The sequence below is a fragment of the Equus asinus genome, chromosome 23 (genome assembly GCF_041296235.1).
Source record: "Equus asinus isolate D_3611 breed Donkey chromosome 23, EquAss-T2T_v2, whole genome shotgun sequence".
Lineage (NCBI taxonomy): Eukaryota > Metazoa > Chordata > Mammalia > Perissodactyla > Equidae > Equus > Equus asinus.
Genome location: NC_091812.1, coordinates 14,901,312 through 15,942,732, shown reverse-complemented (window position 1 = coordinate 15,942,732; position 1,041,421 = coordinate 14,901,312). Strand labels below are relative to the sequence as shown.

General features: G+C 42.7%; 7 protein-coding genes, 1 long non-coding RNA gene and 1 pseudogene across 53 annotated transcripts; 2 read left to right on the top strand and 7 right to left on the bottom strand.

The window, feature by feature from the left end:
• The first annotated feature begins 41,488 nt into the window (after positions 1 to 41,488).
• CTSL (cathepsin L) lies at positions 41,489 to 46,342 on the top strand. The gene is made up of 8 exons (XM_044756973.2): positions 41,489 to 41,730; positions 42,605 to 42,741; positions 43,040 to 43,162; positions 43,264 to 43,410; positions 43,596 to 43,820; positions 44,560 to 44,722; positions 45,372 to 45,486; positions 45,961 to 46,342. Exons 2-8 carry the CDS (start codon positions 42,616 to 42,618, stop codon positions 46,082 to 46,084), a joined length of 1,023 nt encoding a protein of 340 aa, XP_044612908.1. The 5' UTR covers positions 41,489 to 41,730; positions 42,605 to 42,615; the 3' UTR covers positions 46,085 to 46,342.
• A 6,941-nt stretch (positions 46,343 to 53,283) lies between these two features.
• Positions 53,284 to 108,146, bottom strand: FBP2 (fructose-bisphosphatase 2). Its single transcript, XM_044756824.2, has 7 exons — positions 107,545 to 108,146; positions 103,282 to 103,444; positions 100,869 to 100,961; positions 87,230 to 87,370; positions 83,048 to 83,185; positions 56,931 to 57,050; positions 53,284 to 53,692 (listed from the first exon to the last, which is right to left on the bottom strand). The coding sequence occupies exons 1-7, from the start codon at positions 107,712 to 107,714 to the stop codon at positions 53,498 to 53,500; spliced, it is 1,020 nt and encodes a 339-aa protein (XP_044612759.1). The 5' UTR covers positions 107,715 to 108,146; the 3' UTR covers positions 53,284 to 53,497.
• Positions 108,147 to 122,995: 14,849 nt separating this feature from the next.
• On the bottom strand, positions 122,996 to 148,684 carry FBP1 (fructose-bisphosphatase 1). Its single transcript, XM_014856934.3, has 7 exons — positions 148,293 to 148,684; positions 136,862 to 137,024; positions 134,894 to 134,986; positions 129,309 to 129,449; positions 126,193 to 126,330; positions 125,003 to 125,122; positions 122,996 to 123,445 (listed from the first exon to the last, which is right to left on the bottom strand). Exons 1-7 carry the CDS (start codon positions 148,460 to 148,462, stop codon positions 123,254 to 123,256), a joined length of 1,017 nt encoding a protein of 338 aa, XP_014712420.1. The 5' UTR covers positions 148,463 to 148,684; the 3' UTR covers positions 122,996 to 123,253.
• Positions 148,685 to 185,750: 37,066 nt separating this feature from the next.
• LOC106841119 (transcriptional adapter 3 pseudogene) lies at positions 185,751 to 189,366 on the bottom strand (annotated as a pseudogene).
• Positions 189,367 to 259,068: 69,702 nt separating this feature from the next.
• AOPEP (aminopeptidase O (putative)) lies at positions 259,069 to 633,413 on the top strand. Of its 35 annotated transcripts, none has more exons than XR_011497284.1 (17): positions 259,069 to 259,182; positions 297,516 to 298,450; positions 310,515 to 310,681; positions 329,773 to 329,926; positions 336,899 to 337,144; positions 445,281 to 445,470; positions 449,533 to 449,639; positions 469,072 to 469,174; positions 469,816 to 469,923; positions 479,877 to 479,920; positions 496,131 to 496,191; positions 519,344 to 519,406; positions 519,637 to 519,711; positions 572,194 to 572,310; positions 591,267 to 591,353; positions 592,894 to 593,005; positions 593,137 to 593,282. XR_011497284.1 is itself a non-coding variant. In XM_070495573.1 (17 exons), exons 2-16 carry the CDS (start codon positions 297,654 to 297,656, stop codon positions 593,275 to 593,277), a joined length of 2,460 nt encoding a protein of 819 aa, XP_070351674.1. In that variant the 5' UTR covers positions 259,069 to 259,182; positions 297,516 to 297,653; the 3' UTR covers positions 593,278 to 593,281; positions 604,138 to 604,554. The 35 variants fall into 35 exon arrangements, 30 of the variants coding, with proteins under 30 accessions (XP_070351674.1, XP_044612884.1, XP_044612883.1 ...); XR_011497285.1 differs by lacking the exon at positions 592,894 to 593,005 and adding an exon at positions 583,699 to 583,845; XM_070495573.1 differs by lacking the exon at positions 592,894 to 593,005 and adding an exon at positions 604,138 to 604,554 and having other exon boundaries at positions 593,137 to 593,281.
• LOC139041677 (uncharacterized) lies at positions 430,440 to 435,315 on the bottom strand. Its single transcript, XR_011497290.1, has 3 exons — positions 435,240 to 435,315; positions 433,696 to 433,741; positions 430,440 to 432,809 (listed from the first exon to the last, which is right to left on the bottom strand). It is a non-coding gene; the product is annotated as an uncharacterized lncRNA (long non-coding RNA).
• FANCC (FA complementation group C) lies at positions 602,539 to 855,766 on the bottom strand. 7 transcript variants are annotated; one of them, XR_011497288.1, is made up of 17 exons: positions 855,509 to 855,766; positions 797,614 to 797,697; positions 766,118 to 766,359; positions 763,913 to 763,997; positions 758,623 to 758,717; positions 687,266 to 687,379; positions 686,291 to 686,355; positions 665,674 to 665,838; positions 643,205 to 643,358; positions 634,669 to 634,721; positions 633,250 to 633,349; positions 627,363 to 627,438; positions 624,966 to 625,047; positions 622,434 to 622,608; positions 615,285 to 615,491; positions 609,578 to 610,534; positions 602,539 to 603,478 (listed from the first exon to the last, which is right to left on the bottom strand). XR_011497288.1 is itself a non-coding variant. In XM_070495592.1 (17 exons), exons 4-17 carry the CDS (start codon positions 766,280 to 766,282, stop codon positions 610,391 to 610,393), a joined length of 1,680 nt encoding a protein of 559 aa, XP_070351693.1. In that variant the 5' UTR covers positions 766,283 to 766,359; positions 797,614 to 797,697; positions 846,816 to 846,858; positions 855,509 to 855,647; the 3' UTR covers positions 608,616 to 610,390. The 7 variants fall into 7 exon arrangements, 6 of the variants coding, with proteins under 6 accessions (XP_070351693.1, XP_044612898.1, XP_070351692.1 ...); XM_070495592.1 differs by lacking the exon at positions 602,539 to 603,478 and adding an exon at positions 846,816 to 846,858 and having other exon boundaries at positions 608,616 to 610,534; positions 855,509 to 855,647; XM_044756963.2 differs by lacking the exon at positions 602,539 to 603,478 and having other exon boundaries at positions 608,616 to 610,534.
• On the bottom strand, positions 668,986 to 670,681 carry LOC106841110 (COP9 signalosome complex subunit 4-like). Of its 2 annotated transcripts, XM_014856933.3 has the most exons (2): positions 669,573 to 670,681; positions 669,302 to 669,499 (listed from the first exon to the last, which is right to left on the bottom strand). In XM_014856933.3, the coding sequence occupies exons 1-2, from the start codon at positions 670,572 to 670,574 to the stop codon at positions 669,431 to 669,433; spliced, it is 1,071 nt and encodes a 356-aa protein (XP_014712419.2). In that variant the 5' UTR covers positions 670,575 to 670,681; the 3' UTR covers positions 669,302 to 669,430. The 2 variants fall into 2 exon arrangements, with proteins under 2 accessions (XP_070351694.1, XP_014712419.2); XM_070495593.1 differs by having other exon boundaries at positions 668,986 to 670,656.
• Positions 855,767 to 968,085: 112,319 nt separating the features above from the next.
• Positions 968,086 to 1,034,946, bottom strand: PTCH1 (patched 1). Of its 5 annotated transcripts, none has more exons than XM_044756574.2 (24): positions 1,034,814 to 1,034,946; positions 1,024,630 to 1,024,822; positions 1,005,586 to 1,005,775; positions 1,003,187 to 1,003,256; positions 1,002,990 to 1,003,081; positions 1,001,415 to 1,001,613; positions 1,001,003 to 1,001,124; positions 1,000,035 to 1,000,182; positions 998,912 to 999,043; positions 998,352 to 998,507; positions 997,581 to 997,679; positions 996,943 to 997,068; positions 991,388 to 991,506; positions 990,435 to 990,837; positions 989,705 to 990,014; positions 984,937 to 985,079; positions 982,640 to 982,823; positions 980,943 to 981,223; positions 978,952 to 979,089; positions 975,571 to 975,713; positions 972,109 to 972,208; positions 971,378 to 971,632; positions 969,182 to 969,737; positions 968,086 to 968,657 (listed from the first exon to the last, which is right to left on the bottom strand). In XM_044756574.2, exons 1-23 carry the CDS (start codon positions 1,034,814 to 1,034,816, stop codon positions 969,183 to 969,185), a joined length of 4,161 nt encoding a protein of 1,386 aa, XP_044612509.1. In that variant the 5' UTR covers positions 1,034,817 to 1,034,946; the 3' UTR covers positions 968,086 to 968,657; position 969,182. The 5 variants fall into 5 exon arrangements, with proteins under 5 accessions (XP_044612509.1, XP_014712413.2, XP_044612510.1 ...); XM_014856927.3 differs by lacking the exon at positions 1,034,814 to 1,034,946 and adding an exon at positions 1,026,456 to 1,027,079; XM_044756575.2 differs by lacking the exon at positions 1,034,814 to 1,034,946 and adding an exon at positions 1,025,506 to 1,025,810.
• Between the last annotated feature and the right edge of the window lie 6,475 nt (positions 1,034,947 to 1,041,421).

The window sequence follows — 1,041,421 nt, the reverse complement described above, 5'->3', positions numbered from 1 at the left end:
GTGGCCCAGGGTTCGGATCCTGGGCAGAGACATGGCACCGCTCGTCAGGCCACGTTGAGGTGGCGTCCCACATCCCACAACTAGAAGGACCTGCAACTAAGATATACAACTATGTATGGGGGGGTGGGGTTTGGGAAATAAAGCAGAAAAAGAAAAAAAAAATGATTGGCAACAGTTGTTAGCCCAGGTGCCAATCCTTAAAATCCAAGGAGAGAAGCATTTATTGCTGAGCAAAAGTGGCATTTATGTTGCTGTCTGTCTGGTTTTCTTTTTTCCCAGAAAAATATTATTAACTGTTGACACATCATATAATACTTTTTTAGTACATTTTTTGCTATATATAACAGGTTTTATCATATCACTTTTTGAGCAAGAGTGGAAAGAAAATTCAATCTTTCCACCACCATGAGAGATCAAAATCATTAGTTAATTAAAGTTATTGATAGTTTAGAAAACTGTCAGCTTCAAACTCTTTGGTAGAAATTTTTAAGATTGTGTTCAATTCTGGGTAACCTCTTTCAAGTTTTTATACTTATATGTATATAAGCTGACATGTCGAGCTTTCTCATCTAGTGACTTATTTTAAGCGCATGTTGAATTGTCAACACTCATTAACCAGTTTGTCATGGTCAATGTCCTTCACCATCTGTTTGATGTCCTGAGTTTCTGTGCAGGCCTCTCTCAGAGGGAAGGCTGCCGCCTTACTGGTGTGATGGTCTCTTCTCTTTGGCCTCCCTGCCATCCGGCCCAGGTTGCCTGGTTCTCCAGCCACCAAACACAGCTGCACCTGGGAGCTCACCGTCCAGCCGGGTCCCTGCCCACTTTGGTTTTGGGAACCACTGGAGTACGTTATCAGTCAAAACAGGCCATCAATAGTGGAGTCCCCCACCAGAGACCCTTTCATGTAGACAAGACTCAGCCCTGGGACAAAAGTACAAAACCGGTTATTTTGTAGACTGTTCTAATTTGTGGGTTTTTCGGATTGCTTTCCCCGGGGGCACTTCACTTACCCCTGCATAAACTGGACAAAGGTGAGCTCAAGGCTCAATGAGATTCTCACTCATCATTTTGGCAAGAATGATGTCCTGAATATAAAAAATAAAAGTGAATTTTACTTCTCTCTGCCCCCAAAATCAGGAGCCTTAAGCTGTTTTCCGGTAACGAGTAGCTTTTCGTTTTGCTGACTTTTGAGCCCTGAGAAGTCCTCGTGTGTGCCAGAGGTTCCCACACTTAGGGGATTTCATGGAGATTCCATAAAGAACATGGGGAACTGACACTTTGTTTTGCAATGTGAAACCACTTAGAACCAGCAAAAACTACAACGCTGTCACAGGCGTCACAGAAGTATTTTTAAAACATTGTGATACCAACAAAAAGAAAGAAAGAAAAAAGATTTTTAAAAGAGAAAATTAGGAAAGTGATAGTCTTAGAATAATGAACTTTCTTTTCACTTAAAACAATTTAATCTTAGAAAAAAATCATGCAGGGGTCCTTATTTGTCTCCATCTCACTGGAGCAGAGACCGCTTCATTGTGGGCAGCGTGTTTTAAAGTTCCTGGTTGGGTTTTGTTTGTCGGAAGCCTTGCTCTTCGTTATGTAAAGAAGCTCAGGGAAAGCCCCACGGGCCCTTCCCATGAAACAGCTGATGGCACGCTCACTGCATCCTTGAAAACTGGAACAGTCACCGGCTGTTCCAGGCCGGGCACGCTTGGAAAGCACAGTAATTCTGGCTGCTCTTGAAACAAGGCCGCGGGCTCTCGGCCTCAGGAGGAAGCCTGGAAGGCAGGCGGTTGGGCCAGAGCGTGGGCCCGCCGTGAAATACGAGGGTCAGTCGGTCTCTTCTCAAAGAGTCTCAGGGCTGGAGACTCGGAAAAGCCGTTTTTAGTTCACTTGCCACCTGAACTTCCCACACCCTGTTCTGTCTTCCAGGTCACCTAGAAATACTGATTCCTTGTCCATCGTAGACACTTAAGTGTTTCTTAAAACAGCTATTATGCTGCCTGCTGTTGTTTTCAAAAGTTACACTCTCGTTTCTCTTCGACAATATGGATTCCCTTATGTCAACCTTGCGCTGAGCCAGTATCATGGAGATGGATGGTGGTGGTGGTTGCGCAACAATGTGAATGTACTAAATCAAAAACAGTTCAAATGGTGAATTTTGGTATGTTGTATTACCACAATGAAAAAAAAAATGAGGCTTGCTTCCCAATGATCAGGTGAGTAAAGGACGCTCTCTTACCCCTCCTGGCAAGAGAACCGGAAAGAAGTTGGGAATGACGGCCAGGGGTACTCTCAGGAGGGCAGTGGTGACTGGGAGACTGGTGGAAGTAGCCAGGCGTGTCCGGCTACCTGATCCCATAGCTTAAGGGTGACACACGGGCCTGGACTTGCTGCCTGCCTGGGTTGTCTTCGCTTGCGAGCTCTGAGCAAGCAGAGGGAGAGCGCCATGCGTATCCTACGCACAGCATCTGACCTGTTCAGCCCGTGCAAGCAGTTGCACACTCCTGGACTGCCCAGAAGTGCCTGGAGGAAGGGGCTCTGGGGCCCACATTTCAACCGGCATTCAGCTCAAGCCGTATGCTCGCAGGGCTGTGGCTTTCCACCTGTGCAGGTGATCGCTGGCACCAAGCCCTGACCATTCTAAGAATACTCTTTGGCAGAGGGTGGGCTGGGTTTGTGCCCAGACTGTCTAGATCCCTCTGAGTTCACTGAACCCCCACTGTGCAAATTATGGGGCGTCAAGCAAGAAATGTTCTCCTTTGCAACAGGCATGTATAGAACTCAGGGTGCAGGAGAGCAGGGCCTGGAAACAACTTCCCCAGCCAGGAAGCACAAACCCAAAAGCTGAGCGTGTATCGCCGGCACAGCAAAATTGTTTCAACCCATTGGAGAGACTCTGGCATCTTCTTTCCAATGTTTGTCAACCTTCATCCTTGTTCGTGTCAGAGTAGGACTGGAGGTTAAGGAATGCCCACTGGAATCAGAGGACTAACTTAAGGAGAAACTCAACTTGAATTCTCCTGATTTCATCAACCCTCTCCCATTTCCTTCCATTTTCTGGGAGCTAATCGGTCCCTTTCAGATTCATCCATGGCTATGTTGACACAAAATAACCATTAACCACTCTATACACAAGAGATAGAGGTGAGTTTTCCTTGAGCCAGGGTGAGGATTATAATCCGGGAAGGTAGCTTCCACAAAGGAAGAAAGCGCTCCAGAGAAGTGCGGTCTCCAGTCCGGTCTCAGATCTTTTCAGAACAAAGAACATACGTTAAACACGCCCAGGATACATACTCATCGAAACTTCAAAGAGGTTTTCAGCTGCAAATTGGCAGGTCAACATGACCCTGGTGTCAGGGAAAGGACTAATACTGGTGTTACTGGTAGGGCGGTAGGGCGCAGGAGGGGGAGTCTGCATTCTTACCTGAAGACAGTGCATTCTTTACTTTAATGGTTAGAGCAGATGTACAATGTGTGTTTGATGGGCCATAAGTCAGGCTTCTTTAGTTCAAGTCAAATCAGTTTTGAACCCGAATAGTTACCCCTTATACCTCAATATGTGAAAATCTCTTGTCAACTATAACCCTGCCTTTGGGCCTAGTTACTCTCCCACACTGCCCAGAACTATCTTATTTCTTTATTCTTCTTAAAATAAATCTGACTTGGAGCCCACCCACGCAAAATCTAGTCTCTTTTGTCCTTAAAGTAGCTACCGTTCCTCCCCATGGTTGTGCAAGTGTCCTGGGGTCTTATAGGCAGTCTGTGTCTGCTGCCCTTGGTCATCCCAAGATGTGTGTGACCTGCCTCCCGCCATGCCAATTGTGCATAAGAATCTTCCAGAGCCCACCGTCTCTAGGCCTTGGGTGCAAGCAGGCTACTGCCCTGAGACGCTTGCAGAAACCCCCTGCCCCTCTCCAGGTCTTGGGGAAGACTCCTCTCTTCCTCCAACTCCACTAGGCAATGGACACTTCATTCCTTGATCACATTGACCTTATATGGAGGTTTTCAGATTGGGCCCTCCAACTTAGAAAACCTTTTTTTCTCTCTTCAAAGCTTGGCTTTCAGGACCATTGTGGACTCGGGAATTCTATTTGGGATGTCAAATGTGGAACGTTGACTTTTTCTCTCTTTGCATTCCTGTTGTTAAAATCCTGATCATCTGTGATCAGGATGTCCCTGGCTCTAGAGGCGAAATGCCCCAATAAAAGCAACACACACAAAGAAAGAACATTACCATTTTCAAAAAAATCACTCCTTGCGTCACAGACACCACAGGCCTGCCGGTGGCGGCCCCTCTGTTTCTCAATAATGTGTGCCCTCACCCCACCCACGCCATCCCCAGACCTGTTCTAGAAGATATACCTCAGAAGTAGGGACATATTCTGCTAGGGGAAGAGCGTGGACGAGGTTCCTGCAGGGAGGAGAGAGGATTTCCCTGTAAGGCAGCGGTGAGTCACAGAGAACAGGAAGTGCTTTGGAGAAATGTTTCAATGGAGACAGTGGTGGAGGGTTAGGGAGGGTGCCTAGGGTAATGACCTTATGTAGGGCCACTGGGAAGGGAGTGGTCACTTGGTTGCTCTTCCCGTGGACTGTGGAAAAGGTCATATTTAGCATAAACATTAACTGTTGTCCTCCTGCAATTCTCTTTAATGGCCTTTAATGACCGCCAAGCTTCCATCCTGGGGCCGGCACAGCCCTGAAAAGCTGCTGGCTGGCTTGTCTGGAATTATTTGACTTGCTTCTTATTTTCCTGAGAATACGCAAGAGCAGAGGGGGAAGAACACCAGCTTCCCACATGGATCACTGGTCAGCAAGATTCTCCAAGGCAAGGCCTGGACTTGGCATTGTACTTTGCTGAAGATTTTGCCCACAGTTGACCTATTTCAGTCTATCATGCATATTCAGGGGCCCAACAACCAAGGAAAAGCCGGGGAGAAAGCAAGGATGACAGAAGCTGGTTTGGCTGAGAAACTCCAAGGGCGCAGTAGCTCTTTGACTCTACATGGGACCATGAGAACAGGGCATACCTGGGGGAACGTGTTGAAATGGCTCCAGGTGAGTGTTTGTGGCCTTGCGTCCCTAATCTTCTGTCCATCTCTGCTATGTCCTAAGACCTCAGGTGCCAAGCCCTCACCAGACCTCAAGGGCTTATCCTGTGTCCTACCCGGTGGAGGGGAAAACTAGCCTCAAATAAGAAATTTCTTTGCCAAAATATCAAAGTCTCTAAAATATATGGCCAGCATCGTTTCTGCTACAGAAAACTAAAGTCATTTCTACAGACATCTCCTTTTCAGTGACATAAAATGACCTCTTTCTGACACACCTTAACAGCCAGTCTTACATCACCTCTTCTGCTCTTTGATTTGGTCCTTTCTCTTAAGTTTAGTAGGTTATGTGAGCACTGCCCTTTCTATCTGCATTCCTCCTTTCCGCCGCCCGCTTGCCTAGGCCCCTCTGTCCATCCAGCACATTTTCCCCAAGACAATCTGGCCACACTGAGCAGATGTCTCCACCTCTGCCTTTCTCTGTCTTCTGAATGCCTTTCCTGTGTGTCTGGAAACTATAAACTTCTTTTGAATGCTAAATCTTAAGCTGCTTCTCAAAATAAGACCCAGTGTTCCAAATAGTCCCTGTGAAGCTGGGCACCTGAGGTTTATGGTCAATATTCAATAAGATTCAACCTGAGGGTTTTGTGAGCTTGTTTTACAGAAGGAAGAGCATGCCCTAGGGGAGGTTGTGATCACTGGATGACCAGCCCCAGCTGCTGTAGACGCCCAGAAGTCAGATTGCCCAAGGGCTTATCTGGAGTGAAAGAAACACAGGTTACCCTTTGTTTCTCTGAAGCTCCTCCTGCCCAGCCCCTTAGCTCTGTAAACCCCCGGCCTTCTTATCTTGTGAAGGTGGATTTGAGAGAGCTCACCCTGCCACCGTCTCATTTTGGCCAATTCGAATAAACCTTTCTCCATGGCCAGACACTGATGGCTCGGAGATGGGCCCATTGCACGTCAGGCATGGGAACTGGAGATGAAGAGGCTGGCTGTCACCTGTAGTCGGGATTCCAGGGAAGGCAAGCTGCTCCCCATCTCCCAGAAGCACTTTGCCGTGGACGACATTGTCTGTGGAACATCAAGGCCTCAAGGGATCCTTTAAAGACTCTCAGGAAAAGGAATTACTAAGTCTGACTTTCTGAAGCTGTTTTAATAGGGAAGAATTCAATGTCATCTGCGGATTATTGATGAGCTTCTAGAAAGGTTTTTGAACATTTCTTTTAGCCACTCAGGGCAGAACTGCTGAATCAGTAGGGAGCATAAATGAGAGCTGTCAGAGGGAGGATAGTGACAGAGGGAAGGCTCTGCCGTGGCCCTGCCTGTGCTGTCAGTGTGATGAGAAGGCCATGCGAACACAGGAGGCAGCAGCGGGCAGCAGGACCCAGCCAACCCCATGTCACAGGAGAGAGGACATGACCTTCCTCCCCTGAGTCAGAGCTGTTATTAATCAAGTTAAAAGTACAAGATGCTTTCCTGCCCCTTGCTCCACCCAATTGCCCGCAAACAGAAGCCCTGAATGGAATTAGCTTGTCCTGAAACTAGGAGCCAATTCAGTCAAATGTTTTCTCCAATTTCAATGTTTGCTGAAAATGCTGGTGTATTTCCCAACTGATGAGAAGTCATTACAATCCACTCAAGGCATTAGTACTGCCCCCTGCATAACAGAGTGCAGGTCCTGTGTAAATGGGGCCATATCTGAAGGTAACTAAAGGGACAGGATGGAAGGTGATGGTGAGCTGAGTGTCTCAGTGACAGCTTTTGGCACATTTGGGCTTGTTGTGTGGGTTTCGGTTCCTCTATCTAAAGAGGGGAAGCCTGTTCATCACTGACAAAAGCAGGAGCACTTACTAATCCTCAGCCTCCTGATGCAGCTGTCCAGGCACCAGAATGGCTCTAGTAGAAGATGACGTTATCAGCAGTACAGTCAACACGAGCTCGATGCTACAGTGTGTCATTGCCAGTAGTTTCTGTCTCAAAGATCCCTCTAAGTGTGGGAGATCTTATCCAAAGCAGGCAAAAACAAAGGTTATAAGACATGAAGAACACCAACACCAGCGCCTCCGGGGGAGCAGGTTGAAAATAACAATAAGGACATCCCGTGGGCTGGAGCCCATCCAGATTTTGTTAGGGCAGCCCAAGCAGACGAAGACAGACTAATACAGGACCCACCCCCACCACCCCTCTTTGCTTCTAGACCCATACCTAGACTTGAGTCCCAGCAGGGCCCTAAAGGTAAGGTACAAAGTGTGACCCACGGGGAAGTGTCTACACTCCAAAAGTACTTGAGTTTTCTAAGTTATACGGACAGAGATTCAGAGAACATGTGTAGGAGTGGATATCAAGGGTGTGAGATGATGGTGGAAGGAACATAAAGTTGGATCAGGATGAATTGACGGACATGGGCTCCCTAAGGAGAGATTCTGCATTTAATGTTGTAGCGCTGGGAGTTAGAAAGGCCTTGGACAGTGTGTTTGGTTGGTTGACTGAAAATCAACCAAAAGGTGGCCCACAGTGAGCGAGCTGGAAATGGGAGACCCGTCTTGGTTTAATGTAGAGGAAGGAACTCAAAGGCTTAAGGAGACTGAAAGATTAGAGTGGATTTCTTATTTAAGATCTACTCACCCACACGGGGAGGGTTCAAAAAACATGCCTTTCACCATGACTGTGAAAAATAAATCTGTGAGGGGAGTCCTGGCATCCTTGAGAAGCTCTGTGATCACTCTCCTCTGCAAGGCAGACCTCACAGTGGGAACCGCGGTCACTGACTTGGGAATCCTAAATGTAACTGGATGCTGGGTGGCAGGGGCCAAGTGTCAGCACTCAACCACCAAAGGCAAGGTCACTGTAATGGAGGGCAGAGTGAAAGCAGCCAGAACAGTCTGGCTCATGCAGGCCCATGGCGTTGATCACAGTATTCCTATAAGTGAGACGGACAGGAACCCTACACAATTCTTACTAGGCAGAAAAGCTCCAGGTCAAGTGAACAGAAGTCTAAACTGAATCATAAAAACAGTCACACTCCTCAATCAATCCCCAAGCTTTGGCCAGTTTACAGACCCAGAACCCCTTGAATGAAGGGGAATCGCCTTGAAAAAGGACCCCAGTACAATAGCAAAATTTTATACTGTTAATCTTTGTCCCGGCCTCCCCTAAAGAGATCTAGGGCCTTTTATCAGGGTAACTGTCCATTGGAAATAATTAGGCCTTTCAGGGACTACTGGGCACTCACTCTGAACAGACACTAATTCCGGGAGACCCAGAATGGCAATGTGGTTCACCAGTCAGAAGAGGAGCTTATGGAGTCAGGGATCAATGGAGCTTTAGCTCATGTCCACCTCACAGTGAGCCCAGTGAGTCCCTGAAGCCATTCTATGGTTATTTCCCTAGTTCTTGAATGCATAACTGTATAGATATACTTAGCTACATATCTAGCAGAATCCCCACATTGGTTCCCTGACCTGTGGTGTGAGGGCTATTATGGAGGGAAAGCCAACTGCAAACCACTACACCTGCCTCTACCCAGGAAAATGGTAAAACAAAAGCAGTGCTGCGTCCCTGGGGAGATTGCAGAGCTGAGTGCCACCGTCAAGGACTGGAAGAGGCAGTCATCCCCACCGCATCCCCATTCAGCTCTCCTGTCTGGCCTGTGCAGAAGACAGACGATCCTGGAGAACGACGGTAGATTATCATGAGCTTAACCAGGGGATGACTTCAACTGTAGTGCTGGACCAGATGGGATTTCATTGCTTGAGCAAATTAACACATCTCCCAGTACCTGGTACGTAGCTATTGATCTGGCCAAATGCATTTTTCTTTATCCTTGTCAATAAAACCCACCAGAAGCAGTTTGCTTTCAGCCGACAAGGCCAGCAACACTCCTTCACTGCCTGCCTCAGGGGATATCAACTCTCCAGCCATATGTCATAAATTAGTCTGCAAGGATCTTGATCGCCTTTCCCTTCCACAAGACGCCACAGTGGTCCAATACATCGATGACATTATGGTGACTGGATCTAGTGAGTGAGGAGTAACAACTATTCCAGACTTATTGGTGAGACGTTTGCATTTCAGAGGGTAGGAAATAAATCTGGCAAAATTCAGGGAACTTCTACCTTGGTGGAATTTCTAGGGGTCCGATGGTGTGGAGGGTCAAGATATCCCTTCTAGGGTGAAGCAGAAGTTGTTGCAGCTGCCCCTCATAAAACCAAAAAAGAGGAATCACACGTCCTGGGCATCTTTGGCTTTGGGAGAAGGCTCCGCAACAGGCGCTGGCTGCTGTGCAAGCTGCTCTGCCACTTGGCTCAGATGATCCAGTCGATCCAACGGTGCTTAAAAGTGTCAGGGGCAGGGCTGGCCCAGTGGCGCAGCGGCTAAGTGTGTACATTCTGCTTCGGTGGCCCAGGGTTCACCGGTTCGGATCCTGGGTGCAGACATGGCACCGCTTGGCAAGCCATGCTGTAGTAGGCATCCCACATATAAAGTAGAGGAAGATGGGCATGGATGTTAGCTCAGAGCCAGTCTTCCTCAGCAAAAAGAAGGGGATTGGCGGCAGATGTTAGCTCAGGGCTAATTTTCCTCAAAAAGAACAAAAGTGTCAGTGGCAGATAGAGATGCTATTTGAAACCTTTGGCAGGCCCCTACCGGTGAATTGGCCTGTAGCAAAAGAGCTCAGCCCTGCAGAGCAAAGCCCTAATCTCCTTGTGGGGAACAGGTCTTGGCCTGCTACTGGGCCTTCGTAGGGGCTGAATGCTTGACCATGGGCCATCAAGTTATCATACCACCTGAGCTGCCCATCATGAACTAGGTGTTATCTGAGCCACCACGCCACAAAGTCGGACATGCACAGCAACAGTCTCTCATCAAATGGAAGTGGTATGTGCACGATCCGGCCCAACAGGCCCTGAAGGCATGAGTATGTTACACCAGAAAGTGGCCCAAATGCCCATGGCCCCCCCTCCTGCCTTCTCTTTCCCAGCCTGCACCTATGGCCTCATTGGGAGTTTCCTACAATCCACTGACAGAGAGAGAGAAGACGGGGGGCCGCTTTACAGGTGGTTCTGCACGAGACGCAGGCACCTCCCGGAACTGACAGCTGCAGCACTGTAGCCTCTTTCTGGAACATCCCTGAAGGATCGTGGTGAAGGGAAATCCTCCCAGTGGGCAAAACTTCAAGCAGTGCACCTGGCTGTTCACTTTGCTTTGCAGAGGAAATGGCCAATGTGCAATTATACTCTGATTCATGAGCTATCAACAGTGGCTTGGCAGGATGGGACTTTGAAGGACCATGAGAGGAAAACTAGAGACAGGGAAATTTGCGGCAGAGGGATGTGAGGAATGGGAGTGGCGCCACTCACTGTCACCCCCGGGGACCCACTAGCAGGAGACTTGCTTCCTGCTCCCCCGACGTCATGCTCTGCTGGCCTAGAGGTCTGAGTTCTTCAGGGAGGCGTTCTTCCACAGGACACAACAAGGATTCCACTGAACTAGAAGTTAAAACTGCCGAGTGGCCACCTTGGGCTCCTCATGCCTCTGAATCAACAGGCAAAGACGGGATCTGCTGTGCTGACTGGGCCGATGGGGAGAAAGTGGACTATATTGCACAAGGGAAGTAGGGAAGAGCATGTCTGGAAGACAGACGATGCCTTAGGGCATCACTTAGTGTGGCCCAGCCCTGTGATTAGGGTCAGTGGAAAACTGCAATAACCTCTCCAGGCAGGACCAGTAACGGCTCAGACGCTTTAGGAATGAAGATTCGGATCACCCCACCAGGTAAAGAGCCACAACCAGCTGAGGTGCTTGCTGAAGGCAAAGGAAAGACAGAGTGGGTAGCAGAAGAAGAGGCCGTAAACTCGAGCTACGCATCACCACGGGACCAGTTACAGAAATGAGGATTGTTGTCGTCATGGTGTTTCCTCCGTTTTGCTGTGAATACATGTGTGCACAGGTGCATGTGCGGGTGCATAAGTCATCTTTGGGTTTTCCCTCTCTTATTCCCTTATCATGTAACATAAAAGGTACCGAACTGATATCACGGTAGTTAAGTGTTGTTTATTTTCCATCATAGCATTTAAATTCTGGGCTATCAAGGAGAGTAAATCTCACTCGAGTATGTCACCTCCTCTTCTGGGGAAGGGGTTAGCGCATTTTGGTTGTATCAGGTAGCTGCATCATGTTAGGCAGAATGATGACCTTTTATTGTCTTTATTTGAAGATTGAGCCTAGTTTGAGGAGATGTGTATGGGTGCCCAGTTGACAAGGGGTGGATGTGTAATGGTTAATTTTATGTCACCTTGGCTGGGCCACGGAGCACGCAGACCTTTGGTCACACATTCTGCGTGGGTCCGTGAGGTTGCTTTGGGATGAGATGAACATCTGAATCGGTACACTGAGTAAAACGGATGGCCCTCCCTAACGTGGGTGGACCTCATCCAATCCGTTGAAGGCCTGAATAAAACAAGGAGTTTGACTGTCTTTCCCCCTGCCTGAATTCCTCCTGCCTGACTGCCTTCTAGCTGGGATGTTGGTCTTTTACTGCCTTTGGACTAGAACTGAAACATTGGCTCCTCTTGGGTCTGGAGCCTGCCAGCTTTTGGACTGAATGATGCCATTGGTTCTGCAGTCTCCAGCTGACCACCTGCAGATCTTGGCACTTCTCAGCCTCCATAATCACATGAGCCAACGCCTTATAGCAAATCTCATTCTCTGTAGATACATCCTGTTGGTTCTGTGTCTCTGGAGAACCTTGACCAATAAAGCCTTCCTGAAATCTATCTGTGGACCCAAGAGGTATGTGGACACCAGATTAAGAAGCCCTGCCCTACAGGCTTTCAGTGTTCAGGATCTATACCCAAGGCACAGAATATACAGGAAAATCTAGTTTCAAATCTTCAAGGACCGATACTATTTGGCCCTTACCTCATTCAGCTGCACAGCACTCACAAACTTTCCATTTTTACCCTCCTGCCTCATATTCCAGGAAGCACGCCTGCCCCAGTGCACACATTTTGGGTCAAGGCTGCATGACCTCACAGGCCCCACGCCGGGCTGTGGTAGACACATGCTTGTGATGTTACAAACCCGCTTTAGGAACCGCTGCACCCCGTGCTGCTGCCACTGCAGCCCATCTCGTTGATTCAGCTGATTGCCCCAGGCCCTCTCTGTCACTGCAGTCTTTGTCTCAAGTGCTGGGAAAAGGGACGGGGTCTTGTGCAACAGGCATACGGTGACCACGCAGTCTTCTCGTGGCTCTGATTGCTGCCCGCAGTCGTGGCGTTATTGCTTGACAATAACTGGGGTTTTAATAATAAATAACCAACTATACATTTGTGTTCAGAAAAAAATCATGTGTTGGGACATGAGGGAAGAATGACATCAGTTAATATTTTCTTGAGACTGTTTAAGAATTGTTCTGCATTGAACCTGTATACAAACGAAATAGAGGTAAGGCAGAATAGGGGAAAAAGTTTGCTTTCTATTTTGCTTATACTGATTTGTATGGGGCCACTCCTGGAAAACAGTGAAATACCACATGATAATATTTTTATGAATTGATTACCCATTACAGATCATTACAGATGGTACTAAACTATTTTGGATATTAAAGACAAAAGGAGGGCTGGCCTGGTGGTGCAGTGGTTAAGTTCACATGCTCCAGTTCGGAAGCCCGGGGTTTGCGGGTTCAGATCCCGGGTGTGGACATACACACTGCACATCAAGCCATGCTGTGGTGGCGTGGCTTGCAACTAGGATATACAACTATATGCTGGGGTGTTGGGGAGAAAAAAAAAGAAAATCCAGAGGAGAGTGTTGTTTGTCCTCTCAGCCTCATAGAGATTTGTGTCCACGTGGGGCAATCAGGATTTAGCCATGAGCTGTACACAATGCTGTCTTAGTGTGCTCCGGCTGCCATGACAGAGCACCATACGCTGGGCAGCTTATATACAACAGAAATTTATTTCTCACAGTTCTGGAGGTGGGAATTCCAAAATCAAGGTACCAGCAAATTTGGAGTCTGATAAGGGCCCATTTCACTGTTCACAGATGGCCTTCTTTTTGCTGTGTCCTCACATGGCTGAAGAGGCAAGGGAGCTGTCTGGGGTCTCTTTTCCAAGAGCACTAATCGCATTCATGAGGGCTTCCCCCTCGTGACCCAGTCACCTCCTAGAGACTCCACCTCCTGATACCATTCTCTTGCAGTTAGGATTCAACACATGAAACTGGGGGGTGGAGACACAGACACTCAGTCTAGAGCAAACACCCAGTGTCTCTGCTCTTTCTTCATCCCAGCACAGCGCCAGTCACCATCTTCATATTAGTATGTGTTTCTCGAGAACTTGCCCAGTGCCAATGCTCATGTTTCTTACGCACTAGCATATCTTCAGAACAAGTTTCTTCTCCTTCCTGTTTTACAGAATAAGAAAACTAGAGCTGAGAGGGCTTAAGTGACATGCCCAGGGTCATACCCTGGGAAGGAGGCCATCTGTGCCCAGGATCTGCAAGCTCATCTCCACTTGGCCTCTCTCACCGCCCTGTGAAGACACCATGGGCGTACGTTGATCTTGTGATGAGCTCTCAGAGGCCCTCACTTCTATCAGCACTGCCTACTATACATGTTAGCCAGTGAGTCAAAGGCTCCCAGGAAGAACTTTGGTCACTTAAAGCCAGTACAGTACAGGAAATAATTTCTTGAAGATACTAAATGGTACCCTCACCCCCCAGGACCCTGAGAGTGTACTAAAGCTCCCCAAACACTGACAGCCAAGGGAAACTTGTAGCTGGAAATACCATTTTATTGTTCCTGTGGCAGATGCCATTTCCCAGAGGTAATCATGTCAACATCTCCAATTCTGTGTAGTCTTTTTACAAAATGACCTTGGCACTCCTTCCATTGAACCACACGGTCAGTGTGTGGTTCCCCTCTTCTTGAACCTGGTGGAATCTGCTGACCGCCCATAATAGGGTATGGGGGAAGTCAGCTGATGTGACTTCTGAGGCTGAGGCAAAAAATTGCCACACGCTTCTACCTCGTTGTGTGGGGACATGCATTCTTGGAAACCAGCTGCTAGATGGATTCTTATTCAGAAATATTCATTCCCTCCACCTCCCCTGCGCAGGCGGGTCATACTTCTCTGTTCAGTCAGTGTTGGGTTTGGCCATGACTTGCTTTGTCCTGTGGAATAATGTGCCAGTTCTGAACCTAGGCCTTAAGAGGCCATGTGTGTTTCCACTCACCCTCTTGTATCTCTGTCACTGACATACGAGAAGCACGACTTGGCTAGCCCAGGGAGGATGAGAGACGCATGGAGTAGGGTCCACTGAACCCAGCCTAGATCAGAAAGCCTCTGGCCGAACCACAGACCTGTGAGAAGCAGTGAATGTGGCTGTTTTCAGGCAGTTTGGTGTGTTGGGTTCAATAGTCATAGTCAACCAGTAACGGGGATTTGGGTCGTTCAAGTCCTGCTGAGATGACCAGCCCAGGAAAAAGGCACAGCCCTATAGGTGGAAGTTCTCTCGACTCCCACCGTGGGCTTTGTTTAGAGTGGGGGGAAACAAGGAAGATGTCATTTAGCATCTTACCACATCAAGTTCTAACCGTCTATCTAGATAGCGAAAAGACTCAAGTTTTATTATAGAGTGTGAGCTCATATGTGCTGATATAACGCACTGAATCTGCGAGTTGATGACGTTGTATGAGCAGCCAAAAATGAATAAAGCGTGGATGAAACCATGACAACGAGATCTGAAAACTAGACTTTATTGGAAGAGCAGTCCACTGGCCTTGGTGCATTTTCCATTAGAAAATTGTGTTAAATGTTGGCATGGAGCCCTGAACACTTTCTTGTTGCTTTAAATAAAGCCAGGTGGCTTTCTAGTAATGCAGCTGGGTGTATGTTTTAAAAAAAACCCTAAGGCGTTTTCACGCAACCTCAGCGCATCCTGTCTCTAAATGCAAAGAGCCTAAAGCTGCAGAGGCGCTGAGAGAGCCTGCCTGCGGCAGACAGCACCCCCTACACTCACACGGAGAACCTCGCTGATGCAGCCACACAGGTCAGGACAAAGATCACGCGAAGAGAGAAAAAAGAAGACCCTCTGCGACGTTCCTCTGTCAGATGGCGCTGTTGCACATGCAGTGTTCACTGGCATAGAGCAGAAATGAGCCATTTTCGGCACGGCTGTCTACGGAGGAGCCCTCAAGGGAACACAACAACCGCAGCCATTTCATTTGACACTCAGTTAGCTCCTGACATCGGTGCATTATGCGTATGAAGGAGGGGCGCTCAAAAGCTTCTTATCCTGACCAAGGAGGCTACTGGACAGCAAATTAGCACAGGAAAAGATTTTCAACACCGTTAGTCATTAGAGAAATGCAAATTAAAGCCACAATGATACCTCACTCCACACCGATTAGACTGGCTAAAATAAAAAGTAGTGACAACACCAAATGCTGGTGAAGATGTGGAGAACTGGATCACTCATCCATTGCTAGTGGGAATGTAAAATGGTACGGCTGTCCTGGAATATAGTGTAGCAGTGTCTTTTTTTTTCCAGTTTTATTGAGATATAATTGACATATAACATTGTATTAGTTTAACGTGTTCATCATAATGATTTGATATATGCATATATTGCAAAATTATTACCACATAAATGTAGTTAACATTCATCACCTCATGTAGTCACAGTTTTTTCCCTGGTGTTGGGAACTTTTTTTTCAGTATTTTCAGGATTTATTTTTTTAAATTTTATTTATTTATTTTTAATTGCAGTAACACTGGATTATAACATTATATAGCTTTTGGATGTATATCATAGAAACGCAGTGGGAAATTTTATTTTATTTTATTTTTTTTTTTTGAGGAAGGTTAGCCCTGAGCTAACTGCTGCCAATCCTCCTCTTTTCGCTGAGGAAGCCTGGCCCTGAACTAATATCTGTGCCCATCTTCCTCTACTTTATATGTGGGACGCCTACCACAGCTTGGCGTGCCAAGCGGTGCCATGTCCACACCGGGATCCAAACCGGCGAACCCCCAGTCACCGAAGCAGAACATGTGTGTTAAACCACCGCGCCACCGGGCCAGCCCCTGTGTTGGGAGCTTTTAAGATTTATTCTCTTAGCAACTTTCAAATATAAAATACAGAATTGTTAACCACACTCACTATGCTGTACATTACATCCCAGAAACTATTTATCTTATAACTAAAAGTTTGTACCTCTGACCACTTCATTCACTTCCCCTACCTCCCAAGCAATTTCTTATAAAATAAATATCCAATTACCATATGACCCGGCAATTGCACTCTTGAGCATTTATCCCAGTAAAAACCTATATTCATGCATAATCATGTGTGCAAATGTTCATTGCAGCTTTATTCAAATAGCCCAAAACTGAAAACAACCCAAATGTTTTCGACAAGTGAATGGTTAAACAAATTATGGTCCATCCACGCCAAGGCATACTACTCAGCAATGAAAAGGAACGAGTTATTCATACACATAACAATTTGGATGAATCTCAAGGGAATTTTGATGAGTGAAAAAAGCAAATCCCAAAAGGATACATAGTGTATGATTCCATTTCTACACCATTCTTGAAATGACAAAACTATGGAAATGCAGGACAGATGAGTGGTTGCCAGAGGTTAGGAGGGCCCTGGGGGTGGGGGGTGGGGGGTGGAGAGGTGGGAGGGAGGTGCTGTAGCTATAAAAAGGAAGCATGAGGGGTCCTTGTGGAGAGGAAATTGTTCTAAATCTTGACTGTGGTCGTGAGTAGATGAACCCACACATGTGATAAAACTGTGTAGAACTAAGCACACACACACACACACACACACACACACAAATAAACTGATGTGGAAATGGTAGATCCGAGTGAGGTCAGTGGTTTGTCAGTTTCCTGCTTGTGATGTATCGGACTATGGTTACGCAAGATGTTACCATTAGGGGAAACTGGGTAAAAGATACATGGGCTTTCTCTGTATTATTTCTTACAACTGCCTGTGCATCTATATCTCAAAATGAGAAGTTCAGTTTAAAAAAAGCTTATCTGTGTGTTGGGAAGCTAAGGGAGCTGCTGTGGTGAACAGGGATTATTCCTTAGCCACAAGCCCCCTTCCTCTGGTCTTGGTCAGAGCAATCTCGCTTCTTCCCCATTGTATGCAGTCTTGGCGGGGCTGTGGTCGACGTGCCCTGCCGTCCTCCACACAAACAAGGAGATGTTGGTGGATGTTGTCTCCAGGATTTTGAATCTCTAGCAGAGTGAAAGGGTGGAAGAAATGGTTTGGACTTCATTCATTCCCACAGCTGAGCCCTGACGAGATGGCCGAGTAGTTTCTGCTGCACAGATGCCAGAGATGCCCTGGATTCTGGTAGTTTCAATCCTGATATTCGTTATGCCAGCCTTGCCCTCAACCCTGTGAACATCCCAATTCCTAAACAAGAATTTCTTTTTAGAAGACTAATTCTTTTGCTTTGGATTATCTGTCATTTGCTAGTCAAAGAGATCTTACAACCACTCCAGCTGTTAATTACTCAGGTTTCGCATCTAGTCAGTTTTCTTACTCTTTCTATAGGCTAAATTACAGTACCCCAACTCCAACCCCAGGCCACTGGGAAGGGCAGCAAGTGTCCACACTCACGCGGGGAGCAGTTACGGTGAAAAGCAAATGCAGTGACGTATCTTAATAATTCAACACTGCCTAACACATCATAAGTTGTGACAAATGCTACCAAGGGGATGATGATGATGACGATGATTTCCTGAATTGTGGAATATCTGAATCAAAAGTTCCAAGTACCTCGTTCTTGTTGCTAATAAGGTGAACCCAAGTAGAGAGATTATTTTAATAAGTAGATGATATTCTTGTAATTTTCTGGTCATTTGAATGCAGACAATAACAATGCTAACATGTCATAAGCATGTTTTCTTCTAAATAATTCAGACATTTCTTGCACTTGTTTGACTGTTAATTTGTGAATGAAACTCTTTCTTCATGTATAGTATAGAAGAAAACTTCATCTGCCCTGGTTAAATTACCACAGATTATTAACTGGAAAAGAACCAGAAGAAATGTAGACATAAATGTGAATATTTCAGTTTCATTGTCTCATTTTTTTCCCAATGTAGCTACGTTTCTTTCTTTTCTTTTTTTTTTTTTTTTTGGTGAGGAATATTGGTCCTGAGCTAACTTCTCTTTCCAATCTTCCTCTTTTTAATTTTTTTCTCCCCAAAGCCCCATTACTCAGTTGTATATTCTACTTGTAGGTCATTCTAGTTCGTCTGTGTGGGATGCTGCCACAGCATGGCTTGATGAGCTGTGTATAGGTCTGCGCACAGGATCCAGACCCGTGATTTCCAGGTAGCCAAAGCAGAGCGTGCAAACTTAACCACTGGACCGTGGGGCCGGCCCCCTCCTTTTCTCATTTTTAGAATGACCAGAATGAGAGCAACTTTATGCATGGATGTACTTTGCCGGCCAAACAATGTTAAATCTAGGGCAATTGGAGGTCCTCACGACCCTGCAGCACGCACTTGCTTATGAATCAAGCACCTACTGACCGGGTCACTGGGACGACGGATTCAACAGTGTACGTGACATGAACGCGACTTTGAGGAGCTCAGCCTAGCAAGAATTGCCCCAAACTACAAAGCACTGAAAAGGCACTCCGACAGTTTCAGGGAGGGGGTCGGGGAAGCAGGGAGAGGAAATCCTCTTACTGGGATTGGACAGGGGGCTCGACGAAGAGCAGCGTTCTCCAGGCGTTTAACGAGGCGGCACGGGGAGGAAGGGCGCGGCAGGCGGGAGGAACAGGCTGGGCAAAGGCACGAGGAAGGCGGCGCTCCGCAGAGCGCCCTCCCGCCGTCAGCGCGGCAGGCCCGAGGGCAGCGCTCACGGACCCGGGAGAGGCCTGCGAGGACCAGCCCTGCGGGCGCGGGGAGAGGCAGGAGCGGACAACGGCGGCGGGGCACGGCGCAACGGGATAAAAGAAAACCGAGCCCCGCGATGACACTGTGAAACACCAGTAGCTCCACAGCCGTGGACACTTCGTCAGAAAACAGCTGCTATGACCTTACGCGGTCGAAATAAAACATCTCGTGCCTACATCTCATAGAGGTTGGAGGAGAGCTGTCTGCTATGGTCACGTTGCAAGTGGTCATAGGGGACATTTCTTCTACTTCCCGTTAAATTGCCTGGAAAGGACTTTTTTTTTTCTTCCATTAGCGGATCTTCCCAGTGCTACTCAGAAGATGTAAAATATTTGGAAACTATAATGGATATTGCATAAAAAATAAAGTGGGAACTTTTGAATTCTTCTTCTTAAGAATCCCAAACCTTGAGCAATGTTTCCAGTCTGTGGTCAGCTGTCCTGGGAGCTGCCTGACAACCCAGGCGGCCAGCGAGAGGCAGACACCTGGGGAGACACACTGTGATGAATGGCCCAAAGAAAATGTCTACACTGGAAATTGTGTTCCTTTTAGAGTTGAAATCAAAGTTCGCCCAAATTTAGATCACTCAAATTTAGTTACCCTCTTTAGGTTTTGTTAGTGTTTGATTTTCTTGTACCAAGGTGTTTAAATGTACTTATATAATCAACCACAACTCACGACTAAGAACGGAATGTGTCACAAGACACAAGTATTTTGGCTATTTTAAAGCAGGTGTGTAAACACTGGCAAACAATGTGCCACAGAAAACTATCTTTTCTTAACATAAATGTCTTGGACAAAATTGAGAATAGATTAATTGGAGGTGAAGTCTTTGAGCTTTCTTAGTTGGTCAAATAATGATTTAATTTAAATTGCTAAGGTGTTTAGTTCAAGGTACTTGATCTCTTCTCCGATGCTCCTAATTCAAAAGGAATTTCTTGTCCCAGTCCTGTACCCTTCATTCCGAAAGATCTCAGACTCTGGGAACCAGCCCTTGCCCACGCTTTTTCTTTCTTTTTTTTTTTTTATATATATTAACCCAGTAGGGTTATTTTTTTTTTTTAAAGATTTTTTTTTTTTTCCTTTTTCTCCCCAAAGCCCCCCGGTACATAGTTGTGTAGCCCCCCCGGTACATAGTTGTTTATTCTTCGTTGTGGGTTCCTCTAGTTGTGGCATGTGGGACGCTGCCTCAGCGTGGTCTGACGAGTAGTGCCATGTCCGCGCCCAGGATTCGAACCGACGAAACACTGGGCCGCCTGCAGCGGAGCGCGCGAACTTAACCACTCGGCCACGGGGCCAGCCCCTTGCCCACGCTTTTTCAATGCGCCAACAGTAGCCGGACAAAGCTGTGCAGCTGGTGCTTCCCTCTCATTTGATGTTGTTTTAGAATAGAGACTAAATGACAGAAGTGATAACGGGCACATCAGATCCCAGGAGAGTGACCAGAAGATAGCATTTGCTCAGCCACATTGGTCCAGCAAGTCCATAAAAGAGATGTGGGCAACGCAGGACCGGGAAGGCGAAGCGTTTCCAATGCGATTCGTAGGCTGGTGACCACGCTGCTGCTTCCGCCAGAAGGAGCTGGAACAGGCGCGTTCACCCCACTCCAGAGGGAAAGACCTGAATGCCGACTAAGCACCTGGGGAAATTTTTATTGTTTTAGGAGTAAAACGTGAAATCAGTAACACATTGTTCTCCTGAAGCATTAAAGATGAAAGAATGCTATTTAAATCCTGTGTCCGCTGAGCATTTTAGAGTGATTCACAGAAGAGGCAGGCCCCATCGGTGAGCAGGCTCCTGGGCGGCTCGCCCTGGGCGCAGAGGCCTCGCGGCGCCGCAGCCGCTGTCCGGGCCGCGGGAGGACCCGGCGGGGGGCCCCCGGCTGCAGGCCCGGGCGGCGCCTTCCCTTCCCGCCGCATCTCAGACTGCGCGCTGCGGTCGCCTGTCTCCACCAGCGTCCGCAGGCACGGATATCTAGGAGACTTACTTTGGGCACAGCTCTAGGGTCAACAGAAACATCCTTGGCTACTTTCTACAGGTTTTTTTTTTTTTCTTCAGAGAAAAGGAAAAATATCTGCTCAATATCCTGATACAGATTTCTATTTTTTAACATGTAACTTTCTTTTTGCCTTGATCTTTGACATTTTTGTGGTAACAGTTTCTAGGAGGTAGGTATAATTTGCATAGAGTAGAATTAACAGGTCTTAAGTGTATAGCCCATTAAGTTTAACATATGTATACACCCATGGAACTATCCTCCCGATCAAGAGAGAGAAATTCCCATCATTCTAGAAAGTTCCTCATGTGCCTCTCCAGTCAATACTTTCCCTCAGGGTAACCACCATTCTGATACCTATCACCAAAGATTAGTTTTGCCTGTTCTTGAATTTCGTGTAATAGAATTATATAATATGTTCTTTCTCATATGTGGCTTCTTTTGCTTGACATAGTGTTTTCGAGGTTCATCCACGATGTGGCATGTAGAGAGTTTTTCTCTTCTAATTGTTGACCATGAATACACTACGGTGTGTCTATCCATTCTCCAGTGGACGCACACCTGACTCATCTGTTTCCAGTTGGAAGCTGGTTTGAGCAAAGCTGCTCTGAACCTTTTCACTTGAGTATACACCTCTAACTGGAATTGCCGAGTCAGTGGGTAGGTGGATGGTTAACGTTATAAGAAACTGGTGAACACCTCTCCAGAGTGGCTTTGCCATTTTACGCTCCCACTAGTAATGTGTGAGAGTTCCCGTTGTCCCGCATCCTCACCAACACTTAGTATTGCACACCTTTTTATTTGTACCCATTCCTGTGGACATCAAATATCATCTCATTGTCATCTCACACACTTTTTAAGAAAATTTGAGCCATCTTAGAACCCCTCAAATGACCTCCTAAATTCTTCTAAGGCAAGAAAAGTTATCTGTAATTTAAAACATGATGTTATCTCTGTCACTACAGGTCAAACATATGAGACAAGGGATTGTATTTAGGTTCTGTGGCTATCGTCCTAGGACATGTATGACTAATTTATCTGTGTGGGAGCATAATTTAATAATGTTAACTAACCACATCTTGGCTTTTAACACATATGCCTAATTACCACTATACTTTATGGTTCATCTCACCAATTTGGTAATGTGGCTCATAGGAAATAAGTGGGTATTGCCTGTACATCAAATTCTCGAATAAATACTTTCTGAATTAAGCAAGACCTTTGGAAGGAATTTGTTTTGTTTTGTTTTGTTTTTGAGGAAGGTTAGCCCTGAGCTAACTGCTGCCAATCCTCCTCTTTTTGCTGAGGAAGATTGGCCCTGAGCTAACATGCAGGCCCATCTTCCTCTACTTTATATGTGGGACACCTACCACAGCATGGTGTGCCAAGCAGTGCCATGTCCGCACCTGGCATCTGAACCGGCGAACCCGGGGCTGCCGATGCGGAATGTGCAAATTTAACCACTGCGCCACTGGGCTGGCCCCAAATATTTTCCAGTTAATAGCCTTTAATAAAAGAGATTTTAGGTGGGCACTGGAATTGCACCAAGACTGTCTTTTCGTCATTGTCACCATTCTAATTTCGATTACTCCTTGCTGCTTTATGTCCTTTTCAGTTCCATCTTGCACTAGATAGAGGCAGAATAATAAGACAAAGTGAACAAGAAACTCCTTGTGCCTGTCTGAGAAGCACTCTCAAGCTTTCTCAGAGATTTAAACAGGATCACCCCAGTTCATAAGCAGGATGTGTGCCGTTAGTGTCTGGCCAATCGGCTGATGAGAAAACAAGAGGTATTTTCCCCCAGGAACCAGGCGCTTGGTGGTGAGGCACTGAGGCTGGTGCAGGACAGCCCACTCACCTGGGGGTGCACCTGAAGTGGTGCCACACGGATGGCACCCAACAGAACCGAACCCCCGTGAGCTGCAAGATCTCCCGGGAAGCCAGGCGCACATCTGCCCAGGGTGGTGAGTCAGGGCTTGCCCTCGCTCAGCTGCCCAGGGCGGGGCAGGGAGACGGAGGCCTCTTCCCAGCACCGCGGCACAATGGTGCAGCCTGGGAAAGGGGAGAAAGAGGGTGGCATCCAGGCGGCCTCGGGGCTGAAGTGACCTTGTCTGTCCGAGTAGGTTTCCCATCACCCTTTGTTCCCCCAGCCCCGCAGACCTGCCGGTCGGTCCCTGTTCACTAAGGATTTGGACGTGGCACTGCTGAGAACACCCGGCCCTGTGGAGGTATTCTGAGTGTTTATGGTGGGTAATGAGGCAGAACGTGATGAGGGCAACGGTCCCTCCTCTGCCCCTTGGTACATCCTAGTGCACAGGACAGACAGAAGGCTTGGCTGCAGGTCAGAGTGAAACCAGCAGAGAGTTATCCATTGATGATTAAGTAGCTAGGAACTAAAGTTTTTTTTCCTTTTTGCAATTACTGATTATAGCTTTAGCTGTTTAACCCACCCATTGTTGACGATGCTGCTTAGGCCATAGCTATCTGACTCCCACTAGGCTCCTATAGATAACATCTCCTGGAGCCTGGGTCTCCATGGTAATGGGTGTGGGAGCTGTTTTCAGGAATTAGAATCCCCTATGCACTTCAGGCTGGTTGAGACCACCAACTCATCAACTGGACCCACAGAGGTGTCCGATAGGCAACCTTTTGACATCAACAGACTAAAAACTCCACCCTCAGATCATGCTAACGCTGCCATTTTGTGAACATGGGTCCTATGAAGAGGCATGGAGTCTGACTATGCTTGCACAGATCATCAATTACCTCATCTCTCCTCACCTCCAATCACCTACCTCCACATTTCGGACCACTTGCCCGTATCCCATAAATATCCCTGAGTCCCTATTTTCAGGGAAGCAGGTTTGAGACTCATGCCCTCGCTTCCTCACATGGCTGCCTTGTGATTAAACCCTCTCTCTGCTGCCATCCCATTGTCTCAGTGTTTGGTTTTCTGGGCAGTGGGCAAAAGTGAACCTGGTGTGGTAACAATTTGGCAAGCCAGCCAAGAGCTAAGTCCAGACGGACATTTTTGCCTGGGATTCATCAGCCCCTTGCCAGTGTGGACGAGTCCAGCAGCTGCCAGGAGCATTTTTCCCGGGACTGTTCAGGATTCTCTCCTGGCTTGGCCCTGCTGACTCCTTGGTGCATGTTTTCACTTTCAGTAGACAGACGGTTTCTTGGTTTGGAAGATGTCTTTTTGGTGAGTAACCTCAGTACAAGTGACCGCATTCTTCTTTCTTCCTCCTTTGGTCTGACTTCTGAAAGGAAGCCTTGGTTTGGTAGAGGTCACCCTCCGCAATTTCCCACAAAGGAAGCCTTGGTCTGGCCTTCATTGTGAGGGTCTTGGTTTCAGAGACACTTGATATTAAGGAAGAAATAGGTGATCCGCTCACAGAAGTGCTCTTGGCTTGGCTTGATTTGGTTTGGTTTTCAGATCCGGTTCTAGCTGCAGCGTAAGTATACTTTGACCGGCTGTGTCTAAATTCTGAAACAATGGGTAATGCTAATTCGATTCCCACCTGAAGTCCCCTAGGCTGCATTCTTCAAAACTGGGCAACTTTCAGTTACGAGTGCACAGGAAAGAAAAAGGTGGTGTTTTACTGTAGCACCACATGGCCACAATCGGAGAGCTCTTGCAATGATTAGTCTTAAAAACTGAATCAAATTTGAGTGTCAGCTTCCTCTCGTGGTCTTACAGATGCTAATGAGAGCTCCACACCCCACCCCCATCCCAGGGAGCTCTCCTCTGCCCCGGTTCTGAGAGTCAGTGTTCCACCCTCAGGAGCTCTCCTCTGGTTTTTGGGCCTGGAGTGATTCCAGCTTGGCCCCTAGGTCAGTCATTTGACTGACATCTGGAACCCTGTTTTGTCTCCTGTCAAGAACTTGTTGAGTATTTTAGGTGCCTACTGAGTCAGTTATGGGGACAGGACACCTGTAATTTATTCTGTAAACTGTCCTGCCCTGGAACTGTTGTTTGTGTGACCCTTATCTTGACAACCCTTGGGAAGAGGCCAGGAGGGCGAGGCCTGATCACCTCTTTCCCTTCTTTGTCTGTCATTCATCACCTCCTCTGTTGTCACCAAGTTGAGGTTAAGTTCGTGCTGGACCTGAGCAGAACCTAGACCTTCTGTAAAATCCAAACTCAAAAACTTTCTGCCAGGGACTTAACTCTCAACCCTGGTGTTTGGAGCCCTGGTCCCCAGCCAGCTCCAGGCCTTTGCCTCCTGCCCCCCTGGCTTGCCTTATGTTGGCTTAGGGACTAAGTGCCTGGGCTGAATGGGACTTGACTAAATCTTATAACTATATTGACACCTGCAGCTGGCTCTGCACCCTTCTCTGGCCCTCTGTCAGTCAGACACCAGCTTTACCACCATGGGGAACACCCCAAGCATCCCTGGAGACTTACTTCTTGGGTGCACTTTTGATTTTTGATGAGTTTTGCCCCCAGAAACTCCATCTTGGAGAAAACTTGAGTGGTTTCTCTATGCCTTTATGATGTAGTTGGATCAATCGGTAATGTCATTTGAGTTACAACCCAATTTTGGAGAAATCGAGAGCAACTGTCCTTAGAAAATCCTTGTAAGGCTGGAAATTCAGCTCTAGAGGCAGTTCAAGTTCCACTCATTTCCCTTATCTCAAAGAGCTTGCAAATCCTCTGGGGACTATCTAGCCCATCACTAATTCCTAGGACTGAAGGGGAACAAAAAAAGCAAAAAGGAAAAGACAGGCATAAGAATGCCCTCTCCAAAAATCTAGCATCTTGAGTGTCTTCTCTACAAATATTAGTAAATAGGCTTAAAACAAAATTTGGATTCATAACTAGTGTTTACTGTACCTGATTCGCAGCAGTAATTTTAAAACAATAAGTGTGGAAACTATGTATGTGTCTATATGTATGTTATATATGTGTGATATTTTACCTCTGGATGGTATTATTTCTAAAGAGCTCTATTCAATTGGCTAAAAGTATGTGCTTACATAAACTATAAACATAATAGAAACTAACCCAAATGTCTTTCGAATTAACATGATATAAATTAATCTTTGATAACTTAAAATTTATATAAGATTATTGGTTTGATTAAAATAGACATGTCCTCAGAGTCATCAGCATTGGATATGATGCAGACATACAGCCTGGGTTTACTAGTCAAATAAGCCCATGTTATACCTGTGACAAATTTGTCAGCAAAATAATAGCTCAGAATGATAACTGATTTGGTCTAATGTCTCATGAAGTTGTGTAGGCAATCTAAATATCTATTGGGAATAAGTAAACTAAATAGATGTGAAAAAGATAAAAGTGGTGAGCTTTTTAACAATAATTACATGTTATGGCATGTGTATTTAAAATAACTTCAGGGGCCGGCCCCATGGCTGAGTGGTTCAGTTCTCGCACTCTGCTTCAGTGGCCCAGGGTTTCGCCAGTTTGAATCCTGGTCAAGGACATGGCACTGCTCATCAAGCCATCCTGAGGTGGCGTCCCACATGCCACAACTAGAAAGACCCACAACTAAAAATATACAACTGTGTACCAGGGGGATTTGGGGAGAAAAAGGAAAAATAAAATCTTTAATAACAATAATAATAATAATAAGATAACTTCACAATCTTTCTGGTAACTTGAAACTTTGAAGTTTTGCAGAGTGAAATTAAATGATAAAAAAACTCGCTGAGTATCTGGGTCATTTTCCAATTAAGGTGAAATACTGAAATATTATCGTTAGACATGTCTAGATTTATCTACTTTTGGCTTCCCATTACAAAGAAACTAAAAGATGTTTGGGTCTATTAGTAAACATGTCTTGTATTTTATCAAAAGATCAGACTATGAAGTAACATGTTTGTAGAAATTACACAAGGTATTTATAAATTTGCCAAAACACAGAATGCTAATATAAAAGATAATACATAATTACTTAATTTTTAGTTTCCACTAAGATCTGTAAGGGCTAAAAATGCTAATTAATATATGTAATTAAAGCTACTAAAAATTAATAAGGCAAACATCTTTGTATTTAAGGAAAGTAAAATGTGTGTTTTCAGTAAGGAAGGTGTAAAGCATGGGAGTATTTTTGTTTGTTGGGTTAAGAAAGGTAAATTTGTCCTGAAATACTAGAAGAAGAAAAGGAAGCATGGGACAAATTCTGAATATAAAAAGAAAGTTATAGAAAGTTTGTGAAAGAGAAATTCTGAAAGGAGTTTTATGCCTGGTCAGTTGGCTAAGATTAAAGTAAATCCAATTAAGTAAATGAGTTTTAATGTCAAAAATGAGCTGGTGCAAAAATTAAAATTTGGGTTTCTCTCTCAAAAGGATAATTTTCTTGAACTTTTGGTCTGCTCTTGATAAAGAGGTTATAAAAGGTTTTTCTTTTTTTTTTTGACTAAGTCTACATAAAAGACAGAAAATCTATGTTTTGTTAAAATAATTTCTTATGTTCAAAAGGACTGAGGTCTCTCTATTAAGTTTTTTAGCCAAATAGCTTTCTATGTTTGCCTTCAAGATCCCTGTTGTCACCATGGTTAAACGGATGTTAAGTGTTGTTTCATGGCGTCCTATGATATTGTGTTGGTCAATGCTATTGATATAGGTGTTTTGAAATTGTATAACATAAGTGAAATTCGGATGTCCTGGTTATCAGTCATAATTCTGGTTATTATTTTACAGTGTTATATGTCACAGAATTAACCACACTTCTTTGTCAATTTCCACTTTGGGGTCTTTAATTGTTTACAGACAGTTATTGTTTTACTCTGATGTTTTTGCAAAATATGTTTTGTCTTCAGAGAAATTCATGGAAAGGACTCTGCCACTTATTCTAGAATACAGGTTTCTGATAAAGTTTCAGATTATAAAATTGAACTGGGTAAGAAGTTATCAAACTCTAACAGAGAAACTGATGACCTCATGAAACTGCTAACAGGAGATTAAGATCAAGAATCAATTACATGGGATTAAATGAACTGATGAGGATCATTATAATTTATATGACTTTTTGTTTGAGGGATTGCTGACTTTTTTGATGTGTTTTTTTTCAGATTTAAGGAAATATTTTTCCCTTTCCTTTCAGGCTAACTATGACATATCAATTTGGTAAATTAGACCTTTGTAAGCAGAATTGAAACATTTATTTTTCTCCCTACCTGATCCCTCCAGGATTTGAAAACTCTTAACAAGTGAGCATTTTTTTCACGGCAATATAGTTATTTGCATAAGTTCAATAAGAATCTGTTCTCCTGGGCCAGCCCTGGGGCCGAGGTTAAGTTCGCATGCTCCGCTTCGGCGGTCCAGGGTTTTGTTGGTTTGGATCCTGGGTGTGGACATGGCACCACTCATCAGGCCATGTTGAGGTGGTGTCCCACATGCCACAACTAGAAGGATCCACAGCTAAAACATACAACTATGTACTGGGGGGATTTGGGGAGAAAAAGCAATTGAAAAAAAAGGTTGGCAATAGTTGTTAGCTCAGGTGCCAATCTTTAAAAAAAAAAAAAAGAAAAAAGAATCTGTTCTCCTTATAACAGGACACAATTAGAAACATTGGTTATATTACCAAGGCTTTGACTCGAATGTTATATTTTAAAGAAACCTACAGACTCAGATATGACCAGACAGCTTTTGAGGAATAAAGGTTGACTTTCTGGAATAAAGCTACTTGGAAATATTGGCCTGGTACCTTGTTTACAGGGATTCTAGTAATCTCATCTGGTAAATAAAGAAGGTCACTTATCTGGTAGACACCTGGAACCTTGAAATATTTGGGGGGACCCCAAGAAGAGAGACAGCCACCCAAATCTGTAGGTATTGCAGAAAAAATCTGATGATAAGTCCTTGGCTTGGCTTTCCTGGCCTCGAGAGGCCTTTAAAGTTCAATCTAAGATTCCTCATAAAAAGTTCCAGCAAAGCAGATTTGAAAGACCCTATATAATCAATTACTATTCTTGCTGTACTTATGTAAATAATGGAGCCAAGTTTATTGAAACTAAACTTATTTTGTAAACAAGTTAGTTTTAATTTGGCTATCCTTTGTAAAAAATGAGGGTGATTTTAGATAGAAAAATTATGTTTTAATAGAAACTACAGTGCATATTCATGGATATTAGATTCCAGTTCTGATAATTGTCTTTGAGGTTTTGTTTCATATCCGTTAACCCGACTGGATTGTGAATTATTCTAGTCTCTTGAAATTTCTGTCTGCAAGTCTCCAAAGTAACATTTTAAATTTTTTCCCATCATTTTCATTTGGAATCATTGAGAACTGAACCTGCCCTTTTTCCAGAAGCCTTGCAAACTGAAGCTGGAGGACTTGATAAAAACTTAAGAGAGATTCATGTCTGTTGCTGTGTAAGATAGCTGAATACCCAATGACATCATCAGAGACATTTCAAACTTCAAAGGATGCTTTGACCCTTATGTCTAGAAATTTTCTTGACTGGCTGTCTCCTGGGCGCAGAAACTGGTTTATAATTTGCTCCCACCATTAACCTTGCTTTCCTTTTGTCTCTCTAGAAATGCTTCTTATTAAATACCTGCTTACTTGCTTACACAATACAGGCCTAACTTTGGGAACCCACCTGCATCACCATCTTACTAAGAGACTGGTTCAATGAGATGGAACAACATATGCCCCTCATCAACAGGATGTCTTTCAAGATCGAGGAATGAAAACTAAAGGGGGGGGAATTGATACTAGCTCAACACAAGGTTGACATAAGGGAAGCCATATTTTAGAAAAGAAACCATATTGTAACTTTGAATGATCTCTGAGAAACTAACCCAGCTGGATATGCACCCTCCAGGAGATCCACCTGCTCTGTAGATTTTATGACCCCTGCCTGTGCAGGTACCTCTCAGCTGCGATAAGACAACAGCTTCATACCTTTGAGTTCCTTAGGAATGTGATGACCCCTGGACAGAGAGTTTATGCTGATATCCTCATCAATGACAACTGATAGATCAGGGTACAGGGTGTTGCTCTGGTCTCAGATGCATATCCAGTAAAACAAAAGACTTATCAAGAACTAAGACCAGATGTCTGCCCCCACCTGGAGATCAGATGGAGGCCCCAGCGGGATTAGGTCTATTTTTCAGAGACTGTTAAAATTTGGGTTGTCTATACTTCTTATCCTTCTGGTTCCAATACTTGATTATAAAATGTGCCTTGAGATCTTCCAAAACTGTTGAGCATGGTACGAAATTCTAATAATGCAAAATGTCAACCTGAAGCCAGGAACAAAAATATTTCCAAATGAGTGCTAAACAGTTCATTCCTCTAACCCAGATCTACACCCCAATTCAGCAGTAAGTAGCTAGATCGGTCGTCGCCCCAAATCCCTCAAGAATGAGGAACGACCAAAGAACAGGGAGGATTGCAACTGGCAAACAGTTAGCCATTGATGATTAAGTAGCTAAGAACTAAAGAGTTTTTTCCTTTTTGCAATTACTGATTATAGCTTTTAGCTGTTTAACCCATCTATTGTTAACTGTGCTGTTTAAACAATATGCTATCTGACTCCCACTAGGTTCCTACAGATAACATCTCCCTGGAGGCTGGGTCACCATGGTAATGGGTATGTGAGCTGCTTTTCAGAAATTAGAATCCCCTGTGCACTTCAGGCCAATTGAGACTTCCAACTCACCAACTGAGCCTGTGCAGATGTTCAATAAGTGACCTTTTGACGTCAAGAGGCTAAAAAATCCACCCTCAGATCATGCTAATGTGCCATTTTGTAAACATGCATCCTATGAAGAGGCATGGAGTTTGCCTATGCTTGCACAGATCATCAATTACCTCACCTCTCCTCACCTCTAATCATCTATCTCTACATTTCAGACCACCTTACTTCTCTATCCCATAAATATCCCTGAATCCCTATTTTCGGGGAAGCAGATTTGAAACTCATGCTCTCGCTTCCTCACATGGCTGCCTTGTGATTAAAGCCTCTCTCTGCTGCAATCTTGTCGTCTTGGTGTTTGGCTTTCCAGGTGGCAGGCAAAAACAAACCTGGTGCAGCAACAAGAGAAAATCCAGGCTTTGGCCACACAGGGTCTCTGGTCCCAGGACTGGGTGCACAGGCTCAGGGACAAGGAGCAGGGCCAGGGCTGTAACTCTGTAGATGGGAAACCACCTGCTGAGATGGATGCCAAGGAGCAGGGGTGGAAGCAGGTGCTGAGTCCTCTCCTTTCCCCTCCCAAGACCCCTCAGTCCCACCTGGGCAGTAGGAGCAACAGGCCAGTGTGTGCTCCTCCACAGCAATCTGGGAGGTGGAAGGGAGGAAGCACCTCAAGGGTGGCAGAGAGAGAAAACAGTGGCATCAGTCACTCCAAGGAAGCTATTTGGCAGAAAAAGACATTCGAGAAGTTTTAACAAAAATAAAATCAACTTCCATATTATTCACTGACTTTTTGAAAGCGTACTTCTATAAATTTACAACGAAAAGATCAATTACTCCATAGAAAATGGACAAAAGATACAATAAATAGTCTATTTTAGAAGAAATACAGATAGCCTATATGAAATTATAGCAAAATGCACTAATAACCAACAATACAAATCTCAAAAGTATTGTTCTAAGTGAAAGAAGCCAGACACAAAAGAATACATACTGTATGAGTCCATTTATATGAAATTCTAATAAAGGCAAAGCTATGGTGACAGAAAGCAGATCAGTGATGGCCAGGAGCCGGGCTTGAGGGAGGGGATGGACCACAAAGGGGCAGGAGAGAACTTTGTGGGGGGATGGAAATTTCTATATCATGACTGTGGTGGTAGTGGTTACACAACTGGATGCATTTGTCAAAGCTCACTGACCTGTATACTTAAAATTGATGAATTTTGGAGGCCCGCCCAGTAGCATAGTGGTTAATACCACGTGCTCAGCTTCGGCAGCCAGGGGTTCATGGGCTTAGATCCCAGGTGCAGACCTACACACCTCTCATCAAGCCATGCTGTGGTAGTCTCCCACACACAAAATAGAGGAAGCTTGGCGCAGATGTTAGCTCAGGGACAGTCTTCCTCACACACAAAAAAAATTGATGAATTTTATTGTATGTAAATGATACCTCAACAAAGCTGACAATAATAAAGAGAAGATTTTTAAAGCCTCATTGTAGGTTTAAGCAAACTAATAATTCTAGATCTTTCTACTCTGAAAGATCTAGAAGTGGTTAACTACATCTAGTCCAACGCCTTCCTTTTATGTTTTATATTTTGTAAATGAGGAAACAGAGGCCCAGAGAGAGATGACGCGACTTACTCAAAATCACACAGTTTGCTGGAGGTGGCACAGCCGCATCCCAGCCCCCAGCCCACGTGTCTTTTTCGCCTCCTTTGTATGCTGCCGTCCTTCTCAGCACAGGGAAACCGTGACGACATCGTGCCTCATGTCGCGCAAACAACTCACAAGCACCATAAAATATTTTGCAGATATATAGTGCTTTGATTTTGACACATCCTCATGTAGTAGATAAGGAAAATATTATTATTTCCATTTTTCTATTGGAATGGTGGAAGCACAGAGAATTCAAATTACTTGCCTAAGGGCACATAAGTAACATGCTTTGTGGGTTTTTTTCCTCTCTTTTTTGAAGTTAGAAAAGTCTCTTTTAAATTTTTAAATTGTAATTTCACCCTGGTGAGATGAGTGATTTGGGAACTAAATCCAAAGGCAAGCTCCCCACTCCGTCGTCCGCCGGGGCGGGGGGGGGGGGGGGGACGACGACACACAGCGGGAAGCAGGGTGGCTGTGCAGAGCCAAGCTCCCAGCCCCGCAGAACCTGGGCCTTTGACCCAAGCCGGCTGGTTAGTTCCACACACGCCCTGCACGCCCAGCTGGAGACAGGGTGACACCAGGAGAGGCGACGAGAGCTGCAGAGCCACTGAGGAGCCAGCCACTAACCAGGGGTGAGGAGAGCCTTGCGATGCAAACAAGCCCCCCACACCTTCAGCCGGGGCACCTCCAGAAGCCCCTCCCACAGCCACTACCTGGAGTGGAGCGGCGGTCTTCTGCCCAATCCAGAAGGTGCGACCTTTGAAAGGAGGCAGCCAGCAGACGCCTCGTGACTGCAAGATCAGCCGCCTGGCTCCCAAGCACCTCCCTGGGTCTGGGCCCAGGAAGGGTGCTGGCCCTTCCCCACTGACCCCAACCCTCCCTCGCCCCGCACTCCCGCCCCTGGCAGCCAGCCCCATTCTCACAAATTTTAGTTATATTTACATATTCAAATATATTATAGTTATATATTAAAAAGAGAAGAAAACTTGCCTGAAGAGAAACTGCTGAAGGACTCAAGTAGCTCAGGACATTTCCTGTCCGTCCGTCCCCTCTCTCCTCACAGAAATGCTTCTATAGAATCTTCCAGCGCCATCCCCAGGACCCCGTGGCGTCCAGGCTCACCTCCGGACGTCCACTGCGGCCACGGCTTTCCGCTGTGCGCACCGACAGGGAAAGATGTCCATGCGTGGTGCTGCAGCTAAAATAGAAGAGTTTGTAGTATTGGATGCCATTTACGATCCTAATACTTTGGCGGTGGACAGGGGATGGATTCTGTGCCCATTCTGCTAAAATGAACATTGTGCCCCTGAGAAAGAAGTCTAAGGTGGTGACAGTGTTTTGGTTAAAATGTCAAAGGCTGCACCCTTCCGCCATCAGCTGTCCTCTCTGGCCGGGACGGTCAGCGTTGTTTCTCTGTCCACACAGGGGGACCTGCAAAGGTTGACAGTGAGGTCCCCACAGGGACTCAGCGTGCGGGCAGCCTGAGGGTCAACGGTGCAGTGAGACGACTCCCTGAAGACTGAGACCAGACACCGGGTCTCATCCAGGCGAGCCGCGCAGGCCGGGGGCAGACGACGGGCCCTGCGGTTAGGGCAGAAACAGCTGAATCGCGGAGGCGCGGGTGATCCGCGATGCGGGCACCAGGTAGCCTTGGTCGGAATGTCTTCTACTTAACGTCGTTCAGAACTTCTCTTTTTCCTGACGAAATCTGGAGAGGAGGAGGCTGCCGTGCTCTCTGAGGCTCCCCCGCCCGGGGGCTGGGATGGCTACATGGAAAGCTCACCACTTGGGGACCCAGAAATGAGAGACTGCCAGGATGGTTAGGTCAATGCGGAAGAAAGGAAGCGCACGTCTGTGTACCATCCAACGGGAATATTTGATGCCTGCCTGTGGCTCCATCGGATGTGAGCTCTGGCAGGGCAGGGGATGCGTCAGTGTTTGTTCACTGCGAGACAGCACAGGGACCACGCAAAAGGGACCAGTAAGGACTCGCAGACTGAATGAACGGCAAAACATCACTTCCTGAATCCAGCCTTTGTCCTGTCATTCTCCCAAGCCCCCTGCCCTTCCCACTCCAACACCTCATACAGCATCCGCGGGAGGAACAGAGTGGAGACCACCTACAAAGGAAGAAATGGGGCGACACGCAGTCCCGCAGATCTAGCTAAAGGGCTGGGGTGAGGGTGAGGCCCAGTCGCTCATGTCACGCTGGACTCGGGCTGGCACTCCAGGCCAGTGCTGTGTGAACCGGGTCTAAACTCTTCAAGACCCTTTGTCTCACACGTTCCTTTCTTCCTCAGATGGAATTGGAAGCATATTTCACAATTCTATCACCTTCTCAGAGGTTTCAAATACATTCATAGGTCCGAGTGAACCCTGGAAGGGGAGCTTCCTAGGACAATAAGGTGGAAAAAGGAAGACAGCTGGCGGAGGACCATCCTGAATGGGAAGGATGCCAGCTCCCAGGGTTTTATGGTAATTGAGGGCTCTTTCCCTGAATCAAGTTAAAAACTTCTCTAATGCCTTACAGTAGGATTCTAGATGTGTAAGAATGGTCGAAGCTATAAGCACGGTCAGTGTACAATACCGCAATGGCAGCAGTACTCACTGCATTGTTAGTGTGTCTTTGGATTGAATGTCTTGTCTCAAGGATGTGGCCATTTTCAAGGGAGAAATTCTGGAGATGGCTGGCTCTGTCAACACTAGTGTTACGTCACTTAATTGTTAACACCACCTTATGAGGTCATTGGTATTATACACATTTATAGCAAGTGGGACTAAGGCTTAGAGAGGGTGTTATTTGCCCAAAGTTCATGCCTACCAAAGATGAGATTGGCATCATGTACTTTTCAAAGCCAGTGCAGTCGGCTGATAAAACCATGAAGTCAAGTGGTACAAAAATTGTTTTTCTATTGGTCTCTCATTTTTCCACTGACTACTTTAAAGTAGACATGGCAGTAACATAGGAAGGTTTTTAAATGGAAGCCTTGGGATATTCTGCAATTTTGGTTATCAAAGTTTATTATTTCCAGCAAAAACATGATTTTTTTTTAATCAATGCTCTTCCACCTTAATCAAAATAATAAACAGGAAGAAGAGAAAGCATGAGTGATTTTCATTGCTTCTCCAATCCAAAAGGAAAACCCAAAAGATAAAAAACAAATGAAAGTTTAGAGAAGTCCCAATTTTCTCCCCTTTCATCAATTGGGCAAAATGATCAAACTGTCACTTCTGAGGTGGTAACTCCCCATTGTGCTTACGGAAAGGTTTTGTTGCCTTTTGGGTGTAAAGCCCAGATCTGCAGAGTGCTCAACAGGGATAAACGCAACAATATTCGACCAAACCTTTGTATGATGATGGGCGTCTTGGAAATCACTGGATGAGACGCTTGGTTAAGATGACTCTTAACCTCATTGCTCATTTTTACCATTTCTCCACAAACCATTTCTCTTTCTCCTCAATTTCCCTGTAGGGCTCTCTTGGGAGAGGGGCAGACAATTGCTGGTCAACCCCATCAGACTACCGTGATGTCATGAGACATCATAGAATGTCCAATGATTTCAATCAATCCCTCCCTCTCTTTTCTTTAAATTGAGATATAATTCATATATCAGAAAACTCATCATATTAAAACATATGATTCAGTGGCTTTTAGTATATTCACAGAAAGTAGAATGATGGCTGCCTGTGGATGGGGGAAGGAAGGAACGGAGAGTTATTATTTAATGGTACAAAGTTTTAGTTTTGCAAGATGAAAAGAATCCTGGAGATGGATGACGGTGATGGGTGCACAAAATGTGAGTGTACTTAATTCCACTGAACTGTACACTTAAAATGGCAAATTTTATGTTATGTGTATTTTACCACAATTTTAAAAAAGAAAATTATTAAGGGAGTAAAAATCCAATCGATAGAGTGGAGAAAAATATTTGCAGATCATATATCTTATAAATGTATAATATCCAGAACTATAAAGAACTTTTACTATTCATCAATAAAAGGACAAATAACCCAACTTAAAAATAGACAAATGATTTGAATAGACATTTCTCCAAAGGATGTATACACATAGCCAATAAGCACTTGCAAATATATTCAACATCATCATATGCTGCTGGTAGGAAAACAGTCAGCTATTTCCTCAAAAAGTTATACATACCAATTCCTATGTATATATCCAAGAGAAATGAAACTATACATTCATGTAAAAACTTGTATACAAATGGTCATAGCAGCATCCTTAATAATAGCCAAAAAAAAAAGTGAAAGCAACAAATATCCATTAATTGATGAATTTAAAAAATGGCATATTCATACATTGAAATATAACTCAGCCATAAAGAGGAATGAAGAACTAATACAGGCTATGATATAAGTAAACCTTGAAGGCATTATGCTAAGTGAAAGAAGCCAGGCACAAAAGGTCACATATTTTATGATTCCATTTATATGAAATGTCCAGAATAGATAAATCCATAGAGACAGAAAGTAGATTATGGGAGTAGGGGTAGGAGGGACTAATAAGTATGAAGTTTCTTTTTGGGGTGATGGAAATGTTCTGGAATTAGACAGTGGTAATGGTTGCATAACATAGTGAATATGCTAAAAACCACTGAAATATTTCACTTAAAAATGGTGGATTTTATGTTATATTAAAATAATATATATTATATATAATTATATATATAATTATCATAAAATTATAATAAAAATAATGCTATATATATAAAAAGAAATAGGGCATGAGTAAAAATCAGTCCCTCTATCATTATAGTAGGTGGCGAGGACAGAGAAGACCTCTGTGCTGTTAAGAGCATCAGCTTGCATATATACGTGCCAGGGGGTTTGTTCCACAGGAAGGGTATCTCCATCTGCGAGTGCCCGGTACTCCTGCACGCTGAAGCACTATTCGGAAGGATTCCAGCGATGATGACGATGATAGTAATGGGTAAGTAACGCTTAGGTGCCGGGACTGTTCCGAGCATGTTATACACGCTCCTCCATCTACTCTTCACAGCAACCCCATGAGAGTGGTTCTCAAGCTTGAGTGTGCATCAGAGTCAACTGGGGGCTGTGACAACTCAGATTACTGACCTCCGTCCCCCAACTTTCTGTTCACTGGGCCTGGGGTGTGGCTCCAGAATTTGCTTTTCTAACAAGTTCTGAAGCAATGCTGATGCTACTAGCGGGGGAACCTCACTTTGAGAACCCCTGCCCTGGAAGATGGGTGCTATTATGTGCCCCATTTACAGATGAGGATGGTCACAGCAGTGGTGTATGGAAAATCAAGGGTGGTGCCAGGTTCCTCTCTAAAGTGAGGAAGCAACTTAAATGTGCTTCAGGCCAGCAGGGCTTAGAAAAGGAAGCTGAGCTTTGGGGACTTTGCCCTCGTCCCTCACCCCCAGCCACCCTCACTTACTTGGCAAACTGGACTCTCGGTGCCGGAGGGCACCGGGAGAAGTGAAATGTGTGCACGGACTCCATCGTGAGAGAAAGCACCAAAGCGCCCAGGGCCAGGCTCTGGACTTCGGTGCCGTTGCCAGATTCCTGGTGTCGTGCTGAAAGGAGGAAAAGACAAGTGAGCCACACGGAAGGCATGCTGCGAGCTGAGCTGGGCCTCCACATCTCCCCGCCCCAGCGGCTTCCAGGAGGGTATTTTGCCCTGTGCCTGTGGGTGTTTCCTTGCTGGATCATTTCTCGGAGACGAAAGCTCTGCACCTGACCTGTGAGCCATTCACCGTCAGCTTTGTAAGCCTGCCTTGGAGGACAATGCTCCAGTGACTCATGGTTTGAGAAGCTCAGGGATTAAAAAAGTGAGGTTCATTCCTTCACCAATTCTAAAGACACACACACAAAACATTCTTTAAAAACTTGAGACCACGAAAAGGAAACAGAACCGTATAATCAAGCATCCCCGATTCCCTCTATGAGTCCCTCAAAACCCCAAACCAAGGAAGTCTTCTCAATATAAACTCTGGATTTTTTGCTGAGTTACTGACTCCACTCTGGTGGTTTATGTTCGTTTTTTCTTGTGTCCCCCCAAACCCCAAAGGTCGCTGCCTCCTTATCTCGGTTTCATTGTCCTCAAAGCAGACCTGTAGCTGTGGTCTCAAGCACACCTGAACTTTATCCTCAAATCTACGGATCCACTGAGGAACCAGCTTCAACTTTTGAGAGCTAACCACCCTCTGAATAAGGAATTTGGTCTTTGTTCGTTATCACTGCTAACACGCCCCGATGAAAAAAACACTTAAGAGTACAGTATAGAACACATAGTTCTGATCCAAGGAAGAAATAACTACTTCTTTTAAATGCATTTTATTATTAACAGCATCCCGTGCCCAGATGGTGTTCTCCCACTCTGGGAGGAGATGTCAAGCGCATGGCAGAACGCACAGGTCAGATTTGTAGAGGAGATTCTCTGGCCTCCAAAGGAGAGCTAATGGATTACATACTTTGGGGTGGGGATGAGCACTGTGGGGAGAAGCGCCACAGGTCGGCTGCTTGTTACCTACTGCACCAAGATGCTTGCCATAATTGCATTGGCACAGATCTATCATGTTCTGTGCCCATTTGCTGTAAAATCAAGATTACTGTGGTAATCTAAGGTTTCAAAATGGAAAAGCTGAGCCTGAGAAAACTGTGAAAGGGATATGAAGATTGTCTCTAAAAAACTGCTAAATTACACCAAGCAAAGCACAATAAGTACAAGGTCAGAGCTTAATTAAGGATTGGTCACTTGACTAAAATGTGACCATTTTAATAATTAACACTCATCTAAGTTATTTGGCAAAGAAATGGAGATAGTGGAGAAGGAATATGAACAAAATGGTTAGCCATACCATCTTTTTGTAATACATTATTTAACAGTTTTTGAATAAATAGATGTTAGAATTTCTTGCTTAAATGGCTTCTGCCAAATTTCTCTGGCATTTAGATATTCCTTGGTCTAATTTTAGGTTTGGGCACATTCGGAATAAAAAGAGTCCATGCTTTCTCCAATGCATTTGTGTCACATTCCAAGAAACAAAGAGGATGCCATTCTTTGGCGCGGCACCTGCCACAGAGCCTCCTCTCAGGCTGTCGCCTAGGGTGCAGGCTTTAATGCAGTAGCTTTCCACCCTGTGCAATCTCATGGAGCTGTGCTCCCAGGGCAACTATAAAAGTCATATATTGGAATGCGTACTTAGATTTCTTGATTGATCGTGCTGAACTCAGTGATATATTAAAATTTTTTTTAACCTGCATTTATAATACAACATACTTTTATAATCACCTAAGAGCTTCAGCCTCTAGTTACAGTTGAGAGAAAAGAACTTCTATTTCCTCAAAGACCTTAAAATGAAATGTTTAATGAATTGATTTTTAAAAATTGTATGGGGTTGCCAGCACTATTCAATACGGAAAGGATGGTCTTTTCAACAAATGATGCTAGAAAAATTGGATACCCATATGCAAAAGAATGAAGTTGGACTCTTACCTTACACCAAATTCAAGAATTAACACAAAATGTATGAGAGACCCAACATAAGAGCTAAAATTATAAAACTTTAGACAAAAACACAAGGGAAGAGCCTCATGATCGGATTTAATTTTTTGGGATATGACACCAAAAGAACAGGTAACCAAAGTAAAAATAGATATATTAGACTTCATCAAAAGTAAAAAGTTTTGTGCATGAAAAGACACTACCAACTTAATGGAAAAGCACCTCACAGAACTGGAGAAGATATCTGCAAACCATATACGATGGGGACCCTGCGCAATGCTGGTAGAAATGTGAAGTGGGAGACAGAAAAAAATTAAACATAGAAATACCATATCCAGGAACTCCACTTCTGGGTACAAACCCAAAAGAACTGAAAACAGGAACTGAAACATTTATACAACAATGTTGACAGAGTATTATTCAAAATAGTCCAACGTGGAAATAACTCATATGACCATCCAGGGATGACTGGAGAAGCAAAACATGGTACATTCATAAAATGGAGTATTAGTCACCTTTAAAAAAAAAAACGGAATTCTAACACACGCTACAACATAGGGTGAACTTTGAAGATATTACGATAAGTAAAATAGCCAGGCACAAAAGGACAAATATCACATGACTTCTCTTATTTGAGGTAGCTAAAGTAGTCAAATTCAGAGAGAAAGAAGATAGAAGAGTGGATGCCAGGGCCTGGCGGGGAGCAAAGCAGAGTTACTATTTAATGGGTACAGAGCTTCAGTTTGGGAAGATGAAAAAGTTCTGAAGATGGACCGTGCTGATGAATGCACAACAACGTGAATATACTTATGTCCACTGAATTGTACACTTAAAAATGGTTAAAATAGATATTTACGGCAATATATACATATTACCCCAGTAAAAAAATTCTATCTAGTTGTGCTTCTAGAAAGTTTATCAATTTAATCTTAAGTAGAAATTAGTTTACAAGTCCACATAAACTGTGACTCTATTTTTATCAAAAGACTTCAAAATATGCATAGAAAAAAGGCAGTGTAGAAAGGGACATGAGGTGACGATTTTTTTCTGAAAGGTTATTTTCTACAATGAATATATTTTTTAAATAAAAAATGACAAACGTACATTTCTGGTTTGTGTTCCTCAAATTCTTAATTATATACATTAATATTTAGTATAAAATATATTTTTTCCTCTATTTAAAACATTTTCACAAACTGTCATTTAAATCCTGACATTAAATGTAAATTTAAGTAAAAATCATTGGAAAGTCATTAAAGCAAATTTCTTAAATCTCAAGAAAAGCACGTTGGATACCGAGGAAGACACAATCACCCATAACAGAGGGCGGGGAAGTAAAGGCAGTTTCTACTTGCCATCTTTCCTCCTTTTATTAAACAAGTTTTTCTATAAATAACTCGTTTTGTTGGTTTTGAGAAATGCTCGAGAGGCAGGAAGAATCCCCGCCTGGGGAAGACAGGAAACGGGCATTACAAACGCCACGCCTTCTCTGGACACCCCCCCACCCCCGGCCGGCTCCCTCCCCTCCCAGGATTTGGGCGCTGACCACCGCGTCCAGCCCCCGGGGTATGGCCGGTCCACCCCAGGGTCCTCCAGCACCCAGCCGCTCCGCCCAGAAACTGGGAGATAACGCGTCTGCCCGCGGCTCTGCATTCTTGCCCTCGCCCCACCCCGTCAGTGGACTAATCAGCAATCAGTAAGCTCGATCGTACTGTTCCCGGCCCTCCACAGCTTTCAACCCAAAGCTCCGGGACTGGAGGGCACGCAGGGTTACTGGAAAGCCCGGACTGAGCCGCATCACGCGCCGCGAGCCCACGCGCGGAGGCCCCGCCCCCAGGCCGGCGCGGCCAATCGCGGCGCGGGCAGGAGGTGGGGGCGGGGCTGGCCCGGCCGAATCCCAGGGCTTTAAATCGGCGGCCCGGGGGGCTACAGCCACGCTTCGGGGATCCCCCGGACCTGTGCCTGCTGACTGCGCCTGCGCAGCTGCGCCCGCCACAGGTGAGCGCCGCATGCCGGGTTCCGGCGCCGCGGGCCACCCCGGGAACCAGCGCGGTCTCCAGCTTTGGGGGTCGAGGGTTCGGGGGTCCCAGGAGACGCAGTACCCCGGCCCGGCCGGACTGGACACGGCAGCCTAAGCCGCACGCCGCGCTGCGGGCCGCGCTCGCTGCGCCGCCGCCCGCAGCCCCCGGAGCGGGGCGGTGCTCTGAGCCCCGGGAGAGCCTGCTCCTGTCCGAGCGCGGGCACCGGGGCTCTGGGCTCCGTGTGCCGGGACACCGCGTCCCCGGTGTGGGGAGGGAGTGCGGGTGTCGACGCGCAGGCCACCTGTGGGCACGGCGGGGGTCTGGAGGCGCTCCTGCCCACCTTGCCCTGGGAAGGCCTTTCGGAAAGGTTTCTAGTCGAGGAGCAGGGTTCGAAGGCACGTATCACCCCCGCCGTACGGTGGTCAAGAAGAAGGTGTGAGGCTCCTGTCCCTGCTTGGGATAAGATGTCCTCATTAGTGACGTTTTCCTGGGCCTTCTGTAAATACCTGGACCAACCATTTCCTAGATTCCTAGGTGTAGCCTTAAGGTTATGGCCCACAAGCTACCTTACACCCTTCTCAAAACCTAAATTATAGCACATCACTGCACCAATTTCTAGAACACTTCTCTAGCTGCTTTTAATTCCAGTGGCTGAATCAAATACCTCCACTTGGCCTGTTTTTCTCTACCCACATCCTTAGCCTTCCTCCACATTCTTGTGTAAATACCTGGGGTGATAAATTCAATGTTTTTACTCCACCGTAGTGGCTGTAAGTTCTCAGGAGAAAGTAGGACAGCTTTTTTTTTAAGGGATTGGCCTCATCAAATCCTCATTTCTTTTCCCTTCCTAGGTTTTTGAAACATGAATCCTTCACTCTTTCTGGCTGCCCTTTGCTTGGGAATAGCCTCAGCTGCTCCAAAACTTGATCCCAGTTTAGATGCACAATGGTACCAGTGGAAGGCAACGCACAGAAGACTATATGGCGTGGTTGGTAACATCTGAAACTGTCCAGCGGGATCTCACAGAGAACGGTCCATGCTGCTGGGAGTTTATAGCCGAGAGTAACTTCTTGAGGCCGGCTCTTACCAAGACAGTAACTTCATGGCACCCGTTACCGAGCACAATATAGGCATATGTCCCTGTTGTGTGGGTGCTGGAGAACAGCTACCAGAAGTAAAAAGCCATCGCTGGCCATGGTTTCTCTTCTCTGTCTGCAAATCCGCTTGGTGAAGTTGAGTTGGTGTTAAATAGGAATAAAGACAATAGGTTATATGTTTGCCTCTAGAATAAAGAAGCATGGAGGAGAGCAGTGTGGGAGAAGAATATGAGAATGATTGAACTGCACAATCAGGAATACAGCCAAGGGAAGCATGGCTTCACCATGGCCATGAATGCCTTTGGTGACATGGTGAGTGTTCCCTGGGTTGCGGAACTTTTTGTGCTTCCTGTCCTCAGTGCTTTAGCAAAATCATCTCTTCCTTTCCAAATTCTATTTCATTTGCCTTGAAGACCAATGAAGAATTCAGGCAGGTGATGAATGGCCTTCACAACCAGACGCACAAGAAGGGGAGAGTGTTTCGAGAACCTCTCTCTGCCGAGCTCCCCACATCTGTGGATTGGAGAAAGAAAGGCTATGTAACTCCTGTGAAGAATCAGGTAGGATGGGATTCAGCAGATCTCTCTCCAAGAGTAAAACCAAAAAGGAAATGGCGTTCTTGCTGTGGTAGACTATGGAACAAGATGCAGTTCACTGTTTTTTAAAAGAGTTTGAGATATATGGGCTGTTGTCAAGATCTTGCTGTTTGTTTAGTACACTGAGAGCTTTTTAATGTTGTTTTCAGGGTCTGTGTGGTTCTTGTTGGGCTTTTAGTGCGACTGGTGCCCTTGAAGGACAGATGTTCCGGAAAACTGGCAAACTTGTTTCACTGAGTGAGCAGAACCTGGTGGACTGCTCTTGGGCTCAAGGCAATGAGGGCTGCAATGGTGGCCTGATGGATTATGCCTTCCAGTACGTCAAGGACAACGGAGGCCTGGACTCGGAGAAATCTTACCCATATCTTGCGGAGGTAAACAGAGCTCCTTATTTTGTTATCATTCCAGCTCTGCTTTTGAAAGTTGGACACTTTCAGGGAAAACAGATTCCATATTTGGAGTTCACATTGTAGATTGTAGAATCTACATTTGCAAACTGTCAGAGCTGTCATTAAAATATATTAGCCTTGCACAGTTCTCTAGGTAGATGGCTACTATCTAGCTGTTCCTATTTCTCTGTTATATGGAGATATACATACCATTCTATATATAGTTCAGATTTCTCCAGAGAGAACAATTTCTTATGGACAGGTAGACTGAGAGTGTCGCATTGAGGGGCCAGCCCCGTGACCAAATGGTTAAGTTCATGAGCTCTGCTTCGGCTGCCCAGGGCTTCGCTGGTTCGGATCCTGGGCGCGGATATGGCACCACTTATCAGGCCATGCTGAGGCAGCGTCCCACATAGCACAACCAGAAGGACCCACAACTAAAATATACAGCTATGTACTGGGGGGATCTGGAGAAAAGAAGAAAAAAAATCATTGGCAGCAGATGTTAGCTCAGGTGCCAATCTTTAAAAAAAGAGAGAGAGAGGGTCTCATTGAATAGACACCAGCTAATTTTTCAATTTCAAAACAACCAATAGCATTGCACCTCCTGGGATCCTTTATAACAAGATTGACTTGGAAGTCATTAAGCTGCAAACTGTCTTGAACGCATGTTCCGCAAGAGGTGCAGGTAGGAATGAAGTCTCTTCCCCTTTACCTTTCAAAGGATGGATCCTGTAAATACAAGCCTGAATATTCTGCTGCCAACGACACTGGCTTCCTGGACATCCAGCAGCAGGAGAAGTTCCTTATGGAGGCAGTGGCAACGGTGGGGCCCATCTCTGCCGGGATCGATGCCAGCCTGGAATCCTTCCAGTTCTATAAAGAAGGTAAGCCTTTGTCTATGTAGAAATTCAGGAAGGAAAATTGGAAAACCACCATGACATACCACAAGATTGACTCTCTGGTATGTAGAATTCAATGTAGAATTTTTGGATTTAACATAGTTATTACTCTGTACATGTAATATTTGTACTGGATGTTTCCATCTGACATTACTTGGACCATAACCCTGTGATTTTAAGCACTTCATGAATATATTTAAATGGCTACATAATTTAATTGGTATAGCTTAATTTACTTTACTTTTTTTCCATTTGTTAGACCTTTAAAATTTTCCAGAGAGTTTTACTACTATAATTAAACCTGAAGGAACTCCTTGGCTCAAGTAATTTTGTGTCCTTTTCCTTAGACTGACATCCTAAAAGTAGAACAACAGGGTTTCAAGGAATGGTCTTTAATGCCTCTTGACAAGTTGTTTACAAAAGAGATTGTGCCAATTTGTATTTCTGCTAGTATTAAATGAGGGCCTAAATCCCTAGCCTAGATTTTAAAAGATCTTGTTTTTAAATCTTACCTGGATTTATGTCATTTAACAGAATTTTGAGATGCCTCCTTATCAACTGTGGTTGATAGGCTGGGTTAATGTCACCTGTCACTCAGAGGTCCTCACCCCGGCATTGAATTTCACTTTCCTAGGCATTTATTATGATCCGGACTGCAGCAGTAAAGACCTGGATCACGGCGTTTTGGTGGTTGGCTATGGCTTTGAAGGAAAAGATTCAAGGAATAAATATTGGCTTGTCAAGAACAGGTATAAAACTTCAAATATTATATTTGTATTTTAAATTGAAAAGAGAATCCTTGTTTGAGATCAGTATTTGGATACACATCCTCGAACCCTTAAGCACACTTCTGAAACCCCAAAAGTCTTTATCCAACTTAGGGTGAACACAGACATAGTAATGTTTGATTATGACATTAAGAGACTATCTCAAGCTTGCTGGGGTCTTGACATAGTTTTGGTACCATTACGTTTCTAAACTTGAACATCTGGACCCAGTCTTTCCTTTTTCTGGCTCTAATTGTGCAGTTCTTTGAAAGGGTTAAGGATAGAAGTTATGTGCAGGTTTAGAACTCAACCATGAACAAGAACAGCTGGCTTTTTCTGATTCTTTGTGAATCTGTCTCGGCCTCTGGTATACTGTTTAAGTATCAGGTATTATTGTTAATAAAGGTAAACGTGCTTGATTCTTTGTGTAAAATATAAAACTCTCTCTTCTTTCAGCTGGGGTGAAGATTGGGGCATGAATGGCTACATAAAGATGGCCAAAGACCAGAAAAACCACTGTGGAATTGCCACCATGGCCAGCTATCCTTCACTCGGGGGTGATAAAGAAGGACTCGCTTGAGAACAGAATATCCAGAGGAGGGATTTTATCTTCAAACTGACCAGACCTTATTGTGTGGAACGAAACACTTGAATCACTGAAGATCCAAACTGTGATTGGAATTTTGTTACATTTTATGCTGGTAAAATGTTACCACTTCTTTAATTACTGCTGTAAACAGCTTTGTGTGATTGACTTGCCTAATAACTTTTGAATTTTCATGTTTTAAAGATGTATATAGTTATCTTTAAAAATAAAACTGAATTTCAAAGTAGAGGCGATGCTTCTTTCTGTTTTTAATACATTAGCTTTTTTTAGAGTCAAATATGTAATTGGCCCTCACAAACATAACTGAGTGTGCCAGTGGTCCCTTAGGAGTATGACTGGGTGGCCTTCTGGCTCTTCAGGTTGTAAATACTCAGATCTTATGTCAGCTGCCCACTGGCTGTGTCTGACCCAACCCTTGAATGGAGCAAAATGTGACAATCTATAGGGACAACGGTAAATTATTTTAATAAAGAAAAAAATTCACATTTTAGAAAAGTGAACACACGTGCATATGATTTCAAACTAGAAAAGGACCTTAAGAGATTATAATCATTTGAGCCAAGATGGTTACAACCCAGCCAAGTTACAGGACGAATGTCACAGAGCCAGTTTCTGGTGCATCTCCCTTAGCTGCTAGTGAAGACTGCATGGCTGCTGTGCAGCTGGGGAAGAACCAGACACAGTGGATTGCTAGGAATGTTTGTCTTTGGGTCCTCGAGCGATGAAGGATAAGCTCCTGGATTTCAGGCCTGACTTCAAAAATAGTACTGTGGCCTCAGAGATGGGCGAGAGCATCAAAAGTGATAGTCTGAGGCCAAAATTACACCTACCTGCCTAATCCCTGATTTATTAAAAAAAAAAAAACAACTCCCTACATTCTGCAGATTAAAGAAGTACATAGTTTCATTTGCTCTCTGTGTGTTTAAAATTCTCATGCTCTCACTCAAGGAAGTATGAAGAATGGGTGGCAGTATTTAGTCAACAGACCCATAATTCTTTATGTGGAGGTGAGGTGGAGGACAACAGGGCTGTCAGCCCACAAGGCCCCCAGAGGCCTCTGGTCAAGTCCACCTGTATTGGACCACCTGTCATGCTGGACCTTCAATGTGGCCTTCCCTCGTAGGTGCTTAAATTTCCAACTTTTCGACCTAAAATGACAAATGTTGTGTTTGGAGTGAGATTCTGTGGGTTTTGTGATAGTGTGGTCAAGTGTAGTCACGGGAAGATTTGGGAGGCTCCCCAGCGAAGTCTCTTCTGCCGGTTGGGACCTATATTGAAACAACTGGGATTGATGCAGCCCCCACTGTGCCCCAGTCATCATCCTGTGGAGCAGACATTCCCCACCTCAGGAACTAGCTGGTGCTGTGGGGGAGCGAGGTAGTTGAGAACACAGGAGGAAGAGAAACCTGACCTGAACCCCGAGGAGCCAGTCAATGAGACAGGATAAAAGGGTGAGTGTCTGGGCAGACTTCAGGGTCAGGACCCTGAGAAAGGAGACACTGCATTTATAGAAAGTGGGGTGGTAAGTTCAGGTGTGAGAGGTGAGGCTGGGTCCACACGCGGGTTTTCAGGACACAGGAACCTGCACACACACGGGAATGCAGTCAAAGACTGCCCTGGTTATCTATTCCCGTAAAACAAACTACCTAGAAACATAGCAGCTGGAGAAAAACATCTTTTCTATTTCCCGACTGGGCTTAGCTGCGTGGTTTTCTTTTGGAAGTCTCTCGTGTGCTGGAATTATCTGTAGGTTTGACTGGGCTGGCATCCAAGGGGACTCACTCCCTTGGCTGTCTTAGATGCTGGTGTGGGCTGGGCATTCAGCCTGGGCTGCTGACCAGAGCACCTCCATGGGCTTCTCCATGACTTGGGCTCCCACAGCACAAAGGCTGGCTCTGAAAGGAATGGCCCCAGAGGAAGCGTGCAAGAACACCCAACGAGGAACTGTAAGCCTTCGTACGACCCGGCCTTAGTCCTCGATGAAACCTCTGCTGCTGCACTGTATTCGCAGCATGTCACCAGGGACAGCCCAGGTTCCAGGGGAGGGGGCTGAGAGCCCACCTCGTGACAGGGAGAGGCAAGGTCACTTAACCGAAGAGCATATGGGATGCAAGATATGGTTGTGGCCATTGCTGGAAAATGCAATCTGCCATATTCAGTCTCTGAAAATCCACCAGAAAGCACTCCTTTGTGACTGTCATCTTGCTTCATCGTGCCAGGCTAGCTCAGACTGCTGACACAGAACACGGGGAGTTCAGCCCAAGACTCTCAGAAAATGCCCGAGGGCTGATACGAATGGAAACGTGAAAAGACCTCTCAGATGTCTAAACAAATAAACAGATAGTAGAAGTTTCTGTAAATTTCAAAGACATTTATACTAATGTAAACTTGTGAAAAGTCCCAAAGTGCATCTGTCATAAAAGCATTTTTAAAATAAGCCAAACAACATGAACTAAATAAAGCTGAAAACAATTTCAACCTTACAGAAGTCTTGTCTGAAACTTAAACTTACTATCAGAAGCTGGAAGAGGCAGCAGAGGGGCCCCTCTAGAGCCCTTGGAAGGATAACTTGCAGACACTCTGGTTTGGAATTCTAGCCTCCAGACTGTGAGGGAATGAATTTCTGTGACTTCAAGCCAATGAGTTTGTGGTCATATGTTACGCCAGCCCCAGGGTACTACTGCACCTGCGCTACACAGCTGGCCTCATGCCCTCCTCAGCCCCGGAGGGCACCACCGGACTCATCTGTTCAAGACCAGGCGGGACAAGTCAAACTTGCTGGACGTCCAGATGGGACAAGTAAGAAATCCGTCAACTTAAATTGGTTCTCGGTCTTTCACCACGTACTTCAAGACTGAGTTTTAATCTGACAAATTTTCACTGAGTTACTTAGGGTTCCAGTGAGTTCAACAAAATACTATAGTCCACAAGGAAATCAGCCAATGAAGATAGAAGTTTAAGAAACCCAAATGGCTTAGCAGGTGGATTTACTGGTGGATTTAGCAGAAAAAAGACACGAGAAGATTTGAGTATCTTTTCCCTTCCTCACGAGTCCTCTCTCATCTAAGTCGAGCGCTGGCTAGGGTTCCATAGCAGAGACCGTCCGTGTCTTATAGAAAGGCACTCTCACACATTAAAACGCACCTAAAATGCTCATTGCCTCCTTCAGCAATAACATCAAGAGACCTTGAAAAATCAAAGTTTATTATTTATAGGACCTGGAAATTACACAGCACGCCTGAGGCCACACAGCAAGGTCACAGGTAGAGAGAGAAAGTGCAAGGGCCTGGAGTTCTGCTTTTATCGGGGTTGAAGGTGGGGGGCCCAGGTTTCACAGGCTCATTCTTTATCGGTAAATTTCAAACATAAGAACAGGAATTTAAAGCACAGGAAGAGAAAAAACAAGTGGCCCAAATGGTCAGTTATTGAAATCAACCAGGATCTCTAAAACAAAGGTGCCTCAGTGCAGGGAGGCGGCTGGCTCTTTATCCAGTCCTGTGGCTGCCAATGTGTTTATTCGAGATGGCCGTAGAAGCGGATGCCGTTTTTGAAGAGGAGGCCTCAGCAATCAAAGCTTAAGTCAGGCACTCGCATTGCAAAAGGAAAAAAAGTCAGCAACTCTCAGGGTTTACACCAGAGCCGAGGCGCCCAATTCTTCCGGTCAAACACTAGAGGTTGCTCTGAAGTTACTCTGCAGAAGTCATTAACATTTACAGTCAGTTGACTTTAAGTAAAGAAGATTTCTCTTGATAATGTGAGTGGGCATGTAGGGGAGAAAAAATCCTCCTCTACTCTCTTAGGATCTCTGGCCTGGCCTGAGAATTAAACTATTGATAAAAGACAGATTAACAGGAAAACAGCATACTGGTTTTATTGATTTTGTTATACGTACATGAAGGCCTTCACAAGAGAAGGAAGACCAAAAGAAGTGACCAGAGCTGAAAGCTTTTATACCTTTTCAACAAAGAAACAATAAATTTGTGAAGAAATGACAGACAACAATGAAACCAGAGTGTAAAGAACATGTTAATTATCATCAGGTTAGAAGGAAGCAAAAGGCCTTAGGGTGTCAGCTAACATAGTTCGTTCTTTCTGCATTGGTCAATTTTAAAGTTAAAAATGGCTTTGGATAAAACTGTGGAAGGTATTTACTTCCGTTTCATAAAAGTCTGGAGCGGGTTTGTAAGTCCCAACTTATGCAGATTGCTGCATAGCTTTCCACAGATCAACCAGCCCCACTGCTGGACAGTTAAATCGCTCTCACCTTTTCGCTATTACAAACAACACTTAATTTTAGGAAGGCTAATAAAGGCTTCTGTGTACACCAACATGTAGGACTATTGGGTCAGTCTTGTTGTTTTTTGTCACTCTGATCTGTGAGCAGTGACATGCCATTTCACTTTCATCTCCCTGATCATCAGGGGGGCTAACCATCTTTTCACATGTTTATGACTATTTGAATTTTCTCTTCTGCAAATTGCAGCTTTATATTCTTGGTTTATTTCTCCATGGATAGTTTATCTTTTTCCTCTTAATATGTATGATTCTTGATATGCGTTTTTTTGTTATATGTTACAAATATTTTCTCCTCATCTATCATCTTTTAACTTTTTGGTGCGTTTTTATTTTGATATAATCACTCCTATCTTTCCTTTAAATTTTTGCTTTGTGTCTTTTGGTCCCGTTTAAGGTCATAAATATATTTGCCTTTATCTTTTTGTAATGTTTTTTTAAAGATTGGTACCTGAGCTAACATCTGTTGCCAATCTTCTTTTTTTCTTCTTCTTCTTCTCCCCAAAGCCCCCCAGTACATAGTTGTATATTCTAGTTGCAGGTCCTTCTAGTTCTGCTAGGTGGGACGCCGCCTCAGCATGGCCTGATGAGCAGCGCTAGGCGTGCGCCCAGGATCCGAACCGGCAAAACCCTGGGCCGCTGAGGCGGAGTGAGCAAACTTAACCAGTTGGCCATGGGGCCAGCCCCTTTTTGTAACTTTTATAGTTATACTTTTTTATGTTTAATTCTGGATCCATCTGCAATATGCTTTGGGGACCTAGTTTTATTTTCTTTCCCCAAGTGACTAGCTAGTTATTCAGGCGCCAGTCATTCTTTCCCCATAGATTTGAAGCAGTATGCTTTCTTCTCATTTTTAAAAGCATCTATTCAAATGATCATGTGGCTTTTCTCCTTCTGACGTGATAAGGGGTCTGCCTTCCAGTTGCTGAAACCCATCTGCCCGAAGGACAACAGAAACCCAGTGGATGATCTCCCGTCTTCTCCAAGCGGGTCCAGACCTGCACAGTGTACTTCTGGGGAATGCTCGAAAATGGAAAGAACAATTGGATTCTCCCTAAGACACACACAAGCATCTAAACTGGGAAGGCGATCAGGAGGGAATGAGAAACCGAGTGGAGAGGGGTTCTCAGATCGCTGAATCCAGAGAGCCCAACCAATGGTCTTTCCGGACCCTGCTTAGGGAAGCATTAGTCACCAAGGCACCATTGCACTGACGCCCCCCAACCTCTGATATGTAGCCTCTGAGAAAGGAATGAGAGTCCCATGCTATCCCCTAGTTCCCAGTTCTTGGATTTGATATGAGGGAACCAGGGTCTCAGCTTGAATAAGAACACATAAGAATGGTGAATGGATCTTTCCCTGGGCGTCCACCACATTCATCAAAGCAACATGTACCATGACTGAAGGTGCTATCGCTCAGCTTTGTTGCCAACAAATCCTTCTCCTGGCTGTGTAGTCTTTAGACTATGTGCTGTAAACTCACCAAATCAAGGTATTTATAAGAGATTTTGAAGTAAACGTTTCAGTTTGACTCTTTGAGATGTAAGTTTCAGAAGAAGTGTCTAATAAAGTATTAACAGCCCATTGGCTAGAATCAGAATTTATCCTAGAAAAAGAAAATCTTTGTTCCTTTTTGGGAGAACGAAAATTTTTCAATTATGCATTATAATTGTGCGGCTTCTGTCACTGCTGCCAAGCCATGGTGGACTGAGGAACAATGTGATTACCGAATTACACCCAGGTTGACATCTGCCTAAAGCTCCACTGGGAAAGGAGAGCCTTGCTTCCTCCCAAGGCTTCTCCAGCTCCGCCTCCACACTGCTGCCTTTTTGCTTGATCTAATGCCTCACTTTAATGGACTTTTTTTTTTTTTTTTTTTGAGGAAGATTAGCCGTGAACTAACTGCCGCCAATCCTCCTCTTTTTGCTGAGGAAGGCTGGCCCTGAGCTCACATCCGTGCCCATATTCCTCTACATTTTTATATGTGGGACGCCTACCACAGCATGGCTTGCCAAGCAGTGCCATGTCCGCACCTGGGATCCAAACCGGCGAACCCTGGGCCACTGAAGCAGAACGTGCCCACTTAACTGCTGCACCCCTGGGCCAGCCCCTAATGGACTTTCTAATGCTGAACCATTCTTGAATTTCTGGGTTAAGCCTGACTCTGTCCTGATGTATCTTTGTTTTAAATACTTCGGTATTGATTTGTCAATATTGCATTAAGGATTTTTGGCCTCCAGGCTCATATTCATATGTAGCAATTCTTGTTAAAACAGTGAGATTTCTGATGCATATGCCACTCCCTTCCCCATCTTGACATAATTTGGACAAATGAAGAGTTATTTAACTAGTGCCTTCTGGTTAGGGCCTAGGATAGATTAAACATTTCCCCCAAAAATGAAAATGCAAAGTTAAGGAGTTGAGAAAAGTAGATATTAATTTTTAAATATTAATTCCATTTAGTATATAGCTTTGTCAATAGGGGACCACATTTTTCCATTGAAAGTTATGGTCATCCAAGTTATTGCTCCTAAAAAAGACTCAATCCAAAATTTTAGAGTTTAATAACCATGAGATTTCTACCTCAAAACATCCAAAATGAGACAAAAACTCTTCTAAGAAATCGTCAGCCATTTAAATGTATATAAATATATATTCAAATAAATATATAGGTTAAATGTATGTATCTATTTCATGAGAAAGGAAATTTATCACTACAGGATAAGACACTAGGTTCAAATTTTAAGCCAATCAAGTCAAATTCTTAACTGATCTCTGTACTTTTTGCCCACATGGAGATAGCTGCCAATGACTTGGGTTGGCAGACAGAATTACAACCCTATTTGCCGACGTTCATGACAGAAGACAAATCAAAGCTGTTCTTTTCACACACAGGTTTTATTTTTAGCCCTTACGCTGACACAGCATCGCCTCTGGGTCCTAGCCCTGCCCTGAGCAGTTTGCTGCTCTTCTGTTTGTGACTCGGTGGCTTTGCCTTTTGTCGCTCAGCCCACTGCTTCCGCTCATCACTCATTTAGGGTCCTTAATACAAGGCACAAGACAGAGAGAAGAGGGTTTGCGGGATCAAACTCACTACCTGCCTGCCTGGTTTTTCTGTACACAGGTGAGATACTCCTGCACGTCATCCGGGGACCCCAGAATAAGAGGCACTCGTTGGTGGATGGCCTCGGGCTTCACATCCAGCACGGGCTGGGTGCCTGTGGTGGCCAGGCCTCCCGCCTGCTCGATGATGTAGGCCACAGGATTGCACTCGTACAGGAGCCGGAGCTGTGGGAAAACGGAGCAGGTGGTCAAGTTTTGCCAAGTTGCCAAAAATCCCGAGCCATGCCCCTAAAGCTTGACAAGGAATTCCAACTGCTGAACTTCTGTCTGTCTCGCTAGCCTGAGCAGTCTCGTGCAGCTCAGCAGAGTGGGCTGCTTGAGATCTGGACCCTCCAGAAGGCCGGATGCGTCAGCTGATGCTCATCACATATGCGTTTGGGGGCACTGCTGGTGGGCAACCACCTGTCTTGTGTGACCCTGGTGCTTATGAGAGACCTGCCTCCTCATTTGGGAGGATGAAATCTATGTACTCAGCTCTTGTTGGTTCAGCAGTGGGGTGACCTGATTCTGCAGGCCTGGTCAGGAGCCTCCATCTGTGAGGCCTTATGGCTAGAAAGGAGTCAAGCCTATGGGAGCGAGGGTCACCTCGAGAGTGGTGGTCTCTTGAGGTGGTCTCTTACGTGGGCTAGGTGGTCTTTCAGGATAACCAGTGTCTAGGATTGTGGGGAGGAACTCCACATCTCAAGTGTTGACTTGGCTAAATAGTTTGCTGGTGGTTAAGTGGCCTTTTCTTTTGGCCCCTTAGACTAAGTTATCTCCAGTTGCTTGCACTCCCACAGCATCCTGCGCTTCCCCTTTCACGACAGTCAGGACACTGAGGTTTGCTTAACATCTTCCTTCCTCCTTAGACGCTGTCCCTTGAGAGCAGGGAGGCTGTCCCTTGAGGGCAGGGAGGGTGTTGTCTGCATTGGTCATTGTGACTTCTCCATTCCCAGTCCTGCCTGACACAAAGAAAGTGTCCCAACAAGGCTACCGCATACCATGCATGAGGGCTGCCAGTAGAGGACAGAAATGGGAGGTAAGATCAGCCTGCAGCCTGCTCAGCAAGCTGTGCACATGGACCCAGGGCTGAGCCTGCTCTGAGGAAGGAATGCCTTTTCTAAAAGGCCCTATGAGAACCAGCATGTGTCCGCCCTGTCTCCAGAGAGTACATGGTGAGTGGAATTGATTTGGGCTGGAGTGATGTGCTTTTTGGGTATATTTCTGTGATTATGTTGTGGCTCCCCAGTGCAACCCCCACCAGACACACACTCACACATCACATTAGATTCAGGGGGACGGTCTAGCTGCATGCTCTGATCAATATCATACCATCTTCTTCCTTCCCCCTAGGTGCAAAAGCAGGAATTTTTTTTAAAAAGGTCCCTTTTCTGTAAGCAGTTTACAGCGTGGTTGACCCAGCTCTGTGCAGCCTTTCTTTCTCATTCTTTTCTTCAAATCCATTTCGAAGGTATGTTTAAACCACTTTGAGAGACAGTCATATCTTCTGCTGATTTTTAAATCAGATTCAAAGATTTAAAAGATTTTTAAATCAAGGAGAGGAATAAACTATCTCTGGTCTAGGTGGAGGGCCAGGCATGCAGGAAGTAGGGGCATTTACTGCCACTTGGTAAAACAGTGTATGAGGCCTTCACCCCGGACCTCCAGCTCTTAGAGTGATGGGCAGCCTGGCAGGGCGCAGAGAAGCCCCACTGCATGTGGGCACACTTGGGTCAGCTCGTTTTGTCCCTGATTGTCCACAGGAGGGACACTGGAGGCCATGCTGTCCTGAACAGGCTGGCCAGGGGAACTCTGACCTGCATCTTGTAGAGCTTGGCTCTTTTCTTTCCTTTCCCTTGCCTTGGGGGCTGGAGGGCAGGGCATTTGGGGTGTCAGACTATAAAGTCTCAGATTGTAACCAATTAGCCTGTGTTTGTATCATAACGATTCAGGGAGGAAAAAAAAAAGCACAGTATCCTCACATAGAGCTTGCCTTGGAGCCAAAGTGTGCGCTGACTTTACGATGCCATTGTGGTGGTAAACTCACCTTAAAACACAAAGCCAAGGGCTCTGGGGTGCCTTGGCCTGCGGGCCATTTGATCTATTTTCTTCTGCAATTAAGATCTAAACGGCTATAGAGACAAGCACACACAGGAGGAGAGGCGTACACACCTGCCCACACCCACACCCGGATGTGGTCAGAGACCATGAGAGCTAAAGCACGGAGATCAGGAACCAATGGTGTTTTCAATATGGGTGGTGGTTATAGTGTTGGGAATATAGATCTATATATGGAATTATACATGCTTATGGACATGTATATGAAATTATATGTGGATATTTTGTGAGTCATTCTAAATCACTTTAATAATTAGTAATAACTAGTCTTACTGTTCTCCCTGTTGGAACTGAGTACATGGCAAGCGTGGTTCTATTTAAGAATTTCCGTATCTTCTACTTGATCTCATTTAATACTCCTTAGCACTTTTCTTTCCTCCAGCACCTCTCCTGCAGACGTTTCGGTGACTGTCAGTTCAAGAGGTTAACACACAGGAGCTTAACACCCCCACGAAGAGACAGGCCTGATACCAGTCCGCATATCTTCTCCCTGGTCTCACGTGCTGTTAGATTTCTTAGCGTGCCTTTGAATCTGGCGTCCCAGCCCTTCACCTCGCCCACCCCGACAGACTTGTATCCCTGTGGCTAGTAGCGGGAGTGTCAGGGATGCAGCAGGTCTGTGCTTTGATTTGCCTACTTACCCGGGATTTCTGAGACTGGCTAAAAATCAGACAGGCTTCCGTGAGAGGGCCTGTTCAAGACAGATGCACTGGGATCACACGGGTCCCACCTGACAGCACAAGTGCTTCTGGTTTCGTGTCACAAAGTTGCAGTGAGATCTTCCAGGAGCCACCTTTCCAGAAACACTGACTGAGTTCTGAGCAGAAGCTCTCATTCTGGAACTTGGAACTCTCAAGGGGATTCTTGGGTGGATTTCAGAGCACATGGGAACCTCTGAAAACGTGTGTGATGTGTATGGTTATGCACATTTTCTCCTGCGAAGTGGGTCCATAAGTTTCATTAGATTCTCAAAGGGGTCTATGATCCAGAATCAGTTGGTGTTGAAGCTAAAAGCCAGACACAACGTGTGGGAAGTGGGAGATGGACACAGGTGGCTCACGGGGGATCCTGGCTTCTGGGAGTGAAGTCCAGGGAAAATCGCCGATGACAACTCATTCTTCTTCTCCAAACCTTCTACCACACTCTCTAATTTCACCAGTGGGAAATATACCTCATTTCCCTTCCCCCTGCACACTCACAGACAGACGTGCCAAGGCCAGGGCGGTAGCCAAAAAGCAGGCATGAAGAGAAAGGGAACCCAGACTGACTCACTGACCGGATACAGCCGTGGACAAAGGAGAATTACCTTGCCCTTAGGACTTTTCTGGTTCGCTGGGTACAGGAAGATGCCTCCATAGACCAGCGTGCGGTGCACATCGGCCACCATGGAGCCCACGTACCTGGCCGCATAGGGAGCACTGCCATCCTAGAAGGCAGAGACGGGAGAGATGAGAAGCAGGCAGTTAAGCAACCAGCCGGCACCAGCTCCAGGTCACACATCCGGTCTGTGCGGCCTCTGCATTCCGGGTCCTTGATCCTCCACCCACAGCTTAGGAAGTGAACAATTATGTAATTGAGTATTTCATCCATTAAGGACCCCAAACCTTGGACAGCGATTGAACTCATTAAATGTAGGACCATCTAAAGTAAGAGTCAATATCCTGTAGCAATCTTAAGAGAGCAGCTAACAAGAAAACAACAACAGAAGAAGGAAATACATGCAAACAACTATTGCTTGGCAGCTCCTTGAAGCTCCTGGGCTCACCTTGCTTCTTGAGCTCTTTTTAGCTTTCTGAGAACCAGACCACCTTAAATAATGACAACTTTTGCATTTCCTGCAAGGAGTGTTTATCCACTGACAACATTTTAAACCACTTTAGAATCATTCAAAGAAATAGAACAACTGAGTTGGAAACCTCAATTTCATTAGTGATGTAATTAAAAAAAATTTGTTCAGAGAGAAATAAGTCAAAGTAAGGCATGATTTTCTTCAAAGTAAGGCATATCAGGTAAGGCACGGCTATCTGATTAAACCGTTCCTTTGGGCAGGTTTGTTTTGTCCCCATTCAGTGACCCATCTGAGATTTCTTTGTCTAACCTAAGAATTCTCTGACAGTGGAAAGGAAGACAGAAATTCCTCAGGGCAGGCATCCAGTCTTTTGCGTGGCACCAGTCACAATAAAATGCATTTATTTCATAAGCATTTATGTTCCAGGCCCCTCCATTGGTTTGTGATGTCCTTAGGGAAAGACTGCCTTACGGAGCTTAGCATTCTCTGGCCCAGCCTGGTGTGAGGCATAAGGGACGTGCTGGGAAAATCCTTACTGCACTGCATTTACATGAGATTTCTGGAAAGCACTTCTCAGGTTGTTACCTTTAAAATGACAAGGGAGATTGTGCATGCCTCCTATATTTTATTCACATAAGGATATTGTATATAAAACACCTGCAGGGGCCGGCCCGGTGGCGCAGCAGTTAAGTGCGCACGTTCCGTTTGGGCGGCCCGAGGTTCGCCAGTTCGGATCCCGGGTGCAGACATGGCACCACTTGGCACGCCATGCTGTGGTAGGCATCCCACATATATAATAGAGGAAGATGGGCAAGGATGTTAGCTCAGGGCCAGTCTTCCTCAGCAAAAAGAGGAGGATTGGCAGGAGTTAGCTCAGGGCTAATCGTCCTCAAAAAAGAAAAACAAAAAAAACCACCTGCAGATGCCAGTTAAGAAACTTCTCAATAGGTAAGAAAATGGAGGTCCGAATCAGACCAATGGCCATAGGAATGAAGAAAATGGGCATACCTGAGAGATGTTTAGGAAGCAGAGTTGGTAACACCTAGAGAACAATTGGACATGGGTGTGAGAAAGAGGTAGTCCTCTCGGCTCACTCCCAGAGCCTTGCTGGGGAAGATGGTAGAGGCAGTACACGTCAGGGAGGAGCAGGCTTGCGGGGAGCGCGTTTAGCAGGGGGTAGGGGATAGGAATGTCAGAGTGGACACGTGGAGTTCTAGGTGTCTCAGGAGCAAATGAATTTGAAGCCTATGAGAAATCTAGAGAACAGGAGTGACCAGAAGGGACGGGATGAGGTCACCCTGCAGGGATGAAGCCGGGTACCTGTGAGTTACTGCAGATATCCAATAAGAACACGATTGCCTTCCAACCTTGATCCCAACACAGACACAGGTGAACCTTGTCAATGTGCTGTTTTCTTGTTTAACTTGAGGAGTGACTTGGGTCATAAGCATTTGTGAGCTTGTCTTGCAGAAGAAAGAGAATGCCTTCCATGAGGTTGTGACCAACAGATGGCCAGCGCCCAGCAGCCATTGACACCCAGAAGTCAGATTGCCCAGGGGCTTATCACGAGGGACCTTTGTTCCTCTGAAGCTCCTCCTGCCCAGCCCCTTAGCTCTTATAAAACTCCCTGCTTTCTTCTCTTAAGGTGGATTTGAGCAAACTCATGCTCCCATCTTCTTGTTTTGGCCAATTTGAATAAAGCTTTCTCTATCTCCAAGCACTGATGTCTCAGTGTTTGGCTTATGGGGCATCGGGCACAGGAACGTGAGATTAAGAAGTTCAGTATCAGGGACACCAAGTGTGAGCCAAAGGCTTGCTTGGAAGAGTCCTGTAGTGTACCAAATTCATAGGGGTGGGAGGCAGTGAAAAAGGCTAAGAAGATGGTTAGGAAGGTGAGTGGAAAACCAGGCACAAGGCCAAGGAAGACAGAGTTTCATGAAGGAAATGGTAGAGTGCTAAATGCCACCGAGAGGTCATGTAACACAAGGTGGAAACATGACCACTGGATTTGGCAACATTTCCAAAGATATAGGTGACCTTTGCCAGGACAGTTTCAGAGGATTATAAAGGGCAGACATTGAGCAAAGAGAGTCAAAGAGGGAATGAAAAGAGAATGAAAACTTTAAAAAAAATGGAAACATCCCTCCCACTTCTTGGTATATATCCACACCAATTGGAAATAGGATCTCAAAGAGATAGCTGTACACCCATATCCATTGCAGCACTATTCACAGGAGCCAAGACATGGAAGCAACCTAAGTGCCCATCAACAGATGATTGGATAAAGAAGATGTGGTACATATATACAATGGAATACTACTCAGCTGCAAAACAGAACAAAATCATTCCATTTACAATAACATGGATGGACCTTGAGGGAATTATGTTAAGTGAAATAAGCCAGTTAGAGAAGGATAATCTCTGTATGACTCCACTCATATGAGGAATTTAAAAATGTGGACAAAGAGAACAGATTAGCGGCTACCAGGGGAAAGGTGGGGGGGGGGGGTGGGCACAAAGGGTGAAGTGGTGCACCTACGACACGAATGACAAACATTAATGTACAACTGAAATTTCACAGGATTGTAACCTATCATTAACTCAATTAAAAAAAGTACATTTTGTGACAAAATACAGTGTGCACTAAAAAACATACATGATTGAAATAAAACAAGGGTTTTGCAAAAATAATTCTTCCAGTTAGCAATTTTTACTCTATTCTATTTATCCCATTCTGTTCAGTTCTGCTCTATTTCATCTACAAATATCTGCTGACCACAACTCCCTACGCTGCCTTCATCACCCACTAATGGATTCCACAACATCCAGGCTCTGGATCCCAGTGGCCTAGACTTAATCCCGGCTCTATTAGTTATTAATAGGGCCACCTTAGCCATGTGACTTGACTGTTTTGGGCCTCAGTTTCCTCATTTGTAAAATGAAGATTATGGTATTAATCTTATCTTGTAGTTGTGTTAGAGAATTGAATGAGTTAGTACATGAAAGCACTTGGAACAGTGCCTGACACAATATACACCAACTTTCACTATCATGACCAATAGAAGCATGCCATTAGGAACAAAAGAAGCTGCTATTGTTAGGGAACAGAGATGGCAAAAGAGGGCCACTCTTTCCACAATGGCAGGGAGAAGAGAGCGCCTGCACCACTTCCCATCTCCTGGGGGTGCGGTGTGTGGGAGCATGGCAGCCAGAACGCAAAGATCCTGCAGGGAAGTAACAGCGTCAGGAAGAATCAGGAGTGGGAGGGGCACCCTGCTGCTCACACTGGAGTGGGGCTTCCAGAAGGCAAAGCGGTGGGTGAAAGGTTAGCTGTGGGAAGACATGCCAGAGCGAGAGAAGACGGCACCGAGGGAGTCAGTACTGCATCAATGCTTGAAATTTGGTTCAGACGCCTTTGAGGCAAGTAAAGCAGGCTCAGGGAAGCTGCCTTTCCTTCGCCCTTATAAACACGTGCAAGCTATGAAAACTGGGCATCGACAGAGATCAGCACATGTTGGCACTGGAAGGGCTGTTGGGCAATCTTGGCTGTCCTCTACTTTCAAAGTCCCAGAAATTCTAGGGCCATGCTAAGGCCCTTAAGCATTCGTGGGAGAGCTGAGACAGGACCTCCAGGCTCCTAAACTGAATTTGCCTTTCCATAACGTCACGCTGCCTCCAGCCTAGTAAGTGGAAGAGCTCCACTCGAGAAACAAAGGATTCTTCTCCTTCCTCTTGATACCGACCCTGGTATCAGTTTCCCCACATTAAACCCAGCATATATGGGGTTAAAACCAAAACACTCATTCCCTGCTTACTCTCTGGCTTCCTGTCTCCAGAATCCGCTATCCTCCATGGAGACAGACACAGCCAAGGACAAGCACCTGGACCATCTCCTCCCCACAAAGATATACGGGCTGGTGGGAAAGCTGCTGACCTGCAAGGTCATGAGCTCCCTCCTCTTTGCAAGTGTCTCAAGGCCAAAGACAGGCTGGTGGGAAAGCTCCAACCAGCAAGGCCATATGCTCCCCCTCCCCTACCTAAAGCCCCAAATAAAAACCCTTCCTTTTAGCTTTTCAGGGAGTTTGGGATTTCAGCGTTAGCTGCCCTCTCTCCTTGCTCAGCACTGTGCAAAAATAAAGTTCCTACTTTCTTCCATCACCCCCGGTGTCAGAGATTGGCTTGCTGCGCAACGGGTGGGCGAACTCACTTCAGATTCGGTAACACTCTGGCAGTAAAATGCTTTTGTCCCAGAGTTTACATCTGAGGATGGTTACCCACCCTAACTACCCAAGCCCATAAGGAAGCCCCCCTCTTACGAGCCCCAACAGCCTTCTCCTTAGAACTCTCCTCTGACCGGTTCCCACGCGGCCTAAAGACGGACATGCATGCTGCGCATCAGCTCCATGTTTACGGATGGGATTTTCTCTCCTCAGCTCTTGTGAGAACAAGGGCATTGGCTTTGTGCTTCATTCATTCACTCATTCAACAAATATTCACAGAGGTCCCCCCAGACACCAGGTAGTGTTCTAGATGCTGGAAACAAGGTGCTTGCACTTACGGAGTTTACATTCGAGTAGGAGGGAAAAATTTTACCAACAAATAATCAAATGACAGCACTATAGGTGGAGAAGAGAGTCTGGAGGAGACGAAAGCAGGGTAAACATCAATTAATACTCAGGGGACGCTGGCTACTCAACCAATACTCAACTGGTAATCCTTGATTGATTTGAGGGTCAATTCTGAAGTTCACGCAGGACATCAGCATGTTGTGCACCAAAACATGCTTGACGATCTTGCCATATGACAAGCTGGTGACTTTTTCCCTGAGGTCCAGTGTCATACTGATGCCTGCCATGGCCACACAATGGCCTCCACGGGGCTAGGGGAGTGGCTCTTGGAAGCGGAATTTGTGTCTTATCAGTGTTGGATGCTAAGGGGCCAAGCGTTGCCTTCTGCATCCCCACAGCTGCAAGGCTGGGAGGGAGCCTCACTGAGCAGGCCCCATCCAACCCATGTCAGGCAGCCCCTGGAGTCCGAAAAGGAAGGACTAGCAACAACTTTCTGGGCACAGCTTTCCACAGCCCCCACTCCCACCCCCACCATCATGTGGATGAATTATAAGATGCAACAAAAAGTCTAGAGAAAGTGTGAAAAACATACCCAAAACCACACTTTAAAAGAGTATTCCTCAAATAAAGAACTCCTCAAATTCTCTCATGAAACTTCTGACAAATAAAAATGACAAGTAATAGGATATATTGGAATATATGAGGAAGCCATTTGGTGTAAACCTAATTCAGCCTGACCTTGTCTTTCCAAAAGGGCCTGACCAAGGCCATTGAGCATGCATCGTATATCGGCTTTGGAGATTCCCTATGGCAAGAACAAAGGTCCTTGAGATAAAGGTGCAACTTCCCTCCCCCTCCCAACATTGGTGTCTCCTTAAGGATTAAGCATCTTTCCTTAGGCTAGAAACTGCTGCGCTCACCTGTGACCACCCAGCTCGAGACAATAGACTTGCCTCCTGCCACGCCCACCAAGATAGCCGACCCACTACCTGCTGTGTCCATCAAGCGTTGTGCAGACAGGGCAATCTTGTGACTGTTGTGGGAAGGACATTTCAATCATATGTGAAACACCCTCTTTGAGGGTATATAACTGCCCTGTGTACCCCGACTTCTTTGGAGTGCTCTGTTCCTTTGTGGAAAGACTCTCCTGGGTTATAATCCTAAGATTTAAGCTCAGAATAAACTCACCCAAATTTTCATTTATAGATTGGTTATGGATTATTTTCGTCGACAGTTCTTGGCGTAGTCAGCAGGATTTCAGAGAAACCCATCGGAGGCCACCTGGAATCTACACTGAACCGGCATTCGGTACCAATAAGGGCCCATTGAGCCCCCCGGATCACTGCATTCTTCGGGTGACCTTGATGAGTTCTCCTGAAACCTGGACCTCCTTATTTTAAGTTGACGGTCCAAGAGTTTATATGAGCTGGGTAAGGTCTTAAGACTAGAGGTTTTGAGGGGTACCGGTACATTTCCTAGGTGGAGAAAAACCTAGAGAGAATTCCTAAGCCGTGGGAGCTTAGAGGAGCTTGGAGTGAGCTGGGTTGGCTGTCCTTTTAATTTGGCTTTAAATTGGAAAGAATTGTGTTTATAGGGTCTGAACAAACTGCTTGATAGAGAAATGAGAGACTGAACGTGTTCAGCTCCGAAGAAAAGGGACACTTGCTCCTCCCGGCCTTTACCAAAAGGCGCCCTTAGGTGACTAAGGACCTAAGCGGGAGTGTCAGAGGATCAATCCTCGCGACGGGGAGCAGTCCCATAGGGAACTCCACTCTCATTCATGTAATTAATTACAGGCTCGTCCTGGGACGCGCACATAAGGGCTGGTCACCCACGCTTCCGAGACCCACAGTGGTTTTAGACCGCCGGAGGAAAAACCGAGGCACATAAGAGAGTGTTTACGACCTTTCTATAGGGAGTAACACTCACAAGCAGCACACTCTGACCCACTACACTGTCCTTAGAAGTTGTTCAGACTTTATTTTAAAAAAAAAAAAACAGACAAGCAAAAAGAAAATGGGAAAACCGTGCTTTTAAAGCCGGCCAGCTCCCGGATGGACAACCTCCCAATGGAACTCCAGCTGGTTTCCTGTATGGAAACAATGCTTGCAAGTATCTAACAAAATGGGAAGGACTAAGTAAGAATGACTTAAGAGGCCAAAGTGGGGAACGTTCGATATCTCAAAGCTACTGTATTTGCGCGCTCAAGTAGAAAGAGCCGGCTCTAAAACTAAAGCAAAAGACTGGGAAGCTTATTATGATTGGCATTTAGAGGCTTCAAAACGTAATAATGATAAAGTGAATTTTTTACAGGAGACTAACTGTAAATTGGCAGAGACTGTATCTGAATTAAAAAAAGGATAAGAAGTCAGAAACCGTCCCAGCCCACTTATCCCTTCCATCTCCTCTGCAGCTGCCTTTGGAATCTCAGAGCTCATCTCCTTCTTCTTTTCTAAAGAGCTCTATTCCATTGACTTAAAGTAAGCGCTTACAAAAGGTTTTTCTGAATAGAACTAACCCAAATGTCTTCCTCTCTCTTAGAGTTACAATGGCCATTTTCGTCTCCTTTTGAGCTTTGCAGCCAGGAAACAAAGAAATCTTTAAAGAGTCAAAGGATCCACCCCTGGGAGCCCCAACTTTGGGTTTCTGGGCCTGATCACCCCAGCAACCCTAAGTGGGGTGCCCTCTCTTGACAGTTGACTCATTGAGTATTTTATTCACCTGCTGAGTCAGTTATAAGGGTAGGAGACCTGTGATTTATTCTGTGAACTGTCCTGCTGGGGTTGTGTGCCCAGCATAGAAACTGTTGTGTGACTCTTATCTTGATAACCCTCTGGAAGAGGCCATGAGGGCGAGGTCTGATCTCTTCTTTTCTTTGTCTGTTTTGCTCATCATCTCTTCTGCTGTCACCAAGTCGAGGTTAGGTTCAGGCTGGACCTGACCAGAACCTGGACCTTCTGTAAAATCAAAAACTTGGGTTTCTCTGTGCCTTTGTGATGCTGTTGGACAGGTAGATCAACCTGGAATGTAATTTGAGTTACAACCCAGTTTCTGGGAAATCAAGAGCAACTGTCCTTAGAAAATCCTTGCAAGACTGGAAATACTGCTCTAGAGGCAGTTCAGATTCCACCCAGTGCCTTTATCTCAAAAAGGATTATCATCTCCCCTCTCCAGGAACTACTACCTAGCCCATCACTAATTCCTAAGATTGAAGAAAAAAAAAGGTGGGGGGGGGGGGAGGAAAAAACAGCTTCCAAATTCTTTTTGGTAGCAATCTTGAGTTCTGCTAAGTTAAGTGATAAAAATCTGAGTATCTGGGTAATTTTTGGATTGGATAGAACAAACGCTGCTAAACATCTAAGTTTATCTGCTTTTGGTTTTTATTGCAGAGATGCTAAAAGTCTTTGGGTCTTTGACTGTAAAGTGATGTGTTCCTAGAAACTATGAAGTGTTTAGAATGCTGATATAAAAGACAATTCATAATTGCTTACGTTTTTAGTGTTTACTAGGGTCTGTTAATGGTTAAAAGTTCTAATTAACATATATAATTAAAGCTATTGGAAATTAATAAGGAAAACAGCTCTGCATTCAAGGAAAGTTAAAATGTAAGTTTTCAGTAAAGAAGGTATGAAGAATGGAAATATTTTTGTTTGGTTGGTTAAGAAAGATAAATTTGTCCTAATGTACTAGAAGGGAAGAAAGAAAGCATGGGACAAATTCTGAAGGCAAAAAGAAAGTTATAGAAGGTTTGTGAAAGAAATTCTGAAAAGAGTTTTGTACCTGGTCAAGTTGGTTAAGATTGAAATGAATCTAATTAAGTAAATGGGTTTTAATATGAAAAAAAGTAAACTGGTACAAAAATTAGAATTTGGCTCTCTCTCTTGAAAGGATAATTTTCTTAAACTCTTAGTCTGCTCTTGATAACGAGATTATAAAGGGTTTTTCCTTCTAAGTTTACAAAAGATCTATGTTTTGTTGTATCGATTTTCCTAGGTGCAAAAAAACAGAGGTCTCTCTATTAAGGCTTTTTTTTGCTGTTGATACCTAAGCTTTGTTTCACAGTGAGCATTGTTTAAATAAGTGTTTTTAAAACCTTTTGATATTTTTGACAAGCTTCTCTCTCAAAAAAAAAAAAAATTATTCAAGTCCTAAATAAAGGTTTTCCTTGGACCTGAATGAAGGAAGAGAATTTCTCTGAGGATTTTCAGAGGGCCCCTGAGACTTCATAGAGAAAATTTGCTCTCTCTTCCTATAAGGTGGAAGATTCTAAACTAATTAGGCTTATTTGGTCTGTTAAATTACATTGGAAGCATTGTCAGATAAGTGATGATAATCTTTCTTAGTTGGTATTACGTGGGTAAATGTTATTGATATAAGTGTTTTGAAAACTATATAACATTCCTAAAATTCTGATCTGTCCTGGTTATCAGTCATAATTCTAATTATTAGTTTAAGGTGTTGTATATCACAGGAATAATAAGTTTCTCTGTCAATTGCCATTTTTAAGTCTTTTGTTGTTTACAGTCAGTTGTTTTACTCTGATGCTCTTTGCTTTTGCAAATATGTCTCGTCTTCAGAGGGATTCATGGAAAGGACTCTGACACTCTGGAACACAGTTTTCTGATAAACTTTCAGATCATAGGACTGAATTCTGGGTAAGAAATTACGGAAATCTAATGGAGAAACTGATGACCTCATAAAACTGCTAACGGAAGATTAAGATCAAGAACCGGTTATGCAGGACTGAATGAACGGAGGATGATTATAATTTTTTTTTACGACTTTTGTTTGAAATATTGTTTTTGATGTGTTGTTTTGTTTTCTCAGATTTAAGGAAATCTTTTCTCTTATGCTAACTATGACTTACAGCAATTAGTGAAATTATACCTTTATGAGCAAAACTGAAACATTTATCTTTTTCTCCCTACCTGATCCCTCCAGAATTTGGAAACTCTTTGTGAGTGAGTATGGTTATTTCGTGGCAATATAGTTATTTGCATAAGTTCAATAAGAATCTGTTCTCCTTATAACAGGACATTTGTTATCTTACCAAAACTTTGACTGGAATGTCATGTTTGAGAGAAAGATACAGACTCAGATATGACAATACTGCCTTTGAGGAATAAGGTTGACTTTCTGGAAATAAAGCCGCTTGGAAATATGGGCCTGGTACCTTGCTTTACAGAGAGAGATTCCAGCAATCTTACCTGGTAAGTAAGGAGGCTTGCTTATCTGGCAGGTGCAATGAACCTCGAAATATTCTGGGGAATCTCGAGAAAGGAGAGAAATTCACCCAAATCTAAGGTATTGCAGGCAAGACCTGATGGCACAAATCCTTGGCTTGGCTTTTCTGGCCTCGAGAAGTCTTTAAAGTTCAATCTGAGATTCCTCATAAAAAATTCCAGCAAAAGCAGGTTTAAGAGCCTATATGATCAATTGCTATTCTTGCTGCACTTACGTAAATAATTGGGCCAAGTTTCTTGAAACTAAACTTATTTTGGCAAACCAAAATTAGTCTTAACTTGACTATCTTTGGTAAAAATGAGGGTGATTTTAGAGAGAAGAATTGTTTCAGTGAAAAATTATAATACGCATTTGTGGATATTAGATCCTAGTTCTGTTAATTGTCTTTGAGGCTTTTTCTACCTGTGAACTGAACTGCATCCTGAATTCTTCTACTGAAATATCTGGTTACAAACCTCCAAACTACTGTTTTCAATTTTTCCCTCATTTTCATCTGGAATCATTGAGAATTGAACACGCTCTTTTTCCTGAAGCCTTGCAAACTGAAGCTGAACGACTTGATAGAAACTTAAGAGAGATTCCTGTCTGTTGCTGTGTAAGCTGTAAGCCACTCAGAAAGATACCTGAATGCCCAATGACATCATCAGAGACGTTTCAAGCTGCAAAAAGATGCTTTGACTCTGACATCTAGAAGTCTTCTTGACTGCCTGCTCCCTGGACGCAGGAACTAATTTATAATTTGCTCCAATCATTAACCTTGTTACCTTGCTTCCAACATCACAAGGGAGAGAAGACCACGACTGCACTCTATTCTTTAATTTGGTTTACAAATGAGTCTTACTTAAATGGTAAGTGAAGATGTTACACTGTCTAGCCTCAAGAATGCCTGCTACTTTCTGTTAACTCTGCTAACCCAGTAAAAGATTTCCTTCTACAGGCTCAAGAAATTGCCACAGAACAAGAGAAACAGATATGGCAGTCAAAAGGGGGAATTTTTGACACCCCCTCGCAGATGTGGTTCGGGCCCAATAAGAAACCCACTCCATGGGTCACAAGGCCACTTTCCCCTTCCTAAGGGACCCTTTGAGGTATGGCAATTGGACTTTGTCCAAATGCCACCATCTCAAGGATATAAATACATCTTGGTAATGATTTGCATGTTTTCACATTGGATTGAGGCCTTTCCTTGCAGAAGAGCAACGGCTTTAACAGTAGGTAAATTACTATTAGAGAGAATAATTCCTGTTAGGAGAATTCCTACTCAGTTACATAGTGACTGGGGAACTCAAACCTGTTTGTAATGTTTGGCCAATATTGCAGCATTTCCACTGCACTAACCATCCTCGATCCTCAGGACTGGTAAAACTAATGGCACAACTAGAACTTAATTGGCAAGCTTTCAGAAGCATTTACTCTCTCACAGCCAAAAGCTCTTGTGCTAGTGCTCCTTAATCTTAGATCTATACTTTTTGTAAACATCGGCTGTCTCCTTTTGAAATAATAATAAAACAGCCTATGCAATTAGATGAAGAAATATATGAACCAGCTTTGCTTAAGGGATATATTCCATTGCTGTCACGGTCTTATTGAGGTACTTAAAGTAAAATGAAAGATTGGTAGCGGATTCTTTCACAGAGCTCCCAGAACTTAAGGATCTTGGACTGTAACCTGAAGAATTTATTTATTGAAAGAGACATCAAATAAGACTGTTCGCAGCCCTGTTGAAAAGGACCAAACCAGGAGGAGAAGAAGACGACATTTGTTGTAGACAGCTGTCCCAAGACTCTGGACCGGGCCTGTATTCCCAAGCTTCTATCTCCTCATTTAAATATTTGTTATGCTTAAGCTGTATACCTATTTTATAATTTGTTTGAAATGCTATCGTACTTAAAGTGATTAATTTGGAACAGACTGGTCTTGAAGGCCAGGAATTTATCGAGTGACTCCTAATGGAACTCAGTGGTTATGTGGAACAAATCTTTGGCCTTGGCTACTGCCTGGATGGCTAAAACACTTCACCCTGAGTTTTCTTTAAAAGCAGGGAAGGAGTCGGGCTGAGTTAAAACCTGTTGCCAACCTCCCTCTCTTTAAGGCTTGTTCAGTGTTCCACTGGTATGGCTATATTTGCAGCTATATTTGCTCCTTCTTTGGAGCTAAAAGATGGCATTATTACATATGGAATCTCTGACTAAATTTACTCAAGAAGCCCTTAATGATAGTCAAGCAGGAATGGCCTTATTAAATACTGAAATGTCTTTAATGAGAAGGGCTGCCCTTCAAAACAGAATGGCTTTAGATATTCTTACTGCATCCCAAGGTGGTACATATGCAATCATTCAGACTGGATGCTGTGCTTTTATACATGATGAATCTTCCAATGTGTCATCTCTGCTAAAGCACATGAAGAAGCAAGTGGATGCCTTACGCGATCCGACACCCAGTCTTGAATTGTTTGGTTAGCTCCCTTCCGGCATCAGTTCCCTTTTCCGATCCAGATTGGAATTCCTATTTCTACTACTTCTTGGAATTCTTGTACTAGTCATAATAGTCAAACTAATTGTTGTTTTTTTTACTCAGTGTTGTAAGAGTAGCATACAAACTAGGGTAATGATTGTTCGACAGCTTGAGATGGTTTATCTGTCTTATAACCCTGGACAAATGTCCTTTTCTGATAGGGACTATGACTAAGAATTCATTTCAGACTAATCCTTTTAAAAATGCTGAGTTATTATTGTTACTGTACTTGTTCTATAATCATATACAATGTAAATGTGAAGTGTCATAGAAAAGCACATATACAATGTTTGCACAACAATCTAAAATTAATTGGAAATTACATGACATATGAAGTGCTTCCTCTGTTAATATATATATAACTCTATGATTGTCCACTATTTCCCCCAACGTGGATGACTAGGCAAATAAATGAAATAAAAGCCTAGCACCGAGGGACAGGATGGACCCAGGTCAGGCAGCAACCACCCTGGCGCCAAGGGACAATATTTTGGTCATCAATGCTTTCTATCGAAAGATTAGAGATCAAAAGGGGGAAGTGACAAATAAAAATGGCAAGTAATAGGATATATTGTAATATATGAGGAAGCCATTTGGTGTAAACCTAATTCAGCCTGACCTTGTCTTTCCAAAAGGGCCTGACCGAGGCCATTGAGCATGCATCGTATATCGGCTTTGGAGATTCCCTATGGCAAGAACAAAGGCCCTTGAGATAAAGGTGCAACTTCCTACCCCCTCCCAACATTGGTGTCTCCTTAAGGATTAAGCATCTTTCCTTAGGCTAGAAACTGATTGCTGCGCTCACCTGTGACCACCCAGCTCGAGACAATAGACTTGCCTCCTGCCACGCCCACCAAGATAGCCGACCCACTACCTGCTGTGTCCATCAAGCGCTGTGCAGACAGGGCAATCCTGTGACTACTGTGGGAGGGACATTTCAATCATATGTGAAACACCCTCTTTGAGGGTATATAACTGCCCTATGTACCCCCACTTCTTTGGAGTGCTCTGTTCCTTTGTGGAAAGACCCTCCCGGGTTATAATCCTAAGATTTAAGCTCAGAATAAACTCACCCAAATTTTCATTTATAGATTGGTTATGGATTATTTTCGTCGACACTTCCTTGTTTTCATATTTTTCCCTTCAATCAACCCTTTGCAAGGTGGACTAATAATGCAAAATTTCTACTTTTATTTCATTTCACATTCTAACAAAATGCCTTTGGTCCACCAGCACCACAGTTGGGCACGGGGAGGTGTATGGGTCACATGTGTTAGGAAGTGGGTACACACGGAATGTCTGGGACGGGGCTGCTTACATCGCAAGAGCCCTCCTCAGACCCAGCGCCTCTCCTGCTTGCCGTGCTTCTGTGAGCTGCTGACATTGTCCTGACAGCAACCGGGGAGCGGCTGAGTGAACAGAGGGCTGCTGCTTTGTCTTTTTGTGTCTTTAGTCTGACAGTCTGAGCGTGCCGTGAAACGGGAGACTCACAACACTACCCCGCAAAATACGTACACAATAAACTGATCAAATAATGCAACGCGACTCCACAGTAATTTACAGTCACACTTCTTAACATTGAAATAGACTATTAGGGGCCAGGAAGGATGAAATTCATGGCAAGAGGTAGAGAAGGGAAGGAGGAGGTGAGTGCCTGATTTTAGAAACGTTTTCCCTTTCACAGAATTGAAAAGAAAACCTGGAGCTCCAGGGCAGTGGTCTCAGCCAGCCGAAACCAGCTTAGGCACACACACGTACATGTTAAACATTAGCTCTACTTATAAACTACACCCATGAATTTAGGTACACTATAAAATTCACCCAAAACATGCATTTAAAAGAATGCAATGAGAAATAAATACCCACAGAAACTCTAACACTGTCTTTCCTAGAGGATCACGCAACTGCTGGTGGGGAGGAGGAGCAGTGGCCCAGAGGGAGAAGCAAGCACAGAAGGTCCTTTGCAGCAGGTTCTGTCTCTCCCGTTGCTTCCTGGAGGCAGGGGTGGTTCCAGGCACTGGCGGATGCGGAGGGCTGTCTCCTGGCCAGAGGGAACTGAATCCAATCCAAGCTGAGCCAATGCTAATATTGGCCAGCACTCCTTTTTATGACAATCACTACACCAGTTTTCTAAAGGTCACAGAGGCATCTCATACGTGACAACCGGAAACAGTCCTTTGTTGTACAAAGACGACACCACTGACCCACCTATGCGCCAGCAAACACTTCCGCAGTGTGCGCAGGTCTGCACAGCATGTTTGTTGGGGAAGGAAATGGCCTGTCTGTACCTGCCAAGGTGGGCCAGCCCCAACACTGCAGCTTCATCAGCAGAGGTAGCTGAGAAGTTAAAAGAAGTTTCTTTGAACTTTTTCTTTTTCTTTTTTTTTTTAAAGATTGGCACCTGACCTAACAACTGTTGCCAATCTTCTTCTTTTTTTTCTTCTCCCCAAAGCCCCCCAGTACATAGCTGTATATTCCAGTTGTGGGTCCTTCTAGTTGTGGCATGTGGGACGCTGCCTCAGCGTGGCCTGACAAGCAGTGCCATGTCTGCGCCCAGGATCGGAACCAGCGAAACCCTGGGCCACCGAAGCGGAGTGCGAGAACTTAACCACTCGACCAGGGGGTGGCCCCTGAACTTTTTCTTTAAGTGAGAAACATGGGGGCAAAGTTGGCCAACTTCCATTTCTAGATCTTCTGGTATTAGAAATTTAAAATTTAAAATAGAAAGTACAGAATGGAGCAAAGAAATAAAAACAATGCTCAGAATTTTTTCATTGACATTGTTTTTCCTTGGCAGATTTTTGATTTTCTGCAGAAGAAATTTGGAGGACCTTAGGGAAACAAATTTATGTTTTCAGTTATTCGTGGGCGGAGGGCAGTGGGCCTCTGCAGTCCACAGTGAGGTACAGGTTGCGAAGGGAAGGGGTGTCTAGATTTCAGAGCAATTTTTCTCTGGGACCCAGTCCTTGGCCATCATACCCCTGACCACCTTTATTCAGAATGGACGAGAAGCTCTCTGTTGATCATGCTAAATATGGTCCCAGAACAGCCAATTTCTTTTCTTTTTTTTTTAAAGATTTTATTTTTCCTTTTTCTCCCCAAAGCACCCCAGTATATAGTTGTATATTTTAGTCATAGGTCCTTCTAGTTGTGGCATGTGGGACGTCGCCTCAGCATGGCCTGATGAGCAGTGCCATGTCCGCGCCCAGGATCCGAACTGGCGAAACCCTGGGCCGATGAAGCCGAGTGCTCGAACTTAACCACTTGGCCACGGGGCTGGCCCCAGAACAGCCAATTTCTGAATCTCCTACTCACTCTGACAAGGATGGCCATATCGTTCAGACCCCCAGGCTCCAAGGTGCAGGGAGCCGGAGATCAGCCCACACTCTGCACCCAGCCCTGCCTTGCCCAATCCCTCTTTGGTCTCCTGCCCTGTGGTTTAGGCTGGACTACACCTGAGCCTTCAGGTGTTCCCTCTGCCCCTTGAGCTTAAGTCATGAGTCAAAGGAGGCCAAGGGACTTTTCCCCAGGGCCCTTCTATCCTTGGTGGCATTCCCAGGGTGGAGGAGAGCTCGTCAAAGCAGAAGGACCATGTAGATCCCATCAAACCAGAAGAATGTGAGAGAAGGAAGAATGATGGAGAAAGCCACTGGAGTATGTGGCTGCAAATCGACGCCACTCTATGACACCACTCTGAAGGTGACACCTAAGGGAGCCGAGGTAGGAATATGGACCCCAATAAGGGTCTTTAGTACACCAGAGGGGGACAGACATTTTAAGAACTGTATGTGGAGAGATTAGACAGGAGAAAGATATCATGCAGACTCCAAGCTACAAAAATCATACATTACACATTGGAATTTCAGAGCTGATGATGTGTGAACTGAAGAGCATACTCAACAGAGGAAATGAACAAAGAGCTGACAGGAAGTCAGATGACTGGTGTTATAAAAAAATCAAAACATCCCCTTGTCTGTGGTGTTGAATAAGGTTTCTTTGATCACGAGGCTCTTTGGCGTCATTTCCACAGTCAGATAAGTTTACATTAGGAAAATAAGCAGGTTTAGGAAAGAAACACCGAACCTGGAGAAGTGGTACTGACTGACTCTTGTAGGCAACCCGATCAAAGTGAGATAGTAAGAAAGCAGAAATCTAGGTTTTTTCAAAAGCTTTGAAGAAAAATTCTCGATTTTTCCCAATAGGGCAAATGTTCAAGAAGGAAGAATGACTTGTCTTCATCAAGAAAATGTTGAATCATCCAATCAGACAGGAAGTTTACGTTCTGCTGCTCTGAACTTAGCAACTAGCCTACGACTTAGGAAAATGAACTGTAACCTATTACACACGTGCACTGTTAGCTCTCAAACACACTTAATCTAATGCACTTCTAATCCACCCTGTCACCCCAGGTATGGCAAAGCACCGGCGTTTGGACAGACTGAATGAACTCAGCGGTTAATGGCAGTGCCCTCGATGTGGATAGTTGGTCAGAAACAATTGTCTGGTGTTCCCTTTGACTGAGGCCAACAGAACCAGCCTGGTCTGGTCACGTTGTACAACATTTCCATTTGGGAGCCTCAAACTGGCAGCCTGTAGGCTCAATTTGGCCCACAGAAATGGTGTTAGTGGTGGTGTTCTTGCTGCTGTTGCTGTCATAGAATGTGGACTCATTTATGGGACACCCTCCAGATGCCACAATCCTCACAACTCCCTATTGTCTTAAGCTTTGCCCACTTCATACTTTTATCTTATCTGCTTAGTCCCTGAAGGCAGCTGAATTTGTGACCCTAGTTCTATACCCAATCTACAAACTGCTTTATCCCACCCTTGTTTCAATAATGTACTCATTATGCTCATTGGCTTAGGACGTGACCATCACAGGCCTAATAGTTACACATGGTTACCACAAATCAAAGACGCCTTTCTATTTCCTTATCACCCACAGTCTCAGTATCCTCTTAGATTACCCATATTTGAGTTTGAATGGATGCAAAAGCTGAGAAGCATGAGCTACAGGCCTTTCATAACTTCTTTAAATTTAAAGAAGGAAAATCAATCCCGGGTTTTTAGTGTCTTTCTATCCCCAGCACCTAGCACAGTACCTAATGCTTCATAAAACTTAGTAAAAGCTTGTGGACTAGATGGAGTATGTGTGTGTGTAATAGAAATCTCTTTATTCTAAGTATGCATATTCCTTAATATACGAGATTTGGGCAAATAGATGGATTTTAACCTGAAAGTTAATATGCACACTTCACAGAAGGGTTTACAGACATTAAAATTAGGACTCTTCTGAAAATCTTTTTCATAGATATTACTGGTTGTGTATCTCAGCCCAGTCCTAAGTGATAAACTTAAAGATGTTTATCTCTGATTTCAAACTATACACAAAGCTATAGTAATCAAAACAGTGTGGCACTGGCACAAAAACAGACACACAGATCAATGGAACAGAACAGAGAGCCCCAAAACAAACCCATGCGTATATGGTCAGTTAATTTACAACAATGTGGAAAAGACAGTCTCTTCAGTAAATGGTGTTGGGAAAACCGGTCAGCCACGTGCAAAATAATGATACTGGACCCCTATCTTACACCATAGACAAAAATCAACTCAAAATGGATTAAAGACTTCAATGTAAGGCCTGAAACCATAAAACTCCTAGAAGAAAACTGGCAGTAAGCTCTTCGACATCAGTCTGAGCAATATTTTTTCAGATACGTCTCCTCAGACAAGGACAACAAAAGCAAAAATAAACAAACGGGACTATATCAAACTAAAAAGCTTCTGCACAGTGAAGAAAACCATCAACACAACAAACAGGTAACCCACAGAACGGGAGAAGATATTTGCAAATGATATATTTTATAAGGGGTTGATATCTAAAAATATTTAAAGAATTCATACTACTCAATATCAAAAGAAACAATCTAATTAAAAAATCGACAGAGGACCTGAATAGAGATTTTCCTAAAGAAGACATACAGATGGCCAACAGGCACATGAAAAGATGCTCAGCATCACTAATCATCAGGGAAATGCAAATCAAAACCACAATGAGATATCACTTCACACCTGTCAGAATGGCTATCATCAAAAAGGCAAGAAATAACAAGCATTGGTAAGGATGTGGAGAAAGGGGAACTCTTGTGCACTGCTGATGGGAATATAAATCGGTACAACCATTATGGAAAATCTTTTGCGGTTCCTCAAAAAATTAAAAAGAAAAGTACCATATGATCCAGCAATTCCACTTCTGTGTATTTATCTGAAGAAAAAAATACTAATTCAAAAAGATATATGCATCCCAATGTTCAGGGCAGCATACAATGACAATGGTCAAGAGATGGAAGCAAGCTAAGTGTCCATCAGCAGGTGAATGGATAAAGATGTGAGAGAGAGAGAGAGAGAGAGATCAACTTCTAGTTATAAAATGAATAAGTCATAGGAATGTAATGAACGGCATAGGGAATATAGGCAATAATATGGTAATAATGTTGTATGCAACAGATGGTAGCTGGACAGCATGCTGATCATTTCATAATGTATAAAAATTTCAAATCACTATGTTATACACCTGAAACTAATATAATATTGTATGTCAATTATACTTCAAGTAAAAAAAGATGTTTAAATATCAGGTGAAGTGGTAGACTTTTATAAGTGACTGCCTACACAAAGACCCGTGAGCTAAAATAAGAAGGCCATGTTTCAATTACAGGCCTCCCCCACCTGGCCACACTGCTTAGACCAGGAATGAACACCTGATTCCAACCTGGACAGATACTCTATCAGGAGTTGCAATTGAAATAGCGACCTCCGCTACCCGTCACGACATGGGGCAAACTCGGGAGTGAGGAGCCATTTTATCACAGCCAGCATTGGCAAGGAACGAGGGCACACAGGGACAAGCAGTGTCAGAAAGAGAGAAGTGCTGACATCTTTCAGGTCCAGCTCATGGCCCTTGGTAAGTCCTGCCCTTCAGCTCTGGGAGACATCTGGACAACTATTTTGCTTAATTGAAATTGGTTTCTATTACTTGGAACTGAACGACAAGCAAACAAATGTCAACAAGCAGACAGAGCTAACACAGACAGAGTATATGATCGTCCATCTACAACTTCAAGGGGTAGTTTCTCCACAGAAGTCTCAGATGAACACATAATATTTAGAGAAAAATCAGAGTTAATGCTACTAAGATGTCTATGAATCTACGAAAGTCCTTAAAAATGTTTTAAATACCTTTTAAATTATACAAGTATAGTTTTCATACAATAAAGTTGACTCTTTTTAATTGTACAATTTGGTAAGTTTTGACAATATATACAGCCATGTAACTACCACCACAATAGATACAGAACATTTCTCCACAAGAAACGGACCATTTCTATTCTACCAAAGTCCATCTGAGGCCCTTTGAAGTGGGTCCGCTCCCCGCACGCCCAGCCCTTTGCAACCCCTGATCTGCTTTCTGTCCCTAGTTTTCCTTTCCAGGATGTCATATAAATAAAACCGTATGGTATGCAGCCTTTCACGCCTGGCTTCTTTCATTTAGCATGATGCTTTGAGACTCATCCATGTTGCATATGTCAACAGTTTGTCTCTTTTTTATTGCTGAGCATTACTCCATTTGACGAACGTACTGCAAATTATTTATCCATTCATTAGTTGGTGAAAATATCGGCTGTTTCAGTAATAAATGATGGTCTGTTACTAATTTTAATTTACCCTGTTGCTCACTATAAAACTCTTTTTTTTTTTTTTGAGGAAGGTTATCCCTGAGCTAACTACCGCCAATCCTCCTCTTTTTGCTGAGGAAGACTGGCCCTGTGCTAACATCCATGCCCATCTTCCTCTACTTTATACGTGGGACGCCTACCACAGCATGGTGTTTGCCAAGCAGTGCCATGTCCGCACCCAGAGTCCGAACCGGTGAACCGCGGGCCACTGAAGTGGAATGTGCGAGCTTAACCGCTGTGCCACCGGGCCGGCCCAGTTTTTTTTTTTTTTTTAAAGATTGGCACCTGAGCTAACAACTGTTGCCAATCTTCTTTTTTTTTTATTGCTTTTTCTCCCAAAATTCCCCAAGTACATAGTTGTATATTTTAGTTGTAGGTCCTTCTAGTTGTGTCATGTGGGACACCACCTCAACATGGCCTGATGAGCAGTGCCAGATCCCAGCCCAGGATCTGAACCAGTGAAACCCTGGGCCGCAGAAGTGGAGCACGTGAACTTAACCACTTGGCCCCAGGGCCAGCCCCTTATAAAACTCTTTAGGATGGGGGTGGCCTGGAGGCACAGTGGTTAAATGCGCACGTTCTGCCCAGGGTTCCCTGGTTTGGATCTCGGGTGTGGACATGGCACCACTTGGCACACCATGCTGTGGTATGCATCCCACATATAAAGTAGAGGAAGATGGGCACGGATGTTAACTCAGGGCCAGTCTTCCTCAGCAAAAAGAGGAGGATTGGCAGCAGTTAGCTCAGGGCTAATCTTCCTCAAAAAAAAAAAAAGAATACGGCAGGAGAGACAGTAAATCACTTCCGGGATTAGCTTATGAAAGGCACTGAATGGTGCCATGAATTGGTCATTCATGGTCTTGTTCCCTGTCTCTTTCTGTCTCTCTCTCTCTCTCTCTAGGATCACTCTCTCTGGGGGAAGCCAGCTGCCATTCCCTGAGGAGAGGCCCACATGGTGAGGAACCAAGGCTCCACACCACAGCCAGTAAGAAATAAGTCACCTGCGAACAGCCACGTGACTGAGGTAGGCAGCAAGGCCTCCAGTCCCAGTCAAGCCTTTGCAGGACTGCAGTGCCAGCCGCTGTCTGGAACGCCATCTCACTAGAGCGCCCGAGCCAGCTGCACCCAGCCACACTGCTTCTGGTCCTCATGCACGGAAACTGTGAGACAAGACTATTTCTTGTTTAAACTTTCTAATTTGGGGGTAATTTGTTAACACAACAATAGATAACTAACACACTTGTGTAATTTTTCTGCTAGCAATATTGTCTAAATATAAGCAAAAATTTGTATTAGTAATATGCTTTTAAGAAGACACCATCACTAACAATTCCTAACACTATAAATTCTTTGAAGTTGAGAACTGGCTGTAGCCTGCGTCTGGGGCCACTCCGGTACTGAAGAATGCAAGCCAATCATTGTTCTCTCCCAGCGTTCCCTTTCTTTCTCTCTTCCCATCCGAACCTGACTGATCCCACAAGGAATTTCTCTGGTCCAATCTCTTCTGAGACAATTCCCTTATTCTTTCTACTTACACGAACCAGTTTTCCTCATGATCCAGCTTTTCCACGTATCGACTCATTAACAGTCAAAACACAGACCTGGACAGCGAGCCAGCATCTGCTGCTCACTAGGGCTAAGACCTTGAACAAACTGTTGAACTGCTCTGTCACTTGATTTTGTTATTGTGAAAACAGGAATAATAATATTGGATTTTTGCGAAAACTAAATGAGCCAATGTGTATAAACTAGTTAACTTAGGACCTGATACAAAATAACGACAGGGACCAATTAATGGTGAATATTTTTATCACGTCAACTTTTAAGTATATTAAATACCTTTGGTGGGAGGGTGTCTGCCCTGTCACGTCGCTGTTTTGTGAGAACTTCTACTCCTGTCCCAGTGGACTCTCTGGATGCCACCTTTGTCGGGTGGGACTCTACGCCCCGCTTCCAGCTGGCTGGACTAAGGGACATCTCCTGCCTCAGGATGGACCTGACCTATTGGATTGACTCTCTCTTCTGGGAATGCTTGGTTTGGTGGTCAGTATTGGCTGGTTCCTCAAACTGAGAGATGTCATTTGGGGAGCCCTAAGCCAGTCATGTTTGGCTCTGTGCCTAACAGGGAAAGCCAGCCTGCAGAAAGAAAGGGCAGAAGGAAGAGACAGATGGAGAGAGAGAGGGGCAATAAAGAGAGAGTAGTTTTGAGTTCCTGCCCTTGGCTTCCTGCAATACCCCAATATCTTTCCAATAAAGTCCCTTTGTGCTTAAGCCAGTTGGAACTGGCTCTTGTTACCAGTATAACAGAATAAGACTCCAAAAAGTCAAGCAGAAAATAACTTTTTTCATTCCCTCATCTCCCAATCAGGAGAATCCTTCTTTGATCCTTGGATGAAACCTCAGGCACGCCCCTCTGATCTGAGTAAAAGAAAAAACCTCCAGTCTCTTTTAGACTCAAAGACAATGTCAGTTCAAAAATTAAAATGTCCCCATAACCCAAGCTAATCATGAGAAAAACATCCCCAAGCCCAGATTGGGGGAGATTCTGCAAGACACCTAGCCAGTATGTCTCAAGACTGTTAAGGTCATGAAAAGTAAGGAAAGAATGAGAAACTGCTGCAGACCAGAGGAGACCGGGCAGACCTGACAACAAAACGCCATGGAGAACTGGATTCAATCCTGCAGCTGGAAGAGGACGCATTGGAAGAGCTGGCGAAATCCCAACAGAATCTGGAGGTTAGTTATTAGTCATGTACCAATCTCAGTCTCTTAGTGTTTTTTGATTTTGGGGGGTTTTTTGGTGAGGAAGATTGGCCCTGAGCTAACACCTGTGCCAATCTTCCTCTATTTTGTATGTGGAACACCACCAGAGCACGGCTTGATGAGTGGTATGCAGGTCCACACCCGGGATCCGAACCCACGAACCGTGGGCCACTGAAGCAAAGTGTGTAATCTTTAACCACCATGCCACCAGGCCAGCTCCAAGTTTCTTAGTTTTGACAAATATATCAAAGTAATCTAACAATGGGAGAAGCTGGATGAAGGGTATATGAGAATTCTCTGTCCTATCTTTGCAACTTTCCCCTAAACTAAGATTATTTCACAATTACAAAGTTAATTTTTAAAAACTTAAAATATCTAGTCCAAGTTAATCACCAAACCTCCCAATTTCGTTTACAGTTAAAACTTCTCCCCATCACCAACTCAGAGTTGCTTCAGGCTACAAAGTGGGGTGGGTAAGGGAGTCATTATGAACTTTCCTACTTCTCGGCCCCCCAATATCCCTTCTCCCCTGCTCCCCCTGAGGCAGCTGCAGGTCCCTCAGGGCTGGAGCTGGGCAGGGGGGAGACGGGAAAGGCCTCCTTCACTGACGTGGTCTTGCTTGGGGCCCTCTGGGCCTGGCAGATTCCCAGAATTGAGGCTCTCACAGGTTCCTGGAAATTTCCCTCACTGAGAACTGCTGACTATAGACACCTGGAAATGGGCAACACCATTCAGCTGGACCACCACCCTGCCCCCCCCCTAAAATACACACACACACACACACACACACACGCTGTTCCAGGGCAGACGGCATACCTCCAGTCTCTTGGTGTCAATGTCCCCTCTCTTGCTCAGAAATGCTTTGGGATAGGGCCTCTTTTAAAAGTGATCTATTATTTTGTTCTCAACCTTCAGTGCATCAGTTGCGCTGCTGCACCCTTTTCCACTTGCAATCAAACAAGGCTTGATTGGGACTCTCTTTTAAAGAGAGAACATGCATTTTCTCTACTTTTTGTGCCTCTAACTACAACCAAGTCCACACAGCATGCAGCAAAGGCTTCACCCCGGGCATTTAATCCCTCCCCATGGAAGGAAAGGAAATGAACTGGCTGTTAAAGCCTAGGTCCTATTCAGCGCCCAGAACTGCCCTAGGAGAAGCCATTGAGTGTATTCAGTGGCTTCACTCTCCTTGCTCTCCCCAAGCACATCGTCCTTCTGAGAGGCCTTCCTTCGTAGAGGAATGATGGCTAAAACATGGTGAGCCAAGCACATCATCCTTCGGAGAGGCCTTCCTTCGTAGAGGAATGATGGCTAAAACATGGTGAGCGTTGTGCTAAGTGCTAAGTGTTTTTCACAGATTTTTTTTCGCTTAATGCTTACAAGAACTCTTTGAATTTGAAGCTGTCATCCTCCCCACTTCACAGTTAAGGAGATGGAAGTGCAGAGAATGAAGCTATTTGCCGAGTCTTACAGAGCAGGCAGCCAGGGTTCGAACCGGGACAGAGTGGTCTGAGAGTCATGCTCTGAGCCGTTACACCCTCATTTTTCTTTTCCAAAGTTTTTTCCACAGTTATTTTCTTGCAAACAAAGCGACCTCTCACTTTTGTAGCGAGAATAACCGCTGACAAGGGAACACATTCTTCTTCTGTCAAACATCTTCTCACTTTTGAGCACAGCTCACACTCCGGAAGGATTAGCCTAGTCGCCTTCTCTTTACCGTCATGCATTTCTCCTCTCCGCCCACACGGGGGCACCTGGGCCTTGTACCCCTGCATCCTGGACACTCAGTTACTGCCCACTCTTACTTGAGCAGAATGGATCTACACAAGGTAACAGTCCTTAGGTTGACAACTAGAAGGTCAGGGCCAGATAGCCAACCTTTTTCCCTTTCTTCTAGGCCTGTGCTGTCCAATACGGTAGCCACTAGCCTCCTGCGGCTATGTATATTTAAATTAATTAAAATTAAGAAAAATTACAATTTTTGTTCCTCAGACAGATGAGCCACATTTCAAGCCTTCAACAGCCACATGTGACCAGTGGCTACCATACTGGACAGCACAGATACAGAACATTTCTCTCCTGTCAGAAAGTTCTTCTGGACAGTGCTATTGTCGACTATGACTTGAGAGAGCTTGAGCATCAAAATCAGGAATCGAATTGGGCAGCCTGCCTCTAGAGCCCACATGAGGCAGCAAAGCCCGGTCCCAGAATCCTGTTGACAGAGTGCCACCTGGTCCCATGGAACCCCAAGCTCTCTTTCCTTGGAGTTCATGAGGAGCTTCAAGGGCAGCCAGGCTGGCACGCCACCCCACTACCTGTCCACCATATGAGAAAGGGGCTCTCTTATGACCTCCCCCAGAATTGGTGAGAGAGGATCCCATTTGTAAACAAGTTTTTGCTCCACTTCCAGTTTAAGCCAGACTTTACACACTTGATCTGGAACTTCTTTGACTGTGCTCCCATACCTGTCTTAAAGGCTCTCTTTGTATGGTGGACACACTTAATGGATTGTTTGGGCTGTGTTAGTTGCCACATGAAGTCCAGAACTCGGTGATCACGTTGAGAGTCAAAAAGCTTCCTAAAACGTGGGATAAACAGGAGGCCCTCATATTAGAGCATATAAAAGATTAGCTATAAGTGATATTGATTGCTTATGAAGAAAGGTAGAGTCTGCCTTAGTCATACTGACTAGAGCTATAAACAGTGGCACCAACCTCTTTCAGCCAGGCCCCCAAAGCCACCACCAAAACAGGAACCCACTGAGACAACATTCTCCCAGCTACTTCCTTAGGCTCTCTTCACTCACCTCAGGAAATTTCTTTTTCTGCACATATTCCGTGGTGGCTGCATCGAAATACTTGGCATAGCCCTCATTGAGGCTGTAAATCTTTCCTTTCTTTTTAATCTTGACATCTTTTTCCACCAGGACAAATTCACCAAGAGCCTATGGAGATGAAGAGAAACACCAGGAAGAAGAGAGATGCCAGGAAACAGAAGCCAACAGCACACTCCACAATGATCAGAGAGCATCAGAACACGTGACCTGTGGAAGAACTTAGGAGGCTGCCAAGTCCTTCCACGGCCTGTCCAGTGGTGTTTTTACGAGTTGTATAAAGAACCGTGACAACACTGAGCCTGCACAGGAAGCTCAAGCAGTAATATAACAAGAGATAAAATAATTCAAAGGTAAAGGGGAAAGTTTCCTTTGTAACTTTCACTGTCAGCTAGGCTACTCATTTACAAGGAAACTGGCTGTATTTATCCCCCTACTGAATGTTTCATTCTGAATGTTTCAGGAAGATCTGGGCCATCAACAAGGAGTGGAAATTTGGGGATGGGATTTGTCATTAAGGTGGGAGACACAGGTTGACACTAGTTTGTGGTCCAGTTATTTTGTTTATGTTAATGACTCAATCTTGGAAATCATTAAAAGTTGCCGGTACCCCAACAACTCTTAGAAGGGAAAAGAAGAAATCTCTTCATTCAGAAACTATATTCACTTGGCATAAGGAATAGTTGACACAAATTAAAGAAATCCTCAGAATTGCTAATAAAGTTGTGACCACTGCCCCTATAGCCGCCATGGTCACTCTCTACAGGACTTCTCTCAGGCACCCCGTATCTGAGTGTTGGTGATATCGGTCCCCAGGGACGTGCAGTTATCCCGTTAAGTTCGATGAACTTTGAAAACTGAGAAAGTGAAAATCTCCCAAGATGGCAGCTCACAGCTGGCAGAAAGACTAGAAGCTTCCTAATGAACATAGACGACACTCCCAGAATACAGAGACAAGGCCACGCTGATCATGTCTGAAATAACACAGTGACAAGGACACTCAGCCACCATAAAAATAGCTAAATGTTCCTTTCTTCTGCTGAACGGAAGTGATGACTACTTCTCTACCAATAACTCTCTACCCTCACTTCAATCTTCCCACCGCCTAGATAAAAATTACTGAAATGTATAATCATTAACTGTACCCACTTCTAGACAACACTCAGCCCAGAACTGGCCCTCTCTTTCTCGAATCCTCCTTAGAATCATCAAGCAAAAGCCCCCGAGGTATACTAGGCCCATCCCAACCCCCTCTCAGCATAGCCTCACAGCCCATCTAGAGCGCATGCTCGCTGGCTCGGTAAACCCGACATCTTCTTATAGGTGTGCTCTCGATGGCCTCTGGTCGTGAGCTTTAATAACTTCCTATGGACATTCGTTGCTTTGGAGCAGCCCGGCATGGGCTTCCACTTCCTAAAAACGCCCCAGCTTCCTTTGGAAAGTGAACTCTCCTCACTGGATGCAGCCTAGGGTGACTCTATCTGAGCCTCCTCTGACCCAAGCTCAGCTGGACTTGTCCTGGCAAATTAGATACTCCTCCTGGCATCTGAAACCTGAGCAAGAGACATGGAATCGGGTGCATCCAGACCAGACTGGCCATGCTGCAAGACCATTCCTGCGACTCCTGTTTCCTGGTCCTCTAGACCCATCCTGGCCTGGGGCCTCAGCTTTCCCATCAATGCAGCAACATCCTTTGCTTAGCTGAGCCAGGGTTCTTTTCTCTCTTGCTTATCACAACTGTTATCTAAACAACAGCTTTCACTTGTTTATTCACCCTGGGCCTGGGGGTGGGGATGCTCAGGCCTCTGGAGAGTTGTTCTCTATTGTGGAACAGAGATGGTCAAGGAGTCTTAGCGTAACCTGGAAAATATACTGCTTTGTCCTGGCTGTGTGATCACTAACAACCGCTGATTATTAATATGGCCTCCCACATGTTCTGAGAAGAGACCTGATTATCAGGCACCAGATTCTTGTTACTCAGAAACAGTAACTCTCGCTTGCAAATGAATGCCTTGACATTGTGGTTTCTCTAACAGTTGAGAGGTTGCTTCACATGAGGTGGTCCCTCTGTGCCTGAACAAAACGTGTACTCTGATAAAATCAAATTACCAGCCCTGCAAAGTCACACAGCATACAGTTCCTTAAGGCCCTGCCTGAGAAACCTGCTGGCCACCCTCCATGGTATTTCCATCTGTGACAGCTGCCATAAGCTCCTTCAACTTGAAGTCAACCTCCCAAACAGGCCCCAAGCTTCTACACCAGCTTTTGCTCAAATGTCCTTTTTAGTAGAGTGCTGTGATCCAAAGGGTTTCCAGGCTAATAAGGAGAGATCAGATGTGTGGACAAGTTCTTGGGCTTGCCTTTGTGCAGACTGGGCCCTCTTGTTGTGACTGAGGTGGAGAGCATGAGCTGTGTCTGTAGAACCCTTCAGGTGCACCCTGAGCCAAAGCCCCTCCCTACACCCTTTAGAACTACGTCAGAATGTTCTTGGAGATGTTCTGCTTGCAGGCAAGAGCAGTTTACTCAAACTTCAGCCCAGCATTAGGGTTAAGCACAAGACGGTCTGAGCGTGACTCCTGGCTCCACCGGCTGCTGGCGTGACCTTAGGCAAGTTACTTACCCTCTCCGTGCTTCACTTTCCTCATCTGAAAATGGGAATAATAGAGGGACCACCTCGTACAGCCGCTGTGAGGTGTAAATGCACTAATTGATGTAAATTGCTTAGAGCAGGTCCCTCCCCACCAGTTAATAAGTGCTGTATAACTGTTAGCTATTATTCGAGAACAATTTAAGAAAGGGTGTTTTATTGTCTGAATGCAATATTTATGAGCCATAGTGTTTCTGGAGTTTTGCCTGCTTCTGTGAAAATAAGGAGAAATCAGGGCAACAGCAGACTCACAGGACAATGGGTTTTGATCTGACGGATTTATATGTGGAAAGTTTATATTTGAACAGCTACTGGGTGTTCATACTACAAAGTTTACTTTAACCCCATCTGTGCCGAGCGCTTGAACATCCCTCCCTCACACACGGGCAGCAGCGTGGGAACCACGACGGCTGGAACGTCCGTCTGTCTGAGCCGTCTGCTCCCCCACTGCCTAGGACGTGCTTGGGGACACAGCAGATGCTCAATAAACATCTGTAAATTCATTAAACTGAGACGCTGAACAATTACCTTCAACTCACTGAACACTGGGAACTTTGAAATGGCCAAAATTATTCGAGTTTTCTCGGACCTGATTATATTTAGCAAAGTAGTGCACAAATGATAGACAAAGCATCCAGCATTCAAAAGAGGAATTCTGTAAGTTACAACTATTTTCCAAAATTTCACCAGAACGTTTTTGATGGCCACTTGCCAGGCAGGCTCAGCCTTACTTTTTGAACTCCCGTGTCTTCACCCGTTCTTTCTTTCTTCAGCCTGCACTGTGCCACCACGGTTCTCATCTACCCAGAGCTGGTGCTTCTTCCCTTCCACTGCTAAACATTTTCTCATTGTGGAAAGAGTGGAGAATCACACAGAACTTAATAAAACAGTTTTCTACCAGTCGCTCCTCCCACTGGGAAGAACACAGATACCAGAAGTCATCCAAACCTGAGCTGTCCAACAGGGTAGCCACCAGTCACAGGTGGCTGATATTTAAGTTGACTAAAATGAAATAACATTTTAAAACCCAGTTTCCAGTCGCACCAACCACATTGCAAGTGTTCGGTAGTCACATGAGGCTGGTGGCTGCCGTATCGGACAGCACAGATCACAGCACAGATGACGTATCCATCATCTCAGAAAGTTCTGCTGGATGGTGCTGCTCCAAAGAATCCTCGTTTCTGTCTGGATACTGGAAGCACTGGGATGCTTAAATCATTGTTTTCCCACAAATCAAAGAGTTTCAATGCATTTTTGGATAATATACTCCTCAAGGACAGGGACTGAGTTGACACACAGACCCTGTAGAACCTCTCAAATGCCCTCACACGGACAATGATCCTTACTGTTTTTTGATGACGGTGTTGGCTCCCCAAAATAGACTCTCTGGCAATCTGGCCCCAAAAGCAAGTATTAGGGTTGACCAGGAAATTATCCCAGGGGACTGGAATTAAAACCGAGAGGCCCATGGTGTCCCAAGTGCCGATGCTGCCATATTGGGTACCTACTGGGTCGAGCATGAAGAGGTCCACTCCTTGTCCGGTGGAAAGAGCCACCAGGGTCGCACTACCATAGAGCGCATAGCCCGCAGCCACAATGTTGCGGCCAGGCTGCAGGGCGTCCTTTTCGGAAGGCTCGTCCTCTGAGGTCTGCAGAAGAGAGAAGAGAAACATGGCATATTATTGTCAGTGGAAAGAACACTTTGTCAGAGGCCTGGACTTCAGATCTTCTGGAACCACTAAAGAAAGTGCAGTTCTCAGAATTTCCAGCTGCAACGACTACATCTAGAGGAGACAATCTGCCATGTTAATGCATGGCTCTAGCTGAGCCATCACAAAGGCCATTCTTGGACTTCTTCCTGTTTCTTGACACAATTGTCTGCATCCTGCCAAGAAAAGCACTCCAAGATGCTAAAACCACAGGCCCCCTTAATAATCAAAAGCCATGCTTCTTAACCATTATAACGACAACTAAGATCACTGAGCTCTGCTTTTGTGCAGCATGCTCTGAGGTAGCTATCTGCATCATCTCCAGGCATCGGGTGAGGACTTGGGAGCCTGAGCGAGTGGAAACTCATCCAACACCACGAAGCTTCGGAGCCGGAGTCAAACTCAGCAGCTCGGCCCAGTTCTACACTCTTCCAACTGCTGCCCCTTGAAGACCTTGTCCCTGCCCCTGCTCCAGGACCCCTGGCTACAATTCCGAACGTTTTCTTGAGGAAGCCTTTTTCTTTGGCATAGCAGCACTAACAGTGCTGATGTGAGTGGGAATTCAGAGAGACAGGACAAGGTGGGGAGGCTGAGGAAGAAACAGCAAACCTTCTTTCTTTTTTTTTTTTTTTTGAGGAAGATTAGCTCTGAGCTAACTACTGCTAATCCTCCTCTTTTTGCTGAGGAAGACTGGCCCTGAGCTAACATCCATGCCCACCTTCCTCTACTTTATAGGTGGGAAGCCTGACACAGCATGGCTTTTTGCCAAGCGGAGCCATGTCCACACCCGGGATCCGAACCAGCGAACCCCGGGCCGCCGAGAAGCGGAACGTGCAAACTTAACCGCAGCGCCACCGGGCCGGCCCCAACAGCAAACCTTCTTGATGGAGGGACAGAGCTGCAGCTGAAACTTGATTTCATAACCCACTTCTCCCAATATCACTTGAAGGTCCCTTCCCTCCCTACCTCCTTGAGCTCTTAAAGGCAAGAGAATCAAATCTTAGGAATTTGGAAAACTGGTTAGCAAACTTTTGGCCTTCACTGTGAGGAGCTGAGTTGGGGTGGGGGAGGGAGAGGAGGGCACGCTCAGTTCTTTCTCCATCTTCATCTGGGATTCTGACTACACAGTGAACCCTTGAGGGAGGGGAGAATTCTGGCAAACACTCGGGCTCTGGTTCCGTGGTTTTAACATCATCATGGATGGCCAATGTGAGAGGAGCTTTGAAGGAAAGGTGAATGGGTGGACAGACTTCACTCAACTATTTTCAAATCAAAAGATCCAGATAGATTCAGCTTCACAGACTATGGTAGATGGGTATGACATATGTTGAGGCTCCAAACTCACTTCACACACCATCACACCTGCCGATTGTGGTGCTCCGTGTGCAAGGGTTACATTAGAAATTCTTGGCCTCACTGCTTCTGTCATTTGCTTCTCTACTGTCTGTTTTCTGGCAGAGCTACCTCAGATATTTAACTACACTCTCTAGACAGCAGTGAGTCTTTAGCCAAAACACAGGTCTGGAGATTTCCTGCTAAGCAGAAATTCCAAAGAATCTTAAAGTGACAGAGGTGAAAGAAATACCTTTCAAATTATGAAGACACATTTAGTGATTATGTAAACAGAAAACAGAACAACAGTATGAACCCAAATATTATATGCACATTGGAAATAGGCTGATGAACTCTCCTGAAGAATCGCTTCTTAAGGGTAAAATAATAATTTGTATTCATATGGGACTTTATATCTTTCAAAGTACTTTCACATGATGCTTCTGTGAAACAATGGAAAGGCTCTCTAAGCCTTATTTGAAAGAGAAGAGATGGAGGTCAGAAAAGTGCTCACACAGCATCTTGAAACCAGTGAGTGAGAAAGCTGGGACTGGACCCCTATCTCTTGACGCTAAGCCAGAGTCCTTCTCAACTGTCACGGAATATGGGGCCAGTTCGCCCTTTGCTAGTAACATCCTAACAATTTTATTGTAAAACCAAACCTTATCCTTCTTTAAAAATGGCATGTTCTCTTTAATAATTCTTCCTTACTTTCACCATCTTTCATTCTAACACTTTTTTTGCAACAAATTCCCCTTTATCCGACTTGCTCGTGTTTTTTTTATTTTAAAGATTATATTTTTCCTTTTTCTCCCAAAGCCCTCTGGTACATAGCTGTATATACTTTTTTTAGTTGTGGGTCCTTCCAGTTGTGGCATGTGGGGTGCCGCCTCAGCGTGGCCTGATGAGCGATACCATGTCCTCGCCCAGGATCCGAACTGGCGAAATCCTGGGCCGCCAGAGCGGAGCACAAGAACTTAACCACTCGGCCATGGGGCTGGCCCGCACGTGTTTAATAAATTAGTTTTATTTCCAGATTCCCAGGGCAACTGCAGATTCCGAGAAGCAGGCCGTAGGGCAGTGATTCTCAAAGTGGACCAGCAGTGTCAGAATCAACTGAGATCTCGTTAGAAATGCATGTTCTCAGGCTCCACCCAGACACAGAGAATCAGAGACTCAGGGCTGGGCCCGAAATCTGTGTTTTCACAAGCCTTCCACGTGCTTCTGACCCCTGCTAACGCTTGGGAACCACTGTTCTAAAGCATGATCTCTTAAGAACCTTCAGAAAAGTGGACGGCAAAGTCGCTGTTAAGTTTTTATCAAAATCTTTGGCCTTCCCCATTGAAGCTTCTGAAACACCTTCGCTAGCCATCAGAAAGATCATATTTTCCATGTAAGAAACTGGAGTTCTGTTCTGCCGATTTCTCCTAGCCCAGAGACTTTCCTTTCTCCGAGCCACGATCCTGCGGCCTCTGCATCGTGCCCTCTCCTTGGTCCTCGGGTCCCTGCACTGTGGCTTGAAGAGAACCACTCCTCCCCAACTGGCTTCACTGGCTTTTAATTACACACACAACTCCCTGGCCTTAAAAAATAACTAAAAATACTTTCTAGATCCCAAGACTTCCCTCCATCTATTGCCCTATCTCTGTCTTCATCTAGATCTTGGAATCTAGAATACCTGTCTACACTGGCTGTCTTCCTTCTCTTGTCCCCACTGCAGGCTGCCAGATGACCCCATCTACTAAATCAGGCACACGTTTTCCAATCCTCCTCTTACCCAACCTCTCAGGAGCACCAGATCCCTTGGCTGCTGCCTCCTTTTTGAGATGTGTCTCTACTGAGCTTCTATCCACTTCCTTATTTTCTGGCCTGAGATATTGTGATTTATAAGAAATAAATATTTGGTCATTCAGATGGCCAAAACATATCTCTCATATATATTCGGTCTTTGTCCACAGTTTCTGGGTCACAGCTCCCAAAACCCTTGGAATTTCCTTATGAAATGAATGATGGAGGTGTCTTTTGTTATGTGAATGAGGTAACCTTTGGAAAACACCTAAGGATGGGGGGTGGTTGCCAAGGAGCCACCCATGTGATTAGAGGGTTGAACTTTCAGTCCCGCCCCCCAACATCCAGGGAGGGGCCAGGGGCTGGAGGTTCACACTCAGTCATCCACGGCCAGTGATGTAATCAATCATACCTAAGTAATGAAGCCTCCATAAAAATCCAAAAGCTCAGGACCTGGAGAGCTTCCAGGCTGGTGAACACGTGGAGATGCAGGGAGAATGGCACACCTGGAGAGAGCATGGAAGCTCTGCGTCCTTTCCCACATCCTGTGCCCTGCGCATCTCTTCCAGCTGGCTGTTCCGGAGTTACATCCTTTTATAATAAACTAGTGATCTAGTAATTGCTTCTCTGAGTTCTGTGAGCCACTCTAGCAAGTTAATGAAATGCAAGGGGGGGCTGTGGGGGCCCCCGATCTAGAAGCACAGGTGATAGCTTGGGCTTGTAACTGGGATCTGAAGTGGTGGGAGAAGGGCAGCCTTGTAGGACTGAACTCTTAACCTGTGGAATCTGATGCTGTTTCTGGGTAGTAGTGTCAGAACTGAGTTGAATTCTTGGACACCCTGCTATATCCAAGAACTTTTTGGTGCCGTGTGGGAAATGCCCCCCTCCCCACATTGAACTCGGGCCCAGGAGACCTCCCCTGGCCTTCTTCCTCTCTCTACACGTGCCTTCTCGTTTGCTCTTGCCGGCTCCTCTTCTTCCCGCCCCTGAAAGGCTGGTGCTCCTCCTCAGCCCTTGGGCATCTAAGCATTTGGAAAATGGACTTGCTGAATTGCTGCGCTGTCCGAAGTGGGGCGCTTAGCTGCTGGGAGACACACAAATTGAATGGGGTCTGGAATAGATTCCTGACCCAAACTGGCCCAATCACAATCTCTGCTCCAGAAATCTGGATTTGGGGCTAGAACATTCTGGTTGATGTCAACTTGGGAGCTGTGGGTGACCATCCTTCTTCTGCAATTGGCCGGAGAATCAGAGAAAACTTGGTCTACAGAGAGAAGAAGGGATGAAGCAGCTGCGTGGCGAGAAAGCAAGATGAGAGACTGTGAGGGAAAAAGCTCTCTCCCGGCCCGACCCTTCTCTGGCCCAGGCCCTCTCTGAGGCTGGCCATATTCCTGCCTTGGGGTTTCCTGATCCATCCCTACCATTTATATCAGAGTCCTAACTAATAAAGCTCTCTCCTCTTCTCATTCTATACACTCCTCAGCAACCTCATCCACAACCAGTGTTCCAGGCCCCACACAGGTGCCAATGCCTCCCAGAGCTCCATCTTCACTCTCCTGAGAGCCTGGCCTTGCAGCCACCTACCCATCAGACATCCCTGCTCAGGTATCCCACAGACGCCCCAAGCTCAGCACATCTAAGATGGGATGCATCTGCCCCATCTCACCCTCCCGCTAAAATCTCCACTCTTCTCCCATTGCTCCTGTCTCAGCAAATGGCGCCATCATCTGTCCACTAGAAGCCTGGGAGTTACCCGTCCCTCCCTTTCCCAGACCATACTCCTCACCCTCCCCTACGACCTCCACTCAATCACTAAGTCAGTCGGTCCCAGCAGCCACTCTTCACAGATCCATGTCCTCCTCTCCGTCCTCACCACCACTTGGTCCTGGAGACCATCGCCTCCTGCCTGGTCCCCCTGCTCCACCCTTGCTCTGCTTGCATCCATGTCACTTCTCTCCTTAAAGCCTGTATTGACTTCCCGCTGCCTTGACGGTCAATATTCTTAACTCATTTTACCAGGTCTTCCATTATGTGGCCCCTGCTGGCTGACTGGTCACATCCAACATCATTCTCCATGCCCACCCACCCAGGCCCTACATTGCAGCAACACTGAGCTTCTTTTTCTTCTTGAACATTCCACCCGGCACCTGGGCTCCAGCACTCTGCCTATGCCCTTCTTTCTAGCCAGAATGGCCCTCTCCTTTCTCCTCATGCCCCTTGCCTGAGGAACTCAGCCTTCAAGTCTTAGTTGAAACATCAGCTTCCGCATGGAGGCCTTCCATGACCTCAAGATTTAGTCTTCCAGGTACTCGATGCCATGGCACCCAGTGCTTCCCCTCTGAAGCTTCCAACGCAACTTTACTAGTGTGTTTAATGTTTGACCTACTAAATAGACTGTAAGCTCCATGGTGACAAGGACTGACTGTCTTGTGCATGTCTATTTTCTTACCACCTAGTGCAATCTGGCCCATGCTTGTTGCATTCAATTAACACATGTACGTTTATACACATACATATGTATACAGGCATATATACTTTTTCACGAGCATGTTGGATAGTCTATTGCAACCCCTAAATTTAATCAATCTCTACTGTTTAAAGTTTAGGTTTTTCCTAAAATTATGTTTAACTTTTTATTTTAAAATAAATTATACGGGCCAGCCCGGTGACACAGACATTAAGTTTGCATGTTCCACTTTGGTGGCCCAGGGTTCACCAGTTTGGATCCCAGGTGTGGACCTATGCACTGCTTGTCAAGCCATGCTGTGGCAGGTGTCCACATATAAAGTAGAGGAAGACGGGCACAGATGTTAGCTTAGGGCCAGTCTTCCTCAGCAAAAAAAGAGGAGGATTGGTGGCAGATGTTAGCTCAGGGCTAATCTTCCTCAAAAAAATAAATAAATAAATAAAAATGATTATAGATTCATAGGAAGTTGCACAGATAGTACAGAGAGATCTTGTGTACCTTTCACTCGATTTCCCCCAATAGTTACATTTTATGTATTTTCCTAGAGTACAATATCAAAACCAGGAAACTGACCTTTGTATCAAGTGTGTGTCTAGCTCTGTGCCATTTTATCAAATGTTAGATTCATATCCCCACCACCACGTCAAGACACAGAACCATTCCATCACCACAGACATCTCCCTCGTGCTATCCCTCCCCACTACCCCTGACCCTGGCCAACACTGATTTCTTCTCCATCTCTAGTGTAAACATGTCATTTCCAGAAGGTTGCATAAATGGGATCAGACAGTTTGGGATCTTGGCTTTTTCGCTCAGCATAATGCCCTTGAGATCCAGCGCAGTTGTTATGCGTATCAATAGTTCCTTCCATTTTATTGCTCAGGAGTTCTCCAAGTGTGGACGTGTCAGCATTTGTTTAACATTTCACCTCCCGTAGGACAGTTTGGTTATTTCCAGTTGTGAGCTATGACAAATAAAGCTGCTACAAACAACCATGTACCTCCTCTTTTTGCTGAGGAAGATTGGCCCTGAGCTAACATCCGTGCCCATCTTCCTCTATTTTATATGTGGGACGCCTGCCACAGCGTGGCTTGATAAGCAGCGAGTAGGTCCACACCCAAGATCTGAACTGGACGACTTCAGGACACCAACGTGGAACATGTGAACTTAACCACTGCGCCACCAGGCTGGCCCCTCTTTTTTTTTTTTAATTCATTGTGCTTTTGGTGTCATGTTAAGAACTCTGCGCCAAGTCCTAGTTCCTGGAAATTTCCTCTTGTGCTTTATTGTAAAAGTTTTATGCTTAAACCTATAATCTGTTTTGAGATGATTTTTGTATAAGGTATGAAGCTTAGGCTGAGGCTCTTCTTCTTTTTTTTTGCCTGTGGATATACAACTGCTACAGCACCATTTGTTAAAAAGACTCCTTCCTCCATTGAATTGCTTTCGAAATGTTGTCAAAAATCTGTTAGCCAGAAACTGTGAGATCCCTTCCGGGTTCTCTACTCTGTTCCATTGATCACGTGTCTATCCCTCTGTTCACATCAATCTTGTTGACTGTGGTGATATGATAAGTCTTGAAATTGGGACTGATTCCTCTCACTTTATGCTTTTTCAAAATTGTTTTAATTAGTCTAGCTCCTTTGCCTTAAATTTTAGAATAATCTTGTCCATAACCACAAAAAAATCTTGCCAAGATTTTGAGAGAAAGTGTGCATATCGATTGGGGAGAATTGACCCCTTTTACTATGCTGAGTCTTCCAATCCATGAACATGGTATATCTCTCCATGCAAGACACACTGTGGCTTCCTTGGTTACTTTCATCAGCATATTGTACTTTTCAGCATAAAAATACTGTATATGTTTTGTTAGGTTCACACTATTCCATTTTTTGAGCTATTATAAATCGTATTATACCTTAAAGTTTAGTTACCATGTGTTTATTACTAATATATAGAAATTCAACTGATTTTTGTGCATTGATTTTGTATCTTGTGACCTTGCTGAACTCACTTATCAGTTCTAGGAAGTTGGTTTTTTGTTTTGCTTTTTATAGATTCCTTGGGATTTTCTACATAGACCACCATGTTATCTGCAAAGAGGGACAGTTTTATTACTTCCTTTTCAATCTCTATGTCTCTTATTTCTTTTTCTTGTCTTACTGCCCTGGCTAGATCTTCCATCACTATGTTGAATAACAGTAGTGAGACTGTACATCTTTGTCTTGTTCTTGATATTAGAGGAAAAACATTCAGTCTTTCACCATTAAATGTGATGTTAGCTGTTGGGTTTTTGTAGATATTCTTTATCAAGTTGAGGGAAGTTTCCCCTCTATTTCTTGTTTTCTGAGAGTTGTTTTTTTTATTTCGGATGAATGTTGAATTTTGTCAAATGGTTTGTCTTCATCAGTTAATATGATTATATGATTTTTCTTCTTTAGCCTGTTGATGTGGTAGATTAGATTGATTGATTGTTGAAGATTGATCCAGCTTTCCACCATTGGAATGCCCTACTTTCTCATGGTGTATAATTTTTTTTTATGTATTGCTGAATTCTATTTGCTAATATTTTGTTGAAGATTTTGCATCACTCCATGAGAACTATGGGTCTGTAGTTTTCTTTTTCTGAACTGCCTTCATCTGGTTTTGGAATCAGGCTAATACCAGCTTCATAAAATGAATTGGGAAGTGTTTCTTCCCCTTCTCTTTTCTGGAAGAGATTAAGTAATCTTTAGACATTTGGTATAATTCTCCAGTGAAACCATCTGGGCCTGGAGATTTGTTCTTTGAATTCTATTTTCTTAGTAGTTATAGAGCTATTCAAATGATCTATTTTATATTGGGTGAATAATAGTAGCACACTTTTTGAGGAATTGGTCCATTTCATGTAGTTGTCAAGTTTATGTGTGTAGAGTTATTTATAGTATTTCTTTATTATCTTTTTGATGTCTCTTAATATTTTTAAATATCAAAACAATTCTGAGATTTCAAAAAGAGTGAAAAAAAGACATCTTTTTTATTTTAGCTTCCATTTTTATAACTAACTTTTTATATGTTTATTGATCATCTTTATTTCTTATTTTGTAAGTTGCCTGTTTTATGTCTTTGCTTATTTTTGTATCAGAGTTTTCATCTTCTTGTTGATTTTAATAGCTCTTTACATATAAAAGATATTAATGCCTTATATGTGTTACAGATATTTTCCTTGATTGTCATCTGCCTTTAACTTTATTTACAATGTCTTTTTCTTTGCAGTGCAGTTTTTTGGTAATTAAAATTATTCATTACAACCCTTTTTATTTTCTTCTCTTGTCTTCATGTTTAGACAGAATTTCTCCTACATCAAGACAAGATCAGAGAAAGATTCTTTTCTGTTTCTGGTTTCATCCTCCACCTCTCCACCAAACTCATTAATTCATCTGTAATCTCTTTCAGTGCATGGAAAAAAGAAAGGTTCAATTTTTGCTTTTTCCCCATTATGGTCCTAGTACTCCAAAAATCCACTTCATATTAGTAATATCCATTACTCCAGGCTCAATGTATTTGGTGGCAGATGGTTTGGGAAAGTAGACTATTTTTCTTTTTATTGAGGTATAACTTACATATAGCAAAGCACATAAATCTTAATTTTACAGCTCGATGAATTTTTACCTACATATAGTATATACTCACATAACCACCAAGATCAATCTATGGAACATTTCCAGCAACCTAGCAAACTCCCTCCTGCCCTCTCTCAGTCACCATCAACTCCCCCAAAGGTAACCTCTATTCTGGACTTTATCACCTGGACAGCAAAAAGATAATTAGTAGGGGCCAGCCTGCTGGCGCAGCGGTTAAGTGCACACGTTCCACTATGGTGCCCCAGGGTTCACCGGTTCAGATCCCGGGTGCAGACCTACACAACACTTGGCAAGCCATGTTGTGGCAGGCGTCCCACATATAAAGTAGAGGAAGATGGGCACGGATGTTAGCTCAGGGCCAGTCTTCCTCAGCAAAAAGAGGGGGATTGGTAGCAGATGTTCGCTCAGGGTTAATCTTCCTTAAAAAACAAAAAATAATTAGCTTTGCCTATTTTGGAACTTCATATAAATGAAATTACAAAGCATGTGTTTTTTTGTATCTGCCTTATGTTTCTCAACATTACATCTTTGTGATTTTATCTATCTTGTTGCACGTAGTAGTAGTTTGGTTTTTTTCATTGCTACGTAGTTTTCTGTTGTACAAGTATACCACAATTTATTTACCCACTCTAATGTTGATATACATTTGGATTTTTTTTCCAGTTTGGGGCTATGACGAATCATTTGCCAGACACAAGCACTCATGTATCCCGGGTGCATACCAGGAGTGGACTTGCTGGGCTTTGGTGTATAAATATATGCTAGGCATTAGCAGGTGCTATCAAAAGTTTTCTGAAGTGTTTGCATCATCTTCTGCTACCACCAACCATGTGTAAGAATTCTAGTTTCTTCATCAACACTTGGTGTGGTTAGTCTTCTTAATTGTAGCCATTCTGGTGGGGTGAATAATGTCTCATTATACTTTTAATGTCCATTTCTCTGATGACTAAGGATGTTGAGCATCTCTCATATGCTTACTAATCAGTTGGGGAGAAAATTTCTTTTTTGAAGAGTTATTCAATGCCTTTGCTCATTCCTTTGTTTAGACTGACGGTATTCTTTATTGATTTGTAGGAGTTCTTTATTTATTTTATATATGAGTCCTGTGTTGGAGATACATACTGAAAATCTTTTCCTTCAGTCTGTGGTTGCATTTTCACTCTTAATGTTGTCTTTGATGAACAGAAGTTCTTAATTTTAGTGAAGTCCAATTTATTAGCCTTTCCTTTCATGGTTAGTGCTTTTTGTGTCCTTAAGAAATCTTTACCTTCCAGAAAGACGTGAAGATATTCTCCTGTGGTTTTTTCCTAGGAGTTTTATAGCCTTACTTGTTACAATTAAGTCTCTAACCTTTCTTAATTAATCTCCGGTATGGCGTGTAGGGTCAAGCGCATTCTTTCTCATATAGAGATTCCCTGGGGCCAGCATCATTTAGTGAAGGATCATCTTTTACTGAAGTAGCATGAACTTCAGTGTTGCCCCTTCATAACCAGGTGGCCACACATACATATGTACATGTGTGGGTTGATTTGTAGTTGCTCGTTTGTGTTCCATTGGTCTATGTATCTACTCTTTTTTTTATGAGGAAGATTTGCCCTGAGCTAACATCCATTGCCAATCTTCCTCTTTTTGCTTAAGAACGATGGTCCCTGAGATAACATCCGCACCAATCTTCCTCTAGTATATATGTGGGTTGCCACCACAGCATGGCTGATGAGTGGAGTAGGTCTGCATGTGGGATCCGAACCTGCAAACCCAGGCTGCCGAAGAGGAGCGTGCGGAACTTGGACCACTCAGCCACGGGGCCGGCCCCTATCTGTGTGTTCTTATGTCAATGAAAGAGTTGACTTTGGGCAAGCTTTGCTTAGCTGTAATAATGGGGGAGGGGGTCTCCTGACCCTGTAGGGGTGTTACAACCCATACCCTTAAATTATTCAGACCCCAACTCGCTCCTTCCGTCAGACAGAGCCAGCATCAGTCCTTCTCCTTAGCATCTGGTTTTCGCTTTCCTGTGATTCTGGTCCCTGCCCCTCACCTGTGTTTACTGCTTGTTCATTTCAATGAGCTCAGCTGTGCATTTAAAGGTATGGATGCCATATTTTACCCAGCAGTTCCGGATATTTTGAAGCAGGAGAGTTTTCACGTTGTCTAATCTATGACTTTGCTGGAAATGAAAAGTCTCTACTTCAAGAAAAAGGAAAATCTACCAACAGAGGGCTGAAAGCAGTGTGGGTTGCCCCAAATGGTGTTCAGCATTGCTCCTTAGAGATAAAGGGAGCAAGATACCTTTGACAGTCCTCTGACTCTCCTGAAACTTCTATATTGATGCTTATCAGAGAATCACAGAAGTCCTGGTCAGAAACGGGCATCACCCCTGGTTTTGACAAGGTTCTCAGCTGCTGTGCCAGCCCCCTAAGGTCTCCGAAGTGAGCTGCTCTCTCACTACACTTGGTTTAAGCATCGCGAAGCAGTCTCTTCACATCGTCTTCACAATTTCCATTCTAAGAGGTTTATTAGTTCCTCAAATTTTCCCCCCTTCTTTAGAAATATTATGAAAGGGAATCTACGGTTATTTGAACTAGCCTTCAAAGTCTCTGTTTTCTTCAAAATTTAAGACAAAATCTCCATGTTCAAAGTCACGTAAATTCAAGTGTGAATATCCCATATTATATATAATAATATTTTTCTTTCTTGTTTTAAAGACTCAATTTTTCTAGAGCAGAATTGAGAGGAAGATAGTGAGATGTCCCATAGACCCCTGTCCCCACACAGGCACAGCCTCCCCGTTATTGCTCTTGTTTTAAACCAGTTGGTCTTGAGAAGCTGCTAAGAGCCGTGATGGTGGCATCAGAGCATCAGAGCATCAGAGCGTCCGTTTAATCCCCATCCCGCCACGTGCCCCCTGCTGATTTCAATGGAGCTGCAGACCTTCTCTGTGCTTCAGTTTGCTGGCAGTAAAAGCAGTGATAGTGTGCGTGCATTTGCATCTCGGCGGAGGTGAGGGCTGGCGCAGGAACAGCGTGCCTGCAGGCGGGTGGGGCAGTGCCTGACAGAGCATTAGCCGTGATGAAAAAACCAATACCTAAAACTCAAAGATACAGCTGGGTGTCTTTTTCCAGAATCTCATAAACATCAGGCCAGCTATCCCTTTATTTTGACCTCTAAGCTGTACCTCAAAGGAGAAACAAACTCGTTTACTCACCGACCTCATCTTTGCTTCACCCTGAACAGCATCTCAGTCTTTAACTCTCTCAGATACCAGAGAAAGTGTCTCGTGTCATTCTCTCCTGCTCCCTCAGCAAAAATCTCCTCTCTCTCTTCACAAGAAGAAAAGAGAAGCACGGACTGGGAAAGCAACATCCTTGGAGGTTTCCTCTCACCCCTGCTGGCTTGGCTTCCACTTTGTTCTCTGAGACAGGAGGAAGGGAGCGCTCGCCCGCTCCTTGCTGTCTTATCAGGAGGAGCGCTTAGGCTAATTCAGACTTCTGCTGGCGTTAGTTTCCCACTAAGCTTTTGCCCCCGAAAATCAAATTCTGGCCCCCTTTTTTGGACAACCATCAGCCAAGCAGAAATATCTACTGCAATACCAATATCTACAGACAACACAGTAGGTGATGTGGGGCATACCCAATCCTCTGCTGAGTTTATAATCCAGGAGCACTAAGAGAGACACACATGGAAAATTAACTACACACGTTATGAAATTAGTGCCAAATTGGTAGGATAGAAAATAAGTGATGTCTGCATTTGTTTGATTGTGAGTAATTTAGCAGAAAGAGTGTGCTGTGGAGACAGACAGCAGGGCCTCTAAAGCCAGCCAGAGGGCAGGTCACCCAACTGAACAGTCCTTGAGACCTTCAAGTGCCCCTGGCCTCCTTCTGCCTGAAAGCCCACGGGCACAGGCCAGCCACCCTGACTGGAGCAGGCCTGGTCCCAAGTTGAGGTAACGTGTGGACTACGTGGCTTGGCATGAAGTCTCTGGTAACACTGGATGGATACCACGGGGAACCTCGTACCATGCTGACATTTGTGTCGCTTCCAGGTTTTCAACACAAGGCACCCTCTATCCTCTTGCTTTACGAATGCTGTGAAGAAGGCAGGGGAAATCACCAGTGCAGCTCTTCCAACGAGAAGGCTGCAGCAGAGCGCAGACTTGCAGCTCCCAGCCCAGGGGCCTTCTAGAAGCCGTTCCAGGCAGGAGGCCTTAAAGATCAGACTGTCTACTCACCTTTCTGTAGATGGCAAATATGGTTCCAATGGAGGCCAGGCAGTCAATGTTGGAAGATCCATCCAGTGGGTCAAAACAGACCACGTATTTCCCCTAAATGCAGAGGGGAGAGCCATCTGATCAGGTTGCCTTTGCACCAACACACTCTATGTAAGCGGCCGCATGTGGCAGATAGATAACACAGCGTGAAAAAGCAATCAGAGCAAAGGGATTTCCTTATCAAAAAGCACAGTCACTTATGGAGGGCAGAGCATTTTGCACATATGAACTGTGCAGCTCAGGGCCCACCTGCCCGGAAACGGATGAACTGACACCCACATGGGGCGCTCAGGGTCCCACCCCCCTCCAGAGAGCTCTCCTGGCACCTGCGCTAGCTCCACCCTCCCCTCCTACCTGGGCCCACTGGGGACCTCAAGCTGCTGAGGTATGAGAGGACACCAGGTCTGGGAATAGGTAGGGAAAAAAGATAAAGTTGAGCTAGCTCTATCCATATCCAGTGTCAGTTATTGATTTATTGATAATTCTTTCTGAGCCTCTCCCTAGACAGGCTTTTTTCATTTTGGAGCACTTTGACCGAAAGACTTCAGAAAATCTCAGAAAAATGTCCCCAGCCCTCTGGGTCTGTCTTGTTAAGACAGCTAGTATGCACAAATACATCAGGAGAATAAAAATACCCTTCTGGGTTTTGCTGCGTCCAGCCCACCTGGCTGCTGTGAAGACCAGAAGGCAGAGCGGGCGGGTCTCTCTCGCCCACCCCCACCGGCATCACGGGCTGCCCCAGCCACCATTCCATGAAAAGAAATGCCCAGATACGTTTTACAAGCCTCCTATGTGCAAGGTCCCGTGAGGACGTCAGTGATGGGGACCAGAGTCTCCTGGGTAATTAAACGCTGGTAATGAGCCATCAGGTAAAATGGGAGTCATTTCTCCCACCACTAAAACGACTTTCCCCGGCTCTCCAATGAGGCTGCCCTAGCTTAAGTTGAGCTTTAGTTCTTCTTTTTTTTTTGGTCCCTTGCTCAACCTGGGGGAGGGGCACACAAAAAAATGGAATAATCCATAAATTGGAAATTCCCCATTCTTCCTGTGGATAATCCAATTCGGCCCATCCATTCCCGCGTGCATTCATTCAATGGCTATTTGGTGAGCATCTAGCCTATGCTGGAACACGTTCAAGGAGCTAGTGTGGGAGCACGTGTGGAGTAGTCAGGAACCAGCATGAAGGCCTGTGTAGCTCAGGCCAGCTGGGAAAGAAAATGGCAGATTAGATTGTAGAGATCATCGAGGGTCGTATCAGTGGAAATGGAAAGTTGAAAATAATAGGTGTGACTTAGCTTCAGTTACGTGAAGCAAGTAAAATGCTTTGCACAGTCCCTGGCATACAGTAGGTGTTTAACAAATTTGGCTTGACCTTTTCTGTCCTTTCAGCTAATCATAAAGAAATGGCACCTTGCCCCCAACACTCAACGTGTAAAACAAGGGCCAATAGTGCCAGCATTTATTTTGTGTTACTGCATCGCAGCTGAACGTGGGTTGCATCTTCTGGCCGCCAGCAAACCTCTCTCTTTAATAAACTGTGTGTGGGGCCAGCCTGGTGGCCGAGTGGTTTGCATGCTCCGCTTCGGCAGCCCAGGGTTTCCCCAGTTCAGATCCTGGGAGCGGACCTGGCATTGCTCACCAGGCCATGCTGAGGTGGCGTCCCACATGCCACAACCAGAGGCACTCACAACTAGAACATACAACTATGTCCTGCAGGGCTTGAGGGGAAAGAAGAAGGAAAAAAAGAAGAAGATTGGCAACAGTTGTAGCTCAGGTGCCAACCTTTAAAAAAATAAACTGTCCGTGAAACCACAGTGAATACAGACCCTCCCAGTCATGCCCTACAGTAACCAAGCTGCTGCCGCATCACGGCTGAGCATGCGACCTTCGTGATTTCTTCCCATATTAGTCCAACAGTTCGTCAGGCATGAAGACATCTCTGCAACCACAGCCCCCTTCGGGAAGAGTGTGTTGGGAGGGGCGTGGAAGTGGGGATGAGAAGAGGAAGAGGCTGAAAGTGTGGCTCTCCCCAGAACTCTACTTTTTACCAGACTTGATGATTTTCCAGCCCGGAAGGCCAGCCCTGCTTACCAGTACAGTAAGTGAAACTCATGAACCCCACCCACTGAGGCATTTTGGTAAATTGCTCTGATTTATTTCCTGAATGAATCACTGCCTTGTTAGGGAGTCTTTTTTCACTAGACAGCATAAGACTTTCAACTAATGAAGTATGCAATCCGTTCTTCCCGGCAAACAAAAGTTAAGCAATACAGGAAAATCTCAGAAACTAAAGAAAAGCTGTGCAACCCAAGATTCTTCCCGACTCAGCAGCACCATCTGCTGGGGAGGGGACTGCAGCCCGCCCCGCACGCACCCTCTTCTCCTTGGCCGTGATGATCGCCTCCTTGTTCTCCTCCGAGACCAGGACGCAGGTGCTGTAGGAGGACTGCAGCATGTTGATCACCAGGGAATTGGACAACACGTCCAGCTTCTTCACCTCGTCCCCCGTCACGTTCACGGTCCCCGCGATTCCATACCTAAGAAGACAACGAGGTCACGAAGGTCAGCCCTGACGCTGGGGCACCACAGTGGACCCTACCTTCCTTTCCTGGCTCTGGAGGCTCCGGATTATAAAGATAGACCAAGTGGGTCATGTCTCACGGCGGCGATTCTTAACACTCCTGCCTCACACGCACCTCGGGGGTACTGTCATGGTCCCTTGTTCTCCAGATCGCAAGGAGAATTCAGTCTTACTCGCACACAGACCTGCACTCAGCCTGGGAGGTGACGAGGAACCGAGACTTCATAGTCAGACACATCACCACAACTGTACAGCACTCCAGAAAGTACAGGACCACCTTCCAGCACTGGAATTTCAACTGTTTGTTGATTATCCTCAAATGCTGGCCTGCTGGGCCCCATTAAAAATTGCCTGCTGTCGTTTGGCGTTACTTGAATAAGAAGGAAATTTGAGGACGGACTCAACGGATTTAGCTCTCCGCTACCCTTCCAAGCCACACAAGAAAGAGCACCACTACAAAACTCTACCCAGCTTTGTGTATTACAGTGTCAACAGGCAAAGGTCTCTGCTTCCCCTTTGTCGGGGATCCTTCTCAAATGCGAGTCAGATGACTTTCACCTCACCCAGAGCTCCCGCGTTCCCCACAGTGGGCCTTGGCCACTGACATTACCCCTTGTCCCTCTCACCCTCACTCGGCCAATCTCAGCCTCTGGAACCCACCGGGCACACACCTGCCTCACCACTGACCCCCGGTTTTGCTGCCCACCCCCACAATCTTCCCTCTAAGAGCCACGTGGCTATCACCCCACTCAAGCTTTTTGCATTCCAACAGCCACAAAGGTCCTGTGGCCACCGGCACCCAGCAAGCTGCTCCTCTATTTTCATCTTCACTCACAGCATTTCACCCACAGGATGCTCTCTGCGCACCATCAGCTTTTTCCTACCCACCCGCCTAATTGCTCCGAAAGCTTCTCTGGTCCTCCTTCCTGTTCCTGCCACACCCCTGGCACACCTCTGCCATCCCTTCCACAGCGCTCACAATTTGCTCATGGGAATGCCTTTCCTGCTGGATTATCTGCTGGCCAAGGGCAAGAACTGTGACTTACTATTTGTCTCCACAGTGCCTGAGGGCAGAGTAGAGCTCAGTGTGTGTTTAGTGGCCTGTGAAGAAAGGACGGCAAGAGAGCAGTTTCCCTTCCTCTCCTTTTTTCAGCTCCATTCATTGGCTGAAGGAATTCACAGGTGGTTCTAAGGCAGCCAGGGGTTGAGAACCACTGAGCTACCCTAAGCAGGGCCAACTCACTTCCCACCCTCTTCCCTGATTGACAGCCCCCCCGACGCCCCCCACAAGGCGATGTCGGATGTGCTGTGCTGAGCCAGCCGCCTTAGAAAACAACACTGGTAGCCTGGCCTCAAAGCTTGTACCTTCTGGTTCAAAATAAAAGCAAACAACAACAATAAAACTGGGTTATTTTGCGTCGAAGTCTAAAGGGACCACAAACCCTATCCTCCTGTTTAAACTGGAATCTTGATGCAGCTGCGGCTGGAGAGTGACGAGCTAGGGCGCCGGAGGCCTGCGGTGGGCAGAGCTGAGACACAGGCTCAACGTCCTGTGCTTCGCAAAGCCCCCAACATCTCCAACCCCACCTCTACTCCATCCCCAACCAGTGTCCAGGTGCTGGCGTCCTGCTGGGTCTACCCCCATCAACACCCCTCCTTCCAGAAATAATGGAAGGCCATTCACAGTGAGATCTCATTGCCTGACACCTGCTCCAAGTCACGCGGTGGGCGAAAGGGCGCTTCACAACCCAGCAGAGGACAGTGTCTCCCACCACCGTAACTAACACTGAAGCCTTGCCGACAGTTCCGAGGGGCGACGGCCCACCATCTTGACGCCGGAAAGCCATGGAGAGGCTTCCGGCAAGGCATTCCCTTCTTTCTACAGCAAGGAGCGGAGAAAGAAGAAGGAAACACACGAGAATTTCTGATCATTTTTGCATTTATCGAGCCTGGACCTAGAGATTTCTTCCCAAAAAGAGGAAGCAAAGGAATGCGGGGCTTGAGCCCCTCTCAGTGGGAAAGTGACAGGAATATGTGAGAGTCCCGTTCTGCTCTCAGGAGCAGAATTGCTCCAGGACCGACTGCAACCTTTTAGCAACTTGAGAAGCAACCCCAGGTCCTCTTAAAATAACCTCAGCATCTTGTTAGAAAGAAGGAATTGCCAGCCAATAGGCTTCTCCTGCTGCCGCTTTGGGCGTCTGTTGCCGAGGAGCCGGGGGAAGGATGCCGGCTGACGGATGCCGGCTGACTCGGCAGAATCCCGGGCCTCTGCCGGGCGGGGACCCCGCCTCAGTCTGCGAGAACGCGCCGGCGCCTCCGTCTCGTTTCCACGGGCCGCGCCTGCCATCTAGTGGTCATGCGGCTGCATCGACATTTCCCGGCAAAAAAGCCGGCAAATTGCCCCAGGTCTGGGCTTGGAACCCCGGCAATCAGGAGTATTTACTGAGCATTTATTACGGGTCTGGCACTGTGGAAATGATTATCACGTGGACTTACTAAGCCTTACAACAACCCTAGGAGTTAGGGGCTATTAGTGTCCTCTCCATTTCATAAGTGGGGAAGATGAAGTCCTAGCAAAAATAGATCATTGCCCATGATCACATGGTAGAAAAAGCCAAGTCAGATGAGTCCCTTAATTATCCAATCTCTGAGTCCACTTCGTCTGGACGCTCAACGGCCACAAAGTCAGGCAGCGTTCTGCAGCTGATTGGTACAACCCTACCGCAAGCGCTGCTGCCTAGCGGGACGTCCCGCACAGAGGAGCCGCCCATTAGGGTGGGTGGACGATACTGTGATGTCAGCAAGCAACAGGGACTCCCAGGAACCCGCTCCAAGCACCGCGGGGCCCACACACAGTGGGAGGCAAAGCCACTACGCAGTGTCCCTCAGCAGGACCCATCACCTGGCAGGAGCAGGACAGAAGCAAATGGCTGCACCTCACATTCATGAAGGTCCTTAAAAAGCAGAGCTTGGCCATTGTTGCCAAATGAGGTGATAAGACGGTTATAGCAACACACGGAAGGGGAAAGCCGTCAGAATGCATCTTTAACTAGGATCCCGTTACTGCATCACAAAACCTTGTATCAATAAGTTCCATACTTATCTTGTGACAATGACATCTTGTGATATAATGCTATCACATTTTTTTGTGTTAAAACACTAACCTGCTAAGAAAAAATCTTAAATTTTGGACTTTGTTATTTGTGCATTTGGGTGCCATAATAATAATAATTAATAATAGGTGCTTTCAACCTCTAAGAAGACCTCCCAGTGAAATTACTACAATGAAATGGAAGCCGAAAGAAAGACTGCTTTTTTTTTTTTTTATCATAAACTTAAGCTGCGCACTTGGCCATTCCGACCAGCAGCCGTAGCATGAATCTGTCATTCTGTGCGTGGATGAAGCACCAAGGAGAACAAAGTGGAACGGTGCTCTGCGTCCCCTCCCCCCGGCCCAGCCCCTCCCAGCTCCGTGCGCACCAAGTGGAGAGGAAGACAAAGAAAGACACAGAAGAGAAACTTTGAAAAGCGGCCGGCAGAAGACTCCTTCTGTTGGAGAGAGAGGAGAGGTTGGGCCGGCCCTGGGAAGTCATCTGTTTTGTAAATGACCCCGCTCCTAACGTATTGGCACAGGTTCCGCCTATAAGATGCTCATATCCGCAATGGGCATAAAGAGACGCTTCAAGTCTCCTTGCGGTTTCTTTGTGCCAGGGAGAATGCAAATACAAATCATGATAATTCAGTGTGTGTTTTAAGGTCACAAGCCACTGGGCTTGTTATTAAAACACACGGCAACTGGAAAAATTATATATATATATATATTTTCTCCATAGCGTGTCTCCGAGTATTTTGTTTCTTTCTCGAAATGTCAAAGTACCCTTTATCAAAGCACACGTGACAGTAACAAACACAACTTCCCTCCAGGGCACAGAGGCAAACAGCTTTCCCTGCGGTTTCTCGCCCGGGCACCGGCACCTGCGGCGCTGCGCACACCCGCCCCGGGGGCGGCTGCGGGTCGGGGAGGCCCGCGCGCCCGGCCCTGCGCCCCCGACTCACAGGTGGGCCAGGCCGGCCTTGCGCACGGCCGAGGAGATGGCTTTGATGGCGGTCAGCATGGAGTTGAGCAGCTGCGTGAGCTCCCCGGTCCCTTTGGCCTGACGCCCCTTCTCCATAACGTAGCGGGTCAGCGTGAGCATGTCCGTTTCGAAGGGGCTTCTGTCCGTCATTGCGGCGGGGAATTTTTCAAATCCTTCTTTCCTCCCTGCAGAAAGCCTTGTTTATCTCTGAGGGCTGTGGCTCCTCCGTATCAGAGCTGCTTAGAAGTCTGTGCTGGCCGTGCCAGGACCTTTAAGGAAAAGTGCCCCAGCCCACGTGGTTGAGATAACTGGGCGAGCCCTCAAGGAAATCTCCCCGGCGCGGGCTGGTTCTCAAGGCTGCCAAGGCCATAAGCAAGCTGTAAATAGAAACGGGCAGCCCAGAAACACAGACCTTCTTTCTCTTGATGAACCTTTCTCTTTAAAGATCCTAAGAAGCAGTCATTTACTAACAGGTGGGAGATGAGAAATCTAGCTACTGAAAGATGATCCATAAAACTCTCTTCTTTAAGGACTCAGGATCCTTGGCATGTGTCTGCTGCAGAACCCGACCTCCCTGTAGTCATATAACTGGCAGATTGGCGGACGTCTTATCTGGGGTAAGGGTTACATAAAATAGTGGCAATCCTGGGACTTCTGAGCCAGAGTTCTTTCACATAAGTTTGAAAAGGATGCTTTTATTCCCAAAAAGCATGCATGACTGAATGGATCTCCAAATCTGGAAGAAAAAGGCTGTATTGCTAGCACAGAGCCTAGCACCAGAGTTATTTTATCAGTTTCTCTAGATCTGCACTTTCATATAGGAAACATTACAGAAGAGTATAAAGAAAAAGTGCAAGTTCTCGCCACCTGCCCATCCCCCAGCCCACTCCCTAGAAATAACCACTAGAGCTGGAGGGGGGGGGCTGTTTTGGTAACAGGTGCCATCAGGCTGGGGCTGGGGGTGGGGTGGTGGTGGTCTGCATAAGGTGGTCCAAGCACTTTCTCTAGTGGCCAACAGATCCGGCTCTGAGTCCCACGCTAGTCATCTGCCAGTTGTACCACCTAGGAAAGTTCCTGGAGCCTCAGTTTCCCCTTGTAAATGGAGATGACAATGAAACATCTACCTCACAGAGTGGTTGTGAGGATGAAAGGTGATAGGCGTGCCTGGCACATCCCATTTCTCTTGCATATATAACTGTTATGTATACATATATAATTCCGTTTTACAAAATAGCAGAATGTGCACATTGCTCTGTAATTTGATTTTTTTCCTTTGACTTATTTCGATTAGAATGTGTCTAGCTGCTAGTAATAGAAAACTCAGAGTGATTTAAATCTTGGAGTTCATTTATCTCACATTTTCTCATGAATTCTCTAGGAGGCGGCTGCTGGCATGCATTGAGCCCTTCACAGGTTCCGCTGGGAACCACTCTGTCTCTTCTTGGTAATCCTTGGTCAGCTGGCTTTTGCCTCCAAGCTTGTCATTTTAGCTCTGAACATCTCGTCCATGCTGAAGACCCAAAGAGGGGAGAAAGGCAGCTCAACCACATCAGTTCCTTTTTATTAGGAAAGAAAAATTTCCCCAGAAACACCCCACTCCCTGCTTCCGGCAGACTTGCACCAATGGCGCACTGGCCAGCTTTGTATCACATGGTCATCTCTTGCTGCAAGAGTTGGGCACTGGTGTTGGATCAACCATCTCAAGTGTCTGCCATAGCCAAACGCATTGGAAACACATCTGTGTGGGCCCTGAGAGACGGCCTGCATCCCAGGGTGGACAATCAGGTGGACCACGCTGCGACAGGCTTCCTTCTCTGTGCGTGGGCTCGTGCGAAGGCTTCCGGGAGATACAGCTCTGGGAGAGGAGCAGCTCTGCTGGAACGTTTTAATTTTGACATCACCAGGATGTAAACCAGAAAACTGTCTTTTTCTTTTCCAAGAGCTTCTGGGAATTGCGACGCCTGTGGAATGGAACTTTCTTTGATCCTGCCCCGTCTAAGTTTTTGTCTTTTGCATGACAGATCAACCATGATTCGTCGGACGTGATTATAGAAAGAGCAGTGGCTGGAGATGAGGAGTTCCGGGCCAGTAAATGACTGCCAGACCAAGGAGGGCCTGGTTGACCGGTGTCCAGGTTCCCTTTAAAGTCTAACGTTGTCATCTGATTAAGGTTTTCCCACCTGATGGTACAAAACAGTGCCGCTCAAAGTGGACCTCACATCTTTCTTAGAGAAATGAATACGTACATTCACACAAAAACCCATTCACAAATATTGACAGAAGCTCTGTTTGTAATTGTCAGAAACTGCAAATACCCAAATGCTCTTCAATGGTGAATGGATAAACAAACTGTGGTAGATCCATAAAGTGGAACACTATTCAACAGTAAAAAGGAACAAACTATTGTTACACGTAGCACGGAGATGAAACTCAAAGGCATTGTGCTGGGCAGAAGCAGCCAGTCTCATAGTCTTACAGAGACAGAGAACAATGGCCCCAGTTGCCAGGGGTAAGGGGTGGGGAGGGGGCCGGAAAAGGGAGTATTTTGCCTGATGGAACTGTTCTATATGCTGATTACGGTGATGAAGACTTGAATCTATATGTGTTAAAATTCATAGAACGGTATATTTTTTAAGTCATTTTACTGTAAAACAAAATACAAAGAGAATCATGGACAGTCTGCAAACTGTGCTGGTCCACGACAAGGGAAGTAGAAAAACTGAAAGTATTTAGAAATTTCTATAGCAATTTTTCTGTTGCGTTTGCTCTGATTATATTTATTAAAATGTAATTTATGTTTAACAAAAAAAATAATTTAAATGGAAATGAAATTACCATCTAACACAAATCAGTTGGGGCCTATATTTTGTAATTATTTGTTTTTTAGTTCATTTTCCCAGTAATTTTTTTTTTTTTTTACCATTTTAACCATTTTTAAGGTACAGTTCAGCGGCTTTAAGTACATTCACATTGTCCTACAACCATCACCATCATCCATCTCCAGACCTTTTTCATCTTCCCAAAGCGAAATTTTGTGCCCATTAAGCACTAATTCTCTGTTCCCACATAGTCCCCAGCCCCTGGAAGCCACTGCGCCACTTTCCATCTCTACGAATTTGACTGTTCTAGGTACTTCATATGAGTGGAATCATACAATACTTGTCCTTCTATGACTGGCTTGTTGCACTTAGCATAATGTCTTTGAGGTTTATCCACGTTGCAACATGTGTCCAAATTTCCTTCATTTTTAAGGCTGAATAATATTCCGTTGTACTGATACACCACGTTTTGTTTATCCATTCATCCTTTAACGGACACCTGGGTTACTCCTACCTTTTATTTTTAGGTATGCTTTTTGGTGAGGAAGATTGACCCTGAGCTAACATCTGTTGCCAATCTTCCTCTTTTTTCTTTTTCCTTTTTTCTCTTTTCTCCCCAAGACCCCAGTACGTAGTTGTATATACAAGTTGTAAGTCATTCTAGTTCTTCTGTGTGGGATGCCACCTCAGCATGGCTCGATAAGCAGCGTGTAGGTCCACGCCCAGGATCTGAACCTGGGGCCACTGAAGCGGAGTGCTCAAACTTAACCTCTCGGCCACAGGGCCGGACCCTGCTTCTATCTTTTGGCTATTGGAATAATGCTGCCATGAACGTGGTTGGACAAAGATCTGTTCAAGTTCCTGCTTTCCATTTTTTAGGGTATATACCCAGAAGTAGAATTGCTGGGTCATGTGGGAACTCTAATTTCTTGAGGAACCTCTAGACCTTTTCCACAGTGGCTGCACCATTTCACTTTCCCGCCAGCAGTGCGCAGGTGTTCTAACGTCTCCACATCCCTGCCAACAGTTGTTATTTTCTGTTTTGTTGATAATAGCCATCCTAATGGGGGAAATGGTGTCTCATTGTGGCTTTGATTGGCGTTTCCCTAATAATTAGTGACCTTGAGCATCTTTACATGTGTTCATTGGCCTTTCCAGTAATTCTTTTTATTAGGTTTTATAAAAGTTCACAACAGATTGGAAGTGAAACAAACAAACAAACCAGTGCTTCAAAACAGCTCCCAGGAGAAGCACTGGTGCCCAGCATGCTGTGGAGGTTAAGAATGAGCAAAAGGCTGGATACTTTGGGGATTAGGAGGGGGACGTATTGGCTAGTGTCATTTATAATCCATCAACTACTCGCCCATAAGGGGATCCGGGGCGCGTCTGCTGTTTCTGCCGCCAGCCTGCCCCGGCTGACCACTGGGTGCAGCCATCACACCCCTTTGCAGCTACATTTAAACGTTAGAAGTTCAAGTTACCCAATGGTCTAAAATTGCAGCTGATGACCTTTCAGCAAATGCCAGAGTTCTTCCAGGGCACACAACATGGTGTAAACTAATAGAGCCGCTGTGGTGAAAGCCCCGAGGAGGGGAGAGGAGCACCCAGCTCACACGTATTTCAGTGCCAGGGATAAACGGTGCCCACAGAGCTATCCACGCCCTGCCATGCTGCGTGGGAGATGCTCACAGACCTGAGTCTAAGGAGATCAGGACACGCAGACCCTCCCAGCAGTTGAGGCAATCCTGCTCACGTGTCAGGGCCCTCCCCCTGAAGGCAAGGATCTGCAATGTGACTCTAGAGGATCAGCTGAGCGACCATTCTTTGTTAGCAAACCTGCTCAGATTCTTTCCATACACTCTCTCATGTAATGCCAACACATGCTTTTGTAAAGTTTTCATTATGAGAAATAATGCTATCAGGTAAAAATGCAAAAAAATATGCACTTATAGAAAAATGTTAAAAAAAATGTCTGCACATTTGTCCACATGGGACTACCATACTGCCTACATACCGAGCACAGAACCCTGAATGCCATTGTAAACTGCTTCATGTAGGCACCCGTGTCCTCGCAGAGCACATCCACTTTGTCTTGTGCACCAATGAAACCAGCTTGATGCTTACGCAGCAACTTGGTGGGATAACAGAAAACAAGGATGGAAACTAAAGAATACAATTCCCACTTTCCTATAACATAATTGTACCAAGTCCAGTTTTCAATACGAAAAAAATCTATAGGAAAGTGCTTTGTACATTCTTCTAATGCAAAACAAAGTTAAAGTGGGACTGGCGTGTGGTAGAGCTGTGTTTTAATTCTGTACTACCCATTGTGCCTTTTACTTATATTCTCATCATCCTATGCTGTTTTCTTTTAATTTTTTTAAAGACTGTTTTTTAAAGTAGTTTAAGTTTACAAGAAAATTGAGAAGAGGAATAGAGATTTCTCATTTCCCCATGCACCCACACATGCGTAGCCTCTCCTGTTATTAACATCACTCACCAGAATGGTATATTTTTTTAAATCAAGGATGAACCTACATTAAGACATAGTCATCATCCCAAGTCCACAGTTGCAATTAGGACTCACTCTTGGTGTTGTACATGCTATGGGCTGGGACAAATGTATAATGGCATATATCCATCGTTATAGTATCACACAGGATATTTTCACTGCCCTAAAAATCCTCTGTGCTCTGCCTACTCATCTCTCCCCTCCCCGCCTTACCCTTGGCAACCACTGATCTCTTTATTGTCTCCATATTTTGCCTTTTCCAGAATGTCATATGGTTGGAATCATACAGCATGTAGCCTTTTCAGATGGGCTTCTTTCACTGAGTAATATGCATTTAAGGTTTCTCTGTGTACTTTCATGGCTCAATGTCTCATTTCTTTTAGCACTGAATAATACCCCATTGTCTAGATACTCCACAGTTTATTTGCCCAGTCCCCTAATGAAGGACGTCTTAGTTGCTTCCAAGTTTTGGCGATCATGAATAAAGCTGCTATAAACATCCTTCTGCAGGTTTTTGTGTGGACGTGAGTTTTCAGTTCCTGAAATACCAAATAGTGTGATTGCTGGATCATATGGAAAGTATGTTTAGTTTTGTAAGAAACCTGGAACTGTCTTCCACAGTGAGTGTACCACTTTGCATTCCTACCAGCAATGAAGGAGAGAGTTCCTATTGCTCCACATCCTTGCTAGCATTTGGTGGTGATAGTGTTTTGGATTTTCATCATTCTAATAAGCGCATAGCGGTATCTCATTGTTTTGATTTCATTTCCTTGATGACATATGATTTGGAGCATCTTGTCATATGCTTATTTGCCGTCTGTATATCCTCTTCAGTGAGGTGTCTGTTGAGGTCTTTGGCCCGTTTATTCATCGGGCTGTTTTCTACTGTAGAGCTTTAAGAGTTCTTTGCATATTTGGGGTAACAGTCCTTTATCAGGTGTGTCTTCTGCAAAGATTTTCTACCAGTCTGTGGCTTGTCTTTGTGTTCTCTTGATCTTGTCTTTCCCAGACCAGAAGTTTTTAATTTTAATCAAGTCAGCATATCAATTCTTTTTCATGGATTGTGTCTTTGGTCTTGTATCTAAAAAGGCATCACCATACAAGGTCATCTAAGTTTTCTCCCATGTTATCTTCTAGAAGTCTTGCATTTTACATTTAGGCCTGTGATCCATTTTGAATTAATTTTTGGGAAGGGTGTAAGGTCTAAATTCATTTTTTTGCAAGTAGATGTCCAGTTGTCCCAACTCCATTTTTCAAGAGACCAGCTTTGCTCCACTGCATTGCCTGTGCTCCTGTGTCAAAGATCAGTGACTACATTCACGTGGTTCTATTTCTGGGCTCTCAATTCTGTTCCATTGATCTATTTGTCTATTCTTTTGCCGATACCACACTGTCTTAATTACTGTAGCTTTATAGTGAGTCTTGAAGTTGGGTAGCATCAGTCCTCCAACTTTGTTCTCCTCCTTCAATGTTGTGTTGGCTACTCAGGGTCTATTGCTTCTCCATACAAATTTTAGAATCAGTTTGTCAATATCCATAGAGAGCTTGCTGAGATTTTGAGTGGGATTGCATTGAATCAGTAGATAAAGTTGGGAAGAACTGACATCTTGACAATATTGAGTCTTTCTATTCATGAACATGCAATAACTCTCTACTGAGTTAGTTCTTCTTTAATTTTATTCATTGGAGTTTTGTAGTTTCCTCACATAGATCTTATACATATTTTGTTAGATTTATACCTAAGTATTTCATTTTTGGGGGTGCTAATGTAGTTGGTATTGTGTTTTTAATTTCAAATTCCACTTATTCATTGTTGGCATATAGGAAAGCAATTGACTTTTGTATACTAACCTTGAATCCTGCAATCTTGCTGTAATCTCTTATTAGTTTCAGGAGGGTTTTTTGTTATTTCTTTTGGATTGTCTACATAGATGATCATGTCATCTGTGAACAAAGACAGTTTTATATTTTCCTTCCCAATCTGTATACCTCTTACTTCCCTTCCCCACCTTATTGCATTAGCAAGAACTTCCAGTATGACCTTGAAAAGGAGTGGTGAGAAGGGACATCCTTGCCTTCTACCTGATCTTAGTAGGAAAGCTTTGAATTTCTCACCATTATGTATGATGTTATCTGTAGGTTCTTTGTAGATAGTCTTTATCACATTAAGAAGGTTCCCCTCTATTTCTAGTTTACTGAGAGCTTGTATCATGAATGGATTTTGTCAAATGCTTTTTGTGAATTTATTGATATGATTGTTGATTTTTCTTTTGAAGTCTGTTGATGTAATGGGTTACATTAATTGATTTTCAAAAATTGAACCAGCCTTGCATACCTGGATAGTCCCACTTGTTTGTGGTATATAATGTCATATACTTTTGGGGATTTGATTTGCTAAAACTTTGTTGAAGATTTTTACATCTATGTTCATGAGATATTGATCTGTAGTTTTCTTTTCTTGTAATGTCTTTTTCTAGGTTTGGTATTAGGATAATACCAGCCTCACTGACTGAGTTAGGAAGCATTTCCTCAGGTTCTATCTTCTGAAGAATATTTTAAAGACTTGAGGGGCTGGCCCAATGGCCAACTGGTTCTGCACACTCTGTTTCAGTGGCCTGGGGTTCACGGGTTCGAATCATGGTTGCAAACTTATTCCACTCATCAGCCATGCTGTGGAGACATCCCACATACAAAGTAGAGGAAGACTGGCACAGATGTAGCTCAGGGTGAATCTTCCTCCAGCAAAAAGAGGAAGATTGGCACCAGATGTTAGCTCAGGGCGAATCTTCTTCACCAAAAAAACACAAAAAGATGATATTATTTTTTCCTTAAATGTTTGGTGGAATTCATCAGAACCTATCTTAGCTTTATACTTTCTGCTTTGGAAGGTTATTAATTTCTTTAATAGATATAGTCCTAGTCATATTATCTGTTTCTTCTTGTATGAGTTTTGACAGGTTGTGTCTTTCAAGGAATTGATCCATTTCATCTAGGTTATCAAATTTGTGGGCATAGAGTTGTTCATAGTATTCCTTCATTATCCTTATAATGTCCGTGGGATCTGTAGTGATGTCCCTACTTTTATTTCTGATACTGGCAAATTGTATTCTCACTTTTCTTGTCTTAGTTAGCCTGGCAAGAGGCTTATCAATTTTATTATCTTTTTGAAGAACCACCTTTTGTTTCATTGATTTTCTCTATTGATTTCCTGTTTTCAATTTCATTGATTTCTGCTCTGATTCTTATTATTTCTTTTCTTCTGCTTACTTTGGGTTTAATTTGCTCTTCTTTTCCTAGTTTCCTACAGTGGAAACTTAGGTGATTGATTTTCGATCTTTCTTTGTTTGTAATATATGCATTCAATGCTATAAATTTCCCTTTCAGCACTACTTCACTGCATCCCACAAATTTTGATCAGTTGTGTTATTTTCAATTAGCTCAAAATATTTGTAAATTTCTCTTGAGATTTCTTCTTTCATCTGTATGTTATTTAGAAGTGTGCTGTTGAATCTCCATGTAATTTGGCATTTTCCAGTTATCTTCCTATTATTGATTTCAAGTTTATTTCCATTGTGGTCTAACAGCAGACATTTTGTGATTTCTACTCTTATAAATTTGTTAAGGTGTGTTTTATGGCCCAGAATGTGGTCTATCTTGGTGAATGTTCCATGTGAGCTTGAGAAAAATGTATATTTTTCTGTTATTGATGAAGCAGTCTATAGATGTCAATTATATCTTATTGATTAATGGTGGTGTTAAGTTCAACTGTGTCCTTACTAACTTTCTGCCTGTTGATCTGTCCATTTCTGAGAGAGGAGTGTTGACGTCTCCAACCACGATAGTGAATTCATCTATTTCTCCTTGCAGTTCTGTCAGTTTTGCCTCATGTAGTTTAACTCTCTGTTGTTAGGCACATACATGTTAAGGATTACTGTCTTCTTGGGGAATTGAACACTTTCATATAATGTAATGCCCTTATTTATCCCTAATAACTTTCCTTACTTTGAAGTCAGCTCTGTCTGAAATTAATATAGCTACCCCCGCTTTCTTTGGATTAATGAGAGCATGGTATATTTTTCTCCATTCATTTATTTTTAATCTATATGTGCCTTTATATTTAGAGTGGGTTTCTTGTGGACAACATATATTGGGTCATGTTTTTTAATTCACTCTAATAACCTGTCTTTTAATGATAGATTTAGACCACTGACATTCAAAGTGATTATTGATATAGTTGGATTAATATTTATTATATTTGTAACTGTTTTTTATGAGTTGCCCTTGTTCTTTGTTCCTGTTTTTGTCTTCCACCTTTTTTCTGCATTTTACGGTTTTAGTTGAGTATTTGATATGATTTCATTTTCTCTCTTGTCTTAGTATATCACTTACATTTATTTTTTTAGTGGTTGCCCTACAGTTTGCAAGATAAATTTACAACTAATCCAAGTCCACTTTCAGATAACACTATACCATTTATGGGTAGTGCGAGTACCTTAGAATAATAAAATAATTCTAATTCTTTCCTCCTATCCCTTGTGTCATTGCTGTCTTTTATTTCACTTATACACAAGCAAACATAAGCATATATACATAAGATATATACATAAGCAGACACAATCAAATACATTATTGCTATCACTATTTTGAACAAACTATTATCTGTTAGATCCATTAAGAATAAGAAAAGTAAAAGTTTTCATTTTCCCTTCACTAATGGCTTCTTCAGTGTTCTTCCTTTCTTTCTGCAGATCTAAGTTTCTGACCTATATTATTTTCCTTCTCTCCAAAGAACTTCTTTCAACATTTTTTGCAAGGCAGATCTACTGGCGACAAATTCCCTCAATCTTTGTCTGAGAAAGTCTTTATTTCTTCTTCGCTCTTAAGGGATAACTTCACAGATTACAGAATTCTAGGTTGGTAAGTTTTTTCCCTCAACATTTTAAATATTTCGCTGTCTTCTTGTTTGCATGGTTTCTGAGAAGAAGTGAGAGGTAATCTTATCTTGGTTCCTCTATAGGTAAGGGGCTTATTTCTTCTGGCTTCTTTCAGGATTTTTCTTATCTTTGGTTTCCTACAGTTTGAAGGTGTTTTCGTAGGTGTAGTTTTTAGGTGTAGCTTTTTTGGTATTTATCCTGCTTAGTCTTCTCTGAACTGCCTGGATTTGTGGTTTGGTGTCTGACATTAATTTGGGGGAAATTCTCAGTCATTATTGTTTCAAATATTTCTTCTGTTCCTTTCTGTCTTCTCCTTCTGGTATTCCCCTTACATCTATGTCCCTCCTTCTATAGTTATCCCACAGTCCTGGGATATTCTCCCTTGGTTCCTTTTTTTTTCAGTCTTTGTTTTCTTTGCTTTTCAATTTTCAAGGATGCTATTGATCTATCCCCTCACTCAGAGATTCTTTCTTCAGCCATCCAGTCTACTAATAAGCTCATCAAAAGCATTCTTTATTTCTGTTACAGTGTCTTTTAGTCTCCAGTATTTCGTTTTAGGATTTCCATCTCTCTGCATACATTGCACATTTGTTCTTGCATGCCATCTGCTTTATCCATTAGAGCCCTTAGCATATTAATCATGGTTGTTTTAAATTCCTGGTTTGGTAATTCCAACATCTCTGCCATGTCTGGTTCTGATGCTTGTTCTGACTCTTCATTTTGTTTTTTGCCTTTTGGTATGCCTTGTAATTTTTTCTCAATAGCTGGACATGATGTACTGGGTAAAAGGAACTGCTGTAAATAGACTTTGGGTCATGTGGTGGTGAGGTGTTGGGGAGGGCAAGTGTCCTGTAGTCCCATGATCAGATCTCAGCAGTTAGTGAGCCCGTGCCTCTGGGCTGTGAGCTTCACCAGTGCTTCTCAGGTTTTTTCTTCCCCTATAGATGGCTAGAGCTGGCTGGAGTTGGGTATTTCCCCTCCCTGAGTTGGTTAGACTCTGATAAGACTCCTGCAGGTTAGGCCCTGGTTAACTAGCTTCCCCTGAGGGCAGGCCTTGTTAAGAAGAGCTGAGTGCTCTGGTGTGTTTTTAAATGATTCCTTTTCCTTGGATATTTACTGTGAGAATCTCTTCGAGCTCTTGGAGGTAAATCTCACAATATTACGGAGGATCACCTATGGCTGGGTCCTCTGTAGTTTTTAACTCTCAGACTTGTCCACACTGAGCCTCCAGCAAATTGTCAATTACAGTTTGGGTTCTCCCACCCCTGCTGGTTTTCATGGTAGTTTCCCCTGTGAGTCTCTGCTCTGGTAAGCCATGCCTCTCTGTAGTCACTCAGTGGTGTCTCCAATCTTGTCTGTGTCCTCCCCTCAGTTATGGATCCAAGAAAAACTTTCAGTCCATTCAGCTTTTTACTTGTTGCTACGATGGAATGGTGACTTCCAAGCTCCTTACATGTGGAACCAGCCCAATACATGCTTTTTCATGTAACGTCAACATCCCTGTGTGTAGCCTGGCAAACATATTTGGGGTATCTGCTCAACTCATGATCCCCATTTTGGAGAAAATTGCATCCTTCCCATAAGAAGAAGACTCAAGGCATGCTTGCTCTATGTGACCCTGGTCTCTGGCTGCAGCTGATTGGACCAGAAGTCGACACTTGACACAAGGTGAGCCAATCAGATTTTCTGTCCTGGGAACTTAGCTTGAGACGCTAGTGAATTGGGTGCTAATGCTGGACCTATGAGGGATGCATCCTTCAGTGAACTGTCTTGTACAAATGGGTACCAGGTTTTGTGAGATCCCCTTGACTCTCTCCAACAAATTCCCTTTCTGATTTAGCTAGAATGAATGGATTTCTGTTACTTATAGTGAAAATGACCTTGGCTACAACAATAGGTGTAACAATTAACAATATACAAATGAAGAAACTGAGGTTCAGAGAGGTTAAAAAAACTTCCCCAAATTCAGTCTTAGGATGGCCTAGGATATACTGCAGTAACAAATAAGCCCCAAATCCCAGTAGCTTTGTACAACAAAGGTTTATTTCTCCTTCACATCACAATCTGATGTGGACAGTGTGATGGCCCAGGCACCCAGGTCCTGCCATGTTGTGATACTGTCACTGAAGTGAAAGGCTTCAAAGGTTGCATGGAAGGTAAGAGAGAGGATGAAGGATTAAGCATTGGATTTTCAACCTAGAAGTAGTAGACATCATTTCCACCTGCATCCCATTGGCCAAAGTCCAGTCACATGGCTCTTATCTACATGCAAAGGAGGCTGGGAAATGTAGTTTTCTTGTGAGTCCAGGAAGAGAAAATGGTGTGGTGAGCTTTTAGTTGGTCTCCACCAGACCAACACAGCTGGTAAGTGGCAGAAGCAGGACTTGACTTCAGGTCAACCTGACTCCAGCATAAAGTGTCTCAAAGTTAGTTGCTGTTGCTGCACTGCCTTCTCTGCAGCTCACCAAGACCCTCAACAGAGAAAGGTGTGCCCTCCGTGCCCCACCACCATTTCTGCTCTGCTCCACCCCAGCTTGTGGGTGTCACGTGCACCTGCACCTTAGGAGCAGCACCTCAGAACCTCAGAGAAACCAAAAGTAGCATCTCAATAAAAAGGCAGGCCATTTTGAGTTTAATCCTTCGAGTCCTCAGAATTGTGTAGTCAATGGCCTGTGCACATCCAGGCACCCGTTTGGTGGGAACAGTCCTGTGAAGGAACAGATGTTCTCTAGGCTCTGTTGCATGAGGGACCTTGAATTACATGATCAGAAAACACACGCAAAACCACTGCTGCTTCAGGAAGGCATTGTATTAGTTTCCCAGGGCTGCTGCAACAAATTTTCTCAAACTGAGTAGCTTAAAGCAGCAGACCTTCATTTTTCCCCTGTTCTGAAGGCCAGAAGTCGAGAATCGAGGTGCCAGCAGGGCCATACCACTTCAGGGCCCTCTAGGGAAGAATCCTTGCTTGGCTCTTTCAGCTGGTGGCAGTCAGCATTCCTCGGTTTCCTTAGCTTGTGGCCACATCACTCCAATCTAACCTCCATCTTCACATCACCTTCTCTGTGTCTCTATAAGGACACTTGTCATTGGATTTAGGACCCGCCTGAGTAATTCAGTAGGATCTCATCTCAAAACGCTTAATTTAATTATATCTGTAGGGATCCTTTTTCCAAATAAGGCCACATTTACCGCTTCCAGGGATTTGCACATGCATGTGTCTTTTGGAGGGCCATCATTCAACCCTCCATAGACATGTCAAAGTTATTCCCAATTCTGAAGTTGGGGACCAGGCCACAGTCACTGAGGATTTTGGGAACCAGCGATGCTCAGGCGGAGCTTCTACCCCCATCCTGGTCACAGAGTGTTCCATCAAATGCCCAGTGGCACAGCTGTGGTGGCAAAGCCAGGGCAGATGGATGCCCTGGAGTCAAGCTGGAAAGATGCTTTCTTAGCTTTTGGCAAAGGACACAAAACAGCAAATACACCATTGTGGAGAAACTCTTCTACAGATTTGCTGTAAAATATTTAGAATTTAGGCTTATTGCCAAGTATGGTTTTAATTTGGAAGGTGCAGGGTATGGTATGGAGCCTCTAAGAGCAAAAGTCAGACCTGGAGGTGGGAATGGGGAGGCATGGGCCTCTTTACAAGTCCTGCTAACGCTGTGACTGAGGAATCTTATAGAAAATCCCTGGCAGCCAAATATGTGAGCGGTCAGAGGACGATGTTTTCCTTTGCGTGTTTTGATTAAGGGTAGGAGGGATCTCCCATTTTAGCGACAGTGTGACATTGTGGGGCCTGACAACCAGAGGACCTGGGTCTTGCCAAGTCTCTACACAACACTCAGTGAATGCCATCCCCTCACCCTCATCGGTGAAGGGCATCCAGGGATCTCCAAGGTCAAATCCAGCTTTGGGATTCCAAGAGCCATCAGAGGAAGATCATTGCGTGCTGTTTCTCTGGGTTTGTGTCTTCTTTTCTCAAAGAAAAAGACAGAGAAAGACTGGATGCATCCACCGTACAGTGCAAACAAGTACCAGTTGAAAACCCTCAGTTAAATAAACTGATGGCTCAATCAAAAGGCACCACACAGAACCTACAGACAAAAGCAGAGGAAAGAGATCTTTCTGTGATTTTGCTTGGTTTCATCATGGCACCAGAGTGGAGGAGTAGCATTTCCCATCCAGCTGTCTTAATAATAGGAAATGACTCCTGGCCTGCCACATCTCCGTCAGTGCTTTGAGAACCAGAAGCTACAAGAACTGAGTTACAAGATGGTTAAAACTCAAAAGGTGTTTTATGAGTGAGGGGGCTTTCCTGTGAGGGCCAGTCACAGCTGGAGTGGCAGAAATACTGGCTCCGGGTCCAGTCAGTGGACAAATGCAGAGCCAATGCTCAAGATAAAACTGAGTTATCTGTTGGAAAGACGTAGAATTAACGATGAGCGTTTGGAGGGAGAAAAGCCGGATTTACACAAGCACACCTGTCTGAGTTCACAAGAGCTCAAGATGTTAAGATGTTCCTTACTATCTGATATAACTTGCCGTGATCTTGGAATTCCAGTCCGGAAAGAACCAGGGTCAGCTATGGAAGGAACTGTTTATATAGAGAGCCTGGTGAGAAATATGCTTGCTGCAACCAAGTGTGTCTGCTTAAATCTTGTTCTGATGGAGAGTCCTTTCCTTATGGTAATTGGGCCTCAGGACTTGCTGGGCTCTGTTAGTTTAGTAAAGTGTTATGTTTTTATAGAAAAGACACCACTGAGTGATAATGGAAGCCTTCGTCTGTGACTCAGACGGTTACACCCAAGTTTGGGAGGCCGAGAGGTCATAGATGAGTACCACCACTAACTGATCACCCCTCCAGCTCCGGGGGGCACGCACAGCCTTGCTCGGGTTAGTGCTGCACAGCCAGACCTGAGCGGACAACACGTACAAGTGATACGTTAGCTCCGAGGTTAGTGGCCAGACCGCCTGGGTTCATATCTGAGCTCTGTCGCTCATTGGCTGGAGACCTTGGGCAGATAACCTGACTGTCTTCCATTAGTCATCTGTGAAATGGGTTATTCACAATACCTAATTCATAAGGTTGCTGAGAAGATTACACATTATCTTATATGAATTAACTGTTACTATTATTATTACTATTTGACACAAAGCAATGAAGACTTTTTTTTTAGAAAAAGGAAGAATATGTTTATTTCTCCTCTATTCACTCAAAATATATCTTGACCGTCAGTGGCATCGTCAAGACAGCATCTGGGTAGCAGCGCCAGGCATCACACAGCATTTGATGGTGAAAATATCCATGCTTTTTATTTCTGCTGTCTAGGAATGTATGATGCATAATCAGAATGGGTAGCATCATGTGAGACAAAAGGTCCAAACAAAAGGCAATTCTTTTTTGGTGTGGGGAAGGCCAGCTCTTCACTTGGCAGCATGCTTCTTATATAGCTCCAGGAACTCGGTCACATCTTCAGGGGACCCCAAGATGATCGGCGCCCTCTGGTGGATGTCAGTGGGAACAATGTCCAGTACAGCTTCCTTCCCTGTGGTAGCCAATCCTCCGGCCCTCTCCATGACATAGGCCATTGGGTTACATTCATATAGTAGTCTCAACTGCAAAACAAGAGTCAAGAGCAGGGTCCTTACACCAGAGGATAGTACACAGGAAAGGGATTTGTTCCATACCAAGATAGTGCAGAGTCAGGGGGAGTTTCCGAGGGAGTAACTGATCCTTTCTCTTTCCTTCCAGGAGGTTGTAATAGTTCCCCCCAGGGTTGCATCTAATTAGCCATTCCGTTCAATTAAGCCATCCATCAAGCCAGAGCCAGCCACAGATCGCCTGACGCGAATGTGAGGCAGGCCACCTGGACTCAAGACTGAATGACATTTTGGCAGAACCAATGGTTCCCTTCTCTTTATAGCACGGAAACTGGACCTAATGAGTGATTCTGTGTGTTTTGGATGGAGCTTTGCCTATTCTAAAAGCATAAAAAGTCCATGGTAGTGTCTGGCTGCAGACATCTGGAATGCAGACTGGCTCCTCCAAACAGTATCATATTGTTTGCAACTCTGTACACATTCCTTTTACAATTCTCCCAAGGCTTGAGGGTTGGGATTTAGTATATTATACATCTTGGCATCTACTTTTAAATATTAACTTTTTTATTGTATGCATTTTCACGCAGGCTGCCTACTGAGCAGACAGCTTTTTGCAGGTGTTTCCTGACTATTTCCATACAGGTGTCATGGCCAGAATCGAAAAACTGAAAAAAAGGAGGAAGCTCAATATTGTGTTAAGGAACAATTTTTTGAGGCATTGGAGAAAAGTGCTGTGAAGCAGGCTAGCCACATAGGTTGCGACACCTGAGGTGGCTCTCACGGGAGTGGTCTTTAAATAAACAAGAATGCCTTCAGCGACCTGGATGCCACTTGCAAAACAGAAACCTGAACAGATCTGAAATAGATCGATTTCCAACTGTCTTAAGCAGATCATTGTTCCTATTCCTTCTCACACATGAAAAAAAAAGACAACGTGTCTATTGGGAAAAATCAGGGGACAACACTTGGGAAGGAAACACGGGGTCCCTCTGTGTGGGTGCAAATTGGGGCGTCCCTTAGCCAGAATAAGCAAGCGCAGCCCCCACTGTGGCTTTTGGGGACGCTGTGGGGGATAGACTGGCATCAGTCAGTGACAGCTTACCTGACAGCTCCAGGTTTCCCCAGAGCTTCCTTCCTTCCCTAGAAAGGTACTATTTTCCGAGCAGCAAATGTTGGCTCACTAGTTATTTCAATTTTATGCCTTTTGAAAGCAATCAAAGAAAACCTCTGTTTGGAATACATATTTGATTTGCTGTCTTGGTAATGAGGCTGGACTGTTTCATTTTGCTTTAGGAATGGAATTCATTTTACCCAAGCCAAACCGTGTACCCACTGGAAGCTCTAAGCACTTCCACCCATTCTGACACAACATGGTTACCTGTCTTTAGTGATGGAAGGGCTCTCGAGAGACCATTTTTAGCTGATACTACCTGGCTTTAACCAGGACAAGCTTTAATCCAGGAAAGAATGTGCCACAGACATCCTTAGCATCCTCCTGCTGAGTATGTCATGCGCCCCAGGCTCCCAGTGAAACACACTGCTTCTCAGTCGCCTGTCAGAGGCTTTCCTTACCTTTCCGTTGGGGCTCTTCTTGTTTGCTGGGTACATAAAGATCCCTCCATAGACCAGGGTGCGGTGGACATCAGCCACCATGGAGCCCACGTACCTCGCACCATAGGGGGCTGAGTTATCCTGCAAGGTTAAGGACAGCAGTAGTTAGAGTTGCTAAAAAGAAAGAAAGTGAGTTAGTTCTCTCTGTGATCTCTACCCTTATTTGATTCAACAGTCATTCACTGAGCACCTACAAGGTGTGTGTTTGGGGCTGTGCTAGGAAATGTGATGAAAATCTTGTTCCTAAGGAGCAGAAAATGGAATAATGGAGACAGCCTTTATACATCTTACAAGAGGTCAGAGTACCTGCAAAAGCCCTGAGGAGCGTGTGGTTGATTCTGGCTATGGGTGGGGGCAGGCATCACAAAAATTGTGCCATTTAGCAGGACATTGAAGGTTGAGAAGACTTTGTCAGTCTAGGGAGGTCTCACCAAGGGTGGGAGAGGGAACAGGCCCGCTCAAAGGCTTGGCATCACAGAGAAGCACGCACCGTCCCCGGGCCTGGGGAACAGCTCCGTGCAGTGAGGGTACCTGTTTTGGTAGAGTAATCTAGGGCAAGGTGGAAGGAGAGAGAATAAGGCTGGAGAGAGCCTGGGGTCAGCTCTGAGGGCCCTAAATGTCATCCTAACAACGCTGGGGCTTCCTCCTCGCAACACAGCAGCCTCCCAAGGCCTTTAACCAAGAGTATGACAAAATGGGATAGTCCCACATAGACCTAGCTCTACAAACAACCATTCCTTCTCTTGGTATTCAGTGCTGGGCAACTTTCTTAGAGAGATACCAAGATGGATGCTCAATCTCGAGCCGACTGTAGAAATCTGTCGAAGCCATCAGGCTGGTACCTGGGCATGAGGACCACATTTTCTACCATCTGGGGTCAGGGACCCCAGAAGTGAAACACGCTTTATTGCTGTGAACTCATTCATTTGGCTGACTTTATTATCCTGATTTTTTTCTCCTGAGAGAAGGTGGCAAAGGCTGATGTTAACATCTCAGGGCAGGGGGCCAGGTGGGAACCTACTCAGGGGTCAGGGCACGGGGGAGGCCCAGGCACCTCCATCTGTGCTGCCTTTCACCTCCAGGGTAAATCGTGAACCAACAGGTTTCTGGGTGGCCCAGGGGCGCTCCCCACCCCAGGAGCCCTCACTTACTGGGGGGAACTTCTTCCTCTGGACGTACTCAGTGACGGCAGGGTCGAAGTCCTTGGCATAGCCCTCATTGAGGCTGTAGATGCTGCCTTTCTTTTTGATCTTCACATCCCTGTCCACCAAAATGAACTCTCCGATGGCCTGTGGAACAGGAGGGAAAGGAGGGGTGACAGCAGCCTCCGCGGGGCCTGGGTGAAGGGGGCGGGCTGGGCTGGGGTGTCAGGCCTGCGGTCACCCCCAAGCTTCAACACAGGGGGCCTCTCCTGGCCCTGGGACAGCCGTGCCTCCCGCCACCTCTGCAAGAACTGTGAACGCGGCGAGAGAAGACGAGCGCGGTGAGGACGAGCAGACAGGACAGGAGGGAGGATGAGAGGGTGCCGCAGACGTGGTCAGGGATAGAGGACACTTTTGACTTGGTTTTCAAATGGTTTCAGTAAAACAAGAAAGAAACCATACCGAAATAAGGAGGGCGGACATATGTAAAACAGAAGCAAAACCTGAGGGCGAATAAGAATGTGTGTCCTAGGCAATAGAAGATGTGTGCGCCTTTGCAAAAAAAGAAAACGTTGGCGCAGACAGGAGGTGGGCTGCCAGGAGGGAGGGGCGGCTGAGTTACGCCAACGTGATCAGGCTGCTCCCAGCTTCCCAGCTCTACCTTTATGACATTTCCCCTTTTGTGTGTTGCCATAGAAAAGAGCTGAAGCCTGAGTTGTGATTCACAGCGGGCGTAACTTCAGATGCCTTTGCTCACGATCTGCAGTGTTCTAACTCTCCTCCCACAGCGCCAGTGCTAAGCGGATGCCTTTAGGACTTGGGTTCTTCGAAGGAGATTCAGATTTGGGGGAAAGCGTCAATAACTCCTATTGCCCTGGAGAAAGATTGTTTGGGGCTCCTATGTGTTGCTGATAAGAGGGTGACAGAGGCTCTGCTCATCTGGGGAGGGGGGAAGCTTGATTGAGGCAACAGCTAAGAAGAAGGGAGGCCCGTCAACACATCTCCCCAGCCATCTGTTCCCGTAGCAAAGACTGGTTCCTGCAGACAGGAAGTGGGCGGTGGAGGCAGGGAGGGAGGCCAGAGAGGAGGAAAGAAGGAGGGAGGAGAGAAGGGAGAGAAAAGAGGCTAGGATTAACAGTGGTCATTGAAAGGGATCTTTTTTCTTTTTTTGTCTTTCCAAAAATTTTGACCACAAATATGTAGAGATATCTTTTATAATCAGTAAAGCAAAATAAATAAATAGATAGATAAATGCCTTTACATAAAAAGTCTGGAAAACGCGTCCCAGGGCATTCCAGTGTGACGGAGAGGAGGTTCTTGTACGTGGAGACAAGACTGAGAAGCTTTTTGAAAGTTAAAGCTTGTTAGAAACAGAAATATAGCTGTGCGGTCTTTTTAGCAGCAACCATCACCTGTCCTTGTAGGAGCCAAGATGAAAAGAGGGCTAAGCTGGCAGAGGCTCGCCCCAGGCCTGGGGACGAGAGGGTTAATGTGATCTGGGGAGGACAGCGGTTGGGGGGTCAGGGGGGCCAAGGCTGCATTGTTCTTCCAAACTCTGAGGGCCGTTAGGTCTGAGGAGGGCCAAAGACCATCAAACACACAGAAACTTACTCCTGGAGACACCAGTCTGCAGTCTGCAGACAAGAAGAGATTTAACTTTTTGTACACACTCATCAGCTCAAAGGCAACAGAGATGTCACCAGAAGAAAGTTGGGGGAAGTGGTAAGCATGTGGCAAGACGAGAAATCTGCAAACATCTGTGGCTTCAGGAACTGGCCCCTGGGCTCGGAGCAGACTTTGCTCTGGTTCTGCCCCTGTTTTCCCCGAGGTCACTCCTCTGGAGGCCTCAGCTGGTGCTGCCCCCGCCTTGTGTATTTATTAAGCGCCTGTACTAGCAAGGAGGCAAAGTCCAGCCGTGAAAGAGGTGAAAGAGCGGGGACAAAGGCAGTTCTGATTTACATGACCCGCCCGCTGTGCACGCCTCCTGGATTCCAGCCGCTGCACGTGCCTGTTGCTCCCTGGGTCAGCAAAAAGCACGGAGAAACCAACTGTTTCTTTACTTTCATACGAGGACATTTCTAAAGCTAAAAGCTATTTATAAACCCAGGTCTTCTCCCCTTGAGACTGGGGACCAAACACATGATGACACGCAGACCCACCAAAGATGGTGCTGTGGAGCCCTGCTCAATGGTGGGCTGAGTGGCACCGAGTATCTACAGAGATTTCTTTCCCCATTGATCTGCTCTGCTGAAACTGTCATCTAACTGAATAAATAAATAACACCAATCAATAGACACGTGGAGGAAATTATCCACAAATCAAAACCATTCGTGACAGTTCTTCACGGCCCCGTGGGCTCCCCTCCACAAGTAGCTTTTCTCTATAAGGTGGACCAAGGAATTATCTTCATTTCCTTCTTTATTTTCACTTCCTTGAGTTCAGCAAAGCCTTACCAAACCGCACAGGTTAACCGAAGGTTTGCACGCATGTGCACAATATCAAATAAATTTGGAGCTATTTTTGAAGAAACAGTGCAGTTCACTGCCTCAGCTGGGAGCCCCGTTCACCTCAGGAAAATAAGCTAGTAATAGATACGGTGGGTGGCAAATCTGCGGGCCCCATCTGGTCCATGAATGTGTTTTGGTTGGCTAGCACAGTGTTTTACAAAGCCAGAAACATTACATTTTTTCAAAAAGCCAGCGTTTCTTGAAACATTGGAAGCCTTAGCAAAACTGGGCCCCTATTCCTGAACAGCAACAACCGCTGGGCCCCCTCCCGTCTCCACAGTCCCCACCACTGCCTGGGCAGTCCTCCCCCAGCACACTTCACTCATTTCTACAGCCTGCCTGGCCTTGGCGGGCATTTGAGTTTGTTGAGTAATAAACCCTCCAAGAATTAATCTTGGAACAAAGACCTCTTCTTGTGCTCTGGACAGATATTATTTCTCACCTCAGTAACCCTCTCACTGTCCCTCCACCTCCCTCATCTTCTTCTCCACCCCATCATCTCTTCACTCTAGAGCCTCATCTCCCACCTCTGCATACCACGCCCCCCACTCCCACCCCACACACTCCAGACCCTCACAGCCACCAGCTGAGCACCCAGCCTCCCACCGGGTCTCTCACCGGGTCCAGCATGAAGCAGTTGACACCATTTACCATGGCCAGGACCAACATGGTGGCACTGCCATAGAGAGCATAGCCGGCAGCCACCAGGTTCCGGCCTGGCTGCAGAGCATCCTTCTCAGATGGCTCATCAGTCGAATTCTAGGACAAGAAAGAAAACAAAGCATGTTTTTGTTTTGTTTTGTTTTGTTTTGCGGCTCTTTTTTCCAGTTCAACCATTAGCAAGATGCATTATCAAGGTGCTCTCCTAATGAAATGGGGCATCTTCCCAGAGGCCTTCCTCCACACACCAGCAATATCCTGATTACATTACCACAGCAGCCTGCCCGCCAGACCCCAGATTTCCTGCTCCTGGATCCTTCTTTCCAATCAGAGTCCTCCTCCAATTTTACTAATTTGATATTCCCTCATTTTGCCATTATCACTTTCAAAAAAGAACATGCCTTCTTGCCGGTTCCCACTAATTTAATCTTATTACGGGCATCAATGTCTTTCACCTGCCTACTCCATCTTTATTTAAACAAATTAAGTCTGGGCTGGAGGGCTGTGAGTCTGCCGAGGAAATCAATTTCATGAGCTCTTGCCAGTTGCAGCACACACCCCAGTGAGCAGTGTGGTCCACATCACTCACACATCAAAGAAATTCTCAGAAATACAGGAACTTAGAACATCTCTCCAGAGTCATTACAGGGTAGGGCAGATGCTTTCCATTTTTTTGACCATGACACACAGTAAAGATACAGTTTTACAACACAAACCAGTACCAACACACACACACATGCACACACAACTACAAAAATTTAGCAAAACAGTATTTGGAACATGACATGCTCTCTAATCTTTCTTTTTTTTTTCATTAAAAACACAGCTCACTGGATCACGTGACCCACAGTTTGCCTAATACCAAGGAAGGGAACACCTTAAGCGGATGGCTCCTAGTGTATGATCGCTAATTGATAATTATCTTCTTTATTAACACTTGATTGGTTTTTTCGGTCCTCAAAACAGCCCCAAAAAGATCTTTCAGCTCAAATACTCTCTATTTGAATTTCAATAGAAACAAAAATGGGCCATTTCATTCATTCATTCCCCCAGCAGAGATTCCAGCAGCTAAGAGTAGGCAAGGGCATCTATATCATGCTGCTGGGGATGGAGGTCATCCCAACAGAGCATTCCTGGTAATTTCGCCATGTAACTTTTGAAAGTGTGGTCCAAAGACCACCTGCGTCAGAATCACTTGGGATGCTTATTAGAAATGCGTATTCCGGGGCTGCAGCCTCGACTTACTAAGTCAGACTTTCTAAGTTGGGTCCAGGGAATCTGTACTTACCATGCACCATAGGAGACTCTTGCTCTAAAGTTTAAGAACTACTCATATAAAAGGAAGAGTCAGAAAAACCATTTCTCTCCTTTTTCCCCTTGTCCTCACTCCTTGTGTTTAAGAAATGGTTTTCATCCAGGTGATTGGTTGGTTAGTTGGGTTGGGTCAAGTTATTTGATTTAGTTTGCTTTGTGCTCACAGGATACTGCAGTACAGCTAAACACAGACTACACACAGTATCAAAAAGTTTAGTTGTTTTTCCCAAACTCCAAATTTGGCCAGTGCACAACCTTGAAAAAGGAACCAGCTTCCTTCAAAGCCAGTGACACGGTAGATGGACTCAGCCCTCTGACTATCCTCTATCACAACCACTTAGCCTTGCCAGTGCAGACAAAGGTGATGTGTAAACCAAAGAGCTGACTGGCAGCCCCTGGCAGCTTGGAGTAATCAGTTCTCCACCAAGGAAAGTCTCCCACAGATTCACCTCGCCCAGGACCATCCATGCCTTCCGGTGGCAAAGGTGCAAGACTAAACAGCCTTTCCCTGAAATAAGGTCACCAAACAATCTTACTCTTCGACTTCCTTGCATGGAATAAGAAATGGTAACATAGTCTACGATCCACACACTCAAAGAGAAAATAATGCCATGGAATCATGGATTTAGAGGAATTCTTTTCTGGCCTGATCCCCTGTTCAGTGCGTGAATTCTCTCCTCCAACCGCCCAGCAAGGAATGTCTTTGCCCTGAGGGAATGCATTATATTCTCATCCAGATGCTCACAGAACGATGGGCACACAGCTCTTGGCAAAATTACAAAGCCTCTGGACCCTACCCTTCTCTACCTGTCCAGGCCACCACCGGGGTGGTTTGTTTTAATTCACACCACCCCATAAGGAGCATAGGAGGAGACATCATGGATTCCAGAGACGAAGTGGTGGAGGAGAAGGTCAGGCAGAAGTGGGGTAGGGCTGTCATGTCCCCAGGGCTTCCCTCAGAGCGGCAGCAAACCCTCCTTAGATCTCACAGAGCGGTCGGAGAAGCCCCATATCAGCCAGTATTGTTCACCTACTATGGCACCAGACAACCTAGCAGATGACCAATACATAAGACGAGCCCCCTGCCCTCAAGGAAGTTTGTAATCTGCAGTGAACAGCTGTTGGTTTTGCTTGGCCAGCGTCCATCACCCTTCCGCCGATAACTGCACCTTAGTCTTGAAGTACTGCCTCCCTCTCCTCAGCTCCAGGAACGGGCATTTGACCCTGGCCTGGCCAACCAGATCATTGCGTGCTTCAGGCCATTGTGATTGGTTGAGGGGTGGGCACGAGACTTAAGCCAATCAATCAGAGCCAACGAGAACCAATGAGACGACGTTCTTGTTGGAATTGCTGGAAGGGAGGCTTGCATTTTCTGCTTGGGTTGCTGAGAGGATTGGATGTGAGCCTGGACCTGCTGGGAGCCATGTCACCACCACAGAGGGAGGAAGTGAGGGAGATGGGGAGGAAGTGAGTCCTGACTACATCGTCTGAATCTCTGAATGCAGCGGCACCTGAGGCAGACTACCCACTGCGCTTTCCAGTCGTGTGAGCCACTACTTTTCCTCTCCCTCCCTCCCTCCCTCCCCTTCATCCTTTCTTAAGCCAATTTGAGTTGTGACACTGTCCACTGAATCTTACTACACAAAACAAGTAACATTAATAGCTGCCACTTATCGAGCACTTTTTATGCGACAGGCACTATTTTTGGTGTGTTATACTTAATTTTCAATATCTCCACTTTATGGATAAGGGAACAAGAGGCATAGAGAGGTCACCTGGCCCCAGGTCCCATAGAGCCAGTAAGTGCCAAGGTCCGGAAGTGTCAGTGTTCCGCGTGGCTACTCTCAGTGAGCCTCCCTGTGCTCAGTCAAGGGAAGGAACGCGGCCTCTGAAGCTGCCGGAGCACTTCTGAAGCTGCTCTGTTGTGGGGACTGATATTTCTAAAGTACCCTGCGACATCAGAACGTGTCCCGGAGAGGGTGACCATGCTAGCGAGGTCTACAAATCATCTCATATGAAGATGTTTAGCTTAAAGAAGACCGAAAAAAGGAGGAGAAAAGAAGCCAGGAAAGCCATTTCCAAACATGTAAAAAAATCTTATTTTCTGATGCTCTAAAAGGCCAAACAAGTAATAGGAGACAGAGTCTCACTCAACATTTGGCAAACATTCTAACCATGACGGCCAATCAACAGCTCAGGAGAATCCTTCCCCTTCCGGATGTCCCCAGCCGGAGGCTTGGTGACCCCTCGGGGGGGCTGCAGCAGGAACTGCATGGAACACTGACCACGTGCGCTACGAGGCTGCTTTGGAGCCTGTCTCCAGGTGTCCCATGGGCAAGGCCTCATCACTGTCGCCAGGTCCCCGCTACTGATGCCGGGCCACCGAGCGGGTGTAACAGGGCGCTGAATTCCAGCCCAGAACCGTCTCTGCAGGACGCAGGAAAGGTCTCCTCGGAAGCATCAGACGCATGGATGTTTACGCCCCACAGGCCCTCAAATGGTTCCACATAATCAATAAGACTTCTGAAAACTGAAATAACTTAAAGGTGTCAGACCCATCATCTTTTTCAGTCTTTTAAGAGAGTCACTTCAGGTTTATTGAGAAGAGTGCGCAGACCCACTGTTAATTGTTCTAGCATTCTTAATTCAAGCTGCTGTTGCGAGCTGGTTTGTTTTCTTTTCAGTCGATAGCGAGTGTCTCGGTCTTCCAGAGTTTTTTCCCTTCGAAGCTCCCTATTTGGGGTGTGCAGGGAGAGGCTGGGCTGGCCAGCGCGGGCCCTGTGCTACGTCGGCCGCATCACTAACCAGCGGTCTCCCTCCGCAGGAGGAATTGTGCTGCAAAGCTCTCCACCTCTGCTACAGATGCGCTACTCTGCAGGGAACGTCACGTCCCTCCACGGGATGTTTCACGGTGTGACTTGGAAATAAATGAATTATTGCCTTTGCCTTCCTGGTATGAGCATTAGAACCTTCTCCGACTCTGATTTTGATACGGATCTGCCTCTCAACCAAGATAAAAGCAAAACGCATCCCAGGGATGACAGAGAACTGTCCCACGGGGGTCCTACCTTCCACATGTTCGGAAGGAGATCAGGTGCAATACTAGACAAGTCACTTGGAAAAATAAAGTGCAAATTGCGATCTCGCTTCTTAAGGTCTGGCCTCTGTATCTGGAGTAGGAGACTGGGGAGGGACCTCGGAGGTCCGCTGAACTAACCGCCTCGTCCGTTAAGATGAAGAAACGGGCCCAGCCTCGATGGCATCTGTGAGTTTTTACTTCTAAATAAACAGGAAAGGCTGAAGCCAAGATGACAGTTTAGATGTCATCCTGTTTTATGCCGAGCCCACAGGGATTCCTTCTTCTTTCCACCTGTCTGTATAGCTGAGAGCTCTCCCACCACCACCCGCACCCACACATACACCTCAGGAGAGAGAGACTTTGCAGGGAGAGTTCCCTGGCCAGGTTGCACTGGTGGAGGACCCAGGGCAGGGCTGGGGTCCCCATGCTGCACCAGTGTGCAGCAAACCCTCCACAATGCACACACTGTCAACAGTTGAGGCTTTATCATCACACGGTCTCTGTCACAGCTCCTTAACCCTGCCAGTGCAGCGTGAAATCAGCCAAAGGCAACATCTAAAGAAAGGAGTTGACCATAGGCCATTAAAACTTTATTTATGGACAGTGAAAATTAAATTCATATAAATGCCATGGGTCATGGAATATTCTTCTTTAGATTTTTTTCAGCCATATGAAAATACAAAAGGGTTATTTTTTGCTCACAGACCATGCAAATCAGGCAACAGGCTGGATCTGGCCCTGGGGGTCACAGTGCCCAGACCTGTGGTTTAGCAGACTTAAAGGACGGATTCGACATAAATAATCTCTGCTGTCGTCATGCTCCCACCTTTGTCAGTCCCCACAGTATCGTCACTGTAGCCGCCCTGTACTGTCTCTTTGACTTTAACTTCATTTTCTGTCATACAGGAGAGCAATATTTTACAGAGTGAAATATCTGTCTCTTTCCTCTCACGTTTTACTCCATTTTATTCTAACAGCTTAATGGATCTTCATTGTGCAGTTAATGCTGAAAAAGTCAGACCTTGAAGTATAAACCTATTTCAAGCCTCACGGAGTTTCATGAAACACATTCTGGCTGCTCCTCCAACAGGGAAACAGGACTGGGTGCTCAGTCTTAACTTTTCTTTTGATCCCAAACCAGGGGCGTTACCTTTCTGTAGATGCCAAAAATGGTTCCAATGGATGCAAGGCAGTCGATATTGGACGATCCATCAAGGGGATCAAAACAGACCACATATTTACCCTGAGCAAAGAAAAAGAATACAACTTTACTTTAAAAATAAACTCTATAACAAAATAGAGAGTATACACTAAGGGGTAAAAAAGGGAATCTGGGGAAAACTGCAAGAAATGTGAGTCATTTATATTCTGTCATGGACAGTATGAGGTGGCATGTAGAATGAAAACAACTATATATATATGGTATAGATGGATATCTTTTGGTGTGAGAAAACACAAAGAATTAGGCAGAGAAAACACATCTTAGAAAAGGAGGTGTAGATGAAAGTGATGGCATACAGATAAATAAGTTATAATTTCCTACGTCATTGACATAAATGAATCATAATGTTGGTTTGAGTTTCCTGACAGCCAAAGGAAAAAGAGAAACAAAGATAGTCACATATTTCTCATTATTTATAAGGAAAAAAACATAACACTTCCTTGGGTGAAGCAAAGACAACCTTCAGATTTGTTAGACACTTCTCGTGCGAAATCTCTAGATGACAGCTGGGGTTGCAGTGCACAGAGTTTTCAACGACAGCCCTACTGTAATTCCCAAAGGAAAGAGCCCTCAGTGGTAGTGGAACCACCAAAGCCTTGGCGCAGGATTCTCAGCGGTGTGCTGGGGCTGGCAGGTCGCCTCTCAGCTGATGGTGCGGTCTCCTCCCACTCTGCTTCAGCCATGTCATACAGTAGCTTACAATCAACTATGGGGCAGTACTGACACAGTTGAAATTAGCAAGTGCTACAAACCAGAGATTTGGTTTACCAGCACACCACTGGGGATTCTCCATCTCCCAATTAGCCACTTTAAGATGTGGTTTTTACATTTCTGCATCAAATTAAGACAATTCTCTGATTCCCTGACCGCTTGCTCTGAACAAATCACCCTGGCTGATGCAGGAGAAACTGTCACCTAGAAAACGGGAACATGCCTGTCATGAAGGTACACTGTAGTCAGAGAAGTTCGGGCTGACTGATAGAGAATATTAAACTGCAAATTCAATCCACATGCCTACAACTGCCAAGTACCGTCAGAAGCCCAGCAGAGAACAACATGAACTTGGAAGCTGACAGGTAGTAGCGCCTTAGGAATGATGTAAAACAAGTTAACAGGCTGTGGCTCCCGACCCTCTTAAAAAGGTCAAGACTGGGTAGCAGGCAGCCTCTTTAAATTCATCTTCCGACTACTTTTTTCTCCTTCCACTGCTCCACGTCCCGGGTCGTCTCAGACAGGGAGGAACTGTAAGCCCGTACAGCTGCACTTCTCCTCTCAGCGCCGTTTTCATTTTTACAAGATCGTCGTTGCTCCACAAAGCAGGCTACACTCTCTCATTCACTTTTTACACAATGATTTATTGTTGAGCCCCTACAATGCACCAGGTATTGTGCTTGATGCCGGGATACAGAGAAGAATATAGCTGGTTCTCTGTCCTCAAGGAGCGATCAGATTAATAGGATTCCAGTGGATCTCAGCGCACGCATCAGTGAGAGGAATTGTGAGCAGTTGAGGTTGGCGGGAGAGTTGGGTGTGAAGGCTGGGGATTTGGTGGAAGGAGATAAAGTGAAAGAAGGAGTTAACAGAAGCCAGACTTTGAAGAGCCTTGAACATGACAGTAAAACGTTAGGAGTGGAGATGAGTGTGAGTATCTCTGAGTCTCTCCCACGTACGAGAACCTGGGAGAGACGATCACGGTGTGACCTGCGTGGTGGTGTGGACTGGGGAGGACAGTGGGAGATACGGTTGTGAGGTGGAATCAGTGAAATGATGACATGGCTCAGGAATGATCTAGGGTGATTCCTAGGAATCCAGCTTGGCTAACAAGTAGAGTCATTTATGAAGCTAGGAAGAAAAATGGTCACATTAACACCCTCAACAGTGGAAGTGCAAACCCACCCTTTTCTCAGGTTCCACTATTATGGCATGTTTGTCTTCTTCCGACACAAGAACACAGGTGGCAAAGGAGGACTTTAACACATTAACAACCAGGTCATTGGAGAGGACATCCAGCTTCTTCACCTGATCACCCGTCACATTGGTAGAGCCAGCAATTCCATAGCTAGAAGGAAGAAAAGCCACAAAAATATAAGCCACGGCCACCAGAATATGTCGATCCACCTATAAACCCACTGAAAGCAAGCATTTAGCAGAAGTTAGAAGAAAGTAAAGAAGACACCTGGTTGGGGAGAAATAGAGCAAGGAGGGTGGGCATCCCTCTGGATTGACTCCCGGGGGGAAGGAAATAGTGTCATTCGTCTGTCCAGGACCTGTCATGGTGCACGGCACACCTTTGAGGTTAAAGCCGTGTTTCTCAACCTTTTTTTTTCTTAGGGCCCCTAAGGAGGCTTTTCAGGCTTCTTTTCCCTAATCACATTCACTCATGGAATTTTAATTTTTTTTTAATTGGCCCTGAGCTAACATCTGTTGCCAATCCTTTTTTTCTTCTTCTCCCCAAATCCCCCCAGTACATAGTTGTATATTTTAGTTGTGGGTCCTTCTGGATGTGGCATGTGGGACACTGCCTCAGCGTGGCCTGATGAGCAGTGCCGTGTCTGCACCCAGGATCTGAACCGGCGAAACCCTGGACTGCAGAAGCGAAGCACGGAAACTCAACCACTCGGCCACAGGGCCGGCCCCAGAATTTTAATTTTAATAGTACAGATATAGTATATCTGTTTATGCACTGTATGTGTACCTGTGTTTTATACACAAAAAGGTTGATTTTTTTCCACCTCCCCCAAGAACCAAATCTTACCTCCAAATTTATGGGCTAATGCATAATGAATCAGTTGAGAAACTCAGCAAGCAAAGAAAACTTCTAGGCAAGAGGGAGCCTGAGATGTGAGCTAAGCCAAGGGATTCTATGGTTTTACAGCTGAAAAGATCCTAAAAGAGAAGAAATTTTGACTGGTCCCACCAGCTCATTTTATAGAGGAGGCAGCTCACTCCAGGGCGCCAGCGAGCTTGTCTACACCAGAGCGCAAGGCCAGAGGCCAGCAGTTCACTTTGACCCCCAGGCCGGGCCCCTCTGGGGGGCAACCCACTGCCCCTGGCACGGGTCCTAAGGGCTGCGGGGAGTGGGAAGTCTGGAGTTTCTACTTTGTTTTCAAGGTACCTGCAGGTCAGTAATGGGGGAATTCCCAGAGTGCGGATGGCTTGTCCAGGATGCTGCCTCACTTGTTAGAATGAGAAAGAGGCAGCTTGTCACAGCCTGGGGTTGAACGGGAACAGTGGGAGGAGGGGAAACGGTGTAGAGGAAGGAGGCCCAGAACAAGATACGGAGGCTGGAGGTGGGAAGGGAAAGTCAGAGCGCGGAAGAAACCGCCAAACAGCTGCAGGCGGGCACGAAGGGGCACCAGTGCCCCCGGCCCACGTTGCCGGGGCACTTGCCCTGCACTGTTGTCATGGCATCCGCTGCTTCAACTCCTGAAAATACATTTTCTCTAAACATAACTTGCATGTCTCTGGCTGGACAAAACTGAGCCCACACCAGAAACTGTCCAAACCCAGATGCCTCGTCTGGCCTGACTCTCTCCAGGAGGCAGCTCCAGCTGTCTCATCAAGCTCACTTTCCAGCATCCCCACTTTTGGCATCACTTCCTTGCCCACCTGGAAAACAGCGCCTCATCGCTCCGGCCCTCCCCCCACTTGTCTTTTCACCACCTCACTCGCAAAGATCAGGGGAGCCATCAGACTTGCGCTACAGCCCACATCTCTGGGCTTTTGCTTCTCTTTCCACATACTCTCTTCCTCACTTCAGAGAAAGAAGGCAGCCAAATTCTGGGCGGATCAAGGCTTGGCAGGGCTCACCAATCTCTCTCACTGCCCCCCGCACCTGTGTCTCTCCTTCCCAGCCAGACGTTTCCACCACTGAAGTCACTACTAATTCAGGCAGATGAACAGCGCTGACGGAAAAGAGCAGAGCTTCCTGACAGAGCCCCGGCTCAGGGCCCCGCTCTGCAAGCCCTGCCCGGCAAGCCCTGCCCCGTCTGAGCCTGCCTTTCTGCCACTGCTCCCAGAGGGCAACGACCTCGGGGCACTTGGAGGATTACATGCAATAAGGTACAAAAAGGGCTAAGTACAGCCCTTGGCGCCTAAGAGGTGAGAAAAAAATGTTTATTCCCTTGTTTGCTCACTAAAGGGAGTGCTCATTGGGGATCTGCTCATGCTGTGGGAGGAAGGGTGGGCCTCGGAGATCCCCCAGGCCTCGTCCACCATCACGCTGGCGTGGTTGTTTATCCTTTACTTCTGTGAGGATGACGACAGAGGGTATGTGTTTCCCCAGTGTGTCTTGGCTTCCAGCACATAGTAGGGCCTCAGTGAATGCTTGCTGGATGAGTGAATGGCATTGCCTGAGGAGAACAGAGACCTGAGCCTAAAGGAATGAGCACAGGAGCAATCAACTTTTAAGGTTGCTCCACACCTTGGAGGGCTGGGGGAAGCCACCAGCCTGGTCCCCAGAGGGGAAGGCCTATGGGACAGCTCCAGGGAGGCCTTGCAGGCTGGGGCAGTTGGACGAGGCACAGAGGCAGCCATGGGAAAGGTCTGTTTCACCCTGTGGCCCACGTTCCACCTGCTCAGGTCTCTTGCTCAGCGAGACAGGTGAGCTGTCAGGCTGAGGTCTCTTCTACTCAAAAGCACCCTGGAGGCCTATGTGAGGGTTCGTTATTCGACAAATATTTATTGGGTGCCCACTGTGCCCCAGGCCCTGTTCTGAGTGCTGGGGTCACAGTGCTGAACTGGACAGATGAGCTCGCTGCCTCATGGAGCTAACATTCTAGAGAGGGAGACAAATGAGAAACAAACAAGTGCTGTGAATGCACGAGATACTGTCTGAGAGTGACAAGTGCTCGAATAAAATGAAACAAGATGCCGGGCAAGGGGTTTAGGAGGTCAAGAAAGGTCCCACTGCAAAGGGCTGGTCAGGCTGGAGGCTATCTTCACTGTTTTTCCTAAGAAAGGAAGGGTATGAAAAAGCCCTAAGGGAGCCCAAACAAGCCAGCCAGTAACAGCTCCAACCAGAGCTCCGGGCCAGCCATTCATCCAGACACCACAGAGAGTTTGATTTTCACGTTTCCAAATGGGAGGGGCTATTGTGTGCACATTTTTATAGGTAACCTTTTAAAACTCAAGGTCTTTTTCCTGTGATGCCCAGATCAGGGGAGCTCCAGAATGTGGGAAGAGGAGACCAGAGGAGAGGGCCCTGCAGGGCCAGCTCTGGTTTGTGGTGCTCCTGCTGGCCCAGGGCAGACTGGTTTCCCTGTGACTCTGTCGCAAACACAGGTTCCCTCATTTGTTCAGCGGGACTGAATGGAAGCGGGAGAGCTTCTGATGCACTGGACTGCATTTTCTGAGCTTGCAGACCCAGCCGCTGGCCAAACAGAACTGCGATGCAACTCCTGCAGCCCCAGACCGTGCTGTGGGCTGTGAGAGGTCACCGTGCCAGGGTGGCTGACTTGTCTAGCCAAGACCACCAGCCAGGTTCCTCACTGCCGCTCCAGGGCTCTAAGGCGGCTCCTGTCCTTGAGTCACAGAGAGTGGCACCACCTGTCCATGATGGGAGTCAGGTGGAGCCCCATAACACACAGCAGGATGAACACTGGGGACACTCACCATGCCCAGCACCAACGACTGTCTTCACCGTGGAACCATCGCAGACAGCCGGCCGCTTCTCTGGCTGTGTCTGCAGAGTTGGGGGGTTACTTCCCTCTTCCTCCTCTTCACCCCCCCTGGGGTCCCTCCTCTATACTAACCAGAAGGACTTTTTGTCAACTATGCTCCAGTTGCTTGAGAAGCATAAAAAACTTATGGAGAGAGATTATTCTATACCCCTCAAACTCAAAATTCAGGCATTTTATTACTTTTTTAGGCCATCTTGTGGGAGAGTTTCCCCTGGTAAGTCCTGGTGTTAAGAATTTCTTTGAGGAAGCACAGGACAGCGACTCTATGGTAGAAACGGTTCAGGACGATGAGTTCCCAGGCTGCCGAGTCGATAGTAAGGATACCCGAGCGCCTGTCATTTCCCTGCGTGCTCTTCGCGTTGCATCTTAGCACGCGAAGTCCCCGTGCCTGTTCTCACGCTGCCCCGCACTGCCCTGCTCCGGGGCGGCGAGGCCTCGGGGTGAGTGCTCGCTCTGGCTTTTCCCGGCCGCCTCAGGAGGGGCCCTCAGAAGGCGGCAGGACGGCCTGAGGGAACAGGTTTCCACAGGTCAATGAAAAGCTGGAAGCGGGCAAGGTTTCTGCGGCTTCCACAGAGCAGAAAAAGCCCTCAGAAATATCCTAGAGGATCTAATTAGCTGAAGGACACATGGAGTTTATTTTCTCCACAAGTTTTCAGAAACTCCCTTAGAAGCAGTAAATTTCTGTGTTCTGATCAGTCATCGTTGCTCAAGGCCCCAAAGGACAGATGAACGAGAGTCTTTACTATATATTCCGAGGGCCACGAGGAGAGAGAGTATAACCTACCTACAGAATCAGGCCTTTTGCTTGGCCCTGTGAACTAGGGCTTGGAAAATGGATCAACTGAGTTCTAGCAGACTCCAGGAGAGCCCAGCGGGGGCTGGAAACCCGGCCTGGTCTGGAAGGAACTTCTGTGCCAGCTGCTGTGAACAGGCGGGAACGGCACCACCACCCTTGGCAGGCCTTGAGCAAGGCCGTTCCTGCACCACTTGGATCTCTCTTAGATCAGTTCCCAACCTGCTGCTTCCTGGGGCCAGAATCACGTAGCAAACAGGGCTGCAGGGATGTGGGGGAACCAGCGTACAACCCTGTCAAAAAAAGCCTTGCCGAGGCTGACTGTGCCTGACAACCAACAGAGAAAGAGAAATAAGCCTAAAGGTCAAGAAATGGGCTGAGCTGAGCAAGCAGTAAACCTCCCAGCTTAGCTCCCTCCCCACCTCACCCAGAAAAGGATTCAGTAGCAGCCCGGCGCTGATCACACAGGACAGGGACATTAGTTTTGAATAAGTCAGTGACCTGATCTGCCGAGGATGCTTCTCCTAAAAGCAAGGTATCACAGAGGGAAAAGCAAGATCCTGGGCTTTTCTCCATGGGCTGGGACTCTAGGCCACCAGGCTTCAAACCCCAGCTCTGCCACCTGCTAGGCAGCCCTGGGCAAGACACTTAGCATCTCTGACCTTTGGTTCTTCATCTGTAAAATAGGAATTCAGTATGTCTGCACTGTAGTGTGTAGACAGGGGGGGTAAATGAGTTGATATAGGTAAAAAGGGCTGAGAACAGAGCCTGGCACACAGGCAAAGGAGCAAGAAGTGGTCTCATTTCAGTCCCGTCCCTAACATCTCTCACAGTAACGCAACCATGCTGAGAGGCAAGGTGAGTCCTGGCAAGAATACAGCATCTGAGACTCAGGTCCAAATTCTGCCACTCGCTCTTACTGATTATGTACTAAGTGGTCTCAGCTCCCTGGTGGACTGTTTCTGTTTCGGGCTCTGTAAGGATGAGGGCTAATCCTTGTGACGCACCTGGTTCCCAGCAGCCACAGGCAGCTGTCACTGTCCTTACTGAGCCCACAGGCATCCACTGAGTAAATGAGGGCTGAGGAGGGGGCGGGGGAACCATGACCCCCAAACCAGTTTTGCAGGCAATTCCTGGGAAGACAGCCAGATGGCCAGTGCTGAACTATGTCACAGGTAACTGGCAGCAAAGGAAAGTGCTCAAAGTTCACATTCGACCCAAGTTTCACTGGGGATGGTATTCTACTTGAGAGGCTTATGACATTTCACTTCAATTTCACTCCAATTAGTTGGCTCTGCAGCCCCAGTAGTTCAAGGGGGGAGGCATCCTGCCAGGGTTTAAGCCCTGTAGCTGTTCTTTTTAAACCCCAGAGACACAAAAGTTCTCTTTCCAGAGGTGGGGGAGCAAAAATCAAATTGAGAAGCTGCTGTCTGTAATATCTCTTCTTTTACTTTTACTGTAAACCTCACTGAAATTTTGGAAAAGCCAAAAGTCATTTTAATTCATGTGATGGGGAACTCTTCAGAAGCATAGTTTCACTCAGCCAGCATTTTAAAATCCTCAGAAATCTGGATGAAATACTAGCATGGTTTTTCAAATTTGCCTATGGTTTCTAGAATGGAATGAGCCATTTCACAGCCATAAAGTCTGTGATTTATGATGATCAGGGGAGAGCTCCCTTTAACAACATCTCTGAAGCACAGCCCTAGACACAGGGACTGGGGCCAGGGCCACACTTAGGGAGGAACTCTCGATGACTTCCTTGATTTGCTCCCTGACTTTAGACCTCTTCCTCCTGATGTCAATACAACAGTGTGAATGAGGCAGCACCCTCGACAGCATGTAAGAAAATCAAGTGGGAAAACTCATTTTCAGAAATACTTGACCAAAGAAAAAGAAAGGCAGGTTACCATTTAATCCTTATCACTAAAGTCAAAGTAACACTGACTTGTTTTTGATTGATTCCAAGGTAAATGACCAACCGTTCACCCAGCCAGGAACATCCAAGGGTCAGATCAGAAAGATGTGGAAGGAGAGGCGTCAACCGGGGCAGCTTCCAAAGGCCACAAACCCCGACCTTCACTGGAGTCCATGGAGCCCAAATGGACAAACAGGATGGACTGTGGCTGGCTTTGTCTCTCTCATGGAAATGAAGTTACAACTCACTCTTGGAAACATGGAGAAGACAATTCAAGAAATATAAAATACATCTGACAAAGTTTCCAAAAGTTTAACGTCATAAACTCTGCAAGTTTGAAGATAAACTTAAGCATGTATTAACTGACTTGTAATTCTAAAATTAAAACTGAAGTTATTATTTTCTTCCATCAAATAACCGAGAGGACCCTGTATATAAAAGGAACTTTTCTGGATACCACGTGAGCATGATGGGGGGAGGTTTCCTGGACCTAATCTGACGGTGCAACATCGTTTTAATATATAACGTTCTAGCCTGGAATATACACCTGTGGGCAACTTGTAAGGATTAAAAAGTAAAATATAAAGATATAAGTCTAGAAAAAAAATAATCTTCAGCCTAGGAAAACAATGATGATATTGGTACCCATTTAATGAACTCAGTTCATCCTCACACAACTCTTTGAGGTTGAATAAAACAGTTATTTCCATCTTACAAGTGAGGAAACTGAGGCTCAGAGATATTACATGAATTGCCCAAATCCTCACAGAAGTTGAATGGCAAAGCCAGGAACTTGACCCTAGCTCCATCTCTCTCCAAAATGTGCCCTTGGGCCCGCCCCATTGCCGAGTGGTTAAGTTCACGTGCTTTGCTTTGGTGGCCCAGAGTTTCACCAATTTGGGTCCTAGGCATGGACCTATACAACTCATCAAACCATGCTGAGGTGGCATCCCACACAGCACAACCAGAAGGACCTACAACTAAAATATACAACTATGTATTGGGGGGTCCTTGGGGAAAAGAAGAAGAAAAAAAAAAAAGATTGGCAACAGATGGTAGCTCAGGTGCCAATCTTTAAAAAAAAAAAGTGCTCTTAAGCCCTGCATGATACTGTTCTGCTAAGTCTGGTCCTGATTTTCTTCTCCTCTTCCTCTCTGCCTCAGGGCCAATGTACCAAAATCCCATGGCCAAACCTGTAGTCATGCTTCATGCCTGCCTTTCAGACTGTGGCATCCAACTGCAGGCTGGACAACATCTCCAGCTGCTAGCCCTTTACCATCTCAAGTTCAACGTTTCCAAAATGCTGGAATCACCTTCTCACCCTTCCCCAATCTCGAAAACCCAGCTCTACCTTTGGAATTCTGTTTTTGTTTTGCTTTGCTTTGTTTGTTAATGGCTGGGCTGCTCTGAATTGGGTGGACCTCCCTTGCTGCCCACCCCCCCCAGTCCACACTCAGCCTTCTTCTGGGTCCTCCTCTCTGCCCTAGCTCTAGCTCTGGCAGCTGCTTTCCTCACCCCTTCCCTTTCAACTGGTTTTCTCCACTTCTCAGCTTTCCATCTTCCAACTCTATACTTCCATTCATATCTTCCCCAGATTCATCTCTAACCATGCCACTGCCCCACTCAAAAATCTGTACCCTCTCTTCTTTGCATACCCCCTAGAATATGAAGTATTCACCCTTGCCATTTGATGCTCCCCAACGCACTCACAACGTAACATCCACTAACGCTCCGCCATGTGTGTTCCATCAAATTAAATAAGCAAACTTTCCAGAAACATTTTCCCACCTCGAACTTTTCCTCACACGACCGCCCAGCTCCAAGTGCTCTCCAGCTGAAAGGCCTTGTGACGATCTCTGACCGCCCATTGCAAATATCCATCGCGACGCTCCACAATCCTTTGCATCTGCATCATATTTTTGGCACCTCTAGGAAAGCATCTTTCAGCATCTCTACTGTGTTTTATAACTAGTTCTACACTTGTCTTATTTTTCCTACGGCATAAGCTCTGTGTCGTTCTCATCTCACTGTCTTTTCTAGACCTTGGTATACTGTGGGTGTTCAATAGCATTTTGTTGAATCGAATGGAACCAGTGCATCCTTCAGACACTGGTTTGGAAACATGTACGAAAGGAAGTCAACTCCACTTGCCGAAAGCAGAAGCCTAAGCCCCCAGAGGAGCACTTTCTCCCAAAGGAATGAAGACTGAGAAGCAGGGAGCACTTGAATTTGAACCATGAAGCTATCAGATCCACCTGCAGGCTGCTAACTGTTCTCAGGAGAGAACAGAAGGCTGACCGCCCCTTGTCTAGACCATCACCCCTTCTCTCCCGGGAGTGGGTGGAGGAGAGGCAACAGCGCACAGACGTGGCTTCAAGAACAGGTTTGCTACAAGGCGATAGCTTCTTGGGATACAATTCTTAACGCACATCAAAAATGTAATTAATAGATGAGACAGACTTGGGTGAGCTTTAACTGATTTCTAAAAGATAAAGGAAGAGATGTGCGGTATGGTGAAAAGAGCCCCAACCAGGGCCAAGGTCAGGTCACCTCATTGTCCTCATCTGTGCAAAGAGGGGCTGGACTAGGTGACTTCTGAGTCTTTCAGCTTGAAATTTTATGATTCTGTGAACATCTTATTAGGAGCAATGAAGGTGGCTACAATAGAAACTGTTGATTAGAGAGGGAGAGAGGGGGAGAGCACGCCCCAGACTCTGTGCTTAAACTCCTGATGTGTCCCTGATGAGAAGTCATGGCCAAGCTCCATAAACTGCTTCCTGTGAGGATCCTGCAAACCTGCAATCCTCTTGTCCCTCTGGGTACATGCCCTTCTAGGGCAAGCCTTCGGCATTTACCAGTTATTTGCAGGCAAGCTGGCCTTTTCATCCAGGAAATCAAAGCTGATAATGAATGTAATTTAGAGGCCTGACGAGATCTTGTCTTATTGCTGCCTGCCAGACTGACGACATGCTGTCCTGAGACAGCCAAACTCTTATTTTCCCACAGGAGCACTTAAGTGTCCAGGTTCCGGTCTGCCCCTGTCAACTGCCCACATTACCAGACATCAACACTTGTTTACAGCTACTGTTTGAAATAGTCAAAGACCTGTGAAATGCCCCAAAATAGGGGAAGAGTTAAATAGCTCACAATACATCCTTGCAGTGGAAGACTACACAACAGTTAAAAAGAGAGGTGGGTTTATACGTCCTGACATTGAAGGATGTTCATTATATATTGTTGAATGATGAAAGCAAACTGCAGACGACTATGTTAAGTGTGATTCCATTTTGTTTGCTATTTATAAATAGGCCTACATAAATATGTGTCCCTGGATAATTTATATGAGTGTAAATAAGTATCTGGGAAAATAACCAGTAAGTTACTAATAGTGGATACCCCAGGGAATGGATATGAGTGGGTTTCACTTTTCCCTTTGTGTTCTTTCAAGTGGTTTGAATTTTTGTCAATGAGTACAGCTTATTAACTGGTTTATAATAATAACAACAATATGTTTTTAAACCTGGAATTTACAACTATCTAGTCTAAAAATGTACATATTTTACATAGCCCAAATTAGCACCCTTTGTCCAGGTCCCACTATCAAAATCCCACTATCTAAGGTCCCACTATCTGAGGTTACTTAAAAGGTGGGAAAGATACAGCTCAAAGCAGATCTTGTGTTTCCGAGTCTCTTTGGGGTTGTGAAAGGTACTGACACATTTTTAAAAGAATACGAGAAATGACAAGCACACTTTTTCAAAAAGCTCCCCGGTCCTCAAAAGCAGATAAGGCTGTAAGAACAGCTATACTGGGTGTAGATTAAATCTGAAGTAAGATTTAACCAAGTGGTTTCCTATAGCAAAGGCTCCTTAGAAATGTATGACTAAGAGGGGCCACAGGTGAAATGGTGATGGAGTCACCACTTTCCTGACATACCTGTCCCAATCTCTCTCCAACAGGGCGTCCCCACTTGACATCAGGAAATAAATGGGACCACACGCTCCTTTCTTAAGAGCCAGCTCCACCAACCCAAACTGTGGGACCGAAGCCAAACGGCTTCCCAGAGATGGACTCCAGGCTGCAGGGCTTACACTATTCAGATCAGCTATGAGGATCATGGACAATTTTTATAGCCTTTCTAAGTGTGGGAAATGTCAGGAAGGAGGGTGGGCAATCTGGAAACCCAGGTACCCTTCAGTTACAGTGAGGACCAATGTAAATATAAAACACTTGTGCACGCCAGAATAACCAAAGAATATTGCGTTATTTACAAAAAGCCTCACCAGAAGGTGCCCTTTGAATTCGCACGCCCCCTGACTCCTTTGCTGCACACAGTGTGATCTGCAGACCAGCAGCATGAGCACCACTTACCACCGAACTTCTTAGAAATCAGAACTTGAGGCCCCACCTCACAACCACTGCAGCCCTTCGCCCACCAGCACTGCTGCTCCTGAGAACTCTGGGCCTGCAGGCTCCCTCCCAGCCTGTCTGGGGTCCCTCACCCCTAAAAGAACTGTAGAATCAAGGAGATATTCGATAAGAAACCTGACTTGGGGCCCCAGTGCCAAAGGGAGTGAAGGAGGGAAGCAGGCAGGCCGGGTGCCCACTCCGGACAACGAGTTTCGCCAGGAGGAATGGGAGAGAGGTGCCAAGGCAGGCTGCTCAGCCCAGGTGAGAGGGCTGCAGGATGAACGCAGGTGCAGACTGGGAGACAGGCGCCAGTGGGCACCCCCAAGCTCCAGAGAGAGGGAACGAGGGCTTGAGTGTGGCTGGGCAAGCTTCTGAAAAGAGTGGCTACCAGAGACAGAGAAAGAGACCCCCAGCTGTCAGACAGACAGGCTGACAGCAGGAGGACCAGAGTCAGGCATCCAGGCAGATCCCCAGGCGGACAGACAGACAGACAGGATGCAGCGGGCAGCCTGAGGCCTGACTCACAGGTGCGCGATGCCCGCCTTGCGCACGGCCGTGGAGATGGCTTTGACCGCGGTGCAGAGCGAGTTGAGCAGCTGGGTCATCTCGCCCGTGCCGCGGGCCTTCCTGCCCTCCTCCATGACGAAACGGGTCAGGGTGACGATATTCGTGTCGAAGGCCGCCTGGTCCGTCATGCTGGGGCCGGGCTGCTGCGCGGGGCGGCAGGTGCAAGCGGCGGGACGCGGCGGGACGCGGCGGGAGGACGGAGCGACGGCCGACTGTCCGCGCCGCTGGAGCCTACGTGGCCCAGGCCAGATCCCCGCCGCTGTGTCCCTGGGGAGCCTATAGGCACCGGGTCACCGCCCCCCGCCCCCGGGAACACCTCCGCCCCGGCCCCCGCCCCCTCTGCGGCCGCCCCGCCCCTCCGATCCCCGGTGACGTCGGGGACCAGGGCCGCCGCCCCCTCCGCTTCCTCCGCGGTGGCCCGCGCCCCGCGCCGCTGAGGACGGCCGCCGGCGCCGTGGAGCGTCGCTCTGGGCCACCTGCGTTATCTCCTGCAGTCTCCACGCCACCCTGCGCGGAGGCGCAGTCAGGATTTCCCCCAAGACGTGAACGGCAGGTCGGAAGGTTAAGAGACGCGCTAGATGTGGCGCAGCCGGTCAGCGAGGACGCGGGCGCCCCAGCCCAGCGCGGCCTGGTCTCCACACCCGGGCCTAACCGCTGGCGTCCCGGCCCCCGGGGGCGCCACCTGCCCGCTCCCTGGCCTCTGTCCACCCCCGCTTGGCCTGTCACTGGCTCTTCTGACCAACCTCAGGAGACGCGGATTCCCCTGTCCCTCACCTGTCTGATGGCCCATGTCTGGATCCTTAATCCAGGCCTCTTCCTGTCAAGATTCCTATAATTCGAGAGCTACTGGGGACCTTAGTTTCCGATACCTGCATTGTGCCGAGGAAACAGTCGCAGACACGGGGAAGTGTCTCTTGGGTACCTCGCTGAGGCTGGAAGTCTCCTAGCCCACGTCCTGACGTCCTGACGTCCTGACCGCTTTGTAGCCCCCATGCTGCAGTCCTCGGGCAGGTCCTGTGCAGATCCGGGAACACGTTCATGCAGCACCTCCCATGTGCCCCGCGCACCGGGATAGAGCCTGAACAAACCAGAGAACACTCCTGCCTTCTCGACCTTAGATTTTAACAAAGACAACAAAAAGTAAACAGATTAGTATGTTAGATGAGCCCTAAGTGCTATAGAGAAACATGAAATAGGAAACAGAGATGGGGAATGTTGGAGGGGAGGGGTTGCATAGAGTAGTGAGGAAGAACTTCACTGAGAAAGTGACATTTGAGCAAAGAGTGGAAGGATGTGAGGGAGGCGCTGGTGGAGATGGGGGAAGAGTGTTCTCCACAGAGAGAACAGCAAGTACAAAGGCCCTGAGTTGCGGGAGAGTGTGCTGTGTTTGAGGAATGGCCCGGAGACCAGTGGAGGTGGCGTAGAGCTAGCCAGGGGACAAGGGAGAAGACAAGGTCCCAGAGGGGAGGGGAAGATGGAGGCGTGAGGCCTGGAGGGCCAAGTAAAGTTTGACTTTAACTCAGAGGAAACCACTGGAGAGTTTCCAGTAGAGGACAGGCATGATTCGCCCTTTGTTTTCATACTCTGGTTGCTGCATTAAGATTATAAGATTAGACTTAAGAGAGAAGACAGATGCCCGTGAGATTACTGAGAGATGGTGATCCAGGAAGGGAGCAATAGGCATGGTGAGAACTGGCTGGATTCTGGATTGAAGGTAGGACTGACAGGTTTGTTGACAGATAAGATGTGAGAAAGAGCCATTTGGGATGATTCTAAGGGTCGGTGCCTGAGCAACTGGAAGGATGGAGTGGCCCTTGACTAGGAAGACCAGGAGGGGAGTACATTGGGGGCGGAGTTGAAGATTAGGAATTCATTATGGGATACAGTAGGTTTGAAATGGCTATTAGACATCCAAGGGAGTGTCAAGTAGACGGTCGGAGTTATCAGTCTGGCGTTTGGAGAAGTCTACGCTGGAGATATAAATTGGAAAACCTTGCTGATGAATGGTGTTTGGAGCCACGAGAATGGAAGGGATCGCCAAGGAAGGGGTCGGCTGTGAAAGCCAAGAGGTGTGGCATCCAGGAAGCCAAGTGAAGAATGTGAGCCAAGCAGCAGGGTTGACCCACGTGCCAAATCCTGCAGACGGGTCCAGCAGGATGAGATCTGAAAACTGACCCCTGGATTCAATCGTGGGGACCTGGTATGCTGATGCTTTTGCCCAGGGTTGTCAGATGGGGGAGTGCTGGGTGAGGGAAGGGGTCGTACCACCAGGAAAGATGGTTACTGTCTCCTCTTAGCCTAAGGGGGCTTCAATACCACAGCAGAGAGAGTGAACCCTTTGAGGGTCCACTTAATCCTTTGCTCCTCGGGCAAATTTTTAGGAGAAACACTGCAGGGTATTAAAAGGAAAAAAAATCTTGGAAGAGAAATATTTCCTTAAATATAAAATCTGAAATGTGATGACTAATATTTTTGGCCTACCAACTAGTTTCAGCAGCTCTGTTCCAGAGTTTGCCCCTTCATGTGTCAGCTGTTTTTGTCCACGGGATCTCAGGTTGGCTAGGAAAAAGTCATTTAGTCCAACCCAGCCCTCGTGAAGTTTAATCCCTTGGAAACTGTCCCTGGAAAGACCTGGGGAGCTCTGGCTGTGGGTTAGGCAGGCCTCCTGGATTCCCAGCTCCAGCCCTCACAGCCTGGTCCCCAGTCCCTCTAATCCCAGTGTACTCGTCTGAGTGCGGGATGGCTGCTCGAGCTGGCAGGAGTGTCACAGGATGATGTTGGCAGAGTGCTCAGCTCTGAGCTGGACACAGAGGACACACTGAATACAGGGAAGAGACCTCTGTCTAGCTCAGTTATTGATCCCTGTCACCCACAATGATGGGAAGGCCACCACCTACAAGGCAAACCATCCCCCTTAGGAATAGGCCACTTCACATGGTGGTCAAGTGCACAGACTCTGGAGCCAGACAGCCTGGGTCCAAGTCCCAGCCTTGCCCCTTACTGGCAGTGAAAGCCTGTGCAAGTTACTGACCTCTCTGAGCAACATTTGTTCATCTGTAAGTTGGGACTAATGATTCTACGAGCGACGCAGGTAAAGTGTTCATGAGCTGCGCCTGACCTGCAGTAAGCACATGCTGTGTAAGTGTTTCCTTCATTATATGGATAGTGTCAGCTGTTGTTTTCATCTGAACAAAAGAAAGAAAGCTCCCTTGCCGTCAAAAGGGGGCTGAAGAGATACGGGAGTGGATAGCCTCAGCCTGTATTGACCTGTTGTGCATTTGCGTCCCCTCCATCATGTTGGTTGACTCTGACTAGCTCTTTCCTGGGTCAAGATGCATAACCCATCACCCAGGTGTTAGCCAGAGACCAAGGATGGTACCGGACCAGACGAAGGCACCCACCTCGTGTACAGTTCTCCACACGTGGAATTTCTCCCTCCTGCCCTCTCCCACCCCCATTGCAGAGCTGCTCCTCGCCGGCCACAGTGATTTCTCCTCCTCTGTCATCACAAAACACACTCCCATTCACACAATATTACCAGTGCTGTAACAGCTATAAGTTCTGTGCAGACAGTGACCACCCATTTCCTCACCAGGCTCCAGCCCCCGGAGGTCAGCTCTGGTCTGTGTCAGAGGCAGGAAGTTGAGAACAACTCTCTGGATGATCACTCACCGCCCCCGCCACCCACCCTGAACTCAGGGCACTTCTGCTTACTTTTCCCCCAGGAGGGCAGTTGGAAACTGTGACAGGGAAAGAAAGACCGTGTGGTTGCTCACGAGAGAGGGATTGTAGCAGTGTGGCCCCTCCGTAGGTCAGTGCACCAGCTCCTGTGGTCCCCGTGGCCTCAGGCGGGTAATGGAGATAGGAGCAGTAACCTCTGGAGCAACAGCAACTATACAGCCAAGCCATGGAGCCAACATCTGTGGAGCATGTGTTAGATGCCCAGCACTCCTGGAGGGCTGCAGGCACAACCTTTCACCAGCCCAACCCCCTGGGCGGTGGCTTCCACTCATACTCCTCTCTCTACAGATGAGGGAACTGAGGTTTTTCAAGGCCAAGGCCTGTGGGCAGCCAGGAAATGGCAGAGCCAAGACTCAAACCCTGGTCTATCTGATTCCAAAATCCACGTTCCCACCGGCCTGCTGGCTCCCCGCTCTGGGCAGCCGCCACCATGGCGAGGCTGAGCCTGCTTACAGCAGCTTCAAAAATCAGCTCTCCCAGTTGTCTACCCCTTAGCTCCAGAGCTCCTCCTCAGCGTGTGCTGGCCCATTCGCTCACTCAACAAATTGTTCTCGAGCACCCGCTGTGCGCCAAAATAGCTCTGTCCTTATGAGGCTTACATTTTTGGGGGGAGATAGTCAGGAAACAGAATTATGTAATAAAGATACAAAACCATTTCAGGCAGCAAAGAGTGCTGTGAAGAACATAAAACAGGGCAATGAGGCAGAAAGCAATTGGGGGAAGACTTCTTAGGAAATGCCCATCGATTCAAGACTGAACAACAAAAGCAATGGGGCAAATGAAGAGCTTATAGAAGAAGCAAAGAGAGAGCAGCGGGCGGAAAGGCCTGAGCTAGGAATGGGCTGGTGTTTTCAAGGAACAGCAAGCGGAAGGCAGTGCGGCTAGAAGGGTGGGTGAGGGGGTGAGCCACAGGAGAAGAGCTTGGAAAGGGAAGCAAGGACTAGGCTATGAAAGACCTTGCTGGTCGTAGCAAGACACTTGGGTTCGATTCACGGTGTGGTGAGAAGCCACTGGAGGGTGTGCAGCTGGAGAGTGGTGACTTATCTGAGTGTGTGGGAATGGACGTAGGAGGAGACGCAGCAGAACGAGTCTGATCCAGCCTCTACTCATTGCCTGTCAAATAAGTGAAGACCGCTGTCATCTTCCTCATCAATCTCTACTTCTCCACGAAGTACTTTCGGTTCCTCCAGCTGTTCCTCAGATGACAAGGTTTTAAAGTTCCTCCCATCCTGCTTCCGACTCATTGGCTTCTTGAAGCCCCTTCCCACGCCAGCTCTAATCTGTGACTCCCCTTCTTCATCTGCTCTACCTCACCCAGCAGTGCTCCATTCTCCCATCTCTAGAATTAGCCCTCTTTTCTTACCCCTGCTGAGAATGTCAGGAACAGGCTGGTTAGTGCCGTGTCAGGATGGGTCAGAGGGAGAAGCTGAGCCCTGGCGGTTGCAGGAAAGGGCTCAGCTAGCCCTGTGGGGAGCCCTGAGGCTGGGATGACCCTTCAGAGTTGTCCTGAGTTGGGGCAAGGGGGCCAGGACTTATATCCCCAAATCACCCTGTCATTGGCTATAGGCTGCTCTGGGAAGGGGTGTGCCATGGAGAGGTGGCTCTCTTCTGCCAAGGCCACAGTCCCAGGGGCTGGAGAACAAGTTCTCTGTCTTCAGTTAGGAAATGGGTAACATATCACAGCATCCACGATAATGAGCAAAGAAGACTAGAAGTGGGGCGACAGGCAGGGCCCTGTCTCGGCATCTCTCGGCTTTCCTCTCCTCTGTGTGTCATCGCTCTTGATTCTCTCTCCTCGAAGCAGCACGTGTGACCGCAGGCATCCCCAGACCTATGTTCTACCGGCTCAGCTTTCCTCCGGTTCCAGCAAAATTCCGGTGTTGAACTTGTACTGGCCCAGAGGGGTGACCATTCCTCAGTGGTGGTTGTTTTAGGGATAACACTGGATCTGCTCTAGTTTATAAAAGATGTAAATAATTATGTGTTAGCACTTTACCTGTTACACAGATTCAGTAAAACCGTGAATAAAAGCCAGTGCCTAGAAATTCGTAGATGTTCAATCTATGGCTGCTGTTGTTAGGATTTAGATAGGTATCGAGGGTTGGTAGCGAGGATGGAACATTCTGGAACCAGGAGGAACACGAAATAGCATGAGAAAGCTAAAGGTGAGCTTGAGGGGCAGTGAGTAAACCAGGCTGACAACATGGAGAGAAGAATGGTCAGCAAGCCTGGAGAGTAGATTGGCTGAGACTGAGGAGGGTTGGAACGTGAGAGTAAGGAGTTTGGATGTTGTCCTGTAGGCCACTGCTACTCCAGGTGGGGTCTGGTCTGCAGGGTTTGTTACCTGTCCACGATAAATACAGAAATTGATAGTAAAAGTAATAGCAACTTGACAGAACAAGTCTAAGTCTATTGAATCTAATAATAAAAAATTGGAACTATATTTTATGTCTTTTTAAATTTTTTCTAGAAATGTGTTTTTATTGTATTCTATAAAAGCCATGATCCATGATGGATTGGAAATGTTTTTTTAAAACTAATCCTTCACCACAGATAGTTTGAGAGCACCGCTGAAGATGGCAGAGGGACATCAAAGTTTTACGACAAATGACATGTTACAAGATTCGACTTCTCCTAGAGGTAACACGTAGGGTAGATTGAAGTGGAGAGAAATGGAGGTAGAAATGCCGAGTAGGGGCTCCCGTGACTGTCTGAGTGCGTCGGTAGAGGCCGCTGGGAGCAGGGATCTTGAGAAGGCAGGAATCAGGGCAGGGGCTCCTTTCTCCCAGGGTCTTGACCACATAAGAGCTTTGAAGTGTAAGGAGAATTAGAATGAACTGGGTGTGTAGGTGCTGATCTATTCAGAGCACCCCCCCCCCAACACCATACAGAATACATCTGGGACTCTGAGTGCCATATTTGGGCAAGACAACATTGCCATCTGTGATCACACAGACCCGTAATCTTGGCATAATCTTGTCCCTGCTGCATTTCTGGGCCCCCACGTCCAATCAGGCCATGTTCATTCTGTTTCAGAAACAGCTCTCCTGTCTCCCCCTTCTTGCCAGTATCCTTCTCCTCATCTTCCATCTGTGCCCTTAATGCTTTAACTCTCCTGAAGGCATTCAGATTTTGCCACTCCCTCACTCGGAAAGCTCTCACGGCTCCCTATTGTCTGGGGGGAAAAATCCAACTCTTGAGAAGGACATTTAGGACCACCACTACGTGTCACCAAACCCCACATTTCAGCCGGAACTCCCGCTTCTCCCTCTCCCATGCTCCAGCTGCCCTGCTCACAGTTTCAAAGCAGCCTCCTGCACTTTTGTGTGCCTGTCCTCCTACAGCTCACTCTGCGGCAATGAATTTGTGCATACTGAGTCAGACAAACTCTTCAAGACCACTGCCAGGAACCAAAGGATGCACAGGGAAATCTTGACCGTCTCGCTCTCGGGCTGGGTGGCCCACGTGCATGGGATGCCTTCATTTTGAGAGTCAGTCTTAGCAAACAAGAGGAAAGTCAGAGAGCGGGCATAATGAATCTACCATAGGCCGGGTGTCTTGCATGTGTCCTCATTGCCTATCATCCAGTTTAATCCCCATGACAACCTGCTGAGGTTTTTAGCCCCGTCTATAGCAGAGGAAACCAAAGCTTAGACAGGTTACTCTTGTGCCTAAGGCCGTCTAGCAGTAAATCGCAGAGTGGGGATCTGAGCTTAGGCACTAAACATACTGGTTCTTTATCATCAGATGAGACCGAGAAAGAGAACACTCAGATTCCAGGACCGCCTCTGCTAGAAACCAGCTCACTTAATCTCTTTGGGCTGAGCGTCCTCATTTGTAAAATAAGGAGGTAAAACTAAATGTTTTTGCAAAACTCCATCCTTCTCTTACATTCTTTGAGTCTGAGTGATGATAGCTGATGTTTGTTGAGTGCTTATTACAGGCCTAGCATCATGCTAAGTGTGCGTTTAATCAGATTATCTCATTTGATCCCACATGCCCTTATGAATAAATGCAGTTGCGATTCCCCTTTGACAAATGAGGAAGCTACAGTATGGAGAAGTGAAGCAGCTGTCCCAAGGTCACACAGCTAACATGCAGGGGAACAAGGTTCTAACTCAGAGAAGCTGACCGGGAGGCCATGCTCGCAGCCTGTCTGGCTTTCCAGGGTTCAGGCCTTGTATGAGGCCCAGCTTTCTCTCGCCTCAGGGATGGGCACCTGAGCTCACTTGTCCTGGGTGATTCCCGGCCGTGGCCAGGGCTCCGAGCTCCGGCTCCCTGAGGCTGGGTCAGCTCCCCTCCTGTGGGCCCTCACTGCCCCTGGACCTCCTCCAGCATCCACTTAATACACTGCTCTGTGCCTTCCTGATTGCTCTTCTGCCCTCCACCCTGGGCTGTAAGCTTCCCCGGGTAACGGAACAATGCGGGGCACTGTGACAGGAAGACGCTTCCACATGGAGCAGCACTCGCTGAGGAGACAGCAAGCTGAGTGCTGCTTCTCCTCGGCTGGTCCTAACGGGCTGAAGAGACCCAGGATGCTAGGCCCAGACCGCAGCTCCCAGCAGACTCTTTTGTGACCAATGAACAACGAGGCTTTTTCTAAACCATCCTATCCAGGACGCGTGTTGCCATACTTTAATTAACATAGCCACCATGAAACCTATTTTTTTCCTGATTCTTAAAGCAAAAACCCTGAGTTTTCTCCTTCCAGAAAACATTTTAGTGAATTTCTTCACTGGTATGTTCCCTTGCCTGGCAAGTAAATAAAGTCAGCATTATTATTATTGTTTTATATTTATATATGGCTCTGATGGCCTTTGTTTTATTCTTTGACAGTACATACCAGAGTCAATAAATATTTGTCGAGTGTCATAAACACAAATAAGTGTTGCGTCAGGTGAGGGGTGATGTGTCCATGGATGCCTCGGGCCTCAGGAGTGAGGCAGAATCACCTCTACCCATGATAACCCGGGAACGTTCACAGAGGAAGTGAGGGGAAGAACTCAGGGCTGGTAGCCATCCTTTACTTTTTTCCTAATTCACTGCCCTCTTTCTTCCAGCCTTCCTTTTCCAATGTAGATTCCACAAGGCATCGTTTCAATGATATTCTTGACAATACTCCCCACTCCTCCCCTCCTGTTGTTTCCTCACCTCCACCTGGATAAACCCACTGTCTGCTCTCTCCACTGGGCGCTGCTGGAGAAAGTCACACCAACTAGATACATGGGGCTCGCCATAAATTCATAAAGCCCTGCTCTGCCATTAACTCTGTCAGACATCTATTTCTCCAGTCAACTCACTCATCTATTCTCCAATCTCCAGTCCCTCACCTCCAACTTCACTGATTCAATAAGAGCTTCAGGTGGGAGCTCTTCAGCGTCTCCTGTCTAAGCTGGAAATCGAACTGCATCTGGCCTCGTCTGCTCTGCCTGCCTTCCTTGGAGCCCACCCGCTTGCCTTCTCCGCAAACCTGCCGCACCATTTACCTGTCTCCTGGCATACTCAACTACCTCCTCTCAACTGACTCTGTCTCATTACCAGTTAAATATGTTCAAATCCCTCACATCGTGAAAGGAAAACAAAGAAAATCCTCCCTTGACCCCCTTTCTCCTCTCCAGCTACCATTTCACAGTCGAATCTCTTGAGAAAATGGAAAAAGGGTCAATGAGTATAAAAACTCCCTCCACTTCCTCCCCTATAGCTGGTTAGCTCTGACTTTCCTTTGCCCATTGAAAGAACTCTTGGCAGGGTCACTGATGACTTCTGTGTTGCTAAACTCAGCAGACATTTCTCAGTTCTCCTCTTGACTTCTCAGGAACATTAGACATTGTTGACTGCTCCCTTTTTCTTGCAACACTCTCTTGCTTTCTCCATCACACACCCTCCGGCTTTGCCTTTTACCACTCCGGAATTCTTCACAGACCCTGGTCATCTCCCAAGGCCAGCCCATGGCTTTAATTACCATTTGATTTCTAGTCACTGCTAAGCACAAATCTCTATCTCAGATCTCCCCCTTGGAGCTCCAGACCCCTATATCCAATTGTTTCATTATTTAAAAGACTATTTTTCTAAAGCAGTTTTAGGTTCACAACAAAATTGAGAAGAAGGTATAGAGATTGCCATACCTGCTGCCTCACACACGCATAGCCTACCCCTTTATCAACATCATTCCCCAGAATGGTACATTTATTACCAAAGTTGAACCTACATTGACTTATCATCGTTCAAAGGCCATAGTTTTCATTGAGTCACTGTTGGTGGTGTACACTCTATGGGTTTGGACAAATGTATAATGATGTCTAGTCATCCTTATAGAATCATACAGAATATTCTCCCTGCCTTAAAAATCCTCCACGTTCTGCCTATTCATCATTCTCCCCTACCCCACCCTTGGCAACCACTGATGTTTCACTGTCCCCATAGTTTTGCCTTTTCCGGAATGTCATATAGTTGGAATCCTACATGATGTAGCATTTTTAGGTTGGCTTCTTTCGCTTAATAACATGCACCTAAGCCTCTCCCATGTCTTTCCATGGCTGGATAGCTCTTTTGTCCTTAGTGCTGAATAGTATTCTGTTGTCTGGAAGCACCAGTTTATTTAAGCATTCACCTACTGAAGGGCATCTCGGTTGCTTCCAAGTTTTGGCAATTATGAACAAAGCTGCTATGAACATCCTGCTGCAGGTTTTTGTGTGGAGAGAAGTTTTCGACTCCTTTGAGGGAATACCAAGAAGTGTGACTGCTGGATCATATGGTAAACGTATGTTTAGTTTGGCAAGAAATCACCAAACTTACTTGCAAGTTGGCTGTACCATTTTGCATTCCTACCAGCAATGTATGAGTTCCTGCTGCTCCACATCTCATCAGCATTTGGTGTTGTCAGTTCCAATTATTACATGACTTCTCCACCTACATGTCTCAAAAGGCATGTCAAACTCAAGACTGTACTCATGGTCTTCCCACACCCTCCACACCAGACCAAATCTTTAGCTAATATTTCACCTCTCGGGTGATGACATGACCAACCAGACAGAAACCTAGGATTCTTCTTTCATACCCACCTCCCTCATTCTCTTTATTCAACCCACCCCCAACTTCCTTGTTCGTTTTGTCCTCTTAATGTCTTATGGATCGGTCCAGTTCTCTTCAGCTCCTCTGGTGCCGTGTCAGCCCGAGCTATCACCTTTCACCCAGACTGTGGCCAAAGCCTCCCAACTGGTCTTCTCATATCCACCCTATTCTCTTTGTTGCAGCCAAAGCAATATTTCCAAAACCTTGAAATGATAATGAAACCCCCATGTTTAAAATATTCCTGTGGCTTTGTTTGTTTGTTTTAAATAAAGACAAAAATGTTAACTCTGATCTGCAGAGCCTGGTCATCTGCCCTACCCATCTCTCCATTTTCATCTCTCATATTCCACCACCAGCCCCTCCTTCCCACTTTCTAGCCCAGTTAAGTGGTGCTCCCTCCCACCACAGGACCTTTACATGTGGGGTTTCTTGTGAGTGGTACACTCTTCTCTACCTGCTCTTTGCCTAGTTCAGTCCTACTCATCCTTTTATCTCAGCCAATATCATGTCATCAACAAAGCATTCCTGGACCTTGGTCACGGCCAGGTTTTCCCACTATAAAAACAAGTGTTCTCCCTTCAGAGCCCTTATATCAGTGTGTAACACATACGCACTGATGCAACTATGTGATTGATACCTCTCTCCTCCCATCAGATTGTCTACTCTCTGAGAGCAGGAGTATGTCTATGACACTCACTGTTTTATCCCCAAGTATTATAACAGGAGACCCAGGAGACTGTAAGCTCTCAGTAAATATTTGTCAAATGATGATTGGATATGGGGGAAAAGGAGAAAGGGAAATGAAGCTGCTGGTTATGAGTTCTCTGAAGGAGTGGATTCTGACCAATCTGCTAATGCAGCTTTGTAACCTGGGAAATGGCTGACTCCATGCCTTGCACCTAGCGGGGGCTTAATAAATATTGGTAGGACTGAATTGAATTGATGTGCCATACCAGCTTCACCCTGAAATATATCTTGAGCTATCGTTTACTGAGCACAAAACTATGTGCTCTTTATTATGCTGAGTGTTTTTCATGTATTATCCCATTTAATCCTGAAGACACCATGGGATGGGCATTATTTTTCAATTTTTATAAATGGAGGAGCTGTATCAGTCAAGGTCTCTGTGGGAAACAGATGGCACATTCAACATAGGAAGGATTCAGGAGAATTGCATAAAGGGACTGTTGACAAGGCTGTGGGCAGGGGGAAAGTAAGACACGAGAGAGGACGCGCTATCTCAGAGTGAGTAGGGACTGGGAAGACTTCATTATTACCCTTAGGCCTGAAGGGTACCAGAACCCACACACAGAGGACAGGGTGGGGTGGGCTGCCAGTCAGGAGCTGACACCTTGGGTTGAGGGATGTCGCCTGCCAACGGTGACCCTGAAAGAACATGAATAAAATGCCCCAACCTCATTTTGAGGTGCTACATTGGCCAGACCCAACTGGTATCCAGAGAGCAAAGGAACCTTTGATGCCGCCCTAGACAGGTCAGCCTCCCAAGACCTACAGCAGGTGGGGAAGGATGGAGAATGGAGCTGGAGGTGCAAACTAATGAAACCCAGCACAGTCCCAAGAACACAGCCCTCAGAGCCAGAGCTCTCCTCTCCAAGGTCCAGGCCACCACTTCCATAACCCTCAGGGAGTACAGACTGGCTGTGCAGTACCACCTTCTTGGAACAGAGATCAGAGAAGTTAGGGTTCTCCTCCCAGCCAACTACTGAGATGTAGATGTTCTGAAACTGAGTCATTGGCTGGGGCAGCATGGGCAGTGGTCCAGCGGATACAGGAAGTACAGAGAGGGCATATCAGGGCGGTCACCAACCCGGCAACCTCCTACTATCTATGCCTTGGAGGATTCAGAGTGAGGGAGGGGGGAGACTCCCTGACCTTATTAGTCCACAGTCTTGAGGTAATGTGAAAGCCAGCCACTTTGATGACTTACGTTATGGACCCAATCTTATACTTTAAAACAGACTGTCTGAAAACAGGCTAGCTCACCTTATGTCCATTTCACCCTAAATTAAATCTGGTGGCTGTGGCTCTGATGACACATCCTGTGTCCTTAGAATTCCTCAGTGGATCAAGCTGTAAAATGAGGAACAGAGAACACGGGGACACGCTAATACTTACATAATTTTAACGACAATCTGCAAAGGAAGAAGAGCAAGCTGCTATTGTTTATTAGGAGCGTTCTTTCTAACATCTTCCTCTTTCTACCCTCAACTGGAGCTTTTTAGACTAGCAGACATCTGCCAGCTGAATTAGAAATGCAAAAGTCACTAACTCAAGGGCACCAATTCTAGCAAACTTGGCTCAGTGATAACGGTCACTCCTCCAACTTTCTTCATTAAATCCAATTCCTTGCTGGCCAGGCTTTTTTTTTGTTATGGTGCCACTGGCTGCTTGAAATTTTTATTTCTTTGTCTAGTTTGCATAATTTTGTCATGAGTAAGTTTTTGTCCTATATATGGCCCCTACTCCCACTGTAACCAATTATTGGATGCATTTTTATATGGGAATTGAAAAAATATATATTCTCAGACAACATGAGAATGTCAGATTTGGTCATTGCTTTTATACCATTCAATATACAATACAAATTCGTGTAAGTTTAGACCAAATGTTGACATCCAGAACCAAATGTTAAGACAACAGGGATAAAGCGGACTGTAGTGGGTTGAATGGTGGCCCCCTCCAACAGATATGCCCACCCAGGACCTTTGAATGTGGACTTATTTGGAAAAAGGGTCTCTATAGATGTAATTAGGTGAAGGATCTTGAGATGAGATCATCCAGGATTACCGTGGTGGGCCCTAAATCCAGTGACAAGCTCCCTTATGAGAGAAAGACAGAGAGAGATTTGAGACACACAAAGGAGAGGGTGAGATGAAGAAGGAGCCAGAGGCTGGAGTGGTGAAGCCAGAAGCCAAGGAAGCCCAGGAGCCCCCAGGAGCTGGAAGAGTCCAGGCAGAATTCCCCTCAAGAGCTGTCGAAGGAAACACGGCCCTGCCAACATCTTGATTTCAGATTTGGCCTCCCGAAACGTGAGAGCACACGTTCCTGTTGTTTGAATTCCCCCAGTTTGTGGTACTTTGTTATGACAGCCACAGGAAAGTAATTCAGAGACTGTTCAAATCCCCTGATTGAATTCGTTTATTTTACAGATGAGAAAAAGAATAGCTTTAGCAAGTCTGGAACGTTTTCCCACAGGCGGTCACGTTCCATCTTCACAGCAGCTCCGTGAGGCACAGGCACTGCTCAAGGGGAGGGGACTGAGACCAAAGTTGTTCAGTGATTTGCCCGAGAATAAGGAGCTGAGCGCAGTAGCAGCAGGGAGATTCTTCTTGCAAAGCTCATACTTTTCCCACTGAATCTCTCTGCCTGTGCCTCAGAGAGGTCCAGCAACACGTCCACATCACATAGCTGATGAGAAACAATCTAGAAGACATGTCTTTTTTTTCTTCCCGTTTTGGCTCCAGGAACCAAAGCCCAGGTACAGCAGGCTGCATCTCAAGACTGGTTCAATGGGATGAGCTCAAAGTTCATAACCTAGGTCCTGGGGCTAAAGAAAAACTGATGTCTCCAAACACAGGGGTAGAGAGCTGCAGGTTACTTGACTGAGTGGCACAGGCTGTTCATTTGTCTATGAAATACGCTTTAAGATTCTCCAAACGCTCAGAATGTCAAGACAATCAGCACCTCTCCCAGGTCAGCTCTGTCTCGTACTTTCTGTGCTGCAAGGGGCACCACATCAAAGCCCCAATGGTTCTCATGGGAATGAGTGAATAATCCAGTTGAGCAAGTAATCAAAGAACAATAACAATTGTTCTTGGGATAAAGCCCCCCAGTTTGCAATTACTTAGCAGTTTAAATTCACTTCATTTGGAAAATTGTGCCTCTGAGCAGGCTGAGGCTCTCATTCAGAGGCCAATTAGATTAAATTAGGAGTGATACATTAGCTGGGGAGACTCAATCCATTTTGAGTTATTTGCAGCTTTCATTATAATCCCAAGCCATCCTTCAGAACAGTTTCTTGCCTCAGTGGGCACTGGACGTGATTGGACACCTGGGAGATGCTCCCGGGGGTGTGTGGCCAGCCAAGCGAGCCAAGGCCGCTTTGTCACAGATTCCGCTCTGGAGCCATTCTCCCAGGCGCCATGGGAGTCACAGGAAGTGAGGAATCCTAACAAGATCCTCCTTTTGTGGAAACAACTTTATTGAGATATAATTAACAGACAATAAACTGCACATATTTAAATATGCAATTTGATAAGTTTTGACATGTGTATATACCTGTGGAACTACCTTCACAATCAAAATAATCAACATAACCATTGCTCCCCCAAATTTCCTCCTGCCTCTTTATGATCTCTCCTCCCCCATCCCACACAAACTCAGGCAACCGCTGGTCTGGTTTCTGTCAACTATAGATTAGCTTGTATTTTCTAGGATTTCATATAAATGAAACCATACAATATGTACTCTCGTTTTCTTCTTTCACACAGCATAATTATTTTGAGATTTATCTACATTGTTGCTAGTATCAATAATTAATCCCTTTTTATATTCAATAGCATTCCGCTGTTTGCATACACCGCAATCTGTCTATCTACTCAGCTCTTGAGAAATGTGGGCTGTTCCCAACCGGGCTGTTATAAATAAAATGCTGCAAAATGTATGTGCATGTGCTCTCATTTCTCTTGGGAAAATACCTAGGATCATATGGTAAAGGTGTAGTTAACTTTTTCAGAAACTGCCAAACTGTTTCCCAAAGACATCGTACTATTTTACCGTCTCATCAGCAGTGTACGGAAGTTCCAGTCGATCCAAGTCCCCACCAGCACTTGGTGTGGCTGGTCATTTTCATTTTAGCCGTTCTAATAGGTGTGTATTGGTATCTTGTAATTTCAACTCGCATTTTCAAAATAACAATGATGTTGAATCACTTTTCATATGCTTATTTGCCAACTTTATATCTTCCTAAGGACAGTGTCTGTTCAAATCTTTTTGCTCATTTCTAAAATTGGGTTGGTTGTTTTCTTACTGAGTTGTGAAAGTTCTTTATCTATTATGTATACAAGTCTTCTATCAAAAATATAATTTGCAAATATTTTCTCCCAGACTGTGGTTTGTCTTTTCATTCTCTTGAGTGTCTTTTTAATTTTTATTATTGAGGTCACATTGGCTTATAACGCTATATAAATTTCAGGTATACATCGTTACAGTTCAACTTCTGTATAGACTGCATCGTGTTCACCAGCAAAAGTCTGGTTGCCATCTGTCACCATACATATGTGCTCCTTACCCCTCTTGTCCTCCCTGGACTCCCCCTTCCTCTCTGGTGACCACCAATCTAATCTCTGTATCTATGTGTTTGCTTGTTGTTGTTGTTACTTTATCTTCCACGTATGAGTGAAATCATACGGTATTTAGCTTTCTTTGTCTGACGTATTTCACTTAGCATAACTCAAGTTTCATCCATATTGTCGCAAATGGCAAGATTTCATTTTTTATGGCTGACTAGTATTCCATTGTATATATATACCACATCTTCTTTATCTCTTCATCTGTTGATGGGCACCTGGTTGTTTCCAACTCTTGGCTATTGTGAGTAATGCTGCAATGAACTTAGTGGTGCATATATCTTTTCAAATTAGTGTTTTCATGTTCTTTGGATAAATACCAGAAGTGGAATCACTGGGTTATATGATAATTCTATTTTTAACTTTTTGAGAAATCTCAGAACTGTTTTCCATAGTGGGCGCACCAGTTTGCATTCCCATCACCAGTGTACAAGGGTTCCCTTTTCTCCACATCCTCTCCCATAATTGTTATTTCTTGTCTTTGTAATAATAGCCAAGCTGACAAGCATGAGGTAATACCTCATTGTAGTTTTGATTTGCATTTCCATAATAATTAGTGATTTTGAACATCTTTTCATGTGCCTGTTGGCCGTCTGTGTATCTTCTTTGGAAAAATGTTTGTCCAGATCTTCTCCATATTTTTTAATCAGGTTACTTGTTTTTTTGTTGTTGAGCTGTATGAGTTCTTTATATATTTTGGATATTAACCCCTTATCGGATATATGATTTGCAAGTATTTTCTCCCAGTTGGTAGGATGTCTTTTCATTTTGCTGATGGTTTCTTTTGCCACGCAGAAGCCTTTTAGTTTGATGTAGTCCCATTTGTTTTTTTTTTTCTTTTGTTTCCCTTGCATGAGGCAACATATTCAAAAAGATGCTGCTAAGACTGATGTCAAAGAGCATACTACCTATGTTTTCTTCTAGGAGTTTTATGGTTTCAAGTCTTACATTCAAGTCTTTAATCCATTTTGAGTTAATGTTTGTGTATGATGTTAAGATACTGGTCTACTTTCATTCTTTTGGACTTGGCTGTCCAGTTTTCCCAACACTGTTTATTGAAGAGAATTTTCTTTCTCTATTGTATGTTCTTGGCTCGTTTGTCAAAAATTAGCTGTCCATAAGTGTGTAGGTTTATTTCTAGGCTTTCAATTCTGTTCCATTGATCTGTGTGTCTGTTTTTTTGCCAATACTATGCTTTTTTGATTACTACAGCTTTGTAGTATATTAACAGTATCTTTCGAAGAGCTGAAGTTCTTAATTTTGATGAAGTCCTATTAACCAACTTTTTCTTTTATGGATTGTGTTTTGGTGTCATGGCTAAAAAATCTTTGGCTAGCCCAAGCTCATAAAATTTTCTCCTATATTTTTATCTAGATGTTTTACAGTTTTAGGTTCACGATTGGGTTTATGATATATTTTGAGTTAATTTCTATATACGGTGATGCTATGGACCCAAGTTCAAATTTTGGCATATGAATGTCCAGTTGTTCAGGACCATACTTTCACCACTGAATTGCCTTTGCATCCTTGTTAAAAATCAGTTGTCCATGTACGTGTACATCTCATTTCTGGACTTAGGAATAGATCTTCCTATTGATCTATTTGTCTGTCTTACACCAATACCATATGTTTTGATTATCGTAGTTTTAAAATAAGTTTTAAAATAAGTCTTGAAATCAGGTAGTATTAGTCTTCCGACTTTCTTCTTTTTAAAAGCTGTTTTGACTATTCTAGGTTCTGGCATTTCTGTATGAATTTTAGAGTCAGCTTGTGAATTCTTATAAAATCCTGCAAGAATTTTGTTTGCCATTTTGACCCATGAATAGAGTATAACTCTCAATTTTTTTAGATACGCATTAATTTCTCTCAGCAATGCTTTGTGTTTTTCAAGTGCGCCTGTCTTGTTCATCTTTTGCCATATTTATTCCTCGGTATTTCATTTTGATGCTATAGTAAACAGCATATTTTCTAAAATTTCAACCTCTGATGGTTCATTGTCAGTATCTAGAGAAACTGAGATTATATATTGATCTCATATCCTGCCATCCATTTATTTTGTCCAGTTTTTTTCAGGTGTTTCAGGTGGGAGGGTAAACCCAGTCCCTGATTCTCCCTATCAGCTTGAAAATCCCAAGACTCTGAAAATTCCTAATTAGAATTTGGATTCCTTTTTCCCCCTGCATGACTGTCTTTCTGTTCCTGGCACCTGACTGCCCTTCTATAAAAGTATTATTATTATCATTATTAAGCTTTCAAATGTATCCTAATTTCTCATTTGCTGTAATTACCCCTCAGAGCCAAAGCAGATGGCAGGCAGCTGAGAAGGAATTTTCCGACCAGGAAAGAAGCTTGATTTCCTATTGTTTTAATTCTCCTTTTACTGAAAAATCCTATAGGGTGTTTTTTCTCAAATTCTGGTGTACATCAGAATCATCAGAGGAACGTATTTTTAAAATATAGACTCCCAACACATCGTCTCTCCAACCCAATGAGTCAGAATCTAGTAAATCTGTGATGTTTTTAAGCCAGTCCACAGGAGATGCTGATGTACGCCCCCATTTACAAGCCCCAGTTGTAGAGGTGTCTTGTGGACCACTGAGTTCAAGCACCTGGAAAATTATTACATTGTAGCACTTCCCTCCTTGGTGTTCTTACTCTTCCCTTCTTTCTCCGCCAGGGCCCTCAGGTTTCTCAGCTCTCTCCCTAGCAAAGCAGACTACCGTACGTTATTCTCCAGTGGTGCTCTCAGCACGTCATGTTTGCATGCTTTCTCACACTTCCTTCCAAGAGAAACCACACAGTCAACAGCCCCTGCTGCCCCGGAGCCCTGTGACCCTGCCTCCCCCCAACCACAGTTTATTGGTTCTGGGTGCCTATAACCAAAAGTCAGCCTTGAGCTGACTCAAGTAAACTGAGCAGTTGCTGTAGTACGGTCTCCTGCAAAGCCGTGCATAAACCGGGCCAGTGCAGTTCCCGTTCTCTGTGAGACGTCCAGAAGAGGTGAATCCACTCTGTGAGACGTCCAGAAGAGGTGAATCCACGAGGCAGAAAGCAGCTTGGTGGTTGCCAGAGGGGGTGGGAGAGGGGGTGGGGAGAGATTGCTTAATGGAGGTGGGGTTTCTTTTGGGGTGATGAAATGTTTTGGAACTAGATAGAGGCGGTGGTCACACAGCACTGTGACTGTGCTAAATACCACTAAACTGTTTACTTGAAAATGGTGAATTCTATGTTATGTGAATTTCCACTAAAGAACGAAAGGCAGAGCCGTGGGTGCTGGAGTGGACGTGAGGCCCTGAGAGGACGGTGTTCTGTGGGAGATACTGGGGGACACACCCTCCACGTCAGGAAGGGGCTGGCGAGGGGACACCAGCTTCACATAGTCACCTCTGCAGGCAGGGCAGAGGGTAGGAGAGGAAGTCACAGAAGCTGGCTCTCTGAGAGCAGTGGGGATGACAGGGACCTGAAGTAAACAGGTGCCTGTGCCTAACTGCCAGAGATAGGGGAGGGGGTTTTCACAATTACTCTAAGAACTAGCAAGGTCAGAGGAGTAACGGGGGGCTTGACCCTCAGGGAGCTGTGCAGAAGGGGATACTTAATATATATAATAATATATATAATGAAACGCAAAGACCACTGGTCCCTTAGAAACTTGAAATAACCCTCAGGTACTCAGACCTCATGGTACTCAGGCACTCAGCTGGGCACCCTGGGTTGTATTTTGTCATACGCCGATGCGCTGCCCTGCTGAGCCCATTGGGTTCAGGCACAACTGTGTGAGAAGGAGGTCTCTCCTGAAGACGAGTCCATATCTGGGGTGGAATATGGGGTGCAGAGGCAATCCTCAGACAGGAAGCAGCAGGTCAAATGGCAGGCCCCAGGCAGACTGGAGAGGAGAGTGCTCTCTCTGTGTCTGCCTTTCCTTGGCCCGGACTTTGGGGAGTTAGCCCAGCTGACAGCATTCCTGGATGACAGGGGAAAATGGTCCCAGCCATGTGGTGGCAGGCTAGCAGCTAGGCCCAGAGCCTTCCCCATGAAGCGGTAGGTCCTAAATTTGGGTGTGTATTAGAATCCCATGGAAACTTTAAAATATTACTCATGCCTAGGGGTCCCACCCCCACAGAAGTCTATTTCAGAAGGTGTAAGAGGTCAAGAGCAGGAGGAGTCATATTTTCAAGCATCAGTCCAGGTGGTTTAAGGCACACTTCCAGATGAGAGTGACTGATGCAGGGAATCCCACAGTGCGCTGAAGGTGAGTAACCCGAGACGAGGACAAACAGGCCCGGGGCGTGAGGAGGCACTGCCTGAGAGCCACAGTAAAGGGTTTGGAGTTTATCCTGTTTGCAAGGAGAAGGCACTGCAATATTATAAATGGAGAATGGCAGGATCTGACTTAGCCTTCAAAAATTATATTCTCAGAACTATTAAAATACCATAATAGTGAAAGGGTATTCTTATCCACTTGTGAACGAAAGTCAATCGTGAGATTTAGGGTCGCCCAGGGTAACTTTCCTCCATACCTCCACCGTCTTCTGAGTCTTATCTTCAAGCAAATATGAGTTAGTTATTCCAACATTTTCTCATGGAGTTATAAAACCACAAGGTTGGGAAAGGCCTCCAGACAGCGTCTAGTCCAACCTGCAGACTTCCAGGCACATCCATACCTAAGTCATCTCAGACACAGATAATCTAAATTACACGTCAGTGCTGACCCCAGGACCAGCTCTCCATCTCCATCTGACGAGACGCTCACCACCACTCTGATGAGAGGTTTGAAAATAACTCTTGGTGTTCTAAAGAAACTAAACAAGAACAAGAAAAACAAGAAAGTAAAAGCCCTGGGTTCCTTTGGATGCTCAGAATCCAGTCTCCCTGAGTCTCGTCTGACTGCTCCAATCTACCATCTGACTTTCTCCATAAAATGCGTCAGTTCAATTCCGGTCCAGTCCACAAATGTTGACGGAGGACCTCGTAACTGCACGAGGGGAGTTACTGATAGCCAAGACAGGGTCCTAAAATGGAAAATCAGGCCTTTTACAAGTCACGTGAAAGGAGATATTTAGAAGCATGGAAACGTGCTGGCTGTATGTTGCTAAGTGAAAATAGTAATGCACTATCTGATGCTATTTTTGTAAAACAAAAGAACAGACAGACAGAGAGAGAAGGATTGGAATAATCTTCAAATTACAGATCTAAATGAGAAAAATAAGACGTACGGCGTTCTTCAATTTGTGTTTAAAAACACTGTGTGTAAGTGATTCAAGAATCTTATCACGGGATTTCTAGCTTAAATCATTTGCTATTTTAAGAAAAGGCAACATAATAAGAATGAGAGAAAGCAAAAAATAAGAGAAAAAAGGAAGCCTGTTTGTGGTATGGCAGGAGGGGAAAGAAACACTGGAAAAAAATCTGCCAAGATCCGCATCACGCAGGGCTTCTCTCCCATTTTCAAGTATCCTCCCAGTAGCTTTGCTGTCTCAGTCCCGTATTGACAAACGCCGGTAATGGGAACATATTAGGTCAATGGTACTCTGAGGAATCCATCCGGCTTTTAAGTGTGGTTCCATTATGGGATTACGCGGCGCCTCCGAGTCCAACACCAGAGCACGGAGGGTGGGGGATGCGACCTTGGAGCTCAGGCAAAATGACGAAGGAGACGGGCTGGCTCTATGGCAGCAGATAACATTTTCTTCTTCCAAAGAACCACAAAGCCTTTTAAAAAGCAAATGGAATAAAGACGTGGGTGAGAAGGCCTCCTCCCTGGGATAAACAGATGGGGAGGAAGAAAGTAGAAAGCAGGTGAATTGCCAAATGAAAGGCAGGAAAGTGAAAACCATCAAAATTTCAGTTAGTTATATACTACTCTTCAAGAATGAGAGATAAAGAAGCCAGAAAAATACTAATTTAGCAAAGGTTGAACAAACAATTCTTTTCGCAAGCATCTTTAAACGCTGGCAATTAGGCAGATGGCAGCAAGAATAAAGACTAAATTTCACTGGGGATGCAAGCCCACATAATAAGGGAGAGTGTTTAGCAGACAACAAGCAGTCTGCAGTGTTGACAGTTTTGAGTGAGCCAGCAGCTCAGCAAGCATTTAGAACGTATTATCTGAGTTGTGAAAAATTACCCTCAGAAATCAAGGAAATTAATCAAGAAGTTAAACATTTATTAAAAACAAGCTTAGAGATTACAGGAGAAAGGTCGAGTCTGAAGAGTCAACAAAAGCTGGATCAGCTTGTTTCTGCGCTGCAAAGTGGCTTGTGTTTGATCTGGAGCACAAGGTTCAGCTGTAAGCGGAGCTTCTGGAGACCCCCCCCCCCCCCCCCAGGCTGCGGGGCACACGGGAAAATAGGTACTGGTGTCAGTGGGCTTTGCAAACAGCCAAGGCTGCAGCCGTTGGACACCCTGGACCCCTGACCCCTCCGGACTTCGCCCCCAGGGAAGGGAAGCCAGTATTTGTTTGCCGCCAGGTAACTGCTTGACCTGGGTATTGGGCAACATTCAAAGTGAAACCCAGCCCGAGGCTTTCAGCACCCAGTTGCCAAGGCCTAGACTCCAGTGCCAAAGCTAATAAAGGGCTTTGCTGTGGGTGGCAGTTTTGCCTCCATATCTATCGCGTCCTAAACGTCGAGCAAACAGGAAAGATTATTTGAACAGACAAGGGGACTCTGCACTGAAAACGAGGGCTGCCACCGAGAGGTGCACAGAGCTCGTTTGTGGGGTGGAAGTGAAGAAGAGGGTTTTCCTAATGGTACTGAGTTTGCACCATACACCCCTGTGTGTGTGTGGGGGGGGGTGGTTTTCACCCAGGAGTGAGAGCCAGCAAGCGTCAGGTCCTTATGAACCTTTGCCAAAACATGGATGGCAAAGAATTCTCAGATAGTCAAGAGGGAGAGACAAAAAGGAACAATTCCTGCCTCCACCTTGGTCTAATTTACCTTTTCATAGGCACCCATCACTGGCTGTTTTCCCTAGAACTCCAGGAACTAAGACATACATGAAAGTTTTACGTGACCACATTTTCCCCAGGAAAGTAAACAAGATGAAAAGAAAAGAAACACCCATCCCTGTAGCATCCTGTAGTTACATTAGAGTCTGCAGCAGATGTCCTGAACTTCTTAAAGCTGCATGAAACCCCAAATGTCCTATTCTCTCAGGCGGATGCTATTTTGGGAGGTGGAGGTAGAATAGTGATGAGCTTTGGAGTCGAAAAGTCTAGGTTCGAATGCCAGCTTGGTCAATTACTAGTTGTGCGACTGTGAGCAAGATTCTTCATCTCACTGAATCTCAGTTTCATCATTTGTCAAAAGGAAATAATAACATCTATGTTATGGGAATATTTGGTGCAAAAATGCACATAAGATAAAATGTACTTAGCACAGTCATCGGAGCATAGAAAGATCTTAATAAACAGCAACTATGACGATGATGATTAAATTAAGCTAGAATTTGTGGTAAATTTTTTCTCTAAATGATTAATTTCAAACCTTTGTATAGGTTTTTATACCTTTGTATACCACCTTCTGGGCCAAATGTGTCGTATTAATATTGTGACTAAGACAGTACTCTGTTAGAAATGCTGCATACAAATGTTAAGAAGAAAAATTAAAATTTTCCCAACCCCAGTAACTCCTGTTGAGTCAGGAACCTTTCAGGAACCACTCCCATTTCAAATTGAATGAAACCTCTGGCATTTTTCCTGATGCCTCGAGCTCTGAGGTATGACCATGTTTCCTGATGCCTGGAGCTCTGAGGTATGACCATGTTTCCTGATGCCTGGAGCTCTGAGGTATGACCATGTTTCATGATGCCTGGAGCTCTGAGGTATGACCATGTTTCCTGATGCCTGGAGCTCTGAGGTATGACCATGTTTCATGATGCCTGGAGCTCTGAGGTATGACCATGTTTCCTGATGCCTGGAGCTCTGAGGTATGACCATGTTTCTTGATGCCTGGAGCTCTGAGGTATGACCATGTTCCCTGATGTCTGGAGCTCTAAGCTATGACCATGTTTCCTGATGCCTGGAGCTCTGAGGTATGACCATGTTCCCTGATGCCTGGAGCTCTGAGCGATGACAAGGTTTCCAGATGCTGGAGCTCTGAGCTATGACCATGTTTCCTGATGCCTGGAGCTCTGAGGTATGACAAGGTTGCCTGATGCCTGGAGCTCTGAGGTATGACCATGTTCCCTGATGCCTGGAGCTCTGAGGTATGACCATGTTCCCTGATGCTGGAGCTCTGAGGTATGACCATGTTTCCTGATGCCCGGAGCTGTGAGGTATGACAAGGTTGCCTGATGCCTGGAGCTCTGAGGTATGACCATGTTTCCTGATGTCTGGAGCTCTGAGGTATGACCATGTTTCCTGATGCCTGGAGCTCTGAGGTATGACCATGTTTCCTGATGCCTGGAGCTGTGAGGTATGACAAGGTTGCCTGATGCCTGGAGCTCTGAGGTATGACCATGTTTCCTGATGCCTGGAGCAGTGAGGTATGACAAGGTTGCCTGATGCCTGGAGCTCTGAGGTATGACCATGTTTCCTGATGCTGGAGCTCTGAGGTATCACCATGTTTCCTGATGCCTGGAGCTCTGAGGTATGACCATGTTTCCTGATGCCTGGAGCTCTGAGGTATGACCATGTTTCTTGATGCCTGGAGCTCTGAGATATGACCAAGTTTCCTGATGCCTGGAGCTCTGAGGTATGACCATGTTCCCTGATGCCTGGAGCTCTGAGGTATGACAAGGTTTCCAGATGCTGGAGCTCTGAGGTATGACCATGTTTCCTGATGTCTGGAGCTCTGAGGTATGACCATGTTCCCTGATGCCTGGAGCTCTGAGGTATGACCATGTTTCCTGATGCCTGGAGCTCTGAGGTATGACCATGTTTCCTGATGCTGCAGCTCTGAGGTATGACCATGTTTCCTGATGCCTGGAGCTCTGAGGTATGACCATGTTTCCTGATGCTGGAGCTCTGAGGTATGACCATGTTCCCTGATGCTGGAGCTCTGAGGTATGACCATGTTTCCTGATGCCTGGAGCTCTGAGGTATGACCATGTTTCCTGATGCCTGGAGCTCTGAGGTATGACCATGTTTCCTGATGCTGAGGCTCTGAGGTATGACCATGTTTCCTGATGCCTGGAGCTCTGAGGTATGACCATGTTTCCTGATGCTGGAGCTCTGAGGTATGACCATGTTCCCTGATGCCTGGAGCTCTGAGGTATGACCATGTTTCCTGATGCCTGGAGCTCTGAGGTATGACCATGTTTCTTGATGCCTGGAGTTCTGAGCTATGACCATGTTTCCTGATGCCTGGAGCTCTGAGGTATGACAAGGTTGCCTGATGCCTGGAGCTCTGAGGTATGACCATGATTCTTGATGCCTGGAGCTCTGAGCTATGACCATGTTTCCTGATGCCTGGAGCTCTGAGGTATGACCATGTTCCCTGATGCCTGGAGCTCTGAGGTATGACCATGTTCCCTGATGCCTGGAGCTCTGAGGTATGACAAGGTTTCCAGATGCTGGAGCTCTGAGGTATGACCATGTTTCCTGATGCCTTGAGCTCTGAGGTATGACCATGTTCCCTGATGCCTGGAGCTCTGAGGTATGACCATGTTTCCTGATGCCTGGAGCTCGGAGGTATGACCATGTTTCTTGATGCCTGGAGCTCTGAGCTATGACCATGTTTCCTGATGCCTGGAGCTCTGAGGTATGACCATGTTCCCTGATGCCTGGAGCTCTGAGCTATGACAAGGTTTCCAGATGCTGGAGCTCTGAGCTATGACCATGTTTCCTGATGCCTGGAGCTCTGAGGTATGACAAGGTTGCCTGATGCCTGGAGTTCTGAGGTATGACCATGTTCCCTGATGCTGGAGCTCTGAGGTATGACCATGTTCCCTGATGCTGGAGCTCTGAGGTATGACCATGTTTCCTGATGCCTGGAGCTCTGAGGTATGACCATGTTTCCTGATGCCTGGAGCTCTGAGGTATGACCATGTTTCATGATGCCTGGAGCTCTGAGCTATGACCATGTTTCCTGATGCCTGGAGCTCTGAGGTATGACCATGTTTCTTGATGCCTGGAGCTCTGAGCTATGACCATGTTTCCTGATGCCTGGAGCTCTGAGGTATGACCATGTTCCCTGATGCCTGGAGCTCTGAGCGATGACAAGGTTTCCAGATGCTGGAGCTCTGAGCTATGACCATGTTTCCTGATGCCTGGAGCTCTGAGGTATGACAAGGTTGCCTGATGCCTGGAGCTCTGAGGTATGACCATGTTCCCTGATGCCTGGAGCTCTGAGGTATGACCATGTTCCCTGATGCTGGAGCTCTGAGGTATGACCATGTTTCCTGATGCCCGGAGCTGTGAGGTATGACAAGGTTGCCTGATGCCTGGAGCTCTGAGGTATGACCATGTTTCCTGATGTCTGGAGCTCTGAGGTATGACCATGTTTCCTGATGCCTGGAGCTCTGAGGTATGACCATGTTTCCTGATGCCTGGAGCTGTGAGGTATGACAAGGTTGCCTGATGCCTGGAGCTCTGAGGTATGACCATGTTTCCTGATGCCTGGAGCAGTGAGGTATGACAAGGTTGCCTGATGCCTGGAGCTCTGAGGTATGACCATGTTTCCTGATGCTGGAGCTCTGAGGTATCACCATGTTTCCTGATGCCTGGAGCTCTGAGGTATGACCATGTTTCCTGATGCCTGGAGCTCTGAGGTATGACCATGTTTCTTGATGCCTGGAGCTCTGAGATATGACCAAGTTTCCTGATGCCTGGAGCTCTGAGGTATGACCATGTTTCCTGATGCCTGGAGCTCTGAGGTATGACCATGTTCCCTGATGCCTGGAGCTCTGAGCTATGACAAGGTTTCCAGATGCTGGAGCTCTGAGGTATGACCATGTTTCCTGATGTCTGGAGCTCTGAGGTATGACCATGTTCCCTGATGCCTGGAGCTCTGAGGTATGACCATGTTTCCTGATGCCTGGAGCTCTGAGGTATGACCATGTTTCCTGATGCTGCAGCTCTGAGGTATGACCATGTTTCCTGATGCCTGGAGCTCTGAGGTATGACCATGTTTCCTGATGCTGGAGCTCTGAGGTATGACCATGTTCCCTGATGCTGGAGCTCTGAGGTATGACCATGTTTCCTGATGCCTGGAGCTCTGAGGTATGACCATGTTTCCTGATGCCTGGAGCTCTGAGGTATGACCATGTTTCCTGATGCTGAGGCTCTGAGGTATGACCATGTTTCCTGATGCCTGGAGCTCTGAGGTATGACCATGTTTCCTGATGCTGGAGCTCTGAGGTATGACCATGTTCCCTGATGCCTGGAGCTCTGAGGTATGACCATGTTTCCTGATGCCTGGAGCTCTGAGCTATGACAAGGTTTCCAGATGCTGGAGCTCTGAGGTATGACCATGTTTCCTGATGTCTGGAGCTCTGAGGTATGACCATGTTCCCTGATGCCTGGAGCTCTGAGGTATGACCATGTTTCCTGATGCCTGGAGCTCTGAGGTATGACCATGTTTCCTGATGCTGCAGCTCTGAGGTATGACCATGTTTCCTGATGCCTGGAGCTCTGAGGTATGACCATGTTTCCTGATGCTGGAGCTCTGAGGTATGACCATGTTCCCTGATGCTGGAGCTCTGAGGTATGACCATGTTTCCTGATGCCTGGAGCTCTGAGGTATGACCATGTTTCCTGATGCCTGGAGCTCTGAGGTATGACCATGTTTCCTGATGCTGAGGCTCTGAGGTATGACCATGTTTCCTGATGCCTGGAGCTCTGAGGTATGACCATGTTTCCTGATGCTGGAGCTCTGAGGTATGACCATGTTCCCTGATGCCTGGAGCTCTGAGGTATGACCATGTTTCCTGATGCCTGGAGCTCTGAGGTATGACCATGTTTCTTGATGCCTGGAGTTCTGAGCTATGACCATGTTTCCTGATGCCTGGAGCTCTGAGGTATGACAAGGTTGCCTGATGCCTGGAGCTCTGAGGTATGACCATGATTCTTGATGCCTGGAGCTCTGAGCTATGACCATGTTTCCTGATGCCTGGAGCTCTGAGGTATGACCATGTTCCCTGATGCCTGGAGCTCTGAGGTATGACCATGTTCCCTGATGCCTGGAGCTCTGAGGTATGACAAGGTTTCCAGATGCTGGAGCTCTGAGGTATGACCATGTTTCCTGATGCCTTGAGCTCTGAGGTATGACCATGTTCCCTGATGCCTGGAGCTCTGAGGTATGACCATGTTTCCTGATGCCTGGAGCTCGGAGGTATGACCATGTTTCTTGATGCCTGGAGCTCTGAGCTATGACCATGTTTCCTGATGCCTGGAGCTCTGAGGTATGACCATGTTCCCTGATGCCTGGAGCTCTGAGCTATGACAAGGTTTCCAGATGCTGGAGCTCTGAGCTATGACCATGTTTCCTGATGCCTGGAGCTCTGAGGTATGACAAGGTTGCCTGATGCCTGGAGTTCTGAGGTATGACCATGTTCCCTGATGCTGGAGCTCTGAGGTATGACCATGTTCCCTGATGCTGGAGCTCTGAGGTATGACCATGTTTCCTGATGCCTGGAGCTCTGAGGTATGACCATGTTTCCTGATGCCTGGAGCTCTGAGGTATGACCATGTTTCATGATGCCTGGAGCTCTGAGCTATGACCATGTTTCCTGATGCCTGGAGCTCTGAGGTATGACCATGTTTCTTGATGCCTGGAGCTCTGAGCTATGACCATGTTTCCTGATGCCTGGAGCTCTGAGGTATGACCATGTTCCCTGATGCCTGGAGCTCTGAGCGATGACAAGGTTTCCAGATGCTGGAGCTCTGAGCTATGACCATGTTTCCTGATGCCTGGAGCTCTGAGGTATGACAAGGTTGCCTGATGCCTGGAGCTCTGAGGTATGACCATGTTCCCTGATGCCTGGAGCTCTGAGGTATGACCATGTTCCCTGATGCTGGAGCTCTGAGGTATGACCATGTTTCCTGATGCCCGGAGCTGTGAGGTATGACAAGGTTGCCTGATGCCTGGAGCTCTGAGGTATGACCATGTTTCCTGATGTCTGGAGCTCTGAGGTATGACCATGTTTCCTGATGCCTGGAGCTCTGAGGTATGACCATGTTTCCTGATGCCTGGAGCTGTGAGGTATGACAAGGTTGCCTGATGCCTGGAGCTCTGAGGTATGACCATGTTTCCTGATGCCTGGAGCAGTGAGGTATGACAAGGTTGCCTGATGCCTGGAGCTCTGAGGTATGACCATGTTTCCTGATGCTGGAGCTCTGAGGTATCACCATGTTTCCTGATGCCTGGAGCTCTGAGGTATGACCATGTTTCCTGATGCCTGGAGCTCTGAGGTATGACCATGTTTCTTGATGCCTGGAGCTCTGAGATATGACCAAGTTTCCTGATGCCTGGAGCTCTGAGGTATGACCATGTTTCCTGATGCCTGGAGCTCTGAGGTATGACCATGTTCCCTGATGCCTGGAGCTCTGAGCTATGACAAGGTTTCCAGATGCTGGAGCTCTGAGGTATGACCATGTTTCCTGATGTCTGGAGCTCTGAGGTATGACCATGTTCCCTGATGCCTGGAGCTCTGAGGTATGACCATGTTTCCTGATGCCTGGAGCTCTGAGGTATGACCATGTTTCCTGATGCTGCAGCTCTGAGGTATGACCATGTTTCCTGATGCCTGGAGCTCTGAGGTATGACCATGTTTCCTGATGCTGGAGCTCTGAGGTATGACCATGTTCCCTGATGCTGGAGCTCTGAGGTATGACCATGTTTCCTGATGCCTGGAGCTCTGAGGTATGACCATGTTTCCTGATGCCTGGAGCTCTGAGGTATGACCATGTTTCCTGATGCTGAGGCTCTGAGGTATGACCATGTTTCCTGATGCCTGGAGCTCTGAGGTATGACCATGTTTCCTGATGCTGGAGCTCTGAGGTATGACCATGTTCCCTGATGCCTGGAGCTCTGAGGTATGACCATGTTTCCTGATGCCTGGAGCTCTGAGGTATGACCATGTTTCTTGATGCCTGGAGTTCTGAGCTATGACCATGTTTCCTGATGCCTGGAGCTCTGAGGTATGACAAGGTTGCCTGATGCCTGGAGCTCTGAGGTATGACCATGATTCTTGATGCCTGGAGCTCTGAGCTATGACCATGTTTCCTGATGCCTGGAGCTCTGAGGTATGACCATGTTCCCTGATGCCTGGAGCTCTGAGGTATGACCATGTTCCCTGATGCCTGGAGCTCTGAGGTATGACCATGTTCCCTGATGCTGGAGCTCTGAGGTATGACCATGTTTCCTGATGCCTTGAGCTCTGAGGTATGACCATGTTCCCTGATGCCTGGAGCTCTGAGGTATGACCATGTTTCCTGATGCCTGGAGCTCGGAGGTATGACCATGTTTCTTGATGCCTGGAGCTCTGAGCTATGACCATGTTTCCTGATGCCTGGAGCTCTGAGGTATGACCATGTTCCCTGATGCCTGGAGCTCTGAGCTATGACAAGGTTTCCAGATGCTGGAGCTCTGAGCTATGACCATGTTTCCTGATGCCTGGAGCTCTGAGGTATGACAAGGTTGCCTGATGCCTGGAGTTCTGAGGTATGACCATGTTCCCTGATGCTGGAGCTCTGAGGTATGACCATGTTCCCTGATGCTGGAGCTCTGAGGTATGACCATGTTTCCTGATGCCTGGAGCTCTGAGCTATGACAAGGTTTCCAGATGCTGGAGCTCTGAGGTATGACCATGTTTCCTGATGCCTGGAGCTCTGAGGTATGACCATGTTCCCTGATGCCTGGAGCTCTGAGGTATGACCATGTTTCCTGATGCCTGGAGCTCTGAGGTATGACCATGTTTCCTGATGCCTGGAGCTCTGAGGTATGACCATGTTTCCTGATGCTGGAGCTCTGAGGTATGACCATGTTTCCAGATGCTGGAGCTCTGAGGTATGACCATGTTTCCTGATGCTGGAGCTCTGAGGTATGACCATGTTTACTGATGCCTGGAGCTCTGAGGTATGACCATGTTTCCTGATGCCTGGAGCTCTGAGGTATGGCCATGTTTCCTGATGCCTGGAGCTCTGAGGTATGACCATGTTTCCTGATGCTGGAGCTCTGAGGTATGACCATGTTTCCTGATACCAGGTACTTTGAGGTATGACAAGGTTTCTTGATGCCTGGAGTTCTGAGGTATGATAAGGTTTCCTGATGCTGGAGCTTTGAGGTATGACAAGGTTTCCTGATGCCTGGAGCTCTGAGCTATGACCATGTTTCCTGATGCCTGGAGCTCTGACGTATGACAAGGTTTCCTGATGCTGGAGCTCTCAGGTATGACTATATTTCTATTCCAACATCTGCTGTCCCAGGAAGTGTAGGTGATGACACAACATAAAGTCCAAAATAAGAGTAGGTTGTGAGAAACATTTGTGTTTCAAATACTGCACATGGGTCTCAAGAGGGAGAAGGAAGGCGGGCCTCTTTGCAGAGATCTTCGTGAACATCGTTTATTGTAAATTTATGCCTCACCCTGAGGGCAGTGAAAGGCATCAGGCGGGTTCAGCAGCGCAAAGTAGAAGTGCCCTGGGCACTTCATCCGAAAGGGATTTACACTGTGAGTTACATGGGTACAACATCATCAGAAAGGGGCGGAAGCAAGAAGCTGCCGGAACTGTCGCCTCCGGGAGAACCTTTGAGGGGAGTCAGGGATCAGAAAGCCGACGGGTCTCAGCAGCTCCCTCAGAGCCACATCCCTTGTCCTAGATGGGCACTGGCAAAAACAAGTCTCCTTCCGTGCCTCGTGCCCCCCAGGCAGCTGTGCTGAAGACAATCCCCTCCCCACTGAGTTGACCAGGAGAAGGATGTCTTGCGTTAACTTCCACCTTCAGGCATCTTGGGAGCACATCTAATTGGAGAAACCCAAATAATATCCAGAATGCAATTGTAGGAGAGCCTGGAAAGGAGCTTTCTTAACTTCTGAGGGAGGTGCAGAAAGGCACGCTAGAAGGAGCTGGAAATGGATGTTGAGTACCAACCCATCCTAGCAACACACCGGTGCGAGGCAGGCCTGGGCTTGGAAGCTAAAGAACCAAATGTGACAGTGGACTCTGCCCTCGTTAGTAGCTGCATGACTGCAGTAAAGCTCTTGGTTCCCTCACGTGTAAAACAAGGAGGGTGGACCACAGCCTTTCTAGAGACCTTGTCAGTTCTTGAAACAAAAAACAACTTCTGTAAAAAGCATGAAGAGAGACCATCTCCTGGTACCATCCTCCTGCCCCTTGCCTCCCAGATGTAGCATCCTTTGGTCTTGGTGGTCATCATCCTTTCTCAGAAGCTTATAGTGGCAGCTGGATCTCAACTGTGCCCTCACCCCACCGCACCTTGGAGAGTTAGAATACATCACAATTGGCTGCAGTTACAAGTAGGAAGAGGGCAGGAAAACACGTGGGCAGAGCTGAAGTTCTCTGATCCCACATCTGAATTTCCAAAAGAATCCCTAGACAGTCTCTGCTGTTGGCCAATATTCCCGGAGCCGCTCTGTGAACATAACTGAGCGGGACACCCCGGCCCATGGCTGCGGGCGCGGCACTGGGCTTGTATGCAGCCTGAGGAAATCCTGCTCCTTAAGAAATTCTCAGAGCAGCGCTTCTCAGACTTCAGTGTGCACACGGATGCCGGGGACCTGGTTAAAATGCAGATACTGCGTCCGCGGGGCTGGGGTGGGATCTGAGATGCCGCGTGTCTGACCAGCTCAGGGCTGCTGCCACTGCTCTGCGGACCACCCTTTGAGTAGCAAGGTTTAGATCTCCATGTGCCCCACTCCCACCCCAGCCTCCCCGCAAGGAGACAATTAAATGCAAATGTCTGCAGTAGAATGCCATGAACTGAAGATTCCGACCCTGAAGATAAAGGGTTGAGGGATTTGGGTTTTTTCCCCCAGTAAATATTAAGTGACAAGCTTTACATAAGCACTCAGAGGCACATATTCCTAGGGGTCTGGTTTGTGGGGTTTTGTCCCTCCTGTACCATCTCTCTTTCCTTGTTGACTCTTTCCTCTGGGTTTGGGGCTCAGTTTCCTCATCTATAAATTGGGGTAGAAATATCTACCTAGAGCACTAGTTAGAGGGATAAGTGGGATAGTGCATGCCAAGAGCACTTGGTTTATTACTAGATGCTTTGAACTGTTGTCTCTGCCCCCTAATTATCGCCGTCATCGCTCAGTCCTGCGTCACCTCGGCCCTTCGTCAGGTGGAGAGAAAGATGTCACTCACCGTTGCTTCCCTTGTTTCCAAAGCAGGAAAACCTGCCGCTGCCTCCTGAGGGATCGGGGACAGCAGACGGGGTGAGACAGAGAGGGTTAAAGCTTGCCAAGTTTTATACTAAAGTGGTACCCTGCAATGTATAGAACTGCGTGGCATAGTAAGCTATGGTAACAAGCACAGAGAAAAACGTAAGTGACAAAATAGAAGAAATTGAGCAAATATTTAAAATGGTAGACACTAATTAAGAAGGAGATGTTCATGGCAGTTTTGTACATAATGACAAAAAAACTGGAAACAATCTAAACGCGCAGCGTTCTCCATACAGGTATGTCAAGCATGGCACACCTATACACAGGATATTGTGTAGACTCTAATGCTTTGTTTAGGTTTTTTTTTTTTTTTGGCCAGCGAAGATTTGCCCTCAGCTAACATCTGTTGCCAATCTTCCTCCTTTTTCTTCCATTTTTCCTTCGCAAAGCCCCAGTACACAGTTGTATATTCTGGTTGTAAGTCCTTCTAGTTCTTCCATGTGAGCCACCTCCACAGCATGGCCACTGACAGACAGGCGGTGTGGTTCCACAACCGAGAACTGAACCCCGGCTCCTGAAGCGGAGTGTGCCAAACTTTAATGGCTAAGCCATCAGGGCTGGCTCTGTTTAGATTTTTAATGGCATGAAAAATGCTTATGATGTGATGTTTAGAGTACAAGGAAAATCAGGCTACAAATTGTTAAATACCAAATTAAAACATATGGAGGAAAAAAGGAAGGAAGGACACATGCCACAGTGAAAATGGTGGCCGCATCTGAGGGACTGTTTGTTTTCCTTTTCTTCACTTCTCTGTACTTCCCAGGTCCTCAGCAAGGACCATATATCTGCTCAGGCTGGAGCCAGGCTGCTGCTGTGCTGGAGGTCCACCCTTTGCCGCCTACCAACCGGGCTGGTCATTGCACACAGCTCGCTGTGCCTCTATTCCCCCATAGGTGAAACGGGGCTGGTACTAACATCTAACCCATGGAGTTCTGTTAGGATGAAGTGACGGAACATTTACTGGGCACTTAGGCCTTGCACAAAATCAGTGCTTTGCAAGTATTAGCTGTTGTTATTTTCATTCTCATATCATCAAAAGAAAATCAAGCAAAAACTGAGAAAAAGATCAAAGATTAGAGGAAAGCATTTATAAATGTTAGGATGAGATTTTTTTTAAATAAACTTTTCATTTTGAACTGATTTCGGATTTAGGGAAAGTTGCAGAGTTCAGAGGGACCCCATATATCCCTCACCGAGTTTCCCCTGTGGCTAACGCATTACCCTACCGTAGGACGTGCACAAAGCTATGAGGCTGATGCTGATGCAGCGCTATTAACTAAACCCTAGATTTCATTTGAAACTCACCTATTCTTCCATTTATGTACTTTTTCTGTTCCAGGAGGGTGATATTTTTGAATGTTGACTAATGTGGCTGGGTTTTCTTTTTTACTTTTTAGTTGGGAAACATACGTAGAAGTTTATAAAACAAAATGTACTGTTTAAAAGAAATCAGAAACAGAGCACCTCCAGTACCTTAGAATCTCGCCTTGTGTCCTTTTTCCATCACAACACCCTTCCAACTTTGCCCCCAAGCGATAATTATCACAATGACTTTTACAGCAATCATATTCTTGCTTTTCTTTATAGTGTTACCATCCAGCTATGAATATCCCAATAAAGCAATTTTACTTGTTTTTGAACTCTATTTACATGGAATCACATGGCTTTTCTTTTCTTTCTTTCTTTTTTTTCTTTTTGAGGAAGATTAGCCCTGAGCTAACAACTGCTGCCAATCCTCCTCTTTTTTTTTTTTTGCTGAGGAAGACTGGCCTTGAGCTAACATCTGTGCCCATCTTCCTTCACTTTATACCGGGGACGCCTACCACAGCATGGCTTGCCGAGCAGTGCCATATCTGCACCCAGGATCTGAACCGGTGAACCCCAGGCCACCACAGCAGAACATGCACACTTAACCACCGCATCACCAGGCCAGCCCCTACACTGCTTTTTTCAACATTACTTTGTTATGTTTTGTGTGCGCCCATGGCTCATTCATTTTCATTGCTATGTGGTATTCAACAGATATGTTTTTTGTTATTGCCTCCTGATCCCTATTATTCCCTGATCAAATAGACGTTCTGCCTCCATGCCCCAGGGATGGCATTGTAACAACAGAAAATCAGATTAAAGTGCTTTTTTAAAATTATTATTTCAAAAGCCTAGATCCTCAAGGATTTAAAGCTTAAACAATAGATTTATTACAGGATTTCTCTGCCTCCACCCACTGACATTTTGGCGCAGGTAATTCTTGTTGTAGGAGCCGTCCAGTGCATTGTAAGCTGTCTAGCAGCATCCCTGGCCTCTATCTCCTACATGCCAGTAGCACCCACTCCACTCCTAGCTGTATAACCAAAAGTGTCTTCAGACATTGCCAAACATCCCCTGGAGGTAAAATTGCCCCAACTGAGAACCACCAATTTAGAAGAATAAGTAAAGGGTCGATGGAAACTGTTCCAACCAGATGGAAATTCCCTCGATGAGAAATTCAGAGAGTCAGAAAGGAACATGCAGAGCGAGGTGCTGGAATGAGATGCCTGTAGGACAAGCTCCATAGATGGCCCCCAAACCCTGGCCAAACCCTGAGGTTCAGAGTCAAATAACCAAAGTTCCATGTTGGTTGGGCATTCCAAACAGAAGAAACCCACGCTCCCCATGCCCAGGGAAAGCTACAGGTGCGTGTTCTCCTGTGTCCATCAGGAAGAACAAGGTTGTATTTAGGCAGACAGACCCGAGACAGCCTGAACAGAGTTTCCTGCAGCCCAGCGAAAGCTGGGAGCTACTGAATGTTTTGTACCCAAGGACTGTGACAACACAGTACAGACAGCTAGAGATCTGAGGAGGCCAGCAGCTTGGCCCAGGAAGAAGATAGCAGTGCTCTGCGTGCATCAACGTCTGAACATTAGACGAAAACAAGAATCATGATGGCACCATGGACCAGACACTGCCCTCCCCCATTAATGACTTGATTCTGTATAAGCCCTCGAAGAAATGAGGCACAAGTCCAGAAAATGCAGGGCAGATCTGAATTGACTGGTAATTATGATTCACTGCTTGACAGAACAGGGACTTAAGAGGAAATTGTTGTTTAAAAAAAACTAAATCCAGGACAATTAGACACGAAAAAGAAATAAAAGGCATTCAGATTGGTAAGAAAGAAGTGAAACCACCTGTATTCACAGATGACATGATTTTGTATATAGAAAATCCTAAGGAACCCACACACACCAAAAGAAATCTACTAGAACCAATAAACAAGTACAACAAGTTTGCAGGATACAAGATCAATATACAAAAATCAATTGTATTTCTAAATACTAGTAGTGAACAATCCAAAAACTAAATTAAAAAAATAATTCAATTTACAACATCCCCAAAATAAGATATTTAAGAATAAATTTAACAAAAGAAGTGCAAGACTTGTATACTGAAAACTATAAAATATTGTTGGAAGAAACTAAAGATCTAAATAAATAGAAAGACATCCAATGTCCATGGATTAGAAGACTTTTTTTTTTCTTTTTAAAAAACCACAGCAGTCACCTTATTCTTAAGATTGCACTTTACAAAACAACAAGGGAGAAGTCCTTGAAGGAGGCAGGGGGTAGGGGTAGGGGAGAGGGGGAGGAGGAGGGCCCAGAAATGAAGGCCTCCATCATCTTGAGGACCAAGCAGAGGCTGGGCCCCACACCAGCCCAGCAAGGCCTGCTGTGTCCTGGCTGTACAGGGCCAGGGAAAAGACCTCAGGGAAGGAGCACAGCCACTAGAGGCTGTTGCCATTTGACTGGCAGCCACAGGCCGAGGCTTCTGAAAGCCCAAAGAAGGAAGTGGGCCTCCCTTCCCTCCCTCCCCTAGGCCAGGGGGAAGGAGCCTGAGGCAGGGATGAGGGCTACCCGTCCAGCAGCTTTATGATGCTCTCACACTCCTTTAGAGTCTTCCAGGCCTGGTCCTTCTCTTTCTTGGTGGGGGTCCGCTTGTTCTGCTGGGCAGCAATGATCTTGTGGAAGGTGACCATGACCTCGTTGTGTGCCGTGCGTACCCGCTGCCTCAGATCCTGCCAGCTCACCTCCTCCTTTGCCAGCCTCAGCAGGTCGTGCTTCTTGGTGTGGTTGTGGGCACTGAGTGCCTTCAGCTCGGCCTGCTGTCTGCACAGCTCCGTGAGGACCTCATCCTCTGAGCCTTCTGCAGGGCGTTCCTCAGACTCCAGCAGGCCCTGGGCAATCAGCTCCTCCTTGATGCGGCTGGCTCTCCAGGCACTTGGTGTGTGGCACACTGAAGGGCTTGGTCTGACTGTGGGGGAGGGGCTCACGCCATCAGCCCACAGTTCTTTCCCGGACATGTCAGGAATAGGAGAGTCCTCCATGGGGGAAATAATATTTTCCTCCACCAGGGCCTGCAGGAGGCTCTGCGTCAGGGCACCAAAGGGGTACCCATCTTCCGGCTGCTGGGCTTCAGACTTCTTTAGCAGGGTATCTACATCTTTAGTGTCCAGTTCTGTCAGTGGCCCCATGAAGCCTTTCTTCTTGTCAGCCCAGCCCGTCCTTCTGCTCCTCCAGCAGGTCCTCCTGTGCCCAGCGTTGAGAGCAGTGCTTGTAATGTTCAGCCTCATCTTCTGGGGTTTCAGTAGCTCCTCTAGCGTGCGCACCTCCTCCCTGATGATATCTGCACAACAGGGCTCCACCAAAGCCCAGAACCCGTTAGGGGCATCATTCTTGGGCATCCATGGCACATCAACTGGGTCATCAGTGAATTCATATTCCTGGATCTTGGACTGAAGATTTTTGGATTTGGGCCATCCAGTGCCAGGGCCCGGCCCATGTCCTGCCTTCCCTTCCAGTTTCTGCTTCTTGGGCTTCCCATGTTTAGGGGGAGCTCCAAGCTCATGGTCTTAACCCAGCTTCAGGAATCGTTGGTCACCTTTCTTATCCTGCCAATCACTGAGGATCTGGGTTTCAGCCTCAGGCACATGCAGGTGCCAGCTGGCAGAGGTAAGCAAGGTCTCAAGCTCCAGCTGTAGAGCATGCAGCTTTTCGATGCCGATGCCATCATCCTCAGAGCGGGCCAGCACTGTGTGTAGTGGGAACAGACCTTCAGGTGGTCCACAGACTTGAAGTCATGGAACTGCAAGGGGCAGTCCTTTAACTCACTCACGGCCCAGAATATGGGACCCTGCAGAGCTCCCCAGGATGTTCTGAGGATTAAGAGATGATGCCCATCAAGAGCCCAGTTCAGTGCCTGGCACAGAAGAAGTGGGACTGCTTAATGCCTGGCCCCACCCGTGGGTCTCCCCAGTGTCCCGCCTTCAAGGTCCTCGTCCTCTAGGGACTCCCAATGTGGCTCCCACCCCCTCTACCTCCTCACTGCAGCCTACTACGTCCCCCTGGGCTGTGGGAGGGGGCAGGGAGTTCCAATTGGTCAGAGCAACCACCTCTAAACTCTGGAAGACTTAATATTGTTAAGATGGTAATTCTCCTCAAATTGTTCTACAGATTCAAAACAACTCCTATCAAAATGTCAACTGCCCTTTCCGCAAGAATTGAAAAGCTGATCCTAAAATTTATATAGGAATGCAAAAGACCCAGAATAGTCAAAACAAGCCTGAAAAAGGCCAAAGTAGAAGAACTTACTATGAAGTTCTACAGTAATCAAGACAGTGTGGTACTGGCAGAATGATAGAATGTAGATCAATAGAATAGAATTGAGAGTCTAGATATGAACCATTACATTTATGGCCAACTGATTTTTGACAAGTGACAGTTCAATTCAATGAGGAAAGAATAGTCTTTTCAACAAATGATGCTGGGACACTAGATATCCACAAGCAAAAGAATGAAGCTAGATCCCTACCTCACACCACATATGAAGACTCATTCAAAATGGACCAAAGAGCTAAAACTAGGAAACTCTTAGAAAACATAGGTGTAAATCTTCATGATTTTAAATTAGGGATTGGTTTCTTAGCTGTTACACCAAAACACAAGCAATTTTTTTTAAAAAAGATAAATTGACTTCATCAAAATTTACAAACATTTTTGCTAGAAACAATGCTATTTAAAAAGAGAAAAGACAATGCACAAAATGGGAGAAAATATTTGCAAATCATGTATCTAGTAAGGGACTTATATCAACAGTATAGAAAAAACTCTTGCAAGTCAACAGTAAAAAGGAAAATGGCCCCAATCAAAAATAGGCAAAGGATTTGAAAGACATTTCACCAAAGAAGATACACAAATGGCCAATAGCATAAGAAAAGATACTCAGTGTCATTAGTTACCAGGGAAAGGACCAATCAAAACTACAATGAGACACCACTTCACATGTATTAGAATAATTTTAATAAAAAAAAGACTGATGATAATAAGTGTTGGCAAGGATTTGGAGAAATTGGAACCCTCATACACTGTGGGTAGGTATGTAAAATGGTGTGGCCACTTTGGAAAACAGTATGACAATTACTCAAAAAGTTAAACAGTTACCATATGACCCAGTAATTCCACTCCTAGGTATATACCCAAAAGAAGTGAAAACACATGCCCACTCAAAAACTTGTACACAAATGTCCATTGCAGCATTATTCTAAGTAGCCAAAGAGTGCACACAATCCAAATATCCATGAATTAATAAATGGATAAACAAATGTGACATGTCTATACAATGAAATACTATGCAGCAATAAAAAGAAATGAAGTACTGACTCTTGCAACAATATGGAGAAAGCTTGAAAACATTATGTTAAGTGAAAGAAGCCAGTCACAAAAGGCCACATATTGTATGATTCTATTTAAATGAAATGTCCAGAAGAGGCAAATCCATGGAGATAAAAAGTAGATTAACAGTTGCCAGGTGCTGAGGGTAGAAGGATGGAGTGACTGCTAACGGGTATGGGATTTCTCTCCGGGGTGGTGAAAACGTTCAGGAATTAGATCGTGGCAATGGTTGTACAACTTTGTGAAAACACTACAAACCTCTGAGTTGTATACTTTCGAAAGCTGAATTTTATTGTATGCAAATCATATTTCAATTATTCTTCGAAAAACATCTCTCAAATTAAGCACTGATAGTAAATAAATCATAAAAGCAGAAAATAAATTAATTAAATATGCTGTATTTCTTGCAGACCTGAGTTTGTAGCCTGAATACTATACTGGTTACAACTATTCTGGTGCATCCCTATTTCAGCCTTTACACTTGCCCTCTCAATGGTCTTTTATTTATTTATTTATTTATTTTTAAAGATTGGCACCTGGGCTAACAACTGTTGCCAATCTTTTTTTTCTTTTCTTTTCTGCTTTATCTTCCCATACCCCGCCACACATAGTTGTATATTTTTAGTTGCAGGTCCTTCTAGTTGTGGCATGTGGGACACCACCTCAACGTGGCCTGACGAGCAGTGCCATGTCCATGCCCAGGATCCAAACCCTGGGCCGCCGCAGCGGAGAGGATGAACTTACCCACTCGGCCACGGAGCCGGCCCCCCTCTCAATGGTCTTAGCAGCACTGCTCATGCTCAGAGTTCATATGTTGACCACTCTCTCCCCACCCAAACCCATCTGTGGGGCTCCCTACACTGTGCCAGAAACACCTCTGGGGAAGACTGTGCCTTGTCGTCCCACAGTTCTGAACTTTATGGAAGGTGGTATTTTATATAGACTCTCTATTTTTAACTCTCTGATGAAAGCAACCCTGTGCTTGCTCATCTCTCTGCTGATGATCCCTAACTCTATATTTCCATCCCTGCCCTTGGGGTCTTGAACTGTCCACAAGAGCATCCACAGTTAGCTATTCTACCATCACTTTATCTATACGTATATACGCTTCATACCCAATGAACCAAGTCATGGACATAGCCCCTCTTTACCTCGCTATGTCTGTCACTAATAACAGCCTCTGTTTTCATAACTTTTGATAGTTTAGCAAGTATTCTCACATGATCTCATTTCATTTGTGAGGTTGCTCTTATTGCTATTTCCATTTTACACAGGAGGAAACTGAGACTCAAAGGGGTGAAGGATGTGGCAGATCCAGGACTGGAACCCGGGTCTAAAGGATCCAAATCTGACCACAATTATTCTCATTACCCTTGACCTGAAACCTCTGAGAAAACATCAACTCCTCCCATTCCTCTATTCCTACACAGCCAGTTAGTCACCACGGTGCAAACTCTGTGAGCCTGAGGACTGAGCTGATAGAAGTTTGCCACTAATAAGGGTCTTCTGTTAATTCTCCCTTTGCAACATTTCACCAGTTGGTCTTTCCCATCCCCAAAGCCATCACCAGATGGTTCTCAGACTTCAGCATCACCAGCACCACCTGGAGGGCCTGTTAAAACACAGATTGCCAGGCTTCAGCCCCAGTGTTTCTGATTCCATGGGTCTTGGGTGCAGCCTGAGAATCTGCATTTCTAACCCCATGGCTGGCCTGCATTCCCAGCTCCAGGCCACCCTGCATGCCACTGTTCTGGTAAATGCCACTCTTGTCTTTCTCCCCAACTACACTGTGAGTCTGAGGACCGAGGCTCATTCTTCGCTGTATTCTTTCTGCCTCATCCATTGCCCCACACAGACCTAGCATGGACAGCTCCTCACAGTCTGACCTGAATCCTCATCCTGAGTTCAAACCCCTGCCTGCCAGTAACTAATCCTTTGACGTAGGGCCATCACTCAGTCTTTCCAAGTGCAGTTTCCACCTCTGCAAAATGAGATGGGAAGAATGTCTATTTTGTGGGGTCATTGAGAGGATTAAATGAGAATAATTTTGAACGGCTTAGCACAACTAAATGGACGGTAGGTGCTCAATAAATACTTGCTGTTGTAATTTCCCACTCTGCTCCTTGACTGCGGCACGCACATTCCCCTCTAGACCTGTACTTCCAAATTCCCCTAGCATGGAGCATCTGCTCCCTGCAGCCCCCTCTCTCCAGCCAAGCCCTTTCCATCCTTTCAAAATTTGCCTCAAGTGTACATCTCCATTGATCTGTCCAGTTATTAGCTGTCTTTATCACTCATTTGTCCAGAATCTCATATTGCCTTATAACACCCTTTTCACTACTGTACTGGTTAATTGTCATATATTTTCAACTAAATTGTAAGCTCCTTGAGTGTAGGAAGCTCATGCAGTGTTTGCATATTAATATCCATAGCCCCACCCCAAATCTCAAGGAATATTTGCTGAATGAGAAGTTGTGTCCTTAACTGACTCAACAGAGAATTAAGGTATTCGGTTGTAAGCCACGGAAAGAAGTAACAAGCCATATGAGAATACCGATTTGTAAATGTCTTGGTGTTGGAGTTTAATTTGGCTGTGTTAGCACCGGATCTGTTTTCAGCAGGACTTGGAATATTTTTTCTTAAGCATGAGTTTCTTGGCTGAAAGGCAGAGGGGTTGCCACTCTGTAGTGAAACCTGTAACTATGCTGTACAAAAAAAAAAAGTGAATTCCATGTGGGGACATGTTGAGAGCCAGCTATGGGAACTTTAAATTTCTTACCTCCCAGATTTAAAGGAACAACTCTGCCCCAGCGAGACAGCAGACAGTGAACTTTTGCTCTTGTTCTACATGATAGTTGCAAAAAAAAAAAAAAAAAAGCAGAAACAAGGTGGAATAAATTATTTCTAGCATTTTCTGAATTCCTGGGACAATGTTGAAATAGACGCTTTCCTGAGGAAGCCATTATAAGCTATCGTGTTTGGCCATTGCAGAGGAGGTGTTTTCCATCCAGTTATTTAATTTTTGCTTCTTATTATTCCTGCAGAAACATTTTTGGATCCTGTCCTTTCTCTCCACTCTCAAGAATATGGTCAAAATAGCTGTACATCACTGTTGGACCAGCTTCCAGGTCTGTCACCACACCCAGCTGTCTCCACTGTTCTTTTGTGGCTGGCTGATCACGCTCTTCATCATTTCACAGATGAAGAGGAACTCTCTGGTCAACAGCTGAGCACCTAGGGATTTCTGTTTTTTCCTTTAACAATCATTTATTTGAATATCTGCAGTTGCGAAGGTTTTAAATTCATTATCCTATTTAATCCTCAAAATATCCCTTAAGGAGGTCATATAATTGTCCTCATTTGACAGAGGACGGAAATGAGACCTAGAAGCCGCCAAGGGGCTAAATGGCACAACCCAGAAGAGACAGGCATTTGGCCATCTAGGGGGTGTACCACTGGGATCCAGGAGACAGGAAAGAGTTGGGCAGATCAATTCCACCTCTTCCAAGGAGTTACAACCCTTGCAGAGAAGTCTCCCTTAGCGAACGGGCACGCCTGCTGCACGTGCCGTTGTTTCTCTTCGTGGCGCACTGTGACGCCATGGCCAGTGCAGTAGCGTAGTAGGTCACATTGATTCACACCTTTTCTTGCCTCACTGCCCACTTTTTCCTCACCCTCACTGCCCTAGGCTTGCGTCTCCCAATAAAATAGCAGCATTTTAATCCTTGCCTCAGGCTCTGCTTTCGTGAGGACCTGGTTAAGACAATTATTTTATATTCCCAATTATGAAATTGGATTACTGTTTTAAAAACAGTTCAGTGAGGCATGAAGAGAGTAATGAGCATAGTAACATAAACTATAACTCAAAAAAACACCCAAACATAGGCAGTAAGCAGCAATCTCTTGTGAATAGAGAACATGAGCCTGTGTGGATCAAAGTGATTATTTCACGTAAGAAACAAAAAAAGAAAAGTCAGGTTGAACGTGTACTGTCTTCTATGAAACTTTGTCAAACTTCTGCTTTATTGTCACACAAAACACTGAGCTTTTCTAGGACAATGCAAGATAATCCTTTGCAGTATACAATTTTGTCACTAAGACCAAAGAAGAGACCAAAACCATAGAGAGATCATTCGAACTCCCATTCCTTTGGGTAAAAACAAGTAGTTTACTTTGCTGCCAAGAATCTTATAAAACCAGTCCCAAGTTTAAAAATGTCATGCCAGGAGAAAAAGCAGAGAAATTTATTCACAAAATTCCTGTATAAAACATCTCTGTGAACATCACATAAAATTCAAAGGCATAAAATGTGGAAAAGCCATTACTATCATATGTGTACGAGCAAATATTTTACTCTATAGCTGGATAAAAATGCCCATGTCCAAAGTAGGAATCAACCTTTGGCCTGTGTACAAGTCAAGTTAGTCTGAACTGCATGGAGCAACAAATAAATCCTGAAAGCGTGCCGTTATAAAATCTGATGCAGCTGGGTGACCCCCTTCCGTATTGTAACTTGGCCATGGAGAACACGGATCTTCCAAGATCATTGTGTGTGGGAAGAGATGGAGGAGGCACACAGGCTCTTAAATACTTTGGCCTGGAAATGACACACTGGGAAATGCAGTGAGGAAACCATGTGGGGACGGTATACCCCTGTCCCTGCCGTAGTACTTGTACGAGGGAGAAGAATTAATGACTGTCAATGCCGATTACCAAGAAGAACCCATGCTATGGGAAAATGACATGTGTGTCCTTTATGAAATAAAGTGGGAGATGTGATGTGACCTGGAAGATTTGCTGTGGAATCGATGCTGATGGGGTGTGAGCTCTGCGTCCACATGAGGAGGTGTTGCCAGGTAAAGAAAAGAGGCTACACTTGAATGTCAGTCCACACTCAGGATTATCCCTAGAGAATAGCCAAGGGTCAATAGCGTGCTCCTGCTCTCGAGCCAGTATTTAAGAAAATGGAGAAAAATTGCACCCATAATCCAAATGCATGTATGTTTTTTCAGTACATACACTTGAATGGCAATTTTCATTACAGCAAGAAATGAGCAGCAAATACAAAACACTGCTTTTCCAAAATGAATTATGACAGCTGTCAAAGTAAAGAATGCTCACATGAGGTTTTGAAGCGAAGAACAATTATTTCAGTAAAGATCGTTTCTGTGATTTCAGGAACTTTTTTCAGGTGACATCTGGCAGCAAAATTTTCAGTACCTTAAAAGACCTGAATCAATCACTTCAGGCCTAAACTATAAACATTCTTAGCACTGAGAATAGGCTATCCAGACTTCATAAGACGACCAGGCCGTATTGCAAACAGCTCAGTCCCTGAGAGCTGGACTCTTCCCGACTCTGGGTGATTTCCTTCGCTCATTGGTGAAATAGATCGACGGTTGTATTGTTGGGCATATTTAAAAGCTCAAGCCCAAATGTTGCAATAGAACGTAAAGAAAGAAAAGTAAAGAAAATTAAAGAAAAGTAAAGAAAAGAAAAGTAAAGAAATTCCTTACAGGGATATACGCAGCCTAAGAATGGATTAGGCACCCATTCACTCACCACCATTTTCCAAGCTGGAGCACTTCACTTTTCAGCTTTTGAGCAGGACAAGCCCATCAACCTTACAACCGCGGGGTGCTCAGAGGGCCCTCAGGAGAAATCTCCCCATAGTTTCTGAATGTATTTGACAAAGTCACCCAGCACTTGCCGTTTGCAATGACCTGTGCCTTTGAGGTTGGGTGTTCTAGTCCCTTAGGAATGAGGAATAAGAAAAAACAAATGGAGAACTTCATCCATGCATCAATCCATTTACTTTCTAGCCAGCTATCTATTTTCGGTGAAATATTACAAAAACCTTATCCCTGTCGCTAATATGAAACATATTCTTTAAAATGTTAACATGTTTTTGATTTAAAATTGTGGTGGATCTTCTAAGTTTTCCTGAAATTGCCTGAGTGTGCACCACACACCATTAAATGACCCATAAATGAAGAAGATGTTCCAGGAACGCCCTTTGCTGCCCTTTGAACAGTCTTCGAGGGGTCGGTAGAGTGGGGGGCTTACCTCCTGGCTTCTGTTAGCGGCTGGGCCTCAGGGAAGGCTGGGCCAGGGGCAGTGGGGAGCCTGGAACCTGTTTAGTCCTTGAGCCCTTCCTTGTCCCTTTACCTGTTTCTGTTCCCTTTATCCTCTTGTCTGCCGGTCTGAGCAGGAAACAGGTCTGGATCCAAACACTTGGGGTCCAGATGGTGAATTTCCATCCAAATGTGAAGCAGAGTCATTAATTACAGGGCTGGAGGACAACAACAGCTATCAGCCAACAGAAAAGGTCTCAAGTCAGTGACTGTGAGCCCCAGGGAGGCAGGAAGGGTCTGCTGATGCTCAGGCTGTCTAATAGCACTGAGTTTCTCAGTTTCTGTTTAGTTTTTTTGGCCTGCAACTCTCCGTAGGAAATATATTTTCTAACACAACCCAACATATCCTCATACATATATATACATATATAACAAAACAAAAGTTTCCAAAATCAACACTCCCCCCGACTTTGAAATGTGCTAAGATGTATTCTCTTCCTTTATTTTCCATTCTGCCCTATTCTTATTCATTTTTCAAAATGTTGCTCAAATGGAGAACAGATGATTGGTTTCCAGGGGTTATGAACAGGATGCGCGGGGAGAAGAGAAGGTGAGCAAGAAGGGGTCACATCAGCTTTGGTGGTGAAGGAGCAGTTCTGTCTTGATTAAGGTGGTGGTGGTTATACAATCTACACATGTGATGGAATTATACACACACACATAAAAGTGTGCATGTAAAATCTGATGGAATCCCACTGACGTCAACAGCCTGAGGTAGTTCAACGTGCCAATGTCAGTTTCCTGGTTTTGATCATGTCCTATAGCTATGTAAGATGCTGCCATTGGGGGAAGCTGGGCGATGGTACCTGGGGCCTCTCTGAACAATTTCTGCAACTTCTTGTGCATTTAGATTTCAAAAAACTTTTGGTTTTTTTTTGGAGGAAGATTAGCCCTGAGCTAACTACTGCCAAACTTCTTTTTGCTGAGGCAGACTGGCTCTGTGCTAACATCCATGCCCATCTTCCTCTACTTTATACGTGCGACGCCTACCACAGCATGGCTTTTGCCAAGCGGTGCCACGTCGGCACCCGGGATCCGAACCCACGAACCCGGCCGCAGAGAAGCGGAATGTGCGTACTTAACTGCTGCGCCACCGGGCTGCCCCTCAAAACAAAAGTTTTTTAAAACGTTGCACAAGACTCATTAAACTGATAGCAGGAGGTCACAACGCATAGTTTAAAAATCTTACCCTGTTTCACCAAGGGTGGGCATTGGATCAGCAAGCAACCGTGGCTGCACGCATTGCTTCGTCTGAAGAGGCGCATCAGCCTGCGCAGACCTATGTGAGAGCTGGCCGGAACTCGACTGCTTTAACTATCCGCTTTAACTGCCCCAGCGGAGCTGGGTGTCAGGGGTTGCGTAGAGCAGACAGACTCTCGTTCCCTTGTGTATGTGGGTCGTCCTCTAAATGTCCCTACGCCATTCCACCCCTCATTAAAAAGAAAGACAATTGCTCCTCATTCCACCACTCGGACGTTGAGCAGGGTTTCTCAAGCGTGGTCCCCAGCTCCCTGCTCGCTAGGGGCACTTGCTAAGACTGCGGATTCCTGGTACTCGCTGAGGCTTTCTCAGACCTTTCAGACGGGGGTTCAGAAACATGCATTTTAAACAAGATCCCCAGAGATTTTTATGCACACAAAACTATTGAGAGGCTTGGAGAAGTTTGCTAAAATCAAGCGCATGAATACGTGGGATGTCAATTGCAACAGATAATGGGAATGAATTTGAATTTAAAGGTTTGTCTGTTAGGAAAATAGGATTCCTAAGGGTGGCTTTCTTTCCAACTTAGATGTTCCTTGAGCAATACAGTTTTCAAGGTTGACATAAGCCACATTTCCTGCGTTTGATGACAAAAAAATTACTTCAGTGACTCAGTTTCTCCAAGCGTGAGGTGAAAAATTCCAGTAATCTCCCTAACTCATAGCACTTCCGTAGATAATGACCGTTTGTTCTCAGATGGAAGTAATTCCATTAGCATAAGTGGATGCATGTTTTATAAACACAGGCACATGTGTTTCATATTCTGCTCTTAATTTATTTACACATTCTGTAAACACATGTATACACAGAGCCACATGAACATATTTAGAGGAGCACATGGAACATTTTGCACATGTAAATATCCCAGTCGATGCCTCAGGGGCTTTTGTGTCAGGTGGAAAATCAGTGACTGCTCAGAGGCTCTCCGTCACTACCCTTCCTCAAGTAAAAATGTACCCTGCAGCCAGTCAGCCTCTGGAATTTTCTTAACCTTCTTTCTCCCCTCAGAATGTCCTGGCCTCTTGAGCTTCTAACTTACTGGAAAAATAATGCATCCAAAACTGGTACTGATTTCTAATGAGTCGGCATCATGGCCTTCCCAGGTAACACACCTCTAAAGCCCCAATCCCCGATCCTAAGGGAGAGAAGTTGAGTCAGGTTGATGAGGCGGCTAGTTTGTGTCAAGCAGATCTCACAGCTCCCTTCTGTTAACCCCAAGGGTCCAGAACGTACCTGGAGTCAGATTAAAATGAGCCTCGTGCCGGAAAGTCGGGCTTGCACAGAACTGGGGAGAGCGGGAAAGGTGGCAATAGGAGCTCTCAGATGTAAAACAGCGTCTTTTCTGAGCCTCCTGCATGGGACGCACATGGACCCACACATAATCTCCTGCGTCAGAAACCATGTCACCTACAACCCGTCTCTGGAGCTACGTTGGATTTTTCACTAGATACTAAATACGACTAAATTTGAGCTGTGCTCCCAAAGGTCTCTTGACTTAAATGGTGTGTTTTGATCCAGAGACTGTGCGAAACTTTTTTTCCCCTCTCTTCAAATGTGTTAAGCTTTATTTTTTTCTGATAGTGAAAACAAAAATAATAGCGGTCTCCTGCTGAGGACTTACTCTGCACCAGGCTCATGCTAAGCCTTTACATTTATCCTTGCAAAAGGCCTGTGGGTTGGTATTCCTGTCCTCATTTTATAGATGAGAAAACGGATGCTCAGAAAGAGCCAACGGCTTGCTCGAGATTAAGCAGCTAATTAGTAGCTGAGCTGAGATCTGAACGCAACACCCTGATGCTAGGTTGGATAGCGTCCCTCCAAAAGCCATGTGCTTCCCAGAGCCTCAGAACGTGACCTTATTTGGAAATAGGATCATCGCAAATGTAATGAGTTAAGATGAAGTCGTAGTGGGAGTAGGGTGAGCCCCTGCTCCAATGCGACTGGGGTCCATAAGTGAGGAAGAGACACAGACGCACAGGGAGAATGCCGTGCGACGGCAGAAGAGGCAAAGCGTGGAGTGACGAGGATTGCCAACAAGATCCGAAGCCGAGGCAAAGACAGGACCCAATTCTCCGCAGAGCCTTCAGAGAGAGCATGGCCCTATTGACAACCTGCCTTTGGACTTCCGGCCTCCAGAACTATGAGGCAGATAATTTCTGTTGTTTTAAACCAACCATAGTGTGGTCCTTTGTTACGGCCCCCACAGGAAATGAATGCAGCCTATGATACACCCTACAAGCTGTTCACTGTAGAACTTTTGGAAAACAAGAGAATTTACAAAGTGCTCATGATGCCACATTCCAGAGCCAATCACTGTGGATAGTGTATTTTCAAGTTTTCCTCACTTCCTCCCCATGGCCATTCCATCCACTTCTACTGTTTAAAAAATAGCAGCAACACTCTTTTGAATTTATTCTCTTTTGTTTGATCAGCTGCACTCTTTATGGGATGTGGTTTTAAAACAGTGAGAACAGCTGTAAGCCCAGAATCCTCTGGATTTTATCATCGTCATCATCATTGTCATCAGTATCATTTCAGCTCTTTGGAATAGGTGCAGTGGAGATGAGAAGTGGACTCACCTTTGATTTGGAACCTTGGCACTAAAAGTGGAATGGCTAGCTGTGGGTGAGATCCCCAGAAGATGGCAGTGTGGATCATGAAACCACACCGTCCACACATGGCCACTTCACCACCAGCCCGTGAATCTTTCTAGTACAACAGCAGGCGCTGGGCTCCGGGCCTTTGTGAAGGATCCTGGAAACAGCAGTCAGACCACTAACCAGCCGGAGAGGCCACTTGGAGTGAATCTTTTCCAACTTTGCAAGGTCCTTTCTTCTTGTTAAGGAGAGAAACATTGAACTGCAACTCTAAGCCCTTCATTTGAAGAAAATTACAGTTTGGACACTGGAGATTTTTGTCGCCAATGTTTTGACGTATCAACTATAATCTGTATGTTCTGTCCCCATGATTTGAGGATTTGAAGCAGATCTCAGTTCCAGTATATATAGATTGTGTATAAAGGAAGGGAGAGCCGAGAGAGACTGAAATAGAAAGAGCTTGGGAGGAACAAGGAAACAGAACACCGGAACACTACTTCTTCAATGCATACCAGCTGTGTAATCCTGGGATACTCACTTAACCTCTCTGGGCTTAAGTATCCTCATTTGTTTTGTTTTGTTTTTTTCTTCATGGGCATGATGTCTGCTATGCTGATTCTGCACTGTCATAGCACAGCTCAAATGAGAAACTATAAAATATTATGTTAATAATTAATTTTTTTGTAAGTATGGTCCAGCAGTGATTCTCAAACGTTATCTTGCATCAGAGTCACCTAGCGTGCTTATTAAACCGTGGATTGCTGGGCCCCGCTCCACAGTTTCCAATTCAGTAAGTCTGGGCTGGGCCAGAGAGTCTGCAGCCCAACAGATGCCCGGGAGGTGCTGACGCTGCTTGTGCGGAAGACCCTCGAGAGCCACTGGCTAGGGTGAGGGTAAGAGAACTTAGCATTTCTAAAGTCTTCTACATTTCTTGGAATTTCCTAGGCTACTTTTTAACACAAAATTAAGGAAATTCTTTTCAAAAAATTAAGAAATGCTGTCCTAGTCTTTATCCTCTGTGTGTGTGTGTGCTCATTGCCTAGACGTAGCCAAATGTGTACCTATCTTATGGATCATGTCATTTCCAGTGGGTGTATAGTTTGCACAAGTGAGTGCTTTCTGCCTAATGGTGACTGCTAGAGCCCACTCACCATGGCTGCTGCCAGGAGTTGGTGGCTGCTTAATGCACCAAGGGATTGAGATGGCCTGCAGGGTTGCAGGGAAGCGTCGCGAGGCCCAGGACCTGTCTTTGGAATGCTACACGAAGCGGTTGGAAATGTGCGGGTCTCTGTTGTCAGCATAGGAAGGACCCAGTCTTCTAGCATATTTTTCTCTTGTGAATTAGGTTTATTTCTTGGTAACTGTCTACCTTCCTCTCTACCCCCCAAATGCAGAGAGCAGGGAGTTTTGTTCCCTTTCACATGTCGCAGGAGCAGTGGCTGGCAAATAACAGGCGCACAGACTTTTCACTGAATGGATAAAGGCTGGCAGCGCCTGGCCGTTCCCAACCACTTAGGATTTCACGAAGCACATTTGAGCCTACTTCCTGCCTTCCAGAATGACTGTGAGAACTGCTGCATTGTCCCAGCAAAACAGACACTAACCATCAGGAACTGTAAAACCCAGGTGTGGGGAGGGGGTCCCAAATACTTGCTCATGTCACGTTATACATACGTATAACCAATCAAAAGTCACATAATTCAATCAGGAGTGGTTTGCGCTCCATAATTCAATCAATTCAGTGCACATCAAATTATGGAGCCAAAGAAGCTAGCCTTGGAAGGGGCTAAGAGATCCTCTAACTATGGGTAGTTTACAGATAAGGAATTGGAAGCCCCCCTCCGGCAGCTGGCTGAGGAGCAGATGACGAGATGAGAGGGCCCAGGTCTCCTCTCCCAGGCCGGAGTTCCTGCCAAAGGTTTCTCTAGGACACCCCAAGGAGTAAACCCTATGATGGCGCCCTCCTAGTAACAGCATGTGGACAGAATGCTAGTGAGGATGGGGTGGGGGGGCGGGGACTGGGAGCGGCTCCGATCTCGCACAGAGAATTTCACTTTGCTGACCTCCAAGGAACACAGTCTGCATTCTACACAATCGAACGCTTCAGTTCACACTTGGAGCATGGGGTGGGTGTACTGTATTTAGATTTTACTGTTGCTCTGACAGCTTCTACACTTTGCAGATTCTGAAGTCGAGACCGTGTAGTTATTCTCAGCAGTTTGATATTCTGATTTTCCTGATTCTATAACTTGTGATGTGGGTTTTGGAATGAAACCAATCATGGGTTTAGCAAGGTTAGTTCAAGATGTTGATGAAGTTTCTGCATCAAGAGACTTTAATAGACTAGAAAGATGTAAGAGAAAAACTCAGGGGAACCAGAAGCTCAGAGAAGGTACAACCTGAAGAAAACAGATACGGATACCCAAATAAATGCTCCCCAAGGCCAACCAGTTAAAAGGCAGAGTTAGTACAATTAGTGTCTATTGACCGCTGACGGTGTTGCAGGTGGGGGGCCAAGCGCTTCGTGCTCAGGAATATTTAATTCCCTACCAACCTGTAATGAACATCCTAGGCTGAACCACATAAAATTGTTATTTTTATAAGTCAGAAATGGTTCAGTAGCAGCAATATCATTTGGCTCAAACTGGAAATTATCATTCCCATTTTATACATAAAGAATCTGAGCCTCAGAGTGAATAAATAACCTGCCATCAGTCATTTGACTAGAAAATGATGGAGTAGGAGGTTTTGAACTCAAATCTTGTGGACTCCAGAGCCCATTCTCTTTCCACTACATTATGGGCTAGAAAGAAGGTCAAGCTTAGGAAAAGCCATAAGCAATCACGCTGCTTGGGTTGTACTAGTCAACATTTCTCTTCATAACTCAGAGTTCTTTAGTCTTCCTTATAGTCATAAATAATGCACTTGAGGAGAATTGCAAGTACTATCTTGAAGGAGCCCTAAGTACTGAAAGAACCACAAATGCCTCTTTTCAGCTTATCAAATTTTAATAACATTATTTTGTTGTAATCCTGCATCTATCCTTTTAAAGAGAACGTTCCAAGAACTCATTATGTGATTAAGAAATAATAAGATTCTTCATAGAGTGATGACCAAAAGCCAGTCCCTCCTTGTGGAAACACTCAGAATCCCCTAAAATTTTTCAAATTCTAAGCACACACCAGTGCTTCTTCAAACAAGAGTAGATAAAGCATAAAGTCAGTGTTAGTGGGGAACTAAACAAAACACGGTCAGAATTAATCCAGTACACATTACTGACGCTCCTGATCACATCATAGGGTGATGGTAGGCTTAAAGATGGGCGATTTCTCAAGAGACTGTGGTGGGAATAACTTTTATATGCAACCAAGTTGAATCTTTGGGGTTTCCTCTTTTTTTGTGTTCTGGTATCATTGCTGGAAGTTTTCCCTTATCATGGATTCTTTAATCCTAAATACACACTTGCCTGGCACCTTGTAGAAGGTTAATAAATATGGAACAAACGAGTGATATTGAAAGACCAACACATTTGTATCATTTTATCAGACAGTTGGGTAACCACTCTGCTAAACACTAGGATAAAAATAAAGCGGTAGTTAGACATTCTTCTGGCTACTGGCACTGTACGTCTTACAGTGAAACTCTGTGATCTGACACTGATTGGTAGATGGCGTATGAACAGACCAGTAATAGCTTTGGAGTCCATGAGACTTTGACTCTACGGCGTTAAGAGGGGTAAAAAAGTGAGTACCTCAGTTTACATTTTCCTCATCTACACACAGTGGAGGGGAAATACTGATGTTTCCACAGTACAGACAACCACTCTCCAATAACTAGCTTTTACCAATTGTGACAACTTGTGAAAAGACAAGATGTAGGCACACAAGAGGCTGTGCCAGAGGTTTAAATTTATAAAGAACGGGGTAAACTGATTATATATGAGATTTCTTATGCTCAACTTCATTTAATTAAAGACCTTGATCAGAATCAAATACGTGTGACGCTTCGTGGTATCTATGATGTCTGATGTCAACTTGGTTAAGATGGAAGCTTGTTTCCTAGAAGCTCCTCCCCACGTGGTTCTGTGTTCACGTTGTCCAAAACGGGAATTTACACGAGGAAGTGAAGCACTACCCATAACTTGCGGAAGGTCATCACAGTCAGACATAGTGACGGACGTTCCTAAAGGTCCTGGAGGGTTCCAGCTCTTCTGCCTCCTGTGCTCCATACCTTGCTCTTCTTCCTTACCTCTGGCCCATCACCAGATGCCAGACTGCGGAGCCCCAGAGACGACAGCTTCTCCCCCAGCTGCTTCTTGGTGATGCCACCTCGGGACCTGGAAGTGCTTGGCTTCTGGGATTGACTGGACGCTGACTCCTCTGATCCCCAATTGTCCGTTCCAGCTTTCACTTCCCCAGTACCTCCTGCCGTTGTGAAAAGTCTACTGCCTGTAACAGAACCACCGTGCATAATTCATAGTGTTCTGCCTTCCAGATAGCACCCTGACGGAAACAGTAACAATTTAATTTGTAATAGCTTTATTGTTTTGAAATTTAATACATACATATAATTTTAAAAATCGATGGGGCCCACCCAGTGGCACAGCAGTTAAGTGTGCACGTTCTGCTTCAGCGGTCCAGGGTTCGCCGGTTTGGATCCTGGGTGTGGACACGGCACCGCTTGGCAAAAGCTATGCTGTGGCAGGCATCCCACATATAAAGTAGAGGAAGATGGGCACGGATGTTAGCTCAGGGCCAGTCTTCCTCAGCAAAAAGAGGAGGATTGGCAGCAGATGTTAGCTCAAGGCTAATCTTCCTCAGAAAAATAAAAAAATAAAACAATATAGAAAAGTACAAGGAAGAAAGCAAAGAAATGACCCCAAATCCCACTTACTCAGACTCACTAACCAGAAATAGATTTAGCGCTAGTTTTCTGCAAATTTACCTTTGGGACTCAGAGCACGTTAAAGCTGTGCAGAGAAAGGAGAATAGAACAGTTATAATGGATCTGGGTAAACAATTAAATTTCATGCCACTGCCACCCTGGGTTCTGCTTGTGGATTATTTTTTGGATTAAAAATAGATGTGTCTATTTCCCATTTCACAAACCTGATTCATAAGCATATATGTTAAGGAAAATTTCAAGTGGCATTGCTCCCTCATTTTAGTTAGGGTCCATATGAAATATTTTGCTCCGATTACAACCACAGCTACAAACACTTCCCCTCCTCAACCATAAGAAGCAGAGTTGAGAGTAATTTGCGGCACACTCCATTTCTAACTTGAGCATCATTGCATTTTTTCCCAGAAGAGCAATCTCTTGAGAAAAGAGTCAGGATACTTTGGGTAAGATGTCATAGCAACAGCTTAAACTGAGAAAGGATTGTGGAAATATATCTTCCCAAACTTTCCAAACCCAGCCTTATGCTCCATTCATGCTTTTAACCATGGAAGAACCCAAATATGGCATGCAAGATTGACTTTTTTTTTCTTTAAAAGCACCCCCGAAGTTCCCCTCCTGAAAACATGTTGCAAGAGAAAAGTTTTAGCCTTTTGCCCTTTGTCATAGATGGATCCCAAGACCTTCTGATGCTGCAAACCCTCCAGCGTGTGCTACAGGATGGAACAGCAGAGCAGAGTTGGGCTGTGGTTACTGAACAAGTGGCCAGCCTCACTCACTAGCTTCCGGGCTCCCTCCTGCAGACCAGCCTCTCAGAACAGAGGATTTGAGGCTGTGCTGCCGCAAAAGTATCAAGTTGCTGCATCACGTGAACTTCTCAAATAGCTGAAACCTCAAATATTGAATCTGCAAAACACAGGGGTAATGCAATAATGTATTTGACTTCCAGTCCAGAGATCCAAAGCTCAGCTCTTGCTCTGACACTCATGAGGTCTTGGGTAAATTACCCAACCTCTCTGTTTTGTACAGGGAGAAGATAAAAATGACATAATGGGGGCCAGCCCGGTGGCACAGCGGTTAAGTGCGCACATTCCACTTCAGCGGCCTGGGGTTCCCTGGTTCAGATCCCGGGTGTGGACATGGCACCACTTGGCATGCCATGCTGTGGTAGGCGTCCCACGTATAAAGTAGAGGAAGATGGGCATGGATGTTAGCTCAGGGCCAGTCTTCCTCAGCAAAAAGAGGAGGATTGGCAGCAGATGTTAGCTCAGGGCTAATCTTCCACAAAAAAAAGTAAATAAATAAGAGACAATGTCTATGGAAACGTTTTGTGAATTATAAAGTGCCATATGAATGTACTATATCACGGCAATCCAAGTGACTGGTCTGGTAAGTGACCTTGTTCACTCCAAAGCATTTCCCAAATTTTCCACAAATACTTGGGGCCCCATGTTCCCGGGGTCAGCCCAGGCTCTATTCTCCTGCTTTCTCTGAATCCCATTTCTGTAACATCTCAGGTTCTCTGCTTGCTGTCCCTGCTCCATAACATATCAACCCAGATGCGGAATTCGGGTCCTTTACTCAATTTTCCCCCAAAACTTCACAGAAGGCCTATGCCTGTAGCAGACTTTGCTAAAGTTTTTGAAGAGACAGAGTGGGTTTACATGGCAGAAACTCCAAATCCTGTAAAACTGAGTCTGAGACTCACGTGCTGGGGAAAGCCCTTTGACCATCCCACCATTCTGCATGAAGATCCCCTCGGCGCTCTCTTTGAACTATTTCCTCCTCAAAACTGACACTGCGTCCAAGCCTGCACTCTCCCTTCTCTTGCCACATGCCCTGTCTAACAACAGGCCTCCCTTTGCATATTTAAAAGTGCTACCTGCGCTCTACCAAGCAAGGTCCCTCACCGGGCGTCTCCCTTTCCTCTTCCGCCCCCCATCTTTGCAGGGTAAAGGGAGTGACACAGAAGTTTTATTTCTGCTGCAGTCTAATTGTGTGATCACCACCTCTCCTGCCTGGACAACAGAAGCAGCTATAGCCCATTTGTGCGTGGCAACAATTTTTTGAATTGTTGCTTCTTTCATTCAACAAGCAAGTACTGACTTCTCTCAGTGAGCCAGGCCCTATTCTAGATGTCGGGATGCGACCACCACAGAGAAAAATCTTGCCATTGTGGAACTCGTATTCTAGGGAAGGGGGAAATAGACAGTATACAAAAGTATAATTAGAATAAATAGATGTCAGAATATGACACCTGGAGAAAGATAAAGCCGAGGAGGACAACAGGGAGAAATGAGAGAGGGAAGGTCGTTTGCAATTTTAAGTTTAGTCAGGGCAGGTCTCTTTGAGAAGGGGCTATTTTAGCAAAGACCTGCAACATGCCTAGGCATGGGTTATGTGACTCTATGGGGATAGATGTTGCAGGCAGAGGAAATAGCCTGTGCAAGGGCCCTGAGGCAGGTTGCTATCTTCTCAGTAACTTTTCCTATAACGTTTAGCTTTGCTCAATGTCCAGAGTTCCTTTAGGGACCCAGAAGTTCCTCAGATTTATCCTTCTCTTCCTTTTGCACATCCTGTTGATTCTACCTTCTAAATGTATCTTGAGTCTATCCCTTCCTCTGTCTGAGCTCTCATTGCCCTTGCTTGTGCCTTCTTGATTTCTCCTCTGGACTACAAACACAGCTTCCTAAGTGGAGAGTCCAGCCCCCTCCAGCTCCCATCGGAGTGATTTATTATTCAAATCTGAACACATCCCTCTGCTGCATTAAATAGTCCACTTCCCCCTCTCCAGCCTCCACAACCTTCAGAATAAAATGCACCCTCCTCAGCACGGCTGCAGTAAAGGTCATCAGCACCCCACTCACAACCCCTAGCATGCGCTATTCCAGAATATGCCCACAGCCTCCCATCACGGGCGCCTGCTCCTCTTCACTTGAGGGATTTCTCTTAGTTGTGGGCAACAGGCCATAAGTGCCAGGAAATTAATGCTCCTAGGGAGCAACCTTCAGCCAGTGATGGATGGGAATTGAAGGATAAATTCTCCATCTTCTTGGCCCTGGGGCAGGGATGGGGGTGAGAGGGAGAGAATAATTGAGGTGTTTTCCATACTACCTCCCAGATTTTCCCAGTGGAATTGACTCTAATTGCCCACAGTAGCAATCTGCTTCATAACTCACGTTACTTTGGCTTCCTTTCATTCCCCGTCTGACTTTCCCACTCTCCTAGCAGTGCTTTCTAGAATTGTCCCCCAAATAAACTACTTGTACTCAAATCTTTGTCTTCTGGTTATTTTTGTAGGTTGAATTTTGTCCCCCCAAAAGATATGTTGAATTCCTAACCCCTAGTACTTGTGTCTGTGACCTTCTTTGGAAGAAGCTCTTTATGCCTGTAATGAGGTTAAGGTGAGGTCCCATTGGATCCGGGTGGGCCCTAATCCGGTATGACTTGTGTTGTTATACCAAGCGGAGAGAAAAACACACAGGGAGGAGAATGCCATGTGATGACAGAGGTAGAGGCTGGAGCGATGCGTCTACAAGTCAAGGAGTTCCAAGGTCCGCCAGCAACACCACAAGCTAAGAGAAAAGCACGGAACAGACTCTCCCTAGAGACTTCAGAGAGAGCACGGCCCTGCCAATACCTTGGTTTTGGACTTTTGGCCTCTAAAACTGCGAGACAATAAATTTTGTTGTTTTAACGAGCCCAGTTCGTGGTACTTCATCAAGGCGGCACTAGGAAACTGATGCATTTATCTATTGCTATGCACAACCACTGCCTCAAACTTAGGGACAAAAATAGCAACCATTTGCTTTTGTCTCACAACTCTCCGGGTTAGGAATTTGGGCAGGGCTCAAGCAGGGCAGGCCTTCTGTCCCACGTGGTACTGAGGTTACTCTTTGGTATTCAACTGACAACTGGGCAAGTCCGCAGCGTCCGAGACAGCTTTGTTCACGTATCTGGCATTTTGGCAGAGGTTTCAGGGGTGATTGAACTTAGCCAGGACCACTCTCCAGAGGGCTCACACGTTGTCTCTCTAACATGGCAGTTTTAGGGTCATCAGAGCTCTTATGTGGCAGCTCAGAGTTCCCAGAGAGAGGGTGTTCCAAGAGACCCAGGCAGACGCTGCAAATCTTCCTGTGACTCAGTCTCAGAAGTCCCAGAATGTCTCTTCTATCACATTCTATTGGTCAAACAGGTCACTAAGTTCAGCCCACATTCAAGGGGTCAGGAATAGATTCCACCTCTCAGTGGGAGGAGTAGCGGAGTTGTGGCCATCTCTATTCTTCCTCACCTGGTCTCAGGGTCCGCTTCTGGGAAAACCCAACTCAGAGAACAGGCTGCAGGAGCCTTCAGGATCTGGCCCCTGCCTATCTCTAGGGGCATCTCCTGCCCTCGCATTCAGCTGTGGTGCCTGCTGTACCAGGATCCGCACCGTTCTCTAACACCCCGTGTTCTATCTTGCTTCTATGCCTTTATTTACTTTATTTTTTATATAGTGAAGAAAAAAATTCCACAAGAGCTGCTGTGCAATAGCTGTTCCTGCTCTTCTCTGCTTCAAACGCCCTTGCCCTGAATCTTGCTCCCCTGGCAGGGAACTCACACTCCAAGACCTACAATGGGCTTCACCTTCTCTATTCCAGCAAGGTCACATGCCTCTCCTCTTGCCCCTGTCTCAGTTGCCGGGTAAACATCTATTTACTTGTTAGTAAGTTTCTCAGGAGAGGGGACTCTTCTTTCCTCCATCTCTGCATCCTCCTGTCTGTTGATGGATGATGAATGATCTGTGGCCCTGAGAACCCCAGGGCAGAAATCCAATCAGCTAAGCAGATCGCTAAAGTTCTACATCAGTGTTCCACTGCCACTTCACGAGTGATTTTCTTAATGTCAACCAGCTCAATGTAGGAGCTGATCATCCAGTTGTCACGGGGAGGGGGGCACAGGTGAGAAGATGGTGAAATGCAACTATTTGATTTAAACCGATGGGACAGGATATATGATTGATTGTCTCTATAATCTCATTTAACTCGCCTTGTTCCCTTATAGGCTTGGTTGATGTCTTAATAAAGCTGATTTCTTTCTTGTCCCTCATCCCATTCTTGCAGTATAAAAGAAGTCATAATTGCTCCCAGCAGGGGAGGCTTTGTGGGCAAACCCTGTCAGAGTTTTACTGGATACACACTGGAATAAAGCATAATGGCAGCTCAGGGGTCAGCAAAATTCTTCTGTGAAGGGCCAGATAGTAAATATTTTAGACTTTGTGAGCCAAGAGGCAAAACTGAGGATATTTTGTGTAGATATTTATATAACCATTTTAAATATCACCACTTAAACTTCAGAAAAACAAACTTGGGCTGGCAAGCAGTGGGTCAGATTCAGACAATGGGCTGTGGTTTGCCAACCTAGAGTGTAGTGGGTTACAGGTGATATTTGAGGTAAGGAGAGTGGGCTCAAGCACTCACTTGGTCGCTTGTTTCCATGTGAACTTAAGCAGTCTCTCTATGGCAGAAGGCCCTGCTGGAGGGTCTATGAGAATGGAGGCTCCACTTCTGAGGCTGTGGGGCCAAGGTAGGATCTTGGATAACCTCCTGTGTTCCAGGGCCAAATGGAGCTCCAGATGCTTGATCCCAGTGGAGGAACAGAGGAAGGGAACATGGGTAGATGATTGGACCTCCAGGGAACAGACTGTGAGCTCAAGCCCTACCCCAATATCGCATTTATGGTTGTGTGATGCCGGGCCCGTGGATAAAGTGACGGGACCTGTGTGGTAGACCTCAAGCCAATGCAGGAACAGTGGCTCAACAGAGGACCCAGCCTAACATGCCATTCTGCACCAGTGCCCAAACAAAGGTGCCTCTTGTCATCAGGGCTCCAGTTCCTCTGTGAGTTAGGAATAAACTGGCACTCAAGCTCCCTTATACAGGGATACAATAAGCACAAGAGTTCTCAACCAGGGTCTGTAGTATGCTCTTGGGGGCATCTGAAAATTTGCAAAGGTGTTTCTGGTTGGCCCATTGACCTTTAGGGAAGGACATTTGCCAGAGAGGGTACACGGTCTGCAATTCATAGAACAGACCCACACAATGAAGATATGCCCTGACCAAATGCCATCAATGCCCCCATTAAGAAACACTGCTACTGAGGCACTCTGGTGTCCCTGGGCTAGCGGAATGGGGAGAACTCCAATGAACCTTGCCTTCCTCATCTAATCTCAAAGGCACTTGCAAGAATCGAGAGATGATGCATATGAAAGTCTTTTGCAGACTGGCAAATGTTATAAATATGTCAATCATTGTTATTCTTACAAATATGTCCTCAGGTGGCTCCTGAATGTGATGCCCTTTTTAGAAAATAAATGAGATATACCTTACATGCAGTAAAGCGTCCAAACGTTAAGGTACAGCTCAATGACTTTTCACATATGTGTACATGCCTCTCTAACTACCACCCAGATCAGTATATAAGATGCTCCGGTCATCCCAGAAAGTCCCCTCATGCCCCTGTCCAGTCAGCACCACCCCCAGAGGCAGCCCCCGTTCTGAACTCTCCATAGATTCGTTTTGCCTGTTGGTGACCTTCATACAGATGGAATCATACAGTACATGCTCTTTTGTGTCTTTTGAGACTCAGCGGTGTTCCTGCTTGTATAAGTACTTCCTCAATTTCTATTGCTGTGTCATGTCATACATCTTCTTTTAGGTCAAAAGGAATTTTTAAATCTCACACTTAGATCAGAAACAACATGGAACCATTCCCTCCCTAGCATGAGTTCTGGTCCCGGTCTCTTCACCAGCCCCACTCCCATGCTTGGGGAATTATACAGTCAGCTAGCTTTCAGCCGCATGGGGTTAGGAGCAGACTGTCATCCCTGACAAGGACAAGGTCTTCGAGGGGAAAGGGTTCTGTTAGCTTAACATTTATTAATCTACTTATCTGTTCTTCAAATCAAAATCCCGTTGTTTCGTATTTAACTGTTTTATTTACATGGAAATAAGAAAGACAGACTATCTCTCTCAGCTTGGGAGCATGGTACTTTAAGACAAAAAAGCACACACTCTGCAAACAGGACGTGGGCAGTGGGATGGAAAACTCCACTGAGTGCTTTCCTGGCTTCTTGCCATTCTGTGAATACTTAATGATATATATATATATATTTAAAGCCAACTGTTCTCAGATTTGGGCCAATTTTTCTTTTGCTAATACGGTCTTTTCTTGTCTTCAATCCAAAACAGATAGAGAATCAAGAAAGATATAGTCTACTCACGTTTTTATTTCATCGATAGTTTGTTCAATTTTCACTAATGGAAATCATTTATATATCTTTACATATTAATGTTGGTGCTAAAGAACACAAGGCAAATGCGACATTCAGAGCCCAAATTGAGTAAGAATTCCTGTGGAGGTGCAGGCGAGGTGGGGTTTCTTCACATTGGTCAGTTTGGTCAGGTACTGCCTACTGCTGGAGGTGACGTGCCCCACAAGGAAATGAATGAGCCTATGGGGAACTGTGTCTGTCCTCAACCTATGGGTTTAGGTTAGGCAAGCATCTGACACATTTTCTGTAATTGTCAATGGTGCCATGTGAATTTGGATCTGGACCCCTTACAAGCTGAAAAGAGACTCAGGAAGAAGTGACCTTCCACTTCCCTTCTCGCTTCTCATCACCGACATCACTGCACCTTAATCAGTGTTCCCATTTGTGTTTAGATTTCCTAGTGCTCTGTCGCAGAGCTCACCCCAGTTTGCTTTTTCTTAGATTAACCCCGGATGTGATTAGGGAGAGTATTATTGCCACACTGGAGTGTTTAAGAAGCTAACGAACTCTGCGAGTAACCCAGCCAGTGAGTGGAGGAAGACCTGACACTCTTCCTCTTCTGCCTCCTCTACATATGGAATGTGGCCCTGAGAAAAGCACCGGGATAAGCCCTTCAGAATATCTTATAAAGATTAATTCAAAGGCAGAGTCTCTATTTTAAAATAATTACATACAAAGTCCTTGTTAGTAGAATCCGAATCAAGTTGCTCCCTTTGTCCCAGCAAACTGACTAAAAACTCTCAGGTCTCACAGCTCACTGCCTGTCTTCTCCTGCCTTCCCCCGTCAGAACAGACGCTCCACGAGGCCAGCGACTGTGTTTAGTTCACCATTAAATGCCTGGGGCCGAGACCAGTGCCTGACACATGGTAGATGGTCTATAAATACTTGTTGAATAAATAGGAGGAGGAAGAAACGAAGGAATGAGGGAACGAGGGAAAGAATAAGGCTCAAAGAGGTGAGGTAGGCTTGCCCGAAGCTCCACAGCCACGGTAACCTGGATATTCAAGAGGGATTGATCATAAATACCACCCCTTTGTTAAATCTTTTCACTTTCTCTTCTTTTCCTTTGGCAGTACTCATTGTCTGTGTGGGGGCGGGGGCGGGGTGTTGCAGTGAGAGAGGAGAGAAGTTGCCATTTTTCTAGACTAACACTTTTAACTAGTCATCGGGGTTCCTGCCTGGCCCCCCACCGAGGAAGAGAGCAATAAAGCTGCTTTGGGAACGGATGCTGGTGCCTGGCTAGGCCCACCAACCGGCAAGCCACTTGCTGACTTAGAGCATATGATTCCAATCCACAGATCTCAACATGTCAGAGACCTCAGCAAGGTTGTGACTGTTCTGATTCCTCAGGTATTACAGAGCTGGGGTGTTAGTTGCCCTGAAGGCCTTCTGTCTAATCTGTTCTTTTAACCATATCACCTGATTCTTAGATATCACAAGACACGACCACAGAAAATGTAGAGTTGGTGGTTGATGCTCTTCGTCTTCATGCTGAGAGTGTGCTAGAAAAAAATGTATCTGCTCGTGAATGTGCGAATCATTGGTTTAAAGTCTAACTGACTTGGAAGAAAATTCTTGAATTGCCTCTTGGTGTTGTAGGAATTCGGTACTTAGTGCGAATATCAGACTCCTACTCAGATATGCCAAATGGAAACTTGGCTGCTTTTAAAGCATCTATTTACTCAGAAGAATAAAGCCCACACTTAGGGGGAAACGTGCCTTATTCTATCTGATGTTCCAAATGCTCCTTTCCTTAAAGCTTCCTCCAGAGGTATGCCAATGCGGACAGCGCAGCTTTAGAGCGAAGGGGGACCCAGTCCAGTGCAATATTACAAATTTATGTTTCACACAGTTATAGGGCTCACAGCAAGAGGGAGGAGCCAATACAGAGAGAAAGTGCTTACGCTTTCTGGAAAGAATTAGATGACAAGATCGTGATGGTAGCAGATAGCACACCTTAATGCCTTTTTAAAAATGTATGTGTGTACCTTTCTTTCTCCTTCTAATCTGTGTTCTCAAGATAGAGAGCAAACCCATGGCTTAACAACGTTTTCTACCAGCAGAAAAATTATAGTAACCAAGCGTACCTGAAAGCTCATAATTTTCCTGGCCAGCCATCTTTAGGTTTATTCCTTCCATTACATTAAAAATTGGAGGCCAATTAAAGCAACTGTAGCTAGAGCAGGCCAAACTGGATTTTTCTTATAGCGTTCCCTTCATCTCCCAGAATGATGTCATTAAACGTTCAGGCTATGAAATGCTAAGGATAGCCTGTTTCCACTGTACTGTGGGTCATGCTGGAATGCCAGAGAAGTACACCCCAGAATGTCATAAAGCTTTAAAGAGTTACAATAAAACCAAGCAGAATGTGGACATTTACTTCTCTTTCTAAACAAACTCCATGAAGCCAGAGGGAACATAGGTGGGAAGCAATGCAGGAAATGATGAAGTAAACAGCATCACATGGGCACTCTGCAGACTTTTTGGTCTGGGGGCCTCTTGAAGGACCAGTCGTCACTCACAGGCTTTACACAGAATGGTGAACTGGCACTGCCAGATTGCACACCTTCTTGGCAGACATGTTTGACCACAGGCAGGAGCTTTGAGTTATAGGGTTACATTACATTATATTATATTATATTATATTATATTATATTATATTACATTATAGCAAGCTCCAGTGGGCTTTCATAACAGAGATGTATTAGCCAAAATAGTTGACCTTGTTTGTTTTCATGAGCCCTCTGATATCAAAGAGTTAAGGGGTTATAGTTCACTAACCAAGTTTGTTTCATGCAAATGGTTTTCTTAAAATGGAGTATCCTCATTTCATTTTCAAGTGAACATTATTTAGCCATACTCCTCTGGTTTTATTGTTTTCATGTGTCTAGGTAATATTTGTGTCCTTAACCTTTCCCAGACATAACCATTTGTGGTGCTGTTGATCAAAAACCATGACTATCGCCAACTATCCCACACACATTACTAATACCTACTATGTGCAGGGCATGGTTCTAGGTGCTAGAGACAGATACTGACCGGAAAGCTGTAGGACCTGGCCTCAAGAAGGTAAGCTAAACACACATTAACATGATTAACAGCATAAGACAGCCTATGAAAAGGGCAAGGAAAATACAGTCGTTTCAATAATAATTGGAAGAATGTGGGGGAAACAGAGATAAGTATAGCTGGGAAGAGCAGGGAAGATATAAAATTTAAGAGCAGTGACCCTTAAAATTTAAGGGAGGGATAAGCAGAGAAAAGGGACAAGTGGGAACTGCTGTAAGGCTAATTTGACGAGAATTAAAAAGGTTGGCTGCGTTCCACCTGTGGACTATCTCAAATGCTAAAGTAAGAAATTTAAGCTCTTTTTTATAGACAATGTGGAAATATAGATGGTTCTTAACAAGGCACTTATATCATTTGGGACTATTTTATCATAAGCAACAGAGGAGCCAACTTGACCTGGCTTAAACGATAAAGTGAGTTTCTTGGCTTATATAATGGAAATGTCCACAGGGAATACTGGCCTCAGATGAGGCTTGACCTAGCAGCCTCAACAAGGAAACCAGGAGGCTGGTTCCTTTCTGTCTCAGCTTCATCCTCAGATACTGTATTTTCCCCTCTTCCCACCCCATCCTCCTCACAGGCCGCTCCAGGCTCTCCACTTGTGGTAGCAAAATGACTGCGGCAACTCCAGACCTCAGATCTCCTCCCATACCTTCCAGGACGAAGAGCGAGCATCTTTTCCAGTAGCACCTGCGGAAGACAGGAAGCTTTTCTTTCTCAGCGGTCTCAAATATCTCCTCGTGTCTCGATGGATCTGGTTAGGTTACTGGCTTATCCAGGAACCAGTGGAGGAGGTGAGTCGGTGATTTAAGTGAACCCGTGTCCATGTGTCCACGCCTGGAATAGGAGGTGGGGTCGATCTCTCCCAAATCACGGGGCTCAGAACGCGGAAAGAGAGATTTCCTAAGGGAATATCAAATGTTATTAGGAATGCGGAATTGTCACTGGGTGGCAAAAAAGTGACAAATGTCCACCTAAAGCAAATAACATGATAGAGGAAAGGTTAGGCGAGACTGGTTTATCAAGCTATGAAGTTGAAGGTGTGAACTCACTGGTTACCTCCCCCACCCCCACCTAGCTCTGTGAGCACACACCTTGCTTTTTTTATTTTAGAAAGTCTTAGAAAGGTGTAATCTTCTTCCACATAGACCCAAGGGTGATTTCTCAAATAGAAAGAATTCTCAAATTTTTATTTGAAAATAAAGGAATTATCTTTCTATAGATGCCAGCATTTTTCAGAAATCAGATCCTTAGGTTCCAAGTTTATGCTGCACACTGGGGGCATTCAGAATTCATGAGAAAAGTGTGGTCAACCTTGAAGACTGCCTTTTTGTGTGTGTGTTCCTTTTTTTAAACTGTTGGGCTCAACCCTTTGGCCCTCACAAAAGCAAACTTTGACATTGACTTCAATGGAGAGAAGGAAGCCACAATTTTGAATAGAAGGGCATTTTTTTGTCTGGCTCCAGTCACTGCTGGGGGAACCCATTGTGAACTACAAAGCTATCTTTGCACAAATTAGGAGCACACCCACCAGGCCTTGCCAGCTGTTTCACTTTCTTCAGTAAAGTCACAACTGTCGTTGGCACCACAGTTCAATGGCACAGCAACAATTGTGAGGGCTTAGTGTCTGTGTTGCTGAAAGTTTCTGGGATCGGGGAGAGAGACAGACGTCCCCCATCTGGCTTCCTCCTTCAGAGGCTCAACTCTGTCCCCCAACTCTTACTTCTCTGCCCCGGGGCCAGTGCCTTTGCAGATGAGTATAGTCCTGGGACAGTGTGAAACTAGACAATGATGAGAGGAGATCCTTGGATGAGAAGGCTTGGCTGAAGGAAAGAAGGCGAATTCAAAAGAAGATTTGACAGTAATTGGAGACATGTCCCTTATAAAGGACACCTGAGCTTGACATGATTCTCTAACCACAAGAAGGACTCCTTTATGCTTGGAAGGCTTTTAATTCCCATGAGCAGGCTGGGCCATAACAGCTCTTGATTGGGAAGGAAACGCAAGCTCAAGTCAGAAAGAAAAGCAGAGAGCAAAGCAGAAGTTTTCCACTCCCAGCTCGTGTTTATTTATACTTGATGCACAGCTAGACCAAGGGGTTTACTCTTAGCCCCTGTGGCAGTGAGCTTACCCAGAATGAGGAACAATGATTTGATGCTGAGACCAAAGGCTTCAGGTTTAAAAAATAGTCATCTCCTCCATGCAGAGGACACACCCTTCTTAAACACAACAGCCTATAAATGACCCACTGAAGATAATATTGCATGTCTGAAAAACTTTAATACAAATGGGAAGTGAAGAGAAAAGGAAAATGGTAAACTGCTTAGTGCAGAAGGTAGAGAGAGGCGGAGAATGGGAACAAGCGGAGGCCAGGAGGACCAGGATGGGTGTAAGAGGTGATAGGACGTTTTTCTCCACACATAACTATTTAGGGCAGCCTAAAGTTAATGAGTGCTATTTCCGCTGCTGATGGCATCAAGGACGCAATCTTGGACTTCTTTTCTTTCTTCTCTCTCTTCCCCTCATTCCCTCTTCTAAAATATCTGTTTGCTTAGTAGTTTGAATTTTGCCAAGTAGTTTCTAAGGCCCTTGAAGCACAAATAAGTGTAAACAACGCTAACTCAATTTTCTGAAAGCTCACCAAACAAATAAATGAGAATATTGCTCACTTTTGCTTAAAAAGAAGAGTATGACCACATCTTTGTGCCACAATAGCACCATCTTTTTACTGATTTCTTTAAATTGATTTTTTAATCAAAGTAATCTGTGTACATGACAGCCGGCCAAGCAGAGCAGGTCCTGGTGAAATCAGTAGTCTGCACCTCAGCCTCCCGACTCAGATCTCGTCATTAAAAAATAAAAGACTTCTGTGTTTAGTTCTTCTGATGATTTCCATCTCATCTCTATATTTGATGCTTATTTCTCAATTTCTTAAATCTAGCCTGTATACTAAGTCTGGTAAGAAGGATGATGTTTCAGTTCGCTTTTATCTATCCCATCCCTTCCTCCCACTTCTTCTAAAGCTTGAGAGTTAGATGATAATTACTAGATCTTCTATGGACGATCTTTTTCCCTGTAAATAATACACTATACTTTAACACCATTATAAAGTAATAAGTAATATGCTTGACTCTCTAGTTTTTCTCCCAGCAACTCCCCGGTTTATAAGATGAGGCTGTTGCCTAACTGGGGCTTGTCCCCTCCTTGTCTCCCCCTTTCCTGCCCCCCACCTTCTGTCGGCTACATTCTTACCATTACATCACTAAGACGCTGCCTAAACCCCAACCACGTTTCCCGCGCTTTGTCTACTGAGACCAGCTCTGAAAGTGGAAACCCAAGACGCAGAGGCTGTGTAACTCTGTTGCTCTCAGTCATTGCCAAAGAGATGTGTTTCTCTCCAGATTCAACCGCATTATCAAGCAGCAGCTCACAGAGGCACCTATTTGATTGCCCTGCCTGAGAGGCTGAAGACATAACCTCTGTGAACCTTGCTGCTTCAATCATTGTATTTGCATAAATTAATGCCATTTTATCTGTGAAATAAATTGTTTCTTAACAGCCTTTTTTGATGCAGAGAACAAAGGGCTGAACTGCAAATGCACAGAACTGTATGGCAGTCGAATGCTCCATTGTAATTGTTAATGTTTAAAAAATGTATTAATCAACATTTCATGGTGCACTTGAATACTTTTCTAAATATATAGAATTCAAACTCACCACTTTCCAGTAATGGAGATCTAAATGTGACTAGGGTTAACAGGAATAAATTTCCTTTTTGAAACATAAGCTGGAAAAATTTCCATTGCAACGAGACATTTCTTGATAATTGATAGAAAGCAATCGTCACGTATGGCTTAAAGCTTAAAGTCGAGCTGCAGTATAGCAGTAGTAAACTTTTTCTAAGGCGCTGCTAAGATGATCAACCGCCCCAGTTTGCCTGGAACTTTCCCAGTTTTAGCACCAGAAGTCCCACATCCCAGGAGACCCCTCAGTCCTGGACAAATCCGAGATAGCCGATCACCCGCCATACGGTGACAACGATGAGAGTAATGTTACTCGTGCACATTATGGGCACTTAGTTCTATTAAGTGATTTAGATAGTTTTTAAATTTAATCTTCACAATAAGCATACAAAGTAGGTATTGTTATCCCCTTTTAAGAGATGGGAAAACTATAGCTTGAAAAAGCTAAATGACTTCCCCAAACTCTCATAACCAATAGGTGGCTGAGCTCAGATTCAAACCCAGGTTATCTGATTCCATACTTGCTCCTGTATCAAGACAAATTTCATCACGTTTGGGATTACATTTGTCAGGTAAAATACAGGGCACCCAATCAAATTTAAGTTTCAGATAAGCAACAAATATTTTTTTGGTGTATGTCTCAATAGTGTGCGGCATACGGATACTGAAAAATTATTCATTGCTTATCTGAAATCCAATTTAATTGGGCAGCTTATATTTTTATTTGCTAAATCCGACAACCCTAATCTGGAGCAATCACCTTTTCCAATAAAAATAAGTTTTTATTGATGTTTTATGTGAACCAACGTATTTATGGGCTGGTGAGATCTAGGGAAACTCAGGTTTCAAATTAAAAGAAGTCAAATAAATTAGAGCAAAAGTGCACCCATGTGTTGCTTTATTTGAGAAACCTGATGATGTAGATAGCCTCTTTCTGAAATAGCTTCATAATTATGATATATCTAAGTATGAGAATGACATGTAAGCAGGGGACGTTTCCTGCTTCCTTCCTTCATTCATTCACTGTGTATCGAGTGCCTACCCTGTTCCAGACACTACTCAGATATTGGATAACAGCCAAAACAAAACAAAGTCCCAGACCTCATAGAGTTTACATTTTCTAGGGGAGAAATGGGCAGTAAATAGATAACGTAGGAAATAATATGGTTTCTGGCAGTGGTAAAAGCTATGAAAGAGAATACAGCAGGATAAGGGGACAAAACAAAGGGAGGTGTTACTCAAGATAGGTATGTCAAGTGAAGGAATCTGGTGAGGAGCAAAATCCCGAGTGAAGTAAGAGAGCAACACTACATGCATCATGGGAGGAAAGTGCTAGGCAGAGGGAATGGCAAGTGCAAAGGCCCAGAGATGAGAATGTGTTGGGCATGTCGGCGGCACAGTACCGAGGCTAGAGGCTGCTGTGTAAATTGTAGAGTAGGAGGCAATGAGGATAGAGAGAAAGAGGCAGAGGTTGGTTACTTAGGGCCAATTGGCTGTGATCAGACCTTGGATTTTATTCTAAGTGTGAAGGATTGCGAGCAGAAGGATAAATCATTAGATTTATGCTTCAAAGGCTCACTCTAGGTGCCATGGAAACAGACACTGTTACAGAAGAAGAGAAGACAGAGCTGGTGGCCTGAATTAAGATGGAAGCAGTAAAGAAGGGGAGCGCTGCACTTGGGATATCTTCAGACAGTGGGGTCCAGGCAAATGTGACATATAAGGCCACCACAGGTGACTCAAGTGGATCTCCGAGATTAGAGCGCACCACTGCTTTAAGTTGTGATCAGCCATTTGGACCATTGGTTCAGTGCTTCTCAACGTGGCTGCGCTTTGCAGCTGCCCAGGGGGCTTAAATACTGATGTTTTGGTGCCAACCTCAGAGATTCTAGGAGTGCAAGCCTGGACATCAGGATTTTTTTAATTCCCTTGGATGATTTTTATATGCAGCCAAGTTGAACATTTCTGATCTAGAGAATAGTGGGAACCCTGAAGTATGAGGTAGATGACATTTCAGGCAGGAAAGGAACAAGGGTAGATAAAATGGAGGCCCAAGAACTCATCAGCAATGTTTTGCTTTTAAAGCAAGTTCAATTAAAAACACTCAAAGATGGCCATAAACATGTATGGTTCCAAATGCCTCAGATTCTAGAGTGGTAGGACAATTGTCCTTCATGACTGCAGACTCTGGGGCTGCCAAAGTCTCCCACTGTTTGTGCTTCCTTCTCCCATCTGCACTCAGAAGCAGAACTGGTCATCAGTAACTATGTCCCCATACTGTTATCTGGCCCCCCAACCCTGCCAAGGCCATGGTGGTGACCTATCTTGCAAGTGTCATCTCCTTCACCAATTTTCGCCTAGGCCAACTTGATTTTCAGGGAACATCAAAGTCTTGGAGATTGCAGGATAAATTCGGAGGTGGCCAGACAATGGTTCTCCTTTGTTTCCTTCCAGGGAAGGCACATGGCAACCGTTTTCCTGTGCTCTCACGAGCAGCCCTGAAATTCCCTTGCCACTGATGGGAAAACTCAAACAAAAATCAAAGTAATAATCAATGTCACTTAGTGAATTAGTGACGGAGACAGGAACAGAATCCAGACTTTCTAACTTGGGGATCCCCTGCTTTTAAGTCTAAACGGCTCTTTTTATTTTCATTCAGCTGTGCTGAGTTAACGAGACTTTGACGAGATCCAGCCCTGTACTTTGTAGAGTTAACATATTTGATATTTACCTTGGCTATTTGTTGTCTGTTTAATAAGCTTTGTTTGTCTTCCCAGATGCACATTATTTGGCAGTGTATAATCACATACAATTATTTACACCATTTACCACGTGCTTTCAAGTCTTGCCGAGAAGGACTTGGTGTAAACTAGCTGTCTGCAGCAGCCACACTAAGTTAAGCCTTTAAAAGGATCTAATCGGGCCTATCTAAATAAACAAAATGATATGGAAAATAACTCTGTATAAACTTACTACACTGCTGGCCAGCTGGTAAACATGCAGACCTTCTCGCCTGTGAGCAGATAGGACCAAATCTTACTCGGGACAGTACAGTCCGTGTAATGATTACAGGGAGCTATTCAAGTTTTCATTTAGAGCCCCATCCAAACCCTAGACACACACACACACACACACACATGCACGCACGCACGCACGCACGCACATACACACACAAATCCATTCAGTGGCAATAAATTTCAATCATGTGGTGAGCAAAGCTTCACTCTGGCTTTCACTTTCGGAGAAACTTGTCAGTGAACCAAATTTCGTATGTGCTCATTAGAAGGCCAATGGGCAGGTCGTGATAACTGGGGGACCACAGATGGTTTGATCATCTTTTAAACTAATAAAGGAGATCAGCAAAAATTCACCAACTAACTGCGTAGGCGGATGAAAGAAACTAGAGCATAAGGGAAGGAACGTCTTTCTGGAAGTGTTCTGCACAATTGATCCCTCACTGTAACACATCCCGGGGCTGACCTCCTCCTGCTGCGGGCTGCAGGGGTCTGTGGCACAGGCTTTGTGTGTGAAAACAATGCAGCATAACACTGCAGCTTTAGCACTGGCTGAGAATTAATATTAATGATCACCTGGGTAAAAAGGGAGTTTTACTTTCATTTCTTCAATAAATGTGAATTGAACAGCCACGGTGTTTCGGGCACTGTGCCAGGTGTGCAGGCCGGGGCAGGAGATTTGCAAAGATATGGAAGGCCTAGTCTTTGCTCTTGAAGAAGGAATAATTAGGAGATTTTGTCTTCCTCACGCCTTTGCTCGTGCTGCTTCCTCCAGTGAAAAGCCCGCCTTTGCCGCATCAGGATAGGTGCACCCCCTTTAGGCGCTTTTCAATTGATAGTTCTAGCCGGTGCCCTTGCTCCCTGCTGATTCCTGCTGCTCTGAGTCACAGGGACTGACGCTTAAACCACCCTGTTGGGCAATGCCATGGAAGCAGACAGCAGGTCTCGTTCATCTCTGCATCTCTTGCTTAGCAGGATAAGTATTCAATCAGTATCTGTTGGATCAATGAATGAATAGACAATAGCAATATTTCTTTGGAAAATGGAGAGCTATTTTAATACTTGATTGGAGTGTTCGAATTTACCTCCTCTGAAGCGGTACCGGAATAGTATTTAAACTTGTCCACGTTGTTTAATTAATACCAGAAAGGTTTGTGTTGGCTAAAATCCTGGGACAGCATTTCTGTTTCATCTAGCAAATTTTATTTAAAATGGCTTCTTTGGAATTATCGTTGATTTTAGAGTGTGTGTGATGAGGGTTTTGTGGTTACGTTTAAAAGGGAGAGTCCTTGTACGTCAGAAATACATACTGAAATATTTAGAGATGAAATTAGATGCTGTCTGGAATTTGCTTCACATTAATTTAGGAGGGATAAAGAGAAGGAATTTACATGAAATAAGACCAGCCGTGAGTTGAGCATTGTTGGGGTGATGGATACATGGAGGTTCGTTAAACTATTCCTGCTAATTTTGCATATGTTTTAAATTTTCCATAACAATAATTTTAAAATTCTATGTACATTTACTGAAGAGGAGAACCTGGTGTAAGGAACACCACTGGACAATAAGTATAAAACCACAGACCTGAGTTTCTCCTGCTCAGGGTGCCCACAACACTGCACGTTCGGGACGAAGTAAAAGCAAGAGAAATGCACACTCGCTCCATTTCTGACTGCTTAGCCCTTGGAAATGGTTTGTTCTCTTCTGGGGGCCAAGAATCATTTTCGAAGATTGCAACCAGACCAGTTCCTTTTAGAAGTGTATTTGCTATAGCTGTTTATGGCAGACTTAGAGGACTGGGGTGGACGAAGAAAAAATGTACCACAACATCAGGATCCCAGCCCAGAAATACCCTGAGCTCCATCCTGGGCCACGTCTATCCGAAATGAGTAAATGAAAAATTTCCCGCTTCCCACCCCAACTGTGTTGCAGTCTAGCAATTCTCATGGATGGTGTATTTCTTGGATAGGGCTGTCCGATAAAACTCACTATGCCAAGGGCCAGCCCCTGTGGCTTAGAAGTTAAGCTCAGCACACTCCGTGTCAGCGGCCCGGGTTCAGCTCCTGGGCATGGACCTAGACTACTCTATTAGTTAGCACAGCCATGCTGTGCTGGTAGCCCCCATACTGAAAAATAGAGGAAGATTTGCACAATGGTTAGCTCAGGGTGAATCTTTCTCAGCAAAAAAAAAAAAAAAAGAAAAGAAAAAAAATATGCTGCCAAGTTAAATTTGAATTTCAAATAAACAACAAATAATACTTTGGTATAAGTATGTCTCAAATACTTCATGGGACATAGTTATTTTTGTTTGCCAAATCTGGCGACCTTATTCTTGGGTCTATGTGGTGTTTCTGATGCCAACAGTTAGATTAGTTGATTAATTAATTAAAGGGCTGTTTTCCCTATTGAGTTGGTTTAATTATTTTTTATTTTAAGCAAACTAATGTAAACATTGTTAAAATAAAATCAAGTAGTACTAAAAGGCTGATTGAAAAAACAGCTTGTGGGGCAGCCTGGTGGCGTAGCAGTTAAGTTCGTGAGTTCTGCTTCGGCGGCCTGGGGTTCACTGGTTTGGATCCCAGGCGTAGATCTACGCACCGCTCCTCAAGCCATGCTTTGGTGGGAGTCCCAAGTATAAATGGGCACAGATGTTAGCTCAGGGCCAATCTTCTTCAGCAAAAAGATGCTTGGCAACAGATGTTAGCTTAGGGCCAAACTTCCTCAAAAACAAACAAAAAACAGCTGGCTTCTGCCACACCCTTTCCCGAACCCTAGATCCACTTACTCCTTAGGGCCAAGAGTAAGGAGAGGCCACCAGCCCTGTCGCTACCTTGATATCAGAAAAAAAATAGCCTTTATACTGTTATTTCTTGAGTTATCCATTTTTGGCATCATATATTGAGTTTCTTTTGCTACATGGAATTTTAGGTTTTTTTCGCTATCCTCATTCTCCCTTTCTAGCTTTATTACTATCTCGAGGGAAATTAATACAGTCATGCATCATTTAATGACGGGGATATGTCCTGAGAAATGTGTCGTTAGGTGATGAGGTGATTTCACAGCTGTGTGAACATCATAGAATACATTTACACAAACCTAGGTGGTCCAGCCTACTGCACACCTAGGCTGCATGGTACTGATCTTACAGGACCACTGTCGTGTATGCAGGTCATAGTTAACTGAAACATCATGATGTGGCGTGCGGCCGTAATCAAGTGTTCACATCATAATGACCATCACTATGAACTGAATTGTGATCCCCACCCCCAGCGAATTCATGTGTTGAAGTCTAAACTCCCAATGTGATAATATTTTGAGATGGGGTCTTTGGGAAGTAAATAAGCTTAGGTGAAGTCATGAAGGTGGGGCCCCCATGCTGGAATTCGTACTCCAATGAGAAGAGGGAGAGAGACCAGAGCTCACTCTCTTTCTGTCTCTCTCAGCCACATGAGGACACAGCTAGAAAGCAGCTGTCAGCAAGTTACGAAGAGAATTCTCACCAGGAACAGAAGCTGTTGGCACCTCTGCCTTGGACTTCCCAGGCTCCAGAACTGTAAGAAATAAATGTGTGTTGCTTAGGCCCCCCATCTGTGGTATTTCGTTAGAGCGGCCCCGGTAGACTAACGCAAGCGCGTGCATGCTCACTGCAGAGCCAAGCACCACATTACAGTTACATTGCCTTTCTTTTATTTGTTTTTTTAGAATTAAGAATTTTCTTGTTTTTTTTATTTGCATAACCTTAATTATTTACATATGTCCTGTTACAGTGCAAATCAAAGCACGGCTCCACAGACCAACCATATCAACATCATGTAGGAACTTAGAAATTCTGGAACAATTGGATACCCCTATGCAAAAAAAAAAAAAGGAAATTTCAAATTTCAATCCATACCTCATACTCTTTACAAAAATTAACTTCAAATGTATCATAGACCTAAGTGTAAACCCTAAAACCACAGTTTCCAGAAGAAGGCGTGGGAGGAAATCTTTGTGACCATAGGTTAGACAGATTTCTTAGATCCAACCTGAAAAATATGATTCATAAAATTAAAAAATTGACAAGTTGGACTTTACCAAAATTAAGAACTTATGCTGTTTGAAAAATACTTTAAGATAGTGAAAAGATAAACCATGCACTAGAGAAATATTTTCATAGTGTATATGTGATAAAGACATACACGGAATATAAAAAGAATTCTCAAACTCAGTAATAAGAAAACAATTCAACAGAAAATGGGCAAAAGATTTCAACAGACACTTCACCAAAGAAGATATATGGATGGCAAATAAGCACATTAAAAGATAGTCAATATCATTAGTCATTAGGAACATACAAATCAAAATCACAACATGATACTGCTACAAATTTACTAAAATGGGTAAAATGAAAAAGACTGACCACACCAAATGTTGGCAAGGATGTGGAAGAACTGGAACTCTTTTTTTATTTTTTTTTGGGTGAGGAAGATTGGTCCTGAGCTAACATCTGTGCCAATCTTCCTCTGTATTGTGTGTGGGGTGCCACCACCAGGAAGCGTGACTTCATGAGCAGTGTGTAGGTCCAGGCCCAGGAACCGAACCCGAGAACCCCGGGCCGCCAAAGCAGAGCACATGAACTCAACCACTATGCCACTGGGCCAGCCCCATGGAACTCTTATACACTGTTGGAGGCATTTAAAATCGTACAACCACTTTGGAAAACAGTTTGGCAGTTCCTCAAAAAGTTAAACATAGGATCCAGGCATTCCATTCTTAGGTATTTACTCAATAAAAATGAAAGCATATGTCCACACAAAGACTTGTCCATGAATGTTTGTAACAGCCTTATTTGTAATAAGCAAAAACTGGAAATGACCCAAATGTCCATCAATAGGTGAATGAATAAACAGATTGTGGTATAGCCACACAATGGAATGCTACTTAGCCATAAAAAGGAATGAACTACTGATACACACTACATTCTGGGTGGATCTCAAAATAAAAAGAAAGAGTACAATGTAGGCTTCCATTTATATGAAATTCTCGAAAATGCTCGCTAATCTATAGTGACAGAAAAAGATCAGTGATTGCCTAGGGAGGAGGAGGAGTGTGAGAGAAGGATTGCAAAGAGACAAGAAAAAGCTTTCTGGGGTCAAGGTAGGATGTCACAGGTATATACAATGTCAAAAAATATAGAATTTTACACTTTAAATAAGTACAGCTTATTATATGTCAACTATGCCTCGATAAAGCTGTTAAAAATAAATAGTGACTGATGAACACTATTTAATATAAAGTGACTGATGAGCACTATTTAATATAAATAGTGACTTATGAGTGACTGATGCGCCTGGGGGAGGGAGGGAGGTGCTTCTCTCACGCAGCTTCACAGCAGGGGGAGATCATTTATGTAACTATTAGAAGCATGATGATATCGTCAAAAAAATTAAATACCAAAAAAGTTCATGGAAAGGGCAACACAAATTGAGAAATGTTGCTGACTGACGTTGTCTACAGCAATGCAAAAATTGCTAGTTTTTCATCATGCTGGAAAAATAGAGGTGCTAGCTGACTGCGTGTTCAGTAGGTGGCAGCAGTCTTGGTGTCTACCTAGCCCCGGTTCCACTCCTCCTTTCGTATTGATGTGTTGGTGCATGTTGTCACCTGCACAGCTTTCCGTTCTTCTTCAGTTTTGAAGTTTGAACCATGATCAGTTGTAGTTTCTTCCTTGGGAATGTCCATCAGTTGAATGTCATGTCAACAGAGAATTCTTCCTTGCGATCTCTCAATACCTCTCCTCTCCAACGTCTCCGTGGAGTTGTCTCTGTCTCTCTTCTTTCCTGCCTTTACCTCTTGCCTCAAATGATTTGGGCTATCTAGGAGAGGTTGGGTAGAATGGTTCAGAATCACGAAACGCGTGACTTTGTGCGCTCGTCCCACCCCACCTTTCATGCAATGCTTTTGTCGTCACTCCAGAATATCTAATGTAACCCTAGGGTGGCTGCACTATAAAGGCATTCCAGAAAAAGTCTCCCAGTGTGCTTGCACATGATCCAGATGCTCATGGGACGCTGAACATTCCAGAGACTCTCTTACCATTGCTATTCGAGGGTATTTGGAGGCGACAGTTTTCCTCTGCTTCTGGTATCTCAAAAACCTGCCCCACATCCAGAGAATTTCAGTGAGTTGAACTCCTTGGCTTGCATGTCAGCTCCTCAGAACCCTAGAACCTCAGCACACTAGGAATGGTGACAATGTGCTGGGACATTACAAAGTTCCATGTGCTCATACACAGACAGAATTACATAAATGCTGTTTTAATTAAAGCCATGGGGTTCGTTTTAACAAAGCTCAAAAATCAATGGAAATCCAGGACTGGAATAGTCAGTGTCTTCCATCAACCATGAAATAAACTCTGCTCCTTTCTAGAAGCTGGCATGGCTCAAGCCAAGCCATCTGGTGTTCCCTCTTAGGACCGCTAAAGCCACACTAACTGTGTCTAGAAAAGTAAAGTAGATTTGCAAACTTTATGAAAGATTCAGGTAAGATTCTTTGTCATGTCATTAAACTTATACTTTTAAAAAAGGCGTGAAATGTACGTCATTTTTAAAAGTTAGAATTCATGCTCAAAATATAATTTGAGGCATAAAGTCCATCCATGACAAGTTTGCCAATACTATGGCCTTTTAAAATGAAAATATGAAATAAAAGATGGTGAAATTATTTATGAATGTAGCCAGAGATTTAGCAAGCTTTACTTTATATGTTGACAAATCGTCCAAACACTGAGCAGCGTTTGTGGTCAGCTGAGATAGAGCTAGAATTAGTAGGGTAATGTCATCCAAGAGTGTATATTGTTAATTCTTAATAGCATGACATAACATTCCCTGATGGATACGTTTAATATCCCGGAATCAGAGCGAAGAGTAATATATTAGGAAATAAGTGCTATTGCTCTATCATATCCCCGTATAGGGCCAACTACATTCAAAACTGTCGTCTTTCTCCATCATTTATACCTGCTTCCCTCTTTGAGGTTGTCACCTTCTGCCCGAAGTAAGGAACCAAATAGGTGTCATAAATGGCTCCTTTGTACCCACTGGAACAGGGCCATGTACCCATTAAATACCCATTAAATTGATCTTATAAGGGAATTTTTTGGAAACTCTCCAGCTGCTATTAGGAGAGGCGGAAGACTGTGTTGGTTAAGAGTTGTCTGAGTTTGGGTTCCCCCAAAACAAAATCTGAGGCGAGGATTTAGGTGCAACTAATTTATAGAGGTTGATCCCGGGAAACACTGAGGGAGAGTTAGGGAAAGGAGATAGGGAAGGGAAGAAAGCCAATAAAGTGTAAATTAGTGATCAAGTTACTTCTGTGCACCTGAGCCTCATTCCCACTCCAGGTCCTCTGAGAGGCCTCAGAATCATTTAAGTAAGGGGTGAGGAAGCTGGGCTCCCCATTTCCCAACTCCTGTCCTCACTGGCTGAGCGTCACTTCTATGAGGTTAAATTCCTATGCACACGTCAAACAAATGCCGGTGGCCAGAGAAGGCCCTAATGCAGAGATACGCAAGAAGCCTGTGGGCATACAGGGAGATTATCTGCAGGTGGCCTCCTGGGTGGGCATGTAGGGGGGCTGTCTGCAGGTGACTTCCCAGGTAAGCATGGGGGGTTTATCTGCAGGTGACCTCCGGAGCGGGCCAAGGGGGTATGGGCAGGCACTAACCACATCTGCTACAAGAACTCTGGTCAGGCAGACCTCGATTCAAATCCTCACTCTGAAACATACTAGCTGTTGGGTCTTGGCAAATTAATCTTTCTAAGCCTCAATTTCTTTATCTGAGAGAATAATAATAATAGTACACACCTAGTGGCAGTTCCAGATCTGGGGGAGTTAGGGATGAGTGCTTAAGGACTTGTCTAGAAGCTACATTTCCATAGTAAGCACACTGTTGTCTTAGAAGAATGCGTGTTTATTTGGAGGTGGCTGATGGAGGTTATAGGGTTGCTAAACTTCCCCCCAGCTAGTTCCATGAGGCTGCCATTGTACCTACCTTATAGAACTGCTGTAAAGATAAAATGCCTATAAGGTAAGTGTGATTGCATCATTCCTCTGCTTAAAACTCTTTAGTGGTTTCCCATTTCTCTCAGGAAAAAGACTAACATCTTTTAACACAAGGTACAAGACCCTGTAAACCCTGGCCTCTGCCTATCACTCAAACCTTCTTTCCTACTTTGTTTCTCCTCTCTTCTGCAAGCTCCTTGGATGCACTATCAATCTGCCACAGGATCTTTGCATATGCTATTCCTCCTGAAATGCTCCTCAGCCCTCACTTCCACAGGCTAACTTGACCTTCCACCACTGGGATCTCTCATCCTTAGGGTAAGGCTCCCTCACCTCTCTCTCCTTGGGCCAGCTCTGCCTCCACCCCACTGCTACTCTCACTGTCTCGTCACCCATTATCTTCCCTGGAGTTGATATCCACGTGCCTTAAACTTCAGCTTCCCAACACGAAAGCCATTCCTAGGCTAGAGAGGTAAAATGCAGAACACAAAGACTTCTTGGGATGGGGAAAGACAAGTACTCCTCATTCACTCCTACAGCACTAACAACAAACCACAAATTAATATCTTGCCGTAACTATCTCATCAGAAGCCGGTTCCATAGCTTATCCATATCCATTCATCATTGATGTGGGAAAAATTTGTTTAATGCTTGAAGTTCCTCTTATTTATGTATGATCTTTGCAAAATAGTACTACACTTCCCCTCAATGAAGAACTTCGCAGTCACCGCCTGCTTTGACCATAGGCCTTTTTGAGTACATTTCAATCAACAAAACTCTTTACTGATGTCTGCTCTTCTTTTAATTCATCCAGAAGAAAATATTGAACTATCAGTTTCTCTGAAGGAAAAGCAGAAACAGTGATGGGAAACAGGAGACATTATGACAGAATTCAATATTGTTTTCTTTCTGTGTTCAAAAGAACCTCCCAAGTTTCTGCAATGTGACTTCACCTCCTGCCTCCTGCTCTCCAAAACTCAGCTGGAAAGAAGGAGTTACATGATTTTTTTTAATACATAAACACTGGTGATCAGAACATTGAACAATGTTTGTGTGGTCCCATGCGCAACTTTATCATAGGACTCCTTCCACTGAAAAGGCTAAAGGGAGAGAGAAAGATCTGTGTTATGATTCTCCTCAACCGATTCTATCTTTTCAGTTCTTGAGAATAAAAAGAAACATTTTCCCTCAAATTAGGTTTTAATAACTTAAAAGAGACTGAAATTCATGAGAAAGAACATAAAAATAGCCCAGACTGCATAATCTCGATGGATCTCTATGATGTAATTAATCACATTAGTTTTCTGGCAGCAGTAGTGAAATACGCTCAGTGCAAGAAACCCTGCTGAACTGTTTTGCTGTAGACGTTCTTACTTACACCAAATGCTGCAGGTGTACACACCCAAGGGGTATGCAGCCATTTACCTTGGGATCCCATCTGGTGATCTGCGGATTTTAATTAAGTGTTTCCAGGGATGCAGAAGGGGGTAAGCGGGAGCAATACTGTCAAGCTGCCAAGATTTATCTTTGTCCTCTCTGTAAGCCAACGTTCTCACGTTGCCACGATAGGCCAGCAATTACCCAGAGCCATGTGCCTAGAAATTTTGCATGATTAGCATAGGGATTTGCTTTACCTGCTGGGTGGGGTGTTTTCACACTCCTGGCAATAAAACATTGAACTTGGGAATCACCCTCCCCCACCTGCTTCCAGAGGAAGGGTATTCTGCAGCCATGTTCATATCACCCAACTTGACCCCTGGCTGGAGGTGACTGGATTAGGGGTGGATGCTTGACCTAAAGTGATCTTAATCACATTCCTTCTCTTAGTGATTTGCAATTGGAATTACGAGATCTGCTCTCTCTTAAAAGGAGGAGATGTAAACTTGAGTATTCTGAGATGACCACCTTTGCCTATTGCCTGGCTAGAGATTCAGAGAAAGCAGATCCAGGAACAGAGAAAAGAATGAAGCAGAAATGCTTGGGAACAAGAGAGGGGAGAAGAAGAGAGACTTCTGCAGGCTTCCCATGGTTCCTCTGACCCGGCTGCATTCCTGTCCTTGTGTCCTGTGAGTCACTACTGTATTTTCATAATAAATTCCCTTGCATGATACTTGAAACCAGAGTCCCAACTAATACAAGCATCCAGCCAGTGGTAACCTTTTGTTAGGAGACAAGAGATTAGTGCTTAGTGTTTATCAATCCTTTTATGGAAGTGTTTGTATCCTAAGTGGGTTTTAAAATCAGAATCCTTAAAACATCGTTATTACTGGCAGTGATGGAATTAGAAAAATCTGGTGACTTTTGAAAGGCCTTCAATCAAGTTGAATCCCGTAGATTCTTAGGAATAAATCTCTCTAGTTTGAGACAAATAGCAAATTTTCACAACTGCTTATGAGATCAATATTTTTTGGTGGCAAATGGATCCCAAATCTGCCTGTTTCCGACACGATCATTGGTGATCGGTGCAACTTGCTTCCATCTGCATAAACATGACTGATAGGAGGAGTGTTTCTACAGAGTGATTGCCTGGGCTTCTGGGACCCAGTCCCTCATGAGGGGACCCCAACAGAGAGAGCTTTGCTAGCATTTTCCTAAAGCTACACTGTTGGGTGTGTGTTGGGTCAAGTATTACAGATTGCTATGTTGGCTCAGGGTCCGGATGTAGATAAAATATGCTTCCCTGAGCCCCATCCATAAAGAATGTTTATCTTTCCCTGTGTCTGCTTTCCTGCCTCCCCACAACATGGGCACAAAAGTCGTGAGAGTCTTGTCTTCCATCGACCTGTTTCTTTCAATAAATAAATAAATATATACTGAGCACTTTCTTGACCAGTCAGAGCTAGGTATTGAGACCGGCTGCCCATGCGAGCCTGAGGCTGGCAGACCACTGACTTAGTCTCTACCATCCCGTCAAACAGAATGGCCATCCTAGGGCTGCCCCAGGCCACCTCCCGTTGACCTCCTTCACTCTACCTGGTCTTCAGCTCTTCTGGTTTTTTAACACCTACCTCCCATCCCCAATTTTATCCTCATTTCATGGTTTCTCTTTTCTTGCCATCTTGGCTCTGCTATTTGAACTCACCTAGGACGCAAGTCCAGAACTATGACCTCTGATGTAATAAACCATTTATCTTCACAGTAGCCAGTAGTTCTTTGCTGTCGGGGATATATTTTCTCATCTTTGTATCCTCAGAGCCCAGAAATGTACCTAATACATGGAAGCACTCAGGAAATGTTGCTGAAAGAAGAAAAATGAATGCGGCTATATGACACCAATTAGCAGGAATGTATTAAGGCTCCATCTCGCATGCCTCCCTTCCCACTGAACGTGCTCCAGCATTAGAGAAGAAAAGATAGACCAAAGATGAGGGTGGAGGGACCTCTTTTCCAGAAACCAGAGGCTCTGTGCTTACTTTCATTGGAATCCTTTGAAACCTGTTGTCTCCTTCTCTAGTAAAAATGAATATTTCATCATGAATATCACTCTCTTTCTTTCTAGAAATCACCATATTCCATCCTCTTTGGCAACTGTACCTTGATTCTTCCCTATGCCTTTTAAAATAAATTTTAGTAAAAAGAGCATCATTGTCAGTCTCAGTGCCCTTGGAAATGACCCTGTCCCTTCAAACCACACACTTTCCTCCTTCTTTACTTACAGCATTAGCCACCAGTGCTGTCTATAGTGATAGGCTCTGTGGCCCGAACTGCTGTATGGCTGTGTACAAAATATACAGTAATCTCTTCAACCCATATTGACCAAGTCACCGAGAAGACTTGTGGCTCATGGCTGTCAGGCCAATCATTATATTCAACTTTCATTTACTACCCATCCTATTCTAGTGTGATTTTTGTCCTGGAAACTTGCAGATATTTCAAATCCTGTATTTATCTTTTGACACATTTATCCCACCTGTCTCTCATTAACCCACAATGAGTTTTAGAGAGAATTTTTTTGCCACAGATCCTGCCTTAGGAAACGATGGCATGCAAACCCAAGCTTGGCTCTAACACACTCAGCTCCCTTTGGTGTGAGATGTAGGTGGACTATTGTGACATTAAATGGGTGAGAGACATGGCTGACAGACTTTAGGCTAATTTCCTTACTCTCAAGGAAATTCTATTAAGAGCTTATAGGCTTATGTAACTATATTTGGTATCTAAGTGAAGTTAGAAAAGTAGAAATTTGCAGGGTCATGTCAGCACCACAGCAGAGTAAGTTGTTCCCTTTGTCTCTCTCCTCTATGTTGCAAACAATAGGACATCCATTGACCAACAAAGGATCCTCTGCACAGCACACCAGAATGCCTGAGAGTTCCATGCATCTAAACATTTGAAGGTGGGTGGACTGGACCTCCAGGAGGCAGTGAAGCCAGGGGAGCAGTCCCCTCTCCCTACCCTAGCAGTGGCAACTCTGACACTGGTCCTTCCAGCGGTGAAGACTGCATCCAAAACACAGCTACTTCTGGCAGTGGCAGTGGTACCTGTGACCTGAGGTTTCAAAAAGTGCACTGGCACTGAAGACCAGAGGCTGCAGGAGCAGCAACAGCACTTGTGGCTCAACCCCTGCCCCTCCCGTAGCAGTGGCAGGTGGCACTTATCACCTGAGGCTTCAGGAGCCACAGCCGAACCCATGACCCAGCCCCTAGTGGCTGCACCCCCAACACCAGTTCTACCAGTAGTGGGGGCTGCATACAAGACCCCAGGCCCCTGGCCATAGCAGCAGCAGCACCTGTGAACCCCACACCCCCAGCAGTAGTGCTGCCAGTACCTCCAGATAACCCAGGAGCAGCAGTACAGGTGTGTATGTGGCATCAGCACATGAGCCCGTGGAGAGTCCATGGAGAGCCACTGGAGGAACAAGAGACCCAGGCTACCCTGGAAGCAGCAGAGGTGCTCACAGCCTGGTGACCCCAGGGCAGCACCCGAGACTGCAGCAACATAAGCAGCAAGGCACCAGAAACCTGGAGGCACAAGCAGCCTCTGGCAGAGGCGGTGGAGGGTAGAAAAGTACAGGCTCTCAAATACAACTAGAAGCAGCTCAGAACCACAGTAACCAAAGCCTTACTGAAATAAGAAAGGTGGCTGCTACCACAAATGCACTGGCAGAGGAACAACTCATCAAGCGCCATGAGGAACCAGAGTAACAGAGTAACACAGAAAGAAAATGACAACTCTCCAGAAATCAACATGAAGTCACAGAAGATTACAATCTAACTGACAGAGAATTGAAAATATCTGTCATGAAGAAACTCAATGAGTTTGAAGAAAACTCAGAAAGACAGTTCAATGAGCTCAGGAATAAAATTAATGAACAGAAGGAGTACTTCATTAAAGAGACTGAAACTCTAAGAAAAAACAAACAGAAATTCTGGAGATGAAGAACATAATTAATGAGATGAGAAGTAAGTAGAAAGCATTGGAAATACAGCGACCATATGAAAGAGAGAATTAATAAGCTCAAAGATAGAAATCTAGAAATGATTCAGGTGGAAGAGGAGAGAGAACTAAGATTTTTTAAAAATGAAGAAATTCTATGAGAAATAACTGACTCAATTAGGAAAAGCAGCATAAGGAAAATAGGTATCCCAGAAGGAGAAGAGAGGGAGAAAGGAGCAGAGAGCTTATTCAAAGAAATAATAGCTGAGAACTTTCCAAACCTGGGGAAAGAACTGGATACACAAGTACATGAAGCTAATAGCACTCCTAATTATGTCAATGCAAAAAGACCTTCTCCAAGGGGCACTATATTAAAACTGTCAAAAGTCAATGACAGGAGCCAACCCAGTGGCATAGTGGTTGAGTTCACATGCTCTGCTTCAGTGGCCTGGGGTTCTCAGTTTCTGATCCCAGGTGTGGACCTACACCACTTGTCAAGCCATGCTGTGGCAGTATCCCACATACAAAATAGAGGAAGATTGGCACAGATGTTAGCTCAGCAACAGTCTTCCTCAAGGAAAAAGAGGAGGATTGGCAACAGATGTTAGCTCAGGGCCAAGGTTCCTCACTAAAAAAAAAAAAAAAAAAAAAAAAGGTCAATGACAAGACAGAATATTAAGAGTGACCAGATAGAAGAAAATAACTTGCAAAGGAACCTCCATCAGGCTTCCAGTTTTCTCAGCAAAAATGCTGCAGGCTAGGAGAGAGTGGAATGATATATTCCAAACATTGAAAGACAAAATCTATCAGCCAAGAATACTCTATCCAGCAAAGTTATCCTACAGATATGAAGGAGAAATAAAGGCTTTCCCAGAAAAACAAAAGCTGAGGGAGTTCATGACTACTAGACCTGCCTTACAAGAGACATTGAAAGGAGCCCTCTCACCTGAAACAAAAAAGCAAAAGTATACACAGCTTTGAGCAAGGTGATAAATAGACAGACAGAATCATAAAATTGCAACTCCATGTCAGAATAGGTTAGTAAATAATTTATAACATAAAGGTGAAAGAGAAAGAAAGCATCAAAAATAACTATAACCACTTTAATTTGATCAAAAACTCACAATACAAAAAAAGGATAATTTGTGACAACAAAAACATAGAAGAGGAAGAGGGAAAGGATGAAACCTGCATAGGCTAATGGACATAAGATGCTTTCAGCAGATAAAGGACTATCTCATCTATGAGATCTTTTATACAAACCTTATGGTAACTACAAAACAAAACATCAGAGCAGAGTCACAAAACATAAAAAAAGAGGAAACTGAGAAACACATCACAGAAAACCACCAACCTGAAATGGCATACAGAAATAAAAGGAAAAAGAAACAATGGAAATATAGAACAAACAGAAAACAAAAGAAAAAATAGCAGAATTAAGCCCTCATATATCAATAATAACTCTAAATGTAAATGGATTGAATTCAGCAATCAAGAGACACAGAGTGAGGGGCCAGCCTCATGGACAAATGGCTAAGTTCACGCACTTCGCTTTGGCGGCCCACGGTACACTGGTTTGGATCCTGGGTGTGGACCTACACACCACTCATCAAGCTGCGCTGAGGCAGCATCCCACATAGAAGAACTAGAAGGACTTACAACTAGGATATACAACTATGTGCTGGGGCTTTGGGGAGGAAAAAAAGAAGATTGACAACAGATGTTAGCTCAGGGCCAACAGATGTTAGCTTAGGGCCAATTTTCCAAAAAACAAAGAACATCTTTTTAAAAAAGAGATTGAGACACAGAGTGGCTAGAAGGATTCAAAAAAGAAAACCCAACAATATGCTGCCTCCAAGAGACCTATCTCAACTCTAAAGACAATCTTTTGCTCAGAGTGAAGGGATGGAAGATGCTACTCCAAGCAAATGGCAACTAAAAGAAAGTGAGTATAGCCATACTTATATTAGACAAAACAGACTTCAAGCCAAAAAAGCTAACAAGAGACAAAGATGGACACTATATAATGATAAAAGGGACATTCCACTAAGAAGACATAACATTTATTAATATATTTGCACCTAACATAGGAGCACCAAAGTATATGAAGCAATTATTAACAGAACTAAAGGGAGAAATTGACAGCAATAATAGTAGGGGACTTTAACAATCCCACTTACGTCAATGAATAGATCAACCAGACAGAAAGTCAACAAGGAAACAGTGGCCTTACATGAAATACTAGAGCAGATGGACTTAAAATATATATAGAACATTCACTCCCAAAGCAGCAGAATAGATATTCTTCTCAAGTGTACATGGAACATTCTCAAAGATAGCCCATATGTTGGGAAACAAGGTAAGCCTCAATAAATTTAAGAAGTTTGAAATCATATTGAGAATCTTGCTGACCACAATTGTAGGAAACTAGAAATCAACTACAAGAAGAAAGCTGGAAAAGTCACAAATACGTGGAGATTAAACAACATGCTACTGAATAACTGTTGGATCAGTGAAGAAATCAAAGGAGAAATCAAACGATACCTGGAAACACATGAAAATGAAAACCTAACATACCAAAATGTATGAGATGTGGCAAAAGTAGTATTAAGAGGGAAGTATATAGCAATACAGGCCTACCTCAAGAAAAATCTCAACTAAACAATCTAACACTATCCCTAAAAGGATTAGAAAAAGAACAACAAACAAAGCCCAAAGTCAGTAGAAGGAAAGAAATAATAAAATCAGAGTGGAAATAATTGAAATAGGGACTAAACAGACAATAGAAAGAATCAATGAAGTTAAGAGCTGGTTCAGTGAAACAAACAAAATCAAAAAACTCTTAGATAGACTCACCAAAAAAAGAGAGAGAGAGAGAAGGCTCAAATAAATACAATCAGAAATGAAAGAGGAAAAATTACAACGCATACCACAGAAGATTATATGAGAATACTATGAAAAGCTATATGCCAACAAATTGGATAACCTAGAAGAAATGGATAAATTGTTAGAATTATACAACTTAACCCAAACTGAATCAAGAAGAAATAGAGAATCTAAATATACCAATAACAAGTAAAGAGATTGAAACAGTAATCAAAAATCTCCCAAAGTACCAAAGTCCAGGACCAGATGGCTTCCCTGAGGAATTCTACCAAACATCAAAAGAAGATTTAATACCTATCCTTCTCAAAGTCTTCCAAAAAATTGAAGGGGGCTGGATGCTTCCTAACTTCTTTTAAGAGACCAACATTATCCTGATACCAAAACCAGACAAGAACAACACAAAAAAGGAAAATTACAGGCCAATATCACTGATTAAATTAGATGCAAAAATCCTCCACAAAATATTAGCAAACCAAATACAACAATACATTAAAAGGATCATACACCACAATCAAGTGGGATTTATTTCAGGGATGCAGGGATGGTTCAACATCCATGAATCAATCAATGTGATACACCAAATTAACAAAATGAAGAATAAAAACCACACGATCATCTCAATAGATGCAGACAAAGCATTTGACAAGATTCAACACCCATTTATGACAAAAACTCTGAATAAAACAAGTATAGAATGAAAGTACCTCAACATAATAAAGGCCATATATGACAAATCCACAGCCAACGTCATACTCAAAGGTGAAAAACTAAAAGCTATTCCTCTAAGAACAAGAACAAGACAAGGATGTGCACTCCCACCACTCTTATTCAACATAGTGTTGGAAGTCCTAGCCAGAGCAATTAGGCAAGAAAAAAAAAGGGATCTATACTGGAGAGGAAGACGTAAAACTGTAACTATTTGTGGATCACATGATGCTATATATAGAAAACCTTAAAGAATCCACCAAAAAACTATAAGAAATAATTGACAAATACGGTAAAGTTGCAGGATAAAAAATCAACATACAAAAATCATTTGCATTTCTATACACTAACAACCAACTAGCAGAAAGAGAAATCAAGAATGCAAGCCCATTTACAATTGCAACAAGCATAAAATACATAAAAAGAAATTTAAACAAGGAGGTGAAAGACCTATACACTGAAAACTATAAGAAATTATTGAAAGAAATTGAAGAAGACATAAACAAATGGAGAGATATTCTGTACTCATGGATTGGAAGAATTACCATAGTCAGAAGGTCCATATTACCTAAAGCAATCTACAGGTCCAATGCAATTCCAGTAAGAATCCCACTGACATTTTTTTCACAGAAATAGAACAAAGAATCCTAAAATTTATGTGGAACAACAAAAGACACTGAAGACCAAAGCAATCCTGAGAGAAAAGAACAAAGCTGGAGGCATCACACTCCCCGATTTCAAAATATACTACAAAGCTACCCTCATCAAAACAGAATGGTACTGGCAGAAAAACAGACACACAGATCAACTGAACAGAATTGAGAACCCAGAAATAAACCTACACATCTATAGACAGCTATTTTTGACAAAGGAGCCAAGAGCATACAATGGAGAAAGGAAAATTTCTCCAATAAATGGTGTTGGGAAAACTGGACAGCCACATGCAAAAGAATGAAAGTGGACCATTATCTTGCACCATACACAAAAATTAACTCAGAATGGACTGAAGACTTGAGTGTAAGATCTGAAACCATAAAACTCCTAGAAGAAAATGTAGGCAGTATGGCAGTATGCTCTTTGACATCAATTTTAGCAGTATCTTTTTGAATATCATGTCTCTTCAGGGAAAGGAAGCAAAAGAAAAAAATAAACAAGTGGGACTACATCAAACTAAAAAGCTTCTGCACGGCAAAGGAAACTGTCAACAAAACGAAAAGACAGCCCACCAACTGGGAGAAGACACTTGCAAATCATATATCTGATAAGGGGTTAATATCCAAAATATATAAAGAACTCATACAACTCAACAACAACAGCACAACCTGATCAAAAAAAATGGGCAGAAAAAAGAAGATTTACAGATGGCCAATAGGCACATGAAAAGGTGTTCAACATCACTAATCATTGCAAAGTGCAAATCAAAACTACACTAATATATCACCTTACACCTGTTAAAATGACTATGATCAATAAGACAAAAAATAACAAATGGAGAGGTTGTGCAGAAAAGGGAACCCTCATACACTGCTAGTGGGAATGCAAACTTGTGCAGCCACTATGGAAAACAGTATAGAGATTTCTCAAAAAACTAAAAATAGAAATACCGTGTGACCCAGCTATCCCACTACTAGGTATCTACCCAAAGAACTTGAAATCAACAATTCAAAGTGACTTATGCACCCCTACATTCATTGCAGCACTATTAACAACAGCCAAGACATGGAAACAATCCAAGTGGCCATAGACTGATGACTGGATAAAGAAGATGTGGTATATATATGCAATGGAATACTACTCAGCCATGAAAAGAACAAAATCGTCCCATTTGCAACAACATGGATGGACCTGGAGGGTATTATGCTAAGCAAAATAAGCCAGACTGAGAAAGACACAAACACCATATGATTTCACTCATATGTAGAAGATAAACAAACACACGGACAAAGAGAACAGCTCAGTGGTTACCAGGGGAAAGGGGCTAGGGAATGGGAAGAGAGGGTGAAAGGGAGCACATATATGGTGACGGACAAGTAACAATGTACAAATCAAATTTCACAATGATGTAAACCATTATGAACTCAATTAAATGGATAAATAAATAAATAAATATTTTAAAAGTAGGCAGAAGATCTGAACAGACATTTTCCCAAAGAAGATATTGGGATGGCCAACAGAGGGTGAAACGATATTCTACATCACTAATTATAAGGGAAATGCAAATCAAATCTATGAGATATCACCTCACACCCATCAGAATGGCTATTATTAAAAAGACAAGAAATTACAAGTGTTGGAAAGGATATGGAGAAAAAGGAACCCTCAGACACTACTGGTGGAAATGTAAATTGGCAGCCACTATGGAAAATAGTATGGATAGCTCTCAAATAATTAAAAATAGAAATACCATATGATCCAGCTATTCCACTTCTATCCAGAGAACATGAAAATGCTAATTTGAAAAGACATATGCACTCTGACATTGCAGCATTATTCACAATAGCCAAGACTTGGAAACAACCTAAATGCCCATAGATGGATGAACGGATAAAGAAGATGTGAGATACATATTTATATATATATATATATATATATACACACAATGGAATATACACAGCCATAAAAAAGATGAAATCATGCCATTTGTGACAATGTGGATGGACCCTGAAGGTATTATGCTAAGCAAAATAAGTCAGACAGAGAATGACAATTACCACACGACTTCACTCATATGTAGAAGATAAACAAACACATAGCTACAGAGAACAGGTTTGTGGTTAGCAGAGGGGAAGGGGGCACCGACTGGGAGGGTAAAAGCACTAAACAGGCACATGTGCACAGTGCTGGATGGCAGCTAGACTTTTGGTAGCGAACATGATGCAGTCCATACAGAAGTTGAAATATAACGATGTACAGCTAAAATTTATATAATGTTATAAACCAATGTGACCTCAATAAAATAAATTTTTAAAAAAGTAGAAATTTGAAATTAAAAAAACCCATAAAATCATTTAGTAACATTCTCCCATTATACAAATGAGAAAAATACAAGCTCTGAGAAGTTGAGTGAGTCGCGGGGGCCCATGAAGACAGTGACAGAATCAGGAATAATTATGGATTTTCCTTTAGTGGACTAATGATATCCAGAAATTCTGGGGCCTCTTGTAACAAGGCAAGGCACAACTTTATCCTCTAGTGAACACAAAGACCCCTTTTCTTTCTGTCAACCCTTTACGATTCAGCCTAAAACAGTGGGAATGGCACCAAAATTACATTGGTATTAGAGATATGCAAAAATGGCATCATAAAGATAGTTTAAATGTAGTGTACAATAGAAGAAATCATGGGAAAGTATCGATTCAGCACATTCAAAGGACAAAGATGGTAGCGGCAACAGACGCGAGAACAGTAGTAAGAGCGGAAGCATCAACAGTGAGCCCTACCTAAGCATGAAAAACAAGGCTTGGTGTGGAAAAGAGCGAAGAGGTAAATCGCCAACCAAAAAAAAAATTGCTGGAATTCTTTCTTTTTCTCTTTTAATTGCAAACAACAAAAATGAACTGCAAAAAAAAAACCTTGCCAACGGGCTAAAACCACAAGCACTATTGTTCACTAAGAACTCCAGAGGGAGCGCTCAGGCACCGGGGCAGCAGTGCCACAATATCATCAGGGATCGGGCTCTTCACACTCCTCCCTCTCCTTCCTCGGCACGTGGACTTTTCATTCTTGTGATTACCCCCCACGGTGAAGATGGCTGCTGGGCGCTCCAAGCATCTTTTCCCTCATGCCGGCTTCACAAGCAGTAAAGAAAGGAACCGGACTACGGCACTGAGCTCTCCTTTTACGACTGTTTTCTTATTAGGAGGCAAAAATCTGTCTCAGGAGCACTTAGCAGCCTCCCGCTTCCATCTCGTTGGCCAAACTGTGCCACACGGCCGCCCTTAGCTGTAAGGAAAGCCAGGACCAGGAGTCCGGGGCAGAGAGGAGTGGATTCCACAACTGGCGTAGACTTACAAGAGTTCATCCATTGGGACTGGAGAAGGGGACTACCTTCTCTGAGGTCAATGGATTTTCTTCCACAAAATCGGGGTTCTGTTAGTAGAGAAGAAAGGAGGGATGCTAGGTAGGGTACAGTGAGGGAGGCTATAAACACGAAGTACTTGCTTTATTAAAAAAACAAATTTAGGAGTTACTGTCTTCAGACGGTATCTCTTCCAGGCCTTTGTTTTCTAGTCTCAGTGGTGTGGGGTTACTGAAGGGAGCTTCCACTTCCTCCCAGAGGGTTTTTCTTTCTGCTATTCAGGTCTGCATGAAATCTGAAAATGCCTTTGCTGTGTATTTTTCTTTTGGTTCCTAGGCATTATATCAGTCAGGTTTGGTAGAAGAAACAGACTGAAAATAAAGTGACATAGAAAAGAGAGCAGCTTATTTCTCTTGGTACAAGTGCAGAAGTCGACAGTGGAGAGCTGATGTGGTGGGGGTCCACAGAGTCCTCAGGGATCCCGACTCTATCTCGTTGCCTTCCCGTAAGGCTCTGAAGGTTGAATTATAACCCAAGATGGCTAGTACAGGAGTAACCAACACATCTGCATTCCAGTCAACAAAAAGGAGGATGGGAAGAAGACAAACTTATGTCCCATGTCTTTCACAAGGAGGGTTCCACATTATACTTACTCTTACTGCCCTTAGCCAGCACTTAGTCACATGGCCACATCTAGCTGCAAGGGAGGCTGGAAAATCTTGTCTTTATTTTGAGTGGCCATGGGTCAGCTAGGATAGGATATTCTATTATCTAAAATGTGAGAGTTCTACTACTGTGAAGAAAAGAGCTGCACCTTGAGGGGCAGCCTGCAGCCTGTCTTCCCCTCCTCCATTGTGCTCAGTTCACCTGAGCCAAGTCAGAAATTCTTCTGAAATTGAATCCAGTGCATTAAATCTCAGTGGGGATATGCACAGATTTCATGGAGCTGATAGTATCAGAGGGAAAAATAGTCATTAACGAAAAGCATATCTGAAGCTGGGCTATACGTACTCCAGTTATGTGGGCCTTAGGAAAACTTATCTGCCTGTGGCACGAATAAACACTCATGAGTTTTAGAACTGAAAGACTAAGAATTTTCAGGAGCTATTGAATGAAAACAAGATGTTAACTATGTCACTTTGATTCTCTGAAATGTTGATTTTTTGTAGATGAACGTGTACACTCACATCACAATTATACTTACATGAATAATTTTCATCAAAAAAGTTATTTTCTAGAAAAATACTTTTTAAATGGATTATAGTAACATTAGAAATAAAACTTCCTGAACACTCTTGGGATTGAATCAAAATACTGTTCTTTTGAGAGAAACTTCTTGATAGACTTTTGAGATTTATCTTTAAGAGGTAATATGCAAATTAAGATAAGCCAAAAACGGGGCTGGGGCAGACTTTACCTTAGTTTGCTGGCCTGGATATTTCACATTTACGAGTTCATGTATTCTTTTCTATGTAAAGATAAATTCTGTGTTTAAAAATGTCTGAAGACTGAAGCTATGAAAGCAGAACTAGAGATAGAGAGTAAAAAAAGAGTTTTGATTCTTTAAATATTCATTTTTGACCTATTTTTCCGTGAAAAGTGAAAGTTTGTTGACATTTGCCAAATCATGTTTGAAAATGGAACATTTATGACATTGCTGTGTTTGTGTATCAAGAATACAAAATAAGTTAAGGTTTACCTTTTGAAATGTATTTTGGGGTATGAGAAACTGACATAAAAATATCAGGATTTTTAGAGGCTGGCCCCGTGGCCGAGTGGTTAAGTTCGCACGCTCTGCTGCAGGTGGCCCAGTGTTTCGTTGGTTCAAATCCTGGGCGCGGACATGGCACTGCTCATCAAACCACACTGAGGCAGCGTCCTACACGCCACAACTAGAAGGACCCACAATGAAGAATATATAACTATGTACCAGGGGGTTTTGGGGAGAAAAAGGAAAAAAAATAAAATCTTAAAAAAAAAATCAGGATTTTTAAATATTTCAGATTTAAACCAAAGCATCTTCTCTGTAGGAAAGATGGCACTTATGTAATTATAGTTTTAACTGTTGTGCAAAAAACTTTCACAGAACACACACCATTTTTGACATAAACCAGAATCAAATCCTAGAAATCAGTTTATTTTTAAAAATTACATTTGTTCATAATAATTTACTTTGTAAAATGTGACTTTTCCTACATAACCATGAGAAAAAAGATAGATAGAAAGAAAGACAATGGAAGGGGATCTTTTATGAGTACAAACAAAACAATATAAAATGTCAGCTGAAGCGTGGTCATGATTTGTACTGTACGGATGACGCAGAAAAACAAGATGGCTCATATCAAGTGGTTTCCTGTCTTGGCTCTCCTTGTTTGTTTTAACTGCCATATACAGAGTTTTAAGTACGCATTTTCCCAGTTTTCTGAGTCTTTTTTTATCCTGAATCATCAAAATGAGAAAACTCTTGCATGTAAATGAACTTTTTATAACTTGTTAATATCAGAAATTACCACGCTCTTGACTTCAATCCAAGTTTCAAAATTCTATTTGAAATCTTTAAAATACTATATTAAACTTTTTAATATATAAAAAAATATTTTCTGGAGCAAATTTTGTTATGCCAATATAATGACCTGATCAATTTTATATTACAATTAAACTGTTTCTTGTTTTTCTATTTTACTAAAATTATTTTCATTGGAATCAAACCTAGATCTTTCATACATAAACTTTACACTAAAGTTATAATTCAGTATTATTTTTTTCTCTTCATGAAAAGTTATAGCCATTAGAGCTTCCGACATTATGAGCTTTCTTTTTTGGTTAATTAACGAAGACCAATTTTTTTTCTGCACAAATTTTGTAGAACTAAATTAGGTCAGAAAATTTGGTTTTTCCATCAACTTTTAATAAATGACAAATTTTACCGTGTCTGTTTTTCTCAGTTCTTCCAGTTTTCAGTGTTACCAATCAGCAGCTATTTTTCAGTCAGTTTTTATTGCGTACAAAACTGTTTCCAGTTTTAACCACTGTTAATTTCATTTTTTATTGACTACCTCTATCAAGTCCAGTTTTTCCTGTCAACCTGGTCACAGTATCTTTGGCATTAAAATAGGGAAAAAAGGGGCCAGCCCTGTGGCATCGTGCTTAAGTCCAACGCACTCCGCTTTGGCCGCAGGGTTTGTGGGTTCAGATCCCTTGAGCACACCAACACCAGTCATCAAGCTGTGCTGTAGCAGCAACCAACATACAAAATAGAGAAAGACTGGTACAGATATTAGCTCAGGGCTAATCTTCCTCAAGCAAAAAAAAAAAAAAAAAAAAGAGGATGATTGGCAACAGATGTTAGCTCAGAGTGAATCTTCCTCACTAAAAAATAAATAAATAAAAGGAAGGAAAACCCCACAAAAGTTTCTAGGCAACTATTCTGAGATGTTTGGTGGCTTTATAAAACAGAATTTTACAAATAGAACAGATCTTTAGAATCACCTCCTGCAATCCTCTCATTTTACAAGTGAGAAAAGTGAGGAGCAGAGACGCCAGGAGACTTGCCCAAAGAGAGATAAGGAAGGCTTGAGCAAAGGCAGTGATGAGCTAAGATGGAGGCGATGGGCAGATGTAATAAATGTGCAGGAGGTTAAGGTCAGGACGTGTTTGGCTGGACTTGTGGAATGAAGGAGAGGGAGAAGTCTGGAGGATCCTGGGTTTCAGGCTTGGGCATCTGGTAGATGTTGCTGTTAACCGAGTTGGAGAATACTTGAGTAGGCTGGGTTTGGAGGTGGAGTTAGACAGTGAGTTCAGTTTTAAACGTCAAGTTTGAGATGCCAGCTGGACACCTAAGTGGAGTTTGAGTACTTCAATAAGAACATTTTAAAAGATTGGAGAGGACAGAGAGGCTTGGGAGTTAGCTTACAGCTGGTGGTCACATGAGAGTAGACAAACTCATCACCCTGGGAAAATAGTCACCAAAGAGGCAAAGTTGTCACATGCAGATGTGTTTTGTTTGGTCCCAAATAAAAGTGGAACAAAATTTGAATTAGTAACCAACATTTAAAATTTGGGAGATTTCATGTAAGTTTCTGTATATTGCTTTCTCTTTAAAAATGAGGGGATTTGAAATCAGTGGGCTGGCATTCCTGGTTGGCAAAAATCAGCTATAGCTGGGTAGGGACCATGAACTCCAGTTCTCCATCGTCTCTGTGCCCAGGCTTCACTCCTTTGTGTTCGCTGCCTGAGCACTGTAGGCTTTTAGGTTTGCAGCCTCCGATGTAGCAGAAGATCGAGGGGGACTGAGGGGAGGCGGCCAGAGAGGTAAGAAGAGAGCCAAGGGGCTTGGTAACAAAGAAGCAAAGGGATCAGGGTTGAAAGGAGGAGGAGTAAATCTTGTGAAATATAAGAAATTGTTTTAGCTGTTGTAAAAATTAATAAAAGGAAACTTCATTTAAAATGGAGTTGGGAGGCCAGAAGCAGGCACTCCCATGCAGTACCGCTAGAGGAAAATTGCAGCAAAGAGAGTCAATTATAGACCCCAACAGAAAGAAGTCAACAGGAAAGAATCATCAACTACAGGAAGAAATGCACACTGCATCTCAAACAGAAATTGACTACCCCAGCAACTCAGCCAATGAGAAACCATCACTACCCTGAACTCTTGTTTTTCTCCAGTGGACTTTCATTCAAAACAACCCCCCTGCATTTCTTCTTTTTCTATATAAAATAACATTCCTCTCCTTTGATTGTTGGATTTGCCTATAGTCTGCCATAGTATGCATATCCCGAATTGCAATTATTTGGCTATTCCAGAATAACCTCATTTCACAGGTAAAATCATGGGCTAATTAATTAATTAATTATTGTGTTTATAATAGTTTACATCATTGTGAAATTTCTGTTGTATGTTATTTCCTGTCTGTCACCATATAAGTGCTCCCCTTCACCCCTGTGCCAACCCCCAACCCCCCTTCCCCTGGTAACCACTGAGCTGTTCTCTTTGTCCTTGTGTTTATCTTCTACATATGAGTGAAATCATATGATGTTTGCCTTTCTCAGTCTGGCTTATTTTGCTTAGCATAATGCCCTCCAGGTCCTTCCATGTTGTTGCAAATGAGATGATTTTGTCTTTTTTATGGCTGAGTAGTATACCATTGTGTGTGTGTGTGTGTGTGTGTGTGTGTGTGTGTGTGTGTGTATATACCACATCTTCTTTATCCAATCATTGGCCAATGGGCACTTGGGTTGCTTCCATGTCTTGGCTATTGTGAATAGTGCTGCAATGAACATGGGGTACATATGTCACTTTGGATTGTTGATTGCAAGTTGTTTAGGTAGATGCCCAGTAGTGGGATAGCTGGGTCATATGGTATTTCTGTTTTTCATTTTTTGAGGAATCTCCATACTGTTTTCCATAGTGGCTGCACCAGTTTGCATTCCCACCAGCAGTGTATGAGGGTTCTTTTTCTCCACACCCTCTCCAACATTTGTTATTTTTAGTCTTAGTGATTATAGCCATTGTAACAGGCATAAGGTGGTACCTTAGTGTACTTTTGATTCGCGTTTTCCTGATGATTAGTGATGTTGAACATCTTTTCATGTGTCTATTGGCCATCTGTGTATCTTCTTTGGAAAAATGTCTGTTCATATCCTCTGCCCATCTTCTGATTGGGCTGTTTGTCTTTTTGTTGTTCGGTTGTGTGAGTTCCTTATATATTGTGGAGATTGACCCCTTGTCGGATATATGATTTGCCAAAATTTTCTCCCAATTAGTGGGCTGTATTTTGTTTTGATCCTAGTTTCTTTTGCCTTGCAGAAGCTCTTTAGTCTGATGGAGTCCCACTTGTTTATTTTTTTCTTTTGTTTCCCTTGTCTGAGAAGACATGGTATTCAAAAAGATCCTTTTAAGTTCTATGTCAAAGAGTGTACTATCTATATTATCTTCGAGGAGTTTTATGGTTTCAGTACTTCAAGTCTTAGATCCATTTTGAGTTTATTTTTGTGTATGGCATGAGATAATTGTCTACTTTCATTCTTTTGCAAGTGGTTGTCCAGATTTCCCAGCACCATTTATTGAAGAGACTATCTTTTCTCCATTGTATGTTCTTGGCTCCTTTGTCGAAGATTAGCTGTCTATAGATGTGTGGTTTTATTTCTGGGCTTTCAGTTCTTTTCCATTGATCTGTGTGCCTGTTTTTATACCAGTACCCTGCTGTTTTGATCACTATAGCTTTTTAGTAAATTTTGAAGTAGTGGATTGTGATGCCTCCAGCTTTGTTCTCTTTTCTCAGGATTGCTTTAGCAATTTGTGGGCTTTGGTTGCCCCATATAAATTTTAGGATTCTTTGTTCTATTTCCATGAAGAATGTCATTGGGATTCTGATTAGGATTTAGGTAGTATGGACACTCTAACTATGTTTATTCTTCCAATCCATGTGCATGGAACCTCTTTCCATCTCTTTATGTCATCATCTATTTCTTTCAACAATGTCTTATAGTTTTCATTGTATAAACCCTTCACTTCCTTGGATAAATTTATTCCCAGATACTTTATTGTTTTTGTTGTGATTATAAATGGAATTGTATCCTTGAGTTCTCTTTCAGTAACGTTGTTATTAGAGTATAGAAATGCAACTGATTTTTGTAAGTTGATTTTGTACCTTGCAGCTTTACTGTAGTTGTTAATTATTTCTAGTAGTTTTCCGATGAATTCTTTAGGGTTTTCTACATATAAGATCATGTCATCTGCAAACAGCGAGAGTTTCACTTCTTCCCTCCCTATTTGGATTCCTTTTATTCCTTTCTCTTGCCCAATTGCTCTGGCCAAAACCTCCAGTATTATGTCGAATAAGAGTGGTGATAGTGGGCGTCCTTGTCTTGTTCCTGTTCTCAGAGGGATGGCATTTAGTTTTTCCCCATTGAGTGTGATGTTGGCTGTGGGTTTGTTATATATGTCTTTTATTATGTTGAGGTAATTCCCTTCTATCCCCATTTTGTTAAGAGTTTTTATCATAAATGGCTGTTGGATCTTGTCAAATGCTTTCTCTGCATCTATTGAGAGGATCATGTGGTTTTTATTCCTCATTTTGTTAATGTGGTGTATCACATTGACTGATTTGCAGGTATTGAACCATCCCTGTGTCCCTGGTATAAATCCCACTTGACCACGATGTATGATCTTTCTGATGTATTGCTGTATTGGGGTTGTCAATATTTTGTTGAGGACTTTTGCATCTATGTTCAACAGCAATATTGGCATGTAGTTTTCCTATTTTGTGCTGTCTTTGTCAGGCTTTGGTATCAGAGTGATGTTGGCCTCATAGAATGTGTTAAGAAGCATTCCATCTTCCCTAATTTTTTGAAATAGCTTGAGAAGAATAGGTATTAAATCCTCCCTGAAAGTTTGGTAGAATTCTCCAGGGAAGCTGTCTGGTCCTGGGCTCTTATTCTTTGGGATGCTTTTGATTACTATTTCAACCTCTTTACTTGTGATTGGCCTATTCAGATTATCTATTCCTTCTTGATTCAGCTTTGGGAGGTTGTGAGAATTTATCCATTTCTTCGTGATTGTCCATTTGTTGGCATATAGCTTTTTGTAGTATTCTCTTATAATCCTTTGTATTTCTGTGGTATCCATTGTTATTTCTCCTCTTTCATTTCTAATTTTATTTATCTGAGCTTTCTCTCTTTTTCTTTGTAAGTCTGGCTAGGGGTTTGTCAATTTTGTTTATCTTCTCAAAGAACCAGCTCTTTGTTTCATTGATCCTTTCTACTGCCTTTTTTGTTTCAATAGCATTTATTTCTGCTCTGATTTTTATAATTTCTCTCCTTCTGCTGACTTTAGCCTTTGTTCTTTTTTTCTAATTCAGTTAGGTGTAGTTTGCGATTGAGCTGATTTGGGATTTTTCTTGTTTGCTAAGGTGAGCCTGTATTGTGATAAATTTCCCTCTTAGGACTGCTTTTCCTGCCTCCCATATAAGTTGGTATGGTATGTTTTCATTTTCATTTGTCTCCAGATATCTTTTGATTTCTCCTTTAATTTCTTCAATGATCCATTTGTTGTTCAATAACATGTTGTTTAGTCTCCACATCTTTGTCCCTTTCTCAGCTTTTTTCTTGTGATTAATTCCAACTTCACAGCATTGTGATCGATGCTTGCTGTTATTTCAATCCTCTTAAATTTATTGAGGCCTGCCTTGTTTCCCAACACATGGTCTATCCTTGAGAATGTTCCATGCATACTTGAGAAGAATGTGTATTCTGCTGTTTTGGGATGGAGCTTTCTATGTATGTCTATTGAGTCCAACTGGCCTAGCTTTTGATTTAATTCCACTGTTTCTTTGTTGATTTTCTGTCTGGATGATCTATCCACTGATGTGAGTGGGGTGTTGAGGTCCCCAACTATTATTGTGTTATTGTTAATGTCTTCTTTTAGATTTGTTAATAGTTGTTATATGTACTTTATTGCTCCTATGTTGGGTGCATAGATATTAATAAGTGTTATGTCTTCTTGGTGGAGTGTCTCTTTAATTATTATATACTGCCCCTCTTTGTCTCTCTTTCCCTGTCTTATCTTGAAGTCTACTTTGTCTGATATAAGTATTGCAACACCTGCTTCCTTTTGTTTGCCATTAGCTTGGAGTATCATCTTCTATCCCTTCACTCTCAGCCTCTGTTTGTTGCTGGAGCTGAGATGTGTTTCCTGGAGGCAGCATATTGTTGGGTCTTGTTCTTTAATCCATCTCGCCACTCTGTGTCTTTTTATTGGAGAATTCAATCCATTTACATTTAGGGTGATTATAGATATATGAGGGCTGCCATTTTACCACTCTCCAGTTCTTCTGCGTTTCCTTTGTTTCTCATCCCACGTGTTTCTGTCTACCAAATGAGTTAGGTAGTCTTTTATGTTGTGTTTCTTTGTCTTCTCCTTATTCATTATTTGTGTCTCTGTTCTGCTTTTTTGTTTAGTGGTTACCATGAGGTTTGTATTCAAAATCTCATAGACAAGATAGTCCGTTTTCTGATAGCCTCTTATTTCCTTAGACTAAACCAATTCAGTCCCTTCCTCTTCCCCTCCTAAGTTGTTTCTCTCACATCTTATTCCATCTTGTGTTGTGAGTTTGTGGTTAAAATGACAAGATTATCTTTGTTTTTAGTGTTTTCCTTCCCTTTATCTTTAATGTTATACTTGAGTATTTGCTAACCTGTTCTGATGTATAACTACAATTTTCTGATTTTGTCTACCTATTTATTTCCTTACTCCATGCTTTGTAAACCTTTTCTCCCCTTTTTTTCAGGTATGAGGGCCTTCTTGAGGATTTCTTGTGTGTGTGTGTGGGGGGGGGGGTGCATCTCATGGCTACAAACTCCCTTAGCTTTTGTTTATCTGGGTAAGTTTTTATTTCTACATCATATCTGAAGGATATTTTTGCTGGATAGAGTATTCTTGGTTGACAGTGTTTGTCCTTCAAAGATTTGAATATGTCATTCCAGTGTCTCCTAGCCTGTAAGGTATCTGCAGATAAATCTGCTGAAAGCCTGATAGGGGTTCCTGTGTAGGTTATTTTCTTCTGCCTTGCTGCCCTTAGTATTTTTTCTTTGTCATTCACTTTTGCCAGTTTCACTACCATATGCCTTGAAGTAGGTCTTTTTTACATTGACATATTTAGGATATCTGATAGTCTCTTCCACATGGGTTTCCATCTCCTTCCCTGGGTTTGGGAAGTTCTCTGCTATTATTTCTTTGAACAAGCTTTCTGCTCCATTCTCCTTCTCTTCTCCCTCTGGAATACCTGTAATTCTTATGTTGCTTTTCCTAATTGAGTTGGATATTTCTCAGAGACTTTCTTCATTTCTTTTTAGTCTTAGTTCTCCCTCCTCCTCTGTCTGGAGCATTTCAATATCTCTGTCCTCGATTATGCTGATTCACTCCTCTATGATGTCTGCTCGAGCATTCAGGGAATCCATGTTTTGTTTTATCTCATTGATTGTGTCTTTCGTCTCCAATGTTTCTGATTGGTTCTTCTTTATAGTTTCAATCTCTTTTGTGAGGTCGCTCCTGAATTCGTTCAATTGTTTCTCTACATTCTCTTTTATCTCATGGAGCTTTTTGTTGATAGCTATTTTGAATTCTCTGTCATTTAGATTACACATTTCTGTGTCTTCAGGACTGATTTCTGTGTACTTGCCATTTTCTCTCTGGTCTGGAGATTTAATATAATTTTTGATATTGCTAGAGGGCGTGGCTCTGTTTTTGCACATCGTGGGCTTATTTGGTTACAGTTATCACCTATCGCCACTGAGTAGGGTTCAAGAGCCGCATATTCTGAGCCCTCTGCAATCCCCTGTGATCCCAGGCACTGGAGCTAGTGCTGGGCAGCTGAGGGGAGGGGCACTTTCTTCTGCATGCCCTTGGGGTTTTCTCGCTCTGCCCTGGCTATCTGCTTTCCTGGGGTGTTGGCTTGATGAGGTCACCTCCATGTGAGCTTTCACCTTGGTAGGGGCTTTCCCATAGGCTGTGAGGGGATCTTTGATGTTTCCAAGAATGAACATCCCCTCCTCTCTTCCTTCCCTCTCGGAGGCCACACACAGTCCTGGAGCCCAGTCTTTAGAGGAGAGAAGTTTTCTCTTACCCTGTTCCACCTCCTCCAATGGGGCACCAGCCTCTCTGCCCTCATCACGTGGCTGTGTGGATCTCTCAGACGTCTTTTGCGTTGTGTGGATGTCCTCTGTTGGAGTATGAATGTCTTTTTTGTTGTATGGTGGAGGGAGAGATCAGAGGGAGAGCTCACTCTGCCATGATGCTGATGTCCCTCCTCAGGGCAGTTTTATTTTTATGGTTGACATATATGGTGTCTGAAAGTGAGATTCAAAGGAGGCGACGCCTGAGAGACAACGGCCCCTGGAATGGAGTGAGGTACCTTCTCTGAGCCCCTTGTGCTCATCGCTTCCATGAGTTGCCACCTACTTTTGGTTTGGTGAGTGTCCTCTCAGATTTCAAGCTCTGCTCCCTTTGTGTTCTGAATTCTTGGACTTTATTCAGGATCAGGAATCACTTTGTTCTTTCCAGGGAGGGACTTTGTCCTCCAGGTTCAAGGCTCTGTCCTTAGATTCAAGAAATCATTCTTGGAAAGTATTCAGTTGTTTTCTGAAGGTAGCACAGTTCCTTTTGGAGCTTGCTGAAATCTAGGACTCTTATTTGGTTTTCAGATTCCTTTTGGAATCAGGACTGGGAATCCAGCTACTTTTCTTTCTTTTCTTTCTTCTTTTTTAGATTTCTTCAGGGATCAGGGCTAGGACTCTAGCAAATTTCTTGGATTTTCAGAGGAAATTTCAGAAATTGGATCCCAGTCATCTAAATGTTCTGAGGGACACTTTCCTTTAGGGAGTCTGGCTGGGTTTATGTTTGAGGTCCCTACATGTGCATTTTTCACTAAATTGTCCAAACTAATCAAGGGTAGTCTGGAATTACAATGGCTATTACAGGGAATTTTCAATCTCCCCACACTTGCTTTTCTTAAAACCAAATTGGTAGACCATGGCTCTAAAATTAAGGAAAATGAATGATATGTTTACTTTAATTGGTACCTGAAGGATCCAAAAAAGCACAAAACTCTAAGATCACCTCACTACGAGATGTCACATCTAAACCAGCCAGAGCAACTAAAACACTGAGGGAAGACAAAATGGCTTCTGAGGCCTCTCTTTCCCTTCTCGCATTTTCTTTGTCTTACTCTTGGGACCCCTCTGGTGTCATCTTCATCCTTCCCTTCTGCATCCCCTCTAGTGCTGAAATTTTGGCCATCTGAGCAAGTAACTTTAACTTAGTCCATCTGCAAGAAACACAGTTTGGACCCAATTATTCCTTTGAACTTTGTACCTGAGATATGGCTAAAAATTTTAAAACAAAAGCTATGAGGGCTCTGCATCTGCCTATATGTTATGTGTGTCTATGTATGTATGTGATATTTTTCTGCCTCTGGATGGTATTGCTAAGGTTGATTTGTAAAACAGCTTTACTTAATTGGCTTGAAATTATGCAGTTATGAATTAACTATTCCTAAACCTCAAAAATATAATGGAAACTAACCCAATTGTTTTCAAGTTTATGTGATGTAGGATCAATTTTTAGTAAATAAAAGCTAGCTTTAGGTTGTTGGTTTAATTGAAATAGGTATGTCTTCAGAATTATCAATGCTGAATATAATGCAGACATACAATTTTCATTCTACCTGAGTTTATATAAGCTCATGTTATCTCTCTGACAAAATTTGTCAACAAGAAAGTAACTTAAGATAATGGTTGGTTATTTAATGTTAAATTCAAGTATGATTATTAAAAGCAAGTAATTTAAATAAATATAAATAATATAAAAGTTTATACTAAGTTAAACTGAATAATTGATGGTCATTGCATATCTAAATCATTTCTAAATAATGTGAGCATTAATTACTGCACATAGGTTTATCTACTTTCAGCTTCCTATTGCAGAGAAACAAAGATATTTGAGTCCACTAGTGGACATGTTTTGTGCCACATTGAGAAATGTTCTATGAAAAAAGACACATTTCTAGAAACTTATAAAAGGTATTTATAAGTTCTCCAAGCCACAAAATACTAATTATAGTTCACAACTGCTTACTTCTTAGTTTTTCACTGTGAATTAAGGATTCTAGGGATTAAGAATCCTAATCAATATATGTAATAATATGGGAAACATCTCAGTATGCATGGAAAGTAGGATGTGTGTTTTGATAAAAGAAGGTATGAAGAATGAAAATGCATTTTGTTGAGGGAAAAGAAAATAATTTTGTCCTACAGAGAGGCTGGTTATTTTGGAATGGGAAAGAGGAAAACACAGGACAAAATCTAAATGTAAAAAGAAAGTGTATAAGCTTTGTTGAAAGGAATCTTGGAAAAAGAATTTTAATGTCTGGTCAAGCTGGCTAAGATTAAGAAGAAATTATTAAAAAGAATTTTAATACCAAAATAAACTGATGCAAAATTAAAATTTGGCTTTCTTTTCTGTTAGAAGGACAAGGTTTTCTCAGTCAGCTTTTGATAACAGATTGTGAAATCTTCTTTGCCTTTAAGTAATATGCCTAGAAAATTTATATACCTTTATTTACCATTATATGGACCTTCATCAGATCTTTAACCATTGCTATTCTTAAGTCTTTTGTCATTTACAGACAGTTATTATTTTACACTAGTGCTTTTGCAAATATATTTTATCTTCAGAGAAATTCATGGAAAAGATCTTGAGAATACTCTAGAATGCAGGTGTTTGACAACGTCAAGATTAGCACATTGAACTGGATTTAAATGATCCCTTTTCTCCTCTCCTTTGTGAAAATATATCTTTACAACAAGGATTAACATATTTATCTTTTTCTCTCTACCTGATCCCTCCAAAATTTGGAAACTCAAGTATTTTTTTCATGGCAATCTATGTATTTGCATATACTCAATGTTCTTCTTGTAACAGGACACAATTGGAAATGCTGGCTACATTACCAAGGCTTTGACTAGAATGTCTTATTTAAGAAAGATGTACATAGGCTAGAAATGACCAGACAGCTTTAAGGAACCGCTTGGAAAAATTGACCTAGTACTTGATTACAAGGTTTCAGCAAAGCAATCTTAAATAAAGCTTATATGTTCAATCACTGTTTTTGCTACATTTATATAACTAATCAGGCCAAGTTTAATATAAACAAATTTGTGTTACTATGATTATCTTTAATAAAAATGGTGGTAATTGTGGGAGAGAAATTATGTTTTCACCTTGGTAGATATTAAATTCTAGTCCTATTAATTGTCTTTAAGGTTTTGTTACATACCTGTAAGCTAGACTGGATCCTAAATTCTTCTAGTTTCCTTCAATGTCTGGCTGTGATACTGCAAACTAACATTTCTCATTTTTGCTGCCCTTGAAATCTCCTTGGAAGGCACTATGCTAGGTCCTCCTCATCACCCCGCTGGCAGCCACACTTCCGGGACTCGAGCCTTGTGTACAGATCTCACAGCTAAAGAAGGCTTCACCTGCTATCTAGCCCTGTACAAACGCTGGGGGACTCCAAATCAAATTGGCTAGGAAGGGAGACAGCTGACGTCTGAGGCAGACAGCTTGCCCAAGATGCCTGGACCAGGCCTGTATACTTTTCTTTCACTGCTATCTCTCACTTTGTTTCCTCCTTCTCTTTTATGGAAGGACAATGCCCTTCTCTGCATTTCCCAATCCCTTGAAAAAAAAGTGAAACCTCTGATCACTGGATTTGCCATCAGAAACCTTGATCTGTTCAGGACAATAATGACCCCTTAGTTCACCCTATAAGTAATTTCAGTGGGATCCCAGATGCCATTGTATGTTTAAATTGTTATGCAGGCCCATTTTATAAAGTCAGGGTGCTAAGCCCACCTAATTTTGTTCCTTGCTTTAATTTAACCCAACCTCGGGAGGGAAAGCAAGATCTTACGGACATTTGTATGATAAATTTTGTAACACGGCTAATGTAAACCGTATCATTTGTACACTTAATATATTTAGGCAATAAATACATATTTAGGCAACCTCTCAATATGTAACAACATAATGTCTGAGCCTTGGTGAAATGGTGCTAATACCTCTATGCCAGTGAATGGGTCCACAGATACTGTTACTTATGTGGGAGGCTTGTGTATACCTCCTGCTTACATTTTCATATGCAGAGGCTCTGACAATAGCCATTATGCTTAGGTATCTCATTGCCTTGACAGCTGGAGAGTACGAGGACAGGGTGCCCTTGCCATATTCACCACCCTATTCTCCCTGCATAACCAATTAGAAGCCTCTCATTGGTCAGTTCCACTAAATTTCTATAATCGCCTCAAATGAGAACTTCTGGGAGGTGTGTATGATTTTGGGTTTGCCTCCACAGGGAGAGCTGTCTTTTCGTGGATTGGAGTAAGTGCCAATGAACAAGTGATGAGGAATCTCTCCCTAACACTAGAAGAGTTGGCCGATCCACAGCCAAAGCAGTTGCCACCCAAAAACAGCCACTTAACTCATTGGCCAGGGTAGTTTCAGATAACTGTATAGCTCTTGATTAACTACTTGCTGAACGGGGAGGTGTCTGTGCAGTAACAAATACCTCCTGCTGCACATGGATAAAGACCTCTGGGGAAGCAGGGACCCAATACATTGAATTAGAGAGCAAGCACACTTGCTGCAATAAAATCCACCCAATAATCCACTGTCTTGATTTGTTCAGCTGGTTACCCTCAGGTCTGGGCTTCTGGTTTAGAACTGTCATACAAACTGGGCTTCTTGTACTGTTCTTAATCCTGCTTTGTGTACTTGTTGTTCAACTCTGTATCTATTGCCTGTCAAACCTTTGTAAACATGCTGTACCTAATAAGGTGATGTTAGCTCAACAATTTGAAATGATTTCCAATGCTTATGATCTCTGACAAATATAAACTTTGAATAAGAGGTGCCTGAGAGTTTTCCCTTCTGGCCATTTTTGTTACTCAAATGTGGCCTAAATGGTTTCCCACCACTATGCACCTTCCCTCCAATGTGGGACTTGACGACTAGGAAAGGTCCTTCCTGCACTGAGGGACAAAACCACTATGTGCAGAGAACCCAACTCTTGATCTTTTTTGGAAAAAGATTTTGATCAAAAGGGGAAATATGAAGATTAATAAAGGGAAACCTCATTTAAAATGGACTCGAGAGGCTTGAAGGGGAAGCTCCTATGCAGTACCACTTGAGGTCAATTGTAGGAAAGATGGTCAGTTACAGACCCCAACAGAAAGAAGTGCTCAACAGGAAGATCGTTAATTACAGACCCCAAAACAAAGAAGTCAACAGGAAAGAATCATCAATTACAGGAAGAAATGTACATTGCGTCTCAAACAGAAATCGACTACAGCAGCAACTCAGCCAATGAGAAACCATCACCACCCGGAACTCTTGTTTTTCTCCAATGGTCTTTCATTCAAAACAACCGGTCCCAATTTCCTCCTTATTCTCTATAAAATAACATTTCTCTCCTTTGATTGTTGGATTTGCCTATGGGCTGCCACAGTATGTATATCCTAAGTTAAAATTCTTTGGCTAATCCTAAATAAACTCGTTTCACTGATAAAATAACTGCCTGTTTTATTTATTTATTTATTTTTTTCCTTTTTCTCCCCAAAGCCCCCCGGTACATAGTTGTGTATTCTTCGTTGTGGGTTCCTCTAGTTGTGGCATGTGGGACGCTGCCTCAGCGTGGTCTGACGAGCAGTGCCATGTCCGCGCCCAGGATTCGAACCGACGAAACACTGGGCCGCCTGCAGCGGAGCGCGCGAGCTTAACCACTCGGCCACGGGGCCAGCCCCCTGCCTGTTTTACTTTTAAAGTTGATACTGTATTATTACGCTGTTTGTTCAGGCCCAAAATATAGGAGTCATTTTTGACTCCTTTCTTTTGCTTATCACTCTTATCTAATCCATCTCCAAGTCCGTCATATCTACCTCCAAATTATTTCTTAAATTTGTTCACTTCTCTCCGTCATTTCTTACTTGGTCATCACAAAAGCCATTGTTCTTTCTGTATCCTTTCTTGCCTCCCAATATTTCATTGTATGCACAGTAGCCAGTGTGATCTTATAAAACCAGATCTTGTCACTCATGCGTTTAAAACCCTTCACTGACTTCCCATTACACTGAAAATCCAAGCCTCTTACAATGACTTAGAAAGGCTCCGCAAGAGGAGGACTCTCCTTGCCTTGTTGATCCCATTTTCTATTCTTCCCCTAGTCCACTTTCTCACTTCCTCAAGGGCACCACCGCATTCTGTCCCCTCCCCATAGCTTTCCAACATGTTGATTCTTCTCTTGGTTGCTCTTCCTCCAGATCTTTACAGAACTGGCTTTTTCTCTTCTCGGTTCAATGATCCTCTTCAGGGGGTGTTTTTTTGATATTTCACACTAAAGGGGCACCCCTCCCCCCTTCAGTTTCTGAGCAACTTATTCTTTTCCTTCCACACACTTGTTATCTGTACGAATGCATATATATTTGTTGAGTTAGTCAATGTTTGCTTTACCAACTAGAAGGTAATCTCCATGCGGGTAGGCACAGTGTCTCTTTTGTTTATCGCTGTACCCTAGATTCTGTAACAGGGTTTTCCTGGCGCACAGTAGGACTTGAATAAATTGTGGTGGAACAAATGAGTATGTAAACAACAGTAACAGCAGAGGCAGAGTAAAGCAAGGAATAGAAAACGCACTTTTGTATTTCAATTACATTTTTTTTAATTAAGTGTCCACAAGATTTTGCAATTAGGAGTATTTTGTTTGGTAACAGGGCAGCCCCACAACACCCCAAACAAATGAGGCTCTTGGCGCGGTCCCAGGCCCGCCGCAGCCCCGCGCCTGCGCAGACCTCCCCGCAGCGGCCCAGCCCAGCTCCTCCCAAGGGGGCGGGCCAGGCAGACGGCGGCCGGGCGCGCGTGGATGACGTCACTCGGCGCGTGCCCGGGTAGCCCGTGGTAACCCCAAGTCTGCGGAAGTGGAGACCGGTGGGCAGGCGGCTGAGACAGGTAACCTGTGCGCTCCCTGTTGGGTCTCTGCCTTTCTCTCCTTCTTCGCCAGGACGGCTGCGGGGACAGCAGCGTCCCGATCTGAAGGCGACCGAGAACGCGCCCCTACCCTCGTCTTTCTTCGGTCGGCCGGGTACACATTCCCCTCAGTCCATCCATCCTGAGGCTAAACCGGTCCTTCCTGGGGACTTGGCTGAGTGGCCACTTCTGCCCGCCTGCGCTCTCGGGGTGGCGTTCGGCGCCGACTCTCCTCTCCCCCGGGGCAGACTCTTCCTCAGCCTACAGTTGCCGCCTCCTTCCTCTCTTGCTTCCCGGCCCACGTGGCCTTCCCCTCTCCGCTCCTAGCCCCACGGGGCTCATCTCTAGGCTTGTTTACGGAGGGAACAGTTTCCGATTCTGTTCGTTTTCTCTCGCAGTGAAACCCATCCACCTCCCATCTCCCCGAGGATCCTTACTGGGAGCACCAAGTTTTGAGTTTTGATGTCTCTAAAGAACATTTCGTTCTCTGTCGGTCTGGAGTTTTGCTCATTAACGCATGTATTTTTTGGCAAAGGGAGTGGTGCAGTAATGTGAAAATCTGTTGTGATAATAGATGATCTAACGGGGTCTAATCAACTGTTGAGATGGGTGGAACAGTTACAGCGTTTCATTAAAATGGTCCTCCTTCTTGGATTTCTTTTTGGTTTTCAAGCAGTGATGACAATTATCCTTGCCCAGTTAGCCATCGAAATAAATAAGCAGCAGAACCCCACTAGCAATGTTAGGACCCCCCGAAAAATAATAGGATTCATATTGTTGGTAAAGGAATACAGATTGTTAACAAATCCAACCAGAATAGATATGGGAGGAAAAGCAGGATTCTGAAATCTTTTATCTGATTGATGGTTTGGTTTTGTATTTTCTTGTACTTTTACTATGTTCCTTTTCTTTTGAGGAAGATTAGCCCTGAGCTAACATCTGCTGCCACTACTCTTTTTGCTGAGGAAGACTGTCCCTGAGCTAACATCCGTGCCTGTTCTCCTCTGCTTTGTATGTGGGATGCCTGGCACAGCATGGCTTGATAAGCAGTGCATAAGTTGGTGGCTGGGATCAGAACCGGTGAACCCTGGGCTGCCGAAGTGGAGCTCATGCACTTAACCACTACACCACCAGGCCAGCCCATTACATTTCATTTGTGAATAGTACATATCCCACTTCATATAATTCTGAGAAGCTTGTGAATGACTTGTTCATTGCTAAGATTGGGTTCTTCTTATATTTGAGGGACAAAGTGTAATAAGGTTAGGGAGTAACAGTAGTTGCCCTTTGTTGACCTTCTACTGTATCACAAGGACTGTGTTCAACATGTTGCATGTGGTTTCTCCTTAGCTTACGCAACAACCTTCTGAGTTAGGAATTATTATTATTATTATTTTAAATTAAAATTTTTTATTGAGGTGTAATTGATATATAACATTATGTTAGTTTCAAGTGTACAACATAATGCTTTGGTATCTATATATTGTGAAGTGAGCACCACAATAAGTCTAGTTAACATCAGTCACAATATATAGCTACAAAATTTTTTTTCTTGTGATGGGAACTTTTAAGTTCTACTCTGTTAACAACTTTCCAATATACAATACAGTATTATTAACTATAGTCACCATGGTGTACGTTAGATCCCCATGTTTTATTTATTTTATAACTGGAAGTTTTCCCCTTTTGACACCTTTCGCTTGCTTCACCCACCTCAGACCCCCCACCCCTCTGGCAACCACCAATTCCTTCTCTGTTTGTATGACATCATTTTTTTTTTTTAGATCCTACATATGAGTGAGATCTTGCAGTATTTCTCTGTCTGACCTATTTCGTTAGCATAATGCCCTTAAGGTCCATCCATATTGTCACAAATGGCAAGATTTCATTCTTTTTTATGGCTGAATAATATTCCATTGTGTATGCATACCACGTTTTCTTTGTCTATTCATCCGTCAGTAGGCACTTCTCAGTTTACAGAGAGGGAAACTAAGGTTCAATTATGTGAAATTAACTTGCCAAAAATTCTTAGTAACTAAATGGTGGAGCCGGGCTTTAAGTTCAGGTCTGTGTATGACTTCAAAGTCTGTACTTTTTTTTTCTTTTTTTGAGGAAGATTAGCCTTGAGCTAACATCTACCACCAATCCTCCTCGTTTTGCTGGACAAGATTGGCCCTGAGCTAACATCCGTGCTCATCTTCCTCTGCTTTATATGTGGGATGCCTGCCACGGCGTAGCTTCGTAAGTGGTGTGTAGGTCTGCACCTGGGATCTGAACCTGCGAACCCCAGGCCACCAAAGTGGAGTGTGAATTTAACTGCTCTGCCACTGGGCTGTCCCCTGTACTTTTTTTTTTTTAAACAACTCTACTATTAATGATCAAATTCTAGGCTTTTTACAATAGTCACATAATTCCGAGTGAACATGATTGTTCACTCATCTATCCAAATGATTTGACACTTTCTAATATCTTTAATATTAAGTTCTCACATACCCAGAGTTAAAACACGTAGAAAGCTTAATTTATGCTCTACCTACACACATACCTTCCTTATTTTTGAGAATGAGATAAATGGCAGATAGGATTGCTCAGGATGACTCTTCTGTTTGGGGCCCTCAGGGAAGGAGTAGTTTTGGATAGTTGGAAGTTTTACCCCTGGGGCCAGCCCTGTGGCCGAGTGGTTGAGTTCTCGCTCCGTCTTGGCTGCCCATGGTTTCACAGGTTTGGCTCCTGGGCGTGGACATGACACCGCTCATCGAGCCACGCTGAGGTGACGTCCCAAATAGCAGAGCCAGAAGGACCTATAACTAGAAGATGGGGGGCTTTGGGGAGAAGGAGAAATAAAAAAAAAAAAAGAAGATTGGTAATAGAAATAGAAATAGAAAGGGAAAATCATATTGACTGTTTTGCATGGAAAATTCTTGAATGCACTTAACAATTCCTTGCCTTTTTTTTTTTTTTAGATACCTGCAGCTTCTTAATTTTACCAATTTTTTTTCTCTGTCTCACCTATTTCATTAGCATAATGCCCTCAAGGTCCATCCATGTTGTTGCAAATGGCAAGATTTCGTTTTTTTATGGGTTTGTAATATGCCATTATATATATATATATATATATATATATGTATATATTCTGCAATTTCTTTATCCATTCATCCATTGATGGACACTTAGGTTGTTTCCAAGTCTTGGCTATTGTAAATAGTGCTGCAATGAACATGGGGGGCGGTGCATATAACTTTTTCTTTTTCCTGAGGAAGACTGGCCCTGAGCTAACATCCGTGCCCATCTTCCTCTACTTTATATGTGGGATTCCTGCCACAGCATGGCTTGCCAAGCGGTGCCATGTCTCCACCCGGGATCTGAACCGGCGAACCCTGGGCTGCTGAAGCAGAGCGTGGTGAACCTAACTGCTGCGCCACCAGGCTGGCCCGTGCGTATAACTTTTTGAGTTAGCGTTTTCATTTTCTTCAGATAAATACCCAGAAGTGGAATAGTTGGATCGTATGGTGGTTGTATTTTTAGTTTTTGAGGAACCTCCATACTGTTTTCCACAGTGGCTGTACCAGTTTACATTCCCACCAGCAGTGTATGAGGGTTCTCTTTTTGCCACATCCTCTCCAACCCTTGTTATTTCTAGTCTTTTTGTTAATAACCATTCTAACAGGTGTGAAGTGGTGTCTCATTGTGGTTTTGATTTGCACTTCCCTGATGATTAATGATGTAGAGCATCTTCTCATATATTTGTTGGCCATCTTTGTGTCTTCCTTGGGAAAATGTCAATTCAGATCCTCTCATTTTTTTAATCAGATTGTTTGTTTTTTTGATATTGAGTTGTATGAGTTCTTTATATATTTTGGATATTAGCCACTCGTCAGATACATGATTCACAAATACTTTGTCGCATTCGGTAGGTTGCCTTTTCATTTTGTTGGTGGTTTCCTTGCAGAAGCTTTTTAGTTTGATGTAGTCTCACTTGTTTATTTTTTGCTTTTGTTGCTTTTGATTGGTGTCAGATTAAAAAAATCATCGCCAAGATGTATGTCAAGGAGCTTACTGCCTAAGTTTTCTCCTAGGAGTTTTATGGTTTCAGGTCTTACGTTCAAGTCATTAATCTGTTTTAAGTTAATTTTTGTGTATGGTGTGAGGTCGTGGTCCAGTTTCACACTTTTGCATGTGGCTGTCCAGATTTCCCAACACCATTCATTGAAGAGACTGTCCTTTACCCATCGTGTAGTCTTGGCTCCTTTGTCATAAATTCGTTGACTGTATGTACATGGGTTTATTTCTGGGCTCTGTTAATTAATCTGTGTGTCTGTTTTCATGTGAATTATGCCTCTTCATACTTCCTCATTCGTGTGGTGTTAACACTTAGCGATTTGCTTTGAATGTGAGCTCCTAGAAGACAGGGATGAAGATGTCAACTGAAATAACATTGTTACTGAACTGTGAGCAAAATACTGGGTAACGATGTTCAGCTGAAGCTTGAGCGTACGTTATAATGTTATTTTTCTTCTCACCTAATATTTAGTCTAAAAATAGTAAGGAAATTAATAATAATGATAACATCGCCTAGTATTTGCATGGTATTTACGGATGTCAGACGTTGTTCCAAGCACTTTACCTATGAAGTAGGTACTGTCATTGTTCTGTTTTACAGATGAAGAAACTGAGGCACAGAGAAATTAAATGAATTGTTAAAATTATGATGCTGGTTGGTGGTGAAATTGGGGTTTGAACCTAGGCTCTGTGGCTCCAGAGATGGTTTATTCTAAGTTTTGAGTTGACCCTTGGGTCAATATCGACCTTGCCGTGTAAATTGTTTTACCTGCCACATTCTTCCTGTACCCTCTCTTTTTATATGATCTTTAAAACAGAATGTTAACCTCTGAGTTTAGCAGGCAATGGAAGAGCAACTGAACCCAAACTGTCAGAAGGGTAACAGGTGCCTCTCATTTGATTGCTCTGATAGCATTTTAATGGAATTCAGACTGCGTTTTCACAGCTTAGTTCCTATTATCTTTCTGTGAGAGCCTTGTCTTTGAAAAGCAGATCCTGAAACTTTTTATGATCTCATATCGCATGTATATTGTGTTGGTGTTTGACTTTAGATATTGTATGATTTCCACACTACTGTTGTGTGGGTTGAAAGAGCTTTTTCTTTCTAATGTTATTAACTGTCACAATGGTTTATGGCTCACTCATTTTGTTGCTAACTCCTTTCTCTGTGTGCTTGATTCTTGAAGAAATTATTTTGAAATAGCATTTTTATATACATAATCAATTTCATTATAATTTTTTCTTGGCTTTTTCTTTTGCTTACATTTTATTTCTTTGACACTTGCAATTTAGGTTTAGTTTTTGAAACTGATGGGAATCAGAATATGCTTGATGTATTTTGGCCGCAAAGGAGACATACCAGCCTGTTTCTTTTGGCACCAATAATATCTTGTGTATGTAGCAAGTATGGTGCATATTTGGAGGTATGAGCTGTCTGAGTAATGTCTTGTAGAAATAGAACTATAGAATGAAAAGAGTTCAGAGTTCTTACATATATCGCTTTTACCCTTCATTCAGCAGCTGGGCATCTGAAACCTGGGATGATTAAATAATTTGCCTATATTCATACAGTATTAAAATCCTTTTTTTTAAAAGATTGGCACCTGAGCTAACATCTGTTCCCAATCTTTTTTTTTTCTTCTTCTTCTTCTCCCCAAAGCCCCCCAGCACGTAGTTGTATATTCTAGTTGTAGGTCCTTCTGGTTGTGCTATGTGGGACGTCACCTCAGCATGAGCAGTGCTGTGTCTGCGCCCGGGATCCGAACCGGCGAAACCCTGGGCCACCAAAGCAGAGTGCGCGAACTCAACCACTTAGCCACTGGGCTGGCCCCTAAAATCCATTTTTAAAAAAAGAATACCAATGTTCTGTGTTCTTTTGAATCATACCTCATTGTATTTGTGTAGCATCCTTACTTGTAAAAGGAAATGCCCAAGTTTTTTCTTATATGTGCTGAGTTATCATTCTTCTTATAGTAATATGTTCTGTGTGAGAGAGAATGGCCTGAATTAGACAGGTTGCAGAGAGAATGAACTGATGTGATGGATCCAAGAGATACTTAAATTAAATTGATAGGACTTTGCAATTGTTTATGTGTAGGTGAGAGTAAGAAATCTGGGATGATCCCCAGGGTTCTAGGTTGGGTAACTGTGTAGATGGTGGTGTCGTTCACTAGGAAAACTTAGTTAGTCAGAGCTGGATGTATGATTTGTTTTTTTTTTTTTTTTTATTAATGTTATGATGGATTACAAGCTTGTGAAATTTCAGTTGTACATTTTTGTTAGTCATGTTGTGGGTACACCACTTCCCCCTCCGTACCCTCCCCCCACCCCCCCTTTTCCCTGGTAACCACCGATCAGATCTCCTTCTCAATATACTAATTTCCACCTATGAGTGGAGTCATATAGAGTTCGTCGTTCTCTGACTGACTTATTTCGCTTAACATAATGCCCTCGAGGTCCATCCACATTGTTGTGAATGGGCCAATTTCGTCTTTTTTTATGGCTGAGTAGTATTCCATTGTGTATATATACCACATCTTCTTTATCCAATCATCAGTTTGTGGGCATGTAGGCTGGTTCCACGTCTTGGCTATTGTAAATAATGCTGCGATGAACATAGCGGTGCAACGGACTCTTGAGATATCTGATATCAGGTTCTTAGGATAGATACCCAGTAATGGGATGGCTGGGTCATAGGGTATTTCTATTTTTAACTTTTTGAGAAATCTCCATACTGTTTTCCATAGTGGCTGTACCAGTTTGCATTCCCACCAACAGTGTATGAGGGTTCCTCTTTCTCCACAACCTCTCCAACATTTGTCGTTCTTGGTTTTGGATGTTTTTGCCAATCTAACGGGGGTAAGGTGATATCTTAGTGTAGTTTTGATTTGCATTTCCCTGATGATTAGCGATGATGAACATCTTTTCATGTGTCTATTGGCCATATTCATATCTTCTTTTGAGAAATGTCTGTTCATGTCCTCTGCCCATTTTTTGATTGGGTTGTTTGTTTTTTTGTTGTTAAGCAGTGTGAGTTCTTTGTATATTATGGAGATTAACCCTTTGTCGGATAAGTGGCTTGTAAATATTTTTTCCCAATTAGTGAGCTGTTTTTTTGTTTCAATTCTGTTTTCCCTTGCCTTGAAGAAGCTCTTTAGTCTGATGAAGTCCCATTTGTTTATTCTTGATATTGTTTCCCTCAACTGAGGAGTTACAGTGTCCGAAAAGATTCTTTTGAAACTGATGTCAAAGAGTGTACTGCCTATATTCTCTTCCAAAAGACTTATTGTCTCAGGCCTAATCTTTAGGTCTTTGATCCATTTTGAGTTTATTTTGGTGTGTGGTGAAAAAGAATGGTCGATTTTCAATCTTTTGCATGTGGCTGTCCAGTTTTCCCAGCACCATTTGTTGAAGAGACTTTCTTTTCTCCATTGTAGGCCCTCTGCTCCTTTGTCGAAGATTAGCTGTCCATAGATGTGTGGTTTTATCTCTGGGCTTTCAATTCTGTTCCATTGATCTGTGGACCTGTTTTTGTACCAGTACCATGCTGTTTTGATCACTGTAGCTTTGTAGTATGTTTTGAAATCGGGGATTGTGATTCCGCCGGCTTTGTTTTTCTTGCTCAGGATTGCTTTAGCAATTCGTGGTCTTTTGTTCCCCCATATGAATTTTAGGATTGTTTGTTCAATTTCTGTGAAGAATGTTCTTGGGATTCTGATTGGGATAGCATTGAATCTGTATATTGCTTTAGGTAGTATGGACATTTTAACTATGTTTATTCTTCCAATCCATGTGCAAGGAATGTTTTTCCATCTCTTTATGTCATCGCCTATTTCTTTCAAGAAAGTCTTGTAGTTTTCATTGTATAGATCCTTCACTTCCTTGGTTAAGTTTATCCCAAGGTATTTTATTCTTTTCGTTGCGATTGTGAATGGGATAGAGTTCTTGAGTTCTTTTTCTGTTAGTTTATTGTTAGTGTATAGAAATGCTACTGATTTATGCACGTTAATTTTATACCCTGCTACTTTGCTGTAGTTTTTGATTATTTCTAATAGTTTTTCTGTGGATTCTTTGGGGTTTTCTATGTATAAGATCATGTCGTCTGCAAACAACGCGAGTTTTACTTCTTCGTTACCTATTTGGATTCCTTTTATTTTTTTTTCCTGCCGAATTGCTCTGGCCAGCACCTCCAGTACTATGTTGAATAGGAGTGGTGAAAGTGGGCACCCTTGTCTTGTTCCTGTCCTCAGAGGGATGGCTTTCAGCTTTTGTCCATTGAGTATGATGTTGGCTGTGGGTCTATCATATATGGCCTTTATTATGTTGAGGTACTTTCCTTCTATACCCATTTTACTGAGGGTTTTTATCATAAATGGGTGTTGGATGTTGTCGAATGCTTTCTCTGCGTCTATTGAGATGATCATGTGGTTTTTGTTTTTCATTTTGTTGATGTAGTGTATCACGTTGATTGACTTGCGGATGTTGAACCATCCCTGTGTCCCTGGTATAAATCCCACTTGATCATGGTGTATAATCTTTTTGATGTATTGCTGTAATCGGTTTGCCAAAATTTTGTTGAGGATTTTTGCATCTATGTTCATCAGTGATATCGGCCTGTAGTTCTCCTTCTTTGTGTTGTCCTTGTCAGGTTTGGGGATCAGAGTGATGTTGGCTTCATAGAATGTGTTAGGGAGTTCTCCATCTTTCTCAATTTTCTGGAACAGTTTGAGGAGAATAGGTATTAAGTCTTCTTTGAATGTTTGGTAGAATTCTCCAGAGAAGCCGTCTGGTCCTGGACTCTTGTTTTTGGGGAGGTTTTTGATTACCGTTTCTATTTCCTTACTTGTGATTGGTCTATTCAGATTCTCCATTTCTTCCTGATTCAGTTTGGGGAGATTGTAGGAGTCTAGGAATTTGTCCATTTCTTCCAAGTTGTTCAATTTGTTGGCATATAGTTTTTCATAGTATTCTCTTATGATCTCTTGTATTTCATTGGTATCTGTTGTGATTTCTCCTCTGTCATTCCTGATTTTATTAATTTGCGCTTTCTCTCTTCTTTTCTTGGTGAGTCTGGCTAGGGGTTTGTCAATTTTGTTAATTCTTTCGAAGAACCAACTCTTTGTTTCATTGATCCTTTCTATTGTCTTTTTTGTTTCAATATCATTTATTTCTGCTCTTATTTTTATTATTTCCCTCCTTCTACTGACTCTGGGCTTTGTTTGTTCTTCTTTTTCTAGTTCCGTTAGGTGTCGTTTGAGGTTGCTTACGTGAGCTTTTTCTTGTTTAGTGAGGTGAGCCTGTATTGCGATGAATTTCCCTCTTAGGACTGCTTTTGCTGCATCCCAAATGATTTGGTATGTCGTGTTCTCATTTTCATTAGTCTCCAGATAAAATTTGATTTCTTCTTTAATTTCTTCAATGATCCATTGTTTGTTGAGAAGCGTGTTGTTTAGTCTCCACATTTTTGCACCTTTCTCTGCTTTTTTCTTGTAGTTGATTTCTAGTTTAATAGCGTTATGATCAGAAAAGATGCTTGATATTATTTCAACTCTCTTGTATTTATTGATGTTTGCTTTGGTTCCCAAAATATGGTCAATCCTTGAGAATGTTCCATGTGCACTTGAGAAGAATGTGTAACCTGCTGTTTTTGGATGAAGTGTTCTATATATATCTATTAAGTCCATCTGGTCTAATTTTTCATTTAATTCTATTATTTCCTTGTTGATTTTCTGTCTGGATGTTCTGTCCATTGGTGTTAATGGTGTGTTGAGGTCCCCTACTATTATTGTATTGTTGTTGATGTCTTCTTTTAGTTCTATTAAGAGTTGCTTTACAAATTTTGGTGCTCCTGTGTTGGGTGCGTATATATTTATAAGTGTTATGTCTTCTTGGTGGAGAGTCCCTTTTATCATTATATACTGTCCCTCTTTATCTTTCTTTATCTGTTTTGCTTTGAAATCTACCTTGTCTGATATTAGTATAGCGACACCTGCTTTCTTTTGTTCATTATTAGCTTGGAGTATTGTTCTCCATCCCTTGACTCTGAGTCTGTGTTTGTCTTTGGGGCTGAGGTGTGTTTCCTGGAGGCAGCATATTGTTGGATCTTGTTCTTTGATCCATCCTGCCACTCTGTGTCTTTTGATTGGGGAGTTCAATCCATTTACATTTAGAGTGATTATTGAGACGTGGGGGCCTACCACTCCCATTTTGTGTCTTGTTTTCCGGTTTTCTTCAGTTTCCTTTGTTTCTCGTCCCATGGTTTAATCTGTTCTGATGTAGAGCTGCTACTCTCTGTTGTTGTCCTTCTACTTATCTCCTCTGCTCTTGGTTTTGTAGCCCCTTTTCTTTTTTGGATTTTTCAGGAATGAGGGTTTTCCTGAGGATTTCCTGAAGAGGAGGTTTTGTGGCAATGAACTCCCTTAATTTTTGTTTATCTGGGAAAGTTTTTATTTCTCCATCGTATTTGAAGGATATTTTCGCTGGGTAGAGAATTCTCGGCTGTAGATTTTTGTCCTTCAGATTTTTGAATATATCATTCCACTCTCTTCTAGCCTGTAAAGTTTCTGCTGAGAAATCTGCTGATAGCCTGATGGGGGTTCCTTTGTAGGTTAGTTTCTTTTGCCTGGCTGTCCTTAATATTTTCTCCTTGTCGTTGACTTTTGCTAGCTTCACTACTATATGCCGTGGAGTTGGTCTTCTTGCATTGATAAAGTTTGGAGATCTATTGGCTTCTGTCACCTGAAGATCCATCTCCCTCACCAGATTTGGGAAGTTCTCAGCCATTATTTCTTTGAATAGGTTTTCTGCCCCTTTCTCCTTCTCTTCTCCCTCTGGTATACCTATAATCCTTACGTTGCATCTCCTAATTGTGTCTGATAATTCTCGGAGAGTTTCTTCATTTCTTTTAAGTCTTGCTCTCCTCCTCTGCCTGCAACAATTCTATATTGCCATCTTCCAAATTGCTAATTCTTTCCTCCATATTATCGGCCCTACTGTTCAGAGCATCTAGATTTTTCTTAATCTCCTCTATTGTGTTCTTCATTTCCAATATTTCTGTTTGGTTCTTCTTTATCGTATCAAACTCTTTTGTGACATAGCTCCTGAACTCGTTGAGTTGTCGGTCAGAATTCTCTCTTAACTCATTGAGAATCTTAATGATGGCTGTTTTGAAGTCATCGTCATTTAGGTTATATATCTCATTTTCTTTGGGATTGTTTTCTGTGTATTTGTTGCTTTCTTTCTGTTCTGGAGATTTAATGTATTTTTTCATATTGCTTGATGTTGTTGATTTGTGCCTCCGCATGGAGATAGAGTTTAGTTGCTCCTTTCACTTGTTTCAGCTGCTGCGGTGGGAGGAGCAGCTGTTTATATTTCACCAACCAGGAACCCTGTCCGTAGTTGCTAACTGGGCCTGGGCCCCTCTTCGTAGCCACAGTGGCCCTTTGGATTCCCTCCTCTGCCGTGGGGGCCGTCACAGGGGGGCTTCAGGCTGCAGGTGCCTACTGTTGCAGCCCACCTAGATGTGCTCTCTCCTTGGGGTCTGCAACGGTGTTATGGGCTTTTCCAGCGGCCAGGGGTGGGATCACTTATATTTGTCGCTCCGTTGCTGTCGGCACCCACCAAATCTCACTTGTCCTGTATGGGTCGCAGGAGAGCTATTGGCATCTTCTACAGTCTGTGGTTAGTACACCTAGCTATGCTGCTTTTGCCCTGGGGTCTTCCAGCCTTGTGGCTGGCGGCTGGGTGCCTTCTACTGGTGCTGTGCAGAGGCTTTCCCTAAGGCTGCTGTGAGCCTGTAGGGTTTCCCCCTAGGCTACTAAGCTGGGTCTCTGGAACTCTCTCCAGCCCCAGTCCTCTCTGAGATCTCCGGCAATCCCTAGCCTCACGGGGTGGGCAACGGCAGCTGGGGGTCGCCCCGCCCTCTGGGATTCTCTCCGGGCCTCTCCCGGAGCCGTGAATGCTCAGCGTGGCCCCTCTGCTAACGGCAGACAGAGAGTTTTGTCTGCTGCCTGGCGGAGCTCCGGCGCTTCCCCTCCGGGTCGCAGAACCGGCCTTTGAAAGTTCCCCCCGCCCCGGTCCTCTCCGAGATCTCTGGCAATCCCTAGCCCCACGGGGCGGGCAACGGCAGCTGGGGGTCGCTCCGCCCTCTGGGATTCTCTCCGGGCCTCTCCCGGAGCCGTGAATGTTCAGCGTGGCCCCTCTGCTAACGGCAGACAGAGAGTTTTGTCTGCTGCCCGGGCGGAGCTCCGGCGCTTCCCCTCCGGGTCGCAGAACCAGCCTTTGAAAGTTCCCCCCGCCCCGGTCCTCTCTGAGATCTCCGGCAATCCCTAGCCTCACGGGGCGGGCAACGGCAGCTGGGGGTCGCCCCGCCCTCAGGGCTTCTCTCCCGGCCTCTGCCGGAGCCGTGAATGCTGGGCGTGGCCCCTCTGCTAATGGCAGACAGAGAGTTTTGTCTGCTGCCTGGCGGAGCTCCAGCGCTTCCCCTCCGGGTCGCAGAACCGGCCTTTGAAAATTCCCCTGGCCCCGGTCCTCTCCGAGATCTCCGGCAATCCCTAGCCCCACGGGGCGGGCAACGGCAGCTGGGAGATCTCCGTGCCCTCCGTGTCTCTCTCTGGGACCCTCCGGGCGCCCCGAGCACCAGGCTGGGTCTCCCCGCGGGCTCAGGTGTGCAACTCCAAAGTTTCCCTCTGCGTTTAGGAGTAATTGCAGGGGGTTTAGGTAGGGTTCTGGTCACCTGTTTCCACCGTCGCTCCTCTGTTGTGTTCTCGCTCCTGCCCTAGATGTGTGTGGATCCTCTGGGGGCGTCCGTTGGAAGAAAGCCGCTTGCGGGTACTAGGCTGCCCGGCGGGGTCGGAGAGTTTTCACCTATTTCCACATCCTCCCGGAGGAAAGTCCATCCGCCTTCCGATGTATAGTCGCGTGGGTGTCTCAGACGTCCTGAGATGCTGTCTGGATATCCTTTGTCAAGCGATAAGTGTCCAAATAATTGTAGACTCGAAGGGCGAGAGACAAAGAGGACTACTCACGGCGCCATCTTGGCTCTTCTCCCCTGGATGTATGATTTGAAGTGACTAGAGCATGGATTGCATAAGCAAGTGAGAAAGATTGAAGCTAAAGCTCAGGACACACCCACATCTAAGAAGTGGGGTAAGGAAGGGCCAAAGAGGTAGGAAGATACAGAGGAGAGAATGGTATTGCAGATAGCGAAAGAGGAGAGGATTTTCAGGAGGGCGTGGTAATCTGTGTTAATACTCCCAAATTGAGCACTGAAAGACCTTGCTGAAGTCAATCACTAGGAAGTCGTTTGCCTCCCTTGGAGTTTTATTGGCATGGTAGGGATGTGTGCAGGGAGTCAGTGGGCTGAAAGGGAGGTGGAGTAATGGGGATAGGAGTGAAGTCTGTTCTAAGGAACTGGGCTGTGAGGAGAGAGAGAACTGAGTTGGAGTTGTGGAAGGAAGGAAGAGTTTATGTTCATTTGTGATTTTGTGTTTTTCTCTAAGAAGAGATTGGAATGTTTCCTTATTTCTGAGGTGAAAAGGGCTGAGCAAGAGGAAGCAGTTGAGGTGTAGAGTATGCAGGGGACTGCGTGACTGAGGAAGCAGGGTCCCAGAGGGGGCCAGTGAGAAACGGTATCCAGAGCACAGGCCGTGATAGGGTGCGCTGGGACCAGAGGCCACTTCTCTCCTGGGACGGGTGGGGAGAAGGCTGGGGATGGATGTAAATCAGTTCATAGGATGGGGAAGGAATGTGTGGAAGTTCTTGTCTGATGGGAGCAAAGTGTCTTAAGTGAAGCAAGTAAATTTGCTGATATTGAGGGTTGATTTGGTGGAGGGAGGATTGAGGGGAATGGTAGAAGTTTAGCATGGTCAAAACTACAGAAAATAAGCTGGGAAAAGCCAGGAGCTGAGGGGATGACTAGAGAGATGTGAAGCGTTGCCCGCCTGGTAATGCCGAGGGTCCCGCTGAGGTTGGAATCTGTGAATATGTAGTGTCAACCATTTTGGTGCTTGTGTGATATTCATATTGGTTTGTTTTGCTTTTGTTGAGCTCAGTACACCAAGTTTAGAGAGAGAAAATTTGAATGATTCACTTGGTTGAAGATTTGGTTTTTTAGAACAGGTGTATCAGAAGGATGAAAGGGCAAGAGAATTGAGGTTAAAATGTTCTAAGACTGATTAAAGAAATGGACCACATTATTGAAGAGGGCCAGAGAGGAGAGACTCCCAACTTCAGAAACATTGTTAATTCTCTCTTGTAGGGACTGTCCTGTGCGTTGTAGCAGAGCACCCCTGGCTTCTGCCTACTAGATGCCAACAGCAGGTCCCTCCAGTTGTGACAATCAGAAATTCCTCCAGACATTGCCAAATGTCCTCTGAGCAGCAGAATCACCCCTTATTGGAACTGCTGCCTAGAGTCAGAAGGAGCTGATGGATTGGCGATAGTGGACAAGACGAGGACCTGGAGTCTCAAAGACATAAGTCAAAGGATTGGCAAGTAAGCAAGGGAAAGAGTAGGGAGAACAGGGGGCCATGTTCTGAAATTGGACCGTGGAAATTAGCTGTTTCAGAGGTGTGGCTGTTCCAAGGAATGAAAATGGCAGGAACGAACCATTGGTTTGCTGAGTGGAGTGAAGGCGAAGGTTGTTGGCACTGAGTAGGTGATTTTGGGAGAGAGAGAAAGTAGCTAGCCTGTGGTTATGGAGCAAGTTGGAAAAGCAGTCATGAGGTGAAAGCAGAACCAAGACTTTCTAGATGTTTCCTTACTCTCCCCATTAATCATTTCTCAACTCTTTTCCTAACATTACCGCTTCCCTGAACTTGTACCTGCCTCCTGTAGTGTTTTAAAAAGTCATGGAATTTATCTAGCTTATTTTCTGTAGTATTTTTTAGGTGAGTAGTTCTTTTTCGTTTCTTTCTCAGTATTTTCTTGATCTGATTTTGTGATCCTTTACCTCAAAGTATACTACTTTTCAAGAGACTCTGGTTCTGTGCTGTGTGACCTAAGTTCAGAGCGTGTCTCTTGCATTCGGGCATCTCGTGAAGTCTGCTGTCTTTGGCAGGAGAAATGGCCACACAGCCTTAACTCTTACAGCCTCTTAGAAGTATTCTTTCCCCCTGCCTTTGCTCCCTGGACCCCTAGTTTGTTTTCTTTTGCTCTTTATTGTTTCATATTTGTTTTTAACATATAATTATATGTATGTACAGTGTTAGTTGAGAAGTACTTGCTGTGGACTCAGTATGCAGGCCACATACTGCTGGTAGATCATGCCTGTAAACGCTCTTTCCTGTGTACATTATGCCTTTAGATGCTCATACTTCCAGGGGAACTTGTTTTTTTTACCTTGTCTTAATGAACTTACCCTACATTGTTCATCAAGAAAAAATGGGTACTAACTCCCACCCCTTTTACAAAGCATTAAAAAAAAAATCTCCACAGGTACAAGCTGACCGAGGTTTTATTATTATATCACGTGTTGTTATTGCAAAATGGGAAGTAGGTGGCATTAAAAGCCATGACATTGTCACTTGATTTTCATACAAATTATTTTTTGTGGAAGCTGATCTATTTGATACCGTGTAAAAAGCAGCTTCTGGTATTAGTGATTAACGATGATATTTTGTTTATTTATTTATTTATGTATTTGAGGAAGATTAGCCCTGAGCTAACTACTGCCAATCCTCCTCTTTTTCCTGAGGAAGACTGGCCCTGAGCTAACATCCATGCCCATCTTCCTCTGCTTTATACGTGGGACGCCTACTACAGCATGGCTTTTTGCCAAGTGGTGCCGTGTCGGCACCCGGGATCCAAACCGGCGAACCCCAGGCCACCTAGAAGCGGAACGTGCGAACTTAACTGCTGCCCCACCAGGCCGGCCCCTAACAATGATATTTTATGACCTTGTTTCCATACTTAAGTATGAGGATTTCTAAGAAGATTAATTTATTACCTCAATGAAGAATGAGAACCAATTTTTCACATGGACCTGATTTGTTTTGGTGTTTAGGATCTAGCACCTCAAAGAATGGACATTCATGCTAAGCGTAGAAAGCATGCTAAAAGACAACACTTTGTCAGAGAAGTTGTGCTTTAAAAAGCAGCGTCAGCGCTGCATCCCCTCAGTTGCTCTCTCTTGGCAGATGACACTCAGGGAGTGCTGTGTTCAGTCTGCAGCCACGCTCAGTACTTGGACAGATCTAAGCTTCCTCAGTGGTCACCCTGGAGCGGATGCATGCCTAGGGACTTCGACTATTGTTTCTAACAAATCTTTTCGATTTGGAACATGGCTTAACGTCTTTTCTAATAGAGTGTTTTAGGTTCTGCTAATACCATGGTTACAGTCTGTGTTGTGTTTAGTCGTTTACTTACAATGTTTTAAGAAAGTCGTATTTTTTTTACAGTACATGGTAAATTATTAATGTTATACAGTATTTGCAACATTTAACTAGCCAACACTTTAAAAACTTCCTTCTCCACTGGTGTAGTTCTGTATTTGTTCTTTGGCTTACACTTTTTTGTTAAGCGTGTATTGAAGCCTCAAAGAAAAACAAACTATTTAATCTTACCTTTAAAACTTCCTAATTAATTTTAACATGATCTCCAAGTTAAGTGATAGTTATATGTTTGAATTTAAAAGACAGTTGAGCTCCTGAAGATCTTCTCAAGATATTTAAGCTATATCAAATGCACTTTCTTATCTTGTTCCCAAATGCCTTCCAATTTCTAGAAATTTGTTGAAATCTTTTCTTGGGAAGGATGAACTGAATACTTGTTCATTTCACCACTTAGAACCTGATGCTGGGAGAATATTTTAACCCTTGATGAGATGGATTTGAAAGCCATTTAGAGAGAATGGGACATGTATTTGTAGTGTGCAAATTCTGAACCTATCTCTGAATGGAGAAATCTGTGTTATATGTTTATTCCCACAAAGGACCAGAATGTAAATATTGAGATCTGAATGCTTCTGATATTTCTAGAGAATCCCTGAGTTTATAGTTGACCTAATTGTGCCTCTAGATGCAGTACTCTTTGCTGAGTTGTCTGTACAGCTGTAGCCCTGTGACAATCACCAAATAAATCACTAAATGGAGGGAGCCTGTCTTGATTTCCGGCTAAAGGAAGTGTACATCCTTAAGACAGGAACAGAGGGACCTCTTGCCCTTCCTACAGCTTTCCTGCTGTAGGAAGTATAGTTTCCTATGGAGGACAGACTGTTGATGTAGGGGAGGAAGTGGGGGCTGTAGGATCAGGCAGAGGCCAGGAGTCGGGGGAGGGATAGAAAGGGTGTTTATCCCTGGAGCTGCCAAGAAAGGACAAGCTTATCACCCACCTATAAGTTTTGAATGATGGGAACTTTCTGAAGATACTCAGCGGCAAGAGCCCTACACAAGAAGCCCTACAGCAAGCAGAGCATTTGCCAGTTGGAGCCATTTTTTAGCATCATTGAACTCCATAGTGAATACTAAATGGTGCTGGTTGGGAGGAGACCAGAGTTAGATCAAGCCAATGGTTCTCAAAATCTGGCCTCTGGACCAGCAGTATTAGTATCACCTGGAACTTGTTAGAAATGCAAATTCCTGGAGCCCAGTAGTTTGTGTTTTAACAAGATCTTCAGATGATTCTTAGTGCACATCAAGTTTGAAAACCACTGGCGTAGGAAATTCAAGTGGTTGAGAGCCATTTTGCCTAATTGTGGTGGCAAAGTCACAGTGTTGGGAAGGAATGAGTGAAAACTTCATTGCATGCTGGGACATCCTTTAATCCTTATGTAGGGATGGCCTTCCTCTTACAGATTATGCTGTGTTTCAAGTTGAAGGGCAGAAGAGATACTGGTGTCTTCACTGTAGATATGAGTAACAGGTAACACTTCTCTTATAGGTAGAGAATACCCCCATTCATGGCTGCAATTCACTCTGGAATCTAAATTCTACCAGACTGTAGTGGGAAAGAGTTTTTCACCTTGCCTCCTTTTACATTTTAAATACTTATTTTCTTGATTCTTTCTTTCTTTTTTTTTTGTATTTTATATATCCAATGACCTGTGAGAATCCTGTGTCCATGGCTTTATGATAGCAAAAGTTCGTTCCAGTAGGTAAGCGGCTCAGAAGCATTGGGGTATGTAAGAATTACCTGGACCTCTTCTTTATTTATTTACGTATTTTGGTGAGGAAGATTTGCCCTGAGCTGACATTGGTTGCCAATCTTCCTCTTTTTTTTTTTTAGCTTGAGAAAGACTATCCCTGAGCTAACGCCTGTGCCGGTCTTCCTGTATTTTGTACGTGGGTCATTGCCCCAGCATGGCTGACGAGTGGTGTAGGTCCATGCCCGAGATCTGAACCCATGAACCAGGATCAGAGCTGCCAAAGTGGAGTGCATTGAGCTCAGCCACTGTGCCACGGGGCTGGACCTGGACATCTCATTTAAAATGTGGATTATTGGCCCCTATCCCTGGAGATTCTGATTTCATAGATCTGACATAGTGTCCAAGAATCTGGATTTTCAACAAGTACCACGCCCACCAGCCTGCCCTTTCCCAGTTGATTCTGGTGTGTGTGGTCCTCACACCAAACTTTGAGAAACACTGTGCTAGACACTAACACATTGCTAGTAGCTGCCTGAATGTTTAGTACTCCCTGGGAAGTTGTACAGAGATGCTTGGGATAAAATTCTTTGAGAAATCATGAGTAGTCTCCCTAGGTTAAAAATGCCCCTGAAGACCACTTTGACAGTGTAATATAATAACACAAAAACCAAGGGCCGGCTCCGTGGCTGAGTGGTTAAGTTGGCGCGCTCCACTGCGGTGGCCCAGGGTTCGGATCCTGGGCACTGACATGGCACCGCTCATCAGGCCACGTTGAGGCAGCGTCCCACATCCCACAACTAGAAGGACCTGCAACTAAGATATACAACTTTGTACATGGGGGGTTTGGGGAGATAAAGCAGAAAAAAAAAAAAATATTGGCAACAGTTGTTAGCCCAGGTGCCAATCTTTAAAGAAAAAAAAAAACCAATCAGACTTAAACATTTTGTAGTTATAGTATAATTATAGTTAGTATAGTTTTAGTTAGTAAAATATAGTATAATTATGTAGTATAATTAATATTTTTGGAATAATCTTTAGAAAGCTTATCTTTACAGTTATGGAGCTGCATATTAAAGCTTCACACAGTCAAAGAATAATTAACTTGAGAAAATACGGGGAAAGTATATCTTTTCACAGTCCCCAACCCATGTGCTAGAAGCCTAAAAGGCATCAAGAATGTTAAGAAAATACTCTGTCCACGAGCCTACAGGCTCGTACCCTAAGTCCACTGTCAGGGGCAGGAGCCGATTTATCTGAAATGATTTATGATTTTTTCCTGCATAGAACTATAAAAAAATTGTTATATCTAGCTTTCAGAAAAATGATTAATGAGGGCAGGAAGCATTTCTCTCTCTTTTTTTCTGTTTTCTTTAGAGAGCGCCTCCACTTACTGTCTCTCCCTGTGCCTTGCTTCTCCAGCATTCAGTTAGGGCTCCTTGACATGGGTCAGAACAAAGACAGTGGCATGTTCTTGTTTCACCTCCTTAGAATGGATAACTACCAACAGAGGTAGCTGTTCCCTCTTTTCAGTGGGATAAGGAAGTGAAAAAGAGAGCGGTTAAATGTTCCAGTGTCTGCACTGTGATCTTTTTTTGAAGGGAGGGTTGTGTAATGCTATGCCCCTTCAGGAGTAGGGGTAAGCTCCTCTTAGGAAGCTGTTTCAAACCACCCACGGTACTAATATGTATTGATTTCCCTAAAAGTAGTAATACACTTAGAAAGGGAGAATGGGAATAGTGGAAAAGAAACTAAATCTCCATCTGTCAAAAGAAACTCAATAATGCCAAAAATGCATAACTCAAAAAATAACAGCATAAGGCTATTTTTTAGTAATATGGAGGTTGTGACAGGGCTGGTGGCCCCTCCTTTAATTGGCCCTAAGGAGTGAGTGGATCTAGGGTTCAGAGGAGGGCATGGCAGAAGTCAGTTGTTTTTTATTATCAACTTTTTAGTACTACTTAATTTTATTTTTAACAGTGTGTATGTTCTTTTGCTTAAAATGAGAAATAATTAGGGGCCAGCCCCGTGGCTGAGTGGTTAAAGTTCCATGTGCTCTGCTTAGGTGGCCTGGGTTTGAGTGTTTGGATCTTGGGTATGGACCTATCCCACTCATCAGCCATGCTGTGGAGGTGTCCCACATACAAAGTAGAGGAAGATTGGCACGGATGTTAGCTCAGGACGAATCTTCTTAGCAAAAACAAAAATCAAAATAATTAAATTTGAAAATATGGATGTTCTGTACAGAGTTTGGTGTTTTTGAGTAAAGTTTGACTTTTTTAGTTCAATTTTCTAGTGAAGGGCAGAGCTGAAGGAGGCTTTTCAGGATAATTAAGCCAATTAAATATGGAAACAGCCCTTTAATTAATCAACCAATCTAACTGTTGGTATTGTAAGCACCACATAGACCCAAGAGTAAGGTCGCCAGATTTAGCAAACAAAAATAACTATGTCCCATGCAATATTTGAGACATACTTATACCAAAGTATTATTTGTTGTTTATCTGAAATTCAAATTCAACTTGGCATTGTGTATTTTATCTAACAGCTGTATCCAAGAAATAGTTAATTTGTGAAAATTATTAGAATGGAACTGTCTCATTCACCTTGGGGGTATGGGATCTAATGCACTTTGCTGTGCTTTTGTTTTTAATTGGTTTTTTAATTTTAATTTTTTTTTTTTAAAGATTGGGACCTGAGCTAACATCTGTTGCCAATCTCCTTTTCTTTATTTTTCTTCTTCTTCTCCCCAAAGCCCCCCAGTACATAGTTGTATATTCTAGTTGTAGGTCCTTCTGGTTGTGCTACGTGGGACGCTGCCTCAGCATGGCCTGATGAGTGCTGCTAGGTCTGCGCCCAGGATCTGAACTGGCGAAACCCTGGGCTCCCGAAGCGAGCGCATGAACTTAACTATTTGGCCAGAGGGCGGCCCCTCTGCTGTGCTTTTAACGAGCAGTTTTTGACCTAGGATTGGACTTTGCTTCATCAATAGAGTGAAGTCCTAAGAGTCTAGGATCTGGAGCCAGACCATATGAATCTAAATTTCACCCTTCCATCTAGTAACTGCAAGCTTAGGGAAGTATCTTAACCTCTCTGGGCCTCAATTTACTCATCTGTAAAATGGAAATGATAGACCTACCTTATAGGATAGTGAGGAGAAAATGCAATAATGACTTAATGTGCCTAGCCTGTCTCATACCAAGCACCCAATAGATGTTAGATGCAGTTGCTAATTGTTGCTGATGCTAGTGTATAAAGGTCAAGTGCTTTCTCAAAGATTTCTGAATAGCCCAGAGGAGTTCTGAATTGACTGAATCCCCAAAGGGGAAAGACTCTGGTCTAGTTGGTTTCTATAAGGTGTTCTAGATGCGTGTTGCTTGCTTACGGCCGACATGTTGAAGACTCTGGTCTAGTTGGTTTCTATAAGGTGTTCTAGATGCATGTTGCTTGCTTACGGCCGACATGTTCAAGGGAAGTTTTGCATGAATGGGATTCTCCTGGCCTGCCATTGTATGGATCTGTTCCCCATCTTGTTCCCTGATGGGGTGGGAGGTCTCTGGCATTTCTTCAAAGGAGCATTACCAAATGTGCAGATTATATTCCGTAGGAACATCAGGGCACTGTGAAAGATTACACCACCTTATGCTGTAGGAGAAAAGAAGTACTTTGTCTCAAGGGAGATAAAGAAAAGGACAAGAAAAAATTTTAAATTAATGGGCTGACCAAGTGGCCTATATCTAAATCTCCATGAGTGTCATGAAACGGTATTCAGTTTTCTATGATTGAGGTATCCATGCCACAAGTGTCCACTAAGCATTTGTTCACCTGGTTAGCTTTGTCCAGGAGCGAGTGTTTCATTACTAAGATCGCTTCTCAAATCTGGGTCCGGTTCTTCATGCTGTTTTCCTGTCATCAGGTTGTAGGAGCTCATCCTCGTTTTCCCTCTTCTTAGAATTGCCTCCACCTCCTCCTCTCCTGGGATTTTGTTTTTCCCAAGACTGGCTACGGACTGGCCACACTTTCCTTAGCTTTCACCTTTGTTTATTGCCCCTACGGTTGTCTTCACACTCTTTTGAGGTTAGGGATTTTATTGCTAATCCTTATGGAAAAAATAGAAAAGGCCTAACAAAAGTATCATTGTTTAAAGATTTGTAGCTTTTACAATCATGGGTACCAATTCAGAGCTAAGACAGTAACTGCTAAAATTGGAACCGGAAGACAAGATGGGCTTCCTTCTTCCTTCTGCTGAGCGTGAAGCTCAGCAAACCTCTTCTTGCTCTATGTACTGCTCTTCTGTCTCTTCTAACTCCCTGGAAGATCCTTCTTTCCAGCACCAGTGGAGATTGTGAAATCAAGAAAGAGCCCTAAGAATCCTCCCCGGTCTCAAGTGTGCAGTTTGTGTTTCCAAGGACCTCCAGATAGGATGATTCTCTGTTTGAAAATATAACTGGGATTTTGTTTTAATTAGGTATGATAAAATGACAGACATGGAGACAAACTACCCTTGAAAGAAAAGTTTATAGTTTTACAGTTCCCAAGACACCGGGGCATGCCATGCAGAGTCACACGTGGAAAGCACCAGGGTTGGTCAGGAGGCAGAAGGAGCAAGGAGAAAGCATTGGCACGAGCTTTGGTTGTGGTTTCTGGAGAAAAGTCAAGGCAGGGCAGGACAGGGTAGGGAGTCTTAGGATTGGCTAGTTTGAATAATTTCGGAGGGCTCTGGGCTATGGAGGTGTCCCTGGTTGTCTGGTATTTTGCCTTGGGTGATTTAGGATGGGAGAATATTGGCTTGGCATGTGAGAGTTAGATAAAGGAGGTAGTTGAGGGTATGGACTCTGGATTGGTTGCTTTGCGTGTTAGCTAGTTCTGGAAGGGGTTGTCTCTCCAGGATCAGCAAGGCCCCAAGATGCCGAAGTTTCGTAAAATACAGAAAATAATAACATGATTAATACATACCCTTTCCAGTAGAACTGTGTTTATCACAGAGGTGGTTCTTTAGGGGGCATTTTCTTAATGATACCAAGAATGATAAAGTGGCTCCCTGTACCCCAGGAGTTTCCAGTCTAGCTTAGTAGATAAAGCCCGCAGACATGAAACAGTGACTGGTTGTGGACGGCACAAGATGATGTGCCAGAAGGATCCTCACAGGGGTGGCAGGTGTGTTGCCTTGGGCTGGGGGTGGGGGGGGGCGGGGGGGGGCGGGGGGGTGGTTCCCAGCCTAAAGAAAGATGCTTAATCTTTAAGAAATGCCAGCGTTGGGAGGGGGAGGGAAGTTAGTTACAGGAGGTTACCAGACTAGCACAATAAAATGCAGATTTTAAGTCCTTGCCTTTGGTATTGATTAAGAACTTTTAGAGAGAAGGTCACCTCCTTTCTTCTTCCTGGTACAGAGAGGGAGGCAGCTTTTACAGATAGAGATTTACCTTACAAATGTAAATGTGTCCTAAGGAAGGGCAAGTTCCATTCCTCAGAGCCTCCTTCCCTGTCCCAGTTTATCAAAAGCAATCAGCCTCAAATAATCCTGATGCCAAAGAGACATATCTTGGGGTGGCCAATTCCAGGTCCCCACAAAACCATAGATTTGAGGCTTTTTTTTTTTTTTTTAAAGCAGGGACATGACATTAAGTTAGTGCTTCAGGAACCTTAGTCACGGTAGTATGGTTTTGGAGAGGGGGAGGCTTGGGACAGAGTGTATAAGTTAGGATAGATTTAGTTAGCAGGAGTAACAAACAACTCTAAAATCTTTGTGGTTTAAAAAAATAAAGATATATTTCTTGCTCATGCTGCATGTCTATCACAGCTCAACTGCGGTCTCTGCTTATCACAATTGTTCAGATACCCGGGCTGATAGAATAGCCAACATCTCATATTTTGTTTGCCTTAAGAGAGGGAAAAGAGCATTCTGGAGGATGATGCACCAGCAATTAAATACTAGGCCTGGAAGTGACACTCACACTTCCATTGATAACTCATTGGCTAGACTAGTCACATGGCAGTCACTAACTTAGAAGGGTTCCAGAAATTGCCGTCCTTCTATATTTGAGGGGAAGGGCTGCGGAGGAAGAACTGGAAGTATTCATAAATAGCACTGCTAATGACTGCTCACCACACAGAGAGACTCATTAGAAGGTGGTTGTATAATAATTCAAGTAGGAGGTCTTAGCTTCTAGAGCAGGTTGTTGCAGTCAGTATGGAGAAGAGTTGGATAAAAGAAAGAATTTGAAGGAATAAAATTTAAAAGTTGATAATTGATTGGATAGAATTACAAAGGAGAGAGGAGTCAACATGAGGCATGGTAGGAGGCCATTCGGATGCCCTGCAGGCCTCTAGAGCTGTGCTCCGTGGAGAGAAGTCCACCGACCAGTGCCAGCCCACACACTGTGGTTGGTCTGTGAGGAGATGAGTACAGAAAGAGAGCAATCATTTAGAAACGTTCATAAGTAATTCTTTTCTTTTTTCCTTTGCTATGGTTCTGATTATGTTTGTGTTAAATCTAATAATAAAAAATAATAATTAAAAAATTTTTTAAATGGACTTGTATTTTGTATGTCTGTCTTTTCTTTTTTTGTGATTTGTTTTTATTATATTTTACAAAAGTATTGACCTGTAACAGTGGAAAAAACTAGCCCTTCACCACAGATAGTTTGAGAAATACTGCTTTGGAGATAGGTGACAAGGAGTTAAAGATCAGAGCTGGTGATAGGAGTTGAGTCCTTTCCTTGGAGTGATTAGTTGAGTACCTGAGATGTGAGCAAAAGAAAGACTCCAGAATGAGAAGAGGGCCAAGGACTGAGCCTTGGGGGACACCTGGTGTTCTGGGGCGGAGATATAAGAGGAAATGTAGACAGTACAGTGTCCCGGGAATCATCGGACAGGGTGGGAGGTTAGTAGTGTGTCAGATGCCACAGAGAGTCAGGGAAAATAAGGACTGAGGTCAAGCTAGATTTGGTAAGAAGGAAGTCTTGCATTGTGAATGTTTAAAAGTAAACTTTTAGTGAAGTGGTGTGGTCACATGCCAGATTTCAACAGTTATGAGAAATGTGTGATGATAAAATAGAGGGTATAAACTACTGGTTGGAAAAGTGTGATAGCAAAACAAAGGCAAGAGCTAGAATGGTAGCAATTGGGCCAGGCCAGGGAAAGCATATTTTGTTCTTGTTTTTTTTCCGGTAGGAAAACCTGAGCAACTCTAAAAGCTCCTGTCAGCTGAGAGGTGGGAAAGTAGATGTGGGAAGGAAGAAGGAGGTGGCAGTGTTCCCTGGCCAAAAGGAGGAGTGGAGAACATAGGCCATGGGACTGAACTTGGGGAGTGGAAATGGGCGTGGATTGAAGAGGAATGGTGCGGTAACCCAGATAACTACTGATCCGTGGCAAACTGAGGATGGTCGGAGGCGGAAACTGGGTCTCTGCAAATCTCAGCAGACTCAGGGGAAAATACAAGGTGGGCATTACTGAGGTAGAGCACTGATGGCGGTGGATGTGGTCAAAGTTAAGTGAGCATGGACTCAGAACCCCTAGTGAGAGCATCAATGAAATGACTCCAAATTGTGACCATGGGTGCAACCTGGGAAATTCAACTTCTTCCTCTAGTCAGTGCTCAGTAAATATGAGTACTGAATAGTAAAGTAATGAGGGGAGGAATGGAGTGGGGTTACTTAATCCCCAATCATGATTAAAAGAATAAAAATATAGCACAAAATAGATTTAGGATAAAATTATTTAATTAAACACATCTAATACTGTGAGAAACAATCATTATTCATCAAAAGTATGAAAAGAATGAAAGTATGAAGTTTTAGGTGCTCTAAACATTTGTAAGTTTGAGAAATGCTCAAAACTCCTGTCAAAGTAGTCTGTTAGTGATCTCTCATTTTCGTTGTGCTCTTTCTTTAAGTATTAGAATGGGACAGGAGCTGGGCAGTGTCTGTTATTTGTGCCCACCCCTCCCTGCAGCTCTGCACCCAGCCTCAGGGGTCTGCTCACCTTTGCTGTTGTCCGTGATGGGCCTCTGTTTGGTTTTCCAAATGATGTTGACAGAGGGTGGCAGGTCATGGTTACTCTGTAGGATTGCCATGCAGTAGAGGCCATGGATATAGTGGTTAAAAACACTCTGGAGTCCAACTGCTTGAGTTCACATCTTGGTAATCTCGGGCACTTAGCCTCTCTGCGAGTCATTTCTTCATCTGTAAAAAGGGATAGAAGAAATAAAAAGGATTATAAGAGATTAGGAGAGTGTCAGATACAGAGTGAGCACTCAGTAAATATCAGTTATTTATTCTAAGCAGATTATCTCTGATAGATGTTTTCACTGCTTTTTGCTAGTTTTAAGTTTTTCATAAGTGCACTTTTTTTTTTTAACTGACAAATCAAGTTATTTGCCCCTGAATAATGGAGAGTTGTCTGGATATGCGAACTTGAGCAAGTTGACAAAGGCCAAGGGAAGAGGGAATGATAAAGTGATTGCATGGGGACAAAGTCAAACTTACAGGAGCGGTGTATTGCAACAGGCTATGCTACGATTGATTAGTTCTTTGTTGTGTCCTATTGACACGTCTTTAACAGTTTTGACACAGAAAGGTTATTTTCTAGTTTTAAAATTTAAATATTTCATATAAAACCTTTAATTGTTGATAGTGCCAGGAGACTAATCAGTGTTGATTAAAACAATCTCCAAAGGAAGAATCAGGTGTTGCAGTTCAGTAGGTAAATAACCTTTCCAGTGCCTTCACTGCTCAGCCTCATGGGCAAGTGTGACTTCTTGAAAAAGGAGTAGAAAAGTGAAACCTCTTTTTCTCCATAACTGTAATGAATTCTCCCTGGAATCCTTTCCGATCACTCTGCTATAATTTAGTTTAAGTCGCACTCTTTAGAAAACTGAAACAAGCTCTACTTTGCAAGCAAGTAGCAATCAAAGGGATAAATTCTCTTCTTTTTGAAAATAGAGTGAAATCACTTCCAGTCTGATCTTTGCAGCCCAATGCCTGCTGATAATGTGAGCATAAACACATTAGGCACCCAAGAGGAATGGCATCTGGATGCTAAGATGTGATCAGGATAGCCAGAATAAACACAAGCTGCTATCAGGGAAGCTGAATTCCATCATATCACATCATGTTGAAACGTAATTCAGTGTAGTCAGATACTGATGTGAGTAAAATCAGTTTTCGTTTTCAGTGTTCACTTTTTAAACCTCTCTCTCCCTCCCCCCTGGGCTGGTTATAATATATAAATCAAGCCACAGCTGACAGTGATTTGCTTTCTTTATCCAGGAAAAGGTCTTTGACTCTGATTCTGACTTGGCTTCACTGCATTGATCGTCATCACAAGCACTTTTTATAATTCCCACAACAACGTAAACTCCAGTTGTTTTTTTGGGTTTTTTTTACATATACATATTGCAATAGGGTCTTTCATTACATGATCACAAATTATATGCAGTTACTCTTATATGCTTCATGAAAGCAGTAAATTTAAAGAAAAGAGAGACTATTTAAAACTTGAGACCAGAGAGCACAGTTTATCTTATTTACAGTTTGGCCTAAAGATTGGTATTTAAGTTAATATCATACCACATGTGGTAATCCTGCAAAGTGCTACATATTTTTATTTATAGTTAAGGGAATGACGCAAAACCCCCTTTTCATTATGTTATCTCGCATTATTTACTCAGTGATAAATGACATGGCCTCGTGGGTATGAGTTTTGCCATGAAAGACCCTATTGTAGCATATATTTATATGGGGGGAGGGGCTGGGTTGTTAGACTTATGGTTGCCGAGGGAATTTAAATTCTGAATATCCTGGTACTTGTTCAGTTAAAACATATAGCTTAATGTTGTTTTAACACTGTATTTTTATTCGAAGTAAGAGAAAAATAACAAGGAGTGAACAAAGGGGAAAACTTAAAGTTAAAATGCTGGAAACCAGATAAAATGACTGAAGGCCTGTTGGCATATCCTAAACTCAGAGATTAAAAGTGTGCCAGAGACCGTGGTGATCCTGTGATAGGCTTGTTTCTGCCATTTACAAGGACTTCAACTTGAAAAGTTTATTAACTGTTTAAGGGTACCAGCAAGCGATTTCTATCAAATTGGGGAGATATGAAAATGAGCTCAAGGAAAAGTTCTGACGGACTGGGGAGCGTAATAGCGACTCAAACCTTTGAGTAGAAAACCTGTTCCCTGCCGTGCCAATTTGTCCAATATTCATGTGAATTTCTACTGAAGAAGGAAAGAACTAGATATTTTGGAGGGAGGGTTAATTTTTTAGCATATATTTGTTTTGAAATAGAAAGAATAAAAAAACAGTAGATGAACAAATAAGAGGAAATACCAACTTTGAATAAAGTAGAAATTAGTTCAGGCTTTACTCATTCAGAATTTGGGGTAATTTAACCAGAAATGGGCAGCTGTTTTACTAAGTAGAAAAATAAGGACTTCCTAACAAATTAATAAAATAAGTAAGATTTTAGGACTAATATATTTGAGGCAAATGTGCTCCCCCACCAGTTCATTCAACACTTAAAAGATATTATCCCACTGTTTTCTGGGCCTCTGTTCTGATGAGAAGTCAAGTGTCATTCTGGGGAGAACCCATCTGTCATTTGCGTCATTGTCCCCCTGCATGTAATGCCATTTGTTCTGGCTGCTTTCAAGATTTTTTCTTAATTTTCAGTTTTTAGCACTTTGACTATGATGTGCATAGGTGTGATCTCCTTTGCATTTATCCTGCTTGGATTTGTTCAGATTCTTGAATCTTTAGATTTATATCTTTCACCAAGTTTGGACAATTTAAACTATTTTAAAAATAAATGAGTTCTTTTAGAATACTTTTAGCTTTGCCAAAAAATTTGCAAAGATAGAGTTCCCACATATTCATCACCCAGCTTTCCCTAATGTTAACAGCTTACATAATTGTGGTACATTTGTTAAACTATAAAAGTAATGTTAGTACAATGCTATTAACTACAGTTTTTCCACTGCTGTCCATTTTTTTTTTTTTTCTGTTTTAGGATCCAGTCTAGGATACATTACATTTTATCATCATACACTTTTCATGGCCTTGACACTTTTGAAGAGTACTGGTCAGGTATTTTTTTAGAGTGTTCCTCGACGTGGGTTTCCGTGGGTTTCTCTGATGTTTTCTCATGCTTATGCTGAGGTTATGGGTTTAGGGAAGAATATTCCAGAGGTAAGGTGCTTTCCCATTGAATCATATCAGGGGATAATGATATTGATATGACTTATCACTGGTGATGTTGATCTTAATAATGTGGTTAAGTTTGTGTCTGTCAGCTTTCCCTACTGTAAACGTAATATATTTTCTTTCCTATTCTCTATTCTTTGGAAACAAGTCACTAAGTGCAGCTCATACTCAAGAGGAGGGAAAGTAAGCTTTATCTCTTGGAAGAGGTAGTATCTACATCTGTTGTTTAGAATTCTTCTATAAGGAAGATTTATCCCCCCACTCCCATTTATTTGTTATTCAATCATTTGTTTATATCAGAATAGAGTCATAGATATTTATTTCATTCTTTGGGTTCTAATCCAATACTATCATTGTTTATTTTTGTGCTCAGATTGTTTCAGCTTTGGCCATTGGAAGCTCTTTCAGGTTGATTCCTGTGTTCTTTAGAGATCGCCCTATTCTTTTTTTTTTTTTCCTTAACTTTCTTACTTTGGGGGCCTATCTGAAACTCCAGGCTCATCTTGTATTTTCCCTGCCCTAGCCCTAGAATCTGCCGTTTCTCCCAGGAGGCCTGATTCCTTTTCTTGGAAAATGGTATTTGGAAACCATAATCTGGGTGCTGGTTGTTCTCACTGTTCATTATTTTTTAAAGTATTTTTTGCATAGCATTCTCTTTCACTTGTCCTTCTTGTACTTCAGTTCTATATGTTTAACCTTTTGATTTTGATCCAAAGGTACCTGGGACTTTGTTCATTTTTTTCAACATTTTTTTCTCTCTGTTCCTCAGATTGTATAATTTCTATATAAATATTTTCAAATTCAGTTACTCCTTCTTCTATAATCTCTCATATCTATTAAACCCATTCAGTGCATTTTTAATTCGACATATAGTATTCTTTAGTTTTAGAATTTCTTTCTTTTTTTTTTTTAGTAATTTCTACTCCTCTGCTGAGTTTTCCTTTTAGTTAATTTATTTCAGCATTTATGTTCTTAATTATAATAGCTGCTTTAAAGTCCTTGTCTGCTAATTCTAATCTTTGGGTCCACTCAAGTCAGTTTCCATTGATTGCTTTTTCTTTGAGTATGGGTCATATTTTCTTGTTTTTATGTCTAATAATTTTGGATTTTATTTTGGACATTGTGGTTGATACTTTATAGAAACTCTGGATTCTTTATGTTCTTCTGAAGAGTATTAATGTTTTGTAGTAGCAGGCAATTAACTTGGCTCAAATCAGACTTCCAACGTTGCCTTCCCAGCAGTGGGCAGCAGCAGAAATCTCAGTTTAGTTCAGTTTATTTTGCCGTGAATGGACTGTGTAGTCTGCCCCATACATGAACGGTTCAGGGGTAAGTTAGAGAATAGGGCAGTTTATATGCAGAATATGGGGTTGTTGACTTCCCTGACGTTTTCCTGATTTTGATCCAAAGGTACCTGGGACTTTGTTCATTTTTTTCAACATTTTTTTCTCTCTGTTCCTCAGATTGTATAATTTCTATATAAATATTTTCAAATTCAGTTACTCCTTCTTCTATAATCCCATTTCAAGTATTTAGCAGTGCTGGATAAAATATAACAACATACACACACCCCCATATATACACATATATACTTACATACAAAAATTCAAAACCAAGAAAGGGCTATCCTAGTTGACCAAAATGGAGAGGGCAAGTAAAGTCAGTATGATGAACCAGGTGCCTAACCTGAGAGGCCATCACAGAGAAATAAGTTTAGGCCTTACTAGCTGGGGTTGAGGAGGGGTTGGGTCCTGATCTCAACCAAGGAAGGGGTACCCAGTCATAGATCCAGTACATTTGGAGAACTGAAACTGAGTTATCTGCATAAAGCCAGAAACCATGAGGGGGTGATCCTTATGTTAAATGGAGAAGGAAAATTCCATGCACTGTCTTGATAGAGAGGCAAGGAAATTTACTGTTTATTCAGGGCTATACATGGAAAGAATTCCTGAGTCCTCAAACTGAAGGGGCACACTGAATCTTCAGCAAGCCAAATAAAAATAAATCCACATTTAGACAGATTGAGTGAAACAGTAGAACATCAAAGATAACGAAAAAAATATAAAAACTACCAGGAAGAAAAAACAGACGCATGTTGAGAAATGCGGATTAATAACAAACTTCTTATCAGCAAAAAGAGATGTCAGAATATAGTAGAGTAATATATTCAAAGTACTAAGTGAAAATAACCGTTGGCCTAAAAGTCTACACTTGGTTAAGCGATCATTCAATAGTGAGGATAAAGACATTTTCAAACATACAAATATTGAAAGAGTTTACTACTTATGAAATCCTCCTAAAAGAATTACTAAAGATATACTTAAGTAAAAAGGAAATTGTGGCAGATTGTATTTTCCAAAATTGGCCACAACAATATCTGCCATCTCACATGCTCTTCTCCAGTGTGAGCTAGCCACTCCCCCATCAAGAGATGGAGTTGAATTCCCTGTTTTTGAATCCGGACTAGCCATATGCCTCTCTTTTGAAACCAGGAGAATGTGGTGGAAGTGATACCACGTTGACTTTCGAGGCTGCATCAGAAAAAATCATTCAGCTTTCAACTGGTTCCTTGGAACACTTGCTCTGGGGGCTGTCAGCTGCCATATAAGATGTCCAACTATTCCAAGACCTCCATGTTAGACAGGCTTTGTGTAGTCACCCTAGACATCAGAACCCCTAGACAAGGCCATCCTCCAGCTGAGTACCACTGAGTGCCATAGTCAAATTCATAAGGTGCAGAACAATGGCCCAGCTGAATGTTACCCAAATTCTTGACCTACAGAATATGGTAAAATGGTTGCTGTTTGAAGCCACAAAGTTTTGGGTTAATTTGTCAAGTAGCAATAGTAACTGGAACAAAATTGAACCCTGAAGGAAGGAGTGGATTGTATGAATCAGTCATGAGTAAGGAAACTGGTGAACAAATACAAATAAGTATTGCCTGTTTTTTTGTAAGTTGGATGAGGGTTGTTAAAAACAATGTGATACTAAGATATCACCAACAATGATATGAAAGCTGATATACGGTGAGGAAGAGGAGAGATTGATGATAAAACTTTCTAGGGTCACTGTAGGGTTCAGAAGACTACTAGAGATTGACTTTAAGTAACCGTGTTAAAGAAAATAAATGGAATGTATAACTTAAACATTAGAGGGAAAAAAGAGAATTTAGATAAAATTCAACAAAAAGTAGAAAAGTAAAAGCTAAGAAGCAAAATTGTGGTAGATAGAAAACAAAATAAATTGGTTGAGATCACTGCTGTTACAAGCATAATCATGATAAATGTAAATAAATTAATTTCAGTTGTTAAAAATGATAATTATATTTTTATAAATGCAGCCAAATGTTGCTTAAAAAAGACACTCAAAACAACCCAGGGCAGCTGAAGAGAATAGAAAAGATATATTAGGAAAAAACAAACCAAAAGAAAGCAGGTATGACAATATTAATAGCAGGTGAAATGGAATTTCTAGGTATTTTACCCAGGAAACACTTGCACATGTGTACCAGGAGACAGGTACAAGGATGTTCATTGCAGCATTGTTTGTAATAATGAATATTTTAAAAGAAGTTAAATATTATCAGTAAGGAAATATATACATAAATTGTGGAATATTCGTATAAGAACACTAACCAGTCGTTACAAGATGTAAGCTAGATCTATGTGCATTTACATGGCTATATTTTGAAACTACTGAGTGAAAGAAATGTTACAGAATAATATGTCAGTGTGACATTTCTAAACAAAAAATGATACCTTTTTTCTTCTAAGATTCCTTCTAATTCTGAAATTATTTAATTGAAATTCAAGCAGTAAGCTGTCTTCCTATGACTATAATAGGCACTGGAGTGTCTGAGGAGCTGTGTCCAGAAACAGTATACTTCAGCAACTGAACTGGCTGTCATTAAGGGCAATCACTGTACCCTAAAGAAAGAACACACTTGGAATAGCAGAATAGTCTTCTTCTGAACGAGTAATCTATAGAATTAAATATTTTGTAACTCCTCATAGTGTGCTCAATATAATAGAGTAAGCGTATGTGCATGTTTCTCCTTCTCCCCTGAGTTGCTTACAAGAGAAGAGTTGTAGCCTAAAGAGGTACAGGTGTGTCCTGAGAAGAAAAAATGAGCTGTCTTGGAGGAAGATGTTTGTTAAGTAATACCTTTCTGCTGGAACCTATTCAAGCCAGAATCCCTGTTCTGTGAATAATTAGATGTTGAAATCACAAATGCCCTCAGATGTCAATTCCACAGATACTACTTGAGAACCTACTATGTACAGGGTGTGCTAGGGAACATGGTCATGAACACAAAGATGAGTCAGGAGCCCCAGGTTGTCTATAGCCCATTGGAAGGTGGAGGTAACTGTGAAATGAAGCAGGGTAAGTTGAGGGCCATGAGAGTGTTGGCACATGGCCTGTAGCTTGAAAGGAGAGTGAGATTATTTTCTATGGCTCTGCAGAGGCTGTTTCACGTATTGCAAATGTGTGCATTTCTTTCCTGGTGACTGAAAGTGGCAGGCCAGTCTCTTTGCTGTGCCGTAGTTCTGTGTAATATTTGATCCCCCCCTCCCCCCAACCTTCCTTAAGAAAAATTTTGCTGTACATTAATCCTTTTGAAGCCGTTAATGGTGTTGCTGAGACAATCATTTAAGCAGTTAAAATACACAGTACATTGTGTACTTATTTTAGAGGCAGCAGTGGTTAGCCACTGGAAACTAACCATTGGGTTTGATAAAGGGGGGAATTTTATATGTTATGGCTTATGACAGAGAACGGAAAAATGCTTCAGTGAGATGGGTTGGCATTTTAAATTGGAACACAATAATAGAAAAAATTGCTGAAATCAACAGACTGCTTAGAAATATGGTTACTATTTGCTGAGAGAGGCCTTTCAAGGTAGCCGCATACACGCGTTTGCAACCACAGTCAGTTGAGTTCTTCCCTGGACACAGGACTGTGACCATGATTGACGTCAGTGAGAGTTATGTACTTGCAGAGGAAGGAGATTTTAGGTCTTCCATGAATCCAAGGCAAGTGGGAAATAGGTGTACTAAGCAACAAGTTATAATAGACTTACACGTTACACATAACTGAGGTTGGAAACCAGGCAAAGGTGGCGGCGATCTTCTGAATCTTCTGGGACTGCCTTAAAAATTCTCCTGTTTTCCCCACAGCCATTACAATACGAATTGATTCTAGTTCACACAACCTGAAGAAGATAAAGAGGGAAAATTGGGGATATGGAAGAGAGGCTTAGGAGGTAACATTTGATTTATGACTTGGACAATATGAAGGAAGTGGCCTTGAGAGCTGGAGGATGAGAATTTCAAGGAAAAGCATTGAGAATGGGTGATCTTGGGCAAATTGCTTTACCTCTCTGGGCCTCATTGTCTTCGTTTGTAAAACCAGAGTTGGATTAAGTGAGCCCTAAGGAATTTTTCAACTCTAAAATTCATTAAAATAAGACTAGTTAAAATGGGCAACAAGGCCAAATGTATTTTTTGTTTGCTTTTATTTTTAATTTTTTTCCAGTTTTATTGAGATATAATTGACATACATTTATTTAAAGTGTACAAAATAATGATTTGAGATATATATATATATATATAGTGATGTTTGTTTTTAAAGATGGCAGCCCTAGGGGTGTTTGAAACATTGGCAGTAGGATGGAGACATTGAGAGGGAGAAAATATTGGCAAGAGAAAAATGTCAAAATGAAACAAGATTCCAAATTAGTGGGAGGGGATGGTATTGGGGGGAATGCTTCTTTCCCCTTTCTGATGTTTCCTTTCTTGTGGAGGGGGTGTAATTACTGTAACATTCCTGGTCACCTTACTACTTCTTCCCTGAGGGAGGTGGAGTGACTTATTCTGGTAAGTGTGGGAAGAAGGAACTGGGTATGTTCAGCTCGGCTCCCCCTTTGGCTCTTGGGCAGCAGTCCTGACCACAGAGCGCTGTTCTTCGCCAGGCCCTGAGTCTTACCTAGGGAGGGCACCTCCTCTTCTGGGAGCTTCCACCTGATCCAGCATTACCTGTGACCCTATGGGCAAATCTGTCGAATTTGGGGATTCAGGTTTCAGCTACCTTAGGCTCCCACACTGTGGCTCCCACACTAAGCCGTATTCTGCAGTTTAGTCTTCATCAGTAATAATGTTGATAGTTTGGTCTCTGTCTGCCATATCCTCATCTTATTTCTCTGTGTGCCGAATTTGGATAGGAAAGAAGAGTGCGATTTATTTCCCTCTCTCAGACACCAGAAGCTGCGATGCAGGGGAAAGCATTAGCTTTGGTGAGAAGGGGTATCGTTTCCTCTGAATCAGGAGAAGGCAGTAGGTGTGAAGAACTAGAGATCCTTGAGGTATGATGGAGTTTCAGAGATTCCAAATCATCTCAGGAAAGTAGGAGCCCAAATAATTAGCTGAGAATGAGTCAGCAGGCAGGAAATTGGAAAGTTACAAGAAGGAAAGATTTAGAATTGCCCCTATAGGGAGTATGCTCAAGAATCCACTGACGAGGACCAAAGGATTGCAAGTTAGGGTGACAAGTAGGGCGATGGTAACAGACCTAGATGGGTGGGGCTCTAAGGCAGGCTCTTCTCTGCCACTAGGGACAAAAGTGGTAAAAACTGCTCTACAGAATATACTTTATTCTTAAATTATATTAACTTTGACAAGCAAATGAAGGAATCTATTAGGGTTAGACAATGAATGGTTATTTCCGTATCGTTACAAATGCTAAATTGTTCTTCTTCAGATATGATAGTTTAGACAGCCACTAAGTTAACCCTTGTCTCAGTGATTCACATTTTCCTCTTGTCTGTGTGTGTGTATTCAGGGGTTTTTTGTTGAACAAGTTTGTGTGTGTGTGTGTGTGTGGTGTTTTTTTTGTTCGTTTGTTTGTTTTTTGGTGAGAAAGATTGTGCCTGAGGTAACGTCTGTGCCAGTCTTCCTCTCTTTTTTTTGTACATGGGACACCATCACAGCATGGCTTGATGAGCGGTGTATAGGTCCATGCCCAGGATCCGAACCCGTGAACTCCTACTGACGCAGTGGAGCCTGTGAACTTAACCACTATGCCACCAGCCTCTAAACAAATTTTTTAAAAGGACCCAGTCAACAAAATGCTGCATGTTAGCAGCCCAGATACCAGCAGGATGAAGTTTTAACATCTGTTGTTTCTCATTACATAGATACGGCCAGTGGCTTTAGTGAAGGTTGTTATTCATTACATGACAAGTTCAGTAGCTATCATGCAGAAAAGAAAATACCCTGGCTTATTCCCTTTGCCCATTGACTTTTCTAGAACCAAGAGGAGTATCAGCTTCTCCATATGGTAATCTCAAAGCTATTCTTTGCATCCCTGATTTCTCTCAATTCCTATTACTCTTAAAGTCATAGTATGTATTACCACATGCAGGTTGGTGGGGGAGGGAGAGAAGGGAGCAGGAAAGGATTTCGGGAGGCGATTGCACTTGAACTGGGTGTAGAGGGAAAATAGAATTTGACACGTAGATATGGGAGGTAGGAGCCAGGAGCACTCCAGGGACACTGGTTATGGGAGGTGCGAGCCAGGGGCACTCCAGGTATGGCACACAGCTTAGTCCAAAAAACAAGAAAGCATGGTGTCAGGTCATCTTCAGGGAGAGTGTATTGAGCAGGCTCTTTAGCTGGAGGACAAAGATGCAAAGGGAGTATGGTCTCCATGACCAGGAAAATAGCATGAAACCAGATTGTACAAGGCTGCAGGAATGAAAATTCAGTAGGTTTGTTTGCTGGAATGAAATTCTGGAAGAGAGGGAAAAGAGTCTAATAGAGAGGCAGATAAAGTAGGAAGGGAAGTGAGGAGGAGTTAGAATAAAAAGGGAGGGCTCAATTTTACTTGAAAAGTCAAGCAAGTAACGTTTTGTAGTTGGTAAAAGAATACCTCCTGATATTTAGAAATACAAAAATTATTTTAAATATATCTTTGTCAGAGTTTTTATTTCTTTTCCTCTGCCATTTCTTTTTCATTTTTAGTAAAAGAATAATAGTAATTAAAAAAAAGAGTATACCCTGAAAGAAGTGAGGTACACAACAGGGACTGAAATAATTTCAGGTAATTTTTCTTTTAGCTCGATTGCTATTATAAAAAAGAATACATTTTGATTCAGAACTTTTATGAGGAACTGGGGCATTTTATTACAACATCTGTTTCTACATTTTATTTTCTCTGCTTCCTTTTACAGGTATTTGCATACTTTTTTTTTTTTTCAAATGAGAAGACCTTTTTGTTTGCCACAAGAAGGCTATTATCCAGAATGTTAATGGGTTTTCAGCTATTAAGATGTAATGATATACCTTGAGTATTTAACTATAAATTTGAAAAATCTCCATGAACAATCTCAAAGGAATACTTAGAATGCACTCCTGGTAAATTGGCTCATTTTCCTGTAATTTACTGGAAGTGCTGATAGGAGAGCAGTCCTAATGTGAAAAGTACATTAATCCCTGGAGTTACATTGTATGTATTAAATTATTACTCTCAAAGAATAAAACGTATGAGGCCATTTAGCCTTCATTCACATTTGTTACTTAGAATCACAGTAGAGAAACAATCACTTATCTTTTGATGCACAAAATTAGAAATGATACATTTAGTATCTTTTAAAACAAGAGGCATAGTGATGCTCAGTTACACGCTTTTGCATAATGATTATTCTTTTCCAAAACAAGGACTGTTCCAGTTAGGAACAGGATTCTTCTGTCTTTGTGGAGGCCCCTTTCATTCCACTGGTAATTGAAATATTTTTAGAAACTCCTAATGCAGCTTTCTTTGATGTCAGTCAAAAAGATTAGTCTGCCTTCTAGCTGCGAGCTTCCACCACAGTGGGGATTATTTAAGAAGGTAGTCAACTTGCAGGAGCAGCAGTGGCAGGAACATTTAGGGTCTTATTTGGAATTTTGTCTAATTGTGTTTTTCTTCTTTGCCAGGGGACTGAAAGTTGTCGAACCGTAATTTGTGACACCAGGTGTTTTTTGGTAAGCAGCCATTTGTGATTTCGAAAGATTAAGGCAGATGGGAAGTCCCTTCTGAGATTTTAACACAGCTCTTGAACAGCAACCTACACCATGGACGTAAAGCTGGACCCTTCCCGAGATGACCTGCCTCTCCTGGCTAACACCAGCCACATACTTGTGAAGCACTATGTACTGGATTTAGATGTGGATTTCAAAAGTCAGATCATTGAGGGCACCATAGTGCTGTTCTTTGAGCCTGGAAACAGATTCAAGAAACAGAGTAGTTCCATCGAGGAAACCTGCCAATCAGAGTCAAATGAAGCCTGCAAATTTAGGATGCCTGAACCCTGCCACATTCCTGTGACACATACAAGTACCTTCTCATCTAAAATGGGATATGATGGTTTTTCAGTCTGTGGTAAAGGTGTAAAAGATACTTCTGGTAAAGATGGTAACCATGACAACTGGGAACAGGCTTCTGGGATTTCTAGTTCAAAGTACTGCTGTGACACAGGGAATCATGGGAGTGAGGATTTTTTGCTAGTGTTGGACTGCTGTGATTTGTCCGTGTTAAAGGTTGAGGAGGTGGATGTTGCCGCTGTGCCAGGTATTGAAAAATTTACAAGGTCTCCCACGCTCACGGTTGTTTCTGAGGAGCTCAGGAATCAGATTATACGGGAACTTGTGACTCTGCCTGCAGATCGTTGGAGGGAGCAGTTAGACTATTATGCTCGCTGCAGCCAGGCTCCTGGCTGTGGGGAACTCCTGTTTGACACTGACACTTGGAGCTTACAGATCAGGAAGACAGGGGCTCAGGCAGCTACTGACTTTCCTCACGCCATAAGGATACGGTACAGAACCAAACCCCAGGGGCGATCAGTTACATGGACTTCAGACCAGAGCGGCAGGTAGGTTGTCTGGCACTCCCCAGCCCTCCGCCCGTTAATCACACACTGGGAGATGAGCCTTTGCAGGGATGCTCTCAGACGGGACCAACTCTGCAAAGATGCTCCCCTTCATTCTGTGGTATTACCCATCTAGCCTCAAATCCTTAGACCCATAGTGAAGCAGGGAAATTTCCAGACATACTGAACTCTTAATAGGATTATTTCCCTTAAGTCAGGATGAAAAGATTACTTTCCTAAGCCCTGCATTTCTGAGTTAGGAGATTGAAAGGCAAGCCTCCTGATTAAATCCCGAGCCCAACTCTCTGCTGAGATCTCTGCTGGCCCCTTCCAGTGCTGTAGATGGCAGTGCTCTGTGTCCCTGCGCCAATGCTTCTCAGAGCTCCCGCAGACTCTCCCTGAGGGGGTGCCCTGCTGCCAAGTTGAGTGGGTGTGAAGCCTGGCACAGTGCTTCCAAAGAAAGCCGGCTCTGCTCTTGTACCTCCTTGCTGTACCTGTCTCTTGGCAGCTGTGCCTCCCTGGACTTCGTCAGCTGTCGTATAACGTGAACCCCTAAAGCACTGGGAAGATCTGTTTCTGAGGAGTGTGACAGTCAGTCCTGTCGAGTCCACACTTGATTCTTTGGCTGTGATTCTTCGTATTTGACACCAGCGAGACTCCTAGTTTTTAGTGTGGGGAGAAGGAATTGATGAGGCATCGATTTCCAGGCAGCCATTCATTCTTTTCTTCTTGCCCTTCCTCCAACAGTTGTTGAGGGTTTTTAGAATTTGTGAATTTTTAAATCAAACGTTATTGATTCCTCATTATTTTACCTATTTCTTTGTGCTAATGTGCTGCAAATCAATACAGTAATGATTGCAGAGCTTGGCTGGAGGAACGCTGATCTCTGCGAGCTTGTTGGGAGCGCCGCCTCTTATAGCATTGGACTTCCTTAATGGAGGCGGTAGTCTCCCCCGACCCATCCCCCAAATGCATTTTCAGTTTTTTTTTAAGCATCACTTTGACTTTGAGCTCTAATTATCCCATTCTTGCCTCTAATCTTACCTCCTGCTTTGGTCTCCAGCCCCACTTGGAATGAGTTCACTTTGTCTTATTTCTTCTAGAATCAGAGGCAGCCTTTGGGCGGCAATTGCAGGATTGGTACAAACATACGTCAGTACAAAAGCATAGTGATTTGTTTATTTATTGGATATTCTTGGGGACCATGAAGGAAAGACACAGGTGTTCTTATTGAATCTTTAAAATTCTTTGAAATTTTTAAAGATGGGGTCTTCAATAAGATTTAGCGATATACTGTCGCTGAATATTTAATTAGAAGTTGTAGTTTTTATATTCTCAGATATTCCACTTTTGAATTAGAATAATGGGGAAGAAGAAACTATTGACAGTGTTTGGAAGAAGTGCTCATTAATGGCCTCAAACATGGCTTTCTTCTCAGGGCTCACTACAAAGAAAGATTAGACTTGTGAATTACATTTCATGTAAAGTTTTGAGTAGGAACGAGTTATAGACAAGTGCTGATTTCGTAAAGAAACTAAAGAGGTTCTTGGGCGTATCTGGCTCCTGGGAAGGTTGGCTTAGTGAATTTACTCTTGATGTCTCCTTTTCTGATAATTCAATAAAATGCTCATTTACAGCGGAGTTTAAACTGTATCCTTGCACGTTTATGGTTATATGTTAGTAAATAAGCGGCGTTTATGCAGTCTTGCAAGGATAATAAATGTGGTTTAAAAAAGAAATCCTCAAAAGATCTTTTCTTTCCCTTTTGTTCTTTTTCTGGGGGGAATTTTATTACAGTCAAGATAATCTTCCATGATTAGCCACCAAATTTCTGTAAACTCTCCCACATGCTTAAGAGTAAATTTGGGTAGATTCTGCTAACTGTTGGGATACTTTAAGGATTTTAAAATGCCCAAGGATCCCAGATTGCCAGACAGAAATATTTCCTTAGTGATATGAGTGAATAATAATCGTCAGGTTACAATGCTTTTTTAGTATAATTGTGTGAAAAATACAATTGCGTTGAGCTTATTTCCTCCAAGGCAGAATCTACATTTACTAAAACTAAAATAGTTGTTATTTTTTACCCTTGAATGGCAAAATACTGTCAGTATACCTACTGTAAATTTTTAGTCCCAGATGAGAAACTTTTTATTGTTATTTTATGAGTAGGAAAATTGAATAAAGTTATTGGAAGCTCTTAGAAAAATCCATGTCTCAATTGTGGAAGACAGCTACTTTTCATCTTTACCTTGACCCTTACTGTATGTAAAGATTTCAAATACACTTAAAAAATGAATTATATTTGCTTTCAATAAATTTCTATTTTTGAGCATATTTTAGAAACTTAAGAGAATCTCTAAATTGGTATCTTTTGTTTCGAGTTCCATCAGTGACTTCTCCCTTTCTGACCCTCACTCTGCTCCTTGTCGAGAATAAAACTTAAGTTATTTTGTTTGATAATATGTAGGTAAATAATCATTTAGGAGGTCAGGGGCTCCCTGGAATGGAATGCAAAGTGTGACAAAGCAATCCAACTGTATTAAAAATGTATGAAAGAACCTCACTAAAGGAGTAGGGGAAAAGGCGTGGCCTAAATAACGTTGGAAATGAGCGGAGTCTCTAAGATTAAAGGCAAGAAGGACTGACCTAAATACTATGCTGTAGTTAATAAGCTTGTTTCCCATGGGGGTGCAGGTGAACACTTCTGGTACCACTGTCCATGCATACTAGAACTGAGTAATTAAGTGAATGGATGGCAGATTGTGGGAGCCAGGTTTCTCACTGTTGACCTGGGAGGTTACACATAAGCGAGAGGAAGAGGCTGGAGTGATCCCTGCGGTAATGGAGTAGAGTTGGAGATATCACTGTGAACTCGTGTTTAGCTCAATATAGATATAGATAGTTGCATGTAGAAATAATTATAGATATGAATGTTTCCAGGGCTTAGCAAACACAGGTATATTTCCTTACTTCTCAGCTGAGAGGGTTTAGAAGCAGTGAGCACAACCCAGGGCCTGGATCTTGGTTTCTAATACCATTCTCCAATAAAGCAACCAGGGTTTCTTGGAGAAATGGCTAGGACTGGGGCAGGAAGTGTACAAAATGAGCCTGGAGCATCATGTAGTGTCCAAGAACAAGGAAATGCTCAAACAGCAGCACCAACAACCCACAATTGTGGGTGTCATGTCAAAGGTCCAAGGAGCCATCTGAAAAACTAATGGTCAAAGCTGAGTGACAAAATGAAGAAAATAGTTTTGCATGATAACCCAAAGTATAAAATAAATATCCATGAGTCCATACTGATATAAGTAAATGATTGAATAAATAAACAGATGGAGGAGAATGGACCAATCCGTGGTGTAAAAGAAGTCCAGGGTATATAGATACTCTGTCATCAAGGAAGTGGAGCATAACTCCTCGCTCCTTAAGTATGGACTACACATAGTGACTTCCTTCCAAAGAGGGAAAAATGAGTGACTTTACATTGGAGAAGCCTGACAGACAGTTGTCAGGAGAAACCTGTTGTCAGTTGTCCAGTTGTCAGGAGAAACCTGACAAACCTCAGCAAGGAAATCAAAGTTAACATCAAAAGGGATGAGTCATGTTGGTAGTATGTACCTTTGATATGATGTGATGAAAATGGCATCTTGGTGATCTTCCTCCCCAAACCCATAACCCCAGTCTAACCAAGAGACAAACAGATAAATCCCAATTGAGGGACATTGAACAAGATAACTGACGAGTGTTCCTCAAAACTCTCACGGTTAGCATAAACAAAGAAAGTCTTAACCTGTCGTGGTCAGGAGAAGCCTAAGAAGACATGATGATTAAAAGTAATGTAGTATCTGAGAACAGAAGAAGGACATTAGGAAAAATCTAAGGAAATCTGAATAAAATCTAGACTTTGCGTAATAATGTATCACTATTGGTTTACCAATTGTGACAAATATACTAATGTAGATGTACGTAATAGGGAAAACTGGGTGTGGGGTCTATGGGAACTCTGTATTATCTTTGCACTCTTAAAAAGAAACCTGAAATAAAGTTTATTAAGAAAATAAACTTCAAATTTGGGAATAAATCACCATCTTTCTACCCTGAAATCCCTGTTTCATAGGGGATGTCCTCCTGTTTTTACCAAACGGCAGTGTTCTCTGGAGAAGAACTAAAAATATGTTTGAAGCTATACAAGAGTATTTCTTTCAATAATTGTCAATAATTTTTGCTTTCCCATTATTATTCTAGTTCTGAAATAAAATGTCTGGAAATACAAAAATTACATTTTCCTACCTTGGTATAGCCGTTGTGGGGTCGTGGCAACCCTTGAACCTAAGTGCTCTTTCTTGCCTCCATCATTCAGATGCTGGATTTTAGGTGACAGTGAAAAATGACTGATGAAACAGACAGATACATAACAATCTGATACAACATGCTTCTTGGAAAACTTGTTTACTTTTGTGTAGTGTGTGTGCCCTTTAAAAAATATTTTGATAAAAACAGAGACAAGGTCAAAAATGTGTAAGAGTGTTCTTGCTAAGCTAGAAAGGAGGGAGACAATATATTTTTGATTCTAATCCTCAACATACTTAAGAAAAAACCCTTTTAAACATGGAAATCTTTATTCAAAGTTTATGTACTTTCTACATTTTCTTGCATTTTTTCCATTCCAGTGAATAAAATGTTATTTAAAACCAAAGCGTTCTCTCTGGTAATCCGTTCCCCTTTCCCTTTGGATCATTAAAATAGTTGTGGAACCAGCCAAGTGGGCCAGAAGATCTGGACTTAAGCTGATGATATCACTGAGCATGAGTTGAATGGAGGGGAAATTTGGTTAAATATAGGAAATTTATTTTAAAAACTATAATTATTTGAATCATTGTTAAAGATAAGGAAACTGGGAAAATATGTTATAATTTAAAGTCATATTAAAATTTTAAATTTCCTAAATCTCTATGATGTTTCTTTGTTTTAGACAAGCCCAGGATGAAGTTGGCAAAATACTAAGGAGAACGATTTTTTACTGTTATGTTTATTCCTCAACTATTGGACCAAAGATGATGTAGACTTCGGGGTCCTTTTAGCTTGACATCCAAACCAGAACCAGATGTTATGTTTTTCCCCCACTGTAAAATAGTTTCATTGTTTTATATCTCACTTAAAGGGAAATTTTAAGATTAAAGGAATGAGTAGAAGATCCTTCAGAAGAGATTTTAGGTCTAAGGGGAACATTTCTACAATTAATACCCTTTTTGTCTTTACTTGCTTCAAGAAACCAATACAAAATTCCTGAGAACTGAAGTGGAAATAATACATTAATTCTATAATATCACTGTATAACTGCAAAGGAAGAACTGATAATCATAAACTTGAAAATGTTTGGTAGGGTTCTTTTTCAGCCTGTTTTCCCTTTGCTGCTCATTCTAGATCTACCAGAAATGCTAGTCGAGTCATGGGAGAAAAGACAGTGATGGACTGTCTTAATTTAAACAAGTAATCAAAATGACAAACCAAAGAAAATAAATGAGTAACCAGACATCAACAGGAAATAACAAATCACAACGACCGATAGCCAAGAGCACAGTCTGTTGAAAAGAACCTAGAAAGTAAGAGCCGAGAGACCTGAGGGCTCGTCAGAGCAGTGCGGCCAACCAGCTGTGTGACTTCAGAGAAGTCATTTTACATCTCTGGAGCTTAATTTTCTTTTGTGTGAAACAGGAAGATTCCATATGGGGATCTCCAAATGTTTTCCACGTATAAAATCCTATATTCAAAAGGAACTTCCAGATGAGAAATTCCGTATTTGCCTTTATAAGCAGCTTGCCTATTTTGTACCCAGAACACATCTGGTGAAAACTGGTGAATTTCTGGCTCAAACTCACTTTCCTTCAGTCCAGTCCGTTTTGACTGTACACAAAATTTGTCCGAGTCAAAGCAGCATTCTCCGTGGATCTGCATATGTTCTGTATGCTTCATGAATCTTGGTTTGGGTAATTGTTCCATGAAATAGAAAATAAGGAAGGAGTGTGTGTGTGTGTGTAGGGGGGAGAGAGTGAGTCGTAATTGACACTTGCTGTTTAGTAATCTGGCTCTTGGTTTTTGTGGCGCAAGAAAGCAAGAGGGTTGCTCACCTGCGGTGGGGGCTGTAACTTGGGTTTAATGAGAACCTGGAGTTGTAAAAAAGATCAGGTGTAGGAAGGAGAACAGATGGAGAGGAATTGAAGGAGGCCTGAAGACTTTGTAACCCTGGGAATCTTATGAAAGAATGTGACCCACTAAACCGTCACATCTGTGGTTCCCTGGCCTCCAGTGACCAGATCAGGGCCTCATTGTGGAAAAACACCCTATCAAGCCACACTCATAACAACCGTGGGCTCATCACCTCCTACCCTCTGCTCCTGAAGCAGCCTTCACCGCAGTCACTGAACAGTGACAACCAAATCTCTGAAAATGGGTGATTTTTTGGAAAGTAGTAGAACTTGAAACATTTTTTAAACTAAAAATAACCTCCTTTTCACCCCGACTACAAAAAGACAAGTGCATTTAGTAGTCAACTGAAGAGAAAGAAAATATATGGTTTGGATCAATCCCACAAGTTTTCCTTTATAGATGGCTCCTCCTTAAGAACACAGCAAGCACGTTGGTATTTGTTGACCTCTTACCTTGAAAGGCATAGGTTTAGTCCATTTGGGCTGCTGTAACAAAATACCACAGACAGAATGGCTTATAATCAGCAGAAATTTATTTCTCACAGTTCTAGAGCCTGGAAGTTCAAGATCAGGGTGCCAACATGGTTGGATTCTGGTGAACGTCCTCTTCTGGTTTGCAGACTGCCCGCTTCTGGCTGTGTGCTCACATCATGGGAGGGGCTGGGGAACTCTCTCCGTCCTCTTTTGTAAGGGCGTTAATCTCATTCATGAGAGCCCTGCCCTCATGACCTAAGCACCTCCCAAAGGCCCCACCTCATACCATCACATTGGACATTAGGTTTTCAACTTAAGAATTTTGGGGGGACACATTTTGGACCATAGCAGCATGGTTAATGTGTCTCATCCTGCTTTGATCACTCCACGAACACGCAAATATGTAAAGAAGCTGAAGTATTTGTTATTCTGATGGGTTCTTCCTTAATTTAGAAGTCCTTTAATGGTCTCAAGCCTTGGGCCTGCCTCTCACTCCCTGTCTTACTCTGTTTTCTTTCTGATTTTCAGAGTCCTCCTCCTGTTCCCACAACTCTGTGCGCTTAACTGAGCTCCCCAAGGAGTCTCCCATGTGGGTGTATATCCCAGGGTGTGTGGAATTAGCCCTGGTATGAGAGCTGTTCTTTGTTTGCTGGAAGGAATTATTCAGAGTAGAAATAATGAAGTTATAAGTGTCAGAGAATTTCAGGCTGGTGCCTGCACATCTGTCCCATGAGCATCTAGCAACATGGCCAAGGTGCAAGGCTATGCTCGTCAAGTAAACACAGCTGCATTTATTTCACTGAGTACACCTCCAGATAGCTGCAGAGCATGTTTGTAAATACACATAGATGTTTCTCCCCTCCTGGGGCACGGTGGGCAGGAAATCAGCCCTCCACATAGTTCTCATTTGAATGTGTGCATGATGGGAGCCATCTTTACTCTTGAGTCACCATGTAGAGGGGGTATGATTTTCATGACTCTGTGAAGACCCCACCTTCACCTATTCTCCACTTGCTGTCAGATGCCCAAAGTTCTACCACTAGAGCTTTATCCATAGGTAAAAGCTTTCACCCCTTTTAAAATATAGTTATGTAACTCTAAATTGTTTTAGATATTTGCTCTATGATGTGCATATGGATATCAGCTTGTAAAAGCTCAAAAGGCCATTGGTTATAAAGTCATTGGCACTTGGTTTGGGGGTGTTGGGATGGGAGGAGTGAAGCTGCAACTGAGAAAGAGGAAAAGGCCAAGAAAGGAATAGGCTGGGAGCACAAAGAAAATCTGTAATTTTCCAGAAATTTTGCCTAGGATCTTCCTCTTCCGTGATTGTTTTCCTATTTATGAAAACATTCCAGTAAGAAAGCAACTGAATCTTATATCAGACATGGGTATATTTATGGGTGTGGCTTTTAAATAGATGACTTGATCTATACTTTCAGAGGTATAGTGCTGAGACAAGTGGAAAGCTAGAAAGAAAACACATAGACTTTAGCAGAAACGATGCCCCAGCCACGTGAAGAGGAAGGTAGGAAAAGAGAATTGTGAGGACAGTGGGGAGGTCAGAGGTGAGAGCTTTCTGGGGACCTGGTCAGGTAACTAATTCCCATGGTGGGAGGGTTCAGGTGTCCAGGCATAGTATGGCAGGAAGAGCCTTCAAGAGGATGGCAGAGGGATCAGGACAAAACCCTAGAATAAAATATCTAGAACTAGGCCATTGAGAGGGGAAATAATAGAGAATTGGGGAGGAAAGGATGGTGATAACATGCTTTTTAAAAATCCACTCATTGGGAGGATTCCCCGCAACTCCCCAATCTGTGTGTGGCACCCAGACTCAGATCTGCCTGCAACATCAATACTTACTACTTCATAAAATCATGAGTCTTAAATTTTCTGAGATCAGTCTGATTTCGGACACTCAGTCCCGTTGTTGGACACTATACTGTCTGGGGTTAGAAAATCATAATCTCTTGTGTCCGTACAAGTGTCCTCTGCCATTTGGTGTGTAAAGCCCTTTATCCACAAATTAAACAGGTAGGAACTCTCCTTCTACTTTGTCCCTTCTTATGAACTTGCCTGTCATCCTGAGTTTCCTTTCTTGTTTAATAGCTTCATAATTCAAGTCTTAGCACTTGAGCCAGAAACCTGTGAAAATTCTGTTAGTTAACTATTGTTGTATAACAAATTACCCAAAAACTGAACAGCTTAAAAGAAAAATATTGTTTCACACAGTGTCTGAGGGTCAGGAATCCAGGATCAGCTTAACTGGGTGGTTCTGGTTCAGGATGTCCCACAAGGTTGCAGTCAGCTGTCTGCTGGGGCCACAGGCATCTCAAGGCTTGACTGGAGCTAGAAGGTCATCTTCCAAACCCACTTGCATGGTCCTCACTCACTGTGGACCAGCGGTTTCCATTTTACCATGTGGGCCCCTCCATAGGCTGCCCAAGTGTCCTCATGATATGGCAGCTGCATTCTCCCCAGAGCACGTGATGAGAGAGAAAGAGAAAAGTCTCTAAAATGAAAGCCACGGACTTTTAAATAATCTAATCTCAGAAGTGACATCACTTCTGCCATATCCTAGTCACACAGACCAACCCTGGTACAATTTGGGAGGGGACTGCACAAGGGTGTGAACACCAGGGGCAGAGGTCATTGGGGGCCAATTTGGAAGCTGGCTGCCTCAGAGAGGCCTTCCTTTCCTTCTCCCTGTCCTTCAGCAAGTCACTAAGTCTTTCAGATTCTTCCTCTGCAGAATTTCTCAGATGTGACTTCATCTTAAATCTGATTGTTTCTTCACGGAAGAGGTGTGAAGGCTGATGGAGGAAGCAGTGGGGACCATATACCTAAGGGCGCAGGCAGAATGCATTATAATATGCTAGCATGGCCTCCAACCAAACCTTGTAGGGAGAAGGAGAGCAAACCTCTTGGCAAGTCCATCTTTTGGAGAGGATTTATTTCCTGGGCAGGGAAGGGAAGACTAACACCAGAGTCACTCTAGGGAAATGAGGTGTTGAGCACAAAAGAAAAGCACAGATACTTTCAGACTTGGCCTAAGCACCCTAGGACTTAAGACCATAATATGCATAATATGGGGTCAGGTCCCCTTTGTGTGAGATAGAGAAAGTCTTAGGAGATCTCTAGGTGAGGGCCGCTGCTTCCCTGTAAGCATCACATAGGCTTACCTCCACAAGTCTACTTAGATTGGAAGTGGCTTTCTAGAGCTCTTGAACTGAGAAAAATTGTGCCGTCCATTCTGCTTCGGGGAGAAAGCAAGCCTTGATTCTCAATGTCTGCCATTGTCAAAGGAAGCATATACCTGCCATTGGCCGGGGGGAATATACTCTGTTTCTACTGACGATACTCACTTTTCCTTCTTGGGATGCTTCTCTAGATGGGCTTTTTGGGAAAAAACAAAAGACTTAATAGGTAAAATTTTCAGAACTAGGCGCACCTTGGCACCACCTACTGGGAGGAGGCAGCTCTAACAGGCTTCCTCCTTAGATTCTTAAACAGCCTGAGGCTGGGCAGTTAACTAAGGTTAAGTCAATTGACCAAGGACACAAGGGGACCAAGATGGGAGCTCAGCACTCATTGAAATTGATGAGAGATTTTGGGCCTTCCCTGAAAATTTCCCTTTGTTCTTGGATCTATAAACTTGGGGTACAGAATATGGACTAGAACAGACAACAGAAGTCACCTATCTGCCCCCATCCTGTTTTACATGTGACTCAGAGAGGTCAAGGGGCTTCACCACAGTCATTTAATAAGTTGGTAACCCAGCCAGGACTAAAGTCTTCTGAATTTTGACCTCTTTCCCTGCCCCATGTTGAACCTGTGAGTTATCATGGCATGTATACTTCTAGGATAGGTAGATTGCAACTGCCTGTTTGCTCTAAGGTCCATTTTCTGCACTTACTATAATCCCTGAATGATAAGGAACCTCATTTCCCAGACTCCCTTGTCTTCTGCTTCCTGCTAGGTTTGGCTGATAGGGGGCACTGGTGGAAAGTTTGAGAGTAGGAGTTGGCGAGAAACAAGGTATTTCTTCTCCCCTCTCTGCTTTTTGGCCTCTCCAGCAATGACTGAGTCTCGTCTGGTCCCAGCATCCAGTGGACAGTCCCCACTGTGACTCTGGCCTCTGCCGGATGCCGCCTGCCACTGTAATTCTGTAACACCCAATGATACCAGCTCCTCCAACCCAAGGAGTCGCAGCTACTTACCGCTGTGGCTAATCTCTGGGTTGCCTCACCGTCCCCTGTCCAGCTTCTCAGCTCTTCTGTCACTTGTATAACCAGTTCCCTGTATTAAATTACCTCTGTTGGTTGAGATCTAGACCGGTTTCTCTTTTCCTTACTGGATCCTGGCTGAAGAAGTAGGTCCATCGTTCTGTGTGTTCTTGCACATTGTAGGAACACAGTGAACATTAAGTTATAATGATATTAACAAAAAAGGAAAACTGGTTTATCCGAGAGAGGTAGTGCTATGCGCTATTCGTTTACTCCATAAATAAAGCTGATTAAAGCGACATCATGTTTGTCGTAACTCCTGAAAAGCAAAAAGTAGAAACATTTTCCTAAGGGTCAGTCTTGTGCTCTTTACTCTGTGGGTCGGAAGAATGGATTCCTTTGATTCTGCAGGTCCTTTCCATCTCTGTCAACTGTGACTTAATCATCGAAGGGAACATTCTTGGTGTAGGTGGGTTTGTAATTTTTAATTGTAGCAGAACGAGCCCTAACGTCATGCCATTGGCTTCCTACACTCACTTTGGTAACGACTCTACACTTGGCCTTCCCATTATAAGCCTGGTGCTTGTGACCTCCAGTCCTGTTTATATGCCAACCCCTGTTTTGGCCTCCACACAAGGATTCCCACAAGGGTTCCATTTGAGATGGCGGTTTCCAAGATCGGGGGTATCTGCCTGCCAGCACTGGATTTGAGACCACCAGCTTGTTTTTCCAAGTATTAATATCTCAATAATCTCCAAACATATTTTCTTTTCCAGAATATTTTCCAAAAGGTTGGTGAGAATGTCTCTCAAACTTTTTCCTTTGAAGGCATAAGGGCCTTAGGGGAGGAGCAAGGGTAATATAAATTTTAAGTTGGCAGACGAATATTTAAAACTTTATCCAAAAAATATTTTTCCCCTTAAAAAAAAGCAACTCTTTACATATTTAAGTAACTCATTCGGGAGAAATTGCCACTCAACTATTCACATAGCTAGCCCTTGGCAGTTTCAGTTCAAAATGCTTTGAAACCAGTCGAGTACAAAGCCTCGAAATGTTTTTCTCTTTGAAAGCTCAACTTAGCTTTCACTGCCATGGTGGTGAGAAAAGTGACAACTCATTTTAAAGATTCTCCCCATTTGTTTCTTTGTCTTTATTCTGCAGGCCATGTGTTTATACTATGGGATCTCCCATAAACAACAGGGCCCTTTTTCCATGCCAGGAGCCACCCGTTGCCATGTCAACATGGCAGGCTACAGTTCGAGCAGCTGCATCTTTTGTTGTTTTAATGAGTGGGGAAAATTCTGCCAAGCCAACACAGCTTCGTGAAGGTACTGTACATTGTTATGTGCTTTTTATGTATTGTACATAGGCTAGACCCAGGAACCCAATACGCAGTGTTTTTCTCAACTTTAAAAAGCTCCTTTATTAGTTGGGTTGGAATGAACATGCTATAAAACATCCTGCCAGAGAACACAGCAGGGGGTGGGGAGGGACACTGGGGAGCCTGGGCGTGGGATGTGGGGCTCTTCACACCAGAGTTATTGATTCCTAGGTTATTTCAGCAGTTGCTTTCACCTAGTGGTTTGTGGCCATAAGTGGGTGGTCTTGGTTGAACTTCCTGGGCAGGCAAGTGTCATGGAAACACTGTTACAGTTGAGTTGTCTGTGGTTCGGTCATGGTGCTGACAAGGTTCATCACTATAGTGAGCACTAGTGCTCCTGGTGACCAGTCCACAGTTACCAGGAGTTGTCTTGGTAAAGCATCTGTTCTACACACTGTTTGCCCATGAAGTTCTGAACCAAAAGTGGGTAAGAAAGAAGTCAAGTGCTAATGTATTTGTCTGTGAATTACTTGCTTATTGCAGTAATTAACTCTTTCAGTTGAGAACCTGAGCATGTTGATGCCAGGTAAAATTTTTGTAATTGTAATATTCTTTATTTAAAATATGACGTCTCCTTCCACATATTTATTCTAGAAACTTTGAAATTTACAGAAATGTAAAAGTAATACAATTAAATAATTTTAGAGAAAATGGTTGCTATCATTTTGTTGCATTTCCCTCCAGTATGTAAAGTCTATATGTATAGTATATATTATCATTTTAAAATTGTCATCATAGCATAAAGTTTTATAGTACCCTTTTTTCACTTATAATGTAACTTGAATAGTTTTCAGGTCATTAAGTATTTTTCAAAAATAATGATTTTAATGTCTGCATAATATTTTGTTATATGAATATGGCAGATTTTATTTCATATTTCCATATTATTAGACATTTTTATTGTTTCCAGGGTTTTTTTCCTATTATAAATAAAGTTGCACTAAATTCCTGAGGAGGTATTTTGTATAAAATTAGAATTATTGAGTCAAAAGTTTTGAACATGTTTAAGGCTGTTGGTACCTATTTCAAGTTGTTTTCTAGAAAGGTTGCACCAGTTTACACACCCGTCCGTAGTTATGAGGGTCTCTGTTTCCCTGGAGCTCATCCCTCTGCCAGGCAATAGAAGGTCCTTCTTTAATTTGGATTACTTTGATGACCAATGAGGTCACATGTCCTTATATGTTTCTTAGCCATTTTCATTTCCTATCTGTTCATTTCCTTTGCCCATTTTTATACTGAGGCCTTAGAGAGGTTTTCAAAAATTTGTTTTGTCTTTTAATTTGATTGGCTCTTTCAAAAGTAAAGATATTGGAGCTTCCAGGTTGGTGAACACGTGGAGACGCAGGGAGAATGGTGTGCCTGGAAAGGGCATGGGAGCTCTGTACCCCTTCCCACGTACCTTGCCCTGTGCATCTCTTCCCGCTGGCTGTTCCTAAGTTGCCTGTCCACTCTTCATCAAACCTAGCAGAAAAGTACAGAGGTCTAATTGTTTCTTCAGGTCTTCATTTCCTTATGGAGGCTCCTATGTCACATAGGACTTACATTAGATAAATCTCTAAGCTGTTCTATTTAAAAGAATAAAATAAACTCTATTAATCTCATCGTATTTGTGAAAAGTATTTTTCCCAGTTTTTAGTGTGCCCTTAAATTTTTATATAATGTTTCTGATCTACAGGAGATTTTAATTTTTATGAGTCAAATCTATAGGTTTTTCTTGGAGTCTCTCTTTCTTTGCTTTGAGACTCGCCTGTTTTCTTCTAATATTTTTATGTAATTTAAAATTTTTAGTTTAATTGTGTAATTTAACTCTTTAATCTATTTGTAGTTTATTCTGGTCAGGGTTGTGAAATGAGGACTAAACGTTATTATGTTTTTTCAAATAGGAAATCAGTTACTCCAGGATCATTTAGTAAATCTTTTCTGATTTGTGATATCTCCTTTATCATACACTAGATGTATACATGTACTAGAGTCTTCAGTGAGTGTTTACTTGATTCTCAAAGTCAAAACAAAACAAACATAATACATTTTAAAATTTTATTTTTAAAAATAGATCACATTGACATGGTTTAGTTACAGATGAGCAAAGAACAAAAAATTTTCAATAAAGTCTCCTTTTTACTCCTAATTCCTAGCTACCTAGTAACCCTCCCTGAAGGCAACCAAGATAACCAATTTCCTTTGTATAGTATATTTTTTCCTCTTCTGTTGTACAGATCATAGCATGCTATACACATTTTTGTATTGTGCTTCTCCTTTAGAATAAATTTATCTTATAGATAACTTCATATCTGAACACAGAGCTTCCTCATTATTTTTATGACTACGGAGTATTCCATAAATGAGTGTTTCACAATTTAGTTGACTAATAGTTCTTGACTTCACTCTTTATCAGATAAGGAATTTAATGGACATTTACTTCTGTCATCTTCCTTCACCCACATTCCCCAGTTTTAATTAATCTAATTTGGATGTTTGGGACTCATATTATCCCTATATTTTATTTTTACATTATATCTTCTCTTCTAGGAATTACAATTATTGTTTTATATTTTCATCCAGTTTCAAATCATATTTGCAGTAAGCATTTAGACTTTCTTTATTCTTGAACTCTTTAAGTTGAAGCCTCCCTCAGTCAGCTGGAAAGTGGCTTCATATATATTTTTTTCTAGAAGGGTAGATAGATATGTAGTTTATTTTCTGAGCCCTCCCATATTTAGGTTGGCTTTTTGTTGTATTTACTTATGAACAGTTCTTGGCTAGTTACAAAATTCTTAGGACTTCTTTTTCCTCTTAAATGACTATCTGGTAAATGTTTTCATTAGCATCTGTTAGTATTTCTGAGGATAAATCTGATCTCAATTTCTTTTTTTATTCTTTGAAAGTAGTCTGATTTTCCTGCCTAGAGAGAGTTTTGTAGAATTTTTTTTTTTAATTTATGTAATTCAGAACTTTCTAGAATGAAGCTAGTTGTGGGTACCTTATTTTTAATCAACTTTATGAAAGTATAATTTACATATAAGAAAATGCATACAGTTTGTCTTGTTCAGTGAGGTTTGACAAATGCATACACCTATGTAATTAATCAGCACCCCTATGAAGATGTGTAGGACATTTCCATTTCCCTAGAAATTCCCTTGTGCCTTTGCCATCCCTCCTTAACTTTTTCCTCCCTGACCCCATTCCAGTCAGCCCCTGATCTGATTTCCATATCTATAGATTAGTTTTACCTCTCCTAAATATTCATATAAATGGAGTCAGTCCCTCTATACTCGTTTTGTGTCTGGCTTCTTTTGCTCAGTGTGTTTGTGAGATGCATCCATATTGTTGTAGGTGTAAGCGGTTTATTCTTTTTTAAAAAAATCATGAATAGTAGTCCATTATACGAATAAACTACAGTTTGTTTATCCTCTCACCTGTTGATGGATATTTGAATTGTTTTTGGCCATTATGGGAAATATACTGTGAACATTCAAATATAAGTCTTTTGGTGGACATGGGTTTTCCAAAGTATTTGAAGTCATTTTATATTCATTTGATATTGCACCAGCAATGTATGAGAGTCGAGTTGTGAGCATCCTCGTAAACACTTAGTGTTGTCCTTTTAATTGTAGTCCTCCAAATGGGTGTGAAATACTATCTTGTCGTGGTTTTAATTTGCATTTCTCTGATGACTAATGATGGTGAACAACTTTTCATGCAGTTATTGTACATTCTTATATCTTCCTTTGAAAAACATCTCTTCAAATTATTTGCCTGTTTATTTAATGTGGGCTTTTTGGTTGTTCTATTATTAGATTGTAAGTACATTATACACTCTAGATACAAGCCTTTGTCAGATATATGTATTGCAAATGTATTCTCCCAGTCTGTATGGCTTGCCTTTTCATTTTTTATTTACACTCTGTACTACCGATATTTCATAGAGACATTTTGTTCTTTAGTAATTCCCTTACAGACTTAAATTATTGTAACAGTTTCCTTGCAATCCTTTATTATCTTTTTTATCTGTTATTTTGTTGTCTTTTTATCTCACTCTGTTACACTGTTTCAGCCTCTCTTCTCATGGCTTTTTACTATTTTTTGAGAGAAGTTATATCTTCTTGTATCATAATGGGAATGCCAATTTCCTAAACTGGTTTTGGTTTCTGTAGTAAGTTGATTTCCAGGGCTTGTTCTTCCTCTGAGTCCTTGGGATGATGTTTTATTTTACCTTTATTCTGCAGTATTTTTTCCCATGGTGCTTATGGCTTTCCTCTCGGGTATGTACCCACAGACAGGATAAAGTTTATGGGTTTCCCTTCACCTTCTCGGTTCAACAGATGAGAGGATACTGATGCACACAGCTCCTTTATCCAAGCTGTAGTGTCTTGTTGGCAGTTGTCTAGTGAAGTTCTGCTGAACTCACGTAGGATCTTTTTCTACCCTCTCTGCTTGGTTCCCTGACATGCTGAATTGATTAAGTACATGAAACACTGCAGCCTCAAGCAGGCACTGATAACCTGGACTCCTCTAGCTTCCATTTCTGCCTATGATGGCTTACTTGTGATAACCACACCTCCCAAGATGCAGTGTGGCTCTCCCTACCCCCACCTCACAAAGCCTACCTACTTTCATTTCATGGTTTAGCCCTGCAATTCAGATGTAAAGGCTTGTGTTTGGCAGTGTTTCTCAAACTTGAGTATTATTTTTCTTTTTAGAGGGAAAAAAACCAAAACTCCCGATTCACCGGGGTTGACTTAAATTATTTGTATTAGAATGATATTTTAAAAACTATAAACATAAGATTAGATATAAACTCTTTGTGCTTATAAATCTTAGACGTCTGTAAAGCCAAAGTAAAGGTGTAAATTAAATACAGACCAAACTATTAAATCAATAAAATTCAAACAAACGACTTGAATTTAATGTTAAGATTAATGTTTTGCTGAAATGAAATTGCCCCTCACGATCTGAATGTTGTGCTGACAGCTCCATAAGGTTCTTTTAGGACTGTCGTGCCTGTGCTACCCTGAGCCACACGATGATCTTGTTCTCTGCCACTTTTCTTTTATATGCTGTGAAGCTTTTGCTTACATAGAGTGCTGTGATGTCATTGAGCTTTTCCTCACCGAAAGCATCATCCTTATGTTCGGTCCCCATTCTCTCTCAAGGAGTGCTGCAGGTCCCTGTGCGGTCATGCCAGTTAATGCAGGTGTGAACTCTGAAACGGTTTGGCAGACTCAGTTATATCTGGATGATCCAGCCCACTGGCCCGATCCAGCCCACTGCCTATTTTTGTAAATAAAGTTTTATTGGAACATGACCATTGTCTCTGGCTGCTTTGGTGCCACAGTGGCAGAGTTGAACAGTTGCAACAAAGACTGTATGGCCCACAAAGCCTAAAGTATTTACTAACTAGCCCTTTACCGAAAAAAGTGTTCTGACCCCTTCAATATCTGTCTCTCATTGCCTGACTGTCTAGCTATTTGAAGATTATTATCAAAAATTAAAACAAGAAATGACTTGAAAATTTTCATGAAAAATTTTCATACCTCCAGGAATATATCTGTGGACCTTTGTTTTCAGAATGACCAGTTCAGGGCAGAGTTTAATAAAGTCAATGCTAATTGGGATTTGCTTACGTCCATACCACTTATACCTTATATGATATCACAGAGCAGACTTGACCAATTCAAACTGAGAGAGGATTGAGCTAGACAAGGAGAAAGAACTCTATGCCTAATACTGCGGTTCCTCCTGCAGCCCAGAGCTGGGGTTTATCAGAGGACAACCAGGAAAGAGCGCTAACAAAGCTCTTTGCCAGACGCAGAATCACTGTTCTGAGGACGAATAATGTCTCCAAATGTCTCTGCACTCATCAGAGGAAAAGGAGATGTGGATACAAGATGCTGCTGCTTCCTGTCCGAGTCCTGTTTTCTAGGTTGCTAGATTGGTCTCCTAGGACCTGTGCTCTGTGGTACACATCCCCTTTAAAATGATGAGCTATGCTTGCAAACACGAGCAGCAGAAGCCGGCCCGCAGTCACAGTTTCTGTCACAGTGACACATCGACCTGATGAGCACCTTTGCCAGGCACCAGCTGATTTCCCGAAAGAGGCACAGCACCTGGGAGCAGCATAATGTAATGAGGCAGATGACAGCGACAGGAGTGACAGCAGCCCTGGGGCAGGCAGCGAAAATCAGAAGACGGGCCTCCGAGTCCTTGCTACCCGAGGGAAATCATGTCTCCTAGCTATTTTTAAAAAGAAAGGCTAATGGTTTAGACTGTAGAATGATGGCCATCGAAAGAATTTTGTAGGCTGATAAGTCACTGTCCTTTTTTCAAGGAGGCTAAGTCAAGGTCATAGATCGAGATTGACTTGTTTGGCTCCTTTATTATTTAGCTTCCTCAGCACAGTGTTACTTGGGCAGACAGAAATGTTGGCCTGCGTGTTGTTGTCGGCCTGCATTCCCTGCCAAAGTGTAGCTAAGCTATTAAGCACAGAGACGCGATGCCCAGTACAGTGCTTTGTATGTAATAGGTGCTCAGTACTTATTTGTGGAATAAATGTGTTCCATGTCATGAGACAGAAGTAATGTCTTCATGGAAGAAGTATTTAAAACCACTACTGGTAGTGACAGTGGTGACAAAAGTGATTTCAGGGTTGTTTCTTCAGTTATACTTCTGATTAGAGTTTATGCTTTTTCTCCAGGCTCAATAGATTTTAAAGGAAAAAAATTGATGTCATACATTCTTATTTTCCCCTGTTTGGTAATTTTTTTTGCTTAGTTTTGTTTTATTTGTGCAGAGTCTAATTTAGTCTATTCCTGCTTCCTAGAAAAATAAAATATTTCACTTGCATTTTTCATGGGAAGCCTCAAGTAAATCAACAAGACTGACTCATTTAAGCTCCTTCTAAAGGTAGGAGAAAAAAACCTATGAACAAGTGAAAGGTGTTAAAAACTATATGTGCCCTCGCATAGGATCTGGTTTCATCTTTCTCTGCAGAAGTAAGAGACTGTAGACGTTACTTCATCCTGGGCAAAATGCTACTCTCTGGCCTGCCCAATGGACTAGCTCTGATATTCCCTCTCTTGACTTTGTGTGGGAAATTCCAGGGAAAAGCCAAGATTTCAGGGTCCAGACCCTCCTGTGTGCAATTGAAAGCCAACTTTTTTTTCCCTCTTGATGGCTTAAAATGAGCGATACTATTTAGACTGCTCCCACAGTATGCAACCAGGAATTACGTCTAAGGAAATGGTAAATTAAAAGACATTTAGGAATGGTTGTGATTAAGTGTTTTCACCACAAAGAGAGAATGAAAATAGCCCCTTGTTTCTAGAGCTGAGGAAACTTTATTCTGGGCTAGTCCGCATACCTGTGTTTCAAGGGGTAGGAGTACAGAGTGAGTGCATTCGTATTTTCTCTCTAGAAAGCTCCTGGTGACTGAGGACTGTGTTCTGCTCTGTTACAGCCCTCATGAGGTCTCACATAATGCCTTGCGCTTTCTAACTCTTTGTCAGTTCCTTCTTTTGTTTTCGGTTTGCTTTTGACTCGTTCTTGCTTGCCCTCCTAGTGCTGTGCTCGCCCGACTTGGCGTATGGGAAGTCATCACGATTTCCTTTGGATAATGTTGATTCCAGCAGGCCTGTGTATACCAATTCTTGTTGCTCTGGGCTTTTGTCTTAGACGTGACAGTCATGACTTTTCTCAAGTGAGTGAAGTTCTGAAGTGTACCTGTGACCATCTGGAGCAGTGTGATTTGGTGTCCAGTTTGCTGATCCATTCTGTACTTGAGTTTATGGGGAGCTAGGTTATCTGTGTCGTAGGTCAGAACGGCAGTTGAGACGTGGAATAACAAGCCTGGTGCAATGTATGCCTTTAGGTATTTATTAGCCACAAGGGACAGACCTCAAAACCGATGGAGGCGCTTGTGTCCTCAGTTCAGTAGGTGGCGCTCTTTTACCTGGTTCACAGGAATGATCTGGAAGGTCATTCTCTCCTGGGTCTCCTGTGCGTTAGGCAGTACCATGTTGCGGGGAGGGAAACCTGAAGCCTTGCCGGGTGGCATCAGTGCTTGAGAAGTTGTGGCATGACCTGGCGCATGCCCTGGTAGGCAGTGCCAGTGCATACCGGCCCAGGGCATTCTTACTGTCTCCTTTGTTCTGGTGCCAGTTCCCGCCCTTGAGCAACAGTGGAGAAGAACTAATGAAAGACAGTCACGCCATGGGTATTCAAGAGGGTGGCACTAGCTCATAAAACCAGAATGTGTAGACTCGGCATCTAAAAAGTAGTGAAAGAAAAAGAGCTGGGGTTTGCTGAAAGACCTGCAGAAGGGAGCCAAGAGAGGAAGAGCGGCCAAAACTGGGAGCTTTCCCTACTTTTTATGTATCTATTGTATTTATTATAATAAATATATGAAATATATTTTTAATGTCTACATTATATATAGTGTCTGCATACACTTATAAATACATGTATTCCTTTATATACATCTTCCTATACATATTATCAAGCATGTTTACTTTGTGATACAAAGATGTTTCAAAATAATGAAATAGCTTGACCTATGTAATAGTTTGGGTGGGAAGTTCTGAAATTAAGAATAGTGGCGAGAGGGGCCAGCCCCATGGCTGAGTGGTTAGGTTTGTGTGCTCCGCTTCGGCAGCCCAGGGTTCGGATCCTGGGGGCGGACATGGCACCGCTCATTAGGCCATGTTGAGGTGGTATCCCAAATACCACAACTAGAAGGACCTACAGCTAAAATATACAACTATGTACTGGGGGGATTTGGGGAGAAAAAGTTAGGAAAAAAAAATAATAGTGGCTAGAGAAAGAAACAGTCTTGAGGTAGGAAAGAAGCAGGGGCTACATAAGATTTGAGTAAAGAAATATGATAAAAGCATGTATCAATTGGATGTTTTCCAGTGTTTCATGCTGTTTGTCTAATCTACAGTGGAAAAGTTTAAAAGATAAAGTGGATGCTTTTATTTATTTATTTATTTATTTATTTATTTATTTATTTTTGAGGAAGATTAGTCCTGAGCTAACATCTGCCACCAATCTTCCTCTTTTTGCTGAGGAAGACTGGCCCTGAACTAGCATCCCTGCCTGTCTTCCTCTATTTTATGTGGGACGCCTTCCACAGCGTGGCTTGACAAGCAGCGTGTAGGTCCACACCTGGGATCTGAACTGGCAAACCCCAGGCCACCAAAGTGGAATGTCCGAACTTAACCACTGTGCCACCGGGCCACCTCCAAGTGGATGCTTTTAATAGGAAGAATTTAAGTGCCTGTGTTAATTTTCAGTGAAAACAATAACTCTTTAAATACAAGAAATTCTAGGAGATGCTTAACTCAAAGATAGTTAATGCACAGATAAATCATCTGCTTTTGCCTCTGTAGAAGCAGAGTAGGTGTGTGTGGTGTGGCTGTGCCTATGGTGTGTGTTGAGTGAATTTATCCAGGACTCCCCTGAGAATAGGACAATACCTTTCCAGAAATTTTGTATTAAATTTACTATTAGTGGGCATGATCGATATGTAAAAAATGACTTCAGTATCTTGACTTTTTTTCTCTTTAAACTTTTTTTTAAATAAAAGTGTTTTTCTCAAATAATTAGCAAAGTTTTTCATAGGTTTAGCATAAAAAGTTCCCTCTGTGGGCTGGCCTGGTAGCATAGTGGTTAAGTTCGCACACTCTGCTTCGGTGGCCCAGGGTTCGCGGGTTTGGATCCTGGGTGCAGACCTACACACCGCTAGTCAAGCCACACTGTGACAGCATCCCACATACAAAGGAGAGGAAGATTGGCACAGATGTTAGCTCAGCACCAATCTTCCTCAAGCAAAAAGAAGAAGATTGGCAATAGATGTTAGCTCAGGGCCAATCTTCCTCACCAAAAAGAAAAAAAAGTTCTCTCTCCCCACATGAACTGACTACTCCATCACGTTCTTTCTTTTTCCCTCTTCACTGATAATTGCTCTTCCTCCATTAGAATATAGAATCTTCATAAGTGTTTGTAGGACAGTTTGTTAGAGTAGTAAGTGAAAAAAATAAAGTAATTGTTTTAACATTCTCCAGCTATAAGTATTTTCAAAATAAATTTTAATTAATTAATTAATTATTTTTTGGTGAGGAAGATTGTCCCTAAGCTAACATCTGTGCCAATCTTCCTCTGTTTTTGTATGTGGGATGCTGCCACAGCACGGCTTGATGAGTGGTATGTAGGTCCACACCCAGGATCCAAACCCGCAAACCCTGGGCTGCCAAAGTGCAGCATGCAAACTTAACCACTATGCCACTGGGAAAGGCCTTAAACTAAATTTTAAACTGCCTCTTATGATTTGAAAAATGACCCATTTTAAATCCTTATCATACCTACAAAAACAGTCATCTTAAAGGGAAATTTCAATCCCGGTTCAGAGATGAAAATTCTACTTTGTAGCAGCTGCGAGCATGATTATAAGAACAATATCTGATATGACGTATCTATATTACTCATGTGACAATGAAAGTATAAGGATTTCCCCCCCAAATAAGTTCCAACTTGAGAAGGTGGCACCGGGCCTTTGGGGAACTTTCTGAGGAAGTCCAGCCTTCCTGGATCTGCCCTGAAGGGAGACAGGCTGGGTGGCTGCTCAAGCCTGCACAGTGAGGGAGTGCCGCTTCCTCTGGGCCCTCCCTCCCTCCCTCTCCCTGTTAGTCTTGCTAATGGATCCCGGCCTGGCTGCCGTGAAATCATCCACTGGTGCCATGGGCTTCTGGCCTCTGCAGAGGAAAAACTCTGGGTTAATTCAAGTACAGCGTGTTCTCTTTGTTTTGCAGCTGGGGTAGGGAAGGAGTCTAGGGCAATTGGATTGAATCAAAAAGGAAAATGCAAGCATTCAATGTCTATTTCATCGAGGATGGCTCATTTAAAGTAAACACCATTTAAATAGACTCCAAATGGTCCATTCTATATGAAGTCATACAGGATGCCCCCTTTGGGCTGTCATTCTACTTTAAATGGATCGCTTTGTGTGCATTGCGTTTTAATGCCATTCAACCTTAAACCCCATATGTGGGCCTCATCAGGCCACAGGCTTCGGTGCACATGTGGCAGCCATACCTTCAACATTCTTCGTCTCTGCCTCCAGAAGGTCAGCCCAAGCCACAGAGAGAGACAGCTATAAAGAACAGTCAGCAGTTAGCATTTCTTCAGCACTTACTATGTGCCAATTACTATCCTAGTGATGTCTCTCTCTGTTATATAACTTATTCCTTACATAATCCTGTAAAGTAGATACTGTGATTATTCTCTTATTATAGACAAAGAAATTAATGCATAGAGAGATTAAGTAATGTGCCAGAACTGGTAAGTGTGGAGCCGGGGGTTGAACTCCTGAAGTCAGATTCCAGAGCTGGAACTCAATCAATGGATATATTCAGAAGAAATAAACTCTCATCAATTCTCTTTGCAAGGTGGACTTATCCCAAACAATAGATAATCTAGAAAGCATTTCTCTTCATTTTTGGAATGCATGCTCTGTTTTCTGGGGAGTGTTTCCACCTTGTTATTTGCATTTTTTGCAGTCTGGTTTGAAGACGAGGTCAAGTATTCCTCATGTGAGTAGCTAGCTCCCTGTGGCAGTGCGCAGTCTTTATGCACGATTGGGCTCAGTGGAATAATCCATGAGCAGACAGCCTAAAAGAGACCTTTCTACCTAACGAGGATACTCGACCTGCCCTCGTGGTCATGGACGAATGGAGGCACCCAGTCGTCGCAGCCCCGGCTCCGGCACTCACAGGGGCAGGCAGGAGGCCCAGGGCCGGCCACCTTTGAGAAGCTTCCGCAAAAAAGAGTCCCACCAGGGTGTTTGGGAAGTGGGTTCCTGGCCGCTTCTTGTTTGGCCCAGCCTATTGATCTGCCCGTATCTGGCTGTCACTTGGTAGCCTAGAAAACTTTTTGGCTTCAAAAGCTTGAAGTATGTAACACTTTATTCCAAATGAGCCCTACTAAGTAGAGGAACTTGAGGAATCTAAAAAAAGTACAAATCTTGAGGGCTGTATAGCAGAAAGTCATCTTGAGCGTGTAAAATAGTGGTTTGGGTGATATTTTCAATACATTTCCTAAAGAAATGTTTCTTTCCATTATTTAACTTCAGAGAAGACTGTGAGGGAGCAAAGACAGTTCTAAAATATTTTTGCTGACTTGACTCAGGTTCTGTTGTCACAAACACTTTTGCTGTCTCACTCCAAAACTTCAAGCTATTTAAGGTTTCTGACTTTTTAAAAAAAATTACTAATCTCATTGCTCTCTGCTGCCACCTCACTTTATGGCTTCTGCTGCCCTCCCTACGTCACCTTGAGGGTACAGACATTCTAATAGAGGTGCTGGGTGGCGATGTGGTTGGGCACACTGTGTGACTTCTCCGGGGCTGCCTGTGCAGGCATCTGACAGATACCTCTGATTCCGTTAGCAGTGTTCGCTCTTGAAAGCAATTTCAGTTCCTGCTGTTTCCACAAGTCTCATCTTGCCCGTGTGCTAGATGGATGGTACAAGAAACAGAGGGGCAGCAAAAAATCAGTCATAAATTCAATGCAGAACAAAGGGAGAAAGTCTGTTGTGCATAGTGTTTCATTCTTGTTTCTCCCCAACTTTATTGAGATATAATTGACACATAACATTGTTTAAGGTATATGACATGATTTTTTTTTTTGAGGTAGATTAGCCCTGAGCTAACTACTGCCAATCCTCCTCCTCTTTTTTGCTGAGGAAGACTGGCCCTCAGCTAACATCCGTGCCCATCTTCCTCTACCTTATATGTGGGACGCCTACCACAGCATGGCTTTTGCCAAGCGGTGCCATGTCTGCACCTGGGATCTGAACCGGCGAACCTCGGGCCGCCAAGAAGCCCGTTGTCTTAAATGGCAGGATTTCCTTCTTTTTTATGGCTGCATTTATTCCACTGTACGTGTGTGTGTGTGTAAATATGCCGCATTTTTTTTATCCATTCTTCCATTGGTGGACTCTTAGGGTGTTTCCATGACTTGACTATTATAAATAATGCTGCAATGAACGTAGGAATGTCAATATCTCTTTGAGATAGTGATTTCATTTCCTTTAGGTATATACCGAGAAGTGGAGCTGTTTAATAATGTGGTAGTAGTATTGTTAATTTTTTGAGGAACCTCCACACTGCTTTCCATAGTGGCTACATCAATTTACATTCCCACCAACAGTGCATCAGGATTCCCTTTTCTCCCCATCCTCACCAGCACTTGTTATTTCTTATCTTTTTGATGATAGCCATTCTAGCAGGAGTGTGGTGATATGTCATTTTGATTTGCATTTCCCTGATGATTACTGATGTTGCACACCTTTTCATATACTTGTTGGCCATTTGAATATCTGGGTTGGAAAAATGTCTTTTCAGGTCCTTCACCTATTTTTTAATTGAATTATTTGGTTTTTGCTATTGAGTTGTATGAGTTCCTTATATAAGTTGGATATTAACTCCTTATCAGATATGTGGTTTGCAAATATTTTCTCCCATTTTGTAGGATGCCTTTTCCTTGATAGTTTCTTCTGCTGTGCAGAAGCTTTTTAGTTTGATGTAGTCCTACGTGTTTGTTTTTGCTTTTGTTGCTTTTGGTTTTGGTGTCATATCCAAAAAATCACTGCCAGTGTTTCATTCTTAAAAAGATTTCTTTTTTTTTTGGAGGAAGATTAGCCCTGAGCTAACTGCTGCCAGTCCTCCTCTTTTTGCTGAGGAAGACTGGCCCTGAGCTAACATCCATCCATGCCCATCTTCCTCTGCTTTATATGTGGGATGCCTACCAGAGCATGGCTTTAGCCAAGTGGTGCCATGTACGCACCCAGGATCCAAACCGGCGAACCCCGGGCCGCTGAGAAGCGGAACATGCGCACTTAACCACTGCACCACCGGGCCGGCCCCTTAAAAAGATTTCTTAATAGGTTAGTGCCTACTCTTTATCTCTAAATTGCTTCTTCCTTCTGAGTTACATTTTATTTTATTGGAATCTCAGAACCAAAAATGTTGTTCTTTTTCTGTTCAGATTACCTTTTAACTAATTGGCTGATTAGCTTTTTAATTTTTTTATCTTAAAAAATGCACATATTTAAAGAGTCAAAATAGTTCTTTTGGGTTTATTATACCCTGCGTCCAAAATAGCAGTCCTCAGTACCTCCACTCTATTTTTCCTGCTTTAGAGGTAACCATTTTGACTTCTTTTAGTTGGTTATTTGATGCTGACATCTGTGTCGTTCAATAAGATGCTTGATTGTTCGGAGTTGGTCTTCCCGCTGTGGCAGATGAGGATTTAGCTCTCTTCCCCTTCCATCACACACATGCTCCCTTCCCCAAATCCCATCTTCACAGTATAATTAATGCCATAACTTCGATTAGATCAATATTCTTCATTTATATTATTATATCTATGTTGGTTATTAAGAGCTGAGTCTTGTAGTAAAACTGATTACATTATTATTTCTGTAGAACATGTTAGTTTTTCATGGAGGTAATAACTGTCTTATTGTTTGTTTTTCTCATTTGCTTGGTTTTCTATGTATTTACCAACCCCAGACTCTCTGAAAGTTGTTTAAATCTTTCAAGATGCTGAGATACATCAGGTTTTCTCTTAATTTCATCTTCCTGAGGCTGTCTTTCCTGGTGCTCTATAATCTGCTCCAGTGGGCACAAGTTACTCTCTCTACTGGGTGCATAGCTGGCTCCTGGGATGGCCCTTCTCCATCATTCTATAGGTTCTCTTTGCTTTTCTTTTGTATTGGCTCCTCTGTCTTCCACTTTCTTGGTTTACTACCTCTTTTTTTTTTTTTTTTTTTGAGGAAGATTAGCCCTGAGCTGATAGCCACTGCCAATCCTCTTCTTTTTGCAGAGGAAGATTGACCCTGAGCTAACATCTGTGCCCATTTTCCTCCACTTCATATGTGGGATGCCTGCCACAGCATGGCTCCATAAGCCGAGTGTGGGTCTGCACCTGCATCTGAACTGGTGAACCCCAGCTGCAGAAGCAGAGCGCATGAACTCAGCCGCTGCACCACCGGCCGGCCTCATCTTGGTTCACTACCTCTTTTTGAAGCATACTTTACATACTCTATTAGCTTCCAGAGAATAGGAAAGTGGGAGGTGGGAGATGTGTGGGAGGTGAATTTTTTTGAAAATCTACGTGTCTGAAAATGTCCTTATTATGTGTGGTTTTTTTCCCCCTCTCTTTCTGGAAGCTTGTAGGATATTGTCTTTGTCCCCAGGGCTCTAAATTTCAAAATGATGTATCTTGACACAAGTCAGTTTGTATCCAGCGTCCTGGGTATTGTGTGCCCTTTCGATCTGGAAACTTAAATTTGGGGAAATTTTCTCGAGTCTTTTAACTGATGATTTTCTCCCTTCTATTTTCTCTGCTGTCTTCTTCTGGAGCTTCTGTTACTTGGATGTTGGACCTTCTGAACTGATTGCTGTTTTCCCCTTATCTTTTTGTCTTGTCTTTTTTTTTCTTCACCTCTACTTTTAGGGAGATTTCCTTAGCTTTATAGTCCGTCTCACCCTCTTTTACTGAGTTGTTCTTTTCTTCTCTCATGTTTTTAGTTCCTTTTACTTTGGAGAGCTCCTTTTTAACATTATGCTGTTCTTGTTTCAGCATTGCAGTCAGTTCTCTTAACTCTTAGTATGTATACATTGGTCTTTTGGGCAATTTTCTTCTCGCATGTCACTGTCCCCCAAGTTGTTGGTGTCTGTGTGTTTTGGTCCCTCAGTTTTATGCCACGGGCTTTTGAAGGATGCCTGGAGGTTCTTGGTTTGTCTGCAGGCATTTAGGAATAGGTGACTGAAGTGCTGATTGGAAGCTCTGAGTGCGTGCACAGGGCTTGTCGCCTGGGAGCTTCATCATAGGGTGCTTGTAGGAAACCTCCAATGTCAGTATCCTTCGTTGCCTTCTCTTGAGCATCAGCTGTTTTCATTCTCCTGCCTAGAGGGTAAAAGCCTGGTTGCCAGCATTCTGGGAACCAAATAAGGGAAGATGGCTGGTGGTCTCAGCATCTGCTGTGCATATATTCATGCAATGCCATTCGTTTGCCTGCAGCTGTGCCATTGTCCTTCCCTACCCCTAGTCTAGGGGCCCTCTCCTTTATTCTCTGTAGAAGATAAACCTCCAGTTTTTGCTGGGGTGTGGGGGGGATGGGCGAACAGCTCAGGTGTGCCAAGTAGGGGAGGCCATCCAGGGATCTAAGCCCTCCTGAGATAGTCCTGGAGCCACTCCTGCTTAGTTTAGTACTTCCTCCACCCCCAGCCGTTTGTGGCTTTTAGGGGATAAGATGAGGTGGAATCTTGTCTTTCCCCACTGCTAACTTAGGATTCAGGTCTGCTGCGTCATTCGTCACTCTTCCATCTGCATTCTAGCTTCCAGTATTTTGCAACTATTGTATTCTATTTTATTCCCCCTCTTCTTGTTGGTTTATGGCTTAAAAAATCCTTTTACCGTCTTTTGACTGGGTTTTGGGAGGAAGGAAAGGTAGCCTCATGTGTTTAATGTTCCATTTTTACCAGAAAGCCTCACCATTGCTGTTTACTTACTGAACCCCCAAGGCTCTGAAGTTTTTAAAAGGAACATTCAATGGTCCATGCTAAACACTTCCCAATGTACCTCAGAGAAAGAATGTCCAGACTGCAGCCCTTTGATTAAGAGAACTTGGTTATTTGAGATTTTTCTTTTAAACCAAGACTGTTCAAAAGATCTAGTTCCTCAGCTATGACTTCTTTCCTCTTCCTCCATCTCCACTCTGTCTACAACTTGCATCTGCTCTCCTTGTGTTGTCCAGTCCACACGGAAGTTCTTCATGGAATAACCAGGAAGAGACATCCGGTTGCAGAGAGTGAGTTAGTTTGGGCAGGCAGAACAATGAGGGAGGTGGGTGCAGGACAGCCTGTCATGTCAGATCCATGTCATGCTTTTATCAAGACTGCTGGGACTGCCTCTACCCTTTTCTTACTGACTTCGGATCAGAGCAGTGATTTTCTTTAAAGCTGTGGTTTTCCTTCAAGCCCATTAGAAGCTGCACACTTCACCACATTGGCTCTAGCATCACTGGATTTGCTTTTCTCTTTAAAGAGGAGCATGCCTTCAGCTTCTTAGTCAGCTGTGGAGAGAGTAATCTCAAGAGCGGCCATTCTGATTCCAGAAGCAAGCTGAAACTTACAACAAGTTTGAGAGAAAGGCTGCCTCGGTGTTGGGTTTCTAGCAGTTCTGAGCATGCCTTTCAGTATTTCTCCTTCAAGTATCTCCTCTAGTGACTTCCAAACTTGATAGCATAGCATATTTATTCAAACTTGGTATCATATTTATTTTTTCTTTCAGTTTAAGTCTTTGTTTCCTATTAAAGATTGTTTTTCATCAGAGGAATTCTGTAATGTCTTTCTTTGGATCTAAGTTGGTAGAGTTTGAGAGAGTAATAAATAATGACTCCCCTACCTTCCTGAATTCAGAATTAGTTGAGAGACAAAGAAGCCAAGCACAGGGAGATCAAAATACAACCTTTGGGGGCCGGCCCTGTGGCTGAGTGGTTAAGTTCGCACGCTCCGCTTTGGCCGTCCAGGGTTTCGCAGGTTCGGATCCTGGGCGCGGACATGGCACCGCTCATCAGGCCACACTGAGGTGGCGTCCCACATGCCACAACTAGAAGGACCCACAATGAAGAATATACAACTATGTACTGGGGGGACTTGGGGAGAAAAAGCAGAAAAAAAAAAAAAGATTGGCAACAGTTGTTAGCTCAGGTGCCAATCTTTAAAAATGAAAAAAGAACCTTTATTATTGATTTTTACTGGTAAAGCTCTTTGAAAAATGTCATGTTAGGTCTGCTGACCAATATTGGCATGTTAATATTTTGACCCTGAATTTGACATCTTATCCACTCACGAACCAAACTTAACAACTACAGGCCGCTCTGTGAGTGTCTAACCCTGTAAAACTTAAAACAGGCAAGAGAAGAATACCTCCTGCAAAGGGGTTAGTAAAGGACTGAAAGAGAGGCTGGAGGTATCCGTCTCATGGAAGTCCCCCACCATAGGAACATGCGGAGTAGAGAACTAGGTTTCAAAATATGAGGTGATATCAATTCCTCTTAAGACAGACCATCAATTTATAGCAGATGCCCCCCAAAAAATACTATATTAATGCAGGTTATATGACACATTCAGATTTCAGAAACATTAGAATCATTTTCCTGCTTTAGAAGTAAGGAAGTATAGTGTTCTAAGTTATGAATCATTTGTTCCTTTGGTAAAGTCTTTCTCTACGGCGTGGACTAAGTGAAGGCACACCCTTGGCGCGGGGTGGGGGGTGGGGGGGCCCACTATACTTCCAGCCGTGTTACAAACTAGCTCGGAGTCCTTGGCTCCGCCGAACCTCTCTGAACCTCTAGTCCTGTTTTTCATCTGCTCAATGAGGAATGGGGGACCAGCCCAATACATTAACTGGTAAAAAGGATGAGAGATAAGACTTGAACTTCCACAGCTAATTAGTTTCAGAGTTGGAACTAAAACACAGGTATTTCCCTTCCCTACTCTCATTGTTTTCTTCTATATCCATTTTAGTTTGACTTAAATTGAATTTACACAAAATAGTTTAGCAGCACAGAAGTGACATTTATTTGTTCATTTACTCATGCATTCAACAGAGCATCTTTTTTTATGCCAAATACTGTGCAGGACAATAAGGACGAATAAGACATGTTCTTGCATACAACTATTAGTGACCACCTCAACCACCACCCTTTATTTATAACCTCATTTGAAGGGCTTCAAACTGATCTCTGATCTTCAAGGAGATCCAAACCTCTTTGGCTATATTGAAACCATCATTCCTCTTACACTTCCCCCTGAGACCTGGAATAATGCCCCTTCAGTTGACTTGACCCACCTCCAATAATTAGCTCTTACCATCTTATCACATAAGCTCTTCAAGTGCCTAAAGAGAAGACCTACAGAGTGAGATTCAGAATCATTCACTGGCCTCATTATGGGTTTTCTCTGTCTGTTTGTAGGGTGCTCGAGCTGGCATTACTACATAACCATGCCAATGCCAGCCTCCACCTTCACCATTGCAGTGGGATCCTGGGAAAGAATGAAGCCAGAGACCTGTTTATCAAATGATCTGGCAACAGAGAGATCCCTCTCATCTTCTGAGGCTGATTTCAGGTTTGTATTTGGTAACTTGCTGAAAAACAAACACTCGCAGGAGCAGTATGATGCACTTATTCCAAGTACTGGGAACGTGAGTCATCTCTGCTGGGAAACTAAACCAAAATATAATTAATCAAAGCAGGAAAAGCCCTACTGGGAGGAAAAGATTGTTGAGAGGCAAAAATGTGGGCATATTGTTTATGCAGAAAGAAAGAGAAAAGAAAAGAAATATATATGAAATCCTCTGTGAAGTCAGGTGAAATATTTTTATTTGTTTGGTTAAGTCAACAGAATCCTCAGATTCAACACTTTCCGTCCTTCTACACCTTTTAACTTTGGTTTTCAGTGTTTATTTGGTCAAAAACACAACTTAATAAGAAGAAGTTGCTTGTCTGGTGGATTGCTTTGTAGGCCGCTGTGCTGATTTGGCTCCAGTGGCTGCTGTTAGCACTGTGTTGGTAGGGGTGGGCCTCCCTTATTGGGCTGGTCAGCCTCCTTAGGAGCACAGGGCACAAGGAAGCGGTCACAAGGCCATTGGGTGTAGAGAATCCTGCTAGGTCAGGGCTCTGTTAACTTCAGTAGTAATTTCTTCTTGTTCAGAGTGGATCAGAGAAAATCAGTTTAAAGTTCTTAAAAATTAGTACGTGCCATTGGATATTTACTTGCAGTCTCACCAGAGGCTACTTCTAGCTTTGAGAGCCAAAACAGAGAAAGGGGACGCTCATAAGAAGCACAGAAGTGTGCTAATCATGCATTATTGCATCATGCCTCATTCCTAGGACTTCTGCACCCAAGCTCAGTTTAATCATTTCTCCTATTTACAGAAAGTCACTAAGTCAGTACCTTCTGATGGAGAAAGCCCAGAGTAACGGTTACGGATGGTTAGTTCATCCTTGAAAACCAAGTAAGATATGCTCTTAGTGCAAATTACTTTTGTGTTGGTTTTATTTTGCCCCATTGCTTTCACTCTTACTGCAATACCTGTGGTGGTTGGTATTGTTGGGAGATAAAGCCATTGAACCTTTTCTTGTGACAGGCTTGTCTTATTGCCCACATTTTGCTTTTTGAAGGAAGGGAGGTAATTTTCACTTCCTGTTCAGTAACTTACCTATTTTGAACTGTTTTCCCTGAGCTGTATAAAGTATCCTGTAAGATAGATAGGTGTGATTGTCACCATTTCATAGATGAAGATACTGAGGCTTCAGACAGCAACTTGTTCATATTCATATTCCTACTGAGTGAGTTCCTGGTTTCACATCCAGGCTCAGCCCCCTAGAGAGGTCATTCAGAATTTTACCTGGGGACTTTAAAAAACTGTGTAACATCGACGCCTCCCCTGGAGTCTGATCTCCCTTCCCACCTGAAGAGTTAGCTCCATGACTGAGCCACTGTTACTGATTGGAGTATGTTGTGTGAAACAGAAAACAGAAGTCAAGAGCATTGCCTTTGAGCCTGAAGGTGCCATCCCTGCTGGGCTTGCAAAAGCCATTTGGGCAATGCCATACTTTCCTTCTCTGCAGAGTCAAGATTTTGCTCTGGGCTCTCAAAGTCTTCATGGTGAAGAAGTACTCTGCTCTTCACTGCACTCTCTGGGCTGAGTGACTGCTGGAGGAGGTGTGCAGTTGGAAAATGTGCCTTAGGAAGGCTAGGGGAAGGCAAAGAAAGAAATGTGGTATTTTAGCTTTCTAGTCATATTCCCAGAGATACGAGGTAAAAGGGTGGGCAGCAACCATTTCCTCTCTGTTTTCTTTGCTGCCCAGAAGCAGCTGAAGTGGCTTTTCACTTTTCCTGCATTCACAGTTGTGAGGGGAGGAGGACACGGCCACATCAAGTGGGGATTCTGGGAAGAGATGCTCTCTGAAATTTCTGAGGGGAAATCTCTAGGGGAAGAGGTCACTATGACTCCACTCTTGTCCTCCTGAGTTCAGAACCAATTGAGAAACAGACAGGAGGAGAGCAAAAATAAAGGTTGTATTATTGATGGAAGCTGGACTGAGGGAGTGCTCAGGGGCACCGTCTCGAAGGACTAATACTCCATTTCCAAATTAGACACACTTACCCACCAGTTACCCACCCAGCTGGACCGCTGCCAGCCTCCATAACACAGATACACACAGCCTGCCTCACGGCCAGAAAGTATCCCCTCTGTGGGCAAGCAGATTGGGAAACAGAAAGCCCAGAGTGGCCAAGACCATCAGATGAGCTTGGGAGAGAGATGAAGGGTGCCATTCCACACATCGAGAGGCCCCAGGAATGGAGTCCCTCCCACGCGCCCTTCCATGTCTGACCTGCTATGACTAAGTTTTCCCTTCATTTATCACTGTGCTTGTCCATCAGAAATGAACTGCTGATCAAATAATAGCTTACATTTGCTTAATCCTTCCCTGGTTGCATGGTTCATGTATGCTGTCTTTAGTCATCAGAGGGTGGCTTTGTGTTTTTATCTATTACATCTCTGGCTCATGCTAAATTTGCCAACAAAGGTGCTCTGAAGTGCCAACTGCCATGGTGTTTTTGGTTATGCTCACATCTGGTCGCCTTGCCTTCTGCAACCCCCTTTCTACCTCAGATCTTCCTAAGACCACCAGTTCAAGTCACAGAAATGTAACTTTTACAGGGGCCTTACATACCATAGGCTTTCACTTGCCTCAAGTGTTTATCTGGGTCCCAAAGTGTTGGTCACGGAACTGTCCATCACTGTTTGTGTGAAATATAGGAAGAACCTTTCCTCTTCCCACTCCAGTTCCACACATACACTAGTGTGCTTTGAGTGAGCATTTGAGAGAATCCGTTAGGTATGAGGCACTTAGGTAAGCTGTTGAAAGTTTATTAGTTTTATTTGGCTGCAGCATAACCTTCAGCCACAGGGGAATCTTTGTATTATGTTTAACTTTTCGGGGCCTTTGTTAAAGCATTGTCTTCACTTTGGGGCCACACAATTTAAGCATGATGCAGAAACTTGGATAAAATTCAGAAGAACTCAGCAAAAATAATTAAAAGCATGGAAAATAGGCACCAGGAAGAAGAAAAGGCATTGAGGTTGTTCTTCCTAAAGAAGGGATGACTTGATGGAGGAAGAGGTCTTCTCTAGAGCTGTAAAGCCTATGAAGAGTTGCCTTGTGAACCTTGGAGCTTGAGGCCCTTGCTCTATGTCTTTGAAAGGCTACAAAAGAAAAAATTTTATATATACATTTATATATGTATGTGTACGTAAATATATATACATATATATGACATATATATAGAGAGAGGAAATATATATATTTATATTTGTAAAATACATACATATTTGTGAAATGTATATATAAAATGCCAATTTCCAGTACACCCTTCACTATGAGAGAAACCTTTCCTGGCTTGGTGTTTCTCCAGCCCTTACTCCCCCAGGATGTTTCAGCTTTCTGTCTCTTGTTGCACATACCTCATTTTGCTTTGTAATATACTGAACGCCCTAAGAAAACACCTCTGGCTTTTGGACCTTACTGCATCATCATGTATATTGACATCATTGCCAATGACACATTGGGGGCTGGTGGTAGGATTTTGAACACTTAAGATTTTTAGCAAGCATCTACTTTGCTTGCTAAAGCATGTTAATAAATTGTGTAAACTGTGTCACTGTACTTATCAGAATTTTTAATTTTTTCTCCCAACAAAACTGTAAACTCCTCAAAGGTAGGATCAGAGATTGATTTATATGTGTGTACATTGTAGCACCCTGCTGGGTGCCTTGAATAGAGCAAGAATGCAGGAAATATTCACTAAATTGTCAGGTTGAACCGAGGAAGGGGTCATGAAAAAAAGGATATGCATTCCCAAGGGAGACTTTCTCTAGCAATTTCTTTTGAACCTATGGCAGGAAAACTTTTGTGTTAGGTGGTTTCAGTACAGTGCCTTCTTGAAACAAGAGGATGGCTGAAGGAGAACCTCTTGAGGCAATTTCTAATCTTGTGATTCTGAGTAAAACATGGTCACTCTTACTCCTTAGAAAACCTCTTGTAAAATCATTTCAGCCCCGCAGTTGTCTAAGAGGGAACCAGTGGTCTAGTTCCCATGATGTACCAGCCTGAAATAAATGTCACCATTCTTCCCCTCTTGGCAGTATTTATGGGTAATATCGACAAGGAGCAGCAGGAAACTGGAGAACCACAGAGCGGCTGAGCTCAGCCTCGAGAAAAATCCAGGATCCAAATTTACTCAGGAAGCATAGTGAGGTATATGAGGAAGGAGGGTCAGGAGGGAGGAGCTTATGATGACTCACGATGTGATAAAGTGGTTCTTATTCTTTAGGAATGTTGTGTGGATTAATTGGGATAATGCATATAAAGTGTTCAGAACAGTGCTTGGCACAGAGTAAATATTCAGTAGCACTTGTGGTAGGAGTTACTATTTATTATTCTTATGTTCATTGGTATTACAGATTATTAATAATGGAAAATCAAGTATTATTAATCTTTACTATTAAAATCTGTACTCTGATTACAAGTCTGGGCACAAGGAATAGCTATTTATAAATGCTTGATTTGTTGAGGATATTGAGAGTGCATTGGAGCAAGCACAAATACAGAGATGAACAACTGAAGGCGAGTGTGAAAGGAGGATACAGCACTTTTGAGTTAATTCTGGTTCTATGGAAGACTCTTCATGTCTTTATAAAAGTACAGTATTCCCTTACTGCTTCAGGAACATGGGTGTTGTATGAAGAGGGGCTCATGTGGCGAGTTGTCATAGAATGATAGTGCCAGAAGAAACCTTAGAAACCATTTTAAGTTTTCTGTTTGTTTTTAATTAAAGTATAATGAACATTCAACAAAATGCACAGATATTAAGTGTTTGGCTTGATGAATTTTTGATGATTGCGTACACCCTAAACCAGACAGAGAATATTCTGTCGCCTCCCAGATTTCCATCACACCTGTCTCCAGTCAATTCCTCCCCTCCCACAGCAGCCGCTTTCCTGAGACCGTGTTAGAGATGATGAAAAAGAGGCCCTGGATGCCGAGTCGCTTGCCTCGGGTCACATTTACCCAGCCTGAAAAGAGCCACTGAAGCCCAGGTTTCCTGATCCTCATGTCAGAACCCACTTGTGGCTTCCCTAATGCTATTTCCATCTTTATTGGGAGCCTTAGTGGTCCCACTTACCCATAGCTTGATTGCCTTAAAGTCCTGCATTTTCTCCCAGGCTTTGATTATGAAAAATGATGCTAAGTCACACAGCTGGAATAACCTTCATTACTCTGGCTAGTGCCATTCATGTCCAGAGAGAATTTAACTCACCTTTTCTCTTGAACAAATTGACTTTTTCTTGGTATAGCATTGGCTACCTCAAACTATTCTCTAACCTTTGGGGTTCTTGCCTGCAAGAAATAGTCTTGCCTCATGGTGTGTTTCTACATACGCTAATTGAATACCTCTTTGCAAAACTGTGCTTTGATAGATAGAATGTAAACTTATGCCCTTTGTCCTGAAGATGCCTCTTCACCTCCAATTTCTCCATTACTTAACATGCTCTGAAAGCTTTTCAGAGAGTGCAAGCTTAAATTACTATAGCGCATTATAAACCTATGTAAATACATTAGGAAAAGATATTGTGGTGTTTTATTCAATAAATGGCTTTTTTCACTTCGTGAGACCTTTGATTGAATTGATAGGCCAGTAGAGTCTCTGTCGTTAGGTGGACACTGCAGCCTTTTCCATTAAATGTTTACCAGTAGGCAACTTTACTCACTTTCTCCATAAGGCAAGGTTATCAATCCAGGGACTCTGGCTAGGGTTCAACGTCAATAATTATTTTCTTCCTGTCACTTTATCCTGGCAGAGGTTTTTATGAGCCTCCATCGATTTTTCTTACCCTCAACTGTGGTGAAACGCCATCAGTGCTGGCAGCTGTGTCCTGTGCACCATGCTGTGGCGGGTGAGACGTTTCTTCACAGTTGTGTGGCTCTTCTTGGGCAGTGCTGGCCTTGATCAGGTGAAAGTCACTTCACAAACGTGGAGAGGTGTTGCGGTCTGCTCATATTGGGATGTGCCAGCATTTTAAGGTTTTTCAGTATTCACTGTGAATCTAATAAGTACCTATAGTTAGAATTATAATTGTAAATTAAAGTTAGGGGACTTTCCATTGTGTTTGAATAAAGGACATGTTAATAGGTGAAAAAACAGAGTTCCCTTTGATGTCGATTTCTTTGGGTAGGTAGGTTCTCTTGAGGCCTGTGAGTCAGGCTCTAGGAATTCGTTTTTAGCTCCACCTTTGACGGAATAACTGGCAGTGGTCAGATAGTACGGGCTGGGCTCTGATCTGTTTCCGTAAAAGGTTGATTCAATTAAATTTGTATTGAAAGTGCATTGGGGAAAATATTGTATCAAAAGTGCCTCTGTGTTCCTTACCAGCCTAACTTTTGATGGCCTTTGTAAAGAACACCTAGATTACTTTTCAGTAAAATGGGTTGTGTTCTTTTGACAAGTTGGAACCTCTACTGTCATTTGCTTCATTGTTCTACCTGTGTCCACATCTTTTATTTTAGGAAATTCTGGAATGGAATCTTTAATTTGGTTGTACTGTCCCTTCCTTTATCAGTTATGAATCATCTCTCATTTGGAGAAAATTTTTCCTGTGGTGATATTTGAAAAACACATTTTAGAGGGCAGAAATTGCTTTTTATTTTGGTGGGGGGGTTGTTTTGTTGTTTTGAGTCTGGGGGTTTCCCCCCTATTTATTCTGAAACAAGATTTTACTACTTTATTTAGCTTAGACTGAAACTACTCAATCAATTGAGCACATCAGTAAGTATTTCGACCTGTAATTTTTCACTGCTGCACAGAAACAGACAAGCCAAGAACTCAAATGAACTGTCTTTGCTAGTGAGCCTGTCTGAACCGCTGTCTCTTCGAAGTTGTCCCTGTCTGTGAGACTTCCGCACCTTCACGGCAAGAAGAATAAACCTGATTTACCATAAACTGCATCTGTTTATTTCATGTTGTTCCCAGGTATGTTGGCGTTTGTGGTCACATGGAATACCCCTGCCGCTTCCAGAATGCTTCTGCCACCACCCAGGAGATCATTCCTCATCGGGTTTTTGCCCCAGTGTGCCTCAAGGGTGCCTGCCAAGAGACCCTTCTGCGGCTGATCCCTCCTTGCCTCTCAGCAGCACACTCTGTCCTGGGAACACACCCGTTCTCCAGGCTGGATGTACTCATTGTCCCTGCCAACTTTCCAAGTCTGGGGATGGCCAGGTATGTTGTTCCGTTGTGGCACTTGGAGAACATGCTCTGGAAATTCTTTGACTCTTGCTTTGCCTGAGCTCTGTCAGAGCTGTCATTCCATTAGGATGGAAGGGCCATCATTACTCCTGCTTGGACATCTCATTGCTGCCTTGAGGGGCAGTTTGTGTGTAGAGTCCACTATGCATGAGTCTTTGAGTGTCTTGGACTCAATTCAAAGGCCACGAAATAAAGTCATGCTGAGATTTTGAACACATTGTGCCCCCAGAGTGATAAATGTTGGACCATGGCTGATCAGTGGCTGGTTAGCTTAGGTGGTAAGAGCATAATGCTAAGACGCCCAAGGTCATAGCTCTGGACAGAGTAACACAACTTGGTTCCAGGGCCACAGGCTGCTTGCCTAATCCTGACCAGCTGTCTCATCCATTCTTACCATTGGTCACAAGGGCAACGACTTGAGAGTCCCTGTGTCAGACTGTGGATGGATCAGTGTAAATCACACCACTGCTAGAAAAATAGCTCAAAGCACATGGCTAACTGGGGGAATTTGGAGGGAGTCACTTGTCTTATTACTGTTTTTTGGTACAGTAAATATATTGTTCTTATTGTTGTCTCAGTTTAGTTTCTACCTGTAGAAAATCAAGACCTACAAGCTGAACCTTTCCTTATATGTTATTTACCCCTAAAATCCATTCATTAATGCCATTGTTCATTCAGTAATAGGTGGCTGTGTTTCATGCAGCGTTTTACTTGCTTAGGTACTCAGGATTTTATTTGGTTGTATTTCTATTCGAAAATCTTATTCATTTAACAATGAATATCCTTCACTAAGGATGGGAAAAATAAGCTCATCATAACACGTGACTGTAAGTTTTTCCCTATTAGTCAAGGAAATTCATGTTGCCAATTAATTTCCATGCTTTTGAACAGCTGTCATTTGTGGTGTTTTCCCTGAAAACTGCATACATTCTTAGTAAAACCCTTGAGTAGAAAAGAACTGACCAGAACATTTGCTTTTGATCTTTACTATATACATATACTTTTTAAAAGCTGGCTGGCTAGTCGTAATCCTTGAGGAGGTCTGAGAAAGTCATTTAGACTGATTTTTATCCTATATTTATGAAGATAATGGGAATGTGGAAACTAGGATAATTATATATATTTGGTTTTTGCATCATATAATTGTCTTGGATGTCTATATATAGAATTTGTCTTAACAAGGGGTCTTCTTTGGTCCCTTTGAAGAGTCTGCTGGACTTAATTTAAGCAGAATTATTGGTGAAGAAAGGGTTGTTCATTAAATGTTTCTCATTTGTACACAATTTTGAGGGGCCGTATTGTTTGGGAGTTTTTAGCACCTTATGAGAGTTGCAGTTGTTCAGGGCATGTTTGGTAAGAGTTCCAAGTTCTGACCTGAGGGAAGCGAAGGCAGAGTATTTTTCATACAGAGGACCTTATTTTCTATAGCTCCTTCCTGACATCAGTCTGCCAAACCAGAATTTGTTGACCTGCAGGCAATTCTGTAAAGCTTCTCTTTTCAAGGTTGCATGCCCAAGCAGGCAGGCTGTCTGTTTGCTGCTTTGTGAGATATTTAAAGTGATTTAAACATGTTTAACTCTGTATTTTTAAAGCAATATGCCTAAGGACCCTAAGGCCAAGTAGTACTGGGCACAAATGTCAAAAAATGTGATGGTGATAATAACTTAGCAGCAACAAGACTGCTTTTATGTTTAAAAACAGGAGAACCGTACATTTAAAAACTTGTGGTTTGTTGTCAAATATCATTTTTTTTTCCGTTTTTTTCTTTCTTTTTAGACTGTGGAAAATGTCTGCCCTGGCCTAGATGTTTTCCTGGGTTGAGTTACCGTTCCCTGTATTTGAGCTGTGGAGCGGGGACTGTGGTATCTTCCCCTGCCAGGTGGGGGCTGGGAGGAAGCACTCTATTTTTCCTGACTCTGAGCTAAATTGATTCCACTTGCTTGGCTCGACTCTCTCAACATCCCAACACCTTGAGCCACATGCGACTGAGTGAGGTTTATGACTCAGCTGGCTCCCGGTGTCCTGCTGCCTTATTTATGGGGAGGGCTTTGCTTGGGGCTCTGTAAAGCAAGGCTGGAACAAAAATGACAGTCTTTGTAGATCAACTGTGCACCCTAAACAGGAATAGAGGAACCCCAAGTCTAGTAGGAGCCATCCAGAAAGACCTCCACACTGAAACTTGCCATCGTCCTATTGGTTATAATTCATGAGAGATCAAAGGGCTTCTTGGTAAATTAAATGGTTCTTTCTCCAGTCCATATTTTACAAACATGTATGCAAGATTACAAATTCCATACCTCTGGATTTCTTTAGTGATTAGGTCTTAATCATAATGAATACCATTTTAGTATTCTTTTTTGGTAGATGACATTAAACATTCCCACGCAAACTAAAATGGGTACATTATTAATAACCATTTTAAAGACTTTTTAAATTTTTGGATGATATCCGTAATGATTTCACTGTATTTTAAATATTACATATCATAGTTTGCATGAGTTATCGTAAAACTCTCCTCTCTGAGTCTGTTTTTGAGCCCGATTCTGAGTTTTCAGTAAAGCGGGAAAAAACACATTTGTACAACTTGAATGTGTGATAATGACAAATCAGTTTATTAGATGGTAAATAATATACAAACAACATTTTAGAATTTGAAATGCTTTTCAAGCATAGCAGTAATTAGAACCTTTGTCAATATTGCACCTCATGATTTTTGTCACCTGTTAATATAATAGGAGCTATTACTTATTCCCTGCCCCACCCCCCATCCTTTTCTGAATCCTTGTTCCAGGGGAGAGATGCTTTCATTCCATTCGCTATTGACAGTTCCATTCCTATACTTTTCTCATTTACTAAGTATGGGCTTTCTGTTTCTGTTGCGTTTTATTTTTGCCTCTGTAGAGGCTGAATCTGCCACATAAGGAGCTGTTGAGTATACATTTCTTGGATTGTGTAATATGATGGCTATAGGAAGATTCGAATGCATTTTAAATGATCTCCAATGTATGGAAAAGCTCTTTTCATGTTGGTGTAACTGGTGTTCTGCCATTTTCATTGTGTCCTCGTATTTTCTCAGGTGTCTCAGCTAGGGATTGACTAGTAAACTTAATTTCCTAGGTATTGAGAAATACATGAAAGGAGCTCGTCACCATGCTTAGACTCTTTGTTATAATAAGAATAATGTTAATGGTAATAATATCCTGGAACCAGATTTATGACAGTTGCTTAAAAATTAACGCCTCAGTCTTATCTGTGTATGTGTTTATAATAACTCTCCTGCTTCACCATTTGTCTTTCAGCAGTTCACAATTACATGTCACGGGGCATAATTAGGTTGGCAGAACTACCTTGCTGATAGCCATTCTTTTTTTTCCTCCTCTATTTGAATTTCAAGAATCTCCTGCCAATCATTTCAGAGTGGTTTTATGTTTAGAGCACCAAATAAAACAGCCATGGCTTCTCTCGCTCTGCTTCCCTGCTTTACCATTCACATGTAGCTTCACCCCTGGTCCCACAGGGAAAGTTGGAAAAAAAATGGCGGGAGTGTGGTTGATGATGGGTGACAAATTCTGCTTTGACCTTTTTTCCACTGGTTCTGTACAAGGTTGTCTTGTTCATCTGTTCATTGTTTGTTTATTTATTCATTCTTGCAATAAATTTCTATTAAGCATGTACTGTGTGCCAGGTAGGATTTAAGATACTGAGTCTACAAGGGTGAACAAGATTGATGAGGTCTCTGTCCTCGTGGAACTTACATTCTAGTCAGGGGAGAAAATGGTATACATAAAAACAAATAATTAAGATGTGTACTATGAAGAAAATAAAACCAAGTTAAGACAGAGTGACTAGGGATAGGTACCATCATTAGGGTTAGGAGGAAAAGTCTTCTTTAAAGAGTGACGTTTGTGATGATACTGCAGAACGAGAAGAAGCCAGCATCCTGAGCATGTAAGTTCAAATCCAAAGGCCCCAAGGTGGGAACCACTGGAGTGGGCTGGAGGAGCAGAAAGCAGGCCAGTGTGGCTGGAGGGCAATGAGCTTTTAGAATGGCTTTCCTTAAACTCATTTTGGATACCAGGAGCTGGCATGGTCCCTCAGGGCTTGGGTCACCTGAGCCACTCACACACCAGTATGGGAAGAGTGAGGGAGAGCTGCTAAGGAATGGCAGAGGTTGAGTAGAGATTGATGGTTCCAGTTAGTCAGGTGTATGCGGAGACAGTCCCAAGAAAGATCAAATCTTTTCTCGGTTTTCTGGAGACCAATGGTGCCATACCATCTGGTGACTGGCTGGTTAGAACCTAACTTGGTTTAGCATCTGCTGTCCTTGGGCAGAATTCTCCATTGTGGGAACATCAGAGCACCTCGCACCCAGACTGGCAACTTCCCCTTTTTGTCCCTTTCTTTCCCCTGGTGACTGCTGATTGATTCCTTGCAAGCTTTTTTGATACAATAGGTCACAAGGAAGGAGGCTATGTTTACATGTTTACTCATCCTAATTTTTAAGTTTTTCAAAGACTGAACAAAAATAGGATTGATAAATAAAGGGCATAGAGAAATAATCACCAATTACTTAAATATCTTCAATGCCCTTCACAGTAGAGAAAAACTATCAAGCTCTTTGTTACACGCAGCTTACTCTTAAAAGATTTGATTGTGCAATGAAAGGATTCTGAATGCTTCTACTAGTTCCTGACTATTGCTTGCACAATTTTCTTAAGTACCTCGATTTGCGAAGAAATAGTGTGCACATCCATGCCCAAGAATGAAGTAACCAGCTCCCCCTCCACCCCCTCTTCCTGGGGTTAGACAGGGTGTTGTCCTGTTTATTCTTATCTCCCAACCAATGGGTAATAGAATCAGCAAAACATAACATGCTGGTACAAAGGGCCTGTTGTTTTCAGCCTTCTAATTGTTCTCCTTTCTGCCGGGGAAGGAAGCAGTCATACATTTCTGTCATTATCTTAAGTAGCAAGGTTTCACAGCTTGGGGAATTTTTTTTTCCTTGCTCTTTGTTATTCTACTTGAATTTTTGATCCCCCAAACCAAAAGCACCATACTTTTAGACAATCCTTTAAATTTCAGAAGATGTGACCCCCCACTGTTTGAAGGCAGGATGGAACCATAGTGATCCTATCCTTTGGGAATCTGATTTGAGCTGCAAATTAGTGCAGCTTTCAGTTCACTAAGGCTGCCAGCAACTCTGCTAGCTCTGATGTGCTGAGGATTTTGGGGTCTGCGTGTGGGTTTTGTTTCTTTGTTATTGTTGTTGTTTGTTTCCCAGACTTTAAAACGTTCTCAAATTTCTTTCTGCATGGATTGTTTTAAAAAATATTCTGAAGTGGCATTTCTTTCCCCTGTTTTCTAGTATAAGTCTCCTCTGTTTTTTCGAACAGGTGGATGTGAATGATAGAAAGCAGCTTATAACATCCTTTTCTTTTCCTTTAAAAATGTAATCCTTTGTTTACTGGCATGCCTGCCATTGCTGTAGTGATGAACATACTGTGTGTCATGAGTAGGAGGTCCATGCAAGGTGCCCCCTCAGACGCATCTCCTTTGTTGCTTTCTTTGTGTTAATTTCTCCATGTTGTTTTCTATTTCTGGTTTTCTTGAGAAAATTATTTGACTTTGTTTCCCTCCCATCGTATAAGGAAGGGCTTTCCCCTTCTGGTGTGTTCTGGTTCTTTCATTTTTCTTTCTTGAAATAGAAACTGGTTTTCATAAGGTGATGCTCTTCTTGGACTCTGAAAGCCCTTGGCTGTGATTATTTGGTTAGTCTTGACAATATCAGTTTGTACTGAGTGAGGCAGGTAGGGAGAAGATGTATGTGTGGTCAATTTCTCACAGCACAGGTGCAGGAAGACATATGATGTCCCCAAGACACTGAGAGCCAGGAAGTCAGAAGGAGAAGTAAGAGGGCTTTATTCGGGGATGGCTGTCAGAGCCTGGGGTTCAGATTTAGGCAAGAGTTTTCTGTAACCCTCTCTGAGGTGTATATATTTGCTTCAGGGACTCCCCATGGAAATCATAGTGTCACAGAGTCTACTTGAAGATCAGCATTCACTCTGGGCTCATTCTGAGGCAGGCCATAGAATCTGGGTACCAGGCAAATTCCTGTTTCACATGAGTATGTTGGGGCCAGGCGCTCGCTCTCTCTCTCTCTCCTTTTGGAACAACAGGCAGAGTGAACTCAGCTTTTGGCTTAGCCGGAATCTTCTCGCCATCAAACAGCTGTGCTGCTTGTCAGATCCAGGAGTAGCATTTTATCATCATTACGCCGCGATTTCTCACCCTCTGAAAGATTATGCTTAAGTGTTTTGTTTTCTTTGAACTGTCCTCCATACAGATAGACTGACAGTCCTGCCTTCAGAGAACACTGCTGGGGCCATCCTTCACCAGAGGTTGTCAGGCCTTTGAAAGGCCTTCCTGAAGCAATCATTCCTCTCCCTACATTTGTAATCTTCTCTCTCTACTGATGTCATCATAGGCCCCTAATCTCTTCCAGCCCTTGAGCCTGAGATGGCCAGTCGGCACTACCTTTTCATTTTTCCATTGCAAAGAAAAGGCTTTTATTTTTTCCCTCTCCCACTTATTTCTGTACAGAAGCATCATTACTGAATAGACCATACACTCCCTGGGTGAAGAAGAACAATGGAATTCAATGTGCAGAGTTACCTGAGTTGGAATATTCCCAAGCTTGTGGCTTCTCACTCCTCAGACCACTACACAGAGTGAGCCAGTGCTGTGACTTCTGGTCTGCGTTATATATCTGTGTGGGCATGGAGCTGTGTTTGTATGTCTTTTAATGCTAGACTCCTTTTGGGGAGAACGCCAGCTCTGGAAACAGTCCTCAAGCAAGGTACAATGTACGAATAGCTCTGCTCATGGGGAACATTGCCTCTGTTGTATCACAGCCACTTTGCAGCTGGAACCCACTGACGTCTGAGCCGCAAAGGCGTATTTGCGTAAAGTGGGTAAGAATTGCCTTGTCGCTTTACTCCACTCCTAAAATGTAATTGGAAGAGTATCCCAGCTACCTTTTCTTATAAAGCAGTGCTCACTTTAAAAGGCCAGAGATGTGAGGAAACACTACTTTAAGAAATGGATTACTTTTAAAAAATGATTGGTTTGTGGGATTTGCAGGTACAGTGCAAAAGTCCACCCTGATTTAACCCAAGTGGAGCTTGGAGTAGAACATGTCATATATCTTGGTTAACTAACTGTGCTATTTATAGAGGTGACTCCTCAGAAAGTCTAGACATTGTTCCAGGAAGACAGAATGCCAGATCTGCCCTTCACCTTCCCAGTTAGCTTGCCGAAAATAACTACCTCCCCTTTTCACCATAAAATGGAAATCTTGGAACTCCGTTTTAGGAGGGTATGAATGATACTTGGGCTCCTGACCAAGACTTGGGATGGGCAAGGAGGGATGTGGTCTTGTGAGCCTGGTGACCGCCCTCCACCCCCCGACCAGGCCTTTGTTCGTTAGAGGCCAGGTTGCTGTGTCGTGGGGACTGTGGTTGGCAGATCCTAGTTTCTGAGTTGGTCTCCTCTAAGAGGAGGCCCTGAGAACCTACTGTGAGACTGAGTCAGCTGCAGTTTCTGGCTTTTAGCATACGTGTGTGATTTCTGAACCTCCTGTTGAAAGCAGGCAGTTGGAAAAGGATGGATGGGCAAAGCCAACAGCTCATTCAGTCATTCATGTCAACAGACAGGTGTGATGAGTGCTGATGATTCTGCAGCTACAAGGAAATAGGAGACCTTTGGCTAAAATCAGGGTTTTCTACAGTGGGTTCCAAGGAAGACTAGTTTTGTGGAATGTTAATAATGTGGGAAAAGGAACTGGGGCTTAATTAGTTCAGGAAATCAATGGATTAAACAAAGTTAAAATGGAGTCTTTACTGGAGGGCTTCTAAGAAAGCCTTAGTATCCTTGTTATCCTGATTTAATACCCTGGCATATATGTGCCTTTTGAAGACAGGCCAGAATATGCAGTCTCCCCCAAACACTGTGCCTGGGGATGCTCCTTTACAGGGTGCGTTTCATGGGACTCTTGTGGTCTCAACAAAACACACTTTGGGAAACGATTCTATTCAGAAATACCTTGGAGTCCATTGCACAGCTGGCTGTGGAATCCAACTTTTATTCTGTCAGTGGTGGTTGAGGACCTTCCACGTGTCAGGCACTGGGCGAGGGCCTTGCTTTATTGCAGTGAGGAAGATGGGCTCACAGTTTAGTGCAGCAGGCTCCACACTTTTCTGATTACACAGCTGTTTTGTTTAATTTTTTTATTGAAGTACAATCTCTTTGAACAATTACCCCCTCCCTATATTTATATTTATTTATAAGTTGTATATATGTAGTACAGTGTTAATATATTAGGTACACTATAAAATACACACAATAATAGAAATTTAAAAGGATAAGAAAAACACCAGTTATAAAAGGAAGTTCTGTCATTTCCCCTACCCTCTAACGGATTGGCTAGGGCCCTGGGATCCCTGCAGCCACCTGGGCCCCACCGCAGAGACTCTGATTCGGTAGGCTTGGGGTGGGGTCTTGTCACCTGCAGTGTTAACACTTCCGCCCAGGTGATTCTGCTGCAGGTGTTAGGGAGCACTGTGTGTTTGCTGGGGACAGTGCGGGGTGTCTCTGGACAGGTGTCTCTTGGGAAGCTTTCATACACTCCCCTGCTGTCCTTTCGTCTTCTCTCAGATGAGAATGTCAGACTGAGGAAAGAGGATGGTGGTTGAGCACCCAGATGATGTCCCTGCTTGTCTGTTACTAGTAAGGAAGGCATGTTCCTGAGGAGCTGGGTCCAGGGACAGGCCAGGATCCCCTGCCTAGTTTTCTTTTCTGGAAAAGTAAGGGGCCAGTTTAGCATTGCTTGCAGTGTCTTAGAGCCCTAACATTCTTTGATTTAATTAGGTTTGAGTATTTTCGACAGGGATGGGAGTGATTCAGTTTCCTTCAGCAATTTACATACACATATATTTTCTTTTTGATGTAAGAGCTAGTTATGTAAGCCTGGGATTTTTTCTTGTACTCCTTAGGCACCTGGGCTGCAGTAGGCGGTTTAACTTTTAGGCCCGCAAGCAGAAGGTTCAGAAGGGGCCTCTCTTACCCCTAGTTAATTGCAAAATAAACAGATCTCAAGGGCAAGGGCCCCTTCCTTTCATAATAACCGCCTCTGCTCTGCGTACCATCAATGCAAAACAGCCTTTCCAAATACCGCCTCGGGAGCATGCTCCATGGATGAAGGCCTGCTTCCTTCAGCCTGGCAAGTTACCACTCAGAGCCCCTCCTCTCAGCCCTTCGGAGTTAGCAGCTCACTTGCCCTCCCCCGCTTTTTTTAGCCTTCAGATATCTCCATTTGCAAACTAATAAATTGCACGTACATATGTTTGAACAGTTGTCAGGCTTGTCTGCTGCTCAGACTGTGCTTTGGTTTAAAACAAACAACAACAGAGAGCCCAGAGTGGGGGGATGGATGAAGACATTTCAGTTGTACCTGCAGGTGGTGTTGTTTTGACCTTGACAGTCAGTTTTAAATGACCTGTCGAGCACCTCTGTGTGCTTCTGGGCACACCCACCTGGAAGATATTATATTCCCTAAGCTTTATGTGCCCTAGCAGGCAGGCCAGGATTTTGTTTTCATCGATAGAGGGTTAATGCATGCATAGCAGGACTTTACTGAGAGGGGCCCGGCTATAAACGCTGTTTTCATTTAATTCTGATTTTTCTTCTCCCTTGGCTTAACCCTCCCCGCCCCCAGGCCCTGCTCCAACCTCCTCCAGACTCCCTCCACCCCCAATCAGCCTTCCCTTCTCTCTCACCCCCTCTGTTTGGCTTCAAACCATTTCTTCCTGGCTTTGATATTTCCTTGCAGAGCTGCAAGCAATCAGGAGATTATAGGCCCCAGAGCTCAGTAGGGCATACTGCCTGGTAGGGGACTCAGGCCCCAGTCCCCAGACCACCTCAGGAAATCAGACCCAGAAAGCCTGCGAGCCTCCAGGACCTTCCACCCCCGCCCCTGTGCTTGTTCCAATAACCAGCTCCCCTGGGCAAGGGTGGGGAATGAGAGGGACCTTTTTGGAAATGATTCTGACCTTTCATATGTGGTCTAGGGTCGCCTCTTTTGCGTGTGTTTGAATTTTATCTTTTCAAACTTTGAGTGTCTCGTCTGCCTTCCAAGGCCGAACAAGTTGGTGCTCAGAAGTTGGGGTAAGGAGAGTAAATGGACAAACGAAAGGAGCCCACTGGATTCAGCCTCATACCTACCAATGCTTGATAGTTTCAAGCTATTTGAGGATATAAATGATGGCTCTTTATCCAAGAAACCCCTCTTCCTTGGCTTCCATGTCTAAAGCCCCGAGTTGTTGAAGGAGATCTATACTATATTTCTAAAGGTAGAGATGAGAGAGAAGGTGCTTGTTCTCAAGACCAAATGTACATCTTATCATTCTGCAACACTTCCTCCAAAGTCTGAAAGAAATAGGCCCAGATGTAGATATTTACCTCTCTGGTGTTGCCACCACCAGCAAGTGTTCCACCATTCACTCAGCTCATAGAGGTGGCTCAAGGAGATGGACTCTGCGTGGTCCTCTAGATACCTTGTCGAGATTTAACTCAGGATCTGAGAGGAAGACCAATGCTTGTCAACCTGGCCTCCTCAGACCCTAAGAAGCTTCCCAGGCCATGGCAGTGCATTACACTGTCTCCCTCCAGGGGACACAAACCACTTAGTCTTCATCCCCTTGGCCCTAGGGGCACCTCTGTATTGGAATCTTATTACTTAACGTTTGGTACAAGTCCTTACCTGGGATTTCCCAGTTGGAATGAAGAGTAGAGGAGGCTAAGAAGTGTGTGGTATGAGAGTCACTGATCTGTGTTTCCAATCACCATAGAGAAACCTGGTCTCAGAGAATGTAAGAGAAGCAGAAATATGGATGAGAAATGGCATTCACGTGTGTGCCTCTGCTCTTCTTGTGCGTCTGTGAGCCTTCAAACAAGGACTGTATTTGGTCCAAACTGGTTGAGTTGGGTTTCAGTCATGTACAACCCAGGGCCCTGACTAACTTACAAGAACTACTTCCTTTTTTGCTTCTATAAACAAAAGCATCGTTAGACCTTAGGATCAGAAAAAGGAGTCAGTAGCTTTGAACAGCTCTGGATCCTTTCCCTTCCAGCCTTCAGATTCTTTCATGACGATACCATCTGACTAACTCTTTACAGCTTGTGGCGTGTCCTCATGTATATATTCTCTCATTTGATCCTGACAAATAAGCTCTCGGCCTTTCCCTGGTCCAGCAGGCACAGGCTCCCCATAGCTTCCTTCAAGACCAGCCCTGTTGTGACTCTCCCCAGCCTTCTCTGAGATCTGGAATCCCTGCTGCTCAGAGATGTCTGTCTGCCCAGCCCCTCCCATGATGTTCCATCCACCAGGCAGTGCCTGTTCTGCTTTCTGCTCAGTGAGTAGTTTATCTTGTGGGGTGATGAGTCCCAGCAGGTGTTGACAGCTGGGATCAGGGCCTAGGCTTCTGTGACTCTTGGCCTCTGAGGTGTAGGGCAAGTGGATCCTAATGATGGGTTGTTTGCTTGAGCTGAGCGGTAGAAACCTGTAGACCCATGCCTGGGTTGTGAGCTAAGCAAAGGCAAGCCCCAGGCAACCAAGTGCACTTAGCGTCCTCTCATTTCATTTCTTTCTCCCGGGTCAGCCTTTTGAACTGCCGTTTTGTTACTGCAGGCTTCATCAGAGCCTGCGGTTGTCCTTCTGCCCCCCAGGGCGCTGTGTGAGATGGTGAAAAGACAGCACCGACTTTGGAGTCAGAAAGGCCAATGTCAGTGTAGCTGTGCCAATGTAGCTGTGCCGTGAAACCTAGCCCAGTTACTCATTTGTAAAATCCTGCGGCTGCTCACGTCCAGGCTCTTGTGCACGTTAGGTAAGACCATGTGTAAGATGCTTGGTCTATAGTAGGGCCTCAGGAAATATTGGCTCCTTGCTTCAGTAGGCTTGGAGAAATTTGGTAGTTTTGTGGGTCAAAAAACACCTAAGATTTGTTGCTTATTAATGTGAATCTCAAACTTTAAGGTCCCTACCACCCCAAAATGTCCCCTATTCTCTGAAACAATAGCTCCAGGGAGAAAATAAAAATAGGTGTGACTAGTTACCATGGTGGTATGAAAACAGGAATGGTTTGTTATGAAGAGTTATTGGGTCTAGATTAGTCAAATTGTACAAATGGAATTTGTCGACTCACTGAAGGGGCATTTTAGAGTAGCCTCTACAGTCTTGGTAGGCCTTCCTTCAAGGATGTAGCTTGAACTGTAGGAGTTGAAACACACGCGTTAACTTTCCTTCCGCCAAAAAGAAAGTTGAAGAAGGCAGCAGAAGAAAACCACTAGATATTTTTGGTTCAAGTTGAATGTATTTCTTAGTTCTTTTTCCACATCTAACGACAAATGAAAAGAAATGCTGATCTTCTGAGGATTTGGGACCCCACCTGGACTCAAGTGGACTCTTTGAGCCCCCCTGGGGCTCTGGACCCACCAGTTGGACAAAGCGTTGCGTCCTTGACCTCTTGCTCCCTGTCTGCTCCTGAAGCAGCTGTCTCTGGTCTGTTCTTGGGGGTATCAGAGGCTTTATCTGACCTATGCTTGAAAGGACCCCGTGATGGAAACTTCTGAAAGAAGCCTGTGTTGCCATACCTGTGGCTTCTGAATGGAGCCAGAGAGGCTCTGAGTTAGAAAGGCCAGGATGGACAGGCGAGCTGCCACAGGGGCTGGGTGACCGCCTGCACGGCTCTCTTTGAATACTGGCCTCTCTCAAATTGCCTTCCCAAGGCCCCTGTCCCAGAAGCACATGCAGAATTTTGTAAATAGTACCCATCTGTCTTGGTTGAGATAATCCTGTGGGCCAGACTAGGAATGGCTCAAGACACTTTTACAAAAGAAGCAACCATAAAAGCCCTTTGAATAGTAAGTTTCTTTAGTGAAATTTTCTCTTTTTTTTCCTCTACCTCTGTTCCTGCCCACTCACTCCTCTCATTCCTTAGGTACTTTTGTTAGCTTTTTTATGACCTCCTGTGTCTTTTCATGCAGATTCAATAATAACTATATAGATTATTATCCCTCCTCTCTTATGCAAAAGGAGGCAGAGCACACACCTGTTTACACTGTGCTTTTAATCACTTAACATTATATCCTGGATTTCTTTCTTTTATTAGGCCTTAGAGAGTTTCCTCATTCTTTTTTTTAGCTGCATGGTATTCTATTCTATGGATGTTCTCAGTTTATTTTTCCAAAATATGCATCTTTGAGTGTTTCCCAGTATTTTCCTGTTGTAAACAGTGCTGCATTGAGCACGTGGTGTATTTTAAAGAATCAGTAAATGCACGACGTGTGTGAGCAGTAGGGATGTGCTTGCATCTTATTTGTCCCCCACTAGTGCTGTAAGTATAGGTGGAACCATATGCAATTTCTGGGTTTGGAAATTTCAAAAACAGTTGAATATCTGCACTTTTGTGTGGGTCACCAAGACTTGGAGGAACTTTCATGCAGTAAAGCAGGGAGGGAAATAAGAATATAAGTCTCTCACCTCAAACTTAATGTGTCATTGTGAAGCTCTTGCTCCTTTAGGCCCGAGTCCTCATTTCATAAACTGAGTGGAAGCCATGATGCTCCCCTTTCAGCAGTTTTGTAATGATGTTGTTCTTCAGATTTAATTACTTTTAACCACTGTAAAGTTGTGTTCATCCTTTTCTTAGTAACTTTGGAAATTTAAAGAGAATCTCTTTTTAAAAAACGAATCTACGTGTTTGACATTCTTAAACAGCATTAAGAAACACCATTTTATTTTTCTGGTTAAGAGAAATAGGTATTATTAATGCAGTTTGGGCTGTTGGTGTTATTTATTTGGGTTGTGCCCTGGTGTTGGGTGAGTGGTACTCGCTGGTGTAGGGACCTGCAGCTGGGCTTCCAGGAGCACAGGGTTTGTTCCAGAGACTTGGCGGTGGGCAGGCAAGAGGCTGCGCTGAGCCCAGGCCAAAAGGCCAGTGACTAGTCTTATAAAATAACGCTGCTGTGTAGGTTTCACTTCAGAAAATTTGAAGGAGGAAATGGGAGAATATTCTTTAACCACAGTGGGAAGAAAATGAAGGGAAAGGCTAATGCTGTCTCTGTTTTAAATAGGAGGATGTTGAGAAGACAGAGATTTTTAATGGTTTTAATCTTCAGACTTGGGCAGAAGACCAAGCATGATCTGAATACAGAAAAAGTGGCCTGAGATGCCAGAAAAGGAAGTGGAAAGTAGTGGGTTATGGAAACAACTGAATGTGTCCGAATTTCCAGGCTCCTCAAGGAATGGGTTGAGTTGGGGCAGAGTTGCTGAAACATTTTTTAAAGCTCAGTTGAATGTCTGTATGTCACCCCCCGCATAATTCTAGAAGCGTATTACCCAAAACTCAATTTTAATTAGTAGGCAGAGCCTAGGCTGCTGTCCCATTATGGTTTCGTGTTGGCCAGAATAATCTAATTTTTTTCGGTGACATCAATGGGAAGCAAGAAATGGATGTGATTTATCTCAGCCTTCATAAGGCATGGCACTAAAGAACAAGTTCAGAAAATGTTCTTTACCAGCATGGCAAATTATTTTTTTAAGATTCTAAAAGGCAACTATTTTAGTGAATAGAAAATTAATATAAGCTGTAGGCCCCCACACTGTGTGTGTGCAAACACACACACACACACACACAGAAGCATTCAGCCTATTGACTTCCCTGGCAGGTATTTCCTATAGATGCACACACAGAATTCAGCGATGCCCATGCTGCTTTGGTGGCACCGTCACCACTTAGGGGGAACAGACAAAGAACGGTCACAGAGAGTGCAGTGAGGGGAGCTGCTGGTTGTTTGTCACCTCCCCAACCTGGCAGGACCCTGGGACCCCTCTAAGGATGTGGCGACACTGAAGCAGCAATCGGAGGGTCATTTTTTTGTGCTTTCAAATGGATGCCTGATCTGATGGGAAGTAGACTTGTGCTTGTCTGGTTTCTAAGGCCAAGGGAAATGACTCTTCATAAAAAGAAAATTATACGGAAGTCCTTGTTTATAGCTAACCCTTGTTCGTCTTGCTATGATAACACACCTTCCCTCACAGCCTAACTCCAGCAGCAGAATCTCTGGTCACCCCATGCTGAATAGTGGGGTGCTTTATTACTTACTTGCTTTGTTAATAACCTTCCAGCTTTTGCTTTTCTAGGCTAGATAATCCTAACAGTGTTGAGTTCCTTTTTATAGTTTCTACTTTCTTTTTCTTTAATCATCTCAGTTGGTTTCTTCTGGATCACTTTCTAGTTCTCTTCATTGCTCAGAAGATGAAAAGTCCAAAACCAGGCACGGGAAGTTGCAAGGTGTCTCTGTGGTGAATGTGGGATCCATTTATGGAGCTCTTAACTTGGGGCCCAGGATTGTGCTGAGCACATTTCACACTTTGCCCCACTTAAGCCTTACAATCTCTGCAGGTAGAGGCTATTTTACTGGCATTTTGTAGGTGAGGAAACTGAAAAAAGAGTAGTTCTGTGTCTGGCCCATCTCTCAGGTGACACAGCTGAAACTCCCTGGGTCTCTGACTGTGGAGCCTGCAGTCTGAACCACTTCTCTCTGGTGCCATGATTTCATTGATCAGTCCCAGAATCTTATGTTTAACTCTAACAACTATGCTGGGCAGCTGGCTCACTTTTCCACTTAAAGATCATTATAGCTCCCTTTTACTACTTTATTAACACATGGTTGGTCATTCCTTACTCTAGACTGGTCTGCACGTGTTCCTGGAAATTCATTTTATTTAACCACGTTTCCAAGTTCTTTAATTCTCACTGGATTCTAATTCAGTCCTTCAAGAGGCTATTAACCCCTCTTAGTTTGATTCCCTGGAGGATCTAATGAAGTTTCTTAACCGGCGGGTTCCCCAGGGAATCTTGGGTGTCCAGTGCCCTCCCCGATGTCATCCCCTACACTTACCCTGGCCCTCTTGGGTTTCCATGGCGACTGAATGGAAGGAGGTAGAGAGTGAGCAACAGTGTTGGCTGTCAGTGGCAGTTGATCTTTAGGTACTATTTATTCAAATTTGGAGGATTCACCAGAATTCCACAGTAACTTCAGAACTAGGGAAATCTAACTTGGATTTTGTTTCAAGGCCAGGGTTATCATGTACTCATTGCTGTCACTGAGAATCTGGGACACTGCCAAGATGTCGGTTTGTGGAAGCCATGCCTTTGGAATGAAAAAACACCATCTATGAAGAATATTCACAAGATGCTGAATTGTATCACAGCCAGCATGCTGCACTGTCCCAGGCAAGTAGATGACATTCAGGTACTATTTATAAAGTGAGGGAAAGGATGCACGTAGGAAGAGCAGTGATGATGAAAGTAATTTTGCTTTTTGCCAAAGATATCTAATATAATTTCCCCGGTGTATGGACACCAGTTTAGGCATTACAATTATCCTCGAAATTAAAATTAAAGTAAAAAATATTCTCTCATAATACATTTTTTAGGAATAACCAAAAAAGATCCATGTTCCAGAATCTCTTCAAGCCCCTAAAAAGAGGAGTTCAAGAGTCTTCGGTCTTTAGCTTTCCTTTCCTTCTCATCTTTTGTGGTTTCTTGCCCAAAGATGTTAACATCAGCCAAGGATGGTCTCCTGCAAATCTCTTGCGATTATAACCATCATTACAAGTATAGCTTGACATCTGCTCTATTTAAGAACTCAGAGGTACTTGGAAACACTGCTGGGAATAGTCCTTCACTTCCAGGTGGAACCAGAAAATAACTAATTTCTACCTGTACAATTATACTCTTCCAACCATTTGTCAACTTCAGCTCCAAATAGGATCTTGAGTACAGAATATTTTTTTCTGGTTGCTGCGTAGCTCAGTTAATCTGTAAACCACGGGAGTGTGTTATTGAGAGCATTTGCAGAAGGGCGGAACCAGGAGCTCTTCGCCTGAGCAAGAAAATGTTTCATTATTTACAGAGCAAGGGAGTGAAACCCCTGAGACTTGAATTCCGTCTCCTCAGGGGAATTATGGATGCATTCCTTTACCGTAATGGAGGAAAAGAATTAAATAGAGAAAACAACCATTCTTTTACATTTCTTTTTCCTCTTTCAATTTTGCTCTCTAGTTTTTGTAATATCCTTCTCAAGTCTTGAAAATACAACTGCTTCCCATTTGGTAAGCTTACCCCCACCCCCCTTTTCCATTTCGCAACAGCGTTTTCCTGTGTTTTCAATGGCACCAAAATTAACATGGCTGTTTTTATTTAACAGGAACAACTTCAAGTTTTATATTACACACCCAGCCAAAGAATCTTTGATTTTTGCCCTGGCGTTCCCAAGATGTTAGCATGGCTTTGAAAACAGGGCTATTTAACTGCTGTTGCAAACACAGTAGGAAGAACAGGGCAGATTGGGGAGGGCAGAGTGAGAGAACAGAGGAGATGAGGGACATTGGCCTCCCCCAAGTTACTATTTTTAAAGTGTGCTTGCCTACTGAATAGCTCAATTTACAAATCCTACTGGATATCGTTTTGACCTTCCCTGGTTTTCTTTCCTGTTGAAAGCGTGATGGATGCGTTGGTGGGAGACAAACCATTTGTTCTGTAGATTTTTCCGTGCATGCTGCCTTCTGAACACCAGACCCTCCTGCCCCCTCAACATGGGATACTTTCATTGTCTAAGGCATCGTGCAGGTGGTATCCAAACCCAGAATTTCTTAGGAGGTGGGATCTCAGATCCCAATTAGAAACACTCCAGGAAACACACATCTTTATTTGTGAAACAAATAGTCTTATGTGAGCCCTGGCAAAGACATTCACTTTTTTAAATCAGTGCAGTAGACCTCACTGTGCAGGGGAGCGCCTCCTCGTGCAGACTGTAACTTTGAAGCCCCGTTTTAAGGTTTTGAGTTGGAACATGCAATGTTCTTTTTCTTCTTGGCTTGGGTTCTAGAGAATGTTGTTTCCTCATTTAGTAATTGGAGAGTTAATGGGGTTCTTTGTGATGCTACTGTAGAAGAGAGACTGTTTTCCTCGATTCTGGGACTGTAATTAAAGTGGCGCCCATCGGCGCGGTTAGAGTTAAGGTCACTTTAGCTTTTCCAATATGAACTCATATTTCAGGGGTTTATAACTAGCTATAAAAATTTGCTTCTAGCTACAGACCTGGCATATTCAGTATCAGCTTAGGAATGACCTTTCCTTTTCAAAAAGTATTTTAAAAAGGATAATTAAAAATTCAATTTAGCTGTTTATAACTGTTAAGTTACAAGGATGCAAGGAAAGAAAAATAGCTTCTTTTTTTTTTTAGCAAAAACTTGTGACCCTCTTTTTTTTATTATGTAGACAAGGTTATTAGATAGTTTTTATATCTTGAAAGGAAAATACAGCAAAATCTCGCGAAAAATATTTTGAAAAGATATTGTTTCAGTTTTCCTCATGGCACCAGGCAGGGTCCTAGTAAACCCCACCCTTGTTCTCCTGGGACATGAGCCTCCCGTAGGACTACTGGCAAAGCGGTTTTGTCAGTGGGCTTCAGGTTCATCGTTGTAAAACTCCTGGCCAAGGAGTACCCAGCAGCCTCTGCCCGGCAGATGGAAATATGGCTAGCCCTTCCGGTTATGAGGCCATGGCCGCTCACCTCTGCCACTCAGCCCACACCTTCTGGGGCCTGCATGTTGGGACTTCTGGTCTACGTGGGGAGAGAAGGGGAGGAGGGAGTTTGCCTCTATAGGAGTCTCTTCAGTTCAGTGGCATTTGTTGTAGCAAGTGGCTTTAGGTGGGACCATTTTTGTACATGCTGAGAGATGGGTGTGACACAGTTTGCATGATTCAAAAGTTCTCCAAATAGAACCTGCTTTAAGCCTTCATACTAGGCAGGTTTACCGCTAGCTATTCTTTCTCTAGCAGCCAGGGTCTTGATTGATGACATGTGATGATAATGATGGTGGTTGTGATGGGGGAAGGAGAAAAGGTAGTGTGGTCATGGTGATGGTGCTGATGGTGTTAGTAGTAGAGGTGGTGATGGCCGCGGTGGTAGTCATGGCAGTACCAACAGTGGAAGTGGGGGAGGTAATAGTGGTGGTGGATAGTGATGGTGACGATGGCAAAAGTAGGAGCTACAGACTTCTGCCTGCCCAAGCTGTTTGCAAAAGCCGCTCTTCATTTCTGCAGAAGCAGTGGCTTAGGGAATCTGCTTATGTCCCTCTTCTACAAATAGTATGCCTGGTGGAGCACACCACTGGCTTTTGGTAGATCTTGCCTTCCATTGAACAGTGAGTTTGGTTTGTGAGAGAGGTGGGTGCCATGACCCTTTTTCAGAGGCTGGTCTCCATTTTAGAGCCAGAGAACAACCTATCTTCTTTTCTGTGGCTTCCAGTCAGGATCTAGGAACAGGGTGACCTACAGCTCTGGAACCCCAGATCCATTAAGTAGAGAGATAGTGGGACATAGCTAGTACTTCTACCAAAATTGAACTGCTACTGTGTCCTGGGAACCATGCCATGTGCTTTACATACATGATGTCTATAAATCCTTTCAACAACTCTGTAAAGTAGGTTTTTATTGTCTTGGTTTTACATATTAGGAAAGTGAGGCTTGGCTCATAGGTAACAGAACTAGGATTTGAAAACTGTGGTCTGTGTAACCTCAAACCTTTTACTCCTTCCTCCACTGTAGCCACCAGATAGCTATTTCAGCCCTCCTAGAATATTCTAGAATGTTTCTTGTCTTTACTTAGGTAAAGGTATGGAAAGAAATTCGTAAGAGAATATTCTGTATTTGGTTTTCTTCTCTAACTCAGTATGAGGGCAGAGAATGTCTTTTCTCCCTACATATTTCCTTATATTCATAATGTACTTAGATGACCCTTTAAAAATTCATATGGGAACTGTTCGGAGGCTCTTCCTGCATGTTTTCAAGGCTGGAACTGTGGAGTGATCTTTTCCTGACCTGGCTGGTCTTTGGCCAAATAGGACATTGAGCAAGCCAGAAACCAGGCCCCAACAGAAAAAAGCAAACAGAGATAAATATTTATCCTCATCCCAGTGGGATCCCTAGATTTTCAGGATCAAAGGCCTACTTTGTGTGTGTCTGTTCATAGGCCTTGCATAAGTGTACAGAAGCAGGCGACCTGTAATATAGTAAAGGCTCTGTAGTACCCAGGCTCTTTAACCCTCAAACAAATTCCCTGGTGAAGTTAAAAAAAAAATCAAAAACAAAAAACCAGAATCCCATTTATAAAAATAAAAATATAAATTGCATTCCCTCGACATAGAATGAGAAAAAGAAGGAGAAACAGAGTAGGAACAAAAAGAAGAGAAAGAAGATGAGAAGAAATCGAAAAGAAAAGATCAGAGACAGAAAGCAAGAAAAGGAGGGTTGGAGAGCAGTGGTTCTGGAATTAGTGCCAGAGAATATTGTTATAGGAAGCATGGAGGCAGATGCTATGGTCGATGCTTGTTCTTCCTGTTCTCTGGATTGTCTCCTCACTTTTTTTTTTTGAGGAAGATTAGCCCTGAGCTAACATCTGCTGCCAGTCCTCCTCTTTTTGCTGAGGAAGACTGGCCCTGAGCTAACATCTGTGCCCATTGTCCTCTGTTTTATGTGGGACGCCTGCCACAGCATAGATTGACAAGCAGAGTGTAGGTCTGCACCCAGGATTTGAACCGGCAAACCCCGGGCCACCTAAGAGGAACGTGCAAACTTAACCACTGTGCCACCGGGCTGGCCCCTCTCCTCATTTTCTTGATAGTGTCTTTGAAGCACGAAAGTTTTTATATTTGATGAAGTCCAATTTATCTATTTTTTATTTGGTTGCTTGGGTTTGTTGTCATATCTAAGAATCCATTGCCTGATCCAAGATTATGAAGACTTATACCTATGTTTTCTTTTCAGAGTTTTATAATTTGAGCTCTTACATTTAGGTCTTTAATCTATTTTGAGGTAATTTTTGTGTATAGTATGAGAACTTCATCCTTTTGCATGTGAATGTCCACTGGTTTCAGATTTTTATTCCTTAATTAGACAAATATGTATTACGTATACATTGTGTGCCAGGCATTGTGCTGCATGCCAGGGATAGAACTGTCAGTAAAATCGTCAGCAGTGTCAGAGTGTTTCGGAACCTGGGGACAAAAAAGCAGTTCAAGAAATTTGGGAGATAAGGTAGACTTTTGGATGATTTAGACTCTTGGACAGATTTTTTTCAAAGTGTGATACAAGGAAACCTGCATTAGAATTACCTGGATTGCTGGTTAAGAAAGAAAAGACTGATATTATTTATCTCTGTGTATATGATTCTTATATAACTGAAGTATGAGAATCACTGCTTTATATATTGAAAGCTAGGTAGGCCTAGTTATTATATTTCCTCTTAGGTCATTATCAAATATCTGAATATCATTGATTTTTATTTTTCAACGAGAAAAAAAATCAGACATTTTCTGTGGCCTTATTTTCAAATACAAAGAAGTGAGGCCATTGTCTAACCACATACCAGACTGCAGTTGTGGAAGTCATTCTTCCAAAAGAATATTTTAGATGGGAAACATGATATGTCTTTGGAAAGAGAAGTAAGAAACTGTTCCCCCAGTTCTACATTGGATGCACTTCACAAAACAGGCCATGCCCATGATGCCAGGACACTGGGCAGAGTTTCTTTGAGCGGCTGGCTGCAGCTGTTCTTTCTACCGAAATTTTTCTCTCTTCCATAAAAACACCCACAAAACATCTGTGTGAGTACCCCCTAGCCATGCTGGCCACTTGGCGGATGCCGACTGGCTCTAGGGAGAATCTGTTACCCTCTTGCGTCTAGATTTCCTTTGCTATTCACTCTTTTAATGGAGAGGGAACAAAATGCCTTGACTCTAGCTCTCTCTGGGCATTCAGGGCACTTGGTTTGGATACCATCTGACTTCATGAACCCAGGTGGCACAGGGGAACTCTGTAAAGAGGAAACACACTTACATGTTAACATACATGTGTCTGTGCTTTACCTGCACAATTCAAGGGTGTGTGAAAGAGCAGTGTTAGAAAGGTGACTGCATGAACTATATCAGATGTTTGACTTTTAAAATGAGAAATGAGGTACTTTTAACATGTGAACTGACTGGACATAAGACTGCTTTTGTACATTCTCTAAGGAACTGAAGGGGAAAAGGTGATACTCATTTAAAATGTTGTGTTGAGTCTAAGAAGAAAACATCAGTGAATTCCTTTTTTAACCTGAAAGTGGAGAACACTCCTGATTTCAAAATCCAGAACCAATAAAACAAAATATTGATAAATTAGACCATATGAAAAAAAATATTTTGCCTGTAAAAAAAGAAACAAAGCAAATGACTCATTGGGAAAAAAATATCTGCAATTTATGCCACAAATAAATAATGAACTTCTGAAAACAATAAAAAAAACCCCAACAATCATAGAAAAATGAGCTAGAAATGTAAGCAAACAATTCAGAGAAAAGAAATGCAAATATCTCTTAAACCTATGAAAAGATGCTCGACTTTGCTCATCATAGGAGAAATGCAAAATGAAACTATGCGAAGATTATCATTCCTTACCTATCAGACTAGCAATGGTTCAAGAGTTTGACGATATACTTTGTTGGTGGAGCTGTAGGGAAACAGGCAATCTACATTACTGGTAGAAATGCAAAACAGTTTAACCTTCATGGAGGGGAATTTACAATATTTAGCAAAATTAGATAGGCCTTTGATTCAATAGTCCAACTTCAAGTCTTTCTTCCATAGAAATTATCCTAAAGATACACTGGCAAAAATAAGAAAATACTCATGTATGTGGTTAGTTATTAGCACATCAAAAGACTGGAAACAAACCAAATTCCAAATGCTCATCAATTTCGGCTGATTTAAAGAAACTGGTGCGTCTACACAGTGGAACACTATGTAGCTGTAAAAGGGAATGTGGACTGTCTCTAAAACCACGTGGTTATCTTTAGGACATATTGTTAAGTGAAAAGAGCAAGGTGGAGAACGTGTCTATAGTATGTTAAATATCAATCCCATTGGTATTTAACAAAAACAGTGGAAATATAAATGATAAAGTTTTAAAAAGTGGTTACCTATAGTAGAAGGAAGGAACAGAGTGGCAGGGATAGAAAGAGGAGCTAGACTTCTCCTGACTACACCTTGTTTTGTAGATTTGACTTTAGAACCAAGTAAATATTATACATAATTATAAAATTAGTTATTCTTTCAGCAATCCCTAAAAATTAAAAGCAAAATGCCATCTTTATGCTGCCCGCAAGGGACATACTTTAGATGTAAGGACACACAGACTGAAAGTGAAGGGGTGGAAAAAGATATTGCATGCAAATAGAAACAAAAAGAAAGCTGGAGTAGCTATACTTATATCAGACAAAATAGACTCTAAAACAAAGACTGTAACAAGAGACAAAGAAGGATATTACATAATGATAAAGGGGTCAATCTAACAAAAGGATATAACATTTGTAAATAGGAGCACCTACATATATAAAGCAAATATTAACAGACCTAAAGGGAGAAATAGACAGCAGTATAATTATAGTAAAAGACTTTAATATCTCACTTACGTTGATGGATAGATTAGCCATACAGAAGATTAATAAGGAAACATTGGCCTTAAATGGCATGTTAGACCAGTTGGACTCAACAGATATTTACAGAACATTCCATCCAAAAGCAGCAAAATACACATTCTTCTCAAGTGCACATGGAACATTTTCCAAGCTAGGTCATATGTTAGGCCACAAAAAAAGTCTTAGGGGCCGGCCCTGTGGCCAAGTGGTTAAGTTTGCACACTCTGCTTCAGTGGCCCAGGGTTTTGCCAGTTTGGATCCCGGGCTTGGACATGGCACCGCTTGTCAGGCCATGCTGAGGCAGCATCTCACATAGCACAACCAGAGGCACTCACAGCTAGAATATACAACTGTGTATCAGGGGGCTTCAGGGAGAAGAATAAAAAAAAAAAGGAAGGTTGGCAACACTTGTTAGCTCAGGTACCAATCTTAAAAAAAAAAAATTAATAAATTTCAGAGAACTGAAATCATATCAAGTGTCTTTTCCAACCACAATACTATGAAACTACAGATTAATAATGTGAAGGAAACTGGAAAATTTACAGATATGTGAAGATTAAACTGCTACTGAATAACAAGTGGGTCAATGAGAAATTAAAAATACCTTAGACAAATGAAAATGGAAATGTAACATACCAAAATTTATAGGATGCAGCAAAAGCAGTTTTAAAAGGGAAGTTTGTAGCAATAAATGCCTTCCTCAAGAAACAAGAAAGTCTTAAATAAACATCCTCACTTTACATCTCAAGGAACTAGAAAAAGAAGAACAAATGAAGCCCAAAGTTGGTAGAAGGAAGAAAATAACAAAGATTAGAGCAGAAATAAATGAAATAGAGACTAAAAGATAGTAGAAAATAGCTATGAAACGAAGAGCTGGTTCTTTGAAAACATAAACAAAATTGACGAAACTTTAGTTAGACTCACCAAGAAAAAAGGAGGACTCAAATAAAATCAAAAGTAAAAGAGGAGATGTTACAACTGATACCACAGAAATATGAAGGATCATAAGAGACTGCTATGAACAATTATACACCAAAAAATTGGAAAACCTAGAAGAAATTGGTAAATTCCTAGGAACATACAAGCTACCAAGACTGGATTATGATGAAATAGAAAATCTGAATGGACCAATTACTAGTAACAAGATTGAATCAATAATCAATAACATCCCAACAAACAAAAGTCCAGGACCAGATGGCTTCGTTCATGAATCCTACCAAACATTCAAAGAAAAATGAATACCCATTCTACTCAAACTCTTCCAAAAAATAGAAGGGGAAGCTCTTGCCCATTTTGAGGCCAGCATTACTCTGATACCAAAACCAGGCAAGGATGCCACAAGAAAAGAAAATTATGGGCCAATATGCCTGATGAATATAGATGCAAAAGTCCTCAACAAAATATTAGCAAACTGAATTCAGCAATACATTAAAGAGATCATATGCCATGATCAAGTGGGTTTTATTCCAGGGGTGCGAGGATGTTCACCATCTGTAAATCAGTCAATGTGATACACCACATTAACAAAATGAGGGATAAAAGTCATATGATCATCTCAATAGATGCAGAAAAAGCATTTGAGAAAATTTCAGCATCCATTTATGATAAAACTCTCAATAAAGTGGATATAGAGGGAACATACCTCAACATAATAAAGACCATATATGATAAGCCCACAGCTAACATCATACTCAATGGTGAAAAGCTGAAAGCTTTTCCTCTAAGATCAGGAACAAGACAGGGATGTCCCCTCTCACTATGTTTATTCAACATAGTATTGGAAGTCCTAGCCAGAGCAATTAGGCAAAAAAAGAAAGAAAGAAAGAAAAAGAAAGAAAGAAAGAAAGAAAGACAAGCCATCCAGGTTGGAAAAGAAGAAGTGAAACTGTCATTATTTGCAGATGACATGATATTATTTATAGAAAACTCTAAAAACTCCATCAAAAAGTTGTTAGAACTAATAAACGAATTCAGCAAATTGCCTGATACAAAATCAAAACACAAAAATCTGTTGCATTTCTTTACACTAATGATGAGCTATCAGAAAGAGAAATTAAGAAAACAATCCCTTTTACAATTGTATCAAAAAGAATAAAACACCTAGGAATAAATTTAACCAAGGAGATGAACGATCTCTATATTGAAAACTGTAAGACATTAATAAAAGAAATTAAAGAAGACACAAATAAATGGAAACATAGTCCATGCTCATCGATGGGAAGAATTAATATTGTTAAAATATCCATGCTGCCCAAAGCAATATGCAGATTCAGTGCAATCCCTATCAAAATTCCAGTGGCATTTTTCACAGAAATGGAACAAAAAATCTTAAAATTTGTATGGAACCACAAAAGACCCCAAATAGTCAAAGAAGTCTTGAGAAAGAAGAACAAAGCTGGAGGCATCACACTCTCAAACTATATTACAAAGCTAGGGTAATTAAAACAGCATGGTATTGTCATAAAAAGAGACACATAGATCAATGGAACAGAATAGAATTCCTTTACAACAAATGAGCCAAGAATATACAATGGGGAAAGGACAGTCTCTTCAATAAATGGTGTTGAGAAATTGGACAGCCACATGCAAAAGAATGAAACTAGACCATTACCTTACACCATACACAAAAATTAACTCATGGATTAAAAACTTGAACATAAGACCTGAAACCATAAAACTCCTAGAAGAAAACAGGCTGTAAGCTCCTTGACATAGGTCTTGGCAATTATTTATTTTATTTTATTTTTTAAAGATTGGCACCTGAGCTAACAACTGTTAGCAATCTTTTTTTTTTTTTATGCTTTTTTACTCCACAGATCCCCCCAGTATATAGTTGTATATTTTAGCTGTGGGTTGGCAATGATTTTTTTAATCTAGCACCCAAAGCAAAAGCAACAAAAGCAAAAATAAACAAGTAAGACTACATCAAACTAAAAAGCTTCTGCACAGCAAAGGAAACCATCAACAAAATGAAAAAGCAACCTACGGAATGGGAGAAAATAATTGCAAGTTGTATATCTGATAAGGGGCTAATATCCAAATATACAAAGAACTTGTACAACTCAATAGCAAAAAAAAAACCCCCAAACAATCCAATACAAAATGGGCAGAAGATCCGAATAGACATTTTTTCCAAAGAAGACAGATAGATGGCCAACAGGTACATAAAAAGATGCTCCACATCATTACTCTTCAGGGAAATGCAAATCAAAACGACAATGAAATATCACCTCACACGTGTTAGAATGGCTATTATCAAAAAGACAAGAAATAACAACTGTTGGTAAGGATGTGGAGAAAAGGGAACCCTTATGCACTGTTGGTGAGAATTTAAATTGGTGCAGGCACTGTGGAAAACAGTATGGAAGTTCCTCAAAAAATTAAAAATAAAACCACAGATGATCTAGCAATTCCACTTCTGGGTATTTATTCAAAGAAAACAAAAACAGTAATTCAAAAAGATATGCACCCCCATGTTAACTGCAGCATTATTTACTGTAGCCATGATATGGAAACAATGTAAGTGTCAATTGATGAATGAATGGATAAAGAAATTGTGGTGTATACATATACAATAGAATATTACTCAGCCATAAATAAGGAAATCCCACCATTTGTGACAACATAGATGGACCTCAAGGGCATTATGCTAAGTGAAATAAGTCAGACAGAGAAAGACAAATACCTTATGATCTATCTTATATGTAGAATCTAAAAAAATAAATAAATAGAATAATGGACTCATAGATACAGAGCACAGATTGGTGGTTGCCAGAGGCGAGGGTAGGGGAGTGGGAGAAATGAGTGAATTGCTTGGAGTTTTTTTGGTTTAAATAAATGAATAAAATTTTTTTAAAAATTAAAAAATATATTTTTAAACAAATGAACTTATCTATGTTTCAAGTTAGTGGCATAACTACACAGAGTAACTATTCCAAGTGGCTTTAAGGTAATTTGATTGAATACTCTTAGTGGGATTACTCTGGTCTATCTATCATAAGTGGTAGTGATGATACTGCTATTTTGAGGCTGTTGTCTATTGTAGGATAAAGCAAATAAGTAATTATGTTGGTGTCTTTGAGAACTGATAGATTTAAGGCGTGGGAGAAAGAAGATCCAGATGTAAAATTGATGAGGTTAAATAAAAACTGTAGTCATGAATTTGAATTGAAAGTGTTTGTGTGAACTCATCATGTAGTTCATCTTGAGAAAAAATATTTCCTAGGTGTGGCAACTGAAAGGCTGATGAATAGCGTTCAGCCCAGTAGCAACGAGCACCCCCAGTACACTGTTTGTGGTTTCTAAATACTATTTCTCATTAAAAGGAAATAGGTCTCCTTGTAGAAATGATTGTTTCCAAATTTGGGGCAGGAAATGTATAACTTGTGCCTGGAGTTTTTGTCATACCAAAAAGCAAAGAAGCTATCAAAGACATAGCCAAAGGACTCAGGACCAAATTGAAGTGGTTCCCACTGGGACACTTTGAGCATCTTTAGGATAATAACTGCAATGGTTTAAAACACGGCAAATGTGTTTAAATCCATGAGTTTGTAGTAATAAAGACAAACTCATATAATTGGTTATCTTTTAAGGATGCCAGAGAATTGACTCATTTTGAAAACAGACAGATGAAGAGAAAGAATCAAGCAATCTTTCCTGCATACACTGCATCTCAGCAGAATCAAATTATTGAGAAAGGGAGTTTCTCTTTATAGAAGAATTTCAGATAATAAATTAAGTAGTGATAGAATATGAATATTACCATTTGCAACCCCTAGTTAATTAATGGATCTAAGCTGTGATTGTGCCTCTGAATGGGGGTACACAATCCAGTTCCATTGAAATATTCTTGCCCAACTAAAATCAACCTGAATCTGATCAAAGCCTCTAAATCTGATCACCAATTTACAGGAAATACAGAGAACAGAGATACAAATTAAATGACACTACAGGAATACAGTGAACAAAATCCAGGAAATCTTAAACTCTATAAGACAAACAACCTGGCTTCTTCAACAAATAAATTGCAAGGAAGGAGAGAGAGAGAGATACAGGGAGAACCTAAAAGGAACTTAGCGAAATACAAACCAATTCCACTATATGGATTATTTGGATCCCAATTTGAACAAACCAACTATAAACAAATATTTATGAGACAAGGAAATTTCAACACTGACTGGACAGTTGATGATATTAAGGATTTATTATAATATTTAAGGTATAATAATGGTATGGTGGTTTTGTTTTAAAAAGTCCTTTTAGAGTTACATACTGAAATATTTATTTGGGAATACAAAATCTACATCATAAAACAGTTATAATATGATATAGTGAACAGTATGAGAGAACATATATTGAATTATTTTTGTCTGTTTAGTTGATTCTTTCCTCACTAGTCTGTAAGTCTCTGGGCAGTGGCCCTTTATTTTCATTCTCTACCCGCAGTGCCTACCACCGTGCCTTGCCAGTAACTGTTAAATAAATATTGAATCACATTTAAGGATGAAAGGCTACAGTATTGGCATGTATTGTAAATATAATAGGAACTACAGGCAGTGAGAGATTTTTGTCATATACAGTTATCAGGGAATGCTTCATGGATGCAGAAGGATAGAAAACATTTTAAGGATGGTGGGAAGAGCATGCTGGGATGACAGGAAGAATGGCATGAGTAGGGGTGATAGGGCGGCAGCGATTAGTGGTGTCATGGAGGGAATGGAGGTGGGTGTTGAAGGAGGTCTGGCTGAACCAAAAAGTTGTTGGATTTAAGTACTTTGGTGTCAGAATGGGAAATTTATACTTGACCTGCTGGACAGTGAGGAGTCACTGTAGGTTCTTGAGAAAGGAAGAGGCATGATAAAGATAGGGAGTCGAGAGGCAGACTCATATATACATGGTCAATTCATTTTCGACAGGGATGTCAGATTAGTTTATGGGGGGAAAGGACAGTCTTTTCAACAAATGGTTCTGGAATAATTAGATAGCCATATTAAAAATGAATATTGACCCTTACTTCATGCAATACGTAAATATTTACTCACAGTAGATCATAAACCTAAAGTAAAAGGTAGCATAAAAATTCTATAAGAAAACATAAGAGAAAATCTTCATGACCTTAGGATAGGAAAAGATTTCTTAGGAAGCAAAATACATGAACCATTGATAACTTGGACTTCATCAAAATAGAAAATTTCTGCTGTTTGGAAGATATAGTTAGAAAATTGAAAAGGCAAGCCAACAGATTGGAAGAAAACATTTGACAAAGACTTTTATCCATAATAAATAAATAACTCTTACAACACAATAAGAAGAAGACAACTGACAAAGGATTTTTTTAACAGATACATTAGAAAAGTAGATATATAGATTGCCAACAAACTCTTGAAAAGGTGATCAACATCTTTTGTTGTCAGGAAATGCAAATTGACCTTCAATGATACCTCAGTTGACCTCTACACATTAGAATGAATAAAATTAAACAGACTGACTGACAGTAGCAAGTATTGGCAAGGATGTGGAGCAACTGAAACAGTCATACATTGCTGGTGGGAATGCAAAATGATACAATGGCTTTGGAAAACAGTTTGGTGGTTTATAAATTAAACATACACTTACCAAATGACTCAACAATTTCACTCCTAGGTAGTTTCCCAAGAGAAATTAAAACTAAATTCAAATTGTGTATATGTCCACACAAAGACTTATACACCAGTGTTCGTTGCCACTTAAACTGGAAACAACCAGATGTCCACCAGATGTCCACTAGGTGAATGGGTAAACACATTGTGGCGCATCCATACTATTCATATAATGGAACCCTGCTCCTACTCAACAATAAGAAAGAGATGATACACCCAGCAACATAGTTGAGTCTCAAAAGTATTATGCTAAACGAAGCCAAACATGAAAGAGTACATATGGTATAATTCCATTCTTATGAAACTCTAGAAAAGATAAATCTTTAGTGACAGACAGCAGATCAGATTAACTGGGATGGGGCACAAGTGAACTTTTTGGCACGATGGAAAATATTCTATATCTTGACTGTTGTGGTGGTTATTTGGGTGTACAGATTTGTTAAAACTCATCAAGATGTACACTTTAAAGTAGTGCATTTTATTGTAGGAAATGAATGAACAGAATAGATTGGATGGACAATAGTCCAGCTAGAGAAGTGTCACCACAGGACATACAGGAGTCATTTTTTTCTTCCAACAATGTCTGCTTTAACTCTTTACTAAGGGTTGATGTAGTCAGGGTTTTGCTTTGGCTCAGCTGTCCCCTGCTTGTGGTCACCCTTGGTCTGTGCCTTCCTAACCTCGACCAGTATTTTTCTTCAGTTTTCTTGTGTTTTATCACTAGAAATAACCAGGGTACAGGAGAATCTGGTGATTGATGGAACAGGGCACAGAAAATTTTCCACCATCATATAAGCCTCTCTTTTCCTCCATTGAAGAAAGTCTAACCTGCTCTCATGGTGAATACTCAGTTTCCTGCATTTCCCAGTGACTTAAGTTAGATGTGCAAGGCCTCTCTAAGAAAGGCATTGAGACTCCTGTTTATGTTAAAATTTTGCTCTATTTCTTTCTCTTTAAACCAAACAAGATCAAAGACTTGAACAGAGTTTATAGGAGTTTATAGTTATAGTTTTTGTTTTTGCTTCAGTTGAAATAATATCTATGTAAAATTCCAGAGTAGATGAGTGGAGGGAGGAGAGGGCCAAGGCAATTCTTTCTTTATGGCTTTCAGTAGTGTCTCATCCAGGTTATGCGTTCAAAGCCTCCTTTGATAAATTGATTGATATTTCGGTGGGTTTTTCTGGATTCTTCTACCATTCTTAGTTTTTGTCTTTGTTCTATCTCTTTTCCCATCCCAAATCAGTCCATCCCAGAGCTGGGAATTTCGAGATAAGAGATACAGTGGTGCAGGGCGGTCACGGAGCTGGCTGTGTTTATCTACAGGAGAAAGAGCTATGATGAGATTGCATGCATTTGGTTGACTTTTTTCTCCTTCTAGTTTGTGTGTGTGTGTGCATGCACACATGTACCTGCACCTTTTCCAAGGAAAATTTAATTGCCACATAAATTAAGACATGCACAGAATGCCTATAAAAATTCATGTACAGGTTTTTGTGTAAACACAAATTTTCATTTCTCTAGTGTAGATATCTAGGAGAGAGATTGCTGGGTTATATGGTAAGTGTATGTGTAAGTTTATAAGAAAATTCCCGACTATTTTGCAAAGGGGCTTTATGGTATTACATTTTGATCAGCAGTGAACAAGGCTTCCCCTTGCGCTACATCCTGGCCAACACTTGGTATCGTCAGTTTTAAAAATTTTAGTCATTCTATTGGGCACGTCTTGTTATCTCATTGTGATGGCTTCTCTTTGCATTTTCCTGTAGTTAATATTGTTGAACATTTTTTCACATGCTTATTTTTTTTGGTGTAATATCTGTTCAGATATTTTGCCTATTACCAATCAGGTGGTTTGTTGAATTTTGAGAGTTCATTATTTATTTTGGATACAGCTTCTTTCTCAGATACATGATTTGCAGATATTTTCTCCTGGTCTATAGCTTATCTTTTCATTCACTTAATAGTATCATTCACGGAAAGAATTATTTTAATTTTGATGGAGTCCAATTTATCAGTCTTTTCTCTTTTTTTTCTTTTGGCTGAGGAAGATTTGCCCTAAGCTAACATCTGTTGCCAATCTCCCTCTTGTTGCTTTAGGAGGATTCACCTGAGCTAACATGTGTGTCAGTCTTCCTCTATTTTGTATGTGGGTTGCTGCCACAGCATGACTGCTGATGAGTGGTGTAGGTCTGCACCTGGGAACTGAACCTGGGCTGCTGAAGCAGGGCACCCTGAACTTAACCACTAGGCCATGGGTCTGGCCCCTCAATCTTTTCTTTTATAGATTGTGTTTTTGGTGTCATGTCTAGGAATTATTTGCCTAACTCTAGGTCATGGAGATTTTCTATGTTTTTAATAAAAATTATAGTTTTATGTTTTATATTTAGATCTATGATCAATTTGAGGAAATTTTTTGTTAAGGTGTAAAGTTTGTGTGAAGGTTCGGTTTTTGTCTTTATATGTCTAATGATGTTTTAACATTGTTTGTTGAAACAGTACCCTTTCTCCATTGAATTGCCTTTGCACCTTTGTCAAAAGTCAGTGGTCATATTTGTCTGGGTCTCTTTCTGGATGTTATAATCTCTTCCTTTGATCTATGTATCTCTCCCTTCTCTAATAGCATACCTGTCTTGATTACCAAAACTTTATAATAATTCTTAAAATTGAGTGATATGATTCCTCCAACTTTATTCTTTTTAAAAATTGTTTTGACTAGTCTAATTCTTTTCCTTTTCAATATAAATTTTAGAATTAACCATCTATATCTATAAAAAATATACTGACATTTGGATCAGATTTGCATTAAGTCTAGAGATAAATTTGGAAAGAGTTGACATCTTTACTGTGAATCCTTATGTTGAGTCTTCCAATCCATGAACATGGTATGTCTCTCCATTTATTTAAATCTTCTTTGAATTCTTTCATCAACGTTTTGTAGTTTATAGCATACAGATCCTATACATGTTTTATTAGATTGAGACCTAAGCATTTCACTTTTTTGGAGTTACTATAACTAGTATTCTTTTTAAATTTTAGATTCCAGTTTTCATAGCTAGTACAGTCACGCATTGCTTAATGATGGGGATATGTTCTGAGAAAGGCATCACTAGGCAATTTCATTGTTGTGTGATTGTACTTACTCATACCTAGATGGTATAGCCTACTACAACTTAGGCTATATGGTACTAATTTCATAGGACCACCATCATATCTGTAGTCTGTTGTTGACTGAAACGTTGTTTTATGGTGCGTGACTGTGTATAGACATATGATTCATTTTTGGTAGTTGACCTTCTATGTTGTGATCTTATTTCTCATTTATTAATTATAAGAGTCAGAAAATAGGGACAGGTGTTTTTTTTTTAAGTTTACCTGACTTTTCTTTCTTTTGCTTGCCTTACTGTACTCTTAGGACTTCCATTCTGATATTGAATAGGAGTGGTTTGAGAAGAGGTGGCTGCCTTGTTCCTCATCTTAAGGAAAAAGCATTTAATTTTTCACCATTAAGTATGATGTTAGCTGTAGATTTTTGTAAGTGTCTTTTTCAGGTTGAGGACAATGTCTAATATTCCTAGTTTGCTTAGAAATGGTAACATGAATGGATGTTGAACTTTGTCAGATGCTGTTTCCCTCTATTAATTGACATGATTATGTGCATTTTCTTCTTTAGATTGTCAATATGGTGATTGCATTGATTGATTTTCAAATATTGAATCAGCTTTGCATCTTCAGGATACACCACACTTGGTTGTGGTGTATTATTCTTTTCATATGTTGCTAGATTCAATTTGCTAATATTTTCTTGAGGATTTTTTTTTTTTGAGGAAGATTGGCCCTCAGCTAACATCTGCTGCCAATCCTCCTCTTTTTTGCTGAGGAAGGTTGGCCCTGAGCTAACATCTGTACCCATCTTTCTCTACTTTATATGTGGGATGCCACCACAGCATGGCTTGACAAGTGATGCATAGATCCACGCCTGGGATCTGAACCAGTGAACCCCGGGCCACCGCAACAAAGTGTGTTGACTTAACTGCTATGCCATGAGGCCAGCCCCCAAGTAATTGTTTTCTTATATCTGAATTGTCAAATTTTTGTGTGTTGAGTTGATTATAGTATTCCCTTATTATCCTTTCAATGTCTGCAGAATGTGTAGTGATAATTTTATCCCTTTTTTTTCTTTTTTTAAAGATTGGCACCTGAGCTAACATAGTTAGTATATTCTTGGTTATAGGTCCCTTGGGTTGTGCTATGTGGGACACCGCCTCAACATGGCTTGATGAGCAGCCATGTCTGTGCCTAGGATCTGAACTAGTGAAACCCTGGGCCACTGAAGTGGAGCACACAAACTTAAATGCTCTGCCACAGGGCTAGCCCCAATTTTGTTCTTGATATTGGTAATTTGCTTCTTTTCTCTTTGTTTGTTTTGTCCATCTGGCTAGATATTTATCACTTATAGTGATCTTTTCCAAGAACCAACGTTTGGTTTGTTTGATTTTTGTCTGTTTTTTCTGTTTACAGTTCAACAGATTTCTGCTCTTATTTTTATTATTTCTTGCCTCTGCTTGCTTTGAATTCATTTTGCTCTTCTTTTTCTAGTTTCTTAAGGTAGAAACTTAGCTTAGTGATTTGAGACCTTCCTTTTTTCCCTCATATAAGTATTTAATGACATAAATTTCCCTTAAACACTGCTTTAGCTATATGCCACACACCCTGATATATTATGTTTTCATTTTTGTTCACTTCAATATTTTCTAATTTCCTTTGAGACTTTCTTTTTGGCCCATGGGTTGTTTAGAAGTGTGTTTGTTTTCCAGTTGTTTGGAGATTCTCTTACTATCTTTTTATTATTGATTTCTAGTTAATTCTGCTTTTGTTAGAAACCACACTTTTTGTGATTTCAGTGTTTTTTTAAATTTAAAAATTTTTATGACCCAGAATATATTGTATCTTGGTGTTTATATGTACTTTAATGTTTATGTGTTTTATATGTACTTTAAAAGAGTTTCTATTCTGCTGTTGTTGGATGGAGTTGTCTATCCAAGAGCCCCTTTACCCTTCCCTCGAATGTTGTAGTTGTCCTGCGTCTTCCATCTACAAAGATTGAAAATCTCATCAGTCTTTTATTTACTTTGAATTGTCAAATATAGTTCAAAGAATTCAGTAAGAGATTAGTATATTATATTTACACAGATATTTACCATTTCTCTTGCTCTTCCTTCATTCCTAATGTTCCAGGTTTCCTTCTGGTTTCATTTTCTTTGTGTTTGAAGAACTTCCTTTAGCAATTCTTTTAGAGCAGATCTGCTGATAAGAAATTATCTTAATTTACCTTTATTTGAGAATGTCATTATACACCTTCATTCTTGAAGGATTTTTCATGAGAATTCTGGGTAGATAATTTTTTTCTGGGGGCTGGCCTGGTGGCTCAGCGGTTAAGTGCGCACGCTCTGCTTCGGTGGCCCGGGGTTCTCTGGTTCAGATCCTGGGTGCAGAGATGGCACCACTTGGCAAAAGCCATGCTGTGGTAGGCATCCCACATATAAAGTAGAGGAAGATGGGCATGGATGTTAGCTCAGGGCCAGTCTTTCCTGAGCAAAAAGTTAGCTCAGGGCTAATCTTCCTCAAAAAAAAAAAAAAAAAAAGAAAAAACAGAAAAAAAGATAGTTCTTTTCTTTCATCACTTTAAAAATGCTGTGTTACTACCTTCTGGCCTCCATAGTTTCTCATGAGAAATCCACAGTCATTTAAATCATTGTTCCCTTATAAGTGATTTCTCTGGCTCCTTTCAAGAATTTTTTCTTTGCCTTTAGTTTTCAGCAATTTGACTATGATTTGTTTTGGAATTGATTTCTTTCAGCTTATTTTGTTTAAGCTTGGCTCATCTTTTTGAATCTGTATGTTTATGTCTTTGGTCAAATTTGTGGTGTCAGCCATTATATTTTTGAATATTTTTTCACAATGCAGTCTTTGTCTTCTCTCTCTGGACTTTAATGACACAAATAATAGCCCTTTTACTGTTGTTCCACAGGTCCCTGAGGCTTTGAGCATTTAAAAAAAATGTTTTCTCTCTGTTGTTCAGCTTGGATTCTATTACTATATCTTCAAGTTTACTGATTTTTTTCCTCTGTCACTTCTAATCTGCCACTGAACCTGTTCAGTGAGGTGCTTTAAAAAAATTTTGGTTATTATATTTTTCAGTTTTAAAATTTTCATTTGGTTCTGCTTTATATCTTCTGTTTATTTGCTAGACTTTCTTTTTATTTATTTCAAGAGTGTTCACTCTTACTTCTTTGAGCATCTTTATAGTAACTACTTTAAAGTCTTTGTCAGATAATTTCAACATCTCTGTTATCTCCACATTTCATCTGTCAACTGTCTTTCCCATGTGATTGAGATTTTCTTGATTCTTCATATGCCAAGTGATTTTGGATCATATCCTGGATATTTTGAATATGATGAGATTGGGGGTCTTGTGTAAATCTGTAGTGTTGATTTTTTTCTTTAAAGCAGGTATGTAGTTGCTTTTAGAGTAGAAGTTCTGAGCAGCCTTCTGTAGGTTATGGTTTCAGCGTCTGCTCTGTTTTAAAAGTCTTTGCAGTGCTGCTTGGGTCTGTCACTCATGCTTACCACCCAATGGCCAACCTGGGATCTGGGAGGTGGTCTTTCCCTTATCGCAGTCTTCAAAGCCTTTGGTATGCTGTTTACGATCAGATCCCCACATGCATGGCTTGGGGGTAAGCTCAGAAGTTTATGAACAAGTTTATGGGGTCCTGAGCCCTTCCTCTTTGCAGTCTCCCTGGTACTTTCTGGTTCCCTGGGCCTCCTTCTTTTGCTCTTCTGGCCAGAAAACTGGGGCTTTAGTTACCCCTTCTGTCACACACTACCCACGACTATGCCCTTGTCCAGGGCCAAGCTGCAAGAGTATTGCTATAGAAGAAACCAAAGCTGTTTGACCCAGCCTCTTGGGACCACAGCTTCTCCAAACATCAAGGACGTTCCCCTCCCTCGGTTTTAGGTGCTTCCCACCCTGCTGTCTCCACTGCCTGGCACCACAGCCACTTAGGGGCTGGGGTTTGAGCAGAGAAAAGACAAGAAGAGGAAGTGGGGGATTTCTTTCACTCTCTCTCCCTGAGCTTTAGGTGGTCTTCATCCCTTTGAATTAGAGAATTTCTCCTGGAGTTTTCTGTGTCCTTGCCTTGGTGCCTGTCATTGGGGGCACTACCACCCATTCAATGACTTAGACACAAACCTCCAAGTCAGCCTGAACTCTTGCTGACGTCCCATTCACTACATCAGTCAGTCACCAAGCGCTGTCCGTTTTTCCTACAAAGTATCTCTGAAGTTGGCGCTCCCGACTCCCTTATGTGGGTACTTCCTGATTCGAGCCCCTGTCATCTCAGTTGGGCTTTGGAGGAACCCTCCTCCTATGCACCCCTGCCTCTGGCCCTGCTCCCCTCAGACCCATTCTTTCTACCACTGTCAGAATCATCCTCCTAAAATGCAAATCTGATTATCCAGCCTGCCTGAACAGCGACTAGAATTGGCTGCTTATGGCCTTAGCAGAATACACAAGGCCCTTCCCTGCCTGCCTCTGCCCATGTCTGAACACTGCACTCAACAGAAACATGGATCTCTTCTATCCAGATTCCTCCATGATCTGAGTTCTTTTTGTGCCTCTGTACCTTTTCATGTCTTATTCCCCTTGCCTGGCTTGCCCTTCCTGTTTCCCCATCCCACTCCCCTGCTGCTTGGCAGCTTCTATTCATCCTTAAAAACCCACTTCAGGAGTTTTCTTCCTCAGTGGTCTATCTTTGATCCCCCAGAGTGAGTTGCTTCCACCTTCCTCTTTTCCCATTGTACATTCCATGTCTTTTTATTATTGTACCTTTCATATTCTTTTGTGATGGTCTGTGTCCATGTCTCCTTCTCTTAGCTTCAGTTCTCAAGGGGCTTACAGTCTGCTGTGTCTTATTTGAACTTATGTCCCCGGTGCCTGGCACGGTGTCTGGCATCTAGGAGAGTTTCAACCAGTGAATGAACGGCTAGTTTGTTATCATCACGTTTCTTGCTCCTTCAGCCTGCTGGGTAAGTTTAGTACCATAGAATGCCCATGAGCCTTTGAAAACAAGGTTTTTTGAGAAATTATGGATAAAACTCATTCAGTTTAACCAGGACTCTCTTTTTGTCTTATCGAGAATTACCATAATGATTATGGCTTTTGAACACTCTATTACTCTTCAGAAAGGAAAAGATTGTATTGTTTCATAGTTTTTTTCCCCACACAATCCAAACTATAGTATTTACACTTGGCTTTTTGTTCCCCTCCAATATACCTTTCCGTCTTTTTATATATATCTCCGTATTATTTTTTCAATTATTGCTTTCTCATTGTTGGTAAGATCTGTGCCATGGAAAATAATGCCAGGATAAATCTAGGTACAGTTATTGCTTCATCTGACAATATCTGGGCTGTTTTCTCCATGAAGTTGCTCAGTAGTACCTGGCATATTGTTTAAATCCACAAACACATACGGAACAGCTACATTGTGCCAGAAACCCTTAGCACTGAGGATGCAAGATAAATGCAAAATCTGTCCCTGGAAGAACTCATGGTCTCAGGGAACAGATATGCCTGCTCTGAGGGCTGTCTGTGAGGCCAGAGCAGGCCAGGTGGGGGCTGGCTATGGGAGTGGAGTTCAGGTGGAATGATGTGAACCTGTTAGGCCAGAGCGTAAGTTACCTGAGCCAGTGAGTGAGTGCCTTGTGGAAATAAAAAAAATGTCCATTTCAGGAAAAAGTGAAGAAGCCCAAGAATTTAATCATACATTCAATCTATCAATTAACAAATATTTATTGAACACTTACTCTGTGCCAAGTACTATTCCAGGTGCTCAGAACGGACAGAATCTATTCCAGTACGGAGCTTAGGTTCTGTTGGGGGAGACAAATGATAAACAAACAAGTGAATGTGTACTATGCAGTCAGGTGATGAGAGTGCTGTGCAGAATAAAGCAGGGTAAGGGAACCGAGAATAAGGAAACTTGCTGTTTGATATGGTGAGTTCAAGTGCGACTTTCTGATAATGTGATATTTGAGCACAGACCTGAATGGAGCTGGGCGAGGGCTGGGTGAGGCAGAGCCCCTGCAGTAGGAATGTACTTAGCAAGTTGGAAAAGCTGCAAGAAGGCCAGGCTGCTGGTGTTGAATGATCAAGGGAAAGAGTGGTATAAAGTGTGGTTGAGTAGTTGCTGAAGATCCAATTGTATAGGACCTTCTAGTTCTTTTATTCTGAGTGATATGGGGGAGCCACTTGAAGGTTTTTTGTGAGTAACATGATTTGATTTATACCTTGAAAAAAAAATCATTCTGGATGGGTGCCTGATAGTTTCGGTTGGGGATGGGGTACTTAAGAGCAGAACAGGCATACAAATGAGAAAGCAAATAGAGAAATCCACGTGAGAGATAGTGGTAGCTTGGACTATGGTGGTAGCAGTGAATGAGGTAAGAGGTGTTCAAATTTGAGATATTTTCAAGATAGAGCTGACTGGATTTTTGGAGCAGATTATACGTAAGATGTGAGAGAAGGAGGAATCAGAGACAACTTCAAGATTTGGGGCCTGAACAAAATGTTGGTATCGTTTTATTGAGATAGAAACAGTAGGGAAAGAATAAAGTTGTAGGAGAAAATCAAGGCTGGTTTTAAATTTGTTGAGTTTGAAGTGTCTGCATGGAAACATAGCTGGAATTCAAAGGGAAGCCCATGGCAGTGATATAAATTTGAGGAGTCTTTAGGATACAGATGGTAATTAAAGTCATAGGACTGGAGGAGCATGTTATGGAAGGAGGTAGAAAGAGAAGAAGAGACGTATGAGGACTGAGATGTGGTCTGATCTCAGAAGTGGTCTGATCGCTGAGAAGTGGAATATATGAGGACTGAGAATGGACTATGAAATTTGGTCCAGTGGAGGTCACTGGTGACCTTGAAAAGGGCAATGGTGATAGAATGGTGGGAAAGAAATGTTAATTGGAGTGAGATAAGGAGAGTCGGAGGGCAAGAAAGTTGAGATATCAGGTGTAGGAACCTCTTTCAACGAGTCCTACTGTAAAGGAGAGCAGAGGAATAGGGAAGTTGCTGGAGGAGGATGTTTTAAAGACAGACGATATCAGACAAATTTGTATGCTGATGAGAATGATCAGAGTAAAGAGGAAGAAATTGATGAGAAAGGAGAGAATGAGAGAACAGGCGTTGACGGCAGCAACCATATGCATTGTCGTGGCAGGAGGGTTGGGGATCTTGAGTAAGATTAGAGTGGATCTTTGATGGGTGCACAAAAGGTTCATCCACTGTCAAAGACGGGAAGGCACACATGGAGGTGGGTGCAGCTAGGGTGGTGGATTTCACAGTGGAAGAGTTAGGGAGTTCCGTGTTGGTTACTTCTGTTTCCCATGCAAGAACTCCAGTGGCTGAGTGGAGCCGGACTGGGTGGAGAAAGTCTGGAGGCAAGAGGACAGTCAGAGGCTGTTGCCATGGACCAAGTGACATCTCTCTTTGTTTCTTTATGGTGTTGATTTTTTGTTAACGCCTATCTTTTTGAAATTGAATAGATTCTTATAGAAGACTGAAGAAAATGAAATTCATTCAAGAAGTAATGAAGCAGAACTATGTTATTAGCTGCCAGACAAGTAGCTGATTTTCTTAATAGGTTGAATCATTAATGGGCTGGGAGATTGGGGCCTTCGTGTGCGGTAAAAGAGGAAACCGATATGAGTGGGAGAAAATTTGAGTTATGCTGGAACCGAAACAATCTCATTAGTTGCTCTTAATACCCTTAGACATTCTGTAGGGACAATTGATATCCTTTAACAGGTGAAGAATGAGAGCCCAGGGCATGTCAGTAACTGCTCGTGGCACCCAGCAAATTAATGATAGACCGAGAATTAAATGGTGTCCTTGAATTTCTAGTTTTATACTTGGTCCCTGGACTGAAGCAAAGTGATAAATCTTGAATATAAACCACCTGCAGGATTTGGGGCTATATCGCTGGGTCTTTAATGTTCACGTAATTTCTACAATTTAAAGTGGGAATTATTTGGCTACTGGCTCCAGGGGAAACGTAATACTACAATTAGTCATTCACTTCCCATTTTAAGGCCCTCTGTAGAAGAGAGCATCTAATTAGCATACATTTGGTTAATGAGGGTTAATGAGTAAAACATGGAGCCTGACTCCGTGATGACTGTAACTGCTGCGCTTCCTCCCTCTGTGAAGGCGTCACCAAGTTAATAACAATGGGACACACACACACACATTCTTATAATAAACATAAACATTGAGTGTAAGATGCATCCTGACTTCAGCAATGTTAAAACAGGGGTAGGGGAGATAGAAAGGGGAAAAAACATGTCTTAGAACTGGAAATTAGGTAGCTCAGATTTTCATTTGACATTATGTTGTGGAAATGTTTATGCTTTAAAGACAAACCTATATTTTGTTTGAGGTTAGTTGTGGTTTTTTTCGTTTTTGTTTTTTTGAGGAAGGTTACATCTGCCTGAGCTAACGTCTGCTGCCAATCCTCCTTTTTTTTGCTGAGGAAGACTGGCCCTGAGCTAGCATCTGTACCAATGTTCCTCTATTTTTTTTTTTTTTTGAGGAAGATTAGCCCTGAGCTAACATTTGCTGCCAATCCTCCTCTTTTTGCTGAGGAAAACTGGCCCTGAGCTCACATCCGTGCCCATCTTCCTCTACTTCATATATGGAACGCCTACCACAGCATGGCTTGCCAAGTGGTCCCATGTCCGCACCCGGGATCCAAACCTGTGAACCCTGGGCTGCCGAAGTGGAACATGAGCACTTAACTGCTGCACCTTGAGGTTAGTTTTAAGAGTGTTTTACTGATAAACCTCACTCCATAGATTGGTTTTAGGATTAAATGAGATAATGCATATAAGACATTTATGACAGTCTCCAGCAAATAGTAAAGGCTCAATAAATATTCATTGTAAATAATATTATATTTCTCTGAGTATGCTTTCCAGGGAGCACTAAATTTTTTTGAAGTAATTACAGTGATAAAATGTTACCTTTTAGTCAATAACGTCTTTTTTGCTAGCAATAAGAAGAAATGGACCTTTTAATTGTTATTAATATGCAGAAAAGCCTAATGAACTTACTGAATGCCTAACTGAGCATGGCACTGTGCTCGGTGCTAATCAGAGAGAACTTTTCTCCCCCCCAAATCTGGTCCCTGCCTGTTAGCTGTTTTGATCTATGACAGACACTGTGGAGATGATGGCTAACATTTTTTAAGCCCTAATGTGTGCCAGAGTCTATTTTAAGCACTGTACATTTCATCCTCCCATCAACCCTCTGAGTTAGGAACTCTTACTATTCCTTTTTCAGAAAGGGGAAAACTGAAGCCCACAGCCCCAGTTAGGAAATGGCACAGTGGAATTTGAGCCCACTGCCTGACTCCAGAGTGGATTCCCTTAACCGCTATGATCTACAGCCCGTTTCTAATATGATGTAAACCAAAGCAGACCCTCTTGGTTGCCTGCCTAAAACCCAGTCCCACTTTCTTCCTTGCTGGAAGAGCCTTGATTTTGTTTGGTTGTTTACCTCTATGTGTCTCAGAGAAGGTAAGTCCTGTCCCATTTCCCCTTGCCAAAATTTGGTTAGACAAGGACATTTGACAACATTCTGGCTGAGGGGATGTGAGGGGTAACTTTCTGCAGGCTTCTGAGAAAGAGCTCTCCACTGAGGGAAGTAGACACATAGGGAAGGACACCTCCCTTCTTCCCCTGATCACATCTGAATGTGATGCCTGGCTATGTGGCAGCCATCTTGGCATTAGTCTAAAGAGGCAGCCAATACCCAGAATAAGGCACAGCGAAGAAAATGGCAGAGAAGCAGAGCAGGACCTGACATTTTATACCTGGGGGCGCTCAGCCCCAGCACTTCTTGTTATGTGAGAGAATAAGACCCCCTCATTCTTTAGGCCAGTCTGAATTGGGCTTTTTCTTACTGGTATCTAAAGATATCATAATTTAGAGCATCCCCACAGGTGTGCCTTGGCATTTTGGTGTTCTGAAAATGTGTTACAGATGTGCTGAGATATGAATGCTCTCAGCTTTCAGGTGGCCAAGTGGGACCAGGCGCAGCCAGGGTGCCAGGCCTGTTACCTCTAGCTATGAGCAGCCTTGTTGTTTAATCCAGAGAGTTTACAAATGTTTTCTATGCATATCATGACATTAAAAAGGTTGGGAAGATGAAAAGATGTTCCACATCATATGCCATTGGGGAAATGCAAATTAAAACAATGAGGTACTAGTACGAAGCAACCAACATGCCTTTCAGTAGGTGAATGGATAAATAAACTGAGGTACATCCAGACAATGGAATGTCATTCAGCATTAAAAATAAATGAACTCTCAAACCATGAAAAGACAGGGAGGAGTCTTAAATACGTATTACTAAGTGAAAGAAGCCAATCTGAAAATACTATGTACTATATGATTCCACCTGTATGACATTTGGAAAACCAAAACTGTGGAGACAGTAGAAAGATGAGTGGTTGCCAGGGATTGGGGGGTCGGGAAGGATCAGTAGGCAGAGCACGGAGCAGGGGGTGGATATGTGTCATTATACGTTTGTCCAAACCCATAAAATGTATAAAACCAAAAGTGAACTCTGATGTAAACTATGGACTTTGGGCAATAGCGATGTGTTGATGTAGGTTCATTGATTGTAACAAGTGTACCGCTCTGGTGGGGGATGTTGAGAGGCTAGCATGTGTGGGGGCAGGGATCTCTAAACCTTCTGCTCAATGTTGCTAAACTAAATGAACGTAAAACTACTCTAAAAGATAAAGTATATTAAAAAAAAGTAGACATGCTAAATATATTGATGAAACAAAAAGATTGGCAAACACCGTCCTAACATCAAAAACACATAATAGAAGTAATGTGTTACTGTGTGTCAATAATGAAAATATTTTAAAAGGTAAATGTATGTTTCTAAGAAAGCATCTTTTGGCCCATTCTCTTTCGGTCTGATGACCCTCAAGACCCCGTTCAAGTATAATTTCCTCTGAGAAACCTTCCTAAAACTTCACAGGTCATTAATTGCTCCCTCCTTAGTGTTCTATAGAAGATTTTTGATATTTCTGCTATAGCACTTACGTCACTGTAATTTAAAGATTGGTTTTTCAAGTCTGTCTCTGCCAGTGGACTATAAGCTCTTGAGTCAAAAAAATTCCTTGTTGAGAATGACTGTCAGGAAGCTCAGAACCAAGCTCAATAGTGATACCTGATTAACCTAGATGTGGTGGTCATAGAAAGGTACTGAGGTCTTAGAGTATTGATTCTCTGTCTTGGCTGATTTTTAGCAACACTCATGCCTGGTTCCCATCCCCAGAGGTGATGATGTATCTGGTGTGCAGTCCATCCTGGACAGTGATTCCAAAGTGCAGTCAAGTTGAGAACCTCTGTCCTGGAGGGAGAGAATAACATAGACGGAAGGAAAGATGATGAAGACTCTTTGGAGAACTGTGGTGACGGTAGACGTCAAAGGCTCTAGCATTAGTAGATCCACTGGACCAGAGAATCCAGCAGGGAGCTTGTCACAGTAGCCTTGATGAGAGATAATGATCCCAGCAGTTGGGTGGGATCAGCATGCATAATAACTGAGGGGCTACCATGGGAAATACCTTATGGCAGCTCTATTTTATGGCAATGATTCTCATCCTGCCTACACATTAGAATCACTGGGGAAACTTTTTAAAAACATAGGTGCTTGAACCCCCTCCCAGAGATTCTGATTAAATTGATCTGGGGTGGAGTCTAGGCAGTGGTACTTTGTTCTTTAAAGGTTCCCAGATGATTCTAATGAGTTGCCAATGTTGAGAACTCCTGGCTTAGAATAGCAGTAGAATTTGACTCTACTTCAGTGTTAGAAATCGAGGAGAGATTATCTCAAGCTTCCTGACTTGAGCTATTAAGGAGTTTGCATAGACCAGGGGTAGTGGGATGGCTGGCTGGAACTTGGGCATAGGGTAAGGATAGAGGGGAGAAGATAAACACTTCTTCATGAGGTTTAGTTTGAGTTGACAGTTGAGTCTGAAACCCATGACAGTTTTTGGCTGAGTGTTACACAGACCTAAGTCAAGCTGGAAAGCTGAGAGCAATTTCTCAGTGTGGCCTATTGTATCCCTCACCCCCACCCCATTCTATCAGGTGGTCTGCAGGTGCTTTGGCAGTTTCGAAGGATAAATTGATGAAGTCATTTTATTCACAAACAATTTTCTAATTAGAAATAACATTATTGTTTTCACAGGAATCCTGTTCTTAATAATCTTTATCCTCTTAAAATTGTATATGTGCTAGAAAGACTCAATCACTTTATCTTGGCTAATACTTGGTTAGCTAAGTGAAGTTCATCTCAGCTGACATATTTTTACATCATCTGCCACTATTGTTCACATAAATTTTCATTTTTTTACAGTTATTATACGCCAATTAAAAATTTGGCTCAATGGTGAAGGGCAAAAGTAGAATGGAATGAGTCAGGTAAATATTAGCACTCATGTCAACGTTAGAGGTATAAATAGCAAACACGAAACCATTGCAAAAATAAGAGTATATATTAGTAGCTGATGGGACAAATGACTCCTTGAGTAGGATGATTTAACATAAGTGGCCCAAAAAGGAAGAAAGAAGGATGATGAATAGATGAAAATTAGATTTTATTGAATCGACAGTCTGATCAACTCCACTTCACTGTGTCGTTTTCTCAAATAGTGACATGAAGTCATTGAGGCTTTTCTGTCACTTTTAAACACAAAAGAGTAAATCTATTAAGTTTTTCCGTAACATATCCAAAATTGTGCTTTTCAAAATGAGATTGATGAGTTCCACGGTGAAATTAGAGAAGAAGTCGAAATGACTAAGACAATGTTCAGTGCTATACTCTACATGGAGAAAACCAGCCACAGGTCACACCCTTACGATCATCTCCAAAGTTAATGACAAGTATAATTCTCAAGAAAGCCAGGATAGGGTATTTGGCAAAATTCTTTCATCAGATGGGTATTGCGTAATATCCGTGGTACAAGTATGGGAAAGCACTTACTGTACATGTGCATGCTAGCAGATCTTTAACTTCACATTTGGGCAAAACCAGAGATGTGCGGATTATGAATCAGCTCTTGGCGTATGTGCAGTGCTTTCTGAAAGAGAATTGCTTGATGAGTTTTTGTTCAATGAAAAGCCTTGTCATAAGAGAAGAATGTTTGGTTTGGTTTGGTTAATGATTATATTGTGAGCCATGGACAATGAAAAAGGTAAGTTGGGATCAGTAGTGACAGGTAAGGAAGGAAAAAGGATATTGCTACACAAATGAAAAAAGTTGCACTAGAATGTGAATAACATTATTTTATTCTCAGAGAACAGTTGGTTGTCTGCACTGTGCCGCTTGATCCTGATTATAGTTGAAAAAAATAGTGAAAAGTATGACAATTTCTCATAAAATGAGGAAAATGGGCAACAAGTAGCATACTGGAGGCAAAGGTGCCTCACAAAAGATTTTGGAATGTGGTATGGTTAGTGTCTGTAAAGGCCATTTCTATTATTTAGGTAGCTTTCTCAAGGGATATGCTATTTTGGGGCTGAACATTAAGATATTTAATATTAAGTACAAGAAATCCTCTTATCTTGTCAGTCTGTGAGGACAGAGACCTAGTTTTACTTTCCTCCTGTATCCCTAATGCTTAGCATTGTCCATAGTAGCTCAATAAATATTTGCTTAATGAATGGATTTTCACTCATTAGTCAGAGAAAGAAGTAATAGGATATTATAGGTTATGTTTTAAAACCACATCCAAATGCTACAACATGCTTGCCAACTGCAGCCAAAAAGTAGATTAAGCATCTATTTGTTGCTCTTCCCTGATGGAATATTCAGCCCCATTTTCGAGCTCTTGAATCTAATGTGCTCATCAATTTATGTTTACTGAGCCCTGAAAGAAGTCCGTGGTGAGAAATCATCTCATAATTTCTAGGACTGTGCTGAATCTGAACATCCAAGTGTATCTGACAGAGCCACCAAACACTTGTAGCCCTTTCTGACAATCTCTACAGGTAAGGATTCTAATTTAGTAGAAATAAAGAGTAAGAAAGTAAACTATCGAGAAGATAGACATTATATGTAAATTGACAAATAGCTAAATACTATAAACCATATCATCCCTCTCACTGATATGAACTTATTATTTAAAATAATAATTTTTAATGTCATATATTAGTTTATCCTTTAAAAATTGTGAGGAATCTTATTTTTAATTTGCCTAGAACTGGTGGTTGGCATGTGGGTCAAATGCCCATTAGGTTTGATAAATAACGACCTAGAGATAGGCAAGATATATTTGCAGATTATCCTTATAAAAACTACAGGTGTCCTTTCCTTGGATTCAGGGGCGAGACTCAAAGAATATATGATGAAGGAGAGGCCGCTCCTGTCACCAGATATGCATGAGTCACCACTGAGGAAGCATTAGAATAAGAACCTGGCAAAGGGACATATACACTGGGTTCATTCCTCAGGGTTACTCACATCCTGAGTTCCTTCTCCCCAAGGCCAAGAAGCAAGCTCTCACCGGGGAGGCCAACACCTCTGGGCTGTTTTATCCACCTCAGCTCTAGGGTGGGGGCACAGCAGCAGAAAGGTTAACGCCCCTGAGCACCATGGCTCTTACATGCATGCCTGATCTGTGCATTTGGCTCAGGCCATGCGCTCACCAACCAGTGCCTGCGCTCAGCAAAGATACAGCGTCAACACAGGCCGTATTGGCTCACCTCTCTTCAGGGTGGCTGGTAATGGCTCAGGTGTAAAAGCTGCACAGTCTTAATGAAAACAGACAAATTATTTGGCCAAATAACTATCTACCATCAAGGAGATTAAGGGAAGGCAAAGGATGAAGGAAGGAGCAGGAAGATGAGGTGCCGTATTTGTTTGAATGTCATACTGAAGAGAATTGGTAAAAAGCAATCAGCTTGAAATAGCTCACTGTGTAATAGATTGACAGTGCTTAAAAATTAATTCACCCCTAAGAAATAAAACATAATTTTTCATTATTTAAGCTAGAAGACACACCGCTAATATCTGAAATAAATATGGAGAGGCACAGACACAAAGTGCTGGAGGAGGCTCTAACAGACCTGAGTTTGAGTCCCAGCGTGGCCACTTGATAGCTGCTTGTCCTTGGGAAAGTGACCTAACCATTGTTGGCCTCAGTTTCCCACCTATAAAATGGGGCAGTTGAGCTACACGATCTCCAAAGTTCTTTCCTACTCTCAAAATATTATGATAAGTCAAGTACTTTTTAATATTTCTAACTGCTTCCCGAACTTGCCCTGGGCTCTCTGAGAAGCGTCTTTTCTCAGGAGATTTTCTCACATTGAAATAGCCTCACCTTCCTGCCTTGCCCTCTGGCAAGACTCAGCAACCTTGAGTCACCTCACACAGATCCCTCAACCACATTTTCTCTTTCCCTTTCATCATCTGGAATTCTCTTTATGCTCTCTTACAGGACTTCTTTTCTTCCCCCCCCCCCCCCAAGATTGGCACCTGCGCCAACAACTGTTGCCAATCTTTTTTTTTTTATTTGTTGCTTTTTCTCCCCAAAGCCCCCCAGTACATAGTTGTATATTTTAGTTGTGGGTCCTTCTAGTTGTGGCATGTGGGACGCCGCCTCAGCATGGCCTGATGAGCGGTACCATGTCCACGCCCAGGATCCCAACCGGCGAAACCCTGGGCCGCCGCAGTGGAGCACGTGAACTTAACCACTTGGCCACGGGGCTGGCCCCTCCAGCAGTTCTTATGGTAGTCATTTCTTCAACAGATTTTAACTGCTGTGAATTCACCTCATGTATGTTCGTCTTCAACTGCAGAGCCATATTGACAAATGGCTTTGAAAAAGCTTTGAAAATTTCCGATTTCCTTTGGCAGGATTAATTTCCAGCGACTTAATATCCTTTTCCCATCTGGAAGCTCTGAATGAAATAATAGCAAGATGGCTGCTCTGGCAAAGGGCAGTTAGCCCTGTCCTCTCCGTGGGAGTACTGAGAGTATGTTAAAATGTATTTCTTCACAGTGCATCTCACCTCATAAATATCATTTGACTTCTTATGACGTTAAAATGAGTCATTGAAAATTTATATTTCTAGGCATTTTGTCTTATAAAATTATAGATTGTCTTAAAGCAGAGTGTGTTATCAGTCTGCCAAATCCAAACTTTTAATATATGAGGCAGAACTACGAGCCACAGGTAGGCTGAAAGATGAACTTGAAAGTACAAGGCCTTTAACTTCATGGAATATGATTCTTTAGCTATTCTAAAGCAGCTGTTTATCTATTATCAATTATTTACTGTATTGTGAAAGTGAAAAAAAAGATCTCTGGATCCAAAAACATTTCGAAGTAATATTAGGACACTGTTTACTTTGGTTTTCACGTAAGTCCTGAGCTTTGAAGCATTTTTACACCTGGTAGTCAGTTTCTTTTGTTTTGCCTTGTAACTTTTTCTTTCCTTGTTGCTAACTCTTGCCTTACGGAATGTATAGAAGAGACGGTGCTCAGAATGGAGGTGCCATGTTTATCTGTGGCTCAACAGTGTATGTGGGAGTACAGACGGGGGTCATGGGGAAAGAGTAAACCCTTCTCAGATGTAAGCCACTGTGTTCCAGCTAAATAACTTATGGACTCTGTATCAGTTTTCTATGTCTGATGTAACAAATTACCACAGACTTGGGGGCTTGAAACTGTGGAAATGTTTTCTCTCACAGTACTGGAGGCCAGAAGTCTGAAATCAGTATGACTAGGCTGAAATCAAGGCATTGGCAGAGCCGCATTCCCTCACAGGGCTAGAGGGAAGAATCTGTTCCTTGCCTCTTCCAACTTCTAATGGCCTCCAGTATACCGTGACTTGTGTCTGCATCACTCCAGTCTTCAAGGCCAGCATCTTCAAATCCCTTTCTACTCTGTTTTCGTATTCCTGTTTCCTCTGTGTGTCAAATCTCCCTCTGGGGGCTGGCCCTGTGGCGCAGCGGTTAAGTGTGCACGTTCCACTTTGGCGGCCTGGGGTTCACTGGTTTGGATCCCGGGTGTGGACATAGCACCGCATGGCAGGCCATGTTGTGGTAGGCATTCCCACATATAAAGTAGAGGAAGATGGGCACGGATGTTAACTCAGGGCCAGTCTTCCTCAGCAAAAAGAGAAGGACTGGCAGATGTTAGCTCAGGGCTAATCTTTCTCGGAAAAAAAAAAAAGAGAGAGAGAGAAAAAATCTCCCTCTGCCCCTCTCTTTTCAGGATACTTGTGGTTGCATTCAAGGCTCACTTGGATAATCCAGGATAATTTCCCTATATCAAGATTCTCAATCACCTCTGCAAAGACCTTCCCCCCACCTTTTTTTTGCTGTATACAGTAACATTCACAGGTTTCAGGAATTGGGTGGAGGCTATCTTTTGGCGGGCCACTTTTTAGCCTATCATGAACTCCATTCGTTCTAAATCAATCAGCTAAACATCAAGGGTCACTATCTCCTATATCTTCTCTCTCCTGATGTGGTCTAGTGAGTATTAGGAGCATACATCAATTAATTCAACAAATATTTATTTAAGACCTACTATGTGCCTGCCACTAAATTCTGTGGCTACAATGATGGACAAATAGATATGGTCTCTGTCTTCACAGGGCTTATGGTCTGGTTGGGGAGGTGGACATTAAATAAATACTCTCAAAAACATAATGCCACAAATGGATCAATGCTATGCAGAAGAAGTGGCTCCCCGCAAGGTCTTCCATCTGAGGAAGTACTGTTTAAGTCAAGATCTGAAGGACAGTAACAAGTGAGCCAGGCCAGGAGTAGAAAGAAGAGCTTTTCATGCAGAGGGATAGCCTATGGTTGGAAGGAACTTGGAACTTTGGTGGAACTGAAAGAAGTGTTAGTAGGACCTAGGGAGCTGTGGGAAGATTGGGGTGAAATGAGATTGGAGGTATCATCAGGGATCAGACTAGGCAGGGCCTTATAGAAATCGAGCTTCATCCTAAGTATATTGGGAAGACTATGGGTTTAAGCAGTGACGGGTGAGAATAGGGGTGGGCATGGCATGATCTGGTTTTTACCTTTTTACAGAATTCCTCTGGCTTTTGGTTAGAGAGTGTATTGACAGGGACAGGAAGTGGTGGCAGTGGGATAGTGAGATCAGAAGTGTGGCCATAGTTCAGGCAAGAGGTGAAGGTGGCTTGGACAAGGGTGGAGATAGTGATGGTGGAGAAAATTGGAGAGATGCAAGGTATGTTCTGGTGAAATGACAGGACTTGAGAGTTTTTTGTGGGGGCGCTTTGTGGAAGAGGGAGGTGTCAAGGATGACTCCCAAATTCCTGGCATAAGCAGCTGGATGAGTAGGGGTACCTTTGATGAAGTTGGAAGGACAAGAGGAGGAGCAGATTTGGAGAAAAAATCCTGAGTTCAAAGTTTGTATATGTTAACATTTGAGTAGTCACTTGGCACAGTGCCTAACGCAGAGCACACCATAAATAGTAGCTTCTATTTCAGTCAGTCATTTCAAAATCATAACTGGCCTTTGAGTCAGTAGATTTAGGTTCTATGTCTGGCTAGGCCACTTTAGATAAGTAAACCCCTCTGGGCATCAGTGTCCTCATTGATAAAGCGGAGGCAGCAATCTAGATGTGTTTTGCGGTCCCTTTCAGCTTTAATATGCCTGCAGTGCTATGAAGTTCTTTGGTCTTGACCACCTGGAATGCTGCTCTGGCCAGCTGGATCTGCTTCAGAGGGGCTGATGAACTAGGCCTCCGCATATGGGTGGCAGTTTCTGGTACAAGCTGACGCAGAGGGAGCTCTGGCCAAGGCAAACTGTGGCTAGCAAGGAGGCCTCATGACGAAGGGGAAGGATGTGGTTGGAGGAGAGCAGCAGCTGCCGCTGTCACAAACAAGCATGAAATTTGCCGAACTGCAGAGGAGACTGCAACTGAGGATGGCTGTTTACTAATTGGCGAATTAATGTGATTTGGGGCATATGGAGAAATGGTGATGGGCAGAAAAGACGGAGAGAAAATCATATTTCCTTCTTTCCTTTGCTCTCATCTGTTACTGGCGTAGAGTCATTGTTGGAGCCAGAGTGGATATTAGGGATAGATCATCTCCAGTCCAACCTCATTTACAGATAAAGATACCACAGTCAGCCAGTGCCCTGGCGGGGGAGCCGCACTGGCACTCAGGTCTCCTCACCCCTGGCCCGTGCTTTCCTGCTCCAGTAGGCTGCCAGGCAGGATTCCCGGGAGCCATTTTAGGCCCAATTTTGGAAAAAGGGTCAAGTTTGATTTCATTTGCCTTATACCAGACCCCAGAGAGATTATTCACTCCTCCTAACCTCTAGATATAAAACACTTTGTGTAATTTGTTATCCGTTGGGCCCTCTCTTCAGTCAGCACGTCATTACTCAGTAGTAAACCTGGCTGGGCCTTGGTTCCACAGGGAGCCTTCTCTCTTACTGACTTCATCTGGGCTCCTCAGTGGCCAGAACAGTGCCGGCTCTTCTGAAACACGTTCTGTGATTGGAGGTTGTGCCCAGGTCTTTCATTAGATTAGAACAGTGTCTTCTTTTCCTCAAAGGTGTCAGGTGGTTGATTTTTAAAAACTGAACAATGGCTTTGTTTATGAGGAGCAACTGAAAGGGAACTCATTAGGAAAGTTGCTGCTTTATCCTACGGTTGTGGTTAGTTTGTGAGTAATCGAATTCCCTGGCCTTTTCTTTGGAAGCAATGACTGGTGAGTCTGTGGCTTTATTGTTATTTCGCATCGTAGGAGGCAGAGCACGCTACCTCTACCTGACAATTTAATTTACAACACCTCCTCAGAGGATGTAAGCAAGACTTCAGATGTGCCTGTTGCATAGGAGGAAGCACATTCTTCAAGAAGTCACCATTGGGCTGAGATCTGAGCAGGATCCCTGAAGAGAAGCGGGGACCTTGGGCCTAGGATGTGCCACAGAGTAGGCTCGGGGGAGTCGTACATAATATCATGCGTGTGTTGTAGCAAGGCAGGAAGAATCTGGAGCTGAGATTCATCTCCTAAATGCAGGGGGAATGATGGGGTAACGGCCCTTTACGAGGACTCTCTTCAAGGCTGAGAGGCCACATTCTGAGAAAAGGGAGGGCTCTGTTTCCACAGACCACACATCTGGCTGACCTCCTTCCAGTCTCCTTGAACACGCTGTGCTCATTACTGAAATAGTGGTTTTCCTGATACTAGTCCCCACCCTGGGGACACCCCGTCGGTTTCCACTGCCTCTCCAGGTTCTGCCCTTCCTGCAAGGCTTACCTCAAGGCCAGCTCCCCCTAGCACCTTCCCTGAGAACCCGAGTCCTCCTTGGCCCTTTGGTTTCCGAATGTCTTCCACAGTCGCTGTCTCACTGCACAGTTTCACTCTTTGTTCTTTGCTGCTGGATATTGTTTCCTCTGGGTGAGTGTGTTGGGAGAGAGGGATGGGCAGTGTGTGTGTGTTCTTTTTCACTGCCTAAATCATTAACTTCTTAAGGATAAGAACCCAGTCTTGAATTTCTCTATATTCTCTCATAGTATCAGGCTTAATGCTGAGGACAAAATATTTGCTCACAAATACTTGCCTACTTAATGGAAAGAGTTTGCATTGTGTTTACCAAATAATAGATTAAAAAGGCACACTTAAGTCTACTTGTGCCTATTTTTCAAGTTATTTTCAAAATCATATGGCTAAGATTTGATTTGGCTGCATATGACAGAAAACTCAAAAAAATAATGACAAGTAATATAGAAGTTTATTTCTTTCTCCATGTAAAAAAAGCGTAGGAGTAAAGAGTCCAGAGTGGAGGAGGACTCGGCTGGGCAGGAACCCAGTCTTTACTCTTGCTGCTCTACCATCCTAACATGATTTTTATTCTCAAGGTCAACTCATAGGCCACAAGGGCTGTTGAAGCTCCAGCCATTACCTGCACATTCTGGGCAGCAGGAAGGAGAGGGGGAGGAAGAAAAAGGGGCATAGGGCTCACACCAGCTGTCTTTCAAGGAGGTTTTGCAGAAGCTGATGCAGAATGCTTTTGTCTGCATCTTGTTTGTTCATGCCTAGTGACACCTAGCTGCAAGGGAGGCTGGAAAATGTAGTCTTTATTCCAGGTGGCCATGTTTTCAGTGGAAACTTGGGAGTACTAAGAAAGAAGAGGAAAAATGGAGATTCTGACACATGGGATAAACTGGATAAAGTGAGGTACATTGAAATAACTGAGTGTTTTTAGCTTTGTCTCATCAAACCTTTCATGAATTCTTCAGTGAGCCACTCTGCATTTTCTGTGTACCTGGCACTGTGCTAGTGTTAGAGCAAAGAACGAGACAGATGTGGTCTCTACTCTCAGAGAGCTTGCAGTTCAACAATAAACAGGAGAACAAATAAGGGAACAAGATAATATGAGATAATAATAAGTACCAAAAAGAAAAGAAAATACACAGCCTTAGTTGGTTTCAAAAACTCTCCTTCTATTGGATATGCTTAGAGTTGTTTATTACGTGAATGAAACATTCAGTCTTCTTCAAAGCTATTTTGGTTTCTCTTTTGGATTGTGCCTATAAATCTCTATGAGCTTTTTAGGGGAAAAATGTGTTAAAAATGGCTTTACTGGACCATTCATAAGAGGATTTATTTAGACTGGAAAGTTTTAAGCTGACATTTCTAAAAAGTTTATATCTGGGTATGTTTATATTAATTAAGGCTTTATTTATATAATATAAATGCACATTTTCGGGAGTCATTTATTTAAACATGTAAAAAGACCATTAAGAAAAGTGTTGTCAGTAATAGAAGAAAAGTCTAATGGTACGTGTTTAATAAAGCTGCATAATTTATAAAATACTTAGAAAAATGTTAATTTTTATATGTTTTTCCCCGAGGGAGGAATTTTTATTTCCCTGCATTTCACACACAATGGTGTGATTCAATTATTTAACTTTTATAATAGGTTGTCATTAGATATGTCTTTGCAGAGAAGAATATTTTTTATGTGAGTAAAACAAAACAAAGAGCCATCAGCACACTTACGTAGCCTCGATTTGATGTGCTTTGTAGAGGTCCAAGCGGATCTCTGGAATCTGGAAGTAAAATTGCTTAACGTTACAGGGATATTTGATAAAGTTTTCATTTGATGGCTTTTTCATTAACCCATACTTGAGTAACTTTCTAGTTTCTAAAATTAATTTTCAGCTATTTCGATCCATAGCTTATCATCTCTTAATCATGGTGAAGACCACAATGTGGAGCAGAAGGAGAAAATCCACATTGTTTAGAGTATTTTTAAAGAAGTAGTCCTGGAGAATAGTTCTGGACTTTACATGTAGAAACGTTAACCAACAGCAATAAACTGTGCGCTGACGACATGTTTAAAACAAACCAGGACTTAGGAGAAAACAGGAAATTTGACCAAACAACTCTTCCTAGTAACAGGTTTTGTGTGTCTTTGTTAGGATCATCACAGCTTGTTTTAATTCTTTTTTAACTTCCTTTCCAAAATTCGACGTTATGTTTCTTTGCAGTTTTATATACAGCTTCATTTAATAGGCACTTTTCACTTCAAAGGAACTGAATTCCTATAACAGAGGAATTGCAAATGAAAGGAATCTATAATGAAATTGTTATGCTGCATATTAGTCCATAGGCAAATTAGTGTTAGAAACCGCTAGTTAATAAGTCTTTTGTAGGATATTGCTCAAACAGTCTTCAAGCCCAACTCTTAACTGGTAACTTTATCTGGCATTTCATAGAATAGGACTACATTTTACTTACCATTCTTAGCCTTATTCTTATATCTTATTCTTATATCTTAATTTTAAACTGGACCCTTTGTTATCATCGTAATGCAAGAAACCATTCCCGTTTAATCTGGGACAGCTGCATATGTTTAGAGACTATATGCATAAGTTCTCACAGAAATTTGACCCAAAACGGACAGATGTTTGAACTCCTATGTAAAAATCTATTCTAAACATTCTAGGCTACTGCTAGACAGGAATGCCAAACATTTCCAACCACAAATTATACTTGATAATAACCACCTTGATAGCAGAAAGCTGCAGACCCCCAGTGCCATTACATGATCTGGAGGAAGATAACAGGTCTTTGGCATTTTAGCTTAGATTTGCTGTATTTACAGACGGTTAAGGCCAGTGCAAATTGCATCACTGTGAAAGTTGGAAACACTTAATTCATATAGAAAAATTCTCTGAGCACAAGAATGTATACTCCTTTCTCCGTGTAGCTGGACCGCAGCAGAGAATTGCTGACTGCAAGGCAGGAGCAAGCTTAACGCCAGGCAGGCTGAGCGCACAGACAGCCGTTTGGCTGAAGAGAGGAAACGGACACGCGTTCCCTTTTTAAGTTTCTGAAATCAGTGTGTTCTTGAAGAACCATTTAAATAAGCTCACCAGCATGTTTTATTTTATGAAATGTGGGGCAGGCCGCTTACGAAATGGGACCCCTGAAATGTGATACATCCATCTTAACCAGCTCAGGGTTTTATTCAATTCTTCAAGCCTTAATCCTATTAACTCTCCTGCACAAAGGAAACGCAGGGCTCCTCTCTGATGATGCTGCCCAGGCCTCATGGCCTTTGTAAACCAAGTCTTAAATTTTACAAATAAAGCTTATTGGTTGAGTAAAAATATAACAAGCATCAGTGAAGCCACTTTTCAAAAAGAATATTTTAGATTATTTACTTTAAGGAAAGCACTTAGAAGAGATTGATGACTTCAATGAGTTTATGGAATTTGAGGATTTCTTTTAAAAAAGCAATTTACTTGAATATGCAGATTTTTGGTGTGAAGCACATAAATAGATGGCCTTTTTAAAACTAAGTCTTTGGTTTTACAAATAAACCTCATTGGTTGATTAAAACTACAAGCAACATTAATGTAATTGCTGTTCAAAAAGGACTTTTTTAGGTTATTAGGGGATTTCAAAGGGTTTGATGATTGACAATCAGTTTATAAAATCGAGGATTTTTTTAAAAAGCGATTTTACTTAAGTCAAATTTTTTGGTGTGAAATCCATCAAACTTATTTCTGGCTCTATGTCCTTTGGACATGGACTTAACCCAGCAAAATACCAAGATCTGATTATGCTGCTGTTGGGAGTTAATCTCATTGCAGTGAACATGAGCTTAATAACACAGTCCATATTACATTATATACTTTCAGTGTGCAGCCTGCCATTTTGATTAAATTTAGTTCCTGCCATTCAGATTTGAAACAGCAAAGTCCTCCTATCAAGTTTATGAAGCCTTCCTCTAAAATCTGGAACTATTTTACATCTCCATTACTTACACAGTTTGATCCAATGTAAAATTTTTTCTCTTAATGTAAAATCAGAGAGGATATTTGCATCCATCCCCTTTCCGTTCAAAAATACTTGCTATTTACAGGTGGCAGGCTGTCCTGAACACTGCCTGCCCTGTGCTGCCGTGGCCTGGCATGTCTAGTCGTTTTGTTTTACATAACAGTCTCACTGGGGCGTTTGCTTTCAGAGGTCACTTCAGTGTCAGCCTCAGCGGTCCACACATACGTCTGCCTGTGCCATGTGATTGGCGAAAAAATATTTCATCCAAGGCATCCTCCCTATTGTCTTTTCTTAGCCTAAATTCTTCGAATATATGTTAAAGCAGTCATACAATTCACCTCATCTTCTGAAGAAGAGGTTTATTTTTCTGTTCAATTTCCTATTCTGTCTGACTTTTCCTGTCTGGGAGGCACCTGGCCTTTTAGCCAGGACAGCTGGATGCTCGCCTTCCGCATACCTCAGTCAGAAGATGGGAATGACACTAGGTCAGCCCTCCTTATCATCCTCACCAGAGTCTTCCCACCTCTGATAGGATCTGTTCTGACTCAGAACCTCAAGGAACATTCTCTTGGTGAATTAACCTGGCTTGTTATGTACTAGTGCATTGACTTCCCTATAGCTGGGTAATTTAAGCCAGTTGCCTTTCATTTCAACCATGGCAAAGTATCAAATAAAGCTATAACATCAGACCAGCCAGGCAAATGAGAGGCTGGACACTAACATGTTTATAATATAATCCTTCCTGTTTGCTCAACCATTGCTTCCCTGGCTGTTTTCTATTCTGACGGTCAGAACACTCTGGAGATCTGCCTTTAGACAATGGACACAAACTTAAGGATTTGTTGATTTATTAAGGAAAATTGCAAAGCTCAAATAAATCTAGTGCTGGGTAAAACAATTGACCAAAATCAGTAATTCCCAAGATCCGTTAGCATTAATTACGATAACAACCAGGCCGGGCAGGCTTTGTGTCACTCATTCCCCAGGACAGCAGTTTAGAGGGCTCAGGTAGGCTTCCTCTTCTTTCAAAACCTAGATATCTCAAAGACACCACAATTCACCAGTATGGGGAGGGCAGTTTGCTTGGAGTAAGAATGCTTGTGAGTCCTTTGAGCCCCAGGACTCTGCTTTCTGACCTTGGAGAAAATCCATTGCAAAACATTGATTTTTCAGTCATTACTCTTAAACATCCCATGTCTCTTAGGCTTTTGAGCCATTTGAGGAATGTTTGTGAAATGCCTCAAGAAGGATAGATAAAGGTAAAACCAGAGACCCTGGTTCCTAACTGGGAATCTGAGGAGGAGCCCTAGGGAGTTACCAAGAGCCCAGAACAAAGCCTCAGGGGGAGCCGTGGTTCTATTCTAAGCTCCCCTGTGTTCAGTGTGTAGTGCATGCAGACCCACGCGTATGTGCGTGCACACACACACACACACTCTTTCAAAGATATTCAAGGTACCTCCACCAAAGAGTATAACCATATCTACTTATTGATATTTGGGGAAAAGGTGGTTTCAGAAGAGAATGTGAGGGGCCAGCCCAGGGGCACAGCAGTTAAGTTCACACGTTCCACTTCGGCGGCCCGGGGTTCACCGGTTCAGATTCTGGGCGTGGACATGGCACCGCTTGGCAAGCCATGCAGTGGTAGGTGTCCCACAAATAAAATAGAGGAAGATGGGCATGAATATTAGCTCAGGGCCAGTCTTCCTCAGCAAAAAGAGGAGGATTGGCGGCGGATGTTAGCTGAGGGCTAGACTTCGTAAAAAAAAAAAGCAAAAAAAGAGAATGTGATTAACATTGCCAAATAACGTTTAGGAAAGGAAGTATGTATTCCACCAGAATTCTTTGTTCGTGGGCATTGCAACTGCTATATATGGAGTAACAAGGAACAGTGGCAGACACACATAATACATGCAGCTTCTCTCCTTATGCACATGCTCCATTCTCCCATCAGTCTTCACTTACAAAACACAAGTTCAAGGATAACATTAAGAATTTTAAGACAGTTACAGCTGGACATTAAATCAAGCACGGGGTCAGGAGGCCCTCTGTGACTACACATCACATGCCTGTGAAGTTGGCCCTGAGTACTTCTGTACCTTAGCTGACTTCCAGTGTAGGCTAAGATCCTAAACAGTGTCGGGCTGCGTGCTTTACCTGTCCATCTGGTTTTGCCTGCTGGGAAGGTCTCGAGAGCAGAAACGAGCCAGAGGTTGATGCTCTGTGCTGACCTAGGTTGCCTTTCCAATGGGATATCTCAAGAGGGGCCTTCTCCCCTTTAGCTCAGCTCCCTCTCCTCTAACCTTCCCCCAGTTCCCACCACCCCCTGCCGTAAAGGTTTGCTGGGATTCATTTTATTATTACTGCTCACAAATATCATCAGACAAACTCACAGGTCAACAGTTTTCAGTCAGAATTATTTTTATTTTTTATATTTTTTCAGTATGAAATATTTCAGAAACATAAAAAAATTTAGAGAATTATGTGGTAAGTATCTGGGTACCCATCATCTAAATAAGACCTAAAACATTACAAATACAATAGAAATTCCCTGTGTTACCTTTCCCAATTTCATTCCTCTCTCTGTCCCTCCTTCCAGCAACCACTATTATTTTTCATTCTCCTGCATATATATCTTACTTTATTTCCTATGTATGTACTCTTAAAACATATATTCAGTATTGCTTGTCGTGTTTTAAAACTCAGTGTGAACGGTATTGTTCGGTACACATCTGGCAGCTTGTTTTTTACTCTCAATCTTATGTTTTTGAAACTTGTCCATGTTGCTGTGGCAGTAGCCTTTGTGTCCAGTTTAATTTTATGTTTCCGGAGTTCCAAGTTTTTGATCTTTTAGAGAGTTGTTGATTGTTAGTGAATGCCCTATTTCTAGCTCTGGTGGATTGTATTTAGTGATTAAGCTTTGAGGCTTTATTCAACCAAAAATTTATTGGAAGACTTGAGTCATCTATGCTTATCTGTTTCATTTTGTTTCCGTTTAGCCCATTGTCTGGGCAAAATATGTGTTGGAAAAGTTAACTAGTGTCTCTTGGCAATGGTTTGCTGTGGGATGGCACAGCCATGTAGAATGAGGTAGGTAATGTTTTTTTGGTTACACCATTTACCTTCAAATTAGATTGAATCAGTAAAAGGGAGCATGCAGAGATGAAAATCAAAACCAGATAAGGCTCATTCCACAAGCAGAATGAATGATTACTCATCTCTAGAATGTCAGTTGGGGACACCCTATCTGCCGTGACTCTCTCTCCACAAATGATTCCTTTATGTAATCATTGCCCAATGCCATTATCTGCATGGCTTTTTAGAGTCTGCAATATTAAGTGTCACTTTTTTATATGAATGACATTATCCAATTGATTTCCCTCCTAATAGGAAAGATGGGGCACAGTAAAGGCACTTGGGCTAGAGAAGGGATTGAGGCCATGAATTTTTTAAAAGGGAGAGGGAATGGTCAAAACATGATTTTTATTTTAAAGGAGAAGAGTACAGGGAATTAATAATTAATGATCAATAGTCAATTGATAATCCATTTCTAGGATACCAGTCACATGCCCAGCACATGCTAAGTGCTTTAGATGCATTCAGATCCCATTCAGTCCTCACGACAACCCTGCACAACACGTTTGTTTATATCCTGTTAAAGATGAGAAAAGTTCAAAGACATTGCGACAGTTGCCTCAAGGTCCCAGAACTGGCAGTGGGAAGGCTGGGACTGGACCCTGACGTGGCCGCAGAGGCAGGCCTCTTTCCACACTCCAGTAACCGAGCTTGCTGATGCCACAGTTTAGCCAGCAGCCCAGCCTTACCTTAGGCGGGAATCACCACTGGTGCCTGGCACAGGGTGATGACTGGATGTATGCTGTGACTTTTGTGGATAGGAAATATATAAATTGGATGTGGGTCGGCTCAGTGGGAAAAGAAGTAGAACGTTAGTGGTTATGTGGTTTCTAAGGAAGAACCAGAAAAACTAAAAAGTCACTACGATTTGGGTTTTTACAGACCCGCCTTTGGCCTCAAAGGATCACTGCCCTACTTGAGGTCTGTCTGTGGCTGGCTGGCCTTCTGAAGGGTGATTGGGCCATCACCCACCTCTTTGCTTGGATTGGGTTAGGCCAGACTCCACTGCTCCAGCAGTTAAGTAGTGTTCTTTTTCAGTGCACATGGTCAGCCGTTCCTCTTTCTCTCCATCAGCCCCGACTCTTCTGAAACATGGGCATAATTCCCAATTCCATTCTCTAAAAGGTCTGTACCCTGGAGTGCATTCTGATGCCCCACCCAGACACCATATTTTTGAGCCTATGTCAGCAACCTTTCCACTCACTCTCATTATAGTCCTTTCATGTGACCTTGATTCATCTTGCTATCTTTAGCTTTACTCTCTTAACCATAGGCATAGGTAATGCCACAACTGAAGTGATCACTTTATGTACAGGCCTTGGCTACTTTTCATCCTTTCTCTTTTAAACGTGTCCTTTATTTCTCATCTACCCTGGAATCGCTCTGGGTTGACGGCATAATTTTCAGACTTCCTGACATCTGAATGCTGCACACACACACCCTCCTTAATGCTGGCTGATTTTAATCTTCTCAACCACAATAAATCTGACACATACCTCAAGCCAATGGCATGCTTGCCATGATATTTTGATCCCTTTCTTTTACCACAGAGATTGCTTGATTTAAGAAAGTAGCTCTGGCATGTACTGTTTTTACTAACATTGGAGTGTCAAGTTGGCATTCCAGCACACTTAAATTTCTGCAACCCCTATCAACCTGATTATTTTAGACTTAAAAGTATTTTGCCTATCTGATATTTGCTGGTACTGAAGACCAGTGAGGTTTTTTTCCTGTCTTGTGTCTCGTAGAGTAATAAGAAGTATGAGAGGGTGGAGATTTTTCCTACTAGTTTTTTATAGTCCGACAAGATATCTATAGGAAGTAAATGGTTCTGGTGACAATAAAAGTAGTATCTAGAATTTCTGTATCATTTTTCTTTTCTTCTATTCATCTTCTTTGGATGACGTTTCTCTGGATATTTGAATAAGTGACCCTCCAAGTGGGCGTGTGTTTAAAAGGAATTGATGGCAGGGTAGACAATCACGCTTCCTGGTAAAGATCCAAATGAAGCTACTAATCATTCTTTAGTGTTGTTTTTGTTTTGTTTGTTTGGTTTTTAAAGGTCACCTATCCAACCACCTCATTTTATAGAGGAGTATACTGAACATAAGAAAGGTTGACCTACTCATGGTTACTCAGATAATTCGTAGCAGAAATGGACTCAAACCCAGGGTTCATGAGTTCATATAGTCAGAACTTCTAGGAGGAGTTTTTTTTTTTTCTTTTAAGGAAAATTAGCCCTGAGCTAACTGCTGCCAATCCTCCCCTTTTCGCTGAGGAAGCCTGGCCCTGAGCTAACATCTGTGCCCATCTTCCTCTACTTTATATGTGGGACGCCTGCCACAGCATGGCTTGCCAGGCGGTGCCATGTCCACACCCGGGATCCGAACAGTGAACCCCAGGCCGCCAAAGCGGAACGTGCACACTTAACTGCTGTGCCACCGGGCTGGCCCCTCTAGGGGGAATTTTGAAACCTCATTTCTACATAACACTGGGTCACTAACTGATGAAGCAATAGAAATTCCTCTTGGAGGTAAAAGTTCCGTATTCCATTATACCCATGTGTCTCCTATATTCTTGAGTGAAAGAGCTTAAACATCTAAAACTCATTTAACTTCTAATCCTGGTATCCCCAAATGAGGGTGTAACTTATTTCCATGAGATGTGTCCACCATCCTACTTAATCAGTATCTATTTGTTAAGTTTGTGTGGAATGTTTTTCAAGACTTAGATATAATATTCCCTGTCTTTTAGTAGCTACCTACTCAATTGGAAAGGAAATACATGAAAGATTATCTGGCAGTAATAAGGCACTGATTGTGTGGTACCAATCATTGGTGCCATGGAAATTTAAGGGAAATAGAAATCACTGGAAGTTGGAGCAGTCAGGGGAGGCTTCCAGAGAGCTTTCTCACTTGCAAGATGGTTAAAGTCTCTATAGGGAGGTTAAGTACCAAGACATGAGGATTTAGCAAAGAGGAAGCCAGAGGCCAGAGAGAGGCAATAAGAAGAGGAAATATATCCAGGTCCAGTAAGTTATAACACAAGTAGATAGATCGAGGAGGATAGCGGAGGTATAGATGGTCCAAAGAAAAACCAACAAAGAAAGGGTGGGAAAAGGAAACGGGAAAAAAATGGGGAGGAAACAAGATGAAAATGAATCACCTAATTAATGGGTGGGAATGCTCGCTGATGGTTTCCAGGGGCACTATTCCTAGTCCAATTATCTGTCAAAAATGCTTTGGCTTGGTGGCCAAAGGAAACTTAGGAGAAAACTCCCTGCTAAAATACTTGAATGCTTTCCCCAAACCTCTACTTTTATTTTTGTTATTTGAGAGAATATGAAAAAGGCTTTATACCTTTTGACGAAGTATATAATTTTAAAGTTCTGATTCTAGAATTCTTTGGAATTAACATATGTGTAGTGTGCTCTTTATCTTGTCACTTAAGGAAACACCTGACGTCTTTGGAACCGAAGTATAACTTAATAAATTATAATTGCCTGGGTGATTGGGAGATAGCTCTGAGAACGAGCTTGGGACTTTGGCCAAGTTGGAAGAAGGAACAAAGAACAGGGGAGATTACTGCTCTCCATTTCACTTTTCTGTCCTTTCCATATCTGGTTTGTTGGTCACAAGAATTCATCATCTTGGAGAATCTGAGCATTTATTTGTGAACCATAAAGAAAAAAACTAAGTTTCTTTATTCTATTTGTTATACTTTCATATTTAACACATTGGCTTAATAAAGGGGGAGAAAATCCTTGGTATAATTTCTTTTCAAACAACTTCTTTGAAACAGTAATCTCTTATTCTCTATTTCATTAGCATACTACAAAAAGTTTTAGGTAGTAAATAATTCCCAACATAATTCAGTCTAGTTACAGCCACTGTGCTCAGTGATGTGAGAAGATTATACATCCTACTCTCAGTGGAGGATGAGTAAGCTATTAGTAGTTGATTGAGTACATTCCTTCTTGCATGCAGCCTTGATGTGGAATACAGCTCCTCTTCAAAGAAAAGAGGAATGACCTGGAGCATGTAAAGAACCTGAGAGAAGAGGCCGGCCCGGTGGCGCAGCGGTTAAGTGCACATGTTCCTCTTTGGCGGCCCGGGGTTCTCCGGTTCGGATCCTGGGTGCAGACATGGCACTGCTTGTCTAAGCCATGCTGTGGCAGGCATCCCACATATAAAGTAGAGGAAGATGGGCACAGATGTTAGCTCAGCGCCAGTCGTCCTCAGCGAAAAGAGGAGGATTGGCAGCAGATGTTAGCTCCGGGCTAATCTTCCTAAAAAAAAAAAAGAACCTGAGAGAAAAATGTTTTATTTTGTGATCATGGAGACTATCAGTTCCCTTTAAAACTGAATAGAAAAACATGAAAAATTGTGATCAGAAATTTTCTTGTTATAGGTCATTAAGTATGATTTTTAAGTGTATTATGGAGTTCTCCATTACCATCCAGACAGCACCTTGAGCATTCTCAAAGATGTTGCTTAGCCACCTACTCCATTTTTTTAATCCCAGAAAAGTATTGATGATTTAATGTTCTTCTACGAGAATATCTTACTTTTGGTATATTTTATTATGTTTTTTAAATTGGTTATAAACAGGAACCAAAAGGACATTTCTTTTTTTGAAAATATAACCGCAGGAAAATGGAGTTATTTTTATAATGATAATACTTTATACTACAGATTTGTGGTCTTTGATCTCAGAACCTTTGAGCACTTTTCAAGTGTTGACTCATCAATCTATGACACACTTAGAAGACTGGCCAGTAATTCTGCTGCTGTTTGATTTCAAAGAACTCATTGTATCCTAAGACATGTAGACTCTCTTCTTTCTTTTTTTCCTTTTTGGTCTTCCTTTCTTTCTTTCTTTTTTTCTATTTGTTAAAGGCCACAAGAAACATGGCTTGGTCCCAACCCACTAGGAACTCAGTGTGATGAAGAAAGGAGCCGTGGAAAAGCTCTTCAAATTCTCAATAACACATGCTACAACTTAAAAACCAGAGACGGAAATCTCTACATACTTTTGAAGGGTCCAGAAAGGCATTCAGAAGATTTTAAGCCCTAAATTATTCCAAGATACAGAAGGTAGACTTGCTTTGCTGAATTGACATTTTAATCAGTATTTTTCTTATTTATTTTTTAACAGGGCAACTGTTATTTATATTATCCCTGCCAAACATAAATCTATTCCTTTCACCTGTGTAGGCAAAGAGGCTCAAGGATGAATTCTTGGCCAAAGAATTCATCTGTAAATATTTCCCGGGTCAAGGATAGGAAAATAGGCTGCCAGTAATTAGAAGATTTCTGGAGTATCCATTAAGATTGTTTTCATTAATAGTCTGAAGATTTAACCTGTATTGTCTTACTGATTTGGGAGGTAAAGTTCAATGGCCTTTCTAGCTATCCTTTGAGTCGTTAAGGTAGAGAGCTCTGTTGGGGGATATTTTTTCAACTCAAGGGCCATATTTTTCCACCCACATGCTTTTTAATTACTCCACTACCAGTTCAAGAATGGTATGAAAATACCATTTATGAGAATGGATCATTATGTATAGGAATAATACAATTATAGGAATAAGATAGTTACTTCTTAGTATCAGAAAAATATGCTTCTCTCATCTCCCTATCTGGCATAAGTATACTCTTATGATATAATTTGGATTTATAGCAGAAAACATTAGTTGAAAATGTTAGACATGAGTTGAAGCTGAGATAGAGATCAGAGAAATATCTGACATAGTTAACACCACTTGGAGGCGGTGAGAGAGGAGACTTCACAGAATGATGCGTATTATCGGGCCGCCATCGCAGGCAGAGGTTCTGAAAGCTGGGACCTAGGGCTGACTTCTGCTCACTTTGTTCCTCAGGACTACATCCTAAGAGGGAGTCACTGCCTGGAGTGCCTCCACTTTGGAATTGCTCATCTGCTTTGGAAAACAAAGGGCTCTCTGGATCCTCCCTCTGTGGCTCTGTCTTCATCAGCACCAAGCAAGCCACAAGCCTAGACAAAAGCCTTTCTCCTCTTGTTCTGGAGAGAGATGGGGAGAGGAAGAAACCATGAAAGACATTTTAATAGTGCTGTTTACTTCCTCCTTTGTCTTGGATTGCCACCAGATATTAGCAAATATTAGGTAAAATTGTTAATGAAGAGCAATTAAGGAGGCTTCAGTGAGGCTTTGAAATCCAAATCTAAGATCTAGCTAGCTGTTCTACCAGCTAAAGAATGAATTTATAAGAAATTGGCTGTGGTACCCCAACTCAACTGCTAGGAAAGCTGAAGATGAGATTCTGCTAGCCAGTAAGGCCTTTCTGACTGAACACATGTTTAAGTGAGTTAATGCATGTATAGAGCTTACATCAGGAACTGGCACAAAGTAGATGCTGTATTAATATTTGCTACTCTTACTATTATTATTTTGTACTAAAAAGTGTAAAAATATCTTATATTAGTTATTGGCTAACATTCAAATGGTTGAAGGGGGAAAGACATGGAGGAATACATGTAGAGTTTTTATGAGCCAGGCCTGGTCATGGCTAACATCACTCCTACTCACATTCCTTCGGCTTAGAACTCAGTCACATGGTCACACCTAATTGCAAGGGGACCTGGAAAATATAGCCTACCATTGGGAGTCCAGGAGCAAGAGGAGAATGTGGATTGTGCCGAGTAGAAGTCTCTGTCAACCCTAAATCCCACTGATAATCCCCTAGCTGCTGCTCTCTTCCGAGAGACCAAGTGGATGAAAGGCGTGTGCAGTAATCATGTTTTGCTAACTGAACACTGGAATATGTGACCTGAAAATTTTTTCCTGATTTGTGAAAGCTTTCTGTGTGAAAAGTCTTATAAAAATCATAAAAATTAACTTAATTTGGTTATCTATTTAAAGAGTTATCCTTATTGAAAAGGATATCATTGGATAAAATCAGGGCAGTTCTAGAACATCTGAAACACGTTCTCTGTTCGGTAACAGACAACTGACCCATCATTATAAAATCCGCATTCACCCTGTCAGCTCAGGGGCCACACAGTGTCAGCACAACCTGAGGTTAGTACAGTTGGAACCAAAAAGGGCTGATGAAAATTAGAGCCACAAAGCACTGTGGGAAATTGAGAGGTCTGGATGGAACACAAGGGTCAGAGCGGTAGAAACTTGTCTGATGAAAAAGCTAACCCAAAGGAAAAGCAGAAGTAATGTGCATCTGACAGGTGGTGGGCAATGGAATTTCCTTGGCACTGTTTAAAATACGCAAATAAAATAGAGCCAAGGGCCAGATGTGCTTTGCTGAATGTGTAAACACTCCTGAGAAGATGTCTGTAAACTGAATTTGTAAAAATCCAATTTTAATGCTTTAGAAAATACACCTATGTAATCGAGCCCTCCAGAAAGGGCTAAAAGTCCGTTTTATTCACGTGGTCTATAAGCCTAAGCATTTACTAATTTTCTTGAAGTTGATTATCCTATCAGTTTACGTTACATATTTAAGAAAGCAAACTTTTGATAATTTTTAAAAATCCAGAAGAAGCCAGCCCTGCTGGCCTAGTGGTTGAAGTTTGGCACACTCTGCTTTGGCAGCCCACGTTCGGTTCCCGGGTGTGGAACCACACCACTCTGTCAGAAGCCGTGCTGTGGCTATACATATACATATCCTATACATAGGATAGAAGAACATACAGCTATACACAACTGTGTCCTGGGGCTCTGTGGGGGTCGGGGGGTGGAGGAAGACTGGCAGCAGATGTTAGTGTAGGGTGAATCTTCCCCTGGAAAAAAAAAGCCATTTCTAAAAATCCAGAAGAGAAATGGACAAACTTTTTTTCTTTTGAAATTTTCTACAATAAATGTATTACTTTTAGAATTAAGAAAAGGAAGAAGATGATGATATAATGCAAGATTTTCTTGGAAAAGCGTTAGACTGATTTTCTACAGTGGGATTATTTTTTGTTCCTTAGGATTTTTGAACTGTTGTGGGACAGTGGAGTCAGTTTTATACAGGGTTTATACAACTTTTTTAATTAAGTTCACAAGTCTAAAGTCCCAACTGTTGCAGTTGTCTTTAAAATCCCTTAAAACACCCACAAAAAATACCGTATGTGGATTTGTTTATATGATCTATCATGTAATATGAATGTATAATACAGATTAATGTACTGTCTGATGAAATATGCATGCAAGTGTTGTCTCAGGTACTGTTTAAATTGTTAGTCTCTGTTTTTTTATCCTGAGTGGGTGTGGTTTGATTCGTGTAAGCTAAGTCCACACGAGCTGGAATTCCATGGTATGGAGGAGCAATGCCTGGACTTGAGTTGGAAGTCCTGGCATTTTATGACTTTAGGCGTCATTTGATCTTTCCAAACCTTACCTCTGTTGCCTGTAAGATGAAGCTTATACTACTTACTTCATAAATTGTATTAAAGATCAAATACAATATAAATTCTAACATGCTGAACATTTGCAGAGATCCCCAGTAGACTGAGAGTGTCAGGAGGGCAGGTACCATGTCAGTCCTATTGCTATTGAATTTGCACTTCATGAGTTTCTGCCGGAAGTTACACTCAGTGACTAAATCAGTGAGGTAGTTTAGACCTGTTTCCTGCGCAGGGGCAAACACACTTGGAGGGACCTGTGCACAGAGCAGTGGTAACGGATCTGAAGTAATGAGAGCCTAGCAAACTAGGCTCTTTTCTTGAACTTCAGCCTGTACAGAGAGAAGCTAGGGCTGTGCATGTCTAAGTGAAATAAGCCCGTAGAGAGAGCCAGTGTAAACACTGCAAGTTTCCCTCATTAGGCCGTGAGCAGTGGGCTTCATTGGGAATGGATTTGTCACACTGAAAGTTTCCTAATTATAAGGTCATTGTTTGCTCTGACTGACTATTGAAAATATGTCTGTTCACCAAACTTTCACTTTTTTTCCAATATTACATCTTAGAAAGAGGATTATTTCAATTATACTAGCACATTCATAATTTAATGACAAGGAAAGGAGTAAAAATGAAAATAAGCAAGAAAATCTATTTATAACAGCTGAGGTGACAGTGTCAACCAATTAGAATTTTATTACCTTCTCCATAAAATGAGACTTTAAACATTTTTGGCCATAGTGCTCATATAACATTAATCCATCATAGAATAGAGACCATGCACGTGTGTGTATGTATGTGTTTACTTTTTATTTCAGAATAATTATAGAGTCACAGGAAGTTGAAAAGAATGTTTAGGGAGGTCCATGTACCCTTCACCCAGCCTCCCCCAGTGTTAACATCTTACATAACTAGTACGGTATCAAAACCAGGAAACTGACGTTGGTACAATCCACAGAGTTTATTCAGATTTTACCAGTTATACATGCATTCATTTCTCTGTGCATACGTGTGTGTGTACAGCTCTAGGGAATTTTATTCTGTAAGTAGCTTCCATCACCACATGTAGGCACCACCACGATTAAGATAAACTATGCCATCGTGACAAGGCTCCCTCACTCCCCCTTTAAAGCTGCACCTGCTCCTCCCCTGATCCTAACCTCTGACAAATAGGTTGTCTTTTTCTATAATTATGTTATTTCACAAATGTTATATAAATTGGATTATACAATATGTATCATTTTGAAATTAGCTTTCTTCATTCAGCATAATTTCCTTGAGGTTCATCCAATTTGTTGTGTGTATCAATAGTTTGTTCCTTTTTATGGCTGAGTAGAATTCCATGGTATGAATGTACTGTAGTTTGTTTAACTTTTCACCACTGAAAGACATTTGGGTAGTTTCCACTATTTGGCTATTACAGATAAAGCTGCTGTGAACATTCGTGTATAAATTTCTGTATGAAAATAAGTTTTCATTTCTCCAGATAAATGTACAAGGCAGTACAATTGTTGGGTCATATGGTAAGTACATTTTTAGTTTCAAAGGGAACTGCCAAATTATTTCCCAGGAGGCTATACCATTTTATATTCCTACCAGCAATATTTGAGGGATCAAGTTTTTCTACATCCTCACCAGCATTTAGTATTAGCAGTATTTTTTATTTTAGCCAGTCTGATAGGTATATAGTGATATAGCATTGTAGTTTTAATTTGCACCTCTCTAATGGCTAGTGATGTTGAGTATCTTTCCCTGTGCTTATTTGCCATCTGTATATCTATTCTCTTCAATGAAATGTCAGTGCATGTCTTTTGCCTGTTTTCTGATTGGATTGTTTGAATTTTAATGTTGAGTGTTGACAGTTTTGAGTCTCACTGATTTATGATCTTTAATATTTCCTTCCTTCTTCCTGCTGTGGGTTTATTTTGCTCCTCTTTTCCTAGTTTCTTGAGGTAGGGACTTAGCTTATTGATTTGAGATCTTTCCTCCTTTCTGATATAAGCAGTCAGTGTATATATTTGCCTCTCAGCCGTTGCTTTAGCTGCATCCCACAAACTTTGATATTTTCATTTGCGTTCAGTTCTTTTTGTTTTTTTAATTTCCTTTGAGACTTCCTCTTTGACCCATGGACTATTTAGAAGGGTGTTGTATAATTTCCAGGTGTTTGGAGATTTTTCTCTTATTGAGTTCTAGTTTTATTCCATTATGGTCAGAGGATATACTCTGTATGATTTTGATTCTTTTAAATTTCTTAATAGTCATTTTGTGACCCAGGGTCCATTGTGGAATGTTCCGTGGTGTTTGAAAAGAGTATGTATTCTGCCCTTGTTGAGTAAAATGTTCTATAAGTGTCAGATTAGATCCTGTTGGTTGATGGTGTTCAATTCTTCTAGATTTTTGCTGCTTTTTTATCTAGTAGTTCTATCAATTGCTGAAAATAGAGTGTTGAAGTAACCAACTACAATTGTGGATTTACTTATTCATCCTTTCAACTTTTATCAAATTTTGCTTCATGTACTTTTAAATTTTTTTCTTCCTTTTTTTTGGTGAGGAAGATTGGCCCTGAGCTAACATCTGTGCACAATCTTCCTCTATTTTTTTGTATGTGGGATGCCACCACAGCATGGCTTGATGAGCAGTGTGTAGGTCTGTGCCCGGATCCAAACTCACAAACTCCGGGCCGCCAAAGCAGAGCATGCAAACTTAACTACTATGCTGCTGGACTGGTTCCTTTGTACTTTTAATTTTAAGCTCTGTAGTTTGGTGCATACACATTTAAGATGGCTGTTTCTTCTTGGTACATTAATACTCTTGTCCCTTGTATTTTTCTTTGCTCTGAAGTCTACTTTATCTGATATTATTATAGTCACTCCTGCTTTTTTTTTTTTCCCCCTTCTTCTTCTTCTCCCCACAGCCCCCAGTACATAGTTGTATATTCCAGTTCTAGGTCCTTCTGGCTCTGCTATGTGAGACACCGCCTCAGTGTGGCCTGATGAGCAGTACTGGGTCTGTGCCCAGGATCCAAACTGGCGAAACCCTGTGGTGCCGAAGCAGAGTGCATGAACTCAACCACTCGGCCATGGGGCTGGCCCCTCTCCTGCTTTTTAAATTCATGTTTGCATGATATATCTTTTATCTATCATTTTATTTTAAACATAGGTAGGTTTAAAATACCTACCTATGTTGTTATGTGTTAAGGAAGTTTTTGTAGACACTTTCTCCTGTAGTTGAGTTGGGTTTTGTCTTTTAATTGTTGTGTTTAGACCATCTGCATCTAATGTGATTATCAACATGTCAGGGCTTGAGACTGCCATTTTATTATTTGTTTTATGTTTGTTCCTCTGTCATTCCTCTGTTTCTTTTTTCTTGCCTTTCATTTTGATTATTTATAATGTTTTTGAGTATACCATTTTTTATAGTTTTTTAGTGGTTTCTCTATGTGATACTATTTACATATGTAATTTATCACAGCCTACTGTTGTTGATGTTTTACTCCTTCAACTGAAGTGGAGAAACCTTACATTTAGGTCCTTTTACCTTCCCCACTTGTAAAATATATTTTGTCTTAAATATTTCCTCTCCATACGTTGAGTACCACATCAGGTGGTGGTATAGCTTTTGCTCCAACCATTCAGTATGACTAAAGAGGTGCCAGCCCCTTGGCTGAGTGGTCAAGTTTGTGTGCTGCACTTCGGCAGCCTAGGGTTGACCAATTTGGATCCTTGGCACAGACCTGCACGCTGCTCATCAAGCCGTGCTGTAGCAGCATCCCACATAGAGGAGCTAGAATGGCTTGCAACTAGGATATACAACTATGTACTGGGGCTTTGAGGAGAAAAAGGAGGAAAAAAAAGAGGAAGATTGACAACAGATGTTAGCTCAGGGCCAATCTTCCTCACCAAAAAAAAGATTAAAGAAACCCATGAAGTGAAGGACAGTATATGTTTGCTTCTATTTTTACCCATTCTATTCTTCTTTCCGTTCTGAATGTCCCAACCTTCTTCTGTTATCATGTTCTTTTTGTTGCAAGAGTTTTTGTTAGTCATCCTCTGAGAGTAGGTGTGCCAGCAACAAATTCTCTTAATTTTCTTTTACCTGAGAATGTCGTTATTTCCCTTTTATTCCTGAAAGATAGTTTCACTGTATGTGGGATTCAGGGTTGGCGTTTCTTTCGGCACTTGAACTGTTGTGCTGCTTCCTTTCCGCTTGCGTGGTTTCACATGAGCAAACCACTGCCGTTTGAGTTATGTTCCTTATAGATAGTGTCATTTCTCTCTGTTGTCAAGATTTTTTTCTTTCTCTTTGGTTTTTAGAAGTTTACTTATGATTTGTCTTGGTGTGGATTTCTTTGGGTTTATCTTTTTGGGGATTTGCTCAACTTGTTGAAACTGTAGGTTTATGTCTTTTGCCAGATTTGGGGAGTTTTCAGTCATTTTTCTTTGAACACTTTTTAGTACCACTTTTCCTCCTCTCCTTCTGAGACTTTGACGATATGAATCTTAGATATTTTCTTATTTTCCTGCGGAACCCTGAAACTGTTTATTTTTTAATCTATTTTCTTACTGTTGTTCAAACTGAGTAAATTTTATGGATCTGCCTTCAAGTTCACTGATTCTATCCTGTTATCTCCATTCCACTGTCACATCCATCCAGTGAGATTTTAATGTCAGTTACTGTATTTATCAGCTCTATAATTTCCATTTGGTTCTATGTTTTATAACTTCTTTTTATTTATTCAGATTTTCTACTTTTTCTTTTGCTCCAAGAGAATTTTTAATTGATCGTTGAAGCATTTTTTGATGGCAGCTGCTTTACAATCCTTGCAAGATAATTCCAGCTTCTGATTCTTCCGGGAGTTGGCTCTACTGAGGATAAAGTAATGATCCTAACTTCAAAACTTTTGGAAGCCAGTGGTGAACTGAATCAGACTAAAACTGCAACAACCTGGCCACAGTTTGGCTACAGGCTCTACAGACAGAGCTCATTTTATTGCACTTTGCTTTACTGTGCTTGTCAGATGTTGCTTTTTTAAAATAAGACCCTCTACCAGCAAAAAGATTTTGTGTCACTGAAGGCTGAGATGATGGTTAGCACTTTTTAGCAATAAAGTTTTTTTTTTTTTTTTGAGGAAGATTAGCCCTGAGCTAATATTTGCTGCCAGTCCTCCTCTTTTTGCTGAGGAAGGCTGGCTCTGAGCTAACATCTGTGCCCATCTTCCTCTACTTTATATGTGGGATGCCTGCCACAGCATGGCTTCACAAGCGTTGCATAGGTCCACACCCAGGAGCCGAACTGGGGAACCCCAGGATGCTGAAGCGGAACATGTGAACTTAACTGCTGCACCACTGGGCCGGCCCCAATGAAGTATTTTTTTAATTAAAGTATGTACATTGCTTTTTAGACACAATGCTATTGCACACTTAATAGACTATAGTATAGTGTAAACATAACTTTTGTATGCAATGGGAAACCAAAAAATTCAAGTGACTTGCTTTATTGCAATATTTGCTTTATTATAGTGGTCTGGAACTGAACCCGCAATGTCTCTGAGATATGCCTGTATTGACTTGGCCTGATAAAGGAAGAGGCATACCTTTGCCTGGGATAAATACTATCTACTTTAGTTTTTACTTTTCTTTTACCTTCATTTGAGTATACAGTGAAAAACAAAATTAAAAGAAAGGAAAGAAGGAAAGAAGACAGGCAGCCATGTGGAGAAAAAGGAACATGTGACCCAAAATCAAGAAAAAAGTCAGTTACTGGAAGCAGACCACCAAAAACTCAATGTTGGAATTAGCAAACAAGGACTTTAAAATAACTATTATAAATATGCTGAAAGACCTAGTATGAAATGTAAATAATGTATAAGAATTGATGGGGAATATCAGTAAAGAAAAAAAGGAAAGCTATAAGAAAGAACTAATTCCAAAAATAGAAAATATCGTAAATGACAGATTTATATAATGGGATAAATAACAGAGTAGACACACAGAAGAAAGGATCAGTGAACTTGAAGACAAGTCAATAGAATTTATCTGAAATAAAATGAAGCATATAGAGAAAAAAAGAATGAAAACACTGAACAGAATATCTTAGAACTGTAGACGTTATCAAATTGTCTGACACATACGTAGTTGGAATCCCACAAGGAAAAGAGAGAGAGAATGCAAAAACAAAATATTCACAGAGATAATAGCCAAGGATTTTTCAAAATTTATCAAAGAAATTGACCCACAGATCTAAGATGCTCAGCAAACCACAAGGAGGATAACAAACTACAAACAGAACTACACCTAAGTATGTTGTGTCAGAAAGCTAAATATCAAAGATAAATAGAATATCTAAAATGCAGCCAGATTAAAAAGACACATTGCGTTCAGGGGAACATCATTAGAAATGATGGCAGATGGGGTTGGCCCCATGGCCAAGTGGTTAAGTTCGCACACTCTGCTTCAGTGGTCCAGGGTTTCACCAGTTCGGATCCTGGGCATGGACATGGCACCACTCATCAGGCCATGCTGAAGTGGCATCCCACATCCCACAACTAGCAGGACCCACAACTAAAAACAATATGCAACTATGCACTGGGGGGATTTGGGGAGAAAAACCAGGAAAAAAAGATTGGCAACAGTTGTTAGCTCAGGTGCCAATCTTAGGAAAAAAAAAAAAGAAAGAAATGATGGCAGACCTTTTCTCAGAAACAGTGGAAGCCAAACACAGGGTAGTATTGCCGTAAGGATGACAAATAAGTCAGTGGAGCAGAATATAGAATCTAGAAATTAACCCATACACTTATGGCCAATTGGTTTTTCACAAAGATTGCAAGTGAAATCTGTAGGGGAAGTGGGGCTGAAAAAATTAGATATCATTATGGAAACATGAACTTCAATCCCTACCTTACTCCATACACAAAAATTACTTGAGATAGATTGTAGATCTAGATATGAAAACTAGAACCATAACTCTTCTAGAAGAAAATATAAAATATTTTCCTGACCTTGGAGTACACACAGATTTCTTAGGACATAAAAATCATTAACCATAAATGATAAAATTAATAAATTAAAAATTCTGATTATGAATGTTTGAAAATAACTAGGTTGCTGCAGACTAAACAAAATATTCACATTACAAAGGTCTTATATTCAGAATATATAAAGAAGACAAATAACCCAGTTTGAAATATAGTAAAAGACTTGAGTAATCACCTCACCAAAAAAGGGCAAGATTTATAAATGGTCAATAAGCACATGAAAAGGTATACAAAATCACCAGTCAACAGGAAAATGCAGAGTCAAACCACTCTGAGATACCGTTTATACCCACAAGAATGGCTGATGGGTGGGTAAGAATGACTAAAATAAAATGTTATTTTGTTTTACCAAATGTTAGCAAGTATGTGGAGCGTCTAGAACTCTCATCCATACTGGTGGAAGTGTAAAATGGTACAGCCACTTTGAAAAGCTTTTTGGTAGTTTCCTATAAAGTTAAAAATACACTATCATATGACCCAGCAATCCCACTCCAGAGAATTTATCCAAAAAAGATGAAAATATATCCACAAAAAGACTTGTACAAAAATATTTATAGCAGCCTAATTCTTAATAGCCCCAAACTGGAAGCAACCTAGTGGGAGAATGCCTAAACAAATTGTGCTATATTAGTACAGTGAAAAACTGCTCAGCAATAAAAAGGAATCAACTACTTAATGACACAACATGGATATCAAAAACATTATGTTGAGCAAAAGAAGCCAGATACAAAAGAATATATACTGTATGTTTCCTTTTACATGAAATTCAAGAACAGGCAAAATTAATCCATGCGCTGGAACTCAGAACAGTTGTCTTTGGGGTAAGGGTGGAGGTTGACTGGAAGAATGTTCTGTATCTTGATTTCGGTGGTAATCTCTCGTGTGTATTTGATTGCCAAAACCCATCAAACTGTGTACTTAAGATCTGTTCATTCTATTGTATGCAAAACTTAATGCAATAAAAAACCCCCAAAACTTCAGACACAATCTCTGGTGTCAATGAGACCTGAGTTCTAGGCCTCAACTTCACCATTTACTAGCAGTGGCCCCTTGGGCAAGTTACTTAACCTCTCTGAACCCAAGTTTCCTCATCTGAAAAATAAGGATCAAAGCAATATCTATCCCATAGGGAAGGCCGAGGATTAAAGTGGTTTAATACATATAAATCACTTAGTATAGTACCTCACATTAATAAGTACTCATTAAGTGTTAGTCATTATTATTATTATTGTCCTTTTGTTTTTTAACTGAAGAAACAGAATAGTTAACTAATTTGCCCAAGGACACTGGTAGTATATTACAGAGGTCAGAAGTGAGTCCAGTTTCGCTGCAAGGCAGTTCTGAAGACGATTCTACTGCTGCTCCTAATGAATCTCTTTAAGTCCTACATCAAATTGTTTTGGAAAAGACATGGAGAATTAGTTGTGATTGATTGGTTGGTTAATTAAGCTGACAGAGACATGAAAGGCCATTAATCAATCTTGTACTATTGAACTCTATTGTAGGAAGATTAGTTTGGCAATATTGTATAGGATAGGTTGGGTCATATAGAAACTGGTTAGTTATGAAGTAATTAGAGTGATCCTAAGAAGGGGGTGGTGCAAACCTTGGTAGGGTGGTAACAATGGGAATAGCAAAGAAAGAACGGATTCCAGATGGTGGATAGGTGGATTCTTGATGACTTGACAACTGATTGACTGTGGGAGTTGAGGATAAGGAGTGGGACCAAAAATGTCTCTGAAGAGAATGGCTGAGCCTTAAATACAAGTAGGGATGTCACGGGAACAGATTGGTTGCGGGGTAGGGGGCAGGGGAGTCAAGGTATGAGCTTAAGTGAATTTAATGTGATCAACCAGCACAACACCCAGAAGAGCAGTGTCTGACAGATAGTTAGCAGACTGTGTACAGCTGTTCAGGAGAGGTGGGCCCAGAGGGAGCAGATCTGAGAGATACGTGTTGGTGACAGCTGGCGTTCTCTGAGTGAGTGGAGCAAGAAGGTGGAGTGAGAGCTGAGGATGGCCACATTCGGAGGGTGGAGGAGAAAGAAACCATCGAGCAGGGTGGTTGCTGACTTCTGTGTAGAACGATGGTGCTATTGTCACTTGGCCAACTGGACATGTTTAATGCAATTTTCTTAATGTGATTGCCTCTCTCTCTCCTTTGTAGAATATCACAAAAACTGTTGCATTTCTTAAACTTTGAAAGGGCGTTAGTGTGCCCTTATAGAAAACTGAGGCCTAGGGATGTGAAATTATGTAGCTAAGGTCACAAGACCATGATGTGATAGTATGTCAACCAAGGCATTTGTTTCTCTTGTTGATACAGCAGGCGTTTATTAAACACTCTTCTGGGTGCATTGTAGGATAGAAAGGAATGTAAGATTCTCAAGGAGTTTATAGTTTTACCAGGAAGGCAAGACACATATAAAACAGCTGGATAACAATGTAAGACCCTTTAGATCACATGCCAAAATGAGCCTAGTCAATGAAGATCACAAGAGTAGAGAGACGAGAGTCAGTGAACTCAGATGGCCTTGTTTCATGGATGAGTCAAGACTTAAGGTTTAGAAAAGGAGTATAAAATGAGCAGATGAGAGGACATTTAAGAAAAGAGAAGAATATAAACCAGGTTTTTAACAACTTGCAAATCCTGTTTTAACTTTTTTATTGACTCATTTTACCATGGCTCCCTGTGAAATGAATGGCTTAGTAATCCATCAGTCTGGTACCGGTGTGAGGAGACACTGTCCAGAGCCAGTTAACCTCAGAAAAATAAACCCACTGAATATAGGCAGTGCTCCCTCATTCATTCATTCAGCAGCCATTTACTGAACAACAACTGTGTGCCAAGCACAGGACCAGGTATTAGAGATACAAAATGAATAACGTTGATATCTTGCTCTTAAGAAACCAGTAATGCAGAAGCAACTTTACACTACTCTTAGCGAGAAAAATGTAAAATGTGTAATTGTCTGCTTTAGAAATTTAACAATGTTCATGGAACATTTGTTGATAATCATATCTGAGGACTTAGTAAAAATGTTGATCAGTTCCTCAGAAGTAGAAATAAGACTATCTCTAACCCCAATGCAATAAAATAATAAAATTAGGGAAGAATGAAAGAGGAACAATAACCCTCTCCCCTCCAAAAAACCTTCTCTCTCACCTTTGCATCACAGAAGAAATTAAACCTAGACTACAGAATATCTAGAAAAATACATATGTGAAAACACCATATAGCTCAATCCAAGGGGTGCCACTAAAATTGTTCTTGATGCAAATTTCATAGCCCAAATTAGTTTCTAAGAGTTCAGAGAACAACAGTAAAATCAATCTAAAGAACACAGAGGAAATAAACATCAAAGCAGACATGAATTAATTAGAAAGCATGAAAAAGAAAACCAGAATTGATAAATGCCTCCAAAAGTTGATTTTTTGCCAAAACCAATAAAACAGAGATGATGTTGGCTAGCTTAATTAAGAGGGGAAAGGGAGGAACTCACAAATACAGAAGATTAGAAATGAAAAATGGCAAACAACAACAGATGCAGAGGAAATTGGAAGAATCGTAAATAGTACTTTGTCAACTTTTCAACAAATAATTTTGACAAACTGCGTGAAATAAATTATTTTCTGAGAACATATGAATCACCAAAAATTGATACTAGAAGAACGATTATTAGACAACCTAAATAAATATATCCATGAAAGAAAGAGAGAAAGTTATCAAAGAGTTTTCCCTGGAAAAACACTAGACGCAGGTGGATTTTTCATAGCTGAATTGGCTCAAAATGTCAATAAACAGGTAAGCCCTAATCATAAAAATATTTCTGTAGAAAGTGAGCCTTTCGAATTATATTTAAGAAGACAACAAAATACTGATAACCTGACAGGTTAAAATAATAACATACTACAAACTACTCTTATTTGTGAATGGCAACGGAAAAATCATACGTAGACTATTAACAAAAATGATTCTAACTATTAACAAAAATAATTCACTAATATATAAAGCATGATAAACCAAAACCAGGCAAGTTTTAGACCAAAAGTATAAGAATGGTTCCATCTTAAGAAATGTATTGACGTAACTTACTAAATTTATGGGTGAAAGATGTCAAAGCTCAGTAGTTGCAAAAAAAGGCAGTTAGCAAAATTCAACAATATTCCTAATAAATACTTTTAGTGAAAATAGGACAAGATGGATATTTCTTTAACGTTATTTAAACTACGTGTATGTGTGTGCATATTTGTAATTGAAAGCTAGCATTATGCTTAATAGTGAAAATCAAGAGCATTCTGTTTAAAGTGAAGATTAAAACAAGACAAGGTACCCACCGTCAACATCATCATGTAACATAATTTGGATTCTAGAGCAATGTCTGATAAACTATACCACCTGTGGGCCAACTGCCTGTTTTTGTAAATAAAGTTTTATTAGAACACAGTATTGCCCATTCATTACCATTTTGTCTATGACTGCTTTCACACTACAATTGCAGAACTGAGTAGTTGTGACAGAGGCTGTATATGATAAAGCCCACAATATTTACTGTCTGGCCCTTTATAGCAAAAGTTTGCCCATCTATGTTCTAGACAATACAAATAAAGAAGACAAACAAATATGAGATATAATTATTGCAAGGGGGAAGCAGAATTGTTATTATTTGCAGAAGATACATAGGAAACCCAAGATGGATGGTTATAAAATAAATTTCTTTAAAAAAAATCACTAATTTTCTACTTTACAAACAATAAAAAGTTATAGTGGAAGAAGAGCTCTCATTTAGAGAAGCAGACACACAAAATATTTCTTGAAATAAACTTAAGAAATATGTGTAGAAACATATGAAAAACCTAAACTTTCTTGAGGATCATAAGAGAAGAAAAATGATAGACATATAAAAATATTTCTAATTGTTACTTATTTTACATTAAGCTCCTACCAAAAAAACCCCCAAGTAATCTGTAAATTCAATTCAATACCAATTAAAGTATCAGTAGGATATGGGTTGAGTTGGTGGCGGAGGGACTTAAAAATGATACTAAATAATATAACTACAGATGGATGCATATAAAAGTATGTGTATATACACCAGTTAGTAAACACACATTTATTTCATTGTTCTGTCAGCTCAGAGGACCTAGAAGCAAAGAAATCCCGACAGCAAAGATTACACCCAGCATCCAGATCTTGATTTCCAATAATATTTTCCAATAAAAGAAACCAAGATTCCCTGGGGGGAATGGCTGATTCTAGGACTGGAGGAGGGAATATACAAGATAAGCCTATAGAATCCTGTAATGCTAGAAAGCAAAGTACTGAAAACAGTAAAAACCCCTGACAGAGATGTGGATGTGTCAAAGGGACGCAGGAGCCAACTGAAAGAGTTCCCACTGGCGAAACCTGGAATGATTTGAGCAATCAACAAACGATGCAGTATTAGATTATAACCCAAGTATAAAATAAAACCTATGAGTTTGTACTGAAATATATAAGTAATTGAATAAATAAATAAATGGGGGAGAATAGACAAATCTCCTGTGCAGAATTCCAAATACTGTATTTAGAAACTCCCCCATTAAGGAGGCTGTCATAATGCCCTACTCCTTAAGTGTGGGCTGTGCATGGTGACTTCCTTCCAAAGGGTATGGGATGGAAAGGGGGAAAAGAGTCACTTTACAGTGGAGAAGCCTGACAACACTACTCCCACCTTAGCCCCACGGTCAAGGTCAATCAACAATGTTAATAGCATGTTCTTTGAGCTTGTCCTTTGATATGATATGATGAGAATGGTACTTGATGTCTGTGCTCTTCCTCCTAAAAACCTTTTACCTCTGTCTAACTATGAGAAAAACATCACACAAACCCAAACTGAAGGACATTCTGTAAAATACCTGACCAGTGTTTTACCTCCTCAAAATTGTCAAGTTCATCGAAAACAAGGGAAGTCTGAGAACCTGTCACAACAAAGAGGAGACTAAAGAGACATGACGAGTAAATGTAATGTGGTCCTGAATGGAAACCTGGGATAGAAAAAGGACATTTAGTCAAAACTAAGAAAATCTGAATAAACTATGGACTTTAATAATAATGTATTAATATTGGATCATTGTATTATCAGTATGATATATTTTGATGTAAGTATCATACTAATTAATAATGTAAGGTGTTAACAGTAGGGGAGACTGCATGTGGGGTATTATCTTCACAGCTTTTCAATAAATCTAAAACTATTCTAAAGTAAAAAGTTTATTTAAATAAAAAAGAATAAAAATTGAATGTAAAATATAATAAAGTATATAGATTGGCCTCAATAAATTTCCCAGATCATGAACATATAAATGTATATTTTAGAAAAGTAAGAAGAAGATACTAAAGGTCATCTGAAAAAATAAACATATGAGCATGAATGGGGAAAAAAATTTTAAGATTAATAAAGGGTCCTAGTTCTATCGAACATTAAAACATGTCACAAAGATACCTTAATCAGAACAGTTTGTTACTGGAAGGGAACTAAGCACTGGAAATGGGACAGAATAGAACTCAGAAATTGATTCAAATACATTTAGAATTTTTCATATGATAAAGGTGGCCTTTCAAATCAGTGAGGAAAAGATGGATTGATGGAAAAACGTTATTGAAATAACTGATAAGCAACTTGGAAATTTAGCTGCATACCATATTTCTTTCACAAAAATCCAGATCAAACATTAAATGTAAAAAAAAAAAAATCAAACCACAGTAGTAAACAAACATGAATAAGTTTATTTATGCTCTTAAAATGTGAGAAACTTTTTAGAGTCAGACAATATATCCAGAAGCCATATAGAGAAGTAGTGGTAAACATGTTTACATCAAAATTTTAAACTTATTTATTGAAGTAAATGTCATAAGACCAAAAGAAATAAAACAAATGGGGGAGGGAGAATATTTGCAAAACATGACAAATAAGGGGCTGACTTTCTTATTTTATAAGGTGTCCTAACAAATATATTTTTAAATTTCTCTCCCCAAAATGAAAATATAATACCCTCCTCCAAAATAGTGGGCAAATGAACCTGGCTTATTTTTTGTGTGGGAAGAGAAATTGGTGTAACTTCTTTGAAGGCAATTTGTCAATATTTACCAAAATTTCAAAAGCATTCTCAGCACTTCCACTGCTAGGAATTTCACCAAAGTATTGGGGGGTAAATGGGCAAGAATGTTCGCTTCAGCATTGTTGGTGAAAACAAAACTCTAGAAACCACCTAAGTGTCTATTAGTAGGGGCCAGGATAAATGTATTCTGCCACCCCATTGTGGAATTCTCTGCAGCCTGTAGAGGGAATAAGGTAGAACTTCATGTGGGAGAAGCTCCAGATACAGGATCAATGTCCAAAACAAGATGCAGTGTCCATCATGCATTTGTGCTATATACCTGAAAATATTTTCTGGAAAGATTCATAAAGAGCTTTTACCAGTAGTTATCTTGGAGGCGAAAGATTCAAGTGGAGGACTGATGAGAAGAGAATTTTACTTTTCCTGTGCTAATTTTTTACACTGAGACTTTTGTTACCTTATTAATTATTAAAATTACAAAAACCAAAAATAGGAACAAATACAGATAACCTTTTCAATAAGCTTTACAAAATTTTAAACCTTACATTGCTTCAGTCTCAAATTACTGTCTCTGACTAGAATTAACACACTGATTTAAAATAAATTTAACCAAAAGCAGACTTTAGTATGTGTTGCCTTTTTTTCCAGCAAATATATACAGCATACCTTGGAAATATTGCAAGTTCAGTTCTAGACCACTGCAATAAAGTGAATATTGCGATAGAGCAAGTCACACACATTTTTTGGTTTCCCAGTGCATATAGAAGTTATGTTTACACTATACTGTAGTCTATTAAGTGTGCAATAGCATTATGTCTAAAAAAGACAATATATATACCTTAATTTAAAAAGAATTTATTGCTAAAAATGCTAACCATCATCTGAGCCTTCAGCAAGTTGTAATATGTTTGCTGATGGAGAGGCTTCCCTCCATGTTGATGGCTGCTGACTGATCAGTGGTTGCTGAAGGTGGGATGGCCATGGAAATTTCTTAAAATGAAGGTTGCCACATCGACTGACTCTCCTTTCACGAACCATTTCTCTGCAGCATGCGATACTGTTTGATAACACTTTACCCACAGTGGCACTTCTTTCAAAATTGGAGTCAATCTTCTCAAATTTTGCTGCTGTTTTATCAACTAAGTTTATGTCATATTCTAAATCCTTTGTTGTCATTTCAACGTTCTTCACCAAGAGTAGATTCAAGGGCAAAACAATATTATCCTCAGGTCCTGATGCTATCTTGTTGAGAGCTGGTGGTCCTTCACCCCTCGTGGAGGTGATGCCGAGCTGCTTTTTCTCATCATTTCTGAGCCTTTCAGGTCTTCCTGTGCGTCCCTCTCTTGGGAGAATCTCTTACATTATCGTCATCTTCTTCCCCATTTCTCACTGTTCCTTTCATATTGCATTAGGAAAGTGTTTTATGATACTTGGGTAGGAGATATAGTGGGAGACAAACCATCATCTCTAGAATAGTACTCAATACTGATAATTGAAACATTTTTCTTTGTATATCTGTATCTTAGTCAATTGTCAGGTTTTCCCCCTACGCAAGGAGAGTGAGGAGTATAGATAATCCAAATGTCATCTATATTTGGCCTCAGAGTGTGTTTTCTCCATAGCTCTGAGTTCTGGATATATCTGAGATTCCAGGAACTGACTTTAAACAACATCAGGAAGCTTCGCAGTGAGGATTGGTCTGACTCACAAGTTAAGTGGGTGGCTTTTCAGGTGCCCCGTTCTTTAGACCTTGCTCAAGTCTCTCCTACAGAAACTGCATGCTTGGATTAGCCCACTTTCTCTCAGATCTTGGCAAAACTGACCCTTCCAGTATTCCCTCCTGTCAAGAAGTGGTTACCACTTGGGTTTCTATTTCTAATTCCTGCAAAGTTGAGTAAATAGTGTGAAACATCACTGCAGTGAGTGGTTAAGTGGGAGATATTATAAAAACAAGTAGAATTTGGTACCTACTGTCAATAAACAGGAAATAAAAATTTCATAATCTTCCCTGACTCATGTGGCGTTGACTTGTATTTATGGCACCTTCTACTTTTTAATGGGGAATGACAAAAAATAAAGTAGTAAGATTTTCTCAAATTAAAAAAGAATTGATTGCCTGCTCCTCTATGCCCCCACACCCCCTCAATACATTCTTTCATTATTTCAATAACCTACTATAGTATAATACAGAATAGTGAATGTTTCATTTCTTTATTTTTATTTTTTAATTGAGTTATAACTAACATAATACTATATTATTTTCAGGTGTATACTATAATGATTCGATATATGTATATATTGTGAAATGATCATCACAGTAAGTCTGGTTAATACCCATTACCACACATAGTTAGAAATTTTTTTTCTTATAATGAAAACTTTTGAGATTTACTCTCATAGCAACTTTCAAATACACAATACAGTATTATTTCTTAACTATAGACACCATAATTACACTACATCCCTAGGACTTACTTATTTTATAACTGGAAGTTTGCACCTTTGACCACCTTCGCCCATTTTGCCCACTCCCACCCCCTCCCTTTGACAACCACCAATATGTTCTCTTTATCTCTGAGTTTATTTGGTTTTTTTGGATTCCACATATAAGTGAAATCATACAATATTTGTCTTTTTCTGTCTGACTTACTTCACTTAGCATAATGCTCTCAGGGTCCGTCTATGTTGTTGCCAATGGCAGAATTTCCTTCTTTTTACGGCTGAATAATATTCCATTGTGTATATATGTACCATAATTTCTTTATCCATTCATCCGTCCATATCAATGGACACTTAGGTTGTTTCCATGTCTTGGCTATTATAAATAATGTTGCAGTGAACATGGGAGTACATATAAATTTTTGCATTAGTGTTTTTGTTTTCTTTGAATAAATACCCAGAAGTAGACTTGCTGGATCATTTGGTATTTGTATTTTTAATTGTTTGAGGACCCTCCATACTGCGAACATAACCACTCGGCCATGGGGCCAGCCTCCCAGTTTCATTCTTTTGCATGTGGCCATTCAGTTTTCTCAACATTATTTATTGAAGAGACTATCCTTTCTCTGTTGTATATTCTTGGGTCCTTTGTCATAAATTAATTGACTATACATGCATGAGTTTATTTCCGGGCTCTCTATTCTGTTCCGTTGGTCTGTGGATCTGTTTTTGTACCAGTACCATAGTATTTTGATTCCTGTAGCTTTGTAACATAGTTTGGAATCAGGAAGCGTCATGCCTCCAGCTTTGTTCTTCTTTCTTGAGATTGCTTTGGCTACTCAGAATCATTTGCGGTTCCATACAAATTTTAGGATTAGTTGTTTTATTTTTGTGAAAAATGCCATAGGAATTTTCATAGGGATTGCATTGAATCTGCAGACTGTTTTGGGTAGTATGGATATTTTAACAGTATTCTTCCAGTCCAAGAGCACAGAATATCTTTCCATTTATTTGTGTCTTCTTCAATTTCTTTCATCAATGTCTTAGAGTTTTCACTGTAGAGATCTTTCACCTCCTTTGTTAAATTTATTCCTACGTATTTTATTCTTTTTGATGTACTTGTAATTGTTTTCTTAATTTCTCTTTCTGATAGTTCGTTATTAGTATATAGAAACACAACTGATTTATATATATTGATTTTGTGTCCTGCAACTTTACTGAATTCATTTTTTAGTTATAACAGTTTTTAATGCAGTATTTAATGGAGTATTCAATGGAGTATTTAGAGTTTTCTATATATCATATGTCATCTGCAAATAATGACGGGTTTACTTCTTCCTTTCCAATTTGGATGCCTTTTATTTCTTTCTCTTGCCTAATTGATTTGCCTATGACTTCCAATACTATGTTAAAAAACAGTGGCAAGAGTGGGCATGCTTATCCTGTTCCTGGTGCTGGAGGACAAGCTCTCAGCTTCTCCCCGTAGAGTATGATGTTGGCTGTCTCACATGGCCTTTCTTATGTTGAGAAGACAGTGAATATTTCAAATGGGAGGCCACACCCTGTGCTTATTCATACTTAGACCCCTTCCACTTGGCCCAGTGTTCCATGTATGGCGAGTGTTAACCTTATGGTTGTTAAATGTGAGCTTTAACCCTGAATCCTTAGGACTTACCCCCTGCTTCTCAGTGTTCCTCACACCTTTTGCTGTCCACAAGAGGAAAAACAAAACAAAACCATACAAAAACTAGCCTCTTTGACCACTTTCACTTAAAATGCTTCTAAAACTTTAACATGCATATGAATCAACGGTGGTTCTTGTTAAAATGCAGATTCTGATTCAGCAATTCTGAGCTAGGGCCAAGACTCTTCATTTCTAATAAGCTCCCCGGAGAGGCTGGTAGTCCTGGTCTTTGAGTATCAAGAACTTAGAGTTGACTTGTGTGTGCTGTTAATTAGCTGAGTGTTTAAGCAGTTAAGAAAGACATGTTTTAGTTTCCCAGTGAATATGTCATTTAATATTTCTTACACACATATATATAGAAAGGGGTGAAAAGGGGTTAATAGGGTTCAGTGTGAATAATGTTTGATGTTTAGAAGGTGAAAAAGGAGAATAACGAAGCTGGCTGGATCTTGCTTGTGTGCTCTGCTTCAACTCAGCAAGCACATCCAGAGTGGGGGGTGAGCAGGGTCAGCTGCTAAAGCGCAGGTTACTGTGGGGGTGAAACACAGCAGCTGTTTGATGTCTCCCCCAATAGCACACCCCCATTTGGGGACCGGAGCGTGGGAATGTATTGTATCCAAAAGAAATTACAAGGAGTGGCATCTTAGACAGGCAGGTAGGAGTTTACAGGATATCAGTGATCTAATTTGTATGACTTATCTTCTACAGAGTTGTGTTTATCTACTTCTTTTACCACAATTTAGGAACATTTTCTGGCTCTCAGTGTCCTGTTTTCTTAGATGGAAATATACGGTGTGTGTGTGTGTGTGTGTGTGTGTGCGTGTGCGTGCGTGCACACACATGCGCACGCGCCATTTAAAGCAGAAAATTGGAAGATCATTTTTATCTTCTGTGATAACTTTTTGCATTTCAGGTTCCTTGAAGTAGCTCTGCCTGTTTGCGTCTGTTTTAAAGATGGTAACAGAGCAACAGGCCCCATGACGGGGACAGTGGTAGCCAATGGGCCTGTGGTCACGCACAGCAGGTGGTGTCCTCACCCTCTCTTTATGGTAATTGCATTGGTTGCAGATACATGGAAATCCAAACTAGATACACTTTTTAAAGTGCTCCCAAAACACTCGTAATTGCCATTTGATGCCATTTGGCTTGCACACCATAACTACTCAATTTAGACTTCTTTTCATCCCAAATGGTGCTGTTTATAGCATCTTCAGTTGAGCTACCCACAAGCCCAACTAAATTAATCTCTCCAAAAGTAAGGAAGTGAAATCAAGTGAGTTGAGGGAAGGCTGGCCAAGATAGTCATGTATCAACAGTGTGCACAGCAGTGGAAATTCTTACCGCTTCCCTGCAGCGTGATGGTGATGTTCATTTTACAGAGAGGAAACAGAGGTCCAGAGAGGTAGAGAACTTGGCCCGAAGTCACACAGTTATGCACTTGAGCCAGGATTTGAACTCAAGTGTGTCTGGCCTGTGCCAGGCCCACTAAGTCTCTGACTTTGCACTGCCAGTGCTTTAGGGCACTGGGCATCGTTTGAAGCTGTTTTTAAATAAATGACAGGGAAACACTGTTCCGAGGCTCTCTATCTCACGCTGTAGATAGAGCCTGTGCCTTGGCGTCACCAACCGTCTTGTTTCTTTCAGGCTTTTTAAAAAGTCTACCATAATGTGCAATGTGACAGCCTCAGTTAAAATGTCCTTTTTATTATGATCAACAATAAAAATCAGGAAAATCCTCTCATTATATATCATGGCTTTAAGAATTTCATTTGGTGGCCGGCCTGGTGACGCAGCGGTTAAGCGCGCAGGTTCGGCTTTGGCAGCCTGGGGTTCGCCGGTTCAGATCCCAGGTGCGGACATGCTGTGGCAGGTGTCCCACATATATAGTAGAGGAAGCTGGGCATGGATGTTAGCTTAGGGCCAGTCTTCCTCAGAAAAAAAGAGGATTGGCAGATGTTAGGTCAGGGCTAATCTTCCTCGGGGGGAAAAAAAGGAATTTCATTTTGCTGTGATTGGTCATTGCACTAAGTGAGTTCTAAAGTCTTCTCTAGGACTTCAATTTTATTTTTCAAGTTTCTGTTCTTATGCTGCACTATTAGCATTCTAGCTGAGGAGAGTTCATTGTTCCAGTTTTAGTCATTATAATACAGTCCTGTTTAATATTGCATGATCCGTGGGTGCCATAAACTTGGTACAAATTGGAGTGCTGATATAACATGAAATGAAGCGCCTTGTCTGAATGTTGCTTTTGTTTTGCATTTAACAAATTAGTATGTTGACATTTGTCACTGATGGATTTCATTATTTGCTGAAAGGGTTTTAGGGGGTTTGACAGCATGAATGGTTTGTCCTACAGACTTTTGAGAATTGATAAAAGCCTCTTTGTTCTTTGTACAAAAGCACAACAGATATCTTATTGATGGACACACAAAAAGGGATGGCTTATGTAGCTGCAACATAGAATAAACCAAGAAAATAATTTTTGAGTTGCTACTTAGGCTTTTATGTGATTTCTTCCTTTTACTCCTGATTAAAGAATGCATTTTATTCATCTCAATAACAAGCTCAAGAGCAGTCGCTGATCTTTTAGTAAATTTAGAATCCTGGTTTCTTTATACTCCACTTACATATTGTTTATGAAAGGCGGTTTAAAATGTTATAAAAGCAGTTATTGTGTAGGGCTTGAATTGAATAACTCCCCCAGATTCCCAGATAACAGAGAGATAAGACGGAAGAGTCAGCCTGTGGCTCGAGACACTACAAGTGGCATATAGGCAAGAAAATTTTGTTTAAAATTCTAGTTTAATCAAAATAGTAAAAATATGTGTTCTTCTGTCATTTCTTTTCTGTAGTTATATTTAGAGGGCCAGCCTTACCATTCAAATGTACCTCCCCTGTACATGTCATGGAGCCCTGATCAGAAAGCTGCTCACCTCACACTTTCGCCCTAACCCTGTTAAAAGCCATCGTAAACTATACTCTGGGAAGCATGCGCGCGCACACATACGCACACACACACACACACAACTTCCAGTAAAAGCCATGCTAGAAAGCCACAAATACTGAAATCTATCAATGATCAGATTAATAATACCCATCACTGACAACTGCCAACACTCAGACTAAAGCAGTCAGACACCGTGCAGAACCATCCATCAGCCCTGTCATTTTGGCGGGGAGTGGCGAGTGGGGCCTCTCGGGGGAGGGGCTGCAGAGGCTGAGAGTAAGCAGAACATAAAGCAGGGGGGTGCAGAGCCAAACATGACCCGAAGTTTCTGCTGTGGAAACACAGGAACCAAGAGAGGGAGAGAAGTGCATGACGTAGTGCAGAAGTAAAGCTTTTGCTTACCGAATGTCACCCGCTGCTAGGCTGTGATCTCCATGAGGACCTCAGTCCCTGTCTCTTTTGTTTGTGAATATATCCCAAGCACCAGGCACAGGGCCTGGCACTTAGCAGGCGTCCCATATTTGCTGAATGAATGAATGTTTCAGCGTCACTATCTGCCTTCCCTGTCCTGTTTGTCCAACCCAATCTGGGACCAAGAATTTCTGTTCCCTGAATGAAATCACTTTGTGAACCACGGAACCAAAGCTGGTCCCGCTGCACATGTGTTCAGAGTAGTAGCAGAGAGAAGAGCCGGATTGGAGTTCCAGCTCTGCCATGCATGAGCTTGCTGTTCCACGTTAGTCTTTTCCTCTTTCTGAATCTCCATTTTCTCACCTAAGGGAAAAAATCCACAACTTTCACAAAGAAAAATTATAAGGGTATTACTGTTCACTTTATTAATTGAAGAATTTCTCTTTTGGAAGGTCACTGATGGAAGAGTTAACTTACTAAGGAAAATACAAACACATTTTTGTGAGTGACATAATGGTATTTTAAAATCAGGCTTAATTGGTTTCCCAGAGACGCAAGGAAGAGCTGAATCTTGCAGCCACATGTGGAACTTGTGGACAGCCCTGCTTTGTGACTTCTGCATGCTGTTCCTCAAGTTGTCCCTTAGCTGTTGCCTCAGGGCGCTTTCTGCAGAGTAGGAAGCTGAAGAACTGAGAGATCTAGTGGTTGCCCCCCCACCCCCACCCCATGCAGAGTGGCTTCCCAGAGTTCCAGTGTGCAGGGTCCATCACAAAGTGTGCCCAACCCCTCACATCAGGTTGTTTTCTGTGGGCAAAGGTCTAAGAGGGAAGAGCCTTCCTGGTTGTGTGCCCCTCACATACACAGACACAAACACACAGCCTCCAGAGCTTCTTCCCAAGCAAGATCGTGGGCCTCGGGTGTGAACGGGACAGGACAATTCTCCCTTCAGCCATCCATGAACCTCCATTGAAACAACCCCTTGCAAACTGGAATGTGAGGTACTTTCTCATCTGAGCTGCTGACGAAGGTGCAGGTAGTTGGCTTTGTGGTGGCAGCAAGGTATAGAGAGTGGGCTGCCCTGGAAATCCAGGGCCTGAGGCTCAGTCCCCAACCTGCTCTGAGCCTCAGTTTCCTTCCTTGTTATTTGAAAGTAGAGATTACACCAAATAACCATCAAATGCCTTTCCAGCTCTAAGACTCTCTGAACTCCAGGTTTCTTCCTTTCCAACTTATGGAAATTATTTTCCCCACTTTTCGTGAGAGGGGAAGTATAAGACCCCAGGCTGTCTCTGACAACTGCCAAAGTGGCTGTTTTTTAATGGAAAGTCAGCTTCCTTCTTGGGTTGCTTAACATAGCAGAAGCTTCTCGAGAACAGAGAAGCCTAATGTTTCCCTCTAGCTTTTTGACGTCATTTGCCTGTGGGTGGGTTCCCGTCGGCCGCCGCCTCTCCAACCACACCAAATTTTATTGCACAGATTTAAAAAACATACCTCAGTGTGGCAGGCCACCTAAAGAAGCAATTTAGCTCAGGAGCCCTGCTGTTAAGCTGCGGCCAAGAGAGCTAGTTTCGGTCCAGCCTCGGACTGTGCCAGGATCTCGTCTGGAGGAGTAAATTAGCCATCCTCCCCGCTCCCGGCCCCCTGCCAGTAAAAGCGGAATGCTCACTTTACACTATCTCATGGGGGATTTGAAGAATAAGTCTAAACATGGACTTGAAAGCACTTAGCAGTCTAAGAGAGAGTGTAAGAGGGAGGGACTAACATTTGTGGCATGTTTACTGTGTGCCGAGTACTGGGGTGGCACTTGACTTTCATTCTTTATTTAACTCAGCTGTATAATCACACACAAAACTGTCAAGCAGTTGGTTTTTAGGCCATTAAGAACTTAAAACTTATCAAGAAGATGGTAGACAAGCAGAGGGAGAAAAGGGGAAACCAGACCTACCATAAACCCTGAGCAAGCTAAATGTCTTTGGCGTACTTAATGCCATCTACACAAGGGTGAAAAATCTGATTATGTCCATTTGCAACGCACCAGTATGAGGTATTGGAAATAAATCTGTGAGCACAAACATTTTGCCCTTTTGGTACCTTCAAATGTCAGAGAGTTTAGCTGAGTGATTACAGATCTAGCCACTGATAAATAACAGAGATGTTAATCTCATTCCAATATTTTCCTTTGTAAGTTAAAAATAATTTTGCCAACCCTCCTAGTACGTGTTTAGGTGATTAATCTTAAAGTGTGTAATAGGTGATAAATTCAGGAGAACCGAACTTGGTCGCCAAAATAAGCAACGTTGCCCATGACATTATGGAATAAAAACACAGCGGGCTTGGTCTTGCCTGCTTTGAAGCTTCCATTGCCTGGTAACGTGAGCAGGGCTCACAGTGAGGCACATGTGTGGAAATCACCCCACACAAAAACTGTGACTCAGGTCTGTTCTCAGAAGAACTGAGGTAATGGCTATTAATATTTTATTTCATACATTATAGTGTTTGCAAAAGTAAACACTGTAGTTAAGGTTGCCTGCATTGATGCTCCAGCATAACCCAGTTTTTCTTTATGCCAAGCTTGCTTTCCACAGCCATATTCAACCAAGAGATTTTCAGAGACTTAAAAAAAATGAATGAGAGAACAAGAGAGAAATTTTGAAAACAATTGGGTCAACCAGTATGGTTACACAACTGTGAAAAATATAACACTTTCTATACTTAGAAAATAGTACGAAATGTTTTCTTTTTCTTGTTTGTTCTTATTTCCCTCCCACGTGAAACCAGTGAACACCAACAACAAACTGCTGTGGTTGAAGCTTTCCTGAAAGGTGGCCCTCTGTCAGCAGAAGGAAAGGCCGCGTCTCAGCAGAGGAGACGTCTTTGTAACGTGCTGCTCTTACGTGGTGTAACACCCAGCTCAGAAGCATTTTGTGAACCTGGCATATACGGGTTTCTGCCCTCAGTTGCCACTCTGTCTTTCAGTGAGTCACCAGTTTCGGGCACGGGGTCTCCGTTGGTTCTGCTGTGACTGGGATTTCATAGAAAAGTTTTGAATAAAATATCTTGCAGACTTAAATCTGATGTGAATTAGCTGTGGCACCAAGGACACTGGCTCTCTGGGTCTTTGTTTTCTCCTATGTAGAATATGAGGGACAGACCTCCGAGATCCCTTCTGGATCAAGTGTTGTCCAAGGATTCTAGAAGCAGTCTCACACTTTCCTCAGCTTCAGTGTTGGCTCACCTCTCCACTCTAGGCCACCTCCCAGCTGTTGTGGCTGCAGAAGAATTGCTGTGAGCCAGATTCTGCACAGGCCTTGGAATCTGTGTGTTCCTGCCCCAGATTTGCTCTTCTCCCCACAACCATGGACTAATTTTCTTCTCCTCAGAGTGCTCCCTACACTCTCACCTTTCTTCCTCACCTCAGTCCTCCATCAAAATGAACCTGCTCTCTTTCCCAGCGCCCTTCCTGGCAGCTGGCTAAACAAATATGGCGTGCAGGTTCACCTTGCAGGGAGCAGCTATGAAACAGTGGGCTGTCTCCCCCTGGGCCCTGAGACCATGTAATGCCTTCCACCACTGGGGGTTGACTTCGTTGCCAAAGGGTCAGGCATCAGCAGCAGGCTGGTCAGCTAAAACCACCCAGTTAGGATCCCAGCTTCTCTGCAGTGTTGTCTCAGCCTTGTTCCCTCTGGCTTGCAGGTACAAAGATGGGTCTTAGATGGCCTTGCAGCGTGCAGCATATCAGCTACAGATCCACTTGGCCTCCCTCAAGGCTTGGGGGTGATTGCTGTTCCTGTCTCCCTATTCTGGCCACTCTTGCTTCTGCTGTTGACATGAAGATGTGCTTCTAACCTAAGGCACATGGCTTCACAGTGAGCAGGCATAGCACAGAGGGGAGCTGATCTGGGCACTGACCTAGGGTCCAGCTCCTTCTGAGGACAGCACGGTCTCACTTGCCCAGGACCTGTCATCTACACTTGTGCACAGTGGGATGCAGCAGCATTTCTAATTTTCTGTTGCTTGAGAAGTATGGGAATTTCCTTAGATCTTGTGGCAGCTCCTGACATTTGTGCAGAGAAGAGTCTTGGGTGGGGAAGGGACAGTCTTTTAGGATGAGCTCTATGAAACTGCCCATTTTTAGAGGTTTAAAATGATCAAATATCTGCAGTTTTATATGGTTCCTCCTAAAAGTTGCAAAGCTGGAGGAGAGTCAGGGCCTTGTCCTGATGTTGTGTTTGCCTCGTAAGCATGCTGGGTTTTGCTTAGAGTATTATGGTACAGAACATCAATATTCTACACCAAAGAATATTATTATAGATACTGTTACTACTACTAGTACTAACACTCTTATTATGACTGTTACTACTTGAGATCGCTTTAGAAACAATTGACAGAGAGAAAGGAAACACTAAACCATCCCTGGAAAGTCACTACTGCCCTGGCCCTGGCCCCTGGTCTTCCTCCTTGGGAACTAGTTATTTAAAGTGAGCTCTCACCGACTCCCATTCTTGTCTTGTTTGGCCAACCTGGTTAGTTTCAGAGATAAGGGATGTTGGGTGATCAGTGGCTCAGACGATGTAGCTGCCACAGTTTCATTTTCAAAATGCATGGTAATAAAAAAAGCCATTTGCTAACAAAAAGGGTGGGATTCATCGCCAAGTGGCATTCACATCCATGCTGTCACGCCTCACCCAGACTTCTCAGAGTAGCTGCTGGCTTGATGTCGTAGCTGAATGATGTCATTTCAATCATAACGTAGTTTTCCAGCTGGCCAGTGTGGAAAAGGGGCGTATTATTGTGGTATATTTTCCACTGTGTCTGAAAGAGAACGAAGCAGACGTGGATCTGTGACAGTATCAGTTCTGTTTATACAGGTGTGTCTGAAGGGTACAAGCTACCTTTCACTTGCAGAGGAAATGTGACTCTATGGCAAAAGCAAATTAAAAAAACAAAAAACTTTTCCTCAAGAGATTTAAAAAATATATAATTAATTTTTGGAACTGGCCTAGAGTACATTCAACTTGGAGAACTAGGGGGCATTACCCATTTCTGGCCTCATTTCTGTCCCTACTGACAGCACTCTGGCTTAACCCTTGTCCTGATTTCTCCAAAGGGAAAATGGAGACCTCCAAGATATTTATGTGTTTGTTTGTTTTTAACTTTTTGTTAACGTGCAATACATGTAGAAAAGTACACACACATCTTAAGTGTACAGCTCGTCAGACGTTCACAAACTAAACACACCTCTGTAGCTAGCATCTGATCAAGAAACAGGATATGACCAACACCCCGGAAGACCCCTGTGTCCGCTTCCAGTCACCTCCCACCCGACACGCACAAGGACCAATGTCCTGACTTCTAACAGAGTAGGTTTTCACTACCTTTGTCAGACTTGTGCTCTGGAGAACTATAAAATTGTGTTTTTAAGTTTGTTGTTTTAAGCCCCTAAATTTGTGGCAGTTTGTTACAGCACCAGCAGAAAACTGATACAGTGGTGCAGTCGGTAAGTGAGAGAGCCACAAGTCAAAACCCAGGCTCTGTCCCCATATCCTGAGTTCTTAACAACCACCATAATATATAGTTCTGCCTTTAGCTTTAATAGGTTTTCAGTCTTCTGTGGAGGGTAAGAAAGCAAAATAAAAGTCCAAATGCCAGTCAGCATCAATTTAAGTTAGGAAATAGGTAGAATGTGTCTTTGACATACCCTTACTTGTCCATTCTATAGGCTCCGTGTTCAGAATGTCTCTTGTCTAGAAAAATATAATGTGATATGTTACTAACAGTTCAGCATAAATTATTTCAGTGTATTATCCCTTCCTAAAGTATTTGGAGTATATGGAGATGAAGGCACAAGATGCCTCATATTTTCCAGGGTGGTCCTAGAAAGTATGGGACAGATGGTCATTCTCAGAGGCATTCATTCAACTTAACAACATTTCCCTTTAAAAGGTAATAAACCTCACCAGAAACCAAAATAAACGAATAAAAGGTTTGCTTTCCAAAGGCTCTTGGTATTAACTAACTTTTTCATTTAAATAAATGAAAACTTTTCATACAATAAAGAGAAACCTTTTCATACAATAAAGTATTTGTAGTTTAAAAGGCGACCCAAGGAATGACTCTCCAATGTTCATGAGGAGGACTACGCTAGAGTGCTGTAGCAGACCCTGTGGGTTGATGAACCCAACACCCATATGCAAACCCCTGCTTCCTGCCCTCCTCCACCACAGAATCAGAAAAAGCCAAAGACCCTCTCTCCCATGCTGCCTTATAGCTGGGGGTCACCAATGAGTGGAAATCTACTATGGGCTTTCTGGGAAAAGTTTTGCTTTCTTGATGAAAGGGATAGATGTTGCTGGCACAGCACCCTCTCCCTTTTGTTTCTATGTTGAACATGAAAGTGATGCCTGGAGCTGTGGTAGGTAACTTGTGACCATGAGGTGGCAAGCATGAGCACAAGAGTGAACGTGGCAAGGAGGGCAGAGTGGAAAGATGGAAAGACCTAGAGTTCTGACTGCATTGCTGAGTCACTGAACTGACCCCAACAGTCACCCTCCTCCAGGGGTCTTGTTACAGGAAAGAAAAAACCTCTCCTTCTGTTAAGCCAGCATTAGTTGTCTTTTCTGTTAGTTGCAGCTGCACATATTTCAGATGCATCCAGTTGCCTTTCAAATCGCAAGAAGGTAACCACCCAGGAATGGGGACCTGGAAGAGTTATTTAGACGGAGACGAATTCCTGTGATCCTCCCTACACTTTCACCATGGTGACGACATCCACAGAATGATGGATCAAGGGAGCCATCCCAGACAAGGGGATTTAACTATATCCAATAAACCTGGTACTTTCTATTTGGAGAGAAGAAATGTACGGCTCGTAATTTTAAATGAAAAGGTTAGTTAATCCCAGGAGACTTTGGAGAGCAAAACCTTTTATTCATTTATTTTGGTTTCTGGTGAGGTTTATTACCCTTTAAAGGAAAATGCTGTTAAGTTGAATACCTCTGGGAATGACCATCTGTCCCATACTTTGTAGGACCACCCTGGAAAATATAAGGCATCTTGTGCCCTTATCTCCGTAAGCGTGCCCTGTTGGTCTATTCATGGAGTCACAATTTGCCGTCAGGAAACATGGCTGTTGTCCTTAAAAGCCCAGTTATTTATGAGCCCCCAATAGCCAGGTGACCCCTTAGCCTTAATCACATTTGTTGATGCGGATGAGTACTTTCAGAAATTCAGAGAGAGATTTACCTTGTCAGCAGCCACTAGGAACATCTCTGACTGGATGAAGATAACTGGAGCAGGCTAACCCTTTGTACAAAGGCGGTAATAGATACTGTGGCGGCTGAATGATGCTTTACAGCCGATGAAGAACAATCAGAGAATTCATTCATTTAATTCATGAATTTTCCTTTTATTTACACTTTAGACAAACATGCCAGTTGTCTGCTTAGCTAACAAGCTCTGCCTTCGTTATAAGCCATTAGTGACTAGTAATAATTGAAACTGGGTTGGATTTCAAAAATACAATAAACCTAATTCATTCTACCCTTAGTGATATAGAATTTGTAGTAACTGACTTAGACTAGGCCGAAGTTTGTGTCTTTGCCCTCTCCGTCAAGCAAGACGTTGCTAAACCATTGTATAGCCATAAACAAGGTAATGGGAGAATTTTTTATAAGAAAAACTAAACAAGAGATTAAATCCACATGCCTATAAGGAGTCAGGCAGCAAATATAAATGAGTGCATGGGCAGAGCATCCTCTAAGAAACACTTAGTCTTGTCTGCCGACGTTTGATGGTGACATGGATAGAAGAAATATTTCACTTTTTTCCTTTTTTTTTTAAGATTTTTTTTATTTTTTTCCTTTTTCTCTCCAAAGCCCCCCGGTACATAGTTGTATATTCTTCGTTGTGGGTCCTTCTAGTTGTGGCATGTGGGACGCTGCCTCAGCGTGGTTTGATGAGCAGTGCCATGTCCGCGCCCAGGATTCGAACCAACGAAACACTGGGCCGCCTGCAGCAGAGCGCGTGAACTTAACCACTCGGCCACGGGGCCAGCCCCTCACTTTTTTCTTAGTCTTGCCATAAGAAAAGAAAAAGCACACACATGATTATAAATGATAAGTAGGCTCAGCTGGTGGTGGGGAGGTAGCAGGGAGTGGTGGGGAGCTGGGGAGCCACGTCCCCTCTGAAAGGACCAGCTGCTATTGAGCCACAGTTGCTACATGGGAATGTGGGCCTAGTGTGGTCAGATCTTTCAAATTTTCGATATAGTTAGAAAATCTGGATTTCTAGGTGAAGCCTCCTCACTTATACACTTTGGCAATGGATTTTTTTTTTTTTAAGTTAATGCTATGCAGCTGCCACAGGGTAAATCAGTGTCTCTTGGAGTGTGGTCCCTGGACCAGCTACATGAGCATCACCCAGGAACTTCATAGAAAAGGAGATTTTCGGGCCCTGCCCAGGCCTGTGAATCAGATTGTTTGGAGACGGGGGCTCAGCGATCTGTTTTAACAAGCCCTCTGAATAGGGTTGCCGGGTTTAGCAAATACTGCTTGGGAGATATACTGAAAAGTTATTCATTGTTTATTGGAAATTCAGATTTAGTTGGTGTCTTGTATTTATCTAGTAACCCTACTTCTAGGTGATTCTGAACATGCTGATGGTGATCAAGCAAAACATGTATAGGAGCCAGGCTGCCTGTGTTTGAGTCAGCTTTGACATGTACCAACAGTGGGATCTGGGACGAGTGATGTAACTTCTCTGGCTTAGTTAACTTATGTGTAAAATGGAAATAAAATAATATCTCCCTCACAGGGTTGTTGTTAGAAGCGAATGAGTTGGTGAACATAAAGGACTTAGAACTGTGCCTGGGAGAGAATAAGCAGTCTCTGAGAGTTTACCGTCATCATTATTTTATGTTTCCTCTCCTTTTTCGCCACCACCACCACCATCATCCCCGCTGTCAGGAAATGCTTGGATCCAGCTTCCTTCAGTTCTCTTTCCCTTGATCTACCTTTGATGTAGGTACAGAACTGATTCTGATACCCTGCTCTCTAAGGGGGCTCTGCTGCTGGTTCCTATCAAAGTAAGCGCCTGCTTTGGAAGCTAGTTGATAGTGTGGCTGTCTGGCAGGGCAAGCCCGTGCTTTCTTCCACCCCAGCATCTGCTTCCAGGCCTCCTCCTAACATCTGCAGGGCCCTGTCACTGGACAGACTGGCCCTTCTCTTTGTGTGTGCCTTCCCCAGCTCTCAGCACAGCACTGAGACATATTTCTGCCAACGGCTTGGGTTTTCAGATCCCTGTAGTACCTGACTGGGACGTGGGTACTAGCTCTCAGTTGTGGAAACAGCTGATGCCCCCCTCACCAGTTGAACTGATGAGTGCTCTTTGGGATATCCCCACAATTTCTCTAGAGGAGGAGTATGGGAGGACTTGATCTGTGGATCTGAAGGGTGCTCACACTGTATTTCGAAGGAGACTGTAACCGCACCATTCTTACTGAGGGTGTTGCAAGCTGCCCGAATGCGTCCCTTCATGAAGCAGCTTTCCAAGCTTCCGTGTGGCCACAAAGGACAGACTTATACATGCAGCGAAAACCCACTGGATGAGCTATTATGGTTCTCAGTTGTGCCATTTTATTGCTGTTCTGGGAATGAAGCAAAATGCATTATTTCATTAAATAAAGATTTTCCCTGTACCACAGTGGAGGCTAATTTTATTAGGTCTTTTTATGGGAACAAACATCATCACCCTGGTTGGGGAGGCTGGGGGTGGGGTTGGGGATGAGGGAGTGGATAGAATCACATTTTGTCATCCACATGCGCCACTGGACGCTGCCGATATGTTTTAATTGGTAGTAACTCACCAGAAGAATTCTCCAGATCCTGTAGAAAATGCACAGCTCTCAGTTCATAAGTAATTTAGAGATGGTTCAAAAGACATGTTCACCTACAATAAATATTGTTCATATAGTTTGGGTATGGGTGTGTCCCTGGTGTTCAAAACACTGGAGTGTTCAGTAGCTTAAAAAAAGTTATTTCTTTGTTCTCATGTATGAGAAGCCACACTCCTTAGATTGAACATGTACCCTAAGATTCAGAAGGAGAGGAATCTGAATCTAGTTGGAAAATTCAACCAAATACTGGTTTTGCCTCTGATACTTTAACTTTGAAATCTGAGACATCCACTTGCAGCTTCGTTAGCTTTTTAGATGAGCATAGCCACTAGACACCGACCTCTGCCACCTGCCTCAGGTAGGGGAGGCTGAGCTGGGTGCAGCCAGCTCCTAATCCTTGAGGCTAACCTGCCTCCGCTGAGCACACAGGGCTGAGGTCTAGGCAGCGTTCTCTACGGCTGGATTGCCGGGCGGCACTGAAGTGAGTGTCCATCGAATGCTAAGCACTCTGCAGAGGTGGTCTCTGTACTTTCTAGAACCAGAGGTGGTCTCTATGTTTTGTCATTGCTGTGCTATTATTTTTCCCATTAGCAATAGGCCAGGGCCAACACTAAACAAAATTATGAAGCTGGCAAAAATGGTTTGGTGTCCCCACTGCCCCCCTTGTCACTCCTTGTGCCTCACTAAGAGCCCCTTCTCTCCCTCAGCTGTCATCGGTGCCCTGCTTTTGAGCCTTTCCCCGTTTTCCATGAGCACCCATACGGAGCCCTGGTAGGATCCAGGCCTCTGTCATTCCACCTCAACGTGCAGTGAAACCGTAAGCTTCTCCTCAGATAACTGCTTAAACCAGTAGCTCCTGACCATGGGTTTGTTGGCTTTGGCGTAGTGTTTTTTTAAATTGTTGTCTACTTCCCCTGATTGTTGTCTGCTTCCCTCCTGTAGTGACCTGCTTCCCTGTAGTGTTACCACATCGTTAATCTCAGTACTGCTTCCTTCACCTCATTTCCCACTTCCCATCTGGTTGTCTGCTTCCTTCCTTTTGTCAGCTGCTTCCCTCATTTTATCTGTTCCCACCTCTCATTATCGTCTTCCTCCATCTCCTTGTCTGCTTCCCTCTATTGTTATCTACTTCCTGCCTTTTGATATCAGCTTCCCTCATCTTATCTACTTCCCTCATCTCATTATCTACTTCCCTCATCTTTTTTATCTGCTTCCTCCATCTCATAACCCACTTCCCTCTTTTGTTATCTACTTGCCTTGAAGATCTTGGAGTTTTTGACCTGCTTTAAATCATCTCTTCTTGAAAAATAAATTAGAGGATTTTTAGGGCAGTGAATCTACTCTGCTTGATACTATAATGGTGGATACATGTCATTATATGTTTGTCCAAACCCACAGCATGTAAAACACCAAGAGTGAACCCCTAGTGTAAATGATGGACTGTGGGTGATAATGATGCGTCAGTGTAGGTCCATCAATCGTAATAATAAATGCCCCACTCTGGTGGGGGATATTGATAGTGGGGGAGGCTGTGCTTGTGTTGGGGCAGGAGGCATATGGGAAATCTCTGTACCTTCTGCTCAGTTTAAGCTGTGAACCTAAAACCGCTCAAAAAAATAAAGTTTATTTAGGAAAAATAAAAGTCAGGCTATAGCAAAAATGGGTGGGAGGTAGAAGCTGGGGAAAGGCACTAGGCAGTATGGCATGCTGCCCTTCCTAGGCTCCTGGAGTCAAACACTAGGGCCTGACCTAAGCACCTTTGCACCTGCTTGTCTAAGCATCTCCTTGCAGTGGCCCGTGAAGAACTTCCGGCATAGGACAGAGTTAGGAAGAACCAGGTGTTGCGTTCAGGAATTTAGGCTCTTTGGGGGTATCAGCAGTCGAGTAGTGATGTCCCCTCTCACTTCCATTCTTTCCCTCTTTTTCACAAGGCAGAGGCTGAAGCTTTGCTGATCACAACAAGGTCTGGTAATCTTAGGCCGGTTCTAGCTGTTATACAGATTTAGGGAATAGAGGTCCCAGGACATGGCTCCTGGCTTCCCTTGGGTGGACTCTGAAGATGGAGCTCCAGGGAGAGCAATGATCATTGCAACACTGGGCTTGAGCTGTCACAGAGGGATGGGAGCCCAGAAATCACAGGTCTGAGCCCAGTGACCCAGAATGGGTCAGAATAAGGCTTCAGGGTCAAGACTGTGAGTAAAACTACTGGCTGCATTACTTACCAGCTGTGTTACTTTGAGCTAGTCACTTTACCTCTCTATGCCTCACTTTCATCATCTGTAAAATGGGGATAATAAAATCTATCTCCTGAGGTTGTGGGTTAGATTAAATGAGATGATGTATGTAAAATACAGTTCCTGGTACATAGCAAGCACTCAAGCAATGTGAGTTTTTAGAAGGAGGATATATTTTTGGTAGAAGTCTCTGGAATGTGGCCCTGGGGCTTCCCTCAGTCACTGTCTGCTATAGTCACGTTGGTAGTTTGAGCCAAAATTTATTTAGATAAGTGAGTAGGTGTTTTACTGCCTATTTGTTATTTAGAAGTTTAAAAGGAAAAGTTATACTGATGTTAGCCTTTTGTCTCAAACCTAGATCCCCGTGTTGATCAGGTGTAGTAAATTTTTCTTCAAGTTTTTAGAAGTGGTTTCTACCTCAGCTACCCTCAAGTCCCATTGATACCGAACCTCTTAACCTCAAGTTCATGTGCCTGATGTGCAGAAGGTAATCACTGAGACATGCTTGGAGATGGAGAAAAGTTTATTCAAATTGCCCAAGATGAGAAGGTGGGAGGATAGGTTTTCTTAAACCCGTCTTAACGAGAGAAGAAAGCAGGAGGGTTTATAGAGCTAAGGGGCTGGGCAGGAGGAGTTTTGGAGAAACTTTCACTCCAGATAAGCCCTTGGGAAGTCTGACTTCTGGGTGTCAGTGGCAGCTGGGCACTGGTTATCTGGTGATTGTAACCTCCTTGGAGGCATTCTTTTTCCTCTGCAAAACAAGCTCATAAATCCTTGTGACTCTTGAGTCACCCCTCAGGTTAAACAAGAAAACAGCAAATTGACTAGATTAACTTCTTTTCATCTATGTCTGTGTTGGAAGGGAAGTTGAAAGGTAATCCTGTTCTTATTGAATATTTACAGTAACCCTTAGGTACCCAGTTTCCCCAAACCCCCAAAAGAACATTCCATCATCTCCTAAGCCTCCAGTTTAAAGACTGCACTATGTGGCCATGGCGGGATGCCCAGTGGAGCAAATGGAAGGTGACTAGTCCTTAGTGAGCAGTCTCAGAGCCGGAGGGGAGCAGGGGCCCTCTAGGTCATGTGGGCCACCCCTTTGCCTTTGAGACAACAGACTCATCCCCGACATTGGACTGTAACCAGGAGAGAGAGACAAAGGGGTTTCATAGCAGAGCTGAAGAGGCAGGAGCTGATTCTTCCTTTAAGATTGTCCCAGGCCACTATGACTCTCCTTTACAGTTGTCCAAACTTTAGCAAGTAATTAAGTCATGCAAACGAAAGTTGCTTTCACATGATTATGAAAGCTTTAGAACTGTCCAGTTTGACTTTGGAGGGAAAGGAGCTTCAGTTTCCCTCTTTCTTGGTTCTTCCTTCCTCTCTGTCATGGACGTTGGGCTCCACATGTTGTTGAGGTTGTGAAAACTTCGAACCCGTAAGTTCAAGCTTGATGAATAGTCTGTTTCCTGGACACACCTCTCAAGGATCTGCATGAAAAGCTGTTCCGCCTGAAGGGAATTGGGATCTGCTCCAATAAAATGGGAGGGGTGGCTTGCGGCTCTTCTTGTCCTTAACCAAAGCAATTTCCTGTCTTCTTGGTCCCACCTGCAGTCTCCTCTGAGGCGGCAGCATGGTGCCAGAGCAGATAAGTGCTGTACCTCTCTCTGAGCAGCAAGATGGGCCACGCTGGTCACGTCTCCTGGACAGAGCAGAAATAAATCACACACAGCCCCTGCTTAAGATCTGATGAAATTCTCCATTTCCGCTCCAAATTGAATTCCTCCTGAAGGATTGGAGTGGCTCTAGAGAGTAATGACGGCACTCCTTCCTTCTCTGCTAGGAGCGTGTTTTAAATTAACGGACATAGCCTGCTAATCTGGGTGAGGAGGTAGCTTTTAGGAACTGTCTTGAGAAACTGTTTTCAGACCAGAAGTGATATTTTTAATCTCGGCGTGGCAAGGTGGCAGACATACAGTACCACGTGGCCTTTATCAAGAGGCAGCCCCGTGGGTGGTCTCCTGGGAAAGGATGAGAACACGTGTCCTGCTGTGGCTCTGCCCACCCCCTGCTCCTGCCCCACTGTCCTCCTCAACCACTTGTAGTGAAAGAGAATTTATGGGGGAGGATACGAGTAAGAGGCCTTGTGTTTTCTGAGAGTTGAAAGTATTGCTATCCCGCCCATCTCTTATTGGGAAAAATGATAAAACTCTGTGGTTGAAAAAAAAAAAAGAACCATTTTTAGGATGAAGATGTCGTTGAAGTGATTGTCTTCCATCCTCTGTAATGCCGACGAGTCAACAATTTGGCGTTTGTAGAGGCAGTTGACATGGGCCCTTTCAGGGCAAAAGAAGATGAAAGAAAACCCGGCTTCAAATGGGCCTTGTCAGAGTGAAGACTGATGACCTGCTGGCTGATTAGGACCATGAATACGATTCTGAGAAGAGGGAAGGTGTGAGGAGCCCAGGGGTGAAACTTATAAATCAAGGTTAAGAGAGGAGTAGAAAATTCCAGACATTCATTCTGTTTTGAAGGTAGCATGAAGTAGGTTATCTGTTGGTAAAGGAATATTTAATATTACTCCTTTAAGTGAGCTTCAGAGCATTATAATGTCTTCACTCCCTGTTGGAAAAAAGCAGTTTAAAAATTCTACTAAACCTGAGAAATTCTGACATTTAGGGTTAAAAGGAGAGGAGGAAATTCTCCTTGAAAGAAAATTCTATTGGTCCTTTTATGTCAGACTTTTGTTAAAAACCCTTGAGAAAGGTTATCAAAACTTCACTCCATGTTTTTAGTTTAGTTTAGAAAGAAGCCTTTTCCTTCAGAGGGAAATACAAGCCCGGGGGGCCCCCAGGCATCCCCAGCCTTGGAGGGCACACTCCACTGCAGGAGGGGATGGGGTCTGCTTCTCACTTGGAAAATCGTTTTTCAAGGACAAGAGCATGTTTTCCACTGATAATAGGGTCTTTTATATGAAGTGAAACGCCCTTCCTTCCTATCCACGAGGATGTTTAAGCTTTGGTCTTTCTCAGAGGACAATAAGAAATACATTTATCCCTGCCAGGAATAAAGGATTGAGGATGGGAAGTGGGAATTTAGGTGGGATTCCAGCAATGCCGGGGTCTGTCCTGAGCCCAGTCAGATGGCACCAAGGCCAGGCTGGAGGTCCGCAGTGCTGGCAGGTGGGAAGGAGGTCTGGTGGAGACGGCGAAGAACGTTGGAGGGAAAAATTAAAGGGCAGGAAAACGAAAGGCCACCCCCCACACAGCTGCTTTTGTGCCTTCCTTCAGGCCCTCGCAGACTTCGATATGTGCAGAAATCTCCCGGGCTTCCACACTAGGACAACACAGCAGCGAGCAGTCACCGTGGACAGGGCAGGCTTTTTCTCCAAGAAGAGTTTTGCTGCGATTTCACAGTCATCAGCTTGTGTAACCTTCCTGGGCTGAGTGGACGGGTCTCTGTTACTACGTGGGCACTGTCTGTGCCTCTGGCCAGCAGACTCGTCTGATGTAGGCTTGTCTGTAAGCCTGTTTACAAGGCCTGAAGTTACTTCTGTTTTGTTTTAGCCAAAAGGGTGAAGTGCTGCCAGCAGTATGTCTGGAATGTTATTTACTTGGTACATTTCTGTGGCTTTTCTTTGTAGCACTGCACATGCCAGAGCAAGGGGTCATTTACTTGAAAATGCCAGGTTGCACGGCTTGTCATCTCAGTGGGTGACTTTCCCAGTAAGAGGAAGGTTAGCTCGTGTGTCTCTGAGTTCCCTCCCTCCTCCCTTCCTTCTGTCTTGTTTCCTTCCTTCCTTCCCTCCTTCCTCTCTTTCCTCCTTCCTTCCTTCCTCTCCTCCTTTCCCCCTACCCTCCTTCCTTCCGTTCTATTTTTTTTCCTGAGGCAAAGCTCTGAACGACTCTTTGTGCCTGCTGCATTGCACCCTGTGTCCTGAATGCCCCAATCCTGATTCCTGGGCTTCTAGGGGATTCTGCCCAGAGCCCGGCAGACGCTTTTTCGTTGGGTGCCTCCCCGTGATTATTTCACCTGAAAGCTGTCTGTTTCAGCGCTCATGGCTCTCCGAGCTGAATGGGTGACTGTGCAGGGACCTACAGGTGGGCTTTCTCTCCTGGTGGCCGTGGGGGCGGAGGACAAGCCTGCAAGCAGAGCTGGCCTAATGGCATCGAATGGCTTTGCAGGAAGGAGCCAGTGCGTAGTTTTTTAGTTTGGAAGGTTTCACAACTGTTTTTGTTCAATTGATGGAGGAGAGAGTTTTTTAAGAGCAGATTCGTCATGAATGAGACTGTAAACAAGTCCTGGATAAACGATACGTGGAAGCACAGGAGGTATTCTATTTGCCTCTTCGTTCTTCAGCCTCCTTCCTCCTGTTTCGTCTGTGCAGTTCTGCTCATGGTATTTTGGGTTTTAAAACAAGGTATGGAAAATGAGATTAGATAAATCTCCCTGGCTGGTGCCGGCCCTGGGGCTGTTTGCACACCTGGATGGGTTAACTCCCATCTCTCTCCTCCTCTCTCGTCCTGATTTTGTTATGTTGTGTAAATGTATATGTATCTACAAATAGGAGACGATACCATTGAACATTTTTGCCTTATGAAGACTCGGAGTTGATCTGAGGCTTTTGGAAACCTCACCCATGCATGGCACCTGTTAGTTGGTTAACTCCATAACCAGCCCCAGTCTGAAATGGAAAATTTTTGGTTCCATTCTTCTCGGCTTTTCCTGCCCTTCTGCATGACTTCTCAATTTGTTTGTAAGCTGCTGGGATTTTTGGCTGAAGGGTCTTCTTTGATCATTCTCTTGACAGCATGGACTTCACGTTCTCACACCTGCTCTTCTTTTACAGTCCAGATTTCAGAGTAAATGCTTCCATTGCCTTGTAATTTCTTCAGTGTAAAACTTTGGTGCAGGTTACTTATTACAGGTAATAGCCGTTTGATGACGGAGACAACTGCTTGGCAGAAATGGCAACCTGAACCGCTGCCAGAAACGTAAACTGCCACTTTATTTCTAAAAGCATCTAAGCTGCAAGTCTGTCGGTCATGATCTAGCATGCACATGATAATAACAGGCTCGCCAGGCTGAGAAAGCTGCCCCATGGGGAGCCACGAGGACAAGCTCTAACAAGGCACTGTGTGTTTTCTCCCCCGTTGTCCACAGCCCACACATCATCTTCCTCTCTCAGAGCACCCTGACAGGCATGAGCCATCTCTGTGGGACCCGTCTCTGCCATGAAATTGCGCACGCCTGGTTTGGCCTAGCCATTGGGGCCCGCGACTGGACGGAGGAGTGGCTGAGTGAAGGGTTCGCCACTCACTTGGAAGATGTGTTCTGGGCCAGAGCACAGCAGGTAGGGTTAAAGTGGCTCTAAGCATTTCACTCCCTAGAGTCAAATTCTGTTCAGAGTCCTTCATTCACTCAACCATGTCTCTGTGTGCTAATTGTGCACTAGGCACTGGTCTGTTTGTGGGAGAGAGCTGTATAAAGAAGAGAGGGAGTCCCTGCTCCCTGTGGGGTTCACAGTCTAGCAATAGGAGAGAGACTAGACAGAAAAACAAATGTATCCTTAACAGGTCAGGTGGTGACATGTGCTGTGAAGAAAACGAAGCTGGATAGAGAGGGCTGGGGAAGTGCTGCTGTAGAAGGCGCTGATAGAAGGTCTCTCTGATAAGGGAACATTTGAGCACAGACTCAAAGAAAAGGTCGTGCTGTGGCATACTCGAGCACTCCTTTGTAGTTATGGTTGTGGTGACATTGTGGGGTTTTTTTTAATAATGAGATTAAAAGTTAAATTGGGAGTCACAATCTCAGATGTCTGCTGGCAAGTAATGAAAAATGAAGCAGTTGGTGTTATAGATTAGGGAAGGGTGAGGACTGTGGCAAACTGGCAGCTGTTCCTCAGCTCTGACCACTTGTTGTCACTGTTGAAGGGAGGGCCCATAGTGTGGACTTCTAGTTTTTTAAAGGAAGTTATAAATCTAGATTTTTGTGTGAAATTTACTAATTTAAAAAATATTATGCAAACCTAATATACCCAGAGGCCAGACTTTGTCAACATGTTCCCAGTTTACAACTTCTACTTTAAAGAATTGGCTGCCAGTTCTAATGTAGATCTGGCAGCTAAACTGCTTTCTGCTTATTTTCCGGTTCCTAACATTTGGTCACTTCTCTTCTCTACCGTTTCTACCCCTCACAGACCGGACTATTTAATATTTTCTGAAATTCCCATGCTTGTGCATACCTGTATGATTTTGTTCAAGTTCCTTCTGCCTGTTGAAATCATATTTATTTTTCACTAGCCAGCTCAAGGTCACCTTCTCTGGATGGCCCAGGCTGAACATTCCACTCACAATTCAATACTCTCTTCTAGAAACTTTCAGCTCCCAGAGCATTTGGTACTCATACCTCTTTTCTCCTCGCTTTTTTCTTCCTCTTCTAGCTTCACAACCACACCATGACCTCTTTCAGAGTCGAGCTCTGTTTTACTCCTCCTCCCATCCCCTTCACACCTTGGCAGTAGAGCTAGCAGTGTGCACATCTGTGTCCCCTGCCACACAGAGTTCCGAGAAGAGATGCCACATGGCAGATTCAGGAAAAGCAGCTGGGTTTGGAGTCAGAGCAGGCTTCGAATCCCAGCCCTGCTGTTCACCAGCTTTGTGAGTACAGGCAGCTTATGTAGCTTCCCTGAGCCTCAGTCTTCTCATTTGTAAAATGGGTGTAAGAGTGCTTAACCTTGCAGAGCGAATGAACTTAGCACAGTACCTGACATGTAGCAGGCTTTTAGCAAGTGTTAAAAAGGTGTAATATGTGCCTCTGTCACCATCCCTTCCCTGGGGTGCTTCCATCCCCAGACAGCGAGATTTGTGCTATTCTTAGTAATCGTGACTGTATTTCAGGCATCTGATGACACTCTCCCTGTCCTTTATCTCCCGCATCCAAAGAGCACTCCTCCGTTACCCTTCCCCCTGCCAGTACAGCCAGGGGGTCGCTCCTGAGACTCTTCACGTGAGGCCTGCCTCTCACTGACCTGAATACGTCCATCTCCACTTAGAGAGGCGTGAGGCTAGCCCAGCTGCATCTCACGGCTGCACGTCTTCCATGTGTCCCTTCTCTGCTAGATCTGTAGGAACAAAAGGATGAGTACGACACAGCCCTGCTCTGAAAGAGGTCATGGTCTAATTGTGAGGATGAGAAAATCACACAGTAGAAGGAAGAAGAAAAGGAATTAGAAAAGAGAGGTCAACACCAAATCTTTTGCAAGTTCACAGGCAGGAAAGGCCAGGTCTGAGCAGATCCAAAGTCTTCTCGGAAGAGGTGACTTCTGATGGGGGCTCAAAGGGAAGGTAGGAGCTGAGGTTTCTCTGTCTCTCCTTTTCTCCTAACCTGGTGTTGGAGACAGCTCAGTTCGCATCCTTCAAGGTGCATGCACTAACTCTTCAGTATGTGAACACATGAATGCCCCTGGGGCAAAGTGGCCATTCTAGAACCAGCACAAATTTTGGAAACATTTCCAGAGCACATCCATGGCTCTGACCCTTCTTTGAAGGGTGAGTGAGACTGAGCTGCTGCGGGTCCCCGACAAGTGCCTGCAGCAGACCTTCCAAGCAAGAGAGGAGAGCTCTTCAGGGCAAGGAAGGGCAGGCGGCCTCCCTTGGTCAGCAGTGGGCTCTGCCAGTGAAGAGGGCATGAGGGGGCATTGACCACTTTGCTGCCTGGGAGACTGCGCTCTTCAGCACCGAGCAGTAGCAAGCACTGCAAAGTGCGGAGTGGGAAATCATTGAACAAGGAGATAGAAACCGGCGTTCTGCTCGGAGTGGCATCTGTAGGGAGAAGTGAATTGAGTTAGTCGCAAGATTGAATTGTGTGACTTGTCACGAACCTGGATAAAGTGTAAACTCCTTCGCAGGTGTCTTGGTCAGCTCAGGCTGCCATAACAAAGTACCACAGCCTGGGCAGCTTAAACAACAGACATTTGTTTTCTCACAGTTCTAGAGGCTGGAAGTCCAAGATTGAGGTGCTGACAGGCTTGGTTTCTGGAGAGACCTCTTCCACAGCTTGATATCAGCCACCTTCTCACTGTGTCCTCATGTGACCTTTCCTCTGTGCACACGTGGAAGGAGGGATCTCTGGTGTCTCTTCCTCTTCTTATAAGGACACCAGTCCTATTGGATTAGGGCCCCTCCCTTCTGACCTCATGTAACCTTAATTACCTCCTAAAGAGCCCATCTCCAACACAGTCACATTTGGGGGTAGGGTTTCAACAATTCAGTCCATAACAGCAGGCCACACAAAACCTGTTGATCATCAGAGCTCTGCTGGCTTCTCAGCACCTCTGTCCCTCCCTGGATGGTAGCCTGCTCCTTGCCTAAGCACATCCCTCGTCATTCTCTAATCACATCGTGCTCTTTCCAGGCCCCACGAGCCTTGTACATGCTTTTCCTCCTCCTGAAATTCCTGCTCCCCTGGCTGACTCCTGCTTTCCCTGGGTACCAGCTCAAGCCCCACACCTCCGTAGGAAAACCTTCTCACCACCTTGGTTGGCAAGGGGGCATATAGCTTCTTCCTTAACCTCTTCCATCACTGCACCCTGATGGTTAGTGTTCTTATGTGGATCCCCCACCCCTGGCCTCCTCAGGGTAGAGTCTGTGTCCATAAGTCCCCAGGGCCTAACAGACACTTAGTAAATATCTCTTGAATGACCTATTAGGGACCTTTAATTTCCAGAAATGCCTATAGATACTATTTCCCTCCCCAGTGGATGTTCTGCTGCCCTCCCTGATGGAGATTATAGTTGTGGGGCCTAGTGAGCACATCGAGTGACAGCAGCTGATTCTGACCAGTAGGGCAGAGTGTGGTGGCCTTCCCCTCCCCCAGAGTGAGTCCAGTACACTGTTTCTGGTTATATGCAAACAGGATCATCTGGGTTGCATTAGCAGGCTCTACTGTAAACAGCCCTTAACAAGACTGAGGGCTGGGGAAAATAGGCAGTAAATGGAGGGGATGTGTCCTGACCTGTGTCCCATGTTGTCCCCTGTCCCCATCCCCTCCCCACCCACCCTCATGCAGAAAGACAAAGCAGAAAAAGGGCTGGGTGGAATCAGGGTGGAAATGGCCCTCTAGTGAGCTTGCTCTCTCCAGGCCAGGGGGGCGGGGTGGGGAGGTTCTGGGACCAAGGGGGTGCCCGTCAAACAGGCAGCACGAAGTTGAGTGGCTGATTCTTCATTTGAGGACCTAAGAGGCCCCTTTGGTCCTCGACACTTTTCTGATGGGGCTCATGGCACAGTAGCGAGGCCGTCTGAGCCATCCCCTCAGAAACAAAGCCAGCCACTCCATTGGGTGGCTCTGACTCTGCGCGAGGACAACAGTGACTGTGTTTTGTGCACGTGTGTTTGTGTGTCTGTGGCCCAAGCAGCTGGCCCCCCGCGAGGCCCAGGAGCAGCAGGAGCTGAGGGCTTGCCTGCGCTGGCGGCGCCTCCAGGATGAAGTGCGGAACTCCCCCGAGGAGATGCAGGTGTTGAGGTAAAGCACATCTGGTCCTTCCCATCCGGGCCCCGCACCCTCCCGCTCCCGCTCTCCTTCCGGGCACGTCCTCTGGTGCCATCTATTCAGTCTGCCAAGGTCCCTTTTAGATTCAGTGCGCTGGGTTACTTCTCCTCCCAGGGATGTGATGGTTGTGTTGTAAGTCTTTCAGGGTGTGGGTTTGGATTTGCCTTTTGACATTTTCCTGGTGTCTCCATCCTGGAAAAAACTAGCACAAGGCCATTTCCGGGAGCAAATTCTTCTTTTGAAGTTCTAATAGTCACTTTATGTGGTGGCTGCAAACTTGGAGAGGGCTGGGGTTTGGTAGCCTCGCAGACAGTAACCCTTCAAAGCCAAAAGAAAAAAACCTTTAGGAAAATACTGATTCCTAAGTGTTTAGCAGTAACAGATGTTTGTGTCAATGGGGCCTTTTGTTCCGGATCCGTCCCAGCAGGAGGCCACTCCCCTGCGCTGTGGGAGGAGGCCACTCCCAGCTCCTGAGCTTTGTTTTCAGACTGTGTCTTACAGCACTTGTAGGATTGCTTCTTGCCATTTTTCCATTTCTGTCCCTCTCTGCTTTGCTCGTTTTCTTCACTCCTCTAAACAGTTATTTATCTGAAACCTCAAGCCTAGGCCCCAAGAGCTCTGAGGTTGCTATGACAATAGAAGCTTTCATCCTGTACCCTCTTGACTAGAGCCAAGTGTTTGGAATCGGCAGTCAGACAGGTGAGAAGGGGGCCATCCAGGAATCGCTGCCACTTTAGATGGCAGCCCTCAAGGTCGTCCCCCTCCTGGGTAGAAGCCTGCCTGGACCAGTTCTATTGTTGTTGTTTACTTTTAAATAAACACCCCCACTCCACAGCGACTGCCTATTGAGGGAAATGCTCCCCTCAGCCTGACCCCAGGGAGGCTGGCTGGTGCTTTTGTGCAGCGCTGCAGCATGGGGTGTGGCCACTCTTCCCACGGAAAAGTCCCCCGCTTAGTCCCTGCTTGCACACTAACCACACTGACTCATCCATTGTTTAGAAGCTCCAGAGCCAGGAACCCTGCATTCCCCACCCAGTACCACCGTTCGCACATCTCATCACTCACCCAGTGGGACAGCTCCACTGACGACCAACATGGACGGGGTCCCTGCTCTCATGGGGCTTCCACTTAGCGAGGACCCTGTTGCATGTACAACTAGTTACAGGTGGTGAGAAGTGGCTCAAAGAGAATGCAGCGCTTTGTAGTAAGGAGATTGGGGAATGCCTATCTGAGGAGCACAAAGTTTCTGAGGCAGGAGAGGGCTTGGTGTGAAAGGAGGGCAGTGTGGCTTGAAGGGTGGGGAAAGGCAGGCAGGAGCCAGGTCAGCGAGCCTTCCTGCAGGTGCAGTGGAAGCTGCTGCGGGCTGTCAGCTGAGAAGGATCACAGTCTGTCTAGTGTTTTCACAGTCCTGCTCTGGCTGCTGTATGGGATGGGAGGCATCATGTGGAAAGCAAAGAGAAGGGTTAGAACACTGCAGTGGTCCATGCAAGAGCTCCTGTCGATGGCAGTGACAGGGGCGAGAAGCAGACCTGTTTGAGATAGGTTTTGGCAGTGGGACTGGCAGGACTTTGGTCGACTGAGGGTGGAGAAGAGGGAACCGAGAGTGTCCAGTACGACTTCTAGACTTTGACTTGAGCAGCTGGGTAGATGGTGATGCTATTTGGTGACAGAACACAGACTTTGAGAGGAGCAGGCTTTGGAGGGAAAAATAAAGATTCCAGTTTTGCATGTGTTAAGTTTCAGATGCCAAACAGATATTGAATACTGAAAACTCAGTGGAGTCTACAAGTCAGGAGCTCATTGGAGAGACTGGAACATTTGGCCTATAAATACTTAAAATTCTGAGCATGTAGAAATCACCAGGGAGGAAGAAAAGCGAGAGAAGAGGATGAGAGGAGCTGGCAGAGGAGCTGTGGAAATCAGTGTAGAGAAAACTTACACACCGGGGGTCATGGAAGCCAGGAAAAAAAGTGAGTCAAGATGGTGGGAATGGGGCATTAGATGCTGCTGAGGGGTGTGAAACGGGGAAGGAGAGGAGTGACCTTTGGGTTGGACTACGTGAAAGATGTGGTGACCTTGACGCACATGCATTTATTCATGAGTGGTGGAGGAGGAAGCCAGACTGAAGTGGCTAGAAGAGTGAATGGGAGGGAATCAGGAAGTGGAGACAGTGAGTGTGGCCTTTGTGAGAGAACTTGTGCTGGGAGGGAAGCAGTCGAGAGCCAGGGAGGTTTGCTGTAAGGTGGCTGATGCAGGAGCATGTGTACATGTGAGCCCCGTAACTGAGCCAGTCCTGTCGCCTCTCAAGACTCGGTTTCTCCATTCTCCAGCTGCCTTTGACACATGCAGCTCTGCGTGACCAAAGCTGTGTGGTGGGGCAGAGGCCTGGGAAGGCAGTGCACACGTGAGGAGAGCCTTACCTCTGGACTCTGCGGAGCTGTGATCAACCCAGCTTCTGACCGCCAAGAGCTTTTCCTTTGTGTGTGGTGCTGGGAGAAAGAATCCACTATTTTTAGACCCTTATGCTAGAAGCCTTGTTATGGCATTTGTTTTTCTTTTTCTTCTGTTCAGAAGTTGTGTTTACCTAAATTTAGGCTAGCCATGAAATAACTCCATTTGAGAGATTTGTTGCGCATCAGTGTGGAAACGATTGTTATCAGACACAGTCACAATGAGGAGGAAATGTTTCTGAGCCTGCCGCGAATTGTATAGTCCAGGTTTAGTTTACTCCCATCTCTTCGAATTCTCCCTTACATGGTCACAGAGAACTTAAAAGTTACTGAAACTGAAAGGAAGAACCAGAGTTGTAAAAATTTGTTCTCAGATTTTGTTTTGTTTTAATATGCAAATAAGACCCTGGGAAAGAAGTCTCTTAAAACAATACAGTGATTGAAGATGCTATCTTTTTTTTTCTTTCAAGATACCCCATGGTCTTGAAATGATGAACCCAGACAATTTAGAAGTTGGTTTGTGTCTTGATACGTTGTCCCTGTTGCCAGTGGCAACGGAAACTTCTCTTAGCATCCTTACAGCAGCTCTCACCATGGTTGAGCGCCCCCCATACTAAAAGCACTTGCTTCTCTTGCTTCTGTGTGTCACACTCTGCTGGACTCCCTTCTGTGTCACTGGCCAGGCCTCCCCCACCTCTCTTGCTGGCTATTTAACATCTTCACTTAGGTGACTCAAGGCCCAGAAAGACTGAATAACATGTCCAACATCATACAGTTGATAAACAGCAGAGTGAAGATTGAAACCCAGGGATTAAATTATCCTCTTTTCCCTACACCATCTCCCTGCTTCCAATATAGCATTTATTTGCATTAAAATAAAAATATTCCCTGTATCTTCAACTGTGGAAGGACATGAAGGTCGGGCTAAAACAAGTATCCTTGGACCAAGCATCTTTGTCTTTTTACACATGAGAGCATGGGTCTAATTTTCAGTAGATATCAGGAAAAAAGAAAACTCAACATTGTGTTGATTATAGATACTGGAGTATTAACAAAGTGAGAAGAGAAAAACTAAAATTTTGTCTGGCTCTGAGTTGCTGCTAATTTCAGTAATTTATAAAAACCGTTTCCCATTTGTGCCTTCTGTACATCCACTGTTGAATCATGGCTCTCATCAAATGTGTCTTAGAGCGACTTGGTTGCAAGTTTCGTGTGGTTACATCAGTTTCTTGTGTTTTCTCAGCCTTCTCAGCCTTCACTGGCTTGGGGAGCCTGTAGTGTGGGCTGCAGGCTCTTGCGGCATGGCAATTTGCTCATAGTTTCAAAATGCTAGGGTTCACATTACTGACTCCTGGCCTTTTCGCATTTGTTAATTATTAAAGAGGCCTTTCCCATAGACAAGACCCCAGTGGCTCTCTCCAGACTCTCCCTCACCTCTCCAGTAGCCCTGGGTGGAACTGTGTGCCAGGCAGAGCCTGATCTTTTTGCTGTCCTGCGTTGCCCTGCCTGACCACCACCGCTCCACTCTCCCCTGTTCCCACACTGACCCACTCCTCGTCTCCTGCCTAAAAACTCCGCTCTTGACCAGTGCAGCAGTCGTGACTCTTGCCAAGGAAGATGTGGGGGGCTCTGAAAGGCTCCCGTGCCCCTTCTCTCTGGGGCCCGGCTAGATTCGGCATTTCTGTCTCAGTGCTTCCAGTTGGCACACTCCGACAGGCCGGCAGATCGAAGGACTACAGTGGCGGGGTCGCAAGGAAGCTCTGTGGATTTTTATTGCTTATGATTTATTATCATTTCCCCCTCTTTCTGGAAGCGTTGTTAAAGTCAAGCTCGTGCTAAGATATATTAAAATGTATCAGGTAGAGAAGTGCTGACAAGCCCAGAGTCTGCTGTGGCTCTTTCTCCTAGCTGCTGCCTCCACAGTCAGTACCATTCTAGGGAAACGCAGACGCCTTTTCCTACCTTCCTCATGAACGCCTCACCCCCTGGTGACAGAGACATCCTTTAATAGTAGGGATAAAACCCAAGTATGCAACTCTATCCATAGCCAAAATGAAATGTGCATGCCACAGACTGAGTGGCTTAAACTACAGAAATTTATTTTCTTACAGTTCTGGAGGCTGGATGTCCAAGATTAAGTTGTCAGCAGGTTTGGTTTCTCCTGAGGCCTCTCTCTTTGGCTCGTGGACACCTTCTTGCTGCGTCCTCACATGGTCTTTTCTCTGTGTGCGTGCACTCCCGGTGTCTCTCTGTGTGTCTAATCTCCTCCTCTTATAAAGACGCTAGCCAGATTAGATTAGGGCTCACCCTAATGGCCTCATTTTAACTTGACTACCTCTTTAAAGGCCCTATCTCCAAATGCAGTCACATTCTGTGATACTAGGCGTTAGGGCTTCAACATAAGGATTTTGGAGAGATATAATTCAGCCCGTAATACCTGCTGTCTGCCTGTTTTTTCTTACCTCCCTGCCTTTTTTTCATGTTGTCTCTATTTAGAATATCTTTCCTTGCTGCATGACTCCAAATTCTTATGGCTCAGCACAGATATCTCTGCCTTCTAAAAGTTTCAGTCCCTATCCTGGCAAGATAAGCTGGTGACCCTCCTCTCTACTCCATAAATGCTCTGGTTGTATCTCCATCTCTGACCTTACTATATTATTTGATAATTATATTTAGGATGAGGGATATTAAATTGCCAATTTTCAACCATTTTTGACCTTCAAAGACAGCAGTTTCAGGGCCCGGCCCTGTGGCCTAGTGGTTAAGTCCAGCGCACTCTGCTTCAGCGGCCTGGGTTTGGTTCCCTGGCGGGGACCTACACCAATCATCGGCAGCATACCCACATACAAAATAAAGGAAGATTGGCACAGATGTTAGCTGAGTGTGAATCTTCCTCAAGCAAAAAGAGGAAGATTGGTAATAGACGTTAGCTCAGGGCAAATCTTCCTCAGCAAAAAGAAAGAAAACCCAAGCAATTTCATATAGTCCAACCTAATCTCTTTTCTGACCCATCAGCCTTTTGAACCTAGGGACTGTCTTGTTTACCTCTGTTTATCACAGTGCTTGGCTCTAAGTGGGTGCTCAATGAATGTTGAAGAAGTGTCATAGACAACATGATCTCTGTCCCTAAGGTTCTTTCTATATTATTTGGAGAGTTGAAATATTGGTCACAAGACAGTAAATAGACAAATCCTAGGCTGCATCCTGAGAGTTCTAAAAACTGAGAGTATAATATCGGTAGTCTTGGGAAGATGTGAGGCTTGAGCTGGGACGATGAGAAAGTATAGCATTGAGACTGGTAAAGAGGTGGAGGGAAGGGAGCTCAATGAGCAAAGCCTGGCAGACATAAACAAGGAATTGATTGTGGCGACGGGCCTTAAGTGAGAATGGGTTCACTGGAGAGGAGAGCCGCATAAGAACCCGTGAGACTGAAGGTGGACCAGGTGAGCATGGGCTAAGTAATGGAGTTCCTTAGATGCCAAATTCAAGAGTTTGCATGTGCTGTCCGGGCAATCGGGAGCTATTTTAAGTTCCAAAAATGACATAATGAAAATGGAGTTTAGGAAAGATTCCCAAGCATTTGGGATAACACATGATAAGAGAGACAGTCTAGCGGCTAGATGAAGTCCGGTGGTGTCAGGAACCCAGGCCTGAGTTTAGAAGACTTGGGATCCTCTTCTTAGTTGGCCTGACGCTCTGAGTGACGAGTTGCTCATTTGGGCCTATTCAAAACCGATTGCAGTGTTCACACAGCTTCAAAGAAGGCTTCTAATACTATGATGTGACGCTATCCCTGAGTGCATGTAAGGATGGAGCCATTAAAGGAACTGGCTGAATATGTGGGCTTTGCGAAGTTTGTTAGAACTTTGAGTAGAGTGAAAGGCCACAGCCCAGTTCCTTCTTGGCCACGGCCTGACTAACCCTCCCTTATTTCAGAGAAACACTGTCTGACGATGTAGGCCTGAGTTCTGCTCCAGAGCTTGTCAGTCTTCCGCTCTCAACCCAGGAGAGTAGGATGGGGTATTTAAGTGTAAACCTGGAAGCCTAACTGCCCGGGTGAGTCCAGTCCTGACTCTACTACATGCTGTGTGGCCTTGGAGAGTTACTCAATCACACTGAGCTTTATAGTCTCCTCACTGTAAACTAGGGATAATAACACAATAGTTTCTACCTTATAGGTGGATGTGAGGAATAAATGTGATATGTGCAGATCACTTAGAACACGTGTTAGATTGAATCATGGGAAATTGCCATTTTGGTGGATCTAAAATGGCTGAATACTGTCAATTTCCTATGGTTCAACCTATAGTAAATACTCAACACACGTTAGATACTATCATCTAGATGCTCTGGCACCTGGTAAATTTACCCAACAAGTGACAGAGAGAACAAAGGTTCCCCCACAGCCATCTCCACTCTCCCGCCAGGTTTATTCTGGTTTCCTGGTCCTACCCCGTTCCCACCTCTCCCCAAGGCTCTGAGCCGGGTCTGTCTCTTCTTCACTGCTGCCACCCTCCCCTGGGGACCACAAAGAGCACCCTGCTCCTGTCTCTTTACTAACCAGAGCCTAGAAATACCTACCTTTCCTCCCAACAAATTTACAATTGGCTGGAATGTTCAAAAAGTTAATTTTACTAAGAAGTTAAGAGGATGTTAGAAAAAAAATTGCAAGAATGCCTGGTTAGAAATGAAAAAGATGAGATTAAAAGCAAAAACAAACCAAAAAAAAATCTGAACGTTAAACAAAGATGCTCAAACTAGCTGGAGGTCAGAATTAAATTGGCAGTGCTTCTAAGACAAATGGAATCCTCCCACCATTCTGGAACCTCCTTCTGGTCTAATCTCTATATAAGGGCCACCCTGGTGTCCCCTCTGGCTCTGCTCCGTACAGCTCCCCTGGCCTCTGTGCAGAATCTGACCATGGTCCTGAGAAGAAAAAACTTCTTGCCTTTATGGCCTTCAGGAGTTCTTAGCTGAGCTCCAAGCACAGTCACTGGCCTGTGTGGTTCCTAAAGTCTCTACATCTGTGTCTCGGAATCCCTGCCCTCCAGCCTCCATCCCTCAGGCCCACGATGCCCTCCACCACGTTCTTCCTGTCCAGTTTTCTTTATCTGAACCACACACGCTAGCCAGCTCACTGTGTAGACTGTTTCTACCCTTTCGTGACAGGAGAGTGCTATACCTGTGCCAGCATTTTCTGAAAAACTTCAGGGCTCTCAGCCAGCCAGAAGCAGACTCTGCTCTTTTCCTGTTTCAAAGGCCAGCTCCACCCCCTTGAGCTGCCCACTCAGTTCCTGTTTCCTGTTAGAGGGACACCCTAGCTCTCACTTCTTCTACCCAGCGAAGACGACAGACGTGTCCTGAATAGTTACTCAAATACTCCTCCCTCTTCATTTTTCTAGACCATTCCCTAGTTACTCATCACTCAGGTATTTCAAAGGGAGGGATAGAATTCTCCTTGCTAGGCCCCTAATTACATACTTACTGTACGTGGTATTTCATTTTTGCGATAACATTTAGTATTTTTTTAATATAGAAAAACACGAAGAAGAAATAAAGCAGTTCATAATCACTGCTTAGGTACCCATATTTTTTTAATAAAACTACATAACAGGAAAACAGTTTATAAAGGTATGAAATTCCATCCCCACCACTGTAGTGCTCATCCTAAGATAATCGCTGCTAGCCTTTTCTTGTGAATCGTTCAGAAAATAAATTTAATAAGTATATATGCACACTTCTTCTGTATTGCTGCCCTATGTGGCACTGATTCATTATAACACTATTTGCCTATGAAATATTTTCCTAAAACATAATTCGAATACATAAATCAATCTGTAAGAGTTCACTCTTATTTTGCCCATCCTCTGAGAATGTCTCATGTACTAAGCCAGTCCCAGCACTATGTACATTACATTCTTAGCTAATGTGTGCTTTCTCATGTAATCCAAAATTGACTTCATTCTATAAGGTATTTGCTTATTCACTGTAGCCACCCACTCCCTGGATTTAGTTCATGTTTTGGCCAATAGTTTTGACCCAGAATGGCTGACAAAAACTGTACAAGTATTTGATTGGACCTGCTGCAAAGACACGAAAGAAGAATATCCCAGGGGCTGGCCCCGTGGCCAAGTGCTTAAGTTCACACGTTCCACTGTGGCAGCCCAGGGTTTCGCCGGTTCAGATCCTGGGCGTGGCCACGGTGAGGTGGCGTCCCACATACCACGATTAGAATGACCTGCAACTAAGATATACAACTATGTACCAGGCGGATTTGGGGAGATAAAGCAGGGAAAAAAAAAAAAAGATTGGCAACAGTTGTTAGCTTAGGTGCCAATCTTTAAAAAAAAAAGAGATTGACAACAGTTGTTAGCTCAGGTGCCAATCTTTAAAAAAAAAGGAATATCCCAGTATGTGTTAAAATCCAGCTTTATAGAAGCTCCTCTTCCTTTCAAGCCACTGGTTGAGGAGAGAAGGAATAGAAAAGAGGGATTATACTTCTGCTCAACCTTGTACTGGAGGTTTTAGCCAAGGCAATTAGGCAAGAAAATGAAATAAAAGACATCTGGGTTAGAAAGGAAGAAGTGAAACTCTCTCTTTTTGCAGACATGATCTTATATATAAAAAATCCTAAGGCATCCTCCCCCAAAAACTGTTCGAACTAATAAAAAAAGTTTAGTAAGGTTGCAGGATATAAGATCAATATACAGAAGTCAGTTGTGTTTCTATACAGTAGCTATAAATAATCTAAAAATGAGATTAAGAAAAATTCATACTTAGGAATAAATTTAATGAAAGATGGGCAACACATATACTGAAAACTGTAAAATGTTGTTGAAAGAAATTAAAAGAAGGGGCTAGCCTGATGGCGTAGTGATCAAGTTTACATGCTCCCTTCAGTGGCCCAGGGTTCACGGGCCTGGATGCCTGGCATAGACCTGTGCACTGCTCCTCAGCCATGCTGTGGCAGCATCCCACATACAAAAAGGAGGAAGATGGGTACAAATGTTAGCTCAAGGACAGTCTTCCTCAAGCAAAAAGAGGAGGATTGGCAACAGATATTATGTTCCTCACCAGGAAAAAATAATAATAAAATAAAAAATAAAATGTTAAAAAAAAAGAACGAAGAAGTAAATAAATGGAAAAACATGTTCATGAATTGGAAGTCTTAAGATTGTTAAGATGGCAGTACTCCCTAAACTGATGTACAGATCCAATGTAATCCCTGTCAAAATTTCAGCTGCCTTTTTTTGCCGAAATGGCCAAGCTGATCCTCACATGCAAACAGAAATTCAAGGGACCCAGAACAGCCAAAACAATCTTGAAGAAGAAGAACAAAGGTCGAGGACTCACACTTCTCAATTTCAATACTTACTACAAAGCTATAGTAATCAAGGCAATGTGGTACTGGCATAAAGACAGACATATAGATCAATGGAATAAAATTGAGAGTCTAGAAACAAACCCTTCCATTTATGGTCAGGTGACGCCTAAAGCACAATCAGCCAAAGGGGAAAAAAATCAATAAATTGGACTTCATCAAAATTAAAAACCATCAAGAAAGTGAAAAGACAACCCAGAGAATGGGAGAAAATATTTGCAAATCATATATCTGAGGGACTTGCAGTCAGGATACGTAAAAAACTCTTACAACTCAGCAATATAAAGACAACCCAATTAAAAAATGGACAAAAGATCTAAATATGCATTTCTCCAAAGAAGGTATACTAATGGCTAATAAGCACATAAAAAGATGCTTGACATTCTTAGCCATCAAGGAAATGCAAATCAAAACCTCAGTGAGACCACTTCATACCTACAAGGATAGCCACAATGAAAAAGAAGATATGAACAAGGGTTAATGAGAATTTGGAGAAGTTAGACCCTCATACACTGTTGGTGAGAATGTAAAATGGCACAGCTCCCATGGAAAGCAGTCTGGCAGATCCTCAGAAGGTTAAGCATAGCATTGCCTTATGATCCGAGAGAAATGAAAATCTAAGTCTGCAGAAGAACGTGTACACAAATGTTCACAGAAACATTATTGTTAATAGCCGAAAAGTGGAAACAACTCTGATGTCTATCAACAGATGAATGTATAAATAAAATGTTATATCCATACAGTGCAGTATTAATCAGCCATAAAAAGGAATGAAGTACTGATATGTGCTGCAAAAATGGACAGATCTTGAAAACATTCTGCTAAGAGAAAAAAGCCAGTGACAAAAGGCCACATATTGTGTGATTCCATTTATGTGAAATATTTAGAATAGGCAAATCCACAGAGACAGAAAATAGATTAATGGTTGTCAGGATCTGGGGGCAGAGGAAAATAGAAAGTGACTGCCTGGGGTATGGGGTTTCTTTTTGGGGTGATAAAAATGTTAGGGGATTAGGTACTTGGTTGCACAGCTTTGTGAATATACTAAAAACCAATGAATTGTACATTTTTAAAATGGAGAATTTTATGATATGTGAATTATGTCTTAATTTTTAAAAAAAGATAGAAATTGATGGAAATCATTGGATATTCTGTAACATCTGATAACATCACTGTAGCGTTAATGGGGTTTACCAGCAATTGTCTGAAGGAGAGATGGAAGAAGAAATTATGGCAGGAGGCAGCTGGTGTCCTCAGGACATTCGATGAGACCCAAGGAACCATTTCCAGTGCTAGATGCCAGGAAGACATCTGCATAGTGTCTGTGGTATAACACCCCACGTAGAGATGATTCACTTCTAAGCAAGCATCCCGAGTGTGTGTGTTCATTCTCTCCACCCCATGCCGTATCTTCCATTTTATTCTTGGTAATATAATCCTGACTGTCGTTCTGGTAGTGACACGTGTAGATATTTTTTTTTAACTGCTGCAGAATATTCCAGGATATGAATGTTACATAACTAACCATTTGTTAACCATTGGACATTTTGGCAATTTCTAGTTTTTTGCTTTCACAATCACTGCTGTGTTGAATGGTCTTACACTTACTGTTAGTGCACTGCATATTAAATGTAAGAGTTACATAGTACTTAGTTGCCTACAAGACAGAGGAGAGCTGTTCTCCCAGCTACTCATCCTGTTGAGCATCCTGGTGTGTGTTGGGCCTTAAACCCAGGCAAGCCCTCCACTGCTGCTGTCCCTAGTGCCTTGTGTCCTCCACCGAGGAGGGAAGAGTCTTTCTCCAGCTCCCACAGGCCATCTGCTCCTCTTTGAGTCATCAGATGAGATGAGCCTTCCCATTATCTCGGCACACAGCACCACATATGCTGCTGGTGTTCAAAACGTGCTTCCAGCCTCCCCTTGTAAAATGAAGCGTGTTTGTCTCATTGCCTCTTTCCGGGATGAAGTCATGGGGTATTTTTTGATGCAGTACAAAAAGGATTTTCCATTTTTACTCTTTCTACTTTTGCTTCCTGTAATTTTCAGTTTCTCTGTATTCCTCTGTTCTGAATGTGTGTAGCAGACTGACAGCCTGAGTTGTGTTTTGAACGTGTGTAGCAGACTGGCAGCCTGAGTTTCGTTATGGTCACTGTAGCCCTGGATAGTGAGAGAGGCAGGCCCCGTCTAACCTGGCTTATGAGGGTACAGTTCAGGTATATTGCACCTGCACCTACCTCTCTTTCCTCCGCGCCCTCCTGCACGATACAACCCTGTAAGAAGTATAATGGAAGCCTTATATTGCTTGGATCCTATACTCGTAAGCTAAATCTATCCCTGAATATATGTGGGTTGAATAAAATTCAGTTAAGTTTCCTCTAATTCATTTAGGCTTTTTTTTTTCTGTTTTATCTCCCCAATCCCCCCCCCCCCCATACATAGTTGTATATCTTAGTTGCAGGTCCTTCTAGTTGTGGCATGTGGGACGCCACCTCAACGTGGCCTGACGAGCAGTGCCATGTCCGCGCCCAGGATCTGAATCCTGGGCCGCCGCAGTGGAACATGTGAACTTAACCACTCGGCCAGGGAGCCGGCCCCGTTTAGGCTTTTTTTAAAAAATCCAAGTCACCCTTGATGCTGATTTAGCAAGGCCAAGGCTGCGTAGCAAACCTGTTGACTCCACTCCAGTGGATGTATGTTGTACTTCTAAATGCTACAGCTTAAATATGTTCTGGCCTATTTTATCTCCCTAATTATAGAATATTAGGGTCAGAAAGGACCTTAAAAGTGATTTTGCCCAACCTTCCATACCCCTGACAGCCACCCAGTTTCTACCTATTTCCAGCGTCCAGATCTCACTGCTCCGGCTTGTTCTCACCCAAACAATCCACCTGTCTGAAGACCATTGTCCTTCCTTTCCTGGACAATAGGTCACAGGTTTTGGTGAATTTGTCATCCATAACTGCAAGGCTGGGAGAACATTTGCCTTGGGCTTGGCCCTTTGTTGCCTCCCGATTGCCAGTAGCCTTCTTCAAATGTAACATCTGACCTGGACACAGCACTCTGCTGGAGGTCACACCTGTGAAGAAGGCAGTGGACTGTTACTGCTTCCCTTGATCTGGATAGTCTGGAAAAGAAAGGACAAGGATTACTGGAGTTGGACGCATGCACATGCGTGCCATACTTCGTTTTTGGACCCAGCGTCATACACGTTCTCAAGGCAATCTTACCATCTCAATGCCCGTGGATTTTTTCTCCTTGGTAACATTCATTGAGGGCTTCTGATGTGCCAAACACTGTTCTAAGCACTCTACATGTTATCTTGTTTAATGCTCAAAATTGTCTTATGAGATAGGGACTAGTATCATCTTCATTCCTGTTTGTTAGATGAGGAAACAAATGCATAGAGATGTTAAGCAGTTGGACATGTTTCCACAGCTAGTAAGGGCAGAGCTGGGATGAAAGCAGAGGTAAGTCTGGCTCCAGAGCTCAGGTCTTAACCACTGCTTTCCACACTGTCTGACCCCCTCCTCAGCAGTACTTCCTGCTCCATTCTCATTACTCCTGTTGATCGCACCTACCAATTTGTTTATTGTCTAGGAAGCCACATTAATCTCTTGCTGCATATTGAGTTAGCAGACGATTTAACATACTAAATCTTTTTCATCGGTAAACGCTTAATTTTAAAAACCTCTTTGCCCTTATTAACTTTTTCTTATTAATTTTGGATCCTCATTCCACCTGTGGTTGCCGTTCTTGACTGTGGATGCTGTCTGTCAATCAATCAGCTAGACTCCCAACTTCAACTCATATGCAAATCTGTCAGCCAGTAAGTTGTTAGTCCTTGGGCACAGCCCTAAGAACTCCCTCCTGGTTTTAGCAAGTAATTAATCAACAGCCTTAGGGTTTTGCTTTTTAACTTTCTCTAATGCCATGAAACAGCCACCACACACTCCCCACCGTATGCTCACCCACCATATCCATTCTGTGAGCTGACTAGTAGAGGTTAGGATGCCTGAAGCCCAGAGTGAATTTTTGGAAGTGGCCCTTGAGATACTATGCTAACTCCTATAGTTCATCATTTTCTCTTCTTCTTCTTCTTTTTTTTTTTTGTGAGGAAGATTGGCCCCGAATCTTCCTGGTCTTCCTTATGCTCCAAACATCCCCTCAAAAGCCGTTTTTGTTGTCCTGGGCATTCTCCATTAGCATTGGCTCATCCTGAATTTTTGCCTTCCTGGCAACGGTTTTACAGCTTCCTTGCTCTTATATGTAGCTTTGGTGTTCTTCTTTCTCCAGCATCTCCCCTCGTCATCTTTTGGATGTGTCTTCTGAAAATCCACCTGATCAGCAACCTCCTGCACACTCATGTTGATGTCGTTGCTCTCCATTTTCTTCTTTGTCTCCTTTGAAAATGTGTCCAAATGATTTCTTGCCGTGTTGAATGTGGCGATGGACTGCTCAGACCATTGTGTTAGTCTGTTCCTTATTTTTTTCTCTGTTTGTGAATTTGTTTCTTAGAGAGGAATTTCTGATTTATGGCCCTTCAAAACCTGAGGACTATTTTGATTTTGTATTGATGTTCATGACTTTCTGCTTTTCTGAGTTTCATCTTTCATTTTGCTACCCTGCTTATCAAAATCCGTGGAGTTTGTTCGTGTTTTCCACAGTTCTGCCAGCTACAAAGTCCTTCTTTATCATCCCCTTCAGCCGCTGACCTCTCCTATAGGCACCAACCACTGCCTCCTTTCCCCATCAGGGACCAGAATGTACCTTCTTTACTTTCCTCTGACTCCTTCGAGGGATGCCTCCTTCTGTCTTAAGTCATTTTAGCAATTGCCTTTTTCAACACCAGAGTCATATCCTGCTATGTGTGCTACAGGATAATGGTCCCTGATGGGGAAGAACCTTCATGCCGGATAGCTGTTAAATTCATCGGGAAAAGCATGCAGATAATCAAACTTGCCAAACTCCAGTAGCTTCGATACAGTACGATTTCCTTAGTTAAAAGTGTACACAATGTTTTATCCACTTCTCTTTGGTAACACTGACCAAAGGCAAGTCAGTGGCTCAGATCAGTACTGTGAGGCCAATGCCTACACAAAGGTCGTATTTAACTTCCTCCTTTATTAGGGGCTGAGTGAGGGCCCTGCTCCTGGACTGAGAGCTCGTGGAGCAGCTGTGACTGATACTCAGACAGGGATGTTGAAATGCTGATTAATCCCTTTCTGTCTCTTTTCTGGGATGCTTAGTCCCTGGCTCAAGCACCACAGTAGTGAGTTTATAGATGGAGATATCTCATGGCTCTCACTTTGACTGCCAAGGAATATGAGATGGAGAACTCTGGCGGATGGCCCGTCTGGGCCGTGGCAGGGCAGTGGGTGTTCAGACCCAAGCTGACACGCCTGAGCACCTTTCAGAGGCATTTTCCCAGATCCCGTCCCTGGTGATAGTTCTGCAGAATCAGCCCTTTGTTCAGGAGGTTTGATTCCAAATCAAATCACGGTGTATCAAATGTCACTGCCGGCTGAAAGCTCTTTACGTGTCCCTGTTGCCTCTGAGTGCAGTGGAGAAGGAAGGAGGTGGGCAGGGAAAGGCCATGCTAATCGCAGTTGTTACATGTGGTGCCAGGTACAACAGAAACCAAGGGCGTTTAAGCCCAAACGACCTTGGTAACTTGATCGCTCACATTCCATGTATTCCAGCCAAGGAAATAAACACTGGCGTATAATGTCTAAGAGATGCTTAACACTTTTCTTTCACAAAGTGCTTTCACCTTATCTGAGCCTCATCACACTCTTCACAGGTGAGGAGACTGAGCTTCAGGGAGGGTAAGCGACGTGTCTAAGGCACGATGAGAATGGGGGCCTGGATCCTGGGAACGTCCCGGAATGCAGCTAGGACTTTGGTGTTCTGTGGACCCAGGTTTCAGCTTAAACCCTGCCACTAACTAGCTTTGTGGTCTTCTTCAGGCCTCACTTTCCTTTGCTTTTCAATGGGCATAGTCACAGTACCTGCCCCATCAGGTTCTCATGAGGATAGAAGGACATGATACTTAAAAAGAGCTTGGCAGAGTACCTGGCACAGGAGGATAACAGGAAATGGTAGCTGTTAGAATTAGTTCAATTCTTCATCCATTAGGAATCATTCTGCTACAATTAATAGAATAGTAAAGCAATGTTGACTTAAACAAATAGGGTTTTTCTTTTTTCATACAGTAAGAAGTGTGAAGACAGGCAGTCTTGGGCTGGCCAGCAGCTGAATGATACCATCAAAGACTATTTACCTTCTTTCATTCCATTCTGGTTTCCATAGCATGTTGACTTGCTGCCTCTTGGTTGCAAGGTGGCTGCTGCAGCTCCATCCGTCATGTTTGGGGGGAAGAGGTGCAGTACCAGTCGTATTTCCCCCTTTTGTAAAGAAAGCAAAAGCTTTCTCAGAGCCCCTCTCCCAACAGCAGACATTTGCTTTTGTCTCATTGGCCAGGACTGTCTTCTATCTGTAGTTGCAAGCACACTTGGAAAGTGAGCATTTAAGTGGGCAGGGAAGAAGGTGGATGATAATGGGAGTAGACTGAGCCAACTGTATTGGCCACAGTTCTTCCTGCCTCTCACAATGTCATTTAAAAAAATATTTCCTTGCCCTCAGGTGTAGAGGGCTTTGTGAGTCCTAGGCATATGTTCATGGCACACCAATAGCAACGCCTCTTTTCTGGACTTTGATTCTCACAGAATGTGTACTGGTTCATGTGCATCTTTTTTTAAAAAACTTTTTAATTGAAATATACGTACACTAAAGTACACATATTTCTAGATGGCTCAGCAGATTTTTACTGTTTATCCTCATGAAAGCACCACTGAGATTAATGTAGAGAACATCTGGAGCATCCAGAAACCTTCCTCTTTTTCTCTGCTTGTCCAACACTCCCTCCCAAAGGTCACCATTATTCTGATCTCTGTCCCCATAGATCTGTTTTGCCTGTTCTTTAGACTTCGTGTAAGTGGCATCGTACATTTGTATGTACTCTTTCTGGCTGTGAATTCTTTCAGTCACCTGTGAGAGTCGTCTGTCATTGCACATGGTGCTAGTTCGTTTGTTTCCTGCCTTCTTCCTGTGCTTTGTCTCTCTGCATAGACCTGGGATAGGCGGCAGTGTGAGAACCAGAGTAGCACAGAAATGGAAGTCACCCTTGTTCCACGTGGGGAGTATCTTTTCCTTCTAACAACCACCCCCTTTGAGTTCTTGCAGTTTGTCTGGGCACTGCTCTCTCCAGCACCAAGTCTACTGTAAAAGGAATCTCGTGGGGACTTGTACGTTTGCCTTGGATGCTGTCAGCATAAAAGAATTTTCTCGAACATTTCTTCATTTGGAGAGGGTGGAAGAAGCGAGTAAGAGAGGGATGCTTTCTGGAAGGACATTTTTAGGCAAAGGAAAAAACCACCAACTAAAGGCATCCTTAGTCACTTGAGCCTGGAAGCCAGCCTTTGGAGAAGAGATTTACTTGGATCTCCTGTGTTCCTCCCCTTCTAGTAGTCCTACTTCAGAGCTGAAGGGCGTAAGAAACTCACAGCAACTTTGTCTCTTTTGGGGCTGGGAAAACTGGTTTGAATTCAGGCTGACTCTGAGAAGCCGTCTTCCTCCCAAAGCTGTGGGTGGTGAGCTTTCCCTATCAAGGCCAGAGTGGCTTTCTTTATAAAACCACTCAACCCCAGGACACACTTGAGAGCAGGAATAAAGCTGATGCTTTTCAGTGGAGTCTCAAATGAAGATGAAAAGGATGAGTTATTCTTGCAAGTATGGTCATGTACGTAAGTCAGGGATCAAGCAGAAGAATGGAAACTATGCAGTTAGCTCTAGGAGCCGGTCGCCATCTCTCCTTGAGGTAGCTGCTGATTCCCTGCCTTGTGTCTGCTGGGTTAATGTACTGGAATATTCAGGAGAGACTTACTCAGGGCTTCTTTGCTTGGCAGCTAGGGCACACTGCAGTGGGACTGATTCAGCAAGCTGGGTCATCCCCAAGCTGTTCCATTCAGGTCCAGCATCCTTGCACGTTTGTTTCTGTGGGCATGTGGGATTGAGCAGATGAACCACTAAGATCGTTGCCTCTAACATCAGATGACCGACCTTGGACTTAGCAATATTTATTGCTAACAACTTTAGAATATTTTATTAAGTTTATTGAGTAATTTTGTATCCCCAGCCCTTGCTAGGGGCTTTCTGCATATTATGTCAGTTATTCCCCACAGGACCTAGTGAGATAGGTGGCATTATTCCCATTTTGCAAGTGAGTAAATTGAGGATTAGAGAATTTAAGAAACCTACTAGTAAGCAACAGGTAGTAAGAGGTAGATTTGAGACTCAACTTGAGGTCTCGGGTTCCAGACCACACTACCTTTAAAACTAACCCCCCACCTTTCTGATGTGCCAAGCCTCCTGTCAGTCCTTGCCCTCCCCCACCCCAGCACACACGCTTCAAAGCTTGTCTAATAAGGGACTGGTTTTAGAACAACTGAAAGCTGCAAATACCTTGTTACATATTTTGATTTTAGCTAGTTGAAGCTTCACTGTAACATAATTACATTTTATTACAGGAATTTTTAAAAATATTTAAAACCATAGAGCGTATGGAAAACACCCTGATAAACAAGAAGGAGACATTGGTTTCAGTCCTAATGTCGCCACAAATGAAACAAGCTGTGGGACCTTGGCTGCAGACTTAATTTCTGTGTGCCTAGGTTTCCCTCATTTGTGAAATGAGGAGGTTGATGTATGTGATTACTAATGTCCCTACCTGTTCTAAAAACATGGGCTTCTATCACTTCTTTTTGTGTGTGTGTGTGATTCTGAAATGGCTTCAGAGTGCAAATGTTGCCTAAAAGAACCTTTAATAACTAAATGCAAATCAAGAGAAGTGGATAACAGTGGGGCTTTCAGATTTTTTTTTTAAAAAGATATAAATTCTTTACTCTTCCAAGTAAAGCTACATTTTCCATTGCATTTCCCAGTCCATCATTCCTACCAAAAGAAAAGTATATAGGTTCTTAAATAATTCATATTGGAGCTTAGACTCCTCAAGGGTCTGGCAAGCTTTAATCTTGGATAAGATGACGTAAAATATGGCCAATAGCCAACCTCAGGTTGCCAACCTAGATATAAATCCCTCCTTGTTCAGTGTATGAATTTGTAACGTAAACTGTTTTAAATTTTACCTGGTACTATTGAGTAGAATTAAGATGCTGTAGAGCAACTCTGAAAATAAGAAATAAGAAGAATAGGGGCTGGCCCAGTGATGCAGCGGTTAAGTGTGCACGTTCCGCTTTGGCGGCCCGGGGTTCACCAGTTCAGATCCCGGGTGCGGACATGGCATGGCTTGTCAAGCCATGCTGTGGTAGGCGTCCCACATATAAAGGGGAGGAAGATGGGCACAGATGTTAGCTCAGCGCCAGTCTTCCTCAGCAAAAAGAGGAGGATTGGCAGCAGTTAGCTAAGGGCTAACCTTCCTCAAAAAAGAAGAAGATGTTATGATATAATTAGCTAAGAATGTGCTATAATTAAAGAAAATTTCACTGCATCGTTTTAGACCCAATAAAGAGGAAACTGGCCGCGTGAGTGACTCAGGATCGTCTGTCATCAAACACGGTCTCAATCCGGAGAAGGCCTTCATGCAGGTTCATTATTTAAAGGTGAGCACATCTGAGTGACAGAAGCCATTGGTGGTGGTGCAGCACTTTTTAGGGTGTCCATGTAGACAGTGAAGATTAGTAACGTGCTTGGGACAAAATAAAAGAAATCAACATTTTAATGACATTTAACTAGGCAGATATCTGATTGTCCAATAATTAAAGCACTTCATACCCCAGAAATGAGGCATGAATCAAAGGGAGCTGAACTATTCCCTTCTCTGCAACTCCCTTCTCCCTGCTTCATGTTGGCTTTGAAGAACAGAATCTTAAAATTGCTGTTGGGTTCCAACTAGAAGACAGGAGTAATGAGGAAGTATTTTAAGTGGTAAAGGCCTTTCCTGATAGCTGTGGGAGAGAGGAGCTGGGCCGCTCTTCTCTTTTGGTCCATGAGAGATGTCCAGGCTTTATGTAAACCAAAGACAAATCAGATGATGATGCCATTAACAGATGAGTTGAAAGCAAAGAGTAGATCCTTAATTTCCAGGCCCAACCTTGTGAGAATATAAAGGGCAGCCTGGGACAGGTCAGATGGAACATCGTCGATGTCTATAAGTGCTGGGGGACAAGTTAGGATTGACTGTGTAAGCGTTTTTCTGATGAACCCATGATAGCCATTTTGTTTTCTTCTTCCTTTCTTCTAGGGCTATTTCCTTCTCCGGTTCCTTGCCAAAAGACTTGGAGATGACACCTATTTTTCATTTTTAAGAAAATTTGTGCACACATTCCATGGGCAGTTGATTCTTTCCCAGGTAATTTACGGGTCCTGAGTTTGTGCTATCCAGTTGCGGGGGTTGTGGCACTTGGGGACTAGGTTATGTGAGTATTAAGAAGTCGGGAAAAGCATCACGACACAATGCAGTAGGAAAAGGAGGAAGTGAATGAAGTGGACACAGGAGTGTTGTTTCGGGGGGGGCAATCTCCCTGTAGTTCTGGGACAGACTGTACCCCAACGCTGTCTGGCGCACAGTGATGTGGATAGCTGTACCTTCAGAGACTTTAAAAACGGAAACAAAACCATCCTGCTGTTCTCTCTACCTGGAACAATCTTCGCAAAGTTGGCTCCTTCTTACCGTTTTGTCTCAGCTGAGATTTCACAATCTCAGAGTCACCCCAGCTAAACAGCTATGCATCCACCCTGTTATTTTATACCCTTCGCCCTTTTCTCTGCCTTCATTATCATTGCCATTACTTATAATTATATTTTCTTTTATGAGTCCATTTGTTTTTCTGTCTCCTCCATTCTATGTGTAAGCTCAACGAGGCCAGACCATACTCTTTATTTCACCAGTACGGAAGACATGATTGGTACAGCATATGTATTTGGTAAACAAATAGATTAATAATAAGATAACACTGAAATATTTAGACAGCCTGGCCACAAAACTGTCAGAGCAAGACTCTGTCAGCTTACACAGGTATGGGGCTGAGCTGCACGGACCAAGAAGGTTAAGAATGAGGAAGAGGCTCTGAAAACAGTGCTTGTAACTGAGAGAGAATAGAGGATGCAGCCTCTGCACAGATTGGACTGATGAGTAATTTTGATATTTGGCAGTTGTGCTCATAGACGATTTTGAAGTCACATTGTCCACAATGTTAGGTGTAAAGGACGTGCGTGTATAATCTGAACACATATGGAGGGAATAGCGTGAATGTCACCAGACTAGATGGCGAGTCCTCATCTCTGCATTCCTTTTATTGTTGTGGTTGGGGGGAGAAAGAGTTTTCCTAAACGTGTATTTCGAAAGGCAACTTGAAAACTGGCTCAGAAGTCTTATTGTTTGGTTGACTGATTAGCCCCAAATTCCTCCTGCTTAAAACCACTTCTCACCAAGATCCTGCAGTGTTAACTGAGCGCATTGCATTTACCATGACTTCTGAGGTTCTGATTTCAGCTTCCCATGAACACTTAGTGCTGCCTCCACCAAATGGTTCGATTTTTCTTTTGTTTGTCTCTTTTAAATAATAGCTTTATTGTTTTTCATAACAGCTTTATTGAGCTATAATTCACATACTGTAAAACTCACCCTTTTAAAGTGTACGAATCAGTGGTTTTTAGTGTATTCACACGGTTGTACAACCATCACCACTCTAATTTCAGAACATTTTCATCACCCCAAAAGAAACCCACATCCATTAGCAGTCGCTGCCCCAATTCTACCTCCCCCCAGCCCTAGGCAACCACTAACCTACTTTCTGTCTCTATGGATGTGCCCGTTCTGGACATTCCATATAAATGGAGTCATATATTATGTGAGCTTTCATGTCTGGCTTCTTTCATTTAGCATAATGTTTTCAAGGTTCATGTTGTAGCATCTATCAGTACTTCATCGCTCTTTTCTTATTTCAATTTTTATTTTTTAAATTGTGGTAAAATATACTTAACAAAATAACCATTTTTAAGTATATAATTCGGTGCATTAAGTACATTTAAATTGTTGTGCAACCATCACCTCCATGCATTGCCAGAACGTTTTGAAATTCCCAAACTGAAACTTGTATCTGCTAAACAGTACCTCCACATTCTTCCCTCTCCCCAGCTTTGGCAGCCACCATTCTACTTTCTGTCTCTGTGAGTTTGACTGCTCTAGGGACCTCATGTAAGTGGACTCATGCAATATTTGTCCTTTTGTATTTAACTTACTTCACTTAGCGTAATATCTTCAAGGTTCATTCATGTCGTGGCATGTGTCAGAATTTCTTTCCTTTTTAAGACTTAATACTCCACTGTGTGTGTATGCCGCATTTTGTTTATCTGTTCATCCATTGGTGGACACTTGGGTTCTTTACACCTTTTGGCTCTTGTGAATAATGCTGGTATGAACATTAGTGTACAAATATCATTCAAGTTCCTGCTTTCAATTCTTTTGAGTATATACCCAGAAGTGGAATTGCTAGATTATATGGTAATTCAATATTTTGAAGAACTGCCATACTATTTTCTACTGTGTCTGTACCATTTTACATTCTCGCCAGCAATACACAAGGGTTCCAATTTCTTCACATCCTCACCAACACTTACAATTTTCTGTTTTTTTGATAGTAGCCATCCTAGTGGGTATGAAGTGGTATCTCATTGTGGTTTTAATTTGCATCTCTCTGATAGGTAATGATGTTGAACTTTCTTTCCTGTGCTTATCGACCATTTGTCTATCTTCTTTGGAAAAATATCTATTTAGATTCTTTGCCAATTTTGGGGGGAGGGAATTGTTTTTTATTATTGAGTTGTAAGAGTACTTTGTATATTGTAGATTTAAGTACCTTATCAGATATATGATTTGCAGATATTGTCTTCATTGCCTAATTGAAGGTTATGAAGATTTACTCCTATGTTTTCTTCTAAGAGTTTGATAGTTTTAGCTCTTACATTTAGGTTTCTTATCCATTTTGAGTTAATTTTTGTATATGATGTGAGGTAGATGGTCCAACTTCATTCTTCTGCATCTTAACATCCAGTTGCTCATAAGCATTTGTTGAAAAGCCTATTATTTCCCTCCACTGAATTATCTTGGAAAACCTTGTTGAAAATCAAGTGACCAAAAATGTAAGAGTTTATTTCTGGACTTTCAATTCTGTTCCATTGCTCTCTATTTCTGTCCTTACACCGGTACCGCAGTGAGTTTAGAAATTATTGCTTTTTTGACTGAAACATACTCATTATAAAAAAATTCAATCAATACAGAAAAGTACAGAAAAGAATAATGTAAAATATCACTCAAAACCCCATACTCATAAATACCTATAATTAATACTAGGTGAACATCATTCCAGAAATTGCACTCTCTATTTCTCTGTCTTTCTATATGTTATAAATGATACGTGTGTATGTATCTGTGTGTACATGTGTATGTAGTGTGTATATGTGTGTCTGTGTGTCTGTGTGTATATACATGTATAGATACAAGATACGTTCAGAAATAATTTTATAAAAATAGCATGTGTGCTTTTTAATGAAATGTTTTAAATTATATTTTACTTGAATTTAGCAAATGAAAAAGAAACTAAAATGAATCTAAAGGACTTTGCCAAACTTCAGATAAATGTAGGAGAGATCGTTTCCTAAAGGATTCTTCTACGTTTAAGAAACACAATTATAAAAAATCTTTGAGGTCGAAATTGTTATTTTTTTCTCTTTAGTCAAATATTTAATTTTTAGAAAGCATGAGTTTATTCACTTCTGTAAAAGGTGAGGAAATCAGCAGTTATGTACTTCCTCTACTTTTCCCCAAATTCTAACTTTATCGTAGTTAATATTTTTACATAGTTAAGGTTTATATCATGTATGGTATTGCTGTAAACATAATTTTCACAGTTGTGTAATCTTAGATCTGTATTTAAATTCATCACCAGTCATTTCACCATGCTTCTATATTCATGAATATTTTGATTCAACTTTTTGTTGGCTGAATTCCGTTACCAAATTGATGTTCAAGTTGCAGACTCACTGGTTCTGTGCTTTTTGAGTTCTTAGTGCTTGAGAATGTTTGCCTGTTGTCTTTATATTTGAATTACAAACTGGCTGCGTATAATATTCTTGGGTCACGTTTTCATTTTCTCAGAACTTTGTGGATATTGCTCAGCTCCCTTCTGTCATTAAATACTGCTATTGAAACTTTTGAAGTCAGCCTACTTTTTCCTCTTTATACCACTCAGATGACAGAAGAATTCTTTCTTTATCTTTGACATTTAGTAATTTAATCAGAAAATGGCTTGGTGTCCATGAGTCTCCATCAGTTTTTTTCCTGGAAAACAGTGTACATTTTTAGTCTTAGCTTGTATTCTTCCTTTTTTCAGTGAAATGGTCTTAATTGTATCTTTGAACACATTCTTTTTTTTTCCCCCTTGCAGGGTTCTGAATTTCACGGTTACCAGTTATCCTTCTATTGTGTCGTCTTTGCCCTCCATATTTGTTATTTTCCAGTTGCTTTGGTCTTTTCGGTCTTCATGGCATATGTTTATCTGAAGCTACGTTATGATTTTTATTATTATTAATTTTTTTTCTTTAGTGTCTGTTCTTCTCCTTGCTATTTCTATTTTATTAACGCTCCTATCATGGTATTATTTTGTTCTTAATTTATTTCATTTGCTTTGAAATCTCTCTTTTCATCTCATTTTGTTGTTTTGTCATCTTGTCTTTGAGCTTTCATTCTACTGAGTTTATGTTCTTATTATGATCTTTTGTTAATTTATGGTGTAATGCATTCATGGAGAATTTTCTTCTGTTCCTTGGATTATGTTTTCTTCAAGACTGGATCCTTTGTCTTTTCTGTTATGCTTCTTATTTCTGTCTCTCTCTTTATGTGAGTTTTGTTGTATTCATTTGCATGGTTGCCATACTTTTCTCCTTGCTCATTCTCAGCCTGAGTAGCGCTGTCCTGCCCTTTTATTTATTCTCATATGTATTGGAACATCATCCCTGATTTCTTTCCCAACACTTCTTAGACGTGTTTTTCTTCCCCTCTGAGCTGCAGTTTGAAGCTTGGATATTATGCATGGAGGGGGCAGAGGGGAGGAGTTGCACCGGAGCTGTGTACAGCCTTTGTTGTATGAATTTGGCTCCACTAACTCTTGAAATTTTGTTAAATGTCCCCAGCCCAAATCTCGTCCCCTAATTTGGGTGCAGCTTTTTCCCACTGCAGGTGCTCTCTCAGCTAGTGCTGTCCCTCCAGCTCAGCTTGGAGCTCCAGAAGCTGTACAGTTGCTCAGAGTGTCATCCTCAAGTTGTTCATTTCCCAAGTTTTACTCATCTCTCTCTAACAAACAGTTCTAGTTTCTCCACAGTCAAAAAAAGAGGAAAGATAAAGATTGTCTTGTTTCTTTCCAAGTGTGTGGGTGTTTGTGGGGTTTGGGCGTTCACCATGAAGTCCCGCTATGCTAAGCGTGAGAGTGGGGGTGGCGCAGAGGGAGGTTTGGGGGCTGTGTTGGAATCTTATGCTCTTTCCTGAGTTGTCTCTTTTTGAAGTTTGTGCCATGAGGCTGCATACTTCTTTCCTTGTTTGGATGCTGATGGTAAAGTTTTTGCTGTTTTTTTGTTTTTCATTTTTAAGGAAGGCTATCGTCCAGTTTCTTTACTGAGAAATTCCTCAATTTCTTCTTCTTCCTGTTTACTTCTTAATCCCTTCCCTTCTGAACACCCCATCTGTCTAGCATGTTGGTATTATCATCTTTCCAGCCCTCTGTAAAACTGCTCTCTTGAGCTTAGCAGTGACTTCTTCCTGACCATTTCATTTCTTCTTACCTGCCATCTCTGTCCTTGCTTCAACATTTTCATTATTCGTTTTGCCTCTCCTACCTCCCTCTCCTCATGACCATGGTAATTATTCATAAAACGTCTGACAGAAATTGCTAATCCTGTGTAATTATTAGGCCAATGTCCGTTTACTGGATAAACTGGATAAATCTACATGCACCTGCTTTGTATTGGATACTTTCACCAAGACTAAAAAATAATTACCAAATTAGCCATGTGCCCAGTCAATGTAGTTTTTTTAAATGGTAATGTTTAGTTTAGTGTTGGTAGGTGTTAATCAAAATAAGCTGTCTGGGACTGACCTAATCAGCATATAGATTATTATGAGAGTAGGAAATGAAGACAAAATCTCAAACAACGTGATTTTTTTCAATTAAAAAATTTTTTTTGCAGTGAAGATTTGCCCTAAGTTAACATCTGTTGCCAGTCTTCCTCTTTTTTTTCCTTCCTTCCCCCACAAAGCTCCAATACATCGTCATGTATGGTTGTAAGCTATTCTGGTTCTTCTATGTGAGTTGCCACCACAGCACGGCTACTGACAGACAAGTGGTGTGGTTCTGCACCCAGGAACCGGACTCGGGCTGCCAAAGCAAAGCACACCGAACTTTAACCACTAGGCCCTCAGGGCTGGCTCAAGAGTGCATTTTTTGGCTGGAATGTGGGCTTGCAACAGTTCCCAAGGATCCAGATAAAAGTTCATCCCAGCGCACTGTCAAAACAGCAGAGTTTTTGTTTGTTTGTTTGTTTTTGTGCCTTTGCTTTAATCTTTTTTCAGGCATACTGTAGAGGTGACAAATTGGGACCTCCTAGCATTAGTTGCTAACTGACTTTGTCAGTGATTCTAGATCAATGTCAATATTCTAGATGCTGTCAATTTATCCTAGAGTCCATCTTAAAGGAAAGTCCTCCTTTGTCCAGTTAAGATTTGTAAGTTGCTTTTTTAAAGATGCCAACATACTAAAGGGAAGAGTGAAGACAGATGAAAGAATTGAAAGAGAGGTGGTGAGGGAAGGAATAGTTGTGACATAAAAACATCATTCTGCCGTGGAGAGTGGAGAAAAGCTTCTATGATGAGTCCATTCCATGGTTATATGCCAATTTACGAAAAGAACCAGGAAAACTAGCATTTTGTGGTGAAAGATTAGGTCTGTGAAAGGAGTAAGAAGGGTCAAGTGGGCTGATTCCACTGATAGGTGGTATGACGACTGCCTCGATGAGACCAAGCATCTTCTCGAACTGCCTGGAGCCTAGGGCAGAAGGAGCATGTCTGCGCTGTAGACGAACATTCCCATAGCCTGTGGGAATACAGGCTCCATGTCTTAGGGGTGCTTGTGGTGTTCAGTTCTGCTTATCCAATGTGATTTCCTAGACCTGTTATCCCCAGCATTGCTTGGCAACATCCAGCCAACTGCTATGTGGTCTGCAGGTATTGGCTCTGATGCAGAAAGAGGCAGGTGGCCACCTGTTAGGAGGTAGGACAGCTGTCTTTCTTAAAAAATGAAGCAGGGACTGGCCCGGTGGTGTAGTGGTTAAGTTCGCACACTCTGCTTCAGTGGCCCAGGGTTCGTGAGTTTGGATCCCAGGCGCAGACCTACATACTGCTCATCAGCCATGCCGTGGCAGTGTCCCATATACAAAATAGAGGAAGATTGGTACATTTGTTAGCTCAGGGCTAATCTTCCTCACCAAAAGAAAAAAAAAAAAAGCAGTGTTTCTTGGGTACCTCATGCACTTTTCCTGTATTCACACAAAACTCTGGAACATTATGCTCTGCAATCCTATAAAGAAAGATCCGATTGTAATTGGAAAATGCAAAAGGGAAGAATTAAGGTTAACTCTGAATTTCCTCCTTCTCGTGCAATTAAATTCTCCCCCTTGCCATTGAGTTAATGTAATTTTTCCCCCATATAATTGAGCATAAATTATTGGACAAATATAGGATAAGTTGATATGGACTATAAGAAGATAATGAAGTGAAATTAGTAAGAAATTATCATTATAATACTTAGATTTTTAAGATGCAAGAATACTGTCAGTAAGCCAATGAAATATTTGCAATCTATTAATATATTAGACTGTGATAAATTAATTTCTAATTCAACATTTTTTTACAAAATAATAAACATAATGATTTTAAGAACCTCAAGCAAAACTAATTCTTTGCATTCTAAATGTTACTCTTGTTTCCTTTGTTTTTTCTCCATATACCCACTGTAGGTACTAGGAAGGACTTCAGATGTGAAGCATTATTCTATTTGGGAGTGTCCCTTTCCATTTTGACTGCATGATCCATGTTTTTAATAGTAGTTTTGTTATTCTTTGTACCATTTATTTTAGGTGAAGCAGCAATTGACAAGTAATGTCTTATAAGGAGATCAGAGATTGCAAGGAATGTCTTTCCTCAGTGCTCTTAATAGGGAGACTTTGCCTCTGGAAGAAATGGACCTAACCCCCCCAAACACATCGGAAGGGACAGCTGGCTTCGCCAGCGTCCTGATGGCTATGCTTAGTGCCGTGACAGAAAAAGAACATCTTGTCCTCAAATTGTTTGCAGGTTTCCCTTCCTCTGCAAGGCCGTCTGTTTGTACTCTGAAGGTCTGTGCTGCTGCTTCCGTCTCACACCGTGAGCTAGATGGATCCCGTCAGAGCCTCGCACTGGCCCTGGGTCTGCAGACTTGGTTGTGGGGGTCGAGGGTTCCAACCTGGAGAGACAGTCATTGGACAGTGTCATATTTGCTCACCTAGGTTTGCACACGTGTCCCTCTTTAAAGGATCCATTTTGAAAGATTCTTTTCAATTTATTAAAAGAAAAGCTTCAAGGGTAGGTCTTACTTATTGATCAATATCAAGTCCCTAGAGAGGTAAATATTATTTTTCTTTGTTTCATGTTCTATATTTATCCAAAATGTATCTTATCAAACCTTCAGAAAACAGAGGGTTAACACTAAGCTTACCCATTTACCAAATAAAAATATACAACACCCAGTTAAATTCAAATTTCAGATAAATAACAAATAATTTTTTAGTGTATGCCCCCAGTTTAACTGGGCATCCTATATTTTATTTGACAATCTTTGAGACCAAATCAAGATTCCAGCATTAGATGAGCTGAAAAGATTGGTCGTAATAGTCAGGTTGCAAATAACTATGTGTGATTTTGAACATTCACATGTAAATTCTTTAGGCCTGTGGTATTGCAGTTGTGTTTTGAAAGAGTCCTGGGGGCTGGCCCTGTGGCTGAGTGGTTAAGTTCATGCGCTCTACTTCAGCAGCTCAGCGTTTCGGCGATTTGGATCCTGGGCACAGACATGACATCTGGTCAGGCCATGCTCAGGCGGTGTCCCACATAGCATAACCGGAAGGACCCACAACTAAAATATACAACTATATACTGGACGGCTTTGGGGAAGAAGGGGGAAAAAAAAAGATTGTCAACAGTTATTAGCTCAGGTGCCAATCCTTAAAAAAATAAAATAAAAATTAAAAAGTCCTTATCTTTTAGAGATAGAGTATTTACAGGAACATTAGTGGATGAATTTACATAATGTTTGGGATTCTCTTCTAAATAATGCAAGAGGCAGGTGAGTGGATGGGGCAGACTGGCTGTGGGTTAATAGGTATGTGAACGTTAATTATGCTCTTTTGGCTACTTTCAGATGTGTTTGAAATTTTCGATAGTAAAGGGAAAAATGGGTGCGTATGTAAGTCATGCCTTCAGGTGAAAAAAATCTATTATTGACGGGCTGGCCTCGTGATGTGGTGGTTAAGTTCAGCGCACTCCGCTTCAGTGGCCCCAGGTTCACAGTTTCGGATCCCAGGCGCAGCGCTACACCGCTCATCAGCCATCCTGAGGCGGCGACCCACATACAAAATAGAGGAAGATTGACACAGATGTTAGCTCAGGGTTAGTCTTCCTCAGGCGAAAAAAAAAAAAAGAGGATGATTGGCAACAGATGTTAGCTCTGGGGCCTGTGAACCATTTTTGTAATTGTGACATTTTTGTTCCTCATCTTGATTTTTGTCTTTATCTCTCGATAAAGCAATGCAAGAAAGTTGCAAATTAGTTACTAGCCTCTTGGGGAGTTGAGCTTGTTCAGTATGTAGCAGGATCTTTAGGGAAAGCTCATGAAGAGGAGAACATGGTTAAAGTGCTTTATGCTATGGCCAGCCTTTTGAAAATTGTTAAACATGAAATGAATGAAATATCGAACCAAAATATACCAAACATTGCATTTTCCAATTTGTTTGTGGTTTTTACAAAACAGATCTCTTTAACTGATTGGATGAAAGCCCTGGTAAATTAGTAAATTGAGTAGAGTCTAAAAAGTCAGCACAGGCCTAGTTTTCCTAGCAGGTGAGCTGTCAGCAGCTGGGAACGCTTGGTCTCTGGCATGATTTGGGGCAGAGCTATTTACTGGTGGACATCTTTAATCGTTTGCTTTTTTCTTATTCCAGGATTTCCTTCAAATGCTGTTGGAGAACATCCCAGAAGAAAAGAGGTGAGGACTGATTAAGGAGTTAAGAGCCCAGCTTTACTACTAATGTTAAAAATGACCCTGCCATTGTTTGTGTGTTACACCTAGAAAGTTTAATCTTCCTCTCTTAATAGAGGCAGGGACCTAGCCCAGCCAGTGGGAGCCCTGGGACGATCAACGGGGCCTAGGGATGGCCCATGTGGATATGGGGAGCCGGTGCACACAGCGGGGAGCCCCAGAGTCAGGAGCACCAAGAGTGGTAGAGGAACAAGCCAAGGACGTTCCGCAGCTTTAGCTGCTGTGGAAAAGAATGGAGGAGAGGAAAGTTCTAAAAGTTATGGTGGGTAGCCACTATGGAAAACAGTATGGAGATTCCTGAAAAAATTAAGAATAGAATTACCATATGACCCAGCTATTCCACTGCTGGATATTTATCCAAAAAACGTGAGAACTTGAATGCATAAAGATATATGTGCCCCTGTGTTCATTGTGGCATTATTCACCATAACCAAGACTTGGAAACAACCTAAGTGCCCATCAAGGGACTAATGGATAAAGATGTGGTCTATATACACAATGGAATACTACTCAGCCATAAGAAATGATGAAATCTTGCCATTTGTGACAACATGGATGGACCTTGAGGTATTATGCTAAGTGAAATAAGTCAGAGTGAGAAAGTCAAATACCATATGATCTCACTCATAAGTAGAAGAGAAAAACAACAACAACAATAAACAAACACATAGATACAGAGATTAGATTGGTGGTTACCAGAGGGGAACGGGTGAGGGATGAGGGCAAAAGGGGTGACTGGGCACGTGTGTATAAAGAGCCTGGGATTTGAAGTCAGGCTCTCCTAGATTCTCACCCCAGCTCTACCCCTTCCAACCATGATACTCTGAGCAAGTCACTTCAGCCCTCCAAATTTCAGCTTCCCGTTCCCTCTGGCAGGGTTTTAGGGAGGATTAAACAGCATAATATATGTGAAAATAGGTGCTCAATTAATGATGGATATAGTTGTAAGAATAATCATCTTCTGTGTATCAGGCACTATATATGGGATCTACACACAGTCAGTCATTTAATCCTCCTTACAGCACTCTTCTCCTCCTCCTCCTCCTCAGAATTATTGTAAGCCAACACTTATTGGGAGGTTACTGTATACAGGCACTCAGTTAATCCTCCAAACAACACTATTTGGTACCATTTGGTGCATTATGTTTCTATCTCTCTGTTTTTTTATAATTATTGATATGATAATTATTACTATCAGTTCTAAAAAGCAAAGCTTTGATTTATTTTTTATTGAGTTTGTAATAGTTTACATCATTGTGAGATTTCAGTTGTACATTATTTCTTGACTGTCACCACTTAAGTGCTCCCCTGCACCCCCTGTGCCCACTCCCCACCCCCTTCCCCTGTTCACCACTGAACTGTTTTCTTTGTCCAAGTGTTTGTTTATGTTCCACATATGAGTGAAATCATACAGTGTTTGCTTTCTCAATCTGGCTTATTTTGCTTAGCATAATACCCTCCAGGTCCTTCCATGTTATTGCAAGTGGGATGATTTTCTCTTTTTTTATGGCTGAGTAGTATTCCATTCTATATATATACACCACATCTTCTTTATCCAATCATCAGCCGATGGGCACTTGGGTTTCTTCCATGTCTTGGCTATTGTGAATAGTGCTGCAATGAACATGGGGGTACATATGTTACTTTGGATTGTGATTTCAAGTTGCTTGGGTAGATACCCAGTAGTGGGGTAGCTGGGTCATATGGTATTTCTGTTTTTAGTTTTTTGAGGAAACTCCATACTGTTTTCCATAGTGGCTGCACCAGTTTGCATTCCCACCAGCAGTGTCTGAGGGTTCCCTTTTCTCCACACCCTCTCCAACATTCGTTATTTTTAGTCTTAGTGATTATAGCCATTTTAACAAGTGTAGGGTAGTATCTTAGTATAGTTTTGATTTGCATTTCCATGATTACTGATTTGAACATCTTTTGATGTGCTTATTGGCCATCTGTGTATCTTCTTTGGAAAAATGTCTGTTCATATCCTCTGCCTATTTTTTGACCGGGTTGTTTGTTTTTTTGTTGTTCAGTTGTATGAGTTCCTTATCTATTATGGAGATAAACCCCTTATCAGATATATGATTTGCAAATACTTCCTCCCAATTGGTGGGTTGTCTTTTTGTTTTGATCCTAGTTTCCTTTGCCTTGCAGAAGCTCTTTAGTCTGATGAAGTCCCACTTGTTTATTTTTCCTTTTGTTTCCCTTGTCTGAGAAGACACGGTATTCAAAAAGATCCTTTTAAGTTCTATGTCAAGAGTGTACTACCTATATTATCTTCCATGAGGTTTTTGGTTTCAGGACTTATCTTTAAGTCTGTGATCCATTTTGAGTTTATTTGTGGCTATGGCATGAGATAATGGTCTCCTTTCATTCTTTTGCATGTGGCTGTCCAGTTTTCCCAACACCATTTGTTAAAGAGACTATCTTTTCTGCATTGTATGTTCTTGGCACCTTTGTCAAAGATTATCCATCCGTAGATGTGCGGTTTTATTTCTGGGCTTTCAGTTCTGTTCCACTGATCTGCATGCCTGTTTTTTGTACCAGTACCATGCTGTTTTGATTACTGTAGCTTTGTAGTACATTCTGAAGTCAGGGATTGTGATGCCTCCAGCTTTGTTCTTTTTTCTCAGGATTGCTTTAGCAATTCGGGGTCTTTGGTTGCCTCATATGAATTTTAGAATTCTTTGTTCTATTTCTGTGAAGAATGTCCTTGGGATCCTGATTGGGATTGCAGTGAATCTGTAGATTGCTTTGGGTAGTATGGGCATTTGAAGTATATTTATTCTTCCAGTCCATGTGCATGGAACCTCTTTCTGTCTCTTTATGTCATCATCTATTTCTTTCAATAATGTCTTACAGTTTTCATTGTATATGTCCTTCACCTCCTTGGTTAAATTTATTCCTAGATACTTTATTCTTTTGCTTGTGATTATAAATGGAGTTGTATCCTTGAGGTCTCTTTTGGTAAGGTCGTTATTAGACTATAGAAATGCAACTGATATTTTGTAAGTTGATTTTGTACCCTTGCAGCTTTACTGTAGTTGTTAATTATTTCTAATAGTTTTCCGATGCATTCTTTAGGGTTTTCTATATATAAGATCATGTCGTCTTCAAACAGCGAGAGTTTCATTTCTTCCCTCCCTATTTGGATTCCTTTTATTCCTTTCTGTTGCCTAATTGCTCTGGCCAAAACCTCCAGTACTGTGTTGAATAAGAGTGGTGATAGTGGGCATCCTTGTCTTGTTCCTGTTCTCAGAGGGGTGGCATTCAGTTTTTGGCCATTGAGTATGATGTTGGCTGTGGGTTTGTTATATATGGCCTTTATTATGTTGAGGTAATTTCCTTCTATCTCCATTTTGTTAAGAGTTTTTATCATAAATGGCTATTGGATCTTGTCAAATGCTTTCTATGCATCTGTTGAGATGATCATGTGGTTTTTATTCCTCATTTTGTTAATGTGGTGTATCACATTGACTCATTTGCAGGTGTTGAACCATCCCTGTGTCCCTGGTATAAATCCCACTTGATCATGATGTATGCTTTTTTTGATGTATTGCTGAGTTGGGTTGCCAATATTTTGTTGAGGATTTTTGCATCTATGTTCATCAGTGATATTGGTCTGTAGTTTCCGTTTCTTGTGCTGTCCTTGTCATACTTTGGTATCAGGGTGATGTTGGCCTCATAGAATATGTTAGGAAGTTCCCATCTTCCCTAATTTTTTGGAATAGCTTGAGCAGGACAGGTATTAAATCCTCTCTGAAAGTTTGGCAGAATTCCCCAGGGAAGCCGTCTGGTCCTGGGTTTTTATTTTGGGGGATGGTTTTGATTACTGTTTCAATCTCTTTACTGTGATTGGCCTATTCAGATTATCCATTTCTTCTTGATTCAGCTTTGGGAGATTGTAAGAGCCTAAGAATTTATCCATTTCCTCTTGATTGTCCATTCTGTTGGCATGTAGCTTTTCATAGTATTCCCTTGTAATCTGTTGTATTTCTGTGGTATCCATTCTTCTTTCTCCTCTTTCATTTCTAATTTTATTTATCTGAGCTTTCTCTGTTTTGTTTTTTTTTTCATAAGTCTGGCTAGGGGTTTGTCAATTTTGTTTATCTTCTCAAAGAACCAGCTCTTTGTTTCACTGATCCTTTCTACTGCCTTTTTTGTTTCAATAGTATTTATTTCTGTGCTGATTTTTATTATTTCTCTCCTTCTGCTGGCTGGCTTTGGGCTTTGTTTGTTCTTTTTTTTTCTAATTCAGTCAGGTGTAGGTTGAGATTGAGCTGATTTGGAATTTTTCTTGTTTGTTAATGTAAGCCTTTATTGCAATGAATTTCCCTCTTAGTACCACTTTAGCTACATCCCAAATGAGTTGGCATGGCATGTTTTCATTTTCGTTTGTCTCCAGATATTTTTTTTATTTCTCCTTTAATTTTTTCAGTGATCTATTGATTGTTCAATACCATGTTGTTTAGTCTTCAAATCTTTGTCCCTTTCTCAGCTTTTTTCTTGTAATTAATTTCTAGCTTCATAGCATTTTGATTGGAAAAGATGCTTGTTATTATTTCAGTCTTCCTAAATTTATTGAGGCCTGCCTTGTTTCCCAACACATGGTCTATCCTTGAGAATGTTCCATGCACACTTGAGAAGAATGTGTATTCTGCTGTTTTTGGATGGAGTGTTCTATATATGTCTATCAAGTCCAACTGGCCTAGCTTTTCATTTAATTCTACAGTTTCTTTGTTGACTTTCTGTCTGGATGATCTATCCATTGATGTCAGTGGTGTTGAGGTCCCCTACTATTATTGTGTTATTATTAATGTCTTCTTTTAGGTTTGTTAAAAGTTGTTTTATGTATTCTGGTGCTCCTCTGTTGGGTGCATAGATATTTGTAAGTGTTATGTCTTTTTGGTGGAATGTCCCTTTGATCATTATATACTGCCCCTCTTTCTCTCTCTTTATCTGTCTTATCTTGAAGTCTACTTTGTCTGATATAAGTATTGCAACACCTGCTTTCTTTTGTTTGCCGTTAGCTTGGAGTATCGTCTTCCATCCCTTCACTCTGAGCCTGTGTTTGTTGCTGGAGCTGAGGTGTGTTTCCTGGAGGCAGCATATTGTTGGGTCTTGTTCTTTAATCCGTCTCGCTACTCTGTGTATCTTTGTTGGAGAATTCAATCCATTTACGTTTAGGGTGATTATTGATATATGAGGGCTTAATGCTGCCATTTTATCACTCATTTTCAGGTTCTACTGCGTTTCCTTTGTTTCTTGCCCCATGTGTTTCAGTCTACCAATTGAGTTAGGTAGTTTTTTCTTTTGTGTGTGTTTGTTTTCTCCTTATTTATTATCTGTGTCTGTTTTGCTTTTTTGCTTAGTGATTACCATGAGTTTTATATTCAAAATCTTGTAGAGATAAGATAGTCCATTTTCTGAATGCTACTTATTTCCTTAGACTAAATCAATTCAGTCCCTTTTCTCTTCCCCTCCTAAGTTGTTTTTCTCACATCTTATTCCATCTTGTGTTGTGAGTTTGTGGTTAAAATGACAAGATTATCTTTTTTTGGTGTTTTCCTTCTTTTTATGTTTAATGCTGTTTTTGAGTATTTGCTAACCTGTTCTGATGTATAACTACAATTTTCTGATTTTGTCTACCTATTTATCTCCTTACTCCATGCTTCTTAACCCCTTTCTCCTTTTTTTTTTTTTCCAGTTATGAGGGCCTTCTTGAGGATTTCTTGTATTGAGGGGGAGGGGGTGGTTCTTGTGGCTATGAACTCCATTAGCTTTTGTTTATCTGGGAAAGTTTTTATTTCTCCATCATATCTGAGAGACATTTTCACTGGATAGAGTATTCTTGGCTGAAAGTTTTTGTCCGTTGAAGATTTGAATATGTCACTACAGTCTCTCCTAGCCTGTAAGATTTCTTCAGAGACATCCTCTGAATGTCTGATAGGGCTTCCTTTGTAGGTTATTTTCATCTGCCTTGCTGCCCTTAGTAGTTTTTCTTTGTCATTCACTTTTCCCAGTTTCACTACCATATGCCTTGCAGTAGGTCTTTTTACATTGACCTATTTAGGAGATCTGGTACCTTCTTCCACATGGATTTCCATCTCCTTCCCTAGGTTTGGAAAGTTCTCTGCTACTATTTCTTTGAACAAGCTTTCTGTCGCATTCTCTGTCTCTTCTCCCTCTGGAATGCCTATAATTCTTATGTTGCATTTCCTAATTGAGTCGGATATTTCTCAGAGACTTTCTTCATTTCTTTTTAGTCTTATTTCTCTCTCCTCCTCTGTCTGGAGCATTTCAATATGTCTGTCCTCAATTATGCGGATTCGCTCCTCTATGATGTCCCCTTGAGCGTTTAGGGAATCCATAGTTTGTTTTGTCTCATTGATTGTGTCTTTCCTCTCCAATATTTCTGATTGGTTCTTCTTTATAGTTTCCATTTCTTTTGTGAAGTAGCTCCTGAACTTGTTGAATTGTTTCTCTACATTCTCTTTTAACTCATTGAGTTTTTTGATGATAGCTATTTTGAATTCTCTGTCATTTAGTTTACATATTTCTGTGTCCTTAGGACTGATTTCTGGGTACTTGTCATTTTCTCTCTGATCTAGAGATTTAATATAATTTTTGACGTTGCTAGAGGGCATGGCTCTGTTTTTGTGCATTGTGGTGTTATTTGGTCGCACTTACCACCTATCACCACTGGGTGGGTGTCAAGAGCCACATATTCTGAGCCCTCTGTGTTCTGCTTAGATCCCAGGCACTGGAGGCTGTGCTGGGTGGGTGGGTGGGGGCTGTTGCACTTTCTTCTGTGTGCTTTCGGGGTTTTCTTGCTCTGCCCTGGCTATCTGCTCTTCTGGGATGTTGGCTTTATGAGGTCATCCCTGCGTTAGCTTTCACCTCAGTAGGGGCTTTCCCCAAGGCTGTGAGGGCCCTCAGGGATCTTTGATGTTTCCATGAACAAACATCCCCTCCCCTGTTTCTTCCATCTTGGAGGCCACCGGCAGTCTCGGATCCCAGTCTTTTGGGGAAGGAGCAAAATTTTCTCTTACCCCATTCCTCCTCCTCCAAGGGGGCCTCCAGCCTCTCCGCCCTCCGATGTATGGCTGCGTGGGTCTCTCAGGCGTCTTTTGTGTTGTGTTTGGAGGTCCTCTGTTCGAGTATGAATGTCTTTTTCATTGTATGGTGGAGGGGAGAGATTACTGGGGAAGCTCACTCTGCAATGATCCTGATGTCACTCCTCTATCTCTGTTTTACCAGTAAGAGGACTGAGGGACTGAGTAAGTAGCAGGGTCTCACAGCTGTATGTGGCAGGGCTGGAATTTGCACCCAGGCCTCCTGGCTCTAGAGACTCTGCTCTTATCCACTCTGTTCCAGACAAGGAAACTGAGACTCCAAAAGGTAAAGTTACTTTCCAAGATCCTTGTTAGCAGGGCGATAGTGTCTGTCCAGCTCTGACCCATGCTCTTTGCCTAGAGCTCACTGCCCTGGAAAGGAAGGAGATTCTCTTCCTTGGAAGTGTCTGGTTTTAGTCTGGTTGACCACCTACAGGGATTCATAGAGGACGTTTAAGACCTACCTCAGAATTTAGATGAGGTTCCTTCCTACCCTCTCCTGCTAATTTCCTATCTTAATTTAGTTACTCAAAGTGAATACCCTGAAACATAATTTCTGATAGCAAAATTGATATTCATATGTTAAAGGAGAGCATCTTGAGAAATTAAACATTCTTTTGAAGAAGAGCCAACATTACTCTCCTTTCTGACCCACAGTTTTAGCTATGTTTTTATGCTCATAACAGATTTCCTGATGTGGAAGTGAATTCTTTCACACAGACAGAGGCTTAGATCCGTGCACAGCCACACACCTCCATGTTGGTGAGCCTGTCTTATTCACAGCCTAAACTGGGTGTCTGAAGGGTAGGTTGTCAGGGCCTATACTACCAGGAGATGACATGCTAGTTCAGAGTAGCATCCAGAGGCCATGAGGACATGCAAATTGGTTTCTAAGCATTAGATTTTTGCCTGGCCTTTTTTGTTTAATATCCCCATTTTCAACTTTCCGCCTCCAATTCTTGATTCAACAGTTAGAAGTGTTATAGTTTGTTAGTTTTTTTTTAAGTCAAATGGGAACATACACACATAAAGCAAGTCAGTGCATTGTACAGAATTAATATATCCATATCGTTTAATAAATTCCTTTGTTTCTGCTTCTCCATGTTCATGCCTTTTGATGCTGAAGGAAGTCTTATCCGGGAGATTGCGTGGGGCTTTAGTAATTGGCCAAGACAATTAGCTTTTCAGGAGGCTGCTCGAAAGAAGTACAGCTTGTTTTGGAATGTCTGAAATGTTTCAGATTTAGCATCCTTTCTTTTTAAGCAAACATATGGGTTTTCTTTATGCAAAAATCACATCAGATATGGCTATTGTTCCTAAGTTTACCTGCAAGATATATTTTTTCCCCGTTTTTGTACCTGCCCTGGGATAACTTTTCAGATCCGCTGATAGACAGGAGCAGTTTCCTTAGGAATGAAGGCAGAAAAAAAAGAAAATTAATAGAAATGGTGTATTACCTCCTGTTAGCAAAGTCTGTTTCTGAGTGATGATTATGCGCTCTCACAGAAGAACTTCTTAGGGCTCAAATATGGCAATTTTCATGAAAGTAACAAAGTGCATTTTTAGTTTGGGAGGTCTTCTTTCCTTTCATCCTCTTCCTAATAAGGTTATGAAGTTCATTTGCATGGCCCCGAGCCCTCTGGCTCTGGGGGACCTGGATTTTATCATTGTGAATATTTATTGAGGCAACACACTGTGGGCCCACAAAGAGACTTTTGTTGTGATTGTGGAAGTTAATAGCAGTGTCTCTATTTATTGGTGGCCACTAACCACCAGCCTTCACCCTTTGAGAGGATGCCTTTCCCGGTTAGGATCATGTTTTGGCTAGCAGGCTTAAGCTTTTTAAAATTCTCCTTAAAAGTTAGGCAATTTCATTCCTATGATGAATCTATTTCAGCAAGTATACTAGAGTACTTCTTGAAACTCAGGCATCTTGTTTCCTGCTAATCTCAGAATCTAATTCAGCTATTAAAACAGACTGTTTACCCTTTTGCCTGTGCAGCACATTGTACCAATTTTATCTAGGTCTCCAAAGGCCCACACCTACCCCTCCGGGCCTCTAATCTTTGGCCCTGTTGCAAACTGATCCTCAGGCACATCTGTTAGGCACGGGAGCCGTTCCGAAAAGGGCAAGGTTGTCAGATGAGACCAGCCAGTTAGTGTTCAGGGGCCAGCACTTTCTGTATCATACTGTCTTTGCGTTGTTCTCTGGCTTCAATTAATTGAGCATTCTCTCTTGAGCACCTACCAGGCTTTAGGCTGGACGCTAGGGAACGGAAAGGAATGAATTCCATGTCTAGCCCTCAGGGAGCTCCGAGTCTAAGACATCCATGAAACAGATCATTATGACTCAGTGTAGGAAGTGCTCTGGGAGCTGCAGAGTCCCAGGTGCACAGAGAAGGGTCTCGTCAGTCCTGGCCTCGAGCCTTCAGGCAAAGAAACGCCACTGAAGGTTTTAAGTGGAGGAGTGCCGTCGGCAGATTGGAAAGATACTCTGGGACTCTGGGGGGCAGTGTGGAAGGTAGATGGGGATGGGCAGAACTACGTCAGCAGACCAAGTAGGAACCAATACAGCAGTTCACTCGAGAGATCTGGAGCTGGAAGGAACCGTGGCAGGGATGGTGGTGGTGGCAGTGGGGTTTGAGAGTAATGAACAGATTTGAGGAGTCACCGTGACGACTTGGTTGATTGGTTGTGAAAGTTGAATAGAGGAGTCTAGTGTGAGCCTGACCTTTCCTTCTCGGCCACTCAGTTATACTCTGCAGTGCTGGAAATACGGCAGCTGTTTTGTCTTGGGCATCGGTATTGAGCCGAGGGAGTGGAAGGGAGAGTATTTGAAGGTGGAAGGCGGGAGAGGAGGAGATATATTTTTGATGGCTTTCATATAAGGTTTCTATTTAAATGCTGATGTTTTATGAGACCAAGGGAAGAAAAATCTGAAAGTGCTTAGGAGGAAATCCAGACAAGCCCTGGGAGCCAGCCTGCCTGGTGAAAGAGTGTCCTGTCCACGTGATATTCTACCTGGATCAACAGCTATCGAGTCTTTCTTTGCTCATCAGCTATGATGTTTGTGTGTGCACGTTCGTGTGTTTGTTTTAATTCAGTACTGTTTCTCCCTCATGGAGCTAGGGAGTACTCGTTTTGTAAATGTTACGTCATCAATCTTGAATATCTGCTTCAGCACAAATGACTTGTTTGGATCCAGAAAATAAGTAACCATGTGCAAAGCTTTGAGATGCATACTAGTTGTATCCATATCTAGAGAGGGGACTTCAAAACATAAATTCCTAAAATTTAAAAATTCATACAGAATGTAAGTTACATTCCAGAACAAGGGCATTTTCCATTGCAGACCCTGAGCACTGAGATTCCCAAAGCTTGCATGCATCTAGTGCCTGCACTTCTGAAGTTCTGTGTCTATCATTTAGTTCATGTGAAAGTTGTCGGGGCTGTGTGCTTCCCTGTAGAGACGTGGATAAGATGTGATCTTTAGAATCTCAAGAGGCTGAAGACGGGAGCTAAGAGTGGTAAAGACATTTCTGCAGATCAGCAACAAGTTGATAGGCACAAGTAGCAGATATGGCTAATAATCAACTCCCCATCCTTGTCATTCTACTCTTGGAAATCAACAGAGGGAGCAAATACGGCATATGCAATACTGTTTTCACGCAAGCCCGGGTCTATTTCTAAATACATTAACATCACAAAGAGAGGAGCAATCAGGAACTTTCTTGGCTTTAAACACAGTTTGTTCCAGCATCATGCCAGGGTGTCCAGTATATTTTCTCCCCTGCTGTGTTGACTATGTGTGAGCACATTTATAGCTCACGGGGACTAGAGACAGACCCTGAAACTCAGAGTGGCCTTAGAGGATGTGGGAGTACAGCAAGGGAACTCTCCAGCCTGAGGATGAAACGACCCACCGTGCCAGATCCTTGGCAGGCTTCAGAAACGAGGCGGAAGTCCTGCTCACTAGTACAGATATGGAGCGCATGCAGTCGTGGGCCTGTGTACTTTCAGCTATCTGTATGAAATCAATTTCCATAGTGATCAGACATGCAGAAGAGTAATTTCCTGTGAGTCCTGGGTCCCAGTGAAGTGGAAATGCTTCTGCTTGTCTATTGTGATTATTTAAGCCACATGATCTCAGAGGGGAAACATTCTCCACTGGCTTAGACTCTGACTGTCTTGATTTGAAAAAAGTCAATTTTCAGCTTTACCACTGCTATGTATCCAAGTCCAGACCTAAAGGTTCACCTGCACTGTCATCTCAATAATTATGATCAAAACTACAAAAACTGTGTACATGTTATTCTTTCCTAAAACATAGAGTCCATTTCTTCCGTGAAAATTAAATGTTTTTGCATGGTTTCTCATAATTTCTTTGGGAGGTAAGACTACTTATACTACCTTCAAAGATTTTTTTTTGAAGCTTGGCTGAGCTAACATCTGTTGCCAATCTTCCTTTTTTTAAATTTCTTCTTCTTCTCCCCAAAGCCCCCCAGCATATAGTTGTATATTCCAGTTGTACATCCTTCTAGTTGTGGCATGTGGGACACCGCCTCAGCATGGCCTGATGAGCGGTGCCATGTCCGCGCCCAGGATCCGAACTGGCGAAACCCTGGGACGCCAAAGTGGAGCGCGCAAGCTCAACCACTCGGCCACGGGGCCGGCCCCAAAATGTTTTTTTTTTTTTAACAACAGAAGTTAATGCCTTCATCTTCCTCTCCTAGTTTAACATCTTATTGCACATTAGCAGTCCACAAACAAGCATCGGTGCAGCTTGATGCCGGCACTCACCCTGGAAGTCTTTTCTTTAGCCCCTTGTCTGGGCTGACTTTGGCCAGTCTTCTTATGCTGCAGTTCTCCGTCAGCTAAAAACCCATGCCACAATTGGCACCCACTTCACAAGGATATTCTGAGGAATGAAGTGATAACGGTTGTAAGATGCTTTGAACCTTTCCTAAGGAAAGTGTTCTGCAAACATGTTCTCTTCATTCACGGGGGAGTGTCTTTTGCTCCTGGATGCAGGTGAATGACAGCTGTCCTGCTCTCACACTTTTGCCCCTCCCAAGGGTCTCCCCATCTTTTCAGAACTGTAATCAAAGGGCAGAAAGACAGGGCAACCACAGCAGGGGCCAGGCCACCTTCAGCAGGAGAGATGTGAGCAGAAGTCAGCGCTGTTTGGAGTGGGCATGGGCACTCCCCTTCTGCTGCCTTGTCTGCTCCATAAATCACGAGCTGATGTATCATGAAGCCTGAGTTCAGCACAGAAAGAAAAGCGGGGTCTTTGCAGCCAGGCAATATAGGTGTGAATCCCAGCTCTTCAAGTACCACCTGTGTGGCCTTGGATAAGTCCTGTAACCTCTTGGAACATTTGTTTGCTCATCTCTAAGATGGGGGTGATCATATTGATCTTGCACAGATATTATAAAATTTAAATGAGATTTTTGTCTATAGTGTCTGGTACATAGTAAATGTTCAATAAGCAATAGCTACCACTTTTATGCCTTTAGTTGGCAGTGTATAGAGGAGTTTTTATTTGTTTTGTTTTTAGTATCCCTGTATACTGGTATCTCTGTGTGCAAATACTAAGTATGGCAAAGCAAAATTTGCCTTAATACTTGGTGAAATAACCCTCCAAGTTGGCCTGGCCACTTGTCCAGGTGGTAGACTGTGGCGCTGTATACAGATTGTACTCGGGCCTGTACATTCTATGGAAAGTCACCCTGCAGAGAGCAGTGGGACCCATTGTCTGCATACCATCTCTCCCCGCTCCAATGGCCCTCGTCCAACGCTACCTTCCACATCCATCCCCATCATTCCACATCAGTTTAGGCTTCTTCTCCTTGCCTCTCATTTGAGCACGTTCAAGCCTCCCCTTTGGTCTCCCTGCCTCCAGCCTCTCCTCCTTCCGTTACTCTTCCTCGACTCCAGTCTGTTCGTGCCATGTTGCAGCCCTGCTTCAGAGCCTCCCTGATGAAGCCCAGGCTCAATGGCAGGACTTCAGGGTCCTCCCAGGACTCCCTGTTTCCTTTTCACCTCATTCTGTGGGCCAGGCCCGCTGACCATGTCTTTGAGCTTTCCTGCCTCTGCTCTCTTTGCCCTGCGTGCACTTTCTTTCCCTTTCTCCTGGTCCTGCCTGTCGTTCGGGACAGCACAGCCTTCCTCCATGACAGTTCAAGCCTGTGTTTGCCCCATAGGGAAGGGTTTGCCTCTTCTCAGCCTTCTCGGGTAAAGACTTGCACCCTACTCAGTAATGTTCTGGGACTCAAGTGCCCAGCCCCTCCCCATACCACCCCTGAAGAAGTGTCTTTAAGCTAACATTCCCCAGAGGAAGTTTATGTCCATGTCCTCTTACTCACTCCTCCAGGGGGATGCACGACAGCTGTTCACCATCTTTTGTAAAATCACTCGAAAATGGCTCTGAAGTTACTCTGCAGACTTCTCTTCTTCAAGATATTTAATCCCAGTTCCCTGACCTCCCTTGTGGATCCAGAGTACTTACCCCTTTGATCATCACTGCTGCTCTTTTCTAAACCCTTTCTAAATTCTCCGTCTTCCCCTTAAGTTGTGGAAGGTTTAAGAATGCCCATTTTTCCCGAGTGCCACAGCCCGGAAAAGCTCGGTTCAGAGTCAGCCTTTTGCTGCGGCTTCCCTGAGTCTCTCTCAAAGGATGGCTGACAAGAGCTTTTAGCCCCAGGGCTCCGGACACAGGAGTGTCCCTCTCTGGCTGGAAAGGAAGCAAATGAATGGGCCACTTAGAGAGGAGCACCAATGGAGGAAGGCCAGGGAAGAGGCCAGCCCTTGCTTCTACATCAGGGCAGACAACTTAGAGGCCAGCGGAGCTTCCAGGTCTGCTCAGGCCCCGGGCAGACACTCAACTCCGCCAAGTGAAGCCTCACCCTGGGGCCAGACATGCATTCCAAGAACAGGCCTTCCATGGAGCATCTCGTCTTCAACAGAAAGTATCAAATGTATCTTACCCTCCTGCCTCACACATTTCAATGAAGATAAAACAACTCCAGGTCTCCTTGGGCACTTCTCTAGGTGGCCCTTCTAGCCCCACTTTTCCTCCTGCTAGCAGATCAGTTATGCCAGTTAAGGGTATTTCCAGTGCCTCTTCCTCCAGCCAACCAAGTAAATCAAGCCCAGGAAAGAAGGACGATCTGGGTTTAAGGTGCCCTGAGAGATGCCTACTCTCTTCAGGTCACCCCCGCGCCTGCCCCACTGCATGCACACCCACACATGCGAGCACACTCACACAGGGGCATAGGAGTGCACACGTGCATGCCCCCACATGCACATGCACGCAGCACACTCACAGCTTCGGAGGACTGGGCCGTTTGCACTGAGATTGACACTGTTAAATGACAACAAAGAAGTAATGGGAAAGGCCCAGAGATGGTGGCACCTGGCCTTTCATATGAGGCACGTCCAGTAATTCCACTGAGTCTGGGAACCTGGACTATCAGCCTTAGGAGGTAGCCATCCTCCCTGTATCCCCTTCTGCCCTCTCCCCTGCCCCTGCCCGCTCGTCCCGCAGATGGGCATCAGCTTGATGGTGAATGCAAACCATGTTCTCTGCAGAAGCTCTCTTCCCTCTGTGTAGTTGTTCTGTTTTGAAACAGCAGCCGCTCCTTCGGCAGCCTTTTGCTTTTGCCTGGCGGCCAGGGAAGACAAGGTGTACCGGTGAGTTGCTTCTTGCTGGGGAAGAAAAGGAAGGGAAAATACGATCAGTCCCCTTCGTCCAAACCCACCGGCCGGCCGCTCCTCCCTCCCTCCCTTTCTCTCTGCTGCCCAGCCTGCAGCACAGCCCGCAGGGGAGGGGGCACTTGGCCCTCAGCGCCGTGGCAAATGCAGATGGCTCTGTATCTTCCCACAGCTGCTTTACAGTCCAAAAGGGAGGGAGGCTGGAGGGAGGAAAGGAGTATTAGGGAGATATAAGTAGTATATAATACAGAAAATTTCAAAAGGTGCAGAGCTTAACAACTTGGGAATATCTTAGTGGGAAAGGTGATGATTAATTTAAAACACAATAATTTTTATTGAGTCAACAGTGAAATGTGTTTTCATTCATTCACATAAAAATATCTATGAGGATCCTCTTTTATACCAAGAACTATTTTAAGTGCTGGGTTTCGGGAAGTGAATCAAGCAGACGTGGACTTTGATCTCAGAGAGCTTCAATCCAGTGAGGAGAGTTAAAAGTCAAGTATGAAGTACATCGCAGCCGTAAACTGGGGAGGCTGCTGTGGCACAGGGCACAGGGAGCATGGTGGATGTCACACACACAGCCTGGGAGAGGCGGTGGGCGTGAGCAGGAGCGATCTGGAAACGAGAGAGGAATTGCTTTAAACTTCAGGAAGGCGTAGCCTGAAGCCTGGTGACCCTTAATGTACTGGATCCTTAGTATGTTTAGGGAGTGTTCACATCGGCAGGGCATGAAACCAGAAGGATTTCAGCTGACTTTGCATCCGACCTCAGAAGCAGTCATAGTATTTCAAGTAAAGCAGAATGTGGGCCTCCTTGAAGGCAGACGCGGTGGAAGCCACACGTGCTGCCTGCATCTGAGCCTCTGTGTGCTCTGAGAATGATCTGTATTGTTTTTGCTTGTTGTAGTCCATGGTCACTATGAAGTTTGGATTTCCTTTTTTTATACTAAGTGCTATAATGCTCAGATTTCCCTTCGCTCCACTGCTCTCCACAAAGCAGTCATGCCTAATGTGTTCTATGAACTTCTCCTATCTTCCCTAAATTGGTGCTCCTGACCAAAAAGTTCCTCTCCAAGCATCAAAAGCACCGATTATGGTGTACCTCTGATTTTTAGATTTCATCCTGTTGGCTGAAGAGAAGCTGTCCTGAGTGACCGAGTCCCCTTCCACGCTGTAACCTGGGACAGCCTTCCTCTTTCTCCAAAGATGCGGTCCTCCTCTGGGAATCCGTGTGGGGATGTGCCCGAATAGCTAGAGGAGCGTTGTGTGTAATAAGTGCGCTGTAACTTTCTAATCTCAGACTTTTTGTTGTTGTTTTAATTTTGAAAGGCTTGAATTGTCTGTCGAAAACATCTTCCGAGACTGGCTCGAGAGTTCTGGAATACCACAGGTACGCTCAGGGTAACTGCTTCAGGGGAGTCTGCGGAGAATAGTAGAGGTTGCCGCTTAGTGACAATGATTTCTATGTCTGTAATCATCTTACTGAGTTGGAGTATCCCTAAGTGAAGAAAGTGATGGCCTTCCACCCCTCTCAGCCTGCCATCGTGAGTGTGCCTCTGGCCTCTACCTCAAGTGACGTAGTGCTATAGGTGGACATGCTGGTTGACCCTGAACTGTATGTTACATGAGGTCATACAAAGTGTGATATATATTTTGGGTGGTGTCACCAGGCAACAATTCAGTGCCCCAGTGGGTTGAGCAGCTGGGCTCCAGCTCTGCTTTTTGGCTACAGCCAGCTGAGTGAGTGGCTTGCCTGTAGCTTTCCTCTGACCTGTGGGACCCATAGTTTCTCCATCATTTCCTTGGTGCAGCTGCCCCTCGACTTCCTTATCTGGTTCTGCATCCTTGCCTCAGGCTGGTCTTCTCATCTGAATAAGCCAGTTAGATTCATTTTTCTGTCTTAGGGAGCAGGACTCACTCCTATGGAAGGTTTTACTCTCTCCCTGCCTTTCAGCTCATGGGCAACGCTGAGGGAGAGATGGTTCCCAGCCAGCTCTCGCTCCGTGGGAATCACCTGGCCTGGAGCCTCCTCTCCTCTTCACTCTCACCAAGTCTTGTGCGTCCCAGAGCCTTACGGGCAGCCCTGGCCCCCTCACCAGTCTGAATGCTGACCCTAGCTAGAGCCTGGTCTCTGGGAAGCCTGAGGGTGGCATCCCGAGGGGCCTGGTCAAAGGACCCTGCAGGCCTGAGACTTTCCCTGTCTGGGCTGGGCCCTGGAGCAGCTGCAGACACGTTGTAGTGGGCCTTGGTGTCCGGGAGTGGACCCCCAGGTGGTGGTGAGAAACTGCCAGGCGAGCGGCCCGTCAGCCTGCTCGCTTCTGGTTTAATGGCTGGTTATATGAGCTTCCCCTTGGGAGTGTCTGAATGTCAATGAATGTCTGTGAACCATGAAATTAAGGAACAGGAGGGGCTGTTCTCCATTACCTTTTCATCCCTCTACTCACATCTTTGTTCTGTTCTACCACACAGGGGAAAATGTCGGCCACCAGCCCCTGTGAGCTCATTCCTAGAAAGGACACATTGCCTTTGGTTCAGGAATGTGTATCACCTATTAAAAGTTATTTGTTTGGCCCAATCTTTCTGGGGACAAAAAAATAATAAAATCTTGAGGCCTAAAAAAGCAAAACAAACAGGGTAGGGTAAGGCAGCACCTGGTCCTGGGAGGCAGTGCTTTCAACTCATATGTATTATAATGAGGGCCTGTGATTTCCAAGACAGTGGCTGCCAAACCAGGCCTCTCGCTGAGTACAAAATCCTCAGGAAAACAAAGTTAAGGTTTGTCTGATCCTAAATAGCTAAGCTTTACCCTTCTTGTTTTAGATGGGGTTGAGGGGCATCTGCTGGAGCTGTCTGCCTTGTGCTCCTAGGCCAGGCTGTTGCAAGGCTCCCAGACATTCTTAGCATGGCCTGGAAGCTGGGAAGAGTTGGGAGCTCAGAGAGCAGAATCCCAAATTTCCTGCTCCAAACAACAAGGTCGCTGTGTTCAGCAGTGAGCCCCGAGGGAAGAGAAAAGAAAGAGTCCTTAATTGAGTGCCCAGAAGCAGGCACACCCCGCTTGAGTCGTAGTTCTGGGGCTGACCCTCTCACTCCCAGGAGGCTCAGTCGTTTCCCCTAAGAGGAGGAGGCTTTGCCACCAGCAGAAGGCTTTTCCTTTTCATTAAAAGGGGAGGGCTACGTGCAAGGGAGAGATTTGCCTCTGAGCGGTACATTTTTTCCAAAGGTCTAGTTGCATTAGTGACAGCTTATGGTGTAGACAAGAATCTCTGCTCTAAACTGACGAAACCTGCTGTCAAAACACAGCCAGGTGCAAGGAGGCCAACCCAGCTATAAATTGTCTTTAAGATCCAACTGGTATTTCCTTGGGTGCTTAACTGTTCAGTAAAAACAACAGTGTCAGACAGAAAAGACCCTGATTTAGTGCACATCTTTCCATTGGTGAGCGATCAGACAGCATCTTTTCATCTTTCTTGCCCATTTCTGCCGTTATTTATATGGGTGATGATGGTTTACCTGCTCACAGCCTTGCGTGCTCCTTGAGAGTTCCTTCTCTTTTCCACTGCAGTGAAAGGCTGTGCCAGGCCCGGGACCCTCTGGCTGCAGGAGCCTTGTGGTGAATGGGACACCTTGTTCTCTGTCCCCGTCATTAGGATATAGAGTTACGAGCATGTTTGGCCTGGAGTGATGACCGGAGCACTGAGTCGCTCCGCTGTCCCTTGTTCTCGTTGAAAGTTTGTGTCTGCCAGCAGCCGAAGTGGTCCTGACGCAGGAGTCACGTTCTGCTGGTGACGGTTCCTCTCCACACGTCACAGTGGCTTTTTGTCTTCTCTCAGCAAGACTTGCCTGTGGTGGGCCTGCATTTTCCTTTTTGGCCATGTTGAATGGAAATCATTTTTAAAAAGTGTGGAAATAGCTTCAGCAGAGAATAAAAGTAAGCATGAGCCCCAAAGAAGTAAAAGAAATTGGATCCAAACCTCTTTAAAGAACACTCAACCTTATAAGCTTTGACTTTGCAAGCAGATTTAAAATTAATTATACCATTGGTATTATAGATTACTTCCTTTTATGACTTTTTTTGACTACAGAAGTATTACGTATTTATTTTGGACTATAAAAAAGTTTGTAATAAGAAAATTAAAATGACCTAGAGATAATTTTTTTCTTTTTTTTCTTTTGGTGAGGAAGATAGGCCCTGAGCTAACATCTGTTGCCAGTCCTCCTCTTTTTGCTTGAGCAAGATTGTCACTGAGTTAACATCTGTGCCAGTCTTCCTCTATCTTGTATGTGGGACGCTGCCACAGCATGGCCTGACAAGTGGTGTGTAGGTCAGCACCAAGGATCTGAACTAGCGAACCCCAAACCCCAGGCCGCCAAAAGAAAACATGCGAACTCAACCAGTACTCCACCAGGCTGGCCCCCAGAGATAATTTTTTGATATAAATCCTTTCAGTCATTTTTCTGGATATATGAATATATAGTTTACCTCTTTCTTTGTCTCCCTTTTTAAAAATAAAAATAATATGTTCTCTGTTGCAACAATAGCAAAATATAAAACATCAAAGCCCTTGCTGCCTTCAGTGTACTCCCCAGAGATAATCCTTGACTGATAACAGCTGGATATGTGTCCCTCTGCACATTTTCTCTGCTATACAGCATATAGGTGCATACCCTTTTTCAGCAAAATTTTAATCTAATTATCCAAACAAAGTTTCCATTTAAAAATAGATCTTGGGGCTGGCCTGGTGGTGTAGGGTTAAGTTCACACGTTCCGCTTTGGTGGCCTGGGGTTCACTGGTTCGGATCCCGGGTGCAGACATGGCACCACTTGGCAAGCCATGCTGTGGCAGGCATCCCACATATAAAGTGGAAGAAGATGGGCACGGATGTTAGCTCAGGGCCAATCTTCCTCAACAAAAAGAGGAGGATTGGCAGCAGATGTTAGCTCAGGGCTAATCTTCCTCAAAAAAAAAAAAATATATATATATATGTATATATCTTAAGCAGTTTCCCATATTCCTTGATATAATTCAAGAGCAATAATTTTTAACAGCTGCATAGCTTTCTAATGATGAGTATCGTCTTCCTCGGTATCCTGGGGGGATTGGTTCCAGCACCACAAGGATGCCAAAATCCACAGATGCTCAAGTCCCTTATATAAAGTGGTGTAGTGTTTGCATATAACCTATGCACATCTTTCCATACACTTTAAAACATCCCTAGATTACTTGTAATACCTAATGCAATGTAAATGCTATGTAAATAGTTGTTATGCTGTATGGTTTAGGGAATAATGACAAGGAAAAAAACGTTTGTACATATTCAGTAAAGACACGGCCCTCGTAGGCCTTTTGATCGTGGTTTGTTGAATCTGGAACCTGTGGATGCAAGGGCTGACTGTACCATAATTTAATTTATTCAGACCCCACCACCTACTGTTGGGATAGTATACATTATTTCTAAGAAAGTTGCCGATTTTGATAATTTGACAGTTCTATAAATAGATTTTGATTTCTTTTCATGTCTGGCCAAAGGTCTCCCCACCACCAGCCCATGTGTACATATATTCCAATCTTCTTTTAAGACATTTATATGCAAATACATTAGAAATAACTTCTCCTTACCCAGCCTTTCTTCTCTACTTTCTTACTTTAGTTGCTACAGAACTCTCTGACTCCTCCCTTTGATTTCTTGCCCACACTGCCAAGTCCTGATATCCTTATATACATATATATTAAATTTCTAATTTTCTTTCCTAGTGCCTCCTCCATTTTTAGGGCAGTAGCTAATTGGTCTTTTAGCTGCCAAGCTGTCTAGCTTTCCATCCATCATCCACATCTATACTAAGTGAATCTTCCCAAAACATGTCTCAGATCTGTTCTCACCAGAAACTTTTCTTACCGTTAAGAGTGCGTTTAGAACAAACTCTTTGGCCTGCTATTTGAGGCTATCAGCAGAACTGCCTCAAGCTCCCATTTTAAACTTTAATTCCTACCACTCCTAGGCATATGCCCAACCATAATGACCAGTCTCCAAATATTTGTGAGCTTTACCACCAGCCCTCCTTTGTGCATGCCCTTTTCTTTCCTTGGAATGTCTTCCTTTCTCTGTCTTTGGTAGGTATCGTAACCCCCCTTATAGTGTTGTTCTCTATAGATGTGTCTCATACATTTCCTCCCCCTCCCATGGAAACAAGGGTTGCGTCTGACTCATCCTTGCCCCACCTGCTACGACGCACATAGCAGATGCTCAGGGGCTCATTGTCCAGTCCGGTCATTACCGGCCACACGTGGTTGTTCAGCACTTGAAAAATATCTAGTGCACCTGAGAGCTGATTTTTTAATTTAATATAATCAAAGTTTAAGTTTTAAACCTAATGATTCAGTTATTGTTTGGAACAACTTGGGTATGTGAATGAATCCACTTTTTCAGTGGTAAATTTTATGAAATCTAAATACAGACCAAGCATTTCTGATTAAAATTTAGCCTCCACATTGGGGTGGGCTGTAAAACATATCAGATTTAGAAGACTTAATGCAAAAAAAAAGGTAAAATATCTCATTAATGGTTTTTTAAATGTTGATTACACATTGAAATGATAATATTTTGGAGACATCGTAATCCAATGTATAGGTACCCAATAGAATATATTATTAAAATTAATGTTAGCTGTTACATCTCACTTTTTAAAAAATGTGGCAACTAGAAAATTTTAAATGACAAATATGGCTTACATATACGTCTGTTGAGCAGTGCTGCTCTAAAGCTATCAGTTGAATTAAAATCTGAGTGCATAATGCCTTAAAATCCTTCACTGAATAGATGTAATTGAAATCATCTGTATTTTCGTCAAATGCATGCATAAAGCTAGAGCTGGGCATCCGTGGAGGGCTTCAGTGGACTGTGACAGCACTGGTGATTGTAATCCCTCGATGGACTGCTTGTCCACCGTGGGCATTCAGAAGGGCATGAACTAATTACCAGTCTCACTTCAGCTCTTAATTTCGACTCCCAGGTGACATATTTCCTGAGGTACTAATGAGTGGCACACTGACACCCATGAACCCTTCAGCCCTTCTGTGACTTCATCTCCTCCTTGGGGAAAGTGCTCAGCAGATGTTAAATAGCGAAATCATGAGCAGCAGTGACAGCAATGAGGGTAGAGAAGAGGAGTAATGGCCGATCACAGAAAGCGTCCCAGAAATAGGCAGGAATCCACTCAAGCTTCCAGGCTCGCTTCTGAATCCCAGAGTTTAGAACAGCAGGTTATTGTGTCATCTTGGAAAAATGCCACTTCTTTCCATGCAAACACCTGCAGGTTGCCAAAGTCCACACAAACAAGTGATGGAAAACTTAAGTCTTGTAGGGAAAATGCTGCAGTCACACAATTGAGGAAAGTTGATAAGATACGATGCAAGAGACTTTCTATCATTGGAGCCATGATGGCTTTTAGCACACTGAAAGCCAGGTGCTTTCTTAGGGGAATAACTTGTAGGCTTCTTTTAGCACAGATTATGTAATGTTGTCAACACTGAAGGCGCATTAGGATACTCAATCTCAGTGCTGTCTGTAAGAATTCTACATTTAGTGGCAATTCAAGAAAACTGAGACTGGTTATTTTGCAAATTCCAGAGAAATTATATTTTTCAAATTATATGTGCTGTGAGATCCTTGGTTCTTTTATATCAGTAATAGCAGTTGCCATAATGTGGTATGCTTTTTGGGCTTCTAATAATTTTACTGTCATTTTTGTCTAGTGGTTTGACTCATATTTTCTAAGTGACTAAACATATCAGGGACCCTTAGAGATAAATTGACTAGGTTCTCTGGCCTCACTTGGGGCAGAGCCTGCAACGTCAATGAGTTCCCACGGTCACTTACTGTTCATCGAAGAGCCTGGCCCTTCCCACAGACTCCTCAAAGTGGTGCACTGCTGGCAGCCACAAGAGACAGGGAGGCATTTTATTAAAATCGTTTCATTTTTAGCCTAATTGCCTTTAGTTTTGGCATCTGTGGCTTCATCTCATATTAGTTAGCTTGGGCGGCCAGAACAGAATACCACGGACTGGGTGGCTTCACCAACAGACTGTTATTACATCACAGTTCTCAAGGCTGGAAGTCCAGGATTAAGGTATGGGTAGGTCTGGTTTCTCCTGAGGCCTCTCTCCTTGGCTTGCAGATGACCACCTTCTCGTTGTGTCCTCACATGGTCTTTCCTCTCTGTATGAGGAGATCTCTGTCTTAATCTCTTATAAGAATAATGTTCTTATAAGGACACTAGTGAGATTGGATCAGGGCCCATGTATGTGATCTCATTTTACCTTGATCACCTCTTTGAAGGCCCTGTCTCCAATACAGTCACACTCTGAGCTTCTGAGGGTTACAACGTCAACATGTGAGTTTGGCGGGAACACATTCAGCCCAGAGCAATCTTTATTCCCAATACATCTCTGGTTAGTTCCACATTTCTTGTGGATCCCTTCAAAATGGCCAATAAAAATCACCCAAGTCAACCTCATATATTTTCTTCCCCTTATGAGTGAATATGCTTTCAGTATAATTTTTTGGTCCCAAATGACAGTGGTTTCTATTCCACAAAAATGAAAAGTCTCTGATAGGGTGAGAGAGAAAGAAATGTGGGAAGGAAGGGTTCATCTTCCCAGAGGGTAGTAGGTAAGTGAAGCTCTGTGCTGGGCATTGTGTGTGATTTGGGGCATCTGATTTGACACTGTCCAAATGTATTGACCTCTTCACAGCATAAGGCACCATGATGGAACAGGAGACATTTTCCTTTGGTGGACCAAATGAAAGCTCTGTGTCCTTCCTTCTTTTCTCTCCCTTTCAAAACCTAATTTCCAGAAAGAATTTGAATCTCATTCACAGTAGTCTTAAGACTAGACTCCAACTGAATAATAAAGATTAAAAGCGTTTCCTCTCCCTTGAAGATTTCCTTTGTGACTGTGTCAGAGCTTAAGCTTCTACAGAACTGTCAAGCATCCCAGACCAGATGGATGAGATTTGCAAGAGGAAGCTTCTTCGAGGATCTGAAATCATACCTCCTAGTCCATGCCTTCCCTCCCTGCCCCTTTTCTTCTTTCCATGAATATAGCCTGTACATCTGTCCTTTATGAGGGACTGTGAATGACTCAAAGATGAGAGAAACAGCGGCTTTGCCCTTGAGAGGCTTTATAATTCAGTAGGAAAAACCGATACACAAAAAACTCACCTAAGGCAGAAACCAGTGAATGGTGAAACACGAATGAACTTTCAGAGTTCAGAAGAAAGAGATTTCCCATTTGTGGAAGCAGAGAGGGTTGAGGTATGATTTGAAGTCAGTTTTGAAGGACAGGTAGAGGAAAAGGCGTTGCAGGCAGGGAGAGAGACAACAGCTTCTGGGGGAGAAAACTGAGTCTGCGTGTTTGAGCAGCATCAGGCAGAGTCAGATCTCAGTGACGGGGGCTAATGAATTAGTTTGTCATCAGCATGATTAAGGTTCAGTGGGTAGTGCCCCAGGACCAGCAGAATGGAGGCAGCTTCCCCAGTGGGCGGGGTGGGGCAAGAACCCTCCCAGTCAGCTCTCTCTCCCTCTCAGCTGCCTCCCCAGCCCCAGCTCCAGCCCCAGCCCCACGCTAACCTAGGCCGTTCTGCCCTGAGTAACGGAGGGGAGAGTGAATGTTTTTGGAGTGCTAGAATGCATCAGGCGGATGCGTTTTGACCATGATTTGGAGGAGTGATCTTTGGCTCTCCATTTCTCATTAGGAACGAGTTTAATGTTGCCTGCTTTGCAGAGAGAGGATCTGCAAAAGGGATTGCTTAGTAAGGCAGAACACAACCAGACTGCACGGGGACTTGAATGGGATGATGGAGAGCTCCCTCAAGATTCAGGAGCCACAGGCTGTGGAAAGAGGCCAGTACATGAGTGGCAATTAGATACCTGGGCAGGTGGGCCAGCAGCCTTGCTAGAAAGAAAACTCCCTGGATGAAAGGCCAAGCCTTTCCCCTCTGCCCAGGTCCTAGGGAGTCTTATGGAGTGAGAGGAACAGCTAGACTTTTGTGCCTTGGTTTTTGACTTTGAGCTTTCCTGACCAGAAGCTATTCGTTTACATGGATACTTTTAAAAAGAATCATTAAATATCTGGATGGCCAATGGGGTCTCCCCAGAGCACACGCAATGGGCTGAGGAACATCTACAGGTGCCCTCAAAGAAATAAGTAGGAAGCCACATGAAACAAGCACAAATTCATGTAATGCAGATGATATGCCCGAATCCTGCGAAGTGATGTCCCGGGAGAATGCTGAGGAAACTGACCGGGACGGAGGCTTGCATCCTTCAGGAGCTCAGATTGGACATGAATTTTTAAAGTGAGCTCAGAGGAAGGCATATGAGAATGACTTTCTCAGGTGGATAAAGAGCGCTTGAGAACTTTTTTCTTTGAAAAGTATAGAAATTCTTAACTGGCCTAGATGAACACAGACACGTCCAGAGTGTGACACTGTGGAGAGAAATCCAATATTTGCTTGGTGGACTAAGGATAAACCTGCTGTTCTGCCTTTTGAACCAGAAGGAAAAGGAAGCACTAGCTTTGAAAAGTCTATTTGGCTCAGTCCGCTTGATGGAGACAGTTGGCAGTGGCCTGTGCATACATGGGTTTTAATAAAGAGATAAAGCTGGGTACTTTCTGGAAGCATAGCTTTGTAAGCTTGGGTTGGAAGCCTTTAGGTACACCTAGTCCAGTTATGCCAAGACCTGGTTATCAGAATCATTCAGGAAGTTGTTTAAAACTACAGATCCCCGACTCAGGCCGCACCCACTGAATGAGGGTCTCCATAAGCAGGGCTAGGACCTACTGATAGAATCCATAATTATGTCATATTTTGGAATATATTCTATCAAAAGAAGTTCTCTTCTTTGCTGAGTACAATCTGAACTCTTTGAGTCCTTCAATTTTATATTCTTCCTGAGCCTCCAAATATTTGGCTTTGTGGTTTAGTTTATTTGTTCAACCAATATGCCAAGCGTTGTGCCGGGCAGTGGGCATACAGAGCTGAAAGGGCACAGCCCCTGCCCATGAGTCCACCATCTGTGGGGGCATCTGTAAACCAACCATTGTTCAAGCATGCACAAGGGGCCTCTGCCCTGAGTCCAGACTTGGGAGGATCTGTAGAGTTGACTTCTGTATTTGCTCCACACATCCAGGATACTAAGTCCATTAGAAGACAGCATACTCAGAGGCTGGAGACTCGGCTGTGCCCTACTCGGTCACAAGTCAGCCAGCTCATTGTGCAAGGGAGCCAGTGTGATTGTCCTCAAGGTGCAAAGTCTGGTGAGCCGTGTTTGAACATACGGGCATTACTTATTTTATAGGTCCATACGTACTGAACCCACAGATTGACTTAAGTAAGGACGTGTCAGCTCTCATAAAGAGTGTACCATTTAATAGGATTTCATTGTAATGGTGCTTTATCTATTTCACAGAGAGGTCTTTAGAAAGAAGGAGCAATGTAAACTCAAAGAGCTAGGACAAAGATATCAGCTTCAGATTGTAAACCTTTATGTCAATAGAAGAACATCTGATTCAACTTTTTAAGAACTGCCCCATTCTCTCTTTTATTAGGCTGAAGACATATTCTGGTAGGTTCTTAATTGAAGGCAGATTCTTCTATATTTGCATTATGCTCTTCCCACACACATACGCAGGCCCCCTTGGCTCTTTGACATTGCACAGCATCGTTGCACACACTGATGTTCAGATCAGCATCCCAGGCCTCTGGGCAGCTCCTCTGACGGTGGCCGTCCACAATGCTCATGACTTGTGCCAGTGTCATTGCCAGAGCACCTGCTGATGAGGAAAGCTCTCAGGAACACTTGGCTACTTTTAGAATATAAGACTTTTTCCTTCTCTCTTGTGGAGAGCCATTATGTTGTACAAAATAGATGTATATTTAATATCTGCTTTGTATATATTTCTTGAGTGGGGCCTCTATGGCTTTGTGGTTAAATATTAGTCTTTTCCGGTATTGCATGACTTTTGGTCTGCTTTAGAATCCTAGGCTAGGGGTGAGTCTTGAAGGAGCGCTCCTCTGTTTACAGTGGGGGAGCTGTGCCCCAGGAGTTAGCTGTGCCCTTAGTTAGTGGCAGACCCAGGGCTTGGATCTAGGCCCCTCCATCCTCAGTCCATCCGACTTAGGCATTCTGTGGTTTTAGCAGGGTTGTTTTTAATCAAAGTCAGCTTGTTACCATTGTTGCCTTAGTTTTTACAAAGCCTATGCTTAGCTGATAAGTGAATGCAGGAGAGGTCCCTGAGCAGTGGTCATTTTTAATTTAATTAATGACTGCTCCTTTTCCTGGAACTGTTCTTTCCTATTCTTTAGTGAGCAAGAATGTGCACAGTGAGTGTGGTGGTGTGGACCTCACGTTCCTGGGCCTTTCATAAATATGAGTCAGGGGTATATATATCCCTCCTCCATTTAGTTGTTTCTAAGGGGTAGCCCTGTGTAGCTTACTGAATATTTTGCCTGGGAAGTACTGGGCTTGATTGCATCGAAGAGTTGGTATCTTTTTTGGTGTGAATGAATGTGAGTGTGTGTAGAGATTAGTTTAGTTCTTTGCCTTTGGAAAGATACAGCTATGAGATGGAAACTAAATTAGATGATAAATACCAGGTCACCAAAACAGCAAATGAGAAAAAGCCATTGGTCGAACAAAAACGTGTCTTTATATACCTTCTACAGCATTTAAGGGATATCCCCTGTATCGTCTTACTTGCTTTCAAAAGCAAACTCCAATGAGGATCCCTGGCTTTGCCCTCATTTTGTCCCCTATGCTGACCCAGAGCGGGAGAGTGACAGGGGCACAGCCTGGTGGTGGCCAGCCAGCAAGTGTATCACAGGTCTCTGACAGTCAGTGATTGTCAAACTGCCCAGATCCAAACATGTGCTTAACCAGGACAGCGTTCACATCACACACGTCTCTCTGTGTGGCAGTTGTCCATGATTTATTGATGCTCAGTAATGAATGTGTTCAGCTCCTTCAGCAGAAGACCCTGTCCTTCCAGGTCAGTCCTCTAGCTTGGGCCTTCACAAGCTCAGGGTTTTCTGCTTCTGATCCTGTCTCGTTATAAGCGCCACCATTGCACTCTAAGTGGGGTCCAGACAATTTGATGCATAAAATGCAAGGCTGCATTATTTTGAGGTTAATGAGCAAGAGTGGAGGATGGTGGAGGAGGAGAGTCAGTGTGTTATATCCAAATTGCTGTATTCACAGAGCGCGCTGCAGTGAAGTTTTGTTTTGCAAGCTTAATCCTATAGTGGATGAAGGAGGCGATTGAGACATTAGGTGCAACTTTGGAGGCAGCCTTACATCATTAAGCTGTGTGGCCGTGGGCGAGCCACTTGCCTTCTCTGAGTCCTCACTGCTTCTTTGGGGAATGAGGGGAGATGGCCTGGGTGAAGGCCAGAGCCACTTTGCACCTCGTGTCACTACATGCTGTGCCTGGTACCTCGCTGAGGCCTGAGCTCATCTCTGAGAAGAGGAAAGTTACTTTTCCTCTAAGTCTCTGCCTTTCCTCCCTGAGAGTCTGCTGAACCGCCTTCAGACTGAAAACTTCCCCTTAGTTTGGAGTGGTATTGCGAGAGTTTTCATAAGTTTCACTTCATCCTGAGTGGTGTTTTACAAACATATACTCCCAAGAAACTCTGTGCATTTCTTTTCTCTCCCACTTGAAAATTGCCATTTGAAAGATTATTGAGAGAAATCTTAAGTAATAATCAATCTACAAGAGCATTTATGCTGGTTGATCATTGAAGAATAGGCATTTGCTTCTAATTCAAATCAGTTATTCACAGATATTAACCAGTTTTACCAGCAGGAGATGAAAAAAATTTTGCTGGAGTTGTCACTGTCTCGATATTCCTGCAGATCAATAAAAACTGCAGGTGAGTTTTACCTTGGACAGTGGCAGCTGTTATTTCTAGCATATATTTTGAGACATAAAAATAAGTACTTGTTTATGTCTGTTGCCTAAATGACTTTGGGGAAAAACGTCGAGTGAGTTCCAGGTTGCCTTTTGAAGGAGGGGAAAACATGGCCAAATGCTCCAGAAGGAGCACCTTATTTTTTATGCTGCTTTTATATTTAAATCATTAGAGTATTTGCTCCTTTAAAAATAAAAACAAACAGATCCAGTAATGAAATGTTTATGAGAAATTGCCACAGTGATGGCTGCTTAGGTTGTAGCAGAACGTTGCACTGTTCCTTATATTGAGAAAGTAGAATGTATTTGGGATTGAGGTATAACAAGAAATGATCAAACCCAGATGCTTTCCTAAAATTATATTTTCAGTGCATTTATATGTCTGTTACAAAGTGTGCTACATGCTAAAAATATTTTCCTTTGTAGGCCAAGAGAAATTTCAAACCACATCGAGGGCTATATAGATCAGATGGTTTTTCTTAAGAGTGTTAAGGGCATACTGGTTGTTATGAGCCCCGACTTTACAATATGACATTATTTATGCCAGAAAGCTTCACAACTCAATTCTTAATTTCAGCAACTTTATTGGCATGAAAATGCATGGAAGGGAGGCCAGAGTCAATACATCAGAAGTGGGGACTGAGGCCCTAGGGCAACAAGTGATGTTGAGATTGGACTGGAGAGAAGGCCTGCTCCCCTGTGGCCTGTTCCATGGGGAGAAGTCGCCTCCCTGTCCAGCGGCTCCTCTGGCCTTTTCTCCAGGTACTCCATCTTCTTTCTCTTGGTGTTCTCTTCCTTCCTCCTCAGTTGTGCGTGCCGTCTCTTTTCATGTCCCATGCGGCCAAGCGAGGATGCATCCTCTTTAAGACTCTTCTTAGTTGCAGTTATTACAGAGTTGGCTACTCCTGAGTTCTCACTGGCTCTCTCTTCCTCAAATTGTACTTCTTCATCACTGTCCTTGGTTTTGTAATTGAGGGATGTCTGCCTGGGTTTTGCATAAATGCTTCTATTGAATGAAGCTGTAAATGGGTAAATCCAAGAATATATATGTTGTGTAACTCTCTTAGAATTATATTTTTCATTTAATCCTTCTCTTTTCCCACCCCCAAGTATACGGGGGTATTACTATTTTCCATATTAGAACATCCAGAATGAAAGAAAAGGCTATCATTTTTCTGAGTAAGGTCAATGCTAAGTGCTTTATACTTAATAGCTATTTATTTCTTCTGGTCACAGCTCTATAAGATAGACATTATTGTTATACCCATTTTATAGATGAGGAAACTGAAAAGCAAGTCTGTCTAATTGAAAAGTCCAAGTTCTTAAGATTACATTGGCTTTAAATGCATGTAGCTACTATTAGGATTTTAGCAGGGGTTTTTTGCATCTAACACCTGGTCCTGCTGGTACCTTCAAAGAACAATGTAGAAATATCAAGTTTCATTTTGTGATCTTTTTGTAACAACGGAGGGCTTATTGTTTTGAGTGAGATGGGACTAGACACGGAATGATCTCCTTTACAAGAAAGCATGTAAGAGAGAGAACTTGCTTCCTTGTGTCCACCAGTCCTTCAGAAAGGGACAGCTCCTTGTTTGCAGCGGCTGAGACGTGTTGTGTCTCTGCAGGCTCCATCCAATGGCATCGATTCTGTGTGGTGGTCACGTGAGGCTTTTATTATGATGTCACAACTGAGTTATTTTGAGACCTTTGAAAGTTTAGTTAAGTTCAAAATACCGGACAGGCTTTTGTTGCTGAGGGGAAAGAGGAAGAGAATTAAAATTTATTGGTCTACTTTGTGCCTCTTGCTTTGTGTGCTGTGTCATTTCATCTTCACCACAGCTCTCACAGATCTGTGAGGCAGATAGCATTATCTCCATTTCATGTGCTCCGAGACTTTGGGTGACATACCCAAGGTCACATAGCTTCTAGGCAAGGAGAGAAGGTGCCTGAGTCTAGTTTCTCAATGTGTATTTCCCGTTACACGTGACTTTGTACAGAGATAGTTAAGCCATATTCATAGGACAGCTCTTAAAAACAGCAGCAGCACATTTGGTTGTACATTGGCATGATTGCCATTGCCCTTGAACCTCAGAGAGCAGGGCAGTGACATAAGAAATGCTCAAATAGAAGGCAAAGCTAAAACAGACCATAGTATTTGCACTATAAATTGAAATTCATAATTATTAAGTAATCAAATGACCAGAAGAGTGTTAGGGCTCAGAGAGTATAACATACCTAATATTAATATGAATGTAAAGTCACTGGGTGAATTCTTAAATTCTGCATGTTAGGAGGTGTTTATGATGGTCTAATAAAGCTCTAACGTTCTTTGTGGTTCTTTTCCATCTCTTATGCTACTGAGCACAAAAGCTATGTTGTGTGCAGAATGACTGGCTTTATCTCTAATAGAAAGAAGTTATGTTTGGTATCTAAAGAACAATGAAGTTTGCTGCTTGGCTGACCAATGCTGGATCAAGTTCACATTCCCCGGCTCCTGCTCTCCCACCTCCACACACAGGGGTGGAAGCAGAGCGAAGGGAAGGAGGACAGATCCTTTTTCCACAGAGAGAGAGAGAGATGTGAGCTAGGGCTTTCCTAATATGGACACAGCCGGGCCTGTGTAGCATTAACATTGATTTAATCCACGGCTGGAGGAAACATCCTACAAAGAGTAAAGAGATTAGCAGCCAATTAATTCTGGCCCTTCCCATTGTTTTCCTGGAACTCTTCTTGTATGGATCTAAATGTTTGGTGAGCAAACATTCTGGAAAATAGCTATTTCTCATATATTATTTTATTTGGGATGGCAACTCCCCGCCCCCCCCACCCCGATTATGATGAACTTTCCTTACTGTGTGTGTGTGTGTGTGTGTGTGTGTGTGTGTGTGTGTGTGATCTTACTTCTTAACAGAGGTAGGATGATTCAGGCCCGTTCCTCTTGTTTGCAAATTGTGACTTCATTGGGTTCCTTTGTGAGGCCAGATGATAGGCAGCCTAGTCTGAGTGCCAAGATTTTTAAAAATAGACATGATGGAAAAAGAAAAACAGACATGCCAGGGGCCACAGACTCCCAATGCCTAGCCTCCTTTAAAGGCACCGTGGAGCAGGGACATTCCATGTCACCCACTCCATCTTAGGGAATAACCAAAGGGACCTAGACATGAGCGTTTGCTTTTCAAACTAGTGAAATGTTAACATATATGTTTTGTGTTTTTAATTAGTAACTAATATTTTTTAAAGGCATTTTGCCACAGTGATTTTCCTATAGCATCAATGTAGTGTCTGTCTTTTCTAAATAAAGAAGCCCATTTGGTTAGAGCATTGTGCCCAAGACTCAAGGAAGTCAACCCATTGCTTCCTGTGGGAACAGTAGCTTTTGCACGTGGCAGAGGGTCTTTTCTGTTGGTACACACTGTCCCCTAATCCATGTCAGCCATCTTCCAGAAGCAAAATGACTGTTTCCAGGGAATGGGTGGCAGCCATTGACATAATTAGAACATTGTCAACAGGGGATGAATGGGGAATACCACCTCATGTATATAGCCTTCCAGCTCAGCACTACAATCTGGTGACCTGAAGACAAGGATCTATGGTCTGTTCACTCAGGATTCAGAATTGCATTAACCGTGAACCTGGAAAAAACTCTAAAAAAGTCAAATATCCATCCATTCTTGCCTCCCTTCTGGGTTAGTGTTGAGATCTTTCACTTCTTTTTAGTTCTTTTGTGTGTATGCTTAATTGCTCTTGCCCAGAAGTTAATCCCTAAGTGTAAGCTATAGGAAATGCTACCTTGGGTCAGCCCAACAGCCCATCTGCCCAGCACTGTGTCTGCCATCTGCCCAAAGGGACTTATCGTAATAGAACATAATGGGTGGTTGTCCTCTGTGGCATTGACCTTAAAATTTAGATGTCTCCCAAACATCTGGGATTTCTTCATAGTAACCAGTTAGAGATGGGTCATCATTAAAATGATCTAAACCAGTCTGCACATTGGAATCGCTAGGGGGTCGGGAGGGGACCTTAAAAATGACTGACTCCTGGGTCCCAAGCTCAGCACTGTGAATGTAAGTGGCCTGAGTGCCACCTGGGCATTAGGATTGGTGCACCTCCTAGGTGATTTTAATAGCAGGCAGGGTGGGAAGCACTGATCTAAAGCCACCCTGTAGTTTTATATTTCACCTGTGAAACTCTGAGGTTCCGGTGTGCATGCATGTGAAGCTCCTGTGGAGAAGTGCAGTCGTACCGGTGCTGAGGGCATATACTAGTATCTCTTTCCTCAAATGGCTCTGTCCATAGACTTTTACGGTGTGGGATTATATTTTACAGGTTGTGTTTTGCTCTGAGGTTGATCTGATCCACATTATAAGCAAATATTTGAAGTGAGGCTGTGTGCTGGATGTTCCCTAAGCTCTAGTGCTGGAGTAGGAAGAGCACTGCATTTCCAGCTGGGGCTCGAAGCTCCACAGTACGGAGCACCGAAGGTACTGAAATTCCCTGAGATCAGTGTCTTCGTCCTGAAGATGAGACTGTGAGGAGCAAGACGCACTTTGTAAACTGCTGAGTCCTGTACAAACTGGCCACTCTGGTTTTTCCTCCCAGTGCTGAGGTTCCCTGGCACACGCAGCCCTTCAGGACTCGTTTGTCTTCAGGTCACTTCCCTCCAGCTTCTAGTGATGTTGTGTTGCTTCTTAGTTCCAATAGTCTAGAATTTTATAAATAACAGCTGCCTCCTACTGTAAGCACACCACAGGTGTCATTTGATCTTCAAAACTCTGTGAGAAAGAGCTTAGAGAGAGCTTACAGCTAATGTGGCAGAGCCTGGATTCAAACCCAGCCAGGCTGTCGCACGCTGCTTACACCATGCCGCTTTCCTGCCTAGTCCACCATGTCCTGAGGAGCCCCCCGGGATGATGTCTGTTCATCGTTGTGTTCACCAAGTCTGGGGCTCTGTTTTGTAGGAGGCACTCAACATGTTTGTTAAGTGAATAACCTAGCCATATGTCCAATTCACATTCTTCTTCCTGCAATCGAAGCCCATTTCCTCTGGTTTTGATATCAAAAGAGATAAAATACTTGGTTGGTTAACATTTTTATATCAGTCCTGTGTGATGTTCGTATAGTGTTATATTTATTTTTGGTTTCATCTTTTAACAGTTCTTCTCCTTGATTTTTATAATTAGGTATAAGCATACATGCTTACCTTCTACTCTGCACTTCTAAGTATTGTTATCGGGCAGAAATACTCAAACCATAAAACTTTTCCAGACCCCCTCCTCCCCCCAAAAAAGAAAAAGAAAATTACAGAAAAAAGAAATAAACCCATAATATTTTATTTATTCATATTCCTCCTGTCCAAAACAGAGTTAAGGCAGCTTCCAAAGCAAAATATGGCATGATAAAAATAAATTAAGAAAAATGAAGCAACGTGAAAATAATGGTAGGAAAAGAAGATGAGGCCAGGAATTAAATTAGCATACAATATGCATCCCCTGAAGTTCCTCTACTTGGCTTAGAGGAGGGTCACAGAGCTTTCTAGAAGAGGGAAAAGGGATCAATTTGCAGTGTTCATGAGATGAAACAAGCCAGTTGCCTAAGTCCGACTCTTCTTGATGTTGATACCCAGGAGAAGTTTTCCTGCGGGTCCTCACAGAAAATTACTATTTAATGTAATAAACAACGCTCTAAAACCGTCCTTACAGTAAACATTGTGATGGATTTTATGGGGCTGTTTCTTATAATGCACCTCAATAAAGGTTGATGGCTTCTTAGCAGAACATAATGCACTAACAGGAATTTCACAGAGCACCAGTAAGACGCAGCCCAGTGCCAGCTGTACGGTGGTCTGCCGTAATCCAAGAGGATCTTAGAGGATCTAGGATAGGAATTTGGGCATCAGAAAAACCTGTGAACCTTCTGATGACTGGTGTGTGATTTGATCTTCACAACTCTGAAAAGGGGGGGGGGGGGCGGCGCTTTTTCTAGGGAGCCAATAGCCAATAGCTGATAGCTAAAGCTTCATCAGATTCTCTGAGGGGGTCAAGACGGAAGAACTGAGCATGTTCCCTCAGGCAAGCTCTAAAAGCTTTTGAGCAAAAGTGAGTTCAGGGCTATGGTTACTAAGAGGAAGAGGTTTGGTTAGCTAGTTCACTGCAGAGCAAATGCGGGATGGATTTCCTTTTTTGACAATTATGCTGTATAAAGACTTCCACTATGAGGTCCATTTGGCAGGGCCAAGATCCTCTTCAGAAGGAAATTAGGCATTCATTCTAACACAGAGACAAAATGGGCAATAATACAAATTACAATTTTTCTAAAATCAAATAAAGGAATGTTATATTTTAAAACAATGGAGCAAAATTTAAAGGCATAATCTTTTGATAACTTTGCCTCTAATCTTTACTTGTTATTTGCAACTTAAACTAACCTTGATTTTATTTTCAGTCCTGTGTAGACTCGCACTTTTTAATTGACCCCGAATATATGTTGGCTATAGAGCCTTTCTGAAACCAGCAAAAGCTCCGGACCTCTCCAGCTTGTTTGGTGTTAAAAGGTCTTTTGACTTCTTATACCAGATAGTTTTCCCTCTGCTGTGCCCAGAAGAATGTAATTTACCATCTGAGGCTGTTGGGCTAATTAAACGGCTCCCCTTGTTTGCCCTTTCCGCCTTCTGGGTGACTGGAAGGCGCACTGTTTCTCATTCCTCTGGGTTGTGCCTCATTGCAGGGAGACACACACACCTATGTTAACAGTATGAAGTTGGTATGACTGTCACTGTCCAGGGAAAGGAGTCCTTTCCTCTCAACTAAAAAGAAGAAGAAAGTAGACAAAGGTTTTCCCTCCAAAAGTAATCTTCAGCCACTAGGTTAAGTAATGCTTTTATTTTAAAACAATGGCATTTTCCTCAGCCTCTGAAATTGTCTTCAGCTATTATAAACTGCTTGGACAAGAGAGTTTCTTACAACAACTTCCTTTTCAAACTTGCATCTCTACTAGACGAAGCGTTTTTAAAGATATAATTCACACAGAAAATATGTTTTTAAAAGATAGCTTTGAAGTGCTTTCACCACATTCTCAAAGATGAGTATTAGACTATCTACCTCCAACCACAGAAGCCCAGTTTTAACAAGGAGTCTCCCTCCATCGTCCCTTCCCGTCCCTTCACGGGGTCAGCCCCTGAAGAAAGGGGATTTAGGGACACAAAAGCAGAAATGTGTTGAGGCTATCTTGAACACAGTCAAAAAGAATATTTTCCCAGTGTCGTGCAATATGTCAACATTTCATTCTAGATTCAATTCAGCTCCTAGCACCATTTTGGAATATAATTTTAGTGATTAATATATGAAGGAATTAGGAACCTTTGTTTCTCATTTCTATTTTTATTTTTTTTTTAAAGGTCATTTTAGAAGTACTCTGGCAATGTAACTGATGTCCCATGGTCTCTCTTTTAAAAAAATGCACAATTCTTTGCTCTTTACAAATTAAGGTATTTTAGTAGAGAAACAAACAGAAGTTAATTAGAAAGATCTTCATCTTAAGACTCCCCTCCTTCAAATTTCATCTGCCATTCATCCGGTCATTGGTTCCTTTTCCTTCCATTCACTTACTTTACAGATTGACTGAGCATCTACTGTGTACCAGGCAGTGTTTTTAGTGACTGGGCAAAAATCAAGAACAAAATAGGTGGCATATTTTTCTTCCTGGGCCTTAAAGTCCAGTTGGTGAAATAGACAATCAATAAATTAATAAAAAATAGCTATAACAGAACTGTACAACACAAAGAATGAACTCTAATATAAAATATGGACTTTAGTTAATAATAATGTATCAAATATTGGTTCATCAATTGTAACAAATGCCCCAACTAATGCAAGATGTTAATAATAAAGGAAATTGTGTGTTATGTTGGGCAACTCTGTGTTTTCTGCACAAATTTTTCCAATTGCTCTAAAAAATAAAGTATAATTAAAAGTAGAAATTTTAAAATAGCTACAAAATATAAGCACTTTAAAGAAAATAAATAGGATGCTATTAGAAAGAATAGTGGGGTGACACAATTTGGATGTGGGAGTGAGAAAAGACCTTTCTGGAGAAGTGTTATTTAAGCCCAAAACTAGAGAATAAGCAGGAGCCAGCCAGGCAAAGAAGAGAAGGAAATGCATTTTCAATAAAGTGAAGTGATATTATTTGAACTACCTTCTTAAATATCATTCTGGTTCTCTGTCGAGGATTGATTCTGGGAGTGGGGGTGGGAGGGCAAGAGCACAAAGTAGGAGACAGAGTCAAGAGGCACTTAGAATGGACCACAGCTTTTGCTACCCAAAGTCCTAGAGGAGGAGAGTGACAGTAGGATGTCTCTTCTGCTCAGCTTCTGCCAAAACTGTTAGGTTCTCCATGAACTGGGTGCTGGGAAGAAAGGAGAACGTCAGTGGCAGCAAGATGAGGTTCCCAGGTCTCAGTTCCTAAGATCTTTACACTGACTCTATGGCATTTAGAGAGTGAGGACCGATGGCATGTGCGTGTGCATGTGCGTGTGTGTGTGTGTGTGTGTGTGTATTTGAGACTTCAACCGGATGAGAATTATAAGGGGGGGAAAAACCTTCAAGTAGTAACTACCCAGCTGTAACAACAGATTTTCATAGAAGTCTGTATGTATAAGATTTAATTTGCAATAGTTACCTTTATTCCTGCTACTGGATTGTTGGAATTTATTTTTATTTTTTTGTTCTAAGACTACACGTTTTAAAATTGTTGATGAATCAACAAAGAGGACACTTAAGAAAAGTCCATTTAGGAAGCACTGTTTTAGTACATTGAACTGTTCCTATCAGAGTTCTTAGGGATAGTGAATTCCCAAGGTAAAAAACTAGAGTGGGTAAGGGAAATGTCAGCCAGTGATAGATTTCTATTGATTCTGAAACTATTAGTAGCATGGAAGCTGAGATAGTTCAAAGTTTTATTTCCATTTAAAATTAAGCAGCTCTGCATAATCCACTGCATCATTTGTAATTTTTACCTGCCTATGTGTACGTGCACCCAACATTTGCAGGGCCATTAACTATTTTTATGCATTTCTTTTACAGCAGAAAAACTGTATATGATGGTTGTACATTATTCGACAACACTGAAAAATATTTAGCAAATGAGTATGCATTTCATAGCACTTAGCTAGCAATGATACAAAATGGTAAATATGTCTAACTCTCTAGAGTTAGTTTTTGTTTTGTATTCCTGGAAACACAAACACTAAGTCAAGAATCCCCCATTTGAGCAGACTTGTTTATTTTAGGAAATAGAAGCGCATCATCAATGTAATTTTAAGTAGACTAGTTATGAATATGGGATGAAGGGATAAAATAAAGTTTTCCACTCTGATGTCTCCATTAAGAAGCTCTTCTTTGTGTAAAATACTCCACGGCAGAGTTGCTTCTATTTAAAGTAGTGAGTTTGATCTTGGCTTTGATCTAACGCTTTTGATCTTGAAAGAAGGATGGAGGAGCAATAAAGAGACAGCAAGACAGATTTTCTTTAAAGAAATGTGATAAAGTTAAAGGGATGGTCAAGATCAGCAAACAGGAGTGCGACCCGACTCTTCTCCCCAAGCGCTCACCCCTGGTCTGCTTCAACCAACTTCTCATGCGGATGGGAAAAACGCCTTTTGGGGATCAGAAAAACTTGGGGGTATCGCACACTTTTGTAAGCTAGGTGGAAACTTTCTCCCTAATTATGAGGACAGATTGTCCCCTTATGGAATTCTACTCAGTCGCGTTGGGGGTCCACGGGCCAGGCGAATGCAGCGCCGGCTGCGCTGAGCCAGAGTCCGTTGGCTCCGGCGACGCGCGGGCGGAGCACGGGGCTCGCCTTTTACTCCCGGAGAAGCTCCCGGCTTCTCCCTCAAGAGGTCACCTGCCACCGCCGCGGAGTCCGGAGAGGGTCGTTGAAAAATGTCTATTTAATGGCATCTACTCCATTCCCGGAGAAAAGTCCATTAGGAAAGTTCCTTGCCCTAACGCGACGGCCATCTGGACACCTAGGTTTCTGACCCGAGGAGTGAGTTCAGGCTGGCTGCGGGGGTCGGGGCGCTTCTCGAGTTAAGCCTTTGCGCCTGCGGCCGGGCAGCACTTCTGCTCCCGCGGGGGCCACGAAACCCTTTCGCGGATACCCAGGGGTCCGCAGGCGGGAGCTGGAAAGGTAAGGTGTGCGCGCCCGGATCGGCCCGGCGTGGGAGGGCGCGGGAGCGCGGACGCGGGCCGGACCCAGGACGAGCACGAGAGATGTTCGCGAAGAGAACAATAAAATAGCGGGCGCGCCGGCTGGGCGGGGGCGACCTGCGGGGAGCGCGGCGCGGCGGCTATACCTTTAAGGCAGGCCCCGCCCCCGCCGGCGCCGCCCGCCGCCCGCCGCCCGCCGCCGGAGGGGTTGCGGCCCCGAGCGCCCGCGGCTCCCGGAGGGCCGGCCGGGCCGCGGCGCCCGCTGCGCGCTCACCTGCCGCCGGCGAGGTACGGGGCGGCGCGCCGGGGCGGGGGCGGGGAGGGGCTGGCGGCCCCGGGTAAACTTGACTCTGTCCCTTCCCCGCAGCCGCTGCAGAGGGAGCGCGGGGCCGCGGCGGCGTGCGGGCTGGCGCGGCGAGTGAGCGCCGAGGTGAGTGCGGGCGGGCGGGCCGTCCTCGGCGCCCTGGCCGCGGCGCACGGCCCTGCCCCGGGGCGCGCCCGAGGGGGCGGCGGGCGAGGCCACGGGCGAGGCTCGCGCTCCCCGCGCGGCCCAGGCCCCTGCGGGCCCCGGAGGGTGCGGGAGCGCGCGGGGCGAGGCTGTCGGGCGGCCCTCGGGGCCCGTCGTCCTGTTTAAAGTGCTCCGTGGTCTTTCCACTGCAGGTCGCGAAATGGATTCGAGTGAACCGGAGACCCCGAAAACGAAAACGAAGGGAGACCGAAGAAGCGTTTGAGAAGGTAGGGCTCCCCGCGAGAGCGCGCCGGGTGGAGTTCTCGCTCAGTCTCCCCGTCTGCCCCCCGGACTGGGTCACACAATAGAGCAGCATTTTTTAAAAAGTTTTATATAAATGTACAGTAAGCCGTAAATTTACGTTAAGAGTTCTATGGAAACGTTGGTTGGTATTCCTACTGATTGTCAACATCCTCTGTTCTCGTGAAGTGAGAACGACCTGGGATGGAGATTTGTTTCCTGCTCCTTAGAGAGAGCAGCAGGACGTAAGTGGGCTCCATTCTTATATTAGACCAGTCGTATTTACTATGGCGGTGTTAGGGTCTCTGAAAACAGGGTGGGGGTGTTCTGAATAAATCGTCCACAGTGTCAAACGTCTCTGGTTGTGATAGATACAGCGGCACGCTCACTCATTCAGATTTTAGAGTCATCTCAAAAATGGAGGGAGAAGATGGAAGAAGTGGATGACTTTTGAAACACTAGGAGGAATTTTGTTTACTGTAAAGCAAATGAGAAATTGTTTTCCTGAATTTAGAATTCCAACAGGTTACTTTGCAGAAGTTTGGACTACCTATTTCTCCTGAAGTCGTATTAAGTTAAAAGTTGATTTGTCATTGTAATAAATATTATGAAATAAGGTAAGTAGTCTGTTTTCTAAGTGACTTTTATTGAAAACTCTTAAAAGTGAATAATATTTCTACAAATGTTACAGCAGGTATGATTTTTGTTGCTTTTGGTTAATTATTTTCCCGTTTTTTGATTCTTGATAGCACCAAGGGATTAAAATAGCGGCCTGTTGTTTTTCTGTTGCTAGAATGTATGATGAATCACTCCTGATTCTGAAGCCAAATTCTTGCTGATAGCATTGCTGCCAACTTCTGTGATGTGTTGCCTTAGTATGGGCATTGCAGTGTCCGAGAGCGTGCACAAAGCACATCATTATGAAGGTGACACCAACATTTCAGAGTGCGTTTGAGGGCACCAAGGGTAGCTTCTAAGAGAATTGTAAAAAGAACTGGCCTAGGAGTACAGGCATTTGCAGCTAGACCTTCAGTGTGTGAAAAGTGGCACTACAGCCCTTCCCTTTTTAAAGTTATAGTTGTTACTTCAGTTCAACGGTAATAGGAAAAGGTGTCACAGTGAACAGACTTTAGTTTTCTGACCATACTTCACCGTGTTATGGTAGGTTGTATTTGTTTACCTTTCATGCTTTAGGTCTTTTTTAAATGTGAGGTCATGAATGAGATCATAAAATGTCCAAAGAAGGAAGAATAATTACGGCTCGCTTAGTGTTTAAAAAAAAATATTTTGTAGCTATTTTTTTTTTTAAAACCAAAGATAAGATTATCCAAACGCACAGCATATCATCTATAGAAGGGGAAGCCCTTATCTTTGCAGAGTGTTAGGTACCATCACTGTCCAAATGTGGACTAAAAGTAACCGTATCTGTGACACTTAGGATCTGACCACTGCCTTCTGAGAATGAGAAGGGAGGGGACTGAGGATTTTACCTCCCCCACAGTGGGAGCTCTTCGCAGAGCCTCTCCCTGATGGAGGCCGTGGTGTTGGAGCTTACAGGGAGGATGCATGGCTGACTTTTCTTAGAAAATGTGGGCAGCAGTTTTAAAGAGGATATGAAAATGAAGTAGGTTGGGACCAACGTGCCAAACTTCCTTTCAAGGAATGAAGCTTAAAGCTGACTAGCTTTGAGGTTGGAGGAGGGGACGGCAAGAAGATGGGACGTTTCTGAGTTGTATCAGAGAATATTAACTATCAGCGTCTCCAGTCTTTCCTCCCGGCTCTGCACAGCAGCCGAGCCCTTTGCCCACTGCTTTGCCTCTGTCATGCCTAGGAGAGGGTTTGGAGCTCGCTGAGGCAAAGCATGCGATATTTTGAAGCGCGAGGTGAAAGGGAGTGCAATCAGCCACCAAGGAAGAGCATGAGAGCAAATTCCGAAAGACCCAGAGCCAGTTCTCCTGCGCTGGTAGCCAAGGTGCAGCCCCCGATTGCCCCCAAGTGTCTATTCTGAAATACAGATCGACTTCTGTGTGGTAATGAGTATTCAAACTGAGGTCATGTGTTAACCTTTTGCTGAGATTTGAACCTGTTACTAGTAGGAATGTAGGTGGTTAACTTTCTGTTGAGTTTAATAGCCTTTTTAAAATGTCTGCCATGCTGCAAGTAGAAGCATCTTAGTCTTTTTCTTCTCTCATGCAATGGCTGTATTTTTCTAGAACATTAAAATAACACTATGGTATTTCCTGCTTTTTAGTTCATTTTATATTACTGTAGAAAAAGAAAACGAGTTTCTATCTGCATCTTCAGGACTGGTGCAGGATTCAGCCTGGATGAGTGAACTGTTCTGTATTGAACTATGCTAGGGCCGATGTAGTCTACATGGAAGTCGAAATCTAATGATGTACACCTGAAATTTATATAATGTTATGAACTAGTGTTACCTCACTAAAAAATTAAAATTGAAAAAATTAAAAGCCCCCAAATTATGCTAGGGTCTTAAAATTTTTCTTCCAATTTTTACTGACTTGTGGAAAGCAGAGTCTTTTGATCTGCCTGAGGAAGAAAAACAAAGAGCAGTGATACAAGCCCAGTGTGGAAACGGGCATTGGGCGAGAAGTTACACAGAAAGAATGTAATCTTACAGGAGCTGTTTGTTTTCCCCCTTAAAGAAAATCTCAGAGGTGCTAAGTAGTAGGCACAGCCTGATGTAACTTGAAATACTAGTTGAGTTTTTTGGTGAACTCAGAAGGAGAAGCAAAACAAACTTACCCCGTGCTCAGCTGTGGGTTAAAATAACGAATAAGGAAATAAAGTGCACTGGGTGAGTGAGAGGCACCACCGGAGAAGTGATGGAAGATGTTCCCCCGGCCTTTCTTGGCCGGCTCTTCTGCGTTGTGTCATTCCCACCCACCCACTGGATAGCTCTGCTGTCTACTGTTTTCCTTTCTTATCTTCCTGAAGATACATCATTCTCTCTTGTGCATCATCTTCTATCTTCTCTGACATTTATTTCCATTTTGTTTTATCTTCATACTTTAGCCCTCTTTCCACTGATATAACTGAATTCCATTATACAGTTTTTGTTTTCTTCATTTTAAATTACAAAACTCACTTCTCTTTTGCTTCTGGTCCTTAGATGGGTTTTCTTTGCATTATGGTATTTTTTCCTTTTTCATTATTTTGAGTTCCTTTTATTTGGTTTGAATAATTTGTGCAACAGAAAGGCCAGGAGAACATAAACAACTACACAAAGAACAGTTAGGAAGAATGGATCAGTCTGCTCTGCAAGGGGCAGCTTAAACAATGGTGATTGCAGCATTGAATTGTATAATGTGTATTTTTAAAAATAGCGTTAATAGATTTTACTAAACAGCTGTTGGTTTTGGAGGAAGAACACACATTTTTTTTCTGCTTTTATCATTAACTGAATCAAAGAAAAATACAAATTATCTGTCGCGTTCAAGGATTGAGGAGTAATACGACGTTTTTATGAATATATACACGTAGAATAATATGAAGTTTTTAATAATTTTATCAGTATTTTAAGGACTAGGATATACTGTAAAATAATATTTTGTGAAATCGTTTATTTGAGGAAAACATATGAATCGCCTATGATTCCTTTAGAGGAAGAAAATTCCAATTTCCAGATTTAAAAGAAGTACCCTTCCCACTTCATGTGTAACTGATAATATTCACAGAAAAAATTTTAGAATACTCATTTCTGGCCATCAGTAAGTATGTATGGTGATGTCAGAAATGTTCATTGGCATACTTTCAAAGCATTGAAAATGCAGCAAGACTAAGATTGGCTACTGTTACCAACGAGCAGTCCTTTATGTGTGTTCGCTTCCAGGTGAGAGGTCTTGGTAAGGCTGAAATTGTCTGGCCTCTGTTACCGTTAGTCATAAGGAACACTAGCAAATGATTTCCAACAAAAGCACCCTTTAGGGTTACCTTAATTATTCTTCACTGCCAGAACCTGAAAACAATACTCTTGAGCATAAAATTGTTTAAAATTTGGTAAAATTTTCCTTGAAATATCAAGTGAAGCATAAAAATCTAGAGAGAGAGTTGTGAAAATGTGGACTTTATAGTATTTATTGGCCATTATAGTGGGAGCCAAATGATAAATTATATTTTCTGAGTCTTTGAGAAAAATGCTGGAGTTATTTTCTTTGTGATAATGTCCTTCCTAAATTCTGGAGCATTTTCCCTCTACTTTTATTTCGTTTGTTCTTTCCACACACTTGATTCTGAACTGCAGTCACTGGTAATGTTGGTATGAATAATAATTCACAGATTTTTTAAGTTGTATGTAAAACCCAACTGAGTTTATGCATTTTGCTACATTTATTGCTCCCTTTAAAGTTTTATACACTCTAAGAGAATTCTTTTACAATTCTAATGTTGGAATATTCAACATGATAAAGGTAGGTATACATTTTAAACTAAGAAAATGCTGCTGTTTGTCTTTTGTGACAAAGGTCTGTTTTATATTTGGAAAACAGTATTTAAGACTAATAAAAATTATCTGACTCTTTCTGGGACCAGTAACTGCAGACAGCAACTATGTTAGGCATGACCATGGAGCCATCAGGATACAAAGCTTGGTAAGATGTCACAAGATGAGTTTAAGGAGTACTGAGCCAAGAGTCCCTTCAGTTTGTAGGAAGTACGTATGTCGCATTTAGCAAAATGGTAGGAACGAGCAGCCAGTGTTACGCAGCGGAGGCAGCATTCGTGTTGAATGGCTTCCCAGGCGCTGGTGCTCTTGCCCAGTGAGAATTGATAACTCGTTTACGTTTATATAAGTGTAATCTCTTACAATAGCTTCGTTGACACTTGATCTCCATAGGAAAGCTTCATGGATTCTAATGAGTCGCAGCTCTTGAGGCACCAGCCCCCCTCCCTAGCTGTGAGTGGCTTTGTGTCCTGTGTTGTACTGGTTATGCCTTTGGATGACAACTTACTTGAAGGATGGGGGGAGGCAGAGTAATTTATTAAAAGTAATTACAAAGAAACCAAACAAAAGGAGTAATTACAGTGCTCTTAATATACAATTTGTTATTTTATTGCTGAAGTATTTAGAACTCGGTCTTACTTGTGCGTCTCCCTTTTTTCGTTGTAAATCTCTAACAAATACATAATTTATTGAATTCTCTGTGCCCAGGTCTCAAGTTAGATCTGGTTTCTCAAGATCTTGGCCTTTTATTGCTTTTCCTCTCTTTTTTTTAAGCTGAACCATGGAAGAATTGCTGATAAAATGTATTTTTGGTAGCCTCAGGAAGGAAGTCTGATCTGTATAATTTTATACCATTAAATTTTCATCTCTTCTGTAGATTTATTTTTTTAAGAATCTGCAGTTTAAGAAAAAAATCTTCTGAGAATTCTGAGTGTACTAGAATTCCTTCCCCTTTTCGACTAGCATAACAGGGAAAATTATAGTCATCCACTCACCATCATGCACTCATTCACATTATTTTAAAAAGAATCTTTGAATGGAACTATTAATATAATAATAGCTGATACTTGTCATGTGTTCTAAGTGCCTTACCTGTCTCATGGCATGTCAGTGTACCATTAAAGTGGTGTCACAAACCGGCAGTATGATGTGAGGATGTTGTAGGCTGCATCAGACGCTTTGTGAAAGTAGATGAGGGATAAACAAATCAAATAATTGCTTGGGAAAAGAATGCTTTGGGCAAAATTGAGAAGTTCTATTTAACACAGGCTGTTGACAGTCCTAGACCACCAGCGTAAAGCACACATGTCTAAATTGGGAAAATCTCAACCAGCGTGTATTTTGAAAACACTTGGAAGTGTGCAGATAATTATGCTATTGTTGATTTTAGGAGATTTGATGCCAGCAGCCGTCGACTCTTCTGTGCCATGAAAGAGGAAAGCCATTTTAATATAAAACATGAAGACTTTGGCTGGAAAGGGGAGGTGGGCAGATAAAAATTTCGTGGCTTTCTAGTTGCTTTTATAGGAAGCATTAGTTACAGTCCTGTGACACATGCTTTACTTGACAGTCACTCTTGTCCTAGGCATTTTAACGAGCTGCTGTTTTGTGCCTGGTATGATATGGCACCAATAAGATGCATTATTTTAGTAGCACCTACTGGTGTCGATATAGTTTAGGGCCTGTCATTGTTTCCGTTAATCTTCGGCCGACAGTAGCCTGTATCTTTAAGTCTAACCAACAGGTGTTTCATTCATATTTCTGGGTCTCTGCACATAGCAAAAATGACACTCAAGCCTTGTATTTCCAATACTTAGAAAAGGACTGGATCACGTGCAGCCTCCATAAATATTTGTTGAATGAAGTAGATGAATGAATCCCCAAAATGGCAGTTATCTGATAAAGTCATACCTAGCTATTGCATTTTTAAAACATTTGGATGTCCAGGTTTTTATTTAATTATTTTATTCTTTAATGAGAGAGGTTTTCATTAAAGGACATTTGGTAGAACTTTTCTAGCGTTTGTCATGGGGCATCTTTTTCATCCCTTCTATAAAGAGAGTGCAGAATCAGGAAGGTTTGACACTGCTCCCAACTCTGCCACCTAATTATGTGCTCCTTGAGTTTGTCACTTGACTTTTGCTTTCATCTGAAAATCCTTTTGTTTAATAGGCCAGTTAAGCCAGGGGCTGGCCCCGTGGCCGAGTGGTTAAGTTCGCGCACTCCGCTGCAGGCGGCCCAGTGTTTCGTTGGTTCGAATCCTGGGCGCGGACATGACACTGCTCATCAAACCACGCTGAGGCGGCATCCCACATACCACAACTAGAAGGACCCACAACGAAGAATATACAACTATGTACCGGGGGGGGCTTTGGGGAGAAAAAGGAAAAAATAAAATCTTTAAAAAAAAAAAAAAATAGGCCAGTTAAGCCAATTTACATTCAATATAAAATGAATATGTTTGGCTTTGATTCTTGCGTAGAGTTTTATGATTTTTTTGGTCCATTTTTTGGTATTTAACAAGGCTTGTATTTTTGTTCTAATGGGTACTTTGATATAATACATTTTTGCCTCTCTTGTCTACTTTTTTGCTCTTAGGTATTGATTCCCTGCTATGAGCAGTGATGAAATTAGATATTAACTTTTTCTTGCCCCTCCCCTCTTTTCTTCTCTTATGTGACTTGAAATACTGTCTTTTTACTTCCAGATAATACCTTTAACGTAGTCAGTAAGTCGGCTGTATTTTTCATGTATTCTTTCCATTCTGTCCCCACCTTTGATAGCTGTACTGTATTTATGATGTCAGAATATATAGACATTACATACTACCCTGTATCCTTGATAAAATCACTTAGTTTTAGTTCTGCAAGTAAATCCTATATTTAATGCTCATCATCCGCTCTTATATTGATTTCGGTCATTTTGGTTTTTGAAGCCAGTTCTGCAGTAGATTTCTCAGGAAGAGCTTGGGGCAGCCATGTTTCCTGAGTTCTTGCATGTTTAAAGTTTGTGCTCTTTATACGTGAAAGTCACGTCAACTAGACATAAAATCCTTGGGTCATGTTTTCTTAAGTATTTTAAATATGTTACTCCATTGTCTTGTGTCAGACATTTCAGAGTGACCTGTCTTTTCACCTGGATGCTCAGATTTTTTTCTTTAAATTCTCAAAATTTTATTCTAACGTTCCTTTGTGAGTCAGTTTTCCCAGTTGTTGCTTGGCTTTTTAGCTTTATTTTCCTCATTTGTAAAATGAGAATAATGATAACTTTTCTTGCCTGCTCAGTGAGTGGATTTGGAGACCAAACAAGATAGTGTATATAAAGTGCCTTAAATTTATTTTACTTTCTTGTGACCTTTTAAAGTCCCTTGTTGTAAGAAACTTGAAAATTTAGAGTGCTTCATTTTATGGGCAGTCGGACTTGAGTTGACTCTATATTTGTGAGAAATCTGAAGTGGATACTCTGAAGCCTTTTGTCTACATCCTGACAAATAGTCTCCCCCTGGTTCCATGTGCTCAGCAGTTTTCTGCGCCCGCACATGGAGGACAACTGGTCTAAAAGCAGCAGTGCTTTCTGAAAGTATCTCATTTAGAAAACTCTAGCTCCGCTCTGTTCTCCTCGCAGTCTTGCCCGTCATATGTTAGTTTCCCACACAGATCTCTCGGTTTACGTGATCTTAGTTTATATGTGCATAGAACGATACAGAGACAAAAATTAAAGGACTGTTTTTCAGATAATGAGGAGAGCTGAAGACCCAAGTCAGTGTAATCAGCCAACATGTTTTCTTGGATTTGTTGTACATAAGGCCCTGTGCAAGAAGCTGCTGGAAAATACCAAAGAAACAGGAGATGTCATTTCTGGCCATTGGAGATAAAACATTCAACATATCAAAGATCATTTACAAAGCAGCATGTGATAAATAAATCCAAACCAGGGTAGCGCACACTAGGGACATGAGTATAGTATGCGTTTTACCTGAGGCTACTCTGGACTAGAGTTTCCATGCCTGGGCCTTGTTTTGATAAAGCAACCCTATACACATGCGGGCTGGAAGTTATGGTGGGAAATTGGGTAATTGAATTAACTGAATCCATTTTAATGCTTTTACCTGATTTGTAAGCACAGATAGGAGTTTGATTGACATACATATAAATAGTGTTAGTGTCTTTATTTGAATATGCGATTTTTAAAAATAAATTCGTCTAATGTTTTGCAAGTAAGGCTGGAACCCATCATAGAAATTCTGCTGACACTTATGAATCAGGGTGATTTGGAAACTTGAGTCTAGAAATGTAATACTGCCTATAATTCTGTTCATAACACATTCCTTATTAAATTCTATGTTTATTTAAACAGTTTATTTACTAACTTCATTGCATATCCACAAGATAAAAAACCCTGAGTAAGGAGTAGAGAGTACAGAGGTGAATGGAAAACAGTCCTCAAAGAATTTACAGTTGAGATGTAAAAAACTGTGAAGAGTAGAAAACAGCGTTGACTCAAACCTGTATCGGAGATTCGATAGGTATGTACACAGAGCACTGTGAATCTTGGGTAAGGAGAGGAAGTTGTATCGTTCTGGGCTGTTTGCCTTGTCCATACTGAGAGCAGGGTACAAATATTTGTTCCAGTTCGTTCAATTTTTGTTATTTTGTAGAATTGAGGATACTATAATTTCTTAGAATTCCGATTGTCTTCATGAGAACCTATGGAAACTGTGAAATTAGTGTTTCTCTTTGGCTCACTAATGTAAAATCAAGGTGCTGAAGCAAGTGTTGGCCACCTGTGAGCTGGGGGACAAAGTTTTTAATCTATTTCACTCTGTTATTTTTCCTTTTATTTGCATTGTTAAGTTTTGGGGGGTTTTTCCTTCCCTGTAAAATGTTTGGTCGTGGGGCAAAATGGGAAATGAGAATGTTTCAGAATTAGGAGGGTGACTTCAAGTTCCAGAACTTTGCAGAATTCCCATCTCATGATTTTTAGACGTTGTTTTGTCATTCAAAAAGCATCCCACACGTTTTCAGCACCACAGATAAAGCATGACCTCTTTTTCTTAAAATTATTTTTAAAAAATAGTTATATACTCCTTCTATGCTTCTGATGATGAGAATAATGGACTCATCAAGTGGGCCACAAAAATGGTGTTACGTGTATGTCCAAGTCACTTCACAATTTATGTATCTTTCTATAAATCAAGAAATGTTGGTTTTTCAGAGTATTAAGTTCTAAATTGTACATCTTTGAAGATTCAGCTTTTCTATATATGAAAGCAGGAAAGCAAATTGATTTGCAATAATTAATACTAGAGAAATCATATAAAATGGGAAAAATGGTCTCAGAATATATTTTTTTACTTTTCTAGCATTTTCATAGAAAAGGCAACAGTAGTCATTTTTTTGTGGCCTCATTTATAACTGAAAGCTGTAAAGCTCATGCTTTTAGTTTTCTGTGTCCAAGAAAAGAAATTCATGATATCCATGAAGGGAATGAGATGTTAAAGGGGAACAGCAGAAACAATCTAGAAGAGAAACAGAACATACCTCTGGATTGTGTTCGTATACAATTTGGTGTCTGATTTTTTTCTCCTGTCTCCTCTCACACAAATTTTAGTTGTCAGTGTTGAAGATACACCTGTAACATTTATTCCTGACAATGGCGGTAAAGGATGCTGAGTGCTCCTGTAGACTACAGAAGATGGCGGTTCTGATTCTCTCTCTGAACACCTTGATTGAGTTATATGTCGTGTATATTTTGTATGCCATAAAATTCACCCATATGCAGACCGTTGAGTTTGAAGAAACTTATACAGTTGTGCAGCAATCACCACAATCTAGTTTTAGAACATTTCCATCACCAAAATGTTCTCTCTTGTCCATTTGTGGTCAGTCCCTGTCCCTACCCCTAGCCCCAGGCAATTGCTAATCTGTTTTCTGTCTTGATAGTTTTGCCTTTTCTAGAAATTTTGTATCAGTGGAATCATACACACTTTAGTCTTCTAGACCTGGCGTCTTTCATTTATCATAGTGTTTTGAGGTTTAGCAGTGTTGCATGTATCAATAATTTGTTCTTTTTTATTATAAAGTAGTATTCCATTCGTTGTCTGGATATACTACATTTCGTTTATGTGTTTCTTTTTTTTTTTTTTTTTTAAAGATTGGCACCTGAGCTAACAACTGTGGCCAATATTTTTTTTTTTTTCTGCTTTATCTCCCCAAATTCCCCCGGTACATAGTTGTATATCTTAGTTGCAGGTCCTTCTAGTTGTGGCATATGGGACGCCACCTCAACGTGGGCTGACGAGCGGTGCCATGTCCGTGCCCAGGATCCGAACCAGCGAAACCCTGGGCCGCTGCAGCGGAGCGTGCAAACTTAACCACTTGGCCACGGGGCCGGCCCCAGTCTGTTTCTTGGTTGACAGGACATTTGGATTTTTTTGCTGTTAGGAACAGTGGTTTCCCTGTCTTTGTGGAGACATTTCTCTTGGGTCGACACCTAGGACCCATGTGACTTGGCCATATGGCTGGTGCATAGTCAACTTTTTAAGAAACTGCTAAACTGTTTTCCAAAGTGGCCGCACCATTTTACATTCCCACAACAGTTTAAGGTGCCCAGTTTCTTTACCTCCTCATCAGCACCTGACATTGTCAGATTTCTGTATTTTAGATGTCCTCATGGGTGGTGAACCATGCTTCTGCACTTCATGCTTTTATTTCTTGTGAGGACCTGAAAGTGTTTACATACCCTCATATGCTTTTGTCCCCCCTTTTACAGAGCAGAAGGCAGTAGCACTGATGTCTGACCCGGGATCCTCAGATGAGTCATCGAGCCTCGAGCCCTCGTATGGCAGTTGGAGTCCCAGCGACCTGCTTTTGTTCTGACTCTTGGCTCCCTGTGACTCAGGGTCCTGTTTGTCCTCGTAGCCTTGTTAAGAGTGGTGGGTTTGATATTTGTAGAATGATCATTCTTATCCTCTCTAGAATTTTACCTGATGAAATCTGGTTGTTTTCTGCAGAGCTGTGGCTGTGTCTTGGGGAGCTGACCCTCTGCTCCTTAATTGCCATGCGTAGGCCATGGCTGGCTCAGGCCTGGCTCCCGAGCCCTGTGTCACCATGTGTCATCCTGTCAAAGGGGGTAGATACTTGCCTCTCCAGAGCCTTGAGGGGTAGTTAAGTGAGGTGACTTGTCTAAAACAGCTGGCACTTAGTAAATATTTAATACACTGTAGAGTACTTCTCCAATAGGATTGTGAAAGGCTGATTACCTGCTGGCATGTCATAGTTGCTGGCATGTGGATAGTAACACTATGCATTTGATTTGTTCTCATGACAGTGAGACAGGAAGACATTCTTAAGTTTATTCACAGACTTAAAGCAATCAGCCTTGGTCTCTTGCAGTAGCCATTCCTTGGTCTGCAGCAGATTCCGCAGTAGCGCTTTCACAGCTGTGCATGTCTTGTCTCTGTGTCTTGACTTTCTTCAAGAAGACCGGTCATGTTTCTCAGAGCCACTGTGTGGTTTTATTTGCATCTCTCTTCAGTTTGTCCACTATAGTAGAATAAAATTGTCATTGTTTCTGTTCCAAATTGGAAGCTCCCAAAGTGTTCTTCAGGCTGTCGGTAAGATTTGCGTTCTAGAGAGCTCCGTTTTAGATCAATCTACAATCATTTTTTATACTAAATAAGTCCTTGCTTTTGTTTCTTTCACCCACACTGTTTTGAAGTTTCTTTCTTTTTTTTTTAAGATTGTCCCTGAGCTGCATCTGTTGCCAATCTTCCTTTTTTTTCCCCTTTTCTCCAAAGGCCCCCAGTACGTGGTTGTATATTCTAGCTGTAGGTCCTTCTAGCTCTGCTATGTGGGACGTCTCCTCAGCATGGCCTGATGAGCGGTGCTAGGTCCGTGCCCAGGATCCGAACTGCCAAACCTCTGGGCTGCTGAAGTGGAGCATGCGAACTCAACCACTTGGCCATGGGGCCGGCCCCCAGATTTGAAATTTCTTTGAAGACTGGTGGAACTTATAGAGATACTTAGCTAACAAAAGGCACTTACTCTCGGGCACATCTCTTCCATTGTCACTGTGTGATGTGTTTCTGCTCTAACAGAAGGTTTCAGCTACCTCTGGTACCTCTCACTAGACAGCATTACAGCGTTCAGTTTATTTCATGGCAAGAGTCAATTCTAGTACAGGTGGTTGTCTGTGAAATGGTTATTTTCTCTGAAATGATTCTTGGCCATGTTGAGTTTCTAAATGTTAAAGAGAACACAGTTTTTGGATCTGTGGAAATCTCATCTTGGTACCATGCTGCTGCACAGAACATCGGAAGAGCTAAAATGTTGAGGTAACTTCAGAAAATAAAATCACCACCAGCAAGGAGCTGTTTAAAATAACTAGAAAAATTATAAATCAAGCAACTGGAGGAGTGTGCTAGTGAATATATGTTGTGAAAGCTACGTGAGGTTCTAAACACTCGTGTGTCCTGGGCTGCAGAAGAGGAAATGGAGGAGGGAGAATGTCACCTGGGAAGTTGAACAATTCTTGTCATTTTAGGGCTTGATTTGGGAGGCTTTAGGACCAGAGTTGTTAGATGCGGGGAAGGCCTTCCAGCCTCTCTAACTCTAGCCCTTAGTTTACATGTGAGAATATGGAGGCCCTGGGAGGCTTTAGGGCATAGGCCAGAGCCCAGATCTGTTCCCCACTCCACCCCCCTTTTTTTCTCTCTTTTCAACTCTGCCTGGGGAGCTCCCCACAGTAGGCTGTGAGGCAGAGCGGCTTTGAGTTCTGTGTGAGGAGAAATGAGTCAGCCTGGTCTTTGTTGGGTTGTAGGGCATGTTGGAAAGAAGGTCTGAGAGACTCAGGAGGCCCCTACAAGGCCATCCCTTGTGGCCTAGCACCACCTCCAGAGTGAGGGCCTTTTCCAGGTTTCCAGAGAACCGTCCCCTCCTGGCTTGGTTGGGTGTGGACTGAGCCAGATTTTCAGGGCTCAGTCATTCCAAAGAGCAGGCAGAGACTTCAGGGTGAGGCAGCTGGGTGTCTGCAAGGGTTGACATGAAATTTTGGTTTTCATATTAGTGAGTTTTACAAGGCACAGATCATTTGAGGTTTTGTGATACTTGTCACAAACCAAGCAACTATGACATGAAAATGTTGCTGTTGTTTTGTAATCAAACATAATTATGACCAGATAACTAGGCATTTTATTTTGGAATACAGTAAAGGTACTCTCACAAATGCCTTTCCTTCAGTCTGTGCAGATATTTTCTTTTGGGTAAGGAAGATTAGCCCTGAGCTAATACACCTGTTGGCACTCTTCCTCTTTTTTTGCTTGAGGAAGATTAGCCCTGAGCTAACATCTGTGCCAGTCTTCCTCTGTTTTGTAGGTGGGATGCTGCCACAGCATGGCTTGATGAGTGGTATAGGTCTGTGGTATAGGATCCGAACCCGCAAACCTGGCCTACTGAAGTAGAGCATGCTGAACTTAACCACTGGGGCACAGGGTCTGCCCCTGTGCAGATGTTTTTTAGTGTATGTGTTATTACTTTTTCTAAAATGCAGGGTTGCTTTCCATGTTTATACATAATTCGTACGTTGATGTATTGCAAATTTAGGGTTAAGTGAAGTTTTTCTACAGTTTCTCTGACTTGGCTGTTTGCTTACAGGCTGAATCAAACCACCTCCACCCCCAGAACAGTGTTGATAAAACTAATGCTGAACTTGGATTAGGAAAGGTTTGCTTCCCCAGAACTTTCTGTACTGTTGGCAGGGCAGAGTGAGTGGGAATGTTATAGTTTAAGAAAAAAGCTGCTTATGTTTTCTCTGCATCGCAGCTGACAAATACAGAAGGATAGTGTCCAAAATGAGCAGGTGAAAACCAAAGGTAAGTACTGAGCTGCTTCAGACTTGTAGAAGGTGCCCTTCCTTCCCTCCCAGCAAAATGAAAGGTGTTGGAGAGAAGGCACTGGATATTACTCGTGCATTGCTAATCCTGGCATACTTTGAGTCTTTATTCGAGATTGTCACTGACTTGGTCAACAATAGCATTACCCAATATAGAGCATCAGATTATAATAAGACAAATCTAAACGATGCTGAACTATCTTCCAGGAAAGGATTACTGATATATCACTGTGCATGTATAGCTTGCGTGCATGTGCATGCAAACACACACACACACACTCACACTCTATGTCGTTGGCCTTTGACCTCCAAGCAGGAGAGGTTTCGGCCAAGGCCTGCTGTGTGACCGCTGTCTCCTGTCTTGGAGGGAAGCTGCAGGCACTGTTTCCAGAGCTAGACTATTTGCCTCTGCCTCTGCCTCACACTCCCAGAGACCTGCCCTGTGCATGGTGCAAAGTTGTTGTCATCATGAGCCATCCTAGGGAGAGGCCCAGTGGAAAAAGTGGAGGTGGAGCAAACTGGGGTCCAGAATGGAAGGCGAAAGAGATGTTTTTTTGTTTAATTTTGCTTAACTTCACTTTCTCTTTTTTGAGAGCTACTGTGATCCTGATGGAGTTCCAGATAATAGAAGAGAGGAAATCTAATTTGTTGCTACAGGACGCCTCACTCCTGTGTTCAAATTCTTAAACAGGAAGGGGAGAGAAGGGTAGAATAAGCACGAGTGATTGGTGTAGATTTTGAACATGTATTTGTAATTTCTCAGTTTTTAATTTTTTGTATCAGCCCTATTTTGTGATATGCACGTTACAGAGAAGAGAGGGGGACGTAGTATAAATATATGTGATCATCGGTATTCTCATTGCTGGTCTTTCAGATTATCTTCCAATAATCTGGAGGGTGAGCCACATCATTTACATGAGGATTAAGAATAATGTAATATCTCTATGCTATTCTTGGTGGCGCTTTTCCTGTGAAAAACTATTACTAGCATATTTGGAAATGCTTATTTTTTTTTTAAAGACAGTTATAGTAAATCTTAATATCAGAAATAATTCAAAATCAAAATAAAGTAGCTATTTTAACAGTAGCTCAGTAGAAGGAGTTCGTTTGTCAAGAGCATTTATTTCCCAAGCAATTTTCCAATTCTAGTTTTTTTTAGCAAGAGAAATGTTAATCTGTTGTGGATGGACCCTTTTTCTTCTCTTTTTCCGAGAATGCATGCGGTCTCCATTAACTTCTCCCTCTACAGAAGTTTGCAGATGGCCGCAGCTGATGCCTGTAGGTCATCTGTGCTCTTAGAATTAAATTGAAATCGTAAAGTACATTTCTTCCCCTCTGTAAGTCTTTCACAACATTGAATTCATATTCCGATAGGTGGATTGAAATCCTGTCTTCACCCTGATTAGCTTTTTCACCTTGGACAAACGAGCCTGTGTAAGCCTCAGTTTTCTGCGTCTATAAAATAGTAACTGAAAGCATTGAGCAAAGAGCTGCCACTGGGTCATTGCTCACCAACATTAGTTACTCATGTTACTGATCATGGGCTTTTCCAGTACCATTATCAGAGTTTAAAGTCATGTGTCGCCTGTGGGTGTATTATGAGAACAGAAGGAGTTTTGAGAACCAATAGGATAGACTAAGAAACGCAGCCACAGGAAGGATGGCCATCAAGACGCATGTTTGGGACATCAGCCTGGCATGTATGGGCCAGCGGAAGTGTCCCCAGCATTGAGACCAGGGAGGCAGCCCACTTACTTCTCTGGCAGGTTCCAGCCACACCTACAGGTGCACCTGTCTCCCAAGCTGACCCAGGAATCTGCTCTGTGCGGCCACTCTGCCCCAGGCAAATACTGCCTTGGGTTCTGTTGGAAGTTTCCACTAGGCTCCTCCAAAGAGAGTTTTAGTTGAAGTCATCAAAGCTGTTTTATTGATTTGGGTTCAGGCCTTAGTTAAAGTGATCTCAATTCGCAAAAGGTCTGGCCATCCAGAAGTACAGTGCTTGCTGGTGTTCTGAGCACTAGAATTCCAGGAAGCTTTCAAAAACAAGTGTTGAGATATTGTCTCCACCCCCAGTAACTATGGAGGTCTGATTTTACAGTTACTATTATTATGTAGCACTGGCTCAGAATAGGTAGTAAGTTTCCTGAGGTGCTGACTTAACTAATGGAAATCCACTTAGACGCTGAAGAAGTGGGCCCAGTGTTTGTCTCAACTATGAGTAATGTGTTGTGTATGATTTAAAAAGGCTGCTCAGAACGTCCTTATGTAAATCAAGGGTCGATCTTTTTTAGAAACAAGGTTTTATAGATAACCGTAACATTATTTGATAATCAGACATCATTTTCAAGTAGTTAAAGGGTCGTCGGACAAAAACCGGTGGACTGACTTTGGCTTCCTAATTGCTAAGGATTGAAACTTCACATGCCCTCTAAATTATGAGTGTGCTTGCATTTTTTATGGGAAAGAAATTATTTCTTTAGGTAGGATAATTTTCATGTCAAATGTTATATTAGCCAGCTAGCTCTATCAGATTATGCAGGTTGCCACTTGTACTCACCTGATCCCTACTTTTTCCCTGTGAAGTTTATTTTAAGTAAGGATTAAGGAATGAGAGAGAAAGTGGGATGGGAATGAGGGGAATGAATCATGAGAAAACACTCCTGGTCATTTTCGTTCGACCTTGGCATTCTTGGAATATTCTTAACCTCTGTTGACAGAGAGCAGCAGTTGAGTGCAGGATCATGCACAGTAAGGGGCAGTGTGGGCCCTGAGGAGGCCTCTGCAATGTTCTCCCCCTCTTCTCCCAGCCGATGCTCTACCTCTCCATGAGTGGTGAGAGTGACTGGAAGGATTTGACAGGTCAAGGGGGCGCCCCTCAGCCGATAGCCACAGCTGTTTGCAGATGTGTGTTCCTGTGACTCGTGTATGCAGACTCACTGTCCCAGGCGGTGTGTGTTCCGGGCCAGGCATATGCGGCCTGCCACACCAGTGGGGCCTGTTGACCAGTTTGTCTGCCAGTGTGTCTCTGAGCGGAGGGAGAATGTTGGTAGGGAGAACAGTTTTATTGCTTTCTTCTCCAAATAGAGGAAATACTCAAGGGTGGTGGGAGAGAAGGGGATAAATATAGCATTTCCGTTTTCCTGCCCATTCTACTCTTTTCCACAGTGTATTTCACTTCATAAGATGGGTTTTTGTCCTATCAACTTCAGCTAAAAATAATTCCATACTGTTTCTTTCAGATTGGCCCGCTTATCATTTATGTACTTACTATTATTATTATTTTCTTATTCAGAAACTTTTGTACAGGGACGTATAAGATGCTCCTAAGATCCTTGTCTTCTGGACACGGTACCTGTGCTGTCGCTTCTGCCTGGGACATCCTTTGAGTAGCTGGCAGGGGCAGTCTTGGTGTCCTGGCTATAGATGGTCAGAAAACTCTAGAGGTTCTGACTAATTTGTGCTTGCTCTTATTTTTTCCATGACCTGCTTCTGAGCAGGGCCGTTCTGTAGGCTTGTCACCCTGCCCCTTCCAGCCTTCCGTCAATGAGTACTGTCAGCCCACAGCACTCAGACATGGCTCCAGGGTCTGTTCGTCGTCCACAGCAACAGTGCCAGATGCCGTCCAGTCCCTTGTCCTGCCAAGAAGGGGTCTGTCATGAGTCTGTAAAGCAGAGCCAGCACACTGGCAAAAATTGCCTCATTAGGAGATGGAAAGGGAAGGCAAGATGGGTTGCCTTAGGATATTGTACACGGTATGCCTGTTTACCAGATTGAGGTTTTTCATTATGTAGAATGGCAAAATGATTAAGTTGATACTGATTTTAACAAATAAAACCTAACTTTGAGGTTTGGCAGGTAAGTGGCTTGTATTAGATTTTGTTACATGAACTAAACATAAGAATTTCCCTAGTTCCCCATTTCCTAATTGTTCAGAGTGTCCATTATCGTGCTTAGTCTAGTGCCTGGTCCGGGTTTGCCCACTACAAAGGTCCTATGTTTGTAGGGCAGTGGACTCCCTGCGTTCCCAGGCCCCCCACTGCCCCCGCCGGCAACACGCAGTAATAAGTAAGCTACTTATGGTTACTGGCTAATAGGGTCGTGACCCGGTATGAACTCTGTAATGAGGAAAGAGCAGATTTATTTGCTCCGCCTGTGTGCCTTCCTCCCCCTCTGCTCCTTTATTATCTTTAAGAGGAAATTGAATAGCAAAATTCTGCATTCTTATAATGTTAATGGCCTGATGTCATCTTTTCCACTCTGGAGTCAAGAAAGTAACAGGGACAACCAAAACACAGATTTAATGCTTGGTAGCTGCCCCGGGCTTCAGCAGTAGGCTTGGTGCGTGTGTATATATGGATTTTTAACAGCTTGTGTAAGGTGTAATGTACGTACCATAAAATTCAGTGTCCTCTTCACTGGTTTTCAGTAAATTTGCCAAGTTGTGCAGTCATTGCCAGAATCCAAATTTAGAACATTTCCATCATCCCAGAAAGATCCCTGGTGCCCATTAGCAGTCACTCCTCATTTCCCTCCTCTCCCCAGCCCTAGGCAACCAGTAATCTATTTTCTTTTTCTATAGGTTTGCCTGTTCTGGAAATTTCATATCAATGGAATCATACAATATGTGATCTTACCGCATTCGCCTTGTTTCACTCAGCATAATGTTTCTGACATTCATCCATGTTGTAGCACGTGTCAGCAGTTTGTTCCTTTTTATTCCTGAATAGTATTCCATTGTATGGATATACCACATTTTGTCTGTCTTCTTACCAGTTGATGGACGTTTGGGTTGTTTCCAGTTTGGGGTTGTCATGAATAATGTTGCTATAAAGACTCACGCAGGTCTTTGTGTGGATATGTGTTTTCAGTTCTCTTGGGCAGATACCTAGGAGTCAAATAGGAAATTTATATTTAACTTTTTAAGAAACTTCCAACTTGTTTTCCAAAATGGCTGCCCCATACTGCATTCCCACCAGTGATGTATGAGGGTTTCAGTTTCTCCACATCCTTCCCACAGGCTGTATAGAAGGAATAACCTTAACCTTTGACTCTTCTTTGATTTTTTTTTTTCTGCTTTATCTCCCCACATCCCCCCGGTACATAGTTGTATGTCTTAGTTGCAGGGCCTTCTAGTTGTGGCATGTGGGATGTGGCCTGACGAGCGGTGCCATGTCCGTGCCCAGGATGCGAACTGGCGAAACACTGGGCCGCCGGAGCGGAGCGTGCAAACTTAACCACTCAGCCATGGGGCCGGCCCCTCTTCTTTGATATTTTTATGCACAAAAGAAAGCTGGGAACTATTTTAAGTTTTTTGCAATTTTTCAAGAATTGTTAACATATTTAAAAAGTTGTAGTCATTGTACTCTATCCTGTCTAATCTCTAGGTTCTGCCACCAGTCATGCTTGCAATAGTTTGACAAATTCCATTTAATTATGTTTCTTTTTTGTAGACTTGATAATAAATTATGGAGGATGTATGTGTGTATATGTATGTACGTGATGTTTATTATCTAAAGATTAAATTAGTTTACCTTGAGAAGCGGTTTTTTGGTACTTTTTTTTAGTTTCTTTATTATTCAAACCAAAGGTTCTAAGTTTATATTTCTGATTATACACATTGTTTTAATATAGAGCAGGCGTGCGTGTATCTATAGAACTATGTTTTATGGTGCTTTAAATAATTAAATGGTAAAGTTTCTAGTTTATAGAATTGAATAGCTTTTCAGGGTTCTTTATTAAAAATGCAACTAGGAATATTTGTATGAATCTGGGCTATTTCCAAAGGCCTCACAGAAGTTGTACAGGAAGAATTTATCACATCATTTGATATGGCGGGGATTACTGTGCCTTTAAAGACCAAATGATAAAAGTTGCTCATTATTTGTGTTTATTCTAGAATTTGCAAGTCTGTTTTATTTTGGCAGTGAGCTTATCAAATAAACTTATATTTCTAAATAAGTCATACACTCAGTCACAACTGAGCACTCTGGTAAAATAGATCTTTTATCATGGGTGAGGTTCATGACCACTCTTTGGATGTGAGCAGAAGCATGAGTCTGAGAACACTTGTTGCAGGCGCATTTGTCTTGTGAATCTGTGCTTGTCCAAGGTAAAGATAATATTCTTCAGGCAGGTACCCCACCTACCAAGAGGAAAGGATAAGAGGCACCCCAGTGCCAAGTGACAGAAGTCCCCGGGAGGGAAGTAGCAGCAGAAGTGATCTTATGATCTGATAGCTGAAGAGATAATCTCAACTGTATACAGTTTGCATGAATTAGTCTGGCCTCCATAGGCACTTTGTCATGTAGGGGCAGTATGGCATAAAAGAGAGGTTCTCAGAGGCAGAATCGCCTCCATGGGAGTGATACGGGTGTCACAGTGATTGGAGGTGGTCCTGGCCTTTAGTGGGCTGAGTCCAGGAACATTATGCCTGCAATGCACAGCACTTTCTAGCAAGGCAAGGAATTACGCCACCTCCCGCACAGCCTTCACATGCCCGCTGGAGAGTTATACAGGTGAAAAACCTGTGTCTAATATTTGAGCTTAGAACATAACTCTTCTATATGCATGATTTTAATATTTACTGAATTTCCTAGAAATATGACTGCAAGGTAAATCTGGGAAGATTGTGTTTTGTTGAATTTTTCCTACAGTTGTTTGCCATTTCAGAAAATCTTATCATCAGTGGGAATGCTTTTGTGTCCAACTGCACAGTACACCTGCTTCCATTTGTGTTAACAGCTGTGTGTCTATTGGGATTCTCCAGGCCTCTCATTGCTTCATTATGTCTTATAGGGTGTTCAGGCTTGTAAATACTGAAATCTATATTAATGCATTCTGACTCACTTTCCTTCTAATTCTCCTTTATGTTACAGACGGGGCACTCTGTTAAGGTCCCCCCTCCCATTATATGTATTATGTGTATTAGAGTATCTAAGAATTTCATTTCAAGGTAGTTTTAAAAGTGAAGCATTGTTTCTGATACCACAAGTTCCCTTAGCTCCAGGTTATGACAGGCTTTTGGTCCATGTTACTGAAATGTTAAATTCATGTGTATGTGAAAGGAAGTGGCAGAGGTGACGGGAGGCAGCTCTCAGAGGATGCAGGTGGAGCAGCGCTTCCAGGTAATCATGGGGGGTGGGGTACTCCATGTCGTTGAGCTGTGCTCAGTTTCTGTAAATTGATTCTCTAATGGGCTCTGTACTGTTGCCTAGGATTCAGCCTTCTGCACTTGGCGCCTTCGTCACTGCAGAATCCTCCCTGTCACCACACACCCTCTCACTGGCCACGCTGGGGTGTGAAGAGGCTAGCCCCAGAATTCTGAGAAGAGACATGGTTGAGAGGTATAGGGCAGAGATGAGAGTGAAGAGTCAAGCTCTTGGACCTCATGATTACAATACCGAGTCCTTCAGTGGTGTTGCGTAGATGCAGACATTAAGTCATTTTACTGGTCTCAGCTTTCCCGGCGTTTGCCCTTTTGTCTGCGTGTGTTCTTGCTGAGGAACCGTGCCCCTGATACGCACTGGAGCAGCCCCTTTCGAAGTTGCTGTTTTCTCGGCAGGGCAGTTCTTCGGAGCCCTTCTCCCATGTGCTGCATTTCCCCCACCCCCGCTCTCTCAGTGCCCGCCTGGGCTCTAGGGTACCTGCCATCCGTTCATCACTCCATCCAGTGGTCCCACGCCGATCACTCCTTCACCCCTGGCATTTTACTGGCTCCTGACAATTTCCACACCAATTAAAGTTTGTAGATTTACCAATAATGATTGTTCTCCTTCTTCCATTTGTTACTGATATTTTGGACATTTGAGTGTTTATAAGTACCTTTGCCAGCAACTGATCAGGGACACAGGAGGGAAAAAGTTGATTCAGCCATGTCATGGAAGCTGCTGAGAAAGGTTTACTCAGGGGCAGGAGATTGAAATTCATTTGAATTTGGTTTCATCTGTAATAACCAAGTCCACTATTAATATAAAAACTTGAGTTTCCACTCTGTCTTGGATTTGCCTTTGAGAGTTGCTGGTAGGCCCGACAGAGCTGATCTGGTAGGCTGCCTGGGGGCCTTGCTCAGATTGTGGGAATCTCGATCGGGCACAGAGTGGACTGCGCAGCCGTGTTGTGTTCCCAGTTTCTGCACAGAGTAGTTTCTTTTGTTTTCTGGGGTAGCTCCTTTCTTGTGTGTTTATTTCAGGTCAGCATATTTAACCCCCCTTTTAGTTTCAGAAAACGAACTTGAGTGGCCAGCCCTGTGGTGAGTGGTTAGGTTCGCGGGCTCCACTTCGGTGGCCCAGGTTCAGATCGTGGGTGCACAACTACACCACTCATCAGCCATGCTGTGGCTTCGACCCACATGCAAATTAGAGGAAGATGGACACAGATGTTAGCTCAGGGATAATCTTCCTCACCAAAAAAAAAACCAAAAAGAAAAAACGCAACTCGAGCCAAGAAAATTAATGTTTTTTTCTCGTTATAAAAGTGATACTATTAGAGAAAATACAGGAAGATATAAAGAAGAAAATTGAAAGCTACAAGTAATCTGGTCATCTAGAGAACAACTTGTACTCATTTTTGGTGTTTGTTCTTTAAGTCTTTTAGTGAAAGTAATTATTGAAATAGAATGAGAGTTTTATATTTGTAACTTCTGTTTTGTGACTTCAAAGGTGGTTCATTCAGGCTACTTTTAATTTTTTTTTAATTAATTGGATTCATTGATTTTGAAATTCCCCCTCTTTGGAAAGATCTGTACCTTTCGTAAAAAATAACTTGATTGACAGTGAATACTGGAATTCAGCGTCTGACCATGGCTAGAGCCCTGGCTTTCCTGGGGACTTGTATACCTTATGAAAACAATCTCCTGGGTACTGCAGTAAACTTTTGTCAGTGCCAACTGCAGTCTGATCTCGTGATCTCATGAATGGATCAGGTGACGAGGGCTTGTGGATTACTTCTTTTACCTTTGACTTTGTGTAACTGTTCATGTAAAAAGTAGCAGCAACTGTGCTGTGTTTCCTCTTCCTCTCTCGCCGTGAATCAAACTGACGTCATTTCAAGATCTGAGGGTACACTACCAGCTCACCGCATGACTTGTGTATTGAGCTTGTAGTCATAATGTAGATATTATAGAAGATGAGCCTCTGTTCAGCTGTTATTGGTGGGGGTATTTCTGTTCTCCTTGAAGAGTTATGCTGAAATTGATACTCCCAACTCATTTCTAAGGAATATGCAGTTACACAGCCGTCTCCTGTTTTCTGGCTTTTATTAAAATGCAAATAGTCTTAACTTCAAAGTAGCATAATCAAATCTTGAAAGGGGTTATAACTCTCATGCTTTGCCTCTTCTTTGGTGTTTTTGTTTTTATCGTCCTGCCTGGCTGGGTTTCCTGGCCGTCTTGCTCTCTGTGTTGGTGAAAGCCCCTCCAGGCAAGGCTGGTCCCAGGCTAGTGGGAAGTCTGGTGTTTGTAGTGTCAGGTTCACCCCTGGGGTGTGCAGGTACACACACCCCACGGGCCCGGTTGTGTTACCACAGAAAGTGCATATCAAATACAAATTTGTGTGGGTGAAGGACATTAATTATTTTTGGCAATTAAAAGATTTCTCTGCATTTACCTGTATTTACTTAAATGAAATGGAGTCAGTGCATCTCTCTACTTTTGCTCTTCAGGCGTCTGCTCTTTTTAGTTTAAAAAGAACATCATGAAACTTAAGTAGGCTCCATTCTCTCACAGACATCCAATAGAAGAACATATTCTGGTTGGGTGTGCTACACATGTTCCCATAATGCCAGAACATGATGTCACGTAGGTCTTCATTTTAATGTGAGAAGGGAATAAGTCCCTCAGAGCAATTTTTATAGAAACTGATGCCTGATTAAAAACCCACCATCCTGGGACTGCCCAGTGGCACAGCAGTTAAGTGCACACATTCTGCTTCAGCAGCCTGGGGTTCGCCAGTTCGGATCCCAGGTGCAGACATGGCACTGCTTGGCAAGCCATGCTGTGGTAGGTGTCCCACATATAAAGTAGAGGAAGATGGGCACGGATGTTAGCTCAGGGTCAGTCTTCCTCACCAAAAAGAAGAGGAAGATTGGTAGCAGATGTTAGCTCAGGGCTAATCTTCCGCAAAAAAAAAAAAATTGCCATCCATCAAAGGCCAGAGCACAGCTCTGTGCCAGTGCCCTGACAGTGGCCAGTTGGTGGAGCATGAGGTCAGAGCTGCACGCTCGTTGAAGATGAAAGGGACTGTTGGATTTCACTCCCATGAGGAACCGAACAGTTGTTAAAGCTTACCTGTGCACCTTAAAGCCTCTTCCAGCCCAACTCCTGGAGGGTGGGAGAATATTATTGGAGATTCTCAGATGGGAAGGAGATCCATTGGTGGATCATGTCGTTTTAGGTTCACTCCTGGAAGTCTATCTCAATTCAGACAAGTGAACATCATCTGCTCCCCCATCTTTCATCTTGTCCCGGCTATCTGGAGGATTATTCTATTTGTGGACCGTATGCCACAGCTGAGGGGCTTTGATGTTCCACAGCCCCAACCCCTTCTTTTGATTACACGTGTTTCTGCTAAAGATGTCTTTTTCCAATGTTTACAGGGAACATGAATAAGTTGCTCAGACCCCTGTAGCTTTTTGTACTTTGTGGTTTCTCTCATTCTGTTGTATTAACCATAACATGGAAAGGGGCCTGATCAGAAGGCACATGTCTTAGGATGTCAAACTAACACCGGGTGACCCAGAAGCCCTCCACCGTGACTCGGAGTAGTCCTGGAAACACTCTTGGTCGTGTGTTCAAGAATACTCCACTAGTTCTGACTAGCCAAGGCCAACTGCTCAGGGCGTGCCTCCCTTTTCAGGTCACACCTCCTGGAGCTGTAGGTACACCTCCTGGCCCTCCTGGGGTACTGGGACCAGGTGAGCGTTCTGCAGGTGCAGGGGAGCCGTTCTGGGCCTGATGGTGAGTCTGGCCCTGCGCACCTCATCAGAAAGCCTGTCCCTTCAGGACCAGAGTGGGCTTCTGCCTCCAGGGAAACAGGGCGGGTCCTGCAGCACCGTTTTTAAAACATGCCTTGCAGGTACGTTTTCAGTTAAGTTCTACCATTCAAAGGTGTTTCTGTGACAAAAGCAACAGGGTGACATTGAGAGATGTTTTCCTCTGTCCTTTGGAGGACCAGCGAAAGACAGCGATGTGTCTTGAGTGTCCAGTGGGACTAGTCAGCAGAGCTGGTGTGCTCTCAGCAGACTCTCTGCTCTGTAGGTCGCTCTGAGGCCCAAGACTTCATTTGGGCACATTTCAGTAGTACCAGAGGCTAGTTATTTATAACTAGTAAATAAATGTGTTATTTAGGGATAAATACACGTTCACTGAAACAAATTGGTAAATACATGACTGAATCAAGTCAGGGCAGAGTGATTTGTAGTTGTTTCCACTTCTTTGCCTTTACTCTGTGATGAAGTAGCCTTATTGCTGATTTTATAGGAGGTACCATCCTGAGAGCTTCTCAGAGGTCTTTACTGACTAGGGATGTGTGTGCATGTGTGTGTGTAAGGGGCATAAGGATTTTCCTAATATTGTGCCAAGTGCTAGAACACTAGCGTTCATTTTAGAATGGCTGTTTTTAGGATGCCCATGTTATTCTCAGGAGATTTCAACTTGAAACAGTGCAGTAGGAAGCACATAAGCACATCTGTGTGGTTTGGGGGAAGGTGCTGGCAACTTCAGCCAACACAGATAGCTAAGAATAGCCCCTCTGCCATGTGCTCTTAATCTCTGAGGCAGTTCCTTACCACTGGGTCATGGAGCCCAGAGGTTGGCGTAATTGAGGTGCCAGCTTAGAGTGTCCTCATTTCACCCTTTCTTCCTTCTTTTGATACTTTTGTTCTTCTTTCTGGTGCTAGTCTTTCCCCCTGCTGTCAGTTCAGGTGCCTGGTGCCCTGCGAGTGCCCAGCACGTCTCTCCATTCTCGTGTCATACCCTGCGACATCCCACATGGCGGCTCCTTCCCTCCTGCAGAATCTCCTCGTCCGTTGTCCCTCTCCTTCCACCCTGTCCTGTTCTCTGGCTCGCCTTTCTTCTGTAGGTGCTCTGATAAACCAGTGGAATGGATGGGCTCGTGTGGGTGGTCCTCTCTCCAACAGTCAGTGATTCTTCATGTTGAGAGATTTACTGAAGGTACTATTCCATAGCTCAAAATTTCCCTCTTCTTGAAAATGAAATATTAGGTTAATTATTTATTTAAATTTAACCTACTTAATATGCCTTTCACCAAAAAGATCACATAGGAAATTTTTGACGTTTAGAAACAGGAGCTTTACGTTGAGTCTTTGCCAAGATTCAGCAAATCACAATACTGTTTTTTGTATTTATTTTGTGACACTTCAGAAATAGGAATGGAGTATGAAATGCATAATGATTTTACATACAGAAATAGTAAATATAATATGGTATAGCCAGAAGTTAAATGCCCAACATTTATGTGTGAGCAATTAAATTTGGTATACTGTAAACAGAAATGTATAATACCAAATTACGTTATTTGCTTAGCCAAATGGGGATTTTAAAATTTTCTTGGTTGTTCTCTGTCCCTGTTTTTACTGTCAGCTGTGTTAGAGCAGTGAAGCCATTGAACATGAGAGAATTGCTTTCTAAATGATGTGTCGAGGACATGTCCCCACTTTGTCTTCTACTTCAAGAAGTAGTTTGTCTTCAAACTTCTAGAATTTTAGTTCTGAGTCCTGACATTCATGTTGCTTTATTCTCAGGGTACCTATTTGAAAGAAAGGAAATTTTCAGTTACATTTGAAGCTTAATCGTATTCTTATTTCTTGCTCAAAGCCAAGATGTAAGCAGCGATTATTTCAACTTTATTTTTATTATACTTTTGGTTAATAGCTTGGACAGGTGTCCTGATAAAGGAGATCCTTGACAAGGGAAAATAGATCCAGATAACCACTAAAATATACGTTTTTCCCCCATTTTCTCCTTCCTTGCAATGTAGGTCAATTTGATAAAATAGTGTCAAGATACCAAAGGACAAAACTGGTAAATGCAAATTGAGTTCTCTGACACAGATCAGAGAGATGAGAGAATTTGAGACGATGCTCCTTATAGTTTGAGAATTATAAGTAGGGCAGAAATGGCATGAGAAGCGACGCTGAAACAGTTTGAAAGTAAAGATAAGCTAGTCTTGAAAGTCTATTTGGGTATTAATAATTTTCCCCTTAAACCACACACTATGGCCTGTGAGGCCTCCTCTGGCTCATCAGTTTTTATGTGGGCTAATGGCACTTGTTTGGAAGATGTGAATATCCTCTTGTTTTTAATGGAGAAACGTTGGGACAGTCATGCCTTCAATTCGGATCAACTGACAGCCTTTGATTTGACAGGAGCCGCACTGAGATAAAGCGGATACTGTTTTGGTGATGTAATATGGACCTCCAGAAAGAGGAGCTCGACACGCGGGCCCTCCTGTGATTCTCTCTGGATTGCACTGATTGATAGGATTCGGGTTTTGTTATGAACCTGGGAGAGAAGTGGGAAGAGATTCTATACACATAGCATTTCATTTAATAATTTAGAAGAAGAGCATTTTTAATGATAATCACGTACCGATTTTCTCCTGAAACTGGACATTAACTGCTGGCATGTTTGAAGAACCTGCCCCTGTTATGCATCCTGTGGGAGCAGTCAGTAACCAGAGCTACCTGTTTGACTCAAGTTGAGGACCAGCTGGAACATCTTGAAGATCTCAGCGGTAGTAAATCTCTTCCTTTGTATTGGTGACTTGCTGTTTTTAAATGAATCCCTTTGATACCAAATTCAGATATTATTTTTTAAAGAAATTGCTGTGTAGCATAGCTCACCTGTCAGTAAAAGCAGGTACTGTCCTCCCTCCCCACCCCCTTATCATTCATTCTCCCAGACTCGCCTCCTACCACGTGCTTTCAGCTGCTTCACCCAGAAAATGGGCATAAGAGTAGTGATTGCAGACTCCAGGAAGAGGCTCCTGTGACGTTGTTTACACTGAGTTTTCTTGAATACAAAGGATTATACATGTATTTGCGTTTTAAATCTCCCCAGATTTTTACTATCTAGTGATTGAGATGTCTTTAAGAATTCCTGCTATGTTTAAGGATTCCTTTATGAAGATGTACGTGTGATCCTGTGTGAACACGGTTTCTCTAAGCCTATGCTTGAAGGCAGTTGGAATCTTCCACTGACCTTGCTTGCTTTTTCAAGATTTTACCACTTATTTCTCAGAAGGACACCTTTAAAAAGAATTTAGTTATTTGAAAGTATGAAAATAAAATCTTTTGATGTTATTTTTTCAAGTTGTAATTCATGAAGGTGGAATTTATCTGGTAAGTCCTAGTTGCTTTTAATCTTCACCTATGGAAAAATAAATCGTGGGCCAGCCCCAGTGGCCTAGTGGTTAGGTTTGGCACGCTGTGCTTTGGCAGCCTGGGTTCAGTTCCTGGTTGTGGACCTACACCACTTGTCAGTCAGAGGCCATGCTGTGGAGGCGGCTCACATACAAAAAAAAGGAGGAAGATTGGCAGCGGATGTTAGCTCAGGGCGAATCTTCCTCAGCAAAAACAAACAAACAAAAAAGAAAAAAGTCCTAAATTTTAAATAAATTGTGAAGAGTGGCAACCCTTAAAATGACAGGAATCATACTGGAGGATGGGAGAAAGTCTTTTATCCCTTCTAAGGGTGTTTAATCTTTTTGTAAAAAGCTTTCCTTTCTCCCTAATTATCTTAAATAAATATTGGCCGTAAAATAAAATGTGTATTTGCTTGCTCTTCAAAAACAAAAGTGTGGTATTACATTCCTTTCAGCAGATGTCAGAATGGTGGGGAGTTGTTTTTTTAAACATGGGGAGAACTCCGTAGTTTGTTCCAGACGTCACCAGGTGTGGCATAACTGAGAGAGAGAGGAAAGCTGTCGCCATGAGCTTCACGTCTGATCTCGAGATACAACCCGGGGGGCTGTGGATTTGAGAGCCCTGTGATCTTGTTCTTCCAGCCTGGCCACAAGTTTGCCTTAGCATTCAGCCCCCAGTGTCATCTCCTGCAGCTTTAACTGTCATGGGATCAGATCCTCACTGGGATTTGGTCCATTCTAAGTGTGCCACTTGCAGGAAGTGGTAACATCTATTAAACTGCTCGTTTGAAGCAGATAATGCTGCTGTTTCGTTTGAACATCATGGCCTAAGAGTGGGCATGAAAACTGTAGAGAATCCAGAGGCTTTAGAAGTTTTTTGTTAAGGACCTCAGCATTGTTGGTAATTTGGTTATAAGTAACTATTTTATGAAGTTTTGGGAATAATATATTTTTTGGTCTACCTTTTAGCCTTTATTGTGACTTTAAAAAAAAGAAGGGGATTTTCCTTTATCAGCCTCTAACCATTTTATCATAAAAATTCTTTCTGAAGTCACTTGGTTTATTTTAACCAAAAAGCTGATTAGAGTTTATTGATAGAAAATGATACGCTGTACAAATAACCATGAAAAATATTTCTGTCCTTGGCACCCAGAAGTCATTGTCTAAAATATTGCCACATTCACTTATAAAGGATGTGCAGGGTTCTATTGTTTGAGATTATAGTATAAAAAGCAGTGTCTTGGGCACCAAAAGTTGATGAATTCAAGTGTTTTCTAAGAAGTTTAAGTTGCATTTTTCCCCTCGGATATTCACATGTGTCTTCCATCCCCAGTTGTGTGGAATAAATAGAGCATAGCCTTCGTTCCGGACAGTTTCTTCTAGGAGATTGCTGAAGGACAAGAGTATTTTAGGAGTAGTAATGGTCAGTTTGCTAAACTACAAAGGAAAGCCTGCAAGCACCGTTCATTCCTCTTCAGCTGCTCTCTGCAAGCCTTCAGACCCTTGTGGAGAAGGGACGGACTTAGTCCTGAGAACTCTGGCAACGTTAGAAGTGATTTATCTAAACGTTGTGGCCCATTACCTGGCAGAACAAGCTAATAAATTCCTAAGGGTTTACATGGCTTCACTTTCTGATTTACGGGGATCCTGACCAGTTTTTTGCCTGAGTTGCCCCCATTTACAAAATGTGCCCGGGAGTGTGAGAACATGGTGGGGAATGTTGGCACCTCAGACACATACGAAATACATGGAGCTCTCTAGATGGGAAGTTGCTCAGTGTGGGAAATGCTTTTAAGTGTGAGAAATCTATTCATCCATCCATCTGTCCATCCATGCTCCACGCAAAGCAAGTTCTCTCCCATTTCGGCCTGTATCTTCCACGTCTATAGCTACACGTACTGTCCTGACACCGGAGAAGGGACATAAGTTTCCTGAAGAATGAAGTACATTCAAGCAGGGTGAAAAAAACTGATTTCGCTCCAGTTATACCAAAAGTGATGGTATGACTAAACCACACTCTCAGGGGCTGGCCCCATGGCCAAGTGGTTAAGTTTGCAAGCTCCGCTTCAGCGGCCTGGGGTTTCTTCAGTTCGGATCCTGGGCACAGACATAGCACCGCTCATCAAGCCACGCTGAGGTGGCATCCCACATAGCACGACCAGAAGGACCTACAACTAGAATACACAACTATATACTGGGGGGCACTGGGGAGAAGGAAAAAAAAAAACAAACTCTTTGGAAAACTAGATACCATCAACCTTGAATCACAGGGTAGATAGGAATGAGCCCAGCCCAGAGTGTAGTTGGGGAAACAGTGTTTCCAGCAACTGCAATTTAGCATGCATCAGGCTGTGAATTCTGCAGTTTGGTTTCTAGGCATCTTGCACAAATTTTAAATCTGAATGCAAACACATACATCCCCCTACTCCCCCCCAAAAGCAGCACCGAGTAGAGTTATAGAAAGCCTAATGACATAACAGCTGTTTGCCCCAACTCTCAGTAACTGCAGCAAACAGATCTACCCTACTACCTGGCTAATTATAGAGTCCAGTGGTGAAACCTAGGAAATGAAGACAAAGCAGTTGTAAATAACTCCTTTTGTTGCAAAATGATTAGTATTTCTGTAATGCAAGCAAATCATGGATACTCTACCTCCAAGGTCCCCTGCAAGAGAAGGGATCTCCTCATAGGAATGGTTTTATTGTTAAGGGAGATTTGTTCTCCTGTACTTTTAATTAGTCCTTCATTAAGAGTCTTAGAAGTTGTAAGATGTTGTTATTGCCAGCAACAAGCTCAGTCCATGAAAGGGTACTGGATGGTTTCCTGAATATTGGCTTTATTGGTCTCCCTAGTCATCTTTTCTTGGAGAAGTTCTCAGGACTCACTGCAGTGTCCAGATGACTTCTGGGTGGGCAAGTGCTCATCAGTGCTTCCCTTGTTACCGGGGGGAGGTGATAGAAGCAGTCCCAGAGTCAGTGTGGTTTAATATTGCTATTGGAAGTTTGGACTTGAAGATAGCTGGTGAGTTTATAGCTGAGGCAGGTTTAATAAGGTTGCCAGTAAATTTGGCAATCTAAGTGATCTTGTTAGACTGGGTAGTGTTTAGATTAACGTGGCGAAGTGACCAGCTCTAGGTTTGAAAGAAGGGTCATTGTGGACCTACTGGATGGACAGAAGTCAAATGGAACACCTGTGGGTATGTGTTCAATGCCTTTAAATATTTAACAGTATAATGGCAGGGAGGGTTAGGAGGGGATCAGCCAGGCCACTTTATATGCTTTTGGAGTCTGCATTTTTGAGTAACATGGGTCAGTTGAGACAGTTGAGACAGGTCCAAATAAAAGTAATATTGCGGGGATAAAAAATAAGTTCTTTAAAATTGATTTGTTCCATCTATTAACAGCAACGTTTGGGGCTCTGGGGACAAGCTGGTACCAGGGTTCTAACTTCTGTGCCTCCAGACAAGTCTTTGAGTGCCCCTCGGCTTAAAACTGCTGTAACAAGGGAGCAGACATCGTGCATCTTTACATTTATCCCTGTGTTCAAAGGAGGTGATCATAAGTTACTCTTTATTTTCACAGCACAAAAATTAAGTGACTTAAATTACATTGGCAGGTTTAAGAATGATATTTTTACAAATAATAAGTCAGTAATTATACTGTGCTACTAGTAGAAACAGTTAATAAATTCATGTATTTTTACATGGCTATCTTCAATGCAAGTTATTTGTGGCTTCACTGAAAACTGGATTACAATTTTAAGTAAGTTTTATCCTACCAGCAAAACATAACATTTTAGTTGAGTAATATTTCTCTCAAAAGCTTTAGGGCAAGCTGTACAAACAGAAATAAGTTATGAGTTTGCTAATTTGTTTATCCCTGCTACGGGCATCATGTTTGTTTATTTCATCAGTGATTCATTCATTTTTCATGTTATTAACTTTAAGAAATCTTTAAAATAGCCACTGGCATTATTTACTGTCAAGAATAGTGATTTGTGATGGCAGACTAAATATGATTGCTGACATTATTTTTTATTCTTCAGAGTTTGTAAAAAACAGTTTTCAGGATGTTAAATTTTTATAGTTATTGCTTGATTGATATATTTCCTTTTCCCACAGAACTAAAACATGTTAAAGATGCTATTTTAACTTAATTTAATTCTGGGGCTATAAGAAGAATAGCATTAAGGGCATGTAGGAGGAGCTAGAAGAGGAAGGCACAGGCTTTGTTATTCCTGCCTCGTACAGAGCAGCAAGAGGTCACGGGTGGTTTCTGCTCAGTCCAGAGGACCAGAGAGGAGCACGGGTCGGGCGACTTTGCCAGACGGCCCTGCTTCCCCAAGCCCCTTCCTGCACAGGCCTGCGCCTACATTGATGGGAAGAACTGCCCATACAAAATCAAACAGCCCTTACTTTCCTGTATTTCGTAAAATTTAGTGCCCGGCCTCTTTATTCTGTGTTTTCTGTTTTTTGTTTCCCCCCTTTAAGAGTTATATTGCTACCAGGAATGTTTTTCCGAGAACTGGGGACTAAGGAGGGCTGTATATCATTGTGTGCGATTCTGCTAGTAAAACAGAAGATCAAACACCAAGCCAAGTTGAGCTTCCAGCCTTAAACCATTGTAAGCCATGTGATAAGCACCTTTTTCTAAAGGAAAAATGTCAAGGCCCAGGCCCAGGTGTGCTTCATCTTGGGCTGCTTCCCACTGCCTGAGGCTCCCCCTTTCCCACTTCTTCCCCAGAACCTGTCTCCATCCCTGAGAACGAAGGGGAGAGCAGGGAGCTCTGTGGTCTTTGCACTCCTCTCCTCCGTTTATTTCTGACAAGGTGCTCCGAGTGATGTCTCCTGGTGAGAGAGCACGCTTCCCTGTCCCTGCCAGGTGCATGTTCATGGAGGAGAACTACCCCCACCTCCGCCTACCGCTCTTGCGTGGTGCAGGGTCTCAATTTTGAATGATCCCAGCTCCTTTCATGCCACCTAACCTCCACAGATAGCAATGCCAAATGAGAGACAAAGATATAAAAACACTGATCTAAGTGAGGAATGATCGGAAAAAATTGCTTTTCTAATGTAAGATATGGTAAAGAATTGCATTTCATTCCTCAGTGAAGAGTTTACCTGGAAAGATATAGCTGGTTAATTGTTTCCCTTTGGAGAATATAACAGTGTGAACTGTGGAAAACATCTTAAGTGGGCAGTTCCCTGACAAAGTCTCTACACCATGAAAGAAAGGAAGTATTGGTGATGATCTCGGGGACATGTGGGTTGCTCCAACCTCTTACCCATTCCTTTTACTCCCTAGACATTTTGTCAGCTTCTCAAACCAAAAGGCCTTGTGCCATTCAGGAACTTAGCCAAGTTTTACATGTGTGAATGGAACATATGGGGGCAAGGGAAGACCTCGTTAGCAGCAGTAACGTGCCTTTGAACAGTGTAGGAAATGGCCTCAAGAAAAGACTAATTTGTGCTAGAAAAATAGAAAATAATGGAAACTATTCTGGACTAAGATTGTCTTTTAAATCAATTATGTAGTAATGCAGAATCTGATAGAGCCAGATTATAATTGCAGTGCTGGGTATTCGGAGTGCTTGGAGCGGGGTGTGTGTGTGTGAGGGGAGGGGGAGTGACACTTCAGAAAAATACAATAAGCTGGGCTGCAGTCTCACCATATGTGTTGAATTGAACACAACTCTTCTGCATTTAATGAAGACTTTAGCCTTTAGGGGTAAATAAAACATCACTAAACAAGGATGGCTGAATATTTTTTGCTGGCTGTAATAATTAAAGCCATGAAAAAGGTGGTAGGGTTGTGTTACTTATTAACTTGAATCGCTCTTAGATTTGATCAAGACGTGGTTGCCGGTGGCGTTCTGTTTCATGTTTGTCCTTTGTTTCATTGACATGCTCCGCCCTGGCCTCTGTGACACTGAAAAAGCAGCCGCGCAGGCAGGAACCAGACCCAAAAGGGCTTTTAGACCCCTCTTCAGCTTGCTTCTAGTCCTACTCCACCGACCCCAACAAACTTTCCAGCCACTAGAATTGAGCCTGAAATCCCCTATAAAGCTGGGTAGTGGGAGGAGGTGAGGGGAGGGACCTGGAAGAAATCCCATCCCCTCCCCCCCAAGGAAACTGATCAAAGTTCAGGTGTAGCTGAGTGCTTTCAAAGGATGTTTTTGTTTTCCTCACATGTTGAACCAAACATTGAGAAGCAATGAGATTGATTTTAAGAGGAACTTGGAACCCAGATGTATTAGTTTCCTATTGCTGCTGTAACAGATTACCACAAATCCAGTGACTGAAAACAACACCCATTTATCATCTCACAGTATCCGGAGGTCAGACGTCCAAAAGCAGCCTCGCTGGGCTGGAATCAAGGTGCTGGTGGGCCTTTGTTCCTCTAGAAGCTCTAGGGGAGAGTCCGCTTCCCTGCTTCTCTCAGCTTCCAGAGGTCCCTGCATTCCTTGGCTTATGACGCCTTCCTCCATCTTCAAAGCCAGTAAGGTCAGGCTGCTCTCTCTCAGGTTCTTGCTTTTGTGCTTGCCTTCTTCACTTATAAGGACCTTGTGATTGCACTGGGCCCACCTGGATAACCCAAAAGCATCTCCCCATCTCTAGGTCAGCTGATGAACGATCTTAATTCCCCTTTGCCATGTAACCTAACACATTCACAGGTTCCAGGGGTTAGGACATGGCCATTATCCCACCTCCCACACCAGAGAATGCTGATAGTGTAAAGGGGTAGTGATTTGGGGAGTTCGTAGGGTTGGATAGTAGACAGATAGGGGGTGTGCTATTAAAAGTGGGTTTTCATAGCTTCTTACAGTTTCTTATAACTAGTCAGGAAAAATACATATATTATGTACATGTACAGACATATATATGCTATAACAGTAGAAACATTCATATTTTTAGCTTAAATGGGGTTTCTGTTTTGCTATAATATCTCTTGTCAACTACTAAATATAAGGAGAAATTTTAAGTGTGACATACAAGTAATTTATACTTTTAGTTTGGGGGAACTTGGCATTTCTGTATTCAAAATTGACTTAAGAATAATTGAATTAATCATGTTTTGTCATAAATTTTTTGTGCTCTAATTTGTTTTTATTAACACCTAACTTCATTGGAAAACCTCCAGTAAAAATGATACTCTATTTTTACCCTATAAACATCCTTTCTGGTGCTCACATCTGTAAACTTTTTACATAGTTTTAACTGCTGTGTACATACCCTTTTGTGTTAAGTGGCTTGAGTTTCCTGTCTCCTTTCCCCAGTCATCTCTTTTGAGATTGTGGGTAGTGTTTGCCCCTGTCGCAAGGCCATGGCTAAGTCAGCTGAGATCACAGATATGTGAAGTTCTCTGGGGGAAAAACTCTACCTTCATTTGGATAAAGGAGAGCTACAGCGGTTAAACTGTCAATAGCTTCTTAGTAGAAAATGTCCCTGAAATAGATATGACATTTATGTGTAATGGCATTCTTTGCCTGTGAAATTAATGGTGTAAGGCTTTAAAAAAAAGTATTATCTTTCAATTTCTCTTTTAAAATTGATCCTGTTTTAACAAATTTTCATCATTTAGTTGCTAAAAATCAGTGCTGCTAATGAGCACAAGATTCAAACTTTGATCTTGCTGCAAGACAGGTTACATGATCCTAAAATGGCTGTGCTCCAGGTGGGGAGATTCAGAGAAAAGACATTCCAGGTTTACAGGGAGCTCAGAAATTGAAGTATATGCACGGTAGCACTCTAATAATTCTGTTATGTGACTGAATAGAACTGTCTACATGGAATGAATGAGAGAAGAAAACCTAGAGAGCAAAAACTGTTTCTGGAAGTGTTCTTGAAAAAGGTAGCCCTTGAAAAGTGATTTGGAGAGGGGGAGAGGGAGGTGGGAGGGAGAAATGAAGATGAAGAGAGAGAGCTCCAGCCGGAGATAGCGCCTTCCAGGCAGAGGGGCAGGTATTAGCAATTCATAGCAGTTTGACTGCAGCAAAAGTTTGGTGAATGGTTGAGGAGAGGATTGGAGGTGGAAATAAGCACATTAAACAACACACCGTTGGGGCATACAGGGCATCGTTCCCGTCGGAGGACAGAGAGAAGTTGAGGATCAGAGTTGTGCATTAGGGAAACTCACCTGGCCTGATGGTTGTGGGCAAAGTGCGTTTACAGTCCGGGTCCTTGCAACGACGCAGGCCTGATGAGGCCCCCACCCCCTTGTCTGCACGGTTGGTCTTTTAGGAGCGTGGGGGAGGAGGATGGGCCGATGCAAATTCACACCCTGGAGCGAAGCGGCTCTTGGGACTGAAAGGGCCCTAACATCCTTGAAACCCCTGTGAGTTGGGGTCGAGTTTTTATGGGTGAGAGCGCGGAAGTCGCAGAGCTGGTCCCAAGGTCACTAGGGGAGTAGCCAGGCGGGATTAGACCCGGGCTCTAGGTGACTCGCCAGCTGAAGGCGCCCCTAGTGCCTGCTGTTCGTGTAAGGAGGAGAGGACGCGAGTTTTTAAAGAGGGGGCGTTTCATGGCCTGCCCCAGCAAGACCTGGGCGGCGTGGCGTGGCGAGGAGAGCCTGGACCGCCCCTCCGCCGGCGCCCCAGTGTCCCCGCCCACCGCCAGCGACCCCTCCGCTGGGTGGGCCGAGTCTGGGACCGACCGCGAGACTGCCTTGGACACTGGCCTGGCGGCGGGCTTGAGCCGGGCCTCTCGGCTGGTGTCGGGTCAGGGTCCGGGGCGAGGAGGATGGACGGCGGCCCCGGGGGCCCCAAGCCGACACGACTGGCTCAGTTAAAACCTTGTGTTAACTGTGTTCCCGGCTTTGGAGGCGGGCTTTGGGACACACATGAGGTTCCCTAAATCCCTCTCGCCCCCCCGTCTTCTCTTCACGACCGACTGCGTCTTCTGGTGGCCGCCGCTGTGTGGCCCTCCGGCGGAGGCTGTCTCGGTGACGTCCCGGGACGGCGCTCCCCCGGGCCGCGCCTCGGGACCAGGGCGGTGCGCCACAGCCGGAGCTCCCTGCACAGCCAGTACTTTAATTTTGTTTGTTCCCATTTATAATGTATTGTCCTCCTGCTTCTGACTTGGGTGATTCTCTGCTTTCAGAGAATGTGCTCTGGGGACAGATGTCAGTATAGTTCTCGTCGTTCAACTTTGAGGTTTGTCAAGAGTCGGGGGCAAGATGTGTAGATTTAGGCCAGCATCGTCCACCTGGCCGTTTGGAACTGATAGTGGCCTTTGGGGACTTGGTGTGAAAAGCCTTGGACAGGGGTCCCCGCCCCTGCTTTGAAGAGAGGTGGGAGCTCGTGTGATGCGCAGGTGGCTTCAGCGCTGCTGGCCAGCAGCGACCGTGCTCTGCTGAAAAGAAGGGGACACCGTTCCCAGGTACGCTGTCTTTCAGAAAATAGTAATCATTTCACGGTAGGGCTACTGATCTGACTTCCAGAAGAGGACACGGTAATTATAAAAATAGCTTGAACAAATAGTCTTGCACTCAGTGAGAAATCTGTGATGTTGGCGAGAACTGTGTATTAAGTGGAGATTCTCTCAGGACAGCTTATGTTTTTATCCTGTCTTGCTCTCTGCCTTTAGAGCAGAATTGCAGATTTGACCAACAGCTTAACCGGCAGTGCTTTTTGCTTTTAAAAGTAAATGCTAAAATAAGTTTGTGTCGGCAGTGAGGTTGAGAGCAGTGTGCATGCTGGGCTGTGAAATGTGCACTTTCACAAGAACATTTTGTATAGTTTGTAAAACTTCTTTAGTTTTGTTTTTCATTGTGAAATATTTATCTGAAGGTAGATATCATGGAGTTTTCAAACTGAAAAATTCTCTTTTTAAAGAATTATGTTGAATGATTTTAGTATTCTTATACATTTGAAAACATGCGTAAACCTTATTAATGTTCTTAACGTTTAAAGGGAGGTGTCCTGTCTTGTACACAAAGAGAATGACTTAGCTGAGAAAGATTTTAAAGCCAGTTAAAAATTTAGATCTTGACTCAGTGGGGAATTTTGGAAGGGTAAATTTGGGGGAAATGTGTTCTCCGTTGCTCATGACGTTTATTTCGGCTGCAGAACAAGTGTTCGGGAGTCCTTTCTATATTTTTATTTCCCAGGCACCTGGTGTTCTGAGTTTAAGCGTTTAAGACTGTCATCTGACTTTCAAGGCATTGAAGTTTTAAAGTAAAGCAGGCACGTTAGCATTTGAAAGCGTTTGCAAGTGGTTTTAATTGTTCTCTTCACTTGTTTTAACTTGAAATTAGTTGACTTTCTAGTTGAGATTGGCTTTTAAAATGGTTACTATAATGAAACTCTAAATTGTGTTCCTGTATTTCTCATATTAATATTTAGAGAGGCAAATTCAGCTTCTAAACAAAAACAGCATCTTGTAACAAAATAAGGTACTAAATTAGTTTTCCATAATGTGAACAGTTAAGATTTCCTTCATTTAGAAATGGAGAAATTTTAGAGCATATCCTAGTAAATGTGTGGAGCAGGACTGAAAACTGCCTGACCTGAAATTTTGAAAAAATCACATCATTTTTGCAAAAATATATTGAAAAGGGAAGAGATGAGTCACATAACCTATTTTGCACATTGTTCTCGTAGTGGTTTGATTATTTTTCTACTCCATTCAATAGTCCATTGCCTTTTTTTTTATCTTTCACATAAACTTCTAAATTGTTCAGTAATTCTAAAATGGATGCAGATTGCTTTAAAGATTAAACCAGTACTGGAAAATATAGTAAAAAGGCTTTTTTGTTTTTGGTGTTTTGTTTTATTTTTCTAAGCACATATTTTATGGTTATAATTTTACTCATCCTGAAAATTCCACTGTATGTTTATAACTAGAGTGAAGGGTTTAATACTCAGAGCTGTGAATAGACTATTACAGTTTTCTAGGGAAAATAGGCCTGATCACTTCTCTTCCCTGGTTTGGAGCCATGTTCTTTTTCTGGTTTTGTTGTGAAGTACATCTTCAAGAAATGGCTGCTATTCACTTACTCCTGATAAATAAATTTCTGTGTAATCTTGGAAATAGTTGTTCTAGTCGATAGTAGTTGCAGTTTTTGATTTTGTTGTTGGAATTTGTTCTGGTGACCTGTATCTACTGGGATTACTTTAAGATTGGAAACAAGACTGGCCTCTTGTGTGCTGTTGGGATGTTCTGGTTGTTTCCGGTGAAGATGCCAGTCATTCGGCATTCCAGCGGTCCTTGCACCCAGGAAACTGAATTCTGGCATTTGGTGTTTTCCTCTTTGGACAGACAAGTAGCTGCTCAGCTGATTATTAGTGTGAACAATTAGCAACCTCCACCAGTACTAATGGAGAATTATGCAGATTGTTCACTGAGAAAGATGCCCTGGGTAGCTTGCCTTTTATTCCCATAATCTATAAACTGTAGGAAAACAGCCCTCCTATATCTCTGTATATCTTGCACCTTTGCCCCAGGTGATCCCGGGACATTTGTTCTGCAGGAGGGACCAAACTTACAAGTTCAACATTCATGTTTTTGAAACAGTGGTTTTTCTTTCTTTCTTTTTTTGTCAGTTGTAGCTGGCATGGTCTGGTGTTTTTCCACAGAAATGTTAATATCCTTGTGAAATGGCATGTACAGTAGAGGTTAAACTTTTTTCTTTTTGGTCCGCTGTGCAACGAGAGAAAGTCTTCGCATTCTATAAATTAGAGGAAAAATTGCTACAGCTATGATTGCCTTTGTTCTGAAAGCTATTTGAATTGCAAGCTATGTTGGGACTGGTTCGTGCATTGTTTAACTGTGAGACGAAAACTTCTAATTAGAGTAATGCCTGGGTGGGAGCTGACTGGCGGGCGGCGTGGGGCGGGTGGGGCTGGGCTGGGCAGGGCAGGGCAGGGCGCGCGGTGGGAACCCGCTGCCGGCGGGGCGGGCCGGGCGCGGCGCCTCTCCGGGATTGGCCCGGGAGGAGGGGCGGCGCGGCGGCCGCGGGGGATATCAGCCAGCGCCCGGGCGGCCGCCGCGGACTCCAGGCTTCGGCCGCGCCCCACGGGAGCCCCAGTAAGTAAGCCGCTTTCCTCCTCCGGGCCGGGCTGCGGGGCGGCCGGCGCCGTCAGCTGGTGTTCGTTAGGAGAACCAGGACGGCTGCTTCTCCGTCTACCAAATCCCTTCTCATTTTCCTCTTTTGGACCTCAGTCTTTCCACCGAATGAGCTTTAGCAGCAAAGAAAGCCAAGTTTGGTTCACCATCGTTCGTTCTGCTTCATAATCCTGCCCTTCCTTGCTCACAGCCCAATCTGTGGAGTGTGCATTCCCACTACCCTGCCGCTATCACTTGATGCGCATGGGATTTCTAGTTGCCTTCAAAGATACGGTAGGGTGCTTCCGACGGGCTGTTCTTTGTCTTGACGCTTTAGTGCTTGGAAACATTTTAAACTTTCAGAGTGCATTCTAGGGCGTGGGCATCCGTATTGTAACTTTTTATGCTATTTTTACCGAGCCTTCAAGGAAAAAAGACCAGGTAAACAAATACTTTCTGATGTGCTCGAGAAAGCTCATTTAATAAGGACCACCCCAGGGGGAAATGAGTAGCGAAAATGACTGCTTCATGCTGGAGCCGCCTTCAACCTTACTCTCTAGAGAACTCTTCTCCTCTTTCGTCTTCTGTCAAAGGGTGTGTGCTGATCTACAGGGGTTCTGGTCTTTGGTCTTAATTCCTAGCAAACGTTCTTAGACGGAAACTAGACTAAATGCCAGACGGCTAACCACAGACAATAGAAGAAGCCACGTTTTAAACTTTGACTCTAAAGAGAACTTTGTTTGGGTTGCCCTGAAGGAGCAGCCTGTTCATTTTTGATTTCTGTCTCAAAGGTAACTATTACTTTTAAAGTTCTGAGATGAGGCCCTACATTTTAAAATCGGGGGGGGGGGGGGGGGGAGTGGTTCTAAACCTGTGAGCTCGCATTTAATCATTTTAAAATCTGTGTATATCCACCTTTCACTTGGGGGGGATCTGTGATCACTGGTTTTTCAAGTTAATTTGATTTAAACAAGTCCATTCCACTTTGAAATAGAATGTGTAGATTTTAACTGGTATGTTGTAATTTTGACATTAAAAGCAAAGTAGCAGAAATTCTGTTAAAATGCGGAGAGTAAACATTGTTTTAAAGTTTTTCTTTTTAGTTTTAATTATGTAAGAAAAATTTCTAAAACCTTACATAAAACCATGTTTCATTGCTACCTCTTTTTTTTTTAAGATAAATTCCAAATTAACTCATAATTGGGATGCAGAGGGAAGGGAAAGTTTGGTTTTCCATAGCCTATTCTCTGTTAAAATTGACTGAACAGACAGAAAATTTAGAAATATCTTAACATTTCCTGTAATTTCCAAAAGTTGTTCTGTGCTGTAAAAGTGTATTATTCCGATAAAGTAATACTGAATTTTTCTTACATGCTAAAACTCAGCTACAGTTTTTATGAAATTTCTTTAGGAGTCCATTAGGAATAACTTGCACATACTTGAGATTTTAGATTGCTACTAGAAAACACATCTTAGATTTAATCATGTTCGTACCAACGCCAATGGAAAGATGTTGGTAGGTCTCAGACGGACTAGGATTTTAGATCCATGGTTAGCAATGTTAGGATTTTAGATCCATGGATTTTAGTCCCATGGTTAATAAGTATCTGTTTTGCGTCTTTGAAGACACACTTCTGTTGATTGACCTTCAAGTGCTTGAATTCACATAAGAAAATATTTCCGTGGCAGCAATCAAGGCCAAATTTCAGGTTTCCTGCTTCTGTATCTCTGTCAGGCTGCTCTGGGCCGTGAGTCCAAGATGGCTCTCACAGTGGACTTGACATTTTAATGTCTCAACTCTCACATCAGTAAAGTGGACAGTTTGCCCTAAAAGAACATTTTTATAGTACTTCTATTTCAATCTACCTGTTTAGTTCCTATTTGATGGGAAGCACAGTAACTTATGAATTATTCAGCCATTTGTACATACCATTCAACTTTGGGGTAAACAAACCTGGCGTCTTTGCTATCCCTGTGGTTTTATTGTTGTTTCCCGTTTGCCTGTCTGTTTCACCTTCTCAGTGATGTGCACCCACGAAACAGCCATTTCTTCTTCATACGAAATACTGGCCTAGTGAGAGCTTTCATTCCCTTCAGACGAGCTGGGATTGAGGTGGAAGGCAGCGAAAAGGAGAGGTTAAAAATGAAGGAAACATTTCTTGAAAGTATGTGAAGCTTGTTCTCTGCCTTTCCTTTTTCCTGAAGTTCTTAAGTCCGTATTTTTTTCAATAATGTGAATTTCTGTAAGTGTAGAGGTGACTCTTAAGTTAATTCTTTTCTCTGTTCCTCATAAAACTGTTCAGAGTTAATCCGGGATATAAAATGTCTGGACTAGAATCCAAAAGGGTGCAGAATTGGAGCGGAATCTGACGCCTGTGCTTTATATACCTTAAATCATTTTGTGAGAAAACAGAGACGTTGGACAGTAAATTGTACAGTCCTCTCAACACATTTTTATTGAATAAAAACCACTTTGTTTTTTTATTTTTCCAGCATTGATTCATGTAGCTCAACTCCTCAGTCTCTTCCACCTCGCACCCTCACAGTTTCTCTTCAGTTGTGGTTGGCTAGACGTATATTTAAGGATCCGTTTCTTTGTCAACTTTATGACAGAAACCACAACAAATTGTAGACGTATGGCTAAAATTTATGCTTAGTTTGGATTTGCTCGAAAATATAGAAAGAATATTGGAAAATAAAATCTAACCAAAAAGATTTTTATGTTGTTTTCACCATGTGCCTTTGAAGAAGAAAAGACAGGAACTAGGAGTAATGCAATGTTAGTATTTTAGATCAGAATAAACACCCCAGAGTGAAACTTGTTTGTAAATTACATTCCCTGCATATGTATGTCCATGCCGGAGTCGGCTGTCTAAGCTGAGGGCCAGGGCGGTTGACTTAGTTTCTCCCTGCTTCTGTTTCTTGTCTTTTTCTCACTTTGCAACTCTTCTTAGTATCATCATGTCTAAAATGCTTTTGTGGATTACTTTTCTTTTAAACTGTTAGTTTTGTTACTTCGAAAAAGCTTAATCTTTGGTAAGAAGTTTTAACAAGGAGGCTGGGGGGCAGAGGGACAGACCTCTTCGAGATACTGTTGAGCTGGTGCCCTGGGAGCAGAATAGCTTGTTAACAGCTCTTTCTCATACCATCTGACTTATTTATTAGCTTTTTAAAAACATTGCAGAGCCATCATTTCATTGATTACCGTCAATTTCAACTGAAGAGGCATTTCACTCATTTTACCATTAGTTTTTAAAATAAGAATCATGTACCACATCTATTATTATATAGGATGTTTATAAAACTTTTTAAGTTGATAAATCTGTGTGTACTTTTTGACATTGTTCTAGTTTAGGAGTCAGAATACCTTCTGGACTGAATTTTCATGCATAGCTGTATAAATTTTCTTTTAACAGATTTACTTAAACCTCTGGATTGTTGGTCGACAGCTATTCTTGCAGTCATTTTTACTGTGTTACTCCATCTTAACTGTGTTGGGCATTAAGTCCTTTATTTACATTTGGTAAACGTGAGTATCAGGCATGGGGCAGCTGGCACATGAAATGAGCAAGATCGGGTTCTCGTCCTTAAGGACTTGCCTTAAAAATGTACAGTCTTCTTTCTTTCTTTTTGTGCTGAGGAAGATTCACCCTGAGCTAACATCTGTTGCCAGTCTTCCTCTGTTTTTCAGTATTTGGGCCGCCAGCACAGCGTGGCTGCTAATAGAGCAGTGTAGGTCTGTGCCTGGGAACCAAACCTGGTCCGCCAAAGCAGAGCGCACCAAACTACACCACCGGGTCACCAGAGCTGGCCCCAGGATTGTAGGGCTATATAAAATAAATTCAACTGAATGTTAAATGAATCTAATATTGATACAGTTATTTACTAAAACTATGAAATTTGTAATAAATAATCCCACACTGTTTATCTGATTTTGATATATTGAGGGTAATATAGGAAATTAGAGAAAGATAGGAAGAAATTCTGGGTTTAGATTAAATTACAATTACTGTTTTTTCCCCTGGAAAAATCTGAAAATATTTGATAGTTCGCTTTTATTATAAATGACAACATAAAAATCTGAGCATGTGACTGATGCAATGCTTCATATATATATTTGCAAAGCATTTGGCAAATTTAAAATTCTTCTAGTATTTGAGCATTGCTCGCACACAACTAATGTCTTCTATTTAATGGTATTAGCATTCATCTTTACGTGGAAGTATTGAAATCAGAACTTTTGAGATCTATGTTATTTTAAAATATTATTCTTATAACCAAGAATAGAGGGGTGCTGATAGATTTATTGGGGTACACTTCTGCTAGGGCCTCTGCTGTGACAAACTGGGCCTGCTTTACAGAAGCTGCTGGTCTCCAGCTTGCCAGCTCAGCACTTCGTTAGCATGTGCTTGAATCATTTATGCATTTCAGTGCTTAGATTAGATTGCAGTATTGAATTTCTTCATAGAGCAGATCTTCTCTCCATTAAGTAAATTATTGAGAAATGTTTTTAACATGATTTAAGAAAAATAGTTCAGCTTGAGCTGGAGGCAGAAGAAAAGGGAGAAAAGAAAAAGACCAGGCAGCTCACGTAGGTTACTCAGAGAAAAGGTTGACACAGAGTTTTTTAATTTCTCTTTTATATATCTTTAGAAAGTTATTTACACAAATTCAACCATATTCAACATTGTATTCTTAATTCTCTCCCCATCCTTAATAATGTTTCTTGCCATCTTACCATATTACAGAAACAGTTCCATCCCATTCTTTTTAATAGTTGCATAGTATTCCACTGCGTGGTTATATGTCATAGCCTCAGTTTTGAGACACAGAACCAGCTGACGGTATTCCCAATCAGGGTGTACTCATATGCTGGACTTCAGGGGGTCATAAATTAGTTAGTATGCAACTCAATTTTTGAGTTAGAAAATATTAGTATTTATAACATAGGAACTCAGGTTCATGAAATGTGTACTCTTACTCAAGATAAAGATCTCAGTTATAAATGTTGTTACCTTAGGTAAGAGCATTAATTTTGAGGAAGTGAAAAGAAGCAGATTAGTATTTTTTTTAAAAAGCCTGTGAATACAAGAAAAATTAGAAGTATTCTCTGACACTGTTAGGTGCTGCAGAGTCTTTGGCAAGCCTTAAACAAGCCCCGCGTGGAGCGTGCGTTACCGTCATGGCAGAATGAGTGGACTGAACTGCTTAGGGACTTGTGGTTTCTTCCTCATGGATGACGGTTTGCTTGAGAAGCATAAAATTCAGATCACAAATGGTCTTCTTTTGGCCCCTTTGGCCATTGGTCTGGCAGGTTCCTGGGTTGGGGAGGCAGATCATCTCTTGTAAAACACTTGGAAATTTCCAATTTGATGTTTACAAAGATTTGTTTTCCAAAATGTGTAATAACATAAACCATTAGTGTACAGGTGGTTCTAAGAGTTGACAAGAGGATTGTATTTTATGTGGTTTAAATAATATATTTTGTGTCAGATTACATATAGTTTGGGTAATACTTTTACAAAAGTATAGGGAAATGTTAGTACGTGAAAATTTGACTCTTATAGAAACATGAGAATAATTTATGCCGATAAGTTGTTTCAGATTCTGTTTGTTAACAGTGGTGTCTGTTATAGTCACTGCGGTGTTACTTTGGAAGCACCGTGACCAAACCCTGGCTCAAAAGTGCAATATTTTTAAACCATAGCTGTTAGAATAGTTTCACCAAAATACAGAAAATAGCTTTTTTTCTCTATGAGAAATGAATTATATGAATATTTGCTTGTGCTTGAATTTTCTTCCTCAAATTTGCCTACAGACATATTCTCTAAAGATGTTTGATAATCAAAAATAACTGATTATGCTGGACCAGTATATGCTTATTAATTGATTCTGAAGAAAATTATTTTCACTTTTAATTATTTTATTTGGTGACTTTCATTTGTTGGCAAATCAAATTTGTGTCCCCAAAGTAATATGTACTTATAGACTTCTATTCTTAAATGTGGCAATTCTTTAAAATGTATTAGTTTTTGCTTCAACATTTGAAGAATGATTTTTCTTTTGTAAGTTTTTCACTTTGTTTTTGGTAGCAATGCAAACCAATTTTGTTTTTCCTTCTGTACAAGTTACTAGTGTAGACTAAAAATATTTCAATTATGTCGTCATATCCTAGTTGACAACAGCTCCTGGCCAGACACTTGCCTATGTACGTATTATTAAATAGTTCATTTTTGTCACTTAGTAATGTGTGTCATTAAGAAAGTGACGGGTGAAAGAAGACCGTACACTCACACTGATGTGCCCGTGGTGGTCCTGGCCAGCTTGTGGGGAGGGAGGTCAGCTGTGCCCTAGTTTTGATACTCTTAGGATTTTCTGTTTCTTTGTGGGGTTGTGTGAGGAAGAAGAACTCTTGTTTTGAGGAACTTTGTCACTTATGTCTTAATTTTAGGCCATTTTCAAAAATCATCATATGAAAATTTGCACAACTTAGAGATTTTTACTCATTTTGTTTTATTTTGGTTCAGAGCAGTGTCCGAAAGATGACTTGGTTTAAAGTTCTGTCACGCGTCCTGTGGTCGGAGTTCCTCGTTGCCCTTAATGAGAAAGCCGTATGGATGGGAACTGTTTGCTCTTACACCTGTGGATTGTGGGGCACTTGGGGGTATATAGTGTGGTGGCTGTGTTTTCTGGGAAGAGTAGAAAGGAATTTGTAGACCTTAGGGAAGTCTTGTAACAAAGACATTTTGTATCTGTGGGATTACCTTTTTAATCCAGGGGCAAGGGAAAACTGCTGTCTCTCTTGTGCCCCTGTGCCGGAAAGCCTGTGACTTTCAAAGGTCAGCTGCTTCAGTTCTGGTTTGGACCCTGCTTGTGTTGAATTTGAGCCAGCAAGTCTCCAGCATACAGGAGAATTTGAGATTTTTCTCCCTCCCCCATTTCTTCTGTTTTTGTTCCGTGTAAACAGTTCTTGCCGTAGTAACATAGACAAATATAGCAGAGAATGCTTTTCTGGAAGAAGAATGCTCCTTAAGCATTTTTTAACCATTTTTGGGAAGAATCGATCTTTCTGTGTATTCCAGACAGACTGAAAGAGAGGGAGGCCTTGCTGTAAGTTGAAGTGGTGTCCTGTGTCTTGCCCTGTTGATCCGCTGTTAGTCTCCAGCCAGGATGAAAGGAAGTGGCATCAGGGGGGAAGCAGGCTTCGCTTCGTTTGGGCACAGATCCCAGAGTGATAATGGGGTCATAATGGAACTCACGCCACTGTCAGTCCCGGGCTCGGCCTGTCTGCCAGCCTCAGAGAGACTCCCGTCGTGTGTGGCTGCAATGCGCCAGCTGGGTCTCGAGGGGAGGTGCCCTCCTTTGCTTTTGGAGGAGTGCAGCCATGGGACTTGGATGTCCGCATGGCCGGTTCCTTGTGTCGGGTGCTTGTGTCAGGTCCTGCCTGTGGAAGGCAAGTGGTGAGACGCGCGGGGGATGTTTTCTGATCTAGGAGGCCAGCGGGCCTTTTCTGCCTCCTGCTAATGGAGGCAGTGGTGGAGGGCCTCAGTTGCGTGGGTGGTCTGCTGGGAGTGAGTGATGCCCCCCATGACAGCAGTAAGAGGCTTCTGGAAGAGTCAGGGTTTGTTTTCTTTGTGCTGCTTGTTGATTAGGAGGGTGGGTTTGGAAAATTCATATTTTCTTTCAAAGACCCTCTGTAGAAACTCTTTAAAACCATTTAAAGTTGTGCAGCTTGCCTCTGAAGTTGACTGGGAAAAATATCAGGTAGACTTTTTTCTCTTTGTACATTTCTGGGTAATTAGCAACTATGGAATTCTCCCTGTTTAGAGCAAGAAGACAGACTTCTTAATCCTTAACACATAGCATCTGTATTGACTGACCTCCGTCACCGTTTTCTTCTTTGTGTTCAGGTATGTTTTACAGCTCTGTCAAGTTCTGTTCCAAGTGCTCACATGGCTTTGGCACCCATAGTCTTGTTTTGTCTAAGTTTCTGAGGCAGGTGTGTTTTAGAAAATACCAAGCTGGTTTCCATACAGAAAACATAACCCCGTCATGAATTCCTTGTTTGTGCAAAGGAAAGGACTTTCTCTTCCTGTCACTGTTGAACTGGGTGTGGGCACTGTTAGATCCTCAGCAGCCAAGGCAGGCTCTCTTTGTGTTAAAGGAGCTGCTTTCTCAGGAGCGAATGCTCTGAAACGTGTGCTGTCTCCCTCAGTGCCGCTGTGTTAGAACACGGTTGGCCTGGAAGTCCTGGGAAGTTGAATTTGGTCTCGACCTGGGGGAGCAGCATGCCGCACAACATTTCCCATTGCCGCCACGCCAGCTGCCAGGGCGGTCGCGCTCAGCGCTCCCTGAGCACGTTTGCTCCTGTGTGATATCTGTCGGTTGCTTTGCAAACATTTTCGTTGTAGGGTGGCTTTACAGGGAATACATGTTTATTTTACAAGGAGAATGTACTGTATTAAAGCCAGCTACTTCCCACATTTTTGCTTTAATATCCTCTTTTCAAGGTCTGTGATCTCATGTAAAAACTATGTAATGCTTGCTTATTTGTGAATGAAAGATACTGTCTGCGTACTAAAGTAGCATTTGATTTTCTCTACTTTTATTATTGTTTAGAAACTCCTTTTTCCTCCCGTGAATTAGAAGAGTCCCCGTTGAAAGCCAGATGGCTGCAGTTGTATACTCAGTGAGAGCCATTTACACAAGTCCCTTCTGAAGAGTGGGACCAGCAGGACTCGGCACCCTGGAGGAATGTTCTCACGTCTCTGTGTGGGTCCCGCGTGTGTTGTGCCCGCCCCTGAGCAGGCTGGCTCTTGCAGCAGGCTGTCCGGCGCCGACGGGAGGAGGAGGGGCACCTGCGGGGTGTGCGCGCCCGCTCCTTACCTCTCTCCAGTTAGACGGAATTAAACTTACTAGGGAACCGCAAAGGCCCCCCCTTCTGTCCCAGCTGTCCATCTTAAGTGAGGGCTTCACTTGAAATATGTTTCCATTGTGTAAAATTAGGAGAGGACAGAAACTTCCCGTGATCCTTTTGGTTCTGTTTCTCTGTGGTACTGCATGAACTTTCTGCTTAGAAGAAAACAGATCTAAAAGTATGAATCCAGATGGTTTGATAGGTTCACATATTAGTACTTCTTCGATTTTAAACTGGGATTGTGTTTATTGGTTAAACCCCTTACCCCAAAGGGCTTTAAGTTGAGGACCAAGCTGGTCACCTTACTCAGGGGTTTCTTTCCTCTGTGAGCGTCTCTAGTTTAAACCAAATCACAGACTCGAGTTCTAACAATAGGCCTTTTTGTAAGCGCAGGCACGTAATAGGGAGATGCTTCTCTGTCTCCTCTTTCCTTCCCTGTGACTCTGCAAGTTGGCAGAGTTGGTTCCTGCTGTATATAGTTAGGAACAAGGTCCCCACCCCCGGCCCGCGGCTGTTCTGGGCTGTGTCAGGCGCCTGGTTGCCTGAGTCCCTTCTCTGTCAGGCTGGGCCCTTCCCCAGGAGGCCATCTTCCTGCCTCCCACGTGGCCTCAGCATCGCGCTGTTGCTGCCCTGGGATTGACTGCCAGAGGAAGTGCTCCTGACTGGTTTTGAGAGTGCCTGCGGGGGTGCAGGGCTGGATGGGCCACTGGCCTAGTCTGGGGCCCTCCCCTCTGCAGCCCCTGTAGAGGCAGTGGGCTGCTGCCCGACCGGTGCCCAGGCCTGGCCATCATGGGGTGGGCGCCACACGGAGTGCACTTTGGACAGGGAAGTAGGGAGAGAGGGCAGGCTCCATGAAGAGGGTTCAGGTGCAGGAGGGCAGTTGGGGAGTGGTCTTAGGAGAACTCAGAGCCAGGGCTGAAGGCTTAGCCTCCACCAGAGAAGGGTCCTCTTGAAACGTTGTGAGGAAGATCTGGAGAAGGAGGCTGCAGGGCACGATGAGGGGCAAGGAGGGCTGAAGGAACGTGCCGTCAGGCCTGGGTGCTGGGCGACTGGGCGCAGCCTGAGAAGACGGAGCCAGGACAGGAGGGGCCACAAGAAAGACTGAACAGTCTCGGCTCTGCTGCCTGGTCAGGGGCTCCAGAGGCTGGGTAGGAATCCTCTGTCTGCCTGTCACACCCCACAGGTCCCCACCAGCGAAGTGCATGTGGTGTGAATGGGTGAGGAGGCTCCCCAGAGTCTGGCGGTCCTGGATTTGGCCTCATTTATAAAACAGCAGATTTAATATCACAGACATAGCCTCATGCATGTGAAACTATAGAAAGTGGAAGACCAGTGTTTTGTTCTCAGTTGGAACCTCGTAGGGCCATGCTGTCTGTAACTGTTTTCGCTGAAGGCGCCTGTTTCTCCTGTCAGCCTGGGGAGGATCAACAGAATGACCCTTAGGTGGATCAAGGATCAAGTGATGTGCATCCATGTCTGTCTATAGGGAAGTGGGGGTTTTGTTAGAACTTGCAAGGGCAAGCTGAGAAAATATGAGAAATGTGAGCGCGTTTTAGAAAAGTGCATGTGTGTGTGTGTCTGTGAGGGGGGTGGGGCAGAGTGCATACTTGAGGGCAGAAGGTAAAGAGGAGGTGGAGAGAGAAGCCAGTAATTTTTAAATTTCTTCTAGAGTAACAGAAGGTGGGGATTAAAGTCCAAGTGTTCTTATGAACATTCTGTTGCTCTAGTATTGATTTCTAGACCTGTAAATTTGGCTTCGTTGACAAACATTATCTGGGCAAAAGCGGGGATAGAGAAAAGCTAAATGCAGAGAAGAGTGGAATTTGCAGTAGTAGTTTTAAAACCTTGATTTTATAACAAATATTTTTCATTCCTACGAGATGTATCTTAAAGTGATTTTTTTGCCCTCCATTAACAGTTTATTTGAGAGCTGCTCTGTGCTGGGGGCTGTTTTAGAACTGCAGTATAATAGTGAATAAGACAGATAGTTTAAGTTCTTGGATTTTCCAAATATTGTTTGTTCACAAATTAGCTTGCATTATTTTTGTACCGTATAAGAACCATACCCCTCTCTTTTTTCCCGTTACTGGTAGCACCATTTTTTACTTACCCTGTGTGAAAACTCAGCTTATGGGTGACCATGTGTGTATGTTCATACATACTTACATGTATGATCACGTGTACGACCACTTTTTATTTTTTAATGGAATAATAAACATGATTTTTATAAGGGATGGATTGTGAGACATGGTTCTTGTTTCACTACATGCTCTTTATTTCTTGGTGTACATTTGCAAGATTTTTATGGTAAAGCAGGAAATCTGAAAGCTGCTTCTTATTTCTGTTAAACTTCCACGTGTTTGCCTAAGATCAGATGGCTTCTTGAATCTTTGTCTAAGCTAAATGACTTTTTTTGACCTATGCATGCCATAAAGAAAGGAATCTAATAAGCCATAATAATATTCATTATTAAGTACAGTTTTTATCATTTCACAATGTATGTGTATATTAAATCGTCACATCGTACACCTTAAAAAAAAGATAAATACAGTTTTGATCTGCTCTAAATATAGAGCTGACAGGAAAAGTCTTAGAAAATAGGGTTTAATCAGGTCCCAGTTGTAAACCCTGTGGTTTTACCAAAGTCAGGTCCACAGTGTCCCGTGTTTGAAGCAGCTGCTGCAAGTGCCCAGGTTTCCCTGGATCTGTCTAGACATTTGGGTTTAATTTCTTGTAAGCTGAATGGCATGTTCACAAGGTGTTTGGTTTTGCCCTTAGCTTTTTCCAGACCAGCTGGTCTGGCTTCTGGAGTGTCTCTTGGAGCAGAAGACCCTGAAGCCCCGAACTCTGCAAAGCCTCGAGAGGACGTACCACCTCCCTGAGCAGGATGCAGAGGTAACCGGGAACGCCCTCACTGTTGGTGAAGAGTGATGGTCCTGTTGGATCTCAAACTGCTGAAACGGCCTTTTCCATTAGCAGCACCCCATGCCGGGCGCTTATGAGTGACGAGCAGCTGCTTTGAGCAAAGTGTCAACTGCTTCCCTGGTTGTGCTCACTCCAGCAGGGGCCTCTGATCCTGGTTATTCCTGGGGTATTTCGAGGCCCTAAGTTTTCCCCTCTTGCTTCTTAAGTCATAAAGACAGTCAAGAGTCTCCTAGAGGAGTGAGCAGGCAGAGTGGAGTGTTTTTGAGTTACAGACTCAGGCGAGTCATCTTGTGCACAATCGTGGCGCCGTCCTGTTGCACGTTACGGAAACTTGGCTCAGATGTGCTAGAGCTTCTTGGTTGCCTTCAGTTAGGGCGGGAAAGGAGCCATGTGTAAAGGAAATGAAAACTAAATCTAACAGCCGTGGTTTGAAAAGCAAACTTGGATGCTTGTGGGAAAGCAATATGATGTGGTCTTTAATATCTTTTAGCTTATTGTGAAGAATGCAGTGTGAATCCTAAGATGAGTTCCAGGAGTTATAATATATATATATGTATATATATAAAATAATAAGTATTTAACGTATTTAGTCATCCTATGCAAAAAACAAGCACACAGTCAAAGAGAGAGAAGCTCTTTTATATGAAACTCCTAAAAGCAAATAAATTTGGTTTGTGTTCTATTAAAGATAACTGAACATTTAACAACCGTACAAAAGAGAGAAGCTCTTTTATATGAAACTTCTAAAATGCAAATAAATTTGGTTTGTGTTCTATTAAAGATAACTGAACATTTAACAACTGTACAGTCCAGTATGGTGGCTGTTAGGCCATGTGGCTGCTGAGCACTTGATATATGGCTGTCTTGAATTGAGATGTGCTGTGAGTGAAATGCACAGTGGATGTTGAAGACGTAGTATAAAAAATGAAGAAAGCAAAATATCTCAATTTATTCTTATTCATTACAGTGTCAAAATGATATTTTGGATGTGTTGCGTTAAATAAAATGTTATTAAAACTAATTTCATTACCACTAAACTGGAGTAAATTGAGAAAAGCCAACTCACTATTAGATTAAAAGGGAAGAGGGGATATTGTTAGACATTCTGAAGCCCCTTACATTCAGGAGTTAATTAAAAAACCTGAGAGAAGACACATGTAGCTTTCTACCCCCCTGAACATAGATCAGACGTGCCACTGTTGCTGTTTATTTCGGCTCTTATATTTTTGTTTATAAAAGTTTCCAAATGCCAGCCTGTTATTTTTAATTAGTGTTTAAAAGAGGTTTCTATTTGTAGGCATGAGGTTATGTTTTAATCAGCCCTGAATACCGCTGAAGTGCCAGGCCCCTGTGATGGGCAGTGGGCAGATGAAGGCAGGAAGATCAAAGCGGGCACTGGGCACCTGTCACTCGTGCCCAGAAGCCGTGAGGTGGTAGGCCCTGTTTCCCCCCTTCCTGCTGGCATAAAACACAGATGTTCTTAACTTACTCTTCAACTGGTTTGTTATATATATCCTCTTAAACCTTTGAGAGGTATAACAGGCTTTATTTATCTGGTTGCTTGTCTTACATCTCACAGACTACACCATGATGCCCAAAGCAAGGGCAGTCTCTGCAGCTTGGATGTCTGATGACACGAGACTGGGGCCTGAGGATGGCTTAGCTCAGGTTATATCACTAGTGTGGTCAGTGTTCATACAGTCCACAAGTACTTAACTTTGCCAGGCACTGGGGGTACAACGATGGACACCACAGGCCAGGGTCATCCTTAGGAAGCTTATGTTCTTCTAGAAAGACGGCTGATAAGAAAACGAACAACACAATTTCAGATAAGAGCTACGAAGGAGATACAGAGGGTGAAGTTGGGCTAGGTGTCCCTAGATAGAGTATTCAGGGAAGGCCGCTCAGAGAAAGGGACATTTGAGCCAGAATCTAAGGATGAGAAGGAGCTGGGCATACAAAGCCAGGGAGCGAGGGCTGGTTTGCACACTGAGGGGGCAGCATGTGTGCAAAAGTACGAGCTCGCCATGTGCTAGTATAGGGTCAGCAAACTTTTTCTGCAAAGAAACCCATACGGTTTCTGTTGCAACTATTCAGCTTTGCTATTGTAGTGAGAAAGTTGCCATAGACCGTACTTAGAGAATACACGTACCTGTATTCCAGTAAAACTGTTCATGGACCCTGAAACTTGAATTACATAGAATTATCACACCTCAAGATAATTCTTGTTGTTGTTGTTCCTATTTAAAATTATTTAAAAACATACACACCACTCCTAGCCGCGGGCTGATTTGGCCTGCCCCGTCTGGAGTTTGTTGACCCCTGCTCTGGCCTGCGGAGTTGAGGTCAGAGATGGGCAGGGGCTAGATCAAGGAGGGCCTTGAGGCTGAGGTGCACGTTTGGGATTTTATTTTAACAATGTGCGGTTGCCTTCCCTCCTTCCCAGGCCCTCTGAGGTCCTGGCATGTAGTTAGTTACACTGACAGCTTATCACACTGTGAAGTTCCCTTGAAATGTCATTCAGAACCAGAAAAGCAACAGGATTTTGGCCAACCAGGGTGTTTTCTAGAAACTTTATTAGTTAAGTGTGATTTATTGTGACACTGATTAGCAGGAATTTAGCTGAATAACCATCTGCCTTTATTTTAAGTGACAGAACATTTCATGGGAGAAAGAATTGTTATTTGGTGTAAAAAGTCTTGAGGATTCTGACTATTCTGGGTGCTTCTCCTTGACTAAACAAATAAGGAGTGTCCCTCTCAATCGTTATCCGGGCTTTTAAATATGTAATAAATAGCAATCATTTGAAAGCTGTCTGAAGATACTGGCATGTGGCAGATTGTATATGGAGCGTCCCTGTGGGAAATGGCTCTGGAGAGGTTTTCCTGGTGGGTTCTGGCCCTGCTGCTCCTTGTTCAGGATGCTGCCAGGCCCTGGGATCACAGGGTTGAATTAGACGTCTGTGCAGAAAGACTGTAGCCCCAGGACAATGGGGATCTCTCCAGCACAGAGCAGGGAGTGCTCATGACAAGGAGGGGTGGGGTGGTATTCCCCCATATTTCCAAGACACATAGAAAGGCTCCCTCACTCTCGCTTGGACTGGTTGTTTCCTGACAGCATGTGTGTGAAGGCACTTTGACGAGGTGAGCCTACTGCTCTGTTTCTGCTGCAGTAGTGCTTCCAGAGCTCTTTAAGTGGCGTCTTCGGCTCTTTGGGCCCCGAATGGCCAGTGTGCATCAAAACTCTAGTTGGCAGAGCAGTGTATTCTTGATATGTCACCCAAAGCTCTCAGCAGTGTGAGGAGTCCATCCTGCGATGAGTCAGGGGCCTCCGCTCAGTGGCTGCTTCAGCTTTCTTGCTGTTGTTCCCATTGTCCCTTCCCTCCCTTCTCAGTGTGTGGGTTGGCTGGCGCAATCCCACTGGGAAGTTTACTGTTAATTATTCTCTTTAGTAGCTCAGTATTTTTAGTAGTTGTGTTGCTCCTGTGTTTCGGTTGTGTTCACAGAACGTCTGGTGTGTTGGTCGGGGTTTCTGAGCAAAGCATGGCACCTAGTCTGCTGTTGCCTGCTGGCTGGCTGCACGTCAGGGTGGCACCGTTCCCCTGTCCTCCGTGCCTGCTGGCTGGCTGCACGTCAGGGTGGCACCGTTCCCCTGTCCTCCGTGCCTGCACCACTGGTGCTGTGAATGCACAGGTCTGTTCTCAGGGAAGGGATGCCAAGTGTTCAGGATCTGAAAGGCAAAGTGCACGAGGACAAATCTAAGAAGAAGCTGGGAGAGTAAAGCGCGTCATCGCAGCCATTTCATGCCTTGCCTGCCCACTCTCATTGCACCTATCTGAAAAGTGGGCACTGATGGGGGACATTTGTATTCCTCAGCCTGGAAAATAAAGCTAACTACGAGAGTCAACCTTCTTCTATATCCTGAATCAAAGAAACTACTAACCATGTGCCAGCACGGAAAATAAGCTGAAGAAAAACTAAGTTCATGGAAATATGTTGTCTACGGTTTTTGAGCATATTAGCTCAAATAAAGAACCAAGAGAGTATAAAAATATATTGGATAACTCATTCTTGCAACAAAAGATACTTTCTAAGATCTTTTTTTGCTCTTTTTAAAATAATGAATTTCCTCCCCTCCCTAGTGGGTCTCTTAAGCTATAAAAATAGTTGCCCCATGGTAGTGAGGCAAGGATCCACGAACTTGGCTCTGTGACCTCCTTCCCCAAGAACCCCACAACTGACCTTGAAGCAGCGTTATTTCTACAGACTACAGTTGAGCACTTCAAAGTTGGGGTTGCACCTCAGGTGAATTTTGGGAACACGCAGAAACAGCAGCTCCCTGTCTCGTCTGACTTGGATGGGAGTGATGGGCAGCAGTCAGAAAGGTTCCCTCGGTGGCATGCTCTGCTCTGAAAGAGTAAGTGGGTTGAGCCAGATCAGTTCGTGCCCTCACTGTACTTAGGCAGGACTGTTGGTTTAAAGGAAGAGGCTTCCTGGGTTAGACTGGAGTGGGAGGGTGTGGGCGTCGTGTCTCTGTCATCCCCTTGGCACCACCTCTGCCTTCTCCCTTCAGGAGTACTGCCCTCATGGCTGGCCCCACGTGAAGAGAAGGATGAGACCTGCTCATGTGTTTGTGAGCAGCTCTCCATGTCTTGATCTCATCTAAACGCCCAGGCTCAGCCTGGTCTCAGCCAAGCCATTGACTTAGCAACAAGCTGGAGTTGGGTTCCAGGCCTCAAATAGCTGGTGACCACAGACAAGTCACCCATCCTTCCGGGGCCCCATTTTCCTTGTCTGCACAGCAGTGCCTGGACTAGACTGCTGGCTTTTGGCTATTTTGACCACAAACTGGTAAAAAGAGCTTTATGAAACTGTCTTTACTCTTACATTTTCTATGATTTCCTATTTCATTTTCTTTAAAAATGTGCTTGCAGTAAATTGATTTTATGACCCACTGGTGGGTCCCAGTCCTCAGTTTGAAAAATGCTGGACTGGACAATGTCAAGGTCCTCACCAGCTCTCCTGCTTCCTCCCTGCGGATTCTCACCGAGGTTCCTGTGCCTCCCATCTCCTCAGGGATAAAGTGGAACCATAAACCCCTTCTTTACGGGTTAACAACATGACGCGAGAGAACATCTGTCAGCATCAGTGGCTTTAACATAATTTCATGTAAGATTCAGCATCTCTCATTTGGTGGGAAATGGTCAAGTTTTGTTATTTAGCTGAAACAAGCTTTATATTATCTCTTTTAATCTGTCAGGACTGGCACAGAGAAAAGAAATGTAAGCTACCCAGTTACTGGGAGTCCCTAAGCATCCGGTCACAGAATTCTTGATCCTGGGGCTTGGTGAGTTTTTCCAGGGGGTGGGGAGGAACATTTGCTCTAAATTAAAGTCTCTCAGCCCTAGCACTGCTGACGTTTTGGACAGGATGATTCTCTGGTGTGGAGGCTGTCCTGTGTGTTGTAGGATGGTGAGCGTCCTTGGCCTATACCCACAAGATGCTGGCAGCAACCCCCACCCCACCCCCAGTTTTGGTAATCAAAAATGTCTCCAGACATTGGCAAGTGTCTCCTGAGGGCAAGATCACGCTGGTTAAGAGCCATTGCTCTAAAGCAGCAACTGATTCACAGAAGGCCGTTTTTTTCATGTCATCTAATAAAGTCCCTGGGAGTTGGTTACAACACAGAATGGAGCAGCTAGAACAATGGTTGACAGCATTTAGGGGCCACCCGGAGCCATCTGTTTTACTCTCCCAAGGCTCCAAGGAATGTAACCTTGAGAAAGGTGGAAACAAAATCTTTCACAGGAAAGAAAAAGAAGGAATTGCAAGTTCAAATTGTAGTTGTGAGTAAAATCTAAGGAAACAGATTAGTGAGGACGGACAAACCTGTTTTACCACTAGTGCACAGAGAAAACCACGCCAGCATCTGTCTCCATTCTACTCCGAAAGGACACTTTCAAGGTTGATTGCAGAAGGAAAAACATCCAACCTTGCAGGCCTTTTCCCACATCATTGCGTTTCCTCTGGCTCTGCTGAAGAGCCCTTGAAAAACCATGTAAAACAGCCACCTCCCATGGTGGGTTTTACGTTCGCAGGGAGGGTATGGATATTAATACATTGTTAGTAAGAGAACTTATTGTTTGCTTGAAAAGAAAACACCGCAGCATTTATTTGAAATCCAGAGGTGGAAGGTGTGATTCCAGGAACACAATGGGCTGACAGTTCTGATGCTCATTTCTGAATTCCATTTGGGCCAAACGCGTCGTTCCAGTGAATGGAGAGCATTTCATGATGAACAAACCTCTAGAGAGGCCTATGGGAAGGGCAGAGAACAAGGATTTAGCCAGGTGTCATTTCTCTAAATTCTAAAATTGATCAGCGGCTGTGGTTCTGCCCGTCGCCTCCAATGCTCCTTCTGTTCAGGGGACAGTCTTCGGCAGAGCATTCGGGAGTCTGTGCCCTGCCACGCAGAACTCCTTGTCCCCCTTTTCTCCCCTGGTGGCTCTTCCATAGTATTCTGGTTACTATTAAAGAAATGCAACCTTTCTATTTTGCTGTCCTCATAGGACAGTTTAGAGGAGAGGTTAGATGCCACCTCTTTGGGCTCTGTTGCCACTTCAGGATGCTCCGCAGTTGCTCTTCATTAAAATGCAGTGCACTGCACTGGGTGCTCCTTCCTCTTTGGTACGCCTCAGTGCAGAATCTCAGTAACATAAAGGCAAGAACTGTGGCCTTGTTGACGTCAGGTCCCATAATCACGAAGTGTGAGGACAGCCTTGCGTGGCTGGCACCAAGGTCCCTGCACTGACCACAGGACTGTGCGAGGACGCTGAGACCCAAGCAGAGGAACAGTGCCAGAGCTCCGGCCTCATCTCAGTGATGCTCCAGGCCCTGCAGGCGCCTCTTCATCGCCTCCATCCCTCCTGGAGGCTGCCCTGGGTGCATACGTATGGGGCCCCAGCCATCCACCTGCATTGTCAGGAGGCACCATCGTGGAACAGAGTTCCAGGGGCAGATTTTCAGGTTGAACATAAAAAATAGACCATTGTGGAGAGTCAGAATGATGTGTGGCCAAAGCAAAGTGGTTTTCCAGGGTAAGATATGAGGGGCCAGATCGCACGGGAGCTTCTAGAAAAGCAAGTTGACACCTGCCATACCCAGCGTTGGGCTATTTGTCAAAATTTCTTCACAGGGATAAGGGGTCTGGCTCATTGGCCCTGTGTTGTGGTCAAGCTCAGGCTGCAAATTGGGTCAAATGCTGATGAATCTGAACTTTAGGGTGTTACAGTATATAAATAGTGACTTTGTATCCATTTTTTAGAAAGCCAAGACAGTGATTGTGAGGTGCGTACCTGTCCCTTTGACACAGCATTGGAATTCCTTTCCTAGAATTTTGACAGCTGGGTGGGATATGGATTCAAAAAACAGGGCTGAGGTAATTTTCTTGAGTTGCTTTAAACATACCTGTTTTTTTAAACCACCTGTCTTTTATGATGTGGGAAAGAACAGAGCTCTTATATAATTCTTTAGTTATATTTGTGCATTTCTTTCTTTGTTGTATTTGGTTTATCAAACATATAATTAATGTTTTAGAACATTCTTTCAAAGTCAGGAGGATATCACTAGGCATTTCTTTCTTGGAGTTTTCTTTCTTTGTTAGTCAATTCAGTGCCCCTAGAACTTTTCTGTGGAAACCATGCAACAAATCAAGTCTCCCCTGCTGGACTGTGATAAACGGATTTTTCAAAAACTGATCTATAAATAATGAAGGTAAAGGAATAAATGAGCCACTGATGGCATAATATGCCTAATTTTCTTAAAGGACTTTTTAAATAAATAACTATAATCAATTCATAATATTTAACATTTATCTGTAAATAAGAAAGAAAAGAACGTTTAATCAGCATGCTCTCAGCTGCAGTTCCAGCCGGACTTTATCAGGAAAGCCCCTGGCCGCTCACTGTGCTTTGTTTGCTGCTTCCAGTCCTGTTAGCAGCAGGCTCTAGTGTATAGACGTTTCAGGGGCGTTATCGACTCTTGCTGTCTGTGTCCCCCCAGGCGGTACACATTTTCTCAGATGCAGACACGTGCACATTTTCTGGGCTTATAAATAGCATTGCCCTGATGCTCCTCTTTCGGTATGGACCAAAGCCTAGCTGCATCTTATGTTCGTTTGGTCCTTACAGGTCTCAAGAGTGAAATAGATGTGTGTGGTTTTATTGGTGCTTCTGGGTTCTTTATACTTCCCTCGGTGGTTTACGTATGAAAATATGTGTGTGTTAGATTTCCGTGCTAAAATCCACACTGAGACAGCAGGCAGTTGTCTGTGAACACTGCCATTTTGTCTCACTTTCACATGTAAAGTGTGCGTTACGTGCCCTAACGTGGAGGGCTTGTTTTGCCTAAAAGCTCACATTGCTTTTCTTCCCTCCATTGTCTTTCCTGGACCCCCTTCTTTGCCCTCTAGTTCCACGGCACACCACGATTGGAGAGTCGTGGCCTCCCAGCTGTGGACCCACCTGTTGCAGATAGAACAGGAGCCCTGCAGGGGGCAGTGCTCTGTGGATCCCACATGATTTCCTGCAGCTCATGCCTCATGCCTCTGAATGTTTGTGTTGATACATGATAGCAAAGAGAAGACAATTCTATTGGATTTCAAATTATTTAAAACTGAAAGGCCCCTCATTTATGTGCAAATGATGGTATTGTGTGTGTATGTCAGAGTATGAAATTTATTTAAAGATCAACTGAACTTTATGGGGCGGCACTAAAATGATTTCTCGAGCTACTCAGTCTGTGTGCTGCTTCCATGTGCCCGCCGCCTGTGGGTAGCAGCAGGTACCCAGGCTGAGCACAGGGAGTCTGCAGGCAGTGGAGGAGCAGCCAGCCAGAAAGCAGCAGCCCAGAGCCGGCCCCGCTGTCAGGACACCAGGTAGTTTTCTCAGGATCGCACTGCGTAGAATAGTACCTTTTGCTGAAAGAACCTTCCCCAACTTGATGTTTGGGTTGTTTTTAATAACAGCTTTTTGAGAAACAGTTCTTAATATACCATACAATTCACCCATTTAAAGTGTACAATTCAGTGGTTTTTATTCACAACTTTTATCCTCAGTACCCAATACTTATTTTTTTGGGCATGACTTTTCCTGGCTCTCTAGGTATTCTGGAATAGCAGCTCCTAGTATCTGACATGACAGGGTGGTTCGAGTGACCATGGTGGTAGGGAAACCCCTTCAGGAGACAGCAAGCCTTTCCTGCAGACTTGGTGAGGCCCTCCGGAGTTGAGCCTGCCCCAAGGAAAGCAGGAGAAGGCACGGGCAGAGGGATCCCATGGTCTGAGCTTATCAGCGGAGGTAACCCATGGTCACAGTCTCTGCCAAAAGTGAAAGTCCTTTTTTCAGCAAAAGCCATGTGTCACAAGTTAAGGAAATGAAGAAAGAAGGTGGAGTGTTTTATTTCCTAATCATAGAATTACGTATTGGAATGCATTGCCTTTTGGCACACATCTTTGCTAGGAAAGGACGGCAGACCGTGCTACATTTCAGGTGGAGCCAGCCTGGGCTCCCCAGTTCTACTTTTTGGAGCCAGCTGCCTTTGGTAGCGTTAGTGTCATTAAATAAAATAGTATATCCATAGGAAAGGGGGAAGGCTGGAATCTGCCCGAGAGCACATCCGTGAGTGAGGCCACCTCCTGGGTGATGCCTGGCGTTTGTCCTCACGTTGGATCCTCACTGCCGCTCTCCGTGTGAGTCAAGCGCATGATCCCAGCAGGGGTTCTAGGCCATCCCTGTTTCGCACATTGCCGCAGCTCTTGCTGTAACCAGTCATAACCAGTTAACATAAGACGAGAGCTTGAGGGACTGACTCGAGCAAGGCTAATGAGAGCCCTCGAAAGAGAGCTAGGAGCCTCCAACACCTCATTTGCTGTCTTCGCCCCAGGCCGAGGGATTTACTCGCCTGGCTTTGTGGTGGCAAATAGGGTAAATTTAATTCCCCTTAGTTTAAAAAAATAAAGTTAAGATTGCAGCCCTTTCAGTGTAAGGAGCAGCAAAGGTGAGAGAGAAAAGGAGAAGTGCTGGAATCGAAATACAAAAGTTGGAAGTCTCTGTGTGACAGCCAGGCAGCTGGCTGTTAGCCTGTCTTTTCTCGTGAGAACGAGCAGATCCGACATGCTGGACCACTGTAGATACCTGTAACCGAAATCCTTGTTGGCAGTGCTGTCTGTCGCGGAGCTGCTCTGCGAAGGCCTTCCTGCTCCTGGCCTGCTGGGCAGCATCCCTCACCAGCAGGAAACCCACTTTAGAGAAAGTTAAATCTAATCGAAGAACACAAATTGAAAAAGCAGATTTGTTTATTGCGGTGTTAGGCTTATTAACTCACAGAAGCCGTGAGCCTTGCTCTTTCTATTTAAAGATGTAAAATGGAACTCTAAATGAGGTTTAATGGGCTTCCCAGATCACGTTCCCTGGACAGATTTTTTTCCCTTCGACAGTAAATTTTGAAATCAAAAGGACTGAAGAGAAAGGGGAGTGCTTCCTGTCATAAATAGGATGGGTGGCATTCTTCAAAGCATTTTATAGCTTCCAACTGTGTATTATAATTTCAAAGTAGCTGAAAAACATTGAGTTTTTAAAAGTGGTACATTCATTCAGAAACGTTTATCAAGCGCTTACTATGTGTCAGGCATTGAGATAGGGACCCGAGATGGCCCAAAGGCACTAGGCCCCTCTTGTTACCAAGCTTGCGTTTTAGTGTAAATGAGATACGTAAACAAGCCGACAGGGAAGTGTGATGGTTTCGGGGAGCATGATGAGCAGGAGAGGATGTAAGATACTTGTCTGAGAGAGTGACCCGTGGGGGCCAGGGCTGGTGAACTCTGGGAGAAGAGAGGTCAGGAATGTGGACATACCAGATCATCTGAGCAAATGAGGGTGTGCCAGATGGGGCAGGGCCCAAACTGTGCCATCTCTGTCACAGCCGATGTCTTTGTCCCCTCTGTCTGTTGGCCCCTCATGGCCTTCTTGTTAAAAAGCTAAAGGCTATTAACACACTCTGGGACTGTTTGGGACACACGGGAGACTGACTTTCTGGTGTCATCAGAGGATTGAAAGACTAATCTCTCTCTCTCTCCCTATCTCTCTCTCTCTCTCTCTCTCTCTCTCTCTCTCCCTCTCTCTCTCCCTCTCTCTCTCTCTCTCTCCCCCCCCCGTCTCTCTCCCTCTCTCTCCGTCTCTCTCTCTCTTTCTCTCCCTCTCTCTCTCTCCCCCTCTCTCTCTCTCTCTCTCTCTCCGTCTCTCTCCCTCTCTCTCCGTCTCTCTCTTTCTCTCCCTCTCTCTCTCTCTCTCTCTATCTCTAGTGTGTGTATGAGGAAGATTGTCCCTGAGCTGATGTCTGTAGCAGTCTTCCTGTGCTTTACGTATGGGACGCCAGCACAGCATGGCTTGATGAGGTGCATGCAGTTCCACGCCTGGAATGCTAACCCAGGGTCACAGAGGCAGAGCACGTGAGTTTAACCACTGTGCCACCAGGCCGGCCCCAGTGGAGCTGTAGTATGTTAACAGAAGAGGACAGACACGCTGTAGTCATTTTTAAATGTGAAAGTATGTGGGTCACACAAAGCTAGTAAATCCAATAGTGGCAAGTGGAGAAAAGGAAAAACACAAAATAATATGTCTATATTGATTGCTGCTCTTGTAAAGATCATAAGTGAATGGCTAGAATTTCTTGTTCATTGGGTTCTTAATTTGTCTAGAGTTACCTGTTTCTAATTTTCAAACATTTACAAATAAAGCAAGGGGCCGGCCTGTGGCGTAGTGGTTAAGTTTGGTACACTCCACTTCAGCAGCCCGGGTCTGTGGGTTCAGATCCCAGGTGTGGACCTACACCACTCGTCAGCAGCCATGCTGTGGCGGTGACCCACGTACAAAATAGAGGAAGATTGGTACAGATGTTAGCTCAGGGCAATCTTCCCAGCAAAAAGAGGAAGGTCGGCAACAGATGTTAGCTCAGGGTGAATCTTCCTCACCAAATAATAGCAATAAAGCAAGAGAAGCAGCTACCTATAGGAGCCGTAAGTGTTTTTCAAGCGTGGTGGTGAATATGCAGCAAACGGAACCCTGGCTCCAGGATTGCAGTGACGGAAACAACATGGTTGACTTCCTGTCTCTTGACGTAACTGTCTGATGTGCTTTGTGATGGCATGGAGGCTACCAGAACCAAGCCAGGGCGTATCAGCTAAGTTATTAGAACTCATTGTCCTAGGCCTGCAGTGTTCCCCCCTCAGCCTCTGGTTCCATGCATTCTTCGGGCACAGGGCCTCTTCACTAATGCACTGGTTTTCAGACTCCACCTCCAAGGAGCCCAGGGCCCCACACAGGAGTTTACTGTTTAATTTTAAGGTGTTTCCTACCTGATGTGAACATTTAAACTGCTTGAAGAACCCATTTGTATTCTTCTCTTTAATCTGTCTTTATATACTGAGGTTCCAGGTTATATTTTTATTCAAACTTGGAAGATTTATGCTTAAGAAAAGCTTCAAAACCACTTTGGAAAATTAGTCTATTAGATAATAAGCAGGCTATTGGGAAGCATTTCTATGTAAGAATTTTTATTTCTTTGAAATGGCTTCATGGAAAGTAAAGTTGTTAAAACTTGAAGATAAAACTTGAGATAAAAGCTATGAGTGAGCATTGAGAATTATCCCGTCTTAGTAAACTGGGAGCTGGAGTGTGGTGAGGCATGGTCCCGTCCTCTGTGGCTCACAGAGGGGGGTGTCTCGTCAGTGTGGAGAGCCGGCGCCAGCTGGTTTGGGGGCTCACTCTTCCTGAAGGCTGCGCTTCCTCGGGCTCCGATCACCCACACGCATGGCCCTTGTGCTGGACCCGTAGGCCAGAGACATGCTCTGTTTCAGGAGGAGCGCCAGAGCACGTTTGCTGGTGCAGAAGGAACGTAATCTGTAGAGAAAGGAGCAGGACTGGCAGGCGCCGCATTCAAGAACACCCTAGACTTCCTGGCAGGACCAGGCTGAAGCTGGCCCTGGCCTGCTCACAAGGGCCAACCACGTGCTCCCCCCCGGCTCTGTGTTCTGTGGCGTCATGCTGGTAGGTTTTAGGGGCTCACGCGGCTGCCTGTGCCTCCCTCCAGGAGCCTGGGGCCTGGGCTTCTGCTCTGGAGCAGGGTCAGCAGATACAGCCAGGCTGTCCAGCCCACAGTCTGTGTAAATGAAGTTTCATCTGAAGACAGCCTCACCCACTCTTTGACCTATTGCCTAGGGCTGCATTTGTGATATAATGGCAGATGAGCCAAAAAGCCAAAAATGCTCACTTTCTGGCCCTTGACAGAAAAAATTTGCCAACCCTGTTTTAGAGTTTAGTGGGAAACTGGTTCTGGATGCATTAAATTCTCAGGTTGAGAAGAGATTGGGGTGGGGAGTGGGGTTGTCTGCTAAAGGCAGCTTTTCTGTTCTGTTTCCAGTAGAGAACAGTTAAATGAGAGGGAGCCTCAGTGTGTTCTAGTAAAGTGCCAGTTACCTCTCAGAGAGGCCCGTGGGATCATGGGACTTGTCCCCGGAATCTGAGCCATGCAAGGCAGGTATCGTCTCTTGAGCACTGCTGGGAATCAGAGGAGCAGGCTTCCTTCACCCTGTCCTAGATTTCTGAGCCAGAAGTAGTTCAGTTCAGCCCAGCCAGGCCTTTTGGGTAGTGATAATTTTCTTGAAAAGGCAGAAATGCCATGCGACTGGGGCTGATGCCAGGGTAAGCCTGAACCCTCTGTCTTCACACATGGTCTGGAAAATCCCCAGATGCCTGGCCCCTGGGTGTACTTCCCACGGGCATGAGAAGTGCCAACTGCCCGGGCCTCGAGGCCCCTCCCCGCGGGGTCCCTGCTTGTTGAGTATCTCAGACTCAGCCCCGCCTCCCACTGGCAGGCTCTGAGTCCAGGCGCAGGACAGGGCCTCGCTCTTCCTCCTGAGCTGTGGTGTCCCATCCAGCCCTCCCTCCTTTTTGCCCCATGGGCCCAGGCCCAGTCCTGTGAGGGCTCTCCCGCCACACGCCAGTCTGCCTCACACACTGTCCCGGCCACCCTCTCGGTGAGCCGCAGCATCTGACGAGCGCTCTGCTGCATCCTCTCACCAGTTAACAAACGCTTCCTGGGAGTGAATGCTCCCAAGTTTTTATAAATTCAGTAAATAATAGAACTTTTGGAGTAGAAAAGAAAGCCAGAAGCAAGCTCCTCCTGCTAAGATGACAAGCACTTCCTGTATGGCAGCTGCTGTCCTAACACTGGCCACAGACAAGCCCGATCAGTTCCCACCGCAGCCCAGAGGGCCGGCGCCCTTCTGACCCCACTCGGGGAGCCAGGCCGGTCTGGTTAGAGCAGCTGGCCTAGCTGGCAGGGCTGGCGAGTGACGGAGCCAGGCCTGCAGCCTGGGTGTTCTCACTGTGAGTCAGGACACAGGGGTCATGAAATCAACTTAGTAGATGGCCAGTCAGCATAAAGAAAATATCAGAGTGTATTGCATACAGTGAGGGGAAGCATAAAAATTGAAACGTGTGTGTGTTCACGTATACATGTTACATGCATGTACATGATCGCACACACACATCTGTATGTAAGTCTGTGCTTGTACTTGACGTCAGTCTGTCCCACATGCTTTCCCCCGTGCAGAGCACATAATTGGCTGCCATGAAGGTGTTTGGAAGGAATGAGCCGCCAGCCTCATAGCCAGAGCCCTGTGTGTGTGTTTCCTGCAAAATACCTTTTGGACACCCAGACCACATGTCTGCTCAGGTCTTGCAGTGGCTCAGGCCTGTTAGCACAGACATGCCACATCCTCCTGGTGGGAGTCCCTGCTGTGGGGGTGGGGTCCACCATCCTGGCACAGATATGGATTATTGGAGGGTTTTAATTCTCTATCATTACGTGTGGATCTGACATGAATAGGCCTCTACATACCTGCCTTTTATTCTTCCCTCTCCAAAGCTAAGAGCCAGCCTCGCTGTTGGGTATTCCCAGGAGGGCATCAGTGTTTGCACTCATCACCCTGTGTTCGTGGAGGCTTCAGGAACCTGGAAACTTCTAGAGTCCATTTTCAAGGCTGTAAATTAGCACCGCTGTGTCAAAACTCACCTGTGCACTGAGGGCAGCACCCACATCATTTTTCTGTTCAGTGTCCCTTGAGCAGAAGACTTTGAAAAGCAGATTTTCAAACTAATTTTTATTACACCGAAGTATTCGTGGGTGCACAGCTGTATGTGCACATCTGTATATCACAACCTCATTGTGACTTCTTGCGGAGGATCAGGGACTAAATTCCCTTTCTTCTTTTTCATCCATTCTCATTCGTGTGCCAGGCAGTTGATAAATAGTCCATGTGTGTTGTGGGACCCTCAGCACAGCTGTTTGTGGTGGGTGCCTTCTTGTGCTGGCACTGGCAGGCAGGTGGTGGGGCTGGACCAGCCAGGCTCTGGGTCTGCCCGCCTCCCCCTGCCTAGATCCAGCTGCTCTCTGCACTGAAGACTCTGTGAGAAAAAGATGGTCCCGTCCTTGAGGACAAGGCCCTGAGTGCCCTGCGTGGCACCCTGTCACAAAATGGCTGGAACAAGGACTCTGCTCTTCTCACTTCTGCAGCGCCCTTTCTGATTTTCTTCAGCTTTCTTGTCCTTGTCCTGCTGTCTGTCCCTCCCTGCCTCCTTCCCCTTTCTCGTCCGTGCCCCTTACTTCTGTGTCTGGCCTGCCCACGCACATGGTGCTTAGGGCAGAGACAGCTTTGGGCTGGAGGTGCTCAGGTGATCTCTAGCATGAGTTTGGATTGACTTTATGAATTTGAGGCATAATGAATTTGGGGCATAACTGAAGTATAATAAAATGCTAATGTTTAAACTGTTGTTTGATCAGTTTGGGCATATGTGTGCACTCAGAAAACGTTGAAACTGGATGTACAGAAGCAAGAAACTGAAGATGCTGTGGTGGGCCTGCCAGCTACCAGGTGCTGTTGTGCTTGTGTGCAGCACTGATCTTTAATCTCACTGAGCAAAGTAAAAGACAGGATGACCACTCCCCTAGTAAACACTTCATTAGAAAATAGAGACGAGCAAATCTACGGTTACAGATTTCTTCTTAGAGACCTGCTTGTGAATTCCGTGGCTCAGGCTCCCCAGCACCGAGAACTTCTGAACTTGGTATCAGTGTGTGACGGCTTCTGTCAAGGATGATGTAGGTTTCTCAGTGATCTGGAGAAAGGACATACTTCACTAGTGCCCACTGTGGAAATACCACTAGGAGAAATTGAGACAGCTGTCACTTTGCTGCCAGGTTTTTGGGAAGACCCTCGTTCCATGTGGTGACAAGTGGCCATACAAATTGTGGGTCCTTGAGAGTTTAGGGGTTAAAAAATAAGGATTTTCTTTGTTTCTCAAAGAAATATGAAGAGAAGTAAAAACGCTGCTCATAAGCAAGATCTATCTGTTGGGCCCTCAGCCTCACACTGCATCCCTGTGCTGTCTTTGAGACATCCTGTCATTGAAAGACTGAAATGGATTTAGCTCCTTTGTAATGAAAAGGCTTGTTGTTCTTTCTGCTCTTCGTGGAGCAGGGAGGGGGAGCTGGTCTGCGCGTCCTGGACTGCCGTGTTAGCCTCCAGGGGTCAGAAGACTAGATCGTTTATTAATCGTGACAATAAACTACTTTTAACAGTAAGAGAAGTGGAAATGCTGACTTCACGTTGGTTGTGAGAGGGCTCCTTTCACACAGCCCGTCTCCTGGACCTTCAGCCAGCTGTGGTGGGACCGCCCCTGCCTCCCGCCTGCCTGGGAAATAAGCCCCAATTTATGCTTTGTCATTTCTGCATGTGTGAGTAAGATGAAGGGGAGCGCAGGAAGAAAAAATGAGAGGCCAAACCTTCCGTTCTCAAAATCAGGACTAAAAAATAGAATGTCCCCAAGTCTTAGAATGACAATAGTCATCAAAGGCGTGGTGTGATCAGGTCACACAAATCTAGGTCGTTAGAACACTTTGGAGCTGACGGGTTCTCCGTGGATGATCCTACTCAAAGGTGGTGCGAGTACCCCTATTTTCAGTTGTGAGAAGTGAGGCTCTTTCCGGAGGTCTCAGAGCAGGTGGAAGAGCAGCGGTCCCGGGTCTTCTGACTGTCCCATGTGGTGTCCATCCCACCTGGCCACACTGAGCCAACGTGGGGGAACTGGCGCCCATGTTCACAAAGCTCACCAACAAGGGACGCTGCTGGTGTGTGGATGAGGCTGGCTGTGTCTGAAGTTTTTAGATACCGAGGCATCCAAGGGGGCTGCCAGGTCCTCTTTGGTGCTCGCAAGGGAGCGGATCCCATTGTTCCACTGGCTTCCTCCGCATGGTGTAGTAGGATGAGCTGGATCTCTGAGCTCTGTTCATTTGTTCTTTCTGCTCAGAGTATTTTAGGGGCTGCCCTTCCCTTTTATGGTCTGTAAATTTCTGTTGACTGTGTAGGAAAGAACATTTTGTTGAAGATGGAGAGATTTCCGAGATCCACCCAGTCCAATCTGCTTCCCTTTTGTTGTGATGGTCTGAGGCTCTTAGCTCATTTCCATATACTTCTGAAATTCCCTCTTGGATATAAAGTTTGTTGGCATCCTGTCCTTAGAAGTTCAAAGGGCCTGGCGGCCTGCAAGCAAAGGGCAATGCCACGAGAATCCTCAAGTTAACACCCTATCCTGGAGTGCATGTGGCCTAGGGGAAGGAAGGAGTCTTTCCCCAAAACTGGTTTCTTTCCTTCATTCCTGATTGTTTGTGTGTAAATCTATTTATAGTAAATTAAAGGAGACATCCGGCCAGCAGTGTATAATGATATAGTTTACAGGGGCCCCAGCCAAAATGTTGAAATTGCTTACATTTTACTCTTGCCACAAAAGGATTACTATAAAGGCTCTCCCTCTTTCAAAGGCAATAAAAACAAAGAGCGATGGAAGGAGGCTGTTTTTAAATGCACATAATCACTTCCAGGTATGGTTAATGTTGAACTAATAATAGAAGATAAAATGGTAGACTGCTGGCTCGGTGTAACTGAGCAGGCTGTGATGCAGTAGAAGAGGGCCTGAGACTGGATTCTGAAAACCAAATTCAGGTAGAATCTCCCCGTCAAGAGTGTGCCTGAAGTGCTGAGAGAGGCCATGGGCTCTGCCTCCGTCAGCAGAGGCAGCTGGCGCTGGGGTAGACTTCCGTATTGCCTGGTGTGGGGTGGAGGGAGTTCCTGGCAAAGTGGCCAAGTCCTGCTGGTAAACCTTTAGTAAAGTGTGTCTTTACTCAAGGGCGTCCGCATCCAACTTGTCTGTTTTCAGTACGTTGTGCAAACCTGCAGCGCCCACGCACAGACGGGCAGCAGCTGCTTGTGTCCAGGCGGTGCCCTCTCCTTCCTTTCCCCTCGGGCTGAAACCCCACAGTCCGCAAAACGCAACTCTGCCTCCTCGGGAATGTGGAGAGCAGTGTCTTCCTCTTGTTGCTCTGTTTATTGTTGCAGTCAACAACATTGGACCAGATCGGGTACTGCAGGAAATTAAGTGGTTGTGGTTTTAAAGGAAACCTTCATTGACAGCAGCCAATGGGCTGGAGCACCGCTGTGTGACTGATGTGCTCTTAATTTCCCATTTACGTTTTCAATTTATATTATCTTGCACAGTTGTGTTTAAAAACATCAAAATACCTAACTGAAAAATGCACTTTCCTAAAGTTGACTAACAGCCCTGCTAATAAGGAACATGGTGCCTTTCTATGTAAAGAAATTAAACTAAAATGAAATTTGAAACTGAAAGTGTCAACAACATTAATATACTTCAGAGAGCCACTTTGCTCACATGCAGTCTGTCATGAAACCTGTGAGGCTCAGGAAGCCTGGCAGTCAGTCTGTTGCTTACTGGATTGTCTCTCATTTCTTAGGTCCGCCATCGGTGGTGTGAACTCGTTGTTAAGCACAGATACACAAAAGCATACAAAGATGTGGAAAGATTCCTTCAGGAAGATCAGGTACGTTTCATCGGCAGCAGGCCAGGACTCTTTAAATGCCGTCCCCTGCCTGGTGCACTTAACACAGGGCCCCAAGTTGTCAACATCTTTCAAAACAGATGCATAGCCATTTCCCGGAGATTTGTAAGCAGTGGGGAGGAGCTTCCCGCTGCACACACCTGTGCCCTGGTGCTTCCGTCTCTCTGGGATCCCCTCGACTCATCCCCCTTCAGGGCTCCCTTGGCTCTCCCTGGCTGTGGACCACTCTGTCACCAAGTGAAGCACGCCGCAGGTGCCCCTGCATTGCTGAGTCTCGGGTTAGGATTGTGGCCTAGAGATGCCATGCTGTGGATCTGTGTTTCCAATGGCCCTAATTTAAGGCATGAGTGGAGATGAGACTCAGAGAGCCCTGACTGGCTGGAATAGTCTCCATTTGCACCTGCCACGCCAGGCCAGACCCCTGTTTCCTTTCTGCCAGAACTTTCTTCACTGTTCACCAGGGGAAAGTGGTCACCTTCCAAGGAGCCTGCAGAATGCGTGTGTGTGCCTGAATGTGTTTGGGGACATCCTCCTTGCCACCTCTGCACCCACCCACATGTGTCCCCGGCATGGTGGTGCATGTGCCATGGGTTCTGTCTGCTGCTGGAAGTCAGCCTGCAACTCGTTCCTGTTGGCGTGACCAGTGCATGCCTCTGAGCAAGCTTTCTGCCGAGCACCATGGGCTGAGAGAATGGGGCTGTGTTTCAGCTGGGGGTGGAGCTGGGGGTGGCACAAACAAAAGGACTCTTGATAGGGCCTGAGTAGGGGGAGCAGCCAGCAAGGAAGGGCTCCGTCTTCCCACAAAGAAAATTATATGACTTTGTACCAGAAGAAATGTCACATTTGCACAGTGGAGCAAGAGGTGTTTGGAAACACGGAGGGGCTTATGAGAGGGACAAAAATGTAAGTGCAACTTCGAGTCTGTTCTGAAAACCAAAATTGACTACAGTGTATTTGGAGCCGTGATCTCCGCCAGCTGCGAGTTACCACATCTCACCTTTCTCAGGAATGGGTTTTTGAACTCCTCACTACCCAGTTTTTATTTTGTGCTATCTTTGAGCTCCTCCTTTTAATTTCTTCCAGCAGAATGTGATCCGGCATAACTGAGCTGGAACAAGAAAGAAGGCAGAACCAAAGGGGTCTTTTGGTCTTCCAGAACATAACTGGCTGTTTTAAAACTCTAGGGGAAATGCAGATGTGAGTGTGTGCAGCGTTGTTCCCGTAACAGAAGGGACCGCGCTCGCTGCAGTGCTGGGCACCGTTGAGGGGTGCAGTCGGGCTGGGCTGCGGCAATGGCACTCTTCTTGGGCGGCGTGATGGCTCTCCCCTGTGCAGTGTGGTGATCTTCGCTTCCCGGCTGTGCCCGGGGAGGAAGTGCTGTGTCAGTGTGACTCACACAGCACCGTGGTTCCTCCAGCTTGCCGGTTCCCTGGTGCTCATTATGGGACCCTCCCTGTCCCTGTCCAGAGCAGTCCCACACAGTCCACAGCAGAGGTGTGCTCACTCATCACTCTGTCATCAGTTAAATCTCTAGGGTTCTGCTGATGGGAGTGATAGCTGAGAATTCCTTGAGGTTTCAGTGAGAACAAGAAAGAGGAGCTTGAGCTGCAGGTTCTAGAAGGACAGCTCCTCAGGCATGTATCTTTTCTAGGGAGTTTGCCATTTCTAGACCAGCAAGTTCATGTGCAGCGAGCAGAGACTGCGTGTGCATGCATGCACGCACCCTGTCTTTTCCTCACACCCTCTGGCCTCTGTGCCCCCGCAGGCCATGGGCATATACCTGTACGGGGAGCTGATGGTGGGTGAGGACGCCAGGCAGCAGCAGCTCGCCCGCAGGTGCTTCGAGCTGACCAAGGAGCAGATGGACAGATCCTCAGCAGAGGTGGTGGCCGAGATGTTATTTTAAAGAGGTGATTCTCTCCTTTTCCTTTCTCCATTGTTCCCTTCTAACCAGAGATTCCTCTCAGGAGTCAAATAGTTAATAACCAAATAGTGAGCCCCTTGCTTAGCCCGAGTGACTGGGTGGCCTCAGAGAACAGAGAGCAGGTGGCCTCGTCCACCCGAGAGGGGTCGCCGGGAAGCAGAGGCTGTCCACCTCAGGCACAACAGCTCTCGCCGGTACCGTTTTCATCTCTTGAAGTTGTCTTGTTTGTGGGAACACAAACCGCGGCGGAGCCCCTTGAGCAGGTTTGGAAAGCAGGTCAGGCAGCCCGGCAGAAGCCCTGATCCCAGTCTTCAGGGCAAAGGCTGACCCTGAGTGCGCTGCCGGCTCACCCCGAGTCCTGAGCGGCACGCAGACGTTCTCTCCTCCCAGGCTCTCTGAGAGCTTGAAGTTCCTCAGGGTGTCCCTGCTTGGCCGAGGAGGCCAGCAGGGGGTCCTCCCTTCAGACTGCACCGCCCGCTCCTTGGTCATGCCCTGTGGCTTCGGGCACGACCTTCTACCTGGTTGTGTGGGAGCGGAATTTCTCCCCAGTTGACGTTGGAGTGGGAGTCCTGCATCATCTAAATTACTTCCTTTGTTAACTGTGCTTGGAATTGACCTGTTAGATTTATATCCTAGCAGTTAGTTTTTAACTTTGGGTTTCTGCATTTTATAAGTAATTTAGCAATGGTACATAAAGTTTTATAAGTAGAACTGTGAGATTATAAGTGTATTTTTTCCCTAACAATCAGTATCATTTATGTGTCTTCTCAGTTTTTCTTCAAGGTTTTATGTGATACAATAGGATATTTCTAATTTTGTATCTTTTTTAACTTAGCATTTTTCATGTTATATAGCTTTTCTGTAGATGTAGTTTTTAATGGCTATTTAATATTTTATGTTGCTATTCTTAACCCATTGTTAGACATTTACTTGCTTGTAATGTTTTGCTCTTATAAACCATTTCTGTCCAATATGTTTAAGTATCTTATTTATTTGAAAGAACTCTAATACTGAGGAGAGCAACAAAGTTTTTCTAACGTATGATCCTGTGCTTCCAGACGAGTCAGGGAGCCGTGTTTGCAGGAACAGGGCACAGTGGAGGTGGTTGTGGTGGGTGTCCCTCTTGTAGTGAAACAGCCGTGGGGACGCTCCCAGACCCCCACGGGCAGCCTCCGGCCCTGTTCAGGATGAGCGGGGCCATTTAGGAACAGAGCAGCTGCACAGTGGTCTTGCCGCCACCTTCCTGCGGTCATCCGTGTTAAGTCGAGTTTCTCTTTAGATGCTCAGTGTTACAGAGGGTTCGTGTTTCTGGAGGTGTGTGCGGCTGCACCAGGGCAGACTGTCCTTTGATGGGTCCCTGTCCTCCACGGGACGGAGAATGTCAGCAGCCTTCCGCTCGCGGTTCTTCCTTGTGATGTTTTTGCCCCAATCAGGCAAACGAGTACCCGTCCAGAGTCTGCTGTTTTCTCACCTCCCGCTGAAACCTCCTAGATGGCCCCAGGGGCATGTGCATGCACCCCACCTTCCCCACGAAGAGCAGTGACAAGGGCTGCTCTGAGTCGCTCCTTCCAGCTGTCGGGAGTTCTTCCCCACTTGGGGAGCACAGGCATCCCAGAGCACTAAGAATCAGTGGCCCTGGCATTGGGGCGGTGGCTGACTGAGCGAGGACGGCCACAGCACGGCTGGCTGTGCGGCGTTCATTTCACATCCCAAAGCCGCACTGGCATTTGTGTGGTTGTCTCTGAGTCCTTCTGATTTAAATAAATGTACCTCTAGGACGCCAAGTAAATGAGCAACAAGCAGAAATAAAACCCATTTGGTAGTGTAGCAGGCCTGGAGGTGGTGTCTTCACCTCGTGTCCGAGGAACCGGTGCATGCGGTGCGGGCCGTGAGCCGGCAGGCATGGTGCTGCTCCGGAGTGCTCTGGCTGCTTGGGTTCCTGGCATGCTGATTTGTGACTTAAGATTAAAATCACATTGCCAGGGATTACCACGCAACCACGACCTTGGCTGCTCCTCCAGAAGCCATAGTTATCTCTCTGCAGTTCGGAGAACAGATGCGTCTCATAGCTCCTCTCTGGAAACGGAAGAAGCCAACAGCCATGGAAGATGCTCACCGGCCCTTTCATTTTGCCCAGCGACGACCTCTCTGACGAGGTGCAGAGCTTAGCTGATTGGTGAACAGTGACTGGTTTCCGCTTTGTTCACAGTGGCTAAGTTCTGCACCTGAAGAGAAGGTGAGATGGGGACAGTTAAGTTGGAGACACTGGGGCAGAGGCCGCGGCTGAGCGGGCAGCTCGGCTGCCGAGCACGATTCTGGAGGATGAGAGACCCGCTCGGCCCCAAGGACGCGCTTTCTCCTGTTGTGAGTGCAAAGAGCTTACGAAAAGTCTACGGAAATATAAATCCACTAATTAGGTATCTGTCTCAAAGGTCAAATGTATTTAAAACTGAAAAATTATTCTTACAAAAAACTAAAACCACGTGTATCACGAGAGTCCAGTAGAACCATGTCCTTGGTTGGTCGCATGTGAGGAGGCCTGGGGGCTTCCGCAGGAGGCCCCTGCTGTCGCCTCCCGAGCGTGGGGTGAACTCTCTCTTGTGTTTGCAGTCTAGGTGAGTGTCTCCTGCCGCGAGCCCGGCCGAGGCACTGCTTCTCTCCTCCGGCTGTCGATTGGACCCGCCCTCCGGTGCCTACTGAGCTGATATCAGTTCTCATTTTACACACTGGCTCAGTTCAGCAGGAACAGGAGTCGAGCCCTAGAGCGAAAAGCCTTCCTGTGTGTAAGTGCCAGAGGCTCCGGAGCCGGACTCTCCTCCCTGAAGGCAGGCCCGACGGCGGTGGCGCCGGCTGCGTGGGCCCGTGGCGCGCTGGTGGCACCCTGCAGCCTGCGGCCGGAGAGGAGGGCACCTGCTACCCAAGGGCCAGGTGCCTCTCTCCCGGGGCCCTCACGCGGTCGGAGAGCCTTGGGAGGGAGCACGGCTCTTCCTGGGCTCTGTCTGTGGATGAAGCCTCGGTCCCCGCCGCTGCCTTTCAGAGCTGTGTGTGAGCCAAGCGAGTGCACACAGCTCAACTTAAAATCTGCTCTTCAGGCCATGAGGCCGGGCCTCACCCGTCCTCCACACTTTGCGGGGTCCTCTCTCCGAAGCAGGGAGCACAGGTCCCAGAGGGACTCATTTGGCAGAATTCCTCCGTTGTGACTGGGCAGTAAATTTTCTTGCTGTTTCCTTTGCAGGAAAGATCACAGCCAGATTCTCTTTCATACATCTACTCCTGGCCCTGGTGGGCCCAGGATCCGTTGACCCTGGACATCAAAGGAAGGATTACGGGGCTGCTGAGGCCATCAGCCGACAGCAGGGGCCACGTCTTGGTGCTTCTCTTTCCAGGGGCTGTTCCCAGCAGAGCTCAGGAGAAAGGTGCCTCCTCGTCCATGGCCTCCGGCCACGGGATGCCGAGTGCGGGCTGTGGCTCTTCTGTGGGCTCGAGGCAGCTCTGTCACACGGACGCCTGGGGACATGGGCGCACTGAAACCTGCTCACCATTCTGCACTGATCCCCTCAGCATGTGGCTGCAGTGCTGTTTCTCTGCTTCCGAAGGTCACAGAGTTCGTATATACTGGGACCAGTGAACACCTCCTCTGGGTCATTTCAGAGGGATTCTGTGCAATTATTTTGATATGTCCATTATTTAGATTTTTCCAGAATTTTAGTAGATTTTCATAAAGGTGTACAGGATAAAAATCTAGGATTTATTAATAATAAAATATAATGATAGTATTTTTGTATTCCTGTTTGCTTCTGAATTTAATACTGTTTAAAAAAAGAAAGAAGTCGCGTGAGAAAGGGCGTTCTCTGCGTTGGCTCCTCTGTGTCCTGTAGGCTGGGGAGAGGGGCTGTCCAGGAGGGCGCGGGGCGAGGTGCTCCGCCCTCACTGGCACCCAGCTCGGCGCCCTGGCAGTCTGGGGTGGTGTCGCCTTTCTTTCCCACCAGGTACTTGAAGTTTGAAAAAAACCCCAAAAAACGAAGCTTCCCAGTTGTGTCCAGAGTCGGGGATGGTTGGACATGCTGGCGAGGCCGCGGGGGTCAGCGCAGCCCTGGGCGGGCCACCTGTGTGCCCTGGCCAGGCCACCGCCCTCCGGGCCGCGTCTGACCTGTGTGTGGGGCGCCTGGCTTCAACAGCTTCCTCCCTTAGAAGCTCTTGGTCTTCAGGATGGTCTGGCAGTGGCTGTCGTTCTAGAAGGTTTCCTAGGGATTTGCTGTTTGCTGTACGTGTGCCCTGCGTATGATTGCGCGTGCTTTGTTTACCATATCGGTAGGAAGATCACAATTTGATTTTTAAATTTGACTAAAGATAAGAACACTGCTTTCTGTGAAGACGGAATAAATGCTTTTCCCTTGTGGTCGGTGTGAGTGTGTTTGGCCTCTGTGAGGCAGGGCAGGAAGGGGCCCGGGGCCCAGGCAGTGCCCGCCTGCCCACCTGCATGCAGTCAACCCTCAGCGCCTCCTCACGTGCTGTGGGCCACCAACTGGCCCAGTGGTTTGGTTTGGTCTTGTTTTTCCATAACGTTAAAGCCATTCTTTGTAGTCTTTAGAAACCACTGAGGCAGAGCCGAGCGGCCACATGTGTGGGATTTTGCCCAAGGATGGCTGCTGCTCTTGCTCCCGTGAACCCCTGAGTCGTGCAGCCGCTCTGACCATGGCTGTGGCCAGCAGGCAGTGGTCAGTGCTGGAAGGGTCATCAGCACTGACACCCCTTGGCCCGTCCTGCGGGAGCTCTGCCTGCGCCGGGCGTTGTCCCCTGGGGGAGGAGCGGGGGAGAGCGAGCAGGCCTCTGCTAGGGCTTCTGTCCGCCTGCCAGCCACACCCCGTCACCCACTTCTTGGAGCGTCGATGGCCCTGGGAGTGGGGACTCCTGGCTGCCCCTGCGGCGTTGAGAGGACTTGAGAGCACGTGGGGGAGGAGCCCGTGGCCAGGACCTGGCACAGGCCGCCGGATTCCAGAGTGGCCTCCAGTCAGTTTGGAGACAGAGATCTAAGACTAGAACTCTGTATTTTTAAAATAATTCTTTTTTTTTTTTTTTTTTTTTTAAAGCTCCCTGTTGGTAACTGTGGCAGCCCCGGGTGGGGAGGGGCTGGGTCGCTAGGCACCGCGGCCCCGCCAGCTGCTCTCCGCCTGACGCAGCCCCATCCCGTCCCGGAGCTGCCTGGGTGCGGGCGGGCGCCTGTCCAGGCCCAGGACAGGGCTGTGCCGCTGCCCTTCCCGAGTGCCCGCTGTGGATCAGGCCTGGGCAGATGTAATTCTGTCCCCAGGGTCACATACCAAGTGACAGGATTTGAACGTGCCTCCACGTGGCTTGGAGTCTTCCTCCCCACCACAGTACCTCTCAGCTCTCGGTGTGGACATTGGTCCGGAGCAAATTCACGGACCCCTGTCTTGTCACGCAGCCAGCCTGGTTTGGAGAGGCCCACGCTCCTGCCCAGCATGCTGCAAGGGCGGGCCAGGGGACACCTGCTTTGGAAAGCATGGAAACTTGAACCCGCTACGGTTAAGTCACCTTGGGGACATCACCAAGACCTCATGGGAAACTGGTGCACTTTCTTAGTGGCACAGTTTCTGAGCCCTGCTGCCCCTAGAGGAGCACGTTTCTGGCTTCAGGGGCCCCCATCCCGTCACGGTTCCCAGGTTGAGCAGAAGACGGTGCGAGCTGCCCTCCAGGCTGAGCCGAAGGACCGTCTTGCCTCGCTCCATGATGGGCAGACATGCCAAGAAGCGCCTCCGTAGGCGGCTTCTGCGTCGTGCAAGCGTCACAGAGAGCACTGCACGCACCTGGGTGGGACAGCCCGCTGCATGCCTGGGCTGTGCGGTCTGAACCTTAGGGGACCACGGTTGCATGGGCCGTCCGTCCTCCACCTAAACGTCATGCTGTGGTATGTGACGGTGACCCGATAGGAGGAGCCCATTTACCAGCAAGGCGAAGCCTCCGCTGGGCCACCAGGAGGGCAGGAAGGCCCACAGTGGCCGTCATCCCCCAGTCTAGTGAAAGCAGATGCCCAGCCCCTCTGCCTGTGGTGCCTTCCTAAGCTGTGTGCCAGTGGGGCGCTCACCAGCCATCAGGAGGCCGTCAGCCATGGGGGTGCTGTGTGGCTCCCACAACAATGCTGCTCCCAGTGAGGCACCCCCGGCCACGCCTCAGGCCCGCAGAGCCCTCCAAGGACTCGGGGCACTGGCAGAGGGCAGGACTGCACCCCCAGCGGGGTGGCAGCACAGAAGCGGTGGCAGGAGGCAGCCCTGTCCTCGGAGCCATGGATCGGTTAGTTGCCAAACAGCTGCCCTCCTTGGAGAACAAAGGCTCTGGAAGTGGCAGCGCTCCTCCTCCTTAGTGAGCAGACCCTGTGCCTTCGCAGAGCAGGGCTGACTGGGGACAAGAGTACGTCTTCTCCCAAGGTCACCTCGGCTTTCAGTGCATATGGGAACAGGCCAGGGTCAACCTGTGGGCAGACCTTGGGCAGCCAGTCCTCTGATGTCCCCCAGGTACGTGGCCCTGCACTTGGCCTGCTGGGCCCGGCCGTCACCACCTGGCCACCTGTGGCAGCACCTGCTCCCTTCCACCCAGGGTAGGCTGAGGGGCTGAGCTTCATGAAGAGGGGGTGTGAGGGCACCCCAGGAGTCCTTGCTGCCCATTCAGCTCCCCCCACAGGACCTGGAGCTCTGCCAGTCACAGCAGGAAGTGGAGTTGGGTGGGGGGACAGGGAAGAGCAAAAAAGACTCTCACTTCTGCTTGGCCTCTAGTTTAGGATTATACAGTTTTAAGACATCTTTTTTTTATGTATATATGCTTTTTTTGTTGAGGAAGATTGGCCCTGAGCTAACATCTGTGCCCATCGTCCTCTATTTTGTATGTGGGATGCCACCACAGCATGGCTGATGAGCAGTGTAGGTCCGCACCCAGGATCCAAACCCGTGAACTCTGGGCTGCTAAAGCAGAGCATGTGAACTTAACCACTATGCCACCAGGCCAGCCCCTAAAGCATTTATTTTTATTGGAATTTCAAACCAGAACACTGAAATGATAGTCTCCATCTGAAACGAGGTACAGAGATGTCACATTCACAGGCAGCACCCTGTGCCCCAAGTATAGGAACCAGAAACAGTAACCTGTCCTTTAGCACGCAGAGCAGAGCTCTCATGAGTTCCAAGCAGCCGTTTCTGGTGCATTCCGGCTTTCTCCCCTGAGCTGCTTGGTCCAGCATGTACACGCAGCAAAGCCCCAAGGCCTGAGGAGGCCGGGGCCCCCGTGCATCTGCCCACACAGCAGTGGCCTCCGCCGTGCTCAGCCTCACCAACAGCAGCTGCAGCCCACTGGGTGTCTAAAAGCAAAAGCTGTGTGTCTGTGGTCAAGGGCCAGTTGTTCTAGAGCCTTCTGTTCAGGCCTACCACCACCTCGTCTTCCAGTGGAGCCGCCCCGGGGGCGCAGACCTGCCCTGCGAAGGGAGCCGGTCCCTCCCAGCACCTGTCCTGCAGACAGAACTTGGGTGCCCCAGGCCCATGGCCTCGGCTGCCGGACTCCCTGGGCAGAGGGCCTGCCACAGCCCACACTGGAGAAGGCAGGGAGGGGTGCGGCCCCTGGCAGGGGGAAGTGCAGTGACTTGGGGCTTCAGCGATCCTTTGGAGCGCCCCTTCCCCAGGGCACCTGCGCCGTGAACCACCTCGGGGTGCACAGAGAGGGTGGGGGCCCTGTGGGCCGGGCCCGGCCATGGCCCAGACTCCATACAGGGGTCCCGAGACGGTGGCAAACCCAAGCCTAGACTTCTGGAGCCTCGGTCCGAGGTCGGGTGGGGAGCTGGGGGTGGAAAGGGGTGCCTGGACCTGCCATGCAGTGCCCAGTGACCAGGCTCAAGGAAGAGGGCATGAGCTCAACCCCCAGGCCACTGTCCTGGAGGACAATGACCTGGCCCTCCCTGGCTGGGCCCTGAGGTTTACAAGGGGGGAGGGCCATTCAGGGAGGTTTTATTGATCTTTTCCCACCCTCTGGTGCCATCCAGGAGATGGATCTGCTAATAAGGCATTTCTGTTCCAGTTCGATGACTAGAGAAAGGGGGTGAAAAAAGGGGAGGAGGCCATCAGCCAAGCCGGGGGCGGAAGGAAGCCACCGTAAAACTACCACGTGCCCAGGGCCAGCCCGGGCTGTGGATCACCTGCCTGGACCGTGGCCAGACATCCGGGCACCCTGGCATCAGTGCATGGGAGCAAAGGCAAACCCAGCCCTCATGGGAGGAGCAGCCAAAGGAGCCCACTGTGGGGGCTGGGCCTGGGAAAGGGGGCTGGTGTAGCACCAGAAACCCATGGTTTTGTGTGTGTGTTTGGGAAGACAAAGCAGAATGCAGAAATGCAGAAAAGGCCTCTCTGAGCACACGCTTCCATCTCCTCCAGACAGCTCCCATAAAACGAATCTGGCCCCTGCCAAGTGCTGCTGGAGACAAAACAAGCTCAGCGCTTCAGCTGCTCAGCCCAAAGGCCTGGGTGGGGAGACAGGACGACTGCTCCAAAGACCTGTCCAGGGCCCTCCCTCGCCCCACCGGGCCCCGCCTGTGCCGGCTGCTGGGCCCTGGCCTCCCCTGACCTTGGAGGCACAGCCCTCAGCAGGACGCCCGCCGCCTGGGGAGCAGAGCCCAGGGGCTCACGGGATGTGGCCACCGCCCCCACTCCCAGAAGCGCCTCTGCTGCTTTGGTGGGAAGCAGAGGTGACAGGGCGCGTGGTGTGGCGTCTGCTCTCTTCGGCCCTCTTGTGCCTGCAGCTCTCTTTGGGGACTGCTCCCATTGTGAAGCCCAGCCCGGGAGGGTTCGTGCCTGTCGGGGGGCAGGAGGTGCTGAAGCTGCTCACGGTTGGGCCCTCGCTGCACTGCCCAGAGTCCTGAGTTCCAGAAAGTTCTTTTCTGCTCTGATAGTTCTCCCTTGTCCCACGAGGTCTGGCAGAACAGGCCTTGAAAGCAGAAGTGTGTGTCCTAAGACTGGCGAGGACACGCTTGGCAAGATCTGAGAGGGAGGCGTAGAGGCAGCGCCCCCGCCTAGGGCCCTGGCAAGCTTGCCCCGGTGCCTCGGTTTCACCTTCTGACTGCCTGATTTAAGTCTCCCAGGCTTCGCTTCAGTTATGTCTAAGCAGAGAGGCTCAAGAAAAATGAGAATTATGGAGACAGAAATGACTTGATAGGTAGATAAAAGCCAATTACACTGTTTGCCGATGGTACAGTACAAGCGTGCATTTATGTTGGTTTGTAAAGAAAGGACATAATTTAAGGGAAGGAAATTGTTGCTTTATGATTTTATCTGCTTTAATACATTAAATTATCAGGGAAGAGGGAACTGCAGGAACTGTGGCTTCAGGGCACGTGGGGGTGGAGCAGGCCGTCCCACAGAGCAGGAAGGTGGTTATTAGTGATCCCAGAGGCTGGGCAGATGACAGACTGACATTTGGGAAGTGGGTCACGGCCCACAAACTGCTCCATCTGGGGGCACTCAGGCCATCTTCCCTCTGTGTCAGGGTGCCTGGATCCAACCATAATGAGCAAGTCGTCCTTTTCTAGAAAACTCTATGTCCGATGCCACAACCTAGGTCCTGTGAACAGGCTATAAAAATGCCACCATGCTGACAAATGCAAGGAGCGCCAGCAAAGACGTCTCCTGTTAAAGCGACAGCTGGCCCAGGGCCGCCTGACCCTCACGGCCTGTTTAAGAGTGAGCCTCTCTCGGGACAGACAGATGAACCTTCCCTTATGTATTGATAATTTGAGCTTCTGGTTGTGAATACATCAAACACGGAAACAAATATAAATAATTTGTAAGCAAAAAGTAAGTGTTCCTCCCCCTGTTCTCCTGGTCCCTTCTCCAAACTCATCCCTGTTAGGAGACTGACCCGTCTCTGCCACAGCAGAGACTCTAAGGATGCGCTCCAGCAAACGCATGTCCAAACCCCGCGTCGTGCTCAGATGGAAACAGAGTACACAGTGATTCTTCCGTGTGGCAGAATGTTTCACGATTGGCACATACTTTGCCTCTATTTTGATGTCTCCATTGTCGGAACATCCCAGCCTCGAGAGGCACAGTGCGCAGTCCGTAGGTTCCTCTGCTCAGGTCCCAGCCCTGTGAGCTGTCGTCTGCAGAACCTTTCTGGGCTTCAGTTTCCTCATCTATAAACCATAGATAAATTTATTAGGTGGGTGTGAGAATTAAAGGCATGAATTTACATGAAACCCTGATAAGCAGGGCCTGGTGTCAACTGTAGAGGCCTCTGCTGCTCCATTTGTTTATTTCCTTAAGTCACTTCGTCAGCCCCCTCCCGATGAACACTGGGCTGTCTCCAGGGGCGGCTTTTGGACACAGTGCTGCCGCGAGTGCCTGGGCCCCCCACGCGCACAGGCGCCAGTGTGTCCGTGGGGCTTCCCGGACCTGCTCACGGTGGACCCGGGCAACCGGCAGTGGGGGGAGGTGGCTCTGAAGAACGGGGCTGTTACTGGATAAAAGGATATAGAATTTTTTAAAAACTTTAATGTTTTTATTGTGGTAAAATATAGATAACATAAAATTTACTATTTTAACCTTTGTCAAGTGTTCAGTGGCATTAACAACATTTACATGGTTGTGCAGCCACCGCCACCGTTCATCTCCAGAACTTTTTCATCATCTGGAAGTGAAACACTGTCCCCTTTAGACAATAACCCCATCCGCTCCCCCAGCCACGGGCAGCCACCACTCTACTTCTGTCTCTGTGCATTTGACTCCCCCAGGTACCTCACAGGAATGCACTCACACAATGCTTGTCTTTTTCTGTCTGGCTTATTTCACTTAGCAAAATACCTCCAAGTTCCCCCATGTTGCAGCCTGTCAGAACTTCCGCAGGAGCAGCCCTCTGTGTGGACGGACCACACTCCGTTTGTCCCAGCACCTGTCGATGGACGTTTGGGCCGCTCTGCCTTCTGGCCGTTGTGAACAATGCTGCCGTGGACACTGGCGGACAGACAGCTCCCCAGGTTCCTGCCTCCCTTCTTGTGGGGGTTCATCCACAAGTGAAGGTGCTGGACCGTATGGGGCCCCGTGGGACACAGCTGGCGCCAGGATGTGCAAATCTCCATGTTAATATCTGACCCCTTGACCTCTCTCGGGCAGAGTGCCTTGGCCGCTCCTGTCTTTTCCAACCCGATAGGGAAGAATAACTGTATGAATCTGCATTTCTTGTGAGCTGTGTTAAATATTTTAAAGCCTTTTCAAACCCATTTGTCTTTCTCCTTCTGTTAATTGTGTGCAGTATCTGTGTCCCCGGCCCATCAGTCTCGTGGATTGTGGCATTTTTCTTACTGATTTGTAGAAGAGCTTTATAAGTTAGAAAACTAGTTTGCAAATATTTTTCCCCAATTTGTTATTTGTATTTAGGTTTGTTTGTTTTGTTTTTTATCTCTGTATGGTCAGTTTTATCCATCTTTTCTTCTTTGATTTCTGGGTTTTGTGTCTGCACAGAAAAGGTTTTCTTCGTGGCCTAAGGGCCAAAAGTGGAGGATTCTTGGAAGTCTGCGTGGCTGCGGTTGGTGCCTCGGTGCCTCCCCCTCGCGCCCAGAAACAGTCTCTCCTCCCCAGAGGCCCAGGCCCAGAGCCTTTGAACCTGCGCGGCCCAGGCAGCGACTCGGGTGGGGGCGGGGCAGGCTTCCTGTCAAAGTCTGCAAAGCAAAGATGAGCGGGAAGCTCTGAATGAAAGACGTGAACATTCTTCCTGCCTCTGGAGGAGGAAGTGCTGGTTTCATACACACGTTCCGGCTCTCGGAGTAACAGACCGTCCTCCCGGAGCGGCAGCCTTCCTACCACCCTCGGCCCTCCTCCTCCTCTTTGTGCCGCAGGAAACCGCAGCCCTGGAGAACAAACGTCTAGGTGCTGACATTCAATAAAGACAGAGGGCTGGGCCTTTTATTTGTCATGGTCGTTTTCCTCTAAGAAGTAGAGATTCGACTCGATTGCTCAGCACCATCGTTCCCTGTTGATGGAAATGCCTTTATCATGTGCTAAATCTCTGCACAGGTGACTCAGCAGGTGTTCACTGGGCTCCTGCTGTGCGCCCGGCACTACTGCAGGGACTGGGAGTGGAGCCTGTCAGTGAAGACGAAACATAAGACATAAGTAGATGACCTAGTGTCTAGATGGTATTGGCTGTTGGGGACAAAAGTCAAGGTAGTGCACAGTGAGGGGAGGAGAATATGGGGTGACATTGTCATTGGGGTGGTCAGGGAGGCCGCATGGAGGCAGTGACATGTAAGCAGATGAGAGAGCTGGCCTGCTTGTCTGGAGGGTTCAGGACAGCCCATGCAAAGGCCCTGGGGTTGCACTGTGTGTGAGTGACTGCCAGGGGGCCCAGGTGGCTGGAACAGGTAGGGTAGGTGAGTGAAGGGATAGTAGAGAATATTAGGAGATAAAGTCAGAGAACAAAAGGGGTCCAGATTGTGTAGGGCCTTGAAAGCCACTTTAAGAATGCTGGATTTTCCTGGGCGAAGAGGGGGGCTTTGGACACTGGTGTGAGATGATGACACTGGAAAGGGATCGCCACGACACTGCTCGAAGCAGAGCAAGGGTGGGAGCAGGGACACCGGGCAGATGATGGTGTCAGAGAGCAGAGGGCAGGAAACGGTCAGATTCAAGAAGGTCCTGATGGGCTGGACACGAGGGTGCGAGAAAGAGGGGAATCAAGAATAACCATGGAGTTGGGCCAGAGTTACCTTCAACTGACCCAGAAGACTGGGTTTGGGGGTGGGGTGGGGCTAGTGGAATCTGCACTTGTTAATTTGAGATGGTCACGGAGATGCTGGACGGGCAGTGGGACACTCAGGTCCGTGATCCAGGAGAGGGGTGTGGCCTTCTGCAGAGATGGCAGGTGAAAGCCCAGTGGAATGAGGGTTCACAAGGTGGAGGCACCCACCAGGAAGGGGTCGAGGTTGAGCAGGGACTAGCTCTCGGGCTAAGTTCCAGAATGTTCTGTCCGCCAAGGTTGTGGGGTGAGCGACAGGTTAGGTGCTGCCCAGACCAGTCAGAGGAGTTCCGAGCGCGCTTGGCCTAGCAGGGACAGTCTCCTTGTGCTCCCCATCTTAGGTCCCACCAAACTTTTGTAATGACTTGGGCTTTAGAATATGTGCAAACACACAGCACACTTCATTCTCCTCCACTCCCCTTCACTTCCAGAATTTTCCTGGCTGTTCTTAAATATTTATTTTTCTATACGAACTTTGGAATCAGACCATCTAGTTCTCTTGTGAGGATCCTATTGAGTCTAATTTATGTCTCTGTAGCAGTTAGTGTTTCTATCCAGGATGTCTTTCCAGAAGGAAAGAACCACCAGTTAGAGCAGTAGGTCTCAACTTGGTGGGGGGGGGGGTTCCTCTGGGAGACACTTGGCAATGTCTGGAGAAAGTTCTGATTGTCACTACTCAGCTGGCCTCCGGGGGAGAGGCCAGGATGGTGCTAACCACCGTAGGAAGCACACGGCAGCCCCCCACAGAGCCTAAGGCGGCCACACTGTTACCAGCACCACGTTCGAGAAACCCAGACGTAGGCCTTCTGCCACGGGCCCGCCTCTAGTTTTCTTTATTGCTGAGCGTTGGGCTGTTTCAGGGGACACAACCGTCTCAGCTGCTCTAGAAGAGTCTTCTTAAGAATAGATGATACATAGTGCTGTGGATGTATTTTCTTTCCTTCAGCTGCCTGGGCTCTGACCCCTTCCTGCAAGAGGGCGATACCATTGGTGGTGTCCAAGGTGTAGGTCCTAGAAGCAAAACAAGTCAGACACTTGCTTTTCCAGCTCCCCTTATGGCTTAAGGGCAGGCAGAGGACCTGGGCTCTCCGAGTCAGGTGCGCCAGCCAGGGCTCTGACCAGCGCTTCCGAGAGTGGGGCACAGGGGCCTGTCCCCCTGCTGGGGGTGGCAGGTGAGGCACCAGAGGGCCAGGGGTGCTGAGCTGCAGGCTTCAGGACGCACTGGGTCTCCTCTCAGGCCACTCTGCAGCCAGGCTGTGGCCACTGCTGCCGGCTGGCCAGCGCTCAGCCTTGTCTGCCTGGCCATCTGCCGCCTCTCAAACACCCTTTGGACAATTCCCTTTTACTTTCAACATTGTGTCCATTTCTGTTGCTTGCGACCGAGAAGCCTGGCTGATACACATGGATTCATCATAATGTGAGGAACATCAGAGGCCAATAAGATTTTCAGCGTTGATTCATGACACTGCCGCCACAGACAAGTTAAGACGTGTGAAACTTCCAGCGTCGAAGTATAGAGGTCCCTGCCCTGAGCACCCAGCGCAGGGAGGTGCGCGACGTCAGGACTGGGAAGGGGGGAGTCCTGCACTATAAGCTTCCTTGTCACCAGTCTGTGTATGAGGGGCATGAATTGGACCCACAGTGTAAACGGTGGAACTGGATTTTAGAAGGCGGCTTTAAGACATACACGTCTTTATTTTGCCTCATTTTGGTTCTTTATGAGTAATACGGTTGGTGGTGATAACTTAGAATTGTTGGATGAAGCCCACGAAATCCGTGTTCAATCCAGCGTCAAGCAGAGGGAAGACACGCCTTCCAGCACCCCTGGCGGCGGGGGGCTGCTGACGGACTGACAAGCGGTGCGAGAGCAGGCCGGGGACGCGGGGCCTTCGCGCCGCCTCCTCCTCCTCCTCCTCGCGGCGCGCGGTCCGCCCGGGACGGCGGCTTCCCCCTTGCGAGTCCCTGTTCTTGACGAGTCCTCGTCGACAAGAAGCATGGCTTTCTCCCGTCCCCTGAATGCGCTCCCATTTTTGTCCCAGCACTCTTGACCCACCAGCGAGGAACGGGGCCGGGTGGAGAAGGGCCAGCAGCAGCCGCAGGCCGGAGTCCCGGCCAGGGGGCGTCTCGGGAACGCGCCCCGGCCCGGTGCCCGCGCGGCCGCGAGGCGTCGGGAGCAGAGGGCGACCCGGGGGCGCCGCGCGGTCCCGAGACGCAGGAAGCGCGCAGAGAGGACGACTGCGCGTGCACGAAACGGTAACGCTGAAGTCTGGCTACAGAAAAGAACACCTACGTCCGAGGCGTTTCATTGGTCTCAGCAGCCCCTGCTGACTGCCCCTACAGTCACTCGCCCTTCTTCCTGGCAGTGGGACCCCAGTTTGTAGGCATCTGGTGGCAAGATTCTCAGGCCCAAAGGATAAGCCGCAACTGGGGCTTTCCAGGGGCAGAGCCCTCGGGGTCTTTGCAGCCTGAAGCTTTCCTACTTGGGGAGTGGAAGGAAGCTTTTCCTGATAAAGGCGATAATATCTAATGAATGCAAAATTAGATGCAACTGACCTTTTATTTAGAATGCAAAAATTTAAGACAAATTAATTTTAAAAAGCGAACAAGTTGCACAAACATCACAGAGTCCCAGTGAATGACCTCAGCTTTGTATGAGCGGGCGGTCAGTCACGCCTTTTCTCCCTATAGTTTTGGGCTCTGACCTCCTTGATCCCAGTCCTAGGGGGTCCCCGGGAGCCCGGGCGCTCCGTGGAGGCGGCGGGACACTGCAGACGGGCTGAGGGAGCGTGAGGGCGGGAAGGCCTCCTCCTCCGGGGCGCAGCTGGCCCAGCGGGGACAGCGTCTTGTCCCCCGGCTCGCCGTGAGGTTCAGCGTGAAGGCGGCCGAGGGGCCGCAGCCCCGCGCGTCTCACTGTCTGATTGTCTGGTTGTCTGACTCCCCAGGGCGCGCCCTTCCACTTCACTCCCGCCACCAAACGGCCCCTCCCTCATGGCGGCAGGGGCTGACCACAGCTTCCGGCACAAATCAGCAGAGGCGGCGTGTTCACCTCCAAGCAAAGCAGGTGAAGGTAACGCGGCGGCAGCTGTGACGAAAGTATTTTAACAGTACACCTTCCACGGCGTAACGATTCTCAAAACGAAGGCTCAGGTCAAAAGTTCTTGGAATTTTCCAGATCTTCAGGTGGATCCATAAACTGAAACAAGTAATTCCCCTAAAGGCTCAACCTGTAATGCGACAAAACTTTACTCACACCTCAAACAGGAGCCAGCACTGAGGGGCTGCGGAGATTATTAATACGGAAGTCAAAGGGGACAAAGGAGGGTCTGACTCACCCGACAAACGGAATATGCACAAGAGAGCAAACCACCAACACAAGCGAAGAAGAGACCTGAGGGGGGAAGGTATCTCCAACGGACGTGAAATAAATGTTAACCTCCGGGCCACCGCTTTTATTAGAAATTTCCGATTCCCATTTCCCTTCACAAGACAACTGATACATAACCTCTTCCGATGTTTCTGGAACGCATCCTGGACCCTCCTCTCTCAGCCGTCTTTGAGGTGATATCAATTCTTTTGGTGGCAGTCAGTGTTCAGCAAATAGAGAGCAGGAAAAGCCAGCACCAGACCGGCTATTCCCCGCTCGGCAGTGGTGCCGTCCACAGCAGGGCCAGCACGCAGCCCCCGGTGAGCAGCGGCCCTGCACCACACCTGCCCCTGGGCGGGTGGGCTCTGCTTCCCCTGGGCCTGCTCGGGGGGCGCCAAAGGAAACTCCAGGGGTCCTGACCCTCCTGAATGAAGACTTTCTTAGGGAAGAAAGAGAATGGGGCTTTATCTCAAATCCCTGTGGATTAAAAGAAATACCAGTAACAATCACCTGACTTCTGGAAAAGGTCTGTGGAAAAGGGCTAAGTTCCTGTCTAAATTGATCAGTAGTTCATGACCAATTTCTGGGTCCAAAGACTTTGACACATTCACATAATAGTTGTGCATCTTGGTTGGCATGGGAAATGCTCTCCAGCCAGCCCTTCTTCAGTGATTCTGTAACGGGCGTCCTGGGCTGGGCAGGCACAGGGAATCTGGAGGCATAAGCCAGCCACTAGTGACTAAATCTAGGTTTGGGCTATAGCACCTGTCTTCTCAACGTGTAAAATATGTACCACTAGAACTTGCCAAGATGTTCTTGGCTCATCCTCACAGCTCAGAGAGGGTACTCATACTACAAACTTGGAGCCCTAAGAAGCAGCCTCCTCATTTCGTTCATGGCCCTGGCAACCCCAGGCCCCTGCATGGCCACGACATCTCCAATGGGCCTGTGCTAGACTTGCCCGCGCAGCTCTGTGAGGAGCTCGCTGGCCAGTTTTCTCGACGCAGGGGCTGCGGTGCAAAGATGATCCCATCTGTACAGGGTCTGGTCGAGGAAGCCAGTAATCTCGTGGGTTATCTCACGAGTTGGAGCCATCTGCAACGAGGACAGAGGAGAAGGCAAGTTAAAACTCTCTTCAGACAAACGCAGCTCTTCGCCCGGTGGAGCCCCTGTAAGCCTCCTGTCGCTGGAGAGCAGCCGCACGCCCGCTGGCCCCAAGGGCTCTAGCTGTTTTCCAGGGGAGGAGCAGCCTGTCTGCTCTCAGAGGCGGCAGTCACTGCCTGCCCATGGCCTCTCCTGACAGGACGGCCTCAGACTCACAGAGGCTGCAAGCAAGCGCCCCGTTTCCTGGAATGCCCGCCACCCGCTTTGGGACTACTGGCCGTGGGGGGCAAAGGCCAGTGAGCGTGCTGAGGCCTGACTCTGCGAGAGGCTGGAAGATGCCGCCTGTTCACACAGCTTCCTCGTGGGCACTCCCGGGCTAGCAAGCTGGGCCCCCTGGTTTTTAATAGGCCTCTAAGGTTTTAACACCTGATTCTCAAGGGAAGCAGGAAACACAGGAATTGTTAGTTCTGCTAAACACAGCTCCAAGGCATTCATAGCCGTTGGTGTCCAGAAGTATATTCCGTGTCAGGGGTTAAATTCATTTTGAGTTCAGCAACTACCCGAACTCTCTACTTCAGATTCTTGCTAACTTTTGGCTCTTTTTGCTGTGGTCCAACAGAGCACAGAAAGAGAGGGAGCAGCATGGCCCCAGGACAGGGCAGGACAGGAGAGGGCGAGCCTCGGGGGAGGAACCCGGATGCCCAACGGGCTGCTGGCGCCTCGTCCTCATCAAGAGCCCAGTGTGAGGACGTGAACCCAGAGCGGGAGGGGCAGAGAGCCAGCAGCCAGAGGAGCAGGGCACGGCAAGGGGCAGGGGCGCTGAGGACGCAGCCTGCCCTCCGCAGAGGCCGGGAGGGGGCTCCTCGGTGAGGCCAGCTCGGGGAGCAGGAGAGCCGCGAGGAGCCCGGCTGGCACACGCTCTCCGGAGCAGACGCGGAGACAAGAGGGGCGAGGCGAGTGCCAGGCCTGGAGCTGGCTTTGCTCAGGCCTCTCTGAGGACACATCAGAGCCTGGCCAGGGCTAGGGTCCTGAGGGTGGTGAAGCCAAGGCTGCTGAAGAGAAAGGCTGTCCCCCCAAAGCCAAGACCCCCATCATCTAGCCCCTCTGCCCCCAGGCCACGCAAACCTGGCCTGGAGCTTTCAGGATGCGCACAGAGGAGCTGAGGAGAAGCGGGAGGCGAGGGCAGTCCACAGAGGCAGCACGGTCAGAGGCCTCCTCCCACCCATCCTGTGTATCGCTGCCCTGGCCGAGTTGCCTTCAACCTGTCCTCTGGCCACTGCAGGAAGCTTCGAGCCAGGACGGCTGGTATGTCAGTGAACACAGTTTCAGAACACCTGCAAGGACAGCATCCAGGAGGTGCTCTAGGCCCCGGTGGGCTCCAGGGTGACCAGCCGGCCAGCACCTGCCAAGGAGGCTACGTGAAGGGAAAGATGGCGTTCTAGCCTTTGATGAATGTTTTGCGGCTGGGCTGACTTGTGACACTGAATGGAGCGGCACGGGCGTCTTCCACACTCCCTCTGGCGTGTGGCTGGGATTGCACGATTCTGCAGGCATGGGCCGCCTGGCACGGGTGGCAAGCCTCAACTTTGTGACGCGCTCTAGCTCCCTATTCCCGGCAGCTTCTCCGTGGGCGAGACTGCAGGGCGGTCCACTGTGAATGTGGACCGCTTCCCTGGGCTGGGCGGGACGGTCGCTGGAATCACCGAAGCAGGCACCTGGTGACTCCGAGGAGCGCGCTCTGGGTTCTGTTCTCTCACGCGCCATGGGCAGGGCTGGGCTGCCACCACACCCTGACCCTGAGCAAGTAGGTCCAGCCATGGGCCTGCTTCCCTGTCCCAGGGTGACAGGACGGAGAGGAGCAGGCCGAGAGCTCACGAGGGAGAAGGAGGGTGTGGGCTCCCCTAGGGCTGAGGTTCCACGCACAGGTGACCAGGGCATGGGTGGGAGGTCAGAGGTCAGGTGACAAAAATGCTGCCAACACTTGCATGATTCAAAAATGCCTGCTGTTGACTTTTCATAATAACTTTTAATTTTGGAACAGTTTTAGATTTAGAATTTTACCAAAAAGGTAATAAAGAGAGAGCCCATATCCCTCACAGAGTTCTCCTGTTATTAACATCTTATGTTAGTATGGTACATTTGTTACAATGAATGAACCAATATTGATACCTTTTTATTAACTCAAAACCAGACTTTTTTCTGACCTCTCAGTGTTGCTCTGACATCCTTTCTCTGTCCCAGGACCCCGTCCGGGACCCCATGTGACACTCAGCTGTCATGTCTCCTCAGGCTTCTCTGGGCTGTGACAGTTTTCGGACTCCCCTGGTTTTTGATGACTTGGACAGTTTTGAGGAGAGCTGGTCAGGTATTTTGTTGAATGTCCCTCATTTGGGGTTTGGCAATTGTTTTTCGCATTATTAGACTGGGGTTGTAGGTTTTTTGTTTAGTTTCGTGAGGAAGACTGGCCCTGAGCTAACATCTATTGCCAATCTTCCTCTTTTTGTTTGAGGATGGGGTTGTAGGTTTTGAGGAGGAATACTATAGAGGTAAAGTGCCATTTTCATCGCATCATATCCAGGGTACCACTGTCAACATGACATCCCTGCTGATGTTGACCTTGATCACCTGGCTGAGGAGAAAGTTGATACGAAGTTCTGTGGACGTACGGGCATTTCTCAGCTCTCACCTATGGAGTTCTCCTCCCACAGGGGCTGGGAGTGTACTTCACACAAGTATACAACAGACCGCTGTGCTGGGATGGGCCCTGAGGAGACGGCCCCCAGCACCTGACAGGCGAGTCCTCTTCTGCTCTTGGCCACGCCCAGGCTCGCGGGAGGCGTTCTGTCTGAGCCTGAGAGGCGGCACTGACGGGCGGCTGCCTGGCCTGCCTGCTCCACGCCCACACTTCCACCAGGACTGGGGAGGACCTCCTGGGCGCTGGTGTCTGCCGTTCTTGGCAGTCCCACGTGTCACTGGGACTTTCCTCATATTCACGTTCAAACAGAACCTGCCCTGGAAAGGAAGAGGAGGGGCCCTCTGGGGGCTGGAAACATTCCTTTCTTGATTTGGTGGCTGGTTTCAGGGATGTTTCTGGTTGGTGAAAATTCAAGCTGTACATTTTCTGTATGTATATTACACGTCAATACAAAATGAGCCAAAACAGAAACAAAAGCTCTAAGAACCAGCATGTTGGTGGTTTTTTTTTTTTGAGATGAGCATTCTTTTTAGTGTAGCTAATATACATAATATAAAATTTGCAATTTTAACCATTTTTAAGTGTACAGTTCACTAGCAGGAAGTAAATTCACAATGTTGTACAACCATCACCACCATCTGTTTCTAGGACTTTTTCATTATCCCAAACAGAAACTCTGTACCCATTAAACACTAACTCTTGATCCCTCTCTCCACCCCCCAGCCCCTGGTAACCTCTATTCTACTTTCTGTCTCTATAAATTTGCCCATTGTAGGCACCTCATATAAGTGGAATCATACAACATGTTGTCCTTTGTGTCTGACTTATTTCACTTAGCATAATGTTCTCAAGGTTCACCCATGTTGTAGAACTTTATTCATTTTTAAGGCTGGAAAATATCCCATTATATGTATAGACCACGTTTTGTTTATCCGTTCATTTGTTGATGGAATCTGGGTTGTTTCTACCTTTTGGCTGTTGTGAATAACGCTGCTATGAACGGGTGGAGAAGCATCTGTTTGAGTTCCTACTTTTAATTCTGTGGGGTGCACACAAAAGAAGAATTGCTGGTTCATACGGTAATTCTATGCTTAACTTTTTGAGGACCCACTGAACTCGTCTCCACAGTGGGTGCACCATTTTAACATTGCCAGCTGGAAATATAACATGAGTGTTCCAATTTCCCCACATCTGTCCCAACGCGCGGAAACCTCCGTCGGGTTTGGTTTTGTTTACAGTGCCATCCTAGTGGGTGTGGAGTGGTACATCACTGTAGTTTTGATTAGCATTTTCCTGATGGCTAATGTGTCGGGCATTTTTTCATGTGCTTACTGGCCATTAATAGATCTCCTTTGGAGAAATGTCTATTCAATCCGTTGCCCGTTTTGGAATTGAGTTCTTGTTGTTGTGAGTTGTAAGAATTCCCTATATATTCTGGATATTAAACCCTTATCAGATATATGATTTCAAAATAGTTTCCTCCCCTTCCGTCAGTTGTCTTTTCACTCTCTTGATAGTGTCCTTTGATGTACAAAAATTTCCAATTTTGATGAAGTTAAATTTATCTGTTTTTTTCCTTTTGTTGCCTGTGCCCTTGGTGACATTATCCAAGAACTCATTGCCTAACCCAGTGTCATGAATGGTGCTCACTTTTGACTTGGACCGTTCTTTACCCCTCATGTCAGCTGGGCTTCCGGAAGGAATTCTTTGTAATTAGCAAACATTTTTTTAAGTTAACAAACCAAATTCTGTGAGCTGCTGCAGTGGCACATCCTCACGGAAGCGTTGACCCCGCCAGCAGCAAGCTGTGACCTACAAGACGTCACCACCTGTCTTTGAGCCTCCATCTTCTCTTCTGCGACATGAAAGTGTTATGAAGGGCAGGCTCTGGGGTCCATCTCAGCGGTCAGCCTCACCGCCTGTCCATCCATGTTCGGACTGCATCCTGGTACACGCACTCGTCAAGGGCAGGGCCCTCTGGTGGATAACCTGCCCTACACCTGGAATGTGGATGAGAACGAGAAGGCTAGAGAAAGGGAGACTTACAAGGGTGATGACTTCCTGGGCAATCGCGTGGGCTCCAGGAGCCCAGAGCAGGAAGTTCAGGAGGAGGCGCCTGATCAGCGGTCCACACTCCAGTGGCCTGGGGGCTTCTTCTCGGCTCTGTCCAGCTGCTGCCTGCACATCCCTGGCCGAGAAGCCTGGACTTCTGAGCAGCTTCAGGAGGCGGCCGAGCACTGCCTTCACCTCCTCCTAGGAAGGGTAATTACAAAGGGAAGAGATTAGGGAAGAGTTAGAACATGCGTGGTCCTGGGAGTCATTCAGTATTCTGAAGCAAGCCCCAGAAAGAGGAGACGACTGGCCCCGGAGGGAGGACAGACAGAGGCAGCCCATGTCTGAGTTTATACACTGCCCCACACAAACCCAAATGGGCAAAATGGAAATTTCTTGACTTTCTTTTGTCTTGCTCACTAAGCAGTAGGGCACCATGCCAGGAACAGACCTTTTTTTGTATGAAAGGAAATGGAGAAAAGTCCTCAGCAGAATGTAGTCGGATTTTTATATTGTGGGAAAAAGGACAAAAGGCTCCTTGAAGACTCACTCACCATCACAGCCACAAATCAATCAAAGCCCCATGCACTGGACCTCCGCTGAGCCCATGTTCTGATAAGAATGAGGTCTGCCTAAAGCTCAAGCAGAGGTCACAAGTCTGTGGAATCCACATAATAATGGTGATTGTTACAGGGCTGTGGGTTGTTTTTGCATAAAAAATATTTATTTCATGCTGAGATTTCTGCTTGCTATAAAAATGGTACTTCAAGTTGACTTGGAAAACAAAGCAAAAACTGAAAGCCATAGATCCAAAATACTACATGGAACTCATGAATAGCTCTGTTCCGTCATTTTCCAAAGAAGACCCAGCCTATTCTGAGAATTCTCATGACTGATTTTATGGATTTTGTGTGAGTTGTTTTCTTCCTGGAAGTTAAGGCCGCATTCAATGAAGTCTGTCATAAACTCCAGTACACTAGGAGTGCTGTGCGAGCTATTGTGACCACAGTACGAGACCGTGAGAAACTGCGCCATGGGGCTCTTCCATGGAGAATGGCAGCCGTCCAACAGGGAGGGCCGCTCTCTCAGCACCTCTCTCCCCTCAGCTGGGCCCTGCCTGCCCTCGTCGGATGGCATCTGTGGGAGCCCAAGACCATCTTGCCATCTCAATGGGGCTGCAAAAATGTCAGGGCTTCAAGCTATGCCTTCATGTCCATTTTCCTTTTAACTGGCGTTTGCTTTTCTATCCGTGTCCAATCCTCCCTAAGACGTGGTCGTCTTCCTCTCTATTTCCTCCCTTCAAATGCCTTCCATGTCCACAAGCTTCCAGCTGAAATGCCAATAACTTTAAATGCTTTCTAATTTTTTCAGGAGAAAGACATAAGCTCTCTTTTCTAAGTATTACTTTTTATCTTGCATTATGAAAATTTATATATGCTCACTGTATAAGATTTGAAAAAAGTAAAAAGAAAAAAAAATGACCTATAACTCCATCCAAAGAGACACATTATTAAAAACTAGGTTGACATCCTTCGTGTCCTTTTTCTATGCATCGTGAGCACAGCACGCACTACATAATGTTTTATCTACAGTTTTCTCTTCACAATGCGCGATAAGCGATTTACCATCTCTAGAGCACAGATTCTTTGAGAACATGATTTTTCGTGGTAGAATGCTATTCCACGGTTAGAATACACCACAATTTATTTAGCCAATCTCCTTACTATTCAAAGTTTAGGCCATTTCCAATTTTTGCAATTACAAATAATGCTGTGATGATAATCTTGCACATAAATCTTTGCATGGATCTCTAATTGCTTCCTTAGCATAATTCCTAGAAGTGGAACAACAGCATTAAAGAGTGGGAACCCTTGCCTAATTCTTAAGGGATACAAACATAGACGTTTTTTATTTTAATCATGATCCAGTTCAAAGCTAGCAAAAGAAGATGGACGCTGGCTGGCAGTGAACGTGTCTTACAGAGAGAAGGCAGGTTTTTGTGTGGCAGTACCCATCCCAGGCAGGGACAGCCGCTTTTTGCTCTCCCCTTCTTGAACCTCTAGGATGGCTAGCAAGATGACGACTCCAGCACAGTACACTGTCAGGGCTGAGCGAGTAACTGTGGTTTAATTATGCCTTTTAAGGCAAAGGCACAGATACTGTCAAGTTCATCAAATCTCACAACAATCACGTTTTCAAAAGCAGTTCACAGTTTGTTTCTCAAGTCACCCAACAGACCATCGAAGGGATTGAAGCTCACGAAACTCAGGAAAGCAAGAGGCATACACTACTAGTTAAACTAGGGACCTGGGCACACTCGTTCCCGGGCGGGCACACACACCGGTGCCTCGAGCTGGGCCCCACGGATGAGGAAGGGCCTTAGAATCACAAATGTGAGGCATGGCTCCAATCACAAGGCGGTGGCTACCTCCAACAGAACAGCCAGGAAGGAAATGACACACAGGAACTAAACCAATCTGAGTGGGCTCATCCATTTTCATCCAGATGCCAAATCATCCCCAGAGTAAGGACTATGCATAGGTTTCATTAAAAAAAAAAAAGGACCAAGTTAACTAGTAGAAATGATACTAGCCCTGATATCAGTTCCCCTACATTAAACCTAGCACATACGGGATTCAAACCAAAGCACTCTTGCCCCACTCACTCCCTGGCTCCAGAATCCACTATCCGCCATGGACACAAACAGCCAAGGTTGCCCACCTGGATTCCTTATCATCTCCTCCTCCCTGCAAGCAGCCTCCCAAGGCCTAATGCAGGCTGGTGGGAAAGCTCCGACCAGCAAGGCTGCTGACTCCCCCCGCCATCTACAAGCAGCCACATTCCTCACAAACCTTTAAAACCCCTCACTGCCCCTCTTTTGGGAGACGAGACAAATTTGAGGGCTCACTCTTGTCTCCTGGCTGATGTCATCTGAAACAATAACCCTTTCCTTGCCACAAGCCTGGCGTTCCAGTTTTTATTTGGGCCCTCTTGGGTGGTGGGTAAAGAACCTACGTTTGTAGGCAGTAACAATCTGGCGAGCCAGCCAGGGAGCTCTTGCCTGTGGCTCCACGGCCCTGGGCTGACTGGGATTTCCTGGGAAGCAGTCCAGCAGCTGCCTAGGTGATCTGCCCTTGGGACTGTCCCCAGTACTTTCCATCTGGCCTGGCACGATAACCCTAGGCACATCTACTTATGGCAAGGAAACGGGCTCTAGATTTGGTTTTATTTGTTTGTTGATTTGTTCTTCACTCTGGTGAGTCAACGGACTCCATCTGAAATAGGACCAGTAGGCTCGGGGACGCCTGTGAACTTCCTTTCCCTCAGCTGGGGTCCTTTCCGTTCATGGTGGGGGGGGGGGGCGTCTGGGTGCGCATTCAGAGTGGGAACAGTTGGAACAGTTGTAGGACGTTCTACCCTCAATCTGGGAACCGGTTCACTGGTGTCTGGATCTGTGTGTCTGTCTGTCTCTGTGTATCAGAATGGGAAACACGCTGTCTGCCCCCAAGCAGAGCCAACTGGGGCTGATTCTGAGTAGATGGGTTAATTATAATCATAAGCCAATGTCTAAAAGGGATGATTTTCTTTTGTAACACTGCATGGCCACAATATTCTTTAAACTCCGGAGAGAAAATGGCCAAACAACAGATCCTTAAGTTAAAATATTTTTGGAGAGCTCTCATGGTAAACAGCTGTTTTACTGCTCCCTCTGAAAAGACCAAGTTAAAAGGAAAACACAATGACTAGTCTTAAAAACTTAATCAAACTTGGGGTCTCAGCTTCTTCTTGTGGTTTTATAGATGCTAATGAAATGTTAAGTTAACAAAGAGAAATCAGAAAGAGAAGAGACAGGACTCAGCCCAACAGGATGAAGATCTTTAGTCATTAAAAAGGAAAATGGGATCAATAGAACAGATATAAATAAAGTTAAAACAAAGGTTTTAATGAAACACTGCCTAAGGTGAAATGGGCTAAAGGGACCCCCTTGTGGCCCCCCAACATTAAAGGACATCAGACAAACCCGTTCCATTCACCCCAGTTTGAAAAAAAATTTTTAAATGTCAGAAGGCAGAAATCCCAGTGAGAAACCTGACCAACAACTGCTTGGGGCAACAGTTAGGCTGCTCAGGTTGATAAGACTATAAAAATGAAAGGTTTACACTAACATTATATGAAGAGGTTATGTCAACTTTGCCTGGATGTTTTCTCTGGGAATAAATGTTACGTCCAGCTGGGAATGCTTCCCCTACACAACACTGTAACACCGTAACTTGTTAATGAAATTCTAATATAAGTTATAATTAAAAGTATAAGAGTTAAAAAAATTAAAATAAAGGTTTGTAAAACTTGGTATATCTAAATAGGCCTTATGTAAAATAATTACATCTCTTTTGCCTGATTATATTAGAGATTATGTTGTGGGGATAAACACTGTGTCACGAGGAACGTTTCCCCTGCCTGATACTGTAAGAGCATGTAAATTCACCCTTTAGGCTATGTTAATTAAACATGCTAAAGGGGATCTCACTTTAAAATGGCCAAAATGGGGCAATTTCAGTTTACCCAAACTGATGTATGCAATTGGAAAAAACCAGCTACAACAACGGGAAGCCTTTTTTAATCTTTTGAGGCTTCTAAATGAAATCAGAAATACTTTTACTGCCTCTTTAAGAGAAAATAATCAAATTATTAAAGATGCCAGCAGCCGAAGCCAAATCTGCTGCTTCTCTCTCACAGATTCGCCACTTCAACTCCCCCAAAATTCCTGATCTAAAATTAAACAAGTGAAAATAAGTAAACCTTTGAGACAATTTGGAGTCGTAATGGCCACTCTGGGGAGCCTCTGTTTCAGATGAGTCCACCTTGGGGGTCATCCTTAAAAGAGAGGATTCAAAACCTCTCATAATGGAATGCAGTCTTTAACTAACATACAGAACCTTCTAAAAGACAAAGTTATCCAACATGATATAAAATGATCTTTGGTAAATAAAAGCCGGTTTAAGTTTGCTGGTTTGATTTAAAATATGCATGTCCTCAAAGCTATCAGCATCGGATACGATGCAGACATACAGCTGGGTTTACAGGTCAAACGAGCTCATGTTCTCTCTGTTACAAAATTCTTCAGCAAAAAATAAATAACTTGGTATAACAGCTCATGTTAGATGCCTCATGAGGTTTTTGTAGATGATCTAAATATAATTATTGAGAATGGGTAAACCAAATAAATGTAAAAAGACAAAGTTTTTGGAGGAACGTTTTAACAATAATTATGTTTTATGATCTGTGTACTTAAAAAATAACTTCCGAAATCTTTTTTGATAACTTAGTAAAACTCTAAAGTTTTAAGTTAAGTTAAATGACAAAACCTGTTGAATATCTGGGTCATTTTTGAATAGGATGGAACACTGAAACGTTACTGCTGAACATGTCTAAGTTTATCTACTTTTGGCTTCTTATTACAGAGAAACTAAAAAGTGTTTGGGTCTATTAATAAACACACCTTGTATTTTATTACTATAAAGTAACATATTTCTAAAAATTATAAAAGGTATTTGTAAATTTGTCAAGCCAGAGAACGCTAATGTAAAGGAAAGTTTATAATTGCTTACTTGGTTTTCACTTGAAAATTAAGGTTTCTAAGGGTTAAGGAGTCTAATTAACATATGTAATTAAAGCTACTAAAAATTAATAAGAAAAAACCTTTGTATACAAGAAAAATAAAACATATGTTTTCAGTAAAAAAGCTATAAAAAAATGAAAGTATTTTTGCCTGTTGAGTTAAAGAAAGATAAATTTGTCCTAAGGTACTAGAAGGGGAAAAAAGGGAAACCTGGGACAAATTCTAAATATAAAAAAGTAAGTGACAAAAGGTTTATAAGGGTGAAACCCTGAGGAGTTTTATGCCTAATTAAGTTGGCTAAGATTAAAGTAAATCCAATTAAATAAATAAGTATTAAGGTCAAAAGTAAACTGGTACAAAATTAAAACTTGGTCTCCTCTTTCTTAAAAAAAGATAATTTTCCTGAACTTTTAGTCTATTCTTGACTAAAAAAACTATAAAAGGTTTCTTCTTTGAGTAGTCTACAAGAAGGATAAGGATTTTATGTTTTATCAAAATAAATTTCCTATATTGTTTTTATCAGGTCCTTAATCACAGATGCTGAGGTTTTTCGTACAGCTATTTAATTCTCTGCATTCGCCTACAGTTCTTTAACTGTCACCATTGACATTGTTTCATGGGGACCTGTGATATTGTCTCTTTCTTTCTCCTGACATGCAAGCCTTTAAATACGTAACACAGAGGCAGAGCTGTACTGGTCTCTGCTTTGTTCAAACAACAGAAAATATCAAGCAAACAGGAGCACTGCTCTCTACATAAAGAAACCTGCTCCCTTTAATTATTAAACTCAGCAAAAAGTGCTGGCACTTGAAGTTTTAAAACCAGCAAATAAATGTTTGCAAGGGAGGTGCCAATGCTTTTAATCAAAGCATTGCTTCCCGTAATTATTATATGCCACATAAAATAACAACTGTCTTTGCCACAGGGAGTTAGCCAGTCCTATACTTAGCTGCTCTGTTATTTAGGAAATGATCAAGTCCTTTTTCAGAAGCTAAGTGGTTAATATCATGTGATTACTCTAGTAAGAATTCTAAACAAAGCCGGTAATGTGAGGATCTGTTGACTGATCCAAGAAAGCAGTAAGTCAAGACAGAAGCAGACATGGCCAGGCTGCTGATCAGAGAGAGGACAATACTCCTCAGAAGTGGCAGACCCTGCAGGGCATTCCGCGTCTGTAAAGGAGGGCAGGCAGCAGCTGAGCGAGAACAGACAGAATGGCCTAGGAGACAGGAGTGCTGCATCCCATCTGCTTGGTGCTTCCCAGGAGAGGTGAGTGGCAGGGTCTGGTCTCCAGTCCTCTGTGAAGGCAGGAGAATGTCTCCGAGCATAAGTCCAGGATGCACTCACTCATCCAGGGTGTCACCTACGGCTCCCCCAATGAAGGCCGGGAGTGCTCAGCACTCAGGTGCCTGGTGGGTCAGAGCGGGGAAAGCCAAAACCGCCACAGGGCCCTTCCTGCAGGACCGCTTCAGCTCTTGCGAGACGGACCCTGAACGCCACACGCAGTGAGTCCTGCCACCCACCATGGTCTGTGCCCTCTGCTGACTCCCGTCACGTGGGCTGTAGCTAAAGGCCAAGAGCCACAGCACTGCTTCAGGGGGATCAGCTTCTGACCTCAGTAACTGCTCAGCAGCGACATCAGCCCATCCTCCAAAGTGAATGAATGCAAACCAGCAGTCAGAGGGGCCTCCATAGGACCTGGAACAGAACCAAAACACAGCGCAGTGGGTAACTCGTTCCTTCTTCCTTTCGGCTCTTAGAGCAACTGTAATGTCTGTGAACAGTTGGCTGAATTGTTCTTATCCACTGAAGTACAACTTGCAAGGAATACAAGTGAGACTCAGAAAAAGACCACACAGTGCTACTGTGAACCCATCACAGGACCTTCAAAGGCATGCCTCTTAAAACCCCATGTGCCCTGAGGACTTCAGACGTTTAAGTCTTTACATCCAGGGACCTTGAGTGAGTACCGGCCTTTGAGAAAGGAAGATCTTAGCCCACGACAAACAGGAATGACGTAGGATGAGAACCAGCAGGCCTGCCTCTGCCTGCTGCGTGGCCCACACAGCTGGGCCACTGTGGAGAGGGGGCCTCCCAGCCATTCGGCAGCCACCCAGGTAGCTCCAGAACAAGAAGTGAGGGCACTCCCTGGGGTCCAGATGGAGCCCAGAGAAGGGACACGGGGACGCAGGCAGAAACATGTGCTATTTCCTTTCTGACAAAACACAAGGTTCTGGTTGGTATTTTGGCAAGTATGAATTTTTAATGAGCTGTATTTTATATTCTTTCCTGTCATCACGTCTACATCAATGCTGAAAAGTTAAAGCTTTTGTGAAGCCATCCTTTTGTCACAGTGGGAACTGGGAGTTCCAATAGCTGTTTAAAGAGTAGACCCATTAACTTCACCCAGTGCCAGTCTCAGCAGTTTCACATCTGCGCTGGAGAAAATGGAGGACTGGCCTGAGATCAAGTTACATCAGAACTTGCCTTCTGAGCTGGAGAAGCTCCAGAACAAGAGAGTTCCGGGCCCCTCCTCCAGTGCTGTCTTTGTTGCCTCTGGGTCTGTATCCCTCTGCTTGGCCCATGGAGCCCCCACACTCTAAGCCCTGTGCTCACCTCCTGTCCCTGCTTTCCTCCTGTCCAAGCCCTCCCCAAGGACACGTAAGGAAAGGTCCTGAGACCTAGCTTACAGAACAATGGAGAGAAAAGGAAGGCAGGCGAGCATTAATCTTAGTCACTTGTCCCCAAGGAGGGAGAGCTGATGCTCCATGGGTCACGTTAGTGGTGGGCTGCGTTTGTCCCAAAAGCAAGGAACAGGTTCCCAGGGTCTCTTCCCTGAAGACCTCAGGGACGAGTCAGCTGAGCAGCAGGAGCCCCTCATGCTTCCTTCCCCAAGTGGGCATCACACCTGGATCGGGGCTCACGGCCTGCCTTGCAGAGATGGGCCTGGCCACTTTCCCTCTTTTCTACCAGTAACTGAGTGTGCAAGGCAGTCCCATGTGGCTGGCTGAGAAAGGGCCTAAACCTGCTCACAGACCCTCCCTGCAGGTAGACCCTGAGGTCTAGTTCAGGCAGATCTAGGTTAGGTACGAGTCCTGTGAAGTTTTGGGTCCAGGTCCTGCTCTTCAACAGAGATGACCAGAAAGGGTGTGCCAAGAGCTGCCAAGGAGTGGAAGGTCATTAGCATGGCAGTACTCTGATTCCCAGCTGGCTGTCAGTTCTTTTTGTCTCTTCTATTGGTACGAATCTTGGTGGGGGAGGGTAGGAGTAAGTGGCTAGTACCCAATCTCCATCAGTGAGCATAAACATAAGAGCGCCACATAATCTGCGACGGCTCAGTGACGAGATTACAAAGAATTTCAAGCAGGAAAAGCAGCAAAAGGAACAAATAAAGACAGTCTTAGTAGGCTAGTATAGACAATGAATAAAATACTTATACTCTAAAAGCAAGGAAGTTAAGAGAAAGCTGAAGGGTGTTACATTACAAAGAACTTAGCAGAGCCTCAATGTGAATGCTTTTAGGAAAATAACACATATAAGAGGGTACTTGATATCATAATGTTAGAAATTAATTTGTTAGAATGGATTTTCTAATTTTTGGCAAATATTTATTAGAAAGAGGAGGAAAAAGAAACACTTCATTCTACTGTGCAGGAAAAGGATGTGTAGAGCATCCTTCCCGAGAGAGCGGAGGAACAGAGAGAAACAGGGCCAGCGAGGGGCCCTCCCGCCTGGCCGGGGCTCATAGCACGGCCCTGCTTCCTCCCCAGGGCTAGTCCTTGTACTGTTGTGCTTGTACATTTCAAACTCTAATACCAGCCGTTCCTCAGCACAGTTTCTAAAAGGCATTTACAGATGCATGCCTTTTCATTCTGAGCTGCTCAAAGGGATGTGTGTGGCCTCTGCCTCCTCCACTTCTCACTCAGCAATGTGCTTCCCTGCTTGGGGATGGTCACAGACCAACAGCACCTCTCTGGCAGCCCTGCTCAAAGGGAAGATAGGGATCCCGAGAAATCATGTGTGAAGCAGACCGAGGAGTCGCGGTGTTTGCTTACCCGTGAGTCTGGTCTTCAACTATTTCTCTGAGCATTTCTGAAATATGTTGCAGTGACTGGTGCCAGAGTCCCTGTGGGATATCTGTGGGTGGAGAGAGAGGAGATGAACTGAAGAAAAGTCAACGTATGAGGAATCATCTGCAGCTAAGATGGGAAGAGTTTTGTGGAAAAGGCCTTTCTTTCCTGGTCCATGGAACCCACACCACCGCTCTCATGCTGTTCCCAGCCAGCACCATCTCTTAGGCGTGGGAAGAAGGATCCCTCAGTGTTGCACAGAACTAACTTCAAGGGCTCTTTGGCCCTGAGCCACGGAAGCAGACAGACTGCACAGGCTGCCCACCTGGGGATCTAGAAATGCTGTGTTGCAGAAGCCCTGGGTTTTTCCTTTTCTACCTACCGCCCCTGCCCCATCACTAATAATTGGTGATTTAAAAATACAAGGAGACTGTAATAAAACAGTCAACAAGGAAGTAGGAATGGCCTGCCCAACTGTTTTTCTATGATTGTGATGAATTCAGAATGATTTCAGGTTTATAGTAAAGAAAAGGCCGGATAATAAAAATGCATGGTATGATACAAACAAATGTCTTTTCTGGAGTAGTTTTTCTGGCTTCACAGTTATCCTGTGGTCTTAAACACATCTGAGCATGTAGGTATCTGCAGTTCTGAACAACATCTGAAAAACGTTGTTACCACATGTCCATGTAGTGACAGATTCTGTAATTAATACAGAGGAAGATAATGCAAGTGACAGAGCTCCACAAACATTACAGGTTAAAGATTGCGTCTTCTTCCTCCCTCCTCCGAATGCCCAGACTCTTGATCTGCAGCCTGTGAAGGCATTTTCATTTTCTTCAGTGTATGAGTTCTTTAGATACTTATTTTATGTCTCCCTACTTGCAGTTGCTGGATAGTCAGGGCTCATAAGTGATCCATCTTTTATACCCACAGGACTTCACAGTGGGCATGAAATCAACTTCTGATGAATAGAAGATACTACTATTAAAAAAACACTTCAATTTGTGAATATAACATTTATTTTTTCTGAAAGTAATACAGAGAAAACCATTCTAGAAACTAGCATAGGGGTTTCTTGTACTTCTGCTTGAATTTACTTATTTATTTTTGGACATAAATCTAGGACAATCACAGAAAAGAAAAGGTAAACACGCTGAGTTCATGCCCAGAGACCACTTTCATCTTTTGTTTATGGATTTCCAAACTTAAAAAAGAACTCCAGCATTTTTTCTGGAGCTCACTCAGCTTCTCGCATGGGCTGGCCTTGGGCTCTGTGACCTGCCTTCAGCTGTGAGGCACGCGCGAGAGAGTTACCGACTGTCTGTCCTGTTGTAGAAAGTTCCCCTGCTGTGCTCCCACAGGTCAGCCGCCACACTGCTGAGCAGAGACTGCCCCGGCCCAGCGTCCCCTCTACCTCTTGAGTCTGAGAGGGCAGTGTCAGACAGGTCCCTCTGGGTGAGAACCTATATCTTTTAGAAAAAGGAAGAGAAATTTGGATTTTTGTAAACTACTCTGAAACTTTGAATCGTCTGTTTTCCTCAAATGAATCTACTTCCTCAAGTCTCAGGAAGAAGTCAGGGAAAACACGGCATAAAAAGGAAACGTTGCTGCTACTGCTATGTCATCTTGCTCTTCCCTCTCCTCCTTCCTTCCACGTCAGGTAGAGTGCCTCCGTCTACGGCAGAGTCTGTGCTTGTGTCCATGTGGCTCTTTACAGACTTCAGGCTTCAGAGGGAAAGGATGACTTTATTATCTATTTCTGAAATGTTCCTTCAACACAAGCTCGCAGGCATGTTAACAGGTCAACACCAGTTGAATTAAGGATGGAACGATTGCTTCCCCAAGTGGATCTGGCCTTTGGAAGGCTGGCAGATGCCATCAGAGAAGGCTGTGGTCTAACACACTTATTGAACTCTTTCAAAAGCCTTCCCTTGGCTTGGTTAGGAGAAATTTCCCCTAAATTTCTTTGGCTTCATTCATCATTTTATGTTTTCTTCTGCAATAAGGGGCACAGAGTAGAAAGAATGAAACACAAATAAATGTACTGTTTTACTCTAATTCAGCCAGGTCTTAGCCTATTCCTGGCATCCAGGTAGACCTGGCTGGCCCCAGCAGAGGCCTTGTGTTATCTGGAGCAGACTATCAAAACCTAACTAGAGGCATTTTTTTTTTCCTTTTGCTAAGTGATATAACTGGAAAGTCAAGCAAATGCTCATTTCAAAATCCACAGAATGTGAGGCGTGAGAGCTAGAAGGATGTTAGAGATGACCATTCCACTTCCCCTGTTTCACAGACCAGGGACTGGGAGGGAGGGGGGGTAGGATTTGTCAGTACTCTTCCCCAGAATTATTTAATACAGGCAGAACCAACCTCACATACCTTTCGGGTGTTGGAGTAGCGCCGTGACAAGAGATGGCGAAGCATAAGGAAAGTAGGTCCTCAGGGCAAACTTAAACTACAATAGAACAGAAAGTTCAAAATAGCATGGACATTAGGATTAGAAAGGGTGCTAAGAAAATACAAATGCTTGCATCATCTGCCAAAAAACCCCCAATACTACTAACAGGGTCAGAGTGTTTTCTTAAACACTTATTTTTTAAAAAGATGTTTTCAACAACTTCGTAAATATGTTCCAGAAAGAAGAACCTTTTAAAAACCACCTTTTGGAATTTCAGGAAAATGAAGTTATGCTCTTGATGTCCTCACGTCAATTCTTTACCTTCCATGAACCTGACTGCACACATACGTCTTCCCTGTAAGTGAGAGTTCCCAAGGCAGCTGTGCGATGCGAGCTGCTCCAGCATGGGCTCTGAGCAACAGCTGCAGTGGGAAACAACAGCACTGCTCACAGCAGTCTGAGCGTCAAAGTGCCCTCAGAAGGCACAGACGCTTTCAAGCGCTTTAGTAAAAACTTGAGGTAAGATCTAGAAACAGTGGAGCACACAGGTTTAAGTGTAAAGCCCAAACTTGATAAGTTTTGGTAGATATGTAAATCCATGTGACTACCCCCCAATCAAGACACAGAACAATTCTCTCACCTCGAAAAGTTCCCCTGTGGCTCCACTCTACCACGGCAGCCAATATACTGACTTCAGCAAGACCGATTAGCTTCGCTTATCCTTGAATTTCATATAAATAGAACCATAGAGTATGTATTCTTTTGTGTCTGGCTTCTTTGGCTTGAGGGTTTTTTTTTTGAGATTCATCCATGTTATTGTGTATAAGTAGTTCACTCTTTTTTTTATTGCTTAGAAATAGTCATTATATGAATATACCATAAGCCATTTATTCATTCTCCTATTGATGGACATTTGGGTTGTTTCCATTTTGAGGCTATTGTGAATAAAGCTGCAATTAGCATTCATATTTACATCTTTCTGTGGGCATGTGCTTTCAGTTTTCTTGGGTAAATACTATAGGAATGGAATTACTGGATGATGGAACAGACGCTTGTTTAACTTTATGAGAAACTGCTATCTAGTTTTCCAAAGTGATCGTACCATTTCACACTCCCACCGCAATTGATGAGAATTCCAGTTGCTCCACACACTCACAAACACTTGGTATTGTGAATCTTATTAATTTGAGCCATTCTAGTGGGTGTGAAATGTTGCTTCCTCATGGCTTTACTATGCATTTTCCTGATGGCAAATGATGTTGAACAATTTTTATGTGTTTATTGCCAACTTATATATCTTTTTTGAAGTGTGTATTTAAGTCTTTTTTGTCTATTTTTTAAAACTGAGTTGTTTCTTAGGTAGTTGTAAGAGAACTTCATATATTCTGGACACAAGTTCTCTGTCAGATACATGCATTGAAAATATTCTCTCCCAGTTGGTGGCTTGCTTTTTCCTTTTTGCAACAATGTCTATCAAAGAATAAAAGTTTTTAATTCTGGTGAAGTCTAATTTATCCATTTTTCTCCTACAGTTAGTGCTTTTTTGCATCCCTTCTAAGAAATCTTAGGTTCTACCAATGTCAAAAAGATATTCGTGGGGCTGGCCCAGTGGCAGAGTGGTTAAGTTTGCACGCTCAGCTTTGGCAGCCCAGGGTTCGCAGGTTCGGATCCTGGGTGCAGACCTCACACCACTTGTCAAGCCACGCTGTGGCAGCATCCCACATAAAACAGAGGAAGACTGGCAGGGATGTTAGCTCAGGGCGAGTCTTCCTCACACACACACACACACATAGATCCTCTCCTACGTTTTCTACTAGGAGCCTTACAGTTTCAGCATTTATGTTGAAGTCTATGATCCATTCAAATTAATGTTTGTGTTTCGTAAGTAGAGGTTCATTTTTTCCTGTATGGATATCCAGTTGTTTCAGCACCATCCATGGAAGAATTTCCTTTCTCCCTTGAATTGCCTTGGCATCTCTGTCAAAAACCAATTGGCCATAGATATAACGGATGGACTATATATGGTTATCTAGATCTAGATATATTTCTGGACTCTATTCTGTTCCACTGATTTATGTCTTGTTGCCAAGACCTCACTGCCTTAATTCCTCTAGCTTCAAGTCTGGAAATCAGGTAGTATGAGTCCTCTGATAGGTTTTTTTTTTTTTTTGCTTTTGTTTTTCAAAATTGTTCCGGCTATTGTAGGTCCTTTGCATTTCAACATAAGTTTTAGAATCAGCTTGTTAATTTCCACTTTGAAAAGTCTGCTGGGATTTTGACCGGGATCAATAGATCAATTTGGGGAGAAGAGGCATCTTAATAATTACAAATATGGTTTCCCTCTTCACATATTTAAGTTTTCCTTAGTTTTGTTCAGCAATGTTGCACAGTTTTCAGTGTGGAGGCCTTATACACCTTTTGTTAAATTCACTCCTAAGTATTTTATATGTGACTGTGGATTTGTTTGTTTCTCTTTTTACTTCTATCAGTTTTTGCTTCATGTATTTTGCAACTCTGTTGCACATATCCATTTATAATTGGTATTTCTCTTGGTGACCTGGCCATTTTGCCATTATGGAATGTCCCTCTATCTCTGGTCAAACTCCTTGTCTTTTTTTTTTTTTGAGGAAGATTAGCCCTGAGCTGTCTACTGCCGGTCCTCCTCTTTTTGCTGAAGAAGACTGGCCCTGAGCTAACATCCATGCCCATCTTTCTCTACTTTATACATGGGACGCCTACCACAGCATGGCTTTTGCCAAGCGGTGCCACACCCGGCACCCAGGACCCCAACTGGTGAACCCCAGGTGCCGAGAAGCGGAACGTGCGCAGTTAACCACTGTGCCACTGGGCCGGCCCCAAACTCCTTGTCTTGAAGTCTATTCCATGTGCTGCTAGTAGAGCCACACCAGCTTTCTGGTGCTGATTATTTGCATAGCATATCTCTTTCCCTCCTTGCACTTTAATTGATCTGTGTCTTTATCATTAGAATAGGTCTCTTGAAAACACCATATAGGTGGGTCTTGTTTTTTTATCTAGTCTGACATTTTTGCCTTTTTACTAGTATATTTGGTTAATTTTCATTATTAATGTACTTGTGGCACATTTGGATTTAGGTCTATCTTTTGACATTCGTTTCCTTTTGTCCCGTCTATTTTCCGTTCCTCTGACAGCCCACAGCTCTGTCTCCTGACACCTCAAGTCAATCAGATTGTGCCTGGAGTACAGCCACCCCAGCCTTCACTCAACCTCCCTTGACCCTCACACGAGAGCCCCCGGGGGAAAGTTAGGAGAAGACCCAATGTGGTCTTCTTTTTCAAGGCGGGAATCCCCTCCAGGTACTATCGCTTTGTCGGTTGCTCTACAGCACCTTCAAATAGTTTTAAAAAGTATTTTGCTCAGAGTGTACAGTCCTCACCCGCGGGAGACTGAGTCCAGTGCATTATCATGCTCTGCCCCTAGAACCTGAACTCATGTGCTGTTTGTACTGAGCCATTATGCAAGTTCCGAAAAAGTGGCTTGTCATGACAACCTTAAGTTTTTTGCCTACTAGTTTGACTGGCACATTGACGCAGCTGCAGTGTGCTCTCCAAATAAAACAAGGGTGAGAGGAAAGGCTAAAAAGAGGATGAGCAGCACTGAAGATAAACATTTCTGACAATGGGAAAGAATGTGGATAAATGGGATTTCTCATAAACTGCTGGGGGAATGTAAATTGGCACAAACACGTATGAAAACAATTTGGCAGTAACTACAGAAGCTAAACCTTTGCATGCCTAATAACCACCCTAAGCATACATCCTAGAATGTTTAGAGCAACACTGTTTCTAAAAGAAAACAAAATCTGGAAAAAGCCCCAGTGCTCACCCCCGGAAAATGGCTACACTGTGGCACACTTTCCCAACAGAGCAACAGCCCGCGAAGCTACACACAACACAGCAAAATCTTGGTAACATGCTGAGCGGAAAAGCAAGGCTCAAAGACTGCAGACAGTATGCTCCTCTTGTTTGCTGTTTGTTTTATAAAGTGCAAAAACAAGCACAAGTAAAGAAAACATGGTTTAGGAAATCACGTATATATACAATCAAGCTATTTTCAGAAAAAGCAAAGGAATGATAAACATAAATTCAAGACAGTGGTTCCCTCGGGGGAGAAAGGCAGGGCTGTAGGACAGAGGAGGACCACGTGGATACAAGCGAGTTCATTTTATTAAGAATAAATATATGAATGAATGAATGAAATAGAAAAGAAGGTCATGCCTCGACCAAATAAGACACAGGGCATCGTACATCAAGGATTATGATTAATCTAAACATGGGCCCTCGGGAAGGCAGGGGATCAGTGAGGAGAGCGGCCATCAGTTAGAAAGGCAGGCCATCAGTAACAGCCTGAGAAGAGAAACGGCACGTGTCTAGGAAGGCACTGCGAGGGAAGAGGCTATCGCTCTCATATTCTGAGCCCAAGGTGAGGGGCGATGAGTTTGTTTCTTTTTGGATCCCTGCCCTGCCTTCCACCAGGACCCAGCGTATGCCCCCCACACCACCAGACACACGTAGCCTGGGCAGGGTGCTATTCCAAAGTGAAAGTGACTGCAGCTCCAGTGCAAATCCATAGTGCCAAGGCCAACACGGCGACTCAGGAGCACGGCAGACAGGAAAACCGGACTCAAACTAACACTATAGAGCGACACTTCTTTCACTAGCGTCCTCCACCCCAATCTAGGCGTGTTCCAGGAGTCAAAGGGAGAGGTTTTCTAGATGCTGGCTCCTAATTGGGAATATAAAGAATGTACAGGGAGGATAAAAGATATTTATAATTACATCTCAAAATAAGTATAAGGGCCAGCCATTGCCTCTCAGCAGAGCTCTCCTCCCAAATTCCAGGCTGGGTACCATTGATAACTCTGTTTGTCTACAGTCTAGTTAACTTCCCTAGGGAAAGAGAGGGTGGGAAAAAATACATCATAAATATTTATCATTGCCTTAAAAGCAGAAGCATCTGCTCAAACCTGTGGGGTTTCTTTGGCGTAGGGGTATGGGATTAGTAGAGCTGAGCATCACAGCGCTGCTCTCCTGAGTCCAATTCCGGAAAGCATCACAAGGGACCACAGGGTGCCTCACAGGAAGCTGCAGTGGACCCGGGCACTAGACCAGGAAAAGCACCACAGAAATGGTAGGCCTGTGGCCATTAGCAGTAAAGGCCAGTCAAACGCCCGAAGGCGAAAGCTCTCTGGTAGAAAAGGTCCCCGTGGCACATGGCACGCCTGCCAATGGGATCCCGCAGCGTGAGTCTTCCCGCAGGCCCCAGGCCTGGCTTCCTGCTTACTGACTGTGTCCAGTGGACACCTCTTGGTCACTGCCATTCCCAGCTCCTCCTCTACAGTTATTCAAATCTTTCCTTGTCACTCTCACTATCTCCTTTCTCTCCAGGAATCTGACTCACATTGGGGTCTCTGATAGGAAAGGAAACTCTAATAATTAAGAATGTCCAGTATTGCTTTGTAAGGAGCGGCATTTCGTTCTTAGCACACGCCACAAGGACTCCAGAAGACCTATCGTTGGCTTAGGAGCAACAGAGTCTGGCTCAACAGACAGGATACAACACAGGCCTGGAAAATTCATCCTCCATGTCACGCTGGCATGACAGAGTTCTCTGATACAACAGTGGGTACCAGGGCACAGGGCCGGCAAGAACTATTTTCAATTAAAATGGTTTTACCTTTGCTGAGGCATTCATTTGGAAACTTTCTTCATGAGCAAAACAGTCTATCAAAATCACAGAAAATAAAGTGCTCCTTTCTGGTGATTAGCCAAAGACTCTTAAAAGTCTTTTTTCCTTTGGGAAATGAATAATATATGCAACATAACAGACCTGCTTGTTTTCTTTTTCCAGAGCTTCTAAGAAGCACCGTGTAAACACTTGAATGGTGGCCAGGATTTCTGGGGCTCCATCAGTTTCCAGGAGTGCGTACCTGAGCAATGCAAAGTCAGATCACAACACATTTAATGATTAATCTGCAAACACGTGAACCTGAAGTGTGAAAGGGAAGAGTGGAAACCTTCTTTTTGTGCCACAAGCTTCAGCAGTACCTCGACTCATCAGACTTCAGTCCTTGTGTGAAAACACGAGAAATTGGTCACTCGTTTTCTAAATATTTTCTAAAATTGCCATGTGCAGAGTACCCTTTCTTGGTTTTTAAATTATTAAGCACTGTGTATCCCTTCCACACAGGCCTGAATGCTCTTTACAAATATTTGCACACCGTATGCTCAGATATGCAACACCAACAGACCTTTTGCTTTTTTAAACAGAAAGAGAGCTGCCCAAGGGCATAAAATGGCTCAGTCAAAGCGGGGGGAAGAACATGCGTGGACCTGGTTTGGTTTCCATGCATTTTCATACAACTAACTTTTCTTTATGTTTAAACAAAAAAATCACCTCAAATTTTGCTAAGCTTAAACTAAAAGCAGCAGCCTGACTTCCTTCTATGCTCATTTAGTTTAAAGTTAGTATGTTTCAAGACCAAGCCAAGTGCTAGGTTATTTGCTGTTGTAAAAATTCCTCTCCCCAGCGTCTGCTGTCTGCCTAGGGGCCTCTCCTCTGAGTGTGAGGAGGCTGGGGGTGGACGCGGGGGGGGGGGGGTACCCCGGCTGAAACAGCACCCAGGAAGGAGGCTGGAAACATTCCCCGAGTGACGAGCTCCCCAAGAGGGTCCAGTCTCCACTAAGTCCAGCCATAACCCGTCCTGGTGTCCACTGGTCTTCTTTTCTCTCACCACCTGTAAATCCAACACATTTCCCAAGGAGTACTCATATTTACAAAATAAAAATTAATGTGTTGTAAGATAACACAACATAGTTGATTGTGCCTTTCAGAAGAGCTAAGAACAGATTTATTTATTTATTTTTCTGAGTCTTCCTTAGCTTTAAAATCCTTTAAAAAGATTGGTCAGCCCTCATGTGGTGAAGGGAGTACACTGCTACCCTATATTTTGAGCTGAGAAAAATCCTACATGAATATTTAATGATTTAATATCTAGTCCAACTCTGTTTTTCTACCATTATTATTAGAATTTTAGAAGGTTAAAAAAAGAAGCTATCTTAATTCTTAGGCATTGGCTTTTAAATATATACTGACATTTATATTTTACCAAAAAGCTTAGAGGGGTAAGATAAAATCACAAGCTAATTTCTTCATGGTACAGCCAGAGACTACCACAGAATTTTTTCCTCATATTTGTAAACTGAGCATTTTTAGATGAATTACTAGCAGAAACAGCACAACGTTTACCTGAATGTTTCGTCAACAATTCTGAATATGGCAGGGTGGCAGGCGGCTTCAGGCTGTGAAGGAGGAGATCATGAGAAATTAAAATATCAGAAGCATTTCACCAACAGCGACTTGCTGCTATCAGGCAAATGAGTTGTCCAGAAGTGCTGGTGTCTAGAAAACAGGCATATTCCTTTGGGTTAGAAAAAAGAGTCACCAGTGCGTGGGAGAAGCCAAGTGCCCAAGCCCGAGCGCCCGAGCCCGAGCGGTCCTCGTGGGGCAGGGCTCACAGACAAGCTTTACTTCCTCTCCACACTCCTGTGTGTTCCACAGTTTCTGAAACAAGCCCATCGGATCCAGAAAAAAGATTTAGTAAGTATCATGGAAAATTAAAAATACACCTTCAACCAGCACCCTGCAGTGAAGACGCAGGGTCTGCCTGTGTGGCTAGTCTTCCGTCATGTGCCCGTGTGCCTGAGCTCCTCACACGGCCCAGAATGGCCTCCAGCTCAGCTCTGGGCCGCTCTCTTTTCACTCTTGCGCACTGGGTAACGAGTACATAATAACTTAGAGTCATTGTTGAGGAAAGCAGTGACGACTACGTGCTGGACTAAACACCAGGTCTTAGTGCACTACAAAGTCAGAGCTTAAGTTATTTAGGATAAAAAGAAGGTTGATGAAAAGAATAAAGACACCATCATTTTGAACAAAGAAAGTGATCTAATTTATCCTGAGAAAGTTTTTTTTTTTGACAGTTTTTGATGGTTTCAATCTGCAGAAGCAGATCTCCGGCAGCCTGGGTGGGGCTTCGGAGGGCCTGATCCAGGCTCCCCATCTTCTGGCCAGAGTGCGACCCATGAGACAAAGCCAGACAAAAATGCCATTTACACTCTAAAACAGGCATTTTATGGTAGTATCCAAATGTGAATGCAATAGGTTCTGTGGAGAATTTTTCTAGTCATATTGCACCTAATATGACTAGCTTTGGGAAACACTTTTTCATAGCACCCTCAATAAGAAAAAAGAAAAAAGGATATGCTTTGCCTCTCAAGTTTTCTGGACCACACTGAAGAACGGGACCCCTCCCGACAGACTTTCTTCTCCTCTCTTGTTTGTGCCAGCACTTCGAGTAGCAACACTGAGCGTGTGCCACCTAGCGTTCAGACACTGACACTACAGAAGGCTGTGGCGAGAGCACAGCCACCTGTTAAAATGGTAGCATGACTTCCTTTTAACTGTGAAGAGGGAGCTGTGTGATGTGCAAGTCACAAACCTCTACTCTTTAAGCAGAGTAATCCACGCTCCCTAATCCTTCAGTGGTGTGCAGTTTTACCTAAAAGAAACCAACGAAAAATCCTCACTGATAGATTCGTTACGCACTCAGGAGAGCAATTTGGCAGAACTGCAGTTCAACAGAAGAGAGGCAGGTTACGTCTAGGTTTCGATCTCAGGCGAGTCAGTTAATCTCCCTACTTCTCAGCCTCATTGTAAATAATAGCAGTTATTAAGAGCTCACTGGATATATGCCCAGAAAATACCATAAAACTTTCTACATATTTATAAGGGAAAAATCAAATGAGAAGCGAAAAGCAAACTGCATATCTTGAAGAAGTGTAATTCATCAAATTTGCCAGAACAGTTTTTCAAAGTTTCATACATAGTCTCTTGAATAAGAGTAGTTAAGGCCAAACAACACTGCCACATGCCCATGGGCAGACACACAGACCATGAAAATGTACAATAGGAAGCCAAAATTGAAAACGGTAAAACAAAACCATTCATTCTGTTCTAAATGGCCTAACTACCCCAGAGCCACTCTATAAATTTGATACTGTTAGAAAATCATTCAATATTAATTATGGCGATTTCCGAATGCCAAAGAAAAGGATGATTCAATGTGTAGAATGGGGCTACCATGAACATCAAGGGGGGAGTGAGAAAGTCTCACTCAACTTGTTGAAAGAGGACTAGAGCTGGACAGATTTTTCTTTCATACAGTATTTTCCAGCAAAACAGCTCAACCCGCTGTTTTCGACGTCTCAGCCCTGGGTGCAGCCTGCTTGCGCTCTCCACGTCAACGAGCTCTCCTCTGACCGCCTGCTGCCCAAGTGCTTTAGACCTTTGGTTGCTCCCAGCCTGCTTTCACAATGGTTTTAGCTTTAGAACAGGTAAGATGCCAGGAGCTAGGGAACCCTTCTGAGACAGCAACAGCAGATTTGGGTTTTAAGCTGGTCTCCTGTGCCCCCCCAGAGCTGTGAACAGCTTTCTCACCCGCAGCCCTTACTGATGGTTTTAAAATGAGCCTCTTCACACTTCCTGAGCACATAATTTCAGGGTCAGTGCGTCCCCTCGTGAAGCCTGGAGCGCTCACAGGCCAGGCATGTGTCCCAGTGACGTTGAATCACAAAGGCAAACTGAAGCTGCTTTTCTTATCAAGGGAATGTTGCCGATAGAATTAAAGTCTTAATTACGCTTCTTTGGAAGCCATAAATTTCCCCCCTAAAGAAGAGGCAAACATTTAACCCCTCCGTGTCCTGTTTTATCTGTAAAATAGGACCCTCCAGTAACATAGCACAGGCCACTCTGCCAGCAGAGCTCCAGGCCCAGCTCTGATGCCCCACAATCTGGGCAATTATCTTTTCAGTAAAAATGAGGAAAAGAAAAGGAAATCTCTCTTGGGTTCCATCTGTTTGTCTGTTTTTCTCCATCCTACCAAAATCTGTTCCTTCTCAAGCTCTCCTCTTCTCCATCTGGCCATGTACAGATTATTTCAAGTCTAGGGAAACCATACCATCAGGAGACCATAACATGAGTTCCGCCCTTCTTCCCCCCTCTCATGCTGCCCCAGTCCTTTCACTGAATGTCGGAGGATGAACGGAGACGATGATGGAGAGCTCCAGACTCTGGCCTCCTTTTCTCATGGCCCAGATTGTTCTGTTGGGTGTGCATCTCCTGCCCTTATCCCATGGCTACCCAGGACTGTACTGTTGATCTCCTCTCTGCCAAGAACAGCTCATTCCCATCCTTCAAGAAAATAAGAGAAGACAAAGTCAACACAGAAGAAATGCACAGTGGCCGTGTCCTCCAGGCCTGCGTTATGGGGAGAGGCCAGCTTGTCACTCTGTACCATGAATGGTACAGCACTGATGCTGGCTCTCTGCCCTGATGTCTAATCTGTTATTTTCATCTGGATTCATCAATGATTACAAGCCACTTGCCACTTGAAAGAGGCCTGAGAACAGGGAAGAACAGAATTCTGAGCAAGAAATTTTTCCTTTTTTTTTTAAATCATTTTCTGATTCTCTGTGTGTGTGAGAATATAAGGAAAGGCAGAGAAAGAGAGAAAATATAAACTAGAAAGGGAAATTATACTGTGATTTGAGGTAATTCACAGACAAAAGTGAATGCTTCACAAAAAATAAAAAGGCAGTGAAGAAACAGAAAAAAAATTCTCAAGTCTTTTTCATTTATCAACCTTCATAGTAATATATTTTCTCCTAAAAAATAAAGAGGGGGATTGCAGCCGAGAGATAAGAAGCTGAAGTTCAGTAAGCCTGGAACAGATTCTCCGTCATAGTCTATTTTGATGTGGCTCAAATACTTGACTGAGGAGCAGTCATTCTTCTTTAAAGGAAGGGCTGCGGGCGGCCTTCCCTGCAGGTCGCCTAGCGTGCGTGCAGCCCCTTCCAGACCGCTGTGCCCTCGACAGGTGCCAGCCCTGCGCCAACATATGTCTATAAATTGCAGGGCGACTATATTCGTTTAAAAAACCTTTCTTTTTAGAAAAAGGATTCTTCATAAGATAGATTTCAACAGTAAACTCCTTTACTGAGTTCAAAACCAATTTGCTTTCTTAAAAATCTACTTATATAAAAATCCTTCATATTTATCATGCAAAATAAGGCACTTTCATAAATATGTATTTTTTATTATGCCATTTTCTTCTTGTCTACTTTCTAAATACTAGACATAAGACTGTAAACATCCCTTTTACATTTTAGAATCTATTTTGTTTCAAAACATTCAAATTTCTTTCAACCAATTTGAGCTGGGAAAAATCATTCTTTTTAATCTTTACCAGACGTTGTTTACACCACAGGCAATTTTTTTCAGCCCTCTATAACGCAATTATTGTTTAGCTAGTGATAAATCTGTCATTTCTCGGCTTTAAAAATAAAAAGAACAACTTCGGCGCCCAACGGAGCGGCGCGTTTCAAGCTTGCCGCGCTCGAGCGGGCAGCGGCGCGGCGCGCGGGCCGGGGGCGCCCGGGGTGGCGGCGCGGGCGGCGGCTCCTCTCCGCGGGCTGCCGCCCCTCGCTCGGCCTCAGAGCGCCGTGAGCCCAGGCGCCGGGGCCCCGCTGCTGTTTGCCTTTTTCTCTCTCCCCTCTCTCCGCCCGGTTGCGAAGCGGGGCACGCACAACGGGGAAAAGAGAGCCGGGCCTCCCCTCCCGGACATGCGGGGGCATCTGGCGCCCCCCGGAGGCCGGCGCGGGGAAGTGCAGCTGCCGACCGAGAAGCGGCTCTCCGCAGGGGCGCTTTTACCCCACCGCTAAGTTACCTGCTTCAGCTTTGTTCAATTACATGCATCACATTTAAGGGTTCACAAGAGAAATGCTTAAAAGGCTGGTAATGAAAACGAGGAAAAGAAAACCCTAGAACATCAGTAAGAAGTTATTCAGGCACAGAAACCTGGCATCATCCAGGACTTGGAGTTAATTCTTAGGATAATCTTTACTAAATGGGCATTGTGTTTGGAATTCTGCGTAAAGGATGTTTCTCTTCCTTTTGAAGGGGCTGCGGCTGACTCTCTTGTGGAGGAAGGAGAGGACCCAAACCATCCCACCTCCGGAGGCCACGGAGGACGCTGAGGCACCTGCCTGGCGTTCATTCTTACACTCTCATCAGATCAAGAATAATTTTCCCCCCAGCTTTACTGAGGTTCACTTCACAAGATAAAGAATTACTTTTAACTGAGCAATGAAAACTTTCAGTAGGAGAGAGTGTTTTCAGTACGAGGAGTGTTTTCTGATTTAAAATCAGAATAAACAAAACCCCAGACCAACCGGGCCTCCTTCTCCCTCTCCCTGCTTCCTCCCTGCTGCTTGCCCCCCTTGCTGGTCCCCCCCCCCCCCCCCCCCCGCTTCCTCCCTGCTCCTTGCTCCCCACTGTTCCCTGCTCTCCTCCAGTCCCCTCCCTACTCCCTCCCTGCTCTCTGCTCCCCCCTCCCTACTCTGTCCCTACTCCCTCCCTGCTGCCCCCCTTCTCCCCATGCTCTTGTGGGCAAATCTGTCTGCGAAGGCCAGGGAGCAGCCCCTCTGGGCTCAGCTTGAGGGGCCGGCAGTGTGAGGGCTCAGCCGATTCAGGAGCGAGTGGAGGGCATGGGAACCAGGGTCTGACTGGCCCTGGCATGCTGCAGGGCCACCAGGCACAGCGCCACCCTGCCCCCAGCCAGCACTTTTCATTCAAATGCAGAATGTAAACAATAGCTTTCTGGGCTCCACAAACACAACTGTAACTGGAAAACACAACATCCCTCTGATTCGGGGCCAGCCTTGGGAAACCAAACAGTGCCAAGAAAGCTGCATAATTAGCAAGTGGCTTTCACTGCTTTTGGTGACATCAGTTTCTAAGGTCAGGTCTGAAGCTATGGACTACAGTCTTTCAGTGCCTGCTCTGTCAAGGGAAACACAAGACCATCTGCTTTTGAAAAGTGTCAGCCTGCACAGTACATGACAAACTGGGGTTAATACTGCAATTTATTTTGGAGCCAGCAAATGCAGCAGGTGGTCATGTACTTGGGGGGACAGTCCAGCCCATGGAGCCAGAGCGAGTCTCAAAAGTAAACAGGTTTTACAAACTTATTTTTATTTTATAAGTCAGAAACATACATATGCATCTAGAACTCAAGTGCTGTTGGACTAGCACCTTATTATTCATGGCCCTGATGGAAAGGACCAGGCCTCTGGTCCCCGAGAGGCTGAGGAACACTTGGGGAGATCACTTTACTTTGTACAACCTCTACCACACTTTTATCTTTTGTTTTTGTAACATTTTGGTAACTATAGAATTTCCAGGGCTAATTCTGGATAGTCCCAAGAGACGGAAACATAATTAACAGTGCTCCATATAAAATACACGTTACGTGGACCATCACACTTTAATTACTCTCAGAATACAACTCTAACGTAATAGGCATCAAGTTTCTTCTGGAGGAAAGCACAGCAGTCCCATGCTATCTGAGTCTTCAAGATCTCTCTGATACTTCTGCATGGTCCTGTCACTGGCCCAAGATACTTGCTGAGATAAATGAGTCAGATGATGCAATTAGGAAGCAGGTTCTTCAGGTTACCCTTCTAATCGCTCGGTCACTCACAGGCCTATTCCAGCCTGCTTGGTTTTCTGACACTGCAGGCCCAGGATGCCTAAAGAGAACAGCCCACGCCAATCACAGACTTCCAGCTCCATATTGTAATTACCTCCTTGAACCATAAGGCACGGAGAGGTCACATCCTGCCAATGCCACAATAAATTAAGCCAAATAACACCCTCTGGAATCCCCCTTTAACCATAATGGAGGCTCCAAATCGCTACGCACATGATCCTGATAAATGCTTTTGTAAATCAACTGACTTCGAAGCGGTTTGACGGAGCGAGATTAAACTATAAACTGGAGACTGGAGGTTAGACACTGGAACGCCTGCTCCCTCTCTCATCCACGGCCCTGTCCTGTGCTTAGCGAAGTGCTGCTCAGGCCTCAGGGCTGCAGGTTAGGAAGGACGTAGAGAAGGTTCAAAGAACAAGCACAAGGTTGCAGAATGAAACCACCTTAGAAAGGCTGACGGAACTCAAATTTTTCTACAGGGAGAAGACAAAGAAAATTTAATCAGGACCTTGAAAGCAAAGAAATAGCTCAGCAACTATATTTTGCCACTGAAAAAGGACCAGAGAAAATTAAATTACAGCATGTACATTTAAGTTAGAAATAAAGAGATTTACCTGATAATAAATGTAATACTTGGAATGGGCTAGCAAGGAGCTTCTAAAAGCCTTTGTTTATTTTAAATTTTATTGCAAATATTTTTATATAAGGTGTATTCTTATTTCTTGCCTTAATAATATGAAACTTCTGAAGGATGAGGTCAAGTAGTAATTTTCCTAAAAAACCTCTCTTTGGGCTCTTTCATTCTTTATGCCTATCTTCCTTCCTTCCTTTCTTTTTCCTATCAAACATTGTAAACTTCCAAATAGCTGGGTCCCCCTCGCACACAGGTGAAAGCAGCATGGCTAGTGGCGCCTGCAGTGCTGCCCAGGCACCCGGGAGGCCCCGGAGCGGAAGGCAGAGGGGCCCAGGAAGCAAGGGGAAGGCAGGCATGGCCAGGCCAATCACACGGTGAGCTGGGGCAGAATGTGTGGGATCTATAAAGAGAAATGGGATATGGGAAGAAGCCAATTGATTAAGTTATGATTCCCTTGCAAGTGTGCAAAGTGAAAGAGGAAGAAAGAAAACAGGAAGTTTCAACTGAATTAAATAAACAGAAGGTGCCTGGGAGGTGGGGGCTGTGTAAACTCGGCCAGCATCGGAGCGCTCCATGCAGAGCTTCACCCCACAGCTCTCAGCCCAGGGGGGAAGGTGAACACTCTCCTGCCCAGCTTCCTAGCCACCGACTTAAGGTCTGCCTGTTCACCATTTCCCTCTGAACTAATTTTCTCCATCTGTACAAGAGGAGGAAAATCTCTGCGCCGTTATCTCTCCCAGGTTACGAAAGCTAATGAATGAGAAAACAAGTTCGAGTCCGCTGAGGTCCCTGCAGGACAGATGCCCGGGAGCACGGCACCTGCAGTTTCCAAATTGTTTCTTCCAGGGTACACTGGTCACTATTCCTGTTCTTATAAAGCGCATATAAATCCCCAAGCTGCCTCCTACAGAGGGAAAACGCCCTGACTGGTCAGGTTCTGAGCCCAGCCCGCCTGCCGTGGGATGCGAATGTGGGGCCCTTGACTCCCCAGGACTGAGAAGTCCCCAGTATGAGGGGAGACGAGGGAGGGAGCCTCTGCACAGAGGGAGGGTTCAAGGCTGGCAGGCTTACACCAAAAGAGAACTTACAGAATTCTTAGTTGTTTTTGTTGTTTTAACCATATTTCTGGGGTTTTGTCTTGAGTGTTTTATTTTTCCTGTAGTGAAGAGCTAAAAATTTATTTTTTGAATATTTTTCTTTGTTAATTTATTCCTCCTCTTGTTTATAAGATCTTCATTTTTTAAAACTTACTTCTCATGTGAAAATAAATACTGTTTTAAAAAAAGTGTGCCCTAATATCAATTCTGGTGAATAAGCAGTATAAAGTGCAACAGTAAGAAGATCTCGAATCTCCGTTTTCAATTCATGCTCCAAGTACGCGGAAAAGCCCCTACATGAGGTATTTTTAAACTAAAATGTAGATACATGATCATTTTAAAAGGCGCCAACTGCTCTCGTTTACACTTTCCCCTGCTTTGACTGAAAGAGATGCCCAGCATCCTCCGTGAGGACGTTCCTCCTCACCAAAGCCCAGCGCGTACCAGCAAGGAATCTCTCACGAAGCGTTCGATCCTCAGAAAATTTCTCTCACTGGAGATTAGCTTTTCGAAAAGGTGCAGCATTGCTTTTTCAAGGCTGGGAAGGTGCCGAAGCCAGAGGCAGACTACCGCGGACGTGGGGAGAGAAATCTTCTTCCTTTCAGTAAGAAAGAAACAAAATTTTAAATACAAATGGGTTACTAAAGAAAGAAGATTAAGAGAGTTCAAAATGCAATAACAAATCCAATTTGTGAATCTTCCTCATCGTCACAGCAGCACTTAATATTTACAGTATCAGTGAATATCTACCAAGTATTCATTTGCAAAATAATGTGAATATGCTTCTGCTTCAACTCAAGAAACTAGAGAAATGCTCAAAGAAATGCTTTCAAAAAGGATAAATATATAGTGTTAGAAGAAAGAGAGTGATAAAAAAATCAGATGGAAAAGGTCTTGAGATATTCAGGTAAATGCAGTCCCTAATTTAAGACATAAGTATGTTTGAAAGTGCATCATAATGGTTAACATGTGGAGTCAGACCTGGGTCTGAGTCCTAGTGCCACCACTACTAACTATATGACCTTGGGAAAGCTACTTAACCTCTAAATCTCAGTTTACTCGTCTGTAAAATGGGCCTATCTTCCTCATACTGTTGCCAGAAGAATCAAATGCAATGACAACACATTGCACAGTGATTGATACCCAGCAAACGTTCAATAACTGAACTGTAAATCTGTTGCTTGAAAGTTACAATACGGTTTCCTTTAGTAACAATTTCATGAATGGTGGTTATGGCTTGGTTGGTCCATAGTTGATCCACAGCATGACGCTCTATAGACCCCAACCATTTTGTGTACTATGTTTCTAGAAGAAAATGTATTTGGAGGTTCCTCCTGTGTCAGGTCAGTGAATCAGCGGAATGTACTTCCCCTCCTGGGAGGGCGGACGAGGGAGACATCTATCTAAACGGAGCTGCTGGTGGTGGCCCTGGCACAGCAGCAGGGCTGTCCCCACAGGGCCTTCCTGGGAACACTGGGCCTATTCTGGCCTGGCGGCACTTTCTTCTTTGGTCTTTCTTCTTTCAGCCATGCTTGTCCAGGGCCTCTTGCCCTTTCACCTGCGCCATCACACACAGCAGAGCACTTTCTAGGTTCTGCCAAAGATGTTTACTCCTTTAAATAAGAAAAACAAAAGCTGGGGTCACAGAGGTCCCCCGTTACCCAACAGCCCCTTCAATGTCTTTCCCTTCACCATCACTTCTGGGCCATTTCTCTGCAGGAGCTGGCGTGAAGCCCAGGGAATGGGTACGGGGGCAAGAAATGAACAGGCGGTAGACACAGGGCAGCAATTTCTACTGGTTCCTATTTTTCTTTTCCTTCAGTGTAACTCCTGTAGACCTTGTCCTGGATTAACTCTAGGGCAAGACTGGAAGAAGCTGAAGAGTTGGAGAGACTGTCACAGGAGCGGGCAGAGGGGCAGGAGAAAGGGTGGGAGAGATGGCCCTCTTCCCACTCTCTTTCTGGTCTCACATTCTCACCTTGAACTTCAGCTCTTCAGGGGAGTCTTGCAGGGTCCCTTCCCCCTCCCTCTCTACACATGACAAAGAAGAACTGCCACGGTGTCCCCAACCCTGCATCACCTGGTACATTTTGGGTCCACACTCTAGGTGTCCTCTAGTGTGGCATCGGTGCTTTGGACTGCCATTGCCATGCGTTGGTGTTAGTGCCATTAAGTGGATTCCGACTCCTAGGGACCCTGTGTCCGACAGAGCGGAACGCTGCCTGGTCTTTTTGTACCACCCTCTCATCTTCCAGAGCTGCAGCAGACAATGCTCTGCTGCTATTCATAGGGTTTTCACGCCCAATATTTTTGGAGGTATGTGGCCAGTTCTTCTTCCTAGTCTGTTTTAGTCTGGAAGCTCTGCTGAAACCTGACCACCATGGGTGACCCTGCTGGTATTTGCAACACCGATGGCAGAGCTTTCAGCATCGCAACATGCAGTCGCCACAGGGTGACAACTGACAGATGGGTGGTGTGGTTCCCTGACTGGGAAACGAACCCAGGCCATGGTGGTGAGAGAGCTGAGTCTTAAACCAGACCAGCGGGGCCCCTGCAACCTCCCCTATTATACTCAATGGCAAGGAGCTGGTGATCATTCATTCAAGGAAGATAACTTGAGCACTTCCTGTGTGGTACTCAAGGTGCCAGGTACAGGCCAAACAATTGGGAACAAAACAGACCTAGTCTGTACCCTTAGCAGTCCAGGGCCCATCGGGAGGTATACAAACATACACCAAATTGTGATGAAGGCAATGAAGGAGAAAGACAGGCTGGGGTAAGAGAGAATAACAGAAGGGGCTCAACTGAGATCGGGTGCTCAGGGACGGCGTCTCCTGCTGAGTTGGGATTAGCTAGGTGAAGAGTAGCAGGAAGAACATTCTAGCAGAGGTAACAGCAGCCATGATGGCCCTGAAACAAAGAGAAAAGCCCTAGAGAGAAAGGCAAGGTAGCTTGTGATGAGGCTTAGGGGTATCACAGGAAGGTAAGATTTGGGATTCTATTCTATGATTATTTTGGCCAGACGGGTTTCAAGCAGAGGAGTGCTAGGATCCCACTGACAGTTCAAAGATCACTGGGACTACTGAGTACAGGGACTAGAGTAGGAGGGAAGTGCAGGCAGAACAGAAGTGCAGGGGGAGCGGGTGCTGGCCGGACCCGGGTGGCAGTGGAGAAGGAGTGAAGAGCACCTGAAATCTATTTTAGTAGTACTGTCAAGAGAAACTGGCAACGAATTTCATGAGAGGTGGTGAAGGTGAGGCAGGAATCAAGGTTGTCCCAGGTTTCTTGAGCAATGAGGTAGATGGACATACCATTTACTCAGATAGAAAGAAGGGAAGATAAGATTTGTGAAGGATTTACCAAAAGCTCAGTTTGGAGTATGTGAATTTAGAATGTCTGAGGCACAAACAGAGATATAAGATAGGTCCTTGAATACCCAAGTTGAAAGTTTCAGGGACTGGTCTGGGCTGAAGATACACATTAGGGAGCTGTCAGTTGGCGTGGAACAGCACGAGAATGGAGGAGGACCCCAAGGGAGAGAGGTCTGAGTGGGGGGAGAAGAGGCCCTAGGTCTGTGTCCTGAGGAGTGCCACATGGGCAGAGAACGTGTCACCAAGGAAGAGAAGGCAGTAACCAACACTGCTGAGACTGAGGACACAGGGATGGAACCACGAGTGCTGCGTTGGGCAGGCCCTTCGTGACCTCCCCAAGAATACTGTTTCGATGGTATGATGGAAGACAAAAGCAGAATCAGTGAGGAGAGGAGGGGGAAGCGCGGCCGGGACTGCAGACAGGCCTTCAGAGGGCCAGCCGTGAGGGGAGCAACACCAGGAGGCTGTGTCGGGGGGTCTTCTTGCTTGTGGAAGGTGGTATTTTAGGGCAGCAAGGCTGACAGCAGATGGGCCAGATGCACAGGAGATGGAGAGGCTGAGAGACCAGTAGCTGCCAGTTATTAAGGGCTTACCTGGAATGATGCTGAGCATTTCACTTGTATTTTAATCATAACAACTCTACAAACCAGGCATCATTATTATCCTTATTTTATTTTTATTTATTTTTTGGTGAAGAAGATTGGCCCTGAGGTAACAACCGTTGCCCATCTTCCTCTTTTGGCTGGAGGAAGATTCGCCCTGAGCTAACATCTGTGCCAATCTTCCTCTATTTTTTGTATGTGGGACACCACCAGAGCATGGCATGAGGAGCAGTGTGTAGGTCCATGTCCAGGATCTGAACCTGTGAACCCCGGGCCGCTGAAGTGGAGTGGGTGCACCTAACCACTACGCCACTGGGCTGGCCCCTATTATCCTTATTTTAGAGACAAGGCAATTGAGGTCAGAGAGGGATCAAGGACTCACAGCTATGAACTGAACCCATAAAGTCTGATGCTAAAGTTGGTCCTGAGCCTCTGGTTATATATAAGCCTCTCTACCTCTGCAGGTAGGAGAGCGGAGGGTACTGCTCAGAAAATGGGGTTTGGGCTCAGAGGAGTGTACAGAAGGCATTTCCGGGTGAGCCAGATGCCTGGACCCTGTGTTCACTCCCTTTGGTGCTTAGGGAAGTCTTTTCAAAGTCCAGGTTGTCAGCCAATTTTAGCCACATTAACAGACCCCTGGAAAAGGGGTTTTGTCCAGCTTTCTAGAAGAAGTAGAACACCCCTTGGGAGTGGAGGGAGAGTGCCTGTAGCCTCTGTCACTGAGCCAGACAGCCCCGAGGGATGGGCAAGCTCTGAGGCCCAAGGGGGAGAGCCTGTGCTCAGTGGCTTCCCCGCCCCACGCTGCAGGGATGTCTTGACCTGCTCTCACCACACCTTATCTTTTCCAGAATCCATATGAAATAAATATGTCCATCGTTAGAAAAGTTTCTCACGTTAGTAAGTTCTTCAGAGGCGGCACCATTCCTAAGTTCTCTGAGCAGCTGTGTGCATTAAGTGTGATTTCTACCATTAGGTCACGGGTTGGGCAATGCCCAGCAGCACAAAGGTATGAGCTGCTGAGAACGAGCAGTATTAAATATGAACAAATGGAAAAAGGAAGTCACTGTAAAATGGCAGTACCATCAATTATCTAAATTAAAAGATCCTGTTTAGTTACAAATTGACAGAAGAGTTGCAATAGTTCTATACTCAAGCCAGTAAGTACACAACAGTTTTGTTCTCTTCTCAGATACAGTGTGAAAAATGTGCATGGTACCAATTGTCTTTTTATTACCCTTGATTCAGAGCATACTCTATAATTGCTATGAATGATTAAATTTATGGATGTATGTTTAATATTTGAATCATCTATTAACAAAAAATCTATTTTTCTCTAAAACATCAAAGACTTAACTGTTTATAATCAATGTTGGGTGAAGAAATCACCAAAGCAATATGATTTTAATATACTTGCATGACAGAATTTGGTTGAACCAACACATTCATATTATATACAATGTTCTAAATGTGTACCACGTTGGTTCTGAAATAAAAAAGGCAAATTACAATATATGTCAATTATATCTCAATAAAACCAGGAAAAAAAGGCAAATTACACAAGAAGAAATGCAAATTGCCAATAAAAATACGCCTACTTTCAACTGTGTTAACAGTAAAGAAAGGTAAACACACACATCAAGGAGACGTCATTTCTCCCCCTTGCGTCCGCAGATGTTTGGAGGAACGACAGCACCCAGCACCAAAGGCGCTGTCGGGACAGGCCCCTCAGAGGCAGGACAGGGAACTACTTTGCCCTTTGGTTACGTCATGTAGAGCCACCTAATAAGTTATAAAATGCACATATCCTTGGCCTTTGTAACCGTATTTTTGTGAATCTGTTTGGCTGAAATAAAAGCACCAGTTGGAGGATATTTACTGCAGCAATATTATAAAGACAAAATTAGAAACAACTTGAATGCATCCACTGGCAAATAATTGAATAAATTAAGGTCTGTTCATATCAGGGAACATGTTCCTATTTTATACAAATGAGCTGGAAGTATATCCCTTGAGGGATATCCAAGATACCTTGGTAAAAAAAACCTACTTAAAAAAAGAGAGACAATTATTTCATATAGATTTCTATATGTTTACAAGGGTATAAGGTATGGTTACCAGAAGTACTGGCGGGTGATAAGGAGGGAATAATTGACATTTTCTGTACATACTTCTGTATTGTATTGTTTGATCTGATAAAATCAATGTATATTTCTGTGGAAATTTTAAAGAGCTAATAAAGTGGGACCAGCCCTGTGGCCGGCTGGCTAAGTTCGTACACTCCGCTTCAGTGGCCCAGGGTTTCACGGGTTCGGATCCTGGGTGCGGACCTAGCACTGCTCATCAAGCCATGCTGAGGCAGCATCCCACATAGCACAATCAGAAGGACCCACAACTAGAATAGACAACTAAGTACTGGGGGGCTTTGGGGAGAAAGAAAAAAAGAGAAGATTGGCAACAGATGTTACATTAGGTGCCAATCTTTAAAAAAAAAGAAAAGCCAATAAAGTAAAAAAAGTTAAAAAATGTTTTAGGGACACTGAAAAATTTCATTCTACTCAACATGTGTTAGTCATCGAAACTCTAAGGCTGTCTTTTTTCTCATCTAACTATACTTATCCCAACCATCTAGTCTGGATAGTGATCAAAATGACAAATTCAAGGAAAACAGGATAAGATAAAAACTTGGCTCTCCAAAATTCCTACCTAATCACGGGAAGTTTTCTGTGTTATAGCTATGTTTTAGGAAAATGATAGGGTGTTTGCGACTTATGTGTAATACATTGTAATTTTCTCCTTTAACATATTCAGGATAGGCACCCAGTCAGTCCTTATATGTACAACATCTGCGTTTCGGTAACAATTTCTGACACAAAGCAGGAGAGCCTAGACAGGACACTCTGCCCTGTCCAACATCTGCTCTTAGACTCTTCTAGACAGATGCCTTCCTGACATTCAGAAAACTGTACTTAGTTCCCCCCAAATACTCAATTTAGCAAGGCAGTTGTTTGCCCCATCGTCTCTAAACAGAGGTAGTAGGTACAGAAATTGGTCCAGCTGCTTATTAAATAATTTAGTTTCTAAATGTTTTATATGGAATTCAATTCTTTGCAAGAATGGTCCCTGCTGAGGGCGGTGCCCGTCGGTAGGGAAGATGGAGGAGGAAGAGAGGAAGCAGTTTCCTCACTCGAGACAAATGCACAGTGTCTGCCTTTCCAAACCAGAAAGGTATCAGGGCTGTCTGGGCTGCCGAGGAGCCCACAAAAATAGGGATCAACTTTTCTCAGAACCACTTAATTCCAAGAAACGGGAAAGAAAATCTCTATTACATCCCAAGGGTGCATTTCCATGAAAACTTGATCTAAGAAGTATATCCAGTTTGAGGGACCTGAGCCATTATTAAGACTTACACGTGCAGAGAAATCACTTCTCAAAGCAAAGAGCAGCAACGCGAAGGAAATACCCACACCCAAACCTACTGGAATGTCCATTACAAACCAATACCAGCAAATTCTTATTTGAAAAGTAAATTTTCAATGACTAACTTCGTAACCACACCTTATTAGGGTAAAAAAAAAAGGAGGATGTCAGGTGGTCTCAATAAACAGATGAACAGAAATGGGAGTTTTAGTTACTTCTGATTCTTTGCTAATTTGCTGTCTCTGGTATTACACTAGCCTTTCCTCGCTCAGACACTCATCTATATTATTTGACAACATTTATTTTATTATCTGAGCTGAAGAAACACAAAACTTGGCTGAAGGTCAGCCTTTTCTTATAAGTTATTTTCTTTTCTTACTAAGCATCTTCGGAAGCTGTATTAGCTCTTTCAGCAATGGGAATTTAGGCTACATCTGGCCTTAGTTCAGTGATATTTTCATTAGGAGGAAAAGAATTAAGCTTGAGAAAACCTAATAAAACTATCAAAAATAGTATAATTATTATGAAAGTCAATAATAATAATAGCAACATGCTAGTAGTTATTGAGTTTTTACTCTAGGTGCTAGACACTATGCTAAGCATATGACAGGCAGTGGACCCATTTAAATATGTCCCAGTGTGCATGAGACAGGTTTATGTCTGTTATTCCACTAAAATTATAAAAGGCACCCCTTTTAACTCTCAAAAGTGTTATGGTCTAGATAATAGATTATCTGGTCACCCTATTTCACACTCACAGTTACCCAGTGAGGTCAGCTGGTTGATTAGTCATGCATCCACTCTTTCTTTCATTTGTTCATTGGCTCATTCATTCCAGGATGTAGAAAAAACAACTTCTCAATATTTTTGAAGCAGTGGATTTAGATTTACCTTACAGGGAATCTCATACTGAATTAGTTGTACTCCACAGACTTATGAAAGGATTTCAGCAGCACTCCCACAAAGGTTTTACACAATCTGCAGCCTGCAGGTGGCTATGATGGCAGCCCCAGGGACAGACAGAAGTTAGGTTTAACATTCAGGCCAAGAAATGAAAAAGTTCCTCTAGGTTAGCTAAACTGCAGAGGGGGGCAAGCAACTGCTGTTTAAAAGAAGATAGGCAGCCCATTTCTGAAAATACATGACTGTATTTGGAAGCCAAGGCCAAAGACACCCAGCCAATTGTATAACAGATGAAATTCCACTGGCGTATTGTGGTAAGCAAAGAGTTGGAAGGCTAAACACAGGGCAGGGCACATTGGTCAAAGAAAGTATGTGGTTTCTAAATGACCACGTAGCACATGTTCAAGGGGCTGGAGGAAGAGGGGTGTTGGGTGTGGGGGTGGTAATTTGCACTGATTGATTGTATCAGCTTCCCCATGTCAACATGTGGCTGGGACGCTCTGTCTATGGGAAAGTGTCCATGGAAAGGCTCCAGCCCTTACGCCACTGCTTGGGGAACTTGCTGAGCTGAAGCCATAGGAATTGGACAAGTTGAAGACCACCCAGCATTTCTGGACAGTCTGTCCCCTATGGATTAGCAGACATAATTTTCCAAACCAAATAAATCTTATTAGTTGCTGAGGGAGAATGTGCTATCACAAGTAAAATAAATAGCAAAGGAATGCGGGCCTACTCATGGAGCTGTTGCCCTTAGCTTTCCGTCTGAGCACTGCGAATGGAGTAAGAGTGGCTAATTCTCTAAGCACATCTCTTCCTCACTGCCAGTAATTTCTGAAACAGCTTTGTGGGGCTTCACAGAGGATGCCAAGGGGCCTTCTCCTCCCGTTTCCCTTTAATTCAACTCTTGTTGAAAAAGTCAGACTGGAAATAGAGGTTGCTAAAAGCATATTCTTTGATGTAAAATGTATTACTAAATAAATCAGAAATAGAGCTACCAAGGTGAAAGAAAAGAACATTTTACTTAAAAGTAAATACTGTGAAAAATTGCTTGGGAGCGTGAAAAATGAAAGTTGGTGGGGTAAGCCATTAGAATCCGAAGTGTGTCCTCAGGTAGATGACGAGAAGGGCATGTGTGTGTGGAGCATACTCATCACATCATACTCACTTCCAAATTGATTACCACTCAGTATTTTACATAAATAATACAGAAAACAGATCAGACTCCTCAGGAAATTCAGACTTCTTAGGTAAGTTTTGACAGAGGTTTAGAGCAGGTAGAGAAAAAGACTACCTATTTTTTAACCATGAAAATTATGTTCTGACCTTTTTTTTAAACATCAAATGATTTAACCTTCCATTTCTCTTTCTAAATCTTACCTCAACAAATTCCTGCATTATAACATTTCATATAAAATGAAATTAAAATATACATTCTAATTTTTAAGAATTATATATGAAAAAAAGGCAAATACTCTACTGGTAACTACTTCCTCTGAACGAAAGCTTTTGAGGTCTTGATGTTGTTCATCTTCCAGATGCAATGACATAATAAAAACCAATTTGAAGATGGGGAGAAAATATACTTAGCACGGCCAAAAATCCAAAACAAAATCAACAACACAATAAAACTTTAGGAATAAGAAATGTCTAAAACGTATATGTGGAAAATATATAAAACACTCCCCTAAGCTCAAGAAAGTAAACCTGAATAAATGAAAGACATAAGTGTTCTTGGCCAGGTGGACAGAAAGCCTTAACATCATAAAGACACCAGTTCCCCCTCAGTTAATCTATATATTTAGCATGAACCGTCCCCCAGATAACATTAGCCGTCTTTCCTGAAGCTAGACAAGTTGATTTCAAAGTTTATTTAAAAGATAAAACAAGGAACAATAGCCAGAAAAACACTGAAAAAGAAGAGAAATGAGGGGGAACTAGCTCTATTTTATATTAGGCATTGTTAGAAAGACTCTACTATTAAAACGAAGTTGCACTGGTGAATGAATATACAACAGGCCAAAGAAAAAGAAAATAATACTATAGACCCAGCTGCATACAGAAATTGCAAGAGCATCTTAAGTCAGTGGAGTGGTTGGTTGCACCCTTTATCACACTCAAGATGGGAGAATGCTCTATAACATAAGAGTAGGGAAAAGCAACCATATTACTTCAACAAATAATTTGCAAAACAAAAACAAGAGGGATTGGGAACCTACAGATTGAAAGAGACTTTTAAACCTAGCCACCAAGTGCAATGTGTGGACTTTGGACTCTGATTCCAACAAACCAATTGAAAAAAAATTGAGACAATCAGACAATTTACTCTCTGACTAAATATGTGATGATGATAATAAATTAGTGTCAATTTTTAGACATATTAATGATATTGTAGTTATATTTGTTAAAATGCAGCATATAGAGATTTCGGTTTCCTGTTCTGCATGTAAGGAGCTTGGAAGTCACCACTCTGTCCTAACAGCAGGTAAAAAGCAGAACAGACTAAAAAAATCAGCGACTCTTCTTGCATCCTTAAGAGAGGAGAGGACACAGGGCAAACCTTGGCCCCCAAGACCAGAGAGGCAGATAAGTGAATACAGGGAATCATGGCTTACTGGAGCAGAGATCTGCAAGCAGAAACCATCATAGGAACCAGTGCTCGGGAGGAAAACATGAACTGTAATTAGCAAATGGCTGGAGACTTAGTGTGGACAACTCTGAGAGTTAAAAACTCAAGGGGGACCTGGTCATAGAGGGGCCCCAAAAATATTGTGAGATAATATTGTGAGCTCCAAGTGCTCAACCACGTTCTTATAGTAAATACTGGAGAAAACTCCACTCTGCTTTAGGCAGGAAGATGAGAAAAAGACCCATTTTCAAACACAACCTAGCACTCTGTTCTTCCTAACCAGGCCTGCCCTCAGGGAAACCAGTTAACCAAAGCCTGACCTACCGGGTGTCATCAGAGCCTAACTGACCTGGAGAAGGCAAATAACCAATTCCAGCCACTCTAGCCATCCTGTCCCACCTAAGAGGGCAGAAAAAACTGAGAAACTTGTGAAGTTCACAGTCCACAGGTATAAACTCACTAATCATAAGGCCACAAAGGCTTCCCCTCCCACGTCACCACCACATTACAAAAAGCCACATTACACCAGTTCCTTTTACCTAGTACGTCATATCCAGCTATCAAGCAAAAAATTACAAGGCACATCAAAAAGAAAAAAACATAATTTGAAGAGAACAGAGCAAGCATCAGAAAGAGACATGGTAGGGATGTTGGAACTATCAATGTGGGAATTTAAAACAATTCTGATTAATATGCTAAGGGCTCTAATAGATAAAGTAGACAGCATGCAAGAACAGGTGAACAACGTAAGCAGACAGATGCAAATCCTGAGAAAGAACCAAAAAGAAATACTAAAGGTAAAAAAACATTGTGACAGAAATAAAGAACACCTTTGATAGGCTTACTAATGAACTGGTTGAAGAAAGAACCTCTGAGCTAGAAGATGTATCAATAGAAACCCTGAAAACTGAAAAGCAAAGAGAATAAAGACTGAAAAAACCAGAACAGAATATGCAAGGAATGTAGGACAACTACAAGATGTAACATACAGGTGATGGGTATAGCAGAAGGACAAAAAGGAAAGAAAGGAACAGAAGAAATACTCGCAACAATAATGACTAAGAATTTTCCCAAATTAATGTCAGACACCAAATCACAGATCCAAGAAGCTCAGAGAACATCAACCAGGATAAATTCCAAAACACTACGCCTAGGCATATCATTTTGAAAGTACAAAAAAAATCAAAGATAAAATAAAATCCTGAAGGAAGCCAGAGGAAAAAAAATCTTACCTATAGAGGAGCAAAGATAAGTTTACAACCAAGTTCTCAGAAACCAGGCAAGCCAGAAGATAATGGAGTGAAATATTTAAAGTGTTGAAAGGAAAAAACCACCATCCAGAATTCTGTACCCTGTGAAATTATTTTTCAAAAGTGAAGGAGAAATAAAGACTTTCTCAGACAAGTAAAAATTGAGGAGATTTGCTGCCAGTAGATTTGCCTTGCAAAATATGTTAAAAAATAGTTCTTTAGGGAGAAGGAAAATAATATAGGTCAGAAATTCAGACCTACATAAAGAGCACTGAAACTGAAGGCAAAATAAAAACTTTTATTTTTCATTTTCTTAATTGATGTAACAGACAACAGTTTGTTCAAAATAATAATAGGAACAATGTATTCAATTATATATGTTTATCTATATATGCTTATTTATGCTTATATATAAATGAAATGAATAACAGCAATGATACAAGGGACAGGACGGAGGAATTAGGATTGGTTTGTTATTATAAGGTACTTACACTATCTGTGAAATGGTATAGTGTTATTTGAAAGAAGACTTGGATTAGCTATAAATGTATACTGCAATCTCTAGGGCAATTACTAAAAAAAAAAAGGAATGTAACAAATATGCTAAGAAAGGAGATAAAATAAAATCATATAAAATGCTCAATTAAAACCACAAAAGGTAACAAAAAAGAGTGGAAGACAAAAAGAGGAACAAATAACAAGGGCAACAAATATAAAACAGTAACAAATGTAATAGATATTAATCCAACTATATCAATAATCACTTTGAACCTCAATGGTCTAAATGCACCAATTAAAAGACAGAGATTGACAAAGTGAATCAGAAAACAAGGCCCAACTATACCTATCTACAGGACATGTACTTTAAATATAAAGACACATACAGATTAAACTAAATGGATAGAGAAAAATATACATTCTAACACTCATCAAAAGAAAGCAGGAGTAGCTATATTAACTTCAGATAGAGTAGACTTCAAAGCAAGGAAAGTTATCAGGAATAAAGAAGCTCATTATACAATGATAAAGGGGTCAATTCTCCAAGACAACATAACAATCCTTAACTTGCATATGCCTATCAACAGAGTGTCAAATTATGTGGGAAAAAAACAATAGAGTTGCAAAGAGAAATAGACAAATCCACCATTTTAGTTGAAGACTTCAATATTCCTCTATCACAAATGGACTGATTCAGCAGGCAGAAAATCTGTAAGGACATAGTTGAACTCAACAGAACCATCAACTGGATATAACTGCCATCTATAGACTGCTCCATCCAACAACAGCAGATTACACATTTTTCTTAAGCTCACATAGAACATTCACAAAGACAGATCACATCCTGGGCTGTGAAACACAGCTTAACAAATTTAAAAGAATATAATTCATACAACGTCTGCTCTCAGACCACAATGGAATTGAACTAGAAATCAGTAACAGAAAGAGAACTTGAAAATCCTAAATTACATGGAGATTCAACCACACACTTCTAAATAATACAAGGATCAAAGAAGAAACCTTAAGAGAAATATAAAATTATTTTGAACTAAATGAAAATTAAACACAACATCAAAATTTGTGGGATGCAGCAAAAGCAGTGCTTAGAGGGAAACTTATAGCACTGAATACATATTTAGAAAAGAAGAAAGATCTAAAATCAATAATCTAAGTTTCCACACCAGGTAACTAGGAAAAAAAGGGCAAATTAAATCCAAAGTAAGCAGAAGAAAAGAAACAATAAGAATTAGAGCAGCCAGCCCAGTGGCTGAGTGGTTAAGTTCGCGTGTTTTACTTCAACAGCCCAGGGTTTTGCCGGTTTGGATCCTGGGCATGGACATGACACCACTCATCAGGCCATGCTGAGGCGGCATCCCACATAGCACAACCAGAGGCACTCACAACTAGAATATACAACTATGTACTGGGGGGCTTTGGGGAGAAGAAGAAGAAGAAAAAGAAGATTGCAACAGATGTTAGCACAGGTGCCAATCTTCCAAAAAAAAAAAAGAATTAGAGCAGAAATTGATGAAATTGAAAACAGGAACTCAACAGAGAAAAATCAATGAAACCAAAAGTTAGTTCTTGGAAAAGATCAATATAATCAATAAACCTCTAGCCAGGCTAACTAAAAAACAAAAAGAAAGGACACAAATTATTAATGTCAGAAATGAAAGAGGAGACATCACCACAGATCCTACAGGCATTAAAAGGCTAATAAAGGAACATTATAAACAATTCTATGCCAACAAATTTGATAACCTAAATGAAACAGACCAATTCCTTGAAAGACACAATCTGCCAAAACTCACACAAGAAGAAATAGAATGAGTAGGCTTATATCTATTATAGAAATTGAATGAACAATTAATAACCTTTCAAAACAGAAAGCACCAGGCCTAGATAGACTCACTGCTGAATTCAACTAAAGATTTAAGGAAGAAATGATAGGAATTCTCTAAAATTTCTTTCTAAGGATAGAAGCAGAGGGAATACTTCCTAACTCATTCTAGGAGGCCAGAATTACACTAATACCAAAAGCAGACAAACACATTACGAGCAAACTTGGAGACCAATATCTCTCTTGAACACAATAAGAATTAGAGGTACACAGGTACAAAAATCCTCAACAAAGTACAGCCAGCCCTCCAAATCCATGGGTTCGGCATCCACGGATTCAACTTACTATGGATTGAAAGGCCTACAAGGCTGCATCTGTACTGAACATGTACTGAACATTTTTTCTTGTCATTATTCCCTAAACAATACAGTATAATAACATTTACATAGCATTTACATTGTATGAGGTACTATACATAATCTAGAGATGATTTAAAGTATATAGGAGAATGTGTATATAGGTTATATGCAAATACTACACCATTTTATGTTAAGGGAATTGAGCAGCTGAAGATTTTGGTATAAATAGGGGGTCCTGGAATTCCTCACAGATACCAAGGGACAATTTTCCTAGCAAACTGAATCCAACAATGTATAAAAAGAATCATACATCATGACCAAGCAGAATTTTTCCCAGGTATAGAGGGCTGGTTCAACTTTGAAAATTAATTAATGTAACCCATCATATCAACAGGCTAAAAAAAAGAAAAAATCACATCAACAGATGCAGAAAATGCATAAAATCCAAACCCATTCAATAGAAAAACTGTCAGTAAACTAGATATAGAGGGGAACTTACTCAAATTGATAAAGAATATTTCTAGTTAACATCATACTTCATGGTGAGAAACTTGAATCTTGCCCACTAAGATCAGGTACAAAGCAAAGATCTCCCCAGGCACCATCCTTTTTCCACATCATACTAGAAATTCTAGCTTATGCAATAAGAACAGAAAAGGAAATAAAAGGTATATGAATGGGAAGGAAGAAATAAAACTGTCTTTGTTCACAGATGACAGGCTCTTCTATGTAGAAAATCCAAAAGAACTGACAAAAAACCTCCTGGAACCAATAAGCAATTATAGCAAAGTTGCAGGATACAAGGTTAAAATACAAAAGCCAATCACTTTCCTATATACCAGCAATGAAGAAGTAGAATTTACAATTAAAAAGAAAATACCAGGGGCCGGCCCAGTGGTGCAGCGGTTAAGTTCACACATTCCGCTTCTTGGCAGCCCGGGATTCACTGGCTCGGATCCCGGGCGCAGACATGGCACTGCTTGGCATGCCATGCTGTGGTAGGCGTCCCACAAATAAAGTAGAGGATGATGGGCATGGATGTTAGCTCAGGGCCAGTCTTCCTCAGCAAAAAGAAGAGGAGGACTGGCAGTAGTTAGCTCAGGGCTAATCTTCCTCAAAAAAAAAAAAAGAAAATAACATTTACATTACTATCCCCAAAAACAAAATACTGAGGTATAAATCTAACAAAAATATGTACAGGATCTATATGAGGAAAACTAAAAAACTCTGATGAACAAAATCAAAGAACTAAACAAATGGAGAGAAATTCATGGATAGAAAGAACAAAATTGTCAAGATGTCAGTTCTTCTCAACTTCATCTATAAACTCAATGTAATCTCGCTCAAAATTCTAGCAAAGCATTTTGTGGATGTCAACAAACTGATTCTAAAGTTTATATGGAGAGACAAAAGACCCCAACACTCAACACAGTATTGAAGGAGAAGAACACAGTTGGAGGACTGACTTTAAGACTTCTTATAAAGCTATGGTACTCAAAGCAGTGTGCCATTGAAAACTAGGCCAATGGAACAGAATACAGAGTTCAGAAATAGACCCAAATAAATATAGTCAACTGAGTTTTGAAAAAGGAGCAAAGGGAATACAATTGAGTAAAGACTGTATTTTCACACAAGATACTGGAACAACTGGACATCCGCATGCAAAAAGAAGAATCTAGACACAGACCTTACACCCTTCACAAAAATTAACTCAAAATGGATCCTAGGGTTGGCCCAGTGGTGCAGCGGTTAAGTTCACACATTCTACTTTGGCGGCCCGAGGTTCGCCGGTTCGGATCCCGGGTGCGGACATGGCACCGCTTGGCAAGCCACGCTGTGGTAGGCGTCCCACATATAAAGCACAGGAAGATGGGCACGGGTGTTAGCTCAGGGCCAGACTTCCTCAGCAAAAAGAGGAGGATTGGTGGCAGATGTTAGCTCAGGGCTAGTCTTCCTTAGGAAAAAAAAAACCACCTAAGAGAAAACCAAGATGACCCTGAGTTTGATGATGACTTTTACATACAAAACCAAAGGCACACTCCATGAAAGAAAGAATTGATAAGCTAGACTAACCAGGAAAAAAGAGAGAGAAATAAAATAATAATTATAAATGAAAGAGGAGATAGTTTTTAAAACTGATACCACACAAATACAAATGATCATAAGAGACTGTTCTGAACAATTATACACCAACAAATCAGGCAAGTGAGAAGAAATGGATAAATTCCTACAAACATGTAACCTACAAACATGTAACCTACCAAGACTGAATCACGAGGAAACAGAAAATCTGAACAGACCAATTACTAGCAAGGAGACTGAATCAGGAATCAAAAATTCCCAACAAAGTCCAGCCAGATGGCTACACTGCTGAATTCTACTAACATTTAAAGAAGAATTAATACCAATCCTTCTCAAAATCTTCTCAATAAATAGAAGAGGAGGGACCACTTCCAAACTCATTTTACAAGGCTAGCATTACTCAGCTACCAAAACGATGCAAAAACCTATAAGGAAAGAAAATTACAGGCCAATATCCAGGATGAATATGCAAAAATCCTCAACAAAATATTAGCAAACCAAATTCAGTAATACATTAAAAGGATGATACACAATGACCCAGCACAGAAGGATGGTTCAACATCTGCAAGTCACAGTGACACACCACATTAATAAAGTGAAGGATAAAAAAACCATCTCATATCATTATCTCAATAGATGTAGAAAAGCATTTGATAAAATTTAACAGCCATTCACGAAAAACATTCTCAACAAAGTGGGTATAGAGGAAACGTACCTCAACATAATAAAAGGCATATATGACAAGCTCACAGCTGACAACATACTCAACAGTGAAAACCTGAAAGCTTTTCCTCTGAGATCAGGAATAAGACAAGGATGCCAACTCTCACCACTTTTATTCAACATAGTCCTGGAAGTCCTAGTCAGAGCAATTAGGCAAGAAATAGAAGTGAAAGGCATTCAAATCTGAAAGGGAGTAGTAAAACTGTCTTTATTTGTAGATGACATGATATACATACAAAACCCTGAAGACTCCACCAAAAAACTGTTACAACTAATAAACAGATTCAGTAAACTGTAGGATACAAAATCAATGTACAAAAATCAGTTGTATTTCTATACATTAACAATAATTTACCTAAAAAAGAAATTAAGAAAAAAAATCCCATTTATAAGTGCATCAGAAAGAATAAAATACCTAGGAATAAATCTAACCAAGGAGGTGAAAGATCTGTTCACTGAACACTATAAGATATTGATGAAAGAAATTGAAGAAGACACAAATAAATGGAAAGATACTCAGTGCTCATGGATGGGAAGAATTAATATTGCTAAAATGTTCATAGAAACAAAAGTGATCTACAGATTTAATGCAATTCCTATCAAAGCTCTAATGGCATTTTTCACAGAAACAGAAAAAAAACCCTAAAATTTGTATGGAACCACAAAAGACCCCAAATAGCCAAAGCAATCTTGAGAAAGAAGAACAAAGCTGGAGGCATTACGCTTCTTGATTTCAAACTATATTACAAAGCTGTAGTGATCAAAACATGGCATTGGCATAAAACAGACACACAGATCAATGGAACAAAAGAGAGCACAGAAATAAACCCACGCATACATGGTCAATTAAATTACTACAAAGAAGCCAAGGGTATACAATGGGGAAAAGATAGTTGCTTCAATAAACGGTGCTGGGAAAACTGGGCAGTCACATGCAAAAGAATGAAACTGGACCCCTATCTTATGCCACATGCAAAAATCAATTCAAAACAGATTAAAGAATTGAATGTTTAAGACCTGAAACCATAAAACTCCTGGAAGAAAACATAGGAGATAAGCTCCTTGACACTGGTCTTGGCAATGATTTTTTGGATTTGACACCAAAAGCAAAGACAACAAAAATAAAAATAAACAAGTGGACTACATCAAACTAAAAAGCTTCTACACTGTGAAAAGCTTCTACACCATCAACAAAATGAAAAGGCAACCTACAGAATGAGAGAAAACATTTGCAAATCACATATCTGATCAGGGATTAATATCTAAAATATATAAAGAATCATATAACTCAACAGCAAAAAAACCCAAACATTCCAATCAAAAAATGGGCAGAGGCACTGAATCAGACCTTTTTCCGAAGACATACAAACGTCCAACAGGTACACGAAAAGGTGCTAAACATCACTAATCATCAGGGAAATGCAAATCAAGACCACAATGAATATCCCCTCACACCTATCAGAATGGCTATCGTCAAAAAGAGAAGTGACAACAAGCCTTGGCGAGGACGTGGAGAAAAGGGAACCCTTGTGCACTGTTGGTAGGAATGTAAATTTGTGTAGCCACTATGGAAAACAGTATGCAGCTTCCTCAAAAAATAAAATTAGAACTACTATACGATCCAGTAATCCCACTTCTGGGTATTTATCCAAAGGAAATGAAAACAGGATATCAAGAAGATATCTGATTCTCATGTCTATGAGAGCATTAATCATAGTAGTCAAGGTATGGAAACAACCTAAATGTCCATCAAAGGATAAATGGATAAAGAAAATGTAGTTCACACATACGTACATGCATATGTATATACATGTACACATATATACAGTGGAATATTATTCAGTCATGAGAAAGAAGGAAATTCTGCCATTTATGACAACAGGGATGGACCTTGAGGGCATTATGCTAAGTGCTATAACTCAGACAAAGACAGTACTGTATGATACCACTTTACGTGGAATCTTAAAAAGCTGAATCACAGAAACAGAGTGGGGGAAACGAGGAGATGTTGGTCAAAGAGTACAAGCCTCTAGCTATAAGCTTCCTAAGTTCTGGGGATCTAATATACAGCCTGGCGATTACAGTTAATAACACTGTAGTATATATAGAAATCTGCTAAGAGAGTAAATCTTAAATGTTCTCATCACAAAAAAGAAATGGTAACTATGTGACGTGATGGAGCTGTTAGCTAACCTTATGGTGGTGATCCTTTTGCAATATAAAACTGTATCAAATTAACTCATTGTACCTCTTAAACGTAAACGACATAGTCAATTAGATCTCAATAAAGCTGGAAAAAGTATAAAAATAAATAAATAAATATTCTGATATTTTTCTCCTATAGACACAGAAAAGAGAAACAAGAACATGGAAACAAAACAAGAAGTGAATACACTTTGCTGTCTTACTTTGCAACGCTATTTCCAAATGTTTTGAAAACTTTTCTAAATTTTATTTAAATTATTTTAGATATAAATATATTTATATGTATTTTATATTTTTATTTATATATAAATATAACATTTTTAGATTTTCAAAAGAATTTAATGATATTTTATTCAAAAGTAAAATTTATTTATAATATATTTTCTTATATTTGAGAATGGACCATCAGCTTTACAAAAGAGAATTAAAAGATTCGCTTTTTCATTCCCCAGCTGTTTCACTGGGAAAAGATGAGACCAATACATCAGAGATTTCTCTGACTCATGAAAGGGAGACATCTACTCCAAAGGAAGTGGGCTGAACTGTGTGAACGAAAAGCAAATAGGAGGAAAGTTATTTTTCCCTTGGCTTTATAGATGTTAATAATTTACCTTATTGTGTCTTATTCAATAGAATGTTTTCAAACACTATTATAGTGCTAGTTAATTGTGGCATCAATTTGAGACCAATCATTCAGAGTCTAAACAAAAAGGAATTAAATAATTCAAACATAGATGTGATAAGTTAATACTTTATCAACAGAACTGTACTTCTGCCTTAAAACAGAATCTCTAGATATGGCTGGACTAGCCGTGTTGCTTGTATTCATCTGGTATCAGCACCAACTAAGGACAGGAGGGTTTTTTTTTTTTATTTTAAGGTTGGCACCCGAGCTAACAACTGTTGCCAATCTTTTTTTTTTTTCCTAATTTTTCTCCCCAAATCCCCCCAGTATCTAGTTGCACATTTCTTTTAGTTGTGGGTCCTTCTAGTTGCGGCATGTGGAATGGCGCCTCAGCACGGCCTGAGGAGCGCTGCCACGTCTGTGCCCAGGATACAAACCAGAGAAACCCTGGGCTGCCGAAGTGGAGCGCAGGAACTTCACCACTCGGCCAGGGGGTGGTCCCAGGACAGGAGTTCTTTTAGCTGAAACCGGCAATACATACATGTGGTATACAAACACTTAAAGTGTTCAGTAACTATTTTGAATCTCATGGTTTCTCCTGAGCATGATGTTTGTACTTATGGTGCAAAAGCAACAGTGTTTTAAAACTGCTGTGCCTCACATGAATAAAGCAGGGACGGCAGCCAGTGTGTTCCTCACCACTCCATGAGCACAGTAAAGACACTGCCAGTTTCACATAAAAATGTGTTTGATGAAGCAGTATCAAATATTACTTTTATTAAATTTTACCCTTGAGAATACCTTTTTTTTTTTGGAAGATTAGCCCGGAGCTAACATCTGCTACCAATCCCCCTCTTTTTTTGCTGAGGAAGACAGGCCCTGAGCTAACATCCATGCCCATCTTCCTCTACTTTATATGTGGGATGCCTGCCACAGTGTGGCTTGATAAGTGGTGCACAGGTCTGCACCCCGGATCAGAACGGGCAAATCCTGGGCCGCCAAAGTGGAACGTGCAAACTTAACCACCGTGCGGTCCCCAAGAATACTTTTTATAAAAAAAAATTCTGTGTGGTGAAAAGGAAAATATGCATAAAGCACTTCTGTGACATAAAAATAATGGTTGTCTGGAGGAAAAGCACCTGCGCAACCATCTGAGCTGCCAGATCAATTAGCCACGTTTTCTTTTCATGGAAATTTTAGTTGAAAGCATGACCAGCAGACAAATGATGGTTATTCAAACTTAAGTGTTTGGCAAATACTTTATCAAAAATTAGCACAGTCATCCTAGTAGGAAAACAACTAACAGTATTTGTAGCCAACACTAAATTTGAGTTTTTAAACAGAAATTAGAATCTTGGAAAATTTGTTTCTGCCAACATGAGCTTGACAGCTCCCCAATACTTACAGACATTTCTGATAAGATCAGTGGTGAGAGGAATGAATGTCAATTTTGATACTGTAAAAAGAGTATGTCAAATGTTTAGAAGATCTGCATAACTTAATGAACCAATATTTCCAAATGAACCACGCGTGAGGCTATGCAACCCTGCCTGGGAAAAGATCCATTGAAAGTACAAGATAGACCAACACATTTTCATTTAACAGGATGAAAAGCTCATTCATATAATTTCAGATTCCACATTGCAATTAACCTTTAAGAACTACTATTTTCAAATTCTGGTGAGGTATCCAAGGAAACTATCTACAATTATCTGAGATGGCTATTAAAATATTCCTCTCTTCCAGCTACATTATCTGTGTGAGGCTGGATTTTCCTTCATATACTTTAACCAAAACAGCCTATCACACCAGACTGAATGCAGACTATATAGGGAACCTAGCTATCTTTTATGTTAGACAATAAAGAGATTTGCAAAAATGTAAAACAATGCCATTCCTATTAAACATTTTTTTTTCTTGGAAAAGATCATTGTTTTTCATAAAAATATGCAATTTGTGGGGCCAGCCCCGTGGCATAGTGGTTAAGTTCAGCATGCTCCGCTTTAGCGGCCTGGGTTCTTGGGTTCAGATCCCAGGTGTGGACCTACACCACTTGTCAGCCATGCTGTGGTGGCGTCCCACATACAAAACAGAGGGAGACTGGCACAGATGCTAGCTCAAGGATATCTTCCTCACCAAAAAAAACCTATTTGTGTTAACATGTAATCAATTTATTGTTATTTTAAAATGAAATAACACATATTTTAAAAACTTATGTTTTAATTTCAAGTGTGATAAATATTGATAAATATAATCCACATTAAAAAAACCCTCATTGTGATCCTCAATAATCTTTCAAAGGGTAAAGTGGTACTGAGACCAAACAGTTTGAAAACTGCATTTCCAACATACTAAAGTATTCTAAGAAAAGGAAAAACAAAGCTGACAGGTTATTAAATAGACATCACTTACAGCAAAAAGGCCTCACTCACAGCATCGAAGAACTCAGGCCAGAGCACCTCCTGAGGTTCACATCCATGGCAGGTGAGCAGCGCCTCCACCAGGGGTTCAAAATCCGGCAGAGTAATAAGCAGGACACAAACTCGTGACAGGGCCCTCACTCGTTCAGGAGTCATTCTATGGATTAAATAAGAAATAATTGCCCAAATCTTAGAGCCACATGTAATTAAAGACATAAAATCTTCATGCTGAAAAGACTGATGACAGGTCACTTGCTTTGCCCTTCACAGAAAGAGGGCTACCCTAACATCATCTATGAATTCACCTCTCTTACTCAATTCTCTAAGAAGAAACTCTAGCTGAAGTTCCCATTTTAACATCACTCATTGTCAGGTCTTTGGCATAACTCTCTATAGGCACCTCCAACTTACCATGCCAAAAACAGAGCTCCAGAATCGGTTCCCCAAATGTCCTCTCCCCCCGAGTGCTCCCTATCTCATTTGCTGAGGCCAAAGCCTTCCAAGCTCCTTCTCGACTCCACCCTTTCTCTCACGGCCCTTGTCTGCTCCAGTGATAATTACTGTCAATTCATTTGACTCCTTCTCTGCACTTCCATCACTGCCCCCTTAATTCAACATCACCTCCAGCCTGGGGAACTGTAGGAGCCTCCTAAGCTTCTCCCCGCTTTTGCTCTCAGCCCCACTGTTCATCATCAGAACAGTTCCAGCAACCTTTTAAAAAGTCAAATCACTTCACTTGTCTGCTCAAAGCGTTGCAATAGCTTCCTGCCTCACGCAGAGAGCACGCCAAGGCCTTCCACGATGGGGCCTCTTCTGTTTCTCTGGCTTCATCTCCTTGCACTCTTACCCTTGCTCATTCCGCTTTGGCCTTACAGGCCTCCAACTACTCCAGATAAGGTCCTGTTGCTCATTCTGCCTGGAACACACGGCTAACTTCATTTCATATAGGTCTCAGCTCAAATGCTGCTTTATGTGAGGGCTTCCCTGACCATCCCATATAAACGCACTGAACAATACCATAGCAATCAGCCACATGTGGCAATTTAAATTCATATTAATTTAAATGAAATAAAATTCCACTCCTCAGTTGGACTAGCCACAGATCCGGTGTTCAACAGCTACGTGAGGCTACTGCTTACAGTATTGGATGGTGCAAATTTACAGGACTTGTCCATTACTGCAGAAAGCTCCACTGGACAGCAGAGCTTAACACAGCGAGTGCCCTCCCACCCCACTGTGTACTTCCTCTCTCTCTCTCACCCTGGTTCACTTTTCTCCAGGATCCTCTTCATCACTGAGCTATATCGTATTTACTTGTTTACTGTTCCTGATCTGGTCCTCCCTGCTGGCACATCAGCTCTACGAGAGCAGGCACTTTTTTCTGTTTTGATCACTGCTCTATTCCTAGCACGTGGGGACAACTCCTTACACATACTACATGCTCAAGACGTAGATGTTAAATGAAGAAGTGAACTAGAGATCAATAAAACGAAAGTTTGAGATGTATGCTATTAGATCTTTTTCTAGGTATTTTCATACATATATAGTCATAAATCTAGAAACTTAGTGTTGTTTTGTGAAACATAAATGGAACCACGATATAGAACACACAGTCCCTCGTTTTTCTTTACTTGCTGCCTATTATTAAAGAGTATGTGTTCCGTAATTTAACAGTGCCTCTATTTGCAGGCATTCAGGTTGTTCTGAATCGGTCACTATGACAGACACTAGCTGCAGTGGCAGCCCTGCACATGCCCACCTGTCCCCCATGTGAGTATCTGCATGTTAAATTGCCTTCCAAAACCCACCAGTTTACTTTTCCACTCTTGCCAGTAATATTATTCTCGGTATTTTTATTTCTTGCTAATCTGGACAAAAATTATACCATTGCTTTCATTTGCATTTTCCTGATAACTTTCTAAATCAAGTACTTATGTTTCTTACCCACCTGTATGTCCTCTTCAGTGAATTTGCTTTTATTCATTTAATAAATATTTTTTGAACCCTTACTATATGCAAGGCTGCCTGTCGTGTTCATGATACAAAAGCAAAGACAAAGCCTAGTAACAGAGGGAATGAAATGCCAGATGACAGCAAGCGCCACACTGAAAAGTAAAGCACACTGACGCATTAAGGCAGGCGAGAATTGGCCGAGGGAACACTGAGCAGAGATTTAAAGGAAGTCTATGAAGAAAACCTGTGTATATCTGGGAGCAAAATGCTGCAGGCAGATACAAAGCAAATGCAAAGACCCTATACAGCGAGGAGGCCAAGCTGCTAGACCCCAGTGAAGGGGGGAGGGGAGGAGAAGTCAGGCTCTCGTAGACCATTGTAAGAGGCCCAGATATTCTTTTTCTTTTTTTTAACTTTTTTTATTTTTATCAGTCTTATAGATACAACTACCTTAAATAGTCAAATAGCTCTTCAAAGCTTATGAAAAACAGCAGCTTTTGAAAGAGCACTGCCACCCCCATTTTCTGATCTCAGAGGCAACCATTTTCAAGCCTAACTCATTCCTTAAATATTCAATATGTTGTTTTTCCCTGGGTTTAATGACTGTTATTTGCCTTGTTTGTTTGCAATGATTGTTATTTTAACCCCAAACTCCCACCCAAGTGTGTAATCTCCTTGTAATACATTCAAACACATCTGACATTCTACCATTTTCATCTTCTTAAAGAAATTTCTCCTAGAACATTTTGACCTGTTCCATTCTGGACAGGTTGCTTTGTACTCCCTCTGTACACTTATTATCTTGGGATCTCCATCCTGAGGATGTCCTACACTTCTCTCCTGGATTCCAAACCTTCTTTCTTGGTTCATATTTCTTATGTGGGAAAAGGTACAAGAGAGGTAAAGTATTTGAGACCTTGCAAGTCTAAAAATGTCTTTATTTTACTCTCACATTTGATCGATACTTTGGCTAAGTATAGAGTTCTGGTCATTTTCCTATAGAATTGTGAAAGGGTGGTCCTACTGTCTTTTAGCTTCCAGTAATGTTCTTGAGGAGTCCTATGCTAGAATGAATCCTGATCCTTTGTATAAGTCCTATTTTTACTCCATGGAGGCTCTTGGATATCCTCTTTGAAATTTTCAAAATGATGTGTTTTGGTATGGATTTATTTTTATTCATTGTGCTGGGCACTCAGCAGATCTTAAATCAGGAAAGTTCTCTTGGATTATTTCTTTGATAATTTCCCACCCATTCTTTTCTCTGTTTTTTCTGGGAACTCCAATTTTTTGGATGCTAAACTTCTGGACAGTTCTCTATCCTTTCTTTCTTATTTTTTTTATTTTTAAAAAATTTTTTTTGGCTCACTGCTCCATTTATTAGAATAATCACATTTGGAGAGGCACAAAGCACTTAAGTTTTACATGACTACAAAGTTATCACAAATCCCAAACTTTTCAGCCACAGATATTTCACTTATTCCATTTAAAGAAAAAGCTTTCAAAACATCTTAGTTTGATGCACAGAGACCCTGAATACATGGGAACTACATATTTTTAAATGCTTGTACTTCCTGCTCTGATAATGTCTTCTTTAAATAGAATCCAGCACAAAAGGGATTGAAATACGTAAGGTCATGATGCAAATGCTTTGGAGAGAGAGTGAAATCAATCTGAACAACATGGAAAAAGACGTAGTGTGCACAGAGGTTCTGCAGGGAGTCACTGAGCCATCTGGGCTTCCATGGCTTGTGCTGTCCATTCTGGTGCTGTCTGACTAATTTTCTCCAAAAGGTTATTCACTTGGAAACAAAGTGACTGGATCTGTTTGTCCCATGTTGGCAGGGCTTCTCGTGTTTCAAAATGAACTATTCCATCAATCTGATCGATAAATCCATTCATACGGCCTTCTGTTATCATTTGTGATGCTATCTTTTCTGCCTTAGCTGCAGATATCTCTAAAAGAGCTCCAAGTTCTTCGAAGGTAATATTATTATATAATTTGCTTGCAGACAACAAATTGTGTTCAATAACAGCTCTGTCCAAAATGCTGGAACCATCAGCTGTGGTTGCTTTTTGGTGAGGCAACAGCATGGCAGCAAATTCTTGAAGTTGATTTCCTCTGATGATCCTATCTAGGTACATTTTCTCTAGGATCCCATAAACAGCAAGTTGCTGGCACCTTTCCTCCTTAAAAAGAGTAGCTAGCATCCGAGAACGCTGCTGTCCTGTTGATGCTAAGATGGTACAGTGCAAAGCATGTTTTAAGGCCTCTAGTCTTTCACTTTCGTGCACTATTGTCTTGTAAGAGAGCTCACTGTACCTTTGTGCAGCTTCAATGAATTTTCTTCTGTAATCAAGAACACGTGCATAGCATACCTTATAATGTATCTGTAACTGTTCGTTGGTTGATTCATTCTGAAGCAATGATGCTCGATTTATGTAAGCCTCTGCCTGGACGGGATCATCATCCTCCAGATATAGCCTAGCAATCTTCAGGTATGTCTCCAGTTTATAATCTACATTGTATTCTTTTTGTCCTGTTTCCAAAGGAATTCCCACCAACACTTGGGCTGCATTTCTCCAGTCTTCTTCTTTCTCATATATGGATGCAAGATGCTGTCTTATGGAAACAACCTGCTCCTCAAATGAAATGACTCTAGGCTGGATCTTCTCCAAGGTGAAATGATAGATTTCTTTGGCTGTGCTCTCAGGCAGGTTAGGGAGATGTGTGCAGAAATCAGTCAGCAACTGTCGAGAGATCACAAGGCTGACATTCTCATTTACCCCTGCTTCCACAAAAGCTTTCAAAGCTTCTAATTGTTCTGCCCCAGATAACTGAATGGCTTTTTCCAGGATCTGGCGATACTTGCCTGCCAGATCTTTATGAGAGCCGCTTGAATTCATGAGCTGAGCCAAATCCTGTCCCACGGCTGCTGCCATCTTTCTTCCAGCTCAGCCCAGGCTGCTGGGCCTCTCACTGCCAGAAGGAAACTGAGTGTCCTTTCTTTCTTATTTTTTATCTCTTGGTCTTACTGCTGCAGATTTTGAAAGAACTGTCCAACTTTATCTTCCAATCCTCTTATTATGTTTTCCATTACCATTCTCTCATTATTAATTTCCAAGAACTACTTATTCCATCCTCTGGATGTTCTTTTCTTTTTAAACAACATCTTGTTCTTGTTTAATGAATATAATATTACCTTTTATTTTTATGGGGACACCAATACTAATTTATTTGAGGTGTTCTTTTCTTTGAATAATCTTTTTTTCTTTATTTTCATTGGTTCCAACTTTTTCATATTGTACGCTTAAAATGATTTCCTTAAGTAACTGCTGACCATTGCCTGTCAGCTTATATTTAAGAGTCCAGAACTAAAACGCTAGTAGGAAGTTATCTGTACATGGGTGGGGCAAGTTGATTGTGACACTAAAGGACAGCAGTTTTTAGACTGTTTTAGTTTCAAAACAGTGTTAAACTCTTAAAAATTACTGAGAACACCAAAGAGCTTTTGTTCCTGAGGTTATAACTACCAAAATTTATCATGTTTGAAATTAAAACAGAGACACCTAAAAATAATTATTTACTAAAAGTAATAATAATAAACCCAGCAGAAGTTAACATGACTAATATTTTTTGTTAAACAGTAACTATATTTTACAAAACAAAAAACTATTTAGTGAGAAGAGCAGCATTCTTTTACGTTTGCAGATCTCTTCACTGTATGGCCTGGAAGAAGACAGTTAGATTTTTTTTTTTTTTTTTAAAGATTGGCACCTGAGCTAACAACTGTTGCCAATCTTCTTTTTATTTTGCTTTTTTCTCCCCAAATCCCCCCAGTATATAGTTGCGTATTTCAGTTGTGGGTCCTTCTAGTTGTAGCATGTGGGATGCCGCATCAACATGGCCTGATGAGCGGTGCCATGTCCGCGCCCAGGATCTGAACTTACGAAACCCTGGGCCACCAAAGCGGAGTGTGCAAACTTAACCACTCGGCCACAGGGCCGGCCTGACAGTTATATTCTTACATTTACTTCTGCATCTAATCTGTTGCAATATGTTGGTTTAGTTGAAGTATATGAAGAGAGTTTAGCCCTGCAAAGACATATAATTTAAGAAGGCAGGAGTATTTTAATAGCTGCTTCATATAATTGTGCACATTCTCCTTTAATACTACACAAAACTCATCAAGCAATGCCCACCCCGGTTCCCGTGAGCCTGTCTAGGAAGGAAGGTACGGCTGTCTAGGGGGTTGGGGATGCACCATGACAAGAGCTGAAAGGATCCACAGCTTACTGGCCACGCCTTCACCTGAACACTGAAGTCTTCAGACTGCAGAATTCCCAAACAGCTACATCAGACAGATTCTGGCAGTAAAATTGTCGTCTAGGTGAAGACATGGGTTCCTGGCACTTCCTACCCCACCTTCTTCCCCGACGTCCCCTTCTGATCTCTTATATATAAAAGGAAAAAACAAAAACCTTTTCCTTTCCTTTGCATTTCTTTGTCCTTTTGTACTATATCCTAGGAGAACTACTTGGCTTACTTTTTTAAGTCATTATTTGCTATTCAATTGTATCTCCTATTTAGCCTGTTCATTGAATTTTCTTCTTTTCTCCTAAGTTATCTCTTTAAAAAAAAAAAACAAAAAAACCCAACTTATTCCTATTTCAAGGATTTGATAGTTTCTCTTATTATTCTTAGGACAATTATTCCTTTTTAAAAAAAATCCACTTGCTTGTCCTAGGGAATGCATTTAATTGGTGTATTTGCATCTTTGTTTGTTGCTTTTGGTTCATTTTTCCTTATGGTGTTGGTTTTCCATGAATATCTGGTGATTTTTGTTTATTTGTTCTTTCTGGAATTTGGGATTCCACATTAGCCTCTCCACGAAGGCTCTGGTAGCCTGCCTCCAGTACTTGTGGGGAGGGTCAGGATGTAGTGCTGGTTGGGGTTGCCAATAAACTGCATTCTGGGAGTTGATAGGCATTTGGTGCTCGCTTCTCCTCCGAAGCTTCCTCCCTCCTTCTTGTAGGAACAGGACACCTCTGTTGTCTCTTGTCTGGGGATAGTGGATAAGGAGGAGGAGTATATGACAGTCTGGCTGGCTGGCAGCTGTTACTGCAGTAGTCCAACAAGTTATCTTGTTGGCTGCCAGGAACCTCCTACTTCCTGAATCCACCTCCAAAATAATGTTTACCTCTTGCTGTAGTCCACTCTCGCAAGCTTTTTGGGCTGTGGTATTTTCCTTCAAAAACATCTCACTATCTACCATTTTAAGCCTTTCTCATAATCTGTGGTTCAACAAAAGCCCCCCTGGTTTTACAGTATTATATATTTAATTGTTAAAATTCCCCCGTCATTTCTAGGAGCTGGAAGCATACAGCGAATGTTAGGGCATTCATGTGCTTAGCCCATCACTTGACTTAGTTTCTCACATTACATGTTGTCTTACTCTCTCCTGACTAGATTACGAGAGCTGCTGTTCCTCAGAGGTCTTGCACTTTAGTCTTCAGCATCTGTCCAACTTCTCTACGTCAGAGCTACGTAAAATATGGTCCTCAGAATCAGCAGCATCAGCATCGCTGGGAGCGAGGCCAAGGAATCTGTTTGCATTTTTCCAGGGGATTCTTATGCGTACTGAAGTCTGAGAAATGCTGCTCTATCTCCATATGCCGTGGTTAGTAGCAGTCCCCAGAACGAGATATCAATCTCTGGTAATAATCTGAATACTTGAAGGAAACAGGATAGAATTGTATTTAAGGTTTACATTTCTATTGATTCTTATAAACTGTTAGTTTAGCTGTATTATTTTGTTGATAATCAACTGTAAAATTCTCAGAGATAATTTTTTATTGAACTACACAATTTCTTCTTCTCGTATGTGAACAGTCTGTCTTTTCTCCTGAAATCACCTTTTCTAAACTTCACTTCTTGTTCTTTACCATCTTCCTGAATAACTGAGGTCTCTTCAACATTTGTCTTCCACAGCGCTCTAACATCTTCTCAAACTCACTATCAAGGTGGTTTTAGACCTAAAATTAATGTGTTTTTGAGTCCAACATTTAAGTTGTTAACAAAAAGACATACTTAGCTTGACTTGTAAATACCTTAAGTTTTTGGAATATATGAGCTTTCTAGGTGGAATAGGAGAGGAGGAAAGTAGTTGCGTGTGTGTGTGTGAGATGTAGAATGCTTTTTCGTGTGTATATTTTGCACAGAATCTCACAGAATATTTTGCATAGAGTAAGGACTCCATGAATGTCTGAGAAATGGAAAAATATGCCTGAGAGTTCCATGTACTCATAGTAAATCCAGAACTCTGAAACAAAGAAGCAGGGAGGTGGTGATCTTGCCCTCCAGCCTTGTTTTATCAATCTTCCTCTAAAAGACCTATGAGTGCAACTCTTCTCTCATCATCTTTAAGAAGGAGAGTCAGACACTATCGCTGTGCCTGGGTAGGTGGAAAAGAGTCTTGGCACCAAGGGCTTTTATCAAGCACTCAAACTTATGGGCTGCAGATTGTATCTCCCAATTAGGCTGAAAAAGGTCCAAAATAATTTTCATGAAAAATTCTAAAGTTCCATGTAAACTCAGGTAGCTCTTGGTTCTACCAAAACGCAGACAGGCCAACTGATAATCTTCTGAAGGGCTTCAAAGCGCTCATGGCCTTCCAGCTCTCTCTTTTGATCTGAAGCTTGCCAGAGCATGGAGATCCAACTTCAATACTTCGAGTTATGCAGTACTTTCCAGACTGTATTACACTAAGCATGAGGTCTTGACTGATTACCAGGGCAGCACTTCCAAATGACTTCTGCACAAGAATTCAACTGCAGAAGGCTCAACGGTAACCATATACTGCTGGAAACGTCCTTCCCATGTGGTCGTATTGAAGCTTCCAAACCGTCTCCAGCAAACCACAGAAGTGCAAGATAAACTGATGATGCTCAGAGAGTCCACAATGTCGCTCCTTCTAGATGGTTTGTAGCAAAGAACAGAGAGAATTTAAACATTCTGTCACTGAACTGTTGATTTTACTTGGTGGCAAGTGAAACTCTATTTAAAACGCTGTGACAAGACCATTTATCAGGTCTCTAAAAATAAGGCAAAAGGAAACTAAACAGATTTTCCTCTTTTTTTATTCCTCTGACACTTTATGCATCAAAGTTATTAGATTAATTCCTATATTTTCTATGACACTTTTGAATCTTTTGAAATGAACTTTAACCATTCAAATGGCAAAAAGTAAAAAACAATGTGTAGGTCACCTCTAGAAAAACACAAACCACAGAGAAAACCAATATAGCATTGTTTACATGGTGCTTAAAAAGTTTGAGAGGCTTTCAGTTGCTTCAATGTTTGAAGTCATACTAGTGGAAGGAAAGTAATGATAAAACTCACATTTCACAAACAATGGGAATATCAGGATTCAAGTGCACCAGAAAGTAGTTTGCTGACTATGCTGTATTCTGATTCAATTTTTTTGATTTTTAAATCTTGACAGTGTACAGAAAACTTTATATATATAATAAGGGAAATTTATATATTATGATGATACATATTTTAATTATTATTATAACATATGACAGGAAGAACTATAATGGCTCCAGCACGTTTGGCAGCTCTTTCAAATCTTATCACAACGCCATTTCTCTACCTGATTTCCTGAAATCAGTTTCTACTCAAGACACGAGAACACACTTTGGTGAATTTATAATTCACTAGAGAATTGTGGACTTAGAGTTCTGAGTCTCAAACAAGCTTTTAGGGCTCCAGGTTCTTTTATGGATGGAGAGCAGAACACTTCCTGGTTTTAGATCTTAAAAGCAGGACTTTAAAAACTCATAAAGAGACTCAAAAAGTATATTAGGCATCAAATTGCTTTTTAAATTCAATCTTCTGATTACGTATAAATGAACTTAATCCAAGAGACTGAATTTCCCTAAAAACTCAACGCATTCAGAAAAATATCTGCAAGAAATTTATCTTGTTGAATTTTAAAATTCTTTAAAAAAAACTTCCATAGCAAACATCATTCAATAGAGCAAATTAGGAATGCATCAGATGTGTCAGTGTCCAGGGGACATTCTACTAGCACACACATCTCATATTCTTGATAAATTCAGTTAAGAATTTTACCAATTACATCATAGATACATTTTGACTAAGAACGCCCTAAACCACTAACAAAATCAATCACCATTTTAGCCTTGCTGCTACTGTCCGCTGGGGCACCAGCAAGGACACCCTTCAGTGGGCTTTGCTTTGCACCAGGGAATTTGTCCATATTGTTTTGAAAAACAAACATCTTTCACGAAGAAACAGTCATGAATTTGGGAATGAACCTGCCCCAGAAGATGGCCCAACCTGACACGAATGGAAGTTTTTCAGCTATAAAGCACATATCAGCTAGTATCTTGCAGCAGGCTTTCCTACTTATAGTCAGTAGAGTGTAGATGTCTTTCTGAACTGCTGTCTTCTGTCCAAGGATGAGAAAATGAAAAGCACAAATAATTCTGAGGAAAGAGTCTGGAAGGACCAGTATAATCAAATATGAGTAGAGTGCAAAAGGATGTAAATAAAGGGAAAAAAATACTGCAAAGAGGAATAAATACTAAGCAACCTAAGGCTGATGAGAGATGATTATTTTCTCATGAACGGCACCTGTTAATCTGGAAACAACACCCTGAGGCAGGAAGTAATTTCCTTATTACAAATATTATCTGTTCACTTTTAGTTTCTGAGCAGGTAATACTGCATTTTAGTTTTTAAAGTTTTCTTATAAAATACTAATGACTGGTAGAAAAACATAATATTATAACATCAACTGTGTACTCATTGCCCAGATTTTACAATGCTAACATTTTATTAACATTTCTATTTGATATTTTAAAGAAATAAGATGTTTCAATTACAGCTAACACAGCCTTCTCCCATCCCATTTGCTCTTGCCCTTTCCAGGAGTTCCCACTCCCATGAAGCCAGCATAGGTCCTTTCTGTCTAGTTGAACACTTTGACTTTATACGTACATATTGAATGTTTTAAAATTTTATACATATATTACATATTATGGCTATCTCTTTGCAACTTCCTTGCTATTCTGTTCCATGGGTCTACGTGTCTGGCTTTACGCCAGTACCAAACTGTTTTAATGAATGTAGCTTTATATGTTTTAAAATCAGAAACTGTGAGGCCTCTGGCACTGTTTCTTTTTTTTTTTTTTTTAATTGTTTTGGCTACTTGGGGTCCTTTGAGATTCTATATGAATTTTGAGATGTTTTTCTATTGCTGCAAAAGAAAAATGCCATTTGGATTTTTCTAGATCGAATCCTATCTATAAACTGCTTTGGGCTGCATGGACTCTTAACAATATTCAGTCTTCCAACACAGGACGCCTTTCCATTTAGTTGTGTCCTATTTTATTTCTTTGAGCAATGTTTTGTAGTTTGCTGTGTACTCGTCTTTCACCTCCTTGATTAAGTTTATCCCTAAGTATTTTGTTCTTTTTGATACTATTGTAAATGAGACTGTTTTCTTAAATTTCCTTTTTGGATTGCTAATTGTTAGTGTAGAGAAATGCAACTGACTTTTGAGTCTTAATTTTGCATCCTGCAACTTCAATGAGTTGGTTTATCACTTCCAACAGTTTTCTGCAGAACCTTTAGGGTTTTCTACATATAAGATCACGTCATCTACGAACAGAGATAGTTTTACTTCTTCCTTTTAAATTTGGATACCTTTTCTTTCTTCGTTTTGCCCAACTTCTCCGGCTAAGACTTCCAGTACTGTGCTAAAAAGAAGTGGTGAGAGAGGATATCTTTGTTTTGCTCCTGATTTTAGCAGGCAGGCTTTCAGTCTCTCACCATTGAGTATGGCCACCCCTGCTCTCTTGTGCTTACCATTTGCATGGAGTATGTTTTCCATCCTTTCACTTTCAGCTTATGTATATCCTTACATCTAAAACGAGTTTCTTGTAGACAGCATACAATTGGACCTTGTTTTTTATCCATTCAGTCATTCTATGTATTTTGACTGGAGAGTTTAATCCATTTGCATTTAATGTAATTACTGATAGAGAAGGACTTTCTATTGCCATTTCACTGTTTTCTGTATGTCTTCTGATCATTTTGTCCTTCTTTTTCTCTCTTGCTGCCTTACTTTGTGTTTTGTTGATTTTTGTTTTTTTTAGTAATATGCTTTGATTCCCTTTTCCTTTGTGCAACTTTTACAGGTATTTTCTTTGTTGTTAGCATGGGAATGACATAATACATGTATGGTTCTAATAATCTATTTTAAACTGATAACTTCAGTTGCATACAAAAAGTTTACTCTTTTATATCCCCTCCATGCTTTATGTTATTAATGTCATAAGTTACATATTTTTCTATTTTGTATCTGTTAACATAGTTTTACAGTTATAGTTATTTTTATGCTTTCATCTTTTATACTTTATATGAGAATTAAAAGTAATTTATGCATCACCATTACAGTATTACAGAATTTTGTATTTGTTTCTCCCTTTACCTTTCCCAGGGAGTTTCATATTCTGGTATGCTCTCATGTTGCGGTCTAGAGTCCTTTTGTTTCAACTTGAAACTCTCTTTAACAATTCTTGTAAGGCAGGTCTAATGGTGATGAACTCCCACAGCTTTTGTTTATCTGGAAGTCTTAACTTCTCTTTCATTTTAGAAGGACAGTTTGTAGAACACGATAATCTTGGTTGGCAGGTTTTTACTTTTAGCACTTTGAATATGTCACCCCACTCCCTTCTGGTCTTAATGCTGCTTCTGAGTAATCCACTGATAATCTTATGGGAGCTTCCCTGTATGTGATAAATTGTTTTTCTTGCTGCTGTCAACATTCTCTCTCTTTGACTTTTGACTGTTGATTACAATAAGTCTTGGTGTGGGCCTTTTTTTTTTTTTTTATTAATGTTATGATAGATTACAACCTTGTGAGATTTCAGTTGTACATTTTTGTTAGTCATGTTGTGGGTACACCACCTCCCCCTCTGTGCCCTCCCCCCACCCCCCCTTTTCCCTGGTAACCACCGATCAGATCTCCTTATCAATACACTAACTTCCACCTATGAGTGGAGTCATATAGAGTTCGTCTTTCTCTGACTGGCTTATTTCGCTTAACATAATACCCTCGAGGTCCATCCACGTTGTTGTGAATGGGCCAATTTTGTCTTTTTTTATGGCTGAGTAGTATTCCATTGTGTATATATACCACATCTTCTTTATCCAATCATCAGTTTCTGAGCATGTAGGCTGGTTCCACGTCTTGGCTATTGTAAATAATGCTGCGATGAACATAGGGGTGCAACGGACTCTTGAGATTTCTGATATCAGGTTCTTAGGATAGATACCCAGTAATGGGATGGCTGGGTCATAGGGTATTTCTATTTTTAACTTTTTGAGAAATCTCCATACTGTTTTCCATAGTGGCTGTACCAGTTTGCATTCCCACCAACAGTGTATGAGGGTTCCTTTTTCTCCACATCCTCTCCAACATTTGTCACTCTTGGTTTTGGATGTTTTTGCCAATCTAACGGGTGTAAAGTGATATCTTACTGTAGTTTTGATTTGCATTTCCCTGATGATTAGCGATAATGAACATCTTTTCATCTGTCCATTGGCCATATTCATATCTTCTTTTGAGAAATGTCTATTCATGTCCTCTGCCCATTTTTTGATCAGGTTGTTTGTTTTTTTGTTGCTAATCAGTGTGAGTTCTTTGTATATTATGGAGATTAACCCTTTGTCAGATAAGTGGCTTGTAAATATTTTTTCCCAATTAGTGAGCTGTTTTTTTGTTTCTATCCTGTTTTCCCTTGCCTTGAAGAAGTTCTTTAGTCTGATGAAGTCCCATTTGTTTATTCTTTCTATTGTTTCCCTCAACTGAGGAGTTACAGTGTCCGAAAAGATTCTTTTGAAACTGATGTCAAAGAGTGTACTGCCTATATTCTCTTCCGAAAGACTTATTGTCTCAGGCCTAATCTTTAGGTCTTTGATCCATTTTGAGTTTATTTTGGTGTGCGGTGAAAAAGAATGGTCAAATTTTCAATCTTTTGCATGTGGCTGTCCAGTTTTCCCAGCACCATTTGTTGAAGAGACTTTCTTTTCTCCATTGTAGGCCCTCTGCTCCTTTGTCGAAGATTAGCTGTCCATAGATGTGTGGTTTTATCTCTGGGCTTTCAATTCTGTTCCATTGATCTGTGGACCTGTTTTTGTACCAGTACATGCTGTTTTGATCACTGTAGCTTTGTAGTATGTTTTGAAATCGGGGATTGTGATTCCGCCGGCTTTGTTTTTGCTCAGGATTGCTTTAGCAATTCGCGGTCTTTTGTTGCCCCATATGAATTTTAGGATTGTTTGTTCAATTTCTGTGAAGAATGTTCTTGGGATTCTGATTGGGATAGCATTGAATCTGTATATTGCTTTAGGTAGTATGGACATTTTAACTATGTTTATTCTTCCAATCCATGTGCAAGGAATGTCTTTCCATCTCTTTATGTCATCGTCAATTTCTTTCAAGAAAGTCTTGTAGTTTTCATTGTATAGATCCTTCACTTCCTTGGTTAAGTTTATCCCAAGGTATTTTATTCTTTTCGTTGCGATTGTGAATGGGATTGAGTTCTTGAGTTCTTTTTCTGTTAGTTCATTGTTAGTGTATAGAAATGCTACTGATTTATGCACGTTAATTTTATTTGGTGTGGGCCTTTTTAAGTTCATCCTAGTTGGAGTTCTTTGAGCTTCTTAAATTTGGATGTCCAATTCCTTCCTCAGATTTGATAAGCTCTCTGTCCTTTTTTCTCTCTCTCCCCTCCTTCAGGGACTCCCACAAGGCATTTAACTGGTCCACTTGATGGTGTCCCATAAGCCCTTAGGTTTAAGTAACTTTCCCCATTCCTTTTTCTTTTTATCCTCCTGACTGGCTAATTTCAAGTGACATATCTTTGAGTTATCTCCTTGATCAAGTCTACACCCCTCTAGTGAATTTTTCAATTCAGTTACCGCATTCTTCAGCTCCACAATATCTGTTTGGTTGTTTTTTTTATAATTTCTATCTCTTTGCTCATATTCTAATTTTTTTCATGCATCATCTTTCTGATTTCATTTAGTTGTTTATCTGTATTCTATCATAGTGCATTGAGCTCCTTTAGGACAACTATTTGGGGTTATTTGTCAGGTAATTCATAGATCTCCATTTCTTTATTAGAGAAGGTTTGTAAAAATTGATCTTGTTCCTTTGATTGGGCCATGTTTTCCTGTTTCTTTGTGTGCCTTGTTGTTTTTTGTTATGGTTCAATGCATTTGAAGACACAGTCACCTCTCTCAGTCTTAACGGACTGGATTTTTACAGGGGAATACTTTCACTAATCAGTCTGGCTGGAGAATCTGGGGGTCCTTCAAACCTTATTTGGGAATAAATCTTCTCTGGGTTTGTGCACGTAATTTCCCAATTAGAGAGTTTTGCCAGTTTCTTTTTCAGGAGTTTGTAATCTCTTCCTCTCTCTGGTGTCTGTAGTATTGCAGGTTCTCTGGTGCTGCAACAAGCCAATAGGTTCTTTTGTTTTCTGCAGCTCCCAAGGCATCAAACTATGCTGGTTCTGTTACTGCTCCAAGTCAGGGGAGACAGAAACCAATCCCTAGGGCAGCCCCTTCAAAAGGTGAAACACTGGATGCACATTCCACTCTTCTCTCCCCACCTTCCTCCCACCCAAGAGAAAAGCTGTGAGTTGGATGCTTTCTCCTAATCACACTGACCTCAGCCAACCTCCATCTGCAGCTCTGCCAGTTCTCTGGTGCTGCAAAAAGCAGCTGAACTCTCTTTAACTCTCCACAGTCCCCAGGCATTGAAAGCATGCTGGTTCCCATCAGTGGTCAGAGTTAGGCAAGACAGATACCAGTCCCACAGGCAGCTCCCCAAAAGCCAGAACATTGGACACATCCCACTCTTCTCTTCCTCTCCCTGGGGAAAAGCTGCAAGCTGGACTGGCTTAGGGGAAGGGCTATTGTGGTCGATATAAAATGGCTTTCTTATCTGTTTCAATATGGCTGTTCTTGACTTTGAGCTTGACTTCTTAACTGACTTCCGGACTCTCATTAACGGCTCTTTGGGCCAAATGCTATCATTAAGTCAGTGTCTCTGTGGAAACAAGGACTGGGGCTTCCTGTCATATCCTGCTGATGTCACTTCTGAAGAAGTTTTAAAATGTTTATTATTTATCAAGTTTCCCTCTTTTGGTAATTATCTGCTTGCAGTTCTTTTCCATTTCCATACTGGAGTGTTTGCCTCTTTCTGACTGATTTGCAAGGAGGCATTTCTATATTTTGCATACTAACCCTCTGTTTGTTTTATAGGTTGCAAAGATCCAAGTCTGGCTAGTCTTTTCCATTTGTTAATATTTTGTTTGTTTTTAGTTTTTGCTTATTCTCAGCTGAGTTTTAAAAAATCATCAGTGACGTATTTTGGGAGTTTGGTGTAGATCATACATACACAATGCATGCTATTGATTTTTTAAGTCTCCTTTAATAAATATTTAATTCTGTTATTCGAAAGATCGACTATTCATCATTAACCTCAAGGCTAAAGTCTTTATCTGATGTGTAAATAACTGATTGTAAATGCTCTCCATGCACCTATGGGATTCTTATTACTTTTTAGGTATACTTCATATATCACAAAATGCACCTATTTGAAATGTACAATTCAAACATCTTTAATAAATTACTGAGTTGGAAACCATCATGATCCACTTTTACAACATTTCCATCACCTCAAGATCTTTTGTGCTCATTTGCAGGAAATCCGTGTTCCTACCTCTAGTCCCAGGCAACAACTAATCTACTTTCTCTTAGATTTGCCTATTGTAGACATTTTATAAAAATGGCATCACAGTGTGTGGTCTTTTGTGACTGGCTTTCACTCAGCATCATGCCTTGAGGTTCACGCGTGTTGCAGCATGCATCAGTAGACTGTCCCTTTCTTACTGAGGAAAAGCACTCTTCCGTATGAACATACCGTATCTTGTCTATCCTTTCACGAGTTGATGTATATTCAGGTTGCTTCCACTTTATTACAAATAATACTGCTATGAACATTTGTATACAAGTACTTGTGTGCTTATTAGCCATTTCTGTACATTTTTTGGTGACATGTATTCCAATCGTTTGCCTATTTTTTAAATTGGGTTATTTGTCTTCTAATTACTGAGTTGTTTATATATTCTAGTATGAGCCTTTTATCAGATGTATGATTTGAAAATATTTTCTCACCATCTATGACTTGTCTTTTCATTTTTTAAATGGTGGTAAAACTTTTTGTTTATCCATTCACTTTTTGATGGTCCTTTGGATTTTTCTGGTTTTGAACTATTACAAATAAAGCAGCTAAGAATATTTGTATAGAAATATTTGTGAATACCTATGTTTTCACTTGTCATGAGCAAAACTCAAGAGTGGAAATGGTGTGTCAAATAATGGGTATGTTTAACTTTCTGATAAACTGCCACACTGTTTACCAAAGTAGTTACACCGTTTCACATTCTAGCAAACAGTGGATGAAACATCCAGTAGTTACATATCCTCTCCAATACAAGCTAGTTTGAGTGCTTCAGATCTTAGCCATTTGAGGGAGAGTATACAATGGCATCACGTTTGTATTTTTCTTTTTATTTGTATTTTGATTTTCTTAATAATGTAAAATTTACCTTGAGTGAAATACACAAATATCAAGTGAACAATTCAATGAGTTTTGACTAATGTGTAAACCCTTGTATCCACTATCACAACCTCATGCCCTCCCCAGGCAATCCTCACTGCCCGTAAGCAACCACAGTTCTGAATATCTATCATGTTAGATTAGTTTTGCCTATGCTTGACCTTAGTATAATTGGAATTGTACATTATGTACTCCTGTGTGCCTGGACTTTTCTTAAATTTATGTTTTTTAATTTTAATTTTTTTTTTTTATTTTGAGGAAGATTAGCCCTGAGCTAATATTTGCTGCCAATCCTCTTTTTTCTGAAGAAGACTGGCCCTGAGCTAACATCCGTGCCCATCTTCCTCTACGTTGTATGTGGGATGCCTACCATAGCATGGCTTGACATGCAGTGTGTAGGTCCGCACCCAGGATCCGAACCAGTGAACCTCAGGCCACAGAAGCGGAATGTGTGAACTTCACCACTGCGCCACTAGGCCAGCCCATGCCTGGCTTCTTTTGATCAACAGTATGTGAGATTCATCTGTGGGCACATGTCAGTAGCTCATCCCTCTTTATCGCCCAATAGTATTCCATTGCATGAACATACCATAAATTGTTTATCCATTTTTCTGTTGAGACACATTTCTGTCATTTCCAGCTTGGGGCCATTATGATTAAAGCGGATGTAAACATTCATGTAAAAGTCTCTTGTGGATACAGGTTTTCATTTATCTTGGGTAAATACTTAGGAACGATATTCCTGTTTCTTATAAGCATAATCAAACAATTTTCCAAAGTGGTTGTACCATTTTACACTCCAACAGTAACATGTGAAAGTACCCGATGCCCCATAGTCTCACCACATTTGGTGTTGTTACATCTTTTTAATTTTAGTCATTGCAATGGATGTAGAACCACATCTCAGTATGGTTTTAATTTGCATTTCTGATGAGTAACGACACTGAGCAAATTTTCATGTGCTTATTGCCTATTCCTGTATCTTCTTTTGTGAAGTGTCTAATTCTTTTGCCCATTTTTGAGACTTTTGTCTTTTGTTATTAATTACTGAGAGTTCTTTATAGCTTCTGAATTTAAGACTGTTGTCAGATATACGTATTGTGAATATTTTCTCTCAATCTGTGACTAGCTTATTCATGTTACATTTGTATTTCTCTTGTTTAACTTTTTTATTGTGGTAACAGATATATAATAGTTATCATTTTAACCATTTGTAAGCCCATCACCACAATCTATACCCAAAACTTTCATCATCCCCAACATAAACTATGTACCATTAAACAATAACTCCATTCCCTCCAGCCCCTGATAACCTCTATTCTGCTTTCTGTCTCTATGAATTTGCCTATTTTAGGTGCCTCATATAAGTGGAATCACACATTTGTTCTTCTCTGTTTGGCTTATTTCACTAAGCATAATGTTTTCAAGGCCCATGCATGTTCTTGCATATGTAAAAATTTTATTCCTTTTTATGGCTAAATAGTACTCTACTGTATTTATATAGCACATTTCGTTTATCCATTCATCTGATTGATGGGCACTTAGCTTGCTTCCACCTTTTGGCTATTGTGAATAATGCTGCTATGAACATTGGCGTACAGATATCTGTTCGAGTCTCCACTTTCAATTCTTTTGAATATACACCTAGGAGTGGAACAGCTGGATCTTATGGTAACTCTGTGCTTAACTTTTTCAGGAACTGCCAAACTGTTTTCCACAGTGGCTGCACCATTTTACATTGTCACCAGCAAGGCACAAGGGTTCTACTTTCTCTAAATCCTTGTTAACATTTCTTATTTTCCATTGTTGTTTGTTGTTTAAATTACAGCCATCCAAGTAGGTGTGATGTGGTATTCTCTTGTGGTTTTGATTTGCATTTCCCTAATAAGTAGTGATGTTCAGCATCTTTTCATGTGCTTATTGGCCAGTTATATATCTTCTTTGGAGAAACGTCTAGTCAATTCTCTTGCCCATTTCTGAATCGAGTTTTTTGCTGTTGAGTTTTAGGAGTCCTTTATATATTCTGGATATTAAACCCTTATCAAATATATGATTTCCAAATGTTTTTACTCATTCAATAGGTTGTCTTTTTCACTTTCCTGACAGTATCCCATGATTCGTAAAAGTTCTTAATTTTAACGAAGTCCAATTTATCTACTTTTTCTTTGCTGGTTGTGCTACTGGTGTCACATCCAAATAATCACTGCCAAATCCAATGTCATGAAGATTTTCTCCAGTGTTTTCATTTAAGAGTTTTATAATTTACTTTAAGGGTCAGACTCAAAGTATTCCTAAAGGCTGAGGGCAAAGACCATTTCTGATAGAGCTTTAATTGGCAATAGCTTTACAAAAAAAAAAAAAAAACACAAAGTGCCTCAATCCCCTAATTCTCTTAGTTAATGATTTGTTAAAAATGAACTGCTCACCAATGAAAACAATTTTGAATTCTTTCACATACTGAAGAAACATTTTGAAATGTGATTAATTGCCTTTTAATTTGTCTGAATCTATTTAGTTTGTTTAGCCTAGATTTTGGAATATAATATTTCCTAAAATAGGTTAATGTGCACATCAAATATGTGTTGCCTTGTAAATATTCCCGTTGCATGTGTGACTGCTGCACACACACGGGGCTGAGCACGTCTTTCTCCTATGTTCTCTACTGTCTATGTAGGGCTTGCTGCTCAATGGATGCTCAAGAGATGGCACGTGATTTACTGCCCTAGGAGAGTTGGGAGAATAGTGAGTAAAAAAAAGGAAGTTTGATAAAACTCACCAATTTGCCATGTATTCCACTAAAATAATCTCTCCACATAGAACATAACTATAACTATGAACATGCATTTCCTGAGAATTATAAAATTTCTCTCAGAACCAAGCTGATACATCTTGAAACTTGAGAAGAAGGATGTTTAGTTTAACACCTACCGTCTTTGAGTGTTAAATCCATTAAGATGATTCTCTCTGAGTTCAGACACTAACGATAAAACCATCTGTAAAACAGAATCAGTTGCAGGTTAACTCACACTGCAAACAGTGTTACATCAGTTCTGTTTCTCTTAGTGTGAGTGATATTTCCGGTGAGATTCCCAACCCTCCCCCACCTGTCCTCTCCTCGTTTTACTTTGTCAAAATGAAAAGAAAGCAGCCAAGTCACATTTACTAATAATTTGGATTATATGTTTAATGTCTGTTATTCCACATGGCTATTTAAGCAAACGAACAATAGAAAATTAATTTTCTAAGAATTAAAACCAAACTCATTAAAAATAAAACCATATTAGAGCTAGTTTATTTTTATTTCTTAATTTAGTTCTTTATTTTTAAAAATGCTATTCATACATAAAGCTTCCAAAACACTAGAATAGTTAACAAACATTAAAAAATCTCATAACACTTTTTAGAAGAGCTATGTTAAGATCATAAATTAAAATTTCTTCAATTTGGCTAAAATTTAAGGCAGAAGAAAATATAGATTTAATACTAAGATATAAATGTATAATACTATTTACAAGGTTGTTATTTAGTGAATTTTTTTACTTTAACATAAAATTCCTATCTGGTTGTTTTAAATACAAAATTTGTCCAATGTAAAAGGCTGTGTTTACATGGGTTAAGGAAACCTCTTCTCCCAAAAAATCTTTGACAGAATAAAGGAGATTGTTAAGAGACAGAGAGGTTGGTTGATTTAGAATAACCTCTCCTGGTTTCCTTCTTCTTTCTCATAACCTCCCCTCTCACGTTTCTTCCTTACATGGCCATAAGTCCGCCCAAGGTAAGAAGAGATAAACATAGAAAAGTTAAACATCTCTCCTGGAGGAGTGAAATATTTCCATTTACTCTTTTTGCTGACAGTACATTAAGTAACGAAAATTTCAATACTAATAAATTAAAAATACTCACATTTTTAAGCAAACCAGGATAGTAATCTGCAGGTGCATAGCCAAGACCTTGAGTAAAAAGACCAACTTCTCTTATATCAAATCTGAATGCTGAAAGTACATGACATAACAGCCCCTAAAAACACAAACAGAAAAAGAAGAAGTCCTGAAATGTGAATACAAGTGCCTATTATGTATAATGCCTAGAATCTGGGTCATTTGTAAATGGGGTAGTCTCTATGAAACAAGTAATCTTAATTTGTTCAAATACCTGGTTCACTTTGATTCAAGGCATAAAGAAGAAATAAGTTAGCATTAAAATTATTGCATTAAAAATAAGTCCATTTAAACAAATGTTAACAGTGAAACAAAAATATAGAATGAATGAACAGGGCTTTAACCACATTACGAATGTGATCTTTGGGGCCTGCCTGGTGGCATAGCGGTTAAAGTTCACGTGCTCCACTTTGGCGGTCCAGGGTTCACAGGTTTGGAGCTCAGGTACTGACCTACCCACCACTCGTCAAGCCATGCTGTGATGGCATCCCACAGACAAAATAGAAGAAGATGGCACAGATGTTAGCTCACGGCCAATTTTCTTCAGAAAAAAAAAAAAAGAATGTGATTTCTGTTTTTAACCTCAGCAAAATATTTTATCAGAGTAGATACGATAATTTAATACATGACAAGGAATGTACCACAAATCACCAGAAAAAGGAAATATTACGCAGTAAGTGGTGCTGGGAAAACGATTTGGAAAAAAATTAGATTCTCACCTTACGTTATTCATCAAAATATACTTGAATTTAATGTAAATTAAAGAGATCAATGTAAAAAATGAAATGAAATAATAAACAAGAAGAAAACATAAGGACTTTTCATTTGTCTGAATGGGGAAGAAGTTTGTAACCTGAAAATCAAGGAAGCAAAGCATTAGTGGTTCTAAATAAAAATAAAACCTTGTGTTTTTCAGAAAATAATATATGCACAACCTAGGAATAATATTAACAACAAATAATACAGATCATATATAACCAAATTAGTGGGCAAAATATCACGTGACAAACACTAAGAGCAAAAAAATGAGTATGAACAGATAATTCAAGGCAGAAAACACAAATGGCCAAGAAACACATGGATAAACGATCATCCTCATAAACAAAATGCAAATTCAAGCATCAACATACCATTTCTCACTTAGTGAATTAAAGACTTCTACAGACACAGATGCCCAGTGCTACTCTGGGCTCTCTGAAACAGGCACTCTGTGTGAACTGTTGAAAGCATATAAATGGGGATCTGTACACAATGCTCTGGTGAGCCGCACAAAGGCACCCACAGAGTGTGAGCGGGTGTGACGGGCCAGAACCCACCCCCAAGCTTGGACTGCCAGGGCTACCTCTGCCCAGAGGTGTGTAACTTGAACAAAGACGCCTTACAGGTTGATAGAGGCCTGCATTATAGAAAGCAACTTGAGAATATATATTAAAGATTTTAAAAGCATTCAGAACTTTGAATCTATCTGGCATCCATTTAAGGAAATAAATCCAAATATGACAATGGGAATTATGCTCAAAGATGTTCACTGCAGTGTTATTTCTCATAGTGAAAAATGTCCAACAGTAGGGGATGATTGATTTATGATATCCTCATGCAGTGGTCCGTGGTAAGCCATTAAAATGTTTAGAGTGGGGCTGGCCCTGGGGTGGAGTGGTTAAGTTCCCATGCTCTGCTTCAGCAGCCCAGGGTTTGCAGGTTCAGATCCCAGGTACTGACCTAGCATCACTCATCAAGCCACACTGTGGCAGCATACCACATAAAATAGAGGAAGACTGGCACAGATGTTAGCTCAGGGCCAACCTTCCTGACAAAAAAATAATAATAAAATAAAATGTTTATGGGGCCAGCCCAGTGGTGTAGTGGTTAAGTTCAAGCTAGCCTGGGGTTCATGGGTTCAGATCCCAGGCATGGACCTACACACTGCTCATTAAACCATGCTGTGGCAGCATCCCACATAAAATAGAGGAAGATTGGCACAGATGTTAGCTCAGCAACAGTCTTCCTCAAGCAGAAAGAGGAAGATTGGCAACAGATGTTAGCTCAGGGCCAATCTTCCTCACCAAAATAAATAAATAAATAGTTTATAAAGAATTTATGATAGCATTTTAAATGGTTATATTATAATATTAAATGAAGAAAGGAAGATGCAAAATTTCATATACAGAAACAATCTCATCAATATAAAAATAATCCATACATGGGAATGAAAAAATAATGGAAGAAAATATCATCAATTGTTAACAGTCTCTAGGGTGCTATTATAAGTACATATTTTTTTTCTTCTTTAGTGCATTTTCCAGTTTCCTATATGTGTATGTACTACTTATTTTTTTTTTTAGGAAGATTAGCCCTGAGCTAACTCCTGCCAATCCTCCCCTTTTTGCTGAGGAACACTAGCCCCGAGCTAACATCCATGCCCATCTTCCTCTACTTTATATGTGGGATGCCTACCACAGCATGGCTTGCCACTCAGTACCACGTCCACACCTGGGATCCGAACTGCCAAACCCTGGGCTGCCAAAGCGGAACGTGCGCACTTAACCGCTGAGCCACCGGGCCGGTCCCTGTACTACTTTTATTACGTGGAAAAAATATTCACTTTTTGAAAAAGTATGGTATTTGGAAATATTTTATCTTTCAACAACAGCTTTATTGAGATATAATTTATATACCATAAAATTCACCCCTCTAAAGTATACAACTTAGTGGTTTTTAGTATATTCAGAGAAATAGTCATTTTATATGTTTTTAAAAAGCCCTCCACTGGACTTTGTGAATCTGCACTATGGGACAGAACGAATCCGTACATGTGCATATAAATGCATGTGTGAGCTCAGGCACAAACACTCTGAGACGGCGGTCTCCCCTAGGGAAGACGTGGTATCACCGCGGTCAAAGGCAGGCCCTGCTAGGTCAGGACAGCAAACACGCGCCAGTAACACCCAGGGCAGATGTTACAAAGCCATCACGGTACTCATTTCAATTTTACCATAAACTAGTTTACATATTCAAAATATAGAAAATAAAATGACAAATTTTGCCCATCTTCAAACTTAATAAAGCATCAGAAACACCAAGGAAGCCTCTGTGCCATCTCTCCCCTTCTCCACCACAATTCTATAGCAGTCCCCCTCCACCAGGGAAAACTCGACCGGCTCTGGCGTACACCCTTCTGTGGAGATCACGGTACTCTCTCCCTGTGGCTCAGACTTGCCTCAGTATCCTCGGAACAGAACTCGACAAGTAACACAGGCTGAAACCTACTGTCCCTGCATGAGATCCCAACCACTGTTTCAAATTAGAAAAGTTCATAGCAAGTGAACACAGTAGCTTTGAGACACTAAGTAGAAGACATTCATGATTTTAAAAAGTCCCGGCAACATATGTAATGTAATTTACAAAAATGAATCTTTGGGGGGGCGGAATGGGAAATTTGCTGAGTTGAAGTGAACTTTTTGTAAGGTGTAAGAGAATCAAAAAGCTTCTTACTAGAGTGAAGAAAAGGCTGGATGGAAGCCACTTGCATATCATTTGAGTGTTTTCCTTTCAGTTCAAAGCTGTCTTTATAAATACAGAAAGCCAACAGGAGCTGACAACAGCCCCAGGAGTTCATCTCCCAGTTATTTTCAAACACCAAGTGCAATCTGGGTGAGAGCAAGCCACTGTGGTCAGGCCGGCAAACCCAGGGGAGTTAAATCACAGCCAATGCACATCCCTCGGGGGTGGTGTTCACCTCGGATTCTGCTTAGTGCACCACAACCTCTCAGCAAACAGCAGGACCTGACACTGCGTGCGGTGCGATGCAGGTGTGCTGCTGCTGCTGCAGGAAGCCCAGCCACGCCGGGCCAGCCATACGCCACATCCACGTGGAAGTACCCACACTAGACCAGACAGGGGCAAGGAGGAGGCCGGGCTTAGTTTGGAAACTATGCAGCCAAGGGGTCAGAGGCAGGGGCAGTTTTTCACTGACAAGGTCAGTCTGATGCTAGATGGAGAGAGAGTTGAACTGGAGAGGCTTAACCTTCTGCCACCAGGCTTTTGGCATTCTATTTAACAAACACTTAAAACACTTATATGCTGGGAGCTGTTCTAAGTGTTTTACAAACAGTAATTCATCTAATTCCCCAAAACCTATAGGGTAAGTGCTATTATTGAATGTATTATAGATGAGGACACTGAGACAACAGAATTTATGTAATAAGCCCAAAACTGGTTACCTAGTCTATGACCAAACCTTATAAGGAACCTCCCTGTATCCTTTCTCCAGGAGGCAGCTGGAATAGTTTTTTAACATAACAATGCAAATCTGATTGGTCCTCAGCTTAAGACCCTTTATGGCTCTCAAGCACTCTTAGGGTGAAGCCCAAAGCAATGAAGCCTGGCCCCATCAGTTTTACAGCCCCTGCCTGGGACTGATTTCCCTCACCAGCTTGTTTGGGGCCCCAGAAGGCCCCTCAGGACTTCAGCTTGTCCTAGCTCCTTGGCCAGGAGAGCTCTCCTAGCCCCTTCACTTGGTTAAGTGAGGGAATTCTAACAATTATGACAACTAAAGCTTACTGAGTGCTTGCCATGTGTGAAGCACTTTGCTAAATTCTCTAAGTATGGCATCTCACTTAAAATCCCATGAATTCAGTTTATAATAAAATTCAGTTATGCAAAGTTTCAATCAAGCCACTATAAACAGGTGGCTACTATCATTATAATTCACAGAATTGGCCCTTAAAAAATTAAAGCATAAAGTATTACAGACCCAGTTGGGATAAAAAGCAATGTAGTGTACATAGACAAGAAGGAAACTGGTTTCAAGGAGTAGCAGTTAAGGGTCAGTCAAGATTTAAATTCTTAAGACAAACCATGCCAAGGCTTTGCCCCTGCACTCCAGTGCCTCCAGAAGCACTCGTGCCCGGGCCTGCGATCAGTGCGTGATGCACGGCTTCCCAAACCTGCATGAGTCATCTTGGCACCTGAGCCAATGAAAGTTAAAAAAACATCCAGGACACTCAGTAGATTCAGAGGGTGTAAACAGGGATTGTAAATAACTCCTGAGCAAGGTTTAAAATAGCCATAAACAGTTCCCTAGATAATACTCACAATGTCTGCCTTATACAAGCTGACTGTAACACTTAAGGTCTTGGAAATATGAAAGTAATTTAATTGGCAGACATGTCCTGGCCTAAATTCCCAAAATGATATAGTCAGAAATTGATTTTTTAAAAATCGAATGCTATAAAGTTAGTTCCCCATTCCATCTCCCACTTTGTTTAAAAAAAACCAAACAAACAACTCTATACCATAATACTCAGTGTTGGCAAGGATGTGCTGAATGGTGTATTCCATTGCTATTGGGAGCACAAATTTGTAAAGCCTTTTTGGAAAGTCACTTGATAATGTGTAGCCAAAACATTAAAATTCTTATCTTTTTACCCAGTAATTTAGTTTCCAAGAATATATCCCAAGGAAAGGTTTAGGTTCATAGCAAAATTACTTATAACAGTGAAAAACTAGAAACAACCAAAATACCCAGCAACACTGGATTGGTTGAATTCATTATAGTTTATCCGAGTGTGAATCATATTGTAAAAAGATATTTAATGACATAAGAAAAGATAACGTAACACTAATTTGAAAAGCAAGATGTGAAAACTGTATGTTCAATGTGATATTAATTTTGTATGCATGAAAATTACTGGGAGGAAACCTAACAAATAGTTAACATAGATTGTTTCTAGGAGTATTTAACATTTCTTCCTTAAACTACCTGTATTTCCAAAGTGTCTACAATTACCGTATCTTACTTTTTATCACAGAAAATGTTTTGTAAAATGAAATTATATTCTTTAACTTCTATCTGTTTTTTCCATAATTCCCTAGTACAAAATGCTATGGAGAGCCACAGAGCTTTATCCCTGGATAAAATAAGCACAGGTCCTAAGAAACAACATATAAAGGCCTGGCTATGGTACACAACTTCAAGCAGACACCTCAAACTTTAGACCTCCAAATCTCCCTCTTAGTAAACTTAAAAATGGATAAGCACTTCTTATTGCTAAGAATAATTTCCTATTGCTAAGAATAACCTAGCAGCAAACAGTGTAAACATAAAATCATTAAACACTCTGTAGGCACTGTCCCCTGGACAAAAACTATTTCCTACAGTCATATGATAATAGATTCTTTCTAAAATGCTTAGCGAGCCATCTTGGAGACCCTCTCCTTCAATCCCCTCATTTTGCTGATGAGGAACTGGGTTTCTGAATACACGAATCAATATCTACAAAAAGGATACGGATGTAAAAGAACAGGTTTTGACTTGAGGGGCATAAAGGAAACATGCAAACACATCATCTTTACTAGCGATCTAAGGTCCTTCAACAGTGGAAAGCGCAGGGTCCAACACAGCTGCACGTAAAACATTTTAAGCCCAATTTTGATTCATGTAGGAATTTTAAGAACTCTGTTAATGTTTGAAAAGCCATTTTAAAAAAGCTTATACCATGAAGGTGAACTTTCAAGGAGAGAAGTTTTAAATAAGCCGGGGGAAATGCACTGCCCTTGTTTTCAGGTGTTCTTTTTTGTCCTCGCCTCACTGTATCTGCTTCATCTTGTAACAGGCAGCACAGTCACAGGCGGGTTAGGAAAGTTGGAGCAATGAGGCTGTGGTTTGGCGCAGGGTCCGGGTGTGGAAGAAGGGCTGTGGGTTTTGCTCAGGCAAAGGCTAGGAGAGCCAAACTGTGGTCAATATTCTTGAACTGAGACAGAGCACATATTTTACGCTTCTCCAAACAATTTCTTCATCTGGTCATTAACGTCTTTTAGAATTTCCCCCACTTTGGTCCTCTATTGCATCTATCTCTTTACATACAACATAAATAAAAACTGCTCATAAACAGGGGTCCCTTCCTTCATTCAACAAATATATATTGAGTGTGATCTGTATTCAAGCGACTCTACTGAGGCTGTTGGAATAAGAAGTTTCTACAATCTGATGAAGGGAGACAGAGATGGAAACAGCCATAATATAAGACAGAATGCAGTATGTGCTGTAACAAGAGGTAAGACAATCACTGTGGGAACAGGGGAAGTAATGATTAATTCCAACTGTAGGGTTTCAGAGTGCTCCCAGAGATGATGACTTCTGAGCTGATTCTGACAGCTGGGGAAGGGGAGCAAGAGTGAGGGGAAGGAGGCGCAGGAGAAAGAAAGAGAGTGTCTGTGATGTTGGCTGAAATAGACAGAGAAAGGATTAGGGAGGGAGTAGAGCTAGGCAGTGGGAAAGGGGCCATGGTGGTTGATCAAAGACAAGGAAAATGCTCCTGTCACCTCTACTGCTCCAAGCCTGCACTGGATTCCTAAGCACAGCCTACCCATACAGGGCCTCAGCCTACCTGATGAAACTTACCTCGCAATCTTTCTTTTTGATCCCTATGATTTGATGACATCAGACTCCCTGCTGGTCCCCAAATTCACCCATCCCTTCCCCACCTCTGTACCATTTTTTTTTCTCCTGAGAAACCCAACAACCCTAACAACCCCCACCCACCTCTAGCTGCCAAAATTACACCTATCTTTCAAAACCCATCTGTCTCCAAGATTCCTGTTCCCAAGGAGATGAGTGTGTCCTCCTGAAATCTCCATGGTATCCTATTTGTTTTTCTCCCACAGTGCCTTCCCCATTCTACCAGTGCACTGTAGGTGCACTTCCTCATTCTATTCATTAGCCCCCAGGCTCACCAAGGAAGGGATTGTATTCCTGCTCTTTATAATCCTCAGAGCAACTGTTAACTAGTCCTCAGTATTTTGCACGAAAGGTGTTCAATAAATACTAGCTGAATCAAACTCAATAGAACGGATTGCTCATTTATAGTTACTGAATGATATAATTACTGCAGGATTCCTTTGTGACCTCATTACAATATAAAATGATAAGCTTTCCTTTTCACAATTTGCTTTCCTAAATTTCAGTCCATAAAATACCCACAGAATACTGGAAAAAAAGATGACATTACTGTACTTTTACTCCAAAGAGTTTTACTTAATTTGGTAAACTGACTGGAACCTGGCACACTGATGTGGACATAATTTCATTGACTACTATGCTCATGCTTTGGTGCTACTAAGCTTGTGGCAATCTATGGGTACACCACAGTATTAGAGCACCCAGAAGGGACAGGAGAAGCTGCAACAAGAACCATCCTTGCTGAAATGGGCACTGGAAAATTACAAATCCATCTCGGCTTACATAAAAATTATAATAACTAACTACACATTAAAAAAATTTTTTTCCCTGCAAACCTGAATAGCAAAACAAAGCTTGTATTAGTTCAATCCAATTTATTCAATTATTTTTGGCTAAAAAATTTAACCTTCAAGGCACAGCACATGTATTCTTCTCTTCTCTCAAGCCTTTACAGAAGCCTCTGGTCTACTCAGGCCTCCAGCAGAAATGCTGCTGTGTGGAGCACCGGGCAGGTTCTTGCCCATGTGAAATGCCTGAGCCCAAACACCAAAGGAGTCCCTTCCTTTTTCATGTTCTCATGGCATTTTATGTAAACATCTAATAGAACATTTAGGTTACTATCCTGGAATTGTTTGTTTACATAAGTAATATCGAAATCTCCAAATTAATTAAATCACAGGCAAGTGATTTATATTTTTCTAAATTAGATACCATAGTGAAAATTGGCTGACTTTCTTAATAACACAATCTTAAGTTATCATTTCCCCCTGCCAACAAAGACAATCTAGAAGCTAGACCAACATATAAATATATATATAAATATATTATTCCCTGAAAAAAATGAAGTCACCCTCTATAAAGTAAAAGGGACCAGCAATGCTCTGCCCATAGCACTCCATGACAAAACAACAAGGAAGATAGGTGTTACAAACTTTAAAAAACTTATATTAAAGGCCTGCGTAATGGAGAGAGATACTACAGTATTATCAAGAAAAAGTCAGTGTCATAAAGATGTCAATTCTCTGTCATATAGACTCAAAGCAGTACCATTAAGAATCCTAAATAGATTTTTTGGTGAAACTTCAAAAGCTTTTCTAAAATTTAGTTAGAGAAGCAAGGCGCCAAGCTCAGCACATGCTGAGGGGAAGAAGGAAACTATAGAAGTAAATACACAGCGAGACTCCATTTCCACGCAGTTCAAGAGCAGACACACTAAACAAGGCGTTGTTCAGGGCAGAACCACAAACCCTCAAACCGCTTCTGGAGGAAGGCTGACAGGGACAAAGCGAGTTAAATACTCCACCCCGTCACAGTAATCATTCTGCGCCTGTTAGTCTGAAGCACCCATAATGCTCAGATTTCTCAGGAAGGAAACATCATTATTGAGACGTAGTTTCACTGCTAACTCGTCTAAAATCTGAAATCCATAATATCCGAAATTATAAGGAAAATTGTTTCCATATTATGAAATATAATGTGTATCCACTGCTGGTGATAAAACTATAAAAGAAATGATACACACTGTTTGAGAAGGCATTCAGAATTCTCTAAGTTAAAATTTTAAAGCTTCCATGATATTTATTATTTCATAAATTAAGAATTAAAAGATACTTCAACATGTAACTGGCACATCTGATACTAGCATAATGGAAACTGAGAAGAAATGGGTCAGAAATTAAACATATGGGTTTATTTCTAATATGTTCTTTCTGAAAATGAGACATTTAAATTAATTTTAAAGCATTTTGAGAAAAAAAATCCCTCATTACTTTCATTACAAATATTTGTGATAATGTATCCTTTAGCAAAGTAGTAATACATGGTTAGACTTTTTAAGGAATGAAAGCAGATTAAGCTTAGGACTTATATAGTATTTCCTTCAAAAACAAACTGGTAGTCTGAATAAATTAACCTAAACGATGCCACAGAAAAGAATGTCCAATTCCCACCCTGGAATCTAACAGTTAACAGTCTTGCTTCAGTCCTATTAGGGCAGCATGGGTTCATTCTAATAGATCTGCAAGGACCACAGTTTCTTTTATTTCAATCCAATATTTAAACTATTAAGTGATTTCCAATTTTCCAGAATCTGTATCTACTTAAGCCTAGGTGGACAAAGTTTAATTCAGTGACCAAGTTACCGCTGAAGGGAAACTACCCATGACAAAGCATGCTCCGAGAAACACTGGTCTCCAGTACATGGTTGGGAAGTAAGATTCAATAAGTAGTTAGGCATCGATTATTTTGCCTCTTTCACAAGCCACACTCTGAGATGTATAAAAGTTCAAATGTTCAAATATGATTCCAAATCAGGGAAAAGGCCAGAGGGTAACTGATTTTTTCCTCAGAAAACTTGAAATCCTACCATTTGAAATAAACGGATTCATTATTACTCAGCCCTCTTTTAAGTAAGGGTTAGCTCTAAGAAACTATGTATTGATCCAGCCCCTTCCTAGGGCTGCTGAAACCCCGCAAGGTGAGTAGGTTTTCTCAGCTCGGCACTCTTGACCGCAGGCCTGCTAACTCTTTGTTGCAGGGAGCTGTCCAGTGCAGTGCATTCCTGGCCTCCACCCACCAGATGCCAGCAGAAACACCCCTCCAAGTCGTGACAGCCAAAAACGTCTCCAGACATTGCCAAATCTCCTTAAGAACAGAACAGTCCCAGCTAAGAAGCTCTAGTTTAAACACAAAATCTCTTTTTAAAATGAATTTGGATTATAGTTTTTGAATATTCCTCTCATCTCTGGTATAAAGATGAATATTGCCAACATAAAGGAGACTTCTGTGACCGATATGGAAATAACTCTAGGAGTTAGTATTGTGTGAAGAAAGGAGGTTGCAGAATAGTAACATCCAGGATAACTCCATGTGAAATGAAACATAAAACAAATTAATGTATTTTCATACACAAATTCAAAGAAGAATAGTAGGGTTTACAGTCAAGCGATATCAGAGACTCCTGTGGAGGGGTTGAGCTCGGGGGAAGGCTGCTATGTTTGAATTGTTTGATTTTTTTTGTGAGACTGTATTAAAGTATTATTTGTGTAATTTAAAAAACAAAGCAAAAGAAAGAAAAGAGGTCATGGGCCTTAAAAGTGAAACAGACTTTTATTTGAATCTTAGCTACACGAACTTGGGGGAATTTTGTTAAACAGTGTTAGGCCTCACCGGTTCCCTTTTCTATAAAATGCAGATGGTAAAGTTGATTTTATGCGTGTGTTACAAAATTAAGTGAGGCACCTGCATGGGAAGTAGCCAGCACGAGGTGGTTGGCTTACAGCACACCCCTGATCATTGGTAGCTACTATGTTTTAAAATCTCAGTTTGGGTAAGAATGGAATATAATCTAACAGCCAGGTAACCCCATTCCTGGGGTCTGGGTACTTTCAAACTTCCCTCTCCTCATTGTCGTGGTCAAGGTCCACCTCATGCCCTCCGAATCATCACAAATGCCTGGTCTCACGTACACTCACCTAACACTGAGGGTATCCTCTCTAGGTTTGCCTTTCTCAAATGAGAAATGTATGAAGAGATCGAGGAGGAGCCATGCATGAAAACTGGGTCACTCACCTCAGTGTTTCTCCCGGTGTGGTGTAGAGATACCTCAACCTGAATCACCTGGTGTCTTATGACCATGCAGACAGTCCACTGAATCAAAACCTCCAGGTGTGGAGCAGTAGAATCTGCTTTTCCAACAGGACCAGCACTCACCTTACTGTACTGTAAAGCGTGAGGACCACCACCCTAGCACTGACCACAGCCCAAACACTGTGTATATTTACCTCCTACGCACGGGGGAAAACAGAGAGAAGCCCAGGGCATCCTAGGACCGCCCTACCTTTGCAGGAGCTAATCCTTTCTCTGGGCTAAAATCTACTATAACAGCAGTCCAGACAAACCATCCTGTGTAGCAAAGATCACTCGAGCAGCTAAATCAGAATACTTTCAGAGTGGAAACATCCCAGGCCTTGGAGTCAGACATGGCTTAGGTTCAACAAGCAGCTCTGATGCTCAGTGGAGAAAATCACTTTTACTGTCACTAAGCTTCAGTTTCTAAATTATCTTGGAAATAGGGAAAATAATACCTCTTAAGGTTAGGAGGACCAAAAGAAACCATGTATGTAAATCACCCAGCTGGAGATACGGCTCATAGTAGGTGCTAAATAAATTTTCATTCCCATGGTTCAGTGTCAGGGCTGACCCAACTTCTTTGAGACAGGCCAAATGTCTAGAAGCTACCCTTAGGAGGAGAGAGGTCTTTGATGCATTCTGTTTGCCTACAAATCAAACATTAGCAATTGCTTACACGGAACTTAAATATTTGCAGTTTCCCCAAATTAGAGACTAGATGTCCACTTTCTCTCGCCAAGGTCCGTCTTCCAGAGTTCCCAGGAAGTCAGGCACTGCGTCACTGCAGCCACAACGTCAGGATGCACGTAAGCTGGTATTTTTCACGCAGTCCCTTCCATTAAAACCTCCTCTTGGCTCTTGCCCCTGCCTCCTACCATGACTTCATATTCAAAATACCAACCCTCATGCTGTCTCTGCTTCTGGGGAGAGGACATTGGCAGGAAGAACCCAGGCCATAACTCTCGCTGCTCAGTCCCATGAGGAAGGTCAGGGATTCCTGGAAGGCAGAAACTCCTGCCCAGTGAAAGGCAAAACATTGTCTTTGTACTATTATTCCTGTCCATACTTCTAAATCTTATATCCCCATAAGTGTTGTTACCTGGTAGTCTGAAACAATTAAGTGTTTGGGTTTGTTTTCTCTATAGATTATCTCTTTGTTTCCTACTAATTTCTGCTCCCTCCTTTTTCCTGTTCTCTCGTATTTTTATGTCCACCTTGCATCCCCCCACTAATAATCCTGCCTGGTATGTCTGGTGCACTCTTGTGTCTTGTCCTAAAGCCTAACCCATCCCAATCCTTTTCTCATTTCACCCTGGAAACTCAAAAGTATGGTGTGATATGTCTCTACTTATTTTTTAAAATAATATTACAAATAAAAATTATGATATTTAAAATCAAATTAAAAAAATTTCTTTTAAAAAACTTGGTATCTGTAATATTCTCATGATAGCATAATATTTGTGCATTCTGGTATGCTATTATTCAAATCTTTGAACATCAGTTAAACGTACCAATTGCTCTCACTTAAAAGGTGAAACAAAGTTATTCCCATCCTGTTTGCACTTTCACATCCAGAGCCAAAACAAATTACTACAGACAGATTTCCATAGCTTTCCCTTCAGAATCCTGCTTTCATGAATTTTTTTTTCTTTTTAAAATTTATATGTCCCCTTACAGTTTAAATGAAATGATCTACAATAAAAACCTAACTGGCCTGGTATTTTTAGAGCCCTTTTTACTATGAAATAAACACTCAGAAATCTGGAGAACTGCCGTGGTTAAGCCTGTAAGTGAGAAGGAAGGCTGCTCATTCATAGAACCACCCAATACCCATTGTTTACATAGCCTATTTCACGAGCAGGATGCTGACATAACACAATTCGCAGAATTTCCAAACACAGGTCCAACCATAACAAAGTCTGCATTTTTACTTTTGCTTACAGAACCTCTTCCTTGCTCACTCATTAGTTCCGGGGGGGTTGGGAGGTGGGGGGATAGAGTTGGTTTTCCAAAATCCAAAATCAAAAGGCTTTAGAAAATAAGCCTGAACTAAATACAGTATGAATGATTCAAACAATGGCATTAAAACTGTCTATCGTTATGTAATAAACAAAGACATAGAAACGTATGCTTTACTAAATGTACTTACTATAAGCAGGTCATGTGCTGGATAAATTCTTTGCCAAGCTTAAATGATCATTCCTTTGTAAGCACCCTCACTCCCCACTCGCCCCCTCCGTTCTAAAGCACTGTGGTACTTGCCTTGTAAACCCCCCTGTCTTGTGAATCCAACTCTGTATCTTCCCTTCCCCGGTGCCCACACAGCTGATACTGCCGAGAACATCAGACACCCGAGCCAACTGCTCCGGCCCTGATTTCACGATCACAATCCTTGAAGGGGCTCAGCACTGCCTAGCAACTCTCTTAAGCTTCTCTAGCCAATTTGCTTGGCAACATCCTGAGCAATTATTTTGTGCCTTCTCTTCTCACCACACCACTGCCCTTCCCTACAGCTACTGGCTGAGGACCTCGCCTCATGTAGTAGTTGAGAAAACAGCAATTAACAAGAAACTTTTTCTCCTAGTCACCAACCAGTTTACAAACTCAGCTCCCTGCACACCCGTTTTCTGTCTTCCCTCCTGTTCTGCTGGAGGAAGCATCTCTGCTCCTATAAAGTGCAGCTGTCCCCCTGGGCTCTGACCGCCTGCTCCCCTCTTCGCCAAGACACAGCAGCGATCCCCACTCTCTCCGGCACCATCACTGGATTACTCACGTCCATTCAGAAACATGCTCTAAGACCTCCCTAATTTTAAAAAAAAGGTTTTCCTTGATCCCACATCTCCATCCTGCTAATTACTGCTCTTTTCCTTGCTCTTCATTTAGCAAAGTTTCCTGAGAAAGTGATCTAAACTCACCTTCGCTACGTCCCCACCTCACACTCATTTTTCAGTCTTCTCTACTCTGGCTTCTTTCCATACCAATTCACTCATCAGAATCCATGATGCAGACCAACGGATTCACTCTGCCCCACCCTTGCTCACCCTCAGCAGTACCCTGGTGTTCATACGTCTCCCAGGGCAACCACCTTGCATGCCTCCCGCGTGCACATGCACCACACACCGTGCTGCTGTGTGGCAAGCGAGAAGTGAGGACACACACGGTATCCCTGGCTTCTGCCTGCTTGAAACACCTTTGTCTTAGCTGGTGGCACACGACATTTGACACGTTTCTCTCCCCAGCCCGTCTAAATTGCTGGTACTTCCTCCTCAACCCGATTTTGAAATGTTGGAGTCCTCAGAGCTCAGTGATCTCCCAGGAGATCTCATCTAGTCCCATGATTTTTAGATGCCGTTTATTGCTGATGTCTTCCACCATAGAGTCTAAACCCACTTTTGATGTCTGACTGCTGATGGTTTTCAGACCCCACCGCTCCCCTTCCCCTCCTGCTCCACATATGGGCAAGCGGATAAGGCAGCTGTTACGAAGGCCTAAGCACTCCTTCCTGTGGCACCAGTAGGAAGCTCAAAGCTTGCAAGGCCTACACAGGGCAACTCCTGCCCCAAGTCCCAGCCTCTGACCACCATAAAAGCTGATCTAGTCCCCTTTCCCGCCAGATGGGAAGTACTCTGCACAGTGTAATTCTCTACAGTGCCACTGCTTTCACTGTGATCCCAGCCACTGTTATCTCTCACCTAAATGCCGTCACAGCCTCCTACCTGGTTTCTCTTTTTATTCTTGCCTCTTTCTTCGAGGTCCACTTTCCATAAGGCAGCAAGAGGAACGAATGTCAGGATGTAGCTCTTTCAGGAGCAGAACAATTTGCATGGGTGAGGAAATCTGTGAGTTTTGAATGCATTAATACTTTTTTCTTTCTTTTTTTTTTTTTTTTTGAGGAAGATTAGCCCTGGCTAACATCTGCCACCAATCCTCCTCTTTTTGCTGAGGAAGACCGGTCCTGAGCTAACATCTGTGCCCAACTTCCTCCACTTTATATGTGGGACACTTCCCACGGCATGGCTTGACAAGCAATGCCCAGGTCCGCACTTGGTATCTGAACCAGTAAACCCCAGGCCACGGAAGCAGAACGTGTGAACTTAACCGCTGCACCACTGGGCCGGCCCCTGCAGCAATACTTTTGATGAGACTGGTTTCCTATTTCAGAATGAAGACCCAGGGAACAATGGGATGAGCACCTAGGAGGTGAAAATCTGAAGCTCATTTACCGCTGCAGTTCAGGTAAACCCAGCTGGACAAGCACACTTCCTGGAGCTAATGACAAGAGGGGCAGAGAAGAGCGAGGAAATCACTTGGTAGATATGATGTGGTTCAGACGACTGACCTGGCAGCAGTCACCTTCACTTACTCCCAGATTCGAGGAGAAGCACGTCTGTTCACTCCCCAGCTCCTGCCACAGATGCTTTCTGTTGAAAGCTAACACCAGTAATGGAAAGCCCAGGAGTGAAGCAGAGACCGGAGGGCAAGTTCAAAGACCTACATCCTAGTTTCCCGCCTTAGCCAGCTTTCTAAATGTTCCTCAACATTCAGAGTCTCACTTTTCTCATTTTCAAAGTGAACACAGAATATTTTTCATGGGGGTTGTTATATGCATTTATGTATGAATAAACTACAGAATACCATACAAATATAAGTTGCTAAAATAAATAACCTCCTTTGACACACCCTTTAAACAAAAAATACAATAAACTTGAAGTATTTTTTTATGACTAATAATTACAGAACAACAGATAGCGTAAAGATCATTGTGAAATTTCAGAGATACAGAGCTATAATCCTAAGGTAAAGACTCTTGGATCTTGCAGTAATTACAGAATTCTATTTTAGCATGTTTTCCCCCGGATATCAGTCTTTTCCTACACAGTTTCATTTTCCACCACATCCTCTGCTCTCCATTCATCCAAAGGTTATATGTGAGAAAGGGAATAAGCAGAAATTTCATTAAAACAACCGTAAATTAATATACCGTTAAAATCAATAGAAAAACAAGATTCTATTTTCAGAGAGTTGCTTTACTATAAAAACTTTACACAATGTATCTATATTAAAATAAATTAGAGGACATTTATTGAGCACCTGCCCCGCACTTCGCTTTGGAGATACAGCAGCCAACCGACAGTTTAGGGGGTTGCATTCATGGGGGTTACATTCCGGCGAGGGAAGGGGGAAGAGGGAATGAGGAAATAAGGAAGTCAACAAGATAATAACAATGATAAGTGCTATAGAGGAAATAATCAGGATGCTGTGATTAGAGAAAAACAGGGAAGGAAGAATGGGTTTACTTTAGATAAGTAAGGGAAAGCAACTCTGAAGACTGAGCGTGGGACCGAGAGCTTGTGGAAGGAGCAGTAAGCCAGGCCGAGTAATCAGCAAGTTCAGATCAAAGGCAAGAAAAAACATGCGCTGAAGAAACCCCAGGAAGGCCACTGTGGCCAGGCCACGGTGAGCAGACAGAAGAAAGGAATGAGATGGGCATGGAGATGAAACAGGGTTCCAATCATGTAGTCCAATAGGGACTATGGATGTTATTTCAAGGGCAACAGAAATGAACGAATTTAGGATGAAACTAAAGAGTATTCAGTAGGAAAGTAACTTGATTTGATGATTCTTCTTTTTTTGGGAGGGGGTTGAGGAAGATTGTCCCTGAGCTAACATCTGTGCCAGTCTTCCTCTACTTTATGTGGGAGGATGCCACAGCATGGCTTGACGAGCAGTGTGTAGGCCCCAGGCTCAGGATCCGAACCTGCGAACCCCGGGCCACCAAAGCAGAGCATGCGAACCCAACCACTATACCACCAGGCCAGCCCCTTGATTTACATTTTTAAAAGTCTAAGTTTGAGCTTTATGTTGTAAATAGTGAGGAGAAATGAAAATGTTTCTGAGGAGGGCACCAGCACGAGCTATGCTGTACGAAGACTGGGTTAGCAACACTATGCAAGATAGACTGGAAGACAAGGAGACAGTGGAGACTCAAAGACTAACAGCCAGCTACTATGGAGAGTCAAAACCTAATAAGTACCTGAACTGCAACAACAGCAAAGGACTGAAAAGAAGGGACAACAGAGAGTATATCACACAGGCAGAATGGACAGGACTTGGCTTGAGAGGAGCAAAAGTGGAGGACTCAGAATTCCGGAGAAGGTTACCACCTAGAGACTAAATGAATGCTGCACTGAGGAAAACCCACAAAGTATAAAGCCAGAGGCCCAGGCAAAGGGAAGATGATACATTCTGTTTTAGCCACAGCACCATTTTCCTCTCATTCTGCAGTTACCACCCTGCCACCTCACTGCATTATTCTGATCCAGCATTCCAGCTGTTTCTCATCCAAGGCTGGGCACCAGTATCATCAGACCCAAGCCGCACAACAAATCTACTGAGGCAGGACATGGAGGTTATTTTTATTTAAGTTCCATTGGTAATTCTGATGTACAGCTAGAACCAAAACTCAATGGCCCAAGCAGAATATGAAAACAGGATTGACTTCTTATATTTTTTGGGTGGAGGATTATTTTGGTCATTTTCCTTCTGCTTGAAGAACAACTTTAGTATTTTCTTCACTGTGGGTCTCCTGAGGATAAATTCTCCCACTTTTTGTTTGTCTTAAAATGTCTCATTCTTCAAAGAATGTCTTTTCCCCCTGAGTATTTGAAGATATCATGACACTGTCGTCTACCTTTCATTATTTTCGTGAGAAATTGGTACTCAGTCTACTTGTCGAAGTTGGTCCTAGAGTGATGAGGGTAAAGCACTTGCCTTGGGTGCAAAACTGCATCCATGTCACATTCCTACCAGAAATCCAGGAGTGATACAGTTCCTTCCTTGCCGCATCAGCCTTTAGCGGTCTATTTTTTATTTTAGGCGTTCAGATAGGTGTGTAGTGATATCTCATAATGGTTTTATTTTTTGCATTTCCCTGATGACTAAGGAGACTGAATACCTTTTCATGTGCTGATCTGCCATCCATACATCCTTTTTGGTGAAATGTCTGTTTATGCCTTTTGCCCAGTTTCTAATTGGACTGTTTGTGTTTTTATTGTTGAGTCTTGAGACTTTATACATAGTCTAGACACTAGTCCTGTGCCAGATGTGTGGTTTGCACATATTTCCTCCTGGTCTGTAGCAAGTCTTGTCACCCTCTTCATGTGAGCCTTCACAGAATAAAAGTTTTTAATTTTGATGAGGTCCACATGATCAGTTTTTCCTTTTATGTACTGTGCTTTTGGTATCGAGTCTAAGAATCCTTTTGCCTAGCTCTAGGTTCTAAAGATTTCCTATATTTTTTCTAAAAGTTTTATAGTTTTACATTTTACATTTAAGTCCCTGATCCATTTTGAGCTAAGTTTTGTATATGTTGTAAGGTTTAGGCTGATGTCCAATTACACCAGCACCATTTGGTGAAATTCTCCCATTGAATTGCTTCCGCACCTTTGTCAAAAATCAGTTGAGCCTATTTATGCGGGTCCATTTCTGGGTTCTCTATTCTGTTCCATCCATCTCTGTGTTTATGCCTCTGCCAGTACCAGCTGATCTAAATATAGTGGCAATTACAGTAAGCCTTAATGTTGAGTAGAGTGATTCCTCTCACTTTATTCTTGTTAAGATTGTTATACCGATTCTAGAACCTGTGCCTTTCCGTATAAATTTTAGAATAAGTCTGTCTATGCCCACAAAAAACCTTGTTGGGATTTTGATAGGAAATGCTTTAAACTTATAGATCAGTTTGTGGAGAACTGACATCTTTACTATGTTGAGACTTTCAATGCATGAACACTATTTCTCCCTACTTATTTAGGTCTTTTAAAATTTATTTCATCTGTATTTTGTAATTTTTAGCATACAGATGTTTTATTAAGTATACAACTAAGTATTTCATTTTCTTAGGACTAACTGTGACTGTTTTTAATTTTGATTTCCACGTTTATTGTTAATATATGAAAACAGTTGATTTTTGTGTGTTGATGTTATATTTAGCAACTCTGATGAACTCATCAGTTCTAAGACTTGTCTTTTCTTTCTTTTTTTGGTAGATTCCTTGGGATTTTCTGCATAGACAATTATATCATCTGCAAATAGGGACAGTTTTACTTCTTCCTTTCCAATATGTAGGCCTTTTATTTTTTTTTCTTGCCTTATAACAGTGGCTAGAACTTCCAGTGCCATAAGAACAGACATTTTTGCTTTGTCTCTGATAGTGGGGGAAGCATTCAGTCTTTCACCATTAAGTATGCTGTTATTAGCTGCAGATGCCTTGTAGACGGTCTTTATCAAGTTAAGGTAATTCCCCTCTATTCCTAACTCATTGAGAGATTGTTGTCATGAATGGGTATTAGATTTTATCAAGTGCTTTTTGCTGTACCAACTGATATGATAATATGATTTTTCTTCTTTTCATTGTTAATATGGTGGATTATAGTGATTGATTTGGTATAGCTATTTTAAAGTTTGAGTCTTATAATGTCACAGTATCTGGAGCCCTCATGTGTCAGTTTGGTTGTCTGCTGTTTCTACTGATTCAACTTTGCTTTCTTTGTTCTCTGTATGCCTAGTTATTTTTATCCTATGCCAAACACTACATCTGCAAAACTGTTGGTAGAAATAATTTGAGGCACCGAGATGCTATTAGCTTCCTCCAAAAAAGCTTCTGCCAGACCTGAAGCACTAGCAATTCAGGATTGCTTTAACACAATTTCAGTGACTGAGATGATCTGAAGCTAAGCTGCACTCCTTGTGTAGGCCTGTCTACTTCAGTTCACACTTACTCTCAAGGTACATCCTTTCAGGGTCCCAATCTAAAGTGAAGGGTTCACCAGAACTTCCTTATTGATAGGCCATAGAGTCTAATTCCTATACTCCTAAGCCTGCAATGCTGTCAAAAGCACCTTGCTCCCTATAATGTTGCCCCCACTTTGGAAGTGGTAGACACCCCTAGCTCCAAACAGTGGGTTCACCTCCTTTGGCCTCTGTCCTTACTTGGATCCTGACGTGCTAAGCCTTTACTATTTTATGAGCTTTTTAAAGTATGTTTTTAATATATGGTTCAGGTTTTCTCATCCTCAGGAGGAAATTCATTTGAGTTTTGAGTTTGCAATTGCTAGAAACAGAAGTCCCTTATGACCTAAGTACCTGATGAAAGTGGTGAACCCTCTTCCAGCAAAACTATACATAAACACAACATTTTAATACAATTTCATTGAGTTTGCTGACCTTCTGATGCCCATCCATGAACTCCAGGGTCCACGGTCCTCAAGTTAGAAAGCTCAATATAGTAAAAAGAAAAGGGAACTGCACAGTAATCATAGTTCACATGTACTGACAGGTTCCTCTGTGTTAGGCGCCATGCTAACTTCATGGCCCTATAATCATGCTTATTTTTGCACACAGCCCTTGTGCATAGCAGGAAGCATGGCTTATTGGTATTGAAAGTGCTGGGCTGACTCGTGAGGAAAACCAGTGGTACTGGGGCCAGGAGAACTTTCTACTATTGCTGCTGCTGAGACACTGAGCCCTGAGGAGCAACTAGGCAGAAGGCCAAGGAACAATGTCTCAACCTGGGCATGTTATGAACTAAGGGAGCCATCCAAAGGGGCCTCCCTAGTGGGCAGAGCAAAACAGCAGAGGTTCCCCTAGGAACCAAAAATTGTAGTCAAGCAGGCAATAGTGGCCAATTTCCCCGAGTCCTAGGGGAGGGGTCAACCTCAGCAGGAGAAATGGCCTCCAACCAAGAACGTAATCACAGGCTTGAGACTCAGACTCCTAGAATGGGCACACGGCTCCAAGCCAGAGGTAACAGCTGTAGCTTAGCAGGCCGAAAGGTATACTAAAGGCACCCAGAACCAGTACTCCCTTCATGACTCAGCAGCAGCTAGAGACGGTAGAATATCTACAATGCATCGACTGGCATTAAAGCTTATAGATTCAGGAGAGAAAGGCTGTAGAGCGTAACAGTGGTTCTCAATGGGGCCAAGGCCCATCAAAACCCATTTTTTAAAAAAATATGCAACTCTACTGGCATTTAGTGGTTAAGAAAGACTAGAAATACATATTACAATGATGAACTGTCACATACAATTTTCAGATGTCCCACCGTACCTTCACGTATGTGAAACCTGCTCTTGGAGCCGAAATCTGTTTTACCCATAAACACAAAGCATTTTATGCATGTTTTGACATCCTATGACTTTTCCAAAAATGTAACTATCATGTCTGTTGGGGGAGATTTTACTGGATTTTAGTCGGAGCTTTATCAGAGTCGGCCATCATTTTGGAAGATTGCCTCCCAGAAGGCAAGGTTGCCCATGGTATTTGCCTCACCACCACAGCACCCTCCTGTGTCAGTCTGCATCTGCGGTGGCCACAGCCTCAGAGAACCTATGTGTAGACGCACACATCAGATTGTTTATTATGTCTTCCAGGCTCATAATGTCCAAGCACTTATGTTTTGAAATGTATATTATTTTATTAATATTATTTTCTTTTTCTTTTTTCTCTGTATTGTAATAAAGACAACATACTGACTTTTTAAAGAAAGAGTATTTATGAATTTTACTTCAGGATAGCTAAGGGGGCATTATAAAATAACTCTTCTAAAACATTAGTGTTGGGTCTGAAAGGGTTGATAACCTGGCTATGTACCATTCCTTAAAACCATCTGCTCCACACACTACAACTCAGGCCACACTTTCAAAGTCTCCCCCATCTCTTAAAACCCCTTCCACGCCCTCCTGCTGCTGCTCAGACACAAACAAGCCTCCCCGGGGTCTGCCTCTGCAGCCCCACCTTTTACCCCACAGCCCTCACTGCCTCCTTCCACCGCTCATACTCACCATGTTCCCTCCCCTACGTGCTGCCTGCTTTCCACATTCCCTTCCCTCTGTTCCTCACTTGCTGAACCCCGAATCCCCCTTCAGGTGTCAGCTCCAGTCAAGACCATTTCACATCTACTTGCTGTGGTCTTACCAGGCCACTCTTCCCCCAGGCACGATCCTGTGGACTGAGTGAGCACCAGTGGCAGACTGCCCGGGACAACATGCTCCACAGGGAGGACAAGGGTCAGTCTGAGCACCGCTGATGTTCAGCACAGCATAGGTAGGGCCTGGTGCACACAGGCGTTCCATCTGGGGAATGAAGGAGCAGAAGAAAAGAGGAAAAAAAACACCATTAGAGGTCCTTGGTTTCCATTCCAAGAATGCGTGTTCACAACTTCTTTCCAAGGTTTTGAAAGAGGCACATTCACTTTGGTACAATGACTCTCTTGTTTAGATGAGACACGTCCACACCTCACTTCCCCCTCAAAGTTTTATAAGAACCCCCGAAATAAGAGAGAGGACATCTATCATGTAAAAAGTTTTCATAGCTCATATGAGCCTCCTTTCCTCCTCAGTAAATATTTGTTGTATTTTTAGGATGATTTTATACTAGTTGGCATCCATCTGCTCCACGTAACATAGCTACTGATAATAATAGATATTTAACATTTAAAAATGTTTTCTCCTTCTTTCTTTTGGTGGAAATCTAGAGGATAAAATGTCACATTTCTGTATTTTCATTGTCAAATCTTCAAGATTACAGACAAATGTAAACAGATACTATTAGAAATACTGTATTTGATGTTTGAAAATCAGTGAAGATGAACCACTTTTGGGAGCTAACGTAGTGTAGCACTTAGGAATCCTGAATCTTGGAGGAAAACTGCTGTGGTTCACATTGGTGCCCACCACTCACTAGTTACATAACCTTAGGAAAGCTACCTAATCTCTCTGTACTTTAGCTTTCTCATCTACAAAACGGTGAGGCTGGTGAAGGGATTAAATGAGATGAGACACTATCTCAAAGTGTGACGCTTTGTAAGCAGTCAATAAATGTGCAGTATAAACAGTATTACCGATGTTGCTCTTCCACATATCACAGCGTGAAATACAAAGAAGGTCTAACTGGAAGCCAGAGTGGCTGTTTCACTTTCACAGAAGAGCAGCAAGGTGTTGAGTAGAGTACCTTCACTCACCAAACGGGAGACTTAAGGCAAATTCCTTACATGTCTCATCTCATCCAGAGCATCGAGATAATTATACTTGCCCTGTGATACCACAAGATTGTTGTGAGAACTAAATGAGATATATGGACTTGCTTTGATCTATAAAACAGCATCAAAAGCTCAAGTATTAACATAATTGTTATTTTCATTAGAAATTTACTATTCCTTGAGAAACTTACATCTATAATAAGCAAATCATATATACAAATAGCAGATCCTTTGTTCTTAAAAAAATGTAACAATTTAAGGAATAAAAGGCACCAATTTTAACTTCAAGATATTTATTCGAACTAAGAATAAACCTGTCTCAATCATGAACACAGTCAAGTGTTTTTTTAGATTCAGACAATCAAAATGTACTCTCTCGAACAAGTCAACCAAGATTATGCCAAGCTGTAAACTGTAGTACATCTCCCTACAAGAAAGCAAGTCCACACAAGGCAATCTCACACTATGCATTAAAATACAATTAACAAAAGGGGGATCATTTTTGAAAGCTTTTAACAATATAGTATTAAGCATTTCAGAATCATTTGATTTGCTTCCTTTTTAAGTAACAGGCAAATGTTAATTCTGCGAAAGCATTTTTTTACACAAATCAAAGGGAAAAAGCCTATACATAACACACACCACCCTCCCCCTTGCACTGCTAGTCTCTCATCAATTCCAGCTCAGTTAACCTCTGTGAAACTAGTACAGGAAAAATAAACTCTGCTGCTACTGTGGCTAAGACCACACAACTTTGTCATGGAACTGTTCCAAGGCTTGAAGTTCCATTTGAAAGTCACTAACAAAACCTTTGGAAATGTTAAGAAAAAAAAACAAAACAAGCCAAAGAATTGAAGGCCTGGCAAGCCCTGAGCCCACGCTTATCCACACTCACGAAAAGTAATCACAGGTCCAGTCTAGCTCTCTCTTTCCCTCTGCATTTTCTTCAAAGCAATCCACTAACAAAATTGCTATTTCTTTTTTCAGTGAAAAAGGATGAAGGAACAGAGATAATTTCTGCATAAACTAAATGTGGAAAAAAACCCATTTATGCCACCACATACAAGAACTACAATAGTTCTTAACTAATCCACACTGAAATCTGTTGGTTTAGCACCTAGTGATTTAAATTTGTTCCTTTATGCGTAAGAAACACCACACCCTTAATACTAGCCAAGACAGAGGGCCACCTACTTAGACAGTTGTAGATCTATTTTTAAGTGACAGGTAATAGCAGATTTAAAAGGTTTCCAAGTTTAAAAAGATTTCCAGAACCCTAGTCCCTTAATATACTCCAAACCTCAGATTAGCAATGTTGCATTACTTTCTATAATAAGATACACACCTACATTTTGCTTACTTAAAGAAGCATCTGCAACTGCAGCCATGTAATACAGAAGGCAGATGGTTCTCAACTACTATGATCTTGGAAGAAAACTGAAAAAAATCAATTAGGTATTTGGCAGAACTCAACAAACAGTATAAAAAGCTCATTATCATGCTAATCACCCCCAATGCCAAATATATAAAATTGCTGCATTAAGCTCAGAGAAGGAGGAAAACTTCCTCCCTACCCACGTGACTGGAGACTAAATGGAAGATTCCCGGGGATGCTGCTGGCTGTGAGAACTGGAGCAACACCCCCAGTGGAGGCAGTGATGTCCCAGCAGAGAGGACAGAGCATAGTGGGAGAGAGGCCCATTTCCAGAAAGAGCCAGCTCATCCAGCAAGGGTCAGAAGTAGATAACTTCCTACACAGTCCAGGGAATCAACCCTGCCATAAGTTGCCAACGAATACTGTATTTCTGGAGATACTTAAGATAAGAAATTACTTGTGCTAAAGGTTTAGGATCATTCTAAATAGAAGCAAAGGACCTGCATCAGATTTCACAAGGTTCCATTTGCAATACAGGTTTGCTCTATAGGGCAGTTAGCCCTGTCCAAAGCAGAAGTAACCACATTCTAAAGTATTAGTTCCAAAGCAAGATAAACTAAAAATAGAATATTTAAAGTAACAATAAAGGCAAAAATAATAGTTATTTTGCCAGGCTACTTTATCTTCTTCATCCTCAAACTAGAAATCAATTGAAAAATAAAAAATATTAGGTAACTGAGGCAAATATGGTTAGAAACACCTCAAGTACACATAAGAACAATGTATTCTATGCTTATTAAAATGGTCATGGATTCTACGATTGCCACAGAATCACATATAAAAGATGGCAATCTATAAGTCTGTTAGAAGCTATGCAGATGGGTGCAGCTTATGTCAAACTACAAAGAAATATCAGGTAAATAAGTAAAAGGGATTATAACTCTATGTTATATAACCTGCTATATCTAACCTATGCCTCCTTCTTAAATTACAAGGGGACACTGGCAGCTTTACTCAGTAGACACTTCATTTATAAAAAGACAATCTTGAAAACATCGTGAAAATGGAGACGGTTAATTAAAACCTCATGACAGCAGGTTAATTTCATACGTTTTATAGGCTCTCTTGGATCAGACTCTCAGAGAAGCCAACAGAAGACTGATTCGAGAACCACAGCAACAGTCCCGACATCTATAATCGCAATTATCTATCTATCTATTTTTTTTGCTGAGGATGATTCGCCCTGAGCTGACATCTGTGCCAGTCTTCCTCTATTTTGTATGTGGGCCGCCGCCCCAGCAGGGCTGCTGGCGAGTGGTAATAGTTCTGCACCTGGGAACCGAATCCAGGCCGCCGAAGCAGAGGCACTGAACTTAACCTCTAGGCCACAGGGCTGGCCCCCTATAATTACAGTTCTTAAATTTTCTGGTCTTAGGACCCTAAACAGGTTTTGTTTATATGTGTTTTATCTATAAATATTTATTATGTCAGTAATTAAACCTCAGAAAATTTTATAATATTATCTATTAATTCATTAGCGATAACAAGCCATTTACATGTTAACAGAAACATGATTTATGAAAAAAACTATTTTCCAAAACAAAAAAAAAATTAAATAGAGTGGCAAGGTTTTACACTCTTTTGCAAATCTCTTTAATGTCTGGCTTAACAGAAGATTTCTGTTCTCAGATCTGTTGCTGCATCCAGTCTGTTGTGATCTGTTGCTTTGATTCAATTTATGAAAAAAATTCAGCATCACAAAGATACATAGTTGGAAAAGGAAGGATATGGTAGACCTCGTCAAAGGGTCTTAGAAACCCCAGGGTCCTTGAACCACACTCTGAGAGCTGCTAATCAGTAGAATAAGAAAACAGTGATGAATATTTACCCTCAGGGAGGAGTGAGGGGACATGGGACTGTAAATATCACCAGGAGCATGTAAACACCACGTTGGGATATGCTAATGTGTTCTTTATAGAACAAAGACCAGGAAAGGAAATTAATTTCAAGAATGGTAGTCTAAATTCATGTAATGTATTCATCCTTTAATATCATTCTAGAAACCACCAAAAAAATAACATTACAGAACACTCAGTCTTCTAGTCTTCATACTTATGTCTCTCATATTGCTAAGTATCTTTTCTATGAAAAGAGTTCAAGGGACTACATCTATATAAAACCCATGAATCTCCCTCATAATGACACTATCAGCTTAATTAGACACTGATAACTGGAGAAATGTTCTGGAAGCACGTCTGTAAACAGAAAGATGATGAACCTCCCCCACTTCTCATGCAGCCACTCTGTAGGAACCACAACATGAGCCTGAAATGAGGCATTAAGGACTCGAAGGCACACTTTCTGTGAAGGAGGGTTAACCTGGGTGTCTTAAGGCAAATTCTGAGACCCACCAGGAAGCTCAGGAAAAGGAAGATTGAAAGCTCAGTCATAAGTTATGTTAACTAGTAATATTAAAATTAAAAATGTCAACATCCCTGCTTTTGAAATGGTTACTAAAATCCAAATAGTACTTTCTAAAACCAAAACTAACCTGCCTCCCCCTACTCCATTTAAAATTAAATGTAATCCTTCAATTCACAGATGAAAGACAATTCCAAAAGAAAGTTAAATTCAGCATCCTTAACTTGTCCCAGTTGCACCCAGACTCTCAAGTTCCAACTCTCCCTGCCAGAGGGTCCCACATCAAACACCCGACGGCTCCTCATAAACAGACTGTAACGCACCGGAGAACAAAGGGCGCCCAAAATAGCTCCAGAATACCAAAGGGGATTAGCCAGCCATGTTTTCCTTAAATTAAGCCGTTGTGATCTAAAGCTTGGCAAGTAGCTTCAGAACAGAGAGTCGGATTAGCTTTATCATAAATGGAAATGACTAAAGTATTTTTTAAATGGTTTCATGAATAACAATTCTTCAAAAACCTACATATAGCACTAGATTTTTTTATAGTTTATAGGTATAATTTTAAAAGGAAGTTATTCTCTCTAAAATGTACAATGTCTCTACTTTCTCTTTATGCTGGTTTTGACAATGTCATTATAAATTAGAATTGTAGGTAATTCATTTTTAATCAGCTTATGGGAAAAAAGGACAGTATAATATAATTTCATCATGGACTATATCTTATGATATACAAGTTTGCAAACTATTTTCTTTTTTTTTTACATACCTCCTTTATATTACTTAATTATATATGCTAATATAAAATATCAACTAAAATGTCATGTTTTATTAAAAAAACTTGATGACTAAGAACAGTCTGTCTATAATTTTACATAAGAAGAGTAGGAGCAGCCTGTCTATAATTTTTCGCAGTAAGACAGTATCCCCCGAAGGAAATCAACAGGAGTGAGAATGGTGTAAGGGCACACATTTGTAATATTAACTGCTCTTTTATTAATATATCTATATTTTTCCAAGTCTTTCTTTCAGAAATCGTTCTTTCAGGGAGAAAATGTTAAAGTTTCAGATAATACATAACCATTTGTACACATTTATCATTTAAAATAGCTCCTCCCTAGAGAAATTGACCAAGAGGTTTAATAAACTCCATTAATTCTCATGAATGGACAAAAACTAGTGACTTCACATTTCCATCACTTGTTTCTTTCATCAATATTCATAAACATTAAAGACTAGGACAATAAAAGCTTATAAAGAGGGAAAATAGATTACTAAAGAACAAAATAGGCTAGCAAGGCCAACATTTCTGAATGAGGAAGAAAAAACTGCAAATGATGCAAATTTTCATTCAATTAAACAAACATCAAAGGAAACTATTAAGGGGCAGAAGTTAAATTTTTAAAAAATGAAATAAGGAAATAAATTGATTAAATTCAATTTACCAGGGCTTACTATGAGAAGCTGCTAACTTCTAATGATCACAATATCCTATTGGTCATTTTTCACTTTTGTGCTGAAATAGACTTTTGAAGTGTTAAATACATTTTATGTTATTGAAAAAAGAAAAAGGTAGACAAAGAAAGCAAAGGCATATGCAATAAGTCTAAACAACAAAAATTTGAAGGAGGCGGCTAGAGAAGGAGAGAAAAAGGAAAAGCAGCCTAAAAGAAATGCTATACTATCTCAAAATGAACCTCCTGAAAAGCCCGTGGAATGCTGTTTACTTGTGCTGTGCTCCACAGTCCCTCTGGCAGGGCCAGGGCTGCCTGAAACGTCTGCGGACCGTGGCCACCCGCACTCTGGGAAGCGCTGTGATTAAAGAGAGGGCTGCACTCCAGTATCTGCCAGCGTGGTCTGTGCCATGTTGTAATTATTAAATTTGCAGTCTTTTCATAATCTGTTGCATGTGTTGTGGCAAGTCCCCTGCACTGTCTAACAAGAAAACCACTGAACATGAATAGTAAGTTATTTTTAATGCGCACAAATGGTTAGAAAACTGGATACTTTTAATATTATACTTTCAACTTTCATAAAAATGGTTTAACTTACCATACATCTAAACGCTACAATGAAAACAGATATGCCACTCCAAATTCCCTTTCAATCCTCTTAAAGAAGATATACAGCCCAAGTTAAACTCCTTAATAAGTAGTTAAGATATAGGTTACACATATACCAAGGATCAATTCACCCTTACATCTGTCCAGTGATTAAATACACAGGAGAATACCAATGAATATAGTAGTTGTAAAATTCTGCAGGTCTATTTACCTCCAAACTTTGTTTTCTATCAAAAATTTGCTTCTCATTCTATCTAATTTTGTTCACCACAGTAATGTGGCTTTAAAGACACACTTTTCAAGAAGCATTATCCCAGGCAGTGCATAAACGTCAGTCAGGACACCCAGAACAGGCATTCAGAAAAGGATATGAACTAAATTAATGGCAGCACAGCGAAATCCTGGCTCAACAACTCCCCGAAACCATCCTCCCACCCCCACCGGGGAAGCTGTCACCATGGCATGGCACGTCTTCGCTGTAGGAGCCAAGAGAATATAAAGGTTTTTCTTTTTTTCCACTCTTTTTTAAAAAGGACAAGTCAATTCAACCAGAAATTGGCAGGCAGGCCTGGTCCCAAGGCGAGTAAGGAAGACCTCCAAACCTCCGCTTAAACCTGTCTACATCAGAGCCCCTGCCTTGGGAGGGGCGTGCGAGTGAGCTCACACAGACAGCTGGCCATGGCTTCTATCACTAAAAAGGAAAGAAACCAAAAAGAATAAAAGAAAACAAAACAATTATAAGAATTTTTTAAAAGATCCTTTCTAGAAGCATAAAATCAAAACAACCAAAAATCATGACCCATCTCCCTAACGCTCCTGCCAAGAAGAGCCTTTCATGTGGAGGACAGATGACAGTCTCACTTCCCTCTTCCCAGTGATCAAAGTCCTTGAAGATTATTTGCATAGGTTAAGCAAGGAATGAGGATCCTTCTTTCCCAAACATATCTCAAAAAGCCATAAAATCCCCAAAACCACAAGTCAGAGACTGAGAACTTTTTTTTCTCCTTCTTCTTTTCCTTAAAGCCCCCCAGTATATAGTTTTATATTCTAGGTGTGAGTGCCTCTGGTTGTGGCATGTGGACGCCGCCTCAGCATGGCCTGATGAGCGGTGCCATGTCTGGGCCCAGGATGCGAACAGCGAAACCCGGGGCTGTTGAAACAGCACGTGAACTCAACCACTCGGCCTTGCGGCCGGCCCGAGACTGAGAACTTTGAACCTCGAACTGTGCTGGCTTCCAGGAGACTTAATGTTTCCCATCTCTCTCCCAGACGTGTATTCCTGTGAATTGTGCCAGCTCCACTACTCAGTGATGGGCGGGGAGAAGACGGACAATCCCAAGTGTCTCTCTCGCTCTCTTTCTCTCTCAGTGTTACAAACTTCCCACAACCAACCCCCACCTACCTCATTATATACTTTACCTGTGGCAAAAAAGCCACAAAGAAAAATGACACAACGCTGTGTGAGCCATGAATTGACCTCACAGCCGTAAAGTAGTTTATGTTCAGAGGCTTAATTTAACAAATTTTACTTTATTCTAAGGAAGGGGAAAACAAACAAATAACAACAACAACAAATATATATATATACACACTTAAGGTTATAACGTTATGCATTTGAGTTAAAGTCCTCAGCTTGCTTCAGAGTTCCTTTCTTGATGTACATTTTTAAATTTTACTCATACAGATTAGATTAAGTTTATGAGTATGACACGAATGGCTCTGATTCAATATTTTGGTCTGGCTCTTCATCTCCATCTTCTAATCAACTTTTCAGGGGGTGGAAGAGGGACAGGAAAGTATTAAATTCTTTAAATGACTTCAGCTAATCCATAAGTGTTTCAGAGAAAAAGTCACCCGTATATATCCCTTACTACATCACTGCTATCTTATACGGAGACTGTTTCCTTTTCATAAATCTGATACAATTTCAAGTTTAAGAAGTTTTCAAGACAGCCACAGGTCTTGGGACCATAAAGTTACCGTCCCCAATAGCTTAAAAAATGAAATGGGAATTACAGCCTGTGTCACACATACTTTAAATATCTCATTTATACAAATTATACAGAATGCACTAAAATTCATACAAATCTCCTGAATTTTAAAGTGCCTGATTTATGGACACATAGATAAAAGATCTGAATGGACTGTGAGCCTTCAAGTGTCTTCCTGTATCATACATGCACTTCAGTATAAATTGTAACAAAAGTAACACCTGAAACATTTGCAAATTATTTATATTTTCTGAAGTCCTCCAAAAAACACTGTTCACCTAAATCTGGAGGTAGATGGAGATACTATTATTATTGTTTCATAGCTAAGAAAGCTGTTCAAGTTGTCCACATGACTGGCCTCTGAGCACCAAGTCTGTGGCAGGTGCACACGCACACGTGTGTCCTAGTCCCTGGAACCTGTAAATATGTTACCTTACATTAGGGTTGCAGATGAAGTTAAAGTTGCTAATCAGCTGACTTCAGGATAGGAAGATCGTCTTGGATTATCCAGGTGGGCTCAGTGTACCCATAAGGGTCCTTAAAAACAGAAATGGGAGGCAGAAATGGGAGAATCAGAGAGGGCAGTCTGAGAAGGACTTCTTGGCTCTGAAGATGGAGGAGGGGGCCATGAGCCAAGGAACGTAGAGTGGCCTCTAGAAACTGGAAAAGGCAAGGAAACAGATTTTCCCCTAGAGCCTCCAAAAGGAATGCAACTATGCTGACACCTGATGTTAGCCCAGTGAGAACCATCTGGACTTCTGTCTTCCAGAATGACAGAATAAAAATGCTGTACTGTTTAAGCTGCTAAATTGGTAGCAATCTGTTAAAGAAGCAATAGGAAACTAATATACAACTCATCAGTGGCAGGGTCAAGACTCAAATCCAGAGCCTCAGACTTCATCTCATTAGCCATGTCCCTCATTTTCCACTGTCCCTTGGCATATAAATTATGATCTTTTACCCCTGAAAGTCATTGCATTTAAACCCCTTTCATAAGGACAGAAGACCTGAGTGGCATCATGCCTTACCTGTCTGACACTTGGCTAACAATCCCCACTAACGCTGCTCAGAGCAGGGCACACTCAAGAGTCATTAAGTCCAAATCTCGGTACATTCTTTTGTCTTTTTTTTTAAAAGATTTTATTTTTCCTTTTTCTCCCCAAAGCTCCCTGGTACACAGTTGTGTATTTTTATTTGTGGGTCCTTCTAGTTGCGGCATGTGGGACGCCACTTCAGCATGGCCTGAAGCGGTGCCATGTCTGCGCCCAGGATCCAAACCGGCGAAACCCTGGGCCGCTGCAGTGGAGCGTGCACTTCACCACCCGGCCACGGGGCCGGCCCCGAATCTCAGTACACTCTTAAGAGAGCTCTTGGGTCCTTACTCACTGTCATTACCTATAATTGCAAACCGCTTATTTATTTATGTCTAGAGCATATTTAAAGCAGCATATTGGAAAGAGACAGTGCATTTTACAGGCAAGCACACTGACATTAGGAATGGTAGCTAATGAGATAGTAAAACTGTAAAAAAAAAAAAAAGAAAGAAAGAAAGAAAGACCCATGTATGAATTAAAACAAATAATAAAATGTCTCATCTGTTGGGAGTAGTCGTCCCCATTTCAGTAAATGGCATCTCTGTTTAAAATCCTGGGAGTCACCCTTGATGGTCTCTCTTCCTCACTGGTCATCCCCCTTTTAAGAAATGTAACGTCACCATCTGTTGATTGTATTTCCAAACAAAATCTGAAATACATCTGCTTCCTTCCACCACCTGGGAGCTACTCTGGTTCAAGCGCCCGCGATCCCTCGCCTGGCCGACTGCAACAACTCACTTCCACTCTGGCCTACTCCCCAAAACAGAAAACAGAAAAGTCAAGACACGAAAGAGCATGGGATACGTGAGGAGGGAGAGTTGTATGGATGACTCTGAACATAATAATATCCTATTGCTAATCTGGATATGACTGTTAGTTATGATTCTTTAAATTGCACGCTACCCATGGTTAAAAAAAGAAGAGACGTTTCAATTAAAATGGTAAAAACAGAATTTGAGATTTAGAGGAATAAACCTTAATCTAAACAGAAACTCGGTTCCCTGATACGACAATCACAATAACAATACTAACTAACACCGAGCACTTACTGTCAAGCATTGCTCTAAAACTGTACACACACACTCACATACCTCATAGACATAACCGTCTAATCCTCCCAACAGTCCTATGAGGGGATAAAATTATTTTCGCTTTGCAGATGGGAAATTGTAATTCTGAGAAGTTATGTGACTTGCCCAAGTTAATACTAAGCAAATAAGTAGTAGATCCCGGATCTGAACCAAGACAGCTATGCTGCAGAGTGCCTGCGCATAACCATTCCAAATATGCAGTCTCAAATTGGTATAATTCCTATTAGATCTGCTCTAGATATCCAAAAATTTTTATATTTAACAACCTTAACAAATGACAATTATTGCAGAACAAACACTCTTAAAACAAGTACATTCATGTGTTTTTACTTTCATGTACATTCTGTAAACTCTTAAAATTTATATGCTAATAGGACAGGTTACAATAGAGCTTTGTAACCTGAAAATGTTAATTATACAGAGGGAAAGTAGCATATTAATATATATCCTCATCTATAAAACTAATTTGGAAATTTCTTGAAGCTTATTAATTTGTTCAAAGGTTTTTAAAGCACTCCAGTTGCCTTTAGGATTTCTAATCCTAGCAAACTACTGCATTTACCCTCCTGCTACAAAAAAATAGAAAACTGGATAAAAAGTTTTCAGACACTTGACAACAGGCAGCACAAGACCGCGATCCCTCAAAGTAGAAAAACCAACGAGGTGAGTCCTATGATCAACCTGGCTTTCTGCCTGGATGCACTTTCTGAACCACAGAGCAGGGAGAGCCAGCACAAGCAGAGCACTGAACTCTCACTGAGTTAAGGAGACCAAGATTGGAGTTTGGAAAGTCAAAGGCAGCTGGAATTTGAAGGCCAAGAAGGGAGCTAGACAGAGAAAAAGCTCCAGAAATCAACACAGGGATGGCGAGCCTTTGGTTGAATAACAGTCTGAGTGTGTGTAGGGGAAATTCCACAGTGTTAGACAAAGAACAGCTGCCAGGGAGCGATAAGGTAAACAATTCCCAGAGAGCACACGAGATGGGAGGACACTGGAACTCTGTGTTCGAGCAATCAGCAGCGACTCAAAAAGGGTGACATCTTCGTAGTGAGGCAGTTAGCCCTGAAGAAACGTCACTATAGACTTGTCCCAACAGAGTTTAAAAACCAGCCTGGAAAAGGCAGACCTAATCTTCAGGGAACAGAACTGCCAGCCAAGATAAAACTAAACTAAAAAGCAGACAACATAATCAAAACATCCAAAAACATAATGTTCACAATATGCGACATCAAATCAAAAGTTGCTAGATATGCCAAGAAGCAGCAAAGTATGACCCATAACCAAACAAAAAATCAGTCTGAGGAAAGAGGCTAAAAATAATCAAGATGATGAAACTAACAAATAAAGATCTTAAACAGCTATTTGTAAATATTGCAAGTATTGAAAGAAAATCACGAACATAATAAGGAGAGAAACAGTAAAAAAAAGAACCAAACTGAACTTTTAGAGATAAAGAACACAATATCTGAACTGAAAAATACACTGAAGAGAATTAAAGCAGATTAAACATTGCAAAAGAAAAGTCATTAAACTAAAAGACATAGCAAGTCAAACTATCTAAAATGAAGCAGATAGAGAGAGAAGATGGGGAAAAATCCGACAAGAACTGACCTTCGGAAAAATATCAAGTAGGTTAAAATATATGTAACTGGAGTCCTAGAAAAGGAGGGAAGAACAGAATAATTATTGAAAGAAATGATGGCTTTTTCCCAAATTTAATGAAAACCCTAAGTGCACAAATACATGAAGTTCAAAAGACCATAACAAGGATGAATACGAAGAAAACCACACTATGGCACTTCATAATCAATTCTAAAAATCTGTGACCAAAAAAACCCACAAAACTCTTAAAAGCAACCAGCGTGGAAAACACACAGGTGAATGAAAATAAGAATGACAATAGCCTTCTCAGAAACTATGCAAGACAGAAGTCAATGGAATTACACCTTTAAAATACTAAAGAACAAAGAACCTGTCAAAATAGAATTCTATATCCAATGAAAATGTAGTTCAAGAATGAAAACAAGGGGCCGGCTTGGTGGCGCAGCAGTTAAGTTTGCACGTTCCACTTTGGTGGCCCAGGGTTCGCCAGTTTGGTGAGGACATGGCACCACTTGACAAGCCATGCTGGGGCAGGTGTCCCACATATAAAGTAGAGGAAGATGGGCACGGATGTTAGCTCAGGGCCAGTCTTCCTCAGCAAAAAGAGGAGGATTGGTGGCAGATGTTAGCTCAGGGCTAATCTTCCTCCAAAAAAAACAAAAGATGAAATAAGAATGAAGATGACGTGAAGCCTCTTTCAGACAAACAAAGGCTGAGAGAGTTCTCAATAGTAGACAGGCACGCAAAGCAATGTTAAAAGAACTTCTTCAAGAGGAAGGAAAACGATATCAAATAAAAATGTGCATCTTCACAAAGAAATGAAGAGTGCTGACAATGGCAAATACGGGCATGAATATAAAAGTTTTTCCCTTACTTTTCAATTTTGTTTTAAAAAAAACCAGTTGACTGTTTAAAGCAAAATTAATAATAACGTTTCGTGGATTTACAAAACTTTCAGAAGTAAAATGTACCACAACAATAAATAAAAGCTGAGAGAAGAGAAACGAATATAAACTGCTGTAAGGGTCTAGTATTACACACTTATATTATATACGACATTTGCAAGGAATATAGGTATTCTTATGTAACACAAAATGTGAAGTTCCTGTATTCTCCCTGAATCCAGGTGAGGGCCTGTGACCGCTCCTACTGAGGGAGTGCAGGGAATGACGCTCTGAGACTTCTGAGGGCAGGTTACAAAGAAGAGGCAGCTTCTGCCTGGTTCTTGGGAAGACGTTTTCATTAAATACAGCCACCACGCTGTGAGGAAGCCAAGAAGCCCCATGCAGAGGCCACGTGTGGGTGGGTTCCAGGTGACAGCCATCGTCAACTGCCTTTAATGGAGTGAGTAAGCCCGGAGATGATTCCAGCCCAAGTCATTCAGTCACTGCCAGCACTCAGTTTTCCCAGCTGAGGCCCTGACATCGAGGAGCAGAACACGCCGTCCCCGATGCGCCCTTTCTGAGTTTCTGACTGACAGAATCCAAGAGGGTATTAAAATGATTATCATTTTATGCAACTAATTTTAGGATGGCTTGTTACTTAGCAAGAGCAACTGGTACAAAAGATTAAACCCAGCATATGAATAATTACATTAAATAAAAATGTTTAAACACTTTACAAAAAGGTAGTAGTTATCAGATTGGATAAAAACCAAGAACCAACCATATGCTACCTTCGAGAAACTCACTTTAAATATAAAGACACAAATAGGTTCATAGTAAAGGATGGAAAAGGATGTACCATGCAAACAACAATCAAAAGAAAGATAGGTTATTTTTTGTTTTTAATATCAGACAGAGCAAACTTCAGAACAAAGTATCACCAGGAAAAAAAAAGAGAGGTATCCACTAATTAAAAAAAAGGCTGATTCATCAAGAAGATGTAACAATTCTAAATGTGCTTCTGCTCGATAACAAAGCTTCAAAATAAAGGAAACAAAAAATGATAGAATTGAAAATAGAAATGCATAACTCACAATTATAATCGGAGACTTCAACATTATCTCTTAGTAACTGATACAAAATAGAAAATCAGAGGCTGGCCCTGGGGCCGAGTGGTTAAGTTCGTATGCCCCACTTTGGTGGCCCAGGGTTTCACCAGTTCGGATCCTGGGCACAGACATGGGACCACTCATCAGGCCACGATGAGGTGGCGTCCCACATAGCAGAGCCAGAAGAATCTACAACTAGAATCTACAGCTATGCACTGGGGGGCTTTGGGGAAAGAAGAAGGAGGAAAAAGAAAAAGAAGAAGATTGGCAACAGACGTTAGCTCAGGTGCCAACACTATTCTTAGGAGATAATTCTCCATGAGTCTCTTCCATTTCTGTACATTTTGTGAGCAGCAACACAGACTGCCTTTGTGCCAGAGTCTCTCTTCAAGGACGTTTCTATAGCAAACAGTTTTGGAAAACAGAGGTAGAGTCTCAATCAGAAGCAAAGTGCGGGTTTGTTTACTGTCCACTATGTGCCCTGCCAGGTAAAAGGAAGTTTGCCTGTAGCCTACTTTAAAGATTTGAGTACCCCAAGCTGAAGGTTTCTCAGCTGTGATTCAAACCCATGTATCAACGGTATTTACCTGAGACTCTGCATCTCCCCCATGGGACACGGGGGACGTGGGGAACAGACACAAACATCAAAGTCAGACTGTTTGCTGTGCTGTGAGTAATAAAGTCCTTTGTCTTTGACTCAGGAGTTCCATGTCTTCTGCCAGCATGTGTGAAACAATGAGAAACCAATGTGTTAGCCTGTGAGGAGGAAAAAAATCTCAGACCCTTCACAACAACAACTATCAACCACCTTGACCCAAGCGACATTTAGAGAATACTCCATCCAATGTTATTTTCAAGTTTACATGGAACCATTACCAAGACAGACCAAAGCCAGGGCCATAAAACAAGTCTTAGAGAATTGAAAAGGACTGAAATAATACAAATATTTTCTCAGACATCTACAGGATTCAATTATATATTACTAACAGAGAGATGTCTGGAAAATCCTCACATACTGGATATTAAACAACACATTTCTAAATAACCAATGAGTCAAGGAAAAAATTACAAGGAAAATTAGGAAACATTTTCAGGAAAATAAAAATGAAAACACAATGCATCAAAATTCAGGAGAAGCAACTAAAACAGTGATCAGAGGGAAATCTATAGCTTTAAGCTTTATGTTAAAGATGAAGAAAGGTCTCAGATCAACTACTTAAGTTCCATCTTAGAGGCTAGGAGAAAAAGATAAAATTAAATCCAAAGTAAGCATAAGAAAGGAAATAATAAATATAAGAGCAGAAATAGAAGAAATAAAAAACATACAAACAAGAGATAAAAATCAATGAGGCCAAAATCTGTTGTTAAAAAAAAACAAAAAAAACTTAGTGAATTTGTTAAACTCTAGCTCAGTTCATGGGGGAAATAAAGGGAGAAGACATAAGTTCTAATGTCAGAAATGAAAGTGAGGACATCACTACATATCCTATAGATATTAAAAACATTATAAAAGAATGTTCTGTCAATAAAGATAGGATGGATAAATTCCTTAAAACACAAACATTACTAAAACTGACTCAAGAAGAAATAGAGAATTTACCTATTAAAGAAAATGAACCCATAATTTAAAAACTAACCACAAAGAAAATTTCAGGACCAGACAGTTTCATTACTGATATTAACCAAACATTTAAGAAATAAAAAATACTATTCATGCATACATTTAGAAAATAAAGATAAACTACCCTGATATCAAAACCAGCAAAGACATTATATGACAAGTCGAAACCAATATTCCTCGTGAATGTAGATGCAAAATTCCTTAACAAAATTTTAGCAAGTAGAAAGCAGCAATATATAAAAAGTATAATACTACATCACCAAATGTGGTTTATCCCAGGAACGAGAGGTGGGTTTAACAATCTAGAATCACTAAATGCAATTCACAATAGTAGCCTTAATAGTATAAAGGAGAGGGGCCAGCACCATGGCCTAGTGGTTAAGTTCTACATGCACTGCTTCAGTGGCCTGGGTTTGGTTCCTGGATGCAGACCTCCACCACTCACTGGCAGCCATGCTGTGGCGGCAAGCCATATACAAAACAGAGGAAGATTGGCAGCAGAAGTTAGCTCAGGGCAAATCTTTAAGCAAAAAGAGGAAGATTGGTGACAGATGTTAGCTCAGGGCAAATCGTCCTCAGCAAAAAAAAAAAAAAAGAAGGTTGGGGGAGGCTGGCCAGTCCCGTGGTGTAGTGGTTAAGTTCAGCGTGCTCCATTTTGGTGGCCCAGGTTCATGGGTTCAGATCCTGGGCACAGTCCTACACCACTTGTCAGGCATGCTGTGGCAGTAACCCACATATAAAGTGGAGGAAGATTGGCACAGATGTTAGCTCAGGGCTAATCTTCCTCAAGCAAAAAAAAGTGGAAGATTGGCAACAGATATTAGCTCAAAACTGATCTTCCTCAGGAAAAAAAAAGTATAAAGGAGAAAAAGCATGTGATCATAAACTCAAAGCCATAAGAAATATATGGACAAATACAGAATGCTATATTATTGTAATTGAGGTACATAAATCCATTTTAATTCTTGTGTAGAATTTAAAAGACAAAAGCATAGAAAGTAAATATAAATCTAAATATAATCTAAGTCAAGTTAATAATATATAAAGATGTAATTGTGACACCTATAACATAAAGTGGAGAGGCAGAGCTACAAAGGAATTTTTGTATGTGCTTGAAGTAAAGTTGGTATCAGTTTAAAAGAGATTCAGTTTACATCAGTTTAAAATAGACTTAATAAAGAAAATAACTATAGAATCTATACAAATGGAAATGATAAAGGAATCAAAATATGTCACTACAAAAAATCAATTAAACACAAAGGAGGCAGCAAGGGAGGAAATAAGGGATAAAAAACTACATGACATACAGAAAACAAAAATATAGTGACAATACTAAGTCCTTTCGTATGAGTAATTCCTATAAATGTAAATGGATTAAACTCCCCAATCAAAAAATATAGATTGGCAGAATGAGTGAAAAAAACAGGATCGAACTATATGCCATCCACAAGGGACTCACGTTAGATCTAAGGACAGGCATAGGTTGAAAGTAAAAGGATGGAAAAAGATTAGTCACACAAACAATAGGCAAAAGAGAGCAGAGAGGGGAATACCATATTAGACAATATAGACTTTAAGTCAAAAATAGGTACAAGAGACAAAGAAAGACATTACATAATAATAAAATGGCTAATTCACCAAGAAGATGTAACAATTGTAAACACATATGCACCTAACATCAGAGCTCCTAAATTATGAAGAAAGCAAACACTGACAAATAGATGGGAGAAGCAGCTCTACAATAATAATAGGAGACTCCAGTAACCCACTCTCAAAAACAGAATAAGCAGATACAAAATCATTTAGGAAACAGGGGACCTGGACAACACTATAGACTAATTAGACTTAAGAGACATATACAGAACACTCCACCCAACAATAACAGAATACACATTTTCCTCAAACACACATGGAACTGTCTCTGGAATAGACCATATGTTAGGCTAGAAAACAAGTCTTAATAAATTTAAAAAGACTGAAGTCATACAAAGTATTTTTTCCAGTCACAATGGAATGACACTAGAAAGTAATAACAGGAAAAAACCTGAAAAATCCACGAATTTATAGAAATCAAACAACATACTCTTAACCAACAGTTCCAAGAAGAAATCACATGGGAAATTAGAAAATATCTTGAGACAAATGAAAATGAAAACAAAATATGAAAACTTGTGGGATGCAGCAAAAGAAGTGGTAAGAGGGAAATGTATAGCTATAAATGTTTACATTAAAAAGAAAAAAGATATTAACTCAATAACCTAACTTCAAACCTTCAAACCAGAAAAAGAGTGAAGCAACACAGTTAACAGAAGGAAGGAAATAATATTACAGTAGAAATAAACAAAATGGAGAATAGAAAAACAATAGAGAAAAATCAAGGAAAACCAGAGTTAGTTCTTTGAAAAGAACAAAAATTGACAAGCTTTTACCTTGATTGAATAACAAACAAAAAAGAGATAAGACTCATATAACACAATCAGAAATTAGAGGACATTTTAGAGGAAATAAAAAAGGTTATAAGAGAGTACTATGAACAATGGTATACCAACAAACTGGATATTGTAGATGAAATGGACAAATTCCTAGAAAAACACAACCTAGCAAGAATGAATCATGAAGAAATAAAAAATTTAAATAGACCAATAACTAGTAAGGAGACATTCTCAATAAGTAATCTAAAACCTCACAACAAATAAAAGCCCAGGCCCAGATGGCTTCACTGGAGAATTCTACCAAACATTCAAAGAATTAACATTGATCCTTCTCAGTCACTTCTAAAAAACTGAAGAGGAGAGAACACTTACTAAATCATCCTGTGAGGACTGGTATTACTCTGATACCAAAGCCAAATAAAGACACTGTAAGAAAACTATAGACCAACATCTCTGATGAATATTGATGCAAAAATCCTCAAAAAAATCCCAGCATATCAAAGTCAACAACACAGTAAGAGGATTAAACACCAGGACTAGTAGTATTTATTCCTCAAATGCAAAGATGATTCATCATACTAAAATCAATGAAATAAACCATATTAAGAGAATGAAGGAAAAAATAACCCACATGATCATGTTTGAATTGATGCAGAAAAACTATTTGACAAAATTCAACAACCTTCCATGATAAAAACACTCAACAAACTAGGAATAAAGGAAACTATCTCACATTATAAGGCTGTATGTGAAAAGCCCACAGCTAACGTCACACTCAATGATGAAAAACTAAAGCCTTCCCTCTAACACAAGGAGCAAGGCAAGGATGCCTTTTCCCACCACTTTTATTCAAGACAGTACTGAAAGTTCTAGCCAGAGCAGTTAGGCAGGAAAAAGAAATAAAAGGCATCCAAATATGAAAGGAAGAATTAAAATTGTCTCTGTTCACAGATGACATGATCTTATACATTAAAAAAACCCCTAAAGATTTCACAAAAAACCTGTTAGGATAAATGAATTCAGTAAAGTTGCAAGATACAAAATCAACACACAAAAATCAGTTGCATTTCTATACATGAACAATGATCACCCAAAAAGGAATTAAGAAAACAATTCCATTTACAACAGATCAAAAAGAATAAAATACTTAGAAATAATAAACTTAATCAAGCAGAAGAAAGACTTACAACCTGAAACTACAACACAGCACTGACAGAAATTCAAGAAGACACCAATAAATGAAAAGACATCCCATGTTCATGGACGGGAAGACTTAACATTATTGTCAGTACTACCCTAAGCAATCTACACGTTCAATGCAATCCCTATGAAAATCTCAAAGCTATATTTTGCAGAAATAGAAAATCAATCCCAAAATTCCAATGGAATCTCACAGGACTCTAAATAGCCAACACAATCTGAAAACAAAGAACAAAGCTAGAAGTCTCACATTTACAGATTTCAAAACTTAACTACAACTCTGCAGTAATCAAAACACTGTGGTACTGGAATAAAGGCAGATACAGAGACCATTGGAATAGAATAGAGGGACCAGAAACAAACCCTCACATATATATTCAAATGATTTTCAACAGGGATGTGAAGTTTGCTCGATGTGGAAAGGACAGTCTTTTCAACAAACAGTTTTGGGAAAACTGGATATCCCTATGTGCAAAAGAATGAGGTTGGAGCCTTACCTTACAACATACATAAAAATTAACTCAAAATAAATCAAATTTCTAAACATAAGACTCGAAACTATAAAACTCTTAGAAGAAAACACAAGGGAAAAGCCTCATGACACTGGATTTGGCAATGATTTCTTGAATATGACATTAAAAGCACAGGTAGCAAAAGAAAAAATAGGTAATCTGGACTTTATCAAACTTTAAAACTTCTGTGCATAAAAGGACACTATCAACATACTGAAAAGGCAACTCAAGGAATGGAAGAAAATATTTGAAAATCATATATCTGATAGGGGATTAATATTCAGAATGTATAAAGAATTCCTACAACTCATTAAGAAAAATAACAAAATAACTTGGTTAAAAAGCAGGCAAAGAATTTGAATAGACATTTCTCTATAGAATATTTATAAATGGCCAATAAGTACATGAAAAGACATTCAACATCACTAACCATTAGGGAAATGGAAATCAAAACTACAATGAGAAACCACTTTATAACCATAAGGATGACTATTATTTAAAAAAAACCCAAAGTATTGGGGAAGTTTTGGAGAAAGTGGAAGCCTCATGCACTGCTGGTGGGAACATAAAATGGCCAGACACTGTGGAAAACAGTATGGCAGTACCTCAAAACATTAAACAGAGAATTACCACATGATCCAGAAATTCCACTTCTACATATATATCCAAAAGAATTGCAAGCAGATACTCACATAGATATCTGCACACCATGTTCACAGCAGCATTATTCACAATAGACAACAGGTGGAAGCAACCCATGCATCTATTGACAGATGAGTGGATAAATAAAATGTGGTGTATATATATACAAGGAATATTGTTCAGCCTTAAAAAGGAATGAAATTCTAACACGTGTCACAACATGCTAAGTGAATAAGCCAGTCACAAAAAAGACAAATAGTGTATGATTCCACTTACCTAAGAAACCAAGAACAGTCAAATTTATAGAGACATAAAGTAAAATAGTGGTTCCCTGTGGCTGGGTAGGTGGGTGGGGGATGTGAAATTACTGTTTAATGGGTAGAGAGTTTCAGTTTTGCAAGATGAAAAAAATTCTGAAGATGGATGCTGGTGATGGTTACACAACCATCTGAATGTATTTATGCAACTGAATTGTATACTTAAAAATGGTTAAAATGGTAAATTTTATGTTACATATATTTTACCACAATTTTAAAAAATAAAAAACTCAATATTCATTTATCATAGGAACTTCCTTTCCTCAACCTTTATAAAGGACGCCTATGAAAAACCCACTGCTAAAGTCATGCTTATTGGTGACAGGCTGAATCCTTTCCTCCTAAGATCCAGAAACAGGCTAGGTGTCTGTTCTCACAGCATACACTCAACATTGTACTGAAGGTTTTAGCTGGTTCAATTAAGCAAGAAAAAAATTAGAGGCATACAGATAGGGAGGTGAAAATTAAAACGTGACTATCTATGTACAAAATCCTAAAGAATCTGTTTAAAGCTAATTAAGTTCAGCAAGGTCCCAGGATACTAAGTGAATAAACAAAAGTATATTTCTATACACTGGCCACAAAAGACTGGAAAATAAAATTAATAACAAGCATTCAAAAACATAAACCACTTAGACATAAATTTAACAAAATATATGCAAGAAATGTACACTATAAACTACAAAATACTGATGAGAGAAATTAAAGAAAGACTTAAATAAATGGACAGATATACTATGCTTACGGATTGAAACCCTCAATATTGGTAAGATGTTAATTCTCCCCAAATCGATCTATAGAGTCCAGTCAAAATCCTCTCAAGCAGTTTGGAAGAAACTGATAATAAATATGGCTGGAATAACTGGATATCAATTTAGAAAACAACAAATCTCTACCCTTACCTCTCAACCAAATAAAAAAGTTAACTCAAAATAGATCATATATCTAAATGCAAAAGCTAACACCATAAAACTTTTGGAAGAAAACCTTTGTAAGCTTGGTATGGGCCAAAATTTCCTAGGACACAAAAAGTCTGAATCATAAAAGAAAAAATGGACAAATATAGATTTCACCAAAATTTAAACGTAAGTACTTTGAGGTACACTATTAAGAAAAGGAAAAGCCAAGTCACAAATGGAGCGAATATTTTCCCTAAATAGATATATCTGACAAAGGCACAGTATCTGGAATATTAAAAAAGCACTCTTAGGGGCCGGCCCGGCGGGGCAGCAGTTAGGTTTGCATGTTCTGCTTCTCGGCGGCCCGGGGTTCACCGGTTTGGATCCCAGGTGTGGACATGGCACCACTTGGCAAAAGCCATGCTGTGGTAGGCGTCCCACATATAAAGTAGAGGAAGATGGGCATGCATGTTAGCTCAGGGCCAGTCTTCCTCAGCAAAAAAAAGAGAAGGAGTGGCAGTAGTTAGCTCAGGGCTAATCTTCCTCAAAAAAAAAAAAAGCACTCAGACCTAAATAAGACTGCAATTTTTTAAAATGGGCAAAATATTTGAACAGACACTTCACAAAAGAAAATACAGGCACATGAGAAGATGCTTTACGGGCCGGCCCTATGTCTGAGTGGTTAAATTCATGCGCTCCACTTTGGCTGCCCAGGGTTTTACCAGCTCAGATCCTGGGTGCAGACATGGCACCACTCATCAAGCCATGCTGAGGAGGTGTCCACGTAGCACAACCAGAAGGACCTACAACTAGAATATACAACTATGTACTACTGGGGGGCTTTGGGGAGAAGAAGAAGAAGTAAAAAAAAAAAAAAAGGAAGATTGGCAACAGATGTCAGCTCAGGTGCCAATCTTTAAAAAAAAAAAAAGATGCTTTAACATCAAATCATCAGGGAAATTCATATTAGAACCACAAAAGGAAACCAGTATACACCCATGAGAATGACAAGAACAAAAACAGACTGACAATACTAAGTATTGGAAAACATGTGGAGCTACTGGAACTCTCATACTAGCTGGTGAGAACGTAAACCATCCAGCAGTTTCTTATCATGTTAAGCACATACTCATCACACAATCCAGCAATTCCAATCTGAAGCATTTATCCAAGAGAAAGTAAAATGTGTGATTATACAAAATGTGTACAAGTATGTTCATAGCAATTTATTAATAACAGCCAAAAATTAGAAACAATCTACATTGCTATCAACAGATAAATGGATAAACAAATTGGTATATCAATATAAGGAAATACTCCTCAGCAACAAAAAGGAATCAACTACTCAGATAAGCTACAACATAGATAAATCTCAAAAGCATTATGCTAAATGAAGAAGCCAGACAAGAGTATACACTATGTTACTGTTTATATGAAATTATAGAAAAGAAAAAGCTAATCTATGGTGACAGAAAACAGAGCAGCAGTTGACTAAGGCCAGGGTTGACAGAGTGACTGATTGTAAAAGGGCAACAGAGAACTTTTTGTGAGAACAGAAAAGTTTCATTTTTTGATTGCAGTAGTAGTTACAAGGACACACACATTTGTCAAAACTACCAAAATGTACACTTTAAAAGGGTATATCTTATTCTATTTAAAATTTGCCTCAATAAAGTTAACTTTTAAAGATAATATTATAACCACAGTAATACATTATCATAATTCTATGTAACAAAATCAACAAATTAAAAGAAACATTAAAAGGAAAAATCCACCCAGATTCCACTATGCTAACACAGCTTTTTCATTGTCTGTCTTCCCTTATAACTTTAGTAAATGCATATACATTTTGCACAGCTGTTATAATTTTGTATAAACAATTCTGCATCCAACTTTTTATTTATGTTACACACATTTTTCACATTATTTCATGGGATATACAAAATGACAACATAATATTTCATCAAGTAGATATGCTATAATTTGGTTATTCTAATGCCTAGACATTTGAATTGCTTCTCATTCTTTCCAATTTTAAACGTATTATAATAAACATCATGTATAAAGATCCTTCTTAATTTGAATATTGCTTAGGATAAACTCCCAGGAACCATGGCTAACTTTTCTTTTCTTTTCACTTTAGAAGTTGTACTAGCGGTGGGGCCGCTGTAACAAAGCACCACAAACTGAGTGGCTGGAGCCACAGGAATTTCTTGTCTCACGGTTCTGGAGGCAAAGTGTTGTCAGGGCTGGCTCCTTCTCAGGCTTTGAGGGAGTCTGCTTCATGCCCCTCATCAACCTTCTGGTGCTTTCCTGGTCATCTTTGGCATCCTTGGCTTGTAGAAGCATCACCCCAATCTCTGCTTCATCTTCACAGGGTATTTCCCCTGTGTCCAAATTTCCCCTTGTTAGAAGGACAACAGTCACATTGGATTAGGGGCTCATCCTACTCCAGCTGACCTCCTCCTAACTCATTACATCTGCAGTGACCCTATTTACAAATAAGGTCACAGTTTAAGGTACTAGGGTTTAGGATTTAACATATGAATTTTTAGGAGCAGAATTCAACCTAAAACAGAAGTTCTACTTGTTATTAAAAACTCAAAAAGGAGAAAAAAATATAAGGAAAAGGTGAAGGACCTTATTTCTTCAGCCTTTCTACAGGAGTAATCAGCACTATCATCTTAACTCTTCTAACATTTGAATAAGAACTCAGCCTCCCGTAAACAGTACCTGATGCTGCTGTGTGACTGAATCTCGTACGGCAATTTTTATTCACTACAAATTGTAGAGGAGTCGTTTCTGAACACCTAAACTAAACCGAAACATTTAAACTTTTTTATCACTTGAAGAGTCTCTGCAGAGTACCTGGGGCATCTCGGAATCATAGAATCACAGATCCCAGAGCTAAAAAGCCTCAGAGATAGCCTGGCTCAAGTTTAACTCATGGCAATATATTTTTTGAGTGACTTTAGAGTCACACCGAGGCCCCAAATGGTCTGCCACTTCCTAGCTAATAAATTACTTCTCTAAATCTAAGTTCTTCCATCTATAAAACAGAATCATAATACCCACCTTCATGGAGTTGTGTGTACTTAAAGAAATAACGCATCTAAGGTACATGCTAAGCACTCAATTCACAGGAACATTACCCATTTTCTAAAGTTTAAAAAATTTTTAGTTGTGATAAAAAACACATAACATAAAATTTACCATCTTAACCATTTTTAAATACATAGTTCAGTAGTGTTAAGTACACTCACATTGTTGTGCAACAATCTCCAAAACTTTTTCTTTTTGCAAAACTGAAAGTCTATCCGCATTAAGCAAATCCCATTGCCCTCTCCCCAACAGCCCGTGCTCTACTCTCTGTTTCTGTGAAGCTGACTACCTTAGACATCTCATGTAAGTGGAATCACATAGTATTTGCTACCCTTTTTTTTAAGATATGGAAATGAGGGTATGTAAGTTATAAAAGATCTCACTAGCAAAGCCAGAACAGATCTGGATTTTCTGTTTCTTAAAAGAGTGACTCACCTGAGGTTATTTTTTAGTTTTAGTTGAACTATGAAAGCCTACTGATAGCCAGAATTTTTATAACTACTGCTTATGTCTACCATAGAGTAAATAATTATTTAAACCACACTTTAAAACACCTGGAACTCAAGATTTATGGATTTAAATATGACTGGTTCTTTCACCATGCTGCTAATTTATAGAAACTCCAATGTTGTCAATATTAAACAAAACCAGATCTGATAGGAACAATAGTCAAACTAAGACAAAGCATAACAATCTCCAGGTCAAAAAGTGTAAGCCAGTTATAGTTACCAGCTTACAATGCCTGGATCCTGGGAGGGATGGATGTCAGCCCCCTAAAGAAATGCACATGTGGTCTGGGAAACAAGTGAGCCTCAAAACAGATGTAGAGATCATGCTGCCACGTGTAGTACAGACATCCACACGGCCCTCACCTGTGGCTATTCACTAAGAATTGCCCCCTACTCCAGATATTACTGTTCAAATTTACTTTTCACAGGGATTTATGCTTGGACGGCCCAAGGAGTACTATCCAGGTAATTTAGATTGAAATACAGTTATCCTATGTCTTGGAAACATATATTATATCTGTAAGGCACAGACCTAACCACTCCCTGCTCTCCAGACTGGGGTTGGCGCACAATAGGAGAATTGGGGAGGGGTGGCGGGGTGTGGAATAAGGAGACGACTGGGAGTTAGAGAAGGGGATCTGGTCAGTGTTCTATTAACTAAGCCAACTCAATTAAAGTTATAGTTTAATGGAAAAGCCAACATGATCATAAAACAAAAATAAAACAAAATAAACAGAAAACATAAAACAGGTCATCCGGAGAACATCACTAAACATCTCAAACATCCTGTTCCTAATTGGCAATAAATGTCTTGATCTGGCCTCTTTGAGCAGTGGTAACTTACTAAAAAACAATCTGATATAATTTAGATTATAATAAGCAGAACTCCATCTAAATGAAATGAAGAAAAGAAAAACCCAGCCAAGAACACAAATGGTATGTCATTTTGCCGCTTCAGAGGAAGCAAATTTTCATTCTGGGAAGTTTAATAATAAGTTCAGTGTATTCACATTAATGACTTAGGAGACAGTTACCATGTCCCAAAAACATGCACATATAAAGACATAAAAACATTCACAATTAGACTTCATGTGTGGAATGAACTGCTGATCACATCAAATGGACTTCAATACTTGGGAATGAGAATAGCAGTGATTTTCACATTTTCCAGAACACTGCAAAATGCTAAACACTGTATTTATGCTGCAAAACTATAAAACGCTGAGAAAACTTTATCAGACTAAATGAAAACATGATATTTAGTAAGGCAGATGCCATTTCATGGATTTACTTAAGCGCTTGCTGAATTGGGTAGCCTAGCGCCAGACTCCACTGCCTTAACACAGCATGGCAGACGGCTTCAGTGGTTTCCAAAACCCTGGGGAAAATACATTTACAAAACGAAATTCTCCACACCTTCCCTTTCTCGGTCGCCTGTTCCCGGCAAGTTCTATTCAACAACAGATAGAAACAGAAAAGGAAGAGGACTCAACTTGTATTCTATTTCCTGAATTATGGTCCCAAGGATGTAAAGGGACACCAAAAGGCAGTAAGGAAAGCAGGAGAGAAGACAGGGGTCTCTACATGCCACTGTCCTGGCACAGGGCACAGAAGAGGAACATGCGACAGCTGCTCGGATGATCTGAGCTCCTCGCCTTTCTCTTGTATGTTCTTACTTGGTTTATTTCAGGGATCCTGCCACTTCTTCCCCTTACAGTTCTCAGTGAATGGCACCATCCACCATGATGCCCAAGTCTAAAAGCTAGGAGTTCTCTCTTATGGGGAAACAAATTGCCCAGTCCTCACATTTCCAGAGAAGATAAAATGTCCACCCCACTCGCAAGGAGGGTATAGAAGAGAAGGAATAGTTTTGGTATCTGTGAAGGATGTTGTGATGTTACAACCATATCATCCTCAGCTATCTCTGCCCTGCCCAAGATCACACCCCCTTCCCAGGGTAGCCACATTCCAGCGACTGCAGGACACGGAGGTCCCAAAAGCAGGAAAGCTCTGGAAGGTCTCCCATCTCTATCCCTGTAGGCACAGGAGCAGCTTCTGTTTAGACTGACTGCAGCTAAAGTTTTCCCTCTGCACAATCCTGCCTCCTTCCTTTCCTCTCCATAGCTGTCACTCCCCAAAGCACTCTCTGCAGACTACTCTACATCTCAAAGTCAGATTTCCAGAGAGCCCAACCTATAACGTCATCTCTCAATCCCCTCACTCACTCTCTCCTCTCCAGGAGAAGAAGAACTGACCTACTTGGTCACTTCGGGAGAAGAAACTAAAAATGCCCAGCACCATACATTCCTCTCCCTCCCCTCTGTCTTTCTAATTTGCCCTACGTGCAGAAAGGATGTGTTCTGGTCTACTGTTGCAACATACTTATTAGCCAGGTAGGCTCATTCCCTGCCAGGTAGGCCTAGGGTAGTTCAGCTTAGCTGTGACTGGCTGATTTATCTACCAACTCTAGAGGGACCCAACTGAACTGCAGACATAAGTTACATTCTTGAATCTGTTTTAAGAGTTGAGGGATTGAAGTTTTGATTTCCCATTGCCTATCTCCAATATCTTATATCTCACCGGGTTCCTAACTCAGGAGAACACAGAGGTGTTATTTATTAGTCCCCTAAAACCTCAACTTCACCCTTAAATGCTCCTCTCTCCTTTCCCTAAAAACTAATCAGTACCAAGTCCTGCCCTCTTGTACTCACAAATGTCTTTTCAACACTGAAGACATTGGTTCATTTATATTTATATTATACAAGTAGCCCCCACCCCCATTTAAACTCTTCCAATTAAAATCCTTGCCTTCCAGGTTAAGTAAATTCTATAGTATGGGTCACTTGGCCTATCAGGATGTGGCCTAACTTGCATGCATAGCTAGTGTATGATAAATGGGACAGCTCATTCTTATTATCATTAGCAGGAAGGCCTTTTCTAGCTCTTCCTCTTTGATGTTCCTACATGCACCTCGAATCACTTTAAATTCTCCCAGTACCACACATGTCCTGGGCCTCTGCTTATCTGAGAAGTTGTACTTCATGATGCAAACTCAACTGTCATCTTCTGAAAGCCTTTCTGACCACCCCTGCAAACCTGCCAACCTGCTCCCAACAAAGCTTTTTCCCCTTTTCTCTGGGCCACCACACTACCTTCTATATTCTCTTCTACTCCTTCACTTGTTATACTACAATTAAAACTACCTGACCCTTGAAGGCAAGGTCTTTATATACCCTAATATTTGCTGGTACACAGTAGGCACTCAGGATTTATTTAGAGAATAAGCGAATGAAGAAAGGATTAAGAAAAGACTAGAGGAGAGCAAGGGAGAAAGCAGGGAGGCATGCTAATCATGACAAATGCCCCCTTTCCCAATGCTACAGTTTAAATACTTTCAAGAGTGAAGTCAGTATCATGGAGGAGTGAGCTGTTCCCTTAGGTTTTCCACCGTAAGATACAAAGAAAAGGACATTCATTAACCAACAAAGGACATCAATACGACACAACACATGTCTGAGAGATCCATGCAGCCACACATTTGAAAGTTGAAGTACTGGAACCCCTGGGAAGCAGTGGAAGGAGGTAAGCAGATCTCCTCCTGCTCCCCAGTGGCAAGCATCTAGGTTATGGGATCCCACACAGTGGCTGGTGCACGACTGAGAGGAGACGAGGGAAAAGCTAGCCCTCTACAAGAACACTTTTGCTCTCAGAGCTGCTTCTCAGTTCACAGGAACACTCCACACTGAGGTGGCAAACTCACTGCAAGGGTGCCCCCACCATGCCGAGCAGCCCAGGCAAGCCACCAGTGAGGGCAGAGCAAGAGCATGGATGGGAAAGAAAGCACCCCCTCCGCCTGCATCTCAACTATCGCAACAGCTCAGCTGGTCAGCCAGGGCAGGGGATTCCCACCAGAGCACCTGAGTGTGTGAAGCAGTGGCAGGCAGCTGCAGACAGCCCTATCGGCACAACTTCCAACGAACAAGTACAACCGTCAGGAGACATGGTGGGCTCAGAAAATGTGGCTCCAGCCACTCTGCCAGTGGTGGCAGGTGGAATCTGCGACCCAATACTGCCACTATGCACCAGAAAAGGTCCACTCCATCAAACACCATGAAGAACTACATTAACACTCCAGACCAGAAGGAAATGACAAGCCTCCAGAAATCAATCCAGAAGTCACAGAAAGGTACAATCTAAGTGACAGAGAAATCAAGATAGCTATCATAAAGAAACTCAAAGAGTTACAAGAAAACTCAGAGAGACATTTCAATGAACTCAGGAATAAAATTAATGAGGAGAGGAAATTCTTCACAAAAGAGATGAAGCTCTAAAAAAATACCAAACAGAAATGTTGGAGATGAAAAACACACTGAATGACATAAAAAAAAAAATCTAGAATCCTTAAAAAACAGAGCTGACATTATGGAGGACAGAATTAGTAATTTACAGGACTGAAATAAAGAAATGATTCAGGTGGAGGAAAGAGAACTAAGAAGGAAAAGAAATGAAGAAATTCTCTGAGAAATATCTGATTCAATTAGGAAATGCAACATAAGGATTATAGATATTCAAGAGGAATAAGAGAGGGAGAAAGGAGAACAGAGCCTGTTCAAAGAAGTAATAACTGAGAAGTTCCAAAACCTGGGGAAGGAGCTGGAATTACAAGCAGATGAAGTTAATATAACTCCTAATTACATCAATGTTAAAAGACCTTCTCCAACGCATATATTAGTAAAACTGGCAAAACTCAACAACAAACAAAAAAGTATTAAGGGCAGCAGGGCAGAAGTGAATAATCTACAAAGAAACCCTATCAGGCTTTCAGTGGATTTTTCAGCAGAAACCTTACAGGCTAGAAGAGAGTGGAATGATATATTCAAAATTCTGAAAGACAAAAACTTTCAGCCAAAAATACTCTACCCTGCAAAACTATCCTTCAGATATGATGGAGAAATAAAAACTTTCCCAGATAAAAAAAGCTGAGGCAGTTCATTGCCACAAGACCCTCCTGCCCCCCACAAGAAATGATCAAGAAGACCCTTGTACCTGAAAAAGAAAGGGTTTACAAAGCCTTGAGCAAGGAGATAGACAAACAAAATCAGTAAGTTCTGGCTCTCTATCAGAATGGGTTAGCAAACAATTATAACATTAAAGATAAAGGGAAGGAAAACATCAAAGATAATTATAAGCACCTGATTTTAATCACAAACTCACAACACAAAATGGAATAACTTGTGATAACAATAACTTACATGAGGAAGAAGAAAGGGATGGAACCTGCTTAGGCAAAGGAGATAAGAGGCTATCAGAAAATGGTCTCTCTACAAGATCATTACACAAACCTCACAGTAATCACTAAACAAAAAATAAGAACAGAAACACAAATGATAAATAAAGATGAAACTGAGAAAACCATCATAGAAAATCACCAAACTGAAATAGGAGTCAGAAACATACAGGAGGAGAAACAAGGGGAATAGAGAACAACCAGGAAATGAGATAAAATGGCAGTATTATGCCCTCATATATCAATAATACTCTAAATATAAATGGATTGAATTCTCCAAAACACAGAGTAGCTGGATGGATTAAAAAACAAGACCCAACAATATGCTGCCTCCAGGAAACACATCTCAGCTCTAAAGAAAAACACTGGCTCAGAGTGAAGGAATAGAAGACAATACCGCAAGCAAATGGCAAAGAAAAGAAAGCAGGTGTTACCATAATTCTATCAGACGAAGTAGACTTCAAGATAAAAAAGGCAATAAAAGACAAAGATGGCAGAGCTGTATATAATGATAAAAGGGACACTTCACCAAGAGGACATAAGAGTTATAGACATATATGCACCAAAGTACATACAGCAACTATTAACAGACATAAAAGGAGAAATTAATAGCAACACAATAATAGTGGGGGACCTCAATACCCTACTTACATCAATATATCATCCAGACAGAAAGTCAACAAGGAAACAGTGGAATTAAATGAAAAACTAGACCAGATGGACTCAACAGATATATATAGGACACTCTACCCCAAAACAGCAGACTACACATTCTTCTCAAGTGCACATGGAACATTCTCAAAGATAGACCATATGTTGGGAAACAAGGCAAGCCTCAATAACTTTAGGAAGACTGAAATTATATCAAGCACCTTTTCCAACCACAATGCTATGAAACTAGAAATCAACTACAAGAGAAAAGCTGGGAAAGTCACAAATATGTGGAGACTAAACAACATGATATGGAACAACCAACAGATCAATGAAGAAATTAAAAGAGAAATCAAAAAATATCTGGAGACAAACGAAAATGAAAATACATCAAAGCAACTCATATGAGATGCAGCAAAAGCAGTCCTAAGAGGGAAATTCATAGCAATACAGGCCCATCTTAACATACACGAAAAATCTCAAATAAGTAATCTTAAACTACATCTAACAGAACTAGAAAAAGAAGAATAAACAAAGTCCAAAGTCAGCAGGAGGAGGGAAATAATAAAAATTAGAGCAGAAATAAATGAAATAGAAACAAAAAAGACAGTAGAAAGGATCCATGAAACAAAGAGCTGCTTCTTTGAGAAGATAAACAAAATTGATAAACCCTTAGCCAGACTCACTAAGAAAACAAGAGAGAAATCTCAAATAAAACTAGGAACAAAAAAGGAGAAATTATAATGGATACCACAGAAATACAAAAGATTATAAGAGAGTACTATGAATAACTATATGCCAACAAACTGGACAATCTAGAAGAAATGGATAAATTCTTAGACTCACACAACCTCCCAAAACTGAATCAAGAAGAAATAGAGAATCTGAATAGACCCCAACTCATTCTATGAGGCCAACATCACCCTGATCCCAAAGCCAGACACGGACAATACAAAGAAGGAAAATTACAGGCAAATATCACTGATGAACACAAATGCAAAAATCCTCAAAAAATAGTGGCAAACTGAATACAGCAATACATTAAAAGAATCATACACCATGATCATGTGGGATTTATTCCAGGGATGCAGGCATGGTTCAACAACTGCAAATAAATCAATGTGATACACCACATTAACAAAATGAGGAATAAAAATCACATGATCATCTCAATAGATGCAGAGAAAGCATCTGACAAGATACAACATCCATTTATGCTAAAAACGCTCAAAAAAATGGGTATAGAAGGAAAGTACCTCAATATAATAAAGGTCAAATACGACAAACCCACAGCCAACATCATACTCAACAGGTAAAAACTGAACGCCATCCCTCTAAAAACAGGAACAAGACAAGGCTGCCCGCTCTTATCATCCTTATTCAACATAGTACTGGAGGTTTTGACCAGAGCAATTAGGAAAGGAAAAGAAATAAAACATATCTAAATTGGAAAAGAAGAAGTGAAACTCTCATGGTCTGCCAATGACATGATCCTATATATAGAAAACCCTAAAGAATTCATCATAAAACTATAGAAATAATCAATAACTACAGCAATGTTGCAGGGTACAAAATCAACTTACAAAAATCTATACTCTAATAACAAATAGAGAAAGAGAACTCAAGAATACAATGCCATTTATGATTGTAACAAAAAGAATAAAATATCTAGGAATAAATCTAACCAAGGAGGTGAAAGAGCTATATAATGAAAACTGTAAGACTTTATTGAAAGAAATCAATGATGACATAAAGAAATGGGAAGACATTCCACACACATGGATTGGAAGAATAAATACTTTCAGTAGCTCCTTTGATCCCCCTATACTATTAATTTATGAACAAACTTCCAAGCTGGCATTCATGGCCCTCCAAATTTTCTAGACCATGCCCAAACTACTGTCTGTTGATTCTCTTCTTTCCAAATGGAAACTCTACCACCACCTAAAATCATATTCAGTCATCTACTTATTCAGCACATAATCACTGACTGCTTACTATGTACCAGGCACTACTCTAGGTTTAGAACAAAGTCTCTGCTCACATGGAACTTGCAACCAACCTACTTGGGAGGTAATGGGGAGACAGAAAAAAAAATCAGTATGTCAGCAGGTGATCAGCACTAGGATGAAAAGTAAGTCAAAATAAGGACAGTGAGTGCCTGAGACAGGATGATGAGGAAGGCCTCTGAGATAAGGTGATATTTGAGCAGTGGCCTAAAAGAGGTGCCAGAAGGAGCCATGTGGCTCTCTAGGGAAGAGTTGTGCAAACAGTTGCATAAACTCCAGGGAGGAGGTTGCTGGGTACATATGAGGAACAGCAAGGAGGCCAGTGTGGCTAAAGTGAAGCGAGAAAAGGGGAGAGGAGATCAGCGAGGTCACATGGGGCCAGGTCACAGAGGCCCTCAAAAGCCAATTACAGACTTTGCATTTCACACTGAATGATGTAGGAAAGTACTGGAAGGTTTTGAGCAGAGGCTTCCTTTAAAAGCTCATTCGAACTGAGACTATAGGAGAGCAAGGGTGAAAGCAGGAAGACAGATGAGGTATACTGCAATGGTCCTGAGGAGAGGTGATGGAGGCTTGGGTGGAGGTAGAAGTTGTGGAGTTGGTAAGAAGTAGTCAGATCCTGGACACATTTCATAGATAGAATTGGCAGACTGGTGATGTAAGAGGAGAAGAAGCCACAGATGATCCCAGGGCTTTTAACCTGAGAAACAGGAAGGATGAAGGGTGCTTTCAACGAAGTTAGGGAAACCTGTGGGGGGGACTAAGTTTTGGAGAAAAGACAGAAATTCACTTTGGACATGTTTAGTTTAAGATGCTCATGGACATCCAAGTGGCGATAGCAGATGGGCAGTTATGAGTTTGTAGCTCAGGAGAGAGGTTTGACCTGGAGATGTAAGCTTAGGACTTCTCAGTGCGCGTGCATGCACACACACACACACACACACACACACATTCTCTCTCACACACACACTCAACAATTTATACCTCTTTCATGGCTCTCCCTATGTTTGATCTCGTAATAGATTAATCTCAAAATAAAACACAAAAGTCTGGGTAATCTACATTTCTGGAAAAAGAGAATGGACAAAATTCTTAACTATTAAATTTAATTAATTTTATCCATTCAGCAGCTTATTTTGTGCCTGCTATGAGCTAGAAATACAGTGATGAAGAAAACAGACACAGCCCAATTCTGTGGAATTTAACGTCTGGTAAGCTGACAAATACTGCTTAAATACCTTCTTCCTTAATTATTTAAGTAATAAAATTCCTTTAAAGTATTCAATTAAAAAATCAATGCAGGTGTTTTTTCAAGGTCACAGTGAAGAAAATTCAGTCCTCCACTGTACCCAGCAGTTTGGAGGCCAGTGAAAGAGCTCTGTACAGTGAACCAGTGTTCTGTTTTAGGAAGCGCAGACGCAGTGCAATCACACAGACTGCATCAGTTTGGGGCCCCTGGTCAGAGCAGGCCACATGTCACCTACTATGGAGTCTAAACGCTTTTCCTGAAAGTGAGTAGTTTCACCAGGTCAAGGCTGGTTTCATGGGTGAGAAGTCTGGGGAAGTACACATCTTGCTTCCCACATTCCATTTAGCCTGTGGATGAATAAAGGACCATCATTCCCAAAGCAAAACTGTTTAACCTTATTAAAGGTTTTTTTTGGTAACTCCACTCCATTTTAACAATCTGACATTTTATTACTTTCAATTTCAGTCTGTTCCTTTGAATTCTGCGAGTCAAATACTATTTTTACATTAGTTTATCCTTGTGCTTTATTTTTCTGAGATGGTCTATCTGCAATATTTGCAGAAAAAGTAAAAACCAAGTTCATAAAATATCTAAATTATGTCAGTTTTTCAAAGGTGGCTGCAAGGAAGCTTTTTAAGAATAGAGAATCATCAAGTCAAGGTCACACTATATTGAAAGCTCCAAATGTAGATAATGAAGCTCATAATTGAGAGGAATTTTCATAAGGATGCAAATCAAAGTAAGGGACACATTTTCAAAAAAAATTTATATGGCCAGTCTTTTGTTATTTGGTAAGTTATAACATGGACGGAAGGTGTCACTTGCAGGCCAGTCTCTCTTTTGGAAAGATCTTGTGGTGACACTCCATTGCTGGGTGTATGACATCGCAGTCTGCTACTACGGAAATGAGTGTGAGGTGACAACCATAAGTTCACTTCAGGACTGTGTAAAAAAGTGAAACAGACTAAGTCTGAGAAGGACGCCTCCTTTGCATCTTTACTTTTTTAAGGGCTTTACATAGATTATCTCATTTAATCGTCCAAAAGTTTTATGAGGTAGAACCTATTATAATCTCCATTTTCAGGTGAAGTAAGTAATGCTCAAATAAGTAATTTGCAAAAGACAATGAAGCTAATAGATGGAGCGGGGACATAAACCAGGTCAAATTCAGTCTCTTTCCTTCTCAAGTCTCTAAATATTATGCTTAGAGGTATATATGACACAAAGAAAGTATATTTCAATTATAAATAAGAATGCTAGAAGTTTCCCAGTTTTTCTAAGAAAAATAATATAATTTATATTCAAGGAGAAGTAAATGACCCATATGTTTTAACGTTTGTGTCTAATTCTCACCTTGTTCTTTCTCACAGAAGCCAAGAAAGGAAACAAGGTCCCATTCGAATGCATCCAAACTTGTATTTGGACAAAATTCTAAATTATTAAATTTAATTTTATCCTTTCAGCAGCTTATTTTGTACCTGCTGTGAGCTAGAAATACAATGCTGAACAAACCAGACACAGCCCAATTCTGTGGAATTTAATATCTAGTAAGCTGACAAATACTGCTTATATAGTTGCTTCCCTAATTATTTAAGTAAATAAAATTCTTTCTAAGTATTTAATTAAAAAATCAATGAAAGTGGTTTTTCAAGGTCACAATGAAGAAAATTCATTTCAACTCCAACGGAGTACAGAAATTTCTCCTCTAGAAACCTGGCCTTCTACAAGGCTCTTGCATCCATGGGTATCTGCTCAAGTTGGCATTTTCCAAGTGCCCCAGCAAAGGGGCTGGCTCTGGTTCACAGGCTCCTGCCAGTTCCACAGCCTGAACCAGGGTCTTTCTGCCTATTACCTGATGCCCAAGTGGCCAAGACTCCTCCCAGGTCCGTTGACATATGGTGCTGGGTTCCACAGAGGCACTTCTGTTCACGGATAGAGTCAAATTATAGACATTAAGGAGGGACAAAAACGAGGGACATCTTATGCCACCACAACACTGCCGTCACTCTTCAAGGACGCCTTCTTCAATACACATCTTCCATGACGAGTGGTGGTGGAAAAACAACTATGAATCAAGTAGGAACCAAAGCAACTTTTAAGAAACTTAAGTATTTTGTTAAATTCACTATTTATTCATAGTATCCTTTGAATAAATATGACTTCATCCCTTGCCTTGCCCCTGAATTTCACCTTGTCTCTGCTGTCTTTCACCAATCACGCTCAGAAAATATGCTATTTTCCCTTTTAAACTACTGTTCAAACTTTGACAATAATTCTTTCCCTAGGTTTTCAACATCCCAGCTGGGCCAGGTTAGCATTTTAAAACCCCAAACAGCACAAAAACAAATAACAACAGAAATTACCAACGGCGTATTTTTTTCTTTCTCTATTGCCTTTTTTATAGACCCATTGATCGTTCAGTAGTAATTTTTGTTTAATCACCACATATCTGTGAATTTCCTAGCTTTTCCCTGTAACTGATTTCTAGTTTTATACCATTGTGGTCAGAAAAGATGGCTGATACGATTTCAATCTTCTTAAATTTATTAAGACATGTTTTGTGGCATAACATATGATCTGCCCTGGAGAACGTTGCATGTGCATGTGAGAAGAATATATATTCTGCTGCTTTTGGATGGAATGTTCTATATCTATCAAGTTCACATGGTCCAATGTGTCATTTAAAGCCAATGTTTTCTTACTGGTTTTCTGTCTGGATGATCTGTCCATCGATGTAAGTGGCGTATTCCAGTCCCCTACTATTATTGCATTGCTATCTATTTCTCCCTTTAAGTGTGTTAATATTTGCTTTATACATGTAGGTGCTCCTATGTTGGGTGCATAATACTTACAAATATTATATCCTCTTGTTGTACTGATCCCTTTATCATCATGTATTGCCCTTCTTTGTTTTTTATTACATACTTTGTTTTAAAGTTTGTTTTGTCTGAAATAAGTACAGCTACCTCAGCTTTCTCTTGATATCCATTTGCATGGAAGATCTTTTTCCATCCCTTCACTTTCAGTCTGTGAATGTCCCTACAACTGAAATGAATATCTTGTAGGCAGCATATAGATGGATCTTGTTTTTTTTATCATTCAGCCACTCTATGTCTTTTGATTGGAGAATTCAGTCTGTTTACATCTAAAGTAATTATTGATTGGTATGTACTTATTGCCATTTGTTAACAGTTTTCTGGCCGTTGTGTATTCTTCTCTATTCCCTTCTTCTTCTCTTGTTCTCTTCCTTTGTGATTTGATGACTTTCTTTAGTGGTGTCCTCAGATCCCTTTCTCATTATCTCTTGTGTATCTACTATAGGTTTTTGCTATGTGGTTTACCGTGAGGCTTACATAGTATAACCTATATTTATAACAGTCTATTTTAAGTTGATAACTTAAGTTTGAATGCATTCTAAAACTCTACAGTTTTACTCCCACTTCCCCATGTTTTATGTTTTTGATGTCACATTTTAACCCTTATTATCATGTGTATCCCTTAACTAATTATTGTAGTTATAGTTATTTTTACTACTTTTGTCTTTCAACCTTTATACTAGTTTTATAAATAGTTAATCCACTACCTTTACTATATATTTACTATTACTAGTGAGATTTATACTTTCATATGTTTTCCTTTTACTAATTAGCACCCTTTCTTTTCAGTTTAAAGTAATCTAATATTTTTTGTAAGGCCAGTTTAGTGGTGATGAACTCCTTTAACTTTTCCTTGTCTAGAAAGCTCTTTATCTCTCCTTCAAGTCTAAATAATTTTACTGGATATAGTATTCTTGCTTGGAAGGTTTTTCTTTCAGCGTTTTGAGTATCTTGCCACTGCCTTCTGACCTGCAAAGTTTCTGCTAAGAAATCTGCTCACAGTCTTGTGCGTGTTCCCTTGTACGCAATAAGTTGTTTTTCTCTTACCGGTTTTAAGACTCTCTCTGTTTATCTTTAACTTTTGACATTTTAATTATAATGTGTCTCAAGGTGGGTTTCTTTAGGTTCCTCATTTTTGGATCTCTCTGGGCTTCCAGGATCTGGATATCTTTTTCTTTTCTCAAGTTAGGGAAGTTTTCAGTCATTATTTCTTCAAATAAGTTTTCTGCCCCTTTCTCTCTCTCTTTTCCTTCTGGGACCCCTGTAATGCAAATGTTAGTCCACTTGATGTTGCCCCATAAGTCCCTTAAGCTATCCTCACTTTTGTGAATTCTTCTTTCTTTCTGCTGCCCTGCTGGGGTGAGTTCCACGCCCTGTCTCCAAGATCACTGATCCTTTCTTCTGCTTCATCTAAGAGGGGTTCTTGCTATTTGAGCACTTCTGGTGTATTTTTCAGTTCAGCTATTGTATTCTTCAACTCTGTGACTTCTGTTTGGTATTTTCTTATATTTTCTGTCTCTTTGTTGAAGTTCTCACTGTGTTTATCCATTCTTCTCTTGAGTTCAGTGAGCATCTTTATGATAAGTAATTAACCTGACAAACACTTCGAAATAATTATCTCCATTTCATTAAGGTTTTGTCCTGAGGTTTTATCTTGTTCTTTTGTTTGAAATATATTCCTTTGTTTCCTCATTTTGCTTTACTCTCTGTTTGTTTCTACACATTAGATGAAAGAGTTACCTCTCCCAGTCTTGAAGGAGTGGCCTCTTGTAGGAGATGAACATTATTTTTATTTTCTTTTTTTGAGGAAGATTAGCCCTGAGCTAACTGCTGTCAATCCTCCTCTTTTTGCTGAGGAAGACTGGCCCTGAGCTAACATGCATGCCCATCTTCCTCTACTTTATATGTGGGACGCCTACCACAGCATGGTGTGCCAAGTGGTGCCATGTCTGCACCCGGGATCCGAACCGGCGAACCCCGGGCCACTGAGAAGTGGAACATGCGCAGTTAACCGCTGCACCACTGGGCCGGCACCTGAACCTTATTTTCAACACTGTCATTGCTCTTGGTTGTCTCTCAGACCTTTGCGATTGCTGAGGCGGCCTATTTTATTTTTAATAGCTCCCAGCTGTTGAGGGTATTCCAAGACCTGTCAGTGTCCCAAAGGGAGGGATCTGAGTCAGTACCTAGTTTCAGGCTGACTGGAGGCCAGACTCTCAGTCAGCAGCTTTAAGTATGCAAATATATAGAGTCCTGCAGACTGCGATGGTACACGCTGCTGGCCTCCAGACGGGGTGATCTAAAGATATCCCCCGGGGAACAGTTGCAACAGTTGGGGCTCCAGATAAGTGTATAAGGTCCTTTCTGGGAGATACCAGTGAGCTGTATAGCAAGGCAGAGGGAAAGCGTAAAGATGGCGACCCCCAGCCTACGTTCCCTGAGAGCACCTCCCCAGGCCTCTAGATGTGTGTCAAACCTGAAGCCTGCCTCTCAGGCTGAAGTTCCAGGACAAGTAAATAGGCCTCTTTCACAGAAAGACTGGGTGTGTTTCAGTCTGCTGTCTGTGCAGTGCCCAGGGAGTGGTAGCCTGCCAAGAACTATCTCTGATTGTTACAGGCCCATGGGACCCAGAAACACAAAGCCCCCTGGCCGTCAGAGCCAGGGAATCAAGGGGTGTCCCCTGTGTGACAGCCGCAAACACCGGGGTACCAGACGTAAAAACTAGGGGCAGCAGACATGTGTAAGAGCTCCACTCTGAGAGATACTGGTGCTCTGCAGTGCGGTAGAGAGAGTGTGAAGATGGCGCTGGCCTTCTGAGGTCTCTGGAAAGGTTACAGTGCCCTGAGATGTGTGTTCAATTAGAAGCCTGCCCTCGGGCTGCAGCTATGAGGATAAGCTTATAGGCCTCTTTCACAGAAGAGTGAGCTCCTGGGTCCATTGCCTCTTGCTGTGCCCTGAGGGTGGCAGCTGCTTAAGAATTCTCTTTTCTTTGGTTATAGTCCTGTGGGACCCACAAGTGGAAGCTCTGCTGGCCTCCAGAGACAGGTGATACAGAGGTGTGCCCTGGCAGCAGTTGCAAAATTCAGAGCATCAGACTAGGGCATAAGCTCCTTTCTGGGAGACACTGGCAAGTTGGAGTGAGACAAAGGGAGAATACAAGGATTGCATCCAGCGGCCTCTGTCCCCAGAGTGCACTTCTGTAGGCCTCTAGGTGTGGCCTGCAGGCCGAAGCTCCAGGGCATGCAAAAACGCCTCTTTCTCAGAAGGACTGGGAGTGTGTTTCAGTCCGTTGCATGCCCTGGGGGCGGTAGTCTCCAAGAATGGTCTCTCTCTAATTGTTAAGTCCCATGAGACCCAGGGACGCAAGCCCACTCCCCCACTCCAGAGCCAGGAGCTCAAGGGGTGTCCCCTGGGCTGCATCTGCAGAAACTGGGGCACCAGATGTAAAAAAACCGGGCACCAGGGGCTGGCCCCGTGGCCAAGTGGTTGAGTTCGTGCACTCCGCTGCAGGCAGCCCAGTATTTCGTTGGTTTGAATCCTGGGCGCGGACATGGCACTGCTCATCAAACCACGCTGAGGCGGCGTCCCACATGCCACAACTAGAAGGACCCACAATGAAGAATATACAACTATGTACTGGGGGGCTTTGGGGAGAAAAAGGAAAAAAATAAAAAATCTTTAAAAAAAATGTTTAAAAAAAAAAAAAACCGGGCACCAGACCTATGTACAAGCTCCCCTCTGGGAGACACTGGCAGTGTGGAGCATGGCAGAGGGATAGCATGAAGATGGTCCCTGCTGAGGAAAAAATAAAATAAAATAAAACTGCAGAATGACTGTTTATTAGATTTCAATACAGAGAAAAAATAGGGGAGAATAAAGGAACAATAAATTAACTCTCCTATTTTTCTTTGCCTGAATGTTGGGATAAGATCATCATATACATTTAGAGGCAGAAAGCCCTTGTTATCTTAGGGACAGCAAGTTTAACATACAGTGTTATAATATAATGCCTTTTTTCTCCAAACCAAAAATCACAATGTATGCTATATCTACCAGACAAAATGTTTGAAATTTTAACTTTTCCCCCAAACCAGAGCCATTCAGTTCTATACCTTTGTACCAACCTGACATGGTCCAAAAGAGCCTGAGCTTCAAAGTCACTCAGATCTGGGTTTGAATTGCAGCCCCATCACTTATTAGTTGTATAATTTTGAACAAGCTACTTAATTTCTCTCTGTTTCCACTTCCTCATCCATTAAAGTGGGGCCAATAAAACTTCCTCGTCAGGGTTGCTGTGAGGCTTATATGAGACCATCTATGAGAAGTACCTAGTACAAGGCCTGCCCCTTAGGAAAGGCTCACTCCTTCACCTCACTGTGCTCTCTTCATGTGCAGCACTGGCAGACACATAAGAGATACACTAAAATCCCAGAAAGGCTATTTATGAAAAAAATGGTACTCTAAAAACTAAAAGGATTAATGATATAAAAGTAAAATATTTAGTATCTAATAGGGCACACATCCATCAAAGTGCACAAAGGGCAAAGAAAAATCATGAGATCAGTATATAAAACAGATAAAGAGAAGCAGGAGAGACATTCTGATGGAGAAAACAAATGACAAGGGAAAAGAGTGTCTTCGGTGGATGGAAGCCTATAAAACGACAATAAGAAGGAGAAGCAAAAACAAGATCAGATGCTCAGTCCTAGGTACCACACTCCAAAACAGATTTAAAAAAAAAAACCCACACAAATGATAAGTTCTACTACTGTGAAAAGGAGTGAAGCGGAGCCAGTGTAGAGGAAGATCCCCCGGACAGTCCCGCAGAGACCTCTCGGTGCAGCGGCCTTGGGGCTGCTCCTAGGCAGGGCTGCGATGCAAGAGGCAGCACGCTCAGCACAGAGCAGCTTCCCACGCAGACTCACACCGGCCAAACCTGCAGGAAATGATGGGCAGCTCAGAAGAGCAACTGACTGATAACAACAAGAGGGATATTTTCCACTGAAGAAGAGTACTCAGGGTTTACTCTTCAGGGTATGAGAAATACCAATTTTAAAAACTGGTAAAAATTAATATGGGTAAAAATCAAAATACCATTTGGTCATTCAACAATAATCATATATCCAACAAATATTTATTGAGCACTGACAGTATATGACAGACACAAAGCTAGATAAGCTTGGGCTGCAAGGATGCTATGACACTGTCCCTGCCCTTGAATGTGGTAAAAGATGCTATAATATGATTCCTTTCAGTGTTGAAAGGCTGAGAAATGTAGAAAATGTGCAGACAGAGCAATTCTACTTAGGGTGCACTAGAGAAAGGAAAGGGACAAATGAGCTAGACTTTTGAAATTATCTTTCAAACATGAGCTTTTTAGAAAAACAAGGGTAAAAAACCATTCAGAGGACAAGGAATGTGCAAAGTACAAATCCATGAATATGTCTGCCATATATAGAGCCAAGGTGGTAAGATCCTGGATTACCTTCATGGTATGTAGGGTGCAGAGGACGGGAAATGGAGGGACATGAGGACTGAGAAAAAGCTGAGAGAAGCTGCATATACCAAGGCAGCATGGATTTTTATCAATTAGACTACTAGTTCCAAATTTGGGACTCTGCACTCCAACTTGCACACAAGATAATCCCCTGAGATGTGAAGAAAATATTAGAACTTTTATATATAAGAAGAAATTAAGGGGCCAGCCCAGCGGCACAGCGGTCAAGTTCACACGTTCCACTTCGGCGGCCCAGGGGTTCACCGGTTCAGATCCCAGGTGCGGACATGGCACGGCTTGGCAAGCCATGCTGTGGTAGGCATCCCACATATAAAATAGAGGAAGATGGGCACGGATGTTAGCTCAGGGCCAGTCTTCCTCAGCAAAAAGAGGAGGATTGGCAGATATTAGCTCAGGGCTAATCTCCCTCAAAGAAAAAAAAAAAGAAGAAATTAAGCTTTAGTAATATTTCATAAATGTATCAATGCTGCAGCCTCACTCAGTCTACATATAAGATGACCATGTGTCACAAACTGCCCAAGCAGTATCTTGAGGAAAGAGTAGGGGTTCCGTTACACACATGGATCCCTCAGGCTTTCATTCACTTTCAACATATGTGTTACAGTTTCTAAGGGACCAGCAAGGAAGACGTACTGATTATACTGTCTAACTAAAGTAACCATCAAATGGACACATGGCTTAAACAGATTCTTGCAAAGAAGTCAGAGATTAAAGACAATACTATGAATGCAACATAAGTACACAACTAGTTAATGGCATGGCTGACATTTCTGCTCTCACTGTGAGCTATTCGTCAGCCTCATTAAGAGGTTAAGCTAATAAGAGATTGGCAAAAATTTTTCAAAATTATCAAGAAGATCATTTGAATAATGAATTTATAGACTTCATCAGTCATTCATTCACTGAAAATTTTACAGCGCCAGGTACTGTTCAATTTGCTAACAGTAAACGAAGCTGATAAAAATCAATTTTGCCCTAAGGGTATAGTAGCCACTGAAAGTCTCACTAAATTGATTGATTACAATGCCAATCAAAATCCCAACAAGTTATTTTGTTTTTTGATGAAACTTGACAAGCAGATTCTAAAATTTAGGTAATGGTAATGCTAAGTTCCATTATCCGCCAAGACTGTCTTGATAAAGAAGAAGAAAATGGAAAGACTGCCCCCTGGATAGCAAGACTCTTACAAGGCCACATTAATGAAGACAATGTAGCACTAGCATAAAGACAGTGTTTTAGCCAGGGGTCTCCAGAGAAACAGAACCAATAGGAGGTTATATCTATACACATAAAGAGATTTATTATGAGGAATTGGCTCAGCAATGATGGAGGTAAGCAAATCCCAAGATCTTCAGAGTGAGTTGGCCAGCCCAGGAGAGCTGACGGTTTAGTTCTAGTCCAAATTTGAAGGCCTGAAACAAGGGAAGTCAATGGTGTAGTTCCAGTCTGAAGGCTGGCAGTCTCAAGACCCAGGAAGATCCAACGTCTTAAGTTTGAGTCTAAAGGCAGGAAAAAAGCTTATGTCCTAGTGCAAAGGCTATTAGGCAGGAGGAATTCTCTCTCACTCATGGGAGGGTTCAGCTTTTTTGTTCTATTCAAGCCTTCAACTAACTGGATGAGCCACACACATTAGGGAGGTTGATCTGCTTCACTCAGTCTATGCATTTAAAATGTTAATCTCATCCAAACACACCCTCACTGAAACATCCAGAATAATGTTTGGCCAAATATTCGGGCACCTCATGGTCAAGTCGACACACAACATTAAGCATCACAGACACTGAAATCAATAGAGAGATTCTGGATCATACCCGCACAGACAAAGACACTTGATTCATGATGAAGGCAGCACCACAGATCAGTGAGGAAAGGACTTTTCAATAAAGGCTTTGGGACAACGGAGTAGCCATACGGGAGCATGTGCAATTGATTCATAAACCAACAACCACCTTCTGTCTTGCTGCATTCATGGTTAACATTATACCATCATGTAGGTACTGATTTGTGACAGGTACATGTAACTAGCTTTAGATTGCTAAAAGTTAAACAATACTATTCCTATACATCTTTTTACCAGTTAATACTCCAGGCTTGCCTAGTACAACAAGCAGCGAAACTGCTTTCCCAATCTCCTATATCCTCAACTCTCTACTAGCACTTTCTTCTCAGAATAAAGCATATTCAAGACTTTCTCAATTTCAATCAACTCAACTCTATGATCTAGTCTGGCTTCCACCTCCTCTCTCCTTCCTTCACTGCCAAGTTTCTTCAAAGAGTAACCAAAGTTTATCATCTCTGCTTCCTCACCTCCTCATCCACTCCTCAATCTGCGGCAAGCCGGCTCCTTCCCTCCTCCTCCCACTAAATCTATTCTCACCAAGGTCCTTCCTCCTCGTGGCTAAATCAAAGTGCTGCTTCTCAGTCCTTCCCCTGCTTTATGATCTGCAGCTGCCCTGTCTAATCCAGCAATTGCCAGCCACACGTGGCTACTGAGCACTTCAAAGGTAGTTAAGTACAATGAAGGAAGTGGATTTTTAATTATTTAAATTTTAATTAAATTTGAATTTAAAAACTGACACTTGATTCATGTGTAAGTCTCTCTGGAACAATATGGCTATGTGAACCTACTTTTTCAACTGCAAATTTTATGAAATCTAAATACAAATCAACAATTTACCCTGAAATCAAGCATCTGAGTTAAGGGGTAGTAGATGTAAGTGTAACATACACTCAATTTCAATGACTGACTGTGAAAAAAGATCAAAACAATCTCAACAGGAATTTTTAAATTGATTATATGTTGAAACAAAAGTGTTTTGGATATATTGGGTTAAATAAAATATATTGTTAAAATTAATTTCACCTATTTCTTTCTACATTTCTTAAAGCAGCTACTGGAGAACTTAAAATCATCTATATAGTATGTATTTTACTTCTATTGGATAGAGCAGTGCTACAGCATTAAATATGAATGACTACTCATTTTTTCCAAAAACACTGCTGCTTTTCTCCTTCTACTTCTTGATCCCCTCATTTTAGTCTGCAGTGTGGCTCATTCTTCTGCTCACTCCATAAATGCAAGTGCTTCCCAAGGCTGTCCCTTAGGCCCCATACCCTCCCCACACTAGGTGCTATCTCTGGGTGATGGATCTCACCCTTACCCAAGGCTTCCACTGTTTCCCTACCCTGAGGACTGTCAACCCTGTACGTGCAAATCCGCTCGCCCTCCTGAGAAAGTGATGTTCAACTCTATCTACACCTAAGTGTATCGGCATGTAATGTGTCATTACTTCTTGTGGAGATTTACCTCATCAATATCATAAATCTGGCACCTCTTCTCTATTTCATTCGGGCCCTCATGATTTCTCTTCTTTATCACAATAGTTTCCAAAGTGCTATCCGTGCCCCCTTCCAAATCAACTTCCTTTTGCTGTTAAGTTTCTAAAACTCACACCTGGTCACATGATTTCTCTGTTTAAAACACTTTGGTGGTTTCCCCACTGCCTTCAAGATAAAACAAAAACTTGTTATAATCATACATAAGACTTTATGCTTCACCATCAACCCTACAAAACCCCAAGCTCAGGCACATCTAAGCACCTGCAGGTCCCTGAACACAACATTTGCTTCCCACCACCATGCTTTGCACATGCTCATTCTGCTGACAGGAGTATCTCTCCTAAAACTCTATGCCTGCTCTCTTAGTCATCCTCCAAAGCTCAGCTGATATACCACCTCCTCCAGAAAACATCTCCAAACCCCAAGTCTGAGCAAGCATCCCTCCCCTGTGCCACTACCACGCCTATCCACAGCTCCACCAACAGCCCAACCACACTGCCCTGGGACGATCTGGTTACCAGCCTCTGAAATCCCTGAAGGTGGGAATTAAGTGTTTTAACTTTATCTCCCTGTGCTATACTTAGTAAGTACCTAGGGACATAGGGACACAGTATTAAATAAGGGAAACTCATAAAATAAAATGCAAGGCTAGAAATTTTAAAACAGGCTAATAAAATCATGAGTTAAATGAAGAAAGTTAACCCAATCACTCTAAAAACACTTACTAGATGGCCTATTTCAGGACTTACTGAGCTAGCCAATAAAAAATATATCCTAAATAATCACTAAAATATCCAATATGCAACCATTTAAAAAGTTAAAGACTAAGTATATTATTCTATTTCTATAGTCTTGTCCTTCATACCTTTTCTTCTCTAATTCTACTTATCAGTTCCTGTCTTCAGCTCCTTACATTAACCATCCTTCTAATTAAATTTTGCATTCTTTCCTTCCCTCACCCAATCCTTTGCACTTCTATTGTCCCTTCAATTCTTCTTCTAACCCAACAGAAAAATACTCATACTATCATCTCTGTCAGCAATTCTGTATTAAACAAAGAAAAGTTAAAAAGCAGTGAGTGGAGTGATATCACCAGTCAGACTGACAGACAAAACCATACCATTTGATGTGGGTGGTGACTTCCTAACACTAAGCGGCTAATGTGAACCACATGCACACTGATGGAGTCTGACGGGCATGAGTGAGTCCTGGGGTTACTGCAGCAGGACAGTGAGGGGAAGAGAAAAGAACAGGCAACTTGGTGGTGGTGAGGGCAGCCACAGCCCAGCCTTACAACATTGTCCAACTTAAGCCCGCCCTGCAAGAGGAGGCAGGAACAGATGGGGAATTCAGGAAGCTGTCAGCTCTCTGGTCTGGCACAGCTGGGTAACCCATCTGACGGTGTAAAGGCAGCAGGAGCCAACTAGCACCAGGGGCTAGTCTGAGCACACTGGCCCCAGTACCAACTGTAGGACACAAAAGAAAGACTGCTGCTCCCAGGGCACTTCTGAATTTTAGTTTTACTACAGAATAGATTCTGAGAGAGGCAGAGAAGTACTTGGAGAGGAATTATATGTATTTAAACCAGGTTGGTAGGGAGAAACAATTTTTTGAAGGAGAGCAATTGCTGGAAGGAAAGAGTGTACATTCTTTCAATTACCTGAAAGTAACTTTCTGAAACCACTCAACATTAGGTCTCGGGAAAGTTTGCCCTAAAGACCAATCTCTTACGGAATTCACGATCAAACAAAAATGAAATCTCGTGAATAATTTTACACCCAGCAAGATAACACGACAGCAAAGGATGTGTTTGAAAAAGTTCCTAAAACATCACAGAACTGGACTGCCAAAGCAGCACCCTGACCAGTTTAATTCAAAGCAGTGCAGGGCAAGAGCTCTTCTTACCCGTGTCCAGGAGTTAAGTTTTGAGTCTCCAGAATTCTGTGGTTCTTTGTTAATCAGACAACATAAGCACCATATTAGAATTTTTTGGCTTTCATCTGCAAAAAGGAAAACTAAAATGAGTAGGTTGTATCAATTAGAAAGAAAAGATAATCAGTATAAAAAATGTGTAAACACTATATATTAAAATATTTAATATATTTTAGGAAAACCCCAAACTACTAAGTTCACAGAATAAGCATCCAGGCCCACGTGTGAAACTTAACCTTCTGGAGTTTTTTCTTCTTGTGGGTTTGGGATCACTCATGCTTAGCCTTTGTGTGGTCAATTCCCTTTCTCTTACAGCAGCAATTTTTAAAGCCAAAGAGAATGACGGAAAGAACTAAAAGACCTGGGTTTTATTCAAGATTGGTTCTTGATTTTGCATTTCAACATTGTTAAGGCAACATAACTGCTACATGCAGCACTCAATACTTCTAATTCAATCTTTTAATTTTCTAATTTGCCAAAACACCTCACTTGTTAAAAATAAATTTAACAAAAAAGATTGTTTTAAAATATATTCTCTTTAGTACCAAATAGTTTGTATAAAATAGAAGCCCTTTACACGCTCCTTATTTTTACTCTAAAATGTAAAACTTTACTAAATATGTGATGTTAATGCTGACCTTTGAAATCTTACATTTGGTGGGAACACCTGCTTGGTGAGCCATTTTCTTTTTCCTCTTTTGTTAACTGAGTCTGTTGAAGTTAGAGGTTTTATAACGCAACTGAGAAGCAAAAATGAACCCTAAAAACTGAACACATCAGTACCCAAACCAGAGCCAAGCAACTGTGGATTTTCTCACAAGGCTGTGGAGGGAAGGCTGAGAAAACCCAGCACTGGCATGGCTCCTCCGCAGAGTCACCTGGGCCCTTTGCCTTGTGATCTTCTGCTATCTCACAAACAGCGTTTCTAAGGGCTTACCTAACAAGAAACAAGGAAAATACAAGCTACAGTAAGCTACCTCTGCATTTTTAAACACACCTCAAAGGACGCTACTAGCAAATTTAAACCCATTTTTCCCCCTTAACATCCATAAGCTTATGCTCTCCTAATAACTAACACCTCTGAATAAACTTTATCAAGAATTACTCTGAGGGATTTTCATTTTTTCCTAGTTCTTGTGAGCTCAAACACATCAGTGGCTTGTCTGAGATCGGCTTATTCAAGAATCATAGAATTTAACCTCTGAAGATCCTAGGGTTCTTCAGGTTGAACCAATGCCACTGATTAAAAATGTGATTGTTGCGCTTCCTGTTCTTTAAATATGAGAAGCAATTCTAACTATCTTCATGTCACAAGTGTGACAGACACATCCAATGATAGGCTTACATAAGCAGCTTGCCGTGTTAAAAAGAAAGCAACCTGTTGTATTTGCAAGAATCAGACACTGGCTACTAAAAAGAAAAAACAAGAAGCAGCAGCAGCAGAAGAAGCAGAAGAAAGAAAACATTAGTTCACAGAGCTTAAATCTAAAGGAATCCAAAAAGATGGGCGTTTTCCCCAGGTGTTGAGTGATTCTGCACATTTAATCCAATAAGTATTGTTTTTCATTTTTCTCTCAAAAAGAAAGAGCCAGAGAAACTTTCACCTAACCTTTAGGTGGTACCTTTCTTTGCCCAGAATCAATGCATTGAAATGCACTGCTAATGAGGTTGCTTTAGGGATTTAAGGATGTGAGCCATCACTTTTCATGAGTGCCACCAGCACTCTCTACCGGCAACAGCATCTGTCAGGCTCCTCTCTGGAGGCCAGACATTGGTGCTGGAGCATCCTGCAGGGCAGTTAAGCGAGACGGGAAACTGCTCGGGATTCATCATGGGGATAGTCACTGACAGCAGATCTTACTACAAATCAGGATTCTAAAAATGAACGGAAGAGAAAAGAATACACCAACATACATTTGCCACCTAATATTTTATTTTTTTGATATCTTGAACTGAAATTCCAAATGAAAGCTAAATTAATTCTTTAAACTTTAATTCTGTAGTTTAAGTGTGAAGGCAGCATTTTTCTAAGACAATACATATTTATTGTTTTACACTGCCAAGTTTGGGGGCAAATCATTACACAGCACCAGGTAGCAAATAGTGAGGAAGAGGGGTTATATCTGTTATGTTAATCACGAGGGCAGAGCTAGAACCAACAAGCCAGAACTCCAAGAAGATGAAGGCAGTAATTTCTTGCAGAGAACACCAATGAAGAAAAGGTGTTGTCTCCCTTTCTCTTATTTGTTTTTTTCTCTTCTCTTTGCAGTGTCTTTTCATTTCCAAATCCTTTCTCCTTCCTTATTATCCTTAATTCTGATCCTGTTCTCACTTAACATTATGGGAAACTTACTTCTTTCCTTGGTGGAAATTGTTTTGTTACAGTATTGAATTGTTACGGTAAATAATTTTACTGTATTTAAAAAGTAATTTTGATATTATAAAACCGTAAGAAAAGATCCTTTCCTAGAAGAAAGTGACCAACTAGTGAAACAACAGTGACAACATAGCCAAGATTTGGTTACTCATGGAGTTCTGTGCCCGTCAGCCTCCTCTATGAGCCCAGAACTAAAGGCAAGTCTCAAACAAGACACTGAAATTTAATGGACAGTTCAAAAGGGAACACAAGCATAGAAATAGAAAGAGATGGAGAATTTGTTTCTGATTGTCAGAAGAGCCCAATTTAATGGTGATAAGGTGCTAAGGAAAGATCACAGCCAGATACAAGTTTAAGGTCACAGGGATAAATCAGTCCAGTGTCTCTTTTACAAATAAGGAACCTGAGTCTCAGTGAGTTCGGTGGCTTGTCTTAGAAAATCTCATCTTACCCATTGTCCTCCAAGACTCAGCCCCAGCACGACCTCCACTGTGAAACTTTCCTTCCCCTCAGCTCCTCGCTCAGAGTTCCACAACACCAACCATGCCCCTGAGTTCAGCTGATCATCTTAGGGCTCTTTTCTCCCTGACCGGAAGCTGCCAGTGGGCAGAAATCGTGAGGCAGGCATACCAAAACAACTTTCTAAACGTCTGTTCAGTAAATATATACATTCACGTGAAGCTGGCTGGTGGTAAAGCCAGGACTGAAACACTTCAACCAGAGGGTGTGATCCACAGGAGCAGATCATTACAACAACACGGGATTTAGAGGGCTGGGGTATTGGCTCCTATTATTTTAAGTGGTCTTTTCTGGTGAATATTAAGATTTTGAGTGTCTTCACTATTGTTAGATAAGTTATTGTGCTCAAAATTTGACATATTTTCATTTTGACATTTCTTATTTTTATTACACTAGATATTTTTATGAATTAACATGTTTTCATAAGCTTCACAGTTTCTGGGGAAAGTGACTTATTTACTGTACCTCATAATTACCTATCCTGCAAGACTAGCATCAAGAACTCAATTAGATCCACCTTGCAATTGACAGAGAGTAGGCCCAGCACAAAGTGAGCAATGCCGCTCATTCAACTTCTTCGATTCTACAACACAAACTTTCCCACGTTTTAACAGTCCTGAATTAGGGATGTGTCTTACATCCACCCTATACACTTAAAGGGCATAATATTTCTTTTTTCTAAAAAGCAGTTATTCAGTCTATGAAGTATGTAACAATGGGTGGTACCTTTAATTGGAGAAAACTCCACAGTTTCTCTTCCTTTCTCCTGCCACCAGTATCATCAGGCCAGCTCAATATTTTTCAAACTTTTGATCATGACCCATCAGTAGGTTGTGAAATCAGTTTCGGATCATGAAGACCATTTTTAAAAAAGGATAGTGAATATGGCTGCACATAAAAATAAGCATACTTTTATGAAATGTGTGTATGTATCTGTGTGTAGAAGTGTATGTGTAAGAACGCATATGTACATACACACATGCACAGAAAATGTATTTCTGATCAAAGATGTCTGAGAAACACTGACCTAAATGAAACATACAAACTTAGGGCAGGTTGTAGCCCTGGTGGGCAAATACAGTGATGGCTTTGCCATTTTAGATCAAGAACTTGAACTAGCTGAGGGAGTCAAGGGAGGAGTCAACTCAAGTGGCAAGAGGAAGCAAGCGGCCTAAGTGGAGAGGAAGAGAGACAGATGAGGGTGGGGGTGGAGTGCATGAGTTTGAGGGTGTGTGGTGCACCCATGCCTGTACGTTGAAGGGACCAAATGTGGATGCTGTCGCTTCCTCACCAAGTTCATCCTTCTTAAAATGACTTATGACAGGCTAGGAAATAGAAATTGTATAATTCTTTAAAATATCAAAGGGGAAAATTCATTTTATTTTTTATTTTACTATCATTATATTATGCAACTAGTATTTGACTTTAAAAAATATGAAAAGTAAATATTACACTAGCTAAACTGTGCACCTTTGGATGTGCCTGCTCCACCCTATGCTAGGCCCTGGGACGAGAAAGAGAACTAAACCCACAGTTCCTGTTCTTGAGAGGCATTCAGTTTTCCAGGGCATCAGACAGGCAAACCAACAATTGTAAAGCAGTGTAGTAGGTGTTATAATGAAGAGAGACAACAAGCTATGGAGACACTAAGAGAGGTTCCTAACTCAGCCCCAGCAAGGCTATTTCAAAGAAGGCTTAAGAGGACAAGAGACGAGAACAGATTTCCAGGCAAAAAGAATTGCCTGTCAAGAGTCCTGACATCATGCACCTTCAGGCCCTCTTAGTAATCTGACCTGGCTACACTGCATGTGTTGTAGTTGTGGAGGATTCAACAGGAAATGAGGCTGGACAGGCAGGCAGGAGGTCAATGAAGTAACACCTTCCCGAAGCGTCCTCCAATTCCTCTTAACCACGGGTAAAACCAAAATGTCACCCCTAAATAATGGCACAGCCATGGCAGGACTCAGACTCTGAAGAATGATTTTACACATGGAAAACAGTATGCAAATTAATATGAATTTTGAAACAGAGATTATTTCATTATTATAATCACTTTACACTGAAATAAAAATGAAGTTATGATAACCATCTGAGAATTTCTGCTCTCTAATACAAGGAGTTTTATCTTCCTACAGATTTGCATGTGTATGTATGTGCATGCATGTGTATCCATACAAACATGCACAAACATATGGACAACAAAGGATGCTATTTTTGTAATGGAACAATGAATACAATTGATAAGTTGTTTTATGAAAAATAGGAGAAAGGTTTATAATTTAAAGCTCTGTATTTTGGTAAACAATGCAAAGATCAAAATTATTGTTAGAAGTTTGTATTTCAAGAGGACTTGCTTTGGATTCTTACCATATGCTAAGATAAAAGGATTCCGGCAAGTTTTTGCCAACAGTTGACCAATTGTGGGGAATCTTTCAATGACTGTATTTGAATCCTGTAAAAGAAAATTATGTTTTGGTGAGTAGAAGGACACTGTGCAACTCAGAAAGACTGAACTGACACTGCAAGTCGAAGGAGCTTGAATGCTTCTTGTTTAGTATGTATTTTAGAAAAGTAGGAAAAAAAGGATTAGAGAAGATCTTTAGGCAAGTAATTCAAATAAAGTTTAACGAGCAATAACCTTACTTCTTCCTTCAACCAGGTCACCAAAATTAAGATGTACAGTACATTTACATAAAATCAATTTTGTTACAAAATTAACTTTATTTTACTCGTACTTAACAGTCAGGAAAGGCTACTTTATTTAAAAATAACAAAGACTTTATAATAGTGAAAAAAACGTTATGGGTGATTAATATTATATAATCCCATTATCTTCATCCTGATTTTTTTTATTTTGACATAATAAGAGAGGTTCCTAACCTCTATTTCAAAGAAGGTTTAGGAGGATAAGAACTCGGGAACTAGTGAAAAAAAACACAAAAGCACGAACTCTATATGACTCCACTCATAGGTGGAAGTTAATATATTGACAATGAGATATGATCGGTGGTTACCAGGGAACGGGGGTGTGGGGGGAGGGCACAAAGGGGGAAGTGGTGTACCCACAACATGACTAACAAAAATGTACAACTGAAATCTCACACGGTTGTAATCTATCATAACATTAATAAAAAAATAAAAAAAAAGCAGCCAAAGCATAAAGATATCTATATCTGTTTATTACTATTTTGACCATATGCTAAATGACATCATACTTAGTCTACAACAACCTAAGACCTGAGACCCAAAAAAAGATCAACCAAATATAAAACAGCTTAACATTAAAAAATATACATGCTGTTGTACCATTGGCCCTTTTCCCACTTCTATACCTTTCGAGAAAGTTTAAAAATAAGACCGAACAGATAATGTGCACAAATGCTGAAACAGGCATTTCCTACTGCTGCAGCAATGAATTCCTCACATGTGTCTGAGCATCAAGGCCAGGCCTAGTCTTTGTGGGACCATTTTAAGGTCAAGTTACAAAAGTCTTATTACAAACAACAATTGTAAAAGTTAGTACTGGTTGTCTTGTTAGTTAGCATTGTATCTTTCCTTCCTGTTTCTAAAGACATAAGAACTGATATCACCATGAATTATTCTTCAAATTTCCTACTTGCTTCTTTGATTAAGGGAATAAACGTATAAGACGAGAACACCTAGGTTAAATGACAGTTTTGCTTTTCATTTTGAAATTAGAAAATAAATATAAAACAAATAACATTTTCATAATATGCTAACATTAATTCATAAAAACATCTATTGTAATAACAATAAGAAATCATGTCAAAATGAAAATACATCAAATTTTGAACACAGTAACTTATCTAACAATAGTGAAGACATTCAATATCTTAATATTCACCAGAAAAGACCACTTAAAATGTTTATAAGAAGAGATCTTAATATTTATCATCCCTTAGTAGAGCCCACTTTAGAATAGGGTTGAGGAAAGGGTAAGGATTTCAGCAAAATTATCAATATTTAAGAGATGCAAAGGCCTTTAAAAGAATCCCAATTATTACCTGACAACAAGTGTCAAACTTTTATTTATTTCATAACAACTTGGGGCTGGCCCCATGGCCGAGTGGTTAAGTTCATGCGCTCTGCTTCGGAGGCCCAGGGTTTGACCAGTTCAGATCCTGGGCGCAGACACGGTACCGCTCATCAGGCAATGCTGAGGCAGCGTCCCACATGCTACAACTAGAAGGACCCACAACTAAAATATACAACTATGTGCTGGGGGACTTTGGGGAGAAAGAAAAAAAAAGACAATTGGCAATAGATGTTAGCTCAGGTACCAATCTTTAAAAAAATAACAACTTGATTGGTCAGGAAGTCTCATGTGACAATATAGCTAATCAAGAAGAAAAGACTGAAGACACAATAAATCAGAGACTAGGAAATCATTTCTTGTCTGCATTACCTGGGAGTAATTTGTCTTTCTAATCCATCAATACATTAGGTCACTATCACAAGTCGCTGACTCTAAATAGCGTTCAGGCCTAGAGAAACTTGGTAAAGAGGCCCTGATGTCACAAAATAACCTCCCTATTTGGGTCCACTACTTACCATCTCTTTCAAGGCTTCATACATCTGCCTCAGGAACTCCTGAAACCGAGGCAGGTGAAGACAGGTGTCTTGCTGGGTTTCCACAGTGGAGGCCTGGTCCCATGTAGAAACCTTCTGCATCCAAAACTGGTAATCAGAAGAAAGGCCTACTGAGTCTTGAGCCATCTCAGGAAAGGGAAAAGGGGATGCACCTCCACAGTGGCCTGCCAAGCGCTGAGGGAGACAGTGAGCACGCAGCAAATCTATAAGGGGAAAAATGAAACATTTAAAAAGGGGCTTTTATTGGTGTCTTCACGATCCACTGAGGAGTGCAGGAAGAATGACAAGGGACTAAAATAGGAAGCCTTCTGGGGAGTCATCTTTGAACTATTTTAAAATGTGTCACCCAGCTGTAGCTCCAATTTTTACCATCTCCACTTTTATCGTGAGTAATATCATTACACTAAAGTCATTATACCTCTACAGGCACATGCTAATCATGTACAAAAAGCACAGCTGATAATACTTTATATCTTTCTAGGATTGAGCTATTTTTAAATTTTCTGAATATGAAGTTCATTTGAGTATTTTAATGTAATGGGAAATAAAAAACATCCACTGGTGTTTAATAATAGTCTGTGCCTAGGAAGTGTTTTTGAAGTTCTTATGTTTTTTATATGCATTCTGGCTTCTCACTTAGATGTAAAAAAAAAATCTCCAAGCATTACTGTCTAATGAATTTTCTTCCCAGTTTCTCTTCATTTCTTAGATAAAAGTAAAATAATTCATTCCACATGCATCGATGTGAACACTTTGCATACATAATTTAATTAAAGACTTCTGTATATGCTTGAGCTCCATTCACAAGAAGAAATCATATTTAGTAAAATATGTTGAACTCCAATTATTGAGATGTACTAGTCCTAAGTGACAGAAAATAAAACTCATAAACCTGCCTTAGCAGACCTAAAGCACACGGTAAAAAGAATAGTGAAGCTATGCAATGAGCGTGGGCCTCAGGCAGAGCGAGGGCAACACCCTCCAGGCGCCCCAGCAGTCCCAGCTCCGAGCCACGCCCCCTCGGCAGGCACCCCAGGCAGACGAGAGAGCGGCTGCTGCTCACAGGGGCCAGCTTCAGACTCCTGCTTCATGGGGCGGGGATGACACCAGCTATCTAAGTTCAAAGAACTACTCTGTAAGTGGTAAATGAGTTTAAATCTTCAGCAGCAACAATAAACAAATAAAATGCTCCCAATTAAATGCCAAAAACATTAACCAAGGAAGTTCTCATTACTAAACAGGAAAACAAAAAAATTTAAAAAGAGTGTACAATTTGGCTGCAGTGCAAAAAACCCTAGACCAGGAAGATGAAAGTTTTAAAATGATACTGAAAACTTAGTCTTGAAAAGGACCATATTAAAATAAAATAAAAAGCTTAAGAATGGAGGCAATACATGTATACTATCAAATGGCATAATAGCCAAAACTCTAGGCATTGTCCCTGATTCCTCCCTTTCTTTCATTGTTCTCTCATCCAAGCCATCACCAATACCTTCAATTCTACCTCAAAAATAAATATGTGATTTGATTTGACTTCATCCACTTCTTTCTAACTCCACTGCCACCATCCAACCCTATCTCTATCCATTTCTTTCCTAGAATCTTCTATCTGGTCCCATCTGCCCCTCTCCAATTCATTGTCTACAACAGCCAACAAAATTAACTTCCCCAAATGTAAACGAGACCTAGCACACTCCTGCTTAAAACGTCCCTTCAACAGCTTCCTCGGAAAGAAATCCCAAACCCCCGCAGAGAAGACACTAGCTCTACACCACCGTCCAAGCCCCCGCCAAATGCAGCTGCAGCACACCCTCTGCCTGCCATGTTGCCTCTCCCAGCCGACACGGTCCAGCCCAGAACCTGCCATCTGTTCTACCAACACACTAAACCCTTCCCTGCTTCCAGGCCTTTCTGCTGATTCCTCCACAACTCTTATCACATCAGTAACTACCCTGGGCACGCACTTTTCACTCAGTTACGGCTGCCTCCACTGGCATGTACATTCCCTGTCTTCCTAGACTTCAGCACATACCTGGCAAATACTCAATAAACACTGAATGAAGAAATGAATAATTCGTTGATATTTTTCAAAGTATAGTTCTAAGCTAAATGCCGTAATAAAATGCTTTTCCAGATATAGCAATTTAATTTTTAAAAGGTAACTCTGCAAAAAAAGAAAATTTTAAAGGTATTTTTATATTATCTATGTGAAATTTAATTATTAACATCCCATTTTAAAAATATAGTAATAATAGCTTATATATACATATACTTACTGTGCTCTTGGCAATATATGAAATGATTATGCATACTAGCTAATTTAATCCTCACAGCAACCCTATGAAATGGGTACAATTATCCTCATTTTACAGAGGCATAAAGCAATTATGTAATTGCCTAAAGTAAGATTATGTAAAAGCCCAAAGGAAGTAACTGCTAGTAAATAGCACAGCTAGGACTGTGTGATTTGAATGCAGGGAGTGTGGCTCTAAAGTCTGTGCCCTTAAACAAAGAAAGAAACTGAAGAAACAAATTGACGAATTTCTTATATATTTCATATGGCCCTAGATGCAGGTCAGTATAGATATTTGGGGACACTAAATTGAAGAACTTTTTGATATTAGAGACAAGAAACACTATTTTATTACAACAAAATTACAAACAACCTTTGGTTTACCAGTGGAAATGCATCTGATTGTTTGAAATGGAAAAGGCTTTAGGGATCATGTGGTAAAGTGGTCCTGGATGCTCTATTCCATAGCCTATCTAGGGGCGCGGGGTGAGGAGATGGTAGAGGCTGGGAAAAGAGTGGTGCCCCGGTTGTGATGGTAGCAATGGGGATGCTGCCGACATTTAGTGACTAGGAGTCAGGGATGCTGAACACACTGCAACGCGCTGGGATAGCAGCTCACAAAGAAAAATGAGATCTTCCCCCAAAGGCCAGTGATGCCCCTAGTGAGAAACACTGACCTAATCTGAAGACTCTGGAATGGCCATTCCATTGGTTTTGCCTGTTTAGCATTCCTTCTCTCTTCTTTCCGTTATACCATCTTACTTTTCCTTTAGGAAAGTACCTCTCCTCCATTCCCCAAGTCTTGGTTCTATTAATCAAGGCAACTGTACCTCAGCCAAGGGGTAGGATGCTGATTCAAGTTAGGCAAACTAGACTCTGCTGGAAATCTGAATCTTTAGTAGACTGACATAAGGGTGGAGTTAAGTTATTCAAAGACTGTCTTAGTCCAGATCCCTGGAGCATCCCTACATCACGTCCCCAACAAGGAATGGCTTTTCAGCCCTCTCTTTAATTCTGTCAGCTACCCAGGGACCTTCTAATAAATTTTTTTTTCTTAAATTAACCACTGTTGCTTTCCGTGATTTTCAATCAAAGAACACAAACTGATATAGTCTGATACTGATAGGGTGTATGACACAAACTGATACCAGCTAGTGGGCTACAGACAACAGACCTTTGGAGAAAGGAGGGGAACTTAGAACTATTACTGGGCTAAGTCATGGAAAACAGCAGTGAAAATTCTGTTCATATTAGGAAATTGGAAAGCACAAGTCCACGGAACGAAAGGGTAATATAGATCAATGAGGTATTGCCTGCATACAAGGACCCTGACTCATTATACTATTCTAGTAGGAATGGCCAAGTGAAAGGCACTATACTATCAAAAAAACAATGCCACACATTTGGTGATTTGCAGAGAACCCACGTCCCCAGCTGAGGGGCCAATGGAGCTTGATATCAGGCTATCACAAACATAATCAAATGGTGACTTCAACTCAAGCTGCACTTTCAGATGTGGGTCGTAACTGGAGCAAATTAATACCACCTTGGCATCTAAAATGCAGTTATATAGCTGGGAAATGCATTTCACCATTGGGATAAACTGAGGACATGAGAAAGCAGTTCACTTTCACCTGCCTCAGAGATACCTACTCAGGATACAGCATATTACACTAGACTACCAGAGTGAAGATATTAGGCTGATAGAATCTGGAGAGTAGGAAAATACAGGTGCCTTGCTTGTATTCCAGATGGTGGGATATAAACCCCATGAACATACAGGGCCTGCCACTGTTTCAGGAAGTTTCTTGTGATGCAATGGTCTGTGCCAAGTCAGGACATGCCCTTTAAAATGAGGATACACAAGAAACTAGTACCAGTGGTTGCCTCCACTGTAGAGGCCTGGGTAGCTGGATGATAAGTACAGGAAAGGAACTTAGGTTTTACTATACACCTTTCTGCACCTTTTCAATTTAACACCACGTACACTAATTACAGACTCAAAATTAATAATAATAAACAAAAAATAAAGTGAATGATAACCACTGTACCTTACACCTGTTGAGAGGCAAAATGCCTGGCTGAAATATTTGAGATTCTGAAGACAACATATATTACATGGGTTTTAGACCATTTATCTGCTTCTACCCATTTGTCTGGCAATGAGAAAATCTGGGTAGGCCCCATAGGAAAAACCACTGCACAACTTGTCCATGCTGAAGTGCTCTGCCACTGAGCTCATAAGACCCAGCAGATCCAGCGCTGTTTAAAGTGTGTGTGGAAGATCCGGATTCTGGGAAAAGCGTATGGCAGGCCTCAGTAACTGGACTGATCTTCCAAGCCACAAAGCCGGGTGTGCCCAGCAGCACTCTATCATCATGTGCAAATTATGCTTGCTTGGTCAAAATGCATGAGCAAGGTTTTTGGTTGCTATCTGTATATGTCGTGCTTGCTATGTCAGATAATCTTTAAAAACTCCCTTCTCTTTCATTCTCCCCCTCTCCTACTATCGCACATATAGAATACATTATTAGTAGATAAATTTTCTAAAGTCTATAATTTACAGAATATAACAGAGATGGAAAAAAGAACTGACATTATCCAGAACTGCTTGACTTGAAGCTAGATGCGTTAACCAGGCACTACTTTGGATCATCTCGTTTCCTTTTTTGAAGGAAGAGAGAGCTAAATTATGTTAGTTGCAAGTGTTTTAAAAATTCTGTGTGTGGAAAGCAGTAGGTTTAAACATCCCAAGTAACTAACAAGCGAAAGGCAGTGGATATCTGTTCTTTTTGCCCTCCTACCACCCTTTTCCTGTTATTTTAACATACACGCACCCCACTATTGATCAGAAGAAGTGCCCTTCTTCCTTCCCATACAGTCCTAGGGAGACTATGGATCCAGATGCGCCTCCTTAGAAGTGGGAGAGTTAGACAGGTCTAAAAGATACAGCTAGTAAAGGCGTTATACAAACAAAATGAACTTTATGTCTCTTTATGTGGCACCACTCACAAACCGCAGACTTTCACCCAATGAGGAGAGTGGCTTATGATAGTCTCACTTCAACACAAGCTATATGGTACAAGTCAAATTTTGTTTAGGATGTTTGTCTTTTTTTTTGTAACTGTTTAATGAGTATTTTTTGATACACAAAAAAGTAAAGATAACAGCCAGCTGAACTCCCTTAACCTGTTCAAATCATTATCAAGATTTTCCATTTTTAAAGCAAATCAAAGATGTCATAACACTTTTCTCAAAATACTTTGATTTGTATCTCATTTTTATAAGGACTTAAGAAATTTAACTACAATATCTCTTTCACACCCAATAAAGCCAACAATAACATCATCTAATAGCCCATCTATGTTCAAATTTCTTAAAAATTTCCCTTTACATTTGGGTTATTTATATCAGGATCCAAACGAGATCCACACATTGCATATGGTCAATATTGTTATTTTTTCCTTAACTTGTAACAAAATAATGTTTAAAAAAAAGTCTCCTTTAATTTGTAACAAGTACCCTCTTTCAGTTTTTTAACCATTTCGTATCATTTATTCCCTGGAACACCAACACGCTTGCCCTAGAGGGACCCTTGCAATCGCGCCTTGGCTGATGGCACTCCTGTGGTGTTTCTAACATGTTTTGCTATTTCCCTACATTGCTTACACACTGACAGCTAGATCTGGAGGTTTCACTAGATTCAGGGTCAATTCTTCTACAACAATACTTCATTGGGGTGTTGTGTACTTTGAATCACATCAGAAGAACACGCTGTTTTGTTATTTCCTGTATGAGAATGTCACCAAACCAAGTGGGTTCCCTCCGGGCAGAGCTGCAATCAGACCAGAAGCAGTCGTCACACAGAAGAGAACTTGTTTGCAGCAAACAGGAGGCCACGCGGGATCATGTCGAAAGTTGTGGCTGTTCCCAAACACAGGGAAGCAGGGGTTTTTTATTTGGGATGGGAAATGAATATTCAAAAGGGAGATGTGGGTATTTGCTTGCACAGACTCAGCTGGAAGACATGCTTCCACATACTCTGCAGGTTATGGTAATAAGGCCTAAGCTCCTCCCAGAGAGGAGACGTTAGCATTAAAAATGAGGCAAAGGTCACAGGCCTCGCTCTTGTGGTGAGGTTTGGTCTGATTCAGAGTGGCTGGCGATTGCATCTCTTAAGCAGTTACATGCTGCCAATCCTCAGGGCAATTAGTCAGTGACAATAATGTTGAAAATATCAGTGGTTTCAGGTATTGTCAACCTAATCCATCTCTTATAAAGTTTACTGTCAACATTTTCCCTAATGGTTTTAGGATCTACTGATGATCATTTTAGATCTATTAGAGATTAAAAAACAGTAATTTTCTCATTGTATCCATTCTCCTGCTTTTATGATGTTTCTTGATGTATAGAAGATTTACATTTCTAGGTAGTCAGATTATTCTAACAGTCTTTTCCTTTGGAACTCCAACGTATGTCTCTCCAACACCATGAAATTGCCAGAAGTTCTCCTGACTTCTCTTTTCATAGCACAGGCCCTCTTCCAAGTTCTTGGTCTCTTCCAGCTTCTCAAGAAATGGCAAACGCCCCAAGGGTGAAAAGCTGCTGTATACTGCCTGCTTAGAACTCTGCGCTTCCCTTCACCCCCAGATCTTAACCCCTTGAGTTCTGAGTACCTTCACAGTTTTCCAATACCTTCAAATACGTCTACTCTAAAATAGCTGGAAGTGAAGTCTATAAGTTCTCTTGATTAACCAAGATAGGTGACATAAACAAAAGTATGATATGAAATATATTTAATGTAAACATATTTAGTTAAAATTGCATCCAATTTCAGTTCTACTTCAGATAATGGTAGACTATATAATTAAGACCAACTTTCCTGCTGAAAGTTATTCTATAAGGCTACACGAAATATAAAAACATAATTTAAAAATCAGCAAAGAATCAGAAAGGTAGTGTGCAATGACCAGAGAAAGATCTTTGTACATAGGGTTGCACAGGTCTAGGGAGGCTTTTGTGATCCTGAAGAGGTGGTTAAATGGCAAACAGCTCTTTTGACAGCCTTGCTAGAGAGTCAAAGTAGGAGGCCAGGCCTGCCCACCTGAGGTCCTACTAAACCACCCCCCACTTAGGGTGGGGCCTAGAAGGGTGCACCCTAAGAGTATGGGTGACCCAGAAGAGAGGCAGCCTCCATGGAGACTACAACCTAACTGTGAAACTGAAGCTGAATTAAGCTGGCCCCAGGTTGCCAGTGCTACCAGGTACCTGGAAGATGCAAACAAAAATCCTCTCTGCAAGAAGATAACATGACCATAGGTCTCTAAAAGTGATTTTTCAAATATAACAATAATTTCAAAAATACCAATAATCAAGTGCACAGGAAGAAAAGAACATATACACAAGAACTCCAAAACTGACGGACGAGAAAAACCAAAACCAAAGTACTCCAGACAGTTCCAAAACTAGACAAAAATTATAAAGCAACTAAAAGGGTCTCTTGTGAAGATGGAAGCTAAAATTTCAACAAACTAAAAACTACAAAACATGACCCTGTAGTTGAAAAAGAATACAATAGAAATTCTAGAACTGAAAAATAAAATAACTGAAATTAAGAATTCAACAGATCGTTTTAACAGCTGATCAGACCCAGTTGAAAACAAAAGTAGTGAACTTGGAAGATATATGAGAAGAAACCATCCAGAATTCAACATGGAAAGTAAAAACAATGGAATAATACAGAAGAATGGTTAAGACACATAGAAATACAGTGAGAATGCCAGAAAACATATCTTTAATGCAATCAAAGGCAAAAAAGGCCAACCTAGAATACTGCACCCAGCTAAAATACCCTTCAAGCATGCAGGTGAAATCAAGCCTCTCTGACACACTGAAAGAATCTGCCACCAGTAAACCTGCTCTAAAGGATGTTCTTCAGGCAGATGAAAAATGATCCCAGATGGAAGTCTGGAGTGTAACAAGAAATGAAAAACAGCAAAAATGGCAGATGCATGGGAAAATTTAAATTAACATTTATGATATAAAATAAGAATAGTATCATTGGGGTTTTAAATATACACAGAAATTAGGGGCTGGCCCCATGGCCAAGTGGTTGAGTTCCCGCACTCTACTTCAGCAGCCCGGGGTTTTGGCGGTTCAGATCCTGGGCACAGACCTGGTGCCGCTCATCAGGCCACACTGGGGAGGCATCCAGCATGCCACAACTAGAAGGACCCATAACTAAAATGTACAACTATGTACTGGGGGCTTTGGGGAAAAAGAAGGAAAAATACAATCTTTTAAAAAAATACATAGACATTAAAATATATAAAAACAATAGCATATAAGCCAGGAGAACGATAGAGTTAAAGAGTTTGAAAGTCCCTGCATTTGCCAGGACAAGAAGGATAAAAGTGTTAACATTCAACTTTAATAATTCAAGACACCTATCACAATTTCTAGGATGTTCATTAATAGACTATTAAAAAGCAGTATATAATTTCCAAGTTATCAGAGGAGAAAAATTTATAATAAAAAAACCCACCCTTCAGGGCCAGTCCCATGGCTGAGTGGTTAAGTTCACGCACTCTGCTTCGTGGCCCAGGGTTTCGCCAATTCAAATCCTGGGCGTGGACATGGCACCGCTCGTCAAGCCATGCTGAGGCAGCGTCCCACATGCCACATCTAGAAGGACCCACAACTAAAAATACACAACTATGTGCTGGGGGGCTTTGGGAGAAAAAGGAAAAATAAAATCTTAAAAAAAAAAAAAAAAAACCTACCCTTTAAAGGGCAAGATTAGAGGGGAAAAAGGAATACAGAATAGACAAGATAAATAAAAAGCACACAGTAAGATGGTAGATTTAAGCTCAAATATATCAGTAATTATACAATATGTAAATAGATTAAATTCTCCAAGTAAAAACCAAAGATTATCAGTTTTGAATTAAAAAATAAACCATATGCTGTTACAAAAGACACAGCTAAAACATAATTACAAAGAGGCTAAAGAAGAATGGGGGGAAAAATACCATGCAAACCTAACGGAAGGAATCAAGTAAACAAACAGTATCCAGTCAAACACACTTTGGGGCAAAAAGCATTAGCAGAGGTAAACAGGGTCACTTCGTGATGATAAAATGTTGCATCCACCAGGGAGATGTAACAATTCTAAGTTTTCATGCATCTAATAACATGGAAATGTAAAATAAAATATAAACCTTAAAATATAACACAGAAATTGACATAACTACAAGGAAAAATAATCAATTCCAATCACAGTGGGAAATTTTCATGTACTTCTCTCAGTAAATCATGGAATAATCGTACAAAAATCCACAAATTACCAACTTTCCCTCAAAGAACACTCCAAGCTTATTAAGTGTACTCTAGCAGAATATTCACAGCAACATTATACATAATAGACCTAAACTGAAAACAACCCGTATGCCAATCACGAGTAGAATAAATAAATAAAATGTACTATACTCATACAAGTGAATACTATGCAGCAATGAAAATATAGAAAGCACCACTACAGGCATACAGATAAACCGGCAATCATAACGTTGAGAAAAAGAAACCAACCCAAAAGAATACATATACACATCAATCAACTGATAAGATTCATTTACATAATGTTCAAAAGCACATAAAAGTAAAACTGTAGTGATTACCCTAAAAACCTGTTAACCTTTAGAAGGAAAGAAGTACTATTGGGAGGACACATGTGAACAGCCGTCAAGACTCTGGCAAAGTTGTATCTCTTGACCTGGATGGCAGTAACACATGTACTAATGTTTTAATAATTTATTAAAGTGTAAATCATGTTTATGTGCTTTTTCTATATGTTACTTCCCAGAATTATAAAAAAAATTTTTTAACTTCTAGATACACATTTACCATATAGACATCACCTCAAAGGGAAGGAAGAAAAGAAAAAATACTATAATTTATAAATGTTAATAAAGACAAAAAGTATTTGATGAATACAATAAAAGGTTTTAAATTGTTGAAATAGTCTGTAAGAATTTTCTATTTTTTAGCTGAGTTGTCTGCTTAAAAATATTCAAACCAGCAGAATGGGCCAGAGCTACAGTTGCAGTGCTTGCATCTTCTCCTCTCCGTCCTCAAACAACAGCTCCCTCTTCCCCGGTCCTGGCTCTGAGGAGAAGATCCACAGCCTATCCCCTCCCGCTTCCCTCCCGTAGCTATGTGGCTGCTGCTTTGCCCTGAGAGGGCTATTGTCACGAGGAGGGAGAGACACCCAATTCACCACTCAGGAAAGAACTGGTGAGCGGATGAGGTGATCTGTGCTCAAGCAAATGAGGCAGCGTTCATGTAGCTCAATCTTTTGATCAATACCAAAATCCTTGATATTGCCCCAAATGTAAATCCTTTACTTTCCTAGGATTCTGCTTAGTGTGTGTGCCCTCGCATGGATATTTATGCCTATATTCATTTCATATGAACAATTAAATATTTTTTAGCATCTTTTATTTAAAAGCATAAAAGAAAGTTCAATGACATATTTCCTTAAAACTCAGGATTTTAAACAAGTATTTTACACATATTGTATATACTAATGTAGCAAAAGCAAATGGCATGCAAAGTTAGAAGGCAATTCCCATTTTACATTTCTTGAGCATTTCTCTTTTAGCACATTTATGCAGACCCAGAAACCAAAACCTGATTTCACCTTCCATACATAAAAAGACTAAAAACAACAGAAGTTGTTAGTCCCCTCAGTACGTATTTCCAGAAGAAAACAAAATGACCTTCAAAATTTCCTATGGGGGGGGCTAAAGGAAAGTCCTATGAGCAGAGAGACCTAGACACCCTAATGGAAATGATTCTCCTGTGAAAGATTCCCATGTGCTTGTTCATGTCCCTGTTTGCTGATGATCAGAGGAAAGCAAGAGGTGGGAGGCGGAAGTATAAAGTGGCAAGGGAAACCAGCCACGGGGCCCAGCAAGGATCAGAGATACTGAACAGGGACTAGTTCAAAATGGAGTCAGCTTAGGATCACTGTATTTGCCCTTCTCTCATTTCTAAATGGTCGAAAGTTATTTTGTTGCTTGCTAAGTACTATTTTATGAACGCAAATCACCACAGTACAAAGATACACTGTAGTTGATACATAGATACACTGTAGTCCAACTGTTGTTCCAGAGGGTTCACAGTCTGAGATATCAAAATAACACTGCTCAAAGTAGAACAGCTGTGAAAGGGGTAATGCTTCAGGGCTAAAAGGGTCCCCACTTTGGTGATTTCTATTCTTTAGGAAAATGACATTCAAAAACTTCATGGAAATGTTCATCACAAGGACGATGGAGTTCACCAAGCACAATTCATTAGAGCGGAAGAAGATAATAAAAGCATCAAAACCTGAGCAGTGTCTGAAGAAAGAAAGGAAGAAGGAAGAAACAATCGGGTGATAGTCTGGGGCAAAGCACAGTCATGCACCACACACCAACATTTCCGTCAATGATTGACTGCATGTACAACGGTGGCCCCGTAAGATTAAGTACCATGTAGCCTAGGTGTGTAGTAGGCTACACCATCTAGGTTTGTGTAAGCACACGCTAGGATGTTCGCACAACAAAATCACCTACTGATGCATTTCCCAGAATGTATCCCCATCGTTAAGCGATGCATGACTATATCCTAATTCATTAAAAAAACAAACAAAACCATTTCCTTTCATTTAGAAATCAAGAAGTGTTTGAGACTGGCAGGAAACAACCCTAGACTAGTGGTTGTCAAATTGTCATTCAGAAAGCAAGGTGGGTTCCTAAAGTCGCGTGTTAACAACTGAGCATTTAAGCAGCCCTGACTTCAAAGAGCAGGCCCTGCAGGCCCAGACAGGGCCGTGCATGATGTCCAGTCTATCACAGCACTGGAACTAGTGACCAGTGATGTCACAATTCTAGCCTCTCATTTAACATTATGTGACATTATTTCCATCTCCTAATTTACTAAGTTTCAGGATGGAAAAATCCATTCCATAATTTAACTTGCAATTTTCTGGTCCTCCATTAGCATTGCTGTTGAACGATGCTTTCATATCTCAAATGGCTGTCCCATCTAGAGACATCTTAGAACTCAACCTTTTTATATTTTCTGAAAAGTCTAAAAAGAAACCCTACTTAGCTGATATGAGGAGGAATCTGGTACCTTTAAAGTCCTCTCAAAGGCTACAATTGCCACAGATGTAAGGGACAAATATTTTAAAAATCATTTAATCTTAAACATCATTGTTTTCTTTCACGGCAAATAGGAGGTAATCTACAAAGCCGTGCCATAAGCAAATAAGAGTAGCCAAGGCTACATTTTGGATATGTGAGGAATTCTTAAGCAGTTATTATAAATTAATCATGAGCACTGAAGTAATTACCAAGGTCCTACCATCTGTACCTTCTAAACCAGTGGAGTGAGTAAATATCTAAGACGACAAAAATGACAATGATGGCAACAGTGAACTCCTACAACTCAACAAAGGAAAAACAAACAACCCACTTAAAAAAAATGGGCAAAGGACGTGAAGAGACATCTCTCCAAAGATATACAAATGACCAATAAACATTCCTGCCAAAGGAAGCAAACTCTGAATCATGAAAGCTTCCTGGGAGGTCCTCTCTAGAATAGCTCGGGGCACAGTTAGATAACCTAGAGGCACTGCCAGCCCTCCAGGCCTTCACAGGCCCAAGGAGAATGATAACGACCACAGAAAAGGATAAATCCTGTCAGGGCATAAACCACTGCCATTAAGGTGGCACTGTTAACCGATTCATTGGCAGGAATGGTTGCATATGCTTGTTCAAGCCAAGAGTCAGTCAGGTTTTCTCCCAGTTCTAAATTCCAAAAGTTACTCACCCTCCCCTTAGCAATGGTCTGGGAGATAAGAGTGATGGCATTATGTTTTCAGGTCAATGCCAGAGTAAAGTAAAGAAAGAAAAGAAAAAAGGGTTTCATGTTTAAAGGAGGAAGTCTTGATTCAGCGTCTTGGGAGGAAGCAATCTACATCCATGTTAGCTACTGCTCTTCTTCACCAATTTGATTTGAAAGCCTCCAGCATCTGTACAAGAGCAGATGTCAGGCTGAGCCCTCTTTAGCTGTGAGATGTGTGTCCAAGGCTCAGTGCCTTCTAGTTTTGTCAGCAGTCAGGAGCACTTGGGAAGGTCCCTCCTAACAGGGCTTGATGGCTGTCTTCCTCTGAAGACACTTCCAGAACACCCAGTCACCAGGATCTAGACTGTGACCAACAGGCTCCCTGAAATTGGGATCCAGGAAAGCTTCTTTATTTTGGGGGGGGGGGGGGGGCGGTGATGAAGCTAACTGAGCTAACTTCTATTGCCAATCTTCCTCTTTTTGCTTGAGGAAGATTCACCCTGAGCTAACATCTGTGCCAATCTTCCTCTATTTTGAATGTGGGCCGCTGCCACAGCATGGCTACCAATGAGTGGTGTAGGTCTGCACCTGGGAACCAAACCCAGGCCACCAAAGCAGAGTACATCAAACTTAGCCACTAGGCCAGGGGGCCAGCCCCCAATAAAGCTTCTTTAACCTGCTGATGACAGGCTTGAGCATACGACGTTATAAACATACAGCAGCTGGTCTAGTATGAGACAAGAGGGATCAGCAAAAGATGTACACTAACAGTCACTGGTCTGCCAGTAATTGTCTCATGTGGAGTGAGTTTATGTTTCCCAAAGAGGGTACCGTGAACAGTCAGCAAGACCACAGGCAATACTTTAGGCCTGGGGAATCCAGTGGTTTTGGCAAGTTTAGAAATTTAAAGTTTGAGAATCCCATTAGTTCTCTCGACTTTGTCTGATGATTGAGGGTCATAGGGACAATGATAATTCCAAGAAGTGTGCAAGGTTTTCATTAAAGCTCGTATGATTTGCACAGTGAAGGGGGTGCCTTGATGACTGGAGACTATGTAAGGTAAACACATTTTCTAAATTTCTTTGCCACTGTGAGCCTTCTGGCAAGGGAAGTCTTAATCTATCCAGAAAACATACATACAATAACAAGAACATGTTGATAACTCACACCAAGTGGCAGGCGAATGAAGTTCAGCTGCAGGTGTTCAAAGGGTCCAGAAGGAAGACGTCTGAGGCCTCTGAGGACAAAAGCAGTACTTCCAGGCAGACACTTCTGGTAAACTGTTTTTGCAATTTCATAGAAGTCTCCTTACCAACATCTACTGATAATTTGAGTCATCTTACATGCCCCATGGTGGGTGAAGAAATGCAAAAACAGAAAAATGAGCTTTGCCAGGGAGCCAGGGAGAACCAAGTGGCCATCCTGGGTTTCCCATAGCTCCAACAGTTTAATTTATAGCCATTGTTTATCCACCTTAATTTCTCTGACTCAGGAGCAGACTGTTGCCATATTACAACGACATCAGGATAGCAAAAGTCTGGCAAGGAGGGGTCATTTGCAGAAGCATCTACATGTGCCTCTTTACAGGTTCTGCTGCTGTTGCCTTTGCCTGAAAGCTAGGGAATTTTCCTGATACTCAGATTCAGTCCTTCTAGGGTAAGCCTCAATTTTGATGACAGACAACATTTCATACCAGCACGTATCAGACTTCCAGGAATTTCACACAATTTCTGGGATGCTTATAACATATACCTCTACAGACACAACACTAAGAAGGGTTAGTGTTTTTTCTTATTTGACAATGCTTCCCATGTAATTTAACATATCAAATAAGACATTCGTGTAACATTTCCCCTTTTATAAGGAGAACAAACTCTTCAAAATATTACAGGGGCCCTCTGGAAAATTTCAAAATTTGTTCAGGGTCAAAAAGACTTCATTTAGAATTTGATTTGGGGGAAATATGTTTTAAAAAAATATCAAAAAGTTTTAAAACACTCGGTCCAATAGGATCACAGGTCACTGTGAAACATTATGTAGTCATCTATTTAACCAAAATGACAATTAAAAACTTCACAGGCAAATACTGAAGGTTACATAGTTCTCAGCAAAATTAACTCTTGCAATATCGAGAAGAATAGGTTTACTTAAATAATCAAAGACTTGATAAAGCACAGAAAATAACTCTGATAAAACACAAAATTTTTTTTTCTAAGCAGACTACTTTAAAAGGCAAGGAAAACCTTCTACAATCTCTTATCAAGAGCAGACCAATAGGAGAGTGATGTCAGCATCATGGCAGAGTGAACTTGCCCAGGAACTCTCTCCCCTCCAACATACAACAAAAAGGAGCAACCATATTCCAATGGATAATACCCTAACAGCACAAAAATCCTTGGAGAGTCACGGTGGCCACATGACAGAAGCCGGAGAGGCTTGAGCCCCCTCAAGGAGCTGGAATGGGATGAGAGAAAACTTTGCTCCCTCCCCTAAAGACTGGGATTGCTGCCGTGGGAGGCTCCGAGAGGGAAGGGGTGGGGGAGGGGTCGCACAACTGCGGGATCACCCAGGATGCCCATGGGCCCTTGCAGCCTAGAGGTAAAGCCCTCTAACGGGTGAAAGCTTTCAGGTGCCGTGACCTCATCAAGCCAGGATCCCAGGAGACCAGAGAGCGAGAGCTGATCCAGAAACCAAGACTGCACATGGAGAAAGCGCCCCTCCCTGGACCTGCGTGGCACCATCTCGGCTGAGGGTGGAGGGCTCAGAATACGCCGCTCTCAACCCCCACCCAGTGGCGATAGGCTGTAACTGCAACCGAATAATATCACAATGTGGAAAGTCCTGTCCTTCCAACATCAAATCTCCAGACCAGAAAGAATGACAAGCACCTATAACTCAGTCCTGAGGATGCATAAATAGTAAACTAAACAACAATGAATTCAAAATAGCTATCATCAAAAAACTCAATGAGGTAAAAGAGAATATAGAGAAACAATTCAATGAGTTCAGGAGGTACTTCACAAAAGAGATCAAAACTATAAATAAGAATCAATCAGAAATATTAGAGATGAAAGACAATGGAAGAGATAAAACAAAATAGGATTCCCTCAATGCCCGTGTGGACACCATAGAGGAGCGAATAAGCATAATCAAAGATAGACATGTTGAAATGCTCCAGACAGAGCAGCAGAGAGAACTAAGACTAAAAAGAAATGAAGAAGGTCTCTGAGAAATATCCAACTCAATGAGGAAATGCAACATAAGAATTATAGGTATTAAAGAAGGTGAAGAGAAGGAGAATGGAGCAGAAAGCACGTTCAAAGAAATAATACCAGAGAACTTCCCAAATCTAGAGAATGAGAGGGAAATATGTGTAGAAGAAGCTTCCAGATGTCTTAGATTTGTCAATGTAAAAAGGCCTACGGCAAGGCATATAGTAGTAAAACTGGCAAAAATGAATGACAAAGAAAGAATAGTCAGCGCAGCAAGGCAGAAGAAAATAACCTACAAAGGAACCCCTATCAGACTTTCAGCAGATTTCTCTGCAGAAACCTTACAAGCTGGGAGAGAATGGAATGAGATATTCAAAACTTTAAGAGATAAAAATCTTCAGCCAAGAATATTCTATGCAGCAAAAATACCCTTCAGATATGAGGGAGAAATTAAATCTTTCCCAGACAAACAAAAGCTAAGGGACTTTATACCCATGGGACCCCCACTACAAGAAGGCCCTCATACCTGAAAAAAAGAAAAAAAGGGAGAAAGGGCTCACAAAACACAGAGCAAGGAGACAAATAGGTAGATAGAATCAGAATAGGATAGCAAATATTCAACTATAGCATTAGGCTAAAGGGAAGGAAGACACCAAAAACAAAGACAATCTTGTCACTTTAACCACAAACTCACAACACAAGTCAGAATAAGATATGAGAAAAACAACTTAGGAGGGGAGGAGGAAAGGGACTGAATCAGTTTAGACTAAGGAAATAAGAGGCCATCAGAAAATGGACTATGTTATGCACGAGATTCTGAATACAAACTTCAGGGTAGCCACTAAACTAAGAAGCAGAACAGAGACACAAAAAATAAATAAGGAAAAAACAAAGAAACACATCATTAAAAAACTGCATAATTCAATGGGTAGACCAAAACACATAGGATGAGAAACAAAGGAAATGCGGGAAAACCACAAAACGAGTGATAATAATGACATCATTAAGCCCTCATACATCAATAATCACCCTCAATGTAAACGGATTGAACTCTCCAATAGAAAGACACATAGTGGCAAGACGGATTAAAGAACAACATCCAACAATTTGTTGCCTCCAGGAAACACACCTCAGCTCCGAGGACAAACACAGGCTCAGAGTGAAGGAGTGGAGGACGATACTCCAAGCTAATGGCAAACAAAAGAAAGCAGGTGTCACAATACTTTGACAAAGTAGACTTCAAGATAAGGTAGGTAAAGAGAGACAAAGAGGGACAACATATAATGATCAAAGGGACACTCCATCAAGAAGAAATAACGCTTATAAATATGTATGCACCCAACACAGGAGCACCAAAGTTCATGAAGCAACTATTAACAAACCTGAAAGAAGATATTAAAAATAACACAATAAGAGTAGATCAATAGTCCAACAAAACTTTGTCCTTTTATCAGGTGAAAAATTTTTAGTTTACTTACACATAAGTACACTATTGATATCAAAGCTTATTTTAAAACCCTCATAATAAGTCCAATTTTTAGCTCAACTTGTCTTCACAAGGCAAGATTTTCTTTTTTTCTCTCTTTTTTCCCAATCTGAAACAACCACGACAAAATTACCATTTTTTTCCTTTAAAAAAAATACATCTCCATACCTCATGCTTTCCCTTAACTAAAAACACATCCTACGTTCCTTGCATATAGAGTTGTTACTCTTATTGTTTCTAATAGCTTTAATTACATATATTAATTAAAATTCTTAACCCTTAGAAGACTTCATTTCTTTTTATTTATTTTTATTGCAGTAACATTGGATTACAACATTATATAGCTTCCAGATGTACACCATAATATTTTTAATTCTGTATAGATTACATCGTGTTCACCACCCAAAAACTAACTATAGTCCATCACCTCACATGTGAGCCTCATCGCTCCTTTTGCCCTCCCCCCCCTTCCCCCATGGTAACCACCAATCCAATCTCTGTTGCTATGTGTTTGTTTGTTGTTTTTATAGAAGAGTTCATTTCTAGTGAAAACTAAGAATAAGCAATTTTGAATTATCTTTTATATTAGCAGTCTATGGCCTGGCAAATTTTACAAATACCTTTTATAACTTTTAGAAACATGTTTTTCAGTGTAGTATAAAACATGTTTACTAATAGACCCAAACATCTTAGTTCCTCTGTAATAAGAGGCCAAAAGTAGGTAAATTTAGGCTTGTTTAGCAATTAATGTTTCAGCATTTTATCTTATTTGGAAATGATCTAGACATTCAATTAATTCCCATCATTTAATTTAACTAATTCTAAGGTTTCAGGTTACCAAGGAGATTTGGGAAACTATCTAAGTAGCTATATCATGAAATGTAATTGTTGCTAAAAAGTTTATCTATAAACTCTTAACCCACTGACATCTACCTAAATCATTTGCTCCCAACGATTATGTTTAGTTTACCCTTGAAAACTTCGTGAGACACTAGACAAAATCAGTCATCATTCTAAATTATTTTTTTGCTGACAAATTTTGCAACAGAGATAATACGAATTTGACTAGCAAACCCAAGTAAAATAAAACTTGTCTATCTGCATTATATTTAATGCTGGTAACTCTGCAGACATGACTGTTTTCATTAAACCAACAAACTTAAACTAGTTTTAATACCTAATATTTTCCTAGATCATGTGAAGCTGAAATTCATTTGGGCTAGTTTTTATTATATTTCTGAGAGTTTAATTTAGATAAGTACTTAATTTTCTTTAAGCCAGTTACATAGAGCTCTTTTTACAAATTAATTTTAGCAATACCATCTGGAGGCAAAAAAATATATATCCCACATCTACAACATACATATATAGACACATACACACAGATGCAAAGAGAGACCTCATAGTTACTAATATTTGTGGAGAGGACATTTAAAGTTTTTCATAAGCCAAATTTCCAAATACTTGCCCTCTTTCATTCTTTTTTTTTTTCTTTCCTGATGGGAAACATTTACATTTCTCTTAGGTCCTAGAGAAGATGGGGATAGAAAATTTCTATCACAAAGGCACAGATTAAGTGTAGACAATTCTGTTTCCAATGTGCTGATCTTTTCTGGCTTTTTGAGAGAAATAGATGAGGTATGGGGGATTGGCAAAAAGGGCAGGTTAACTTTGAATATCTGGAGCCACATCTTTGGCCCTGCAGAGATTTGTAAGACAAAGACAGCTGTTTCCAATTCCCCCAAGAATTGGGTTATGACCCAATTTTGTTTTAGGTACCTGTTAGCCCTTTAATTTTTCATTAGCCTATTGCGACGAATCTTTCAATGAGGCTATTTTCGAATTCTGAAAGCTTCTGGAGGCTTCTGCATAGCCCTTGCTTTTAAGTGTACATTTTAAATGATCTTATCTATTTGGAACATATCCCATAAAGAACACTGTAATTCCCCTGAGGGCGGGCAGCAGTTTGCTAGGTCCCTGGCTGCATATAGAGTTTAACCCACATTTCCATCCAGCCATGTACAGCTGCAAAAGGTATGCAACTCACATTTCTCTTCAGCCATATTTTGGAGCCCCAATCTGATGGCTACAAAGCCAAGCTCTCAGGACACACAACAAGCTTAGCAAGATTTTTCCATTTTTGTAAATATTTATTGCTTCTGAGATCACAGCTCTTAGACATAAAATAAGCGAGTGTTCCAGAAAGTGGCATGCTCAACTCTTTGGATATAAAGGATCCCTTTTTTTCTTTTTTTAGCTACACCTTTGGATTTCCCAAAGCCAAACTAATACCTAAGTTCTTTGGCTTCTGAGATTCTCTTTTAGCAATAGCCTTTACTTCCTGTGCACATTAATCAAAACCAACAGTATTCAAGGAAATGGAACTGTGGACATCAGCAGTAACCAAAGAACCAGAAACTAGGAAAATGATTGAACCAGCAGATCTCAAAGAATGGGGACTGTGGCCTGATTCCAAACAAATGGAGAGCTGTAGCTGCCACCAGTAGTTAATAACATGGAAGCTGGAGAAGGATTTCAAACAGGGAATTGCAGGCTAACCCGTCAGCACTTCCCAGTGTGGAAACTAGGGATAGCACCAAGGGCTGGGGTTTAGACGGCCCTGTAGATGGGCCAAAAGAAGGCCCTGTGTGCACCTCCAGCAATCCCTAGCATGGACTAAACCAAGAGACTCCAGTAAATGGAGACTGCGGACCAGAACTGGGGAAAGGACTAAACTAGAAGCCCCGGTAAATGAGGACGGTGCGCTGAAAATGGGGGAGGCATAAACCAAACACTGGGGAACTGTGGACTGAACCAAAGGCTTGGGACTAGGATTCCAGATGAAACTGTCTGCCAGCTCAAGCTCACCCGCTAAGACCTGGACTGGAAAGCCAATTAAACAGGGAGCTTCAACACAAAGAAAGTGAAGCTCAAACTGAGAAGAACCTACCCATGGGCCTTGGAAAGAGCAAGAAAGACAGTGAACTTTAAAAGGGGTTCGTGGTGCCACGCCTGTGTTTCTCGTTGTCTCTGAATGCCACTGGAAGTTCACTTCAGATCCCATTGCTGCCAAAAAATCTGTTAAAAAACAAAATTCAGCCGAATAAATTTGAAGATCCCGTTGGCTTTATTAAATGACTCATGAGCCAGGCAGCATCCCATCTAGCAAGTACAGAGATACTCCAAGGAACTGTACAAAATGGAATCTTTTTGTAGGCAAAAAAGTGGGGCAAGAAAGTTGTTAGCAAAAAAAGAGAAAAGATTGTTTCAGATCAGGTCATCTTCTCTTGGGAGAAAGGAATGGCCCGAGTCTTATTATGCAGATTACCTTCCTAGTGTTCACCAGGAAATTTCAGCCTGGGAGAGGTGGAAACTGCAATGAAATCTTGATTTGCTGTCATGGGGGGCAAGTGACTCCATTTGGGGCCTGTTATTTCTTTCTTTTCAACTATCAAAAAACACAGAAAATAGCAAGTGTTGGTAAGGATATGGAAAAATTGGAACTCCTGTGCTCTGCTGGGTAGGAATACAAAATTGTGTAGCCACTGTGGAAAACAGTATGGCGGTTCCTAAAATAATTAAACATTGAATTACCATATGATCCAGCAATTCTACTTCTATGCATACACCCAAAAGAACCGAAAATAGGGACTCAAACAGGTATCAGTATACCCATATTAATAGCATCATTATTCATATTAGTCAAAATATGGAAATAACTCAAATGGCCATTGGCAGATGAATGGATAAACAAAATAACTATATACAAACAATGGAATACTATTCAGCCTTAAAAAGGAAGGAAATGCCGATACATACATGGATGAACCTTGAAAACATTACACTAAGAGAAATAAGCCAGATACAAAAGGACAAACATTGTATGATTCTACTTACAAAAGATACCTACACTAGCCAGGCTCATAGAGGCAGAAAATAGAACGGGAGTTGTCAGGAGCTGGGGGCAATGTGGGAGGTAGGGAGTTATTGTTTAAAGGGTACAGAGTTTCAGTTTGGGAAAATGGAAAAGTTCTGGAGTAGGATGGTGGGGATGGTTGCACAACAATGTGAATGTAATTAAGGCCACACAATTGTACACTTAAAATGGTAAATTTTATGGTACGTATATTTTACCACAATTTAAAAAAAAGACAGACGTGGAGTGGCTCCAGTCAAAGCAGAGGCAGGGCCTGGAGCACACCCTGCATGCCCGCTCTGCCCTCCCCACTAAAGCCCCCTCCTCACAACAGTCCTGCACACACTGCTGCTTGCCCAGCCGACAGCCTTAACCCCTCTGCTGCTTCCTTGACAAGACAATCAGTTTTGTCCAGGAACCTCACGACCACGAGTCTTGAGGGAGGCTGAGATCTTCCCCAATGCCAAGGGTCAATCTCGATTAATGCCAACCAGTGGATCACAAACATTTTGTTCTCAGGACCCCTTTAAGCTCTTAAACATTACTGAGGACATTACTGAGAGCTTTTGTTTTGTACATTTACCAGTATTTACCATATTAGAAATTAAAACAGAAAAATTTAAAACCCAAGAATACACAGGCACACATTCCATTAGCTGACAGAGCAACGACATCATGTAACCTCTTGACAACTCCACTGCCCACTCGTGAGAAAGTAAGAGTAGAAAACTCAAACAATGTCTTAGCATTATAATGAAAATAGTTTGGCCCTTGTCACCCCCTGAAAGGGTCTCAGGGATACCCAAGGGTCCCCGAGCCACATTTTGATAATGCTAGCGTAGACCAGTCATGGTATTTCCACCTGCCTGCTACCAACTGTAGAAACAGGCAACATTATGCAACTCTCATCAATGAGAACTCAGCTTCAGCTGGAGGGTTTCTGAGAGTCTGTCTCAATCTTAACTAAATTCATGTTTTTCCATATTAGACACTGTAGTCTTCACGCGACACTTAGAATAGCAGTAGTCGCCTTGGGATCCAGGACTAAGTACGCCTGAGAGAACTAACCAACATGTTAAGCACAGAGAAGGACCTGGGTCCTCTCCTTACTGTAGGTGAGGCAATGAAGTAGCCAAGCTAGGAATTTCCCTTTTGCCTTAGGCCGCCTTCCACTGGATTTCCTGTTACCTGCAGTCAGACACGTCCTAGACGGTACATCTCCTCAGAGCCCAGCGTGCTGAGCGCACTGTGAAAACCACTGCTGTCCACAGGACCTGGCACGTAGCAGACACTCAAAAAATACTTGTTGAACAAATGTGTGAATACATAAATAAGTAAACAAACAAATCCACTATGGCTATTGTAGAGGAGAGACTAAGACAGATAAAATTCTGACTGATTTTTTGTTGATAGGAGCCCTTGTAGCTCCCAGATGGTTAACATGTCAAACAAATCTCATTATAAACCTCACAGTATCAAAAATGGCCACATATTGTACCTGTCAGGGGTCCAAGAGAGTCTGAAATGGCTTTCCTTTGGTCTGCACATCTCCAAGCCAGAGGTATGAGAGGTAAGTCTATACATGCCAAATATCGACTGCAACCTACTCAAAGAGGAAACCTCATAAAGAACACTATTTCTTTCCCATTTCCACTGAGCATAAGTCAACTGAGGTCGCTTCTCCCATGAAATGAGCACCAAATAGAGATTTATGAACAGAATGTTATAAAATACACTGTTTATGGAAGGAAAAAAAGAAACAAATCAAATACCTAGCCTACAATCAATGTCATCAACTAACAGCACAATCGCCTTGTCAGAAAATATTTAAAACCTCCAGAAATATAATCAAATATAAAATTTTCAAATTTATGTTCAACTATGCTTAAGCTTGACAACATTCTTCCTCTTCCTTACTGAAAGCCTGACACTAGTATTTTTCATTTACTTTAAGTAATGTTTCTTTGCTTCATTATTTTGAGATTGGTCAATTTGCCCCTGTGTTTGTGGCTTTTTCTTAAAAAGTTACAATAAAATATTCTTGTCCCCATAAAATGCTTATGAAAGAAACAATGATATTTTTTCCCTTAAAACAATGAGGTTTTAAAAAAGTTCCACTAGGAGGAGCTGGCTTTTTCTCTGTTGAGTCAGCAGTGTTTTGCCTCTAAGATAGTCTAATCAAAAACACAGACATTTGCAGATAATTTCAAACAAACTCCCGGTCTGAGGAATCAGAGGCGGCAACTGCAATCCAGGTGCACTGTACACACTCTTCAGACAACTTTGCAAAGAATGAAGGAAATTTAATCTAGCAGATAATTCTGTCTGGTGATTTACTGAGCTCCATCCTCCCACTCATGTCCCTTGTTATGTGGGGAAAAGAGCTGCTCTCTGGCACTGGCTTCCCCACCGAAGCATCCCTCCAGGACAATGCTTGCCTTTGGAGCTGCTAAGACAGAAACACCTACCTTGTTCTCCATCAGAGCACAGCAACCTTCCCACATACATCCTGTTAGAAATAGTGGTTACCTACTTTCCTTGTATTCTTGTCCTCAATTCATTATCTGACAGTAAGACTGTGAGCTTTTCATGAAACCAGTTGGAAAAAGGGGCCGAGGAGGACACTAGACATTAAAATATTAGAAATCTTCTTGCCTTTATCACTAGTGACTTGGCTCCAAGTTATTTCTGCCTCTTTCCACCCTTGGTTCTACTCAGAATTTATTACTAAATAAACAAAGACAAAATAGATTAACAACTTGAAGGTAAGATGTGAAACCATAAAACTCATAAAAGAAAATACAGGCAGTACAATCTTTGACATTGGTTTCAGAAGGATCTTTTCGAATGCCATGTCTACTCAGGAAAGGGGAACAAAAGATAAAATAAACAAATGGGACTTCATCAGACTAAAAAGCTTCTGTGAGGCAAAGGAAACCAGGAACAAAATGAAAAGACAACCCACTAACTGGGAGAAAATACTTGCAAATCATCTATCTGACAAGGGGTTAATCTCCAAATTATATAAAGAACTCATACAACTCAACAACAACAACAAAACCCAATCAAAAAATGAGCAAAGGATATGAACAAACATTTTTCCAAAGAAGATATAGGTCAACAGGCACCTGAAAAGATGTTCAACATCACTAATCATCAGGGAAATGCCAATCAAAACTACAATGAGGTATGACCTGACATCCGTTAGAACAGCTATAATCACGAGGACAAAAAACGACAAATGTTGGAGAGGATGTGGAGAAAACGGAACCCTTGTACACTGCTGGTGGGAATGAAACTAGTACAGCCACTATGGAAAACAGTATGGAGATTTCTCAAAAAATCAGAAATAGAAGTAAGTACTATATGACCCAGCTATCCCACTACTGGGTATTTATCCAAAGAACTTAAAATCAACAGTTTGCAGAGACTTATGCACCCCTATGTTCACTGCAGCATTATTCACAATAGCCGAGATGTGGACGCACCCCAAATGCCCATCGACTGATGATGGGATAAAGAAGGTGTGGCGTATATAAACAACTGAATACTACTCAGCCATAAAAAAAAGACAAAATCATCCCATTTGCAAAACATGGATGGACCTCAAGGGTATTATGTTAAGCAAGATAAGCAAGACAGAGAAAGATAAACACTTTGTGATTTCACTCATATGTGGAAGATAAACAAATACATGGACACAGAGAACAGGTTAGTGGTTACCAGAGGGGAAGGGGATTGCGGAATGGGCATAAGGGGTAAAGGGGCACATATGTGTGGTGACTGACAAATAACAATGTACAACTGAAATTTCACAATGTTATAAACTATTATGACCTCAAATAAATAATAAATAAATAAAAACCAAGAATCCCATACACTTATTGGGAACCTACTTTAAGACAGGAACTCTGAAAAACATTGCAAATAAAAAGATGGCAGTGTTCCTTGTGCTCAAGCAATTTGTGGCTGATGAGGAAATCAGGATGTGTAAACAGATAAAACATAATGCCTTGTGCAAAGTGTTGGCATAGAAGGAAACAGGGGTGCTGCAGGGAGCATCAAGAAGGGGCACCCCACCCAGCCAAGGGGGTGTCAGACGCTTCCAGACAGAAACAACGCCTGAGCTAAGCAAGTTCATTAAGTCTGAGCAGGAGTGAAGCAGGCACAAACATCCAAACCAAACACAGGATGCTACTACACTGCACAGGGGGACTTAAGTTACCCTTTGATCCATGTTTTTCCAACTTTAAGAAAAACTGTTGCTAGCTCCTACAGTTGTCTAAAATAATTTTATTCTGTTTAATACTTACAAACATAAAACTGGTACGCTTGTAATTCTTAGACAATTACAAAATTTTTTAAAACGCATAAACTAAATACCAACAAATCTACAAAATGGATAAAATTTCAATCAACAAAATGAATTCAATGTGATCAATGATGTAGGTTACTGAACCTCACTTGAACTAGGCATGAGAACTTGGTACTGGCTGCTACCAGTAGCTTCTGTTGAGTTTGCTGGTCCTACCATATGCTGGGGATGACTAAATTCACCTGCCACTTTTCTTTTTGAACTACAGTGAAACAGAAATCTCTCACTCAGCTCAAACACATTAATTACGTTTTCACCTCTGTTCATTTTTCAATATCTAAAAGTAGTGCTACTTGGCACCATTACAAACACAACTGCAGGCAGTGACATCTTCAGACACCGTTTAGTTATAATTGTGGGTATTTAGGTGTTTAGAAACAATTCAGTTTTTTAAATTACCATCAAAATGAAAAATATAAGGTGAAATCCTTGTAGAGAACCACAGTATCCTAATAAATCCCACCTGCTTAATCCCACTCATCTTCTGGGGGCTGCGAGCCTCTGAAGGAGTTTAAACAACTGTATGCCATGGGTCACTGAACTCACAAAGAAAAGCATTTTTGTGGTTAGCCTTTAGTACTATGTAAAACCAAATATCTCACTTTATTTCCTTTAAATCCTCAGGCCACATGACTTCCAGTTAAGATGGCACAGTAAATTCACTCTTTGATGGATCCTCTCTACTCCAAACACAGCAAAGAGAGAGGAAATAGAAGAAGAGAAAACCAAAAGGATGCAGGCAAGCTCAAACATAATATAAACATTTCTGTGAAATAGATATGGAGCAGAAACATGAAGAAGTCCTCAAAGTTAAAGCCTTGATCCTTCTAAGCTCAGGATGCAAAAATAGGCACCGAAACTGGAAGTATGAATCCTATAAGATTTGGAGGCTAAACACAAAGACCTAGCAGCACTGCCTGAAGACAGCATCAAAGGTGACTCCGACCCCTGAAGAAGGCTGGCAGTTCCTGTCTCATATGGAGCTGTGGCCTAGGGCGGAGGGAGGACACAGGCCAGCGAGCGGTCAGGAACGCACTGAAGCAGCCTGTGATTGCCTAAGTACCTACACCGCCCCTGCAGTTCTGGACTGGGGTTCCATGGAAGCCAGACGGAGACAACCACAAAACTGCTAAACGAGGAAGAGTGAGCAGAGGGGGAAACAGAGAGGCTGATTTCCATGAACAAACGAATGAAAACAATACAAAATATATCTCACTCAAAACACGCCATTCAACCAAAGTTCTAAAGTACACGGAGAAATCTAACGCCAATAAAGGCAACTAACGAAACCGGCCATCAGACAGCTCACTCACTTTAGATGAAATTAATATATAAAATGGTCCAACAAAATAAGTCTGTTTAAGATGGGCTTTAAGAAAGCTAATTAAAAAAGAATAAGAAATTATAAAACAAACGGGCAGAATTAAAACAAGAAGAGGTTAAAAAAGAACCAATTGGAAATTATGTAAATGAAGAATACAGTCATTAAAATTAAAAACTCAGATACCCTAGACTGGACAGAATTCAAGAAAGAACTGGTAAACTTGAAGATAATACTAAGGAATCGACTCAGAATGCAGCCCAGAAAGAAAAGAAGAAAAATATGAAAGCATAGTTCAGAAACACGAAGGATAGCTCCATAAACATTGAGGAGGGGTCACAGCAGAAGAAAGTGAAGAGAATGCAAGAGAAGTGAGATATAAGGAGATAAGCTAAGAATATTCAAGAAATACAGGAGTTCTCAGATTAAAAGAACATTCTAAATACCAAAAAAGATAATTTAAACAAACAAATAAGCAGATAATTAAATCAATTTAAAAATCCACATAAACTAAAATATTAATTATAAAAAGAAAATCTCAAAAGCTACCCGAGAGCACCTTGAGCATCCACTGGCTCTGCCAGGTCACAAAGCTCAGGAGGCTGGCTGCTGGCGCTGCAGCCCAGACAAGCTGAGCCCACCGACGCCTGGCAGCCTGCGGAGACACAGGGGATCAGCCGCTCAGATCCACACGCTCAGGCTGATGCAGAAGGCTCACAGCAGTTTGCCTCCTCCTTATCCGTAGGTGCATAGCCTAAGCTGTCTGGAAAGGAACCTGATTTGGAGGATCACTGATGATTCATAATTAGAAAAATGATCTTGGAAAATTGATAAAACACAACACACATCAGAATTGTTACATAAAGACTAGAGCCACAATTTTCTTTTTTTTAAGTTAGTAAACCTCTCATTTAAGTTCCCCTGGAAAGCAGAGCTCAGGCAAGCTAGAGAAGGTACAGACCTGAATTCGCTTCACTTCCAGACAGAAAGACCTCTCCCAAAACCACCCATAGGCTGCTATCCAAGTTGGGCACCGGCAGTCACCTGAGGGGACGGCTGGGACCCAGGCCCTAGAACCAGCCACGGGAGTCTCAGAAGCTTTCTAAAAGATAGGTTATGGCCCAAGAGCACCACCTACTGAAACAGTCCCAAGGGATGATGCAGTCCATTACTGAACAATGGCTACATACCCACCTCTTCCCAACTGTTCACCTTGGCTTCAGAAAACTACGACTGTGAAAGGAGGGACTTCGTATCATTTCAACCTAACTGGCTGTATCTTTCTCTTTTAAAACTAGGGCCCTTGCCAAGACCTCCTGAGAAACAACAGGCTTTCTCCCTGCTCCCCCCATTTTTGCTTTAACAACCACAGTAAAACAAGTCTTGCTACTGTAAATGTCCTCTTTCCCTCCTAAGCAGCTTCAGCTAGCTTAGTGAATACTGCCATTTCTAGACCTCCTCCCTTACCTGTTTTCCAAGGGGCAGAGAAAAACTCAAGGGGAGCAGTTCTAATGGGTGTGGGGAGGATATATGTAAAGTCAAGTCATTCACTCAAAATTTTAAGCCCTACAAGGCATAGTACTAAGACTGGGGAATTGTGCTTTTTCAAACTCATTTAAAGATGATTACAACAATCGCCCTCCCCTCAAGGAGCTTAAGATGAAGAGAGAGGTTCCAGAACAGCAAAGCTGGGGGCCAAATGACCTATTAGTAAAACAGAATAAAGAAGAAAATACAGAGGGAAAGACAAGTTAGGGAATATTATGAACAACATCAGGGTAGAGCTGATTGTTCCTGCTATGCTGTCTACACACAGAATACAACTACAGCCACGGCAAAAAGAGGGTTCTTTCTGGAGCCCTTCACGGTTTAAGGAAGCTCCTAGGTACTGCCAATTACAAAAACCCTGACAGACTCACTTCCCCAAGTCACAGAAGTCCTTGCCTGTGTGTCATTTAGCTTTGTTACATTTTCTTGGTCTGGTGGGGGCACTCTGTTTATGAGCTGTATAAGTAACTTCTACTATGCCTTAGTCGTGATGAAAAAGCAGCAGCTTGTGTTTATTCCACTCCTGTTGCACACCCTCTCACCAGGTTCTAGTCAGGGTTTCCAGCACAGCCAGAGCACTCACAGAAACAGAGAGGAGATCCTCTACAAGGAAGAAATAACACGCACCCCCAAAATATCAGTCACCTGATGCCTGTAAAAGTACAAATTTGTTAATTTGGAAATCATAAAAACTTCAAAACAACAAATGTGTCTGTATTCTATTTCAATTACTTTGCAGGAAAAGAAAAATGGTACCTTACAAAAATTCCAATCACAGTTCTCTAGTGCATAAACGGCTATGCTAAATGCACAGATTCTACCACACGGTGTCTGCTAATGCTCCAGGGCAAGGGGCGCCAGGGCAGTGTCACAGGGAGGGCACACTCAACCGAGTGTGAAACCTCAGGGGAGAGACTTGTTGAAAAAGAATGAGGTTCCAGAGGGACAAATTCTAAGATAAAGAGCAGCTGACCAGTTGATATAAATAAAGCAAAAAAAAAAACCAACCTGGGATTCACATGCCCATAGAATTTTTTTTAAAAAAGCACATAATATTGGGTTTTAGTTGTCCAATATAAAAGAGAATAAGGTTAGAATATACTAACAAGGGTCTAGCAAAAATTTAGTAAGCCTGCCAGACTTGACTCAATTTTGGTCCTCATTAGAATTTCAGGTGTCGTAGACATGAGAGTTTACCTGTCCAGCACCCATTTTCTACATTCCTCCTTCCTAACAAGACCCGAAATTTCCTAACTAGCAGATTTTGGTGAGACAAGAATGGGCACTAATTGATTTAAAGCAGTGGTTCTCAATCAAGGGTAATCTTGACCCACAGGGGACTTTTGACAACGTTTGAAGACATTTTTGGTTGTCACAACTGGGGAAGTGTACCACTGGCATCCAGTGGGTAGAGGCCAGGGATGCTGCCAAACATCCTACAATGCACAGGAGAGTCCCTCACAACCAAAAATTATCTGACCCAAAATATCAGTCCCTGACTCACACCAGAACACTCTCTCTCTCACAGGAACTATTGGAAAAAGACTCTCTCCTTGCCAGATGTGAAGAAGGAAATAAGAGCTCTCCAGCTGCTGCTGGAAACCATCTCACAAACACAAGGAAGCCAGCCTTAGGATGAAGTGTGGAAGGCAAACAGATTTCAGGTGATGACTTCTTGCCATAAGCGCTCTTAAAAAGATATACCACTTTTTGGACAATGACTCATTTGTCCCCCTCATTAAATGACCTCTTCACCACACAGCACACTAAGTAAATCACTAAAATATTTCAACATTAAGATTTCAGATAAAGAACAGACTCATCAATTTACTCAACACTGCAGTTTCTTGTCAAGAATATAATATGGAACAAAAGATTTTAAAAATGGTTCAAACATCAATCTGATCTCAGGAGGCTGAATGGTGGCCCCCAAAATATACACTCTTGTCCTAATCCTCAGAATGTGCGATGACTGCCTTTACAAGTGAATTCACATTCATCTTACATGGCAAAGGGTCTCGAGAGGCGGTATCTATCCTAAATTATCAGGGTAGGCCACAAATGCAATCAGGTGCATCCTTATGAGAGGGAAAAGGAGTTCAAAGACAGATACACAGAGGAGGCAATGTGAAGACAGGGAGAGAATGGAGTGATGTGGCCACAAGCCCAGGAACGCCAAGCTGGCAGCCACCAGAAGCCAGAAGAGGAAAGGACCAGATCCTCCTCTAGAGACCCCAGAGGGAACTCAGCCCTGCCAGATTCTGGACTTGGGGCTGAAGTCCACTGCAGGAGAATAAATTTCTGTTCTAAGCCACTAAGTTCACAGCAATTTGTTATAACAGCCTCAGGAAAATAAATACAGCATCCTTCAAGGAGGTATACAAATTGCAGGCTATAAGAAGGGAAGCAAACTTACATCTTGCTATCTGGTTTTTTGTTGGACCCAAAGACTCCTCTTCTACAGAGACGCCAAAGGTTTCCACATCAGGAGTTTCTTCTACTGGCAAAGTCCCAAAGGAAAAAATGATCATTAATTAAGCACGTCTGATATTGAATGCATGGACTAGCTTCCTCTGTTTTTTTTGTTTCTCCTGGCTTGCACAGGGCTTTTATGGTGTAGTTCAGAACCTGGTCACGACTGTACAGGATCTTTCAACCCAAGGATTCATCATCATCTAATTAACTCAGTATCTCAAGGTCTCTATTCTCAGGGAAGACACTCTAATTGGCTCAGTCCAGCCAATGGAGTCTCTAGATTGGTTTCTAATGGGTCAGCTACTCAGCCCACAAAGATTGGTGGTTGACAGGTACTAAAATCTGGGCAGATTCTTCAAAAAGGGGTGCAGCAAAGAGAAAATGACTGGTGTGTGCATTAAGGTACTCAAGAGTTATGTAGTTCTTTTAGTTAAGAATATCCAGGAAGATGATGTCATTTATGTATTTAAGATCTATGGAAGGGAAGACCATAATCTCTAAACAGAGGGCAGGAACCATTTTTAAATTTTCTTATAACTATATGGGTCTAGAGTAAAACCCTACTACTTAGAGCTGTATTATCATATTTTATTGTTTGTCCAGCAGTATCTCCAATTAGCAGACCATCAAGGAAACCTCAGGAAATAAAAGAACATCTTCTATATTACACAATATGATCACTGACCTGCCATTATTTGAGTAAAGAAATAAAGGAAAGACATCAGCAGTTCTTACAGAAGTAGAAATTCTCTGAACTATATTATGGTCAAAAGTACAGTTCAACAGTTCAGCACAGGACTGGAATTCTAACAGAACTGGTTCAAGTAATTTTTAAAAATAAAAAGGTTGACAGAGGTTGAGAGGAGGAGGAGGATGAATAGGCAGATCATAGAGGATTTTTAGGGCAGTCAAACCACTCTGTAGTCATACATATTACAGTAAGATATTATAATGGTAGCCCTACGTCATGACACCGTTCTCCCGAGCCACAAAACGTAAACACCACAGGGAAACCCCAAGGTAAACAATGAACTTTGGATGATTATGTGTCAGTGTAGGTTCATCCATTGCAACAAATGTACTCCTCTGGTACAGGATATTGACAGTGGGGTAGGTTATACAGGTATGGGAGAAGGGGATACACAGGAACGGTGTACTTTCTACTCAATTACGCTATGAACCTAAAACTGCTCTACAAAAGAAGTCTATTTAAAAAGGCCAAGGTGACAGGAGCAATTCTAGACTAACAAAACTCTACTCTAGACACCGTGAGCATAAGGATCAGAAACAGCAGGAGCAGAGTAAGAATGGCAAGAACGGACCTCAACTACATCTGGCAGCAGCCGCAGCCCTCACACCCTATATAATAAAATTAATCAGTTCCCTGAGTTAAATTTCATAAATTCAGACAGCCAAACGCTTGGTTTCTCCAGAGAGAGAGGATAATTTCTGTTGGTTGTACTATGGGGTATTATCTGCTTCCAAGTCTAGTAGGTGAACTCCTCAACCAGCAGGAAATTAAATACAAAAGCTTTTATTGGGTCTCCCCCTAATGTCACCCCCAAGATAATATACATTTCCAATGTCAACTAGGAATTTCACAGGGGAGATTCTGTCACTTCTAAGATAGAAGTTTTTTTTGTTGCTGGGTTTGTTTGTTCTTGAAGAAGTTTTCATCCCAACTTACAGCACAGGAAATTGTATTAGTACCATACGCCTCCAGCATTAATTCCACGGGCCGACTTTTCTTAAGCCTTTCCTCTATCAGATGCTCCTATTCCCGTCACAGGGAGCCTGGTCTTTCTCATACCCTCCCTTGCCTCATCTTCAAAACCACTCATTTAGGGGCAAGGTAATCTCAAGGAACAGCTGGATTACGTATGTATGTACCCAGCCTAAGTCTTAATAAAGAGCTACTGCTCATTCCTTGTCATATCCCAAGAATCGTGTTTGGTTTGGCAATTCTCAAAAGGTTTAGCCACATCCATTGGGGTGGGATCTCAAAAAAAAAAAAAAAATCAAAGAAAAAGTATGAGTTCTTTTGCCTACTAACTGGGTAAAGATCCTGAAAAATTTCCACCACCTTAAAAAGCATAACTGTAACCTTTGGTTAATTAAAGTTAAGTTTAGAGAATAAACTAGTCCACATGTAATTACTTTTCTCTACATTTTCTTCTTCCATACAGTACAGATTTCCTCCTTTAAACATTTGAGAAGAAAGATCCTATCAAAGTACAAAATGTTTACATGATGTTTCCTGGGTTTTACCCTTCATTTTCATTGGAAAAAGAAATTTACCAAGCCATACTTTTATTCATCTAAAAAACATTTCCCAAGCACTCATTCTGAGAGATTTTTATAGGAACTCCACAAAGGGTTCAGGAGTCAAGGGAGGTTTCTAACTATATGCTATAACCTCTCTTAGGGCATCTCAGTGCCCCACAACTTGTTAAAGACTCTGGGAAGTCTGGCAATCACATGGTCATTCAAAGAACATTCACTAAGTGCCACTGCGTGCCAGGAAGTGTGCCAGAGATTGCTGATAAAATGTCAGGCCCAGGCACAGCTCCTTGCCTCAAGGAGCCTTAGTCTAGAGTGTTTTTTAAACTGCAAGTTGTGAAGTCAATTAAGTAGATAGCAACCAAGCATTCTTTTTTAATGAAGTAAGATAGAATGGAAAATATTACAATACATCATATATAGAAGAGTAGGTGCCGTTTGGTGAAACTTTTGTAAAAAATAATATATATGTGTGTTCTAAATAGGATATAAAGTCTATTTCTTATTGTGGAACATAGTCAAAAAGTTTTAGAAACTGTGCTCTAGCAGAAGAAATATTGTTACACAAGAAAGGATAATAAAATATAAATAGTGATATAAAAGAGTAAGAAAATACTATGATAACATCAAAGAGCGCTCCCAAAACTTTTCTGAGGCTAAACACTTTATGACTTCACACTTGTTAACAATCTACGGAAGAGAGGACCGACTTCCAGCACGACAGTGTGAGGAGCTCTGCTGATCTACTCCCGAGCGAAACTGGTGAGAATGATTAAAACAACAACTATTTAAAGCCTCTGGAAATGGTCCCAAAGGCAAACAGCAAATGAAATATATCTATCCAAGAAAATCTATAAAAATTTGGTAAGAAAGGAGAAAGTGTGTGGTCTTTGAACCAAGAACACTCCCTACCTCCCTCTTGTCAGCTCAGCAAGACTGCACTCCACATTGCTACAGCCAGAACAGTTCCCTCCCCCTCCAGCTACCAGCCAGAGGCCTTTCTTCTCAGGAGGAGCAGGACTTCAGCTTTTCTCATCTTGCCTCCAGCTGCTGAGGCTAAGTCCCAGAGGAGGATGGCTGAGAGGGGAGGGCTCCCTTCTTCCACCCAGCCCCAACTTGTGGGAATGGCAGCTCTAACTGGATGTGGCACACTGAGAATAATGGGGCCCTGAACACTCCTACCCCAATAGTTTCACATTAGGAGAGGCAAGCTGAGAAGACCTCAGGCTGCTGCACCCCCACCAAGTCTTCATCTCCTAGAGCAAGAATGTCATTCAGAGAGAAGCTTGTCACTGTCACCACCCCAGCTCTGGAGCCCTGGCTCAGAGATTTTGCCTGAAGGAAAAAGCAGGCCACAAAACACAGCTTCTAATTTCTTTCCAAAGGAACTGATTTCATTTGCAACAGTCTGGAGAAGTTCAAGCCTAAATGTGCTTTCAAAAACAGTGGAGAATGTGGTAAAAGGCAATTGAGAGGAGATTCAAGATACAAACTAAACTGTAAGCCAGCTAGTTTCCAGAGATAACTGAGAATAAGTCAGGAGAAGCCCTCTTGGGGTTAGAACAAATATCAAACACTGTCCTCAGAAAATATTCCTTCAAAGCAGCCACAACTTGATTGGATTAGTTTGTAGAGCAATTTATGGTACAGAACATTGTTAAAAACAATAGAGCAATTACCCAGCAGTCAGTGGAGCTCAACATCTGCATGTGGTCAGAGAAAGAGTTGAAGAGAGCCCTAAGTACCACCATCATCCCAGGGTGACCATGGACGTACCTGAAGCTGCTGAAGAGCAACATCAGAGGCTTAACGCTGTGGGAAGGGAAGAGACTACACACCTACTAAAGAAACAAACAAGCAGACAGCACCAGCAGCCCTGGAAGGAAGGAGGGGAGGATAACCAGTGTCCAAGGTTGCTACAATTTATGATCCAAAATGTCCAGTTTCTGGGGCAGGCCCTGGGCCAAGTGGTTAAGTTTGCATGCTCCACTTGGGCAGCCCAGGGTTCACTGGTTTGGATCCTGGGTGCAAACCTACACGTTGCTCATCAAGCCATGCTGCAGAGGCATCCCACATAGAACTGGAATGATTTACAACTAGGATATACAACTATGTACTGTGTGTTGGGGAGAAAAAAAAAGAGATTGGAAACAGATGCTAGCTCAGGGCCAATCTTACTCACCAAAAAAAAAAAGAAAGTCTTCCTCAAAAATAAATGGAAAAGTAAAATAAAATGTACAGTTTCCAATAAAAAAATTATGAGGCATGCAAACAAACAGGTGAGTATGACCCACACACCAGAAAAAAGCAGAAATCAGAAAGTGCTGGTGAGAGCACTCAGATGTTGGATTTATCAGAAAAAGGTTTCAAAGTAACTATTAATAACATGTTCTCAGAACTAAAGAAATCATGATTAAAGAAGTAAAAAAAAAGATGATGACAATGTTGCATCAAATAGAGAATATCAATAAACAGATAGACATTATTGAAAATGGACAAAATTGAAATTCTGGAGTTGAAAAGCACAATAATGAGGAGAAAAAACCCCTGACTAGAGTGGCTCAATAATAGATTTGAACTGACAGAAGAAAGAATAGGAAAACTTGAAGATGGATAGATAGAGATCAAGACAAATAACAGAGAGAAAAAAGAATGAAGAAAAATGAAGAGAGCCTCAGAGAAATGTGGGACATCATTAAATGCACCAACATACTTACAATGAGAATACCAGAAGGAGAGGATAGGAAAAAAGAAGCAGAAAAACATTCAAAGAAATAATGGTTAAACTTTCTCAAATTTATTGAAAAAAAACCAAGAAGATCAACAAACTCCAAGTAGGATAAATACAAAGGGATCCACAAGTAAACACATCATAATAAAAATGCTGAAAGTCAAGGACAAGAAGAAAATTTGGAAAGTCGTAAGAGGAAAACAATCCATTACTTACAGGGGAGCCCCCAAAAGATTAACAGCTGACTTCTCAGCAGAAACAACAAAGTCCAGAGGAGAGCAGGATAACATACTCAAAGTGCTCAAAGAAAAAAGTGTCCACCAAGAATCTCATATCCAGCAAAGCTAACTTTCAAAAGTGAAGATGAAATACAGACTTTCCCAGATCAACAAAAACTGAAAAAGCATTTTTTCCTTAGAGGACCCACCTTACAAAAAAATACTAAAGTAAGTTCTTCAGACTGAAAACTAACTGTAGAAGGTAATTCAAATCCACACAGTAAAACAAACAACACCAGTAAAGGCAACTATAAATGCATATTTTTCTTTCTTGATACAAAAAAATCAATTGTATAAAACTCTGTATATAACGTGTTGTTGGGCCTATAACAACAGAAATATAAGAGATGTATGATACATTTGCCAATACCAGTGCAAATGAGGTGTGTGGGAGCAAAGCTATACGCTAAGAAAATAACTACATATGGTAAAGTAGTGTCTATAACAACATTTTTCGTTTTTCTAACATTAAAAGATGCAATATGTACAACACAAAAATGAGGGAAGACGGGAACAGAGCAATATGTTTATATAGGATTAATGTTTCTACATACGACTGGAATTAAGCTAGTGTAAACCTGAAGCTGATTCAGTTAAGCTGCATATGGTAAGCCCTAGAACAATCCCTAAACAAAATACTCAACAAGTATAGTAAAAACATCATGAAAGAAATTAAAATGCTACAGCAGAAAATATTCACTTAATGCAAAAGAACTCAATGAAGGAGAATGGAGAAACAAAAGACAAGAGACATATAGAAAACAAAATTAAAATGGCAGACATAAATTCAATTACATCAAAAACATCATTGAGGGGCCGGCTCCACGGCCGAGTGGTTAAGTTCGCGCACTCTGCTGCGGTGGCCCAGGGTTCGGATCCTGGGCGCGGACATGGCACCGCTCGTCAGGCCACGTTGAGGTGGCGTCCCACATCCCACAACTAGAAGGACCTGCAACTAAGATATACAACTATGTATGGGGGGATTTGGGGAGATAAAGCAGGAGAAAAGAAAAAAAGAAGATTGGCAATGGTTGTTAGCTCAGGTGCTGATCTAAAAAAAAAAAAAACGAAAAAAGTATCATTGAGGGGACGGCCCTGTGGCCAAGTGGTTGGGTTCAGTGCTCTGCTTCAGCAGCCCGGGGTTCGTTGGTTCAGTTCCTGGGTGCAGACCTGCACAATCACTCGTCAGGCCATGCTGAGGCAGCATCCCACACAGAAGAACTAGAATGACCTACAACTAGAATATACAACTACGTACTGGGGCTTTGGGGAGGGAAAAAAAAGAGGAAGATGGGCAACAGATGTTAGCTCAGGGTCAATCTCCCTCATCAAAACCAAAAAACCACCGAATGTGAGTGGAATAAACAATCCAACCAAAAAGCAGAGATTATCAGACTGTATTAAAAAAAAAAACATAATCTATATGCAGGCTACAGGAGACTTGAGATTCAAAGAAATAAACAAATTGGAAGTAAATGGATGGAAAAAGATACATCATGAAAACATGCAAAAACAAGAAAAGTAGCATGACCACACTGAAAACAGACTTTAAAACAAAAAATGTTACTAGAGATAAAGAGGGACGTTTTATACGAAGAGGATATAACAATTATAAACATATGTGCACCTAACAGAGCACCAAAATACATGAAGCAAAACTGACAGAAATGAAGGGAGAAACAGACCACACTTTGAATGGATAGAATAACTAGACAGAAGATCAACAAGGAAACAGAAGACAAACAACACTATAAACCAACTAGACCTAACAAATATCTACAGACGTCTCCTCTCAATTACAGAATAGACATTCTTCTCAAGGTCACATGGGATATAGGATAGGATATTTAAAAAAAACCTTAACATATTTAAATGGATAGGTAATATAAAGAATGTTCTCTGACCACAGAGGAATAAAATCAGAAATCAGTAGCAGGAAAAATTCTGGGAAATTCACTAACATGGAAATTAAACAATGTACTGCTAAATAACAAATGGATCAAAAAAATCAGCAGGAAATTAATGCTTTGAGATGAATGAAAATGAAGCCACAACATACCAAAATTTATGGGATACAGCTAAAGCAGAGCTTAGAGGGAAATTATAGCAATAATGCCTATATTAAAAAAGATGAAAGATCAAATCAATAACTTAATCTTCCAGCTTAACACACTAAAAACAAATCAAATTAAACCTAAAGCAAGCAGAAATAAGAAAATAATAAAACTAGAGAAGAAATTAATGAAATAGAGAATAGAAAACAACAGAGAAAAATCAACAAATCCAAAAGTTAGTTTTTTGAAAATACCAACAAAATTGACAGATTTTTAGCCCGATGGACCAAGAATAAGAAGAGAGAAGACTCAAATTGTTAGAATCAGAAACAAAGGAGGGGGCATTAGTTTGAAACTCATAAAAATAAAAAAAGAATTCAAAAGAAATACTACAAATAACACACCAGCAAATTAGATAACTTAGATGAAATGGACAAATTTCTAGAAAGATACAAACTACCAAAACTGACTCATAAGAAACAGACAAACTGAAAAGACCTATAACAAGAAACAAAATTATTGACCAGAAAACTACCCACTAAGAAAAGCTCAGGCCCAGATGGCTTTACCACTGAACTCTACTGAAAATTTAAAGAAGAATTAACACTAATTCTTCATAAATTCTTTCAAAAAAAAAAAGAGGAGGGAACATTTTTCAACTCATTTTATGAGGCCAGTATTACTCTGATATCAAAACAAGAAAAAAAATCACACACAAAAAAAACTACAGACCATTAACCTTTTATGAATATGGACATAAAAATCCTCACCAAAATACCAGCAAACCGAATCCAGTAACAGATGAAAAAAAATTAGACACCATGACCAAACAGATTTATCCCAGAAATTCAAGATTGGTTTAACATCTGAAAATCAATTAATACATTATAGCAATAGAATAAAAAACAAAAGTCACACGATTATCTCAATAGATGCAGAAAAACCATGTAATGAAATCCAACACCCTTTCATAATAAAAACATTTAACAAACTAAGAATAAAAGGAACTTCCTCAACCTGATAAAAGACATCTGCAAGAAAACCACAGCTGACATCATACTTAATGGTAAAAGCCTGGATGGTTCCCTCTAAGATCAGGAACCACACCATTTCTATTCAACATTGTACTGGAGGTTCTACCTAGGGCAAATGGGCAAGAAAAAGAAATAAATAAAAGGTATTCAGATGGAAATAAAGATACAAAACTATCTCTACTCCTAGATGATATGATCGCATATGTAGAAAATCATAAGGAATCCACAAAAGAAAAACTAACAGAACCAATAAATGAGTTGACAAGGTTGCAGGATATAAGCTTTATATACAAAAGTCAATGAACAATCCAAAAGTGAAATACAAAAAAGCAATTCCATTGACAATAGCATCAAAAAGAATAAAAACTTAGGGATAATTTTAACAAAATAAGTGCAAGGTTTATACTCTGAAAACTGCAAAGCATCACTGAAAGAACTTAAAGAAGATCTAAATAATTGGGAAACATCCCATGTTTATGGATCAGAAGACTTAACATTGTTAAGATGGCAATACTCTACAAACTTATCTACTGATTCAATGCAACCCCTACCAGAATCCCAGCCAACTTCTTCGTAAAATTTGACAAGCTGATTCTAAAATTCATATGGAATTTCAAAGTATCTAGAGTAGATAAAACTATTTTAAAAAACTAGAAGAGAGTGGAGAATTCACACATCTTGATTTCAAAACTTGCTACAAAGCAAGAGTAATCAAGGCAGGATGGTAGTGACACATGGACAGACACATAGATCAACTGAACAGAACTGAGAGTGCAAAAATAAACCCATACATCTACAGTCAACTGATTTTCAACAAGGATGCCAAGATTGTCCAAAAGCAAAAAGAACAGTCTTCTCAACAAATGGGGCTGGGACAACGGGATAGCCACATGCAAAAGAACAAAGTTGGATCCTTACCTCACACCATTCACAAAAACTAACTCAAAATGGATCAAAGGCCAAAATGTAGAGCTAAAATTATACAAAACTTAGAATAAAACACAGAGGTAAATTTTCATGACCTTGAATTTGGTGATGGTTTCTTAAATGACATCAAAAGCAGAAGCAACAAAAGAAAAAATAAATTGGACTTCATAAAAATTAAAAACTTTTGTGCTTCAAAGGACATCATGGAGAAAGTAAAAACAATCTGCAGAGTGGGAGAAAATATTTGCAAATCATTTGTCTGATAAGGAACTTGTACTGAGAATATATAAAGAACAGCTCAATAATAAAAAGATAAGTAACCCAATTTAAAAATGTGCAAAGGATGTGTATAGACATTTCCCTAAAAAAGATATACAGATGGTCAATAAGCACATGAAAAGATACTACACATCATTAGTCATCAGGGAAATGCAAACCCAAAACACAATAAGATACCCCTTCACAACCGCCAGTCATGGTTAGAATCAAACAGTCAGATAATAACAAGTATTGGTGAGGATGTGGACAAATCAGAACTGTTATTCACTGCTGATAGGAACATGAAATGATGCAGTTGCTTTGGAAAGCACTCTGGCAGTTCCTCAAAAGGTTAAACATTAAGCTATCACATGACCAAGCAATTACACTCCTAGGTACATACCCAACAGAACTGAAAACACACATTCATATAAAAACATGTACGCAAATGTTCACAGCATTATTTATAATAGTCAAAAGTGGAGACAACTCAAATGTTCATCAACTGATAAACAGATAAATGAAATATGGCATATCCACACAATGGTATATTATTCAGCAATAACATGGAATGAAGTACCGATACATTCTACAACATGGATGAATCCTACAAACATTATGCTAAGTGAAAGGAGCCAGTCATAAAAGATGACATATTACATGATTCCACCCATATGAAATGTTCAGAATAGAAAAATCTATAAAAACAGAAAGTAGCCTGGTGGTTGCCTAGGGCTGGCCTAGGGAGAAGGTGACTGCTAATGGGTATGGGGTTTCTTTCTGGGGTGATAAAAATGTTCTAAAACTAGGTTGTGGTGATGGCTGCCCAACTCTGTGAATGAACTCAACTACAACGAATGTAAGTTTTAAGTGGAGGAATTTACAGTATGTGAATTATATCTCAATAAAGCCATAAAAAAACACTATGGAAAAGTATTATGCAGAATACCAATTTAAGAAACAATGCCCTGAAGAATTAACTTTACCTCGCATGGCTTAAGAGTTTACAGTGGAGTCACAGGAAGACGAGGGCTTTTGCTTTACTCTAATGACCCTCCTAAAGAAGGAACCATTTCTGGTCCACTTTGGGGTTAGAATCAAAGAATTTTAGGCAACGTCTAAAGCAATCCCAAATTGTCCAAGAGTTATAAATCTGTGAGAAGAAAGATTAGGTATTCCAGTACCAACTCAGGGACCCATTCAAGACTGAATATAGGGACTTGGTTAATTCCCTCAGCTAAAACTCCAGGCCTACCCTAGAATAGGTTAAATCATAATTTTCCCCAATTCTCACAGAATCCTCAAGATCACCTTATTTTTGACTGAAACAAGTAAGAACCAAGAACTAATCCTCAATATTACTTTCTTAAAGTTAAAAGTCAGATGGAAAAACCTGCAACCCTGGGCTGGACCAAAACTCCATTATTTTCTGAATTGTGTTTGTTTTTATAGTATTAACTTCTTTTTAACACTTCTAACCTCCTCCATGAAAATTTAAGGTGGTTAACATTTCCCCATCCAATTAAACAATATAAAATATAACCTAAGATGAATGGATGAAAAAGTAGGACAAAGGAAGATGTTCTAACCCCCAGAACCTGTGACTATGTCACCTTACAGTACAAAAGAGACTCGGCAGATGGGACGAAGTTAAGGATCTTTAGATGGGACATTAGTTTGTATCATCCAGGTGGCCCCAATGTAATACAAGTCCTTATAAGGGCAGAGAGAGGCAAGAGAGTAGGAAAAGACGTGACAATGAAAGCAGAGGTGGGAGTGACGTGAGGGCAAGAGCCAAGGGGTGAAGAAGATTCTAGAAGCTGGAAAAGGCAAGGAAACAGTCTCCCCTAGAGCCTCCAGGAGTCAGCCTGCCAACACCCTGATTTTAGCCCAGCGAAAATGATTTCAGACTTGTGTCCTCCAACTGTAAGCCAAGAAAGTTGTGTTGTTTTATACCACTAAGTTTGTGGTAATCGATTACAGAAGCAATGGGAAACAAATACAGTTAGTACACAAAATGCATCCTGATGGCCAGTGGTTGGCACCAACTGACTATATTTTTTCAGGATCAACTCAAAACTGGCAAACAAATCCTGACTCAATCTGACCAAAAGCTAAAGACAAATTACTCATAAAGGAGAAGTACATGTGCTGCTGGTACTCTTTCCGAGGGGGAATCTCTAAGAAGCAGCTCTTTATAAAAGACGCTTTGCCTACTCAGGTAATGGAAAATCCACCTATGTATGCAGACCTTCCAGTTTAAAAATGTTCCAATAGTAAATGGTTTCTCTCCAGACTGCTTTATGTTATTCAGTAAATATCTATCACTCATTCTCACATTTTTTCTCTTTGGCAACAAATCTTTTCATTTACTATTTCACTTTCTCAAAGATATCAAAATATTTTTCCTCAATATAGGAGGAACCCTAATTTTTTTCTCTTTTTACTTCCTCCTTTGCTCCTTGGCTCAAAATCTCTAGTTTCCTTCACTGCGTATATAGGAGGGAGAGAAGAGAAGGAGTCTTAAAACTCAAAGAAATGATAATCACTACTACATCAAACTGGACACAGGTTCACAAACCTAGGTTATCACTAATTAAAAACATCAGTTCTCTAACAAAGTGTCACCATCAGTCAACAGCCAGATATGTGGTATACCAATAGCAAACGAAAAACAGGAAATCTGTGAGCAATTCCTATGTATAAAGAACATAATTTAATTTTTAATATTCTGAAAGATGATTTTACCAATATTTTTTAAACAGAGTCCAAAATTATTCCAAAGAGCTCAAATAATCAAGTAATCATTTTCAAAACATCAGTTTAGAATGGAAAAACTAAACAGATTTACCTTTTATTAAAAAAAGGAAATGAGATAAAACTGATTTCAATTTGTATGCATTACCCAATCTCGACGGTGGCCTGTACAAATAATTAGATCACAAAATCATAGTTTTTGAACTGGAAGAAACTTCAGGGATTGTCTAAACTCAAATCTCACAGTTCACAGATGAGGAAACCAATCCCTAAATCAGTCACTGACCCAACTAACCCTAGGATGACATGAGACCCTCAAGAGCCACATGTCACAGAGCAGCAAACAAAACACAGGAAAGAGAGGGAGGAGACCTTGACCCAGCTTCGCCAATGCCATGCTATCAGTCTTTAGCCTAAACCACTGGCCTTCAAATTGAGGTACCCCTAGCACTGGGGATATACAGAGACTTTTCTAAGGAGTACACTGGCACAATTAGTTTCAAGATCAATTCGTAGATTTTCAACTTTCACATGTACTCGGTCTTAGTCCGTTCTGGCAGCTGTAACAAAATTCCACAAACTAGGTAGCTTATAAATAACAAAAATTTATTTCCCACAGTTCTGGAGGCTGGGAAGTCCAAGATCAAGGTGTGGCTGACTCAGTTGTCTGGTGAGGACCTGCTTCCTCGTTCATCGACAGCCATACTTTTGTTACGTCCTCACACTTTGGAAGGGGCTGGGGGGCTCTTTGGGGCCTCTTTTAAAAGAGCACTAATCCCATTCATGAGGGTTTTACCCTCACGAACTAATCCTCTCCCAAAGGCCCTGCCTACAAATACCATCACACTGGGGATTAGGTTCCAACCTATGAATTTGGGAGGGACACAAACACTCAGTCTGTGGCATCATCCTCTTTCCTAAAAATTCTCTGAGAATAACTGAGGTCTAAGTTCTTCCCTCTCTTTTCTTCCCTCTCCTGTCATAATCTTTTTTCTCTCACTTTGTAGAAGGAAGCTGCAATGTTGTGATGCATAAGAAAAAATATACATTTTGGCTCAGAGCTCTCAAAACCCTTGGAATTTCCTAAGTGATAAGAACAGTGGGAGCATCTTTTATTACATTTAGTCTCTTGTCCTCAGTTACTGAAATTGCTTCAGAGCAATAAAGGGGAAATGAGTGTCTCCTGTTCATAAAAAGTCCCTTTCAACCACACCGAAGTTTATGGAACTTTTGGAAAGCCCCTGTGGATAAAGGCTGGTTGCCAGGGGAAGCAACCATGATTAACGGCTTGGAATTGTCAGTCTCATACCACCCTCACCAGCTCCAAGGAGGGGAGAGGGGCTGGAGGCCGAAGTGATCACCAATGTCCAATGATTGAATCAATCATGCCTATGTAATGAAGCCTCCATAAAAATCCTTGAACTACGGGTTTTGGAGAGCTTCCAGATTGATGAAAAAGAATCATCCACATGCCGGAAGGGTGCTGCCTCCCAAGCTCCACAGGAACAGAAGCTCCTGGGCTCAGGACCCTTCCAGATGTTACCCTATGTATCTCTTCATCTGGCTGTTCATTCGTATCCTTTAATATCCTTTCTAATAAACCAGTAATCTAGTAAGTAAACTGTCTTCCTGAGTTCTGTGAGCCACTCTAGCAACTTAATCAAACCCAAGGACGGGGTCATGGGAACCCCTGATTTACAGCTGGTACATCAGAAGCATGGGTGACAACCTGGACTTGGGATTGTCTCTCAAGGGAGCAGGGGACAGTCTCGTGGGACCGAGCCCTTAAGCTGTGAGATCTGATACTATCTCCAGGTGGACAGCGTCAGGATTGAGTGATATCATGGAACCTCAGCTGCTGTCTGAGAAGTACTTGATGTGGGGAAACTCCTCACATTTGGTGATCGGAAGTGTCAGAAATGAAGTAGTCTGTGAGTAGGGTATTAGGAGTAGAGGAGACACACAGGACGTATGTTCTCCCCTTACAGAAACCGTTCCTGACGCTTACTCCCCCTGACTCTTACTGTGGTACATAACAGTCCTAAGATTGTAAAAACCAGGCCTTCAAACAAAGGGACCATTGAAAAGGTGAGTACTGATACATTTCTGAAGGCACCGAAAATATCACCACTACCCCATCCATCTCCTTAAGAGCTGTAGTTCAAGTAAAATTTTACTTTTATGTTTATCAGATTATTTTCAAAATTTATAATATGTTTACATTATTTCAATCAATGGTATACTAGGAATAATTAAAAAGATAATTCAGAAAAATTTCAAAATACATAATCTTAAATTATATGCATTTTCATCGCAGAATCTTTTGAAGCTCTATTACCTGTATTCTTGTATTCACTGTATTCTAACCAGTCAGAAGCAGTTTCTCCATCTTTTGAACCAACTGTCCTGAATGTCAATGTCCCCACACGTGGCTCATTTCCAAACGACACTGCATCCTTCCCTGATTCCTTGAGGTCTCTAGGACCCCTCTGTTTTCCCATCCATGCTCTACTCCCATCCCTTCCCAGCTCATTTAAGACTTTTCTCCAACCATTGCTCTCCCTGTCCTTCGCGTCCTTTTCTCTTGGCATATTAAAATACACTTTTTTCCCCATCTTGACAAAGAATAAAAGTAAAACCCTCCGCCTTGATCATGTCATCCCACTTCCTTGTTTTCCTTCACAGTCAAGCCTCCTGAAAGAACAGGCTCCGTTCACTCATCACCGTCTCCATTTTCTCAGTAATTGTTTGCTCCTCAGTTTCCAGAAATGACTTGTGCTCCCACCATCATGTTGAAGCTTTTGGAGCAAAGGTCAAAAGCAACTCTGTGTTACCAAATCTCCTGGGAGGAGTCCAACATTAATTGTTCAGGCCTACCTTGTTTGCCTTCTCTACAGCATCGAACACTCTTTGCCATGCTGCCCTAAACATGCTCTCCTCCCTTGGTCTCACGGACATCACTCTTCCTTTCTCCAACAGCTGCTTCTGAGTCAGCCCCTCTAAGAGCTCTTTTTCCTCTGGCCATTCATGCAATGCCCACATTTCTCAAGAATGATTCTCTGTCCTCGCAGCAGATTTTCAAATGTGTAAAACACTCTCCCCCCACCACACAGCCATATACCACAAAAGCCTCACCCCCTGCCATTTTAAAAACCTAGGCTGAGGCTGGCTCCACGGCCTAGTGGTTAAGTTTGGCATGCTCTGCTTCAGCAGCCAGGGTTCACAGGTTTGGATCCCAGGCATGGACCTATACCACTCATCAGCCATGCTGTGGTGATGATTCACATATAAAGCAGAAGAAGACTGGTGCAGATGTTAGCTCAGGGCTAATCTTCCTCTGCAAAAAAAACAAAACACAAAAAACCTAGGCTGACATTCTCACCATGTCCTTGCCCTGGTAGATTGGTCTTGACCATTATCAAGGAAAAAGCTCTAATTCTAAGTCCAAAGAGATAATGCAAGATGCCTCAGCAAAAGATGAAGAACAGAGAGGTATTTACTTCTCTGGATCCCTCTATTCTTTACATGTTACTTATGATCCTAACTCCATATTCTCTCCCAGGTCTGCTAGTGATACCAAACAATGTTACTAATGGCCTGAACTCAGGCCAGTAGCTGACCACCACTCACAACTGCCTTACGGAAAAATGGAGGAGCAATTGTGCCACATCTGAACTGATCAACTACTATCTGACCAAGGGCCACTTTAAGTGATAGACTTCCAAACAGGCAAAAACTATACAAACAACCATTCCAAAAATTGGGTTAGAATCATCAGTTTAATCTCTCTAATGCCCCACCTCAGTGGTTCAGATGAGAGATGGTGCGGAGACCTGATACGGCACGCTGGGTAATAAATATCCAAAGATGATACACCAAGTTTTTATTTATTCACCACCTCTCAACCATGAGAAGAAGAGGAAGGTGAGATCAAACCAGCATTCAACAATGAATCACTCCCACCATCCATCATTACCATTATTAATCACGTCACTGGTAGTAAGCTGGGCTACCAAAGCCTCCTTCTTGAGGCCTAGACTTGGCAGCAAAACAGACTATTGGAAGAGAGATGAGCACCAGAAGGAGAAATCTCCTGAGCCTAATGAAGGAGAGAGGCAAATCTCAAAAGTAACCCTGGGGGCCGGGCTGGTGGCATGGTGGTTGGGTTCGCACACACTGCTTCAGTGGCCTGGGGTTCATGGGTTTGGATCCTGGGCACAGACCCACACACCGCTCATCAAGCCACACTGAGGCGGCATCCCACATGCAAAATGGAGAAAGACTGGCACAGATGTTAGCTCAGGGTCGATCTTCCTCACAAAAAAAAAGGAACCATGTAGCCCAGTCTTTGATGTTTTATTAAATGTGCATACCCTGAGAGAGGACACACCATATTTTTAAACATTAATAAGAATATCTTAGGAAGGACTTGCTGACAGTGAACACACGTGGTAGTGGAGAAAGGCAGAGAGACCAAGGTGCCTGTGATAGTTGAAATGAGAAGGTGTCAAAGACAAATTCCGCCCGCAGCCAGCCTGGGTAATTCCAAAATATTTAGCCTGCCATTTCTGGAATATTCAGTTATAAAGAAAGGAGTACAGGACCAATAAGGCATGGGCTACACCATTCATTTTAGAGCATTAACCAGATTGCTTGATCATTCTGTGACTGCTACTTTGATTCGGAACTCACTCTTCAAAGTTTTGTTTTAAACACTGTCTTTCTAGGAGACCATTTTGTTTATTTGAAATGTGAGCTTACCTAAATTTGTATAAACACAAGAGTATGCTTTACTCACTGTGTTCCACCATAATATTAGGTACAGACAAATAACTCATTTTATATGAGTTAAGAATTTAATGAAGGGCAATTGCTTCACTATTTTGAGCTGCCACTAGGCACAAGGTCAAACCTTTCCCAAAAAATGTGAACGGCTATTTATGAGTCACTCGTGCTTCTCTCTTTTCATCTAATAAACGTCAGGATAACAGAGTAATGAAGGAGGCCGACTGGAGGCAGACTGCCAAGGTTTGAATCCCCGCTCTGCAACACACTTCCCTGTGACCTTGGGAAGTTATTTAACCTCTGTCTCTCAGTTTCTGCATCTATAAAATGGGAAAAACCTAGCAGAGTTACTGTTAATAATAAAATGTATCAAGATACAGAAAGCACTTGCACCTGTACCTGGCACATGGTAAGCACTCAAAAAATGTTAGCTATGATCATTAGTTATTGCGTTTCTAATAAAAAGAAGCTGATGGCTTTCTCCAAGATTTCTCCACTAGGTAGAAACAATTTCTCTTGGCAAACCTAAACGTCTGTCAGCAAAACTGCTCACGAAAGCAAGGGAGTCAACAGTGAGAACAAGCATCAGTGCCCTGGACAGGCTGTGCACCACACAAACCGGAAAGCCCAAAAGTTGTTTACTTTACTATACCACAAATATTACAGTCAGAGGTTTCAAGATTTTTCTATGCCAGTTGCTGCTACATTCAAAATATGGTAATATAAGATGGTTTGGTCAGCTGTCAAGTCATGGGTTACATAAACAATACTTTACAACAAAAATGCCTATAAAAGTGGTATGGTTCTTATTGGCTATATAAAATTATATTTGAGGCCTTTTATTTTTCTAGCTGCAAATACTAGGGAGAAGAGTCTCCTTGAGAGCGAGGACCAAATTTAAATAAACTGTAAATTTCTCAACATAACTTGGAAACTTCAGTTCAGCCTCTTTTTATGTGCAAGACCAAACATGGTACAGTTTATAATTTGAAATCCAAACACATTACTAGCAAACTAGGTTCCAATCCTAGTTCTACCACTATTAGCTGTGTGGCCCAAAATATTTCCTCTCTCTCTAAAAGAAACGAATAACGATATTAATCTCATAGAACCAAAAAGAAGATTAAAAGAGATAAAAGTTAACAACAAACAGTAGTTCTGAGTGTTAATAAATAACACACAAAAATATCATTTACTCGAGCTCTAAGACTCCTACACACACGCGCGCGTGCACACACACACACACTAATTAAAAGAAAAGAGACTCTGAGCCAACGAGTAAGGGGAAAAAAGCATAAAAGGAAAATAATTTAAAATTCTATATAGGAGAAAAAAGGTTTTGATACCTGGGAGAAAGTATAGTTAAATAAAATGCTATGTTGCCAAAGCAAAGAAGTGTGAGGAAGGACTCACAAACATTTACTAAATAACATACAGGAATCTGGAGAGAAACTCTCTATTTCTCAGTCACTATCAAAGACGAAGGCTATATGTAATGAGGTGCTCCAGGGAGGACGGAACTATGGTGGAATAACTCATCCAACCAGAGTAGGCTCTCAGATGCTATAATTTAAAATTACTATAATATTATAATTAAGTAAACTAATATTTAGAATAACAAACAAAATAGAATGTCATAAATTTTATGGAGTTTTACACTTACCAATAACATACTTTATATATTCTTTCTGTAAATCATAAATAAAAAAATAATAATGCCATGTAAAAGATGTGAATAGATAATCCACACATCAAACAACACATATTTACTCTTTCATTCATCAAAGATTTACTGACTGCTGACCAAACGAAGAAGTATTCAACAATACTGGTAATGAAAAAAAGCAGAGTGAAACAAAAGAATATCACTTTTTGCCTACAAAATTAGCAAATAAAAAAATAATTCCCAATGAAGGCAAAGAATACAGTTAAATAGCCACTCATATGCAGGTTCGTGGGAGGGTAACCAAGAAAGTTGATCAAAAGCTTTCAAATTATTTATGCCCTTTCACCCATTAGTCCTATTCTAGGAATTCAGCCGAAAGAAATAGCCAGAGATGTACACAATGACTGATATAAAAGGATGTTGTTCACTGCAAATTTACAGTAGTAAAAACTGCTCACAATCTAAATCTCTAACAACAAGCAATTAATTAAATAATTCATAATTCAGCCATATGAAGGAAAACAGTGAGCCACTAGTCCCATTTTAGAAGAATGTAATTTAGTGGCATGGAAAAATGTTTGTGTTAGATTGCTACATTTAAGATTATAAAACACTATGTGCAATATGATATCAATTTTCTTTTATATACACAAATATATACACATACAACCAAAAACTGGAAAGCTAAAAACCACAATGTTAACACTAGTTATGTCTGTGTGACACTGTTTTTTATTTTCTTAATTATTTTCCAAATTTCCTTTGATAATCACGTATTATTTTTATAACCAGTACAGTGGTCTTTGTGGTTTACACCCCAAACACCCCATCCCACCTAAGTCAATCAGGCTAACCCCACTGTTGCTGTCAGTGGCTTCACCCTGGCCAAGGAGATACAGGAGACATCTTGAATGAAAGGCTTCCTGGAAAGGTTTCTTTGCTCCTGAGAAGAAAGTGGGAGAGGTGTTGCTTTCCTTTGAACATGTCACATCCAGATGTGATTCACTTATTTATCATTTAATACACCTTTACCTGAACACCTACTGTGCAGTTCTCGAGCCATGTCTAAACGTGGAGATTCTGTTTGCTATTACTTCTAGGAGTCCTAAAATAACCTTAGCAGTTAAATACAAAAGTCTTAATTGTCATCCATCTTCCACTTTGTTCACAGGTAAGAGAATTTGTTGGATAAATGGTGGTATTGTACAAGAAAACAAAACAAATTACCACCACAAAAAACCCTGACCAACCACATAGGTTAAACAAAACAACGAAAACAAAAAAGACAAGGCAGCCTCTCATCATCATCGTCCTATACACATGCTGGACCGTGGTATAAAAGACAAGAGGACTATGAATGTCTGGAAGGAAGACCATGAGTTCTGCTTCTCTCATGCCAACTTTAAGGCTGTGAACAAAATACATGAATCCCTCATTTCAATGCACCTAAGAATATACCAAACCTAATGGAAACTGCTAAAGTCCCAGAGGAATTTTAAGTGCCTAAACTTGCTCTACACATTCAAGATGGAAATCTTTCTCAAAAGCAATTACACAACTCTCTGTCTTTTCAAAAAAGCTTCCTAAAATCTGGATGACTTGGGGTCTGGCCACCATCAAGAATTACTGTGCAGCTTTGTAACATAACAATGCCCTTATGAACCACTGGGCTGTGTATAGTTCTTTGCCCCTACACTAAATGGCGCTAGGTGGCTAGACGGGTTTTTTTTCCTTTTTTGTGAGGAAGATTGTCCCTGAGCTAACATCTGTGCCAATCTTCTTCTACTTTGTATGTGAGACACTGCCAGAGCATGGCTTGATGAGCGGTGTGTAGGTCTGTGCCAGGGATCTGAACCCATGAACCTGGGGCTGGTGAGGCAGTGTGCAAACTTACCACTATGCCACATGGCTGGCCCCTGTGGTTATATGTTTATGTGACATTTATTGGCTCATGTTTTAATCTGGGAAAAGGCTAAGAAAATAGAAATTATCCATAGTTACTGATATTTTTCAAAAATTAATTTTTCAGGGGGCTGGCCTGGGAGCGTAGTGGTTAAGTTCAAGTGCTCTGCTTTGGCGGCCTGGGGTTCACAGGTTTGGATCCCGGGCACAGACCCAGCACCGCTCCTCAAGCCACACTGTGATGGCAACCCATATAAAATAGAGGAAGACTGGCACAGATGTTAACTCAGCGACAATCTTCCTCCAGCAAAAAGAGGAAGACTGGCAACAGATGTTAGCTCAGGGCCAATCTTCCTCATACACAAAAACAAAACAAAATAAAAAACCAAAATCAATTTTTCAAAGGTAACATGGACATATCAGAAATCACCTTAAACACTAAACAATTAATTCCTGATTCATTTCTATAAAGATACATCAAATATTATTAGGGGAAGGTTATTAGAGGAAGCAAACAGCTTCCTCCTCAAGAGGTTTTCTCAATCTATTGAAATAAAAATGATGAAGATGATGATACTAATTATTATTATTATAGCAGCTAACACTTATATAGTGCTTATTCTATGCCAAGGACAATTATAAGCACTTTAGATATACCTCAATTAATCACCTCAACCCCATTTTCTAGATGAGGAAATTGAGGCAAAGAGAGGTTAAATATCTTACCCAAGGTCACACATCATGTGAAATAGAGCCATTCACTGAGAAACACAGCACATGTTCATCCACATCACAATGATTGATGACATGTCACAAAAGGAAATGAAGGTTGAATATAAAGGGTAATTTTGTTTATTTTTATCCATATCAAAAGTAAAATTTTTCAGGTTCATTTCTCAACCTGAAATCTTTGGCTTCTTTTCTTAAAGAGGATCTGTCCTTTTATTCTGAGCATTGCATTCCTCACTTACATCCACATGGCTCAACTCCTCTCTCCAGTCTCTCTAAGAGCCCCCTCCCACCCCACAGCATCAGGGTCAACAGTCTCGGTCTGAGTCTCAGGGGGTCCTTCCACGGTCAGAGGCACACTCTCTGTCTGATGTTTCTATTTACACGTCCCAAGTTTACCCAGCTAAACTTCTGTGGGGAAATCACAGACAACGTCTCCCTCTGCCAAAGGGTAAAGGGAGCAAAATGTTTTCCACACAGTTAAAAGAATTCCATTTGTCAAATCAATCTGATGATGCCGGATGAATTGAACACATTCATCTGACCACCTTACCACCTACTATTTAAGATGAAATTGCAAAACTTCCAAAATGGAAACCATTCAAATAGCCTTCAGTGAGTTAAACTAGAAATCTTCCTTTTTGGTTGACAACAAAAAGACAGGCAGTTCTAGACAAGAGCTGCATATCTGTGATACACTGGTTTTTTGTTGTTTTTTTTTTTTTAAGATTGTCCCTAAGCTAACATCTATTGCCAATCTTTTCTTTTTTTCCTTCTTCTTCTCCCCAAAGCCCCCCAGTACACAGTTGTATATTCTAGTTGTAGGTCCTTCTAGTTGTGCACAGTATGCTTTCTTTTAACCTGAAAAAAAATTTATTTCTATTCCCCTTGTTGTATAAAAATTCAAGATAGATATTCAAGAGAAGGGATTTGGTATACATTTATTTTTCCATTACTATATAGTAGTAAAATCAGTTTTCCAGCTGATAAGATTCCCCCATTCTCCCAAGTTCAATTCATAATTTCTCTGAAGAGCTCTGAAATTTTATTTCTCAGCTGCACAGATTCATGTTCCCAGTTCCTAATAATCCATGGAATAGAACAGGGATATCTGACAGAAAAGTAAAATGTTTGGCATTAATATTAATGAACAGAATAAAAAATATTTCTTTTTATCTAAAAACATTCTTGCTTTCATTGTCCAAGTTTATCATATCTTTTTTATATAAGATGGTCTGTCTTTACTAAGACCATATATAGGAGAAAATTCAACTTGCTACAGCTAGTGTAATAACTATTTGTTCCAGCAGATCTTAATAATTATAAATAAGGTATCAATGTATTTTATTTATCTGCCCCATGTTCTTGAAAACCACTGGGCCATTTCAAGGCCGTGACTTAATCTTAGCAGGCACCATTCCATTGGCAAGTTGTACTCTCACACAGGTATCTCTGGTTCTACGTTCTCCATAAATTTCCTCCTATGTGTTCTCACAATAAGCAATAGTTTCAGCACTCAGCACGCAGATTCAACGTGTTTAACTTTGGCCCTGAGACCTTGCACTGCGAGGCTCTTGCTATGACACATATTTCTGACACTTTCCCACCTTGACTGCAATATTTGAATCCAGTGCTCCTATTCGATTAGTCCTATAGCACCTCACTCTCTTTCTTAATTTCAATCACAATTCTCTTTCTTCACTGTTTTCTCAGAGCTGTTACATGGGGTTCAGCTTTTCTTTTTTTAATTTTCTGAACCTTCCAAATACCTGGTGAGGTAAATGCTCAGAAGCACGTATAATTCTTACATGTAGCATTACCTATCTGTCTCCTGCCAAGGAAGTAAATATAAATTGACAGGGATGGTTTTCATACAGTCACTGAATGTTTGCATATTCATTAGCTGGAATAGGAACCTAAAAACTACACAACTGAACTGTGAAGAAATACACATGAGTATACTACAGAGAGAACACACCATAAAAATGTAGCTGTCTTGCACACTTGTATTTCACAGGGGAATAATAACTACACGTGTTAATATTTATAGTTAAAGCTTACGATCACGCTAAAATTCATAAATCATTTGCCACAAAAATTCCAATATTCATAAACTCTCTACTGTTGTTTCAAATCTAAAGAAATTTCTTTATTTTAACCTTAACTGCAGCACACACGTTTCAGAATGCAGGTTGGACACACCTGAAGTTTAGGCCTTCTGAGGGACGGTTCCCAGACAACTGGTCTTCACGTCCATCCCATCTTGCAGTGAAGTCTGAAGACTGTTTGGGGATTGCTATGCATCAGTTACTTCTAACTACTGAGTAGATATATTCACGTCACTAAGTTCAAGGACCACAACATTCAAGCATGGGGAAATAAATGACCCCAAAATGTATAAAACCTCATGAGAACAGCTAAGGGGACTTCTCACGCATGGTAGATCCACCATTTGGGAAACTGTGGAGCACATAAGAAGCCTATACTTCTGTCTGGGAACACATATGCTTTATCTTGATCCACAGATTTCCCAATCTTTTGCCATTAAGGAAAGTGAACATCTTAAATTGTATCTTTTTGTCACCCAAATGCACATTAATCCACAGATCTGAGAAGCCTGATTAATCCCAAGATGGATAAATATCTTATTTTGGGTTCTCAGAAGCAGACCTTGAGAAAAGGATTTGAATAGAAGTAGTTTATGTGGAAGGTAAACACTGTTGGGGAAGTGGAGAAGTGACACAGGGAAGAGAAGAGAGCTGTAAAGGGAGTTATGAAGCCAGCTACCAGAGAGGATAACTGGAGCTCCGTCCAAGGGGAAACTCTGGGAAATTGTATAAAACACACTCCTCAGAAACAAAATAGATAGTAAAACTGCAGAAAACTAAAGGCAAAGGAAAAATCCTAAAAGCAGGCAGAGATTTTGAAAAAAGACAAATTACTTTCACTGGAACATTTATGCTAAGAACAGGAGCTGACTTCTAATAGTAGACAATGGAAACACAGTCTCAATTTTCTGAATGAAACTGCTGACCCCAAATTCTACACCCAGCAAAAACATTTTTTAAGGATGAAGATGCAATAAAAAAGATTGTCAGGCAGACTAAAAAAGTAGGAGAACTCACTAGCAAAGAAAATTCTGAGGAGTGTTCTTCAGGTAGAAGGAAAATTATGGCAAGAGAAAGGTGGAGGTAGCAGTGGTAACAAAGAAAAAAACAATTGTGTATGTAAATGTAGAAAACTCATGAGGGCAACAGCATGTGAGACGGAAGGAGCTCAACTGGTCTGAAATCTTCACATTGCCCAAGAGAAGAAGAAAAGCAGTTTTGGACTGTTATAAATTAAATATTTATGTGCAATTTCTAGGGTAACTATTAAAAGAAAAGACATTCAGTATGTCATTTTCAAACTAACAGAAATAAACTATGGAATGATTTTTTAAAATTATCAACCAAAAAGAATTCAAGAAAAGAGAGAAAATGGAATGCAGAACAGTAGGAGCTCAAAGAAGGAAGGAAACAAAAGGCAGACTGAAATAGACTCAGTGATCTAGTCAAACTACAAGATAATCAAATTGGATTTTTAAAATCCAAACATGTAGTGTTTATCAGAGTGATAACTAAAACTTAAGGATAAAGAAAGGCTGAATATGGATAGAAACATTAACAAAAAGATAGCCGGTGTAGCTATTCCTATTAAACAAAACAGGCTTTATAGCAAAATTCATTAGTAGAGAAAGAGGTTCACTTCATAATGATAAAATTCAATCCGCCAAGATGCTATAATAATTTTAAATTTGTATATACCAAATAACATAGTATCAAATTACACACAGCAAAAACTGACGTAACTCCAAGAAGAAATGGACTAGTTCCACAATCAAAACAAATGAGATGTAATTAAAGCATTTACAACCGTAAACATTTATATTTTTAAAGAAGTTTCAAAACTAATGTACCCTAACCTTATACCACATACAAAATTAACTCAAAATGGATCAAAGACCTTGATCCAAGGGCTAAAACTATAACTCTTAGAAGAAAACCTGAGGGAAAAGCTTCATGACATTGGATTTGGCAGTGATTTCTTGGATATGACATTAGAAGTACAGGTAACAAAAGAAAAAATAAAGAAATTGGACATCACAAAAATTTAAAACTTTTGTGCATCAAAGGACACAACACATAGAATGAGAGAAAAATATTTGGAAATTATATATCTGATAAGTTAATATCCAGAATGTATAAAGAACTCCTATGACTCAACAGCAAAAGCAAACAATCCAATTACAAAATGGGCAAAGAACATGAATAGACATTACCCCAACAAGATATACAAATGGCCAATAAGCATATGAACAGACACTGAACAATCATCAGGGAAATGAAAATCAAAACCACAATGAGACACCACTTAACACTCATTATGATGGCCATCATCAAAGCAAACAAAACAGAAAATAACAAGTGCTGGTGAAGTTGTAGAGAAACTGGAACCCTTGGGCATTGTTGGTTGAAATGTAAATGTTCCTCAAACTATTAAACACAGAATTACCATCTGATCCAACAATTCTGCCTCTGGGTATACATCCAAAAGAACTGAAAGCAGGGACTGGAATGTGTACACTCATGGTCACAGCAGCGTCACTCACAATAGCCAAAACGTGTGAATAACCTAAATGTCCATCAAGGGATGAAGGAACACACAAAGCGTGGTATATACATACAATGGAATATTATTCAGCTGTTAACAAGAATGAAATTCTGACACATGCTACAACATGGATGAATCTTGAAGACATCATGCTAAGTGAAATAAGCCAGACACAAAAGGACAAATAAGTATGATTCCAATTATATGAGGTCCTTAGAATAGTCAAATTCAAGACAAAAAGTAGAATGGTAGCTGCCAGGGGCTGGGAGAGGGGACAATGGAGTTACTGTTTAATGGGTAGAGAATTTCAGCTGGGAAAGATGAACAAGTTCTGGAGAAGGATGGTGGTGATGGTTCCACAACAACGTGAATGCACTTAATGCCACTGAACTGTACTCTTCAAACGGTTAAGGTGACTTTTTTATCTATATTTTACCACAATAAAACATTTTTAATTAATGAGTTAGGTATCCATCTCAAGAAACATAGAAAGGGAAAAAAGAAGAATCCAAAAAATAACAAAAAGGAAGAAGAACTAGATTTCTACTCTGAAGAAACTGTTCAAAAAAGTTTAAAATTCTGTTTTGAATCTCTGTCATAAATTAAATCATCTCCTAGACACAAAAGACCTTATTAAGAAATATGTTTAGAACCTTGTCAATACCACTGAACTATATTCTAGAGCAAAACATTAACTAAAAGATTTAAACGACTCTTTCAGACTTTAATTGTTGTATCAATCAAAATCATTTGTAAAACTAGAGTCACAAAGGAGAACAAGTGTTAGCAAGTTCTGGAGAAATTGAAACCCTCATACATTGCTGGTGAGAATATAAAATGATACAGCCACTGCGGAAAGCAGTTTAGCAGTTCCTCAAAAAGGTAAATACAGAATCACCATATGACTCAGTAATTCCACTCCTGGGTATATACCCAAGAAAACTGAAAATAGATATTCAAAGAAAAACTTACACACATTATTATGAATAACAGGATTATTCGTAATAGCCAAAAAGTGGAAGCAACACAAATAGCCATCAACTGATGAATGGATAAAATATAGCACATCTATACAACGGAATATTATTTAACCATAAAAAGAAATGAAATACTGACACGTGCTACAATATGGGTAAACCCTGAAAACATTATGCTAAGTGAAAGAAGTCAGACACAAAAAGCCAATATTGTATGACTCCATTTATAGAAAATGTTAGAATAGGCAAATTCATAGGAATAGAAGCAGATTAGTGTGGGGGGGAGGGACGTGGAAGGGTAAGGGGGAGTGAGGAGTGACTGCTTTATGGGTAAGGGGTTTCTTTTCGTGGTGATGAAAATGTTCCGGAATTAGACAGTAATAATGGCTGCACAACAATGCGAAGGCACTCAATGCTATTGAACCACACACTTTAAAAGTGATTAAAATGGTGACACGTGAATTTAATCCTGATAAATAAAAAGTCTAGTCATATAAAATTCTGCCATTAAACTCCACTCAATATTATATAACATTATTACTGCAGAAGCATGGGTCATCTGTTTACTCAACCCAGAGGTACCGAAGTGATTCGAATGAATAATGACAATGTTTCACATTACTACCCATGCCTTGTAATTGCACCCGGGATGAAATGTGCAAGAGCAGGGTATAAATTTTCAGCAAGGTCCTTCTGACCTTGTTGTGGCCATCAGCAATATCAGGAATGAAATTGTGGTAGAAAAAGATATGGGAGACAGTTTTAAACAAAAATGTGAAACGCTTGAAAGAGGAGAACAAAGAGAGTGGTAGATGCTTTCTTAAAGAACACTTAACAATTTTTTCCCCTTTAGCTTTTTATAAATTCATTTTACATGAGGCTAATGAGAAATTTACTGCTCAGGCATTCTTAAAGCTCCAATTCATCAATATATTACCATGAACACGTCGCTTAGCAACTTTTAATATCAGACTACTTCAATATTAGGCAACATCACACACAGCTTATTCATCTTCTTCATCATTGTCTCTGTCTCTATCTTTGTCATGTTTGTGGAGCACACTTCTAGTCTATAATATCTTCACCTTCTAGAACTCAAGAGCAAACTTATCCCTGGCACTATGATTAGTTCACATTATCTTTGCACTACACAAAGAAAATCATGTCTTAAAATTATGAAGTCAACTTTACTTACACTAAAGGTTATTTTAGAAATTGACTAGTCTTCAAAACTTGGCATTTCATATTTTCTATCCATGTCTCTGGTTTTCTACAGGATAATATTTCCATAAAGAATAATGGACTTCTCCATATCTCAGAGCACCAACGAATTACCTAACCAACTTTCACAATTTCTCATCCACTTGATGAGCAGTTTTGACACTGGCTGGAGTACTTACTGAAATAGGTTCACCAACTTGATGACTATCCTGGATTCATTCACATTTTAGTTCACAACTACAATTTAACAGACATCCTAGTTTTTAATTTCTCCAAAACTTCACTGTTCACACCAAGAACCAACATTTTCTTACATCTTAACATTTTCTCTTCTCTTTCATCAATAGGACTAGCAGTTGGCTTTATGAAACCATTAAAAAAATGTTTTATTACTTCATGAGAACTATTGTGTAAGCTCTGATGATGGGCAGACAGCAAAGCCGCCCTGAGAGGCAGATGCTGAGGAGGGGAGTCAGGCTTACAGGACCCCAAACCTGTCTCACGGTACCTACTGCTCAAATATAAGTCTCAGCAAAACTACAACTTACTGCATGTCAAAGATTTTGAGATCAATTGCAAATAGTCAAAACTGCAAATGATAAATCTGAAAATTATCAAGTGTCTACTGTACACTAATTATAACCTCTCGACATCACACTCCTATTTAAAATGACATAAGGATTATGATACACATCGATTTAATGAATCAGAAGGCTTCACTATCAGGAAAATAGCAGAGACAGAGGCCTCAAATGTCACATCTTTTGGATAATAAACACAATTTTGGCAAAATAAGTGAAAAAAAACAATGTATTTGAACAGAAATATGCTCCTTTTTTATTTCTCCTTCAGATACCATACCAAATCCGTATGTCTTTGTTAAGACATTTTCTTCTTAACTAAAGGTAATTCATTTGGATTTTCCAATAGGGTTTTAATAAAGTATAAATTAGGAAATTACACATCCTTAGCAGACTACAGAATTTCAAGCATACTGAATTCCTCTGAGCATAGGAAAAAAAAGTGTTCTCAGAAACAACAGTTCTAGACAAAACTAATGAAAAAATACGGTTACTAAAAGTAAATATCCATTCTAACAGGAGGGGAGGTCGAGGCTAAGTGCTATAGAGGGCAAGGAGAGTCTTCCGGCGGAATTTAGGTGTTGAGACAGAGAGCAGAGAAAATGCAGGTAGTGTGTACGGAGTTAGCCAAACCAGCACAGGTCACATGTTGGGACAAGACGGGGCGAGTGTTAGAGCTGGAGTATGTACCAAATCAAAGAACATCAACCATGAACGCCGGCGTTCACAGTCAACACACTCACAACTGGATGGGGCAGGCTAACTCGTCCACAGAATACTTCATGGTGTGATTTCAAAATTGTAATTAGGTTCAAAGACGACTCACGGCTTTAGTGGTTTCAGGAGTGGAGAAATGCCTCATGACTCTAGTCACTCCTCTTGAAAAACTCCTAAAATCTCTTTCATTTCAAATGTTACAATTAGTCGTAGTCACCAAACTTAAAACATAAACTAAAGCCGCGGTGTGAGAAGTGCTCTGGGGTACAGGAGACTCAGCAGAGCACTCAACCCAGACCTGGGCCATCAAGGAAGGTTTCCAGAGAAAGAGCCCTGAACCATGCGTGCGAGTTCAGCAAGTGAACAGTAGGCAGAAGGCTCTAGCCAGAGGGAAGAGCACGTGCAAAAGACTGAGAGGACGAGGACCTGTCAATAGACAAAGCATAGACTAACAAGACATGGGCAATTGTTTTAGAAACTTGCCAAAATCAGGGATTATTCCCTTCTCTGGGCAAGGCCTACATTGACCTTTTTTTTTTTTTTTTTTGGTGAGGATGATTCACCCTGAGCTAACATCAGTTGCCAATCCTCCTCCAAGCCTCAGGGCTTGAGAAAGATTAGCCCTGAGCTAACACCTGTGCCAGTCTTCCTCTACTTTGTATGTGGGATACCTCCACAGCATGGCTGATGAGTGAAGTAGGCCCACACCTGGGATCCAAACCCCCGAACCCAGGCCACTGAAGCAGAGTTCGCAGAACTTGAACCACTTGGCCACGGGGCTGGTCCCCTTGACTTCTTTTTTTAATAATGAAGACAAACATTTTAGGGCATCCAGAAAAAGAGACTAGCCAAAGGATTACTCTACTGGTAGGTCTGTATTTTGACCTCGCCATTTTCATCCCTCCACTGGTGGCATTCCTTCCTTTGTTCCTTCGTTAGACTTTCCCATCCTCTCAGGAGGAGACATAAGGTCCACAGCCTACAGCCAAACTCTGTTGGCAGGTTTGGGCAACTGCTTCAAAGGGAGCAGATGTTAACTCTTGTATTACCTCTTCCGGAGAAAAATGACAGGCTGTGGTGACATCTAATCCCCTCCATTACTTTATTTGTGTCAGGCCCAGTAGACAGGCTCTCTATAGTTTGTAATAAAAACATTAAAAGACCACCAAGTATAACTTCTAGATAGAGATTTCTGAAAGGAATTTGCCAACTGTTACAACTGTCTGCTGCCATATGATAAGGTATCTTTAGGAGGAGAGGTGTGGAGATTTGACGGGGGTTTACTAGTGGACGACAGACCACAATAAAATTCCTTGCTTCTCATAAGAAAAGAAAACATTATGAATGATAAGTGTTAGGGGGACTTCAGGCTATAAAAGTAAATTCGACCAACGCTGTCACCTTGCTCAGGCAAGCAATAGATGAATTTGATTGCAAGATGCGGTAAGGACTTTGGACTTTATTCTAAGAGCAACAAGAAGCCATTGAAGAATTTTTAGCACAAAAGTGATATAATTACAGCTTTCCTAGGGACTTCTACCAAACTTTCAGAGAGGATTTAATACCTATACTTTTCAAGCTATTCCAAAAAGTTATGGAGGATGGAACACCTCCTAACACATTCTACGAGGCCAACACCACGCTGATACCAAAGCCTGACAAGGACAGCACGACAAAGGAGAACTACAGGCCAATATCACTGATGAACACAGACGCAAAAGTTCTCAACAAAATTTTGGCAACCCGAATTCAGCAATACATTAAAAGGATCATACATCATGATCAAGTGGAATTCATACCAGGGACACAGGGATGGTTGGTTCAACATCCACAAATCAATCAATGTGATAGACCACATCAACAAATTGAGAAATAAAAACCACATGATCATCTCAATAGATGCAGAGAAAGCATTTGACAAGATCCAACAGCCATTTATGATAAAAACTCTGAACAAAATGGGGATAGAAGGAAACTACCTCAACATAATAAAGGCCATATGTGACAAACCCACAGCCAACATCATACTCAATGGGCAAAAACTGAATGCCATCTCCCTGAGAACAGGAATGAGACACAGATGCCCTCTATCACCACTCTTATTCAACATAGTACTGGAGGTTTTGGTCAGAGCAATTAGGCAAGAAAAAGGAATAAAAGGAATCCAAATAGAAAGTAAAGAAGTGAAACTCTCACTGTTTGCAGATGACATGATCTTAATATATAGAAAACCCCAAAGAATCCACTGGAAAACTATTAGAAGTAATCAACAACTACAGCAAAGTTGCAGGGGATAAAATCAACTTACATAAATCAGTAGCATTTCTATACTCTAATAAGGAACTAACAGAAAAAGAACTCAAGAACACGATCCCACTCACAATAGCAACAAAAAGAATAAAATATCTTGGGGTGAATTTAACTAAGGAAGTGAAAGACCTATACAATAAAAACTACAAGACTTTCCTAAAAGAAATTGATGATGACATAAAGAGATGGAAAGACATTCCATGCACATGGATTGGAAGAACAAACATAGTTAAAATGTCCATACTACCTAAAGCAATCTACAGATTCAATGCAATCCTAATCAGAATCCCAAAGACATTCTCTACAGAAACAGAACAAAGAATCCTAAAATTCACATGGGGCAACAAAAGACCCCGAATTGCTAAAGCAATTCTGAGAAAAAAGAACAAAGCTGGAGGCATCACAATCCCTGACTTCAAAACATACTACAAAGCTACAGTAATCAAAACAGCATGGTACTGGTACAAAAACAGGTGCACAGATCAATGGAACAGAATTGAAAGCCCACAAATAAAACCATACATCTATGGACAGCTAATCTTCAACAAAGGAGCTGAGGGCATACAATGGAGAAAAGAAAGTCTCTTCAACAAATGGTGCTGGGAAAACTGGAAAGCCACATGTAAAAGAATGAAAATTAACCATTCTTTTTCACCATTCACAAAAATGAACTCAAAATAGATCAAAGACCTAAAGGTAAGACCTGAAACCATAGGCTTCTAGAAGAAAATATAGGCAATACACTCTTTGACATCAGTATTAAAAGGATCTTTTCGGACACCATGTCTTCCCAGAGAAGGGAAACAAAAGAAAGAATAAACAAATGGGACTTCATCAGACTAAAGAGCTTCTTCAAGGCAAGGGAAAACAGGATTGAAACTAAAACACAACCCACTAATTGGGAAAAAATATTTGCAAGTGATATATCCAACAAAGGGTTATTAATCTCCATAAGATATAAAGAACTCACACAACTCAACAACAAAAAGTCAAACAACTTGATCAAAAAATGGGCAGCGGACATGAACAGACATTTCTGCAAAGAAGATATACGGATGGCCAATAGGCACATGAAAAGATGCTCATCATCACTCATCATCAGGGAAATGCAAATCAAAACTACACTAAGATATCACCTTACACCCATTAGAATGGCAAAAATAACCAAAACAAAAAGTAACAAATGTTGGAGAGGTTGTGGAGAAAAGGGAATCCTCATACACTGCTGGTGGGAATGCAAACTGGTGCAGCCACTATGGAAAACAGTATGGAGATTTCTCAAAAAATTAAAAACAGAAATACCATATGACCTAGCCATCCCACTACTGGGTATATATCCAAAGAACTTGAAATTAGCAATTCCAAAAGTCCCATGCACCCCTATGTTCATCGGAGCGTGATTTACAATAGCCAAGACGTGGAAGAAATCTAAATGCCCATCAACTGATGATTGGACAAAGAAGATGTGGTGTATATATATACAATGGAATACTACTCAGCCATAAAAAAGGATAAAATCGTCCCATTCACAACAACATGGATGGACCTTGAGGGTATTATGTTAAGTGAACTAAGCCAGATAGAGAAAGACAATCTCCGTGACTCCACTGATATGTGGAAGTTAAACATGTAGACAAAGAGAAAAGATTAGTGGCTACCAGGGGAAAGGGGGGTGGGGGTGAGTACAAAGGGTGAAGTGGTGCACCCTACAACATGACTGACAAAAAATAACGTACAACTGAAATTTCACAAAGTTGTAAACTATCATAATCTCGATGAAAAATTTTTTTTTTAAAGATTTTATTTTTTCCTCTTTCTCCCCAAAGCCCCCCAGTACATATTGTATATTTTTCGTTGTGGGTCCTTCTAGTTGTGGCATGGGGGACGCTGCCTCAGCGTGGTTTGATGAGCAGTGCCATGTCCGCGCCCAGGATTCGAACCAACGAAACACTGGGCCGCCTGCAGCAGAGTGCGCGAACTTAACCACTCGGCCACGGGGCCAGCCCCTCGATGAAAATTTTTTAAAAAGTGATATAATTAGATTTGCATTTTAGAAAGATCACAGAGAAGCGTTGTAGAAAATGGACTAGAGTCATTCAAAATAAATAAAAATCAGGAAAAATGAATTGGAAAAATTATTGTTGTTCCAATTTTCTTTTACTGAGTAGATTCAAAACTGCGACCATCTGTGCAGTCAAGAAGTGTATGTTACCTAAATGTAAGAACCATTCTTGTACCACTAACAAGATTCAAAGCTCTTAGCAGGACAGCACAGACACACAGTAACATCAGATGTAGTTCCAAGTGCTATAAAACAATGATTCCACATTTTGGTTTCAGGCTTTAAAAGTACTATAGTATATGTGGTTTTGAGTAAGATTCTAAATTGTAGTCATGTTCTTAAAACTAGCTTTTTTCTATTCAAGTGTTAACAGGAAAAAACATAGTTTTAGTCTGACCTTATAGACACACACCATTTACTCTACTTTTAACTTGATTTGAACCTTAAGGGTACTTTTGCAAAGCAACAAAAGCGAGCAGAACTGAGGTCAAGTAATAAGTAGTTTCTAAAATCTACTGACTTTTTCACTGAACACTATCAGAATCCCTATAATTTTTAATGAGTAACAAGAAAAGTTGAAATTTTTCCAGTTTCAACTAGGACTTCTCCAAAGATAAAAAACACGTTATTTTAAGAAATTCTGATTCTCCTGCATATCCCTTTACATGCTTTATTCAATTATTATATTGTAGTTATAAGGTTAGTTTATAATAAAATATACCCACATTCAGACCACATGTAAGTAAAAAGCTGTCCAATTCAGTACTGAAATTGTTACCCTTATTTAATTGTCTTCTGGGAACAAAACCTTGTTTTCTGAGCCCTAGAAAAGGTTCCATCCCTTAGTCAATACTTAACTTTTCTTCAATTAAAAGTTACTAGCAGTACAGCCCTGTTTATCACCAACATAAAACATCTCTGTATACTCAAAACTTGTCTCCTTCCAAAAGTCTTTTCATTTTTATCTATCATCCATTCACGGCGTATGTGTCACTGCCATCACAGTTTATTGCTGTCACGTTGGTTTGCCTTTGCTGGCACATTTTTCCTGCACCTTCTACACGGGCCAGTCCTTTCTCCCACAAAACCGCCCTGAACTCCTGGGAAGTGGGGACTCACCACTCACCTTCTCGTCAGGCTTCACACGTGAAAGCCACCTGAAAAGTGTCCAGCTGATTCTACAGTCTCCCAAACACAAGGAATACAAAGGAATTTGGCCCCTCAATATCCTGGTTTACCTAAAGCAATCAGCAGGAGGCATGTTTACCCCCACATTCCTCACCGCACCCTCCTGGACCCTCCAATGAAAAACCAGGTCATTAGATTCAAGCAGAAGGAAAATCTGACTAGCGTAATGCACATTAAGAAAAGGGAAGAACGGGGCAGGCCCCGTGGCCAAGTGGTTAAGTTCGCGTGCTCCACTGCAGGCGGCCCAGTGTTTCATGGGTTCGAATCCTGGGTGCGGACATGGCACTGCTCATCAAACCACGATGAGGCAGCGTCCCACATGCCACAACTAGAAGGACCCACAATGAAGAACATACAACTACGTACTGCGGGGCTTTGGGGAGAAAAAGGAAAAAAAAAATCTTTAAAAAAGAAAAGGGAAGAAGTCGGAGGAATCAGCACTAAGAAGGAGAAGATTAAAAAAATGATCAAAGAAAAATAACTAAAAGGAAAATTAAAGCCAACGATAATAAGTGGGAATAAGGTAGATGATAATAAGGCAATAATTTCAGACAATGATGAGGAAAAAGCAGCCCATAGGAAATAAATTCAATCTCTCACTTAAGTTGATCACTAAACAGCAGTTCACAGGACAACTGACAACTTCTCAATCCCAGTCCAGGGACATGTGGCTATCCCACCCTGGTACTGGTTACGCCAAACATTACTGCCACCTTGGGGTGCTCCTGAGTCAAGTGAGAGGACCACCGTCATTTCCATTCCCTGCCAAGAGACACATCAGTGACTAGGGAGCTGGAGCGAGAACCAATGGCAGAGATATCACAGTAGCAGGCCAAGGACTGCACAAAGCAAGTCTGGGACTAAGGTTAGAGTTAAATGAAATGGGAGAGAAAGAAAGACAAGGGAAGATGAAAAGAACAAGACAGCATCAGAGTAGGTTCTTTCTATATGCAGAGAAAAGCAAACATCTGGAATTATTTGGTGCTGAGTGCCACCAATTTAAGACTTTGTTCCTCTCTTGCAATTGTTTCTTAGTAACACCACTCAAAGAAAAAATAGACCTAGAGGCTAAAATGCAGGAAAGTGGCTAAAGTGAGTATAATAATAACCATTAAAAAATACATTTTTAAAATAACAGAGCAGTTAACTGCACAAAGAATATTCCTGACTGACTTGGAGAGATGTTCATCCTAAATTCTTCAGTCAAATGAGGAAGTTGCTCAGAACTGAAAGCCCAGAAACAAAACCACACGTCTACGGACAGCTAATTTTCGACAAAGGAGCCAAGAACATACAATGGAGAAAGAAAAGTCTCTTCAATAAATGGTGCTGGGAAAACTGGACAGCCACACGCAAAAGAAAGAAAGTAGACCATTATCTTGTATCATACACAAAAGTTAACTCAAAATGGATTAAAGATTTGAATATACAACCAGAAATCATAAAACTCCTAGAAGAAAACATAGACTGTACGCTCTTTGATGTTGGTCGTAGAAGGGTCTTTTTGAATACCACATCTCCTTAGGCAAGGGAAACAGAAGAAAAAATAAACAAATGGGACTTTACCCAACTAAAAAGCTTCTGCACAGCAAAGGAAACCATCAACAAAACGAAAAGACAACCCATCAACTGGGAGAAAATACCAGCAAATCACATATCCAATACAGTTAATTTCCAAAATATATAAAGAACTCAGCCAACTCAACAACAAAAAAACCAAACAACTCAATCAAAAAATGGGCCGAGGATATGAACAGGCATTTATCCAAAGAAGATTTACAGATGGCCAACAGGCACATGAAAAGATGTTTAACATCACTAATTATTAGGGAGATGCAAATCAAAACTACAATGAGGTATCACCTAACACCTGTAAGCATGGCTATTATTAACAAGACAAGAAATGACAAATGTTGGAGAGGATGTGGAGAAAAGGGAATCCTCATACACTTCTGATGGGAATGCAAACTGGTGCAGCCACTATAGAAAATAGTTCAGAGATCCCTCAAAAAACTAAAAAGAGAAATATCGTATCATCCAACTATTCCACTTCTGAGTATTTATCGAAAGAACATGAAAACACTCATTCGAAAAGATACATGCACCCCTATGTTCATGGCGGAATATTCACAATAGCCAAGACCTGGAAGCAACCGAAGTGCCCATCAACTGATGAACGGATAAAGAAGATAGGGCATATATATATATACATATATACACACACACTCTACAGAATACTACTCAGCCATAAAAAAAGACAAAATCGTGCCATTTGTGACAATATGGATGGACCTTGAGGGAAGCGAAATAAGTCAGACAGAGAAAGACAAACGTCATATGATTTCACTTATACGTGGAAGATAAACCAACAAATAAATAGCTAGATAAGGAGAAAAGATGGTGGTTACCAGAGGGGAAGGGAGTGGGGGGAGGGCCAAAGGGATAAAGGGGCACATATGTATGGTGATAGAATACCAGGGGCTGGCCCCGTGGCCGAGCGGTTAAGTTCGAGCGCTCCACTGCAGGCGGCCCAGTGCTTCGTTGGTTCGAATCCTGGGCGAGGACATGGCATCACTCATCCAGCCACACTGAGGCGGCGTCCCACATGCCACAACTAGAAGGACCCACAACTAAGAAGATACAACTATGTACTGGGGGGCTTTGGGGAGAAAAAGGAAAAAAATAAAAATCTTAAAAAAAAAAAGAATACTAGACTATTGTTGCTGAACATGATACAGTCTATACAGAAGCCAAAATATGTGTACACCTGAAATTTACACAATGTTATAAACCAATGTGACCTCAATAAATAAATAAATAAAATTACATTAAAAATAAATAAAAGTAAAAAAATGAGGAAGTTGCAGACAAATATGTATAATAGCGGGATAACATTTTTGTAAAAATGTCTGTATAAGCACAGGAAAAGTCTTTAAATGATTCCAAAATTAGTGCTAGTATTATGAGTGATTTTTTCTTTTTTAAAATTTTTTCTGTGTTTTCAAGGTAATTAAAATAAAAATAACAACAATCCCTTAAAATAAAAAAGAAATACCCCCTCCAGGTTATTCAGTCTATACTCTAAATGTGTATGGAATTTACCGACAACCCCTTTCACACAGAACGCAGCTTTGAGAGAGCTGCTCCCACCCAGTGGGAGAAGGTGCCCCTGGCCAAGCCCAGCCACGGAATCACGGGAAAACAAGAGCTGTGTTGGGAAGGTTTGAATCCAGCACCTTTATTCACCAGTTCAGCGACCTGGGGCAAATTATACAAAATTTCTGAGTGCTGCCTTTTTCTTGGCTTCAGGAGTGGGATAATACCTACCTCACAGGGTTGTTTTGAGAATTTTCAAGAACAGCTTCCACATACGATGACATGAACTGGTGGGGTAGGTACCAAGGAGAACTCTGACCCTTCTGACCAATGTTATGCTTTTTATCATCCCACGAAACAATCATTCCGAATGATGCCAGATTTGCCACCTTCACTGACCTGCCTTCAGCCTGTGATTCCTCATACTAGTCAGCTCTCGGCAGAGCAGCCTGGTTACTGATGCTTCTTTCTAAAGCATCTGTACCTACCACTTCCAGGAGAGAGCAGAGTGAAACAGAGAAGCAGGTGTCAGAGAACAAACGCATGCTTATCCAAGTTCTTTGTACCACAAATACATAGGCAAGCCCTGTAGGGGTAGAAAACATCTCTTCTAAAGGTACGTACTAGAGAAGCATGACCGAATGAACAGATCATAATCGCAGATACTGTTATAGACTCAGTTTAACATATTACACTTTAGCAGACTTTGCACTGTAATTGCTGTTCGTTTTTTAGTGTTACTGTTTTAAAACCTTTAAGGATACTCACCAAAAATTTTAGTATTCATAAGTATGCCTTGAACCTGGAAAAGGTCAGAACCACTGAGACTGAAAATAAACAGGAAGAGGTGTGAGGCAACTACCTAGAAAAGTGTTGCCCAGCAAGACTTTCTGCAATGGTGCAAATGTTCTATCCATATCTATGCTGTCCAATACCATAGCCACCAGACACATACAGCTAGTGAATACATGAAATGTGGCTAGTGTAACTGAGGAACGGAATATTTAATTTTATTTAATTTCAATTAATTTTCATTTACATCATCAAACGCAGCTACTGCCTCTGGTACTGCATGGCACAGATGAGAACCTTGGGTTAATGACTTATGCTAAATCAAAAAGCGTGGTATGTGGATAAGTTAGCTAAGTTTAAAAAGCAAACAGACAAAAAGAGAAACAAAGAAGCACAAAAAACCCAACAAAAACAAAAACCCAGCACCACGTTAATATTCTCTTCCTCCACACAGAGCTCACCTTGACAAAGCTGGGGACCTAGTCTGATCTCAACCTGTCTTAGTCTGCTCAGGCTGCAATAACAAAAAACCACACACTGGGTGGCTTAACACAAATTTATTTTCTCACAGTCCTAGGTGCTGGAAAGCCCAAGGTCTGAATGATTTCATTCCTGGTGAGGATCCTCTTCCTGGCTTGGAGATGGCCGCCATCTCTCTGTGTGCTCACAAGACCTCTTCTTTGTGCACAGTAGAGAGAGAAAGAGATTTCTCTTTCTCTTCTTATAAGACCACTAATCCTATCAGATTAGGACCCCAGCTTCATGACCTCATTTAACTTTCTCTCTCTAAAGGCCCTATCTCCAAATACAGTCACATTGGGAGTTAGGGCTTTAACAGGTGAAACAGGGACAAGGGGACAAAATTCAGTCTATAGAACAAGCCTCCACTCTCCCATAACCAGCTTTCTTATCATGAGTCCATATTCCATGGACTACCTTTCTCACCCTTAACTCAAAATCTTCTAGAGGCTTAGCTTTCTCACACCATATTCTTACCACTCCACCAGCTTACACCTGAGTAAGACATTAACCCTGCCATAAGACACCTCTGAAATTTACCAAGATTAAAACTTAGCTTTGCCAGTCGGAGAAAGACAAACACCAGATGATTTCACTCAGATGTGGAATATAAACAAGTACTGGGACAAGGAAAACAGTTCAGTGGTTACCAGGGGAAGGGGGCTGGGGGGGACACCAGGGGTGAAGGGGAGCACTTTGTGGTGACAGTCAAGAAATGATGTACAACTGAAATCTCACGTTGATGTAAACTATTATGAACTCAATTAAAAAACAACAACTTAGCTTTGGCCCTCAAAAATGGCTTCTTACCTCCTAAAATGATTGTGCAGAAAAGAGCTAACACAGCAGGCCTGAGACTGCTCCCCTTAGGCCTGCCTGTCAACTTAGCCCTCAGCAAGAGTCTGGACACTTGGATATTGGGAGAGTCCCCAGCTCCCTGACTGCTAAGAGGGACTTGCTGTGCCTAAACCATCTGCACAAACAATGCGATTTATGCTGAACGTCTGCTTTCCTTCTGAGGGTCTAGAATTTGGGGATCTGGTAGGAAGAGAACAACCAGTGACCAGCCCCCAATAAACTCTTTGGCATTGAATCTCTAATGAGCTTCCCTAATGGACAACATTTCTCACATGTCACAATTCTGCTGGAGGAATTAAGTGTGCCCTGTGTGATTCTACAGGGAAAGGACTCTTAGAAGCTTGTGCCTGGTTTCCTCCAGACTTCATCCCATGCACCTTTTCCCTTTGCTAATTTGGCTTTGTATCCTTTCCCTGTAATGAATCATAACCACAAGGACAACGATATGCTGAATTCTGTGAGTCTTCCTAGTGAATCATCAAACCCAGGGCTGGTCACAGGGACCCCTAACACATTAATCAATCCACTTTCTTAATTCACATCACCAAACAGCCATTCCCAGTAAAAGAACCCCATATTCTTATATTTTAATCTTCCCAGGTTGCACTCCAACCCATAATTCTTCCAGCCCTGGTCTTATCCAGTCTATTTTCTACAATTATCACAATCATTCAGGCTAAGATGACCATCAACTCTCTCTATATACATCAATGCTTCCATAACTGGGGTGAATATTCTCCAAGAAACAGGGAGCAGTTTTTTTAAAAATACAAAACTGTTTGTTTTCTAAATCTTTCAGTAAAAATAATTTTCCCAGGTGCTTCCTCATGCTTAGTCTCATTTTACTTGGACCTTTCTGTAAGGATAGAAGCTGCAGAGTACACCTTCAATCTGCCCAGAAGGTTCTTCTTTCTCCAAAAACCCTTCTATGTTAGTGGCCCATGGGATTCCATCTTCTGCCTTCTTTCATCTCACTTTCCACGTACCATTCCATTTACTTCCGTATCCTTAGCTTCTACCTGTGATCCCTAAATTTTTAACTTCAGCCCAATCACCTGTCCTAAGCCCTAGAATCTTACCTCCAACCACCTACAGGACAAGGACATCTATGGATCCTACCAATCAACCCTTCGACCGATGTTCTTCTTGACACCTTTGTTCAAAAAGATCATCTAGACCTGTTTGCTCTACAATTCAACTGATCTGTCTATAGCTACTGTCTCATAGCAATCCAAAGTTTCAGAAGACTGCTTGAATCCTTTTCCTAACACGTCTTTTTGGTATTCCAGCCTACCTGTTTCTGTTCAGTAGTTCACTATTACAGTAGAGCCCGGTGCAATGCTATGCACAGGGCAGCCATTTAATAAATGTTCATTTGATAAATTAATATCATCATCCCTCTATCAAACCTGTAGGCAAATAGAAAGGAACACCATGCTGGTAGCATAGTTGCATTTAGAAATGTCACTATTGGTAATCTCACTTTATTAGTTATATATGAATCAGAAATTCCAAAAAATGATTTGGAATAACCAGCTAACCATTTTAGGGAGAAAATACAGATGGATGAAAAGTTTCAACTTTAAAAATAAAGCATTAAAGGAAGAAAAAGAGAGGCGTTTGTTGGAGGAATTTCCAGATAAAGATGGCAGATTGAACATAGATGTATGCTTTCATTCCTTCCTGAAATCCTACTCAATGACAGTAAAGGAATTTAGTTTTCTTTTTTTTTAAGGAAGACTGGCCCTGAGCTACCATCCATGCCCATCTTCCTCTATTTTATGTGGAACGCCCGCCACAGCATGGCTTGACAAGTGGTATACAGGTCCTCACCTGGAATCTGAACTGGCAAACCCTGGGCTACCAAAGCAGGGCACGCAAACTTAACCTGTGTGCCACCAGGCCAGCCCCGAGGAATTTAGTTTTCATTTTTTAAGGCATAAACTAACAAGGATAAGAATAGAAAAAGAGAAAACAACAATAGAATTTCACAAGGTAGAAAGCAGATAGACAAGTGGTAGCTGATTTAATAGAGTGGAGAAAACTGAATCTGACAAGGACAGCAGGAAAGCTAAGACCAACCCATTTTACATCCCACTTTCTATCAGTGGACCCCCAATAAGATCAGGAAGTGAGGACATCAGAGACATCCGGAAATAGGGACGAAAGGGCACCTAAAATAAGGTCAACGGTAAAGTCTATCTAAGAGGCACTTAGACCCTAGATCTCCACTGCAATTCCTGGCAGCCCAGCCCCCAACCTGACCAAAGAGAGGTGGTTTGTCCTCTGGAGACGATAGAACAATGGATCTCTGGACCAGGAGTCAACAGACACAGTTCAGAGCAGGGCTACCGTTCCAAAACCGGAGGGCGGGAGCGGGGGATTTAGGGGTAAATAAAAATGTGTAAACTTGAATACCAAATGCTGAAACGTGCCTCCCCCTACCCGGGAGTTTTCTACGTGACTCAGGACCTAGAACAAGGATAGTCTGACTTACAGATGACAAGCAACTCTGATAGGCCTAAGAGTAAAGACCGAAAGATACTGACACGAGAGGGTTCCCCAACACTCGGCCCAACCAGATCTTAATGGGAATCTAAAAGTCAGTTAAATGCTTCTCACGCTCTCAGAGCTTCGAATCACCTTTTTAGTCCCTGTTCTAAATGTGAGCAGATAACCAAGGACTGATTACCAGCTATCCGAAGAAACCTCCAACACAAAAGATGGAAATCAAAATATACAAATAAAGAGCAACATGGAATCACAATGATGTTTAAAGTCACAACACTAATATCTTTAACAGTAGAGAGGAGATAATGCTATATCCACACAACAAGAAGAGAATATTAACAAAAAGAACATTCAGAGAATGGTATTAGAAATTAAAAATACAGTAGCAGAAATGAAAACTCAATAGAAAAGAAAGAATTTAAAGTTGAAAAAAAGTCTCAAAAGTCGAGCAAAGAGACAATGTGATGGAAAACAGGGGAAAGATAAGAAAATCAGAGAAGCAGTCCTGGAGGTCAAACTCCAAATAAAGCAGCTCCAAAGAAAATCAAGGGGAGGATCTAACCAACAAAAATTTTCTGAGAACTAAAAGACAAGAGCTCCCAAACTGAAAGGGTTAACCAAGTGCTCATGTCCAACCTGGAATTCCATATCCCGACAAACTATCTATGGAGTGTGAACGGGAAAACGACACATTCAATAGGCAGTGGCCAGAAATAACTCACCTCCCGTACACTGTTTTAAAAAGATGCTAGAGGATGTGCTCCAACAAAAGCAGGGAGTAAATCAAGAAAGAGAATACAATAAGAAGGAGACCCAATATCACAGAAAGTGTAAAAGACAGATGATAACGAGGGAAAATCCTAGGATGACTGAAAAAAAGCTTTTGAACAGGAAAGGAAGGGGCTATTTATATCTGCCCAGATTTCCTTCTCAAAATACCGAATTTTATGTAAATGCCAAAAGAGTTAAAAGAAAACTCCACAACGACAGACAAACAAACACACACAAAGATAAAGAGAACAGACTGGTGGTTACCAAAGGGGGAGGGGTGGGAGGAGCGCACACAGGTCCGGTGACGGATGGAAACCAGACTTTGGGTGGTGAACGTGATGCAGTCTACACAGAAGGTGAAATATAATGATGTATACTTGAAATTTACACAACATTACAAACCACTGTGACCTCAACCAAATAAGATTTTTCAAAAATTTTTTAAAAAAGAAACCTCCACAAACTCTTAAATTAAGAAAAAAAATAAGTAAAAGAAAAGAAAGGAGGAGGGACGAGCAACAGCAGCAGCAGGCACTGTGGTATACCAAGGTTCTATGTCGATAAAATATCCAGAGTTCTTCTGAATAAGGGACTACCCTATCAGCTCCGTGCTTCCACAATTACCAACTTTAGGTTACAACATGATATTTGACAATGACTGCCTTCAATTCTCCTGATCAGAAAAATGTTTAACAGAAATGAAAGAACAAAGGTCAATGAGAGAGATTCAACTGTCTTCTTTTGATAAATGCTGCCTCTTCTTAATCAAGGACTAGGGGTAGTTTGTCAATAGTCATTTAACTGCTTTATTACCCAATTTATAGGCTTTCCCCAAAGTCCAGTAAAGCAATCCAGTAAAGGCAAATGGAATTTTAAAATGCGGTCACCAATAAAGAAGCAAACAAAAACAAAACCACCACCCTTCCAAACTATTTGCCTAAGTTCTCTCAAAGAGCTTCCAGGAGACCCTTTAACACTCTGAAATTTGACAAAAATCATAGAAGATTTCATAGGAAATCAGAGCACAGAACGTAGCTCTAGAAAATACTATATTGCCACACTGATACCTCACCAGTCATCCCACTAAGTGGAAAATGAGAAGAAAAAAAGTTAGAGTGGTACAGATTTCGAAGGCTTGTCCCATCTGGTCTAGCTGAAAGAAAAGACCACAATTAATGTACTCAGAATCATTTAGAATAAAATCTTTCCTTAAATATAGCTTCAAAAATGTCAAACCAATACAATCCTAAAATACCAACTATTTTTAGTCTTTTCTTGTTTTAATTGACCAATGCAACTGGATTCCATTAACAGCTAATTTTCGTCAAATTTAATTCTAACAAACTCATTTAAGTTAAAAGAGCATAAAGAAAGAATAAAATACTATATTTTTGCATTCCTACAATTCAAAAGTAACAGGAGCAAATTTTTTCAGGCTGTGAACAAACATGCCATACTTCAGACTAAAAGCATATTTTATTTCAAAATTGGGAGCAAAAATAAAGCTAGAGAAGAAATGACTTCCAAGCCTTGAATTCAGTGGCATTAACATTGATGACAATCCCACTCATTTCAAAGGCACGTCCCAGAGTGTTTATATTATGAAAAATGGGTCTGGAATGTCATCTTCAGTAAAATTTTAAATTGTTTAATCTGAGGTTTTGCTAGATTTGTAACAGCTGCACTTGTGTTTACAACTGTAATAAGGTCTTTACAGCATGGCAGTCCTTGACACATTCTTTAGATCTGGTTGGTACAAACATGTTGTACTGATCAATGGAAATGAGTTTAGTATCTCTCTACAGCTACAAGTTTAGTCAGGATAAAGTTTTGTTTTGGATTAACATTGTACAACAAACCCATCATGGACCTTCAAAAGTTTTATGGTATTGGTTACAGAAGGATAGGACAAAAACTTCCATTCATATACAAACATTTGGAAAATGACTCAATTTGTGTTTGTGGAATTCAAATTTTGTTTGGGGAAAAAGATATGCATATCAAATACACTGTGGATCTAATTTGTTTGTTGGCATTCATTGAGGGTCTCAGGGCATGTTACCAAACAGAAATTGGTTAGGCAGTATTCAAAAATTACATTTCTTGTAATGCCTCTATTTATACAGTAGAAAGATGCAACGAAAAAGCCTGCCAAAGACTTGCTTAAGAATATTTTGATAGGAAGCGTCAGCAACCCTTGGACATGGGGCTGCTGGTGCAATGAAAAGAGCACCAGACAAGAGTCAGTTTCCTGGGGTAACAGTCAACAGCTTTGCCACTAACCTCAGTTTCCTTCTCTGTAAACATTTCAAAGAGAAGTTATTGAAGGTGAATATTTTCTGCTAAAAGCAGTTGAGTCTTGGTAAGTAGAAATGCTTTCTTTTAGTAACTGAAGAGGGTATCATGCCATAATAATTAAGACATATTTAAAAGTTGCACAAACAGAAGTAACCCCAGAAGTCCTCGTTTTGGGCAATCTCTCAGGAACCCCCAATCCTGGTCTAAATTAATTTTTTGGAAAAGGTTTCCCTTTCTTTTTTTTTTTTAATGACTGTCTTACCTTGGCACATAGGGTTACTGTATGAATCACATACAATCTATATGAAAATAATTTGGAAAGTTCAAAACATATTTAACAGGGCTTGTGACCAAAGTAATGTTAGAAATGAACCAAGAAACCAAAGGAAGTACAAAGAAAAAATATCTATGCTTATAAAATCAATGAATTAAAAAAGTCAACAGAACAAAAGCTCTGATTTCCAAGGGGCATAACTATACTACTGTTCAGGAATAATAATCATAAACTTTTTTTTTACAAGTATGAAACTTTGAACTCACCAGAGAACATAGAATATTATAGTAATTTCCCAATAAGTATAATAAATCTGTTCTGAACTTCCCATTTTTTTCCCTAAGTGTTAGTTTGACAACTGAATTCATTTCAAAATGACTCAAAAGTCAGTAAATTAGACAAAAGTCATAAATTCAGATGCCCACAATGGGTAAGTTAAATGAGTAAAACAATCAAACGGGCTTGAGGCAACTGAAAGACAAAGCACTACCCAAAGAAGACAGCCAGAACTCAGCTCCTGCCAAACCAGAAGGAAGATTTAGTGCTGTCTGATTGACTTTCATCTAAAATACGGCTGAAAAGACGGATTTTTTAAGGTGAAATTGCTTAGTGTTTAAATGTTAGTAAACAACAAAAAAATCTTAAAACATCACGCAAGCCATACAAAACATATCTGCCAGGCAGATATGGTCTCTGCTTTACCATCTCTACTATGTTCGTTTTATAAAAATCTATTTGTAATACCATTACAAGGTTGAAAACAATTTTGGTGACTTTTTTTAATGCTTCCATTATACTAAGATTCCTGTTCATGAATCAACAGGTTTGTTTTTTCTTATGAAAATTATTACCTTAATTTTGTCAAGCAAGAGAAATTATCTGGCCAATGGCAAACGGAAGACACTAAGCAATTCTTGTTTTACCAAACACCCAAGGATGCCATGACACCCTTCTCCCCAGTCTACCCTGGAAGATAAGCTTGGCCAGAGCAGGAACCAAGTCTGTTTTGTTCACTGTTACATCCCCAGCACCCAGCACAGTGCCTGATACATAACAGGCAGGTGTGACTGAGTTTAACAGTGCTCTCCACATCTGGGGGCAACTGAGTACTCCCAGCTCCTTGGTAGTGAGGCTGGCCATATGACTAAGTTCTGACCAAAGGAATGAGGGCATAAGTGATGTGTGCTACTTCCAGGCCTGGCCCCTGAAACACCCTGTCTTCTACTTTCTCCCCCAGTACACAAGGCTGGAAGCAAAGGCCTCTGAGTCAGTGCAGCTAGGAAACGGAAGGAGGCCAGATCCAGGAGATTGCAGGAAATCTGCACCAAGGAAAACTGCATAAAAAAGACATCTATCATACAGGAGACCGTGACATCAGCAAAAATTAGCACTTGTATTATGTTAAGCCACTGAGATTTAGGAATTTGTTATCACAACCAGCATTTACTTTGACTAACAGAGTGTTCAATATTTGTTAAATGAATGCCAAGATAAATAAATAGATGCCTCAGCCAACTAAGAATCTAGGCTTCAAAAGTTCAAAGATTCCTGTCCCTCAGAGTTGGCTGACAAATGTGAAAGTAACGACCTTGAGCCCTATTACGGACACACCGGCTTGCATTCTAAAATAAATGACAATTGTGGAGAACAACCCCAGAATCACAGCAAAGGCAGTCAAAGTTAAATTCGAATAGAATCTCCAAGTATGTAAGTGTACCTCAATGGGGGCAGAAAAAGCGTGTGACAAAAACTAGTATCCATTCATGATAAAAACTCATCAAATCAAGAATACAGGGAAACTTCCTCGACCTGACAAAAGGTATCTACAAAAAACCTAGAGCTCACATTACACTTCACGATGAAAGAGAGAATACTCGGAAAACTCAGGACTGTTCGGCCATGCATTCTCCTAACCTGATCTACAGATTCAATGCCATCTCAGTCAAACTCTCAGGAGGGGTTTTGGAGATATGGAGAAGCTAATTCTAAAATGTAAATACAAATAACCTAGAATAGTCAAACAACTTCGAAAAGAATGAAATTGCAGGACTCACACTACTTGATTTCAAGACTTATTAAAAGGATGCACTAATCAAAGCATATAACACGTATATAGATCAATAGAACAGAAAAAAGAGTTCAGAAATAGAGTCACAAATACATTGTATGATTTTTGACAAAGTTCCAAGGCAATTCAATAGGGAAAGAATACTCTTTTCAAGAAATAGTGCTGGAACCATTGGAAAGCCATATGTAAAAAAATTAACCTCAGGGGCCGGCCAGGTGGTGCAGCAGTTAAGTGTGCACGTTCCGCTTCTGGGTGGCCCGGGGTTTGCTAGTTCGGATACCGGGTGCGGACGTGGCACTGCTTGGCAAAAGCCATGCTGTGGCAGGCGTCCCACATATAAAGTAGAGGAAGATGGGCATGGATGTTAGCTCATGGCCAGTCTTCCTCAGCAAAAAGAGGATTGGCAGTAGTTAGCTCAGGGCTAATCTTCCTCAAAAAAAAAAAACAAAATTAACCTGAATCCTTTCCTCATACAATACATAAAAATGAACTCAAAATGGATCACAGACCCAAAACGTAAGAGCTAAAAACTATAAAATCTCTAAAAGAATACATAGGAGAAAGTCTTAGCAACCTTGGGTTAGGCAAAGAATTCTTAAATAGGACACAAAAAGCACAAACTCAAAGTAAAATAATCAATAAACTGGCTTTCATCAAAATTAAAACCTCTTGCTCTTCAAAAGATACCATTATGAAAATGAAAAGGGAAGCCACAGACTGAGGAAAAAACATTCGTGAATCATGTATTTGACAAAGGACTTGCATTAGAGAAATGCAATTTAAAACTACTAGGAGATATCACTACATACCCACTAGAATGTCTAAAATTAAAAAGACCAACCATACCGAGTACTGGAGAGGATGTGACGCAACTGGAAACTCTCCTACCCTGTGGGTGGGAACACAAAATGGTACAATCGCTTTTGAAAATAGTTTCGGAATTTCTTAAAAAGTTAAACTTTCATCTACCCTGCAATCTTGCCCTTCCACTCCTAGATTTTTACCCAAGAGAAATGAAAGCATATGTTCATACAAAGAGTTGTATATAAATATTCATAAGTTTTATGTGCATAGAAAAAACTATCTGGAAAGATAAACTGTGCTATATCCAAACAATGAACTAATACTCAGCAATAAAAAGGAATGAACTGTTAATACACGCCACAGCATGGCCAACTCGCAAAACAATTGTGCTAAGTGAAAAAAGACAAAAGAGTACATACTGTCGATTCCATTTGTACAAAATTTTAGAAAATGTAACTAATTTATAATAATAGAAAGCAGATTAATGATTGCCTGGGAAAGAGGGGCAGGGTGGAGTGGAATAAGAAGGAGGATGACAAAAGGGTACCAGGAAATTTGTGGGGGTGATATACGTGTTCGTTACCTTAGTTGTGGTGACGGTTTCAAGGGACATATTCATATTCACATACAATTTGATGTGTTTTGACATATGTGCAGCTAACTGTATATCAATAATACCTCAATTAAAATGTTTTTAAAAATAACTAATGTAAATTCAGCTAGTCATAGCCACTGTGGCCACAGAACAATGTAACCAAAGATGGTTCTGCTCAAGCATAAGAATATTTTCAAAGACTTATCCCATTTTCACCATTTTGTCTCAAGAAGATAATTCTTTAAAAACTCAAATTATTTTAAAATTAAACAAATTAGACAAATTATTTTAAAACTAAAAGGACTTAGTACAGTGTTAGGCATACATTAGATGTGTACAGCACACACTCGTGGAACTAAATGGAGATACCAGAAATTTTCATGTAATGAAATAAATTTCTGACTTTTAATACCTCCAAAGGAATGTCACTACCAAAATTCAAGACATTTTCCACTGCACTTATCTTAACTTATAACTAGTTTTAAAATAAAATCAATCTTATTACAGCATTTCATATAAAAACATTTTTATGTTTGTTATTGCTAAAATTGGCTGCATAGTTTCAAAAAAAATACTGATTCGTCAAAATACTTAGTAACCAAAACTTTCATTAGCTTTGCCAATTGTTTTTAGTGTAATGACCAAGAAATCCAATAATACGGACCAGAATCAGAAACAGGAGATTCTTCTGAGTGCCAAATAGTGCAGAAAATACTATTTGATAAATAAAATGTCTTGCTTTTACACCACTAATACAGGCTTACTCACTCTCAAGGCCTATAATTACAGATACGTAGCTAACATAGCTAACAGCTTCAAATAAAAGCAGAAATTAGATCTCACTAGAAATTGGACATGTCCAAATATACATTCTAATAGCCTTTTATTACAAACTCCCATCTGCAGGGATAGGCTAAGGAATCATCATAATCCATGCTGGACAAGGTCATGTTTGGGTACCCCAAGTTCAGAAAGCCAGGGCTAAGAACAAATGATTCCTTCAGGAAAGTGTAAGTCTTACCAATTAATCAGAGGGTGTGATCTGCATGCATTGTGTACACCACATACACTAGGAATTATTCTAGGATGCTGCTGATTTGTAGTCACTGAAACCCAGCTCCTCATCAAGAGACAGGCTAAATTATGCTGTGTTAACTTTCTGCTCATGCTCTATGTTCAACGTATGCGTGGGTGGGGGAAGGCAGGAGAGGGGTTGCCCACTCATGGATCCAGGATGATGGGTGCTCTGACATCTCAGCATCTTGCCCCCATAATCAGAAGGTCATGAATCTACTACTAAATGTTTCTACCTGGAAGTACCTGCTTAAAACCTACTGGCTAGAACTATCACATGGCCCTACCTAGCTGCAAGTGAACTGGGAAAGGTTAGGGAGGATAGAGATATATAGTAAGCAATTAATGTGTCTGCCACACCAATCAAATCTGCTAAAAAAATAAAAGGAGTTTATCGGTTCAAGGAACTGGCAGGCCTAAAGATAGGCCAGACTTCACAGTTGATTCATCTCTCTGTCCTGCTCCCCTCATGAGAGCAAAATAGCTCAGTCATTACAGGAGTCACATTACACACCATACCACCCAAAAAGAGAGGATACACTTCTATTCTAACATCCCAAGTAAGAGACTTCATAAGATTCAGACTGCACTTGCTTAAGCTTATGCCATGCCCTAACCAATGACTGTGACTGTGCAAATTTTATTGCCTAATTTTAAGAATGACTGTTTTAAGCCAATCAGAGTCCACCACAGAAGCTAGATGTGAGATCAATGCTCCCTGAAGTCTATACAATGGTGACTACCGAAAGAGAATCTAGGCCCTGTTAGAAAGGAGGAAAGGAGGAGAGGATGCTGGGTAGGCACCCAGCAAAGGCCAACAATCCTGAAGAAGCTGGCCAAGAGTTGTGGAAATAAGGCAAACACACACAAGACAATAGTATGAGCTAGAATGAATAAGGACAGAGGAAACGCCATTATTCATAACCAGAAATGACCATCAAGGAATCAGAAGTTGAGAAGGAAATCTATGAGACCAGCACATGAATGTACAAAGCAGAATCAAAGAGAGAGGGTTAGCGTTAAGTACAAGGATAATGGGATTGCTTTAAATAAACAACAACAAAACAACAATGAAAAGGAACCAGCCCCAGGAGGATGCTGGAAGTCATTAAGGCAAATAGCACCTCCAAATTCCTAAAACAGAAGCAAAACAGGTTAACAATTCTGCACCTTCAATCCTGACCAGGTAAGAGATCACAGAGCCAAATTCATATTCTTAGACAAGGCCTGCCCTGAACCATTTTGTGTGTGTGTGAAAAACAGCAGTCTCAAACTGTCTTACGGGTAGTCACCAGAGTACCAAATCCCAGATCTCAGATTCTGCTAAAAATAGATTAAATTTAAATAAAATGTGTGTATGACATATATATTGTCATTATAAAATCAGCATTGGGCCTCTAGAGGAAAATGAAAAAAAACAATCCCAGAAATCTGAAAAATGAAAACCTGGGGGTAAAAGGTAATGAGAAGTATAATCAGACAGATGTCAAATCATGTCATCTGGGGGTCCTGCCCAGTGGACACCATAATGCTGACCATGACTTAATTTCTTTCCCCTCCCTCTCCCCTCCTTACTCCCTAACTACACTTCCTGTGGTACCTGTATTGTTTCTAATTTTCAAAGGCTTAGGAAGGAACAAAGGAGATATAAAACCCAATTCATCACTATCCGAAAGCCTGACATATTCTCACCAAAACCTACCTTTTGTCACATAAGAATTGTCAGTAACTCTAGGTTTTACTCACAATTCAAGAAAATGAATAGGCTAAACACTCCCACCATTCACTATTTCTTGAGGAAGCTGGAAGCAAAGGTGATGGATCAGTCTGGGTCTAATCAGGACAGAGAAACCACACAGTAATTTGAATACGGTTTGAATATATTTATACAAATATAAAGAATATTCACTATAACAAAGAATGAGAGGAACAAGAGACTGGCTAGTCAGAAGTAAAGGGAACTAAATAATATAGGGATGGCAGAACTAAGGTTCACCAACTACTCCTCAGGCTAAGGTACAGTGCCCAAGGACGAGCACGCTCTTTTCCTCCCAAAATGGGATCCAGACCACGTTGGAGAGGGCAGAGGCATGGCTCACTGAATGGCAGCGAAGTCACTGTGCGTGCTACCCCAGTAGAACCTGTTGGAAACCCACCCTGTAGGACACCATGACGAGCTGTTCACAAGTAGGTGTCTCATTAGAGGCACTCTGTCACAAAATCACCAGTGGAGGTGCTGGGGTAAACTGTTGGCAGCTGGGTGCTACCGGCACAGCACACGACAGGAACAGGTGCTGGAAGAGCCCCGAGCACCCAGGGGTCTGGGACTGTAGGAGAGGCGAGCACCCAGGAGACCCACGTTGAAGCTGCCGCACGCTAGAGGGGCCACTCCAGCTGCAGGAGCTGGGCACTGGGGAAGCAGTGTGGGCTGCAGGAGCTGGAGAGCCTCGCCTTGACATAACACAAAGTACCACACTGGTCTACTACGTGGACAACAGGGTGCTGACTGGACCTGAGGAACAAGAAGTAGAAGTACTTCAGATGCCTCAATAAGGCACATGCCAACAAATGGATGGAAGATAGACCCCACAAATTCATGGGCTCCCAATCTCAGTGAACTTCCTGGGGTTTAATCATTTGGAACAGAAGTTAGCAAACTTCTGTAAAGGTCCACAGAGTAAATATTCTGGCTTTAGGGCAATATATTGTCTCTTTTTTTTCCCCCAAACACTCGAAAATATAAAAAACATTCTTACCTCACAGGTCACACAAAAACAGACAGCTAGCCAGATTTGGCCTACAGGCCATAGTTTGCTGATTCCTGGTCTGGTGCATGTTGAGATAGCCTCCAGATGAATATCAGTTTTCCACAGTGCACCATCTACCAGGCAAAGAAGCACAACACTGGGGTGGGCCTTTTTGAATTTTGGAGGCAACACATTCCACATTGGCATATGCTACTTTGACCCACCTATAGAGTCACATGTAAAGCTGCCTTGAGTGGAATCGGAGAAAGAGAAGGCTCTAGACCTCAGATCCTTCAGGAATAAAGGTTTGATCACTCACCAGGTAAAAAAAACAACCATCTAAGGCTTCAGCGGAGGGCAGAGGAAATACAGAACAGGTAGTGGAAAGAAGCCATAAATGTCAATTACAGCCTTATGGACAACTACAGGAACAAGGACTGTAGTAGTCTTTATATATGCTTGTTATATGTATGTATTTATGTATGTTAGCAAATTTTCTTCTCTCTCATTCCCACTTTCATCTTATATACAAGTTGTTGGAAGTTAACTTTACAATTTAGTCTTTAGGCAACGGAATATTCAGTGGGACTATGGATGATTTTGAAAAGTAATACAGTCAGAAATAAATGGCTCTTGGGATTGTGCATCTGCTCATTTTGGGAAAGAGTAAAAACTTGTTTACTTGTAAGGACAGCTCTATCTTGTTAGGTAGCCAATGGGTCAAAAAAGAAATCACTAAGAAAATCTGAAAATATCTTGAACTGTATGAAAATGAAACACAACATATCAAAATTTGTGGGATGCTGCTTAAGCAGTGTTTAAACAGAAACTTCTAACTTTGAACAGTTGCATTAGAAAAGAATAATGGTCTCAAATCAGTAACCTAAGATTCTACCTTAAGAAAGTAGAAAAAGAAGAGCAAATAAATGCATAGCAAGCAGATGGACAGATATAATAAAGATTAGTGCGGGAATTGATTAAATAGGAAACAGAGAAATGGTAAAATCAATGAAAGAAAAAGTTCGTTATTTGAAAAAATAAACAAACTTGACAAACATTTAGCTACGTTGATCAATGAAAAAAAGAGAGAAGACATAAATTGCCAAAATCAGAAAAGGAACAGGGGCCATCATTACTGACCCAATAGATATTGAAAATGAAACTCTTCAAAATAAAGCTGAAAAAGAAGGGCAAGATTTGTACACTGAAAATTACAAAACACCGCTGAGAGAAATTAAAGATCCAAACAAACAGAAAGACATTTATGTTTATGTTAAGATGGCAGTTCCCCCCAAACAGATCTAGAGTTGATGCAGTTTCTCTCGAAATCCATCACAGCAGGTTTTTTGGAAAAAAATGACAAGCTAATACTAAAATTAATACAGAAATGTAAAGAATCCAGAATAACCAAAACAATTAAAAAAAAAAGAAAAATACTAGAAGACTTATATTGCCCAATTTCAAAATTTACTATAAAACTACCATATCAAGACAGCGTGGCGCTGGTATGAGAACAGGCATACAGATCCCTGAAACAGAAATGAGAGTTTAGAAATAATTTATGGTCAAGTGATTTTTGACAAAAGTGTCAAGGCAATTAAGTGGGGGGAAAGGACAATTTCTTTTGCCAAAAATAGTCCTGGGACAACCGGACATCCACATACAAAAAGATGGGTGCAGACGTGTCTCTGCTCATCAAGCCATGCTGGGGCAGCATCCCACATACCACAACTAGAAGGACCCACAACTAAAAATACACAACTATGTACCAGGAGGCTTTAGGAGAAAAAGGAAAAATAAAATCTTTTTTAAAAAAAAGCAGCAAATCAAGTGTCTATCAACCGATGAAGGGATACACGAAATGTGGTATATCCATACAACGGGATACTATTCAGAGACAAACTGGAACATACTACTGACACATGCTACAAATGGATGAATCTCAGAAACATTACACTAAGTGAAAGAAATCAGACACAGACAGCATTTGTTTATGAATCCATTTATATGAAATGTCCAGAAAAAGCTAATCTATAGAGAGAGAAAGCAAATCAATGGCTGCCTGAGGCTGAAACCCAGAGCTAGGATTAACTACAAACCTGGAAGTGCAAACTCGTTAGGGTGACACAAATGTTCTAAAATTGAATTGTGATTATCACTGCACAATTCCAAAATCTACTAAATTTACTAAGAATCACTTAATTCAGGGTATATAGTTTCATAAAGGTGATTTCCATACAAATCTGCTTTATTGTAACTAGAGAAAGGTATCAGGAAGATTATGGATGTTCCTATATTAGAGATCTCAACAAAGAAATGATTTCTACATACCCAGCAGTCTACAAAAAGCCTAAGAGAATGGACCAGATAACTTTGCGAGGTTTCTCCAAACTGAGTCCAAAAAAAGGTCAGATATTTAGTAAATAAAATGCTCAAGATTTGCATTATCTAATTTTTCTGATGAATTTTTAAGCTTTTCCTTCTCTCTTTCTACTGCACTTTTATTAAAACACTGCAAACTCAATGTACTTCACCTACACGTGTTCTTTCATATTAAAAAGTCAATGATTCAGGATCCATAAACAATAACAGAGAATACACACACCCCAGCCTAAAATAAAATTTTATACTTCCATTTGGTGCTGATTTTGAGCTTTATTTGAGGTTCCACCACTACCAACCTTGGATCTGCCACACCTGAGATTTCTCTGATGCACTCTGGGGCCTAGGTACTCAACCCAACCTTCCACCAGCCAAGCTGGCCTCCCTGTAGCTGGTTTTCATAAATACAAAATTTCTATAATTGTTAGTGGAACTACCTGCTGAAATACGGAACTGGTTTTAAATACCATTTATTTTAAAATGTACATGCACAGTTTCGCATACATGAAGCAACACATCTTCCACACCCAGCCAATCAATCAAGGTAATGGTTTTCATCAGAGAACAGAACAAAAAATTCCAATATAGAGTTTGCCTTTCTTTTCTGGAATCTTATTAAAATGTTTTTCAAGAAATCAAGAGGAATATAACTCAATATTTAAAAAAATGAATTAAAATGCATACTAAAGTATAATTAGTTCAATTCTAAAGAAGCAGGATCTAACTTTGAGAAAAGAGGCCTTTGATAACTAGGGAAAGCAAATTCTTTTTTGATGAAGTCTTTCTTGTACACATGTATGAGTAATGTATATGAGTACTTATTTCCACGTGAATCTGGCACAGTACATTAGATTGAAACATCAATTTGATTTAAGTTTAATGGACAAAGTCACAATGAACATGTTTTCTATCTAAGCTTATGTAATAAATGATCCCAACACATGGTATGAATTCTACCATTTGTAACAATCTTTCCTTCCCTCTTGAGGGGAGTAATGGAAAAATGCTCTGAGCTGCACATCAGTGAAGGTGAGTGACATCCACAAATAGCTGAAGTTGGGTGGCCCCAAAATGCCCTGCTTGTCACATCACAGTTAAGAGGCATTAAATGGGACACAGGTTAGTTACAATGAAACCCGGAGCCCCAGAGCTTTCCAACAGTTTCGGATTCGGAAAAAGCACAGACAACAGACAAGTCTCTGCTGGAAAACTCCTCGGCCTCTCTTCCTTAAAATTCTGGTCCCAAATTTCTCACGTTTCAAAAACCAAATCTTTTTCCTCCTCCAGACCTCTAGCCCATACAACATGACCACAGGGGGTTCATGGTTGTAAACGCACCCACGTTAAAAAAAAAAAAAAAGCAAACAAATAAACACCACCCCAAAAAAATCTCTCAAGGGCTTTGGACGGGATTTGGCCTGGCGTTCAAAGAAAGAGTCGCGAGGAGACGCTCGCCCATCCGCACCCTCCACCCCGGGAAGAAGGGACCTGGAGGGCGGGGCTTCAACAGCCGCGCCCTGAGGCGGCGGGGGCGGGAGCGCGGCCAGCTCTGGAGGGGACGGGCGAGACGAAGGGAGCTTCTCCAGCTCCCCCGGGCCCGGGCCGAGGAAGCGCTTCGCTCCTGGCCTCTTAAGAAGACGTAGCTGCCTGCGCTCCACGAACCAGATGAACCAAAACGCCCACCGCCAGCGCCCAGCTCTCCGGGGCCCCCTGCCGCGTGACCCTCCGCCAGCTCCACCCCCGGGCCGGCCCCGCCCCCCCTCCTTCCACAGCTCCTACCCGCGGCTGGGCCCCGCTCGCCCACCTAGAGGCGCGGGGCGCGGAGCCGTTCTCGCGAGTCTTCCCGCCCCGCCCCCACCGCCGTCCCCGGGCTGACGTGTCGACCAGACCCCGGGGAAGCGGCCGCCCGCGCGCTCCTTCTGCGGCCTCTCTCTTACCGGGTGGTCCGCGCCAGAGCTGCTTCAGCAGTTTGGGCGGTGGCGGAAAGGGCGCCACCGCCGGGGTTCTGTGGCTTGAAAATCTGGCTTTGCCTCGTATTGCTTTTCTGTTTTGTTTCGACTTTTGGAATTTTCCCGCAGTCGCTCGGCAGTGGAGGCGCGCGCGCGCGCACGTGGCCGCAGTGCACCCTGGGGCCAGGCGGGCGGCCCCGCGCCCCGTGGCGGCGCGGGAAAATCCGGGCGAATCCGCGGCGCGCGGGGTGGGCGGGGCCGGCGGGCGGCTCCGGGCGGGGCGTCCCGACCGCGCGGGGTCGGGGGAGAAGGCCCGGCTGTTTAATCCGTCTGTTGACCAGTTGTTTCGAGATTTGGACTTTTTTTTTTTTTTAAGAAAAATTGAGTGTTTGTCGCGGGGGTGAGACCTAAGCCGGGCCTGGAATAGGAATTTCCCGCTGCGGCGGCGCGAGCGGCGCGTGTCCCGCGGTGTGCGGGCGGTGGTCTCCCCGGTCCAGCGCGCTGCGGGCACCGCTTCGTTCACTGGAAAGCGGCGTGTGCTATAAGCCTCTATTCGTGTCGATAGTACTAGCTTGTCTTGGTGGGGGGTTTTTACTTCTTACACTTCGTAGTGAATGAAGGTTTTTCATAGACATTTAAATTGTCAACAGTAATAATCTGAGGAACCTAAACGTAAGCTTTAAAACTTTTTTAAGTCAATGCCTCGTGATGAAACTACAACTTCACGGGTGCTTTAAAAGATACTACAAGGCAGTGTCGGCAAGTGATAATATTCAGACTCTCAGCCTTCTATAATGAAGGAATACTCTTGTTGCCAAAGAAAAATTTGAATTCGGACGTTAGGAAGTTTACCAAGGTTATGCAGCTTGTAAGTGACAAGGTTAGTGTGTAGGTTAGTGGTAGCGACAATTTTTTTCATTTACAGGGAGATAGAGAAGGGAACCGATCTAGAATTTGAGACATTGGCAGGATCTGCAACTGTGTTAGGGAATCAAGTGTTAAATCTATTCTTGAAAGTATTCCCTTCTAGCTGAAGGAGTCTGCTGTTTAGATGTGTGCATGGTTCATGGTGGGTAAATCCAAAGCAGAGGTTGTGTGGAGAGCAATAGGCCGAGTGACACTCATTGTGGCACCTTGGCCATAGGAAGAAAGTCGTTGTGTTTGTGGCGACAAATGTGAGCAAGTTCACATTTAAGTCTTGGATTTACCAGCAAAGGAGGCAGTTAAACCCTGTATTTCTTTAGGGAAAAAACCTATTTTGGTTCTCAGATTCCTTTACATATTTGCTGAAAAATCATATCTGGTGTTCTTAGTATTGGTAAGTGAGGTGTTGGCATATTGCAGTATTGTGCCTTTTTAATTCAGTGGTTAATGGAGTTGCTAGGCTCGTGCAACTTTAGAGTGGGTGAAAGGACATCATATTTAGGCCTAATTTAGACCTATATGGGTAACATCCAAATGTATATTTATGGGGACCTATAGACACCCATCTTATTTGGCATCCATATGTATGCCACTATCCTAATACTTGAAGCAGTAATGAGATGATCACTTTGTAAAATGCCTCAAAAGTTTCCTGAGAAACAAATGGTTAGATAGGAATCCTATTTTTAATTGGCTCATAAAACAGTGTGCGCCTCTAGATAAAGTTTTGGTTATAGTACAGAGTCCACTCACACTTAATAATGTGGCAAAAATGAAAAATGGCTTCTGTAGGTGGAAATTATTTTGTCCTTAGAAATAATTGGAATTAGGATCATTCTAATGGATTCCATCCATTAAAATCTTTACATTCCAGAGGGGAAAACACCGCAGTTGAGGGCTGCAAAGTTCCTGACATTATCAAATCTTCCTTCAAAATTCAACAAACAAAATGAACTGTCTTAGATTCTGACCATTGTAGTAAGACTCATATTGTCAGAATTAGACCAGACACCCACCTAGTTTCCAGCTCTCATTTGACGCCCTAACACTCAACACTATCTTGTCCATGGCTCTGATAGTTGCCTCTGCTATCTCAACTGTGAATATTCAATGAGTGTTTATGAAGTCCCAGGCACTGGGCTGATTCCTTGGCCTGATTAGAAAATAATCTAATTCTTATGTGATCTTATGTGGTAGGTAACGTTCCAGTTTCACAGCTATAGAAACTGATGCACTGAGCGATCTTTACTGCTGACATGTTGTACCTTCAAATCCAGGTACACTGACTGGTGCTTGTGCTTCTTACCACTAGCTACGCTCTTGCTCATGCCCCAGGCTGGGTACCAGACCATGTCCCAGGTTCTTGGTGGGGTAGAAGTCGGGTGGGGAGTGATGTGACCCCAGAGGTTCATGCATGTTAATCACAACATTGCTTTTCTCTTAAAACATTCTGATTGAGGAAATGTATGTTGAATTGGAGAAAAAACAAAAATAATGTTTGTGCATAAATGCTTCAAGAAGTGGTGCTAGTAACAGGGAAAGTCTTTTATCTGCCACGCTGATACGGGGCAAGCACCCGAAATCAGGAAGCAGAAGGCTGCCAGAGGTGGAAATTAATGGAAAAAGGGAAATATATTATAACTGTTACCTAGTACCGCCCCTCCCCCCCATTGTGCTCACTCCCTAGGCTCTGCTGAAAGAATGCACCTTAGGAAGACGTGTTTGTACTAATCACCCTACTCCCTGCCACAGCTGCTTGAGCTAGGAATGGTAACTGACCCTTGCTGAACCAGTCAAGCTGTTGTTGGGGAGTTTTGGAATTGCAACACAGAGATTGTACCATGTCTACACCACAGGATCCAAACCCCATGCCAACCACAGTTACTAGGGGAAGAAAAAAGATAAGTAGCAAAGAAAGGTGGTTGGCAGAGAAAAGCAAAAAAGAAGTTGAAAGGCCATGTTATTCCATGAGGGACAGAGAGTAGCTGCCATTCCCAGCTTTCTATTTTTAAGCCCAGTTTTAAGGCAAACCGACTATGCTTATTTTTTGTTCTTAGTTGTCCATGAGATTCTCCCATATCCTCACAACAGTCACCTCTTTACCTGTCTGGACATCAGTGAGTTTCTCTCCCTCGCTGCAAAGCAAGCACTGACTAAGGCCCTGGAGGGGGCAGCTCTTCTTTACCTCACTGGGCAGTAGTACTTTGGCTGAGCCTAATTGATAAATTAATCAATGGCTGTCTACCCAAAGGCATGAAACATACAGGCTGTGTTGAAGACACAGATCCATCTGAGTAACCTGGAGTTGGGGAAAATCTTACAGGTCATTTATATAGTCCAGGAGTTCCCTAGATTGTGGATGCCTTGGGCCAGTAAAATGTCAATAGTATTAGAGGACTAACAGAGTTACCAACTTCTTATTTGGTCAATTAAAGACTTTAGGGGTAAAAAAAATCTACCATCACTTCAATTTTTTTTAAAACGTTTTTAACTTGGGGCCTGCCCAGTGGCGTAGTGGTTAAGTTCACACACTCTGCTTCCATGGCCCAGGGTTCGCAGGTTCAGATCCTGGGCACCGACCTATACACTGCTCATCAAGCCCTACTGGGGCGGCATCCCACATACAAAATAGAGCAAGATTGTCAGAGATGTTAGCTCAGGGCCAATCTTCCTCCCACTCAAAAAAAAAGTTTTTTTAACTTTAAGAAAAGATGGTAGGGAAGTCTCAAAGAACAGTCTTGTAAATTGAATAAATTTTGCTCCCCAAAAAACTCATCATTGTCCTTATTAGTCTCATTTTACCACTTCCCCTCCCGTTAGTGTGAGAACACTGCTTTTACTTAGCATGTCAATGTGCCCAATAAAAAAAAAGACTACATTTCGGGGCCGGCTCCGTGGCCGAGTGGTTAAGTTCGCGCGCTCCGCTGCAGCGGCCCAGGGTTGAGATCCTGTGCGCGGACATGGCACCGCTCATCAGGCCACGTAGAGGCGGTGTCCCACATCCCACAACTAGAAGGACCTGCAACTAAGATATACAACTATGTACGGGGGGGGTTTGGGGAGAGAAAGCAGAAAAAAAAAAAATTGGCAACAGTTGTTAGCCCAGGTGCCAATCTTTAAAAAATAAAAAATAATGATAATAATAAAAAAGACTACATTTCCCAGACTTCCTTGCTATTAGGGGTGGCCATGTCACTAAGTTGCAGCCAGTGAGAGATAAGTGGAAGCTCTTGGGTGGGACTTTCAAAAAGGCTTGTTAAAAGGTAGAAAGACAATAGGCAAGGAGTTTTTCAGCCTTTCCCTCTTTCTCCTGCTTCCTACCTAGTGTAAGGGCAGGATGGCTGGAGTTCCAGTCATCCTGGACGATAAGATACTCTCAAGGATGATGGTTATGGAATAGAGATGGCAGAGCAAAAGAAATAGAAGGACTTTGGGTCCTTAGTAATCATGGGAGTCAATAAATGAGGGCTGGCCCCGTGGCTGAGTGGTTAAGTTCCTGAGCTCTGCTTTGGCAGCCCAGGGTTTCACCAGTTTAGATCCTGGACGTGGACCTAGCACTGCTCATCAAGCCATGCTGAGGTGACATCCCATGTAGCAAAGCCAGAAGGACCTACAACGATGTACTGGGGGGCCCTGGGGAGAAGAAGAAAAAAAAAAAGAAGATTGGGGGCTGGCCCCGTGGCCGAGTGGTTAAGTTCGCGCGCTCCGCTGCAGGCGGCCCAGTGTTTCGTTGGTTCGAATCCTGGGCGTGGACATGGCACTGCTCATCAAACCACGCTGAGGCAGCGTCCCACATACCACAACTAGAAGAACCCACAATGAGAAATATACAACTATGTACTGGGGGGCTTTGGGGAGAAAAAGGAAAAAATAAAAAAAAAAAAAGAAGATTGGCAACAGATGTTAGCTCAGGTGTCAATCTTTTAAAAAAAAAGATCTGTTTTGTTTCGACTACTATTATTTTAGATCTCTGTTGCTAGCAGCTGAACTCAGCTGAGGCACTATGGTAGGGTCTGGGGTTACTGTGGTAAAAAAGGAAAAAAATAGTCTCAGCTCCTGTGAAGCTTAGTTTAGTGAAGGGAATCTTTAGTTAATCAACATCTTGTGTTCCAGCAGCATAGATCGGTACATACATAGTTGTCGAAATGAGATAAACTCAAGAGAGAAGCAAGTTTCATTAAAAAGGGGAAGCGGGGTGAGGGGAACTAACCCACACCAAGGGACGCGAGTCAGGAGACTGTTACCCACTTACTAGAATTCTGTGGACGTTGTAGCATGGAGAAACAACTCTGTCATTGTGCAATATCTGAAACAGAATTCCCAGAAAACAAAATCTGTCCTTTTTCATTGAGCAATGAGACACTCTGTTTCAAAAAAATATATTAAGGCAGTTTTAGTCTGATTTTCTTTAGTTCAGTAAAAAATGCATTCCTATTTAGAGTATGCATTCCCACCAATTGCAGTATGTTGTAACTAATAGAGCACATTTTTATCGCCCAAAAAAGTATAACTTACATTTTTAAATGAACACATGGCTTAAAAATAATTTTCCTCGTGTTTCATAATGATTCATTTAGCATGAAATTAATATTAAAGCACTGCTAAGAATAAGCGCTTAAAAATTCCAAATGAAAAGAAATTATGCACATCTATGATTTAATTCTGGCAACTAAGTCAAAAATAAATTTCATCCCATTCTTATGTGTTTCAGATTGACCCTTTAATGGCCTTGTGTTTTCCAATAATACTAGCTAACTACATCTTTTTATTTATTCATGTGCTAAATTGAAGTTTTAGTACACTCAAGTCATACAATAAAACTGCTTGGGGATGGGGAAATGGGGAGAGGTTGGTCAAAGGGTACAAACTTTCAGTTACAAGGTGAGTAAGTTCTGGGGATCTGATATACAGCGTAGTGAGTACAGTTAACAAGACTGTATTGTATACTTGAAAGTTGCTAAGAGAGTAAATCTCAAATGTTCTCACACATGAAAATGTAGTTATGTGAGGTGATAGAAGTGCTAACTAACCCTGTTGTGGTCATTATTTCACAATACATACATGTATCAAATCGTCACATTGTACATTTTAAGCTTACACAATGCTGTATGTCAGTTAAATCTCAGTGAAGCTAGAAAAAGAACAGCTTCATGATAAAGGAACAAACTTCAAAGATGACACCAACATGTATATGTATTATACTTTCATTCCTGAAGATCCAAGATCTCTGAGGCAAGAGGAGGAAACTAACATTTAATGCACACCTACTGTGTGTCTGGCATTTTCCTAAGCACATTACATTTATTGTCTCATTTGATTTAGTTTCTCTGACATAATCTCTCAGGTAAATGTAATAAAATTGTCACTTCCATTTGACATGTAAGCCAATAGACATTAAATGTATCAGAGGAAATCACTTTTAACTGTAAAGAAAATTCAAGACGACAAGTGACAGAGTGTCATTGATAGAAAACCACTTCCCTTTGTTTCTGTCTAGGACTGTTTCATGCTGCTTGCCTCCTCTAGCTCTGTCATCTGTATTAGTTTCCTGTTGCTGCTCTAATAAATTCCCACAAACTTAGTGGCTTAAAACAACACAAACTTATTATCTTGTTTGTCCTAAGGGACAATGTGTTTCCTTGCCTTTTCTAGCTTCTAGAGGCTGCCTGTATTCCTTGGCTCATCTTCCCATCCTCCCATTTCTCCCTCTCTGACTCTGACCCTCCTGCCTGCCTCTTATAAGACCCTAGTGATTACATCATGGTATCCAGATAATTCGGGATAATTTCACCATCTCAAAATCCTTGATCACATCTGCAGAGTCCTTTTTGCCATGTAAGGTAATGCATTCACAAATTCCAGGACTGGGACTTGGAACACCTTTGGGGTCCCTTATTCAGCTTGCCACGCCTCATCTGTTTATTCAAATAAATTTTCATGACTCTTTTCAGATAACAATTCATAATACCATTTGTGGGTCGTTTTCATAATATTGAAGACTGTTGCATCCCATATAACTTTTAGAAAACCTTTTTATTTCTGCAAAGACTTTGTTTCTTATACTGTTCATGACAGATTCCACTAATATTTGCAGATGAGTCTATGTCTTAAACCAGGTTTACTTCAAATCGCTGTTACCTGCTTAACTATCAAATTTGGTACTCAGCAGTAATGACTGCACTGCGTGTCCATCAGCAGTAATTAGCCCACTAAGTCAAAGTAAATAAGCTTTTTCCCACATGTAGAACACTTACAAATCACAAAATTCAGCTCTGGGGTAGTATCTGCAATCTCCTTGGGGCTTGGCTTCACAGCTTCCTTAAGTGGCTTAGATCTCTTGTTTTGTCACACTTGCAGACATATGCCTTTGCACTGATCCCTGGCTATTTTGTCTCATATCTTAGCTCCCAACCAGGTCACACTCATCATAAGAGCTAAAACCTGATCCTCTTATTTTATATCTCTCAAGGGTCTAGCAAAATATTGGTCCGGAGGAAGTAAGAAAGAACTCTGAAATTTGCATCTGGCCAACAGACATGTTTTGTTTAGCTTGAAGGATGTTTGACAAAAAAAATTAATTGAAAACATTTAGCAATCAGAGGATTTCACAAAAAAATTTCTGTATCCCACTTCTCCTAAAAAATTGGACAATATGAGCACCCTGGGCCAGCATTTCTGCCTGGTAACCATCAGCTGGAGTTCAAGAGCAGTACCCTCTATAGAGAGGCAGAGGTTCTCCAGCCTGGCAGTCTCCATCCAGCCCCAGACTGGCCCCCACAGGCGCTTGAGTTTGGGACTCCTGTACAGACACCCTGCAGAAGTCTTGAGTGATATCCTAATAGGAGCCCTTCATTTTTCAAGTGTAAAAACTGTTTCCTCAACCCACATTTGGCCCAGGAACTATTTGAGGGGGTCTTCACAAAAAGTTTTTAATGTGTAAGTTGTCCTCTAAGACTTGCTAGTCAAACTGTAATCCATGGACCTGCAGCATCAGCCTCTCCTGGGAGCTTGTTGAAAGTTCTATTGAACCAGAATCTCCAGTTGAGCAACAAACCCAGGTGATTTGGATTTTTATTAAAATTTGAGAAGTGCTGCTCTAGACAAAGTTCATGCTAAACCTATCACACACGCACGCGCACACACACACACACACACACACACACACACACACACACTCAGGCCAGGCCTAATCCACTCATTTATGTGTCAAGGAAATAATATTTTGAAAATTATTAACACTACTTTCTCTTTTGCCTTTCTGATGCACAGTCAGAGGCATTCTTCTAAATGGGTGGGAAGAGATTAAAAATACAAAAGAATACTTAGAGAAAAAAAATGAGGTAACTTTTCTAGGCTTAGGCCAGGAAAACCCAAATCATAGAATTTATCTGTCATTCTTGATGACAGAAGGAGGAACATTATAGGAAAAGTAAAAGAAAAGCACCACTTTTTTAGCACTGAGAATTCAGGTGAGAATATAGAGGCATGAGAGACATTCAGTCCAGGATATGACCATGTTCTAGCGTGTCCTTCTTTAGAGAGTTGTACAGATTCTGTAAGGCCTACACTGAAGGCACAAAGGTCTTTTGTCCTCACACTTCTCTTAAGATCTGCTTCCAACAAAAGGACAGAAAATACAATTTAAAAATGGGCAAAGGACTTTGTCAATGCGAATAATCCATAACCAATCTATAAATTGGGGTGAGTTTATTATGAGCCAGATCTGAGGACTAGCCTGGGGCCTTCCTTCCCCAAGGAAAGAAGGGCACCAAAGAAGCAGGGTATACAGAGTGGTTATCTGACATCTTGGAACAAAGAGTATACATCACTTATGTTAGGAATGTTCCTTTTACAATTGTGGTGAGAAGCTTAGCTGGCACAGCAGATCAGTGGTCAGCAGGTCAGTGGCCACAAGGTAAGTGGTCACAAGGTAAGTGCAGCAGGTCAGTAATTAATCCTTAATTTAGGGAGAGATACTTATCCTAAAGGAAATGCCAATATGGGGGGAAGTTACATCCCTATCTTTAAGAGTATCATTCTTTTCTTTGGGACATAGTAAATGTTTAAAGCAGACATACAATGCATGCTGAACAGGCCACATCAGGCCATTTTTGAAAAACAAGGTCAGGCTGAATTAGTTTTAACGCAAATAGTTTCATCACATGCTCCAGTATATCCTATTGCTTGTCATTTATTTATCAACTTGAATAAATATTTATCCAGAGAAGATCTACAAATGGCCAATAAGCACATGAAAAGACATTCAACCTCATCAATCAACCGGGAACTGCAAATCAAAACCACTTCACATCTGCTAGGATGGCTATTATAAAAAAGAAACAGAATGACTCTTTTAGGGGTGATGTCAGCAACATGACAGAGTGAGCTCACCCGGGACTCTCTCCCCTCCAAACTACAACCAAAAGACGAACTGAATTTCAATCAATAATTTTAAAATACAGAGATCATCAGAGACCCACAGCAGCTAAATGACGGAGGGCGGAGGCTGGAGCCACCTTCAGAGGAGCTGGAGTGGGGTAAGAGAGAACTTCGCTCCCTCCCCCAGAGACTGGGATCGCTGCTGCGGGTGAGGGAAGGAGCGGGGGAGGGGCTGCACATCTTCAGGATGGTCCAGGGCTCTCACCACCCTTGCAGCAGAAACCCGCTAACGGGGAAAGCTTTCGTGTGAGGGACGCCATCAAGCCAGGGCCCCGAGAGACCAGAGAGTGAGAGCTGATCGGAATCCAGGTCACAGCGTGAGAGAAAGTGCCCTCCTCCCCCAACCCGCGCTGTGCGCCGCCATCACAACTGAAGGCAGACGGCTCAGAACATGTGGCTCTTGACCCCCATCTAGTGGCGACAGGCTGTAACCGCAACCGAATAATAGCATCGTGCAAAAACCTCTCTTCTGCCATCCAGCTCCAGACCAGGAGGAAAACAATAAAAACACAGAATTAAGTCCTGAGAACTTGGAAATAGGTAAACTAAATGAAAACGAATTCAGAGTAGCTATCATAAAAAAACTCAATCAGGTAAAGGGAAATATGGAGAAACAAGTCAACGAGTTCTGGAGTTACTTCACAAAAGAGATTTAATCTATAAAGAAGAATCTATAAAGAAGAATCAATCAGAGATGAAAAATACAATGGATCAGATAAAACAGAATACAGATTCCCTGAATGAACATGTAGACACTATAGAGGAGCAAATTAGCATAATTGAAGATAGACAGGCTGAATGGCTCCAGACAGAGGAAGAAAGAGAAATAAGAATTAAAAAGAAAGAGGAAAATCTCAGAGACATAGTGGATTCAATGAGGAAATCCAATTTAAGAATTATCGGAATCCCTGAGGGTGTGGAAAAGGAAAATGGAACAGAAGGAGTGCTCAAAGAAATAATTGAAGAAAATTTCCCAAATCTAGGGATTGAGGGAGAAATGTGTGTGGAGGAAGCTTTCAGATCTCCTAGATTTGTCAATGTAAAAAGACCTACTGCAAGGCATATAGTAGCAAAAATGGCAAAAATGAATGACAAAGAAAGAATACTCAGGGCAGCAAGGCAGAAGAAAATAACCTACAAAGGGACTCCTGTCAGACTTTCAGCAGATTTCTCTACAGAAAACTTACAAGCTAGGAGAGAATGGAATGACATATTCGAAACTTTAAAGGATAAAAATTTACAGCCAACAATACTCTATCCAGCAAAAATATCCTTCAAATATGAGGGAGAAGTTAAATCTTTTCCAGACAAACAAAAGCTAAGGGACTTTGTATCCGAAAGACCTCCACTACAAGAAATCCTCAAGAAGGCTCTCATACATGAACAAAGAGAAAAAGGGAGAAAGGGGTCACAAATCACAGAGTCAGGAGACAAATAGATAGAATCAGAATAGGATAGCAAATATTCAACTATAGCATTAGGATAAAGGGAAGATAACCACCAAAGCAAAGGCGATCTTATCACTCTAACCACAAACTCACAACACGAGTTGGAATAAGAGATGAAAATAATAATTTAGGAGGGGAAGAGGAAAGGGACTAAATCAGTCCAGGCCAAGTAAATAAGAGAACACCAGAAAATGTAGTATATTATACACGAGATTCTGAATACAAACTTCAGGGTAGCCACTAAACTATAAAACAGAACAGAGACACAAAACCTAAATAAGGAAAAATCTAAGAAACCCAGCATAAGAAATTGCAGAACTCAGTGGGTAGGCTAAAACACACAGGACGAGAAACAAAGGTAACGCAGGAAAACCGGATAACAAGTGACGGAATGACAGCATTAAGCCCTCATACATCAATAATCACCCTCAATGTAAACGGACTGAACTCTCCAATAAAAAGACACATAGTGGCAAAATGGATTAAAGAACAAGATCCAACAATTTGTTGCCTCCAGGAAACACACCTCAGCTCCGAGGACAAACACAGGCTCAGAGTGAAGGGGTGGAAGACAACACTCCAAGCTAATAGCAAACAAAAGAAAGCAGGTGTCACAATGCTTATATCAAACAAAACAGATTTCAAAATAAGGCAGGTAAAGAGAGACACAGAGCGACATTATATAATGATCAAAGGGACACTTCATCAAGAAGAAATAACACATAAATATCTATGCACCCAACACAGGAGCACCAAAGTTCATAAAGCAACTATTAACAAACCTAAAAGAAGATATTAAAAATAACACAATAATAGTAGGGGACCTCAACACCCTACTCACATCAACGGACAGATCATCCAGACACAAAATCAACAAGGAAACAGTGGAGCTAAATGAAAAGCTAAAACAATTGGACTTAATAGACACATATAGAACACTTCATCCAAAAACAGCAGAATACACATTCTTCTCAAGTGCACATGGAACATTCTCAAGGATAGACCATATGTTGGGAAACAAGGCAAGACTCTACAAATTTAAAAAAATTGAAATAATAACAAGTATCTTCTCCGATCCTAATGCTCTAAAGCTAGAAATTAATTACAAGAAAAAAGCTGAGAAAGGCACAAGGATGTGGAGACTAAACAATATGCTATTGAACAAGCAATGGATCATTGAAGAAATTAAAGAAGAAATCAAAAAATACCTGTAGACAAATGAGATTGATAACATGCCATATCAACTCAAATGGGATACAGCAAAAGCTGTGTTAAGAGGTAAATTCATCACAATACAGACACATCTTAACAAACAAGAAAAATCCCAAATAAGCAATCTTAAACTACACCTAACTGAATTAGAGAAAGAAGAACAAACAAAGCGCAAAGTCAGCAGAAGGAGAGAAATAATAAAAATCAGAGCAGAAATAAATGCTATTGAAACAAAAAAGACAGTAGAAAGGATCAATGAAACAAAGAGCTGGTTCTTTGAGAAGATAAATAAAATTGACAAAACCCTAGCCAGACTTACAAAGAAAAAAAGGGAGAAAGCTCAAATAAACAAAATCAGAAATGAAAGAGGAGAAATAACAACAAACTCCAAAGAAATACAACGGATTATAAGAGAATACTACAAAAAACTCTATGCCAACAAAATGGATAACCTAGAGGAAATGGACAAATTCTTGGACTCCTACAATCTCCCAAAGCTCGCTCAAGAAGAAGCAGACAATTTGAACAGACCAATCACAAGGAAAGAGATTGAAACAGCAATCAAAAACATCCCAAAGAATAAAACCCCAGGACCAGATGGCTTTCCTGGGGAATCCTACCAAACTTTCAGAGAGGATTTAATACCTATCCTTTTCAAGCTGTTCCAAAAAATTAGGGAGGATGGAACACTTCCTAACACATTCTATGAGGCCAACACCACGCTGATACCAAAGCCTGACAAGGACAGCACGAAAAAAGAGAACTACAGGCCAATATCACTGATGAACATAGATGCAAAAATTCTAAACAAAATTTTGGCAACCCGAATTCAGCAATTCATCAAAAGGATCATACATCATGATCAAGTGGGATTCATACCAGGGACACAGGGATGGTTCAACATCTGCAAATCAATCAACGTGATACACCACATCAACAAACTGAGGAATAAAAACCACGTGATCATCTCAATAGATGCAGAGAAAGCATTTGACAAGATCCAACAGCCATTTATGATAAAAACTCTGAACAAAATGGGGATAGAAGGGAACTACCTCAACATAATAAAGACTATATATGACAAAACCACAGCCAACATCATACTCAATGGGCAAAAACTGAGCACCATCCCCCTGAAAACAGGAATGAGACAAGGGTGACCTCTATCATCACTCTTATTTAACATAGTACTGGAGGTCCTGGCCAGAGCAATCAGGCAAGAAAAAGGAATAAAAGGAATCCAAATAGGGAGGGAAGAAGTGAAACTCTTGCTGTTTGCAGACGACATGATCTTATACATAGAAAACCCCAAAGAATCCATTGGAAAACTTTTGGAAGTAATCAACAACTACAGCAAAGTTGCAGAGTATAAAATCAATTTGCATAAATCAGTAGCATTTCTATACTGAAATAGCAAACTAACAGAAAAAGAACTCAAGAACACAGTACCATTCACAATCGCTACAAAAAGAATAAAATACCTCGGGGTGAATTTAACTAAGAAAGTGAAAGAACTATACAATGAAAATTACAAGGCTTTTCTGAAAGAAAGAGATGACTACATAAAGAGATGGAAAGACATTCCATGCACATGGATTGGAAGAACAAACATAGTTAAGATGTCCATTCTACCTAAAGCAATCTACAGATTCAATGCTATCCCAATCAGAATCCCAAGGACATTCTTCACAGAATTAGAACAAAGAATCCTAAAATTCATATGGGGCAAGAAAAGACCCCGAATTGCTAAAGCAATCCTGAGAAAGAAGAACAAAGCTGGAGGCATCACAATCCCTGACTTCAAAACATACTACAAAGCTACAGTAATCAAAACAGCATGGTACTGGTACAAAAACAGGTGCACAGATCAATGGAACAGAATTGAAAGCCCAGAAATAAAACCACACATCTATGGACAGCTAATCTTCGACAAAGGAGCTGAGGGCCTACAATGAAGAAAAGAGTCTTTTCAACAAAAGGTGCTGGGAAAACTGGAAAGCCACATGTAAAAGAATGAAAATTGACCATTCTTTCTCACCATTCACCAAAATAAGCTCAAAATGGATGAAAGACCTAAAGGTGAGACCTGAAACCATAACGCTTCTAGAAGAAAATATAGGCAGTACACTCTTTGACATCAGTATTAAAAGGATGTTTTCAGACACCACGTCTTCCCAGAGAAGGGAAACAATAGAAAGAAGAAACAAATGGGACTTCATCAGATTAAAGAGCTTCTTCAAGGCAAATGAAAACAGGATTGAAACAAAAAAACAACCCACTAACTGGGAAAAAATATTTGCAAGTCATATATCTGACAAAGGCTTAATATCCATAATATATAAAGAACTCACACAACTCAACAACAAAAAATCAAACAACCCGATCAAAAAATGGGCAGGAGACATAAACAGACATTTCTCCAAAGAAGATATATGGATGGCCAATAGGCACATGAAAAGATGTTCATCATCACTGAACATCAGGGAAATGCAAATCAAAACTACACTTCACCTTACACCCATTAGAATGATAAAAATATCTAAAACTAATAGTAACAAATGTTGGAGAGGTTGTGGAGAAAAAGGAACCCTCATACACTGCTGGTTGGAATGCAAACTGGTGCAGCCACTATGGAAAACAGTATGGAGATTCCTCAAAAAATTAAAAATAGAACTACCATATGACCCAGCTATCCCACTACTGGGTATCTATCCAAAGAACTTGAAGTCAGCAATCCCAAAAGTCCCCTGCACCCCAATGTCCACTGCAGCATTATTTACAATAGCCAAGATGTGGAAACAACCTAAGTGCCCATCAACAGACGAATGGATAAAGAAGATGTGGTATATATATACAATGGAATACTACTCAGAAATAAAAAAGAACAAAATCATTCCATTCACAACAATATGGATTGGACCTTGAGGGAATTATGTTAAGTGACATAAGCCAGATAGAGAAGGACAATTTCTGTATGACTCCACTCATATGAGGAATTTAAAAATGTAGACGAAGAGAACAGATTAGTGGCTACCAGGGGAAAGGTGGGGGGGGGGGGTGGGCACAAAGGGTGAAGGGGTGCACCTACAACACGACTGACAGACAATAACGTACAACTGAAATTTCACAAGATTGTAAACTATCATAAACTCAATGAAAATTATTAAAAAAAGAAACAGAAAATAAGTGTCAGTGAGGATGTGGAGAAATTGACAGCCTCATGCATTGTTGATGGGAATGTAAAATGGCTTAGTTGCTGTGAAATACAGTCTGACAGTTCCTCAAAAAGCTAAACAGAATGACTCTATGGCCCAGCAATTCCACTACCAGGTGTAGACCTGAAAGAACTGAAAACAAGAACTCAGACAGATACTTGTACACTGATGTTCATTGCAGCCTTGTTCTCAACAGCCAAAAGGTGGAAACAACCCCAGTGCCCATGAACAGATGAAGGGATAAACGAAATGAGATTTATGCATACAATGGAGCCAGAGAAAAGGATGAAGTTCTGACACATGCTACGACATGGGTGAACCTTGAGGACGTTATGATAAGTGAAATAAGCCAGACACACAAAAGGACAAATATTGTATGACTCCACTTACATGAAATATCTAGAATAGGCAGATTCATAGAGGTAGACAATAAGTTGGAGGCGACAGGGGCTGAAGGAAAGAAGTAATGAGGAGGATTTCTGTTTGGGATGTTGAAAAAGTTTTAGAAATAGCGGTGATGGTTGTACTATACTGTGAATCAACTTAATGCTACTGAATTGTACAGTTAAAATGGTTAAAATGACCAATTTCATGTTATATTTTTTGCTGCAATAAAGAATATAGTTTTTGCCTGTGGGGCTCCCCAGACCAGTGCGGATGAGTTGAGAGTTGATGGTCAGAGGGATGGGCAGTAAATGGGCCTGAGACGGCTGAGCCCAAAGGCCGGAGGGAGAAGATGGTAGAGACCCAGGTGTCGACAGCCAGTGGAGGCCGAAGTGGTGCCAAGTCAGGAAGGGGTCACGCAAGACTCTGACCAAACTGACAGAGCCCAAACCAGAGGTGAATGATGTCCAGGCGACCTGCAGAGGAACTGGAGCCCTTGTCCCAGAGGCTGGAAAAGTCAAAGCACACCTCACCTGGAGACTCCTGAGAAGGCTGAACAACAACCAGACACTGATTAAGTGAACACACTGAAACCTTTAAGTCAGAACTAGCAGTTAATTTTCTAACTCCCTCTCTCCGCCCCACGCTCACCATAAACCAATAGGGAGTGGTTCAGGCCAACATCAGATTAAGTAGAGTCAGAGTAAAGAAACTGCACGAGCGTCGCGGCGTCCCCCAGCTCCTGTTAAACTCTTAGATGATTCCTTCCCATGCGCCTCTTTTGCCTTCCCTGTGCCTTTGCGCTAAGCGTCGGGCCCTGTGGGGACTTGCTTTGGGAAACTCGTGGCTCCTGGAGCCCCGTCGCCTGCAGGTGCAGACTCTGAAGTTGAACGCTTACTTGGTTTCTTCCCCTTTCCTGCCCTTCTTCCTCCACCCGCTTCCTGGTTTTCTTAGGGGCCCCTCCTTAATAAATCACTTGCACACAAAAGCTCATCTCAAGGCCCGCTTCTAGGTGACCAGACAAAGACATGCATTTTCTCTGCACTCCCACGTTAGAATCTGACAACATTTTGAACCTTGCCACATCTGTTACTTGGCTGACCCCAAGAGTATTTGAGTTTGTGGCCCCTGTTCTAGGCGTTCTGGCTTGTTTGCGGGAAGCACTGAGCCAGCTCTATGGTGGAAACAACCAGGAGAGGGAAGTTGTGAGCAAGGTCAGAGGGACTGCTTAATGAGCCAGGTCTCGGAGGTGGGCCCCTACCTCCTTGCTCCTCATTTGAGCTACCCTCTCCCCCAAACTCAAATTCTGTTTCTAGGTGTTGGACTCTAGGCAGGTGAGGTGGCTCCAGGAGCTCAAGTCCAGTTTTCCAAAGTGAGTCACAGCAGGGCCCCACCCTTAGAACAAAAGCAAACTAAAATTTAAAAGGTAATATGGGGGGCCAGCCCAGTAGCACAGCGGGTTAAGTGCGCACTTTCTGCTTCAGTGGCCTGGGGTTCGCCGGTTTGGATCCCAGGTGCGGACATGGCACTGCTTGGCAAGCCATGCTGTGGTAGGTGTCCCATGTATAAAGTCGAGGAAGATGGGTATGGATGTTAGCTCAGGGCCAGTCTTCCTCAGCAAAAAAAAGAGGAGGATTGGCAGCAGTTAGCTCAGGGCTAATCTTCCTCAATAAACAAACAAACAAACAAACAAATAAATAAAAATAATAATAATAAAAAAGTAATATGGGAGGCTGGCCCAGTGGTGTAGTAGTTAAATTTGCATGCTCTGCTTTGGTGGCCTGGGGTTTGCAGGTTCGGATCCCAGGCACGGACCTAGCGCCACTCATCAAGCCATGCTGAAGCAGCGTCCCACATAAAATAGAGGAAGATTGGCACAGATGTTAGCTCAGAGAGGATCTTCCTCACCACCCCCAAAGGAAGTAATATGGGTTTATTTCAGAAAATATATATCCGTAAATCCGTTAACTTTTTTCTCCTTTCTTGCTTTCCTTTGGAGACTCTGAGATCTCTTTTGCCAGTTTGTTATATGATATTTTTGTTCAGCAGTGGCTGCACTTCTGTTTATTTACTCCCACTGATTTCTTAAATTTATCGACATCTGCATCTTCCTCTGAAAGGACCAGTCAGTTGTCACTACTCTGGTCCCAGGTATCACGTCTCTCACCTGGATCACTGCAAAGCCTTGCTCTGGGATTTCTCTGCTTCCACCTTGCAGCCACATCATCGTTTTAAAGGCCAAAGTTGACACTCCTCTAATGAACATCCTCTAGTGGCGCCCTATTTGACTCAGAAAAAACAGTCGAAGTCCATAGCTTGGCCCACAAGAGCCCACCGGGTCTGAATTCTTGCTATTGCTCTGACATCACCCTTTATTAATCCCCCATTAGCCCACTGGGCTCTAGCACACTGGCCTTTTTCCTTTTCCTCAAACATGCCATGGAAGGTCTCACCTCAGGGCCTTTGCACTAGCTGTTGCTTCTTGTTCCTCTTGCCTCTCTCATGTCTTTGCTCAAATGTTCCTTCTTAATGAGGTAGACCCTGATTGTCCTGTTTAAAATGGGAACCAAAACAAAAACCAGAACCCTCCCAGCACTCCCAATCCTCTTACCCTGCTCTATTTTTTTTCTTTTTGACAAAAGCATTATCTCCTGACATATTATGTAATTTACTTATTTATTAGGTTTATTGTTTCATTTTCTGAGTCCTCCCACTAACATGTGACGTCCTTGAGGGCAGGGAGCTTCTCCCGATCTGCTTTGTGATGCATCCTGCAAACCTAGGCCGGGGTCTGGAACAAAGCAGCATTCAGTGAATATCGGTTGACTGAATGAATGAATGATGCCCTACTTTTCTTATAATTTATCTTCCGATTTTCTAATTGTCTTTTTTCCTTTTAATTATCTTTATTTTCTGAATATTGTGTTGAAGTTCACATTTCTGCAGTCATATTGTATTTCCAAAAGCCCTTGCTTGTTTTCTAAATGTTCCATGTTTATAATCTCCTATTTGTTTCATGGATACAATATCTTCTCTTAGTTTGAAGTTTTCTTGAATTGTCTATGTTTCCTCTGAGTTTCTTTTTTCTATTTTTGTTTTCCATAGTAAAAGATTTCCTCAAGTTTCTGATGAACTTTGTCTGTTCATATTTAGTGTTGAGGCACTTAAGGCTCGTTGGAAATTCCACATACCCGGGTAGGACTTGTCAGTGGTGGGCCTCACTAGGTGGTGATAAGTGTCAGCCTGTCCTTTTCGTAGGGGAGCCCCAAATATCAGTATCTATAGAACTGGGGGGGGGGGGGAGGCGCTGTTAGTTTCCCAGTAGAGAAGAGTCCTCTCAGCCCCCGCCTGGGCTCCTGGCTGCCCGTGTTATGGGACCTGAGCAGAATACAGCTTAGTTCATAGAGTTTCACTTGAGTTTTTCAGGACAGAACTTTATCCCCACCCTAAGCTGGACTGTGTAGACCCAAGGTCAGAGTTCATATAGCTCAACCCAGCCTGTCTTTGGCCACTGTAAGGGCAAGCTAACTCTCCGGCCGCGTGACGAGCAGGGAGTGGGGTACAGCTTGGGGGTCTGACTGTTTCTTAGCAACATCACCAACTTTTTTTTCCGGCCTTTACCTCTCCTGGGCACCTGCGCTTCCGAAGTACCCAGCACCTCCAAGTCCTGAGCCCTCCTAGGGTTTAGTAGTACAAGTCTGCTCATTTCTGATCTTCCCAGCAGGCAGAGATTTTTAGCTTCCACTTTGCTAAGACAGACACCACCCAGTGTGATGCCTGTGGGCTTCCAAAGTTTGGTTGAGAGATCACCTCTGCTTTGTCTATTCAGCTTTCTTTATGCTTCTGGGTTTATGCCTCTTTGATTTATTTTGTCCTATTTTAGTGGGATTTCAGGAGGGAGCAAAAATTAAAATGTATTAATCACCATGTTTAACTGGAAGTGATTTGTGCTATGTCTGATATAGTAAATCATATTTATGTAAAAGTAAAAGAAAAACATTTCCATTTTTCTTTTGAGGGTCATTTCTTGGATTTTCCCATATTCTTTTAAAACGTTAAAATTTACAGCTCGCACTACTTCTAGAAAATAGGTAAAGTTTTGGACACTACAAATAATCATAAAATTTTGATCCATGTGCATTTCAGTTTGGTGAAAGTAAGAATCAGCCAGAGAACACAGTTAAGGTAGAGCAGTTAGTTACAGTAATTTTAAAAAGCTACTCGCTATGTGAAGATGAATCACTGATTTAACTAAGGTTAATGCATGTGTTTAAAGTATTATGTACTATTTAGTGCATAGTTATATATAATGACCCAGGGATTATGGAACTGAGTTTATGTGAGGACACTGATTATCAAATGGAATAAGTTCTCCTCCATATATGCTCATTTGTGCAATAGTATCTGAAACATTTTAAAATGACGGGCTTTGTGATTTGACCCTCTATAATATTAATCATTTATTTCACTGGGACACTGTTTCCCAGTATTTTTAAACTCAAGTATCTTTTGGACAAATAAAACTCACCTTTTCCCCCAGTTCTTGCTATTTCTGACAAATTTCTCTTAGGAGCCTAGAAGATATTTGTTACACTTTATCTTCTGTATTTTGAATTATAAAGATAAGGTTTTATTTTTTACTATTTTTTTCCAAAGATTTTATTTTTCCTTTTTTCCCCCAAGCCCCCCAGTACCTAGTTGTATATTTTAGTTGTGGGTCCTTCTAGTTGTGGCATGTGGGATGCCACCTCAGCATGGCTTGATGAGTGGTGCCATGTCCATGCCCAGGATTTGAACCAGCGAAACCCTGGGCCGCAGAAGCAGAACGTGTGAACTTAACCACTCGGCCATGGGGCTGGCCCCTTATTTTTATTATCAAATATAAAGTATTGAATATATATTTTTTCAAAGCACGGTTTCTCACTTCTCCAGATTCTAATTAGTTCCCCCTGCTGGGGATGGGAGGGAGAACAGGTGACTTCCAGGTTGCTAATGCTACGTTGAGGATAACTTTAGAAGCAATAATGGTTTTTTCCCCTTATTCATGAGCATAACTGTTTCATGAAATTTGGGGCAAAGGAAAGAATTTTCATATGATGTGAGTACGTTACTATTTACACAGTGCTTTCTACAGGGTCCCTTCCCTTTCAGACTTGACTAAATCATTGTGATCATTGAACTGCTGGTAAAATGTGGGTTTAAACCCGCAGCTGACTAGTTCTCCATCTAGTTGTGCGTCTTTACCATGGGAAGCAGTCCGAAGTCACCATAATAAAATTAAATGTACTGCGTTTAGCATCTCCTCCACAACCACAACACAATGATTATTTCATAGTTTAATAACATATTGAACCACATTAAATTACTTTTGGAGAAGTTATTTTTAAAATCCAATTATAGATATATAGAGAGAAGTACAAGTGAAAAAAGAAAAATTAGATAAATTAGACTTTATCAAAATTTAAAACTTTGTGCTTCGACTGATACCATCAAGAAAGTGAAAAAAAACAACTCGCAGAATGGGAGAAAATATTTGCAAATCATATATCTGATGAGGGATTTGTATCTAGAATGTATAAAGAATTCTTACAGCTCAACAAATAATAAAAGATAAATAAACTAATGTAAAAGTCAGGAAATTATTTGAATAGACATTTCTCTAAAGAAGATATACAAATAGCCAATAAGCACATAAAAAGATTCTCACCGTCATTAATCATTAGGGAAATGCAAATCAAAACCACAACAAGATACTACTTACTGACTAGGATGGGCATAATAAAAAAGGAATAATATCAAGCATTGGTGAGCATGTGGAGAAATTTGAAGCCTCACACGTTAGTGGTGGGGATGGAAAATGTACAGCCACTTTGGAAAAACAATTTAGTACTTCCTCAAAATGTTAAAATGAAGTTACCATATGACCCATCAATTCTACTTGTAGGTATATATCCCAAAGATCTGAAAACATATGCCCACACAAAGACTTGTACATGAATATTCATAGCAGTATTATTCATAATAATCAGAAAGTGGAAACAACCCAAATGTCTATCAATTGATGAATGGATGAACAAAATGTGGTGTATCCATACAAAGGAATATTATTCCGCCATAAAAAGGAATGAAGTACTGATAGATGCTACAACATGGATGAACCTTGACAGCATTATGCTAAATGAAAGAAGCCAGACATGAAAGACCACATATTGTGTGATTGCATTTATAGGAAATGTCCAGAAAAGGCAAATCCACAGAGATAGAAAACAGATGAATGCTTACTATGGGCTGGGGTAAGGGAGAATGAGCAGTAGCTATTAATGACTATGGGGTGTCTTTTGGGGGTGATAAAAACTTTCTGGAATTAAATAGTGGTAAGTGATGTACAGTATTATTTCTATACCAAAAATCACTGAGTTGTATACTTTCAAAGGGTGAATTTTATGGCATGTGAGTTACATCTCAGTAAAGCTGTTACTAAAAAATAATTTCCCAGATTATCTCAAAAAGATCTTTGTTTGATTTACCAGGTACTTGTTGGAATCAAGATATAACAAGGTCTACACAATTCATTTGGTTGATAAATCTCTTAAGGCTCTTTTTTTCTCCCCAAAGCCCCGCCAGTACACAGTTGTATGTTCTAGTTGTAATTGCCCCCAGTTGTGCTATGTGGGATGCCACCCCACTGTGGCCCGATGAGCGGAGCCATGTCCGTGCCCAGGATCCGAACCCAGGAAAGTCTAGGCACCGAAGCAGAGCACGCCAACCCAACCACTTGGCCATAGGGCCAGCCCCTCTTAACGTTCTTTTAAAATCTATCTGTTTCCCTTCTCTTGTTCATGTCACTTATTTGTTGAAGAAATCCCTTAGTTACTACTTTGGGTTACTGTTTTACTTGTTTTGGAGTTGTAGGAGTGAATAATGGTGAATTTCTTTTATTTTACATTTTCTCTTGGCCTTTTTAGTGTCCCACTTTCATTCAGGAAGAAATAAGCCTGTTTCTGAGCTTTCAAAGACTTAGATTTTCATTAGCCTGCTTCTCTCAGCATCCCCCCCAATCACTCCCTCGACCTCCCTCGTTGCTGACCTCTGCCTGTTCTCCATTACCCTTCGGCCCAGCCCGGCCTCCCCAGGGTGGCACGCAGAATTGCAGCTCCAGATGTGGACTGAGCAGGGACGCGCCTAGCGGGATGATGACTTCCCTTGATCTGGGCGCCATCCTTCTTGTTAATATAAATTAAGATCTCATTAGTTAGACCATTTGCTAGTTCATGCTCTTGACTCATTTTCCCATTGAAATCAACTAGAATGTCTAAGGTGTGTCTGTATGTGTGTGTGTCTGTTTTCTCCTATAAACTTCTGATGCCAGGTTATGTACTGTACACTGGAATTTTTGAACCTAAATGCAGGTTTTTATTTTTAGTTGTTTGCATTAAATTTCATTTTGTTAATTCCTGTCCATCTGTACAATCTTTAGGGATCTTTTTGAATCCTGAGTTTTACATTCTTTACAAATCTGAGAAGCACGCGTCTCTGTCGCAAGGTCAAATACGGAGCACTAGCACGCTCCTTTAAAGAACTTCCCTCCCATGGAACGTTGATACACTGCCTCTTTGACCTCTTTGGCTTAATCAACTATAAATCCACCAAACTGTACCGTTACCCAGGCCTTAGTTCTCCATGTGCTCTACAGGAATATCATGAAAGACTTTGAGAAATGCCTATCTGAAACCAAGAAGCTGTTCATTTACTTCCAGACCCATTTTATTTTGCCATACCTTTCATTGCAGCTCACTAAATAATATAGGATTTCCCTAAGAATGAAATGAGCCCCCAAATTCTAAGACTAGATTGTTTTGCTGAAAAATTTGACTTCCATGTGACTCTGCCTGGTAATTCATAATTTCTAACCTTTGAAACAGTCTTTAAAAAAGCTTTCACTAAGTTGCTTTTTTTTCTTCTAAAGATTGGCACCTGAGCTAACAACTGTTGCCAATCTTCTTTTTTTTTTTCCTTCTTCTTCCTCCTAAAGCCCCCCAGTACATAGTTGTATATTCCAGTTGTGAGTGCCTCTGGTTGTGCTATGTGGGATGCCGCCTCAGCGTGGCCTGACGAGCAGTGCCATATCCACGTCCAGGATCCGAACCAGCGAAACTCGGGCTGCTGAAGCAGAGCGTGCGAACTTAACCACTCGGCCACGGGGCAGGCCCCCTCGCTAAGTTGTTTTAATAGACTTCTGCCTTTACTGATATTTCCCTTTTTATACCTTGTCTGTCTTTGAATTTTGCCTTCTCCATATGACATTCTGGACAAAATATTCATTGACATCAATATTTTCTTTTCAGGAAAATATTTTCTAATTTTCTAGAATTCCTTGAGGGTATCTTTATATTTATTTAAGCTCTCTTAAATAAGTCTTGTGATAAATACCATATGTATATAGTATATACCTTAACTACTTATTCATTTTTACATCCCCTAGTAGGAAATGGCATGCTTAAATCTATATACTACCCTACAGAAAATCAGAATGCAAAAAGTAACTGCTGAATCCAGCCATGAATGCTGTGAATTCAACTCTAAGGTAAGATGAAAGACTCAGAGACGTTTTTCTGTCAAGTTCTGAAAGAAAAACCCTCGCTCCCATAACCCACAAAATGACAGGCATTTATGAGAGCTCCCCAGACTGTGTGAAGGGCTAGAGAGTCTTTCCCTTCCTCGACTGTGCTCTTGCAGGACCACATCCGGCTCGCGTTGAACTGTCCGCCATCAGCGATGTGGATGTGGCCGAGTGAACTAGATGCTCTGCCATTTTCACTGTGACTCATCCAAGGGACATTTGTGTTCAGGAAGTGCTGGTCGGTTTAGGATCGCAAGGAACTGGCAGCGCTCCCTCTGCTTGATGGGGTGATCACACTCTGGGAGGATCTCACGTTCCTCTTCATCCAGGGCTGGCCCTGCATTTCAAATGGAAAAGAGCCGAGCTCTGGACAACAACACGTGATTTGGTCTCTACAAAGATGCAAACTTGATCCTGCTCAGAGAATTTTTCACCTGCTAAAACAGTAAACACAGCAGTAAATAAAACAACCAAATGTTCTGTAGGAATTCTATGTGGAGGGTTCTGGAAAGGCTGTTCCGTCAGAGCTGACATTTCAGAAACATCTTCCGCCTGGAGGAGATGTATGGCCTTTGTGTTACTCAGCCCAGTAATGGATATACTGTGCTTCAGGGAGACGTTCTAAATGTAACCATATTAATGGAGCTCATGACTTTACTAGTAGATTAATGAGGATCTGAAAGATAGAGTAAGTCTGATCTGTTCCTGGATAATGTGGTGATTAATGTTTGTGATGTAATGAGGAAGCCCTAATTAGAAAACTACAGGGGAAAAACCCCACCAGGCTTTTTCACTTAACCCAAGCTTCCACCATCGAAAGAAATTTTGAAGTGTCACTTAATAAGCTTTATGCACTCAGGACGTAAAATCAGAGGAAAGCCTATTAAATGTTGAATCGAGAGTGAGCAACATAATGATCCACTGAGACTTCATATCTTTCCTTATGAAAATGCCTACATCAGAACAAATTACTGTGAAAAAATGATTTGTGGTTACAGTAATAAACTGGCCTATGTTTGTGATGTTTCAACTATGTGCTCAGTTCTTTGAAGAATATGGGAAACATATGGCACCATTTTCAATTGGACATTTCACCTATAATCCCATTTTTGTTGTCATTGTAACTTTTAATAAATTCATTCAAGGTATTAGTGACAAAAACAAATATTCTCATTTCTTAAGTGAATTTTATACCCTCTTTTTTTTGGGCCAATAAAAAAATTTAAGATGCCAGATCTTAGGAATAGTGTTTCCCAAATACATATGTTTATGTCAAATTATTCTTTTGTATTGGAAGAAAATTCTAGACATAAAAAGCTAAAGAAAATTTAAACTACTGGGCACACACATATACAATATAAGAGAGGCATTTTCTTACACTTGAAATATATATATGAAACAATTATACAGCCTTTTAAATAATACTGATAAAATGCTTTTTTGCATCCTACTTAGCAGTTTCTAGAGGTTAATGACCAGATTCTAGAGGTTAATGACCATCTGAGAAGGATCAATGAACCAAGGCTTTGTCAGAACTGTTAACCTCAACCAATCATTAATTGCTAGAAATGTCTTGGGTCTAGGCGGTTAGCTAAAGTACAAGATGAAGGGAAGGAAGTATAAACTCTTAATACTATCTTTATGGGCTATGCCCTTTAATTTGGAATGTACCTGGCAATTATTGTTTTGTACATTAGCCGATCAGATGGTTTAAACCATCAGTCAGCATTCTGCCCAGTGGTGCTATAATTACAGGTCTTGTATTTGAAAAGGAAGTAAAGTCTATTAATTTCTATCTACTGAGTTCCTTATGGTTTTTATATCCCTTGCCAGGGATGGTTTTGTATTCTTTCCTAGAATCTTTGTATAGGAGATTTTATCTCTTAGAAAAGTCTGTTTGTCTTAGAGTCCACTTGAGTACTAAAAATGGTCTAGAACAAAATCAAGAAGTCTTCCCAAACCACTGCAATTTAAGCCTCTACCCGCATTTCTCAGGTCCCAGAGAACTCCCGCTGAATCTCTCAATTTCACTGAAGCCTTTGAACTGGGGAGAGAAAACGTCTCAGGTGTCTCTGTAGTGTCCATTTTGTTTTCAGCACATAGTAGGCCCTCAAAAACATATATTAATTTGACTGTGTAAATGTGAACCAAGTCTCCTTGTGTGTATCTTTAAATCAGGTAGCCATTCTTATTTTCAAATAATCATGCTGTACACTGCAGCTGTTCAGAATGGTGATGCCCATAACATATTACCAAGGGAAGGAAGAAAGTGTATAAAATAGGATCCTATTTCTTTTAAAAAAAGGAAAATATTCTTAAATTATTTGAATTATTAAAGTCACACAACTATAAAGTTATGCAATTAAGTATCTCTTTTTTTGAAAAATTCTAGGTTCCTTAAATAACAGATGAGTTGGAAAGCTTTAGGCAAACAAAAAATTCCTCAAACCATTCTAATTAGTCTTGCCTTTCATCAATCACCCTTTCTTATTAACCTCTCACCCTTAGAAGATGCTGCCTGGGGGCGGGGTTTGGGGGGTGGAGTGTGCAGTAGTCTTTGGGATGAGGGGAGAGTTATAAAATGCAAATTATATGGAAGGGGGCTGCAGCTATAACCAACACTTATGTGTATTCAGAGCCTTCCTCTGACAGTCTCAAAGTGTTTTGTAAATGCTATCTCCTTAATCCTCTAGGATGAATCCCTGGCAAGACTCTTGATCTTTCCTTGGTGGATATTTTATCTATGATGTAGGAAAATTAAATGCCGGCTAAAGATCCAAAAGATCTTAACACAAAGCAATTGGATGATGAGAAAGATTAATTTTAATGAATGCCTCCAAGTACAATTCAGAGCAATCTACGCTTCACTCTTCATTTTCAGCCACATTTTTTAGCGTCTTCCAACATGCAAAGTCCCATGTGATAGGATTCCCGAGAAACCAGTCCTAGCGGTTGCCTTGAGGGGCAGAGATTCCGAAACCGGAGGGAGGGCTTGAAGGATGGGCGGATTTTTCTCTGTATAGTCTTTTGTACCACTTGGATTTACCTATTCAAAAGTTAATTAAATTAAAAACAAAAACCTCCTAAAACAGTTTTCCAGAGGGCAAATTCAATTGAAAGTTTTGCTCCCTTGATGTTTTCCTCTGTTCCCCAGGAAACTTGGTGACTGTGCTTTACTCTCCACATTTCTGTGTAGTATTCTGATAGAAATCATTGCAAGGAAATTAGTATGCAATTTACAGTTCCTATTAAATACATAAATGGGGAGACTTGACAGAAATGGGAATGTAGTGTGTTGAAGGGCTCTTTGAGTCTCCCTTTCTGAGGCTTTATGTGTTTACTGCATTGCCTTCATCCACGTGGTCCAACACACCAAAGACATTTCAGGCGTATTTAGAAACCACCAAGAGTTTTTAAAAGAAGAGGTGATCCTCCTCCTTTTCCTGATCTCACCCAGCTTCAAGTCCTTATCAATTGGTCTTGATTGAATAAATCAGATGTGACATCTTAGGCTAACTAGTAATGAAATACAACTTTAGAGCAGAAAGAAGGAAAGAACTAAATCAGGGTAATAGTGTGTGTGTGTGTTCGGGGGGTGAGAAATGTACTTAAAGACTGTATATATACAATTTTGCACCCACCTCCCAATGTTTAAAATTTATTCCAGTAAATCCCAAGGATAGTGTTGTTTCCAGACAGACCACACCCTGGCCTAGGGCAGAAGAACCCAGGGCAATTTCCCTCCCTGACTGTGAGCTCCAGAGCAGTGCTTCTCCACTCTGAAGTGCATGCACAGCAACCTCGGCAATTGAAAGTGCGTAACTTTCTTGTTAAAATGCAGGTTCTGGTTCAGCTGATCTGGGGAAGGGCCCTAGAGCCTGCATTTTAAGCAACTGCCAAGCAGGCACACTTTGAGTAGTAAGGATGTAAACAGAACCTGTGTCTGTTAGAACTGAATTCAGTTGCAGGAACTGACTACCTGGTGCCAAGAAATACATGTCTTTTTCTCAAGTAACAAGTATGGAGAGATGTGAACTACAGCTCATGGGGCATCTCCACGATGCCATCAGGGATCTCAGATCCCTTGTTTTTGCTTTGTCATTTTTCGTGTGTGATTTTCATTCTCCTGCCCATAATATAGTGACCGCCCTTCTAGTTATCACATTTGTTTTCCATGCAGGGTGAAGAGTTGATGGAAGAGGGCAAAAGGCACGTGCCAGCTGATTCTGCCTCTCTTAATTAGGAAAACAACAGCTTTCTTGGGAGCCAGAATTCTACTTTTCACTGGCCAGTACTAGCATCTCATTGGCCGGACTGTGTCACATGACCACATCCAGCTTCAAAGGAACTTTGTCAATAAGCTTTTTTAGTCAATCTTATTGTCACTCTGAACAAAATAATAGCTCTGTTAGAAAGGAAGAAGGGAGAACAGATATTGGGCAGGTGTGGTAGACAGAATAATGGCTCCCCAAAGATGTCTGTGTCCTAATCAGTGGAACCTGTGATTGTGTTCCCTTACGTGGCAAAAGGGACTTCGCAGATGTGATTAAGTTAAGGCTCTTCAGATGGGGAGATTATCCTGAATTATCTGGGTGGGCTCAATGCAGTCACAAGGGTCCTTAGAAGAGAGTGGCAGGAGAGTCAGAGTCAGAGAAGAAGATGTGAGGATGGAAGTAGAAGTCAAAGTGATGTGGGGCCATGAGCGAAGGAAAGTTGGAAGGAGCAAGGAAATGGATTCACTAGTCTCCAGAGGAATGCAGCCCTGTGACGCTTTGATTTTACCCCAGTGAAACCTACTCTGAAATTCTGACCCTCAGAACTGTAGGATAAATTTGTATTATTTTAAGCCACTAGGTTTGCAGTAATTTGTTACGGCAGCCATGGGATACTAATACGGTAGCTGACTAACGTTGTTTGTCACAGAGCTGTAGTTAGGACAAGGCATGAAGAGGCCTGCAGTGAGGAGAGAGAAAGAAGTATAAGGACACAGCACCGTGGCAGGGCCAGGCTGTGTCATCTGACAACACACAGATGGAGCAGAGGGTAGTTCAGATCGGGGTGGGTGGACGAAGGAGAACTACAGAGAAAATAGAACACACACACACGCGCCAGCACACTCAGCGAGTGAAGACAACTGTCCTGAACTATGCACATTTTAAAATCTGTTCTATTTTGTGTTGGCAAAAGAATATTTCTTCGATGGTATCATGGACCACAACGAAACTATAGTGATTGTCCGGGTCAAACTGGTTTTACACCTGAGGAATCAGGCCCAAAGGTAAAGTGTTTTATTCCAGTCATCATCTCCTGGCTCCCACAGGAGAGTGCTTTCTACTATATCCCACTGCTTCATGCTTACATGTTTTAGGTCAGGTTGCTGGATAAGATACAGGATGCATAAATTAAATTTGAATGTCAGATAAACAACAAATAATTTTTTAGTGTGTTTTGTACAAGTTTCCCATTGCTTCTGTAACAAATTACTACAAATTTGGTAGCTTAAAGCAATACAGATTTATTGTCTTACAGCTCTATACGTCAGAAATCACGCTGGGTTTCATGGGCTGAAAGCAAGGTGTTGGCAGGGCTGCATTCCTTTGAAGGCTCCAGAGGAGAATCTGTTTCCTTGCCTATTCTAACGTCTAGGAGCCACTTGCATACTTTGGCTCATGGACCCTTCTTCCATCTTCAAAGCCAGCATTGTTGCAATTTCCAATCTCTCTGACTCTGACCCTCCAGGCTCTCTCTTCTAAGGACCCTTGTGACTGCTTTGGGGCCACCCACATAATCCAGGACAATCTCCCCATCTGAAGAGCCTTAACTTAATCACATCTGCAAAATCCCTTTGGCCATGAAAGGTCACATATTCACAGGTTCCAGAGATGAGAATGTGGACATCGTTGTGGACCGTTTTTCTTTCTACCACAAACATGTCCCAAATATCACGGGGGACACACTTACACTAAAAAATTGTTCACTGTTTTTCTAACTTCAAATTTAACCGGGTATATTGTATTTTTATTTGCTAAATGTGGCAACTCTAGTTTTAGGGCGTGCGGATGGGGTATATTCGGTATGGCAGGATAACTGTTACACCTAAGACTCTAATAGTAAACAAAGTCTTGGAATCGGTGTGCTGCTTTTGAAGCAAATGTTTTCCATTTTATAAAAATGGATATTAGCGTTTTAAGATTTTGTACCATAGTTTTAGTGAGAAGCTTCTAAGCAATTTCTGTTAAATTAATCTTCAACATGGACGTTTTACCCCTAAGAACAACTGAACGTGTTGCAGCAGTCAGAGAGAAAGGATGCTAAGTATTTATTTTAAACATTTCCAATTTTCCCAAACACCAAATGGTTCAATTCTCTCAACCAGTCCATTAATAAATCTGTTATCTAAAAATGTGGGTCTAAACATGGCTTAGCTGGGCCATACTTAATTATTAAGTGTATAGAATGTCTTTCCCTCTTAACCAAAACACTTCAGGGGAGAGAGAAGAGCCAGGAAGTGGGCCTCTCACAGCCTAGCATGGCTTCAGAATGGATGTCTCCTTGACTGGCAGTGTTGGAACAGTCCCTGACTTCCACTCCAGCTGCTTTCTGAATAACCCCAGGGAAAAGCTGTCTCCATGGGCACTGGAGGCCTCTGGGTCTTCTCATTTCTGCTGGCTTCTCTTCCTTGACTCTTCCCCAGGCCGCAGGTAGCAGGGCGCTCTCCTTCTAGCGAAGGGTGGCTGAATTAACTACCTCGCACTCCAGGTATCCGTCAGAATGTCTGTTTCCTTGACCAGATCTCCAGAAGCCTCCTTTAATGACTGATTACACTTAGCAGTATTCACTGGCATGCAAAGACTACAAGGCTTAAGTCCACTAAAAAAACCCAAACTGCCTTAAATAGCTTTCTCTGATGTTAAGAAAAAATTACCAAGACTTAGAAACAAATACAAGAGGATGACTGTCCTTTTAATGTCTTCCTAGAGCATTAACGTGCCCACTTCAGGATTTAATTTAATTCTCTGGGTCCAGGAGGTTGTACTATTATTTTTCTTTGATTGTTACTGTTAATTAAAGACTCAGACACTATGCAAGTAAGAATTAACTTGCAGATTTGTGTCCTGTCCAGTAAATGCTAGTAATTTCTCTCAGGTAGAAAAGATAAACCTCAAAGGTTATGATTTCATTGCTTTGAAGTATATTAACCAGTTTTATATCTAACCTAGTAACGTCCTTCTAACCTCCTTTTTTTTTTTGAGTGCCTTTCCTGATGAGCTGTATAAACTCTTGTCCGTCAGATACTGTTCAAACCATCTTTATGTTCACACTAGATCCCTTATTAATTAATGAGCTGAATAAAACTTTTGACATGTAGTCACCCTATATTTATATGAGAGTCATATTTTAACTTTTTGAAAATTCTGCTTTGACACGAGTAAGTCCATCTGGCTTATGCTATGAATTTGCTTTAACAGCTTCTTTCCTCAGAGTCTGAAAGTCCCCATTTCTTAGCATAGCATTCCGTGTTCTTCATATTCTGCTCCCAGCTGATAACGCCTCTTCTGTGAAGGGTTCCCCAACCTCCTCTTCCCCTCTCACACCATTCCCTCCTCCGGCAGAGTCAGATGTCCCCTAATCTTTTGTGCTCAGTGATGTGGATTAAGGCTGCCCCAGCTAGAGAAGCCCAAGGTGACCTGGCCTACATGCCAAACTATATGACCCAGTGGACTTTTTTATGGTATGAATCAGGACCGCCCCAGGGAGAGAAGCTCAGGGCATCCTCACCTACATGCCGATCTATATGGCCAGATTCGTATCTAAAGTTATATGACCACACAGTAACCAGACCCCATCTGCACTGAAGTCATTTAATGACTTTTTACATCATCTTTTCTTTTTTCCAGTAAAAATAAGTCATGTACCCATGCCTTATAAAATTAGCCCTAACCCTCAACTCAGGGCAGCAGCAGGAGCTCTGACTGCCCATGGGTCCTGTCCCCATGCAGGAGCAGCAGGAGCTCTGACTGCCCGTGGGTCCTGTCCCCACGCACCAGCTCTGCCTGGCCGTGGGTCCTGTCCCCATGCCAGCGGGGGCAGCAGCAGCTGCTCTGCCTGCGCATGGGTCCTGTCCCCATGCTATTCTATTCTCTAAATAAAAGAGCACTACTGCCAGATCTTAAGAGCCTAAGAAATCTTTCTTTTGACCCTCAGCTCACCGACCCCGCATCACTCAGCATCTAAAAACACACGTTTATTGATAAATTGAACTATTTTCCTACCCTGTAGTTGACATGCGACCTAGAGGTTAATTCAGATAATGCAGTTCATCTCCTGGCCACCGTGATTGCTTCATGGGGGGTCATATGAGCCATGCTGGTTCAGTCAGCATTGTTCTCAGAACATTTAGGGGAATGGTGTGACAAAATCTTTCTTTCCTGCTAGATGTGGACAAAAGCCTGTAATACTACAATCTGGTGGCAGCCATCTTGGGACCATGAGAGGAGCCAACCTCAGGATGAAGCAGCAAGCACCTCTGAGAACTGGAAAGAAACTGAGGACTTCGTAACATAGTTTAGCCTCTGGATCAAGCCTTAAGATAGCCCTACTTCTAGACTTTTCAGTTCAGTGAACCAGTAGATGTCTTTGATCATGTGAGCCTGTTTTGAATCAGGCTTTCTATTATTTCCAACCAGAAGCATCTTAACTGATACATATACCTGTATCATTCATTTGTGTATCCACCAACGTTCCCTGAGTAATTTCGTATCTGCCTAACTTCTGCCCAGGAGGAACATCCTAGTGTTCCTAGCACCTTACACAGTTTCTGGCTCAATCAGATTCAGTAAATGTTTCCTGAACTAGTTATAGTAAAACATTTTTTGGGGGACTATACTCTTGATATTTCTACAAGTGGTGAAATATAAACCTACCATCCCCCTCTTCTGCGGACCCCACTATCTCCACTTCCAAGGCTTGATGACCTTTCTGGCATCCCTCTAGTCACACCTGGAGCCACTTGACTCTCTCCATACTTCTACCGTACTGCGTGCCCCCTGCCCACTTCCTCTCAAATTTTCAGAGAGGAAATGCCTAGGCAGTTAGCCAGGTTGGCAAACTGTGGACCTAATAGAGCCATACATAAACATGCCCATTATGTGTCTACATGACGCACCTCATCACTTGGTACTTGGGATCTTGAAAGTGATCATGGAAACTTAGCGTTCAATGTAGAGATCTACTCTAAAAAGTTATGGGCACCCCCCACCTCCACCCCCCCCTGAGCCGCCCCACTTCAGGGCCAGGCTGGGAAATCACTCGGGAAAGAGATTTTGCTGGCAGATTCAGAGGACCTGAGAATGAATCTCTTCTCAACAACCAGGTACAAATGCTACGAAGCCCTCTGGAATCACCTCTCCCAGCTGACATTCACAATATCTCCATAAGTGCACTTGTCTCACCTGAATAGGCACTTTGGACAATCATGCCAGTTTAGTTTATTGTACTTCTTATATCTCTCCTGTGTGAAGAGTGAGAACTCAAATATCTAGGAAGAATGAGCCTGGAGGATTTTTATGTGCTTAATATATTTGCATACCTTGACAGTAGCAAGGAAAAAACCCTTATTTTGACCTGGTTCAAGTAGATAGGAGCCAGATAGATGTGGTTATTTAAAATTGCAATCCAGTAAGTTCTTAATCACCAAGGGAGAAATTTGTCTGATTCAATTCCTCAATAAAATCAGTATCATTGCTGAAAATATTGAATGACACCAAAATGGTCCATGCCAGCCCCACATTTCAGGTGTTATTTACTGTTGTGTTAGTTTCCCAGAACCCACTTCATCTGGGACAAACTGTTGCTCAGAATTTGTATATGATTTACCATGTCTCCAAGTTAAAATAGAGTGAAATACCCAGTATCAACCTGGTTTTTACACCACAGCCCAGAAACTTCTTTCCTATCCACCACCTGGGATCACTTAGGGGTATGATGTTACCATTTAAACATGAAACGCCCTCAATCCCTATATTTCTTTCTCTCTCTCTCGACTCATGAAACACCCATAGGTAAAAATAACAAGTAGATGTGTGAGGCAGACACCTACACAAAGAAGCAGAATTTATGATTTGTATCTTACAAATTTGTTAAAAGATTTGCTAACACTTCCTTCTTTCATTGACTTTCGTAGTATCTGATGCTATCACAAGCATGTAACGTTAAACTCATGGTGCTCCCAGTTGGGGCGTGGCTGTGGGGATACAGCAGATGGACACCCATAAGTTATTTTTAACAATAATGACCTGCCCCACAGGGTCACTGTGGACTTTCATTTTGAAAAGCGAGTTTGAAATATTTCATGTCTTAGTGGAATATGACCACATCCACAGTTCAATGAGGTTTTTCTGCCCCCAAATTAAAGGAAGCAGGATTAGCGCTGTTACATAACAGAGGTGCTATTATCTCCATATAAAAGGCTCTCATTTTTATTTTGGTAACACCCATCACTTTCTCAAAAAGCGTTAATAGTCACGTTAGACTATCTCGGTGCAGGTCACAAAACACAAATTTGCAAAGCTTAATGACACTGTGGGAATTGTTCAGTGAAAATGGAATTTCTAAGCTGAGAAGTCTGGACCTCTGTCCATCTGTTTGAGTTTATCAACCACTTCACAAATGCATATTCAATATTTCTTCCATGCAAGGCTAACAGGTATAGGGGTGAACTGAGAAGTAGACGGCATGGTGCCTGTCTTTAGTTGCTCACAATTTAATGGAAGATAAAAGATTATGTCATTAAAAACCATTATATTTATCCTTCAAGAATCAGCTCAAGACTCTCTGGCCTGACCCTCCTCTGGTGTTCCTTCCTTGAAGTTAATCATTCCTTTTTCTGGACTTTCCAGTGCTTTCACTGTGAACTGTGGCAGCTTCCACAGCTCTCTCCTTCCCCACGGGTATCTTTGTAGTAGTACAACATAGTAGGAGCTTGAAAAAATGTAGATTAAATAAACAATGAACAGAGGAGTCAGTGTGTTAGAAGAACCGAGAGAACGTTCTGGATTGTCATATACATGAGACAAGTGGAGAACAATGAACCCTCCTCCAAGCTGGGTTGGTTAGGGAAGATTTCGCTGAGGGAATGGTATTAATGGTAATACCTTCATAGTTTGACTTGTCACATGTGAGTAATTTGCATGGGACAATGAAGACCTCGCATCCCCCTTCCCCAAAATCTGGTGTTGCCCTCTGATGTTTAAGGGAGTCAAATCAACATAGACTAAGGGGAGACAGAGATTCTTTCTGAAGTGCTTGACAAGAAAAAGCAGCTTCACCAGGGAGGGCCACACATTTGAAGAGGAATGATTCCACTGAAGTGTCTGTCCAGCTCAGAGAATTGGAATTGAGAGAAGCAAACTTTAGCAGGGGGTGTGTAGCATTGTCCAATAGAGAAAGAAGATGAATCTAATCCCTTTGAAGAGGTCTGCATCTTCCCACTGACCAGAACACTATTTTAGAGGGTAAAATTTCAGCCAGCTAAACTCACCATACCTCAGATCTGTGAAACCCTAGTTAGTACCCAAGATGGGGGCCTCCAGTCATATTCTTCACCTCTACCACTGTGGGTGCATCTTCTTCCCCAACCCAATTTCCCTCTGGTCCTCAACCTTCAAAGCTCCCTCTGCTCCACTCCACTCCCCTCCTCCACCTCTTGCCCCATCTAGTCTTTGTATCCATCACTTATTGCAGATTCTTGCATATTGTTCACTGTTTTTTTTTTTTTTTAGAAATAAATGAATATTTTTTATTGTGGTAAAATACACATAACATAAAATTTACCATTTTAGGGGCCACCCTCATGGTGTAGTTGTTAAGTTCAGTGTGCTTCACTTCAGCGGCCCAGGTTTGTGAGTTTGAATCCCAGGTGTGGACCTATACCACTTGTCAAACCATGCCATGATGGCGACCCACATATAAAATAGAGGAAGATTGGCATAGATGTTAGCCCAGGACTAATCTTTCTCAAGCCAAAAAAAAAAAAAGAAAAGGAGGAAGATTGGTAACAGATGTTATAGCAAAATCTTCCTCACCAAAAAAATTAAAATTACCATTTTAACCATTTTTGAGTGTACAATTTAGTGGTATTAAGCATATTCACATTGTTGTGCAACAATCACCACTATCCTAAACGAGGTATTTTTGATTACACTGTATTTTTTTTTCTTTGTTGAGAAGATTTGCCCTGAGCTAACATCTGTGCCAATCTTCTTCTATTTTGTATGTGGGTCACCACCACAGCATGGCTGCCAATGAGTGGCAGAGGTCTGTGTCCAGGAACCGAACCTGGGCCGCTGAAGTAGAGAGTGCTGAACTTAACCACTAGACCATAGGCTAGCCCCTGCACCATATTTTATTAGCTCTTAATTTTACCAAAATTGTCTAGATGCAAAATTTTGAGTAAAATGGTTCACTATGGCTTGTTACCTATGTCAGCAGTTCCCAGCCCACCTACTTCTCATTTCTTGCACCTCCCTCCCCAGGGACAACCACTTCCGACTCTTAAATATTCCTTCTGTAGTTATCTGTATATATCTACATGTGCTGCTACTTTTTGATTTTTTAACTTTGGGAATTATCTATTGTTTCCTACCATGGACAATAAGGATTTCATCCTTGGAGTGGCTTACTTCCTATATTCCCATCCTCACACATGTATTTCCTATATCCCCATCCTCCCAATATAGTTAGACAATAATTTGAGTTGGATCAATATGCATTGCTGACATTTTCATGATGATAGATTTGGAAGGAGCACAATTTAGAGCAGAGCCACATAGAGGACATTACTTTCTTGTACAGCGATTTGTTTTCCCTGGAGTCAATAATTTTCTTATTTTATCTCATGCTGAGTTTTCCATGTGCCTACTATAAGTTATCTCCAGACTCTTCTCAGTTTGAGTAAATCTCCTCTCAGTACATTAGGATATATTGGCCCTTCTATCAGTTTTATCTTGTTGAAGAACTCTCTCCAGGAGCCTTCTGACCTGGTCATATCTGAACTGGTCGCTCTCCAGATTTCCTGAGTAGCTCTGGTACTACCATAACCTTTCAACATTATCCTGGGATTCACTTTTCTTTCTCCCGCATTGAATTCCCTTTCTCCCCTTGATACATGCAGATCCCATGTCTTCTTCTTTCTTGGTTTACTCCCTTATTTTAGTGGAGCACATCTCTAGTAGCTACTTGAGAGAGGGCACATGGGAGATAAATTGAGATCTTGCATCTTTTTTATAGCTTAATTGAGGTGTAATTGACTTAAAATAAATTACGCTTGTCTATACTTGTGAAGCCATTACTACAATGGAGATAATGAACATATCTATCACCCTAAAAGTCTTTCTATCCCTTGGTCATCCCTTCCTTCTGGTTCTCCTTGTGCCTCTACCCCACCCCCAAGTAAGCATGATATCTTTTTGACACTATAGATTCATTTGTTTTTCCTAGAATTTTATAAAAATAAATTCATAGAAGGTGTACACTCAACATAATTATTTTGAGCTTCATCCATGTTGTGCTATATCAATAGCTCATGACTTTTTATTGCTGTGTAGTATTCCATGGTATGTGTGTATCACAATTTCTTTGTTCATTCACTTATTGATGTACAATTGGATTGCTTCCAGTTTGGGGCTGTTACAAATAAAGCTGCTATGTACAGCTCTCTCTTTTTATTTTTTTTAAATACTGGCACCTGAGCTAACATCTGTTGCCAACCTTCTTTGTTTTTTTTTCTTCTTCTCCCAGCCAAATCCCCTGGTACATAATTATACATTCTAGTTGTGAATGCCTCTGGTTGTGCTATGTGGGACACCACCTCAGCATGGCTTGGTGAGTGGTGCCGTGTCTGCACCTAGAATGTGAACCGGTGAAACCCTGGGTTGCCAAAGCAGAGTGTGTGTACTTAACCACTTGGCCATGGGGCCTGCCCTGTACAACTCTTTTTATGTACAAATGCTTTCATTTCCTTTGTATAAATACCAAGAAATTTAGATCTATGATCCCTGCAAGAATATAAAAAGAATTCTCAAACTCAATAATCAATAATCAATCAAAACTCAATAATAAGAAAACAACTCATCTTTTGAAAGTCACCAAAAGACTTGCACAGACCAATGAAAATATTCAGATGGCAAATAAGCCCAAGAAAAGATGCTCAACATTATTAGTCATCAGGAAACTGCAAATTAAAGCCACAATAAGATACTTGTACATACCTTTTAGAATGGCTAAAATTAGAAGGACTGACCAAATGTTGGTGAGGAGCATCTGAAACTCTCCTACCCTTCTGGTAGGAATGTAAAATGGCACAACCACTTTGGTAAACAGTTTGGCAATTTCTTAAAGAGTTAAGTAGATACCTACCATAGAATTCTTTTTATATTCTTGATATAAATCCTTTATCAGATATATAATTTACAAATGCATTCTCCCATTTTGTGGTGTTTCTTTTCCTTCTCTTAATAGTATCTTTCGAAGAGCAGAAGTTCTTAATTTGATGAAGTCTAACATCAAGTTTTTAATATATTATGTTTTGCTCTTCTAAAAAAGTTTTGATCAACCCAAAGTTTCAAAGATTTTCTCCTAGGTTTATAGTTTTAAGATTTACATTTAGCTCTGTGGTCCATTTTGAGTTAATTTTTCTATGTTGTGTGAGATATAGACTGAATTTCATTTTTGCACATCCTGTTGGCTGGCACTGGTTTCACTCAGTTGAAGTGCACTGGTTGCACTTTTCTTGAAAGTCAACTGACTATACATATTTGGATTTGTTTCTGGACCTTATTTTCTTCTGCAAATCTATTTGTCTCTCTTTATGCTAATAAAACACTGTCTTCATTACTATACCTTTATGAAGTTAGGTAATGTAAGTTCTCTATTTTGTTCTCTTTCAGTGTTGCTTGGCTATTCTAGATCATTTGTATTTTCGTATAAATTTTATAATCCCCTTATCAATTTGGACAAAACAAGATCTTTTAGGATTTTGATTTGGATTGCATTGAATCTATAGATCAGTTTGGAGAAAACTGACATCTTAACAATATTCTGTCTTCCAATCTATGTACACAGTATATCTCTGCATTTATTTGAGTTTTCTTTAATCCTCTCAACCGTGTTTCATAGTTTTCAGTGTACAGGTCTTGCACATCTTTCTTCAGGTGATATATCTATATTTGCAATACACTCAGATGATAAAAATATGTTGATTAAAAAAACACAAGAAGAGACAGGATGTGGTGTTCTGTCAGCCAAGGAAGACCTTTGATATGGGCAGAGAGAGCAGTTTTTCACCCTGGGGTTGTAGAAGGCATCTGCCACATTTTCTATAGTTTGCCCTGCATCTCTTCTTTTTCGGGGAACCAAGGCAGAACCAGAACCAGCCAGAGTTGATAGCTCCTGCCATACTGCTGCTGGATCACTCGTGCTCAGTCCATGCAGTTGAGATGGAGCTGTTCCTGTGTGGACACCCCCACATCCACCTCATCACGACAATTGAGTTTGTGGTTGTCTTTTGGACCCAAGCCATGCCAGTGAGCTTCATTTTGGGGAGCATAGCTGAACTATTAGGAAGCAGTGTTTTCCTTTTAAAAGGATTACTAGCTATGAGAAGGCTATCATAGACTGGAGCTGTGGAAAGCTACTTTTGTCACCTCTTGTTGAACCTGCCTGCTGAGAAATCTAGAGAACCATATCAGATTAGGTGATTATGGAATGCAGTTTGTGGTAACCGGACTTCAACATCGTCTCCAAGAAAGCCTCTTAGATAGCCCCCCATGATATTCACGTGGTAGTTATCCTTGTGCAGGCGCTACTGTGAATAGGGCTGATCTGTGTAGCCAATGGGCTATTGCAGAAAGGATGGAGTTTTATTTCCAAAGCTAGGTCATAAAAGATATTGCAGCTTCCACCTTTCCCTCTCTTGGAATACGTGCTCTGAGGGAAGCCAGTTGTATGTCCTAAGGACCTCAGTAGATTTGTGGAAAGTTCCACATGGGCAAAACTGAGGACTCCCACAAACATGTGATGGAGCTACTCTCCAGCCCCCAACAAGCATTCAGATGACTGCAGCCCCAGCAGGCATCTTCCCTGCAGCCTCATGAGAGACCTTGGGCCAGAACCCCTCACTAAACTGCCCCTGAATTCCTGACTCACAGAAACTGTGTAAGCTAATAAATGTTTACTGTGGTTTAAAGCCAGTAACTTTTGAGGTAATTTGTTATGCAGCAATAGATAACTAACGTATATAGTCTAATAAAGCTCGCTCAGATCAGCTTAGAGATGATCAGTTTTTTCCTGAATCTTCTTTTTGTTTTCCTTATGGGTCAGCTCCTTCTGGACCATGAGCCTCTGAGTCATTGTCTTTCCCTGATAATTTACCCTGCTTCTGTTCCCAGTCAGCGTCCTGTTGCCTGAAGGCTCCTTTGACCTTGGTCATACAGAATCCTCAAGTTCACTCCTCACAGCCGCCAGACCTCCAACTCTGTAGTGCCTGGACTTTTCCCATGCTCTCATTTAAACACTTCTTTTCTCCCTGTCCAGTTGCTCTATTTCCAAGCAGCTCTGTTTCTTGCATTACATTTTTCTTGTATTCTCCATTCTTTTTGCTCTAACCATCTCTCTTTCATAACTATGTATTTTTCCAAATATACCATTCCCTAAATGTGCATACTTTTTTCATCATAATACTGGTGACTTTGTATGTACTGCTTATTACATGCATCTGTCCGTTCAGTCCTTCTTCCTTCATTCCTTCAATAAATACTTCCTGTGTTCCTACCATGTGCTGGGTGCTGTGCTGGGTGCTGGAAGTACTTCTCCCTGGAACGCCCTTGCCTCCAAATGCCCTCTTTCTCCACCTGAACTTTCACTCAGTTGAAGTAGTCTGACTTTGACTGTGGGCTCATTCAAGGCCAGACTCTGTGCTAGACATGCTTTAAGGCTCAGCTCAAATCACCATCTCTTAGAAGACTTCCTTTTTCTTCGAGCCAGAGTTCATTGCTTCTGCTACTCTCAATATTGGTAGTTCAATAATGTTGTGCTTGTTCACTTGTTTATTCATTCGGTAGTTCATCAGATAGCTTTGAGAGCCTGCTATCTGCCTGACACTGTGAGGAGCTGGAGAAAACATGGTGTGAGGTAAGCGCCAACAGACATTCGTGTCTAATGCAATGGAAACTCCAAGGTGGAGCAGCTAATTGTGTGCTGTGGTTATTTCCTTTTGTCCCTATGTTCTTCACAGACTGTGAGCTCTCTGAAGCCATGGATTATATCTTCTTGTTCTCCCCAGTACCTAGCACAACCTCTGGCACCTGGAAGGTGCTTACTAAAGACAGGTTGCGTGTTTGAAGAACACCGCTACGCTATTTGACAATTGGAAACTAACCTGCATAGGATCATCATACAGCCACCAAATTAATGGTTTCTCCAGGCCCACACATTTGGTTTGTGTCTTTTCTCAAAGTTGATTTGAAACAAAAGCTCATCTATAACTCAGTTGCATTTCAGACACTCTGCCCTGGTCAGGTGAAACGCTAAATCCACTTAGATTTCTAGGAAAAAAGAGGCAGATTGTAAGGGGCTGGCTCAGAAATACTGGGAGCTTAGAGAGGGATGAAGGGGGGAAATAAACTGTTGGAAGATGAGACGAGGCCAGATACAAGGCTGATCTCCTCCATTTTTCTAGGGCTAGTCAGTCCTGATAAAAACTCGACAAGTTAGTTTCAGCCTGGGGTCCGAAAATAAATGAAGCATCCTAGATGAACTAAAGACTGAAAACAAAAAATAATTGAATAATGTTTAAAATCATGCCCCCAGCCCTGTGTAAAGCATTGCAGTTGCCAGCCTGCTGTTGTGTGTATCCTTGCCAGCTTCAGATTTTTGTTGCTGATAAATGTAGTCAAAGTTGATGAAATAATTTGCAGATTTTTGCACCTAACAATGAAAATATTTGCCTTATTTATAGAAAATAGGATCTGCCCAGGGGAGTCTTGTGAATGGGTTTTGGAGCATCATCAGGTTTTGTGGTTTAAAATCTATCTTTAGGTACTCTGGTGGTCAGCCAGTCTCTTCTCTAGGCAGATTCATTCATTCTAGAAAATGAGATGATGAGAGAAGAGCAAGCACAGAGATATTCCACTGTTTGGAAGATTTGCATTCCAATGTGGATATTAAGCTAATTTGCTTATCTTAATCCCATCTTTGTGTTAACCTGCATTTCAAAATGATGATGTGTTCTGGAACCTCAGACCTCCCTGCGAAAGAGTTCAGGCGGAGCAGATTGGTCAGATTCCCTTGTTGTCACTGCCCCTTTGCTAAAAACAAATAAAATTCCACTCTAACAAATACACTCTTGTAGAAATCTCTTGTGTCAGAGTCTCAAATGAAAGCATTGACCTATTTAATTTTCTTAATTATATTTGAGAAAAGATGATTTTATCAACAAAATAATTACATTGATTATAGTTCAGAAATTACCTCCAAATTTTCTAATTTTGCATTAGCAATTTAATTTATTTTACTAAAATAGATTTCAACAGACACAGTTTCATTTAAGCTAAATTGACCTTCTGGTTATCCCTGTTCTTGGCTAATTCTCTTTGGGGACTTAGGCACCCCTGGAAATGCCAGTTAAAGAGATAATACATCTGAAACTTCTTTTTTCTCCTCCTTGGACAAATTTGTCTACCCATCTGGGAGGAATATTTCCTCTCATTCCAACGCCCTTTCTCTCTCTCTTCGTCCATCTGGATAACATCTACTCACCTTGCAAGAATCAGGCCAAAGGCCATGTAATCCATGAAAACGATCCTGATTATCCATTTTACATGGGGAGAGTTGCATCGCTCCCTCTGCGTACATTTCTGCCTCCTATTACTGTGTGTAGGCGAATATTTTTTTAATTAAGTTAAGCTCTTAATTTTGAGATAACTGTAGATTCACATGTAGTTGTAAGAAATAATACAGGGAGATCCATATACTGTTTGTCCAGTTTCCCCCAACGGTAACATCTTCCAAAAGCTATGTACAGTATCACAACCAAAATATTAACACTGACACGGTCAAGATACAGAACAGTTCCATCACCACAAGGATCTCTCTTGTCGCTCTATAAACATGCCCACTACCCACCCCCCCCCACCGCCATCTCCCATCCTTAACCCCTGGCAACCATTAATCTCTTTTTCATTTATATAATTTTGTCGTTCCAAGAATGTTATATGAACGGAATAATACAGTATATGACCTTTTGAGATTGGCTTTTTTCACTCAAGCATAATTGAGTGAACATACATAGCATAATTCCCCAGAGAGTCATCCAAATTGTTGCTTGTATCAATAGTTCCTTTCTGTTCCTGAGTAGTATTTCATGATATGGATATAGCAAAGTTTATTTAAACATTCACACATCGGCTATTACAAATAAAGCTGCTATGAACATTTACGTACAGGTTTTTTGGTAAATATAACAGTTCATTTCTCTGGGATAAATGCCCCAGAAGTGCAATCGCTGGGTCATATGGTAGTGGCAAGTTCAGTTTTGTCAGAAGCTACCAACCTGTTTTCTGGAGTGGCTGTGCAATTTTACACTCCTACCAGAAATGTATGTGTGACTCAGTTTCTCCACATTTGTACCAGCATTTGGTGTTCTCACTATTTTTATTTTAACCATTCTGATTGGTGTGTAATGATATTTCATTGTGGGTTTTCCCCCAATTATTTTATTGAGGTCATAATGATTTATAACATTGTTAATTTTAGGTTAACATTATTGTTTATCAGTTTCTGTAAGGCAGCATTGTGCTCGCCACCAATAGTCTAATTTTTATCTGTCACCATACAAATGTGCCCCTTAGCACCTTTTGTCCAACCCCCAACCCTCTTCCCCTATGGTAACCTCTAATCTATTCTCTTTATCCATATGTTAGTTTATTTTCCACATATTAGTGAAATCATGTGGTTGTCTTTCTCTGGCTTATTTTCTTTAACATAATACCCTCAAGGTCCATCCATCTTGTTGCAAATGGGATGATTTTATCTTTTTTTATGGCTGAGTAGTATTCCATTGTGTGTGTGTGTATATATATATATATATATATATATATATATATATACCCCACATCTTTATTCATTGGTCAGTTAATGGGACGTGGGTCGCTTCCACATCTTGGCTATTGTAAATAATGCTGCCATGAACATAGGGTTGCATAAATCTCTTTGAATTGTTGATTTCACGTTTTTTGGATAAAAACCCTGTAGTGCAATAGATGGATTGTATGGTATTTCTATTTTTAATTTTTTGAGACATCTCCATACTGTTTCCCATAGTGGCTGTACCAGTTTGTATTCCCACCAGCAGTGTATGAGGGTTCCCTTTTCTCCAAATCCTCTCCAACATTTGTCATTTTTTTTCTTGGTCATTACAGCCATCCTGACAAGTGTAAGGTGATATCTCATTATAGTTTTGATTTGCATTTCCCTAATAATTAGTGATGAACATCTTTTCATGTACCTGTTGGCCATCTGTATACATTCTTTGGAAATATGTCTCTTCATATCTTCTGCCCATTTTTTGATTGGGTTGTTTGCTTTTTTCTTGTTGAGCATCATGAGTTCTTTATATATTTTGGAGACTGATCCCTTGTTCAATATGATTTGCAAATATTTTCTCCCAGTTGGTGGGCCGTCTTTTTGTTTTGTTCATGGTTTCCTTTGGCTTGCAGAAGCTATTTAGCCTGATGTAGTCACATTTGTTAATTTTTTTTGTTTGTTTCTCATGCCTGAGTAGACATGGTATTCAAAAAGATGCTGCTAAGACTGATGTCAAAGAGTGCACTGCCTATATTGTCTTCTGGGAGTTTTATGGTTTCATGTCTTACATTCAAGTCTTTAATCCATTTTGAGTTTATTTTTGTGTGTGATGTAAGATAATGGCCTACTTTCATTCTTTTGCATGTGACTGTCCAGTTTTCCCAATGCCTTTTATTGAAGAGACTTTCCATTCTCCATTGTATGTTCTTGGCTCTTTTGTTGAAGATTAGCTGTCCATAGATCTGTGGTTTTATTTCTGGGCTTTTAATTCTGTTCCATTGATCTGTATGTCTGTTTTTGTGCCAGTACCATGCAGTTTTGATTACTATAGCTTTGTATAGCTTTGTAGTATTATATATCCTGAAGTCAGGGATTGTGATGCCTCCAGCTTTGTTCTTTTTTCTCAGCATTGCTTTGGCTATTTAGGGTCTTTTGTTGTTCCATATGAATTTTGGGATTCTTTGTTCTATTTCCATGAAGAATGTCACTGGGATTTTGATTGATCTGTAGATTGCTTTGGGTAGTATGGACATTTTAACTGTCTTTATTCTTCCAATCTATGTGCATGGAATATCTTTCCATTTCTTTATGTCATCATTGATTTCTTTTAATTATGCCTTGTAGTTTTCAGTGTATAGGTCTTTCACCTCCTTGGTTAAATTTATTCCTAGATATTTTATTCTTTTTGTTGCGATTGTAAATGGGATGGTATTCTTGAGTTCTCTTTCTGTTAGTTCATTATTAGAATATAGAAATGCAACTGATTTTTGTAAGTTGATTTTGTACCATGAAACATTGCTGTAGTTGATTATTTCTAATAGTTTGTGGCGGATTCTTTAGGGTTTTCTATGTGTGGAATCATGTCATCCACAAACAGTGAGATTTTCACTTCTTCATTGCCAATTTGGACGCCTTTTACTTCTTTTTCTTGTCTAATTGTTCTGGCCAAAACCTCCAGTACTGTGTTGAATAAGAGTGACGAGAGTGGACACCCTTGTCTTGTTCCTGTTCTCAAGGGATGGCTTTCAGTTTTTCTCCATTAAGTGTGATGTTGGTTGTGAGTTTTTCATATATGGCCATTATTAATTTCCTTCTATACCCATTTTATTGAGTGTTTTTATCATAAATGGATGTTGGATGCTGTCAAATTCTTTCTCTGCATCTATTGAGATGATCATGTGATTTTTATTCCTCATTTTGTTAATGTGCTGTATCACATTGATTGATTTGTGGATGCTGAAGCATCCCTGTATCCCTGGAATAAATCCCACTTGATCATGGTGTATGATCCTTTTAATGTATTGCTGTATTCATTTTGCCAATATTTTGTTGAGGATTTTTGCATCTATGTTCATCAGTGATATTGACCTGTGATTTTCCTTCTTTGTGTTGTCCTTGTCTGGCTTTGGGATCAGTGTGATGTTGGCCTCATAGACTGTGTTAGGAAGTGTTCTGTCTTCTTCAATTTTTTGGAATATTTTGAGAAGGATAGGTATTAAATCTTCTTTGAATGTTTGGTAGAATTCTCCAGGAAAGTCATCTGGTCATGGAATTTGTATTTTTGGAGGTTTTTGATTACTGTTTCAATCTTTTTACTTGTGATTGGTCTATTCAGATTCTCTATTTCTTCTTGATTCGGTTTTGGGAGGTTGTATGAGTCTAAGAATTTGTCTCTTTCTTCTAGGTTACCAAAATTGTTGGCTTGTAGTTTTTCATAGCATTCTCTTATAATCCTTTGTATTTCTGTGGTATCTGCTGTAATTTCTCCTCTTTCACTTCTAATTTTATTTATTTGAGGCTTCTCTCTTTTTTTTCTTAGTGAGTCTGGCTCAAGCTTTGTCTGTTTTATCTTCTTGAAGTACCAGCTCTTCATTTCATTGATCCTTTCTACTGTTTTTAGTCTCAATTTCATTTATTTCTGCTCTAATTTTTATTTCCCTCCTTCTGCTGACTTTGGACTCTATTTGTTCTTCTTTTTCTAATTCTGTTTAAGTGTAGTTTAAGATCACTGATTTGAGATTTTTCTTGTTTGTTGATGTGGGCCGGTATTGCTATGAATTCCCCTTAGAACCACTTTTGCTGCATCCCATAAGAGTTGGTATGTTGTATTTTCATTTTCGTTTACTAAAAGCATTTTTTAAATTTCTCCTTTGATTCCTTCATTGATCCAATGGTTGTTCAGTAGCATGTTGTTTAGTCTCCACATATTTGGGACTTTCATAGCTTTTTCTTGTAGATGATTTCTAGTTTCACAGCATTGTGATTGGAAAAGATACTCGATATGATTTTAATTTTCTTAAATTTATTGTGGCTTGCCTTGTTTCCCAACATATCATCTATGTTTGAGAAGGTTTCATGTGCGCTTGAGAAGAATGAGTATTCTGCACTTTTTGGATGGAATGTTCTATATGTATCTATTGAGTCAATCTGATCTAGGATTTCACTTAAATCTACTATTTCCTTGCTGACTTTCTGTCTGGATGATATATCCATTGATGTAAGTAGGGTGTTGACTTCCCCTACTATTGTGTTGCTGTTAATTTCTCCCCTTAGGTCTGTTAATGGCTGCTTTATATACTTTGATGCTCCTGTGTTAGGTGCATGTATATTCACAAGTGTTATGTCCTCTTGCTGGAATGTCCCTTTTATCATTATATACTGCCTCTTAGTCTCTCTATGTCTTTTTTTATCTTGAAGTCTGCTTTGTCTGATGTAAGTATGGCAACACCTGCTATCTTTTGTTTTCCATCAGCTTGCAGTATCATCTTCTATCCCTTCACTCTGAGCTTATGTTTGTCTTTAGAGCTGAGCTGTGTTTCCTGCAGGCAGCATATTGTTGAGGCTTGTTTTTTAATCCATCCAGCCACTCTGTCTTTTGATTGGAGAATTCAATCCTTTTACATTTAGAGTGATTATTGATATATGAGGGGTTAATATTGCCATTTTCTTGTTTTCCAGTTGTTCTATATTTTCATTGTTTCTCTTACCTTCTATTTCTGACTGTCATTTCAGTTTGGTCGTTTTCTGTGATTGTTTTCCCTTTATTTATGAATTGTGGCTCTGCTATGATTTTTTCTTTTGAGGAAAATTATCCCTGAACTAACGTCTGTTGCTAATCTTCCACTTTATGCTGAGGAAGATTGGCCTTGAGCCAACATCCATGTCCATCTTCCTCTTCTTTATATGTGGGATGTCTGCCACAGCATGGCTTGATAAGCAGTGCATAAGTCCGTACCCAGGATCCGAACCGGGGAACCCCAGGCCACTGAAGCAGAGCCTGTGAACTCAACTGCTATGCCACCAGGCAGGCCCCTTGGCTATGATTTTTTGTTTAGTGGCTACCATGAAGTTTGTATGAAAGATCCTGTAGATGAGATAGTCCATTTTCTGATAGCCTCTTATCTCCATTAGTCTAAGCAGATTCCATCCCTCTTCTCTTCCCCTTCTGAGTTATTATTGTCAAATATTATTCTGTTTTCTGTTGTGTTTGTGACTAAATTGGAATGTTTATAGTCATTTTTGATATTTTCCTTCCCTTTATCTTTTTGTTATAATTAAGTGTTTGCTAACCTGTTCTGATAGAGAGCTGCAGTTTTCTGATTTTATCTGACTATTTATCTCCTCACTCAAAGCTTTGTAGACCTTTGCCTTTTTGTTTCAGGTAGGAGGGCTTCCTTCAATGTTGCTTGTAAGGGACGTCTAGTGGTGATGAACTCCCTCGGCTTTTGTTTTTCTGGGAAAGCTTTTATTTCTCCACCATATCTGAAGGATATTTTCACTGGATAGAGTATTCTTGCCTGAAAGTTTTTGTCTTTCAGTATTTTGAATATATCATTCCATTTTCTCCTGGCCTATAAGGTTTCTGCTGAGAAATCTGGTGAAAGCCTGATAGGGCTCCTTTGTAGGTTATTTTCTTCTGCCTTGCTGCCCTTAATATTTTTCTTTGTCATTGAATTTTGCCAGTTTTACTAATATATGCCTTGGAGAAGGTCTTTTTGCATTGATGTAAATAGGAGTTCTGTTGGCTTCATGTACTTGTAAGTCCAGTTTCTTACCCAGGTTTGGGAAGTTCTCAGCTATTATTTCTTTAAACAGGCTCTCTACTCCTTTCTCCCACTATTTTGCCTCTAGGATACCTATAATCCTTATATTGCTTTTCCTAATTGAGTTGGATATTTCTTGAAGAATTTCTTCATTTTAAAAAAAATCTTAGTTCTCTGTCCTCCTGCATCTGAAGCATTTCTATATTTCTATCCTCTAAATCACTAATTCTGTCCTCTGTAACTTCAGTTCTATTATTTAAGGATTCTAGATTATTTTTTATCTCATTAATTGTGTTCTTCTTCTCCAGAATTTCTGTTTGGGTTTTTTTTTTTTTTAGAGTTTCAATCTCTTTGGTGAAATATTCTTTCTGCTTGTTAATTTTGTTCCTGAGCTCATTGAACTGTCTTTCTGAGTTTTCTTGTAACTCATTGAATCTCTTTATGACAACTATTTTGAATTATCTGTCATTTAGATTGTAAATTTCTATGACTTCAGACTGGTTTCTGGAGACTTGTCATTTTCCATCTGTTCTGGAGTGTTACTGTAGTTTTTCACGGTGTTTAATGAACTGATCCTTTGCTGGGGCATTTGTAGTAGTATCAGGCCACAGATTCCACCTGCCACCTCTTGGAGGGGGCAGGAGCTGTTTTTCCTGAACCCGCTGCATCTGCTGGAAGTTGTGCCAGTAGACCTTGTCTAAGTTTGCCCACTGTTCAGTTGCTTGGAGGGTCACACTTGCATGCACAGGCACTCTGGTGTGGAGCCACTGCCTTGGCAGGAGACTAGCCAAGGTGGTGTGCTAGTTGGGAGGGGAAGGGTGCTTTATTTTGTGTGTGTGTGTTGGCTTTGCACTCATGGGCTGTTTGCCTGAGCTGCTGTGCTTGGTGGGGGCTCCTTCACAGGGATTGAGCCATACCTCTTGGTGGAGAGTGTTCTCACGGGCTGGGCTGCCACAGCACAGTGGGCATTCCCATGTCTTGGCTGCAACTCCAAAAGTGTTTGCACTCACGCCTGGTTGCCCTATGCCTTCTCTTACAGTTGTGCATTGGCTGCTGTGTGAGGACCCATTTCCTAGGTCACTGCCACCAGGGAGGTGAAGGGATCCACTGACCTCTTTCCACTGCTTCCCAGGGATCCATCCCCCCCACCAGCAGATGGATGGCTGTGTGGATCTCTCAGATGTCCTATTGTACTTTGTAGGGAATCCTCTGTTGGTTTTTGAATGTCCATTTAGTTGTAACTTAGAGGGGAGAGACTAAGGGAAGAAATCACTCTGCCATAATGCTGATATCACTCTCCTTTGTTGTGTTTCTAATTTTTGCATTTCCCTGATGGCTAATGATGTTGAACATCTTTTCATGTTCTTATTCACTATCTGTATATTCTTTTTCATGAAATGTCTGTTCACATCTTTTGCCCATTTTCTAATTGGATTTTGTTTTTACTGTTGAGTTTTGAGACTTCTTTATATAGTCTATGTACTAGTCTTTTGTCAGATGTGTGATTGGAAAATATTTTCTACCAGTCTGTAGCTTGTCTTTTCATGCACCTCACAGAAAAAAATTTTTAATTTTGATGAGGTCAAAATGATCAAATTTTCCTTTTATGTTCTCTGCTTTTGGTATCAAGTCTAAGAACTCTATGCCTAGCTCTACATCATAAAGATTGTCTATATTTTTTCCAAAAGTTTTATAGTTTTACATTTAGTTCCCTGATCCATTTTGACTTAATTTTTGTATCAGTTATGAGATTTAAGTCTGTGTTCAATTCCTCCAGCACCATTTGTTGAAAAACCTTTCCTTCCTCCATTGAATTGCTTCTGTGCCTTTGTCAAATATCAGTTGAACATATTTGTGTAGGTCTATTTCTGATTCTCTATTCTGTTCCATTCATCTATGTGTTTCTGCCTCTGCCAATATCACATGGTATTCCTGTAGCTATTATGGTAAGCCTCAAATAGAGTGATTCCACCCACTTTGTTCTTCTTTGTCAGGATTGTTTTAGTTATTCTAAAGCCTATGCCTTTCCATATAATTTTTAAATAAACTTGTCTATCTCTACAAAAAACTTGTGGGTATTTTGATAGGCATTTCATTAAACCTATAGATTTATTTGGGGACCAATGACATCTCTACTCTCTCGAATCTTCCAATTCATGAATAGAATGTCTTTCCATTTATTTAGGTCTTTCTTGATTTCTTTGATCAGCATTTTGTAATTTTCAGCAGACAAATCCTGTACATGTTTTATTAAGTGTATAACTATTTCATTTTATCTGGGGCAATTATAAATGATACTATGTTTTTAATATCACTTTCCATATGTTTGTTGTTAGCATATAGAAATAAGATTGATATTTATATGTTGTCCTTGTGTCTTACAACCTTGCTGAACTCACTTCTCAGTCCTAGAAGGGTTTTTTTGGTAGATACCTTGAGATTCTCTACATAGATAATGATGTCATCTTCAAATAGGGACGGTTTATTTCTTCCTTTCCAATGTATATGCCTTTAGTTTCATTTTCTTGCCTTACTGCAGTGGTTAGAACTTACAGTCCTATGTTGAATAAGAGGGGTGAAAACTGACATCTGTGCCTTGTTCCTGATCTTAGAGGGTGACTTGTATGTTCTTCACAAGTGAATACAACGTTAGCTGCAGCTTTTTGGTAGATGCTCTTTACCAAGTCATGGAAGTTCCCTCTATTTCTAATTTGCTGGGAGCTTTTAATCATGAATGGATGTTTAACTTTGTATAGATATGATGTTATGATAGTTCTTATTTAGCCTGTTGATATAGTAGATTACATTGGTTCCTTTTCAAATATTGAATTAGCCTCATGTACCTGGGAATAAATCCCAGTTGGTCATGGCATATAGTTCTTTTTATTCATTATTGGATTTGATTTGCAAATAATTTGTTGAGGACTTTTTATGTAAGTTCATGAGACATATTGGTATGTAGTTTTCTTTTCTGGGTAGTCTCATAAAATGAATTAAAAAATGTTCTCTCTTCCTCTATTTTCTGAAAGAGTTTGTGTAAATGGGTATTAATTCTTCTTCAAATGTTTGGTAGAATTCTCCAGTGAAACTCGGAATGAACAGGGGAGAGCACTGCAGATCCTGCAGCCATTAAAAGGATAATAAAAGAATATTACAAAAAATTACTGTAAGATCTGCAGTGATATCCTGTTTCATTCCTGATGCTGGTGATTTGGGTCTTCTCTTTTTATCTTTGTGAATTGTAGTCGGTTGAATTGTGGCCTACAAAATTTTGTCCACACTGAACCTCAGGATGTGACCTTATTTTGAGTGAGGATCTTTACAGATTTAATTAAGGTAAGGCGCTTGAGATAAGATCATCCTGGATTTAGGTTGGGCCCTGAATACAATAACATATCTTTAGAAGAGAAAGGAGAGGAGATTTGAGACATTCACAGAATCAAAGAAGAAAATGATGTTTATATGTCAATTACATCCCAATTAAAAAATTAAATTAAATTAAGGTAGAAATTAATTAAAAGAAAAAGAAGAACATGATGTGAACATGGAAGCAGAGGTTGGAGCAATGTATCCACAAGCCAAGGAACTCCAAAGCTTGCTGGCAACCACCGAAGCTAGGAGAAAGGCATGGAATAGATTCTTGCTCTGAGCCTTCAGAAGGAACCAATCCTCCCAATACCCAGATTTTGGACTTCTGGCTTCCTGAACTGTGAGACAATGGATTTCTGTTGTTTTATGCCACCCACTTTGTGGTAATTTGTTGTGGCAGCCCCAGGAAACAGATTCATCAGTCTTACTAGTAGTTCATAAATGTTAAGGATTTTTTTCAGGAACCAGTTTTTGTTTCATTGGTTTTCTTTATTGGTTTCCTGATTTTGGTTTCATTGATTTCTGCTCCTATGTTTATTATTTTCCTCCATTTTCTGGCTGTGAGCTTATTTTGCTCTTCTTTCTCTAGTTTTTTGAGATCAGAACTTAGATTATTGATTTGAGACTTTTCTTTATTTCTAATGTAAACATGTAGTAGTATAAATTTCCCTCTCACCACTGCTTTAACTGTGTCCCAGAAATTTTGATATGTTGGACTTTCATTTTCTTTTAGTTCAGTATATCTTTTAAATATTTCCTTTGAGACTTTCTTTTGAACCATGGATTAGTAAGAAGTGTGTTTAATTTCCAAGTGTTTGGAGATTTTCCGTTTTTCAGTTATTGATTTCTTGTTTGATTCTATTATTGCCAGAGAATACACTGTGTGATTTCAATTGCTTGAACTTTGCTTCCATTTGTTGTATTGCACAAGACATTGTCTATCTTGGTGAATAATATTTCACAAGCACTTGAATAAACGTGTGTATTCTACTGTTTTTGGTGGAATGTTCTGTATAAGTCAATTAGATCCTGTTGGTTGATAGTGTTGTTCAATTCTTCTATATCCTTGCTGGTTTTCTATCTAGCAGTTCTACCAATTTCTGAGTGTGGAATGTTGAAGCCTTTAAGTATAATTGTGGGTTTTTCCATTCTTCTTTTCAGCTCTATCAATTTTTGTTTCATTAATGGTAAGGTTCTGATGTTTGGTGTATACACATCTACGATTGTTATTATTCCTGGTGGATTGAGCCTTTTATCATTATATAATGTCCCTCTTTGTCTAGTATGTTTTCTCATTGTGAAGTCTACTGTATCTGATGTTAATATAGCCAATTTTATTTTTAAAAATGAATGTTTGCATGGAATATCTTTTTCCACCTTTTAACTTTTATTTTACTTATGTTGTATTTGAAGTGATAGTCTTTCAGTTATCATATTGTTGGTTCATTTTTTTAATTCCCTTTGCTAATATCTGTCTTTTAATTGGTATTTTTAGACCATTTATAATTAAGATAATGCTGTGATCTGAATATTTGTGTTACCTCCAAATTCCTATGTTGAAATTCTAATCCCCAAAGGTGATGCTGTTAGTAGACGGGGCCTTTCGGAGGTGATTAGATCATGAGGGTGGGGCTTCATGAATGGGATTAGTGTTGTTATAAAAGACATCCTGTAGGGCTCCCTAGCCCCTTCCACCACGTGAGGACACAACTAGAAGTCTGGGCTCTGGAAGGGAGCCCTCTTCCAATCATACTGGCACCCAGGGTGCAGACTTCTAACCTCCAGAGCTGTGAACAATAGCTTTCTCTTGTTTATAAACTGCCTCATCTCTGGTGTTTTGTGATAGCAGCCCCAAAACACTAAGACAGGTAATCATTGTGGTTAGAGCTTAAGTCTGCCATTTTATGACTTGTTTTCTGATATTTACTCTGTTTATTTTCTTACTTTCCTATTGGTTACTTGAACATTTTGGGGGGATTCTGTCTTAATATATTTATAGCTTTTTGAGTATACCACTTTATGTAGTTTTCTTAGTGGTCGCTCTAGGTTGTACAATATACATATACAATTTATCACAATCTACTGGTATCAAAGTTTTACCACTTTAAATGAAGTATTTCAATTAAGTCCATTACCCTCTCCATTATTTAAATATAATTGTTTAAAATATTTCCTCTGTGTATGTTGAGCAGCACATCAGATGGAGTTATAATTTTCGCTTCACCCATCACAAGTGATTTAAGAAATTCATGAGAAGTAGACTAGTGTACTATTTTTACTCATTCTAATGTTTTTCTTTTCCATCTGTAGTTCCAAGCCTTCTTCTGTTATCATTTCCCTTCTGTTTAGAGAATTTCCTCTACTCATTCTCTAAGGGTTGTCTTGCTTGTAACAAATGCTCTTAGTTTTTATCTGAGAATGTCATGATTTCCTCTTCATTCTTGAAGGATATTTGCACTGGATATAAAATTCTGTGTTGACAGTTCTTTTCTTTTAGTACTTTAAAAAAATGTTGTGCCACTTCCTTCTGGCCTCTAGGTTTCAGATTCTGAAACCTGCTGTCACAAGTTTCCCCCTGTAAGTAATGAATTGTTTCTCTCCAACTGCTTTCAAAACTTTTTGTTGTCTTTAGTTTTCAGAAATTTAATTATGATGTGTCTTGGCATAAATTTCTTTGGGTTTGTCTTATTTTAAATTCACTCAGCTTCTGGAATCTGTAGGTTTATATCTTTCATCAAATTTGGGAAGTTTCCAGCCATTATGTCTTCAAATATTTTTTCAATCTCTCTTTCTCCTCTCCTACGAGACTCTGATGACACAAATGGTAGCTCTTTTGTTATTGTCACACAGGTCCCTGAAACTCTGTCCATTTTTTTCTAGTCTATTGTTCTGTGTTGTTCAGATTGGATAAATTCTACTGATTTGTTTACTGATTCCATCCTCTGTCATTGCTATTACTCTTGAGCCCATTCAGTGAGCATTTTATTTTGATTATTGTATTTTTCAGTTTTTAATATAGCCCATTTCTTTGCAGAGATTTTCTATTTTTCATTTGTTTCAAGAGGCTTTGTAATTGCTTGTTGAATTTTTACAATGTCTGTTTAAAAATCTCTGTCAAAGGGATCAGCTTCCTGCAGGGCCCTGCTACCACTATAGAGGGGAGAGAGGAGGGCTAACTCACAGCACTTTCTTGCTCAGGGTGGGAGCAGAATTTCAGCTTCTGTAAGACCCTATTAACACCAATGATGGTGGGGGAAGCAGAGTGCCACCTGGCCGGGCTCCCATCACATTGTTCCACCTCATTGATGCTGAGTCGGAGTGGAGGCCCAGCTCCCCACCAGGCCTTACACAGGGGTGGTTTGAAGCCCCACCTCACACTCCCTGGTTATATGTTGCCACTGCTGGGTGGTGGTGGAGGCCCAGCTTGCTTCTGGAACCCACTGACACTTGTCTCATGGGGAAATTGGACCGTACCTTGGTTCTGCCAGATAGAAAATGGAGGATCAGCTGCCTGTTTGATTTCATAAACATTACTCTGGCATCACTGCTACCTGGCTCTGCAGGCAGGGGATAGAAGGTCAGCTGCTCTCTTGGTCCTGCCAATACCACATGGTGTATGAATCAGAGCACCACCTCCTTCTATGGGGCAAGAATGGGGCGGAAGATTAACCAATGCCTGTTCAGCCTCGCTGAAAGTGCAGGGAGTATTGCCAAAAAGGTCTACTGTTAGGCCACAATCTTTCTGGTCTGTTGGATAGAGGGAACAGGTTTCTTTTGAAGCTTTTGTGGATGGTGGTGGTGCCTGTGGCAATTCTAGGTTGTAGGGAACTCACTGCTTTGTCTTTCTCTAAGTCCTAAGATCCTGAGGCAGCCTGTCTTTTTCTTTCCAAATCTTTCAGAGATCACCTATGCTTTTTTTGCTGTGTTATGTGCATGGATTTTACTTGTAAGGGGAGGACCAAGGAGGAAAGGAGCTACTCCATCTTGGCAGAACCAGAAGTTCTATTACTAGCTTTGAACTCTTTAAGATCATAGATTCTGTCTGCTTCTTTTCTGTAACACAAAGGCTAGCTAGTGTACTGTCTGTTAGATAGTAGATGTTTTAATAAACGTTGGTTTAATAAATAAGCAATTAATATTTGTTGAGAAAATAACTGCTGGAAGCTGAGAATATGTATGAGATATATTCTCTACCCTTAGAGAACAACCTATATAACTGTGAATCTTAAAAAGTGGCTTAATGGTTTTTAGTACAGAATTTGGAATCCAACAATCCTGTATATGAATCTTGCCTCCATCAATTTATTAGCTGTATGACTTTAAGTCTGTTACTTAACTTCTCTGAGTTTAGATTTTTCTCATTTAAAATATTAGATGCATTTCCTCAACTGTATAAATAATATCTAAAAAAATCCTATAGTTAGCATCATACTTAATGGTAAGAAACTCAAAGCTTCCCCACTAATATCAGGAATAATGCAAGGATGTCCCCTCTCACTGCTCTTTTTGAACATTGTACTGGAAATCCTAGCTAACGCAATAAGACAAGAAAAGGAAATAGAAAGTATACAGATCAAGAAGGAGGAAATAAAACTATCTTTGTTCACAGATGACATGATTGTTCATGTAGAAAACCCAAAATAATTGACAAAAAAACTCCCCGGGACTAATAGGTTATTATAGCAAAGTTGCAGGATACAATGTTAATATACAAAAATCAATCACTTTTCTATATACCAGCAGTGAACAAGTGGAATTTGAAATTAAAAATAATACCATTTACATTAACACTCTCCAAAATGAAATACTTAGGTATAAATCTAACAAAATATGTACAAGATCTATTTGAAGAAAGTTAGAAAACTCTATTGAAAGAAATCAAAGAAGAACTAAATAAATAGAGAGACATTCCATGTTCATGGATAGGAAGACTCAATATCATTTAGATGTCCGTTGTTACCAACTTGATCTGTAGACTCACTGCAATCCCAATCAAAATTCCAGCAAGTCATTTTGTAGATATCAACAAACTGATTCTAAAGTTTATGTGGAGAGGCAAAAGACCCAGAAGAACCAACACAGTATTGAGGGAGAACAAAGTTGAAGGACCGTCTGACTTCAGGACTTAGTATAAAGCTACAGTAATCAAGATTATGTGGTGTTGGTGAAAGAATAGAAAAATAGGTCAATGGGACAGAGTAGAGAGCCCAGAAATAGACTCAAATAAATATAGTCAACTGTTTTGTTGACAAAGGAGCAAAAGCAATACAACAGAGAAAAGATAATGTTTTTGACCTACAGTCCTGGAACAACTGAACATTCCCATCCAAAAAAATGAATACAGATACAGATTTTACACCCTGGGCAAAAATTAACTCAAAATGGACCCTAGACCTAAATTTAAAATGTAAAATTATAAAACTCTTAAAAGATACCACAGGAGAAAATCTAGATGATCCTGAGTTTGGCAATGACTTTTTAGATACACACCAAAGCCAGTCTATGAAAGAAATAATTGATAAGCTGGACTTGAGTAAAATTAAAAGTTTCTGTTCTACAAAAGACACTGCTAAGAGATTGAAAAGATAAGCCACAAACTTGGAGAAAAAATTTGCAAAAGATAAGTCTGATAAAGGACTGTTATTCAAAATATACAAAGGACTCTTAAAACTCAACAAAAAGAAAATGAACATCCCAATTTGAAAATGGGCCAAAGACCTTAACAAACCTTCACCAAACAGGATAAACAGATGACAAATAAGCATATGAAAAGATGTTCCACATGATATGTCATAAAGGAGATGCAAATTAAATCAACAGAGAGATATCATTATACTCTGTTCACATTGCCAAAATTTGGAATACTGATCATACCAAATGCTGGTGAGGATGTGGAACAACAGGAACTCTCATTCACTGTTGGTGAGAACACAATATAGTCACTTTGGAAGACAGTTTGGCAATTTCTTTCAAAACTAAACACACTTTTACCATAAGATCCAGATATTGTGCTCCTTGCTATTTAATCAAAGGAGTTAAAAACAAGTCCACACAAAAACCTGTGCATGGATATTTATAGCAGCTTTATTCATAGTTGCCAAAACTTGGAAGCAACCACGATGCCCTTCAGTAAGTAAATGGATAAATAAACTGTGGTACATCAAGAGAATGGAGTATGATCAGTGCTAAAAAGAAATGAACTACCAAGCCATAAAAAAGACTTGGAGGAACATTAAATGCACATTACTAAGTGAAAGAAACCAATCTGAAAAGGCTACATACCGTGTGATCCCAACTATATGATATTCTGGAAAAGTCAAAACTATGGAGATGGTAAAAATATTCATGGTTGCCAGGGGTTGGGAGAGGGAAGGATGAATAGATGAAGCACAGAGGACTTTTAGGGCAGCGAAAATACTGTATATGATACTATAATGTGGATACATTTGTCAAAACCCACAGAAGGTTTAACACCAAGAGTAAACCCTATGTAAACTATGGGCTTTGGGTGATAATGATGTGTCAATGTAGGTTCATCAATTGTAAAAAATGTACCATTCTGGAGGGTAGATGTTGATAATGGGGAAGGTTATGCATGTGTTGGGGCACAGGGTAAATGGGATATCTCTGTATATTCCTCTCAGCTTTGCTGTGAACATTAAACTGTTCTAAAAAATAAAGTCTTAAAATAGGTGTTGATTAGTCGCCCCTTAAGGTTTTTATGAGGTTAAATATATAATATATGAAAAATACTTTGCTCTGCGCTTGATGCATAGGAAGCCCTCAATAACTGGTAGTTATTAAAGATAAATAACATGGTAAGGTGGCATTACAGCATAGGTAAATGACAACTGGGTAATACAAACAATGACCACATAGGAATGACCACAGAAAGCTGAAGTAGTGAGGAAAGGCATTATGGAAGAAGTGGGCCTTTTCTGGCCCTTAAAGAGAAAGCAGTGCTTAGACAAGCCTCAAGAAGGGAGCAGGTGAGGATGGCTATAGCATTCTAAAGAGACAAGACACAATGAGCTTTGATGAGGAGTCTGCAATGTGCATGGCAGGCTTTGAAAACAAAAAGATTATTTGGATGACCCAAGAAGTAGTGTAGAGAAGTGACAGCAATGTGATAGCCTAGATGTTCTGAAAACCACTCCCCTACAAAGCCCCTAAAAGTGCTTGATTACTTTTTAAGTCTTTTTTAATGTACAGCTAAGTTTTCAAAAAGTAAGAGAAGTCTTCAAGTTCCAAAGAGTATAAAAAGAATGGATGCAGTGAAGTGATGAACACTGAAGCCAGCTGTTGCTCTGTGGGGCTTTGTCAGTCCCTGACTGCCTAGAGCATTAGTTTTAAAGGGCTTCACAGGGTGGCAGGTGACAAAGGAAGTCAGATTGGAGATCCCACAGAAATCTGAGACACCTTCAATGGGAGATCTGGACAAAGACCTGCCCCTAGAAGTGATAATGGATGAAAATTTGCCCTCTTCTTGTTTTAGTTCAGGGGAAAAAAATCCCTGAGAATTCATAACCACAGCCCAACTCCTTACAGAGGAGTGTGGCTCAAATTCACACTGCCCATGTTATTTGATAAATCTCAAGCCAAGAATTTAGCTCAAAGTGAATCAAGGTTGGTGATGCCTGAGATACATGGCAGAAGCACATTTAATTCTCTCTGGAGAAATGTACCTTAAATCCAAGCCTCAAAGAATTCCTTTAGATAAAATTACAGAGAATTTGAGTAAAAAAGAAATCAAGGAGAGTGACATCAGTATCATGGCACAGTGAGCTCTTCCCTTAGAAACTTCCCCCTAAGACACAATGGACATTGGACATTCATAAACCATCAGAGAATATTCACACAATACAATAGATGTCTGAGAGATCCACGCAGCCATATGTCTGAAGGTGGAGGTGCTGGACTCCCTGGGAGGCAGTGGAAGGAGGTAAGGAGATCTCTGCTCCCTCCCCCAACAGCAGCAATCTAGGGCACAGGATTGCATGCAGCTCTGAGAGGAGAAGGGGGATGGGGCTGCCCTCTGCAGGAACATCTTCACTCTTGGAGTTGCCTCCAAGCCAGTGGGAAAGCTCCACACTGAGGAGGCTAAGCAATCACAGGGGCGTCTTCACCAAGCCGAGCATCCCTGGGGGGCAGAGAGTGAGTGCAGAGCAGGAGCACCACAAGACTGTGCACGTGAAACAAAGTACCACTTCCCACACCTGGCGCCTTGGCTTGGCTGGCTGGCCAGAGTAGTGGATGCCTGCCAGAGTGCCTGTGCATATGTTTGTAAAGCAGTGGTGGTGAGCATGCAAACACAGACAGGTTCTGTCAGCATAGCTTCCAAAAGACAGGCACAGCTTCCAGGGATCATAGCAGGCCCAGAATACATAGCTCCTGGACCTGCCCCAGTGGCAGTAGGCAGAATCTGCAACCAGATACTACCACTATATGAAGGCAAAAATCCACCACATCAAATGGTATGAAGAGGTATATTAACACTCCAGACCAGAAGGAAATGACAAGCACCCAGAAATGAATCCTGCAGGCACAGAGATTTACAATCTAAATGACAGAGAATTCAAAATAGCTATCATAAAAAACTCAATGAGTTATAAGAAAACTCAGAAAGACATTTCAATGAAATCAGCAATAAAATTAATGAGCAGAGGAAATTCTTCACAAAAGAGATTGAAACTATGAAGAAAAATTAGAAATGTTGGAGATGAAAAACACAATGCAAGAGATAAAGAAAAATCTGGAGTCCTTGAATAACAGAGCAGTTCTTGTGGAGGACAGAATTATCAATTTAGAGGGCATAAATATAGAAATGCTTCAGATGGAAGAGGAGAGAGAACCGAGACTAAAAAGAAATGAAGAAATTCTCCAGGGAATATCTGGTTCAATTAGGAAATGCAACATAAGGATTATAGGTATTCCAGAAGGAGAAGAGAGGGAGAAAGGAGTAGAGAGCTTGTTCAAAGAAATAATAGCTGGGATCTTCTCCAAGCTGTGGGAGGAGCTGGAATTACAAGTAAAAGAAGCTAGTAGAACTCCTAATAACATCAATGTAAAAAGACCTTCTCCAAGGCATATATTAATAAAACTAGCAAAAGTCAACAACAAAGAAAAAATATTAAGGGCAGCAAGGCAGAAGAAAATAACCTACAAAGGAACCCCTATCAGGCTTTCAGCAGATTTCTCAGCAGAAACCTTACAGGCTGGGAGAGGATGGAGTGATATATTCAAAATACTGAAAGACAAAAACTTTCAGGCAAGAATACTCTATCCAGTGAAAATATCCTTCAGACATGATGGAGAAATAGAAACTTTCCCAGAAAAACAAAAGCTGAGTGAGTTCATCACCACAAGACTCCCCCTACAAGAAATGATCAAAAAGGCCTTCATATGTGAAAAAAAAAAAAGAGAAAAGGTCTACAAAGCCTTGAGCAAGAAGATAAATAGACAGACAAAATCAGAAAATTGCAACTCTGTATCAGAACAGGTTAGCTAACAATTATAATGTTAAAGATAAAGGGAGGGAAAAAATAAAAAATAAGTATAATCACTTCACTTAAACCACAAACTCACAACACAAAACAGTTGTGTCACCAATAACTTAGATGGGGATGAGGAAAGGGATAAAAACTGCTTAGACTAAGGAAATAAGAGGTTATCAGAAAATGGGCTATCTCATCTACCAGATCTTTTCTACAACTCCATTGTAACCACTAAACAAAAAATCAGAACAGAGACACAAATGATAAATAAGGAGAAAACTGAGAAAACCATCATAAAGAACCACCAAACTGAAGTGGCAGTCTGAAATGCACAAGACAAGAAACAAGGGAAATACGAAAAAACTGGAAAACAGGGGATAAAATGTCAGTTTTAAGCCCTCATATATCAAAATCACTCTAAATGTAAATGGATTGAATTCTCCAATCAAAAGACACAGAGTGGCTGGATAGATTAAAAAACAAGACTCACAATGTGCTGCCTCGAGGAAACACAGCTCAGCTCTAAAGACAAACACAGGCTCAGAGAGAATGGATGGAAGATGATACTCCAAGCTGATGGAAAACAAAAGATAGCAGGTGTTGCCATACTCTTATCAGACAAAGTAGACTTCAAGATCAGAAAGGCAATGAAAAACAAAGAAGGCAGGGTACTATATAATGATAAAATGGATACTCCACCAAGAGGACATAACACTTATAAATATATATGCACCTAAAACAGGAATACCAAAGTACATAAAGAAACTATTAGAAGACCTAATGGGAGAAATTAACAGCAACACAATAGTAGGGGAAGTCAACACCCTACTTACATCAATGGATATATCATCCAGACAGAAAGTCAGCAGGGAAATAGTAGATTTAAGTGAAATCCTAGATCAGATTGACTCAATAGATATGTATAGAACATTCCACCCAAAAAGTGCAGAATACACATTCTTCTCAAGTGCATATGGAACACTCTAAAAGATATACCATATGTTGGGAAACAAGGCAAGCCTCAAAAAATTTAAGAAGATTGAAATCTTATCAAACATCTTTAAAAAAATTTTTTTTGCAATAACATTGGATTATAACATTATACAGCTTTCAGATGTACATCATAATATATCTCAAATTCTGTGTAGCTTACATCATGTTCACCGCCCAAAAACTAATTACAGTCCATCACCTCACATGTGAACCTAATCACCCCTTTTGCCTTCCCCCCTCGCCCTTTCCCCTATGGTAACCACCAATCCAATCTCTGTTGCTATGTGTTTGTTTGTTATTGTTTTTACCTTCTACTTATGAGTGAGATCATATGGTATTTGACTTTCTCCCTCTGACTGATTTCACTCAGCATAATACCCTCAAGGACCATCCATGTTGTCACAAATGGCTGGATTTCATCATTTCTTATGGCTGAGTAGTATTCCATTGTGTATATAGACCACATCTTCTTTATCCATTCGTCCCTTGATGGGCACCTAGGTTGCTTCCAAGTCTTGGCTATTGTGCATAATGCTGCAATGAACATAGGGGTGCATGTATCTTTATGCATTTGTATTTTCAATTTCTTTGGATAAATACCCAGCAGTGGATTAGCTGGATCATATGGTAGATCTATTCTTAATTTTCTGAGGCAACTCCATACTGCTTTCCATAGTGGCTGCACCCACTTGCACTCCCACCAGCAGTGTATGAGGGTTCCTTTCTCTCCACATCCTCTCCAACACTTTCCTGTCTTAGTAATTATAGCCGTTCTGCCCAGAGTGAGGTTATATCTCATTGTAGTTTTGATTTGCATTTCCCTGAGAGCTAATGATGTTGAACATCTTTTCATAAGCCTGTTGCCCATCCATATGTCTTCTTTGGAGAAACCTCTATTCAGATCTTTTGCCCATTTTTTAATTGGGTTGTTGGTTTTTTTGTTGTTGAGATGCATGAGTTCTTTGTATATTTTGGATATTAACTCCTTATCTGATATATGGTTTGCAAATATCTTCTCCCAGTTGTTAGGTTGTCTTTTCGTTTTGTTGATGGTTTCATTTGCTGTGCAGAAGCTTTTTAGTTTGATGTAGTCCCATTTGTTCATTTTTTCTTTTGTTTCGCTTGTCTAGTCAGACAAGGTACTTGAAAATATGCTGCTAACGCCAATGTCAAAGAGCATACTGCCTACGTTTTCTTCTAGAAGTTTCATGGTTTTGGGTCTTACATTCAAGTCTTTAATCCATTTTGAGTTGATTTTTGTGCATGGTGTAAAGGAATGGTCTACTTTCATTCTTTTGCATGTGGCTGTCCAGTTTTCCCAACACCATTTATTGAAGAGATTCGTTTCTCCATCGTATGCTCTTGGCTCCCTTGTCGAATATTAGCTGTCCATAAATGTGTGGGTTTATTTCTGGGCTCTCAATTCTGTTCCATTGATCCATGTGTCTGTTTTTGTGCCAGTACCATGCTGTTTTGGTTATTATGGCTTTGTAGTATATTTTTAAATCAGGGAGTGTGATACCTCCAGCTTTGTTCTTTTTTCTCAGAAATTCTTTGGCTATGCAGGGTCTTTAGTTGTTCCATATAAATTTTAGGATTCTTTTTTCTGGTTCTGTGAAAAGTGTTGTTGGAACTTTGATAGGGATTGCAGTGAATCTATAGATAGCTTTAGGGAGTATGGATATTTTAACCATGTTAATTCTTCCAATCCAAGAGGACGGAGTATCTTTCCATTTCTTTGTGTCTTTTTCGATTTCTTTCAACAATGTTTTATAGTTTTCGGCATACAGATCTTTCACCACTTTGGTTAAGTTTATTCCTAGGTATTTTATTTATTTATTTATGTGTTTATTTTTTGAGGAAGACTAGCCCTTAGCTACCATCTGCTGCCAATCCTCCTCTTTTTGCTGTGAGGAAGACTGGCCCTGAGCTAACATCCGTGCCCATCTTCCTCTACTTTATAAATGGGATGCATACCACAGCATGGCTTGACAATCAGTGCCATGTCCACACCTGGGATCCGAACCGGCCACCGAACCCTGGGCCACCGAAGCAGAACATGCGAACTTAACCTCTGTGCCACCAGGCCGGCCCCCTAGGTATTTTATTCTTATGCTGCAGTTGTAAATGGGATTGTATTCTTAATTTCTCTTTCTGCTACTTTGTTGTTAGTATATAAAAAAGCAATGAACTTTTGTATGTTGATTTTGTAGCCGGTGACCTGACGGTATTCCTTTATTATTTCTAAAAGTTTTTTAGTGGATTCTTTAGGGTTTCCTAGATATAAAATCATGTCATCTGCAAAGAGTGACAGTTTCACTTCTTCTTTTCCAATTTGGATCCCTTTGATTTCTTTTTCTTGCCTGATTGCTCTGGCTAGGACTTCCAATACTATGTTAAATAAGAGTGGTGACAGTGGGCATCCTTGTCTGGTTCCTGTTCTTAGAGGGATAGCTTTCAGTTTTTCTCCATTGACAATGATATTAGCTGTGGGTTTCTCATATATAGCCTTTATTATGTTGAGGTATTTTCCTTCTCTACACATTTTATTTAGAGTTTTTATCATAAATGGATGCTGTGTCTCGTCAAATGCTTTCTCTGCATCTATTGAGATGATCATGTGATTTTTTTTTTTTTAAATATTTATTTTTTCCTTTTTCTCCCCAAAGCCCCCCGGTACATAGTTGTGTATTCTTCGTTGTGGGTTCTTCTAGTTGTGGCATGTGGGACGCTGCCTCAGCGTGGTCTGATGAGCAGTGCCATGTCCGCGCCCAGGATTCGAACCAAGGAAACACTGGGCCGCCTGCAGCGGAGCGCGTGAACTTAACCGCTCGGCCACGGGGCCAGCCCCCGATCATGTGATTTTTATTCTTCATTTTCTTAATGTGGTGTATCATGTTGATAGATTTGTGGATGTTGAACCATCCCTGCATCCCTGGAATGAAACCCACTTGGTCATGATGTATGATCTTTTTAATGTAATGTTGTATTTGATTTACTAGGATTTTGTTGAGGATTTTTGCATCAATGTTCATCAGGGATTTTGGCCTGTAATTTTCTTCTTTTGTGTTGTCCTTGTCTGGTTTTGGTATCAGGATAATCTCGGCTTTGTGGAACGAGTTAGGGAGCCTCCCTGCTCTTCAATTTTTTGGAAGAGTTTGAGAAGGATAGGTATAAAGTCCTCGTTGAATGTTTGGTAGAATTCACCAGGGAAGCCATCTGGTCCTGGATTTTATTTTTTGGGAGGTTTTTGATTGCTGTTTTGATCTCCTTAATGGTGATCAGTCTATTCAAATTCTCTACGTCTTCTTGGCCCAGTTTTGGAAGGTTGTATCTTTCTAAGAATTTATCCATTTCTTCTAGATTATCCAATTTGTTGGCGTATAGCTTTTCACAGTATTCTCTTATTATCTTTTGTATTTCTGAGGTTTCTGTTGTAATTTCTCCTCTTTCATTTCTGATTTTGTTTATTTGAGCCTTCCTCTCTTTTTTTCTTGGTGAATCTAGCTAAGGGTTTGTCAATTTTGTTTATCTTTTCAAAGAACTGCCTCTTGGTTTCATTAATTTTTTCTATTGCTTTTTTTAGTCTCCATTTCATTTATTTCTGCTCTGATTTTTATTATTTCCTTCCTTCTGTTGATTTTGGGCTTTTTTTTGTTCTTCTTTTTCCAGTACCTTTAGATGTGCCGTTAGGTTGTTTGTTTGGTATTTTTCTTCTTTGTTGAGGTAGGCCTGAATTGCTATAAACTTCCCTCTTAGAACTGCTTTTGCTGTATCCCATAGATTTTGGTATGTTGTATTTTCATTTTCATTTGTCTCCAGGAATTTTTTGATTTCTCCTTTGATTTCTTCATTGACCCATTCGTTGTTGAGTAGCATTTTGTTTGCTCTCCACATTTTTGTGGCTTTTCTGGTTTTCTTCCTGTAGTTGATTTCCAGTTTCAAACCTTTGTGGTCAGAAAAGATGCATGGTATTATTTCGATCTTCTTAAATTTATTGAGACTTGTTTAGTGGCCCAATATGTGATCAATCCTGGAGAATGTTTTATGTGCATTTGAAAAGAATGTGTATTCTGTGGTTTTTGGATGGAATGTTCTGTATATATCCACTAAGTCCATCTGGAAAAATGTGTCATTTCAGGCCAATGTTTCCTTATTGATCTTCTGTTGGGATGATCTATCCATTGGTGTAAGTGGAGTGTTAAAGTCCTCTACTATTATTGTGTTACTGTCTATTTCTCCTTTTATGTCTGTTAATAATAGCTTTATATATTTAGGTGCTCCTACGTTGGGTGCATAGATATTTACAGGTGTTATATCTTCCTGTTGGATTATTCCCTTTATCATTATGTAGTGTCCTTCTTTGTCTCTTGTTACAGTTTTTGTTTTAAAGTCTATTTTGTCTGATGTAAATATTGCTACCCCTGCTTTATTTTCTTTGCCATTTGCATGGAATATCTTTTTCCATCCTTTCACTTTCAGTTTGTGAGTGTCTTTACGTCTGAAGTGTGTCTCTTGTATGCAGCATATATATGGGTCTTGTTTTTTTATCCAATTTGCCACCCTATGCCTTTTGATTGGAGCATTTAGTCCATTGATATTTGAAGTAGCTATTGATAAATATGTATTTATTGCCATTTTGTTACTTTTTTCTGGGTGTTTTAGTAGTTATTCTCTGCTCTTTTCTGTTTCTCTTGCTCTCCTCCCTTGTGGCTTGATGGCTTTCTTTAGTAATATGTTTGATTTTTTTATCTTACTTATTTTCAAGCATCTTTTCTGACCATATTGCTATGACACTAGAAACCACCTACAAGAGAAAAGCTGTGAAAGTCACAAATATGTGGAGACTAAACAACATGCTACTGAACAACTAGTGGATCATTGAAGAAATTAAATGAGAAATCAAAAAATATGTGGAGACAAAAGAAAATGAAAATACACCATACCAACTTATATGGAATGCAGCAAAAGTGGTCCTAAGAGGAAAATTCATAGCAATACAGGCCCAACTTAAAAAACAAGAAAAATCTCAAATGAGCAATCTTAAACTACACCTAACAGAAATAGGAAAAGAAGAACAAAGAAAGCTCAAAGTCAGCAGAAGGAGGGAAATAATAAAAAAGAGAAGCAGAAATAAATAAAATAGAAACCAAAAACAGTAGTAAGGATCAATGAATCTAAGAGCTGGTTCTTGAGAAGACAAACAAAATTGACAAATCCTTAGCCAGACTCACTAAGAAAAAAAGAGAGAAGGCTCAAAAAATAATTAGAAATGAAAGAGGAGAAATTACTGCACATACCACAGAAATACAAAAGATTATAAGACAATACTATGAAAAACTATATGCCAGTAAATCAGACAATCCAGAAGTATGGATAAGTTCTTATAGTGATACAACTTCCCAAAACTGAGTCAATGAGAAATAGAGAATCTGAATAGACCAACTACAAGTGAAGAGATTGAAACATTAGTAAAAACCTTCAAAAATAAAAGTTCAGGACGAGATGGTTTCTCTGGAGAATTCTACCAAACTTTCAAAGATTGAATACCTATACTTCTCAAAATATTTCAAAAAGTTGAGGAAGACTCACTGCTTCCTAACACATTCTACAAGGCTGACATCACCCTGATCCCAAAGCCAGACAAGGACAACACAAAGAAGGAAAATTACAGGCCAATATCACTGATGAACATACATGCTAAAATCCTCAACAAAATGTTGGCAAACTGAATACAGCAATACATTAAAAGGATCATACACCATGATCAAGTGGGATTTATAACAGCAATGCAGGGACAGGTCAACTGACACAAAACAACCAATGTGATACACCACATTAACAAAATGAAGAATAAAAATCACTTGATCATCTCAATAGATGCAGAAAACATTTGACAAGCTCCAACATCCATTTATGATAAAAACTCTCAGTAAAAATGGGTATGAAAGGAAAGTACCTCAACATAATAAAAGCCTTATATGACAAATCCACAGCTGTAAAACTGTGATGAGATATCAACTTACATCTGTTGGAATGGTTATAATCACCAAGGCAAAAAATAACAAATGTTGGAGAGGATGTGGAGAAAAGGTGGGAATGCAAACTGGTACAGCCACTGTGGAAAACGATATGGAGATTTCTCAAAAAATTGAACATAAAAATACCCAGGGCTAGCCTGGTGGTGTAGTGAAATTCATGTGCTCTGCCTTGGTGGCCCAGGGTTCATGAGTTCGAATCTCAGGCCTGGACACACATGCCACTCATCAAGCCATGCTGTGGCAGTGTCCCACATAGAAAATAGAGGAATATTGGCACAGATTTTAGCTCAGGGACAATCTTCCTCAAGCAAAAAGAGGAAGATTGGAAACGGATGTTAGCTCAGATTTCAATATTCCTCACCAATATATATATATATATATATATTGTGTTCATATATAGAGAAATATCATATGACCCAGCTATCCCACTACTGGGTATTTATCCAAAGAACTTGAAATCAACAATTCAAAGAGACTTATGCACCCCTATGTTGATTGCAGTATTATTTACAATAGCTAAGACATGGAAGCAACCCAAGAGCCCAACCACTGATGAGTGGATAAAGAAGACGTAGTACATGTATATATAATGTAATACTACTCAGCCATAAAAAAAGACAAAATCAGGGGCCGGCCCTGTGGCCGAGTGGTTAAGTTCGTGGGCTCCACCTCGGCAGCCCAGGGTTTTGCTGGTTCAGATCCTGGATGCGGACATGGCACTTCTCATCAGGCCACGATGAGGTGGTGTCCCACACACCACAACTAGAAGGACCCACAACTAAAATATATACAACTATGTACTGGGGGGATTTGGGGAGAAAAAGCAGGGGGAAAAAAAAGGAAGATTGGCAACAGTTATTAGCTCAGGTGCCAATCTTTAAAAAAAAAAAGACGAAATCGTCCTACTTGCAACAACATGGATGGACATTGAGGGTACTATGTTAAGTGAAATAAGCCAGACAGAGAAAGACAATCACCGTATGATTTCACTCACATGTGGAAGATAAACTAACAGATGGACAAAGAGAACAGTTTAGTGCTTGCAACAGGGAAGGGGGTTGGAGGGTGGGCATAGGGGTAAAGGGGCACATATATATGGTGACTGGCAAATAATAATGTACAACTGAAATTTCACAGTTATCAACTATTATGACCTCAGTAAAATAAAAAAATTAAATGAACAGAAGAAACAAAAAATCAGAGTACATGTGAGAAAGCAAGGTACCATGAGTAAGAGTCAGCAAAACGACAAACAATAGAACGAGCCCAGCAAAGAGATCAGACATTGGAACAGTCACACAGAATATGCAAAGACTATGTTGTATATATTTGAAGAAATAAAAGAGGCTATTAAAAGTATGAATAAGGAACAAGAGACATCAAAACGATCAGGCAGACCTAAAAAGGAAGTGATGGGACATGAGCCTGCAAAGCACATAGTGGCATAACTGTGGGGAGCCTTAAATGCCCTGTGAAGAACGTGGGACTTTGTATATAGACACAATGGAACCATTGAACTCTTCAAACAGTGAGACTGACATATGGTAAGTGGAGTTTAACTAGGACTAATCTGCTAGCCATGTGCAGAAGGGACTAGAGGGGAGAGGTTGGCATAAAGATCAGTCAGAAATTCCGTGGCAAGAGCACTAGTATGTGATCCTAAGGGAGATAAGAATGGAAAGAATGTGTGGAAGGGGAGAGGCATCATGATAGAGAAACCAGTACTATTTGGTGCCTAGATGTTACAGGAGTAGGGAGGGTTCTAGTCTAAGCCTTACAGTCTCTGATTAACATCCTGTGTTCCCTCCTCTTAGCACTTGCCCCAAGCCCAAATTTCTGGGTTCATCCTCAGCTTCCACTTGGTCCCCACAACCTTGGCACGATCAATATGTGAGCAGAGGGGAGCTGAGGGACCATGACCCTTCTGGAGGCATCAGGATGCAGTAAGTCTCCTACTAACAAAGCCAGATGGACTTCACATAACTCTGCTGACACTGGGATAGTGATAATTGGGCATTAAGTATTACAAAGCGCTTTTATACACCCTGTCTCATTTGATCCTTGAAGCAATCCTTGACGTAGGCTTGCAACACCTTATTACTTAGCCCTATTTTATGAGTGATGAAGCTGACTGTCAGTGCTATGAGGGAACATCCCCAAGTCAAACAAGTTGTTCCGTGGTAAAGCCAGGACTAGGTTCTCCCAGACTAAAACTCTTTTAATTCTTCCACATCTTGGAAGGGGAGAGCTTAAGATGGAATCTGCTGGTTTTCATCATGTTCCATTGTGTTTCGGTCCTCACATGGATACAGGGCCTAAAAAGAAGAGAAGTTGCTGGAAAATTTAGTTCTAGCTGGTTCACAGCTATAAAGAGGGAATTGTGTAACGCACTGCATTTTGCAATTTCTCTGATGCTTTTGATTATAAGCAAGTAGAATATGGGGGAGGGGTTCCATTGTGGGGGGAGGGTTGAAAGAGAGGAATGGAGTTGCTTAGAAAGATACAGTTGTAAAAGGGGGTAACAGCTGAGTTTCATACGCTAAATTTTTTGGTGCCCTATGGTGTTAATTAGACATTTCTTTTCAACCTGATTGACAGTGCATTTTAATGAAGAAATAACAGAGCCCAGCAGAGGCTGGCAGTATACTCTTTTCTTACAATTTACAAGCTGAACTTCCCTTGGCAACCTACATCTGGTTTGCTCTGCTGGTAAGTCTGTCAGTAGAACAATGTATAGGCTCTTTCATTTCAATAGGTTTGCTGTTATTAAAGCCTTCTGCATTTTCCTCAGCTTAATTCATTAGGGCTGTTAAATTTCATCAAATTACTTTCCTTAAATTAAAAAAAAAAGCACAATTTTGACCAGTCTGAATAAAATGGCATAGTATGGAAATGTGCAAGCTTTTAAATGAAGAGGCTGTGCGTTAAGGGTTGTATAGTGGAGGTTTCACAGAATTATTTTTGTAAGTATTTTTTTCTCTCTTTAAATGGGATGTTTCCTGGAAAGTTGGGAGTATATCCTGAAGAATGTCCTGAGGCTCCTGAGACCAGTTGGAAGCAGAAGACCTCCACGCATTAAATGCCTTGACCACCTCGGAGTGCTGAGATTTGGCAAGTGTTTTTGGAACACTTTATTTTTTAAGATTTCGCCTTTGTTTTATATTTACAAACAGACTTAAAAGATAAATACACTTTTGTTTTTGACTTCTATCTAGGAGTAAACACCCGTCTCTCCCGGAGACTAACACGGGTCCTTGCTTTTTGTCCACGAGCCAGGTGACCAGGGAAGACAGGCAGGAGAGACTGGGTGGATGTGGCTCCTCCCTGCCTGGGGACAGGGTTGGGAGCAGGGCTGAACCTACAAATTGGGGGTTAAGTAACTCCAGTAGAGGGCTATAAAGGCAGAGAGCCAAGCAGATCATTACAAGCTTCTTACAAGCGTCTCCTCCAGGAAAATGGAAGCCATTTAAAAAATTCCGGGAATTGCTTGGAACACACAGTACTCTTAAACAAAGGACCTTTGTGACATTCAGAATTACTGAATTTAGGAGAGGAAAAGACTCACACCTCACCTGCCTCCCTTCCCTTGGTCCACTGCCACTTCTTTGTCTAGATCAATTGGAAAGATCCCCAAATTTGGAGTCTAACCACAGTCCCACATTTTTGTGAGGAGGGCAAACGGGTGCTGTACCCTGTTAAGGGTTCTGTCCATATGCTATTTCCAGGGGTTTACCCACCTGGTTTTCATGATCTTTAGTTCTGTATTAAAATTTTCTTAGGTACGAAAATGCTTGAACTCATGCTTCACACAAACTTCTTCTATTGCTGTAGGCATATGATAGAAGAAAATCGAAACAAGAATGAAGTTCAGACCTCATTTAGTGGCTTCTGCTCACATCTCATCGATTAGAACTGACCACCCCTGGGTGCAAAGGAAAGTGAGTGATTTCTGGGCCCAGTGCGGCCCCAGAGTCACGGGTTGATGGTCAGGAACAAGGAGAAAATGGACTTTGGATGGACGCCAGCAGGTTTTGCCAACTCACCATCTTTTGGAAATTGGGGCATTTCTAATGCTGGTTGCTGTGAACCAGTTGCAACAGCCCCAGGCTGTTGTAAAGCTCTTATTAGTTCTTTATTATTTGGTAATCCAAGTTCACTGTAAAATTTTTTTTGAATTAGAAAATGCAGTTGAGAAAAAACAGAGCAAAAATACCTTTAACCTATTATATAGGTTATATAGAGAGAACCAGTACTAACGTTGAGGTATTATTTCCTTTCAAACATGGACACACACACACATCACACACACACATCACACATACATATACACATATATAATAATTTTTTAAATGGATTGATTAACTTTGAATACCTTTATTTTTATATCTGGCATTGACATATTGTATGCTTGATTCTAAAACAAAGTGTTGGTTTAACCTTGCCCAACCTAAAAGGATGTTGATGTATTTGAACTGATTCCTAAATCATCTCTTTCTCTCATGTATACACCCCTCCACGCACACACATGCATGCTCGTGCATGCATGTGGGCTCACACCCCACTTAAAGAAGAAGTCGCACTTTCCTGGCTGCCTAAACCTCACTATTCATTTATTTATATTTTGTTGCGGTAAGAACACTCAAATAAGATGTGCCCTCAACATATTTTTAGGTGTACGATGCAGTATTGTTATCTCTAGGCACAGTTGTTGTACAGCCGGTCTCTAGAACTTACTCATCTTGCATAACCGAAATTTCATACCTGTTGAGTAGCAGCTGCCCATTTCTCCTGCCTCCAGTCCCTGGCAACTGCAGTTCTATTTGCTTCCATGAGCTTGATCTCTCGTACAGGTGGAATTATGCAGTACATGTCCTCGTGTGTCTGGCTTATCTCACTTATCATTGTGTCCTAGGTTCATCCATGTTGTCACTTATTGCAAGGTTTCCTTCTTTTTAAGGTTAAAAAATATTCCATTACGTGTATACACCACATTTGTTTTATCCATTCATCTGTCAGTGGACATTTAGGTTGTTTCCACATCTTGGCTATTGTCAATAGTGCTGTGATGAATACAGCAGTGCTAACATCTCTTCAAGCTCTTGAGTTCAATTCTTTTAGATAAATACCCAGAAGTGGGATAGGTGGATCATATGGTAATTCTATTTTTAATTTTTGGAGGAACCTTCACATTGTTTTCTATAGCTATGCACCATTTTGTTTTCCCACCAACAGGGTACAAGGGTTCCAATTTCTCCATATCCTTGCCAACACTTGCTGTCTGTAGGGGAGGAAGACATTTCCTCTACCTGCTCTGGGTCCTTCTGGCTTGAAAACGAAGTAAATTCACATGAGACAGAATAACAGGAGAAAATTAAACAAAGCTTTATACCCTGTATACCTGGGAGAGGCTCAGGCAAACTGAGCAACTCACCAAAATGGCTGAAGCCACCACCTTAAATATCATCTTCAGTTAAAGACAAAAGAGGGTGTTGGGGATGAGGGGAGTCAGTTACGGGAGATGATCACACAAGTACAGTAAACAAGAGTCAGGTTATTATGCAGACTTGAGTCCTTGCCTTTCACATTGATGAGAGTTTCTAGAGATAAGATCACCCCCTCTTTTTCCTGGTACAAAGAGGGAGACACCTTTACAGATGGAGATTTCCTTTACAAATGTAAATGTCTCTTAACAAAGGGTAAGTAAATTCTGCTTTTCAGAGTTTCTTTCCTGTCTGCAGTTTTTAAAAGTAACCAGCCCAAAATAATCCTCATGCCAAAGAGACATATCTTCGGGTGGCCAATTCCAGTCCCCGACATGTCTTTTGTTTTTTTGAAGAAAGCTATCCTAACAGGTGTGAGGTGATATCTCATTGTGGGTTTGATCTGCATTTCCCCGATGATTAATGACATTGAGCATCTCTTCATATATCTGTTGGCCATTTGTGTATCTTCGCTGGAGAAGTGTTTATTCAAATGCTTTGCCCATTTTTAAATCAGGTTATTAGTTGTTTCGTTTGTTTTTTTTCTTCTGCTATTGAGTTGTAGGAGTTCCTTATATATTTTAGAAATAAACCTCTTATCAGGTATATAGTTTGCAATTGTTTTCCCGCATTTCATAAGTTGCCTTTTACTCTATTGATTGTTCCCTTTGCTGTGCAGAAGCCTTTTAGTTTTATGCAGTCTCACTTCTTCATTTTTGCTTTTGTGGCCTGTGTTTCTGGTGTCATATTTATGAAATCATTGCCAAGACCGATGTCATGAGCTTTCCTCTAGACCTCACTTTGAGGCTCAGACCTCAACTCCAGAGATGCCTTGACCTTGAGGTGCCATCTAACGTGAAGGTGGAGAGCGAGATTTGAATTCCTCAGCTCCCTGCCCCAGGGACTAGGGGCTGGCCAGAGTGAGGGCTTCTGGGGGCCAGGACTTGTGCCAGAAGAAGGACCAGAAGTGATAAGGGTGTCTAAAGCAGAAGGGGAAAAGGGCTTAGGTAGGGTGAAAGACCAGGACACCAGAGAAGTCCAGAGATTCTCTAAATGGAGGGGGAGGTGAGGAGAAGGGTACGCTTGCCCGGGCTTAGGTGGGTGGCCAAGGCAGGACCTGGAGAGCCAGGCTGCTATGTTGGCAGGCTCTGGGCTCATGGGAAAGGCAGGGGCCTTCACTCCACGTAAAGTTCCTGAGCCAAAGGGTGATTCCACTTATGACTCTCTGATCTGAACATCTGCCCAGTGACTCTTACACAAGTCTGCTATAGTTAGCATTGCCTTGACTTAGAATGTTTTGGATGTTTGAACACTAATATCATCTTCTTTGAAATTACTTTAGCAATGCTGTTGTGGGCACTTTCTAGTTTTTTCTAAGGACTTTTGTATGCTTACACATTTGATTCACGAACTGCTGGTACAGGTAGGGTCTCTGTTTCTCTGCTGACGAAACTGATGTGCAAAGAAGTTAAATCACTCGCCCAAGCCTCCACCATTGCCGGTTCCGGGCTCTCTTTTCTCAAGGGAATGAGCAGGACAACAGTGCACGGTGATCTTAGAGATGTAGCCTATCCCTCACAGATACAGCTGTTCACAAAAGGCTTAGTTGACTAGAGGCTTTGTGATGGCAAAGATTGGCCAAATATGTTGTCCAGCACCCTCCCTTCAGGGCGCTCTACAGCCCCCTCCTCAGGCACAGGGCAGCTTCACCCAATCAGCCGCTGGGCGCCTAGACGCCGCGGTGGGTTGTGTGGACTGCATGGTTCGGTATGGGAGACTGGCACTCCGCAGCTGAACATAAAGGAAAGGCTTCCTTGGGGCAGATGAGGTTCTCCACATCCAAAAACGAGGACAGTGACGCCTAACTGACATCAAATATGGACGTTAGGAAACATGATGATATAGGTCAGTGTACAAGCTGAAAATGCTACACAAATATAGGGTGATATCGTAATGACTATTTTTATAGATGATATTAATCATAATACCTAACGTTTATTGAGCACATGTTATGTGCCAGGCCCTGTGTATACAAGGGATACATGAATGCTCTTATTTAATCTTCAGAATAACCCCATGGTATGAGTATTTTTGTTACTATCCTCATTTTTATAGATGATGATACAGAGGCAAGGTTCAGTAACTTGACAAGGTCATAGCTGGTGAGTAATAGAGCTGGGCCTATAACCCAGTTCTATTTAACTCAGAGCCCTGTTGTCCTAGCTAATCTAGGTATGATTATTTTATATGGTTTCTGGATCCTTCACTATTCAGGTTGTCCTTATTGGGTGCTTTCTGGCTTGTAATGCCTATTTAAAAATTCATCACCTATAACTGAAAAAGTAATCCAAATATGGCCTGACCACCAAAGACTATGATGGGATCATCACCTCCTTTGTTTGAGAGATTCATTTTGATTAATGCATCCCAACATTTTACTGACTTTTTGAACAACTAGGTCCCACTGATGGCTTCTCTGAATTTGAAGTCTTCTAAATTCCCTAAGTCCTTTTCTGTTGCACTCAATGCCCCTGCTTCAAACTCCTACAAAGGGAATTGAACGTCAGCCTTTAATATGTTGCCTTGATCGAGGCCCAGCCAGGGTGTGGAAACTCATAAGGAATCAATAAAATACTCTTCTGCTGGGTGTTCTCAGCAAGATTCCCAAATGCTAATTATTCTTGCTAAATGGGTGACTCATCCGTTTCAGGCTGCGTGGCCTCACATGGGAACTGTTTTAAACAGACCACCCTGGGCACAAACATTTTCACTTTAGAGCATTCAGGCACCACTTCTGTGTAGCAGGAGATTAATGGTCCTCTCCACCTAACGGAGGAGGCCACTTGCCAGACAGCGCACCGCGAGGGCAGCGGTGCAGCGGGAGCTCCTGGTTCTCCTCCACTTCATTTCCAGAGGGCTAGATTGTATCTCTTCATAAAAGGGAAAATTTAACAGGAGAGAGAAAGAGGGCTGAGCAGCCCAACCAGTTTTCCATGGAATTAAAAACAGGCAGTTCATAAAGAAACGAGGATTCTTTACAATGGGATTAAAAACTCAGGACAGATGGGATAAGAATTCAAATTAAAACTTTTTAAGCACTACTTTTAGTAAAGGCAGAACGAAAATAGAACAAATTTCAAACAGTGCTGGAGGAGGAAACACTGTGATCCTGGGATACAAGGTGGAGAGAAAGAGGGCCTTGGCTCCTGGAAAATGAGTGAGACGCACAGGAATTCTAGTGAACTGGTTAATTTGCAAGCAAACAAGAACAATATAAATTTCACTGTTTGGAGAAGGGGGAAATTTCTTCTTAGAAAAACCAAAAAACCAAAGCAAATCTTTACCTCTTGGTGCATATTTTTCTTCTCTGCAGTGATGAAAGTGTTTGCACTAATTTTCCAGGGAGACCAGAAAATATGTATGGTGTGTTTTGTCTCCAGTGGCATCCTGGGTCACTGAGCAGCGTCATTCAATGAGATTTGTTGATGGATAGATGGAAGAATCGAACCTTTCAGCATTAGGGGGAAAAAAAGTAACCAGAACTCAGGGTCTGTAGGAGCCTCCGTTAAAAGTAATTTGAAATGTTAAACCTAAAAGTTACAGAAAACGTCATGCCATGGGAGGAAGCACAAACATTGTCACTGGGCCGCAATAGGCCAGTTCGATTCTGCCTATGTTGAAAAAGATCATGTTTCTAAAAGCTGAGTGACATAAACAAAGTGTATCATGTGATGTTTGAATGGACCAGATTTGGACTCTCCACCTCAATTGTGTGCAGGAAGAAAGGCCCGGACAGCTAACCAGGGCTGCTGAGACAACTGGTGGGCTGCCAGTGGATGGGGCGGGCCGGGGGACTGGGGTGGGGGAGAGAATGCTCTCTCTGCTCCGAGAGAAAAATTCTCCACCAGCTCATTCCCAGCTGAGCGCAGAAGGGGGACGCATCCCGACACCCTCATCAGTTCCCAAGGGAACTGGAGGCGGCCTGTGCTCTCCCCCCAGCGCCTCTTGGTTCAGTGAATGCAGCGGCCTCTTCCCTGGGTCTGCGTGAGACCCTAGGCTGCACCCCGCATGGCCTGCCGCACCTCAAAAGGCTTGTCTAGCCTGCCCGTGGCCGAGTCCCTTCTCCCTGACCTTACGTAGGATGTTGAGTGTGAGGGGGGTCGGGGGATGATGGGGGACGTGGTACAACCTGGAGGGGGCCCAGGGCACAGGAATGAGAAGGCATGTTCCCCGAGCCCCTGCTGTGCTCCAGGCCTGTGCTGAATACTTTCCAGCAGTTCTCTCATTTGTCCTCATTTTGCACATGAGGATGGGGAGGCTCTGGGACAGTAAGCAGTTTGTGGAAGTCAGGTGTCGCATTGGTGGTGAAGCAGGACAGCAGCTCGCCTCTGTCTGAGTCGCATAGTCAGGAGCCTTGAGATCTGCTTTGGCCCAGAAAAGCGGTCTTAGGAAGTCAGTCAAGGCTCCAGGTGTGATGGTTTTGTTTCCACACTGGGAGGGATGATCTCATCAGGCCTAAAAACCGTAAATACTAGAGGAATTCTTACTGTAGCAGGAAGGGAGAGGCCAAAGTCTGATATTAGACTTTGCCCCAGGTTGGGATCCCAGGAGCTGACTCTGAGAAGATTCGCACTCTGGAGTCCTGCTGGGGGGAGCATTCTCAGGGTCTACCTCTGCGGAGGGGAAGGGGAGGAGGCAGGGCTGGGCAGAGGGAGAAGTGAGCTGCCAGGCAGCCTCGAGAAAGGCCTCAGCCAACCCCGGGCAGCTCTGGAGCTGAGAGGGCCCTCGGAGGGCTGGGCTGTCATATCTGCCCTGTCACTCACTAGATGCGAGCGGTCCCAGGTAAGGGGGTGTGAGCTCAGAGAAGGTGGCTCTTCTGAGCTGAAGGAAATCAGAGAGAGGGAATCCTTTGAGATCTTTTGGCAACCGACACTCAATACAACCAGGGCCTCGGTCATGGAGGGGACTCTGGGTAATGAAGCCACTGTACAACTGTACAAAAATACTGATCCCAACAGGCCGAGATGGGATGTGTGGAACAAGACCAAAACACAGGGTATTTTAAAGTATTCCTCCATTGAGAGAGGCATGGTCTTCACACATTAATATTTCTCGAATTGGGATGCATTTTGCAATCTACATCAAAGTAGGCCTGCCAACCAGTCCCCATTCTGTCTGCCTCAAAGCTGTTATTAAATTGACTGTGGATTTTAGAATAGAATTGAGGAAATACCGTATTTAATTGACTGACTGATAATTTGGACTCTGAGGGTAAAGGGGTCTTTTAGTCTGAAAATTCCTTAAGGAAAGGGACCCCCTGCTCCACTCACCTCGGGGAGGTAAGTGCTCTGATCTCTTCTTTGCTTCTCAGCTGCTCGCAATGTTTTTTGTTTACTTGTTTTTGTCTGAACCTCAGAAAACAAGTAAATAAATCAATGAGTAAAGACAAATTGTGCTATCTGTCGTGTGCACGTGTAGGGCCTCTTGAATGAATCAACTGCTTTAGTAAATTGCTTCAGATTTTTTTTTCAAATCGCTCTAGAAATCTCCCTAAAAAGTTGAACTCCATTGTGGGAAAAGACTAATGTTGCCTTCTTTCACTTGGCATAATATTTTTGAGATTCATCCATGGTATTGTGTGTAGTTTGTTCTTTTTAATGCCAAAACGCTGTGTTTTGTCAATGCCTTTCAGTGCTACCTGGCTTCTTAAGTGCCCTGCATGTGTTAGTGTGAGGACAGTGAACAGGTGGTATGACGGCAGGGGGCACGACGACGAGAGCACCCCGTGCGTGTCCTTGAGTCATGCTGTTTCTGCTGGGACTGGCTGCACCTGGCTTACCACTGTGTCTTGGGCTGTCTCTTCACAGGTCCTAGAGACTACCTTCAACCCTCTGCTGTGTAGAATTTCCTGCTTTCCATATCCCCTATCTTCCTCTTTCTTGGTTTACTTCCTCATTTTGGTGAAGGACATCCTTCAGTAGCTTCTTGAGAAAAGGTGTGTAGGAGATACATTTTTTGAAACCTGGGCTGTCCAAACTCATGTTTTTTCAACTCTCATTTTTAATTGATAGTTTGTTGTATGTAGCAGCTAGATTGAAGATTATTTTGCTTCAGATTTTTTTGAGGCATTACTCTATTATCCTTAGTTTCCAGCGTAATTGTCGAGAAGTCTAGAGGCATGAAAATGTCTAGCAGGTTGTGACCTTTTAAAGTGACTTTCTCTGGCATGGTGGAGGTTCTTTTTTATTTGTTGTGCTCTGAATTTCACAATGGTGCGCCTTGATGTGGGTTAGTTTTCATTAGTAGTACTAAGCCCATCTAGAAACTTGAATCCTTTGGTTCTGGAAAAGTTTCTTACGTTATTTCATTGTTATTCTCCTCCCCTCTGTTTTCTCTATTCTCACTCTCTGGAAGGACAATTATTTGAATGTTGGGTAACCTGAATTTTTCAAGATCACTTACCAAAGAACCTGGATTCAATAGGATAGCCTGTGCAATTGGGAGTGGTCCTGTTGGTTTTCTCAGGTGGTTTCCTGAAATGTGGATTCAACGGGTCAGCAGGACATTGGTGAGAAAAATCTTTCCAGTTTTCGGAACTTTAATTGCTTCAGGTCTTTGTTCACTTGTCCTGAAAGGCATGAGATTGCCTGAAGTAAGGATCTTTATTGTTTTATAGACGGTGGATGTTCATTTGGACAGATGGTCAGGGTCTTGGCAGGAAAAAGATTAGAGCAGTGGTGACAAGGAGACTGGGGGAAGAAGGCTGTAAATGGGCTTCCTTATCACAGTGTGCAAGAATATTTGTATCCGATGTGACTGGTCACCCAAAGGCCCCTATCACAGAGGCAGCTGCGAATATGCGGGTGGACAAATGATCGCCCTTCACCAGTTAGCCTCTCTCCTTAGCCTCCCAATTGCTTGCTCAATGGGCTTTTTAAAAAAATGGCCACAATAGTGGGAGAGGAGGCTGTCAGTGACAAAACCATGTCACATGCCTTCACCCAGGCCGATCACCGTCACTCCTGAGTGCCAACCTGCCAGTAGCAGTGACCATCCCTGAACCCCTGCAAAGGTAGCATGCCTGGGAGGAGGGGGCATGTAATAGATACTTTTTTTCATTTTTAAAAATAGACTTTATTTTTTAGTACAGTTTTAGGTTCACAGCAAAATTGAGTAGGAGGTACAGAGATTTCCAGTGTACCGCCTGCCCCAACACGTGCACAGCCTCACCCACTGTCCACATGCCCCGCCAGAGGCTACATTTGTTAAATTGATGAAGCTACATAGATACTTATTTTGGTTTTGCATTTGCTCCCCTACCCACCTTTCTTCTTCCAGCAAGGCCATTCATGTACTTACTGAATACATTGTGCATCTTCGTGTTTTTGATAAAGCAGCTCACTCCATAGACAGGAAAGGCAATGGAAAAATGCAAATGGGTTTCACGTCCCACATACCCAGAAGCATCTGACTTCATAACAAAACAGCTTATTGAGGACTCAAGTGTGTTGCCAACAACACCTTGAGAGGTTGGCATGTTGTTTCACAGGATACAATATATGCTTGGAATCAGTGACCAATGGTGTGGTTACTCTCATTGCCAAAATTAATGAATTGAAGAGGGCACGGTTCCTCTCACTATTCCATGTAATCGTGACTTATAAAATTTTTCCTTATTGCCACTTGCTAATTTTTGTATCTTTTATTATTTATTTATTTTTTGAGGAAGATTAGCCCTGAGCTAACATCTGCTGCCAGTCCTCCTCCTTTTGTTGAAGAAGACTTGCCCTGAGCTGACATCCGTGCCCATCTTTCTCTACTTTATATGTGGGATGCCTGCCACAGCATGGCTTGACACGCGGTGCCATGTCCGCACCCGGGATCTGAACTGGCGAACCCTGGGCCATCGAAGTGGAACGTTCGCTCTTAACTGCTGCACCACCGGGCCGGCTCCACTTGCTAAAGTTTTGTTTATAGCCTCTGTGATTCTGGGCTCTGTTGACTTAGAGATTTGGTACCCAATAGAGGAATGCTTCTGCTGAGCACACAATCACTGAATTGGAAGCTGCGATTTCTACCTTGATTATTTGCGTCTCCTCGTTCCACTAAGTGATCAGACAAAAGATGGACAACATGTTGGCTGGGTTGACTTATGCCGATTCTCCAGGGGAACAGGGTGTATGCCACATACCAAGAACAGCGAGGAGGATGAGTGGAATCCAAACACCCACCTACTGGTTTTACCGTGCTCAGGGGTAAAAACGAGTGGGAGACCACAGCAACGCTGTGCGGTGAGACCAAGGGCTCAGATCCTTGTTAGCAAAGGTTTGGTCACTCTGTTGGATAAATATCCCTGAAAAGGAAACGCTGAATTGAAAAGGAAGAAGGAATGGTATTGGAGAGGGGACCATAAATATCAGTTAAAATCTTCTAACCAGTTACAGACAAGAGGATTGTAGCATCAATCTCCTCTTCTAGTCAGAGCTGGCAGCACTTTAGCCAATATAAATACAAAAAACTTTACAGGTTTCCATGTATTTGATTCTAGGCCACTCCATTGCAGAAGCCACACCACAGTTCTTTTTGAGATATATCATTCTCTCCAGACTTAATTACTGCTAATTAGGGAATATTGGGCTGTTCTGGGACCACACACCCTTTAGCTCCTACGAGCTCTGTTATCCAGCTTAAAGGGTCTTCTAGATGCCAACTTATTTACTGCATGGAATAAGAAACTATAAAACATGACAAGCAGGTATCCGTATGAAGAGGAGGCAAACAAAACTTGTGGACGTAAAACATACTTTAATAAAAATTAAAAATGAAAAGATTTGTTTAGCAGCAGAAGACAGATTCCATGAACTGCAATACAGATCAGAAGAAATTATCCAGAATGTAGCACAGAGACAAAAAAATGTGGAAAATAGAGAAAGAAGGTAAGAGCTGTGAGGTAATGAGAAAAATATAATATTTATTTGATTTCCAAAAGGAGAAAAGAGAAAGAAATCGCAAAGGCAATATTTGAAAAGGTAATGGCTAGGAATTTTCTAGAACTAACTGAAGACATCTAGTCACATATTTGAGAGGCACACTGAGCCCCAAATGTGTTCTCCTAGTTTTCCGTGGCTGCTGTAACAAATTACCAGAAACACAGTGGCTTACAAGAGCAGCAGGAATTTACTCTCTCACATCGCTGTAGACTGGACGTGTGGACCCAAGGTGTTGCAGGGCTGTGGGTGGGTGCTCTGGATGTGCTGGGGGAGCATCTATTTCTTGCCTCCTCTAGCTTCTGGTGGCTGTCTGCATCCTTTGGTGTTCCTTGGCTTATGGATGTGTCATTCCGATCTCTGCCTCTGCAATCACGTTGCCTTCCCCTCTGTGTGTGTGTGTCAAATCTCCCTTGGCCTACCTCTCATGAGAAAATCTGTGGTGGCATTTAGGGCCCACCTATATAATCCAGGCTAATTCCCTCATCTCAAAATTCTTAATTTAACTACATATGCAAATATTATTTCTCCAAATAAAGGAAAATTCACACATTCCAGAGATTAAGACACGGACATATTTGGGGGGGGGCGATTTTCAACTTACAATACATGCTAAATGTGAAACAAACAATCCACATATCGTCACATCAAGATGAAAATGCAAAAAACCAAATTGAAAACAAAAAGGAACCAGAGAATAAAGACACTTCCTCTTCAATGAATTAGTGGTTAGGCTGAAAGCTCATCAGCAATAATAGAAGCCAGAAGTCAGAGGAATGATACTTTTAAAGTACTGAAAAGAAGGTAACTATCCCCCAGAATTCCATACTCAGGAAAATGATCTTCCAAAAAGAAAGGAGAGGTAAAAATATTTTCAGAGAAAAGAATTGAGGAAGTTCATAACTAGCAGACACTCACTAACTTTCATTCTAAAGAACACACTCTAGGACAAAGGACATTATTCCCACATGGCAGGTCTGAAATGGAAGAAAGAATGAAGAGCAAAGAAAGCGGTAAAAATATGTGCAAATGTAAATGAATACTGACTATAAAAAAAGAGTAATAATAACATCTTTTTTTTTTAAAGAATAAGATAGAACTAAAATACAAGACAATAATAACACACATTGGGGTGATCCATGGAGCGGAAGTCTTCAGCGATCTTGCATTGTTCATTTAATCATTCAGTGAGAGTTTCTGAGCTTCTCTCATGTGCCTGGCCCTGCTCTAGGCACTGGAGTTGCAATGATAAACAAACAGACAAAACTCTTGTTCTTTTTAGCGCTTACTTATAGTCTAGTGGGAACAGAGAAAAGAAACCAAAGATATAAGTAAAAAAGAAGTATCTTATAAAGTGGTAAGTGTAGGAATAATTAAAGCAGGGAAGCAGAAGATAGGATGGCTGGGGAAGATGGCACAGAGAGGGTGACTGTTGAGTCAATCGGGGAGAATCGAGGAAGTTAGCCACGTAGCTGTCTGGGGTGTGTGATGGAAGGGGCTGTGCAGACGGAGGAGTGGAGCGTGCCATGCAGAAGGAAGAACAGCTGCAGAGGCTCTGAGGCGGGAACATGCATAGAGTGCTCAGGAACAGGGGGCATATCTGAGGAGACAGAGAGAGGAGTAGGACATGCAAGGAGGAAAGAAATAGGGGGCCAGATCCTGTCTGTCCTTTTATGTCATGGTAAGGACTTGGCAAGTTTTCCCCTGAGTACTCTGGGATGCCCTCAGAGAGTCTGAGCAGAGTGGCATGATCTGGTTTGAGGTTAAGCAGGATCACTTGGCTCTAAATTGATAATTCAGGCACAAGATGATTTTGACCTGGACGAGGATGGTGGTAGTGGGGTGGGGGATGGTGAGAAATGGTCAAATTCTCCATGTATTTAGGAGGTGAAGCCAATAGAATTTGCCAGTGGAATGGACGTGAGGTGTGAGGGGAAAGGAGGAATGAAGCATACATCAAAGTCAGCACTGGCTGCACAATTTGCAGGGGTCAGTGCAAAATGAACGTGCAGGACCCCCTGCTCAAAACTTACGAAGAATTTCAAGACAGCAAAGGGCAGTAAACCAAGCCCAAGGCCCTTTTGAGTGTGGGGCCATGTGTGACTGCACAGGTCACAACACATGGAACCTACCCTGGTTGAGGTTTTAGGCCTGAGCAACTGGAAACATGGCGTGTCATTAACTGAGATCAGGAATACTGGAAAAGAATTGGAAAGATATTGATTAGCTTTATCTTTCATCAACTTTTGTAAATTTTTTATGTAATCATAAAATACAAACAACATGTATAACTTCTAAGCCAACAAAAGAAGAAAAGTGGGAGTGATGTGAAAATACTCAGTCAATGAGAAAAAAGGGAAAAAGCCTTAGGAAAATACACATAACAAGTGGGATAAATTGAAGGCACAAAATAAGGTTGTATATTTAAATGAAAACATACCAATAATTATATTAAGTGCAAATGGACTAAATTCTTCAGATAAAAGACAAAAGGCTATCAGTCTATTACATTTTTTTTTTAAAAAAACACTCAGCTACATGCTGTTTAAGAGAGATACTTTATATAAAGGGTGGAAAAATATATACCACGAAAATATTAACCAAAGAAAGCTGGTGTGGCTTTATGAATATTAGATTAAATGGACTTTGATGCAAAAGGCCTATGAGGGATAGAGAACTAGTTCATAATGATACAGGCTAGACTTACAAGAATAATAATTTTAAATTTGTATATGCGTATTCTATTGTATATAAATAGACAACCAAAATGAGATATAGTACAGTCATAATCGTAAGAGAAAGTTTAAAAACCTCTCTCTCAGTAGTTGAAAGATGTTCTGCTTTGGAGGCCTAGGGTTCGCTGGTTCAGATTCTGGGTGCGGACATGGCACTGCTCGGCAAGCCATGCTGTAACAGGCGTCCCACATATAAAGTACAGGAAGATGGGCATGGATGTTAGCTCTGGGCTGGTCTTCCTCGGCAAAAAGAGGAGGATTGGCAGCAGATGTTAGCTCAGGGCTGATCTTCAATTATCTCAGAAATTAAGAATAAATTACAAGTCCCAAGAGAGTATGTATTTCAATGAAAATGTAATAAGGAACAGTGAAGAAAGATAGGCGCACAACCAAGAGAATTAAAATGAGATAAAGAAGTTAAAAGGGTCCAAGAGAAAGTGGCCAAAATAGAACGCAGACAAGAAATGTCCAACACATGAATAACTGTGGTCCCTGAAGAAGCAAACAAAATATTGCAATGCAACCAGTGTTTAAGTCTATAATCCAAGATAGCTTTCCGGAAATGAAAGAAAAATTCAATCTACATATACAACAGGCTTACTGTGTAACTCTGAAAGTTGAAATGAGACAATGATCTCCAAGACATAGCCTAGTAAAACTATTAGACTTTAGGATAACGGGGAGAAATCCTCAGAGCCTCCAGGCAAAAAGATCCAGGTAATTATAGGTAAGAAAACCAGGCTTGGCATCAGCTTCTCCTGAGCCACATGCAAAGTAAGGCAACAGTGAAGCAGGATTTTCATGAAATTCAAGGAAAGAAAGTGCTAGTCAGGGGTTTTATCTCCATCTAAGTTATCCAAGCTGTGGAATACTGTACACACGCCCTTTCTGAAGAACATGCTAGACAATGAGCTTCATCCAACTAAGTGAGAACAGAATAAACTTCAGCAGAGTAACCGATGGGGAGCACTTAACAGAATGAATCGTAGACCAACAGTGAAACAAGGGAGAGAACGGGGGGGGGGGGGGGGAAGCATACAAATACTATACGTTCTGACAAATTAGAAAGAACGCAACTAAAAAGCGGGAGGAGACAGGACAAAGAGGAAAGCAGAATAAGATCATTGCCTGTTGTAATAAGTGGGAGTCAGAAGATACAGTAGATGGGTCAGATAACAGGAGATTAAGTAAGAAAAAAGGAGTTAGCGGAACTACGAAATAAAATATATAAATACAAAGATAATAACTAGAACAAAAAATTCTTAAATACCAAAAGAAACTTTAAAAGTAACATAGATGATATATTAAGTAGAGAAAGAACCAGAATGAATATAATATACATTGTAATCATAACAAAGAATAACATGATGGAATTGAGACCAAACATGTCATACTGTTAAATGAGAGTAGCTTTAACTTGCCCATATATGAAAAGATCTTCAAATTGGCTTATATAGCCAAACCCAACTCTACACTGTGGTCAAAGGACACACCTAAAACACAGTGATTCAAAAAGAGGAAAAATAAAGAGAGGGACAAAGATTTGCCACGTTAACGGAAGCAATAAGAATTCAGGGATTGTTATTGTGATAGAAGACAAAGTAGAATTTAAGCGAAAAAGCATTAAACAAGATAGACACTTAGGAAAGTTAAAATCCTAATTCACAAAGGACTGGAACCTATATTGGCGGGGGAATGCTATAAAGAAAATTGTTGGGATAATTGTCAAAATTGGAGTATGGACTGTAGTTTAGATAAAAGTGTTGTATCAAAGTCAAATCTCCGGAATAAGAGAAGAGCCTTGATCTTAGGAAATACACACAGAATTATTCAGATGTAAAGATTCACGATGCATGCAACTGACAACTGGTTAAAAACAGTAGTGAATCTGGGTAAGGGACTAATGAGAGATCTTTGTATTATTGTCGCAATGTTTTGTTAAGTTTGAAATTTATTCTTAAAAAAGGTAAATTGTACGCATTTGTTAAAACTCATCAAAAGATCCACTTTAAATTTGTGCATTTCACTGTATGTAAATTCTACCTAGAAAATTCCACAAACCGTAAACAAAAATTGAACTCTAGTTAACAGATGCATGCTGAAGAGTACTGACTGACGTTGGGCACTTCAAAAATCCTAACAAATAAGATGACTTGATGGACAGGGAAGTGGGAAGGATAAATGGTCACATGTGATAAAAGCAAGAATAGCAAAGTGTTAATTACAGAATGTCGGGTGTGGGTATACGAATGTTAATTGTATGATTCTTTCAACTTTTTCTATATGTCTGAAAGTTTTCATAGTAAAACGGGAAGAAAAAAGGTAAGTCAGTAGTTTGATGCTGTGTAGACTTTAGAAATAACTAGAGGGCTGACGAGATTTTCCACCTTCCAGCACTTTCTCTTTTTACTTGGCCTCTGTTGGACTCTAACGTCCAGTCCAGTCACAGAATGTCTTGGAAACAACAGGAGCCACACCTGTTCTCACCTGGGTGCTGGAGGGCACGTTTGTTCACTTATAGAACCGGCCCCACAAGTCTAATGCCCTTTTCCTTTTTCTCTAACTTGGAATAAATCAGGCCAGGTCTCCTCATACTTTGAATTTGCTTCCTTTAAGACACACGTGTGTACATATACACACACCCCCCACACCCACACACACACACACACACCTGTCTTCACTGGGTTAGAAGTCTGGTTCTGGTTTACTTTTTAGGGTAAGAAAAAGGCCATTAAAATTCACTCTGATGGCTGAGTCAGTCTTTGCGGGGGGAGGGGAAGGATGGAGCCAGGGGAAGAAATTTCCTGGTAAGCAAAGCCCCACTTAAAAATTTTCCCTTTCTTTCTTTTTGTTTCTCCTTTTTTCCCTCTTGAAGCGGCTCTCCCTGGAGTCAAAGCATTTTGCAAAAACAAACCACTCCAAAGCTTTCAAGTCGAGGGAAAGCTCAAGCAAAGTTAATTAACATGAAGGTTCTCACAAAAGTTAATTAACATGAAGGTTCTCACAAAAGCTGTCTGTTGGCATCTGCTCGCCTCCCATGTGCAGCGGTCCCTTTGTCTGAGGCAGACCCAGCCCGGCCCTGCCACAGCGTCTCCGGCGCCCAGGCTGCCTTCATTGCTCCCAGAGCGCGTCTGGGTCCTCCCCAAAGCGCCCTGGCGGCCGGGCTCCTTGCTGCCGGCATGACTCGCCACTGCCTGTAAGAAATCCCTGAAGAAAGCTAGTTTTTAAAATGCTAGTTTGAAAAGGAAAAAGAGGAAAGAAGTGGGGAGGGGGGAGAGGAGGGAAGATAATAGAATCTCTTCTTTAAAAAGTAACATAAAGACTCGTAACATAAAGTCTCTCGTAACATAAAGACTGTTTTTTGCAGAGAAATTAAAAAACAGGTACACACAAACTATGTTCACCCAAAACAATAATAACACAATAAAATGACACAATATAATAATGAATAATGCAACACATTAAGTAATAATGTATAATTATGAAATGATATTACATTCATATCAAAAAATAATATTGAATACTATTTGTATGAACAATATAATTGAAAATGCATACCCTCTCTGACTTTGCCTCTGCTCTTATATAAACATACTTTTTTATTTTTCAGCAACAAGATTATAATGTACCTGAAACTGGCAGAGAATTAGCCATTGATGATTAAGTATCTAGGTACTAAAGTCTTTTTTTCCTTTTTGCAATTACTGATTATAGCTTTAGCTGTTTAACCCACCCATTGTTGACCATGCTGCTTAGGCCATATGCTATCTGACTCCCGTTAGGCTCCTATAGATAACATCTCGCTGGAGCCTGGGTCTCCATGGTAATGGGTGTGGGAGCTGTTTCTCAGGAATTAGAACCCCCTGTGCACTTCAGGCCGGTTGAGGCCACCAACTCATCAACTAGACCCACAGAGGTGTCCGATTGATGTCCAGAGGCTAAAAACTCCACCCTCAGATCATGCTAACGCGGCCATTTTGTGAGCATGGGTCCTATGAAGAGGCAGGGAGTCTGACTATGCTTGTGCACATCATCAATTACCTCACCTCTCCTCACCTCCAATCACCTACCTCCAAATTTCAGACCACCTTGACCCCTACCCCATAAATATCCCTGAGTCCCTATTTTTGGGGAAGTGAATTTGAGGCTCATGCTCTTGCTTCCTCACATGGCTGCCTTGTGAGTAAACTCTCTCTCTGCTGCAATCTCCTTGTCTCAGTGTTTGACTTTCTGGGCGGCAGGCAAACGCGAAGCTGGTTTGGTAACACACCCACTTTTTCTTAATAGGCTTTTTAACTGATCAATAGATCATGAATTTTTTTCAGTTTCAGTAAACATGTGGTGTCTGCAGACCTGCAAGGATTTTTCTGATCTTCCAGATAATTGAATTGTCACAAATAAATATATATATAGGTTTTGCTATGTCATTTATCAGGCTTCTTCTATGTATACAGCCAAATATATATGAGTGGCATTTATTGAACAACCCACATGAAGAAAGTTTACTTCTCTTAAAGTAGGTCTTTCAGAGAAGTGGGGATTCTTCCTTAAAAAGAAGATGTACAAATGTGTCAGAAAAATCCATTTGTTTTGATTTACAGATGAACTTTGATATAGGGGATGTTTGCTAGGAAAGCTGATTTGGTTCCCTTTAGAGACTTTAAAATGTCATTTCCAAGTGTCTCCTGGTTGTGAAGGAGTGATGCTGACTCATGTGTCAACATTCCTTCATTCATGAGCTGCGCACAGTGGACAGGCACCGTCCTGTGAGGGCTTTGTGCAGCTGCATCAGTGTGCCAGCCCACAGGCGGGCCTGGGTGTGTGCACTGGGATTTATTTAGAAATTTCAGGGGGTGGCACTGATGTGACTAGGACACAAAAAGCACATCTGAGGATGGCTTGATTCTCATTTCAGTTATTTTCTATCATTATTACCAGGGGTTTTTTTTTTTTTAGTGTTTCTTATAATTTCTGTAATTCCAAGCATCACTAAGACCACTGGATTTAATTGCCCAGTAATTGCTTTGCTAGCTTCCCTAAACAGAAGCATTTTGAAGTGACTGGCTCAGGAAGAAGGGAGCTTTACACATTGTAGCCTTTCCAGTGCCTGAGGTGATGTGGAGGGACTAGAAACACAGTTGATCATTTTTATTTCCTCCTGTATAGGCTGTATCAGAAAAGTCTGCAGCCAATGGCAACAATGGAAACTGTGTATATAGTAGGCAAATGAAAATTTAGATAGTAGAGACCAGAGATATTTCTAGACAAGTCCCAGCCAGAAAAGAGCCCTAAATCTGAAAAGGTCAGAAAGACCATCTGGATCTTGGGAGGAAGTGTACTGTGGGGATTAAGAGCATCACCTGAGTTTAAATCCTGGCTCTGCTCCCTAACGGCTGAAGGACCTTGTTACTACTGTGGTGCATTGGTGCCCAACATCCATTCCAGCCATCTTACACCTCAGAGGTGAGGAACTAAAAACATTCCCCAGACTCCCTTGCAGCTAGGGGTTAGGATGTGGTTTAGTGCCACCAATTAGGTGCAGTCAGAGAAAGCAGAAAGCAGAAGTGAGACTGGGGCCGTATTTGTGTTGCTTCTGGTGTTTCTCCTGGGAAATATGGTTGTGGTGACTTGGTTCAGGAGCTGTCAAGAACTTTCCAGTTTGACTGGTGGCTTCTTGATCTTGCATTGGCATTCTCCTCGAAACTCAGCCCATAGTTTTTTTCTCCACCCTTCTCAATAATCCTGTTATTATTCTCAATCATTCATTACCTTATAAAAATCTACTTTTGTTCAAACCAGCTAGAATGGATTCTGTTCTTTGTATTGGAGCTGACAGAGTTACTTAACCCCTCAGAGATGGCTTCTGATGTGTCTCTTTGGCTGGGTTTAACCGCAGTCCCCAGCATTCTGCTTCTAGTATGTTTCTGGTTAGGATTTGCTCTTTCTAGAATTAGGGGATGGAAGGGAAGCAGTGGCCATTTTCTAGCACGTACACACCTTCTCCTGGGTATTTAATCAAACACTAACATAGGTGCTGCTGTGAAGGACTTTTGCAGACATGATTAAAATCTCTCATCAATCACTTTTAAATTGATGAAAGGGATATTATCATGGGTGGGCCTGACCCAATCAGTTGGAGGAAGGCCTTCAAAAGAGGGTATATGCCTTGAGTTTAGAGAGTCTCTCCTGTGAACAACAAGTTTTAGCTCATGCACATGGGGTTCCAGCCTGTTCATGAACTTCACTTCCTGTCTGCCCTAAGGAGGACCTTGGACTTGATAAGTCGGCCCCCATAGTTGCATAAGCCAATGTCTTGAAATAAATCTATGTATCTATCTATGTATCTATGTATCATCTGTCTTTCTATCTATCTATCTATCATCTGTCTTTCTATCTTTCTATCTATGTATCTGTCATCTATCTTTCTATCTTTCTATGTATCTATCTATCATCTATCTTTCTATCTATCTATCTTTCTATCTATCTATCTATCTATCTATCTATCTATCTATCTATCTATCTCTTTTATTGGCTCTGCTTTTCCAGTTGAGTCCTAACTGACCCACTCTCTGAGCCTCAGTTTGTTCAACTGTATAATGGAACTCACTGTCTCTCCCCAGCTTTGCTCTAAGAGTCACAGAAGAGAGTGAAGCTAAAGCACAGACCCTGGCAGAGACGCCAGCTCTGTTTTGGATACTATCTCCACTCCCATTCAATCTCAGACTCTCATTCACAGGGTAGGTGCAGTTCTGCCAGATGGGTAATCTAAAACCAGTCCCTCCCTCTTCAGAAATCCCAAAATGACCTTGCCAGCTCACAATGATCCTTCCTGCCTCTGAATTTCTAGGTTCTGCTTCCTTCTTCCTGAACCTTAACCCCTATCTGCTTTTAGTATCTTTAATCATCTGATACACAACTTTATGCATCAGTTTTTCCTTCCTTAGCTCCTATTAAGCTACTCAAAAAGATACCCAGGCGTATACTGATTAAGTTGAATCCAGCTTAGACTTTATCATAAGCTGCATAATACTTTTTGCAAGCAAAATATGTCCATTATTGGGATCATAGGACCCATTCTATTCCTCCTTTCCTCACCTCACCCCCAAGAACAGGTGATGATGGAAAAGGGTGGGGGTATGGCTATATCCATGGTTACTCTGAGAACAAAAAGGGGCATCTCTCTGGTACCGAAGAACTGGAATCTCTGAAGTTAGCTCATTCCTTAGGATGATCATTTGTTTGGTTTTATCATTACCATGTATTTTCAGGTGTGAAACACTCCCGTCTTCTTGTATATCTCCCTCCTCAAATGATGAAACATAGAGTGACCACATGACCCAGCAATTCTTCTCCTAGGTATCTACCCAAGAGAAGTGAAAACATATGTCCACGCAGAACACTGGTACATGAATGTTCATAGCAGCATTATTGATGATCACGAAAAAGCAGAAACAACCCAAATGTCCATCAACTGCCTAATGACAAACAAATGTGGCGTAGTCACATGGTGGAATCTTATTTGATCACAAAAAAGAATGAAGTACTGAGTCCTGCTACAATATGGACGAACCTCAGAAACACTATGCTAGGTGAAAGAAGCCAGTGACAAAAGACCACATACTATATGTTCCATTCATATGAAATGTCCAAAACAGAGCAGAAAGTAGGTTAATGGTTGCTCAGGGCTGGGCGGAGGGGGAGGATAGGGAGTGACAGCTGAAGGGTGATGAACGTCGTCTACAGTTGACTGTGGTGATGCTTGCATAACCCTGTGGATATATGAAAAACCATTGAATGGGACACTTTAGATGGGTGGATTGTATGGTTTGTGAATAGCATCCCAATGAAGCCACTAAAAGAAAAGGAACCCAGAGAGTAGGGTTAAATTTATTCAGCAAACGCACTCTCCTTTTTGATGACTTTTATGTTTCAGTCAGCAAATACACATGCTTCAAGTACACTAGTCTTATGCCCAGAATCCAGACTTTTCCTCTAATTTAACTGCTCGTCAACTGATTACCCCCATACCTCGTTGGTCATTGCTTTCTTTAAGTTCTCTATGCATAAATGAGTTATTGTGAATTGGGAATGTAGAATACAGGAAATGTTTGCAGCCTGGCACAGGGTAAATAGTCTATATGTATCTGCTATTGGTACAATTGTCTTGGAATTTGCAACACTGCCTGCTTCTGTGACCACTCTAATTGCTCCTCATCTCTCCCTTCATGGGTTCCTTTCCTTCTCTCTGCGGTGGTGAGCTCCACAGGCTCCATCCTCCATCGTTTCTCTCTATCTACACTCTCTCTTGGCAGGTGTTCATCAACTATGGTTTCTATTCTGACGGTTTCCAGATTGACTTCTTTCTGGACCTCTGGGAACATCTTCTCGAGTGTTTATATACCACCAGTTCAAATGCAATCCATGCTCTCCCTGGCTCCATCTGCTCCTCCTCACTCCCTCATTTCACTTGCAGGCATCTGTGTCCTCACAGCCACTCTCGCTCAGACAGGAAGCCCAGCTGTGGTGAATGTGGGCCGCTCCAGCTGCACCTGACACAGCACTCTCCCCCCAGCCATGGGAGAGGTGAGGCTGAGGGCTCAGCTCGGTTCCTCTTTGGGAGTTGTGCTTGATGGAAGAGAGATACCTGGCCCAAGATCCTGCCTCTCTCCTCGTGGCAGCCTGCATCCAGTGACTGGTCAGTGTGGAAGTATAAAGCTCTGGCCTCTTTGCTCTAATCTGAGCCGGCTCTGAAGGGCCGTCTCAGCTCCCCATTGGACCACTTGCATGGCAGCTCAACTTCTTCCTCTGCCCAGGGCTGCTGCTTTCACTCTCCCATAGGTGTTGACCCTGGGAACACCCTCCTGTAAACTTCCTACACACAAATCTCCTTCTCAGAGTCCGCTTCTTGTGAAATCAACAAGCAACACTGTCAATCACCTTTGACTCCCCTAATCTCTTCTCTCAATGACAGTCCAGAGCCTGTCAATGTCCTGTGAATCTGTGGCTCCTTTATCAAGTTCAATTCCATGGCTGAGTTTAGGTTATTCAGGACAAAAAAATCTGATTCCAATTGGCCTGAGCACAAAAGCCTTTCAGAATTGAAAATTTGGGGAATAGATTTAGCTTTAGGTACAGCTTGATTCAGGGTTCAGCTGAGATAACCAGTCTTGACTTCGTCGTCTTCCTTCCTCGGCTCTGCCCTCTGCTCTATTGGCTCCTTTCTCAGAAAAGCTCTCACCTCTCCACTCACAAGGAGGCTGCACATTTCCCATGGGAAAGCATATCTTGTGTTTACACTTAGAGATTTCAGACAAAGCCTCACAACATCTAACAGATTCTAATTGGCTCCCATCTGTGAATCAATCACTCTGGCCAGGAGAAGATGCTCTTATTGGCCAGTCTGAGTACATGATCAACCCTGGAGTCTGGAATGGAGGATGGAGGATGCTCTATCTGAAGCAGATAGACTGAGAGTGGGGAAAGACACAGCCACTCCAGAAGAAACCTGCATTATGTAGCCCCAAAGAGTGAATGGATGCTGGGAAACATAGACAGCAGGCTGCTTCTATAATTCCAATTTACAGCCACTGCAAAGGCTTCCTCTGATCTTCCTGCTTTAACGTTCTATTTCCGCCCCTCTCGTCCCTGCTTCAGAGCTCTGACACACAGCACAGAGATCTGCTCAGCAATCTTCCAGAGGGCCTTCCTATTTTGGCAAACAAATAAAGGTCATTGTTGTTAGGCTAGCATTCATGGTCACCTTTTCCCAGTGTGCTCTATATGCAGCACTTCTTAAACTTTTGGGAACTTAAGAATCACCTGGAGAGCTTATTAAAATGCAGAATCCTGGGCCTTAAACCCGTTCTGACTCAGCAGGGTTGGAGTGGGGCCTATGAGTTTACATTTCCAGCAACTTCCCAGGTGATGTTGAAGCTGCTAGTCCTAAGACCACACACAGAGAACCACAGCTCATGGTGGCATTTGTTCCTATAAAATGGGCCCCTTGTTTTTCAGACACAGCTCCACTTTCTTATCCTCTGGGACTTAGCTCAGAATCTTCTTTCTGTTGATAATGCTCTTCCCACAATTTCTGTCTGCTGAAATCCCATACTTCAAGGCCAAATTCAAATGCCATATCCTCCAGGACACCTTTCCTGGACCATGCCCTTGCATCTCATTTTGCTTTATTCCTTTTTTAAAAATCATGCACTGTAATCTATATTATAATATTTAGTTGTGTATCTATTGTAATTTATCTAACATAAAATTTTGTTGCTTTTTTGTTTTATTTGGAATAATTACAGAAACATTTGCAACAAAAACCAGGAGAACATAAAAACAGGCACACAAAGCCAATTTTGGGACAACCGGGAGGATTTGAGTGTGAATTGAGTATTATGAAACATGGAGGAATTATTGTCAATTCTGTTCATTGTAATAATGGCAGGGTGATTGCGTTTAAAAAAAGTCCCTCTTAGTTAGAGATACATCTGAAGTATCTGCAGGTGAAAAGGCATGATGTCTGGGATCTGTTAAAAAATTCCAGCAAACAACCCAATTTGGAAGAGGACAGACAAGACAGAATTGGGGAAATGTTACCAATTGTTGGAACTGGGTGATGGACCATGGGGGTTCAATATTCTATGCTACCTTTGTGTGTTTGAAATTTTTCCATAATAAAAAGTAAAATAAAAGAAAATAAAAATGCACATATATGTCTATATATATATATATATTTATAGAAAGGAATAGATTTTAAGGTTCTTCATGTCAGGGACTGTGGCCATATTTCTCTTTTTGTCCTAAATAGAATCTAGAATGGTGCCTGGATCTAGATAGGGTGCTATGCTTAGTAACCAGCTGTGCAACGAAAGAACAGTAGAGGCAAAGAGTAGCCATAGAAACAGGTTCCATCTGTAGTGCTTAAGCCTAGAGGCTCAGGAATCCGTTGCTATTTCTCCCCTTTAATTGCGATGCAATCTCTAGCAAGTCTTTTAACCTCACAGAGTCTTAGTTTGCTCATCTGCGAAACGGGAGTAATTATCATAGTTACTGTGTATGGTTCATTCTTTTAACAAATACTATATTAACTTGGCGCCATGTTTCAGGCCCCATTCTAGTCTTAGGGATACAGTAGTGAATACCACCACCCAAAATCCATAGGGTAAGAAAGACAATAAACAAATAAGTTAGCAAAATATAGAGGATGTTAGATAACACTAAATGTTGTCGAGAAAACTAAGTGGAAAAGGGAGCTGGCATGAGCTGGGGTGGGCTGGGGAATGTATTCGCAATTTTAAATTGGGTGACCTGTCAGGCCAGGTTCCCCTGAGAGGGGAACATTTCAACAAAGACCTGAATTGGATGAAAGAGTGAGCCATATGTCTGTCTGGAAGATGAACGTCCAGTCTAGGTGGAGGGAAAAATAAGCACAAAGCAAAACAGGGCCTGGTGTGGTTGAGAAATAGCAAGAAATAGCATCATTTACTTGTACAGTGGCTGAAAGTGGATACTTGACTTGGTATGGAGGCAGTATAGTCTAAATCAGGAGTGGCACACTTTTTCTCTAAAGGTCCAGACAGTAAATATTTTAGGTTTTGTGGGCCATATGGTCTCTGTTGCAACTACTTAACTCTGCCACTGTAGCATGAAAGAGGCATAGACAACATATAAATGAATAGGTGTAGCTGTGTTCTAACAAAACTTTATTTACAAAAGCAAGTGGCAGTTCGGATTTGCCTGTGGACTGTAATTTGCCAACACCTGCACTAAATACATCTATCCCTCTAAGATTTTGGAAAATGAAAGGAAGATAGATGAAAAAATTAACACATGAAAAAAGACATTATCCGAGTGATGTCAGCAACATGACAGAGTGAGTGGTTTTCTTTGTCTCTTCCTCTTCAAACTACAGCTAAATGGACATTCATTGATCAATGGAGGATACTCGCGCAGCATATCAGGATGCCTGAGAGACCCACACTGCTATACATCGGAAGGTAGATGGACTACCCCAGGGAGGAGGTGGAGATAGGTGAGAACTCTCTGGCCACCTGACAGCACAGTACCTGCGAGCGACTCTCTCCTGGCTGAAGAACTCATGGCACTGCTGCAGCCCCAATGGTGGGTGTGTGCATCAGCATGACTGTGGAAATAGATGACTGGAGCCCTGACTCCCCTGTGATTGCTCTTGGGACCAGTGGGAAAGTCCACAGTCCCACTGTGACCCTAGAGAATCAGTCGGGCTCAGACTTGGTAGGGAGGCCCTGCCCACCAAGCGCAAAGGCTGCTGTGACCTAGGAGCAGACACGGCGCAGCCCCAAGTCCAGGTGAATAAACCCTTGGCGGCCTTAAACACCCGTAGCTCTGCTGTGGCCCCAAGGGGGCAAGTGAGAACCAGCAGGACTGTGAGATCAGGCGGTGACAATCTGGAGCCCCAGTGTGATTGCTTCTTGGTCCAGTGGGAAAATCTATGGTCCCACAGTGGCCCCAGGGAGAGACTCAGCTTGGCCCTAGGGGAGAGGCCCATCACACCAAGCACAAAGGCTGGTGCAACCTTGGAGCAGATGTGGTGCTGTTGGGCAAGAAAACTGCCGGCTGCATTAAACGCCCATAGCTCTGCTGCAGCCCTGAGGGGGCAAGTGAGATCCAGTGGGACCAGATGGTGGAGCTGTGAGTCTGAGTGAACAAGCTCCTGGCTGCCTTGAAGCCCATAACACTGCTGCAATCCCTAAGGGGGGGCTTGTCTAGGTGGGTCTGAGGGAGCAGGTGGCAGCAACCCAAAGCTCCCATGTGATTGCTCCCACAGTTGACAGGAGACCCCACAGGGCCACTGAGATCCCAAGGAGTGGACCAGGCTTGGTCAGGAACAGCTGATGGGGATCCTGGTGGGTGCAGATTACACAGCTGCTCCCTCGTCCCCCAAGTGGCAGCAAGTGGAAGCAGTAACCAAACTCTATCTCCAAGTGGAGGCACAAATCCATGCCATCAAGCAGTATGAAAAAATATATTTAATCTCCAAAACAAAAGGAAAATGACAAGTACACAGAAAAAAAATCCTGAAGACATAGAAATCTATAACCTAAATGACAAAGAATTCAAAATAGCTATCATTAAAAAACTCAGTGAGTTAAAAGAGAATACTGATAGACAACTCAACAAGTTGAGGAGCTACATCACAAAAGAGCTTGAAACTATAAAGAAGAACCAATCAGAAATGTTGGAGGTTAAAAACACAATGGATGAGATTAAGAAAAATCTGGACTCCTTGAAGAATAGTGCTAATAATATGGAGGACAGAATTAGCAGTCTGGAGGATAGGAATATAGACATGTTTCAGATAGAGGAGGAGAGACAACTAAGACTAAAAAGTAATGAAGAAACTCTCCAAGAAATATCTGACTCAATTAGGAAATGCAACATAAGGATTATAGGTATCCAAGGGGGGAAAGAGAAGGAGAATGGATCAGAAGGCTTGTTCAAAGAAATAATAGCTAAGAACTTCCCAAACCTGTGGAGGAAGCTGGAAATCAATGTGACAGAAGCCAATAGATTGCCAAACTTTATCAATGTAAAAATACCAACCCCAAGGCATATATTAGTAAAGGTGGCAAAAGTCAATGACAAAAAAAAAAAATATTAAGGGAAACAATGCAGAAGAAAATAACCTACAAAGGAATCCCTATCAGGCTGTCAGCAGATTTCTCACCAGAAACCTTACTGGCGAAGAGAGAGTGGAATGATATATTCAAAATTCTGAAAGACAAAAACTTTCAGCCAAGAATACTCTATCCAGTGAAAATATCTTTCAAATATGATGGAGAAATAAAAACTTTCCCAGATAAATAAAAGTTAAGAGAGTTCATCGCCACAAGACCCACCCTACAAGAAATCCTCAGGAAGGCCCTCATACCTGAAGAAAAAAAAAACGGAAAGTGGTTACAAAACCCTGAGCAAGGAGATAGGTAGATAGACAAAATCAGAGAACTGCAGCTCTCCATCAGAACAGGTTAGCAAATGCTTAATTATAACATTAAAGATAAAGGGAAGGAAAACACCAAGAATAAATACAATCTTGTCATTTTAACCACAAACTCACAACACAAGAAGAAAAAAGATGTGACAATAACAACTTAGAAGAAGAGGAAAGGGATGGAACCAGCTTCGTCTAAGGAAATAAGAGGCTATCAGAATACGGGCTATCTCATCTATGAGATGTTTTATACAAACCACATGGTAAACACTAAACAAATAATTAGAACAGAGACACAAATTACCAATAAGGAGAAAACTAAGAAGGCCAGCAAAGAAAACTACCTAACTGAATTGGTAGTCCAAAATACATGGGACGGGAAACAAAGGAAATGCAGGAGAACCAGAAAATGAATGATAAAATGGCAGCATTAGGGCCCTACATTTCAATAATCACTGGAAATGTAAATGGATTGCATTCTCCAATCAAAAGACACAGAGTGGCAGGATGGATTGAGAAACAAGACCCAACAATATCCCACCTGCAGGAAACACACCTCAGCCCCAAAGACAAACACAGCCTCAGAGTGAAGGGATGGAAGATGATACTTCAAGCTAATAGTGAACAAAAGAAATCAGGTGTCACCATGCTTATATCAGACAAAGTAGACTTCAAGACAAAACACGTAAAGAGAAACAAAGAGGGGCAGTCCATAATGATAAAAAGGACACTCCACCAAGGAGACATAACACGTATAAATATATATGCACCCAACACAGGAACACCAAAGTACACAAAGCAACTATTAACAAAATTAAAAGGAGATATCAACAACAACACAATAATAGTAGGGGACCTCAACACCCCACTTACACCAATGGATAGATCATCCAGACAGAAAGTCAACAAAGAAATTGTAGAATTAAATGAAAAACTAGACCAGACGGACTTAATCGATACTTATAGAACACTCCATCCAAAAACAGCAGGTTACACATTCTTCTCAAGTGCATGTGGAACGTTCTCAAGGATAGACCATATGTTGGGAAACAAAGCAAGCCTCAGTAAATTTAAGAGGATTAAAATAATATCTTTTCTGATCATAATGGTATGAAACTAGAAATCAATTACAAGAAAAAAGCTGGGAAAGGGGCAAAGATGTGGAGATTAAACAACATGCTACTGAATGACCAACGGATCATTGAAGAAATCAAAGGAGAGATCGAATATTATCTGGAGACAAATGAAAATGAAAACACATCATACCAACTCATTTGGGACACAGCAAAAGTGGTCCTAAGAGGGAAATTCATTGCAATACAGGCTCACCTCAATAAACAAGAAAAATCCCAAATAAGCTATCTCAAACAACTTACAGAATTAGAAAAAGAAGAACAAACAAAGCCCAAAGTCAGTAGAAGAGGGGAAATAATAAAAATTAGAGCAGAAATAAATGAAACTGAAACAAAAAAGACAGTAGAAAGGATCAATGAAACAAAGAGCTGGTTCTTCGAGATAATAAAAATTGACAAACGCTTAGCCAGCCTCGCTAAGAAAGAAAGAGAGAAGACTCAAACAAATAAAATTAGAAATGAAAGAGGAGACATTACAATGGATACCACAGAAGTACAAAAGATTATAAGAGACTATTGTGAAAAACTATATGCCAACAAATTGGACAATCTAGAAGAAATGGATAAGTTCTTAGACTCTTAGAACCTCCCAAAACTGAACCAAGAAAAAATAGAGAATCTGAATAGACCAATCACAAGTAAAGAGATTGAAACAGTAACCAAAAACCTCCCAAAAAATAAAAGTCCAGGAGCAGATGGCTTCTCTGGAGAATTCTACCAAACATTCAAAGAAGATTTAATACTTATCCTTCTCAAACTATTCCAGAAAATTGAGGAAGATGGAGCTCTTCCTAACACATTCTACGAGGCCAACATCACCCTGATACCGAAGTCAGACAAGGACAACGCATAGAAGGAAAATTACAGGCCAATATCACTGATGAACATGCATGCAAAAATCCTCAACAAAATTTTGGCAAACTGAATACAGCAATACATTAAAAAGATCATAAACCATGATCAAGTGGGATTTATACCAGGGACACAGGGATGGTTCAACATCTGCAAATCAATCAGTGTGTTACACCACATTAACAAAAACCACATGATCATCTCAATAGATGCAGAAAGCATTTGACAAGATCCAACAGCCATTTATGATAAAAATGCTCAATAAAATGGGTATAGAAGGAAGGTACCTCAACATAATAAAGGTCATATATGACAAACCCACAGCCAACATCACACTCAACGGGGCAAAACTTTCAGTTTTCCATCCCTCTAAGAACAGGAACAAGACAAGGGTGCCCACTCCCACCACTCTTATTCAATATAGTACTGGAGGTTTTGGCCAGATCAATTAGGCAAGAAAAAGAAATAAAAGGAATTCAAATAGGCAATGAAGAAGTAAAACTCTCGCTATTTGCAGATGACATGATTTCATTAATAGAAAACCCTAAAAAATCCATCGGAAAGCTACTAGAAATAATCAACAACTACAGCAAAGTTGTGGGGTACAAAATCAGCTTACATAAATCAGTAGCATTTCCATATTCTAACAGCGAACTAACAGAAAGAGAACTCAAGAACACAATCCCGTTCACAATCGCAACAAAAAGAATAAAATATCTTGGAATAAATCTAACCAAGGAAGTGAAAGACGTATACAATGAAAACTACAATACTTTCCTCAAAGAAATTGATGATGACATAAAAAGATGGAAAGACATTCCATGCCCATGGATTGGAAGAATAAACATAGATAGAATGTCCGTACTACTCAAAGCAATCTACAGATTCAATGCAATCCCCACCAGAATCCCGATGACATTCTTCACAGAAATAGAACAAAGAATCCTAAAATTCACATGGGGCAACAAAAGACCCCAAATTGCTAAAGCAATCCTGAGAAAAAAGAACAAAGCTGGAGGCATCACAATCCCTGACTTCAAAGTATACTACAAAGCTATAGTAATCAAAACAGCATGGTACTGGGCCAAAAACAGGCACACAGATCAATGGAACAGAACTGAAAGCCCAGAAAGAAAACCACACACCTACGGACAGCTAATCTTCGACAAAGGAGCTGAGAATATACAATGGAGAAAGGAAAGTCTCTTTAACAAATGGTGTTGGGAAAACTGGACAGCCACATGTAAAAGATTGAAAGTAGACCATTCTCTTATGCCATTCACAAAAATAAACTCAAAATGGATCAAAGACTTGAAGGTAAGACCTGAAACCATAAGATTTCTAGAAGAAAATATAGGCAGTACACTCCTTGACATCGGTCTTAAAGGATCTTTTCAGACACCATGTCTTCTTGGACAAAAGAAACAGTAGGAAGAATAAACAAGTGGGACTTCATCAGACTAAAGAGCTTTTACAAGGCAAGGGAAAACAGGATTGAAATGAAAAGACAACCCACCAACTGGGAAAAAATACTTGCAAATGATATATCCGACAAAGGGTTAACCTCCATAATATATAAAGAACTCACACAACTCAACAACAAAAAATCAAACAACCCAATCAAAAAATGGGCAGGGAATATCAACAGACATTTCTCTGAAGAGGATATACAGATGGCCAATAGGTATATGAAAAGATGCTCCTCGTCACCGATCATCAGGGAAATGCAAATCAAAACTACACTAAGATATCACCTTACACCTGCTAGAATGACTATAATCACCAAGACAAAAAATAACAAATGTTGGAGAGGTTGGGGAGAAAAAGGAGCCCTCATCCATTGCTGGTGGGAATGCAAACTGGTGCAGCCACTGTGGAAAACAGTATGGAGATTTCTCAAAAAATTAAAAGTAGAACTACCATATGACCCAGCCATCCCACTACTGGGTATTTATCCGAAGAACTAGAAATCAGCAATTCAAAGAGACCCAGGCACCCCTGTGTTCACTGCAGCATTATTCACAATAGCCGAGATGTGGAAACAACCTAGGTGCCCATCAACTGATGATTGGATAAAGAAGATATTGTATACATATAATGAAATACTACTCAGCCATTAAAAATGACAAAATTGTCCCATTCACAACAACATGGATGGACCTTGAGCATATTATGTTAAGCAAAATAAGCCAGATAGAGAAAGACAAACTGTGTATGATTCCACTCATATGTGGAAGTAAACAAACACATGGACAAAGAGAACAGATTAGTGGTTACCAGGGGAAAGGGGAGTTGGGGGTGGGCACAAAGGGTGAAGGGCGCATCTATAAGGTGATTGACAAATAACAATATACAACCGAAATTGCACAATGTTGCAAACTATCATAACCTCAAAAAAAATCAAGTGATACCTATACAGGATTATTTTGTAAACTATAAAAATGTCTAAAAGTGTTGTGTAAAAACCTGCATGTGTCATTCAGTAAACTAGTGAAGAAATGAAAAAAAAAAAGGCATTGTTGTGTGTGTGCGCCTGTGTGTTTAAAAGAAACTCTGGTCAGTTTTATTAAAGAAAAATTCTGCATAATTTACTCTTCACCGGTTTGTCCTGGCTTGCTTCTAATGATAGCAGAATCACCTGGACCAGTGACAGCCAGTGTGCACACCCTGTCATATTTTCCACGCGCTGTGCCCACTTCAGTGCTGCTGAGGTAGCGGTGGACCCCACGTTTGGCCCACATGGCATAGCTCTACAGTGTTTTGCAGTGCCTCAAGGCTGGGCAGTTTCTGGTGACGGTGACTGCGTTCCCGTTGTCTCGTCAGATCATTTGCAAGTCGGCTTGGAACCCTGTGTATTCTTTCCATTTATCGTAATGAGTTGGAGCCTAGAGTTGATGGACTCCGGTGACTTTTTCATCTTCTTTCCAGCCGCCATCTTCCTGCCTCAGGTGTGGGACAGACCCCCAACCCAGAGCAGCCACCAAGATGGCCAGGCAGCAAGCAAACAAGGCGCTGTTTCTTTATAATCTGTCTTCCCAGTCTGGGTTTAGAACGCCGCTATTCTCATAAAGTTCCCTTGGTGTTTGGTGACAAATCCTGTCATGACCTCAATTCTGCTGATGCCTTCTTCCAACGCAGGCTTCGCCTTTGCCGCCAGCCTTTTGTAATTCGCCTCCATAATTCCTGATTTCTCTGCTGCTTCATTCTCTTCCTCACTGCCATCTCTTCCTTACCCTTTCTGTTTTCTCCTGCATTTTAGCACTCTTTGCTCATTTTGAGTTTTGTTGACGTCATGTTTATTGGGTTTGTTTGGTGAGATAACCTATGGCCTGATACATATTGAGCAAGAAATGGGGTTTTCATTAGAGTATTACCACTCCCCCAGGCACAGCTCCACCGTTAGCACCTGTATTTTGGATAGACTTCTATTTGCGTTGGTGCAGTGTCTGACTTGACTGCGTAAAGGAGAGAGGACCAGCCTTCTCAGGCAGAGAGAGAATGAGAGTAGACAGGAAGAGATTTGGAAGGGGTCAAAGTTGACAGCTCAGGACTTCTTATACACGTGGGCATGTTTGGGCAAGCACGCATGCATGGTGTGTGTTTTGCAGTCCAAGGTGGATGCAGACTGTGTCCTCAGCAGTGGAAGAATAATCCGTAAATTCAGACATCCTCCCTTACCTCCACTTTGAAAATCCCCCTTCATTGTGTGCACTTTATGATTACAGGCCATTAGAGACCATTAGTAAACGAACTATGAGATTTCAATCACGAAATGCTGACTCTCTTGTGAAATGCAAACCTAGTTTCACATATTAATTGCTTCTAATTAAGGAGGAACATTTTGGCCAATTAGCTTTGGGAATTTAAGTGTAATCAGAAGGATAATTCAGAGATTTGCTAATTGCTTCCCCCATTACAGCTGTGCAGTGTACAGGCTTCACTGCAGACGTGTACTTTGTGTGGGCGTGATTATGCATGTACACATGGTGGCTCAGAGGCTCAGAGGCTCCTTGGCTATGGTAGTTGTGTAGATAGCAGTCACTTATACCTTTGAAACTAACACGTAAAATAAACGAGGGGAAGAGAAGGGCAACAAGAGAGAATAAGAACATCAGAGTGTTCTAGATCCAGGTTCTAAATCTGACTTGACCACTGAAGGTGTTGGCTAGTGTTAGGTATGTCATATCACTTCTCCAGATTTCTTGGCTACCAGATGGCAAAAGTCTCATGTAGCTGAGACTTCCATGATTCATGACAAACTCCCATGATTCATGATAACCTTCCACGATTCTGTGTAAGGTGGGAACTATACAGGAAAAGAAAAGGCATCCACTGATAGAGGGCCCAGTGTGCTTACTGACACTTCAGCACAGTCACGATGCAAGTATTACGGGCTGGCAACTGCTCTTACAGCCCGTGGGTGTTCTGAAGGAGAAGGTCTTTGACCATCTCTTGGCACTCTGTTCCACCCTATCTTTTTTCATACTTTTCCCTCATTTTACAGGTCTTTTCTTAGTTTTTTTGGTACTTTGGTCTTTTCCACACTTTTGTCTCACTTTTGTGAGACAAGTGAGGTCGGCCTCACTTTCTAGACATCTGACCATGTCCCCTCTGATGTATCTGATGGCCAGCTGTTCTCTTTCTCCATCCACAGCCGACAGCCTCCTGCTTTCCTCCACTCCTGCCTCATCTTGCTTCTCCTCTTGCTGCAGAAGAGGCTCTCAACAGGAGTCCACCAACTGCCGCTGCTGATTGAACTTCGTAATTAGAAAGATTATACTTTTGGCATCTTGACTTGGGGTTAATGCTGCAATCCTCATTATTATATAATAACTCACCAGTCAGAACTTGCTCGTCAATTTCTCCTCCATCTACGTGATTTTTTTCTTTATAAAAATAAAACAGGTTCTTATCCACCACCCCACTTTCCACGAGAAGACAAGCTGTTGTCCATTGTGTACAAAGATGGGGCTGTTGACAGAGGTATTTCCTGGACTTGCTTCAGCGTGAACTCTTTTCTGACTTTATTTTTTCCTCGTTGGTAGCTTACAGCACACTCCTAACCCTCAGCCTCAAGTCCTTGTGGACAGGAAGCAGGTGAATGAGGAGAACACTCTCCAGGAAAAAGGAACACTCAGTTGCTTTGAGGAAGCCGTGGCTGTGGTTGTCTCTTCTGCGTGGAACTGCTCGCTGGGGTCTGTCTCGTTCTCAGAGCAAATGCTATCTGCATAAGCTCGGTTCCCTTCACAGCATCTCAGCTGAAAGGCCCTGTTCCCTTCGCCTCAAGAAAGGGAATCCCTAAGGAGGAGGCATAAACCAATGATAGTAAAAACACCCTGCTGTGTCAAAAGGACATGATTGGCTCTGCAGAGTTTAATTTGGGTCCTCTCTATTGCTTACCTGTTTTCTGGGGACTCTCTATCTTCCTGAGGTCCATCGTGTTCATAACAGACCAGAATATCCCTTCCAGATCCTCACAGTGGCAGCTGTTGTAATTTCCTGGCAGGGAAACTATGCCGAAAATGGCGTCCAACATGCCCTCCCTCATGACAATGTGGACAATTAAACAGATTCGTGTTTCAGGCACGTTCTCATTAGGTGCAGCCTTCATTAAAAGTAATTAAAACTTGGCAAATATTCTTTTTGGATGATTAATAGGCCATCTTCACGTCCCCTTTTGGAAGGTCAGTTGCCAGTTACCAAAAATGAAACACCTGCCTTTACATCAATGTGGCTGCTGCCCGAAATTTAGCAGCACGCAGCATTCCCAAAGCTGTTGAATATGTCCGTTGTGCCAAAAATAATTGGGCCTTATGTTTACCTAAGTCCTGAATAAATATGGTGGATTTGGGGACACAAATCTGATTAAAAACTTCTCCCTAGGCCAACGTGAAAAACTAAATTAGCTTACTTAGGTATACGTAATTTATAAAGAATATAAAGTTGGATAGCAATGAATGGTCATTTTGGTGATATGAATCATGTCTAAAAGAAAGCGTCTCTCAATCTGAATTCCAATTAATGCAATCACTATGTTCCATGCTGGGCTTCAGAGAGTACACGTTCCCCACGAGTTCTGAATGAATCCATGAGCATTACGTATGGAATTCACCACCGAAGGGCTTAGGAACGGATTGCTGATTATACCAGGAAGTAGGAAGATGAGGCTGTAAGAGAGAAAAGCCTGCTTAACACTTTATGATCATGTTTTCCAGGTAAAGTATTCACTAAGGAGGACATGCATTGCCGGAGCATCTTATTCCTCTGTCAGAGTTTACTTTATCACCTTGAATGCCTTGAAAGGGGGGCTCAATAAGAACAAAACCTTCCCACAGCAACTCTTCTGTCTCTGTATGACAGCCCTTGTCGCCAGAGGAAGAGGCTGAGAGCCAGTGATCAAATCTGAACTCGGCGTGGGGTCCACAGAGGTTGCTCCGATGCTCATTCAGTTGACTCTTACTGTCCCCTCTGGTCCAGACCTCATCACAACCATCATTGCTTTTGACCTTCAGAGGTCTGTGAGGGACCTTCATCATCTTTAATTTCTATACAGCTGAGGACACAGAGGCTCAAGATTTCAAGCGACTTGCCCAAGTCAGAATCGGTCAACTGGAACCTTCTCAGGAGGAAGGGTGGCCAAGGGTCTGGCCTGGCGTGGACCTCCTTCTCCTGCCTGTGAGGTCAGGAGCCCATGCCCTCCACTGAGGTACTGCCTTACAGCAGTGGCAGAGCACTAAACAGGGAATTCCTTTCTGCGGACTCCCAGACACAAATGCAGAGTTCACAGGTCTCCACTCTTTCCCACAGATGAGCATGTGTTTCTGTGGAAAGACCACACAGAGTTTGGATCTCTGTGTTGTTTCCAGATCGGGCCTGTGTTGGCCATGTAGCCCAAGTCAAATTATGAACCAGGCCACATTCAGCTGGAAGGAATTTGGGGATGGCCTCTGCTGTGCATCAGAACCACCAGGACAGCTCGTTAACAGCAGATTCCTGGGCCTCACTCCTGGGACTCTGATTCAGCAGGTCCGCAGAGGCACACTAGATTTTCTAACAAGCTTCCAGGACGTGCCAATGCTGCCAACCCATGGACTCCACTTGAGTATCACTGGCCCACAATAACCTTAAGATGGATTGGCAAACTCTTTCCTAACGGCCAGGTACTCAACATTTTAGGCTTTGCCGTAATCTTTAGGCAGTACAATCTGTATCACAACTACTCAACGGTGCCGGAAAGGGGCTATAGACAACCTCTATGTGAATGGGTGTGTCTTGTCTCCTGATAAATCTTCGCAAAAACAGGAAGAGGCCGTGGGCTGCAGTTTGCTGATCTTGAGTTCTTCCCTACCACTCCTTGCTTTTTATTGTAAAATGGGGAAAACATTCCTGTCTTATTTTTCTCCCTGGCTGTGATGAAGATAAGGTATAACCACATCATAAATACTCAGAAAAGACATTCTGTATGAGGTTCAGTCAGCCCTGTTATCAGCTATACTGTTTTAGTAAGATACTTTCGTTTATCTTAATAATCACTGAATTTGTCTTATATATGTTCCCTCTAATTATTAGGCACCACATAAAAAAATAAGAATGTTAAGAGATGACAGAAGGGATCATTTTGAACCATAATTGAGGAACTTTGTTGGTGTCAGAAAATAAAAACAGAACTCTTATTAACAATGCCTCCATGAAGTAGAACCAAAAATGAGTGTTTACCAAAGTTAGAAAGAAGAAACAACGAAGTTTGATGACCTGACATACTAACTGCCTTTGTAAAATATTTTAATTAAAAAACATTCTAGGGGCTGGCCCTGTGGCCGAGTGGTTAAGTTCTTGCGCTCCACTTCCACGGCCCAGGGTTTCACTGGTTCGGATCCTGGGCACGGACATGGCACTGCTCATCAAGCCACGCTGAGGTGGCGTCCCACATGCCACAACTAGAAGGACCCACAAGTATGTACTGGGGGGATTTGGGGAGAAAAAGCAGGAAAAAACCCCAAAAAGATTGGCAACAGTTGTTAGCTCAGGTGCCAATCTTCAAAAAAAGAGAAAAACAAACAAAAGACATTCCATAAACAAAGACATAACCAACAAGTTATATTATTTTTTATTTATGTTAGAATTTCTATCAGTGTTTGAACATTAATATTTAGAGAGTTTGTACATTTTTGCCTTCTGAAGTTTAAAATGAGAACCACACTAGGTCACAAATGGTAACTAATACACATTTCACAATTGCAGGAATATTCACTCAACCTCACTCTCTTAACACTGTTAGACATTTTCTTTCCTTGTTGTACTTTACAATGAAAAGTGTGCCCCACTCATGTCTCAGCGAAGTTCCAGACATTATGGATTCACCACATATAAATTCTTTAAAAATATACTTCTGTCAAAAGACTTGATGACTACTATGTACACTACAAAAATAAATTTTCATATAAATAAATTATATGGCATACTTTTATCTTTGTAATTGAAATGACACAAACCCATTCCTGCCAAAATTGGCAGACAATGAGACCCAGTTTGAATATTTATTTCCTTTAAACTTACACTAAAACCTACCACGAGTCCTTAATGAAAACGTTATATACTCTGAACTATTTAACATTAGTAAGCACTCTATACAAATAAAACTTCTGTTCAAAAGTAAAACATAGCTGTAATAGTGTTTCCAATAGAAATAAAATCCCTGCATTTTTTTGTTATAAACTGGCATGACAAATACTGTAGGAAAACATTCTTATGATACAAAATTATAAATATCAGCGAAGATTTTTTTAAAAAATTAAAACATCCAAATAAACAAATAAGACAGACAAAATAAAACTATTTAAAAAAGAAAGAGAGAGATATTCTAGTTGCCTGCCAGCCCCTGGGGTTCTCCCTTTGCCAATGTGACTATTGAGAAAGTTCTACACTGTGCAGAAAACAGGGGCCGTGCAAGCTGTCCTGCACCACACAGGCTGGGCTCCGGCAACAAGCAAGGGCGCGCCGTGAGCCAGAGGGAAGCAGACCTCAGAAGTTCGCATCATCTCCTGAACGCGGGACGTGAGTGTTCTGAGCAGAGCTGGGCGTGAGCTAGACAGTGTGGCGGACACAGGCACCAGACAGTAGCAGGCATATTAACACACACAGCTGGTGGCCACAGGTGGCTTCCAATTAGTATCTTACAGTTTTGTGGCGAGTTTTAGGGTCTGAGGTCACTACACTGCTGGGTACTACCGGGGGCCCCACTGCCTTCGATTAAGATTTTCCATGTAAAACAGGAGGCCATAATGGGAGCTGCCATTTGAGCACTCCTACAGTAGTTTAGTCTGGGTACCAAGTGCGTCCCCGATGTTTGCTCATCTCTGGCTAAAAGCTGAGGAAGACCAAACCTCAGAGCAAGACAACAGAATCGATAAAGAAGGAAATCTTTAAAAATAACGCCTGGTCGAGAGATCTGCCTCCATGTGCCTTCTTCAGTGGAGTGCGCGATTAGCATCTTCCTGATCTTCAGTAACTGTCACATGGAAAGAACACTAATAATGATGAGGACGGAGACGGTGTATTTGGGAAGTGTGCCCCCATAACGTTAATATTAAAACACTGAGAAGCATCCTTCTGAAGCTTGTATCCTACATAACTTCCGGCTCTATATCACATTTGGGACGCTCACTATTGTTTTAAAGAAGATGCAAACAGATCCACAAAGCCTCAACCAACTGTGCCATTTAGGAAGAGAGGGAGTTTCCATATTGCAGGGACTCAACATCACCCCTGGGTTTACTGTGGGCCCGGAACTAATAGGGTTTTCTATCTGTACCAGGCTCACTGTCTCCAGATTTCCAATTCACTCTGCAATTTTTTGTTGGAGTGAACGCTGGGAGGTGCGTGCGTGTGTGTGAGTGCTGGTCATGAGAGGTATGCTGAAGCCTGCGTCCTTTAGGGCGCCCACTCCCGGCCCGGCTGAGGCTCACCGCCAGGCATGTCCTCTACCTCTTCCATACCAAAGAAGATGAACAGATGTCAGCCCCACCGCCTGAGGGGCCCACGTCCACCACAATGACCATGCAAAGGAACTTATCTCTCTGAGGCAGGAATTGGGGTGTCTGGATGGCAGCCAACGATCTTGAGAGCCGCTCTGAACTTGAAGTGGGTCTGGCAAAGGACAAGGGAATGTTTAGGCCTGCCTTCTGCCAGCACTAGGCAATCAAGATATCCTGACTTCCAGCCTGACTAGGGCAGAGCCCACGAAGGGTTACAGACAGTGAAAAGAAACGAAAGAAGAAAAAAAATCACAGTACAGTACACTGGGAAATCACACGTGTTCACACAGCCAAACAGGAGGACCGCATCCCACTACACCTGGAGAAGCCATCGGGTTACCGTGCTTTCTTCATATCTGCTCATCAACAACAAAATTATCACGCATAGCGTGTTTGAAAGTTAACAGTAACATTTCATACTACCACAGGGTTGTGATATGCAAATTTAAAATATTTTAAACAGAATCCTTTACAAAATAATCCTATTACGTAAGCAATATTTGCATAGAATTATACAGGTAAATTATACAATATTTAAGCAGCAGCAACATATGCTGAAATTTAAGACTAAGTTAAGCTTGGTTGTGGCACAGAGACCAATGTACAAACAGGGAGGGGCCTCGCTGTGGCCTCCCCACTGCCCACGCTGGGGCAGGAGTGGAGAAACCCCAGACCACACTACTTTACATCCATTCCTTCGTATATTACATATGTGTACACCTTTTAAATATTTATAGAAATATTTCACAAAATCATACAATCGGTTACAGTAACAGTGAACTGCCATGGGCACAGTGCGTCTTTCTAACTCCAAGCCGTTCTCTTCAAGCAGTTCTGGTGGGGCGGGGGGCGGGGGGTGCGGACTTCCAATCTTTGGCCTCTTTGCTTCAGATTTTAATCACCCTTTAAAAGAAAAAAAGGAAGTCAAACTAAGTAATAGGTCTATGAGTCCACATGTATAAAGCACAAAAACAGGCAAAACTGATCTACGGTTGTAGAAGTCAGGACAGTGGGGGGCTGGGCGGGGGCCTGAGAGGCTTCTGGGGGCTGGTCGTGGCCCCCTCCCTCACCTTGGGGCTGGTGGATGTGTCCACTTTGTAACCATTCATTGAGCTGGGCATTCATCATACATACCTGTTCTGACACCTTAATAAAGACTGAAAAATAGGTGAGAGGCGAAGCTGTTAGCACCTCAGTTAAGTTGGACTAAGCCTCAAGAGGTTTACGGGAGGGGAGACGCCCAGCCGGGAACCGGACTGGTTCGCCCAGGGTGACAAAGCTTGGACACGGTAGGCTTGCCTTGGGGAAAAGAGGCGGCTGGGTTCAGTTCGGGACACACCAGTGCCCAGGGGCTCCAGGAGGAGGCAGCCCGAGGCCCCGAGGAAGCCGTGCCCTCCGCCGCCCGTGGCCCCCTGGCGTGCACACACCTCAGTCGGAGCTGCGGCCCCGGGGCCTCTCCTCACACTCCACGTCCTGCAGCTCGATGACCTCCACCTTGGAATCCCTCCTCTCGCACCGGACGTTGAAAGGCACATGGGGGTCCTCAAAGAGCCCGTGGTCAGTCTCAGGATAGTCCTCAGAGCCTGGGTAGAGGCCCCCTCGGGGGTTCCGACTGGGCCCAGGCCCAGAGGCAGGCGGGGCGTGCACAGCGACAGTCACGGACGCAGAGGCCGTCACGGTGGTGATGGGCTGACAGTAGCTGGGCATGGAGCTGCCGGTGGCAGTGAAGGCTGGGTGCCGGGGGTTGTGGGAACGAGCTCCCCGGGGGCCCACACGGTCCCTATTGCCAGGGCCAGAATGCCCTTCAGTAGAAATTTCGAAAGCGTCTCTGCGCGGTCTGTAGGGGGGTGGCCGCAAGCCTTCTCTGAGGGGCTCCCTCCGGGGCTGCAGGCCTGGCCGTCCAGGTGGCAGGGACCCTGAGTCTGGGTGGGGCTGCTGTTGAGGGTTTGAGGGTGGGTGGTGTCTCGCTTCAGGATGGACCACCTGCAGAGGGCGAGGGCAGGTTATGACAGGCCAGCGCTAAGCCCAGGCTGGGCAGCACCCCCCTGCTGTTGCCAGCCCTCCCTTCTTGGCTCTGGCTCCCGCTGGGCCACCCACACACAGCTCTTCTTAACCAAGCGCCAGTCAACCCCACAAATGACTGGGAGAGGCCCTGGGGAGCCAGTGGGGGGCCTTCCACCCACAAAAGAAACACCAGTTCTCTCAGAACCTCTACCACGTGGCAGAGGAGTGCCTTATTTGGACCCTGTGTCTAGGCTTTCTCCAACACAGCTGGCTGGACACATATGGCTGCTGCCCATAAATGCAGGGCTGTGGTCAGAGAGTGTCTGAGCTGCCTCCCTCCCACAGGCCACCACCGCACTCTGCTCGGTACAGTCAGATCTCAAGCTTCTCCTTTTCCCGGAACTGCTAAGTGTGTGGCCCTTGCCTGCCCAAATGCAGGATGTTGGCAGGACTGTCTATACCTATACTCTTGAATATGATAGCCATTAGGGACATATGGCTATTTACACTTAAATTAAAATTCAAGACTCAGTTCCTTAGGTGCACTAGCCACATTTCCAGTGCTCAACAGCCTCATATGGCCAGTGGCTACTGACATGGAGAGCACAGAGAGAGCACTTCCATCGTTGCAGAAAACCCACGGGGCAGCGCTGCTCTGTCCGGTTGTTAGGAATCTGGCTTCTGGGTCTCTATACAAAGTGTGGAGCAACACAGTGGCCACATCAATCAAGAGGACCGTGACCAACTTCAAAGTCGGTCAGCTTGTACCTATTTTTAGGCTCCCGCTGAACAAAACCAGCTTCACAGTGCAGCTCAGCAGGCATCGTCGCGGGGGAAGAGGAGGGAAATTTGGGGTATTTGGTTGGCCTCTCTCTCTTTCACGGAAAGGCTGCTTTGGCCCGGGACTGGAATACCCACTTCCTGGAGGGACGGCAGGAGGCCTCGGTTGGAGCAACATGAGCCTTAGAACCTTCCTTGGGTTTCGTGTGCTGTGCTCCAGGCCTGGGGCGCTGAGGACATCTTGGGGGAGCACAGAGAGCGCAGCACAGGGCTGGGGTCCTCAGAGCCTCTGAGAAGGGCCGCCAGGCTGCTCAGGGCTTTCCCGAATTACTGAAGGCTAAGCTTCTGCGCTCCTTCCAGCCACCCAGAATATGAGCGTGGAGCCACAAAGCTTCCGGGACAGTCTTAGACAATAATAATGGAAATAATCTTGTATCAAGGGCAATTAAAGGAACACACGTGGTAGGAAAAAAAATTACTTCTGCTGGCAATAAAAATACCACTACACTTTTTAAAAGTATCATTCTAAAATGACATGCAGCTTAAAAAACAAACCAAAAAGAAGGAAGGCACGCGTCACCTCCTGCCCTTTAGCTCAAATTGTACTCAGCCCCACAAGACACATGCCCTTGCTCTGTGTAGTTACCTTCAGTGGCCCCTGCCCTTTTCGATCCGTATGAGATCCAACCATATGAAACTGACATTTTTATAGTTTAAGAAGAGTCAAATATTGGCAATTTCATATGATCCCACCTAACTTACACTTTATTTTTGCATCCTGTCTGTCTGTGTGACTTGCTGCTCAGAGCAGGCAGGGGCTGCCCCCTAGGGTTACTCACGGTGGAGCGGGCGAAGACAGGGTTTTCTGTGGCTTCCACAATCACTTGATGGGCAGGGCCCCTGGTGGCCTGCTGGGCCTCGTAGTGCCGCAGCTCCTCGCTGATGCCCGACACTGTCGTCTGAGAGCTGTACTCGGAGTCAGACGAATCAGACCCATTGTGTGTGTGAGTGGGGGGCACGGCAAACCGGACCACGCTGGGGGGCGGCTCAGGGGAGGGGGTGGGCAGCCGGTTTAGCCCATTGGCTGGAGACACCTATTGAAGGAGATGCCATATTAACAGTGTCATCATCCACGTGCTGTTGGCCACACTCAAAGTTCAAAGCACATACTGTTCAGGGGTCTCTACCTGTCCCACCACCCGTGTTCGCCTCCCCTCTGCCACCTCGAGGACCTAGGTCTGACAGTTAGAGCAAAAGAACTGCCCTCTGCCTTCACACATCGGATGGCAGGCTGCTCTCGTGCAAGCCCAGATATTCATCTGGAGTGGAAAACGCTCCACTGACACAGACCTTCAAGACACAGGCTGCCAATCCCTTGGTTTAAAAACAACAAACCAAACCAGTAGCACATCCCTCAAACTACTAAACTGAAGAGAAAAAAGCCATAGTTACTGAGATGTTGACTGGAAAAGCAAATGATCAGCAAATGTGGATGTAGTTAAAGATCTAAATTAAGAGTGACCCCGGGGAAAACAGCATTCAGGTGCCTGTGGGTTGTGTAACTACTGACCTCAGGGTACGGCCCAAAGAAGGACAAAAGGACGGGAAGCAAAACCAGTCCATTGAGAACACCCAGGACTGTCAGGATGGCCAGGACAGCAAAGAAATACCTGAAGATAAAAGGGAAACGGAACTCACTGTGGCAAAAGTAAAGCAAGCTTCACACGCCCAAGATTGCAGCACGTCAGACCCCAAATTAACAAAACCCACACCACCAAAAAGGCTGCAGCGGGACTGCGGGGCCAATTCAGCACAAGTTGTTTTTTCATTTTTATTTTTTACCTTATGACTTTGAGGGCTACATTCCACAACCCAAAGTGTTAGTTCATGAAGGGAAGGAAAAAAACTTAGTTTGTTAATTTGCTGAAATCTCATGGCATGTAATGTTATTTATGAATGTGCTACACAAACACAAAAATATGGAATGTGAATTGAATGGCTGAGCAGACTGAAAGCACAAATACAATGCAGAGGGGCCCCGTTCATGAAAACCCAGCAGAAGCAAACAAATGAAGTGAAGGGTGTAGAATTTAAACAATTTAGCCCAGGAGGAAAAGCAGCCCCCTTCTGCAGACAGCTAATCCACTGTGAAATGCTTCTGCATCTTAGAGCAGAATCTCTAATTAAGTCTCCAGCGTATCAGGTAAGGCTTTCCTTGGGCTTTCATTAATCACAACTTTCTGCCTAGAATTTTGTGAGTTCCAGTTTTACCAAAGAGCTCCAACTGCAACCTTTTTAGAACACAGGAACCAACTTTCTGCAAAGACAACGCTGCCCATTCTGTGCTCGCAGGCGCATTCGCGGGGGAGGGCTGTCCACAATGACGGGCCTGCTCTGCGGGCCAATCTTTTGTTGAACAATTTAGCATCTCTGAATACTCTTGTTTTGCGTCAGCCAATTCAAACATAAAGGCCGCAGCACCATGAAGAGGAGGAGAGCGCACAAGTGGCCCTGCTTTCCCACCATTGAGGGCTAAGGTCTGGGATCCTTCAGGAATACCAAGGTAAACCTGTCAGCCAGGGAGAGCTGCGGGCCGCCGCTCCACACAGCTGGAGGGAGCGGCCTCCACACAAGTGTGCATTTCTCTCACTAACGATTTCTAGGGTGATTTTGCTAGAAGTAGGATGGGGTTGGGGTGAGCTCAGGATGTTCTGGGAAGAGGGAAGACAAGATATCTGTTAATGGTCCTCTTGATCATAAAACGCAACAGGCACCAAACTGTGCCGTGTCTATATATGTTTCGACATTAGATAAAAGGAGAGAGAATCCCTATAAAAATACAAATACCTCGAAGCTATTGTAAACACTAGAAACTTCTGAGCTGCATTAGTAAAGACCAAGCAGCCCAGGTCTTGCTCTAATGTAAACTGCTGGAACTCAGGGCGGAGGCATCCATCAGCAGCAAGCATTAGGACATTTGCATCCCATCCATCTAACTGTAGAATAAACACACCAATTAGATTGCTGACGGCTTAGTGTACACAATGTCTGCTCATTCAGTCGACCTTAGTGAGGGCTCCATCAGGTTAATCCATCCAGTTCTAGAAAATGGGAAGCCCTTTTAAGTGCTTGAAACAAGAACCTTGACATCTCTGGAAGAGAACAAGAAGCCGTGGGTTGGACGAGAGAGCTGGGCCTCTGCTCTCCATCCAGGTTCCCAGCTGGCTGCGCCAGTTCTGACTGAGCTTCCTCTCTGTGGCTCACGGGCATCCCCCACAAGGCTGTGTGAGAGCCTCTGAGACCCCACCACACCCCACGTTTCCCGTGGTGCTGAATTGTCTGTGACCTTGTCTTTCCCCACAAAGACCGTAAGCTACGCAGAGTGCGACAGGGTCCATGCTACTTGCTGTTATGTGAAATGGCACTTTTGAATGTTTTGAAAGTTGGACGAGAAATTACACAAAAGAAACTCTATCTGACATAGGGCTTTTATATCATAAAGAAACAACTACTAATGCCTGAGTAAGTGTATGCTGAGGAAACAAAAGAAAAGCCAAAGGCAGATTAAGAGCTTAAAACAAAACCCAGACCAAAACCTTGGTCTAATTTAGGCATATATGTCTCTGGTACTGGCGAACAAGAATGTACTAACGGGCTTGTGAACTGATCAATACCCTGTGCTGAGGACCAGCAGCATGGGCATCACCTGGGAGCTGGCTAGAAATGCAGACTCTGCTCCCCCGCCCCATGGAATCCAATCTGCATTTCCAGAGAGCCTCGGACAATCCCTAAGCACATACAGTAAGAGAAGAGAAGCCCTGTCTGCCTGTAACGTAAGAGCCATTTCGCCTCCTCACTCATCCCGCACCAACTGACAGGGAGGAAACTCCCGCCCTCATTCGAGGAAGGCTAACTCTCCGTGACTCCGACCTGCCCAGTGGGGCATGCCACAAACCAGAGAATTGATCTTTTTTCCATAATAAAGAAACTCTGGCTAAAACTTAAAGTTAAAATCTTCTGCTTTTTGCTTGAAAATGAAGGGCCTATCACAGACACAAACACCAGGAAAGCGTATTTAGTTTCTCTCTCCAGACTACTGAAGCAGCCAAACAACCCGGTCACCTCCCCCACTGGGTTCCGCCTTGCCATGGTTCTGATTCTGGCCTATCTTTATTTCTTGATTCTGGCCTTGCCCCTCCACGGAGCAGCTCCTTCACAAAGCTGCAGAGGCTGTTCAGAGAGAAAATGGTTTTCCCTGCAGTTCTCAAATTCTTTTCAAAGGAAAACGTGCTCTCCTTCTGCACTTCACGAAGTCACATTCCTCATTAAATTCACCAGAAATTGCTTGCCTTGAGATCCAAAGAGAAGTATCCAAATTAGGCTTTGAGTCCCAAAATTTAACACCAAAGTCACACACTTTGGTGTCCTAATGCTTCCTAAATCTTAGTGGGAACCCAAACACGAAATCTGGGCACATTATCTTCACTTTTTAAAAGAATAAAATCTAGGTGACAGTTTTAGATATTTGAAGTTTTCCTTTCTACAGTTTTGAAGGAGACGTGAAGGCCAAGTTCAGTCAATTAATGGGAAACATGGTTGTCTCTTTTCATCTCTTTCTGTGGATATTTCTAACTCAGATGCCAATAACTGGGATATAGGTGATTCTTCAGCATCGAGTTGTGGAGTTGCCTTCATTGTTAGCCCCAAACCCTCCATCTTTTCTCCCCAAGATGGCTCTCCAAGAGAGCTTGTCTTTGTATTTCTCGGCATATCTCTGAGTTAATAAAGTCAAAAGAAAGTAGAGGTGCAGATAATCATTTCACAATGTGTACATGCAATCAAAACATCACGTTGTACACCTTAGATGTATACCATTTTTATCTGTCAATTATATCTCAATAAAGGTGGCGGGGGTAGAGTCACAATGAAGACATGCTGCAATCTACCAGATACAGAAGGAAAAAAGCAACAGAGGTCACAAGAGCAAATAATAATGATTTTTAAAACCAGTCTTCTCTCCCACTCCCCTTACCTGACAATGAAATCAAACTCGGATCCTGCAAGCATTAGCACTCCCAGCAGAGTGGAAACAGCACCGTCCAGAACGGGCGCAAACATGTGCTCCAGGGCAAGCACAGCCCTGCGGTTCTTATCGCCGATGGCTGTCAGAAAGGCCTGTGCAACAAGAAGAGTTTGGATGATCAGCTTCCTGGACCTGACTTGGTCATTGGTCAGCTCTGTCTTAGATGCTATACACTGCTTTAATATGCCTCTATAGAACTTCTCAGGTCTTTCTGGTTAGCTCCTGGCATGTTTAATTGGGGTTGCTCAGCTAGCTAAATCTAGGCTTACACTAAAATGATCAGTTCATGATACTGGGTCATATTTGGTGTTGATGTAAATCTTAAAACAACAACAAGAAAAAAAAGGAGAGTATATTGACCTTAAATGTAAAAACAAAACCAAAACCATACAAAAATCTTCCCTTCTGTTCACTGCTACTCACCCGTAAGTTTTCTCCCCCACTGAAGTTATCTCACCCATTGATGGGGAGACCTCCAGCTGTGAAAGTGACAGCCTTTTGCCTGATGTTTTGGATGGTCAAGATCTTATTCCAAATGGGCTTAGCTTGGTGTCATGTGTGCCTGGGAGCTAAATACATATTTCCTCATAATTGGGCTGAGGTTAGAATTTCTGTCACTGTGCTCAAACTAATGTCTTTGTAGTACCTTAGTAAGCATCACGAAGGTATCACAAGAAAAATACAGAAGTGTAAACTCAAATGAAGCCAATTCTAACTATGTGTGGACATATTCCTGTCTCCTTTGCATTCCTAAAGCTCTTCAAGGTCAAGAATGCCATTGACAGAAAATGGGAACTTTACAGAGTAAGTCCCAGATTATCAGGCTGTTGGCTTGAGAGTGTGACCCAGGACCATGTTCAGGTGGGTTAGTTAGCGTTACACCCCACCTGCTCCTACAGTGGGACCATCAGGGAGGCCTGAGCCTGGCACAAGTTCGCTCTCAGCCTGAAGGTTCAGGCTGCTCTGGGATATGCTGAGAAGAGGGCCTGGAGCCCTTATAGGCTGTAGCTCCTTAAAAATCAAGGCCTACAACATATTGCAGGTGCGTGCCCATCCATTATGTACCCCCGTGGAAGGACAGGAAAGTGATTCTCCTTAACAGATGAAGAAACAACAGTAAACAAGGGTGTGCTATGAGTTTTCTCACTTTTCTCTAAAATGCCTACTACATATACATATGCTCTTTCAGAGCTGGGAGACATTAGGGTCAACCGAGTTGTCTTTGTCTCTTACGAAGAAAGCATCGAGATGGTTTGGAACCACGCTGCTCTATGCTGCATTTGGGCCACGGGGCCATGAGGGTCAGGCTGGGCTTATCCTCTTGCACACAACTTGAGCTACTGAAACAGCAAACTGACAGGATTCCTTGAAGACATGCACAGAAGAACAGTCCTCTTCACCAACCTTATTCCATCATTTTACCAACCTTGTAGGAGCAATAACTGCCTCCTTTAAAGAGACGTTCACACACAGGATAGGGCAAGAACATCATGTCTCATGTGCAGAGGGCTTTTTTTTTCTAAAGATTTTTATTTTTCCCTTTTCTCCCCAAAGCCCCCCGGTGCATAGTTGCATACTTTTAGTTGTGGGTCCTTTGAGTTGTGGCATGTGGGATGCCACCTCAGGATCTGAACTGGTGAAACCCTGGGTCGCTGAAGCGGAGCGCGCGAACTTAACCCGTTGGCCCCAGGGCCGACCCCGCGCAGGGCTCTTGATGAAGACTTGGGCTAGAAATACTGAGACCATAAAGCCATGTCAGTTCTTGAGGCTCCTTAAATTCTCGGAATTACCTCTTGCATGAAGAGCAGAGGCATTCCTTAGTTGTTTATTCAACACTGCTGTGGCATTTATGTTCATACGAGCTCACGTGCAGAGACCTGGGTGCCACTACAGTGGAGAGACCAGTTAGCATTTCCACTGTAAAAATCTGTTGCAGCATAGATCCGCCCTTGTTTGCAGCACTAGCTGCCAGAAAACATAGTTTTCATTTGCATCAGAATAAAGTGACTTGTGTACTCTTAACTCACGTGCAAATTTTTCTCCATTTTGAAAAAATGATATTAGGATTATGTGTTTTCTAAGCTCTAAGCTGGTGGGCTCTCCTTTTTAAAAAATCCTCTTTCCCTCCTCCCAGCTAAATGAAGGAAAGTAATTTGGGCAGACTCAAAATTTAGAGAATATTCTTTTTCTATTATCAGCTTTTCATTATGCACTGGGGGAAATACAGGATAACTTCAACAAAACAGTCCTTCTAAAACATGAAAATTTACGGTCTCTGAGTTCTATAATAACTGCCTTGAAAGAGTCCTTTGGAAGGACCAAAGAAACATATGTGTAGACGTGCCTGTGTGTAGACGCACATATGACCTAAGCAAATCAATGCTAGAGACTGTAAAGCCAGAGCTACAAGTAATTGGATCCAAGTCCAGCGCGAGGTTTCCCAGACGGGCATTCATACATCAGTGCTGACTGAGCCACTAAGTATTTACTGAATGCCTACCCAGAACCCCAAGAACTTAGGCTATAAGCACAACTGCAGAGGGAACATAATTTACACACTGCTATGAGGCTTTTGAACAATTCTCTGATAAATGTATACAGTGGGCTTGTCTCTTGGCTTGAAGACTCCTTCCGAAGTTGAATTTCCTCCAGCAAAGCCTTCACAGGGTGAGGCATAGGAAGAGGGAGGAAAAACATTCCTGTAGAGAGCAATACTAGTTCTCCTACTTTCTGCCATCGTGAATTTGCAGGCTGGCAGGCGGCAGGAGCTGGGTGGGCTGAGGTGGGAGAGCCCGCTCCTTGGTGCTGAGCGCCTGCACCTTTGCTCATGGGCCCCAGGGTGTTTCCTCAGCTGCCAACCCGTCTCACCCTCAGTATGCCAGCCCCACCACGCCTGGGAGTATGGTCTCACTTCATCCCTGCTTTGTTACTGTGGTTTTTAAAATTGTGTGTTTTAATGTACGCACACACACACTCACACACTGTCTGTCTTAGGAACAAAGTCAACAACTGCAGGACTCGTCGGGACCCTAATAACACCGCCAAAGCTGCAGAACCCTTCCTGGCCCGCTCCAAAAACACTGACAACATGCCTGGCTAACTCCACCTTCGATGCCCTTCTCCTGAGGCTGCTGGAGAGGGAAAGGAGTCCAGACAGATTTCTGCAACTCCCTGGGAACGCCTGTGCTCTGCAGCCTTTTCACTGTGGCGTCTGTCAGGCGTGTTCCTGGACGCTGGCAAACATGAAAAGCTTCCCAACTTGGAGCCTATAAGAGCTAGAGGAAATGTGTTGCCTTTTCATACGGTTTTAGCTGAAAGTGTCCCCCGTACCAGAGCAACATGGACGGTGAACTCCACTCCTATGCCGACGGACGCGATCAGGATGACCACAGGCACAGCACTGAGCTTGATTCCAATCAGGCCCATCATGCCGAAGAGCTCGACCGTCATCAGGGCCAGGACCGTCACCTTCAGAAAGACACACAGGATGAGTGACCGGGACAAACAGGCTCTGCGTGTGGAAACAAGGGAGATGATGAAGAACTGACGTGGCCTCACATCAAGATCAAGAGGGGACAGACACTGGGACCCAATACAATGGAGGCTCTGACTGGCTCTAACTGTGGACACCTGCCTCTACTCCCTAATTCAATGTCTCTCTACCAGAAAGGGAGGCTTTGGGACAATTTTGGGACAGCCGCTTTGGGACAATAAGGCAGTAGAAGGAGTAAAGAAAGGCAGAGTTGGGGTCGGCTCTGTGGCCTAGTGGTTAAAGTTCTGCATGCTTTGCTTTGGAGGCCTAGGTTCGTGGGTTTGGATCCCAGGTGTAGACCTATTCCACTCGTCAGCCATGCTGTGGAGGCATCCCACATACAAAGAAGAGGAAGATTGGCACAGATATTAGCTCAGGGTGAATCTTCCTCACCAAAAAAAAAAAGAAAAGAAAAGAAAAGAAAGGCAAAGTTTAGTATTCTATTGCCAAGTGTCTTTCTAGTATACCTAATGTGGAAAGCAAACACATTTCCAAAACTCTTCTACTGGAGCCATCTATAAAGAATTACACGAACACGGACTCATCACTAGCTACAGATTTAACACAGTTCAAAACAAGGTATGTCCTTCTCTGTTGAACTTGCACACCCTCCATCCTAAAGAAAGCTGACAGGATGGGGTGAACGAAAAGTTCCTTTACGTACAAGTAGCTTTGCTTTTGTTTGGAGAGCCCAGGGGCTGAGTGAGGACTTGGGAGCAAGTTAAGTGGAGGGGAAAGGGGACTGGTCGTCAGCTGCTGTGGCTCAGGTTACAGGCCCCTTCACTTTGAAGAAACGTGGAACAACTGGGGTGGACAAAGCAGCTACATCCAAGAAAAAGCTTGCATTTACCTTTCATCCGCCCTGTAAAAATTTGTGGGAGATGGAAAGAAAATCTGTGAGGTAGGCTTTGGAGTTTTTTGGCCCAAAGGGGAGAAAATAAAACACTAAACTTTACAGGGCTGAAGAGGAGAGAAGGATTTTGCCTTCTTGGGGTGGGCAGAAGGCAGTGGTGGGGACAAGCATAATAAAGTCTCCTTTGCTTTCTTTTAATAAGCTAATGAAAGATGGACAACATCCATTGCTTAAGTACCATGCAAACTCTCACAGACTAAACATTTACCTTTTAACAAACCTGCTCACAGACTTATGGTGCAGAAACAAGACCTGGTCTCTGTTTTTATAATTTTGGCATTTTGAAGGCTATACCACAGTTCATGGAATTTAAACACTGCCATGATTTTATTAGACTCTACATGAAACTTACTTCAAATCTGAAGAGTATTACACTTAGAGAAAAGATGCCAAAAAATCGGTTGGTAATACTAGTTTCTCATTTTCCCCCAAAAGTTAAAACACACACGATATACAAAACCATCCCTAAAACCGTTTTATTCATATGCCACCATCCTAACTTCTCTGATTATCCCTCTATTTGGAAGAACCTTCTCAATACTAGGTCTGGGATGTAGTCACAAAACGACACTTGAATTAAAAAAAAATTAGTTATGCTTTGAGTGTTCGTATTTAATAAATGCCCAGAGCTGTCATGGCAAGTGTGCATAAAAACTGCCCTACCTTTACAGAGAAAGTTGAAGCTGTGGGAGGGGGACACAGGATCCAAGGCTCTACCTGCCGGTGAACCCGCCACCTCCAGCCGAATAAACAGAGCACGGATGATGCAATCGCCCCCTCCTCCAGAGGCCCAGACATAAACAACACTTCCCGGCTGCAGAAAGAGCTACGCCGAAAGGAATCTGACTTCCACAAAGACCCTCAGAATAAACTCACAATGATCCCGGCCGTCCAGGGGTTCAGGAGGAAGACGGCACACACGAGGAACGTGCAGGCCAGCACCACGCTGATGGACAGCAGGAGCCAGTGGCGGAGGCCGATGTACTGCTCCCAGAAGAGGAAGGGGTAGCCGTTGGGGTAGCTGGAGAGCCCCAGGCTCGTGTAGTTGTTGCAGATGGCTCTGACCTTTTCGATCGCCTCCACGAAGTCTGAGGTGTCACGCAAGCCGTTGAGGTAGAAAGGGAACTGAGCGTATTCGATGGGCTCTGCTGCAGGGACTGGACAGAGAAGCCACAGGGAGAGGCCCGTGGGTGACGGGCTCCTTGCAATACTGAGAAAGGCAAGCGGACGTCATCCAGGTAGGAAAGAGAGGCGACAGATGCCCACCATTTGCTATACCAAATGCGCCCCGGATTCTGCATCGAACGAAGAGACAGAACTCTGCGAGCAAGTCCACTCGCTGTGCCGCCTCCAACACAAAGGACAAATGGGCCCTATGGGCCTCGGGTCTTTCTAATTTTAATCTTTGGTTTAAAAAATTTCAAGCAATCATCAACCTTGATTTGGGTGGGGGGAGGCTATGATCAGTGTATTTATTTAACCTTTGATTTTAATTTTCTAGAAGCGGTCACTTTTCTAATGGGTCTAAACAACTTAGGAATTCAGTTGCGGGAACGTTTTTTGTTCAACTGACACAACGGAAAATACTAAGTTCAAACTGTTTTACTCAATCACTTACGAGAACAAAATAACTTGAAAGTCATGCTTTCTTGAGAAAAATGCTTAACTTTCTTATCCTTTTAGTGATCTAACACACTTAAACCTTCCATGCTTCTTTTTTAATGCAATGCTAAGTCTTCAGCAGCAGGGGAAGAAATCCTTACACAACAAGCATTTCGTTACTGCCGGTGTGTGTTCCAGACCCTTTGGGGTCATTCAGTTGACTTGCTAAACATGATTTGCCCTATTATAATCTCAACTATAAATTTTCATTAAGACAAGCCTTGGCTGCTTGCCACAAGCTCTGGGGTTTAGATACAGGGAAGCACAACCCGCTGACTCTCCAGCGCTGTCTGCAAAGGGACTGTCGCCTTTCTCACGTCCTCCCTCGGCCTCGTGTCCAAGGTATAAGCTACTAATATATCTCACATAATGCAAATCGAATCCACGCAGAACCACCTTTCACGGTCGGGGCTGAGAGGTGGAAGGAAAAGGACGCTGCTGTGTATAGACTTTCTGCTCCAGTGTAAACAGCTCTGACAGAGCACAGGTGCTTGGTGGCTTATAGGACGACCCAACTTGCCAAGAATCCCTTCAACACCACAGTTGACAAAATTAAGATAAACATACGATCGTCCATGATAAAACTTTGCGCCAGCAAAAGAACACTCGACCTGGAGGCACCCCCACCTCACACAGAACAGCTGGCACTCAAGCGAGATGCCTGGTGGCGTCTCAGAGGCAAAGCCACACAGGACATTAGAGACTCTTCTCTCTCAACGTGATGGAGCTTGGGCTGTATGCCATTACACATCCTCATCTGTCTCCCAGAGTTTTAAACTAAAAGAAATACATCGTTCTGTTTACACTTCTGAACCCTGGGTAGCATCAACGGATGGGGGCTGTGACTGAGCCTGGAGGAACAGGGCAGGGCGCCTCCATAAGCCCACAGGCCCTCGATTGGGGCTACTTACTTCTCAGCCTGGTCTCTGGCATGTAGTCGGCTTTGTCGTGGACCCACTCAGGACGGTGAGGCCGGATGTTGGCCTGGGAGGCAGCATAAGCCACGGGGTCATTGCTCACCCAAGCGGTCAGGTAGATGTAGAAAGCGCTGGGATTAATGATGCCGTCTGCATCCACCAGGCGCCGTTTAGTCAACTGCAAAATGAAAGAACAGGGGCCTTTCAGAATTGGGTTTTGGACAAACGCATTCCTGCCTGGAGAGAAAGGAGGCAGAGCTCCAGGCCAGCGTCTGCAACAAAGAAGCGAATGCCCACCATGTGAAGGTGGAGGAAACCCCATCAGAGCACCTTTGGTTTCTTTCAAAATGTACTTATCCGAGGATGCCATAATCGGCGTGTTTATAACACACACACAGCTCTGCAGATGGCCCGGGAATCGACTGCACCAATTAAACCCGAATGCTAAAAGACTGTCTGCAGCCAAGGCGGAGAATGAACAATCTGGAGAAACATATTTATAGGAGGGGAAGGGGGAAAAAAACCTGGCAAGAATCCCTGTACACGTCTGTGTGCAGTTAACCTCTGCTGTTAACACTGAAGGAAATGCCACCCAGTAAATGGAGGAGAGCTATAAAAATAAAACAACATCTGTATAAATTTTGCTAACACTAGCCTCCTATGACCTGTGTATTCAAAAAATGCCCATCGCCAGAAAGTGGAAGGGATGGTGCACAACCACGGTCTTTCTGGGTAATCTGATTTCTGAGAGGTGGTCCCACTTAGTGTGCCACATCCGACATCTGGCCAGATGCACGCTCCCTCTAAAGTAGGTCTTGTGGGCTTTGCTTGGGTGAAAAACACTGTGAGACAGATATGCACGCAAGCACACACACATATATTTTTTTTTCCTGTTTACTTTAGATTCAGGCCTGGTTCCAACATTTTTCGTCTTTTTTTAACAAAATGAAAAACACCAGTGACAGCAGTTAACAGAGAAAGAGTGAAGGAAGAAAGAGAGTGGAGGAGACTGAGAGAACTAAATTTCAGGGATCTGGATTCAATTAATCCACAGGATAGGTAACAACTGCAGGTCTTCCAGCCGTCTCTGGAGTGACACAGTACAGCTCATGGCCTCCATGCACGCGGCACGCTTTCCTCCCTCCCAGGCAGAGGAAATGATGTCTGGGGGCCTGGCCCAATCACATTTGTTCCACAGTGTCCCTGGTCCCTGAAGGCCGACCCAACCCCCCGGCATCTCCCGCTATCTCTCAGACAGGCTCGTCTGCCTACATCCTTGTCAAACCTGACAGCATGCTGGGTGCGGCCATAAAGCACTGAGTTCACACTCCATAATAACTCTGAACAATGTACTTTGTAAATCTGTCACCTTTAATGCCAGCAAAAAAGGGGAGACAATAAACAGAGCTGCTGGGAAGATCATTAGCATGACGGTTTTCTGCCTGAAGGTGAAGCAAGTAAGCTAGAGAGAGCAGAGGGAGCAGGATCGGGGAAAGGCAGTAGTGGTGTTGGACTCATCTGAAATCTAAAGGGCCCAAACACACTCCCCAACATGCCTGAGGAATCAAAAGGGGAATGCTGGGATCCAAGTGTCCCAGAGAAGATGCAAATGCGGTTGGGGAATGTGAAACCAAATAGACACGGCTCTTATTACATAGGCAGTGAGCAGGACGGCGAGTGCACTCAGATTCCAAGGATTTGCATTTCCACTTGCCTCACTCATGACAGAGCGATCTGTCTGTCCTCCTTCTCTACCCCTTGGGCCAGGGTGACCCAAAGGAATCAAATGCAACAAATCCTCCATCCTTCTAGTAACCTCTCTGATCTCCTAATCCGTCCATCCACCCCAAATTCTGCTCATTCAGATGACTGCTACCCAATGAATGCATCTTTCCAAGTTTGAATATAATCAAGACCAACATGGTAACAAGTGCTAGAATTCGAAAGAGAACAGCACAACAGCATTTCTAGCATCTGAAAGAGCCTCCAAGTCTCGACTGTACTTTGTTCTGACAACTGCTCTGGAGGTAGGACACACTTGTCCCATTTGATGGATGAGCAAAGTGAGGCTCTCTGTTTTGCCTGCAGTCATACAATTGGGTGGTGGGATGAACTGAATTAGAGCCAACTCCATACTCTACAGCCCCTGATGCCGCAGGTCTCTCGAGAGCACAGGCTGGGATGGCAGGCTGTCAACCAGTCTTGAATATGGCAGCCGCCCCAAACCTCTGCTCAACAGCGCCCCACAAAACACAGACCCCTCCAGCCCCAGTGTCGGGCAGTGAGAGTACCTGACTGATGTCGATGGGCTTATCGCGGCTGCCAGTTTGCACCAGGAGTTTGTAGGCAAGGACCCCATCATCTGATCCATTTTTGTAATTGTTTGGCATGATTTTCCCAGTTTCCCAGTCACTGTCAAATGCATCCTGAAGTCCTACAAAAGGCAAATGTGTGTAATATGTTACAACTCTCAACCAGAATGATGCTGGTCCCAATGTGGGGGCTGAGGACAGCGAGCAGGACAGGGGAGTGTTGGACACCAACCTCAACACTCCATAGTCTACCTGGATTCTACTTCAAGGTCAACAATACTATTAGACTTTTCATGAATGAACTTCAGGTTGCTAATAATCATTGCTTCAAAGGCAAAAGGGGCAAATACTTGTTTCTAAGAAACAAATAAATACATGTTTATCTTTACATGAAAAATAACTTCTTCTTGCCCATGACCATCCAAAAGAAAGCAAGAGAGAGTGTGAGAGAGCTGGCTGGCTGGGCAGGAAGACACCCCAGGCTCGTTAACCGTTTCACGCCACCGTCAGGTGCTAAGCCCTGGGTGCTTCCATACAACCAGAAATTCCACTCGGAGGGAAAAACACATTCAAACTCCCAACTTCAAACAGCAGCTCAGCTGCTTCTCCAGCCCAGGGTGAATGAACACGATTCTGTCAATTTGTTCCATCTGTTCGACTTGTGGAGCTAATATAAGCTGTGGGATCGGCTGCCAGGTTGTGTAAAGATCACAGCCAACACCTATTCACTCTCGACTGCTCTCTTCCTCTCTGCCACCCTTCATTCGAAGAGGGGTGTGGAGGAGAGGGAAGGGAGGGGCCTCAAGCGCGCACGTGCGTGCAGGGAAATACCTCACGGGGTAAATTTGGATCCGATTGAGAACAGGAAGCCACAGCCCAATACAAGGGGGCTCTGTGAGAACAGATGACAAACCGCAAGCCCAGGGAGGGGAAGGAAAGGGCTTTCTGGGCTTGGGGGATGGGCGAGCCCACCAGCCCACCACACACAGCTGCGCTTGGCCTCTGTAATCAAAACCATCATTGCGGCCCTGATGGTTTGGCTACAGCTGTAAAGAGATAAGTGTGCTGGCAGAGAAAACAGGGCCCTGGCGACCCGGCCTGAGGGTCTGAGCGATTGCCAGTGTGCACACACTCTCCTCTGACACCCCTACCCCCTCTCCAACACCCTGCTCCCCCAGTCACCTCCCAAGTAGAACTCCCAACCTCAGCAGCTCAGGAAACCACATCTTTTGAACAAGCTGCACATGCATGGGTTAGACACGGCCAGTAGGAAGGGAGAAGGGTTTATTTCAAGACATGCCTTAAGTGACTTCAAAGACACCCCCCCCCCAAAAAAAACGAGTTCCATCAGTGCTCAGAATGGTTAAGCTCTGGGGTTTCAAGTTGTGGGGAGGGGGGAACACAGGACCCTGCCTCTCTGTCTCCAGCTCTGTCTCTTTAAACCTTCTCCACACATCGCTGTGGGCATTGTTTTTAAACGAACAATTTCGGGATAGAGACTGTGGGTTCAGTGGTGACAGAAGGCGCTGTTGGGGTGAGTGTGGAGGGGTGCAGGCGGGGAAGACCACCGGGCCAGCCGGCTCCCGACTCTCACACAGACGGTTTTTCATAGCAAGGCATGCACACAACAAGCTGTATTGAACAGATGTTATTTTATTACCTAGAGCCTTTTTTTCTGTTCTTGAAAAAAATAAACAGGAGGGGAAAAACAACCCCTCTGCCCCCCAAAAATGAGGCCTGGTCTGTTTTCCTCACCATAATAGAATTTTCATCACTTCATGGCTTGTATGTACTTTAACCCTTTCCCTCCTGACCCGCCAATCCTAAAGAGCAGCTCAAGCTCTGTGAGCACTGGCTGGCATTTTACGCCAACTACCCCTCATTTAGCTCGGACAACAACCGCGTGAGGTAACCCTGTTCCTGTGAGGGTTCCCACTTTACAGAGGAGGAACAGGAGAGGAAAAGGTGAAGAAACTTGATGAAGGCCACCCAGCAGGGAAGTGTTCGGGCTAAGCTTTGAACCCAGGCAGCCTGAGTCCAGGGTCAGCTTGAAGCATCGATGCTCTAAGTTGTCCTGAACACACCATTGTGCCAGAAGCATTGGTTTGAGGCACGAGAAGATCAGCAGAGTTAACCTGGGCACCCACGACGTCTGGTAGGAAATGAGGGGTCTGAAAAATTCGAGTGCAGATTTAACCATGTATACACTAAGACTCTGGGGACACCCTAGAGTGAAACAAAGGAAGACAGACCTGATTTGAGGAGGGCAGCCCTGCCAGCAATTCAGATTAACTCACCACCTATGCCGGACCCCCACACGCCATTCACTCTACTGGGGATTCAAAGGCACATGAGAAACAGTCAGACTTCATGGAAAAGTTAAGTCCTTTCATAATCAGTATCCTATTTTCTGACTAATTACCAAAAAGCTCAAGCAACAATGGGTTGGCCTAAGTGTATGCACAATGCATGATCCTGGACACAAAGCAAGGGACAAGGATTGGTTTCCATCATCCCTTGCCCAGCATTTCATATTCCAACCCATGCATGCTTCTGCAGAAGGAAGTGTGACATTTTACAGCAAAACATGAAAGTTTTAGTTAGAACTTTTTTCATTTTAAATATTTTATACTAAAAATTATTTTCTAGTGTAAAGTTCTGAGCTAAATAACCCAATTGTCAATTTTTCTTTGATATGGGACCCTAAAATGAAAATGTTAATCTGAATTTGATTTGCATAATTAAGTGTGAAATATAAACCAATACCATTTGGACATGATGCACAGTGTGGTTTTTATCTCCATTTTCACTTTATGTGCATGTGTGTTTAAAGATGACATGTGAGGTAATTTCTTTATTACCATTATATATTTTTATGAGTAAAAAAAACCCCAAAAAACTATTGGGATATTGATAAGGACCAATGGAATGACATGGTTTTTAACGGAATTACTATTTAATTCCGTTAAAAACCAATGAGGGTCCCATCACTTAACAACCACACAATGTTCTGAAGGGAAGTGGATTCAAGGATAACTACTTCCTTGGAGGAAACATTCAAAGGCCAAATCAACCGCTTAATAGGACTGAAAACGTCTAGTTAGCCAAGGGCCCCAGCACCTGGCCATTCTGTGCACAGTGCTTTGCTGGACCTCCTGTCAGACGCAGAGTCCCATGGCTGCCCGGATCTGGACTCAGGAGCATGAATGGATCTCACTTGGTCTAAGTGGTTGCTGTTGACTTAGTGATCAAAACATGATTCAAATGCACCTTTTACAAAGATTCTCAAGGCCAACTGCCTTAGGTCTTTAAAAGGGATGAAAGCATATGGATAATTTACGATACGCTATAAAAAGGTTAGCCCTCTGCACTGCCTGAAGAGAATAACCCTCTACCCACTTCCCAAGCTCTAACATGCCATATTGAGTGTCCAAAGGAATGGCCGAAGACACTGAAATCAATTCTACAGTGACTCTCCTTTGCTCAGATACTGGCAGTGCACTGCAGGTCTCCTCGTCATTTGTGGCAAGTTATTTGCATGTCTTTGGCCAGTGGCGAAAAAATGAAAAGCAGGGAACCTCTCATTTTACTCATTATCTGAAAAACACTGCCTCCAAAACTACTGTAAAAAATAAGACTTGGAACAAATTCAAGTTAATCTCAAGAGCATAATTAAAAAAATAATATTAACGTCATGCAGTTCTCTTTGCCTTCCTCAAAAAAGGCTATACATATTTGAACAAAATTCTAGGAACACTAGTCAAGGTCAGAAACTGCACTGAACAGATTTGAATCAACCTCAAGCTGTTTATCATTTCATGCAAACTCACAGGGAAATTGGCTGCTTAATCTTTACATACAAGTGTACTGACTTAAGACCAAAAAAGGCACTCAAATCTGTGTTTAAACAAACCTAATTAAGAGGGAAATTAAGACAATCATTTGGATAACTGAAGCCAAAAAATGTTTGGGGCCATAATTATTTGAGTATTTCAGTAAAAGCATTTTTCCTGGAATTGTGTGGATAATTATCTTGATTCTCCACTTTACTTTGCATGTGTCAACAGAGAATAAATGAACAGATGCTCTCGGAATCACTGAATACATTCATATTTAGTCAGCAGTTAGGAGCAAATTTAGATCATTTTTTTTTCCAGTTTACTATTATTTCCTAGGAATGTTTTTAAGAACATGATAAGAAGCTAACAAAGACATTTTAAAGCAGAATTTGATTATTTACGAAATACCACTAAATGCGATTAAGCATTTATAAGTTTACTTCATGTGCCGAGTCAAAAGATGGTCAAAATATGGAATTTTAAATTATATTCACCATAGATGCAAAATCTACTGGTTTAGTAAACTATGACATGGCAATGAGTCAGCCTAGAAGTCCCATCAGCACTTTGATTTCACTTGGTCACCAAAGTAGCCACCAGCCAAAAAAAGAGCACTACAAGCATCCAGCTCCATAGTTTATAACACACGTTCCCATTTCTTAACGTGCACTCATAAATTCTTACAGAAGTTCCTGAGTCACCCGTTTGCATTGTTTGCATCATTTTATAGGTAAAAGCCAGATTTGGAGGTTGCCCCAGAAACAGTCTATATAAGAATTTTAAGCAACACTGAGAAGTCAATGAAACATGTCAGTGTTACACTATAATCTAACACGTTAATAAAGTGAACAAAGGAACTTGTGGAAGCTGAACGCACAGAGGACAAACGCCCTCCAGCAGCATCTTACCTTGGAGCCAGTCTCTGAAGTAGTGCAGCCACATTTTGGGAAGCTGTTTATTTTCTTCCAACATGACATACTTCACATTACTGAAACTCTTGTGAAGGTCGTAAAGTAAGTGCTGGATATTCGGGTAGTCTGCTTTCTGGGTGACTATATACATGTTGTAGAAAGAGAAGTATTTGAACTGGGCAGCAATAAAGTCATATTCTCTGGTTTCCCGAGGCACAATGTCTGTAAGGTCCAGCCCGTCACGCACTCGGGTGGTCCCATAAAGGCTGACCCCCAGTAAGCCCAAGAAAAGGAAGATCACCACGACCTACAAGAGAATAAGAGGCACAGCATCAGACCCAGAGGAACACAGCTCCCTCTTCCTTGACAAGGGTAAGCTGTTTGGTTTATACCTCATTTAGCCACCAAACTGGCCCTGACATAGCATGCAGGGGGCATCCACCCAGAGAGAAAAAGATACCATCACGGGAATCGCATTTTTAAACAAGCTCATGAAGAATAAAACGTTTGAAATGCAAGGAGTTGCTCTGAAGTCATGGAAACACTTGCTACATAGACATTCACTCCTGTAGAAGATGAGCTCATTAAAAGGGCCCCATGTTTTAAAAGGACTGACTCTTTTGGAGGCCTAAAATATATCACACCCACCCGAACAAGCAGTCTAATGACTTCCATAGAAGCCTGTTATTTCTTGAGGCAGGAAGAGTCTTCTGTTCTGGTGGGTTACCTTGGCTTTTGGTTTCAAGAGGAAAGGAGCATAGTGTTTCTCAGCGAATGACGAGAGCGTCCACTTGGTGCAGGGAGGCTCGAGGCAGTGGAGGCTGGAGTCAGAGAACTGGGAGAGCAGGTCCCTCGTGGAGCTGGTGCTCTCGGGGCTCTGGCAGCTGAGGGTGTCCTGGGTCATGGTGACAGGCTGCACAGAGATCTCAGAGCGAGGTTCGGCAGTGGTGTAGTACACGTGTGTGTGAGGGTCGTACTCGGTGCGCAGCTGCACGGTGGACTGCATGGTGATCTGTGTTTCGTGGGCAAAGCTGTGGCTGCTGTAGGGGGGCGGGGGGCTGTAGCGAGTGTTATCCTGCGTCTCCGTGTAGGCCTGAGGTTCCACCTGAATCACTCTGCTGACACAGGGGCTGCAAGAAGGGGAGACGCTGCACCGTTATACAGAAACACGGAAGCGTGCTTTCATTTTTGCCAGTGGCTGATAATACGTATTTTACATAGCTCTGATTTAGGAGAGAAACAGCATATCGTCGAACTCCATAAACATCACCTGATTTATCCATCTGACTTACACATGAGTAAGTCAAAAGAGGCCAAATGGATGGCTGATCCTGAATTTGGCTGACAAAATCAAGTAAAATGCTGACGAACCCTGTCAAAGCACCCCACCTGAAGGGATATTTTTTCCAGATGGGTGCTTTTCAACCTTGGTTCTGCCCTAATTCACAGAGATATGAAATACTCCTAACAATCAGCAATATTGGTCCATGACAGAAAAAATGATCACATGTACCAGAACCTCAGGGCCGTGAGCACGTGTGGTGGGGGGAGGGGAGACTCCCAGTGACTGGTGGCCCCAGGGAAGCCTCCTCTGCCCACTGTCGGCCCTGCCTCCAGCACACCAGAACAAGCCCCATTAACAGTACGCCCTTCCAAGGCCACAGCAGCCAGAAAATGTACCTTGTAAAACAGCAGAAAATATCCAATCTCCTGTCCTCACGTCGATACAAATCCATGCTGAGAATTGCAGGGAAAATGAGCAGAACCATAGCAAAATTGAACACCACTACTACAGCCGCCTGGAGGCAGGAAAAAAAATTGCAGAGGTCACCAATATGTCTCCTTCCAGTCAGAGGACTGCTTTGAAAATAAAGATGTTTTAAACATCTTTCTTTCACTTTCCTACTGAAGTGTTTAAAACTGAAATAAACGTCGGAGTTTCTCAGCATTTTGCTTCTCTTCCATCATTAAGAGACCATTTGACTGGGACAGGCCCCCATCATTCTGACCCTTCCCATCTCTAATAATTCTATGAACTCATAAAGTACAAACGTAGGGACTTAACTAGCATCTTGCTAGCAACCTAACCAAACCAAATCTACAAAGGCAGAACGTGCAATATACTTGAGAAGTTTTAATTTAAAACAAAAAGGAAGGTTTCCCTCTCCGAACATTTCTAAGAGTTCATGCAAACCAGATTTCACACTTAGAAAACTTAGACAGAAAGTAGACTGAGTATATGAAAATGTCACCTTTAAAACATGAAATAAAATTTCAAACACGTCCCCTGAGGTTTTTAAAAGGCACATTCCAAAAAGCCCCTGCAGGAGCCTGCGGGGGTGCAGGCGCAGGACAGAAAGGCCGTGCAGAGTTAAGCAGAAACTCCTGTGAGTGATTACAGTATGCAGAGTAAATAAGGACAGATTCAAAAGTCACTGCATAACCTAGAATAAACACGGGCCAGGGTCTGCAGTGCTGTGGCAGATCTCCTGGTGACCTACTAAAAAGTACACAATTGGGCTGTTCACAGGCAAAAGTCAACACAGCACAGCTGAAAGGGCTGTCCTCTCCCGTTCGGACAGGCATGGAAAGCAGCAGCACAATCAAAAATGTAACTGGAATGCTGAGCAACCAAGAAATCAGCAGAAAGTTTTTTCAAAATTAAAAACTCTTATGAGGTTTTTCAAAGAACTGCTTCATTCTAAAGCCTTCTCAAATGAGGCAAACGTCTCAGGGAGAGAAAAGCAACCTGATCCTAAGAGGTACCTGACAACTGCCGAGGAGGGTCCGCACAGGGCTTGGACTGTACCTGTGAACGCTCGCTCCAGGGCAGCGGCGAGCCCACGTTCAGGGAGATGCCTGCCAGTAATCAATTCCCTGTCAATTCTACAAAACCAAAAAACAACTGAGGGTCTCCTTTTAAAAATTACCTAACCCCTCTCTTCTTAATCTGCCTTGAAAACTCATCAATTCAAAATACATGAAACCTGTGAATTTACCATTCTGATGTACGTATTTTAAAGACCTGCCTGATAGGCTTGTTTTCATAAGCAAATCACTGTTTTCACCACAGGATTTATCCAAGAGACAAATACTTTAAAAAGAAAAGTTGGGGCACCATGCTGGGTACTGGAGACACAAAGATAAACATGACAAAATCCTGCTCTCAAGGATGGACACAGCCAGACCTATACACAAGTTACAGTCCAGGCTGATGAACACAGTCATGAAAGCACGCCCAGGGTCCAGAGCGGCTCCGAGGAGAGTGCACGGAGTGGGGGGGAAGGGGAGAGTGCATGGGGAGTGGAGGGTGGGCAAGGAAGCTTTCTCGGGGAGATGCAAAACACAAAAAAAGACCTCTGATGGGACCAGGGAGGAAGGATGGCCCATGTGGAGGAAATCCGACAGGCAGTGTCTGAGGGGGACACATCCGGCACCAGCCATTAGTACTGCTGGGCTTAAAATTCTGTTGGGGAAGAGAAAGGAGGAGCGGTGGGAGATCAGGTGGTTAAGACACGATTCATTCGATTCCTACAGCAACCACGATAGACATTATTATTACTGTTGATGCCATTACCTAATAATAAAGACCCCCTGGTGCAGAGGAAGGTCACCTGTTTGAGGTTACCCAGTAAATCAGATTCAAACACAGGCCTGATGCCAACCCTCAGACCAACTGAGACCTGGGAGTTCTTGTCAGATCTGGTCACTTCCGGAGAGGTTGGACACAGGCTGGGTTAGGACTCCTGACCAATCAGACAATATGGATGCTGGGAAGAACAGGTCTGATTTTTTCAGATTTTCCAGGAAAATTTAATCCTGGGGGTGGAATCCTTACAGGTATTTTTGGTTATTATTTTGTTTTTTAAATTATGCTCATGTTTAGAATTCTGGAGAGGAACATAGAGAAGAAACTCTGTATATCTCACTTTAAACGGAAGTCCCCGAGGACAAGGGCAGAAACTGTGGAACTATGAGCCATGTGGGCAGACACATGTGGCCCTGGCGTTCTGGCGAGAATAACACTGACGATCCCGCAGTGGCTAGGGAGTAACTTGATGCCAGGCTCTTCGATCGGAGGGATGTGTGGTGGAAATGAAGGGATGGGAGATGAACCCCAAAGCAGTGTCCCACCTAAACTTACCGTCAAACGGCACATGACATACACAGGGAGAACGGGTTCTGACAAGAAAAAGGCAGAACGTCAACGCCCCCCAAAGTGCATCAAAACAGTAAAAGTGAACAGCAAGGCTTTCTCAGGAAGGGAGAAGCATGACTGCTGGAGCCGGGGGAGTTTAAGGAACTGCAAATAAATCTGAAAAGCTGGCGGGGATGACCTGCACCAATTCCTGTGCTTGAAGGAAACATCCCAGCCCCCAGGGAGCAACTACATGGCCCCAGGAGACACTTGTCGAGTGCAGAGGTGGACTGGCCCTGCCTAGAGGGGCCTCATCCAAACCCCCTCACCATTGGAACAATAAGGCATTTTGTGCTGGGAGTTTTCACTGAAGAACAAATACCATTCAGTTACCAGCAAAGCCCCAGTGCAGGGCGTCGGTTCCTAAAGAATTACAGGTGGTGACACCGCTTTTTGATATAGGGTGGCATTTGGACAGATGGATGGAGATTGACAAAGTCTAACACAGTTTCTTTGGGGAAAAAAAATTCCATGTATTTTGATAAGGCTACGAAGGTGGAAAAGTTCCACAGGGAGAAAGCATGGCTTTATGACTGGACAGAACCACTTGGGGTCTGTCCCTGTTGCTGCCTAATCTGAAGCATCCTGAAAGAATAAACACAAACGAATAGCCAGAGTCACAGCGTAACACACTTCACCAAAGGAAAGAGAAGCTACATAATGGCCAAATTAGAATATCAATGCATTGAAAAGGAAACCAGTGTAAGTTTCTGATGGCCACTGCAAAAATCATGGCACATTCTCTCTCATTTCTTTTTTTCTTACATTTTCTTTCCTTTTTTTTTTGGTTTTGTTGGTTTGTTTTTTGACAGAGAATGAGCCAGTGTCCTGGGAAGCCACTATGGAATAAATGAGGACTCCTGGAAGCTGTAGATGCAATTTTCTAAAGTGATACTCCACCAGCTTGGATAGAAATGCAGAACTGACAGTACTCATTTCATCTCAGTAAGGCGCTTACCTTGGGAGAACTTAGCATACTGGATTTTCTAAAAGGCATAAGGAAAGCTCATGGAGCTTTTCAGACCACCACACCATAGGATATCATTAAAGGAGAGTGTGCCTTGATGAATTGTCAGTATGTAGTGAGAGAGGAGAGGAGCACATGGGCGAGGGGACGAGAAGAGAAGAGGGAGCATGAGGCAGAGCAGACACGGAACAGCGACGGGAGGCCAGCAGGAGAGGAGAGTCCCGAAGAGAGGGTCCCACTGCTGAAAGACAGCTCCTCCATATGCACCTGCTGCACACAGAGCAGGAGCAGGGCCAGGACGCGCAAGGGCGCCGCGGGGCGCGCCTCTGCGGAAAGGACCAAGGACTGGCGGCCACCTTGTACTTATCTTCCATATTACTAAGCGGTTAGATATATTCCCATTTTCCTGAGCTTTGGTCCCAGTTCCAGACTTAACTTTATTTGCCTATTCACTTACTATTTCTAGTTACAGTTTCATATATATTTATAATAAAAATACACTTTTTCTTTAGTATTTTTAGTATTTTAGTGATTGGTACGAAATCTCTCATGCTCTATCTTCCACTAAATATTAAACTAGTCCACTGTTCTAAACACAACAGAATCATTAGTTGTTTAGGTCTTTACCAGTAATTAGTGAAATGAAATTCAAATATGAAGACTAAAAAAGAGCTAAACATATTGACAAAAATATAAACAGAAAGCTAATTTGGGATTTATCGATTTCTCCTCCTGGTCACGGTCCTTAGAACCCTTTGGTGATTAAAGAGAGTAAAGCGGTATGAACAGGCTGGATACCAACAGTTTAAAAACTGACACCAAGAGTAGTTTCCTGTAAAAACCTGCCCATCTCATGAATCACATATCCTAGTGTAAGAGAAAAAGAAAGGGGAAAGCCATTACTCCTTTAATCTTTCTTGGAAAACAGCTGAAGCTCTAAAATTGGAATTTAGTTCACAAAACTTCAATAATGTCCTTGAGCTATCAAAACCCTAAACCATTTTGGGCTTAGGAAGACCACAACACAAACTGGCCAAGTAGCCTTTGTCCTCTCTGCACTGACCGATCTCAAGGTCCCTATGAATCTCAGGTCCCTGGAGGGCAACGCCAGTGCTTCAGGCCCAGCACAGAATGGACCCTGGCTGCAGCCTAGGGAACTCTCCATTCTTACCATTCACATAAGCTGGCTTTGTTTAAAAACAACATTTTGATGGCCTCTAGGTTTGAAAGGAGAGAGCAGAACAATGCGGAGGGCCAAACTGCTCTGCATAAGGAAGGGAGAGGAATGTTGAGTTTTCTTGGGTGGCTTGAGAGGGGAGTATGGGAGCAAAAGGAAGGAGAAGAGTGGATGGGAGAGACTGTGGAGGCTGGCCAATGAAACAGAGGTGGCAACAAGGGCCACCAACGAATCCGGTTGCAGGCAGAGAATGGCTATGTTCTCATACAGTGGTACCCAGCGCTCAGCTGGAAGGCACCGCCTAGCGCAGGCTACACTGCGCCCTCATCCTCACAGTCAGTGAAGTCTGCTGTCTACAGCTGCCTTGTGTTGGGGCTGCTTTAGGGAAATCGAGGGAGACAGGGTGGCATGTTTGGGCTGAGGGTGCCAACAAAGGAGAGGAATAAACCCAGAAACTGAGAATGGGGTTTAGAAGCAGGGACAGCCAAGCACGGGCTGCCCCATGGACCAACCCAGAGGACTCGTGACTGTCTGGAGGAGGACCTACAAGGGTCCTACATGCAGTGGCCCTGGTACTATTTTAGTTTAACTAGAAAGGAAGGGGCAACTCCCTATGGCAGCAGGTCTTGATAATACCCAGGCCACAAGCATTGGGGCTCTAGAGCTTGAAAGGAATGAAAGAAGTCTGGAATGTTTTTTAGAGCGAGTGTCAGGGCTACTGCTGGAAGCACTATCCACTCCCAGGGGCACTGGGCGACAGCATGCCACTTCACTTGCCACTTCACTTGCAGCAGCAGCGCCGTCGGCACGGCAGTGGGGATCAGCAGACCTGCGATGGGTAGCGTTAGGACAGTGCTCACGGATCCCCACCGAGTTCATCACTGGAAACTCACCTGCAGGGAGAATGCCCGCAGAGCGGGAATCGGGATCAAGGCGGCCATAAAGAAAGCTGTGACATTGCTGATGGAGGTGAGGGCCACGCTGGCCCCCGTGCGCTTGAGGCACTCCCCGGTCCTGTCCTGAGGACGAGAGACCACAGTGCTGAGAGCTCACAGGGTGGGTCCCCTGAGAGCACAGAGCATGTGAACAATTCATACACATAGCAAAACAACACAACTGGTAGTTTATAATGCTGACGTTAGGGATGTGAAAGGGACATACATCTCTGCCTACCCCCGACACTGGCATTGAAAAGTTTTCAGTAGTAACTACAGAGTCATGTGTTGTTCACGGTTATCACCATCCAAAGCACAAAGCTGCAAGATAATGATTTAAGTCAATTTTTAAATGACTTAAAACCAGGGAAGGGAAGGGGACAAAATGAAAAAAAGCCCAGAGAAGCAAGTATGGCCTTTGGAATGTGTCTTGAGATTCTTCTAACTTACTTTGCTTATTCAGAGCCAGTAACATGTCATCTGACTTGGGACTAAAATATTTACTGGGCCAGATTGAGAGGAATGAAAGGACAAATACTCAGGAGCAGAGGGGGCTTTGGCTGTCCCAAAGCTTTCTTCTTCTGTTTTTCTGTTACCTCAAAAGGGATTCTTTTATTCTGTCCTGTTTCACTAAATGCATGTGCCAGAAGGAAAACATCATCCACACCAACACCAAGAGCAAGAAATGGCAAAACCTGCAGTAAAAAAAAAAAGAAGCACAGTGTATCAGACAGGTGAGGGCCACTTCTGATCATTCTAAAGCTCTATACAAACGGTGCTGCCAGCACCCCAGCAGCCTCCCAAAGGACAGCTGACATTAACTCATGGCGAAGAGCTTAGCTTCATCTGACAGTTAAATCCCTAGAGTCTAGCAGTTTTAGCTCACAGGCGATCTTGTACATTTGTATTTCTAAGCTCCACATACAACATTAACAAATGAGAAGGGGTCTAACCCATCTAAAGCAGCGGTTCCCAGAGCGTGTGAGCCCTCGACCAGTGCCGCTGGTAACTCCCTGCCCCCCAGACTGACTGAATGAGACGCTCTCAGGGGTGGGCCAGATGTCCGAGTTTTCACAAGCCCTCCAGTGATGACGTTAACCCCCACTAAAGTCTGGGAACCACTGCTCCAATTAATGGTCTACATTCCACTGATAAGTGAAGCTTCTCTACTAATCAACAAGCCCATTCAGATCTTCTGCCCACTGCGAGTGGTCTATTTAGAGATGGCACTCCCCTGAGAAATGCGGCATCCTTGTGGAAAAGGCTGGAAGACCCCTTACGTGCCATGGACACAGAGAAGGCCGGCTGGGCCGAGCCTGGGGAAAGGTGTTTGTTGACAAACAGCGAATGGATGGCTCCTTTAGTACCTGAGTTGTTGCAGCGTTAAAGGAAATCCCGATCAATGAGCACAGGCCCAATCCTGCAGCCACTGACAGTGCAACCAACAGGACGCCAGCCAGCCCCACGGCACCCTGGGACTTGGAGCAGTCCCAGCGCAGCATGGTTAAACAGGCATAGGCAAGCTGCAAGCAGAACAGTGGGGAGGGGGCAGGTAAAGGAACGGAGGGCAGTTGGAGAAGGGGGAGAAAAGGGAGGGGGAGACACAAACAAAAGCCAAACATTAGAATGTGTAAGGATTCTAATGTTTTCCCCCACCCGTCACCCAAATCAAAAGGCAGAACTTATTAAATCCTTATACAACAATTTACATTACAGACATCACACAAAATGCTATGAGTCAAAGATGGGCAAACTGCAAATGGGTACAAATGCTTCAAACGACCACTTTCTAAACCGTTATGAAGCCGAGCTCTCTCTGTCTTGGATGCACGTGTGTGTTAAGAGCAGTTAAAAAGCAGGAGCGGTCATGGAAAGGTAAAAACTGAAAAACAACAAAACTCCCCAGGAGAACTGAATTGATTGTTACCATCAGTAAGTAGCCACTGGCCACCCGGATGACGCTGACATCAGAGAAGGACTTGAGGATGTCGTCCAGGGTGGTGGTGGTAAAGGAAAGCACCTTCTGAGTGGAGTTCCGAGCGACGCTCTGATGAACCACCTGTGGTCACAACATAAGGATCAAGTCCCAAATGGAATTCAAGCTTGAAGGAGTTTCAATAGCACAGACCTCGGGGGACACGTCCCCTCCACCCAACCCCCACTTTTTCATGATGCATTAGAAAGAGTTCTACATGCTTTAGGTTTGAACTTGAACTAACACTAAATGACCCTGGGTCTGGGACAATGAAGGCTATGGCTAACCAAGTGAGCAGGTAGGGCTGTGGTGAGCAGGGGGGGCTGTGGTAAGCAGGCGGTGCTGTGGTGAGCAGGGGGTGGTGTGGTGAGCAGGGGGGGCTGTGGTGAGCAGGTAGGGCTGTGGTGAGCAGGGGGGGCTGTGGTGAGCAGGGGGGGCTGTGGTGAGCAGGGGGGGCTGTGGTGAGCAGGAGGGGCTGTGGTGAGTGGCGAGACTGAAGCTCACCCCAACGCTTTCGTTACTCTTAGCCTCAGTTGGCTATTCTCTCCATCACCCTACAAGGGATCTGCGGTCCCCCTCATCCAAAACAACTCGTTCTTACGCAGACCCCTCCCCCCTTCATTTGCTGGCCACTTTCAAAAGGTCACATGCAGCTCAGCAGAGGTCACTGCTTGGGAAACAAAGGCCAGCTCCTGTCACATGACCTAACTAAGGGGACTGCAGCTGTGAACAGATTCTATGCCTTGCTAATGTTTTCCAGACACCTTTTCTTCCTAACCAAGTGTTTTTTTAAACACTGTTAGGCCTCAGCTCAGGAGCCCACAACTGGTTACCCAGAATGTTTCAGGGCATCCCAATTAGAATTAGCATTGCCAAGATACTAAGATTTTCAATATCAAGTAAAGGAAAGAAAAGGTTTCATCCCACCAAGTTCCCAGAATTACAATCCGTTTAGAAAATAAATTCTAATGAAAAAAGAAATGTTTTAAAAAGTTGTTAAAATGAAGTATTTATTTCATAACTAAGGGGTTTGTACTGAGCTTCAAAGGTGGGTGTCGGAACCTCAGTGATTTACCTCCACGTAGGTCCTCTGCCACGCCTCCAGGATGGCTGCAGCCTTGTCCTCATTCCAGTTGATATGCGAGACATACTCGTACCCCTTGAAGTGTTCATACATTTGCTTTGGGGTCATTAGCTGAAACATGGTCTGCAGGGCGTGGGCGCTGCAGCGGGGTGACAAGGAGCAACATCAGCATCCCCGGGAAGCAGCTTTCAGTGCAGAAAACCCCGACGGAGCCCCTAACTCACCCACAGCCATTCTGTCCTTCCATAGGAGCACATGCTCCCATTGAAAGGGGACCCAGACGATTATTTTATTTAATAGATTGATGCACCATATTTCAGGTGTAACCTGACAAACTTTTTACAGATATACCTCCAAATTAAATTAATAGGCAATTTCCTTTCTCAGTTTCTATTCAGTGAAACAGGAAGGGTGGAGAAGTAGATAACTTGAGCAGATACGCTGGGCTCAGCACCGCTCGCCCGCTTGTGCAGAAATCCCAGCCGCCCGCTTCCCCGAGGGAGAGACCTCAGGCCGAGAGCCGGACACCTGATGGAGCGGAGCCCAGGAGGGCATGAGGGTAACTCTTGTTTAGCCATCACTTGTTGGTCTTTTCCTTTGACAGTCTGTAATGGAGTTTAGCTCACATCATTCAAGCTTACTTGCTAGGACCAATATCTTCACCTGCTTCACACTTGTCCCGACTTTCTACATAATTGGCAGATCTTCTAAAACCCTGCAGTGACTCACTGCAGTCTTGATGAAAACGACAAATCTGCTCCGGAAAATTTCCCCACAAGGTGCTTGTGTGAGCTGGTCTGGTCCACTAAGGTTTCCTAAGATTCGATTACACTAGACACAGCTAGATAGGGTGACAGCTGTGTATTAACACCAATACACTTGGAGATGTCAGAAGGGAAGTGGTTTCGGAGGAAAGGACAAGACATAGAGGGCTTGGATTTCCCTGTGTGTCGGGTTACCTGACGAGCTTCCCAGTGCTGTTCTTGAGTGTGCCACCCACAATCAGCTCTTCCTGCCAGTGCATATACTTCCTGGATAAGCCATGACATCCACCATTCAAAACAAGGGCCATATCAAGAGGCTAAAATAAAAGACAGCCACATAATGACGAGAATTAGTAGGCAGGTCACATGCCTTGTTAAAATCCAGCGCATTAAGGGCTTGTTTGTTTCAGAGAGAACATTAATAACAAGGCTAATGAGAGGCATATGGCAAATCCTACAGCAAAGTTTAGCTCCATAAACAAATTTAGTTCCATGGACAAAAAAGTTGAGAATGAAATCTTAAAAATTAAAATAATAGAACTAAAAATGGGGAAAACCATCAGGTTTTCGTCTCTGTCCCTCCTGAGAGAATCAGTGCTGTACTCACTTTGGTGGCGTTTTTGTTGGGGGCTGTGGCGGGGCAGTCTGGATCCGCTGGATTGAGGCAGGGCCGGTCCATGTAACCGTGACCAACTTCAGCCTTATTCAGCATTTCCTCCCAGCTGTCCACCTGATAGTTTATTTTCTTTAACTCTTCTAGGAATTCCAAAGGGTCAAAGTTTGTCCACTGTAAAGGAGGCTTACCTCTGTGAAAGAAATTAGGAGGTGAGCAAATGAAGAGGCTCCCAGAACCTTAGTAAAGTCACGAGAACACTGCACACATCGCATCTGGATTGCATGAGGCTTTCTGGTAATGCTCAATTCTGGGCCCTGGCATAAGAAACACACGCTCCTTTCAGGGGTATCTGTATGAAAACCTAAGTCAGGAAAATAATTCATGAATGAAGATCGCAAACAGAGAGGCTGTAAATTAACGAAGGCACCCAAGAATCTTGCCTTGCAGATATATCGTATCTAATACCTAAAAACGAAATTAGCCAATGGGTGCTTCTAAGCAGAAGAGTGAGATTCAAAATTAAGGGGGGCAGGGAGGGAGAAGGAATCACAAAGTCAAATTAACACTTGTCAGCCTAATAAATGCTTTGTAAATGTCATCAATCAAAATATTTGATCTCCATTACCTTTAATAATCCCATACTTATGAGCTCTCTCTGACAGACTGGCAGTCAAGCCTGCAAGCCCCCTGCCGCCTCTGCCATCACCGCCATCAAGGCCACTTCCCCCCACATTCACTTTTGAATTTGTGCTGTTGACAGACCAGAAAGGCTTTTGGCTGCCTGTTATGTGGTTCAAACCACACTGTAGCTGCTTACCCAGGCTGAAGTCATTATTCAGAATCTCCCAACCAGAAAACACAAAACCCCTTATTTCCCATCTAAAACTGTACACTGAAGGTCAGGGTATGGCCACTCCAAATTGCTTTTGCAGATATGTACAAGCTAGGACAGAAATAATAACCCAAGCACTAACTCTCGCACAATTAACTGAAAATGTCTACACTGATTAACAACTATTCCTTAAACGACGCAGTATATGTAATACCCAACTGCTAACCTGTGAAGCCTCCCCACCACGGCCTTCACTGATAGCAGATTCCCCGGCAAACGTCATTAATGTGATCCAAAGAAAGGCTAGCATTTCACTTCACAAGAAGATCTTGAAGTTTAACTCAAAATACTTACTTCTGACATGTACCCGCTAACAAGTTCTCTCCTTAAAAAATCACCTAAACCTATGAAAGTGCTTGGTCTGCAAAACTGCAGACATTTTAAAGAGTTAAAAATCACACATACTCCAAATAATTTGCATTTATTTGCATATAAATAGACTGGTAAAAGTGAATGAAATTTAATGATGCCTACAGAACTCTTTTTTTAAAAGAGGAAAAACATTCTGCTGAAGTCTTCTCTCCCCCAACTATTTACTCAAAAAATGCACATGGAATTTCAATGTTCTTATTTCTTGCTCAAAACTGGAATAGAATAAACAATGATAAAGTAACATCAGAAACGTTCTAAAGTTTAGAAATCACCGGCATCAGAAAACAAGATCCCACACTTACAGTAGGTATGCTGTCCCAGATTGTAGCTTCGCCCCTTCCCAGAAGCAGTCCAAAGGTGTAATAATTAAACAAGGGTAAAGATACTCTATTATCTGTCAAAGTTAAAAAGAATAGGCCACACATTAGGCTACCGCATACCACGGGGGTGTTTTTGAGAATTCCTGAGAATTTTTTTGCAAACAAAAACAAACCCATACCTGATCCATGTAACCTGTTTCTGTGATAAGTTCTCCGGATTTATAACACAAATGTTCCAATTTCCACTGCCTATTAAAATTAAAAGCAGAGACAAAAATTTCTCGTTGTAATAAAGTAAGGAAATCAGAACCAAAGAACATATAGAAAGAAGGACAATCTCGACCACTTTTAAGTATCTGTCAAAGCGAGCAGAGCTTTGCCAAGCAGACCCTCAACCAGCTCGCTCTAATGAATAGATAACACTCAATCGTAATTAACATGTGGGTGTTTATGTAAATGAATGCTACCAAGTACTTGAAAAGTCTTGTTTTCTTAAGTGTTGTCCCAATAATCTTGTTTACACCATTAATTTGCTTTTCTACATACATTAAACAACTTCAGGGCACATAACTCAGAGTTGAATTATCACAAATTCAAAATAAGCGGGGACTAGATTAGTAAGGTTTATAAAGTGTTAACACATATTCAGGTGGGGAAATATTACTGACGGTTTTTAACTGGTAGATAATGCCCTCATTAACAGATAGCGTTCAAAACGAGCTTTCCTGCTCTTAACCACAAATGCTGTAAACTACACTGCCAGGGAGATGGATTCCCACCTTACAGTGCCCTAGACTTGTCCTATAGCAATGACATTCTATATCCGGATCCACAATTAACTCCATTACCTATCTATTATTGCAGAGTTCTGCTGTCTCTAAAAGGGTGCTATATAAGTCCATGCCTTTCTGAGCGTAAAATTAGGAAGATAAACCTAACTCGAAAAAAGAGGAGATTTGGAAAGGGTGGGGATGGGAAATCCAACAGAAAAAAAAATCAAAATAAACTCTCTCTAAAGTGCTCTATTTTGTTGTCTCCTTTTTCTCTTTTATTGGTCACCCAAAGACGTGTTCTGGACTGTGCCCCCTTCCCTGGAGAACCTCCCCCCCCATCCCGCAGCGCCCACCGAACCGCTGCCTTCCCACTACGCTTTCCGTGACCAGTCCTCTTGAAAATGACCTGTTTCTCTTGAACTCTAGAGCACTGCTGTCAGATCTCCTGCTTGAAACCTGGAGGGCCTGCAGTGGGACTGCCTGTGTTTGGATGTCTACATGCATATCTGTCCTGACATCTGTCCTTTCCCTCGCTAGACTGTCAGCACCTGAGAGCAGGGCCCCAGGTACCCATCCATCCATCCATCCATCCACGTACATGTTTATATTGTCATTCCACATGGCATCAACACAGACTATCTAGAATGAGTAGGTTCTCGACATCACTTCATCAATTAACTCTTACTTCCACTTGCTCGTTGAGAAGGGCATGGCTGTGCATTAGAAAAGCCACTGGGCTTGCAGCCCAAAGAAAGGGTTTCAAACCTGTCTCTACTATTTAATAACTGCATGAATTTGGACAAATGTTCTAACTAATCTAATTCTCAGTTTTCTCACCTAAAAAATGAGATGTGTTGAACTAGATGTTCTTTAAAGTTCATCATTCCAATACATAAAAGTTTTCTGGTTCCATCTTAGCTTAAGAGTGTAATGTCATTGTACAGACACTCACATCTCCTTAAGTGTGTAAGTGACAAGCCCTCTCAAGGAAGGGTCCCATTATGTTAAGAATGTATGGGAAATGTTTACAGTGGCCCTGGGACAGTCATTTCCAGGCTCTTATGGGGCCTCCACTTGAAAATTTTGCAGAACTGCACTGGGTTGCTGCCTCCCCTCCAGCTCCTTGTGGACGGGCGAGGGGGGCGAGGGAGGGGGACGGGAAGGGGCAGTTGGGCAGGTTTTGGGGGGGAAGCATTCTCCACCACGTTGACCTGACAAAAGCACTGAAACCTCTCCTGACGGTCTTCGGAGCCCTTTCATACATACATCCACCTGCTCTTGCTCTGGGACGTCCTGAGGACAACAGCACAGGTGATCTGAAACTGAGCACGCCGAGAAAAAAGAAGAGCACGCCGAAGGGAGCTGCCTTCTCCCAGGTCCCGTGGGCCCTGGGACTCTGTCTCCAGCTAGAAGGGTCTTAGAGCCAACCCAGTGACGGTCGTGGAGAGTGGATGGACAAGGACAGATTTCCATGGTTTTTTTCCCCTCATTCTCCCTGGCAACTGAATATGTCTACACTGCCATTTCCTCATCTCTCTTGTGAAAAATAAATTGTTCCCACCAACCACTCAGTTAAGAAGTGTTTGAAAGCCACGTCGCTCCTTGAAGGATCACATTCATTTGGGTATTTACTGAAAATATATTACAAAGTATTTGATTTGTTACCAAACTCTAGAAACAAACCAAGATTTTTTAAAAGATCATTTCATTAAGAAACTATCTGAACTAACTCCAGGTATATTTCCAGGGCAGCCTTACTTACTGAACAAAGGGTCTGAACCAGCCGCCTCTCCCCTCGGCCTCACCTGTTGTACATGTACACGTGGACACGGCTGGCCTGGAGCGCCGAGTCCAGGTGCTGTCGGAGCGCTTCTGCCGTCAGGACGTTAGCACCTTCTTCTTTCGGGGTCTGGATCATGAGCTGAGGATTAAACATAGCCTCTTCTCCAATCTTCTGGCGAGTATAATTTAACTCACGACTTACTCGTCCACCAACTAACAAACAGATACAGGTATCAATTAGAACAGCAAAATACCCACAAATTCACATTCTGTTACCCCACCAAGAGGCGTAGGATAGGCAATAAATGAAGTCTGGTGAGGAGAATGCGTGGCTGATGTTTGGGGGTTAACATTTACTCTAATATTATTGGCAATGTTAACTTTACCAATAACAAACATACAAAAAATACCAAACCTATTAACTGTGACTGCCACATACGTAAACCTAATGCACGCGTGCTCCGGGCACCTTCTAACACACACCCGACATGGACAGAGGGGGAGGGGAGCGAAAACTCAGACACCTTTTCCTCACAGACCAGACCCAACAGCTCCATTACAATTTCTTTCACTTGTATAAACAATGTGCCCCTGCAGCTCATTTCAAGATAAATGGCTTCAATTTACACTCTTCTCCTGCATAATCTGGCAAAGGTAACAAGGAAATGTTTCTCCCTGTTTAAAAAGAAACATAGGAAAGGTGGCAAAAGAGTATTCAGCACAAAATGTGCCAGGAGAAGATAAATACTGTGCTTCATATTAGATGTGCACGAGGAAATCCCACTTGAGAGGAACCCAGTGGATCAGCCGTGGCTGTTATGGGCAGGTCCTGGAACCTGGCTCCATCAGACTCACCTGGTCAGCATCCAGAAAACACAGATACCAGGTTCTGAGGTGCCTGGGGGCAGGCAGCCTGTGTTCCAGAAGCTCCCCAGGGGATTCGGAGCCTGCTGCTGAGGCCAGAACCCCCACCCCAGCACCCACCCGGCTCTCCAGCAGGCCGGCCAAAGCAATGAGGTGCAGTGACACTGTTACTGCAAACTGCCTTTTCGTCTCCTTCCTCAGGTCCTGGGTTGTGTTTCAATTGTGGTTTTAGAACAAGCTGGGCTCAGAGGGCTGCCCCTGGCTGGGATGTGTGGTGGGAAGGGAGGTTCATTTCTCAATCGGGCAGGTGTGTGGGAACAGCCCCAGCGAGGGGAAGCTCTGGAGAGGGTGCTTTGATCCAACCAGGTCAGGAGGAAGGGGCCCCGGGGAAGGGGCCGAGAGGGGGGCAGGCAGAAAGAGAATCCTAGAGCCCCCTCCCCGCACACACTCCAAGGCCAGCACGTGAGTATGAACAGCTCCTCGTCCCAGGTACGCTGAATGCTGACCCAAAACAGGCCTTCAGCTATAGTTCCGAGAGAAGGTTCAGCGGTCCCGTAAGCCTTCCCATGAGGAGGAACCCTTTTGCTCCAAGTTTAGTATTCAAGGACATAAACATTTGGTTGGGGCAAGTAAGTAAGTACTGGGAACGGCGGGTTGTTTAGTTCTCTTGGCATATTTTATAAACAAGGGGGCAGGCTAAAAAGCAAATAATGCCCTCATTAGGAAACCTAGTCCAGATTCACAGACTGGCAGGATCTTCTGAGCAGGTTCACACGGATGGCCAAGGCCACCTGGGAACTCTGTGAGGTGAGGTTGAACATCCTGTGCCTGTCAGAGAGGGACTGGAAGCGGGAGGGGAGGACGAGGGGGAGGGCGGGGGAGAGGAAGGGAAGGGAGAAAGGGGGAGGGGAAGAGACAGGGAAATTGGTTCATTACAAAACCAATTTGGTTACAAAAAGTATTAAGACTCCCTGTGCAGAAAACTTTGACAAACGCCCTGGGGAATTGCTTAGGCCTTGTAATCAATTTGGAGTTAAAGCAAGGCCACAGGAAAACTAGGAAACCCCTGGAGGAGGAACTGTGGTAAGGCCACAGGCCTTTCAGGAGCCCTACTAAAGCTGCCTGCAGGCAGGGTCTGGCTTCTCCAGGCAGGAATCACCATGCATTATTTCAACTCATTAACTGGTGAGCTGAATGACACTCAATCCATATACTCTAGAGTTAGAAAAGCTGTTTGAGGCTAAAAGGCCAACTGTCAGTCCGGAGGTCACTTCTGAAAAGCTACACACCAAGGAGCTCCAAATAGCCTTTTTGAAAAAAAGCTCACCCCTTGCTTTATCTGGCTACACAACATCAAGGGCCCACACCTATAAATCATGAGCATTTCCACCTGCCTCCTCAGGCACCGGCACAGCACACGATTTCTCATTCTGCTTACAAAGCCACGCTTCCTTTTACCTTTACTGAGGCTTAAAACTTCAGGTGAATTAAAACCAACAACAAACACCAATAACGAAGTGGGACCACAGAACCCCCCACCTTGCACATGCCACCCGCCCCCAGCAGGGCAGCCCCTGGAACTATGGCCAACAAAGTGATGACGGGAGAGAAGGGTGTACACAAAATAAAAGTCAAATCTGAGGCTCGAGCCGCTGAGAACCTGGACTACACTCTTCCAGACCAGCCTCACAAAGGATCAAGTCTTTTTATCACAGGGGCTTTCAGAAATGATGCTATTTCCTACAAGATAGAAAATGCACCTCAGGGACTACATAATGTCACCTTTACGGATGTTTTAAGATATATACTTCAATAAACACATATTTTAATGAAGGTGTATATTTGTCATGTCTCTAGAATTGAAGACCTTTCCACTGTTCTATCTCTTTGCTCTGGTGAGAAATATGAGTATTTTGCTAATGTCACAACTGGTTTCAACCAAGACAAGCTCATCATCACGGGCGGACCAAACAAGCAGAATTGAAAGACCCTGAATTCTAAAGTTTCCTCAACTACCTATGCTGTATCCTACTTTTTTAGTACAGTTAAATTTGATTTATTTTTACATACCACACGGCCATATTTTACTTAACATTTCATTTCATGTTTAACCAAATATGAATGTTTCTGCAAAACTACTCAGTAACTTTTAAAAAGTTTAGTTGACATCCACTTGACTTTACAGTCGTGCCACAATTCCTCGTCCCGCGAGCACCCGGGGTGCGTGTTACTTGCTGAGCAGCGGGGCGCTGCGGTGGGCGAGACCGGGTGCTCTCTGCTCTGAGAGGCTCACTGACCAGTGAAGCCAACAGGCAACAAACAGCCAGCCAGCCAGTAAGGTCATCGTGCGGCGTGACAGGTGCCGTGGACGAAACAAAGATCTGATGCACGTGAGTTACTGCGAGGGGAGGCCACCTCAAACGGAGTGGCCCGGGAAGACCTAAAAGGAAGTCATGTTTACGCTGACTTTGAAGAGCTGGGGGAACAGTGTTCTAGGCAGAGGAACCGGTAACTGCAAAGCCCTCAGGTTTGGCTGGTTGCCGGGAGAGAAAGAACGCAAGCCTGGCAGGAGCTCGGTGAGACCGTAATGGTGTCACTGACGTGGGTGCACTGGCAGACTTAGCTCCTTCTCGGGTATACCTGGGTCATAAACTGCACGGCACTCATGCAGTCTTACATCAGTACTCACCCGAGGTGCTGTGGACCAGCCACCAGACACAGAAACCCCTCTCCACAGAGCAATTTCACAGACTCGCCTGACTTTTGCTACCCTAGCCAATGCCTTTCCTAAACGACAGCTGAGTGACATGAGGCTCAGAGCTGTTCCTTATCTTGCTGGCTTCTTCTCATGGCCAGTGTGAAGCTGTGCTCTGAGGAAGCCCCCAGAAGCCATTCACGCGACTGAAATTACAGGCGCGGTCTGAAGAAAATAGTTTCCTCCCTTCTCTTTCCCATTTTCAAGATTATTTTAAAAATAATCAGATGTTCATGAAATACTGCATAGTCGTTTCTGACTGCTGAGCAGAATGAACCATAAGATCCAGTATTTGTGACGCAGATGTAGGTAAACTGACAGCCATGTGAACAGCCCTTATTGCTCTGTGCTGGCTTATGGCTAATATTCACTCATTTCCCTTTTTTGGATTTATCTCTATTTCTTAATTTTCTTCAATGAACATGTATAATTAAAGACTTCCATGTGACAAAAAGAGAAAAATAAATATGAAAGCTACTTGGTAGAGATCTAAATTAAAAACAAGCTCAATCCAAAACCAACATGCAACTGTATCACATTCTGATGTCCTCATATTTTTTATTTTTTCCCTTCTCCCAAACACAACTTGAATAACAACAAAAACCTCTTTGATCAAGACTCAGGAAAAATGTTATCTCAGGATCCTGGGACACAAAATAACGTTTTATACTTGTGAGCTGCTTTCCATTTGCAAAGCCCTTTCACACTCATTATTTACTTATTTATAAATGTTTGAATGAGCGCCGCTCTCCCATCAAGATGGGGCGAGCTGGGCTCGACAGCAATGAGAAAAGGGATCAGAAGACCCGGGTCCCATGTCCCAGGACTTCCACTTGAAGCACTGAGATTTGGGACATCCCCTGATACAGGTGATTGCAGTAACCTTCTCTGTAAAATAGGATAAAAATGCTACTACTAACCTCGTAGGATGGTGTGAGGACTGACAATGTATGTGAAATTTCCCAGACCCTAAACCAGGAGCTGAGCAGGCATCCACCCACTTATCTCTCGCCGGGCATGTATCATCACCCTTACTTTACAGAGCAGGAAACGTAGCTGCAGAGGTAGGGTGACTTGCCCAAGATCACTGCGATATTGTGATTTATAAGAAATATTATATACTTGGTCAATCAGACAACCCAAATATATTTCTCAGATATATTTGGCCTTTGTCCACAGTTCCTGGCTTACAGTTCCCAAAACCCTTGGAATTTCCTGAGTGATAAGAACAATGGGAGCATCTTTTGTTACAATATTTGTTTCCTTCTCCTCAGTTACTGAAAAAACACTTTAGAGCCAGAACAGTGAAATGGGAGTTTCCCTTAAGGAAGGTGACTTTTGGGTGCCATTCAAGGGTAGCGGCTGGTTGCCAGGAGAACTAGTCATGTGATGAGAGGATTGGAACTTTCAGGCCCGCCCCTGGATTTCTGGGGAGGAAGGGGGCTTGAGGTTGAAACTGCCAATGACCAATGACTTAGTCAATCTTATGACTTAGTAATGAAGCCTCCATAAAAACCCAAAAGGACAGCTCCTTGATGCTTTTTGGAGCGCTTCCATGTTGGGGAACCAGACACGTCCACGTGCTGCTGTGCTGGGCTCACGGTCCATGAGGAGAGGAGCTATTTTGCTCAGGACCTCGCCCCATGTATCTTTTCATCTAGCTGTTGATTCCTATCCTCAATATCCTTCGTAATAAATTGGTAATCTAGTGAGTAAATGGGTTTTCTTGAGTTCTGTGAGCCATTCTAGCAAATTAATCGACCCGAGGAGGGGTCACAGGAACCTCCGATTTACAGCCAGCTGGTCAGAAACATGGGTAACAACCTGGGCTTGCAAGTGGCATCTCAAGTGGGGGGCAGTCTTGTAGGACTGAATCCTTAACCTGTGGAATATGATTCCATCTCCAGGCAGACAGTGCTGGTGTCCGAGGACTGCTGGTTGGTGTGGGGAGGCGTCCACACACACAACGGAATTGGGTCCAGGAGCCCTCTGCAGTCACCCAGCGGACAGCAGGCAGAACCGAACCTTTAACCGAGTCCACTGCCCTGAGAGCTTCGTGGCTCCTGAGCGCCAGCCAGGGACAGGAGTCTGAGAGGGCCAAACTCCACACCCCAGACTATAGTAAGCTCATGGCTAGAGCCTTTAGCATGCACAGAAGTATTACACAGGACAAAGAGCTGATATTTCTATTTAAAGAACAACAACATTGCCTCCCAGATTTTTCACTGCCACTGAGAAGATAGTTTTTTTCAGCAAAGCCCCATGGGTGGCAGTGGACAGGCCATTTTCCTCCTGGTCCCAGAAGGCCTGTCTTAGAAAGGGTGGAGAGACGAGGATGCACAGAGAACAGGCGGCCCGAAGCCTCAGTACCTGCAAATTTTGCCATCCTGTTCTCCAGAAACCTGAGGCTTACCCCCATTCTCTGAAGGAGCAGGGTGAAGAGCATCGCTTCTGCAAAGAAGTTCCTGAGCAAGCTCTGCTGATCCTTTCCTCACCAATCAAACCAAGCACAGTCTTCTAAGGTGAAGAAGGGCCAGTACAGGTGGCAAACCATTCCGCCCAGGGGCCCACAGCTCTGGGTCAATGCTGTTCCAGTCCATGGAAGACAGACGTCCCCCTCACGATGCTCTCCTGCTGCATCCTTCCTCAGCACGGCCTTTCGCACAGAGCTTAACAGATGACTGTGGCATTCATGCAAAACACTTTTAGCAAAGGCTTATTGAGATCCACATAAGGGCGATCTGAGGGACCAAGCGAAGATTCTCCCCGCTAGATCCCACGTCGTTTGAGGGAGGCACTGTCTGCTGTCCACTCACCTCAGCGCACCGGGCGCTCAACGCGCATGCAGCGTAACAGATGAAGAAATGAATGAACAGCCTCAATACAGAGCCTTGGGAACAGACAATCATCTGGATAAGATATTAATTCTCCCCAAAGCCTCAGAAAGTCAATCAGTCAAAACAAACGACCCTTTCAGCCTGAAAAGCACCCACTCAGAGCCCAATTAGGAAAATGGCGTCTGTGTCTACACAAGCAAGCACCTGCACTGGCCTAGCCCAGTGAACTCTCTCAGCCTCCAGAGAGTTTTCCCCCTATAGTTGCTTCAAGTCTTTCTTTCAATGTTGCGATTAGTTATTGTGAGGATGAAAAGTACAAATCTCTCAAAGGATGTAACCGCAAAATTATTAAGAGCAGCTCATTTTCCAAACTGATAAAAAGGAAGATTCAGTAATTTGGGCAACTGTCTGCAAAGACCTGGGCTGTGACTTTTAGTCACTCTTCCACACATCTCTTTTATTCATGATGAGCCAACTGCTGCTTCAGCTTCTGGGCTGTTTTTCTCCTGGAGGGACCATGCCCTTGGGTGTTGCCACAGGAGAATTCGAGAATCAGATGGCCCAAAGAGAATGTGCCTTCATGAAGTGAGCCCAGGGAGATGAAAACCACAGAAACAAGACCAGAGCAGGACACATCCCTGCACCTCTCCAGAGACACGAGGAGGGCCAAACGCAGGAGGAGCAGGAGACTTCGAGCGTGCGCCTGCTGCAAGCCCCATACCAGCTGTTTGTGGTGCCATCTGTTCCTGCCCAGGCTGCTTCCTCTGAATGGCTTTCCCTGAAGCCGCCCGCTTGCCCTGTCGGACACAATCAGGTCACCCAGCACTCTGCCCGCCCTGGGCCTGCTGCCTGCCACAGCTCCCCGACCTGGTATTCCTTACAGAGCCACAGCTCCCAAGACGACAGTGCGTCCGTTGGGAGGCCATTCTTCATTGGTCACTGGGTGCTGTGGCAAATGAGGGCTGCAGTCAACCCCACCAGAGACAGGCCAAGCAAAGTCACAGCCTGCAGGCCCAAGGAGGTGCCTGGCTTCTGGCAGGGTGCAGCAGAGTGGAGCTCTGCTCTATCCCTAATTGCGAACGTGCCCAGCGGTGAACTGTCCCAGGTCCTAACGTGATTTCCCTGGCATGCTCAAGTACTACCAGCAAGCAGATGCAGACCCAAGCCCTGACCTCCCGCAGGAGCTGAGCGGGCCTGGGAGGGTCGACACAGAGCAGCATGCTTGCTCAGAGGCAATGCTGGACCAAGAAGCAGAACTCAGGGACCAAACGGAGCATGCTGTTTATCAAGTTCTGAGTGCTTAGTTAGGGCCTCCCAAAGTCTTCATGAAAAAAATAAAAACAGAAAACTAAGTAACAACAACAAAACCCAAGTGCTTACACGGCGTTCAGGCTGTTGCATAACATTAACCCCAGTTCCCTTCTCCCAGCTTCTGTGGGCTGACATCACCTCTCTGCTCTCAACAGTCTTCTTGCCATTATCCAGCCCAGGCCTCTTTTCACTGGCCTCCTACTTCAGCATGCATGGGCGAGAAGACAATGCGAGTTCCACCTTCCCACACAGGCTCTCTGGCCCTGTGGAACACCACGCTGGCCCCATTTATCTCCCGCACCGAAACTTCCCTCTGCATCTGTGTGGGGAGACGCCCGTCACTGGGGGCCACTTTCATGATTTTGTTGCCATCAGGATTAGCTGGATTAGGGGCCGGTGCATAAGGACCCCCTGGTGCCATGAGGAAGTTTCATCACCAGGTCAGCGTGGTGTGAATTATATTCTGTCACCACCAACCACTCCTTATAGCCACCAACTGAAAAAGGGGGGGAAGGCAGAAAAAATGCTTCCTGTGCAAAACGCATGCACTCATCATAGCGATAAATTCCCCCACTATGCATTTCTAAGGGCATGAGCCATTCAAGACTGTCCTCCTTTCCAACGAGAGTATGTGACTGTTTTCTTATCCATAAAGAATTTAATGGGTCTGACAGTGGCAGTACATGGAATGATGAGCACAGCTGCCACAACACACAAAGAAACTTCTAGCCCTTCGCTAAAACCAGTCAAGCAGTTAGGGAAGAGTCGCACTGCTGGAACCTTACATAACGTTCAGTGCTAACACCTCCATCATGATTAATTCCCATTCTTCTAAAGGAAAAACACCATCCCCTCCAGCGGGGATTCCCCCTTTAATTTGAAGGAAAACAATGTGGGCAGGAGTAGTGGAAGGAATGGGGGGGGGGGGGGCAAGAGGATGGGGAGAAAAACAGAAGCACAACTCTTAACTCCTGCTAAAAGTTCAGTGACTGAGTTTTCCTCCTAGGAAATCATTTGGCCTGTTCACCCACCCAAACCCCCTATCCTGGCCGCTGCTCATGTGGACCCTGCATGAAGTAAACACAATTTGCAGAGAAAGTAATGGGATTTCTGTAAGTGTGTATGAGTGTGCATGTGTGTGTCTTACAGAATGGTCCCTCTTGCACAGAACTGGGCTGTTCCATCAAAGCCGTATCTGTTATATTTCTGTCTTTCTCTTCTGTTGGCGTATTCACCAACAAGAGAAAAGGAGGTAAGCTTTGGCGGCCCTGACCTGTAGCTGGAACACAATACTTTCGCACAGCCCTGCCGACCCCTGACATAAATTTTACACCGCAGCTGGCATTTACACACTCAGCATTACCATATGTATAGCTGCTCAGTGCTAATTATGCTAATCGCCTGTCTAACTCGCTGCTGCGAAAAATGGTGGTATTTAGCAGTCCACTGCCTACCAATGCAGCTTACTGTGTGGCTGAAATGTACATTCAGACAGCCCTGAATGGCAAGATTTTTCCACGTTGCTGGCTACATTCAGGCCTCAGAAAAATTTATTCAAGTCAACTGGTTTCGGTCCGCAACAAAAAAGTTACGAGAAAAAAGTGAGTGTGTTCTTGCCCTAACATTCTGGATCTGCTTGCAAGCAAAATGATAAATCAATTGGTGTGGGAAACAAAAAGGGAGAGAGATTTCTTTTGGGAGCCATGTGAAACTGTAGCCTATTTAAAAAAAAAAAAAAAAGGAAAAAAAAAAGGGTCATCCTATTCCTCAAATCTCTAGAAAGAGCAGTTAATAGATATTTAGCCCTAATCCCAATTCTCTCAAATTGCAGCCTTTGTTTGCAATTAAGCAAGGTATTAAACGTGTGCAAGTTTTTTTTTCTGGATCATGTGTGGACTAAAATGAGGCTATCATATTTATCATTTTTCTAATTATTGCAACAACGTATAAACCTCATGGGGGAAAAATCAGGTAAGAGGAAATAATTTCTTAGGCAGGCAGGGGAAATCCTTCTGTCACTTTCTCTCTTAGAAACCTTTCGTTTAAGATGACACTGTGAGATATTTACATCTATTTTGTGAGGTTTTCTGGTTTCCCCACTAAAGGAGCGAAGGAAATCAGGGGATGGGGGTGGGGAAGATGAGAGAATTCAAAAAGAAAGAAAAGTGGTGGGGGAGGGAGAGAGACCATCAAGAAGCCTACGTTTTCTTACTACGTTTTCTTTACTGTCAAAATTCCTGTTTTTATCATCACTGTTTCTTAAAGCAATTTTCTTGGATCTCTCTATAAAATGGATTTCTTAAGTTGGGGTAATATTATTGCAGGTTGTTTTAACAATTCCCCAAATTCAAACTAAAACTCCATTTCCTCCTAACTCACAGAATACCTTCATATTAATTTTTAAAAACCCTGAATTGACTCAGTCTAAGGGACGCTTGGTGCTAGTATATCTGAATGCACAGAGAAGGTCCCGCAGCACTGTGAAACATGTCCTACTGGAGGGGTGGCCCAAGTGCCCAGTTCCTTTCTCACCTCCAATGATCATCATTAGTTGACTAAATCTTCGCTCAAATTTAGAAACTGGGAGCAAACTGGAATGCTATTTATTTTGCAACATTTCTTGGGCTACCCCCAGTGCTACAAAACATCAGAGCAGCTTTGTGAAAACTCCTGGGTTTACACACAGAAGGTGTGCCAACCCAGCAGGCTTTCCCAGACACAGGAGGGGTGGGGAAGGAAGCTGGCCTGTCCTTGTCTTGCTTTGCTCACCTTTCAATTTAGCTCACAGCAGAAGAAAAGCATGATGCTCACAGATGCTGCTATGAAGACAATAGCTTTCTTCCTATCAGCTCCCCCCTCCTTCTGTTCTACATTTTATAAACTTCTCTGACCCAATGAAGCAACATTATCCAAGCCACATCTTGCTCTCTTTGGCATCCCAATTCAAGTTGCTTTTGTTTGCCCGTCCAAAGCATTAATTCATCTGGGTTTCTGTAGTTCCAAATCTTGACTGTGCGGCCAAAAACACGAACGACCCAACCAGGATTGTGCTCACTGGCGAGCAGAGGGCTTACCCCTCTCCTGCCCTTTCCAGCTCCCCACTCTTCTGAAATGGGAGATGGACCACCCTGCCTCATGGCACAGAACGCTGTTTACATTGCAGTACTTGACTGTGTAATACATCTGGCATTTTTGGGCAGGATTCCTGAGCTAGGGGCCAGAAGCCCTTAAGCAATAATTTAAGGGGAAAAAAATCTTGCACATCAACTTAACAGAGTCCACTTCCAGCTCCTTTTGCTTACTTCTGTCCATGTTTCATCAATAGCTGAAAACTATCTTGGTTGATAATTTGAGGAAGTCCACTGTTTCTTCTCATTGGTCCTAACAATAATAAATAAAGCCTGTGCTGTTGTATGGAGACTTGCTTCTCACTAGCCTCGCCTTCACAGTCAGTGGTATTTGGGGACCCACATGCAGTGTGGACTATTTGGGCCAACTTGCGCGTGGGTTTCTGAATTAGAAATAAGGTCCTACACCTCCTCCACATTATAAATCTCTCTGACAACAAATATGTCGTTCCTGAGCAGGTACCTGACTGCCCACCAATGACACAGTTTCCCTAACACACGAGCGCTGTTTTCCCAGCTATGCTCTAAACCAAATACAATGGAACAGCCAGGGGATCGAAGACAGCATGTACCTTTCCGCAAACCAAACTCCTAAAAACCTTCACAACCGTTCACCAGTTTCTCAGTGGCAGCATTCTACTGTTTTGGAAGGCTAATTACTTCTGTCAAATCTGAAGATACACGTAGGAAAACTAAGATTGCAATGCAAAGAAAAAAACAACTCCAAACCCAATTTAAGAGTAAAAGAATCTCGTAAGTATTATCATAAAGCACTCAAACTCAGAGTTTGGAAGCAAACAACAAGTAACAAAACTGTTTCTATTTTGGTGACCCTGACCATATCTGTGTAGTCAAGGAAGGTTCCCACTGAGAAAATCCCCGTGCCTCCTCTGAAGCGCCAGCAGCAAAGCCTCCTGCTCCCGGCCTCTCCTTTGCATGGGCCAGCTAACGCTGCAGAGTTGGCCAAAATTTGGATAAGGAAATCTGTCCTCTTCCATCTCTGTCCAAGTTCCATGTTCCTTTTGGCTTCGGTGGGAGTTCCACCCAGGGAGAGCCTAAAGTAGGGCCTGGGCTGGGATGTCCTGGTTTATGTTTCGCTTACCATCTCAGAAACGCCGTGGGGCCCAATTCTTCCACACCTCATACAGCACATTAAGCACGGGGGCCCAAGCTTTGCTTCACACTCCACTTGTCCATGGGTTCTACAGTTACCTCAGAAGTCCATAAAAACGCCAGTAACTTCCATAGGGAAAGCACATCTTCTGCTGACAAGACCCTATCAAAGAGGACAGTCTTGGAACCGAGATGAGAACCCCAAGGATGCAAATGACAGGTCTGCCTCTAGTATCTCCCACAGCTGGTTTGAAATAATACATTTTCTAATTCCCTCCTGTCAGTCTGTGATTAACCAGATTTACTACCATTTCAGATTTCACACTAGTAACTCCAGAGATCCACTGGGAGGAAAGGATTTGGGCAGTTTAGGAGGAGGTGGGTGGAAGGAGGGGAGGGGGAGGTAGGGGGGAGGGGGGGAGGATGAGCAAAGAGATAGAGGGAGGAGGGAGGAAGGAGGAAGGAGAAGAGGTTCTGGGGACCAGTGAGGGGCAAAGGAGATGACAGTATAAAATAACAGAATCATACGGGTATGGCGATTACTTAGGGCTGTCTCACATAGCAGGAATTCCCTCAACTTTTTTTTCAAAATAGTGCCAAGTTAAAACATTATATTTATGCAAAACAGCCTCTATTAAATCTGGTCTCCTTTAAAATAATTTTTTTTAAATTTCCATATTTGTTTTAGAAGCCAAAAAAATGTTTAAATCATATACCCCACCCCCACCCCCACAGACCAGACTACTCTGCAGGGGCTAAATCTGGGTGGACAGCTGGCATGGACGAAGTAGGGGGAAGCTGCGAAAGCAGCCCCTTCTGTTGCAGAATTGTGACCCCCCAACAGGAGAAGAAGGGCGGACAAGTTACAGCTCAGTCCAAGTGGACAGAGCTCTGGGGGTCACGGGAAGGTCAGCTTTGAAAGAGAAATCCCAACGAAATATAAACATGGCATTGTGGAAACCAGACAAATCTCCCATCGCTTGTCCAGCCAGCGTTAATCTCGCCATCAGCTGTGGCGCATACTCCAAACAAACAGACCTGGCGGCTCATACATCTGGAAGCTGTCATCTTCTGGAGCCTGTGAGCAGGGCTCGTGTATCTGAAACACACCATCACCCAACCTGGCTTCTCAGCTTGTTGGAGGGTCAAGACTGGCAGGCAGCAGAGACACAGAGGATTCACAGGGTCAGCAGCCCGGGGTAGAAGGCATCTGAGGCTATTTGTTATTTTTAAAGCAATCATTATTGGGTGTTAATTTTTCAATCTCTTTTCTCCAGATATGAAGAATTAGCGTAAGTGCTTCCACCTGGATGTGTGTGCCCACTGTTGGACTCTAATCAATACCTATCTAATAAATACATTCTTAATTCTTACAAGTACAGAGGGGACCAAGGAGCAGAAAGGAGCTGCATTTCATTCTGGCTCTCTGTCCCTTGTGAAATGCACTGAAACTGACAGCCTCAGAGAGCAGAAACTGGCTGATAACTGTGGAAAGGGGCAGTAAAAGTAGACCCCATACCAGTTCTGGCTGACATGCCTCAACCCCTCGCTGTCCCTTTGGTTCTGCTGCATAAGGGCACCTGGGGAAGAGACAGGGACATCTGGAGAACCAGACCACCAAGGAGCTAATGTGCTCCACGGGCTTCCGAAAGGAGCTGCTATTTCCATATGAACAAAGTCCAGTGGTGTCTTTCATTGCTTTTTACAAAGTCACCTTCATGCTAAAAAACCTTCAGCCTACTGTGGTTGAAATGCAACAACATCTATCTGCGAAATTAAGTTACCTGAAAGAAAAAAAAAAGCATTTGACTATAAAGTTTTTTCTTTCTTCCATGGCCTGCCCTTATCCTCTCTCTCCCCATCTCAACTTGTCATGATGTCTTTTATTTGATATTTAATGTAATTCTAAGAAAAACTAAAAATTTAAATTATTAGCATAAAAAAATGGTTACCTGGGTCAGTAAATATGGGGATGGGGCGGGAGAGTTACCTTAAAGAATAACACTCAATGCATTTGCAGCCACAACTGCATCACCATAAAAGCCTTCCACCTGTACAGCACGGGTCTTCCTACTGGAGTCTATCATCTAAACCAGTGCTTCTCACTTGGGGTGATTTTGAGCATCCGCCCCTCCCCGCCCCCCGCCCCCCACCTTTGGCAATGACTAGAAACATTTTGATTGTCACAACTGAGAGGGTGCTACTGGCATCTAGTGGGTAGAGGCCAGGGATGCTGCTAAACATCCTTCAATGCACAGGACAGTCCCCAACAACAGAGAATTATCCAGTCCCAAATGTCAACAGTGAGAAACCCTGCACTAAATGGAAGTGGGGGTGAGGCTCAATCATCTCCTGATTCAACTGCCCGAATTCAAGCCAAGAGCACTGAAGGCATAATAGCTAGCAAGGCACAAATTTGAGAGCACTTACAAACATCAAGCAGCCATTTTTTAAAAAATTCTTTTTCTCTCTTAAAAAAAAAACAAAGTCACAACTTGTGACCTCCTCCCTTGATGCTGGCCTCCAGAGACGTTAACAACCAAACACAAGGCAATATGGATTCATTTCAAGGCTGTTACCCTTTGCAGTAAAGGAGGCCAGGGGCTGGCAAGCTTTGAGAAAAAAACAAAAAGCTCAAAGAGATAAATGAACTTCCGTCACTGGACAATCGTGACAATGAACTTGTGTTTGAGAGAGGGTTGGAGTAGGGGGTAGATATTAAGGGAAACAGGAGGATAAAAGTGCTAAGCAGAAAGGAAAAGCCAACAGAGAAACAGGCAAGATTAAAAATAAAGCATGTCCCTTCTGTGCCCAGAAGGGTGAGAGCCAGGTGAAGCCCTCTACCAGGAAAGGCAAAAAGGGCAAAGACACTAGTGCAAATCATAAGACAGGCAAGGAACGCCTGAAAGAAAGAGCTGGCAGCCCCCCCAGCCAAATGCTCTGCACACATCGGAGACCTTCCTGCCATGCAGCTGGATCTTCCCAGCCTCAAGGCTCCCACCTCAACCCTGATGTCCCAACCAAAAGCAAGCACTGAGAGTTCTCCTGGAGGCCACACCCTGTCCTCTGAGCCTGTGCCCATGCTGTTCCTTCAGCCTGGAATGACCCAACACCCCCACCTCTCCAGCCCCTGTGCCCGGCTCAGGCCCCTCCCTCAGGGCTGTCCTGGAAGATGTCCCTGCCATTTTGCCATCCTGCTAGTGGTCTGTGTGTCTGCCGGGTGGAGGTCTCCTGAGGGCAGGGACTGTGGCCTTTCACCCTCTCTCTGGAACACTGTGTGGTACCTGGCACAGAGAAGGCACTGAGAACACGCACTGAGTGAATATGTTTATTTGTAAACAACAATTAGTCTCTCCCTGACCTTGCTGCTGCCGCTGTATGTGTTTCAGTAACAGCAGAGGCCCACTACATCATTCCACATATTCTTTCCCCAGATGTCATGACTGCATCCACAAGGGAGCTACATTTGACATTTGTGACTTGCAAATGCTGTAGCTCTAAGAGCCAAGCTAGCATCTAATGTATATTGACAGTTTCTTAAAAAGCAATCACTGTCTGAACATTTTAACAACAGAATCAAAGAATTCTTATCACTGATGCCATAAATACACAAGAGAGAATCTTCCTTATTGAGATTACATTGGTCTTAGATGGGCCAACATATTCAAACGGTCTTTATAAAGCCTCATTTCCCCAGCATGTTAAACAAAGCACAAAAGTCAAACCAAAGATACAGCCTAGCCAGTGAATCCCGTTAATTTGCTGGCTATTGAAAAAGATAGCATTATTTTGGCAGATGAGAAAACACGAACAAAGTCTATGCGTACACACAAATACAAAGGCAGTGGAGACATACATCTCCCAATATATGTGTGTGTACGCACATATGTCATTTTCTAAACCACAGGAGAAACAGCATTTTTCCAAACTGTCCCTCAGCATTCCTCTTCCCTTACAATCTCACGCTCTCCTCTCCTCTGTTGCTGTTTTACTTGGGAAATATGTGACCTCCACTCATTTGGTTTATTCAGAGCAGCAGGCCCCCTTGCTCAGGCCCGGAACATTTACAGTCTCTATTAAGAAAACACCACCTCACAGACTTCTTGGCTGATAATGATGAGGAATTTATCTACGAGATTAAAGGGAAAATTAACCTAAATTCCAAATTGCTACTTACTTTACTGTCCTACAGTCTAGGCGAGTAGGGGATTCTCACTCCTGGAAGCAAATGCTGGCACTCCTCACTGCCGACATGCGCACTAGGCTCACTGTATCATAAACAAGATCTCCTCATCACTACTTCTACTTCGAATTTAAACTAAAATTACAAAATGGTGCGGAGGCCTCCTTGGTTGGGTTTACTTGCATTTATGAAACTGCTGCTTCTTCTACAGGGGAAGAATACAGCACACAATGAATGCATGGATGAATGAATGACAAACCAAGGTCAAGGCAACGGGAGATCAAGTTGACTTAGTCACTAATAGGCAAAGTAGGCATGGAGACACAGAGGATCCATAGTTCTCAAGTGTAATATAAGACAATAGTTCAGTTACCATATACAAAAATATTACATAAGCTATCACGTTATAAAAATGAAGATAATAGCCTCTTTATTGAGTTGTAAGGCATGTGGTAATATATAATAAATCATAATGGTAGTTGTCCAACAAGCGATAGTATTGACTAAATAATATTTGGCCGAAGAACCAGAAGAAGAAGAGCCACATTGAAACTGACAAAACAGAAATGGGAAAATAGCTCAGAGGCCACAAGTAGGCAGCATGAGTCTCATCTCAGGTGTGTCACGCCCGGGCACTCTCTCTAAGCTGCAGCCCCGTGAGACTGCTACTAAGCATGTTCTTCCTTCTTCCAGGGCTTGAAATGAGTTGTGTAATGCAGAAACAGAGTTGATTCTAAAAATATACAATGCTAAGAAAATAAGTCACATTACTTCTCTTTAAACTTATTAAAGGTCTACTGAAAATTCTTGCTCAAAACAACAAAAAATTATCTTTCACCATCATCATCATCAACACCCAACAAATTTGTTGGCCCAAGTGGAGGAAAGTGAACATGTGGACAGAGCTGGGAGCCCCCTCTGCTCATCCCTTGCTCTGTCTCAGAACCTAGGGCAGCCCTCCCCAGTCTAGCCAATCATATCATTTCCAAACTACCGACCTGCTGGCCAGGGCCCACCCAAGCTACCGCAGGCTCTGCCCCCGGCCCTGAGGGCCTCCCACCGCCATCTGTCCACTCAGCTTCAGCCTTTGCTTAACCTGCTTTCTGAGCTCCTGCCTAGAACTCCCTCCTTCCTCCTCTCTCTCTCTCCAGGCCACCCTAATTTGCCTCACCACCTCACTGGAAACTTCTTTCTTTGGCTTTTTGTCCATTTAACTATCACAGCCCACTTCAACTATGAGCTCAAATTTAGTTCTAGTCCATTCAACTCTGGTAGCTTTAAGCGCATGAATTTGTGCACAGAGGGTGTATTACATACCACAGTGTCCCTTACTGTGCCCAGCACAGTGCTAGGGACATTATAAGTACTCAGGACACTTTCTGCTAGGACATCACAGGTGCTCAATAAAACCCTTCTTTTATTTACCAATGACTCTGAAGTGCTAAACTGAGGTAAATGACCCCATGGATTCAATCCGAAGAACACTTTTGTATTAATTACCAAGCTACTTAAGGCAGGAATGTTTTCTAGTCTTAATTATTTGGACTAGTAGTTTAATTGTCACTTCTCAACTGAAGACTCCGCCGTTTGCTTGCAAAACACTGAAAGCTGAATCTTCACAAACAAGGGAAAATTAATGGAATATTCTCCAAGGTTAGTTTTCCAATAGCATTCTGAGACGGAGCACCGTCGCAATTATGTATTTAACTTTTAGACCCCCAAATTTTGTCTTAGGTGGCTTTCACTAGGAATGCTCCAGATATCCTGGTTTGGAATATCTTCATAATTGCCTCAATCCCCCCCCATTCCACTCTGAGAGATGTCCCAGGCAGTGTTTAGGGATTAAAATGTTTCCAAATAGCAAGACTGTTACTTTCCAAAACGAGAAAACCACCAACAGAAAAAAGAACCAACCGAACAAAACCCCCCCAAAACAAAAAACTATCACCAAAAGAACGTAAAATGTCTCGGGAGGGGGGTGTCTATTTCAAATTTACAACTGCTTTTTAAAAAAGGCTTCAAGAACCCCCAAATCGAGGAATGTAGATGAAAGAGTGGCAGAACCCCTTGGAGAGATGCTGTGGCCCCTCCTTCTAAACCCCTGTTCTTAAAACACATTTCTTCTCTCAGCCTGCAAAGCGCAGCCTTCCCCCAGAATAATTCCCTTTAAAAAGTCCCCACCCGCGAGGAAACATTAATCTACTTTGCAAACATGCGTTCCAGTCTGTGCTTTACTGTTTTTTTTCCACCCTTCCCCCCACCCCTTTTTTTTGTACCTTGAGACAAATGTTTTTTCCCCCAGAGTTGAAAGCTGTCCAAAAGCAGGACCACACACGCCGCCGCCTCCGCAGCCCGCGCCGCGCCCGCCCCCGCCTCCCCAGCGCGGCGGCCGGCCGCCGGGGGCGCTCACACTCCCTCCAGCCGAGGGGTGGCCTTCCTCGCCCCCTCCTTTCTCTTTGGACGCGGTGGGTGGGGGTGGGGGAGGGAAGGAAGCCGAGGACGCGAGCCAGGCGCACGGAGGCCTTGCTCGGGCCGCGTCTCGGGGCGCGGCGGCGGCGGCGATGGCGGGCCCCGGGGCCCGGGCCGTGCAGAGGGGTCCGTCCCGGGAGGCCCGCGCCCCGCCGCCCGCGCGCGCTCGCCCACGACACCTAGCCCTGCGCAGCGCCCGAGCGATTACAGCGCCGCCTTTGTCGGCCGGGCCTGGCTCCCGGCCAGGCGCCCAAACAATAAACAGTCCCCCCCGGTGCGGGCGGGGGGCTCTCTCTCGGCAGAAAGGCTCTAGGTGTGTGCTGCAAATATCTCTATCAGTTGGAAGCAAGGGAAGGGGGCCCGGCGTGGGGACGCGAGGGCGCCGCGGCGGGCGCTGGCGCTCTTACCTTCCACCCACAGCTCCTCCACGTTGGTCTCGAGATTAGCTGCCTTTAATCCCACAGCGAAGGCCCCAAATATGAGGAGGCCCACAACCAAGAACTTGCCGCAGTTTTTTTGAATGTAACAACCCAGTTTAAATAAGAGTCTCTGAAACTTCGCTCTCAGCCACAGCGGCGCTTTCCGGCCAGTAGCTTTCCCCTGAGGACGAAGCAGAAGGGAGGAGTGAGCGCCGGGGAGTCGCGGCCCGCGCGCCCACGCCCGCTCGCGCGCACCCGCCCGCGAATCCCGCGACAGCCGTGGGGGTGCCCTCCGGGCTGGAACCCAGGCCGGCCCGAGAGGAGGCGAACGGCACGGGGGGGACCCGGTCGTAAATCAAAGTCGGGCTGCAGCGTGGGAGCGGCACCTCGGCTGCAGGAGGGGCGCACTCACGCGCGGCCTGCGCAGCATCCCCGAGTGTGACTTGGGGACGCTGGGCGGAGGGGCTGCAAGACAAGGGGAAAGGGAAGCCGAGGCAGAGAGGAGAGAAATCGCTCAACACAGGCAATATTCACACCCGACCTGGGAAGGGAGGGGCTGCGTAATCCGTGCGATGGAGACCAACATTTAAGAAGCGGCAAACCACGGCTCCCTTCCCAAGTCTTCTTGCCCCATCCGTCACCCTCTTCTCGGGGTGCCCCGGCGGGGACGGGGGCTGGAGGACGTGCGCGCTTCGGGAACAATGTATTCCGGGCTCCCTCATCCTGACCCCCTCCCGGCGTGGTAATAAGTGGGGATCCACGTGGTGAGCGCGGCCGCCCGAGCTCACTCGCGACGCATTTCCATAGCGTTGGGAGACACTGTGTGAGCTGAATTAGGAAGTGGGGCAGCCATCTGCAACTTACGACAATATTTGTGATCGGAAGAGGGCAGCCACATGGATCTTTCCCTCCTCTCCTTTCCCTTCTGGTTAAACGTAAAAAGCAGCCGACTGCACAGGGGAAGGGCCCAGGACGGCGCAGGCGGGGGTCCTGGCTAGGCGCTGGCTGCTCCCGGCGGCGGCGTTTCCCCGGCGCTGGCCGCGGCCCCGGCGGGCCCCCGTCTGGGTGCTCGCCTTCCCCGGATTCCACACATTTCAGCGAGCCTCGTAAACACAATGAACCCGGCCGCTCCGCAGACCCGCACCGCGGATTTAAGGTGGCAATTTGTTTACAACTTTCTCTTTCCCCCAGGCACTGAGAAGAGGTGGCTCAAAAACTGGGAAAGAAGAGGGGAGATGCCCTCTTCCGAGGATAATTTTTCAGGGAGCGGAGATTTCATGCTCAACAAAAGCAAAACTGGCTGCCAAAAGAGGAAACCACCTTTATTTCGGCTCCCTCCCCCCCATCCTCTCTCCGCCTCCCTCCACTCCGCCTCCCCCTCCAAGACGTTAAGAAATGTGGCAGCATTACAGGGTTGTAGGCTGCAAATAGGGGCAGGGGCGCGGGAGGAGGGGGCTCCGGGGCAGGGGGCACGGGCAGTGCCGCGCTGCGGGCCGCCCTCGAGGTCGTCCACTGTGGACCGCTTTCCAGTGCTCCGGAAAAGGCACGCCGGGGACGGCGCGTGTACACACACACGCACACACACACACACACACACACACACACACACTCTCCACCCCCTGCGGACCTCAGACAGTCCTTTCCTTCCAGGACCGGAGGGAGGGTTTGAATTTTTCTATCCCCACTTGTCTGCTGCTTTTCCTGGAGAGGTGTGTGTGTGAGTGCGTGCGTGCGTGTGTGTGTGTGGCGGGGGCGATCCCAAAGAGGAAGAGGAGGGAAGAGAGGGTGGGAGGAGAGGAGAGTCTGAAATGCACCTTGGAAATCTGCTCCAGAGCGAAGGCGGCGTCGCAGTAGCTGGGCCGGTGCAGATAGTCCCGGTCCAGCGCGGCGTTGCGGCGCAGCCCCCCGGTCCGTCTGCGCCTCCCGCCGCCGGCCGGCCGGCCCGGGGCCCCGCTGCAGCTGCCGCCGCCGCCGCGATCCTGAGGCTCGGCGGCGTTACCAGCCGAGGCCATGTTGCCGCCGCCGCCGCCGCCGCGGGAACCGAGGCTTCCCGGGCGGCCAGGCACGCTGCTGCAGCCGCTGCGGGCGCCCGGCGCGCCCGGGCGCTCGGCTCGAGAGGCCGCTGCTGGCTGCCGGCTGTTGGGGCTGGGGCTCCGGTTGACAGACCTGCCGCCGCCGCCGCCGCTGCTGCTGCTGCTGCTGCTCACACGGCGGGCGCTGCTGCCGCTTCGGCCGCGGCCGCTGCCGGGGAGTCAGACCCTGCGCCTTCCATTGCCACATTGCGCGGGGGTCCCGAGGTCTCTGCGGCCGCCGCTGCCCACATTCAGTTCTCCGGAAGGCAAGAGCCGGCGCGCGGAGCCAGCCTGTCTTTCGGGCGCTCGCGCGGCAATCCTCGCGGTCCCCAACTCCCCCTACCCGCCCCCCGCCCCGCGCCGCGACCCCTTCACTGCAGAAAGCGCCAGCAAATCCCCGCCGCTCCCGCCGGCCTCGCTGGTTCCCTCGGCGCCTCCCGGGTCGCCCGAGCGGCCGCGGAGGGCAAGCGCAGAGCCGCCGCCGCGGGGTCCGTGAATGCCCGGCGGGTCTCAGCGCTGCCGGGCTGGGGCAGCCGCCGCCGCCGCCGCTGCTGCCGCGGCGGCTGCTGCTGGCGGTGGCGGCTCCTGAAGCTGCTGCTCGGGCTGCTCGGGCTCTGGCTGCTGGGTTCTCGGTGGCTGCTCGGTCCCGGACTCTGCTTTCTTGTGCTCCTCGCCGACCCGCTGGACCATTCTGCCCCCGTGCAGCGCGCTTCTCTCGCTCCCGGGACCTGGGCACTCCGCTGTGTGTGTGTGCAGCGGGCAGCGGCCGCAGCAGCTCCTTGATTCAATAGATGAGATGGAAGAAGAAAAAAAAGAACTCTCTCCATTTGGAGAAAGAGGAGGAGGAGGGGAGGGGGTGGAAGGGGAGAGAGCGAGCGAAAGAGAAAAAGGCTGGAGCTCCCGCCCCCAGGGCTGTCAGATGGCTTGGGTTTCTGCGACGCGATTGGCTCGCGGAGGGCAGAAATTACTCAGCAAACATGACTATTATTAGCTGCTTAGCAACAGCTCACCAAAGTAGAGAGACCACCCAGGTAGGCAACCCCAGTGTGTGCATCCCCGGCTTCGGGGGGAGCCTCCGAAAGCGCCAACCTTCTCACATGCAATACTTCCATTAAGGAATGCTCCCCCCCCCCTTCTTATTCCTTTTCTTTTCAACAGTTCTTTTTGTAGGACGCTTTTTGCGTCTTACACAGACACACACAATCACACACAAACACGCACGAGCATTTGCCTCGCGATAGACACGGGGGAAAAATGTAATATTTTTTTAAGCGCTTAAACAATTTCTGAAATTCCTCAAAGAAAACCCTTTCAGAGGCACCTTGGCCTCATGCTGCAGCAAATACTGGGAGGTCCGGCTTGAATTCCCAAGCCTGCACCAATAATGACAGGGTGGTGGATAGCGCGCCAGTGTGTGCCAGATTTTTTTTTTCCTCCTTTCTTTTCTTTTATAACTGAAGAGAAGACTTAGGCTCTCGCAGGGAACAACGCCTCGCATTAAGATAAACAAAATGGAAAGTTAAAGAGGAAAGTAAGGACTTTGGGAAAAGCTACCCTTTCTTAAAATCCGTTCCCTCTCCCCCCGCCCCCGCGCCCCCCGCCCCCAAACCCACATCAGCACAGTCCTGGTTTGAAGGAGTGTTTTATAAACGTGGAATCCAGACACCGAAGCAGTCTCGTGGAGGCAGAGGCGTTTTCATTTGAATCTTTAATGTGACATATGTAAAAGAGAAACAACAGAATCCTTTTAACAACTCGGAGAAACGGAACTGTTTCCTTGAGAAAGAGAGAAAAGTTTTCCTGACTATTTTGGGTTCATTTGGAACCCCCCTTTATTATTACCCACATGTCCTTGTTTATTTAAAGTCTGTTTTAAACCTTTTTCCCCCAAAACTGGTACGCATGCTCTTATATTTAATAATAGCGTGACGTAGAAGAGAATAAAGGCTTTGATGTTGGATTCATTCGAAACAAATTGTGCGCTGATTGCAAGGACTGGTCCGGACACTGCAGCCAGTGTCACCGAGAAAGCCCGGGGATTCGTTTCCCATTGGGGAAGAAAACACGCGACCCTCTGAGGTGGATCCTGGGGCCAGAGACAAATTAAACTGCCTACACACCTCCGCTTCTTATTTAAAAATAATTTTTCTTGGAGAGTGGAATTTATTTTTCTTATGTTTGCAAGTTAATAAGTTCCTCCCTGAGATAGGGACCAGACCCACAAACACTCGACTCTGCCTTGTTTTAGTATTTGTTTTCCCCCTTTTTTTCTCTTTTAAAAACGAGGTTGAACTGCAGAAGGACCGCGGCAGCAAGAAGCCGACTGAAGCCGTGAAATGGGGCAGTGTGGCTTTAAGATGCACACGGTGTGTGTTCATTGAAAAAAAAAGAAGAAAGGAAGGAAAGAAAGAAACCCAGATGGAGGGAATGGGGGAGGAGCCGGGGAGAAGGCGGAGCCCGCGCGGCCACGTGACTCAGGGCTGGGCCGGCGCGCCTTGCTGGGAGGCCTGTGCGCGCGCGCGCCGGAGCTCCGGACTCCCCGCGCCCGCGCGGCCCGGGCAGAGCAGGTATGGAAGCCCGTGCGCTCGCCTCGCGCCGGGCTGGCTCCGCGTCTCCAGCGAGGCCTCCCGGGAGCCGAGGCGAGTCGCGCGCTCCGCCGGCGCGGACGGACGTGCCGGACGCGCCGTAGCACATTCCTGAAGGCGGTCCGGCCCCCTTACGTTGCCCAATGCCTGCGCGGCCTCCCCGCGGCCGACCAATGGCTGAGCGCACGGGGTCCCTTCCCATTCAGCGGCTCGGCGTCTGCGGCCCCGGCCCGAAAGGAACTGCAGCGGGGCGCGCTGGCCACCCGGGCGGCCCACGCGGCTCCCGCGGGGGGCCTGTCGGCCAGCCCTCCCCGCCCTCTTCCTTCCTCTCCGGCGGTTTCCCCCTCCCTCCCCCCTTCTTTCCCTCTCCCGTTTCCTTTCCCCTTCCTCTTTCTCCTCCTCCCGGATCTTTCTCCTCCCTACCCAGCGTCGCCACCTTCCCCTAGCTTTTTCTCCTTCCTGGTTTCACTGGGAGGCCCTGTCCCCTGAGTCCCGAGCCGGCAAAACGTGTGCGGTACCCCGGGTGGAGTAGGGTATCCTGTAGAATAAAGAGAGACAAAGAGAGTAGATGTGTCTGGGGATGTTCACGAGATCTGGAGGAGGACCCGAGTACCCGGCCAGCGCGGAAATTCAAAACTCAAAACTCCGAAGAAGCACGTGATTTTGTCGCGGCTCTGGGAAGGGCTGCTAAAATCCAGAAGGGAAGACAAGCAACGTGCAATTAAAATGACACTACATTAATAAACAATATCGCAGGAAGATTGGGCTCTACACATACCAAGTTTAATCTTTGAGCCTTTATATCCTGATCTTTATTATGTTTGATAAATATCCTAAAGCAGGATAGGTGACTTATTATTCCAGCTTTTCTTACTGAATGGTTCTGCAGACGTTTCAGGCCAAACCATTTCGTGCTTGCCGCTGGAAATTACTTTTTAAAGACTTGGGAGTGGCACCCCTCGTTTTACATGTCTTTTTATATCTGAGGGGTGCTTTATGACGAGATAACCATGTGGCAATAGACAGGTTGCTATGTTTGTCTTTTCAAATTTCTTTACAATGTTTTAGACCTAAATATTACTTTTTTCCTCCCAATCTTTTATTTATAGCAATTTCAGTATAGCTAGTTGGCTTATGGAATTCTAAAATGAAATTATAGGCTATGTACACATAATGGTTCCCTATGACTGCACGCAGCTGCACGTCTTCTTGTCCGGCTGCTGCCACATGTGCACCATTTCAACGGCAAAGCCTCTTCCACTCGGGCTCATTTCCCTTGGTTTGACTTAATTCCTAAACGTTTTGAACACTGATCTCCGGGGTTTTCAGAGCCCTGAGCCCCCTCACCCTCTGTTTGATAGGTTAACTTTTCAGCATCTCAGACAATGGTCCCGGCCTGTAAATTCTACCCATCGGCTCCAGGACGCAATCGCCAGCCTGGGCTCTAACAAGCGCTATCTTAATCTCCCCACCCCCACCCCCCGCTTCCCCTGTGGTCTGCTTTTTTCATACACAGAGATGAATTACTTTGAGGATCTAATTGGCCTTGTTTCTGTAACGTTTTAAGAAAGGGAAGAGGAGCCAGTGTAAAAGCCTGCTCGACTTGGGTGGTCAGGGCTGAGGCTGCCCCCAATTTGCCTCATTGCTGATGCATGCGAGTGCGACATTCCCAGCGATAATGTTGTTCCTAATCAATCTGCCCTTATTTACATTTGTAAGCATTGTCGGCTTTAATATGCATGCCCTGTGCAGGGGACCGCTGCGCCACACCGGGTTTGTTAACTTCAACTAACCACAAGGATTCTCCAGACCTGAAATGAGGCTGGCTGGAGGAGCCAGGCCTGCAAAGGTGTCTGCTGAGAAGACAGTTCCTTTAATGGCCTTTCTGCAGCATGGCTCCCCTCCTGAGAGTTACCAAACTAGTGAGAGCTTGGGGCCTTTCAACTAGCAGGATTTGCTGGCCCTCCTTGGGGCAACAGCTGTGTGTTCCATTCCCCCTTTCTGAGTCAAGTTCATCTCAATGCCTCAGTTGTCATTTTGGTTTCCCCATCATGATCTAAGACTTCATTGGAGCCTGCAGTTTTCAAAACTGATTCCTTAAACTCTTAAAATGCGATTCCCTCATCTTGTCCCTTCTCTGCTCCAATACTTCAAATATTCATGGCCATGCCACCCACATCTCGAAAATGGCATCCGACTATCCAAATGACGCTGAAATAAAACATCTGCCCTTTGTGTTTGGACATTCCATTGATAAGCAATTGTGGGGCTGGACTTGGTGGGGTAATGAGAAACTACAGTGAGATTTAACTTTTCACAGGTTTCTCAGATCCAACTACAAGGATCTTTAAAATTTAATGTAATTTAGCTAATTTTTGTAGAGTACCAATGAATAAAGGGGTAAATGTTTTCTAGTAATTTGACCCTTGGGCCATGTCATAATTTTGCCTACTGAGTTTAATATTCTTTTCCACAGATCCAATGAATTGCAAACATTACATTGAGTCCCCCAGTCTTCCTGGGTGGGATAGGGAGAGGAACTGAGGGTTTAATGCAGAATTCTATTTATGGATGGGGAGCCCAGAGGACAGGATGTGAGTGATGGGCCAGCACCGGAGCAGTTCAAAGCAGGTACCTTGGGTAAGAGTTGAGTCTTGAGTCAATTCAAGCCAGTATGCCACCATCCACCACATTTTCTTGGCTCCTTAAGAATGCCTTATTATTTTCTCGTTGGCAGCTTTTGTATTTACTTAAAAGGTGATGGTAGAAAATGAGTCTAAAAGGTTTCAGGAAGAGGAAAAAAAGATTCAGCAGCCGCAGAATGTAAAAGCCCTAAGCATGACTCCCCTCCCTTTCCCCTTCCACCTTCTGTTTCCTCCCGTTTCCCCCCTCCCCAGGACTGGAGGAAAGGGAACAGCTCTAGTCAACTTGTCAAAATAATGCTGCTAATTACCCCTGATCTCCTTTAATGGGAAGCTGCTCCCAATTCCACAAAGGAGTAAATGAGGGGTCTACAGCACAAACCCGGGAGCACAGGCAATTTTTGAGCTTATAGTGAGCTTGGGTGTAAGAGATGGAGGGAAGAGTGGCAGAGGGAGATGTCCTGAGAAGGTCCTGGAAATCTCATTTATTTCCCCAGGTTCAAATACTAGCTTGAAAAGGGAATTCGATTCCATGCAGTGCCAAAGCTCTTGGTATTCTCTTGCTGGGAATGTCACCAACTGCAGAGAAAATGTTCAGAGCCTACAATGAACTTGAAAGAAAACATAGCATTGACCCTTATATTGTTCGCCCCTTCTCTGAATGTCTTCTTAGCCACATTACTTTAATGGATAGAAATGTATTCTGGAAAGACTCAGACTTTGAACCTTTTTTTCCTCCGTCTCTCTCTGGCCTCATCTCTATCTCCCCATCTAATATCTCTACATCAAGTTTTACATCTGGCAGAAGGCACACCATTCATTTCAGTGATCTTTGCCATTGGGTCCTGCATGAAAAAGCAGCTGAGCAACATGATCCCTTTGACCCACTGCTGGAGCAACAAATTTATTAGAGATATAGGCATGAGAAATGAAAGGGAAGTAAAACAATTCCAGCTTATTGTGTGTCTTTCTTTCATACTGCTAATCCGGTTTACACATCACGCCTACATGTCTCAATAGGGCTTTATACACTGTGGCAGAGGCGGGAGAAAATAAAAGGTGTGTGTGTGTGAGAGAGAGAGAGAGAGAGAGAAATGAGGATAAAAACAGGAAGACAGATATTTTAATCTATATTGATTTGCCGCCTCAGATTTTCTATCTGTAGAAAGTTGAAGACAATTTGTAAAAAAGTCTTTTTTTTCCACAGAATAATTCAAAATGGTGCTGACTCCTATTCAAAGAGCTTGTTAGATTATGACTAGATTATAATCAGAAATTAGATACACTTCTCACAATGAGTTTGAAATGAAGCTAATACTCCAAATTGAGAATGGCCTATTGGTGTCTACCTTGATTCAACATTTTAACATAAAAAGATCTTGGACTCAAAGGCATTTTACAGCCTTGTGAGAGGAAGCTGGGTTGACAACTAGAACACACACAAACTCACAATTGAAAGCCCCTTGTTTTACAACATGGGTCCACAAAGCACCTGAGGCCACAATTTATCCTGAGGTACCACCCAGGAATAATAGGTTACAGTAACAAAGGATGTTAAAAAAGCATTGTCTTCCTTTGTGGAGGCAATTAATTGCATGTTGAACTATTGTAGCCAAAAAAAAAAAAAATCGAACATACACAGAATGCTGAAAAAAGACTATTGTAGCAGTTCAAGACCTCAGTTATCCATTTATTAAATATTTAGAGCCACCCATTGTGGGTCTTTATTATTTATGTATTTCCCCTCCTCAGGGAGGAAGGAGGGATAAAAAGGGAAGAAGATTGTCTTCTCTCCCAGGTCTAGGAAAACAGGTCTCTGGATGTCTTCCATAGACAACAATCCATATGGTTCTTCTTATGTGAGGGCAATTGAGATCTGAAAACTCTGGACTTATTGCTCATCGACACAGTAGGAGTCATTTTTAACAGGAACTTTAAACCTGGAGACACAGCACATGTCACCCCCAGAGGTACAGTCCCTGGAGGTCCCGTGGGCCCAGTGTTGGCACTGGGTCTAAAGGGTTTGAATCAGTCTGGCCCACCTCAGGCCTCCCCTGAGGCCACACTCAACCCTCTCAGCACTGGGCTGGCCGCCCACCTCTTTAATGGGTGGCAGGCACCAGAACGCCCGATCCCGTGGGCGCAAGAGTCAACACAAACCTCTCTCCTAGCGGTGGCCCCTTCCTGAACTCGGAAAAGCCCCTCTGGCCCTTTTTCCCACCAATGGCGGCGGGCAGGGAGATGTTCGAGCTCCGAGTTTGGGCGAGGTGCTCCTCTCCTAGCCCTGGGTGTCTCACTCACCCAGGCGTCCGGGCCGGGTGCCGAGAGCGCCGGGGGTGGGGGCGAGAGCGTGCGCCCCTGCCCTCCGGCAGGTCTCCCCGAGCTCCACCGAGCCGAGAGAGCTCGCTCCGCTGCGCGCGCTCCCAGCCCGCACCCTCCCCCCGGCGCTGTCACTCTCCGCACCAGCCCTTCCATCCCAGCTCCGCTGCCACCGGCGAGGCAGTAGCCACCACCAGGCTGAGGAGCGGAAGCCAAGGTGGCGACCCTTTCAAGCGTGAAAATGGGATCCCAGGCGACCCCCTCCGTGAGAATTCCTCCCGGAGCCGTTCCGCGGCCGGCCCGCCGCAGCCAGCCCCCTCTCGGCCTCGCGGGGCCGGCCTCGGGGGGCGGGGGCCCGGAGCGCGCGAGCGAGCGTGCAGAGCGGGGCCGGCGCTCCCGCGCCCCGGCGGCGCAGCCCACCCAGCCCCGCGGCCCCGGCGCGCCGCCCGCCCCTCCGGCCCGGCGCTCCTCGCCCGGCCCCGCCACCCCGCGGCCCCGGGGCGCACGCCGCGCGAAGGCCAGGTGGCGGCGGCGGCCGCGCCGGCTGCACTCACCATAGCGGGCCGTCAAGCCCTGCCCGGAGCGCGGGTGCCGATGGCGCGGACGCTGGGCTTGGATTTCACATCAATTCCTTTTCCCCCGTGCCCCCCTGTCCTGGTCCTCCGCTCCTCCGTCTTCTCCCCGTCTGCCCTCGTCTCTCCCTAGCCTTGTCGCTGCGGGTCTCTTTGTCTTCCCTATGGTCGTCTTTTCCTTCGTCTTCGTCTTCGTCTTCTCCTCCTCCTCCTCCGTCTTTACAAAAGGAACGGAAAGTGTAAAAACCCCGGCGCGCTGGGCCGCCGGAGGCTTTCGGCGGAGTGCAGCGCGGACTCACAATTACAAGCCTGTTTCTATTAAGCAGTTCCATGGCCCTCGGCGTGGGTGGTCTGCCGCGCCATAGGCAGGACCTGTCAGGGTCACGTGACAGATCCGAAAACTTTACCCCTTTACAATAAACTCAAGAAAAGCAAAGTAAACTCGAGGAACGTGCTATCAGCACAGCCCTCCTGGGTAAACAGGCGCTCCCCTCCCCGCCTTCCTGGGAGGCGCCCAGGCGAGCGAGCTCCGGCGAACCCCGGCCGCCCCCTCCCCGCCCCCCGCGGCCCTTTCTGCCGGGGGCCGCCGGGCCGGGGGTCTCCGCGCGCCGTCTCGCCTTTCCCACCTTGTGCCCCCCACGCCACACACAGTATTTGCTAACATTTAGCCGCTTGCTCGAATCCGGGGGCGGGGGCGGGGGGAGGGGGGCGGGTGCTGGGGACGGGGCGGGGGCGGAGAGCCGGGAAGCTGTTTCAGCATCCCCGGCTCCGGGAGTGCAGGGTGCCCAGAACGCTGCGGACAACGCCACTTTGCCTGTCCTCAATGCTCAAAGCCCTCTCCTGCTCACATTCCCACGGAAACCCTGAGAAGCTGGAAGCATTCTGCTTGACAGGCCCACAGGCTGACAGGGAGGCAGAGGGCCAGGGAAGCCGGGCAGATAACAAGAGCCTCCCCGGGGAAATGTTCAATGCACCAGGATGTATGTGGATTCGCGTCGTTTCTGTCGAACGTCCCTGGGAAGCCGCGACTTCTGAAGAGACCAAGGTGGAGTCCCTTGGAAACCAAGATTGGTAGCTGGCTGAGGAATCACTAATTGATATTTGCTTTTTTTCCTTCCAATTACTGTGGTTTTTAGGGTATGCCACCCAAATACTCCCACCCACGCTGCCTTCCCGAACGATGAAGCTTGGGTGATTGGGTTAGACGGAAGTGCTGTGGGTCCATGCAGAACGGCTCTCAGCCTCTTGCCCTAAATGGAAAGTCCTATTCAGGAGAAACCCTGGTACAATGTTTAACATTTTATCTGCTCAAACCTGCAGGGTAGACGATGTTTGGCGCACAGTTGAAAGGTGCTATTTTAAATGGACCACATTATGAATAAAGGTGAATTACAGCTACAAGGGGGAAGACAATTTACTGAAACTATCAAGAGTTAACTAGCTGGTCTTCAAGCGGAGCCAGGCTGTTCTCACCTTATTGTGGGCTGACTAAGTGATTAGAGGTGTGTGTGCGTGTACATGTGTTATTAAAAAAACCCCAACAACCTAGGAATCACAATTTATCTCCTTCCCCCAAAGACTATATAGCATCCTTCAATAGAGTTGTTTGACTTCTCAGAGTGTTCTGTTTGAGACGCATTAAGTAATTAAACATTGGAATGCTGGGCAGCCCTGTGAATTAGGCTTGTTGAGAAAGTCATTTCATACCAATTGACTTTAGTAAAAAATAGTCTCAAACGGATATCAGCAGAGCACGGATCCTAAAAGTCATAATAATTGGAAGAACAAACCCACCAATATTTCCTTCAGAAACACTCCATTTTGGGGTCGAATCAAAGGACTCTACTCAAACTCTGCTATACGCTTGGGTGGGACGAGGAAGAAGAAGGTACAAATACATCTCAAAATAGAGTAGCTTAGAATATGAAAGAAAAAGGGAGATAAGAAAAAGAGAAACAGCTTAGCAAAGGACATTTAAATGGCCCACAATGTAAAGTTACTAGGTCCGGTTATGCTAGCTTTGTGGGAAATTCCAGCAGAACTGGTGAAGTTTGGTCTTCCTCATTACAGTGAAGCCCCTCCTGCAGGTTCACCTGGCTGCATGCCCCCTGAGTGAGGCCAAGGCGAATAATCAGGGGTGGACCCAGGTGTGGGGGCCTGGGCTCCTGCAGTTTGGGTGGGGAGGGCTTCTTAAGGAACTCAAAATTACGACACAAAGCCAGATACAGGGCCTTGGGAGTGGGCTGTGCAGTGAGGGGTCTGAAGCTGTGTGAGCTTCCTACCAGATCGCCCCCTTTATAGCACAGAACAGGGGGATCACTGAGCTACCCGGATTTTGTGGTCTTGCATCCATTAGTTAAAATTGAATGTTTCAGTCCAGTGGTTTACAAGTAGGAGCAAAACCCAGCTTGATTTGAGTGTAAATAGTTGGAGTTGGGCAGTGGTGGTACAGTGAATCAGGGAGTTGGAACCTAGAAGGTTCTGAAGGACGGGAACTCACGGGAAATGCTCTCTCCCAAGAGCAACCTGTCCTTCTTTTCCTTCCTCTGAAATCAGTGTTTGAAAATTATCTCAGTGCTGTGTCTCTCTTCCCTCCACTCTTAGATGCTAGAAACGTTGAAACAACAAGCCCCAGATATGTGTTCTCCAGAGCCAGAGCCCCATTTGTTGTTACCTTCTGGCATTTCTCTGAGACTCCCTGCCAGGGCAGGCTCCTTCTCAGCAAACAGCTGCCTCTCCCCTTCTAAAGTTGCTTGTGCCTCATCTCTTCTTGCAAAACCAGCTCCAGCGCTGCCCGGTCTGATAAGCCACTTGGCAACAAGGTGTTAATGGCTGATGAGGGTGCTAGACAATACTTTTGCAAATTAACTTGGACTTTTGGAGCCATAGCCAGAGGAATAATTCCAAAGTTGGAGAGTTCAGGGCGTTAAGGCAGGACCAGATGGAGACATTTGGGGCATCAGAGGAAGGACAATAGAGGGACCTTTTGTAACGGGTCTGAAAGTAGACCACGTGTGCATGACCAAATCCGTTGATGGGCAAGGTCATCCCTGGCTCTCTGTCTTTCTGTTGCTACTTGAGAGATAGTTACCCTTGTTACATGCACAGACACAGACACAGGCATGCACATACACACATTCTTCATTCTATGCTCCCCTCTTCCCTGGCTCCTGCTAAAAGTGGGTTCCTAAGGACTTTCATTCATCCCCTCCCCTAGAGCAATCTCCAGCAACTGGAGTGCTTCAAATGAATAACTGAGAGTTCAGAAGAAACGTTTGTCCACGTTTAAGAAGCTCTCCACTCGGGGTGAATGCCCCTCCTGCACACGGTCAGTCACCTCAGGTGTGGCCATTCTTTGATACTGGATCAGACAAATCAAACTTTCATAAAAAGTGATTTTGCTCAATGTGGGGATTCCAAATGTAATCTACCTACCCCGCCCTCTTTCCAGTCAGGAAGATACCCAAAAGCCAAACCAGCTTGTAGAATTAAGGCTTTGAGGACTGGAGGGATAAGAAATACTTAAAGGGGGTTGGCTGGAATTAGGAGACTGGAGGAACAATTGAATTATAATGGTAAGATACGCTAAAACAGTAAAAGAACTGTTTAAACAACGAGCAGTAAAACAGGATTACAAAAAAGAAAAACCTGAACAAACAGCTTGGGAACAAAAGGGATGGAGTGAGACGTCATAACCAAGGGCTCCCAGGGACCCCATTACTGTGTAAGGAGGCACACAGAGTCATCATAGTGTTCTAGAGAGCACAGCCATCTCAGGACCAGAAGAAAGAGGGAGAGAGACGCCTGGGGAGCCCCCACCTCAAAAAACAAAACTGACCCAGTTGCTTACTGTAGTGACTGATGTCCACACAGGACTCCCTCTGCTGAGATCTCCTGTGCGGAAGACCTGCAGGGGCAGCCTTGCCAATGAAGAATGTGGTAAGAAATGAAGTGCCAAGGGAGATTTCCAAGCTGTGGGAGGCATGTGTGGCCAGGCTGGCTGGTGGCGATGGTGGTGGAGGCGGGTCAGGGCCAGGAGAAACGCCTTATTGCAATTAAGCAGGTCAGAAAAATGATCTCAAAGTTCTAATTGTACCTAAGAGGACTGAAAAAGACATGAATACAGTAAATAGAAAAGACAGCCTCTGTCTGACAAAAAGTGCAGTTTTACAATTTTAGCATTGCTGCTACTCAGAAGTCATCATTTGCCTTGATTAAGATCGAGGGGAAAAGATACAGAACGGAACTTCATTTACTTAAGCTAACTGACTAAAAATTTGGAGGAGTGAGTCCAATTTCATTCCACTCCGAGTGAGAGGTCGTGTGAGGCCAAGCTCCGTGTGGTGAGATCCAGGGGAGGTTTGTGTCGTGCGTGTAGAGCCTCCTCGAGCCCTGTCATCACGCTCTGTTCTGCGGGCTGCTGGGTAGGACCTGCTGGTGGCTCTGAAGACCCCCACGTACAGAAGTGCCGCTCCCTGTGTTGCGAGGCAGACTCCTCAGAAGGCCCAGGGCCTGGAGGGGATGTGTGCTTCTTGCCCAGCAGCCCCTTGGGGTGCTCCGGGGGTGGCTCCTTCTCTGGAGACTCTCGCCCCTTGAGGCTGGAAGCCTGTTTGGTGGGGAGTGGGGGCAGTGGGAGCTGGGGTCTGCCTGACGACCCTGACCTGCCGTGCACCCCCAGGCTTAGCGCCTCCTCCTCCACACCTGTGTTACTTTGCTAGGGCCCTGTGACAAAGTAGCACAGCCTGAATGGCTTAAACTACAGAAATTGATTTTCTCACAGTTCTGGAGGCTGGGAGTCCAAGATGAGGATGTGGGCAGGGCTGGTTTCTTCTGGGGCCGCTCTCCTGGGCTTGTAGATGGCTGACTTCTCCTTGTGTCTTCACAGGGTCTTCCTTCTATCCATGTCTGTGTCCTAATTTCCTCTTCTTGTAAGGCACCAGTCATATTGGATTGGAGCCCACTAGATGACCTCATTTAACTTAATCACTCCTTTAAAGACCTTGTCTCCAAACACAGTCACATTCTGAGGGACTGGGCTTAGGGCTTCCACATATAAATTTTGAAAGGACACAGTTCAGCCCCTAACAGCGCTGAAACATTGGAAGGAGCTGGCTTGGATCTGCAGGGCAAGTGCCCATCTCTGCCTGTGGTCTTCAGAGGACTCAGGACAGACTGGAGCTGGCTCCTGGTGCTGAGAGGACCTGACCGCACCTCCCCGGAACCTGCCCGCGAAACCGACGCTGGGTGACACGTGTCCTAGGAATGCCGGCGCTCTGAGAGAGTGGCCTTCCGCACCCAGCAGAACTTTTCCCCCACAAGAATGAGCACTGCTAGGCTAGTTATAAATCTGTCTTGGTTATTTACTGCAGCGAGTTCCTTCAGGCAGCGGTGTGCGAGACTGGCTGCTCACAAGAATCACCTGGGGAGTTTAAAAACAAAAACAATGAAACAAAACTAGATTCTTTGCTCCCATCCCAGAGCTATAGACTCAGATCCCAGCCCTGGGGAACTGGCATTTTTCAAAAGAATCTCCCTAAAGAAAGAATAGTAAAATGCTAATGGTAGGATCGAGGTGCGGGTATTCACTGTAACATCCTTCCAACCTTGCTGTGTATTGGAAGTTTCTCATCATAAAATGTCAACGAGAAAATAAAAGGATCCCTGGGTCATTCTGATGTGCAACTAGATTTGAAGGCCTAAGGGACACACGGTTAACTTACAAAAACGTTCTTGGCATTCTCTGTGATGGTACTTGTCACATTGCATGATTGCTGTGCATTCATCCAATGAAAGCTCTGTGAGCTTCTCTGCATGCATCATCCTCTGCTAGGTGCTGTGAATTGAGAGATGAAAAAGCAGTCTTGAAAACACCACAAAATACCATTTCACATCCATGATTAGCAAAACTTTAAAAGTCTGACCATAGCAAGTGTGAGCAGGACTATGAGACAACGTGAACTTTAGCGCACTACTGGTTGGAGTGGAAGTCAGGTTAATTGTTTTTGGAGAATAATTTGGTGTTATCTAGAAAGGTCGAACCCCACTCCTGCGTATATCTCTCAGAGAAATATGAGGCCTAGGAAGTACATTCAAGAATGTTCACAGAAGTGTTGTTTGTAATGGCATAAAACTGGACATGACCAAAACGTCCATCAAAGCAGGATAGATAAACAAACTGTGGGCAGTTCACACAATGGGATTCTACCAAGAGGCGAAAATAAAGGAACCACAGATACCTTGTAGCAATATGAACGCATCTTACAAACATTATCTTGGGTGAAATAACCAGGTCAGAAGCAAGTCTCATAAGAATGTACATGTAAATTCCATTTATATAAAGGTCAAAGTCAGGTAGTATTTATAAAGCAAAGGAGGAGAGGGGCTGGCCCTATGGCCCAGTGGTTAAATTCAGCGGGCTCTGCTTCAGTGCTGGTTCCTGGATGGAGACCTACACCACTTGTTACTGTCCATGTTGTGGCAGCGACCCACATACAAAATAGAGGAAGATTGACACAGATGTTAGCTCAGGGCTAATCTCAGCAAAAGAAAAGAAAAGTAAGAGAATGAGCAGCCCACTCAGGGAAGCAGTT

Excerpts from the sequence above, each read along its gene's own strand:
- FBP1 (XM_014856934.3), bottom strand. The coding sequence starts at position 148,462 with ATGACGGACCAGGCGGCCTTCGACACGAATATCGTCACCCTGACCCGT. Across the intron at positions 126,331-129,308 it reads ACTGCTTCATGCTGGACCCG|GCCATCGGAGAGTTCATTTT; the intron begins GTGAGAGACCCG and ends CCTGTTCCACAG. Across the intron at positions 125,123-126,192 it reads AGAGGAAGAAGTTCCCCCCA|GATAACTCAGCCCCCTATGG; the intron begins GTAAGTGAGGGC and ends TTAACCTTGCAG.
- FBP2 (XM_044756824.2), bottom strand. The coding sequence starts at position 107,714 with ATGACGGACAGAAGCCCCTTCGAAACGGACATGCTCACGCTGACCCGC. Across the intron at positions 100,962-103,281 it reads TCACGGCCAAGGAGAAGAGG|GGGAAATACGTGGTCTGTTT; the intron begins GTGCGTGCGGGG and ends CTCTGCATTTAG. Across the intron at positions 83,186-87,229 it reads ACCTCTTCATGCTCGACCCA|GCTCTTGGTGAATTTGTCCT; the intron begins GTAGGTACCCAA and ends TCATCTCCATAG.
- CTSL (XM_044756973.2), top strand. The coding sequence starts at position 42,616 with ATGAATCCTTCACTCTTTCTGGCTGCCCTTTGCTTGGGAATAGCCTCA. Across the intron at positions 42,742-43,039 it reads ACAGAAGACTATATGGCGTG|AATAAAGAAGCATGGAGGAG; the intron begins GTTGGTAACATC and ends GTTTGCCTCTAG. Across the intron at positions 45,487-45,960 it reads TATTGGCTTGTCAAGAACAG|CTGGGGTGAAGATTGGGGCA; the intron begins GTATAAAACTTC and ends CTCTTCTTTCAG.
- AOPEP (XM_044756941.2), top strand. The coding sequence starts at position 297,654 with ATGGACGTAAAGCTGGACCCTTCCCGAGATGACCTGCCTCTCCTGGCT. Across the intron at positions 469,924-479,876 it reads GGCAGTTGATTCTTTCCCAG|GATTTCCTTCAAATGCTGTT; the intron begins GTAATTTACGGG and ends TTCTTATTCCAG. Across the intron at positions 519,407-519,636 it reads CGCGGCGAGTGAGCGCCGAG|GTCGCGAAATGGATTCGAGT; the intron begins GTGAGTGCGGGC and ends TTTCCACTGCAG.
- FANCC (XM_044756963.2), bottom strand. The coding sequence starts at position 766,282 with ATGGCTCAAGACTCAGTAGGCCTTTCTTCTGATTACCAGTTTTGGATG. Across the intron at positions 634,722-643,204 it reads TCGTGAGAGATTCCTTGCTG|CCTGAAGCCGCCTGCCACCC; the intron begins GTACGCGCTGGG and ends CCTCCTTCACAG. Across the intron at positions 627,439-633,249 it reads TGGAAAAAGAAAACAAGCAG|TTTAAGTTTGCCCTGAGGAC; the intron begins GTCTGTTATGTT and ends GTTCTATTGTAG.
- LOC106841110 (XM_070495593.1), bottom strand. The coding sequence starts at position 670,574 with ATGGCAGCAGCCGTGGGACAGGATTTGGCTCAGCTCATGAATTCAAGC.
- PTCH1 (XM_014856927.3), bottom strand. The coding sequence starts at position 1,026,653 with ATGGCCTCGGCTGGTAACGCCGCCGAGCCTCAGGATCGCGGCGGCGGC. Across the intron at positions 1,001,125-1,001,414 it reads CCAACAAAAACGCCACCAAA|CCTCTTGATATGGCCCTTGT; the intron begins GTGAGTACAGCA and ends CTTTTATTTTAG. Across the intron at positions 975,714-978,951 it reads TCACCGTCCATGTTGCTCTG|GCCTTTCTGACAGCCATCGG; the intron begins GTACGGGGGACA and ends CTTGTTGCACAG.